General features: G+C 43.4%; 2 protein-coding genes across 2 annotated transcripts; one reads left to right on the top strand and one right to left on the bottom strand.

The window, feature by feature from the left end:
* Positions 1 to 63,784: 63,784 nt before the first annotated feature.
* ELP2 (elongator acetyltransferase complex subunit 2) lies at positions 63,785 to 178,244 on the top strand. Its single transcript, XM_065398578.1, has 19 exons — positions 63,785 to 63,840; positions 66,743 to 66,820; positions 91,856 to 91,920; positions 104,605 to 104,671; positions 106,242 to 106,385; positions 111,380 to 111,475; positions 112,683 to 112,783; positions 116,806 to 116,937; positions 117,754 to 117,903; positions 129,660 to 129,848; positions 131,986 to 132,055; positions 143,228 to 143,323; positions 143,479 to 143,536; positions 159,646 to 159,718; positions 160,268 to 160,460; positions 169,237 to 169,358; positions 169,828 to 169,970; positions 170,263 to 170,376; positions 177,984 to 178,244. The coding sequence occupies exons 2-19, from the start codon at positions 66,784 to 66,786 to the stop codon at positions 178,138 to 178,140; spliced, it is 2,007 nt and encodes a 668-aa protein (XP_065254650.1). The 5' UTR covers positions 63,785 to 63,840; positions 66,743 to 66,783; the 3' UTR covers positions 178,141 to 178,244.
* Positions 178,245 to 220,803: 42,559 nt separating this feature from the next.
* On the bottom strand, positions 220,804 to 1,099,190 carry GABBR2 (gamma-aminobutyric acid type B receptor subunit 2). The gene is made up of 19 exons (XM_065399110.1): positions 1,098,891 to 1,099,190; positions 912,398 to 912,535; positions 784,794 to 784,964; positions 708,417 to 708,518; positions 676,487 to 676,552; positions 662,671 to 662,862; positions 659,470 to 659,706; positions 571,333 to 571,393; positions 498,310 to 498,390; positions 494,947 to 495,097; positions 494,314 to 494,446; positions 481,828 to 481,935; positions 461,054 to 461,176; positions 304,712 to 304,822; positions 264,772 to 264,996; positions 259,135 to 259,317; positions 252,309 to 252,438; positions 230,548 to 230,665; positions 220,804 to 220,969 (listed from the first exon to the last, which is right to left on the bottom strand). The coding sequence occupies exons 1-19, from the start codon at positions 1,099,188 to 1,099,190 to the stop codon at positions 220,804 to 220,806; spliced, it is 2,796 nt and encodes a 931-aa protein (XP_065255182.1).
* Between the last annotated feature and the right edge of the window lie 15,702 nt (positions 1,099,191 to 1,114,892).

Raw genomic sequence — 1,114,892 nt, 5'->3', positions numbered from 1 at the left:
TACACCTCTACCCCGATATAACGCGACCCGATATAACATGAATTCGGATGTAACGCGGTAAAGCAGCGCTCGGGGGGGGGGGGGCTGCGCGCTCCGGCGGATCAAAGCAAGTTCGATATAATGCGGTTTCACCTATAACGCAGTAAGATTTTTTTGGCTCCCAAGGACAGTGTTATATCGGGGTAGAGGTGTATTTAGAAAAGCTGGACGAGCACAAGTCCATGGTGCTGGATGCACTGCATCCGAGGGTGGTAAAGGAGTTGGTGGCTGATTTGATTGCAGAGCCGTTGGCCATTATCTTTGAAAACTCAAGGCGATCAGGGGAGGTCCCGGATGACCGGAAAAAGGCTAATGTAGTGCCCATCTTTAAAAAAGGGAAGGAGGAGGATCTGGGGTACTACAGGCCAGTGAGCCTCACCTCAGTCCCTGGAAAAATCATGGAGCAGGTCCTCAAGGAATCAATTATGAAGCACATACAGGAAAGAAAAGTGATCAAGAACAGTCAGCATGGATTCACCAAGGGCTTGCCTGACTAACTGAATTGCCTTCTATGATGAGATAACTGGCTCTGTGGATGAGGGGAAAGCAGTGGACGTGTTATTCCTTGACTTTAGCAAAGCTTTTGATACGGTCTCCCATAGTATTCTTGCCAGCAAGTTAAAGAACTATGGGCTGGATGAATGGACTATAAGGTGGATAGAAAGCTGTCTAGATCGTCGGGCTCAACGGGTAGAGATCAATGGCTCCATGTCTAGTTGGCAGCCGGTATCAAGCGGAGTGCCCCAAGGGTTGGTCCTGGGGCCGGTTTTGTTCAATATCTTCATTAATGATCTGGAGGATGGCGTGGGCTGCACCCTCAGCAAGTTTGCCGATGACACTAAACTGGGAGGAGTGGTATATACGCTGGAGGGTAGGGATAGGATACAGAGAGACCTAGACAAGTTAAAGGATTGGGCCAAAAGTAATCTGATGAGGTTCAACAAGGACAAGTGCAGAGTCCTGCACTTAGGACAGAAGAATCCCATGCACTGCTACAGACTAGGGACCGAGTGGCTAGGCAGCAGTTCTGCAGAAAAGGACCTAGGGGTTACAGTGGACGAGAAGCTGGATATGAGTCAACAGTGTGCCCTTGTTGCCAGGAAGGCTAACGGCATTTTGGGCTGTAGAAGTAGGAGCATTGCCAGCAGATCGAGGGACGTGATCGTTCCCCTCTATTCGACATTGGTGAGGCCTCATCTGGAGTACTGTGTCCAGTTTTGGGCCCCACATTACAAGAAGGATGTGGAAAAATTGGAAAGAGTCCAGTGGAGGGCAACAAAAATGAATAGGGGGCTGGAGCACATGACTTATGAGGAGAGGCTGAGGGAACTGGGATTGTTTAGTCTGCAGAAGAGAAGAGTGAGGGGGGATTTGATAGCTGCTTTCAATTACCTGAAAGGGGGTTGCAAAGAGGATGGCTCTAGACTGTTCTCAGTGGTAGCTATACATAAGCAGCCTCCCAAGAAATCATTTTGGGAACAAGTCCAAAACAATGGCTCACTTCCAGGCCCCAGGCAGTACCATCACAGCTGTTTTGTCACTGCTGGGAGCCTAGAGATTAAAAGGGACACCAAATGGTTAAAAGAATAGTCTGGAGAGAAAGAGAAGGGGGTGTTGAGGATGTAATGGTCTCAAATTGTAGTGGGGGAGATTTAGGTTGGATATTAGGAAACACTTTTTCACTAGGAGGGTGGTGAAGCACTGGAATGGGTTACCTAGGGAGGTGGTGCAATCTCCATCCTGAGAGGTTTTTAAGGTCAGGCTTGACAAAGCCCTGGCTGGGATGATTTAGTTGGGGTTGGTCCTGCTTTGAGCAGGGGGTTGGACTAGATACCTCCTGAGGTCCCTTCCAACCCTGATATTCTATGATTCTATGATCTCACTGTGCATTTCCATCCACAGCAGACCATGTTTGTGTTGTGAAACTCAGGAGCTGGTAGCCAGTTAATGCAAATCAAAGGACACTGGGAGTGGGAGAAACTCAATTCTACTTTATTATTTCAAAGGACAAACAAAGACTCCTTTCCCCACCCCCATCCCCATCCCAGCCCACTGCTGCCCCCACTCCTGCAGGCCCCAGCGACAGCAGCATTTATAAATGGGTAGAAAAGTGCAGAGAAGCCATGAGCGACGCTGGGACCCAGGCACACAAGCCACACGCTGACGGCAGGGAATCCAAGGAGCTCATCTGAGAGGGGTGAATGTGGGGGGGAGTGGGCAGAGGGAGTCTCTCTTGTCCTGACCCAGGAGGACACGGTGGTAGATGAGGAGGGGGCGACCAGCGGGGCTTTAAGCTCCTCCTTTTCCTCTGGCCTCACTGATGTGGGAGGGCCTGGCTTCAAGGCTGGCTCCGACTGCTGACATCCCAGCACCCTCCTGTCTGTGCCCCTCCTCGTCATCTCAGCAGTCGGGGGACACTGCCCCCTCCCCGCGTCATTCTTCTTGGAGTGTCATTCATGACCCTTTAGAGTTTAGTGTCGGCTTCTAGTCTCTCCAGCTCTGACGCAGGGAGTCCACAGCTCTGAGCCTCGGCTCGTTCTGGCTCTGCAGAGCAAACCCAGCAGTTTCCCAGCTCTGTCCCCCACTTCCCCACTCCTGACTGTATCAGGCAGTAACTTCATTCCCTGTCTCAGTCTCTGGCCCTGGGAGCGTGACTCCAGCTCGCATCCGCGGTGTCTGTGCTGAGAGATCGATCACAGTCATTGTTCAAAAACCACAAATCTCATGACAAAGGGTTAGACAATTTTTTAAAAAAAAATTAAAGAAAAGACTCTTCCGGCAAATGATCATTGGTCTCATGAAGTCCTCAACAAATCTGAGCTACCTCCTGTCAAACTAGACTAATATGGGAGTGTGCGACTAAGCGGCCGTCCCAAAGAGAGAAAAACCCCTGTGGCAAGTGACCCTTTGGGAGGTGGAGGGGCAGGATGAGGAGAGGATAAAATTCTCCATTGCTGGACAGAGGTTGCTGTGTCAGGATGGAGGGTGATGGTGAAGGGGGAAGGAGGGAATCCCTCGGACTCACCCCATCACCCTCCAATAGCACTGGAGGGAAAGCACCACATTTTACTGTCCCACTATTTTATCGTCTAGGTAATTCTGGTCCATAAGGTAGAAAGTGTACAAACAATAAATGCTTTTCCCCACGGCCTGGAGCAACGTGACAATCTCTGGGACTGAGACAATCCGGCCCCAAAGGGGGAATTCAGGGACTAGCAGTCACTCTGCTAACGGGGGGATGAGAACACATGAGATGCTCAGGGTCAGTTTGCACTAGGAAATCTGGTGGAGGGTCACAGGGATGTGCTGGCTCATCCCGACCACATTTCCTACCACAGAGGGAACCTCCGAGGATGATGCTGTGGAGGCAGAGGTGAGATCTCTGGGCCTCCCGTAAAAGGCCCTGGGGAAATCAGCCCCTCTCCTTGGTGCTTTCTGAATGCAGAGGGGGCAGGGAGAAGGTAGAGAGGGAATGAATGACCAGAGGCAGCACCTCTCCCCCCCGTGCTCTCCCTCTCCTCTTATCGCATGATCCCCAAACACTCGATAGCCCCAGCCCCCAGCTCGCTCTGTGTCCCAACTCCACCAGCCCCAACCATCCCATCCCCAGTTTCTCCACAAACCCTCCTCCTGCTCCCTCAATATCGGATCTAGCAGATCCCAGCCCTGAGGGATTTGCGGAGGGGTGGAGTTACCAGCTTTCCTGGACACTCCCCTTCCAGGGAACAGCTCCAGGTCAGTGGGGGAGCCCAGCCCAGGGGTAATGGAAGATAGGGGGTGGGGACAGGTGTCTAGAGGGAAGGTGGGGCCTGGCCCAAGTTTCCTTCTCTTAATTGCCATGGAAAGGGAATCCAGTCTGGGAAGGGAGAGGGGGGGACTTCAGCCAGGGACAGGGAGCGTCTGGAGAGTTTCTGTCTCTTCCTTCTCCCCCCTTTGGCCCATCAGCTCAGCAGCCAGGGCTGCAGCCGGCAGGAGGTGCTGATTGGGGGTCCTCTCCTCTGTCTGGGGTTTGCTTAGACCAGGCAGAGCGAGAGAGTCACTAACCAGCTGATCCTCGGGTGCTGCTGTGTCCTCCCCCCAGCGCTGGACAGCTGGATCCCTGGGAGCCAAATGCCACTCACCTGAGCGTGGGAATGAGGAAACGGAGTTCTTACTATGGCCGCCCTCGTCAGGGCATTGAGAGAATTTCCCTCTGGTGTGGGGGAGTCTCTGATGTCCAAGCTCTAATATTAGTGTTTTACACACCAGCTAATGAAATCTAAGAGGTTTCTTCCCTGTGGGATTGGTTGATGTTGACCCCTGTGGATTCTCCGATTTCTAGTAATTGTTGAGTGGTCACTGAAACTTTTCCCACAGTCGAGGCCTGTACAGGGTTTCTTTCCCGTGTGGGTCTCTCCTGGGCAGTAAGGGCTGATCGCTCAGGGGAACCTTTCCCACACTCACGGCATTTCTCTGGCCTCTCTCCAGTGTGCAGTCTCTGATCTGTAATAAGCTGTGATCTCCGACTCAAGCTTTTCCCACCGTCCAAACATTTATATGGCCTCTCGCCTGTGTGAGTTTCCTGATGTCTACTAAGTCCTGCCCCACAGGCTGCTCCCCACCTGCTAGTCCAGCCCCAGGCTCGGGGTGTGACGGGGCCAGACCCAGCGAGCCCCTAGCCCCGGAAGCAGGGCGGAAGTGGAATCTTCACATTAGGAAGGGGCGGGGCCGGGCTCTTGCAGGCGACATGTTCCACCCCCCCGCCCCACAGGCCCTGTCTAGCCCCGCCCCCCGCCGCCGGCCCCGCCCCCACATACCATGTCTAGCCCCGCTCCCCGAAGCCCGGGGCACCGCTCCCTGGGGGGGGTCTCTCCCCTTCCCCCCAAGCGGGGCCGCCCTGGGGCGGGGGCGGGAGGGCGGGGCCTGGCCGGGGGCTCTGCCCTGGGGGAGGCTCACGGGGAGCAGCGGGAAGGGCCCGGCTGGAGATTCCCCTCCCCCGTGCAGCCAGCTCCGCCCACAGACACACTCAGCTCCTCGCTGGTGTCTGATTGGCGCTCCCACATGTCTATCACACCTCTCCAGCTTCTGATTGGTGCGAAAACGCCCCTTCTCCCCCATTGTATTTGAGCCGTCTCCTTCCCAGGCAGGGCGGTTAAATGTGCGTTCCTTGGTCGCTGATTGGCCCGTGCAGAGAGCAACTGGGGCTGTGATTGGAGGCCAGACCCGGAACTTCCCATCTGTGCTAGGCTGCCCCACGTGGCGGAGAGTCCTAGGCTCCTGGCCACGCCCCCAGGTCATGTCCGGCCCCGGGGTGGGGGGGTTGGAGCAGGTTGTGGGAGCAGCCCCAGACCAGCAGCGCCCCCTGCTGCTGTGGTGGGTGTGAGCTTTGCGCTGGCTGCTGGCTATGGGGCGGGGGGGATACACAGTTAGGGGGCTGCAGCCCCACAAGCCCCTGCCCATAGAACGTAGGAACGGCCGGGCTGGGTCAGACCAAGGGTCCATCTGGCCCCGTGTCCTGTCGGCCGACAGCGGCCAGTGCCGGGGGACCCAGCGGGACTGAGCAGAACAGGGATCGGCCAGTGACCCGTCCCCTGTCGCCCATTCCCGGCCTCTGGCTAGCAGAGACGAGGGGCCCCCTCCCTGCCCAGCCTGGCTAACAGCCATTCCCGCACCTCTCCTCCAGGAACCCATCTCGTTCCTTGTTGAACCGTGTTCTAGTCCAGCCCAGCGTTGCCCCCGATCGGCTCGTGGCTGTTGCTGGAGCGTGTGAGGGGGGCTCTCAGGACACCGGCAGCTGGGCTTGGCTTGCAGGGGAAGGAGCCCAGTCACCATCTCTGCCTGCCATTGGCCACATGGCTCTGCATTCAGCCAGCCTGGCAGGTGGGGGTGAAGATGGAGCTCAGGCTTGGGCAGCATGGCCGGCTTCCCCCATGGGGCACAGAGTGGGCAAAGAGCCACGGTGGAACTGGGTGGGGAGGGAGGCTTGGAGCCAGCGGCACTGATCATCCATGTTTGCCTTGCCACACAGGTGCAGTTGGAGGGGAGCAGCAGGGGCCGGCTGAAGCTTTTCCCCTGGGGCTGGAGGACTAACCCCAAGACTCGGCCATTGCTGTTTGGACCCGTGGTTTTACCAACGTTGTTTTGTTTAGTTCAGCGGTTCTCAGCCGGGGGTCCGGGGCCGCGAGCCCTTTCAGGGGGGCCAGGGAGCCCCGCGGCTGAAACCTGGTGCAGCGAGCCCCAGCGCTGAAGCCAGGAGCGGCGCGGGGCTCAAACCAGCAAACCTCCCCTCCCCCCAAGCCGGGAGCAGCAGGGAGGCTGAAGCCGGGAGCCCCAAGGCCTCGCCCCCTGAAGCTGGGAGTTCCACCGGGAGCCCCCCTGCCACTACACAGCCCCTAGCTACCCCGTCCCTGCACCCTGAGCTACCCCCTGCCCGTACACAGCCCCTAGCTACCCCCTCCCTGCACCCTGAGCTACCCCCTGCCCGTACACAGCCCCTAGCTACACCCTCCCTGCACCCTGAGCTACTCCCCTGCCTGCACACAGCCCTTCGCTATCCCCTCCCCATACACACCTTAACTGATCACTCTCCTTATGTTGTGTATGGTAACACCCATTGTTTCATGTTCTCTGTGTATATATATCTCTCTCTTCCTACTGTATTTTCCACTACATGCATCCGATGAAGTGGGCTGTAGCCCACGAAAGCTTATGCTCAAATACATTTGTTAGTCTCTAAGGTTATATAGAAGAGACCCCAGTAGGATCATGTCTTTTTATTGTGTCCAGGGAACGTGAGCTCACTTATTCACCCGGGATCATTGTTAGGTCAGCTTTTGATGTGAACTGTAGTTCTCTGTCAGGGGACTGCAAACTGGTCTCCCACACGGCCTCCTGAGCGCAGCCCATGATCGAGGCGTACAGACAGCTTGGAGTGAGCCAAAGCAGGGAAGGGCTGCGTGTGGCCATGTGTCTGTGGGTGTCCAGCCAGGCCAAGGGAGGGCTGTTAACTGGACGCTATGCCCGGGAGTTGGGGTGAGTCCGGTTGGGGATCCTAGCTGGGTCTGCTCCTGGCTATGTTGGGTTAGATAAAAGCCATGTTCTCTTTTTAAGTGTGTTGCTTATCCTTATTACTAACTCTTAGCCCCGTGACACACGTCCTGCAGGGACCATTGGTCTTTGTGCAGAGACGTGTGGCTGGGATCCAGGACTCGGGACCCCTTCCCCAACTATAAGCGTCCCCCCATCTGACGCTCTGTTCCACTTCACACCCCAGAGCCCTCACTTTGCCTGGCGGGTGCCTTACCCACAAGCCAGACGTGGGGAATTAGCTCAAGCGATAGAGCTTGTGCTTTGCATGCAACAGGTAGCAGGATTGATGCCCATGTTCTCCAGCCACTCATCTGTTGTTTTTTCTCACTTCCTCCTGGCCACTGTGGTCAGCCTGCCTGCCTCTTCTTATCCTGTGTTAGCTCCCTGTCATTAGCAGTAGGCAAAAGAGCAAAAGCCATCTCTCACTGTGCCTTAGGGTATGTCTACACTGCATGGTTGTCGACAAAAGTTTTCTCTTTTGCGGGTACTTAAAAAAGCCGCCCCGCGAAAGACAAATGTTTTGCCGACGCAAGCAGCGGTGTGAACGCGGCTTTGTCGGCAGGAGCGCTCTCTGGGCTGGAAGTATTTTGCAAAAGTGCCAACAAAATACCGCAAAGAGCGTTCACACACACTGACCCAGCCTTGTCGCTAAGAGCTGCGTGGTGTATACAAGCCCTTAGTGGGTCACAACTGAGAATAGTAAATTCAGGACAAAGTGCTGAGAAATGGGGCAGGCACCCCCAAAAAGCAGTGGTCATTCTCTGATAAGAGATACCAAACCAGCAACCTAAGGGTATGTCTACACTACGGGATGAATCCGAATTTATATAATTCGAATTTGGGAAACAGATTGTATAAATTTGATTGTTTGCGGCCACACTAAGCACATTAATTCGGCGTGTGAAAGTAAGGGGGAGACCTTTATGGCAGGGTGGGAGGCTGAGGCAAATCGCCTGGCTGCTGATTACGCGCAGCCAGACACCAGGGCGATTAGAAGAACACACCAGGAAGCACTGTGCATCAGAGAAGCTTTGAAAACCAGTTTCATGACTGGCCAGGCTACAGTGTGAAATTTCTGTTTGTTTCTCCCTTTATGAAAACCAGCCCCCTTTATTGACTCATTCATTCTCTGTAAGCAACCCACCCTCCCCCTTCCCCCAGCTTTCTTTCAAAGGAAATAAAGTCACTATCGTTTAAAAATCATGTATTCTTTATTAAGTGATTATAAACATAGGGAGAGAACCAAGAAGGTAATCTGGGTGAGGTTTGGGAGGAGGATAGGAGGGAAGTAAAAGGCCACTGAATAAATTCAATATAATGACAGCCTTTTGGTTGGGCTGTCCATTGGGGTGGAGTGGGAGGGTGCACGGAGCCTCCCCCCCGCGTTCTTACACGTCTGGGTGAGGGGGATATGGAACATGGTGAGGGGGGAGGGAGGTTATACAGCGGCTGCAGCGGCACTCTGTCATCCTCCTGCTGCCGTTCCTGAAGCTCCACCAGACACCGGAGCATGTCCGTTTGCTCACGCAGCAGTCCCAGCGTTGCAGCCTGCCACCTCTCATCTCGAGCGTCCCTCAAGACCTCACGTTCACTGGCATCTTTCCTAAATTTAGATACAGTGTCCTTCCACTCATTCAAATGAGCTCTTTCATTGCGGGTGGATTCCATTATTTCTGTGAACATGTCGTCTCGCGTCCTCTTTCTACGCCGCCTTATCTGAGATAGCCTTCGGGACGGAGGAGGGAGGCTTGAAAAATTTGCAGCTGCTGGAGGGAGGGTTGAAAGAAAGGAGAGAAGTTTTTAAACTGATACATTTTACAGAACAATGCTTATACTCTTTCATGGTGAAAAACACTATTCACATTACATAGCACATGTGATTTCAGTACAAGGTCGCATTTTCCATTTTAATATTGAGTGCCTGTGGCTTTGGTGTTAGAGATCACAGACGCAGGTCCGGGCAACAGAATTCAGCTTGCAGGCAGCCATGGTAAGCCATTGTCTTTCGGCTTCTGCGCCCTCCTTTCCCACATACCAAGCAAAGCCTGTTGACTGCTGCGGTTTTCCTGTTAACCTTCAGCAGCAGAAAACAAACTAACCCCCCCCACCATCCAATTCTCTGGGATGATCGCTTTATCCCTCCCCCCACCGCGTGGCAGGTATCAGGGAAGATCCCTGCAGAAACCAAACTAACCCCCCCGCCCCCCCCTCCCGCCATGAATTCCCTGGGATGATCAATGTACCCCTCCCCCCACCGCGTGGCAGGTATCAGGGAAGATCCCTGCAGAAACCAAACTAACCCCCCCGCCCCCCCCCCCGCCATGAATTCCCTGGGATGATCAATGTACCCCTCCCCCGACCGCGTGGCTGGTAACAGGGAAGATCCCTGCTAGCCAAACGCGAAAAGCTCAGGGCCAATTCCCCCCTCCCCCCCGTGCTTGGCTAACTGCAGGGAAGGATTTCTTTTCAGCCACAGGCAAACAGCCCAGTAGGAACGGCCACCTCTGTCCCCTTAATTAAGTTCTCGTATTTCAATCAGGTTACCATGAGCGATATCACTCTCCTGAGGATTACACAGCAAGATAAAGAACGGATGTTGCTTGAATGCCAGCAAACACCAGGACCATACGCTGCCAGGCTTTGTCAGGCAATGATACCAGATTACTTGCTGCAAGCATGGCGTGGTCAAGTGTCCTACCATGGAGGACGGAATAAGGCTGCACTGCCCAGAAACCTTGTGGCAAGGCTTTTGGAGTACCTCCAGGAGAGCTTCATGGAGATGTCCCTGGAGGATTTCCGCTCCATCCCCAGACACGTTAACAGACTTTTCCAGTAGCTGTACTGGCCGCGAATGCATCCCAAGTCCTCAGGGCAAATTAATCATTAAAAAACGCTTGCTTTTAAACCATGTTTTATATTTTAAAAGGTAAACTCACCTGAGGTCCCTTCCATGGGGTCATGGTCTTGGCTACTGGCTTGGGAGGCTTGGGAGGGTACTTCAGTCAGGCTGAGAAAAAGATCCTGGCTGTTGGGGAGTACGGAGTGCTGGGTGCTCTCTGCAAGCTCGTCCTCCTCCTCCTCCTCTTCCCCATCCGCGGAATCCTCAGGTGTAGCTGATGAGACTATCCCCGACCCGGAATCCACGGTCACAGGTGGGGTAGTGGTGGCGGCCCCCCCTAGAATTGCATGCAGCTCGGCGTAGAAGCGGCATGTCCGCGGCTCTGACCCGGAGCGACCGTTTGCCTCCTTTGTTTTTTGATAGGCTTGTCTGAGCTCCTTGACTTTCACGCGGCACTGATCTGAGTCCCTATTGTGGCCTCTCTCCATCATGCCCTTGGAGATTTTTTCAAAAGTTTTGGCATTTCGTCTTTTCGAACGAAGTTCTGCTAGCACTGAATCCTCTCCCCATATAGTGATCAGATCCAGTACCTCCCGTGCGGTCCATGCTGGTGCTCTTTTTCGATTATCAGCCTGCATGGTTACCTGTGCTGATGAGCTGAGGTATCTGTGGTATCTGTGGTCACCTGTGCTCTCCACGCTGGGCAAACAGGAAATGAAATTCAAATTTTCCTGGGGCTTTTCCTGTCTACCTGGCCAGTGCATGCGAGTTCAGATTGCTGTCCAGAGCGGTCACAATGGTGCACTCTGGGACAGCTCCCGGAGGCCAATACCATCGAATTGCGGCCACACTAACCCTAATTCGAATTGACAAAATCGATTTTGGCGCTACTCCGCTCGTCGGGGTGGAGTACAGAAATCGATTTTAAGAGCCCTTTATTTCAAAATAAATGGCTCCGCTGTGTGGACGGGTGCAGGGTTAATTCGATTTAACGCTGCTAAATCCGAATTAAAGTCATAGTGTAGACCTGGCCAAAGTAAACTTCTGTTTCACCCCACTGGCTAACAAGAAGTCAGAAAAGCAATCTCCTTAGGCATTCCAGTCCTTTTATTGCCACCAAAAACACTGAATTTACTGCTGAGTGGTTATTTGAAGCCAATTTCATCAAACAAAAGGGTTCTTCAGATGCTAAAGGACCAGCCACATACCCAGGTCGATATACAACACAGATCTTACAAGAAGTAGAAGATTGGACAAATGACCAGGGAGGAGTATAAAAATATTGCTCAGGCATGCAGGAGTGAAATCAGGAAGGCCAAATCACACTTGGAGTTGCAGCTAGCAAGAGATGTTAAGAGTAACAAGAAGGGTTTCTTCAGGTATGTTAGCAACAAGAAGAAAGTCAAGGAAAGTGTGGGCCCCTTACTGAATGGGGGAGGCAACCTAGTGACAGAGGATGTGGAAAAAGCTAATGTACTCAATGTTTTTTTTGCATCTGTCTTCACAAAGAAGGTCAGCTCCCAGACTGCTGCACTGGGCAGCACAGCATGGGGAGAAGGTGACCAGCCCTCTGTGGAGAAAGAAGTAGTTCAGGACTATTTAGAAACACTGGACGAGCACAAGTCCATGGGGCCAGATGTGCTGCATCCGAGGGTGCTAAAGGAGTTGGCGGCTGTGATTGCAGAGCCGTTGGCCATTATCTTTGAAAACTCATGCCGATCGGGGGAGGTCCCGGATGACTGGAAAAAGGCTAATGTAGTGCCCATCTTTAAAAAAGGAAGAAGGAGGATCCGAGGAACTAAAGGCCAGCCAGTCTCACCTCAGTCCCTGGAAAAATCATGGAGCAGGTCCTCAAGGAATCAATTCTGAAGCACTTAGAGGAGAGGAAAGTGATCAGGAACAGTCAGCGTGGATTCACCAAGGGCAAGTCAAGCCTGACTAACCTAATTGCCTTCTATGACGAGATAACTGGCTCTGTGGATGAGGGGAAAGCAGTGGATGTGTTATACCTTGACAGGTCTGGAATGATGGAATCTCTGCCTTTCCCTGCCTTCTGCCAGCAGTAAGCATGAGCAGGATGTAAATGGTTTCCCTTCCCAAGAATTGGACATTTTATCCCTTTTCACAGGGGTAAACATTAACGTCAATTCACGCGTTGCAAAAGAGCATTTACAAGGATTGATGGCATCCCGTGCCGTTTGTTTAGATCCTCGGCCTTTGAAGTTGGTTTGGACAATCCCCATTGTGACTTTTACCTCGTTCCTGAACCTTTGTCTGTCTTCAGTTATTGGCTCTTCTTTTCCCTCCGGGGTCCCTTCAGCACGGATCCTGCATCCAGTCACAGTCTTGGGGCTGTGGTGTCACCAGGGCTGTCCTTAGAATTTATGGGGCCCTACCAACCCCCCCGCCCCCCGCACGTGCCCCCCACGTGACTTGTTTCCGCCCCAGCTCGGACCCCCCCCATGCTCTCCCCCTGCCCTCCCCTCCCCTTGGTACGTTACCTGGCACAGTCCAGCAGGGAGGCGGTTAAATGCCTGGCTGCTGTGGAGTGGGGAGCGGGGAGCCTTGGGGGGCCTCACGCTTCAGGGGGATGCGGAAGCGTGGGGCCCAGGACGACCCAGAGGGTTAGCAGGGGCCTGGCACCAGCAGCAGGGGTCGGGCCCGACCCCGCACTCACCGGTGGGAAGCAGGGTGACCTGGCCCCAGCCTGCTCCACTCTGCGGCTCCCAGCGTCGCTCGGAGAAGGGGGCTTGGGGGAAGGGTGGATGGGGGCGGAGCAGGGCGGGAAGAGGTGGGGCGGGTGGAGCAGGGCGGGAGCTTGGGGGAGGGTTGCAGTGGTGGTGGAGCAGGGGCAGGAAGAGGTGGGGGTGGGGCCTGGCATGGATGGGGGTTTGCCCCAGGCCCCGCACCCCCTAGGGATGGCCCTGGTCGCGGTAACCAGGTAACCTCCCCCGCCAGCGTCTGCATGTTCACGTCACCATAATTTGGGGCACCACCGGGACAGCAGGTAAGGGTCTGCCCCTGGGGGTCGCAGACTCTGGTGAGGGGGGGATGCAGGGTGCTGCTGCACATTGGCAGGCCTTGTCTGGAGCTGTCCCCCAACCCCAGGGCTGCACATCTGCAAGAAGCCCATCTTCCTTCTTGGGGTCAACCTGACACCCTCACCCCCAGGACTGAGTCCTTCTCCAGCCCCCTTTCCTGAAGGGCTGTGACGTGGGCTCTGGGGGTTAAGAAACTCCTCCCTCTGTCCAGGTGTCCCTGACACCAGCAGCGTTCTTTCCGCTGCTTCCTTTGTGCTGCCAGGCAAGGGGAAGACACCCCCGCCCCCAGCCAGCCGGTCATTTCCATCTGCACACACAGGCATGTTCAGCCTGAAGGCTCCTTGGATTCAAACCCTTGGCCCTTCCAGAGGCAGGGGCTGAATTTTGCCTTAAAGAGATACCGTCCTTTTCCACAAGTATGTCAAAATGGATGTCCTTGTGAATCCCAACTCCCGCTCCCCCTGGGGATCAGATGTGCCTGAGCCCAGCAGGGTAAAACAGGACATATGCCCTGGGGCCTGGAGGGAGAGCCCGTCTGCCACCACCCCATGTCCCCGAGGGGTTGGCTGTGTGACTGCTTTCCTCTGAAAGGTCAGCTACACAGTTCACGCTCCGAGACTGAGTTCCAGGCTGGTGGCCTGGGGGAGTGTTGGGGGCAGGTAGAGGCTGAGTCAGCCCCTCTGTGTGGGGCGTCCATCCCCAGGTGACCAGCATGAGGACATTCTTGTGCTAACAACATGACTTCCCCAGGGTGCTGGCTGGGCACACTCACCTGCCGAGAGGGTTGGTCAGGGCTTTCGTTCTCTCCCACTGAAGCTTTCCTAGACATTTTCCCATCTTCTTCAAAAGGCCTTTCCCTGTTTTCCTTTCCTGGGGCCCCCTCTAAGCCACCATCCCTGGTGCTCTCTAGGGCCAGGTCTATGCTTTCCTCACCTGCAGAACTCTGGCTGTGAACAATTGGAACAGCTTGTTCGGTGACCGGCACCTCTTCGACCCCTTTGTCTCTGAGGGCACTGGGCAGGCTGCCTTCTGCTGCGCTGCAGGAGTTCATCTCGGCACCTCCCTTTGCTGCTGGAGACACGCTGCTTCTCTCTACTGCCGGGGTGTCAACGAGACTTTCTCTGTCTCTCTTCGCTTCTGGGATTTCCCCCTCCTCCCTGGGATCTCAACACAAAGATGCATTTCTGCTGTGGGTGACCACATCCACACCCTTAGCCACATGAAAAAATAATTCCCAGTAAGCATGTCAGCGGGGAAGTCGTCCACCGCCCCCATTTGTCAATCACTTTGTAAACCATCATCTTCTCTGTGCACCATGGCTAAAGGCACAAAACTCCTAGATCGTCTTCTTAACACAAGCTCTGCCATTGCGCCAGGCAACGGGTCACATTTTGGAAACACACTCGACTTAACCAGAGAATTTTGTGTCCCTGTATCTTTCCATCCCGTGTCTACTCTGTCATTGACTTACCAGCCGTAATAGGCTTCATCTCTAACTCTGCAGTGCCAACCCTCTCAAAATCTTTCAAGTAACCCTCAGGTGCTTCCGGGGTTTCTGTGCTGAGGACAGTGAATTAATGTGAACTGGCTGGGGCTTGTTGTTTCTCAGCTCAGGGCCCTGATTTCTCTGGTGCTCCGGGTAGTTCCACTGATCACACTTCCTCAGGCTCTTCCTTGACAGGAGATTTGTAATGGGAATTACTAGGAGAGGAATGATCCTGGGGAAGTCAGTGCCCAGCCTCCTAACCCTGCTCCTTTGTCTTTGTTTAATGAACAGATTAAAGATAAAAGTCTTGTACTCAATACGTTCAGTGTCCATACAATCTCTGTGCACATTGGATTTGAAAAGTTGTCCTTCTTCGTCTGTACACCACAAGTGTCCATTTTAAATCAAAAGATTCATAATGCCCATGGGCTACTTCCCTGTGATACACAGGGTCACAAACATCGTGGTGAGTAGGACAGATTACTAAGTAATCACAGTGGGTTTCAGCCCCGTAGGATCACCTGTAAGGATTTTTCCTTCCTTTAAAGAGGGCAGAACCCAAACCCCATTCAGAAGATGCGGGGAATCTTACAGTAAATTCTTCCCACATGGTCCCCTTTGTAAAGCTCGTCTATCAGAGCTTGCCTTAGCGCAAGAAAATAAGGCCACGCAGTGGTAACCACACAAACAAGACATTATTTACTACAGGAAAAGGGCTAGGATAGGATAGAGAAGAGGCAGATTAACAAAACTTTAACTCTGGAAATGCTCCACTCTCACAAACAATTACACCCATGTGGTAATGTTGATGTTCTCTCTACTTTCTCTTGCAGTGACAGCGATGGACGGATGCTGCTCTCTTGACATTGGACGTTAGGGATGGAATAATATGCTGGACACAGGAACGGGCGAGTATAGATCTAACTAAAAACCCTCCCTATCCCTCTTTGCGTCGTCTCTGCCTGGATGTTAGACCCTATCTACGCGGATTCAATCCGTGCGTGGGAGTGTGCTTCCCAACCCAAAATAATATAGCAAATGGCAAAAGGTCACAACATTTTTTCCGAAGTCCAAGATGGCCACCTTATAGATAACCCAAAAGGTCCATGCCTTTCGTCCCTTCTTTTACTAAAATTTGGCAGGGGCAACCAGCATTTTACACACCCGGAGACTGGATTTGACCAATTGGGGGATGTTCCGGGACAGGGTGACGCATCCAGAAGGGGGTTGTATATCTCCTCTGATAACTCCTCCCTCTGTCCTCTACCAATTGAAGTGAGCGTCAGCCCTGTAGGACCACCCCGAGAGGGGATTTGACCAAACAAGGAAGTGCTGTAGTGGAGTGACCTGCCCACAAAATGATCCCGTGATCCCTCTAAGAAGTCCCCCCACCACCCTATAGCAACTGGCGAGGGTTTCACTCCCACCTTAGGCCATCTCAGAAGGGAAACATGTACAAATCAGAATAGGTATAGCCCGAAGGTCTAGGCCGTGATTTCTGCAAAAGACACCCTTGGAACGAGACGGCCTCTTCCACGCAGCGTTGTGTTGCGACTTCCAGGGCGATGCTGCCAGCCACGCAAACATGGAGCTCCAGAGATCGGCGGCTTCTTGCCTAGACCTCCGGGCACTACCTATTCTGATGGGTACGTTTCCCTTCTGGGATGGCCTAAAGGGTGTGTGTGAAACCCTGACCGATTAGTAGAGGACGGTGGGGGGATTTCATGGAGGGGTGATGGGCCCCTCTCGCGGGCAGGTCTCCCCACCACGGCAGTTATCCTATTTGGTGAAATCCCCTCTCTGGTTGGTCCTAAGGGGATGAGGCCTACCCCAATTGGGAGGAGTTCTCGGAGGGGTCACATGACCCACTTCCATATTGGTCACTCTGCCCCAGAACTTTCCCCCATTGCTCAAATCCATTCCTGAGGCAGATCGATGGAGATAAAACACCCCCAGATTGGTAGAGGAGTGGGAGGAGCTCTTAGAGGGGTCACATGCCACTCCTTGCTTCCGCTCATCTTTGCATCTTGACCCCAAAAGTCTTATGTCATGGGGTCAGTCTCATGGTGACAGATGAGCGATGCCTTAGGGGTGACGGGGCGAGGTGCCATGGCTGAAACCAAATAACTGCCCTTAGCCTCAGGGTGGTTTGGCCTAATGGTCAGAGTCAAAATGGCTGCCTGCCCACTCAGAGCCGAGTGGCCTAACAACCAGAGTCCGTGCGGCTGCCCTCTCCGTCGGGGCTGTGTGGCCCAGAGACCAGAGTCCGTGCGGCCGCCCTCTCCGTCGGGGCTGTGTGGCCCAATGACCAGAGTCCGTGCGGCCACCCTCTCCGTCGGGGTTGTGGGGCCCAACGACCAGAGTCCGTGCGGCCGCCCTCTCTGTCGGGGCTGTGTGGTCCAGAGACCAGAGTCCGTGCCGCTATCCTGTCTCTCATGCCTGTGTGGCGCGATGGCTCCAGACAATATGGCTGCTCTCTCCCTCAGTGCTGTGTGGCCCAGAGACTAGAGTCAATATCGCTGCCCTTCAGCGCAGGGCTGTTTGGCTGAGAGTTCAGAGACAAGGTGGCTGCCGCTCCTCTTGGGGCTGTGCAGTCTAGTGGCACACTGGGGAGGTGGGCTGCCACCCAAGGATGGATGGCGGCCAGGGCAGGGGGACCCGGGCCCTGGTTACTCCACCGGGTCCTAGCCCAAGGCCTTGTCCATGGCCAATGTGTTTGCCATTGAGTCAGTGGGGATCCAACCAGAACATCTGACGTCACTCAGCATGACAATGGCTAGTTCACCCAGGTTACTTCCTACGAGATGTCTCTAGGCCATGGGCTGGGGGTCTCTGGGCTCCCGGCGTGGGAAAATCCCAGAGACTCCGATCTCCCCTGCTCGTCTGCAGGGCCCTGGGGATGCGGCTGGGTCTCGGCTCCTCAGGGCTCTGCATTCAGGGGCTTCAGCTGCTTCTGGACTGGAGCTTACAATGTGCATCCTCCATTTTCGGCGCTCTGTCTAGACAGAGCTGAGCTGCTCCCTTTCACACTGGTGCTCCAGCTGTAGCATGTCCGGCAGGGCTGGGGAGGGGCTTGGCTTCCTCCGCCTAGACTATGGGGTTATGTGTGGCTGGTGCACCCCGGCACATCCTGCTCTGCCTCTTCTGTCTCCTCCTTCCCATGCAACAGCTGCTTTGGCGTCTCACAAGAGATGTGATCAGTGGTGGGCTCAGTTGGCTCCTGTTAGCCTCTAGATGTCTGTAAGAGGGAGAAAGGGCAGGAACACAAATCAGAAGAACAAAACCTTCAAGCAGGGTAGTTTTCCATGGCACAAACCCCCCCACTTTGCTAAAGCTCATTTGCAACTTCCCTGAGAGCTGGCATTGCTTAAAGAGAGCACCCAGCCCCCGCAAGCTCCGCTGCCCTGTGGGCTGGCAATGGTTGAAGGGAGTCTGGGAGAATTTCTCCTCTCCCTGCCTGGCTCCGATGACTGAGGGAATCACATGCGAGAAGCTCTGTGAATGTCGGGCTCGGTGCAGTGGGGTGAGATGTCAGACATGGAGCCCAAAGGTGGGGTTGTCCTGACTCTGCAGTAACTTCATTGCAGTCAGAGAGATTTCAGAGCTCAGCTACAGGGTTCTGCCCTGTAACCGTGTGTGGGGATGGGGCAGAAGTGGGGCAGTGATGCACTCATGAAAGGAGTAGGGCTAAGGGGGGGTCCGTGCTGCAGCCACTAAAGCCCCTGCGTGCTGCGTTCCGGCCGGGCCGGCTCTGCCTGGCTGGGGTGGGGGCGAGGCGGCTCCACGCGCTGCCATTCCCCCCCCGCCCCCGAGCTGCGTTGCCGCGATGAGCACCACACCGGGAACCTCTGTCCCGGGTGCTGGTCTTGTCTGTAGGCTCCGCCCCCCACAGCTCCCATTGGCCGGGAATCGTTAATCCAGCCCTGGCCCTACTCCCCATCCTGTTCCAATCCTGCTCTTGACTCCTGACTCCGGCTCCAACCCTTGGCTCCCCTCGGCTCGACCTCCACCACCCTGACCACTAGGCCCCACCGCCACTGCTCACACCACTGGGCCCAACCAACCGTGCTTTGGTGTCCGACACCAGCGATATGTAGGAATCGTTCACCTCACTGCTTTCCATGCGTATGGCCCAGCCTTTGTCAGCACTGGTTTTCATCTGCCATTGTGCTGCCCAGTCACATGGCTTCATTAGATCCCTTTCAACTGCTTCAAAGTCTTCTCTACGCCTGACTAACCTACATAATTTTGTGTCATCTGCCAATATCCACCTCATTGTTCAGTCCCGGTTCCAAATATAAGAACATAAGAAAGGCCAGACTGGGTCAGACCAAAGGTCCATCTAGCCCAGTATCCTGTCTTGTGACAGTGGTCAATTCCAGGTGCCCCAGAGGGAATGAACAGACAGGTAATCATGTAGTGATCAATCACCTGTCACCCATTCCCAGCTTCTGGCAAACAGAGGCTCGGGACACCAAAAAGTTGATAAGCGTCTGTTGTACGTACCATAGCAGGACAAAGAGGTCTTCTGTGTCGGTCCCGGTTCCCTAGTCGAATGCAGAACCCGACACGAGATTTCCAAGCTTCTGCAGCCATTTGTAATGTCTCTTGAGGATGCACCCTGTGGTCCTGTCAGATGTCAAAGGCACTTCCTGAAAAGCTGAAACAAAGAGGAAATGGGTTGAAAGCCCCATGGTGCTGATGTGACTGGTGCCTAGAAAACCTCCCCTTCAGATGGCCTTTGCCACATGCTATTAGCTACCCAAGAGTCTGGGGGCAACAACTCTGCTACTCCCAAAATAGCCCTGGACAGAGGAGACCCCATTCGTGTGTAACTTCCCCCTCCCCCAGCATACACCCGGTCACACACACGTCCACACACTAAAACACAGGCAGGTGGGGGCAATTGTTCTTGGGATGTAACAAAAAAGTGACAACAGCAGAGGTGTTAAATCATCAAACATTTATGCACAGATCCGCAAAGGAATTTAGACTGAAATCCTTTGTGGCCCTGTGCCTTCATTCCTTAAGAGGTCACAGGGAAAGATGTTTCCCATGTGCACTCAGGGGATTTCCTATGAGCTGATAACCAACCTCTGAATGGTTCCCTGGCCTGCAATCCCTCCATTACAAGGAGGGCAGGTGATGAATCTTTCCCTACAGAGGGTAATTGTCATCATCATCATCATGCTTAATAATAACAACAGCCCTTTTCAATTCTGTCCGGCCTTCCTTTAGAGACTTTCTGACCTTTATGAAGACAGTCTCCCCACACAGCTCTAAGGCTACCTCTATCCTAGGAGCTAGGGATGGTTATCCCCTGCTCCCGTACACATATTGTGGGAGCTCGATGAAAGCTCGCGTGACCATCCTTCTTCCTTAAACGCTGTCCTTAGCCAGAGAGGGACACATTCAAACCTGTGTTCAGGCCCTGTGCTGCACCCCTGTACTTCCCACAGAGGCACAAACACACAGAGCTATTTCCTTACCTTCATACAGGCGGGAGATGCCATCTTCATTCACGGTTTCAGACAACAAGTCGCAGTAATGGCGGATAGTATTTCCTAGACATACAATGGATCTCATTACTTTTCAAATCCTTCACTGAAAACTGCTAAAGGTTTCCACTAGGTGCAGCCAAAGAGTTGTTGTGGGCAGGGGAAGTTGGTGCGGTCTATACAGCTAAATTGCTCCCTTCATCTTGGAATACATGTTAATTCTGTCTCTCTCTCTCACACACACACCAGAAGTCTAGAAAAGGGCTTTGAAGGAAGCAGTTCAAAAAAGATCAAGTGAATTTGCTCTGCTTACCAATGAACAGGGCTGCAGAATGTCTTATTGTTGTCTGTGAGCTTTCCAGGTACTCTAAGGCCTGGAACAGGAATTTGGGGATGTGGCTCTCATTGTTCTGCATCTAGGAGGAAAGAAGGAAGAAATGCACAATATACAAATGACATGTTCTTCCCACAGCGAAGAGGCCAGGAAAGCCAAAGCATACAGCCAGGGCAAAGCAACAGCCAGTATGAGCCCATACACCATAGCAGCACCTCTCTGGAGTTACTATTGTGTTCTCCAGAACCTCAGCTTTCATTTTAAAAGACACAAGTTTGGAGGTCTGACAGTTGTGGAGAAAAATTTCAAAAATGTGAAGGGATTGTAACTCATGCAGAAATGAACCAGCAGAGAGCCTGGAATAGAGTCCTGCCACTCGACCGAAGCAGATGGGTACTCAGGGTGTGAGGTTAGAAAGGTCTCCCTCAAGTCACCATTCACCACTCTCAAGGCACAAGGAATTCACCTACCAAGCACTTCCAGACACACTTCAGGAGCTGTGAGGAGCCATCCCAGGCCATGCTGCGGAACAGCCTCTTCAAATGAGCCCACCTGAGAAACACTGCGCAGCGGAAGAGCGTCAGTTTGCATCTCTGCAAGAGAAGGTGAGACCAAGAGGGTTCTCACTGAGAGAGGGATTGTCTGGGGGACATCGAACCTTCCCTGTCCCTTTTCTCCTGATTTTCGTGTTAGTGGAGATTCCTGTCATTTGTTCTACACAGGACTGTGCTCAGGAGAGGGAACTGAGACTTGGCTGGAGAGAGCCAGAGCCGTCCTGTCTTTGGATGGTTTGGGGCGGTTGCCCAGGGCCCTGTGCTTTGGGGGGCCCTTCACTTCAGGGGGACGCAGGACCTGGGCCATGCCGGGGCCAGCAGCAGTACTCCCAGCCCCGCTAAGCTATACCCCACCTCGCCGGCTCCCAGCGTCGCTCGGGAGAGGAGGGGGCGGGGGCTTGGGAGGAGGGGAGGAATAGGAATAGGGGTGGGGTGGGGGCGGAGCAGGGGCGGGAAGAGCTAGGGTGGAGGCTTGGGGGAAGGGGTGGAGTGGGAGTGGGAGGTGGATGGAGGGGGGGGAGGTTGTCCCAGGCCCAGTGCCCCTCTATGGGCGGCCCTGGAAAGAGTCATAAGAGATCTCCACAACTCAGTCCTTCTGTGCAAAGAAACTGTATGAGAGCATGAGTCAGCTTGGGGATCCCAAAGAGTCGGACCAAAGAGGCACACGGATCAGGCTTCCCTCCACATCCCAGTTGGCCCAACGAAAGAAGGCAACGTCCGGTGAATGTTGGGAAGCGAGGACCTGCTGGAGAAGGTCTCTCAGGAGCTCCAGGGAAGCAGGCAGGGCAGCTGCACCCACTTTCCAGAAGGCTGTGGGCAGATATCAGCTCCCTGAACCGAAGGGCACTCACAGATCTATGCTCCCTTTTCTTTTGCTGCCTCTTGTTGGGAACCTTTGGATGCAGCAGCCCAAAGGCCTGAGGCCTGTCTTTGCAGTAGAGAGTCAGGACTCTTTCCCAGAAGAAGGCTTTTCTTCCAAATTGTGCTGTGTGCTGTGAGGATGGATGAGGCACTAGGTTCCAGCATGGAGTGAAGCAGGGAGGAGAAGACTCTCCTTTGGCAAGGGGCTCTGGCGATTAATGGAGTGGGGGCCCCAGGGGATTCTGGCTCTTCGCTCTTAATGAAATAACAACCGTGGCACTTACCAGTGTCACACTCTCATCCTGGTCTTCAAGATGCAGCAGCAGCGGGAGCAAGCAGTTGATCATTTCCTGCTGCACGATGCGTTTGTCCGGGTCCTTCACCCTGCTCACCACGTTGCCAAGCAGTAAAATGGCAGCGGAGCGCACACTGCCCCTCTCCTGGCAAAGACACACAGGGAGTGGGGAAGCCCGGTTAAAGCCAGGCAGTATCAGAGCGTAACGCAACAGAGTCATAATCCGCCCGCTGCTCCGGTTCCCCCTGTGTTAACTGACTTGGCTCGCGGGAGCAGTGAGGCCACCAGGCCAGCGCCATAGACATCTTGTGCAAAACAGGGCCTGAGACACTGTGCAGGGCAGTGCAGCCCCATGGTGTCCCAGACGCAATTTCTGTCTGGAGAGCACCGAACCCTAGACCCCTAGAAGATTAGGGGAGAGGGAGGGAAGGCTGCTGGAGACTGGTCTGGGGAAGGGGAGAAGCAGCTGCTGGAGCCTTGCAGGGATGTGCTGCTACAAAACACAGCAGTTCTTTTCCTCTTCAGTTCCCCTGAGAGCCGGGCCATTCCCGACCCACCTCTTTCCTGCTGGGAATCTCCACCTCTTTGGGGGCTGGTGTTCTCCAGACAGCTGGTCATCTGCCCAGTGCCAGGCCCCCTCTCCCCCAGGCCAGGCTGCAGCAGGGGCTGGGAGCAGGGCGCTGAGGCTGAGGTTTGCCGAGAAGAGCTCTGACAGGGAGGTGGCTGAGCAGGAGATTCCCCACCCATGGTGGGGGCACTCCTTGGAGGCTCCATGGCAGGGCTGAGGGGCGGGAGGCAAGGGGATGGGGAGAGAGAGACAAGGGCATCAGAGGCAGGCGGAGGGGGGGGGAATGGGCTTATCCTGCGGTTCCAAGCCTTACGTCATCAATGAAGGGGCGAAGGCTGACTGCAATGTCCTGGGAGATGGAGCCAAGCCCCTCCCCGTCGAGGAGGTAGATGATGTCTCCAGCTTTATGCATGGCCTCCATGACACACGCTCCATCCCTGTCACAGAACGTGTCCATGATCGCTGGCAGCTGGGCCCGTAACAATTGCAGCTGCAGGAATGAAGAAGGCAGCTCATTACTATCCTGGGTGACAGCCTGGAGTACATGCTGGACCATCCCACTCCCACCTATGAGAAACCACGGCTGGCACAGCCCCCCAACGGGGCAGAAAGTCATTCTCCTCTCACTCTGTGCCAGCTGCTCGCTGTAACCTTTGTCTTTGCTCACCCCGCCTCCCCCATTGCATCACATCTGCAATCAGGGGTCAGCTCACGGGAGCAGGGACCACGTCATGCCTTGATTCGCTCAGTAAAGCACCTCCAACATTTGAGTGCCGTGTGTTAAACAACAAGGCTTGTGTGGGGATCTCGCTCTCATTTCTGAGCTATTCGATAGACATTGGCTTCCTCGGTCCCCGGGCAATCCACGCCTCTCACCTTTGCTGGCTGGAGCACAACACTGCCAAGGCCTCGCAGACTGAGCCTACGTATGATGGGATTTTTGTCTTGGGTCCATTCCATGAGCTGTGCCTGGAGCTCTGATTTTGTCAGTATCGTCTCAATGGAAGGACTCTGGAGAAACTGGAAAGAGCTAAATCAACATCCGGTTGAGGAGCAGAGGTCTTACTATGGGGTCTGTTCCCTGGACAGTCATCTTTACCAAATGGCCACTTAGTCCCGTACAAAGTCTCTGGTGTGTAGGGAGCCAGTTGCTGCTCTTTCAGTTGGTTCATTCCCAGAAGTTAGACTAATGCACAAGTCACAAATAAACCCCCAGGGAAAGGGGAATCTCCAGGCCCCATTGAGTGCATGGAGCGACCCCTGGGGCAGAAGAAAAGCAGAACCCCAGGAAAAGGTGAGGAGAGAAGCATGGCCTTGGGGCACTGGAGAAACATCTCCTCTTGTCACATGATCCCATCTAGGCACATCCAGCCAGGAGCGATCTCACCCTGTCTCTCCCTCCCTCTCTCTGCCATGCCCCACAACCATCCATGTGTGGAGAGGAGCTAGCTGGCTGTAGGCTGCTGAGCTCCTGACAATGTGCCCCAGAGCTTACTGGTCTGAGCTGTTCTCCAGAAAGCCCACTTGTGCCTGTCAACTAATGAATCTCACCTCAGTGCAGAAAGTCATGGCGATATTTCTCTGCTCATCCTCCTTCTCACTCTGGACAATGGTGACGGCCTCTCTGAAAACTGCAGGGAGCTGAGGGTTCTCAAACTCGATCATGGCTCTGGAACATGGAACAGAAAGTCCCTTGTGGTTATCAAGGGGGAGAGAGAGTTCCTCTCTAGTTGCTGGAGTGAGATGGCAGCCTGGAACAGAGGAATATTTCACACGGAAATCCCAGTCCCAAGAGAGACCCAATGAAGAGGAAACTTTGGGTTCCTACCTTGCAATCAGGCCAACACCCTGGGAGTAGTAATATCGGGAGGATATCACGTCCCAACCCTGCTGTAACTGGATGCTGGCAAATTCCTTCCAGTATCCGGGCATGGAAAAAAGAGTCTTCACAGCCTCCACTGACGTGCTAAAGACAAAAAAAATCCCAGTGTCAGGCAATGAGATCAGCCGCAAGCATGGTAAATCTGCACAAGCCCTGCGACATAAAGCATGGTCAGCAGTAGCTAGCCTCCCCGAGGATAGGTCCAGTGTGATATCATGGTGCTTCCCTGCCCAATGGGCCCCGTCTACACTGCAGTGTCATTTAGTTTGTAACCAGTTAGTGACACTGTAGCTTCTTAAGATGGTTGGTATCATCACTCAATATGGTTGAATACTTGATTCTTTACTGTGGCAGGTAACAGGACACAAGTGGGCATGTGGGGCCAGATCCTTAGTTGGTGTAAGTGAGCAAAGCTGTGTCAGTTTAGACCACCTAAGGTGTTTTCTGGCGCTCTGTTCTTCCCTGTAGAAGGAGGCCCCTAATTGTGCCCACAGAACCAGTTGAATTGGTCCCTCTTCCTCCTGTCTGCCTGTGACGCTGACATCCTGCGGTGCCTGGCCCCATGTGCTGCTGGTGTGGCTCTGTCCGTGTTCTGGGACAGAGGCCACAGATTTGCTCAGCAGGCCCTGATAAAAGCACTGACGCTTTGGCAGGTGGCACATGGGGATGGGTGCACAAACATGACTGCTGCCTGACTGTGTAGTGAAAGCAGCTGGCCTGTGGACGGAGTCAGATGAGCGAGTGTGACTCACAAGAACACACGTCTCTCAACCCTTTCCCCTCAAGAGAGACCTGCACCGAACTGAGCCTGGGCGAACTACAGCACCCGAACAAATGATGGCCCTGAACAGACCACATGTGTTTAGCAGAACAAATCTGTTCTTCCTTTTCCTTTCAGTCATTACCTTAGGGGGCTGAGGCAGCTGGATCCCTCCTCGGGGCTGGACGTCTCGCTGGCCCTGTACGTCCCTGGCAAGCGCAGATCCATCACATACTGCACTTGCCTGACGCAGAGGATGAGCATCTGGGGATACATTTCCAGGATGGCTTCTCGGTATCCCCATAGGAAAAGGACCTCGTAAATGGTCCTCATTGCCTGGAGCGGGGAAAGAATTTCAGTCAACTATCCCAATCTGCCACCTGCCCCCATTGCCATTCGCTATTGTCCTTTTGTCATGTCTCATTTCCTCCCCAGGGTATTAGAAAAGAGGATTGGCTCCTGAGAGGGGAGGAGACATTTGGAGGCTCCTGAACCTTCACCCATTCCTGGAAGGGAAGCAGGATGGAGCCCTATGGAAAGGTCAGAAGAGTCTGGATAACGTTATTCCCCATTATTTCTCTTAATGGTGCAGACCCTGTGCTTTGGCTTTCCAGCCGTGACTGGACGGGCTGAAACCATCCTGAGGAGATCCGTTCTCATAGGCCCAGTGTTTCTGGCCCAGTCAAAAGTACTGGACATCTCATGATCCCATGCGGGGAAGCTCTCTAGTCACAGTTTACAGAGCCAGAAACCTGGATACTTCCAAGAGAGACCGGAACTGCACCTGCTCACTAAAGGGCCACCTAGAGCAGAAGACAACTGAGCCAGGGTACCAGCAGATAAACCACTTCAGATCTGTAACTTTACTTGGGGGAAGCTCCATTTACACCTTTTTGGTTTGCTAGGAGGTGTCCAGGACACACTAAGGCCTGGTCTGCACTACAGAGTTAGGTCAACGCAAGGCCGCTCACGCAGCATCACCCTAACTATGGAATTTCCTTCCCGTCGGCAGAACTGCCCCTCGGTGCCAAATCAATAACTCCACCTCCACAAGTGGCAGAGAGTCCAGGTCGATGCAATTAGGTCGATGCAGTGTCAGTGTAGACACCATGTCGCTTACATCATCTGGCTTTCAGGAGCCTTCCCACACTGCCCCACCCTGACCGTACAATCGAGACGAGCGCTTCTGGTGAGGACGTGCACTGCCGACACAAGCAGCAAAGTGCAGACACACTCAAGGGATGGAATTGCTGTGGCGGCTGTATGCCGAGGTAAGTTAGGTCGGCTTCATTGTGTAGTGAAGCCGTGGCCTGCAGCTAAGAAGGGGTGAAGCTCCCGCACACACACAGATGCACCATCCTCCCTGCGGTGGCGGGTTGGCAAAGTGACATCTCAAATCTCACTTACAGCCAGAGACACATTGCCGCTCTTCTCCTCCCGGCGTCTCTGCTGGAGCTTGTCCAGCAGCTGCTGCAGCACCTCCCTGGTGAGCTGTGGTTCTTCACCCAAGGCCTTCCACAGCTCAATGGCACATCTGCAAATTCAGAAACAGAAGTCAGACCTTCCCTGCTTGGCCACCTCTTGCCCTCCCCAGGGAGAGGCTTGGAGTGCAGGCAGGAAAGGCATCGCTCAGAGGAGACACCGATTGGTGCAGAGAGGCTGAGGCAGGGCAAGTCCCTTCAGAGAACGTTCTATTTATTCCTTTCCCCTAATGGGCTATTGTTCCTGAAGCTAGCACCGCTGTTTCCAAGACAGTGACCATGTACTGACCACAGAGTGACCACCAAACTGTGACCCCCAGACTGTGCAAAATTCTGCTCTGTTACACTAGGGTCAGTCCCGAGGAACTTGCCTGACCTCATTGGAGTTACTCTGGCTATTTGGGGGTGTCACTGAGACCCAGCATTTGGCCAAGTGTCTCTTAGCAGCTCAATCCTACTGCAGTGTGGTGGGCGGGGTCAGACACTGAATCAGAACATGCCCTGATAGGAGAGGATTCAGGAGCTTGGAAGGGGAGATTGTACTGCCCAGTGGGACAGAGATGGAAGGAAACTAGTACTGAAATCCCCCTCCTCTCTTCTCTCCATTCTTGCTGATCTAAGCACTGCTGGTCCTCGCAGGCATCTGCAGAGGAAGACTGCAGATGGATCCAAAAGACTCCAGTCATTGGACTTCCAAGTTTGGTGAGGAAGGTCGGACATGGTGGTCAAGCCCTGGGGACATTGAGAATTAGGTTGGACAAATCAAGAGTAAATGGCCTGGATTTAAGGTCTTCAGGAAGTTTGGATGAAATTCTGTGCCAACGCTGCCGAGTTTCTATAGCTTCTGAGCACAGACCCTGGAAAGCACTGTGGCTGCTTCAAGGAATTCAAACCTGAAAGGTTTACAAATCAAACACTCAAATCAATATGAAAACCAGCACTGTATTCCTCTGGTAACTGAATTGGGTAAGAAAGTCAATTTCTTTCATGCTGCTCTTCAATTTGCTCTCCCATGTGACACAGATTTGTCTATGGTCAGTGCAGAACTGCATTGCAGAGGATGCCGAGGAAAGCCGGAGTTTTGACCTCTGGCTAGGGTCCAGTTGGGTTTCACGGCCCCTAGGCACATGGGGATTGTGTTATAAACACCTCAGCTGGATGACTCTGCAAAGTGATCGGCAATAACCAGCAGGACTCAGAGTTCACAACATATTGAGATGAAAAGTGGCACTCACCCCTCTCAGAGCCGTTATTCCCGGCTGTCTGCAGACTCAGGCAGTCTGCACTGCATTTACGCTCAGGTCATGTGTGGATGATTTTTTTTTTTCAACAATAAGGGCTGGAAATTTCTATCTTAAGAGATTTACCTCGGCTGCACAGCTCCATAATGATGGGTGCATTTTTTCAGCACTTCCTCAGCCATGGACTAACTAGGGATCTGACTACAGGTAACAATCCTGCACTGGTTTCCAGGGTACAGACAGATGGGCCTCATGGGCCTTTTCCATCTCTGCCCTCTCTCACGCAATAGGGAGCAGCCAGACCTCATGACCCAGGGATGTGGAGTGAGCCCCAAAGTCATTTATTGGCCCTGTACTGGATCAGAGAGGAAGTGGAGTGACCCATCGAAATCAGGACAATGCTGGAATTCTCCAGAAAACTGGCACGTCTCCATCCCGGGGAGTGCAGGAGGAGGGGTTGGCTCCTCAGTGGCTGGGCCTGGGCATCTCCTCTTAGTGAGCATGGTCAGCTCTCTGCACAGCAGGAAACTCCCTCCAACTGTGTGAGCCCGACGGACCCTTCCCGGACGGTGGCCTGTCAGTAGGAGCAGGAAGAGAAATAATGCCTGAGGTGATAACAGAGCAGCTCCCTACCTGTCGGATGACAGCGTGTGCGCCACACAGCTCAAAACCACGTCCTGGGGGTGGGAGTGAGCCAGCAAGGCCGTGGCCCTCAGTGCTGCTTTTCTGGCTCTGGGATCACAGACGTCGTCTAGCCACATTAAGATCCTTCCAACAATGTCTCCAACCTGGAAGAAAGCCAGAAAGTTGAGGGATGGATTTATCAATGAGTGACCTCCTCCCAGGTAACCCCTTCTGGCAGCCCTGCAAACTGCCTCTCACCTCGGTTTCCCATCTCTGCTCCTCCATAATCTCAAGAAAGAGGCTTTGACAAGTCCAGTAACCCCAGTCTTCCTGAGGTCTGGTTTAGCACCTTAAAGCTCAGAAACACACACAAAAGCCTTCCCCAAATCCTTACCCTGGGCACAGCTCAAACTCCCCTGATGTCCCAGGGCCTTCCCTGCCTTAGCAAACTGCTCCCAGCCCTGCTCTCAAGGGCTTCCCTGCAGGAGCCTTTCCTCCATCTCTGAAACTTCCCGTTGCTCTTTCTAGCACAAGCAGTTCCTCCAGACCAGTGGTTCTCAACCTAGTTTCCATTGTGGGCCACATACGTGTTATGTCGGCCACATCCAATACTACCTGTTTTGCCCTGAGGATGTCCCAGGTAGAGAAGCACTGCTCCAGACCCAGTTGGTTCTACGGATTTACCCCAGAGCCCATCCCAGAGATGGCAGGCAGGGCTACTTGGATGGGGCTCGCTAGCTCCAGGCCCCAGCCCTACGGAGAACCTCTACACTGCGGGATTTTAAAACCTGACGTAACAAATCTTAAAGCCGGGTCTCTAACCTCGGGATCAGGCTGTGGCACTGAGAACAGCAGTGCAGACATGGTGACAGGCTGGAGCCCAGGCTCTGAAGCCCCCTCCTCCCCTGGCTTCAGAGCTCAAGTTCCAGCCCAAGCCCAGAAGAGGCTGCATTGCTGTTTGGCCCCACAGTGCCAGCCCTGGGAGCCCAAGTCCATAGGGCCAGCCTTTGCGGCTCCTGCTACAGAGTTTGCAGCACAGGGTAGACAGACCCGAAAGGGACAAGCCACCCCTAGGGCTCTTCCATGAGGAATTGGTCATTGCTCTTTCCTCTCTCGAACAAGAAGCAGGAGCTACAACCCGGGTGGCTGGATTCTGTTGACCTGTTCTGCTAGCAGGAGTTAGAGCCAGGGCCGGCTCCAGGCACCAGCCCACCAAGCTTGTGCTTGGGGCGGCACCTGGAGGGGGGCGGCGCGGCGCTCCGGCCGCCGGGGAGAGCGGGGCCACGGCCGGGCTCAAAGCCCCCCCCCGCGCCCTCCCCCCGGCCGCCCTCTCGCCGCCCTGCCCCCTGCGCTCTGGCCGCCGGGGGGAGAGCGGAGCCCCCGCCGGGGCTCGCCGCCCTCCCCCCCGGCGCAGGGGAGGGGCGGCCGGAGGCTTTTTTTGCCTGGGGCAGCAAAAAAGCCAGAGCCGGCCCTGGTTAGAGCCCGGCACAAATCAATCTGCTGATCGAGGGGCCATTTGTTAACTTCCCGCTGGGACCTGTTGGAAAAAGGGAACTCGGCCAGAGACAGGGACGACCTGCAGGGAACCCGAGGAAGAGGCAGGTTTGGGGAGGAAGCTCAGGCTGAGGATTTGGTTCGTTTATGAGTCTCCGAGTTTCCAGGAAAGCCAAAGCTCAGGAAGGGAATAAGTCTGCACTGACGTGCCATGGGCAGGCGGTATTTGGAGAAGGGCAGGAATGTCACCTATTTCCAGGCCAAGCGATTAAAGGCAACGTTGAAAGGACTGTAGGGAACGTGAACCCTGATTCCTTTCTCGATAACCCACCTGCGCAGGCTGGGGCAAGTCAAGGAGCTCTCTGGACTTCAGTTTCCCCAGGTGTCCAATGGGTTGAATTCCTACCTCCCAGGAGGACGGAGGAGCTTCATTAATCAGGGGGAGTAAATGATGCTGAGAGCCTCCTACCCAGGGGACGTAGAAATGAAGTCTGCCAGAGACCTCCCTAGGCCAATCTAATTCACGGGGGAGGCACTCAGATCTGTGGGGATGGGCAACAGGATCAGAGCTTGGGAGAGACTGAGAGAAAAGTGCAAAACAAATTCCTCCTGATATTTCAGCTGGAAAAACAAGGCCCTGCAGCATGTCTGAGGAAACCATGTCTGCTCCTGGAGCCTAATGTGGAGGCCCATCCGCAGACTAGGTAAGTGCTACGCTGCCAGGGCTGGGGCTCTCGGCACCTTCAGTGTGGCTGGGCTGTTCTCAGGGACGTGTCAGAGCTCCAGTGGGCAGAGAGCACGTTACAAACCTGATGCCGCGGATCCCCGCGGCCAAGCGATGAATGGAAAGGGGCTGAGCCAACCTTCAAAGCACCATGCCAGCGTGTCCCAGGAATGGTTTCCTAGGAGAGGAAATTCTCCCCTCCCCGCGCAGCATCCCCCTGCCCCACGGCGGGAGTCTCTTACTCTCTCCATCTTGTCTCCGTGTAGAGATACGATGGCCCTCAGCTCTTCCTCTGCGGCTTTAAATCGCTCCAGGGTGGGTGTTGTCAGACCCTTCATGGCTCTCATCAGCAGGGCTTGGAGCTGGGCTGAGGAAAGCTGCTCCCCGGGGGTCTGCAATGAACAGGGACAAAGCCTGTTGGGACTGAGTATTTCCATTGGGCAGCTGCCCTGGAATAGTCTGTCCCCGCGGGAGGCTGGCAGGGCCTAGTGAGTGTGGAGACACCGGCTGAGTCCTTTCCTTAAAAAGCCTCAACAGGTGCCGAGGTTTCCTCAGTCTTTCGTCCGCTTCCCTCGCCCCCTCTGCCTGAGAAGAGATGGGAGCCTCTCAGCCAGTGCTGGGACCCCAAGGGCCACCCCATTTCCTCCCTCTCTAGCCCCTCCTCCCAGGAAGCCCAGCTTGTGCTGAGAAAGCCTCAATGGCCTGCAAAGCCCATTCAAGTTGCTTGTTGAGTGCAGCCGAGGGGTCACTGGAGAACCTGCCCCATGTCCCATCCCACCCCGAGCGCCTGAGCAGATTGGCTCAGCAACTCTAGCAGCCCACAGTGTCTGCGCGGAAAGGACTGAGAACAGGTCCCAACAGAAATACCTCTTCCTTCCCCACCCCCACAGCGTGTGGCGCTGCCACAAAACAGGCAGGAATCGCCGGCAGGACAGAAAGTAGCTTCGACTGAAGGAGCAAGTCTGCCTGGCTGAGGAGAATCCCAAACTGTGGGCCTCTGGGGCCAGACCCCCGTGGGTCAGAACTTACCGGGCACAATGTTAGTCCAGGGGGCCTGGTTCCAGGGTCACCTAAACCGAGGGCTTGGGGTGCTGGAGGCCTTTGCCCTGGTGTCTCAGGCACCTCCTGAGTATTACTGCAGCTGGCCTGCGTGGCTGGATCAGCACCGTCTGTCCTGGATGGCAGCAGCTGAGGACACAGCAGAGTGACACACTCGCATAGATGCTCCAGCCCCCCGGCGTGTCAGAAGGTCCCAGAATTGCAGACTTTTGTATGTGCTGCAGGGTGCTCTGTCACTAATAAGAAGAGTTACGAAGGCGTCTAGATGCCTGGCAGATGTTGTCAGGCGGGATCCAACCTGGGACCTCGGGAGCTTAGTGCCGGAGCCTCTCCCGCATGAGCTAAAACCCAAGCGGCTGTTAGCTAAGGCTCCAGAGCAGACTCCTTTTATTTCTGTCTCTAAGTGGTCCTGGTGCTACTAGATGGGCCAGAACACCACACCCAGCAGGTGTGTGGGTTCCCCTACAAGTGCAGGGATGGGCCTCGTAGGATTTTCAGCAGTGCCTGTGTCCCATGGAGAGTGCATCAGAGTCAGGCACCTGAGTCAGGCACTTCTGCGAATCCCACTAAGCACGTGTGTGCTTCTTTAGGTGCCTAAACCCCTTTGTCAATCTGGGCCTCGTTCAAGCAGCCCAGACAAACTCGTCAAGACTGGCTGGAGTTGATCACACTTGAAGAGTGTTTCTTTTCAGCTCCCTGAGCAAGAGGCAGGTAGTTCTCCTGTCAGAGATACCAGCTCTGGGAGACATTAATACACACAGCAGGGGATGCTTTCCATTATCTCAGTCACAAAGCGTCATTACCATCGTCATATGGGAGCTGCTTGCTAATGAGGGGATGGGAGTGCGCTCTTCTTCCTGCTCTTCTGGGCTCCCTTTTTCCCACTTCCCCTTCGACTCAGACGGCTCCTTCTTCGTCCCTGAAGCAGAAAGAAACATTCATAACATTTCGCTTTTCCATGTGTTATCCCTGGCTTACAGAGGATGGAAGTTGGGCCCAGAGCCCTGAAGCGAATTGCCCAGGGTCAGACTGAAGGTTGTTGGCAGAGCTAAGCAGAGAACTCCGATCTCATGGCTCTTCGCTGGGGGCTTTTACCACACGAGGCTTCCTCTGACCTAGGGGCCAGTTTCTTTTCCATGGTGTATTCTACTCTTCCCCTCCCTTTGCACACTTTTCCTGTCAGTGATGGGCAACAGGCCTCACTGGCATTTAACCCCCCAAAAAGTAATGGCTCAACTATGGTACGGTTCCCAGCTGTGACCTGCTGAGACCTCTGGAGCATTTTACTGATGAAATGGACCCAATCCAGGAGAAAAGAAATGATTTCCTACAACGTCCAGCCTCTCTGTTCTCCTTACAGCCTGGAGCAATGTTAGTACTCCCCACCCACAGTGCCAGACCCCCAGAGGGGGGTGACCTGACACTGTCAACTCTCCCCACCTCAACAATGGACCTCGGCCACCCTCTCCAAGAGGATCCGGCACTAAATGGATTCCAGAGTCTGAGGTTCCCATCACTGTCCCGTGAGAAGGCCTGATGTATAAGGCTTGTAGAGTGACTGGTGTGAGTATTCCTCACATGCTCCACGCTAACCATGTGGATTGAATCCTCACCTGTAAGATCCAGTTCGACTTTTTCTGTATTCTCCTGCAGCTTCAGCTTCTCTGACTCCACCTGGGTCTCAGCTGCTTTCCTCTTCAGGGACAAGTGCGTCCACCTTCTTGGTGAGGAAACTGTTCTCTCCTCATCGCTATCTGCCATCGAGGTGTCAGATTGGCTACAGACACAGAGTCTTTTCATGCCTGATAGGATGGTCCATGAGCATTTGCTTCTCTGGGGCTTCTCTGGCAAGGCCTGTTCTTGCTGGCTGAGGACAGAGCATGCCTCGATTGCTGCAGGTTGGACGAACTCTTTGTGCACGTGGATCTCTCTGTGCTCCCTAGAGGCGAGTCTTTGGAAAAAGGAACGAAGCCTGGAGTAGAAAGAAGGAGGAAATGGGGTTTTCTGTCATTCTCTAAAGGAAGGGAATTAGTTTGCCCAGAATTCACAGATCCAAGAGACTGGTCTTTTGAAGCCATCTGCTCCTCTAATAGCCAGCACTGGTTCATACAACCAAGAACATAAGCAACACAAGACCGCCCAGACTGGGTCAAACCAAAAGTCCATCTAGCCCAGTATCCTGTCTTCCGACAGTAGCCAGTGCCCCAGAGGGAATGAACAGGGAATGATCAAGTGATCCATTCCTGTCGCTCATTTCCGGTTCCTGGCAAACGGAGGTTAGGGACACCATCCCTATGCATCCTGGCTAATAGCCATTAATGGACCTCTCCTGCATAAATTTATCTAGTTCATTTTTGAAATCTGTTAAAGTCTTGGACTTCACAACATCCTCCGGCAAAGAGTTCCACAGGTTAACTGCGCATTTTGTGAAAAATACTTCCTTTTGTTTTGTGAAACCTGCTGCTTATTAACAAAGACTTCAAAGGGGGCACTAGGATGTGAATCAAGGACCACTTGATCTGCAGTTAAACACTCTACCCCTGAACTCTACCCCCATGATTAGACCCAGCTGAAGACACATGGGACCGTGGTGAAACAGGAATTCTTCTGGAGAAGTTCTAGGGCCTGTGTTATACAGGAGGTCAGACTAGATGATCAGGGCTGACCTCAGAGCCTTTGAAACTATGAATTTATGAACCTAAAGATGGCTGTAACTGCTAGTGTGAAGGTTGCTGCTCCTGTCCAAGAGGAGATGCTTTGTCTGAGGTTTCCTTGGGGAGAGGCACCAGGATCCCTGCTCCCTCTTTCTCATAACCTTCCTTGGACAGAGCACATCACAGGTTCTCCCCTTTTGTTCTCTAACAGGAAACCTCCATCCACCAGATGTGTAATTCCTCCCATCCTAGCACAGTCGCTGGCTACATTTCCTAGCCTGACTCTCACCCCATGGATCTCACGCCTCCTCTGCCAATGGGCAGACATGGAAACAGCAAAGGTCAGTTTCTATTTTCTTTGGTCATTGCCTGGGTCTAGTTGCAAAACTGCTTCATTATTTATTAACCCCACTCCTTTGTGCACAGAATGTTGGGACTCTGGGAACAGATGGGGCCAAGCTGAAAACCAATAAACCTCTGTTCCCAGAGAACCCAGTAAAAGGAACAAAATATTGTCATCGAGAAGGTTTGAGGGTCTGGAAGGATGGATTTGCAGCTGCAAATATGTTGACTTATTCTCAACTATTTCAATATCTGGAATTTATTAGCATGGGGAAAATAACCAGTAAACTTTAAATGAAGAATTTCCCACACTATTTCTAACATCCAGTCAGAAGTTGGGCCAGCAACGCAATAACAAAGAAATCACACGGAGACCCATGACCAGTGTAGGCTACAGTTTATTTGGCTAATGTATTAGCCCTTTCCTGGAAAGGAATTGTGGGGGGGGAATTTACACATCTATTGTATATAGCTCAATGGGGGTATAGTAGAATTTGTAGAGAGTTTTGAAGTCTATCTCCATGAGATTATTTCTGAGAGAACTGCCAGGGGATGGGAGTGGAGCTGTATCCCTTTCAATAGCTTAAGATTTATTTCTTCTGCATTATTTGATCTCATTTATGTGTGTTTCAATCATGTAAAGTCTGAGATAGATATTGTCTCAATACACATACATTAGCCAATCATTACATGAGATAAAAGGTTTAGATTCACAACTTGAAGGCAATGAGTGAATTAGAACATAACATAACATGAGAACATAAGAACGGCCGTACCGGGTCAGACCAAAGGTCCATCTAGTCCAGTATCTTGTCTACCGACAGTGGCCAATGCCAGGTGCCCCAGAGGGAGTGAACCTAACAGGCAAGGATCAAGTGATCTCTCTCCTGCCATCCATCTCCACCCTCTGACAAACAGAGGCTAGGGACACCATTCCTTACCCATCCTGGCTAATAGCCATTAATGGACTTAACCACCATGAATTTATCCAGTTCTCTTTTAAATGCTGTTATAGTCCTAGCCTTCACAACCTCCTCAGGTAAGGAGTTCCACAAGTTGACTGTGCGCTGTGTGAAGAAGAACTTCCTTTTATTTGTTTTAAATCTGCTGCCTATTAATTTCATTTGGTGACCCCTAGTTCTTGTATTATGGGAATAAGTAAATAACTTTTCCTTATCCACTTTCTCCACATCACCTACCCAGAGAGACACGCACCCACAGAAGCTAGTAACATTTACAACATTGAGAGATGCACCCAAAATCTCTAGGAAGTTTGATTTGGGGGAGGGGATCATAGGTGCTGACATATCATATCCCCCCTTAGTGTCCTCTTTTCCAAGCTGAAGAGTCTTTAATCTCTCCTCATATGGGACCCGTTCCAAACCCCTAATCATTTTAGTTGCCCTTCTCTGAACCTTTTCCAGTGCCAGTATATCTTTTTTGAGATGAGGAGACCACATCTGTACGCAGTATTCGAGATGTGGGCATACCATCGATTTATATAAGGGCAATAATATATTCTCCATCTTATTCTCTATCCCCTTTTTAATGATACCTAACATCCTGTTTGCTTTTTTGACCGCCTCTGCACACTGCGTGGACATCTTCAAAGAACTATCCACGATGACGCCAAGATCTTTTTCCTGACTTGTAGCTAAATTAGCCCCCATCATATTGTATGTATAGTTGGGGTTATTTTTTCCAATGTGCATTACTTTAGGGGCAACTCCAAGGGAAATACTATTTATGGAGATATCAATCTAAATTTTACATGAATTTTGTTATCTTCCCTTTAGGTTCTATCCATGGAAATTCACCCATACTCGTCTGCTGAAAGATCAAATAATGGAAATCTGCCTCCAGAGAACGTGGAAGGCTGACGCAGAAGGGGAACTGAAAGATGCCCACATTCAAATCAAAACGGAACGTTGAGAACTGACTGTTGCAACGCTGGCCCCCACCAGTCCCTAGGACAGGGGTGGCCAACCTGAGCCTGAGAAGGATCCAGAATTTACCAATGAACATTGCCAAAGAGCCACAGGAATATGTCAGCAGCCCCCCATCCGCTACACCCCTCCAGCCCCCAGCACCTCCCGCCCACCAGCAGCCCCACCAATCAGCGCCTGGGAATCTGGGAATTACCTTCTGTAAAAACTCATCTTCTTTCGAAAACCTGTGGAAATAGCTGATTCAAGAAGTTGTTGACAGATGGATAGTACGCGTCTATCAGCAGCTCCTTGGGTCACCAACCGTTGTCAACCAAGCCAGTTGGCAGACTGAAGGCAGGGCAAGAATGCTGAAGCAGAACATTCTTTGCTGTTGGGATACGTGACATCACAATAAACTTATACATAAACACACCTGGACACCCACCCAGAGAGACACGCACCCACAGAAGCTAGTAACATTTACAACATTGAGAGATGCACCCAAAATCTCTAGGAAGTTTGATTTGGGGGAGGGGATCATAGGTGCTGACTGCATGGGTGCTCCAGGGCTGGAGCACCCACGGGGAAAAATTAGCGGGTGCTTAGCACCCACTGGCAGCCAAGCTCTACCCTCCCCCCAGCCCATCTCCCGCTAACCAACTCCGCCCCCTCCCTCCCAGGGCCTTCTGCCTGCCACAACAAACAGCTGTTTGGCTGCATTCAGGACGCTCCCAGTGGGTGGGGGAGGAGCAAAGCCGTAACTCACACAGAGACGTGATTTTATTAAAAGGTTCGGAGGCCCAGAAACACGTTGAAAATGTTCTAAGGCCCTGTGGGAAGGAGCAGAGCGTTGGGCCTGTGGGATTGATACGATGACTCAGTGGAAGCTCTTTGGGGCAGGGAGAGCTTTGTGTGGCTGGGCAGTGCCTAGGAGAATGGGGCCCCGGGCTCAGACTGACGGCTGTGCAGCCAGTGGCAGTACAAACAAATAACAATGCGGGGCGGAACAAAGCGACACATCTAATCGTTGGGATTTTACACAAAGACCTTTCAGAAGAGCCCCAGACTGTGTCTGAGCTGGCTCGGATGAGGCAGCAAGGGGCAGCGCAGCCTGAGCCAGTGAAACTGCCAATCCCCCAGGGAGCAGTGGAAGCAGGCCCAAGCCGTAGCAAAGAGCGGTTCCTGCCGGGAGACGGGAAGCAGGCAGATTGCAGCTCTGTGGGACAGAGAGTGTCTGTTTGTTCTGTATGTGGACAGCACCTGGCACAATGCGGCTGGTCCCTGAGTGGGGCCTGTACACAATGCTAATAAAACAAGGGGATTTGTTGGATTACTGGCGAGCTATGAATCCCCTGAGTGCACAGGTGGCAGGTGACGGGGCAAGCCCTGGACAGACGGGATCTGCCCAGCCAGGCCAGCATGTGCAGGATGGGGAAGGGGAAAGGCCGTTGGGAGTGTTTCCACAGAAGCAAAAAATCGGGGAACCAGCCCAACCATGGCGGAGTGAGGCTGTTCCCTGGGCTAGATCTCCACAGACAGCAGTCATGGGCAGGCTGGGAGGGATGGCCTGGATTCACTTTGGATTGGCTCCAGTGTAAATGAGACGAGAATTGTCCCAGAAGGGCCCAGGTACAAGAGTGACAGACACTGTAGGTGGAGCCTGTGAATAAAAAAATTAGGTGCATTATAAAACAGTAAAATAATCCCCCTGCTCCCCTTCTCCTGATGGGTGACCCCAAGTCTGACCTTGTACCTGTCCATGGGGCATCATCACTGAATGGGGGAGCTGTTAACGAGGGGCCACAGGGATTGGCTGTTGCACCCTCACTATTCAACTTTGTAATTAACCATCTGGAAGTAAATATAAAATCACTGCTTGGAGGAGTGGTAAATAATGCTAATGACGGGGAGTTGTACAGAGCAGCCTGGATGGTTTGGTAAACTGGGATTAGTAAAACAAATGCAGTTTAATACAGCCAAAAGCCAGGCCCTATAGCTGGAATGGAGGCTGGTGGCCATACCTAGAGCCTAGGGAACCGTAGCCTGGAAAGCAGGGACTATGAAAAGGATTTAGGGTCATAGAGGACAAACAGCTGAACCTGAACTTCTGTGAGCTGCTTTCAGGTTAAGTCTGCAGCTTTGGGCAAGTAATTCAGACCCTGGGTCTGTGTTGGAGCAGACGGGCGTGTCTGGCTCAACAAGACAGGGTGCTGGGGTCCCGAGCTGCCAGGGCAGGAAAGCAGGGGCAGAAGTAGTCTTGGCACATCGGTTGGCAGCGCCCAAGGGGCTTTCTGTGATCCAACCCGTCACAAGGGACAAAACACTCCAATCCCTCCCGGTGGGAGGAGCCAGGTTTGCTCTTCAAATTCTGTCCTTGGTAAATGTCCAGGTCTGGGAATGTCCCACAACAGCATTTCTAATGGGAATCTGGCTGCAGAACAATTAAACTGCTGAGAGCTCCTATGCAGGAGGGGTGGGAATTCAGTCTCTGTGTTCTGTCAGTGCAGCTAGAGCAATAGGAAAACCTCACCAGTCACTGTAGCAACTGTCTACTCCAAAGTACTACAGGAGCATTTTAAGTGTAGACAGCCTGAGAGTGAGACCAGATCTACCTCCAATTGGTACTAGGGATGCACCAGCACTGAGACTACAGCAATAACAAAAGTTCAGTGTTTCCGGAGTTGGCAGGATTCAAACCTACGTGAGAAAGCCCCAAGGGATTTCTAGTCCAGCACCTTAACCCCTCAGCCACAACTACCTGATGGCCCCTGGCTTTCCTACACTGTGATTCTCTTCTCAGTGAATTATCACTTCACATTGTTTGCTCAGACCAGCCTCCCCGGCCCACTCACTGCTGTGCGGGGCTGTAAGTGTGTCCATTGCTGGACAGCAGGAATTCCTGCTCATTTCCCTTACATAACATAAGAACATAAGAAAGGCCGTACTGGGTCAGACCAAAGGTCCATCTAGCCCAGTATCTGTCTACCGACAGTGGCCAATGCCAGGTGCCCCAGAGGGAGTGAACCTAACAGGCAATGATCAAGTGATCTCTCTCCTGCCATCCATCTCCATCCTCTGACGAACAGAGGCTAGGGACACCATTCTTACCCATCCTGGCTAATAGCCATTTATGGACTTAGCCACCATGAATTTATCCAGTCTCCTTTTAAACATTGTTATAGTCCTAGCCTTCACAACCTCCTCAGGTAAGGAGTTCCACAAGTTGACTGTGCGCTGCGTGAAGAAGAACTTCCTTTTATTTGTTTTAAACCTGCTGCCTATTAATTTCATTTGGTGACCCCTAGTTCTTGTATTATGGGAATAAGTAAATAACTTTTCCTTATCCACTTTCTCCACATCACTCATGATTTTATATACCTCTATCATGTCCCCCCTTAGTCTTCTCTTTTCCAAACTGAAGAGTCCTAGCCTCTTTAATCTTTCCTCATATGGGACCCTCTCTAAACCCTTAATCATTTTAGTTGCTCTTTTCTGAACCTTTTCTAGTGCTAGAATATCTTTTTTGAGGTGAGGAGACCACATCTGTACACAGTATTCGAGATGTGGGCGTACCATGGATTTATATAAGGGCAATAATATATTCTCAGTCTTATTCTCTATCCCCTTTTTAATGATTCCTAACATCCTGTTTGCTTTTTTGACCGCCTCTGCACACTGCGTGGACATCTTTAGAGAACTATCCACGATGACGCCAAGATCTTTTTCCTGACTCGTTGTAGCTAAATTAGCCCCCATCATGTTGTATGTATAGTTGGGGTTATTTTTTCCAATGTGCATTACTTTACATTTATCCACATTAAATTTCATTTGCCATTTTGCTGCCCAATCACTTAGTTTTGTGAGATCTTTTTGAAGTTCTTCACAATCTGCTTTGGTCTTAACTATCTTGAGTAGTTTAGTATCATCTGCAAACTTTGCCACCTCACTGTTTACCCCTTTCTCCAGATCATTTATGAATAAATTGAATAGGATTGGTCCTAGGACTGACCCTTGGGGAACACCACTAGTTACCCCTCTCCATTCTGAGAATTTACCATTAATTCCTACCCTTTGTTCCCTGTCCTTTAACCAGTTCTCAATCCATGAAAGGACCTTCCCTTTTATCCCATGACAGCTTAATTTACGTAAGAGCCTTTGGTGAGGGACCTTGTCAAAGGCTTTCTGGAAATCTAAGTACACTATGTCCACCGGATCCCCCTTGTCCACATGTTTGTTGACCCCTTCAAAGAACTCTAATAGATTAGTAAGACACGATTTCCCTTTACAGAAACCATGTTGACTATTGCTCAAGAGTTTATGTTTTTCTATGTGTCTGACAATTTTGTTCTTTACTATTGTTTCAACTAATTTGCCCGGTACCGACGTTAGACTTACCGGTCTGTAATTGCCGGGATCACCCCTAGAGCCCTTTTTAAATATTGGCGTTACATTAGCTAACTTCCAGTCATTGGGTACCGAAGCCGATTTAAAGGACAGGTTACAAACCTTAGTTAATAGTTCCGCAACTTCACATTTGAGTTCTTTCAGAGCTCTTGGGTGAATGACATCTGGTCCCGGTGACTTGTTAATGTTGAGTTTATCAATTAATTCCAAAACCTCCTCTAGTGATACTTCAATCTGTGACAGTTCCTCAGATTTGTCACCTACAAAAGCCAGCTCAGGTTTGGGAATCTCCCTAACATCCTCAGCCGTGAAGACTGAAGCAAAGAATCCATTTAGTTTCTCCGCAATGACTTTATCATCTTTAAGCGCTCCTTTTGTATTTTCATCGTCAAGGGGCCCCACTGGTTGTTTAGCAGGCTTCCTGCTTCTGATGTACTTAAAAAACATTTTGTTATTACCTTTGGAGTTTTTGGCTAGCCGTTCTTCAAACTCCTCTTTGGCTTTTCTTATTACACTCTTGCACTTAAGTTGGCAGTGTTTGTGCTCCTTTCTATTTGCCTCACTAGGATTTGACTTCCACTTTTTAAAGGAAGTCTTTTTATCTCTCACTGCTTCTTTTCCATGGTTGTTAAGCCACAGTGGCTCTTTTTTAGTTCTTTTACTGTTTTTCTTAATTTGGGGTATACATTGAAGTTGAGCCTCTATTATGGTGTCTTTAAAAAGGGCCCACGCAACTTGCAGGGATTTCACTTTAGTCACTGTACCTTTTAACTTTTGTCTAACTAACCCCCTCATTTTTGTATAGTTCCCCCTTTTGAAATTAAAGGCCACAGTGTTGGGCAGTTGAGGTGTTCTTCCCACCACAGGGATGTTGAATGCTATTGTATTATGGTCACTATTTCCAAGCGGTCCCGCTATAGTTACCTCTTGGACCAGCTCCTGCGCTTCACTCAGGATTAAATCTAGAGTCGCCTCTCCCCTTGTGGGTTCCCGTACCAGCTGCTCCATGAAGCAGTCATTTAAAGTATCGAGAAATTTTATCTCTGCATTTCGTCCTGAAGTGAAATGTTCCCAGTCAATATGGGGATAATTGAAATCCCCCACTATTATTGGGTTCTTAATTTTGATAGCCTCTCTAATTTCCCTTAGCATTTCATCATCACTATTACTGACCTGGTCAGGTGGTCGATAATAGATCCCTAATGTTATATTTTTACTAGAGCATGAAATTTCTATCCATAGAGACTCTATGGAACCTGTGGATTCGCTTAAGATTTTTACTTCATTTGAATCTACACTTTCTTTAACATATAGTGCCACTCCTCCCCCTGCACGGCCTGTTCTGTCCTTCCGATATATTTTGTACCCCGGAATGATTGTGTCCCATTGATTGCTCTCAGTCCACCAGGTTTCTGTGATGCCTATTATATCTATATCCTCCTTTATCACAAGGCACTCTAGTTCACCCATCTTATTATTTAGACTTCTGGCATTTGTGTACAAGCACTTTAAAAACTTGTCCCTGTTTATTAGCCTGCCTTTTTCTGATGTGCCAGATTCTTTTTTATGTGACTGTTTATCATCTGATTCGGCCCTTACATTATACTTTTCAGTCCTCTGCTCCTGACTATAACCTGGAGATTCTCTATCATCAGACTCTCCCCTAAGAGAAGTCTGTGTCCGATCCACACGCTCCTCTGCAGCAGTCGGCTTTCCCCCATCTCCTAGTTTAAAAACTGCTCTACAACCTTTTTAATGTTTAGTGCCAGCAGTCTGGTTCCACTTTGGTTTAGGTGGAGCCCATCTCTCCTGTATAGGCTCCTCCCATCCCAGAAGTTTCCCCAGTTCCTAATGAACGTGAACCCCTCCTCTCTACACCATCGTCTCATCCACGCATTGAGACTCTGAAGCTCTGCCTGCCTACCTGGCCCTGCGCGTGGAACTGGGAGCATTTCTGAAAATGCCACCATAGAGGTCCTGGATTTCAGTCTCTTCCCTAGCAGCCTAAATTTGGCTTCCAGGACATCTCTCCTACCCTTCCCTATGTCATTGGTACCTACATGTACCACGACCACCGGCTCCTCCCCAGCACTACACATAAGTCTATCTAGATGCCTCGAGAGATCCGCAACCTTCGCACCAGGCAGGCAAGTCACCATACGGTTCTCCCGGTCATCACAGACCCAGCTATCTACATTTCTAATAATCGAATCTCCCATTACTAACACCTGCCTTTTCCTAGAAACTGGAGTTCCCTCCCCCGGAGAGGCAACCTCAGTGCGAGAGGCAACCCCAGAACCATCTGGAAGGAGGGTCCCAACTACGGGAAAGTTTCCCTCTGCTCCCATTGACTGCTCTACTTCCCTGGGCCCTTCTTCCTCCTTAACAGCACAGGTGCTGTCTAAGCGGAGGTGGGACAATTCTACAGTGTCCCGGAAAGCCTCATCAACATACCTCTCTGCCTCTCTCAGCTCCTCCAGTTCCGCCACCCTGGCCTCCAAAGTCCGTACATGGTCTCTGAGGGCCAGGAGCTCCTTGCACCGACTGCACACATACGCCACCCGCCCACAGAGCAGGTAATCATACATGCAACAGTCGGTGCAATAAACTGGATAGCCCCCACTCTGCTGCTGGGCTTCTGCCTGCATTTTATCCTAGTTAGTGAAAGGGTGGTTTACAGAAGGGAGTTTTGGAATGTGGTTTGGTTTATAGGTTTTAGGGGGGGGCCACGGGGATGGGGTTATGGCTGGCGAGGGACTCCCACTCCCTTCCCACTCCCCTGCGAAACTCCCTTGCGAAACTCCCTGGTTGCAAAGCTCCCTGGTCGCTTGTGCGCGGCTTTATAAAGCCCTGGCCTGAGTAAATGCCCCGCCCACTGATTAAGGCTCAGCCAATTACCAGAGGCTTCGAGCTTTCAAACCTGCCTCCAACTGCCAGCCAGAGCACACGGTCCCTCAAACAACCAAACAAACAAACACAAGCTCAGCACACAGCAAGTAACCCCCAAACACAAACAAACACACACTACAGACAGTCACTTACCCCACAGATGCTGTATTAGCTCCTCCTTCACCTGGAGAACTCCCTTGCGAAACTCCCTGTTAGCAGCCCCTGGTCGCTTGTGCGCGGCTTTATAAAGCCCTGGCCTGAGTGAATGCCCCGCCCACTGATTAAGGCTCAGCCAATTACCAGAGGCTTCGAGCTTTCAAACCTGCCTCCAACTGCCAGCCAGAGCACACGGTCCCTCAAACAACCACGGTCCCTTCCGGCTGGAGCAGGATTGGAGTGTGTTTGTGTTAATGACATTGCTGTAGATTGTTGTTCGTTCCCCATCTTGACAATTCAGACAGTCCCTTTCCCATTCAGATCTCCAGCATCTCGTTCCAATAGCAGGGGTCCGGTTTTCTCTGGGGCACTGACACGTTTCAGGGGGTTGGTGAGTGAACTCAGCCTTGCATTCCGTCCTTGATGGGGCGGGACAAGGGTGGTCAGTTTTGTTGGGTCAGAAAGTTGGCAACCCTAGATCCAGGGGAAACAAACTCCCAACGAGGCTTGCCAGGGGCAGGACATCAGCTTGGAGGGGTGGGGGTGGCAGTGACATCACAAAGGCCTGTTGCAGGAACTCGGCCTATTGGGCAAAGGTGGTGGGGAGGGGGTGACCTCACAGAGAGACCCTGACATCAGCTGGGCAGGACAAAGGTGCAGGGCCAGGCCAGTCTCTGAAACCTCCCCAGCTTTGCTGCCGCAAGTCTCCTTCGCGAGGTCTCTCCTCAAGGACTGAGAGAGAATTAGAATTCACGGATGTGAGCATGAGGAGGAACCTCTGTGGAGTTTTCTCCTTTCCTACCACTGATTTTGCCAAAAACAAACTTCCCTTTTCCAAGGTAAGAGGCCCAGAGAGGTTTGGAACCTGTTCAGTCTGATCCCCCTGGTGCAGGCAGCATTCTAGGCCCAGAAAACACTGGCTTAAGGTGGCCAAATTTGATTTCCTGCCTAGGACTTTGATGCTTGGAATCCCTGGGGACATTGGGGTTTATCCTTTTTGGTTTCCCTTTTCCTCTTTCCTCCCTCCTTTCTCCTCTTCTCTTGCTTCTTTTTCCCCTTTCCCCGGCTTCCCTCCCTCTACCAAGGAGGGGTGTGTGTGGGGTGTGTGTGGGCGGGGATGCTCTCATTGTGGTCCTCACAAAGAGGTGGGGCTGGATCTGAGAGTGATCCCCTCTGATGGTGACCTGGGCCGTCCTTTGCAGGGCCGGCTCTAGGCACCAGCAAAACAAGCTGGTGCTTGGGGCGGGACATTTTTAGGGGCGGCATGGCCGGCGCCAGAATGCCGCCCCTAAAAATGTGCCCTGGCCGCCCTAGCTCACCTCCGCTGCTGCTGCCGCTCGCCCGCCGCTGCTCCCCCTCCCTCCCAGGCTCTCAAACCTGGGAGGGAGGGGGAAATCCCGAGCGGCCGCGGCGCGCGAAACAGCTGATTCGCGCGCCGCTGCTCCCCCTCCCTCCCAGGCTTGAGAGCCTGGGAGGGAGGGAAGGAGGGGGAGAAGCGGCGCCCGCGTCGCTGCCACTCAGAGTCTCCCCCTCCCTCCCAGGCTCTCAAACCTTGAGAGCCTGGGAGGGAGGGGGAGACTCCGAGTGCCCGCGGCGCGGGCGCCGCTTCTCCCCCTCCCTCCCTCCTAGGTTTGAGAGCCTGGGGGGAGGAGGCAGGGCTGGGGATTTGGGGAAGGGGCGGAGTTGAGGCGGGGCCGGGGGTGGGGTAATTAAAAAACGGGGGGGGGGGGCAAAATTGTTTTTGCTTTGGGCGGCAAAAATCCTAGAGCCGGCCCTGGTCCTTTGGGACATCTGGTGAGACCTCTCAGCCTCCCGCCCCTCAGAGTCTCAATGCTCATTGGCTGAGCAGGGGGCTATCGCCAGCGAGGAGACTCAGGTCCTTTTGGCCTCTTTTCAAATCAGGCAAATAAGTCACAACCAATCCAATGTATGGGATTAATCTTGCTGCTTCTCTCCATTAATTGTCTCTTAGCAGGTCATGATTTCCTCTGATGTTCTAGGTCTTCTAAAATACTTGCTGAATAATTACTATGAACAACTGTTGGTCTGTAGCTCACTTGAGAGCACTTTATTCTGATCAGTCACTGTATGAAATTCAACAGATAGGTTGAAAGTCAGGAGCAGTGTTTCCTCAAATTTTTTATGTCCGTGTGCGGAATGAATTTTGTGATGTGCACCAATGAGTGCAATTTTGTTATGTGACACATCACCTGTATATTGGTGCACATCACAAAATTCATTCTGCACGTGGACGGTGTGTGGCAGGGGTGAGGCTGAAGGGTTCAGAGTGTGGGAGGGGGCTGAAGTGGGGCAGAGGGTTGGAGTGTGGGCTCTGGGGTGGGACTGGGAATGAGGGGCTCAGGGCTAGGGCAGAGGGTTGGGGTACAGGGGGGTGAGGGCTCTGGCTGGGGGTGCGGGCTCTGGGATGGGGCTAGGAATGAGGGGCTCAGGGCTGGGGCAGAGGGTTGGGGTGCAGGGGGAGAGGGCTCTGGCTGGAGGTGTGGGCTCTGGGGTGGGGCTGGGAATGAGGGGCTCAGGGCTAGGGCAGAGGGTTGGGGTGCAGGGGGGTGAGGGCTCCGGCCTGGGTGTGGGCTCTGGGATGGGGCTGAGAATGAGGGCTCAGGGCTGGAGCAGAGGGTTCGGGTGCAGGGGGGTGAGGTCTCCGGCTGGGGGTGTGGGCTCTGGGGTGGGGCTGGGAATGAGGGGCTATGGGCTAGGGCAGAGGGTTGGAGTGCAGGGGGGTGAGGGCTCCGGCTGGGGTGTGGGCTCTGGGATGGGGCTGGGAATGAGGGGCTCAGGGCTGGGGCAGAGGGTTGGGGTTCAGGGGAGTGAGGGCTCCGGCTGGGGTGTGGGCTCTGGGGTGGGGATGGGGATGAGGGGCTCAGGGCTGGAGCAGAGGGTTCAGGTGCAGGGGGGTGAGGGCTCCGGCTGGGGGTGCGGGCTCTGGGGTGGGGATGAGGGGCTTAGGTCTGGAGCAGAGGGTTGGGGTGCAGGGGGGTGATGGCTCCGGCTGGAGGTGCAGGCTCTGGGCTAGGGCTTGGAATGAGGGGTTTGGGGAGCAGGTTGCCCCAGGGAGAGAGGACTCCCCCCAGCCCTCTCTCACCACAGCAGCTCAGGGCCAGGTGAGAGAGCACCTGTCTCCTGGCCGCAGCAGCTCTGGTGGGGCTGGGCTGGGCTGGGGGAGGGGACAGGATTTATTTTTCCTAAGTCCAAATTGGGAAGAGAAGGAGTTATGCTTCAGTTTTAACCTTATAAACTTAGGTCCTGTCTAATATACAAGACGCTATGGGAATAAGACACCATGTCATGTGGTGACATCACAAAAGCAGAGGGTGTGAGAACTGCAGCAACCGAGAGGGCAGGGGATTTAGAGTCAGATTGCTTCAAATGCTGCATTCGTCGGCTGACATTTAACAGCAACGCTTAGCTAACAGAATGGAGAAAGGAATTCTCTGCTAAAGATTCAACCTGCCCCTTTGGCCAACTCCACCCCTTCCCTGAACAGAGTGTGCTCAGAACAACACCGCTCCCCCCACACACACACAAGCCCACAGCTGGGCACCCAGCACAAAGCAAGGGAGGGGGTTGCTTGGCTTGTTTTATTTTTACTTTGCAAAAGGTTTTTTCAAAAGCATTTTCTGCTCCTCTTACCTATGGTAAGGAAGCAGATGGTTGTGGGGAAGGGAACCTGAGAGTGGTGGAGACAGGGCAGTGGGGGGAAGTTGCCGGAGGCTGAAGAGGGCAACGGGGGGCTGAAGGTGACCAGGTGCGGTGGGGGGAAGGGAACAGTTGGGGGAGGCTGAAGGGGACGATGGGGGAAGGGGACATTTGGGGGGAGGCTGAAGGGGGCAATGGGTTGAAGGAGGCCAGGGGCAGAGAGGCAGTTGGGGGGGCTGCTCAGCCCCACGGGAGAGGAGGAGGAAGAGGAGCTGCCCTTGTATCAGAAGCTGTTTCCTATTAGAACTTGCAACTTCACTGTTCCTGAGCAGGGTCCTGTGATCAAAGGGGAACTAGATGGGTTCATGGAGGACAGGTCCATCAATGGCTATTAGCCGGGATGGGCAGGGATGTGTCCCTAGCCTCTGTCTGTCAGAAGCTGAGAATTGGGTGACAGGGGATGGCTCACTGGATGATTCCTGTCTGTTCATTCCCTCTGGGGCACTTGGCACTGGCCACTGTTGGCAGACAGGACACTGGGCTAGTAGACCTTTGGTCTGACCCAGTCTGGCCGTTATCTTCTAATGTTCTTCTCACATGCTCAGTAATGTCTGCAAGTTGCTGCCCTCACGCGCCATCAGAATCTGCTCCCTGCAATCAAAGGCAGGGAAAATCCCCCTGAAGGGGGGAAATCAGAGGGGAGGGATGGGCAGAGGGGACAAAACTGGGATAGGATTAGGGGTTCAGACCAGAGTTGGGGGCCTGCCCTGCCAGGTAGGTGCAGAAGGGAAAACCCCCAGATAGAGGGAGGCAGAGGGGATAAAAGTTACGACGGGTGGAGGGAGCCGTCAGCAGCAGTTCCAAACTAGGGTGTGGTGGAGGGTAGAAGGACTTGTGTTCCTCACTGGATGGTCCATCTCAGCACCCCCTCCCCAGGGCTGTGGTGTTAAAGGCCCCGGGTGGCCCAGTGCCCAGGTACCGCAGCTCTGCTCTAGCTGAAATGGTGACTGAGCTGCCGAAGGAGACTTGATTCAGGGAAATAGTTTACACCCTCCCCCCCACCCCCTTGGGCTCTGCTGGCATCAGCTCCTGAGCCAGAGACTGCAGGTGATACGAGAGATCTGGGGTACGTGCTGGGGCCTGGCTGGAAAGTGACTCTGCAGAAATGGCTCCTGCTCGCCCCATCCCTGCCCCGGAGTTTCTGCACGGCTCAGAGCTGCTGCCCCAGCGCCCCCAGGCTCACCCCGTTAGCAGTCGCTGTTGCTATTGGCGAGGAAACGCCCACAGGAATGAAGGACAGTGACCAGCTCTTCATGCAGGAGGGAGAGGGGAGAGACTGGACGGGGCAGCTGGAGCAATCAGTGGGGAGGGAGGTTCCGGGCACCCAGCCTTGCCCAGCTCCATTCCCTGCAGCCCCCTGGGGCAGTGACTTTCCTGGGAGAGGGGAGGGGCAGAGAGAGGAAAAGCCAGTTCCTGCCTCTGCCTGGTCCCTGCGCTGCTGAAGGAATGGGCTGTTCTGGGGACAGTGTCGGGGGATCCCCCAAAGCGGCTCCTTTGATTCTGCTCTTTTCTGGCGTTTGGCTCAGAGACTCTGTTCCTGGGAGAGTGTAATAGCGTCTGGTGGGTTTAGTCCTGGGGGAGAGGTCGGGTCTGTGCTGTAATAACGTCACTGAGGCTTCTCTCAGCATGGCAGAGTCTAGAGTGTCTGTCTACAGGGACAGAGCCTGGGGGAATCGGGGTGTGAAATGGACTAACACTCATTCAGAAACCTCACCAACTTCCCTTCTCGCTCTGACAGGCTGCAGAATAACGACCCCGTTTTGCTCCAGACCGTCCCATCTTCCTAGGGGCCGGGGAAAGAAAATGGCTGTGGTGGATCCAGCTCAAGTAGGGGATTTTGGGGGAGCTGCTGGGGAGGGTTGTTGTAGAGGGGGAGGGTCATGAAATCATAGAGTTCACAGTTCTAAGGAAGGGTAGAAGGGAGTACAGCAAAATAGAGACAATGGATTTCAGGAAGGCGGATTTTGGTAAGTTCAGAGAGCTGATAGGTAAGGTCCCATGGGAATCAAAACTGAGGGGAAAAACAACTGAGGAGAGTTGGCAGTTTTTCAAAGGGACACTATTAAGGGCCCGAAAGCAAGCTATTCCGCTGAGTAGGAAAGATAGGAAATGTGGCAAAAGACCTCCTTGGCTTAACCACAAGATCTTGCATGATCTAAAAAATAAAAGGAATCATATAAAAAATGGAAACTAGGACAGATTACAAAGGATAAATATAGGCAAACAACACAGGAATGCAGGGGCAAGATTAGAAAGGCAAAGGCTCAAAATGAGCTCAAACTGGCTACAGGAATAAAGGGAAACAAGAAGACTTTTTATCAATACTGTCGTAGATAAACACAATTCTCACTCTTTGGTTGGGTACAGCAAAGTCAGATACTTTATTCTCTCTCTATCAATTGCATAGAGGGAGAGAGTGCACTAGGACACAGGGTCTCTCCCCCTCCTAGGCAGGTCTCTCCCAGGTAAACAATTACAGCAAGCATTTATACCTTTTGTTACAGACAATAATGAGCAACAGCTGCATTTTGTTTATACATTAAGATATCAAGATGACCTTTTTCCTCACTTGTTTAGACTCTAGTCTACATACAATATTATCTACACATTATCTATACAAGGTCGCAACAACTTCTCACACAGTTCTTTCCCACTCGCCTCACACAATCCTCGCTTCTACAAATCTCGCGTTATTAGGGTTACAGTTAGCCTAACATTTGCTAACAAACTGTCATGCATTGCAATCCCCTTCCTGTCCGTTCTTTCTCTGCTTCCACAATACATTAGAAGCAAGAGGAAGACCAAGGACAGGGTAGGCCCACTGCTCAGTGAGGAGGGAGAAACAGTAACAGGAAACTTGGAAATGGCAGAGATGCTTAATGACTTCTTTGTTTTGGTCTTCACCGAGAAGTCTGAAGGAATGACTAACATAGTGAATGCTAATGGGAAGGGGGTAGGTTTAGAAGATAAACTAAAAAAAGAACAAGTTAAAAATCACTTAGAAAAGTTAGATGCCTGCAAGTCACCAGGGCCTGATGAAATGCATCCTAGAATACTCAAGGAGCTAATAGAGGAGGTATCTGAGCCTCTAGCTATTATCTTTGGAAAATCATGGGAGACAGGAGAGATTCCAGAGGACTGGAAAAGGGCAAATATAGTGCCCATCTATAAAAAGGGAAATAAAAACAAGCCAGGAAACTACAGACTAGTTAGTTTAACTTCTGTGCCAGGGAAGATAATGGAGCAAGTAATCAAGGAAATCATCTGCAAACACTTGGAAGGTGGTAAGGTGAAAGGGAATAGCCAGCATGGATTTGTAAAGAACAAATCATGTCAAACCAATCTGATAGCTTTCTTTGATAGGATAATGAGTCTTGTGGATAAGGGAGAAGCGGTGGATGTGGTATACCTAGACTTCAGTAAGGCATTTGATAGGGTCTCACATGATATTCTTATCGATAAACTAGGCAAATACAACTTAGATGGGGCTACTATAAGGTGGGTGCATAACTGGCTGGATAACCATACTCAGAGAGTAGTTATTAATGGTTCCCAATCCTGCTGGAAAGGTATAACAAGTGGGGTTCCGCAGGGGTCTGTTTTGGGACCGGCTCTGTTCAATATCTTCTTCGACGACTTAGATATTGGCATAGAAAGTACGCTTATTAAATTTGCAGATGATACCAAACTGGGAGGGATTGCAACTGCTTTGGAGGATAGGGTCATAATTCAAAATGATCTGGACAAATTGGAGAAATGGTCTGAGGTAAACAGGATGAAGTTTAACAAAGACAAATGCAAAGTGCTCCACTTAGGAAGGAACAATCAGTTTCACACATACAGAATGGGAAGAGACTGTCTAGGAAGGAGTACGGCAGAAAGGGATCTAGGCGTTATAGTGGACCACAAGCTAAATATGAGTCAACAGTGTGATGCTGTTGCAAAAAAAGCAAACATGATTCTGGGATGCATTAACAGGTGTGTTGTGAGCGGGACTGTTACTTTTGAAATCTTACTACATATTTAAGAAGATTAGCGACACAGAGCCCATGCAACGTTTCCATAACAGAGCAGGGTGACCAACTGAGGTTGGGTATTTAAAAAGATTCTAGCAGACAAACGTCTCCACGCGCCGGCCGAGCTCTCCCGCAGCCATTCAACTCCAACTCGTAACCGCGTCTCCTTACGTCCCCCGGGGCTCCCCTCGCCCTTGCACCCGGCAGCGGCCGCACTGGGAAGCCGGGGAAGGACGAGATGTCAGCGAGTATCAGCAGCGGTGCTCGGGGGCGGAGGAGCAGAGCGCGCGATACTGTTCGGCCGCCGCCCAGCCCGCGGGGACCAGCGCACAGGCAGAGGCCAGAGCACCCCGGGGTCTGTCAGGCCGGGCGGGCAGCGGAGGGGTCGGGCGTTGGGCCGCCCCAAGTTATCCTGGGCCCTGCGCAGCCCCCCTCCCGCGGGTGTGTGAGGCCTCCGCGGGGGGCTGGCTTAGGGGGCAGCGGGGCGGGGTCTTTGGGGTGGGGGTGGGGGCTGGAGCAGTTGCGGGTAGGGACGGCCAGGCTAGTGGATGAGAGCGAGGCTGAGGGACTGCAGAGCCTGGCTACAGTTCACAGCCCCGCCCTCTCGCGGTGGCGCCTCTCGGACGCCGTACCCGCCACGCGCGGAGTCGCACGACGGAAGCTGCGTGAGGTCAAAGGCCGGTGCGCGAGGGAAATGGCGGCGCCCCTGACAGTCTGTCACGTTGCCTGTTGCGCGAATCGGGCTGGCGGCGGGGCCGTGTCGTGGGGGAGGGGCGGGCTCCTGGCCTTCGGCACCTGCCGCTCCGTGGCGCTCTACGAGCCCGAGGTGAGGGGGCGGGCAGAGGTGAAAGTTGACCGTACGCGCTTCCCCGGGCTGGTGATTTAAAGGGCCAGCCCCAGGCCCTTTAAATTGCCGCCAGAGCCTCATTGCTGGAGCCCCGGGGCTCAGGCTGAGATTTAAAGGGCTGGAGGCTCCACAGCAGCTGGAGCCCTGGGCCCTTTAAATCACCGCTCGAGCCCTGCTGCCGGAGCCCTGGGGTAGCGGTGGTGGCCAGGAGCCCCGGGGCTCAGATGGCAATTTAAAGGGCCTGGGGCTCCCAGCAGTGGCCAGAGCCCCGGGCACTTTAAATCTCAGCCTGAGCCCCGGGGCTCCTGGCCACCTCCATAACTGGTAGCTCTGGTGGTGATTTAAAGGGCCCGGGTATTTAACAGCCCCGCCCCCTTCCGGTTGAGGCTCTGCCTCCCCCCCCCCCCCCCCCCCAGGACTCTGGCATACTGATAAGTCCTTTAAGTCAGTTGTTCTCAAAGCCAGTCCACCGCTTGTTCAGGGAAAGCCCCTGGTGGTCCAGGACGGTTTGTTTACTTGCTGCGTCTGCAGTTTCGTCCGATTGCAGCTCCCACTGGTCACAGTTCGCCTCTCCAGGCCAATGGAGGCTGCGGGAAGTGGCGCGGGCTGAGGGATGTGCTGGCTGCCCTTCCCGCAGCCCCCATTGGCCTGGAGCGGTGAACTGTGGGCAGTGGAAGCTGCGATCGGACGCGGCAGGTAAACAAACCGGCCCGGCCCGCCAGGGGCTTTCCCTGAACAAGCGGCGGACCGGCTTTGAGAACCACTGCTTTAAGTTACTTTCACTCCTGGGGGCAGGACAGCGACCTCGTTTATCCCCCAGTTAGCGCTGCTGCTAGGCCTGCTGGCCTCAGGAGTTCCACTGCGCACGCCTCAGCCTCGCAACCGCCTCGCACCCCAGCGGGCTAGGCCCCCCGTCTGCTCAACCTCTACCGGTCCGCAGCCCCGCTTCATTTTAATTGCAGCCCCGCCCCACAGCAACTTGGTTATCAGCTCCCGCCAGCCCTTCTGCTTAATGTGCTGGCCGCGAGCCTCCTCAGCTGCGTGTGCAGCGGGGGACCGAGTTCATGTGCTCGCGCCGGGCTGGCAGCACTTACCCGGCATGGAAACCCGCATTATAACCAGGCCAGCTCTGTGTGTGTGGATGGGCCTGGCCCCCAGGGGCGGGGTCTCCTGGCACTGCCCTCAGTGCCTGCCCCCGTGAGAGCAGCCGGTGTAGTGTGAAAACTGCTCTCAGTCTTAAATTTGCTACATGTAGCAGTTGCAGTTTAATATCAGTTATCTGACCTGCTCTGCTACCGTAACAGCCATAGCAAATTGTAATCAGTATCAGTTACTGATATGGAAAGTTGTTCTTATTTGCTGACTTGTCCTAATTTGCTAAAACTTGACAGTGGTGTGGGATGGAAACATAACATCTTCTGCTTCCAAAGAACCCTGCTTGGGGTACATGTGTATCAATTACTTCTTTATTGAGTGGGGTCTTTTAAACATCATTTATTTTGCAGCTTCATTTACTGTGCTAACACAACATAGCAAGTACAAAACTAGAAACACAGATGTCCTTGCTAAAACTATTAGCAAGTACTTATACATATTTTTAATGAGTATTTGTTGTTAAAATATAAATTAAATAGCACTGTGACACATCTGCATAATAACACAGGTAAATGATGAAGTGCTAAGAGTAATTCAGGGAATCCTAGCAGCAAATAAGACAAGATTGTGAATTGCTAAGATACTTGATGCACTCATATAAACTGATAAGGGATTCTTTGTTTTTAAAGGGGTATATGTAAAATATTTCACTGAATCAAGTCTCCTGCAGCACCTCAGTAAGTTACATCAGACAGAGGGGAGCTGCGGTGACTAGGCATTGGTATGCCTGTGCCTTTAAGAACCCAGTGGGAAGCCTATGCTGAGACCTACTGTCCTGTGGGAGGGGAAATGAAAAAGCCCCTCTGACCAAATTAAAAAGCCCCTTTGCCCCCGCACCCTATTTTTGCAAACACTGGTGTTTCAGTCCACTGGGGTAACGGTTACCCTCTCTGTCCCTGCCTGTGCTAGGGTTTGCCCTCTGGCAGCACTTCACCCCTGGGCTTAACCCCAGCTCCTATCCCCCATCCCTGGTTTTGTCCTTAAGCCCCTATCCTAACCCTGCCTCCATCTGCTTGAACCCCCTGGCCAGTCAATTTCCGTCTCGTGCTCACCCCCCGGCCACCCCCCTCCTTCATTTTGCCCCCTTTGCCCCTTTTTAACCGCTGTAAAAAACAGTCCACTGAATCTGATGCCAAGTAAACGCAGGGTGAAGGGCTGTGGCTTCAGCAGATGTTACTGAGTATGCTCAGTTCGTGTGATACATCATAAGTAGCAAATTAAGACAGAGAGCAGTTTTTCCTCACTTAGGCCTTGGCTACACTGGCGGTGTACAGCGCTGCAACTTGCTGCGCTCAGGGGTGTGAAAAAACACCCCCCTGAGCGCAGCGAGTACAGCGCTGTAAAGCGCCAGTGTAATCAGTGCCTGCAGCGCTGCATGCTCGCTCGCAGCGCTGCAAGCTATTCCCCTTGGAGAGGTGGAGTACATACAGCGCTGCGAGAGCTGTCTCGCAGCGCTGGCGGCGCGACTACACTCGTGCTTCACAGCGCTGCCGCGGCAGCGCTGTGAAGTCCCAAGTGTAGCCAAGGCCTCAGCCTCAGCCTCCCTCTGGCTGGGAGTCTGTGTGTCTCCCTCCAGCTCCCTTTTCTCTGCTTTGCTTCTGGTACCCAGGCTGCCAGCCACATGACTGCCCTGAGTGGTTGAAGGACCCGCCTGCCATTAAAACGCTAATGTCAAGAAGGTGTTTGATCTCTTTTGATATAACTTGTTCCTTCTTGAGCAAGCTCTCCAGCACATCAGGAAGTTGTTAGATAAATGTCCCTTCTTAAAGCTTTGGCAGTGTGGCTCACCTGCCCTTGTTTTTATAAAACATAAATTTCCTCAAAAACAGTTGGGCAACTAAATGTTTTCTTTCTTTTCTCAGAAAAGAAGAGTAGTTGCTACACTGAATGGTCACACTGGTAGAGTTAATTGTGTGCAGTGGATTCACAACCAAGATGGCTGTAAGTACTAAGCAAGCTGTGTTTACAAATACCACTTTTGTTCTACGCTAGAACAGAATTCTTAGTTTTCATGTGCTCATCTGAGAACTGTTGAATCCAGGATGCTGTCAACTTGCAATCTCGTCAATTTAAAAATTTGAATTAAGTAGTTGTTTGTGTGTTAACTGACTCCAAATCCACTTGTCAGTTTTGATTTTATTTTTAATCGTGCTTTGCTATTTTACAAAAATGCTGCTCTCTCTCCTGTTGCTTGGTGAAAGACCCATGCAAATGAGAAACTGAGCATGGTCCTAATCTTGCAAATACTTGAGGTATGGCTTCACTTCAGAGTTAACTTGGGTTTATTGGCATCTGGGTTAGCCTACCTTGGGTGTGAATGGTGACTGTGCACTGGTGCTGTACTCACTCTACATTTGTTAAAGTAGTGGGTATTACTGCCTCTCTGCATAGGTAATCTGCCTTCCCAAGAGGCAGTAGCTAGTGCTGTTTGCACTTGGAGTTACGTCAGCATAGCTACATTTCTCAGGGATGTACGTTTTTTGCACCACTGAGAGATGTAGCTGTGCTGATATAAGTCCCCAGTGTAGACCAGTCCTGAGTTAACTCTTCAGTAAAAACAAGTTTTTAAATTCATGCATAACTTTATTAATTTGAGTAATACCATTAACTTTAATGGGGCTAATAATTTTAATTAAACGACACAGATATTAAGTGTTTGCACAATTAAAGCCAATAGAGGGAGACAGTGAACAGGACTTTACAGAAAGCACTGTCTGATGCAGAAAGTAAAACTAGAAATAATGATTTTTTTCCGCTAATAATCTGTTATAATAATCTTGGGATAGAGGCTTTGATAAAACCTGCAGAGGGGGGATTTATGATTAGGAAATCTCCTCACAGATATTCTTTGCCTCATCCTACTTGGGCAAGGTTTGTTTTTTTTCCTGCCCAGAAAAAAGTCATCCAGAAATCTGGTGGACCCTAGTAGCTGCTAAGGTACTTGGGGGATACTCAAAATTAAGACCCCAAGAGCTATGAATAACTCTTGTGTATATTCTGCTGGGCTAGAAGGGGAACAGTGTATCCTACACCAGCCAGCCCCCTGGTGCTCCAATCTGCCCCCAACTCCACCCCTCAACTCCTTGTGCAGCCTGTGGATCAGCCAGAGAGTCCTCTGTGTGTGCACTGGGGTCGAGGGGGAGTGGGGGAAGAGGCAGCTGAGCTCCAGTTCCACATACTGAGAGATCTGTGCATGGAGGATCCCCATGTAAATCTCAGGGTGGTGCTCTGATCTGGACCTTTAAGTGTGACTGGTAAGGACTGCAGGTAGAAAGTTTCAGAGAGAAATGTGACTTTATTTTGAGCTGATAACAGAGCATATTAAAATAAACTATTTTTCATCTACTCCTTGCTCGGCAGCTGCTTCCCAGTTGGCTGTGAAGGAAAACAGCTAAACTGCTGTGGGGAAATGTTTCTGTTCTTCACAGTACATAATTGGTGGTTGGTACCTGTGACTGAAGCTCTGCAAATAGGGGAGTGAAGTGTGTTTTTTAGGACAGTTCTTCCTCTGTTCCCATGCTTTTTCAGTAGTGAGGAACTTGAATCCAAATGGTGGTAGAGAGTGCTGCAGCATCTTCAAGGGGTACAGGCAACTTGAAAATCATATTTATTAGAAAATGTTATACGTAGAAGTAATCACTAAGATTACAGTTGAAAGATTACAGTAATTTTTCTAATTTTCATTGTGTTTACTTTGAGGATTTGACAATACTTTGTGCATAGTAAGTTTCATTGATTTTTTTTTTTTTTTTATGGTCAGTTGCTCTTCTTGTTTTTACCTATAAGGCAGGGGTCTCAAACTCAAATGACCACGAAGGCCACATGAGGGCTAGTTCATTGGCCCGAGGGCCGCATCACTGACACACACCCCCTCGCTGCCCCCGGCCCTGCCCCCACTCCACCCCTTCCATGAGGCCCCGCCTCTTCCCACCCCTTCCCTGCCCTCATTCCAACCCCTTCCCCAAAGTCCCCACCCCAACTCTGCCCCCTCCCTGCCTCCATAGGGTGCATGAGGGGTGTGGCGGGGGTTCAGGGCAGGGAGTTGAGGTGCAGCAGGGGGTTGGGGTGCAGGCAGGGGCTCAGGGTGCAGAAGGGGTGTGGGATGCAGCAGGGGGCTCAGGGCAGGGGGTTGGGGTGTGTTGTGCAGCAGGGGGCTCAGGGCAGGGAGTTGGGGTGCAGGCAGGGGTGTGGGATGCAGCAGGGGGCTCAGGGCAGGGAGTTGGGGTGTGGGGTGCAGCAGGGGGCTCAGGGCAGGGAGTTGGGGTGCAGGAGGGGTGTGGTATGTGGCAGGGGGCTCAGGGCAGGGAGTTGGGGTGCAGCAGGGGGTTGGGGTTCAGGCAGGGGGCTCGGCAGGGGATTGAGGTGCAGAAGGGGTGTGGGATGCAGCAGGGGGCTCAGGGCAGGGGATTGGGGTGTGGGGTGCAGGCAGGGGGCTCAGGGCAGGGGGTTGGGGTGCAGGCAGGGAGCTCAGGGCAGGGAGTTGGTGCAGAAGGGGTGTGGGATGCAGCAGGGGGCTCAGGGCAGGGGGTTGGGGTGTGGGGTGCAGCAGGGGGCTCAGGGCAGGGAGTGGGGTTCCGGGGTGGCAGCGGCGCACACCGGGGCCGGGGCCAGGGCAGGCTCCCGGCCCCGGCAAGTAGCGGAAATCACGTCCCTGCGGCCCCTGGGGGAGGGAGGACGCAGGGCTCCACACGCTGCTTGCCGCTTCTCCAGGTACCTCCCCCGAAGCTCCCATTGGCCACGGTTCCCCGTTCCCGGCCAATGGGAGTTGCGGGGGGGCATGCCTGGAAGCCAGGTCAACACACGGATGGAGCCCTCTGCTTCTCCCCCCCCCCCCCCGGGCCACAGGGACGTGATGCCAGCCGGCGCGGGGCTCGAGGGGGGCAATCCCACGGGTGTAGTTTGCCCAACCCTGGCCTGGAGGTAGGCCGGGGGGCCGGGCACGGGCCGCTCGGCGGGCCGCAGGAAATAGCCCTGCGGGCCGTGTGTTTGAGACCCCTGCTATACGGTATGCATTCCTGTGAGGGGAGGGAACTTCAGTGCTTTTCCTCAGGGCCTTTAAGAGGGCATGTTTGGTGTTATTTTTGTGACAAGTTACTCCCCGTTGCTGAGAAGATCATTATATGCAACAGTAGGGTTACCATATTTTAAGTGTCCAAAAAGAGGACACTCCACGGGTCCCCGGCCCCGCCCCAACTCCACCCCCAGCCCCGCCCCACCCCTTCCTGGCCCCGCCCCAGCTCCGCTGCTTCCCGCAAACATTTGATTCGCGAGAAGCCTGAAGCAGGCAGGCAGCAGGTAAGCTGGGGCTGGGGCGGGGGGGCGCGAGGAGGCGCGGCCCAGTCCAGCCCCCCCGGCCGAGCGGCTCCCTCCGGCGGCCGGCCGGCTAGCCATCCCAGGCCAAGAGGCTCTCGCCCCAGCGTCTCCCACCTGGCTCGGGCCCTGGGGCGCTGGCCCGGCCCCGGCCGAGCACCGCCGGCCCCGGCCCGGTGGCCAAGCACTGCCGGCCCTGGCCCGGCCCCTGGCCGAGCACCCCCGGCCCCTCCCTCCCTATTTTCCCGGACAGGTCCGGCTTTTTGGGATTTCCTCCCAGACGGGGATTTGAGGCCCAAAAAGCCGGACTTTCCCGGACGTATGGTAACCCTATGCAACAGCAGGGAAGTAGAAAAAACTATTATAAAACTTATTTAAAATGGAATTAAAAAAACAAAGTAGGACACAATATTTAAGGAGTTCTTCACTGGTAAATGTGAAGTTAGTCATCTTTAAAAATAAATAAAATTCACAATGTTTCAGGAGCCTCATCCAGTACCCACTAAAATCAAAGGGAGTCTGCCCACTGACTTCAGTGGATATTTAATCAGGCTCTGTGTTCCATGCCCTGGGGTAGAGTGATGAGAGCACATTTGATTTCTTCTCTGAATACTTTTGTTTATTTTTTTCTTATAAAACATTGGCAAACTGTAAATTTGTTGAAGCAGACTTGACATATATTTTGAAAATGTAATGCATTACGTGGCCCTGCTTCTAGACTGTTCTTGGAGTTTGGAGTTCTGTATATTATTGTCTTGCAATACCTGTAAAAAATTGCAGCATGCAATATATGAGTTTGAGAATGTCATGATATCTGCTGAAAAAAGTCTTCTGAAAATGTTTATGAATCATAGCTGAAGAGATTGCTCTTTGTGCTTCCTATACTTAGTGTCCCTTTGTGAACCTTTTAAAATATATATTTGTGCCTTACGGCTTTCTGCAAAATTGTCTAACACTGTACCAAAAAACAAAATAGAATTAATGGTGTGGGGGTGGGGGGAAGAGGGAGTGTAGTGACTTCATTATTAAAATTACATCTAGATTTCCATTATAAGCCCAATTTCCCATCCTTCCCCTCCTAACTGTTGACTGGAGAAAGTGATTTTTTTCTGAGAATTTTTGTGGTTACCAAATTTCTATATGAAGAAGTGGGAACATTGCTTTGTACTAAATGCATTGTACAATTAATATTGACAACCAGGGAGAAGGAATGCAAGCCCAAAATAGGGAAAGAACAGGTTAAAGAATATTTCTATGTTAGATCTATTCAAGTCAGCAGGGCCTGATGAGACCCATAGTAAGAGGAACAAAAAGTGCCACCATTGCTAAACAACAAAGTTTAAAAATAAAGGCATCCTTTAAAAATCGGAAGTTAAATCTTAGTAAAGAAAATAGAAAGGAGCATAAGCTCTGGCAAGTCAAGTGCAAGAGTATAATTAGGCAGGCCAAAAAAGAATTTGAAGAGCAACTAGCCAAAAGCTCAAATGAACAGCAAATAATGTAAGTACAGCAGAAGCAGAAAGGCTGTCAAAGAATCAGTGGGGCCACTGGATGATCAAGGTGCTAAACGAGCACTCGAGGAAGATAAGGCCACTGTGGAGAAGCTAAATGAATTCTTTGCATCAGTTTTCACTGTAGAAGATGTGAGGGAAATTCCCACACCTGAGCCATTCTTTTTAGGTGATAAATCAGAGGAACTGTCCCAGATCGAGAGGTCATTAGTAAGGCTACGTGTTAGTCATGGGTATTTTTAGGAAAAGTAATGGACAGGTCACGGGCAGTAAACAAAAATTCACGGACTGTGACCTGTCCATGACTTGTACTATATACCCCTGACTAAATCTTGGGGAGGGGGGCGGCCTGGGGGTACCGCAGGTGCTTGGGGGGGCGGCCCGGGAGGGTGCTGGGGGGGGCAGGCAGTGGTGCACGGCCCAGGACCCTGCTGGTGCTGGGGGGGAGGGGTATTCTGTGGAAGCGACGACATCCCTCAGCACCTAGGCGGAGGTGGAGGTGCGGCCATGCAGCTCTAAGCGCTGCCTCCCTTCCCCCCCCGAGCGCTGGCTTCACAGCTCCCATTGGCTGGTTGGCAGTGCCTATAGGCGAAGGCAGCGCACAGAGCCCCCTGGCCACACCTCCCCCTAGGAGCTGAAGGATGTCGCTGCTTTCGGGGAGCTCCCCCCAAGGTAAGTGGTACCCAGAGCCCTCACCCCCTCCCGTGCCCCAGCCCTTAGCCCCCGACCCAAAAGTCTGCTGCTTGGTGGGGGGCGGGGGGGGACACGCACGGGGCGGTGGCCTGAGACTGCCCCAGCAGTGGCTGCCGTGGCTGGCCTGAGGGCTGCCCGAACTGCTCAGGTGGCATGCCCTTGACCGTATTCATATAAAACTTCACAAGCATTAACGTTTGTGGGGGGGTTTGTTTTGTTTTGGGGGGGGGGGTTTACAAATATATTCAGTGGTCTGTCTAGTCTTGAACAGCACTTAGCATTCTTAGCTATCACAACTCTTATGTTTTTAGGGAAATTTAATTTTCTGTAATACACATCGAGTAGCTTTCTTTGTTCCGTGACTGAAATAACTCTTACTTTATAGTAGCAATTAAAAGTAGGTGTTCACATAATTTAAAAAATATTTTTTTAGCTGCTGAGACTGAATTAATTTCTGGAGGATCTGATAAACAGCTCATTGTATGGGAAACACAGAATAAGCAGGTAAGCAGAAATATTCCTATTGTCTTTTTGAACTATCACTTCATCAATTTTTATTTTCAAACATAGTACCCATGAAATATTTAGTAAATTAAATTACTTCTGTCTGCATTTCTGAACTCTTTATCATGCCTTTTTATCTCACCTAGATTATTGCAACTCTTATATGCCTCTTCCAAGTCTCTTTCTGAACTTTTGCATCAGCATAATGTTGCTATCCTCTGTCACATGATTACATTTAATCCTATTTCTAAATATCTCTGCTGCAATTCTTTTAGTGATTCATTTACAAAAAATCCATAGACTTATATAGCTTGTTTCAAAGACTTTTATCTCTCCCTGCTCCAAGCTTCATTTTCTAACATCATGTAGTATACTTCTTTCCCATAATCTCATCACTCTTAGTGTGAGATCCACTTTTCTATAGTTCTGTGTGCCTGGCACAGCATTCCTGTATCTCTCTTCACTCTTCTCTAGTTGGATCTGGTGAATCCACAACTGGAATACAGCATTTATTTATAGGGACCTTTATTACCAGAGGAATAGACAAATTGTGAGGAGTGTGGAAAAGATGGTTTGAAGGCTGCAAGGGTTTAAACCTTCTTGAATAAGAAGTTATACCTAACACAGTCCTGAAGTGCATTATGGAAATTCAAAAATTCTATTTTAGTCAGAATCAGTCTCCCACTTGGTTGAAAAAAGAGGATTTGAAAAAAGAAATTTGCACCCAATACGAGGAGGGCTATGATCAAAATGTAGCATGTATTTTGCACAAGAGAGTACAAAGAGGCACTAAATTTACAAAAGCAATTGAAGGAAGATTTTGAAGGAGTTTGACAGATTGCAGGCTGACAGATTGTAGACTTTTCCATTCTCAGTGGAAGTCTCAATTTAGCTAATTAATCAAAACCTGAAACTAGAACCTTAGAAGGATGAAGTACGGTAATAATAATAATCCAAAAAGACGGAGATGCTATAGAACCTTTCTCCTACTTAAATAACATGACTGATCACAAATACAAATGTAAATGGTTGAGCTCAGTACATGAAGAAGAGGCTGAAATGTGACTGATGGACCTTAAGCCAGAGTGTGTTCTTGATCTTCTAGCGCAGGGGTCGGCAACGTTTGGCACGCGGCTCGCCAGGGTAAGCACCCTGGCGGGCCTGGTCAGTTTTATTTACCTGCTGATGCGGCAGGTTCGGCCGATCGCGGCCCCCACTGGCCGCGGTTCGCCGTCCCGGGCCAATGGGGGCGGCGGGAAGCCGCGGCCAGCACATCACTCAGTGTAGGTGACCCCAGACCCCCTCCCCAAGATTTAGTCACAGGTATTTTTAGTAAAAGTCATGAACAGGTCACGGGCCATGAATTTTTGTTTATTGCCCATGACCTGTCCATGACTTTTACTAAAAATACCTGTGACTAAATTGTAGCCTTAATTATGACATCTGTAATCTGGCAAGGTTCTCCTTTTAAGAAATACATGAACATATACTGTAATCAAGTTACCTCTGTCATTTTTTTCAAGGCTGAATGTACTTACCTCGGCAAGCTAGCCCACATAAGTTGTTAGTTTTCATATTTAACCATTACAGCCCTCTTCTAAACATTTCCAAGAATTTAAATGTCTACATGCCTGAAAGTTTCATGTTTTCTGTTAAGTGTTTTATCTTTATTCTTTGTTTAATCTTATGTAACTTTCTGTCATGTTCAGCTTGTGAAATGCATTCATCTTGAAGGCCATACAGAAGCTGTTTGTGCTGTGGATGCTGTTTACCAGACAGATGAGTCAAAAACAGAATTAAATCTACTAATAGCTTCTGCCGCTTCTGACTCTACTGTCAGAATCTGGTCCAAACGAGGTTCAGAAGGTAACTTTCCTTACTGTTAATACTGTAGACACAACGGGATGGCTTAAAGACCAACACTAAAAATGGATGAATGTATACATGTTAAAGTACCTCTATTACACTAAAGTCTCCGAAGAATCTACCCTAAAGACAGGGTGTAAGCTGGATTCTGTTTCTTCAGAGCAGTCATTCAGTCAGACCTCTACAAATTCATTGAAAGCCAGCCACTGGTGTAACTGAAGATCTTATTTGCCCTGCAGAACCATTGGCATTGATATAAAATAGAACTCACCCTGGATCCAGGCTGAATTTGCAAGGATGGCAGTTAGAAAAAACACCTCTCTCATATCCGAGAGTGTGAAGTGTTTGGTATCCCCTTTTCCTTGGAGTATGAAGGCACACTAATAATTTTGGCAGCATGCAGGGGCTAGGACTGCACCTTTTTTGGAGTTCTCTAGTGTTCTTTGCCTTTGAACCTGTAAATGTGCGGGACTCACCCCTGCGGCGCCTGCTGCTGGTAGTCTCAGGGAAGTAGCTCTTTCCAGCACAGAGCGCCCTCTGCAGGCCAGTGTCCCACTGTCCGCTGGCCCCCGTGTCCCGCCTGGACCCCGGTGGCCTTTTACCTGGGGTGCTGCCCCTCCAGGCAATACCCCACAGATCTGGGTCTCCCCTCCCTAGGGAACCCCCACCCTCTATCCCCACCTTGCCTCAGCCTATGGGCTACTGCCAGTCACCATCTAGCCCCCTTTCACTGGGGCCGACTGCAGTCTGTATAAGCCAGTCATCATAGGCAAGGGAGGTTTTGACCTGCTGCCTTTCCCTGCAACCCAGTACCTCCAGGGGCCTTGAACCAGGCCCTGCAGCCTGGGGAGTTGCCAGCCTGGAGCTCCTCTGGCTCTCCCCAGCCCTGCTTCACTTCCAGGACCCTTTCTGCAGGCAGCCAGGCCCTGCTCTCTCCCAGCCTGGAGAGAGAGCCTTCTCTTGGGCCTCTGGCTCACAGCCTTTTTATACAGGCCAGCTGTGGCCTGATTGGGGCGTGGCCTAGCTGCGGCCCAATCAGCCCAGCTTAGTAGCTCTCAGCCACAACCTTCTCCCAGGGCTGACTTTAACCCTTTTTCCACTGGAGTGGGGGAGCTGCCCCACTACAGAACCCATGCAGGGGGCAGACCGAGGGTCTCTGCTTGTGGCAGGGCTTTGGGGATTCTTTTCAAGCCTCAAAAGAAAAATGAAGTAAAAGCAATTTTCGACTTGAAACAAAACAAGCAACCCCCATCTCCTCAAAACAAAGAAACAAACAAAAACCAGAGATTCCTAGGCTCCTTTTAACCAGGGATTCTAGGAGCCATCTCTTCATGAACTGCTTCTTCTCAACGGGGGATATCTTGTAGCTAGGCAATGCCCGAGGGGAGCAAGAAGCACCTTTCTGCTTCTCCATACTGCAGCTGGGGCCACATGGACCAGAAGGCCTCAGGTGCAGGATCTCCTTGGACACAGCAGAGAATGACCAGGAGGCACAGGGAAAGCTAGGTGTTTGTTCTGTCCTCCCGAGCCTTAAGAAGGAGGAAGGTAGCATTCTGGGCCAGCTTGAAGACAAGGTCTGCATTGAGCTGCTTGATTGGTTGGTTGTCCTCTCCTCTGCATTGGGAATGATGGGTTGCTTACCTTAGGATGAGTAGCCCGATTTTACAGAAAGCGTAGCAGACTAGTGTAGCTAAACGTGTGAGATTTTGGTTTTCCATGTTAGAGCTCTATGTTCTATTCCCAGCTTATGTAACCTTTCAGTGACACCTTGCTTAATAATAATGATTGTGAAGGGTACAGAATTGTTAACACCAATCGGTAGAAGAGTGAGTCTAGAACTTGTAATTTCCTAGTTCCCGGTTGTGGGTTTTTGTTTTGTTTTATTATGTAGATCCTAGAGGTCCCAGTTGGAGATCAGGGCCCCATTGTAATAAGCACTGTGTGCATACAGAACAAAAAGTCAGTCTCTGCCCTAAGAACTTAGTCTTAATAGACAAGCTAATCAAATAATAATAGACAACATACAAGCAGAATGTTGAGGTACAAAACTTGATGGTTATTTGGTAGTTGTTTCTAGTTCTCTCAAACTAGTCACCTCCTCCATGCCCCGTGTACATCCGCCCCAGGCAACCTACACCACTATTTCTCATCCAAAGAGATCTCCCTTTAACCTGACCACCTCAGAGAAATAACTTCTTTCCTAAATCAAATGAGCAGGGAACTGCCTGAGCAGAACTACCCACCCCAGAAAACAAATCCCCCATCTTCCTCCGCAAACATTCTAAATTCTCTACATGTCTCTTCCCCCGCATTGCCACACTCTAGCAGCAGCAGGGCTGAGCATCTCATTCCTAATCCTGCCCGAGATATGGGGGAGCTCTTCCCTTAGGTGTTGCCTTTAGTTTAGGGTGCTGAGCCATTCGGGCCACTGCTGGGTCTGTAGGGTGGTTGGGGGAAAGTGTGGCTCATCTCTCTCTCCCTTCTGCCACTGCAGCTGCTCTGGTAGAAGACAGGCTGAGTTTCTGCCCCAGTGCAGTGAATGCCTGCTGCAGTAATGGGGCCCATCCAGAGAGGGATTTAGAACATGCAGTGCTATTGTCATGCTGCCAAAATTAAACTGTACAATATAAGATGCTCTGGGAAATAACTTTTAATAGCTTATAACTCAGATCTCAATGGATTTTACTGGGACCAGCAAAAGGCATCTCCCTGATTCCATGGAGGTCCCTTGCCAAAATCAAATGTTTTCTCCAACCAATGGAGGTGGTAACTTCTCAATGGGGTGCATGATTTTTTTTGTAATGGAAAGTGTTAAGCAACCAAAACATAAGTGTGCTGCCCTCTCCCCCTACAGCGTTAATTTGGTAGAGTGAGTTCAGCATTCTTTACTCTCAATTTTCAGCTAACTGCCTTCAGACCCTGGAATTTGGAAATGGATTTGTTATGGATGTCTCCTTATCCTTCTTGCCTGGCAGTGATGGTAAGTACAGCTACATATCCTGAACGCTTAGTCCAGGAGAAATGACACATTTTTAAAAACAATGGTTGATGTGCCTTGAAAAACAGTGTTTTCATTTAGCTAATTTTGGACACACATAGTATATGAATAATCATATCTAAATTGACAAGAAACCACCCCAAGCTTCACGTCTGAATAGATTTAATTTGGAGGTTAGTAGTTAGAACAAAGTTGCTTAGTTGTAGTGCTTCCAAAACAGTCTTGATAGAGCATGTATTATATGTCAATTTAGTTGCATTGTGAGGCAGACGTCAGTTATAGATTCATAAAGTTAGGTCAAGATATAAGCACCCCAGCCCCCAGCAATGGTGGGATGGAGGTAAGCTCCTTTGGAAGGGAGGAACCATACTTGCAGCACCCTAAAGCAATTGTATAAATTTCATAGATTTTTTTTAAAGACCAAATTGACCATTTAAATCATTTAACCTCCTGCATAACACAGACCATAGAACTTCACCCGATACTTCGTGTCAAGTTCTATTATTATTACTAACTATTATCTGATATTTGTGTTATAGTAGCTTCTAGAAGTCCCATTGTGCTAGGCACTGTATACAGAGTCTGAGGCAGTCTTGGTCTCAAAGTTTACAGTCTAAGTAGACAAGACAGAAAAAGAATGTGTGGCAGAGATACAACACAAACAGTGACCAGTGTGATGGTCTGCAAATATCATGTGAATTCATGAATTTTTTGGGAGGTGGGTTTTGTTGGGATTAGCTAAACAGACGTTGGAAGGGATAAGGGACGTTGCAGGGAGTGAGGTAAGGCAATCAGAAAGGAAGGTGAGGAGGGCAAGGGGATAACGTAAGGGAGAAGTGGGACAAGAGCAGAGCTATATGAGTGTGGGGTGTAGTGAGATGAAGAGGGCGGGAGGGAATTGAATTAAACTGCCAAATTAATGCAAAGGAGAGAGTGTCCAAAGAAAAAATTGTAGGAAGCAGGTGTAGGAAGCAGCACTGACAACATCATCAGTGTCTGATGGTCCCTGCTGCAGCTGCTTGGCTCTGCCTCTGCTGGCTGAGTCTCTTGGTGGGTCCTTTCATGAGTTTGTCCATCCCAAGATCATATGAATTGGGGGAGGGAGGAGGCTGAATGGAGCCTAGTGTCTGTGGAGTAGTTTTTTCCCCGTGCATAGTTGTATGCCCAGTGATACTGGGGGTGGAATATGTTATGAGCAGGACATGGGTGGTCTGGCCTAGCAAGTAGAACCAGGAATCAGGCTTAGTGGTTGGAGACAGGAGTCAAGCCAAGGGTCAGAACTGAAGTCAGGAGACAAGCCAGGGGTCAGTCTCAGAGGCAGGAGTCAGTCAAGCCAGGAATCAGAGCCAGAGTTGGGAGTCAGGAGTCGGAGCTAGCCGAGATGCAGGTCTATTGCTACGGCTGGCAGGGATCTGTTTTGTTACACAGACGCTTCCTGGAACTCCTCCTGGGGCTGAAATATAGTGCCTGGTCTAGCCATGAGGGAAACTGTCAGCCTGGCCTTCCGAGGTGGTAATTCCTGTGGTATTTATCTCCACAGGATTTGTGTGGTCATGCATAGCACCCTACCATAGCTGCCGGGTAACAGCGTGGAGGCATTGGCCTGGGTTCCAGTCCTATCCCTGCACAACCTCACATAGCACCCCCTTCAGGGGTGCCCATATGGCATTGCTGGACCAGGGTGTTTTTGTGAAAGGTCAGGTGGTTCCCAGGACCATTCTTCAGGGCCATAGTCTTTCCAGTCGATGAGATACCATAGTTTGCCCCAGTTTATCTTGGTGTCAAGCACTTCATGGACTACATACTCTTTGTAGTCTGGGACATGTACTGGGGAGAGAGGAGGTTAGGTTTAGTGGAGAATGGATCTCCATGTAGGGTTTCAGGAGCAACATGTGGAAGACAGGGTGTAACTCGAGGGATCTAGACAGGCAGAGTTTGAAGGTAATTGTGTTGATTTGTTAACTGATTTGGTATGGCCTGAGGAACTGGTGGTCTAGTTTGCAGGATGGCCTGTTTGTGCAGAGTTGTTCTGTGGAAAGCTGCACCTCTTGGCATACTGAAAAAGTTGGCCATTGACAGTCTGATATCACTATAGGCTTTCTTTGCTTCCTCAAGGTAGCCTCTTACCACTTCTTGGACCTGGTGAATCTGTTGAATCCAGTCAGTGACTGCTGGGTTTGGGGAACCACTCAAACCACTGAGCTATCCCAGGTATACGCCTCTACTGAAAGAGCAAATTTCAGGGATCCAGTACTTCTGATTCTGCATATTCAAGTGTAAAAGCATCCCCATGAAAAGTCTGAGCTCAAAAGTCAGAGCAACAGCAAAGGGGGTATTAAGGGCCAGTGTCATCCTGCCCTGAATTGGTTCCAGGCTTGAAAACTCATCAGAAGCCTGATAAGACACCTGATGGTTCCTTAGAGCCATTGGTTCCTATTGGATCTATGGTTACAGTGGTGACTTAGGTTCATGGTGAACACTTGGAACACTGTCATTTAGTTACCCTCATGCAACACCAGATACGTTATCTTTGGTGATTTAGGGTAAAGGAAAGAAGTATAATGTGGTGGGTCTGGTTCCTGTTCCTTCTCCCCCTTCTGCAGAAACGAAAAAGAAAAATGTAAGTCCAAACCATTTTCTTACCTACGCAGAACTCTCTGGAGATAAGAGAACCTCCCCGTAGGACCCGCTACTCGTTCGCCATGGAAATGTGTCAGACAGTTTTGAGCTTTTTGCTTAACCAGGTTGTTGTTGCCTTGGAAACTGCCTTAGATTGACACTGATCTGGAATCAGGCTACCACTGGCCTGATACCTTTCCTTGTCATTGCCCTGCCAGAAAATGCATCAGGGAACCTCTCATAACTGGCCATTCTCTTATAGTTTTTCACAAAGAAATTGATCCTTCATACACTCCCAAATTTTCTCTCCAAAATGATAATGGAATTCCATCTTAACCAGTCCATAAACTTGCCAGTATTTTTTCCGAGGCCACACTGTCACTCAGGTGAAGTGAACTAAACACATAGGATGCTAAGAGAGCATTAGCCTTTTGTTTGAATAGGACTAAGTAACACAGGAAATCATCTGGACTGCTTGTCCCTTATGGGGAAGAGAGGAAAGGGTAGGTACTCACATTCCAGCACCTAAGTGGTTTAGACTGTGTATTGAAAAGTTTTAACTCACACACCTCTGTTCCTCTTCCAGAAGGGCTTACTTGACTAGGGCCAAAGTTACTTCTATGGTTTATCTTTGATGTAATCTGATATTAGAAATCTGCAGAGTTGCTACTTGGAGCTCAACTCATACTTTCACAAAACATTATTCCTTAGATCTGGCATTTAGATTGGTATGCACAATTTGGTAATCTGTATTTCAATCAATTTAACTGCATCTCCTCATCCCACCTTCTGAAAAGAAGAGTGCTGCTTGTCAGTATTCAAGAATTGGAATTTCCAAAGGCTACTTGAAGAAATAAAGGTTACTCAGCCATACAGGGTTTTCATTGAGATGGATTCTGCACAGTCACACTCCTCACCCACCTTTCCTTTTTTCCTCTGAGTCCTAATTTCAGCTTCAGACTCGAGGAGGTGGTGGTAGGAATTAAGGCAGTTGGCAAAACCTCCCCCCCGCCCATAGTCCCGCCCTTAGTATGGGGGTACAAAAGTGCCGCTAGTATGTTCAGCTGATCCAAGCTGTACCCCTGGCACAACGTGAGAGAAAATAGACCGAGTTCATCTCGAAGAACTCCAATTACAGAGAATCGCCTATATTTATTTTTTTAAAGGAAATTTCAGGCCCTCAAGATTGTGGAGGAGAGCATGAAAACTTGAGTATTCCAGTTAAGGTGTGCATGTGTTCTATGCGTCGGAGATTGGAAGATTTTTTCCTAGCCGTGTCCGTGGATCCATGTCTGTGCCCTGAACTGAGGGCATATGGGGCAGATGTCCACTTCTCCAGTTCCTTCCTGCTGCCTGTGGTCCTTGGAGCTCAACTCATACTTTCACAAAACATTATTCCTTAGATCTGGCATTTAGATTGGTATGCACAATTTGGTAATCTGTATTTCAATCAATTTAACTGTATCTCCTCATCCCACCTTCCAAAAAGAAGAGTGCTTCCTCAGTGTTCACAGCTTTAGCTGGAATTCCTGTTAAAAAGTTTGATATTAATAGTTTTCAGTTTAGATAGTGTAGTTCTAGTAGTACAGGGGCCTGGAGAAAAACCTGACCTACCCCAGCATCCCCTATACAGGGTTGCCTAGTGTACCCAAGACTTCAGGATTCAAGATCTGCATGGCCTGCCTTCCTGGTCATCGACTTCCACGACACATCTCTCTATCTGCCTTCTAAGTATAATATCTGATGGTTCTTTTCTTGGCAAACTTGTCAAGCCTGTGACTTCAGACTTAGAAGATTCCTGATGGATCATTCCATGAGACCGCAGTCCAATCCTCACCCATCAGACCTCCTTGTGCATTGCACAGAAGCATTAAGTATCCCTTCAAGCACCTGGTCTCAGGCTCAGGGACTGCTTAGGGTAGATAAAGACTCTTCCAAACACAGCAGACATTAGGTGGCAGGAGCAAACGCTCACAAAAAATGTGAAAAATCTCCCTCCAAGTCTTCAAGTACAGGACTTCTTCTTTGACACCCTCAAAGTTGGCTGAGACTCCACTCCTTGGTCCACGTAGGTCAGGAGCTCACAAAAGGCATGGTACCGGTTTCTTGACACTGAGAACCACAAACGTCACAAAGCCATCCACAGCCAAATGGACGGCACCATCCTCGATACTGGTGAGGGAAAGAAGACAGTGGACATTTCCTACACGGACAGTACCTATGCTCAAAGAAAAGGAATGATCAGTACCGAAAACAGCTAATCTGTGCAGGCCCAGAATCAGTAATACTGTCAGATCTGGTCTAACCAAGGATGTCCCTGCAACTTTGGTTAGCCACTGTCTGGTACCATTGACCAACCAAGGAATAATGAGACCACCAATACCAACAGCACGGCCCACTGACAGAAGCCTCATTCTCCTTCAGTGAGTCCAGAATCAAGGAGAGGGCTTCACCAGCCTTATCAAGGTGGAAGATCAGCCCTGATAGCGTCTCCAAGATCTCATGGGCACCTTCCCACTCTCACAGGTAGGACTACCTGACTTGGGATTGATGGTATCCTCCTCCAGGGGGACTACCCCAGGAGCCCTTGCACTGGCCTTATTTGGATCCCTGGGATCTGTATGAGACATCCCAAATATGCGAGGTCTCAGTGGGAATCAGGACAGGCTTCTTTACCTGGGGAAGAACCTCAATCTGCCCAGGATCACTCTGAGGAAGAGGAACAATCAGCACAGCCAGAACCACTCACTTCAGTAGGATTATCATTGTTCTCACCAGATGAGGCAGTCACTCCTGCCTTGCCATTACCACATGATGACTATATGACCTCTTGAGAATCGGATGCACTCTCTAGATTCCCCTGGAGGAAATACAGGGCACCCTTATAAGCTGCTGGATATCCTCCAGAGTGCTGCTCCCAGTAATGTGGCACTGCCTATTAATGAGGCCACTTTAGAACTGGCTGAGACAGTCTAGCATACTCCAGCCACTTGCGCCCCCTCTCTGAAAAGAACGGAAAATAAATATTCTGTATCATGGAAAGGGACAGAATATTTATTTTCACTCCTTGCTCCATACTCTTTTTAGTGGTGCAGGCTGTCGTTGAAAAGAACAAGCAACTACCAACCCAGATCTAAACCCACAGACGAGGCTAAATGTCTAGACCTTTTTGGGAGGAAGAACTTCACTTTGGCAAGTTTAACAGTTCCGGATAGCGAAGTACCAACCTTTAATATTAAAGTCTGAGTTTATTAATTACAGTAAGTTCTCTGAATTCACTAAGAACTGACTCGAGAATAAACTTCAGCTCCAAGCAATTGTTGATAAAGGTAAATTTTCCTGCCTGATTGGCCCGTCAGGCTTTGTGTGTGCAGCAGATACAGCCTCCTGCTTGATGGCAATATCCATAGTTATGAGATGAGTTTCATGGCTCTAGTCCTCTAGATTCTCAAGGAAGTCCAATTCACTGTGAGGATCTGGCTTTTGAGGGCAATGATCTATTTAGTGAGAGAACGAATGAATCGTTAAATACACATCAGATTCCAAGGCCATCTAGTCTGACCTCTTATATCACACAGGTCTTGCCCATAACAGAACTTCCTCAAAATAATTTCTAGAGCATATATTTTAGAAGAACATCCAATCTTGGTTTAAAAATGGTCAGTGATGGAGAATTCACCTTGGGAAATTGTTCCAAAATGGTTAATTACTCTCTCCATTAAAAATTTTTACCTTATTTCCGGTCTGAACTTGTCTAGGTTCAACTTCCAGCCATTAGATTGTGGTATGCCTTTCTCTGCTAGATTGAAGAGCCCATTATTGAATGTTTGTTCCCCATGTAGGTACTTCTAGACTATAACGAAGTCACCCCTTAACCTTCTCTTTGTTAAGTTAAATAGATTGAGCTACTTGAGTTTATAAGGCATGTTTTCTAATCCTTTGATCATTCTTGTGGCTCTTCTTTGAACTCTCTCCAATTTTTCAATATTCTTTTTGAATTGTGGACATCAGAACTGGATACAGTATTCCATTGGTGGTAGCACCAGTGCCAAATGCAGAGATAAAAAACTTCTCTACTCCAACTCTAGATTCCCTTGTTTATGCATTCCAGGATTGCATTGGCTCTTTTGGACAAGTGTCACACTGGTATCTCATGTTCAGCTGATTATCCACAATGACCTCCAAATCTTCGAGAGTCACTGCTTCCCAGTATAGAGTCCCCCAACCTATAAGTATAACCCTGCATTCTTTGTTACTAAATGTATACATTTACCTTTAGTCATAGTAAAATGCATATTCTTTGCTTGTGCCTAGTTTGCCAAGTGATCCAGATCTCTCTTTATCAGTGATCTGTCCTCTTCATTATTTACCACTCCACCAATTTGTCATCTCATCTGCAAACTTTATCAGTGACTGTTTTATATTTTCATTCAGGACATTGATAAGTATTCATTAGTGTAGGGCCAAGAACTGATGATCCCTGTTGGTCCATGCTGGAGAAGCACCCAATCAGTGACCATTCCCCATTAACAATTATGTTTTGAGACCTATCAGTTAGCCAGTTTTTAATCCATAATTATGTGTGTGTGTGCCATGTTAATTTTATATTCTAATTTAGTCAAGTGGTACCAAGTCAGACACCCTACAGAAGTCTATTACTGTAACACTATTACCTTCATCAACCAAACAAACTTGTAATCTCATAAAAAAATATTAAGTTAGTTTGATAGGATCTATTTTCCATAAACCCATGTTCATTTGCACTAATTACATTACCTTCATTTAATACTTTATTAATAGAGTCCCATGTCAGCTGCTCCATTATCTTGCCCTTTTTCAAAACTGGCATAATATTTAGCTTTCAGTGCTCCAGGACTTACTGAAAATCAAAATTAATGGTCCAGCAAGCTCCTCAGGCAGTTATCTGGACTTGCTGATTTAAAAATGTCTGACTCTGGTAGCTTCTGTTTAACATCCTCTAGAGATACTAGTGGAATGAAAAGAGTGTAATCACCATATGATGAGACTATACTGTCTGTTTTTCCCCCAAAGTTGTTATTGCTCCTCCACAGGGTTCTGACTTTGCTTACTTGGTGGGAAAACAGGATGAGAGAGAGAGAGAGAGTGTGTGCGTGTGTGACATTCGTCCCGTCCCTACCCACACAAAGTTTGATCAGCCACCTCCTTACTAAGTTGGGTAGGCTGCCTGGATAAACACGTACTTGGACCCAACAAGAATCCCAATTGCACATAAATGTCCTGGAACTGTTGGCAGTACAGAAAGTCTGCAAACAATTCCTACTGTTTATTCAGACCGTGGACATTCAAGTCATGTCAGACAACATGACAGCACTTTATTATATCAGTGAATTGGGAGGAGCAAGGTCCACCCTTCTTTGTACAGAAGCTGTTAGTATCTGGAACTGGTGCATCTACCATCAAGTCACCATCTTGGCAGTGCTCTTTCTGAGAGTGTCTGACATTGCAGCAGACATTTCTCCAGAGACCATGAGTGGGCACTACATAACTCAGTGGTACAGAGCATATTCAAACAGTGGGATTCCAATGGTGAGATCTCTTTGCATCCCCAAAAAAACAATAAATGCCCAGTCTACTGCTCCAGTTTGTCTCTGGGACACATTTCTTGTACAGTGGTTGAAGTTATTGAGGTAAGAGAGGGATGGTATAGGAATGTGTACATCAAGTCTTGAGGAAAACAAGACAAAGTCGGTAATCCTACTTGCTCCTCAGTGACTGAGGCAGTTCTGGTTAACCAGCATTTTCCAGATCCCCACTCTTCTGGACTGCCTTCTCTCTCAAAAGGTCAGGATTGCCTATCAGCTTCTTGCAAGTGCATGGTGGAGGCTATTAACGTCTTTCACCCTCCAGTGGACAGCCATTTGCTCTTTGCGCATCCTACTACAGCATGGTTTTTCAAGGCACTTGTCAGAACCCTTTTTCTGGTACTGAAACCTACCCTGATATGGAATCTCAATCTAGTCCTGTCAGCATTTATGAAAGCTCCATTTGAACCTTTATTCTCATGTTCCTTTGTTCATCTATCTATGAAGGTTGCCTTTCTGTTGCAAGAACCTCAGCCAGAAAGGCAGCTAAGCTGGAGGCCCTATATGGCACACCTGCCCTACAAGGTTTTTCATAAGGACAGGGTTTCCTTGAGAGGTTGCATCCTAAATTAATCTCTAGAATAATGTTGGAATTCCATCTGAAGCAGGTCATCCGTTGACCTTTTTTTTTTTATCTGAAGTGCCATGCCACCAGAGAGGATGAGAAGCTACACACTTCTTGGATGTCCATCAAGCCTTGGCATTTACCTGCAGAAGATAAAACCCTTCTAGAAATCCCCTAAACTATTTGTCTCCTTTGCTTCCCTTCTCATACATTCAGCAATATCCTGTCAGAGACTTTCCTAATGGATTTCGCTCTGCATCCTGCTTTGGTAGGAGTTGATAGCAACCCCTCTCTTGCAAGGTATAAGGGCCCACTTGACCAGAATCCAGACTACATTGGTAGCTTTGCTTTGAGATGTCCCTCTCCTAGAAATCTATAAAGCAGCAGTCTGGGGCTCTGTGTACACTTTTACTAGTGTGACAAAGTTCCTCCTCTATCTTGGTGGGTCCTGCGCTTATTGGCAGATTTTCTTGCCTCAGAGATTCACCATGTGGGTTGGCGAACAGCCCAGAGACCTTCCCCTCTGGAAGAACCCACAGTCCAGGTCAATTGGGAGGTTTGGGGGGAACCCGGGCCCGCCCTCTACTCCGGGTTCCAGCCTAGGGCCCTGTGGACTGCACCTGTCTATAGTGCCTCCTGTAACAGCTGCATGACAGCTACAACTCCCTGGGCTGCTTCCCCATGGCCTCCTCCAAACACCTTCCTTATTCTCACCACAGGTCCTTCCTCCTGGTGTCTGATAACGCTTGTGCTCCTCAGTCCTCCAGCAGCACACCCTCTCACTCTCAGCTCCTTGCGCCTCTTGATCCCAGCTCCTCACACTCGCACCACAAACGGAAGCGAGCTCCTTTTAAAACCCAGGTGCCCTGATTAGCCTGCCTTAATTGATTCTAGCAGCTTCTTCTTAATTGGCTCCAGGTGTCCTAATTAGCCTGCCTGCCTTCCTTAACTGGTTCTAGCAGGTTCCTGATTACTCTAGTGCAGCCCCTTCTCTGGTCACTCAGGGAACAGAAAACTACTCATCCAGTGACCAGTATATTTGCCCTCTACCAGACTCCTGTACCCCACTGGTCTGGGTCTGTCACATATCCCTCCCCCCTGCTCAACGCCAAGGGGTTGGGCAGCTTGGGACGCCAGACAGTGCACACGTGACAAGCCGTCGGCGTTGCCATGACGGCTCCCTGCTCTGTGTTGCACACGGAACTGGAAATGTTGGAGGGATAAGAACCATCTGGTCACCCTTGTGTTCTTCTCCTTGTTCCGCTGTATCCATCGAAGAGGGGCATGGTCGGTCACGAGGACAAATCTGCGCCCGAGCAGGTAGTTGCGCAATGTTTCCATGGCCCATTTTACAGCGAGGCATTCTCTCTCCACCACTGCATATTTTTGTTCCCTTGGAAGGAGTTTCTGACTGAAGTATAGAATTGGGTGTTCCTCCTCCCCGACCATCTGTGATAGAACGGCCCCCAACCCTACTTCCGATGCATCCGTCTGCAGGATAAACTCCTTGTTGAAATCAGGGGCTATCAGTACGGGGTTACTGCAGAGGGCAGTCCGTAGGTCTGTGAATGCTTCCTCTGCTGTGTCAGACCATCTCACCAGATCAGGTCCACGGGCTTTCACTAGGTCTGTCAGGGGGCTTGCCCTTGTGGCAAAATGGGGGATAAATCGTCGGTAATACCCCACCACACCTAGGAACGCCCGGACTTGTTTCTTGCGACTTGGTCGGGGCCAATTTTGGATGGCCTCTAACTTGTTCACTTGGGGTTTTACCAAACCTTTTCCCACAATGTAGCCAAGATATTTGGCCTCCGTAAACCCTACAGCGCACTTGGCAGGGTTTGCTGTAAGGCCAGCTCGCCTGAAGGTATCGAGGACTGCCTCCACCTTCTCCAGGTGGGTTTCCCAGTCTGGGGTATGAATGACCACATCGTCCAAGTAGGCAGCAGCATAACTGTTACGCGGGTGTAATAGCTTGTCCATGAGGTGCTGGAAGGTAGCTGGGGCCCCATGTAGTTCAAAAGGGAGGACAGTATATTGAAAAAGACCCTCTGGTGTAGAGAACGCAGTCTTTTCCTTTGCGTCTTCTGCAAGGGGAATCTGCCAGTACCCCTTTGTCAAGTCTAGGGTAGTCAAGTACCGGGCATTACCCAGACGGTCCACTAGCTCATCTATGCAAGGTATGGGGGTACGCGTCGAACTGGGATACTTCGTTTAGTCGCCGGAAGTCGTTGCAAAATCTTGTGGTGCCATCAGGTTTGGGCACCAACACGATTGGGCTGGACCACTGACTGTGGGATTCTTCGATGATCCCCAACTCCAGCATTTTTTTTACTTCTGCTTTTATTTCCTCCCTTTTTGCCGCTGGCACCCGATAGGGCCTTATTGTTACTCTGGCCCCAGGGTTTGTGACGATGTGGTGATATGTCTCGGTTGTTCGACCCGGTTTTGTCGAGAACACATCTTGGTTCCGGAAGATCATCTCCGACACCTCATTCTTCTGGTCTGGTTTTAAATCGGGAGAGACACTCTCACCTGTTTGGAAGGCTTGTTTTCCTGGGTTAGGTCTTTTTGGACTGTTGTGCATGCCTCTTGTGCATGCCAGGGTTTCAGAAGGTTAACGTGATAAATCTGTTCTTGTTTTCTGCGTCCTGGCTGCCACACCTTGTAGGTTACTTCCCCCACGGGTTCAACCACCTCATAGGGCCCCTGCCATTGGGCCAGAAGCTTGCTTTCTGCCATGGGTACCAACACCATAACCCGATCCCCTGGTTGGAACTGTCGCACTTTTGCCTGGCGATTGTAATGGGTTCGCTGGGCCTCCTGTGCCTTCTCCAAATGTTCCCGTACAATAGGGTTAACCCGGGCTATCCGGTCTCGCATCTGCATTACATGCTTTATTATATTTCTCCCCTCATTGGGTTCCTCTTCCCAGATCTCTTTGGCGATATCTAGTATGCCACGGGGGTGACGCCCGTATAATAACTCGAACTGGGGAAAACCCAGTTGAGGCCTGAGGTACCTCCTGGATAGCAAACATAAGGTAGGGTAGTAGGGTGTCCCAATCCTTCCCGTCCCGACTTACCACCTTCCTTATCATAGCCTTGAGGGTTCGGTTAAACCTTTCTACCAACCCATCAGTCTGCGGATGGTAGACCGAAGTTCTCAGGGTATGTATATGGAGCAGCGTACAGAGGTCCTTCATTAGCTTCGACATAAATGGGGTTCCTTGGTCGGTTAATATCTCCTTCGGTAGCCCCATTCGGGCAAAGATCCCCACCAGCTCTTTGGCTATAGTTTTAGAGGCCGTGTTCCGCAGCGGGATGGCTTCTGGGTAGCGAGTAGCATAGTCCAAAACAACAAGTATATATTGGTGGCCCCGAGCCGTCTTCTCCAGGGGTCCCACTAGGTCCATGGCTATTCGCTCGAAGGGGACCTCTATGATGGGGGGAAGGGGTACTAAAGGTGCCCTCAAGTGGGGACGGGGACTGTGCAGCTGACACTCCAGGCAGGAGGCACAGTACCTCCGCACTTCTTCATGTACTCTGGGCCAGAAGAACTATCGTAGGACTCGTGCCAGGGTCTTCTCTACCCCCAAATGCTCCCCAAAAAGATGACTATGAGCAAGACTTAATACAGCGTTCTGGTGTTTTTGAGGTACTAGGATCTGCTGTACCTTCTGCCCCTGTACTGGTGCAACCCGGTATAAGAGATCCTTCTTCATTATGAAGTAGGGTCCTGGTCCCTGGGTTTTCCCTTCCACGGGGACCCCATCTATTTCAGTCACCTCCTTCCTAATGTTGTCATACCAAAATTTCCTCTCCCGGGGCTAATCTGCCCACGATCTAGGGGCCCAGTCTCTGTTGCTTCTACTGGTTCAGAAGCATTAGGGTGGGGGTCAGACTCAGGTGCTTCTCCCTCCTGCATGGCCTCCTTTTCAGCTGCGCGGGTCCGCCTACCTACAAGAGCGACCCTCTGGCTTTGGGTCAGTATTTGGGTTCCCAAGGCCGTAGCTGCCCTTCTTTCCCTTTTTGTCTTTCTACCCTGTCTGGGAGTGGAGAACAAATCTGGGGATATTTCAGAGAAGATTGGGGGTTGACAGTCTGCTGTGGATGCCTCACCAATTTTAGGGTCCTCATCTTTCTCCAATCCCTCTACTGGGAGTAAGTTTCCAAACCCTGGGAAGTCCCTCCCTATGAGCACCGGGTATGGGAGTTTAGGGACTACACCTGCTGCTACCTCAGTAGTGTTCCCTTGGATCTCGATTTTTACTGGGATGGTGGGGTAGTAACTAACTGTCCCATGGACACATGTTATCCCCGTACGTTTAGCCGGTAGCAGCTGACTACGCTTCATGAGCTTCCCTGAGATAAGCGTGATAGCACTCCCCGAATCAACCAGTGCCGTGGTCCCTACCCCATTTAGTTTCACTGGTCTGGTATACATATGTGGGGTTAGTGAGACCCCCACAAGGTGGATTAGGGAGCATGGATCTGCCCAGTTCCCCAGGTTACACTGCATAGGCTCCTCAGCATTGGGACACTGTGCAGCTATGTGTCCCCACTCCCCACAGGCATAACATCTGTATGGAGCCCTAGGCGTTCCCCGGTCTCTGGGTTTGGGCAGTCTAACATCACGATCCTCTTCTCCCTCAGTGCTCCAACTCTTTGTGGCCTCTGATGGGCCTTCAGCCTCTCTCTTTTTCCACTGAGGCCCTCCTGGTGGCCCAGTCACCCGAACTTTAGGGCTTGGTGCTGCTAATTTAACCCGGGGTGCCTCTTCCTTAACTGGTCGGGTCAGCTCCCTCGCTGTTCTTCGCCTCTCTACCAGGGCGACAACCTCGTCATAGGTGGAGGGTTCGTTCTGGCTTACCCAGGCACGAAGGTCTGGTGGTAGTCCCCTCATGTATCGGTCGATGACCAGAACCGCTAGTATCTCTTCCGGACTCCGGGACTCTGTTTGCAACCACTTTCGTGCGAGATGGATGAGGTCATACAATTGGGACCGTGGGGTTTTGTCTTCCTGGTACCTCCAACCGTGATACTGCTGGGCCCGCACTGCTGTCGTGACCCCAGATCTGGCCAGGATCTCTGCTTTCAGCTGGGGGTAGTCTGCCGCAGCCTTTTCAGGCAGATCATGGTAGGCCTTCTGGGCCTCCCCACACAGGAATGGGGCAAGGATGCCAGACCACTGATCTCGAGGCCAGGCCTCCCGTAGGGCTGTCCTCTCAAAGGCCAGAAGGTATGCCTCTACATCATCCTCCCGTGTCATTTGCTGCAGCCAATGGCTGGCTCGTATGAGCCGCGTCCCATCATGGCCGCGATTCAGCTCTGTAAGGGACTTTACCTGGTTTACCAGTTCCTGCAACATAGCTCGGTCTTGAGCAGCCTGGTCCATCAGCAGGCGATTAGTCTCTTGCTGCAGCCGCACTGCCTCCTGTTGGGCGGCTGCCTGGACACGGGTAGCCTCCTGCTGGGCCGCCATAGCTTGTATCAGTGCCCACACGACGTCATCCATTGTGGTGAAAAAAAATAAACCCTCTCTCTTTTTTTGTTGTTGTGTTTTTTTTTTTTTTTAAATCACCCTCCTTCTTCCGCCGCGCTGTGCACCCCAATATCCCACCGCTAACACCAGTGTGACAAAGTTCCTCCTCTATCTTGGTGGGTCCTGCGCTTATTGGCAGATTTTCTTGCCTCAGAGATTCACCCTGGGGGTTGGCGAACAGCCCAGCGACCTTCCCCTCTGGAAGGGCACACAGTCCAGGTCAATTGGGAGGTTTGGGGGGAACCCAGGCCCTCCCTCTACTCCGGGTTCCAGCCCAGGGCCCTGTGGACTGCAGCTGTCTATAGTACCTCCTGTAACAGCTGCATGACAGCTACAACTCCCTGGGCTACTTCCGCATGGCCTCCTCCAAACACCTTCCTTATTCTCACCACAGGACCTTCCTCCTGGTGTCTGATAACGCTTGTGCTCCTCAGTCCTCCAGCAGCACACCCTCTCACTCTCAGCTCCTCACACTCGCACCACAAACGGAAGCGAGCTCCTTTTAAAACCCAGGTGCCCTGATTAGCCTGCCTTAATTGATTCTAGCAGCTTCTTCTTAATTGGCTCCAGGTGTCCTAATTAGCCTGCCTGCCTTCCGTAACTGGTTCTAGCAGGTTCCTGATTACTCTAGTGCAGCCTCTGCTCTGGTCACTCAGGGAACAGAAAACTACTCATCCAGTGACCAGTATATTTGCCCTCTACCAGACTCCTGTACCCCACTGGTCTGGGTCTGTCACACTAGGCATTATGCCCTGATACAAGCTTCTATAGCAAATATATCCTTCAGTGGAGCAGTCCTCTAATCTGTGGCACAGCATAGTTCCTTGTACTCTCTTTCTCAATGAATATTACTTCTGAATCACCTTGAGTGGAATACATATGGAGTGTGAAATATGGTTATTTATCTGGTGGAGTAACTGGAATTCTTTGAGATGTGTGGTTCCTATACGTATTCCACTACCTGTCCTGATTCCCTTTTGTTGCAGATCCTTCCAAAGGCTATGATAGAGCGGGCCATGAATGCTCACAAAATTGGGGTTGTGGTGCGGGAGGGGGTGAGGGCTCTGGGGTGGGCCTGGGGATGAGGAGTTTGGGGTGTAGGAGGGTGCTCTGGGCTGGGACTGAGGGGTTTGGAGGCCGGGAGGGGGATCAGGGCTGGGGCAGGGGCGCAGGTTCTGGCTGGGGGTGCGGGCTCTAGGGGGGGCTGGGGATGAGAGGTTTGGGGTGCAGGAGTGTGTTTCAGGCTGGGATTGAGGGGTTTGGAGAGCAGGAGGGGGATTAGGGCTGGGTCAGGTGTTTCGGGCGTAGGGAGAGGCTCAGGGGTGCAGGCTCCGAGCGGCGCATACCTCAGGTGGCTCCCAAAAGCAGTGGCATGTCCCTTCTCCGGCTCCTACCCAGAGGCGCGACCAGGCGGCTCTGCACTCTGCCCCATCGGCAGGCACCGCCCCTGTAGCTCCCATTGGCGCGCTTAGGAGCCGCGGGGCCATGCTGAGGCTTCCAGGAGCCGCATGGAGCGGCCCCCAACCCTGCGCCCCGGCCGGAGCGGGCCGAGCTGCGTGGAGCAGCCCCCAACCCAGTACCCCGGCTGGAGCACCGGAGTGGGGCTGAGCCACATGGTGCGGCCCCCGACCCAGTGTCCTGGCCGGAGCGCCGGAGTGGAGTAAGCCCCAGACCCCGCTTCCCAGCGGGAACTCACGGGTTGGCTTAAAACGGCTTGCAGGCTGGATCCGGCCCGCGGGCTGTAGTTTGCCCACCCCGGCATAGTCCAATGGACACTGGTAGCAGAAATCTTCCTGTCTAAGTTTCAAGGAGCACATGTGTACCTTGAGTGGAATACATATAGGAAGCACGCATCTTGAAGAGCTCCAGTTACTAGACAAGGTAAATAACCATATTACAGTAATGGGGGACATATAAAGTATCTGAGCACCTCCCAGTATTTAGTAGAAGTAGTGAGTGTGTTGTTAGTATGAATGCAGGTGTTTCTGAAATAACCTATTTCATAATGGGGGGGGAGGGATAGCTCAGTGGTTTGAGCATTGGCCTGTTAAACCCAGGGTTGTGAGTTCAATCCTTGAGGAGGCCACTTAGGGATCTGGGGCAAAATTAGTACTTGGTCCTGCTAGTGAAGGCAGGGGGCTGGACTCAATGACCTTTCAAGGTCCCTTCCAGTTCTAGGAGATAGGATATCTCCATTAATTTATTTATTTTATTTATTTATTTACTAGGAAAATAAGCAAGAGAGAGAGGCCCTCCCAAAATTGCCCTGAATGTTCAGTGGGGAAGAGATTCTTTGATAAGATAATTAAAATGTCAGCCATTTGGCATTGTGAGAAGAAGTTGCCAGCAGATATTCTGTCCTCAGGTGAATAAGGTATAAACTACCTTCTGTCCATGCATGTAAGGAACTGCCTCAGGGCATGGTTAGGCATACACTGTAGAACTGCTGCATTAAGACAGCAATCCAACAGTGCCTAGCACAGCACAGAACATGTATGAATAGGTCCCTACCAAATTCATGGTTTACTTTGGTTAATTTCACAGCCACAGGGTCTTAAAATTGGTCAATTTAATGATTTCAGATGTTTCCATCTTAAATTTCACGGTGTTGTAACTATGGGGGTCCTGATCCAAAAGGGTATTGTGGGGTGGTGGTCCTAAAGCTGTTGTACGGGGGTTGCAGGATTGTCATACTCACTTCTGTGGCGTTTCCTGCAGCTGGAGGAGGCTCCCGGAGGTAGAGGTAGGTCCAATCTCCCCAGTGTTGCTGGGAGTGCCCCAGCTGGGGGCTCCTAGCTGCTAGTCAGGGCCAGTGGTGGATTAATGCATGGGACCTGTGCCCAGGGGCCCCGGACAGTTTGAAAAATGGGTGCCCTAGCTCTGGCAGGAGCCACGGGTGGAAGTCCCGAGCACCAGCAGGAGCCGGAGGAGGGGGGAAGGGGGGCAGAAGCCCCAAACTTGGGCGGCCCGCAGCCCAGGCTGGAGCCCTCGGGAACCGCAGCCCTGAGTCTGCACACCGAGCTCCGGCTGGAGCCCTGGGGCGTGGGTGTGTGTGGCCTCCCCAAGCCCGGGCAGGAGCTGCGGGGGGTGGCAGCCCCGAGTTCTGGCTGAAGCCTGGGTGCCCCTAGCCCTGGCAGGAGCCATGGGGGGGAGGTGTGGGGGGAGAGAAGGGAGCAGCAGCCCTGGAAATCGGTGTCCCGAGCTCGGGCAGGAGCTGTGGGGGTGGGGTGGGGGGGCGGCAGCCCTGAGCCTGGGCAGGAGCCACCGGGGGTGGAAGCCCTGAGTCCCTGCTGGAGACCGGCTGCCCCCAGTCCTGGCAGGAACCACGGGGTGGGAGTGTGGCAGCCCCGGAACTTGGGTGTCCTGAGCCCAGGCAGGAGCCACGGGGAGCAGCCCTGAGCTGGGCAGGAGCTGCGGGTAGTGGCAGCCCCCAGCCCAGGTCCCTGAACCCGAGCAGGAGCCGGAGGGGGTGGAAGCCCCGAGTCCCAGCTGGTGCCTGGGCACGACTAGCCCAGGCAGGAGCTGAGGAGGGAGGGAGAGCAGCAGCCTGGGCAGGAGCCATGGGGGAGAGGGAGCGGAAGCCCCAGAGCTTGGAGGCCCTGAGCCCCGGCAGGAACAGTGCGCTGGTGGGGGCGGAAGCCCCGGAACTAGGACACCCTGAGCCCAGGCAGGAGCCGCGGGGAGCGGCAGTCTGGAGCCCAGCTCTGGGGCTTCTGCAGCACATAAGTGAGGGTGTACCACTCTCTTCTGTGCTGCCTGTGGAGGTGGGTCTGACCTCTCCCCTTAACAGTCATGCAGGGGAAGGACAAGTCCTGTCCCTCCCCAGCCTGGCTGATTTTGGGGAGATCAGATTTCACGGGGCAGGGCTTATTTCATGGTCCATGACACATTTTTTACAGCTGTGAAATTGGTAGGGCCCTATATATGACACATTTAATGAGACAACTATAGGCATATTCATAGCTGTCTAGTTATGCGTTATTTAACTCTGACAGGTTTTTTTACTGTAATGCCTTCAGAGCAGACAAGTCAATTTGTTTGGTTTATGAAGTTTTCAAATCTTCTAGAACTATATACAAAAATACATCGTGCAGTTTGAAAATGCTGTCATACCCTGAAGGCAGTGCAATATGAAAAGCAGTATTTCCATTTTCACTCTGAATAATTTTAACTCAATAGATATTTTTTCCTTAGATATGTGAGTAGGTGGTTGTTGACATTAAGTTTACAAGGCTGGAAAATGACAATAAATTCTTGTGACCTGTAGTCTGAATTACTGTCAGAAATAATAAAGGGTCTGTGCTGCATATTAGTCAGTCACAGCTGTCTTAAAATTCATGCTGTGAAGCAATAGGTTAGTTCTTTGTTTATTATGGTGGTGTACTTATTAGAAATTCTCTTTGAGTACCCTAGAGGAATATATCAGTATAGCCCTGTGTATATAAATGAGAAATAATGATTCACACTTCAAGATTTAAAATAAAGCTTGCAAACCTGTAATAGTAGTTTAAAAATGAAACTCAGAATTTACTGTGCTCAGTCTTAAAATCAGCTCTTTCTAAAGGTGATGTTCCATGTAAGGCTTAATCTTGAAATGTAAATAACTGGATATTAAACATTTTGCTTTATTATAAAGGTACCCTTTTGTTTCCATAGTTAAGGCTGAGTTTAAGTTTGTATTTAAAGCAGGGAAATATCATTGTTATGTGGAAATGATATAGCATATCTTCCACAGCTTAAAGAACTTCCTCAAAAGGTAAAGAATGAATTTTCATATAAATCTGTTAATTAAGATATAAGCATTTTAAAATATCCCAAAAATTCTAAAAAGGGGACAAGTCTATTATTTTTAAAACCAGTGGATAAATAAATGCTTCGTTTTTTTGTTTTTTGTTTTTTTTGGTGGGTATAGAAATGTGAAAACGGACTTGCCTCTAGACTGTATCAAAAACTCAGGCATGCAATAATGAAAAATTATTACCGGTAATTTGTTATTTTTTGAATACTAGTTATAAATGGTTTGGTCTGTGCTGCAATGATTAAGGTTCAAAATCTATCATTATGATCCAAAGTCGTCTTATTAAAAAAAAAAGGAAATTCTCACTATGTTGGTGGTTGAGGAAACCTTGAAAACTTGAATAGCATATAGACTGGTGCAGTTAGTTGTGTTATCTACTTGAATCTGAAACAACACCACAGAGGCTTGGATTGCTCCTTTTTATATGAAGGTTAACTCTGAAACCTACAGGTAACTTAAATGTCATCATTAAGTCTCACTGCTGATCTTTTTGCCAGAAACAGTTAGTTAATGTGACAAACTGAGATGACTAAGAATTTAAAACTTTAGAGGACAAGATGTCTTTGATAAATCTATGGAGCCATTATGGTGCCTTCATGCCAAAGCTGTGCTGACATCTGCATCTTGCCCAAATTTTATAGTACGTACTCTTTGCATGCAGAATGACGTTTCTGAAAAATTACAAGTAATCAGCTAGCTAACTTGAGTTAGAGGCATTTAAAATTTACTCTTGAATTCTTTTGTTGAGTATAATTTCTTTGAACTCTCCAGCAAAGAAATCATCTGACGTGTGGCAGTTGAAACTGATTTATATAGATTTTGGAATTATTTTGAAAGTTTCTTGATGTTCATTTTTTATGAACTTTTTCATAACCATAACTAATCTTGCATCAATTGCTTTGTTAGAGAAGTGATACTGGAACATTCTCTGCAGGGTAAGTCATCTATGAGAAGATAACAGAAAACTCTTAATTAAAAAAAAACTGTTACAGAAGAGCAAATTATATGATTCAGTGCTTCACCGGTTGACCTATGAGCAAAGAGTTGCTCTGAGCTGGTCTCCTGGACCTTGAGAATTTGCGGGAGAGTTGTTATCCTGTGGATCCCTAAGACTGCAGAACAACTCCCCTCAAGTGCTTACAGATCTCGGAAAGCCCTTTTGCCATGCAGCCTAATCACCCCATACTAATATAAGAACTGCCATAATGGATCAAACTATTGGTTCACCAATCCTAGTCACTTGGGTTCTGACAAATAAATTAGACGTGGCTCTTCATGATCTTGAATCTCAAGCTGAAAAAATGAATAAACTTGAAAAAGCTTTACAGGTTATATTTAACTTATTGGCATGATGAAAACTGACCACTTATTCCAATGCCCATTTTCTGTTTTGTAGCCAGATTGTCATCCATTGTAGTAATTAGTTTCTTAATCCATAACTGTGTATTTTCCAGTAAAACAAAATCTCTTGACTGTATGCCAAGGAATTTATGAAAGTCCCAATTCCCCCCCCCCTTTTTTTATCTGCTATTCTGATATGTTTCATAGATTCATAGATTCTAGGACTGGAAGGGACCTTGAGAGGTCATCGAATCCAGTCCCCTGCCCTCATGGCAGGACCAAATACTGTCTAGACCATCCCTGATAGACATTTATCTAACCTACTCTTAAATATCTCCAGAGATGGAGATTCCACAACCTCCCTAGGCAATTTATTCCAGTGTTTAACCACCCTGACAGTTAGGAACTTTTTCCTAATGTCCAACCTAGACCTCCCTTGCTGCAGTTTAAGCCCATTGCTTCTTGTTCTGTCCTTAGAGGCTAAGGTGAACAAGTTTTCTCCCTCCTCCTTATGACACCCTTTTAGATACCTGAAAACTGCTATCATGTCCCCTCTCAGTCTTCTCTTTTCCAAACTAAACAAACCCAATTCTTTCAGCCTTCCTTCATAGGTCATGTTCTCAAGACCTTTAATCATTCTTGTTGCTCTTCTCTGGACCCTCTCCAATTTCTCCACATCTTTCTTGAAATGTGGTGCCCAGAACTGGACACAATACTCCAGTTGAGGCCTAACCAGCGCAGAGTAGAGCGGAAGAATGACTTCTCATGTCTTGCTCACAACACACCTGTTAATACATCCCAGAATCATGTTTGCTTTTTTTGCAACAGCATCACACTGTTGACTCATATTTAGCTTGTGGTCCACTATAACCCCTAGATCCCTTTCTGCTGTACTCCTTCCTAGACAGTCTCTTCCCATTCTGTTCAAAGAATCCTAATACATTAGAGAGGCATCTAGTGGTTTGTCCTTATATTATCATCTGTGTTATAATTCTGGTTTTAATTATTTCAGTCAGTTTACTTGGTGTGGTACAAAATTTAGTAACATGTTACTTGCAGGATTACCCCTACTACTCTTTTCTAAGACATGTCCATTTTCTACATTCTGATCTCCTAGTACAGTAGCTGGTTTTAATGAGTGAATACTTTTGCTAGCATCTCAGAACTCTTCGATGGATAACATCTAGGCCTGCTGACTCATTGCTCCTTAACTCATCAGCTAGTTCCAGCACCTTTGCCTTTAACATCTCAGTCTCTGACAGTTCTTCATTGTTATTACAGTAACTCCTCACTTAAAGTCATCCCGGTTAACGTTGTTTCGTTGTTATGTCATTTGGCAGCCCCCTGCTTTGTCTACTGCTTACAGGAAGAGCAGCCCGTTGCAGCTAGCTGGTGGGGGCTTGGAACCAGGGTGGACCGGCAGCCCCCTATCAGCTCTCAGCTCCCCTAAGTTCCCTGTGCAGCAGCTGCCTGCAGTTCAGCCGTCCCTCCCCCCACTGCCATGTGCTGCTCCTGCCCTCTGCTTTGGAGCTGCTCCCCGAGACTCCTGCTTGCTGTGCGGGGGGAGGGAGGGAAGAGGGGGGCTAATGTCAGGGTGTCCCCCTCCCCCCTGCTCCTGCCCCCCGCTTACCCCATCTTCCATAGAGCAGGGGGGACACAGCAGGGCTCAGGATGGAGGGAGCTTCCAGGCAGCAGCTGTGGTCTCAGCAAGCTGATCTAATTAACAAGGCAGTGTACTTAAAGGGGAAAAGCGCATATTTCTCTCTAACACATACTCCCTCAATTCCTGCTGCCTTGTAGAGTGAGAAAGTTAACCCTTGAGGGCTCAGCCAATTGCTAGTTCATCATTTAGCAGTAAGGGAAATATCCCACCCTCTGACTCCTCCACCTCAACCAAGCTTCACAATCATCATCACTGTGCACCAGTATTAAATTGTTTGTTTAAAACTTATACTCTGTGTGTGTGTGTGTGTGTGTGTGTATATATATATATATATATATATATATATATATATACACACACATCAACATCAACTTTAATTAACTTTAGGAAAAACAATTAAATATGCACAGATACACATCCAAATCATTGTAATTTATATTTGTAGGGTTTTTTGGCAGACTCAGTAATAAAAATAATGCTGCCTCCCCCTTCGGGAGTGATATTTGTATATTTGTTAATATCACAGCACACTTAGTAGCTACCTGGGAGGCTATGAAAAGTGATAAGTGATATTAACAAATATATAAGTATCACTTTTCACAGATAGCTAGTAAGTCTGCTGTGAAAAGTGATACTTGCATATTTGTAAATATCACTTTTCTCAGCAAACCCTAGGACCCATTAAGCGAGGGGGGGAAGGTTGAAGGGGCAGGCATCAGGGGCCAGAGGCGATGGTGGGATGGATGCAAGGCTGTGGGAAGCAGCGGGGGCCAGGGGCGATGGGGATGGATGATGAGTCCCACTGTCGCGTGGCCAGCACCAGGGCCTGGTGTCTGCTGTCATGTGGCCAGGGCCGGGGCTCAGTGCCTGCAGCCAGAGCCTGGTACTGGGGACAGGAACTGCATGGCTGGAGCCAGGGATCGGAGCCTGCTGCCATGCAGCCAGAGCTGTGGGTCAGCGCCCGGGGCCAGTGCCTTCTGCCGCACAGCCAGAGCACAGTGCTAGGTGCCAGAGCCCAGGGCTGCATGGCTGGAGCCAGGAATCAGCGCCTGCCGCTGTGTGACTGGAGCCAGCACTTGCTGCTGTGCGGCCAGGGCCAGGGGTTGGCACCCAGGGCCAGCTCCCACCACTGCGTGGCTGGAGCCCAGGAACAGAGCTGAGGGTCGGCGCCTGCTGCCATGCAGCTGGGGCAGGGGATCAGCGCCAGGGGCAGGGGATCAGCGCCAAGGGCTGGGGCCGTGTGGCCGGAGCTGTGGATCGGCGCCTGCCACTGCGTGGCTGGAGCTTGGGACTGGAGCTGGGGGCCAGCACCTGCTGCCACACAGCTGGAACCAGGGGCCGGAGGCTGAAGCCCCACAGCTGGAGGCCAAGGCCTCGTGACCAGAGGGGGGGGGGAAGGGGAAGGAGGTGAGTACCCACTGCCCTGTGGTCAGAGCCCGGGGCCTCATGGCCAAGCTCCTGAAGTCCCGCTGCTAGAGCCTGCCGCCCAAAACCCCTCCCCCCAAGGTGGGTCAAGAACTCACCTTGCTCCTGCAGCGTTGTGCCCCATCTCCCTCCAGAGGCAGTGCAGGGCGGCACATCCAGGAGCAACAAGGAGGGAGTGGGAGGGGCTGATGTTCCCCCCCCATTGCCTCCCAGGAGGCTGTCGTGGCCACTTGAAAACCCCCTGGTGGCCACATTTGAGTAACATTAGCCTAGACAGGCCAGCATCTGTGCTTTGCTTTCTCCTTAGAGGCTATAAACGGCGTAATTATGCACAGTTATAATTTACCACATAGCTCTTTCTAATTAAGCACATTTGGTGAAAGCATTACAGAGGAAATGTATTAAAAACAATAAGAACTTACACACATGCTAAAATGACCAGTTGGTCACCCCACCCCCAACCTTGGGGTCTGGTGCTGGTGTTAGTCTTTCCAGGTCTTCCCTAAGGATTGGGGCCCCCTTTGGACAGAAGGACCTGTCAGTTTTCTGGATCAGAAAGAAGTTCCTGAGTCAGCTTATGCAATTTCTTTGCTTGTCTGTTGGTCTCTGGAGAATCCAGATTGAACCAGTATGCCACTCTCCAGATAGTGGTACTTCTCTGGAAGTGTTACAACCTGAGTGGATTTGCCGAATCACCCCTTACTGCTCTTTGTTCTTGGATGACTGTGGTCCCCTCACTTATGGAATTACATACAATCCCTAGTCTATAATGATATGTAAACTTAATACGTTAAGTATGACTGGGTTCAAAAAAAATTAGATAAGTTCATGGAGGATAGGGCCATCGATGGCTATTAGCCAAGATTGTCAGGGATGCAGCTCCATGCTTGGCGTGTTTGTAAACATCAGACTGCTAGAAGCTGGGACTGGATGATAGGGTGGATCTCTCGATAAAAGTGTCCTGTTCTGTTCACTCCTTCTGAAGCATCTGCTACTGGTCACTGTCAGAAGATAGCATACTGGACTAAATGGACCATTGGTCTGACCCAGTATGGCCATTATTTATAGTGTGTAAGATCTCCCAAAGATATTGCAGGAAATTGCCATATCTGTCATAACTGGACTTAATAGAGGTACATTGGAGACCTAAATTAGAGGTACTTGCCCTTCAGCCTCCCAATATTTGTAGCAGATACTATATATCTACAAGAACTTCCATTTTAGATGCTTTTAAATAAGAATTTTACTACTTTGAAGTTCTTACTCATCTTGCATAAAGAGCACAAAGTGGCTGAGTTAGAATGTGACATATCCATTATATTATTCAGTTATATTTATGGTTTCATCTTGTGCCCGTTTTTTCTTTTAATAAAGATCACAGAATGCTAAAGTTACAAGATTTAATAACAAAAGCTTAATTTTTTTCCTTTTTTTGCAGTACCAATATTAGCTTGTGGTGGCGATGACTGCAAAATTAATTTGTATATTCAAGAGAATGGGCAGGTAATTATTGCTTCATATCCTGTCTTGAAGTAAAATACTCATTCTTTTCTGCTTCATTTCTTTTGATGTGTGCTGCTATTCTTTTTGGCTTCTTCTATAACTGTTATCTCTCCCTAGATAGCCATCACATAATAACAGCTTTATTTAAATTCTGTTTCAGGTATTTAGTTTTCCTGCATAGCTAATAATGGATGACACCAAGAAGGCTGAGGTGTTTAATGCCTATTTTGGTTCTGTCTTAACTAAAACAGTTAGTATTAAATGTGCTAAGCATCTGATCACAACTAACAACAAGGGGCAAGTAACACAATCCAGAATAGGGGGGAAAAGTGTAAGGCCTGATGAAATTCACCCTAGAGTACTTAAAGAACTAGTTGAAACAATTCTCAGAACTTTTAACAATTATCTTCAATAACTCATGGAGGATGGGTGAGGTCCCAGAGGACGGGAGAAGGACAAACATAGCACCTATATTTAAAAAGGGGAACAGAGACATGAATCTAGCTTAGATTCCTGGAAAGACAGTGGAACAAATTATTAGACCATTTATAAGCACTTAGAGGATGATAACAGGGTGATAAGGAATAGACAACATGGATTTTTCGGGAACAAATCATGCCATACCAACCTAATTTCCTTCTTTGACAGGTTACTGTCCTAGTGGATAGGAGAGAAATGGTAGATGTGGTATCTTGATTTTAGTGAAGCTTTTATAATAATAATAATTACACAGTCTAATATGGCATTCTCATAAACAAACTAGGGAAATGTGGTCTAGGGGAACTTACTGTAAGGTGGGGGCACAACTGGTTGGAAAACCATGCTAAATAAAAAGTTTTATTAATGGTTCTCTGTGAAAGCGGGAGGACTTATTTAGTGGGTTTCTGCAGGGGTCTGTCTTGGTCTGATGCTAGTCAATATTTTCATTAATGACTTGAAAAATGGAGTGGAGAGTATACTTACAAAATTTGCTGATGGCACCAAGCTGGGAGAGGTTGCATGCATTTTGGAGAACAGGATTAGAATTCAGAAGGACTTTGGTAAATTTCAGAATGGTCTGAAATCAACAAGATGAAATTCAATAAAGACAATTGCAAAGTATTACACTTAAAAAAATCCAACATACAACTAAAAATGTAGAATAACTGGCTAGGTGGGTAGTACTGCTGAAAAGCATCTGGTGATTATAGTGGACGAGAAACTGAACATGAGCCAAAAGTGTGGTGCAGTTGCAAAAAAAGCTAATGTCATTCTGAGGTTTATTAGCGGAAGTGTCATATGTAAGACACAGAAGGTAATTGTTCCACTTTACTTGGCAGTGGTGAGGTCTCAGTTGGAGTATTGTTGCCAGTTCTGGGTGCCATACTTTAAGGAAAGATGTGAACAAATTCGAGAGAGTCCAGAGGTGACCATAAAAAATGAAAAAAGACGTAGAAAGCCTGACCTATGAGGAAAGGTTAAAAAAAGGGGGGGGGGCATGTTTAGTCTTGAGAAGAGACTGAGGGAGGATCTGATAACACTCTTCAAATATGTTGAGGGCTGTTATAAAGAGCATGGAGATCAGTTGTCCTACCTTCAGTGGACTTGGAGAAGAAGTATAATGGGCTTAATATATAGAGCAAAGGAGATTTAGATTAGATATTAGGAAAAAGCTTCTTACTTTAAGGATAGGTAAGCACTGGAATGGGTTACCAAGGAAGGCTGTGGAAACCCTATAATTGGAGGTTTTTAAGGACAGGTTGGACAAACACCTCTAAGGGATGGTTTAAGGTCCTGCCTTTGCGCAGGGGGGATGGACTAAGATGACCTCTTGAGGTCCCTTCCAGCCCTACATTTCTATGATTTCTTAGGTAATCATGAAATACAGATATGTCAGTTTCACACACAGAAATCTCAGGGTTTTTTAAATATTTCTCTCTATGAAAAGAAAACCTACCTCAGTCCAACCATTGAAATAAAGTAATTATGCATCTCTTTCCTTAAGGAGTATCCAAGCATTTAGTATATCATTTGAAAATAACGTCCTCAACTGAAAATGTAAATATCATAGTCTAATTGAAATTACATTATTACTCTTTTTGGAATTAGGCATTTCCCATTAAAATTGCCTTCTGTGCCTTCTGAGTGCTTCTGAAAGTTCAAAAGAACCTTTGAAGCACTTGATATCCAGTAAGTTGTGACTTGTGTTCAGTATGTGTGAAAAGTAGTGTGTGTCATTTGGAACATGGAAACTTTTAATTTTTCATATAGTTAACTATCAAAAGTATTCAGATGAGGATATTGGATGGAGCTCTAATAGTGTATCTGAATTTTTAGCTCCTATCAAAACTTAAAAATGTTTGTGTCCCTCTGGCTTTTGGAAACTTTTTTTTAATTTCTTCCATTGACAAGTCATTCTGGCAAGGTCTCCCAAACATGTGGTGATGATTTTTTATATATCTTTTGTGATAGACATTAGAGACTAAATAAAAAATATTTCTCTGATATACACAACTTACAGTCTGAGGCCTTGTTTACAGTAAATTCAGACCTATAATTCACCCTTTGGGCAGCTCTACTGGGGTGAATTCTGGGTCTGAATTTGCTAGTGTTTATATACACACAGAATGAAGGATTTCGGAAAGCTGTGGCTAGAATGCTAATTTTTTGTTGGTGATGCTGCTGCATTGTGGCCAAGAATTTCAAAAGTGATTTTATTTTGTGTCTCAATTTTTGGGTGCCCAACTTAAGATACCTGAAAGGTACCTGATTTTCAGAAAGTGCTGATCAATTGGTCTTTGAAAAATCAAGCCTCTTCTAAGACATTTACATCTTCAGAGTCTGTATTTGAAGATACTTTAAACTCAGTTCTTCTGGAGCTGGGGAGGATCCCTGATTTCAGATCTCACATGGTAAAATCCTGAAGCAATACCCGCTTGAAAATTTTGGGGTGTGTTGTATGCTGGTTGGGTTAGCTGCTCAGTGTAAGGGCTAAAGAGGTCCATTGCAGCTAAAGTTCAGAAACTTGGCTCATACCCTATCCAAATTGACACCATTGGTAATAAGCCACTCTACACTCCTTACAGTCATGAAATGACATGGCCAAGGCAATAAAGAAAAGGTTCAGAATATACTTGTGAATGTTGGATTACATTCTGAGGCATATCCACTGTTTCTGTTTTTGGGCCCTCATAGAGTGGACATTATTACTAATACACAGTTTCAAGGTTTCTTGAAGCATAACCAATTTTCTTGCATTTGTTTAAGTGCAAAGTTGCAGGGTTTAAAATAAGTCCCCCACCGCCCCTGCATGCCCCTCCTCCATCCAAAAAGCTTGAGAATCTATGAACACCCAGTCGAACCTGTATGTTCCTTCTTAAAAGTATTTGTCTGTATCTTGTAACTTTAGGTAATTAATGAGATGCAATCAAATACAGTTTTTTTCAGAGTAACATTTTGTCATTTTTTTCTAAAACTCAATGTAAATTTAATATTTTTAAAGGTTTTATACCAATAGCTTGTCCTTTTTCTCACTCCCCCATTCCATTAAGACCCACTGTTACCTTCAGCTCCCTTTTTCATCCAGGTGTAGTCCAGTCATCAATTCCTGTCCACCAGGCACCTAATTCAGTACATTTGGTGACATTTAAACTTGTACTTACTGGTCAGTTCCTCCTCTTTCCTTTCTTTGTTTTGTGTTTCAAGAGCTTGACATTTTATACAAAGTGAGGGTGGTCCCCATCTTGATAGTGAACACAAATTAATTTTAAGAATGGTGGTCTGGACCTAAATTCACATACTTTATTTAAAAAAACAAACATCTTTTTGATCTGTATTTTAAAAGCATCTCTTACTCTCTCCTCTCTATTTCTGTTCGTTGACCTACTGCCAGCTCTGCAGATAGTTTCCCCTTTACTCCCATGTTTTCTCTTTCTGGGGCACATATTTATTTGAATAAAATGTTACGCCTCATCCTGTCTCCTTTCAAGTTAATTTGGTGTGGAAGATTGAGTTTACAGACACTGCCTCCTCCCCTAGCCAGTAAAGATCCTTCACCCTTCCCAGTCAACAGTGACTCTTTGGTGTTGAACCATCCGCCTCAGATTCTCATCATAAGAAAAATAAAGTTTTGTGTGTGGGAGGGTGGAGGACAGGTTGATAAAGGAAAGTTCAGATAAACCCTAAAAAGGGATTGTTGTCATACTCTTGAGCAAGGTGAAATCTCTTCAGCTTCAAGTCATAAAATTCATGCTGAGAGCAATCTGAATATACTTATTCCTAAAATCAGCTAGGTTTTTGAGAGTGAGGGGTCAGATGTGAAATCCTTGAAGACTACTGTACCAAGAAATCCCTTGTAGGATGAAAGAGTATGGGGAAACTACTGTTTCTTTTTTTGTGAGTCTTTGAAAGATAGTGTTGATTCAGAATTGTGGCTCCCAGGGAAGAAAAGTTATATATCTCTTCCTGCATCAGCATTCTTAACAAGGCCTCTCAAGAGAAACTTAAGGAAAACAAAAACAACGAGGCGTCCTTGTGGCACCTTAGAGACTAACAAATTTATTTGGACAACAGTATCTAAAAAATTTCAAAATTTGCATAAGGTTATTTTTAGTCAAAATGGAACCAGACTGTTGGCATGTAAAATAAATGAGTTTGGAGAAATGGCTCAAATAAAAGCTGGGGGGAAAGCTGGCAGGAGCTGAAATGCGCACAAGTTGGACAAAGACATTGTTAAAGATGTGGGTAGTACAATGGTATCTGTGTATCCAATAAAGGGTAGAGTGAAAATACAACTACACTAGAGCAGAGACAGGATAACAACACAGAGGTACATTCCACAAAATTAGCTTGGTCTTGGATCAAGGAGTTATATAAAAACAGACATGTAGGCAAGAATAAAAGCGAGAAGTGTCTGTGTGCCAAGGCAAGAGTTTTAAAAGCAAAATTAGGTATCACAGAAATGTGGCGGAATGATCAAAAACAGCCGGCTATTGTAATATCTACTTACAAACTATACAAAAAAGAGAGAAAAGGCCAGAGATGTTGAGGAGTGAGTAGTGCTATATATTAGTGATTCCATAGAATTTAATGAGCTTAAAAATGCTGAATGGAGTCTACAACACAAGTGAATCTATATTGATACAAATCCCAAACTGTAAAAATGTAAATATATTAGTAGGTGTTACTTCCAGCTTCCATATCAAGCAAAGGAAATTGAGCACTCAGAACTGAGAGAAAATCTAACAAAACAATAAAGTGGACTTTAACTATCCATATAGAAACTGGTCAAATGGCATAACAGGACACAGTTTAGAGAAACCATTTCTTGACACTTCAAATGATTGCCTCTTTCAACAACTGGTTCTAGGGCATAGGCTATTAATTAGCACACACGAACTAATTCAAGAAGTGATGGTAGCTAAACTATGCTGAAATAGTGACAATAGTATGATTAGGTTTAACATTCAAACAGCAGGTAGAGTACTAAAAAGTGACACTAATCTTTAGAAAAAAAGATTTAAATAAAATGAGGTTAGTCAAAAGGCTGTTTGTGCAAATTGAAATCCTTCAAAATTTGGAATTCTTACCCTATCTTAGCCAGTGAACAAGAGTATAAATTACAGCAGTTACTAAGAAGAGGAAAGTGAGAAGGGTCAAAATGAAATTCAAAAAGTAAATAGCTAAAGGTGTAAAAACAAACATGAGCTTCTTTAAGTAATATTGGAAGCAGGAAGCCTGCAAATGAATTGGTGGGTCCACCGGGTCTTCAAGGGCTAAACTGAGCAATTTGAGAAGATGAAACCATTGCTGAGCAGCTACATGATTTCTTTCCATCAGTCTTCATTAGTGAGAAAATTGGTGAGATTCCTACCCCAGAACTAATCTTTTCTGGTAACAAAGGTGAGGTACTCTCAGACTGAGGTGACAGGAGAAGAGGATTTGGAGCATACTGATAATGTAAAATACAGTAAATCATCAGGCCCAGGTGGTGTACAGCCAAGAAATTTGAAGGAGCTTAAGTATGAAGTAACTGAGTTGGTAACACAAATTGGTAATTTTTCATTAAACAGTTACTCTTCCAGAGTATTGGAAAGTAGCAAATGTTTTATTTATGTTTAAAAAAGTCTCAATAGATGATCAGGAAAATGATAATTCTGTAAGTCTTGCTATCTGTCTGTACCTGGCAAATCAGTTGAATGGATAGTTTAAAAACAATAACAAAATCTTCCAGATATTTAATGAGCTTGGATTCAACAAAGAAAAGTTATTTCACTAATCTCTTAGAATTATCTGAGTGTGTCAGTAGTGACTAAAAGAGAACCGTTGGCTTAATTTATTTAGTCCTCCAAAAGGCCTTTGATAAGGTCCATAGGAAGAGGCTGCTGAAAAAGTTAGGGCAGTTATGGGTGAGCGGCAAAGTACTGTTTTTGTTTTTTATCAAAAACTGGACAGGAGACATAGCAAAGAATAGGAGTAAGTCAACTTTAATCATGGCAAAAAATTTAACATCGGGGTGCCTCAAGGTTCCATACTACGTCCTGTGTTTAATATATTAAAACAGTGATCTGGAAAGAGTGGTTAATAGGTAGCAAAATTTGCATATGACTCACAATTATTAAAGTTATTCAGGACCATAGAAGACCATGAGACTCTTCAGAGAGACCTAAACAATTTGGGTGAATGAGCAACATGATGGCAAATAATATTCAGTGTTGTGAAATGCAAAGTAATGCACATTGGAGGGAAAATTATAACTACTCATATACCTAACAGGATTCCAAATTAACTGTATCAACCGAAGAAAGGGACCAGGGTCATCACTGTAGACAGTTCAATGAAAATCTCTGCTCAGTGTGCAACTGCAGTCAAAAAAGTTAACAAGACGTTAGGAATGGGATGAAGAATAATACTGAAAACACTAATTCCTTTATATAACTCAGTGGTGTAACCTCACTTAGAATACTACGTGAAGTACTGGACATTCGATTTCAAAAAGGGTATTAAAGAACTGAAGGGGATTCAGTGAAGAATGACAAGAATGATCAAAAGCTGGTAAAATTCCCACGTGAAGAGAAACAATCCCAATCTACCTTAGAAAGGAGACAAATAAGAGGGAACACGATAAAAATATATATAATTACAGAGAAGATAGATTGGGAGCTTCTGTTTTCCTTGTCTCAAAGCTGTAACAAGGCAAAATTCAATGAAATTAGAAGCTGGCAAATTCAAAACACGCAGTGACAAATTTTCCTCCACAGTATGTAATTAAACTAGAACTCATTGCCACAGGAAGTAATTGAGACCAAGAACATAATGAGATTCAAAAAGTGATTGGATATTTATACGGATATTAAGAATATCCAGATTTGTCATAATCAGTGACAGTACAGATTTTGGAAATGCCATTAAACCTTCTGAGCTTAAGCCAATCTCTAACTATTAGAGATCAGGGTGAGACCTATATGAGGGACAGATTATTCCACGTCTGCCTACTATGAGGTTCTTAAGCAGTCCCCTGAAGCATCTGGTTCTGGCCACTGTATGAGACAGGGTGCTAGTCTAGATGAACCATGGGTCTGCTTCAGTATGGCAATTCCTATGTTCCTACATTTTTATTTTATTTTTTGTATAACATGTTTTCTTGTAATATCACAGGATTCACTTCATAGTCTTTTCTCTGATCCACAGTGGCCAGAAAGCACATCTTGTTGTAGTTCTGGGATAAGGATGACATCTCTAGAACACCCCTTGATCATATGTCATTTGGTGGTCAGAAGTTAGATACAGCTTTCTAAAAAGCTTTGGATCTTAGCAAGCTCTCTGTATTTCAAGAGCATTTTTCCTACTGGTAAGATCTTCAAGGATTTTGAAAAGATCAGAAGTAGTAATCATGAAAGTCTAACTACATGTGATAGCAGCCAACATCCTGGATGCCTCACAATCAGGGTTCAGACCAGAGCACAGCACAGAGACCGCTCTAATGATGCTAAAAGACTACTTTCTATAGCCATGAACACAGGCAAAATCTCCATACTCATGCTGTTGGACCTCTTTGCAGCTTTTTACATAGTAGGCCACAAGGTGCTGTTAACCTTAACCTGCCTATGTGACGTAACAGGAGTAGATTGCTGTGATTGTACCTTTCCAACAGAGCTAAGAGAATGATGAGTTGTCCTCTCTAAAACCCCTCACTTCTTCTATAGCTACATGAGACCACTGAAGAGATAGTGAGACACCATCGGGTTTTGCTGCCAACAACACAATAACTAACTTGTATATCTCATCCTGAACTGATGCAATTACCACCACAAAACTGTGATAATGCCTACAAGCAATCGGCACTTAGATAAAAAGCAACTGGCTCAAGCTAAATCCAGGCAAGACCAAAATGGTGATGGTTGGAAAGGGGAAATGCAGTGAAAAACTAGTGTAGATGTTGCCTCCGCTTTCCACTGAAGGCATTCATTCGTCAATGTGGTGTGAAGCCTCAAAGAACAACATGAAGTATCAGTGTTTAAAAATGCTTTCTTTCACCTCCAACTTGCCATGAAAATTTTCCCTTCCTTCCAGACAAGGATCTGGCCACAGTGATTCATGCATTTGACATCTCTGGTCTGGATTACTGTAACTCACTGAACTTGATGCTGAATGTGAAAACCATGCTCAGGCTCAAGCTATTATGGTTTAACATTAAATGTATTAAGACACTGAAAACTTTTGAAAATCTGAATAGGAAAATTCTTTCTTGTAAATTTGATTTCTCACAGGGACTCTGCAGGCATCCCTTCTGCCAGTTTGGAGTAATGGCCCTGGTTCTCTATGTAATGAGACTTTAACCCTTCATTTACTGTTTTGATCTCTGGAGTGGTGCCTGAAAAACCAGGAATATGTCTAAGGGCAAACACTTGATGGACATTCCAATAGAATAAAAATTGCTAGGGTGGCCTGTCTGAACCACCCAGGACCTATATTTGTCAGAGACTATGGTCATCTCTGGAATGGGGTATGACTATCATTCACCTGGAATTACAGGTATCGGGAAGTCTATGCTTCTAAAAGTCCAGTGCCTCTTGCGACTTGCTCCCAGTTCAGAGCAATATTTGCCCTCCTGTGGAATAAGCAAATCATGGGGGAGACTCATCTGAGGATAGTACTTCTATCACAGGAATGTCCTAGCTGCAGCGCAGCTTTGGTGACAGCATTGAGGTTCTTGACTTGTAGAATCAGCTGAGTCATTTGATCCTATCCTTTGGGGATTAGGAATTGGATGATAAAATTCTTCAGATGTTGGGAGAAGAGGGCATGGAAAATCAATGTGTTGCAGAGAAGGTTAGAGCTTTTACCATCAAAGAACAGGCTGGATTGAGGCCCAAGAGATTCTGTGTACATCAGATATTTACACTAAGAACCATCATAGAAGAATGTATTGAATGGCAGGCTCTTGTTTATTATCAGTTTCAAAAGGCATTTGACAGCCTGCATGGGCATACATTGTGCAATGTTGGTCAATTTTATGGAATTCCAGCTAAAGTCATTAACATCAAGGCTATGTACAGCGATGCAAAGTGTTCTGTAACGGTGAACAACCAGAAAATAGACTGGTTCAGTGTGGATATTGGCATGAAACAGGGCTGTGTTCTGTCTCCACTGTTATTTGACATTGCTATAAACTGGATAATGAAGTATATTAGCAATACAAACACTGGCATAGGATGCATAGAAGGCAAATGCCTAGAAGATCTAGACTTTGGTGATATTACATTATGGAGCAACACTCCAAAAATCTACAAAGACATGTTGGCAAAAACAGCAGGCCAAGCAGGGATCAAAATCAGTTACACCAAAACAGACATCCTTGAAGTCCAGATGTCAAGCGGTAACATAATATTAGAAGGCAAAAACATCAAGGCAGTAGAACAGTTCCTTGGGCAGCACTGCCCTCATCGCCAGACTGGCACCTCCTCCTGGTCATGCTGGGGATTAGCTCAAGGCTGATGCCCACATCCACAGTTTGCACATCAGCATTCTGTCTCTGCTCGCGCCTACGGCGCCTCTCTCAGCTCCCAGAACCTCAGCATCCTCTTTTCAACTCAGCCCTCCGGCTAGGTCATCAGCTGTGTTTTCCCCTTCCAGGGTTAGGTATCTCTGTCCAACAGTCCAGCCACTTCCCCAGGAGCAAAGGGGGGGGGGGGAGTGACCCGGGCCCTCCCACCACTCTAGCCCCAACCCAGGCACCCTGTAAATAGCAGCCTCCTGTTGTCCTCCTGTAGCCTCTGTCAATACTGCTCTGTTTCCCTGGGCCACTTCCTCATGGCCCCAGCACCTTCTTCACCCTCATCTCAGAGCGCAGCTGCTCAGTCCCAGGAGCCAGCCACTGCTCTGTCCAAGGTGCTTATAGTTCTCTCAGCCCTCCAGGGACACAGTCCTTACTCCCTGGGTTCCCAGCAGCAACTGAACTATTCTGCCCTGCAACTCCCTTTTATATGGGCTCAGTGGGCCCTGATTGGCTGTTCCTCACTGTAGCCTCCCCAGGTCTCTATTAACCCCATCTCTACCAGTGTGGTGCAGGTGTCCCATCACAAGCACCATACTAGCTAATGGAGATGTCAAGAAAGAAGTGATGTCAAGGATAGGAAGGGCATTCACTAAACTCAATAACATTTGGAAATCGAAGAGAGACAGTACCAGACAAAACCTGAAAAATTTCAGCTCAAATGTCATCTCAGTGCTAACATATGGCTGTGACAGCTGAAGAGCTTCCAATACATCATATAGAAAATTAGATGTCTTTTTAAAATAAGTGCTATAAAAGCTTCTGGGCATTCGATGGTGAGACTTTATTACCAACATAGAGATCGGAGAAAGTACCAACCTGCAGGTTGTCAGAGAAAGTACCAACCTGCAGGTAGAATTATGAGGAAGTGTTGGACATATTTGGGGCATGTACTCCGGTTGCCAGTATGCAGACTCCCACATGAAGCTGTCAAGTGGTAACCAGTTGGGTGCTCTCATTTCCTCACTCCAAGGGAAACCTTGAGAAGAACCATTAGCTGGGAGGACAGAACAGTCAAACTCAACACCATAGAGCAGATGGAAACAGCAGCTAATGATAAAGAGGGATGGAAGAAACTAGTTTCCACTCCGTGTGCCAACATTGGCATGAGAAGGATATAATCTATAATATCTGGGGTGCCTGAGGAAGCTAGGTCTGCCCAGGTTACCATCACTGGATGGTGGGGGCTTTAGGTAAGATAGAACGGCATGTTAACTGTTTTAAAAATCCTTTTTCTTGAAATGCTTTGTTCCCACTGGTCAGTAAGCAATATGTTAGTTTTAAGAAGGCTGTCTGCTCACTCTGTTCACCACTGATCACAGACTCTCAAAGGTAAGAACTGCAGGTGGTGAACCCAGTTGAACATGCTGGGAAATGCAGTTGATACGCTGCGTACTGTAGTCCAGGAGCATGGGGTAAGAGTGGGAGAATTGCAGAATTCCACCCCAGAAGAGGTAGTGGTAGCCTGAGACCTTAGGGGGCACAGAAAGGGGACAGAGATGCAACTAGCTCTGTATTGGGGGTAGCCGTGTTTGTCTGTATCCACAAAAACAACAAGGAGTCCGGTGGCTCCTTAAAGACTAACAGATTTATTTGGGCATAAGCTTTCGTGGGTAAAAAACCTCACTTCTTCAGATGCATGGAGTGGAAGTTACAGATGCATCTGAAGAAGTGAGGTTTTTTACCCACGAAAGCTTATGTCCAAATAAATCTGTTAGTCTTTAACTAGCTCGGTAACAATGACAAGTATTTCATAGGTTCTCTTCTCTGTTGGAAGTTACCTCCTGGGCTTGTGCTATAGTTACTGCCCTGTTGTAGAATAATCATTTAGGTGTTAAAAAAAATCTAACCTGCAAGCTGCCTCTGTGAGTGCTGGTGGGTATAAATACCCCAAAGGTGAGTAGTCAGATTGTTGGATTCCCTGTTATGAATAGACAAATTTATAGTTAAGAACAAAATTTTCCAATTCGGAGTGTTTTCAAAAGTCTTTTCAGTGACTTAATGCTTTTTATCTAGACATCTATGTAATGTTAAGGCTGTGAATTGTAAAAACAGAAAAGCAAAGAAATGTTGATTAGTGGGTGAAGATGATTACAGGAATGTCGAAGACTAGGTAGTCATCCCTTTTATTGGGTATGCATAAATTATCAACATAATAAATATAAACAATTATGGTATGCATAAATTATCAACATAATAAATATAAACAATTATGGTTAATGGCCCTGCTGCTGTTTCACTCAGACAAAACTCCCGTTGAAGTTAGTGTAGGATTGACCTCCGAGATTACGGTATTTGCAGTTTTTTTCCAAAAGATTTTAAAAAGAAAAGAAAAAGTTTGTAGGGAGGAAAAACCCCATCTATTTTTTGCCCACCTTTCTTGTTTAGATAGTGGGACAATAACTGAGATGAGATGATCTGCTAAAGTTACTCCTCGGCTATGGCCTCATCAAAAGGGCCCATACAAGAACATGGTATTGGACAATAAGGCCTTGTTCTTCAGGTACTGATCATCCAGTTAATAGGAGTTGCAGGTGGTCAGCACATCTGAAGAGCAGGAGTTAATTGTCCAAAGGCATATGTATGGTATGTAAGACTATTGGATATTGAAGTTCTGACTTCTGTGGTGTGTAATGATGATTTCTTTTTAGTTTCAGAAAACACTAATACTCCATGGCCATGAAGATTGGATAAGAGGCATTGAATGGGCAGTCTGTGGTCAGTATGAAAGTCCAATAAAACATTTAATGAGGCAGAGAGTTGAAGATTGGAAGGGGAAAAAACCCCAACCATCTGATCTCCATTTTTAATCCCATTCATTTGTTAGATCGCAGTTCCTGGTTCAGTGGAAGGCTGATGTCTTTGCATGGATTAGATGTTAGGTGGAGGAATATTTTAGCATAGCACTGCCATTTTACTCCAATATTCGCCATTCTTTGATATATTTATATTCTCTGATACTTCTATGACATATTTGCTGTAGATCTTTTTTTAGATGGCACTTCTGATTATAATCTATCTGGGTCACTTTACAGAACAACATTCCTCAGACTAAACAAAGTATAATGCAAAGTAATACAGCAATTGAATTGTCTCAGTTAGCCAGAATACAGGGATGCCTTGCAGGTCTTTATGCTAGTACCACAATGGTGTGGTTATTTCCGGCACTCTGATTGCAGTGGGATTGGTTTGCATTTGTATATTTCTCAACCACCCAATATACAAATCTCTTTTATAACCATTGTTTTCTCTGCATCCATCATCTTGTCTTGCCCTGCCTGGTTTTTAATGTGTCAATCTTAGTGGCATTTGAACTCAAACAAATTTGCTTGACTCAGCAACTTGTCCCTTGCCATCCCTGTGGTTCTTGTTCCTGAGAATGGTGAGTCAGCCCCAGTTTATTTTTAAAAATTAAATTAATTTTAGGAACTTCCCTGCCTCCTCTTTCTCCCCTTGTAAGAATAGCACAAATTGGTGGGAGACTCCACTACTCCTCATATTCAGCCTTTGAATAACTGATTACAAACGTTACTCACTTTGTAGAAAATGTAGGGGAGAGGCAACAGGAGGAAGGGACTTCTTAAAATGTATTAATTTAAATGGATACTCAAGATTGGGGATTTATCCTTCCTAAGCAGCATGGAGGGTGAAAAGATCAAGGGTGCAGGTGGGAGAAGCACATCTCAGAACAGTAACTTGTGGGGTTTCTCCCTAAGTCAATAACCAGTGTTTCCTGGACTGATGAACTGTGAGGCTGAAGTTTTAATATTGTATATCCCGGGATCAGGGCCGGCTCCAGGGTTTTGGCCGCCCCAAGCAGCCAAACAAAAAACCAAAACAAAACAAAAAAAAGCTGCAATCGCGATCTGCGGCGGCAATTCGGCGGGAGGTTCTTCGCTCCGAGCAGGAGTGAGGGACCGTCCGCCGAATTGCCGCCAAACAGCTGGACGTGCCGGCCCTCTCCGAAGTGGCCACCCCAACCACCTGCTTGGTAAGCTGGTGCCTGGAGCCGGCCCTGCCCAGGATATGGCTGTTACCATGTAAGTGAGGCAGGACCCATGAGTCAGTGTGTTCTAATTTGCTTGGTTGTGTTAAAATGTTAGAATGAGTTGACATTGGAATAAAAGGAACAATAGTGTTCATAATACTGTTTGCAGAGGGAAAAAATAAAATATGTATGGTGTGGTGAAGGGTGATAAGAATGGAAGAAGTTAATCTTGATAAGTCAGAATGAAAAGGTAAGTGACTTAACATTTTTATTTTTACTGTGTGTTATTTTTTTAAACAGGCAGGGATCTTTTCTTAGCAAGCTGTGCCCAGGATTGTCTGATAAGAATCTGGAAAGTGCAGGCAAAATCAACTCCATCTGTGGAAGTCAAAGATGAGGACTCTATAAGGCTGAAGGAGAACACTTTTACTATGAAAAATAAAAGTGAGTAACAACTGAAATGCTCTCTCTGTAGCTATTCCTTCTTCCAGCCAGTGTAGTGGTTATTGCTTTCAGTAGGGATAATAGGAATTCTGTCTGTTATAATTTTATTCCTATGCTAGAGTAATTTAAGACAAATTCAGTTACAGTAATAACTCTTGCTCCTCAGCAGCAAAAAATATAGTAAATATGTTTGTGTTTTAGAAGCATTGGCTGTGTACAGTGTCTGGTTTATTGCAGAAATAGTACATCAGAGAAAAGTCTCAATAGAGGCCTTCTATTAAACTATAAATATTATAACCATAGCCTATGGTTTTAAGGCATGTATTTGTTCTACCTTCAGTAAGCTGTTTATTACACAGTTTCTCTCCAGTTATCAGACAAATGTGCGTCTTAAGTTTTTTTAAATTAATAAGATTAATAAGTCTTTCATATTAATAAGATTTAATTACACATGTGCCTTTAAAGGTGAAAAGAGAGAATTGTATGGATTTATTACTTCAGTGTTTTTCGGATAATTTCACAGGCTGTGTAATCATATGTAAAGATAAATTATGTCACAGAGGTCATACAAGGCAGCTCTCAGCCACAGCTCCCAGCTGCCAGCCTTGCAGCTCCAAGCCACCATGGGCGGTGGGGGGCCCCCCCGCAACTTCCAGCCACTGGCCCTGCAGCTCCGAGCTGCCTCGCGTGGTGGGAGTCCCCCTCCCCCCCCGGCTCTGAGCCCCCGTTCCCCCTTCGGTCTCTCATCCCCCCCATTGTTTTTTGTAAAAGTCACAGACAGGTAGTCTTCTGTGTTTTCAGTTTTTACTGATTTTTTCACTGATAAATTACCAGGTTTTTTATTAAAGGAGTTCGGTTTTTACAGATTTACACCCATTTATCAATCCACTGAGTATTTTTTCGGGGCTTATTTTTGTTAAACATTAAAGCTTTATGCGATTGTTGTGTCCTGTAGCTCTGAAATTGAAGCAGTTCCACGGTGTAAAACACAGAACACACACACGGTGGAGGTCGGAAAATCAAGTAGTTAATATTGCACTATGATTGGCTCACAAAGAGATGCTGCCTGCCTATTTCTTTGTGTCTGTTTAGTGTGGCGCTGAATTTAAACAATCAGTTCTCCATAAAGATATCTAATGCCCCCTATCCACCCAGTTACCTCCTTTAGTGCCAAACTCCTTATAGGATTGGATGGACGGGCCTGGGTTCTTCTGGATCCCCACACAACCAGTCCTGCCCTTTCTATGGGTGGCTCCCAACTACCCCCAAAATTTCTTCTCCCCCCTCCAGGGCTCCCGGGGGAGAGCATCTCACTCCCTATTGGCAGGCTAGCTCTTCTTCCCAGGCTTCCTCTTGTCAGTCATTTGACTCTGCCCCTTCCTCTGAGCAGGCATGCCTGCAATCCTTCCCCGAACCAACAAGGCCCCCTGTTCTACATAATGTCTCTCCCTCTGGGTTGCTTAGCAGACTGAGTCTGCCCTTGGCTACCTCTTCCTATAGCTCTTGTGTAGACTTGACCAAATTTGGTCTTTTTTATTAGTATTTCAATGGAGAGTATCAATGATTTTTAAGCATTTTTAAAATTTTTATTTATTTACATTATCAGTCATGGGGAAATTATGGGGTGGGGGTGGGTCAGACAATAGTAGATACTGAAATTCAAAAAGTTAAAGCGTTATAACCATTAAAAATAAAGTGTACAATTAAATATCCTTAAGTTCTCAAGCTCATTTTTCTTACTTTGCCTATCTGTAAATTTCAATTATTATTGATGTAAATATTTTTTGTCATTTTGTGTATGGTGAAATCAACATTTACTGATTTAAAAAAAAGTTATCCTTCCAAGCCTACTTTTAGGGTTATGAATATAATCGCCAAAACGTAACAGGAATGTAACCACTGCAGTGATCTCATCTTGAGTGTGCAGAGATCCTGAATAAAGTTCTGATGTGTGCGCTGCCCTGTTATTTTCAGTAGGTGCTAGCTCATATGCCAATGATGATTCCTTAAATGTCAACGTTGTTAATTATTTTACGGCTCAACAAAGCGTGACAGAAAGGAAAAGTAATATATTATGAACATGCACTTTGAGAAGTACTGAGCTATATGTGCATAGGGAGAGGGGGCACACACAAGATGTATAAATTAAGGTGTTTAGGTCTTTACCTAGGCATGGTGGGGTTGCATAGGAGGGGAGTCATTTGGCTTTGCTTCCTGTAGTGGGCCTCAGCTTTCAGAAGTTTGAGAAACAGGGCTCTAGCATGAGGCCCATACACCTCACTTAGGCTACCCTCTGCACTGATAGCAGAGGGGAACATGTACCCTTTTGACTTTAAGATGGTTTACACACCTGTCTGTGCTTTTTCTACACTGATGCCTTTATCTAAAGGTGGAACAAAGACAAGCAATAAATGTGGCATCAAATGTCAGGAAACTGTTTAAGTTCCCTTGTATGCTCCCATAAATGATCAACCATGTTGCTTAAATAGAAAGGTAATCAATCTATTGCTAACCATAATGTGGAAAATGTAGCTGTTAAATATTTATTGAAAGAAAGTATGTAGAAGAGGTGAAAAGTAACTGGCTTCGGTTTTCAAGCCCTTCTTGTTAGTGTGTATAACGAAAGTGGGAAATGTCTTCTTTTTAGGGTTGTCAAACAATTAAAAAAATCGAGATTTATCACGACATTAAAAAAAATCACAATTAATTGCAGTTTTAATTGCACTATTAAATAATAATAGAATACCATTTATTTAAATATTTTTGGTGCTGCGGGGGAAGTGTGTGGGTGGGGAGCACTGTCTCTTTAAGCAGAGCACTCAGGAGCTTGAACACTTTTCCAGGCAGCAGCAACTGCTGTCAGCAACACTCACTCCTGAGCCAGCAGCAGACAGGCTTCCCCTGTTGTCCAACCCCAGCTCAGCGGCGACAGGGTACATGGGAGGGGGGGGAGGCGGACACCCCAACATCAGCTCCCCAGCTCTGCACAACAGACAGGAGACAGGCTCCTGGTCCGAAGCAGCTTGACCAGGGATGGCTCCGTGGGGGGGAGGGGAGACGAGCAGCAGTGGAGCAGGGTGGCGGGAGAAGGGGCACCCCGGCCCGAAGGCCGGGGTGCCCCTTCTCCCGCCACCCTGCTCCACTGCTCCACTGGTGTGCGATTAACGCTCATTTTAAAAAAAGTGTTAATCTGTTTTGAGTTAATCGCATGTGTTACCTGTGATTAATTGACAGCCGTAATTATTAATTTTTATTACAAATATTTGCACTGTAAAAAAGATAGAGAAGGTAGTGCAATCTACAAGTTGAAGCATGAAAGGGCGTACAACTGTTTAGCATATCTGGCATGTAAATACCTTCCAACGCCAGCTACTACAGTGCCATGCAAACACCTGTTCTCACTTTCAGGTGACATTGTAAATAAGAGGGCAGCATTATCTCCCGTAAATGTAAACAAACTTGTTTGTTTTAGCGATTGGCTGAACAAGAAGTAGGACTGAGTGCAGTTGTAGGCTCTAAAGTTTTACATTGTTTTGTTTTTGAGTGCAGTTATGTAAAAAAAAATTCTACATTTATAAGTTGCGCTTTCATGGTAAAGAGATTGCACTACAGTACTTGTCTGAGATGATCTGAAAAATTCGATTATCTTTTACTTTGTAATAGGGCTGTCAATCGCAGTTAACTCACGATTAACTCAAAATTAATTGCTCTTTAAAAAATTAATCACGATTGATCACAGTTTTAATCACACTGTTAAACAATAGAATACCAACTGAAATTTATTAAATATTTTTGGATGTGTTTCTACATTTTCAGATATATTGATTTCAATTACAACACAGAATACAAAGTGTATGCTGCTCACTTAATATTATTATTTTTTTATTACAAATATTTGCATTGTGAAAATGATAAAAGAAACACTATTTTTCAGTTCACCTCAGACAAGTACTGTAGTGCAATCTCTTTATCATGAAAGCACAACTTATAAATGTAGAATTTTTTTTTTTTTTTTTTTTGGTTAGGTAACTGCACTCAAAAACAAAACAATGCAAAATTTTAGAGCCTACAAGTCTACTCGGTCCTATTTCCTAACTAGTCCTACTAGTCCTAACTAACTCATACAGAGCTCTTCATATAACGAGAGAGAGAGAGAGAGAGAATTATGGTATAAACATGTTTGCACATACTTAACATTTTGTAGGAGTTAGACTTGTGAGCATTGGAAACATCATGTTTATGGAGATTATAGCCAAAATTCATTAGTCTTCTTACACAGAGGTTTATAAGGGGAGAAGTATAACAACATTTGAAAAAATCCCAGATATCTGCCCCTGTGCTGGAGACAGGTTCATTATGATTTCCTTTACATAGAGTGCTAAGTAATTTTCTATAGAAATTTCTAAAAAATATATAGTAATTCAGAGAATCTCATGTCTCAGAGTCCAAATTATTATTTTTTTGATTATTAACATATTATTTTAAAATCTTTGCTTCTCTTTAAATATAGTACTTAAAGATCATATTAAAATATAATACATTACACAAACTGTTATAAATACCTCACATACCGCCTTGTGTAAGACTTGAGCTATGGATTGAGGTCAGAAATATTTTTATAATTAAGTGCATTGCAGTGAGTTAGACTGAAATACTCATAACTATAGAATAATCAATTTATGCAGGGCAGCCTTAATTTGCTAATTTCCAACATCATGGAGAGTAGAGTAAGGCTACAAATTACCTTTAATTTTGGTACCATTTCCAGAGAGGGCAATAGGATTGGCCTGTGCATTGCAGTGCCCACATTGGGTGTGAGCCACCCAGCAGTGCAGGGTACCATATTGCAGTTCACTTTGCTTGTTTTTAAGGCTTCTCATTGAATTGTATCACTATAGCAGCTGTCTCTGTATTGGTGAAAATGTGAAAGATCTTTGTTCTTATCAAAATGCTATTGAAGAATAAGCAGTCTTATTCCTTCTGTTCTATGGTAGATACTGAGACAACATATGCAGTTATTCTGGAGTCCGTGTTAGCTGGCCATGAAAATTGGGTATTTGCAGTTCACTGGCAGCCTTCTTTTTTGAAAGGTAGGAAGAAAGTACATAAAGTACATAGCTTACCAGATAATGTATAAACATGGTGCTACTATACATTATATACCTTTTTGTGGGCAAGAGTTTCCACAGAGAAGCTATTGGAATATTCTCTGTAATTTTGCAATCAGAACATTTTTGCATGTATCGTAAGGTCCTGCTGTATGGTGTTCCTGCTTTATTTGCTGTTGTGCACTATATGATGCTTTGCCTTTTATTGATGTTGCCTTGATAAAAGACAATATGAATATAGTATATGAATGTTTTACATGTAGTACTGGCTTTGTTTGATTTGTGATTTATACAGCTTGTGGTATTTCACCTCAGTTTGTTCAACACAAGCTAAAAATAAATTGTAAAGATGAAGATTTGTTTTTAATAATCTCTCCAGAAGATCAATGTTAACTCAAATGCCCTTCCTTGTTTTTCTTAATATAGAAAAATTGGTAGGGTAATAAAATATTGGCATTCTGAAATTTCTTTATTTCAACCTTACATGCATTAGTAGAACTCTTCAGAGAAATCCCTTGAATTTGTCTGTTTTTCAGATATAAATTATTTAAAGCTATGCATTAATATTTAATTAGTCAATGGTAATTGAAAAAATTCTTCTTTAGAGCCTCTGCAATTCTCTGTCCCCAGCCATAGCATCAGGGATTTAAAAAAATAAAGGAATAAACTATTTCTTCTAAATACATGAAAGAACAGTTACTGCTTTAGTTTGTAGAACAATGAATAGCATTATAGAATCCCCCCCCCCCCCCGCTTTCAAGCAATAATAATCTAATGGTATATATCCAATACAATAGACTATCTTTACAAAGAAAGAGTTTGGAATTGTGATTCATAATCTTGGGGTCTTTAGTGTTATCAATGTGTGCTAGCTTTTGTTTCCTCTAAATCAAAACTTTGAAAATCCTAATGTGAAAGTAACAGTATAAATTGCTTATTCTTATACTTTCCTTTAGCATAGCCCTGACACAAACAAATATTTGAAACAATATTTTAACATACCCTTATCAGAGATTTGCATTCATCAAGGACCTGATCTTGTTAAGGCTGGTGTTTATTCATTGTTTACAGCACAAATTTTGCAATGCAGCAGTTGAATTTTCAGCATATTTAGATTTCAATATTGCCATATTCTGTTCAAGAGCATTCTAATTTGTAGTAGCAGAATAATTTATTTTTTGTACTGTAGATGGCATAATACAACAACCAATGAGACTACTGTCTGCATCAATGGACAAAACTATGATTCTGTGGGCTCCAGATGAAGAATCTGGGGTATGGTTAGAACAGGTAAGGGTCAGTTTTTCTTAGCATACCTGTGTAACCTAACATATATTGGGTTTGCCTTAAGTTTCACTGTGATTTTTGTTTTTTGTGCTTTGTTTTTTAAAATTTATTGTGGCAAATTTCAGGTAGAATACATTGCTTTGAAAATGTTTCCTAAGTTATATGTATGTTCAATGGACTAAGAACTGTATGCAAAATATAGAAAAGATAATGCAGAAAACACTTGTCGAGTTCAAGAGCAACAGCTGAACAAAAGATATAGTACCCGACAAAACTGAATTATAGCTGAAGTGCTAGTGATATCCTTGTTTAAGGTTGCCATTTTAAACACAGTTACTCAGTTGTGAAGAACATTCTAATTTTCCACTTTTGGGGCTGAAATTTGCAAGAACTGGTCTTGATTGCAAAGTGAATTCTTTGATGTTTTTACATAAACTGTTAAAACACTCTCTCTTTTCTTCACTCAACTGATATACTCTATGACATAAATAAAACTACATTTCTCAAAAGGAACAAAGTATACTTTGTGATGTAATAATTTTAATTTTTCTGCTGTATGTATTTGCTTACTTATTTGCAATGCGTGGCAAGCCACAATAAGTTTCTTTATCATTAGTACATACCACTACAGTATTTGTAATGGTGTTTTAATACAGATAGATATGGTTGCAACACCTATATTTAGGGTTCCTTTACACTTTCTAAGTCCCTGTTTTCCGTTACTTATAACTTTGCCAGACTTTAAGTGTTCGGGCTAAATTTTTCTATGCTTTGTCTCTGCTTAAGGTCAATTTTTGGATATAGGTATAGATATCAGCAAAAAGTTTCAACCATTTTTGAGAATGAGGTTTTAGAAAATAGTTGTGTTCTTAATGTTAAATGTTGTTATTATTTCTTTGAAAGTTATATAGTATCTTTGTGCTTGGGAGTAGGAATTTGAAATTGGCTTGGTGATGCTAATCAGGTCAGAGAGATGCCTTTTGCTGTCACCATGAAAATCCACACACATCTGGTCAGATAATGTCTCTAAAAATCATCAGTTGCATATACAGTAGAAACTCAGAGTTATGAACACCTCGGGAATGGAGGTTGTTCGGAACTCTGAAATGTTCGTAGCTCTGAACAAAATGGTATGGTTGGTCTTTCAAAAGTTTATAACTAGCCATTGACTTAATACAGCTTTGAAACTTTACTATGCAGAAGAAAAGTGCTGCTTTCCCTTTGTTTTTTTTTAGTAGTTTACGTTTAACACAGTACTGTACTGTATTTGCTTTTTTTGTCTCTGCTACTGCCTGAATGCATACTTGTGGTTCCAAATGAGGTGTGTGGTTGATTGGTCAGTTTGTAACTCTGGTGTTCGTAACTCTGAGGTTTTACTGTATTCAATAGAGCTTGCTAGACGTTTACTGCTAAATCTCCGAACATTCCATTTGCATTGAATATGTTCTCTAGACACACAGATGTTGAGCTCTATATGTTAGTTATAAGCTACAGCAACTCTTTTGGCCTAGGAGAAAAAGTGCAGGGCTGGAAACCCAAATGGAGGAGTTCTAGTTTCTGCTCTTTCAGTTATTGGTGTTTAATAATTCTGTGCACTCATACACCAAAGAGGCCAGGTAAGTATTATTTCCACTCTTGCCCTTCCCCATTTTAATGTAGGTAATGGGGAGGCTGCACCAAATCACTTCAGGCAGAGTTGGGAATAGAATCCTTTCTCTAATATGGTAGAGCAAAGTCTAATCCACAGCCACACTGCTTTTCAGAATGAACGTGTCATATCTGTGTATTTGGCTATGCTGTCTATATCCACTGATCCACAATCCCTTTTACAGCCAAACACAGAGCCTAGGAATCCTACCTCCCAACAGTCCATTGCTATCTAGCAGATAGTTGTATAAACCACTGGCAAAGTATGTGGCTAGTTGGAAGAGGATAACAGGCTTCTATTGCCATCAGTTACTCCTCGAGTTCATGAGCAAGAGGTCTGTGCTGTGGATTTAAATGTCTTAATAAGAGCTGGTGAAAATTTTGGACAAAAAGATTTTTCATTTAAAAAATAGCCTTTTATCAAAAATAAAAATTTTCATGAAAAAGTTTTGACATTGAAAATTTTCACAAAAAACCAAGAATGGGTCCTTTTGAACTCTTACACATGAAAAAACTTAGAAAATGTGAAATATTTAAATGAACATATGTTTTCATTTTTTCAAACCCTACAGATGATCCATGTAGGATTTCATATGATGGAATTTGTTTTCTTTTCTTCTGACTAAACCTAGGAAATTACACACACAAACCTACATTAAATGGCCTAAAGTTGCAAAGACAAGAATTTAAAAGCTAAAAAATACCAAAAATAAGTTTGACCGTGCAACCTTAGTACAGTCCCCTTACATATATAATACAATAGTCTTCGATTACATGATCACACAGTTGTTCTCCAAGTCCCATTTCTCATTCAAGGATGGATAGTGCATGAGGTAGAAGATTGCAAGAAGTTCTCTTGTGTTTAAAGAGCTGGACTGAGCAGGAGAGCGGGTTCTATACCTGGCTCTACCACAGACTTACTGATTTGGGGAAGGAGCCCTGATATATGTATGCAAGGAGGCCACATAAAAATGTCATGAGCAACCTTTATTTTGGTACCTCTTAACTTTTGTGTCCTTGATTTTGCAACCATAATGTACTCCTGAGGGAATTCTGTGCCAAAAAACAAAATTCTGCATACAGTATATTAAGATTCTGCAAATTTTATTTGTCAATAAATAAATGTGGCAGTGGGGAGCACAGGTGACTGAGTCCACAGAGGTGGGAGATCACCCTGCAGCCCCACCTGTGCTCCCCCCCCCCCCCCGCCCGGGATGTGGACTTGGTGGAGAGGCTGCACCTGACCCCAACACAGCGCAAGAGCTGTGTGGGGTCCGGATACACAGGGGCTTGTTGGAAGGCGTCCGGGTGCAGGGGCAATGGGACTCTGCAGTGGGGTCCAGGTGAAGGTAGCTAGGGCTCAGCGGGGGGGGGGGGGGCGCTACGTGTGCAGTAATGGGACTTGACAGGGGAGGTCTGGGTGTTGGGGGCTCAGCGGAGGGGTCTGGGTTCTGGGGGAGTGGGGCAGCATGGGGTAGGGGTCCATGTGCAGCTGGTTGGGGCTCAGTGGGGTGGGGGTCTGGGTGTGGGGAGCTCATCGGGGTGGTCCAGGTGCATAGGGGGTGTGGCTCGTCGGGGTGGGGGTTCAAGTGCGGGTGGCTCAGTGGGGGGTGGTTTGGGTGCAGGGGCTCGGTAAAGGGGGTCTGGATATGGGGGCATCAGGATGCACGGGAGTTGGGCAGATGGGAGCAGCTCCCCATATAATGACCCCTCCCCCCAGCTGAGGAGTAATGGGGGCAGGAATAGGGGGGTGCAGCTCTGGGGAAGGTTTCTGGGGGTGGGTCTGACCCAGCCCCAACCCCAGCCGCTCTGTGTAGGGGAGCGGTGCTCTTCCCCCACTCCCAGCCCATCTGGGACTAGCAGCTGAGCCCGGCGCAGGGTAGGAGCCACCTAGGAAGGGTTGGGTGCGCGGGGCTTGGTGAGAGTGTTCTGAGTGGGGGGGTGAGGCTAGGTGGCAGGCGGTTTGGGTATGGAGGGGCTTCAGATGCATGGGGGTTGGGCAGCTAGGGGATGGTCTGATCCGGCACTAGCCGGGGCGTCCCCAGACACCCTCTCCCCCCAGTGATTTACCTCTCCACTGGCTGCTCTAGGTGCTCGAAACCACATGCCCACGCTACTGGGGAAGAGCACGTGACTGCTCTTGCGGCTTCCCTTTGCCTCCTCATCAGAAAGTAATTTTTCTGTGGGGAAGCAAAGAAATCTGTGAATTCTGCACACGCAGTGGCACAGAATTCCCCCAGGAGTAATAATGCTCTTTTAACGTGTTTTTTGCATGCAAAATATAGATTGTGCTATGTGGCTGAGCTTGGGGTAGGATTACAACTAATGAAAGACTAGTTACTGAGCAATAAATATTTCACTTTCAATTGTTCATTCAGGTCCGTGTAGGAGAAGTGGGTGGTAACACGCTTGGATTTTTTGACTGTCAGTTTAGCCCAGATGGTTCAATGATTCTTGCTCATGCTTTCCATGGAGCACTGCATCTTTGGAGACAGACTCCAGCTAACAGGGTAAAACCATATTATTGTTTTTACTGTTGAGTAGAAAAATCATGATAAATGTATGTGCACCAAGTGCCATTTAACTTACTTTAAAATGACAGAACCATTCTTTGTCTAAAGATATCATTCTCCAGGATTCTCAGTTCTGGACCTTGAGAATAAGGCATGTTGGGCTCCTCAAACTCTTAGCCTTTTGGTTTCTAAGTGCTGGTCTACACTACTGCGGTAAATCAATCTAACTTACGCAGCTTCAGTTATGTGACTAACGTAACTGAAGTCAATGTAGATAGATCCATTTACTGCGGTGGCTACACTGTGCTGTGTGATGCACTTCCGTTATGCTTCTCGGGAAGGTGGGGTACACAAATCGATGGGAGAGTGCTCTCCCATCGATTTAGCATGTCTTCACCGGACCCGCTAAATTAACGCTCACTGCATTGCAGCAGTGCTGACCAATGCTGTAGACATGCCCTAAGGGCAATGATAGTGGCTTGGGGAATGAGCTAACTTCCATTTGGGTCTGGGCTGTGGTCCAGCTGCCTCCTCTGAATGTTCACATCTGCGGTTAGTCAAGAATCACTGAGCAGCTCCCACTAGGACTTGAGCCTCTTCAGCCCATGCTCTGGCACTTCACCTTGAACTAACCTTTTGCTGTTTCAGGTATCCTGTTAGTGTCTTCCTGACAGTCAGGTCTGGTAAAGGACTTCTGTATTCAGTTCTATGTATTTTGTATGTAAAATGGTACACAGAAAGAAATCTATTGCTCCTTTTTATGCATGTTCTCTCACACATATGTATAATTTATGTTTTCTGTTATTTTAATAGAAAGAATGGACTCCAGAAGTTGTGATTTCAGGACATTTTAACAGTGTACAAGATGTAAAGTGGGATCCAGAAGGAGAATTTATTATCACTGTTGGTTCTGATCAAACTACTAGACTTTTTGCTCCATGGAAAAGAAAACACCAGACAGAGGTAAATCTTTGGAAGTTTTTGCAAAGGGATGTTAGAACTCAGGATGGATAAAGCAGTTTGGCGCAAGATTAGAGACAACCTGGACAATGTTTATTCCTTAAGCTACGCTAAACTGGGACCCTTGGAAGGGTTTTGTGTTTACATTTTTAATTTTGTCCTTCAACATTTCCTGTTTTCAGTGTTTGTAAGGACAGGAAACTGAAATCCCAAAATATTATAAGAGAAAGGAGTTCTGGCAGTATTTGCTGCAGGTTTTTATGCTGCCCTGATTGGGGGTCTGTAGGTGCTACTGTAATATCAATTATAAATAGTAACATTTCCAACTCTTCAAAAACTAGCAGGTATTTGAAAACTAAAACCTAATCTTCTTCTCACTGGATTTCCAGCCTGGTTTTTTATTAATTTTGTTATTTGTGTAGCATCACTTGTAAATTACATCAGAATTCTTGGTTTTGGTGACTTGTTCTTAAATTAGCAGATTTGTTCCAGCACCTCTTTTGTTGACTCTTCAGTTTCTGATATGAGAGTACCTAATTAAGTATGTGAGGAGAGGAGGTCCGGGTAAGGTATCTCCCCAACATCCTCCCATTGCTATAGTTAATCCACTTTCCCCGAGAGGTGGCAGCTAGGTCAAGAGAAGAATTCTTCCATCAACCTAGCACTGTCTGTGCAGGAGAGAAGGGTAGGGTGAGGCTGGCTTAACTTCATCAGTCAACGGTGTGGCTTTTTCACACGCCTGAGCAAGGTAGCTGGGTTTACCTAATTTTTAGTGCAGACCTGACCTTAAAAATAGAAATACCAATGAGAGGATGTGTACTGTTCAATTGGTTAGTGTTCATACTGGACAATGACTTGGAAATGAAAAATGTTTGTTATGTGTTGTTACGCTGATTAAGGAATTATTTTGTGGAGGAATTGAAATATGCCTGTGTTTGACATTGAGAGCTCTCTCTCTCTCTCTCTCTCTCAAAAAGGGAAAAAAGTAGAAAAACAGGCTAATTCAATTCTTGCAGTTTTAACTCACATAACATGTAGTATCTTTGTCATTGTTTATACTACTATAGTCACATCTGCAATAGCTTCCACCAGTGTTTCCCAAACTCCCGCACCTCCTTCAGGAAAATTAAATCAGTCGTGCTTCCCTGTAACCTCATTAGTGTTTTGCACTGCTCTGTTTAGTCCTTCATGTGCCCCCCACTTTGATCATTGTTGGAGTAGTTCTTCATAATGATACTTCTCCTCTCTTTTCTCAGGCCTGCTCTACATACAGTTTTTGTACTGATATAACTATTTTGGTGAGGGGTATGTGATTATTTTACCAAAATAGCTATACTGATTTAGCCCCTACCATGGATTCAGTTAGGAGTTGTCTACACTTGCAGTTATTCAGTAATACCTATTAGGCTTAGGCCTGATCTACACTACAAATGCTTTGCCGATATATCTATGCCGGCAGAATCCCCTAGTGTAGACACAGTGTATGCCAACAGAAGCAGTCTTCTGTCAGCATAGCTGCGTTTACACTGGGGGGGTTGTTGATATTGCTATATTGGCTAGAGTGTGTGTGGATTTCCCCCCCACACCTCTGACTGATATAGCTATGCCGAAAAAACATTGTAGTGTTTAAATAAAAAGTAATACAAAGTACTACATATGTGTCATGAGACTGTTAAGATTGCTGAGGGAGCTTCAGCTTTCAACTTCCTAATTTTTATGTATGTTAATTGTCAACATGTTAATAGCATAAAATTAAGGAATAGCTGTTTCTTCTCAGGAAATGGTATAATGTGGACTAAATTTAGATACCAGGCATGGTATGTATAGTAGATGTACTGTAAGTTGACAAGCTTCAAAAAACTATCTGTCAGGAACATATTAGGGGTACTTGTGGCTTTAACTTATTGAAGTATCATTTATTTACTATACAAACAATAGTATATTTTGTATAGTAAATAGATTATACCTCAATAATTTAAAGCCACAAGTATATTTTACTGTATTTTTAATATAGAGGCTCTCAAGCTGCTTAAGTATTTTCAATTTACCGTACATAACTTAGAAATGTATAGGATATGTAATGTTACTGTTGAGGATAGTGACATCTGTTGGTGAATTAACAGTTGAGCAAAATACAAAAAATAAAACAGGTATTGCTCAGATGTCCATGGAAAAATTGGCAGCCAAATGTTTTTTAATCACAGCTGTTAGTTGCTTTTACTATGAACCTCTGTCTTATTAACTCTTTAATCTTCCATTTCAGTAAGATCCTTGGTCATCTTTTCAATAATCTCTGTTAACCTTTATTTATCTTCTGATCTGTGAATGCAATACAAAATTAATCATCAGTGATAATTTGTCATCCAGACTCGCACTCTATTTTTGGAAGAAATTATTGAACAAATCATTGGAAAATTAGTACAGAATAGTGTAGAGGAAAATAAATGAAAAGATAAGTTAGTAAAGAGTGGGGAAGGACTTAAATATAACTTTTTATGTCAGATCCTCTTTTTATAAGAGTTCAAAAAACTCTCTATTTTCACTGAAAAGAGATCTTGGGATTTTGCAAGATCTTTCAAACTTCCCATTGGTTTGTCATGGAAAACTCTTAGGACGCATGAAACTCGTGCAGATTTTTTTCCACCTTGTAAGCTGTTCAGGACAGGCTCCACGTCTTTTTATATGTTTGTATAGTGTCTAGTACGATAGGATCCCCATCCTGATTGTGACTTCTGGACGTTACCATAATATTAATAGTAACAAATAATAAAAATAGGCTGATAGCTCAGTGGTTTGAGCACTGGCCGGCTAAACCCAGGGTTGTGAGTTCAATCCTTGAGTGGGCCATTTTGGGAACTGGGGTAAAAATCTGTCTGGGGATTGGTCCTGCTTTGAGCAGGGTGTTGGACTAGATGACCTCCTGAGGTCCCTTCCAACCCTGATAGTCTATGATTAACCCAAAGAACACTATATGTTGTGCAAAGTAAGGTGTCAGATATGTGCAGTGGCAAAGGATGAAAGCTTTGGAACAAATGACTTCTATGAAATGGAATTTGGTTAAAAAACTTTTTTTTATTTTAAGAAAAAAATTCCTTTACTGTGTTAAACAGATTATTTAAATTGAAATACTTTTTCAGAATCTAGCTTACTTTTCAATATTTGTATTATCAGTGTACTACTTTTTTGCCTTTTATTTCATGTGACCAATAAAACTGGACTAGTCAGTTTCGTTTAAGTCTAGTCAGTGTTCACTGTCACTTTCTATTTCTCTTGCACTTGTAGTATCTGCATTTGCACTCCAAGTATTACAGTATTGTGCAAGAGAATTTTTAATTAAAAAAAATGTTTCTATCAACACCAGGGTTTTGCAATTTCCCCCCCCCCCCCCCCAAACATATAAATAGGGTCTAACTACCTGGTTTTGTTTTTGTTTAGCAAAGAATAAATTTTGTTTTGCCATTTTTGAAAGAAACATTTTGATTTTTTTATTTGAAATGACTTTGTTTTGAAATTTCCTTCAATTTTATTTAAAAAAAAATAAAATAAAACTTGAAATCAAATAGTTCTTCCAGTGATTGCACATGCACATTCCACTCTTTGTGTGCATGTGCCCTGTGCACAGTTGCCGGAAATATTTCCCTCAGTGGTACCTGTTGGGTCAGCTCTAGTGCCTGCTGCTGGAGGCTGGTGTAAAAGGCCCAGCCGACCCCAAGCCTCCTCAGTTCTTTCTCACCACCTGTGACGATTGCTGGAACTGCCCTTCGTGCTTTTGCAAATACTCCCAGTGGACTGTGTTCTCTTGTATTTTATTGTTAATAGTTTAGTTTAATTAAGGTTATTAGAGTTTAGTATAGTTAGATAGGTGTTTACTCCACCTGAAGGTTTTGGTCGATTCCCGGTACTGAGGGATTTGGAAGATGCCTCTCACCAGGCTTCAGGTCCTGTGTTTCCTGCAATAAAACTATGCTCATGAGCGACTTGCACTCAAGTTGCTTAAAGTGCCTAGGGGAGGTTCATATTGGAGAGCGTTGCCAAATTTTCAGGCGCTGTAAGCCTCTCACGAAGAAAGATCGTGAAGCCAGGCTAGAGTTTTTACTCATGGAGGCTGCCTTGAGACCTCCATCTGAACCGGGTTGGTGGACTTGACATTGGGTGCATTGGCATCGGTAAGGATTGCACCTCGCTCTGTGCCCGAGTCTCAACACCATTCACCATCCTCAATGCCTAAAAGAGGCATAAGAAGCAGACAGCCAAAAGGGGAAGGTCCCAGGCATCCAAGTCTGCTAGGCAAGGGTTTAAGAGGAGAGTGTGGTCCAAGTCTAAGCACTCCTCTGCAGAAGATGGAACCATTGACTCTGGCATCTGGGTAAGTGCCATGGAGTCTGGACCCAGAAGGAGCTCCTTCCACCTCTGCAGCAGCACACCATACCGACGCTGTCCCAGTACCGACTGTGCCGGAGGCATTTGCGGCTGCCAATGCCTTGACTCTGTCAGTACCAGTATTGCCAGCAGTGCAAGAGTCAATACTATCAGTGCCAGCAGACACAGGAGAACCAGCAGGATCACTGCAGTGCTCGGTGCTGTGCCAGCCTCACATACTCCTGACGGCTCACCCTTTGATGGTACCATTAAAGGGAAACACCTGTGATGCTATCCTCTCTGCAGGCCTCTCCACCTCTGCGGCAGTCACTGGCATGATCTGCAATTGGACCTCTGTAGACAGCAGAAAGAGAGTCATCTTCCAAATCGGAGATCAGGTCCTATATTTCCCATCTTCAGAACCACTCTTGCTACCCCTCTTACAGATGTTTTCACCCTTCCATGGATCCTATCACAGGAGTACCATCGTGTGGTTGGCTGGGGGTGCGTCGCTAGGGGGCTCACCCCTGGCCAGTGGCCTTTTTGGAATCTGTGGTGCTTTCTCCTTGTTTCCAGATCGTATTTCATGAACTCCTGTTTAGTGGCCTCCAAAAGACATGTGGCACCTACCCACTGGGCAGCACCTGTTCCTGCCTCCAGTACCGGGCCTGGTACCAGACATCAAGAACTGGCTCAACAGGATCCTTTGGATCAAGAAATGATGGAAGAGCATCCACAGACAGAACTGGCTTCCTCTTCATCCTTCCCTGATGAGGCTGTCACGGAGGGGTGGGGAGGTGGGGGGGAGGGAAGCATGTCGCCTACCCCAGATGACTATAAGGCACACCAAGAATTATTAAGTCTGGACATGCAGATGGAGGAAGTAAAAAAAATCCTCACACAATCTGGTTGATATTTTAGCCACTGCAGGTCCTTCCAAAGTGGCCCTGCCTCTCAATGGGGGCCATTATGGACCCAATTAAGGCACTGCAGCAGACACCTGTATCCCTTCCACCACTACTATAAGGGCCAAGTGCAAGTATTATGTACCTGCCCAAGGTAAGGAGTTCCTTTATTCCCAACCCCCCAGGTCCCTGGTAGCTGCCAATGAGAGGCAAAGACAGGGGCATCAGGGTTTAACCCCAAAATCAAAATACTAAAAAAAAGTTAGATCTGTTTGGTAGGAACGTTTACTCTACTGGGGGGGTTGCAGTTCAGGATTGCAAACCAGCATGCACGTTTGGGTGGGTATGACTTTAATGTATGGAACTCCATGCTAAAATGTAATGACATGCTGCCAGAAGATGTAAGGCAGATGTTCTCCTTGCTAGTGGATGAGGGAAAATTGATAGTGAGGGCCTTGTTGCCAGATGCTTTGGATGCAGCTGACTTGGCTGCCAGATCCATGGCTTCACTAGTGGCCATGCGAAGGAGTTCCTGAGTGCCATCTTCTGGGTTCCTGTAGGAGGCCAACAGACAGTGCAGTATCTCCCCTCTGAGGGATCCTCACTCTTCTGAGAGCAGACTGATGCTAAGTTCCATGGGTTAAAAGACTCCAAGGTAGCTCTAAAGTCCCTTGAGTTGTACACCCCAGTCCCTTCCAGGAAGTGCTTCAGGCCTCAGCAGCTTCTCCGGTATTCTGCTCCATCTATCCGACAGGACCTGCAGAGAAAGAAGAGTAGAGGTTATAGGTGTAGACTGCCTCCTCTATCTACCTCTGTATCAATGTTTGCCCACCTAGACATCCAGGAGGTTCTAAGCAGGTGTTTTGATGGGAAGCTCAAAGATGGCATACAAGTTCCCAGGATGCCAGACCCTGTTTTTCCTTTCTTTGCAGACCACCTTTCCCATTTCCTCAGAGATTGATCCCATATCGCCACGGACTGTTGAGTGTTGAGCACTGTAGAAGTGGGAGTGGGATACACCTTCCAGTTTATTTCTGTCCCTCCCCATCCCTCTTCAGGAACCCCCTTCACAAAGAACTTCTGGTCCAGGAGGTTCAGTCTCTCCCTCAGGTGAGAGCCATGGAGGAGGTTCTGCAGAATTTAATATGGAAGGTTTTCTATTTCTGTTATTTCCTAATCCCGATAGCCAAGGGAGGTCTCAGACCTATTTTAGACCTGTATCAGTTCAACAGCTATATCATGATCATCCTGGCATCCATTATTACCTGTCTGGATCCTTGAGACTAGTATGCTGCCCTCAATTTAAGATATGCCTACTTCCATGTTTTGGCTTACCAAGGGCACAGATGTTCCTCTGGTTTGTAGTGAAGCACTCGCATTACCAGTTCACAGTGCTTCCGTTCGGCTTGTCTGCAGCTCTTTGGGTGTTCACAAGATGTATGGCCATGGTGGCAGCATTCCTCAGGAGACTAGGAGTGCAGGTCTGTCCTTGCCTGGACCGCTGGCTTGTCAAGCACCAGCCCAAAGCCCAGGTTATATCCAGCATTCAATTCACTTAGTCAACCTTCAAGGCCTTAAGCCTACTGATCAATGCAAACAAGTCTATTCTTTGCCTAGTACAGAGGATAGAGTTCATAGGGACTATGTTGGACTCTACCCAAGCTAGAGCATTCCTCCCAGAGTCAAGATTCCAGTCTATTTGATCTCTTGTGACAGACATCAAGATTCATGCAGCCCAAAACTGTATGAGGCTCCTAGGGCACATGGCCTCGTGCACATATGTAATACACCATGCCACGGCTGCACCTCACACCCCTCCAGATGTGGCTGGCCTCAGTGTACTTGCTAAGCCATCTTCATCTGGACCCTGTGCTCACAGTATCTTCATGGGTTCTAATTTAGCTGAATTGGTGGTTGGATCCTCTGTGTGCAAATGTTCCCTTCGTCCACCCTCAACTGTCAGTCACTCTGGTCTCTCTCGTTGGCTCTAGGGTGGGGAGCTCACCTGGGGTTCCACCTAACTCAAGGTCTTTGGCCCTTAAGGAAGCTCTCTCTTCATATCAACGTTAGAGAGCCCAGGGTGATTTGTCTTGCCTGTCAGGCTTACCTGCCTCATGCCAGGGGAGAAACCTGTTTGTTCTTACAGACAACAACACAGCAATGTTTTACCTCAACAGGCAAGGAGGAGCTCGCTCTTCGCTCTTTTGTCAGGAAGCAGTCCACATGTGAGAATTTTGCATAGCCCATTCAATCAATCTCGAGGCCTCTTACCCTGCAATGATCCATAATGAGCTAACAGACCACCTGAGCAGGTCATTTTCCAGTCACCATGAGTGGTCTCTTCGTGCAGATGGAGCCAGATTCTTTTTCCAGCAGCAGGGGACTCCCCAAATAGACCAATTTGCAAACAAGTACAACAGAAAATGTCACCAGTTCTGTACCCTGCAAGGCCACAGTCTGGGCTCCAATTCACAGTTGTCATGCTGCTACCCTGGACAGAAAAGCTTTATTATGATTCCCCCCCCCCCCGACTCCTGCACAGAGTGCTACTGAATATCAAGCAGGACCCGCCCCGGCTATATTAATAGCCCTGGGATGCCTCTGCCAACACTGGTTCTCCGCTCTACAGGACCTCAGTGGCAGCTCCAATCACTCCTGTTGCACCTTGATCTCTCAGAACCATGGTCGGCTGCTTTACGTGACCCTGCAGTCCCTTCATTTAACAACCTGGGAAGTTCCATGTTAGATCCCAAAGAGCAGACTTGCTTAGAGAAAGTTTGCCAGGTCTTACTAGGTGGCCCTGGTAGAGGGATTTCTGCTACTTATCTGGGCTTGTCAAACCTTAGGGCTTGTCTACAGCTGCTGGTTGATTTAAGTTAGGCAATTTGAGTTACGTTAGTAGCGTAACTCAAGTTGACGTAGCTTAGATCTACTTACTGCGGAGTGCACGATACGCTATGTTTATGGGAGACGCTCTCCTGCCAACATTGCTTCTGTCTCTTGTTGAGGTGGAGTACAGAAATCGACGGGAGAGCGCTTTCCCATCGATTTGAGTGTGTCTTCACTAGACCGCTAAATCGATGCCACTGCATCGATTGCAGCAGCGCCGATTTAGCTCCATAGAGAAGACAAGCCCTTAATCTTGCATATGCATTTGTCTATCCAACATACACTCGACTATCTGCTGCACCTGAAACAGCAAGGCTTAGCAGTTTCCTCTATCAAGGTTCATCTGGCAGCATGAAGTGAGGAGAAGCGGCCTCCCGCCCTGTCAGAAGGGGAGAGATCTGAGATCGCCCCCTGGTGGGCAGAACCAGGCCACCTGCAGCCGCCCCGCCGGAAGCAGAGGGGTGGGACAGGAAGCTGGACTATAAAAGGCCAACCTCCTAGCTCAGTAGGGAGAGGGCTGCCAGAGGAGCAGGACATCTCTTCCTTGTTGCCGGGGCCCAGAGCTGAAGGAGATGGCTGCCCGACCAGAGGAGTTACCTGAATTGCTGGAGACCAGCAACGCCAATGAACTGCCGGGACGGCCATTGACTGTTTACCCCGGGGAGACTGAGGACGACCCCAGAATCCAGGTACCCCAAACTGGGGAGGGTAGGAAGGAGCCCAGGGACGCCGAATAGGGTTCAGCTGTGGAGTTATTGTGAACTGGCCAGCGTGTTGCAGGTGGATTCCCGCTGACCTAGTGGCTCAATACCCTGCCACTAATAGGGTATTGGAGTGGGAGGCCTGTGTCCCCCTACCCCGGGCACCCCACCTGTGAAGGGGGGCCACCTCCCCACTAATAAGCCAGGAGGCCTGAATTGTTCTGGTGCCCGCTGGAGCTAGGGCGCCAGGCGCATTTGCTGTCACTCCCAGTTGGGAGCTAATTCCCCACCCTGAAGTGCTGGGCTGTATTGCATGGACTCAGCCTGAGATATAAACTGTGAACTGCCCTGACTGAAGGACTGGGGCGGAAAGAGTAATTAAGGCCTGGGCTGAGTGTCAGCCAGGACTGCTAAGTGCTCACTGCCCTGATTGAGGGATTTGGCAGAAGGACTAACTGCTAATTGGACTAATCACCAGGTAGACTCACTAGCTGTGAGCTGCGCCTGCTTGAGAAGCAGGGAGGGGGTGCGGCCTCCTGCCCTGTCAGAAGGGGAGAGACACCCAAACCTCCTTACACAGCAATATCAGCTTTCCATCCTTGTGTGGATAACTGATCTGTTTTTTCTAATGACATGACAAGTAGATTCATTAAAAGTCTCGAAAGATCGTACCCTCAATAAGGGAGCCAGTTCCCCCTTAGAACTTGAACTTGGTTTTGACTAAATTTATGAGATCACCATTTGAGCCTTTAGCAACATTCTCCGTTCTACACTTTTGTGGCAAGTGGTTTTCCTAATTGCTGTCACTTCTGCCAGAAGGTCTCTGAACTGTGTGCCCTCATGTCCGATCCACTATACACAATCTTTTTTAAAGATAAAGTTCACTTACACTCTCATCAGAGTTTTCTCTCTAAGGTAGTTTCAGATTTTCTTATCAATCAATCAATGTATTTACCTGTTTGTTTTTTGTTTTACTCCAAACCACACGCAAATTGGGACAAGCAATGGCTATACTTGTTAGATAAGCACAGGCATTCTACATGGGTGGGACCAAACCGTTTCGGCAGTCCACCCAACTGTTTTTGGCTATAGTGGACAGAATGAAAGGTCATCCAGTCTCTTCACAGAGAATTTTATTTTGGATAACTTCTTTTATCCATGCTTGTTATGACCTGGCAGACTACCTGACAAGCTGACTGCTTACTCCACAAGATTGCAGTGTCCTCAATGGAATTACTAGCACAGATCCCTGTACCGGACATTTGTGAAGCAGCAACCTGGTCATGAGTGCACACTTTCTCCTCCTATTACGCCATCACCTATTATTCTAGAGTTGATGCCAAATTTGGTCGAACTGTGCTACAGTCAGTGTGTATGTGAACTCTGATCCCTCCACCTATTTTACTGCTTGGGAGTCGCCAAGAGTGGAAGGCACATGTGCAATCACTTGAAGAACAAAAAACCACTAAACTTCCATAACTGTTGTTTCTCAAGATGTGGTGCACACGTCCATTCCACAACCCACCTTCCTACTCCTCTACATCAGAGTTTCCAGAAAGAAAGAACTGAGAGGGGCTCAGAGTTGGCTGAGGGAAACATTTCTGGTGACTATGCACGGGGCACATGCAAACCAAGAGCGGAATGCACATGTGCAACGTGTATCGAAAAACAGCAGTCACAAAAGGTTAGTAACTTTTTGTTGTTGTTCAAGCCAAAATTAATTTTTTTTGACTTCTCAATTTGTTTGGTGTAGTGAGTTTGTCAGGTCTGAGGTAAGAGTTGTTTGCAAAGAACGGGATCCTTTGCCAAAGGAGATGTGAGTCACAACCTGTATGAGGTACTCTTTCCCTTTTTAAAATTAAATAAGGGTACATTTTAAAAAAGTGAGGTACAAAGATAAACAGCACAAATAAACTATATCCTGTTAAATATTACATAAAGTAGAACCTCAGAGTTATGAACACCAGAGTTACGAACTGACCGGTCAACCTCACACCTCATTTGGAACCAGAAGTACGCAGTCAGGCAGCAGCAGAGACCCAAGCGGGAAAAAAAAGCAGACACAGTACAGTAGTGTGTTAAACATAAATTACTAAAAATATAAATGGAAAGTATAAAAAAAAGATTGGACAAGGTAAGGAAACTGTTTCTGTGCTTGTTTCATTTAAATTAAGATGGTTAAAAGCAGCATTTTTCTTCTGCATAATAAAGTTTCAAAGCTGTATTTGAAAGAACAACTATAGTGTTTTGTTCAGATTTATAAATGTTTCAGAGTTACGAATAATCTCCATTGCCGAAGTGTGCATAACTCTGAGGTTGTACTGTATAGCTAATTCATCTTTATTTTACGTATACTTACCTAAATTGAAGTATACTGAAGAAGTGAGGTTCTTACCCACGAAAGCTTATGCTCCCAATACTTCTGTTAGTCTTAAAGGTGCCACAGGACCCTCTGTTGCTTTTTACCTAAATTAAACGTTTTCCCCCATTGTCTTGAATCTTTTTTCAAAGCTTAATGCTTTGAGAGGGATAATGTAACACATGATCCTCCTCTCACCCCTCCTAACTAACCTAGGCCTGACCCTGCAACTTTATTACCATGAGTAGTCATACTCACAATAGTGAAGTTAAGCTTGTGCATGAGTTTTTGCAGGATTGGGACCCTAATGGTCTGGGTTAGTTGTTGGGAGAGTTGTTCAGCTGAAGAGTGGTAATCTTAAGTGTTTTAGCCCTTGCATGGTGAGCTGATAGTGTTTTTTGGGGTTTTTTTAAGCATATCAGCAGAAGATTAACTTAACCTTAAAGCAGTTTTTGAAGTAGCTTAATTTGAAGATGGTAATGTAAGTTATCTGTTGTTGAATTTAGACAACTGATAATTTGACTACTGTGGTTACTTTTTACTTAGGTAACTTGGCATGAAATTGCAAGGCCTCAAGTACATGGATATGACATGCATTGTCTAGCAATGACTGGCCGATTTCAGTTTGTTTCTGGAGCAGATGAAAAGGTGCTTCGAGTCTTTACTGCCCCCAAGAATTTTGTGGAAAACTTCAGTAACATCAGTGGTATTTCAATGGAGAAACTATGTTCCAGTGTAAGTATTGAAACAAACAAACAAGCGTTTGATAAAATGGCACCTTTGGGAGAGAGAGAGAGAGAATCATCACTACAGCATAACTATTGAGATTAAAATTTATTAAATGTCAAAATTATTTTAAAAAATCCTGAAACCACAGCCCTTAGATATTTCTCCCTTTCCAGTCTATTCAGGCAGGTGTGTGTGTACTTAGATCACATGTACCTTCTCTATCGTTTTATCAAATTGGCTGGATAGAAGGAAGGTTGCTGAGGGTTCTAAAGTGTATGGATATTTAGTAAAGGTCAGCACGTGTAAGCTACTCTTAATAAACAATTAAAAACAAATCTTGTGAATAGGTTCTCAAGAATGTAAGGGCATAATAGCATTATGTAGATGTAGTTGTTGTTGTGTGGTATTATTTGTTCTTTAATGGTGTGTTTTGAAACAATCCAAGGCTCCCAGAAGCTATTGCATTAGATATTGTATATAAATGTTGTATACATACTCATCAATGTCTCTTTCCTCTTACCTTGCCTTGTCTAGTCTTTAAACTGTCTTGTGAGGTCTTTATGTCCCAGTTTTCCAGGCTACAGCTTTGCTTCCTTATCCACAGAAAGAGACATGACCACAGCGTCTCCATCCTAAAATAGCTTCACTGACTTCCCTGTGATCCAAATCAAATCCATTCTCTTCTCTTACTAACTTGCTTAATCTTAATAGGCCTTGTCTCTCAGGTTCAATCCTTCCTGCTCTCTGTCTGCTCATCTAGCACTGGCTCCTTTTCCGTTCCATAACATATTCTCTGCACTACAGGCTCATGAACTCTCTCTGCTGCAGCTACTACCAGCTGGAACAATCTTCTTGTGTCCAAACATTTTAGAGTTTCCATGTATTAAATATCAGCTGAAAAAAAATCTTCTCCCATGGCTACTCATATTATTTCTCACTATTTGTCTTTAACGTGAAAAAGCATTTGTGATCATTGTGTTAATGAAGCTATACAAAATAACATATTGTACTGTATGATGCAGACACATGCTCTGTTTGATTTTCCACACAGTTCTCCCTTTGTACTCTGTGACCTACAGTATTCCAGAACTCTTTACAGGCCTTGTCTGCACAGGAAAGTTTTACCAGTTAGATTGTAACTATGTTCAATACATCTATGATACAGTTTTATCAGAATAACCCCATTTGGACACACTTATTCTGGTATAAAACTGGCTTTTTTGATTTAGCTTAAACCCCATCCTCGTGACATAAGGCACTTTTATACCAAAATAAGTGTCCACTTTAAACAAGGCCTTAGAGACTGTTATTTGTATTCCGGGTTTCTGATGTGGCTTTATGATATAATTAAATATTGTTTATCAGGTAAGGTGTTTCCACCAAATCTGTTAACCCAATCCTGGAAAATACTTTTGTCTCAGTGAATTTGCACAGAGGTGCTGAGTATGAATATACGCACCAGCAGGTACTGATCTCTCATGTCCCTGCCCTCCCACCCCCCGAAAAGTGCTCCAACCTGACTTCCCGCTCCTAGCTTTGGCTTTCTCCCAGGGCTTCCCTTCCTTTGACATATAGCTGATGCAAACTGCCAGTCAGCTAACAGGACCTTTTCTCTCCCTATCCTGCCATGTGCCCAAAGCAAAGCTGCCCCTTTGGCACCCGAAGTCTTCTTGAAAATCCCAGGTATATACTCTCACCTCCTTTCCCCCCAGAAAAATCCTTCCTTGTACCCAGACCTCAAAACACCCAGTTCCCAGGTCTTGTTTTCCTGGAAACTGTATTGTTTGAGTTAAGTATTCACTTTATAAAAGCAATCTATATATATTTTAAATAAGTGCAGTTACCTCAGAATACCTGTACTAAAATGATTACAGATGCATGCTTCACATCAAATCTAGAAAATTGAGCAAAGTTCACCATATGTAGTTTCAGAGGAGGGGCTGAAGCATGGCATGGCTTTCAAAGTCTGGCAGTGCAGCTGCTCAAGCATACACTTCCCTGAGGAATTCTGGATGATTCAGAGGCTTCTTCTTCAATGTGACACATCTTTATTGCCCTCTAGTGACATCTGGCCCTTGATTTTAAAGTACCCATAAAGTATACTAACTTCTGCATGAAAATATGTTTACTTTTTTTTACCCAGGAAGCTGTTGACCTTCCAGAAGGTGCGACTGTGCCTGCTTTGGGTTTGTCCAATAAAGCTGTCTTTCAGGGTAAGACTATTGTGAAATAGTGGTGAAGGCACTCCAGAGTTGTTTGTAAATTTACATCATTACTTGTCTTAAAAGTGTATATTTGATGACTTGACTAAGTCTGCTACCATACAACTGATTAACATTTAAGATCACCTGGAACTGTTGTTAGATGCTGAGCATTTACCTATGTAGGCTTCTTTATTGGTGCCCACCCTATTTGAATGCCCTCCCGAAGGTAAAAGTGACAACAATAATCTCTCCTTTCCCTGCCATCAGAGACAGGCTTAGGAATTTTTAATACTGATGTATGAGAATGAAGGTGCTGATATGGGAATGCTTGGGCAAAGAGATGGGGTTTGCATTTAGCTCTAATATGGTGGGATTAGTGGCCATTCTTATATCACCTGGCAAGTGAGTTCCGTAGTCCTAATACAGCTCCTATGAATGTTTATCTTCTGCAGTCACTAATCTCCCCCTATGACCAGCTAGTTCATTATTGCAGTAAATAATTGTTATAATGGTGGAGGGAGTGGGGAGTCTCAAGTGACTACGACCAATTCACAGCCCCAGCTCGATGGTGCACGCTTTTCTCCTCTCGTGGATGAGGCGCCTGTTGTATGCATTCCCGCCGTTCCCTCTCATCCACAAGGTCCTCCTCAAGGTCCGGGAGGACAAGGCTTCGCTGATTCTCATAGCGCCGGCATGGCCCCGCCAACACTGGTTCTCCATGCTGTTGAACCTCTCGGTGAACATGCCGATGACCTTGCCCATGATTCTGTTTGGCCCAAAAGGGGCTTGTGGTTCTTTAGGGGTTCTCGGTGAAGGACTGAGTTGAATGACCCAGGACGAGGAGAAATGGATACAACTCAATTTTATTATATGATGATAATTATAATATAATGTTAATGTTATGAATTCTTATTAACTTGCTATACTATACTATGTAACAGATTTTAAGCAACTATAATTACTATGTAACTAAATTTGTAACACTTGCAATTATTATGTAACTAACTTTAAAAAGCACTTACAAGATAAGGGAAAGGAAACACATTAACAATTGAGGCCTTTTTCAGTCTAACCACAGTATGGGGTAACAAGCAAAGTAACCACAAACAAAGCAATGATAGTTAACTAATTACTTACAACCATGCAGATAACAGTCAGATGGGAGAGCATATACATAATGAGTTCGAGCCGGCTATACGACACACGCTCAGGCTGGATTCGGGAGCGGGAGGGTCAAGCCCAAGTTGATCAGACCTGGACTGGCCGTGACGTAGCTTCGTTTTCGGGACACCTCTAATTGCTATACAGGGGCGACTAAGTATATAGTTTTTGGAAGTGAATGTGGCATGCGTTGATTGGTTTTTTAGTGCCCCACTGTCTTCCCCTTATTAGGAAGAACAGTACAATACGGAAACTGCAGAAATGGCTTTTTGTGTGGTAACACTAGGGACATGTCCCTTATAAGTTTCCTGTGATAAGCACTATGCCCTAATAAGGTCGTGCAGTCTATTGGGCCTCTTTCCTGGCTTCGGGTCCGCTGCGGAGTTGCGAAGCGGCCTGGCCAAAATGAATGGGGAGAGGGGTGGTATACGCTGTATTAACATGCCCCCGTGGCCAGGTCGCTGCCTAAACCTCTGCCTCGGAGTCAGGTCCACCCCCTACGAGGGGCTCCGTCTCAGGGGCTGAGGCCATGAAGGCCGACGTTACCGTCCTGTGAACCAGGGCTTTAAGACATGCACACCCAAGGCACAGCATAACGCAGCCCACCACCAAGGAGATAAAAAAGGACATGATTTGATTCTTGTACGCTCCTAGTCCCAACCAGTTTAGGAATGACCAAAAGGCATATCTTTCCCGATTTTCCCGAATGACAACACTTAAGGATTCTAAATTTTTTTTTGCCACTGAGCTTAGATTAAGTGAAATAGAATTTACATGTACACAACATTTTCCCTTAAGCATGGGATACACTTCGTCAAATTTAGCACAAAAATCATTAGTTTGCAGTAAATAATTAATCATTAAGCGGTTTTGTGAAATATAGGTGGTTACTTCATCAGACTGAGTAGCTAGAAGCTTAAATCCCTCAGCGGTGCGATTAGCCAGTGATTCAAGGGCCAGGGACTGAAACATAACTTGGTCTTAACAGCATGTTACCGATAGGGTTAAAGGTAAGAATAGCTGACCCTAGGTTTGCGCTGGCTGATTTTACGTTTTCCCAAAAGGACCGGCGTTGGAGGTGATTATAGAAGTGTGGTCTTTGGGTGTAATATATTCCCCCTCCATGCAACCTAAGGCGGCCTATTGTGCAGCCTCCGTGTGGATTGAGAGGGAGACTGGAATGTGCACGGTCCCCACAAATCCAAAAATGCCCTGGGCGTAACTGTGAAAGGGGGGTGTCTGAGGAGAAATATACTTCGGGTCCAAATTGTTGCCAACTCATAGTCATAAAGGCGAACCAGGTAACATACCAACCTCGGTGGTGTGATGTTTCACTATAAGGGGGCTGTGTGATGATGTGACTATTTGTATAATTACACCACCCGGTACAATTATTAGGGATGACATGTATACGACAGCTGGTTTGATTTCCTACGAACACCGGTGGACCTAAACTTGGGGAATGATCGGGTGCGTGAAACACATAACAAACATCTATGGGAACAGAAGCATTTACCACCACAGATACACTTTTAAACATAGGCCCTCAATAAGAGGCATTAAGGCCCCCGAACAGTTCCGGAAAGTCTGTTGAACACTGGTCCCACCAGTTTTGGTTTCCAAGATCAGCATAGAGGTGCGAACAAGTTAGATCGGGAGACATAAACATGTCCTTTACAGCAGAGATGTTATAAAATTCTGGGATGAACAAGAACGGTGAGTTGACATCGGTGACCGGCAGGGAGCAGACGAGACAATGTGGGGGAAGATCGGCGTCGGCTTGCTCCTGGAGCCAATAGTCGGTGAACCAGGCTTCAAAGTCGGATGATTGACCGAGCTGCCCGAGGGCAAGGGACGCCTAAAATGACAAGATAACGACAAAAGACCCTTTGGGGTGGGTTAATACCAGTACTAGTTTTTTTTTTTTTTAGCTGGGAGCGCGCCTGCTGAGCCAATTATGGTGAGTAAGCACAGATTTGGAACCATAAACATCAACTAAATAAGTGTTGGGATACTTTCCTGACTTAAGAATGGCTCCCGGTATTGGGCTGCGGGAGCCATCCGCAGTGGGCTCGGTAACCCAGACCAGTTGACCCGTTTGAAACACAGGGGTCCCAGGGTCTTGGGGTCTAGGATTAATGTCCGGCCATCGGGAATAGCTTTTGTTTAGAGCGATTATAACCTGAGACAAATAATTAGTCTATCCTTTAAAATCCGGATTCGGGTTACAAGTGCGCAGCATGGTTTTAAGAACGGTGATTTTTCGCTCCACAACCCCATTACTTTGAGGGTGATACTTGGTGTGGATGTGGAGACGTGCCCCCCATCTCAGAATGAGTTGTTCCAAAGCCTTGCTGTGGAACGGGGGACCTCCATCTGCTTGTACCTCTGTGGGCAAGCCCCAAGCATCGGCTACCTGTCTTAAAGCGGCTATTACCGATGGAGCAGAGGACTTAGTAAGAGGAACACAAAACGTTTGTCGGGATCCTAGATCTACAACAACTAATCCCTTGGGGTGACGACGAGCACCCGGCAAGGGACCAATAAGATCTATTTGCCAGGTGTCTCTCGGCCTGAAATGCTCGGCTGCGAAAGCCGACCGCTCACATCGGGGGTGGTTCATATTTTTTATTTGCACGCAACGAAGGCAAGCTTGGGAAGCTTGCTCGCACTGACTATGGGTTACATCAGACGAGTGATGCCCATCTTCGGTTAGTAAGGAGTAAAGAGCTCGGGGTGGAAGATGACCCCGCTCATCATGCATCCATTTTAAAAATGGGTCTGCATCGACGTGCCCAGTGGGACGGTTAGTCAGGGCTTGGACCATGGGCAGTGGTTCATGCAAGCGCTGATCGAGGGCTGTATGAAGGGGATTAGAATCTGGACGGTGAGAGGGACAGTGAGTGACAAACCATGGACGTTTGCTGCCCTGGATGATAGTAAAAACTTGAGACCAGAGCGACTCGAAAGCCGTGGGTTTGGCCTGTCCCACTAATATGCTGAGGCAAAACTGAGAATCTACTCCCAGTACTACCTGTTGTCGCTTAGGATGGGCAGTAGAGACATGCTGGGTGGCGAGCAAGACCCCCCATACTTCCGCTTCCTGGGCTGTGGTGGAGGAATCTAATTCTTTTACGTTAAATTAGTTACAAAGCCCACATAGGACTCCTGCGCGGGGAGTCGGGGAGGTCCCTCCATCAGACACAACCCAGGGGTCATATCTGGTTTCTACACACAGTGGTGGCTCAGAAAGGGGAAAGAGGGGGTGCGCGCTAGAGGACAGTGCCCACCCCCACCAAGACGTCTCGACTTGGTACACCAACGACTGCCATGTACTAGTTGTTCCCTGGAACTCGGGGGCGGGGGTTGCTGTTAGCCAAGGGATTAAGTGGACCCCCAGTCCAGTAAGGGTCCCGGCTACGCCTATGTGGGACCACTGGTGAGCCGCTACTGTGGCCAACAACATTTTTCCGACCGGACCATAATTATACTGGGGGCCAGTTAGACGGTGGGCCCAATTACATACCGGGGCACCATATTGGGACACGGTATACCCTACATGGTGAGCTGTAACAAATAATGAGATGTTTACAGGAGCACTAAGGTCTACACGGGCTAGTGATGGGTTGGAATGATATCAGACCGCTAGGGACTTGAGAGCTTCCTGTGCCTCTATGGTCCAGGGATTCCTGCCACGCTTAGAGGTGACTGTGGATTGGATTGCTTCTAGTGAAGGGATTAAGTGACTCGGCAAATATCGGTGATGATAATTTAACAGTCCGAGTAGCTGCTGGATCTGGCGTTTTGTCTGTGGAGGCTGCTCTAGCCAGGGGCCAAGAATTTCGGAAGAGGTGTGAGAAAGGGCTCCCCCGGATACTGCAATTCCCAGAAAGGAAAAATTTTGACTAGGGGTTAGATGGCTTTTCGTTCTATTAATTTTCCAGCCATCACGATTGAGGGCGTGCAGTACTGCAGTTGTGGTTTTCTCTACCGCGGTTTTAGTTTGGCCACAAATGGCTACATCGTCCACATAGGAGAGAATAACCACACCGTCTTCTGGGTGCACCTGATCTAGAGTTATACTAAGCTTGGTGGATGCTAGCGCTGGGGAGTTACAAAACCCTTGGGGGCAGACCTTCCACCGGTACTGGGCTCCTGCAAACCTGAAATTTAAAATACCCGATTAATCATCTAAAGGAACTTGGTAAAACGTATCTTGCAAATCAAGGGTACATGTCCATTGGTTATTTACGTTACTTAGTTGTTGTTCTATGTCCGGGATTGTCCAAGGACTAGAAAAACATAAATGTTCAACACAGCTAATAGCATGGCGATAGTCAATTACAAGATGATATTTAGTTGGGTTGCCAGGCTTGGGGATTCCCCATCCGGGTGATAAGTACCGAGATGAACTAACTCGTTCGAGTTTACCCTCCGTTAAGAGTTGACTAATGAGGGCCGGATTGGTTCCTGCCCGGCCGAGGGAGTGGGGATGGGGCAGTATTTCCACAGCCTGGGATCTTTTACAATGGGGACATAAGGGGTCGCCTGTGGGGACGTTTCAACTGGAAGGGCCTTGACAACGTGTCGTTTTAGATTGAGTCTTTTAATATCCGAGACGCTTAACAGGTTTTTTGAGCCCAGCAGGGCTTTGAGTTTGACTAAATAGGGGCCGCGGGTGACTCTAACAAGGACCACGGGTTTTTGTTGGACAGCGTGAAGCCCTTGTACGAACATATAGGATCCAGTGGGAACATGCGGGACGTCTTCGGTAATAATGCTAATTTGTGCCCCCGTGTCTAAAAGAAACTCTATAGGAATGCGACTCTCAATTAGGAGGGTTGCATGGAGGTGCTCATCCACAAGGGTACGAGTTTGGGTCGGATGGCATTCGGCCCCTAGTCGTTTTTTGGCTTCTCTGGTGAGTGGTCCCAATCTTCCCATCCCAATTTCACGGCTAACTCTAGCTGCTGAGTATCGGTCATTTTACGCAGGGCCTCTTTTGAGAGCCCGTGTCCGAGCAAAAACCCAAATCGGGCCCTTTCAGCTCGAGTGCGCTCTGGGTATTTACAACGCACTCCGGGGCCTTCTAAAGTTGTGCGGGTATGAAGAGCTGGGCTTACCGGGAGAGCTTGGGTTTCGGGAGGGATCTTTATCTTGCTTATGGTTTCATACAGAGCTGATATTGGCTGACCAGCGACCGTATGAATCCACATCATAGCCCCCGCATCCGCTTTGGATAATCCCTCTAAGGCCATATCAATAGCATTTTCATCTACTGGAATTCGTGAGGGGTCGGTTAAATAACGGAGGGGGGTGGGCATTAGTTGTTGTGCCTGGGTTAACGTGAGCGGGTGGCGCTGGGGAGTCCATAAAGCTATGGAGGCACCAGCTATGCCAAACATAAGGTCTTGGGAAGTAAGAATGGATCCTGGTGGTATATACATGCCCTTAAACGATCCCTCCATTGCCAATAAGGCCGCGGCAGTGACCGTAACTGCCCAAACTGTGTTATCTAGTAACCTATAACCGGGAAACCCTCTTGCCCAGCTAGGTGATCGGGCAAGCAATACACCTTCATCCCGGTCTACGAGCTCCTGTCCATGCTCCATAGCTAGGTGCCCTAACCAAACTAGGGGTGGTTCCCCCTCACGCCTTTGCGTATCTTTTATAAAATCCTTCATTTCGGCCTTCGTGTGAAATCGATATTCGGTGACGTGAGTGGTAGCCCCTTGTTGGTCGACCTTGGTCTTGGTGACAGCGACCGGAAACGCCTCCAAGACTGGATTATTACCTGGAGGGTTAATTACTGAATCGGGAGGGGCCGATGGCTGCGAAGGCAGATCGGAATAAACCCAGGGCGGTAAAACACCAGGTTGCTGAGGCCGTTTTGGTTCCTCATACGGAGGCGGAGTTGTTAATACGGGATGCGATTCAGCATTCTTTGCCCCGTGACTGCTTGCCTGGCCGCAAACATAGTGCCCCCGTGTAGAACGGAGCAAAGGTCCAGGGCTTTACCCAGAAATTTACAAAGTACCGAGGAGACGTCCTCAGACTTATAAGTGTCAGGGCATAGTTTTTTGGCCTTCTTAATTTCTTCCAGCCCCTCCGTGAGTTGACACAAGAGGTTGTGTCCAGGGCTGGATATGGGCACATGGGGTATTGGCTCCAGTTTCGAAACAGAACCCCCTGACCCCTTTACAATTCGACAACAATTTTTCCATAGTTGTTCCGGGTCCGACCCATCAGTTGGATCCCCAGCCTGAGTACACTGGGGTTGAAGGGACCTATCTGATGGGGCTGCTCTAAAAGCTGGGTGAACTGTTAAAAGACAGCCCACATCTCGCAACATGAGGGGCACTGTGTAACTCTTGCAGTCCCTCCCTGTACCTATGGAACAAACCCATTCAAGATTTTCGGGTTGGGATTTACTTGTAAACAGATGAAACTGTAGGTGATGAAACTGTTCCGTTTCATCATCCCCTCTAGACCTAAGCCTCCAGGGACACCCACCGTCCTCCAAATCTGAGAATCCTGTTCGTGACGCCATGTTCGGCCCAAAAGGGGCTTGTGGTTCTTTAGGGGTTCTCGGTGAAGGACTGAGTTGAATGACGCAGGACGAGGAGAAATGGATACAACTCAATTTTATTATATGATGATAATTATAATATAATGTTAATGTTATGAATTCTTATTAACTTGCTATACTATACTATGTAACAGATTTTAAGCAACTATAATTACTATGTAACTAAATTTGTAACACTTGCAATTATTATGTAACTAACTTTAAAAAGCACTTACAAGATAAGGGAAAGGAAACACATTAACAATTGAGGCCTTTTTCAGTCTAACCACAGTATGGGGTAACAAGCAAAGTAACCACAAACAAAGCAATGATAGTTAACTAATTACTTACAGCCATGCAGATAACAGTCAGATGGGAGAGCATATACATAATGAGTTCGAGCCGGCTATACGACACACGCTCAGGCTGGATTCAGGAGCGGGAGGGTCAAGCCCAAGTTGATCAGACCTGGACTGGCCGTGACGTAGCTTCGTTTTCGGGACACCTCTAATTGCTATACAGGGGCGACTAAGCATATAGTTTTTGGAAGTGAATGTGGCACGCGTTGATTGGTTTTTTACCAACTGTCTTCCCCTTATTAGGAAGAACAGTACAATACGGAAACTGCAGAAATGGCTTTTTGTGTGGTAACACTAGGGACACGTCCCTCATAAGTTTCCTGTGATAAGCACTATGCCCTAATAAGGTCGTGCAGTCTATTGGGCCTCTTTCCTGGCTTCGGGTCCGCTGCGGGGTTGCGAAGCGGCCTGGCCAAAACGAATGGGGCGGGGGGGCATACGCTGTATTAACAGATTCCTCATCACGCAAGACCATGGCTTCCTTCAGCACCCCAACCTAGAGTCTTTCCACCTCAGCACATGGAAAATCCATGGTTAAACCCATTAGCGCTCCAGTGCTCTGATTCGGTTTGGAAGGTTCTCCTTGGCAGTAGAAAACCCTCCACTCATGCCACTTATCTAGCTAAGTGGAAAAGGTTCTCTGTTTGGTCCTCACAGAATGGCACCCTTCCGCTGCAGTCCTCAATCCCCTTTGTACTGGACTACATAAAGCAGCAAGGGCTAGCAGTCTCGTCAATCAAGGTGCACCTGGCAGCTATTTCTGTTTTCCACCCGGGCGCAGCAGGGCAGTAGGTATTTGCTAACCCCATGGTTGGATGCTTCCTTAAAGGGCTAGACAGACTGTACCCCCAGGTGTGACAACTGGTCCCCCAATGGGACCTTAACCTGGTCCTCTCAAGGCTCATGGGGCCCCCTTTCAAACCTCTAGAACTTGTTTTCTGCTTTACCTCTCTTGGAAAGTGGCATTTCTCGTGGCGATAATGTGGCTCAAAGCTTTATTGTCTGAGCCCCCTTATACAGTGTTTTATTAGGGCAAGGTACAACTGCGGCCACACCCGGCTTTTCTCCCTAAGGTTGTTTCACAATTTCATGCAAATCAGGATATCTTTTTACCAACGTTCTTCACAAAGCCGCATGCTAATGACAGAGAACGCAGGCTCCATTCCCTAGAAGTCAGATGGGTGCTGGCTTTTTACATTGAGCGGACAAAGCCATTTAGGAAGTTGACGCAACTCTTCATCGCCATTGCTCAGAGAATGAAAGGGCTGACGGTCTCATCCCAATGAATCTCTTCTTGGATCACGGCCTTTATCAGGACATGCTACAACCTAGCAAAGACACCAGCCCCAGCATTGACGGCGCACTCCACGAGAGCGCAAGCTTCATCTGCAGTGCTCCTGGCGCAGGTCTCCATTGAGGACATCTGCAGGATGGCGATCTGGTCATCTGTTCCTACCTTTACATCGCACTACGCCATCACACAGCAGGCTAGAGACAATGCCGCGTTTGGTAGAGCAGTGCTTCAGTCTGCAACTCTGTGAACTCCGACCCCTCCTCCAAAGGACTGCTTGGGAGTTACCTACTTGGAATCAACATGAGCAATCACTCGAAGAAGAAAAAATGGTTACCTACCTTTTGTAACTGTTGTTCTTCAAGATGTGTTGCTTATGTCCATTCCAAGACCCACCCACCTCCTCTCTGTCTGAGTATCCGTCAAGAAGGAACTGAAGAGGTGGCGGGTCGGCATGGACCTATATACACAGCCATGAAGGCTCCACTCCAAGTGGCTCCACAACCGACCCAATGGGTACCGCTAGGGAAAAGCCTTCTGACGATTGTGCATGCGGTGTGCACACACCTACTTGGAATGGACATGAGCAACACATCTCGAAGAACAACAGTTACAAAAGGTAGGTAACTGTTTTTAATTTTTAGACCAAAATAATTCCTAACCAAGATTAACTCTTTTTCCCCCCATACCCCAAAGCCTCAGCAAATGAAAGCGAGTGGAGCATATGATTGATGTGATTTTAAAAACAGTTCAAATACACCTCTACCCTGATATAACGCGACCCGATATAACATGAATTCTGTAAGAATTCCAACTAGTCATGCATAAACACCATCAACAGTTTGGTAAATCACTATAGGCTTGACTTTTATTACTCTGCTGAAGCATCTTTCACCATGAAGGTGTCCCAGAGTGGTTGTCTGAAAAGAGATAAGAGGTGGTGATTTGGGGGAAGGGGGAACCTTTCTCTTCTGTTCTGCCTCATTTTTCCTCTCTGCTTATATATTTTTTCTTAGTGCTTTCTGTATGCCAGATATCTTCTCTGGAGAAGTCATCATCCAGAATTGAAAATTTATTACTTGATAGCATCCTTTCTGAGACTGATCTCTCCCTGAGTATGCCCCACCTGATAAGTTCTTTGGGTATCTTTTCAGTGGCCTCTTTAGGGTCAGATTAACAGTTGAATTTTAATTTACTAATTTACTTTAACTTTAGGCACCTACTGTATTTAAGTGCTGAGCACCCAGCAGCTCACATTTAAGTTCATGGGAAGTGCAAGGTTTGGCACCTTTGAAAGTTAACCCCTTGTTTAGGTGCCTAAATGTAGATTTACAGGGCTAACTTTAGGCACCCATTTTTAAAATCTTGGCTGTAGTGTTTCCACACATCTTTGAAAATACTCCTCTGGTGCACGGGGAGAAGCACATGGCCAACTCCTGGAGTTTGTGGATGAGTCTGAACTGCCTCAGAGTCTCTGTAAGAGAGAGACAGACCAAATGACTCTAATCCAGGGTGAGGTCAGTCCTAGAAAGAAAATAATCAAGTAAGAAGTTTTCCATTTCATACTATATATTTGTCTGACAAAGTCTTTTCCCCCCTACTTCCCTAGATGTACATTAGATACTTGAACTTATATTAGATAACTAGTTCCTAATTTGCATAGTAGGATATTACTGAAATAGACGCATCTTCATCTAAATAATTTCTGTCCTAAAACTAATAGGATCTCTTTACTTATATGTAACCAAATTTTCAGGTCAAGTATTTTCTCTGTGGCTGAATTAAATATTTATTTTGAACAGGAGATATGGCAGCTCAACCAGCTGATGAGGAAGAAAAGTTTAATAGTGTTTCGAATCAGTATCATCAGATTTACTTTCAGCCCCTCATCCTTACAGGTATGCAACATAAAAAGGGTATTTTATGTGAATTAGTAGTTGCTTTCATTACTAGAATGAGGTTTTTTGGGTGTTACTCTTTGGGACAGAGAGATAAACTGGTAAAGAAAAACACTATACTAAATTTGAATAAAATGTATGCCTATGTCTTGTAGAACCTCCCACAGAAGATCATTTGTTGCAGAATACATTATGGCCTGAAGTTCAAAAGCTGTAAGTTATAGAAATGTTACAAAATGTCTTAGAAGCTCTTGTTGTAACTGATTCCTGTAGTCTTGTACACAGTATTATTATACATGTTTTTAAGGCATCCATTGCAGTAATATGTTATGTTCTTAATATCCAGTGCTCTTATTCATTCATTTGCTAGTTGTTTTGATGTTGTGCATGCTCAGTATGTAGGTTGTAAGAAACTTTTTAATATGGGTCAGTATACAAGTTTGCACTGGATAAATAGGAACTGATATACTTTTAAATAAGCTATTTCCATGTCTCTCAAGGTGGTATGTCTGTAGCATAGCATTCAAGTATAGCTCCTTGTCAGCTTCATGTAGGGCTTAACACTTTTGAACCCTCTTATTAAAAAGCCCCCTGTGACCTGCATCCTATTAAAACATTGATATTAAGACACATTAAGACTAAAGGGCTTATATCAGCAGCCTAGAATGATAGCCAGAAGCAGTGTTCAGAAGCTATAGAAAACCTGTACTATATTCCCAGCCATAAATGCACTTATGCAAACACAGATCTTTCTGATCCATTGAAGCTTTTTTCTCCGGGATTATATGGCAACAGAGAACACAGCATTTACAATAAACATAAATCATGAGAAGTGTTTTCACGTAATGTAGTCATGCCAACTAATATAAACCATTTGGGCAAAAGTAATACACACAATAAATAAAAAAATAAAGCATATATTGGAATTTGTTGTTCCTAAAATGCCAAAAATATGTGTTCTTGGTATTAATGGTGTCTTGAAATTTCATACAATGACTGAAAAGGGTTTCACTGGCTTAAAAAACCCAAACCTGGGAGAATGGGTGAATCCAGTGGGACCACAACATTCTATTGCGCTTCATTCTGATCAGAGTAAACCTTATAATTGAGCAAGTCTGAACAAGAACACCACCAAACTCAGTCCAGTTTGTAAGGAAACTGAAATCAAGCAATTGTTTCAAATAAATACCCCTGCTGCATAGATCTGTATGCATCTGTGTGACAGTCAGCTGGGATTCCCAGAACTGTGAGCCACTTTATCCCTCTTAGCCACAGCAAGTAGGAGCTTTGCTGCTAAGCGGACACACCAGCATGTCTGCCTTATCAGCAAACTCTTCAAGATGCTCTGCCAGTCCAAATCTTGCCTAGCAGGTAACAATCAGTGAACCCCAGTTCCTGAGTTCCCCAGAGATATCTTTCTCTGCAATGCTCAGCTCCTCTTACTGTAGCATTCACAAAACTTACCAAGCCTGCTGCTCCTTTAAAGAGACAAATCCTCCTCTTCAATCAAAGTTGGTTTATGTTAAAAGTAAAACAAGTTTATTAACAAAAGGACATAAGTAAGTGAAAACAAGTATAAAGAATAAGGATAGAAATGTTTACGAAGAAACAAAAATAAAAATATACATCTAAGACTAAAATTCAACAAACTAGTCTTTGGTTCAAAGACATTTTTCTTTCCAGTCTTTCTTCCAGCATGGCTGACCAGTTTTTTAACCTGGACCCTTCAGAGAGTTCAGAGTGTTTGGTTTCTTTGTCACCTCAGGTGAAGGATAAAATAGGGGTTATCTCCCCTCCTTTTTGTAGTCCAGTAAACTTTTGAAATGTATTCTTTGAAAAGTAAGCCCAGACAAAGTCTCTCTTTTATGCTGGGGTGTAGACACCGTGCTGCCTTCTCCTCCCACTTGTTCGTTGATAGCTTTGTTTATCTTGTATGCAAATGTACCTTCATTGTCTCTGCTTGAGAACCCTGCTGATCAGACAAACAAATACACATTCCTTTGTCTAGGGCAGACTGAGCTTACCCATTGCTAGCTGAACACATTTTAAGAACATAATTCTAGCACATAATTCTTTGTACACACCCTGTATGTGTACACGACTCCGTGATGTTCAGGAACATTGTGTTACTAGTTTGTATATGATACCTTACATTACAGCTTATAAATACAGATTATGACAACAATGAGTTGGGATATACTGCGTTGGTCAGGTCAGCTGAAACTCACTGCTAGATACCAGGGAACCCTTTATCTTCTGGCACTGGGATGCTCTGAGGGCCACAATCTGACACAAGGAGATTCATTTTTCCTGATGGTAGTGACTTCAGCTCATAGAGTATGCTCCAAGCTCTAGTGGCTAATTTACTGTAGAACAGACCCACTCAAGATTCTTTTTCAAGGTGATTGATGGGATTCCCCCCTCTATTGGAGCCTATCATCGTGCCAATGGTCTTCCCACGCTCTCTTGCCCATCCTACGAATGGCCCATAATTCACATCAAAAGGTCCTTGGGATTCTGCTTGTATTGATCTACCGTCTTTGTGTGTCCAAGATGAAAGTATTTGTATTTTTTCTTATTTTAGAAAGTTAAAGTTCAAGATTGACCATTTATTCTCCCCTGCCTTGGGGGAGCCAGTTAAAAGTGTGGGGGAGAAGTCTAGTTGCATTTCAGTATATCCACTATTTTGTATTCTTATGCAGTTATGCAACTTTGACATTTTTGTGATCCACATTACTTGAAATCATAACTATATTACATTTTAGGGGTAGGGTTGTGGGTGGCGTATTTAATCTAATTGATTTCCCTGTATTTTTAGAGATACTGAATCTTTTTAAAGAGACACTTAAGAACATAAGAATGGCCATACTGGGTCAGACCAAAGGTCCATCCAGCCCAGTATCTTGTCTACCGACAGTGGCCAATGCCAGGTGCCCCAGAGGGAGTGAACCTAACAGGTAATGATCAAGTGATCTCTCTCCTGCCATCCATCTCCACCCCCTGACAAACAGAGGCTAGGGACACCATTCCTTACCCATCCTGGCTAATAACCATTAATGGACTTAACCTCCATGAATTTATCTAGTTCTCTTTTAAACCCTGTTATAGTCCTAGCCTTCACAACCTCCTCAGGCAAGGAGTTCCATAGGTTGACCGTGCGCTGTGTGACAAAGAACTTCCTTTTATTTGTTTTAAACCTGCTGCCCATTAATTTCATTTGATGGCCCCTAGTTCTTATATTATGGGAACAAGTAAATAACTTTTCCTTATTCGCTTTCTCCACACCACTCATGATTTTATATACCTCTATCATATCCCCCCTTAGTCTCCTCTTTTCCAAGTTGAAAAGTCCTAGCCTCTTTAATCTCTGCCCATATGGGACCAGTTCCAAACCCCTAATCATTTTAGTTGCCCTTCTCCGAACCTTTTCTAATGCCAGTATATCTTTTTTGAGATGAGACCACATCTGTACACAGTATTCAAGATGTGGGCGTACCATGGATTTATATAAGGGCAATAAGATATTCTCCATCTTATTCTCTATCCCTTTTTGAATGATTCCTAACATCCTGTTTGCTTTTTTGACTGCCACTGCACACTGCGTGGACGTCTTCAGAGAACTATTCATGATGAATCCAAGATCTCTTTCCTGATTAGTTGTAGCTAAATTAGCCCCCCATCGTATTGTATGTATAGTTGGGGTTATTCTTTCCAATGTGCATTACTTTACATTTATCCACATGAAATTTCATTTGCCATTTTGTTGCCCAGTCACTTAGTTTTGTGAGATCTTTTTGAAGTTCTTCACAGTGTGCTTTGGTCTTAACTATCTTGAGCAGTTTAGTATCATCTGCAAACTTTGCCACCTCACTGTTTTACCCCTTTCTCCAGATCATTTATGAATAAGTTGAATAGGATTGGTCCTAGGACTGACCCTTGGGGAACACCACTAGTTAGCCCTCTCCATTCTGAAAATTTACCATTTATTCCTACCCTTTGTTCCCTGTCTTTTAACCAGTTCTCAATCCATGAAAGGATCTTCCCTCTTATCCCATGACAACTTAATTTACGTAAGAGCCTTTGGTGAGGAACCTTGTCAAAGGCTTTCTGGAAATCTAAGTACACTATGTCCACTGGATCCCCCGTGTCCATATATTTGTTGACCCCTTCAAAGAACTCTAATAGATTAGTAAGACATGATTTCCCTTTACAGAAACCATGTTGATTTTTGCGCAACAATTTATGTTTTTCTACGTGTCTGACAATTTTATTCTTTACTATTGTTTCAACTAATTTGCCCGGTACTGACGTTAGACTTACCGGTCTGTAATTGCCGGGATCACCTCTAGAGCCCTTTTTAAATATTGGCGTTACATTAGCTATCTTCCAGTCATTGGGTACAGAAGCTGATTTAAAGGACAGGTTACAAACCATAGTTAATAGTTCCACAATTTCACATTTGAGTTCCTTCAGAACTCTTGGGTGAATGCCATCTGGTCCCGGTGACTTGTTACTGTTACGTTTATCAATTAATTCCAAAACCTCCTCTAGTGACACTTCAATATGTGACAATTCCTCAGATTTGTCACCTACAAAGGACAGCTCAGGTTTGGGAATCTCCCTAACATCCTCAGCCGTGAAGACTGAAGCAAAGAATTAATTTAGTTTCTCCGCAATGACTTTATCGTCTTTAAGTGCTCCTTTTGTATCTCGATCGTCCAGGGGCCCCACTGGTTGTTTAGCAGTGTGGCGGGGCAACGACTCACTGGCGCGGTGCTTCCTGCTGCTCGTCCTGGGAATCAGCTCTTTCCAGCCCAGAGCGCCCTCTGCAGGCTGGCTGATGTCTCGCCTGCCGCTGGCCCTGTGTCCCTCCCGGATCCCGGCACCCTTTGCCCAGGGGTTCTGCCCACCGTAGTATCCCCTCACTCTGGGTCTCCCAGGGGAACCCCCAACCCCCTATCCCCACCTCACCTCAGTGGCTACTGCCAGTCATCGTTGAGCCCCTGCTCCCTGGGGCAGACCGCAGTCTGTAAACCACTCATCATCGGCGAGGGGGGTTGGACCAGCTGCCTCTGCTTATCTCTGGGCTGCCCCTCTGCAGCCCCAGTACCCTTTGTGGGCCCTTAACTCGGCCTGCAGCCTGGGGCTCTGCTAAGCTGGAACTCTCCAGCTCCCTCTGCCCTTCCCCAACACTGCTCCACCCTAGGTACCCTCCTCAGCTTCCCAGGCAGCCAGGTCCTTCTCTCTCAGAGAAGCTAGAGAGAGAGTGTCCTCTTGAGCTCCTGGCTCACAGCCCTTTTATAGGGCCAGCTGTGGCCTGACTGGGGCATGGCCTCGGCTGTGGCTGCTTCCCCAATCAGCCTTTCCCCAGCCACAGCCCTCTCCAGGGCTGCTTTTAACCCCTCCGGGCAGGAGCGGGGTGACCACCGCGCTACAAGCAGGCTTCCTGCTTCTGATGTACTTAAAAAACATTTTACCACCACCATTGGAGTTTTTGGCTAGATGTTCTTCAAACTCCTTTTTGGCTTTTCTTATTACATTTTTACACTTAATTTGGCAGTGTTTATGCTCCTTTCTATTTACCTCACTAGGATTTGACTTCCACTTTTAAAAAGATGCCTTTTTATCTCACTGCTTCTTTTACATGGTTGTTAAGCCACAGTGGCTCTTTTTTAGTTCATTTACTGTGTTTTTTAATTTGGGATATACATTTAAGTTGGGCCTCTATTATGGTGTCTTTGAAAAGTGTCCAGGCAGCTTGCAGGGATTTCACTCTAGTCACTGTACCTTTTAATTTCTGTTTAACTAACCTCATTTTTGCATAGTTCCCCTTTCTGAAATTAAATGCCCAGCTATCTATGTTTCTAATGATCGAATCTCCCATTACCAATACCTGCCTTTTCCTAATGACTGGAGTTCCCTCCCCCAGAGAGGTACCCTCAGTGTGAAAGGATACCCCAACATCATCTGGAAGGAGGGCCCAACTACGGGAAGGTTTCCCTTTGCTCCCATTGACTGCTTTCCTTCCCTGAGCCTTTCATCCTCCTTAACAGCGCAGGGGCTGTCTGACCGGAGGTGGGACAAATTTACAGTGTCCCAGAAAACCTCATCAGCATACCTCTCTGCCTCCCTTAGCTCCTCCAGTTCCGCCACCCTGGCCTCCAAAGCCCATAAGCGTAGGGTTACCATACGTCCGGATTTTCCCGGACATGTCCGGCTTTTTGGGACTCAAATCCCCGTCCGGGGGGAAATCCCAAAAAGCCGAACATGTCCGGGAAAATCCGGCGCCGCCGGGGGCTGGCCCGGGGCCGGGCCCGGCGGTGCTGGGCTGGGCCGGGCCCGGCGGTGCTGGGCTGGGGGCTGGCCCGGGGCCGGCGGTGCTGGGCCGGGGCCCAGGCCGTGGGCCGGGGGTGCGCTGGGCCGGGGGCCGGCAGTGCTGGGCCGGGGGCCGGAGGCCGGCAGTGCTGGGCCGGGGGCCGGAGGCCGGCAGTGCTGGGCCGGGGGCCGGGGCCGGCAGTGCTGGGCCGGGGGCCGGGGCCGGCAGTGCTGGGCCGGGGCCCGGGCCGGGGGCCGGGCCGGGGGCCGGGGCCGCGCTGGGCCGCCGGCTGGGGCCGGGCCGGGGCCCGGCAGTGCTGGGCCGGGGGCCAGCGGTGCTGGCCTGGGGATGCTCGGCCGGGGGCTGGCCTGGGGCCGGCACCCCAGGGCCCGAGCCGAGCCAGGCTGGAGACGCCGGGGCCGGCCGCCAGAGGGGGCCAGACTGGGCCGCGCCTCCTCCCCCCACCCCCCAGCTTACCTGCTGCCTGCTTCAGGCTTCCCGCGAATCAAATGTTCGCGGGAAGCAGGGGAGGGGGCGGAGTTGGGGCGGGGATTTGGGGAAGGGGTGGAGTTGGGGCGTGGGTGTGGGCGGGGCTGGGGGCGGGGCCGGGGCCCCGTGGAGTGTCCTCTTTTTGGACACTCAAAATATGGTAACCCTACATAAGCTGTCTCTGAGGGCCAGGAGCTCCTTGCACTGAATGCACACAGACGCCACCCACCCACAGGACAGGTAATCATACATGCTACACTGAGCGCAATAAACAGGATAGCCCCCACTCTGCTGCTGGGCTTCTGCCTGCATTCTCTCCTTCAGCTACCTAGGTTAACGAAAGGGTTTTTGTTTAAATCACAAAGTTTTGATTATAGTTTAGTGTAAAGGTTTTAAAGAATGGCAAGTGTATCTCGCCCCCCTCCCAAACTCCCTCTCAAAACTCCATTAGCGGCCCCTGTTTGCAAATTCTCATTATTTGATAAATAGGCAGTGGGATGTAAAATATTCTTGGCTTTTAATTTTATTGCACAGCATTAATCTTAAAAGCAACATGAAATCACATAATGTAGATTGCATGTGGCCGTAGCAGCTGGAAAACCATGTTAGGAACTAGTCTGCTAAAAATAGCTTGCTTGGCACCTGCATTTCTGTGCCAAATATTCAAGCTTTAACTCCATCACCAGAATTTGAAAAAAATAATGTTGAATTTTCATAAATATTTAATTGACTAGATAATGTTACTATAAAAAAATCTACTGACGTGTTTGCACAACCTAACTGCCATATAAAGAATGTGACAAATTCTGAGAGATGATACAATTTAAAATTTATACTAATCTTTTTGGAAAATCGCAATATAGAATTAGTATGCAGCAGTTTTGTGTAAATACTGTCTGCTTGAACTATTGCACCCTGGAGCACTTTTGCAATTAACACCAAAATGTTTTCAGAAATGTGTATATATATGTATATCCTGTATCATATATTTGAAAGTTCTTCATTGCTTACTTCAGCAGTACGTGAACTAATTTCATCAGAGTGATTACTGCAAACTTTGAAAGTCACACAATTTTACCTGTGTGCAAGAGTTTTGTTTATTATGCAGTGCCAGGGCAAAATGAGTTGTGTGCATATTCTGTTGAAAATGTAGCTCCTTTACACTTCCAAGCTCCTTCCACAAACTAAGCCCAATTGTAGGAGGCTTGCCCACTCACCACTAGTGCGTCTTCTTGCATCTAGGTTGAGGAATATAAATCTCACTGCATTGGGTGCCTGCTCGTTGCTTGCTCTGCGATAGTCTTTCTTCTGGTAACTTGGCCCTCTGGCCAGGTCACCATTTAGCCCCCACCCCTTTCGGGGTTACAGAGTTCAACAAACAAGTCCAACAAATAATTCCTAGACCTTGTGTTGTGTCAGCCACAGATGCTTGCTCCAGTCCTGTGCCTTCCAGATATGTCCACCATTTAGTGCCTGGGATACTGACTGTAGACTTTCTCTCCCCGCAGTCGCTATATTGCAGATTTTATCTTTGCCTGGGTACATAGTTTTGCTTATATCAATAGCTTTCTATAGTGCCTGCATATTATAAAACTTGTACTCAATATAGTAGCTTCATGTTTTCCCCAACTACATTATAGATCTTCAATGAATTATTTTAATCTGGAGGCAAACTGCACTTTGATTTTCATCATTATTCACCCTTCAAAGTTTCTTCTAAAACTTCTGCTTTCTCATTATCAGAACTTCTAACTATTTTGTCAGTTCCAATAAAACCTGAGATGTAACTTCTCTTATTCTGAATTCCTTCCTTCATTCTGATTTTCTGGTATATTTCTGATGCTTTGATATCTTTATTTAACCTTTCACAATACTTCCTCCAACTTTCTTTGATTTTGTTACAATGCTTTGTGGTATTGCCTTACTACTTTTATACTTCATTAGATCTTCACTGTTCATAGTAAATTTTTGCTTTCTTATAAGCTTTATTTTTTAAATGACATTTCACACTCCTCATTCCACGATGGAAGTGAGTTTTTAGTTTTGGGGTATTTTAATATCTTAGATATGGCTATAGTAGCTGCTGCTATTATCCTCTTTATTACGTTGTCATTGAAATTCTCTGTGTCAACACTCACACAGTGATCATTCACAGATTCAGTATATTTTACTTGTGAAAAGCTCCCAGTTAGCTTTCTGAAAATTCTAGGTGGGTAATTTTCCATTACCTTCAGCCTTACCTTGTCCTTGAAAAGTAAAGGGAAATGATCACTCCCCATTCCTCCTTCCATATATATTTCCCAGTTGCATTTGCTTGCAATAACTGCTGTTGTTATTCCCAGGTCTAAGCAAGAAAACCTACCATCTGGTGCATTAAATCTAGTTGGGGTTCCATCAGTTAAAACCTGTAGATTGTTTTTGTCTATTAAATCTTTCTAGGCATGTGCCGTTACGATCAGTTGTCCTACTTCCCATAAATTATTATGACTATTTAGATCACCTCATGTAATACATGGTCTTTTACCATTCTTCACTGTTTCTTGTGATTCTGAGCTTTCTAATTTCCCACACAGGTTATAGGTATTATAAATCCTTAAAGAAATATTTCTCTTCTGCATTGGGATCTCAACAGCACTATATTCAAGACTTACTTCTATGTAGTTTAATCTTTCCCTAATGAAAGTACAAACACCTCCTCCTGTACCTAGTTTTCAGTTTTGCCTAAAGGCAATATACCCTGGAATTTTAAAAAGTTTTCCAACCAACCATGTTTCCTGGATACAGTATCTGGTTTAGTTCTTATTTCCAGTATATTTTCTTTTAGTTCTTGACCATGTGCTATCAAATTGTGTGGATTCCAACAGAAGACTGTGATTCCTATACTAGTCATATTTCACCATTACCCTCATTCAGGATTGCATGAATATGATCCATTGACAGATTACTAACATACAAGAATTTTTCCACTTTCCTTGCTTTTCATTTTCATTTTTTCTGATTTTTCCCTTGTTTCTAATGCACAGTTTATCACTTCTATCATAAATGCAATAAACCTCCCTTTTTCACTACTAATATATTATTGCTTGTTTCTTCTGCAGTGTTTATCATATTCTTTATAGAATGAGGCTGTATCTGCAGTTCCCCTTTTTCTGGGCTGCTTTTCTTTTCCTTTTTTGCCTGATGTCTTTTCAGCTTCTGCATAAGATATGTTAACAGTCTTCATCTTTTGTATATCTTCAGCTTGTCTCGCCACAATGTGTCCCTCTGTATGCCCATCGGTGACTTCCACCACAGTCACTGCACCGACCTCCACCTCTTCTATATAGTTTTCATAGGGATGCTTACCCCTCACGTTTACTGCAACTCGTTTGCCCTCTACAAACATTTGCAACATACCCTTACCATTGGAACATATAACACCTTAGGGGTGGTGGGATATATGGACTTGATTCTAAATATCTGATACCTTAAGGAAGAGTCCTTTCCTTAAATGTAATCAGTGCAGCTGTTGATGGTTTGATGGTTTGTTTTCTCCTCCTCTCTTACTAATTATTAAGGCTAATTTTTTGTCACAGATATTTTTAGTAAAAGTCATGGACAGGTCACAGGCAATAATGAAAAATTCACAGAAGCCAGTGACCTGTCCTTCACTTTTACTAAAAATACCCAGGACAAAATGGGTAGCCTGTGGGGAGGTGGGGCCTGGGAGCTCCAGGGTCCCCTCCTGCTGTGGCTGGGAGCTGCTGGGGTCCCCTCGGCCACCCGTGGGGGGGGGAAGGGATAGCTCAGTGGTTTGAGCATTGGCCTGCTAAACCCAGGGTTGTGAGTTCAATCTTTGAGGGGGCCATTTAGGGATTGGGGGCAAAAATCTGACTGGGGATTGGTCCTACTTTGAGCAGCGGGTTGGACTGAGGTCCCTTCCAACCCTGATATTCTATGATTCCCCCTGCCACTGGGTCCCCCCTGCCGCCCACGGCGGCTGGGAGTGGCAGATCCCCCTTGCCACCCATGGTGGCTGGGAGTGGTGGGGGAGATGTGGGGTTGGTGGCTGGGAGCTGTGGGGGTACCTCGCAGCTCCCTGCCTCCACAGACAGCAGGGGCCAGCACTGGCTGAAGTCATGGAGGTCTTTGGAAGTTATGGATTCCGTGACCTCCGTGACTAAATCGCAGCCTTACTAATTAGACATTTACTTACTAACACTCTGTTTTCTCCTGTGCTTTTTGTTATCTTCTTATCATTCAGTTCCAGCGGTGTCCCATATGTTACTTCCTTGGTTTCTGTCAAATACTCTGGTAGCTGGCAAGTTATTTTAACTTTCCCTAAAATTTTAGTTTTTAGCAGTATTTATGAGCCTGCTCTTTATTTTTACATTCAACTAAAAGATCCCCGTCTTGCAACCTTCTGACTCTTACTATATGCCCTATATATTTTTAATTCAGTCAGCTACTTTCACAGGATTAGTGTCACCTATCCTTATTTCCATGGCTAGTGATCATAACATTGTGGCTTATTTCTTTTCTCAGCTTTGCTTTTTTGCCTATGTCATCATTTGAGCCAGCTTCTACTCTTTCTTCTCTCTCTTCTCCCCCCCACCACCTTGTATCTTACATTTCAGCCATTCAGCCACTTTCTGCTTGGAACATTCTCTCTTTATGCTAACCAGATTGCTCCTGCCCAGCTGGGCTACATGATCAGTTAAGCCTCTCTCTCCCTCCAGGTGCAGCCAGGCAACATAATTGGCCTCTCAGGCCCACATTAACTCATTAAGGAACTCTGTGGAGTACACACCTCATCACACCCCACCCATTTCAGATGCTATCCATAGTAGATTGATTATGTTTGCATATATTCACATGCATGCTCTTTGTGTTCTACTGGCCTCCTGGGGTTTGGCTCCTTCTTAATTGGGGAAAAAATAAGTGGTGCTAAGCATCACTCACTCATGGTGCAAAATGAATTAATTAGTCGTGATATAGTTAAATGGTGACATTTGATCATTGGAGGCAAACTGGGAAGTTCATACCTCCAAGCGTTTGTTTCAGCCTCACTGCAAACTCAGATGTGCAGAAAGAATAGCAAATATGGCAGGCGACCAGCTTGGCTTAACAGTGAAATCTTAGGTGAGCTTAAACACAAAAAGGAAGCTTACAAGAAGTGGAAACTTGGACAGATAACTAGAGAGGAGTATAAAAATATTGCTTGAGCATTCAGGGGTGTAATCATGAAAGCCAATTGGAGTTGCAGCTAGCAAGGGATATGAAGGGTAACAAGAAAGGTTTCTACAGGTATGTTAGCAACAAGAAGAAGGTCAGGGAAAGTGTGGGACCCTTACTGAATGGGGGAGGCATTTCCATGATGTGGAAAAAGCTGAAGTACTCAATGTTTTTTTTGCCTTGGTCTTCACAGACAAGGTCAGCTCCCAGACTGCTGCACTGGGCAGCACAGTACGGGGAGGAGGTGAGCAGCCCCCAGTGGTGAAAGAACAGGTTAAGGACTATTTAGAAAAGCTGGGCATGCACAAGTCCATGGGGCTGAATGCAGTGCATCCGAGGGTGCTGAGGGAGTTGGCTGATGTGATTGCAGAACCATTGGCCATTATCTTTGAAAACTCATGTCAATTGAAGGAGGTCCTGGATGATTGGAAAAAGGCGAATATAGTACCCATCTTTTAAAAAGGGAAGAAGGAGAATCCGAGGAATTACAGACTGGTCAGCCTCACCTCAGTCCATGGAAAAATCATGGAGCAGGTCCTCAAGGAATCCATTTTGAAGCACTTGGAGGAAAGGAAGGTGATGAGGAACAGTCAACATATATTCACCAAAGGCAAGTCATGCCTCACCAACCTGATTGCCTTCTATGATGAGATAACTGGCTCTGTGGATATGAGGAAGGCGGTGGACATGATATACCTTGACTTTAGCAAAGCTTTTGATATGGTCTCCCACAGTATTCTTGCCAGCAAGTTAAAGAAGTATGGATTGGATGAACGGACTATAAGGTGGATAGAAAGCTAGCTAGATTGTCGGGCTCAATGGGTAGTGATCAATGGCTCGATGTCTAGTTGGCAGCCGGTATCAAGTGGAGTGCCCCAGGGGTCGGTCCTGGGGCCAGTTTTGTTCAACATCTTCATTAATGATCTGGATGATGGGACAGATTGCACCCTCAGCACGTTCGTGGGTGACACTAAGCTGGGGGGAGAGGTAGATACGCTGGAGGGTAGGGATAGGGTCCAGAGGGACCTAGACAAATTAGAGGATTGGGCCACAAGAAATCTGATGAGATTCAACAAGGACAAGTGCAGAGTCCTGCACTTAGGACAGAAGAATCTCATGCACTGCTACAGGTTGGGGACCGACTGGCTAAGCGGCAGTTCTGCAGAAAAAGACCTGGGCTGGTTACAGTGGACGAGAAGCTGGATGTGAGTCAACAATGTGCTCGTGTTGCCAAGAAGGCTAACGGCATATTGGGCTGCATTAGTAGAAGCATTGCTAGCAAATCGAGGGAAGTGATTATTAGCCTCTACTCGGCACTGGTGAGGCCACATCTGGAGTATTGTGTCCAATTTTGGTCCCCCCACTACAGAAGGGACGTGGACAAATTGGAGAGACTCCAGCGGAGGGCAACGAAAATGATCAGGGGGCTGAGGCACATGACTTACGAGGAGAGGCTGAGGGAACTGGGCTTATTTAGTCTGCAGAAGAGAAGAGTGAGGGGGGATTTGATAGCAGCCTTCAACTACCTGAAGGAGGTTCCAAAGAGGATGGAGCTAGGCTGATCTCAGTGGTGGCAGATGACATAACAAGGAGCAATGGTCTCAAGTTGCAGTGGGGAAGGTCTAGGTTGGATATTAGGAAAAACTATTTCACTAGGAGGGTGGTGAAGCACTGGAATGGTTTACCTAGGGAGGTGGTGGAATCTCCATCCGTAGAGGTTTTTAAGGCCCAGCTTGACAAAGCCGTGGCTGGGATGATTTAGTTGGGATTGGTCCTGTTTTGAGCAGGGGGTTGGACTAGATGACCTCCTGAGGTCTCTTCCAACACTAATCTTCTATGATTCTGTGTTACACTCGGTTCAAATTTACAGGATTTTATTTGCAATCATGACAGTTAGATACTTGTTTTAAAACAAAGCTTAGATTTTAGAGCACAAGATGACATCTTGGAGAGATGCAAGAATGCCATACTTGAGTACACCCACCCTCATCTCCCACCACTCTCAATTGAATCCCTCCAGCTTAGAGTCTGTAGAGCAGGGTTTCCCTAGCTTTTCAAAACCAAGAACTGCATCAACAACTTCCCAGAGAGTTAGTGGCTGCACCTGCTTGCCATATACATTTGCCACCTTAATCATGCTTTATGATAATTTTTAAAAAACCTGTTTTATTTCAGTGGCAGTTTTGTCATAATACCTACTTTAAAGTCAGGTAGCCACATTATTTTATAAGAAATGCCATTGAAAAAGCCCGGTGCTCAAAATTTGGACAGCTCTAGGGAAACAATCACCCATTTGCAGGGGAAAGTGCTGAAATAAAATAATTGTTTTTCTTCAAAGGAGAAGAATGCAAAACATGTTATTAAACATCTAAGTGTCCAGAATAACAGGGGATTTGGGGATATCTCATATTTGAATGGAACACAGTCATATTAATGCTAGGAAGACAAGGGTGACTTTTTGGGGCTATGCATGCTACACTTTATATGTCCTTTCTATAGAAGGACAAAGTTCCCAGCTTTTTCTCTTTTTAATTTGTATTTTTATCAAATGAGGCTTCATTTTTAACAAACATTTTGTTGACCATCTGAATTTTGCTTTGAGGAAAACAGCTGCTGCTAATTAGGCAGCTTATGCTTACATCCTCACTGAGGCCTCTTATCACTAGTATAATACAAATAATAAAAAATATCCTTTAGAAAGAAAGGATTAAAATAATATGTGCGCTAACAAGATTATCAGTAATAAAGAAATGTAGATGACAGCAGAACCCGATGAATATAGAATGTAGCCCATACATAACAGAATGGAGGAAGACACTTGTAAAGCAGTGGCTCGTAAAAGAACATAGGAGTCATGATGTATAATCAGCTGAACATGAGCTTCCAGTGCAACACTGTGGTCAAAAGTGCTAACATAATGCTTCTATGTATAAACCGGGGGATATCGAGAAGGAGTGGAGAGGATATTTTACTTCTGTAGTTTGCACTGGTGAGACTGTCCACAATTCAAGAAGGATGCTGAAAAACTGAGCAGGGGAGTTACTTCGGTGGGAGGAGCATTTCAATGTGTACACATCCACTGTTTTGTTGACAAAAGTGTGTAGTGTAGAAAGGCCTTATACTAAGTTCTTTCTAGTTCTATTTTGCCCTTAAATTGGGATCTCATCCTCTCTTTCTGGGGGAAAAACAGTGCTTTGCTCTTCAACCAGCTGAGAACAATTGAACAGAGAACAAGGTCTTTGACAAAGCAACAGCTGCTGGGTTGAGGATCCTATTCGTTGTGAATTGATTCAGCCCGCTCAAGAGCATGGGGGCGGGAGGTTCTCTATCCAACATCATTCTTGTTGTTTGTACAGGAAGATTTTCAGCAAAGCACTGATTACTTTCATGAAGAAAAAAAACCTTCATAAAAGTGCCCTTTCATGAAAGTGAAGTCCCAAGACAATCAGACAGCTTAACAAAGATCCTGTTCTTCTTATTGCAGCTCTCTTCTGAAATCTTAAAAAACCAACCAACCAACCCCCCACATCTGGGAAATTAATACATAACACCACTATGTTGTGTGTCACTTCAGGTTAGTTTTTACATAACATACCTAACACAAAACAGACTAAGTTAAGGCATCCAGTAGTCCTCTACCCAGAATCTCATTCACACTTTGCTACTAGCACAACAGTGATACACCTCAGACAATATACTATGTTGTGGCTGTGCTTCAGAGTGGATGCTAACCTTCAAGCACCCTGTTCCCCAGACGTGAGTGAATGTGATTTTCTAGAACTGTGCAAAAAAGGTATTGGGGAAAGACTGGCTGATTTGTGTTGATGTGCATGTATTGTGTTGGGAGAGTTCATGTATTAATAGACAATTGTGTACCTCCCCCACCCATGAAAAAACCCCACCATGTGTGTCATTTGTCGTTTTTAGATTGTAAACTCTTTGGGTAAGGGACTTTGTCTTTATATGTTTGTACAACACCTAGCACAATGGGCCCCTGATTCTGATTGGGTCCTCCAGCCATTATTGTAATATAGATATTTAACAACAGTAAAGTAAATGGCAAACTCGTTTTTATTCTGTTCGTGAAGGGTTTGAATTGCCTTTTAAATACTGCTTCCTTTATTGATTTGATCTAGAGGTCTGAGGGAAAAATGCAGGAGATTACATACTCATATTATTGTTTTTGAGATTGCCTCATAATTTACACCTCAGTGGTGTTTTAAAAAAAAAAAACCTATATAAATCTTGAAACATATCACTGAGATTGTGTAATCTGTATAACAAATTTTATTTTCTGTTTCAGATACGGACATGGCTATGAAATATTTTGTGTTGCTTGTAACAATTCAAAAACTATAGTTGCCTCAGCATGTAAGGTAAGAAAAGAGAGATTTTAGCACCATTTATTGAAAAGGGTTATATGATATCAGATTGACAAGGATTGTGGTCTAAAAGTTAGAGCACAGGATTGCTTCTAACAGAATTCTAAATTGTGGTCTACATTCTGCTACTTGAGTCCCAGTGACTCGGGGCAAGCCACTTAACTTTTCTGTGCCACAGTTTGTCCATCCATAAAATGGGTATATTTGGCCTTATGGACATGTGCAAATGAATGTACAAAAATTAGTAATAATAAATGATTTGTGGTATTTTTGGTGTTGAGCCAGTTAAGAAGAAAGTGAATTGTCAGAATTCCTACATATACTGTTGTCATCTTCCAGGGTTTAGTAGAAAGTTTAAGCAGGAAACATCCTTACTATCATAGTAGCATGCGAGTGAAAATAAAACTTGGAACTTCCTAGAGGAAAATTCAATCTAACTCAGTTGCGAGCATTTAAAAAATCATGCGAATATTTTAAGGTGGTGTCATTTTGTTTTTTGTTTCCTTTCCTTCATTTTCAGTGGTTTTGTCCCTGTCCTTACAGGCTTCCAAAAAAGAACACGCAGCAATTATGGTGTGGAGCACCACGTCTTGGAAGCAGCTGCAGAGCTTGTCTTTTCACAGTCTGACCGTTACTCAGATGACATTTTCTCCTGATGACAAATTCTTATTAGCAGTTTCCAGAGATAGAAATTGGTCACTGTGGAAAAATCAAGATAAAAACCCATTGCAGTCAGGTAAGCTACATAGCATTGGTGTGTCCATTCAAAAAGAGGTATTGAAACTAGTAAACCAGTTTAGCTTTTAAAACAATTTTAACAATAAATTAATAAGATTCTGTTATATCTCACTGTGACATCTTGTTATACTTTTATTGTTTCACTCTTTAGGAAATAGAGAATTGTTCACATGGTTCTTTTTAAAGACTGTACATTTATTGTCGTATGGAGCAGCCACAAAGTAGATTAAAATGTAGAAAGCCAGGCATAAACATATTAATAAAATAAATACATGTATTGAAATAAAAATATATGTATATAGGATGTGCTATCTCTGGGTTTTGTCAAGTAATTTGATTTGGTTTCAGTAAATCAGAGCTATAAAAAATACTGGTTACGGGAAACTTATGATGTGTGGTCTGAACTGTAAAACTATAATCCATTAAATAAGTTATTTGTTTGTTGTGGTCTGTCACTCCTGTGCAGGCTAAAGGACACTATTAGACTGATGTCCTGCTCAGAGTCTGTTGGACTTGTGTAGTAGGGCTGTATACCTGTTCGGTATTTCTTGATAAGATTAGCCACTTCCCACCTCTCTGATGCTTTCTATGCACTCTACAGCAGTGGTTCTCAAGCAGAGGTACGTGTTCTCCTGGGCATACACAGAGGTTTTCCGGGGGTACTTCAACTCATCTAGATATTTGCCTAGTTTTACAACAGGCTACATAAAAAGCACTAGTGAAGACAGTACCAACTAAAATTTCATATAGACAATGACTTGTTTATACTGCTCTGTATTCTATACACTGAAATGTAAGTACAATATTTATATTCCAATTGATTTATTTTATAATTATATGGTAAAAATTAGGAAGTAAGCTATTTTTCAGTACTAGTATGCTATGACACTTTTGTATTTTTATTCTGGTTTTAAGTGAGGTGAAACTTGAAGGTACGCAAGACAAATCAGACTCCTGAAAGGGGTACAGTAGTCTTGAAAGGTTGAGAGCCACTGCTCTATAGGGTACACTGACTTTACAAACATGGCTCTGTCAGAGGAAAATTTGATAAAAAGAGATTCACTTGACTTTCAGCCTTGGAAAATCCTGCAAGATCCAACTCCTAGTGGAGCGTGTTTTACTCAAACATCGTATACATATGCTGAAAGCTGTTGTAGTTATACCAGCTGCTGATTTGAACCAAATTGCTAGGTGGTTGGTGTGTAATGTTACTGAGCTCCACAATATTTTCATAGAATCAGGCCCTGATCAGGTAGGTATGTGTCTGGTAGACCTGCCCGGGAAATATTGGTAATGTTAATCAAGTCCTTTGTTAGAGGAGAATTTGATAAGAAGAGATTCACTTGACTTTCAGCCTTGGAAAATCAAGTCCATTATGACTGGGTGATTGTTGTTTCTTACCTGAGCGGTCCATCCTAGAACATAACACATTGTCCAGTTTAGTTTTAAAAAGCACTAAAAAATATGCTGCATTGCAGGTTGATGGATTGGATGACCTAGGGTTAGACTCCTACACGGATACAAAATTTATATCTGCGGATGCGGATATCCACAGATATAAAGTGGATATCTGCAGAGCTGCAGGGCTCTACCAGGAACCACAGCAACAAAAGCAGCAGCATGTTGGGCCGCCGCTTACAGGAGCCAACACCCAGCCTGGGCAGCTCCTCCAGTGTGGTTATATCGCCCCCAGTCCTGCCCACTGGGGTGGGCACTAGGCTCACAGGCAGCTGTCTCTGGTGCAAGCATGTGCAAGCGGCTCACGCTCCTGGACAGGAGACGCAGAGTGACAGCCCGACATGCTGCTGCTTTCGCTGCTGCGGTTCCTGGAAGAGCCCTGCAGCTCCACGGATATCCGCTTTATATCCGCAGATATAAATTTTGTATCTGCGCAGGACTCTACATAGGGTTTTTCTACATCTATAACTTACGTGAGGCAAATATGGTAGCATAATTATACTTTGTATTTACAAATTTTAATAAGTGTGCTACAAATAAATGAAATATACAGTGCATTTCAAGGGACAGTACTGAGCCCTATGTTTAAAAACTAAGACCGTGTCTCCACTACAGAGTTAAGTCGACTTAAGTTATTTTGACGATCATAAGTCACTTGTGTCTGCAGAGCATGTCCCCAATTGTTGCTCTTGCGTAGACAGGCAGTGTTTTGCATCATGGGTAGCTATCCCACTGTGCAATTCGTCACCCTCTGCCTCTGGGAGCTCTGGGAATGGATCACGGTGCATCACGGGAACGTGTTCGCTGTCCCGTGATACAGTTCTTTCCGTCCCATCATTCCATGGGCTTCCTACTTCATTTCATGCCATTTTTCAACAGTCCTTGTAAACTATGCACCTGCCATCTCTGCCTGACAGCATGGCTCTTGAGCTACTGACCAGTCTGGTGATGAGTGTTATGAACACAATGCGGCTGGTCCTGCAGTTATTTCATGAGCTGCAGAACAGAGAGTGAATCGGTAATGCATGCCCTGTTGGCTACCATGGAAACAAATAATTCAAGATTGCTGCTGCCACGGTAGACCATTGGTACTGGGCTCAGGAATCAAGCTCTGAATGGTGGGATCACATCGTGATGCATGTATGGGATGACGAGCAGTGGCTGCAGAACTTTCGGATGCACAAATCCACCATTCTGGAACAGTGTGTGGAGCTTGCCCCAGCACTGTGGCGCAAGGACACCAGAACGAGAGCTGCCCTCACTGTGGAAAAGCAAGTGGCAGTCGCTGTGTGGAAGATGGCAACTCCATTTGCTACTGGTCAGTCGCAAATCAGTTTTGAATGGGAAAGTCCACCGTGGGGGTGGAGGTGATGCAAGTGTGCAGGGCCATTAATCACCTCCTGCTATGAAGGACTGTAACTCTCGGTAATGTGCAGGAAATAATTGATGGCTTTGAGGCAATGGGATTCCCTAACTGCAGCGGGACAATAGATGGAACACATCTGAATTTTGGCCCCCCAACCGTCTTGCAACAGAGTACATCAACCAAAAGGGCTACTTCTCCATGGTCTTGCAGGTGCTAGTGACTCACCAGGGCCGTTTCACTGACATCAATGCAGCATGGTCAGGGAAGGTGCATCATGCACGCATCTTTCAGAACACTGGACTGTATAGAAAGCTGGACGCTGGGATTTTCTTTCCAGACCAGAAGATTCCAATGAGGAATGTGGAAATGCCCATAGTGATCCTTGGAAACCCCATCTTACCCCTTGCTCCTGTGGCTCATGAGCAGCAAGGAGCGCTTCAACAACAGGCTCAGCAGGCATCGAATGATTGTTGAATGTGCCTTTGTTCGATTAAAAGGTTGCTGCCCGGTTAGGCCTCAGTGAGAAAAATATTCGGATGGTCATTGTGGCCTGTTGTACTCTGCATGTTTGCGACGCGAAGGGTGAAAAGTTTCCTGGGGTGGACGACTGGGGCTGATCGTCTGGCTCCTGATTTTGAGCAGCCAGATACAAGGGCAATGAGAGGGGTGCAGTGGAAGGCTATTTGAATCAGGGAGGCTTTAAAGGAGCATTTTGACAAGGAGTCCTAGTAATGTGTCTTTATGTAATGCATTCAGCCAGGCAGTGTTTACTTGTCCCCTTGAATTGCCCCTGTAGTGCTTGCTTCCTGAGCATTAATTGTACTAAGCAAATATTCCCACATATAGCCACTGTGTTTCAATGTTAGCACTGACTGATGTGTGTATGTCACAAATAAAGACTCATTTTATTTCAAAAATTCAAGTTTAATAACAGGACAAAACACAAATTTTTGGTCAAACATGGGACATGACAATGAGAAACAGTCTCATGGTTAGGGCTCTCACAGCTGTTTGTAACTCCAGTCCAGCTTTCATTGGGAAACAAGTCCCTAGGCGTCGAGTGCACAAGGTGTTGTGAGGGACCAAGAACACATGAGGAATGTGGTAGGGGAGTTTAGGGAGGGCATGGACTGAAGTTCTGTAGTGGTTACAGTGGAAGTTGTGCACAGACCTGCTCATAGTGCAGGGTAATGAGGGACTTCATCATCTCTGGCTGGCCCTCCAGGAGCTTTATCATCCGCTTCTGCCCCTGTGTCCTTTCCAGCTATCCAGCCTCAGTCTTTCATTAATTGACTCCCTCCATGCTCTTGTTTTGCCATGTGCTGCATCTGTTGACTGCAGCACTTCGCAAAACATCTCCTTACTCCTCCTGGTCCTCCGCTTTATCTGACGGAGGTGCTCTGCTGGTGTAGAGAACAAGGGCACATCTGCAGAAGCAAAAGAAACACTGAACAGAGACAGTATTGTGTGTGTGCTTACAGCCGTGAATCATAAAAGTTACACACAGCTCTTTCACTGTCCCTGGGCTAGCATGCAGGTCAGCATGAGTCCCAAATATGATGAGTTTGCAGGGGAGGAGGATGACAAAGGGGAATAGGCAAGAATTGATAAAGGGTGGTGTGATGGGTTCCCCCCGGGATGCCACCTAGAACTAGGATACCACTAAGCCTTCTGACCCACCAGCCTGGGCTCCCTCTCACACTGTGCTGCTGTGACGAGCTGCAGACCCACTCCCGGTCCTACACCTCTACCAGCATTCACATTGGCAGGGACCCACCCAGCTGCAGTTACATGCAGGCTCTCTGACCAGTCACTGCATGACCCAACAATAGAGAGGCTACAGCCAAAATAACCTCCAGCTTCCCAATCTAGGACCCCAGAGCTATACTGTCTGCCCTGGTTAAAACCCCACCAGTATGAATTTATTATCCAGTTCGCCTCCCTCTCAATGTGGAAAGGAAAGGCAACAGCCTTTGCCCCTTGAGCTAAGATTTCCAAGCACTTCTTCAAACTCACTGGTTTAGATAAAGCAAAAACAAATTTATTAACTACAAAAGATAGATTTTAAGTGATAACAAACAGATCAAAGCAGATTACCTAGTAAATAAACAAAAACGCAAACTAAGCTTAACATACTAGAAAGATAGGATTTGAATTAACAATCGCTCACCCTGATGGATGATACAAGCAGGCTGCAGATTCTCAAGGTACAAGCTGCACCTGCTTTACAGCTTGGAATAGCCAGGTTTTTCATACACAGGCTAGAAATCCCTTTATCCTGGGTCCAGCACTTCCCCCAGTTCAGTCTTTGTTCCTCAGGTGTTTCCAGGAGACCTCTTGTGTAGGGAGTGAAGAACAACAGATGATATCACTCCCTGCCTTATATTGCTTTAGCATATGGCGGGAACCCTTTGTTCCCAAACTCAGTTTGTTGAAAAACATTAACATCCCACGATGGAGTCTAGTTATGTAGGCTGGTTACATGCCCTTGCATACCTTGCTGAGTCATAGGAGCCATTACTTACAGCTTGTCTGGAACGTTCACAGGAAGGTTAAGTTCTTCCAGGGTCCATTGTCTTTGCTGATGGGCCATCAGCACTGTCTGGCTTCTTCATTGTTGTACCAGAAAGGCTAGTTGTGGATGTCACCAAGAATAAGCACAATTGAAATACAGATACATAGTTAATATTCCTAACTTTAGATACAAAAATGATACATGCATATAAATAGCATAATCATATTCAGCAAATCATAACTTTTCCAATGACACCTCACAACCCATCTTGTACAAAATGCATCATAATTATGACATAATCATATCATGATAATATCACTGTGAAAAAGATGGGGTGCAGTGTCACAGGTGGTTTGCGAAGGGGATCACTACAAACGGCTAGGGAGACAGTTCTGAATATTGGTACCTTTTTCCATAGCCTAGGGTAATCAAATCCAATATTTCACTCCTGAGGGTAACCCAGGATGCAAGATGCATCTCCTGCATGTGTGCTGCTTCAGACCAACTCCGTATGCTGCTCGCCTATGTGACGCTCTGGTCCCTGCAGAAATAATTGCCAGATGGCAAGCCAAAGTTGCCTACAGCCAGGGGAGAAACAAGGCAGCTCTGCCAAGGAACCTTCAGCAGAGGATTGCAGAATACGTGCAGGAAAGTTTCCTAGAGATCTCTATGGAGGGTTCCCAGGACATCCCTATGTACATTAACAAACTTTTCCGCCGTGGCCCCACTGCATATATGGACAGGCTCTATTGTTAATTTCTGTCCCTTATCCCTCCTCTACCATATAACAAAGTACATGACAGCTCAATCTCTTCTCACCGTGCAGTATCAAAGCAAAATGAGCACTTATCGGAACTCCCCTCCCCTGCATGCCAGAGCCAGAGTGCTGGGACTGGCTAGACCCCTCCAGAGTGGAAAAGAGGTCCTGACTCACCGCACCAATGGACAACCCTGCTGTGCGCGCCACATCGTCCTCCAGCTCCACTTCTTCGTCCACCACTTCATCATCGGGGTTGAGTCCGCTGGCTGCTGCCTCTAGTTCCCCTGAAGTATCCACAGGCGCTTGGAGGAGGAGGTGGGATCGCTGCCGAGGATGGCATGCAGCTCCTTATAGAAGCAGCATGTTTTCGGCGCCGCACTAGAGCAGTGATTGGCGTCCCTGGCCTTCTGGCATGCCTGTCTCAGCTCCTTGATCTTAGAGCAGCACTGCTGCATGTCCCCCCGTGCCCCTTCTCCTGCATGCCACCAGCAATCAGCCGTCGGTATCAGAGTTCCTATGGCTGGAGCAAAGCTGCGACTGCACAGCCTCCTCTCCCCATAGACTCAGTAGATCCAGCAGCTCTGGTGGCTCCACGCAGGAAAGCGTCTGCTGTGGAAAGCCGGCATGGTCAGCTGGGAAGATGTTGTGTGAACTGTGCTTGCCGAGCAAACGGGAAGAGGAATTTTTAATTTCCTGGGCCTTTAAATGTGGGAGGGGTGAATACCTGTGTACCTTCAGGGCAGCAGAGTTCAAACTGCTGACCAGCGGTCATGATGGGCATTGGGAGACACCTCCTGGAGGCCAATTAGGGCAACATAATCATGCACATTGTCTATACTGATGCTGCGTCACTGTAACTGGGTCGCAAAAAGCTCTAGCGCTTGTCGAGGTGGTTTTATTATGTTGGCGTAGCAGGGGAGTTACATCGGTGGGAGGAGCATTTTAGTGTGTGTATCTCCACTGTTTTGTAGACAAAAGTTGACTTTTGTCAACTAAACTATATAGTGTAGACAAGGCCTAAAGCAACACTATTAGGTTAAAAATCACATTTAAAAACAAACTTTCTTACCTGATAGTACATTAGATTATTAAAACTTAAATTTCCATTGGTTTTGTCAGATATGAAAATCGGCTGTGTTGATTCTTCTAAATAAGTTAAATATCCCCAGATTTTGATGTTTGATGTTATCTCCCATAAATAATCTGCTAAAAGGAAACTCCAGTGGTTGGTGGACTGGTTGTTGTTTTTTTGCTTTGTTTTCGGGAGGGGTCGGGGTTAGGATTTTTTTAAACATTGCAGAGAGATTTTGGGGAAGTACAAAAATGTAAATGCAAATGGCAAATAAATTAAAGAAATAAGTAAAAATGTCAACATTTTGTGGCTGTGGAAGGCTCTGAGCTTATTCCATAGAGACTGCCATTTTCCTGTGAAACAGGCAGGACGCTTTGTTAACAGAGATCGAGTCTTTTCCACTGATTTCAGTCAGAAAAGCAGTCAACTTTGAATGTTGTTTTCAGTTAAGTTTCAGCATCTATTTTAAAGTTTTGTGTGAAAGGAAGGAAAAATGTTTGGTGTTTTACTTTGTAGATGAGGTCTAAGATATGAATAAGAAAATCTGCTGTACTTCCCACTTTCCCAAGATTTTTTGCTCATTAACTTCTGAAAGGATGTGTTACTGATGTTTAAGTATGCCAGTCCAATCGAGCGCTAATCTTGCTAGCTTGTTTACAGTACTCCTCTCACTGGAGAAACTTCCTTTGTTAGTTTGTGTTACTTTAATAAAGCTGTAGGAATAAGATTGGCACATTTAGTTTAAACTCCAAATAGGCACACAGTGTTCCAAGTTAAGGATCATGAGTACTCTGTGGGAGGTGGACGGAAGAGATTCTCTTTTCATGTACAAATCCAGAGCCCATCTGTCAACAAAGTACATATCCCCAAATCAGTTTGAAGTAAAACTACATTTACTGCCATCCCAAGAAATTTAATAGCCTAATAAAATTTAATATTACTGCTTTTTCCATTGCAGTAAATGAGAATGCTTTTCTGTTGTTAACAGTTAAACTTAAAACAAAAAATGGTGACCCAAGACTGCATAATTCTGAAAATTTGCAATATCACTGGAGTTTTTTGTAGTAAAGAATGAAGAACTGTTATTGGGTCAGTGACTTCTGCACACATGATGATAAAGTGAAAGTTACATTGGTAATACTTTTCAAAGCCACTAAAATGTACTTATTAAGATACTATCAAAAATAAACAGAATGTCATAGAATTAGGCCAAGTAGAATATGAAAGAGTATTCTTATAGACATGGATACATTTTCAGAGCGAGAGAAATGCATGCAGAAGATAAAATTGTTTTTGCTATCATCTGGTGTTACAACTAACGGTATTATATTGTAATTAGGCTGACTAGTTATATTTATATTGGTCGCTGTTCATATATAATAAATATGAAAGGAATATTGCTTGATCCTTCCTACAAAGTGCTGACTACCCCAGTTCCCACTAAAGTCACTCGGAGCTGAGGGTGGGATTGTACAGGATTATTTCTGTAGATTTGGTCCCCTCCCTTTATGCTTTCAAAGCAAAATAAGAGCAGGTGTTTTTTTTTTTTTTTTACAAAAGATAATCACAAGGATTTTTCTTCTGTTTACTTGTTTTATTCCAGAACCCGTTTTCAGCCTCTTTGCGTACACAGACAAAAACACAGCTGTGCATAGCCGGATCATTTGGTCTTGTGATTGGACCCCAGACAGCAAATATTTCATTACCGGAAGTCGGGACAAAAAGGTAACTAATACAAAAGGAACTAACAAATAGAACAGCATAAAGTAAGCATTGAGTTGGGTGCATAAAGCTAAGCACGTACGTAAGCATGTGCAAGATTATGGCCAGTGATTTGCTTTTTTTTTTATTGTGTATAGCAACAAAAGGAGAACATGCTGTATGTCATTTTGTGCATGTGTTTTTAAATCAAGGATTCTGTAACTTGATTCATTCCGCTCTTACAAGTAGACTTATATTTACCAAATATTGTTACCAATATCTTTAATAATACCACTCTAAACTTTGTTTTTAAGAAAGATTTGAATTCCTATAAATAGAAGCTGTTGTTTATTTCATGGGGGGGAAAAGAGTTTTGCTCTATTTACCTCCATACCACAATACAAAATTACTGCTATTCCTGATGTGTTCTTAGTTCCTAAGCACAGGTACATAAAAGATAAAAGGGAACAATTGATTCTCTTATTTCTAATAGGTCATTGTCTGGGGTGACTGTGGCTCAGCTGGAGCTACTGAAAGCAGTGGGCTAGGTGCAATCGACCCTTGTTCTTCAATACTGGATGTTGGGGATTCTGTCACTGCAGTCAGTATCAGCCATGTGGTTGCTCCTGATGAAAGGTATTGTTACCTCTGCATTCTATAATTCATTTGTTGGTGGTTTTTTAATTTTTACCTGAAATTGATATTTGTTTTCCACTTTAGTCAGTGCAAGCCTTTTCTAGGTCTGTTGCTTGCTCTCTTTTAACATTATATTTTTGTTTTCATTTACATGTTCTTTTGATGATGATAAAATATTGATTTGAAGAGCAGGTTTCAACATAAAATGTGTATGATTTGGGCAGTGATCAGCTTTTTTGAAAATTGTTGATTCAAGCTTTTTAGAAATAACATAGTTGTTCCTTCTCAACAGCTACATCATTGCAGTAGGGTTAGAGTGTGGGAAGATTAACTTGTACACATGGAAGCAGAGTGAGCAGAGACCAGTGTTGACTGATTGGACCAAATGTGTCGAGACTGACAACAGGTATCTTTTTTTGGGTGAAGGGGCTCATGAGCAGTTCTCCAGACCTATCCTGTCTTACAAGTGTGGCAAGGTACCTTCTCGGTCTCACCAGCCTCAGCTGTTTTTAGCCTTGGTGAGACGGGCTTGGGTAAAAGGGTCCTTCTAGGATGCTTAGGGGACGTCCGTTCCTTCTCTCAGCCAGGCTTTTGGGCTTCTTTTTCTTCCCTTATGGGAGGGAATGCAGCCTCCCCTCCTGGTGAGGTTCGCTGTCTTGCTGCTCCTAGCCTACTGGCAGCTTGACTCCTTATCTCTCTACTCCCCCCTCTTCTCCCAACAGGGGAGGGTTTAAAAAGGTCTCAGGCAGCCCTTAGTTGGAATCAGCTGATCCTAATTGACCTCAGGTAACTTCCTCTTAGCTGATCCTAATTGATTCTCTGGTAACCCCTTCTCAGCTGAACCTGATTGACCTGTAGTTACCCCTCCTCAGTTGATAGGGAGGAGGGCTTTTTAACCTTCTGGGACTGTTTTCTACCCCTCCCTTGCAGCTGTCTGTCCTGAGTTTAATCACATATCCCACCCCCCTGCTCAACACTACGGGGTTGGGCTACTTGGGTCGGCAAACAGTGCACCCTCGACAGGCCATCCGCGTTGCCATGCTTGATTCCGGACCTATGCTATACTCTGAAGTGGAAGGGTTGTAGCGACAGGAACTACCTTGTTACTTTTGTGTTTCTTTCTTTGTTTTGGTGCATCCACTTCAGAGGGGCATGGTCCGTGACGAGGGTAAACCTCCATCCGAGTAGGTAGTAGCGAAGGCTTTCTATGGCCCACTTTACCGCCGGGCATTCCTTCTCTACTACAGCATATTTACGTTCCCTGGGCAGGAGTTTCCTACTGAGGAACAGGACTGGGTGTTCTTCTCCGACCATTTGTGAAAGAACTGCTCCCAACCCAACCTCAGAGGCATCGGTTTGCAAGATAAACTCTTTCTCCCAGTCTGGAGCTACCAGCACTGGGTCGGTGCAGAGGGCGGTCTGCAGATCTGCAAAAGCCTCCTCGGCCGCGCTGGTCCATCTTACTATGTCTGGGCCACGGGCTTTTGTTAGTTCTGTCAATGGGCATGCCCTGGTGGCAAAGTGGGGGATGAGCTGCCTATAGTATCCAACTAGTCCCAAGAATGCTCTGACCTGTTTCTTCCGGACTGGTCGGGGCCAATTCTGTATTGCCTCTAACTTGTTGAGTTGGGGCTTCACTATGCCCCTCCCCACTATATACCCGAGGTATTTGGCTTCTGCTAGCCTAGGGGTTCTCAAACTGGGGGTTGGGACCCCTCAGGGGGTTGGAGGTTATTACATGGGGGGTCACAAGCTGTCAGCCTCCACCCCAATCCCCGCTTTGCCTCCAGCATTTATAATGGTGTTAAATATATAAAAAAGTGTTTTTAATTTATAAAGGGGGTCACACTCAGAGGCTCGCTATGTGAAAGGGGTCACCAGTACAAAAGTTTGAGAACCACTGTGCTAGCCCAATTGCGCATTTGGAGGGATTTGCAGTCAGCCTTGCCTTCCTCAGGGTGTCCAGGACTGCTTCCACCTTCTCCAAGTGCGTCTCCCAGTCTGGGCTATGTATAATGACATCGTCGAGATAGGTGGCCGCATACTTGCCATGTGGACGCAACAGTTTTTCCATGAGTCTTTGGAAAATTGCGGGAGCCCCATGTAAACCAAAAGGCAGGACAGTGTACTGATACAGTCCCTCTAGTGTTGAAAAGGCCCTCTTCTCTTTGTCAGTCTTGGCTGGGGGATTTGCCGATAACCCTTGGTCAGGTCAAAGGTAGACAAAAATCGTACTTTTCCCAATCGGTCAATTAGCTCATCTATCCGGGATATAGGGTACGCATCAAATTGGGACACTTCATTCAGTTTCCAGAAGTCATTGCAGAACCTCATACTGCCATCAAGCTTAGGTACTAGGACAACTGGACTTGACCATTGGCTTTGAGACTCTTCAGTGACTCCTAACTTCAGCATTTTCCTGACTTCTGTCTTGATCTCTTCTCTTTTCGCCTCCAGGATCCAGTATGGCTTGACATTCACCTTCACTCCAGGCTCTGTGAGGATGTAATGGTGAACCTCAGTAGCCCTGCCTGGCATTTCCGAGAATACATCCTGGTTGTGTTTGATCATGTTGATCACTTCAGTTCGTTGGTCAGGGGTCAATTCCGGGGATTTTCCCACTTGGCCGGGCCGGTTGCTTGCAGGGGGTGATGACCCTAGAGTGACCACATGAGCTTCTCTGTCTTGCCAAGGTTTCAGCAGGTTTATATGATAGATCTGTTCCAGCTTCCGGTGACCAGGCTGTCGGACCTTATAGTTGACCTCTCCAATTACTTCTATTATCTCGTATGGCCCCTGCCACCTGGCCAGGAGCTTGCTCTGCGCTGTGGGTACAAGCACCATTACCCAATCTCCCACCTGAAATTTCCAGATCATCGCTTGGCGACTGTAGTATGTCTGTTGGGCCCCTTGCGCCCTCTCCATCTGTTCCCGCACTATGGGGGCGACTTGGGCTATCCTGTCTTTCATCTGCAACACATGCTCGATGATGTTTCTCCCTGGGTTCAGCTGTTCTTCCCAACCCTCTTTGGCAATGTCCAGTATGCCACGGGGGTGGCGACCATATAACCGCTTGAATGGGGAAAACCCAGTTGAAGTCTGAGGAACCTCCCTTATAGCAAACATTAGGTATGGCAGCAGGGCGTCCCAGTTCTTCCCATCCCGGCTCACCACCTTTCGTATCATGTTCTTTAATGTTCTATTAAAACGTTCGATGAGGCCATCAGTCTGCGGATGATAGACTGACATCCTTATGGTCCATATGTGGAGCATTGCACATAAATCCTTCATTAATTTAGACACAAGGTGGGTTCCTTGATCCGTCAGGATCTCTTTGGGTAACCCCACTCTAGAAAAAATTTGGATTAATTCCTTAGCTATGGTCTTGGACATAGAGTTCTGTAGGGGTAGGGCCTTGGGGTATCAGGTGGCATAATCTAGCACAACCAGTATGTGCTGATGGCCCCAGGCTGATTTCTCCAGTGGCCCTACTAGGTCCATAGCTATTCGCTCGAATGGGATTTCCATAATTGGCAGAGGTACCAAAGGGGCCCTTAAGTGTGGTCGGGGGCCATATAATTGGCATTCAGGACAAGAGGCACAATATCATCAGACCACTGCATAAATTCCGGGCCAAAAAAACCTCTGCAGAATTCGATCGAGGGTTTTATCTACCCCTAGATGCCCCCCGAACAGATGGCCATGGGCTAGATCCATCACACCCCTCTGATGCTTCTGCAGTACTAAGAGCTGTTCCACGACTTGCTCTTGGACCCAGACTACTCTGTATAGCAGATCCCTCTTTATCATATAACATGGCCCTGGGCTCTCCCTTCCACAGCAACCCCATTCACCTCAACTGCTTCTTTGCGAATGTTGTTATATATCGGATCATTGGCCTGATCCTGCCCAAAATTCTCCAGTGAAGGTCCAGTTTGCCCAAACTCAGGGGGATCTATTTCCGTCTCCCTCTCAGGGGGAGTCCGCGGGGAACGGTCTGGCTGCGGGTTCGTCGACCGCCTGCATAGTCCCCTTGTCAGTTGGGCCAACTCTTTCCCCTACAAGTATAGGCTTCTGGTTCTGGGCCAAGATTCTCGTTCCCCTCCTCTTATCTGCCGTCCTTTCTCGCCAAGTCTTCCTGGGCTTCCCAGGAAGAGAGAACAAATCCTGGGCAAATTCATGGAAGACCGGCAGGGTGCTAACTATTGGAGTCATCCCATTGCTCTCGGGGTTATTACCTTCTTCTGATTCCTCTCCAGGGAGTAGGCTGCCAAACCCTGGGAAGTCTCGTCCTATGAGGACTGGATAGGGGAGTTTTGGGACTACTCCCACGGTCACCTTAGTGGGGTTTCCCATGACCTCTATTTTTACTGGGATTGTCGGGTAGTAATTGACATCCCCATGTACACAGGATATTCCTGTGCGCTTGGCCAGAGATAGTTGGTCTTGCCCGACCAGCTTTCCCGAGACCAGCGTGACCTCACTTCCTGAGTCCACTAACACAGTGGTCTCTATGCCATTCATTTTAATTGGTCTAGTATACCTATGAGGGACCATCACAACCCTTACTAGATTTATTAGGTCGCATGGTCCATCTATATCTCCCAGGTCGCATTGCATGGGCTCTTCTAGGTTTGGGCATTGGGCAGCTATATGCCCTATTTTCCCACATGCATAACGTCTGTACCCTGCTCGGGGCAGCCCCCTATTTTTCAGACTGTTGGGCCTTACCCCCTGAGTCTTTCTCCCCCAGTCCGTAAGTCTCTCCGCGATCTCCAGCTGCTCTTCAGCCTCCTTCCTCCCCTCCATAGTTCTGCCCAGGGCTATGGCAACCCGGGTCCTCGGCGCAGAGACTTGCCTCCTATTCTGGTGCCTTCCTTCCCCGGTGGTCCGAGAAAGTTCTTGGGCTGCTAGATGTCTCTCTACGAGGGCAACTAGCTCATCATAAGAGGAGGGATCATTTTGACTGACCCATCCTTGCATGTCTGGTGGTAGCCCACTCATGTACCTGTCCAAAACTATGGTTTCCACAATTTTCTACAGGCCGTGGGTCTCGGGGAGGGAAGCCACTTCCGGGATAGGTGGATCAGGTCAAACAGCTGGGACCTCGGCGCTTTGCTGTCCCAGTATTTCCACTCGTGGAACCACTGGGCCCTTATGGCTGTCGTCACGCCAGACCTTGCCAGGATCTTCGCCTTCACCTGGGGGTAATCTGTAGCTGCTTCTGTTGTCATGTCAAAATACGCCTTCTGGGCCTCCCCACACAGAAAAGGAACAAGGATACTTGCCCACTGGTCTTGGGGCCAAGCCGTCCACTGGGCCGTTCTCTCGAACGCGAGAAGATATGCCTCTATGTCGTCGTCAGTTGTCCTCTTCTGTAAGTAGTTGCTTGCCCACAGGGGCCAGGTCCCATGGGGCCGTGCGTCAGAGTGGTCAGGGCCTTTAGCTGGTTCACAACCTCATACAGGGTGGCTCGATCCTAGGCCACCTGGCTCATCAGTAATTGATTTGTCTCCTGCTGTATTTGCACTGACTCCTGCTGGGTAGTCATCGGAATCCTGGTAGCCTCTTGTTGGGCTGCGGTGGCCTGCACCAATGCCTTCACTACATCCTCCTTTTTTTTCTTCTTCTTCTTGGGGGTGCTTTATCCTGCCCTGAGATGGTTCATCACGAAGTCTCGCTCACAGATCCCACCCCTGACACCACGTGTGGCAAGGTACCTTCTCGGTCTCACCAGCCTCAGCTGTTTTTAGCCTTGGTGAGACGGGCTTGGGTAAAAGGGTCCTTCTAGGATGCATAGGGGACGTCCGTTCCTTCTCTCAGACAGGCTTTTGGGCTTGTTTTTCTTCCCTTATGGGAGGGAATGCAGCCTCCCCTCCTGGTGAGGTTCGCTGTCTTGCTGCTCCTAGCCTACTGGCAGCTTGACTCCTTCTCTCTCTCTCCTCCCCCCTCTTCTCCCAACAGGGGAGGGTTTAAAAAGGTCTCAGGCAGCCCTTAGTTGGAATCAGCTGATCCTAATTGATTCTCTGGTAACCCCTTCTCAGCTGAACCTGGTTGACCTATAGTTACCTCTCCTCAGTTGATAGGGAGGAGGGCCTTTTAACCTTCAGGGACTGTCTGTCCTGAGTTTATCACGCAAGTCATATGCAAGGAAAGAGCTTTCTTTTGAGATCTGGACAGTATTGGAATTCTGAATTAAATTTATTTAGATACACTTTTTTTTTTTTTTGCTATTTTTATGGTGTATCAAAAGCTTTAAAAGTTTTTTCAGAAAAAGACAATATGCAACCCCTGTAGCCCCAAGATATCCTCCAACAAAACCTGGGAAAGACCAGCATCAGCATTCCTGATATTGCCAAGGGAGAAAGAAGCTTTTTAAAGATAAAAATATTATTTCAGGCTGCCATTAGACATCAGAGAAAGGCAAAAAGGGCATAAACCCAGTTTTTAAGAAATCCTTTGATGTCACCTTTAAGGGTAAAATAGGATTGAAGCTTTTAAAAATGTTTTAAAAAAATCATTGTTAAAATGTGGAGAGCAGTAGAATCACCACGCCATCTCTCACTTCCTACTTATCTATGCCATCGACGGTGGGATCCCAGCTCTGTATTCATTGGGAGTTGGTGCAGAGCTTTAGCTGTGCCAGAAAGGCCCCAGTCAGAATATGACTTTCTAATCGTTGTTCCCAAGTCATAGTCATACTTTAACACCAATTCTTCAGTTCAGTTCATTTGGCCCAAATAACTTTTTAGTTTAAATTCAACATCCTAATCATCACTGTTGCTCAGGAAGCATTGTAGATAGAACAAGCAGTTTTATATGGCACCTTCCATACAGAAAGCAAACCCAAAAGGATTAGAACATAAGGCATACATACCGGTACTGCAGTGACTTGGTGGGCACATACAACAATCATCATAAAGCTGGTCAGGAGCATTTCATTGAACCAAAACGTTTCACAGAGACATCCGTTTCCACAAAACTTTTGTTCAGAGAGATCCTGTAACTGGGTGGGTAGAGGATTGGCCTGGGATGTCGGAGACCCAGGTTAAAGCACCCTGCTCTGCCTGATTTGGAGTGATCTGGGATGAAAAACTACTGTGAATCTGGCAGAGCAGGGACTTGAACCTAGGTCTGACACAGCCCAGACTGATACCCTGACCACCTGGCTGGAGAGAAACAGATACTCACAGACACATCAGTTTTGTGTGAAAATGTTTCAAAAGGTTTGGTTTTCATTCCAATATGGAATGGAAAATTTTGAAACCACAAAAGTGGCAGTGAAAACATCCTCCTGCCAGCTCTAAGTCATTATGCTCCTAAGCACTAGCTTATGCATTGCATCCTGTTTTAAGAAGTAAGAAGAAAATTACTCAATATACTAGAATTATACTCTACTCTTTATCTTGGTGGCCTGGACATGATCATCAGTTCAAAACCTTAGACTGATATCTTGGGTAAATGACAGCAGTATTTTAGAGTACACTACAGGAAGGGAAGCTACAGTGTTTCTCTGATTTTGTAACTAGAAATTATAGATGAACTCCAATCAGAGCCGTGGACTAGAATCACCCTCCACCACCACCATACATTGAAGAAATTGAGATTCACATTTAGATCTGCAGATGAACATTGTGACTTTGGCTCATGTATACGTAGTCAGTTTGAAAGACGCATCAAACAATGTTTCTAGCATTTAGTCAGCAGTGTCATTTCTGAGCAAGTGAGATGCTTAACCTGAAACTAATGCGGTGAAACTTAAAATTGATAGCCGTTTTAATTATTGACAGGTGAGAGGATAAAATGTCATTAGTGCTGTTAATAACCCTAGAAATTCTGGAGTGTTTAATACCTTCAGGTCATGACAAGTCAATTTTTCTCAGCTGGTAGCACTGAAAGGGAGTGCACTAATTAGATAAATGATGATGTTTAAACTCAGAAGTCCAGCTGAGTTTGACATTTTGAAGTTGGTGTATGCATTCTTTTTTTCAATGTCTTCCGTCTTCATTGCAGCCAAAGTCACACTCTTGCTATCAAACGGCTATGCTGGAGAAATCGGGTGGGCAGAGCTGGACATAATGACCAAGACAACAGTGAATGGTTGCAGCTTGCAAGTTGTGGAGCTGATCACTGTGTAAAGATACTAAATGTTAACAGGTGTGCTCTTTAGATAAGGCAGCAGACCCAGCTGAGCCAAATGAATCTGTATTTTAGTTTGTTTAACCATTTAATTTTTAAACTCCATTTTCTGTTGTGAAAACAGGAATGTCTGACAAGTGTATTGATCTAATTTATTAAAGTATCTTGAATAATAGCACCTTGTAGTGTCTTGAAGTGTTAAATAATTATCTTATCCAGCAGTATTAGGAAGTTTCAAATACATTGGGTGTTCCAGCTAGTAAATATTTTGGAGTGTGTGTGAAATAGATGGGGGTTTCCACTTTATATAAAAATGGTGGCAAGGAGACAGTGTTTCTCCACTCTGCATGGAGATGGATAAGTAGAGAAATCAGTACTTCTATCATCCAGTTGAGAGGGAAGGAACTGTTTGTGTTTGGGCTTCAAATGAAGTATCAAAACATTCCAGACTTATTACAGTAACTCCCCATTTATCATTGTAGTTATGTTCCTGAAAAATGCTACTTCAAGCAAAACGATGTTAAGCGAATCCAATTTCCCCATAAGAATTAGTGTAAATAGTGGGGGTTAGGTTCCAGGGAAATAAATAAATATATATATACACACACACACAGTATAAGTTTTAAGCAAACAATTTAATACTGTACACAGCAATGATGATTGTGAAGCTTGGTTGAGGTGGTGGAATCAGAGGGTGGGATATTTCCCAAGGAATGCCTTACTGCTAAATGATGAACTAGCACTCGGCTGAGCCCTAAAGGGTAAACACCAGGGTCTCAAACTCAATTTACCTTAGGGCCAGTGCCAGTCCTCAGATCCTCCCAGCGGGCCAATAATGTCACTCATGCCGCCCAGAACCCGCCCCCCAAAACTCCATCCCCCCAAACTCCGCCCCCCATCTGCCTAAGGCTCTGGGAGGGAGTTTGGGTGGGGGAGGAGGTCTGGGATAGAGGATTGGGGTGCAGGCTCTGGGAGGGAGTTTGGGTGCAGAAGGGGTGAGAGGTTGGGCTCTGGGAGGGAGTTTGGGTGGGCGAGGGGGTCTGGGGTGCAGGCTCTGGGATGGAGTTTGGGTGCTGGGTGCAGGCTGGGGTAGGGGGTGTGGTTGCAGGCTGTGGGAGGGAAGAGGGGTGCAGGGTCTAGGAGGGGGTGTGTGGGAAGGGGGAGGGGGTGCAGGCTCTGGAGGGAGTTTGGAGGCGGGAGAGTGTATGTGGGGAAGGGGTGGGGTGCAGGCTCTGGGAGGGGGTTGGGGGCCTGCTTACCTGGAGCTCCAAGGCGGGGCGGGCCAGGGGCCTCAACGCGCTGCTGCCCCCAGGCACTGCACCTGCAGCTTCTCATTGGCTGCAGGGGTGCTCGGGGCAGGGGCAGCACGTGGAGGCACAGCCCTGCCCTGCCCCAGGGCTGCAGGGAGGGGCCAGCAGACACATGGAGCGAGCAGGCAGAAGCCATTGTAAATCGCCCGGGGGCCGCGCCAAGGGAGAGACCCGGCCACAAAATTGGAGGAGCCCTGCGGGCCACACTGGGGAGGTTCTCGGGCCACAGATGGCCTGCGGGCCAGGAGTTTGAGACCCCTGGGCTAACACGTTGTTAATGTAGCCTCACACTCTACAAGGCATAGGCACCAACTTCCCCACCTTCCCGTGGGTGCCTGACCTTCCCCTGCCCCTGGCTCACCCCCACTCCACCCCTTCCCTAAAGTCTCCGCCCCAACTCCGCTCCCTCCCTGCCAATATTCCAACTCCTTCCCCAAATCCCCGCCCTGGCCCTGCCTCTTCCCCGCCTCCTCCCCTGAGTGTGTTGTATTTCCGCTACTCCCCCTCCCTCCCGGAGCGTGCTAACGCTGCCAAACAGCTGTTTGGCGGCGGCCAGGCAGGAAGCACTGGGAGGTAGGTGGAGGAGCGGGGACACAGCACGCTCGGGGGGGGAGGAGAGTGGGGGAGAGCTTGGCTGCCAGTGGGTGCAGAGCACCCACTAATTTTTCCCCCTGGGTGAGCCAGCCCCGGAGCACCCATGGAGTCGGCGCCTATGCTACAAGGCAGCACAAATGGAGGGAGGAGACATAATAGACGCATGGCAGTGGCTGCAAACATTCCCTGCGGAAACTGAATCTGATGATGAACCCACACTATCCCATTGGAGCGCACCACTCCCTCCACTTTCCGAAGTCTGTGTGTGTGGGTGATGCACATTGCCCCTTTAAGTACGCTGACCCCACTCTAAGTACATTGCCTTTTTAAGTAGATCAGCAAGTTGAAACAGCAGCTGCTGCCAGCAAGCTCCCTCAGTCCTGAGCCCTGTTGCGTCCGTCCCCTCCCCCCCGCTCTGTGGAGATGGGGTACAGGAGCGGGGGGAGGGGGACACCCTGACATCAGCACCCCCGTCGGCGTAGAGCATCTTCCTTAAAGCACTACAGCGGCACAGCTGCGCTGATGCAGCGTTTTAAGTGTAGACCCACCCTTTGTTTCCCAAACTGGAGGAAGAGCTCTGTGTGAGCTCAAAAGCTTTATCTCTCTCACCACCAGAAGTTGGTCCAATAAAAGATATTAGCTCACCCACTTTGTCTCTCTAGCTTTACTTGGAGCAGTCACACTGAAGTCATGACACTACTCTTGGTGGTAGAGTTAAACACATGCACAACTGTGTGCAAGATTGGGGCCTGAAACAGGTTTCTCTGGATTATAGACAAGAAACTGTGCAATGGTAAAAAGTCAGTCTTGCACATGAGTTAATATGTTAAAAGAAGAATAATTCCATGTATTTTTATTTCACAGGGATGAAATTCTAAATGCATAATATTTCAGTGATCATTGAACTGAAAAACTGCTCATTTTGTTTCTTTCTCTGCGGACCACCAGATGTCAGTATAAGAAAAAGGATAAGCAAAGGACCACAGAATCTGTGATATATAAATGAAAAAACAAAATAAAATTATCGTCATTCAAAGGAAAATATTTGTTCTAGACTGAGGTTGTTTAAATAAATGCTTCTGATAAGCACCGTCCAGGAATAAAATGTTCACTCTCCGTTTGTTGGGGTGGGGGTTGAATCTGACTTCAGAAAATGGAGAACAATCTTCAAATCCGATTGCAGCATGTTCTGCGTTCCATAACCCTCACCCCAAAACTACAAGTTGAAGATCACAATATAATTTTTAAATTCCATCTAAAGCAAGAAAAATTAAGAGTAAAATCCAAATTATTTTACCAAAAAGCTTTTAAAGAGTGGGAGTTTTCTGCATTTTATGAAATCCTGTTAGAGTTTGTGTTTTATCTTGTGGAGCCTGGTATAAGCATGCAGGTGTCATAAGAAGGGTTTACAACTGTGAGGTACTGTGCACTCTCTGGAAACCTGTGGGATTTGCAGTTCCTCAGCACCACAGTATGCCTATAAAAAGATCAACAGTATTTATTACAATAGGTGATTCCTTTCATTTATTTAAATTGGGATTTGGATTGCATAGTAAATAGAACTGCTTATTTAAGACATTTACAAATCACTCTTCCATTTTGAAACAAATTAAATCTTCCTTTTTTGAAGCAGTTAAACCACCTGAACTGAATTTAAAATAACCTTCCAGGACTATATGCGACGAGACAGAGCAGTTTCCCATTGCCTCTGGACTGCTGTAATCTACTGTAATTTAAGACACAACTAAAATGATTTTGCTGTTATTGGTCTAGTCTGTAATGGATACTTGTCAGCATCTCAAAATCACCACACAGTTTGGGATGATCAACATTTTCTGCTAGTGAGGTTAATAGTTGAATAGTAGGCTGAGGTGATGGCAGTGTGCTTGCTTAGCAGCTGATAACATTATACCTTATTCTAGCCTGTGCTAGCAGTCTCCTTGTAAATTCAGGGATCAATCAAAGAACAGGTAGTGAAAAGTACGTTTATTGCCTCAGTGGAGGAAAGGGAGGCCAGAGGCCTGGGTCCACAAAGGGACTTAGGCACTGCAATGCTCAGTGTTGTGGTGCCTAGAAAAAAACAGGATTTCTGTGACCCACAAAGCCAAGTTAGGCACCTAGGCTCCCTATGCAATGGATGGGGTGGGGCAGGAGAGGCGCCATAGAACGCAATCCACAAAAGCCAGTCTGCCAGGTGGGGAGCTGCCTAAACTAGTCAATGGGAGATTCTGACAAATGGGGTGTGTCCTAAGCCCTGTCCCTCTCCCAAAGATCTAGGGACATCTAAGTCCAGGCTATAGAGAGAAGCCTATGTCTGCTCACAGTCCACGAATGGGAACCCACCACCTGGAATCAGGTGGCTTAGGTGCCAAAGTCATTTCTTGCAGGAATGAGTGAGGAGTGAGGCACCTGTCTCACTCCACACAAAACAGCAGGAGGAGATAGTAGTGGTGCCCCAGGCCAGGGGGTAGAATACTTGCCTGAGATGTGGGAGACCCATATTCAATTCCCCTTTCTGCTAGAGGAGGAGAAAGGATTTGAAAAGGGGTCTCCCATCTCTTCAGAGAGGGCTGTAACCCCTGGGCTATGGGATAGTCTGATGTGGGGCTCCCTTTCTCTCTCCTGGTGAAGCTATTCCACTGTGGATAAATAGCCATGGGAGCAGGGAACTGAACCCTGGGTCTCCCCTTCCCGGGTCCTTTCCCTGACTACCAGGCTACAGCATCATTCTCACTCATTTTCTCTGACCTAATGACAATTGAAGTATTTCTCCACAGTGGAACAAGCTGGCACCAAGGAAAAGTACCTGTAGGAGTTTCCAGAATTAAAAAAAAAAGCAAAAACAGAATGGATTTATGGCCAAAAGGACCCACTGTGCTGTGTCTTCTTGCATAACATAGACCATAGAAGGAATTCTTCCCTCTTATGCAATTGAACATTATTGAGACAAATAACTCATGGTTAGGGCCCTACCAAATTCATGGTCCATTTTGGTCAATTTCATGGTCATAGGATTTTTAAAATAGTTAATGTCATAGTTTCAGATGTTTACATCTGAAATTTTGTAGTGTTGTAACCGTGGGCGCCCTGACACAAAAGGGTATCATAGGGGGTGGGGTTGCAAGGCTATTGTAGGGGGATCATGGGATTGCCACCCTTACTTCAGTGCTGGTGTTGCCAGGGGTGCTGCCTTCAGAGCTGGACAGCAGCAGCTGCTGGCTGGGTGCCAAGCTCTAAAACCAGCACCACCGCCAGCAGCAGTGCAGAAGTAAGAAGTAATCCCAAAGGCCAAGGGCAGTCTGAGACCTATCCTGGACCTGCGAGACCTGAACCGCTTCTTAGCAAAGTTGAAGTTCCGCACAGTCACCCTGGCCTCCATCATCCCCTCCCTGGATTCGGGAGACTGGTATGCTGCCCTCGATCTGAAAGATGCATACTTTCACATCGCCATCTTCCAGGGACACAGACGCTCTCCACCTCCTGCCAGACTTCAACCAACAACTGGCGCCAAGGGAGAGGGAAGGGCTTTCTTGGTCAAGCTCCTGCCTGCCGTGACCTGTGTAGAGGTGCCACTAGCCTGCCCTGACAGCTTTGCTCATGGAGTAGGAGAACTGATATTTTGGTTGCTCCTGGTGTATATGCACAAGGAGCAGAGAAGTGCTTCAGATGGCCTCTTCTCACCCCAGCCCCATCTCCCCCCGCCCTCTGCGGGGGCAGCCAGAATCTATCACACTGTGTTAGTCATACAGTCAAGGTTTTCACAAATATTTTACTAACGTTCTCCTTGTTGTGGCTTATTTTATGCATTCAAGACTTTCAGTGCTGCTTTTCACAGCAAAACATTTGCCTGAGTTATATTTATTCCAAAGATATTAATTTTACATGAGCAAGAGTTAGGTTTGAAGTGTATAAAACATTGGAAGTGCTCTCAATCCAATTTCTAACAATGCAGGCAACTATTCCAACACCAGCACTACTGTTTTCATAGATATAATGCCAAAGTCTGCCTTCATTTACACTTGCCCAACCCTCAGTGCTTCAGTGGGGTTGAATGGGTTTAACTGATTACAGATTTAGGCCCAACACCTCTCTGTGGCCTGAGCTGGTTTGATTGTTATAAAATAAATCTGACCCAAAACATTGTTAAAAAGCAAATGTTATTTAAAAAAAAAAGTGGCAGTAATTTTAGCGACCAGCAGTGCACCGGCCAGACTCTTCAGCACTTAGTCTCCCATTAGAAAGACAGAAGTACAGTTTTTCTTCATGGTAGTGACTCCAGTACATAAATTAACCAAGATCCTCCAAGGCTTGTACTTTTCATGCACTCTGCATCATGTTAGGAACCTTCAAATATTAACCAACTTTGATCCCAGAGCAATTTAAATCCTCATTCAGTCCTGTTTTCTGACTAGAATACACTCAGTCTTTTGAATCAGTGGTCAAGTTTAGAAACAGTCTTGCTATTCTGGCTTTCAGTGTAACTTCCAGCATCTAAACGCCTTGATAATTTCTTTTAAAACCATTCTTAGCCCCTCTTTGGGGTTGTATTTTATAGATGTTCTGGGATATAAAATTATTATAAAGAAAGACATATCCCATGCTCTCTAATCAGTCTTTTCCTTTATAATTTGGGGTGCTACAATCCCTATGCAACAAACCCAGTATCTTGTGCTTCTTTATTACCTTGAATCTATCAATCTCCTTCCCGTGCTTACTTTATAAGGATGTGACCTAAATTGTTTAGATGCATTATTGTGTAGACACTGGTACGCAGAAATTGGAAATATTAAGATTGGGGTTGGGGAAAATAAGGGAGAAAAGAGGTGACGAGGGAGCACGCCTTCTTCCTTCCCTGGGTATTTCAGCAGCAACACAGGGCTATTATGAAGGCCAGCCAGCAGAGATACTCCCTCTTTTTCTCCCCTCCCCTTCTCCCCAGCCATGACCTTCGCCTCAGGGGCCTGAGAGTCTTGATGGTGGCAACAGCAGACAGCCTGTGGGAGAAAGGCAAGTGACATTAAATCACTGTCATCTCTGCCTACTGTGCTAAGCTGGAAGTTCAGCACTCATTCGCTTCCCTTCACAGCTCCGTGCTGCTCTCCCCTGCAGCTGAGGTTCTGGGCAAGCCAGGTGATAAGTAGTCAGCTGTGCTAGGCAGCCCAGTGCAGGAGCAGGAGTTAGCCAACTGTTAGTAATAGCATAGCACTGATTGGGGCATGGGTGAGGAAGTGTAGGATTGGAAGGGACAAAGTGGGGACAGTGCCCAGCATGCCCTCCTCTTTGCTTCAAGCTCTCAGTCTGAGTTAGCGATTTAGCTGTATCTGCTCAAATGTGGTGTATTTCTCTCATGCACTTCATTTAGGTTAGGTCTTTTGAAAATATCCCTCTGGTTTGGGTCACATGAAGCCGCACGTCAGAAACACATTCCAGTCTGGCAAAATGACTTTCCTGTGCATTTCTAGCTCTAAATCTCCTGTACCGTTTCCCCTCCTTCTTTACTGTATCCCTGTCATCCAGTTCTAATTGGTACAGCTCTTTGATCTTTATACAGCAAATATTTTTCAGACGGGTTTGCCAGAGAAATCTGAAATATTTGTGATGTGGGAGACATAAAAGGCGGAGGGGGGGTATGTGTGTGTGTATCAGTGGAAATTGAGGTATGATGAAATAGCTACTAGTCGCATCTACCCACAGCTATACCTGCAATGTTTGGTGACCTGCCGCGATTTGGCATCATAGTTGGCGTTTTACTTTTACTGACTGTCAGGTATTTTAATACTTGCACATCATTAGAGGATATTTCTTTTGTTCTGCTCTTCAGTCTGAAAGTTCAATTGGTAAGAAGCACTTTTCACTATTAATTAGCTGTGAATGGAATGTAAAATGAAAGCTTAATTAAAATTGGCATTTCTGAGCCTTTTGTGGGTGGGAATCAAGTTGGTGACAGGTGACATTAGTGGTGACACTGAGTGTGGAAACTCAGTGTAAAATGTGTATGATAATTAATAGGGAGCTAGTTGATAACATGCATTGCTGCAAGTCTGTATAGCAGAGGTCCCCAAACTGTGGGGCATGCCCAATTCCGGGGGGGGGGGGAGGGGGTACCACCCAGCCCCCACCCCACCCCCAGCTCTGTTGTGGCCCTGCCAGCAGCCACGGCCCCGATCCCCAGCCTTGGTGTGGCTGCTGTCCCCCACCACCATGTCCCAGCTGCGGCTCTGCCCCCCGCCCCCAGCCTTGGCCCAGCTCACGGTCCCCTTACCCCTAACTATTCCCCTAGCTGCGGCCCCAGCCTTGGCCCCCTTACCCCTGTCTGCGGCCCCCTCCCTCCCGCTGAGCCGCAGCCCCGTTCCTGGCCCCGGCTTGGACAGGGATGGGTGGGGCAAAACCTTCAAAAGTTTGGGGAGTACTGCTGTATAGGCTGAGATCTAATTCTAGCTCTGCCACTGTCTCCTCTCTGATTTTAGGCATGACAGTTCACCTCTGTGCCTCATTTTCCATGACGTTATACCCAGTAAAATGGGCATAAAACCTACCTCACAGGGTCATTGTGAAGACTGACTGGGTTACAATTTTCAAAGTGCTTTCTGCACTGATTTACCAAGTTCATACAAAAGTTTTAATTGATGGGTCTTCCTCAGTATTGGTTTTGCAATCAGACTCACCTTTATTTACAAAGTGCACCCCTGCCCCACGGTAAACATTCATTAAAAGATCAAAGAGATTGCAGTGATTAGCCTAAAAAAATACCTTTGAAAAAGAAAAGTGTTTATACAAGTTAAGCAAATACGTTCCAAGCACAAATGTTAACAGAGTAAGCAGATGTAGCTTGCACCCTGCTCTGACCCACACAGCATGTGTCCAATTTACACCCTTTTTCAGGTTTGGTTTTGCTGGTAACACAAGTAACAGCAACAAAACATAGACTTTGGCCTAAGCGTCCTCCCCCTACCTGGCTGTTCATAGTGGTTTCCCCACAGGCCTTCTGTTTCCCAGTCCCATTTCCCTCTACTTCCCTGAGAGACTCCAATCCCTCTGTGTATTGGTTAGAGTTAATAAGCTGCATCTACTACTCCAGCTCTACTGTAAATATCCTGCAGTTTCTTGCAGGGTTCTAGTACCTGAAGTCAAAGTGGCTCAGTGGAGTACTGCATTTATAGGAGGAATCTAGAAACTGTCACCACTAGATAACATAGGACATCTAAAAAAAGCAACAGAGGGTCCTGTGGCACCTTTAAGACTAACAGAAGTATTGGGAGCCTAAGCTTTCGTGGGTAAGAACCTCACTTCTTCAGATGCAAGACATCTAGGTAATGCTGTCAGAAGGCAGCAAAAAGCCATCTCTCTCTCTCTCTCTCTCTCTCTCTCTCTCTCTCTGTATATATATATATATATATGTATATATGTTAGGACTATGCAACAAGCACAGGATGAAATGCTGCTAGAATTTCTAAGAATAGCAGGTTTATGGAAGATTTAGAATATTTTAAGCACTGAATGAAGTCATGCATGATGTCTGAAAACTATCATTCAAGCAATACTTATACAGCTCAGAAATTCACTGGAAACTTCAAAACAGGATTTTGAACAGGAGTCTGGGCTCTGAATGCAGACAAATTTATGCAGCAAATTTTACAATGGCACATGAATTTTCAAAATGAATGTGTATTTACATTAAAGAAACAAGATGGATTGGACCAACTGCTGTTGGTGAGAGAGACGAGCTTTTGAGCCATGCAGAGCTGAGCATCGACATGGCTACGATTACGCTGCATATTACAATTTAGTTTCTTTACTTGAGTTGGGATTAAGATTAATTTTTCAGATTCCTTCCTGATTTAGAAGAATATACACTATGAAGATAGAGGTAGCTATTGTGATGCTCAGGAAACAGTTTGTAAAACAACACATCAAATCTTTTATTTTGTAAAGATGCAAAATGTTTGACAGAATTAAATAATACAGCTCCAAAATTAAATAAGAAACAGGCATGAGTGTATGTATAAGATATTGGTGAGGGAGGGAAAAATAGGGTTTCAGATGAGAGTTGAAAAGAGATGGAGTCATGAAACAGAAAGGAAGGTTAGATGGTAGGAGCTGGAAATGAGAAGGCTATTACATCAAGAGAGGCCAGATACTGGGAAAGACTAAAGCGAGCAAGTGAAAAGAGAAAGCAACCAGAACTCGGTCACTTTGTTTCTATCAGCTCCTTTAAAACAACTGTATTTTGGAGTTGAGCGGTACAGGCTGTTCCTTTCTTCACTTTGATGCAACCCAAATGCCTTTCCCTTGGCACTTCTAGTTTTCGTATGGAAGAGTCTTGCTTATATAACAGGGAAAGTTTAGTAGTATGGGAGGATCCACTTTCATACTGGTCTTTCAATTAAAATTATGGTGTGCCTTGATTATAACTACTGTCAAGTGTCTAAATTGTTCTCCTTCAAACACTTATTCAGCAGGCCTTTCAGAGCAGCTGGAAATGTTGTTACTAACTGATGAGCAAGTCTAAATACCGAGAGTATGAAACAAGTAACATTCTTAAAGGTAAACATAGAAACTTTTCATCTGGAGGATGCTGTTGGTAGGCGCAGATCCAGTAGCTTTTGTCTGACACTATCTGCACTATTGGACCTGATATAAAACACTTCAAGTCAAGTCTAAAATAGTGGCAATAAAACCGCTGAACATGAAGCCTGTAGCACCACTTCAGCACTGAACAAAACACTTCGCTTTTAGTCTCTGCCCTAGTGGTCTCAACTAGACTACGACAAGCTTATGTCCAAGTGTAGTAATTGCAGCTTATGTTGTTTCCTAAATAAAAGCGTTGCTGAACACAGTTTTGCTCTGTGTGAATTTAAATAATTTCCCATGGAGTAGATGATGATGATTGCTGCATGACAGATTGATTTCCACTCTATGCTTAACCATAAATAAACCTTGGGGCACAAGGGTATTACTGTTGTGCATTCCTACCTATAATATTCAGCAGCAAGTGATCAATCACAAACACGCACTCGGCATCTATTTGCTTTGCTTCTAGAGGCTGGATGACTGGAACACCATGCTTTTTCAGGGCATAAAATTGCTTGTGCCATTACACATGACAGTTACTAGTTTCCTCTGGGTTCTCCTGAACTGCTTTCGATTTCCTAGATGCTATTTAACATTTTTAAAATCTTGCTGCTCTGTTCTTTTCTCTGAAGCGCTTAAATTCTTAAATAACATTAAAAGAGGAAAAGGAAATAAATAACTCCTTTTGTATGGCTCAGCATTCTAGAATACTGGATGATGATCTCAGACCCCCCATGGCCATGCTCCATTAGAAGGGGTGTATAAGCAATGTAAAATGCACCAAGTTATTATCTAACCAGCGGGTTTACAGCCACCTAGGATAAAGCACACATTTTTTCTAAATGATTTTAGAAATGTGTATTATAAGCTTTCCTAGACAAGCTCACACAAATAGCTAAGCCCCGTACACCATACAAGCTGTGGTTGCTGTTAACAAAAATAGCTGACGTACCCCAGTAAGCTCGCCCCTGTAATTCACTGGCAGGGATCAGTGCTGGTGGCAGCTGTTACTTAGCAGTGAAGGAATGAGAAGCATAATAGTTAAATTTTATTTGGGTCTCCGGTGAGATTTAATTTTCACAGCTAGTTTGGTTGACAGAAAATTTGATTCTTCACCTAGATCTAGACACATATTCCACATAGGTATGTGCTTATCCAGTGCACCGCTGCTGGAGATATTTGCCTAGCAGTACCCGTAGAGGCGTGGCGCCCATGGCTGTGGCCCCTCCCCTGGTTATATGTGGTGATGCTGCCTTCCCTGCCCCCTCCCCCCACCCAGTTCCTTCTGAGCGCCCATGGCTGGAGTCAGAGTTCTGTGTGGTTGTAACCTCACAAACTCACAATCAGCTTAGCGTAGTTTTTTACTGTATGTAGTTAGTATTTAGTGTTAGGTTAGCTCTAGTAGTTTTGTCCCCTGGTTCTGCCTTCATCTGGGGGAGCGATCCCTAACAGTGATCCCCACATGCGGTGCCTGCTATGTCTTGGCAAGATCAAAGAGCGTTGTTCAGTCGGCAGATTGTTCAAGAAAAGGACTAAGGTGGCCCAAGACCTTTGCCTCACCAGCACCTACTCGAACAAGCCATGTGGTCTGATCTGGTACCGAGGTCTTCCTCAGGCCGACGATCACCCTCGGGCTCTGAGAGTGTGGCTGCGTCACGCTCAGGAGCAGGTGCTTCTCCGAAGAGGCAGAGGAGCGTTTCCGCATTGACTGTGCCAAAAAAAGATCACATAAGACCAATTGAGACCACTCCAGGTCTCGGGGTGACTCTCCAAGAAGAGCATGGACAGGCACGAAGCTGGTGCTGGCAGGCAGGACAGTGTGGGTATTGCTGATCCTTCCCTGGTAACAAGTGGGAAGGTCAGAAACCCTGCATCATTGACTATGGTTCCAGCCTCTGAGCATCTGTGAAGTCCAGTACCACTGAGAGAGCTGCTGGTATTGACTATCCACAGCATTGGCGTACCAGGCAGCTGCAGACCTCCTCTGCCTTTCGGTCCCAACCTCATTGTTGGTTCAGGACTTTTCCAGGCCACTCTGATGGAGTAAGATGCTGAACCCTTGTGTCTGTCCACACCGCATCCCAGCACTCCCCTTCGAGTAATTGGGGTGGGGCTGGTTTCAGAATCAGTACGCATGCTTCCCTGGTAGCTCTCACCACCCCACAGCACCAATACAATCGGGCATGCCGGTGCCACTATTCACATTGGGACGACACCGCCTTTGCACTGGTATTTTCGGTACCAATGGTACTGCCTCCATCTGCGGCACTGTTTTCTGCCTCATTCTGGGTGACAGATGAATTGGATCATCTATTTGCTCCCTCTGGTCTCACTCCATCCTTGTCAGCAGGGTCCCAAGACTCCTCTGCATCTGAATCAAGGTCATCATCCTCCTGCTTTGCATCACCCAACAAACACTGAGGACCACTAAGGTCCCCAAGACTAGTATAAGCCCTGTGGTAAGAACAGAGGTCCCTGGACCAGCACCTACTGGCCACCAACTCCCTATCCATATCAGTGACCCTCTTGGAATTAGTGGGACGCCCCTCGTTCATAGAGGTCCGCTCTTCATCTCGTTCAAAGGTGATATCACCTGCCAGATCTGCAATGGTGGCCACAAATCAGCCATGGGCTCAGACATCAGCTGTCTTCCTCCCTGCAGAGCCCTCTTGTCTGGGTGCCTCATCCCTGGAACACAATTCAGCTTTGGCTCAAACAAGGGCCTTGACTTTGTCTGCAGACAAGGCAGTACTACCGGGTTCATCCTCCTCTTCAATACCAGAGGACTTTAAGGCATATCAGTACCTCTTGTGCCATGTGGCTGCATCCTTGGGCATCCAGTCAGAATTCCTGAATGAGAACATCCACAAATTGGTGGACATTTTACAGCCATCTGCCCCTGGGAGAGTTGCCCTTCTGATCAGTGACGCACTCCTCAAACTGGCCAAAGCCCTTTGGAGTACGCCAGCCTCAGTACCACCAGCGGCTAAACACAAGGACAAGTGCTACTTTGATCCAGTTCAGGGATTTGAGGGCTTTTATTCACACCTGTCCTCAAATTCCCTGGTTGTGATGGCAGTGAATGACAGGACCCGGCAGGGCAGATTCAAATCCACCCCCCAGGACAGAGACTCTAAGCAATTGGACCTTATGGGCAGGAAAATCTACACATCCTCAGCCCTACTGATGCAAATTGCTAATTAATATGCTTTGCTGTCCAAATATGACTTCCTTAATTGGACAGCTATGTCCAAATTTGCCGTAGGTGCCCAAGGCCTCACAGGATGACATTAAGGCTTTTGTCAAGGAAGGCTACTTGGTGGCCAAGATGTCCCTACAGTCTGCCCTTGTCATTGCTGACACTTAGGCCAAGGTGATGCTTCTGTGGTCACCATACGGAGGTGCTGCTAAACTCCGGCATTGTGCCGGATGTCCAGCAGGCCTGTGAGGACTTGCCTTTTGATGGCTGAACCCTGTTCTTGGTCAAGACTGGTGATGTGCTTCACTCCTTCAAGGACTTCAGGACTACCCTGAGGTCCTTGGGGGTGTACACCCTGCCAGCAGAGGCACTGCTATGTTGCTCAGTGCCTTTGCACAGCCCTTTCCCCTGAAACAACAGGGCTACCCTAGGAAGAGGGATAGGTCCCACAAGAGAAAGCACTCAGGGTTCAATCAGCCTACACACCATTCCCCAGTGTCGTGTAAGTGCCCATTTTGACTCCCTGGTCCAGTGCACTTTTCCAGTTGTTGCTCCTCCCTCCTTCTCCCCCTGCCCATTTGGGGACAGACTGGCCCACTTTTACAGCAGTTGGGGCTTGATTATTTCCAACAACTGGGTGTTAGACACTGTCAGATTGGATTATGCCACCCAGTTCATCTCCCCACCTTCCCTCCCTGTCCCTTTTCAGGGACCCCTCTCATACGAGTCTGCTCATTGAGCAGCTTAGTTCCTTGCTGGCCCTGGGAGCAGTGAAGGAAGTTCCATTGGAATTCCATTGGGTCATAGCTTCTACTCCAGGCATTTCCTGATATCCAAATCCAAGGGTGGGATGAGATCCATCCTCAACCTTCACAGCCTCAAACATATCAGATATATGAGGTTCTCTTCGACTATCCTTCCTGTGTTATTTCAGAATGACTGGTGCGCTGCTCTGGACCTCCAGGATACCTTCTTCGATGTAATGAGTCTGCTGAGCCCCAGGAAGTTCCTTTGCTTCGTTGTAAGAGAACACCATTTTCTGTGTTCTGAGGTCCTGCCATTTGGCCTCTCTTTCTCTCCCCAAGTCTTCACCCAGTGCATGGTTGTTGTTACTGCATATGTCAGGAGACAGGGACTCCACATCTTCCTGTACCTCGACGACTGGTTACTGAGGGGCAGATCCAGAGAGGAAGTTCTCGTCCCATCAGCACCACATTGCACTTGTTTGGGCCTCATTTTGAACACTGGAAAGTCAACGTGGGCTCACACTAAAAATATCAAGTTAATTGAGGTCCTGTTAGATTGCATGAGGTCAAAAGCGTTCCTACTGAACAGCCACTTTCAGGCAATTCAACATCTCTGTTCCAGTCTGCAATCCCAGTCCTCCATGACAGACCAGGTATGTCTGAGCCTCTTGGGCCACATGTCTGCTTGCATGCAGGTGGTCAAGTTTGTGAGACTACACCTCTGCCCCCTTCAAATGTGGCTCAAGAAGGTCTATCACCCCACCCTTCATTTGGGGGTTGAGCTGGGTCATCTTCCTCACTAGCCCTAGACTCCTTGCAGTGGTGGATTTACCCATAGATTGTTTGTCTGGGAGTTCCCTTCACCAACCAAGTCAGTTGTTACCAACACTTCCGTGCTGGGGGGTGGGGGGGGGTGCACCTGGGCTCGCTGAAGGTGCAGGAACTCTGGTCAGAGCAGAGACCTTGCTCCATATCAATATGCTGGAGCTTTGGGACATCCACAATACATGCCATACGGTCCCAGAAGGTATCAGACACTCAGAGGTTCACATACTCACTGACAATACCACTGTGATGTTCTGTGTGAACAAACAAAAGGGAGAACACTCTAGGTTGTTCTGCCTCAAGATGATCAATCTGTGGCAATTTTGCACTGAGGAGGCAATTTTGCACTCCAGCCAGGGCGCTAGGTTGGGTTCGCACCATGCGGCTCAGCCCCGCTCTGGCTGGGGCTCTGGGTCGGGGCCGCCTCCAAAGGGACAGGGCACACCTCAGCCTGTTAGGTAGGCTGGAGACTCAGACTTTACTTGAACACACTGCACTGAGGTGGTTTGGGAAGCGAAGTAACAAAGAACAGATTTAAGTGATACTAAGCAAGAGAAAGAGACAAGTTTGTTTACAAACAAAATAGGCTTTGTAGTGACTAAAACTGATAAGTCACAATCTTTGCCTCAGGATTTTCCAGACTAACATCAAGTTACCAGCATCTCCAGCCATCTGGGCCAGGGGACCCAATGTTCCCACAATCAAAGGGTGTGGTTGCCTCTGTTCCCTACGTGATGGAGAACTCAAATGTCTTCTGATCCCCTTCTGTTACCCATAGTCGATTGTCTGTGCTTCCAGAGCCAGGAAAGCTTCCTGGGGGGCAGACTCCATCCCACGGTGTGCTCCCCAAGCTGCCACTTCTTAGCTTAGTTGCTTTGTTTACCTTCAGTGTCAATATACTTTCATTGCCTATGGCTTATAAAGCTTGACCCAGACAAATGAATCCATGTCCCTGTTTCTAAGCCAAACTTGCTTATAATTTTGACTCCAAAACACAGTTTAAGAAGCTATTTCCAGCACACGTACACAACTCATTATACCCCACCCGGACCTACATCACACAAGGATATTCTTGACCAATGTGTTCTCAGCGTTCCTAACAGACCTTACTTGATGTCCCTGGATGGTACAATAATTCTCTATCGAATCAGTTGATTTAATTGCTTAGTCTTTTGGTTTCAGATCCTCTGTTCTCCCCCTGGGGTACCTGTATTCTGACTGTCACGTCTGTCTTCCAGGCTCTGTCCCAGCCTCTCATAGAATCATAGAATATCAGGGTTGGAAGGGACCTCAGGAGGTCATCTAGTCCAACCCCCTGCTCAAAGCAGGACCAATTCCCAACTAAATCATCCCAGCCAGGGCTTTGTCAAGCCGGGCCTTAAAAACCTCCAAGGAAGGAGACTCCACCACCTCCCTAGGTAACGCATTCCAGTGCTTCACCACCCTCCTAGTGAAATAGTGTTTCCTAATATCCAACCTAGACCTCCCCCACTGCAACTTGAGACCATTGCTCCTTGTTCTGTCATCTGCCACCATTGAGAACAGCAGAGTTCCATCCTCTTTGGAACCCCCCTTCAGGTAGTTGAAGGCTGCTATCAAATCCCCCCTCATTCTTCTCTTCTGGAGACTAAACAATCCCAGTTCCCTCAGCCTCTCCTCATAAGTCATGCGCTCCAGACCCCTAATCATTTTTGTTGCCCTCCACTGGACTCTTTCCAATTTTTCCACATCCTTCTTGTAGTGTGGGGCCCAAAACTGGACACAGTACTCCAGATGAGGCCTCACCAATGTCGAATAAAGGGGAACGATCACGTCCCTCGATCTGCTGGCAATGCCCCTACTTATACAGCCCAAAATGCCGTTAGCCTTCTTGGCAACAAGAGCACACTGTTGACTCGTATCCAGCTTCTCGTCCACTGTGACCCCTAGGTCCTTTTCTGCAGAACTGCTACCTAGCCATTCGGTCCCTAGTCTGTAGCTGTGCATGGGATTCTTCCGTCCTAAGTGCAGGACTCTGCACTTGTCCTTGTTGAACCTCATCAGGTTTCTTTTGGCCCAATCCTCTAATTTGTCTAGGTCCCTCTGTATCCTATCCCTACCCTCTAGTGTATCTACCACGCCTCCTAGTTTAGTGTCATCGGCAAACTTGCTGAGAGTGCAGTCCACACCATCCTCCAGATCATTAATAAAGATATTAAACAAAACCGGCCCCAGGACCGACCCTTGGGGTCGGGATTCTTCCGTCCTAAGTGCAGGACTCTGCACTTGTCCTTGTTGAACCTCATCAGGTTTCTTTTGGCCCAATCCTCTAATTTGTCTAGGTCCCTCTGTATCCTATCCCTACCCTCTAGTGTATCTACCACGCCTCCTAGTTTAGTGTCATCGGCAAACTTGCTGAGAGTGCAGTCCACACCATCCTCCAGATCATTAATAAAGATATTAAACAAAACCGGCCCCAGGACCGACCCTTGGGGCACTCCGCTTGAAACTGGCTGCCAACTAGACATGGAGCCATTGATCTCACACAGATGTATCCTGCAGCCAGCCCAGCTCAGGGAGAAGTGGGGACAGATGATCTCATCTTGTCAAAACAAGCAACATGGGTCTCATTGAGACTCAGATGGAAGTTCCCATGCATCTCCTGGAGGTGAGAACTGTTCACTCTTCTGGGCACTTGGGGCTTTTGCAACAAACGGGGGGCTCCTGCTACATATCCTGGTTGGGAGCTTTCCCTATTCCTGGATCCCAGCCCTGGTACAGAGACCTATTTGTCATCATGACACCCTTATTTTATTCTCAGAAGATGTGTCCAGGATCCTGGTGACTGTTTCCTGCAGGAGATTTGAGCGGAGAGAGATCACTCACTGTCATAACCCATGGGTCTTCAACCGGGGTCTGCAGGGTTCATGGGAGTAGCCACATTCCAGCCCTCCACCTGGAAGCCTGCTGACAACTGCTTAGCTAGGACCCCTGGAGTCCAGCCCCAGTTTGAGGCTCCACCCCTGAGGCCTATTGGCAGAGTCCCAGAGCAGCTAATTGACCCCCGGGCCCTCCTTAAGCCAGCAGCAGGAACACGAAGCTGCCTGAGCACCTGGTGGGAGCTGATAGATTGTCCTTGGTGGGCCATATCCTTGTGTGTGATGGAGCTGTGTGCCAGAGAGGGCCAGGAGCAGATGCACCACGCATGGCCAGGAACAGATTAAACAGCCTGTAATGCTAGGTGAGTCAAACCATGGCCACATACAGACACCATGGGCATCCATAGGGACTGAATCTGGCCCTTCGCTACCAAGAGCACAACTCACTCCAACTTGAGTGGTGACCCCTGCCAGCCCCTCTGAGGTGGGTCAGTATTATCCCTGTTAGCTGGGGAACAGGGATGGAAAGCGACTGGCTGCCAGATCACCCACAACGTCATTGACAGAGGCAGGACTGAAGCACGGTCCTGATACCAGTACAGCACCAACCATTAGACTACACCCATTTCCAAAGCCAGATAACCCAGGAGCCCTGACTCTGACAGCCAGTCCTGAAATGTCAAGAGCAAACTCCCTCCCATTCATGAAGCCATAGAAGGGACCATCTGCTGAGCCCCCCTCTGCTGTCAGAGATCTTTGCTAGTGGGTGCCAAGCGACTGAGCAGGGAGCTCCTGGAGAGACTCCTAGGGGCTGCCCAGTCGTGTTTCCCTGTGACCCTCTGCGTGCCCAGAGAGAGGACTCAGGTATTTCCATCAGGCTGCTCGATGGCAAATGCAGCCATCCAAAGAAGTGAAGAATGGAAGTGAAAGAGCAAATCTGGACCATCCGCTGAGCTGCTGCAATCAAGTGAGCACAGCCGGGGAGAGAAGAGGGAGAACTTGAAGGTGGCTGGTGGCTGTAGGGAGGAAAAGCAGTTTGGGAGCCAGGAGAGTAGAAATAAATAGTTAATGATGAATACTGCTGGCTTTGTCTTGTGTGGTGAAGGGTTTACAATGGGTCTCTTTACTATCACACTAAACTTTAAAATAGCTGTGTACGATGAAAGGGCAGGTCTATAAAGGTAAGAGGTCACTCTAGGGGCTTGAAGTCCCAGATTCTGTCGCTATTGCCTTCTTCTACCAGCTGATCTCAACGCATCAAATCCCTCAGGTGGTAGCAGTAGTGAGCTCTTGTTCTCTATTTCTGGACTAGCCACCAGAAAAAGGACACAATACATGTGGCCAAGGAAATAGAGAGGCATGGGGGTCACTTGCAGAGTTGCCTGTTAATGCGGCTCATGTGGGGGAGCACAGCAGGGTACTATGGACTCAGGGGTGCCATTTCAGATGGGGGGGCAATTTATCCATTATTCCAGGGGCTACTTAGTCACCTGAAAACTCTATTTTTTTGGCAGATAACTTAGCAATTAGCTGACAAGAGCACTATATCTAATTCCTATATAAAAGAAAGAAAATTAAATATTAGACGCAATGAGCTCTAATACTAACGTGTTCTGACATCTCGTGACAAGTCACTTAAGGGACACTGGTTAAAACGTTAATATATATTCTTACTTTGTTACTAACTCTGCAGAGAGAGAGAGACTCCACCAGGACTCCTGGGTTTTATCCCACCTCTGGGAGAGGAGTGGGGTCTAGTGGGTTACAGTGGGAGACAGATACATCTGGGTTATATATAAGAACATCAGAATGGCCATACTGGGTCAGACCAATGGTTCATCTAGCTCAGTATCCTGTCTTCTGACAGTGGCAGGGGGACTGGACATGAGGACCTGGTTGTAATTGCAGCAGTGGTTAGTGAAGGGGCCTGGAAATAATGACTGCTGGGTCCCATCCATGGCTCTAATGGTGTGACCCTGAGCCGGTAGCTTCCCCTCCTCAGGCCTGTTTCTCATCAGTAGGGTTGGGGTCCAGTCCCTACAGCCCAGGGGGGTTGGGAGGCTCCAGGAAGGTGTGTAAAGTGCCGGGATGTCAGGAGCTGGGAGGCGCTGTCACCCCCGCACTAGGGCAGTGTTCTGCACCCCCTGCTGCTGGCCGAGTTTCTCCGTCCCTTGGCAATAAGACAGACTCTTGTTTTCACAGCCAGTCGATCGCCCAGTGTCATCACCCTGCCTGCTGGCTGGGCAGGGTAACTCCTCAGGTCACCACCCTCTCCAGCCTGCCTTGTGCTTGGGGAGTGAGGTGACACCGCTCTGTATATGCTGATAGTTTTCTTCTTTGGAGAATGAGCTAACTAGATAAATGCACTTTCTACATATACTACTTCTTTCTTGGTAGTTAGACCCTTTGACCTACTCCCCCATCAGATACCTGACCTTTTGTCTTCCACTAATTAGATCACTTTTTCTAGCTAACTTAATACCCTCCCCCTCTTATATTAGCATGGTAGGTATCAGTCTCTTCTGCTAGGTGAAACTCTTGATTGAGTGAGAACTAGATTATTGGGAAATGCTTTGAAAATGAAGAGTGCTTTGCCAATGCTAAGGTTCATCAATACCTGGTTCTGTCTTTCATTATGTGTCTCTTTCTCATTAGTTTTATCTGTGTGTCTCATTACTAACAAACTAGCTAGTTAATTTTGTATTCTTCACTGACCAGTTGGCTTTAGAATATATAAATTGCTGTATATACGGTCATACAAGTCATTATTAAGTGAGACCAGGGCCTTGAAATATGTTGGGGAAAGCATCTGGACTCAAATATGCCTCAATTAACATGATTGAAAGTTTGGGAAGAACTATTTAAACAATCTATTCAGCTTCATTACCCAGTCAGCCTGTTTTGTACAATCCAGAATAGCATAGAGGCCATCACATCTAATTCAATCTGGCATTCAGCCCAGAATATAGACCTCTTGTGTACTCCCGTTTTTGTCACCTCCAAGTATATGTGGAAACTGCAGCTGAAACAAGCTCAGTCCCTGGAAAAATCATGGAGCAGGTCCTCAAGGAATCAATTCTGAAGCACTTAGAGGAGAGGAAAGTGATCAGGAACAGTCAGCATGGATTCACCAAGGGCAAGTCATGTCTGATTAACCTAATTGCCTTCTATGAAGAGATAACTGGCTCTGTGGATGAGGGGAAAGCAGTGGATGTGTTATTCCTTGACTTTAGCAAAGCTTTTGATACAGTCTCCCACAGTATTCTTGACAGCAAGTTAAAAAAGTATGGGCTGAATGAATGGACTATAAGGTGGACAGAAAGCTGGCTAGATCGTCGGGCTCAATGGGTAGTGATCAATGGCTCGATGTCTAGTTGGCAGCCGGTATCAAGCGGAGTGCCCCAAGGGTCGGTCCTGGGGCCAGTTTTGTTCAATATCTTCATTAATGATCTGGAGGATGGCGTGGACTGCACCCTCAGCAAGTTTGCAGATGACACTAAACTGGGAGGAGTGGTAGATATGCTGGAGGGTAGGGATAGGATACAGAGGGACCTAGACAAATTAGAGGATTGGGCCAAAAGTAATCTGATGAGATTCAACAAGGACAAATGCAGAGTCCTGCACATAGGCTGGAAGAATCCCATGCACTGCTACAGACTAGGGACCGAATGGCTAGGCAGCAATTCTGCAGAAAAGGACCTAGGGGTTACAGTGGATGAGAAGCTGGATATGAGTCAACAGTGTGCCCTTGTTGCCAAGAAAGCTAACGGCATTTTGGGCTGTATAAGTAGGAGCATTGCCAGCAGATCAAGGGATGTGATCATTCCCCTCTATTTGGCATTGATGAGGCCGCATCTAGAGTACTGTGTCCAGTTTTGGGCCTCACACTACAAGAAGGATGTGGAAAACTTGGAAAGAGTCCAGCAGAGGGCAACAAAAATGATTAACTTACAGCAGGTAACTAAGCTGGGCAGAGGCTAAGTCTAGAGTCCTGCTTCCCTCACGCAGACCATCTGGGGAGTAACCCACAGCCACACACACTGCAACAGTCTCTGAGTTGGCAAGGATTAGGGCTGTGCCTGAGGCAGGGTAAACAGCACAGATCTGCCCTTGGGGGAAGTTTCTCCAACAGCCACGAAGCGCCTGTGTAAGCCAACTCTGCTGGTGAACAGGCTCCCGTAGAGCAGGGCTCCTTTCGGATCCCCCGCACCCTCATTCAGCAAGGGAAAGCAGTCCAGGGCAGCGCATGAAAGCTGAAGAACCAGGCTGGAATACATGGGCTCCCCTTCTCGCTGAGAGTTGCTGGGATCTTCTCCTCTGCTTGGGCAAGGGATTCCTCACCAGCCACCCTCCCAAACCCAGAGTGTAGCACCAGGGGAACCAATGGGAAATAAAAGAATCCATCTGTGTGCAAGCAGCTCCCCCTGCAGGCCAGATCCGGCATGATTTATGAGGAGAGGCTGAGGGAACTGGGATTATTTAGTCTGCAGAAGAGAAGAATGAGGGGGATTTGATAGCTGCTTTCAACTACCTGAAAGGGGGTTCCAAAGAGGATGGATCTAGACTGTTCTCAGTGGTACCAGATGACAGAACAAGGAGTAGTGGTCTCAAATTGCAGTGGGGGAGGTTTAGGTTGGATATTAGGAAAATCTTTTTCACTCGGAGGGTGGTGAAGCACTGGAATGGGTTACCTAGGGAGGTGGTGGAATCTCCTTCCTTAGAGGTTTTTAAGGTCAGGCTTGACAAAGACCTGGCTGGGATGATTTAGTTGGGATTGGTCCTGCTTTGAGCAGTGGGTTGGACTAGATGACCTCCTGAGGTCCCTTCCAACTCTGATATTCTATGATTCTATGATAAGTAGTTTCATCTGGCTCAGCAACACCCATATATATATATATATATATATATATATATATATATATATATATATATATATATATATATACATACACACACACAGAATCCAACATCTGTTTTCTTCTTTTATTTGATGACCATGTAAGAATGTACTGTTAAAAATGTTGGCTTTTGTAGAAAATGAATGTTTGAGACAGAAAGGCATCTAAGACATTCTCACCCTTTATTTGCTGGACTCAAAAGATTTACTGCTGGGAACAGTGAAGTTAGTGACAACTACAGGAGACATCTGGATGTTTATTCCACAATAAATTGTTTTTTAACATGCCTCTAGTAAGAACACAGGCACCAAGTGAGATCCAAACCAGCACGAGTCTTTCTTCTTTTAAAATCAATTGATGTTTATTGCAGTATTAGGAAGTGAGCTGATGCTCTGGGGATTGGTCAGGTTGCAGAGGGTTTGGTGTTCATTGGGGGAACATCTTGTACCCTGGAGGAGGAAGGGTTTCTGGTTCTTCAAGGTGGGACAAGTCAGGATTCTTTGGAAGAGCTCGACATGCCCTCACTGCCCTCTTTTGGGAGCTCCCCTCCTTTGGTCTGTGCTCCTGATGTGCACCTTCCTACTTGCTGCTGTTTTCTGACCCCTTCCTGAGGCTGGAAACCAGTGTGTGCGTGTGGGGTGTGTGTGTGTGTGTCTCCACAGTGGAGATGGAAGGGGAAGGAAGAACCTAAGTACAGGTGGCAGCAGAAAATAGGTAGGTGCAGAGCATGTGATTCTTTTCTCATTCTGGTGTTGGGGTATCTCTTTGAGCTGTGTGTGGTGCGGGGAAGGAGGCTAGAGGAGGGCAGTGCAGTTGGTAGGGGGCTCAGTTGGCTGAGGTGACTGAGGGAACAAGACTAGTTAGGGAAGTTGGGATCCTGTTGGGGTAGAAAAGGAGGAATGAAATTAGAGTTGAGATTATTTGGTTCCCATCCCTCAGGAAATTGCCTGGGGACGAGTATTCACATCTGTAGACTCTAGAGTTTAGGAGGGAAATTGCTTAGACCCAGATTTTGTTCCTGACAAGTCACTAACAAAATGCCACTTGCCTTCAATGGTATAGGATTGACACTGATAAAACAATTTGCAAAGGGCCTGTTCCTTAGAGAGGCTGCACACCCACATTTCCTACTGAAGTTAACCAGAGTTGGGGCTCATCAACACTTCTCAGGATCATAGCTAGCAAAATTATAGAACTCAGGAATCTATGCACTATAAAGTGGACTGCACAATTACATCACTATAACTCATAATGCATAAAGAAAATATTAAGAAATGACCTAATTCTTCTCTCACCCGGACTTTAAAGTGTTGTAATCCTCTTGACTTCAGTGGCGCTATTTCTGATTTGTATGGTTTGAAGTCAGACGAGAATCAGGCCCATAAACCTCAAATGGAATTTAACCATTAAAATAATTAAAAATAGAAGAAGGAGAATACACAAAGCAAAGTATAAAGACAAGACAATGAAAACGCTTGATGACGTTAACTACCGTTTTCAGCATGCTGCACAGCAACAACACAGCAGTGAATAAAAGCTGACATTAATCACCCTACATCTATGCTTCACTAAAATAGCAAGAGTTTATAAAAAATGTATGAGCCCCAGAACAGCCTGTCAAAAATTCCTTACATGATCAATCAGTATAATCTTTATGTAATGTTTCTTATATTGGCTCATGAATATGGGCTTTATTTAACTGCAGATATAGGACTTTTTCCTATTTTACAGTCTCTAATACTGCATTACTCCTTTGTTCAGTATTTGGAAGGGATGGGTTTTTCTACAGTGTGAAAACCAACCTATGGACTTATGCTAAAATTAATTTAACATAATATCAGTAGAGCTGGTTGACAATTTTCTGACAAAAAGCTTTTATTGGAAAACAGGATTTGATTGAAAGCATTTGCATGTGAAAATGTCATTGTTTGATATTTTTCAAAAAGAAAAAGTTTGGAAAAAACTCTGAAATTTAAAAATTTGGTTTTTTTTCTTTCAGAAATGTTTCATTTTGAAATTGTGAGTTTTCGCCAAAACTCTCATTGTTTGCTAAATGGAGTTGGGAAAGAATAAGAAAGTATGAAATGAGAAACCCTGATAAGTGTTGTTACTTACATTCAGACTAGATCAAAAAATAAACTCACTGGCTATGTCAGCTCCTCCTTGAGCCAGGTTAGTCAAAAATACTTCTGCTGGATACAGAGAATAACTGACGGGTTGTTTGCAAACGGTTTTTAACCCAAATAACACATTTTCCTACAATATAAAAACCAGCTGAATGTGGCCAAAGGCTTCCTGGGCGTTGGCAAATGCCTGTTACACGGCTTCATTACCACTTTAATGGCTCTTTAACAGTTTCAGTGATCTGCTACTGGGTCTCTGGAAGGCTTTTTCACTTGTGTAAAGTTACTCAAGGATCCCCTCCGCTCACCTCCTCACTCCCCAACTGCCACTGACTCCCCGCTCGCATTCTCTCACACACACACCCCACGCCCCTGGGTGAGGAGGAGGGACGTGCTGGGTGGTGGTGGTGAGGAGGAGGGATGTGGCTGGCAGCTGCGGGGACCTCCGAAGGGGGAGGGGGATGGAGTGGAGTGGAGGAAGACTCACCAGGCAGCAGCAGCAGGCCGTGGGAGCCCCAGGGAAGGTCAGAGCAGGGAGCGGAAGAGGTGCGGGGGAAGGGGGACCATGGCCCAGGTGTCAGGCTGCACAGACGGTTGCACTAGGAGATGCACAGCCTCCCCTTGCCTATTATACCCGCCGACCCATGGCCTCAGATCATTTTCAGGGGCCGTCTTGCCCTGTTTGTCCACAATTGGGGCAAGATCGCCACCAGCTGCTGGGTGCTGGATGTTGCTCACCAAGGGTACCTGATAGGGTTCCTCTCATTCCCTCCATGTCGCCCGCCCCATGGTGGCTCTGGGGATCCTTCCCAATGCGATCTCCTCCAAGAGGAAGCAGACACCCTCCTCCAGAAGGGTGCCATAGAATGCGTCCCACGCTGCTACCAGGGCTGTGGTTTCTACTTCCCTTATTTCCTTGTGCTGAAAAAGTGGGGTGGCTGCCACCCCATTCTGGATCTCCGGTTGCTGAGCAAATTCATACACAAGTTCTTCTTCTGAATGGTCACACTCCCCCTCATCATTTTTTCATATAGACATCCACCCTGCTCAGCGCAAATTCCTCCACTTCACGGTGGGACACTCCCATTACCAGTTCCGGGTGCACCCCTTTGGGATCGCCACCACTCCCCATGTCTTCACAAAGGTCTTTGCAGTCATTGCAGCTTACATGCACAGTCTAGGCCACTCCCTATTCCCCTACCTGGACAACTGGCTCCTTGTTGCACCATCTTGTGACTGTCTCCTCGCCACTATCCAGATCTCCATGACCTCCCTGCCAGCCTGGGAATTTGCCTCAATGAGGACCAATTGGTTCTCATCCCTACCTGCAAGCCCCAGCACTAATTAAGCACTGATTAAAGATACTGGGAGCCACCGCTGTGAAGGCTTGTCACCAGAGCCAAGTAAGACATCTACTGTTGTTAGGGTTTGCAGGCACTGGTCCTAACTTGCTTGGTAGATGGTGATCAGTTGATCTTTCACTGGACTGGATAGGACAAGGACATAACTTGAAATGGGAAGATAATCTAGTTCTGGAAACTGTTTTAAATACACATCAGGGAATATTTAAAGATGGGCACTTTAAAAGGCACTACTGCTAAAATCTATGTAAACCCAAATGTCATGTCTTGTTATTTCAAACCCAGCTCTGTACTCTTTGCCATGAAACAAATTTGAAATTGAGTTAAAAAGACTACAGGCAACTGGTATTATTGAACCTGTGAAGTTTCTGAATGGGCTGCACCAACAGTTCCAGTGTTGAAGCTGGATGGCTTTGTATGCATATGTGATGATTGACTATAAGTTGACTGTAAATAGGATCACAATTAGAATAGTATTCATTTCCAAAAACTGAGGATCAGTTTGCAGTTTTAGCAGCAGGGGAATTGTTTACAAATTTAGACATGAACCATGCCTACCAACAGATCATTCTGGAAGACGATTCCAAGCAATATTTCACTGTAAATACTCAAAAAGGACTGTTTAAATATAATCAGTTACCTCTCAGTGTGTCCTCAACTCCTGTTACTCTCCAAAGTACCACAGAAAAAATAATGCAAAGAATTGCACATGTGGCAGTACAGTAGAACCTCAGAGTTACAAACACTTTGGGAATGGAGGTTGTTCATAATTCTGAAATATTCATTACTCTGAACAAATCGTTGTGGTTGTTCTTTCAAAAGTTTACAGCTGAATATTGACTTAATTCAACTTTGAAATTTTACTATGCAGAAGAAAAATGCTACTTTCTCTTTATTTTTTTAGTAGTTTACATTTAACACAGTACTGTACTGTATTGCCTTTTTTGGGGGACAGGGGTGTCTCTGCTGCTGCCTGATGGCATACTTCCAGTTCCAAATGAGGTGTGTGGTTGACTGGTCAGTTCATAACTCTGGTTTTCATAACTCTGAGATTCTACTGTATATCTGGATGATGTACTAATCACAGGTACCACCGACACAGAACATTTACAGAATTTAGCAGACGTGTTAAACAGGCTAAAGGAAGCAGGTCTGCTCCTAAAAAGGAATGTGTTCCTTCCTGGAGCATTAAGTGATATACTTGAGATAAAAAGTGGATACTCAATGAGGATGTGAGTGAGAGATAGGGTAAAAGCAATTGTGGATGCCCCAGCACTTAGGAATATTTCAGAGCTGAAGACTTACTTAGGCTTACTTAATTACTACTGTAAAAGTTTTTGACAAACTTATCAATGTTTCTAATGACTCTGTATATGTTACTTTTAAAGGTTAAATAGTACTGGAAATCAGATCAGGAACAAACGCTGCAGGATTCTAAACTATTGCTACAATTGCTGACAAAGCACTAATATTGACTTGTGATGGATTACCTTATGCAGTTGGAGCCGTTTTAGCTCACCAAATGGAAGATGGGTCAGAGAAACCAATTGGATTTGTATCCAATACTCTGTCTTGAGCTGAACATAATTATTCACAGCTAGATTGAGAAGGATTAGCTGTTATCTTTGGGGTTCAGAAGTTTACAAATATATATATATATGTATAGGTTTACAATTTGTACTCATCGTAAACCCTATATCTCATTGTTTAATGAGATGAAAGCCATGCCACCCATAACATCACCCAGGATCCAGAGATGGGCAGTGACATTAAGAGCCTATGACTATTCCATTGTATACAAAGCTAATAAGAAGTTGAAAAACACAGATGCTTTAAGTGGGCTGCCTTTACCAGAGACACATGAAAAAGACAAAAGTGAACAGAGAGTATTACTAATGGACTATCTCAATACACCTCTAGTGACAGGGTTCCAGGTAAAATCATGGACTGTAAAGATTTAGTACTCAGAAAAGTTAGAGAACTTGTGCTAAGGACATGATCCCAGACCAAAGCTGAACAGGAGCTCAGACGATGCAGTGAATTTAGTGTGCAAGTTTCTATAGTGTACTATAGGAGCCTGACTCATCATTCCAAAGCAAGGATGTGAAGTAATAATGGATGAACTCCATAAGACACACCCAGGTAACACTAAAATGAAAGAGTTAGCCTGGAGTTGCATGTGGTGGCCAAAGATGGATACTGATAATGAGAACAATCCTATTCTACTTGGGAACAGAGTCTAAAAGCTCCTACTGTGGCACCACTCTATCCTTGCTAGTGGCCAGATAAGCCTGGAAGGAGAGTATATATTGATTATGCTGGACTATTTCTGGGAAAAATGTTTTTAATACTAGTGGATGCACATTCCAAATGGGTAGACATCTATCCTATGAATACATCCATTAGAGAAACCACCATAGAAAAACTAAGGACCAATTTTAGACTCTGTGTTTTACCTGAAATGCTTGTATCAGATATTGGAAGTTCTTTTACTAGCATTGCGTTCCAAAGATTTATGACTCAAAACACCATTTAACATGTTACATCAGTATCTTACCATCCATCGTCAAATGGGTTATATTTACTTCCTGCTTAATATAATTACTGTGTTGGATATATTTTATGTTTTTGTTATTTCTTGGGCATCTCCAGCTATCTCCCAAGTAAGTGGCGGTTACCTTGCGCTTAGAATGTTTCTTCCACACTGGCCTGGCAACCCTGCCAGGAAGGTGTAAGGAGACACTCATTTAAAGAGGGTATTAAAAGAAAACATGGAGTTACTATAGAAACAAAAGTTACCTGTTTAATTGTCGGGTAACACTGCAGTCAACCACAGGCCTGTCCCCAGCAGCGATGTTAATGGGAAGGAAATGAAGGTGAAGGTTACACCTTATGCATACATACTTAATGGGAAAAATACAGCAGAAACAATGGAAGCAAAAGCAACAACATGACAAACATGCTAACGAATGTAGTTTTACTGTTGGCAAAACTCTATACTAAAAACTCTGGTCCTGGTCTCAGTTGGATGCCAGCTATCATCCAATATATTACAGGACCAGTCTCCTACATGGTAATTCTAGGGATAGCAAAGTTGTGCACCAACATATGGATCAGCTGAGAAAAGGGATTGTGGTAAGCTCTGGAGAGCAAGAATGGAATTGCCTCTGGAAAATGCCCAGTTAGGTTCCGTGCTAGTTTCTGGAAGTCTGAAGGGGCATCAGCCTGCAACAAGATCGACTACTACAGGACAGCCTTCATGGACAGACTGTGCAAGTTCCCATCGCAGAATGGCAGATTTGAACCAAAAGCTGTTCCTGAAAATGCAGCAATGATGGTGGAATTACCTTTTTCATTGCTTGAATTGAGGCATTCTATACACGAGAAATGTCCATCTACATACTGGAAATATTATACAGTGTAATAGTGATTGAGTGCCTATTTCTTTATTATTATTTGCCATTTGAAATGCATTACTAATTATTATTATTGGTTTTGTAATTAGTATAGTAAATACTTTAAAGTGGGGGGGAAACAATGTTATGAGTCTTATGAACCAGCCCCTGGGGAGGGCAGATAGTTGAACAAGGAAATGTGTGCCTGTCTAATATTGGTTGGTTTGTTGTCGGCAATTGCTGGAAGTGGAGGCCTGGAGAACCACTCCAGCCATATATGTGCGTGTTGCCTGAATAAATACTGTAAATAAATAAAGAAGCTACCACACGTGATTTTATGATACAACAGCTAGATTTCTTTCTTTTTGAACTTGATGGTTTTCCTAATGTCCCAGTAAATTCCTAGTAAATTCGGTAAATTCTGAGAATGCCATGAATTTAAGTGTTATACAAACAAGATCAGTATTTTCTAACTGGATGATGCTGGAACAATGAACAAAATTTTCCACTGTGCTGCATTTCAGTCTGATCAAAAAGCGCCTGTCTCTCTAGTTCAATTGTATGTTTTGATTCTCAGATAAACAGCTTGTTGGATTTTACACCCAAACAGAATAATAAATCAGAAAGATCAGCTTCTGAACAATGATTCCTAAAGCTAAGACTCTAGGGCATTGTTTATTACAACAGTATTCCGCATACCTAGTTTAGAGTGTCAGCCTTTCCATTATAAACCACAAGTTATAAGGGTTTGTAGCTGAACTGCAAAATTCCTCCAAACTAAAATTCTAAAACTAAAAGGTGTCTGATGAGCAGGAAATGGTCTATGTTATTTGCTATCTTGGAAAAACAAAACAAAAAGGCCTTCCAGGATATTTCAGTTTAAAAAAAAAAATTCTGTGCATGTGTAGAAACTGTTTCAATAAACCTTTTCACAAAGAGTTGTGACTTACGGCACATGGATTCATCCAATACTAACAGAAGCCTGATGGATGGTTTTGGAGTCTTACAGCACCAGACTAAATGTCAAACTCAGAAGCTGCTAGACTACAGGGACAGTGTTTGAAGTGGGAGGCTTACAGTTTAAGTATTATGGATGCTGAGGCTTTTAATGAAGTGGTCAGATTCAAATTTTAACATTGCGAAATTGGCTTTTGGGATTGTCCAAGTACTCCAATTTCAGTGGATGCTCTATGTTAGGTGTGCTTCCACCTGATGCTGACAATGGAACATTTGTTTTACTGATATGAATGCTGTCTGATTTCATGTGCATTGGGTCTCCAGCCAGCCATGTTGCTATAGTTCATTTTCCATTAGAGTCTTTTTCTTTGGTGGAATAAGAACAGGAGTACTTGTGGCACCTTAGAGACTAACAAATTTATTTGAGCATAAGCTTTCGTGGGCTACAGCCTACTTCATCGGATGCATGTAGTGGAAAATACAGTAGGAAGCAAGGGCGGCTCCAGACACCAGCGCAGTAAGCGCGTGCCTGGGGCGGCACGCGGCGGGGGGCGGCGTGTCTATCACTGTGAGGGTGGCAGTCAGGCGGCTTTCAGCGGCATGCCTGCGGGAGGTCCGCCAGCGGCCGGTCCCGCGGTTTTAGCGGCAATTCAGCAGCAAGTACGCTGAAGCCGCGGGACTGGCAGACCTCCTGCAGAAATGTCACTGAATCTGCGTGACCGCGGAGCGCCCACAGGCATGCCGCCGAAGCCCGCCTGACTGCCATGCTTGGGGCGGCAAAAAACATAGAACCTCCCCTGGTAGGAAGATATATATATACACAGAGAACATGAAACAATGGGTGTTACTATACACACTATAAGGAGAGTGATCAGTTAAGGTGAGCTTTTATCAGCAGGAGAGAAAAAAAACTGTTTGTAGTGGTAATGAAAATGGCCCATTTCCAGCAATTGACAAGGAGATATGAGGAACTGTTTGTGTGTGTGTGTGTGGGGGGGAAATAAGCATGGGGAAATAGTTTTACTTTGTGTAATGGCCCATCCACTCCAAGTCTTTGTTCAAGCCTAATTTAATGGTGTCCAAATTGGTGGAATAGTAATTCCCAGTCTTCTCACTATGGGCATAGCCAATCATAAATTAAGGATATTGTATCTGTAGACAGAAAGTCTTGGAGGACAGGGTACTTAACTCAATCCCTTTCACCCCACTCTTTTCTGTGTCCATATTAGGGCTAAGTGTCTTCTGAGAGCTTTTGAACTAAAAGTTGTAATCATGAGCCATAGAAATTCTCTGACCATAGTGAAATATCTGGCCTTTTGTCCATGCTACCTGGAGGGTTTCTTTTCTTTTCCTTCAAAGTCAAACTATTTTTAATACAGTGGATCACTGGATCATGTTTGTTACCAAGTTTCTGGGTGGGTGCTTGTGAATTCTTTCTATGTGCAGAGACTTGTAAGTACAGTTTGTTGGTTTGTTTGTTCTTAAGCATAATGTTTTTAAAACCCAGTGTGTGATTTTGCTCTTTTTCAGGGAGGCCATAAGTTCTGTTTTCTGGATCATCACATTTTTTTCATCGCTCCTTTTCTCTACAGATCAGGAATGTGATGGCTTTGACCTGAACTATACACTTGTCATCCTCCCCTGCATATTGGTCTACCCTCTCCTATTCAGGGTTTAAAAGACATGACCAACTCTTTAAGACAAGAGATGATGTTTTTAGGAGATGTGACTGTGTCTTTAAGATAAAGACACTGGCCTTCTCTACACTGCCACGTTACAGCGCTGAAACTTTGTCGCTCGGGGGTGTGAAAAAACACCCCCCTGAGCGATGCAAGTTTCAGCTCTGTAAAGTGGCAGTGTAGATAGTGCTACAGTGCTGGGAGCCTTGCTCCCAGTGCTGGTAGCTACTCCCCTCATGGGGGTGGTTTTTTTACAACGCTGGGAGAGCTCTTTCCCAGTGCTGGTGCTTACACGCGGCAGCGCTTTAAGGTTGGTAGTGAAGACATACCCACGGTGGTTTTGATCACTTTCAGCTCCCTTGCTGTTTTTTGCTTGAAGAGAAGCATTGTCTAATGCAGGAGCTTTTTCATTTGAAGCAGTGCTGCTTGCTCAGCCAGAGACACTATGTGCATTTTTGCAAAGTGAAGAGGCAGTTGCCAAGTTGTTCTTGCTGTTCCTTGCTTTCATCCATTTTCAGAGCTGCTGGAGAGACTGCTGTCAGCTCTGCCTGGCTGCTGCTCCTGCTGGATGACATATTTATTATTTGATGAGCTGCAGAATCTGTTTTGGGGGCAAACTAAAGGATTTCTCAGGCTGAAGGAGCAGTTTTCACCTCTGTGGCGGGATGAGCTTTTCTCCTGTACAGTCATGTTATAAGTAACAGGAACAGTAGGTCTCACAAGACAGGTAATAGATTGGAGAGGGCCACTTTCCTTGTACAGAAGCTGTGGTGGGTTCCTCCTAGTAGTTCGTTTTCATTTAACCGTCTTAAACTAAGCCATGTCTAGGCTAGCGAGCTGACAGTGACACAGCTGTACCGATGCAGCTGTGCTGCTGTAAGATAGCTCATGTAGTCGTTCTATGCCAATGGGAGAGACCTTTCCCGTCGACATAGTAAAATCACCTCAATGAGTGGCAGTAGCTATGTCGGCAGGAGAAGCTCTCACACCAACATAACACTGTGCACACTACCACCCCTGAGCGACATATATTTTGCTGGCATAAGTGGTAGTGTAAACATGGCCTAAATAGTATGTCAACTAATTTACCTGGCACGGAGGAAAGACTCACTCCCCTTCTTAGAACAGATGGTTCCTGTCTCCAGTGTGTGCTGTGATGCCTTTGCTACAATTTAAGTAACTGAAGTTCAAATACCAGAGGCCACTTATTACAAGGGACTAACGGGTCTAGCTCCCAACCGTAATGTCAAAAGGCCCTTGCCCACTGTAAATACTGTGGAGTGTGGGTAAATGTGCTGCAGGGTGTGGTACCAACTGCTGTCACTGGGGGTTTCCTAGCCCTCCAGCACATACACTGTGGGCCTTCTGAGGGAGGAGGCGCTGCCTGGGACATACATGCTTCTGCAGGATTAATTCAGCTCAGCAGCCAACAGACACATGCACATTTCCTGCTCGTTGCACCCACAGTCTTTCCCTTCTGTTTCTCTAGATCCAACAACAATTAGTAGAGATTTCTGGCCTGAGGGCTAAGGGAGGCTGCTGAGCTTGGTGGGGGTGGGGGTGAGGAAGGAGGAGGACGTTTTCTGAGCCTGGGGATGGGCTTTCTGAGCACTCTCGTTCGCTCTGTGGGGAGGGGAGACTGATACTGGCTTTGTATGGGAAAGGGTCTAGAGCTCTGGGTGGCTCTGAGCTGTGTGCACAGGCTAAGTAGGAAGAGGCAGGGTTCTCAGCCTGGCGCTCAGGGCTTGTGTGTGTGTGCGGGGGGGGGGGGCAGTTTATGAGCACGTTGGATTGATGGGTGCTCAGAGGCCTTGGGGAGGTTGAGGGAGAGGGGTTGGGTTTCATACAGGAGAGAATGGGGTCAAATGGTGAATGAGGCTATAGGTGAACTGGTGATGTGTATGTTGGTGGGTGGGGAGGTTGGGCCTGGGAGGTGAACAGTGAAGGGCTAACAGGGATAATCAGTTTGCTCCTGGCCTGGCCCTCACTATATAGTGTCCTTGTCTTTCAGTCAGAAAAGGGGTGGGAGAAGGCAGCTCTTGTTCCTCCTGCTTCCTCACCAACCTGCCTTATTCCCACCAATACGGTTCCAAGCAGCACCTTGCCTAGTTTCCCAGTTTGAAAACGTAATTTGCCAAGGTGCCGGGGTGCAGCAGCGTGCTACCTGCAGCCCCACTGCAGGGCATATTTTGGGCACCAGCCACCACTAGCCACAAGGAAGCAGTGTCACATTCTGGCAGGCACGCCATGTGAGTCCTGGTCCTGGAAGCTCTTTGACTGTGCTGAATCATTGCATGCCTGGCTCCCTTTCTCATCTCACACCCCAGCCGGTGGTGCCACCTTTGGTGACTCTGTTGCGGACTGTGGGGTTCCTAGGCGAGGGGAGGCAGCTGCCACCTTGCAGAATGGACTGTAGACTCAGCTGTACCCTTTGACAAGAACTGCCTTTGAGTAAATTTGGCTCAATTTTAGTTTCTTACAGAATCACAAATGAGGAACTGGTGCAACACACTGGAATTGCTCCTTCATCCCTGTAGTGTTTTCCAGGCCACTATCCTGGGTCGCTTGTCCTGCTCGTGCCCTTCTGCTGCTTCCTATCCCTGCCATTATCGCTCCTGGGCTCTGCAGCAGCATGCCCATCCATTTCAAGTTGAACTGACACACCCGAATGACATACTTTAAATTTTACATCATCAGCAACAACTTCATCCTGTGTGGACACCGAGCTGCCCAGCCTCTTTCTGTTTAATACATTCATCCTGTTTTGGGGGGACAGCATTTCTCTGAGCTCTGCAAGTGGGACTGACTAGTTGTTAAGCTGTCAAAGCTGAGACAATTGTGCTGCAACCCTTAGGCCCCTGGCTAAGAGGGATCTTTTTCTTCTATAAATGTAGCCCTACCCCTTCTGTTGCTCTCAACCCTCTTAGTTTTCAAAGGTATTCTATTGGTGCCACAGCAGAATTCTGATATTCTTAGGTGGCCATGTGCACTTTATATGATGATAAAGGAATACTAAATATGAGTGTTTAGAACCTCAACAGATGGAAAAGACAGTCAGTAAACGGAAGAAGCTGAATTGAATTCAAATCACAACATTTAAACTTGTCCCTGCCAGCAGGTATATGGGATCTTGGGGAGCAATTACCACACAGGTGGGGTGCCAATTAATTTCTTTATTAAAGGAAAAAGGAAGTGGTGGGAATTTAACAATGAAATACGATGGGATGGGGTGTATAGGGTGTTTACAATAGACAATGATGCGGGGGTTCTTCTAGTAAATGGGATAGGGGGTTTCAATAGTGGGGTACAATACAGTGGGGTACAATACAGTTGGTAACCAATTAACACTGAAGTATAAATGTAACAGGTAGCTAACAATTTCTATGTAAAGAGTGTGTCACAGCAGCATATAACCAACTAACAGTATGGGTAAAATTGGTTAAATAACCAACAACTTTAGATAAAAATGTGTCACAGTGGTGTAAATGTAAAATGTGAGGTGTGTTAGAGAGAAAAGGGGTAACCAATGGGGTTTTATGCTAGAAAGAGAGAGAGCAGACAGGCTGTAAATTTAAACAGCAGAGAGGAAGAGAGAGAGAGAGAGAAAGAAAGTGGTAGAGAAGTGAGGTTGGGGGATGGGGGAAGAGGAGCACGTGCTGGAGGGAGATTTAAACTCAGGGAGACACAGAACAGACAGGCTGCAAGTTTAAACAGCAGAGAGACAATTATACAAAACACAGCAAAATCTTATCTATGATTTAACTTAACCAAAACTACACAAATTAGCAAGTAACAAAACACAATGCAACAATTCTTTAAGCCTAACTTACAGGGTACAATGCAAGCAATTTTCTAAACCTAACTTAACTACAGCTATGCAAAATGAAATTACAACTTAACTAGACTAAAGGACAAAATCTAACCTAATGGGTGCACCTTATACTAGGGGTAGTTCCAGAGGGCAGAGTGGTGTGTGCCCAGGATACAGCTCCAAGGGAGGAGGGGGATTTAACTAGTGGTGGCTGCAAGCGGGGGGGTGGGGGGGGGGCTGCAAGCTGGCAGCCCAGGATACAGTCCAGGAAGGCACAGGCTTATTTCTAGCAGCAAAGGCGCTGTAAAGCAAGAAACAGATTACAGATACAGACCAAGGAGTTTAAGAGAGGTTTTAAGACACAGACCAAGGTTTAGCTTGAGTCTGTGTGCTGGGGAAACAGAGCCAGCAGCTAAAGTAATAAAAGTATAGAAAGTTTCACAGAGGGATTCTTACCAGTCCCCAAGGCAGCAGCAAAGGCAGAAGCAGCAGCAACATCAGAAGAAGCAAGGAGGGCTCGGTACGGTCTTGATAATCAGGAGGAGGTCTCTCAGGCAGCAATTCGTTCTTCGTGGGGGGGGGGGTTTAAAAACGGGGGTACGCTCAAAAATAAAATGAGAGCAGAGAAAGGACCCCCCAGAACCCCTGGCTGATCAGACCAGGTAGCAATGCAGGAACCTTTCTGATGTTTGTTTCAAAAATGCCTGTTCTTAAAGGCAATCTCAGGCAGTTTCCCCACCAGTAATCCTGATAGGCTCCTTCTGTCACAGGGGAGGAGATACAGGGAAAAACTGCAGATGAGCATAGAGACGTGCCTGGGCAGAGTCCTGGACCATAGGCGTGAGTTCCCACCTCAGGACTCAAAAGCACATGAGGCCTATGACTCATGCCCAGGATCTCAAAAACACATTAGGTCTTGCAGCTCTGGACATTGCCTACCCTACTCCGAGCCCAGGTTTAACAAGGTGATAACAGGACCAACCCTTTGAACAGGGCAGTGGTCCCACTTAGCACGCAGCACAAGTGGCCATCCCTTTGAGAAGGGCAATGGCTCCTGGTAAACAACTTAAGGGGCCCTCCCTTTGAGAAGGGCAGTGGCCCTGGTAAACAACTTAACAGCCAGGGAGGGGCGGCCACAGGAGGAGAACAAAAACAAAATGGAATAGGGGGAAAGCTGTAACAGACAAAACTAAAGAATGAATTTGTCAGTTTTCTCAGGTAATGAGGGATTAAACAAGTCAGGAGTAGTCAGCCTCAGTTACAGAACAAAAAAACTAACCCCCCCCCACCATCCTGCAATTTGACCCATGTGTGCAATCCCCACTGAAGTTGATGAAGATCTGTAGAGGTTAAGCGTGTGTGTGTGTGTGTGTGGGGGGGGGGTCTGCCTGCAGGACAAGAGCTAGCTTGGTATAAAAAGCCTAATAGTCAAACACTTGTGGGAAGTGATTGACTGTTAGGACAAAATACGTTTTACTGTGATTAACAAATGCTACATATAACGTTACATGGCACGAAATAATCACAGTTGATTCCCAAGCTGCTTTGATTATAAAATACTGGGAAATGGGGACACTATCTTTTAAACTTAAAAGTGAAGGGGTGTGTGTGTGTGTGTGTGTGTGTGTGTGTTGGGGGGGATCTCTTTCCCAACTTTGGGCAGATTTTTGAGCATTTTGCAAGAAATGCTGTTTTTTATAGAATGTCTGTGAACTCAGTGCCAAATGTGGAACGGTGTCCACTTTACTGGAACTATTATATGCAGCAGCTGTGAATACCTCAGTACCTTAACAAACCTCAGTAAAACTACACCTCTATAGGTTTCCCCTCAGGTAGGGTTACCATACGTCTGGGTTTTCCCAGATATAGCCTCTTTTTCGAGCTTCCTTTCTCTGTCTGGGCGGATTTTTCAAATAACAGGAAATGACTGGGGTTTTTGCAGAGCAGACAAGCTGGAGCTCAGAAACAGTCCCGATTGGTCCACTTCCCAATTGGCCCCATCCCTGCATCTGCAGCTGATTGGTCCATTCCCCTGCAAGCCACAGCTCCCACCCAAGCCCCAGTTCCCAGCCCAGGGAGGCACTGACTGACAGCTGTTGCTGAGTCCTGGCCTTGGCCAGCTGCTCTCCCGTGACACAGACTGACACTGCCCCCCCCCACCTCTAGTGAGTATCCCCACCACAGGTACCCCCTTCAACACCCACAACTGTTCCTCCCCCCCACTCCTTCACCCTTCTGCAGTGTCCTCTAGTTGGCAAACTGAAATATGGTAACCTCCCCTCAGGTCAGTGTTTTTCTTCAGTAGTGAACTCAAAGACATAGGTTTCCCACATTCTGCTTCCTAATTAAATCTGGATTGCTCAGTAAATTTTTGTATGAGATTTGAAGTATTATCTTCCTGAGTTTCTCATACCAGCGGTGCTTTGGCTGTGTTCTACACTGAGTTCCCATTTAGCCAGCATGCTTTACCCCTTTCTGTGCTTATTCTTTTTTTACCATTTGGTCTATATGACCCAAGTTCAATCAGAATGGTATTTGCCGGGAAACCTATTTTTTGCTGATATCAGTCTCCTATCACCATGGTTTATAAATCACTCAGTACACTGGCTTGAAGATTCTCCCAATTTCCATATAAACATGCTCTCTTGGTTACTCCCCTCCCCCTGCCCTGGCTTACGATGCACCCTGAAAACACATGGGGTAGCCCAGCCAACAGAAGAACCCAATTTAGAACATGAACTCTATTGCCTGTGCAAGAAGGGGCAGAGAAGTTTAGCACATGCTTTCATGAAATAATTATAGATTCTGCTTAAAACCAGCTTGTTCACTAAAGCAGACATTGCCACAATTGTATTACCTAGGTAGGTTTGCTTACCTTCTAGTCTGAATAAATCTAGTTGTAGGAAAAGGTGAAGCAGGGGTGGGGCCTCGGGGGAAGAGGTGAAGCCAGGGTGTGGGGAGGTTCCAGCACTTCTGCTGTGGTGTCTGGTTTTCAGAAATTAGAAAGTTGGCAATCCTAGTCACTTTGAAGAGGGAAAGGGCCAAGCTGAGGGATCCTGCTTCCAGGTTCCCAGAGGCCAGTTCTCATGGGTACCCTGCATGCTGGCCTGGGACTCACCAGCTCCCCACACAGTCAGTCCTGCCCTTTCTGTGGCTGGCTCCAGACTGCTCCAAAATGGCTTCTCCCCCCTCCAGGGCTCCCAGGGGATGGCATCTCACTTAGTGTTAGTCAGGTTAGCTCTTCTGTCTAGGCTTTCCCTTGTCAATCATTTGACCCCCTTCTTTCTCTCAGACATGGCCCCTCTTCTGAGCAGGTGCCCTGCCAGCCTCCTTGGCTCTAAACAGTGACTCTCCTCTCTCCTTCTTGGTTGCCTAGCAGACTCTGAGTCTGCCCTTGGTCCCCCTTCCTCCCAGGGACAGCGACTCTCTCTGAGTTTCCTGCACACCAAGCCCAAACCCAGATAAGCTCCTTGGGGGTTACAGATGTAAATGTTTAGAATGTCTAAATTGGTCCCTCACAGTTTCTAGTCTCTTTGGTGGATATTCCAAAGAAAGGTTTGTGAGAGGGATATAGACAAGGTTCTAAACTTCATTCATAGTCGCAAGCAGGTCTATTGTATCTTGGTACATGTGCACTCAGTTAGACTATTAGTGTGCATTTTTACTCTTCTGTATTATTACAAAGATGTGTTGTGATCCCTCCTTCTCCAGAGTTTGGTTTGCTGCTCCTTTAGGGATGAGAGGCAATGGACTCATCAAGCTACACAAAGTTAGATTTTCTATATTTTATTCATAAAAACAGATTTGCAACAATTTTTTAAAAATTGATCTCATGCAGTATAAGGGTATACAAGAAATTTTTCATTTACATTTTCTTCTGGCAGTTCCAGTCTAGTTTAAAGCATTTGTGCACTAACATCATTGGAAAATGCCATTGGGGCACAGCCTCTTCATAAATTTACAGTACTGTTTTGCTGCAGTAGAAAAGAACAGAAACATTAAATAGCTATATTCACTTGGTGGGTCTTGTTATGCTGCAGGAAATTAAAAAAATGTCATGGGAGAAACTACAGTATCATTGAGACAAAGAATGTACTGCATGGTTTAAACCTAATAAACGGCACACATTCACAAAGTTACAGACACACACACACTCACCTCCATCAGGCCAATACTTTTGAGTTTTTCCTGCTATGTTGGATTAATATTTCTACAGCGATGTTTGTGTATACATTATATACAATATTGTCCTTTTCTCTTTTACAAATTAACAGATTCCTTTAAAAATAAACCAGGCCCTGATTAAATTAATAAAGCAAGAGAATACTGTCAACACACATTGAGTGACAACATCAATGCTTAAACAGAGTAATGAATTCTATTTTACCTGTGTTATACTTATATGTTTTTGTTCTAAAAGCTACAGGTACCTCCATAATCTCTCTTACTGTATGTGCAAGTGAAATATTTTGTGATGCTCCCATTGGAAGATTTATATTTATGGTTATTTTTGGCTACGTGGTAAAGATTTTTGCTTGTCAAAGCTGCAATTAAGGCCCTCAGTTAATGAGCCTCCTCCCCTGTGCAGATACTGAAAGCTGCTCTTTAGTCATCTCTGGTCTGGGAGTGTTTGTGGAATATTCACTTCAGAATGTGTGAGGTGGGCAGGCATTGGTTAAAGACATCAAGTGCATCCTGAGGCACCACTGCTATTTTTAGCTAGACAATATTTTTATTTGGTTTAAGAAAATCACTGGTCTTAATAACTGACAAGGCCGTGATACATCACACTGACAATATACTGGAGAATAGGCTGGGATTAGGCCTCACTTACAGTCCATGAGAATGTCTGTAAGATTGGTTCAGCTAGAACAGTGGTTCTGAAACTGGGGGTCAGGACCCCTCAGGGGGTCGCAAGGTTATTACATGGGGGGGGTCGTGAGCTGTCAACCTCCACCGTAAACCCCGCTTACCTCCAGCATTTATAATGGTGTTAAATATATTAAAAAAGTGTGTTTAATTTATTAGGGGGGTCGCACTCAGAGGCTTGCTGTGTGAAAGGGGTTGCCAGTAAAAAAGTTTGAGCCCCACTGAGCTAAAACATCTTACAACTATAATACCTTAGAATAACTTTGCTTAGGGGAGTGGAGCTAAGGTATGTGCTCAAATATGAAAAATGATCACTCCCTATCAACAGAGAGATTAAAATTCAGACTTTTCCCACACCTTTATTTTTCATATTCAAACAAAATATTCTATGGGCAAACTTGGTTTATACCACCAATTACCAGTTACAACTGTCACACACCCAGGTACCAAGCAAAGGTAGTGTATATTATTGTGTATGCACTCTGCAGAATTTGCCTGCAGCCGCAAGGTGCTGTGCCCTGTTCCCCCACCCAACCCCTGTCTACTAAATTAATATGATTGTAATTATGTGTGGCATAATTCAAACAAACTGTGAAAATCAATCCATCCTGTGACATTAAGACTTTACTACCCATCCATCCTCCGCTTCTTGAGTTAGCAGCCCTAGGACTTTTTCTGCCAGCTTTGTATATTACGGTTGGTTGTGTTTATTTTGAAAGAGAGGCAGAAACTCTGTCAAAATGAAGTCCCTGATGGTCAGCATGGGAACCTGGCAATCACCACATCTAATCCCTGGAGAACTGTAAAGAGCTCTGACTCGGAACAGCAACTCTGTAGCTGGTAACGCCTCAGGGCTGTTGCTACAACCTCTGCTTCTGCCCTATGTATAGTTTTTAGTTACAGGGGGACCCTGCTATTAGCAACACAGAGTCTCAATCACACTTCAGGAATCATTTCTCAAAATCCCCCTTTCCCACTGAAAATCCTCTCTGAAATGAAAACAAGCAAGACTAACCAGTGCAGAATGCTTCCAACAATTTAACACAACTTTTGTAAAATGAAGTGTATCTATTTCAATAAATGTTATAGCTCTACCATTTTATTTTTTTTACATGGACAGCATATAGTTCCATGTTTTCAGCAGCCATGTAACAGTGACAGTTGAGTGGTTTTTATTTTTTTTAATTGTCTCATTTTTTGCAAGATTCGTATTTCCCAGCCTCCTCGTTGCTAGTAGAAATTTGGGAAGAAATATTTTCAATGACTTCTTTGTGAAGAAATAAAAGCTCCATGAATAAGGCTACAGATCAAACTCCAGGTTTCTCTTGCTCTCGCCTTTCCACATGAGTTACACTGGTACTCCCATGATGATGGCCTTAGCACTAGTTCCTCTGTGTGGTAAGAGCAAATAGTATGTTTATAGCAGAGTTCTACGTCTGATGTTTAGTCCAGTCATTGAGTACTTAAAAGCAGTTCAGGAAGCTCTGATCTCCCATTTCTACAGTCCAGAAACCATCACTCGAAAAGATGGTGGCACGTGTCTGTGCCGAGGACTGGCACTGGGGCTTACACATGGACTGGCACAGCTAGCGTCAACTCCTCCTATGGATGGCAAATAGGCATGGTGAAGAATGGGCAGTTGTAAAGACAATCGGCGTTGTATACTGTAGAGAGAGGAAAAAAAAGAGGAGTTAGCAGAAGAGGAAAATTGAATATATCAAATGTGTGATGTCTCTGCAGGTTTCTGTAAGAATGTTTTCTCTGACTTCTGCTATTACAGAGAGGGTTAATGCCAAGAACATTACATTTGCTGCTGTTGAGATATACCACTGCTGTTACCAACTTCCCTTTTGGGAGTTTTTTTTGACAGACTAGACAAGACAGGAGAATCTAATGGCTTGTTTCAAGTATCCCACAACTGTCTAAAATTCCCAGCTATTTTGCGATTAAATGTTAGACTGCTGATGTTTGGAAAAAAACTTTTAGCTTGCAATGAGGATGAACTAGCTAACAGAGCACACTCACAGGCTGATTTACCACCATTCTGAGGGCTGGATAACTAGACAGAACAGAAACTGAATGAACAAGTTCCAATCTATGTGTATTTTTAGTTCAAAAACATTAGAATTAAAGAAGTCAGTTTTTCAAATCCATCTAAAGCAAATAAGTGCACATGGAGGTGTGGAAGGAACCCATGGGTCACTTCGTAGAGTTTGTCTACCTTTCAGTTTGGGTCCAATCCAGGGACATGCTGAGCAGCCCTCAAAGCCCAGTGAAGTCAATGGAAGCTGTGGCGGCTCAGCCCTCATGAAAAAATCAAGCCTAACTGTCTATTTGGAGCTTAACTTTAGGCACTCAGTTTTCCTAGTGGGCTGGTTTTCACATCACAAGATCCCACCATCATAAATGGTAGTCTTAAGAGAGATGCTGAAGAGTGAGGACATGGAGTTTGAACTAATCTCTCCTCCCTGAAGGAGAAGGTCCTTCCAGAACAGAGTCGAGGCATACTAGCAGACTGCTTTGTGGAAACCTCTATTATCTCTGCGCATGGGCGGCGGATATAATAGGCAAGGGGAGGTGTTGCCTCCCCAGCACAGCCGTCCCTGCTGCCGGACACCTGGGCTGTGGTGCCCCCCTCCCGGCTCTGACCCTTCCCCAAGGCTCCCATGGCTTGCTGCTGCTGCCTGGGGTGAATCTTCCTCCTCTCCTCCATCCCATCTCCTTCCGCCCTCGGAGATCCCCGCAGTTGCCGGCTGTGTCTCTCCTCACCCCCTACTCCCCCGTGTGTGGGGGTGTGTGTGAGAATGCGAGCGGGGAGTCAGTGGCAGTCTGGGGAGTGAGGAGGCGAGTGGAGGGGATCCCTGAGTAACTTTACATAGGTGAAAAAGCCTTCCAGAGACCCAGTAGCAGATCACTGAAACTGTTAAAGAGCCATTAAAGTGGTAATGAAGCCATGTAACAGACATTTGCCAATGCCCAGGAAGCCTTTGGCCACATTCAGCTGGCTTTTATAGTGTAGGAAAATGTGTTATTGGGGTTAAAAACAGTTTCCAATTGAGGACCCTTCAGTTATTCTCTGTACCCAGAAGCAGTAACTGCTAACCTGGCTCAAAGAGGACCCACTGACATAGCCAGTGAGTTTATTTCTTGATCTAGTCATTTTATTCAATTTAAGTAAACGAGTCTGGCAGGGAATTCTGTGTAAGAAAGGTGATTAAACTACTGCCTTAGTGCAGGCTGTCAATGACAAGCACTTTTTCAAAAGGAGAGATTAGGCTTCAGTTTGGCGCAGGTAGCCTGGCTTTTCATCCCTCTCTATACAGCATACACCGAACTCCCTGCCACGCAGAGGAGAATCTATCTGGTAACTAAGCTATACCTGTTGCCTGTTCAGTTCCCTTGGGGAATGTTATTAGTGCCCTAAGGTGAAATGGGGAGAGGGTGTCACGGGGGCAGCAGCAGGGTGAGGAGTCAAGCAGTGAGCCAGCTGCACAGGGGGTCTCGTGGTGGGTGGGGAAAGGGTCTGCGGGGGGAGGTGAGGAGGTGAGCGGAGGGGGAGGTCTCAGGGGGGTGAAGAGATGAGTGGTGAGTCAGTGGTGGGTGGGGGCTGGGCTTGGGGCAGAGCAGGGGTGGAGTGTGGGCAGGGCTGTGGGCGGAAGAGGCAGGACAAAAAGCTGGTTTCTCCCAGGGGAAGTTTCAGCTACCGCCGATGTCTCTGCCTGTGCTCTTTCTGTACTGTGGATAAACTGAGGTCTTCAGTTTCCAGGGCTGTCAATTTAGCACCTTTCACAAGAACCGGAATTTACTTAGGGCTTGTCTACATGGGAGATTTTCCCACTTATATTGGTATAATTATTCTGGTATTGCTAAAATGCTATAGTTATACTGGTATAAGTCCCATGTGGACATTCTTGGTCCAGACTAAGAGTGCTTTTTTGTTTGTTTGTTTTAGCTTAAACCGATTGCAAAGCAACATAAGCTAAATTGGAAAAAAGCACTGTTATACCAGAATACGAGTGTCTACATGGGAGATTATACCAGTACAACTATAGCACTTCTCATTCACATCCTATAGCCTTCCCAAGTGGACAAGTCATTTGAAAAAAATGTATGCCTGAATGCTTGCTTGTTGATGATCTTTCTTATTCTAATAGATCTGCATTTGTTGTTTGTACATTATGCTGTCAAATGGAGATAGAGTACCAGTCACCCATTGCTCGGCTCATGAACCAAAAATTAGTTACTACGGAGAACTTAAAATTGTTGGCTTTGTTCAGATGCTGCATTACTGTGCTGCAATACATCAGACAAACATAGGGGGTGTAAGTGATTGCAATCTGCAACACCATGGACAGATAGACTCAACTTTACATTTCAGGGCTCTGCAGATTTCCTTTCAATGTTTTAAATGTTTGGTGAAATACAAATGTCCACTGTTTCTCATGCTACTGATGGCATTACATCTAGTGGATTAAATTAAATCCGCTTATTGTTACTCTGTCACACTATTTTGGTGGTATCAATTAAATCATGCCCGTTCCCAAGGAGTGCAGAGGTGGCATGTTTGCTGCTTCCACGTGCTGAATCCTTATTAGTTTGATGTTGCACTTTTTAATTGTGTTTATGGTGCAGGGTCAAACAGAGAATTGCCAAAGCTTATTTTCCCACCAGTGAAACTGCTTACTTTGACTATTACAAACTCTTCTGTAAAGAGCTAATTGAAGCTATTCCAAGAGAATTCAGTTGCATAGTAGACTGAATGGGATTTTTCACCCATTTAAATGTCAGCCATGCCACAGACAAAGCATGTTTGACTACATCAACGTTGGCTGCAGTGGGTGGCAATTTTGCTTTAACTGTACTTAAAATTTACTTGAAAACTTTGTTTCCAGAGGGGTAGCCTCTGGTAAGAGGATTGGAATAAACATAACAGTTTATGCAAAAACTCTGTCTTAAAAAAATATCTAGCTCATAGTTTGCAAGGGCTGGGGGTAAAATATCTAAAGAGAAGGTGAAAGTTCAACTTCTACAGTTAGTTACTCTGTATGGAATTGTATTCAACCTGAATTGCATTTCCCTACCTACATCTTGTGGCCATAGCTTTCCATGATGACTGCTCATGAGCTCAAGATGGCTACATAAAAATTGAGATTCCAAAATTAGTGGACATTTTGAAAATGTAGGGCTAACCAGGTATTGGTGTAGGAGAGTTTAGTATTTTATTATCTATAGATTATATTGCAAATCCCTGTCATTGCTAAAGCTAGCCAAGATGGATGATAATGTAAGCTGCTTCGGGAGTACAATTCAAACTGAAGTCAATTGGAGTTCGGCGATCAGAGCAGCTACAAGTCAGGGCACTGGACGGGGCAGGAGTGGTGAGAGTGCCCTAAAAGTGTGGGGGCCACAGGTGCCTGAACCGTGGCCCTGCCCCCTGTGCCACGCCATCCCCCGAGACCCTGCCCCCGCACTGCCCTTCCCCCCCGAACTCCTGCTCCCACACCACCTCTTCCCCCCAAGACCCTGCCCCCCCCAATCGCTCCTCTCTGCCCCCTCCCCCTGTTGCTTTCCCTTACGGCCAGTAAAAAGTGGGAGGACATAGCTCTGGTCCCCCCAGCCTCCCTGTTCTGGCGCCCCTGGTACGGGGAATAGAACATAGATGGTTTTTCACTTCTGTATGGAAATATATTCTTTAAATTTATAGGGAACAAGTGAAATCCTAGCAATAGTGTAGGTTCAATACTAGATGAGGATGGTAAAACTGTCAATCATGATGTGAGGAAGGAAGAAGCAGCTATAAAAATATTCCAGGATTGTCATTTTGTGTGTCATGCAGAAGCCTAGAATGTCTGAGTCAGTGTGAAGCAATGGAAACAGCTACAAGCATGGCTGAGAACTCAGTGTGCTCATACTATCAGCAGATTGAATCATCACTGGGTTTTACAGTCTGTTCCCATCCAATTTTTAAGTTCTCAGCTATTTTGACTTTAAGAATTATAATACAGAGTAGATTTCAGTAACACATGCAACTGTGACATGCCAAGAGTCCACCTAAACCATTGTGATATCAGAGGTAACTCAGCCAGTCATCTCCCTTACTCTATAGCTAATTTGCATGCAGCAGTCTCATGAGTTGTGTAAAGGAGACTGCACAGATGGGGGATTACTTGGCCCAACTGCCCCACCTGTGTGCCCAGTTGCCACAGTTCTTCAAAACCATGCACAAAACAACACAACTCCCCCCCCCCCCACAATAACCCCAAACACACACAACTCCTTATGGCAGCACACATCCCTCATTTGCCATCACACCACACAACCCACACACACAATAACCCCAAACGCACATAGCATCTCACGGCATCACACAACCCTCGTCATCAACTGCAAAAATCAACACAAATCTCCCAGCGCAAACCTTCCCTCACTTCAACACAAATCAACGCAACCAGCACACACACTAATAACTCCAAACATCACACTGAAGACTAGAATATTTAAGTCAATGTGAAGTGGTGGAGAGAGCTACAAGCATGGTTTGGAGCTCTTTTTGTTTAGAATATCACCAGGTTCAAACATCACTAAGACTCACGGTTTGTTAGCAACAAATTATTAAGTTCTTAGTCATTTGTGGCTTCTCCCATCCCCCATGACTTTATGAATTAAATTGGTGTGACAGCACTACTTTCAGCTACTACTTCAATAAATATTTCTGTTCTGTATTTGAAAGGATGAGGTATTCACATCTTACAATGATGATGAAATACTTTTCCGTCAGTAACTAGAGTGAGTGGGTACTAATCAACAACTGTTATCCAGTCCAGCAGATTTTACATTTAACTTGCACCCAGGATTATTAAAAGAACTGGCTGAGGTGCTCTCTGAACCATTAATGTTGGGACACTGGGGAAGTTCCAGAGGACTGGGGCAAAAAAGCAAATGCTGTGCTAATATTTAAAAAGGGAATTCAAATGGGATGGACCCAGGTAACTATAGGCTGGTGGTTAGCCTGATATCTCCTTCGGTGGGACTTGTGGGGACAAACAACCTAAGTAGCTTTAAAATGGAACTTGATACATTTATGAACAGGATTATATGACATGGCTGCCTGTGACTGCAGGGGACTGGAGTTTGACCTATGCCCTTCCAGTCCTATGTAAATGAACCACGAGTTAGATAAATGATCTAAAGCTGTGTTTATAGAGATGCATCCGAAGAAGTGGGCATTCACCCACAAAAGCTTATGCTCCAATACATCTGTTAGTCTTAAAGGTGCCACAGGACTCTCTGTTGCTTTTTATAGAGATCAGCTTTCCTTTAGAAATACTGACTTAACTCCTAGTAACTCAAGAAAAATACAATTTTAATATTCTAATCTAAACAGCACTCATGAGTTTTTAAGTGGAAGAACTTTCTACAGTGATCAGTTTCATACATGCCTACAACTTATATTTGATTAATGCCTTCAGTTAGTATTCAGCTTTATGATGAAAGGTCAGATTTTTAATTATTCAAATATATTGGTAATGCTGAGAGGTAATTTAAACTAAAACTCCTCTTTTTACATTGAAAGCTTCAGAACTTGAAGAGCTGTAAGTGTTGTATGCTGATAATAAAAGGAAGTGAATTGATTTTTGGTTAGTACAGAAAGAATGAGTTGACATTTTCCAAAGTAAATGGTCATACTGTCTCTTAGGTTTGCGTGAAGCGGAAATATTTAACTACTTTAATTCTAGCTCTCTGGAGTTAATTATTTTAGATACACATTCCTGAGGTCTATTTGCTGAACTTTACTGAGTGCCCCTAAAGCTGTGAATTGTTAAACTGCTTCACCAACAGGTGGTTCAGATCAACCCTAACTACTTCAACCTTCAATTCACTTTTTACCAAATTACCGAGTGTTAGTAACCTTAAAGACACGTACTCCACAACTCAAGCTGGAAAAGTGATCATGGACACATTAGAAGTGCAGTTCTACTTGTGGAGAACACAAAGGTTAGGTAAGAAATGGTCTCTTCTTAAAAAGGAAATAAAAAATTGTAGATCCCTAATCCCAGAGTCTAAAAAGTGTTATGGTTCCCCTATAGGTACACATTCAGTGGTATGAAACCTAAATAGCAAAACCTGCTTTACAAGTACAAAAAATAATAGCATCTCCCTAAAATAGGTGCAATATAGTGATACAGAATCACTAACACAAACATTTATTTTAAAATGAAAAGAAAAGACCCTTCAGAGAGCACAGTGCATGAGTTTGGAAAAGGAAAACAGAGAGAAATTTTAGACCAGTTCCTTGCCTTCAGTCTAGCTGCTGTAGTGCCCCAAAGCTTCTGGAAACCAGTGAATTTGCACAGGGGAATGAACTGAAGAGCTGAAGGCTCTGTGCCACCCCATCTGTGCATTCCCCAGCATGTGGAAAAGGGATGTGGCTGCTCAGTGTGTGTTACACATAGTCCTCTGTGTCCAATCTGCAGAGGATGTGTGTCTGCTACAGCTCATCTTCAGAGCCTGCTCTGTAACTTAAGCTAGAGACACTCCTTTTCACCTCCGGAGGTCTGTAGTATCAGCCATGATGTTGGCTAACACACAAGTGTAGCATGTGCCTTCACCACTTGACATGAATGATTTGTAGGGTGACAGCAGCTGCAAGCAAAGGGTGGAGCTTGTTATATCTGTGCAAAGTACATGTAGAATGCTACCATTTCGATTTAGGAGCACTTTATTAAGTGCTTTGCATAGGTATAAATGACTGTATAAAATGCAAGGCAATGAAGATTCAAGACCATTACCTTTGTGGAACCTCATTTTCCCCTCACCTATCATTAGCCTGAAGGAAGGCTGCTGTATCCAACAAAATGGTGATTTCTTTTGTGCTTAATATGCATTAGGAGTTCTGGAGTATTTGTGTTTGGATATCTTTTCATGATATAACTCTATCTTTAATATAACAGTACTACGTTAATCGGTTGTGTATTAATCTATGCACACTACAGCATGTCTTGTAAATGGGGTTGAAATGGAAAAGGCACCTAATACCCACACATTAAGGGAGACTGCTCGATCTCACCAAACTGTGCATGCATCCTCTTTTAATGTGGGCCTTGCTTTTGTGAACTGACCAAATATTTTCTTGGTATATTTTTCCAATAACAAAATGCACTGGCAATTCAGGTCCCTGTGGATTTTCCTGCATCAGGGCACTACAGGTATAGTAAAATCCATGTTTCTGTGGATTCGGTCATAGCTGGCATCATATAGCATAAGTTACATAATGTATGGCTAGATGCACAGTCTGATCCACAAATCTCTCCAATAGCTTTATGCACCAATGCACGTGCACTTTTGACAACAGAAACTAGATATGCTACGTCAAATCCTGTAGTGAGCCAGACAAATGCCTGGCATAACTGTGGGGCACAGTGGTGTCTTGCTGCTACCTTTCTGTCCCCCTTAGCTCCCAATCTTTTGGGCTACTGGAGGCTGAACTGGGCTGCTCTAACTTGTGCTGGTGGATAGAGGCTCCCAAGGAACCATTCTGCTGTCCAGGACCACTCCCTATCATATGGAAATCCTCATTTTCTGCCTTAAGGAAATTTTGCATCTCCATTGCAGCAGTGCAAAGGGGATTTACCAAAGGGCGAGGATCTGCCCACCTGTCAAAGACCTGTGATCTCCGTAGAAATCTAGACCTAAATTCTATGGCAGAGTCCCCTGGTTTCTGAATGACTCCAGCATGACAGATTGGAAACTCTGCAGCAGCTTCAGGTAAAAAAATTTTTTTTTAAAGGAGGCTGTTTAATTGCACGTTAAAACAAATATTATGATCAGATCAAAATCTGTTGTTTTATGTTGATACTAGATTCAATTTATTTTATATTAAACATATTTTACTCTGCCCTTACCATTTTCAATATGATCCAGTTTTTTGTATAAGCAACATGCAGCCTTAAGGGAGCCAATATGGTCCAGTGCGCAGGGTACAGCAATGAGACCTGGGTTCTATCCCTGACTGTGCCACGCGGCTGCTGGGTGGCCTTGGGCAAGTCACTTAACCTCTCTCTGCCTCTACCAGGCAGGTGGAGCTTGTCAGCTGTACTAGGCGGTGCACCTAGGAGAAGGAAAACTCTGATTCCAAACCAAGAACATCAGGCCTGACCAGCCAGTTTGTAAAAGGTATGCCGATGCTCTATGGGTCTGCACTGCCAACCCTGGCTACTGGGACAAGGCAAAGAACCACGCAACCTTAGGGCTTGTCTACATTACCCGCTGGATCAACAGGCAGTGATTGATCCAGCGGGGGTTGATTTATCGCATCTAGTCTAGACACGATAAATCAACCGACGAGCGCTCTCCCGTCGACTCCGGTACTCCACCGGAGCGTGAAGTGGAAGCAGAGTCGATTGGGGAGCGTCAGCCGTCGACTTACCACAGTGAAGACACTGTGGTAAGTAGATCTAAGTACGTCGACTTCAGCTATGTTATTCAGGTGAAAGCTGGAGATTTGGGCAGCTAGGCAGAAGATTTTGGGGAATTCTGGCATGACATGAGGCATGGGCAATGGTTGAGGAATGTAGGATAGCCATATTAGGTGGATATTTCTGCTTAAATGATCAGCAATGAGTAGCTACCAATACTGAAATTTAAGCAGTTATTATTAGGATTCAGTGTTAACAGCGGTTTGGGATGAATGCAGTAGTTCACATCTTTTCTAACTACTAGTTTGGCTGACTGCATAATTGATAATAAAGTTGGTAAAAATATTTTCTACAAAATGTTTTTCCATTGAAAAATGCCATTTCGTTGAAACTGAACTGTTTAGTGGAAAGGTAGTATTTGAGGAAAATTTAGTTGGGGGGAAGAGGGGGTTGTGAGGGTTAGTTAGTGCTTATAAAGTGCTTTGAACATATGGAGTGTTCTGAAAAATCAGGCCCTAGGTGTCCCAAGTTGGACACAATCACTGAGGCACCCCAAGTTAGTGGAAAGTTCTTCAAATATTGACATTAAATGTGTAAGTGATCAAGTAATTAGAGTATTAAAATCCATATGCACAATTGGCCTAAATTAAGGTTGCACAGGCAAACTCAAAAACTGTCATTTCCTCATTTTTGTGTGCTCTAAATAATGTTTAACAATAAGTGACCCATGGTAAAACATGACCAAAATTTAACTCTCCAGTTAAAAAAACGTTCTCAGTTCCTCTCTGCATTTACCACTAACCTGTTTTCACCAATATGCTACTTACTGTTCTGGAGAGTTGATGTCTTCTATAGGGTCTTTGCTTGTTCTGGAGGGCTCTGTTGTGCTCCACTGTGCTTGTGGATTTTGATCAAGGTGATTTTTCAAAACAGCTTTCTCACCATCTGGATGGGGGGAAATGTTTAAATTGTATTTACTATGATGAAATGAAAATGTATTTTTTAAACGATTTCCTTTTAAAACATTCAATATGTTCTTAGAGGCATGAAGTGACCCTTCCATGCTCTCCAGTCCAACAACATCTCTAATTTCACTGCAACTCTCAGCCTTTTTCTTCTTTCCCTCACCTCAATTGGTTGGTGCCCACCTCCAACTTCACTCTCTCTTCCACACTTAATTCCTTCAGTCCTTTCTCCCTTTGTTATGTCTGACTCAATAATTCCAACGCTGGCTTAATCCTCACATCTTTCTCTTTCATCTCCTGCTTTCAATGACTCTGAGCACCTTTGGAGAAAATTAAGGACTATACTGACTTCCCTCATTCTCTCTTCTTTCAGATCTGCCTCAGTCCTTGACCAATACCAAGCTTAGTTACTAATGTGCCATTAACCCATAGAAACTCCATCTCGATTTTCCATGCCCCTCCTCCAACACTTGCCAAATTCTGCAAAAAAAAAAAAAAAATGTTGACACAATCTGGCAATACCTTTCATTCTCTCAATCTTTTCCCTCCTTTCTATGGTTTTCCCAAACCACCCAATTAATCGCGTTTTTTATTTTCCCCCTTCTATTGTTTTTGTGCATCTTCCCATGTAGCCCTTAATAGATGACACCTGGAAGAGACTGAGAGGGAACATGTTCCTCTCAGTTTTGTTTACTGTCTTGTTGTCCATCTACATGCAGTTGCAGGACGAATGTATTCTCACCCAGACTTTATTTCTTTCAATGTGGTTTCACCACTCTATTGTCCTACACTTAGAGCTCCCTATCTTTACATGCAAAAAGCTGCCCTCGCCTCAGTTAAATCTTTCCTTAAAATATTCTGTGAAGCCTATCAGTGGTAATTCTCCAGTGGAATAAGTATGCAGCATTTCCAGTACTGGATTAAGGCAACCTGGGGCAGTAGTCATATCCTAATAAGTGGAACCCCAGTAGTCCTACTCACCCTGACCCCCTGAGGTCACTTACATAAGACATTTAAAAAATGCATAGGAGACTTATCTGTTTGGTATAATTTGGAATTAAGGGGCCTTCTAAAATATTAATGTGTAGCTGTTATCACATAACACTTAGACCGCATACTGCCCTTAGCAAAGACGGCCACCGACTCTTCACTTGCTTCTTGCAGCGTGCATCTTTCCATCTGATGGCAGTATAGCAGTCTGCCGTCTTTGAGGGCAGACTGGCTTCACTCCCTTTGCAATCTTTGTAAGACAGTGGCCATCTTTGCTAAGGACAGTATACAGGCTAAGTCCCACGGAGAATAAGGGGAGATGACAGTCATTTTGAGACAGTTATAATAATAATAATAATATATGGAGATATACCTATCTCATAGAACTGGAAGGGACCCTGAAAGGTCATTGAGTCCAGTCCCCTGCCTTCACTAGCAGGACCAAGTACTGATTTTGCCTCAGATCCCTAAGTGGCTCCCTCAAGGATTGAACTCACAACCCCAGGTTTAGCAGGCCAATACGCAAACCACTGAGCGATCCCTCTCCCCTTGTTGTCTTAACTGTGGGTTGTTTGTGACTTCAGTCCCACTGAGAACAATGTCATTTTGAAAGAGGACAGTTCTTGATGAATTTCTTTGAAGGAGAAGATTTGATGTGCCAGCCACTGTTGAGGGAGAAATTTGGAGTCATGAAGAACAATGGCAAAAAATTACCCTTAATCCTAAAAATTTCTTAAAAAAACAAAAACAAAAACAAAAACAAAACTGCTTGTGCCAGATCTACTCAACAAAGAGGGCAAAAGGAGAAACTGGGAGTGATAGTTCAGCGGTTTGAGCATTAGCCTGCTAAACCCAGGGTTGTAAGCTCAATCCTTGAGGGGGCCATTTAGGGATCTGGGGCAAAAATCTGTCTGGGGATTGGTCCTGCTTTGAGCAGCGGGTTGGACTAGATGACCTCCTGAGGTCCCTTCCAACCCTGTGATTCTATGATCAAAAACTAGGACTGAAAGGTAATAGAATATGTATAAATCTATTAAAGGTATTTGTTTCTGATACACTAGAAGCACAGTCAGTGTTCTCTAGAACAGAATAGTTGATGCACTTTGCAATGGTGCTAGTTAAGGCAAAATGGCTGTATGCTGAATACCACAAAGTCACACAGACAGATTATAATGACATGTGATGGACTATGATGATGAGTCTAAAAATGTTATGTCTCTTCCTGAGAAATGAGGGGAGGTTGGATTAGACTTCATGTATAATGTGATATTTTAAAATGTACATGACAGAATGTCAGTCTGTTTCTCAATAGAGCTCTTAAAATTAACAGACAATGCCCATTCTCGCATTTTAGCTAACTGGCATGCTTATGAAGAGAAACCTATGTGGCTAGATAGTCAAATGGGCCAATTCTGCTTAGTTATACCAATGTAAATCCAGTGTAATCCCAGAGTCAGTGAAGACACTCTTGGGATTAAACAGGTGTAATGGAGCAGAATATGGCCCAGTGTATCTGTTCTCTCTACATTTATAGAACGTCTGCATTACTAATGTGTTCCAAATCTTTTGTGACCATTCCCTCGTGGAAAAGGATATTTTAGTAGAATTGTCTTTTTAATGAGGGAACTGAACAAGGAGAGGGTCAATGTCACAGTTACATGTCTAGCTGCTTCAGTCCCCTTTCTGGTCTCTGAGTCACCCCATCAGATGCCAGGCCACAAGCTTTTACCGCTTCTGGGGTGGAATTCCAAAATTCTCCCACTATCAGATGGGCCTGGTGTTATAGTACCCTGTGGTTCTTCCCTTTGGGAGTCTGTGATCAATGGTGTATACATTGTTCAGACAGCCTTCTTAAAAAAAAAGTATTCTTTATTTTAAACAATAGAAACAAAGAATTTTAGAGAAAAAGCATTAAAAACAAACAGTCTACCTGCATGTCTGTCTTATCACCCCCTAGGCAGGCCCAACTCCTTCAGATGCCCCCAGTGTGGTGTGTCTTAGTCTGGTTTCCCTGAACAGCTGAATAGGAGGCAAAATCTTCAAAGCTAATAGTCCCTTTTTACAATCCTCAAGTGTTTGCAAGGAGGTGGTTTATCTTGAGCCATTCTTTCCCTTCCTGCCTGTTTTTTCAGACACACAATCTCCTCTTGTGTTAAGCCAATACAGTCACGCAGAGAACATCTCAACCAAGTCAACAGACAATATTCATAAATCATTACAGAGCAGCTCCAAATCCATCAAGGTAGTTGTTTGCTACATATGAAAAGTGTGACTGTTGCAAGCATAAAGGCAACGTGGAAAAAGGCATGAAGGTGAAACTGGGAGAAGAACACAAAGGGTGCAGTTACGGAGGAGGCTAGGACGGCGTGAAGGGAATGCGATGATGAGTAGCAATACACCAGAGAAAAGACAACACTAGAGAAAAGCAGCAACAGAGCTGCAGAAAGCGTTACAAAGGCTGACCCATGGTTTTTATGTATTATTTCTATTGCAGTAGCACCTAGCATATGGAAACCTCAATCAGAGGCCCTTTTGTGTTAGGTTCAGTAATACCTGTAAAAATATCCCCAAAGAACTTACAATCAAGATTAATAATGAGACAAAACAGATGGTGAAACAAGGCAGTGGGTTGGGTGTCAGGGAAGGAAGATGGGGTAACAGTATTATGAGTGTTTTTGTGCAAACTAGCTATTCTAAACATGTGTTATTCTGTAGTCATAACAGCACAAGCGAGTCTTAAGGAGTGATTTGAAGGGAAAAAAGGATTAACATAGGAGAGGATGCCGAAGTGAGCAGTGTGTGGGAGTGCTATGGTCCAAAGGGGTAGGAGCAAAGATTTTCGGTATATTGGATGGACTAGTAGTGAACTTGGTGAGAAGGAAGGAGGAGGCTAGAGTAGAAGAGTTACTTTAGCTGAGGCAAGAAATGACCATACAACAGGGATAAGGATTTTAGTTGTAGGAATGGAGAGGGAAGGACAAAATTTAGAGATGTTATAAAAAACGAAATGATGGGATTTGATAGCCTGGATGTGAGGGGAGAAGAACAGAAAGGAGTCGAATCTGACACCAGTTAACATAAGAAGTTTAACATTTTGGACAGCGGTGAGGGTGGGGTTGGGGGCGAAGAGAGCTGAAGTGTGTTGTGTTTGCTGCGGCAGCTACTGTCATGTGGGTTCAGCTTTTATTTTCTATACCTCACATTTTTATGTATATTATTCTTGGTATTTTCATAAAAGCCTTGTGGTGTCTATAAGCAGAGGCATTAGACAGGAATGCTTTTTTCTTTCAGAGATTAAAACAATGTTTGATGTAGAGCTGATTAAGGTGACAGTGTAACACACTGACTTTATGATACAGACCAATTAAATTAACAAACAAAGTTACATCTGGCAAATTTTAGAAATTAGGGATTGAACAGACCTGTGGTTTATCTAGTCCACTCCTTTTTTAGAGCATTATTGTTACCCATACTACATTTTCTAGCCAATTGTCCAGTCTGGTTTTCAATGTCTCAGATGAGGTCCCACCATTTCCTGTGGGAAACTCTTCCACAGTTGAACAGAGCTCAGTGCCAGGAAGATTTTTACTAGTGCTCATGGCTGGCTGGTGCTCAAAATAAGTGTTGGAGCTGGGGAGAGCAATTACATACCCGCTCTCCTTCCCCTCAACCTGCCTCCCACCCAACAATAATTTTTATCTCCCAAATTAGAAAAAAGAACAATTGAAATATTTGAGGGCTCTTCCCCTTCCACCAAAACATAAATCCTGTCCTCTCCTTCAATAGCTCCTCTGCTGTAACTCCTGCTGCTGTTTCCCTACTCCTCCTGAATATGAGCAAGCACCTGCTCCATTCACCAGGTTATAGGCTCCCCCTTTCACCCTTCTAACTGATTTACAGACCCCCCATGCTCCCCCTTTCCTCCTCAGTTGCAGGCTGCTCCTAGAAGCCATTGATTTGCCAAGCTCCTCTCTCCTTCTGCCCCAGTTTTCCCCACCTGGGGCTGTTCCTGATGTGGGGGTGGAGCTCTGCACTCTGATTCTGGGACTACCTTGATTCTGCCTCAAAAACCAGCCTATGAACTTATGAAGTGCTCAGGAGGAGCACTCTTAGGAGTTGGAGACTCGCCAGCGCCTTCTTTCCTGAATTGCCCTCTCTGGTACTGGACTGAAGATGCTACAATCTGCCAGCCCCTACTCCCAGCCCACCTGCTCCTTGCTCTTTCCAGGGTGCTTTAGGAGAAAAGGGAGAAAAAGTCATCAGCCTAAAAGGGGGTTAGTTTGTTTAAAGAAATAAAAGAGGAGATTTCATAGGTGGGGTTTAGCCCCATTAGTCCTTCAATACCTGAGTCACCCTCCAATTTACACATCCTTCTTGTGTCTCATTATTTGATACCCTCTCCTATCATTCTAGTCAATTCCTTTCCCTTCTTGACAGTATATGTAAGCGTACCCATAGAGTATTGCCACCCCAAAGTGTTCATGAATCAGGCCCCCCAAACTCATAATTGGCTTAAAATGACTTTTAAAATAATAAATGTTGGGTTATTTTTACTTGACATCTCATATTTTCAAGCTTTACTCCACAGCCAGGAGGGCTAGGAACTTTCATTTTTTTTAAATGAAAACTACAATTCTCCCAGATCACATGCCTCCAGAAGCTGAGCCTTGAAGAAAAACACCAAATGTCCCAAGGCTCACAATAAAATTATGAGAATTGGCAACACTGTATATAGACAAAGCAATGGTAGAAACTTAAAACATACAACCTTTTGAGAGCAAAGGGAAAGGACTTGGTTGAGATATCAAGGCTGCAATTTAAATTTCTTGCGCACATAGACATGGCACAAACAATAATAGTGACAGTATTAACCAATGGGTTTATTATATATATATATATATAATTTCATCATTTGGTTCACATCATAATTATGATTTATGTGCAAAAATAGGTGGAAAGGAAATAAAGTAATTGCACTGGCAAACTTTCAAGCTTCCAATTACCTCTGAAGCTCAATATTGGCTTGAACATCTCTTTCTTATTGTCTTCTCTTTCTTTGTTCATTAAGTACACTACTTAAAATTGCCTTCTTCCCTCTTCAAGGTGCTGTTTGTTACTACAGGATGTGAAACCTCAAACTGAATGGGTTGCACTGAAATGTTCTAACTCACTTTAAAACTGCATTTCCATTATCTGAAGGCAGTTTCTAAAGCACTCCACATTCTCATCTCATGCAGGTACTTAGAATCTTGAATAAATAATGCCTCGGCATTTTCTATTCACAGAGCAGTGGCAAGAGAGCCAGGCAGATATCAAGTACTTTACATGGAACAGAACTTATTGGAAATGCAAAATCCAGTGCCCAATTGTCATCGAATGCCAGAAAGCTTTAGCAAAGAACTTTTATTCATCTATGGTAGAGAAGTGAATTCCAGTTACAAAACTCACAAGTGTACAGATCCTCTCACTTGTTATAGTTTCTTAAAGAAACATGAACTATTTCTATAGGTGCCATATACGTTTCTGTAAGTTTAAATCTCAGTGTCATTTGTACGGTTGTAATTTTATTAAGGCTCTTTGTTACTATGCTTAAGTTGCAGCAGCATTTTAATGGTTTGCTACTTGATGAAAATACTTCTGTTTACCCTCTTTCTCCCGGTTTGATCATTACTTTCAATTCTATTGGAAAACATATTTTACACTCCACTCATTAATAAATACAAGTCTAATACTGACTTGAGGAAAACTGGCAGGTTTAAAATTCATACAGTTTTAAAGCCAGATAACCTAGCTGTATTGTTAAAGGAATCAGAAATTTTTGAGGCAGATTTTTTTTTAAAAATCTACTTTAATTTTCCCCATGTATGTTGTTTGTTTCCTTTGGACAGTGAAAACAGACCAATCAATTTCTGTTTTGCCAGCAATTTCTAATGAATTTCATATTTTGGGATCATAAGTCGGAGATGACAATCTGCAGATTAGAAACACTACACCTATTAAAAATAAATCATCTCTTTTGAAAAGAATAAGATAAAATGACCGTATTCTCAGTTGGTATAAATCACATAGCTCCACTGAAGCCACTTCCCAGCAGATGACAGTCTGGCCCAACCCTTCTAATGAGGTTAGGCTTTGAAAAAAGATTTTATTAAACAAAGCCTGGGCAAAATTCTACTCTCATTCCACTGTAAATGTGAAAAAACTCCATTTATTTTAGATTTACATCGGTGTAAATGAGAACAGAAATTGAACCACCTACATTTTGGCCCTAAATGGACCTCACAGCTATTGTTATTACTGTTGTGGTATTGGAGTCACAGTATTAGGGTGGCACCCAAAGGCCCCAATCAGGATTGGAATCCATTTGCTCGGCTCTGTACAAACACATAGGAAGTCCCCTATTTTGAAGCAGTGTCCCTTTAAAGTCATATAGATCTCATTTTTGAAAGCCTTTGAATCTATCTGTGGTTCAGTCTCATGCTTAATGCCTTCATCAAAGCAACTTCACTGAGGTATCATCTCTCTCTTCTGTCGCAGATGAACTTCTCTTTTCCCCTGCGGTTACTAGCACCCTGCCTTTGAAGTTTGTTTTTCTTTGAAATATTTCTACAAGAGGAAAAATTGTAACACTAAAAAACATTGGAGGCTGGTGAAAACTGACGGTAGATAGGCAAACCTGACCCACCAAGATGTATTCTGAGTCAATTTACAGCAGCGAGTAAAGATTATACTGTGTCTGACTCAAAACATGATGGGTAATACCTTCCCTGAGCAAACTATAGTGCTAAAAAGAGAAAATTTGCTAATGTGACAAGCAAAAAGTCAGAGTTCTCTTAAGTAGGGGGGAAAAAGAGTTGCAAATCACTGCCTTTAACTTCTTACTATACTTCCCATAGTGCAGATGTCATTCATTGATTCTCCCCACAAACTGCTCTACAACTTACTACATAGATGTAGAGATAAATCAAGGAATTCTACTGAAGAATATAGAGTTTGGTTTTATATCAAAAGTCCTGTCATCCATGAATCATTTATCATTTCTTTATCTCATTAAATGCCAAACACAATGTTAATGCATAATTGACTGCATATTTTAAATGATAAAATGTCAGTAAATGAAAGATTTAAAATTCCTACGCCAACATAAAATTAGCCACATTACAAGTATATTTTTTTCCTGTTTTTCTTGTAGGGCCAAATTCAACCCTCATATACACCTATTCAATTCTCATTGACTTCTGTGGGATTTATGCACAAGTATTTGAGAACCGAATTTGCCCTTAAACAGAAAAAGGGAAGAAAAACTCAGGAGTCAGAAGGCACCCATTTCCAGCTGTGAAAAGGATTAACAAAAGATCAAGGGGAACCTTCCTTTAGCAGATTTAATCAATAGCTCTTTAGAAGACAACCGGTTACCAATGAATTAATGAAAGAAATAAACTAACAGCTACAGTAAGTGCAGGTCTACTCTAAAAAGCAACGTTTAAAATGGCATAATAAAGTACATCATTTAGTAGGTGAGCATATTTGCTCATTTGCAAGTAAAAAGAGGTTGAGATCCCACGCTGCATTTCTTGGAGGCATAGCACAGAAGGCACAGCCCAAGGGGAGAGGAGTTTGGCCTGCTCCAGAGGACTACATGGCTTCTGGCAGACATCTGAGAAGCCCCAGGATTGTTCCAATGTATGGCAGCGTCCTGAGGGCTACTTCACAGTCTGAAGCAACCCAGAATCTCTGTAGCAGTATGCACTAAAGAGACACCCTGTCCTTTCTTGACAGGACCTTTCCTCTCCCTGATACACCCTCTACACTGGGACAGCGTGGGGAAGCATGGGGCCACTTATGGCAGCTCAACGCTGTGCAAGTGCCATGCTAATTCTCCTGTGGGCCCTTGAGCACATTTCTGGCTCCAATACACTGTCCAAGTGGCTAGGATGGGGGATAAAATCTATTCTTTTTTTAATAAGTGCCAACCTGGGAAACTCAATCTGGACTCTTCTTGCTTGTACATAATCACCAGTAGCAAATATTCTGCAGGCCAAATTCTTCTCCAAAGGGTGTTGTATACAGTGTAACAGGATGGAATGTAGTGTTACAACTGGAACACAACTAGCAATTCTGTTAGTAGGCAAGCCAGAACAAAATCTAGCTCTGTCACTCATAACTCTGCAATGCTAGCAGAAGCAATGCGTTCAAAGAAAATAAACTATCTGAAGAAAATAACAAATAGCGTTGATGGGATGTTACAGTTGAAAACATTTCTATTTGGTTTGGGAAGCCATTTGATTCTATATCGCAGAGGTTCCAAACTTGGCCCCAAATAAACTAAATGCTTTCCTAATATTACTTTTCCATGTAAGCAATTGCTGTAGATGCCACAGGAGTGTTATGGGATTATGGATGGGAGGTGAGTGTCTTGGACAATCTGTCTATAGGTAGGGTATATCCAATGAAAATGTTTGTGCTGCACATAAGGGGTTCTCAAATACAGCACAGCACTCCTGATATAAAGAGTCAAACTGGGAGTTGCAGGTGCTCAGCACCTCTTGTGATTTGGCTCTTTATTCACATAGCTAGAGCGAGCGAATATAGGTTGCTGTGGTGTGATAGGGGTTTTTTAATGGCACAAGTTTGGAATGGTCACATTTCTCACACGTGGCAATGTGGATCGTGGAGCTCATCCCAAAAGAGTGTTCCTAACACCTTCATATTCCACTACACCACTGTGTGTGTTCTGGCCAAGATTTTCTACAGTTAAACTCATAATTCCATATTTGAGATGAATGGGAAAATCAAGTAGCCTATTTAGGTGTTTAACTACAGATTTAGGAGCCTAACTTTTGCTCCTATTTTAAGAAATGTCTCCATAATACACAAGTGTGTGCTGTGGTATAAAGATTTTTATTAGGGATGAGCTGTACGGCTTACTTGTGGTGTCATCCGACCTCTGAAATGTGGTCATTCCAAACTCATGCCAGTGATAGACAATTGGAACTTACTGCAAATATGTTCTTTTAGAACAGAGGAACACTGTAGCCTGGAGATTGGCTTAGGGGTTAACCATGCCCATAAGAGCAGAGGCAAATGATTTTGCAGTGTCCAATCTGCTCCCCCTATATAAGCCCTGGAACTACATCACAGCTCCAGTCTGATGTTACTTCTCTTCTTTATTGTCCTGCTAACGCTCTCTCTCTCTCTCCACTCACCAGCAGGCCAGACATGTACTATGGAGTTAGTACATACAGCCCATCCCCTGTGCCCAGACATAGGCTATCCCTCTGCCCCCAGGTGAGACTTGTGGCCACTTCGAACTCATGCCAATACCATCTTTCTATCAAGCCACAACATTAAGCATTCCCTCTCCCCATCTAAGTAGGGGCTCACAACAATTTCACAAATATGCTTCCCTTGTCTATTCTAAAAAGCTGCAGGGTCCAGCCACAGTGACCTCCTTTCTTCTGGGCACTGGCATCTCTAAATTTAGAGTTCACCTGCTCTAAACCTTCCCCTGTCAAAAGTATGTTATGGTATGCTGTAAACCACCATGCACAATATTTCCAGCTAGACACACCTGAAAATCATCTAAGAGACTGTCATTGCTACTGGACCCCACAACTTTAATAATAAAGGGATTTTGAAGGTTCATTATCTAAACATTTAAAAGGCTTCGGTTTGGCTAGAGCAAACAATGGGGTTTTATTTGTCTGGAGTTTTTATTCTGGCTAAACCAATTAATTAGTTCACAACAAAGAATTATCTTGGATACAAGAAGTTCTTGTGAGTGGAAGCAGTTTAATACAAAACAAACAAACAAACAAAAATGGAACCAGTGGCATTAAACAAAGTTCACTCTTAGGAGAGATTTTGTGTATTTTATATACCAGTGATCTGGAAGAAAGAATTTTAAAAAAATCATTAATAATAATATGCTGCTAGGGGACAGTACAATTTTGATTAAGCTGAATAGATTTTGAAATCTGTAATTCAGTGCAGATTTAGCCTAGGGACAAAGACATGAAAATGGAACATGCCCTTGGCATTTGCATGGTGCAAAACAATGAAAAGTCTGGGACACTGATGTTTAAAATTTGAATACCTTCAGCATGCTGTGGAAAAGTTAATTGAGCACAAACAAAATATGAGATACATAGAAAATTATTCTAATAAACTATTAGAAATAAGAGCAAGGTCACATTTAGAATACTCTTTACCAAGGGAATCATTTTTATTCAAACCACATATTCAAGAGTCCATTTGGCATAATTTAATGGCTCTTTTTTGCATGAACTATTGTTTGTGTTTTGTTATTTTTTTCTGGCGTGCCTGTCACTGGTGAAATAGTCCACGTTCCTTTCAAACACATTATAAAAGTGCTTAATTCCACTCTCTGGGGTTAGTTCTTGTTGCTGATCTCAGCCCAGTAATTGCATGACTCCAGCAGCTATATATGCTTTTTTAGGACATTGGGAACTTTCTGGAGCCATAACTAGTGTAACTATAAGTACAGCCACAGTTGAAAATATGGATATTCTCTGCCATGAAGGAAAAAAAGCTGCTCTGATCCAAGCCAAAACTTAATATGCTCAAAAACAAATTATTTTGACCTATTGCAACAATAGTACAACATTTTAATGATTGAAAGACTGTAACAAATATTTTCATTGAAGTAGCTTCTGTCTAGCTTAAACGGAGTTTGTGCCGCCGCAGAAATACGGTACCTGTGCCCATCTGTTTGTTAACATTTAAGCAATACACAATGTCTTATAGTGATAGACTCAAGGACTCAAGGAACTCAGCTTAACAAAGAGAAGCTTAGGGGGTAACTTGAATACAGTCCATAGTACCTGCATGGGGAAGAAACGGTTACTCACTGCCATAGGCGCCGACTTCCCCTCTTTCCCCTGGGTGCTCGATCCTTGCTCTGCCCCCGGCCCCACCCCCACTCCACCCCTTCCATGAGGCCTCGCCCCCATTCCAACCCCTTCCCCAAAGTCCCCACCCCAACTCCGCCCCCTCCCTGTCCCTATTCCAACTCTTTCCACAAATCCCCGCCCCGGCCCTGCCTCTTCCCCGCCTCCTCCCCTGAGCGTGCCATGTTCCCGCTCCTCCCCCTCCCTCCCAGAGCGTGCTAACACTGTCAAACAGCTGTTTGGCGGCGGCCGGGCGGGAAGCACTGGGAGGTAGGCGGAGGAGCGGGGACGCAGCGCGCTCAGGGGAGGAGGAGGAGGTGGGGCGGAGGATGAGAGGAGCTTGGCTGCAGTGGGTGCATAGCACCCACTAATTTTTCCCCCTGGGTGCTCTAGCCCCAGAGCACCCACGGAGTTGGCGTCTATGCTCACTGCAGTTCTTCAAGATGTGTCTCCCTATGGGTGCTCCACTCTAGGTGCACTTGCACCCCCTGCGCCTTCGTTTGGAGATTTTTCATAGCAGTGTCTGTTTGGCCCACGCATATGTGTTACTCCGCCTTGTGCTGCATGCTGTTGTTATATAGCACTGTGTGAGCTAACTGTCCTCAGTTCCTTCCCTACCATGACGCCCCATGACAGGGAACTCTGAAGCAGCGGGGAAGGAGGACGGGTAGTGGAGCACCCATAGGGACATACATCTCGACCTGCAGTTACTGCACAGGGTGAGTAACTATTTTCCCTTCTTCGAGTAGTTACTCTCCCTATGGGTGCTCCACTGTAGGTGACTCCCGAGCAGTTCCCCTTTAAGGAGGAGGGGGCTTTGGAGTCTGGCTCTGTTGTACTTTCTTCCATACTGGACTAAACACAGTGTTGGAAGCAGAGTTGTGAATTGTTGCAGTGTTCAGCAAATGTACGCAGAGAAGCCCAAGTTGCGGCTTTACACATTTCAATGATAGAAACATTCTAAAGAAGGGCTGCGGAGGTGGAAACAGACCTCGTTGAGTGAGCTCAGATGTCAGTGGGTGCTTCGAGATTATGAGATTGGTAGCAGTTGCTAATATAATCCTCTTGGCCAGTGATGGGATTATCACAGCAAATGTCACCATTCTGAATTTTTGTGGCTTCACAAAGATGTTGAGTTGTCTTAAATCTAGAATGGGTCTCCAACCGCTGCTTTTTTTTGGGACCAGGAAATACCTGGAGTAAAACCTCTTCCCTCTGTGCTGAGTAGGGACTTGTACTATTGTGACCAGCTGTAGAAGGGAATGCGTTTCCTGCCATAGCAGGGTCTTGTGAGAAGGGTCCCTGAAGAGGGATGGGGAAGGGGGGTTGGTGAGTGGAAGAGAATTGAAGTGGATGGAGTACTCTATGGAAATGTTTTCCAAATCCTCTTGGCCGTAGTCACGGACTCCCATGCCCAAGTGGTAAAGGGAGGAAGGTAGGTGAAACATTGCAGCTGGTATGAAAGGGGGTGGGAACTCAGGACCTTGACCATCCTGTCAAAATTGATGCTTTGAGGTGGAAGGTTGTGATGTTGAGGGCTGGGAGGTGGGTTGTTTCCTCCTCTGAAACCTCTGTCTTGTGTGGTGAGTTTCATATGGCATCTGCAAGCTTGGGAACTGGGTGGGATGGGATCTCTGCGCTGTCTGGGACCTTGTCACTGGGTCCTGGTGTGGTCTTTTGAGGTGTCTGAGCTGCTCCTGACTAGCCTTCCATAGCTTGCACATGGATAGGGCAATTCTTTGACCCTCACCTCTAAATAAGTCTAGCAGTCTGCTTCATCTCTGTTCATGGAGGTAGCCTGGTGCAGCCTGGGTGTCATAGAGTCATAGAATATTAGGGTTAGAAGAGACCTCAGGAGGTCATCTCGTCCAATCCCCTGCTCATAGCAGGACCAACACCAACTGTTGCCCCTTTGCTGTCCGAGGCCTTTCTATCCCCCTTTGCTTCTCTGCACTCTCCCCTTTATAGCAGACCTTGTTTCCCCTACGGGCTGCTGCAGCTGTGGGTGCCTCCCTCCATGACTGGCAGCTCTGGCAGCTGTGTGGGGGTGTGGTCAAGCTGCTTGCTTGTAAACAGGAGAGGCTCTCCTCGCTTTTCTGTCTATGCTCAGTTTAGGGTTTGTAGACCCCATTACAGACCTACTAAATTTTCTCTTTTGGGCAGGCGTGTAGATCCACAGAGATCATAAAGTGGCCCTGGGATCATTTAATGTATGCAGAGATTCATCCATGTTGCCAGTGAACACCTTAGAGCCGTCAAAAGGGAGGTCTTTATTATATTCTGGACCTAATTTGGGAATCCAGAGACATGAAGCCAGGAGGCTCGCCTCATAACTATTGTTGTGGAAAGCGAATGAGCGGCAGTATCGGCAAAGTCGAGAGAAGCCTGTAAAATTGGTGAAGAATAAGATTTTCTACCAAGGCGGTTGAGACATTTAAGATTTTTATCATAGGGCATAGATTTAATGTGGCGCTGCCTTCCACATTCGTTTACCGCCTCAACCACCAAGGAGTTAGGAGATGGGTGAGAAAATAAAAATTCTGACTTCTTAGAAGCAACGCAATATTTTTTGTTTGCCCTCTTGTACCTGGGAGGAATTGAAGCTGACATATGACAGATGACATTTGCAGGATCCAGGAGTGCCTTATTGACTGGCAGGGCAGTGGGGACAGAGGAGGCAGTAGGGAGGCTGTCAAACAGCTTATGATGCAGTTCTTTAATCTCCTTGATGGGGATCTGTAAAGAATACACGACACTCCTGATGAGATCCTGAAACTGCTTAAAATTGTCAGCCAGGGATGGTGAGGTGGCATTGACAGCTTCATCTGGGGATAAAGAAGAGATGTTCACAGTTGGAAAGATCTACTTGTCAACCCTGGCCTCCTGTTCCTCAAAAATCTCTTCCTGAGGCTCTAGTCTCCTGGAAAGGAAGGATGAGGAGGGCTATCTGTCTCTATGAAGGGTAGAGCTTGAGGACCTAGAGAACTCATGGCAATAAGCCACCCAGGGGTTCCAGTATGGCCAATGGGGTGGTGCATATGGCACGGGTGGCGGATTCCGCAGGTGCTCACCCCAGCGGGATGGTAGCTGTGGACATCTGTCATGAGTGAGCTCAGGCTCCTCAGGGATCTCAGGAAAACAGCCTTCCTGGGGGCAGAGTGACGAGCCTTGCACAGATATTTGGGAGGCTGAGGAAGAGTGTTCATCAGAATCCCCTTTCTCTGAGTCACTTGGTAATGGTGGGGCAGCAAAAGGAACTTGAGGTAAAACCATTAATATTGGACGGGTGTATGGAGATCTGGAGGCTCTCCGTACTGAGGAAGTGTGAGATACCACCATTGGTACTTGGTAGGAATTTGGAGATCTGGAATTTCTCGGTATCAGGAAAGATCAGAGCTGAGAAATAGTGAATCAGGGGTCTCTGACACTCTGAGGTCTTGGGGAAACTGGAATTCTTGCAGTACCAAGATTGTTGTTGGTCCTGTGTCCATGGCTTAAGCTGAAGTAATGGTAGCTGAAGGAGTGGATGGTAGCATGAGTTTGAAAGCTCCCAGGGGAATCTGGATGGAGCCCAAGCACTCTTTTTCTGTACCACGGTAGAGCTCTTCTTGCCACTGTAGTCTCCTGTCACTACCAATGGCCTCTCAGAGCCTGATACATTAGAGTCTCTAGGCTTGGTGGAGCTCTCAGTACCTGAGGAACCATCAGCCTCGTGGGTACCATGTTGGAGACCAATGGGATCTGGGGGAGCTAATGACTTTGACTTCTTTGAGGTAGATTCTCTATCTGGAGAACTTGGGGCATGGTCTTTGGAAGATTTACGAGAGGAATCTAGGGTCTTCCTCTCAAATGTCCTTGAGGAGTGCAGCTCAGAGATAGAAGAGGCAGCCAACTTACTCAGAAACCATCATATGAGGGGGCTCCTGGCCTGGGTCAGAGGCTGGATGTAGCAAGATCTCCATTATAAGGAGTTGAAGTTTTATCTCCCGGTTTTCTGGCTCTAGATTTTAACACCAAACAGAAGTTGCACTTTTGGGAAATATGAGAGATTCCCCAAAGCAACGGATGCAGCGGGAGTGTCCGTCGCTCCCCAGGATTGCCTCTTGACACGACAAGCAACACTTGAAGCCAGGAGAACATACCCTTGGAAAGGGTGAAAGACTCCCCAGGGGGTGGAATGGGAGAACTATCTAAAAGCTATATATATATTTATATATATTTTTGTAAAAAATCTGACTATAACTAAACTATTACTCAGTACTAACTACTGTAATACACTAAGTACAAAAGCTAAGAGAAACAGTTGAGGCAAATAACTCAACTCGGACAACTAGCTGAGGCTCCGTCTCAAGCTGGGGCAGTTGAGAAGGAATGGAGGATGGCTAGCTCACGCAGTGCTATACAGCAACGGCATGGAGCATGAGGTGGAGTAACACACATGCACGGGCCGAATGGATGTTGCTATGAAAAATCTCCGATCAAAGACGCAGGGGGTGCCAGAGCACCTAGAGTGGAGCACCTCGTGGGACACTACTCGAAGAAGAACAAATATTTAAGAATGGTCTCTTCAATCTAGCAGAGAAAGGTATAACATGATCCAATGGCTGGAAATTGAAGCTAGACAAATTCATACTGGAAATAAGGCATAGATTTTCAATGGTGAAAGTAGGGCTGTCAAGCATTTTAAAAAAATTGTGATTAATCATGAGTTAAAAAATTAATCACGATTAATCGCAGTTTTAATCACACTGTTAATAATAGAATATCATTTATTTAAATTTTTGGATGTTTTCTACATTTTCAAATATATTGATTACAATTACAACACAGAATACTAAATCTACAGTGCTCACTTTATATTATTTTTTATTACAAATATTTGCAATGGAAAAAAGATTTTAAAAAATAAAGTATTTCAATTCACCTCATACAAGTACTATGGAGTAATCTCTTTATCATAAAGTGCAATTTACAAATGTAGATTTTTTTTTTTACATAACTGCACTCAAAAATAAAACAATGTAAAACTTTAGAGCAGTGTGTCTCAAACTTTTTGTGCTGGCGATCCCATGTAGACTTAAAAAAAAATGTGATTCCCCCCACTAGAAAAAATTGTGATCCCCTACCTTTAGCCCCCCTTGAGGCATGGGGTTCCGGCCTTCAGCCCCCGTGAATTAACACATTACTCATGCTGTGAATTAATCCTTAATTGACAGCCCTAGTGCAAAGTGAAAGGCCATGGGGATTTATCAGTTGGAAGTGACAGAGAAGGAATAAGACCTGGGTGCATTGATTGATGACTATGAGCTGCCAATGTGATGCAGCTGTGAAAAAGGTTAATTAAGTCCTAGGATGCATCAGGCAAGGTATTTCCTGCAGAGATAGGGAAGTGTTATTACCACTTGTACTATTACAAGGTACTGGTGAGACCTCATCTGGAATACTGGATGCAATTCTGATCTCCTATGTTTAACAAAGGTGATTTCAAACTGGAACAGGTTCAGAGAAGGGCTGCTAGGAGGATCAGAGGAATGGAGAAACTACCTTACAAGAGGAGACTTAAGGACCTTGGCTTGTTTAGCCTAACAAAACAAAGGATGAGGGGAGGTATGATTGCTCTCTATAAATACATCAGAGGGATAAGCATCAGGGAGCGAGAGGTGCTATTTAAGTTAAGGGCCGGGGTAGTACAAGAACAAATGGATATAAACTGGCCATCAACAAATTTAAGCTTGAAGTTAGATGGAAGTTTAAGGCCCAGAACAGCCTTCCTAGGGGAGCAGAGGGGGGAAATAAACTAACTTGTTTCAAGACTGAGCTTCATAAGTAGGACTATTAAGTGATTAAAAAAAATTAGTCGTGATTAATCATAGTTTTGATTGCACTGGATAAAAAGACGGTGATATGTAGCTATTGCAAGGCTAAGTTCTAATACCATTGAAATACTTCAAGTCTGCAGTACCATCTACACACTAAACATGCTTTCGCCTCCAGATCTTGTGCTACAGATAACCCACCGACAGCAAATGAATCTCTCCAGCCGTGACAGAGTAACCTTACAGAGTTTCAGGATCGCTGCAAGCCCATGTATGAAAGAAAGTACAATAGCTTAACCAATGCTATTGCAAAGTGAATAGCTATGGTCTGCAGACTATTCAACATTGTAAATGACAGAGAACCAAGAGATGTTATTCAAATTGCATTTTCCAATCAGTCACACCTCCCGAGGAATACATGACCTATATCACAATGAGAAGACTACAAAGTTTGAGCTTCTGAAAAATGCACTGCTTGCTGTGACTGGTGATCCTTGGACATCCTTGAGCAATCACTGCTATCTTGGGAGTCACAGCACATCTGATTGATGCTGCATGGACACTGCAGTCATTTGCTTTAGCAGTAACACCTACTGAAGAGAGACATTATGCTGAAAAATGTGTAGAGCATTTCTTGGATGTTGTGAAAGAATGGAATATTCAAGAAAAGGTAACAACAATTAGTACTAACTGTGCGATCAAAACTGTGATTAATCACTATTAATTTTTTTAAATCACAATTAATTTTTTTTTAGTTACTCGCTGAGTTAATTGCGATTAATTGACAGCCGTAGGTGAGAGTAATTAACCACTGGAACAACTTAAATTGTGGTGGATTCTCCATCATTGACAATATATATATATCAAGATTGGATGTTTTTTGAAAAGATACGCTTTAGGAATTATTTTGGGGAAGTTCTTCAGTATGTGTTATACAGGATATCAGACTAGATGATCATCATGGTCCCTTCTGACTTGGAAATCTATTAATCAATTCTGTGATGTCTCACTGTGACATCCCAATGAATAGCAATTAGTTTTTCCAATAATATATATTGTGACTTTGGCAGACCAGGTGCCAGCTCATGCCAAGGCATGTAGGCCTCAACTGAACACCAACAAATAAATAGCTGAAACCAGTCGGGCTCACCTGTGTGTAAATATTGTTAAAATAGATATTAGAGTTATAAAAATGTTTAGTTTTTAGACTTTATGAAATGCTTGTAGGATACTGCATGTACTAATCTCACTTACAACTTCTGTACTCCATGTTATAAAGTGGTATTAAGTGTTTGCCTGGTAATCCTCCATAATTGTGTAAGTCATCAAACAGGAAAGAAGCATTAATTAATGTAAAATGCTGGCTTCCTACAGAAGGTGTTAGTTCCTGCCCATCAAGAAGGTCCATTGAAACCAAATGAGCCATTGTGAAACATCAAAGAACAAAGACTTAGTTAATTGCATTCCTCCCCTTCTTCCCCTCAGGAAGAGGAGACACTGCATAAACTCATCCCATCACCCTGAACTCTGAAAAATCCCTCACAAGAAGAAACTGTATCTCTTTGCTGCTTGGACTTTGGGACAGCAAGATTTCTAAGCATAAGCAAGGGATCCACAGCTGCCTAGCCTGGGTTAGCCCTAAAGGAGATATAGAACCTGCATATTACAGCAGCTTCTATCACTTTTGGAACCTAAGACTGTAACTCATTCGTGTGTGTATATTTGTCTGCTTTAACCTTGTAAATAACTCTCATTTCTTTTTCTTAGTTAATTCTTTAGATTGTTTATTATAGGATTGGCTACAAGCGTTGTCTTTGGTATAAGATCTAGAGTGCAATTGACCTGGGATAAGTGATTTGTCCTTTGGGATTGGGAGTAACCTGAATATCATTGTGATTTTTGGTGTAAGGGACCATCTATCACAAAGGCAAGCTTGCTTAGGTGGCATAATAGATTGGAATACCCACAGGCAATGTCTGTGACTAGTGTTTTAGTGCCTGAGAAGTTTACACTTGGTACTTGGTTAGTGAAATGTACATACAGAACTCACAGCCAATTTGGGGTATATGCTCTGTTTCCTGACAGCCTGCCCTGAAATTGGTACTCATGCTCTTGAGCCACTGGAGGACAGCTTGACATATATAATACTTAACTCTTAGATAGTGATTTTCATTTGTAGATTTAAAAAGGATAATATTTATCATTATTGTCATACTCCCTAGTCAGGTTGCCCCTTCTGAGACCCTTTTACAGACTCCTGAGTGCACCCTTCTCGAGTCAGAGGACTGTGCCTCTACTTCTCGTTGGGAAGGGATCCTGTAACCCAACCACACACCTCCATGGGTGCCAGCTGTGTTGCCTACCAGTCCAATTGAGCTTGGACCCTGCCAGAATCCTCCTCCTGTGATCAGTAATAACGTGCAATGACACAGAAGCAGATTCTCCAAAAGAAAGTATGATTTATTTTGCCCAATTGGTACATAAGAGTATGAAGAGACCTATATTATCTTACTTATGCCTGGCATTCTCAACCCCCTACATGGACTTGACTCGGTGTCCCTGTTCTCTCTGGGCACCAAGTTACAGCTCACTTGCTGCAGACTGTGTGTCGGCCTCACTACATGCTGACTCTGTGTTCCTGTCAGTTTCCAGCTGAGCAGACCACCCCCACTCATACCCCCATTTTCTGCCAGGGGCATCTTTTTAACTCCTCAAGATATTTTGATCCCAGCCCTTGCCTTGGGAAGAGATACATGCCTTAGTCTGGGTGGTTCTAGCAAAGTAGTTTCTTCTCCCAGCTGATGGCCCAGTTCTTGTTCTTAACTTCTTTGAAACGGGTACCTTACAGGTTGTCTAGTATGTGTTATGGTTTACCCTTCCTTCATTTTACTTTTACAGCCCCCTTTGATTTGATTATGCATTCAGGCAGGTAACAATATCAAACCACACAGGGAAACAGGGTCATACATAAGATTAATGAGAATAATAAGCCATTTTCCTGATTTGTCACATCATTATCCCCATTTTAGTCACAAAGCAGATCAATGTTAGAGCGAGAAATAGAACCAAGGTGTCCTGACTATGACTCAAGTGGAGCATGCTGCTTCTTAATAGCGGAACATCTTTAATGGAAGTAATTGTTTTGCCTGTATTTCTTTGGGGAGTGATGCAAAATACATGGTGGAAAGCAGCTGTGGGGTAGCTATAGTAGTAATGAGAATTCCTTTTTAGCACAGCCTATTTCTAGGTAACAGTTTTCAAACACAAATGTCTCCAATCTGACATTTGGAAGCTCAAATCAGCACTTAGTATATAAGCACATAAATATTTATTTTTTGCGGCTTTTTGCCAAAAGCAAAATGTGGACACCCTAATAAGACCATCATGTTTGAAAACTTGGTTTCCCATATTTAATACTGACAACATGGGTGAGGTAATATCTTTTGTTGGACCAGCTTCTGTTGGTGAGAGAGACAAGCTTTTGAGCTTACATGGAACTTTTCTTCAGGTCAGGTCATGTTTAATACTGACTCAGTTAATTGTCACAACATCCAAAATAAAACAAGAAAGTCTTTTTAATCATCCCGCTATGACTTTCTATTCCTCCTTGCAACACAGAAAATCCTTGATTCTGAATATCTTTTAAAACGTCTTTCTCTATGATATTTTATATGTATATGATATGCTCTTAGAGCGCACAACAGGATAAGGCCATTTTATACAGTGAGGTAACTAAGCAGTGAACACAGTATAGTTTAGTATTAGATTCTGCATATTTGCAAAATGAAATCTTATAATTTAACACTCAATCCAGTAAAATGCAGAGCCCTCTGGAGCCAGTCCACTGGGGCCAAACTGCTTAACACCTTGCAGGACCAAGCCCTTAGCAGGCATCAGTGATTCTTACCTTTGCTGTCTGTAAAGTTCCGTATACTGAGGATGTCATTAAGATCCTGATAGTGGTTCTGCTTAATGTATGTTGTCTTCTCAGGTGTGTCCTGGAGCTGCATAGTAACCTCTTCTAAATCTTTGTCCAGCTGTAAAACAAAAACACAGTATAAGAAATCTAATGAGTGGGAACTAGGTCTGTCAAGTGATTAAACAAAAAATTAATCACGATTGTTTGCACAATTAAAAAAATTAATCATGATTAATTGTGCGATTAATCGCAGTGTCAAACAATAATATAATACCATTTATTTAAATGCTTTTTGATGTTTTCTACATTTTCAAATATACTGATTTCAATTACAACACAGAGTACAAAATGTACAGTGCTCACTTTATATTTATTTTTTATTACAAATATATGCACTGTAAAAAACAAAAGAAATAGTATTTTTCAATTCACCTAATACAAGTATTGTAGTGCAATCTCTTTATCATGAAAGTTGAACTTACAAATGTAGAATGTACAAAAAAAACTGCATTCGAAAAGAAAACAATGTGAAACTTTAGATCCTGCAAGTCCACTCAGTCCTACTTCTTGTTCAGTCAATCGCTCAGATAAACAAGCTTATCTACATTTGCTGGAGATAATGCTGTCCGCTTCTTGTTCACAATGTCACCTGAAAGTGAGAACAGGTGTTCGCATGGCACTATTGTAGCCAGTGTCACAGATGCGCTAAAGATTCATATGTCCCTTCATGCTTCAACCACCTTTCCAGGGGACATGCGTCCATGCTGATAACAGGTTCTGCTCGATAACAATCCAAAGCAGTGTGGACTGACGCATGTTCATTTTCATCATCTGAGTCAGATGCCAACAGCAGAAGATTGATTTTCTTTTTTGGTGATGTGGGTTCTGTAGTTTCTGCATCAGAGTATTGCTCTTTAAAGACTTCTGAAAGCGTGCTCCACACTGCATCCCTCTCAGATTTTGGAAGGCACTTCAGATTCTTAAACCTTGGGTCGAGTGCTGTAGCTATCTTTAGAAATCTCACATTGCTACCTTCTTTGCGTTTTGTGAAATCTGCAGCAAAAGTGCTCTTAAAATGAACATGTGCTGAGTCATTATCCGAGATTATTATAACATGAAATATATGTCAGAATGCGGGTAAAATAGAGCCAGAGACATACAATTCTCCTCAAGTAGTTCAGTCACAAATTTAATTAACACATTATTTTTTTAATGAGCATCATCAGCATGGAAGCATGTCCTCTGGAATGGTGGCTGAAGCATGAAGGGGCATACAAATATTTAGCATATCTGGCACATAAATACCTTGTAATGCCGGCTACAAAAGTCCCATATGAATGCCTGGTCTCACTTTCTGATGACGTTTTAAATAAGAAGTGGGCAGCATTATCTCCCGTAAATGTAAACAAACTTGTTTGTCTTAGCCATTGGCTGAATGAGAAGTAAGACTTAGTGGACTTGTAGGCTCTAAAGTTTAGCATTGTTTTGTTTTTAAGTGCAGTTATGTAACAAAAAATAATCTACATTTGTAAATTGCACTTTCACAATAGAGAGATTGCATTACAGTACTTGTATGAGGTGAATTGAAAAATGTTTCTTTTGTTGATCATTTTTACAATACAAATATTTGTAATCAAAAATAATAATGTAAAGTGAGCAGTGTACACTTTATATTCTGTGTTGTAATTGAAATCAATATATTTGAAAATGTAAAAAAAATCCAAAAATATTGAATAAATTTCAATTGGTATTTTATTGTTTAACAGTGCGATTAAAAATGCAATTAATCGCAATTAATTTTTTAATCGTGATTAATTTTTTTGAGTTAATCGCATGAGTTAACTGTGATTAATTGACAGTCCTAGTGGGAACCATTAAAAACTCAAAAAAGCAACAGAGGGTCCTGTGGCACCTTTAAGACTAACAGAAGTATTGGGAGCATAAGCTTTCGTGGGTAAGAACCTCACTTCTTCAGATGCAAGTTCAGGCTTGCATCTGAAGAAGTGAGGTTCTTACCCACGAAAGCTTATGCTCCCAATACTTCTGTTAGTCTTAAAGGTGCCACAGGACCCTCTGTTGCTTTTTACAGATTCAGACTAACACGGCTACCCCTCTGATATTAAAAACTCAAGTCGCTGCTTCCAGTATGGGCACTAAATGCATAGCTTTCTATCATTAGAATAGTAGACAGCTTGACATTGCAATTACTGCAGTGTGTCAAATACTGATTTTTAATAGCACCCGTATAGTACCTCCAAAAGTCACGCTAAAGGTACCAAAATTAGTTAAAGTGGAAAGCTGTGCACATAGGACTCTAAATAGCCAATAAATACTGTTATTTGCTAGAGATAACGTACAAATGAAAAAAAAACAAGCTGCTTTGTCATTTAGTACTTTTCATTTTAGTTAAGCAAATTTTATTTCACATGCCATTGTCGTCTTGCTGAATAAGAGAGCGAGTCCCTTGGACACTGGCATGCCTTGCATGGAAACCTCTTAATTTCATTCACTGCACACACATTACAGATGTACTATAGGTGGCTACTACATTGATTCCACAGCAAGCTGCACGCACCCCTTTGTAGGAATTCTCAGTTATTTTTAAATTTGACCTTGTCTGAGTCAGTACATCAGTAATGCACAGAAAGATTCAGTCATTTAGCAGATTCAGTAATCAAACAATATATGAAATGTCAAAATATTTGATAACATGATGTAAAGAGAAAGCTTTTAAACAAGAGATTGATATAATCAAGTGTATGTTGTGCAGGAGTTAAGACTAGGTGATCATAATGGTGCCTCTGGCTTTCAGAGTTATGGGAGGGATTCTCTGTGCTGCTCCTGACCCTGTATGCCACTGAGCCAGCATATGGGACCCTAAAGGCACCACAAGGAGCTTGGAGAGAATTCCCCAGTGTAGGTCCTATGCACAAGATGTGTGTTGGGGTGGAATGAGGCATGTTAGAAGAAGCTGAGTGATCTCTATAGTGTACATTGCTATACCGATTATGGACACTGCAGGGTGCACAGCCACTCAGACAGCCCAGGCAGGAAATGCCGGAGCTTAGGTCAGCCCTGGCCTATTTTAAGTTGTGCTGGAAGCAACACTGGCCCATAACCAGCCAGAATCCTGAGAGTGCAAATGTGACCCCTTTCTCCCTGAGCTGCTTTTGTGTCCTGTCACACACACTCACCCTATGCATAACGTTTTCTTATAACAATAACAAAGTAGCACTGACGTAAGTAACTCATTTGTTTAGTTTTGGCAATTAAAAAGGAAACTTACCCAAATTGTGGCATCATGGATGTGACTATGAAGTCAAGACTGCAGGAAGCATTTCCTTCTTTTAAATGAGACAAGCTGGGTGAGATAATATCTCTTACTGGACCAACTTCTGTTGGTGAAAGAGACAAACTTTTGAGCTTACACAGGATCTGAAGAAGAGCTCTGTGTATGCTCAAATGCTTGTCTCTTTCACGAAGAGAAGTTGGTCCAATAAAATATATTAGCTCACCCACCTTGCTTCTCTAGTATCCTGGGACAAACAACATTCTTTTAAATGGTATCTTCACTCCCTTTTAACCTTCTCAGAGAAACTCCTTTTATGAGGACGTTTTTCTATAATTCAGCTCAGAGGTGTCATTTTTGGAAGGTTTCAAGAAAATCAAGCTCATGACAGAGTTGAGAAAGTTCCATGCTTTCTGTGATTTGAAAATTATTTTCTAACTTTTTAGATCCTTCATAACTCAAACGGACCAACCTGCCAGTCAGCAGGTGGCCATTCAGCTGCTGGTTTTGGTTGGCACTGCCCTTGGTACCAGCCTCCAGGCAAGGGGAAAAACATCCTGAACTCTTTGAAAGCATCCTTCAGACTGTAGGGAGAGATAATCAAAGACCTCACCCCAGCAACATGCCTGGAAGATCAAGAGAGAGAACACTGGCCTGCTGCACTTGCACCATAAAGGACTGTACAGAAACAAAGAATGACCTTCCCGAGGGCTAAATTGTGCTAGTAGGTACAGTCCTGAGTAGGGAGTGGAGCAGGGTCTGGATTGTAATTACTCCTAGTACTTACAAGGGGCTCCTTGTACCACTCTCTTTATACAATTCTAGGGACAACCTGTCCCCAGAATTTGATCTGGTTCTATAACTGAGACCATAATAATGAATTAAGGTGTTCATTTAACTTTACATTGCTTCTTTATAAATCTCAGATCTGGAAACATGATGAAGGTAAGCTGTAGAGGTAGTCACAGGCTTTAATAGAATGAGCCCCGAGTTCTTCTGACACTGGAACTCTTGATTGCTCTTGGCAGGTTTTGGTATCTAGTTTAATCCATTTAGACAAAGTCTGAACAGAAAGAACTTCTACTCTTGGACCTCTCTGCAAATGCTATGAAGAACCAGTATGATTTCCAACACAGTTTGTTTCTATTCTGGTAATAGCGAACAGTTCTTTTTATATCCAATTTACATAGTCTGGCCTCACCAGATATACTCTAAGGCTCTGATTGGCAGACCAGGAGCTCGATGCTATAATTCAGATGGAATTCTGACATCAACTTGGGCAATGAAGATTTGGGATGAAGATTTGTCTTTGTGAAAAAATGTAACAGGAGAACTTCTCTCACCTCTCTCATTGACCTAACTGCTACCATCAAGGCAACTTTTAGAGAGCTGGTAAAAAGAACCACAATTTGCAACTCTATTAAAAACTTTAGGCTATGCTCATCACAGTGTTATCTTAGCACCTCTGTGATTCTGGTGAGTACTATGTTCAGGTCTCATGCATTAGGAGGGTTATGAATTGGTGGATACAAATGCAATAACCCTTTTAAGAAAATGTTTCACAGGCGGGTGAGTAAAACAGATGCTAATGTCACATTAGAGTGGTAAGCAGAAACCACCACCAGGTGTAATTTAATCATGCAGTAGACAAGCCAGTCTTCATTAAAAATGGCAAGAATTCTAAGATGAAAGGGACGGGTCAGGAGAGTGATGGGAGAAAGCAGAGTTGGGTGGCCAAGATTGGGAGGAACTTCCCTAGCCCGGGCAGGGAGTGGAGCACTGAGCTAGGGAGGTGTCAGTGAGTGACCAGGATGGTCCTGGAGGTGAGGGGCAGGGGAGAGTTGTGGGCTATGAGGTGAGTGGGAGGTGTTGGGAGGGGGCTGCAGGGTGAGATATTGGGGGCAAGTGGGGGGAGATGGGGTGAGTTGTGGGGGCTGTGGGGCAAATGGGGGATGTTGGGAGCTGTGGTCAGTGGGGCTGAGGGGTTGGAGTTGTGGTGAGTGGGGTATATGTCAGGGCTGCTGGGATGTGTGATGGGCCTGTCACAACAAGCGAGGACTGGTGGAGGATTGTTGGGGCATACGTGGGGTGAAGGAGAATTCTGGTGTCTGTGTGTGGGGCGGGACACTTTAGGAAGGAGGGGGCCCTCCAATTACCATACTGCACAGAGTCCCCAAATTCTTTAATCTGATCCTGCTCCTGGTCTTAAAAATCTGTGAATAATTTGTAGCACTAGTTGTGGAATTAGCTTAACTAACAAATGTAAAAGCTGTTTATAAATAAATATTGACACAGTGTTGAGAGATGGTGGTGAAAATGGTTCTGTAGGAGGGTGGGAAGAGAAGATGTGAGGGTAGTGGGGCTGCACACCTTTTATAACAGGGAGCAGAATGCCTCGAACTATCACCACGAATGGCGTCACTGACTAATTGCTTTAAAGTGGGTCAGGGACTCAGGAGGCTCAGTGGTTAATTCCTACAATGTGGATTTGCGAAGACAACCATATAGAGGAGAACCTTGGCTTTCCCTAGTGAGTACACACTGTGAATCAGGCTGCAGGATCAGCTGCAGAAGGGTAACAATTGGAGCAAGGACTTTTATACCCTCTTGCTGAATGGGGAGGTGGGGCAGGCAACCCATTGCCCAAAAAACCTTACCATGGACCTTACGGGGCAGCAGCTCCCCTTGCCAGCTCTCTGAAGACAAAGCTGCTGTGTTTCCCTTAACACATCTCCAAGTCTGAAGGGAGATCCACATCTGTTGGATTTTGATATTTGTATTCAGAGACTAGAGCACCACACATAGTATTAGGCCATGCTAATAGGAATTTTATACTATGGTAGTGCCCTGAAGTGCCAACTAAGATCAGAGTCCCATTTTGCTAGGCACTGTACAGACAGAGGCACAGAGAGGTGAAGTGACATGCTCAAGGTCATACAGCAATTAAGCAGCAGAAATGGGAACAGAATCCAGATCTCCTGATCCACAGCATTGTACCTTATCCACTAGAACACTCTGCCTCTGCTACCTCAAAATTGGGGTATTGGACCAACTCAGTAAAAGTGGAACTATTATTGGGATGCTGCAAGGTACAATAAAAAATGTCAATATACCATACCTACTCTTTGAGTCCCATGGTGGTCATGATATAAGATTTGCACTTTTACAACTACATCTGTACAATTAGAGGTGTTTAGTCTGTCTACAGGTAACATAGAGAGTTAATGTACCTGTTGGGAATTCTCAGAAACGAGGGAAGTTTCACATAAAGCTGATACAGGTATCATCTGTGATGAGATGAAGTGTCTCATCTCTATTAGTTTATAAGTATGACAATACTTATGATTTTAATTTTTTCCCACTTGCTAACCAACTTTCTTTCTTTAGAAACACAGGCTAAAATTATGAGGTTTTAGTTGAAAAAAATGAGTAAGGTTAAGCTTTGTATGGCTTTACAGCTATGCAAATAACGTATTTCATCCACAGGACAGATTTATCTGGTTTAGTGTATACAATAAATGATACCTCTGTGATTTTCATTCTCAAGCGGTGGTTTTCTGACTGCAGTCCTTCTAGCCGAGATGTACTGGCTTGATTGACACTGGTGACTGATGTTGATGTTTTTGAGTCTTCCTTCTTTTGATTTTGAGTGAATTGGAAACGTCTGTTCTGAGTGGCCGCATCAGGATTTGTCCTCAGTGTGATTAACTGAAAGGTTTAAAAGCTGTGAGAAATTCTGCAGAGGATTTTATTTTTATATCAGTTTCTTCTGGCCCCCCAAATAAAAATAATAGAAGGTACACTTTACTTTCCACATGGAGTACAATTTCTCTGTGACCATGCAGACTGTTGAGCTATAATAACCTTGCAAGATGAACTGTTCTATTTTTTCCAATTATTGGGAAATGTTTCTTAAAGTTCCAGTTTAATATATTATTTTTAAAATTTACTGCATCATCCCTTGTTAGTTCTTTCCTTTCATTGATATTTTCATCCTTCAAAGGGAAACATTCAACTTAAAAATCACACTTCTGTCTGAAAATTTCTTACACCCTATAGTTACAAGGAATGCGGTGAGCAGAGAGAAGCCCCAGATAGAATGAGAAAGAGAGGTACCGACAAAGGGATCACAGGGATTTTAGACTGGGTGGGTGTTCAGCAGCAGGGGAGGAGAAGTAGGCAGCCATTAGTAGACTAAAATAAAGAATAGCCATTCAGATAAATTAAATACACCACATTTTTTAAAAAAAGGTTAAGCTCAAACTTAAAGATAAAGATAAACCCTAGTACAACCTAGTAGACAGTGACAGAGAAAAAACCCCCACTTGAAGGTGGAAGGCCAGCAGCAGTTTAACAAGGGTGGGGGCTATCCAGTTTACTTCAGAGAGTGCAAACTCATAGACTCATAGACTCATAGACTTTAAGGTCAGAAGGGACCAATATGGTCATCTAGTCTGACCTCCCACATGATGCAGGCCACAAAAGCTGACCCACCCACAACAGAACTGTATGACCATTTGCCAAGTGACATATGTATAAACCCACTTCGAGCCTCTCATGGCCCTCAAGCACAGTGCAGCCTCTTAAGGCCAAAGCTGACGAACCGGTGAGGCCTACAGAGATAGCGAATTATTTGAAGAGACGGCATATAAGGACATGGTAGTGCTGTTCCACCTCAGAGCTGGCTCCCCACATCCTCCAGTTAGGGAAGTTGGTTTCATGAGCCGAAGGAATGGAGGGAAAAATGCCTCTCTTTGGGACTCCACTTCTGATAGAGGTGGGAAGAGGCTGATCAGGCACTGAAGTGATCATTCCAGAATATGGGGTTATAAATGAGAGATGCAGACAGGCTATGGTAATAGGCTACATTTGAAGGTTGTAATTAAGTTAAGCTATTAATGACTATTGTATCCAGTTTTTATAGTTATATTCCCAGACAAAAAAACTGCATTAAGATGGAGGTAAGGTAGAGTCTGAGTAACTTTTTCATCGAGCAGAAAAAAAATATCACAAAGTTTGGAAGTTTGAAGTGAACTAAATTCAAATTGGAAATAATACAGAAAGAGTAATTAATTATCAGATCAGCTGACCAAGGAATGTGGTGAATTCTGCATCACTCGGGAGTCTTTAAATCAAGATTTGGATGTCTTGCTACAAAGACGTGTTCCACTTCATCCATATGTTGTTAGATTAGATGCAAAAATCAGTAGGTGAAATCTATGGCCAGTGTTATACAAGATGCCAGACTAAAGTATCACAATGGTCCCTTCCAGCCATAAAATTTAACCAATCCTCTGTTGCTCTGCACTTGTACAGTCATTTTCAACCGTCCAAAGTGGGTGTCAAATGCTACCGAATTAGAAAGATAGAGTTTTACATCAACTTTGTACTCACTTTGCACTGGTGTAAAATATTAGGATGCATAAGAAATTGGATTAAAAATTCCATGGAAAATGTTTTAATACCATTATACCAATCAATGCTATGCTCTCATACGGAATGCTATGCTAATTTCTGATCACCCTATCTCAGAAAGGATATAGCAGAAGAAGAGGGCTTCAGAAATGGGTGATAAAAATCAACAGGCATGGGAAGATTTCTATATGAAGAGAAACTAAAATTATTAGGATTGTTTACTTTAGAAAGGAGATGAATAAGTGGGGACATGTTAAAGGTATACATTGCAAGAAAAAAGGGACTTTAAAGGCAGCAGATTAAAAACTTCTAATAGGAACAATTTTTGACCCAATGCATATTTAACCTATGGAGCTCATTTCCATGAGATATTAATGGGGCTAACAATGTAATTCTATTAAGAATGATTGGACTTTTATATGGATAAGAAGATCTTCCAAAGTTAGGTAGGCAACAATATATTGGATATGAATCTGCATACTTTGGGGTATAAGGCAACCTCTAGGTGAAGAAAAGTTAGGACTAAACTGCTCTCTGATCTAGTTATTCCATTATGAGCTTTCTTGCACTTTCTTCTGAAGCATCTTGTGCTGGCAACAGGTTACTCGACTAGATGGACCACTGGGCTGAGCTAGTATGGTAATTGCTATGTCCTATATCCTGAGCTAAGATAGTTGAACTGAAAGAAAGTAAAGAGAAAATGGTTTTTCTCTTTGTTCAGTTGTTTACTTTGTGTATTTGACAGTCATCTGTGTAGAGTCACTGTTTCTCCTGGGCAGTCAGTTACTCCCTTCCAGAAATCACTCTTACAGATATCAACATAATGACTTTTTAAAATAAGAATTAATTTTTCAAAAATAAATAAATTAAAAAGCCACTTTCAGAGAGACCATCTTTACCTGGTATGCCATAAAGCTGGAATTTTTAAAAGTCATTTTAAAAAAAAGTCAAGTGGTCGATGTCCCTTTAATTAATGCTCAGTTAAGAAAGGTTGTGGTACCCCCATCTACAGGTGCCACAACTTGCCAAAGCATCATGCAGTATCAATAAAGCCTCTCTAGTCATACAAGTAACTATCCTGTAATTATATTCTAGAACTGATTTGACAGATTTATTATTAATTATTATAATTATAATTATAATTATTATTTTATTTAATATTTATATTAAATAGCACAAAAAGCACAAAAAGGCCACAACCAGGTTGGGCCCCATTTTACTAGGCACAGTGCAAACACTGTAAGCAATAGTCCTTGCCCCCAAAGAGCTTAGAGTCTAAAAGACAAGACATAACAGGGGGCGGAGACAAACAAGTGGGCTTGGATGGAGGGAAGGGGAAGCAGGACAACAAACCTAAGATGGTATGCACAGTTTTTAGCCCTTCAGGAGGAGTGATCACAGCACTCCCCCTGACTAGCCATGATCGGGCTTCAGTATTCTGTATGCATTATGGCAGAGAGTTCTGAGGAGGGATGTGAAAAAGGGCAATTTGGTAGCTTTATGGATTTTCCCTGGGAGCTTGGCAATAAGATAATAGATTGATGGAGTGGGGTTGAGATTTTTTTATGCTCGGAGACATCAGTGCATATTTGCATTGTGAGTGGAAGGAACCTGAGGAGAGTGAGAAGCTGAGGAGAAGAAGAAGAGCAGGGGTGAGTCAGCCTAAGAAATGGGAAGGGATGGGAGGGGAGGGGAGGGCAGGGCAGGGCAGGGGTTAGATGAAAGCTGGGAAGCAGTCTCAGTGTCTGTGATAGGGGAGAGGGAGGAGAGTGTGATGGAGAGGTGTGATAGGGATGGTCTTGTCAGATTTTGTCAAGTTGTTTTCCTTTGAAGAAATCAAGAAGATCCTATGGGGAGATATGCATTCATATTCAATTTGTTATTCACCAGTTCTCCTAAATCTCTTGCTTCATGACTGTGTTTATGAACAGGCTCTCTTAACTTATGGCTATCTTGTAAGTAATTCTTCTGTAGGAGCCAGTATAAAAAAGTTGGACTATACAGCCCTGGAGACTGAATTACTCTAACCGCAGAACGCATAAAGCACTACTGGTAAGCTAACGTGACATTCCATCCACATGTCTCAACCCTCACCTACAGGGACCACATTTAGAGGAGATTTAGTAGTTCAGTTCCTGCTCCCATTTGTAGTTGGTCTATCTGCTGAAAATGCCAATCACTGCCAGATGTGTTGGCAGTTTTGTGGTGTGGACACCTGTTCACTAAGAACTGCTTTTTCTTCTGGCTAGGAACAGATGCCACAAACTTACTTTACATAAGCCACTAAAGAATCGTTGACATTTGGTTGTTATTAACCTTAGTTGGATTGGACCTGGTGACCTAGAGGTGAAAGGCTCCCAGTCTCTGAGGCATCCAGTCTCCAACTAACTATATGAAAGTCATCCAGGCTACACATTTAATTTATGTTTATTTTACTTCAAAATATCAAGTAGATTTCCAAAAAATGAGGTCTTTACTAAGTCAAACTCCCATAGGAATCAATTTCCCTTTGACTCAGATTCTGTTGGACTCACCTTGACTAGCACCTCACTTCACAAGTGAATGGGACTATTTGTGGAGTGACATCAGACTCTGGCTCTTTGTGAATACATTCTGATTCATTCCACCAGTGCATAATATAAATATACAAGAGGAGCTCAAAGATAATAAAAGGCAATTAAATCTTGTGTTTCAGGGCACATCTACATGGGTCAGGAAAGAATTCCTCTCTCCTTCTATCATCGAATTGCACAGTTGGTGAGATGCATTAGGCTTTTTTGGGAGGGCCCCCCTTGGACGCATCAGATATTGGCCACTAATGTAGGCAGCATCCCAGACTTGATGGACCAATAGTCTGCTTTTATATTACAAATCCTGTGTTCCTAGGAGATTCTATTATGTGGCAACCATTCCTGCTGTGTCTGAGTGCTTCACAGTCCTTAACATATTTATCCTCACAATACCCCTCTAATGTAGACCAACACTCTTATGGCTGTTTTACAGCTAAGGAACCAAGGCATAGAGGGTATGTCTACACAGCCCGTGGCAGTGAGCCTCCCAGGCTGGGTTGACAGATTTGGGCTTGCAGGGCTCATGCTACTGCACTAAAAGTAGCTGTGTAGGTGAGGTGGCTCAGGCTGGAGCTCAGGCTCTGGAAGCCTAAGGAGAGCAGTGGACTCCACAGCCCAAGCTCCAGCCTGAGCCAGAACTTCAAAGCACTGTCTACACATCTATGTTTAGCATGGCAGCACAAACCCCGTGAGGCTGAGTCTGTTGACCTGAGCTGCTGTGGGCTGTGTAGACATACCTAGAGAGATGGAGTAACTTGCCTTAGGTCACATAGCATGTCTGAGGCACAGCAGAAAATTGAACCCAGGTCTTCTAAGCCTATGAATAGCACCCTTCCTCTCTTGCATTCCTTAAAAGAAGGAACCAGAGACCTATTCAAATTATAGATGCAAATCATTGTTTCCCGCAGACTTAGTGAGATAGTGAGATGTATGCATTAGAAATGTATGTATTCAAGTTCTTGCACCTTTTGCTTTATGTATTCATCTTTCTCCAAAATCTCATGGAAGTTCACCCCCTCTCCCACTAGGGCTCAGAGATAATTTAATGCATAACAGATTGGCTTGATTTAGAAATCTCACATATTCCTCTTGCTTGTAGGAGTAATGAAATTAATATAGAATTACCATACAAAAATCAAGTAACAATGTAAGTACTAGCATAAATGAATTCACCTACCTTAGGTACAAAAACAAGGCAGAGTGTAATGGTACTGCAGAATATAATGACTAAAGCAACAATGCAGAACTGAACATTGGGTTGATCCCGAGTGAGGAATGAAACTGCAGCTCCAATAATACACATGATCCCCACGTTGTATACGCTCATCCCAATGTATTTGCTGTCATTCAAAGCAGGAATGCTGACATTTCGAGTCTCCCATGCTAAGAAACAACCAAATAACTGAAATAGCAAAAAAAAAGAGAAAGAAAAAGAAAAAAAGGTCACTGTTATAACACAATACCACTAGTTTACATGAATCAAAAGAGTAGTTTTTATTACAAGCTGTTATATATTTGGTATGATATTTCTCTATGAGCAATTTATAGATTGTTGACAGATCAATACAGCATTAAGAACCAGAGATATGAATGTGCACAGCACACGATATCTAATTCAAAATACACTAATTTCCATCAGTAACTACAAAAATTAGATTTATACTGCTAATCCTACTCTCAAGAGGTAAAAGTGAAAACTATATTAGCAATCAGAAGAGATGGGACAGAACTTCCCCAAAGCTCAGGGTTGTTTGAATCTAGGCCCATCTTTAGCCATCAGTAAAGAAATATCATTACTGCTTTCATTCAAGGATTTCATTAAAACCCAAATAGGGGAGGCCCAATTCATAGGCTTTTTTTCAGCGATGACTGAGAGTCCTAGTCAATCCAAGTCAATCATTCACTGATTATCACCTTCATTAGTAAACAGCAGTGCTGAGAAACATCCTGTGATATCATTCAGACCTGTCCAGATAGAAACACCCACAGAAAAAAGCAGCACACCAGCTGCTAGGACAACGTATGTGATTTGTTTTATTGCAGGAGGAGTTGATAGTGACCATTATATTTAGGTGGCCTAACACCTAGTATAAACGATTCTTGTGACCTTTTTTGACAAGCTCTAACACCTCCACTATTTACAACAGGCCTTTGAAATTCAGAAGAGGGAATGCCTTTAGGCTTCAGCAGTGGTTCTCAACCTTTCTTGACTACTGTACCCCTTTCAGGAGTCTGATTTGTCCTGTGAACCCCAAGTTTCACCTCGCTTAAAAACTACTTGCGTACAAAATCAGACACAAAAATACAAAAGTGTCACAGCACCCTATTACTGAAAAATTGCTTACTTTTCTCATTTTGTCCATGTGAAATTTTAGTCTGTACTGACTTTGCTAGTGCTTTTTATGTAGCCTGTTGTAAAACTAGGCAAATATCTAGATGAATTGATGTACCCCCTGAAAGACCTCTGCATACTGCCAGGGGTACGTGTACCCCTGGTTGAGAACTACTTGGTTAGAGAAGCACCTTTTCTTTGAAATTCCATTAAGGTTTGGCTGAGATATAAAATGCTGAAAATCACCACTTCTCTCCTCTCATTTGCATTCCTCAGGAAAATTTTGGCAACCTGACAGAACAATAACTGAACGTGAACATTCCAAATGGCTGGGCTCAGGCTATTGCCTAAGCAGTAGCAGCCGGAGGAGGACCCGTTACCCTTTGAAGAACCCTGGGGACCAGACAGCCTTTCTGGGACTGGGGAAACTGGTTCAGACTCCCCATGGCACATGTCCCCCATGTTCCAGCCCACCCCAGACAGACCAAGTCTCCCAGTATGCCAGGGAGACTCCCGTTTGCAACCAAAAACTCCCCATTCCCAATTTAATGTCATTTCCTGCATAAAAACAACATTACCCAGAATATGTGTCAGCCACACATGCACATCAGCCTTTGTTTGGAGAGACTCTGGCCAGAGCCATCCCTTGGGTAGACCGAATCAGGGCAACCGCTCCAGGCCCCACGCTTTGGGAGGCCCGGTGGGCTGGTACGATTAGCTGGTGTGGTCGGTCCTAAAAGAGACGAATCCGTCACTTCCGCACCGGGCCCCCCCACTCTGGGCCCCACGCTTTGGGGATCCCCGCGGGCTGGTGCAATTGGTCAGCGCGGTCAGTCCCAGAAGAGACGACTCCGTCACTTCCGCCCCAGGCCCTGCACCCACTAAGGACGGCCCTGACATATGGCAGATGCACAACATGCTGGGTAATGTAGCTGACCTTTGCTCTCCTTTTGGTTCAACCAATGGGAGTTCAGAAAGGGCAGAGTTGGATGGGCTTGGTGACCAATGGCACAGGGATGGAAGCTTTGAAGAACAGGGCTGCTGTGGTGGTGTGGAGCCCTGGCAGTGTGAAGTGGAGTCAGGTAAGGTGGCGGTGGCAGTATGTCAGGGAGGGGGCAGTCATGCCCCGTTCTTCCCCAGGCCCTGACCACTGCAGGGAGCAGATAGATGGGGAGTTCAGAGAGGGGGACACAGCCCCACTCACTCTGGGACTCAACACAGCAGGGGGTGGGGAGGGGTTAATGCCCCTTTCTCCCCAGGCCTTAAAGTGCAACAAGAGGGGTATCAGGGGGATATCCCCTCCTCTTTTGGGACTTGGTGCAGCCAGGAAGGGGTAGACCTGTGCACTTCTATTCTGCTGAAAGCACCAGGCCAAGAGTGAATGTCTTGTCTTCACCTCTCTGGGTGTAAATGCAGCACTGCATCCCAGAACGTAGCCTACAGCTGAGCTTGGGATAGCCCTCCTGGGGCAGGGCCCACAGTGGGGGTGGGGCCGCAACTCTGCTTGCTTTGTTGTGTGTCCTACAGGGTAGGGTTACCATACGTCCGGATTTTCCCAGACATGTCCGGCTTTTTGGTCCTCAAATCCCTGTCCGGGGGGAAATTCCAAAAAGCGGACATGTCTGGGAAAATAGGGAGGGGTCGTGGGGCTTGGAGCCGGGCTGGAGCCGCTGGGGCCGGCGGTGCTTGGCCGCCGGCCGGCGCCACTCGCCCGGGGCCGGGGCCAGTGCCGGACGGGCCGGTGCCCTGGGGTCCGATCCGATCTGGAGTCCCTGGGGCCGGAGCCGCTTGGCCGGTGCCCCGGGGCCGGAGCCGCTCAGCTGGGGCCGGTGCCCGTGCCCCGGGGCCCGAGCCGAGCTGGAGCCGCTCGGCCGGGGCCAGCGCGCTCGGCCAGAACCAGGGCCGGTGCCCCGGGGCCCGAGCTGAGCCGGGCCGGAGCCGCTGGGGCCGGTGCCGCTCGGCCGGGGCCGGTGCCTGTGCCCCGGGGCCCAAGCCGAGCTGGAGCCGCCGGGGCCGGAGCCGCTTGGCCAGGGGGCCGGACTGGGCCGCGCCTCCCCCCGTCCCAGCCCCAGCCCCAGCTTACCTGCTGCCTGCTTGTTTCAGGCTTCCCGCGAACATTTGATTCGCGGGAAGCAGGGGAGGGGGAGGAGCAGGGGGCGGAGCGTTCAGGGGAAGGGGCGGAGTTGGGGCGGGGACTTTGGGAGAGGGGCGGAGTTGGGGTGGGGGCGGGGAAGGTGCTGGGAAGGGGGCGGAGTTGGGGGCAGGGACGGGGCCCCTTGGAGTGTCCTCTTTTTGTTATTTTAAAATATGGTAACCCTACTACAGGCTGGAGGCATTGGATGGGCTGGGAAAGGCTAAGGAGACTGGATGGGAGTATTAGTGAGTTGGCAAGGGGATGGCAGTGGTGGTGTGTTAGTAGGGCTAGCAGTGGAGGTGTTGTGGGGCTGGAGGCAGGGCAGTGAGGTTAGCAGTGGGGGTGTTGGGAGGGCATCAGGGGTGTTGGAGGCTGGGGTCTAAAGGGGTGCGATGTTTCCTGAAACGAATTTGAAAATGTTGATCAGTATGCCTCATTCCCTTTCGGGGAACCACATGGGGAAGGGGGGGAAGGGAGAAGAGAGAGAGAGAGAGAGAGGGGTTGCTTTCCCCTCAGCCAAATGCACAGTACCAGTAGATCATTCCCCCCAGGACTGCAGCCTTCTCCTGTTGCTAGCTAACCTAGCTAGTCTGGTAGCTCAAGTAGTAGTAGTCTGTGCTGCAATGTCCCTGATGATGATGATGATGATGATGATGATGATAGGACATGGAGGGTGGAGGCTTACAGTTACAGTTCTGACCATGTAATTAAAAAGTGTCTCATAATGCATATGCATAAGGGGGCCGAATGAAGGTTGCAGAGACAACCTTAATACAAAGGTTGCTTACCTGTATCCAGTTCTTCAAAACGGATTCTGCATATTCATACCATTGGATATGTGCTGATGGTGTCACTGAATGGTGCAATCTTCTACTAGCAGTGCCTAGTCAAACACTCGCATGCCCCTTTCTGCCCCTACCCTCAGCCTCCGAGCATTATGCTGAGGACGAGGCTATAAAAGGGAGGGAGGCAGCAGTTACCGCCTCAGTTCCTTCCACTACTAATGCTGAGCCAGTAGAAAACAGGACCCCGCAAAACAGAGGAAGGAGGGCAGGGCATGTGAATATGTAGAATCCATCTCAAAAAAATCTCAGTTACAGGTAAGTAATATTAATTTCTTCTTTGACCCTGTTCTCTGCATAGTCCCACTCCTGGTATAGTTTAGTCCGTAGTACACATTTTAAATAGGATGGTGGGTATGGAGTCCTAACTAAACAAGGACTGAATCACAGATCTACCAACTGTGCATCTGACCATATATAACAGATAATGTTTAATGAATATGTGTTTTGACTCCACATCGCTGCTGTACAAATTTCTAGTAGTGGAACATGTCTCATACATGCCACCAATGCTGCCATCACCCTAGTGGAGTGTGCTTAGAGCTGAAGAGTGGGAGATCGTGATGCACTCTTATAACTTTCTATTATACACTGTCTGACCCATCTTGATAATGTTTGTGCTGATGCAAGATTTCCTTTATCATTACCAGCATATGAAACAAGCAATTTATGCAAAGACCTAAAGTCCTTTTTCCTATTGAAACAGAATGATAAAACTCTTTTTTGCATCCAAACAATCAGGGCCGGTGCAACACATTAGGCGACCTAGGAGGTCGCCTAGGGCGCTACAATTTGGGGGGCGGCGACCACGGCGGTATTTCGGCAGCGGGACCTTCCGCCACCTCTGTGGGGGGCGGCATTTCGGGGCGGGACCTTCCGCCGCCTAGGGCGGCAGAAAAGCTGGCAGTGCTCCTGCGAACAATGCAGCTTTGATTTGCCCTTACTCAAATGAGGTCTGGGAAAAAACACTGGTAGACTAATGGACTGACTGACATGGAACTCAAGTGATTTTTTGGTATGAATCTAGGATGTGGATGAAGAAATACATTGTATTTATAAAAGGTCATAAATAGAGTGTCAGCCATTAAGGCATGAAGTTTACTAATCTTCCAAGCTGATATTATTGCTATAATAAAAGCGGCCTTAATTGATAGATGAAATAAGGAACATGAAAATAAGGGCTCAAAGGGTGGAGACATAAGCTGTGATTGCATTAGGTCCAATGGTGCAATAGAATCTCTTACTGGGGGTACAAATTTAGTAATCCTTTAAAAAACTTTTAACAACATTATGTGAAAATACTGATTTGAATATGAGAAGCTGCTGTTGCAGCTAAATATAGCTTTAAATGCTTTAAGTATGCTTTAAATATAACAATTACTCTAATATAGTTTGAATAGGGGCTGACACAGGATTTATACCCCATCACATAGCAATGGCAAAAATCTTTTCCATTTTAACTTATAATATTTTCCAGTTGATTTCCTTATAGCATTAAGTAGAACATGTAGAATATCTGTAGACAAAGACTTCTCCAACTCTGCTAGAAGCCTATTGCCCATGCTGTCAGATGCAGCAATGACAGGGTCTCGATAGTACACTTTTCCTTGTTGTTGTGTCAGAGGGTCTGTCAATGCTAGTAAGCATCTATCTTCCCTTGGAATGAAGGGCAAGTATGTGTACCACTGTTGTCTTGGCCATGCTAGGGTGATCAGTATCAACTGGGATTAATCCTGTCTGATTTTTTTCAACCACCTTCAACATTAGAGAAGAAGGCAGGCAAGCATACACTAGCTCTGTCTCCCAAATGAAGAGGAAACACATCTGCTGTTAGACACTGAGTATCTATTCCTGTCCTCTAACAAAAATATTGGCATGTCATGTTGAACTTTGTAGCACGAAAATCTATCTTTGGAGTACCCCAAAGAGCAAAGATGTCTCAGATCACCGAGTCTTTCAAGGACCATTCATGAATCTGGGTAGATTCCCTGCTCAGTTGGTCTGCTAACTGGTGGATCCCTTATTATGACCCTGTGTCCCCCATGCCTGTCCTTGTTTATTCATTTGTTGTCCCTTGAATTTCGTTGAACCCATAGTCTGAGGGAGGGGCCTTCCTGTGTTTTGGCCTTCCCAGGATTCAGTTGGTGGTCTGCTAACTGGGTAAGGGATCTTGCAAGATGCAGAGCTACTGGATACACCTCGTGGAGTATACACCCATCACAAAGTTGTATTGCCTCCTTGCAAAGCTGTGATGGTCAGGCTCCTCTCTGTTTGTTTACATAGGTCATTGCGGTCATATTGTCTGTGGCCAGTTGAACCACTGACCCTTGTATCTGGGGAAGAAAATATATGAATGCCAACCAAATTATCCTTAACTCGAGCATGTTGATATGAAGATGACCTTCCTGTTGACAACAGAACCCCTTGTTACAAACTTGACGAGCTGTGCCCTGCAGTGTATTTTTGAGGCATCTGTAGATGGAGCGGGAGGGATGAAAAACACCCCTCTCAGAACATTTCCGTGGTCCATCAACCATCAGAGGGATCTTTGGATTTCTGCTAGGATGGTAAGTATCAGATCCATACTGTCTACTACGGATCTGAAGTTTTTTGACAACCAACGTTGCAGTGGTATCATACTTAGTCTTGCATAAGGTGTGACATATGTAGTTAACATCAGCAGACACATTAATGATAGAAAGAACTTTACTTTCTGAGATGGACTCTTCAGTAGAGATTTAGAAAAGAGTGCCTATGAATAGGATTTTCTATGATGGAGTCAGTAAGGATTTCTTTTAATTTATTAAGAAACTCAAACTTTGGAATACTGAGCATGTGAAATTTGTGATTTCTTCTAGCTCACCCTCTGAGGCTGCTTTTAGGAGTCAGTGGTCTAAATATGGAAAGACAAAATCCCTTGTCTCTTGAGAAATGCTGCTACTATGGACAGACATTTGGTAAAGAGATGGGATCCTGAGGAAAGGCCAAAGGGGAGGACCCTGAACTGAAAATGGTCCTACCCTATGGCGAAATGAAGGTATTTCCTGTGTGATGGTCTTATTGAAATATGAAAAGAAGCTTCTTTGAGATGGAGAGCAGTAAACCAATCTAGATAAGACAGGGAAGGAATAATGGAAACAAAAGTCAACATTCTGAAATGCAGCCATCAAAAATACTTTTTAGTTTCCTTAGATCCAAGATGGGATGAAATCCTCCATTTTACTTTGGAAATGGGAAATAGCAGGAATAGAACCCTTGATTCCTGAAATGTATTGGAACCTCCTCTATTGCTTCCTTTGTTTACAGAAAATTTATTTCCTTTCTTAACACTGAGTCATGAGAAGGGTACCCGAAAGAGGAGGGTGTGGGAAGTTGATTTGGGTGAGAGTGTTGAACTGGATGGAGAAATTGTTCTTTATAATGCCCAGAACCCATCTCTCTGTGATGATATTTAGCTAATTGCTCTAACATTGGCTTAAACTGTCTCCAGTTGTAAGGGAAATAGAAGCCAAGATTGGTTTGCTGCCCTGAATACCACCCCAAACCTGCATCTAACAGCAGGCAAAGAAATGGTGGCAGACAAATTCTTCTGCTTCATTCTGGCTTTAAATGGTCATCTCTTATATGATTGAGAAGTAGCAAATTGTTATTGCTGTTGCTGTTGGTAGTGATGTCTACCTTTGTTGAAATAAGAAGAAGGTAGGTATTTAGCTATTCACATGTTTAGAGAAGAAGAAGAGATTAGCTTCCTTACTAGGGAATCTAATCTTTTCCCTTCTCTATTGCTAGGAGTAGAATGTACCTCCTGATCTTGATCTTTGCACCGTTGCTGCCACTACTAGAGAATTTGGTGAAGGATTGATACCAGTCAGCTCTGTGTTCTTGGGGAACCAGGGCGCAGTATCCAGCCTATCTGACTCATGAAAGATACCCACCTCCACCAGCCTCTGCTTAAACCAAAACCCATCAGAGAAAAGACTTGCAGAGAGCAATGAAGGGCGGATCAGAGACATACCTAAACCCCTCCTGACAAGGGTGACAAGATTAAGACATCCCCATTAGCATACAGAAGGAAGAACAGAGCCAACTCCCCTAGCCTCATTTGCATGAAAGATGGGACAGGGAGACATCTCAATTTGCATACAGAATGGAGAACAGAGAACCGCACTGAACTCTGGGACCAGAAAAAAGCAGGGAAGCACTGCATCATGGGAATCTCTGTTCCAGATGTTAATGAACCTATGCCTGCCCACACCCAGCTCAGCGGTTATCAGACCAATTCTAGTAATGAATCCTTGATTGATATCCAAAATACTGAAGCAGCCTAGTTGCATTGTGAGCTCCCTGGAAGAAAACACCACCCCATAGCCAAGAGTGATCAGCTCCTATTGTCTAGCCTAAAGAAAACCCTTGAGTCATCAGCTTACCCATAAATAAATCTAGTGTTCTCCCTTGAAACATTGTATTTTCTCTACAAAAATCCCTACTCACCCTCCAGTCAGTGTTCTGATGCTTAGATCCAAACTGTGCATCAGTTCCACTGGGACTCCATATTCTCCTGACTAATCGTGCTGGGGACTCTGCCTGTCTCCTGCCCTCAGGACCCTGAGCTACCACCATCACCTGGGAACCCTGACCAGTTCAAGCTTCAGGGAGTGGTGAGATCCCCTTCTCTTTCTCTCTCTCTGTTTTCCTTTCTACCGTAGGTATTAACCTTTAATAATGTATGTTATGTTGGTTTAGCCCTCCTTATGTAGTTATCACTATTATTCAATAAATAACTTTTATGGTTACATTAGTTGCTTCTCTCTGTCTTGCTGAACTTTACTCTTTTGTGTTTTTAGCTTCCCTCTACCCTCTTCCCATTCACTCTACAGCAATGCTTCTTTTACCTAAGCTAAAGATCCCTGCAGCGCCCAAAATACTGTGGGGTTTGCTCATCAAGTAGGTTACTGCTAGTACAATTGTGATGTGAGAGTGGGGACAGGGACATGCTGAATCTGGGACGCATGAGGGTAACAGCTTGAAAGTGCTGCTTGATCCAGTCCATGAAGCCCAGGGGCATATAAGGAGAGTCAGCTTGAAAGTGCTGCTTCCTCCAGCCCAGTGAGTCCAAAGACATATAAGGGGTCAGCTTGACAGTGCTGATTGACCCGGTCCGCTCAGACTTGCTCTGTTAATGTATGTGTGGGTGTGTTCATCTGGTTCTGGGGTTGGAGAAACCCAGCCCTAGGGATAGCTCCATTGGGAGGGGACTTGCAGAAAAGAGAAGTAGAGCTCCATATGAAAACACAAGTGACACAAGCAGTACATTGATAGAATTACAACCCAACCCCCACCAGAAGAGTAACCCGAATAAATGAGCATACCCCAAAATAACGGGCAAATCTGGTAACAGGATGTACATGAAAAAAAGAAAATCCTTCATATGGAATCTGGTAAAGCTTATATATCTTGTTTGCAATTGGCTGTCAAGACGATGGGGTATTCCATATTAATTTTGCTGGTTGCCATACTCTCTCCAAAAGTGGCAGAGAAACTTTATTTGTAGAAGTGCTTCCAAACATATCAAAAATGGGATGCACAGTTTCTTTTAATGAAAATGAAGGTTATTTTAATGTAGAAACCATTCTGCTGATTAATTCCTGGGAATGAATGGCATCCTCTGAAGGAGAAGGTGTTGAGGCGACTCCCACATTTTTGTCTGGAGAGAATTCACCCATAGGTTCCTGGTCATGGGAAAGATCTGTCTGTAGAGAAACCTCTGCCTTCTCCTCTTCATCATATAATTTGTCATTAATTAGAGTAGGGGACTTGTATCCCATTACTGGATCCATTAGTGTAGGATCCAAATGTCTTGGATCTGAATGTGCTCTTGAGAGTGGATGTGTCGAATCCATATAATTTGGATCTGGATGTCACAGATCCAGAAAGACCTCACCAGATCGATGGTGAACAGAAGGCCTGACCCTGGACGGAAGTCAATATGGAAGGTCTGGAGCTAACCAATAAGGTCAAGGAATTCATGGAGGCACTTGCCAGTCCTGCCAATTTCGACAGTTTGGTATCATAGCAGAACCAGGGGGATACCTGGGTTTGTAGTAGTCCGTGTCCAATGGAGGTCTCTGAGATTGTGGTTCCGGACTATCCATTGGCTCCAGTTGTTCATTTGAATGTGGATCTGAGTCCAGATCTGACAACAAAATGATTGGGGGGGGGGCTACTGAGATTGGTATTCTTAACATGGACATTGGAGAAATCATCGTCTGAGGAGAGTCCGAAGGTGTCTTGGGTGGTGGAGGTAACATCATCAATGGGACATCTGTTTTCCTTTTCCTGTGAGAGTGTGGGGATGGATTCCCGTCCAATCTTCTTTTCACTGTTGTTATTGCAGAATCCACTGGAACTGAGGAGCGTGGTTCCGCAGACAATTGTATGTTTGCTGCATTGGATCTGATGAGTCTCCAGACAGGTGTTTAGTCTTCACTTGTTTCTTCCTTGGAACCGATGGCCTTGGTTCCATGGAAGTTCTTGGCATCTATTGTTTACCTTCCATGTCTGATTTCCTTGATACTGGTACCTTCTTTGGTATGGGGATCAGATGACTTTGTTACCAAGTGCTCAATTTCTTTAGAACTGGAGTTTGTTGCCGAGACGGCTGTCTTACGTTCAAAAGTCTTCCTGAAAACAGAAGGGCTCAGAACTCACCCAGGCCTCGTGTTTTTATCTTCCAGAGCTTTAAGAACTAAGGATCTGGAGGTTTTTGCTGATAAGGCTTCTTGTAGAAGGAAGGCTTGGAGTCTCTTCTGCTTCTCCTTTCTGGTTTGCAGTGTGAAAGTGCTGCAGATTGAACAACAGGAAGGAGAATGTCCTTCTGCTAAGCACTTCAGGCAGCAAGCATGGGAGTCCAGATCTAGGTAAACTGCCAGACATGACACACATCTCTTAAATCCATGCTTCCTCCTCTTCGGGTCCACCACAAGAACAAACATATATTATCTATAAAACAACAACCAAGGCACTGTAACTAACTGTCTAAAGAATTTTGATTTGTAGAAGGCTCATGACTGTGTCAGCAGGTGGAAGGAACTGAGGTGGTAACCACTGCTGTGTCCACTTTTATAGCCATGGTCTCAGAATGTGCTCAGAGGCTGAGGGTGGGGGCAAAGAGGAGCATACAAGCGATTGACTAAGCCCGGCTAGTAGAAGGCTGCACCGTTCAATAGCACTGGTTGGTGCATATACAAGAATGGGAATATTCAGAGGACGCGTGAAGAAGAATCTGGCATTTCCTAACTTTTGAGTGCTTAACTTTGAATGCCTAATTATGTCCTTTTAACATTGTTTTTGGGTGTTCAATATCACTATTACTGTTATTACAATAATAAAATTACAATACTGATTTACCATATTAGTTTCAAACCAGAATCCTGTAACTTTAATGAACAGAGTTAGTGGACAGTACATGCTTTGCAACCTGTGACATGTCAGGATTTCTAGTATCTCCTGCTACAACTGTTACTAATTAGATATTTAGAATTTTTATTGAAATATGAAAAGATTCCTTTTAAAAAATCATTAGTCTGGGAATACAGCCAACAAACAAAAATGATGCCAGCATTTACTACAAAGGCAGTTATAAAGAGATCAAAAACATCAATTATAACTGAAAAACTGATTTGAATAGGGTTGTGGGAGTTGTGGCTTGACCCATCCTCATTTACAACCCGAGCACAGCATGTAAAGTAGTTAAATATTCTCTAGCTCAATAGGAAAATACTTCATTTCTATGATAACTGAAGAAAGGGAAAAGGTTTGGGTGCAAATGTGTTTCTTTCACAATTGTATGTTATAATTTGGGGAGTTTATTCCTACTTCTCATTGGCATTTATGACAAAATACTTCCTTCTGGGAGAAATCCTTGTTTTTAAAAGAACCACAACTAATTATGGCCAAGGTGGTGTATAAACAGGGGCAAGAGCAAAGAGAGTTGCCCTTGGCCTGCTGAGAGGACAGTAATGGTTGTTGCAACGCTTCTTGGTTGCCAGTATGAGTGACTGTACTGAGCCCAGCTAAGAATCTACAGGGTTCTACAAACAGGCGACCGAACTGGTGATATGGTGAGAACACGTTGCTCTTCTCTTTTCCCATTTGCCCTCACCATGCTGACTCCTTCCTTCCCACGTGAAGAAGCCAAATTGGAGAGGGGTAGTTAAGATTGTGGGAAGCCTGCCACACTCTAAAATGCTATTTTTGAAGTTAAGATTGGGAGCATGAGCTGTTAGTGAAAGATTCTAAAGTCTGCAATTCACTGACAATTCCCATGGAAATTATGTGCCTAGCCACTTTTGAAAACCCCACTTAATGCTTATCTGCATAGTTAGGCACTTAAATACCTTTAAAAATCTGCCCCTTCCCCTCTTTAGTTCAATAGATCCAGAGCTTGTTGATCTTCAGAACATGTTGCAAGGCCTGTTTTTGATTTTCTCTGATGATGTGGGTGGGGTGTGAAAGGCTGGTTTTCCCTTCTTGGTTTGTGGGTTGGAAAGTTCTGTAATCCCTCTTTTTGACATTATATTGATCTGGGGTATTATCTTTATCTGTGTTTTTAAATTGTAGTGCCAGTGCACTTAGAGAAACTGTGACTGTACAAATTGGAAAATAAAATAAAAAAAACGTCCTCTGAAGTCAATGGGGTTACAGCACTATACTTGAAAGGAGAATTTGGGCCATTAACAGAAATTCATAGTAAACTGCTGGAGGAAAACAGGACTGTGAGCAATATACAGCATGGATTTATAAGTTTTAACTGACAAACTTGATTTTTTTATAGAATTACAAAATTTGTAGATGACAAGGATGCAGTAGAGGCACTATAGCTTGAGTGTAGCACTGCATTTAATGCTGCCTCTCAAAACTACACTTGCAAAATCATTTCCAATTACCTTATTACGAGTACTGTCACATAGAGTCCATAGTGTGTTGTGATAAATGTCAATGTACTGAGTTCAGGGCCGGTGCAAGGAAGTTTCGCGCCCTAGGCGAAACTTCCACCTTGCGCCCCCGCCCCCCAGCCCTGCGGCAGCTCCCCGCCCCCCCTCCGCCCTGAGGCGCCCCCCCCCGGCAGCTCCCTCCTCCCAGGGAGCCGTGCGGCAGCTCCCCACCCCAGCTCACCTCTGCTCCGCCTCCTCCCCGAGCACGCCACCCTGGCTCTAATTCTTCTCCCCACCCAGGCTTGCGGCGCCAAACACCTGATTGGTGCTGCAAGCCTGGGAGGAGGGAGAAGTGGAGTGGCTACCACGCGCTCAGGGAGGGGGCGTAGGAACGCTGTAAAAAAAAATATTGGGGGCACCGCTTTTTGGCGCCCCCAAATCTTGGCACCCTAGGCAACCGCCTAGTTTGCCTAAATGGTAGCACCGGCCCTGACTGAGTTGTAAAGGGCTTCTGCTGGGGTACTGCAAGAACTAGTGTTAGGTACAGACTTATTTAACATCTTGTTATTTTTAACATCTTATTTAACAACAGTGATCTTGAAGAGGAAGTAGAGAACTTCTGTCTTATCTGTCAGTTTCTTTTCCTGAAAAACTGAATGCCTGCAGACCTATTATGTAGCCATGTTGGTCCCAGGATATAAGAGAGACAAGGCAGGTGAGATAACATCTTTTATTGGACCAACTTCTTCAGGTCTGGAGAAGGTAACCAGAGTGTCTGAGCTAAACATGAGGTGGGACAGATTGTTAAGCATAAGGAGTTCATATATGCTGTAGGAGACCACTTAAAATGAAGTGGGCAATTAAAGGTTGGCAGACAGGGGTGTTATTAACTGTTGTAATGAGCCATAAAATCAGTATTGCTAATAAGTCCATGCAGATCTATTACCCTCTCACTGATTTGTTGGAGGGAGCTGAAACTTAATCACAGTGAGCCCAGGTCTATGGGGCCTGCTGACCTACTTCCAGCAGCAAGAATTCTTCCATAGCCATTATATTTAATAATGTAATAACACTTATAATGAAGATAGGTACTGTGTGCACATAGGGATTTTTTTTTCCTGAATGGATCCCTGAGTATGATCTGAACAATTCTTTGCTTATATACCAGTTTGATTGTCCCACATGTTTCCTTTGAGTGGCATGTCTGCTTATCCTCTGCACAAGAGATATGCGTAGGAGTGAGGAAAAAATATAACAAAGGAAGGTCACAATGAGGATATCAGATAGAAGCATAGAAAAATAACAGAAAAGTTGGCTACTATCCTGCCAAAAGTCAGGCCTGTCAATAATTGGAGGTCTGTTTTGTCACAGCTTTGGAAACTCTGCATATTAGACCAGGCTGCTGCTTTGCAGATTTCACTGGCTGTTTACAATTTGTATTGTAATAAACCCTGGGGGCCACTCTCATGGATCAGGACCCTATTGTGCTATTTAGAGACACATAGCAAAAAGTTGGTCTCTACCTCAAAGACCCTACGGCTCTTTTCCTTTGGCTGTGATGCTTGGTTAGTTTTTTTCCCCCTAAAATCAAGACAGTGGCAGTTTTTGACCTGCAGACATTTCACAGTCTTAAGTCACTGTGAAAATGGAACTGTGGTAATTCCACATTTATTATCTCTTGGTGACTCAAAATTAAAAATTACTTTACAAATAATACCAAAGAACTGGTTTAATTTTTTTCACCGATTATTTTTTCAACAAAAATAGTGTTTTGAGCAAAATAAAAAAAAATCATTGAAATTTTTTATTTTGTTTCAATTTTTCATTATTTGAAATAAAATATTTTTTGGGGAAATCAAAAGGGTTTGTTTTCAGTTTTTCACTGAAAAAGCAAAACATTTTCATAGGAGAATTAGGAAAAAACAAATAAAAAATTTCCTGTGAAAAACAATTGGCAGTTTTCAACCAGATCTATGAAAGATGATTTTTCTAAATACCAGCACCTCAAACTCAGTCATGAAATTGAAAGATAAGCTGTGTTCTTTCAGGCTTCACATCATCACCAATAATAGATTCAGCAGTCAGAACTTTGTTAACTCTTCTGTTGCTGATGTATAAGCCAGAAATGTATCCAGCTCATTCTCCCAGATTTGTGTTTATGTACAGTGCTAAATCAAATAGTGCTTAGTTTTTGCAGGAATGTAGCCAAATATGAGTTGAAATACACAATGGAGGTGAAATTCACCCATTGGTGGAGGCCCGCACATAAAACCCTAAATTCCCACTACTGTCCTGCATAGGGGGTGCTGGTTAACCTTTCTTAATACCTGTATAGGCCTGTGGACAGGAGGCTACATTAACATTGAAAGTTATTTAAATAAAACTTCCCACTTCATACCTAGACTTCCAGCCCACGTGGATTGTAACAACAGCTTTTCCTTCCTTGTTTCTATGCAGCCTGTGTCTTTCGTCCCTAGATCCTAACTGCTCTTCCCTAACAACTTTATAACAACTGAACTAAGCCTATGGTAAGCAAACGCCCTTTAGAAAACAGCCACCTCCTAAAACTTTACATTATTTCTACTATGGTTTCCAAAGGTTAGATTGCAAGATTTTTAAAGTTATCAAGCACTTCTGCCACAAACATACTATCAATTTAAAATGTTAACAACAGATGTACAGTTTATTTTATTGTAATATATTATATACTTTTGCTAAATAAAATAAATGCTACAATGGAGAAAATATGTGAGACCCCATTACAACCTTCTGCAACGTCCCAAATTTGTTTTGGCAGTTCTCCCCTGGTTCAGGTTGTAGGGATTTATCCTACAAATCCATATACCCTAATGTATTTTTTCACATCCTAAAATACCACCATTTTTTATTCTATTAAAGAAATATGTAGATCTGGTACCAGTTGATGTAAAAATCCCACAATCCATAAAAAGCAAAATTAAAAAAAAACAAAAACAGTTGTAAGGTGGAATATCCAGGATGGTGCTGTATTCACTACATGCACAAGTTTAAATAGTGTAAAGGATAAATAAGCCATTTTCCTCTTGTGGGTATTTTCTTTGGCTACCAAAGCATTGGGGAAACAAGGAAAGCAAATCCATTCAAAATCACAGGTATTAAGAAAGGTTAACTAGGACACAGGTTGTTTACCTTATTCTTTTACAGTACAAATTTTCATTCCTCAATGTACAGGTTAATCAAAAGTATCCAGATTACTCATTTATGAATTAAGTATTAAGAGTAAAAATGAATGGGCCAGATTCTGAACAGTACTGCAGGGGTAGGAAAGCAGACCACATGTGCAAAAGCAGTGGTAGAGAGCTATGCAGTGGGCATGTACACCAGACACATTCTCAGCCAGTGCAGTCTGCATAAGGAAATTTATGTGGCTATGTCAGGGAGGCCTGCCGACTGTGAGACAAATAGTGTGTATGGGGATACAGATCTTATATAAACTTTAAACATTTTATTTCTCAAATGGGTTTCATTTTGATAGGTTTTAAAGTATGGTAACTTTTTTTCTATCGAGATATAGATTCCAGAAGACAAGCTGTTGATTTATAGCCTAATTCCAAAATAGACAGGTTACTGTAATCTCCAAGAATAAGCAGCAGAGGTGATGAATTTATTGTTAATGTTGTTGATGAATGAATGTTGAGTGACAAGTTTTGTTGCTAGTGTTTTTCCAATTAGCTATTTTTAGAGGATTTTTGTGTCAAACTTTGTGACACAATGTCCTCTCAAGACCTTTTCATCCAGATAATACCATGGCAACTTCTTCAAAAGTGGTATCATGCTTTGGATTTTTGATACTTTGGGGGTCACAGATCTCTATGGTATTCAAAAATCTGAATATTTCTAAATTTGCTGATTTAAATGCACTCTTCCAAACAGGGGCGTCCTTAGGATTTATGGGCCCCTATGCAGCATTATTAAACTGGTGCCCCTATGCCCAAGGGTAGCCTGGGCTTGCAGCCCGGGGTGTGTGTGGAGGGATGAGGCAGCAAAGGATACTGAGCCGCCCAGCCCACCTCATAGAATCATAGAATATCAGGGTTGGAAGGGACCTCAGGAGGTCACCTAGTCCAACCCCCTGCTCAAAGCAGGACCAATTCCCAACTAAATCATCCCAGCCAGGGCTTTGTCAAGCCGGGCCTTAAAAACCTCCAAGGAAGGAGACTCCACCACCTCCCTAGGTAACGCATTCCAGTGCTTCACCACCCTCCTAGTGGCAGTGGAGAGTCACAGTTCTCCGCAGAGAGCCCCGTACCCTCTCCCTCATGCAGAATGCGCGGCGCCGACGCATTTGGCTCTGTGAATACGGCCCCTGCCTAAGGAGACTGCAGTGTGCACTGTGTGTGTGGGAGCCAAGCGCTCTTACTTGCTGTCATGGGTGGTGGGTGAAGCTGCCACTTGGGAAGGCTAGCTCCCCAGCCCACCTGAGGCCCCTCCCATACTCCACCCCTGCTCTGCCCCAGGCCCCACCCCACTCTGCCCAGGCCCTGCCCTCTCCCCACTGTCTCCCTCTTCTCTTCCCTCCCCCTCCCTGATCACCCCCTTCCAGCCAAATCCCTGAACCCAAATGAAGCAAATGACATTTTAAAAAAACACTCTTCTGCAATTTCTTTCTAAAGAAAATGGAGCATGTTTTCCACTGCATTCCAGAAGGTGAAGACTGTACATGCAGAAGGTACCTAATTAAAAGCATTAAACTTGGGAATAAAAAATGTCAGTCACGGGTTTTTTGATATACCCTGAAGCAGTGGCGTAGCCAGGATCTAAGAGCAGGGGGAGCAAACATAAAAAAGGCACCCCCCCTTGGCTCCTCCTCCGGCCACGTCCCCCTTGGCTCCTCCTCCGGCCGCTCCGAGCCCCCCCCCGGCTGGCTCCTCCAGCTATGCTGCCCCCCCCCATTGGCTGCCGGCCGCCATGCTGCGCCCCCCCCTTGCTCCTCTGGCCACGGCTGCGGGCCGCACTGCGGGCTGCCTTGCTGCGCCCCCCCTCACTCTGCCTCCTCCGGCCGCGCCCGCTACCCCGGCCCATTGGCTGCGGGCCGCCCTGCTGCACCCCCCCTTGCTCCTCCGGCCACGGCTGCTGGCCGCCCTGCTATGCCCCCCCTCGCTCCTCCGGCCGCGGCTGCGAGCCACGCTGTGCGGGCCGCCATGCTGCGCCCCGCCCCCCCCCGCCGCATCCACCGCCCCCCCATTGGCTGCCGGCTGCGCTGCGGGCCGCCCTGCTGTGCCCCCCCTCGCTCCTCTGGTCATGCTGCCCCCTCCCCAGGGCTCCTCTGGCCGTGCTGCTCCCCCTTGCCTGCAGGATGGCAGCGCCGGCCGGCCGGCGCGCCACTTTTTGAAAACGTAATGAGGGGAAGCGTCTGCTTCCCCTGCACCCCACTAGCTACGCTACTGCCCTGAAGTTTGTCAGAGATCTGTTTGCAAAAACTTTGTAGTAAGGGCAAGTCAGCTGTCCTGCTGAATACAACATTACATATTATGGAATACATGATGCAGATCTTCTCTGTTTTACATTTTCTTAATCAGTATTTCTAAGCTGATTTTATATTTTAAATATACTCTTAAGCCTTCATAAAGTAATCATTCCAGATTACTACATATTTAACTCACTGAAACAAAGACATTATTTTAAATTAATCAGTCACAGAGGTTTAGTGTGTTCATAACAATGTTCATTGCTTTTAGAAAAAGGGAACACTAATTTACTTTGTGTGATCTCCATAACAATAGACACGTGTATGAAATTTCACCAATTTTAAAAAATATGTTTCCAAAGATTTTAGGCATAACAAAGGATTTTATCTTACTAAGGTACTGATTTTGCTAGAGGGTTTTCTTAAAACTAGTTCATCAAATAGTCAGAAGTGAAGAAAAGGAAACTCGTTTGTCCAGCTATCTGGCAGGAAAGGGGTGTTGTCCCTTTAATGGCTCTCTTCAAGGATTTTTTAGAGATGTGATTTTATCATCTTCAGCAACACACTAATGAAATATGTTTAAAGCAAATTTTAAACTAAGGTCCTGTAGACGAACATGTTCTGAGTAAACAATACACTAATGCACAACTGTTTTTGTCAGTAAATTAGGGTGACCAGATCACCCAAGTCAAATATCGGGACGCGGGGGGCGTGGCGGGGGGGGGGGGGGCAAAACAAAAACAAAAAACCAAAACACCCTTCCTCCACAAGCTCTGGAGGGAGGCCCCAGAGACGCAGGGGGAGCGCGGGGCCAGGGTGAGTGAGAGTCCGGCCTGGCCCCGAGCAGGCAGGACTCAGTCGGGCGGTAGGGAGAGTAGGGGGACGGCCCGCGGGGCCAGGCGGCGGCTGTTCTCCCCCCCTGGGCAGCGGGACTCGGGAGCAGCCGCTGCTGCAGCTCCCACTGCCATGGGGGGAGGAAGCGGCCGATGGCCAAGCTCGGCGGCTGCGGCTCTGGCGCCCCTGAACCCCCCGAGCCCGGGCCTGCTGTGGGGACCCAGCAGCGCGCACGCTGCGCCCAGCCCCTGGCCAGTCGCGTCTGGGCTGCTGCCCAGCTGGTGCAATCCCGCGGCGGCCCCGGACTGGGGGCAGCAGGCCCCAGCCCCCCCGTCCCGCTCGGGTCCCGCAGGGAAACGAACGGGCCTGGGCTGCCGATGCCTCAGCCCCGGGGCCGCCGTGGGATTGCACCAGCTGGGCAGCAGCCCAGACGCGACTGGCCAGGGGCTGGGCGCAGCGTGTGCGCTGCTAGGTCCCCGCAGCAGGCCTGGGCTCGGGGGGGTTCGGGCCTGGGCGCCAGAGCCGCAGCCGCAGCCGCCGAGCTTGGCCATCGGCCGCTTCCTCCCCCCGCGGCAGTGGGAGCTGCAGCAGCGGCTGCTCCTGAGTCCCGCTGCCCGGGGGGGAGAACAGCCGCCGCCTGGCCCCGCGGGCCGCCCCCCTACTCTCCCTACCACCCGACTGAGTCCTGCCTGCGCTTGGGGCCAGGCCGGACTCTCACTCACCCTGGCACCGCGCTCCCCCTGCGTCTCCGGGGCCTCCCTCCAGAGCTTGTGGAGGGAGGAGGAATGGTGAGCCTGGGACGAGGCGGGGATTCGGGGAGGGAGCCAATGGGGGAGGAGGGGCGGAGTCAGGGCGGGGGGGGGGGGGCGCGAGCACTTCCGGGCTCCAGAGCATTTCCTTGTTTGTCCAGTGTCCCGACTGCACATCGGTCGGGACACAGGACAAACAAGGAAATATCGGGACAGTCCCGATAAAATCGGGACGTCTGGTCACCCTATAGTAAATTCAGAAACTGACAGTATATACCTGGGGATTGGCAAATGCCTGTTAAATAGCTTCATTACCACGTGAATGGCTCTTTAACAGTTTCAATGTTGTGCTAATAGGGCTGGCAGGCTGGAAGGCTTTTTCACTTTTAAGTTACTAGATCTCCTCCGGAGTAAGAGTCACCAGGCTGCAGCAGCTAGCTGTGGGAGCCTGCAGGAAGGGTCAGAACTGGGATAGGAAGAGGTGGAAGGGTGGACACTAAGATCCAGGGGTGCCCCAAATTTTCGGGTGCCCTACTGCAGCCTTGTATGCTGAGTATGCCTAAGGACCACCCTGCTTCCAAACTGATGCTAGATAAGCATGACCTAATCTGAACATGAGTGGATTAAGTTGCATGGCTCCAAGGTAGCCCTCACACTTGATTTGTCCAAAGGCCCCTGGTGACAGGTGCCGCAAGGCACTGTAAGCAACGTTTTGCAGCCATACAAATCAAGGCCAAGAAGCCTCACCTTTTGGGTCAACAGGCCAATTGAGAGCAGACTAACATTCCAAAATTCCAAAGACTAATCACCTTGGAGAGAGGCAGTCATGACAACCACAACCAGGCCACTCCAGCCTCTGAGCAATTTTTCCATCCACCCAAAGGAGGCCTGCTAGTGAGAAGAGCTGTGCCAGCAGAACATCGCCATCTGGCTCCTTGACTGCAGTTCCTGCTCCTACCCTATGACAGTCCAGACGACTGTAAAAGCTGAAGAGTTTGCATCCCCCTGCCACCATTATCTTAAGGATCTTATTTTTTTTTTCTATTTTGTTTTTATTTGGTCAGCCCCTTTATTATCAGAGTGTGGAAGTGAAAGTGTGGCTGTGTGCTCACATTTGTGTGTGAGCATCCATAAAGTACAGATAGGAAAGGTGCCAGAAGGAAAAGTTTCCCCAGGTTGTCTCATGAAATTATTCATAAGAGTGTGTTCTGTGTTCTACGTCTAAAATTCCTATGAGTCTTGAGTTATCTTGTGTAAATTTTGCTATAAGAGTTCAATCTTTTTTATTAGGTATTAAAAGGTATTATAATATCTGTTGGGGAGGAGGAAAAGGTTAGATATCAAACAGCAATTGAATTCAAAGGAGGAAGCTTTATAATTTACTCTGAGGTTGTGGTTCTAATATTAGATAATAATTTGGTTTCAATATTAAGATATTTAATAGGACTGTCGATTAATCACAGTTAACTCACGCGATTAACTAAAAAAATCAATCGCAACTAAAAAAATTAATTGCGATTAATTACAGTTTTAATTGCACTGTTAAACAATAGAATACCAATTGAAATTTATTAAATATTTTGGATGTTTTTCTACATTTTCATATATATTGTATTCTGTGTTCTACTTGAAATCAAAGTGTATATTATTTTTGATTACATATATTTGCACTGTAAAAATGACAAACAAAAGAAATAATATTTTTCAATTCACCTCATACAAGTACTGTAGTGTAATCTTTTTGTCGTGAAAGTGCAATTTACAAATGTAGATTTTTTTTGTTACATAACTTCACTCAAAAACAAAACAATGTAAAACTTCAGAGCCTACAAGTCCACTCAGTCATACTACTTGTTCAGCCAATCGCTAAGACAAACAAGCTTGTTTACATTTACAGGAGATAATCTGCCCTCCTCTTATTTACAATGTCACCAGAATGTGAGAACAGGCATTCACATCGCACTTTTGTAGCCAGCATTGCAAGGTATTTACATGTCAGATATGCTAAACATTCGTATGCCCCTTCATGCTTCGGCCATCATTCCAGAGGACATGCTTCCATGCTGATGACGATTGTTAAAAAAATAATGCGTTAAATAAATATGTGACTGAACTCCTTGGGGGAGAATTGTATGTGCCCTGCTCTGTTTTACCCACATTCTGCCATATATTTCATGTTATAGCAGTCTCGGATGATATCCCAGCACATGTTGTTCATTTTAAGAACACTTTCACTGCAGATTTCACAAAACACAAAGAAGGTACCAATGTGAGATTTCTAAAGATAGCTACAGCATTCGATCCAAGTTTTTAGAATCTGAAGTGCCTTCCAAAATCTGAGAGGGATGAGGTGTGACGCATGCTTTCAGAAGTCTTAAAAGAGAAACACTCCAATGCGGAAACTACAGAACCCAAACCACCAAAAGAAATCAACCTTGTGGCATCTGACTCAGATGATGAAAATGAATGTGCGTCAGTCCGCACTGCTTTGGATTGTTATCGAAGAGAACCCGTCATCAGCATGGACACATGCCCCCTGGAATGGTGGTTGAAGCATGAAGGGACACATGAACCTTTAGTGCATCTGGCACGTAAATACCTTGCGATTCTGGTTACAACAATGCCATGAGAATGCCTGTTCTCACTGTCAGGTGACGTAAACAAGAAGCAGGCAGTATTATCTACTGCAAATGTAAACGAACTTGTTTGTCTGAGCGATTGCCTTAACAGGAAGTAGGACTGAGTGGACTTGCAGGCTCAAAATTTTACATTGTTTTATTTTTGAATGCAGGTTTTTTGTACATAATTCTACATTTGTAAGTTTAACTTTCATGATAAAGAGATTGCACTACAGTACTTGTATTAGGTGAACTGAAAAATTCTGTTTTTGTTGTTTTTTTACAGTGCAAATACTTGTAATCAAAAATTAATATAAAGTGAGCACTGTACACTTTGTATTCTGTGTTGTAATTTAAATAAATATATTTGAACATGTAGAAAACATCCAGAAATATTTAAATAAATGGTATTCTATTGTTGTTAACAGTGCAATTAATCGAGCAATTAATCACGATTAATTTTGTTAATCACACGATTAATCGTGATTTAATTTTTTTAGTCTCCCTAATATTTAACCAACTCTACATTATAATTTTGATTGACTTCAATAAAATTCTTTAGGTGGGAATTATGACCAACAGACAGGCACCCACTACAAATCTTTTCTTTGAATTTTTGAGGACTATTTTTTGTATTAATTTAATGATTTAACTAATTTGATTTTTTTTCGAGTCCAATATTGAGACTAACTTGTTGATTTTGCTTTGATTTTATACAGTTGATAGCTGTATTGCTTTATTCTTACTCTAGTTTAATTTTATCAATAGTAGCTTAGCTTTGGGGATACATTTTCTTGATTTTTATGTGTAGTGTTTTAAGTAAATGCTTAAAACTGATATTGAGTCACATTTTAGTAAACAACATGGGTCCAGAACCTTTGAGAACTGAGACAGATATCAGCCAGTCAACCTAGAAGCCTGACTCTTAATTAGTGTTTGATTCTCACAATACATCCCCAAAATGAGATGTGATTTTCACAAAAATGTTTGAAGTATTTACAGCAGCATTGCTTCAGCTATGCAAATGTTGCAAAAGGTTGCATCACTAGTACATACAGACAGAATAAAGCTGAACCCTGTTAGACTTTAAAGTGAGTGCCAGAAGCATAGCTATACACAAACAGGGTATACAGAATTAAAAAACATCCTACATGACCCCCAACCAACAGATCATAAATATAAAACAGGTTAGGGCCAGAAGACTTTCACATGATTACCAAAGCAACCTGATGACTGCTTAGTAAGATTTCAGAGTAGCAGCCGTGTTAGTCTGTATCCGCAAAAATAACAGGAGTACTTGTCTCTAAGGTGACACAAGTACTCTTGCTTAGTAAGAGAGACTCTTCCTTTTTCAGCAGCAGAGATTTGTATGTTGGAAAGGCATCAAAATAATAAAAGGTGTGTATTTGTCTAGTGGCTCTGAGCACAATGTACCTGAAGTAAGTGTAATTAGTAATGAAGAGTAGCATTTGCAAACCTCAACAAATTCAGTCACATATGCTTTTGAAAACGATCTGGTTGTAAGCAAAGGAACATAACAGTTGACATGTGCATATCCAGGCTGATCAGGCTGGGTGTTTGCCAGGGCTTTGTGAGGTCTATGCGACTGGCTGTTAGGCCCTTTGATTTGTGTGTTTGAGCCCTCCCTGTTAATAAAGATGGTGACCATTTAGGCTAGGTTTTCAAGCCAGCTGCGAATTGAACCTCTGACCTGGGAAACAGGAGCATGCTAATGGGGAATTCTGGAGGCAGTTGGTAGGAGGGAGTTTGAACACTATACTTTCTCTCATGGAGCACTGCTATATCAGTAATGATGATGGCCAGTGATGGAACAGTTATGACCTGCAGGGGATATGTCATGTTTCCAGACTACCTGAAGACAGAAGGGACTTCCCGTTATGAAATGCAAGCTGGTGGCCTTATTGGAAGAAAAGATTTGTGGACCTGAAGAAAGACGTATCAAGCCTGCATAGCACCAGAGATGCTGAAGAGTTCTTGGCCAAACGGATTTGGGCAGCATCATTGCAGAGTCCACAAAGAAAGGACCTGGCAATAAAGGAACTAGAAAGCACAGAAATTAAAGAAAAGATTGGCAGCTTGTGTGACTAGAGGAAAAAAAGGAGGAATTTACATGGCTTGAAGCAGAAGAATATGGACAATCTATGAGCCCCTACAGGGAAGATAACCAGCAGAAATGCTACCTAGTCGATGTTGGTATTGAGCATGTCAGTTGAAGAGAATGCTTCTGAAGATTTTACAGGGGGAATGGTACAGAGAACTTCGGGGTGGGCGGACATACCTGAAGATGGTTCTTCAGCCCAACTCACAAGGATGTAAGGTATGCTCAAGAGCTCTCCAAATGTCCAAAGATAGCAAACCATTTTCACTAAGACTCCATGTTGAGAACATTCTGCAAGGGAAATAAGGACAGCAGGATGCTGTGCTGTCTTCCTGGACCTAAGACAAGATGTGACTGCAAAACTGCATGGGATTCTGATGGCATCAGGCAAAACTGCACCACTGATGACACATATTGGCACCAGTCCAGTTGGTCTTTTCAGAGATTTTCCTGTCCCATGAGCAAGGGAACACAATATTCTGGAAGCAAGCAAAATGAATAGAGTGATTGGCTTTGTGGAACATTAGGCCATCTTCTATGGTGAGAGGAAGCTGTGTGGTCTGGCTGGCCTCTATCTCAGTATCTGTCTTCTGGGTGGCAGGCTATCTAGACTAATCACATGCGTGTTAACCTAGAAACAAAAAGCGAGGTTGCTAAGGGGGTAAACACACTGCATAAATGCTCAGGCATTTAACTTACACTCAAGTATTCATGAATGTAATAAATCAAGGTGTCAAGGGATGTAAAAAGATGCATTTTTTTAGTTGCTTGTACATCGAGTAATAAACACAAGAAACTGGAAATGATCATTCATGAGAAAAAGTTTGACCTAGTTGGTATTACTGACACCTGTGGGAGGATTCATGTCATTGGAATGTTAAAATCACCGGATGTACCCTATTTAAAAAGGGCAGAGTGGACAGAAAAGGAAGTTGGGGTGGCACTCTACATTGACGATTCTGTTGTAGAGTTATTGACAGCTCAGAAGCACAGGATCTGTAATTCTTATGGACCAATTTACTAACTACAAAAGCACAAAAAGGAGTCCTAGTGGGGGCTTGTTTGTGAACAATAATTGAAAGCTGCTTGAGAACACTTTATTAACTGCCACAAATTCTACAATCACATAATATGGCTACATTGGTTAAAAAGTGGTCCTGGTTCAGAGGGAATTTTAAACAACTATAAATAAATTAAATAAAGACAGTATAAGACAAATGGAAAAAAGGAGGAAGTTAATAGCAATGATTATAAATGAGAAGTTATGAAATACAGAGAGTTGATAAGGGAAGCTAAGGATATCGGTAAACATTCCATGGACAGCAGTGTTAAGGACAATACAAAAGAATCTTGAAAAATATATCAGGAACAAAAGGAATCCTAGCAATGGGACATTACCAAATGGAGATGGTGCATTTGGCAGTAATGATGTAACACAGGGGTAGGGAACCTATGGATCGTGGGCCAGATCTGGCCCACTGCTTCATTTCATCTGTCCCACAGTGCTGGAGCTGCAAGCGCTGGCTCAACGGGTTGCCAGAAGTCTGGCTGGTTCTGCACAGCTCCCAGAAGTGACCAGCATATCCCTGCGGCACCTAGGAGCAGGGGCAATCAGGGAATTTCCATGCGCTGCCCCACCCACAGCGCCGGCTCTGCAGCTCCCATTGGCCAGGAACCACGGCCAATGGGAGTTGCGGGGGTGGCATCTGTGGGCACAAGCAACATGCATCGCACAGAGCCCCCTGGCCCCTCCGCCTAGGGGCTGGACATGGCGGTTGTTTCTTGGAGCAGTGCAGAACCCCGGCAGGCAGGGAGCCTGCCTTAGCCCCGCTGCACCACCGACCGGGAGCCACCTGGGGTAAGCACTGCCCAGCAGGATCCCACACCCCAACCCCCCTGCCCCAGGTCAGAATGCACTCCTGCACCCTAAATCCCTCCCAGACCCCGCACTCCACCCCAAATCCCTGTCCCCGCCTGCATCCTGAACCCCTCGTTTCTGGCCCCACCCCAGAGCCTAGGGGAAGTCTTGAACTTCCACTCCCCCCGTGGGACTGGAGCTGCGACTGCCAGCTCGCCCTGCTGTGGGGGAAAGCTCCGAGCCTCTGCGCCTCCGCCTCCCCATGGAGCTATGTGGGGCCCATGACTGATTTTTTCTTTGCGCCAGTGGCCCCTGATAGAAAAAAGGTTCCCCACCCCAATGTAACAGGACAAAACATTAAATAAATATTTCTTTGGAAAGAAGCTGGGTGAAATATTCACATTTTACAGTAAAAATGAAATATTTTCTATTCCAACAGTGATTAAGGAGGATGTTAAAAATATCTACTAAAATTAACAAGACCAGATAACTTGTGCCTCATGAGTTCTCTGGACTGCTGATGTTAGCTGTTAACGCATATTGAAATAGTGGGGAAGATCCAAAGAACTAGAAAAATGCTTATGTAGTTCTATTATTTAAAAAAGTTAAGTGCATGTTCTGAGTAATTATAGCTCTGTTAGCCTGCTATTTTTCATGGGCAAAAGAATGGAATGAGTGATATGGGAATCAGTCAATAAAAAAACAAAAGGTGGGAATATAATTAATGCCAGTCAGCATGGTTTTATGGGAAATAGCTTTTGTCATCCAAACACATGTTGCAAGTTTGATCAATAAAATGCAATTGCATTTATATAATACTTGGATTTCTGTAAGGATTTAACTTAGTACTGCATGATGTTGAGATAAAAAAATCAGAATAGCACATTGTGATGGGACAGTCAAACCCCATGCTAGGCCTGAAGGGTTTAAAGGGCCCCTCCGGGTCTGCCAAGTATGCTCTGGCTGGAGAAGCAGGTTAAAAAGGAGCTCAGAAGCCCAAGCAAAATGTGGTGGACAGGCTGCAGGAGAGACAATGCTTCTCTGGGAATCCAAGCAGAAGGCTGAGCCTGAGTCGGACCAGCGAGCGGGTAAAGCCCACAGGCAGCGCCTTCTCCAACCACCACCCCCTATAGGGCTGGCAGGACTCCACTCATTTGGACTTTTTTTTATTAGGCTATTGACTGTTTGGACTGTAGTAGCCACTCTCCAAACTAAAGAAGCACATAGATAGGAAGTAGCGCAGTGTGGCAGATTTAGACTCCCTGCAAGAAGGAACCTGTTGTTGTTACTTCTCACAGAGCCCTGGGCTGGGACCTGGTGAAGAGGGAGGGCCCAGGTCCCCCTCCCAAGCCCCATTTAAGGATAAAGGCCCAGATGCAGGATGAAACCAAGACACTTTCGGCCTAGGGGGAGGAACCACACCCACCCAACAGAGAGATAAATGGATGGGACACTTGGCCCATCACAACCCTTATCACACACATAAAATAGATTAAAATCTAGTTGATAGATCTCAAAAAATGTAATTGCTAATGGAGAACAATAAGCAAAAGGGTGTGTTTCTGTGGGGGAGCCACAAAGGGATCAGTTCTTGACCCAATACTATTTAATATTTGTATCAATGATCTGAAAGAAAGAACAACATTATTACTTGTAAAGTTAGCAGATGACACGAAGATTGATGGAGTTGTAATGAAGAGGACAAGTAACTATTACAGAGTGATCTGGATCACATAAGAATGTGGTATGATTAAAAAACAGTGCTTTAATATGGCCAAATCAAAATGATATATCTAGGAGAGAAGACAGTGTGCTGTACTTTACAGGATGATTATATATATGACAAGATCCTACGGGTGGCAGTCAAAGAGAGACACATTCAAACTGGAAAAAAAGGGGCAAATTTTTAACAGTGAGAGTAATTAATCACTGGGACTTTAAGGGATGTGGTATATTCTCCATTACTTGAAATCTTTAAATCAAGGTTAGATGTCTTCCTATAACCACAAGTTATTGGACTTCATGCAGGAATTACAGGGTCAAATTCTGTGGCCAGTTATGCAATGGGTCAGACTAGATGACCAAAGTAGAACACCAGACTGGGACTTACAAAACCTGAGATCTATTCCTGGCTCTGACATTGTCCTTCTGGATGACCGTGGCCAAGTAATTTCACCAATGTTTTTCAGTTTCCCCATGTGTAAAATGGGATAATGATACTTACCTCCTTTGTAAAGCGTGTTGAGATCCATTCATGAAAAACTCTGTATAAGATGTGAGTATTATCATTACTTCTGGCATGAAAAGTTATGGTTCTGCATTCACATGATAAAAGTAGGATGTGACAAACAGTGCACCAGCCAAAGAGAAAACACACAAGGGCCTTCAAGGGACTGCTCTCAGTGGACAGGGAGTGTATATTTATGGTACACATCAGTGGCAGTAAGAAAATAATTTATAAGAAGTGTACTCCTTAGTTTGGCTCTTCACATAGAAATACGCTGATAGGAATTATCTAAAAACAATGATTAGACAGAAAGGAGTCAAACCTTAGGCAACACAGGTGTAGATGGTGAATAGACAGGTGCCTTGTTGTGGCACCACTTGTCCTCAGCCTGATAATGTCAGAGCTGAAATCAGGTTATGGAAGGAAAACCAGAAAAAAAAAAGGCTTATGCCAATCACAGCACCTATAAACATATCAGAGAGCCAACTGTAATGGACACACATCTATCAGCATCTACCATCCCTTGCTATATGTAAAGTGAACCATCTCAACATCAGCAGGAATCCAAGGCTAGACGTGGAAGTGAAGGTCACCTGGCTGGCACACACAGAAAGGCACAACGTCAGGAATTAGTCTACTCAACTTCTGTGGTTGAGACACTTACTAAGGAATGCCAGAACACCATACTCAAGAGCAGGCTTAGAGAGCAGTGATGTAAATATGCAGCATGGCAAACAAATGTGGTCACATAGAAAATTAATCTGGGGCAGTGGCCATTTAACAAATACAAAATCCATGTTAGCAATACAAAATCAGTGCAGTACAGAAACATTGCAGTGAATAATGAGAGTGGACACAAAGCAGCCATAAATCTATGTGGAGCCATGTTTCAAAAACTGTGATATATTATAAACACAACATATTATATGCACAATCATCTCTGAAAAATCATACCAGTGCAGGCTTAAAGAATTAGGCCCATGAGAGTTAGACGGCTAAATACCAGTGATGATCTGTATCTTGGTACCTAGAATTAAGGCAAAGCTGTCCCACACAGTGTGCTATCTTACTTATGTTTCAAGAAACATTTGTGGAACTGATGTTAGATTATCTCCAGCAAATCTTTCTACATCATCATAGATGTGTAGTTAGGTAGTCATGGCAACTTTTGAACATCAGCATATTTGTGATGTCAAATTACAAGAAACTGTTTAAAGACAGGATATGTGGTCCACCTTTCTGTTACTCTTTGAGCACAAATCAGGAAGAAACTGAAGCCAATACAGGAGAAACCTCTATGCTGTCAGCAAGAGTTTCTTCAGCAGTCGCTACTATTAATGCTCTCTCAAAGTACCTACAAATACACAAATATAAGTCTTTTGTGTTTGCTTACTGAGCGGCGAACAGCAGAGGCTAGCAGAGGGAGTTTGCCTGGGATCTGTCCGAGAGGAGGTACGCTAAGTGCTGCATTAGGGGGGCTGTGTTGGTGAGTATCTGAGTGTCTGTTGCTGGGACAGTTTGTCAGTTTGACCGTGTGCTTGATTGCTTGATTGCTTGTTTGAAAAGTGTGAATTGGGAGTGCTTTGTTCCAGGTGGGCCTTGAGTGGGCCTGACTGGTATATAAGGGCAGTCAGCAGCGAACCAGCTGAGCGGCGAACAGCAGAGGCTAACAGAGGGAGTTTGCCTGGGGAGAGCTCACTGAGGCTTTCATCTGCAGGTTTCTCTGAGTAGTTCCTGCAACAGCTGAGGAAGCTCTTAAGAGGAAGGTGATATGGAAGGTGAGCGATCAGCTGTTGTAACCTGCACAGGTTGTGCCATGTTTGTCTTTCTTCCACAGGACAGAAGCGACTTTGTCTGTACAAAGTGCAAGCTGGTCTCCATATTGGAAGAGAAGGTTCGAGGTCTGGAGAAACGAGTATCGACTCTGCGTTGCATAAGGGAAAATGAAGATTTCCTGGACAGATGTCAGGAGATGCTTCTACGGCCACAATGTTCTGAAGATTCAGAGCAGGCGCAGCAGGGACAGAAGGATGGTGAAGAAGTTTGGCAGCATGTGACCTCCAGAAGGAGAAAGAGGAGCGTCCATGTACCAGCAATGGAGATACAGGTGAGCAATCGTTTCCATGTTCTCTCTACAGGTACTAATGCGGAGAGTGGACTAGATGACCCATCTGAGGGAAGGGAGCAGAAGGAGACTCCACCGATTGGAAGGCAAAAGATGCACTGTCCTAGAGATGGGGGTTCCATGACCACCACTCCCAAGAGGAGGAGGAAGGTGGTGGTGGTCGGGGACTCCCTCCTCAGGGGGACTGAGTCATCTATCTGCCGCCCCGACCGGGAAAACCGAGAGGTCTGCTGCTTGCCAGGAGCTAGGATACACGATGTAACAGAGAGACTGCTGAGACTCATCAAGCCCTCGGATCGCTACCCCTTCCTGCTTCTCCACATGGGAACCAATGATACTGCAAAGAATGACCTTGAGCGGATCACTGCAGACTACGTGGCTCTGGGAAGAAGAATAAAGGAGTTTGAGGCGCAAGTGGTGTTCTCGTCCATCCTCCCTGTGCAAGGAAAAGGCCTGGGTAGAGACCGTCAAATCGTGGAAGTCAACGAATGGCTACGCAGGTGGTGTCGGAGAGAAGGCTTTGGATTCTTCGACCATGGGATGGTGTTCCAAGAAGGAGGAGTGCTAGGCAGAGACGGGCTCCACCTAACGAAGAGAGGGAAGAGCATCTTCGCAAGCAGGCTGGCTAACCTAGTGAGGAGGGCTTTAAACTAGGTTCACCGGGGGAAGGAGACCAAAGCCCTGAGGTAAGTGGGGAAATGGGATCCTGGGAGGAAGCAAGAGCAGGAGAGCACAAGAGGGGAGGACTCCTGTCTCATACTGAGAAAGAGGGACAATCGATGAGTTATCTTAAGTGCCTATACACAAATGCAAGAAGCCTGGGAAACAAGCAGGGAGAACTGGAAGTCCTGGCACAGTCAGGGAACTATGATGCGATTGGAATAACAGAGACTTGGTGGGATAACTCACATGACTGGAGTACTGTCATGGGTGGATATAAACTGTTCAGGAAGGACAGGCAGGGCAGAAAAGGTGGGGGAGTTGCATTGTATGTAAGAGAGGAGTATGACTGCTCAGAGCTCCAGTATGAAACTGCAGAAAAACCTGAGAGTCTCTGGATAAAGTTGAGAAGTGTGAGCAACAAGGGTGATGTCGTGGTCGGAGTCTGCTATAGACCACCAGACCAGGGGGATGAGGTGGACGAGGCTTTCTTCCGGCAACTAACAGAAGTTGCTAGATCACAGGCCCTGGTTCTCATGGGAGACTTTAATCACCCTGATATCTGCTGGGAGAGCAATACAGCGGTGCACAGACAATCCAGGAAGTTTTTGGAAAGTGTCAGGGACAATTTCCTGGTGCAAGTGCTTGAGGAACCAACTAGGGGCAGAGCTTTTCTTGACCTGCTGCTCACAAACAAGGAAGAATTAGTAGGGGAAGCAAAAGTGGATGGGAACCTGGGAGGCAGTGACCATGAGATGGTCGAGTTCAGGATCCTGACACAAGGAAGAAAGTAGAGCAGCAGAATACTGACTTCAGAAAAGCAGACTTTGACTCCCTCAGGGAACAGATGGGCAGGATCCCCTGGGAGAATAATATGAGGGGGAAAGGAGTCCAGGAGAGCTGGCTGTATTTTAAAGAATCCTTATTGCGGTTGCAGGAACAAACCATCCCGACGTGTAGAAAGAATAGTAAATATGGCAGGCAACCAGCTTGGCTTAACAGTGAAATCCTTGCTGACCTTAAATGCAAAAAAGAAGCTTACAATAAGTGGAAGATTGGACAAATGACCAGGGAGGAGTATAAAAATATTGCTCAGGCATGCAGGAGTGAAATCAGGAAGGCCAAATCGCACTTGGAGTTGCAGCTAGCAAGAGATGTTAAGAGTAACAAGAAGGGTTTCTTCAGGTATGTTAGCAACAAGAAGAAAGTCAAGGAAAGTGTGGGCCTCTTACTGAATGAGGGAGGCAACCTAGTGACAGAGGATGTGGAAAAAGCTAATGTACTGAATGCTTTTTTTGCCTCTGTCTTCACAAACAAGGTCAGCTCCCAGACTGCTGGGCAGCACAGTATGAGGAGGAGGTGACCAGCCCTCCGTGGAGAAAGAAGTGGTTTGGGACTATTTAGAAAAACTGGATGAGCACAAATCCATGGGGCCGGATGCGCTGCATCCGAGGGTACTAAAGGAGTTGGCGGATGTGATTGCGGAGCCATTGGCCATCATCTTTGAAAACTCATGGCGATCGGGGGAGGTCTCGGATGACTGGAAAAAGGCTAATGTAGTGCCCATCTTTAAAAAAGGGAAGGAGGAGGATCCGGGGAACTACAGGCTAGTCAGCCTCACCTCAGTCCCTGGAAAAATCATGGAGCAGGTCCTCAAGGAATCAATTATGAAACACTTAGAGGAGAGGAAAGTGATCAGGAACAGTCAGCATGGATTCACCAAGGGGAAGTCGTACCTGACTAACCTAATTGCCTTCTATGATGAGATAACTGGCTCTGTGGATGAGGGGAAAGCAGTGGATGTGTTATTCCTTGACTTTAGCAAAGCTTTGATACGGTCTCCCACAGTATTCTTGCCACCAAGTTAAAGAAGTATGGGCTGGATGAATGGACTGTAAGGTGGATAGAAAGTTGGCTAGATCGTCGGGCTCAATGGGTAGTGATCAATGGCTCCATGTCTAGTTGGCAGCCGGTTTCAAGCGGAGTGCCCCAAGGGTCGGTCCTGGGGCCAGTTTTGTTTAATATCTTTATTAATGATCTGGAGGATGGTGTGGACTGCACTCTCAGCAAGTTTGCAGATGACACTAAACTGGGAGGCGTGGTAGATACGCTGGAGGGTAGGGATCAGATACAGAGGGACCTAGACAAATTAGAGGATTGGGCCAAAAAAAACCTGATGAGGTTCAACAAGGACAAGTGCAGAGTCCTGCACTTAGAACGGAATAATCCTATGCACTGCTACAGACTAGGGACCGAATGGCTAGGTAGTAGTTCTGCAGAAAAGGACCTAGGGGTCACAGTGGATGAGAAGCTGGATATGAGTCAACTGTGTGCTCTTGTTGCCAAGAAGGCTAACGGCATTTTGGGCTGTATAAGTAGGGGCATTGCCAGCAGATCGAGGAACGTGATCATTCCCCTCTATTCGGCATTGGTGAGGCCGCATCTGGAGTACTGTGTCCAGTTTTGGGCCCCACACTACAAGAAGGATGTGGAAATATTGGAAAGAGTCCAGCGGAGGGCAACAAAAATGATTAGGGGTCTGGAGCACATGACTTATGAGGAGAGGCTGAGGGAACTGGGATTGTTTAGTCTCCAGAAGAGAAGAATGAGGGGGGATTTGATAGCTGCTTTCAACTACCTGAGGGGGGGTTCCAAAGAGGATGGAGCTCGGCTGTTCTCAGTGGTGGCAGATGACAGAACAAGGAGCAATGGTCTCAAGTTGCAGTGGGGGAGGTCTAGGTTGGATATTAGGAAACACTATTTCACTAGGAGGGTGGTGAAGCACTGGAATGCTTTACCTAGGGAGGTGGTGGAATCTCCTTCCTTGGAGGTTTTTAAGGCCCGGCTTGACAAAGCCCTGGCTGGGATGATTTAGTTGGGAATTGGTCCTGCTTTGAGCAGGGGGTTGGACTAGATGACCTCCTGAGGTCCCTTCTAACCCTGATATTCTATGATTCTATGATTTTATTGCTGTATACAGTGTGTGGAAAATGTGTAAGTACTGTTTTGGGGAATCGCTCTATAATTTATTAATTCTGTTTGAGATTATGAACTATCTGCATACATCTTTATCAAGCTGCAAACTCCATTTTTATTATAAGGCTGTTTTTTGCCTCTCTGCTGTCTTTTTACTTCCATTGTGAAATTCCAAGTGGTGATGGCACAGGTCTAACATCAGAGAGTCACTAAACTTTGACAATCATCCATTTGAATGGAGCATCCTTGGACAAAGATGGCTATGACCCAGGACAAAAGTCTGAACTGGGATGTGGTGGTGGTGGTGTTCTAACTAAGTAATGGATCAGCAAACAGGGGACCTTGATCACTTCAAAAGGCTGATCCAAAGGTCACCTGGCAAAAAGGATAAAAGAAAGGATCTCTCACTAGTCGTTTTGAGAGAGAGGCAGAAGAGATCAGAAAGACTCCATGATTCAGGGAAGCCATGTTCAGGAGGGTGGGGGAGAGGAAGTGTCCTGGACTCCACAGAAGACTCTGACCTCAGCCCAGAGAATGCTCCAGAGTGGTAAGGAAACTGAGAAAGGGAAAAGTTTCTAGATCTGTGTATTCCTTGTGCTAGCTAATGTAAAGAATGGTTTCCAAAGCCAATCTCTGTCTGTCTACTTTTCACGATCATGTGTTCCTGAAGAGTGAACTGTAAACTCAGAGCACCCAGGAGGTTAGTCTTCTGGGAAAGGGTGTGCTTAAGCTACTGGGGAGGCTGGGGAGGTCAGCACTGGTCCTGGAGCCTAGGATAGCTGGGCCTCCTGGTCCCATTTCTGTGAAGGAATAACAGACAGAGACCCTGTGCCCAGGAAATGTGCCAGAGAGGCCAAGAAAAGAGAGAATGCTACAGCCTGCTCAGTCCAAGGGAGGTTTTAGGGCTTTAGAAGCCTTGTCAGTATCCAGCAGAGGGAGCTTTGCCAGGGCTGTGCGTTATTTGTCTCTCTTATGGAACTCTTTGCTGCTCTGTGAAAACATACATATTGTTGTTGTGTATATTTATCAAAACATTCATGCCAACAATTTCAGGTGTGACTTCTGATTTTGGGAACCTAAATTTTTGTATTCTCAACTTGAGACACCAGAGACACTTTAAATAATTTTTGCCCAAGTAAATGAATAAGCCACATCATATAGTCCCCACCTCCCAAATATTGTATTGATGGGTACATAATCATCAATGTCAGCTGCTTAAAGCTAGATCCACAATGGGGACTCAGTGTTGCAATATCTAATGTTTAGGTGCCCTTTTGCCTAGTGGAATGCACAGCCCAGGCTCCATCTACAATGCATGGGCTGAGTCGGGTGCCGAAGAATGGGATTTGCAAAAGCCATCAAGATGAGTGGGGAGCCACCTAAGCTAGCCAGTAGGAAATGCTGAGGAGAAAGGAGGGGCTTAGGCACTACCTTCTCCTCATGCTGTATTTTATATAGGGCCTGATCAGGTAGGTGAGATAGGTGGGAGAACACCTAGCTTGTGAAACCAACTGAGGCTTAGACATGAGTTAGTAGCAAGGCGTCAGGACTTATGTGACTTTGTGCATGTCCACTAGCAGAAATGAAACCACCTAAGGGACTTTGAGAGCAGAAATGTAGGCCGTACGGACTTTAGACTACAGAGTTAGGTGGCAGCTGAGTAGAATTTTGTGAATCTAAATTTTGGACTTGTGCACCTAAAGTGGCACTTAGGTCCCTAAATTCCTTTTGTGTATCTATCCCTTATTGAATTATGTGAAATAACTGAAATGAATGTTATAGATTGTTGAGTTTTGTATCTCAAACCCTTCCAATATTTTTCACAATGATATAATTGGCTTCTATTTTCTGTAACTACTGGCAAAGTATCTGTCTTGCATACAGAAATATTAAACTTCTGTGATAATGAGATGAAAAATGTTCCTAAGGTCCTCAGACATCTGGCTATGCAAAAAAAAAAAAACCAAACCTACAATAGGACAAAGGTGCAATGATGACAAAAATAGCCTAATTAGTAAGAGAGCATCTTCCTTTTTCAATAGCAGAGATTTGTGTTATGGTAAGGCACCAAAATAATAAAAGGTATGTATTTGGCTAACGGCTATGGAACACAGTACACCTGAAGTAACTGTAATTATTAAACAGAACAGCGTTTGCAAACTTCAAAATATTAGTCACATATCCTTTTGAAAGCCATGCAATATGGCTGCCAGTAAATGAGGGACAACATGCACATGACCCAGAATGTCTAATTGACCATAATAATGAGTAGCTAATGATACATATGCTCTAGTTTACCTTTACTACTATAAATTATGACAGTAAGCACAGAAGGTTACACAACATTCATTAGGCTTGATGCTATCCTAGGGCTTGTCTACACTGACAATTTACAGCACTGCAACTTTCTGGCTCAGGGGAGTGAAAAAACACCCCCCTGAGTGCAGCAAGTTTCAGCACTGTAAAGCGCCAGTGTAGACAGTTCACCAGCGCTGGGAGCCGTGCCCCTCGTGGAGGTGGGTTTTTTTAGAGCGCCGCAGTTGCCAGTGTACACTAGCCCTTAGACTAGCCCTTAGAGTATGTCTGTACTGTAAGTGGAGATGCAGTTTCCAGGTTGGGTAGGTTTGTGTGTTAGCTCTGCTCAAGCTAGTGGCTACAAATAGCAGTGTAGCTATAGCGGCACAGGCTGTGGCTTCAGCTAGCCACTCGAGTACTTAGCTGGGCCTCAGACTAGGTTGTACGTGGGTGGATTGCCTGTGCTGCCACCCACATTGTCACAGCCACACTGCTATTGTTAGTGCGCTAGCTTGATCAAAGCAAGCATGTGTACATCTATCCAAGAGGGAAATTACACCTCCAGTTGCAGCTTAGATATACCCTAAGGTCTTGCTCCTGGAACAATTAACACACATACCTCTCTTTACACATAGTGAGTAGTCCCTTTGAAGTGCATGGGACTATTCATACCGTGTCAAGCTAATCGTCTGTGTAAATCTTTGCTGGATTGGGGCCTAAATCTGTGGAGACCTAAATGGTATTTGCATAACGATTTATCTGCAACAACCCAGAACATATATTTAAACCGTATGCTACTGTTGAAGTTGTATGTGTTTGTAATTAAATACAAAAGCAGATTTGCAATTTAGTGTTAGTTGCTTTAATTGTATCTATCCCACAAGTTATATATGGATGAATGTATTAGTGGTGTTCAGTTCTCCACATGTAACATGTATGGAATTTTGCTCAGCATGCAAAGTAGTTTTTGTGATAGGCAAGAAAAGATTTAGCAACATTCTCAGCAGCCAAATTATCAAATTCATACTAATCTATAATTCTTAGTTGACGCTTACATTATTTTTATTTAAATAGTAATGAATTTCTCATCAGGCTATGCAAAAAACTATATTAGGACAAAGGAGCAATGATCATCAAATCAGCACCTACTATTTAGCTGAACTCAAATATGTAAGAGAGTATCTTCCTTACAGAGATACCATCTGAATCTAGAGCACAAAAATAAATACTTTCATGTTATCATAAATGTTACACTGATGGCCAAAATGTTTCAAAGAAAATGTTTAGTCAAAAAATGGTCATTTTATCCAAAATGAAATTTAACAAAACAACTCGTTGACTTTTTAAAAAAATGCACCATGTGAAAATTTTCTTTGAATTTTTTTATAAAAATGATCATAGAAATTGTATTGGAAATATTCTTGAATAATTATTTCTGCAATTTTTAAAAAAAATGAAAAAAATCAGTTCACTTTGAACCCTTCAACATTTTTCAGAATTTTAATTTAATTTTTGACCAGCTCTATTACACCATTATAGATGAACCAGACAAAACTTTGACATATTAACTCTTATGAACAGAATTACAGAGAAGAATGTAGCAAACACCAATGCCTACTTTTTACCTATGAAAATGCAGAGTGAACATTTTACAATTTTGTAAGCTGACGTTGGCACTTAAGAGGTTTGGCCAATGATGTCCTTGCATACCAGTTATGGTCCTTTTGACCTAACACACTATGAAACTATATTACAAAACTAAACATGCAAAATGTGTAAAATCTGGTTACAGTTCAAGAATGAGAGTTTCCTGCTAGCAGTGACAAATTGGGAAGACACAGTAGATATAACAGAAAATGATTACAAAATCAAAGAAACCCATTATTCATTAAGACAAATGACATACCAACTATTAAGGTGGGTGAGGTAATATCTTTTACTGGGCCAAGTTCTGTTGGTGAGAGAGACAAGCTTTTCAAGCTTACACTTGTCTCTCTCACCAACAGAAGTTGATCCAATAAAAGATGTTACCTCACTCACTTGGTCTCAAATATCCTGGGACCAACCAGGCTACAATAACACTGTATATATCAATCATCATGCAGCCTTTACATTGCAAAGAATATATATATTATGATAAAGTTTAATGACTTGTCAGCAATTGGGTACTAAAAACATGAACTCGGTGCTCTTTCTAGTTATAGGGATGCACTGATTTTAAATGGGAATTGTCTGCACGGATCTGAGGGCAGATTGTGTCCCATATTTATTGACTGAAAAAATACCGTGTGTGTCTCCTAAAATCCTTTCTAATTTTCAGAAGTAATCTGCTTTCCCAGTTAGCTAGATCTTACATAGGTTTGGTTTAACAGAAAGTTTACTAGTCACATAGAATTAGTCATTAGCATTATGAAATTCAGAAAGACCCAAAATAGTATTGGTAGAATTTTCAAGAAGTGCCTAAGTAATTTGGAGTGACTTTCAATTGGATTGAGGCCCCTAAGGGTATGTCTACACTGCAATTAGACACCCGTGGCTGGCCCAGGGCTCAGGCTGTGGGACTGTTTAATTGTGGTGTCGAAGTTCCGGTTCTGGTTGCAGCTGAGCTCTGGGACTCTCCCACCTGACAGGGTACTACAGCCCGAGCTCTGCCCTGAGCCCGAATGTCTTCACTGCAATTAAATAGCCCCTTAACCTGAGTTCCACAAGAGATTTAAAGACAATTCACATTTTCTCACTCATATTCCCATTCTTTGATTGCCAAATTCTTTAGTTTGCATTATACCTATTAGGTTAAGCTTTAGTGTTGTGTTTAATAATGCCCTTGTTACTTAACATAATATCACATCTGTTTTAAAAAGATTTATTCAAGGATTTTTAAACTTACGTCTATCCATCAGGAAAGCTGTTTATTTTTACCAAAGAGTAGCCACTAGACAGCACTGCTATGTAAAGCAAGCAATACTTACCATGAGCAGCCCTTTGTAGGCATAGACAATGCCAAGCCAAATGGTCATGTGAGTGTTTTCACAGTGCTCTAAAATCGGACGAATGGAAATATCTCTGCCGGCAGGGTCCGGCTAAAAGGGAAGAAAAAGTAAAGAGTAAAATATTTGAATTAATATTTGACATGTACTTATGCCTCAGAAGCCATTTCATTCTGTTCCCAGTAGGTTGGGAACACATGTATTTGTGTGTAAAAGAAAAGCCAACTTTAGTAAGACTTTTGATGGTGTGGTTCCATAAGGCTGCAAAGGAGCTTAGTAAAGATAAGTAATTAGGGAATGGAACGTGATAGGTGGATTCATGCTTACCCTGCTACAGCAAAATAGAAAGCAGAAGGACTGTTCGTCATATGTTCAATGACTCTTTCTTTAATACTGCCAATCACATTAATCTGTTATAGTTTAAACAAATACATAACTACCATGAAAAAAATATCCAGGAAGGCATTCTGTGTAACTGAAGGGAAAGAAAACAACTTGGTCTTTTTGATTTGGACAGCTAATTTGGTAAAAATAGTAAAAAAGCTAATGGTATAGCTCAAACATGCAGCCATGAAAATAAATATATATAGTTAAAATCACTCTTCATGTTGTGTGTCATTGATCAATGGCTGAGTATGCAATGAGACACATTGTGGTATGTTCCAGACTATTTTTTGTTTTGTTTTATTGCCCTGAGACAAACCAAGTGCTTGGATTATGCTATTGCCATTGCACTATAGAAACTGCAGCAAAAGCTCAGTTTAGAATATAACTCATCCCAAAATCCCCTTGAGACCAAGTAAAACTCTCTGTACAAATTAATGCTGTTAGAAACCCTCATAGCTTCCACTCACCCTCAGAAAAGAGGATAGTGCAGCAATGCATGCCTTTTGTACCTGGTATGACAAAATTCCTCCTCTATCTTGGTGGGTCCTGCGCTTATTGGCGGATTTTCTTGCCTCAGAGATTCACCATGTGGGTTGGGGAACAGCCCAGAGACCTTCCCCTCTGGAAGAACCCACAGTCCAGGTCAATTGGGAGGTTTGGGGGGAACCCGGGCCCATCGGGTTCCAGCCCAGGGCCCTGTGGACTGCAGCTGTCTATAGTGCCTCCTGTAACAGATGCATGACAGCTACAACTCCCTGGGCTACTTCCCCATGGCCTCCTCCAAACACCTTCCTTATTCTCACCACAGGACCTTCCTCCTGGTATCTGATAACACTTGTGCTCCTCAGTCCTCCAGCAGCACACCCTCTCACTCTCAGCTCCTTGCGCCTCTTGCTCCCAGCTCCTCACACTCCCACCACAAACTGAAGTGAGCTCCTTTTAAAACCCAGGTGCCCTGCTTAGCCTGCCTTAATTGATTCTAGCAGCTTCTTCTTAATTGGCTCCAGGTGTCCTAATTAGCCTGCCTGCCTTAACTGGTTCTAGCAGGTTCCTGATTACTCTAGTGCAGCCCCTTCTCTGGTCACTCAGGGAACAGAAAACTACTCATCCAGTGACCAGTATATTTGCCCTCTACCAGACTCCTGTACCCCACTGGTCTGGGTCTGTCACATATCCCTCCCCCTTGCTCAACGCCAAGGGGTTGGGGAGCTTGGGATGCCAGACAGTGCACACATGTCAAGCCATCGGCATTGCCATGACGGCTCCCTGCTCTGTGTTGCACACGGAACTGGAAAGGTTGGAGGGATAAGAACCATCTGGTCACCCTTGTGTTCTTCTCCTTGTTCCGCTGCATCCATTGAAGAGGGGCATGGTCGGTCACGAGGACAAATCTGCGCCCGAGCAGGTAGTAGCACAATGTTTCCATGGCCCATTTTACAGTAAGGCATTCTCTCTCCACCACTGCATATTTTTGTTCCCTTGGAAGGAGTTTCCGACTGAGGTATAGAATTGGGTGTTCCTCCTCCCCGACCATCTGTGATAGAACGGCCCCCAACCCTACTTCCGATGCATCCATCTGCAGGATAAACTCCTTGGTGAAATCAGGGGCTATCAGTACGGGGTTACTGCAGAGGGCAGTCCGTAGGTCTTTGAATGTTTCCTCTGCTGCGTCAGACCATCTCATCAGATCAGGTCCACGGGCTTTCACTAGGTCTGTCAGGGGGCTTGCCCTTGTGGCAAAGTGGGGGATAAATCGTCGGTAATACCCCACCACACCTAGGAACGCCCGGACTTGTTTCTTGCAACTTGGTCGGGGCCAATTTTGGATGGCCTCTAACTTGTTCACTTGGGGTTTTACCAGACCTTTTCCCACAATGTAGCCAAGATATTTGGCCTCTGTAAACCCTACAGCGCACTTGGCAGGGTTTGCTGTAAGGCCAGCTCGCCTGAAGGTATCGAGGACTGCCTCCACCTTCTCCAGGTGGGTTTCCCAGTCTGGGGTATGAATGACCACATCGTCCAAGTAGGCAGCAGCATAACTGTTATGCGGGCGTAATAGCTTGTCCATGAGGCGCTGGAAGGTAGCTGGGGCCCCATGTAGTCCAAAAGGGAGGACAGTATATTGAAAAAGACCCTCTGGTGTAAAGAACGCAGTCTTTTCCTTTGCGTCTTCTGTAAGGGGAATCTGCCAGTACCCTTTTGTCAAGTCTAGGGTAGTCAAGTACCGGGCATTACCCAGACGGTCCACTAGCTCACCTATGCGAGGTATGGGGTACGCATCGAACTGGGATACTTTGTTTAGTCGCCAGAAGTCGTTGCAAAATCTTGTGGTGCCATCAGGTTTGGGCACCAGCACGACTGGGCTGGACCACTGACTGTGGGATTCTTCGATGATCCCCAACTCCAGCATTTTTTTTACTTCTGCTTTTATGTCCTCCCTTTTTGCCGCTGGCACCCGATAGGGCCTCATTGTTACTTTGGCCCCAGGGTTCATGACGATGTGGTGATATGTCTCGGTTGTTCGACCTGGTTTTGTCGAGAACACATCTTGGTTCCGGAAGATCATCTCAGACACCTCATTCTTCTGGTCTGGTGTTAAATCAGGAGACACTCTCACCTGTTTGGAAGGCTTGTTTTCCTGGGTTAGGTCTTTTTGGACCATTGTGCACGCCTCTTGTGCATGCCAGGGTTTCAGAAAGTTAACGTGATAAATCTGTTCTTGTTTTCTGCATCCTGGCTGCCGCACCTTGTAGGTTACTTCCCCCATGGGTTCAACCACCTCATAGGGCCCCTGCCGTTGGACCAGAAGCTTGCTTTCTGCCGTGGGTACCAACACCATAACCCGATCCCCTGGTTGGAACTGTCGCACTTTTGCCTGGCGATTGTAATGGGTTCACTGGGCCTCCTGTGCCTTCTCCAAATGTTCCCGTACAATAGGGGTAACCCGGGCTATCCGGTCTCACATCTGCATTACATGCTCTATTATATTTCTCCCCTCATTGGGTTCCTCTTCCCAGATCTCTTTGGCGATATCTAGTATGCCACGGGGGTGACGCCCGTATAATAACTCGAAGGGGGAAAACCCAGTTGAGGGCTGAGGTACCTCCTGGATAGCAAACATAAGGTAGGGTAGTAGGGTGTCCCAATCCTTCCCGTCCCGACTTACCATCTTCCTTATCATAGCCTTAAACCTTTCTACCAACCCATCAGTCTGTGGATGGTAGACCGAAGTTCTCAGGGTATGTATATGGAGCAGCGTACAGAGGTCCTTCATTAGCTTCGACATAAATGGGGTTCCTTGGTCGGTTAATATCTCCTTCGGTAGCCCCATTCGGGCAAAGATCCCCACCAGCTCTTTGCCTATAGTTTTAGAGGCCATGTACCGCAGGGGGACGGCTTCTGGGTAACAAGTAGCATAGTCCAAAACAACAAGTATATATTGGTGGCCCCGAGCCGTCTTCTCCAGGGGTCCCACTAGGTCCATGGCTATTCGCTCGAAGGGGACCTCTATGATGGGAAGGGGTACTAAAGGTGCCCTCAAGTGGGGACGGGGACTGTGCAGCTGACACTCCGGGCAGGAGGCACAGTACTGCCGCACTTCTTCATGTACTCCGGGCCAGAAGAACCGTCGTAGGGCTCGTGCCAGGGTCTTCTCTACCCCCAAATGCTCCCCAAAAAGATGACTATGAGCAAGACTTAATACAGCATTCTGGTGTTTTTGAGGTACTAGGATCTGCTGTATCTTCTGCCCCTGTACTGGTGCAACCCGGTATAAGAGATCCTTCTTCATTATGAAGTAGGGTCCTGGTCTCTGGGTTTTCCCTTCCAGGGGATCCCATCTATTTCAGTCACCTCCTTCCTAATGTTGTCATACCTTGGGTCTTCTGCCTGGTCCCGTCCAAAATTTCCTCTCCCGGGGCTAATCTGCCCAAGATCTAGGGGCCCAGTCTCTTTTGCCTCTACTTGTTCAGAAGCATTAGGGTGGGCGTCAGACTCAGGTGCTTCTCCCTCCTGCGTGGCCTCCTTTTCAGCTGCGCGGGTCCGCCTACCTACAAGAGCGACCCTCTGGCTTTGGGTCAGTATTCGGGTTCCCAAGGCCTTAGCTGCCCTTCTTTCCCTTTTTGTCTTTCTACCCTGTCTGGGAGTGGAGAACAAATCTGGAGATATTTCAGAGAAGATTGGGGGTTGACAGTCTGCTGTGGATGCCTCACCAATTTTAGGGTCCCCATCTTTCTCCAATCCCCCTACTGGGAGCAAGTTTCCAAACCCTGGGAAGTCCCTCCCTATAAGCACCGGGTATGGGAGTTTAGGGACTACACCTGCTGCTACCTCAGTAGTGTTCCCTTGAATCTCGATTTTTACTGGGATGGTGGGGTAATAACTAACTGTCCCATGGACACGTGTTATCCCTGTACGTTTAGCCTGTAGCAGCTGACTACGCTTCACGAGCTTCCCTGAGATAAGCGTGATAGCACTCCCCGAATCAACCAGTGCTGTGGTCCCTACCCCATTTAGTTTCACTGTTCTGGTATACATATGTGGGGTTAGTGAGACCCCCACAAGGTGAATTAGGGAGCATGGATCTGCCCAGTTCCCCAGGTTACACTGCATAGGCTCCTCAGCATTGGGACACTGTGCAGCTATGTGTCCCCACTTCCCGCAGGCATAACATCTGTATGGAGCCGTAGGCATTCCCCGGTCTCTTGGTTTGGGCAGTCTAACATCACGATCCTCTTCTCCCTCAGTGCTCCGACTGTTTGTGGCCTCTGATGGGCCTTCAGCCTCTCTCTTTTTCCACCTGGGCCCTCCTGGTGGCCCAGTCACCCGAACATTAGGGCTTGGTGCTGCTAGTTTAACCCGGGGTGCCTCTTCCTTAACTGGTCGGGTCAGCTCCCTCGCTGTCCTTCGCCTCTCTACCAGGGCGACAACCTTGTCATAGGTGGAGGGTTCGTTCTGGCTTACCCAGGCACGAAGGTCTGGTGGTAGTCCCCTCATGTATCGGTCGATGACCAGAACCGCTAGTATCTCTTCCGGACTCCGGGACTCTGTTTGCAACCACTTTCGTGCGAGATGGATAAGGTCATACAATTGGGACCGCGGGGTTTTGTCTTCCTGGTACCTCCAACCGTGATACTGCTGGGCCCGCACTGCTGTCTTTATCCCAGATCTGGCCAGGATCTCTGCTTTCAGCTGGGGGTAGTCTGCCGCAGCCTCTTCAGGCAGATCATGGTAGGCCTTCTGGGCCTCCCCACACAGGAATGGGGCAAGGATGCCAGACCACTGATCTCGAGGCCAGGCCTCCCGTAGGGCTGTCCTCTCAAAGGCCAGAAAGTATGCCTCTACATCATCCTCCCATGTCATTTTTGCAGCCAATGGCTGGCCCGTATGAGCTGCGTCCCATCATGGCCGCGATTCAGCTCTGTAAGGGACTTTACCTGGTTTACCAGTTCCCGCAACATAGCTCGGTCTTGAGCAGCCTGGTCCATCAGCAGGCGATTAGTCTCTTGCTGCAGCCGCACTGCCTCCTGTTGGGCGGCTGCCTGGACACGGGTAGCCTCCTGCTGGGCCGCCATAGCTTGTATCAGTGCCCACACTATGTCATCCATTGTGGTGAAAAAAAATAAACCTTCTCCCTTTTTTTTTTTTTTTTGTGTTGTTGTTGTTGTTGTTTTTTAAATCAGCCTCCTTCTTCCGCCGCGCTGTGCACCCCAAGATCCCACTCCTGACACCAGTGTGAAAAAATTCCTCCTCTATCTTGGTGGGTCCTGCGCTTATTGGAGGATTTTCTTGACTCAGAGAGTCACCATGTGGGTTGGGGAACAGCCCAGAGACCTTCCCCTCTGGAAGAACCCACAGTCCAGGTCAATTGGGAGGTTTGGGGGGAACCCGGGCCCGCCCTCTACTCCGGGTTCCAGCCCAGGGCCCTGTGGACTGCAGCTGTCTATAGTGCCTCCTGTAACAGCTGCATGACAGTTACAACTCCCTGGGCTACTTCCCCATGGCCTCCTCCAAACACCTTCCTTATTCTCACCACAGGACCTTCCTCCTGGTGTCTGATAACGCTTGTGCTCCTCAGTCCTCCAGCAGCACACCCTCTCACTCTCAGCTCCTTGCGCCTCTTGCTCCCAGCTCCTCACATTCCCACCACAAACTGAAGTAAGCTCCTTTTAAAACCCAGGTGCCCTGCTTAGCCTGCCTTAATTGATTCTAGCAGCTTCTTCTTAATTGGCTCCAGGTGTCCTAATTAGCCTGCCTGCCTTAACTGGTTCTAGCAGGTTCCTGATTACTCTAGTGCAGCCCCTGCTCCGGTCACTCAGGGGACAGAAAACTACTCATCCAGTGAGCAGTATATTTGCCCTCTACCAGACTCCTGTACCCCACTGGTCTGGGTCTGTCACACTGGACTTAATACTTGTTCTTTTGCAAATTAGATTAGTGATTCTAACTGACTTGCTGTGTTACTTTGACAGGAATATTCTGTTGTACCAATCTATCCAAAGTGGTTGTGAACTCTTATCTTGTTTTCCTTTTGAGAAGAACCTGAAATATGGGCACAAATGTTCAAAGCAACTCACTATTTCCAATTTAAAGTGATGGTCCAGATCTTCAGCTGATGTAAATCACCATGTGCTTCACTTTATGTACATGTGCAGTACCAGTGGAAGTCACTACAGCCAGTTCCTTTTTCAGCTGGCTACATGTATAAAATCTATGAGGCAGAAGAATATTGATCTATCCGAGCTACGGAAAAATCAGTTTTTCTTTAACTCAAATATAGAAGTGATTTTTTCATAGAAGGATTTCAGAGAAAAACTGACCATTATTCTATTGGTCAGTCTTGCTCCCATTAGCATCAGTAGGAATTTCCCCATAGATTTCAATGAGTGCAGAATCAAGCCCCTACTCCATTTCCCTCATCAATCCTTCCATATGTAAAGCATGATTGCCTGGCTATCGCTGACCTCAGATAGCAACAAAGAATAAAAAAGACAGAAAACAAAGAAAAAATAAAAGAAAAGGAAAGAGGATTGTGGGACATGTTTCTCACAATCCATAGTTTTTTCCTTGCACCCTTGGCGCAGAATGACAGTTACGTTCACCCCTTCCCAGTAGTAACCCTGAATAGGATAATCTAAATCCTAAAAATCTCTCAAATAAAAGAGGTCCCGGAGGAGGATTCTACCTTTTCATAAGTAGTGTATGGCCCCACTCTGACAGCCACTGATCACCTGCAACTTCCATTACCATCAACATGAGCTACAGGTGCTCATCACCTCTCAGGGTAAGGCTGCCAGGTAGCAGAAAAATATATTACAATGCTACTAATGTGTGTTTGGGATCATTAAAAATGTCTCCTTCTCCCTGATCAGGGACAAGACGTTTCATAATGCCAAAGTCTTTATGTACTGAATGTAATTTGACATTCCAAACTGAAGATAAAGCTTTCTGGATTTTCCATCATTTATGATTGACATGGAGAAAAGTTCAGGTGAGAGTTGCTATCTTAAAAATTCAGTAGTGTCAACATTTTCATATGAACAGGACTGTCCTGAAGATACATTTTCTCTAAGTTTCTAAACCTTGTCTTAGCTCATTACAAGGCCAAAGAGTTTTTTTTTTAATACAGGACTGATCTCCCATACATCTTTGAGTTCTGGCGTGCCAGTAATTGCATCCTTTTCTGAGTTGTGAGATAATTATTTCAGTTCCATTCTTTTCAGATTTACAGTATTCCCAAAAATGTTTAATTTTTAGCAGTGGGGAGGTACACTAGTTCACACCCACTCAGGATCTGGGCTCATGTCTTTTCAGCTACGTCCATCCTCTGCCCACACCCCTTCTCCTTTTTACCTCACATTAGTGGAGTGGGGTTTGAGACCTGCACTCAATGAACACCTGATGCTTCACCATACTTGTGCCTGCATGGAAGCCTGGACTCATGCTTGCACTGAAACTCAACAGCCTTATGCTGTTTGCTGAGTACATAATGATTTACAGGGTCAAGGTGCTGTCCAATATTTTGACGTGTATGCACAAAGCGTCACTGAAGGGCTGCCGTACTACTCAACCATAGGCAGTGAAATGCTCACTCTTCTGTTTTTCACTATGGTATTTCTCTCCTAAAAGAATGTAGTTATGTTCAAATTAGGGCTGTAAATTAACTGCAGTTAACGCACGTGATTAAGTAAAAAAAATTAATCGCGATTAAAAAAATTAATCACGATTAATCACAGTTTTAATTACGATTTAATTTTAATTTTATATTTATATGAATTTATATATAATTTATAATTTAATTATAATTTTGCATTGAATTAATCGCACAGTTAAACAATAGAATACCAATTGAAATGTATTAAATATTTTGGACTTTTTTCTAAATTTTCATATATATTGTATTCTGTGTTGTAATTAAAATCAAAGTGTATATTATTTTTGATTACAAATATTTGCACTGTAAAAATGATGAACAAAAGAAACAGTATTTTTCAATTCACCTCATACAAGTACTGTAGTGCAATCTCTTTGTCGTGAAAGTACAATTTACAAATGTAGATTTTGTTGTTGTTGCATAACTGCACTCAAAAACAAAACTTCAGAGCCTACAAGTCCACTCAGTCCTACTTCTTGTTCAGCCAATCGCTAAGACAAACAAGCTTGTTTACATTTACAGGAGATAATGCGGCCCTCTTCTTTTTTACAAAGTCACCAGAAAGTGAGAACAAGCATTTGCATGGCACTTTTGTAGCCAGCATTGCAAGGTATTTACATGTCAGATATGCTAAACAATCATATGGCCCTTCATGCTTTGGACATGATTCCAGAGCACATGTTTCCATGCTGATGACGCTTGTTAAAAAAATAATGCGTTAATTAAATTTGTGACTGAACTCCTTGGGGGAGAATTGTATGTCCCCTGCTCTGTTTTACCCATATTATGCCATATATTTCATGTTATAGCAGTCTCAGATGATGAGCCAGCACATGTTGTTCATTTTAAGAACACTTTCGCTGTAGATTTCACAAAATGCAAAGAAGGTACCAATGTGAGATTTCTAACCGACCCAAGGTTTAAGAATCTGAAGTGCCTTCCAAAATCTGAGAGGGATGAGGTATGGAGCATGCTTTCAGAAGTCTTAAAAGAGCAACACTCCAATTCAGAAACTACAGAACCTGAACCACCAAAAGAGAAAATCAACCTTCTGCTGGTGGCATCTGACTCAGATGATGAAAATGAACATGCGTCGGTCTGCACTGCTTTGGATTGTTATTGAGCAGAACCTGTCATCAGCAGGGCCGGCTTTAGGAAGTGCGGGACCCGATTGGACGGGGCCCCGGCAGGGATGACTCACCCGGCGGTGCTCCGGGTCTTCGCTCCGGGTCTTCGGCGGCACTGAAGGACCCGCCGCCGAAGACCCGGTAGGGAACCGCCTGGTGAGTACATCCCCCCCCTCCGCATCCGACCCCCACCCATGTCCTGCCCTCAACTGCCCCCATCAGAAACTGCAACCCATCAATGCCTCCCGTTCCTTGTCCTCTGACCACTCTTTCCCAAGACCCCCCACCCTAACTGCCCCCCAGAACCACACCCCCTACCCAACTCACCCTGCTCCCTGTCCCCTGACTGCCTCGACCCCATCCACCACTACCCCGACAGACCCCCAGAACTCCCACGCCTACCCAACCTCCCCCATCCCCTGACCGCCACCCCAGAACCTCTGCCCGATCCAACCCCCCCACCTGCTCCCTGTCCCCGGGACTCCCTGCCCCTGCCTTATCCAACCCCCCCTCTGGCCCCGGTCTCTTACCATGCTGCTTACCCCCGCTGAGGCCGGGCCCAGGGCCCGGGCCAGGGCCGCACCACCCGGCTGGGGCCGGGGCTGCGCCGCCCGGCCAGGGCCGGGGCCGGAGCCGTGCCACCCAGAGCCAGAGCCATGCCATCCGGCCAGAGTCGGGGCCGGGGCCAGGCCGGAGCTGCGCCGCGGGGCCAGAAGGAGCCGCTCGGCTGGGGCCAGGTCGGAGCCGCCGGGCTGGGGCCGGACTGGGCTGTGCCACGCCTCCCTGGAGCCCTCCTCGCTCCCCCCCGCCCCAACTTACCTTGCGAAGCCGCCGCTTGTTTCTGAACCCTCCCAGGCTTCCTGCGCGAACATCTGATTCGCGGGAAGCAGGGGAGGGGGAGGAGAAGGGGGCGGAGCATTCAGGGGAGGAGGGGGAGGTGAGGTGAGGTGAGCTGGGGCCGGGGGCAGGGCAGACAGCTGCTGGAGCTTGGGAACCGGCTCCAGCTCACCACTGGGCGCGGGGTCCGATTCAGCGGAATCGGGGGAATCGGCCTAAAGCCGGCCCTGGTCATCAGCATGGATGCAGGTCCCCTGGAATGGTGGTTGAAGCATGAAGGGACATATGAATCTTTAGTGCATCTGGCACGTAAATATCTTGCGATGCCGGCTACAACCGTGCCATGAGAATGCCTGTCACTTTCAGGTGACATTGTAAACAAGAAGCAGGCAGCATTATCTCCTGCAAATGTAAACAAACTTGTTCGTCTTAGCAATTGGCTGAAGGCTCTAAAATTTTACATTGTTTTATTTTTGAAAGCAGTTTTTTTTGTACATAATTCTACATTTGTAAGTTCAACTTTCATGATAAAAAGATTGCACTGCAGTACTAGTATGGTGTGAATTGAAAAATACTATTTCTTTTGTTTTTTTCCAGTGCAAATACTTGTAATCAAAAATAAAGTGAGCACTGTACACTTTTTATTTTGTGTTGTAATTGAAATCAATATATTTGAAAATGTAGAAAACATCCAAAAATATTTAAATAAATGGTATTATATTATTGTTTAACAGTATGATTAATCGAGTGATTAATCACAATTAATTTTTTTAATCGCACAATTAATTGCAATTAATTTTTTTAATCGCTTGACAGCCCTAGTTCAAATGTATTTCAAATGCAAGTTCTGTTCTGTTATTAGGGCTGGAGAGAATGCATGTGTTCATTACTCAAAACAGAAAAGCAGGCAAAAAATGTTGGTATATAAAAAAAGTGCTAAAATATTTTAAAATTCTACCAGAGTAGTAGATACATCATTTCCTTAATGGGAACAGTGCCAGAATTACACTAGAACGAGTCTGTAATGGACATTAGGTGCTGAGAAATAAATGTGGGCTTTTCTGGGATTCTGAGCTTGATCCTACAAGAACAGGCAAAGCTCCCACTGAAAACAAGAAGGGTCCAGTCCTGTGAGGTATTTCAATGGGAGCAGAGGATACTCAGCACCTTGTGTGATCAGTCCCGATATCAGTATCAAAATTAGTAAAGCTTCTGTATTTGACAGCACTCTTTTAAACCAGGCTTCAGATCCATAAAGTCTTAATATTTTTAATGACATTTTGTTGAATTCTCATAAATTATGAGTTGTGTGTGTCCCTAAACAGGTAGGAATTATTTTGCTGTGTGTGGATTTTTGTGTTTTATTTTTCAGTACTATGGAATGCTATTCCTGCTTCACTGCTTCTATTTGCCTTTTGGTTGATGTATTGATTTTGCATGAATTTACTGATCCTGGCTAAAAGCTAGATAAATAAAAATAAAATAAGGTCTTTTCTGATGTCCAAAGAATGTTTTAAAAATCCATAATTATAACTGAATGCAGCACTTCACTGACCTCACTAATCAAACACCATTTGTGCACTTTGCTATTTGCCGGAGAGCTTGGCTGTAGAGAAGATGACAGCTTAAAACCTACCAAGGATTGTATATGTACTGGAATTCTGCCCTTTCCTTTTATAGAAAGCAATTGAAATGGCCTTCAGATGTCATCAGCAAAAGCCTGAAGACCTCCTGTCTGTGATTAGGCTGAAGCTTTCCTACTTCCTTTGAAACCTAATAAGGTTCCTTATACTGGCATCAGTTTTTGCAATGCTTTCAGCAGCTCAACATAAACAGTTTATTCTGTTAACTTCACATTAGAGTTGCACATCATCCACAATAAAATGCTTACTCTACTCTATGCCAAAACTGCTGAGTCTAGAGAAAGGCTTTCGGACACCAATAAGCAGTTTACTTGTGAAATTATCATAACCCTCTTGGATGGATGCATTACTATTAATAGGGGAGCAGCACCAACCCCTATCTTTAGGATGCCTAACACTGCTCATTATAAACATCCTCCAGACTGTTTTAGACCTCTATTGCCTGCAGTGTTTGCAGCAGGGTTTTGAAATTTGGCGGGGGCAGAACAGGCACCAAATATGATCGTCTGTAATGGACACAATGCCAACCCAGGAGAGGCATAGTGTGAACACTGTGGATTTTTCTTAGCCATGGCTAGAAAGGTTCCCAACACTCAGAGCCCAAAGTACAACCAAAATGACCAATGGGCAAAAAATTGGCAAAAGAGCTTAAGACTAACTTTGCTACTTCTAACTACAGCAATAATAACTCAACATGGAAACTAATGAACATTTCTCAAAAGAGTCTGATGGACGGCAGTGTTGGACACTGCTGAATAGCTGGTCAAAGCCTGCAACTGTCAGAAGGAATTGAGTCATGGCTGGGATTGTATTTCTTCATGCATGGCTAGGGGAGTATAAGGATATAGGCCTAATTTACAGTGTTCTCTAGAAAGGTCAGGGTTCACCCACTAGTGCCCCAGACAGGAAGTGCTTGAAGAGGTACGCAAACTTAACCCAACAACTCTCTACACCTTTTCTATAGTAATCTGCTTTATATGAGTGAACTGCAGGGTGGGATGTTGGGGTGATGAAAATTATGGCCCTCCTTACCTGGGGCCAGGGTGAGATGTAGTACAGCCACCCCAAAGTCTTTTGTGACACGTGCACTCTGTAGTATGGCCACTGGGTCCACACAGAGTGATTCTATGAACCCTCCTTTGGCCTTCACCTGGCCTTCCCTCTCACTGTTATCCCTGTCACACTAGACAAGGGCTGCTCAGAGCTCACCTTCACAGTGTGAAGGGTATGTGTATTATGAGTTATATGTGGACGTCCCCTTTCATGGCTGCCTTTTGGCAGTCCTGCTGCACTGACTCACATGGGTCTTAAGGAGGGAGAAGGTATTGAGTTGGCCCTCTGCAGAAGTGTGAATTTCATCCATAGAAAATAGTATCCCTTCCCCGTGGAACCACTGTCACACACTACCTCCGATACCTTCCCAACAGATTCCTCCTTCACAGACTTTTCTTCAGTCTGTGAGTACTGTAAAATGCTAAAAGTTTAAATCTAGAGAGAAAGGATGATATTGTAGGTAGGGCACTGGAGTGGGACTCAGGAGATCTGGGTGCAGTTATGGGTCAGCCACAGACTTCCTGTGTGACTTTGGACAAGTCACCAAGAGTAAAAGTTTCCAAAGTGCCTAAGTGACTTAGTAGCCTAGGTTCCATTTTCATAAGTGACATAGACACTTTGGAACCTAAGTCTTATTGAAAGTCAAGTCAATGGGACAATACTAAGTCATTTAGGCACTTCTGAAAATTTTACCCTTGATGTCTCTGTGTCTCAGTTGCCCATCTTTAAAATTGCAGTAATAATCTCCATTTCTCCTATCCTTCACCAGCCTTGTCTATTAAGTCTTCCTGATATATGTCTTGTTGATGTTGATAGTTAAACAGAAGACGAGCTCTGTGTAAGCTCGAAAACTTCTCGCTCTCACCAACAGAAGTTATTTTCCAAAATGACTAGAATTATACAAGGTGGGTGAGGTAATATATTTTATTGGACTAACTTCTGTTGGTGAGAGCGAGAAGTTTTCGAGCTTACACAGAGCTCGTCTTCTGTTTAACTATCAACATCAACAAGACATATATCAGGAAGACTTAATAGACAAGGCTGGTGAAGGATAGGAGAAATGGAGATTATTACTGCCATTTTAAAGATGGGCAACTGAGACACAGAGACATCAAGGGTAAAATTTTCAGAAGTGCCTAAATGACTTAGTATTGTCCCATTGATATTTACAAATTCCCCCCGGACGCTATTTTTAGCTCAAAAAGCCGGACATGTCCGGGGGAATCCGGACGAATGGTAACCCTAACAGAGGGCCCCAATCCTTAGGGAAGTGTTGGAAGGACTGGGCCTACTGAGGCCCCATAAGAGTGGGTTCTTGTTTTGAGCTGAAGCTGTTATGAACTTGTAACCACAAGGAATCCCCGGGGGCCTGGAGTGGGCCCATGTCAGAATCCATGTTAGGGTTGGGGTGATCTCTGGTAATCTTAATAGCATGTGTGCAGGTTCTTTTATTGTTTTTAATATGTTTTCTCTGTTGTGCTTTTACCTTAAGAATAAAATAGGTTTGCATAGGAAGAGCAGTGTGGTAACTTGTAACTGTTGACAATCACTCTGTTATCAGTTTCTCCAGAGAAAGCAAGCAGTGTGCTTGGGCAGCTAGTCTCTGCTAGGAATAACACAGTGGACGCAGGGAACTGTGCAGCCAGGAAATGCCCTGCTCAGAAGGGAGTGAGATGTGGGTCTCCACCCAAGAAAGGCAACAGCTGGGGAGCTGGAAGCCTGAGAATGGGTGGCCTTGCTGGAGCATTGAAGGAAATTCAGGTGCACTTGCCCTGAACTGTGACAATAACATGACATATATCTTGTTGATGTTGATAGTTAAACAGTGAAATGCATGAGGCTTTGACATAGCATCCTAATGAAAGTGCTGGAAGCTCCAGCCATTGGGGTTTTAAATAGGGCTGTCGATGAATCACAGTTAACTCATGCGATTAACTCAAAAAATTAATTATGATTAAAAAAAATAATTGTGATTAATTGCAGTTTTAATCACACTGTTAAACAATAGAATACCAATTGAAATGTATTAAATATCTTGGACTTTTTTCTAAATTTTCATATATATTATATTCTGTGTTGTAATTGAAATCAAAGTGTATATTATTTTTTATTACAGATATTTGCACTGTAAAAATGATAAACAAAAGAAATAGTATTTTTCAATTCACCTCATACAAGTACTGTAGTGCAACCTCTTTGTCGTGAAAGTGCAATTTACAAATGTAGATTTTTTTTGTTACATAGATGCACTCAAAAACAAAACAATGTAAAACTTCAGAGCCTACAACTCCACTCAGTTCTACTTCTTGTTCACATTTACAGGAGATAATGCTGCCTTCTTCTTATTTACAGTGTCACCAGCAAGTGAGAACAGGCATTGGCATGGCACTTTTGTAGCTGACATTGCACGGTATTTACATGCCAGATATGCTAAACATTCGTATGCCCCTTCATGCTTCAGCCACCATTCCAAAGGACATACTTCCATGCTGATGACGCTCATTAAAAAGATAATGCGTTAATTAAATTTGCGACTGAATTCCTTGGGGGAGAATTGTATTTGCCCTGCTCTGTTTTACCTGCATTCTGACATATATTTCATGTTATAGCAGTCTCCAGCACGTTGTTAATTTTAAGAACACTTTCACTGCAGTTTTCACAAAACGCAAAGAAGGTAGCAATGTGAGATTTCTAAAGATAGCTACAGCACTCGACCCTAGGTTTAAGTATCTGAAATGTCTTCCAAAATCTGAGAGGGACGAGGTGTGGAGCATGCTTTCAGAAGTTTTAAAAGAGCAACACTCCGATGCAGAAACTACAGAACCCAAACCACCAAAAAAGAAAATCAACCTTCTGCTGGTGGCATCTGACTCAGATGATGAAAATGAACGTGCATCAGTCCGCACTGCTTTGGATTGTTATCGAAGTGAACCTGTCATCAGCATGGACGCATGTCCCATGGAATAGTGGTTGAAGCATGAAGGGACATATAAATCTTTAGTGCATCTGGCACGTAAATATCTTGCGACGCTCGCTACAACAGTGCCAATACTCACTCCTTACAGCCACCACCTTATCCAGTAGTTAATTTTCCAGGGTGACTTTGTCTTTTTCCTTCCGTTATACTGAAATTCAGCTTGCCAAGACATGAACTTTTGGCTTCCAAGTTATCTTGCTTCAATGGAACCTTTAAAAATTAAACTCTTTGGGAAACTGACAATTCAACAGAAATCCCATTCACTTCACAATTTCCAAATCCTCATTGCTAGGAGTATCTTTAGATCCTGGCACACATGTATGACAGTAATTCTGTAATGCTCAGCTAGCTGAGATCACCATGCAATGATGTCCAACAGAATGCCGGTATATATAGCTATATTGATATTAATGCCACATTTTATATATTATAAACATATAATTTTATTTTTATGTGAGTTCTTGGAAGATGTAGAAAAATGTACTGTTTCATCAAAACAACATTACCAAAGTAATAAGGCACCTACATCTTTCATGGGTTTCAGGTAACCTAATGTAGCTATTTAATATCATAGAACTTGCTACAAAGACAGATGGGATAAAACAAACTGGGGTTATGATTAAAGGGGAAAAAATGAAAGAAAAAAATGCCATGTCATAGATAACCACTGAAATTTCTTCTACCACAATAAAAAGAGCACTGGTGATTCAGCCTCAGCGATGCTCACACATTATTATCTTTGAAATAAATCTGCTTTCTTGTTCTCCATCTGTCTCTATACAAATAATTCCATAAAATAGTAATCATACATACTGTAGTTTACTGGGATTTAGAGATGAGAAAATACTCTTAGAGCTATTCATAGGCTCGTCCATTGTGAATGCTCTCATATTTTTACTCGCAAATGGCATGAATTCATCATTTATCATTTTATCCAGTGGGGGTTGATTTCTGTGTGTTTTAAATAAATTGATTTTTGAGAGCCACATGCTTCCCGGAGAGGAGCGACTTGTTAATTCCACAGCCTAACCCAGATAGCTCCATTTTAATTTTAATCTACTGATCTAATTGTTTTTAAATAGATGGCATTAAAAAAAAAAAAAGAATTGCAACCAAATATGGAATTACAAGCAATAAGAGAAAGGAATATTCTGGTATATTAATGGCAAGAGTTCTCTGAAACACTATTAGTTTCCTTAATATATAAATGCACTTAAAGATCCAATCCTGATCCCAATGCAGTCAGTGGGAGTTTTGTTTTATATTATTTCCTTAAAGAAATCTAATAAAGATAGGACTGTTGTCCAAGTATATTGTTTCAGACTTCCCTTCAGAATCATAAAAGTGTAGGGCTGGAAGGGACATTGAGAGATCATCAAATCCAGCCCCCTGTGCTGTGGCAGGGCCAAATATTCCTAGACCATCCCCGACAGGTGTTTGTATAACGTGTTCTTAAAAACCTCCGGTGATGGGGAGTCCACAACCTCCCTTGGAAACCTATTCCAGAGCTTCAGTACTCTTATAGTTAGAAAGTTTTTCCAAATATCGAACTTAAATCTTCCTTGCTGTAGATTAAGCCCATTACTTCTTGTCCTACCTTCAGCGGACATGGAGAACAACAGATCACTGTCCTCTTTTTATAAGAGCACTTAACATATTTGATTACTTTTGTCAGGTTGCCTCTTAGGCCAGGTCTACACTAACCCCCCAATTCGAACTAAGGTATGCAACTTCAGCTACGTGAATAACGTAGCTGAAGTTCGAAGTACCCTAGTTCGAACTTACCTCGGTCCACACGCGGCAGGCAGGCTCCCCCGTCGACTCCGCGGTACTCCTCTCGCCAAACAGGAGTACCGCAGTCGACGGCGAGCACTTCCGGGTTCGACTTATCACGTCCAGACAAGACGCGATAAGTCGAACCCAGAAGTTCGATCGCCAGCCGCTGAACTACCGGGTAAGTGTAGACCTACCCTAAGTCTTCTTTTCTCAAGATTAAACATGCCCCGTTTTTTAACCTTTCCTCGTAGGTCAGGTTTGATAAATCTTTTAACATTTTTGTTGTTCTCCTCTGGACTCTCTCCAATTTGTTCATAGCTTTCTTAAAGTGTGGAACCCAGAATTGGATACAGTACTCCAGCTGAGCAATCACCAATGCCAAGCAGAGTGGGACAATTACCTCACATATCTTGTATACAATAATACACCCCAGAATGATATTAGTCTTTTTTGCAACTGCATCATATTGTGTTGACTCATAGTCAATGTGAGATCCATTATAACCCCCAGATTCATTTCAGCAGTGTTACCACCTAACCAGATATTCCCCATTTTGTATTTGTGCATCTGATTTTGTCCTTCCTAAGTGTAGTACTTTGCACTTGTCTTTATTGAATTTCATCTTGTGGATTTCTGACCAATTCGTCAAGATCATTTTGAATTCTAGTCCTGTCCTGATATATGTCTGAGGAATAGAGACTGAAACCTGCCTAAATATGTGCTTGCAGCCACTTGGACAAATACTATAAGGTATAGTAGAGTGTCCTCAGCACTGGGACAGGAGTGATTACTTTGTGACGTGAGGCAAGAGGCCAGGATTTAAGGGCAATGGCTGTGCCATGGGTGAGACACAGGAATGTCAGGAGAGGATGGGGCCAGAAGCTTTATTACTATGCAGCTCCTCTAGAACTCCATAAACTATTCATTTGGCTTCAGTAGCTGCTGTGGTGTTCTCCACAGACCTTCTATAGATCGGGTGAAGGATTCTTCCTCTCTCCCTATGAAACTGTCCAGAACCCAGCCTAGCTACTCAGGCTGGGGGCAAGGATTAGGATTTTCCCCTTACTGCTTAGCAGGGGTTCTGGAACAATTTTTATAGTGGGGCTGCTGAGAGCCAGTGAACCAAACTGTAAACCCTGTATATAATGGAAACCACTTCAAGTCAGGGGGTGTGGCAGCACCCCTAGTTCCAGCACCTATGTACCTTGGTACCAGTGATAAAATTCTCCTAGAATCGAGGGAGGCTCGGCATTGCTGCTAGCTGGGAGACTCAATTTTGAGTCAGACAGAGAGGTCTGATGGCTAGAGTGTACTAGGTGCTATGAAGCCTGCCCCAGGCTTGCAAGAGTCAGTCTAGCTTGGGATTTTAGGTTAGGCAGAGACCTGATTCATCTTTGGAAGACTTAGTTAGCCTGGGGTTAATGTTATGTTTGGAGTTTGCCTTAGATAGAGGCCTGTTCCAGCCTTGAAAGTTTGAGTTTAGCTTGGCAGAGCCTAGAACCAGCCTGGAAAGATTTTGGTTCAACCTAGGAAAAGGCTAACTCTGTTTTTTGTTTGTTTGTTACTTTAGTTGGGAGATATAGTGTTATGAAGTTGCTAGGAGAATGCTTTTGTAACTTATTTCAGTTCACTTCTCATTATGTTGAGAAGACAAATAACCAGGGCTGCAAGCTCAAGAAGAAAATATATAGACACATTTTAATGTGTGTTTACATATACTCAAATATCAACGTTATTTTAGATTTTACAGAATAGAAAGTTATTGAAAGAACAAGGGAAGGTTCATTTAATATAAAAACCTACAGAGTATAGAAGAAAGGACTCAATCCTTACATGGGTAGTCTCATTGATTTCACTGTGATTGTTGATATGAGTAAGGCCTGATATTTTTTATGCTTATATAGTAAATTATATGCCTCCCCAGGAGATAAAAGTATGAAAGTTATGGGGATTTTTAGAGTCACAGAGTTTAAGGCCAGAAGGGATCACCAGGGCATCTAGTCTGCCCTCCTGTATATCATAGGATCTCCACACTACCCAATACTCACACTCCAAACCCAACAACTGAAACTAGACCAAAGTTTTACAGCCCACAGGAGACTAGACTGTTATAGGAGGGACCAAGGTGCATCAATGCCCAAAATCCCTACAGTGGCAGGGAAATGATTTCCTTTTAATCTTTCTTCAATAAATACTCAAGCAGTGTTGCCACTTTTGTGATGTTATTGAGAGCAAACCAGGTAGCCATGAGAAAGTGTTCTTGTCTGAATTCAGTAAAACTTTTATGCAACATTTTCCTTAAATAATTTATCTTCTTTCAACAGCTGTCAAACCAGAATTCATTTAACACAATTCTACCAAATACTTTTTCATGTTGCTGGTATAGAACAGAAAAGTTGTTAATTTGGTAACAGTTCAAAACAATAATCAGGCGCCCTTTTATATATTCCTTGGAACTGTTCTTTGTTATGTTACCATGCACCATATGACTGAAATCCACATTTGCCTATGCAACAGTGTGTGTTTAATGCATGTATGGTACAAATGGGCAATTCTGAACTTACTGTTACCTCTACTATGTTAGGTAACATAGTTCCTATATATTCTTAACAAAAATAGCTCTCTGTTCAAAATCTATTTATTTATACAATCATGCCTCAGTGACTTATAATAGTGAATGACTTAGGCAAGGCTATATGGCTTATTTTCAAAAAAGAATTCATTTTGGAAACTAACATATCAAACAGGGGATGATCCATATACCATTTTCTGTCACATTTTCATATATTTTATTTGGTGATTAAGTGTAGGTCCATGCCTATACCTGTAAGCTTTTCCTCTACATTTTAGGCCCATCTGGACTTTCAATTATTTAGATAGCTATAGGCGTTTCTTGCCCACAGAAACCTCTGTGTGGTGTAGGTATGCTGGGAGCCCATTTGCAGCAATGTAGTCTCCCTGTGTCCAGCTCTGGCAGTGGTGCTATGGGTTAACCTTGACTGACCTTGGACACTTCAGGAAGGTGTGTGTTTGATGTGTGGTGCCACTACCCTCTGCCCTGTTTATTCTTTCTATTCTTTTGGACAGTTCTACATATTAGTGAGCTGAATTCTATTCCCAGCTCTCCTTGAAGTGACCTTGTGAAAGCTGTTAGTTTATTTATAAAACTGCAGGAGTAGCAGGCCCTGGCAGCAGCAGAGATGAATATTTGACTTCTTCTAGAGTTGTGGTATGAACCTTGCTTAATAATGATGGCAGTGAAGTGTATAGCAGTCAGAAAAGACAAGAGTTTAACTCATATTCACTGGCGCTTTCTGCTGTGCATGTTCCCCTAGGCTACAGGGTATTTGGAAGGGCTTGCTTGCTCTTGCATGTCTATGGATCTTTGCCTGAACTACAGTATGGTGGGACAGGCAGCCTGATTCAGGCAAAATGTGGAACATACCATAAAATCTACTACACTTGAGAGGTCTGGTTTTAACAGTGCTTTCCAGGGATCTCACTTCAGAAAAATTCAGGGAACAATATTGAATAACATTACTTCAGCCTGTGGCTTTTCACATACAATTTAGAATATTCACACATCCCACCTTCAGAGTAAAAAGTTTAAAAGTTTAAAAGGAACTCGGGGCAGAGGAGTTCCATTGAAAAACAATGAAGAAAAAGAAGCAACAAAATATAGATGCTAGAAGTAAACTACAGAGGTAGAGCCAACAGTAAGAGGATGTCAGCCAGCCTGAGGCAAACATATGGGTGTGGTAGCAGCTGTATTTCATGCATCAAAAAAGATACATTTAGTGCGTTCCAAAATAATTAAATAAAACTTGGAGTAGAGAGTACAGCACCTGATTTATCACAGAGTACTTATACAATATTTCTCCTTGAATCGCAGATAGTATAATAAGCAACAATATTCCTCATTGAATTTTTTAATATTTGTTTTATCCATGTCAAAAATTAACATTTTGTGACAAGAAAAAGTCTAAGACTTGCATTTAACGGATGAAAGGTGGATTCAGATAACGTATAGTTGGATATTAGGCTCAATACATTTATCACTCCTTCTTTGCTAATGCACTGAAGGATGTGTCCTCTCACATGCCTGCCACATTACAGAAGGTCTAATTTATGTAGATAAACGTAGGTATAAAAGAATAAGACTCTGTTGTAAGCCTGGTTTGTGACATATTTATTTTTACAATACATACCAGTCATCTAAGAAAGGTTAGGGAACATGATGCTTCTGAGGAAAAGTTTTTAAAATATATGCAATACCTTTTTAAGGGAACAGTGTCAATTTGAACATCACATTTCCAAGGGGAAATTTTCTGAAGGATACCTATTTATAGTTGTCTAAAAATAATAATATATTTGGCTCAAAAACTTCATGAGCTGTTCCATATAATCAAACGATTCCCCTCCACCCAGTTTTCCCATTTCATTTCTTTTTTAGGGGGTAGGCATGCCTTCTCTGATACTGTTGTGACATGCTTAAGTAACTTCTAAATGGGTGGGGGTGGGTGAAAGCAATGGCTTTGTGCACAATGGAGCTCACCTACATTCTAGGGATTATTAACTGGCAGTGTTCTGTAGGCATCATGGCAGAAGTAAGTCTTAAGGAGGGAACTGAAAAAGGATAAGATCGTGGATTAATGGGGTATTTTAGCAGTTTGTGTTGGCATAGGTTACAGCAATCAAGACTTAAGGAAGAAGTGGATTGACAAAGGACAAAAGATGGGAATGTTGGCTGAGTAAAAATGGAGGTCATTGGTGCAATAAGCCAATAGATAATTATAGATAATAAAATAGATAAAGCAGGGGTGAGTCTATCTATGCATTTTTGATGTGGTGGTGAAAAGGGATTCATCTGCAGGGCTTAAAAAAGTGAGAAGACATGATTGAAGTAAAAAGCAAGGAAGATGATTTTGGTAGAGAATATTGAATGAAGTTGAGGGGAGCAAGGTTGGCATTGCCAAGTCCAGAGGAGAAGACATTACAGTAGCTGAGACACAAGATAAAAGTCTGGATGAAAGATATGGCTCTGGGACAGGGAGGACACTAGCTGCTGGTTACTTCTGGCAGCAGGCAGTGCTCTACCCCTACTCCCAACCCACCCACCATGGTGATGGAGAACCGTCATGCTGCCCTGGCAATGGGTGATGAGGAATCAGCCCCAAAGTTTGAAGAGGAGAAGCTCTGTACCCCCTAACGCTGGGAGGATCACAGCCACAACTCCCAGGAGGAAATGTAGGGTAATGGTGGTTGGAGACTCTCTTCTGAGGGGGACAGAGGGACCCATCTGTTGCCCTGACATGGCATCCTGGGAGGTATGCTGCCTACCAGGGGCCCATATCTGAGGCATTACGGAGGGATTGTCGAGGATCATCCAGCCCTCTGACTACTACCCCATGCTACTCATCCATGTGGGCACTAATGATACTGCGAGGTATGAACCTCAGCAGATTAGAAGTAACTACAGGGCTCTGGGAGTAAGGGTGAGGGAGTTGGGAGTGCAGGTGGTGTTCTCTTTAGTCCTTCCAGTTAAGGGTAGGGGCCTCGGCAGAGACATATGCATCTTGGAGGTGAATGCCTGGCTGTGAGGATGGTGTCTCGCAGGAGGGCTTCGGCTTCCTTGACCACGGGATGCTGTTCCAGGAAGAAAGACTGCTAAATAGAGATGGGGTCCACCTATTGAGGAAGGGGAAGAGCATGTTTGGCTACAGACTGGCTAACCTAGTGAGGAGAGTTTTAAACTAGGTTTGACAGGGGCAGGTGACCAAAGCCCACAGGTAAGTCAAAAACATGGAGACCTGGGAGAAGGGTCAGAATCTGGGGGGAGCATGGGCTGTTATAGCAGAAATAAGGGAGAGACAAGACAGAACTGGGGGAGGTGGTAATTCAAATCAGTATCTTAGATGTCTGTATACTAATGCGAGAAGTATGGGAAATAAGCAGGAAGAACTTGAAATGCTAGTAAATAAACACAGCTATGACATAGTTGGCATCATGGAGACTTGGTGGGATAATACGCATGACTGGAATATTGGTATAGAAGGGTACAGCTTGATCGGGAAGGACAGGGAGGGAAAAAGGGAGGAGGTGTTGCCTTATATATTAAAAATGTATACACTTGGACTGAGGTTGAGATAGAAATAAGAGACAGACTTATTGAAAGTCTCTGGGTAAGGATAAAAGGGGTAAAAAACAAGGGACATGTCATGGTAGGGGTCTACTACAGACCACCAAACCAGGAAGAAGAGGTGGATGAGGCTTTTTTTAAACAACTAACAAAATCATCCAAAGCACAGGACTCAGTGGTGATGGGGGACTTCAACTACCCAGACATCTGTTGGGAAAATAACACAGCAGGGCACAAATTATCCAACAAGTTCTTGGAATGTATTGGAGGCAATTTTTTATTTCAGAAGATGGAGAAAGCTACTAGGGGGGAGGCTGTTCTAGATTTGATTTTGACAAATAGGGAGGAACTGTAAAAAGCAACAGAGGGTCCTGTGGCACCTTTAAGACTAACAGAAGTATTGGGAGCATAAGCTTTCGTGGGTAAGAACCTCACTTCTTCAGATGCAAGTAATGGAAATTTCCAGAGGCAGGTATAAATCAGTATGGAGATAACGAGGTTAGTTCAATCAGGGAGGGTGAGGTGCTCTGCTAGCAGTTGAGGTGTGAACACCAAGGGAGGAGAAACTGCTTCTGTAGTTGGATAGCCATTCACAGTCTTTGTTTAATCCTGATCTGATGGAGTCAAATTTGCAAATGGGAGGAACTGGCTGAGAATTTGAAAGTGGAAGGCAACTTGGGTGAAAGTGATCATGAAATGATAGAGTTCATGATTCTAAGGAATGGTAGGAGGGAGAACAGCACAACAAAGACAATGGATTTCAAGAAGGCAGACTTTAGCAAACTCAGGGAATTCGTAGGTAAAATCCCATGGGAAGCAAGTCTAAGGGGAAAAACAACTGAAGACAGTTGGCGGTTTTTCAAAGAGACATTATTAAGGGCACAAGAGCAAACTATTCCACTACGTAGGAAAGTTAGGAAGTATGGCAAGAGACCACGCTGGCTTAACCAGGAGATCTTCAATGATCTAAAACTCAAAAAAGAGTCCTACAAAAAGTGGAAACTTGGTCAAATTACAAAGGATGAATATAAACAATTAACACAAGAATGTAGGGACAAAATTAGAAAGGCCAAGGCACAAAATGAGATCAAACTAGCTTGGGATATAAAGGGTAAGAAGAAAACATTCTACAAATACATTAGAAGCAAGAGGAAGACCAAGGACAGAGTAGGCCTGTTACTCAATGAGGGGGGAAAGACAATAACAGAAAATGTGGAAATGGCTGAGGTGCTTAATGACTTCTTTGTTTCGATTTTCACCAAGAAGGTTGGTGGCGATTGGACGTCTAACATAGTGAATGCCAGTGAAAATGAGGTAGGTTCAGAGGCTAAAATAGGGAAAGAACAAGTCAAAAATTACTTAAACAAGTTAGATGTCTTCAAAATCAGGGCCTGATTAAATGCATCCTGGAATACTCAAGGACCTGACTGAGGAGATATCTGAGCCATTAGCAATTGTCTTTGAAAAGTCATGGAAGACGGGAGACATTCCAGAAGACTGGAAAAGGGCAAATATAGTGCCCATCTATAAAAAGGGAAATAAGGACAACCCGGGGAATTACAGACCAGTCAGCTTAACTTCTGTACCCAGAAAGTTAATGGAGCAAATAATTAATAAATCAATTTGCAAACACATAGAAGATAATGAGGTGATAAGTAACAGTCAGCATGGATTTGTCAAGAACAAATTGTGTTAAACCAACCTGATAGCTTTCTTTGACAGGGTAACAAGCCTTGTGGATGGCGGGGGGTGGAAGCAGTAGACGTGGTAAATCTTTACTTTAGTAAGGCTTTTGATACTGTCTCACATGACCGTCTCATAAATAAACTAGGGAAATACAACCTAGATGGAGCTACTATAAGGTGAGTGCATAACTGGTTGGAAAATCGTTCCCAGAGAGTAGTTATCAGTGGTTCACAGTTATGCTGGAAGGGCATAACGAGTGGGTCCCTCAGGGATCGGTTCTGGGTTCGGTTCTGTTCAATATCTTTATCAGTGATTTAGATAATGGCATAGAGAGTACACTTATAAAGTTTGCGGACGATACCAAGCTGGGAGGGGTTGCAAGTACTTTGGAGGATAGGATTAAAATTCAAAATGATCTGGACAAACTGGAGAAATGGTCTGAAGTAAATTAGATGAAATTCAATAAGGACAAATGCAAAGTACTCCACTTAGGAAGGAACAATCAGTTGCACACATACAAAATGGGAAAAGACTGCCTAGGAAGGAGTAGTGCGGAAAGGGATCTGGGGGTCACAGTGGATCACAAGCTAAATATGAGTCAACAGTGTAATGCTGTTGCAAAAAAAGCAAACATCATTCTGGGATGTTTTAACAGGAGTATTGTGAGCAAGACGTGAGAAGTAATTCTTCCTCTCTACTCCACTCTGATTAGGCCTCAACTAGAGTATTGTGTACAGTTCTGGGTGCCACATTTCAGGAAAGATGTGGACAAATTGGAGAAAGTCCAGAGAAGAGCAACAAAACTGATTAAAGGTCTAGAAAACATGACCTATGAGGGAAGCTTGAAAAAATTGGGTTTGTTTAGTCTGGAGAAGAGAAGACTGAGGGGGGACATAATAACAGTTTTCAAGTACATAAAAGATTGTTACAAGGAGGAGGGAGAAAAATTGTTCTTCTTAACCTCTGAGGATAGGACAAGAAGCAATGGGCTTAAATTGCAGCAAGGGTGGTTTAGGTTGGACATTAGGAAAAACTTCCTAGCTGTCAGAGTGGTTAAGCACTGGAATAAATTGCCTACGGAGATTGTGGAATCTCCATCATTGGGGATTTTTAAGAGCAGGTTGGACAAGCACCTGTCAGGGATGGTCTAGATAATAATTAGTCCTGCCTTGAGTGCAGGGGACTGGACTAGATGACCTCTTGAGGTCCCTTCCAGTTCTATGATTCTATGATTCTATGATTTGGCAGTCTGGACAAAAAAAAAAAAAAAGGCCAATTCTTCAAGATGCTAGCAGGGAAACATGGAAAGATTTGGAAACTGCCTGGATATGAGGGTCTACAGACAAAAAAGATGCCCAGATCCTCCAGATTGTTGTTTGCATTTTTCCTAGTTGAATCTTATTCTATTATGTTCAGCTTATGATTCTTATATTTCTAGGTAGCTTGTATTGTTTCCCTGTCTTCATTTATGTTCACACTATCTTTCAATTTAGTACTATTGGTAATTTTCATTACTTTGCAGTTTAGACCCTCTTCTAGAGTTTTAATAATGATATTTAGTAAGAACAGACCTAACACAGCTGGGTGGGCAACCCCACTGTACTCCTTTCCAACTCAATATTTTTCCTGTATAGAAACCATGACTGTGGTTTGATTTACAAATCTTTATGTTAGATTTTCAGGAACATTCATACCAGTGATTTCTGTTTGCAGAATGTTTGCAGAATGCAAAAGTCTTGTTCAAATACATGTTTGCATGATGGTTTGTGCCGTAAGTGTTCTCAAAGTCACTTTGAAATTTTGTTGATTTCCTTTCTCCTGTTTATAAATGTTTCAGTCATTAAGACAGGAAGAGAAACAACCCTTAATTCATAGATTCATAGATTCATAGATGCTAGGACTGGAAGGGACCTCGAGAGGTCATCGAGTCCAGTCCCCTGCCCTCATGGCAGGACCAAATACTGATAGACATTTATCTAACCTACTCTTAAATATCTCCAGAGATGGAGATTCCACAACCTCCCTAGGCAATTTATTCCAGTGTTTAACCACCCTGACAGTTAGGAACTTTTTCCTAATGTCCAACCTAAACCTCCCTTGCTGCAGTTTAAGCCCATTGCTTCTTGTTCTATCCTTAGAGACTAAAGTGAACAAGTTTTCTCCCTCCTCCTTATGACACCCTTTTAGATACCTGAAAACTGCTATCATGTCGCCTCTCAGTCTTCTCTTTTCCAAACTAAACAAACCCAATTCTTTCAGCCTTCCTTCATAGGTCATGTTCTCAAGACCTTTAATCATTCTTGTTGCTCTTCTCTGGACCCTCTCCAGTTTCTCCACATCCTTCTTGAAATGCGGTGCCCAGAACTGGACACAATACTCCAGTTGGGGCCTAACCAGTGCAGAGCAGAGTGGAAGAATGACTTCTCGTGTCTTGCTCACAACACACCTGTCAATGCATCCCAGAATGATGTTTGCTTTTTTTGCAACAGCATCACACTGTTGACTCATATTTAGCTTTATACTCATTAAGTATGAAGCTTGTTTCCACTGAGAACGCACTTTCTTGGACACTGTCCAAGGCAATGGAATTCACTCCTGCAGGAGCTAAGAACAGCTTCAAACCTAGGGTTGCCAACTTTCTACTCGGACAAAACCGAACACCCATGCCCTGCCCCTGCCCTGCCCCTCCTTTGAGGTCCTGCCTATGCCCCATCCCTTCTCAGAGGCCTCACCCCCTGCTCACTCCATCCCCCCTCCCTCTGTCGCTCGCTCTCCTCACCCTGACTCACTCGCTCATTTTCACCAGGCTGGCTCAGGGGACTGGGGTGCGGGAGTGGGTGAGGGCTCCGGCTGAGGGTGTGGGCTCTGGGGTGGGGCCAGAAATGAGGAGTTCAGAGTGCGGGAGGGGGTTCCAGGCTGAAGCAGTGGGTTGGGATGCAAGAGGGGGTGAGGGCTCTGGCTGGGGGTGTGGGCTCTGGGGTGGGGCCAAGTATGAGGGGTTTGGGGTGCAGGAGGGGGCTGTGGGCTGGTGGGTGGAGCTGAGGGAGGGGGCTCTGGGATGAGGCAGGGGATTAGGGTGTGGGAGGAGGTATGGGCTCTGGTCTGGGGGTGCAGGTTTTGGGGTGGGGCCAGAAACGAGGGGTTCAGGGTGTGGGAGGGGGTTGGGGTGAGGGGGTGGATGAGGGCTCTGGCTGAGGGTGCAGACTCTGGGGTGGGGCTGGGGATCAGGAGCAGGAGGTTGGGGCCCGGGAGGGGGTCAGGGGTGCAGGCTCTGGGCGGCACTTGTCTTAAGCAGCTCTCGGAAGCAGCAGCATGTCCCCCCTCCAGCTCCTATGGGGAGATGCGGCCAGGCGGCTCTGCGTGCTGCCGCTGCCCCCTCTGCAGGCACCGCCCCCGCAGCTCTCATTGGCCACGGTTCCTGGCCAATCGGACCTCCGGGGGCGGCGCTTGGTGTGGGGGCAGTGTGGGGAGCCCCCTGGCTGCCCCACGTTTAGAAGCCAGAGGGGGGACATGCCACTGCTTCCTGGGAGCTGCATGGTGCAGAGGCTACAGGGAGCCTGCCAGCCCCGCTGCACGGCACCGCCAACCAGACAGTCAGTGGCCTGGTCAGCGGTGCTGACCGGAGCTGCCAGGATCCCTTTTTGACCGGGTGTACCAGTCAAAAACTGGACACCTGGTCATCCTATTCAAACCTCACTTCTATATGGTCCAAATGCAAAGTGCACTTCCTTTGGCCTTGCCATCACAAATAATAGTATATCAGCTTTTTTTTGTCTTTTTAAAAATTATAAACCCCACACAAAGTTCCTCACACATGTGACAGTTAGTCATTTATTTCTCACTGAACAGCGCTCAGATACCACAGTGATGAAAAGATGGAAGAACCTGAATAGACTATGGATTACATAACCTATTACTCTCCAAGAATAATGTATTACAAATAGTGAATAACTCAAGTGATTAGTTTGTCTACAATCCAGAGACTAGAATTTGTTCACATCAAATGTTCTTCTAACAATTTTGAACACACACACACACACACACACACACACACACAAGAATCAATGCATTATTATGCATAATTTGTAAACAGAAGAGAGGGTTAAAATCACTCTTATTTATTACTGTTCTCCAAATAAGTAAGTTATTAGCTTTTTTCCAGACTTCTGGTACTCTATAATTTTCAAACATTGCTCAAATGATTGTCGGTGGTAAAGCAGGTTCATGGTGCTATCACGAATACCTTAAAGCCGACTGTGATGCCCTTACGCATGCTGAGTAGCACGTTACTCCACAAAGAGTCCCACTGAAGTTAGTGGAGCTATCTGTGGAATAAACAATAAAGGGTTACCTGACATGAATAAAGATATTAGAATCTGGCCCTAAGGAAGCATATAGTCCACACCAGCCAATTTGTGTGGTCCCTTATTCACGTGTAATAGTACCTTACCCTTGCCATGTGAGTAAAGGTATCAATCACACTTTGGTCTTACATACTTGTCTACACATACAGCACTGCAGTGGCTCAGCTGTGTCACTTCAGCGCATTGGGTAAAGACACTCTATACCAACAGGAGAGAGCTCTCCTGTCAGCATAATAAAACCACCTCCGCAAGAGAAGCTCTCCCATCGACATAGGGCTGTACACACTGGCGCTTATGTTGGTGTAATTTATATCACTCAGGGGAGTGCTTTACTCAGACATAGGCAGCTTTTGGCAACAAAACAGTGGAGATGTACACACTGCAATGCCACTTTTGGCAACAAAACTTGTCAGTTTCAACAACAAAATAAAACCACATCAAGGAGAGGCATAAAGCTTTTTGCAGCAAAGTTAAAGTGACAAAGTGTCAGTGTACACACTGCCGTTCATTACATGACCAGAACTGGCCTCTCCCAGTATCCCACAATGCCTGCTGTAACCATTATGCCCACTCTTTTGAACTCAGCAGCCCTGCTCCCCTTTCAAAGCTCACAGAAGTTCTGACAGCTGGGTGTGCTGCTCTGCTCCGGACAACAAAGAGCAAATCATTGGTGTGGAATGCTCCTGCTCTCTCCCACACTAGGAGCACAGAGGCAGACAGGCAGGAGTGCATATGTGTGTGTGTGAGTGTGTGTGTGTGTGCAGGGGCAGCTCTAGCTTTTTTGCCACCCCAAGCACAGCAGGCAGGCTGCGGTAGGTCCGCCGGTCCCGTGGCTTTGGCGTACCTGCTGCCGAATTGCCGCCGAATCCGGGGGACCGGCAGACCTCCCGCGGGCATGCCGCCGAAGGTCCACCAGCAGTGGCAGCGCCAGGGGAGGTTGAGCCTCCCCTGGCCTTTTATATCCACTGCCCATGCACTCCTCGTCTGCTTGCCACCCCAGGCACGCGCTTGGACCGCTGGTGCCTGGAGCCACCGCTGTGTGTGTGTGTGAGAGAGAGACTGCTGTGCTGTGCAGAGCCAGGAAGGGAGGCAGGGGCTGATGTTGGGGGTTTCCCTCTCTCCCTGTCTCAGCACTGGTTGCTTCCAGTGGCTGTCTGAATTTATAAGACAGCATGTGGACACACTCACTCCCCTCCCCGCCACATACACTCCCCATCACACTCTCTCCCACCTCCAGACATGGCAAACCCACGAAAAAAACACAGAAATTGGGCTTGTTTTTGGCTTAATTGGCTTGTGAGTTGCTTGTTGGCTAGTTTTTGGCTTGTAGCTTGTTGCTTGTTGTAGCTTGTTGCTTCTTTTTTTTGATCGGCTCCTGGCAAGCAGGGGCAAGGGGCAAGCAGGGTCAATGGGGGGAGAGAGTCAGGGGTGCACAGTGGGCCCACCACAGTCCCAGACTGCAAGCCCGGGGGGATCTAGTCACATAGAGTGTTGGGGTTCTTAGGAATTGTCTTGTTTTGACCTTGTTTTGAAATGGGATTAGCTTGATTTTTGACTTATTGTGAAAGCCGGGGTGCTAATTTACCGCATGAAAGTTGGCAACTGTGCCCACCTCCCTCCCCACACACTTCAGTTGAAAAGCAGTTGACTATCTACTAGGATGCCCCTGGAACAATGGGATTGAGAAACCTGCATCATGTGATGCTGTACCTGCCCCATGATGCATTGCACACCCTTCCCAAAGCACCTTGCGGCCACTTGCACAGTGGGATAGCTACTCCATCAACACAAGGAGCATAGTGTGGATATGCAACAGCGGTTTAATTAAAGTGGCATAACTTTTGGTGACTAAACTCTGCAGTGTAGATACAGCCATAGCCTACATTTCCTATGATGCCATTTTGACTTCTTATGGTTCTTTAGATTCGTTATTTTCAGAAGAATTATAGCCTTTTGTGCCTTAATTAAGGTTTGCCTTAATTATATTTAATTAAAGGGATTTAATTTATAATTTGATGTACATAAATAGACTGCTTTTAACGACTGTACCAAGTACAGTATTCATTATTCAGTTTTGATTGAATTAAGTCAGTGAAGCTAAACACTTTCTGTATAAATGGATTTATGTACAAATCAAATCAAATTTGGGAATCAGCATCTCTTGTCACCAGCAAAAGTAGATTTCTCCAAAATGCATCTGATTTTTTTTTAAATTGGAAAATGTATCCCCCTAATACATATGATATAGTTTAATTCCTATCCACAATATATTCTCATGCACCACACTGTGATTTCTGCTTCTGTATGTGTCAAGCTTTGTGCCCTTCCTGTTTATCAAAATAATCTCAAAAGGATTCAGTCATATTTCAACTTTCCTGCTAAATGCATTTGATCATGCCACTAGATAGAGAGACATAACAATGTAGCTTAAATATTACAGACTGAAATCAAATCCACCAGATGCTGCTTGCTGCTTCTGGTTTGCTTACTGTGCACCTTACTTGGTGGAGGGGTAAAATGGACACAGACATCATGATACTTTCACTCTTTTATTTATAGACATTGTCATACCTATATGGCAATGTTTACCATAGTATCCTAGCATCTGCATGATTCTATGGTGATTTTGACTCTTATTATTGTGATATCATTTAAACTAAAAATAAGAAAAGATAGCGATGATAAATATCTTGATTGGGGACATGACTGAGTGCTTCCCCATCAGCATACCATCTGCCAGCTGATAAGGTCCCATCTAAAATAAAAAACCATATTTAAACATGGTTGTGAAACATAACTATGGCCAAACCCATGTTGTTATATGAATTACTCTTGCCCACGTAGACAGAAAAACATGTTATAACCACGTTAAAAACAATGTTTTAATGTAGGTATCTACTTGGGTTAGCTAGGCTTCTGTAACATGGCTGTACATTTTTTTTCTGTACATACAGGCAAGAATAATTCATAGTACAACATGGCTTGGCCACAGAGGCCTTGTCTACACTATGAAAAGTGTTACCCATTTTTCAGCACTGTCACAGTTGTTCATTGTGTCATCTAACCTTGAGGATAAGAAAACTGCCTGCACCTGAAGTGAAATCCTGGCCCCATTAATGTCAATGGGATTTTGCCATTTACTTGAAATGGGGAGTGAGCTGATTCATAGAGTAAATCAAGACCTAGGTTCATCAGATACTTTGCATTACCAGCACTGTATCGGTATGTAATTTTTGAGTTGGCATTTCTTCTTTATGGCTTTTCTTTAAAAGAGAAAATTTAGAATCTACAAATTGTGTATAGAAGAATCACAATGTGCCCCTTTCTATTTACTTCATAAAATGCTGAACTGTCATTTAACAACACGATTCCAAATCAGAAGAGTAAGGCTGTGTCTACACTACAGAGACTATATTGACATAGCTATGCTGGCATAATCCAGGTTTTTCCATCAGTGTAGGAATGCCGTCTCCCCAAATGAAGTTAGCTCTGCTGATGGAAGCATTCTTCCATTGATAGAGCTGCATGTACACTGGGGATTAGGTTGACATAGCCACATCAGTCCGGGATGTGTTTTTTTCACACCCATGACCTATGTAGCTATGCTGACCTAACTTTTAAGAGGTGTAGAGCGAACCCTAGTCTCACCAGCTTCCTAAAGCTGTCCTTTATATGTGCAAACATTCACAGGGCTTCTGTTCAGTTCGGTCTCCAGACTAATTAAGTGCTCACTGTGGACAACACCTGTCACTCAGGCCAGTCATCTGTGTTTTCTCTGACTTAGCCCCCTCTCTAGATCCAGGTCAAGTCTAAACCTGGCAGATGCTTCCAGCATAACATCTCTAAAATAACTCTGATCAGATCTTCATTATCCTGTGTTTCAATTACTGCAATCTCCAAATCTCATCTTTCCCCACTTATATCTATTCAGAATGCTGTTGCAAAGGCCATTTTCATGCTCATAGCTTCAACCACATGATCCCTCTGTTTGCATCTGTCCACTGACTTCACCTTCTTCACTGCATCAAACACAAACTACTTGTCTTTGCTTTTAAGGCCCTTCATAGTTTATTCCCACCCTACTTAACTCTGATACACTAGTGAGAGATCAAATCCTGCATCCACTCCGCCAGCCTTTTTCATCCATTTGTACCATTTTCAAATGAGCGTCTTTGCACTCTCTTCCGTTATGTATGGGAGAAGCTCCCTGTAAATATCTGTAAAACCACTTCATTGTCCTTCTTCAAAGGCCACCTGAAAACTCTCCCTGCCATGATGCCTACAAAATCTCAACACTACTTTGACAGCTGGTGGGCTGTGTCTGCTGCTTATCGCCATAACCAGTATTATGTCATTGTTTTCCTATGTTTGCCCCATTGGTGATGTATTCACCTGTTGTTCTATGTCTTGGATTGCCACTTACATATCCTTTGGTTAGGGACCATCTTTAGTATGTCTGTATTGTATATAGCAAAATGGAGCCCTGATTCGTGAGTAGGGACTCCACGTGCTACCATAATACAGATAGCTGATAAATAATAATAACAAAAATCTTAATGGTACTGCAGAGTAGAATATCGGAGACAACAATTTTTATTGTTCCGAGGCTGCTCTATCCAATAAAAACATTGCAATTAAAAGACTCCATCTTAGCCCATGTGAATATTATCCTTTTACTTCTGGAGCAATGCATGTGCAAAGCACATATCTAACAAACCCTGATTCACAAAGAATTCTCTATAAATGGATTTATAAACAAAATACCAATTCTTAAATACAGATATGACTAAAAACAGTCCACGTGGATGAGGCAATATCTTTTATTGGACCAATGTCTCTTGGTGAAAGCGACAACCAATCGAGCTCCACAGACCTTTTTTTTCAGGTCTGGGAAAGTCAAAAGTTCAAAAATAAAAATAAAAATCCCAGTGTATTAATTACATGCAATGCCAAGCCTGACTGAACGACTTTTGTTCTAATGGCATAAAATGATACTGTGTGTTCTTGTAAAGAATTCTGTATAATTTCTAGACAAAAAGGAAACTTATTAAGAGTATTTAGAATAATTGTTGTAAGTATTTGATAAAGGTGGCAAAAGAAAAAGTTTTAAATCCCTTTTACAGTATCTTCTGTTTAGTCCTCAGGTATATTTCACAGCTTTTCACTCACGCTATGTCCCTAGGTGCTGGTATTAGTGGGTATGTTGAAAATGTATGCAATGCTTTACATGGCTACCTAATTTGCCATTCAGTAGAGATGTTGCCATAGCAACTGCTAGATCTCATGATGCTTAACACTGTCTCCAGGATACCAAACACATTCTCAAAGCAATATACCAGACTGTGTTTAGCCACATTCATCCAACTTTCTACAATTCAGCATTTTCCATGAAAATTAATACATTGTCCCCTTGAAGGACGATTTTTAACGAATTGACTGATTCCATTGAAACCCTTTTCCCTATAACTTCTCCTTCTGTCCTAAACTGTACTAAAATAATGTTTGTATAAGGATGACATGGTGAGGAGATTAAATCTGAGGAAGGAATTAAAATGCAGTTCCAGGGGCAGCTGTGTAATTAGCGAGATCATACACTGTATATGGCATCTGTTGGTGACAATATTTGGGATCACTATTACCTGTAAATATTTGTGGTCTAGCCTCTGTGATCACTACAGCAGAGAAAGGTCCTGTATAGTGAACAAGTAAATACTTCCTTCCCCTCCACCAAATCATTGCTATTTTATTTAACATTAGGTGGCTCTTGGTATGCAGAATTAATCTGATATCTGCTGCAATAGATCTACAGACCGTGCAGGGGACCTACTGAGACAAATTTATCATGCACATCAGGAGCAATCTTCTAGAAGTAAAATGTACATGAAAGCAGAGTCTGAGAGGAACACAAGATTGTGAGAAGCCCTGTATGCAATCCAGTCTTCAAAAATACAATCAAGCTTGATAAAAGAGAGACCGAGATAGACTACATGATCAAGTCTTAAAAAAAAAACTTTTAAAAAGGGGCTTCCAAGTCTGAATATGAGGATACAGGGCACATAGCAGTTGCAAGTCAATACTCTTCTCTTAAAATACTTGTTACTGTAGAGGCATTGACAGTGTTCTGCTGTTTAAAGAAAGAAAGAAAGAAAGAAAGAAAGAAAGAAAGAAAGAAAGAAAGAAAGAAAGAAAGAAAGAAAGAAAGAAAGAAAGAAAACCAACTAGGGTTAAAAACTGAAGGCAAGAGTGAAAAAAACACACAGACAAAAGGAAAATAGGAAAGGATTATGAAAGAAAGAGTTCTCTGTTGCACCCTTCCCCTCCTCTCTTGTCTGTATATTGTCTATTTAGGCTCCAGTGCTGCTAATCCTTTTACAGGATCAAGACCTCAGACTGTATGGGTCTAATTCTCCACTCGCTGGCATCTGGTATTGCAATTTCCAGATGTGCAAAGTAAGTGCAAAACACTAATCTTGGTGTAAGGGATGGAAAATTCAGCTTTTATGACATTTTACACCCAATTTACCTTGACTTTGCACAGGTGTAAGCCACTACACAAGTTTCAAGCCAGTGAAGAATCAGGCTTGAAATTATTTTGTTAGGCAAGGATCTGTCTTCTTCCCTGTGTGATTTATCATGCAAACTTAATGGCGCTCTATAAATAACAATAATAAATAATAGCTGGCTTTTCTGTCTTTGCTACTTGTACATCCCTTTCAGTCACATCAGTTTCACTCTGGGAAGCATTATGGGCAGCAGCATCAGAGGTGCTGTCATGATCCTAACAGCCTCCATTGTAATCATCCAAAAAAAATCAGTTCATTTACCTCTAATGCAATTATCTTCTTTAAATGAAGAGTGATGTTAACTTGCTGCATTAAGTTATGAGATCAACCAGTTCTCCTAATATGTTTACACTGGTCTAAAGAAGACAGGCCAGGTTCTGTTCTCAGTTACTCTGATTTTCACTGGTGTAACTTCAGTAATTACTACACTTTTACACAAGTGTGACTAAGAATAGCATTTGGCCTGACAACGCAGCAGCCAACTGTGTACTCACCTCATTTACTGACATAAAAGCATGTTTCTAAGGCTAGCATTTGACGTCCAGTTAAAAAAAAAAATCTTCAAAAAATAACCCCCTCCCTCATGATTAATCAGTAGTGGAATCTGTGATGAGAATGTCAGTGGCACTCAACATAAGTTTAGTCGATGAATAGAGAGACTTCTATAACAAACAAAACAAAATTTGAAGCCATTCCCTCTCATTTTCCTGTGCATTTCTCTGATCTGTGCCTGTATTTTAGATCACAAAGCCCTTGTAATAGGGACTGTTTTTCTTTGTACCTTGTGCAGCACCACGCTTTTTGCTGGCACTAACCAAATAAGAAATAAATAAAAAATCTATTGTAATGATAAGTATTAATTCTATATTTCTAATGTACTGTATGTCATGACCAGGATGTGGGCAGTCCGAGCTAGTGGTCAGAGCAGGAATCATGCTGGGTCACATACCCGGACATCAGAGTCTGAGCTATACCAGAGGGCAGACCGAGTATCGGGAGGCAGGCAGGGTCAGGCAGTAGGAGAAGATAGAACAAGGGAAGCAGTCCTAAGCAGTTGCATGGAGAGTTTCCTGTTCCTGTGCTTGGTTAAATAGAAACAGGGAACCAACCAGGATCCCCTGAGTTCTGCCAATCAGATCCCAGCACTGGAGGCCTGTGTCAGAGTTGAGCTTCTAATTCTGGCAAGTGTTAGCAGGTCACTGGGTGGCAGGTTGGAATTTACTGGCTCCTAAGTGCCCTGTAGAGAGGGTTGGAGACCCATGGTCAATGGGGTGCCCTCTGGTTGACATTAGACTGGGCTTTTCAGGGTGGTTCCTATGGAATGCAGGTGCCTGTAACCTATTCTACTGGCTCCCAGATGTGCTCCTCAGGACCATACCTCTCCCAGTCAGTAAAATACAAGAGCCTGCCACATTTACATTTAAAGTCCAGGATCTTGTGAACCACATATTACTTGTTGCCCTGAACTGGTGGAGGAGGTGGCAGGGGCCAGTGAGGGACAGAGTTTTCCATTTAGGGTTTCAAAAGTGATACATTAAACACTGGATGAATCTTCAGAGAGCAGGGTAGTTGAAGTTCAAAAGTGACTGGATTAACATGTCACAGGATCCTAAAGGGCCAAGGAACAAAAAATCCAGCTTGTGAGCAGGTCTGTCTGTGTGGAGATGCTCCATGGAGAGCCATATCTAATAGGTGGGGCCTTGCTGGTCCGCATCCATTTATAGTCTGCTCTGGCTTTTTCTAAGTGTCCCTTCATTTCTTCCTGGGTCCAATAAATATGCTGCACTAGGTCTGAAGCCGCCGTTTTGGGAGAGAATGCAGGTAATTGCAGGTGGAATCAGTGATACCCATAGTTGGTAAAAGAGGGGCTTTGACCCGTAGATGCCTGGGCTGCACTGTTGTATGAAAACGCTGCATTAAGGGAGAAGTGAGGACCAATCACCCTAGTGATGACTGATGTAACATCATAGATACTGCTTGAGGATTTGGTTGGCCCTTTCTGTTTGGCCATTGGGCTCGGGATGGTAAATGGAGGAAAGACATGTGGGACCCCCAGCAAGCACAGGGCCTTGTTCCTGAACCAGGCTGAGGACTCTGACCCTTGACTGGAGGTGATGTGCTCCGGAGGGCCATGGAGGTAGGCTACCTGGCTAATCCATAGCTGGGCTGTCTCTTTAGCTGAGGGAAGGCCTGTGCAGGGAATTAAGTGGGCCATTTTGGTAAAGTGATCCACTGCTGTCAAAGTTCTTGTAGATTTGGTGAACTCCTGTAATTCTATAAAAAAAATTCTATGTCGATAGTCACCCATGGTTGAGATGAGGTGTCCAAGGGCTGGAGGAGACCATAGGGCTTGTGGCATGGTATCTTGGCGCGAGCACAAACATCACAGAAGGCAATAAATTACTACTGTGGGGTGCATCTGGGGCCACCAAAAAGAGTGGGAAATTAATCGTTGGGACTTAAAGTGCTCCAAGTGTCCTGTTAGGGGAAAGTTGTGGCATAGTTGCAGGAGCACCATTCTTTTGGATCCTGGGGGAACACAGACATTGGTTCCTTACGTATGTAATCCCATCCCAGGAGCCTTGCAGTTGCTTGTTGATAATGGCTTGTTCACCAGGTGGAATTCCTGAGGCAGAGTTAAAGGCAGAGTGTATCCATGTGAGTATATCCTGGTGAAGAGCTCTGATGAGAAAGTTACGGGATTTGAAAATGAGGGTTGGTTCCTGGCTGGGGCTCATGGGTTGGTACTGTATCTACAGGATATGGTGTCAAGCTTGCCGTTTTTGGTTTCAGAGTGATATGTGAGGACAAAATCACATTATGAGAAACAGAGCCCACCAAAGCTGCTATTGGTCTAATGCTTTCACCTTATGTATATGACACATTACCCAGGATACAATCTGGACTGATTAACAGTTGTGTTGTCTCAGTTCTTCAATCTGGGGTGCCTTTTACACTGCTTCGCTGTGAAAGCTACCACTCCTCCATGGGCAGCAGGTGGAACCCCCCTTTGGGAAGGCTAGTCCCTGGCTCCACCCCTTCTTCTCCACCCCCGATGGCCAGAGCCCCGAGACGTCCTCCACCCAGAGGAGCCCCGAGTACCCCCCCTTGACCAGAGGAGCCCCAGTCTGGCCAGAGACCAAGAGCATCCCCCCTCTCAGCCGGAGGAGCCTTGGGTCAGCCAGAGCCCCCCTCCCGACCTGCCTGGAGGAGCTCCGGGCCAGCTGCAGACTCCAAGCCGCCCCAGGGGAAAAGAGTCTCACGCTCATCTGAAAGAAGCTTTTGATATACTCCATGCAGGTTCCGGGGCAGCTGAGGAGGTGGAATTTGCTACTCAGCTTCCTGGGTTAATCACTAATCTCTCTGGAGTCCAGGGAGATTACTGATGAACCTGGGAAGCTGAATAGCACATACTGCCTCCTCAGCCACGCCGGAACCTGCATTGGGCATAATAAAGCAAAAACTTCCTCTGCAAACCCTGCAACCACAGGTCCACCAGCAGCAGCAGTGCCAGGGGAGGTTGAGCCTCCCCTGGCCTTTTATATCCACTGCCCATGCACTCCTCGTCTGCTCACACCAACCTCCAGCATGAAAGTTACTCCCAGTTATGGTATATGAATGCTGCAGCCAGGCATTGCAGAGCAACACCAGCAAACTCCCAGTCCCAGACTTTCCCCAGAAATGTACGTCTTGTACTGCCCACCTCTCTCCTGGACAATGCAAGTTCATATAAAGTCCATAATTTTATTAGTAGAAAATGACATACACAAATCCTGTTATCTCAAATAGAGTTTCTCAAACAGTTCAATTCAAATACACTAGTTTAGATAAAACAATACAACACATTTATTAATTACAAAAGATAGATTTTAAGTGACTACAAGTAAAAAGGCATAAAAGTCAGAAATGGTTACCAAAAAAAAAAAAAACCGGGGAGGGGGGGAGGAATAGCTCAGTGGTTTGAGGATTGGCCTGCTAAACCCAGGGTTGTGAGTTCAATCCTTGAAGGGGCCATTTAGGGATCTGGGGCAAAAATCTGTCTGGGGATTGGTCCTGCTTTGAGCAGGGGGTTGGACTAGATGACCTCCTGAGGTCCCTTCCAACCCTGATAGTCTAAAAAAAATAAAAGTAAAACACAACCAATGCCTAACTTAACAAGCTAAGTGAATTCAAAGGAAAGTCTCTCTTACCACATGTTTCAGCAGTTCCTGGCTGAATTTCTTTCAGTCAGTAACCCACCCCCAGTCCAATGCAGCTTCCTTTGTTAATCAAGTGTTGTCAGTGCCGTGGGTAGAGACACAGGGAGAAATCATTTGGGGTGTCTACTCTCCCTTCTTATAGTTCCTTCTCTTCTTCAAGAATCATCTCTAGCTGAGGTTCAGGAGACAGAAAGGCTGTGTGGACGGGAACCCCAAAATGTTTCTTTGTCAAGATGTAGATTTTTCATCCACATCTTCTTTCCTGACAAAGAATGGCTACTTAATCAGGTGATGTTCCATTTGATTTTGTTGACACCTGGCTGAGGCATCGGCTAGCCTCTTGTCTCTGGGGAAGTGGTTTGTGACTGCTCCCCAGGCTTAGAACATGTCTTAGTAATAACATTACATACAATGTCGCCATATATATTTTAAAGGGACAATAATGTTCAGCAAATTATGAGTTTTCTAATAATGCCTCACAAGGCATACTTTGTACAACATTTATCATACTCCTGTAAAAGGGGTGAACATAGTGGTAGAGACGGTCACAGTAGGTACTCCAGATTTTTATGATCAGTGAATACCTGAACTAGGTGGCGAGCTCCTTCCAGGTAGTGCTGCCATTCTACAAAGGCAGTTTTTATCGTCAGAGGGTCCTTATCCAGTATTTCATAGTGTAGCTCTCCAGGGGTGAGCTTCCTTAAGTAGTAAACAAACTGGTGTAATGCTTTCTCAGGACCAGTTCAATGAGAGAGGACAGCCCTGATCAATGTACTGGAACTGTCCGCTTCTATAAAGAAGGCTTGCATGACATATGGATGAGTCAATAAGGGTGCAGTAGTGAAGGCAAGTTTCAGCAGACTGAACGCATGCTGGACTTGGGAGACCAATGGAATTGGGCATTTTTCCAGAGGAGAGCGGTGAGGGGCTCGATTTGTTTTGAAAAATTTGGGATGAATTGATGATAAAAGTCAGTTAACTCCAGGAAGCTTTACAGATCATGTACCGTGAGGGGAATCAGCCAGTCTTGAATGGCTTGGACCTTGCATGGCTCCATCTGGAGCTCTTCTGGGGCTAAGATTAAGCCCAAGAACTCTGTGGAGGCCTGATTGAAAGCACACTTCTAGATCTTGGTGTAAAGGCCATGCTGCTGTAAGCATTCTAAGACTTCAGACACAAGTGGTATTTTGTTCAGGGTACTCAAAGAAGACCAATATGTCATCTAGGTAAACTACTAAGTTCTGGTTCAATATGACTTGGAATACATTATTTATAAAATGTTGAAAGATGGCCAGGACTTTGGTCAGCCCAAAGGGCATTACAAGATATTCATAGTGGCTATATTGGGTTCGGAAAGTGGTCTTCCACTCATCCCCTCCCTTGATTCATACAAGATTGTACACCCACCTAGAGGTCCAACTGAGTGAATATATGGGCAGCCCCTAAACAATTCAGCAACTCAGGAAACAGGGGTAGTAGGTAACAATTCCTGAAAGTTAACTGACTCAATGCATAGTAGTCGACATAGAGTCAGAGACTGCCATCTTTCTTCCTGATGAAAAGAAGTGGTGCACCAGCCAACAAGGTCAACTTGTGGATATACTCTCGGGCCAGGTTTTACAGGGGGTATGTTTGGAGTGCTGTCAGATCGGCTTCTGACATGGCATAAATTCATCCTAATGATATTTTTAATCCTGGCTGCAGCTCTATTGGGCAGTCATAGTCCCAGCGCGAAAGCAGGGTTTCTGCATTCCTGTTTTCAAAAACATTGGTGTAGTCTTGGTATTGTAAGAGGAATTCCAATGTAGCTTCAACAGAAGATTCTGCCTGGATAGCCACCCCAATCTGAGCCTTTAGAAATTGGGACAGGATCCATCAGTCCCAAACAGTGCTGCCAACAAAACTGCAATGGAAAACAGACTTCCTTTATAATTGCCACCAAACAAGTGGATTGTGGAGGCTCAGTAAGGAGATCCCAAGGACCAGGAGAAAGTGTGGAGAATGGATCACACCAATTTGTAACATTTCTCGATTACCCTGAATCACAGCCTCCAAGGGAGTTGTTTTCTCTGTTACTGGACCAGAAGACAAAGGGGAACCATCTATGAGGTTGAGAGTGGCTTTGCATTGCCGGGGAGTCTGCAGGATCCGGGCTGCCACTGCCTTTATGGAGTAGTAAGCTGCACTGAGTCAATGAGAGCCAGTAGGATGGGAGTTCACAGGAGCTCCCCAGGTATGTGCAACTGGACCAGCACCTGCAAATGGGGAACCCTTGGGCAGAGTCCAGAGTGTGTTTCAGTTAAGACCAAGACGTAAGGGATCTCTTTTCCCTGATTTTTTTGAGTTCATACAGGACAGACAGAGATGGAATGACCTGATTCACCGCAGTAGAAGCAGAGATGGTGCTGGTAGCAGCATTCCTTTTCTACAGTGGCAAGCCGTGGATAGCCCCCATCCACCTGCATCAGCTTGGTGGGAGGCAGTAATGAAGAGTTACGTACATGGATAGGAGAGATGCAAGACCCTTCTTTTTTCCTCCCTTCGTTCCCATAACCAATTATCTATATGGATGGTGAGATCCATGAGGGCATCCAGACTTATGGGTGTCTCCACCCAGGTTAACTCATCTTTAATTTCTTCTCTCAGGCCCCACTGGGAACTAATACAGTTCACACCTTGTTCCAATCTGTATTGGCCGTGAGGTGGTGGAATTGCATGGTATAGGAGACTACAGTGTCCTGCGCCTCTCAGAGCTTTCTTAGAGCAACCTCCACTGCATGGACAACTTCATCTGCTTGGTTTAAATAGAAGCAGGGAACAAATCAGGACCCCCAGAGTTCTGCCAAATAGAACCCAGGACTGGAGTCCTCTGTCAAAGTTGAGCTTCTAGTTCTGGCAACTGTTAATAAGTCACTGGTTGATAAGTCAGAATTTACTGGCTCCTTGGAGACGGGGTTTGAGACCTGCGATCTCTGACACCGTAACTGTTAGAAAACAATTATGAATATATTTATTTACAGTGAACGCACTTTCTATCACTATCTCATCTCTCCCTTTTTTTCTTAACAAACACTCCTATCCCCTTCCCACTATTCACACCACTCTCTTCCCAAGAGATGAGTTCCCAGCCCTTTTTAGATAATAAGACAAGTCTCTTTCTCCAGAACTGTCTCCTTCCCTGTCATTCCCTCCCAGGTACCTGCCCTGCCAGTTATCATCCTGACACTTGTAGACACAGAGGGATGGATCCAAAAAAGGATTTAGGTATTGTGACACTGAGCACTACAAGCCTAACTTTTAGGTGTTTAGAAAATCACAGGAACAACACTGAGATCCACAAAGCCTGAGTTAAAGTGCATAGGTTCCCTATATATGGGAGGAGATAGGCATCTTAGAATACGATCCACAAAAGACAACACCAACACTAGCCAATGGCAGATGCTGACCAGAGGGCTGTGTGCTAAACCCCTCCCCTCTCATAGAAATAGGTGCCTAAATCTGGAGTGTAGAGAGGAGCCTGTCTCTGCTTGTGACCCTCAGTTGGGAAGCCCTCTCCTCAAGTCAGATGGCTGAGGAGCCTAAATTTTTTCTTGTGAGAATACGTTAGGCACCTGCCTCACTCTACACAAAATAGCCCAGTGATTAAAGCACTCACCTGGGATATAGGAGACCCAGGTTTAATTCCTTCATCTGCTTGGGGAGGGAAGGATTTGAAAAGGCGTCTCCCCATCTCTTCCGAGAATACTGTAACCCCTGAGCTATGGGACAGTCTGATGCAGAGCTTCTTCAGTCTCCCCTGTTAAATCTGTTCCACTGTGGATAAATAATGAAAGAGTGATGGGAGCAGAGGACTGGACCCTGGGTCACCCACTCTGAGGTTGGTGCCCTAGCCACCAGGCTTCAGAATCATTTTCTCTCTCTCTCTCTCTTTGGCCCAATGACTCTTTGGTTTAAATAATTAAAGTGGAACAGCTTCAACAGGAGAAATGGAGGGAGCCCCACAACAGAAAAACCCATAGCCCAGTGGTTAGATCACTCTTCTGAGAGGTGGGAGACTCATCTTCAAATCCTTTCTGCCCCTCAGGTGGAATGTGGGGAAACTAAACTGAGATCTACCACAGTGCAGATGAGTGCTCTCACCACTGGGCTAAAAGTTATAAGGTGGGCTGCAGCTCCACCAACACTCCTCCTCTGGCCAGATTTTTAATGGAACCTGTCCAATGGGCAGCCCGGCCTTTGAGCACACCTACTGGATTGGGCACTGCAGGCAAGATAAGCATAGGAAGGCCTCTCTTTCCTGGTTTGTGGATCACTCTGGGGCTTAGATGTCCAGGTGCCTAGAGTAAGGCAGGAGCAAGCATGCCTAGAGGCAGAACTTTAGGCATCTGGGAAACTTTTACTTCAAAAATTTAGGAGCTGAGTGAGTTTAGGCGCCTATAGAATTAGATGGTAGCCAAACAGGAGTTTTGTGCATTGCAGTGGAATCTAAAATTGGGATTTAGGCACCTAAATCTGGAGTTAGTTACCTAAAGGCTTTTGTGGATCTGAACGATAGTGCAGCCCATCCCAGTCCTCCTATATCACCGGTCAGCACAGTGGTTGAGCTGAGAAGAGAATTGCTGGGTTGCTCAGAACACATAACAAGAATGGGACATGCCGAGAACCAGCAATGATGACCTGGACATGTTGAGACATGCTCTAGACAAGGTAACATTTCAGTACTATGTGGGACTAGTTAAATCTGTATTCTTTAAGCATGAAAAGTTGAAAATCAAAATGAGATGCCAGTAGATGTAGATCAGCACGTAGACCAAAACTTTGTCCTAAAGTAACACACAGGAGTTGGTTCAAGAAGTAACTATAGTTGATCCATAAAGCAATAGAGACTGAAAAATAATTAAGAATGATATCCAGAAAGGAGGGATTGTGGCAGAACCAAGAAATGTGATACAAAACTTTAGCAATTAATTATATTAAAAAATATAATAAATGAAAAAGCTAGTCAAAATGACCAAAATCAAAATGGAAGAAATTAAAATTCTTACCCATGTCACTGAGAGTATTTAAACAGCTACAACAGAGTCAAAGATGGCATGCTTATCCTACACAATACAGGAAGCAAGAAGGCAAGAAAAAACCAGTATGGCTGGAAGGCGAGACTCAAGGGGTTATTCAAACCCACCAGAGATCCTTCAGAAAAATAGAAATCCACCCCAACTAAAGCCAAGAGAAAGGGAGCACAAACTATGGCAGATAAAATATAAAATGTTAGAGAGATGAAGACCTATTGGTTATAAAAAAAAAGCAAACAATTCTTTAAATATATCAGATATAGGCAGCTTATGAGAGAACCAGTGTGTCCCCAGGACATAAAAGAGTAAAGAAAATAATTACATTGTATACTCATTGGGCAAGGAGCATCTTTTTTGTTCTGTGTTTGTACTGAGCCAAGCACAATGGGGTCATGGTCCACGAGACTGGGGCTTCTAGGTGCTACAGTAATACAAATAATAAATAATAATAACAATTAAGGAAAATAAGGGCATTACAGATATACTAAGGCTCTAATTCTTTACTACTGGTATGTTACTCCAGTTTTATACTACACAGGTGTAAACTAGCTTAATGGACTGGAAAATCAGTGGGAAGCTGGAAATGACTCCTCTGAGTCCTTAGCACCATTTTTATATAAAAATAGTCAGTTAACTTGGGATTGCCTCAAATAATTATCTAATTGACCATCTACAAAACCCTAAGGCCCATCCTGTATAATGGAGGATAGGTGTCAATTATGTTTTGAGAGGGGGTGTTTGCTAGACAACCCAAAAATGCTAAGGTGAGCTCCTTGCTCTTATGAATAACAGAGAAGATCAGGCCCTTAGTATTCTGGAATAGTTGTAGGGAAAGGAGAAAGGAAGTAGGTTGATTGGCTGGGGTGGGGGAGTGGGCATCAGGAAGAAAGGAGGGAAATTTTGATTTAGTGTTCTGTAATACCAATAATCACTGGCTAGTAAGTGTCTCTAATCCATTTCTAATTTTGTTCTGGCATTTTATTATGTGTGTGGCACATCTATCCTGCCAGCTGTTTTGCTTGCTTTAGGGAACTAAAACTAGCTCACAGCACAGCAAAACTAGCTCAAAGTGTGTAAGAGAGAAAGGGGACGTAAAATAAATCTCTCTCATGTGCCACAGTATGACCAACAAAATAATAAAAATGCACTATGGTCATCATCCCTTTGAAATACAATCAAAGGGTGCATCTTCAAATATTTTAATAAAATGGTCTCCAGGACTTGTTTTTGTCAAGTGAACAAATCATTTTTCCCAAACAGGAATTATGTTAGTATGGCTCCAATGCACCTGAAATGCTATATTCATACAAAAGCCACTTGTTTGAATGATGTGACAATTTAAGGAAAATAATATATCTATACAAATGTACTCTATATTGTAGCTTTTGAAGCCTTTTGTTCAATCAATGCCCAGTGCCTTTAATGTGTTCCCACAGGATGAAGAAAGCTTCTATAACTAATCCTGACTTTAAATCCTTAATATTCTAATCTGCCTCATACACGGGCAACACTGTTGATTAGAAGTAGGCTACATATGGTAGAATATGAAACTGCTCAATTATCTGTGTCATTGCTTCATTCCCAATCTGAGGGAGGGGAAGGAAGGGAAGCCCCACGCTAAATGTTTTTTAAATAAGAATTTTATAAGGATGCCAAAAATTAATGTGAAGACATTTTGTTGTTAATCTTCCTTGGTACAAAGTAAGGGAAACAATTTTACAGTATTTCTTGTTTAATCCTTTTGGAAAGTAAAGAAATAGTATTTTTAAAAATTGTTTCTTTATAAAAATGAATATCTTTATCTAGTTACTGAAATATCATCTCTGCCCAGTCATAGTATCTGATCACATCCAAATGCATCTGTGATGTAGGGAATTATCATTCCCACTTTGAAACAAGGGAACTTAGAAACAGAGAGATTATGTGATTGTCCAAGGTCACACAGGAAGTCTATGGCAATGTGTGGAATTAAACACATATTTCTTGAGTCCTTTTCCAGTGCCTTAACTACAAGACCATCCTTCCTCTTCACTACTCCAATGAACAATACCTATGATTATGTTTTATAATAATGAACACAAGGCTCCATCTGAACCTTGAGCACGTATATTGGAGCCACAAACCTCTTATTCACAGCACAATTGGCAACTGTTTACCCAATACGTCCTGAGACCAGAGCAGTGGGAATTGAACTTGGCACTTCTCTTCTTAATTTATAAAGTATTTCTTTAAAGAAAGAACAAGAATTGCATAGTAGAGGTGCAGCAACAATATGCAAGCCGTCTTGACTTCTGCTTTGGAAGCAGCAGTTCCTCATTTACATGTAGAGCTATTTGTATGACTGTCAGTGAAATGTATCTCCTTTGATTTAAGTGGACTTTAAATAGGACATTGCAGAAATAATCTAGCCTTTTTGAATGCTGCTGCAGTTTTGAAATACTGCTCAGCTTGCAGAAACAGGAAGGTGGAAATGTGTGTGAAGAAGTCACCTCTTTGTTTTGTGTATTTGAAGTGTCTGCATTGCATCATAGCAATCAAAGAATTGTCATCCTGGATCAGCCCAGCAGTCCTTCTAGTCCAGTATCCTGTTTCCAAAAGTGACTAATATAACATGTTTCACATTCACAGGGATATCTAAAATCCCTTTAATTGATTATAACATGCGTATGAAGGAAATTTCTTCCTACCCCAAGCAGTTAGTAGCTGGGTTGTTCCCTGAAGCATGATGGTTAATTCCTATTATTTGTATACACTGTTATTTTTTTGTATTATTTCTATATCACTGTTATTTTTACTGTGCCTTGTATGAGAAAGGGTAAATACACACACGTCACTCACCTTTACAGTGCCATTAATTGTTTTATATACCTCTTCCATATCTACTATTGTCTCTTCTCTAAACTAAATTGAAGACTTTCTATGTCTCTCATCATTTTTGTTGTCTTTCTTGGGACCTTTTTGATCTTTTTGATTTCTTGCCTATGCTTGCTGAAACAGGGTTTCCAAAACTGTACATAGTATTCAGGTGGGGACATAAAACTGATGTTTATAACAGCATTGTAAAATTGCCAGTATTATTTTCTGTTCCTTTCTCAATAGAGTCTAACACATTTTTGACAGCTGATGCAAATTGAGCAGATATTTTGACTGAACTGTCCAAAATAACACCAAGCCTTTTTCCTGAGTGGTTACAGTAAATTCAGAAGCTGTATATGAGTATTTAAAATTACTGTTTTAAAGTCAGTCTGTCACATTGTGTTTTCCAATGCTTATCTTTGTTAGGTCCCTTTGAAGTTCCTCACAACCACCTTTAGTCTTAACTAACCTAAATAAGTTTTTGTCAGCTGCAAATTTTGCTACCTGATTAGCTGAAAGGAGGTATGAACAATTAATAAATATATTAAACAACATTGGCCCTCATACAGATCTTTGGGGCACTTCACTGACTCTCATTTCATGCAGGCATGTGGAACTAGGAGTGTTGGGGATATGGCAGCACCTGCTGGCTTGAAGTGGTTTCCATCATATACAGGGTTTACAGTTTTGTTCTACAGCTTTCAGCACCCCCACTCTAAAATTTGTTCCAATGCCACTGATTCCATGTTGCAAAATTACAATTTATTTCGAATTCACAACAGTATGAAGTTATCATTTTCTGATCTGCAAGCTACAGTTAAACCATACTGTCAAAATAAAACTATAAATCTTCCCAGGATCATTTGACCAGTATTCTTATTTACTTGCAATTTATTGTGATCTGTTCCATGTGACGCTATCAGAAAAAAATTGTATCTCAGAGAGATATGTGATCTTTATTCATGTTTTAAACTTCACCAACATAATCAATTATTCAAAATGGGTATAAGTTCATACTTTGCTGTGATCTGCTTTTCTCCTTCTTGGGAAAGAAATATTTTGCCAGTTTAAAAAAGCTATGTCAGGAAAAGGTGAAGTACAGGCATATTTTTGTAATACTTCTTGGATATCCTGAAAGGAAAGGAGTTTGTGTGACAAATTTGATTGGTTCATGCTGTCATTTTTGTGTTTATCTGGTGCAATTTATTTTCCCTGTTCCTTAAAATACCTAGAAGAAACCAAGCACTTACAGTATCCAAGATATTTTTTATTCCTTTTTGACCACTAGATGTCATGACTCACATTTTTGTGAATGTCCCCCATATTTTTGAAAGAATTAAAGAAAGAATTAAAAGGTTCATGTACTTTTAGACTGCACTCCTTAACAAAATGATGCCTGAAGAGGACATAAATCTTGGAAAAAACAGTGCACACCAGTGTTCTATTTCAATTTGATTGTACTCTTTGGTTGGACCATAGCTAGGGTGACCAGATAGCAATTGTGAAAAAACGGAACAGGGGGTGAGGGGTAATAGGCACCTATATAAGAAAAAGTCCCAAAAAACAGGACTGTCCCTATAAAAATGGGACATCTGGTCACCCTAACCATAGCTGTTAAATTAATGAAATAGAAAACAAAAGACCAAATTCAACCTTGGTATAAGCAGAGATTGGACTCACTTACAGTACTGAATTTGGCTACAAAAATAGAAAAATAAAACAGACTTTATCAAGTAATCTGTTGAAATTAGTGTAACCATGAGGCATGAAAGAATAAAAGAATACAGGAGAAGTATACATTCAGATTTTGTTTTCTCATTTGGAGGTACATTACAGATGAGCTGTACTTTAAATATAATGATTAGAGCTAGAGGAATAATTGATTTTTTGATTTTTTGGTTCAGCCAGCAAACCAAAAAAAAAAAAAAAAAAAAAAAGTGAAAATATTTGGTTTGGATTTAAAAATGTTTGGAATTTGTCAGCAAATCAGAAAAGGCTGCTTCCAAAAGGAAAGAGAGGGTCCCTCTTGTAGCATTTAGCCCAGTGATTAGGGCATGTAAGTGGTGGCCACAGCAAATCTCTATTTCATCCTTCTGTTTTAAAAAGAGCCCAGGATGACAGCTGTAGATGGATACCAAAGGGAAGAAGAAGAAAAAGAAACAGTTGCAATTTTAACTGCCGGTCTTTCCTTGTCATTACTACTGTGTAAGTAGTACTACAGGAAGTCCCAACTTCCTGTAAGTAAAGAAAGCAAAATAAATAAACATCAATTTGAAACAAATCCCATTAGGGCTGCATGGGGCTAGGAGAGAGCAGTGGAGTGGCTCTGCAGTGGAGCCTTTGCATAGGTCTTTGTAGAAGGCAGTGATATAGATGGGGCCTAGAAGTGGCTATGGGAGCTATATGTAGTTGGATGCAAGGGGTCCAGCACCCCAAACAACTGAGGTGCTCTCATTGCTACTCCAGCCTTTTGTAAGATTCACTGGATTTCACCTTTCCAGGCTGCATCCTGCACTTCTGTGCAGCTGGGGAATGATCAGACTGTTTTTTTTTTCCGCCTGAAGATTTTCATTCTGAGCTCCTCTAAGAACTTTTGCTCAACTTGGAGTTTAAAATGTGAATAAAATTTTAATATCCAAACAAGGAATAAGAGACTCTTCCAGAAACATGATATGAACCTTAAACAGGCTTAGCAAGAGTATAAACAGGGATTTTAAAGAAAATGGTACAAGCAGAGATAATTTATTCCAGTATATATGCTTGATATAATGTTGAGAGTCCTCACAGCTTCTCAGCCCAGAACTTCTCTGCTAATACTCAGCACTTTCCAGGGCTGGCTTTCAGTGTTTCCCAGAGCAAAATCCCATGACTCATTTGTATAGTCCCTCCCATGTGCATCCCATAGAAAGGAAACAAACATCCTCTTTGAGTGTTAGGCAATCGATCCCATCTATACAGGCTAACTTCTCCAATACAGCAAACCTCTCCTAGGGTAAGATTCTTGGAGAACTCCCAAATCTCGTTTTAGAATATTAAACCTAATCCTCACTGTTCCAATACCATTTCTAATCTCTAGGCCCTCCTCAGACCAATGCTGAATGTTTCAGTGTGAAATTGTAATTTTCAGAATATTTTTCTGTGATAATATGTGCAGTACATATTGGACTGGACTATAGTATCCCTTTAGTCTCTAGTACACATATACCTAACTACAAGACCATGAAACATTACTCCAAACAAAACTGACTTTTGTTGAATCATCTATGTCTCCTGTGTATTGAAATTAGGGTAGGTCAATTGAAATGGGAGTCACAGACCTTTAGAGCATATGAACTAACAGAAAGGAGTTTAGGGCTAGATTAAAAGTGGGTTCTTCCCTAGCTTTTCCTTTCAGGAGACTTCAGATCAAATCTGGCCTAGCTTACACATGAATATTAATGTTATCATCTCAGTTTAGTGTGAATCCTGCTCTTGACAGATGGATCTGTGTTGCTGCATAGCTTGTAAAATCAACTAATATATTTGCACATTCATGGCCAGTAGCTGATTTTACAAAATACTCAATGAAGCCCTGCCATGTACAACTAAGTCAGCTGAAAAGTACAAAGCACTCCTGCAGAAGACAACAAATTGCAATGAAGGTTTACTTCAGATAAATTAGTACCATGTTTGCATTCTTGCTGAAGGAAAATTTCACTTTTCTGCAGTCCCCACTTTATCTGAGGCCAGGATTGAAATAAAATGTGTGTCCAACATACAGACTGAGCTACTTTAACCTAGCAATTGTAAGTTTCATCAATTTAACTCACATTTTTTGATGTGTTGAAAATATTAAAACAGTTCAGAAAGGGGCCATAAGAATGATTTGAGATTTATTTAGCTTATCAAGGAGAAGGTTAAGCGGTTATTAGATCATGGATTATAAATACCTATGTTGCGATAAGATTTCTGATAACAAAGGTCTCTTCACTCCAGAAGACAAAAGCATAATGAGGTCCAACAGCTGGAAGGTGAAACTAGGAGAAGTCAGATTGGATGTAAATTGCAAATTTTTAACAGTAAGAGTAATTAATTATTGTGGAAAATGACCAAGAGATGTGGTGGATTTTACATCAGTTGAAGGTTTAAAATCAAGATTGGATGTCTTTCTAAAAGATACATTGTAGCCCAACCAGTAGTTATTGGGCCAGGAATTACTAGGTGAAATTCTATGGCATTGTGTGATGTAGGAGATCAGACCAGATGCTCATACGTGTCCTTTCTGGCTACACACACACACACACACACACACACACACACACACACACACACACACACACACACACACACACACACACACACACAGATCTATACATCTACTAATCTATTTTAAAAAGAAAAGAAAAAATAGACAACTACCTGGCAGTATAAGGGAGGGGGAAGATTAAACTGTGGAATGATTATTATCCTAATGGCTGAGCTATGGAACAGTTTTTATTAAAAAAATAAAAAATAACCCCCCCCCCAACTCACCTCTGTCATACACAATTCATTTATTTCATAAGATGGAAAGCTTAAAAAAATTGTAAAGAAAAACTGAGAATAAGAAGCATAGACTGGCCATTGCTTCCTGGAAAGAGAGAATGTTTCCTATATATTTCCACACATTGCAGGAAAGTAGAAATTGTGAGAGAAGCCTAAGTTTGTCTGCAAGACTGTTTATCTGCTTAGATTTGCAGGACCTCTTCTTTGAAATTGCACACACAATATCACTAGAGCAATTGATTAACTCTCTTGTTTTATATGTCAATGGGATTAGTAATACTTAATATAATATCTATTGTTGTAATAATAGGCCTCTTTTCCTTTCTGGTTGTTATTGTGTGTGCAAAAATTAAATAAATAAAACCGCATGCTCTGAAAAAAATCTCTGTAAACCACAAAAATAATTAAAAGTCTGAGAAATGTGAATGTCATGAAGACTTTGCAAATAGAGATCTCGAGAAAAATACAACACAGAATAACATTGCAACAGAAGCCTTTTGAGCCTTGTGCGCTAACATAAGCAAGCACTGCCCGTAATGGCCACCAGATGACTCCCTACACGGGAATGTTATAAACTTGTAAAATTCCTTTTTTATAAGAACAAATGGCTTGTGCATAACCAGAGCTACTCGGATTTTCTCTGGATCTAAACACCCCCCCACAGCTACTGAGCAGACACGCAGCCTAGAAACCAGTTTGAAAGCCTCATGCATATATGTTTTCCTGTTCAGTTTGAGGTGGTTCTTTAGAAAAGGCTCTATGACTGCTTCCCATTCTGAAGAGGAGTGCCCTGATGTTTATTTAGCTCTCTGTTCCTCATAGAAATGAAACATGCATGGGCAGTGGATATAATAGGTCAGGGAAGGCTCTGTCTTCCCTGGCTGCAGCTGGGTTGGGGCTGCTCCAGCAGCAGGAGGGGGGAGTTGGGGGTGCGGTGGGGGTCAGGGCTCTGGCTGTGGGGGGTGGGGCCTCGTGCAGAAGGGGTGGGGCCACCGGGCTCGCCTCCCCAAAGGGGAGGTCAACCCACTGCCAATGGAAACATATATCAGAGGCGGCTGGACAGTTCTCTATAATTAAAAGGTTATGTGCCTATGCACATGCAATGTTGCAAATAAATGAAAGTGCTAGCAAATCACTGAGCTGTTTTTGTTTGCTGGTTGAAACAGTTACATTCCCCTTAATATTCTTTCAGTCTTTCCCCATGACTGCCTACATTGTTCCCTTGATTGCTCTGCAGCAAAGACCCTCTTCCTTTGGTATGGAATATAAGAAGCACTTCCAATATATTAAGCTTTCTGGATTTTCTCTTTTTCTTTTTATACCTGGATAGCATTAGAAGATAAAGTTATCTTTCTGAAATAACCTTTCTGTACTGGATAAGAGTCTGAGGAGGACTCAGGGGAGGAAATTTCTCCATCCTCGCAGCCGAACCTGCTCTTATTCAAGTCAATAGCAAAACTCCCACTGACTCCAGTATGAAAGATCAGGCTTTCTTGGCAAAAGAGTCATTGGCACAGATGGGGCCCAGTGAAGTTCATCCCTCCTTTGCTAAACACTCCAGACCTAGAACTATGCAGAGGAGACCCTCTCTTGTGGCACTAGAATCCATACGGCATCTCCTTCTCTCCCCCCACTCCCGCCCCTCACAGCCATATGGAATCAGGGGAAAACACCTCAGGTAGGAAGCAAGTAGAAACTCCAGCCTGTAGGGGCAGCTGCAGCAACAGCTAAAGCAGAGACATACAGGCTTCTATGATGTCAGAGAATTTTCTACAGTTTTGAGTGGACTTTGTCAGTCCTGTGCTGATTGGCTGCTTGCTCCAACCTTCTCCCTCCCTCACAGTCTCTTTGCCTCAGCCTCACTCCATACCTGCCCCCTTTGCCCCTTTCTCCCCTGCCCTGTGCCCCTTGCCTCCCTTCCCTTCAGTGTGCCCTCTCCATTCCCTTTGCTTTCTGTTTAGTTTGCCCCCCCCACTAAACCCCACAAAACATAAAAAACGAGCATGAACACAACATGCCATCACACTGTTCACTCTGCTTGTTTGTTAGACCCTTTCCCCACCCTGTGTCTGTCTTTTTCATTTCAATTGTGAAGCCTTCAAGGCAGGGACCGTCTACTACTCTGTGTTTGTACAGTGCCTAGCACAATGGGCCCAATCCCAGTTGATCCTTAGACACTACAGTGATAAACAATATTATTATTCCTTTAGGACTCTTGGAAAGCAGGGGTGCTGGGACTAGGGGTGCTGGCGGTGTGGCAGCACCCCCTGTCTTGAAGTGGTTTCCATCATATATAGGGTTTACAGTTTTGTTCAATGGCTTTCAGCACCCCTACTATAAAACCTGTTCCAACACCACTGCTTGGAAGGATTCTTGGTTTCTGATTAGTTTGGTCTTTTTCTAATTGCTACACCCAGCTGCATTTCTACCTGACATGTGTACTCATTAAAGGTGATGGCTATTAAAGCTGTACCAGATTCCTCAAAACCTGTGCAGAAGGCTGTAGACAGCTCCTTGTCAGTTAGCTTTGTGTTTGTGCTATCCTTTTTTCTCTAAAATTCCCCACCACTGCTACTTCTTGTACGATTGCACTGGTGGGAGAAGCGAGGGAAACACATGTGTAAAGAGAGCTCTGGGCAGCCCCTAGTGTTTTGAGCATGGTGTCATCTAACACAACTCAGAACTATGTAACACATTGTTTCAGATGCAGGTTCATCCATCTACACTAGCACAAACACAAAGTTTACTGACAAAGAGCTGTGGTAAGACATTTTAGGGGGGAAATCCTACTATACACAAAGTCTGAAGCTCTCTGTGCTGACAAATGGAAAACATAGTTTTGTTGCTTATTTAGGGAATAGGAGCAATCCCTTTCGGAGCAATTGCCCATCCTCTTTCAGAATGCAAAAGACTATAGCTATGACTTCAGGTCCAGATTACTTTTCCCTGGAAATGTCCACTTTTGCTATACAATATCATTTGGAGCAGTCAAAGCAAATGTCAATGTAAATGTTAAATGTAGCATAAATTGGCACAGCTCCACTGACTTCAGTGGTGCTAAGTCGATTTACACCTGCTGAGCTGAGGACCAACCATTAGAAGCCTGGATGTCTGTTGAGTTAATGAAGATAAATGTTCATGTTTCAGCAACTTTGATTATCTTGATCTTCTCCTTCCTCCATGCTCATCTTACAAGAACAAACTCTTTCTTAAATCCCTATTACTTCATTTTTGCATACTACCGAGTGCTACTTCATTTTTGTTTCTTCCACCTGATTCACAATAAATTAACTAGTGAATTTCTATTTTATTTTGGTTGAATAGTTTATTAACAGAATCTGAATCCATCAGCTTTCTTCTTTTATCCTTAAGGGAAGACAAATGCCACAAATGCTGTGTTTTAAAGTACTCAGCACTGACTTTAATTATTGTGCACTTGATCTAGGGGAAGGTGAGCCTGCCTTTGAGGAGGCTGATCTATGTGGGTCAGCTATGAGTGTGTGTTGCTTTGTAATGTTGTCCCTGTGTGCGGCTGTGCTCATGTGTTTTAGCAAGTGTTCCTTTTAAGCGGTGGTTGCTGAGAAGCTCAAGCCTTGTTTGAGAATGAGAGCAATAGAAATACATTTTTGTTGGTTTTCGTCTTAATCTTACTTTTTCCTTTGTATTGATTCTTCATAATGCTGGCACTCTGACAATGAAAGAGCACTTCACAGTGTGGCATAGTTTCTTTGTTAGGTTATCACTTTCTCCTCTTATAGCTATCTTTTCAGACCAGCTGCTTGCAACATGAAATATTATCACCAAAGAGAGTGAAGAAGAAGAAGAGCTTTAATTTACTGAGAAACTAAAGTTATTTGTATGGAAGAAGGGATATTTACTGATATCACAGGATCATTGTAAAATAAATGGAAGTGCTTGAGAGCCTCAAATGAAGAGAAGGTTCTTTAACTAAATCCCCACCTTCTCCTACTTCGAACCCAAACTTTACTTCTTAGTAGAGATGGTCCTCAGCTATAAACTATTCTCTAAGTGCAAATTGTTATTAATTATAATTTTATTAATAATAACCCCCTAAATTCTAGTGTTTGAATAGGGAGTGTTACCTAGTTGTTAATTGAAGGAGACCAGGAGTAGGTTCTTCTAGGTTCTACCCCTAGATCTCCCACCAGCTTGCTATGTTTTACTGGGCAAGTGATTGAAATTAGAATACCAGCCTTAGCTATGTTGCACAAGATGAACAGAAAGAAGACACAGAAAGCCTCCTAAATAAGCAACATGACAGAGTTTTTCTTTACTACTCAAGGAAGTTAGAAGGGAGAACCTCGCTACGGCAACCACAAAGGGGTGTGGCCTGCTACCTAGGAGAAATAAGCAAATATTTTGCCAGGGTATAAGTACCTTCATAGGGAAAAAAATACTAGGTACTAAGGGGCTCTTTAATCTAGTGGTAAAAGGCATAACAAGGATCAATGGCTGGAACCCGAAGCCAGACAAATTCACACTGGAAATAAGGCACAAATTTTTAACAGTGAGGGTGATTAACCATTGAAACAAACTACCAAGGGAAATGGTGGATTCTCCATTTCTTGAAGTCTTCAGATCAAGACTAAATACTTTTCTGGAAGATATGCTTTCATAGAAGCATAGAATGGTAGGACTGGAAGGACCTTGAGAGGTCTTCTAGTCCAGTCCTCTGCACTCAAGGCAGGACTAAGTATTATCTAGACCAACCCTGACAAGTGTTTGTCTAACCTGCTCTTAAAAGTCTCTAATGATGGAGATTCCACAACCTCCCTAGGCAATTTATTCCAGTGTTGACAGGAAGTTTTTCCTAATGTCCAACCTAAACTGCCCTTGCTATAATTTAAGCCCATTGCTTCTTGTTCTATCCTCAGAGGTTAAAGAGAACATTTTTTCTCCCTCCTCCTTGTAACAGCCTTTTATGTACTTGAAAACTGTTATCATGTCCCCTCTTAGTCTTCTCTTTTCCAGATTAAACAAACCCAATTTTTTCAATCTTCCCTCATAGTTCATGTTTTCTAGACCTTTAATAATTTTTGTTGCTCTTCTCTGCACTTTCTCCAATTTGTCCACATCTTTCCTGAAATGTAGAGCCCAGAACTGTACACAATTCTCCAGCTGAGGCCTAATCAGCGTAGAGTGGAAGAATTACTTCTTGTGTCTTGCTTACAACACTACTGCGAATACATTCCAGAATGGTGTTTTCTTTTTTTCCAACAGTGTTACACTATTGATTCATATTTAGCTTGTGATCCACTATGACCCCCAGATCCATTTCTGCAGCACTCCTTCCTAGGCAGTCATTTCCCATTTTGTATGTGTGCAACTGATTGTTCCTTCCTAATTGGAGTACTTTGCATTTGTCTTTATTGAATTTCATCCTATTTACTTCAGACCATTTCTCCAGTTTGTCCAGATTATTTTGAATTTTAATCCTATCCTCCAAAGTACTTGCAACCCCCCCCCCCCCCCGCAGCTTGGTGTCATCCACAAACTTTATAAATGTACTCACTATGCCATTATCTAAATCATTGAAGATATTGAACAGAACTGGACCCAATCCCTGCAGGACCCCACTGGGTATGCCCTTCCACCTTGACTGTGAACCACTGATAACTACTCTCTGGGAACGATTTTCCAACCAGCTATGCACCCACCTTATAGTAGCTCCATCTAGGTTGTATTTCCCTAGTTTATTTATGAGACGGTCATGCTAGACAGTATCAAAAGCCTTACTAAAGTCAAGATTTACCACGTCTACTGCTTCCCCCCCATCCACAAGGCTTGTCACCCTGTCAAAGAAAGCTATTAGGTTGGTTTGATGTGATAGTCAAACAAAAGTTACTGGGCTCAATGAAGGGGTAAGTGGGCGACATTTAAGGGCCGGTGATAAACAGGAGGTCAGACTAGATGAGCTAATTGTCCCTTCTGACCTTCAAGTCTACGAATCTATGCAGCGCATAAGTTCCAGATGGCAGCACACCCTAACTGGCAACACACTCTGTCAGCAGCAAGTGTGCTCCACCACACATACCCCAGCCCACTCCATGAAATCCTGGCTGGTAGGATTCATGGAACACAGAATTATCTCCCAGTGTTTTTGTTCCACCTTGCAGCACTGGCCAAGGCAAAATGTGGACTTTAACCTCTTTGTCCCTCTGGTTACACAACTGTAAAATGGCTATAATACATACCTGATAGGTATTGAAGTTTAATGAATTAATGTTTTAAAACACTTTTAAATCTTCAGATGAGAGGTGGCGTATAAGACCCAGGTACTATTATTGTTATGATTAACAACGCAGTCTCCCCACTCTTTGTAAAATATGTAATGGGGAGTTAGTGTGTGATCAACTGGTTAGAGCAGGAAGTTGAAAGAGGCAGGGAAACAGCAGATACCTTAACTGAGTGCTGCTGGACAACAAAAAATCACGAGAAACTCTTTTAAAAGATCTGAAGTTGTGAAATTCATGATCCTATTGTGAGAGCTGTAAGGTACCTTCTCTTAGTTTCTGTGACTAAAACCCACAAACTCAAAATGATAACTCTTCCTATGTGAGATTTTTAATAGAGGCAGAGCTGGCTAGCCAGTGATGACAGGTTCTACATACTCTTCAAAGTCTCTCTTTTAAAGTAAGTCCATCATTTCCTTACTCCATGAAAAGAAAAAGGGATGTGGAGTATGGAGGGAAGGAAGTGAAGTGAGGGCTCAGGATGTGTGCCTTGAAAGATTTGAAACACACACACAGAGAAAAAATATTTAAATATACACACACATTACCAAAATAAGATATCATTGTAAAGTAAGGTTAAAAATTTAAATGCAAAAAAGTTAGGAAATGATTAAATGAGACCGTAAAAGTTCTCCTAGTAGTAACATTAACTCTGCCACTTAGCACATATTTCAGATTGCAGACTGATAGATACCTACCTAAATATATACAATGTGCAGTGTAGTTAATTTTAATATAATACTTTGTTTCCATTTTCTGGCTTTAGTGCATTTAAAATTGTGACCTTAATGTATTAATTATCACTTTTCTTGTTTGTTTGCTTTTTAAAGAAAAACAAAACAAAAAACTAACCAACAAAATTACTGCTTGAGTAATAAATATAAACAATTAAACAGTCCATGAAGGCTAAGAAGTTTGAAGTTCACAGATAACTTTGGATGGGGGTCATGTTCAGACCTTTGCTGTGGTTTTTTATTTTATTTATTTATTTATTTGCAAGGAGACCGTTTTCTTCAGGGCTAGGTTAACAGGGCAGCAGAACACAGGTTCATACTGTGACAGCCAAATCATTCCAACAGAAAAGGACAGATTTTTTTAAAATAAAAGCTTACATTTTGCAGAAAATTGTGCAGTACAGCAAAGATCACTTAGAGACCCTATAACAGCAGGAATGGCAGCTCCTTCATGCCTGTTATTTTCTTTTGTCCTTGAGGATGACAGGAATGTGGGGATTTTTATTTTTGGATTCTGTGTGTGTTTCAGCGAGATATTTGCAACATCCTTAATGCAAATTGTCCCAGCAGCAGCCTAACAGTAGATGTTGTCAGGTCAGGCACAAAATATACGATGTCATGTAAGGGTCAGGGCTTTGTTAGGAAACTAAATTCTTAGCAAATAACTACTAAGCAAAATTATAGGAAAAACTGAGTTACGGATGTGTATAAATTACTTTTTAAATCCCAAACAAGATATGTGGAATGGAGCTCAACTAGTAGACAAGTTGAGCCAGGAAGTCAAGCATTTGAAAGGAAGCTATTTAACATCACTAATGGACCACTTTCCCCTCCCAAAACAATTTTCTTCAGGATGTGAGAATGCAAATATTTACCCATAGCATTTACTTTGTAAAAGAGGCATATGGGCCAGAGTATCTGGCCCACTCATTGCGTTGCTCAGGAAGCAGAAAAGGAGTGGAAACTGGCTGCATCTCACCAGCTATGGATTCTTTTGGCTCAAGGGAGTCCCCTACAGTTATAGGGATGATGGCATCCCCTAGCCACAGCAAAGGGAGTGTGGTGGGGAGGGATTGTGGCTAAAGTGTGCTGTGCTCAGGTTATCCCTAGCTTGCAAACTGTCTCCTTGGCACAGTCACTTGCTGCCCCAAACTGTTAAGGCAATGGCCAATGCAGAACTAGAAAGAGAATCAGGGAATTGAGCGGATCTCAGTCATGGTAGAGCGTCTGGATTTATGTATTTTTCCACTCAGTAACAGGTGGAAAGATTTCCTCAAGCTTTCAAAAAGTAAAAAACCCTCTACTATAACTTTTGTGGTGAAAGCAAAAATGGAAAATTTTAACCTGAATGGACAAATTTTCAGATAATTATGAGCAAGGGAAAATAGTTTTATAATGGAAATTTCTATTTAATTTCATGTATAGACATAATACCGTACAATTTAACTACAAACGTATAATTTTAGTTTTAATATAGAGTAGACCTAGTTGGGAATTTTTTCATCTAAATGATTTTTTAACAGGAAAGCAGTTGTAACCCACACACCTCCTGTGTGTGATGCTCTGTCCCCGCTAGTGTCACCAAGACCACTTAGAGATTAATGAGTGTGCTACAGCCTTAGCTAGAAGCCATGTGGCTTTTAGTTTATGCAGCAGAGGCTCATGTACTTAGCTCCAGAGGTCCCAAGTTCAATCCTGCCTGCTGACAACCGGCATTTGTCAGTGTTACACAGTGTCTTCAAAATTGTATGTTCCATGGGAAAATTTAGATTTTCCCCAAATACTTCAATTTTGGGGGCGGGAAATTGAAATTAAATATTTTGCTTCAGGTCTATTCAACCCAAACAGAAACATTTCAGTTTGTGAAACTGAACCCACAAATTTAGTGTTGAGACAGTTCAACATTAAACCTGATCAGACTGCTGTAGTGCCTCATGGGAGTTGTAGTACATGCATCTTAAGCCACGTGCCAAATGTAAACAGTGCAACAAAAAGATGCAAGGCCTGTTTATCAGAATGAAACAACATTTTGAAAAATGCCCCTCAGAAGGCAATGACTTCGAAGATGATGATGTGGACATGTCTGTACAATCAGGAGCAACTGGTTAGTAAACTTACTTTTGCACCATTCTTAAGGACTGCCTACCATGTCTTACTATGCTGGTAAAGGATAAATTAGATTATTGTCATAAATTTGTGTTTTAGGTGGATTACTTACTTATGAATTTCAAAATGTTTGTGCTTGAAATACAACTGGTATGTTAATTTGTCATGGGAGTACTTATCAATTACATTGTTACTATTACAACTGCGTTTCTGAAATGATTTTTTTATTGCTCAGTATAATCAAACATCCTAGGTGAAGATTTCCTGTTTAAAAGTAAAGTTTTAATAGGCATTTATGAATTTTAACGTTTAAAAATGTTTTAAATCAAACTGTTTGGCATATTACTACTGATAAGGGTTTGAGGTTTAAGGGTTTAAGGATATATTTAGATCATCCTTGTGATTTATTAATTAGTTTTCCGATAAAACTGGGTTTACAATAAATTATATCACATAACCAGTGCTACAAACATCTGTAGCAGGAGAACGCTTTCCTTTTCAATCTCATTTTTTTAAAGCTGAATAATACTCAGTGAGTGAGAGTGACCCCTTTTTTTTTTTTACCAATTTGTTTCAGGGTCCAGTTTAGGCATAAGGGGGGTTACGAATGTCCATCGTCTGCAATGTCTACAATTTCAGAGTCATCTGCTGGTACCACCACCTGTGGTGCAACTAAACATACATCAGATGGTAAATTAGCTGTATAAGCAAAGACTTTTTTCATCACCCAGTAAATACGTGGATGAGTTCATAACCAGAACCAGCGAATTCCAGCAAGACTAAAGAGATGAAAAGATTGCTAAATTCATTTATGCCACACATTCTCCCTTTTGTCTTGTTCAGAACAAACATTTACTTGACATAGTTCAATCCTTACAACTAGGCTACTCTCCACTCGACAGAGCAGACAGTGCTGGGAGGTTGCTGGATATGGTATACAAGAAGGAAATCGAACAGTATGCAAAAAACATTGATGGGAAATTCATTAATCCGAGTCTTAATGGCTGGAGCAATGCACACAGTGTACACAATGATCCAGCAATGTATGCTTGTGTGACAACAGAAGATGGGGTTGTCTATTTTACAGAAACAATTGTTACAGCAGGAAATGCCCATACAGCAGAATACTTAAAAGATGTGGCAGTACTATTACAAACTGTGAACAAAAATTCAAATGTTAAGTAGGTAGCTTTGTCACAGACAATGCTATGCTGCAAATGTAGCAAAGATGAGAAGAAATCTAGAAGAAGATAATGAAGGGAACCTGAAACTTATATGGGTGCAGTGCTCATTAGATGCATCTTTTAGTCAAAGACTTAATAAGTACAACTTCAGGAATAAAGGAAAATGTTGTTGAAATTTCAAAATAATTTCATAACAATCATTTTGCTAAAGCTTCACTGACGAGAGCAGGGGAATCCCAACTAATTCTCCCCCAAGATGTGCAATGGAATTAAGAACTGGCCTATTCTAATGAAAATTTGTGATGAAAATCGTGACAAAATAGATGGAACTATCATAGCCAAAGTAGTCAACATCAGACTAAAGAGAAATGGAGAAGATCTTCTGAATATACTAAAATCTATTTCCATAGCACTGTACAAACTGCAGAAAGTTTGCTACTATATTGCTGATGCTGCTGAAATTGCAAAGAACTCAATAGATATTGAAGAAAGTAATACTCAACAATAAAGAAAAATTGCAGGCAGTAAAGAAGCAGATGGAGAAAGCACTTGCTCCACTTCACTTTCTTGCCAAATATTCTCAACCCAAAGTATGAGGGTAGATGCCTAACTGCTGAAGAAGATAGGCATCTAATACCACCCATCAGTCATGCCAACCACAATAAATTTCAGGGCTGGAAGTGAACCATTCAAGCAGTACATGTTTGCTGATGATGTTTAAAGTCATACCACGGAACTGGTGAAAGTCACGAGCTAAGCACCTGGGACCAGAGTTTGTTGATGTGCTAAACCAGCTTTTGACAGCAATAGCCTTTGTTGCAGGCATAGACAGAATATTTTCTTCATTTGCACTAATTCATTCAAAATTGAGAAAATGATTGGGAGTTGAAAAGCAGGAAAACTTGTTTTTCTCTTCCAGTCTATGAATAAAAATGAGGAGAACAGGGATGAGATCTACTAGTTTTAAAAGTCTGAAGGACTGCCTAACTTAGGAGACTGTTGTCTCATTTTCAAGGGACTTAGGTGAGTAGGAGTTTAGGCTCCAGTCACTATCACTTAGGAATATTTGAAAATATTCCCAGGTTGACACGAAATAATCAGTTGATTACAGTTGATCCCTCCTTACCTTTACAAAATCATATAGTTGTAAATATGAAACATGTTTTGATAAAAGAATTTTATGTATCCAAAACATTTAAGGATGTTTTGTTTGATAAAAATAATTTTATATGCTGTTGTGTGTTTAATTAAATTCCAGTTACCATCCTAATGGAGCTTGACAAAAATCAGAAGCAAAAAGCTAATTATCTAGTAAATAAGCAATTTATCATTCCCCATTTTCTAACACATTAAAACTATACAATTAATAAGACTCAGAAAATATTCAGCTATATAATTGCTTAAATAAATGTATATAGTTATAGTGCACCCTCCCAGTTAGCAAAAAGATGTACCAAATCTAGTGTAAAGTCTCTATTTAGTTGTACATCAACATGTTTTAGTTAGGGCTGCCAAGCGATTAAAAATATTAATCGTGATTAATCGCGCGATTAAAAAAATTTATCACGATTATCCACAGTTAAACAATAATAGAATACCATTTATTTAAATATTTTTGGATGTTTTCTACATTTTCAAATATATTGATTTCAGTTACAACCCAGAATAAAAAGTGTACAGTGCTCACTTTATATTTATTTTTGATTACAAGTATTTGCACTGTAAAAAAACAAAAGAAATAGTATTTTTCAATTCACCTAATAGAAGTACTGTAGTGCAATCTCTTTTTCATGAAAGTTGAACTTACAAATGTAGAATTATGTACAAAAAAATTGCATTCAAAAATAAAACAATGTAAAATTTTAGAGTCTGCAAGTCCACTCAGTCCTACTTCTTGTTCAGACAATCGCTAAGACAAACAAGTTTGTTTACATTTGCAGGAGATAATGCTGCCCTCTTCTTATTTACAATGTCACCTGAAAGCGAGAACAGCGTTTGCATTGCACTATTGTAGATAGCGTTGCAAGATAGTTACGTGCCAGATGCGTTAAAGATTCATATGTCCCTTCATGCTTCAACCACCATTCCAGGGGACATGTGTCCATGCTGATGATGGGTTCTTTTTGATAACAATCCAAACAAGTACGGACCAACAAATGTTCATTTTCATTTTCTGAGTTAGATGTCACCAGCAGAAGGTTGATTTTCTTTTATGGTGGTTCGGGTTCTGTAGTTTCCGCATTGGAGTGTTGCTCTTTTAAGACTTATGAAAGCATGCTCCACACCTCGTCCCTCTCAGACTTTGGAAAGCACTTCAGATTCTTAAAACTTGGGTCGAGTGCTGTAGCTATCTTTAGAAATCTCACATTAGTACCTTCTTTGCGTTTTGTGAAATCTGCAGTGAAAGTGTTCTTAAAATGAACAATATGTGCTGGGTCATGATCCGAGACTGCTATAACATGAAATATATGGCAGAATGCGTGTAAAACAGAGCAGGGGACATACAATTCTCCCCCAAGGAGTTCAGTCATAAATTTAATTAATGCATTATATTTTTAAGGAGCGTCTTCAGCATGGAAACATGTCCTTTGGAATGGTGGCCAAAGCATGAAGGGGCATACAAACGTTTAGCATATCTGGCATGTAAATACCTTGCAATGCCAGCTACAGAAATGCCATGCAAATACCTGTTCTTACTTTCTGGTGACATTGTAAAGAAGAAGAGGGCAGCATTATCTCCTGTAAATGTAAACAAACTTGTTTTTCTTAGCGTTTGGCTGAACAAAAAGTAGGACTGAGTGGAGTTGTAGGCTCTGAAGTTTTACATCGTTTTGTTTTTAAGTGCAGTTATGTAACAAAAAAAAATCTACATTTGTAAATTGCACTTTCATGACAAAGAGATTGCACTAGAGTACTTGCATGAGGTGAACTGAAAAATATTATTTCTTATGTTTATCATTTTTACATTGCAAATATTTATAATAAAAAATAATATACACTTTGATTTCAATTACAACACAGAATACAATATATATGAAAATTTAGAAAAACATCCAAAATATTTAATAAATTTGAATTGGTATTCAACCGTTTAACAGTGCGATTAAAACTGCGATTAATTGTGATTAATTTTTTTAATTGCAATTAATTTTTTTCAGTTAATCACGTAAGTTAACTGCGATTAATCGATGTCCTAGTTTTAATGATTATATCAGCCAATAAGACTGCACCTTTCTTTAGAAAATAACTGAAGTATAAATGAAAAAGTTGATTAAAATCAATTATTTAAATCAAGGCTTTCCATTTGGTGATTTAAATCATGATTTAAGTAGCTGTTCTAAATCATATTGATTTAAATCAATCCACCCTGTAGAGAGACGAGGTACGTGAGGGTAATACCTTTTATTGAACCAATTTCCTAATATGGAAGGGACAAGCTTATGAGCTTCCTGAGGAAGAGATTTGTGAAGATCAAAAGCTTGTCCCTTCCATCAACAGAAGTTGGTCCAATAAAAGATATTACCTCACCTATCTTGTCTCTTTTGTACTCATAGACTCATAGAGTTTCAGGGCAGAAGGGACCATCATGAACATCTAGTCTGACCTCCTGCACATTTCAGGCCATAGAACCTCACCCACCCCCTCCTCTAGTAGACCCTTAGCCTTTGTCTGAGTTACTGAATTCCTCAAATCATGATTTAAAGACTTCAAGTTACAGAGAATCCACCATTTCCACTAGTTTAAACCTGCATGTGACCTGTGCCCCATGCTGCAGAGGAAGGCGAACCCCCCCCCCCGTCTCTGCCAAGCTGACCTGAGGGAAAATTCCTCCCGACCCCAAATATGGTGATCAGTTGGACACTGATCATTTCAGCCATACCTAACAACAAGACACCAGGAAACAATTCTTTATAACTCAGAGCCCTCTCCATCTGGTTCTCATAACCGGCTATTGGGGATATTTGCTACTAGTGGTCCCAGACTGGTTATATGCCATCCATTAACTTATCAAGCTCAGTCTTGAAGCCAGTTAGATTTTTTGCCCCCATTGCTCCCCTTGGAAGGCTGTTCCAGAACTTCACTCCTCTGATGGTTAGAAACCTTCGTCTACTTTCAAGCCTAAACTTGTTTGTGTACAGTTCATATCCATTTCTTCTTGTGTCAGCATTGGCGCTTAACTTACATAACTCCTCTCCCTCCCTGGTATTTATCCCTCTGATGTATTTATAGAGAGCAATCATATCTCCCCTCAGTCTTCATTTGGTTAGGCTAAACAAACCAAGCTCTTTGAGTCTCCTCTCATAAGGTAGGTTTTTCATTTCTTGGATCATCCTAGTAGCCCTTCTTTGCACCTGTTCCAATTTGAATTCATCTTTCTTAAACATGGGAGACCAGAACTGCTCCAACTATTCCAGATGAGGTCTCACCAGTGCCTTGTATAAAGGTACTAACACTTCCCTATTTCTACTGGAAATACCTTGCCTGATGCATACTAGAAACGCATTAGCCTTTTTCACAGGCACATCACATTGGTGTCTTATAGTCATCCTGTGATCGACCAGTACATGCAGAACTTTCTCCTCTTCTGTTGCTTCCAACTGATACATCCCCAGCTTATGGCAAAAATTCTTGTTGTTAGTGACCTTGCACTTTGCACTATTAAATTTCATCCCTTTTCCGTTACTCCGGTTTTCAATGTCATCCAGATCTTCTTGTATGATATTCCGGTCGTCCTTCATATTGGCAATACCTCCCAACTTTGTGTCATCCCGCTTTTTTTGTGCCAAGATCATTAATAAAAATGTTAAATAAGATGGTCCTAAGACTGATCCCTGAAGGACTCCACTAGTAACTTCTCTCCAGACTGACAGTTCACCTTTTCAGTATGACCCATTGTAGTCTCCACTTCAACCACCGTTCAATTCTCATATTAATCCCCATCTTCTCCAATTTAATAATTTCCCATTTGGAATTGTATCAAATGCCTTACTGAAATCTGGGTAGATTAGATCTACCGCATTTCCTTTGTCTAAAAAAACCCAGCTATCTTCTACAGAAAGAGATCAGGTTGGTCTGTCAGGATCTATCTTTTGTAAAACCATGTTGTATTTTATCCCAATTACTGTTTACTTCTATGTTCTTAACTACTTTCTCTTTTAAAATTTGTTCTGAGACCTTGCATACAATTGAGGTTAAACTAACAGGCATATAGTTGTCTGGATCACTTTTTTTCCCCTTTCTTAAAAATAGGTACTATATTAGCAATCCTCCAGTCATAGGATTTGCAATTTCATGTGCCAATTCCTTTAATATTCTTGGATGGAGATTATCAGGTCCCCCGATTTACTCCCATTACCTGTTTGAGTTGGACTTTCACTTCAGATGTGGTAATTTTTACGTTCTTATCCTCATTTCCATTAGCCACCCTGCCACTACCCCTAAGCTCCTCATTGCCCTTATTAAAAATGGAAGCAAAGTATTTGTTTAGGTGTGGGGCCATGCCTTGATTATCTTTAATCTCCACCTCATCCTCAGTGCTTATCGGTCCCACTACTTCTTTCCTTGTTTTCTTTTAATGTATATGGTTATAGAACCTTTTACTATTAGTTTTAATTTCCCTTGCGAGGTCCAACTCCACTTGGCTTTTGACAGTTCTCACTTTTTCCCTCCACTTTCTGACCTCCAAGATGTAGCTTTCCATGCTAATCCATTCCATCCTCCATTCCTTGTAGATTCTCTGCTTTCTCTTAATAATCTGTTTGAGATATTTGCTCATCCAGCTTGGTCTGCAACCCTTATCTATGAATTTCCCCTCCTTGTTTGAGATGCAGGCTTCAGATAGCTTGTGCCACTTTGACTCAAAGTAATTCCAAGCATTGTCCACAGTCAGATCCTTGAGTTCTTCAGTCCAGTCCACTTCCCTAACCAATTCCCTTAATTTTTTTAAGTTTTCCCTTTTGAAATCAAGGACCCTAGTTGCAGATCTATTTTTGTTTATTCTTCCATTTAGTTTTAAATGAATTAGCTCATGATCACTTAAACCAAGGTTGTCTCCTGCAACCCGTTCTCCTATGGGGTCCTCACTACTCACCAATATTAAATCTAAAATGGCATCACCTGTTGTAGGTTCAGCAACTATTTGGTGAAGAAATCTGTCAGCTATCACATCAAGGAAAAATCTGGGCACTACTGTTACTAGTAGAATTTGTACTCCAATCTATATCTGGGAAGTTAAAGTCTCCCATAATCACACAATTCCCAGTAGTTTTCATTTCATTAAAAACATTCAATAGGTCTCTATCCATACCCAAAACCGATTCTGGAGTGTGTAGCGTACCCCAAGCACTATCCCAGGGGAGCCTCTGGTAACTTTCTTCCCCAAAGTGAATTTGACTCAAACAGACTCTGTTTTATCCATTCCGTCACTTCTAATTTCTTTACAGTCTACCTCATCATTAACATACAATGGTCCTCTACGACATTTACCTTTATTTCTGTCTTTCCTGAACAGTGCATACCCTTTACTACTTGTACTCCAGTCATGTCTACTATTCCACAATGTTTCTGTTATCCCTATTCTGGTTTTACTTCCTGCACCAGTAGTTCTAGATCCTGCATTTTGTTACCCAGGCTCCTTGCACTGGTGTACAAACATCTTAGTTGTTTTTGCTTGGCTTTTCCTAGATTCCTAACCAGATTAGTTAGTCATTCTACTGCCAGTATTGCCTGACTATTAGCTTAATTGATTTTGGCACTATCTTTCCTCTTAATGTCCATTCTCCTACCCACTGCTGTTCCTTTCTTCATTGCTGTATTCTCTCTTTGATTTTTCTCCCTCTCAATCTTAGAATCAGGTGCGGAGATTACATGAGCATTTCCCAACTGTCTCCCCTGAGTTCCTAGTTTAATGCCTCTTAATCAGTTGTGCAACCTCCATCCCAGAAGTCTATTTCCCTCCCTACTCAGGTGGAGTCAATCCCATGAGAACAGTCCTCTGTCCATTAATGTCTCCCAGTGGTTGAATATCCCTAAGCCCTCCTTATAGCACCACTGCCTGAGCCATCTGTTGATCAATATAATCTTGTCTCACCTTTGCTCCCCTACTCTAAGGACAGATAGAATCCCACTGAAGATCACCTGAGACTCCATTTCTTTAAGTGTCTTTCCCAGCCTGAAATAGTCTCCCTTGATGCATTCCAGCAAGAATCTAGCTGTGTCATTTATTCCCACATGAAGGAAAATTAGTGGATTCTTTCCTGCCTCTGTTTCCTTAAAATAGAATGGCTGATACCTGACTGCCTGCTAAGGTAGTGGTGTGAGGCACTGCTCAGTTATAAGTATACATAAGTATAAACAGCAGTGAGTGGAGATGATGAGATTTGATTTCCATGATAGTCCAGCTTCCTTCCAGCTCTGTACACCTTCAGGGTAAATGGCATTTGGATAGGGATCTCTTCTTCTCCTGCTAGATGCAACAGGAAAGTTGAGTCAGCTGAAATGAGTATACTTAAGAGTTCTGTTTATCATGTGAAAGTGAAGCTGCCCAAAGTCAAGATGGTTCTCTCTGGACACTTATTTCCATTGGGACTGAAGCTACAGGCTATCCCCAGGGATGAGGACTGTCTGCTATACTTTATGGTTAGGAAGCTGTGAGTAGATAATTTATGCCACAAACTTCAGCTCAGTCAGGGATCCCCACTCCAATGCTGAGGTGCACCTCTTCCTCTCTGAATAGGTATGGCCAGCCGGGTGGAGAAGATGTGGCATTTGACAGGCTCCATGACTCTAAGAATTCAGGCACTAGTGTGCTGGAGTTAGGGAGGGTACAGATGGAACGGCTGGGCATTCCCCTAAACACAAATTATCCCCTTTCGCTGCTTCCATCCAGAAGCTGCCCTTCCCCAAACCTTGAACATTCCCACACCTTTTATATCTCCACATATATTCCAACAAGGGAAGTTGAGTGGACATCCCTGTTCCCCTTTTCATGCCCCTACAAAACCCTCCTACACATTCTCTATTAAAAGCCCTAGAAACTCCATAAACAAAAACATAATTGAAAAGGGATTAAGTTTGGTTAAGTGTGACATCTCATCCACAATGTGAACCCTAAAAAGCAAGGAAATGCCCAAGTTATAGGACACCCATTAACCACCCCCTACAGCAAATTTCCACTGACATATTCCATACCATCTCAAGGAACTTTCTTTTGCCTCTAAGTGATAAAGAAACACAATAAACATGCACACAAAACATGAATCTTCCTCACAGTATAACACAACACCTGAACTGTGACCTTCTGCTTCCCCAACAAACACACAACATATCACACACTAAACTTATGCATGTCAACCCTGAATATTTGTTAACGTTGATAACGTTATCAATGAAAACTGTGTTATGTGAGCATTAGGTTACAGTTAAGATAAATTGGCATAAGTTGGTATTTCTATTTTCCTTTCTTTTTAGGGTTTATGTGGGTGGGAGGATGCCATACTTAACTAATATTATATTCTTTTAAATTAAGTTGTTTGTGGGATTATATTAAATATATTAATATATTATATTATATATAGGCACAATTTTTTGAAAGTGTGAACTACTTCTGGATGTCTCCCTTTTTGTATGCCCAACTTAAGAAACCTAGGTATTAAGATGTGCACCATAAAATGGAGGTGCTCAAAATAAATGGACACCTTTGAAATCTTGAGCCATAGTACTTTAATCTGAGGATTTAAAATGCTGTAATAATGAAAATGATTAATTATGGTAAACCTCACAATGCCCTTGAGAAGTAGGATTTATAGTCAGGTTACCGAGGTACATCAAGGTTAAGTGAATTGCACTATTATCAAGGTCACTGAATTCAATGAACCTTAAGCTTCATAGGAAATAGAATCACTTTAGATTTGTGCAGTGCCATAATACAAATAACACATAATATTTAGTATCTGTATTTAGGTGGCTGGCTAATTCACAGAAAGTGCCTTGAACACAATATAAGCAAAGGTTAATCTCCTTCAAGAAATCCTGAATTCTGCTTCAGGATTCTATTCTGAGACAAATACTTTTTATCAGGAGCCAAATACTTCTGTGAGCACTGTGCAGAACAGCAGCTGCTAGTATTTTGATATATAAATGCAAAATGGCTCTAGTCCAACATTATGTTAAAATATCAGCCAAAACTACTATACTTTGTATGATGATGACCCTGTAGACTGTAACAGAGTGTAAATGTCATTATTCTGCTTGGCTTAATCAAAGTACTCTCAATAACCAAGCTGAGAAGATGAACAGACATAGGTTTCCTAAAAGATCTGATCCTTTTTCATCGCCCTGATACTACTGACTAATTAAGTGGAGGTTCCATCACCCAATCAGCTATATTAATTGAAAGAGGGCAAACAATTAAATCCTGTCCTATCTGACTTGTTTTAGAACCTTATAGGAGAGAACTGAAGTAAAAAAGATAGATCTAAACCTGTGTTTCTTAACCTTTTTGATACCAGGGACCGGCTTGCTGCCTTCCTAAACTGTCAGGGAGAGCTCAGGGTCCAGCACCAGTCTGCAGACCGGTCATTGAGAAACACTGGTTTAAAAGATAAAGGTCCTTTGCAGAATTTTTCCTTTAAAAAAAAAAGCAGAATAACTGATACAGTGAAAACAACTGTAGATAAAATGCAATTACCCAATCTGTTGACTACAACTTTGGAATTAACATTCATCCTATTGCAAATGGCAATAGCTTCATTTGAATAGGATCCGGATTTTACATTTCTTCTGAAAGTTGGCACCTCCAATAACACAGTTCTTTTAGCAACTTGCTAATGCACTGGTTCAATACCAACACACATTAAAGAGTGCCTCTTACAAAACTATCAGCACCTTATCTCTTGAGCCCTGCAAAGATACAAATTTATATCTGCGGATGCAGATATCTGCAGATATAAATTGGTATCTGCGGAACCACAGGGCATTCCCGGGAACTGCAGCGGCGAAAGGAGCAGAATGTGGGGCCGCTGCTCCCAGGATCCAGCACCCCATGCTGGCAGCTCCGCTGGTGTGGCTGTATTGCCCCCAGCCCCGCCCACTGGGGCAGGCACAAGGCTCAACAGCAGCTGTCCCATGTCGCACTCTTGTGTTCAAGCGGCACGCAAGCCCCTAGACAGGAGATGCAGACAGCTGCGTGAAGGGATGGGGGCAGGGATGGGGGCAGGTCTGCAGGCGGTACAGCTGCGCTGGAGGAGCTGCCGGCATGGGGCACTGGCTCCTGGGAGCGGTGGCTCCACGTTCTGCTCCTTTCGCCGCTGTGGGTTCCCAGGAGAACCCTGCGGTTCTGCAGATACCGATTTATATCCACGGATATCTGCATCCGCAGATATAAATTTGTATCCACGCAGGGCTCTACTTATCTCACAGCACTTGGATTTTCCTTGGAGATCTGTTAGACAAGTACTGACCAGGCCCAACTTCTTTAGATCGTGGGATCTGACTGCTTCAAGTAGCACATTAAGCTGGGCTATTTTTAATTTGATTTCTGCACAAAGCACGCTAAATTCTTAATTCAGATATTAAATGGAAAATGAAAACTAAAACTGTTCCAGCCAGCAGAGAAGCACTGCTAGAGCAGGCAGACAGGAATGGATTTCAAAGGTAAAACTGCTGCCTGCTGCCAGCCTCCAGGCTCCTGCTGATACTGCTTCCAAATGATTAGCTTAAAATGTTGAATCAGGAAGTTAAAGGTGTCTGGCAGTCAGGGACACCACTTGGAAGCAATAAAAGGGATGGGAGAAAATCTAGTGGATGGGAAAAATCTACAGACTAACTGACAGGTAAGCCTATATTATGCTGTTTAAAGTATAATTCAAAATACAGGAATTGGTCTTCACATGTAGAAATAGTCTGAATTGAAAGAAAGTACACTGGGTAAATAAAAGCTGCGTAAAGATCTGTTTTTGGTTTGAAGCAATGAAATTCATAGAACTATTAATTTCAAGTACTTATTGTAGTAAGCAATTTGTATTTTGTGATTTGTCAATATTTTTTAAAATAACCCAGAAGATTCCAACTGTAGTCAATGAGATTTTTCTATGAAAAAAGTCTCAATGACAACAATTTACAATGCAATGGAGGTTTTAAAGAACAAACTGGATTACAAATCTTATGCTCACCCTCTCATTTGCTCATGTCACCCTCCCCACATCCCTTCCACTATGACAATGATCTGAGCTATGTGTAAGGAACAGCACAGAAGAATGTACAAAGGCAGTTTGAATCCCCTTCTGAACTAGTCCACAAGCTCCCTACTCTCGCCTCCTTGAAAATCCTCCTCAAGACCATCTTCTCCTGTGATGCCTACACAGAATTAGCTAAACAATGGCTTAGTAGAGGGCCTGCTGGAGATAGTTGATTATTAGCATTATTATTACTATTACATTTGTCACTTGTCATCTCAGACTGGAAGTTCTCTGGGAAGAGAGTGCTTTACATAAAAGACTCAATAAATCCAATTTCTATTTGAAACGTACTCAATGTTTGACACAGCTAAGGAAAGGCATGTAAGAAATATAGGATTTCCGAAAGACAAATACTTATATTTAACTTACAGCACAGTACTTGCCAGTACTCAAATGTTGTTTCCAATGGGCTTTTCAAAAACTTTTGAGAAAAGATATACTAGACAATCAGTGCTTTAACCTTGAGATGATATTCTTTGTAACTGAATTATCCTTGGAATAATCTTTTCATTTTCATCTTTGATTGTAAGAACTGCCTACAGCTATGAGGATACAATGGTAAATTGTTGTTTTCAAGCTTGTTTTATTGCAAATTTTTAGATTGTTAAACACAAAATGAAAGTGTGTCAAATACCCTGGTCTGCTTTGAAGATGTTCTACATGCTGTGAACCAAAACAGCAACAAATAATAATAATAAAAAAACAATCATAACAGAGACTTGGTGGGATAACTCACATGACTGGAGTACTGTCATGGATGGATATAAACTGTTCAGGAAGGACAGGCAGGGCAGAAAAGGTGGGGGAGTTGCATTGTATGTAAGAGAGGAGTATGACTGCTCAGAGCTATGGTATGAAACTGCAGAAAAACCTGAGAGTCTCTGGATAAAATTGAGAAGTGTGAGCAACAAGGGTGATGTCGTGGTCGGAGTCTGCTATAGACCACCAGACCAGGGGGATGAGGTGGACGAGGCTTTCTTCCAGCAACTAACAGAAGTTGCTAGATCGCAGGCCCTGGTTCTCATGGGAGACTTTAATCACCCTGATATCTGCTGGGAGAGCAATACAGCGGTGCACAGAAAATCCAGGAAGTTTTTGGGAAGTGTAGGGGACAATTTCCTGGTGCAAGTGCTGGAGGAACCAACTAGGGGCAGAGCTCTTCTAGACCTACTGCTCACAAACCGGGAAGAATTAGTAGGGGAAGCAAAAGTGGATGGGAACCTGGGAGGCAGTGACCATGAGATGGTCGAGTTCAGGATCCTGACACAAGGAAGAAAGGAGAGCAGCAGAATACGGACCCTGGACTTCAGAAAAGCAGACTTTGACTCCCTCAGGGAACTGATGGGCAGGATCCCATGGGAGAATAACATGAGAGGGAAAGGAGTCCAGGAGAGCTGGCTGTATTTTAAAGAATCCTTATTGAGGTTGCAGGAAAAAAACATCCCGATGTGTAGAAAGAATAGTAAATATGGCAGGTGACCAGCTTGGCTAAACAGTGAAATCCTTGCTGATCTTAAAAGCAAAAAAGAAGCTTACAAGAAGTGGAAGATTGGACAAATGACCAGGGAGGAGTATAAAAATATTGCTCAGGCATGCAGGAGTGAAATCAGGAAGGCCAAATCACACTTGGAGTTGCAGCTAGCAAGAGATGTTAAGAGTAACAAGAAGGGTTTCTTCAGGTATATTAGCAACAAGAAGAAAGTCAAGGAAAGTGTGGGCCGCTTACAGAATGAGGGAGGCAACCTAGTGACAGAGGATGTGGAAAAAGCTAATATACTCAATGATTTTTTTGCCTCTGTCTTCACGAACAAGGTCAGCTCCCAGACTGCTGCACTGGGCAGCACAGTATGGGGAGAAGGTGACCAGCCCTCTGTGGAGAAAGAAGTGGTTCGGGACTATTTAGAAAAACTGGACGAGCACAAGTCCATGGGGCCGGATGCGCTGCATCCAAGGGTGCTAAAGGAGTTGGCGGATGTGATTGCAGAGCCATTGGCCATTCTCGTTGAAAACTCATGGCGATCGGGGGAGGTCCTGGATTACTGGAAAAAGGCTAATGTAGTGCCCATCTTTAAAAAAGGGAAGAAGGAGGATCTGGGGAACTACAGGCCAGTCAGCCTCACTTCAGTCTCTGGAAAAATCATGGAGCAGGTCCTCAAGGAATCAATTCTGAAGCACTTAGAGGAGAGGAAAGTGATCAGGAACAGTCAGCATGGATTCACCAAGGGCAAGTCATGCCTGACTAACCTAATTGCCTTCTATGAGGAGATAACTGGCTCTGTGGATGAGGGGAAAGCAGTGGATGTGTTATTCCTTGACTTTAGCAAAGCTTTTGATACGGTCTCCCACAGTATTCTTGCCAGCAAGTTAAAGAAGTATGGGCTGGATGAATGGACTATAAGATGGATAGAAATCTGGCTAGATTGTCGGGCTCAACGGGTAGTGATCAACGGCTCCATGTCTAGTTGGCAGCCGGTTTCAAGCGGAGTGCCCCAAGGGTCGGTCCTGGGGCCGGTTTTGTTCAATATCTTCATTAATGATCTGGAGGATAGCGTGGACTGCACTCTCAGCAAGTTTGCAGATGACACTAAACTGGGAGGAGTGGTAGATATGCTGGAGGGTAGGGATAGGATACAGAGGGACCTAGACAAATTAGAGGATTGGGCCAAAAGAAACCTGATGAGGTTCAACAAGGACAAGTGCAGAGTCCTGCACTTGGGATGGAAGAATCCCATTCACTGTTACAGACTAGGGACCGAGTGGCTAGGCAGCAGTCCTTCAGGAGTTTTGCATATGCATGCTTTGAAATGTAGAGCTTCATCTTAACAAGATGCTTATAACTCCCAGCTCACATTCATGCCAATGGGAGGTGGCAGAGGTTGACCAACTCTTTGCAACTTAGCATCTTCCAAAATCAGGTTCAATTGGAAAAATCTGCTAATGTTACTTCTGATTCAATAATTCATCATACTAGGTAAAGATGGAAAAGTTTACCTCCTTTCCAATGCAAGACTATTCCCTACTGTATCCTTAGTATGCTAATGACTCTTTAGTACAGTTGAGTTTTGTTTCAATCCAGTCATAAAATGTCAGTATAAGATAGTGAAGGTTGTTGTGTACTTCAATGGAGTCCAGTTAACACATAAAAACATGGTATGTTTTCTATACAAAAATTCTACAGCTTAACAAAGCAAAATCAAACATTTCAAAATTAAGAAAGTTAACAGTTAAGTTATGCAGCCAGTTTGCAACTTAGCATCTTCCAAAATCAGGTTTGGAAGATGCTAAGTTCCTTATTGCCATATACAAAGAAGAGAAATAAAACCTGGGTTACTGGGCTTCCCCTAGCTGCGCTCTAGTGCACAGGACCAAAATTTAACTGATTAAAATATAATTTCAAAAGTTATTATATCAGATTTGGAGGAGAGGAAAGTGATCAGGAACAGTCAGCATGGATTCACCAAGGGCAAGTCATGCCTGACTAACCTAATTGCCTTCTATGAGGAGATAACTGGCTCTGTGGATGAGGGGAAAGCAGTGGATGTGTTATTCCTTGACTTTAGCAAAGCTTTTGATATTCTTGCCAGCAAGTTAAAGAAGTATGGGCTGGATGAATGGACTATAAGATGGATAGAAAGCGGTCATTTCTCCTGTTGTACATGTATGTGAGGGTTATGGGCAGATGAATGAGGAGACACAGGCTGAGATGCTTTCAGTTTGCTGATGATACCCACCTCTACAACTTCATCATGTTTGACTGAGTGGAAAAATGGAATGAACTATCCAACGTTTAGATGAGCTTGGTGCTTGAATGACAGGTAGCTGGCAAAGGCAGAGAAAGTATTGGTGGAATTTATATTAGCACATGATTGAAGGAGCATGACTGCCTTTTGTAATACATGTGCATAACCTGTGAGTGTTATTAGATCCAGGGCCACTTCTTGTTGCCTGGGTCACTTCTGCACTCTATTGCTAAGAGCATTTTTTCCCATCTGAGTTAGTGAGAAGACTGTGATGTTTTCTCTCCAGTGCAGGTCATGCCACATTTAGACTGCTATAATGAATGCACTCTCCAGGGAGTATATCCAGGCTGCCCAGAGGATTCAGGGGGCCTGGGGCAAAGCAATTTCGGGGGCCCCTTCCATAAAAAAAAGTTGCAATACTATAGAATACTATATTCTTGTGGGGGCCCCTGTAGGGCCTGGGGCCTGGGGCAAATTGCCCCACTTGCCCCCCGCTCTGGGCGGCCCTGAGTATATCTTGGGATCACGTGGAGACTGAGTTGGTGCAAATGCCATGTTCCACTGAGATCTGCACTGGCTTCCAATAAGCTTCTGGGTGGAATACAAGGTGTTAGTTTTAAACTTATAAAAACCTAACTGGTTTGGAGTCTTATTAGCGGAGGGACCGCCTTTGTCGCTGTGCCGTGCTGCCACACAACTGAGATCACTGAGAAGGCTCCAGCCTAAGTGCTTCCAGATTGAATGACAGGGAGATGGTATTTGCCATGAAGGGTCCTCAGCTTTAGAACTCATTTTTCTCCTTTGACCGCCCAGCTGGCATTTGTTAACCTTCTGGGTGTGCTGCAAAAAACAGTATTTTTCTCGGGTTTGTGGGGAGGAAGCAAGCTGAAAGCTGGAAGGGTTGGGGAATATTTATTTATGTATGGGCCACCTTGTATATTGTATTATAAATTATAATTTATATGATAGGTGCCCAGAGCATAGGATGGGCACCTATAAATATTTTTACAAATCTAATTAAATAAATAAAGACAACGGGCCAAATCCATCTAGTCTATGGCATCCCATCTCACCAGAGAAAAAATTGATATCAGTACCCTGAAATCCAAAACCCACAGGTAGCCAGTGAGACCAAATAAATATGAAAAAGGATTTGTCATTTAAAATATCTAAATTACCTCAATAGCAGCAACATTTCCCCTGGCTTGTTTCACTGGCTTTAGCTCACAGACTAGTGATAGCACAACAGATTAGCTGTCATAAGATGGTTGAAGTCAGTTCATTTTGAACCTCAGTAGCCAAGACTAGAAGCAAAAAGTAATTACAAAATGATAGAAGGCCCTCTTAGCACACATGCACACAAACTTGTCTGTAATTGAAACCCTACAGACCTGGCAAGTTGGGAAAGCTCACATTAAATTCATTGTTCATTGCTCAACACTCAGGGGGACAGAAATGCCTGGAGCTACAACAATTAAGTGTTCAAAAGGCTTTTTTGTAACTGGAATGTAATGATTCAATTGCTGTTGTAATCATTATTGTTAGTAGATGGGAATCCCTACAAAGCGGACTGTCATGCAAGTGGCTCATTTTCAATACTCTTTGCATTCCTGTCAGAATGAAAGTGGGCTAATTCTCTTTGTCGGTCTTCTGGTTTTGCCTTCTTCAGTCAGATGCTTCCCCCCTCTACATCTATTATGTTCAGAACCAGAAGAGGGACTATGCTGATCATATGTTACTGCTCATCATTTTTCACAGACAACACAATCAGTGTGATTATGAAAAATATGCTATTCCCATGGAGGACAATATCATCTAGTAATGTCTCTAATTCACTTGAAAATGTGTTTACCATGTGCTAATGATATCACTGAACAGATGCACTGCTTGTCATTCCAAAGGAAGCAGTAGACTTTCTAAAATAGAGCATCAGTGAAGTTGTTTCTGCGTAGAAAAAGGGTGTCATCTGATTCTGGTTTGTCACCCCTATCATATATTGGGCCACGCTCTGTCTTTCAAAAAATAATAATTCTCATTCCTTCTGGGGCTTCCTAAAGAAGTAATTATTAACTTACATATAGTGCTCATTGTTAGCATAAGGCAAAAATTTGCCAGTTTCATTTGAGACACTATGTTTAATTTTACCATTGTATGGGTAACACTTCTGTAGTGTTTTTCATCTGTAGGTCTCAAGCCAATTTAAAAAGGTGAGTGAGCATTATTAACCCCATTTTAGAGACTGGAAAATTGGGTCACAGGAACATGTAGGCCAGGAGCAAGGAAGGAGGCTGCTGGCATGGGGAGGCTGCAGCCTCTTTCAAGAGACGACGCCTATGATAGGATTACGTTGGAGAGGGGAAATTTTGAAAATAAGTTATACAGGTGACCCAGATCCATTTTATTAGCAGGTGAAAATCACTCATTAGCATCTGTGGGCACAAAGAGCAAAGGGTATCTTCTGTGATGCATATCCAACAACAATTTGGAATAGTACACACACAGCCATTGCTAGAGGGGATGTCAGATGGGCGTTGGGTTTGCTCCAGAATAGCATTGCCTCTTGCTGAGGTGTATCCTCCTGCTCCCCTTTTTCCACATTATACCACCCCCTCTACTGCTTCTTTACACACCTAGCATCCCAATCTTGGGTACTGGGGCACTGTCTGTGGCTTAGTGCCCCTTCCCATGACTACCCTGCTCTGCTCCTGCTCTAGTTGCCTATCACCAAGGGTCTGTATGATACATACATTTGTGGTTTTGGTTTCTCCCACCATTTGCCATGAATGGCCCACTCCTGCAAGAGGAATCATACCTAAGCTGTGAGGGACCGTGTCTCTCCCCTGCCCTTCCCTGCTACACCCTCAGAGAACAGGACACGCCAAAGGGAAATTAGTATTTTCCCCATCGAGCCTTTTTACCTCTAGCTATAGTGCCCAGGAGTGACAAGCACTTTTCGTTGGTGGTGCTCAAGCAGGTTAGACCCAAAACACTGTCATTAAAAAAAAAAAAAAGGAAAAATAGCGCTATCTGTTTGTTACACTAGTTTCTATGTTACCTTTCAATGTTGTGTATCGTTACTAATCTAATGATTCCCTCCCTTTGTGTTTCCCTCTAAGTGCCACTCTGGGCCATGACAAGAGTCCTGTTTCATTGGCAGGACAGGCCACTGAGCCCTAAATGGAGGCTCATGCCTTTGCCTCTTCTCCCTTTGCTTTAAATAGAGCCCCACGGGCTGTATAATTTCTTGGAAGGAGGGTTGGGTGATGGAGGTTGGGGGCAGCGAGGCCAGTGGCTGTTGATAGAAGAAGGGGATGTAAAGTTACTTTGGGAAAGTTTCTGAAGGGGCATGTTGTGTGTGTCCTCACTGATGTACCTGTTCTGTGTTCCCTATTCCAGTGCTGTGAATGAATGGATCTGCTCTTCTGGCTGAGGCAGGACTATAGAGACAGACACAGTAATGAAAGGGTTTTCTGGGGCGGTCAGCGTGGCCTGTGTGTGGGTGTATCTTTTAGTTTGTATAGGCAGTAATGGGTTTGGGGTTTTTAAATATTATTTTCCATATTGAACCCTGTGAGACCATTCTCTTCCTTTTCCTTTCTTTATAAAGGGAATTAAAGTTACGGTTAGTATTCTCCCTGCATGGCTGCTTGGGGGAGTGGGGTTCACAGTGAGTCAATGGCAGATTCAGAATATAACTCAAGCCTCCTGACTCCCCCTTAGATGTACTACCACTAGAACATGCCACCTTCAATGTTGATAGTAAATCTTCAGTGACTATTTGAAGGAACTTGTCACTGCTCTTGAGTTGTATTGTGTTGTGATAGTCATTACATTCATTTAGGTGATCCAGAAAAACTGCTAGCCTGGGATTACAAATTTCTAATAGTCCACAGTGACTAATATTTGTGAAGGGTGAATAAGATGTGCCTTTTTACCATCATCATACATAGTAAAACTTGGGCAAGTAGATTTTCTGCCTGGACTAGTAATTTTGTTATAATTTTGCAGAGCTGTGCTGGAATTTTAAACAGTCATCTTTAGGCCACTGTAAACTCAATGTCCTCAGACAGTCTTCATGCAGCTGGTTGGTGCAATCTGTTTGTATCTGTTTGTATCACAGGAATTCTTAAATCTTAGGTATGTCCATTTTTTGTAAGATAGTGCTCTGACTACTAAGTTGACCCACTGCTATAATATAGGTGGGTCTTTGTATGCACCATTTAAAATGAGTTTACAACTTCTCAATGAATTTCTAAAGGTGTAAAACACTTAATTGCAGCTTTCTATCTCTGAACTCCAGAAAAATCTACTCATATGCAATCCTGGGCAGCCAAAATATTTTACAGGCGTCTAGCACAGTGTTGAAAGACCTTAAATCCAGAATTATTATGTAGTAGATGGGCAATTTAGAACTGCATGCATCTGGGTTGGAGCATGCTTATTTTTTATTTCATTCTCTTAAAAGTCACCTGATGAGAAACCAAGGTTGTTATTTTAAATATAAAATCAATCCATCTCTGTGAAATAATGCATACTTTCAACCTGGTTTACCATAATGAAACCTGGGGTCCTAGTTTAGTAGCGTGGTGCTCCAACATGTCCCTATATATGGAGACTTAACTACTAGCAAGTTATAATGTGATATGTAGGAATATGAATAAACAAATCACCGTACAATTAAATAGTAATGTTAATCTCAAAGGAAAGCAGCTATATACCCTAATCTGACCCTGTAAATATTAGACAGTTCTAAACTGCATACAATACATGATTTACAATGTTCTATTGAACCACTGGATGGCATCAACCTATAATGTAACCAGTTGCTGCTGCTTTTACTGTTTTAAAATCCTACTGTCAATGCTATTGCTTGCAAAAACTTTATGCATATTACCAGATTTTTGGTTCATTGTCTAAACTAAAATCTAGAAGGACACTGGCCACACAGTTGGAAAGCTTTAGCTCTGCTACACAACAATTTATAATATTTAGTACATTCTACAATTGCCTAATATATTCAATGGATTTTTTTTTTATAAAAGGATATGTGTGTTTCAGTGGTTAAAGTATGCATTTCTTTTAAAAAAACATATATCATTTATGTCTATAAATATCTACTGGCATACTTAAATTAAAATGTAGTCAACCATCTTCTAAGTTTGCACTGAACAGACCATTTTCTTCTGAATTTAGGGTATTGTAGAATAGTACTGGATAGTCACCCCGGCTATTTTGTGAAAGGACTTCCCTCTTATCACACATCCTAATCCTGCACAGGGTTACAGCTGGTCATGCAGTTAATCTGTCAATGAGAATCAGTGTTGGAGAAATTATTCATGAGAGTATGACACTCTGCAGGAATACGGTCTTCATGTGCTCAGTTCTGCCTTCAAGTATATGTACAAATCTCATTCAAGCCAATGCAAACTCTGAATGCAAACCGGAAAGCAGAATTGAGTGCTGGTTATGCAGTTTGGTGTAACTAGTAGTCTTCTGGTCAAGAGAGCAAAGGTACATGACTGGAGTAGCAGGAGTGTTGTAAATAAATACTGAAAGGCATTGGCAGTGTGGTGAGGAAATACCGTCAAATCTGCACGGTGGATCTGTGAAAATTAGTACTCTTTATGCTATGTACATCCAAACAATCTCAGAAGAGATTAGATACTACAATGATAGGCTTTGTACAAAAATACTAAATTGACTGACGATATAACTGCACCTAGCAGGAGCAGATCCTTCAGTTCTTTACGCTTTTTCTCCCATCTGCACTGTTCTATGCCAGCTTCCTTGCAATACCCATTGAGGATGAACTCTGCAGTCCTGGTGCCTGTCAATGCTTAGTCCCTTGTGCTGTTTCTGTCTCCCTTGAGGGCACAAATCAGCTTCTTTTATCTCTGGAGAACCCAGCAACGAGCATCCACTAACAGTCACCATAATCCATTTTCAGTTGTCTTAATTAAAATGAGATTTATTAGAGAGACAGAGAATCAAATTAAAACTTAAGCATACTACAAACATAGCTAGACTAATGCCACAATAAATTTAACTCTCTAGGCTAGACTCTTTATTTAAGTCACCACCTATTAGATAAGAAAGAATTTAAAAGTATATATTTTAAAAAGTTAATATGCTTCTTCTCCTGACAGCAATAAGCTCAGTCTTTTAACCTCCGTTTCCTATATTGTATCTCAGATCTGCAATTTCAGGGCAAAACGTAGCACTCAGTAACATTGTGTTATGGGCCCAAACTTCTTTCCAGAGTGTCACAGATCCTCAAATATGGCCAAACCATTCCTACTATAGTTCCATTCAGGTCAATGAAGTAAGTCAAGGATGAATTTGGACCTTTACAAGGCTCTGTGAGATTCTGGAGAAAAGTTTGGGCTTATAAAGCAATGAACAGACAGAGTATGAGAAGTCTAGAGACCCTAATCTCCATGTTAGCAGCAGTGCTGTGAAGGCTGATAAGGGGATTGGCAGAAGGAACTGGCCTTTCTGCCCCCTGAGAGCTCTGATCATTAGGGAGCTGGGAGGAAATGTGAGCATGGGTCATGGATAAACCCCCCGTTAGGGGAGGCTAGTCCCTGAACCCACCCCTGCCTGAGGCCCTGTTCCAATCCCACCTCCAGCCCCACCCCTGCCCCGTCCCCCCTCACCCGCTGGATCCAGAGTAGCCCTGAGATGCCACTGGGGCCCTGAGCCGCCAGCCAGCTGGCCTGAGCTGAGCCACTACTGTCTTCAGGGGGGAGGCTGAGCGAGGGCAGGGCCACAGCCTGGGTTTGTGGAGGTTTAGATTCTCCTAGCCTATTATACCCACCACCCATGCCTGCCAGCCTGTGCTACACTCCCAGATGGTTTTCACACTGGGGTTTTATTAAAGTTAATATCCAAAAAACCAAAACACAGGCAGCTTGCACAAGCCCCACACTACACCACAACCACCACCCTCCTGGAACTACTTCATCCTTCCCCACTGTGTTCCCTTTGACCTCTTCAGCACAGCTACAAACCCTTAAAAAGACAGAGCACAACCTTAAAGAGACAAGGTGCAGATAAATCTAACCATGCCATTCCCTTATCAGTGCTACGTCTACTTCCCCTTGGAGGATGGAACTGCCACTGCAAAGGAAGAGCTCAGCCCTGCCCAAGTGGGGATAGGTAACTGGTAAGTGATGAGTAATCAATTAGCTGGCCCAGGTACCACTGAAAAGAGACAGCTGGAGCTGGAAGAAGATTGCACAGGGTGGACTGCAGGTAGGAGCATGTGTTCTGATTGCATGAACACAGCCAGGGTTCATGATTGGATATAGGTTCATGGAGCAGGTTCAGTGCATGTTCACATGGAGGCCCAGAGTGGGCTACGGGATAGAGGCCAAAAGAGCAGTCTGAACTAGACCCAACTGACAGCTGGTATAGAGCAGGTCTAGCTGTCTAGGATTTAGCTCTCCTTGTCCTCCTTTCAGGTCAGCTCCTGATATTTCAAAATAGCCTCTAAAGAAGAACGATTGAAGTATTTTATACAACTGACATAATTTTGACCACATCATACTTCATGGACAACCATAACGGTATACTTTTTCACTAGATTTTTACAATAGTAGGAGAACCTTTGTTTTTCATGCAGTAGCTGTTGTCTCTCATTTCTGCTAACGTTGCCATCTAGCTCTGGAAATATTTCCTAATTTCCTCAAAACTTAGTATTTCAAATACACCTCTCATCCTGCCTACATCTTAGTCAGCATGAAGAGGTCAAGGAGCATGGATTCTGGATGACATCTCAATTATCCCTGGTTGAAGACAGATCATTGTCCGCTTTGCCTCTGTGCCTTCAGAGAAGGGGCTCATAATTCTTAGATTTATCCTAACATTAATTCTGCTCTCTATTAAATATGAATTATTTATAGATTTTATAGGTTTCAATCTGTCACATTGCCCAGCACTTTAATGTAAAATATTCCACTCTAATGCTTGCTGAACAAATCCAGCTAAATGCTAATACCATTCATTCATACCAACAAAAACTGAAAACAAATAAATAGCAACCCTTTCATCAAGAAATCCCATTTAATGTTGTGTGGTTTGTCATTTGTTATATGGTATTGTTTGTGCCCCCTGATTGGATGATTAAAACATTTCTAACAGGAGAACCAATGGTGAACAACAAATAACAGTTCCAAAAGAAATTTGCAGACAAATAACATGTACTAACCCTCACAAGGCTTTTAGATTTGTGAACATTTCTGCTGGGTGTTACTAATGAACAAAAAATGATGCCACAAATCAAAGAAAAATGAACCTGTGCTTCTATTCAAGAAAATATTTGTGAAACAGTTCACTATCCAATCAATTCTGCCACTAACTACTACATTGTTAAGAGTATAACTGTTTTTAGAGCAGGGGTTCTCAAACATCATTGTACTGTGACCCCCCTTCTAACCACAAAAATTACTACATGACCCCAGAAGGGGGGAGCAAAGTCTGATCCCGCCCCGCAACCCACCTCCATGGGCGGCGGGAGGGGGGGGGGAAAGGGAGGAGAGGCAAAGCCAAAGCCCAAGGGCTTCAACCTTGGGTGAGGGGCCTGTAACCTGAGCCCCACCGCACAGGGCTGATGCCGAAGCCTGAGCCCCACCACCCAGAGCTGAAGCCGAAGCTCAAGCCCCACCACCCAGGGCTGAAGCCGAAGCTCAAGCCCCAACACCCAGGGCTGAAGCTGAAGTCCAAGCCCCGCCGCCCAGGGCTGAAGCCCTTGGGCTTTGCCTCGGGTGGTGGGGCTCAGGCTTCAGCTCCAGGCCTCATAAAGTCTAACACCAGGCCTTAGCATACTGTCTTTGGGTTTGCTCGCCATTCAATTGATGATAGTACCAGAGGAGGGACAGTTTGATGAAGGTCCATATGGAGATTCTTTTGTGGGTTAGATGTTTTTCTATGTGAAAGTCTGCACAGAAAGAGCTGAGAACTGATCCTGAAAATCTAGACAAGGGGTGATGGAGGCTAGAGTTACCATCCTGAATTTGAGGCATCTGACAAATACGGGTATCTCAAGTCCAAAACTGGTCACATAACCTCTTTTCTCTTGAGAAAGAAATGGGAATAGAAACTAACCTTGAAAATTTTGAGGTACTACTTCTACAGCTACCAGATGGAAGGAGATTTTTCTCCTGAGGGCCTGAAATTGATTAGAATAACCTCTGATAACTATGCCTGGGATCCAGCAGTCCAAGGTGATTCCAGTCCAGGCCTGAGAGAAGAGGGAATGGCATTGAAAATGGTGGGAACAAGGGGCGGAGCGCTCTCATCAGGAACAGTCCAGAGCTCTTGCCAGTTCGGTAAACTTGCTGCTTTTCTCAGGTGAGCCTTTCTTGTGAGAGAATCTTGTCTTTTTATTAGATGGGTTGGTAGGCTGTTGGAAAGACTTGAGCTGCTGTATCTGATAAGACTCTAGGGTAGGAAGAGCTTCCTTTTAGCAGATAGTCTGTATAGCCCCTATGACTGGAGTGTGGTGTTGGAGTCTTTCAGTGAATAAAAGGCTTCATTGGTTTTCACTTTGAAGAGGTCTGGACCTTCAAATGGTAGTCCCCAATCACTGACTGGCACTCTTTAGGCATGCCTGAAGATTGTAGCCATGAGGCACGCTGCATTGTCACTGCTCTGGCTATTCATCTAGTAGTTCTGCCTGAACATCAAGTATTGCTTGAAGGGAGTGGTTTGCCATGAGATGCCCCTCTGTTATGATTTCCTTTTGCTCTGCTCCCGAGCCTGGAGGAAGGATGTCAAGGAAACTTGACCTTTTGTCCCAAGTGAGGAAATCATACTTGAAGAGTAGGGCCTGATAGTTAGCAATAACTACTTTCAAGGACTGTTCCAACCAGTGAAGCATGAGCTGGCTGTCCCTTTTGCATCAAGTCCTGTATGGAAAGTCTTGACAGACTCAACATTTACTGGAGAGATGCACCTCTAAAACAGAATAGACAAGGAGTGTGACAATCTGGAAAACATGAGGCAATTGGAGATTTTGTTTGGCCATGAGGTGGGAGAAAGAGTCTTAGGCTTGGTCCACACTGGGGCGGGGGATCGATCTAGGAAACGCAACTTCAGCTACGAGAATAGCGTAGCTGAAGTCGACGTTTCCTAGATCGAATTAAGTTTACTTACTGCGGGTCCACGCGGCGCAGGCAAGCTCCCCCGTCGACAGCGCTTCCTCCTCTCGGCGAGCAGGAGTTCCGCAGTCGACGGGGGTGTGCTTCTGGGATCGATTTATCGCGTCCAGATGAGACGCGATAAATCGATCGCAGAAGATCGATCTCTACCCGCCGAATCAGGCGGGTAGTGTGGACCTAGCCTTAGTGCTGATCCAGTCAGCTGACAAACCAAAGTTAGTTATAACCGCCAACTGGGCAGAACCACTTTTAAAACTCTAAAATCTAATCCTACACTATTTAGGGAACAGAAATTGAAAAAAGCGAGGTAGAATTGTTTAAACTAAATCCACTATGGGGTGGACAGCACTGAGTTCAAACTCTCTGCCCTTGGAACTGAGTGGCAGTTGGGGTCACACAGCTTTACGGGCCCTAGGGTAGGGGACACAAGGGCTTGTAGGGCACATGCGGAGAACCAACAGACACTGATGGCCAAAAGGTTATCATAGAATCATAGAATATCAGGGTTGGAAGGGACCTCAGGAGGTCATCTAGTCCAACCCCCTGCTCAAAGCAGGACCTAATCCCAACTAAATCATACCAGCCAGGGCTTTGTCAATCCGGGCCTTAAAAACCTCCACGGAAGGAGATTCCACCACCTCCCTAGGTAAAGCATTCCAGTGCTTCACCACCCTCCTAGTGAAATAGTGTTTCCTAATATCCAACCTAGACCTCCCCCACTGCAACTTGAGACCATTGCTCCTTGTTCTGTCATCTGCCACCACTGAGAACAGCCGAGCTCCATCCTCTTTGGAACCCCCCCTCAGGTAGTTGAAAGCAGCTATCAAATCCCCCCTCATTCTTCTCTTCTGGAGACTAAACAATCCCAGTTCCCTCAGTCTCTCCTCATAAGTCATGTGCTCCAGCCCCCTAATCATTTTTGTTGCCCTCCGCTGGACTCTTTCCAATTTTTCCACATCCTTCTTGTAGTGTGGGGCCCAAAACTGGACACAGTACTCCAGATGAGGCCTCACCAATGTCGCATAAAGGGGAACAATCACGTCCCTCGATCTGCTGGCAATGCCCCTACTTATACAGCCCAAAATGCCATTAGCCTTCTTGGCAACAAGAGCACACTGTTGACTCATATCCAGCTTCTCATCCACTGTGACCCCTACGTCCTTTTCTGCAGAACTGCTACCTAGCCATTCGGTCCCTAGTCTGTAGCAGTGCATAGGATTCTTCCGTCCTAAGTGCAGGACTCTGCACTTGTCCTTGTTGAACCTCATCAGGTTTCTTTTGGCCCAATCCTCCAATTTGTCTAGGTCCCTATGAGCTTGTGCACACAAGGACAAGGCGTAAGTAGACAAAACTTAAAGAGGAACTGGTATTTCAGAGATGTAGTGGGAAATCAAATCAACTGGATACAGTGGTTTGTGGACACAAACTACAGATATGATAGCCTGAGACACAAGTAGAGACCTGATACATAAGAGATCATTGCATGGTAGATATGACTGTGAGGTGGAATCTTGCTGTGGCACAAAGAGCCGAGGGGAACAAAGCCTTTACTGTGTCAGAACTTTCTGTGGGCTGGGAATTTGCTACTCCATGTCCCTAGGCTAGGTCCACACTACCCGCCTGATTCGGCGGGTAGAGATCGATCTTCTGGGATCGATTTATTGCGTCTCATCTGGACGCGATAAATTGATCCCAGAAGCGCTCCCCTGTCGACTGCGGAACTCCTGCTTGCCGAGAGGAGGAAGCGCTGTCGATGGGGGAGCTTGCCTGCGCCGCATGGACCCGCAGTAAGTAAACTTAATTCGATCTAGGAAACGTCGACTTCAGCTACGCTATTCTCGTAGCTGAAGTTGCATTTCCTAGATCGATCCCCCGCCCCAGTGTGGACCAAGCTTTAGTCTATCCATCTGATTTGGACACCAACTAATGCAGGGAGTTATTCAACAAGGAAAGCTCTACTTAACCATAGCAGAACTTCTGACAGGCCTGAAAACCACTACTTTATTGCAGCAACTATACTTGCACCCAATCTGGACACAACTATACTGAGAAGGGGGCGAGCCTGTATGTGACAATTGAATTGCTATTCCAAAGGCACTGTTAATGATAAATCAGAGTGTGGCTTTCGCAGAAATTGAAGTCTAAGGAGGAAGTTGTAGAGCAATTAGAAACTCAATTACAGTAAGTCATCAGGACCAGATGGTACTTCATTCAAGGATTGAAAAGGAATAAACTGTTACAGAGAGTAGAAACTGATGAGGACATTTTATTTATTCTGAAATTCATAAAAAAATAGGCTCCCCACAAATTCCCTCAGTAAAATTTACAGTACACTATTCATTGACAGTTGTCCACTCAGTGACCCCTGACCCATACTACAGCTCAATCTATTCCCCAAAAATCATCCTCTTCAAACAAAAGCCTGAGAAAAGGGATGACCTTGAAGGTCAGACTTGTGTTCTGACAGGCAAAGTGAGTTTCAGAGCCACAGCTCTCCACTGAGAATGCTGTGCCCAAGAGATCAAATGCGTTGACTGTTAGCAAAATTTCTCCAGCCCCACCACAATTTCAGAAAGCAAAATGGTTTGAAATTCAACAAGAGATAATATTGCATTTGTACTTTCCTAAAATGGATATGCTAGGATGGCAGTGGTCCATCTGGTCCAAACTGGATCAATCATATCAGTGAAATAGATATAGAACTCCTGCCAGGAAGAAATATTTTATTCTCTTTCCAAGAAAAAGCAGCACAGGTTCACCTGGCTGTCCAGCACTTCGTACAGACCTGCTGGTAGGGACTTCATGAATGCTGCTATTAGAGTAATGCCTACTATCCCCCTCCAAACGTCTTCCCATATATTTCATGTGTCACAGCTCATCTGTATACCTGGGTTATCTGTGAGGATGAAGTTTAGGAAGAGGATATTTTAGCAGACACTCTAGTGATGGTTGAGGTCAAAAGAATCGATGTCCTACTGGGCCAGTAATGGAGTGGGTCACTGACTGCACAGAATTATCTCTTAGGACAATCTGCAACACTGACATTTCATTAACCTCTGTGGGGCAGGGTAGGGGGAGGGACCCCAGTGTTTCCACCCCATTACAGCACCTTGGAGAAAATAATGGTTTGACTGAATGGGGCGTGATCCTCACAGTCCAGTACAGAGTTCAAATTTAAAAACAACATCTAAACTATGCCCCCCCCCATATGTGACTGAATAGTATTTGCTGAATACAAAATTCAGTGAATTTTGATTAGAAACTATTCAAAGAATACCACTGGCTAAAAACGGTAGTCTGTAGAGTATGTGAAATATTGATTTTGGTATTCAAGCTTCAAAACTGGCCACCCAACTATTCTAGTGGGTAGAATTCATAGAATTTTTACTTTGAAGGCATATATATTTTCAGCCAGAATATGCTGACAGTGTTGGAGCTTCATGAATTCACAAATACTGAAGGTTAAATCAAACCCAAAGCCTAGTGTTTAGAAAATACTCACAATCCTTCCCCCTCACCCACTTTTCAACTACTCTATTGTAGCACGAGAAACTACTTTGCCTAATCTAATGCAATATATATTCAACATACTGTTCATGAAGATATCCTTAAAAACTGCAAGTATTCCTAAACATAGTAAAGCTGCTTATGTAGGGCCTGTTTAAGAAGATATTGGGAATTGCAGATGAGTGAACCTCATTTTAGAACCAGAAAAACTCACTGAGAATCTACTGAAGGGTAGGGTAGTAAATACTGATAAATATAATCTGAAAGGGTAAAATCAACATGAATTTGGTCTATTAAATAATATCAGCAAAAACACAAATCTCAGTCTAAGTTTTCTTCTCAGCAATTCCTATGGCTTTCCTGCAGAGACCTCTGTCCTAATCCCAGTTCCTTCTATTCAAAGAACCAGTCCCATCTCTTGTATATCTATGGTGGCGTTAATAAGCCACAGCTGCCACAAAGAGTTTAGCTTTAGGCAACATTCTAACTCCTGATAGCAGGGTTGGTCAGCAAAAGAACTCTGCCACCTTGTTGCTGTTCCTCAGCATGCTAGAGAGATGAATCATTTCGTACCCCATGTGTTAGCATTGGCTGTTATTTTATATATTAATTATTTAGAGGAAGAAATGGATAGTGAGTTGGCAAAGTTTGCTGACCATGCTAAATGGTTTCAGTTATTAAAAAGAACAGAGTAAAACTGCAGATGGATTTAAACACATTGGGGATTGGGCACCTATGACACCGATGGTACAGATAATACACACTTACATTTTAAAAGCACTGTGCTAACATTAACTGAAACCACAGAACACCAGGGGGATAAGGAAGGAGAGGCATGTAAGTAATTATTCCCAACATACAGATGGGAAAATCAAGACAGACAAGTGATGAGGCTTGCCAAGGGCCACACAGTGAATCAGAGTGAGAAATGGGATTTGGCCAGAGGAATCAGGGAATTGATCTGCTTATGCCAGTGCTGAATTTCATCCTGGCAGCCAGCCCTATGCTTAATCTACAAAAACATAACTCTAGATAGTGTACAGGTGTAAGGTTAAGCACACTGGCAAAAACAGTCTACTTTTCTCATATGCTAATGGGGTCTGAAATTGTGGGGTCCTGTGAGGAGGAAACTTAGGAATATTTTTGGTTGTGCAACTCATTCCAAATACATGACATACCACAATTCATACCTGTGTAACTAGTTTAAAAATGGCAACCTTTAACTGTAGAATAGGTTATCAAAAATAATAATACAGTATATGCCTGATGTAGGCAGATTTCAGAGGCATCTGGGATGGAAGATCAGTTAGATAGAAAATGAGTATTTAAAAATGGAAGACAGACTGTCTGTTGATGGAGAAAACACTTAAAGTGGGGCTGATCCAAAGCCCATTGAAGTCAATGACAGTCTTTCCATTGACTTCAGCCAACTTTGGGTCAGGCCCATTATGTTCTCTACTCCATTTAACATCAGCCTCCTTGTTGCCCTTCATACAGTTTTGTCACTGAGGGTGTGCAAATCGTCTCCTCTGCAGCTCATGTGTTCTGAAAAATTCCTCTTGTGTTTTTCTCCTTCACTAACATAATTTTACCTCAAGTCTACTCTTTTGCTTCTGTTTATGAGCTTTTCTGTTAAAAAGGATGACCTGATATTTTGCTAGAAAATAAGGAGGGAGAACCTTTTCTTACACCAGAATACCCAAACTACAAATAACAGACTAGCAACAGTAACAAACTCTGATTCTAATCTGATTTTTCGGATCTGGATCCAGGATTAAGCAGATGTTCAAAATATACCCGTGCATTTGAGGACTGGAAAATCATAGCCCTTAACTGCAGAAAAGGTGGCTCAGATTTAAAGGTAGAACATCCTGAATATGCCTGGTGCATTTTTGAAAGGCAGGATTAATATTTAATAATATTTGGATGGTGAAAATGCTGGAAGAATGTCTATGTACTTAAGGTAGAGGAGGGCAGTGTTACTGACTGACCAAATTTATACAACAGCAAGTTCTGGAACATCTTGCTGTCAGTTGACTGAATATTACAAATGAATCCGTAATAGAGTAATTGCAGTACCACAGCAGTTGTCTTGGAGGTGCTGCCATTGGATGATTTCTGGGAACTTACAGAATGCTCTGCTACTCTGTCTGCCAGTACTGAAAAATGAGGCAACTACTAGAAACCTCACCATTTTTAAAAACAGACCTTGAATCTGTCCCTATTTTCATTCTCCTCCCTCTGGGTTCTTTTGTACTAGCTGCGGGTTAGGATCCTTTGTGCATGAACATACAGGAGAGCAGAATATTTCCACCTCTGCATCCACACTCTGTGCTTCAGTCATGGGAGGCACTTGGGATGTTTTGCTCTGTTCAGACTGAGAAGAACCACTTGAAAAATCTGGCACTGGCACCATTTTAGAATGTCAGGCTTCAGACTGTGGGGGTACTCTGGATTCTGGTGCTGGTTTGATAGGAAACCTATGTTCACAGATATCTCCTTGACTAGCTATTGTGATTAGCTTTTCTATTTTTTGGCTTTCCTAATATTAATATTGGCTTTGCACATAAATAAAGCAAAGGCCAGGGTAGGTTTGTTTATTAAATCTTTACAGTCAATGCGATTTAACCTGAATTATTGTCATGGTCAGCTCACATCTGAGAGAGAGAGAGAGATTTTCTTTTATGGTGTTGCTAGGATGGGCTAGATTCAACCTTATGGGTGCAGAGCAGTTCAGTTTGCATACTTTTGTGTCAGTAGTGGCAATTATACTGCAAAAAAGAGGAGACAAATCCTAAAGGAGGAGAGGCAGTGGTACTGCTGCTGCCTCTCCCCAGATTTCTGATATCTAGTGTAGACTGGCACTGAATTAGCACATCTCTTCACTGGCCTAGCCCTGCCCCCTCCCGGCCCGGCCTGGCCTTATCAACTTTTTGACTTGGCCAAACAGCTCTGAGAGGTGGTCAGTAGTGTTTTGTTTTACTACTCACATTCAGGGCCAGCGCTTCCACTAGGCGATCCTAGGTGGTCGCCTAGGGCGGCAGGATTTGGGGGGCGGCATTTTGCCGTCTTCGGCGGAAATTCGGTGGCGGGGGGTCCTTCCACTCCGGGTCTTCGGCAGAAATTCGGCGGCGGGTCCTTCACTTGCTCTGGGACCCGCCGCCGAAGTGCCCCAAAGACGCGGAGCGGAAGGACCCCCTGCCGCCGAATGCTCAGAGGAGCGCTGCCGCCTAGGGCGGCAAAAACCCTGGCGCCGCTCCTGCTCACATTGACACTGAAATTAAAATCTTCCATAAATATGTATTGAAGACAAGAAGTGTTTAAACCCATTAAAGTTGTCTTTTAACCCATTAAAGTTAAACTGAACATTCAGCAACTCAAATGCTCTTTGGTTCTAGAAGTGTGCCGGTTTGGCAGAGGAGGATGTTACTTTTCCTAAACCATTTCACCCATGCCACGAGCTATAATATCTACAAACACCACATTAAATAGCAGGGCTCCTTCTGCACTCATTTACGTGGGTGCAGAAACACTGTGCTCGGTGGGGCTGCAATAGTGCAAATGAGAGTAGAATTTGAGCTACTGATGACATCAAAATGGCTGCTATAAAATAGGCTGTAAGTAAGTTTCTCCCTGATTCTGATTGTTCATATATGCCTCTGCTTGAAAAGTACCAATATTTAACTTCTTTTCTTTCAGGGGCACTGGGAAACAAACACAGCAATTATAATTATTCCTGATTTTTTCCAAAAGTTAAAAGAGTTAATTAGTAGTTCACAGATGGTAGAATAGTGAAAGGGATGGGTATAGTCAGCTTGCCTAGAAAGCTGGATTTCAGAACATATGCAGTGAAATGAGACAGAAAACAGGCTGGCAAAAATAAATCCTAGTCTCCTCATAGACTTAAATAGACAAAAAGGTCAGAATAAAACTGTGGCCTGCATATATCCAGATGTATCCCAATTGCATCATTGGGAATAGTTGTCATAATGGCCAACAACCAATTTCAGACAGAGGATGAGAGTAAATCTTCTGGTGAGAAAAACAGCCCTACATGATTTGTCTCTTTCTCTCATCCTCTCTAATCAGAATAGATCAGTCTAAACATGCTCTAGGGCTTGCTGATATCATTCTGCTCTACTGCTGATAATGAAGCAGGACACCATTTTTATATTGCACATTCAAATGATTTAAATCAAACTATTTTCATGGTTTCTCCATTTACTGTATATATGAATAAGTTAGAAAATTATTAACTTGCAGTATATTCAGGCCATGTTTTATTTGTACACATATCCTCATGATTTGACTCTATCTATTTTACACTTCTATAGTTCAGAAATCCATCTACAACAATATACATGATTTACAACTGGCATCACATTAATAGTCCTTATAATAAGAGCAGCTGTGGCCATGGCTTACACTGTGTTGGCTGAATTCTGGATTTCTTATTCATTTTTTATAGTTGGGCAAACTCCTATTGAAATCAAATGAGTAAACACCTCAGAATTTGCTGAATTAAATGATCATAAAGCAGTTAAAACATTAAGGTGCTTGCCTCTGGCAAAGGTTCTAAACCCACAAAAGCGAGACGTCACATAGGCAAACTCGACAGTTGCATGCATGCAACCTCATTCAAACCAATGAGACTTTACATGTTTCAATGACAGCACAATTTGCCTTAGTCCTTAACCTAGTCTGTTACACTTAGTTATTGTAAGAGTATCATAACAAATGCATAATTTTATATATCATGCCCATCTTTCTGATTTCAGATACACCCATGCAGTACAATACTTAACATTGATGTGAAAGGAGAATCAGGTCCCATGTGTACTGTAATACCTCCTAACAGCAACTTGAATTCTATCTAGGTTTTTTACTGTGTTCATTGCCATGTTATACGAGTACCTTAGCTAAAGGCAAACTGCTGGCCTAAGTTCTGAATTCACTTTATTTAAATTAGGTTCTTAGGGTATACGTATAAAGGAATTTAGGCATCTAATTGCTGCTTAAGTCACCTTAATCCAAAATTTAGATTCTCAAAACCCCTGCTCAACTGCTACCTGTAAGTGGCAAAATTACCTATGCACCTAGGGCTATGTTTACATAGCACAAAAGCAAGCAAGCAAACAAAACCCATGGCTGCAAATCTCAGACTTGGGCTTGCAGAGCTCATGCTATGGCACTAAAAATAGCCGTAGAGACATTCCCGCTTGGGCTCTGAAAGAGAGGGGCGGGTTTCAGAGCCTAAGCTCCAGATGAAGCCAGAATGTCTACACAGCTATTTTTAGCACTGTAGCACAAACCTGAGTATGTTGACCCACAGTCTGAGACTCTCTGTTGCGGGTTGTTTTTGCCATGTAGATATAACCTAAGTTTCCACTGTTGGGTATGCACAAAGCTGCCCTAGTCCTGATGCCCACCACCTAGCTCATGCCTAAGCCTGTTGGGATCCTCAAACTAGGTGTCCACCTGCCTATCTGTTCTGTGGGTCCTAACCTGGTAGGTATGTGCTGAGCCTGCCTATTGGATTGGGCTCATACAAGATGATGATGAGGTGGTGGTGGTCCTTTCATGCTATAGCCCAGTGATTAAAGAAGTCACTCAGGATATGGGAGACCTAGTTTCAAATCCCTTCTCTGCCTGATTTGAACCCAGGTTTCCGACTTCTCAGGTAAGTGCCTTAACCACTGGGCTATCATGTATTCTGGGGTAGGTCTCTTTCAGTCTCTCCTGATGAAGCTATTCCACATTGTATAAATTACTTAAATATTCATTGTAGCAAGGACTGGAACCTGCGTCTCCCAAGTGACTGCCCTAACTGCTGGGCTACAGAGTCATTGCTAGCCCTATGTCATTAAAATAGTGGATAAAGGAGAACAGGTGGACATCATACATTTAAACTTCCAAAAGGCCTTTCACAAGGTCCCATACAAAAGACTACTATAAAAGCTATGTAGTCATGGGGTGAGGGGCAAAGTATTGCCATAGATCAAAAGCTGGCCAGGAGATAGAAAGCAAAGAGTAGGATTAAATAGTCAGTTTTCATCATGGTTAATAACAGGGTGCCTCAAGATTCCATAGTAGATCCCGTGTTGTTTAATATATTCATTCATGATCTGGAAAGGGAGGGGAACAGTGAGGCATCAAAATTTGCAGATGACACAGAGTAATTTAGGTTAGTCAGGACCAGAGAAGACTGTGAGAAAGTTCCAAGAGACCTAAAGAAGCTAGAGCAATAGGCAACATGATGGCAAATGAAATTCATTGTGCAAGCAAAGTAATGTACATTTGAGGGAAAATTTAAACTATTCATGCACCAAATTGGGTTCTAAATTAACAGTATCAACTGAGGAAAGGGATCTAGGCACCTCTGTAGACAGCTGGAGAAGACTTCTGCTCAATGAGCAGCTGTGGTCAAAGAAAGTAACACAAGATTTGGATACATATGGAATGGGATGGAGAATATTATAATGCCTTTATATAACTCAATGGTGTGGCCTCATCTGGAATACTGTGTGCAGTATTGGTCACCCTATCTCAAAATGTATATTGTAGAATTAGAGGAGGTTCAGAGAAGGGTAATGAGAATGATTCAGGACCTGGAAAAACTCTCATAAAACTCTGAAAAGAGTGGGATTGATTAGAAAGGAGACAAATAGGAGGCATGATAAAAGTATATAAAATACTGAACTGTATAAATAAGGTATATAGAGAGAACAGAAGTTCCCAGTTTTATATCACAAGAACAAGAGAACATTCAATGAAATGAAAATGTGGCAAATTCACAAGCGTTAAAAGGAAATGTTTTTCCAGACATGTGATTAAACTTTAGAATTGATGACATAGGAAGTTGTTGAGGCCAAGAACTTAACAAGATTTTAAAAAGGGAGTGGACATTTATATGGATATCAAGAGTATCTAGAGTTATCATAACGAATGACAACAAACATGTTGAAAAGGATACTAAACCTCGTGCTTTAGCATTTAAACAATCTATTAGAGATCATGATGAGACCCCACATTGGGGGCAGATTATCCCACACCTACCTAATGTGGGGTTCTTACAGCTTCCTCTGAATCACCTACTAATGCCACTGTCAGACACAAGATAGTGGACTAGACGGACCTGGGGTCTATGCAGTATCACAATTCCTATGCTCCTACAATTAAAAAGAATCTCAATCTACTTCTGTTTTTTGAGAGATTTAGAATTAAAATTTGTTTAAAATGCAATAGGGCTAATAATTAACATTGCACTAGCTTGTGGCAGTTAGCCCTATCCCTGCACTGAGGGCAGTGAAGAGCTGTACAACCCTAGAGGGAGCATCAGGTGGCCTTCTGCTTCAGAGAGACACACAATGCCTCTTGGCAGGCCATAGCTACACTGAGGAGAGAGCAATCTGACACCCCTTTGAGGAGTGCAGCATAGCCTCTCTCCAGTCACTCCTCCCCTCCACACCCAGGGAGCAACTGGGTAGCAGTCCTTGTGCTTCCACAAGCACAGGGACTACCATTCTGGCTATCCTTGGGGACTATGAAAGATGGGATCAAAAGAAGGAAAGGGAAGGTTTTTACACCCTACTCACTGAAGCTGGGTAAGAGTTGACCATAATCTTGCCCACAGAGGTTATGGACTAAATTCACCACATGCATATGGAGGCACAATGCCTGTGATGACAGTGCAATTGTGCCCACTTTTACCAGCAATACATTTGGCCAATTGCGTTTGCTGTTTAGTAAAACCCTGGAAATGTAAGATTTCACTGGCGAAAAGTATAAAGAATAAAACTGTCTTAGGTAAACATTGTTATCATGCTGTCACTCACATTCTGGTTTTCACCTGTACCATGTTATGCTTTAATCAGGCCTGTTGGCAAAGAGAACTTGATTCTCAGGTAACACTGTAGTTCTCAAATGCATAATTTTCTAATTGCAGTATGAAGAACAGGTGGTGTAACAAAAAATTAGGCCCAATAAAAGATTAAACAAAATATCTGTTCATGTGGTAATGAAAGAATTACAGAAAGCATAAACAAATGCTTGGGGCTGAATCCTGCTCATCTTTCTCATACAAGTAATCCCACTGATTTACAAGGGGAAATTATGTACCTGGTAATTCTGTTTCTCATAGTTTCCTCTTCTCCCATCCTACCATATGGAAATCAGGGACAGATAGTATTATGATGCCATCAACTGGAAGCAGGGAGGTAAAGAACTGTGAGACCTTGCCCATAGACATATAATCCTCCCCCATCCTGAATCCCTTCAGAGATACTTCCAGTACAACTCTGAAAGGCAAAAGCTGAATAAAAGATTGTGTCAAACTGAGGAGAGGACAATATATAGATATCAGCAGCAAAGCACCATGAAGAGAGAAAGGTGATATATAGGATGGAAGAAGAGGAGGTTATGATAAAAAGAATGACCAGGTATGTAATGTTCCTTTGTCATATGTCTTCCCTCCTCTCCCATATAACTAGGAATTGCATGATCAATAGAATTTTAAAAATCTTAATTTTCATGGTTTCAGATGATTGAAATCTGAAATTTCATGGTGTTGTAATCCTGGGGGTCCTGACTCAAAAGGTGATTGTGGGCGGGCGGTCACAAGGCTAGTGTAGGGGGGAAAGTGGTATTGCCACTAGTACTTCTGTGCTGTTGCTGCTGGTGGTGCTGTTTTCAGAGCTGGGTGGTCAGAGAATGGCAGCTGCTGGCTGGGCACCCAGCTCTGAAGGCAGAGCCGCCACCAGCAGCAGCACAGAAGTAAGGGTGGCAATACAATACCATGCCACCCTCTCTTCTGTGCTGCTGCTGGTGGCAACACTTCCTTTAGAGCTGGGCTCGCAGCCAGCAGCCGCGGAGCTTCCTGCAGCCAGGGGAGGTTCCTGGAGGTGGGTCTGATCCGGCCCCAAGAGTGGCTTGTGCAGGGGAAGAGGAAGTCCCGTCCCTCCCCACCCAGCCGGGACTAGCAGCTGGAGCCTGATGCTAGGTAGGAGCCCCCAGCTGGGGTGCCCCCAGCCCTGCCCTTCCCTGGCTCCAGGCCCAGCACTTGGGGGCTAAAGGGGCTTTGGGCTGGCTCTGGGTGTGTGGTGAGGGTGACCATGGTACTCCCCTGACCACAGCACCCTGGACAGTCGTCCACATCACCCACCTGTAAGGCTGGCCCTCCTCCCCCCAAAAAAGTGATAACCCCCCACACACCATGCCACCCTCACTTTTGTGCTGCTTCTGGCAGTGGCACTGCCTTCAGAGCTGGGCGTCTGGCCAGCAGCTGCCACTCTCCAGCTGCCCAACTCTGAAGCCAGTGCAGAAGTAAGGGTGGCAAAATCCCCACCATAGCCATATTTCACCGGGGAGACCAGATTTCACGGTCCATGACACATTTGTCATGGCCGTGAATTTGGTAGAGCCCTAAGTATAAGGTAAGGGCTATCTTTGTTGCAAGACTCCTTGACATCAGAGGCTAAAAGGGCTTGAATGAAGATAAGGGATCATTAAGGTAAGGGTACAGTGTATCTCCTCCCAAAAATGATCAGCAATCAGGATCTTGGTAAAGATGCTGGGAGGCAAAAGACAGACCAAAGTGTGGGGTAATAAGCTGATAACAGTTGTTGCCAAGGTTGAAATAGAAAGCACCAGTGCACTGGTAGAACTGGGATACATAAACAGACATCTTTCAGGTCTGTAGCAGAGAGCGAGAAGCCCTAGAGCAGGGAAAAAAGGACAGACCTGGCGGTTTTGATCCTGCACCTTCTCTTGTTCAGACACCTGTTCAATGCATGGAGCTTGAGAACGGGCGTGAAGCCTTCCATCTTTTTGTGCATAAGACAGTATTGAAAAGAGAAACCCTGTCTGGGTTCTTCAGGAGGAACAGGGAGAATTGCTCTGTTGCAGAGCAGATTCTAGATCTCTGAGAGAAGAGCCAGGGACCTATCCTTTTCCAAAGGCCAGGGAGTTAAACTGAACCATCATGGCTAAAAAGTTCTATCTTGTTCTCAATGTGAGTTTTTTTAACTTTGACTTTCAGTCACTGGACCATGTTATGCATTTGTCTGATGGATTAAAGGGTTCCCTAGTGCAGATCTTTTCTCCTTTATGTAGGTGCGTCTAGACCATGATCAATTTGATTCTTATCCTTTTCTCTGATAAGCGAAATAATTAAGTCAGAAGGCCCTAAGTGGTGTAATCCAAACCCAGGATAGGTCAGATCCTGCAAAGCTCAATTATACTTACTAATATATGGGATTTGTGAGATGAATAGCTAATATTTGGATATGTTGCCATTCTGCCTGACATCTTCTCTACGAGATATTTTGTAGCTCAGGTGAATGTGCCCTGAGCTACTATCTAGGAACCCATGAGTTCTAATCCCAGGTCTTTCACCAAAAATGGGGGGTAGCAGTGGGCATGAAGATTTTAGATTCCTGGTAGCTCTGGAATGCAATACAGCTCCACACTGCCCCTTATTGTGGGCAATGCCCAAATGACACAATCTAGGCTTAAATAATTAGTTTTATGATCTAATGTTTGTGTTTTTAATATGTGATTTATTTTAATTAATCATGAAATGGGATATTAATTACTGTTGTCATTTCATTTTAGACAGCCAAATCAATTTCAAAATGAACATCAATGAATGTTACTTAAAATGCATTTCAAAATCAAACACATGACATAAGCAAAAGCCTTTCAAAATAAGCAACATTCAAAGTCTGTCTTTGAAGAAGGTAGAAGAATAACTTTGGTTTGCAGCTTGGATCCTGTATGTCATGTCAGTATAAGGAAAAGCCTTGTGGCAGGGAGATTAACATGCATACAGTTCTTTAATTTTCCACTTAACTAGTGTTCTTGCAGTAGATATAGGCTACATGGAGAGAGATGGCAAGAAAAAGAGGGGCAATTCTAGGCAGGAATAGATTCCCTCAAGAATTTTTGAATATTTTCTTGTACCAGCACATGCACTTCCTTATCTGCATTTTGCAGCAGGCTAGCAGACACTAATGAGAGATTTCATGTTCATACCAATTACTTGAAATATTTAACATCCCTCTTAAGGTGCATTTACACTTCAAAGAAATGACTCACTGCATGCATTCCACTATATTGCAAAGGAAAAAAATGTGTCCCCACTTGGTATTATTATAGAAATGTCTTTGAGTTCTACTATGGTTAAGGTCCTATTATCAATTTTATTTTAAATCCTTACTTTCAGAGGTTTATATTTTGGTGTAAAACATTGTTTCCAGATTTTAACTTGATATATAAGCAGGGCTTGGCACACCCTGCAGTGCTCCTTTCCACTGTAGCCAGCTTTGATCTCTATCGGGGGCCAAGGCACTTCTCATCCACACCCATAAATCTGACAGGTGCCTCTGAGGGGCAGCCACTCCCAGCAGCAGCACACGGAACTTTGGAAACTGCTACTACTGAAATGAGCAGCCTCTTTCCCCAGCAGCCAGTGCCTCCCTCACTGGTTACTGCTGTTCCTTACCATTAGAGCGAGTAGGAATTTTTCCATTGACAAAATTTCCCACCAGAAATGGGGTTTCACAGAAAATGATTTTTTGTTTGTTTGTTGCAAAGTGTCATCTTTGGTTACACTTTTTTGTATTTTTGACAGGTAATTTCCAAGTGAAGTGAAAAAAAAAGGCTGTTTCTTTTAATTTAAAATTGAATTTTTTGTTTCAACACAATACAGGAAAAGAAAGATGAAGGGGTTGGAGGCACTTCTCTCCAATTCACAAATCCATCAATGACTAATAGACACCCAGATACTACAGTGATGAAGGCCACATCAGAACCTCAATAGACGTCCTTCATTTCAACAGTCAACATGCATCTCATTTTAGTCCCCAAATTATTTACATTGCACACAAATTTGGTATCCTTTCACTATTATTATTAAAAATATACACATCAGAAATAAATAATTGTGAAACTGAAGTAATCAAATGTGGACTCATTCTTTTGTGTAAATAACTTGTGTAAATAAGTTTTAGGTTTCCTGCATGAATAATATTCCCCCCCACCACCATTTTGTATCTTTATCAGACATGGTGTCCCATGTTTGGATCTTGTCAAGGTTGAGGGGTAAAAGGGAAAAAAGACAAAATCATGTACGGCTTGTCTAGCTGAATAGTTTATGCATGGCAAGTTGAAGTGTGAAGCTACATCACATTAATGTGCTGCATACCTACTGGCAATGTGGACTTTGCTACCACGCCCTAAACGTTTCCTACTGAGCTTTGACATACTCCACTTTGACACAGGAGTAGACTAAAGTGCACTAGGACACTTAGTGTGTGGCAGCATGGCCCCACAGACATGCATGGCTTGCTAGTATGCTATAGATTTACACCTCAGTTTGCTGTGTACTAACTGTTCATCTAGACAAGCCCACAGAAAAAAACATACTGAGAAAAAATGGATTGAAAAAGACAAAGGAAAAGATAAGATAAATAGTAATGGAAAAGAAATACCATAAAGGAAGTGAAAAGACCAAATGGAGAGGCAAAGTAATTTTTAAAAAAGTTTTTCTTAATAGAAAATGTAACTGTCAAAATGGTACAATAAATAAACAAGGATGGGACAAAATGTGTTGTGGGGTGAGGGTCAGAAATTGCTGAAGGCCAGCTCTGGCTTGTTAGAATTCTCCCTCCTATTTCCCCAACACATTTTTCTGTGGTTACTTCTCTCTGTAGATATCTAAACTCCCATACACACTTGTGGTTAGACTGAATATACTCTACTAGCTAGAGCCCAACAAACATGGTATAAGACGTCTGCAGCTACAGCTGAAATGACAGTATTTAAGAGGTCTCCCACTGCCAGGATATTGGGCCAAACCATAAAGATATATAGGATTAAAATGTGATACTTGTCATAGTGCACAGTGTGGTAACGGTGTAAGGGCAGAGTTAAAACTGTTTGGAGTACTTTAACTCTGCAGATCCATACTTTCAAATATTTGGTGGGGTATTTTTAAGTGCACCTTCAAGTTAAAAACGCTTTTCTGTCAGAGAATTGTTTACCAACTAGTGCTATAAGTAACACCTAAGAGTAGTACAAATAAAAGAGGCTGGAGAGAAAAAAAGTCTGTTCATTTACTTTATGCATTTGAGAATACTTTGTATAGTCAATTTTGCCATTTTCTCTGTATAGTCAATCATTTTCTCCCTTGTTATGAGTTTTTCACACAGTAACGGGGGGGGGGGGGGGGGAAGAAATGACAAAAATAAAAAAATGTGATTGTAAAACTACAAAAATTGATAAGGTTGAATCAGAGGCAGGTGCAGTACCTGATACTACTTAAAAAACGAGTAACTAGAATTCAAGTTGATGGTATCCCTTTCACTTTGCATTTTTTGATTTTCAGAGATATGTGTTTTTTAAAAACTAAATCCTTCCATTACATTGTTGCCCTTAAGCTATAGATATACATTTAGAATGTTAACTGTACATTAACAAAACTATTTTTATAGGAATATTATTATTATTATTATATTTATTAGGGGTTAGCAATTAAAGCAAATGGCAAACCCTTGAGGCTTAGCTCAGAAGCAAGTGGGTTGGACTTCAAGATTCCTTTAGCTAAAGACAAGCAATGATGATTTTTACCTGCCACCAAGGGCTTTGTGAGAATTTATTAGATGTTTGTAAAGAACTTCAATGAACAGCATTGTTAACTAATATTTTATTATTTACAGAGCCAGTTTCTAGAACATCTTCAGAAAGTGGTTTTCTATTAGTAAGGAAACCATGACAGTGGACAGTACAAGCTGTGGTAAGGTTAGTTTCTTGTTCACTTGCTATGGGCTCTGAAAAGTGGGGGAACTTTTGCCAATTTTTGTGAAGTGCTGATAGGTATTACCTTCAACTGCTTTACCACTGGTAAAGCCAAAGGAGATATACTTCTGTTAGACTAACGGTCTAACTAATTCTAAAACCACTTTATCCTATCTGTATACTTACTGTTATTTCTTTCTGAAAATCTGAACCTGGAGCTCAAGCTTACTTATTAGAATAGCCACTATTGGCTGTATGTGCATAATTCCTATTAAACCTGCCTACGGCTAGTATTTGTAGCCAGCAAGAGTGATAGGTTTGATCCATATAGAAGGCAACATATTAGTCAGACATTAAATGAACCCAGCATTGAAACAGCATGCAGAGCAGCACTCTCTCTCCATTGCACCAGTTGGCCACCTCCATCCTGCCGTTCTTAATCTATATACATTGTTGTTATTGTCATGTATTGTTTCTCCCAAAGACATCTTACCCTCAGTACATAAACATTATACAAATTTAGTTTCATGTCCTTTAAAGTCCTATTAGATCTATTTCTTGTAAGGAAGCTTCTTTATCTGTTAACCCATATAGCATTTTGTTAGTAAACACATTGCAATGATCAAGTTCATTTGAGATTCTACTTCTTAGGCTTTTCTCATAAGTATGAAGTCAGGAATAGCTTTTCAGTGTTAAAATATTTGGAATTTTATTTTTGCATTCCAGTTCTCAAAATTTTAATGTAACTAACCAACACAATCACACATATGAAGTATACCTGTGTATGGAAGTTTTAGAAATGGTATCAGCTTTTAAGAAACAATGGCTATGTTCCATATTGTTAATGAGAATATTAAATTTTCATCTATGAAAACTAAAAATAGAATGGATACTCTTTGGAGAATTATACAATGCCTGACTCCTAAGGACATTTCCAGACTGATTAATATGATTATTCCTCTTTATGATGAGAAAGATTTAATCTTCAAAATAACCCAAACGTATGTTCTTTATACTAAAGCAGCCTATTTCACTTTTAGTGAAACATATAATAGCAAATCAGAAGAGAATAGCATCTGTTATAATTGCCTTCATGGGATTTGTAGATCATATCTGGAAAACTGTCCCTTAAGGACACCTTCTAGTTGTTTGTGCAAATCAGGGTAATGATTAAACTAATTCTTCCATCAGGTAATGCTGCTTTAGGTCAAAAAAATACTTGAGCTTTTTGGCTAGTCATTTCTGGATTAAACTAGCCAGTAGTTGATATTTCTGCTTTTATTTTTTAAGAGAGTTATTTTAAAATAATGAAATACAGCTTAGCGGATGTATGGGGTAATGTTTTAATTTTTATAAATTCTGTGTGCTACCACTACTGTATTATGAATATGTCCTTGGCATTTTTCCCCAGGGGAGTAATGTAAAGAAGTTTTGAAGAACACATGCTGGTATCCTGGTTCAAAACCCAAGAACAACATTTTCAAAATATTGTTGAAACCTATGCATGAATGTGCATATGCAAAAGGGGTCATTGGTGTACACAGTTTAAATGAATGACACTAGCATGGCAAAATCTGTTGCATAAATAAATGGGAAGACAAAGATAACCGGACAGTCCAGAGCCATGACCATATATTTAAATTCATACATTAATTTCCATGCTTAAAATGACAAAGAGATGTGGATGAATTAAGGATAGCACCTTACAAAATATTCAGAAAGGCTAGGTTCGTGGACTAAAAACTGACCAAACGACAATAGCAGATGGCGATGATAAAGTGTGATATATCAAATTAGGGAGAGGTATCTACTTGGATACAGGAGGGATCAATGTTAGGATCAGTTTTATTTAAGAGGATTAAGGGTAAAATTCACCCTTTTGCATAGGGCCAGCACAAAGCTTCTGCACAACATAAATCCCATTTCAATCCTCAAAACAGCGCCCAAATGGACTCTGTGTGATGCACAGGCCTTGGGCTGGCCCTGCTCATAAAGGGTGAGTTTCATGCTCTATAAATACTAAAAATACCAGTTGCACAAAATAAACACTTGTAGACTAGGATTTTCAAATTGCCTAAGGAAGTTAGGCATCTAACTACCACTGATAATTTCAATGGGATCTGGGTAATTACTTCCCTTAGGACCTTTTTAAAATTCCAGCCATAAGGAATATAGGCCATTCTTCAGGCCATGAACCAACCATAAACTGCTATGTGTTGAGAAGAAACTTCCCTTATAGGCATGTTACTGCCTAATTTTTTTAATTGGGTTTTACACCTTCCTCTGAACCATCTGGTACTGCCTGAGACAGGAAACTGGACTGGATTAAATACTCCTATGATCCTAATATCTTTATTATTTATCTGGAAGAAGAATTAAACCACACATTAATTAAATATGCAGATGACACATTATGAGGTGTTTCTAATCTCAGAGAAGACAGAGAAATAATTAAAAGAAATTTAGGATAGAAATATGGGAAGGAAATGTGAGCTAACATCAATGTGACACTGGCAGATCAGGTGCTAACTCATGCCAAAGCCCTAGGCCAATTCACTTGTGTATTAGTAAAGATGAAAGTGATTGTTAAATGTATGAGAATGTATTTGGTGTTTAAACTTCATTGAAAACTAATGGGATGTTACATGCATTGTTTTCACTTATCCTGTTGTAATGTAATGGCAAATATTTATTCTGTATATACCCCTGTAACCAAATACCCATCAAAAGAGAAAGAAGACTTGTGTAATGCAAATGAAGATCTTTGAGAGGAAAGCACTAATTTCAAAGCAAGTGGTCATTGTGTTGATGATCAAAGATCAAAGATTCTAAATGTGGTCCTTTCTCTCGGCTAATCAAAGGAAGAGCCCATTTGGGTGGTGACCGTGTCAGCTTGTTTTCTATAAGAAAAAGCTGTAAGTATAGATTCAGGGAAAGATTTTGCATCTCTGGACTGTTTGTATTCTAAGAGGGCAGAATAAGTGAATGAGAAGACAGAGCTCTCCAGATTTACTCTTGGTTGCCCTGAGAGACTTGTGGGAAACTGGCAGATTAATGCATCTCTACTACCATTTTGAATGATAGACTGTGACTTACCTGTACATATATTTTACCTGCTTTAACCTCTCAGTATTTCTCATTTCTTTTTCTTAGCTAATAAACCTTTAGTTAGGTTACTATAGAATTGGCTACCAGCATGGTCTTTGGTATGAGATCTAGGATGCAACTTGACCTGGGTGAGTGACTGGTCTCTTGGGACTGGGAGTAACCTGGAATATTTGTGACATAAGTGACCTTTTATCACATAGTCCAGCATGCCTAGGTGGCAAGATAGACTGTGATGTCTAAGGGGACTTTCTGTGACTCCATTGTTAGACTACTATAATATTTGGAAGTCTACATTTGGTACTGGGTTGGTGAAATCTAATTATAGAACATAATATCAGTTTGGGGTGCCTGCCCTGCTTCTTAACAGTCTGCCTTGAAGTAGGCAATCACGATCATGAGCCACTCCAGACACCATGACAATCAGGATATCTGAAATATGGATATCAATAGGAAGGAGATACGTAGGAAACCCATAATACTGAAAAAGAACTTGTGGAGAAAGTGAACAAACAACATAAGCATCCACAATGAAATATGGCATAATCTCCACTGTTCTGCAATTTAAGGCAGCTTATTCAGAGGCATCCCTTCACAGACCAGATATATAACGTAGTATCTCAACATGGTCCTCATGAGCAAACACTATATAGTTCTTGCACTTCAGTACCAGAAGAATATTGAAAAATTAGAAGGAATTCAGATAACAGCGATCAAGAGGTTGAAATGGCTTATACATTTAAATTAGAAGGAAATAATAATAGCATTGTTACATGATGAATATGTGTGGCTATGATACACACCTACTAATATTTGAAAGGAATAAAACCCAAGAAAGGAAATGAGTTGCTTAGATGAATATAAGCAGTGTAACTATAAAAGTTATGCAATGAATGTAAGTGAAGAAAAATTTAGACAAATAACAAGAAAAGTTTCCTGAGAAGTGAGATCTGTTAGTCTCTGGAACAGTCTCGTAAGAGAATTGATTACTTGGGGCATTTTAAATGAGATTGGACAGAGAATTAAAAAAAAAATTGTGTAAGAGAAAATCTTGCTTTGCAAAGCGATTAAAATTTAAAACAAGCAAACACATAAGTCCTAAACCAAAAGTACCAGAACTTGCAAGTTACAATCCCCCATCCCACCACCTGTCCACCTGTCAATCTGCATTGTTATTATTCACCCAAAGTACCCTCCCTGAATGTATTCCCTCAGCCTCAGTCTGGGTGGAGAAAAATAAAACCAAAGTGTCTGAAGGCCTGCTCCTGGCTGCTTCTCTCCCTGCTGGGGTTGGGGGAAGGATTTATGATCATCCCTAATGGAAGGGGGAAAGGTAGCCCCTATGTTAGGTTACTTGTTGGTGGCAGGCTCTAGAGTGCTGTTTTCCCTCACAGCAGAAGCAGTCTTTGTAAGGGAATTAGGGTTCTTTGTGTCAAGCTCTGCTCCAGGCGTTGGGGAGAGTGAAGATATTGGGAATGGGCAGATTTAGGTCATGGGAGCAAGCTTTGGGGCCTCTGTGGCACTCTTGAAGTAACAGCACAATTTAAGAATGCTAAAGTAGGGAGAAGAAACATTTGCTAGTGAGAGAATGCTGGGTTCTTTGACTGATCTGCCATACATTGTCTCATTCCCTCCTATGGCAGAAGAAACTGAGGCCAAATGGTTCATCTATCCTAGTAACAGATTCCCTTGAATTGTAGACATTATTATTAATTTATATTATAGTGGCATCCAATGTGCACTAGGTGTTGTACAAACAAATGGGAAGACACAATCCATGTCTCAAACAGCCCAACACACACAGAGGAAAAGGATTCAATATACAAGTAAAGTGATGAGAGCGGTGTTTGATATACATCCTGTTTTAGAATGTATACACACTACACTATGCATACATTACACACAAAAAAGCTATGTTAAAAGAACATTAAGGTTGAGAAGTCAAGCACTCAAAAGTTAGGAAATGTCAGTATTAAGGTTGCATGAGTAACTTGAATACAGCCCCCTTGTGCATATGCATGATACAGGCTTTAATTACATGATCACATACGATTTTTTTGTGGAGCCCCTTCCTCATCAGTGCACTAGATGGGCAATGTTCATTTAATGAGCATCTATTCAATATTTTGTTATATCCTCATTGTTCAATGTGTGACCATAGGACTTATTTCCTGAACAATATTCAAACCCTGCTATGAAGTCAGAAAAGTCTCTGAGGATATTAATAATTCTATGAGACTTATTATTATGGTATCCAAGTGTTTCACAGACATGAATTTATCATCACAAAACCCCTGTGCAATGAGGGTGGCATTATCCCCATTTTACAGATGGGGAGCTGAAAGATTAAGGTCAAAAGTATCCACTAATTTTGGATGCCCAACTGAGACATCTAGGACCAGATTTTTCAAAGTCTTTAGCATTATATTGCACTTCATGTAGTCAAGCACAGCTCCCATTGACTTCAGTTGCAGCTGGGAGCACTCAGCACTTCTGAGGGTCTCAAGTCAGGCACTCAGAAAATGAGGAACACCCAATTAGTGACTGGATCTGAAAACGTTTGGTTTAAAGGATTTGACCAGTATCACATAGGACCTCTGTGGCAGATGCAGGGATATTATCCAGTTCTCCAGGGCAGCAGTTAATTGTTTTAACCATAAGACACCCTTTCTCTTCCTGCAATCCCCTGCCTCGTTCATTATATGTTTTCCAGCTCCTGCAAGGAACCTGGGACGGACCCTACAGACAATAACCTCCTTTACTGCAAAACCCCAGAGCAGGTCTCCATCCTGTGCAATAAATGAGGGAGGCATCTTGTGGAAAAAGTAGCATGTGATTATGTAATTAAAGACTTTAGTAGCTGCTGTTTAACATCCTCCTGAAATACTAGTGGAATGGAAAGTGTGTTATCATCAAAATATGATATATCAACATACGATATGACTAAATCATCATTTTTTTTGCCAAAGAACAGAAATATTTATTGAAAACTTAAGCCTTTTCTGCATTCTTATTGATAATTCTGTTATTTCTATCTAGAAATGGACCAATACCATTCTCAGGGTTCTTTTTGTCCCTAATATACTTAAACTCCTTATTATACTTAGCTCTGCTGGCAATAGATTTCTTGCATCCCTTTGGTTCCCTTAGCAATTTTCTACAATTCCTAGCTTCTGATTTATATTCATAACTATCATCTTCCCCTTTCTTCCATTTGCTTTTTATTATTTTTTACAATTAGCTTCAATTTCACTCTAAACCAGGCAGTTTTTAAACCACTATGGCCTTCTTCCTCAGTTGTGGGATTGATATTCTGATGTACTAGTGTGGACAATCTCACCTTGATTATTTCTATTTTGTGATATCAGACCTGATTCTGAGCTGCACCTTTGAGATTCTCAGATTCTCAGGACAGCCAGGAAACAGTTAAGTCTACAATGTAATCCAGAGCAGTGATTCCAGCGAAGGAGCCATTGCATCAGCTGAGAATAGTCAGAGCACAATGGCACTCTGGGTCATTCCCCTGAGATGCACCTTACACTGACAGCTGCGAGATGGGGTAGCATAAAGCCATCCCACCAGTTATGTGTCATCTGGGTATTTCCCAGTGGCCAGTTCAGTCAGCTTTACACTTCCTCCTCAGAGCCAGTTTAAAGGGGCCAGAGCAGAACACAGAATTGGTTCCACTGGCTGCATTATACAGATTACATACAAGAGACTTTGTGATACAGAGATGAGAATATGTCAAAAGTAGGTAATCTGGCATTTGCTAGAGTAGATGGTTTAAAATAAAGATATTTACTGTTTCTGTTGCAGGGACAAGAATGAATGATTTATTAATACTTAACATATGTTGAAGTCTAAAATATTCTGGCAGCACAAAGGGACTGGTCAACTGTCCTAAAGAAGTAGCCAAGGATTCCTCTAGTTTAGGGGAATCCAAATGTGGTGCATAGCTGGCTCTATGCTTCTTTCCCTCTCACCTGATCATTCCACAAGGTAATTAGCATCTCAAAAGGGCTTCTTCCCAACAACTGACCTAGAAGGAGGTAGCTTGCAAAGGGGGGCTGGAAATCCCCAGCTGTGAGAATTGCCTTCAAGAAAGATGCTCCCTTACTTTCACATCTCCAAAGATGGTTCCTGTCTCCAGTTCTACCACCAATGGGATCTGACTGGCTGAAGGGAAGGGATTCAGCAGTCCATCAGAACATCCATCTCTGACAAGTCCACAAAGCCGTAGCAACTCGCCACCATCTGGACTGAGAGTTGTCTCTCTTTCAAGGTCAATTACAATTAGAGGTGGGTGAAATTTTTCAGACAAATAATTTATCCAACACAAACTATTTTGGTTGACCCAAAACGATTTAAGAACTTGACACAAATAGTTCTGGCCATTTACAAACCAGACTGAAAAAGAAGAGGAGGAAAAAGGTGGTGATGGTGGTGTGCTACTGTTACCCCTTCTCCTCGCCTCCCCACTATCCCCTTCATAACCTTTGGCCCAGGAGCTAGGGAGCTCACTTAGGATGTGGGGGATCCAGGCTCAAATCTCTGCTCCAGAGCAGACCCAATCCAGATTTTTTGAATTCCAAAAAAATTCAGATTCAGTTTGACCCAAACAAAATGTTGTTTTTGAGTTTTCAGAACTGGTACCACACACACAAAAAATAATTATGTACCCTGTTCTAATTACACTGTGAAAGGAGTTATAAATAATATGACCAGAGGGAATGAGACAGAGTTCACCAGGTCCTGGGATATAGATCCTAGAGGGTGTGATTAGGAAATGCTGCTTGGCAAATGAATGGGAGACAGAATGGAAGAGAAAAGAAAGCTCCCTATAGGAAAATATAAAGTCTCTTGTATTGATGATTACTGAGCCTAGTATATGTAGCTAGCTCAACTTTTCAGAATATAAGATGTTATGCAAAACCAACTTTTGTTTTAACATTTTCTCTATTTTTAGGGTTTTTTTAATTAGACCATTTGAGTCTTAGACTGTAGTTTTGCAAAATTTCACACAGACCATCCCAAAGAGAGGAAACATACCTCAGAGGGGCACAGACTATGGGATTTTCTCCCATAAGGTGTGGTGCAGTCAAGGCTGGGGGCAGGCATATTCATGGGAAATGCCCAAGGGCCATGGAGAAGAACTGAATTAAGGGGAGAAGGTAACAGTGTCACAATCTATACCATGTCTTAAATATGTCACTAGTCCAAAACTGGCACTAGTTCCACTATGGGTGGGAAGGAATGACAGCAAATGGCAAAAATTCCATATTTGTGGGACATAGGATGACCAGACAGCAAGTGTGAAAAATCGGGACAGAGGGTGAGGGGGGTAATAGGAGCATATATAAGAAACAGACCCAAAAATCAGGACTGTCCCTATAAAATCGGGACATCTGGTCAACCTAGTGGGACAGCAAATTTTAAATGATCATCTGCGTGAAGCTGCTCGGGGGATTGGAATGTTAGGTAGGACAGATTAATGGGCAGAGTGCAGGTGAATGGTCAAAGGTGGGTTAATCTGCACTTGATCACCTGGCTATCACCTCCAGAAATGTGGCATATTGTTGAGCACTGGAGGAACAGTCTTATCCTCACTGCTGAGGAAAGGGCTCGAATGAGAGGCAGAGCCTCAGGTGAATCATGATGCCCTCCAAGTCAGCAATGAGGGTGAAATCACTATTCCATTGCTCAGTGTCAATAACAATCTTTAAAACAGTGATTCTGAAAAAAGAACCTGACAAGAATATTTGTGAAAAAAATCTGATTTACAGCACATCAGGAGTAGGCTCCGTCTGCAAAAGCCATCTGTCTGTGCACTTCATCGCTGTTTTCTATAGGAGACAGGCTGTCATCTGAAGGGTTTATTTCTGCTGTTTATTCTGTTCCTTCATTTATTTTGGGGTTCTCATTTGAAAATAAATGAAGTAGTGTGTATATTTCTTCATCACAAGAAGTCATTTTTGAAGGCTAAAGCATGAATAAAAAATGTAGGAAAGGGATTAAGTTTTGGTGAAAGTGTAAATATAGGCACAGATGGAGTCAGATGACTGTGAATGGTATCAACAGGCTTTACGCAAATTCTTTAGGGACACCAACAGGCAAGTTTGAATGTGCTAACATAGCGAGTACACGTATTTGAGAAAGCAAGCGTTTGCTGTATTGTCAATATGTCTAACTGACCGTTGTATATGACTCTTTTTACATTTATGTCAGCGGTGTGTTGTTATGATCACATTCATAGAAACACATTTATATACTCTGGGATGTCTAAGTATGTGCATGGGCAGCGAGTTCTGTGGGCACCAGGAATATTCCTGGCCTGAGGCCCGGCTCCAGCACTGTCTGAGGCAGGGCCATGGGAGAGACCCGGCCTTCCACCCCCGGGCACCACCAAAATTTCTGCAAACCTGCCACCCTTGAGTATGTGTATATATAAAATGGAGTTCTACCAACGACGAATATAAACCACTATATTAAGACAAAGATGGATTAAAGGCAGATCCTTGAAAAAAACAGATTTGGACCCAGTGCTAGGAGGGGATCCACAGTCGGGTAAAAATGAAATCTGCAGAGTCCAGGAGGACCCACTTCCAACGTATTCTGCAGCTGCTCCACACCCTACAAACTGCAGCAATAAGTGAGCAGTAGCAAGGCTGACTGCTGACACAGAGCTGATTGCAGCAGTGGCACTGATGTTTCTACCAGGGGAGAGTAGCATACTGCACTTCACTGCTGCAGATTCAGCAGGGCAATCTCCATGCATATGCCCTTCCTACAAGGTGAGGAGTATGGTGCTTCCTGCCCTGCCAGCTTCCTCAGTGTGGGCATAAGAGAGAGAACCCTAATGGCCCAAACACAGGTTTCCCTTCTGGAAGCCCCCACCCTTCAGGGGCTCCTACCCCCTCTACAGAGGGGAGAAAGACAGGAGTCCCATCCAAAAGAAGGAGAAAATGGAAGCTCCCTCCTCCTCATCTCTTTGCTATAAGGGACAAAGAAGTGTGAGGGTTAATGAGGAAGGAGGGAGAGAAAGATCAGAAAGGAGGAAAGAGCAATCTGGGAAGAGGGAGACTAGAAGAGTGAAGTAGAGAAAACAGGCCACAGAAACTGTGGGAAAGTGGAGGGAAACTAGAGAGAATACGGTGAGTGAAAGAGAAAATGGGGAGGAAGAAAGGAAGGTGAAAGAGGAGACTGGAAGGAGAGTCTACAAAGGAGAGAGAATTTTGACATAGGTAAGAGAGGCGGTGTGATAAATGAAGGGGGGGGGTAGCTCCTTTTTATGGACACCCAGTCAGCCAGTTAGCTATAAAATTCCTCTTAGTACCTGTTCTCTACTTGCTTTACCTGTAAAGGGTTAGCAAGCCCACAGGTAAAAGGAAAGGAGTGGGCACCTGACCAAAAGAGCCAATGGGAGGGCTAGACATTTTTAAAATGGGGAAAAAATTCCCTTTGTCTGTGTGTTGTGGTTCTCTGGGAAAGAAGGTAACAGGGAGCAGTTATGCTGTGAGAAACTTTAAGCCAGGTATGCAAAACAATCAGATCATACCTAAAGATTGCTTATCAAAAACCTCAGAAATGTAAGTAAATTAGGGAATGTCTAGGAAAATGTGATTAGGGTTATTTCTTTTATTTTTACTGGCTTGTGGACTCCTCTGTGCTAACCCCAGATGCTTTTGTTTGACTTGTAACCTTTAAGCTGAACATCAAGAGAGCTATCTTGATGCTTAATTTTTGTAATTGTTTCTTTTAAGATCTAGCAAAAAGCTTAAGTTCTAAATGTATTTCCTTTCTTTTGGGGTTTAATAAAATTTACCTTTTTTAAGAACAGGATTGGATTTTTATATCCTAAGAGGTTTGTGCATATGTTGTTTAATTGGCTGGTGGCAACAGCTGATTTGCTTTGTTTTCTTTCTTAGCTCATCCGGGGGGGGGGGGGGGAAGGGCTTGAGGGGACCCCACAGAAAGGAATTCTCAAGTGAGCCTTCCTGAGTCCCAAGGGGTTTTTTTTTGCACTTGGGTGGTGGCAGCATCTACCCATCCAAGGTCAAAGAGAAACTGTGACCTTGGGAGTTTAATACCAGCCTGGAGTGGCAAGTATTAATTTTTAGAATCCTTGTGGGCCCCCACCTTCTGCACTCAAAGTGCCAGAGTGGGGAATCAGCCTTGACAGAAGGAAATCAGAATAGCAAACAGGAAAGAAAAAAATGTTTTGAAGAGGAAGGAGAAATGAAGAATATTCTTAAAATATTAAATACATTAAACAGAGGGAAATGATGCAGAAAATTTTGATATAAAGATACAACATGTACAGGAAAATGAAGAAACAGAGAAAAGGGGCTGACTTGACTTGAATGGGAATTCAAGTGATTTGAATGGGAATTGTCTCAGGACAATTGTATTTCCCTTTAAAAAACTGGCTGCTAAAATATTATACAAAGTGCTCCTAGTTGTTTAATTTTATAAATCAGGAAACACCAGAGGATGTGGCTGTGCAGGAGGAATGGAGTTTGCAGGAGCTGGTTGTAGCTGCAAAATGTGTAGGGACACTGGGGTCCTATGCCCCATAGGAAAACAGTGTTGGCAACTCATTATATATATATATATATATATATATATATATATATATATATATATTTTGCTTTGCCAATGACTTGATTGTGGTTGGGACTACAGCTCGTCTGGCAATGGCTTGAGAAGCTCCAGCCCTCTAGAAAATTTGAGCCCTCTGACTGGGTGCCAGCTCCACTTGCCACCCACTCCTGAACAACCCATGAGAGCTATTGCAGCACAGATCTCTCTCCCACTTCCCCTTCACCTCTCCAGGTCAATCTGAAGCCATTCTCACAAGAGGGGGTGGGGGAAGAGGGAGCCAAAGAGCTCGGTAGGTCAGGGAAGCTCTGCTCCCTTCTACTCTCCTCCTGTGAGCAACAGGGACAGGATGGTTCCTTCCTCTTCCACTTCCCTTCCTGCAGCACCTGGCCTGGCAAGGGGCAGAGGTGGTGTGAAGAGCCCCTGGAGCTGCCCCCCACCCTGGAATGGGAAGAGGGGAGCCTGCTGCAGCTCTCCCAGGCCTGGAAAAGTGGGGGTGAAAAACCTCAGGAGATGCAGAGAGGGGGAGGGCTGAACTGAGAGGCAATGAACTCATTATTGCCAAACCCAAGAGATCAAAAATCATCAGACTGGCCCCCAAATAATGTGATCTTTAAAACAGATTATATTGTGGTTTTGCAGTCTGTCATTGATTTTTGAACTCTACCTGCCCAACCCCAGTGCTGTGTATGTGACAATTAATGTTGCCCACTCTCCCAAATGTACTGGGTAAGGTGATTTCCACCCCTACTGCAGGAGCTCTCAACTCCACATTTGCCCATCCCCTGCCCCGCAATTAATCCTTCCCCCCTTCCCGTCATCAGTTCTGTCCTCACCCAGCCCTCCCATTGTTCCCCACCCAGCTGTCTCAGTCCCATTAGCCCCTTCCCAATAAGTTCAATCCCCCCAACCCACTTGCCCCCATCCCCTTCAATTCAGGCCCCCACAGCTTCCCTCTGTACAGCCTCCTCAGGACAGCCCCCAGCCCCATCAGCTGCCACTTCACTAAGTTCATCCCCCGACTTCCTTCAGTTCAGCCACCCATTAACTCCAACTCCCCATCAGGTATCATCAGAAACAAAGCTCCTCACAGATCAGGACACACCAACTAAAAGCAGTACCAGACCCTCCCACAACAATAGATGCAAAACCTTCAGTCATATCACCACTACTATGATGATCAATACCTCCCACAACCTTTTAAGATCCATTGGTCCTACACGTGCCTATCACGACAGGTGTACCTCATCCAGTGCATCAAGCGCTCCAACCATAACTATGTGGGTGAAACTAGACAATGACTACGCTCTTGCATGAACCCACACAGAAAAGTGATAACAGATAAAAACACCCTATCACTCATGAGCTAACACTTTTGACAAAACAATCACTCCATATATGACCTCTCAGGCCTCGTCCTCAAAAGAAACCTGCACAACACCTTCAAAAGCAGAGCCTGGAGCTTAAATTCATAACTCTGCTAGAAAATCATGGTCTTAATAAAGACATTGGATTCACAGCTAATTACAACAATCTGTAACCCACTAACCCCCCTTTTTATCCTCTGACTACAGCAGTGTTAATGGGCCACTTCACCTTGAATGATCCCATAGAATATGTACTAATTACTTATGCTAAAATATCGGTTCTATCTTGTATTTAGCTGTGACACTCTAAGTACTTTCCCCACACCTGAATAGCATTGTATAGCTCAAAAGCTTGTCTCTCCCACCCACAAAAGTTGGTTCAATAAAAAATATTACCTCAGCCCAGTTGTCATAGCATTCCATCCCAAAGTAAATTCAAGAAATATTCTTCCTTCTGTTATGCGTCAAAGTCCAGTACTTAGGAGGGCTCACTCAGGGCAGAGAAATCATGTCCTCTGTGTTGAGATCTGCTAGGCAGCCACATGGCCATCAAGACATGCATTCACCAACATTCTACATATTGGCCATTCAGGCTTTAGCAAATGCCATCTTCTGGCAGAAGTCTTCTCCAGGCCTCAGTGTCCAGGGGAAGATGGAGAATGTGACATTATACTCCATATTCTTTATGAAAATATGCTTGTGGTAGGAATATGACATAACTAAGATATGCTTTATGCAAGGTAACTCTTGTAAGGTATCATTGAAAAGGTTATTATTTACTGAATATGATTATCCTATTTGTATGCATGTATACATTCGGTATCTGAAATTTGGAATATTGACTATGTATCTACATTTCAACTACAGTAACTCCTCACTTAATGTTGTAGTTATGTTCCTGAAAAATTCAACTTTAAGTGAAATGATGTTAAACGAATCCAATTTCCCCATAAGATTTAATGTAAATGCGGGGGGTTAGATTCCAAGGAAATTTTTTTTGGACAGACAAAAGGCATTATATACTGTACAGTTAGGGTGACCAGATGAGAAGAAGAAAATATCGGGACACATGGGGTGGGTGTCACTGGCAGAGAAAAAAAAAAAGAATTACCGCGAAATATCAGGACAAACACCTAGATATCGGGACGATCTTGATTTTATTGGGACGTCTGGTCACCCTATGTAAAGTACTGTACTGTACTGTGGTTGGGAAGTGCCTCTGGCTTACCTCACTGCAGGCAAGGATGCTAGGAAGCACCTTCGCAGCTGCAGCTTCCCCGGAGAAGAACAGGTGCTGACTTTGCCGGGGGATGCTCCAGGCCCGCCTCTTCCCATCCCCATTCCACCTCCTCTCCGGAGCACGCTGCATCCCCGCTCCTTCCCCCCTCCCCCCCAGAAAGTCCTAAGCGCCCAGGGGAAGTGCTGGGAGGGAGGGGGAGGAGGCGGAGAAGAACTTGTGCAATGCTCCCTTGTAAAGTCGCTACTCTTCCACAGAATCTTACAAGCAGTGGACAGGGCAGGCAGCCAAACGACGTTATAAGGGAGCATTGCACAACTTTAAATGAGCATGTTCCCTAATGAGCAGTGACGTAACTTTGAAACAACGTTAAGCGGGAGGATGTTAAGTGAGGAGTTACTGTATGTTACTTCGGGTGATGCCCCCTGCTAACACTTCAGGTACAACAATGAAAAAGTCTGACAGTGCTGATGACCCATCAACAAGAGACAATGGACTGTAAAAGAGCTGAGTCTTCCTGTGAACATGTGGGTCAGCCTGTGAAGAATGGCTACAGGGGCCCTACAGAGGCATGTGACCATGTCACCTGATACTGGAACCCATCTTGAATTCTGTACTTTTCCACGAGAAGCTGAAGGGGTGGGGGTGGTAAAACTAGGAAACAAAAGACTCCAGCCTTATGCAAATCCTATTTAAGAGTGGGGAGTGAGGTACGACAGGTTGTCAGTTGTCCCCTGCTGCCCCACCCAAGATGACTGCTGGAAACAATTTAGACTGAACTGGGGGGAAGAACTGGACCCAGGCTGGAAGGGCATCTGGTCTGTGAAGAAGATTATTAGAACCACATTTAGGGTGAGAAATTACATGTAACCAGTTTCTTTAGTATATTAAGCTTAGTATGCATGCTTTGTTTTATTTTCTTAGTAATCTGCCTTGTTCTCTATGCTACATCCTTAACTACTTAAAATACACCTATTATAGTTAATACATTTATTTCTGGTTTATAATATAACCCAGTTTACATTATTTCTAATGGGGGGCAGGGAGGGGGGCGGAGCGAGGAGTTGTGCATACCCTCCTCCACATTGAGGGAAGAAGCGAATTTCATATAATTTTGGGTTTGTACTCCAAGGGGGGGGGTGGACATATGGATGCTGTGGCCAGCCCCTTAAGCTGAGCCTTCCCAGAGGGGTTCTCTGTCTCTCTGTGCAGCTGGGTGTGGCCCTTCTATGTGCTTGGCTGGAAAAGGCTGGGGAGCCGAGCCCAGCAAGACCAGATAAAAGGGAGCCCAGGCTGTCAGAATAGTTTGACTCAGTGGCGTCCCAGCACACCAGATGACATCCCAGGGGGTCCAGCCCATCACAGAGAATATTCAAAATACCTCATTTCCATGTCCGTATTTAAAGGATAATCCTGCTTCCCACCCTTGAGGAACATTGTTATGAAAAGCCTATTGCAATGGATCTGTGGTCCTTAGCACAATGAGAACTAGGAAAATGTACCTATACTTATCTCAGAATTTACTCAATTCATGAAATAAGCTCCACAGATCCCGTGCACCCAGGAGATAAATGGATCATGCAGAATAGAGATGGAAATTAACATCCAAAGGTTTGAGTTTGTTTCTTTAGAGATAATTTTCCAGGTTCTGCCATAGGATAATTTAGGAAAGTAGGACTAAATTATCCTGATTGTAGAAGTTGTCTCAACTGGAGGGAACTTCAGGAGAAGGGGCATCCCCCTGCTGGCAGTGACTGAACAGCCTGGTCTGCCCTAAGCTGCAAACAGGCTGAAGTACTCATTGTAATAGGTTTGTGGACTTTATTACTTGAAGAAAGGAAATTTTCAGGTAAGCACAGATACATTTTCTGATTCCTCAAAAAAATTGCTACTTGGCATTCCAAGCAACCTGCATCTTCCTCCTTCTGTATGCTCCAGGATGCTTTCCTGGAAGGCTAATGGACTCCAGCTACTTCTGGTCCCTGTTTATTAACTTTTGCCTCCCAACACAGCATCCTAGCCCAGACTATGGGGCTTCCTGACTTGGCCTGCTTGCTGTTAACTCCAAACCCCAGATGAGTAATACACAGTTATAGGCTAAGTTCCCTCTAAACTGTGTGGCCACGTGGCTGTGCAGCAGCCTATTAAGTGCTGTGCAGGTGGCCACGGCTGTGGCGGGGAGAGGTGCCCCTCCCCCAGCCCCCGACCCAACCCAGTCTGGCCCAGTCCTGCTGTGGCCAGGGGAGACGTGCCCCTCCCTTGGCCCCAACCCAGCCCCAGCATGGACCTGTCGTGGCTGGGGGAGATGCACCCCTTCCCCGGCCCCAACCCAGCCTGGCCTGGACCTGCCGTGGCCGTGGGAGATGCAGGCGCCCCTCCCCTGGCCCTATCCCAGCCCCAGCCTGGACCTGCCGCAGCTGTGGGAGAGGTGCCTCTTCTCGCGGCCCCAACCCCGGAGCAGCCGCAACAGGGAGAGGCACTCCTCCCCCCCCAGTCCAGGTGCTGCTGCAGGGAGAGAGAGCTGGGGGAGTCAGATTTCCCAGTTGCAGCCCCGGGGCAGCCTGCACCCCAAACCGCTCATGCCCGGCCCCACCCCAGAGCCTGCCCCCCCAGCTGGAGCCCTCACTCTCTGCACCTCAACCCTCTGCCCCAGCCCTGAGCCCCTCATCTCCAGCCCCACCCCAGAGCCCACAACCCCAGCCACAGATCTCACCCACCCCCGGCACCCTAACCCTCTGCCCCAGCCCTGAGCCCCTTCCTACACTCCAAACTCCATATATATATACACACACACACATACACCCTTCCCCTCCCTCCCACCAAGCAGAATGAAATAGGCAAGTGAAAAACAGTAGAAAGAAACCTTTCTGTATGATAGCAGATCACCTGCATGAAATCAAACCCGTAAAAAGATGTGGCAGGGAAATATTTTTCCTACGTAGTGAGGTGAGGGGGAATCTGTAAATTAAGTGGCCTAGACATGGGTGTTGTTATAATGATAGAAGAAAAGCAAAATCACATAATTCTTACAGCCAAAAACATAAAGATGCTTTAAATATTTTTAGTTTTACAATGTCTTAATTATTTTAAATGGCTTTGAGTGTTTTCTCTAGTGTCACATGTGGGGAGCAAGTCCTGATAACAGTCATCTGTTATGTTACAGTGACAAGCAGGAAGAACAAAAGATGGGTTTGCCGACTGTTTAAACACTGCTTGTCTCATCCTAGTTCTTTATTTGCAGCTTGCTCTTTAAGCAAATTATTGGGCCTCTTCCTGTGGTCTTTATTCAGTCAAAATCCTTTGGCCTGTGGCTGCCTAAAAAACAGTGACCCCCTGCACATTCTGGATATGTATTCTGCAGTACCAATGGGGAAGGAGAACAGTTAATGGGTATGCAGTTAGTCAATTCCTTTGGCCAAAATCCATGAATCAGTCATGTAGCGGGCAACAGTTAGTATGCACTAGTATGACTACACTCTGACTTGCTGGAAGGATCATTTGTATTTCCCATGCACTTAATTTTATTTACTTGGGTCTTTCATATAGTACCAGGATAAGGCCCATTTGAGGTCTATAATTTGTATTTTGATCATTCATATAAAAGGACATTTAGCAGTATGTTTTGAGATTGTGTGCTCAGGAATGACTTCTGCTCAATAGAAGACTATTTAAGGAAAAAGGAATACCAAACTAAAAAGATTTCAGAGTATCTGACAATTTCCTGATATTTCTCTTCGTAATGTCAGAATTCCTAGTAAACAACCTCTCATTAAAGTTTTGCCCAATAGGTATTGATTTGCAACTCCTTAGAGTTTCTATCTTGTGGGAGTATTTCTGCATCCTTAGTGCTCCACTGTCTCACATGCATTGTCTCAAATATCTATTCCTTTTGCTGGACAAGGGTCAACAAGAATGACAAAAACATAGGAAGCATCTTTTGGGCATGTAGAATTTTTTTTAACATAGCCTATTGCCAAAGAGGTTATTACAAGAACTGATGTGTCCAGGAAAACAGAAACTCAGCCATTGGGAACATATTATAAAGGTCAGTTCTGAGAGTTACTCCACATGAGCAGACCCCTGTGCTTGTGCAGTATGGCTTGCTGCATCAAGGGCTAAACTAGCAATTAAAAAAAACCCTATAAAGCGTGGTCTAGAAATTATTTGTTTTGTTTTATTAAATTTAGGCTATAGAATGTATATAACCAGTATGTATAACCAGTGTATAGCGTTCAGAATGCCAAAAAAGTCTTGCCAGTACTGATTCCCCCCCACTTCCGCCCCCAAACACAAACCAATACATGCAGTAAATTTCACAATCACTTTCTGATCCTGCTGAAAATATATTTAGTTTTAATATTATTTTTCTTCCTGGTCTCCAGTAAGATTGCTTGTAAACTTCGGATATTTTTTTTAAAAAAAATCTAAGTAAAAATTGAATGTGAAATTTACCTCTGTGCAGAGGGCCACCACAAAAACAGGACTTAATTAATGGATAGGCCTTGTATTGACTCTATGCACAGAGGTGAATTTCACTTTGAAGGCATTAGATATGATGTTATATAAAGATTCTTTGGAGAAAGACTACAAAATATTAAAAAGACAATGCTATGAAATACCAACCCAGGTACAATTATGTGTTCTCTCTCTCTCTCTATTCCATGCCTGTCATTCTTTCTCTCCCCTCAGTGAAGTCAGCAAAAATCCATGCTTGATTTATTATCCATTTACCTTATTCAGCTCATCACTCCCTCAAGGAACTACTTGTAGGCTTCATTACTTGATTTCCCCCCCTGCTTCTCTGCCAATTGTGCTATAGCAACCAAAGTAAAATTAGCATCAGAGAGGAAATTCTGAGCAGCACAGAGCTAGAATGTTGGGAAATTCACCTTTTTATTTACAGGAGAGGATGTTAAACTGAATGTGTGGCTTGATGAAATAATCACTTATGCATTATGGTTTGTTATTTGGAGCTAAACTTTTTGATATGCTGGTAAGTAACAGTCCAATCATTCTCTAACTCTACAGTGCTTGGACAGCAACTAAAGCTCTCATAGTATCAGAAGCAACAGCTTTCAGCTAGTACTTGTTGAAAGCATTTTAATATAATCAGGTACCCTACTATACTGGAAAAACAATTTAATCATTTAAGAAAATCTGCGTAAGCAACATTAGAATAGCAAACACATAAAACAGAGACCAGCATATTCAAAGGCTGATTTCACTAGTGAAAAAGGTTATTGTGGAAAATATACTTTAACTAGAAAGACTCTAACGACCATCAGATGACCATAATGATCTGTAACAAGAAAGATTATGAAACAAAACCAAAAACATTTAAACAGAGAGAGAAGTCCAAGAAAGTGGTAAAAGGAAAAACAAAACAACAACCCTCCTCCCCCCCCCCAAATAATAATACTAAAAACCCTCCCACCAAACTCTCAGGTTTAATTGGGCAGAACACTAGCAACACTAGAGCTCCATCCCCTCTTTCCCATTATTTAAATTCTTTTTTATACAAGCATTTTTTATACAAGCTTAAATACAAGCATTATTTCTAGTGTTAAACTACTAGTTTTAAATTCAATTACCCATTTAGGAAACTGAATACTATGCAGTGTTTTAGGTTATTACATGTTTCGGGTTTACCAACAAGGCAAATGGTCCTAGAGCTCTGCACAGAGGAGATTGTGCTCTGATTTTTGCATATTTCTTTGATAATTTAGGATTTATGAAGAACAAAACAGACAAATAGGCTATCTAGTTCCGTTTACAGCCTCTTTCAGTGGGAAGTCCTAAATGCTGTATAGGATGGATAAGAACCCCCATAAAGCACATGGCCATTCTGCATTAATATGCACTAGGGGAAATTTCTTTCCCTCCTCCAACTAATTAGTTTATGGCCAGGTGAATGAAGAGTTGGAATTGTTTTTCCTGTAACTATATACACAACTATAAACTTTTTAATCTGAGTTGCCTGGTAGTGAGTTCCACAGTGGAATTATATACAGAGCTCACTTTTAAACATCTGGCCGTAAGTGTTGCAATGGGAGCTACTGGGTACTGATCCCTTTTGAAATTCCACCTCAGAGTGTGGGTGTTGAGCATTTGAAAATCTAGCCACTCATAATATATTTACTATGGCATATTATTCTCTCCTTAAAAACTATATAGTCCCGGGCCAGATTTTGATCTCAGCTACAATGGTATAAATAAGGAGCATCTCTTTGAAGTCAGTTGAGTTGTTGAGCATTTACATTGGTGTAACTGAAATCAAGGGGCTAGATTGTCCACTTTTACACCTGTGTTAGGCAATGTGTGAGGCAGTTGAACATTTTGGAGTTATTCCAGATTGACACTCTCACATGAGAAAGTCATAACTAGAATCTGGCACCTAGTCCTTAATTTCAGCTTTTATGAAATTCCTTCTGGCTTTCCCTCTCTTTCCACACATGATGCCTAAAATATTGCTTATTGCTCTTCTCTGGAGTTTACCTATTTCTGTTTTGTTCTTTTCAAATGAGATGACAAACGCCACAATATTCAAGGTGAGGATGTACCATAAATTTCTATAATAGCAATAATCTTTTCTGTATAAATATATCTTTTTCTTAATGCAACTCACAAATTTTTCACTTGTCACTTTTTTAACCTCCACTGCACATGATACCTAGGTCTTTCCCCTGGGAGGTTAATACTAATTCAGAATTCAGCACATATTAATAGTTTGGATTGTACTTTTCAATATGGATTATCTTGTATTTATGAATCACTAAAACAAATCTGCCCTAGGGGTCTGACCTAACATTACTAGTGGGTAAAGGAAGGTTCTTGTGCACACTTACAGCTATCGCATAGCTCTTATAGTTCTGTCATATATTGAACACATGTCCAATCATTTCAGGTGAAATTCAGTCCACCCACACAGATGTGTATTTGGGCTCCATACAGGTGGAGTGCAGGAAGGTGAAATACACTCCCCCATTTCAGGGCCAGGATGTTGGGTTGCTGCAAAGCCACCCTGTGGCTTCCCATGGCCTGGAATCGCAGCGGCAGCCTCTCCATGTCAGTTGTACAGGGCACTAGACGCTTATGTATGCATCACTGGACCACCCCACTCCTACCCCAAAAAAGACCTTCCGTATCAGCCCTGCATAAAGTGGTGTAGAGACCATTTCCACAGCACAGAGAATGCACAAGAGCCCAACCCCTGGACAAGGGTTAAGTGGTGTAGAGGGTCTTGAGTCAGCCCTGTGCACTAGAGGTGCAATTAAGTTTCGCAACAGAAACAACAAGGAGTCCTTGTGGCACCTTAGAGACGAAAAACCCACTTCATCAGATGCATGGAGTGAAAAATACAGTAAGCAGTATATATATTACAGCATATGAAAAGCATCATATATACACCTCTACCCCGATATAATGCAACTCGATATAACACAAATTCGGATATAACGAGGTAAAGCAGTGCTCGGGGGGGGGGGGGAGGGGGGCAGGGCTGTGCACTCCGGCAGATCAAAGCAAGTTCGATATAACACGGTTTCACCTATAACACTGTAAGATTTTTTGGCTCCCGAGGACAGCGTTATATCGAGGTAAAGGTGTATATACTGCTTACTGTATTTTTCACTCCATGCATCTGATGAAGTGGGTTTTAGCCCATGAAGGCTTATGCCCAAATAAATTTGTTAGTTTCTAAGGTGACACAAGGACTCCTCGTTGTTTTTGCTGATACAGACTAACACGGCTACCACTCTGAAACCTGTCTCCCAACAGAATGTATCTTGTTGCATGCCTAGTTCAGATCCCACCACACTCCTTTTCAGGACAAGCTCCCATTGAAATCTTTTTTCTGAAAAGAACTACGGGATTAGGTTATAGTTGGGCATGTTCCTGGACTGGAAAAATAATTTAACAGTAACTGGCCCCACATCTTATCTTGATCATCTCTCCTGAGCATCAGGCCAGAATGTTTGGTCTGACCTTTTCAGGAGTTTGTCCACCTCATACATCTTCCAATGCTGATCTACAACAACGTTTCTGAAACACTTCAATCATTGCCATAACAAATTGCTGCATATAGCATCTGCCACAAAAATATCTTAGGACATGAATGGTACAATTAAAGGCAAATAAATTATCAGTTCTTTGGAATAGTTAAAAGCTACACTATACATAGGTTGCTTCATCCTTGCCTTAAATATTGAGACCGAAGGAAGATCACAGTTGTTGAATAAATATAGCTACAAAATATACTTGCTCCAATGGACACTAACTGGGACAAACCAAATGATTTGCCAGTTCAGATAATAATAAACAAACAAACAGAGAAGGAGAGAGTGAGAAAAGATGGACCAAACCCATTTGTAGCCTTAAATGCACAGAGAAAATCTGAAATTTGTGTGAAACTTTACAGGAAACCAGTACAAATATTTTAAAACAGAAGGAGTATGCTCATGATTGCAAGTGTGTGCACTGATGAATTTTGAATGAGCTGCATGTTGTATTTGATATGAAAAGGAGCTTAATGAAAATAAATAATTACAGTAATCAAATTTTTAGAAAAAAGCTTTCACCAGTAATCCCCAATCCTATTGCTGAACAATGGAGCTTGGTGATACATTGTAGATGTAAAATACATTTTAATAATAAAATGATACATATATATTGATAAACCAAAGATAGTATAATATCCAGACTTTTTACATATGAGGCTGAGGCTGAAGTTAGTAAGTTATTACCAAATGGACTGTCAGGGTAGAAGTATCACTCATATACTTAGAATGAGTAATAATTTCCTTTTGTGTTGAGATTCAATTCCATAATGTAGTAGGATTTCTATTGCTGAGTCATTATTAGTGGCTGGTCTAGGACACAAGTGAAGTATAATATTTTGAGTCAAATAAAAAAAATCTAATAGGAATGGAAAAAGCTAGCTGAAGGTACAGTAATGAAGTAAAGTGAAACCTGCATAAAAGACCATTTTATTAGGAACCTGTCTGAAGAGATAGCCCAGATGTAACCCAATTGTACTGAGTACAATTTTGCACCATTAGAAAACTAACTCTGTTAAACACTGAGTAATTACTTAGAACAGGTTTCACTGTAGTTGCGATCTTACTTAGGGTAACTCAGTACAAGCACAGCAGCCAGTTTGACAAAAGCACAATGAAGTCAAGTGACTTGGCAGAAGTGTTATGTGGGTGGAGGACTCAGCTGAGATTTGTAGCTAGGATGCTGGCTGCTGAAATGTCCCTGTATCCATAAGACAACATGACTTGCTTAAAAGGAAAGTGTGGCTTTAGTGGTAAAGAGGACTAAGAGTCAGAACTCTTGGGTGATATGCTCAGCTCTGGCACTGACTAAGTGGGACCATAAGCATGTCATTTAACTTTTGTCTCAGTTTGCCTTCCTGTAGGCGCTCTAGTAAAATGGGTATAAAACCACTTACCATGTTTTGAAGTCTTATTAGCTGTTTGTAAAAAGAACTGAGATCGTCAGATGAAAGGTGCTTTAGAAGTGCAAAATATTTATTATTATGATTGAATTTTTAGAATGTATATAAAAAGAAGGGGGTTAAAGAGAATTTAGGCAAATACTGTCTTTTCTTAGGTAAAATCATCTAACAATCATTAGTCTTGGGTTATAGCAGATACTGTTACTAATTCAGCACGATCACAAACATACAAGATAGGTAACTTGTATAAATGAAGAAAAATAATATGGCTACTATTATCAAAACAAGTCCCTGTTTTTATGTTAAGTTAACAAATACTGATTTCTAATTGTTGAGATTTCTCAGGTTTCAACCATTTGACAATACTGGCTTTTTGAAAACCATGAACTATTTTAAACAGTGATCATCAAACTGCTTTATTTATGCTGCTATGTTCAAAGTATTGGGTTGTGAGGGTTTGGAACAATCTAAATAATTGATGATATCCTAATCAAAAAGAGATTCACATCAAAGAGAGAAGCTACAATTTCTGTTCATTGAAAGAGTTAGTTAAACAGGCAAAACATAGGACATTGCTGGTATAAACAGAATTTAACAGCTCCAGTATATCTATTATGGACTCTCACTCATAAATCCCGCAGATTGTCTATTGGGCATAATTCAGCTGAGCATATGTAAAAGAAGTGAAACTCAATCAAAATAAAATTATTTCCCCAAACTCCTCCTCGCCCTCCAATTCCCCCCCCCCCCGCCCCGCACTAGCACATAATCCAACTGTTCAAATGTCTAATTTTTCTAGACTTAAGGCTGGGTAATACTTACAGTATTAGGCCCCAATGCTGCAAATTGTTCCACATGGAACAGGTGACCCACTGGTGCCGAACAACTTGCAAGGTTGGTGCTTCTAAGCTTGTCTAGAAGAGAAGCTCCATTGGTTTAATTTAAATAAATTAAAAAACCTGTTCAGTTACACTGGTGTGATCTCATGTAGACACACTTATATAAATTTAAAACTAGTTATATCAGTGCCAGCAAACAAAGTTGCACAGGTTTGAGCAAATCATTTTTAAAACACATATTTAGTTAAATTGGTGCAGCTTTCTGGGTAGATCAGGTTTGTCTCTCACCAACAGAAATTGGTCCAATAAAAGATATTACCTCATCCACTTTGTCTCTCTAATATCCTGGGACCAACATGGCTACAACAACACTGTAAAAAGCACCTCAGGAAATTTTAAGCAGACATTTACATGAATAGCAGCTACTGGTGCAGTTATACTAGATAGGATAAAACTTAATTCAATAATAACAATGTTTCACAGGATAAGATGGTCATAAGCTACTTGATTTCCAATGGGAGTTAGGTGCCTAAATACCTGGGCCCTAGTCCAGACATTGCAAAGCACGATGGTGAGCCTGTGGCATCGAACTGCAACCCACCAAATTTATCTCATATAGAGGCTAGCAAAGAAGAGGCAAGCAAAATGACAAGGAGGCTAACTGCATTCTGGGCTGTATAAGTAGGAGCATTGCCAGCAGATTGAGGGACGTGATCATTCCCCTCTATTCGGCATTGGTGAGGCCTCCTCTGGAGTACTGTGTCCAGTTTTGGGCCCCACACTACAAGAAGGATGTGGAAAAATTGGAAGGAGTCCAGCAGAGGGCAACAAAAATGATTAGGGGGCTGGAGCATATGACTTATGAGGAGAGGCTGAGGGAACTGGGATTATTTAGTCTGCAGAAGAGAAGAATGAGGGGGGATTTGATAGCTGCTTTCAACTACCTGAAAGGGGGTTCCAAAGAAGATGGATCTAGACTGTTCTCAGAGGTACCAGATGACAGAAAAAGGAGTAATGGTCTCCAGTTACAGTGGGGGATGTTTAGGTTGGATATTAGGAAAAATGTTTTCACTAGGAGGGGGTGAAGCAGTGGAATGGGTTACCTAGGAAGGTGGTGGAATCTCCTTCCTTAGAGGTTTTTAAGGTCAGGTTTGATAAAGCCCTGGCTGGGATGATTTAGTTGGGGACTAGGTCCTGCTTTGAGCAGGGGGTTGGACTAGATGAACTCCTGAGGTCCCTTCCAACCCTGATATTCTATGATTCTATTCTATGATTCTATGAAACATCCATTAGATGGGAATGACTTTTTACCTTTACTGAGCTGGGCTGGTTTCAAACTGGTGGCCTATAAGTGAAAGCTTGGTAGTGCATTAGTAACACCCTGAAGAATCCACTCTCCTAAAATACCTTAAAGAACAGGCTTGTTTACTAGAAAGATAAGTTGATTTAGTCAAATTTTAGCCACTTTGGAGCTTCCACAGAGAGGATTTTTCCACCTTCTTGATGCAAAGACAAAATCTCCTACATGCTGCTCTGAAACCAAACACACTTAAAAGAAGTGCCCTGTACTATTCTTAAAGGGTCAGCTCCTATTAACAAAAATATGAACACTAAAGTATAACAGTAATACAAATACTAAAATAAATCCAAATGTGCTTCTAAATGCAATGTTTTATAAACATTCCAACAATTATTCCAAGGTCCTCAAACTCACATATATCTCATTTCCCCCACCCATGGATCATTAACAAGGTTTGAACATGCAACCTTCAGAGTCACAGCATAGATTTCATTGTTTCACCTATATGTTACTCTCTATGGACCAGCCAATGAAGGAAGGCACAACAGACACTTCACAAGAGGGTCACTCGGTTCTTTCTGAGACAGCAATTGAAAATTGGACATCAAGATTATTGGTTTCCATTACTGGGCCAGGAAACAGAGTCTTGCTAAGTGGCTACTGACAGCATAGCCAAATGTTATATCACCCATTTGAATCATCGGCAGGTCTGAATCCAGAAGTTTTAGATGTAAACGCTTGAGTCACTACCATTTGTGCTAAAACAGCTAGCCAGTAACAGACTCATAAATCCATGTATGTGGTGTAGCCACTGTGGAGAGACAAAGAGCCATACTGTGTTAGTGTGGGATACACAAGCAACATTTGGCTTTTTGTGTTCCAGAAGGTGATATAGCAAAGTGCATGAGAATGGGAGCTATTATGAGTTATCAGAGTTCTGTACCAGCTTTGCTTGAAATGACCTTGGGCAATTTCTCGGTTATTTTATCTGTCAAATGGGTGAATGACCGATACTTCTTCTAAGGTAGCAGTCTGAGGGCTTGGTTAATTATAATAAAGGTTGTGAAAGACACAGAAATATAAACAGTTATTGGAGGAGGGGGGATTAGAACTCAGTCTCCTGTATTGTAATTTCCCTTTAAATTACAGGGCAATGCATGTAGGTGACTCTTTTTTCTCCCTCTATTGCCTCCAAAATTGTGTGAAAGCAGGAGCCAATTGTGTTTTTATGAGAGCTCCTGAAGCAGGTTCAAGATCATGTTACTTGCTATACATTCAAGAGAGTTGGAACTGCAGCCTATTGCAATCTGCAGCATTATAATCTATGGAATTATCTGAATTTATAAATAATTATAATGTACTGGTTGGGTTTCAGACACAAGAATGCTAGCAAGAAGCTGGAATCGATTTCCTGGCCCCAATCATATGATCCATATCTGGGTGACACGATCCTTGGCAAATGGCAGGGGTTAGTTTCCATTGATTCTGTTGGGTATCATTAAACTGAAGACGGAACACTTTGGAGAAACATCATTTGTTACTAACAACTAAGCACTGTTATTTAAGATGTATGCATTTTCTGAAGCAGCCAGCATTGGCTGGTGTCAGAGATAGTATACTGTATTAGATGGAATGTAGGTCTATTCCAGCATGTCAGTTATGATGTTCTTAAATTAAATCTTTCTGAAATTACTTAAGTCCTCAATAAGAAAGCCTCATGTCCTTAATTATCTATACTGTGTGTCTGTATAAAATCAATGTAAAACATCCAGGAAGCTAAAATTTTCTAATTGTATCTTGATTACTTCATAATTAAACAGTAAAAATAAATCAGCTACTTCTTGACAAAATTCTTCCAAAAAGTGGTGAATGTGGAATATTTTGGTTCCTCAGGAAGAAAGATAGGGAGGCAGAGCTAGAATGACTTTAATATTGACTTTGGATGAACACAGATCTCTTGTATCAAAAACTAAAACAAATCTCAGCCAAATGTATTTTTGAAAGTATTTACACAACACTTTCATAATTTAAATAATCTACTTCTGCAATTCAGTATTTCTGGTTTCTCCTACTACCTCTACAGTGAGGTCTGATGGGTTGGCATATTATTAGGGGAAAACCTTTATGACAACATGAACTTTCCTACATTAAATAAGGCTAACTATTTTAAGCAGACAAAAATGAAAGATTTTTGAGGTTTCCACATGTGAATTATTCTGTGCTGATATATGGAAAACTGACTGTTATCTAAGAGAGGCTTTACTTAACCATGCTTTTATTTCTCTGTATTTAGTACAGTCCTTTACTTGAATAGTCAGCAGCAAGCCACCTGCTCTTTCATTTCTTCAAAGTAGGTCAGCAGTCAGTCATCAATCTTTCATCTTCATTACTGCTAAATCCTAAAGCTTGAGGCAAATGAACCGTTTTTAAAAAGATGCAGTGATAGCGGTGGCACTCTCTTTTCTGTGTTAGCCCTTTGTGGCTGAAAAACTCCACAATCCAGATAATGCTAGCCAGGCCTTTAAGTGGGAAACGACAGGCATTCTGTCACTTTGCATGGGCTGCTGAAAAGAACTTAGGGTACAGTCCATAAAGCATCATTTATTCAAGGTTTATAAACAAAAATACTTTTTATTTTTTAATCTAGATTTTTAAAATAAAAAGGTTTATTTGCCTCTCCTTAAAACACTTTTGTCAGTGCACAGTAGGTCAGCCCCCCTGTTGTATAATGAAGCTATGATGCCCACTGTACACACTGAATATTTTTGACTTTGGACATCTGGTACTTTTTCAAGTATCTGTAGGAATCAGCAGCATAGGCTATGGCTCGCTTATTTATTTTTAAATAGATATATTTTACCTTTGAAAGAGATGCATTTCAAATCCTGCCCTTTAGTGAGTTTTCTTTTCCCAAGAGTCACTATAGTGCTAAATAAACATGAGCTAACACTGGTCCCATCTACCTACTACTAGAGCAACTTAAATTAACTTGCCTTATCACAGTATCCACAAGAAAACCACTCTTTGAAACAGGCTTGGTGGTGCCTACAGAAAATCAAGTAACACAAAGTACTTGGGAAAAAATTGCAGGCCAAGTGGTGCCAAAAGTGACTACTGAAAAATGTCTTAGTTACTTGCTCTGCAGCATTCAGACTTGCCATGAAAAAGCACCCCCTCAATCCTACAGGAACACGAGAATGAGAAGAAATAGAAAGGAATGAAGTCAGTCTAAAAATGGCATTGAATATCCCCTTCTGTGTAGGTGAAGAAGAAGAAGAAAAGTAGGTAGAACTGATGCAGTATGCCAGGAAATGGAGAGAGCAGTGGATTTGCAGCATGGTCTCTATAAGGCCATGGAAGGCCTTCTGTAGGACAGCATGCTGAAGCAGGAAGAAGGAAGAACCAGATCTTCACTAGCATAGGTAGTACACTGCTCATACATTAGGAGTAAAACTCTGGCAAATAGCACTACACTTTATGCCAGCACATGCAGCTTTAACTTCCCTGCTGCAGTACTAACTTCCATAGAAGAGGGTCATTATTTGCAGCTGTGGTGGTGAAGCCAAAGATAGCATGGCTCAAGGGTCAGTAACAGTGCTGGGGAAAAGGGTGCAAATATGTTGTAAAGAGGAATCCACTGAGTTTGAAGTTGTATGTCCTGTGGGACTATGAGCTGAGCAGTCTCATCCCGTTCCAATTCTATAAGGTCACAAACTCTGACCTATTGAGAGGGTGATGAGACAGGGTCACAATGAAAACGTATTTGTATTTTTGGAATAAGTAATCCCTTTACTCAGAAATAATCAGTAGGACCAATGACATAAGGACTTAACACTTTCTCTCAACAAATCCTAAAGGACAAATTCTGCTACCTTTGCACAGGCATTCAAGTCCTAACAAGAAGCAGAACTTGTCTGGTTTCATTGTAGGATGAAAAGACTAACTCTGTTCTTTGAATATTGTGGAACCATGGTTCATGGCTGCTGCTGCCAATGAACCACAGGGATGTGAGTTTCTGCTGACTCTTGGTGATCCTGCTGAGAAAATACAGCTCTACATCACTCCCAGTTCAGCTATGTAGCAAAAAGCTGCTAGACTAGATGATCCATATGTAGCATGGACCCACAGGATTTTGAGGCATCATAAGGCCTATTTCTGTGCAAGTGCCATTAGATTCTGTGATAGGAAATTCCATTCTGCAGCTTATTTGATATTTTACTATATCACACTAATTTGTCTACAGTATCTATTTTAGGGCTTTCTATAGCACCCATCATGGTAGCATATAAGCATTTTCTAGGAAATCTGTATGGTAAGTTTTCTGCAGTAATGAAGCACTGCTTGGATAATTATGTATATTAAATGATCCTCAGCTACTGGTTATGGTGGAAACGACTTGTCAGAGAGTGATAATGATCACTTTAACAGTTTTGGATAATTATTACTTGATATTTAAAATTAATTAAAACTTAACTGAAATAAAATTTAAAATTAGCAAAATAGAAAGATCAAAATGATCACTCTTTCTCCCTCCCTGTTGTCACTCTTTTCCACCTCACTCCATGCCCACCCCATTGTACCAATATTCCTTCTGCAAGGAAGCAATCTTCCTGTGGGTTTGTTCATTCTGCTGTCCTTTGTTGCTACTCATCCTGAAGGTGTCTCTGCAGTGCTCTTAATAGGCTCTCTGTTTTTCTATACTAGTACACATGAAAGGAATAATAACACTTTGCACTTCCAGAGGACTTTACAAATTTTAATGAATTGAGTTTTGACACACTTGAGAGATAAATAAGGGTCCGAAGGCAACAAAGAGACATACCTAGAGCCAAGATGGGGGGGGAATAGCTCAGTGGTTTGAGCATTGGCCTGCTAAACCCAGGGTTGAGAGTTCAATCCTTAAAGGGGCCATTTAGGGATCTGGGGCAAAAATCTGTCTGGGGATTGGTCCTGCTTTGAGCAGCGGGTTAGACTAGATGACCTCCTGAGACCCCTTTCAATCCTGATATTCTATGATTCTACAAACAGAGCAAGGTCTGAAGAGAAAGCACCGCCAGGTAGGCTAAACATGTGAAATCACCAGTGCTTAATTTGTAATGAAAGAGGTGCTGGGGCTCAAGCAATTAGGTGCCAGTTCTCAAGCACTTTTTTTAACTTTCATAACTGATGTGGCAAGTCCAGAGGTTCCAGGGCTCAGCTCTGGCAAGCATGGTAGCTAAAAATTCTTCTCTCTTCCATCTATCTCATGAAGTTAGGTGATAATGCACTGGTCTTACAGAGGATAGAAAATTCAGCTAGTAAACCATTTCCTATTCATACACTAAGACTCTATGGGACATGATCTCTGCTCTACTTTTATTTGTACCACTCAGAGGGCACAAAGGGGGCAAGGTCTAACCACATCCCCTTAGCTCAAGATTCTCCTGCCATGGGAGAGTGTCCAGCAGGTGGACACCATATATAGTCAGCTCTTAGGCCACTCACTTCACACCCCCAGGCATGCTCCGACTATACTCATCTGGTAGACAATCCCTGCGGTAATCTACGCTGTAGCCAGTCAGAAAATCGGAGAACCATTTTCTGTGCATTTTCTCTATTTCCTCTTGGAGAAGTGTACATAAAATAAAATTCAGAAAAAGTTCAATGAAAGGAAATAAAAGGACTCCCTTAATTGTAGTTACAGTTACTGAGCCCAGCAGCAAAGCATCAGAATTCTTTGGTATCAGAGACCAAAGGAACAGCAGAGTCTAACAAAATGTTAATAATGCGGGTCTTCAGCTATATTAATTATGTATATAAACTGGTCATAGAGAAGCAATGAAAGTTTGGAGAAACAATAGAAAAGCTAGTTCTAGCATACAAGAGAAGAGGCTGTTCTCAATTTAGCCTTAAGTAATATGCATGAGTTGATTCAAGAAGCAGGAATGATAGCAAAAACTGACAATTCACACTAAAATGTAAAAAAGAAGATTTTAATAAAATGAGGATGCTAGTCAAATAGGCCCCAGAGTCAAAAGTAAAGGAAGTAAAATCTATAGATATGTCATGAATGCTACTTAAAGAAGCAATAGTATTGTCTCAGAAGCCTGGGTACTGCTGAACAAAAAAGGAACTAGGAAAGAAAGAAGTAAACGCATAAGGCTAAATGGCAAAGTTCAAGAGGTTATTTGAGCCAAACTGAAATCCCATAATCCTAACCATGGCGAAACTAATAAAAAAGGTTATTAAAATTACAGCAGGCAACGTATAAAAGGGAAATTGGGAGGACTAAAAGAGCAAATAGCTGAAGATATGAAACACAACAAGAAATTCTTGAAGTATATCATAAAAGAATCAGTGGATCAAGTGGATCACCTAGGCTAAAAGGAAACATTACTGAGAAACCAGATGACCACTTTGAAATCATTACCACAGAGGATGTTGGGGAGATACCTACCCCAGATCTGCTCTTTTCTGGTAACAAATATGAGGTACTACACAGAGATTAAGGTGTGAATAAGAAGTCCTGGAATAAACTGCCAAATTAAAAAGCAATAAATCACCAGGGCCACATGTATCATCCAGGAGTTCTGAAGAAGCTAAAGAAAGAAGTGGCTGAGCTACTTTCAAAAATGTACAATCTCTCACGAAAAACAGATACTAAGCAGAGAATGGAAGGGTTGGAAATGTTAAAGGCTATAAGGATGATCCAGGACTTACAGCAGTCTGACTTCTATTTTGGATTTCTGTCCTATATAGATTCTTATGCTGCATTCATCACCATAGTATCCGAGCACCTTCCAGAAGTGCATTAAGCAATGGGACTAACATATGTCATATCTTTATTCTCTCATCCTCTCCCTAGGGAAGGAAGTGTGCGCGCAATGGAGTGGGGTTTTTTTTTTTAGTTTTATATAATAAATACACACACACACACACACACACACACACACAGAGCTATGTTTATGTCAGAGAAGACAAGGTCAAAGAAATAAGCCTTGCAGTTGCAATATGTGAAATGTGGCGAGGTTTATAATGGTCTTCAGTTCCTGAGGGAGTTCATTCTGATCTCGGACCAGCTCCGAGAAACTTCTGTCTCCTGCACAGATGAGCTTTACCATTATTATAGAGAGTTCCATCATGAGTAAGAGTAAAGTTGTCAACCACGGTCTTCATCCCACAGCTTTAGGTGATCTTCCAGATACCATGAACCCAGGCCATTGAGCACCTTGAAGAGAAGGACCAAACCTTGAACACGATTCAGTAGTCTATGGAAAGCCAGAGTGTGGAGGACAAGTATATGTTGCTGAGGAGATCAGCTACTGCAGAATGCTGCAGAACAGTGTGAGTTTCCTAAGTGCTGAAGTCTTCATGCCCAGGTATATTGCATTGCTATAGTCCAGCTGAAAGGTTATTGATGCCAGGAAGGGACTGAGTCTCCAAGCCTACCAGAGATGTTCAGAAGTGTTACTTGCAGAGGCTGCTATGTGAGAGCTCAGCATCAGCGAGGAATCAAAGAGAACTCCTAAACTAAGGACTGACTTGATCACAGACAACACGTAACTATTAATAGTGTGTGTGTGCGGGGTGGGGGGTACAATTTAAAGGTTCTGGTGGTATGCAGCGGGGTTCAGGGCAGGTCATATAAGCCCTGGCAGAAATCGGGGTGGGGAGGCTTGTGACCCTATGTGCCCGCCCCCATGTGTTGCCTCTCAAACTGACGGAATGTGGATGTGCACCTTCAACCAAAGAGATGGCACCATGGCTGCAAACTCTTCAGAATGGTTTCCTCTGACCACCAGCATAACCTGTCTTGCTTGGGTTCAACTTCAACCAGCTGCTGTTCATCAAAGAGCTGATTTCATCTAAGCACAGGCTACCTTGGTGGTAGTGTTGTGGTCATATGAAGGGCTCGAAGGGTAGGTAGAGCTGTGTGTTATCTGCATATTGCTTGGGTCTGAGTCCATGTCATCTGACCATTCACCTAGTGGCTGCCTGTATATGTTGAATAGGACCAGAGAGAGAATTGTGGGACTCGACAAATGAGAGGTCTGGTAGGGGAGGTGCAGTTTTCCCATTACTACTCCTTCGGTTTGTCCCCCCAGGAAGGACTCAAACTATTTAGTGTATTACTCTGGACCCATGCTACCTCTCTCTGGTGAGACTAGCAGTATCTTATGGTTAATGTGTTGAATGCTGCAGAAAGGTCAGGGAGGATGACAACGGATGTCTGTCCTCTATCCATCGACAGCGGGAGATGATCCGCCAGTGCTGCTAAAGCAGTTTCAGTTCCATGTCTTGGTTTGAATCCAGATTGTGCTGAGCCTCGGACATTAGCTTCAATTAGATAAGCTTGATATTGGCCCTTGGTTAGCTTCTCTATGAGCTTGCTCAGGAATGGAAAGTTTCCCAGACTTGAAGAAGAGCTCTGTGGAGCTTGAAAGCTTGTCTCTTTCACAAACAGAAGTTGGTCTAATAAAAGATATCACCTCACCCATCTTGTGTCTTTAAGTTTAATACTAGGTAGTAGTTGGCTAAAAGCATGTATTTAGGGTGGGTTTATTCAGTGTTGGTTAAACTATTGGTGTTTGATGGGGGAAGGGATGATTCCTTCCCAGAAAGAGAAATTGGCTTCTTTGGTCATCAGTGGCACCAGTTGCTTATGACTTTCTTTCACCAGCCAGGAAGGCTTCACAAGCCTTGGGTTGAGACTCCTTTATGGTGTCCAGAACTTCTTAGTGAATGAACGCACTGAACTCTGGGAATTCAAGTGAAGTATTGGTTGCTGGGTATAGGTACAGTTGATCCAGGCTGTTTGGAGCCTTCCTGAATATTTGCAGTCATGTTACTTATGTGCTCGTTTCTGATGCAAGATGCCGACACTCAGGATTGATTAAATAACAGGAGTACTTGTGGCACCTTAGAGACTAACAAATTTATTAGAGCATAAGCTTTCGTGGGCTACAACCCACTTCTTCGGATGCCCACGAAAGCTTATGCTCTAATAAATTTGTTAGTCTCTAAGGTGCCACAAGTACTCCTGTTATTTTTGCGGATACAGACTAACACGGCTGCTACTCTGAAACCTGAGGATTGATTAAGTGGTTTATCACTGTGGATAGCTTCTTGGGGCAGAATTTGGCAGCTTCAAAAGAGGCTGATAGGAAGGTTCTCTTATCCTGCAATATAGCCTGCCAATACAGAATGCCATTATATAGATCAATGGTTTGCCCTCATCTAGGATACTGTGTCACCCCATCTCAAAAAGGATATTGCAAAATTTGAGAAGGTTCAGAGAAAGGCAACAAGAATGATTAGAAGCATGGGGGAAAAATCTCATGTGAAGAGATATTTAAAAGTGTGGGATTGCTTACCTTAGAAAGGAGACAAAAAAAAGAGGGCGCCATGGTAAAAGTGTGCTAAATAATGAATGGTACAGAGAAGGTTTGCTTGGGAGCTTCTGTTTTTCTTGTGTTATGACAGAAGAACAAGGGGACACTCAATGAAACTAAAAGGCAGCAAATTCAAAACTGATAAAAAGAAATACCTTTTCACATAATGCCTTATTCACCTGTAGAATTAATTGCCACGGGATATCAGGGAAGCCAAGCAGACAGCAAGATTCAAAGATGCATTGGATATGTACAAGGATAACAAGAATATTCAGAGTTATAAGAGTTAATGCTTTTTAAAAAAAGAGTTTTTAAGGGATATAAAACCTCATGTTTCAGGATTTAAACCAATCTCCAATTATTAAAGATGGAATTTTTCACAGTGGGCAGATTATCTCATAGCTATCCATGGCAGGGTAACTTGCAACTTCCTTGGAAGACATCTGGTGCTGGCCACTATTGGAGACTATGGGTCTGATCCAGTATGGGAGTTCCTATGATTTAGAAAGTAGAGTCAAGCAGCTGAAGTGAACAATGGAGCCAGAACCAAAAAAGGAATGCTCAAAGCATTGAACACCAGCAAAACTCTCATTTCAACTGAGTAGCTGAGAAAGGAGCCGTTCATCCTGCCATCTTGGAACCGACCCTGCCCTGTTTTTATTTTTGCCAATTTCATATCGGTTCCCATGGAAACAGAAACAGAACTAGCCACCAGCTGAGTCAATTTCAGCTGCTGGCTTCCAGTTCTCATGTCTTCTGTTTCCCTGGAAACTGATGTGAAATCAGCAAAAATAAGGTACAGGTTTCTTTTTAAAATATATTCTCTTCTTTAATATTTACTTTTACTTTGGGCCTGGTCCAGCTCCCACTGAAACTAATGAGAGGTTCGCAACTGACTTTAATGGAAGAAGGCTTGGGCCCTTTATTTTCACCCTCGTCGGAAAGGCTGCCAGTAGCCAGCAGGCAGTAGCAGCTGAGAGTGAGAGTTCTCAATTTCACCTGCTGGTTGGCTGACTGCCTGCTGAGATCTACAATGGCTGGTTTTGAAAGCAAGCTACAGATTTTAGGAGACATTTGGCTCCCACAGTCTGTAATATTTCAAATTGGAAGGAAAGAAATTAAATTTATTTAAAAAATAGTAGGGGAAACAGATGGGTGTAATGATATTTAGAGAACAAATTGACTAACAAGCCCTGACCTGTGTTAGGCTGAACACCCCCAGAATCTACTTCAGCCAATTACATGCTTCATTTCATAATGTACATTTGAAATAGTTCTCTCTAATCCAGCTGTTAGCCGATTGAATAGCCCAACAAGCATAATTTAAAGAGTATATATATACACATACAGACATATAAGAGAGAGAGATGAATGTGATCTGATTGAAGAAAGTTTTGAATCTGCATAATCATTTCCACCTGAACACACACATCAGAATTATAAAACTGCTTCACCAATTATTACCCTAAAATACTCCCATATTTTCCAATTTATTTTTTTCTTCTGCATTAATTTGTGTCAGATTATTTACTATTTCTTATGGTAGTGTGTGGTGGTGAAGCCCAGGTAGAAGGAAGGTTTTTAATGAAGTCAGACTAGATTATCATAATGATCCCCCTTTAACTATCCTCTGCTGCTCCCCAGAGCTTTCAGGGCTCTCCAAAACTTGACCCATGCAAGTTGTGAAAAGCTCCAACTACTGCCACTTCAAAGGTGGCGCTGTAAATGTACCTCCACACATAGGAAATAGTCATTGAAGTACAAGGTCTGTGGCACTGCAAACATCGTAAATCACTGCAAAATTTGGCTCAAAGAGATTGCACAGATGTAACTAAAAGCTAGTCCTAAAACTACAGCAATTACCATTAAAAAGTCAGTTTATTCACAGGTACTATATAATAGTTTCTGAGATACACATTATTATTCCAAGCAGAGAGACGCATCTGTTGTATTTTAGCTACCACTGTATGATAACACCAGATAATAATAATACCTAGCAATAAATATTTAATAGCAGCCATCCTATATATAGCAGAGTAGACATGCAGGGTGAGGTGGAAGTGAGCTGGAAGAGGGATTTAATAGAACTACCTTTTTGGTTACAGTGAACACTTGGGGAAAAAAAGATTAGGCATAAATAGAGTTGTTTCCAAAAGTTTACAGACAATGAATTAAAGGTGGGGAACTGCTGATGTACCTTACTGAAGTTGTACCTTTATTGATCTGTAGTACAAGAAATTGTTCTTTTATTTACTTGCATTGTGTCAATTGTTAATGGATACCAAAATCAAATAATAATTCTCTTGGAATATGCCATTTTCTAAGGAAGGAATTAGAACATAAGAATGGCCTTACTGGGTCAGACCATAGGTCCATCCAGCCCAGTATCCTGTCTACCGACAGTGGCGAATGCCAGGTGCCCCAGAGGGAGTGAACCTAACAGGTAATGAATTCTGTAATTGGGCATGTGAGATTAGTCATCCACAAAATGTTTATAGATACTGAAAAGTGTGAACAGAAAAGAAAGGAGAGAAATGAAAAAGTGAACCATAGTTTAAAGTGACTGGTTTTATGTGTTTTTCAGTCATCCAGATTTATTACTTAGCACTTTTGATCCATGAATATCATGTCTTTCTCAATTTAAAGTGAGCAGTGAGCTCAATCATAATATCACCTACTTTTCAAAAATAAACCAATAATTTCTGGTGTCTAAACAGATCCTGGAAACTACAATGAACCAAACAGGTATACTGGCCAAGCAGAGGTAGAAGAGCTACCTGCTAATTAGAAGTAGGATGAAAAGAGAAACACTAGAAACAGGTAAAGAAAAACTGTAGATGTGGAGATTGGGATGGTGCAAAAGTATTTAAGGAATATAATAGTGAAAGTGGCATTTTTCTCATGAATTAAAATGTCCAAATTAATGATAAAATATGTGTTTAGGACACAATGTTGCAATGCCCAGACTCAACTACACACTGTTCTATAAGGTGCATAAATGTTTCCGCAAAATGGTGAAGAAACAAAGACTTTTCGCTGGAGATGAAAATGGTCACATATGGTATGAATCCAGACTAAGTCATTGTTGAACCTGTGCTGAAAATGAAGGAAGGCAAATGACCACCCTCATTTCAGGTCCACTAATAGACCATTATCTGTGTGTCATTAATAACCCTGTACTACTGCCTTGACCCATTGCCTTCCAGAATTGCATTCTTAGTCAAGTTCATCCACTGTGGAGGAGAGAGGTCTAGAGGGTCTCTCTTAGTGGCTCACAAAATGAATACTAGACTCAGGGATAGCCTTACATGGAGATATAGAGTCAGCTGTTGGTACAAATTGTGTGTCTGGTTCACTGAGATAATAGGAATAACAAAGGAATAACAAAGATGTAAGCAGAGTCTGAATGAGCTCTCCCCTGACATCTAGTGGTGAGCTGTGGGAAAAGACTTCAAGAGCTGATCTTGTTTGCATGAACACGCCCACCCTGCCTAGCTGCTCAGGATGATGGGATTGCTTGCCCAAATGATCAGTTGTGGCTAGGGTGACCAGATGTCCTGTTTTTAAAGGGACAGCCCCATTTTTTGGGACTTTTTCTTATATAGGCGCCTATTACCCCCCCACTCCCTGTCCCATTTTTTCACAGTTGCTATCTGGTCACCCTACTTATGGCTGGTGTTGGATCCCCAGTCTCCTTGTTATTGGGGTAGGAGTAATAAAGTGTTGTTATCCTTGTTGTGTGAACTGAGGGCAGCAGAACTGTACCTGGCATACCCCACTGGAGAGACTCACCCTCAAATGAAGGGCACTCACTAGGCAGGGGACATGGGTTCCAAAGCCCAATGAGTTGAGGGAGAGAGACGGTGGAGATAGGTACTTGTACCTGGTGGTGTGGGTGTTCTTTAAGGGTCCTAGACACCATTTGACCCTTCTTCTCTTCATAGTATAATAAAAGAGCTAGTTTAGATTCAACTGAGTCTTATTACATGCTGCAGAGCTGAAATCACTGATACCTAGATCTAAGTATTAGACCTACTTTGGGACAGTGTCTTTATTGCAAGAGACTGCCCAGTGTGCACCAGCAGTGAAGTTCCCCCACTAACTGCTGAAATCACTAAGAGCTGTGTTAAGTGGGGTGCCCTGAAGACATGATGGTGAGTGGCCAGCGGGTAGCTGGTGGAGAGGTGCAGCAAGCAGCCAGCAGGGAGGCTGGTGGAGAGGGCCAGAGCAGAGCCTCACAGAGAGGCATGGCAATCGGCCGTTGGGGCGATGAGTGACTGCCGAAGTGTGTAAGGTGCCTCCTTACTGCCCTCCCCCCCCCCCACAGGGTGGAACATGGACTCTGCGGATGAATCTCTGAACTCTGGGGCTGCACTAGCCAAGGACAGCAACTGTGAGTGGGGTGCAGAGAAGGGACGGACACGTTAAAGGGACTTTTGGGTTGCTGGACTTAAGAACCTGGGGGGCGGGGGGGAAGGACACTGCCCAACTTACTTGGGGGTGGGTCTTTTGCTCATGGTTTATGTTTATGAACCCTAGTTGCTGTGTTTTCTCAAATTAATGCTGAGTTACTTCCCTCCTTTTATTAAAAGGTTTTGCTGCACTCAGAGTCTGTGCTTGCAAGAGGGGAAGTATTGCCTCGTAGAGGCACCCACGGGGTGGTGTGTAATTGTCCCAGGTCACTGGGTGAGGTCTCGAGCTGGTTTTGTGTTGTATTGTTGAAAAGGAACTCCTGGATAATGAACCTGGCCCTTGTTGACGCTGGCTCCACCTGGCAGAAGGGTTACAAACACATGCTGTGGAAGTGAGCCACATTAACCCCTGGCTTACTGCCAGTGAACCTACTGAGGGCAATACTGTAAGGGATTTTCTATGCACAGAATTGCACCACTTTACCTAAAGGTACTGGTTTTAGCAGATTTAGTTAGTCAGGTGCAAAACCCAAGATACCTTTAGTTTAAACCAGGCTTATTTTGGTTTAGTATAAGTCAATTATGAACAGGTTTAAACTAACGTGAAATTAGTCACTGTTAAACCAAAATAAGGCTATGGATACACTGCACAGCTCTTGTGGCGGAGTGTAGCCTCCACGTAGCTACATGCGGCAGTAAAAAACAGGCTGCATCCACCCTGTGGTGTGTAGCTACATGCGTTAGCGAAAGGATTTGGCAGTAGGGTGGTGACAAGGAAAGGTTCAGCAACTGGGAACTGATGGAGACTGTTACTGGAGCTTCTGGAGCCTTTCCCTGGCCCAGTGATAGAGTGCCACTCCCCTGCCCCTTTTGCCAGGTTATATACATTGATTTTAACATTCCCGTAGTGCAAAACATCCCCCCAGGTTTCAATAATACTAACTAGGTCAAAAATTCCAGTTCTTCTTGTTTGTTACCCAGGCTCCTAGCACTGACATGTATGGAACTGAAGAATTTCTTCTTTTTATGTCCTTTGGCTACTTGATTAATTTTGTTCTCAACATCTCAGTTTTGTGCTGAGTGGCAATATCTTCCCTCTTTTTACCCTCACCTTTTGCTAGTAGTTTAATGCCTGAATACTCTAGCCAGCCTGTCCCCAAGGAAATTGATTCCTTTTCTCCTAAGGTGTGAGCCATACAAATTATACAGTCCTATATCGCCATAAAAGATGGATTAGTGTTTCACAAAACCAAAACTCTACACCCTATGTCATTTACCTAGCCAGAACAGTGCCACAAGAAATGGTGGAAAAATAAGCAACTGATTCACGTCAAAGTTTTGCATAAGACAAGAGAGCATGGAATCACCATTGCCTTTCATCATGTTCTTAATTTGGACATTAAGAATGGTAGATGGGTTGGAGGACATGATATTGTGTGATCTAGAGTTAAGCTCTTTAGCTTATGCAGATGACATAGTACAACTGGGAGACACATTTGAATGAATGATGATACTCCTCACTACCCTGAAAAATTGGTGCAGTCAACATGGACTTACAGCAAATGCCATGAAGACAAAGTAGTTGCATCTTGGAAAGTGTTGAAAACAGCAGCAGTGAAGTCACAGAACAAGTAATGTCTTACGTGTACCTAGGAAGCTTGATCTGTGCCTGTGGTTCCATCAAGGATGAGATTAAAAGAACCATGATTTAGCTACAGTGCTGCACAGAAATTGATGAAATGATGGACTGATAAAAATATTTCACTTGGTAACAAAGTGAAAATGTATCAAACCAGTGTACGAATGGCATTACTCTATGGTCTGGAAGAAGCTGCATTCAATTAAACAAACATCAGATGCCTGGAGGCAGTAGATATGACAGTTCTTTGGAAGGCAGCAGATGTAAAGTAGGATTTTAAGAGAAAAGAAGAAGTTAGGGGAGTAGGATGTGAAATCAGGGTATGGGATTGGCTGCAATCAAAAAGATTACAATAATGGGGACACTGTAGCAAACATACAGATGACAGCATGCCAAAGAAAATAATGCAAAGGTAACCAAGGCCAGTCAGACCTAGAGACCAACCACTGATCAGATGGCATGACATTATACACAAGGACATGACTAGGCTGGGCTTAATAGAGGAACAAACCATGGACAGGAATGAATGGTGACGCTCTAATGCTCCGCCTGTCCGTAAAGTTTCTTTGAAATGAGAAGAAAAAGAAGTTTGAAGATGAAAGAATAGGTGTTGTGGGTTCTTTCCAAGACTGACTTCAGTTCTAATTGGAACTAGTTAGACTGCCCTACTCATCCTGCCAATTCTGAAGTCTGCTCAGACATTATCTATTAGACTCCAGGGCTTGGTCCTCTTATTCCAAATTGTAGTTCTAAAGTGGTCTTGAAACCCTAAATTCTTTTAACTTACTGAACTATATATTTGAATTCTGAAGAAGCAGCTGTTCTATAAGGACTAGAGTTGGCTGGAGAAAGGTCATTCGGTTTTGCAGAGGATATAGTTATTTCAAATTTGGTTTTGTTCTGATTTGGAATGGAAAAAACAAAAAACAAAAAAAAAGATTCTCTGTGAAAGGGAATGGAGCCCTGGCTTCAGGGCACTCTGTCCAGTGGGCTGCCCCAGCGTTGTGGATCCTGGAAGCCCTGGTGCCCCTGATTTTGAAGTGGTCTACCTGGAAATCTGGGAAACCAGGGCTCTCCTGTAGCCTACCAAGTGGTTTGCTGAGGAGCTGGGAGAGTGAGCTGGCAGGAAATTGTCTCCATGGAACATCTTGATTTTGACAACTTGGCAAATGCTGATGAAAAACTATTGTGTCAGAATTTTTATGACCAGCTCTAAAAAGGACCCAAAAGACTTGTGAAGTGGACAGATTCAGGAAGAAGTCAGCCCTAGAGAGGAAATAATCAAGTTTTTCATTCTGGATCATTACCTCTCCAACAGACCAAGTCTTTCAAGATGTAAAGACAGTTAGTAGGGATGGAGCAATAAGTAGGACAAAAGAAAAATATTTGTGTTTTTTAAAATTAGTAACATTAACTAACATTTTCAGACCACTGCTTGGTGCACCTTCATGCTAAAAAGATACCCCTGCATTTGAATGAATATAAAGCCTTTTTGTGACACTGTTTTACAAAGAAAAAATGAGATGCAATGGTAGAAAAACTTAGGCCTAAGTCTAGGCGATCCCATAAAAAAAAGCAAGAGAGCTGAAAGCCTAGATTTTTACGCTGAATTTTTTGTCTTTGTTCATACTTGTGTATATGGGCTTCTTAACCAGTTTGGGGTAATGAGAATGATCATTGTTTCCTCCTTTTTTATCTTCTGCATCACACTTTCTAAGAATGAAATTGGGGCCTAACGCATCCTTTTAGGCCAACAGTGAGCTAGTGTCAGTTTGCAATAGCCCGTGGCCTGCTTCTCTGGTGAAGCGCTTTTCCTTTGTTTTTAGAGTGGATAAAAACGGCTTCATTTGGGGGTGGATTAACCACCTGATATAATCAGGAAAACATACTGATTGAATTATCTATCTGCTGATGGCTTAGTCAGTCTGCCTTTGCGTTTACTGTGAATTATGTTGATGGAGATTAGGTGAACTCCCCCCCCCCCGATCATTTTTGCATAATTTTAACACTGAGACTTGTATTTCTTGAGCCCCCTTGTCCATTTATGTATGCCACAATCATTGTATTATGTAACTGAATGTCTTTTTTCAAGTTATCCTAGAAATCAAGAACCACCAACATGACACCTCTTACCTCTAGGAGAGACTAATGTTCAGGATTCTGTCTCTGAACCACAACATGTTGCATGTTTCAGAGTGGTAGCCGTGTTAGTCTGTATCAGCAAAAACAACGAGGAGTACTTGTGGCACCTTAGAGACTAACAAATTTATTTGGGTATAAGCTTTTGTGGGCTAAAACCCACTTCATCAGATGCATGTTGCATGGGCACTGTAAGCCCTGTGTGTGGTTACCCATACAGAAAGGCTAGCATCTGTGGTCAAGATTTTAGGGTACAGCCTGTAAAGGGATGCACATAGAATCAGATGGACTTCTTGTTTCCACCAACAGAGGGTCTCAGTAATTCTTGATGACATCCTCACTCTCCTTTGCCTCTGTGGGGATGGCTTACTTGTTCTAGGCCTGTAGGAGGTATCATTCTTATACGCTTATACGCTGCCTTGCTCATGAAACCTGAAGGCTCAGAAGCCATAGGCAAAGGTGGATCAAAACCACTTGGTTTTGATACTTCAGGGATCACAGCCTGCACCTGGTCAAACTTCTCTTGCATAGTGAAAATTCTGACCCTCTTTGTGTCTCTCTTGACTCCTCGGTGAATGTTCAATTGGGAGAGATCAAGGAACATTTATTTAAGTTTACTATGAACCCATGTATCTGAAGCAAGGAGAGGCTCCTTTGAGTTGCTGTTACCCAAATGAGTTCCTAGACTCCTCAGCCTAGCCTTTATCATTATCAGCACCTTTGTGAAGACGCTGCTGATGGAGAATCATCTGAGAAGGTAACATGTTATACTGAGAGTCGTAATTTTCCACAAGTAAGCCAGAGAAATTGTCAATGACAGAGTCTGATGGCTATGTGCATATAATATATTGCCAAGCCCACAGAAGGTCTGGAGATATTGTAGTGACAGCAGAAGCTAAAATCTCCATGACCAGTTTATCTTCTTCATTAAACTGCTCAGACTTTTGAGGTAAAGGAGAACTTGACTCCTGATATTTTTCTTACTGTGGAGAAGCAGTAGAGCACTGAGCACCTTTCTTCTGGGGAAAAAAGTTCTATTAGCCCTAGTTCTAGTAGTTATAAGATCTCCTTCAGGCTAATTTGATATTTCTCATCATCCATCAAGGCCAGAGAGAGAATAAAGAAAGCATGTGGTGGTGCCTGAAGTTCTAAAAAGTATCATGTCACACGATCTCTGTTACCTACTTGTCCGAGGCCAACTGGAACCATGTATCCGAGAACTGGGATATTTTGCCCCCAGGCCTATTTCTGGGTGGAGTCAGGCATGATTGCTGTCAAGCCAGTGGCTTGGACTGGAAAAGAATAATCTGAATTGTCAGCTGCCACTATCAAGCTTTTTCCCAAACAGGCTCTCACATGAGAATTTTGAGGCAAGAGGATTTGTTTGGTGCAACTATCCACAGTCCAGAGTTTAAGCCACACAGCTTGTTGTCATGAGCCTCCTGGCCAGTCTCATGAAATCCATGTATCTCTCTACCATGAGCACAGTAGACAGATATTTTCTTTAGCATTAGCATAAATTTATTATGATTTAGAGGATCTAGTATAAATCATTGCATTTGGATATTGTGTCCCTGGTGAAAATTGTTACTGCCAGAAAAGCTTTGAGCTCTGCTGACAAACTTTCAGTCCCCTTCTAAGAGTGACCTCTGTTCTACTTTCTGCAAGGTCTCTGGAAAAATAGTCACTTTGTGCAGGAAAAGTTGGCACGGGAATGGTAAATTCTCACAGCCTTGTAAATAAAATATTTGTCCTTGGAATTCACTCACTCATCCTCTTTTCTGCAGGATCTCAAAGGTGACCACCACCTTGCTGCCAATGGTGTCTCACATCTGAGGGAAAGCATCTCTCTTGCTTCTCTGGCTTGAGATTACCATTGTTCAAACCTAAGAGTTCCCCTTCCTCACAGGAGGAGCTAGAGCTAGCGGAAGAGGATGAGCCTCTGGAGTGTTTCCTGGCTTTTTTTGTACATTATCTGCCCTTTGAGGATTTTTTGGTTTTCTTTTGTCTCTTGGAGGGAGCATTTTTGTCCTGATCTGGAAACTGATCCATCTTTCTGGATGGTGCTCCTCTGTGGGACTCAGCTCACAAAGGAAGGCTTTGACCCCTTCGGACCACCAGTTGTCATCCAATATGTAACTGGAGGGCAAATGCAGGGAGACATTCCTGAGGGAGCCCAAATTATTCTTACTCTGTTTGCCTAACCACTGACTCTAAATGAATGTGGAAGGCCGTGGAGTCTCATGGACAAGACTGAGCTGTCTCTGGCATTTGCAAGATGAGAGGTGCAACCCACATGTCTCAGTCTTGGAGAGGCCAGTGTCCTCTTTTCCATGAAAGCTGGCTAGCTGTTCTGTGGTTACCAGCTGAAGAAGAGAATCCCATTCACTGGAAAAGTTCAGAGGCTTTCCCTGGGTGTTTGGTCAGCTAACCATTATTTAAGCCACAGCAATCTTTTAGTTATAGTTAATTCAACCATCACCTGATCTGAGGTCCTGATAACATCAGACACACAATTGGCCATGAAAGACACTACATAACCCAGGGAAAGTAATATAAAGGCCAGTTCCAAATGCTCATCTTTGGCTCTTTCAATAGTGGAAGAGCATGCTGCATATACAGCTGTTCTGATGATTCCAAGACAGATTAAATGCACAATGGCGATCCTGGTACTCTATGCTGCTCTGGATACACCACATCTATCCAGGAATTCCTTTAAAAAATGTTTTCTTTCCCAGAGAAAGGGTAAAAGATTCTCATCAGTGTGTTAGAAATGGGATTACTATTAGGAAAATACCAGTCATGATCTTGCAAGTTTCTTTGATGACAGTGCGCTGACAACGCCTGAGAGGCTTCATTTGAGCTACACAATATGAGGTCACCTTGAAGTGGGTTTGCTAGTTTTTCCTCCAAAAGGGCAGGCATTCTTTTTTTAGTTTTGTTTAAAAGAGCCTCAATTTCCCATAGGAGCTTGCACCATCTTTGTACATCCACAAGCCCTTTAGCTCTAGAATAAGGAACCTAAAAACAGTTTACAGTATTATTTTTTATATTATTAATGCATATCATGAAATTTATAGGATATGCAATGTGTCTGAGTTAATGTGGAAAAGAATGTTTAGACTTCCCGATCTGAGTGATTGATTTCATAGCCTTAAAATTACATGAACTCTAGCCGTTTCTATTTAATATTAAAGCTCCATGGGGCACTAAAAATACTGAGCAGAATGACTGATAACAGATGCACTGAAAAAATGCATTTCTCTATGCCCGCCCAGAAGTCACGTTTTCATTAATTATTTTCTATATAATCCACTTAAGTTATCAATTACATTTTAGTATCTTAAAATATAGAACAAACAAACAACATGGAGAGAACATACTAGAGAGCAACAATAAGGTACCACAACAGTTAATCAATGTCAACATCTGTCTGTAAACAATTAGGGATATGCATCTGTGTGTGATTACACATCCATGACCCTAACACACACACCTCCCTATTTTTATATGCATTTTTCAAAAGGCTGGCCCAGGAATGCTTTATGAAGTAGGAACAAATCATGGAAACAATAAGTGATCAAACAGAGAGAGTTTGATTAACTGAAGGTGATACAACAGAAGAACAGGATACTGGGCTAGATGGACCATTGGTCCGACCCAGAATCCTGTCTTCTGACAATGGCCAGTGCCAGGTGCCCCAAAGGGAAGGAACAGAACTGGTAATCAAGTGATCCATCCCCTGTCGCCCATCCCCAGATTTATACTTGACCCATAATTACCTTTTTCAAAGTCACTTTTCTGATCTTTTCCTGTACTCTGCTTCTTTAAGGCAAGAGAAACAGAGTGAGAGAGGCTGCAGCTGTTGGTGCCCAAGAGCCACCACCTGCTTACGTTAACTGGGACTGAATTACACAAACTGAGTTGTAGATGATTTACTAATCTTTTCCCTAGAGGGAGGAAAACTCTCTCTCTAACATCACTAATGTCTGTGAGTTATTAGTCTGTACACATAATCTCTGTTACTGCCTGCTGTGCTAGGACATGAACTCAGGGCAGAGGTCAAAAGGATCAAAGGCACAAATACCCACTGAAATGAATGACATCAGTTATCGTTCTCATTTCATAATAAAGTATGTATTTATGTGATACAAAGCCTTTGTACGCCTGGAACCGAACAATGCCTGAAACCGAACGATGCCTGAAACCTTGGTAGTTATACCAGCACTTACAGGCGGACTCACAACAATACCGTTTTCTTTGGCTAAAGTGATATTTACTTATTCTGAGCCTACTTTCTGGGGGAGAAAATCCTACTAAAACTACATTTTGTGAAATAAGCAAGACAGTGAAAAGCTTTAGAGTACATGTTAATTGTTTGTGACCACTTTTCATAAAGTTATGCTAGACCACAAGTTACATTCAGCAATAATTTCCAGAAGTACCTACTACATCATTGGCACTTTCCAAACAAACAGTTAAAAAGGGTGATCCCTATTCCCAAAAGCTCACAATCTAAGGAAGACTCCATTGCAGAAAGCAATAATAAGTGTTATTTATATTTCCTTTAGCACAGAATTTCCAAACATTTGAAAGCTGAGACCTTCAGAAAATATTAAGCCAATTATGTCCCGTTTCAGTTCCAGCTTGTATTGTTAAAGGCCTACTCCTGTTAGGATTTTAATTAAATGAAATGAAATTATATTTTAAAAACACATCCTTAAATTTATACTTTATGAACTGATAATATATACATTTATATAGGATGTTAAGTATTGCTCAAATACAAGTTATTATTTAAAACTGACCTAAACATTACTTTTCAGGTTTACAATATTATTACTCAACAGTGACAGAGACCTATTGTTTCAGGCTCTCTGCAAATTCAGGCAGATATCACCACATCACTTCATTTCAATCACACTTTCAAGTTCTTCACCACAACCATAACAGCTAGAGACTAACTTTGGAAAAAAACAAACCTCAAACACTGGTGAAAAATTTTGCACCCCTTGGAGTGTCCCTTGGAAGGCACATCTCACTGTTTAGGAGACACTGCTATGGCATTTTGCAGCGAGGTCGAAGACTCACCGGTGTGGCACTCCTGCTGGTCATCTGGGAATTAGCTCTTTTCCAGCATAAGGAACACCCACTGCAGGCCAGTGTCTCGCCTGCTGCTGGCCCCGTGTCCCTCATGGACCCTGGTGCCTTTTACCTCAGGGTTCTGCCCCAGCAGTACCCCCACGCTCTGGGTCTCCCCACCAAGGGGAACCCCCAACCCTCTAAACCCACCTTGCCTCAGTGGCTACTGCCAGTCATCATCTAGCCCCCACTCACTGGCGCAGACTGCAGTCTGTAAAGGCCACTTATCATTGGCAAGGGGTTAGGACCTGCTACCTCTGCCTATTCCCAAGCTGTATCTCTGCAGCCCCAGTACCTCTTCATATCGTCGGGACGCGATAATCGATCCCTGAATCGACACGCGTACTCCACCAGCCCAGGTAGGAGTAAGCGCTGTCGACGGGGGAGCTGCGGCGGTCGATTTGCCGCTGTCCTCACAGCGGGGTAAGTTGGATCAGATACGTCGAATTCAGCTACGCTATTCCCGTAGCTGAATTTGCGTATCTGAAATCGATCCCCTCCCCCCCCCCCCCGTAGTGTAGACGTAGCCTCAGGCAGCTAGCCCTTCTCCCTCTAGGGCTGGAGGGAGACTCCTCCAGCTTTTCGCCCACAGCTCTCTTATCAGGGCCAGCGGGGCCCTAATTGAGTTGGCCACAGCTGTGGCTGCTTCCCCTCCTAGCCTTCCCCAGCTGTTCTCACTCCTCTTATTTCAGGAGCAGAGTAACCACCCCGCTACACATATGTTTTAAAAATGTATTTGCCTAAGAAAACCCAACGCAAATAAGTCATCCCCAAAATAAACTCAAACCCCTTTCCAAAAATGCTGGTGCAATATAGAAATAATGGAATAAAATGTTATAGTATAGAATAGAATGACAAACTTATTTTTGCAGATAGTAAGCAGCACTGGTGATAAAAATATTGTTTTTCTCACTGATAACCAAATATTGATGACCACAAAATCAATTCTGGATTAATTGGCATCTCCAATCTCCATGTTGGAAGTACGTATTATGCCATGTGAAGGTACAGGGCTGATGTGCATATAGATAGGGTATTTCATTAACTTTATGTGATTTCATGCCGTCATTCCTTTTACTTTCAAAATGTTCTAATTCTAGGAACAATATCACAAAGTGGTATTATGCTGTTGTCTCCAGACAATTACAATCTTCAACATGACCTTTCCAGGAATTACATCAAAATAGGAGCAATTAGTGTGTGTGTGGTGGTAGGGTGGGGTGGTCTTACAAGTGAGAAAAATATATAGATATAGGGAATATAATTCCTGAACATCTGCAATAATAATGCAATCTAAGCAATGACCTCTCCGCAGATGTCTTGAATGTGTTCTTACTGAAATCGCCTAATGGATTCTGTAATCTATTATTTATTGCAAGAGTATCTGTTATAGATTCTTATTACAGAACTCTCCTGTGTTTACAGCATTATTGCATCTAAAATCTCTAAAAGTGACAGAGATGCAGCACCTTATTTAGAACGCAGCTAGGATTTCCTCTGTAGTTTCATTTTTAATTTGTTAAAAACAAAACAACAACAAACCTCTACTTGGCCTGTTTTAATATATTATCATGTATCCTTACCTAGGCCCAATGAAAGCTACAGAAGCAGACATGGGACTATAGATATTGATACTTAGTGACATACCTCCATGTTGTACTTTTCCACTGTCCTTCTCAAGGGGTCCACAACCTGCCAGCAAATCAAGATGCAAAGATCAATCAGCAGCATCCCTCCAACTATCACCATCAGCTTCTGGTCCTTAATGATCTGGAAGGACAAACACAGAGCAGAGGAGGGCATTCCCATGAGTCTGAGATTCCTCTGGAGCCTTCCTCACATGCAGTGAAAAAACATGCACTGTTGCTAAATAGGCTTTTTAATAATATATAGAGAATTATTTCAGAAATAGCAGGTGAAAGAAAGATACTGTAGTTTTGTCTCCTGTTTAATGTCAGTGTCTAATGATTATATAGACATCTCAAAAAGAGATAGTGAGGAGTGGTAAATACTTATTAATAACAAATTCAGAATTCTGGAAAATCTAGAAGATTCAATCCCAAAGATCAATTGCTATGTGTATGTGTGTGCGTATAGAAGTCCATTAATTATTACAGCTCTCACCATAGCAAATGCTATAGTTACATTTTCAATTCAAGTTCCAGTTTGAAATCCTGTTTTCTAGTAAGGGGAATATATGTTTCCTTTGCTGCCAAATGAAGAGGTTTTTTGCACATGCAACTCAGAACAGTTAACTTTAATATTTTAAAGTTTGCATATGCCCAGATTTCAATAGAGAATAGTTGCTTTACTAGTTAAAATAAATAAATAAAACCTACACTTACAGCCTTACAGGGGTATAGCAGCATCTACATATAATTTCTATTACATACAAAAAACTTCACCTTTAATGTTCTTTTAATGTAAAGTCAAACACTTCAAAGTTAGGAAATGCCACAATGAAGGTTGACTCTTAATTCAGCCCCCTTGTGCATATGCATTTGGATACAGTCTTTAATTACAAAATCACAGAGCATTTTTTCTACAGGGCCCCCATTTCAGTGTTCAGTGAAAAGGCCACCAGAATGGGCAAAACAATGCATTTTCCCCTAGTCTCATTCACAGAAATGGGTGAACTGCTTTAGTGAAAAAAAATTTAAACAAATTCAACCTGAGAGGGACACCTGGCATGGAAAATTTCAGCCCAAATGATTAAATTTTGTCAAAGTTATAAGCAATTGAAACCAGGGTCTTATAATGGGAAGAGTTAGGCAACCTACCAGCCCTACCTATAAGAAATTGTATTTTATATTGAGTTTCTATAAAGTTGCAGGAAGGGGTGCATATTATATCACTTCATTTTCTTCTTCCATTTGGAAATTAAAAGCTTTCCCCTACTTACCCTTATAGCATATGTTTTTAATTTTATTTAAACTATGTAAACTTTCACATATTGTGTCTGTAATCCCTTTCCACTGAAATTTCAGGAATAAAATTATCTCTAAATCAGTTACTCCACAAGCTACTAATTAAAAAATGTGACAAAAATTATAACTAGAAACGTAAGTATGAAGGAAACATATGAGTTTATTTAGTATAATAAATTCTCCATTCTCAGAGAAGCTACTGCAATATTGTATGCCACTTTCTACTAGCTGCTTCCCCAATTATTTAAACTATTTGGAGTAAAAATACTAAGTTCAGCAACCAGAGTAACTGAAGTTACCTTATGTGTTATTTCCATTTTCTTCCTTACTAAAGTCCATATATCTAATATTGTCATAATTAAGGGCTAGAGCATGACCCTTACTACATGCTCACCCACTTAGCTTACCTGTGGGCAGTTACATTGTTATTAGTCTCCCAAGAGAAAGCAAGCAGGTCTGCTTAGGCACGCTGCCTTTTTCTGGGAATAACACATAGAAGGCAGGGAATTGTTCAGCTGGGAGCTGTCCCTCTCAGAAGGAAGAGAGATGTGGGGCTTCACCCAAGAGAGGTGATGGCTGGGGAACTAGAAGCCTGAGAGGAAAATACAGGTGGAATTACCTTGAACTGTGACACAAGTTATTGATTATTTTTAATGAGTAGAAGTGTGTCCATTAGGCTAGAGGGAAGCCTCCTAACAGTCCTGCTTTTGAATTTTTGAAAGAGCATTTGTCTGCAGTTACCACAGCAAAACTTGCAAGATAATGGTCATTCCTTATTGTCATTTGCCATAATGACCAAAGACCTAAAGACTGTCCTTTGCAAAAGGATTGGGCCACATGTCTGGGGATTGGTCCTGCTTTGAGCAGGGGGTTGGACTAGATGATCTCCTGAGGTCCCTTCCAACCCAGATATTCTATGATATTCTATGATTCTATGATTAACCATATCAGGCATGCAGGGACCATCTAATTGGCCTTTGAAAAAACAAAGGTAGCCCATGAAGTGGAGTAATGGGAAAAATGACCTGCATAAAAGTTAAGACCATGCTGAAGAGAACCGTTTTCTCTTGACCTCATCATCTGAAGCTTGGCGCCCCTTTCTTCCCTGGACTTGCCAGCCAGAGGGAGAAGAGGTAAAAGATTCAGGTCAATAGCTATGAAAGCCTGATCAATCTGAAACTAACCAAGAGATCCTGAATGTGTCTCATTAAGCTACTTTATGAGCTCTGACCACCTGTTCCATCGACTGGTTCCAGTTAACAACAGTCACATGAATCAAAGATCCCAAGAAACAAGGAAGAAGAAAGAATGCATCCTGGTTTTTATTTTTGTTTGGCATGAGGGGATGACTCAGTGCTCTATGAGGTAGAGAGGGGGAGACAGAGAGAAAGATGGCACCCTCAATAGTTCCCCAGAAGTGACAATTAAATCCCTGATATGTTATCTAGTCAGAGATTCTCCTGGGTTAGAAAGGGGCATTATTCAAGAAGCTGCTAGTGTGTATGTTTTAACAATCACCTCTGTGCTAAGTCCTGTAGAAAGATTATGTGTTATTATCTGAAGAGGGAGGGAATAGAGCAGTGAAACAATAGCCTGTAACCTTAATGAGCCTTAAGAAAGTAGAGTTAAAAGGGGAATTACAAAAACATAATTCTAATAGCTGTATTTTCTTTAAATGAAGAACAGGATTATGTCCTGATTTTGGCAGTCTCACTGGCTATAGTCTTAGGCCTGGTCTACACTAACCCCCAACTTCGAACTAAGGTACGCAACTTCAGCTACGTGAATAACGTAGCTGAAGTCGACATACCTTAGTTCGAACTTACCGCGGTTCAGACGCGGTCCACACGCGGCAGGCAGGCTCCCCGTCGACTCCGCGGTACTCCTCTCGCCGAGCTGGAGTACCGCAGTCGACGGCGAGCGCTTCCGGGATCGATTTATCGCGTCCAGACCAGACGCGATAAATCGAACCCGGAACTTCAATTCCCAGCCGCCGAACTAGCGGCTGGGTGTAGACAAGGGCTTAGATCGAAGGCAAACTGGCTCCTTCTTGAATCTCCCATGTAGGGTTAATAGAGTAACCCTTCCTTATGTCAACCTCATAATTTGATTTGACTGCCTGTGTATTAATTTGAAAAATTGAACCATCAATCCATTGATTTTATTTCATTTGTGATCTTGATTTGATCATTGTATTATTTTATGTTTTATTAGTTTATAGAAGTTATAATAAGCTAGTCAGCAACATGCTTGATGAGTTTTATGTTTGCTTGCTCATTCTTTTAATAAAAGTATACGGACCTGGTTTCTCTCTCAAAACTGCAACATGCATCAAACTACCCTGAGGGCAAAAGTACTATAATTAAGACATTGATGAGCCACTTGGTTCTGCCCTTAAATCAATATCTACATCCCTTGCATCTGACATAATCATATTGTTAATTCCAACATTTTATACACCTTATTATGGCTAGAATTGGTAGCAATGAATGTGGTTAAGGTTGCCTTACACTTTCAATTATAAGCCTCTGTTTTCTGTTCTGTATAATTTTGCCAAACTTTATCTGTTGAGGCTGAGATTTTTCATGCTTGTTCTCTGTCTCACGCTGAATTGTTTTGCAAGATTTTTTTTTAAATGGTTCAGCTGTGTCACAGAACAAAGTTGGCGAAAAAGCCATAGGTTTACTAATGTTAACATTTTTTCCCTTTTTTGCAGAGACTTAGCATTGCTATAATTTGGAGCAGGAACTTGACATTTGGCAGGAGGATAATTCTGTGGTCAGTGATTTGCCTTTTTATGTCCTCATGAAAATCCATTCAGATTTGGCTGAATTATAAGCCTCTGAAAAGTGCCATTTGTACGCGATCAACAGAGCTTGTTAGAGGCTTGCTGATATCTCCCCCCGCCCACTGGCATACAGAACAGCCCACCTGCATTCTTGGATGTCAGCACATTCACTCCTCAAGAAGTACTGGATACTCTGAACTAGGCTGACTCAAGACCTGTGAATCTGATCCATGCCCTTCCTGGCAACTGGTGCCACTCATGACCAAAATAGCCAGTGCCTCATTCAGGAAAGGAATCTTCCATTCCTCCTTCCAGAATGCAATAGTCTGACTAACATTGAAGAAAACAACCTAGGAGCCATCAGTTTTAGCCAACTATTGTCCAGAATCAATTCTTCAGTTCCTGAGAAAGCTCACAGAAAAGCTAGCTGAAAGACAAATAGGGATTCTCTCCAGTGCTATTATGCTAGTATGCCACTAGGTCACCTGGTAAGATGACATGAACTCAAGTGTCAGCAATATGCAGATGACACACAGGTCTACTGATCCTTCACCACCAACACAGCCTAGTAGTTGGACAAGATCAGCTCATAGGTGAAGAACCTGAGCAATGGACATTATACTGGTGGGTAGAGGAAAGCACTTTGAGGAGTCTGCAGCAATTGTGCAGTCTCTGTTGGTTGAATCTACACACCCACAATCAGTCAATGCAGTCCTTAGTGAAGGAGTGCTCCTGGATTCTTCACTGAAGCTAACCACTCATATATCAGCATCTCTACATTTTCCCATTGACTAGGAGACTAAGTCCCATCCTGGCAGACCAATGACCTGACCCCATTGTACACACTTTCATCACCTCCAGTATGGAAGGCAGCAATGTCACATACCTGGGCATGGAGCCATCAGTCCTTAGGAAACTCCAACTAGCACAGAAAATGGCAGTGCATCTCCTCAGTAACATGGGCTACCACGAGCACATCAAACCTGTTCTCTGCTGTCTACACTGGCTTCCCATAGAACATCAAGTCAAGTTCAAGATTTTGGTCTATATCTTAAAGGCACTCAATGGCCTCAGTTCAGAGATCACCTAAAGCTAAAAGATCACCTAAAAACTATGGTATGAAGACTGGTCAATTACACCTTTCCTCAGGCACAATAAAACTTTGTACAACAAGGGTAAAGCTTACCTGTGCAGGACACAGAACTTTCTCAGAGGCCAGTCCGAGACTGAACTCCCCAAAAATATAGGACTATCACAAACCTCACCATTCCACGCAAAGTGCAAGACACATGACTTCACTCTTGTATTCTTTCATATAAACACACAGCAGTGTGTAAACAAACAAACAAACAAACCCCAACACCAACAAAAAACCTTACCAAATAAACCACTAAACTATACATACAATTCTCTCCCTAAGGAGAGGATTAGAGAAAGAACAAACATCGCATGACAGATATTAGTCACGCCATTGAATGTATTACTGGAAGGTGCTCAGATATTACAGTGATGCTATAAGAACCTAGATAGAATAGAATAGAAAGCCCACAGAGCTTTCTACATGCCAACTGCACTGACCATGCTTCCAGGCCTCACAGAGCTTCCTGCTTGGGAGACACAGACTGAGTGTTCTACTCAAGAACTAGGCAAGTAGCCACCACTTCTTCACTGGTCTAAGGGACAGCGAGCAGGAGGACCCTGAGTTCTAGTCCCAGTTCACCCACTGACTACTGTTAATAATTCTCTGCACTTCACAAGCCTTATTATTGAGGAAGAAGTCTTATTTCCTATATTAAGAACTGGATAAGTATCATTCACTCCATTTTATGGATGAAGTAATTAAAGAGGTGTACAAAGTTACTTCAGACAAAACTGGAAACAGAACCTAGATCTCTAATATCGCAGAGTCAAGTCTTTTCTACATCTCCTTTCAAAATGAATGTGCCATGTCTATGTGATAGGTTGTGCTGTCTGTAACCACTCAACCATACTTCTCCTACAGCCAGGAATTGAACCCAGAAAGACAGATTCCCAACATTCCTCTATCTAGTAAGTGGTTGTTAAAGCCACTGGCAACATGGGTAATGCTCTTGCCCTAGGGGCTGGTCCATATAAAGGATGACATATGTTTCTAACTCCTTTATCAAGTTTGCAACTCAAAATAAAAGGGGGTTACTTACCTGTACAATAACTGATGTTCTTTAAGAGAACTTATATACATTCCACAGCTGGCGACTGCATGTCCAGTGCATATGTGTCAGAGAACTTCCTAGTCAGCAACATCTGCAAGGGTGCCACATGCACCCTTCACTCTTCTTGTGTTTCAGAAAGGGTAGAAAGAGCAGCACTGCCCCACTACACCCAGCTCCTTTGCCATGGTTTGTGGGACTCCAAAGTAGTGGGGAAGAAGGGTGGAATATGTATATGGACTCACATCTCAAAGAACATCAATTACTGCATAGATAAGCAAAAACTGCAAATGACACAAAGTTTGGAGGTATTCCCAATACAGAGGAGGACAGGAATATCATACATGATTTGGATGACCTTAAAAACTAGAGTAATAAAATGGGATGAAATTTAATAGTGCAAAGTGCAACATCATGGACTTAGAGACTAACAACAACATTTTTTGCTATATGCTGGGGATGTACCATTTCAAAATGACAGAGGAGGAGAAATACATTGGTGTACTGGTCAATCACAGGCTGACTGTGAGCTGCCAATGTGATACGGCCATGAAAAAAGCTAATGCATGAGGTGAGGTATTTCCAGTAGAGACAGGGAAGTGTTAGTACCATTTCACAAGGCACTGGTGAGACCTCATCTGGAATACTGTGTGCAGTTCTGGATGCCCATGTTTAAGAAAGATGAATTCAAACTGGAGCAGATATAAAGAAGAGCTACTAGGATAATCAGAGGAATGGGGAACCTGCCATATGAGAGGAGACTTAAGAAGATTAGCTTATTTAGCCTAACAAAATGAAGGCTGCGAGGAAATATGATTGCTCTCTATAAATACAGCAGAGGGATAAACACCAGGGAGGGAGAGGAGTTATTTAAGGACCAAGGCTGGCACAAGTACAAATGGATATAAACTAGACATGAACAAATTTAGGCTTGAAATTAGATGACGCTTTCTAACCATCAGAGCACAGAAGTTCTGGAACAGCCTTCCAAGGGGAATAGTGGGGCAAAAAACCCTAACTTCTTTCAAGACTGAGCTTGATACATTTATGGAGGGGATGGTATGATGAGATTGCTGACAATAACATGTGGCCCGTCTGCATCTGCTATTATCAAATACCTTCAATGGCCAGAGATGGGACACTAGATGGAGAAGACTCCACATTAGCATAGAGAATTGTTTTCAAGGAGTGAGACTGGTGATCTCTAACTAACTGATTGCCATATTTGGGGTTGGAAGAGAATTTTCCCCCCAGGTCAGACTGGCAGAAACCCTGGTTTTTGTTTTTGTTTTTTTGTAATTTTTTGTCTTCCTCTGCAGAATGGGACATGGGTCACTTGCTAGTTTGAACAAGAGTAAATAGTGGATTCTCTGTAATTTGGAGTCTTTAAATCAAGATTTGAGGACTTAGGTAAATCAGCCAGACTGGGGTGGCAGGCCAATATCCATGCTTGCGGCTGCTGGAAATGGAGCCTCATCTGAGATGTAACAAACATGCAGGCCACCAGTTGCCTGAGGCAGGAACTTATCTGCATTCAACGGTAAGGCTGAAGGTAAGAGAACAGGTCCCTCTAAGTCTGGAACCTGTGAAGTGCAAAGTAGGCCATGGCTGTGGTGGTATCCAATAATGGACCCTATAAACTGTTGTGTGGCTGGAGAATCTTGCCCGCATGCTCGGGGTTCAGCTGATCACCATATTTGGGGTCGGGAAGGAATTTTCCTCCAGGGTAGATTGGCAGAGGCCCTGGAGGTTTTTCGCCTTCGTCCGCAGCATGGGGCAGGGGTCGCTTGCTGGAGGATTCTCTGCGACTTGAAGTCTTTAAATCATGATTTGGGGACTTCAACAGCTGAGTCAAGGGAGAGAATTATTCCAGGAGTGGGTGGGTCAGCTTTTGTGGCCTGCATCATGTGGGAGGTCAGACTAGATGATCATAATGGTCCCTTCTGACGTTAAAGTCTATGAGTCTATGAGACTTATTTTTGTTCACTAGCAGGCCTAAACATACAAACAGCCCATGGCTGTATTTGGGTCTCCAAGTGGCCTCAGACTAGCCAGTCATCAAGGTATGGGAAGACTTGAATGTCTAGCCTCCTGAGGTAGGCCACAACCACTGCTAGGTACTTTGTAAACACCCTTTGTGCTATACAAAATCCAAACAGCCAGACACAATACTGACAGTGACTGTAGCCTGTCGTGAACCTCAGAAAACATTTGTGGGCTGGGTGTATTGCAATATATAATATACATCCTGGAGGCTGAGGGCAGCATAATAGTCTTTCTAATCTAGGGATGAGATGTTTGAGGCAAGAGACACCATCCTGAAACAGAATTTCAGGATGTACATGTTTAAATCTCATAGGTCAAATATTTCCTGAAGCTGCTCCCCCATTTTTCTTGGGGATGAGAAAATATCTCAAGTAGAACCCTTTCCCCTTTCTGCTGTGGGGGACTTTTTCTATGGCATTGAAAGCTGGGAGGAACTGCACCTTGCTTTAATGCACTCTCTTAAGATGGGTCGCTGAACAGGCATGGGGAATATGGGTGGGTAGGGAGCAGGAGAGCAAATGTATTGCCCATCTCCACTACATTAGATGTCCAATGGGTCTGATGTGACTTTGAACTAGATGTGGTGCAAAGAAGCCAGATGGTTGCCAAAAGGGGAGAGATATCTAGGGCTGAAAAATTAGTGATATGCTGTCCTTGGGCATGGAGTCAAATCTGCTGCCCTGTTGCAGAGGAGGAAAGTTGGTGTGAGGAAGTGGTGACTCCTCCTGAGGGCTTCCTCTTTGAAACCTTCTGCCCCTTCCGAGAAGGCACGGGTGCTCTGTATTGATAGTAAAGGAGCTGCCTGTGGTATGTCTGAGGCCTGAAATGCTATCACTTGAAGGTTGGAGTGTAGACTGCAAGGACCTGAGCATGGCCCTAAAGTGACCCCATGGCTGCTTAGGTCTTGTTGTGGAACAAGGAGCATCCTTCAAAAGAAAGACCTACAATTGTGGTTTGTAGCTCCTTAAGAATTCCTGACAAGGACAGCCACGAAGAGCAGTGCATTGTTGCTGCTGTTGCCATTGTTCTGGAGGCTGGGTCCACAGCATCCAATGCCTCCTGGAGGTATTGCTTAGCAACTAGCTGTTCTTCTGACTCGAAAGTCTAGAATTCACTCCTGAATTCTGGTGGGAACTTTCAATTGACGCACAGCATGACACACCACTTAACATGGTTATACTTCACCAGGATTGCTTGATATCCTCATTTGGAGGCTTGAGGTAGACGATGACTTCCTACCAAGCAAATCCATGCACTCCTTCTCCTTTTCTTTCTGTGTTAATTTCTGAAGGTGCTGGTGCATTCTTTCATTCACTGCCATCACTACCAGCGACCCTAGCACCAGGTGTGAGGAGAACTGCTTGTCGCCCATGGCCAGTACCCAGTACCACCAATTGGCCCATTTTGAAGTCAGTGCTATGGAAGCAGGCATCTGCTACAGGACCTTCACTGGCTCCAGCAGTCACTCATTTATAGAAATGGCTACACAGACCAGAACCGATAAGTGTAATATACTGAGTACCTTGTGCAGCATATCTCCATACCTCTTCGGTCGGGATCTATGGGATTGCTGCTACCCATCTCATGAGATCCTAGAAGATTTTATGATTATATATATATATAGAGAGAGAGAGTGGCTGATGCCTGATCAAAGGCCAGAGCCTTGTCTGGTAATGAGGAGAAGGTGTTTTCCAGTACTGGCTGTGGATGGTCCAGTTCTGGAGGCTGCTCCTGCAGCTCACTGTCCTGAGGACAGTTGTCCGTCCCTCTCCTCCCCCCAGGCACAGAGAAGCCAACCTGTGTTTGGAGTGTATGGGGGACGTCAGATCTATGATGTTCTGCATTGTCCATAGGGCCCACATGGCCACCCAAGTTGGTACCAGCAATCCTGCTAAGGGTTGGTACCAAGCTTGTGCCTCAGCAGATACCAGGTTTCTCTTCCCCATACAGCGGAGGATGAGATCACCAAGTCATGGGATCTGACTGGGGATTGGTGTAAGCTCCACTCCAAGTCTCTTCCAGGAGCAGGGATACCCTCCCTGCTATCAGCAGGACAGATGTCATTGGCCCTCAGGGATACCGTGGCAGCCCTGCAGGCAACATCAGGTCCAGGAACCCGGACAGCAGCATCAGCAGTATAAGACGTTCAGGTAAGTCTTTGGTCAAAAGATTTCATGTTTGAGCTCCTGAGGTGCAGGATACTGGTCCCAACTCATTGGTTGATCAGTGACCCTAGGCAGAAAATGAGCCATTAAAGCTGCCTGTGCCATGTTGATGCTGGTGCTGCACAAGGAGGCAATACTGGGGTTGGGGCAGGTACCAGCAGGTGTTCTGTCTCTCTTGCTACCGACAAAGTGAGTATGGCTGAGCAGGTGCCAGCAAAAACCTCAAACCCTGTGGCATGTCCAGCTCCACACAGCTAATGCCAGCTGTGGTGCTAAGGGAACTTGTTCTAAGTTTTGATGCATCCTTGATGTCAGGAAGCCTTGTAGTCTTATGCAGCTTAGAGTCTGAGCCTCGAGACAGTATTCTATGCCTCTCCTCACACAAGGACTTGCGCTCAGTGTCTGACTGATCCTGCTGCTACGGTGCACCTCAAAAGGTTTTGAAAATCCCACCAGCTTCGACTTTGATAACCTTTGGTCCCTCAAAGATCTGGAAGTCTGGAGCCATGAATCTGAGTCCAGACAAATGGACTGCTCTAACAGGAAAGCCCTCAGGTGGGACTTCCTTGAGTGCTGGGTCCACTTAGAGAATGACCTGCTTTGCTCACACCAGTGCAGAACACACCCTTTACAGAGGCAGAATAAGCAGCTTGTGTGGCTCTTGTTGAGAGGCCTTATAGCCTCAGATGAAGGGTACTCCTCAAAGCTTGGGGAATTATGGTCCACCATGCAGGCCCCACTGGTACTTGGTCTTTGGACAGAGAACTTCGGTCACCAATGACCTCAGGTCTGGTACGCTAACACTAGTCTAAGAGCCAACTGCTGACTTCATTCAGCCATAAATGTAGGCTGCTCCCAGCGGAGCTGCTCAGGGAGGCTGGAGAGGAAAAGAAAGTTGGTGGCAGCTAGGAAAGGGAAATAGGTATGGACTCACTCCATTGATTTTGTTGGACATGGCGCAATAAAACTTCACTTAGGGCACCTGTATATCCAGGGCTAGAGCTCAGTAATAGTTAAAAGTTCAGAGGGAAACTAGAAAGATGACTGCTTTATTAACAGTTATCAGTTATGACCAGACAGAATGGAGAAGCAGCTAGTTCAGCTATAACATAATTACACTCACATAACTCTCTTGCAAGTATATTAGAGTTACATCATTAAAATAACCCGCTCATTGGTTGATCAGTGACCCTAGGTAGAAAATTGTTGCTTAGCAACTTTTCCAAGCAGAATATTACAGATCAACCCTTTCACATGTGTCATGCACCATACAGTAGACAAGTGGAGTGACTATAGCATGATAGGCACACAATTCCTTCTTTGGAAAGCTCACCGTCTCACCAACACTGTAGGCCAAATTTATCCTTCAGATTAGCGCACCTGCTTAGCCTAGGACTGAACTGGATCCTATGTGTGGAGGATTTTCTACAAGAAATGTGTAATTGTCATTGCCTGTGCTAAAAGGGATCCCAATCTTTGGAAAGAACACTACAAAGGGCTTGAATGGGTTGGAAGAAATGTTCTGATTTTGTTTGAGATAGCATTCAAATATCTAGTCTATATTTTCTTTAATGAACAATTCTGTAGCAAAGTATGATGCATCATTACTAAATAGCTGGGGACATCAATGCACTTGATTACATTTATGATCCTGTTCCAAGCTATTCAGGAATGCATTGTCTCATACTGTATGGCAACGTGTTCTTTGTTCTGTCACCCATTATTCTCATAATGCATAGAGATTATGGTTGTGGCACCATTTGTGGGCAGTTACATTTCTTTTAGCGTCTTCATTGTTTTCCACAGCTATAGAGGGTTAGTCTTATCAAATCACAGCAGACTGAAACTTGCTTATACCAATTATCAGTTCAACTAAAATTGGGTATTTTTCTCCTAAAATCGTATACTTCTAGGGAGTGAGATATTCTACTTTAAATCAGGTTAGGCCCTCATAATGTTTGAAAAAGTGCCATATATAGAATATTTTTGCTCAAAATGCAATGTGGGTTGTTATTAGCTTTGAAATAAAGGGACCTTTCTAGGTTTGGCATTACCAAACATAAAATACAAGAGAGTCTGTCTAACTATGACAATACTTACTACATTTCAAGTGTCACCAAAGGGATTACAGCAAGGTTTTCACTTATTGATATCTGTAACTTTTATGTCAAGATTTTCAAAAATAGGAGTCTAAATCCATATTTAGGCAATTAAATAAGTGAACTGGTTTTTCAGAAGTGCTGAGTCTCTAGCAGCTCCCAGTAACCATCGTTTGAGCTCTTGGGAGCTCAGCACTTTGGAAAATCACACCACTTACTTAAGGTCCTAAATATGTATTTAGGAGCCTCACTTTAGGCTGCTATTTTGGAGGCTTTGGACTGAATCTTTATGTACTATCATGGAAAAAATCAATAAAGTACCTCTGTGTCTGCTCAGATCGTCTTGAAATATGCTCTATTCCCATTTGAATAATAATAGTCTATAAAAACATGCCGTGAAATTACACCTGAAAAATTCACCATGTATTGGATATACTATGGGCCATTTGGTCAAGATGCTAAACATTCATAGTGAAAAAACAATTTTCAAACATAATGTTTGTTTTATTTCCTATTTTAAAGAATTTAACAATAAGGCCGAAAAAATTAAAATGTTAAGTCTCCATATGTTGGTTCTTTAGAACAGATGGTCTCTAATATTGCATTTTGGTGGTGCGAATCTGATTAGCTAAAATAATAATCTGGGTCTTTTGCTTTTCCCCCCCAAGACTTATGAACTTTCAGATTTACTTAGTCAAACACAGAGACACCACCTGGGAAATCCATTACAGTTTTTTGCTGTAAGTACAAAAAGCTCTAGCAAAATTTGTATTACAAAAATGTTTTGAAAAGGTGTAAATATTTAAAAATTACCTACTGAACAATTATCTTAATAATAGAAATTAGAGATGGAGAGAACTAATTAGGTCATCTAGTCTAATATTATGCTAATGCAGAAAGGACCGGATTTACAAAGGTATTTAAGCACTTAAGATAGGTGCTTAGTGGAATTTACTGAACCTTCTGTTAATACATTATCTAGTGCATTGTTCAGTCTAGTTTTAAATAACTGAAATAATGAGACATCCATTGCATCCCTTTAAGACTTGTGTGGGAAAAATGTGTGGCATTTAATAGAAAATTATAACCTTTCTATGGGTTTTTTAAACCAACCACAGTATTTAATAGAAATTATATCCCAGCTATAAACTCTATTGGATGGTTAAAAAAATTGATAGAAAGGATATATTTATCTAATAAATTCTACCAATGTATAGAGAGATTTATTTATAATATTACTAAGGGTCATACTCTTTGTGCTGGCACAGCAGTGCGGGGTTCATCAAGAAACCAGCTATGGCTTCCTGGTTCTTTGCTTAGTCATAGGCACAGATCAGAGCAGTTTGTGGGCTGCTTTAACATGTGTCAGCTGACAATGGTCCCCAAAGGACAGTTTGCCATCTGAGGATAGCTTGAATGCTGTGTGTTCTGCCCAACCCTCCCGATATGCCCACTGAGCTGGTGACTGTTGTGAGGGTGGCAGGGTCAAATTATGGCATAGGTATGATAGATTTGTGCCTACTTTGAGCTTTCATTGAACAAAATAGTAAATTTCTGGATCTCATAGTTGTGAAAAGAAGTTTGAAAATGTGACCAGAGAGTACCCAGAACAGCACATGCCTGCACATACTCTGGAATAATAGCTCTGAACGGTGCCAATTCCAAAACCCATTATTTTGGGGCATCCACCAACATCACAGAGTCCTCTGCTGTGGTATATGGTAAGAAATGAATGCAGTGGATGAGGCTCACCTATCCAAACAGATGCACACCCTAACTGATGAGGTAAGTACTGCAAGGACCTGTGCTGTCACCCTGCCTCTTTGGAGGGAGAAAAGTCTCATACTTTTTCTGAGGGGAGGGACGGAGAGTTCCTGCTCCTGCTCCATGGGAGGTGGAAGGGAACAGGTTTCCTGCCATTTTCTGCTCCTGCCTCTTTGAGAGAAGAGTGGGCCCTCCACCACTGCTACTCCAAATGTGGTGCAGGACAAGGAGACATGGCTCAGCTGTTACTGAGAATGAGGTCAAGGAAAAACAGGTATTTTTAATAATCGGTGTTTTTTACTCCAACCAGCTTTTTGAAGAGCTCTAGCAGCTCCAGGTTTTGTAGCAGGAAACTGAAATATGACAGAATCAGAGCTACAGCTCTGATTAGGGGAAAGATGCTGCTGCCATAGAGTCGTTGCAAGAAAAGGTCACCAGACTATTTTAACATGGGCAAAACAATGTATTTTTGCACAGCTTTGTTATCAGAAACAGCTGAACTGTTTTGGCTGAAATTTTCCAGATACATTCAGCCTGAGGTAGAGACCTGGCCTGTATAAGTTCAAGCAGTGAAACTTTGGCAAAGTTATAAGCAACTGAAAACAGGCCTTATAATGAAAAGTGTTGGGTAACCTTAGTAAGTAGTGCTGCCTGCCCCACCTATAATGATTACAGGTTATTTGTTACAAAGGACCCCTGCCTCATTTAGTACACAGTATGGCGAATTAATGAGGCAAAGGGTTCGAAGAGCTAAAAGGAGGTTCGCATGTGTTTAAAGCACTGGACTGGGACTCAGGAGAGCTGGTTTCTATCCTTGGCTCTGCCACAGATTTTCTACAGGCCAAAATGCTCAATGGGGCCAAATTAAGACAAACTTGACTCTAGCATTATCTAGCTTTTGAATATTTGATTAACTTTACTTTTACATCTTTTTTAATGTAATATGTCCTTATATTCAACCTGAATAGAGTACTACTTTGCTACATTTCATAGTGCTACACATAGCTATACCAACTTGGACCTCTGTAAATAATTCTTCTTTCTCCTTGATGTTTACAGCTTTCATCTACTTAGAGGTGATTTTCATATCCCTTCTCTAGTCATCATTTGGTTACACAATACAGATTTAGTCTTTTACTCTTTCCCCATATATGAGTGAGGGCTTCAGGTTGGCAGTATGATTGCACACTGATTGCAAATATACAGAGACTCTGATGTAGTGGCATTACAGAGTGGAATAACGATGGCAAAACAGCATAAATGCCAGTCTTTGAAGAAGATAATGCTTTTCATTTCCACTGCCTTCATTCACGTTGCCTTTACCTTGGAACAACATTTTGACATCAAGATAAAACAAGGCCAGCAGAAGTCTAGGATGGTGGTGGTGAGCTATTAAATACTCAACAATATCAATAAAAGATGTACTATCATTTACACACAAAAAATCCCTACCCACATGTCAGATGTAAGTACAAAGCTAGAAAGTTTTGAATGAAGTTGTGTCAAGGCTATCATAGCACCAGCAACATTGTGCTTCAAGTGTGGACTGCAACAAACAGTATTCTGGTTCAGAGCTGGTGATTGCCAATGCGTCATTTTATTTGTCTGCCAATGGACAAAATTTTACTGGAACTGGGCAAATACTGATTATGGAAACTCTAACTAAGAAATTGTTGTTTAAAATGTGTTAGCCTTCCGGGCTCAATCCTTGGCGTGCCCGAACTGTGTTTAATGCACCTGACGGGGGAGGGAGCAGAGGTGATGTTCAGAACCCAGTGTATAACAGAGCAGCTTCACAACTGTTCTAATTTATGCTGGCAGGACTGGCTTCCTTTAGCAGTTCTGCCTGCTGAGGATACACCAGAACACACATTGTTCCTGCCATTGGCATTCCTCCTCCTCCCATTCTTCACTGCCAGCACATTCTCTGTGTCAGTGCAGGAAGTGCAACTTCCCCCTCCTCCCACTGGAAAAAATCCTCAGCTGCCTGGAGCAGCACAGAGGGGATTTACCAAGGCAGGATTAAGCCCCAATTAAAAGTGGGGTTTTTTTTTGGTAAATATTAATTCTAGTCTACTTTCCATTATCTCTAATGAGCTCTTTAAAACTTTTCCCTACTGACTTTGCCCTTTTTCATTTGACAAAAACTGATTCCCCGGTACTCCTGTATTTCTAATGTAGCTGAAATTAATGTGATTCTTTTAAATTACTTCTTTTTAGCACTAGATTGATCAAAGAGGTTAGCAGTGCTCTGGGAATACCGTATCATTTGACAGTTAACGGCTTGGCAGCAGGAGAAGCTCATTCTGGCTTTTGTTGGTTATTTTAAAAACAAGAACAATTGCAGCAACAAAGTAGTGGATTTGAAGTAAAATACAAAACAAAATTGAATGTGGAGCATTGTTTAAACCAATTATAATATTACAAATCATATTCTCAGCCAAGTTTATAGTGTCTTCAAATATTTGTTTTGATCTCCACTGGACTGGACTTGAGTTGTACATTTCAATTCCCAATGAACAACTTCTGTTTGAATAGAATCTTCACTCCAGTTTTTTAAACTTCTTCACCCACCCAACCAACAAAAAAAAGTATTCCCCCCTTCCCAAATACTTCTCTTAATGAAAACTAAAACATATCAGTTCTTTAATAGAGACAATTACTGGATTACTATGATTATTTTGATTGGGTACAGAGGATAGCTGAATGTTGTAGGCAGGGACAAATTCCACTAGCCTCACCAGCTACAAAGAGTGCAGCCACAGTGTGGAAGCTATTGTATTGCTCTAGCACTATATGAAAGTGGTGGGGAAAAACCAGACGGTCCTTTGGCAAAGCACCCCACTCCATCCCTGTCCCCTCTTCTCACAGCCATACATAGAGCCCCCACAGAGTAAAAAATCATCAGGAAGTGGAACCACACCAATCCTGCTGCAAGATGGTTATCTGTACCCATAGAGTTAGGTTAGGAATTGGGTGGGTCCCAGAGAGCAGCCACATCAAGGGATGGGATATTCCAAGGGCCTCACCATCTATCTCAGGGCTCTGAAGAAGGGGCCAGGGTCAGCATCTTTACCCTTCCCTGGCCTGAGGTGGGGCAGGAGGTGTCAGAAAGCAGGTATGGAGCTGCAGAGTAAGCAGGGAACATCTGGTTCCCATCTGCTTCTCAGATCAAAGGAATGTTTTTAGCAAATCAGAAAGTGCCTTAGAATTTCATAAAAATGAAAGAATTTTAAAAATATAAGTTAAAATATGTTCTGCTGCTGAATGCCGCCCCTGCGGTCTAGTTATTGGTTGTTAGATTCAGTGGCCAGAAGGGATCATTGTGTGCAAGCTGGTTGTGTCATACAATATGTTATGGTGGTACCCCATATAACCTCCAAACCAACAGGACAAAAATGTCATTACTATAAGAGGTATATTTGAGTATATGAGTTCATATTCTATACAGTTTTTTAGAAGGAGAAAGTAATCTGTCAATATATAAACAAATCAAAAAGTTATTTATAGACTGCACCATATATATTAAAGGTAGAAATAAAATTATTATGTAAACTTGTCCTCCTTACTAATGCAGAATGGTTCCTTTCATTATATTCTCTTCGCTGCTGTTTTATTCAGTCTACCTTTAAATGAATCAAGTGACGGGTTCTAGAACTATGCAGAGCCTATTTCACAATCGAATAGATTTCACTGTTAAGAATATTGTCCTGATATTCAGCCTAAATTATCCATGATGACTGACAAGGTAATGTACCTAAAAGCAACATTTTATTGAAGCTGGACATTTATGAATAGATAGATCCTGAACTATCCATAAAGTATTAAACAAAAGGGTATTTAAATCATTTAAGATATATCCGTTATTTGTCAAGTTAAAAATATTAGAGTTTCAACTTGTTTGGTTTGCTATAATGCGTATGACTTAGGCTTGGATCATTTTTTTTTTTAATCTACTGTCTGTAAGCCAAATCTGATCGAAAATGGCAATAGAGTATTTTCTGTCAGTTCAGTGGTTACTGCTACCGTTACTCTATTTTGGGGACAACAATAAATTCCCACTCTCAAATCTGAAGTAGAATTACAATGCCGGTCATTGTACTGTCCCTGCTGGAAACCATATGGTACAAGAAAAGAACTTCATGTTTCTGAGTCATCTCTCCTGTCTTAAATAGAGCTTATCTATCTCGGTTAACCAAAATGGAAAACACAGTACAATTAAACATTTTGTGTGGACAAATAATTAGCTAATTTGCATTTTCTTGTCAGTAAATAGTCCTCTTTTTAAGGATTCTACGTCTCAAACTCTGAAATGGGAAACCAAAATAAGAAAGGACAACGGAAGGGAACGGAAGTGATTAATATTGTGAAACAAACGTCGTTTTGATTCATAGGGCAGGTAAATTATGTTGCAATCCATAAGATTAATCCTGAGATGCCCTTAATATTTCCAGCATCTCTCAAGATAAAGCAGTTTATTGGGCAGCATTTAGGTATTTGAAGACATTCTCCAACCCCCACTACTGTGCTTTTATTAAAAAAAACGTAAATGTTTAATGCACAATGGTCAATCAATGACTGGACTAATCAAATTATTCACTACATGTCAGATCCCGCCACCCTTACTCTGTCCGAGTAGTACCTTGCTGTGTAAATACTCCCACTGAAGCTGATGAGACTAGCTGAGGAAAAAGATACTAGTCAGTGGGTGAGTAAGGGCCGTAGAATGCACCATTTAATAATTAACAGACAAGAGTCACTGAATATCAGAGGTGAGGGACCATTTGACTGTCTAAAGGCAAATTGCTTGTTAGAGGGCAAAGTGACTTCTTAATGAAAGCCCAATCGATCGAATGATTCATTCCTGTTAGAGACCTTTTGAAATGACATATTTTGGTGTAAACGATAAAATCTACAATATAAACACAATATTAGAAATAAGGATGAGAAGCCAAATTCTGTTTTCAGTTATACCAGCAGAACCTTGAGCAGTGGACTTCAGTGGACAGAATAGTTGTTCAGATGTTGGAGAAACATTGTTTTGTGCAGCAAGAATTCAATTCTGGGAAAATGGATCCTTGGACTCAGCTAGAATAAGTATGCACATTATGGTGGCCCTCTATATGGAAGTGTTAAGGAGGGAAGGGGCTCTCATCCCAGCCAGTGCACCCATAATTTGGCTCTTAATTGTTTTCGTCATTCAAAATATTCTGCACTGAATAAAAATACCTATAGAAAACTCTGGTTCAGAACCAAAATATAAGAAGTAATGAAGTGTTTTTGTGGTCAAGGCACCACGTCCGCAGGTTCGGCCGATCGCGGCTCCCACTGGCCGCGGTTCGCCGCTCCAGCACATCCCTCGGCCCGCGCCGCTTCCCGCAACCCCCATTGGCCTGGAGCGGCGAACCGCAGCCAGTGGGAGCTGCGATCGGCCGAACCTGCGGATGCGGCAGGTAAACAAACTGGCCTGGCCCGCCAGGGGCTTTCCCTGGCAGGCCATGTGCCAAAGGTTGCCGATCCCTGTACTAGATAAAGGTCTGAACTACTGTATTTCTAGCTTGGCTTTTCTATACACCTCTATCCCGATATAACGTGATTCGCTATAACACGAATTCATATATAACGCGGTAAAGTAAAGCATTATTGTGGCTCAATTCTGACTGATCTTGGTCACTGCCTATGCCTTTCCAATCAAAACTAGAACAACAAAATCCTACAAGTACTCTATCTCATCCCCTCCTAGCAAGCTATGAGAAACTTTTGTTGGAAACACTTATATTCCAGGTGGTGCAAACTGACTTAATATGACCATAAGAATGGCCATATTGGGTCAGACCAAAGGTCCATCTAGCCTAATATCCCATCTTCCGACAGTAGCCAATGCCAGATGTTTCCAAGGGAATGAACAAAACAAGTAATCATCAAAGGATCCATCCATTCCCAACATGTGGCAGTCAGAGACTTAGGGACACCCAGAGCATGGGATTCAATGGAGCCAAGACATATTACACCAGTTGAGGATCTGCTCCCTGGAGATTTATGGATACTGGAGGAACTTCACAAACTATAGGATATAAACCAGTGAGGAGCAGGGTTTCCCCAACCTTTGCATTTTGTGAACCACTTTGTAGATATATGTCCCTCTCTTGGACTCGTGGATCCTTTCAAAGTCTACTGCTTGATTGTCAAAACAGTTATTCCATGGAATACCACGGAGGGCTCTGTAGATCACTATTTGAGAACCTCTGATATAGAGGCTACGAAGGGGATATAAAGAAAAAAGCGACACAAATGTTTAACTATTTAAATATTCAATATGATATTTTTCTGAAAGGGAGTACAGTGTTCCACAGCATCAGTGGAAGTATGGGTATCCAGGGGGTATAACAATAGTGCAGATAACAGCTTCATCATATCTGTGATAAGAACAGTTGTTTCCTCACCTTTTTCTTCATTTTTACATTTTTGAAAATTGCATGAACTCTCCAGGTTTTTGCAAACATTGCTCCAAATGCAGTTGTGTAGCCCACTGTAAGAATCCACGTCCGGACCTAAGATATAATCAAAGACACAGCCTTTTAGTTTTTCACAGTTTTAATGACTTAAACTTCTCAAAATAGTCTAAAATATCTATTGTATCTAGAGATAGTAAAACAGTTTAGCAATTTTTTTTTGAAATTTTTAAATTCTGTTCACAAGGTAATGGCACAGTTTTCTTCAATTTTTTACAGAATATTTTATTTAATTTTTTTTAATTTTCAAAATTTCTAATTTGTTCCCCTCTTTCTTCCCTATTTTTCTGTTTCCTATTGAATGCAATAAAATGAAGACTGAATTCTTTCCCCCCTCCACTTTTTCCTTTGCAGTTTTCCCCCTTTTCCACTCTAACTTTTCATAACGTCTTCAACTTTGGAAAAACTACAGAATAGCAAAAGGAGAAATGAAAGTGTGACTCTGCTGGTCTGTAACTCTGCTTGAGGGAGAAACAAACAAGAGGCCTATCAAGGCCTGCATCTTTGGGAGAGCTATAGCAGCAGTCAATAGCTCAACAAGTTAGTAAATTTGATAGATAGTGTGGAACTAAATGGTGAAGGACCTTAATGCCAAGGAAAGTGTGTTTGGTACAGTGAAGAAGGGACACAAAGGAGGAGGAGATGTGGTTGGAGCAACAACCAGAAAGATGATCCTAACAGCAACATTTTGAATGGACTTAAGGGACCAATGTGGATAGCATCAAAGTTAGATAGTAGGAGATTACAGTAGTCAAGATATGAGATAATGAGGGCCTGAACAAGAGCCTGGGTAGTCTGGAAAAACAGAAAAAAATGGATCTTTAAAAACATCATGTAGATAGAAGTTGGGAGACATGGACATGGCCTGAATGTATAGGTTTTAGAGCAGGGGTCTCAAAGTCCTGGCCCGCGGGCCATCTGCAGCCCGAGAACCTCCCCACTGCGGCCCGCGGAGGAGAGATGCATGCAGCCACGCTGTTGGCAAAGTCTGCTGCAGGCGCCGCACCCCGCAGAGTGAGGGATAGAAGGATAGAGATACCATTACTAGTTGCTGGGCAGATTCAGCCATGGAGGCAGCATCACTTTTTTCCACAAGTCAAAATACCGAACACAACTATCTGATGCACACCTTGTTGCAATCCTGAAAGTTTCAACTGCTCAGTCAAACATCAACAAACTGACAGAACTGAAGTGTTGCCAGGTGTCTGGCAAATACTAAAAACTCTCTGGCTGGCGAAGAATTGTATAAAGTTGTATGTCAGTTTTATTATTTCTAAGAAATTCGAAATAAAAAATACAATATAAACGTTATCTTTTCTGAACAGCATCTTCAGTGACATTATTGGCCCGCTGGGAGGATTTGAGGACTGGCATTGGCCCTAAGGTAAATTGAGTTTGAGACCCCTGTCTTAGAGAGAGAGGACCAAATCACAGATAACACCTAGATTGTGGCCTTGAGTGATTGAGACAATAGTGGTCTTATAAACAGTAATGGAAAATAGAGGAAAGAGGAAGGTTAGAAGGAGAACCAGGATAGAACAATGCCTCAAAAGCAATGGAGGCCAGGATTTTAAGTAGGAAGTCATCAATGACATCAAAGACCACTGAGAAGTCAAGAAGGAGGTGGATGGAGTAAGACCCCTGAAAGCAGCTAACAAACAAATGTACTTAATGTTATTGTAGATAATGGCTTCCTACAGATTTCCATGCAGAAAGAACTACTGTACACATATGACCAGGCAGAGACCAAAATGTATAAGGTGAATGCAAGGTTGAGAGTAGAAATCATTGGAGAAAGGTATCCAGCAAAAAAAAAAAAAAAAGTCAAAGTTTACAAAGAATGTGAAATCTTTAGGTGTATCTTATAGATGGCGGCTTTGCTATTCACCTCAATATAGCAGAGTTAAGCCAACTCCAATTGGTTTTGACAATCCACGTTACACCACAGTTTTCAGGCTACTGGTTTGTGATTTCTCTTCTAGTCAGCATACAATGAGTTCTTTTCCCAAAATGTATGATAAATGTATGTAATGTTCAAATGTGTTATTAATAAATATTCAGTACTTTTGTGTATCCAATATGATATTTTGGCAGACAGATACATGATATTTTAATATCTCTAGTAAAGCTCTTTTTTGTCCTTGCTCAAGCAGCAATTATCCTTGGGGATACTAATAAATTCAATTATGTTCATAATTCAGAAAAAATGTTATTTTTACCATGCTCAGTACAAAAAGGTTATGATTTGGATTAATTTATATTATAATAATATAGCCTATTGGCTGTAGTGGAAACCCTACTAATTAAAAATAATTTGTTCAGAATGAGATCTCTGCAGCCAAGGATGTGAGGATGATTTTAAAATGAAAATAGGTTTTAATTTAAAAGAAATAACCTTCCATTTTTCTGCCATCATTTATAAAGCACACAGTAAACAAGGTATTTACTGTACATTGAGTACAGTAACATCATGATCAGTTTCTATCCTATCTGATTTTTAGAGAAATTATGTTCATCATTTGTATTGGATCTAGACACAAAGCCAAAAGAACCTGACAAAATTAATAATGACTCATGATCCTGTTTCTCGATTATTTTCACTTAATATAGTTAAGATATTGCTTTGATTTGCAGTGGAGAGGGTAGAAAGGTGCCATGACGTGAGTAGTGAAACAAAGACAACAATGTGCCAGATTCTGCCCTCTACTAGCATACAGGGCTCCCATCAAAGCCAGTACTTTTGTTTCTCCAGACCTGGAGAAAAATCACAATATAGAATTCTTTGAAAATAAGGATTTTTTCTCACTGACAATAATATTTCCATGATTTGAGCTATTCTCAGGAAAAATACAGCAGTGTAAGTGTTATTACTGTTGCAATCCCCGTCTAAAGCTGGATCCAGCAAAGCACTAACGCAGGTATTTAAACAGGTGAGCAATCCCATTGATTTCAGTACAATTACTCATATGCTTAAAGTTAAGCACCTGTATAAGTGCTTTGTGGGACTGGGATCATAACAAGAAACATTAGAATGAATAGAAATGTACACATTTATAGAAACATCTGTTCACCTTGGGTTTGATCCTGCTGCCACTGAAGTCAATAGCAAAACTCCAATAGATTCCAGTGGGAGGAGAAGAAAACGCAGGCCACAAATGATTGAGCATGTCTACTTAAATTGCAACATACTTTTTTTTTAAATCAATCTCTTTTATGATAAATACTTAAGTCTTTCAATGCATTCCTTAGAGTTTGTGGTATCTGCACAGTACTGTCAAAAAATGTGCAGCAATAATAGAAAATTCAAAACTGCTGTTTCCACACGAATCAACTATTGTGCTTTCTCACTCTCTCTCTCACATACTGTGGGCTTCCCTCTTGAATTTGTAATAAACTTTAGACCATTTTCAATTACCCCAGTAATAATGTGAGATTATACACTAATTGTTCATGATTCTACAAGGTGGCTTTAACATCTAGACATTGTCCTATTGAAGGAGAGGCAAAATGTACTAAATATTTCATTAATAAATTTGAATCACAAATTACTGCCTTACATTCTGTGGTGAGCCCAGTGTGTACTTGCTTCAGCATGTGGAGCATCCATTTAGCTTTAAAACTTTTGTCCCTATAATTTGTTTGAAGAAAATTTGACTTATCAAGATAAAAGCTGAACCTACTCTCATTCCAGTCAATTGGAGAACTCTCTCTGATTTTAACAGGAGCAAGATGAGGCCCTGAGTGAGCAGCACAGATTGTGGTGGTCATGGAAATGGTTACACAAAACACATAGATTAAAATTAAAATGTAGGAAAGAAAAACAAGAGAGCAAGCAAAACATAAGAAGACTGTCTGAAAATCCCAGCTGTCATTTTTAAAAAGGAGCCTAAGAAAATCAGATGCCCAAATGCCACTGAAATTCAGTAGGAACTTGGTACATGTTATAGGACCGCCCCAACTGGAGTGGACTCCCATAGCATGACAGGCACACCTGCCCATTTCCTTTTTCAGAGTTCCCAGTAACTCCATCAAGCCCTCTTGACACAATACTACCCTCCTTATAAAATATTGTGCAAGCTGTCCACAAGTGAGTCCCAAGCACATATAATTTGTCACCCCACTGGAAACAGTGTTAAGATCATCCAACATCTCAGCCCACAACACCCCACATATCATACACCAGCACCTTTGACCACACCCAGAGTCTCTGGCAGTCCTCCCTTGTCCTTGTACCAGTACAACCATCCCAATTCTTCCTACTGGAATGTAAGCCTAGTCTTGCCAGCAGGAACCCCACCAGACTCTCTGCTGGGAAATCCTCTTTTATCAAGGGAGCATCCCTTACTCCTCCTGGCCATCTAATGGTTCTTCTAGTTCCAGTTCTTCAGCCCTGGAGATGTCATCAGGTAAGCTCATCCACTGCTCCCCAGCCCTCAGCTCTGTAGCTTACAGCTAGCAAGCAACTCCCTGCACTGCTCCTCCTGACTTCAGCCCTGGTTCTTTGGCCTGGGGACACCAGCCAGAAAACCCCTCTTACTGCTCTCCTGCCTTCAGCCTTCTCCCAGGTTCCAAACATATAGTCTTTAGAAGCTCTCACCTATCCATGACTCCTACTCAGGCAGCTCTGATTCACCAAGTCTCTCCCAATTCACTGAGTTTCTCCCAGCTCCTGATAGCCCCCAACTGGAGCCCCACTCTCTTAACTGGTCAAATGTGCACATCTGTCCTGGCACAAGGGGTACTGGACCTACTTCATTCACAGGGGCCAGTCACTCTGTGACAGTGCCATACAGTCTTTGGCTCTACTGAAAATCCCCATCAAAATAACTAAACTCGAGGGAAAGAAAAGGAAGCACATATAAAAACCTGAAGAAAGTTGAAAGAATAAAGAAATAACTGGAAAGCATAAGAGGAGAGAACATAACAAATACAGAAACCAGACAGAGGCATGTGTGCTCTTACATCCCAATGGTTTTGAATGTGGGACGGATTGTTCAGCAGGTAAAGTCAACAGCCAATACAATGTAAAATTGGTTCAGATGCTGCAGAACTTTATGTTTTATTTTTTACTAGGCACATTTTCCAAATCTTAATAGCATATATCTAGGTTTCTTTGTGCCAGACTACATGATGACACGTTAGATTTTGTATAGAAAAATGTAAATGATATCTTAGACATAGCTATCATGTAAAGTATAGCACAGTAGTTTCTCTCTGACTGGAGTACTGTATTTAAGTCAAAAAACTTGCTCATATGGAGGCTAGCTGACCTTTATTGTCCCCTGTAATAACTGAGCTGAATCCAGGGAATAAAGGGCCTGATTTTCAGAAGTGCTCAATGTGTCACTGGCAGACCTGGTGTCAGCTCTTGCCAAGACTGTAGGAGTTAGCTGAGTACTGACAAATTCAGATCTGGAAACCAGACCAGCTCATCTGTATGTTAGTATTATTCAAGAGAGGTATTAAAGTTATAAGGATGTGTTTAGTGTTTAGACTCTATAAAATACTTGTAAGTTGCTGCATGCATTAATCCTACTTGTAATGTTTCTACAAAGGTAATATGTAAGTTTTGCTTATAATTGTAAAAAAGGCCTGCTCTAAACTTGTTCTCCCTGCCTATCAAGGAGGACTATCAAGCCTAAGTGGGCCATTGTGAAGCATCATGATAAAGTCTTTGCTAATTGCTCCTACACAGGGTACGTGCAGAAGGTCTCATCCCATCAGTTTGAAAAGAGAGCAGGCCTACTTTAGAGCAGCCCCAAAGCTGCTGCAAACTATGCCAGGGCTGGTATAGAAGGGCTAGATCAGACCGTCACAACCGGCTCCATTACAGCCCCTTCCCCATTCATATGTTCCCAGATGATATTAATGGCGGTTGTGTATCTATTGCACAGGTTGAGGGACAAATAGCTGCTCATTTTGAGGGAAGCTGGAATCAAACCCACCCTTAGGGACACATTAGCCTTCTCAGCCCACAGTTAGCCCAGTACTGAGCTCACAAGGCATTGCTAAGCTTAATTAATTGTTTGTAAAGCACTTTGAAATATCCTCCAATGGAAGGTGTGACAAAAGTCCATATATTATTATTAGATTTAGTATTCTATCTTAATTCTTTCCAATGTGCACACCAGTTTAGTATCTAGGCGCCACACACTTTCGTGGCATTTCTGCTTTCCAAAACTCTCTTGACCATTTAATAGCTTTTTTCTCAATTATTTTTCCACTGGCTTGCATTTTTTCAGTTTGCATCACATTTTATTTCAATCCGTATTTCCAGCTTCTCTTGTGCTCAGATACCACAGTGACTGTAAGATTAAAAATCAAAAGGTAGCCTCTTTGCAGTATTTCTCTTTATCCTCTGGAACACTTTCTAGTTGATTGTATCTGCACATTTAATTGAAGTAGTGTTTTGCTATTTTCCAGATCATCACTAATAAAGAGGTTATGAATAAAACAAAGCCTAACACTAATCTATGCAGTACTGCCCAGAACACTTCCTCACAATTCAGTACTCAGTACTATTTATTATTTCCCTTTGTTTACTCCCCTTCGGCCAATTTTCAGTCCATGCATATAGGAATTTTATTGCAGGACATTTGACCTGTTCTATTCTAGATAGGACATTAAATCATGCTGTAGTTGATATTATGGAATGCAGTTTGCCACCTATTGTAAGTACGCAGAAATTGAGTACAGTACAGTCTATATTGAATGTACTTAATTAACTTTGCATAGAAAAGAGGAAATAGCAAGCTGGAAGCAGTAACTGAGTTTAGGAACACTGGCCCTAATTCATGAAAGCACTTGATCATATACTCACTGTAAACTCATGTATAATTGCATCCCTATTCAGCAAAGTAGTTGATCACACACTTTAAGTGCTTTGCTGAACTGGGGCTATTGTTAATGTTCAGTTTTCAATTTCAACATAGCAAATGCAATATATCATATCCTCCTGGGACAAGCACATCGCAGAATAAAAATGGTATTGTAATGTATCCAAAAATTGCCTGAAAACATTCAGTGCTAACAAAACTTTATTTGGTATGATGCCATACCACGTCACAACCAGCCCCCTTCAAAAACAATTACAGGATTCTACATTTGCCACATATCTGTAAACAGAATAAATGAAGATGTAGGTTATGGGCAGGTAGAAGAATTCAGCAAATCCATCAAGCACAGGATTGCTCTGAAAGCAATAAAATCTGTACTACAGAGAAACACTGCACATTAGGATTGCCCTAAACAGGAATAATTTGCACTAGGCAGCCAAATCACCTGAACTTTGTGAGCAGCTTTAGGAGCACACATGGACCATCCCTAACTGGCAAGAAACTTCTGCTGGGTGCTTGTATATGTCAGCGTACACCGCTTTCCCATCTGCCCCAAGAAAAGAACTAGTGGTTAGGCTCTGTACACGTTAATTTTTAGCCACATCTCTGCATTATAATGCAATGATATTGCTTTTTTAGGAGAATGCTACAGAATTAATTTGTATACTAGTTTTTATGTAGTTTTTCACAAATTTCAGCACCTTCCATTGCATTATCCCCAAGTCACATCTTATGGCTCCACGAAAGCTTGAAAAGCTTTAAATGTCTATGTTCTTTTGATTCTTTCTCAAATAATTTATTCTTATATGGTATCCCACTTTTCTTTCATGGTATTGTGGCATTTCCATAGAGAGTGTAAATATTTACACATTATGATTATGTTGTATCTTCTGTTCTTTACACAAACATAATATGAAGGAACCACATGGACACAGTGGGGTGCAAAAAATGTTTACTGACTGCATATAAGAGGGGTGGCCAACCTGTGGCTCTGGAGCCACATGCGTCTCTTCAGAAGTTAATATGCGCCTCCTTGTATAGGCACCGACTCCGGGGCTGGAGCTACAGGCGCCAACTTTCCAGTGTGCTGGGGAGTGCTCACTGCTCAACCCCTGACTCTGCCACAGGCTCTGCCCCCACTCCACCCCTTCCCGCCCCCTCCCCTGAGCCTGTCGTGCCCTCACTCCTTCCCCCTCCCCCCCAGAGCCTCCCGCACGCCATGAAACAGCTGATTGGGAGGTGCGGGGAGGGAGAGGAGGCGCTGATCGGCGGGGCTGCCGGTGGGTGGGAGGCACTGGGAGCGGGGGTGGGGAGCAGATGGGGGGCTGCTGACGTATTACTGTGGTTCTTTGGCAATGTACATTGGTAAATTCTGGCTCCTTCTCAGGCTCAGGTTGGCCACTCCTGGCATATAACATGAGTCCTAGCTACAGATAGACACTGCTGCTCTGGCAGGGTTCTGGTGGCTTCGGCAACACACACAGTTGGGTTTGCAAGGCTTATGCTCTGGTGCTAAAAATAGCCACGTGGATGTTCCTGCTTGGGCTGGAGCTCCAGGTCTCAAACCTGAGGAGGAGGGTGGGTCTCAGGGTATCCCACAGGAGCCTAACCTAATCCCTGTGGTTTTCTCCAGCCTGCCTTCACCTGCCCCTTCCCAGAGAGTGGGAACTTGCCTTGCTCCGCTCTCTCGGGTCTCCTCTCTCACTGAGTTCTCTTCCCTCTCTGTGTAGTTCTCCTGGACTCTTTCCCAGCTGGGATCACTAATTGTAACTGAGTCACCAAATCAGAATTACCTGGGGGTTGAATGCTAGATCACAGGCCAGGCTGAGCCTGACTCCCCTTAAAGGGCCAGGCAGTCTGTGACAATGGACCACCTGGCTGATCCAGTAGGGCAATTCCAATGCTTCTGTGTGGTTTTGGAACCACCTTAGAAGCAGTCATGCTTTAGGAGAAATGGTAAGCTGATCTTTATATATTGTGAATATGTAAGAAAACAATAAAGCCAAACCCCAAGAAGGGGTAAATGTGGACTATATCTAATGTGCATAACTTCAGTTGAGGGGTGGAGAGGAACACCTCCTTTTATTTATGGCCTGGTTTTAAGATTTTTTTTCTTCTCCTTTTATTATTCAGTGAAATAAGATATTTAAACTATTTAAATATTTTCTTCAGTAGTCTCTACAGATCTTTTTTCCATATGTAATACATCAGTTTTGTTTGTCATTTTTTCTTATAAATGAAAAATGTCTTTAGTTAAGATAGTATATAACAGATACAGTAATATCTCTGAAAATTAAAAATATTAAAGCTGCTAATGAGTCACTAGTGCAGTAAATTGCAACTAATTTCTTGCTGTGTTTAAATAGTGTCAATTCTGGCAGTGAATTTGAAAAACAGAAATTAGAGCAATTACACAAGGATATTAAACAACTGAAATATTTTAGCATTGAGGCACTGGTGGCAATTCCATTGTGCACATGATAGTTGCGACTCCATCAATAAAACTCAGTTCTGGTTTGCAAAGAACACAAGGATTCAACCTCTTTGTTTTCTGTGAAAAAAATTTACAGCACTTTGTGAGTACAGAATCTATTTTCTGAGATTTTACAAATAAATCCATTCATTAGTTTACAGTTAAATTAATTAAAAACTATGCTCTTTAACAAATGTAGTATTCATTAATTCATCTTCACTGATTTTAAGGCTAGATTATGATGATCTAGTCTGACCTCCTGCACAACACAGGGCACAGAATATTTACTCAATGATTCCTGCATCAACAGGACTTTACAGGTCAGTGATACCACAAGGGGAAAAATATGAAAAAAACTGAAAGTGTCTTAAAACAGTTTAATCTAATCTGGGACCATGGACACTAAAATGCCTTAATTATAATCAGATGATTATTACATGGTGTCACTGTCACTACTGGCCAGAATAAAGATTGTCTGTAGGGCTGGACAAAGGATGGAAATTCCATTTCACAAAAGATTTTGGGTTCATTTTGAATTGGAAAAAAACCCTGAATACTTTGAAGTTCTCTGCAATGGAAAATGCTGAAAAAAATTGTTTTGCGATCTACTGAAACATTGTGTTTCGACTTGAAATGTTTCACTATTGATTTTTATTTTTTATTTTGCTTTGGAATATACAATATAAAATAAAAAAATCAAATTGAAAAGTTGTTTCAAAGCCAAAAAATCAAACGATTTTATTCCAAAAAGGTCAAAATAGGATGTTTTGACATTACTGGAACTTTTTTTCCCTTTGAAACAAAATTTCAGTGAAATCAACTTGATTAGTGAAGTATTTCAATTTCAGTCTCCATGTATTTCCAGCTAGCAATAGTTGTCTGGATGCCTTAACTGTGCATTTTTTAACTTAACATGTTCGCATTTATTTTTAATGTAACCTTAACTCTGAATTTTCAGGGTTTATAATGCTTGGTTAGGTGTAATTACACCACCACCATCATATTTTTTAACCTTTAATCTTAGATTAAGGTTACATACTCTTATCTGTAACTCCATTTTAACATAGTTTTTTGTCTTGAAATTTTAAACTAAAGAGACTTTTTTTTTTTTTTTTTTAAATATGGAGATATCCTATCTCCTAGAACTGGAAGGGACCTTGAAAGGTCATCGAGTCCAGCCCCCTGCCTTCACTAGCAGGACCAAGTACTGATTTGCCCCAGATCCCTAAGTGGCCCCCTCAAGGATTGAACTCACAACCCTGGGTTTAGCAGGCCAATGCTCAAACCACTGAGCTATCCCTCCCCCCTAGACTGATTCTACCTCACTTAACAGAGCTCCTGGTTTAAGATTATTAAGTTGCCAGCATTACATCATCAGAACAAACTCAATAGATGATCAGTGCACTTTAGGGCAGGACTTGTTATCTAGAAACTTCTAAGAGCTGATAAGCCCTTCTGTGAATATTACCTTCCTAATACTCTGCAAATGTTCACTAACCAAAGAACAATGAAAAATAAAGTCACATAATATTTCATTTCTTCTATAGATTTATCTGGAAGCATTTTAATTCAAACATTAGATGTAATATTCTCAGGCACTGGGCTGAGTACAATCTTATGGTTTTGTTCAGTGACAATGATTTTGTGTAATTTAAGTATCATTTGTGTTATTTTTGGAAAGAATTTCCTTTATCTTTTCTTGTAAGTATGTTCCTCTTATCTCCTGCCCTATCTTATTTGAAGAGTACAGCTTATTCCCGAAGAAAGGACGTTTTCTGAAGTTTGCTTGGGTGCCTCTGTTTCTACAGGAAAACTGGAAAGAGCACCTGCCCTCCCATGTTCTAAAGAAGACTAATATTGACTGTCATAAAGATATCTGACCAATATAAAATACCATCAAAGCAATATATCAGCTGCAAAAGAAAGTACCTCAGTTTTGTTTCTTGTATTTTAAATAAAGGTTTATAGTCAGTTTTTAAAATAATATCTCTACTGTTTAGGTCATGACAAGATATAATCAAAATGTCACACTGTAATCGTAGTTGCCATAAGTGTACATATGTTCTTATATTATGGAACTCATTCTACCTGGGGCTGACAAGGTAACTTACTTGGAAACTCCATCGTTTGCAGTATGGGGTAGACCTCCTTCTTGGCAATACTGACCAATAACCTTCATTGGTTCCCTGTTTAATTGTAGACTCAAGCCTTGTCTATACATGAACTTGCATCAGTTTAATTAAATTAGATTAGTTAATTGGATACAAACCCCTGTGTGGATGATTTTATTTTGATTTCAGAGTGGCTAACTTTGGCTTAACTAAAACCAGTTCCTACCGGACTATAAGTAAACCAAAATGAGTGTCCACATGGCCTTTTGCACTGGTTTAACTATATCAATTTAAAATCACGCCTGGTTAACTTGTGAAACTCTGCATAAAGACAAGTCCTCAGTTTAAAATCCTGGTCCTACTCCAAGTAGACTAGATATCTTAGAGATCATCTTTCCACTGAAATCAATGGACTATCACTTCTGTAAAGTTAAACATGTGTGACAATATTTGCAGGATTGGTGCCTATGATAGTTTACAACCTAGGTTGAAAACAGTTCTAGAATACTTGCGTAAAATGAACTTCTTTTAGGTCTAGAGAGGACTGGAAGAAAGTTTTGTAGTAAGCTACCATCAGGAAATGTATAGTAATGTTTAATTGACAAAGAAAACATGTATGCTCAGAAAATCATAATAGACCACAGTTCTGATTAGGTGCTGCTCTACACAGGCAGCTTTCAATAATTAACAAATATATAATTTCGAAATTTAGAAGTGCAGTTACACTTAAGACCGGAACCATGGACCAAACCCTGAGAAGTTCTGAGCACCCGCAAGTTCCACTGGCTTCAGTGGCAGATGCAGGTGCCCTGGACTGCTCAGAATTTGGATCCAGATTTCTGAAAATCCTGGCAAAAGAAGTAAAAGCATCAATGTTAAAACGTACAGAATAATTCACAGAGAACATACATATAACGTGCTAAAAATTATCTCTTTTGCACAAAACATAAAGCTGTTTGCAAGAGCTTCTTAAGCTAGAGAATTTGAAGTTACTTACTGTGCAAAGTGTCTCAAATGTCTTTTCAGAGACAAAGGATCCATCAAGGCCAAAAAGAAAAATAGATGCATAGGAAAGCATCCCCCCAAGGATAATAAGGTTGTTCATGTAGGGACTGGACATCTTTATTAGTCTACAGACAGACGCAGACGGTGCATTAAATAGAAAAAGACAACAGTTAGATGACTCAAACCATAATGAACAGTTTCCTATAAAATTAATTAAACAGATGGCCGACCCTACTTGTGGAATTCTACTAGAAATCTAGAAATATGCAAATCAATTTGTGCTTTCCAAAAAAGGTTGGATAAGCATATTAATTGTTAAGGGTTTTGATCTTCCCTGCTAAAGCTACTCCCTACTTTACACATTGGTTAATTAGCTAGGGTTTATGCTAATAACACACAGTGGAAAAGATTAATTTTTCAAACAGAATAAAAGGATTTGATCTAATGGATAGTTAATATCTTTCAACACAAAGCTGTTATATAGTAACTTCAATTAAAGCAAATAACATTTTTAAAATATTGTCTTCCCAATGTGATGTTCTCTTCATATAATTTTAGTGTCCACAAATGTGGTACTTAAATATGAAAAAAATGAAAAATGAAAAAGATAATGTACATTTCTTACTTCTGATTTCTGTTTTTGATGTTAAAGAACAAAAAAGCACTGGCCATGATCATTCCTAGGATAGTGAGTGCTGAAAGAATACTGTAGAGAGGCAAGGAGATCTTACGCAGCTGTTCTTGTATAATTGTTTTGTCCTTTGGAGGCTCCAATCCTAAAATTTCAAGAAGAAAAAAGCTAAAGCCCACATAGAGATTGAATTCTTGTCAAAAAATATATCCCTTCCATTACCCCCAAAAGAGCTAAAGACAGTGGGCCATATCCATCCCTGAGGTAAAGCCATTTACTTCAACGGAGATATACCAGATAGTCAAGAAAGGTTTGGACTTCTGATGATATAATACCCTGTTGGAAGGAGAAAGTCAGGAAAGCATTAAGCATGTGCTTAATTCCATCCTTATTCAGGAAAACAATAAGCACTGCAACACACATGCTTAAATGCTTTTCTGAATTGGAGATGACACAAGTAGTCACAGACTAAGAATATTCTTTCCTAGTCTACTTTTATTTACAGCTAGTCAAACCCTAAAATCCTTATTAGGGTTCCAGTAAGTCCTTATTCACTGAAATCACTAGCAATTTGCCCAAGTTAAAACCGAGTGAGTACTTCAAAATTTGGCCCAATATTTTGTCATCAAGCAAGGATTGACCAAAAAGCAAAAACAGCAGCAAGCCGTTACAGCTCCCTTGTGCTACCATATATATGGGGAAGAATATGGCCTTGTGTGTGTTAACTCTACCTCAAACACATTCAAATCCATGTTTTAGAACATATGATTGGGTTGTCAGTCAAAGTCATTACACCCAACCCCAGCCAGTTCCCATGCCATTTGGGGGCTACTTGGCTTAACAAAAAGAGTAATTTTGAGACAGTGTAACAGTTCTCTATATTTCCACTTCAGCTGATATTCACCTGTGTGCAGAGGGATTGTGAAAGGCCTTCCATATTACTTAAGCCACACAGAAGGGGTTCAGTGCCTGATTGTCTCTTCACAATGGAAAAGGTATCCATGTCAATTCCATATAGGGCAGTGTGAAAGGCTGACTTGACTTTGCCTCCTGACTCAAACCCTGAAACCTAATTTGGATTCTGACCCTTGGTATCAACCCTGGCCTGGACGTGATTTAATTCCTCAGCTACTCTTAGCCTCAGGTTTGCCCTTGCTCTGTCCTTGTGGGGATCGTGACAGTAAGTTTCATTCTTGGATATGTTCCTGATACCTGGAGGTGAACTGGTAACAGGGTGGCATGGTTCCAAAATGCATCTTTGGTCACTAAAAAATTCTTTCTGCAAAAATGAAAAAGGTCGATCCCCACCAAATATTGATGCCTGGCTCACTGATGTGGCTGACCTTGCAGCCAATGGATGACTGGCATTCCACAGAAGGGGAATGCCCAAAAAATTCAAAGCAATTTGGGCTGTATTTTTAAAACGCAGTGATTAATGCAGCCCCTGGAGATAGATATGTTGCTTCACTTCCTTCCCTTTGTCCTAGTCTTTTCTTTCTTACTTTGTGTATTATGAAGTCCTCCCATAGGCCTTCATCTTTTAAAATAGTCTCAGTGGTTGAAACCTGCCCATGCAGTGTGCAGCAAACTCTTAATCTGGTTTAGCCACAACTGAGTTTGTCAACTTTTGTGAAATGTGGTTGTCTTCATTTAGTAAATAGGGTTAGAGATGGATTAACACACTATTCTACCATAACCACACTTCTAACTGCTGACTAAAAAAAGAAGGGCATAAGGGGGGAGAGGTTTGAAAAAAAACAACAACGGAAAAAACAAAGTTGGCACATCCCATCATTTCTTACAGGATAAACCATCATTACTCTCCAAACCATTCCAAGACAGTTAAAAAACAAGCATGAAGCATACAGATATATTTCTATGATTTCATAAGAAAATTAACTTGGAAAAATATTTTAAAACACTTCCTATGTTTTTCCTCCCTGAATCTGGCTTGAATACATTTCCCAATGGGTCATCAGTATCGAGCTGATCAAGTGGTGTAGATATTATACAAGAGCTTTTATAGAAGCAGTTGGTTGGTCTTGTATCCTGTGATGATATGCCTAACCCATCAGGGAGTGGATCCTGGGAGCACTCCCTCAGAAGGGTCATCCTTGCACCAGTGATGAGCCTGGCTCAGGAGCTGAAGGGGGGCAGCCTTTCCCAGGGCTTCCAGGATCCCACCTCAACTCAGGTGAGAACCGCCCTGAAGGCTACCCTAACTTGTGACCTATGTGAAATGGCTCCAGTAGGCTGGTGCACCATGGTAGAATACCTGGGGCACAGTAATAATCAGTTCATGCTCTATCTCTTGCCAACTAACTAAATGACTACATAGAACATATTGGTTATTTGTATCAGTATTAAACTGAAACAACGAATGGTCTTATAAGATTTATTTTTCACATTTGCAGAATGGAAGTGCAATTTAATAGCTGTTAACTTTATGACTGATTATACTATTATACTGTATGTATTCTATACAAAAGGCTTTGGGACAGATCCTGTGCTCCTGATTTTCTGAGACAGGAAGTAACACCAGCTTCCCAAAAGCCATAAAGGGCCATTCCAGTAGCCAGGGATTGCATGGGTATAGGGACACCTTGGCCACACAGCTTCTGCTGGGGTGCTGGGAGAAGAAGGGTGTGGTGGTTCTGTATCACCCAAGCAATCCCTCATGCTGGGGGAATCTTTAATGGATCCTTTAAAACAAGTTTAATGCTGCTTTGTGCTGCCAGACCAGTATAAAGAAACCTTAGCAGGGCCCGAGATCTGGCCCTTTATCTGTGCCTAGTTATACATGCACACAACTATTATCTGTGAAAAAAGGGACCCCTTATTCATTTCTGTAAGTTTACTGAAGACAATAAAATGACAACTGGCATCTTCATGTAGTTACAAAGACTAAGAGAAATGTAACCTCCTCTTTATATACTCACACATCATGTTAGTGAGACTGATTGGTGGAGATGACATAGGAATGAAATTAAAGCATTTTGGATTTGTGAACATGAAAGAGAAAACATATTCTGAAACCCACTGAAATAATGAAGAATATCCATTTTCACAGATCATTTAAGATTAGCACAAGATGTCGAAATGAGAAATACTAACACAATATAATCATTCAAAATGTTGCTACTTTCTTTTCAGAACTCTCCTTTTGTAGCTTCTAAGAGACTGCATGACACAATAAAATATCAAGCATGAGACACTGGCCCTAATCCCCTCAGCATATGATTTTATAACCTTCTTTTTCAGTAACAGAGTAATAAAACGTGTCTGTATAAAGCATGAAGTCTGAACTATATAGCAATACATATAACTGCTGTGCATCTTTTCCATTTCCTGTCCTACCTTGGAACCTGATGGTGTTGTTGATTATTTCCAGTGTATCAGCTACAGCATTATACTCTCCCACCTTCACTTCCTTTCTATCTGCAGAGAAACAAACAAGTAGGATTGTTTATGTCAGTTCACATCTTCTCAATAATGTAACTGTTTCCCTTTCTTGTTGTTGCTATATTTATATTCAAGATACCACAGAAAATGGCTCAAAGACAAGAAATACACATAAGGAGTATGAATTATTAAAGCAGTGTGGCAGATTTGATATCTATTAGTATAAAAAGAAGCATTTTTGATCTTTTAGAGAAATACAAAGTTATACTGGACAATGTATCTATTAAGTCATCATTCGATACTAATTTGCATAAATAGCAAACTATTCTACTTTAGAATGAACATCTTTTCTAATCCCAAATTGGTAACATTAAATACTGGTTTGGGGTCAAATTACCACCTTTACTCATGCTGAATAGTACCCTTCTGCTCAAGTAGTCCATTTAAACAAATAGGATTGCTTGCTGAATGAAGTATTTCTCAGAGGGAGTAAGGATGGCAGATTCAGACCTTTGATGAGCAGCTTAGTTAAAAGAGCAACTGGGAATCTGACATCTGAATCTTATTGTGAATTAACAACTCATCAATACTCTGACTGGAAAACATAATCCATGTATTTATTGCCAAATTCTATAGGAGCTAGAATACTTGGGTCCCACCTTTCGATGGGTACCCTGGGTTTACAGTTACATACACAGCCCTATTGTTTCTCACATAAATAATTTGATGCAGTACCTTAATATCTCTGGCTATCTATTCTTCATATCATCCCTATTGCCACAGTATTTTGAACTTGTACCTTATATGGTGTGTGTTTGTTTCAGTCTACTGTTCATGTATGACAGGAATTTTCTATTTGACATAAGCTTTCTTGATATTAATAAACTTGTGCACCTCTCCACTTAAACTTACCATTTTACTCTCTTCTTTTTACTTTTTGATCATAGGCATTCAAACCATCAGTATCTGAAATACAGCATTCTCAAATAGCCTTGAGGCAGAGTCTATGGTTTTAAAATTTCTTACTTTTCCCTACAACTTGCGGTTATCCATTTTCCTATTTTTTTAATGTTAGACTTTATCTTATAGTGGTCAGCATCACTTAGTTGAGATTCTAGGCTTACCTTCTTTATTAACTTCTGCATCTGACTTAAGACTCAATCAAAAACTAACAGGATTCAAAGGTTTTCTCTTTATAGCAGGAAATGAATGACAAAATTAACTGCATCAAAGCAAGCTAGTTTCACTAGTAGAGTGGTGAAGCACTGGAATGGGTTCCCTAGGGAGGTGGTGGAATCTCCATCCTTAGAGATTTTTAAGGCCCAGCTTGACAAAGCCCTGGCTGGGATGATTTAGTTGGTGTTGGTCCTGCTTTGAGCAGGGGATTGGACTAGATGACCTCCGGAGGTCTCTTCCAACCCTAATATTCTAAGATTCTATGATTCTAAGCTGCACATCATAGAATAGCAAGATTGATCTATTAACATCAAAGGTGCCAAAGGTGGCACAGAAACTAGGAGAATTTGAGTGGGTTGTTTCTACATTTTCCTACAGTCTGTAAGAACACAAACAAAAATTATCCATGGTAAAAAACTTACCTTGGCAACACTACTAAGAAAACAAATAAAACTACTAGAAACTAAAAGAAAACAATTAGCTGTACCACAAAAATTGTACTCTGCACTGTTTTGAGCACTTGATCCCTGAGTTACTCAAACTAAATACTCATGTTGATCCTATACATGATTGACCAGGGTCGCCCTTCTTCTCATGTCCTTGCACCAGAATCATAGTTTTTTCCCCATGTTGGGTACATGCTATGTCCTGGTCTGTAGCCCTGGCAAGATTTTCCATGGTACACAGCTCCTTCAGGAACTGGCAGACCAACAGACATTCCATAGTTTGCGTTTCACCGCAGTCACATGTATCTTGGTCATTGGAATAGCCACGCTTCTGCATATTGACTTTTAACCTGCCAACTCTTGTGTGAAGGCAATTTAAACATCTTCAGGTCGAACAATCCTCCTTTGTGCCTGCTGTAAAGTGTTCGGCAATGTCAATGTGCAATTTGATGTCCTCATCAAGTATTTCAAGCCGTGTGCACCACATTTCCAGTCGTGTAGCCATAGGCGATTTTTTACATGGTTTCGTTGCATCGCTTTTCTATGATTTCAGGTGGCTAATTGCTGCGGCGTGGCAATGTAACAGCTGTCTGGACTCTTCGACCTGTTGTAATCATTCTATTTATGACACAATACTCCCTGAGCATGGTATTGCCTGGCGCTCCACACAGGGTGGTTATTGTAAGAATATATTATCTCACTCAAGTCCATCAAGGCCACTGTAGCCTGGAGTGGGAAAGTGGCCTCTTTCCTCTGTAATTATTTAAGAGACACATTTTTCCCGGTAGCCAGTCCATTATCCTTATATTTACATTAAAAATAAATCATCCACCCCTCAGCCTTCTATGGAAGAAATGGCACAGGTACAGATGTTGGAAAAGGATTTCTTCTTACATTGAAGCTGTGGATAGGAATGTTTGAAAGAGCTGTGATCATATAGAGCCATAGCTAGTTGTTTTTATTGTATTTATAGAGAGCAATCATATCCTTCTCAACCTTCGTTTTCGTAGGCTAAACAAGCCAAGCTCTTCCAGTCTCCTCTCATAAGATAGGTCCTCTATACCCCTGATCATCCTAGTAGCACTTCTCTGCACCTGTTCCAACTTAAATTAATATCTTTCTTGAACATGGGTGACCAGAATTGTTCACAGTATTTCAAATAAGGTCTTACCATTGCCTTGTACAATGGCATTAATACTTCTCTATCTCTACTGGAAATGTCTTGCCTAATACATCCTAGGATTGCATTTGCTTTATTCACACCTGCATCACACTAGTGTTTCATAGTCATCCTGTGATCGACCCACACACCCAGGTCTCTCTCTTCCTCTGTCACTTCCTACTGACGAGCCCCCATCTTGTAGCAGAAATTTTCATTATTAGACCCTAAGTGAATGATGGTGCACTTTGTACTATTGAATTTCATTGCATTTCTGTTACTCCAGTCTTCATGATAATCCAGATCTTTTTGTATAATATCATGATCCTCCTCTGTATTGATAATACCTCCCATCTTTGTATCAGCAAATTGCATTAGTACACTCCTAATTTTGTACCAATATCTTAATAAAAATATTCACTCAGATTGGTCCCAAAGCCAATTCTTGAGGAACTCCACCTGTATCCTCTCTCCAGTCCTATAGTTCACCTTTCAGCACTACCTGTTGCCTTCTCCCCTTTAGCCTGTTCCTTATCCACTTCACAATTCTTGTACTAATCTCCATCTTTTCTAATGTAACTAATAATTTTCCATGTGTTACCGCATCAAATGCTTTACTAAAGTTCAAGTATATGAGATCTACTGCACCTCCCTTAAATAAATATCAGTTATTTTCTCAAAGAAGGAAAATAGGTTAGTCTGGCATGATCTACCTTTGGTAAACCCATATTGCATTATATCCTGTTTTCCTCTATTCATTTAATTATTCTTTCCTTCCCAATTTCTTCTAAAGCCTTGCATATTATTGAGGTCAGACTAATAGGTCTGTAATTGTCGGACCATTTTTCCCCCTTTTTAAATATAGGTATGACGTTAGCTATTCTCCAGTCATATGGTATTACCCCCAAATAGATAGATTTATTAAAAATCCTTGCTATTGGACTAGCAGTCTCATGTGCCCACTCTTTCAGTATTCTGGGATGGAAATTATCCTATCATCCCCAATTTTAACACATTAAGCTCCTTAAGTTTTATTAATCGGGAAACTGTTCCTGACCATGAGTTCTGCATGAGTGTGTGGACTCATTTTTAGTGGAGTTACTGGAAAGCCGCTGAAGCAGTATGACAGCAAAGTCCCTTTCAATACCATAGAAATTGCCCTATTTTCAAATAATTTTTAAAAGGACGTCAAGAGGTCATCAAGTCCAGACTGATGTACTGAGGCAGGACCAAGTAAATCTAGGCCATCCCTGACAGGTGTTCATCCACCTGTTCTTAAAAACCTCAAGTCATGGGGATTCCACAGCCTCCCTTGGAAGCCTATTCCAGATCTTAACTACCCTTAGGGTACGTCTATACTACCCGCTGGATCGGTGGGTAGCGATCTATCTATCGGGGATCGATTTATTGCGTGTAGTGTAGACACGATAAATCGATCCCCGATCGCTTTCCCGTCGACTGCTGAACTCCAGCTCGGCGAGAGGCGGAAGCAAATTCGACGGGGGAGCTGCAGCCGTCGATCCCGCGCCGCGAGGACGCGAAGTAAGTAATTCTAAGTCGATCTAAGATACGTCGACTTCAGCTACGCTATTCTCATAGCTGAAGTTGCAGATGTTAGATCGATCCCTCCCCCAGTGTAGACCAGGCCTTAGAGTTAGAAATGTTTTCCTTATATCCAACCTAAATTTCCCTTGCTGCAGATTAAGCCTGTTACTTCTTATCCTACTTTCAGTGGACATGGAGAACTGATCATCATCCTCTTTATAACAGCCCTTAACCTATTTGAAAATTGTAAACAGGTCCCTCCCTCCCCTTCAGTTATTGTTTCTCAAGACTAAACATGTCTAATTTTTTTAATCTTTCCTCATAAATCAGGTTTTCTACACCTTTTATAATTTTTGTTGCTCTCCTCTGTACTCCCTCCAATTTGGCCACATCTTTCCTAAAGTGTGGTGCCCAGAATTGGACAAAGTACTCCAGCTGAGGCTTCACCAGTGCTGAGCAGAGCAGGGCAATTACTCCCATGTCTTACATACAACAATCCTGTTAACACACCCAGAATGATATTTGCCTTTTTTGCAAATGCATCACATTGTTGACGCATATTCAATGTGTGATTCACTACAATTATCAGGTTCTTTTCAGCAGTATGACCACCTAGCCAATTATGCCCCATTTTGTAGTTGTGTATTTGATTTTACCTTCCTAAGTGAAGTATTTTGCACTTGTCTTTATTGAATTTAATCTGGCTGATTTCAGACCCTTTCTGGAAATTGTCAAGGTAATTTTGAATTTATAATCCTGTCCTTCAAAGTGCTTGTAACCCTTCCCAGCTTGGTGTCATCTGCAAATTTTATAAGCACACTCTCCACTCCATTATCCAAGTCATTAATGAAGATATTGAATAGTACTGGACCCAGGACTGACCCCTGTGGTACCCCTAGGGTGACCAGATAGCAAGTGTGAAAAATCGGGACAGAGTGTAATAGGCACCTATATAAGAATCCCCAAATATCAGGACTGTCCCTATAAAATCGGGACATCTGGTCACCGTAGGTACCCCACTAGTTACTCCCTCCAAGTTTGACAGGAAGCCCTTGATAACCAGTCTTTGAGTACAGTCTTTCAACCACTTGTGGACCCACCTTATAGAAATTTCATCTAGACCACATTTTCCTAGTTTGCTTATGAGAATGTCATGCAGGTCTGTGTCAAAAGGCTTACTAAAATCGATACATTACACCTGATGCTTCCCCCTCCCCACCATCCACTAGGCCAGTAACCCTATAACAGAAGAAAATTCACTGAATGTTTAAACTTTTAAAAACTTTATAAAATGGTGAAAAATAATGAAAACAGAAACCTGACCAAACCACAACATGGTAATTATCACTAGGACTGCTCATTAAAATTAAGAAGGATTTAAATAATAAATAGGATTGTCTTTATTCATTATAATTCTAAAAACAAAAACCAGCTACTCATTATAACTTGTCATGAAAACCCTACTCTCATCTTTCCTCACTTTTTTTTACCATTTTTTATTTTACCATTTTATTTTACCATGATTTCAAGGGATTAATGGCCCGCCACATCATTTATAGTACAGAACACATCTCTGCACGGGGATGGATGCAGGTAGAATGGCTGCAAAGATGGGGCATCTGGGCATCCTGTGCACTGAAGGGAGATTCTGCGTTGACTTTGAAGGGCCTTGTCCAGTAGGAACCACTGGGGTGGACTGGAAAAAGGCTACTGAATCTTGACTTATCAGGATCCAGTGGCTGGGAATCTCCATGTAGAAGGTGCAGAGAGGCTAGGATAACAGTTACATAGAGGCTGCACTATGGACTCCTAGCCTCCTTGAAGATAAGAGTGTGCACTCCATCCTCAACACCCCCTTTCTGCCTTTACGCTGGGAGAACAAAGAAAAGTTTTAGTGCCAGATTTGAATTTAGGTGCTTGAAAAGACTTGCTAATATGACTGGACAGACATACACAATTGCAAATATTTTGAGCTATGCAGCCACTTGCTCCACCTATCTGTGGTCTGTCACTTGGCATCTCTGAAGCAATGTCACAGGCATATAGGCCAATAAAAATCACATTCAGATATTGGAGTCCTAATATCCTGTGATTTTAAATATCAACCTATTTAGCTCCCTCCCTTCTCAGAGATTTCTCACCTTTTTCTCTTTTCCAGAGACCCTTTTCTTCCCAACATCCCCCAGGTCTCCTTCCCATTTACTTGGTGGTGTCTTTGGGGAGCATCTAGCTGGCCCTCTTGCCTTTCCTTTGAGGAACAACTGGCTGGTCTAACCCCTGCCATCAGGCTCTTCAGGTTGGGGTGACAGGAAGGCTCTCTTTCTTCTAAATTACACTGCTCTACAGCCAAAATGCTTCTGAAATAAATGTAGTCAAACTTTACTAATTCTGGGTCACTGAGAACGAAAATGATGTTTAAAATTGTTGATTGGCTCTAGTTTTCAAGATATGCTATTGGGTCAGTATATACGACCCTTGACTTGGGAATGGCGGAGGATAAGTGAGTTATAAAGGGAAGGGATCTCAATTTAAACCAGAAATGACTAAAATACATCTTTGACTGGATCTATGAATAAATCTATGACTGGGTTTGGACAGTACTTGCTTTTTAGGCAAAACAATGAATGATGCAATCTGAAGCTGGTATTGCATCATACATGATATTAATTGCATCATGTTATTCCTAGAAGTCATGGATGATGCAATCATAACGAAGCTTACATCACTCTGCTGAACAAATTGCCCTATATCAGCTCTAGAAATCATACAGTGTCATGCTCTCTTATTTGTCAGTGTTTGATTTTGCAAAGGGACACATTTCTGTTTAGCCAAAGTGAGCGGAGATGCCTTGTACTTGTGTGAACAGTGCAGATAACTTCTGCTATGTTTGTGGTGAAGTGACTTTTGCATCACAAAAGCGCAGTATAACCACTATGGATAAGAAAGCCTATCACCTTTATTTTGGCTGCAAAATTGGAGATCAGGACAAGAGGTGGGCCCCACACATATGCTGCAACACTTGTGCAACAAATCTTCACCAGTGGTTGAACAGGAAAAGGAAATCTATGCCTTTTGCAGTGCCAATGATTTGGAGAGAGCCAACAGATCATACCAGCAATTGTTACTTCTGCATGGTGCCTCCAGTTGGGAAAGGTGTGTCAAAGAAGAAAAAGTGGACTGTGCATTATCCAAACATTCCATCAGCTATACGCCTAGTACCCCACGGAGAAGGACTGCCGGTTCCTGATGCACCAGAATCATTCTCACTTGAGTCAGATGAGGAAGAGGAAGAGGATGAAACTTCTGGTCCTGAACCATCAATGACACAGGACCCACATTTTCTCCCATCCTCCTCCTCTGAACCACACCTCATAACACAAGGTGAACTGAATGACCTTGTCAGGGATTTGGAACTACCCAAGAGTAAGGCAGAGCTGTTGGGCTCCAGACTACAGCAGTGGAATCTCCTGGCAGGTGATGTTAGGGTTTCCATGTTCCGTGACCGTCAAAAGGATCTTGTCCCATTCTTCTTCATGGAAGGTGACCTTGTAGCCTGCAACAACATCGATGGTGTGATGGCAGCCCTCAACATCGTTCACGATCCAGATGAGTGGAGACTGTTCATTGATTCATCAAAGACGAGTCTTAAAGCTGTTTTACTGCATAATGGCAATGTTTTGCCATCAATTCCAGTTGGTCATGCAGTCCATATGAAGGAAACCTATGACAACATGAAACAACTTTTGAGGTGCATAAACTATGACCAACATCAGTGGCAGCTTTGTGGCGATTTGAAGGTTGTTGCTCTCTTGCTTGGTCTGCAGACTGGATACACAAAGTACTGCTGTTTTCTCTGTGAATGGGATAGTCGTGCAAGAGATTCCCACTACATCAAGAAAGATTGGCCACTCCGACAGTCATTGGAGCCTGGGAGGAAAAGTGTTCAGCATCCACCACTTGTTGAATCAAGGAAGATTTTGTTACCACCCTTACACATCAAGCTGGGTCTGATGAAGAACTTTGTCAAGGCCATTGACAAAACACAAGCAGCTTTCAAGTACCGCCGTGGAAAATTTTCCAAGGTTAAGTGAAGCTAAGATAAAGGAAGGTGTCTTTGTTGGTCCTCAGATTCGTGAACTTCTTCGAGATGATACATTTGACCATGCACTGCGTGGCAAGGAAAAGACGGCATGGAAAGCCTTCCAGTTAGTGGCAATAAATTTTCTCGGAAACAAGGCAGACAACTACAGGTTGTTGGTGGAAAACCTCCTCAAGGCATACAAAAGCCTTGGTTGCAACATGTCACTAAAGATACATTTTTTGCACTCTCATCTAGATTTTTTTCCACCGAACTGTGGAGCAGTGAGCGACGAGCACGGCGAGCGATTTCACCAGGACATTGCAACAATGGAGAAACGCTATCAGGGCAAATGGAGCCCATCAATGCTTGCAGACTATTGCTGGACAGTGATAAGAGATGCTCCATTTAATGAATACAAGAGACAAGCCAAGAAGCGCCGAGTAGACACTGAATAGGACTAAACGATGTACATAATAGTTTTTTGCCTTTTGTTTCATAATAAATTTTATTTATATAACCTTTTTGCTGATTTTTAAAGTGTTACATAAACAGGACAGGTGAAATATTATCATGTAAAGCAACCATAAACACATGAAAAGACCTAGGTTTACAATTTATGATTAAAACTCTACTATCTACACAATATACAGACATAAAATGTAAAAAGTTAAATATCTTAGAAACAGTAGCCAATCAGTTGTTTTAATTGTCATATTTGAATTCAGCACATCAAAATACATAATAAATAGCACATTTTATCTCTGAAGCAGACGACTTCTCAAAAATTGTAGACCAGTGTTATCTGGTGCACTACTTGCACTTGGAGGTGCACTACTTGCCTGAGGCAACCCAGACTGCATCAGAAAGCTGACTAGGAAACTGGGTTATTTTTTAGTTTGTTTGCTGTCTTTGCTTAAAGCATTTTCCCAGTCTTGAGATGTCCTGAAGAGCCAGCACTCTCTTTGGGAACAGAGAACACACCATTTGAAATATTTATAAGCATGTTCTAGAGCAATTCCATAAAGTCTCAAGAGTTGTCCCATGCTTGGACACCTTTATGTTATCCACAGGGGTATCTGGGGACAAAAGAACTTAGATGTCTAGATGTCACTTTAGGTTCCTAAATCCAACATATAAGCTCCACTGAGAGCCTCAAAAACCCTTCTCAGCTGCCGCCTAACTCTGTAGGTACCTAAAATCCCTACATGCTAAAATTTCCACCATTAAAGTTCCCTGGGCACCTAAGTTTGTGTTGTTGGGCATGGGTACAGCTGCCTCAGCACAGGCACCTGGGCACCTATCTCAAACCTAAGCCCCCCTTTTCACCTTAGGACATTCTAGTCAAAACTGTAGAAAGTTCTCTGTCTTTCTCTGCCCTGTACTGATTTGGCTACTCTAACCCTACTCTTCTCTTACAATCCCTTTGCCTTAGCATCACTCCACACCTGTGCTTCTCAGCCTGTTCTCCCTGATCCTGTCCCCTTTGCCCCTCCTTGCCTTTTCTTTCCATTTAGCTGATCCCCTACTAAGTAAACTCCCCCAGCCCAAAGTGGAACAAACATGCCATTTGCTACCATCACATTGCTCACTCGGCTTGTTTGTCTGGCCCCTTCCCCTACCCTGTGTCTGTTGTGTCCATTTAGATTGTAAGTTCTTCAGAGCAGAGACCATCCTCTACTCTTTGTTTGTACAGTGCATAGCACAATTAGGCCCTATTCATGGTTGACCCTTAAGCACTACTGTAATAATCTTGGCTATTAATAATAAATAATCCTCCTCCTTCTCCTCAACCTAGGCATTCGCTCCCTGTCTTGACAACAGGGTGCAATCCGGTAGGCAGTCTCAGAGCATGCCTAAACCTACCCAAAATGGCTGCAGTAGAAAGAAGTGGTGAGTCCCCCCCTCCCCCCATTATAACTTTTAGCCCAGTCATTAGGGCACTCATGCAGGATGTGAGAACCCGAGGTTCAATTCCCCTCTCTGCTTGATGTGGAGAGATACTCCTAGGGGGATTCTGCACCAAAAAATCCCAAATTCTGTGCCAAAAAAGCAAAATTATGCATATTTTATTTGTCATAATAATTCAATATAATCACACCAGTCTCGCTTATTTTAGTAATTTATTTAAATTATCATACAGAAAAAAAATCACAATAACTGTTCAGCATTTCCTAAACACATGAAAGTTAAGTTACAAATACTTGGTAACCAATACCCTGCATTCCAGTTATAATCCTGGATTTTCATTTAAATTACATTACTTTTATTTTGGTGTTTGATGTTGTGTAAAGTAGACTGTCACTTTAAATTGCTCAGACTTTCACACATGAAAGTCATACATTTTTGCTAATCATTGTCCCGCATTTTTTTAAATGGATGAGCTGTAATCTAACCCCACTGTGCCTCTCTGGCACAGAAAAAAAGCGAGAAAGCACATAGACCTTCCTAGCTGAGTTTTCCGTTACTGTCATTTACAATAAGGCTCCTTTACACCATTCTGGCAAAGTAAAGGAGCCATAATTGACTTAGAATGGGAACAATTAACTAACAATGGGAACATTAGCAGCCTGCCTGCTTAGTTGTTACATTTCTGCTCTGCCTCAGGGACAGCCTGCTTCACACAGTCCTACGCCTCCCAACCCAGGATGCAGCAACAGCGAGCAAGAGGCAGGGCCAGCTCCAGGGTTTTTGCCGCCCCAAACAGCCAAAAAAAAAAAAAAAGCCGCGATCTGCGGCGGCAATTCGGCGGGAGGTCCTTCGCTCCAAGCGGGAGTGAGAGACCGTCCGCCGAATTGCCGCTGAATAGCTGGATGTGCCGCCCCTATCCAGAGTGGCCGCCCCAAGCACCTGCTTGACAAGCTGGTGCCTGGAGCCGGCCCTGGCAAGAGGGATGGAGTGAGTCTCTCTCACTTGTTCACAGGTAGGCAGGCGCCCAGCCTCCCTCCTCCCCCGCGCAGTGATCTGCTCTCTCCTGCTGGCTGCTCCCAGCAGACATGGGGAAGGGGCGTGTGTTCCCCTCAGGGCCGGCTCCAGGCACCAGCGAAAGAAGCAGGTGCTTGGGGCGGCCAATGGGAAGGGGGATAGCACATCGTGGTCTTTGGCGGCAATTCGGCGGTGGGTCCCTCAGTCCATTTGACATGTCATACATCTGCATAAGAACAAAAGAACAGCCATATTGGGTCAGAACAATGTTCCATCTAGACCAGTATCCTGTCTTCTAACAGTGGCCAATGCCAGGTGTTTCAGAGGGAATGAACAGAACAGGTAATCATCAAGTGATCCATCCCCTGTCACCCATAACTAGCTTCTGGCAAACAGAGCCTAGGGACACTTCAGAGCATGGTTTTGTTTTCCTGCCCATCCAGGCTAATAGCCATTGATGGACCTATCCTCCATTAACTTATCTAGTTCTTTTCTGAACCCTGTTATAGTCTTGGCCTTCACAACATCCTCTGGCAAAGAGTTCCACAGGTTGACTGTGTGTTGTGTGAAGAAATACTTCCTTTTGTTTGTTTTAAACCTGCTGCCTATTAATTTCATTTGGTGACCCCCTAGTTCTTGTGGTATGAGAAGGAGTAAATAACACTTCCTTATTTACTTTCTCCATACCCAGTCATGATTTTATAGACCTCTATCATATCCCCCTTTAGTCCTCTCTTTTCCAAGCTATAAACTCCCAGTCTTATTAATCTCTCCTCATATGGAAGCTGTTCCATATGCCTAATCATTTTTGTTGCCCTTTTCTGTACCTTTTCCAATTCCAATATACCTTTTTTGGAATGGGGCGACCAGATCTGCCTCCAGTATTCAAGATGTGGGTGTACCCTGGATTTATATAGAGACAATATTTTATTTTCGGTCTTACTATCTATACTTTTCCTCATGGGCGGCAGCTGAACCCCTCCTTTGGGGAGGCTAGCCCGCCAACCCTCCCCTTCTGCCTGAGCCCCCCCCCCCCCCCGCAGCATGCTGGAGTCCCAAGGCCCTCCCACCCCGCGGCCAGAGGAGCCCTGAGGCACCCCTGGGGCCAAAGAAGCCCCAGCCTGCCTGCCCCAGCTGCGCCCACCTGCCCCTGGTTCCCCCCACATCAAACGCCTGGCCAGCCCCAGTGCCCGGCCGAGCCGCTGCCCTCCCCCTGAGCACATGGCTGGCCCCAGCGCCCGTCAAGTCACTGGCCACCCCAAGTGCCAGGTCGCTGGCTCAACCCCGGCCAGTCCGAGCACTGCCCCTGGCGCTGGTGGGCCTGAGCTCCAGGCCACTGGCCGGCTTCAGGGTAGAGAGGGAGGTAGAGCGGGGCCTCTCGGGGAACATGGGCGGGGCCAGAGCTTGGGTCAGGGGAGGGTTAGCCTGCCCTGGCCTTTAATACCTGCCACCCATTCCTTTCCTAATGATTCCCAACATTCTGTTAGCTTTTTTGAGTGCCACTGCACACTGAGTGGATGTTTTCAAAGAACTATCCACAATGACTTCAAGATATCTTTCTTAAGTAGTAACAGCTAATTTAGTATGTAATATACATTTTGTATGTATAGTTGGGATTATCTTTTCCAATGTGCATTACTTTGCATTTATAAACACTGAATTTCATCTGCCATTTTGTTGCCCAGTCACCCAGTTTTGTGAGATCCCTTTGTGACTTTTTCCAGATCATTTATGAATATGTTGAATAGGATTGGTGCAGGTATAGACCCTTTGTTTCCTATCTTTTAACCAGTTACCGATCCATGACAGGACCTTCCCTCTTATCCCATGACAGCTTACTTTGCTTAAGAGCCTTGGTGAGGCTAGAGTGATCTGAGTAGAGTAAACTGAGTAAACTACAGTAGTCTGATAAAAGAAAGAAATCTGTTTTCATGGGTATTTTTCATTTGCAAGAAGTAGAGATGGGAATAACATACTCCTTTTATTCAGTCAATTAACTGGATAAATCAATTTTGGAATTTTGTTGAAGTTCAATTAACTATTAAGTTAATAAACTATTTGCATGCCAATGTCATGATAGGGAAAATATACCAATTATACCACAAACATACCAGTTATATAGCAATATACCTCAGCTATATGCAATGGCAAAAATCCTAATTTACATTATACAAGGATGTGGCAATGTATCCTGTTTCTGCAGTAAGAGGCACCAAGAGGCATACTAGCTGCAAAAGCCTGTCATAAAGTGAATTTCACCATTGAGAAAAATGCACTATATCCCAGAATAATCCCAGAGATACCTCAGTCTGATTGCAGTAGACATGTCTAAAGGTTACACTAGATATAGCAAAACAGAAACTTATTGCAATATAGCAGCCTAGAATCATTATAGCAACATCACTAATGGCAGAGAACTCTATGAGCATCCTGAAACTCCTTTGGGACTTCTACAAGTAAAGCTGCTCCTTAGTGTATTGGCTAATTGCTTATCCACAGTTTTGAGATAAAGCATGCTGCCTTCTTAAACCCATTCACTACAGCATGCAATGGCTACAGACAAATGATTTTCTGGAAGTGTCTGTGTTCTGGGGGACATCTTGCTCCAGGCTTTTCAATGTACAGCAATCAAAAAAGCTTTTCAAACCTGAGCCATTCTTTTTAGGTGACAAATCTGAGGAACTGTCCCAGATTGACGTGTCAGTAGAGGTGGTTTTGGAACAAATTGATAAACAATAATAAGTCACCATGACCAGATGGTCTTTACCCAAGAGTTCGGAAGGAACTCAAATGTGAAATTGCAGAACTACTAACTGTGGTATGTAACCTATCATTTAAATCAGCTTCTGTACTAGATGACTGGAGGATAGCAAATGTGATGCCAATTTTTAAAAAAGGCTCCAGAGGCGATCCCGGCAATTACAGGCTGATGAGCCTGACTTTAGTACCGGGAAAACTGATTGAAACTATGGTAAAGAACAGAATTATCAGACACATAGATGAACAGCATGTCCTGGTACCCACAAGAAGAGAGGCAATTCTTGATTTAGTCCTAAGTGGAGCACAAGATCTGGTTCAAGAAGTGAATATACCTGAACTTCTTGTTAATGGTGACCATAATGTAATTAAATTTAACACACCTGTGGGGGAAAACATGCCAAAGAAATCCACAAAAGTGGAATTTAACTTTAAAAATGGGAATGGTACAAAAATGAGGAAGCTAGTTAAATGGAAATTAAAAGGAACAGTCACAAGCGTTAAATGCCTGCAAACTGTATGGAGATTATTTTCAAACACCATAATAGAGGCTCAAACTAAATGTATACATCAAATAAAAAAGAACAGTAAGAGGGCCAAAAAAATGCCACCAAGGATAAACAGCAGAGTAAAAGAGGCAGCTAGAAGTAAAAAAGCACCCATTAAAAATTAGAAGTCAGATCCCAGTGAGGAAAATAGAAGGGAGTATAAACTCTGGCAAATCAAATGTAAAAGTATAATTAGGCAGGCTAAAAAAGAATTTGAAGCAAAAGACACAAAACTAACAGCAACCTTTTTTTTAAGTACATCAGAAGCAGGAAGCCTGCCAGATAATCAGTGGGGTCACTGGATGGTGTTAAAGGAGCATTCAAGGAAGACAAGGCCATTGTGGAGAAGCTAAATGAATTCTTTATATTGATCTTCACTTCAGAGGATGTGAGGGAGATTCCCCCACCTGAGCCATTCTTTTTAGATAACAAATCTGAGGAACTGTCCCAGACTGAGGTGTCGATAAAGGAGGTTTTGGAACAAATTGATAAATTACACAATAATAGGTTACCAGAACCAGCTGGTATTCACCCAAGATTTCTGAAGGAACTCAAATATGAAATTGCAGAACTACTAACTGTGGTATGTAACCTATTGCTTGGATCAGCCTCTGTACCAGATGACTAGAGGATAGTGAATGTAAAAGTTGCTTTTTTTTAAAAAGGCCCAAGGGCAATCCTGACAATTATAGGCTAGTAAACCTAACTTCAATATCAGGCAAATTGTTTGAAACTACAGTAAAAACAGAATTATCAGACACATTGATGAACATGATTTGTTGGGGAAGAAATATGTAAAGAGAGATCATGCCTCATCAATCTACAGAATTATTTGAGGGAGTCAACAAGCATGTGGACAAGGGAGATCCAATCGATATAGTGTACTTGGACTTTCAGAAAGCCTTGACAAGGCCCTCACCAAAGATTCTTAAGCAAATTAAGCTGTCATGAGATAAGAGGGAAGATCCTCTCAGGAATCAGTAACTGGTTAAAAGACTGGTTAAAACAAAAGGTAGGAATAAATGGTCACTTTTCACAATGAAGAGAGGTAAATAGTGGGGTTCCCCATGGATCTGCACTGAGACCAGTGCTGTTCATCATTTTCATAAATGGTCTGGAAAAAGGGGTAAATTTGTGAAGTGGCAAAATTTGCAGATAATACAAAACTACTCAAGATAGTTAAGTCCATAGCAGATTGCGAAGAGTCACAAAGGGATCTCACAGAACTGGGTGACTGGGCAACAAAATGGCAGATGAAATTGAGTATTTATAAATGCAAAGTAATGCACATTGAAAAACATAATCCCAACTATACATACAAAATGGTGGGGTCTGAATTAGCTGTTACCACTCAGGAAAGAAATCTTGGAGTCATCATGGAGAGTTCTCTGAAAACATCTGTTCAATGTGCAGTGGCAGTCAAAAAATGAACAGAATGTTAAGAACCATTAGGAAAAGGTTAGATAATAACATAGAAAATATCATAATGCCACTGTATAAATGTCGGGTATGTCCACAGCTTGAATAACACTAGCAGTTCTGGTCACCCATCTCAAAAAACATATACTAGAATTGGAAAAGGTAAAAAGAAGGGCAACCAAAATAATTAGGGGTATAGAACAGATTCCATATGAGGAGAGATTAAAAAGATTGGGACTGTTCATCCTACAAAAGAGATGAATAAAGGGGGATATGATAAAAGTCGATAAAATCATAAATGGAATGGAGAAACTGATTAGGGAAATGTTATTTACCCATTCAGATAACACAAGAACTAGGGGTCACCCCATGAAATTAATAGGCAGCAAGTTTAAAACAAACATAAGGAAGTAGTTCTTCACACAGACACAGTCAACCTGTGGAACTCATTGCCAGGGGATGTTGTGAAGGCCAAAAGTATAAGAGGGTTCAAAAAAGAATTAGATACATTCATGGAGGATAGGTCTATCAATGGCTTACAGCCATGATGGTGAGGGATGCAACTACATGCTCCAGATGTCCCTAAATCTCCAACTGCCAGAAGCTTGGATAGGATGACAGGAGATGGATCACTTGAAACTACCCTCTTGTATATATTCCCTATGAAGCATATGGCACTGGCCCAGTATGTCTGTTCTTATAATCTTATGCTTCTTTTTTATGATCAAACTTGTAGCAGAATTTTCTTTGGCATTTGGTTCTGAAGATTATATGGCCAAATACTTGTAATAATAATTTTTCTAAATAATGATAGCAGAGACAAGTTAATAAAATAAGTAGAATAGGATTTTATTTTCCTCAGTTTAATCTTTTTCTATCAGTCTTTCTTAATTTAACTTTGTGTTGAATATTTTACTTATGGAAGTGACAGTGCCAATTGCATAAATGAAGATGCATTGAGATTTGCACATAAAGGAACACTGAAATCCCTGTTTCATAGTTTAATGGCTACATTTATTTTCCAGATTTGACACAATCCTTTATAGGACAATTGAATTTTCCATGTAGCTTTATAGTAAAAGGTTATTAACTTTTGCAGAGGAAACATTTAACAATGTTCCTTAAAAAAAATATCCTGTTTTCCTCCCCATTGGTTCCTCTAGCTCTCACAATCCCCACAAATTCCAGACTTTCCTCTCCCTCAAACATATGCATATTATGCCATTATCTTGAACAAATGAAACTTCTGAGCATTTAAATTAAACACTAAATTATTCCTCTGATTCAGAATAATTTAACTGAGTTTTGCCTAGATTATCTGGAGTAACTGTCAAATTCTGTCATCAGCTTATGCTTTCCAATGCTGTCAACTAGCTCCTTTGCTCAGCACAAAGTCCCTGCTGAGGCCAGCTTGCCAGCATTGGGTATGGGAAGGCTCTGAGGGAGCACAGAGGAGGGATAGGCAGGAGGAAGTGTGTGTAGGGCTGAGGGAGAAAATTTGAATTTGAATAATGGAGATAAGTGGAGGCTGGAGTGAGGGGAAAAGGTGCTAGTGTGGGGAGAACCCCTGTGTAAGCAACTCTTACATTGGTGAGCACTTACTTACAGGAGTAGTCCCACTGACTTCAGAAGAATATTTGTGTAAGCTAGTGCTCACCAATGCAGAATTGCACAGTCTAGGCCAGGGATCGGCAACCTTTGGCACGTGGCCCATCAGGGAAATCCGCTGGCAGGCTGGGCCAGTTTGTTTACCTGCAGTGTCCGCAGGTTCGGCCGATCACAGCTCCCACTGCCCGCGGTTCGCCGTTCCAGGCCAATGGGGGTTGCGGGAAGCGGCGGCCAGCATATCCCTCGGCCTGCACTGCTTCCCGCAGCCCCCATTGGCCTGGAACGGCGAACCGCGGCCAGTGGGAACTGCAATAGGCCGAACCTGCGGATGCTGCAGGTAAACAAACCGTCCCGGCCTGCCAGCATATTTCCCTGATGGGCCGCGTGCCAAAGATTGCCGATCTCTGGTCTAGGCCTTTATATGCACCTCTGCCTCAGTGCTTTTGCCTGGTATGCCAGGGTAGCCATGGCATGGGGGCATCCTGAATACGTCTACTGCAGAAATTAAGGCAACAGTGCCATGGGGAAATCTTGAACTGCCAGTGTTTCAGCTCTGCTGCCTTAGTGATCTGCTGCACAAAGCACAAGTGCTGTGAAAAGACAAGGGTTTGATGGACAGGCCATGTAAAGGGGCCAGGTAATAGAGCCAGGGATATGTGTGGGATAAACAGAGAGAGAGTAAGGAATGTGTTTGTAGGGGCCTTCTTGTGCCCCCATCCATGCCCTCCCTCCCTTAATGCTCCTGTAATGGAAATAGAGCCAATAACTTAGTGGGGAGAGGAGAGCTAGCGAATTAAGACATAGTTTTGCCAGGGAGAAAGAAAACTGGGGATTTGTGGATGGAGCAAGAAGTTCCACTGTATGAGTATGCTGCCCTCAGACTCCCACGAACTAGGATCCCACTTTCATGCTGTCCCCTTTGATGCCCCCATAAGCCATAATCTCTGTAGAAGGTTTTCACCCTTCCCAGCTGTAGTCCTGGTGTGATGGATTTGCACCCTTAACTCTAAGATTTGTGTGGGGAATGTATTTATGCTTTCAAGTGGTATCACATCACATGGTATCTCTGTGTAGGAAAAATTGCCTCTTCTCAACTAATTGAATATACTTTGACAACAAATAACAAATTACTGGCATTCAGTAAAGGACTGATTCTGATACCTTTAGTCACATTTCATAGAATCACAGAATCATAGAATATCAGGGTTGGAAGGGACCTCAGGAGGTCATCTAGTCCAACCCCCTGCTCAAAGCAGGACCAATCCCCAACTAAATCATCCCAGCCAGGGCTTTGTCAAGCCTGACCTTAAAAACCTCTAAGGAAGGAGATTTCACCACCTCCCTAGGTAACCCATTCTAGTGCTTCACCACCCTCCTAGTGAAAAAGTTTTTCCTAATATCCAACCTAAACCTCCCCCCACTAACCCAAAGTATCCATTTACTCAAAGCTACTTCCAATTTAGCTGAAAATTCACCATTCACAAGCCATTTCCATCCCACTGAGAGGTAGCGCCGCTATGCAGAAACATGGCCATGGCATTGGAAGAGGGGGAGGGCCAACGGGGGCATGTCAGGACATGCCCGGGTACTTGAATTGCCTTAATCCAGCTCAGCTCCTGATTAAATTCATTTTTAAATAATCCTCTCCTTCCTTGGCATTTACACCCTTCAGTTACTTATTAAATGTTTTCTTGTTCATCCTTATTCATTGTTAGGTCATGATACATGTATTTAGTTCTTTTAGAACCAAATCATCAGCCAGTGAGAGGATTTAGGGAGGGCTAAATCCTCTCTGTGACTGGTGGTGGGCCCATGACTAAGAGGGTTGGGGAAGAAATAACTGGGGAGAAGTCTGGTTGAATAGTATTAGCACAGAGCCTGAGCTGATAGTCACAAACATCAGGAGAATCCAAGAACCCACTCTAAATTTGTATGGGTTCTGTGAAAACTGTTGTTTGCACAGCTCTGCTTTAACCAATCCTGCTTTTGTGCTGCTTACTTTGTAATCTGTTTAATAAAATAAATACCCTGAACTGCAAAAGCTAGAAATGCCATTTTAAATACCTTACATTAACTCAGTAATGTAATCTAAGAGTTATGGAAACTAATTTAGTGCAAAATAACCACAGAGGCATTTTTTTGTTGTGGTATCTTGCAGAAGCTTGTAGCACATCAACATTATCATAATTTACAATGCATTATTGTTCTGATAGACCAGGAAGCTTTTCAGTGATCCTCACCACGAATCAACAATTAAGTCCATGCCCCACATTTCTAGCTCAGAGAAGTCACAACTGCAAGCTTATAAATAATGAGTGAGTGAGCCTTTCTTTATGTATTTCTATCCACTTTTAAACAGTTGCAACAGTTTCTTTGTTTAAAGACAATAGTGCTGAGATTAACAATTGCAGTTCAAATGAGGAGTAAAATGTCAGGTTGTGTAAATAATTATTCTTCACAGTAGCTGTCGGAAAGGAAGAGAAGACAAGGAGACAGGAGGAGAAAAAGGAGAGGGAGAAAAGTGCATGTGTGTGAGAGAGCCAGAGTGCAAAGGAAGGATTTGAATTACTGTAGTGTTCTGTATTCATTATAATTAGAGGTGACAAACTAGTTTTGCTAGTATAAGAGCATCCCCGACCCTTCGCCCACAAGTTAAACTGAATGTTTTTGACATTCAAGAGAGACTGGATACATTTTCACCCCCCATCATTTTTCATTTTCATATAAGTCTGCAATTCTTGATTCTTGCTCAGATGAAATGCAGAAGGGTCATAATAATAAAACTTAGCACTTTACATTATTAAAGCACCGTATATAAAATTTACTGATAATTAATCCTCATAGTACCTCCCCTATGCATTATTATTCCATTTTAAAGATGAGGAAAAAAAGACAGAAAGGTTAAGTGCTGAAGGCCAAAGAATGTGCATTAATGGTAGAGCCAGGATGAGAATTCAGAAGTCCTTGACTTCCAACCCTGTGCTCATTCTACTAGACTATTAATGACATTTAGCCTGACAGGAAGTAATAAGTAAGTATGTTACATGTCACAAGAAACACTGATCTAATGAATTTTCCAGTCCAGCTTTACGAATTCAAAAGATTCACATAATACGGTAAGTGTGTTCATTTCTGGATGCTTATCAAAACTGAAATCACTAACCTCTCCCTGTTTCCTATTTTAGCCATTATACATTTCCTCTGAGCGCATGCAGAAATCTGTTTCATACATATATAAAGTACAACAGCCTTGCAACCCAACCAGAACCCAATGACACCTCATTGCATGTACTGGGTTCTGGTTGGGTCTGAAAACAACCAATTTTCTTGGGCTCAGGTTGTGTCGGGTAGTATCTGATCACCTCCTCCTGCCCATGCAGTTGGCACAGTAGTGGCTGTGCACCCCACTCTTGCCAGCCATCAGCATCTCACTGTGCTCTGTGTGCTGCGAAGTGAGTGTGCTGATGAGTCGCACACCTCTCAGTTTGCAGCACACACCGTGCAGCGATGGAGCCGGCAGGAACAGGGCGCACAGCCACCGCCATGCTGATTCCATTGGCAGGAGGCAGCCAGAGATTGATTGTGGGCATGATTTAGTTGGGGTTGGTCCTGCTTTGAGCGGGGATTGGACTAGATGACCTCTTGAGGCCTCTTTCAACCCTAATCTTCTATGATTCTAAGTGTGGGGAGCGGGGCTGAGCCTCAAGGACAAGGTATCATTGTCACTGACACAAGTTTGGAGAAACATTATCAACCATTAGAATTAAAAAACTTAATCCTGAGACTTCTGACTAGTAATAATATGATCATTTTACATGTATATAGTGCCTTTCATTCTGAAGGACAGAGCTCAGAATCAGGCGTTAAACTGCTATATAAATCATACACAAATATTTTATCCAGCACTCAAAAGTACCCACCTATTGGGTGCTTTCTACAATGAAAGATGAATGAAGGATTTGAATGTTCCATGAATACTTCTAAATCTTGTTCCTAATTTCCTAGGTCATTTAATCAAGTCCTTGGTATCTTAAACTAAAGCTCGGTATGGGATTATAAATTTTATCCCTGATTTTATGATGAACATAGTATATCACAGAATGTTAATTGATAATCACAATTAAAATGTGTAACCATTAAAAAATCAGCTATTAATTTGAACTACATCCAACTCAATTAAGGTAGTAATGGGATTAGAAATTATACTGAAGGATTGGTCATGGTGCAATTATATTATAAAATATATGTATGTGTAATATGTGTCATTATGCTGCAACCTCAGTTTGATTAAGGAATTTCCATTCTGTTGTATTCTTTCACATATAATTTGGTAAACTCTTCCATTGAAAACTCTGCTTGTTTTGTTTACTCTGAAATCTTGAGATATTCAAAAATCAAGTTAGTTTTACAATGTACATTATTTCTGAGTTTATACATTGTGAAATGTATTTATCGTTTTTAATGTTGATATTAGTCTGAAGACACCATAACAATCTGGATTTGACTCCTAACTGTCAAAATATTTTTCTTCATTTACTGTATTGAACCAAAATCCTCCTGGTAATGTCCCAAATCAATATGCTGTTTCTCAGTTGTAAAATGTACGTTGGAACCTATATATTAAGCAGATATTAAGCAGTGTGTGTAAAACAATAGTGATAAAGTCAGTTTTCCAGCCGCAGCTCATGAGAACACGAGATGTTGTTCAACAACAGTACAACATTAGACCCTCATCCTGCAAATTTTTGCTGTATATGCTTAAGTACCTTTATTCATGCTTATAATTCCATTGTCTGTAATGGAGATAGTCAGATGGTCAAGTTACTCCCATACACAGGCTTGGACTGAGCTCCAGGGAAGTAGCCCAGGAGGCCCTAGGGTCTGGAGAGTCTAGAAGCCCTTGCAAGCAGTGGCAGGTTTGAACACAGATGCCATTGCTCTGAGGATGTGAGTCCTGGTTGGCAGAGAGCCTAGGGCCCAGTAGCTTAGATCAACAGATCCATCTGTTGGAGTCCCTCTGCTAGTGAAAATTGAAGCCAGGATGCTCAGGAGGTGGGGATGCTGGTGGCAGAGGGGCAGCCCCTGGATGCCTTCTGTTGCCTCTTGAGTTTGATTTAAGTGTGCTGTGGTAATATACACTGAGTCATGATCTAAGAAATGCCATACTGTACTGTACTAAATTCAAAAACAAGAGGCAGCAAATGACCAGGAGGGCAGCATATGGATCATGTCAACCAGTGAGGCTGCTGGGCCTACAGAGAATCTCAACATGAAACAACAGCTGTGGTGTTTGCAAGCCTCTTATCTGAAGGAACAAAATACCATCACCGTCTCCCAGGGCACTAGTGGCAGCAGTAATTGGGTATTCATAACGTGAACTACCACAGCCAATATCTCTCCTGGAAGCTGGTTCTCTCACCTCCCTGGAGGCCCTTTCTTTCCCAGTACAACTCTGCACATACATAACTGTTTACAGAATCTGGCACCTAGTTTGTATGACAGTTTTCTTACAAACTGTATCCCTAAATGCTTTATAGAGTGAAGAGGGCATTGGTTAGTGTTTAGAGTAGAGGAGGGGAGCATGCCTGACTACAGAGAGAAACTGAAAAATCTGAGATTTTCATCTTGGCTTGTTCCCACATGAGAAAAGAGAGTGCGTGAGTGAGAGAGAGAAAAAATAGCATAAAATAAATACTTTTTTAAAATAAGGAAAATTATATATTTCCTGACCGTTAGTGAGCCTGGATAACAAATGGGTCTCAAGAGCTTAAGAATTGTTTTCTTGGCAGCCCAAATAAACAGAACTCATCTCTCTATTGTTCCTTTATGCCTTTCAATATCACTTCCACAGGGGCAGCACTGATGCTATCCCTCCCCCAAAGGCCTGAGGATAGGTGACGGTAGACTGTAGTCAGTTTCAGTTCCCAGCTCTGCTACTGACATGTTTTGTGACCTTCAGTAAGTCATTTTAGGCCAAAGTTTTCAAATGTAGGTGAAAGTTATGTTCCTTAAAGCACATTTAGGTGCCTAAACAAAGTACTTTTCAAAGCTGATATGTGTGTCAAGTTTTTTCTTCTGTAAAACTGCAATAATACTTACCTGCTATTGTGAGACTTAATTAATGTTTGTAAACTACTTTGTTTCATTGAATAAAATGTTCTATAGAAGTCCAAAATATTACTACAATTACTACTAGTAGTTGTATACAATAAATGCTATAGGGATGGGAGAAAAGAAACATTTTCAGATAAGATTTAAGAAGATGACATTTTTGAAGAGATGAGAGGCAGAGTGTAACAGAGGACCTGAGGAAGTAAGCAAGCAAGACTTGAACAAAAGGGGCTTTCTGTATATGAAACTCTGAGGGAGCCAAGGGGAGCAAGGGGAAGAACAAAGGAGAAGAAACCACTCACCCATCATATCTACATGGCTGGCTAATGACTATAAGGTGGATAGAAAGCTGGCTAGATCATCAAGCTCAACCAGTAGTGATCAATGGCTCCGTGTCTAGTTGGCAGCCAGTATCAAGCGGAGTGCCCCAAGGGTCGGTCCTGGGGCCAGTTTTGTTCAATATCTTCATTAATGATCTGGAGGATGGCGTGGACTGCACCCTCAACAAGATTGCAGATGACACTAAACTGGGAGGAGTGGTAGATACGCTGGAGGGTGGGGATAGGATACAGAGGGACCTAGACAAATTAGAGGCTTGGACCAAAAGAAATCTGATGAGGTTCAACAAGGACAAGTGCAGAGTCCTGTACTTAGGATGGAAGAATCCCATGCACTGCTACAGACTAGGGACCGAATGGCTAAGCAGCAGTTCTGCACAAAAGGACCTAGGGGTTACAGTGCATGAGAAGCTGGATATGAGTCAACAATGTGCCCTTGTTGCTAAGAAGGCTAACAGCATTTGGGGCTGTATAAGTGGGAGCATTGCCAGCAGATCGAGGGACGTGATCATTCCCCTCTATTTGACATAGGTGAGGCCTCATCTGGAGTACTGTGTCCAGTTTTGGGCCCCACACTACAAGAAGGATGTGGAAAAATTGGAAAGAGTCCACCGGAGGGCAACAAAAATTATTAGGGAGCTGGAGCACATGACTTATGCAGAGAGGCTGAGGGAACTGGGATTATTTAGTCTGCAGAAGAGAAGAATGAGGGGGGATTTGATAGCTGCTTTCAACTACCTGAAAGAGGGTTCCAAAGAGGATGGATCTAGACTGTTCTCAGTGGTACCAGATGACAGAACAAGGAGTAGTGGTCTCAAATTGCAGTGGGGGAGGTTTAGGTTGGATATTAAGAAAACTTTTTCACTAGGAGGGTGGTGAAGCACTGGAATGGGTTACCTAGGGAGATGGTTGAATCTCCTTCCTTAGAGGTTTTTAAGGTCAAGCTTGACAAAGCCCTGGCTGGGATGATTTAGTTGGGGATTGGTCCTGCTTTGAGCAGGGGGTTGGACTAGATGACTTCCTGAGGTCCCTTCCAACCCTGATATTCTATGATTCTATGAAATATCAAATACATTCCCTTGCTTTCCTCCTATGCCTATTTTGACCCCTATGTGTGGAACTACCATCTAGGCCATGTCTCTGCACACCCACTTTTGTCCATTACATGTTCTCTTGTGAAGGCTCTCCATAATTTTATCTATAGCATACATGGGGCTGTGGAGTCTCTCTGGGTGTTGTCTTTATTTTTTAGGTGAAACCAAAAGGTGGAATTTTGACTATGTATGGCCCTGGGCCCCCAACATAAGATACCTCAGGGTCAGACCTATGGGTAAGACTTCCATAAGAATTTTCAGTCTAATCTGAAATGAGTGTAACAAGTAGATGTAACAAACAGACAATAGGGTGGAGGGGGACACAAGTGTAATAATAAAAATACATGGCTACATAGGTCACCTTATATCTATGAAATATCAACTGTCTCTCAACTACTGGCCCATCCGAAAGAACAGAAAACACTCTACAAAGAAGCTTGGCTGAGGGAAAGGACTGGAGTTCCTCAACCTGGACACATAGCCAAAAGGATCAGAGACTACATCTAAGGGGGAATGCTCTCTGGGAAGGGAGGTCAGACCACCACAACATACAAGAAGACCAGGATAAGGAGAAAGAAGGCAGGAAGAATTGTCTAGCCTGAGGATGCTAACCAAACCCAAGGCTCATGAAAGGGTCGAGATCAGACTAAGGGGGCTGTTGGTTATTTTTCAAAAACTCTTGTGCTTTCAAGAGTAAAGGTGACTGTGATTAAGAAATTCCTTTGCTAACCCTATGTTCTTTGGATGCCTACCACTTTGTCCTGGAAGGGGTTAATCAAGAAGATTAGAGCACCCACACCAGGTGGAACTCTGAGGAAGCATGTAGAAGAAACTGGGGGCTAAGGTGGGTGAAGGCACCGATTTTAAAACTTAAGGCCATGGGGCTGTGGAGTCCCATGCCCCAAGGAAGGGGAGCAGACATAACGTCTGCACCTGAGAGTATGCCTTAGAAACCCAGAGCTAGGAATAGTGATCTGACTCTACTCAGCTTAGAAGCATGTGGAATCCACTGGTTAGGTACACTGACAACAAACTGGTGTTTAAACAGAGGGGATTGGGTAAGGTTGTGACAATGAGCATTTGGATTTTTTTGGCATATAACCCCAGTCCCAGGTATAATATTTCACCCCACAATAATTTCTATTTAAGATGCTCTTTGGAGGTAAGCAAGTGAGAATCAGTGTTAGAATGTGCCCAAACATTTTCATCCGTGTTGAAAGTAAAGTCAATAGACAGAATTTAACATATAATGATTTAAGATTTTCCTGTTATGACTGCTGTTTGGTTTCCTACATTCAATATGACTTTTAAAGAAAAGCCTTATATTTACGAGATGGCAGCTTTGTTTGTTCCACAGTACTTCTCACAACTACTAACTAAAATGTATGCATTCTAATGGTTCTAAAGCTACTGTAAGGAACTAGAAGCAAATTTTCAAAGGCAACTTCAATCAGGAAACCCTTTGCTTATAAAAGAAAGATCTAAGTTGCTTTGTATTTGTTAGGAATGAGAGCCATTCCAACTAGAACCTGCTGAAAGTCAAGGTTACCATGAAAACAACTCCATTTTCCAGCCATTTTCCAGTGAATCTCTTCTTACTTTAACTCCTGCTTCTGGCAGTCTCTTTAGTGAATTATTAATTTAAACATAACTGCAAGGAGAAAAAAGAACAAGCTGTAGTCTCTTTCCAGTATTAATTAGGAACAATATATGTTGTTCTATGGCACAGGATAATGTTGTGGTTTATGTTATGAATAGTTATGTTTTGAAATGACACCCCTTACCCTTTATTTCCAAAGGCTTTTCCAACATTTTTCTGGGACTCTGTAAGCTACATACTTTTAATTTTGAATAGCATATATTTTTTTATTTCCTTCTTACGAGACAGAACAACTATAAAAAGAGAGGTGCATTTAAAATAAAAATATCTTACAGAAAGATAGAACTATTAAATTATAATTGCTCTAAATAATAAAGAATTTTATAATGAGCACAACTCAATTACAGAGTGTAACTGTCAAACTCACATGCATAAAGTTAAGCATGTAAGACTTTGCAGCATTGAGGCCTATATTTTTAGCACTGAAAGAAAATACATAATGTAAGGCAGAGAATCCTTGAAAACTTGATTCAAATTTGAAAAGCAGAAATGTGCATTTCATCATGCATATCACTATCACGCATTAAATGAAAGTGAGGTACCGCAGAGATTTTATCATCAGCTGGGTATAAAAAATGAGAATGAGTACCTCAGAGTAGAAACTCTGAGTTAAAAACACCTTGGGACTGGAGGTTGTTCATAACACTGAAATGTTTGTAACTCTGGACAAAATGTTATGGTTGTTCTTTCAAAAGTTTACAACTGAACATTTACTTAATACAGCTTTGAAACTTTACTATGCAGAAGAAAAATGCTGCTTTCGCTTTATTTTTTAGTAGTTTACGTTTAACACAGTACTGTACTGTATTTGCTTTTTTTTTTTTTTTTTGGTCTCTGCTGCTGCCTGATTGCGTACTTCCGGTTCCAAATGAGGTGTGTGGTCGACTGGTCAGTTCGTAACTCTGGTGTTCATAACTCTGAGGTTCTATTGGAAACCTATATAGCTGTGCAAGACTGAAAAATATAAAATTTTGAGCTGGTATATAAAAAATAATCTAGTAGAATTCCACTGTAACTAGAATTGTATAATAGCCCATTACAATGTTCTGAAACCATGTGTGACTTCTGCCTCCCTTTACTATCGACAGAGTTTTACTGTAACCAAGTTTATTGTCAGCATTCTACTGCATTATTGCTGTTGAAAGTTTATTCAAATGTAAAAATAATTAATGCCAGATTCTCAAACCTGTAATCTCAACAAGATTCTTAATTATATACAGTTATGGAATAATGAGCTACAGACTAGGGACCGAAGGGCTAGGCAGCAGTTTTGCAAAAAAAAGACCTAGGGGTTACAGTGGATGAGAAGTTGGATATAAATCAACAGTGTGCCCTTGTTGCCAAGAAGGCTAACGGCATTTTGGGCTGTATAAGTAGGGGCATTGCCAGCAGATCGAGGGATGTGATCATTCCCCTCTATTCGACATTGGTGAGGCCTCATCTGGAGTACTGTGTCCAGTTTTTGGGCCCCACATTACAAGAAGGATGTGGAAAAATTGGAAAGAGTCCAGCGGAGATCAACAAACATGATTAGGGGGCTGGAGCACATGACTTATGCAGAGAGGCTGAGGGAACTGGGATTATTTAGTCTGCAGAAGAGAAGAATGGGGGGGATTTGATAGCTGCTTTCAACTACCTGAAAGGGGGTTCCAAAGAGGATGGATCTAGACTGTTCTCAGTGGTAGCAGATGACAGAACAAGGAGTAATGGTCTGAAGTTGCAGTGGGGGAGGTTTAGGTTGGATATTAGGAAAAACTTTTTCACTAGGAGGGTGGTAAAGCACTGGACAGCCACATAACCTTTGACTCATCCATAAAAACGTAACTGTCAAATTAATAAGGAGGTGCTGCATTCATTGTAGGAATGAAAATCTTTCCAAACTTTGAATGTATTCAAGTATCATTCCTTTCTTATGACAGGTTTCAGAGTGGCAGCCGTGCTAGTCTGTATCCACAAAAAGAACAGGAGTACTTGTGGCACCTTAGAGACTAACAAATTTATTAGAGCATAAGCTTTCGTGGGCTACAGCCCACTTCTTCGGATGCATATAGAATGGAACATATATTGAGGAGATATATATACACACATACAGAGAGCATGAACAGGTGGGAGTTGTCTTACCAACTCTGAGAGGCCAATTAAGTAAGAGAAAAAAAACTTTTGAAGTGATAATCAAGATAGCTCAGTACAGACAGTTTGATAAGAAGTGTGAGAATACTTACAAGGGGAGATAGATTCAATGTTTGTAATGGCTCAGCCATTCCCAGTCCTTATTCAATCCTAAATTGATTGTATCTAGTTTGCATATCAATTCCAGCACAGCAGTCTCTCGTTGGAGTCTGTTTTTGAAGTTTTTCTGTTGTAAAATAGCCACCCGCAGGTCTGTCATTGAATGACCAGACAGGTTAAAGTGTTCTCCCACTGGTTTTTGAGTATTATGATTCCTGATGTCAGATTTGTGTCCATTAATTCTTTTGCGTTTCCTTTCTTATGTGGCTTCTCATGTATTTAGTTATATGTCTATTACTGACCCTAACCTTTGGCTCCCCCTCTGGCATTTCCCAAATTTCCTCTAAAATTGGTGGTTAAATATTTTCATTGCTGCCAGCAGTGCTGATCTGGCTGAGATCCAGGGATGAAAAGCAATATACAAGTGCTAAAGATTATTATTAGGAGCCAAGATTTTAAAAATGGGTGCCTACTTGTAGCGCGGTGGTCACCCCGCTCCTGCCCTGAAGGGCATAAAACAGCCCTGGGAGAGGGCTGCAGCGGGGAAAAGCCAGGCTGATTGGGGGAAGCAGCCACAGGTGGGCCCATGCCCCAATCAGGCCACAGCTGGCCCTATAAGAGGGCTGAGGGCCAGAGGCTAAGTCAGACACACTCTCTCTAACTTCTGAGGGAGAAGGACCTGGCTGCCTGGGAAGCTGAGGAGGGTACCTAGGGTGGAGCTGTGCTGTGCTGGGGAAGGGCAGAGAGAGCTGGGGAGCTCCAGGCTAGCAAAGCCCCAGGCTGCAGGCCGAGTTAAGGGCCCACAAAAGGGTACTGGGGCTGCAGAGGGGCAGCCCAGATATAGGCAGAGGCAGCTGGTCCAATCCCCCTTGCCAATGATGGGTGGTTTATAGACTGCAGTCTGCCCCAGGGATTGGGGGCTAGATTAAGACTGGCAGTAGCCACTGAGGCAAGGTGGGGATGGGGATCGGGGGTTCCCCTGGGAGGGGAGACCCAGAGTGAGGGGGTACTGCGGTGGGCAGAACCCCTGGGCAAAGGGCACCGGGGTCCAGGAGAGACATGGGGGCCAGCGGCAGGTGAGACACCAGCTGCAGAGAGCGCTCGAGGCTGGAAAGAGCTAATTCCCTGGACGACCAGCAGGAGGTGCCGTGCCAGTGAGTCATAGCCCCGCCACACTACTATAGAAGGCTAAATCCTGAGTAAGTGGCATGATTTTCAAAAGTGCTAAGCATTCAGCTACTTCTATTGGATTATTATTATGAGAGAGGGGGCAGCTGGGAATGGAGTGCTGAGCAGCTGGCAGGAAAAGGGCCTGCACAGGACACAGTGGTTTGTTCCTGGGGGAAGCACCATGAGGGGTTATATAAAGGTAAATGGGGGGAGGAGGGGAGCAATGGACTTCCAAGGGAGGTTGTGCAATCCCCATCACTGGACGTTTTTAAGAACAGGTTGAACTCATACCAGTCAGGGATGGTCTAGGTTTACTTAGCCCTGCCCCAGCACAAGGTCCTGGACTTGGTGACCTCTCAAGGTCCCTTCCAGCTTTACATTTCCATGATTCTATATACTGTGCCAGGCTTGAAGAGTATCCTGGGGGAGGAGGAGAGTCCAAATGTCAGGCTACCTAATAAAGGTCCAGCTAGTGGGGATGGAAATGAGGAGCGAAGGGGCCTCTTGAAATGCTGCCGAAGTAACCAGCTGATTTTACTCCAGGCCTGCATTTCCTAAATGACAATACAGAGTAGCAAAGCAAAAAGAACAAACAGTAATAAACATAGTATTTTTCTATTTATAAAATCATACATCACTGATGAGGCAAAGGACATAGTAGCTAACTACAGAGACCCCCAAGGGCCTTATGAAGCAGCTATGTAGATCTGTAATCCCTGTTCATGATGAGATGAAATATTATTTTCAGGGCTTCTTTTTCTATCACCAAATTCTTAATCCGCTCAAATCTGTAGAAGTTATTAGCATCCAAGTAACTCTTTCGAGTGCACCACCTTTCTCAAACTTCCTGGAAAGAGTTCAGAGACTTAAAGGCCCTACTTGATTACATCCAGTTCAAAGACAATAATTGACCAATTGCATAAAGAAGACATGTCAACACAATTTGTGGTTGCCTCATTAACTTGTCATGTTAACTGAGGAAAGTTTCTAAATTTTGCATAGGAAAACTAACAGCCACAGACTTGCAAACAGAAATAAAGAAAATATTAAATTATATTGAATTTATTCATAATATATAGAAGGCCACAGGGTTTATTCACAGGTTTTCCTCCAAACTTGAGGTTTGATTCACCCACATGATAAGCAGCCTAAATTGCTGCTGACTTCAATGAGTCTTCATAAAAGAACCTTTGACAGCTTTTATGTATACCAGCTGTATTCAGCTGAACACCCATAAAAAATGTAGCATATGATCCATCCTATATGTTCTATACTACTCTCAATACTGAATGCTGCTTTTGTGAAACTTTATCCATCAATTCTGTGAAAGAAATTTAATAGCTCTGTTCTGAAGTGGCTCAATTTCCTGTCTCTCCTTTCTTAATAGAAGACTTTTCTTACACGCCCCACCCAACCCTTTCTTTGAGTTAAAACACAAAAATTACCTGCTATCTGAAACCCAATAACATGCTTCTTACTTCTCTAATTCTCACTTACTTCAAACAAATGTTAATAATTTATTCTATATCTTGACTTAGCACAAACATAATTTAATAAGCCACAGAGCATTATGCAAGTAATTTAGTGAAAATCCCATTTGAAGAATCTTGAATTTCTGTGCTTCTTGCAAGAAAGGTTTTCTTAGAGGGATCCATGTTTTATTAATTCAGTTCTATAGCAGAAAGTGCAGAAATCCCGTGAACATCATGTTTCATAGTACTACCACAACTCATTGCTGCTCAGAGCACATCATGCTTAGATTATATTATTACAGAATTTATAGCATTCACTGATAAAAAACTATACTTAAAGTTGAGAAGGCCATATAATTTTAAGCCCATTCAATCATAACTTTCTCAAAATGTTTGTTTTTGGACTGAAGCTTCAAACTTTTCATGTCAGCCAAAGCCAGGGCCAGTGCTTCCATTTAGGCAACCTAGGCAGTTGCCTAGGGCGCCAAGATTTGGGGGGGTGGCATTTTGCCACCCTTGGTGGCAATTCGGTGGCGGGGGGTCCTTCCGCGCTCCGGGACCCGCTGCCGAAGTGCCCCGAAGACCGGGAGCGCGGAAGGACCCCTGCCTAGGGCGCCAAAAACCCTGGCACCGCTCCTGGCCAAAGCTTAAGTGACATCAGTTTAGCATCAGGGGGTAGCCGTGTTTAGCATCAGGGGGTATCTACAAAAACAACAAGGAGTCTGGTGGCACCTTAAAGACTAACAGATTTATTTGGGCATAAGCTTTCGTGGGTAAAAACCTCACTTCTTCAGATGCATAGAGTGAAAGTTACAGATGCAGGCATTATATACTGACACATGGAGAGCAGGGAGTTACTTCGCAAGTGGAGAACCAGTGTTGACAGGGCCAACTCAATCAGGGTGGATGTAGTCCACTCCCAATAATAGATGAGAAGGTGTCAATTCCAGGAGAGGAAAAGCTGCTTCTGTAATGAGCCAGCCACTCCCAGTCCCTATTCAAGCCCAGATTAATGGTGTTAAATTTGCAAATGAATTTTAGTTCTGCTGTTTCTCTTTGAACTCTGTTTCTGAAGTTTTTTTGTTCAATTGAAGTTTGAAGGCCAATTTCTGCTGTCAGTTACACTTGTACAACTCCAGCTGAGTACATGAGTAAAACTATGAGTAGAATTTAGCCCAGATTCTCTACTGTTATCAACTCAATTGTCTCCATTGCCTCTCTGTCAAATATTGATGGTTTAACCTAAGCTTGCTTCAGTGGAGTCTTCTTTATGTTTTAACTCTTGACTGGAAGACTGACCTATGGATGCAAAATGGAAGGCAGTGTTCATGCTGGACTTTAATTTTTAAAATAATAACAAGAAAAGAAAAAAGAATACACTTCTAATATCTGGACATGCCTTTTGAATATCAAAATAATTATTTTTTATTATAGGAAGTCTCGTTAGCTTTACAGTAAGTAATGGTGCAGGAATTTGTATTGCTATATAAGTATTTTAGGGTCCTGTGATGGGGCAGCTGCCCCTCACTGGCAAAAAAGAAAGGAGTTAAAAGCAGCCCTAGGGAGGCTGCACCAGAGGCAGCCTATCAGAGGAGGGCTGAGAGGAGCAGCGAATCAGGGCCAAGTAGGCCCATATAAAAAGGGAGCTGCAAGTTCTCTGCTGGGAGCCCAGGGAGGAAGGACTGTGTTCCTGATAGGTTGAGAGAACTGCCAGCACCTTGGACAGAGCAGTGCTGCAAACAGAGGTCCTGATACAAGGGTAAGGAGGTTGCCAGAGCCACTTGGGAAGTGGCTAGACTGTAGATGGCAGTTTGCCATTAAGGGGAGGTGGCTGAACAGCAGACAGCAGGTCCCTCAAAATGGGGTATGGCTGGAGGGCTGTGTTGCTGAAGAAGACACTGCAGTTCTTGGAGAGATGTGGATCCAAGAGCAGGAGTCATGGCAGCAATATACCACCCAAAGGGAGCACATTCCACCACAGAGCTAATTCCCAAGACAGGCTGAGGGTGTGCCAGAGTGGTAAGTGAACCATGTTACGGGCCCTGATCCTCAATTGTAGCTGAAGAGTACAACTGATTGGAAAAACTTAGGCAAAACCTTTTCCATCTCAGAATGCAGTTCAATCAAAATTGAAAAACTTCACATAATTATGTGAATTTCACTTAAATTGCATTTCAGGGAAAAATTGTGGTAAAGTTATGACAGTGTCAAAATGTCCCATTTCCAGTTTTTTGGAACAAAACATTCAAATTTTTCCTTTCAAAATGACTTTTTGTATTATATTATAATGTAATTTATTTAAAAAGATGAAACTGAACTGAAACACTTAAATTTTGTCCAAATGAAACATGTCAATCAAGTGGAAACTTTCAGAATTTTCTTTCACAGGGAAATTGTAAATTTTCAGGTTCATTCCTAATTGGAATGAAAACAAATCTTGAAACCTTCAGCAGAAGGGAAATTTCATTCTCCATACACCTTTGCTGAAGTGTGCATCCTGGGGATTCAAAGGTGGATTTAAGCCATCTTTTGTGCACCACTGATGCTGGCCCAGCTGTGTACTGAGCCAGACCCCCAGAGTAAACTTGTACACACTGGAGGATTTTCTGACTTGTGATGGCAGTCAGTGGCCTTGAGCAAATGTTATAGCAGCTGGAGATTGCTGGGGCACTTGGAAGCCCCAACCACACCTCTTTTTCCTCAGCTTTGACCTTAAGCTGGCTGCATAAGGGAGGGAGATGGCCTATGAACTCTTATGCTGGCTCTGTGCTATCAAAGGATCCACCTAAATGTGGCGATCCTGCAGTTGCTGGCTTTACCAACTTTAGGGCAGCAATAATTTGAAGTGCCCCCCCCGGAAACTTTGAACCTATGACTTTTAAACAACAGTTCAACCAGTGATCTAACTAATCAAATAAAATCTCGGTGAAAGAGAGCAAATAACTTTGTTCCATACAGTACAGTCCACCATTTTGCAAATTCAAATCTAGTTCTGGCAATCCCATTGATTCTAGTTGTTGTTATCATTTGTTTCACCATAGTACCTAGAACCCCAACCATGATCAGGCCCTGTTGTGCTAGATGCTTCACAAATACATATTGAGCAACAGTTGCTTCCCCAGAGTTTATAGTCTATGTAGATGAGACAGAGAAGGGGTGGGAGGAGAAATAGAGGACAAAAACAAAAAGTGACTTGCCTAATGTAACACTGAAGGTAAGTGGTAGAATTGGGATTAGAAACCAGGCCTTATGGGTGTTGTCCCAGCACCCTATTCACTGGACCATGCTGTCTTTACTAACACTGAGATAAGTCTAGTGATGCTGTCCCAATGAGCTTTCAGATCAGGGGCAGTAGCTGATTTTAATGACTTCATATTTTTCTTAGCAGTTCAACCACTTTATTCTTGAATATATACTTTTTCTGTTCTGTTGTGCATTTTGTAGCCATCTTTTTAAAGTGAGACTTTGTGCTCTTTACTGGTGACAGGTTTCAGAGTGGTAGCTGTGTTAGTCTGTATTATGGCTGACTTAAAACAACACTTCCTCAGCTCTCGTCCCTTTACGCCCCTACTCTACTTGCACTACATTGATGACATCTTCAGCATCTGGACCCATGGGAAGGAGGCCCTTGAGGAATTCCACCAAGATTTCAACGATTTCCACCCTATCATCAACCTCAGCCTGGACCAGTCCACACAAGAGATCCACTTCCTAGACACGACAGTGCTAATAAGCGATGGTCACATAAACACCACCCTATACCAGAAACCTACTGACTGCTATACTTACCTACATGCCTCCAGCTTTCATCCAGACCACATCACACAATCCATTGTCTACAGCCAAGCTCTAAGATACAACCGCATTTGCTCCGATCCCTCAGACAGAGACAAACACCTACAGAATCTCTATCAAGCATTCTTAAAACTGCAATACCCACCTGGTGAAGTGAAGAAACAGATTGACAGAGACAGAAGGGTACCGAGAAGTCACCTACTACAAGACAGGCCCAACAAAGAAAGTAACAGAACACCACTAGCCGTCACCTACAGCCCCTAACTAAAACTCTCCAGCGCATCATCAAGGATCTACAACCTATCCTGAAGGACGATCCCTCATTCTCACAGACCTTGGAAGTCAGGCCAGTCCTCACGTACAGACAGCCCCCGAATCTGAAGCAAATACTCACCAGCAACTACACACCACACAACAAAAACACCAACCCAGGAACAAAACCCTGCTACAAACCCTGGTGCTAACTATCTACAAATCTATTCAAGGGACACCATCATAGGACCTAACCACATCAGCCACACCACCAGGGGCTCTTTCACCTGCACATCTATCAATGTGATATATGCCATCATGTGCCAGCAATGCCCTTCTGCCACGAACATTGGCCAAACCGGACAGTCTCTACGCAAAAGAATAAATGGACACAAATCTGACATCAGGAATCATAACATTCAAAAACCAGTAGGAGAGCACTTCAATCTCCCTGTTCACTCAATAACAGACCTAAAAGTGGCAATTCTTCAACAAAAAAACCTTCAAAAACAGACTCCAACGTGAAGCTGCAGAACTAGAATTAATTTGCAAACTGGATACCATCAGATTAGGCCTGAATAAAGACTGAGAGTGGTTGGGTCATTACTAAACCTAAAGTTAATTTCCTCAATACTAATTTCTTCCTACTGTTACTCACACCTTCTTGTCAACTGTGTGTAATGGGCCACTCTCTTACCACTTCAAAAGTTATTTTCCCTCCCTTGGTATCCTGCTGTTAATTGATTTATCTCATTAGACTGACCTCACACTTGGTAAAGCAACCCCCATCCTTTCATGTATTTATACCTGCTCCTGTATTTTTCACTTCATGCATCTGATGAAGTGGGTTCTAGACCACGAAAGCTTACGCCCAAATAAATTTGTTAGTCTCTAAGGACTCCTCGTTGTTTTTGCTCTTTACATGTCATTCTACACAGTTATCATGAACCACAAACCAGTTCTGATATTATCTTCCTCATTCCCCCTGAGTTTCCTTTTCTGGTTAGTGAATAGATTACTGCTGAGTTAGGAATCACTTGTAACTGAATATTCTATAGGCCACTTCATAAAAGTACTCGCCCTCAAAAAATCCTGTAAGATTTTTTTGGGGGGGGCAGATCAGTCTCTTAATTTTCTAACAGAAGTTCACTGATGTATCAAGCAAAGAATGAAGATTAATTTAGACATGTTTTGTGTACTCTGTGCAGTTACTCTGTTTAGCTATACTTTCTGTTTTAACCACCAGTGTTTATGTCCAGCTCTCTCAGAAGCTAAATACTGCACCACCATTTATCATTGGAACTGTCACCTATGATTAATCCTGTTTATGATGCAAAACTGACAGATTCTTTGCAGAGATTATGCATTTACCTTTATATGTTGCTTAAGCATTATGCGAAGTGATAGGAGCTATAATGAAGGGGAGAAAGAATGAAAATTGGATTAAAGTTTTTTGGTAAACATAAAATATGAAGGTTTTTTTGTTTTGTTAGAGAGAGTCAAATTTCACCACTCTCAAGGTAGTAATTGGGATAACCGGCATAATTTGTGGCCAAATTGTATATAATCACAGCTGTGCAATCTGTAATTTCTAAAGTAGAAACAGTTTCCAGGCCTGGATTTGTTTTTATTTTACAATAGAGATCTTAGACTAATCATTGTTGTAAAACAATTATTATGAAAGGTTTCTCATTATTGTGTGTTACATTATGGCTCCAAACCTTGGTTGGTGTAAATCCATTTTCCTCTGACATTCCCTCCACCACGCTCCCCCTTGTCCCCATGAAGCTGTGCAACCCAGAGAATTGCAGCATGCATATTAGTTGAAGAAGACTATTGAGGATTGATTGAGTTACCTCTGATATGCAATGACACTATTTAAGAATGACCTCACATATTGCTCTGGCTTTGAGTACGATCATCACAATTAGATACAACAAGAGCAATTAACTGTGCTTAGTTACAACCTAATTTTTAAAAAATGTTCATCGGTGGTAGTGAGAATACAGATTTTTGTGAATTTTTGGTTCTCTAGTGCCTATGATACTTTAGCTACTTCTTTGAGGGCTAATTTTGAATGATTTTTAACTCAAACAAATTAACAGATGTAAATCTTCATAAAAATCATGCTTTACTCAGATTATGTGCTGTAAATTTGGGGAGGATAGAGTCTTATTGTTTCATAAAGCTGAATTTGCTTTACATGCAAATATTAAAACAAATTTAACTGTGGAATTTTTGTTATGCTTCCATTACATACATATAATATCATTTTGTTGTCCTGCTATACCTCTAGCTACTGGTAGCAGATTTCCAGGGTTTTTTAGGTCAGTTTCCATTTGGATCTGAAATTGGTGACACTGAGTCAGGTATTTTCTCAGTATAAATTGTTTATTTACAAAATATAAGTAAGTCCTGTTCCTCTGGACAAAGGTGGTAACAAATGGCACTTAGGCAACTCCTTCATGCAGACACATCTAGTAAGACACCATTGCCCTGTTCCTAGAAGCAGCTGTCTTGCCTCTCTCTCTGTTCAGGATCTCTCACCACTTAACACAATTTCTTCTTTCTGCCCCAATCCCTTGGTTTTACACCTGGGAAACACTTGGTCAAGGCGGACTGACTTGGTGAGTCTGGGCACCTGCCACCCTTTTGTGCAGCTGCTCTGCTTCAACTTCCAGACACAGGAGAGTGGTTTAACCCGCATCATACCTTAACAACTCTCTAGGTCCAGTTACCACAGAGGGTCTTCACAGTTTTTATGGGGAGATTCAACCTACATGTTGTGACAAAGTTCCTCCTCTATCTTGGTGGGTCCTGCGCTTATTGGCGGATTTTCTTGCCTCAGAGATTCACCATGTGGGTTGGGGAACAGCCCAGAGACCTTCCCCTCTGGAAGAACCCACAGTCCAGGTCAATTGGGAGGTTTGGGGGGAACCCGGGCCCGCCCTCTACTCCGGGATCCAGCCCAGGGCCCTGTGGACTGCAGATGTCTATAGTGACTCCTGTAACAGCCGCATGACAGCTACAATTCCCTGGGCTACTTCCCCATTGCCTCCTCCAAACACCTTCCTTATTCTCTCCACAGGACCTTCCTCCTGGTTTCTGATAACGCTTGTGCTCCTCAGTACTCCAGCAGCACACCCTCTCACTCTCAGCTCCTTGCGCCTCTTGCTCCCAGCTCCTCACACTCCCACCACAAACTGAAGTGAGCTCCTTTTTAAAACCCAGGTGCCCTGATTAGCCTGCCTTAATTAATTCTAGAAGCTTCTTCTTAATTGGCTCCAGGTGTCCTAATTAGCCTGCCTGCCTTAACTGGTTCTAGCAGGTTCCTGATTACTCTAGTGCAGCCCCTGCTCTGGTCACTCAGGGAACAGAAAACTACTCATCCAGTGACCAGTATATTTGCCCTCTACCAGACTCCTGTACCCCACTGGTCTGGGTCTGTCACATATCCCTCCCCCGTGCTCAACGCCAAGGGGTTGGGCAGCTTGGGACGCCAGACAGTGCACACGTGACAAGCCATCGGCGTTGCCATGACAGCTCCCTGCTCTGTGTTGCACACGGAACTGGAAAGGTTGGAGAGATAAGAACCATCTGGTCACCCTTGTGTTCTTCTCCTTGTTCCGCTGCATCCATTGAAGAAGGGGCATGGTCGGTCACGAGGACAAATCTGCGCCCGAGCAGGTAGTAGCGCAATGTTTCCATGGCCCATTTTACAGCGAGGCATTCTCTCTCCACCACTGCATATTTTTGTTCCCTTGGAAGGAATTTCCGACTGAGGTATAGAATTGGGTGTTCCTCCTCCCCGACCATCTGTGATAGAACGGCCCCCAACCCTACTTCCAATGCATCCATCTGCAGGATAAACTCCTTGGTGAAATCAGGGGCTATCAGTACGGGGTTATTGCAGAGGGCAGTCCGTAGGTCTGTGAATGCTTCCTCTGCTGCGTCAGACCATCTCACCAGATCAGGTCCACGGGCTTTCACTAGGTCTGTCAGGGGGCTTGCCCTTGTGGCAAAGTAAATCGTCGGTAATACCCCACCACACCTAGGAATGCCCGGACTTGTTTCTTGCGACTTGGTCGGGGCCAATTTTGGATGGCCTCTAACTTATTCACTTGGGGTTTTACCAGACCTTTTCCCACAATGTAGCCAAGATATTTGGCCTCTGTAAACCCTACAGCGCACTTGGCAGGGTTTGCTGTAAGGCCAGCTCGCCTGAAGGTATCGAGGACTGCCTCCACCTTCTCCAGGTGGGTTTCCCAGTCTGGGGTATGAATGACCACATCGTCCAAGTAGGCAGCAGCATAACTGTTATGCGGGCGTAATAGCTTGTCCATGAGGCGCTGGAAGGTAGCTGGGGCCCCATGTAGTCCAAAAGGGAGGACAGTATATTGAAAAAGACCCTCTGGTGTAGAGAACGCAGTCTTTTCCTTTGCATCTTCTGCAAGGGGAATCTGCCAGTACCCCTTTGTCAAGTCTAGGGTAGTCAAGTACCGGGCATTACCCAGACGGTCCTTAGCTCATCTATGCGAGGTATGGGGTACGCGTCGAACTGGGATACTTCGTTTAGTCGCCGGAAGTCGTTGCAAAATCTTGTGGTGCCATCAGGTTTGGGCACCAGCACGATTGGGCTGGACCACTGACTGTGGGATTCTTCGATGATCCCCAACTCCAGCATTTTTTTTACTTCTGCTTTTATTTCCTCCCTTTCTGCCACTGGCACCCGATAGGGCCTCATTGTTACTCTGGCCCCAGGGTTCGTGACGATGTGGTGATATGTTTCGGTTGTTCGACCCGGTTTTGTCGAGAACACATCTTGGTTCCGGAAGATCATCTCAGACACCTCATTCTTCTGGTCTGGTGTTAAATCGGGAGACACTCTCACCTGTTTGGAAGGCTTGTTTTCCTGGGTTAGGTCTTTTTGGACCGTTGTGCATGCTAGGGTTTCAGAAGGTTAACGTGATAAATCTGTTCTTGTTTTCTGCGTCCTGGCTGCCGCACCTTGTAGGTTACTTCCCCCACGGGTTCAACCACCTCATAGGGCCCCTGCCATTGGGCCAGAAGCTTGCTTTCTGCCGTGGGTACCAACACCATAACCCGATCCCCTGGTTGGAACTGTCACACTTTTGCCTGGCGATTGTAATGGGTTCGCTGGGCCTCCTGTGACTTCTCCAAATGTTCCCGTACAATAGGGGTAACCCGGGCTATCCGGTCTCGCATCTGCATTACATGCTTTATTATATTTCTCCCCTCATTGGGTTCCACTTCCCAGATCTCTTTGGCGATATCTAGTATGCCACGGGGGTGACGCCCGTATAATAACTCGAAGGGGGAAAAGCCAGTTGAGGCCTGTGGTACCTCCCGGATAGCGAACATAAGGTAGGGTAGTAGGGTGTCCCAATCCTTCCCGTCCCGACTTACCATCTTCCTTATCATAGCCTTGAGGGTTCGGTTAAACCTTTCTACCAACCCATCAGTCTGTGGATGGTAGACCGAAGTTCTCAGGGTATGTATATGGAGCAGCGTACAGAGGTCCTTCATTAGCTTCGACATAAATGGGGTTCCTTGGTCGGTTAATATCTCCTTCGGTAGCCCCATTCGGGCAAAGATCCAGCTCTTTGGCTATAGTTTTAGAGGCCGTGTTCCGCAGGGGGACGGCTTCTGGGTAGCGAGTAGCATAGTCCAAAACAACAAGTATATATTGGTGGCCCCGAGACATCTTCTCCAGGGGTCCCACTAGGTCCATGGCTAGTCGCTCGAAGGGGACCTCTACGATGGGAAGGGGTACTAAAGGGGCCCTCAAGTGGGGATGGGGACTGTGCAGCTGACACTCCAGGCAGGAGGCACAGTACCTCCGCACTTCTTCATGTACTCCGGGCCAGAAGAACCATCGTAGGACTCGTGCCAGGGTCTTCTCTACCCCCAAATGCCCCCCAAAAAGATGACTATGAGCAAGACTTAATACAGCGTTCTGGTGTTTTTGAGGTACTAGGATCTGCTGTACCTTCTGCCCCTGTACTGGTGCAACCCGGTATAAGAGATCCTTCTTCATTATGAAGTAGGGTCCTGGTCCCTGGGTTTTTCCTTCCACGGGGACCCCATCTATTTCAGTCACCTCCTTCCTAATGTTGTCATACCTTGGGTCTTCTGCCTGGTCCCGTCCAAAATTTCCTCTCCCGGGGCTAATCTGCCCAAGATCTAGGGGCCCAGTCTCTGTTGCCTCTACTGGTTCAGAAGCATTAGGGTGGGGGTCAGATTCAGGTGCTTCTTCCTCCTGTGTGGCCTCCTTGTCAGCTGCACGGGTCTGCCTACCTACAAGAGCGACCCTCAGGCTTTGGGTCAGTATTCGGGTTCCCAAGGCCTTAGCTGCCCTTCTTTCCCTTTTTGTCTTTCTACCCTGTCTGGGAGTGGAGAACAAATCTGGGGATATTTCAGAGAAGATTGGGGGTTGACAGTCTGCTGTGGATGCCTCATCAATTTTAGGGTCCCCATCTTTCTCCAATCCCCCTACTGGGAGTAAGTTTCCAAACCCTGGGAAGTCCCTCCCTATGAGCACCGGGTATGGGAGTTTAGGGACTACACCTACTGAGGTAGCAGCAGTGTTCCCTTGGATCTCGATTTTTACTGGGATGGTGGGGTAGTAACTAACTGTCCCATGGACACATGTTATCCCGGTACGTTTAGCCTGCAGCAGCTGACTACGCTTCACGAGCTTCCCTGAGATAAGCGTGATAGCACTCCCCGAATCAACCAGTGCCGTGGTCCCTACCCCATTTAGTTTCACTGGTCTGGTATACATATGTGGGGTTAGTGAGACCCCCACAAGGTGGATTAGGGAGCATGGATCTGCCCAGTTCCCCAGGTTACACTGCATAGGCTCCTCAGCATTGGGACACTGTGCAGCTATGTGTCCCCACTCCCCGCAAGCATAACATCTGTATGGAGCCCTAGGCGTTCCCCGGTCTCTTGGTTTGGGCAATCTAACATCTTCTCCCTCAGTGCTCTGACTCTTTGTGGCCTCTAATGGGCCTTCAGCCTCTCTCTTTTTCCACCTGGGCCCTTCTGGTGGCCCAGTCACCCGAACGTTAGGGCTTGGTGCTGCTAGTTTAACCCGGGGTGCCTCTTCCTTAACTGGTCGGGTCAGCTCCCTCGCTGTCCTTCGCCTCTCTACCAGGGCGACAACCTCATCATAGGTTGGGGGTTCGTTCTGGCTTACCCAGGCACGAAGGTCTGGTGGTAGTCCCCTCATGTATCGGTCGATGACCAGAACCGCTAGTATCTCTTTCGGAGTCCGGGACTCTGTTTGCAACCACTTTCGTGCGAGATGGATGAGGTCATACAATTGGGACCACGGGGTTTTGTCTTCCTGGTACCTCCAACCGTGATACTGCTGGGCCCGCACTGCTGTCGTTACCCCAGATCTGGCCAGGATCTCTGCTTTCAGCTGGGGGTAGTCTGCCGCAGCCTCTTCAGGCAGATCATGGTAGGCCTTCTGGGCCTCCCCACATAGGAATGGGGCAAGGATGCCAGACCGCTGATCTTGAGGCCAGGCCTCCCGTAGGGCTGTCCTCTCAAAGGCCAGAAGGTATGCCTCTACATCATCCTCCCATGTCATTTTCTGCAGCCAATGGCTGGCCCGTATGGGCCGCGTCCCATCATGGCCGCGATTCAGCTCTGTAAGGGACTTTATCTGGTTTACCAGTTCCCGCAACATAGCTCGGTCTTGAGCAGCCTGGTCCATCAGGAGGCGATTAGTCTCTTGCTGCAGCCGCACTGCCTCCTGTTGGGCGGCTGCCTGGACACGGATAGCCTCCTGCTGGACCGCCGTAGCTTGTATCAGTGCCCGCACTACATCATCCATTGTGGTGAAAAAAAATAAACCCTCTCCCTTTTTTTTGTTTGTTTTTTGTTTAAATCACGCTCCTTCTTCTGCCACGCTGTGCACCCCAAGATCCCACCACTGACACCAGTGTGACAAAGTTCCTCCTCTATCTTGGTGGGTCCTGCACTTATTGGCGGATTTTCTTGCCTCAGAGATTCACCATGTGGGTTGGGGAACAGCCCAGAGACCTTCCCCTCTGGAAGAACCCACAGTCCAGGTCAATTGGGAGGTTTGGGGGGAACCCGGGCCCGCCCTCTACTCCGGGTTCCAGCCCAGGGCCCTGTGGACTGCAGCTGTCTATAGTGACTCCTGTAACAGCCGCATGACAGCTACAATTCCCTGGGCTACTTCCCCATTGCCTCCTCCAAACACCTTCCTTATTCTCACCACAGGACCTTCCTCCTGGTTTCTGATAACGCTTGTGCTCCTCAGTCCTCCAGCATCACACCCTCTCACTCTCAGCTCCTTGCGCCTCTTGCTCCCAGCTCCTCACACTCCCACCACAAACTGAAGTGAGCTCCTTTTTAAAACCCAGGTGCCCTGATTAGCCTGCCTTAATTGATTCTAGAAGCTTCTTCTTAATTGGCTCCAGGTGTCCTAATTAGCCTGCCTGTCTTAACTGATTCTAGCAGGTTCCTGATTACTCTAGTGCAGCCCCTGCTCTGGTCACTCAGGGAACAGAAAACTACTCATCCAGTGACCAGTATATTTGCCCTCTACCAGACTCCTGTACCCCACTGGTCTGGGTCTGTCACAATGTATACATCAATGACCTCTAATGGGCAAGCCATACCAGTATGTTATGGTTCAAAATACTACTTACTATGACCAAACTGAAAAATGCAGGAATTTGAAATGTCTGTGAAACATTTGTTTATCATAGATTCATTGTTTCACAGGCCAGTATTTTCATAGATTCATAGGCCAGAAAGGACCATTGTGATTCTTAAGTTTGACCCTTGCATAATACAGGCCATAGAATATCACCCAGTAATTCTTGCATCAGCGCATCTTAATATTTTGTTTGAAGTGGGGTGTTTTATTGGCATTCTGACACTACAGATTATGCTGCCACAAGATGTGTGGTTTTTTTTTTAAACAATGACAGAGAAAATCATAAAGCACAAATGTCACTTCTACTAGTAATATTTAGGACTTATATAGCAGTTTTCATTTTCTCAGTATTTTACAAGCACAGTAACTATTTGCACTTCTATAGCCTTTTCCATTTGAGGATCTCAAAGCATATATCTAATTTTCACATGAACCTAGTGAGGAAGGTAAAACAATTGAAATATATTTCCTATGATGCACACTGCAAAAATCAGATTGAATAGGATTTTTTTATTTGAACTTAAGACATAAAAATCCTCGCAAGCATAGTCATATGATGCTTAAAAATAAATCAGACAGCCTACTTTTTAAAACTGCACATATTAAATTGGACAAGCAGTTTGTATATAGTAAATTGCACATGCTTTTGCATGTGCCTTGTTTTGAACACACAAATTTCAACATGCATTCACAAACGTGATTTGCAAATACATATGTACGGTATTTGTGCATATAAATCAGAATTTGTACTTTGTATACCTGAAAGCAGTGCTTGTTCAAAAGTGCCTTTTCTAGTATAACAAACATTTTCTTTAAAAATGCTTCATAAAATCTTTGACTGTATGGTGTATGTATGCAATATAAGTGTGATCCAGAGCCTCCCGAAGTTAATGGAAAGGCACCCTTTAATTTCAGTGGGCTTTGGTTCTGTCCCACAAAGAACAAGAGAAAAATTAATACCTTTGGTGTGATATTTAAAATATGTACAAAAGCAGGTCTTTCATACAGGGCCGGCTCTAGGCACCAGCTTCCCAAGCAGGTTCTTGGGGCCAGGGCCGGCTCCAGGGTTTTGGCCGCCCCTAGCAGCCAAACAAAAAACAAAACAAAACAAAAAAAGCCGCGAGCGCGATCTGCGGCGGCAATTCAGTGGGAGGTTCTTCGCTCCGAGAGGGAGTGAGGGACCGTCCGCCGAATTGCCGCCGAACAGCTGGACGTGCCGCCCCTCTCCGAAGTGGCCGCCCCAAGCACCTGCTTGGTAAGCTGGTGCCTGGAGCCGACCCTGCTTAGGGCGGCCACTCCAGAGAGGGGCGGCACGTCCAGCTATTCGGCGGCAATTCGGCGGACGGTCCCTCGCTCCAGCTGGGAGCGAAGGACCTCCCACCGAGTTGGCGCCGCAGATCACGATCGTGCCTTTTTTTTTTTTTTTTTTTCTCCGCTTGGGGCAGCAAAAACCCTGGAGCCAGCCCTGCTTTCATATTATCTGTCAGGTTACAGGATTGATCCTACATATCCTGAATGTCTTCAACGCCCACTCAAATCAGTCTTTCGGGATGCGTTCAGCAGTTCTCTGGATTAGGCTCATAGAGTAGAATGGTAAAACTTACTATTAAATAGCCTAATGATAATTTTTATGTACACTTCTGTAATTCATCATACCACAAGCTGTCATGGATTAAAACCAGTAAGCTGGTTTTAAAACCTTGTGTACTCATTAAAATGAATGTCAGGGCTGTATTCTCAGAGGCTTGACCCACTTCTGACTCAATTTGACCCAATTTACTGTGATTCTTTCTTTTAGTACCATTTATAGTTTATTTGCTGATTCATTTTATCCATCTAACAGATCAGCTATTGATTTTCAGTGTAAGATTACTTTTCAGTCAATCATTTGTGTTGAAAGAGAGACATCTACTTGTTAGACAATCAATGCTTCTGTGGTGCCTGAGGATGAAGGAAATACCCACTGTCTTTGATAGGTGGGTAGCTAGCTAGCCAGTTCTTAAATATCTCCCGTGACAGGGACTGTACAATCTTCTTTGGCCTCTTGTTCCATTGCCTGACTGTACTATATAGTTGTATAATAAATAAATTATGCTGATATTTAGCCTAAATATTCCTTTTACTTCCTGCTCTGTCTTATATAATTGTAGACTGAGGCAAAAAATCCTATCCTTGAGAGTGGGAGTTAAGCTGTGGTACAGGAAGAGAAACTGACCACAAGTATGCTCTGAGAGCCACCCCCCAATTTCAGAACTGTGTGGGATACCCTTCTCATTTTTGGAGTGTCTCTGCTTCCCTATCAGTCTCCAATAACAGTAGTTCAGAAATCTCCGAGATGAGAATGATCCCCACTACACACTCATATCATCTAAAACAGTGGCTCTCAACCTTTCCAGGCGACTGTACCTCTTTCAGAGTCTGATTTGTCCTGCGTACCCTAAGTTTCACCTCCCTTAAAAACTACTTGCTTACAAAAAATCAGACATAAAAAAACAAAATGTCAAAGCACACTATTAGTGAAAAGTTGCTTACTTCCTCATTTTTACCATATAATTATAAAATAAATCCATTGGAATATAAATATTGTACTTACATTTCAGTGAATAGTATGTAGAACAGTATAAACAAGTCATTTGTTTGTTGTCTGTATGAAATTTTAGTTTGTACTGGCTTCGCTAGTGCTTTTTATGTAGCCTGTTGTAAAACTAGGCAAATATCTAGATGAGTTGATGTATCCCCTGGAAGACCTCTGCGTGCCCCCAGGGGTATGCATACCCCTGGTTGAGAACCACGGATCTACAACAAAGGGGTTATCTGAAGAAATGCTTTGACCAAAGCATGGCACTCCCTGCCAGTTTTGCAGGGAGTGTGATTGTTTCTGGCCCTTTTATGGATGTGGGAAACATGGTGGGGGAGGAGTCTCTTTGTGCCCTCCCTGCCCAGCACTGGGATAATTTAGTGCCAAACTGGGTGTTTATGTTGGATTTACACTGAAGGGTGGATTTATTAAGCTAATAAAATGTTCCATAAACATTAACTAAAAAATTGTACAGATATTTTTTAACTGCCTGGCATCATTGCTAAAGAAAGTCAATGTCAATGGACATTGACTTTGTTCAGCAATATTAATGGACCTGAAGAGTTAATTGAATTCTCTATTCCTGACCTCTCCTATGAGAGCTGCTCCTTAGATATATCCCAAAAGATGGAGGGAGAAGGAATTGGAATGACAGAGATAAAGCTCATCTACTTCTAAATTTCTGCTTATTTCCTCCCCTCCTTTTTTTCCACATTAGTCTGTCTGTTTCTATCTTAATCCCAAAAAATATTGTAAATGGTAAATGGTTTGACTGAAGGAGGGTAATGCTAATTAAATTATGAAACATAGCAAATTTGTGTTTCTGTCTCTCTTACTGCACAGACTCAGGGTGAAATCTTGGCCCCATTGTACTCAGTGGTAAAATGGGACCAAGATTTTTCCCTCCAGGTTTTATCATCATAACAAGCAGCTGACTAAAAGCCACTATGTGACCAAATGTTTTATTTAGTTGAAATTAACAACACAAGACAACAGTGTTGAGGACACCTAACTAGTTAAGTTAATTAAAGATGCATTTGCTGATTTCAGATGTTCATAACTTCAAAACTACTGATCTAGATTTCTTCAAACCTCATTTGTTCTGCAGATCATATTAAGATTTAAAAATGAACACAAATCTAAGGACTGTATCTGCTGTAGCTCTCTGCATGCAAGAATGGGTATGAAATTCCAATTTATACATTCTATATTGTATAATTTGACAAAGAATATATAATGCTAAAAAAGGCACCATAATGTAAGCACAGGATGGCAGAATTAATGTGGAGTTTTTAACTTTAACCCTATTTTAATGACTTTTGAGTGCTTGAAGGTTGCATTAACACGAGCTTTTGGTATGAATATAAAATATAATGGAACTATGAGCAAAAAGCAAGATGGGTAGAACAAAACCTGCCGAATGATTGTGATTGCTTTTTTGGTGACAATTACAAAACCAAGGGATGAAAGAAAGGCAGTAGATGGAATATAGCTGGATTTTAGTAAAGCAGTGACACAATGTCTCACTATATCTTACTCTGCAAATTCATTCAAATTGGCTTGGCTATAAACAATGCCACATGGATTGAAAGCTGTCTGAATAACTAAATCAAAGATAATGATGCAATGAGCGATATCAAGTTGTAGGGTGCCACAAAGAATCAGTTTTAAATCTGTTTTTTTAATAAACTTCTTTACGATCCTGGCAGAGGGGATAAAAGAACAGATGCCCCTAAAGGTTAGATTGTGTTTGTAATGCATAGTGTGGATATGCCCCTCCTCAGGAGGAGCATTGAGAAGATTGTGATTCAGGCAGGCACAATCTCTCCAAGTGCAGCTCTGTGCCCAGCAAGGTTACACACTTGGCACAAGCCATTAGGATGGAAGAGACTCCTTCAGTTGGTGTGCTGGCTCCACTCGTGGCTGGTGGTAGAACATTCATGAGAGTTAACGTAGATAAACTCAAGACAATATAGTATATGTATAAAAAATTTAAAATGTAATAGGCCAAAGAGTAGCCTGCCTTTTTCCAGTGTGCTAGGAAAACTGTCTCCTTTTCTTGTGATGTCTAAATGCAGCTGAGATATTTTGAAAGCAAGAGAGGGGCAGATGCAGGCAGTCTGTCTCTGGGAGTGTTGGATGAGGGAAATGTGCTGTACAGAGCACCCATGCCTACTTTGAAAGGAGCAGTATGCACTTCTCCCAGTATCTGTTGACAGACACTAGCAAGTGCACATGGGCCCCTATTCTATCCAGGTTATTCTTCCAATATAACTGTCTATGCCCTCATGGATGTGAAGTGCTGCCAGGCACACTAGCTGAACTGTGCTGGATGGGTGCATTGTGCGTGGCAGGAAGGAGTTTTCTCAGCCCTCTTCCTACATCCAAGCAGGACCACCAAAATTTTGCTTGCTGTAAGGGCTCCAGGCTAGTTCTCATGGATAAATTCAATCGCACAGACCATTTCAGATATAGTTGTATTCCAATTGGACACTTATACTCCCGGACAAAATTCTGTGAGGTAGAGTTGGGGAACTTCTAGCCTCACAGGGCTGCCTCCCAGACTACATCCTTCCCTTAAGTGATTATATAGCTTGAAAAATCATACCATAATCCTGGCAACAAGATCCCCCTAGCAGATCATAATGTCCAAGGAAAGGAGAAACTTGGAAAAGAGTAATGCCTAGAGACATGTGTTTGCACACTGTGCAACCACAAGGCCCAGGCGGGCTGCCCAATTCTGGCTAGTTCAGCCCCACAGAAGAACCAGGAGTTTGGGTTTGCTCCATTCCAAGCCAACTGATTTTTGGGTAGAATTTTCGAAAGCATTTAACTGACTTAAGGGAAGAAGCCTCATTGACTCACATAGGCTCTTTTGCAAATTCTACTCTATTATTTTCTATAGGACTTTTCCCATACACATTGTAGACAGTTGACAGGTAATTCAAAGAAGTAACACCCAGGTAACATAATAGATAGATTGACACAATAGATTATATAGAAAAAAATTCTGAAGGTGTTTGAAGAATGATTAAGACAGCAGTAGTGTTCAGTGGCCCCCAATCAAGATTGGGGCCCTATTTTGGTAGGTGCTGTACAAACACATGTAGTCATGGTTGTGCATTCATGAGTTTATGATCTAATGTAACATAAGGTGTAATGAGTGTGTGTGACAGCAGTAGGAGGGTAAGGAGCCAGGAGGAGAAAGGAGACAGTGATAAGACCACATGATTACATGGGTATCTGCACAAAACTTCATTTCTCCAAATCATATATTTTTTTAAAATCATCATTTAAATTTTTTTCTGTAAAAACCTTAATAGCTCACACTCCTTTGACATTTGCCTCCATGTTAAAATAAGTGATTCTGGGGTTTCTACCTTTTATTTGTATTTTGTATTTGTTTCTTTCCCCCCCTTCCACGTATATGCTATCACCAACCAACCCTCTACCTAGTACTATTAATTCTTTACAAAAATCAATATCTATCTTTAAATCACCCTAACAATTCCCATGAATTGGAGCTCCTCCCTGTCTTTTTGCAGAGTGCCTGCTCCATTGGAGAGGGGTAGGGGGTGGGCACCAGGATTCTCCTATTCTGTCTGCCACTGTCCAAGAGCTGGGAGAGGGGACCATGTGGTGTCAAGTGCAAGAGAACAGCAAGGATGAGCTGAGACCCTGTATACTATATTTCAACATGCATGAATTTCAATAGATGAAGACTTGATTTTCTTGTGGAACTAGACATTATACATTGCACAATTATACATCTTTAACAATAACTCTAGCAGTTGTTACTATGATAATGCTCCAGCATATAATATCTATAATTTACAAACTGTAGGGTGGAGTGAAACAGTCACTCCATAATTAAGGCTGCAGATGAATTTTGTGTTAGCAGGTAATTTTGGCCTCTCTCTATAATCTACAAAAGTATTATATTGACCTCAAAATTGTCAGATTACTTCTGGGGGCTAGGTAAAATATTTGACAAAATATTTCCACAAAGCAGGAAGTGAATTGGACAATATGTTCCAGAATAACACTCTAAAAATAGAGGTGTTTAACAGTTCCAAAGGTCTTCTAATTATTTGTTTTATTACTTTGTAGCAAGAAAGTAGAATAACAGAGAGTGATAAAAGCTACTTTACTAACTATCTGAAATTTTGTGCCCAAAATAGAAATGTAGTTGATTAAAGTTTGATTTCAGGAGCTATTAAATATGATTAAGAAAGGTAAGGTTGCCAGGGCATGTGAGCTATCACATGGCCAGTAGAATATTATACTCACAAACAGAGACTGGATGTTATGCTCAAATGCTGGATTTTGCAGGACACTTAGAGCACTAGGTATACATGGGCTCACAGCCTTGCAAATAAGGCCTAATCCAAACCCCACTGAATTCAATGGGAATCTTTCCAAAGACTTCAATGGACTTTGGACCAGGCCCATAATTTGGGGAACACATGCCAGTCATTGCCATCACAAAACCCTCCCAACAGGCTTAAAGCAACTTGAGCCTTTCTAGGCTTCCTGAGAGTTAAATGTTCTTATTTTGCAGAACCATAGGCCCATTACAACTATGCACCAATACAATCTTTGTTCTGCAAGTTATAATCCTCACTTGGGTTGGCACTCAAATGCATTATGAGCTAACACTAACTCATTGGCTTCCACAAGCCTCACATAGTGGTCAGCTGCATTCACTGAACCTGCACAACAAACCCATAGTATCAGGCTAGGTCTACACTGCAGCGGGGGTCCGACCTAAGATACGCAACTTCAGCTACGTGAATACCGTAGCTGAAGTTGCGTATTTTAGGTCGGCTTACCTAGCGGTGAGGACGCGGGAAAGTCGACCGCTGCCGCGCTGCCGCCGACTCCGCTGCCGCCTCCTGCCGAGGTGGATTTCCGGAGTCGACGGCAGAGCGATCAGGGATCGATTTTACCGCGTCTTCACTAGACGCGGTAAGCCGATCCCCGATAAACCGATTGCTACCCGCCGGATCGGCGGGTAGTGAAGACAAAGCCTCAGAGGGGTAGCTGTGTTAGGCTGGATCTGTAAAGAGTGACAAAGAGCCCTGTGGCACCTTATAAACTAACAGACGTATTGGAGCATAAGCTTTCATGGGTGAATACCCACTTCGTCAGACGCATGTCCACGAAAGCTTATGCTCCAATATGTCTGTTAGTCTATAAGGTGCCACAGGACTGTCGCTTTTAACAAACCAATAGTGGTTCAACTGTTTATGGTAATTCACAGTTAGGTCATCAGGGATTTGATGTATCTGCAACCTTATAGACTATAAAACATTTTTTGTATGCAGGGCCGGCTCTGGCTTTTTTGCCGCCCCAGGCAAAAAAGCCTCCGGCCGCCCCCCCCCCCATGGGGGGGGGCGGAGCTGGGGGGGGGGGGGCGGCGAGCCCCAGCGGGGGCTCCGCTCTCCCCCCGGCGGCCGGGGGCAGAGCGCCGGGGGGGAGGGCGGCGAGCCCCGGTGGGGGCTCCGCTCTCCCCCCAGCGGCCGGGGGCAGGGCGCCGGGGGGGGGGGAGGGCGGCGAGCCCCGGCGGGGGCTCCGCTCTCCCCCCGGCGGCCGGGGGGAGGGCGCCGGAGGGGAGGGCGGCCGGAGCCCTGGGAGGAGGGCGGCGAGCCCCGGCGGGGGCAGGGCGGCGGCCGGGGGGAGGGCGCGGGGGGGGAGGGCGGCCAGAGCGCCGGGGGGAGGGCGGCGAGCCCGGCTGTGGCCCTGCTCTCCCCGGCGGCCCGAGCGCCGCGCCGCCCCGCTCCAGGTGCCGCCCCAAGCACCAGCTTGGTTGCCTGGGGCCTGGAGCCGGCCCTGTTTGTATGTGGGTATCCCTGTAATTTCAAAACTTCTAGTATATTCTTGATCCTTCCTAGAAACTCAGAAAAATCATGTGCAGTTAATGCATTTTGATACACTTATAGCAGTTTGTAATTCATACTTTGTGGGCTTTTTATTTCCTTTGACATTTGGATGGGAAAGCATAAAATGATAAATCAGTGAACAACTTCCTCCTTACGGTCAGACCCCATGCCATTTGCCAATAAATCCCAATGTTTGCCTGCTGTCACATCACACTGTTACAACCATGCTCCAAATGTCACATTAGCAAAGTCAGGTTAAAATCACTTTGTATTATAACATTTTTTACACTGACCTTTTGAAGGGCCAGAATGACAGGAAAGGCTTAGTGTCTAGTGCTCTGTGCAGGGAGTCTCTATTTATTTATTTTTATGAAGAAAAGAAGCACAGGCCTCATTTTCAGGAGCCTATTAGAATGATCAATATTTCTGAATATGAGACATTGTCACAACAGAGCTAGTTCACTTAGGGCCTGATCATGCAAGCAAAGGTTGCAGAAGCAGCCCCTGAAGCTAATGGAGTTACTCACCTGAATAAGGACTCCTGGATTTGGTCTTTCATGTGGATAACACTTCCAGTTCTTTTAAAAATATGCCAATAAAGTAGCCTGCATTGTATGTGCTCTGTAATCTCCTCCCTTTGGCAGTCTCAGTTTACCACTTTAACAAGCTTCATGGCAGACTATAAAAGTGTTTGTTTCACCAGGCTTATTATTGACCTTTTTAAATAGCAGGGACTTTTGTTAATAAATAGGCAGCTGTTATACTCTGATTTACAATTGCTTATTGATGCAAAACACCCAGATGCTTTGGTAATAGGTGGCAAAATATAGTTCTAAGGGATAGATTACCCAGTCTTTCCTGTGTAAGAGGTGGTGTGTGGCCATGCTGTCTCAAGAGCACCCTAGGGAAGAGTACAATTCCCTTTCTGCTCCTGGGGATGGTAATCAACTACTGATCCATATCAGTAGCAGATTTCTACCCTCATGTCCCATGCTGGCTGGTGCACAGGGGGAGCAATTAAGGCCCCACCCATTCCCCCTATTTTCACTGGAGATGCAGGGAGGCTGTTCAAGTGTCTGGTGTTGTAGGAAGGATTTATAACCCGGCCCAGTTGTGCATATCCAGCCCCAATCTGGCCCAATATAAAGACATTAACATTATAAATCACATATGCTCCTAAATCCAGTCTTATCCAGACAAAACTATACAAGACCCTTTGAGTCAACTAAGACCTGGAGAACTCACATGTCCTGGATGTGCAGAGAGTTTACCTATCCAGGAGAAGGCTAGCTCACTGCACAAAGAGTTAACAGCTTGCCAACCCTCCAAAAAAAATTAATCCCCAAAACCAAACAACAAACCTTTGTGCCAGGAGGCACAGTTTTTTGTCTCTGTGTACTTCCTGCAACCCACTATTCCTATGTCTGACCCTATCTCTTACAGCTGTAATACACTAAACAAATGCAAAATTTATTTGGTGCATTCTTCATTTTGGCAATAATTTTAACAGTAAATGTGCTATTAAGTCATCTTTGGTCAAATCAGTTCTCTGGAGATAGAGGTACTAACGTGTATCACTTTAAAAAAATTCCCTTGTATTAAGATTGACAATGTTGTAAGTAAACATCTTTCCTAACCAGCCCTAAAAACACAGCCCACGTATTATGTGAAGTCCAAACTCCTCTCTTTCAGGCAATTTGGCTTTATTAATCAACAGTCAACAAATCAATTAACAAAGTAGAGTTCAAGCTTTCTCCTCAGATTTCCTTAGGACCCGTAGAGCCCTTCTGCCTTACAGAGTTAATCCTCCCCCCAGTCCAAGTGGGGTAAAGAGTCATCTATGTTAGTCAGCAAAACCCATTTAAATGTTCCCCCTTTAAGATTAACACTGGGTGGGGTGTTTCAGGTAACACTGCCAGCCTATTACAATTATCTTAAGCAATGTAATGTAAGTCATACATTGACATCTAGGAGAGTTATTTAGGGCTAAAAAATCAGCAACTTAATTTGAGAAACAAAACACTTTTTTTTCTTGCCTCTAACATGGCTAGTTATTACATATGCTCATTTCCCACTAAACATGTTTACAGAATCAATCTTCTGTAACTTCTGTACAAGACTTTAGTGATGATGTATTTAAACAGATTGTTTTTATGGGAACTAAAATGTCATTTTAGTGAATGAGGTGCCAATACACTGACTGTGTAGTTAGCTCTGGTTTGAAATGAGATTTGCATTTTAGAATGACAGAACAAATGCAAACTGTGTCATGGTGGCAAAAATAAGGAGTGGCAAAACTGGAGAGCAATTGAGTCTGCTCATGCACTTAATAAGTAATCTACCCCTACAGTAACAGTATCTCTGCTGTGACCATGGAAACTGGAAATCTCTAAATGAAAAGTATTTCCAGAATTCCAGCATTAGTACCCGCATGGATCCTTACAATACAAAACAGCATTTTAGTGAACCATCTTAGATTTCTTGAGCAGTGAACAATACATCTTTACCACATTTGTCTTCAGTTTCACCATCAGTCCTTTTCCCTGTAATAGACCTCCCTCCTACAACACAGAGGTACTGAAACACCACCCTCATTGTGTGTGTGTTCCTGTATGCTTGTAGTGTCAGCTATTATTCCACAACTGAATAGGACGATAAAGGAATGAAATCTTATCAGATAACCTCCTTGTAAGACTCCATTCCATTAGGTCTTCGGAGTGGTTCTCTAAGAGTATGTCTACACTGCAGCTGGGAGCACAGGTGGGCACAGGCTGGCCACCTGAGTACAAACCCACAGCCTGAGTACAAACCATCCATACCCCCTAACTACGTACTTGGATGGTAGCCCCAATCACCGCCCATGCCATCCCTGGCTACACTGCTATTTTTTGCATGCTTCCTCGAGCAGAATTAGTGCATATCGGTCTTCTCATGCGGAGAAGCATGTTCCCTTCCTAACACTTCCTTAGCATCTCAGTTCCCAACTACACAAAGAGGTTTACATGCTAACATTTTTTATTGAGCTGTCCTCTACATTTACTGGGTCAAAGTGCTATATCTCCAAAAAATAAATCCACAGCCCTCCAGTGAACTAGAAAGTTTCTTATCTCTCTGTAAAACTTCTTTCCCCTTCTTTTCTTAAATGAGTTTCAGCTGTTTTGTTTCAATTTTAACTAAGAATTAAGCCTAGCATCATTACAATCGATTAGCTTCTTAATATTTAACTACATCAAACAAATATATTTTTCCATGACAATATAACTGGAGAAACAATATCCTTGTCATGAGCATTTTTCACCCACCCTCATAATTTTACTAGTAACAGTTCCTTCCATACCACATTACTACATATAGGCCAAATGCTCCTGTCCTAAATTCTAAAGGCATGGAATTGCCCTGGCACTGTTCATGGAAGGAGCAGGTTAGGGAGAGACAGAGTAGAGAGATTCTGCAGCCCTTGTGCTTTCCTTTACACTGCCTCTCTCCTAACAACAACAAAAAGAAACCAGACAAATAGGGAGTGAGTTGTATCTGGCTGTTGTGTGAAAATATGGCAGCATTAGGCACCATGTAAGAGGAGGCATCCCTTAAAATAACTAATTCTGAAATAGGAAAAATTTTGAGTGAAAGTACAGAAAATGTGCATCCACTATTTCTCAAAAACAGGAAGTTTCCAAGTCACACAGACAAAGTTCTTTTCAGATGTTTCTTGTACATCATTTGATTACTGGGGAAAATAAATTGTGTTAATTATTTGGAACTGAATACATACCAATCTTGTTGGAGAGTAACTTTCGTGGAATTCCTATTAATCATTTTCCATGTTTCCTTTATTATTGCCTTTAACTTTTTACTTGATTTCTTTGCCTTTGCGTTTAAAAAATCCTTTAGTAAAGTATATAGTTTTAGTACAAAATGGTGAAATTGGTTTCTATAAAACTTAGCACCTTAGAATTTAGGGTGAACAAAAGTGAGTCTTGGGCCTGGTCTACACTAGGAGTTTATATCGAATTTAGCGCCGTTACATCGAATTAACCCTGCACCCGTCCACACCACGAAGCTATTTAGTTCGAAATAGAGCTCTTTTAAATTCGACTTCTGTAATCCTCGAAAACGAGAGGAGTAGCGCTAAATTCGAAATGGCAATATCGAATTAGGCTAGGTGTGGATGGAAATCGACGGTAATAGCTCCGGGAGCTATCCCACAGTGCACCACTCTGTTGACGCTCTGGACAGCACTTCGAGCTCGGATGCTCTGACCAGCCACACAGGAAAAGCCCCGGGAAAATTTGAATTCCTTTTCCTGTCTGGCCAGTTTGAATCTCATTTTCTGTTTGGACAGCATGGAGAGCTCAGCAGCACTGGCAACGATGCAGAGCTCTCCAGCAGAGTTGGCCGTGCAATCTAATAGAAAGAGGGCCCCAGCATGGACTGATCGGGAAGTCTTGGATCTCATCGCTGTGTGGGGCGATGAGTCCGTGCTTTCCGAGCTGCGCTCCAAAAGAAGGAATGCAAAGATCTATGAGAAGATCTCTAAAGCCATGGCAGAGAGAGGATACAGCCGGGATGCAGCGCAGTGCCGCGTGAAAATCAAGGAGCTGAGACAAGGCTACCAAAAAAACAAAGAGGCAAACCGACGCTCCGGATCCCAGCCCCACACATCACGTTTCTACGAGGCACTGCATTCCATCCTAGGTGCGGCCGCCACCACTACCCCACCAGTGACCGTGGACTCCGAGGATGGGATATTGTCCACGGCCGGTTCCTCCTCGGAAATGTTAGGTGACGGGGAAGATGAGGAAGGAGATGAGGAGGACGAGGCAGTCGACAGCGCTTGCACCGCTGATTTCCCCGACAGCCAGGAGCTCTTCATCACCCTTACCGAGATCCCCTACAAACCGTCCACAGCCGTTACCCCGGACACCGAATCAGGGGAAGGATCAAGCAGTGAGTGCTTTAAACATCTCAACATTTCATTTAAACATAACTGGAATATTTATATTGTTAAGAATGGGCTTTTCAGTCACTCATTTAAACATAGAAACTTTTATTTATAACAAAACAGGAATATTAACTATATTAGTAATTTGTTGTTCATGATTTAGTTGGCTTAGTGAACTATTTACTCCTAACTATGTATAGAAAATCAAGTAATGTCCGGATATTCATGATTAGGCCACCACAGGACGCTCCACTCTGTAGTCCCTTATGCTGAACTTAAATGAAAAGACGGTCAATGTGCCCGGGAATGGACAGACAGTCCTCCTGGGATAGCTCGGCATAGCTCTCCTGGAGGTACCGCTCCAGCATGCGCATGAGGTTCCTCGGCAGGGCGATCTTGTTCGGTCCCCCGTGGTAACACACGTTCCCATGCCATGAGTCCATCAGGTAGTCCGGGATCAGTGCGCGGCACAGCATGGCGGCATACGGCCCAGGCCTCTGCATGGTCTCACGCAGCATCCTTCCCCTCTCGGTCTCCGAGATCCTCATGAGTGTAATGTCACACATGACGCCCTGATTTAAATTAGGGAGGGGAATGTTAGTATTGGGACTGCTTTACAGCCACGCGGTGGAGGCGGCAGAGGGGCAGCATACAGGGATCTTTCCCGGGGACAGCCGCGAGGTGGTGGGACAGGGGCAGAGCTCATGCTTCCCTGATTGCTGCCAGCAGAGAGTGGCCTTGCATTCAGTGCGAAAGGAGCCCAGTGCTACTATTACATTTTTAAGCTGCCACAAGTCTACGGCTTACCATGTTTTCCTGCAGCAGAAGTAGAGGTGTCCTGCAACGCGTCTCTGATCGCAACTGCAGGACCCCAGACACAGAAGGCGAGGGCCGAAAATTCGACCTTGTCCTGAGTGCACATGTGAAAGGTCCAGTGCATGGTGTTGTTCACAGAGAAAGACTATGTTCTTTGTTAGCAACTTCATTTATCTGTCTCAGGAATTTACTCCCTTTTTCCCATTCCCACAGACACATCTGCGACTGTCTCCCAACCCAGCCTGGCATCACACTCCCAGAGGCTAGCGCAGATTAGAAGAAGGAAGAGAAAGACGCGGGAAGACATGTTTTATGAACTTATGGACTGCTCATGAGAGCAGGCAGCCCAGACGACACAGTGGAGAGAGAACTTGTCACAAATGCACAGAGCAGTCATGGAACGGGAGGAGAGGTGGCGCCAGGAGGACCAGCAGGCTACTCAAACCCTGCTTGGACTAATGAGGGAGCAAACGGAGACGCTCCGGCGCCTAGTGGATGTTCTGCAAGACCGGAGGCAGGAGGACAGAGCCCTGCTGCTGTCTATCTCTAACCGCCCTCCCCCGCCACCAAGTCCCACACCCCCCTCACCAAAAGTACAAAGAAGGAGGGGCGGCAAGGGTCGTTAAAACTTTCAGTCGGCCCCTACACACTGCTGCAGCAATGGAAGGCTCTCGTTCCAAAGTTTGAAAAGTCCTTTCCTACCCATCTCACACTAGCCCACGTCCAAGTTTCCTCCCGCCCCTTTTCATGTGCGGTTCATAATAAAACATCTGTTTCTGTTAAGTACTGTTTCCGAGAGTGTCTTTTGGAGGGGATTCTGTCTGAAGGGGGGGAAGGGGTTTGTTACTTGGACAGGACAGTCACCTGTAGCAGGCTACAGAGGCGGGGGCAGGTCCAGCATCAGGACACAGACACAGTGCAGTCACCAGTTACCCTGGTCAGTCTGGGAGGCGGTTTTCATGTTCTGGGGTGCGAGGGGGTTGATCTGTGACTTTGTGGCGGGGGAGGGCAGTTAGAGATCCTATGCCGCGGTCCTTATCCTGGATCACAGAGCCACGCAGCAGGGGATCTGTTACCCTCCGCCCCCTGCCAGAAAGTCACTTGGCTGACACATACATGCAGTCCCGCCCAGGACTGCTGGCAGGCTGCGTTGAAACAACCAATCCAGCACTGCGGAGCCTGTCATTCCCGGACTTTAGAAGCATCATTTGCATCAAAACACTAAGCCCGCCCCCCGCCACAGTCTGCGTCCCCGGTTTAAAACATTCCCGCGAAAACAGTAAAAAAGAGAACCTTGTTCATTAACAAAACGGAACAGATTTTATTTGTTGGGAAGGTGGGGAAGGGGGTATGTAACTTGGAAGGATAGTCAACAGTAACTGGGTAAAGAAACGGGGGCAGGTTCAGCATCTGTGTCCACAAAGTAAAAAGTCACTGGAGACCCTGCTCAGTCAGGAACCTGGCTTTCAAAGCCTCCCTGATGCACAGCGCGTCCCGCTGTGATCTTCTAATCGCCCTGCTGTCTGGCTGGACGTAATCAGAAGCCAGGCTATTTGCCTCAACCTCCCACCCCGACATATAGGTCTCCCCCTTGCTCTCACACAAATTGTGGAGCACACAGCAAGCAGCTATCACAATGGGGATATTGGTCTCGCTGAGATCACAGCGAGTGAGTAGGCTTCTCCATCTCCCCTTGAGACGGCCAAAAGCACACTCCACCACCATTCTGCACTTGCTGAGCCGGTAGTTGAATAGTTCTTTCCCTGAGTCCAGTGCGCCAGTGTAGGGCTTCATGAGCCAGGGCATTAGCGGGTATGCAGGGTCCCCGAGGATGACTGTAGGCATCTCCACATCCCCAACAGTTACTTTGTGGTCCGGGAAGTAAAGACCTTCCTGCAGCCGTCTACACAGACCAGAGTTCCTGAACACCCTAGCGTCATGAACCTTGCCAGGCCATCCAACGTAGATATTGGTAAAATGTCCCCGATGGTCCACCAGTGCTTGCAGCACCATGGAAAAGTAGCCCTTCCGGTTGATGTACTGGCTGGCCTGGTGGTCCGGTCCCAGGATAGGGATGTGAGTCCCATCTATAGCCCCACCGCAGTTTGGGAATCCCATCTCGGCAAAGCCATCTCTGATGAGCTCCACGTTTCCCAGGGTCACTACCTTAGATAGCAGTAGCTTGACGATTGCCCTGGCTACTTGCATAACAGCAACCCCCACGGTAGACTTGCCCACGCCAAACTGGTTAGCGACGGACCGGTAGCTGTCTGGCGTTGCGAGCTTCCAGAGGGCTATGGCCACTCGCTTCTGGACAGTCAGGGCTGCCCGCATCCGGGTGTCCTTTCGCTTCAGGGCAGGGGACAGCAACTCACACAGTTCGAGGAAAGTCCCCTTCCGCATGCGAAAGTTGCGCAGCCACTGGGATTCATCCCAGACCTGCAGCACTATGCGGTCCCACCATTCCGTGCTTGTTTCACGGGCCCAGAATCGCCGTTCAACAGTATCAACAAGACCCAGTGACAGCGAGATGTCCTGGGCGCTGGGTCTCATGTTCTCAGAGAGGTCGGAGCTAGTGTCCGACTTCATGCCGTCACGGTGGTGCCGTAGCCTCCTCTCATGATTGATCTGCAGCTGCCTCTGGTACAGGTGGAGGAGAAGCTGCGAGGCGTTGAGAACTGCCACAACTGCAGCGATGGTCGCAGCGGGATCCATGCTCGCACTGCTGTGGCGTCCGCGCTGTCAGTAATCAGAAAAGCACGCGAACTGATTTCCCGCCGGCGCTTTCAGGGAGGGAGGGAGGGAGGGAGGGCGTGAGTGACGGACGGATGACGACAGGCGCCCAAAAGCACCCTCGACACATTTTTTTACCCAGAAGGCATTTGGGGCTCGACCCAGAATTCCAATGGGCAGGGGGGACTGCGGGAACTGTGGGATAGCTGCCCACAGTGCACCGCTTCCAATGTCGACGCTTGCCCCGTTAGTGTGGACTCACAAAGTCTCACAAAGTCGAATTACTGTCCTTAGTGTGGACACACACGTTCGACTTAGTAATATCGATTCCACATAGTCTAATTAACTAAAATCGAAGTAATCTCGTAGTGTAGACAAGGCCTTGAAAAGGTAGCTAGGAATGTTTATTATTTAGAGTCTGCCTTACATACTGTAAATCAGCAATTTCTTTCATACCTGTGCTTGCTACATTAGGGATTTTTGCACAACCCAGACAATCCTACCTTCACATATGTTTTCTTCCTCTACAAAAATTCTCACATGCACTTAAACAGGTCTCCTCCACTTTGCATACAGGTAGCTCCCCTCCTGCTCCCTACATACCTTTCTTTTCTTTCCCTACACACCCCTCTCATCTCATTCCTCCTACTTACTGTATATTGCTTAGTACCACTGAGTAATTCCTCTCTGTTGTTGGGGTTTATATCCTTAAAATGCCTCATGTTAAAATTTGGTCATAACTTTGGCAAATTATCGATTTTTAATCCTTCTAATCTTTCTACATAAATAAATTCTGATGGATTCCTAAGCATTTTTGGTGCTCATCTCTGCACTTCCTTCAGTTTGTCAGGTTTTTAACTGCTTAGTGCTCATATCTGAATACAATAGTCTATGTATGCATAAAGAAGAATTATCAATAAATACACCAATACATAATTCTAGTGGAGCAGATTACAACAGGAACAACAGACTGAGGGAAGACTGTTGTTGCTAGCAGATACGGCATACAGAAAGTGTATAGTAAACTTATGTTTAAATTATGTACATTTCTTAAAAGAAAATCTTGGTGGATTTGCAAACAAAGCCACCAAGTTGATAGCTTCTGGGAGGTAGTGATGGGGGCATATATAATATATCCAATATCTCTTTGTGCTATTAACTGTGATGTGGACAAAAGCAAATAATCTGTTTACTCCTAAACCACACGTAAACAGTTTACCTCAAGGAATTGTAGGTGTACCCCATGTCAAGCAAATTTCAAAGGCTGTCTAGAGGTGACAAAAGCATTGGAATTAAAAATGGTCATGTATTAAAAGAAATTTGCCAAAATTGGTATTATTGAAACATGATCAAATGATTCACATAATATGAATATTAAAATCAGTGGATACACTCTATTTAGGAAGGAAAGCATGGTCTGCATTGACATTTCAGAAAAGCAGGACCTGGAATACTTATGGACAATGTTCTAAATTCGTGGTTTTCAACCTTTTTTCATTTGCGGACCTGTAAAAAATTTCGAATGGAGGTGCGGCTCCTTTGGAAATTTTAAACATATCTGTGGACCCCCAGAGGTCTGTGAACCATAGATTGAAAATCACTGTTCTAAATGATAAACTGAAAAATGGGGTGTTACTGGAGGTTTTGTACACCCACCAAACCAGACTGAACATCTCCTTAAACTGTCGATAGTATGGAGAAAGGAAAAATTGTGTTATCAAAAGGGATTTCAATCTAGGGGATATATGTTGGAGGTCACATGCTGCCACTAATAAAACTTACTTGGAATTTCTAAAAGGTATAGATTATAATTTTCTAACACAAAGTATTACACTCAGGCTAATTCTATATAGGACCTTATTCTTACAAATACAGAAGAATTCATTGCTAAACTAAAAATTATTTGCCTAGGTGCCAGTAATCACAAACTAATTACATGTTTAAATGGAATGGAGTTCTGATAAATTGCATATATGTCACACACACACAAAACTACATTAAAAGAACTTTATCAAGGCTGCAATGTCAAGTACTGAAAGCTGGGAAATCACAGAAATAAGGTAGCCTCGACAACCTTATTTCAGCCCTCTTGTGCATATGGACAAGTATGCACATAATCTTTTTTCCCACAGGAATCCTACCTCATTCAGTGCACAGTATGCATGATCCTCAATTAATGAACAACTATTCAATATTTTATTTTATCCTCATTGTTAAATGCCTTATTTACTGCACACTATTCAAACTATGTTTTAAAGACCATTTTTAATTTCCTCATATGCTTTTGTATGGTGTTCATCACTATGGTATCTGAGTGCTTCACAAATATTAATTACCATAATTTATCTTCACAGGACTGCTACAAATATATAACTAGGCAGGATGTTGTCTTAAGACCAGAATATGCCCATTAAGGGTGATGTCTTACAGGTTTCATTATATTCAAACAGCTATGGACCTGTTCTTAGTGACCTTAGAGCCTGTCTCATATGATTCTGAAGTCTGAAATAGAATTGTTGAATGATAACAGCAGGTGCACCATAGATTCAATTCTGCTGGTAAAGTTACAGGGGAGATTGACTTGGCTAAGTGGTACCTCAGAGGATCAAAAATATTTTACATTCCTGATTTTAGAAGTGCTAATAGCTTAGTGACTGTGGTAGCTATGCCTGTCACTGATCACAAAGCAATAGGAACCTGCCTGCACTGAGAAAATGAAGTGTGTTTAGGAAATGTGTTAGTTAAACAAATGTTAAGTAACATGTTTTTAAATACAACTTACCACCTAATGTAGACATAGACAATGAAGAGTGAACATATTTTTAAACATCCCTGGTTTTGTCTTCCGCAGGTGCTTGTGCTGTTTTAAAAACACATTAATTACCATGTGTTGGTTAACACATTTACTAAACACACCTCCTTTCCTCCGGGTAGACAAGGCTTATGAAAAAACTGCACAACAAGAGTACTGTAAAGAGACAGCATTTGCTTGATATACACTCTATATGTTCATGAGAAGGAAAAATTAATTATACATTAAATACTGGATATCTAGAAAAAAAGTTTCTCATTTATTTAAAGTTAGCTGGCATCATTTTTTGTGGCCCTTGTACAAATATGAAGGTCAGGCATAGTTAGAGCGCAATATGGGGCTAATTTAAAATAAAGCTCTCCTAAAAATGTTTTTTTGTATAGTCCCTGAACAGATATCCTAAGCTCTCCCATCTGCTGGTAACTTCTGAGAACAGCCCAGGCCTCCCTTATGGAAACAAAATGGGACAGGGAACAGGAATCAGCCAGGCTATAACCAGCCAGAAAGTCAGGGGAGAAGTACCAGAAGTTCTTTCAGCAATTCTGTTATGGTAGAGGTGGGATAAAGCACCCCAAACCCTCAGAACCCAGGAATGATGGGGGCAGGACAGAAATCCATAACTCTCATCCCCCCTGTAGATACCAGCAGCTGGGATGGGTGGAGGGAACAGGCACTTCCTCTTCTTCAGAGAAAACCAGTTGGTCTTGGGGATAATCACATCCCACCCAAAAGAGTCAAGGCAATGAGATCAGAGCATCTGATTTAATTGTCAGTGTACACTGCCTGCATGTGGTCTAATCCTCATATGGATTTCTGTATGTGGTACAAGTACAGCCCCATCACCTGGTACTCATAGGCTCTGTCTACACTGGAACTTCATCGGCAAAACTTTTGTCGTTCAGGGGTGTTAAAACACACACACACACACACACACGAACGACAAAAGTTTTACCAATGAAAAGCGCTGGCGTGAACAGTTGCTTTGTCGGGAGGAGCGCTCTCCTGCCAACAAAGCTGCTGCCGCTCATTGGGGGTGGAATTTTTTTGTCGGCAGGAGAGCTCTCTCCTGCCGACAAACAGCAGCTACCGTGTGTGTTTTTTAGCAGCATGGCTGTAGAGGCACAGCTGTGTCGCTAAATGGTTCGTACTGTAGACAAAGCCATAGGGGAAAGGAATTAGGGCCTTGCAACTGAGGTGGAATCTTTTGTTTCCTCTGTTATAGAATCTTAATGTCTTAATTATCAGAATTGTTGAATGTAATGGGCCACTTGATTAATAGTCTGTCTCCTCAAAACACCTGTAGTAAATGTTTCCAGCTATGAGGAATTCTCATTCTACATCCTGGAGATGACCAACTGGATTTGTAGAAATTTTATGGGATGCACAGCAGCAATACCAGTCCAGGAGGAAACAGGTGCCCTGTCTTGACTCTGTTTAATCTAGTTTCACAGTCCTAGGATTCAAATGTACATGCACTCAGCAGTGAGATAGATCCTCCCCTTTTTGGCTGGTTGAACCCAGGGAGATTATTTGGGCTTTTTAGGGTATGTCTACAGTGCAACAAAACACCCACCACTGGCCCATGTCAGCTGAGTTTGGCTCAGGGTCCCAGAGCCCAGGCTCCAGCCTGAGCCCAAACATCTAAACTGAAATTTTATAGCCTCATGAGCGTGAATCTGATCCCACAGCATGGGAGACCTATAGACGCTAATTCTGATGACGTAAGCCAGCTGCAGGTGTTTTATTGCAGTGTAGCCATACTCTTAGTGATTGAAGTCATGAATGCCTTTCTGTGGGAGGGCAAGATGCTGGAAACTTTTCAACAAGCCTTGTTCTGATCCTTGCTTAACCTTTACAGTAACCGTCAATATCATCATTAAGGTACTATTTATGTGACTATGGGGCCAAGCTGAGGTAGACGGAGTCGTTTAAGTGTCTCTATTCTTTGTTCTCATAGAGATCACTTATGGCCAATGGCTCATTCTCCTCAAAGGCTCTTGCCTGTAGGAGATGTGGTCTACAATTTCAACAATATTCTGATAATATTCAGCTTTACATCTCCTTTTCAACCTACCTTAGCACAGCAGTTTTCTTGCTTGTCTCGTGCCTGGCAGAAATAGGAAGCTGCGTGAAAGAAATGGCTGAGGCTTCATCTAGATAAGATAGTAATGATGCTGGTGGACAGAAGACTAGCAGATATCTGCTCCCACAGTCTGCTGTGTCATCAAAGTGATCTGCAACTTCTAAGTGTTCTTGCAAGCTTGACTGCTCCTTGATGTCGATGTAGCAGCAGTTGCCAGGAATACCTTTTTCATCTCTGGCTGGCCAAAAGACTTCAACATTCACTTCAGCTGCAGACCTGACCAAGGTAATCCCTTCTTAGTCACCCCAAGGCTGAACTATTTCAATTGTACCTTGTATGCTTTCATAGATTTTAAGGCCAGAAGGAACCATTAGAATCATCTAGCCTGATAACACAGGCCATACAAGTTCACACAGTAATTCTTGCATCAAGTCCACAAATTCTGGTTGAGCCATTTACAAAGACAGTACAGCCTCTCTATTCTCTCATTTCCCTTAATATACTTCAGGGATCACATTTAGCCCTCTTAGCCACCACATTGCACTAGGAACTTATGTTCAGTTTATTTATCTACCAGGGCCCCTAAGGCCCTTTCAGAGTTACTGCATCCTGGAAGCATGGCCTATATTCTTGGTTCCTAGATGTATTACCTTGTATTTTCTATTCTAAAACATATGTTGTCTGAATGTGTCCCTGTGATGCAGTGACTCCCATCACCTGCTAAAAGCAGAAAAAAAATCCAGTCATGCTCTGCCCCTTAGGGTGAATAACTAATTACCTCCTGAAGGAGTAGGGGTGGAGCTAGCTAAGGACGCATTAGGCACTTAGACCTTATGAGGAGATGAGGAAACTCTCCTGAGAGGAGAAGATTGGAGTAGGAAAGTTCTATCTCCCTAGGAAGAGTCTAGAGAAGACAGGACTCTCCTGTAGAGAAATATAGGGAGCTGGTGGAAGCCGAAAGATAGGGTAGGAGGACAAACAAGGAGCAGCATAGGCTCCTCTGGGGGAAGCCCTGAACTAGAGCTGACAAGAAGCAGAGAGATCCCTAAGGAAGCTGTCAGAGTTCCTAGGGCAAGGAGGCAGTGAAGGAAAACCTGCTAAGACCAGAAGCAACAGAGGAAGAACTCTGCAGCAGCAGGTTAGGCTCCTGGGGGGAGGCTCTGAGGTAGGGTTATTAGAAGCATTTCAGTGGAGCCCAAGAGGGATGGAAGATGAATTAGTCCACTAGAGAAAAGAGAAGCCAGAGGCCTGAGAACCAAATGGAGGTTGTACTAAGCACAGGCTGTGGAAAAGCAGCATAAGGGGGCACAGAAGTAGGGAGTAGCCTAGGGAAACAGCAGCATGTCTGAAGCTGCACATCTAGCTGTTTAATACAGGGTGTGGGTTCCCCTTCTAGTTCCTCAGGAAGGGGCCTGCAAGCCCAACATAAGAAATATTGAGCCCAGGGTGGGACTAAGGACTCACCCCAAAGGATGGGCTGAGGAATAGCCCAAGAGGGGAAACTGAAGGATCTCTTGTGTTGGGATGTTTTGTGAACTTTCAGTTGGACCTTCGGGATACCCCTGAAGGGGTTTAAGCATGTATGTGACTTGGTAGATGGCCCACAGTAGGCATGGGAGCTGAGGATAATGGCAATATCATGCACTGATGCAAGCGGGTGCTATAACAGTAAGTGTGCCCCCAACAGTCCCATTTATCAAGTGACCCAGATCACATAGAAGTCTTTGTGTCTTCTACAAACTTCACCTGCAAACACTGTGTATTTTCTCCCAGGTCACTAAGAAAAAGCAGAGGCCAAGAAACAATCCCTGTGGCATCTCATAAGAAGTGTACCAATTAACTGATGATTCCACTCTAACAACTATGTTTTGTGATCTATAAGTTAGCTAGCTACTCATCCATCAATATGTGCTATATTGATTTTGTATGGTGCTCATTTTTAATATGAATGTTCTATGGTACTGAGTCCAATACCCTACAGAAGTCCAAGTATATAACATCAAAATTTAACTTATCAACCAAATTTGTAATCCCACTTTAAAAAAATATTCAGTTAGATCAATTTTCCACACAGTCATGGTGATTGGCATTAATTATATTCACAAAATTTAATTCTTTAATGATTGAGTCTCAGTGGATCAATTTTATTTTGCCCAGGATCTGTCAAGTTAACAGGTATATAATTATCCAGGATAACCCATTTACCCTTTTTAAACACTGGCACTAAAATTAACCTTCTTTCAGTCCTCTGGAACTTCCCTAGTATTCCAATATCTGTTTAAAAATTAATATCAATGTTTCAGAGAGCTTCTTGACCAACTTTTTAATATCTTTAGTAGAAGATATCTAATCCTGTGGATTTGTATTGATATTATACTGTAATATTGAAAGTATAATAAAAAAGAGAAACAAATCTGTTTGCTGATGGTTTGGGGGTCATTTATAGCAAGCTACCCAGCCTCTTCTCAGTTAAAATAACACATTTTTTTCCTTATTTAAATTCTATACACTGCCTCCTGCACTCCATTTGCAAAGTTACTAAGGAAGGGACACAAGCAATTGAGAATTGAATATAAATGTGCTAAATAAATAGCATTTGCATTTGATTTAATCTAGCCTTTTTTCCCTAAATCAGTAAACAAACTGCATGTCTACATGGACCTATGTTATAGTGAAATGAGCTGTGCTACAAAAAAATTGGTTAATGACCACCCAAGGATGTAGAATTGAATGATTTCTGAGATAGAAATCCCGTGCTTGCCAAGAATTGTAAAATGGTAACCTTTGACTCCTGGGTCCTGACTGGCTAAAAATAATTTGAATACAGAGCATAGCAGAACCTATGCATATTAAATATCATTGATGGTGAAAAATGAAGGTAATTGCTTAAGTTTAACTTTAAAAATCCAAGAATTCTTAAGATAAAACAATGTTATTAAAAAAATAATATGGCCAGAACTTCACCAGCTTCTCTAAACCAGTTCTGAAGAAATATCCTTTTCCTTCTCCTCAGACTCCATACTCTTAAGGTCCCCATACGGAGAGGATCCTTCACATATCCTTCTTTCCTGCATGCAGTTGGGGCTCAGCTGCCTCCAAGCATAATCCATACAGAACCCTCCAAGCTTCTGAGGATTAACCAACTCTAATCAAAACCCATTGGCACTACTTTTATATTTCTTTTCTCTTGGCTGTTAACCCAGAAATCAAGAGCTGCCTGAAGAAAATCAGCATTTCTTTATCATTAATGTTGAGGGAAAAAACTTTGTCATGTCCCGGGGCTGGGGGGCGTGATCCTTGTTGGCAGGTTTTAACAGGGTGGAAATGTTTGTGGGGCGGTAAGTTTAGCTAACAGTGTCAGTCCGAAGTGTGATAGCGCAAGCCTTTGCCACGTTGACCAGCAGAATTACATTTGGAATAGTCTTCTAAACTTGGTGAGAATGTCACTCTTTCTTTCCTAAGCATTATTTGAAAGGGATTTGCCAGCTATCGTCTCACCACTGTCCTCAGAAAACCATCATCTTATGCAGCCATGGCCCACCTGAGCCTCACCCTCACTATAAACTGGGTATATCAGAATATTCATTGCACTAGATACCACAGATCAAAAGTATGACATGTTATTTATACATAGGCAGTGTTGCAACTAGCTGTACTATAAGATGATATAGCGCCAGATCACAGCTAGTCCCCTTACACAGCTTTGACTCATGGGGTAGGGAGGAGGGAGTGAGGGTGGGGCTAGTTTTGCAGCCCCTATGCTACTGAGATGCTTCTCCCCAGGAGGCCCTCAGCTTGAAAGGAGCCAGCAGAATTGGACAGTCACATTGGGGGAATATGCTGCACTCCATGAAGGGGTATCATTCAGAAACTGAGATGTGGAGGATCAGAGCTGGTGGCTGGAGTGATGGCAGTTGGGTCTAGTGGTCAGTGTGGTGGCAGCCCGGCCAGGAGCCAGAACCAAAGATCAGCACTGGAATAAACAGCAGGCTCTCAATAAAGCAATAGTAGGGCTGGAAGCTAGAGCAGGAGCAGGGTTGGAAACAAGGCTAGAGTGGGAGCAAGGCAGGAGCAGGCTAAGGCCTGTGGAGTGGGTCACCCCTATCAGGCAGGGGAGGGGTCCAAGTCATGAAGTGACATTAGGCAGACTGAGCTGCTGTTTTACCTGTGGGACGTATATACCTGCCTGGAGAGTCATCAGACCAGCTCCTGGCTTGTGGATTGGCTGGAGCCTAGCACAGCAATGACTCATTGCCTCACATATAGCAGCGTGTATGCTTGTACACTGAGGGCTAGATTCACAAAGGAACTTGGATATGATGATGACCAGCATTGTCATGCATAACTTTTAGGTGCCTAGAAAATCACCGGAGTTCAGTGCCTAGGCTCCCTGTACAATGAATGGGGAGAAAAGCAGTCACAAAAGCCAGGCGACTAAACAATGCTTCATCTAAAAAAGCCAATGGGAGATGCCAAGCTGACAGGTGTGTACTAAGTCCCACTCCTCTCAGAGACAGGCATCTAAGTCTGGGCTGAACAGAGGCATCTAACTCTGCTTGGATTCTCAGCTGCAAACCCCTTCTTGCAGTTAAGTGTAACACCGACAGACCCTGGTCGGTGGCAGGCGGGATCAAACCAGGGACCTCGGGAAGTTAAAGCATGAGCCTCTACTACATGAGCTAAAAGCCAACTGACTGTTAGCTAAGGCTGTAGAGCAGACTCATTTTATCTCTCTGCCTCTAAGTGGTCTCGGTGCCACTAGATGGGACAGACCACCACACCCAGAAGGTGTGTGGGTTACATAAGCACCTGTGCTGTTTTAGCAAGAAGCAGCTGGGGGGTGGATAAGGCGCAGGAGAATGACTAGGTCCCTCATAACTCTTTGCTCAGGGATCTGGGAGACACCCTGGTCAAATCCCTCTGCCACCTGAGGAAAAGAAGGAATTTGAGCTGAGAATCTACTACCTCTCAGTTGAATGTCCTAACCACAGAGTTAGGGATATTCTGATATGTGGCTCTCTCAGTCTCTCCTGGTGAAGCTGTTTCACTGTGGATAAATAACGAAGGAATCACTGGGCTAGAGAGAAAGAGAGCAAGCATGAGAATGACACTGTAGCCTGGTGATTAGAGTACTCATGTAGGAGAGCGAGGATCCAATCTCCTTGCTCTAACGACTTTGTTTTATTTATTATCCACAATGGAACAGCTTCAATAGGAGAGAGTGAGGGAGCATAGCCCAGTGCTTAGGGCACTCACCTAAGAAGTTGCAGGTCCCACTTCAAACCCCTTTTCCCCCTCAGGTGGAGGGGGGGCTTCCACATCTCACATGAGTATCCAAACCACTGGGCTAGAAGTTGGAGGGAGGTTGTCCTCCTCTGGCTGTTTTTATGTGAATTCAACTATAGGGACCTGTTCTGGTAGATGAGGTGTAAACACACTTACTGGATTGGGTTCTGCAGGTAAGTTTGGCGGAGGAATGCCCCTGTTCCCCTGGTTCGTGCATTGCTCTTGGGCTTTGGTGTCCAGAGCCCTGGTGTGGGGCTGCAGTTTGCATGCTTAGAGGCAGGAATGTAGGTGTCTAGGGAACTTTTGGAATCATTGGAACAATTTACCCAGGGTCATGCTGGATTCTCCATAACTGACAATTTTTAAATCAAGTTTGGATTTTTTTTAAAAAAAGACATGCTTTAGGAATTATTTTGGGGAAGTTCTATGGCCTGTGTTATACAGGAACTCAGACTAGATGATCATCATGGTCCCTTCTGGCCTTGGAATCTATGACAAAAAGCTTTTATGCAAAAATTCAGGGGCTGAAGCTGAGCAATTTTAGGTGCCTACAGAGCTGGGGGCAGCTAAGTGGGGGTTTTGTGAATCCTAGTGGGGCCTGATTCTAGGATTTAGGTGCCTAAAGTGGCAGCTAGGTGCTCAAGTCCTTTTGTGAATCTATCCCTGAGACTCTCCAACAGGTGTTCTGCCTCCCTGGGGGAGATTGTCTCCTGAACTGGCCTCCCAGTGCAGGGCTGTAGCTAAATCTCACTGGTTAGCCTGTAGAGAATGCCAGCACGGAGTTAAAAGAGCTGAGATACAGGGTGGGTGAGATAATATCTTTTACTGGACCAACTGCTGTTGGTGAGAGAGACAAATGATGGAAGTTGGTCCAATCAAAATTATTACCTCATCCAGCTTGTCTCTCTAGTATCCTAGGACCAACACAGCTACAACAAACTGCACTAAAAAAATGGTGAGAACAACTATTCCATCTTTCTAAGTTCTAAACCTGCCTTATTGTTCAGAAAGGACTGCATTTAACACTCAATATTTCTGCTCTTTAGCACAGCTTTTCAATAGCTCTTTGCTTGTTTTAAATCTCTGGTTGATGATGAATATTAGATGCTCAGTGATGCTTAGTGCAAGCAAAGTATAACAATACAATTTTTCTCAAAGAGAAAGAAAAGTCCATTATTTCTGGGCACTTGTTACTTCATATTCCTTTATTTAGTTTATTTATTTTCAAATGGCTGTATGTCTTCAGGCTACTCTGAGGCAAATACAACTCAGAGTCACACAAGTTTGCAGTACCAGACATGATCATAATGTAAATTAAAGGCAATAAACATCCATAGCCTACCTTGAAACTGTGTAAATTTGATGGTTCCCATTCTCTCTCCATTTCTGAATACAACTTGACCCTAAATAAAGCAAATAAATACCTTAAGTTTTATAAATATTTTATAATTCATTTTAAATCAAACTACAGTTCATTCCAGTTCACAGTTAAAACATCTAATATGGACATTTATTACTCAAAGATCAAACACAACTGGTATTCAAATAAATCAATAACTAGCCCTATATAGAACTTTTCATCCATAGATCTCAAAGTGTTTTACAAAGGAGGTCAGTATCATTATACCCATTTTACAGATTGGGAAACTGAGACACAGGGAAGTTAAGATCATCTAGCAAAGCACTGGCAGAGCTGGGAATTTTAAAACCAGGTCTCTTCATTCCCAGACTAGTGCTCTTAAGGAAGTTTTAGGGGCTTGAGGACCATGTGCTTGGAGTATTAAGTGTGCAATTCTGCTACCCTTACTCATCTTGGGCAATGACTTAATACATGATCATAGAATATCAGGGTTGGAAGGACCTCAGGAGGTCATCTAGTCCAACTCCTTGCTCAAAGCAGGACCAATCCTGAACTAAATCCCCAATGGCCCCCTCAAGGATTGAGCTCACAACCCTGTGTTTAGCAGGCCAATGCTCAAACCACTGAGCTATCCCTCCCCCCTCAGTTCTGCTAAGATCAGTGGAACTACTTCTATAGTAAGATATTACTTTAATGTGGGTCACTGTTGTAGAATTGGACCCTAACTGACAAAGGACCTGCACTAGGCACTTTGGCTGCCAGAGATACCTCCATAGAAGTTTACTTACTGTATTGATTTGGACTAGAGACTACTTAGCCCTTATGACAGCGCATAGTGGATGTGGGGGAGGGAGTAAGGACCTTCCCCTGCTCCGCCCACCTTGCCTTGCATAGCATGTATAGAGAAGTAATCTAACCCTTGTGATTGTCATTAAACACTGTGGGAGCCTAATTATCTTCTCATATCAGTGCAAATCAGCACTTAGTCCTTTGAAGTCTGGGGACTCCCGCCAATGTAAAACCAGTGTAAAAGAGAGGAGAATCAGTCTGTGTGTCTTTGAATGTAAGAGACACACAAATAAGCTGTTGTTCCATCAAATCCAGTAATCTGATTCTGGCAGTGGCCTATGTCAGATGCTTCAAAGAAAAATGAATATCCCCATAATACACCAGGATATTTGTGGAACTCTGTTTGTGAGGAATTCATTTCCAACATCCTGCAGTTGATTTGGTCATAACAAAATACGTGGAAAATTGAGGTTTCATATCCACTGTATCATTGTTTTTATCTAGGATTACAGTAAGTGTTATCGAATCTTATACAAGTATCTGGTATTTTAAAATATGCTATTAAATAATTTATCTCATGAACTTAGAGGCAACTAATTTCACAGGTTGACTATATGCTTCATAAACAAGTATCTCTTTTTATTAGTTTTAAATTTAATACCTTTCAGTTCTGCATCCCTTTGCTCTTGTTTTATGGAATAGAGCAAGAAGGAGCATCTGAACAGAGGCCTTATGACCTTCATTAGTTAGAGTTTATAAATCAAGACACTCCTTTCTCTTCTGTCCATGCTAAATTATTCCAGTCTTCATAGCCTCTTAACACTTGTAAATCCCGCCATGTTTCACTCCAGCTATCTTCACTTTCAGGTACAGATAGTCTCCTTAATGAGCTATTGGCCACCATTCCAGTATGTGATCAGGAAGGAGGCTCTGCAGCAACTGCACGTCCATCATTGTCTTTCCTTCTCTCCAGGGGCTAAGCACAGTCTCATTCAAGATCTGTTATGTATCCAGGTGTCGCCGTGCTGCCCTAAACACCTGGACTAAAATTTCTAAAGAGTTTTTCAGCCACATCATATATACAGTTCCTATGTGGATGAAATTCAGTCATCATAGTTACTACATTTCACACCAATGTGGATCTTAAAATAAAGATAGTTGAGATGGAGATGCAGAATGAAGTTAACAATTAACATATGCCTAGGGCTAGGAGGTACATTGGTTAAATCATTTGCCCTACACTGCTATAGATCTAGGTGCAAAACCTGACTTAAGTCACAAATAGAATGAGTTTGGTAGTTCAAGATCTAGAGGCTCTGGCAGGGTTGCTGTTGTTATTTATTTATCCTGTACCAAAAAGTGTGCCAGATGTCTCAGACCACAGAGAAGACGTGATCGCTGCCTGGAAGAGCTTAAAATCGAAAGTATCCTTACTCAAGTCCAGTAATACCTTACTGTGTGAATAGTCCAATTGACGTCAAGGGGACTATATGCAGACTAATCAACTTGAGTAAGGGTGTTAGAATTGGGCCCTAAATAGTCAAGCCAGATAAAGGATGTGGGAAGGGCACAGCCATACCAACAAAGGCATCATCAGTTCTGCCTGGCCTTTACACAACTACATGGAATAAGGGATGGAGCCATGAGCCTTACCTCCCTTTGTGAGGATAGACAGAACTGCAGACCCTGCACTCATGGAAGGGAAGCACAGTGATTGCTTCCTAACTACTCCTCCAGGCATGAAAGATGCTCTAACAGGGCTGGGGAGATGTGCAGGGCCAGCCTTAGGGGTGGGTGAGCAGGGCAGTTCCCTGGGGACTGTCTTCTGGGGGTGCCACACCACTCAGTCACTGGCTTTGGGTCTCTTCTTTGTTTTTGCTTGGCTGGCTGGGGAGTGCAGGGTGGGCATCAAAAATATTCTCTGCCCTGGGTCGCCAAAACAGGGAAACACCTAGGGTTGGCCCTGGAGATGTGTTTGGGGATGAGTATGCTGCACACCTTAAAAGGGAGTAGGGGCATATGTGCTCCTGCTGCAGATCAGAGAGTTCTGCAAAGTATTCTGTTTCTCTGTGGGAATATTGTAGCTTTGGATTGCCCTCAGAAGCACAGTGGAGCATTGAGGCACAATCAAGCCCAAGCTGTTTGAGGTTATGTTAGGTATATATCTTGCTAGTTCCAATGTATGCAGTGTTGTTGTAGCCATGTCAGCCTCAGGATATTAGAGACACAAGGTAGGTGAGGTAATATCTTTTATTGGACCCACTTCTTTTGGTGAGAGACAAGCTTATGAGCTTACAGAGAGCTCTGCTTTATGTCTGGGAAACCTACTCAGAGTGTCATAGCTAAATACAAGGTGGAACAGATTGTGTAGCATAAGTAAAAAGCAACAGAGGGTCCTGTGGCACCTTTAAGACTTTAAGACTAACAGAAGGTGCCACAGGACCCTCTGTTGCTTTTTACAGATTCAGACTAACACGGCTACCCCTCTGATACTTTAGCATAAGTAGTTAACACATATTTCAAGGGACCATTCAGGGTGTAGTGGCCTTTAACACCCCACCAGTCATAGAAGAGAAAGGAAGTGAGGGGGAGAGAAGAAAGCTTGGGGGGGTGGCATTGTTAGTGGGTTATAGAATGTTGTAATAAGCCATAAATCCAGTGTCTCTACCCAGTCCAGGATTGTTAGTGTCTAGTAAAATTGTGAATTTAAGCTCCCAGGCTTGTTTTTTGAAAGCGCTGTGCAGGTTTCCTTTGAGGATGAGCACTGATAGGTAAGGTATAGAGCCATAGGTGCCGACTCTGTGGGTGTTCCGGGGCTGGAATACCCACAGGGGAAAATGGTGGATGCTCAGCACCCACCGGCAGCCCCCCTATTAGCTCTCCCCCACCCTCTCAGCACCTCCCACCTGCTGGCAGGCCCTGCGTATTAGTGCCCCCCCTCCCTCCCAGCACCTGACGCCCGCTGCGAACAGCTGTTTTGCAGTGGGCAGGAGTTTGGGAGGGAGGGAGGGGGGAGGAGCGAGGATGCAGCGCACTGAGGAGGAGGCGAAACTGGGTGGGAAGAGGCGGGTCAAAGGTGGAGCGGGGGCAGGAAGAGGTGGGATGGGGCCAAGGGGGAAGGGGTAGAGTGTGGGCGGAGCCTGGGGCAGAGCCGGGGGTCGAGCACCCCAAGGCACTTTGGAAAGTTGGGGCCTGTGTATAGAGCGATCACTTTGTGATAGGGTGTTTTTGTCTTTTATCATTTTCCTGTGTGAGTTCATTTGAGAGCATAGTGATTGTCTAGTTTCACCCACATAGTTGCTATTGGGGCATTTAGTGCCCTGGATGAGGTACATCATGTGATTTGATAGGTATGTGTAGGACTCATGGATCCTGAAAGGTGTGTGGTGGGGGGTACTGATCATTGTAGCAGTGGAGATAGGTCTGCAGGTTTTGCATCTGTTGTTCCAGTAGGGTCTGATGCCACTTTGAGTTGGTGTGTCCTGGTCTGTGGGGAGCTTGCTTCTGATGCTGAGCTTGGCAAGGTTGGGGGCATAGGCCCCAACTCTCTGGGTGCTCTGGCCCAGGAGCACCCATGGGAAAAAATGGTGAGTGCTTAGCACCACCAGCAGCCCCCATTAGCGCCTCCCCATCTCCCCCCAGTGCCTCCTGCTTGCTGCGATCAGCTGTTCTGTGGCATGCAGGAGGTGCTGCGGGGGAAGAGGGAGGAGCGAGGGCTGGGCACGCTCAGGGAAGGGGGTGGGGCGGAGCAGGGACAGGAAGAGGAAGGGTGGGGGTGGGGCCTTGGGCAAAGGAGTGGAGGGTGGGGGGGGCATGGGGTGCTCCCCCCCCTGGCACATTAGAAACTCAGTACTTATGGTTGCGGGGAGGGTTGTTTGAAGGCCAGAAGTGGGGTTTCAGGAAAGATTTCTTTAAAGATGGGGTCCCCATCGAGTATGGGTTGTAGTTGTTAGATAATTTCTTATATGGGTTCCAGCGTGTGGTGGTAGATGAAACCAGACTCAGTACACTCTTGAATGAACTGATACCGAAAAATGATAAAAGACAAAAACATCCTATCACCTGTGTGTGAACACTTTTCACAAAGTGATCACTCTATATCTGACCAATCAGTCCTCATCCTCAAAGGAAACCTGAACAATACTTTCAAAAGACGAACCTGGGAACTTAAATTCATAACTTTGCTATACACTAAAACTCATGGACTGAACAGAGACACTAGATTTATGGCTTATTACAACAATCTATAACCCGCTAACCATCCTCTCCCCCCCTCCTCCAACTAACTCCCCCCCCTTTTCTCCTATGACTGGAGCAGTGTTAATGGGCCACTTCAGATTGAATGGTCCCTTGAAATGTGTATTAATTACTTATGCTAAACAATTTGTTCCACCTTACATTTAGCTGTGACACTCTGATTAGGTTTTCCAGACCTAAAGAAGAGCTCTGTGTAAGCTGAAAGCTTGTCTCTCACCAACAGAAGTTAGTCCAATAAAAGGTATAACCTTACGCACCTTGTTTTACCAGTTCCAAGATTGTCAAACCAAACATCCTTCTTCAGTCCCTTCCGTGGGTCCTGGTGCCTCCAATATGCCTGCTCCCACCCTCTGCTTGTGACCTAGCTTTCTCTTCAGTGACATACTTGTCACAAAATGCAGAAACCCCTCATATATCTTTTGTAAACAATTTCTATTGTTACTTCAACAGTTTTAAAAAAAAGTCTGTACTAAAAAAAAATCATCTCAGAATCCTGTTATTTCATCTGAATTTTCAGACTTTATTTATGCTAAGAAGAATTTTTAATCTTAGGAATTTCAGCTTGCTGTAATGAGCAGCATGGATGAAATTTCCCTTTGAGTGGCATGATATGTAGGAAGGGTGTCATACAAGTCTCCCTCAACTAACTGTTTTCAATAGAACTAAAATCTTCTGTGGATTAATCCAAATCCACATTAATTCTTATATCCCAATATTCGTATTGGGGGACACACATAACAGATGTACTTATCCAAAATCTTCCTGGTGACTGCATTTTTGAGGAGCCTGCTGAGCATCAGGTAATCTTCCTGAATCTGTCTGAATTAGCCTTTGCTTCAGTAAGTGTCTGGATAAGAGCATTTGAATGGTGACTATTTAGCATAAATACTCTTTTCTGAACAATCCATACCCCCTTTTGATGACCCCTTCTTGCCAATATAGCTGTGGAAGCATACCTGGAGCTGGCAGAAATCCATATTCTATTCATGGAAGAATGCAGAAATAAACCTCCACATTTATGGCTTATAAATTGTGTTTCAAACTGATATAGAAAAATGATGCTATCCTTCTGGTGTAATGCTAATGAAAATTCTAAAAAAACACAGTATCGTAGGAATTGCCATACCGTATTGCCCAAGGTTGATTCAGTCTAGTATCATCTGTGGACTCTGTCAGTGGCCAGCAGCATGTTTTACAGGAAGGCCCCTTAGTATGCAGTGTGGGATAACCTGCCCCCATGCATTCAGTCCCATCATAGTCTCTAACAGTCAGAGATTGGCTTAAACCCTGAAGCATGAGTTTAATATGACTTCCAACATCTTTGTTACCATTAATGATAACAACTATGGATATTTGGGGAGATACTGTGGCCTAGTGGATAGAGCATTGGTCTCGTATTCAGGAGATCTCTTCTTCTCTCTGCCACTGGCCTTTTGGGTACCCTTGGGCAAGTCTCTTCACCTCTCTATACTTCCATTTCCCCATCTGTAGAACGGGAATAAATTATACTGACCTCTTTTATCTAGTGATGGAAAGCACAATATGGTATTCTTACCATATTATCCATATACATATGCAATCCCTTGTTGAGTCTTGTTAAATTATTGCCCTCAATGACTTACTGTGGCAGTGAGTTCCACAGTTTAATTACGCATTGTGAGTAAAAAGTAGTTCCTTTTGTCAGTTTTACATTTGCCACCTCTTAATTTAATTGAATGCCCCCTTCTCACATGAGAGAGGGAGAACAAAGCTCATATTATTCACAGATAACAGTGATTTCTTGTGGTAGTTTTTTTTTTTAAATATTGTCATAAGCTCTGAGTTAATGCAGTTTTCCAAATTCTACAAAAAATAGTTTGCATATCTTTACTCATTAGTTTATTTTGGGGGGAATAGGGAGGTCATTGTCCCCCCAAACTGCAAGCCTTGGGAACGCACGTCCCTGTTGGCTTGACTGGAGCTGCCCCACAAATATAGAAGTCAAACTGTGCCCATGTCTTTACTAGTCTTTGTAATATCAGCAATATTTTGACAAATCCATAAAATGAGCACATTTACACTACTCATCTGCTGATTAAAGGAAAAGCCATCCTCACTTATATGCAGTGAAATTATCCACTGGTATGGATCAGCTCTGATTCATCTGAATATACATAAACTTGTAGATAAATTATGTATTAGGAAGAACAGCTGCACATTTTTAAAGCTTTTATTTTGAATTCTCCATTGTTAAGAATTGCTGAATTATTGTAATTTAAGCAATATACAAAGAAATTGCCAAATTTATTCAATGTATGTTTTCTCCAGTATTTTATCAGTGTAGCATGATGTTTATTATGTGTATATTCAAAATACAGTATTTCATCTGTAATAAGGCATGCTGGATAATGCAAAAATAATAATAATGAAATCAAATGTTATGAAATGGAAAACTTTTGCTGAATATTTTATCAGCTCTAATATCTGATTAAATTATTGTTCAAAACTCATGAGTTTAGTTCCAGAAACTTATTATACATAGATACATAAAGCAAAAAACTCCATCAGAGAAATGTCACCTTGCTACCCACCCTATAAGTAACCCCATCCACACAAATGTTAGGAAACAGGAAAATCAACAGTGGAAATGCTATAACCAACAACAGAAATGCTATTACTGTTCCAGGATTAAATGCTGACTACCCTGGTCTCAGGCAGGTTTACCATCTTCTTTCTTTCTTTCTTTCTTTCTTTCTTTCTTGAGGACATTCATTCACACATACATACATGCATACCTACATACTGAGTCATTAATATGTAATTTTACATATATTGTAACTTAAAGCAGTAACAGGAAACTATAGTAAGGTAGCTAGTGGGGAAAAATCTACTAACTCAAACTTTGGCTATTTTATCTAAACATGAGAAAGAATCCCACTTTTTGGTTTAACAAAAAAGTAATAATAAGTCTAAAAAATGTATTAGTACCTTTATTTCATAAACTGAGAGATGGAATTTATTAATAAGCTTATCAATGTTTAATGCCTATGATTTATGTGAGTAAAGTATTGATTTTTGTTGCTATTGTACAAGAGATGACATTTGTAGATGACGGATTACTTATAATGATTTAACATGTAGGTTCTTTGGCCCCAATCAACTCATTACTTTTTTGAGGTCAAGGTAGTAAATCTCAAGATTTATCAAGAGGATTGTCTTCCATATATTCCAGACTCATAAATTACTAACAATATTTTTCTGCGTCTAAGTGAATGGAATGTTTGAATAATGGATATGTCTAATGCATGCATTAGACCCTGAGCTTGCAATAGCATATGCCAGTGCAGACCCATACAAATGCAAAAAGACAACACTTGGGTTTAAGGCCCCTTTGCAAGATCTAGACTTTGTTCAATATATGTACCACCTATGACTAGTTATATCAACAAATGATACTCTGTAGAATCACAAGACAAATAACAAAATAAATGTAATATTTAGATACATTAGTAGCAGTCTTTGGTGGTTTGATATGTCATCAGTTGTACAGACAGATTTTTAAATAAAGTATTGCCATGCTCAGAACCAAGACTAATGCAGTTACCCAAGTTTTGAGTCCCAATAATTTGGCTTTGACTAAAGCATATGTTCTAGAAAGACATCCCATCTTTATTTAAAGACATCAAGACACTTAAGGTATGTCTTCACTGGAAGGTGTGATTTCCAGCTCAAGGGGAAATATTGTGTTAGCTCTGACTGAGCCAAAAATAGAAGAGTAGCTGCAGCAGTGCCAGTTGCTGCACTCTCAGCAAGTTTGCCGATGACACTAAACTAGGAGGCGTGGTAGATACACTAGAGGGTAGGGATCGGATACAGAGGGACCTAGACAAATTAGAGGATTGGGCCAAAAAAAACCTGATGAGGTTCAACAAGGACAAGTGCAGAGTCCTGCACTTAGGACGGAAGAATCCCATGCACTGCTACAGACTAGGGACCGAATGGCTAGGTAGCAGTTCTGCAGAAAAGGACCTAGGGGTTACAGTGGACGAGAAGCTGGATATGAGTCAACAGTGTGCCCTTGTTGCCAAGAAGGCTAACGGCATTTTGGGCTGTATAAGTAGGGGCATTGCCAGCAGATCGAGGGACGTGATCGTTCCCCTTTATTCGACATTGGTGAGGCCTCATCTGGAGTACTGTATCCAGTTTTGGGCCCCACACTACAAGAAGGATGTGGAAAAATTGGAAAGAGTCCAGCGGAGGGCAACAAAAATGATTAGGGATCTGGAGCGCATGACTTATGAGGAGAGGCTGAGGGAACTGGGATTATTTAGTCTCCAGAAGAGAAGAATGAGGGGGGATTTGATAGCAGCCTTCAACTACCTGAAGGGGGGGTTCCAAAGAGGATGGAGCTCGGCTGTTCTCAGTGGTGGCAGATGACAGAACAAGGAGCAATGGTCTCAAGTTGCAGTGGGGGAGGTCTAGGTTGGATATTAGGAAACACTATTTCACTAGGAGGGTGGTGAAGCACTGGAATGCATTACCTAGGGAGGTGGTGGAGTCTCCTTCCTTGGAGGTTTTTAAGGCCCGGCTTGACAAAGCCCTGGCTGGGATGATTTAGTTGGGAATTGGTCCTGCTTTGAGCAGGGGGTTGGACTAGATGACCTCCTGAGGTCCCTTCCAACCCTGATATTCTATGATTCTATGACCTGAGTACAATCCTGCCTGGGACATTAGGTACATACTGGGGCAGCTGTCCACTCATGCTGCAAGCCTATAGGAATAGCTATACAGGTGTAAGGCACCTTTATACTAACATAACTGTGTCCACACTAGGGGGAAGTACTATTTTAAAATATTCCAGTATAATTAAAGTGGTACAATTTTTTGTGTATAGACTAAACCTCACTTTAAGGCAGGTTTTCCAATCCCCAAATCATTTTTGTGGCTCTTCTCTGAACCTTCTCCAACTCTTCAATATCCTCTTTGAAGTATGAGCACCAGACCTGGATATGGTACTCTAGTAGTGGTCTCACTATTGCCATTAAATAAAAACATCACCTCCCTTCTTTTGGTAGGTATTTCCTTTTTTATACATTCAAGGATCACATTAGCTCTTCTGGCCACAGCATTACACTGGAAGCTCATGTTCAGTTAGTTAACCGCTATGATCACAAGCAGGTATGTTTACATTGCAATAAAAAACCTGTAGCAGTGAATTTCAGAGCCCAGATCAATTGGCTTGGGCTTGCAGGGGTCAGCCTGTAGCACTAGAAATTACAGTATAAATCAATGGTTTCAGAGTGGTAGCCGTGTTAGTCTGTATCAGCAAAAACAACGAGGAGTCCTTGTGGTACCTTAGAGACTAACACATTTATTTGGGCATAAGCTTTTGTGGGCTAGAACCCACTTCATCAGATGCATGGAGTGGAAAATACAGTAGTAGGTATATATACACAGCACATGAAAAGATGGGAGTTGCCTTACCAAGTGGGAGGTCAGTCTAACGAGAGAATTCAATTAACAGTAGGATACCAAGGGAGGAAAAATCACTTTTGTAGTGGTAATGAGAGTGGCCCATTTCAAACAGTTGACAAGAAGGTGTGAGTAACAGTAGGGGGAAATTAGTATGGGGGAAATTAGATTTTGTAATGGTTGGGTCATTACAAAACCTAATTTCCAACTGCCGGTGATGGGACACTAGATGGGGAGCCCTCTGAGTTACTACAGAGAATTATTTCCCAGGTGTCTGGCTGATGGGTCTTGTCCACATGCTCAGGATCTAACTGATCACCATATCTGGGGTTTGGAAGGAATTTTCTTCTGGGTCAGATTGGCAGAGACCCTGGGTTTTTGTTTTTTGTTATTTTTGCCATCTGCTGCAGCATGGGGCATGGGTCACTTGCAGGTTTAAACTAGTGGAAATGGTGGATTCTCTGTATTCTTTAAATCATGATTTCAGGACTTCAGTAACTCAGCCAGAGGTTAAGGGTCTATTAGAAGAGTGGGTGGGCGAGGTTCTATGGCCTGCAATGTGCAGGAGGTCAGACTAGATGATCACGATGGTCCCTTCAGGCCTTACAGTCTAAAATGGAGCTCTTAGTAGTTGTATATTCAGGATGGGATTATAAGAACACAAAGAACCCGCTATCAGAGATGCTCTCAGTTCTTCAAATTCAGAAGTTTTAGCTTTAAATTCTTATATGTGAATTTGTTTGCTGGACGAATAAGAATAATTATCACACAGAAAGGGGGATTGTATTGTGAAAACCACTGATTCTGAAAAAGATTTAGGCATTTCCATCAAAAATGGTCTCCCACTATTATGCTGTGGCTAAAAGAGCTAACACAATTCCTGGATGAATTTAAGTAAAAGGATAGCATAAAGTACAAGCAGGGAAGTAATATTACCTATGTAAACAGCACTGGGGAGACAACTGCTGGAATGATGTGTCCAGTTCTGGTACAAACAAATTAAAAAGGATGTTGAAAAACTGGAGAGGGCTCAAAGAGATACACGAATGATCTCTAAAATTATAGATGATAATTTCTAACACCAAAATATTATATCCTACACAGCCTAATTCTATGTTTGACCTCATTCTGACAAAGATGAATTGAGCACAGAACTAAAAAGGAGGTTTAACAATATATCAGGAACAAAAGAAATCAGAGCAATGACATAGGTCTGTTACTATATAATGATAGTGAAATTATCAATGATGGAGAAAAGGCAGAAATGTTCAATAGATATTTTCTATATTTAAGGAGAAGCTGGATTACCTACAGTTTACAATGATAATGAAATGTTTTCCATTTCAACAGTTAGTAGAGGGGATGGTTAAATAACAACTATTAAAGTTAAACGTTTTAAAGTCTACAGGATCAGATAACTTGGACTCAAAAGTTTTAAAACAGTCTGACAAAGAGAAATCTGAATGACTGAATCTGACACTTTACAAAACTCGGAACACTGGGGAAATTCCAGAGGACTGGAAAAGACTAATGTTATCGCAGTATTTAAAAAGGCTAAATGAGAACTATAGAATGGCAATATAATTAATACCAACATAGTTTTAAGGAAAATAGGTCTTATCAAACAAATCTGATATTGTTTTTGATGCAATTTCTAGCTGGTTGACAAAGGTAACTGTGTTGGCATAATATACTTAGGGCTTGTCTACACAGGGAAGCTATTACAAAATAAGCTAGGGTGTGAATTTAAAGCACAATACCTATTCCATCATAATTCCCTGTGAATACTCTCATTCCCCCTAAAATCTGACTCTTTGCAGTTTAGCTTATTCAAGCTGCCAAAGTGTATTAAGCTAAACAGCACAATAGCAAATCATTCCAGGCTTTTTCCTCATGTAGACAAGCCCTTAGACTTTGTAACACATTTGATGTGGTATATTCTGACTAAAGAATTAATATTATATAAAATCAAAGCAGCACATATTAAATGTTTTAAAAAACTGGTCAACTGATAAGAAAAAGTAATTGTAAATGGGGAATCACCCTCCAGTTAGGGTTAGTCCTTGTGGGCCTCACTAGAATCTGATCTTGGCCCAATACAATGCAGTATCTTTATCAATTATCAGGATGTAAATTTTCTGTATCTGCTGATTTTTTAAAAATGTTCAGCTTTAGTTAAAACAAAAGCTTTCAACATTTCCAAATTGAAATTTTTCAGAATTTCCATTCCACAAAATGATCCAGAATTTCATCTATTGTCCCAATTTGGGATAAAAATAAATGTTGAAATTTTGGAAGTTCCTGTAGCATGGAAATACTAAATTTCATGCAGATACAGTGGCTAACATCAGTGGGTCACACACACAGCAGGCAGACTACAGTATATAGAGATGTCACTTACAAAGGGTCTGCATGGCAGCTTGTGACACTGCTGATGGGAAATGGGTGCCTGAACAAATGTGGGGAGGCCCTGTTCTGGTGTCCACTAACAGAACACAGGGTGAGGAAGGCTGAGAAGGTGCTACATGTTGTCTCACAAGTGGTGGTGGGGTTACTATAGTTGGGTAGCAGTAGTTACTGAAGTTGCTGTATAGTCAGCTATGACCTGCTGTCATTTCATTATGAAGGATAATTCCTGGGTCAATGTCAGCTTTTGTGTTCTGTTCCTTCTAGTTTGGCCTAAATGTGACATATCCAGTTGCTAGCCAGTACATATGTTAGGTGTAGTATACACCATGATAACACATATTATACTCATGATCGTAATTGGTATATTAACTATATGTTGGGTAATTATGCTAAATTGCACTATGATTACTCTTGTTCTTCTATGCTAAGTATCCCACAATACCTTGTAACAGTGCAACTCAGCATTTGGCACCTGCAGATAGGGAAACTGTCAAAAACAAGATGCAGAAGTATTCTACTTGGGTACAGGGAGTGCATTCTTTGCCCAACTAGTTTAGAATTCTGGGTTCAAAAACAATAGGTAACATGGTACCAGGCAAACAAGTTGAAACTGGTGGGTGGAATCTTAAATGATGTATAGATATTTGGGCTTGTAAAAAAACCCATTATAAATAGAGGTAGTTTGGGGGATTTGGGGAGGGTGATGGGTCGGGGGGAGGGAGAACACCTCTATGTAGGTTCAGTGAACACACTGTGAGACCTGCTTCCCAGAAGGATTGGCAAGGTATTGACTCTTTTCTGTATTATACTCCTTTTGTCTTTAGACAGTAAATTGGACGAGCTTGGTTATTTGGTTTTGAACATTTTTAATATTGGGTAATCAAACAATTGGCTGTACAATTAAGCAATACAGTTTTCTTTCAGTAATGTCAACATATCCATGAAACCCTTTTGCAAAATCTTCCTGGAAGACTTCCTCAGTGTTCTTAAACCCAAGTAACACTCCCTTAGCTTTCCCTGTGACTCTGTAAACTCCTCAAGATAAGTCTCTTCCTCATTAGCTACTCTAATATTGCTCAGTGTGAGAGGGTGTCATGGTAGTCTTCTAACTGTCTGACCTTGAAGACAACCCTTGTGCTGACAATTGTGACAGATTTGCCCACAGATGTACCTTTTGAATGCAGGATTTAAGACAAGTCTGAAGAGATGAACACTCATCCCTTCTGTACCAACTGAGCAGCAGCATCACACTGTGGTGGGCTAAGCAGATTGACATTACAATCTAAGCAACAAGTATGTATATACCAGTGCGCACAAATTCTGGACAACTGTTAGGCGAGAGCTAATTAACTGAAACTGTGGAGGAAATAAGCCTTCCACATTGTGTGGCAGGCAACACTGGTTACAGCTAGTGGCAAACTCAGCCTTCCTTACTCTGTGTGCCCATGCCAGTGTCTGGTAATTGTACTATGTGGAAAAAGATAATACTCGTTAGCACTAGCATCAGTCATGGTAAGGATGTCAAGATTTCCTATCCCTCTGTTACTGACCATAGGGACATGCTGGAGGACTGCCAAATTCTGAAGAGTTAATTCTGGTGCAGCTGTCCTTTAGCTTGCAGTCCCCCGTTGTTTTGCCAGACACTCACAACATTTCTATTTGCCTAGACTGTCGCGTTATCCAATTCCTTCTCCATATCTTATGCTCTTTGCCTGAATCTCCAACAACAATTGTGTAAAATGTCAGTCCACATAGAGACATAGCCAGACTGGAACAAATAATTTGTCCATTGAGTCAGTTATCCTGTCACCAACAGTGGACAACACCAGATAGTTCAAATAAGGTGTGAGAAAATTAGTAGCTGGAGGATAACTTGCTTCTAGAGAAATTTTCCTCCCAATCTTCAAGAGCTAGAGGTTGGCTTATGCCCTGAAGCATGAGGTTTTCTATCCTGTCCAAATCTTTAGTTTGTTTCCACTATTGACTCATCCAATACTGGATGTTCTAGTTCTCTATGTACTTTTTGGAATCCTGCTAATCTCTTGACCTCATTGGCATATCATGGCAATGGGTTCCACTGGCTAAATGTGCACTGTGTGGAAAATTATTTCCTTTAATTGGTTTTAAATGTTCTATCTTTCAATTTTTTTTAAATGTCCCCTTGTTCTTACATTATGGGACAGGGAGAATAGAAGTTGTCCATCTATCTTCACTATATCATTTATTATTTTGTTTACTTTTCTCACACCCCTTCTTATTCACCTCCTTTCTAAGATAGAGTCGCAGTCATACAATCATAGCTATGTAGGGCTGGACGGGACCTCAAGAGTTCTTCTAGTCCACCCCCCATGCTGAAGTAGGAGCAAGTATATGTAAACTATCCCTGACAGGTGTTTGGAGGTTTTAAAGAACATATTTAATAATGACGGGGATTCCATAGCCTCCATAAGTAACCTGTTCCAATGCTTAACTATCCATATTTAAAAAGTACTTCCTTATAGTTAACTTGAATTTCCCTTGCTGCAACCTAAAGGTATGTCTATTCTTTTGGCAGTGTGTACAGTACAGACAATGCAAACCCAGCTAGCATGGGTATAAACAGGAGTGCAGGCATAGCTTAAGTGAATAGAGTACTCTACATGCCTGAACCATAGGGTATATATGCTAAACGGCTCTCTACGCACCCACACAGTGTCTCCCATGGCTACATTGCTATTTTTAGCAGTGTATTGTCCCAGAGCCTTTCCCCATTGTAGTGAAAGACTAGCAGCGGGGAGAGGCTCCAGCAGCTCCCCTTTGCTCAGAGCATTTCCCTGCTGCCTCCCCCCATGACAGAACCTTTCACTGCTGCATATACCAACACACTGTCTTTTCAGTCTCTGCATATGAGAGTTTTTCCAGACAATCATCTCCAATAATTCTGGTCACCCATTTCTGAACCCCCTCTAATTCTGCTGAATTCTTTTTTCAGATATAGTAACCGTAAATGAACATGGTAGTCCTAGTGAGGGACATTGATTTATGTAACGACACTATAATATTTGCAACATATTCTGCATCTCATTCCATATCGATGCTAACATTTTGTTGTATTTTGGATTTTTTAACTCCACTACATGCTAAGCAGAAGACCTCATTCATCTGTTACAGCAGAACAATTGTTCATAAGGTCTTTCCTCAGAAAAAATATTGTATGCTAGTACAATTTTATCTACCTCAGCATCTGTGAAGTTCCCCCCCCCCCCCGGGCATCATTTTTTTTTTTGAAGGTTGAGTGTGGAGGAGTTTCTTTTCCCTTTGTCCCAGCTCTGCCCTTTGTCATTAATTTGCCCTTTCATAAAACCAGCACTGTTGTCAGCACCAGATAAACCCAAACTGAGCCACTCTAGGACTGCTGGGATAACAATTCCATGATCTACATACACTTGTAAACAGCTCTGCAGCAATGGGGAAGTGCTATCATTTTATTCTCGAGCATGGCAAGCAAAAATACTATTAGCAAACTCCTGAGCACTTTGTGTTACACACAGCAGCAAGTCTGAGACTGAATTATTCTGACAAGAGATAATTATTGCAGCCTGAACAAAGAGCTGAGAGTCTCAGCTGGTGGAAGTGGGGAAAGGGGTGGGGGGGTGTTAAATCTAAGAAACCAAGAATAATGGCATTACATTTGTCAATCATTAGTGGTGAAGAATGAAAGGAAACCTAACACCACTCCCCCTCCTCACTTCTTACTGTAATGTGATTCTTGTGCATCTCAGCATGCATTCAGCTGATCTTACTATAAGAAAAATTCAGCGTCTCCAGTAACTGCCATTCCTTAGATTTATCCAGTAAAAGAATCCTACTGCTCTGTGAGCCATCTGTTCTGGTGCTTATGTGAATATATGAGCTCTTCAGTGCTTTCCTTTTTCCATTATCATGGGCAGTCTCTGATACTGTTAATAGTTGTAAGCATTATGAGTAAGTAAATAAAAAGATGCATCTTTGACTAGAACTTTTTTTTAAAATAAATTAAAAGCAACGTGACAGGCACTGTAATAATCACCCCTAAAATATGGTGCTATTGCTGAGTGCTGGATTCTGATGCTGAGGGACAGCAGTCACACTCCCCTTGGGCTGGCTTTTGGATCACTTGAAGAGTTCAAATCCTTGCTAATTCTTCTTTTATTCGTGGCTCCATCTCTTCTAGACACACAAATAAATAGCGATATAACCACCCTGATAAGATGTCTTTTTGGAGTGGTGATAGAGGAAGCCTGCCTCTGTCTTTGCTGAAGCTGAAATTCTGTACGCTCCTCCATAGCAGCATTGCTTGGAATAGAATCAAGAGGTTTTCAACAGATGTCAGAGTAAATCTGCACTGCTGGGATGGGGTTCAGAATTGTCCTGTTGGGGATCAGTTCCCCAATTGTTTCAGTTTTGATCTCTGTGTGCCTGTATAAAGAGTTTAGATACTTCAGTACCTCTGGCTTCAACATACAGCATTTTCTCACCTCATCACACCCCCCTTTTCCTTTCTACATGCTCGTTAATGAATCAGGAGAGCAACTTACCATGTATCCTTTGCAGGTTTTGTGCCTGAGGATACTGTATGTTTAAGGACACAGATTGAAAAGTAAAGATCTGAAGTTATTTCTTACATGTTCTACTTATACTGTATCAATATTTGCAGAAAGAATGCCAGTGTAGGCTATTTGCATTGCATTCCACTTTTACATTTCTCCTGCAGATGATCTGAGAGATTATAATGTATGATCGGGGAGCTATTGCACCATCCACTTGTCCAGCAGAAGTTCCAAACACAGTTGATGAGTCTGGCAGACTACTCCATTTCATCAGTTGTTTCTCATGTTCATCCGCGTAAGTTCTTGGTGAGCAGTGTGTATCCAAAGCAGCATATTCATTGGGCATAGCATTTTTTAGATAGTGTATACAAGTCTGTCTAGGCAGCAGAATGCTTGGAGGAAATATGAACTATTCTTTCACTTCATGGGTACCTATGGCTGAACTTCATACTACCATATTTGTAATCAGTGAAAGTGGCTGAATTAAAACCCCATCAGTATGGGGGCTGGGGGGGGGGGACGACAACAACTGGCAGGGCATTGTTCATTAGGGCCCTCAGCCTTTGGAATTCACTTGCTCCCCAGATCCATAACAAGGCAAGTTTTTATCACTTAGGACATGCTGCACGGCCCACCCTTTCTCCCTTCTTCACCAGTAGAAGGTGATTGGACAGGGCTGGTAGTGGTGATGTCGGACTCTGACAATTGGGCATGAGGTCAATGAATTTATTTTATGTTACTGGGGAAACTGATGGGTCTGTTTTGCATGGGTCTTAGTGCATTTTTAAAAGATTGTCAAGTATACACAGAGCATTACATGGGCACTCATATTGTTGCCTGTAAAAATCCAAATGAAGAAATTAATACCAGTTTGAGAGAGATTCTCTGTTCTTAAAATACAGAATACCACTGGAATTGGCAATAACTTTAAAAATAGAAGAAATTTTCTAAGTTACCACTATGCAAACTCAGATTTATTATTAGCCAGAATTTTTAGTTTTGGGTAATTAAGGCAGAGAGGGTCAGTAACTTGGGTGAGAAGTACAGTAGCCTAATGTATTAGACAGAGCCCAGAGACTCAAGACAATTGACTTTTAGTCTTGACTTGGAGATCTATCATTTTTTTTACTAATATTTAGTGTAAACACAGTCTGAACGGTGCATGGATGCATGGCTAACTTAGCTATGTCGTGAACATTCATATCTTGTCAATTGCCCATTGAGTGAGCTGGGGCACTAATAATTCAGCCAAACAATTCATCCCTTCAATGTAATAATCAAGTTACCTTTCCATCCCCTACATTTAACATTCAAGTCCTATGTTTTTATTTAGTGACACAAAAGGAAAAATTAAATATGTAAAAACAAACACATAGCAAAACTAAAAAAAACTGTTTCAAAGAGGTCTTAAAAATCCTTGTGACAACAACGTACTTATCCATGTTTCTATGGTTCCTCAGTTTTTTCCAGGTATTATATATAATTAAATCTGTCTAGGCAGCTTCTTTTCAAAACTCCCATAGTGGTGCAATGAATTTTCAAATCTCACTGCCTGTCCAGCTTCGTCTCTGAGCTAAAATTTATAATTTCAGTTACAAATTGCCAAAAGTATATACAACAATCTTGATGTATAGTGATTAAGACAAGAAAGAGATATAGTGATTATAAAGCCGGAAAGTAGTCTAATATTTTGAGTTCATGCCAATATTTAATACTAGAAGTTATTGTAGCTGCCTGACATTTTCTATTATATATGTGAACTATGGCAAACAAAACTGTTGCATTTTATTTAATAACACAGATATTTATGGGCAAATAATAGGCCTACATGTTCATGAACTCGATCCTACAAACCTTACTCATGCAAGTCCTCCCACTGAAATCAATGGGACTACTCTCCTGAGTACTATTTGAAGGATTATATCCTGTGAGTATTATGCAGACCAAAATTATTTTGCTTTGCAAGATGATCTACACAGAATAAAGAAAATAAAGATCTTTTTAGCTACTGTATTTTTGTTTTTTCCTAGAAAACACTCAAACAATACAGGTTCTATAAAAACATCTTGAGTTTAACTTCAGGTGGACTGTGTCAAGCTTGCACTGTTCTAATTATAGCGTTCATGTATCAGATTATTAGTTTCTTACAGAAGGAACACAGCGAGGTTGACAGCAATAATAACGAAACACTTTGAAGAAAGGCAAGTAACAGATTCCATTATTTTCCTCAGGGTATCTTTGGTGTCTTATCCTTTCCTTATCTTAATCAACACATTCAAATTGAATAAAATAGAATTCGATTTGTAGATAAATTTGTAAATTATTTGACAAGCTGCAGTATTCTGTACATCAGCAACCTCTTTATTCACTAATGCCCTTAAATCAATTGCTTTTATTTTTATAGCAGTCATCAAAGCCAATCAGCTATGCTAACTGGCTTGATGTATAACTCTCCTATACTGAATTAGATTTTTCAGTATAACTAATGAGATGCATTTTTTTTTTTTTTTTTGCTTTATTGGTCTCAAGTGAAAGCGCTGTTAAAAACGAAAGTATTTTCTTCTCTGTCACCAATATTCTATGAATATTTATGGTCTTCATTATGCAGCAGTGATCTGAAAATGTTAAATTCCAGATAGAATGAGGATACCAGACTTTCAAAGGGATTCTGTTCTTTCCGTCAGCCACCCACAAAAGGAATTCATAATTGCAAAACATCTAACACAAATAATTGCATCTCAATTAGATCACATTATATCTTGATTTTCTAAACTGGCCAAAGGAATCACTTGTTCCTCACTAAAGAATGTGTTCAAAAACACTAATAAAGTCAATTTGTTTAATATTTTTGAAAAGTTATTTTGTGTGCAATATTAAAGCTGACTCTAATCAAAATGCATTTAATTAAGTGGACAAAAGGAAATAATGCAATAATGAAAACCTTATTAGCATATACATGATCTTATTTTCACAGGTTGAGAATAATCATTTAGGGAAGATATCTTTAGAACTGAGATTGTTCTTCTGAAGCCAATACACTAAATAAACTACCCTGGGAGCCCCTGTACTAGGCTTCCCAGCAACAGAAACAACAATTATCTGGTAAAATGTAGGTACTGGCCCTTACCCTGTGGACTGCAGCACAACCTTTACAAACTGTCTCTAGGATGGGAGATCTTGGGAAATGATTGAAAAGTTCATGGGAGGCATTTCAGTTAAGTTCTGGGTATGGCTAGCGATGTTGTTATAAGTAGGAATTTTGGCAGTATTGTTTTCCAATCCTATTTTTTCTTTCCATTTTTAACCCTTTGTTGATATGTACTGGTATGCATGGAGGGAAGGGCTCTATCCCTGAGTCTCTTTCTTCTTCCTCGGTAGACTTCCTCCCCATGCCATGTAGATCACCAGCCTGGCATCAGTGGCAAGAGTGGCTAAATATGAACAGCATAGGTAAGCTTATTGATGCAGATGTGACTTTTTGTGACTCTCGTACAAGTAGTTGTGGAGAGAGGAGTACCCACTGTTGCGGTAGCTCCTGAGGGTTGACCTGAGAACTGAAACGATCTCAAGTGTTCTTTGACTCATGTTGAGGGTGGACATACTCTGAACTGAAGATGAGATGTGGTGCTCAAACTCTTGACATGGTCAAATCATTATCTTCTTCAGCCTGAAATCAAGGATTATTCTTGCTGATATTTATTGGTTTGCCCACAGAGAGTGATGGACCCAAGAGAGTTCCAGAATTCTCTGGGTAAAAAGATGGACCAGTTCAATAGACTTACAAAACACCAAGATTGCATTTTGTCCATGAAGAAAGTGATAAAATTGTTCCTGGATGTAACTCTCCCTATGTATCATCCCCACAGATCATCATGGTACTTTGATAGAGGAAATGATTGGGGGAAAATACTGGAGTGAACCTGGTCAGTATTTGATCAGTTGCAGTACAGTGAATATCTGAGATCCTTTGCTGTGGCTGTGGTAGCATAAGTAAGACAAGTTTCTGTTCTGCCACAGCATTCCTGAAATCTCGTTCAGTAAAATCATTCCACATGGTGGATGTTGTACAGAGTACACCTATTTTTCTAAATAGTACAGGACTATTTAGAAAAACTGGACGTGCACAAGTCCATGGGGCCGGATGCTCTGCATCCGAGGGTGCTAAAGGAGTTGGCGGATGAGATTGCAGAGCCATTAGCCATTATTTTTGAAAACTCATGGCGATCAGGGGAGGTCCCGGATGACTGGAAAAAGGCTAATGTAGTGCCCATCTTTAAAAAAGGGAAGAAGAAGGATCCGGGGAACTACAGGCCAGTCAGCCTCACCTCAGTCCCTGGAAAAATCATGGAGCAGGTCCTCAAGGAATCAATTATGAAACACTTAGAGGAGAGGAAAGTGATCAGGAACAGTCAGCATGGATTCACCAAGGGGAAGTCGTGCCTGACTAACCTAATTGCCTTCTATGATGAGATAACTGGCTCTGTGGATGAGGGGAAAGCAGTGGATGTGTTATTCCTTGACTTTAGCAAAGCTTTTGATACGGTCTCCCACAGTATTCTTGCTGCCAAGTTAAAGAAGTATGGGCTGGATGAATGGACTGTAAGGTGGATAGAAAGCTGGCTAGATCGTCGGGCTCAATGGGTAGTGATCAATGGCTCCATGTCTAGTTGGCAGCCAGTTTCAAGCGGAGTGCCCCAAGGGTCGGTCCTGGGGCCGGTTTTGTTTAATATCTTTATTAATGATCTGGAGGATGGTGTGGACTGCACTCTCAGCAAGTTTGCCGATGACACTAAACTAGGAGGCGTGGTAGATACACTAGAGGGTAGGGATCGGATACAGAGGGACCTAGACAAATTAGAGGATTGGGCCAAAAGAAACCTGATGAGGTTCAACAAGGACAAGTGCAGAGTCCTGCACTTAGGACGGAAGAATCCCATGCACAGCTACAGACTAGGGACCGAATGGCTAGGTAGCAGTTCTGCAGAAAAGGACCTAGGGGTCACAGTGGACGAGAAGCTGGATATGAGTCAACAGTGTGCTCTTGTTGCCAAGAAGGCTAACGGCATTTTGGGCTGTATAAGTAGGGGCATTGCCAGCAGATCGAGGGACGTGATCGTTCCCCTTTATTCGACATTGGTGAGGCCTCATCTGGAGTACTGTGTCCAGTTTTGGGCCCCACACTACAAGAAGGATGTGGAAAAATTGGAAAGAGTCCAGCGGAGGGCAACAAAAATGATTAGGGGTCTGGAGCGCATGACTTATGAGGAGAGGCTGAGGGAACTGGGATTGTTTAGACTCCAGAAGAGAAGAATGAGGGGGGATTTGATAGCAGCCTTCAACTACCTGAAGGGGGGTTCCAAAGAGGATAGAGCTCGGCTGTTCTCAGAGGTGGCAGATGACAGAACAAGGAGCAATGGTCTCAAGTTGCAGTGGGGGAGGTCTAGGTTGGATATTAGGAAACACTATTTCACTAGGAGGGTGGTGAAGCACTGGAATGCTTTACCTAGGGAGGTGGTGGAGTCTCCTTCCTTGGAGGTTTTTAAGGCCCGGCTTGACAAAGCCCTGGCTGGGATGATATAGTTGGGAATTGGTCCTGCTTTGAGCAGGGGGTTGGACTAGATGACCTCCTGAGGTCCCTTCCAACCCTGATATTCTATGATTCTATGATTGTATGATTACTTGGGGTCACAATTTGGAGGTCATGTTAGATTCCTAGAATTCTTGGATTCTAAAAGCCAGATTGTGGAACCCTTACTCATCATGGGGATCTCTTGCTCATGTGAGCAGTCCCAGTGAAGACAACAGGCTAAATAATCTAGGTTTCAAGGAGTAGCTGGGAACAAGAATCCAACTGCCAGCTTATTATAGAGTGCTTCACTCCTCTCACAAATTACACAAGTTCTCTGTACTGTCTACCCGAGGGCCTGAGAAATTGATTCTCTCCTTGTTGTGATGCCACTGTAGTTGCAATCAGAACCAATACCTAAGAGCAAGTTTAAATGGGAAGGGGCAGGTGTCAAGCCACTGTATATAAGGCATCCTCAACTCATGATCCTCACTTCTGACTTTGGTCCATCAGAACCCAGATCTGTTGAACTTCTGAGCACAAAATAGGCTCATTTTTTCTCTTGGCCTAACCCTCAATCAAAACTTGAGAGTTTGTGTTGGCACAATGATGGAAGGTTTTCATTGGTTGGGTGATTTATATGTTTAGATTTCGGATTGGTGAGCACATTCCCATTTTGAATTTCATCCATGCTCTGGAAAACTTAAATACTTTCAGGAGTGTCTAGAAATGTTGAAGATAAAAATAAATAAACAAATAAACAAATACTTGGAAGCTACAAGTGCTGCTCAATGTTCATTTGGTAGTTAAGGCCTATAGCACAACTTATACCTGTGGTTTGTGTATTGTAATGGCCTCTTATTTGCTTTTGGGTGCAATCCATTGTGTCGATCATAGAATATTAGAGTTGGAAGGACCTCAGGAGGTCATCTAGTCCAATCCCCTGCTCAAAGCAGGACCAACACCAACTAAATCATCCCAGCCAGGGTTTTGTCAAGCCGGGCCTTAAAAACCTCTAAGGATGGAGATTCCACTGCCTCCCTAGGTAAACCATTCCAGTGCTTCACCACCCTCCTAGTGAAACAGTTTCCTAATATCCAACCTAGACCTCCCCCACTGCTACTTGAGATCATTGTTCCTTGTTCTGTCATCTGCCACCACTGAGAACAGCCTAGCTCCATCCTCTTTGGAACCCCCCCTTCAGGTAGTTGAAGGCTGCTATCAAATCCCCCCTCACTCTTCTCTTCTGCAGACTAAATAACCCCAGTTCCCTCAGCCTCTCCTCATAAGTCATGTGCCCCATCCCCCTAATCATTTTTGTTGCCCTCCGCTGGACTCTCTCCAATTTGTCCACATCCCTTCTGTAGTGGGGGGACCAAAACTGGACATAATACTCCAGGTGTGGCCTCACCAGTACCGAATAGAGGGGAATTATCACTTTCCTCGAGCTGCAGGCAATGCTCCTACTAATACAGCCCAATATGTCGTTGGCCTTCTTGGCAACAAGGGCACACTGCTGACTCATATCCAGCTTCTCATTCACTGCAATCCCAAGGTCCTTTTCTGAAGAACTGTTGATTTTAATCTACTAAACCTTATGTAGTTTGGGTCCTGGCTGCCTAAAAGACGGACTCTCCCAGTGTATTAACTTCTGCAGCCTGATCGAAACTGAGGTTGAGAGCAGTCACATCCGAAATATGAACCTCCTTATGGTCTAACAGAGTCCAAGTGTAGAGACTCTTAAAGCTTGTAGAAAACTGCATTTGTTTACTCTACTTTTATTTTGTCTACTCAGGCCTTTTGCCAAAGGTTAGTTGATAAGAAATAAGGGCATGCGTACATTGGGGCACTCAGGAAAGTTAATCCAAATGATTTTTTAAAGTAGATTAGTTAAACCTCATTAAACCTGTGTGAACACTCTTACTCAGAATTAAAGTGACCTTAATTCTTTTGGGAAAAGCATCCATACAGGGATTTAAAGCATTTTAACTAATCCACTATAAATGTACACCTTTAGTTCAGTCAGATTAACTTTCTTGTGTGTCCCTGTGAAATAACTCCTAAGTCACTCTTTGTTTAATGTGTATACAATTAGATTCTAGGGGAAATTTGTAAATATATTGTATTTTAGTCTGCTACTCTGCTCAAAGGTTTTGCAATGTGATTTCAATGAGAAAGAGATACTTAAAGTGGTAATATGAAAACAAAGCTTAAGGTGAGTAGGGATAAAAAAATAGATTAGATATATGGCAGCAAAAATACTCAAGGGGCCAAATTCTGCCCCTAGTTACATGTAAATGTGAAGTAACTCCATCAACGTTAATAAAACTACACTGGTGTTACAGAGCAGAATTTGGTTCAATGTGATATGAAATTGTGTAAACAGAAGCATTGTGTCATAGATATGGAGGTGGTGGCCCGTCCCTGTATAGTACGGGTGGGACTGAACCTAGAGTACTACACACACACTTCTGCTTATCTTGAGACCAGACATATGTTAAATTTGAGAGAATTCAAAGAGGGCTGGAAGGATTCCTTTGTAAAAAGGAAGAAAAAAAAATCCCTAAACAGATACGGCCTGGCTAACTGGCAACCTACTGGGCACAGTATACTGTAGATCCATCTTCAAACTCCTGAAGGGTGTAAATACCATGCAGAAGGCTGAATTATTAATATGACTAGAAGTAAGGACCACTTCACCTTAGTATTTTTTAATAGTGAGATCTGTTAGATCAGTGGTTCTCAACCAGAGGTACGCAGAGGTCTTCCAGGGGGTACTCAACTCATCTAGATGAGTCTTTCTCAACCTGGGGGTTGCAGTCCCCAGGCAGTTCATGGGACAGGTTTAGGAGGATCACAGGTGCAGGGCCAGTATTAGGGGGTGGCAAGCAGGGCAATTGCCCGGGGTCCTAGCCACAGGGGGCCCAGCGAAGCTAAGTTACATGCTTCAGCCCAGCCAGTTGTGGCTCAGGCTTCAGACAAGGCTCACAAATCAGAAACAGGCTCAAGTAACACACTGAAATGTAAATACAATATTTATAGTCCAATCGATTTATTTTATAATTATATGGTAGAAATAAGAACATAAGCAATTTTCCAGTAATAGTGTGCTGTGACACTTCCGTATTTTTATGTCTGATTTTGTAAACAAGTAGTTTTTAAGTGAGGTGAAACTTGGGGTACGCAAGACAAATCAGGCTCCTGAAAGGGGTACAGTAGTCTGGAAAGGTTGAGAACAGCTGTGTTAGACTGACAGTCTCCCAAGGAAAGTGTTATCTTGTCTTTTAAAATAACAACGCATTCAAGGATAAGAGGTAAGGGGCTAGGTTCCCTTTAAGCTATGTGGCCGCGCAGCAGACTATTTAGCTCCACGAAGGTCCCCAGCCCGGCCCAGGCCCAGGCCCGCCGGAACTGCTGTGGCCAGGGAGAGGAGCCCCTCCCCCCCAGACCAGGTGCTGCTGCGGGGAGAGAGAGTTGGGGGGAGTCCTCTCTCCCTGCCATAGCCCTGGGCAGCCTGCATCCCAAACACCTCATCCCCAGCCCCACCCCAGAGCCCGAACCCCCAGCTGGAGCCCTGACCCCCCCCCCCACCCCGCATCCCAACCCTCTGTCCCAGCCCTGAGTCCACTTCCGCACCCCAAACCCCTCATCCCTGGCCCCACCCCAGAGCCCGCACCCCAACCTTCTGCCTCAGCCCTGAGCCCCCTCCCACACTCTGAACCCCTCGGCCCCACCTCGCCACATGAATTTTGTTATCTGCAGCAATATGGAGGTGGGGATGTGGTGCACATAACAAAATTCATTCCACACATGGGTGTGAAAAATTAGAGGGAACACTGGAAAGGGGTGTGTGTGGGGGGGGGGGGGGGGATTTCACTGGTAGAGGGACAGGGAAGATAGGAGGTATTTTCCATGTCCATGTCCAATTTCAGTGATTTTATTAAATCAACTCCATAACTTCCTCTTGCACCATCCATTATCCATCCAGTGTTTATAAAAATCTTCTCTTCACCAGGGACAATTGCACAACAATTTCCAGAAATAACCCCTCAACTGACATACTGAACCATTAGTTCTAGAGTTGCTGAAATAAGTCATGGTAGGAAATGCAACAGCTAGCTTCAACTGACTTTTATGTCCTGAAAATTCTAAATAAAATATCTTGTTCCATATATTCTGACCATCTCTTCAACCATGTAGATATTCCTTTTAGTCAAATTATACAGTACTGTATATCTCTGTAAGTGTTAGGAAAAACTGGGATCCACTGACCAGCATGAATGGTCAATAATTAAAATGTGATGTTTCTTGAATTACAGTTGATCACCATTGTTGAACATCTTTAGGACACTTTGTAACGTTACTGTAAATTAGAATGAGGCTTTTATGAATCCTTAGTGTATTGTCTCTTCACTGTTACTTCATTCACATAATGATGTATAAAAAAACTCCATAATACAAATTGAAAAATATGAATTATTTAGCAAACTGTAATAGCTTCTGTAAACAACATTGTAGGATTACCCTGAATGTAATGCTAACACTTTGGACCTGTTTCCAGGGCCGGCTCCAGCGGAAAAAAAAAAGCAAGCCGTGATCGGTGGCACTTCGGCGGCAGCTGTACCGCCGCCGCTTCATTCTTCGGAGGCAATTCAGCGGTAGGTCCTTCCCTCCGAGAGGGACCGAGGGACCCGCCGCCGAAGAGCCGGACGTGCCGCCCCTCTCCGTTGGCTGCCCCAAGCACCTGCTTGCTGCGCTGGTGCCTGGAGCCGGCCCTGCCTGTTTCTCCACTCCATCATACCTGTTTTAGTTGCATGTCAATCCCCTGCAGCCCTCTCAAATGTACTGAATTTTGCAGGATATTTCACATTTTGTCAAATTAGGCTGCCCATTCTGTTCTACTGCAAACATGCAGTGTTCTGTGCACAGAGAGAGACCATCAACATCCATCTGGTATTCTAGGGGAAGTGCATTCAGCTAGGACACCATGCATGCAAATCTCACCTCTATTGACTGCTGATTATGTTTTCATGCACTTCATAGCACTTATTACTGACCAGGGCCTCATACCTGACCTCAAAAGCCAGTAAATTATTAGCACCTTGTCATTTTACAAATAAGTTAACAGAGCTGTTATTGTACAAGGTTACTTCAAGCGGAGTTAGGAATAGAACCCAGATCTCTAATAAAGTAGATTCAATTTCCCATTCAGCTACTGTATATTGCCTTGTAGAAAAAGTGTGCCAAATATGCATGCTCTGGTTATCCTATTTCTAACTATATCACATTCCCTGCCCAGAGACAAGGACAAGAATCTACAATTCCTTATATCCAACATTCTACTGCTGTCTAGAAAATAGTTATGTTACCCCCCTGCACCATGTGTGCTAAGTCCCCCATTAACAGCTGGACCACATAAAGGATCAAAAATACTCAAGTAGAAGTGTGGCTGGAGATTTCAAAGTCTAGGACTCAAACCCTTTTAATGACCCTTGTAGCAGTACTTTATGGGTGGATGTGATAGAATCTGCTTTTCCTTTTTTTTTTCTTTGTTAAAAACTGTCTTATTTAATTCACGCAGCGAGAAAACCTCTTTTAAAAGGGTAGGGCAGCAGTTATAGACAGCTTCCCCATTTATAAATTGGTGCAAATTCCAGGATATCTTCCAGCTGTGTAAGGTGACTGCTGGTATCACAAAAGGAGGAGGGAAGCAGGGGAGAAAAGGGAAGGAGGAAGGAGCTGGCCTAAATAAGTAAGGCATGGACACTTTCTTCTCTAAAATGAAATGTAAGAGTCAGTCTACCATTTAGGGCCCAGTCCTTCACCATTAAATCAGTGGGAATTGTGCTGCCTTTCAATGAAATCAACATTACTGACAGTCTTCTAAATATGGTTGTCTACCTATTTTACTCTTCTCAGTATTATGAGTTTTCTTGCTTCGATGAGTTATCAAATAATAGTGGCAGTTTAGTACATGTGTAATTGCCCTTCATAAAGACTAGCTGCTGTGGAATGATGGCTATGATGGATTATGAAAAATTATTTTGAGTTAAAATTTATCATGCTTGATCTTAGTTAAAAAAAGTAGTGGGCGGGAGGGGAGGTGGAAGTGGAATCCGTTCAAGTTTTCTGAGGTAGGATTTTGTTTTTTAAAAATGCTTTTGCCAACAGCTACCATTGACTGGTATCTGATGTATCAGTTTCCCCCTGTACCTCTAACAGGAAATATCTGCCATATTTCGTATTTTACTCTAGGGTAACTCTTGGCAATGTTGACTTTTTAGTGGTCACTACTGCATATTTTTTCCACAGCAAAAAAACCCCCCAAAATCTTAAGCAGCATAAAAATGTCAGTCTTTTCATTGTTTTCTCCCCAGACTATGAACCTTTACAAAGGTAGGGGGAAAAGCTGAGTATTTTTAAATGGGTGCATACTGTAACTTTTCAATCAAAGTACAAATATGCAATATTTATTGCACATTTATAAAGTCCAGTATAAAACACATGATGCATCCAATGTCAGATTTTTTGTGTGTGGTCAACATAAGACAGCTATTGAATGAAAAAATATTGTCCATCAGTATAGACGTCATGGGGTGGACTGGTCTAATCCTAATCTGGCTACCCTGATTAGGATAGCCGGATTAACTATATAGAACTGCCTAACAAAGTAGTTATACAAATTATATGTCACAGTACATTTTCTTAAGTCTCTTTCAGCCATTTTCTAGGGACTAGATCAAGATTTTTGTTGTAGCCCTGAGTTTGAGACTCTATGTAGATGTGCCACCCGAGGCTGAGATCCAAAAACAAATTGTGACTCAGAATCATCCCTGTGAGTCACAACTCCCCCGAGCTGCTGTACTGCACAAGGTGTGTGTGCAGTGGGCCAGAGTATGCTGCATCACGCCCATTTCTAGACATAGCACATTCCCTTCCTCCAGCTCAGCCAGGTCTCACTGCGGGCACACAGCGGAACACAGCCATGGCTCTACCAACTCTCTATTCCTTCTCTCCCTTCCGCACCCATTTGCTCATACAAGGAATAGTGCCCTGCAGATCATTCTTGCATGCTCCCCTACTCAGACTGCCAACCTGCACAAGCCTTAAATGACAGTGCTGGTGTGTATGGATATGTGGGTCGGAGCCTCACCCCGTCTAAGCACCTGTGGAGGGGGAAGTGAGACCTAAAGTACATTCTAGCTTCATCTATGTTGGGACTGGTCCTGCTTTGAGCAGGGGGTTGGACTAGATGACCTTCTGAGGTCTCTTCAAACCCTAATCTTCTATGATTCTATGTAATGGGAGGATGTCACTAGCAAAACAGTAATTCTCAAAGCCGAGTAATTGTAAACAGTAAACCATAAGGTGTTTACAATGAAATAAGGTATGCCAAAAAAGCTAATGCATACTCAAGAGGCATTGAAGAGGAGGAGGAGAATTATGCCTGTCTATACACCTTTGGAACTACTGCAGCTGGTAAAGTGTGATCACTTCTGGGCATCATAATTCCAGAAAGATATAAATGAAAGACAATTCAGAAAACAGCAACCAAAGTGACAGATTAAGTCACCCTCACTCATGTAGTACTTTATTCCTTGCATTGCCCTACTTAAGTCACTAGAACTGCTAAGGTACTAAATATAAATAATTGGGGCAGAATCTGTCTCAAATTGATTATAGGTCTGTAGGGACTGATTTATTAGGACAAATTACATGTATAAATATATATAGTGCTGTAGCAGAGTGCAGTAGGGATCCATTGGCTCCTGCATCTGCTAGGTCCACAAAGTCACTCTGAGACCCTGGGGTTAGTCACCACTGGTGCAGTTTATTCACAGGCTTGTTCCCACCACCATTTCACCATGTACAGTTGACCCTTTACCATCTGCAGGCAGGAAGAGCTACCTCCCTGCTTCCACTCCCTGCCTTTTCCTTTTCTTTCTGCTCCCCCTTGGCTTTCTTCCCCTAAGGCATTTATACAGCCCCAGGCTAATTAGGCCACAGTTATTTCTGCTCCCCTATTTAGGGCCAGATTATCTCCAGCCAGCTCTAATTTATTCCCCTAAATGGGAGCTGGTGTGACAGAGGGCTGAATCATCAACCCTTTGCCCAGCATCCTGTCACAAGTGCTGAATGATAAGGAAGACAACCTAATTTGGATGGCTTCCATACACACAATTAAGGAAGGGGTATGAAGGAGGAAGTGGACAGATTCATAATACTCCACAATGGAAGACTAGAAGAAAGGTACAAGTGTCCTTATGACCTGTTTCTGAAGGTGGAGGATGCTTGGAACATGAAGAGTGGCAGGCTGCTGTAAACAGAGAATCGACTGAAGAGGCGTGTGAATTCAAATGCAGAAGAAGGTCAATAAAGAGAGAAGATTAGACAGAACATATAGTAGTATCTGAGTCATCACTATAGAGAGGATAAGCTTGAATTTGAACTATAATCTATGTTTAAACCACCAGACTACTTTAATACGAGTCATTGAATGTACCATGTGCCTTATCCTGGCTGTCAATTCACAAGAATTAGAGGGACATCAATTTAAGTTGTATTTCTGCCTGAAAATGTTGCACCTATTATTGTTACAAGTTACCTCTAAAGATACTATAATGAAGATATTTAAGAAAAACTTTGTGAATTTGACAATATGTTTTGTATAGACAATTTCAATAGTTCATTATGACGAATTTCCCCCTTTTGTTTGTGTGGATCTGTCACATAGCAACAGAGGGTGACAAATCTATGTTTTAAAATGTGAAATGGTCTTCTCTCTTCCCATCAAATAAATGTACAGCTGTCTGTGTCATAGACTCCTCCTATGCCTGTTCCCCTTTATGTGCCTGATCCAATGCCCAATTAAGTCTTACCATGGACATCAATGAGCTTTGAATAGGAGCTAATATCCCTGTCTTTGCTACTATTTTAAATTTGTAACTGGCATTTAACTCTATATAAAACAATGTATGAAAGATGCTAAATAAAATAAAGTATATTGCATTGTATTGGGATTGTGCTACACCTCAGAAAGTGTTTGCCCTGTGATTTCAGCCTGTGATGTGTGTAGTTTGAAATACTTTGGGACTCAGCAGGATAAAGTCAATATAAATCCAAAGTTGTTATATTTCTGCCCCCCTCCCCATTTGACAATTTTATTTGTGACTGTTAAAATTACAAAATAAATATAGCCCCAGAAGTATAAGATACTATATCTATATAGTACAGTTAAGATTGCAGCATTTAATTGCATGTCTCTCAGTGAAGTGAAAGGCATATAACAAACTGGATTTTCAGCTGTGACAAGCCCCCTAGGCTGTGGCATGTTCAGTTGAAAAACCCAAGTGTGACATGCCTTTCATTTCACTGAGATGCTTATCAACAATTTTACAATCCTCTCTCATTTTGTATAGGCAGTTTTTCCTCTGGTGTTCTCTCGTACTGTACATGGTATTGTGAAACAGTTCTATAAAAGGAGACTGTTCAAAGCTAAATGTACATCCAGAGGAATTTTCTTAATTGGGACACCATACTGGATGGTGTATCTTGCCAGTGAGCAGCTTTCCTAACCAAGGCTTTGATTCAACAAAGCACTTTTCACCTCTATTGACTTCAGTTGGACCACTCATTTGATTAATGTTAAGCATGATTAATGTTAAGTGCTTTGCTGAATTGGCACCTAAGAGAAGAGACGATTATAAACAGTCTGAAAAGTCCAGGAGAAAAAAATAACATTGGACTGAATGAAAATATACATTTCCACTTTATTTTTTCTTATTTAACTTAAGAGGCAGAGAATTGGAATTTCACACCTATTTAACATTTGGTCAAACACTTATTCCTTTAACACCAGAGAAGTGTGTGTTTCAACTTTTGCAAATGGGTAATGGATGGAGACTTTGATTTTCTTTTGATTTATAAGTGGAATTTTTGCTAATATTATCCTGATTTAGTAGCAGTCATTTCCACTCACTATCACTAGGCCCAACTGGCTAGCTCAAAGACCCTTAATAAATGAAGTAGTTGTCCTGATTTAAATGCATCCTAGTGAAGTAGAACACATTGTATTCTCATTTTCCATAAGAAAAGTATTGCAGTCAGAGATACAGTACAATGCATTTAACATTCGTTACAAAACATATACATTGTCGGAAAACAATAAAGATTCCAGAGTCATATTTTATACCCCTGGAGTTAACACTTACCTCACAGAAATTAGAGATGGAAATATTCTGATGGAATATGTAGTGGATATTTATTGTCCAAAGCGATGGTCAGATTGACTGTTTAGTGGTGTCATAACAATGCACCTAAAGCCAGATTTTTAAAGGTATTTAAGCACCAACAGATGCCTAGTGGCATTTTCAAAAGCACCTAAGCTTCATCGTTAGGTACCTAAATATCTTTAAAAGTCTGGTCCTTACTCCCACTGGTGCACCACTAAAACATAGGCATCCCTATGCTCATTACAGAATGTGGATTCAAAAAGGAAATGGGGGCAGAAAAGAGGGTGTTTACAATCTTTCCCCCTTGGTTCCTTTTTGTAACCCCTATTTTACGGTAATGGACAAAGGAATGATCTTGTAAAATATTTTCTAGATGAGTGGTGTCCAACTAGTGGCTTGGATCCCACTTATGGTCCTTAGTGTTCTAAATTTGTTGCCCTCAGGGAAACTGTATTTAAGTCACAAAGTGTTTTTGATTATGAATGCCAATATATCACAAGCTGTTCCCTGCAAATCTTAAACTGGAGCATGTCAGTCAGCCCATTGCAACTGCTTCCCACAACTTTCCTGGCAGCCCCCTGAGCAGCTCTGATATCAGGGGGCTGCTAACAGGGAGTTTCGAGAGGGAGTTCTCTAGGTGAAGGAGGAGCAAATACGAGACCCTTGGGGCAAGTGGCTGTCTGTAGTGTGTGTTTGTGTTTGGGGGTTACTTGCTGTGTACTGAGCTTGTGTTTGTCTGTTTGTTTGTTTGTTTGTTTGCTTGTTTGTTTGTTTGTTTGTTTGAAGGACCATGTGCTGTGACCAGCAGTTGGAAGCTGTGAACTTCTAACCACGGTTTGAAATCTAGAAGCCTCTGTTCATTGGCTGAGCCTTAGTCAGAAGGCGGGGCTATCAGGAAGGCTAGGGCTTTATAAAGCAGTGAGCAAGCGACCAGGGAGCTTTGCGACCAGGGACCGCTAACAGGGAGTTTCGAGAGGGAGTTGGGAAGGGGGCGAGGTACACTTGCCATTCTTTAAAACCTTTAACCTAAACTATAATCAAATTTTCTTGATTTAAACAAAAACCCTATCATTAACCTAGGTAGCTGTAGGAGAGAATGCAGGTAGAAGCCCAGCAGCAGATTGGGGGCTATTCAGTTTCTTGCACCAAGTGTAGCATGTATGATTACCTGCCCTGTGGGCCGGTGGCGTATGTGTGCATTCGGTGCAAGGAGCTCCTGGCCCTCAAAGACCGAGTACGGGCTTCGGAGGCCAGGGTGGCAGAACTAGAGGAGCTAAGGGAGGCAGAGAGGTATGTTGATGAGGCTTTCCGGGACACTGTAGATTTGTCCAACCTCCAATCAGACAGTTCCTGCGCTGTTAAGGAGGATGAAAGGCTCAGGGAAGGAGAGCAGTCAACGGGAGCAGAGGGAAACCTTCCCATAGTTGGGACCCTCCTTCCAGATGATGTTGGGGTATCCTCTCGCACTGAGGTTACCTCTCCGGGGGAGGGAACTCCAGTCATTAGGAAAAGGCAGGTGTTAGTAATGGAAGATTTGATCATTAGAAACATAGATAGCTGGGTCTGTGATGACCGGGAGAACCGTATGGTGACTTGCCTGCCTGGTGCGTAGGTTGCGGATCTCTCGAGGCATCTAGATAGATTTATGTGTAGTGCTGGGGTGGAGCTGGTGGTCGTGGTACATGTAGGTACCAAAGACATAGGGAAGGGTAGGAGAGACGTCCTGGAGGCCAAATTTAGGCTGCTAAGAAAGAGACTGAAATCCAGGACCTCTATGGTGGCATTCTCAGAAATGCTTCCAGTTCCACGCACAGGGCCAGGTAGGCAGGCAGAGCTTCAGAGTCTCAATGCGTGCATGAGACGATGGTGTAGAAAGGAGGGGTTTAGATTCATTAGGAACTGGGGAAACTTTTGGGATGGGGGGAGCCTACACAGGAGAGATGGGCTCCACCTAAACCAAAGTGGATCCAGACTGCTGGCACTAAACATTAAAAAGGTTGCAGAGCAGTTTTTAAACTAAGAGATGGGGGAAAGCCGATTGCTGCAGCGGAGCATGTGGATCAGACAGAGACTTCTCTTAGAGGAGAGTCTATTGATAGAGATTCTCTAGGTTCTAGTCAGGAGGAGAGGATGGAAGAGGATAATGTAGGGGCCAGATCAGATGAGAAACATTCACATAAAAAAGAATCTGACACATCAGAAAAGGGCAGACAAATAAACAGTGACAAGTTTTTGAAATGCTTGTACACAAATGCTAGAAGTCTAAATAATAAGATGGGTGAACTAGAGTGCCTCGTGTTAAAGGAGGATATTGACATAATAGGCATCACAGAAACCTGGCGGAGTGGGTACAATCAATGGGACACAATCATTCCGGGGTACAAAATATATCGGAAGGACAGAACAGGTTGTGTGTGTGGGGGGGGGGGGGGGAGGGGGGGAGTGGCACTATATGTGAAAGAAAATTTAGAATCAAATGAAGTAAAAATCTTAAAGGAATCCACAGGTTCCATAGAATCTCTATGGATAGTAATTCCATGCTCTAATAAGAATATAACAGTAGGGATCTATTATCAATCACCTGACCAGGACAGTGATAGTGACAATGAAATGCTAAGGGAGATTAGAGAGGCTATCAAAATAAAGAACTCAAGAATAGTGGGGGATTTCAATTATCCCCATATTGACTGGGTACATGTCACCTCAGGACGAAATGCAGAGACAAAATTTCTTGACACTTTAAATGACTGCTTCTTGGAGCAGCTGGTACAGGAACCCACAAGGGGAGAGGCAATTCTTGATTTAGTCCTGAGTGGAGCACAGGATCTGATCCAAGAGGTAACTATAACAGGACCGCTTGGAAATAGTGACCATAATATAATAACATTTAACATTCCTGTGGTGGGAAGAACACCTCAACAGCCCAACACTGTGGCATTTAATTTCAGAAAGAGGAACTATGCAAAAATGAGGAGGTTAGTTAAACAGAAATTGAAAGGTACAGTGACTAGAGTGAAATCCCTGCAAGCTGCATGGACACTTTTCAAAGGCACCATAATAGAGGCCCAACTTCAATGTATACCCCAAATTAAAAAACACAGTAAAAGAACTAAAAAAGAGCCACCATGGCTTAACAACCATGTAAAAGAAGCAGTGAGAGATAAAAAGGCATCGTTTAAAAAGTGGAAGTCAAATCCTCGTGAGGTAAATAGAAAGGAGCATAAACACTGCCAAATTAAGTGTAAAAATGTAATAAGAAATGCCAAAAAGGAGTTTGAAGAACAGCTAGCCAAAAACTCAAAAGGTAATAACAAAATGTTTTTTTTAAGTACATCAGAAGCAGGAAGCCTGCTAAACAACCAGTGGGGCCCCTGGATGATCAAGATACAAAAGGAGCACTTAAAGATGATAAAATCATTGCAGAGAAACTAAATGAATTCTTTGCTTCAGTCTTCATGGCTGAGGATGTTAGGGAGATTCCCAAACCTGAGCCGTCCTTTGTAGGTGACAAATCTGAGGAATTGTCACAGATTGAAGTGTCACTAGAGGAGGTTTTGGAATTAATTGATAAACTTAACAATAACAAGTCACCGGGACCAGATGGCATTCACCCAAGAGTTCTGAAGGAACTCAAATGTGAAATTGCGGAACTATTAACTATGGCTTGTAACCTGTTCTTTAAATCAGCTTCTGTACCCAATGACTGGAAGATAGCTAATGTAATGCCAATATTTAAAAAGTGCTCTAGAAGTGATCCTGGCAATTATAGACCGGTAAGTCTAACATCAGCAAATTAGTTGAAACAATAGTAAAGAATAAAATTGTCAGACACATAGAAGAACATAACTTGTTGGGCAAAAGTCAACATGCTTTCTGTAAAGGGAAATCATGTCTTACTAATCTATTAGAGTTCTTTGAAGGGGTCAACAAACATGTGGACAAGGGGGATCCAGTGGACATAGTGTACTTAGATTTCCAGAAAGCCTTTGACAAGGTCCCTCACCAAAGGCTCTTGCGTAAATTAAGTTGTCATGGGATAAGAGGGAAGATCCTTTCATGGATTGAAAACTGGTTAAAAGACAGGGAACAAAGGGTAGGAATAAATGGTAAATTTTCACAACGGAGAGGGGTAACTAGTGGTATTCCCCAAGGATCAGTCCTAGGACCAATCCTATTCAAATTATTCATAAATGATTTGGAGAAATGGGTAAACAGTGAGGTGGCAAAGTTTGTAGATGATACTAAACTGCTCAAGATGGTTAAGACCAAAGCAGACTGTGAAGAACTTCAAAAACATCTCACAAAAACTAAGTGATTGGGCAACAAAATGGCAAATGAAATTTAATGGGGATAAATGTAAAGTAATGCACATTGGAAAAAATAACCCCAACTATACATACAATATGATGGGGACTAATTTAGCTACAACTAATCAGGAAAGAGATCTCGGAGTCATCGTGGATAGTTCTCTGAAGAAGTCCACGCAGTGTGCAGTGGAAGTCAAAAAAGAAAACAGGGTGTTAGGAATCATTAAAAAAGCGATAGAGAATAAGACGGAGAATATCTTATTGCCCTTATATAAATCCATGGTACACCCACATCTTGAATACTACGTACAGATGTGGTCTCCTCATCTCAAAAAAGATATACTGGCATTAGAAAAAGTTCAGAAAAGGGCAGTTAAAATGATTAGGGGTTTGGAACGGGTCCCATATGAGGAGAATTAAAGCCGCTAGGACTTTTCAGCTTGAAAAAGAGGAGACTAAGGGGGGATATAATCGAGGTATATAAAATCAGGAGTGGTGTGGAGAAAGTGAATAAGGAAAAGTTATTTACTTGTTTCCATAATATAAGAACTAGGGGTCACCAAATGAAATTAATGGGCAGCAGGTTTAAAACAAATACAAGGAAGTCCTTTTTCACACAGTGCACAGTCATCCTGTGGAACTCCTTGCCTGAGGAGGTTGTGAAGGCCAGGACTATAACAGGGTTTAAAAGAGAACTAGATAAATTCATGGAGGTTAAGTCCATTAATGGCCATTAGCCAGGATAGGTAAGGAATTGTGTCCCTAGCCTCTGTTTGTCAGAGGGTGGAGGTGGATGGCAGGAGAGAGATCACTTGATCATTACCTGTTAGGTTCACTCTCTCTGGGGCACCTGGCATTGGCCACTGTCATATATAGGATACTGGGCTGGATGGACCTTTGGTCTGACCCAGTATGGCTGTTCTTATGTTTTTAACTACAAGTGCTCTGAGCAGCTGCTGCCCTTCCCTCACTGACTACAGGTTGCATCACAGGTGCAGGAGGCGAGAATAGGACTGGTTTGTTCTATTCCTTGCTCAACTGTCAGACTGTGGGAACCTAAGGGAGAGCAGGACAGGCACTTGATTGACTGTGCCTGAGCATAAAGGAATGCCTAGCAAAGGATGGCTCTCTTCCCCACATACAGTCACCAGGCTCTAGGGTCAGGCAGCCCAGGATAGAGAAAAATGAGAAAAAGTTGAGAACCAACAATCAGTTTCAGCTCCATAATTTTCTGCCCTGGGGCAGCTCTAACTTGCAGTCAGTTGGCAACCATCTCTTAAGGATTCAGCTGGAGACTGGAGTGCAATGCTGGAACGTTCAGCAGGAGAATTGCATGTGGTTTCCTATCCCTTCGTGCTGCCTGAGTGAAGCAGAGGGAGTAAAATGATGCAGAGAATCTGCCCCAGAGTTTGGATTGTGGCCCTTTGACCTTTATAAAATAACAGATTTAGCTCTCAGCCTGAAAAAGTTGAAAACTACTGCTCTAGAAGCTGTGGCAGCCAAATCTTAACACCACCCCAATCCTTTGCACTCAAACACAGATTTCTATAGTAAATACAGTGAAAATAAGACTGGATGTTTTCGTAAAATCTCACCAGTTTGACCCGATTTATAAAATGAGATATAAAATTTAGGAAACAAATTAACAGCCATAAGCCAGATAACGGTGTGCATTTGTCGGAACCTTATACTGCACTTGTCAAATAGTTGATGGCTACCCCCAAGTCATGCACCACTAGTCTATTAAGGACACCTCAGTAGTTATTGCTATGTGAGATCATTTAATGCATCTCTTGGGGAACAGTACCAGACTTGCTAAATGTTTTCTGGTATTGTTAACTTTTACACAGACATAATCAACTTAAAATCTAACTTTTTTCCTTAAAATTTCTAAAGTAATTTCAGACACTATATATTCTCCCAACCACCTGTCAATTTTGTGGCTTTATAACCATATTTTAGGAACCATTTTCTCTCTATTGTTGCTATGTGAAAGAGCCACACGAAACAGAAGAAACCTATTGTTTCTGATCTTTCTGTTACAGTAAACTTGGGGGGTTACTTGTAATAAAAGTACAATAAGTAAAATTTTCCAGATGAAAGTGATTTTTTTAAACTGATGTCCCTTTAAATGATGAATACAAATTACTTGTACATTTAGGTTGCCTAACACTGTCCATTATAAAAGATTCTTGCAAGTTGTTTTAAGAAGCTCTAACACTTGTTTGCAGCAAGCATTTGAAATTCATGGCAGGGTGGAGACCTTGAGCTAGAGAAATGCCTTTTCTTTGACCCATGAATTCCATGCATGTTTTGTTAAGATACATACTTTTGAACATGACCATATCCTTTCTCATACTTGAGTTCCCTAGGAACATTTTAGCAGTAAGCAAAAATAACTGGACATGAACATTCTAAGGCAGGGCCCACACTGTTAAAGCAGCAGTAGCACACATTGCATTGGGAACACCTGGAAGATACTAAAGCAACTGAAGCAGTGGCAGATAGGAGGAGAAAGCTGGCTGGGTTAGGCTTCCCCCTCCTAAACCACAGTATCCCTGGACCAGGAACATGGCTTCAAAATGCCATCACGCCCTTTTCTTCACATACCATATGGGGCAGGACCTCTTCCAACTGCCAGAGGGCAGGAAGCCAGGCGGGTTGGAAACTGAACTGGGCTCCTCTCTAAGCCTCCCAGAGCCAGCACATGACCCAACAACCCATCCTCCCCTCTGGGGGCACCACTTGGGCAGCAGCCCCATCGACTGAGAGTAGGTAGGAATGGAGGGACACAGGTCAAGCCAGAATCCATATGAGCATGCACTGGCCCATCCCTGTTCACTGGAAAAACAGCCTTCTGCTTCTGCTAGCTAATGTCCTGTAGCTCACATGATAAAATTATCTTTTACAATACTCATGATTCACGGTTCAACCTGTGCTGATGATGCATGGGGGGTATTATAGTTAACTTTAATTATATGATCAAATACTACTTGCTTCCAGAGGACCCCTGCCTCATTGAGTGCCTAGGGTTGTTGCACAAGAGGGCAAAAATGAGGTGTGTAAGCAACTATAAATTCTGACATTTAATATTTCCTAACTCCACCCCTCCCCCCCGTATGTGATATAAGGTCAGTTCTTTTCTTTCCTCATAAAATATTCCCCACAATCCTTTCATTTTTGTAGCTTTTTTCTTGAATACTCTTCAATTCGTTGATATTCCCCCATAGTGAAGTCCCCAGAATTCCATATGTAACCTCCATGGCTAAAAAACCTAGAGAGACGGAGCTCTTCTGTTCCCTCTACTAGGGAGAAAGGGAAAAGTCAACTTTGGCCAGTTTCATTTATATTACTTCGAACATTTAACCATAATTCCACCTCCTCAGTTGTTGTTTTTGTTTGTTTTTATGAGTAAATGTGATACTAGACTATCAGCGCTGTACTGTGAAGCCAATTAGACCAGCAGCAATGTTGCAGCAGAACTAATTCTCCAGACAGACTGGACAGGTGTGGAAGAGCAGCAGCAGCTGCGCTGACTCTGCAGCAAGGCCTGACTGGAACAGTGGCAGAATAGAGTTGAATCCACAGTGAGGCCTGAATGGATGGGTGGTAGTAGCAATACTGAGCTAACTTAATAGGGTTCTGGCTTGCCTGGCCAGTGGAAGCAGAGCTGAAATCCCTGAATCCCAAGGAGCTGCTTACTGGAGTGAGACCTGGCAAAACAATTCTATTAGGACTGGAGCAGACCAGAAGAGGAGAGCCTCTCCTGGATGTTCTTTGGCCACCACTGAGATTAACTCACAATGTGAGGTTTTTGGTGTGTGGGGTTTGTGTTCAGACAGAGTTAGAATCATAGAAATGTAGGGCTGGAAGGGAACTCGAGAAGTCAACAAGTTCAGCCCCTTGCATTGAGGCAGGACCTAGTAAATCCAGACCATCCCTGACAGGTGTTTGTCCAACTTATTTTTAAAAACCTCCAATAATAGGGATTCCTCAACTTCCCTTGGAAGTGGATTCCAGAATTTAACTACCCTTATAATTTGAAAGTTTTTTTTCATATCTACCCTAAATCTCCTTTGGTGAAGATTAATGGACATGGAGAACAATTGATCACCATCCTCTTTATAACAGCCCTTAATGTATTTGAAGACTGTTATCAGGTCACCCCTCAGTCTTCTTTTCTCAAGACTAAACATATCTAGTTTTTTAAGATTTCCTCATAGGTGAGATTGACCAAATTCCTGCAGTATTAATTTGGCTTAGTCAGTTTCTAATATGCAACTCTTTATGTACAGAGCTGTATGAGTAATAGTTTTTGTTGTTGTTTTTTTTGGTTTGACGGCTGAACAAGAAAAAAGTTTGTGGCAGATCAACCCAAACCAGAATTTGTTCATATTTTCTTGCCAAAAATGAAAAACCTTTATTTTGGGCTGAACAAAATGTTTAATTTGACCTCAAAAATTGTTCCCCATTTTTTTTAAATTTAGTTTTGGGTGTTTACCTTTACCTTTTAAAAAATACACATAGCTAAACTTGAAATGCAATGTCTTCAAAATGGAAAGCTGAGATGTTTAATTTTGAAAATGTTGAAGCACAACATTCTGACTCTTTAAAAAAAAATTTTTACCCAAATTTGCAGATAATTTTGGTCACCCTAAAATTACATTTTTTGGCAAATAAACTACTTATCCAAATTTTAACTACCATTGAAGGTAGTTAGTCACCCTAACTAGGGTGGGGTAGGGTAGGGTAAAAAAAAAAATCTGCAAAATGTTTCTAAAAAAAAAAAAGGAGATTGAAGCGGTTAGGTCACTCACCCAGAAGGAGGAACACTCTGGTTCCAGTCCCTGGGTCTCCTACACTGCAGGTGAGGGCCCTCGCTACTGGTTATAATGGCGGGCACCAGATCCACCTCTTTTTGTGAATGGCACTTAAGTCCCTTTGTGAATCTAGCTCTTTGTTCCCAAATTTCCTGTGTTTTAATTAAACAGGTTAAAGAGGTTTGAACATGTTTAACATGGCTTTAACAGGTTGAACAAAAATACTTTGTTCAATCCAAAACAAAATTATAACTTTTCAATTGGCTGGAAATTCAAAGAGATTTCAGTTTCGGGAAGACCTGAAACCATTTTTTCTTTTTCTTTTCTTTCTTTTTTTTGGGGGGGGGGGGCAGGGAGAGGAGCAGTGAACTGCCAGCTAATCAGAAATCAATTACTTGCACAGCTATAAACCCAACAAGTATTCTGTGTGCTTTAATGAAGACCTAATCCAAACCATCTTTACTACCATGTAATATAGGTGAGACTACAGGCAGCAATATTAAGAAGGTGGGAGAAAGAACAGAAATCAAGAGAAATAAAAAATTGACAGATTTAAAATAAATTCAAATGCATTAGAAAGTTATTTTAAAATATATTTTGTAAAATCTAGAACATGCTATTATGGCACTTTAATTTTCTTGTATTTCACTAAAATGCTCCCAAGCTCCCAGAAACGTATTTGCAACTAGAGCACCTCTCTGAGGAAGAAAACTAGTTCATCACAGAAATCATGTCTGCCAAAAGAGAGGAGCAGTGATGTATGAAAATATAATCCACTGAACATCAGACCTGACAACCTCAGAGCATCTCCAGGCTAAGCCAGCTAACAGCAGCATTTTTAATATTACAGGTAGATTTACACTTAGTGAAATGTTAAACTTTAACATATAGAATATTGTTGCCTAGAACTCTCTCAAAGATTAACAATAGTGGAGAGTACATTAGTAAGTGAAGCCAAAATATCTGAAGATTTGCTGCATGAGTAGAGAACTAAGATATACAATTAGATGAGGTTTTGGCTAGCAAAAAAAAAAAGACAATATCACAGGGACTTACATATATTGTCTATGGGATCAGTTTTGCCCTCAGACACATGCATGAAAATCTCCTACACTGTACGTTGATAGATGTTTTGCGTACATGATACCAAATACATTCAATGCTGTTGGTGATGTAAACAAACAAACAAACAAACCATAATTCAGTAAAATAGGTCAGAAATCCTTATACACCTTGTCATGTCAATAAAGTTATTGAAATTGAAAACTGTTTACTCAAATAGTTTTGATTTGAACATAGTCAAAAGTCAGTTATCTGCATTGAGTGTTCTCTAAACTCTGTATACTACCTGCTACAAAACTAAATAGATGTTGAGCAGTTATTTAGAGAAGTGTAATAGCAGCTCTTCACAGAAAAAAATAAGTAGCTATTCTTTAAGGACTTACAATAACAGGTTTCTACAAAGTGATTTATGAATAGTCCATTTATTCTTTTCACCATTTACAACACTATCTGGTGTCCCCTTGAATCCTCCTCCTGTATTTTTCTTTTGTATTATTCTTTTAAATACAAATTTCATGTACAGTATTTCAGAATATTGTGGTGCCCAGTTAAGAAGTCCACCACTGTGCTCCTTCAAAAGAATATGTAAAATATGGACAATTTCAAAAATAGACTGCTCTGTATTTTTTGTGATTTACAAAATCTACAGTGGAAGTTGCCGCCTTTTAGAGGCATGAGTAGATCTTACTTTAACCACTTTAACTCAACCACATTGCAGTTCTCAAATGTATTTGACATCTGAGGCACTTCATTCTGTACAGTACAGTATAGTATCTACAGGCATTCTCCAAATGTGCTTGATCAAGCTTTTGTGTCTAATCATTTATCACTAACTACAGCACTAAATCTGATAAGCACTCTTACTGATATTCTGAAAATCATTTCACAAATGATTTTTTTTTTTATCTCTATGAGGGGATTTTAGGAGTAACATTTTAGCTTACATTCACAACTTACTTATTAAAGCATTTTACTATCATAGGGTCTACTTCTGCTCCCAGTGAAGTCATTCGGAGATTTGCCATTGAATATAATGGGGGCAGGATAAGATTTGTAATATCTTACTATTACATATTAACTGTAGGGCCAAAAAAGTGATAATATAATACCTAATAAAATAAATTAATCACAATAACAATAAAATATTTTACATCAATATATTTCATCCCAGAAGAATCTTAATGAAAAGCAAATGAATAACTACCTTATCCAACTGAAATCACAAAGAGAATTTTAGGTATACAGAATCTAATTACCAGAGTTGGAATATACCTAAGGCAGCAGGGCTAACATCTATTTTAGTGAAAAGTTAAATAGAATCGTAATACCCTTAAGAGCTCAGCACACCAGTTGTATATCTCTTCTGAATACGGCATCTCTAAAATAATAGTGGCTGCATGGACCAGATCATATGCCCTAAAGCAGGAGTCGGCAACCTTTCAGAAGTGGTGTGCCGAGTCTTCATTTATTCACTCTAATTTAAGGTTTCGCATGCCAGTAATACATTTTAATGTTTTTGGAAGGTCTCTTTCTATAAGTCTTTAATATATAACTAAACTACTGTTGTATGTAAAGTAAATAAGGTTTTTAAAATGTTTAAGAAGCTTCATTTAAAATTAAATTAAAATGCAGAGTCTCCTCGACCGGTGGCCAGGACCCGGGTAGTGTGAGTGCCACTGAAAATCAGCTCGCGTGCCGCCTTCGGCACGCATGCCATAGGTTGCCTACCCCTGCCCTAAAGGAAACCTTCCACAGCTGCATGGATGGGGCCTAACATGCTTTTGCAGTACTGTCTTCTACAACCCACTTCTCTGCAGGGCCTGGGGTCCAGATCAGAGTTGGACCTCTGTGGAAGAAGAGGGCAGGACAGGAGTGGGGTCAGGTCAGCCAATATTGTTCCCGCAACCACCTGTGGAACTTATCTGGAAAATATAAAACAGGCTGGGGTTGTATTACCTTTCCTTTAGGTCACCCCCAAACCTAGCAGGCATCCCTGGAAAAATGTCTTCATTGCAATTACAAATGCAAATGGTGCAACAGAGGGTGGAAATAGCGATGATCCTAAAATTGCCACATAGTTTTCCCATTGAATGATACCAAGAGCAATAGTAACTTTACTAACTAAAAGTCTAGTTACTATTAACGGCCCATACTTTACCTTTTACTTTGTGCCACTATCATACTTCTCAGCAGTAAATCCACCATGAATCACTGGCAGCACATAATTATAAGGTCTTCAAGGCCAGGACTAGGCCTGGTCCACACTAACCCCCCACTTCGAACTAAGGTACGCAAATTCAGCTACGTTAATAACGTAGCTGAATTCGAAGTACCTTAGTTTGAACTTACCGCGGGTCCAGACGCGGCAGGCAGGCTCCCCCGTCGATGCCGCGTACTCCTCTCGCTGAGCTGGAGTACCGGCGTCGACGGCGAGCACTTCTGGGATCGATCCGGGATCGATTTATCGCATCTAGACAAGACGTTATAAATCGATCCCAGAAGATCGATTGCTTACGGCCGGACCAGGAAGTAAGTGTAGACCTGCCCTTACACTATGCACAATAGGGCCCAATATTGATTGTGGCCCCTGGACACTACCCTAATACAAATAATAATTTAGCTCCTTCAACAGAATATCTGATCTGCCCAGGAGGGGGCTGGACAGTGCAGAACACACTTGCGGGGGAGGATTAAATTCAGGACTGGGAGTGTAATGGGGCCACCCTGCAAGTAGTAACCAAAGCTGGAAGCCAAACTGTGACTGGAGTGTTGCTGACAGGCTGCTGGGATCTGAGCTGCTGGGCCAGGGCTGTAGCTATACACAGACACTTGGTGTGACCTGCATGCTGTAGGCTGGTTGTGAGCAGCCCAGCTTGGAAGCTACAACAGCAAAGCATTGTAAGGCACCCAGGGCTATGAGGCCAGCGGTGACACAACTTCTCACTGGTCTGGATTTAACTTTTTTTTTTTTTTAATAAATGCAAAGGAAACAAAGGGTTAGATTCACAAGGGGACTCAGGTGCCATTCACAAAACCGAGTGGGGGGGCTTTATATCCAACAGCACAGAGGCTGTTGGATATAAACAGCTGGCATGTGAGCTGGCATGTGAGAGACCCAGAGACTGGAATCTGGGTATCCCTGGTCACGGGTGAGTGCCCTAACCTTGTGGGACTGTAGAGTCAACCACTATCAAGATTTTGTAGGCTGAGAAGTGAATATGGTGCTAACTGCAACATTCATTCAAGTTCACCAATGTGAAACATACCACCAATGCAGGAGATTTATAAGAAGATATTTCTGTGAAGTGTAACAATATCCTTCAACCATGTCTCCTCCATGTGGACTGTATTTCATAAAGATGCAGTTGCAATTCAGGGTGTTGCTGTGAATTAGGGTGATGATGCTTCCAGGTTCTTGTTGTGTACATCTCCAACTAACAGGAATTTACTGCAGAGGCAAACGCTGCACCTTGGACCATGGAACCAAGACCTGATATGAAACCATAATCTCTGAGGTTGAGTGAAGATCCAGTTAAGGAATGACTGTGTGAGAGTACACTATCCCACTCAGTCTGCTCTTCAGGGGTCAGAGCTTTCTGTGACCATGACCACAGTTGGTCTCAGAGAAAGCTAGGTTCCACCATAATTTTTTCATGCTCATATGCTTTCTCAACTTCTAGGAGTCTCAGCCAAACCAGTTCTGCTGCAGCATTAGGGTCTTTGGATGCCTGGTCATGGCTTATGAGCAAAGCTCTCAGTTCCTGATCTGGGATTTTCTTCTTAAAGGATAACCCTTCTTCCAAGCATAAATGCTCAAGGTCTTTTCTGTCAAGATCTTCATATGACGGTGATTCACCCATTGTGATTAATCTTTAACTCTTAAAACTCTCAATATCAAATTTAAGCTTTTAATAGTGTTGGGATATGATTTTAAAACCCAACTGATCTGTGGCATGCGAATTCTACCAACTACGCCAATTGTCATGCTGTCTGGAGTGGCTTAGGACAATGAGTGCCTACTTCAGGGCAAACTGTCAGAAAACAATGGCAGACACCCCAAACTGGTGGTATATTCCATAATTAGATTTCACCGAGCCAGTAACAAATGTGAACTCCTGGATCACTATACCAGTCTTACCATGGAGTCACAGACAGTCCTCTTAGCCTTTCCAGTCTATCTTGTCACCCAGACAAACTGAACTTTGTGATAAAAGGTTACTTAAATCTAAAATCACACCACATCAAGTTTATACTAGTCCCCAGTCTCTTGCACAAAATCAGTTGGTACTCGAGATCTTACACCAAAGACAACGCTGGCAGCCAATTCTATAGTAAACTAACTAAAGGTTTATTAGCTAAGAACAAAGAATGAAAGTTATTGAGAGGTTAAAGCAGGTGAAATTGTAACTCCAAATGGTGGCTATGATGTAACAAACTGCCAGTTTCCCAAAAGTCTTTCAGGGCTACCCAGAATAACTCTGAGGATTTCCATCTTCTTGTTTAGTCATTCTACCGTGTTAAGAGTCCAGAGATACAGGATCTCTCCTTGAATCCCTATTTCTTCTCACAGAAGACAAGCTGACAGTCTCCCTAACCACATGGACTTTTCTTTTGATGACAGAGAGTGAGGAATGTACTTAGACTTTTGACCTCCTACAATATACATAATAGCCACATAATAGCCACTTGCTTTGAAATTAGCATTTTCTGTTAAAGTCCTTCATTAGCATTTCACAAGATTTCTTTGATGAGTAATTTAATTGCAAGGGTATATACCATGTAAATGTTTGCTATAACATTATGACAGAAATAGATAAGCGAAAACAATACAAGTAAGTTTCCATTAGTTTTATGAAGTTTAAACACCCAAAACAATTATACATTTACAATCTCTTTGATCTAATACAGAAGTGAATGGACCTGAATGTAACATGACTTGGTCAGCCAGCATCACAGCCTCCTTGAGGGAAAAGAGGCTGCCTGCTTCACTTAAAACATGTATGTTCTGTACTCAAGAAATCATTTGATGCTGACAATCTTTGCCAACTATCACCCTGCATCAAATCTTCCATTTTGGGGTACAATTATGGAAAAGTTTGCAGTGAGACAACTCTCATGGTATCTAGTGCTTTCAGATATAACTTGGGTATTGAAGAGATATGTTTGTGCCAGATTACAATTTAGGCCTGGTCTACACTGGGGGGGTGTCGATGTAAGATACGCAACTTCAGCTACGCGAATACCGTAGCTGAAGTCGACATATCTTATTCCGACTTACCTCCCGTCCTCACGGTGCATGATCAATGGCCGCAGCTCCCCCGTCGACTCCGCTACCACCGCTTGCTCCAGTGGAGTTCCGGAGTCAACGGGGAGTGCGTTCGGGGATCGATATATCGCGTCTTAATGAGACGCGATATATCGATCCCCGATAAATCAATCGCTACCCACCGATACAGCGGGTAGTCTGGACATACCCTTAGAGAGGCTCCCTCATAAGGGCCAGTATTATGTATATAGGAATTTTGAAATGTGCCCTGGAAGCAGGGATGCAGAACACAGTGTAGCTGTGTACAGCAGTTCACCACAGAAAGGTTTATTCCTTTCTCATTCACTGGTTTGTAGTTTAATGAACCCCAAGATTATTATGCAGTGTCAGCATTGCTGAATGAGAAGGAGACTGCAGTCATTGTGAGGTTAAATCCTGTGTTTGAAACTGAAAGCAGAGGAAAGGGGACATGTGGAGTAGCAATCAGAGAAGAACAAAAGCTTTTGTGTGAATTTAATGAGCACAATAATAGCTAGACTAGCTTAAGAAGGAAAGAAAGCCAAACATGAATCTGTTGCAACCTTCACCCAGTTGGCAATTGTCAGGCAATGTTGCAGACAACTGGAAACAATTCTGACAGAGATTTGAATTGTATTTAGCAGCCATATGGGCAGAGGAGAAAAATTATAAAGTGAAATTGTCAATCTTTTTGCATGTTGTTGGGGAGGAAGCATTGGCTATCTATAACAATTTTAAATTTGAAGAAGACGAAAGCATGAAGTTAAGTAAAATACTGACTAAATTTGGGGAACATTGCATGCCAAAAAGGTTAAGACCTTTGAGAAAGACAAATTTTTTACATGCATGGAAAAAACTGATGACACCAAAGAGCAATATGTCACAGAATTAAGGAGACTCAGTAAATCCTGTGAGTTTGGTGAGTTGAAAGAGGCTCTGGTCAGAGATAGAATAATTTGTGGCATTAAAGACAATGTGTTAAGAGAGAGACTGCTCCGTGAAGGAGATCTAGCTTTAGAAATAGCTCTCCAGATATGCAGGGCAGCAGAAACTGTGAAAGCACAAGTCACACAGCTAAAGTCACCAGAAGGGGTTATTCACATAATAAATGCAAAAGAATATAGCCAAAAAATGTCTAGTCAAAAAGTGGAATCACTCGCTACGAAAACCACTGCCGGGAGAGACTGAGTTCAGACAGTCATGTGGAAGGCATGGATCACAACATGGCCCCAAACAGTGTTTTGCCTTTGGGAAATTCTGTCATAAATGTGGGGAAAATAATCAGTTTGCAAAATGCTGCAAATCCCACATGCAGAAAAGTCAAGTGCATTCAGTTCAAGACAGTCTGGTTGAGGAGTTTTATACAGACATGCTGGGATCAAGCAAGCCTGATAAGAGGGACTGGATAATGCCTGAGAAAGTGAATGAAACAATTATTCCACTCAAACTGGACACAGTTTTGTCTGAACAAGATTATGACAGCCTGAAAATAAAACCAAAACTGGGACCAACAAAAGTAAAAGTAACTGGTTATTCTGGAACAAATGTAAACAGTGAAGGTGCATTGCTAGCATCAACTATAAAAACACCACGACAGACTCCTGTTTGTTGGCGTGCCAAAGAAGGTGAGACAAATTTAGGCCTGGCCACCTGTGAGAAAAAATCGATTAGGTAAAACAGGTGATCTCACAACAAGATCATACTGAACCTAGATATGAGGTATTCATTTGGGAATATCATGATTTGTTTCAAGGGTTGGGTTGCTTGCAGAATGAATGTACAATCCAGATAAATAAACATTTCCCTCCATTGTCCACCCACATAAAAATATGCCATTTGCATCCGTGATAAACTCAAGACTGAGCTTGCAAGGATGGAAGCAATGCAAGTAATACAAAAAATTTAGAAGCCAACAGACTAGCTGAGCTCCTTAGTCATCGTGGAGAAAAATAACCGACAGCTACAAACATGCTTAGATCAGAGAAACCTCAACAAGGCTATAGAAAGAGAACATTTCAAACTGCCAACCAGAGACGAGATGATGGCTCAATCTGCAAATGCTCAATATTTCAGTAAATTGGATACATCCTCAGAATTTTGGCAGCTAAAATTATATGAAGAAAGCTCAAAACTATGCTTATTTAATACTCTATTTGGAAGATACAGATTCTTACACCTACACTTCGGCATAGCTCCAGTACCAGAAGTGTACCACAAACCATACATATGATCTATTAACATATTAATGGTGTTGACACCTCATCTGGGGCTCAACTAAAAAGGAGCATGATTGGAGACATCAGGAAGACCTGGATATGACTAGAGTTGCAAACCTGAAACTAAATAGGGAAGGCATATTTACACCACAAGCTTAAATCGACCTATGTTAGGTCAATTTACAGCCACTGCTGTAATTACTGTGGTGGTTCATGTCCACACTGCCCTCCCTCTGTCAGTGGTGTGCGTCCTGACCAGGAGCGCTTCTATTGACTTAAGATGGGCAGCATGGGTGGCTGAGAGCCTGGGCTCTCAGCTCCTTATAGCTCCCCACCAGGAGCCCAGCTACCCCTGGGCTCCTACCTCTGCATTTCCCACCGGGAGGTCGGCTCCCCGGTGGGAGCCAAGCAGCTGCCCAGGCTCTCACCTCCCTGCTTCCTGCTTGGAGATTGGCTCCCCTCTTCTCGCTGGGAGTGGAGCAGCTGACCGGGCTCCCAGCAGGGAGTGGGGAGCCAGGTGAGTACAGCCCGACTCTGAGCGGGGAGCCTGGGTAGCAGCACAGGTGGGAGCAGAGAACCAGGAGCCAGGGGCAGCCTGGCTCTGAGCAGGGCGCCCAGGCAGTGGGCAGCAGCCCGGCTGGGAGTGGGGAGGACCCAATGCTATGAAACTGACAAAAATGACAGCCAACAGCCAATGTAAGTAATGTAGTGTCTACACGGACATTACATCACCCTAACTACGCAGACACCTCATGGAGGTGCAGATATGATGTCGGTGTAGTAGGGCACTTACATTGGTGGTAGCAAGGCTGTAGTATGTACATAGTTAGGTTGACATAAGCTGCCTTATGTTGACCTAATTGGGTAGTGTAAATCAGGGTGGAGAAATGTGTTTTAGGGGTTACAGAACTGACTTTTGTTGGAGATATTGTTTCCAATGAAGGTGTAAAACCCGACAAGAGGAAGGTTTCAGTCACTGGAATGATGCCACGTCCCCAGTCAAAGAAAGATGTCCAACGGTTCCTGGGAATGGCTAATTATCTTGGAAAATTCATACCTAATCTATCTACAAAAGTAATGGCTTTGAGGAAATGCCTAGAAAATAAAAATGAATGGTGTTGGGGTGCAGAATAGGAGGAGTCATGGGAAGGTTTGAAACAACAACTGATACAACAGCCAACAGGTGAAGTTCTAGGCACTAACCTGGCTTATTAAAATTTCAGCAAATATCACGGGGTTAGGTGCTGTGATTTCACAGAAACATGAGGATTTTTGGCAAGCAGTGGTTTATCCATCAAATTCAATGACTGATGCAGAAACCAGATATACACAGATTGAGAAGGAGCTATTAGGAATATGGGTTGCCTATGAGAGATTCAATCCATATATGTATGGCCTGACAGTGCATGTTGAAATGGACCACAAGCCTGGTAGCATTATTTGGCAAAGTGCTAAATGACTGTACCTTAAGGATTCAAAGCATGATGATAAAGCTTCGAAAGTATGATTTGGTTGTAACCTACACACCCAGTAAATTCATATTTACTACTGATGCACTTTCCAGAAAGGTGACTCCCACTATGAAACCAGAGAAGACCTTAGAGATAGAGATGCAAGACTATGTAGATCTGACTGGAAAGTCAATTCCCGTAGCTAGCAAGAAACTGCAACAAATAAGAAGGGGAACGGAGAAAGATGAATCATTGGGGATCCTTAAAGAAGTGGTAATTAAAGGTTGGCCTAAAGAAATAAGCAGTTGCTGTCCAAGTATAAGAGACTATTGGAACTGCAGACATGAACTTACTGTGATAGATGGGGTGATTTTCAGGGGCAGCAAGGTTGCAATACTAATGAGCCTCTGAAAAGAAATGCTACAGGAGATCCATGAGGATCATTTAGGAATTGAGAAGAGCAAACAGCAAGCACAAGAAGTGATGTATCAGCTGCATATTAATCATGACATTACTAAGACAGTAGGAAACTGCTTTTCATGCTTGAAATACAAGCCTTGCCAACAGGCAGATCTGCTGAGACCTCACCCAGTTCCACAAAGGCTATATGAGAAGGTCGGCACTGGCTTACTTATCTGGAAATCAAATGATTATTTAATAGTCACAGATTATTTTTCTCTGTATCCAGAAATCTGCACAGTACTAATAATAAGTCAGTGATAGATGGCATGAAGGGAATCTTTTCCAAACATAGAATCGCGATAATGAGTTGCAATTTTCCAGTGCAGATTTCAGGCAATTTGCCAAAAAATGGGATTTCATCACAAACATCAAACATCTCAATTGAGCCAGCAGGAGCTGTCAATTGTATTACTCAGTGTGCAGGGGAGATTGGGGCATGGATAATGGCTAGTTGACTAAAACTCAATCCAGATAAGTCAAAGGTGTTTGCTTGGCTAGGAGGAGCAATTGTTAGTGTTAGCAGGGGTAATTTTGGCTCCATTGATCTAGGTGTGCGTGCTTCCATCTTTTGTTGACTTCATTTGCAATCTAAGAATCTGGTTGGACTCCCAGCTGCTACTAGAAGATCAGGTAGCAGCCACAGACAAATCTGCTTTTTCCATCTACTAATGACTAAGGGGTGCATCTGTTTCTTTCAGATGTGGACTGTGCATCTGTGCCTTTGTCGCCCTGAATTTAACTACTGCAATTTGGTCTACATGGGGCTAGATCTTAAGTTCAGAATTCAGTGGCCTGTTTCTTTTTGTGAGCATAATCAAACCTATGTTCAACAAGCTGTAGTGGCTACCTACTGGTATCTGGAATGATTTTAAGATACTCTTTTTGACATATAAAACCCCTGCAGGAGAGAGGGGCCCAGACTCCAGCCCCCAAAAGTCTACCCTGCTGAATTTTATAGCCCTGCAGCCCAAGCCTCATTCAGCTGAGAGGCCAGCTGTAGGTGTTTTACTGCAGTGTAGACATACTCTAAAAGGCCTGGGACCTACCTCTCTCCTAAGACATACTGACCCAGTTGCCATCAGCTGAGGCTCCTGAGTGTATACCCCATTGATACATGAGAGATGGGGAGGCTGCTGAGGTGCCATTAGGGTCCTGGATCTTCAGGCAGGCCCTTAACAGCCTGAGTTAGCCTTTAGGGTACACTGCCTGGCTCTCTTTTCACTCTTGGCTATGCTTTGATTAGGGCAAGGTGCTGGTGATGTGGGACTCTGATGGGGATTGTGTGAAGAGTATGATTCCTTTTTCATATTGTTATGGGGTTATTTGATTTGCTCAGGGATAATAGCTAGGTCTGTTTGTTTATTTAATATATTTTAAAGATTGTCAGATGTGTCCAGAACATTGCATATGTGCTCTATTATTTTAGTTTATTAAAAATGTGAATAAAATGAAATAAATTTCTTACTGGATGCTAGGACCAAAAAGGACCTATCCTTCCCAGAGCCCCACGAGAATATAGGCAATCCCATTTCCAAAGAGTTAAATTTTTAATGCCGAGGTGACCATAAATGACCTCAGGGGATGAGACCAGGGGCTCTGCCTCAAGAGGAGAGTCTGAATATTCAGTTTCTCACTCTTTTTCACAATTTGCTGTAGATGAGGCCAGGTAAGTGATGATAGTTTACCGTTCAGTGAGGGCCTCTGCCTGATGGCAATATAAAAGGCCATTTATCTACTAAGAAAAATGATCTGCTATTGATGTAACAAACCTCCAAAAACTGAGAACCCCACCTAAATTCTTTTAGAATTAGAGGAAGTCACAAACAAAGCCAGGGAGACCCAATTAAGCACTACTGCAGCTTCTTGTACAAATAAGTACAATTTACTACTAGTTAAAGTTCTTTCCATGTCAAGTTGTTCCTGGGAGGCCTCATTCTCTTCCCCTTCCTCTTGTGAAATGTGCTCCTATTCCATAGACTCAGTTGAGAGATATATAGCATCCTTTGACTTCTTTACTGCTGACCTAAGTGTGTGGAAAGACTGTCTGCATAAGGCTAACTTTATCTCTTTTTTAATCCCTCAGACTAAAGCTTCAGAGAAAAATTAGCCCAGGAAAAAAAAAAACATTAGAAAAGGAGTGAAAAAGATAGTCTGGAACTAGGCAACCACCAAAAAAGAAAATAAACTTCGCAGAAGCAAGTTGAACCTGATTTGCTTCTATGAAGGTAGGAAGTGAAATTGGCCTGTGGAGAAAAGAGGAGTTGGCCCTGATAAAGTGCACAAAAAAAGTCACCTATTGGTTGGTTACTAGCAGGGCCCAATGTGTATTGTGATTATGCACCTATAGCCACATAATTGCATTGTTTACGTAGCAATATAATTATACTCCAGAATCTAAGATTTCCTTTTATTTATTTTATTACAAACATTTCTAGCCTACGTGGCTGTGAAGAAAAGCTCCAGAATATGAGCTGAGTGTGAAGTAATGTAATGGCCTTGCCAATGGGTGTGTCTACACTTGTAAATTTTTTACCATTTTAGGGAAGGGTGGAGATGCACCAGTAATAGCAACGGTGTAAGCTCTAGCATAGCAAATTACTACCCCACCCCATCACTCCCAGTGGCGCAGCTGTGCTAGCTAGTGCATTGTGGGAGGCAAAGCAAAGGTTCCACTTGGAGAGGGAAGGTAAGTAGCAGACCCACAGCACACTTTTTCTGCCTCATACCTGACCCCAAGATTTAGGAAGGCCACACAGGGACTGTGCAGGGATGTAATAAGTTTTTCACTCAGTCTAGCCCTAGATATTTTTCTTCTTGATTGTATTATGTGAGAGATACTGTTATAATAGTGAGAACCAGTTAAAAAAAGTCAAAGCTATTAAAAGGCATATTGAATCCATTGTGGTTTAGACAGATAGTGAATGAATTTGTAGAGCTACAAAATCGTAAAGAAAGTAACCACCACCAATTATTGGTCACTGGCATTAGTGGAACATCAATTTAATGAATCCAGATTAACCAAAAGTCTATCTAGAAAACAAATAACTTGAGTAGTAGAAAGAAGAGTTTTAAAATACTCATGAGGATAGGGCATTGCAAGGACAGGTAACTGTTAAAGGGTTAGTGAGACTGAGTCAAATTCTCTGTCCTTCACTTGACATTCAATGTCCTGGGCCCAGAATCTCTAGATGATTGCCTAAAGCTCCAGGATGAAAACAGTGGTTGACAACTCTGCTCTTCTGGCACAAGGAACTTTCTACCACATCGGTAAACTTGTCTGTGCAGAAGACAGAGCTTTCTCAGGGGCTGGTCCAAGCCTGCCTCTGTCTTCACAAACAAGGTCAGCTCCCAGGCTGCTGCACTGGGCAGCACAGTGTGGGGAGAAGGTGACCAGCCCTCTGTGGAGAAAAAAGTGGTTCGGGACTATTTAGAAAAACTGGACGAGCACAAGTCCATGGGGCCGGATGCGCTGCATCCGAGGGTGCTAAAGGAGTTGGCGGATGTGATTGCGGAGCCATTGGCCATTATCTTTGAAAACTCATGGCGATCGGGGGAGGTCCCGGATGACTGGAAAAAGGCTAATGTAGTGCCCATCTTTAAAAAAGGGAAGAAGGAGGATCCGGGGAACTACAGGCCAGTCAGCCTCACCTCAGTCCCTGGAAAAATCATGGAGCAGGTCCTCAAGGAATCAATTCTGAAGCACGTAGAGGAGAGGAAAGTGATCAGGAACAGTCAGCATGGATTCACCAAGGGCAAGTCATGCCTGACTAAACTAATTGCCTTCTATGAGGAGATAACTGGCTCTGTGGATGAGGGGAAAGCAGTGGATGTGTTATTCCTTGACTTTAGCAAAGTTTTTGATACGGTCTCCCACAGTATTCTTGCCAGCAAGTTAAAGAAGTATGGGCTGGATGAATGGACTGTGGATAGAAAGCTGGCTAGATTGTCGGGCTCAACGGGTAGTGATCAATGGCTCCATGTCTAGTTGGCAGCCGGTTTCAAGCGGAGTGCCCCAAGGGTTGGTCCTGGGGCTGGTTTTGTTCAATATCTTCATTAATGATCTGGAGGATGGCGTGGACTGCACTCTCAGCAAGTTTGCAGATGACAGTAAACTGGGAGGAGTGGTAGATACGCTGGAGGGTAGGGATAGGATACAGAGGGACCTAGACAAATTAGAGGATTGGGCCAAAAGAAACCTGATGAGGTTCAACAAGGACAAGTGCAGAGTCCTGCAATTAGGACAGAAGAATCCCATTCACTGTTACAGACTAGGGACCGAGTGGCTAGGCAGCAGTTCTGCAGAAAAGGACCTATGGGTTACAGTGGATGAGAAGCTGGATATGAGTCAACAGTGTGCCCTTGTTGCCAAGAAAGCTAATGGAATTTTGGGCTGTATAAGTAGGGGCATTGCCAGCAGATCGAGGGACGTTGGTGAGGCCTCACCTGGAGTACTGTGTCCAGTTTTGGGCCCCACACTACAAGAAGGATGTGGAAAAATTGGAAAGAGTCCAGCGGAGGGCAACAAAAATGATTAGGAGGCTGGAGCACATGAGTTGAGGAGTGGCTGAGGGAACTGGGATTGTTTAGTCTGCAGAAGAGAAGAATGAGGGGGGATTTGATAGCTGCTTTCAACTACCTGAAAGGGGGTTCCAAAGAGGATGGATCTAGACTGTTCTCAGTGGTACCAGATGACAGAACAAGGAGTAATGGTCTCAAGTTGCAGTGGGGGAGGTTTAGGTTGGATATTAGGAAAAACTTTTTCACTAGGAGGGTGGTGAAGCACTGGAATGGGTTACCTAGGGAGGTCGTGGAATCTCCTTCCTTAGAGGTTTTTAAGGTCAGGCTTGATAAAGCCCTGGCTGGGATGATTTAGTTGGGAATTGGACCTGCTTTGAGCAGGGAGTTGGATTAGATGACCTCCTGAGGTCCCTTCCAACCCTGATATTCTATGATTCTATGATTCTATGAAACACACTTGCACAGGAAGCAAAGGCCATCATAAACCTCACCACCTTCAGATTCAAGTGCAAAAAGCACTTCTTTAACTGACATTCTCTAATAAATACCTAGCAGCATATACATGAAAAAAAATCAAAATATACTATCAAACCAAAACACTCCTGTTCACATACAATTCTCCCCCTGGGGGGAGGGTGAGAGAGAGAGAGAACAAATCACATGTGGTAGATGTTAGTCATGTCACAAAATATACTAACAGAAGGCATTCAGAGACTATGATGATAAGGGGAGTATAATAATTTATAAAGAACAGAATGATATTACAAATGAGTGATATTTTCCTCTGGAAAACTGTTTTCTCAAGCAAGGGAAGCTGCTCGTGTTCTTGGGCAGCACTATGAACTGAAGAATAGCAGCTTTCTGAAAGGAGAATCTCTTCAAGGACATTAACTGATATTTATTTAAGACAATTGTCCTGGCAGTTTAATTGTATTAAAGCCATTGTCATTTATCTTCCTATGAAATTCCATATTGAAATATGCTGAGAGAATATTAAGTTCATAGTGGTAAGCATTCACAAATTAAAAAAACAACACACCACCTGAACTCTTCCCCTTTGTGTGTTTGCACTGTGATACACTATTTAATTCAACTTTTACATATTACTTTACAAATAAAACAATAGTAAAAGAAATTCTATAACTTTATATATAGTTGTAGGCTTTACTCATTCATTTTACATTGCATTTCACTGTTGTTATAGTCCAATATATCTTTAGTGATATTGACTCAGTTCCTGAGGTCCTGCAGGACCCAAGGAGAGGGAAGAGATAGCTTAAACCCACCTTTTCACTTTCCCTATCCTGGGGCAGATTCAGGGCTGCACAGACGTACATGAGCTGTAACACAACCCTATAGGCCGTTCACCAGCCCAGGATAGCTGAAGTGAATGATGCTATAGCTGCCCCCCCCACCCCGAGTGTTCTCACAAAGGGAAATGGAATCGCCAGTTATCCTGTTAGCAGCAGCAGGGGCCAAGGATCCAGCCTACAATCTTTATATTCCAGTTATTTTTTCTCTAAGGTCTGATTTGTAATAACGTAGCCTGTAGCTATGTACAACCAAAAATGTTCTGCTAGCGGCAGAGCCTTACTTAAATGCAATTTAGGGGCTGAGATACTTCACTAAAAAGCTAACTTAACGGTGAACTTGAATGGTGTCTATATGTCAACACATAGCCACTGCTTCTCTACATCCTCTACTTAACTTGTAACATTCTGTATCAATACAGTTTACTGCTTTTAATTTAAGTGACTTTCATGGATTCTGTCTACCATACTCATCGTAGTACAGCACGGCAAACTGTATATGTGTCTCTAAGGTTGTAGAAAAACTGTATATTATACAAACATCTGTATTATGGAAATGCCATTTGTTGTTCCATAATCAACACTAAGCTGCATTTTGCATGTAAAGCAGGGATTCATTCACATGGTCACATATGAAAATACAGGGCATCTTTCCCTCAAAATCACAGCACCTACTATTTGAGTACAGAATGGAGTTTCTCAGAATTTACCAGTAAATTTGTTAAATAGTTTAAGTTAAAATTAACTTAAAAAATGGTATCTTTACGATTTGTAACTCTTGGTATCAGACCATATCTTTGTCCTCTGTTATCTCAGTAACAGAATAACACAGATGTTTCAAACTTCCCAAATAATTTAAACTCAAGAAAATCTGGCTTATTCACTACATTTGAAGATTTTTTTTTAAATATTTAATAGTATCTTATTATGAAGAACATCAAAAATTTCTCCTTCAGCATGGGCTGACAAACTACATAGAATTCCATGTTCAACTGCCCTCTTTCAAAAGGGCTGCATCACCCATTGTTCCTAATGGGACTGAAGTCATACCTTGCCCACAGTTGGGTGGGCATTAACAGGGTTGGCTCCAGGGTTTTTGCTGCCCCAAGCAGCAAAAAAAATAAACAAAAAACCCAGCTACGATCGTGATCAGCTCTACAGCCGCCGCTTCAGTCTTCAGCGGCAATTCGGCGGCTGGTCCTTCGCTCCGAGAGGGAGTGAGGGACCCGCCGCCGAATTGCTGCCGAAGAGCCGGACGTGCCACCCCTCTCCGTTGGCCGCCCCAAGCATCTGCTTGCTGGGCTGGTGCCTGGAGCCGGCCCTGGGCATTAGGGTGACCAGATCTCTCGATAAAATCGGGACTGTCCCAATATTTAGTTGTTTGTCCCACGTCCCGACCGATGTACAGTCGGGACGCCATTTGTCTCGATATTTTGGCTCGGGGCTGGAGGAGTACACTGGTGAGCACTCACCTGGGGTCCCAGTGGTGCTTATTCGGGGTGGCTCCCAGGAAATGGCGGGTAGCAGGACTCTGCAGCCCCTAGGCACAGGGACGGCCAGGGTGGGTCTCTGCATGCTGCACCTACCACAAGCGCTGGCTCCATCGCGGCCAATGGGAGCTGTGGGTGAGGACAGGGCGCAGACCCTGTCCCTGGCTGTCCCTGTCCCTGGGGCACTGTTTGCTACTCACGCCCCCAAGTAAGTCCCGCCCCCGCAGCTTCCAGCCAATGGCAGCTGGAGCCAGTGCTTGTGGCAGGTGCAGCACATGGAGTGGAGATCCCGCTGACCGCCGCTGACCCTACGAGCCAGAGGAACCGGCCAGGTACTTCCCAGTAGGTGGGAACCATCCCCCAGGTAAGCAGCAGGGCTGCAGCTGGGGCCCTGCACCCGCAGCTTGCGGTGGGGCTGCGGGTGGGAGCCGGGGTCGTGTGCTTGTGGCTAGTTTTATACAATTTGCCATTTTCACTGTTGCTTGTCCAAAACAAGGTCATGAGATTTCTTTTTTTAACAACTTACTTTAACAATTGTTGTAGCATGTAAAAAACTGACCCACTTTTGTAAAGAAAAATTCCAATAAATTAAACAACATTTAGACAGAGATCACACCTCAAAAATTTCAGGCCAAAAGGGAAAATCTGGGAAAGATATGAGTGACTGAAAACGGGGACTGAGAATAGAATTGCTCATACAACCTTACCTGTAGTGGTTGCTGTCACTCATAAAATAATACTTACTAGCCAGCATCATCAGCTTAAGTTCTGCACATCACCTCAGTCCTAACTACTTCCATCTGCTGCTTTCCAAGTTCTTATGTATTCTGCAGTTCTACAGATGCATAATACTGTATTTTTCAAGATGCTGTGGAATTCAGCATTTGTCCCACATCATTTGTGGTTTTGCTGCATCAGGCAGCAGAAATTTTGGTTTTGGATAGCATCGTGGGAGCTGGAGCCTGGGAAATAAACAGGGTTGCCAGGAGAGCCTAGTCAAAACCTATCTTCAGAAATAATCAGTGTTGAAGTAATCAGTGAATTTTATGTCAACGAGTATTTTCAGTTACAAACCACAGCTGTGTGAGTTTGTGAGCAGGCTGGAGAGAGGTGGAAGTAAAGGCTATTTCATGGCAATGGTTTAAATTAATGCTGGTGCAGAATTTAGGAGCTACTATGGTGGAATTAGGTACCATTGTGCTGCAGAATAGTCGGCGCCTTGCTCTCTGCCTGACATAAAAAAAGAAACACCAGATCTCTCATTTTCTTGCCTCTCAACTATAATTCTTTGTCAACTTACATTACAGTAAATAACTCAAAAACATAAAGACAAACCCATCAGAAATATACTCTCACATCTTTGCAGCATGAATAGGATTATAATCACAGATAATTACAATATTTAGGATTGCACAGTGCTCTCCCTGCTACTGTCCATAAGAGTTCCAGACATGAATTAAGGACAGAAAATGGCCCGAGTGAGAACATTTACAGTATCACCTAAACCAGATAAAATAAACAAAGTAGTAAGAAACATTAGAAACATTTTTTAAAATGAACAACTCAGAACTGTCATATGAAAAGATATTTATCCCCTACAGAGTCGGCATTAATTCTACCATTTGGATAGTCTGGCTTCTTCATGGAACAAAGACAGACACTCTCCAAGCTGCCACAATTAATCCTCAACCTGGCAGATTAAATCACTGTGTATTTCAAGTCTACCTTCATTCTTCTTCTAAACATGTTAATGGACTACAATACACAGACTCAAAATTAGACTAAAATTAGCCACATTTCACATTTAGTACATTATAACTGTGCATTCCACATTTCAGTGGCTGAATAGACAATAGATAGCTATCATATTGGGTGTTTCAGAAATAACCTTTCCACTGATACAATGTGTCATAACAAATTGTAGAGGGAGTTCAGATTCTCTTCCTTCAACACATATTAAGAACACAATTGACCCATGTAATGCTATTGACTGTAGTAGGGTTGCATAGATATATATAAGAACACACATTGCCCTAATCTCTCTGTTTTAAGGTATCATTCCTTAATGGAGGTTTATCTTGATTATTTAAAATACCTTGTATAGAGAGAGATCCAAATCAGTTTGCTCAAAGAACAACCTTTAAGAATTCTACTTCATACCTTCCACCCAATGGTGTGAAACTGGATGTGCACCTTAGCTCCAAGTTGATGGAAGCCTGACAGAAAACAACCAAATCTTAAATTCACTGATTATATTTTGGGTTCTTAATTTTGATTCTTTAAGTAGCTTAGCAGTGTCGGAGAATAACAGAGTTCTCACTTTTTGTTTGGGTACAGCAAATCAGATACTTTATTTTCTTTCTCTCTATCAATTGCATAGAGGGAGAGAGCTAAACAGGTCTCTCAACAGGTAAACAATTACAGCAAGCATTTATACCTTTTGTTACAGACAATAATGAGCAACAACTGCATTTTGTTTATACATAGGTCATTCTGATATCTTATTTTGCTCACTAATGTAGACTCTTAGTCTACATTCCATATTATCTACACAAGGTCGCAACAACTTCTCACACAGTTCTTTCCCACTCGCCTCACACATTCCTCGCTTCTACAAATCTCGCGTTATTAGGGTTACAGTTAGCCTAACTCTTGCTAACGAACTGTCATGCATTGCATCCCCTTCCTGTCAGTTCTTTCTCTGCTTCCACAGCAGCATCTCGTTTTTGATGCTCTCCTCCAATTCTTCAAGCCAAATTCATGGTCTAGAACAGGGGTCGGCAACCTTTCAGAAGTGGTGTGCCGAGTCTTCATTTATTCACTCTAATTTAAGGTTTCGCGTGCCGGTAATACATTTTAATGTTTTTAGAAGGTCTCTTTCTATAAGTCTATATTATATAACTAAACTATTGTATGTAAAGTAAACAAGGTTTTCAAAATGTTTAAGAAGCGTCATTTAAAATTAAATTAAAATGCTGATCTTACGCCACCAGCCTGCTCAGCTTGCTGCCAGCCTGGGGTTCTGTTCACCTAAGCCGGCAGAGGGCGGATCAGGGCCTGCGGCCAGGACCCCAGACCTGGGGGGGGGGTGTTTCAGGGGTCAGGGCCGAGGGCTGGGGGAGGGGGTTCAGGGCAGAAGGCTGGGGTGTGTGTGGCGGGGGTTCAGACATCAGGGCAGAGGGCTGGGGGCTGGGGGGGTGCAGGGCAGAAGGCTGGGTGTGTGTTGGGGTGTGGGGGGTTCAGGGCAGAGGGCTGGGGGGTGTGGGGGGTGCAGGGCAGAAGGCTGGGTGTGTGTTGGGGTGGGGGGTTCAGGGCAGAGGGCTAGGGGGTGTGGGGGGTGCAGGGCAGAAGGCTGGGTGTGTGTTGGGGTGTGGGGGGTTCAGGGCAGAGGGCTAGGGGGTGTGGGGGGTGCAGGGCAGAAGGCTGGGTGTGTGTTGGGGTGTGGAGGGTTCAGGGCAGAAGGCTGGGGGTATGGGGGTGCAGGGCAGAAGGTTGAGTGTGGGGGGGTTCAGGGCAGAGGGATGGGGCTGTGGGGGTGCAGGGCAGAGGGATGGGTGTGTGTTGGGGTGGGGGGGTGCAGGGCAGAAGGCTGGGGTGCTCCCAGCCCCCTGCCCTGGCTGGAAGGGAAATGCCCTGTTCCACCCCCTTCCCCCAGGCTCCATCCCTACCTCTCTCTGCATCCTCTACGGAGCAGGGAGCACGCTGCCGCTCTTCCCCCTCCCCCTCGCTAGGGCCATCAGCTGATTGGCCAGGGACGGAGAGGAGGAGGGGCAGGAAAGCACCGCTGGGGGAAGAAGCAGGGGAGGGGAGAAGCTTGGCTGCCGCAGAACCAAGCTTCTGCCTCCTGCCCCTGCAGGGGAGAGCGGTGGGCGGGGGGGCTGAGTGGGGCACGGAGCCGGGACCGCGGCAGGGAGCTGCGTGCCACTCAGAATCGGCTCACGTGCTGTGTTTGGCACGCGTGCCGTAGGTTGCCGACCCCTGGTCTAGTGAAAGAGGCAGAGGTGACGTAGGATTGGCTCATTGACTCCTTGAGCTTTGTCTATGATGGTGCATCTCTGCACTTTCCCAGTGTAAGTCTGTACCTTAAATGCACGATTGAACCCTAAATTGTTAATATTAAATAGATCTCAATTTAGAAGATTTTTTTTACAAGAAAGGGATAGCTGAAAGTGGTTAGAGGGTGGCAAACTACTTCCTGAAATGGATGAGCTCCTGGGAATAGGAGTATTGTAAAACTGCCACTTTTCCCTTCCAGCCTGATCACCTTGGAGCTGCAAACTCCCATTGGGCCTGAAACAGAAGTTGTGTCCTTTCCTTCTCACATCACATCACCAGTAATAAAGATTTTGAAGGATTATATTACTCTCTAAGTTACATCTGTGTCTCTCAATTAGGCCTCAGTAATAATTTAAGTCCATAATTCGAAGGCACTGGAGATTCAAGGGTCATGTGGGCTGGATGGGAAAGTGGGCATTATACCCTTTGGCTGTTTTTTCAGCTAGATCAACACAAACTGGATATAAGGCACAATTGTAATAGTAAGTCTAATTAACAAATAGAAGATATGGGTAGATATGGGTAGATTCTTCATCATTTAAATCAAGACTGGATATCTTTCTAAAAAGTATACACTAGTTAATTCAGAAGCTGTAGGTCTTGAGTCAGGGATTACTATGTAAAGTTCTATGGCCTGTGTAATACAAGAGGTCAGACTAGATGATCATAATGGTCCCTTTTGGCCTGAAAAAAAAATCTATGAATTTACTAGAAAAATGGTTATTTGCAGAGTTCATAGAATCATAGAAGATTAAGGTTGGAAGAGAACTCAGGAGGTCATCTAGTTCAATCCCCTGCTCAAAGCAGGACCAACACCAACTAAATCATCCCAGCCAGGGCTTTGTCAAGCCGGGCCTTAAAAACCTCTAAGGATGGAGATTCCACCACCTCCCTAGGTAAACCGTTCCAGTGCTTCACAACCCTCCTAGTGAAATAGTGTTTCCTAATATCCAACCTAGACCTCCCCCACTGCAACTTCAGACCATTACTCCTTGTTCTGTCATCTGGTACCACTGAGAACAGCCTAGCTCCATCCTCTTTGGAACCCCAGTTCAGGTAGTTGAAAGCTGCTATCAAATCCCCCCTTACTCTTCTCTTCTGCAGACTAAATAACCCCAGTTCCCTCAGCCTCTCCTCGTAAGTCATGTGCCCCAGTTCCCTAATCATTTTCGTTGCCCTCCACTGGACTCTCTCCAATTTGTCCACATCCCTTCTGTAGTGGGGGGACCAAAACTGGACACAGTACTCCAGGAGTGGACTCACCAATGCCGAATAGAGGGGAATCATCATGTCCCTCAATCTGCTGGCAATGCTTCTACTAATACAGCCCAATATGCCATTGGCCTTCTTGGTCACAAGGGCACACTGCTGACTCATATCCAGCTTCTCATTCACCGTAATCCCCAGGTCCTTTTCTGCAGAACTGCTGCTTAGCCAGTCGGTCCCCAGCCTGTAGCAGTGCATGGGAATTCTTCCTTCCTAAGTGCAGGACTCTGCACTTGTCCTTGTTGAACCTCATGAGATTTCTTTTGGCCCAATCCTCCCATTTGTCTAGGTCACTCTGGACCCTATCCCTATCCTCCAGCACATCTACCTCTCCCCCCAGCTTAGTGTCATCTGCGAACTTGCTGAGGGTGCAATTCATCCCATCATCCAGATCAGTAATAAAGATGTTGAACAAAACCGGTCCCAGGACTGACCCCTGGGGCTCTCCGCTTGATACCGGCTGCCAACTAGACATTGAGCCGTTGTTGTATCCATGTCGGTCTCAGGATATGAGAGAGACAGGGTGGGTGAGGTAATATCTTTTAATGGACCGACTTATGTTAGAGGAAGAGACAAGCTTTCAAGCTGCACAGAGCTCTTCTCCAGGTCTCCACAGACTTAGAGAAGAGCTTTGTGTGAGCTTAAAAGCTTGTCTCTCTCACCAACAGAAGTTGGTCCATTAAAAAAATATTACTTCACCCACCCTGTCTCTCTTAGAAAAATGTTAATTATTCAGCCATGGATTATTTTATTTTCAGGGAATGGTAGCAGTATTACTGCAGTCTTTTAATCTTTATAAATTAACTGAAAACCATTTAGAATATTTTAAACACACTACTCTGGTATTTTTCTTCCTTTTACTTGGTGTTTGAACTGTTAATACTACCTGTTTTGAGACGGTGAGAAGGGCAGATCTCGTTAATTAACTGGAGGGGATGCTTTCAATCTCTCATTATGCTTCCTGCTATATTTTACTTGACATTAATATTTCTACATTTTCAGGGTTTTTTCTTTTAATGAGTATATGAATGATGCACTATGCATTTCAGTTTGTTTAATTCTGAAAATACTTGTACCCATGAAATTCTACCTCCCATTGTTTTATGAAGTGTAAATTGGATTGTCAGCCTCATTTATAGAATCATAGAAGATTAGGGTTGAATGAGACCTCAGGAGATCATCTAGTCCAACCCCCTGCTCAAAGCAGGACCAACACCAACTAAATCATCCCAGCCAAGGCTTTGGCAAGCCTCTAAGGATGGAGATTCCACCACCTCCCTAGGTAACCCATTCCAGTACTTAACCACCCTCCTAGTGAAATAGGGTTTCCTAATATCCAACCTAGACCTCCCCCACTGCAACTTGAGACCATTGCTCCTTGTTCTGTCATCTGCCACCACTGTGAACAGCCGAGCTCCATCCTCTTTGGGACCCCCCTTCAGGAAGTTGAAGGCTGCTATAAAATCCCCCCTCCCTCTTCTCTTCTGCAGACTAAATAACCCCAGTTCCCCCAGCCCCCTGATCATTTTCGTTGTCCTCCGCTAGACTTTCTCCAGGACTCTGCACTTGTCCTTGTTGAACCTCATGAGGTTTCTTTTGGTCCAATCATCCCATTTGTCTAGGTCACTCTGGACCCTAACCCTACCCTCCATCATGTCTACCTCTCCCCCCAGCTTAGTGTCATCTGCGAACTTGCTGAGGGTGCAATCTATCCCATCATCCAGATCATTAATAAAGATGTTGAACAAAACCGGCCCCAGGACCGACCCCTGGGGCTCTCCGCTTGATACCGGCTGCCAACTAGACATCAAGCCATTGATCACTACCCATTGAGCCCGACAATTTAGCTAGCTTTCTATCCACCTTATAGTCCATTCATCCAATCCATACCTTTTTAACTTGCTGGCAAGAATACTGTGGGAGACCGTATCAAAAGCTTTGCTAAAGTCAAGATATATCACGTCCACTGCTTTCCCCATATCCACAGAGCCAGTTATCTCATCAGATAAGGCAATCAGGTTGGTCAGGCATGACTTGCCCTTGGTGAATCCATGTTGACTGTTCCTGATCACCTTCTTCTCCTCCAAGTGCTTCAAAATGGTTTCCTTGACAACCTGCTCCATGATTTTTCCAGGGACTGAGGTGAGGCTGACCGATCTGTAGTTCCCTGGGTTCTCCTTCTTCCCTTTTTAAAAAATGGGTACTATATTTGCCTTTTTTCAATTGTCCAGGACCTCCCCCGATCGCCACGAGTTTTCAAAGATAATGGCCAATTGCTCTGCAATGACATCAGTCAATTCCCTCAGCACCCTTGGATGCATTAGATCTGGACCCATGGATTTGTGCATGTCCAGCTTCTCTAAATAGTCCTTAACCTGTTCTTTCATCACTGAGGGCTGCTCACCTCCTCCCCATACTGTGCTGCCTAGTGCAGCAGTCTGGGACCTGACCTTGTCTCTAAAGACCGAGTCAAAAAAAGCATTGAGTACTTCAGCTTTTTCCACATCATCTATCACTAAGTTGCCTCCCCCATTCTGTAAGGGTCCCACACTTTCCCTGAGCTTTTCTTTGTTGCTAACATGCCTGTAGAAACCCTTTTGTTACCCTTCACATCCGTTGCTAGCTGCAACTTTGGTTGTGTTTTGGCATTCGTGATTACACCCCTGCATGCTCGAGCAATATTTTTATACTCCTTCCTAGTTATCTGACCAAGTTTCCACTTCTTGTAAGCTTCCTTTTTGTGTTTAAGCTCACTGAAGATTTCACTGTTAAGCCAAGCTGGTTGCCTGACATATTTGCTATTCTTTCTGCATATCGGGATGGTTTGTTCCTGTTCCCTCAATAAGGCTTCTTTAAAATACAGCCAGCTTTCCTGGACTCCTTTCCCCCTCATGTTAGCCTCCCAGGGAATCCTGCCCATCAGTTCCCTAATGGAGTCAAAGTCTGATTTTCTGAAATCCAGGGTCCGTATTTTGCTACTCTCCTTTCTTCCTTTTGTAAGGATCCTGAACTCAACCATCTCATGGTCACTGCTGCCTAGGTTGCCACTCACTTCTACTTCCCCTACCAATTCTTCCCTGTTTGTAAGCAGCAGGTCAAGAGGAGAACGGTCCCTGGTTGGTTCCTTCAGTAGTTGTACCACAAAGTTGTCCCCAACACTCTCCAAAAACTTCCTGGATTGTCTGTGCACTGCTGTATTGCTCTCCCAGCAGATGTCAGGGTGATTGAAGTTCCCCATTAGAACCAGGGTTTGTGTTCTGGAAACTTCAGTTAATTGTCCGAAGAAAGCCTCGTCTACCTCATCCTCCTGGTCTGATGGTCTATAGCACATGCCCACCATGACATCGCCCTTGTGGCTCTCTCTTCTAAACTTAACCCAAAGACTCTCAACAGGCTTTTCTCCAGTTTCATACTGGAGCTCTGAGCAATCATACCGCTCTCTTACATACAGTGCAACTCCTCCACCTTTCCTCCCGTGCCTGTCCTTCCTGAACAGTTTATACCCATCCATGACAGTGCTCCAGTCATGTGAGTTACACCACCAAGTCTCTGTTATTCCAATCACATCATTTGCTTAGTTTTCTTTTCTACCACCACTGATCCATTGTGTCTATGCTCAGTGCCCATCTTTTCATAAAGGAAAACAGTTATTTGGTTGTATTAATCTTGTGTCTTCTCATATACACATGACATTTCAGTTTTTCCATTGAAGTTGGTTTACAAATACATATCTTTTTATAGGTCTCTCAAATAATAGTGTAATTGTACAGATTCCTTTAGAGAATCCATCATGTTTCTCAGTAGTGAGCCTCTTGACAGGAAAGCAGAAGACTGAAATTCAAATGCTTCAGTTTCCAAAGGACAGTTTCCTTAGAGACCATTTGGCCTTGCTTCAGAAATGGTCTCTGCATCAACAGTGTCATACTCCTAGAATCACATTATTAAATAGCTGGGGATGAATGCCCACACAACATACATTCACATTCTGCATTCCCATATGGATTTCAGCCTCTGTGTTTTTTTCAAATATGTTTTTTCTAATCATCTTGCCATATGATATTTTCCATCATCTACATATACAGCTGAATTCACGTCTGAGGAAGACCAACACAAATAAAATGGCATTGGGAATAGCAAGCAGAAACTGCTGATGCGAAGACTTTTCATTCTGAGCTGAGCAATAAGAATTTTATCTATACTGCATATACATATGGTTTGGAAGTGCACAGAACTGTCTAATGCCCTGAATTGTGTTATACTTACAATTAATACACTGAAGTGAATGTGTAAAATTTGCATTGTGAGATTACAAGTTTGTATATCAGTGACTTCAGATTAGATTTGTTCAATTTACAAACTCTTCTCAAATGGCAATCCCTGTTAACTCAGTCTGAGTTCTGAAAGTCAGGCTGGGTTCTTTTTTCTTAAGTATCAGCATAAGTAATACAGATTCTGCAGGGCCAAATTAAGCACTCATTTACATCTGTGAAATGCCCATGTCTTCAATTATGCACTTAAATTATCACTGAGGACTGAATGACACAGGTATAACTGAGGGCATTACGTGCCCCGGAAAATCTTTTTTTTACTGGTGATGTTGGGTGAGAAGGAAAGGGCCCAGCTTATGTTTCAGACCAAAGGGGAGTTTGCAGAGATGGCAATTAGAAAAAACTTTTTTTACTTGTACGTTTAGCATATTTATTATGGAAATCACTGAGTCACAAACATTGGGCCCCTTCATGACAACTGTACAGTCACTTTCAGAGCAGAATTGCATTTATGGCCTCCAGAGACAAATAAGAATGATAGCTATTTCATTCAGCAGCTCAGTCTAACAATACAACCAGGACAAAGCTATTTCAAACTACTCAAGCACAAGATGAAGTCTCTACAGCAGGGTATTGAATGACACTGACACAAAATATACAAGCATTATACCTTCAGAATTGCCATTGGCAGATCATTGATTCTGAGGGCAGGACTTTGTTACCAAACAGTTTGTCAAAGCTAGTTGATCCTCTAGGGTTGCCACTCATTCCAGTTTTACCTGGACACTCCATTTTCTGCTCCTGTGTCCAAGTGCCATAGGGTTGCCATGTGCAACCCTAAGTGGCAACTGGAAAGTCCGGTTGAAAGTCCTGGCAACCCTAAGTGGCACCCAAACAAAATGTCCAGTTACTGTGGGGTGGGGAGAGGTGCTGGGTCATTAACCCACGCCAGGCCCTGCTCAGACAGGGTTGCCTCCTACATGCAGGCAGGCTCCTTGAGACTTGAGAGGAGTGAGAGATGGGGTCAGAGCTGTGGGGGAAGAGGCGGGGCAGGGGCAGCAATTAAAAAGGTGGCAACCCGACCCTCTGGTTATCACTATACCACAAGTAGTAGTACATTTTCAGTGGCATCTAGACAATGTTTCAAACACATTACCTTTAATAGCAGATCTAGAGGGAAGCAAAAGAGACTGCCCCATTTCCTGCTTCAACACCAATACATGAAGTCATAGAAATTGCATTTGGAATTGCAGGAAAGCAAGAAAGATCACACTTCTGCCTCCACATCCTCAAATACCTCCCAGTTTATTAGCAAAGATGCCAGAGCCCTAAAAACTCTGCTATAGCTCTGAAGTAGGGTCCTGCTCCAGCACTGCTCCTTCACTTGCCAACTGCATCTACAGGCTGCAATGTGCAGCACTAACACATTCCTGGTTGAGCATTGCTTCATAAATGTAATATACCGCTTGGTGTTTCTATTGAACACTGTGAAAAACTGAGTAGAGCTGATCAGGAATTGGAATTTTTGTTCCATGGAAATTCTGACATTAAAAAAAAAAAAATCAGACTAAAAAAGTCAAAAAATTCCTGCAAAAGAAAATTTTTGAAAAATTCCAATTCAGGACCATCAAGAACATTTTCTTTCAACAGTATCAAAATGTTTCCTTTAGACATTTGTAGCAAAATATTAATACAATTTATATTAATATACATTATATTTATCTAAAATATTAATTTTATTATACAAATTTAAATGCACTCATATGAAAGTCAAAATGGAACATTACAAGTTTTTCCCCTAAAAAACTTTTGTCAATATCAAGATGTTCCCATGCAACTTTTTAATTTTGACTAAACTGCATTTTTGAGTGGAATAGTGTTCTGTTGAAAAAAAATTGATGATTTCTAACATTGGCTTTCTTTCCCAGTAAAATAAATATTCATGTGCTTCCATGTGAAGCCATTCGTGTATTGCTTAGAATGAAATGTAATCTTCCAGTCTTCTAGAGGGCATAATTGTACTTTAAAGAAAAACATGTATGTGACCTCTCATTCAGTAGAAGGCTGTTCATTTAATGCACATAAAATATGACTCAGCCCATTGAGAAAGCCTTCTATAAAGCAGCTGTAATTCTTTCTTAATTATCAGGTTTCCAGTGTTATATTTTGGAACAATTATATGCTATTTTCAGCATGTGCGAGAGTACAGTTAGCAATTTTATTGCAATTCCCTTGGAAATAAATAATCTTGCTCCAGTAGAATTCATCCAGTGCAATTTCCATAGATATACAAAAGAAATGCTGTTGGTGGCATGTTCTTAACCATCATACAGTTTCCACTGCCTTGTATTTTGTTCTCAATCGCATTATCATTAGGGCCCCAAAAATTGCTCCTAATAATAAGGATAAATATATATATATATTGCCATACAGATCCCCATCTGCTATTGACTCAATTGCATGATGTTATTTCAGGTAATAGGAAACCTTATTCAGTTGAGAACTGATCTTTTTATTCTGAAAAGAGTTGAAAAGCTACCTCACCACAAAATTTATCCATCTGTTTAATGCATATCTACTGCCACGTTGGTGAAGACAGAGTCTTAAATTCTCTCTGCAATTAGGGTGACCAGATAACAAGTGTGAAAAATCGGGACGGGGGTGGGGGGTAATAGGAGCCTATATAAGAAAAAGACCCCAAAATCGGGACAGTCCCTATAAAATCGGGACATCTGGTCAACCTATCTGCAATATCTTTGGAGGACTAATGTGTAGAAAAGAAAATTGTCCCGATCTCCACATAGTAGTCTCAATAAATTATTGGCATTAGCAAGACCTATTGATTCCTGGTACACCTCTACCTCGATATAACGCTGTCCTCGGGAGCCAAAAAATCTTACCGCGTTATAGGTGAAACCGCGTTATATTGAACTTGCTGTGATCCACCGGAGTGCGCAGCCTCGCCCCCCTGGAGCACTGCTTTACCGCGTTATATCTGAATTCATGTTATATAGGGTGGCGTTATATCGAGATAGTGGTGTATTTCATATATAACATATTAAAAAATAACCACAGAATGTTATAGTATAAGTAGTATGATCCATGCCCAAACATACAGCTAATCTATATATATGCCTGACTTTGGCCAAGAAATGCCATCAGGGGCGTATAACTGATAAGAAAGGTAAATTTTGGACTATATAAGAACACATGGAAATTTTGCAACCCAAAAGTCAATAGCCAGGGTCCCTTTTTGAATAGGTCTTCAGGATTAAATGACAGATATTTAAGGTTTGGGATAAACTATTGCATTTTTCAAGGAGTTAGGAAAGTGTGCTTCTCTAAAGAAGACATTGCCAGTTTCATTTAGTAGTAGGAATAGATGTTCTTCTTTGTCATTAACCTGCTAGTACATCTATTTCACAGGCTGTGACTTCAATATTGTTCAGGGCTTGAACTATGGTAAGTGTGATGGGGCAAATTAACTCAGGGGTGGTAGAGTTGATTATATGATTTGGTCAGAAATGAAGTTTTCTTTCCTTATTAGTTCCATATGTATTTGGCTAAACTTATCAGCAAAGTACACTGACAGCTCTTCCCAGCAACTGATGGCTGGGTCAGTTGACTGGGCTATGCAGGCTCACTTGATATGCCAGTTCACTATGCAGAATGGTTCTGCTGGCCATGATTCTGCTGTCTTGATTTAAGAGAATTAGAAGGCTCTTATTGTGTCAATTACTACAGTGGCATGTAAATAAGTGTAGAATTGTTTGTGCCATTGGCATTCTAAATGTTCTGCCTGAACACTATATCACATATTTTCAGACACATTATTACTTAATAATTGGATTATTTTAAGGTGGTGTTTCCCACTTTTACAGGGATTGAGAAAATTAGAGTCTTTTTGTCTTTCAGTTTCTGTTTATTATGGGCCTTGGAAGGAATTTTTATTGAATGAGAAGAGGTAAAGAGATACATTCAGCAGCAGAACAGCCAATTCTAGAATGTATAAATGTTATTTTTATTTTGTTATAATTGACCTTGCAACACTGAATGAATTTGGCTTAAGAAAGCCAAATATCCTTGTGTTCTTGGTATTGCAATGCCCCCCAAAGAGGAACAAAATCCACAAATGTATTAGATTACCATAACAATTAAGACCTTAATCCTGCAAGATGGTCCATGCAGGTGGACATTATGACAACATGGCGCTCTATTGAAGTTAATGGGGCTTTGACAGGCACAGAGGTTCACATCTGTAGATCTGAACACAGGATTAGGCTGTAGGGATTTACGTCCAGATATTTAAAAGCATTAGGCATTGTAATGCTGAGCATCACAATATCTAACTGATTTATGAACCTAAATCTGATTTTCAGAAGGGAGTAGGCATTTAGGACTCTAAATCCCATTGATCCCTATGAGTGCCTAAATCCCTTTTTGAAAATGAGATATAGGCTCCTAAATCAATTAGGCATTGTGACACTGAGCACAGCGCTTAAATACCTTTTAAAATTTGGGTCTTAGAGACTTGGGGAACTTTCCTTGAATTTCTGTCACCCTTCCCATTACAACCTCCGCTATAGAACAGAAGGCAATTTGCCTTGGAGAAAGAGCTCCAGATATTTGTATTATTGTTGCTGCTGCAACACCAAGGATTCTCCAGTTCCCCACCCCAACTATTCAAGCATTTGAACTAAAGTTATATATTTTGGTTTCCGAATTTGATACTTTAATAAGTAGAATTTAACAGTTAGAAGATAGGCCCAGTTGTCTGAAGTCTGAGTGGTTAATCACTCCCTGGTGGTTAGGGAAGGAGTTAAGCCAAGCAGCAAAGAGTTGGTTTAAAAAGTCACTTGCTAGGTGAACTCAAGAGCCAGGAACAGAAGCAGCTAATAGGAGAGTTTCTGAGAGAGTAGTTCTAGCTGCAGCCTCTGTACTTGAAGGCAGAAGGACTTGGGGAGTGGTGCGTTTGGTCCATCTATGGGTAGTTTGTTAGATTGTTTGTTTGTTGTTCTTTGTGGACAAGATGCATAGGTGGACCGTGGGCCCCTGGGTAAGCCCTGGGAACTTTGATCAGTGCCTTGCTAAAGGCTGTAAGGCTCTAGCCCTTGGAGCTTTGATCAGCTGTTTGAAGTCTGACTGGTTAATTTCTCCCTGGTAGTGAGGGGAGGAGCTGAGCTCAGCTAGGCAGGGAAGACTGGTATAAAAAGTCACTTGCTTGATGAACTTGAGAGCCATGAACACAGGCAGCCAACAGGAGGGTTTCAGAGGGAATTTGGAGAGGGAGTGTAAGAGGCTCAGTACTACATTATATCAAGATGGCCAGTGATGGAACAGTGTGATGACCTACAATGGACGTGCCATATTCTCTTTCCTGGCTGAAGATGGAAGGGACTCCTGTACATGAAGCACGAGTTGGTGGCTGTGCTGGAGGAAGAGATTCTTGGGTAGGAGGGTAAATTGAGACCCTACTAAGAATTAGAGAAGCTAAGGAGTTCCCAGACAACCAGGTTTGGGAAACACCAGTATCCCAGGTTCAAGGAAGAATGGAGCCAACGATAAAAGAATCATGAGAGAGGAAGTCAGAAAGGAAGCTTGGCGGCTCATAACCACCAGAGGCAAGAGGTCATGGTGGCATTCTACACAGCTGGAGACAGATGAGAATAGGCAGACGGTGGCCACCAGAGAAAAGAGAAGCAGGAAGAATTCACACAGCTACAAGTTTCAAATAGATACCAGGTCCTCAACCTGGAAACTATGGAAGATCTCCCTCAAGATCCAGCAGGTCCAAGGGAATTGAGAGATATATGGGACCCGTGTAGATGGCAGCTCGGCCCAACCTGTAAGAAAATCAGGCTTACCTGCAAAGAGTTCGCCAACCATCCCAGGAAGACAGACAATCCCTGTTGGAGATTCAATACTCAGAAGAACATCCTACAAGGGACAGGCAGACAGCAGAATGGTGTGCTGCCTTTCCAGAGCCAAGACATGAGATGTTACTTTAAGATTAGACAGGCTTCTGAGGTAGACAGGCGAGGATTCATTGGTGATGGTTCATACCAACACAAATGACATGCATTGCAGGATATCTCACAGATAGTAGCTGACTACAGAGAACTCTGAATTGTGCTGAAGAAGAATGTACAAGCCATCTTCTCTGAGATCCTTCCTGTCCCTCAAGCAAAAGAAGACAGAAGGCAGAAGATTCTGGAGTGAATTGCTGGCTAGGTAAGTGATGTAGAGTGGAGGGCTTTGGTTTTGTGGAACATTGGTCCACCTTCTATGTGGAGTGGGGGCTGTATAGTTTGGATGGCTTCCATTCAGTAGAAGAGGGACCAATCTCCTCGGGGACAGACTGGCTAGAGTAGTCAGGAGGGGGTTAAACTAATAGCAAAAAGGGAGTGTGAAAAGAGGGGAAATGAGTATTCAATTAGCACAAAATTGAGATTTGAGAAAAAAATTAGTCAAGGATCCAGAGGAAGAAATTCTTGGATTGCCTAGACACCAATCCTAGCAGCCTGGGTAATAAACAAGAGGAACTGGAATTGCTCATTTATAAATGTAAATTCAATTCAGTTGGTATTACTGAAACCTGGTGGAATGATTCACATGATTGGAATGTTAAAATCAATGGTAACCTATTTTGGAAGGATCGGTGGGCAAAAGGGTATGGTAGTGGCACTTTATGTCAAAAATGGCATGACCTGTTTCTGAGTCATTGATTACTCAGAAGCCAATGATCCTAAATGTTTATGGATCCTAACATATACAGCTCAAAATGGGGTAATAATTGGTGTCTGCCACAGACCACAAAACAGCACTAGGGAACAGGATGAGTGCTTCCTTACACTTCTATCTACAATGTGTAGGAAAAAAGATGGTGATCATGGGTGACACATCCTAGAGGTCTTATGCTGCCGCTACTAAAACATTCTTGGAATTTCTAAACATCATAGATGACAATTTCCTAACTCAAAAATAGTTGCAACCAACATGGGGGAATTCTATATTAGACCTTGTCCCAACAGATAAAGAGGAACTGATCACAGAATTAAAAATAGATGGTAGCTTAGGTATAAGTGATCATGACTTGAACACATTTATAATGTGCAAACAGAATAAAATCCAGACCAGTAATATATAGACTTGATACTGTAATAGGGCCAATTTTACAAAGCTGAAAATAATTATGAGCCAAATCAGCTGGAAGGAAGAATTTAATTAGAAAAGTGTGAATGATAATTTGGAATCATGTAAGAACACCTTAGTAGAAGCCCCAAAAGCCACAGTGCCACAATTGAGGAAGAAGGCTGTAGTGATTCAAAAACTGACTTGGTTCAGAGGGAAGAGAAGGCAACTGTAAAAAAATAAAATAAAATATATAACTAATGGAAGAAAGGGAAAGTTGACAGTAATGAATTATAGAAAATTGATCTGGGAAGCCAAGGGACACCAGGAGAATTCTATGGACAGCAGAGTTAAGGACAATAAAGCATTTTAAAAAATATATATTAGGGAAAAAAAGAATCCGGACACTGGTATTAGTCCATTACAAGATGAAAATGGTAGAATTATCAATAATAATGTATAAAAGGCAAAAGTGTTCAATAAATATTTCTGTTCTGTATTTAGGAAAAAAACAGATGATACAGTCTCATTATATGGTTACAACACTATTTCTATGCTAGTAGTATCTCTGGAAAATGTTAAGCTGACCCCACTAAAGGTGAAAATTTTTAAGTCAACAGATCCAGTTATCTTGCATCCAAGCATTTTAAAAGGCCTGGCTAAGGAGATCACTGGACTGTTCATGTGGATTTTCAATAACTCTTAGAGCACTGGGGAAGCTCCAGAAGAAAACTAATATTGTGCCATTTTTTTTAAAAGAGTAGACAGGATAACCGAGGTAATTATAGGCCTGTCAGCCTGACATCTACCTCAAGCAAGATAATGGAGTGGCTGATACGGGACTTGATTAATCAAGAACTAAAGGAGGGCAATGTAATGCAAATAAACATGAGTTTGTGGAAAATAGATCCTGTCAAAGTAACTTGAAAAAAAGTAACTTGATATCTTTTTTTTTTTAAATGAGATTACAAGTTTGATTGATAAAGATAATAGTGTTGACGTAATGTACTTGTACTTCTGTAAGGCATCTGATGCGATATTATACGACATTTTGCTTAAAAAACTCAGATGATATCAAATTAACATGACACACATTAAACAGATTAAAAACTGATTAATTGGTTAACTGATCGGTCTCAAAATGTAACTGTAAACAGGAAATCATCATTGAGTAGGTCTGCTTCCAGTGGGGCCCTGCAGGGAGCGGGTCTTGGCCCTACCCTATTTAGCATTTTTGGAAGAAAACAAAATTATCACTTATAAAATTTTCAGATGACACAAAAATTGGGGAGTGGTAAATAATGAAGATGACTGGTCATGGATTCAGAGAGAGCTGGGTTGCTTGGTAAACTGGGCTCAAGCAAACAATACAAGCTTTAATAAGGCTAAATGTAAATGTATACATCTATGAAGAAAGAAGGTAGGCCATACTTAGAGGACAGGGGCTCTATCCTGGGAAACAGTGACTCTGAAAAAGATTTGGGCATCATGGTGGATAATCAACTGAACATGCGCTCAAAGCATGACACTGTGGCAAAAAGAGCTAATACGATCCTGGGATGCATAAACAGGGAAATTTTGAGTAGGAGAGGTTATTTTACCTCTATTTGGCACTGGTGTGACCTCTGCTGAAATAATCTGTCCAGTTCTGTGGCCCACAGTTCAAGAAGGATGTTGATAAATTGGGGAGGATTCATAAAAGAGCCATGAGAACGATCAAAGGATTAGAAAACTTGCCTTATGATGATTAACTGAAGGAGCTCAATCTATTTATCTTGACAAAGAGAAGGTTAAGGGGTGACTTGATTACAATCTGTTGGCACCTACATGGGGAACAAATAATTAACAATGGGCTCTTCAATCTATCATTGAAAGGTATAACACAATTCAATGGCGAGAAGTTTAAGCTAGATACATTCTGGCTAAAGATAAGCGTAATTTTTTAATGGAGAGAGTAGTTTATAATTGGAATAATTTACCAAGGGTTGTGGTGGATTCTCCATCACTGCCAATTTTTAAATAAAGAATGGATGTTTTTCTAAAAGATATGGTCTAGGAATTATTTTGGGAAAGTTCTGTGGCCTGTGTTATACAGGATGTCAGATTAGATGATCATAATGATCCCTTCTGGCATTAAAATCTAGAAATCTATTAATTCAGATGTCATAGGGCAATCCCACCTGCTGCCCTCAGCTGGCAGACCACAGCATAACAATCACTCCTGCCTCAGTTTCCCCTTTTGGAATACCCATAACTCCATGCAAGTTTATCCTCTACTCCATCAACAGGATGCATTACCAGAACATAGTTCAAAATAGTCCATAACAAAAGTCCCACATGTGTAGTCCATTGCTTACCCCAGCGCAAGCTGTCATTAAAACTCAAGACATCCTGTTTCTTAATGCTCCATTTATCACACACCGGTGCTTTCAACTGCATCTGGACTCTGTCAGTCCTCTCCTCTCCTTGTATGAGGACTGCTACCCCAACCCTTCCAGCTGAAGTGTAATGCCACTCATCCCAACAAGAAACTTCACAGCCTCTCTTCTGGGGGCATCCCTGCCAAGGGAGCATCCCTCACTTCCCCAGCCCACTCATGTTTTCTCTGGATCCAGGTGTCTGGCTCTGAAGATATCAGCTGGTAAGCTCCACCACTGCTCCCGTGCCTCTAGACCTCTCTGGCCCTTGGCTCTGGCTTCCTGGTTTAGAGCCAGCAGACAGCTCTCCCTGCTGCTGCTCCTCCTGCCTTCAGCCTTCTGGCTCCGGCTCGCTGTCCTGTTGACACCAGCCAGCAAATCTCTCTTGCTGCTCTCCTGCCTTCTCCCAGGAACCACTGGTTCTGCTTCTTTCTGGCACTCCTCCAGTCCTCTGGTCTCCATCACCTCTAACTTACCCATCCTTCCTGACTGAACCAGTCTGCTCTGACTCACTCAGACTCCATGTCACTCTAGTCTCCACTGATCTACTTACTGGCTCTATCTTTATCTCACTGAGTGTCTCCCCAGAGATTCTCCCCAGTCCTTCATAGTTCCCAATAACTTGGTCAGTCTCTCTCTCTCCTACTGAGACTCTGCATAGATTCTCCCTGGTCCTTTATAGCTCCCAGGTGCTGTCCTGACCTCTTAATTGGCCACATGGGAGCACGTTCTGGCACAGGGGACCTGGACTGGCTTCATTTACAGGGGCCAGCTATCCTGTGACAACAGGACCGTTACAATGTCAAAGAAATTGGAAGAGAAATATCTACTTAGGAAATACAGGAAAACAGTGCTAAAGCACTTTCAAGAGAATAAAGTATATCTCTAATTTACATACAAACATAATGGCTCCCCACAGGGCCGGCTCCAGGCACCAGCCCACTAAGCTTGTGCTTGGGGCGGCACCTGGAGGGGGGCGGCGCGGCGCTCTGGCCGCCGGGGAGAGCGGGGCCACGGCCGGGCTCGCCGCCCTCCCCCCGGCGCTCTGGCCGCCCTCCCCCCCGGCGCCCTCCCCCCGGCCGCCGGTCGCCCTCCCCCCGGGGCTCCGGCCGCCCTCCCCTCTCCCCCCCCCCGCAGGGGGGGGGGGGGCGGCCGGAGGCTTTTTTGCCTGGGGCGGCAAAAAAGTCAGAGCCGGCCCTGGCTCCCCATAGAATAATGTGTCAGAGTTGAGGTTTTGGTCCTTATCTACAAGACACTCAATGGTCTTGCTCCAGGACACCTGAAGGTGAAAGATGAGAACTGTATCTGACAGCTCTGTTTTTCTGGCAAAATGGAACTGTCCACTGCAAGTAAGGCTTGTCTGTGGAGGTGACAAAGTTTTTGCAGGGGCCAGGCAAAGATTTTGGAATGAAAATGAAAAACCACCACAGACCCCACCACCTTCTGTTCCAAGTGTAGTATGCACTTCGTCAATCATTTTTATTTTTTGCTATGTAAACACACATAATTGTTCATACCATATATTATATTAAAATAATTCCCTACATAATTTTCCCCTGGGGAGAGGAAGAAAGAACGAACAGATGTTGGTCATGTTACTTAATGCACTACTGGAGGAAATTCAGATACTACAGAGATGAACACTAGATAAGAGCCTGAATAGAACAGACTAGTCTCCTTACATAGAAAAGATGTAAACTCTCAGGTGTCAATTTTCCACTCAGCTCAGACAGAGTGGGAAAGTTGGACTGTAGAGAGCCAATTACTCCAAAGCTGCCCAGCCCCAGTGCAAGTTAGAGATGCAAAGGTTTATAATTACAACATTTACTAGAAGACATTCATACAGTTATGTCCACATATTACTACTTTAGATTTCCAGAAGGAACACAGGCTTTTCAAATACCAAATGCAATCCTCTGTTCCATGTAGTATGGCATTCTTGTCATACCTGATGCTTCATATGAAGATTAACTTCAGTAATAGAAAGTTAGCCAAAAATGAAAGTCAGACTCTCTGCCTCACTTCACTGCCTTTGCATGGGGCACATGTGCAGTGTATATGAATTGGGTAGCATCCCTTTAAATACTTTGTGAGCTCTCTGATGGTGCTCACTGTCCTGTGTTTCAAAAATCACCAGAACCCTGCCAGAGCAGCAGTGTATATACCTAACTAGGCCTCATATTTTGTACATTAGTTAGAAAACACAAATTTTTGGACCCTACTATGCCCATGTAGTTCTTTCATATTATGATTGTTGTGTAAAGAACAAAAGACACAACTATAGAGAAGTTCTCAGCAGGCACAGAACTGTCGTTGTTAGGTCCTCCACCCCCCCTGCTGGCCTCCTCCAAAGTGCAGGACAACTCTGGATGAGAGCTGGCTGGAAAACAACAATTCTGTTTAGTGAAAAAGTTTGAGATTTCAGAATTTGTTTTCATTCTGCATTAGAACAAAATCGAGACCTTTCAAAAAAATGTTCACAAGAACCTTTAAGAGAAGAATAGCCCAGTGGTAAGGGCATGAAGTTGGGAAATGGAAGACCCAGGTTTACATCTGTTCTCCGAATCATACGGAGCAGGAACCTGAACCTGGGTATCCCATCTCCAAGGTGAGACTAGTGCTCTCACCACCAGGCTAAAGGGTTAGTCTCTTTGTCTCTCAGAATATTTATTTATACAAAGTGAAATAACTGCAAGAGGTGGGATTCCCTCAATCTCTCCTGCTGGAGCTGTTCTGCTATGTATAAATAATCAAATATTCATTGGGCTAGACAGACAGAGAGAGAGAGAGAGAGAGAGAGAGAGACTCTATAGCTTGGTGGTTAGGGCACTCAGTAGGGTCACCCACATCCCAGGTGAGTGCCCTAACCACTGGGTATTGGCTATTCTGGGCTCAGCGGGGATCTCTCTCTCTCTCTCTCTCTCTCACACACACACACACACACACACACACACACACACACACACACACACACACACACACACATGAGAAACCTTCATGATGAAACAGCAATTTTTCAAGGGGGACCCGGGGGCTGTCAAAAGTTTTTCAACCAGCTTTAGAAATGATAGAGAGGAGGAGAAGTGCCCAAAGTATGCTATGCTGTGGCTTTGCTCAGCGGGTGAATGGTGCCTTGGGGGCCATTACCAGCTGGCTCAGCGTAGCGAAGCCCCTAGACATACTCTAACCTATGCTCAGGCTGAGCCGGGCAGAGATGCTGAGAGCTGTAACTATTTCCCTGATCGTCTCCCACTTTGCATCACCAAGTATAAATTCAATGAAGCAGAGAATCTGGCCCGAAAGATCCACAAACTGCTAACAGGGTCTTCTTCTTTCAATGTACTGAGAATCAGATCACCTGTGGGAAGGACATGTTAAACTCAGAGTTTATATTTCAGAGAGGAAACAAGAACCATTGTTTATGGTTTTGCTCTTTTTGCAAGACCCCTTTTACTGTGTCCGTCTTTTACTGTCACTCATGAGGCTATGTCTACACTGTGGACCTTACAGTGCCACAGCTGTACCAATACAGCTGCATTGCTGTAAGATCTCTGTGTAGCTGCTCTGTGTAAACCACCCCCAACGAGCGGCGGTAGCTATGTTGGCAGGAGAGCATCTACCACTGACAGCGCTGTCCACATCGCCGCTTTTGTTGGTGAAACTTATGTCAGTCAGGGGTGTCTTTTTTCAAACCCCTGACCGACAAAAGCCTAACATTGCTCAGTTAGTATAATGGGATATCATTATTTGATCAAATTATTTTCTTCTATTTCAAGATCTAGAATCCCATGATTTTTGCTATATTGAAATCTTTTTCTATGGCAGTTTAATATACTACTGATAAAAACATGGACTAAACAAAAAATGTACATTTTATATGTAACAAAAGATAACATTAAGGTTGTTGATCAAAATACCAGACTAAAAAGTACCTTGGCCTCTAATTGATAATTTTAGTTAGTATTGCCTTAGGGAATAGGTGCTGTTTTGATAAAAATAATAACTTAATTATACTACGCAAATTGCCCTGACCAAGGTACTCATCACATTGAACAATAATTTAACATACTACAAAAATATTATAAAGCAACAATATTAATCACAGGTGGATAAGACATAATTAATATAAAAATCACATAAATGCTCAACCTGGCTGATGATGAAACATTGTCTCTTTCCCCTCTCAAAGAAACATAGTTCATAGATGAGTTTTCACTTTTCATGTCTCCTCTGAGAATAGTTTAAAAATTAAAATGTCATGCTTCTTCATCTCAGATTAAATACTTTCCTTTCACAACCAAGACTGTGGTAATAAAATCTATCATTTTTACCATGATGTGCTGTCAAGATTAAACAAGAGGTGGACATGGAAAAGAGGGAAAGGAAAAACAAAGGGCCTGATATTCACTTTGTGATCTAACCTTTAGTAAGGGGTCACTGCCCCAGGAGCATCCCAGGAGGGAAAATGCAACTCAGGGAACCACAGTCTCACTCCTGGTCACCCTGCTGCTCTGGGGAGGTGCAGGGTGACCAGGTGCAACAGGGCTACATTGCAGAACCACTGACATGCCACCAGGTGTTTTGGGGGGAGATAGAGCTCCATCCACTCAAGGTGGGGGGGGCTATTGAGCATTAGTCATGCAGAGTTGAAGTCTACTCCCTTGTGCCGGTGACAGGATGGGCCCTGATCTGCTCCTGAGGTATTGAGAAAATGCTCAATTACTAGAACTTTTATATTTTTGTCATAGGTTCATAGACTTGAGACATCTCTGTGCATCCCACATGTAGATCTGGCTCTCTGACATATCCTCCTAGATGTCTCATCATCACCATCATGATTGCACCCCAACACCTGGCTGTTGCCTCTGACTCTCACTTCACTTCTGGACTCAGTATTGTCAACCCCAAGCATTCAAAAATTATGTCTGGCCTCCAAAATATCATGAGATTGACTTAAAATCATGAGATTTTAACATATAATAAATGTTGGGTTCTTTGTATTCATTTTTTGGCTTTTGAACTTTTTAGCGATCATGTTTACAAGTTTTTCTCCATGAGTGTTAGAAACTTACCTACATTTTAAACAAAAATTGAGATAATTTAAAATTATAACTGGGTTCAAAAAAGGATTGGATAAGTTCATGGAGGATAGATCCATCAGTGGCTATTGGCCAAGCTGGTCAGAGAGGCAACCCCATGTTCTGGGTGTCCCTGAGCCTCTGACAGCCAGATGCTGGGACTGGACGACAGGGTATGGATCACTAGATAATTGCCCTGTTTTGTTCTTTCCCTCTGAAGCATCAGGCAGTGGCCAGTGTCAGAAGACAGGATACTGGGCTAGATGGACCATTGGTCTGACCCAGTATGGCCATTCTTATGTGAGTCTCATGTAATCACCTAGCTACAGAAGCTGGGCTTTAAGTGAAATGCCAAATATTGTGAGACTTATGATAAAATCACAAGAGTCAACAACAATGTGCGTCACACATCTAAGCCACGTCCATATCTTGCTGCTTTTTTCCATTGTAACAACTCTGGGATCTGGCCTTTTCTATCAACTAAAATTCTCATCTAGGCTCTCATGATTTCTTGTCTAGGCTCCTGCAATATTCTCTTCTCTGGCCTCCCTGACCCACATTGTCTATTAAAAATACAGCTGCTACGATCACCTTCCTGGACCGATTAAATCAACTTCCTCTCTGGATGCCTTGAATTCACTACATTAAATTCAAGCGTCTTGCCCTCATCCTTAAGGGCCGTCCCTAGCTCTGCCCCTCTCTATTTATCTCCTCCCCCCCAAGTGCTCTTGTGCCCTCTTCCTTGCTGACTCTTATGCTTGCAACACTTCCCCAAACTGATCCATGAAGCCATTACCCTCTTTAAATCCTTCATGCAACCAAACAGAGCCAGAGCTCCCACAACACTTTTGCAGGGGAGGGACAGGAAGTGAGACAACGTGACCCCACAACCACCTCCGAATGGCAACACATGGCCCCAGGAGCCTGTTCCCCACACCTTTCAGGGGGTACCCCATGAAACAGCAGCTTCCCTAACTCTGGGCTAAGTGGGAGAAGAGAGAGGTAGGCAATCCTCCAGATATCCCCTGGAAGCAGTACTTGTACCTCGTGGTCAATCGCTTTGCTGGATTAGCAGCTTTCTCCTATTATCACTTACCCTTCCTTGTTCTACAACTTATGTGATAGTAATTTGTGTTACAATACAAGAGGTGCAGGGTTCAAACCCTGCTGATGATAGTTACAGTTGAATATCAAAGAAAATTGTATTTTCTTTTAAAAAGTAAGCAATTATGTACAAAAACCTTTGTTAAAAAAGCACCATTTCAAAATCAAATACCGGAACGTTAAGAAATCTGATTTTCAGTTTTCTGTACAATATTAATTCAGCCCTCTTCAGCATATGTATTATGATACCACCTTTAATTAAATTATCACATTTTTTCCCCACCGGACCCCTGCCTCATTCAGTGAACAAGAATGAGTAAGCGTCAGAATTAAATTTGCATGGGCAATTGTAAATTCTATCATATCCAAACATGAATGTTTTTCTTTTACATTGTAGCCTAAATAATATTCCTTGAACAGTTTTATTGTAATATAAGTATTTCCAAAATGGAATCTATCATAATGCTACAATACTTAGTGATGATATTAAATAAAACCAATCCTGCCACTGACTGTTGGTGTGGGCAACTAGACACTTCCCCCAGCATCATTTTTTGCCATATATGATTACCCTTTGTTTACGTTACTTCAACCTGTTTTGAATTCAAGTGATGAGTTAATATCTAAAATTATCAGAATTAATTTGTGCCCAGGCTGTGACAGGTTGTTACGTAGCTGTACAGATTACCAGGGACCAGCCAAGGAGCCTTCCCATCTTCTATGTGTTCTATTCAAAACCACATGAAATGTGAAGTCCCTGTGTTCAGATAAGTGCAGGGACTGCTACCTCCATGCCACACCAGCAATCCACATTATCTGAAGTCCCCATTCCATATCTACTCACTTAGCGTTACAGGTGCTAATCAGCAAGCATGCAGCTTGCCCAGGTGAGTGTAGTGGCAGGCTCTCTCCCCAGGCATGTTGTGGAGCTCTGGAAGGCACTCATTCTGAGGCAGAGTATCTCCCAGAGATCCCCCTGGAGAGTACAGCTCTGTATCAACTCTGAACGGAGCTGTACTTTTAATGTACATCTGACAGTTTGCGAGACACACTATCAAATGACTTCTGAAAACTTAAGGTCCATATTCTGATCTGATTTACACTCCTAAAAGCCTGAAGCCGCTTCCCTGAAATCAAAAGAGTTACTACAGATTTAAAGGGGTATAACTGAGAACAGAATTTGGCTGTAGATATATTGGGCTAGATCCTTGGTCCCACCAAAGATGCTTTGTGCTGCTCCAATAATGTAAAGCAGTCTTAAAGCTGGTTGAAATGGTTACCTGGGGAAATTCCTGAGTAGTGAAGGACTGGTGTAGCTAGCACCACACCGCTGTCTCCTGCCCCTTACCCCCACCTCTCAGCTATCCGATGTAAAGCATGTAGTGGGGAAAAGAAAGTGTTACAAGAACATCCCAGCATTTCATCAATCTCTAGCTGCTAAAATTGCCACCTAGGGTCTATTGCAGCTTGTACAACTTACAGACCCTTGGGGACATGCTGAGTTGTTCCTCAAGACTATACTGGTGTCTGGCAGCCCAAGGATCAAGGAGCCATAAGGCGGCATCGTCATCTGAGGATTTTGACCATTACACTCACTAATTTTGTAATTCTAAAATAAATATATCAAATTTGTGTGGGATTGATTTTACAGATTAATGCTTTTGTTATTCTCTAAAAGTTTAGGAATCTTTCTCTTGATACTGTAGTTGTTTCATTATTTTACAAGACAAGACATGAAAGTTAGATTTTGGTAGTAACTCTGCACACAGATGCAGAGATGGAACTCAAGTTGAGTACTTCTCTTGCTGCTTCCCCATTTTAACCCCCACACTCCCAAGATCGACACTACATGTACTTTTCTCCAATCTTTCACAAGCTCCCTGGTTTTCATTAGGTTTCCAATATGGTCGATAGATCAGTTAAGTCCATAAGGTACAAACTACTCAGCGCCAGGGTACCACTACTCACAAGTGAAGCAGCTTGCAGGACTTGGGCCTAAGTTCTTGGCTACTTCCTTTAATACCTCATGATGCATATCCTAACATACTGACGTGTATATGTGTGAATTTTCCAAAACATTGATGTATCTGCTCTTTATCAACACCTATTTCACCTTTGACTAGGAAGGGAAACAGAGTTATCATATATGAATCACACTGTGTACCACACTAAGACACATATTTTCTATAAGAAGAAATTGGCACAAAACCAGAAGCACTTGAATGCTTAACTATTTACATATCAAACATAGATAATGCATCATGGATCAGATTCTCAGCAGCAGAGGATTCATCTTTCTTTGGAGCGGTCCTCCTGGGGCCAGAGTGCTACCTCTACAGCCTGTATCTGACAGCAATGAGGCACAAAGCTGCCACAGTGCACCAGGAGCCCGATTCAGCTAAGCACATGCTTCAGTGCTCTGCTGAAGTGGTACAAAGAAGATCTGGCCCACATACAATTCAGTAAGTAAGGAGGACAGAAACCTCCCAAAACACAAGAATTGCACATACACACCTCCCTTTATTTTTCAACTATTTAAAAAATGTAATGTGAATACTTTGGATACTGACTTAAAAATATAGTGAATAAGAACAGCTTAGGACTTACCGTTACACCAAAGAAGTTGGTTTCATTCATAGCATCCAGAAATATTTTGCCAAGTTTGTGGTTTGTGTAGTTAAAATCCTCAATTTTTTGGTGTTTGTTTGTAGTGTTGAGATATTTCATTGCCCGCTGCAGTGTTTTGGCAATCACCCATATTCCATCATAGGCATAACCATGAAATTTACTGGACTGTCCATCTCCCCGTTTGTCATTATACTCCTTTTCATACTGCTGTGGCGTCTGTGGAGAAGGAAATAAAACTTCACAACATAGCTCAGGACTTCACAGATTTTGGGTCCTGAACCTTCATTTTTTAAGTGTCCCATTGATATAGAAAAGATTTTTAAGGCAAGCGCTAGGAAAGAGTTAAAATCCCATGAGATCATGCATTCTTATTAATTTCAAGAGTGATGGTGGGAGGTGGAGGGAAAGAGCCTAGAAAGAGATGAATATGTATTGCACAGGCTGTGTATGTAAGAAGCACCCATTTAAAGTAATTTTACTTTCATACATCAGTCTTCTGTTCCAACACATCCAGCATCCTGGGTTGCAAGCTGGTGATCCATAGAATTACCAAAGGGGAAGATTCTTCCTGATCTCTGTCACAGAGGTTGGGGTATGCCCTGAAGTGAGGTTTTATAACCTCATCATTTTTTCCTAATGTAAGTGATTTTTTAAAAAATCACAAAAGTGTCTAGGGTTTTGTTGTTATTATTGTTTTGTTTCAGAATCTTGCTAAGCTCTTGACCTGAGTAATAGCTTGTTGCAATGAGTTCCAGAATGGTAGCATTTTGCACTCAATCTGCACAGGTGTGAATGACTACATGAGGGCACAGCAGTGGAGAATCGGGCCCATTTATTCATGGGCTGGGACTTCATGCATTATATTTTATACAGAAACAACACAAAATACAGAATACACACAACACATTTTATGGGCCTGTCTACACTACCACACGGAGTCCATCTAAGATATGCAACTTCAGCTACGTGAACAGCATAGCTGAAGTCGACGTACTTAGATCTACTTACTGCGGTGTCTTCACTACAGTAAGTCGACAGCTGACACTCTCCCGTCGACTCCGCTTGCGCTTCTCGTTCTGGTGGAGTACCAGAGTCGATGGGAGAGTGCTCAGCGGTCAATTTATCATGTCTGATCCGGCAGGTAGTGTAGACAAGCCGAAAGTGTTATAAAGAACATCTTGAAAAGACAAAGAACCTTCAAAAATCATACACGTGGTTATGTGATAAGCTGGCATTCTGCATATTTATCTATCTAAAATCTGGGGCGCATCCAATCCTGTGAGTCACAGAGATCTAGTAAGGTTAACAATTTGCAGGATCAGGGTTTACCGAGTATAAATAAAATATACAGCTAAGGAAGGAGATAGCAAAAAAGGTTTCTAATGATCTGTCTGCCCACATAGTATCTAGTACTGTGGATTGTAATGTGGGGATTTTGTATAAGGCTTGTGCTTTACTGCCTTAAGGGTATGTATGTGTATCTGTCTGTAGGGAAAATCCAAGAACAAAGACAACAGGGAGAGGGATTTTATCTGTATATCACCCTGCAGAAGAGAAGAAATAATATCTTACGTGTTTTAAAATAGCATACTGGAGGAGAAGGATAATCATATCAGCTGCTATCCAAGTGCAAATAAGTAAATAATAAGGATGATAATTAAAAAGAAATGAACTGACATTGTTTAATCAGAATGTTAAAGTACTTAACATTTTTACAGTAAGCATCGATGTCAAGAAGTGACTCATGGAAAAACATGAGCACCTCTGATTAAAGAAGTGTTTGGAAATCTGGCAATTGCCAGTGGCAGCCTTAGTTCTAGGTCTAATAATAGGTGCTTCCTAGGGCATCCCACTGTAAGGGGCACCAAAAACATAGGATCTGGTTGCCCTCTGTGCCTTGCAGTTACCTGTAGTAATACTGGTGTGCTCTACACTCAGCATCACCTTCTGAGAAAGGCTACTCAATAGCAGCACTGCTCTTTGGAGGCAGGCTACCTGCCTCCTAGCTGTGCCAGCAGCAGCGATTTCCTCCTCATTTGGGCCCTAAAAAGTCTTTGGCCAGAAGAACAGTCTTCAGGGACACCCCAGAAGGTGGGAAGCGGGGAGGTGGAAATGAAATGAGTCATGGAAGAGGCAACGAGAGACCTGGGAAAGGGGCAGTAAAGTGAGAGGACAACGCAGCAGGATGTGGACCAGATAGGGAAATCTAAATGTGGGAGAAGGGAGGCAGAGAGATGGACATAAATTGGTTACAAAGGAGACTGGGAATGGTAGGTGAAACTTGGGGAAACCTAAGGAAGAATGTGGAGCAACCGGAGATTGGTTCTAAGAGCCCTAAGGATTCCTGTGCTTCGTAGACATTCATCCCCAGCAGGGGCGGCTCTATTTTGTATTTTGCCGCCCCAAGCATGGTAGTCAGGCGGCCTTCAGCGGTGCGGCTGCGGGAGGTCCGCTGGTAATGCGGATTCGGCGGCATGCCTGCGGGAGGTCTGCCGGTCCCGCGCCTTCGGCGTACCCGCCGCCAAATTGCCGCCGAAGCCACGGGACCGGCGGACCTCCGACAGGCATGCCGCCGAAGGCTCCCTGACTGCCACCCCCACAGCGACCGGCAGGCCGCCCCCCTCGGCTTGCTGCCCCAGGCACGCGCTTGGTGCGCTGGTGCCTGGAGCCGCCCCTGATCCCCAGCATCGTGGGGCTGGAGGGGTGGGCCTGCTCCAAAGTTCCCAGCGCTGTTGAGAGTCTTTTCCAAGGGAAATGAAGCAGCAGACACTTAGGAAAGGTCTGCAAGATGATGAGGAAAGGGCCGGGGGTTTGAGGGAAAAGAGAGATTGTTTAGGGGTCCACTCATAGACAAGGGAGATAAAATGAGGGCAGGAGGAGAAAAGAGAATGAGGGTTACACAAAAACATGGCAGAAGAAGACGATTGTTGTGGAGAATCTGGGGTGAGAGATGAGGGATTGCTTAATGCTTGCTGTACTCTGACTATTTCTGTTGATAGTTATTAGTCCCTCTCTTTCCTGATCACTAAATTTACCCAAAGACACAAAATATTAAAAAAAGCTACCCTACAATGTCTCTTTCTGTAGTTATCAAATTTTAAATAATTGACAGGCAAAACAATATGTACATTAGAGGAATATTTTTGAATGTTGCAAAGTAGTTGAAAGAAAGATACTAACCCGTCCTGATATGGTCTTTATCACTTTTGAACTGAGAGGTTCAAAATCCACTCCAATGTAACCTTCCATGGCAGTAAGAAGGTTTTTGCTGAGACACTGTGAAGAATTAATCCAAGATTCCCACCATGAACTTTCATACCACCCAGGAATGATCCATTGATATTTACTGCCATACATCTCCTCATCATAAGCCTACAATAATAATAAAAAAATCAGTAGACATTGAGCAGTTTACTGGTCAAAACACTTACAAAAAACATCAGAAATAAAAGCTCTCTTGTTTGTTTCTACATAATGAATTTACTGCATATTTAAAGAATGCAAAAATATTTTAAATAACTTATTTTCTAACAAATTTCTGCAGATTTATTTCTTTTTTGTTTCCAAATTTATGTACATGAAGATAGCATTTTAGAAAATAATAAGTCAAAAGCTGTTCAAATCCAGTTTAATTAGAAGTAGAGGAACAAAAAAGTACTTGGTATCTAAAAGGCGGTCGGGGAGAAGGGGGGAGGGGGAGGGAAAGGAAGCTAAACACGATTGAGGGAAGTGGAGCAATTCCATAAGAAATCCTCTATAAGGTGGCTTTCAACCTCAGTCTGAGAAGAGTGGAAATAGATGAGTAGGTGTGCATATGCACAAACATGCATTGTTAGTGTGAAACAGCTATATTAAACACAGTCAGTATATTATTTTTCCTTGGGTAAAGCAGGCTTGATTTCAATTAATGACATAATATCAGAGCAGAATGTAACCTTCTGCTGCAATATTGACATTAAAGTCTTATCAACTGATAAAGAATCATCCAAAATTGAAACAAGAATTAGGGAAAGAATATAACCAGAAAATCATCAGCCTGTAATCCAGAAGACAAAAATTCACAATGTTTCAAATGTTCATGTTGTGATGTGATAAAATAAATTGAAGAGAAACATTAACTAGACATTTGTGTTTTGAGAAGTATGAAGCAATGGTAAAGCTTGTGGCATGGCAAACAATTTTTGCAGATATTCTCTTTTAAATAATAAACTATTTAATACTGAAATCTACTTTTCAAAACATTGAGCAGAGCCCATTAATCCCACAGAGACTGAAAGTTTTACTTTAGCTACACAAAACAGAGGTATCCACAATACTTTATTTTTCAGACATGTATGGTAACATACATGAAAATTTGTTCTCCATGCAGAAGAGGAATTTGTTATGGTTGATAAAGGAATCCTGAACTTTTGTATTGTGAAAGAAAGTCTCCTTTATCTAGCATAAAATCTGCAAAGCTTTCCTGAAGATTCTCTTTCCTTGTTGCTGCTGGATGTCTTCCTGTGGACATTTCAGTTCTCTTCAAATAGTAATTTTCATTTTTATTTGCTTCCTCATAAATATGTGGGATATTAGAGATGCAAGGCATGTAATGGAGCTAAAACAGATGCCCAAGTCTTTTAGAAGTATATGATACAACCCTAAAACCCTTAAATGTAACAGACTTTCATAAAATCTGAAAAAGGAAGAGATTCTTACAAATATTCATTTTTTTTCCATCTGCATCATCCTTATAGAGAACAGACTAGGAGCAGAAGAGGGAATTAGCCAGGATATGAATATGAAGCATTGCTTACTCAGAATACAATCCTTATGAAAAATACTCCAAAGAGGATCTGAAGAAGGCCCTGGGGATACTTGAAGATGAGATGGAAATGTTAAAGCAAGAAATAGAAACATGGACAACTCCCAAATGAGGTTAATGACCAGGTGTAGGAAGAATGTTAGAGTTGGGTTTTATGCCTGCCTGGACTATTACAGTGCTGCCAACTCTTACAAATTTACAGTGTGCAAGGCAATTTTGTTTGCCCCAGCTGCAGGAACTCAGTTTAGATCAAGTTACACAAATTATGTATATAATGTGCTGCTTGATGGAGTGGAGGGCCTTCAGCTTCTCCCAGAACCCCAAAATACCAATTAATTACCTGAGTGTGCCCCAAGCTATATCTTAATGAAATTGTGCACCCCCATAGTCCCACATCAATTCCGTACTTCCCCAGCCCCGCTGCTATTAATTTTGTGCCCCGAGCCGAACAGAAATTCTGCCCCTCCATCACCCATGTGCACCTTGCTCCACTGCACACCCCTGCTCTGCCTCCAGCTGAAGAGGTTCATCATCCTCTCCCCAAGCCTGTGACAGAGGCAGCTCCAAGAGCTCTTGACCCCATTCCTCCAAGACTTGCGGAAGGGCAGATCTAAGGGTTTTTCTTCCTGTTAGGATATAGATATTCAGGCCTGTCTGTAAAGGCCTACACTTTAAGAATTTAGGTGTATTCTTATCACTTAGCTAGTTATAGAGGTATAAAAGAAAGAATCAAAATCACTTTCTGTATGTGTAAGAGCCTTCTCTCACTGTAACAGTCTGAGGCCTGGTTCTTAGGCTAAGGCCTTCGGCTAAGCAGCAGAGGCAGCCATAAACTGGGAAATGTATGGTCACATCCTCACATTCCAAACTAGTCACATGGAAATAAGGTGCTATTGGGCTGTTAGGAATACAATCCTGTCCTGATATTCCTATCACCTCCAGAGAAAGGAAAGAGCCTAGAAGATATAAAAGGAAACTTAGGTTGATAGTTTTCTGTCTGGTAAGAACTCACTTATCAATAGACACAGCTGGAAAACACTTATATCTGTATAGATGTAGTTGTGAAATCCTCACTTCTGCATTGTTTTGTATGTTTATTTGCATGGTCTCTGTCTGGTTCTGTAATTGTTTCTGTCTGCTGTATAATTAATTTTGCTGGGTGTAAACTAATTAAGGTAGTGGGATATAATTGGTTAGCTAATCATGTTACAATATGTTAGGATTGGTTAGGTAAATTTTAGTAGAATGATTGGTTAAGGTATAGCTAAAAATATTACTATATATATTAGGGGCAAACAGGAACTAAGTTGGGATTCGAAAATAAGGAAAAAGGAACTTGGATTTAAGCTTGCTGGAAGTTCACCCCAATAAACATCGAATTGTTTGCACCTTCGGACTTCGGGTATTGTTGCTCTCTGTTCATGCGAGAAGGACCAGGGAAGTGTGAGAGTGAAGGAATAAGCTCTCTGAGAGTGAAGGAATAAGCTCTCTGACACTTCCATCAGTACACTAGAGTAGCACTAAACAGAGTGCACTGGCCAGATAAACTAGGTTTACAGCTGCTTTGCATCACCAGAGCAATACAAAGCAGCCAATGCATAATCATGAATCTTCCTATCTGGCCAGCTCTCTGGGCTGACCAAGTTCCCAGTTGCCCAGCTCCCAGGTTACTTGCCTGGTGGGGAAGTTGGTGGGCTCCTGGGCAACTGGCTAGGAGCCAGAGACACAGCATGACAATTTTAAACAATTCTGTTTCAGTTCTTCCAAATTAGAATTTTTCAAAAATGTTCATTCTGTGAAAAATTTCACTTTTTTTTTAAATGATTTTTTTTTAATATAAAATGTTCCATGGTATGGACATTCCGGTTCCCACACAGCTCTACTCTTGACACATATTCCAGTCAGACTCCCTCACACCACAGACTCATTTTAACCAACAGAATCATTGCATACAAATTGGCTATAGAAGAAGGGGAATGACTGGTTGAGTTCACTCTGATATTTCAATGGCCATTGAACTGGCCCTGTCTAGAGTCTATATAACAATTAATTAGATACAACAGTTTTTAATGTCTTGGCATAATTACTAATTTCTTCCAATATAGGGTATGCATAACTTTTGAATTAATTTTAACTATACCGAAAGTTTGAAGAGTCGGTTATTCCATTATTATGATCATTTGGGACACAGGAATAACAGACATAGATATTAAATTTCTTAAAAGGACAAGTTTTAATTAATTTTAACTCAAACCTATTAAGAGATTTATTTGTAAATTCTCAGAAAATGTATTCGATAGTCATAGAGCAAGTGTGGCACATTTGGGAAGAACATGTTATATTTTTCTTACATTACAAAGAGCTTGAATCCATGCTCTAAATGCAAAATGGAACCTCAATCTTAACTAAGGTCACATTTGCACTGATAATCCTGTATCCATCTTCATCCATCCAATGAAGGTGTGTTCCAGCTATAAAAAAAAAATCTTACTTTGCATGCGGGGGAACATTCTTAAGTTGCTGCCAGGGGTGCTGGAACTAGGGGTTCTGGGGGGCATGGCAGGACCTTCTGGCTTGAAGTGGCTTCTATCATATACAGGATTTACAGTTTTCTTCAATGGCTTTCAGTATCCCCACTCTACCAATTGTTCTAATGCCGCTGGTTGCTGCATGATAAAACTGTCATCTGATTTACCTTTGTTCTCTTGGGTTTGTTGCATCAGATAATGGGACTGTAATGGGGTCTACAAACCCCATAGCGAGCATAGACAGAAGGGGAAGGAGATCGTCTCCTGTTTACAGGCTAGCAGCTTGACCACACCCCCATACAGCTGCCAGAGGTGCCAATCATGGAGGCAGGCACACACAGCTGCAGCCAACAGAGGAAACAAGGCCTGCTATAAAGAAGAGAACAGACAAAGAAAAGGAGGCACAAGGGTCTAGGAGAGTAAACAGGCAACTCTCCTGCACCAGGCTGCCTCCATGAACACAGCCAAGAGGCTGAAACAGACTGCTAGACTTAATTAGAGATGAGGGTCCAAGAACTGCCCTGACTGTGGGCAAATTAAATAGGGCCAGTCAGTCCACTCAAAAGACCATACCAGGAGCTGGTGACAGTGACAAATATATCCAATACCATTAGGGCTTTGTCTGAAAGCCTCATTTTGCATACTGCCTTATTTCAGTTGTCCTTGATGGTTTAACCAAGGCAGAATGAGAATATATTGCACGGTCCACAAACAACATTCACTTTAATGGCTCCTTTACAACAACCATACAGCACACTCTGAAAACAGCAGAAGAAACAGAGACACCATAGAAAAATGAAAGGGAAATGCAAGCCAACAAGAAACTCTGCCTGTTACCAGTCACAGAGTGTACTGCTTTCAGAAAAACAGATTTGGGCACTGGGGAGTGTAAAACCAATAATGAGCTGAATCACCTCATCCACAGCAAGCAAACTTAAAACAACCTCAAAAGGTCATTAAAATATATATAGGGACCAATAAGTGACTTAGGAGCCTAAGTCCCATTGATTTCCCATAAAATGTAGGCTTTCAAGTGCTTACGTAACTTTTGAAAGTGGACTTAGGTGTATAGGCCTTGCTGGAGCCCTGAGCATAACTAAGACAATGATCCAGAGTAGGCCTTTGCAGAATAGTAACACACGAGGTGTCAGCTAACCAAATAAGCACATTCCTGACTGGAGAGAATGGTACAAAAATACAGAGATCTCTCAAGTGACTACAAAAACACATTACTACAAGAACACACTGACCCCTCCTAAAGATAAGGATGGGATGACAGGATAATGGATGAGGAGGTTTTGTTCAAACTAGCAGGTACAAGGTATGAGGGTGATAACTAATAACATCTGGACTGTAATATGTAACTTGTTTGTATCAATGTATAAATGGAGAAGTCATAGGAAGGGCATCTTTGTATTGGCATAGGGCAGTGGTTCTCAACCAGGGGTACATGTACCCCTGGTGGTACACAGAGGTCTTCCAGGGGGTACATCAACTCATCTAGATATTTGCCTCGTTTTACAACAGGCTACATAAAAAGCACTAGGGAATTCAGTAAAAACTAAAATTTCATACAATGACTTGTTTATACTGCTCTACATACTGTACATTGAAATGTAAGTACAATATTTATATTCCTATTGATTTATTTCATAATTAGATAGCAAATATGAGAAAGTCAGCAATTTTTCAGTAATAGTGTGCTGTGACACTTTTGTATTTTTATTTCTGATTTTGTAAACAAATAGTTTTTAAGTGAGGTGAAACTTGGGGACACACAAGAGAAATCAGACTCCTGAAAGGGGTACAGTAGTCTGGAAACATTGATAGCCACTGGCCTAGGGGACACCATCTTGTTATGTTGACTCAGCCTCTACCTTGTCACAGGCACACATGGGTTAGCATCCCTATGAGCTGTTGGACAGAGCGCTAGTACCTTGGTTTGCTGACAACAAAATTGGCCAAGTGCCTTCGCCACCAAACTGAGCCTATGGTCTTTATGAATAACATTGAGGTCTGCTGAATCAACACACTGCACTCTGGTAGTGCAGCCAACATCTGAGCTCCAAGAACAACAGTACTAGCAGCAGTTACAACTCTGCAGCACTAGCAACACTCCACAGCTCTAACAAGAAGGCGTTTTGGAAATTTTTACACATACTGCATTCCGTAGGCATTTTTAGTATGTATGCTATTCTAATAACACCATTTTCCATTAAAAGTCAATGCTGTTGCATAGCCCCAAAAGGAAAAGTGAAAGAGAAAATGGAAAAATAAAAGAAGAGATGAAGGGCTGGATCCTACTGCCATTGGAGTCAATACAAAACTCACATTGATTTAAAAAGGAGCAAATCAAGTCCTGGGAATTTGTAGTTTTGTATCAGGAGTTCCGCATAAATCTTGCTCTGATTATTTAATAGAAGTTTATCTAAAGGACCACTTAAAGACTGTGAGCTGAAATTGGTGCAATGTATACCTTCTTATGTTCTCCTCAGCAGACAGGGCCTGATTCAAAGTTCAATGAAGTCACTGTGGAAACTCCCACTGGCTTCACTGGGGGTTGAATCAGTTAATTTGTTTAAACGTTTACCAGGATGCTGGCTAATGTTCAGGTGACTTCTGTTCCAATCTTGGGGTGGCGTAGAGTAGGACTAATGTGCTTTGTACCCGTGGCCTTTCTCCTTCAGTTATACAGGTTTTTTGGAGTGTGGCCAAGTGAAAACGATGACATTTTGGAATACACAGACAATTATGCAGATCCTGAGATTGCCTTTTGGTATATTTCTGGCCTATCCACCAAGCATTCAAATTATAACCTCCAGTATGAAAATGTGTCCAAATACAATAGCACCTTACTTTTATAATCCCAAATTACATCTCTGGAAGAGATCAGTCCTACCCTCTAGTGCACCTACCTGAAGGTACACCTAGGAAATCAAATATCTGGCAGCATACCTTTATTTTGCTAATTAAATAATTGCACTCCCAGTCAAAATACCTCAGCATAGCTGTTGGAGTACTTGAATCAAAATATATGTCATGATTAATAATGAGCCTACATGACATATTGACACTCATTTTTATATAAATGATCCACTCAGAACTGACCCCTTCAAAATCCTAAATATATCACAGCCGGGTCATGGGCAGCCAGACCTAGTAGTCAGAGCCAGAGTCCGCAGTCATGAGATAGGAGCCTTCTAGACCAGCATGTTCTAGACCAGAATTTCTGGTTTGTGGGAAATTTAAATAAACAACTGGGTTCATTACAATTCAGAACAAAATTAATTTTCAAAAAGGCAAAATTTCCAGCAAACCATAAATCCCACATTCTGGCCAGCTCTACTAATCAGACTGTTTTCTGCAGTTTTTGCTCAACAGTCCATCCCCTTTGCTGAGTGCCTATTTGCTTTAAGTCCTATACTCCCCTTCAGTCCATTGTCTTTCCCTCTAGCTATGCCTTCCTGACCTAAAGTCAGTAAAAGAATTTAAACAAAACAAAAGCAAAACTCATGGTACTAACATGACTTTTGTAGCCATCGTATTGTTCACTCTGCCTATTTGTTCTATCCATTTCCCCCCACTTTGTCTCTGTCCTGTCTATTTAGATTCTAAGCTCCTCAGAGCAGGGACTGTCTCTTACTCTGTTTGTACAGTAACTAGTGCTATGTGGCCCTGTTCTTGGCTAGCCCCTAGGGCACTACTGTAATAACCATGATACATAAATAAATGAGTATTAACTCAAAAACCTTTATCTGTTATCAATAACTGTTTACTAGTTATTAATCATCAGCCATGATACTGAACTTATTTACTGGTAAGTCAGTATGTGATGAACATCTAATGAGCTAGGGACTTGACCCTCTATACCCCAACTTGTAGAGCTACTATGTTCTATGCCACCATATGCTTGTTGAACAGAGAAAACATACTTATGTTTAGGAAAGCAAGCATTTCATGTGTAGAATTCACTGCTTGCTTTTTCTTTATCCTTGGATGTGACTATTTGTCCATTATTGAAAGGTGTTAAGAAACTAGTCTGTGTTTTGAGAACAGAACAATCACTGACACAGCACATACATCCTTCCACAGGTCTCATAATTCTTTTTAAAATGTGGCTATGCATTTTCTCTCTCCTGGTGTAAAGCTCTCTGTTGCAGCTACAAATGCCCCTCCCCTTACTTCACCTAAAGGGATGGGGGGTGAGAGGGATTGTAGAGAGGTACAGGCAGGGGACATGACTGAGCTCCTCTCCACTGAGCCTCCATTAGCCTAGGTACCCTAAAGACAGTTACATAAGTTAGAGCAACCCCTAGGCTACTCCAACTTATGGCAGTGCTGAGGTCAGGAAACCATTACCAGCTCCCAAATGCCCCACTCCCCTGAGCCAAACAGACACAAAACAACAGGGGAGATTCTCAACATCTCTCTGTGATTTAAATGCTAGAACAAAGTGCCTTGCATGTAAAGACAGTTTGAAGTTACTGTGGATTATGTTGAAGAGCATGTCGGGGGTAGTAGGATAGGCCACAGAGGACAGTTCCATAACACACAAATGAACGGGGAAAGAATAGTATTTGTGTTGTATTTTTTCATTCCTAGTTTAAGAAAAGCACACATTTTTCTCTGATGTGGAATATGGCCAACACAGAGCACTGCAGGGAGTGTCTCAGAGATAATGCTAACATCTGTACAATCAGAGATGAGAAGAGAGAAAGATGAAACCTTTTTCATTGACATTAGGAAGAAAACAGACTTTTCTTCTGCTTCCCTAAAAAGTACCATGATACATCCCTGTCTTACCACTATTGCAACAGTGACAGCTGCTGAGTAAGAGTCAAAATATTTCCAAATGACATATAGCAATCTAATTTTGAAGTTTAGGTTTTTACTCCTTTGCTGTGATGTATACATTTCTGTTTCTCTATGCAAACACTGCAAGACTGCCTTGGGAGGGGAAAAAAACAATTTTTGCTTTTTTATAAAATGAGTCTAAAGTCAGATTTTGCCATTTTTGTTTTGCCTGCATCTTTTATTTGCAGTGTTCACATAGGACAAACTCTGATTCACTTAGATTTCTTTAGATTAATTCAATATGAATACAAATTTTGGGCCCTTAAAATTAGTTTATTCTTTTCAATCAGATACTAATAAAGGTCCAGATCCTGCTCCCCGTAATTTCAACAGGATCATGTGTGTATGCTCTGTATATGGATATAAAGTGTAAATTTGGGGGAAATGATTTAATTGCATGATGATTTTGTACCAGTCTTTAATTTATACATATTTCTCTTAATTTCAGAAATCTTTGATTTTACATATTAATACTTGGTTTTGTTATGAATGTGTCACACAACTACAATATTCAGAAGAAGAGACTGTTTTGACTCTTCAGTTTTAATTATATGAATAGAACCATTTTGAGAAGTAAATGTAATGAGGATAGCTTCTGTAGTTAGTAATACTGGAATTCTTTCTTATTTTTGGCCACAGATTTCTTATTCTTTGGAAAAGAAAAAAAAAAAAAGCCTACAGCAAGAAACATACTCTGGCACCATGAAAGAATTCCTGTATCAGGGCCAGATACAGCAAGTCCTTACTCTTGTTAGTAAAAATACTGATTTTGATGGTACTATTCACATGAGTAAGGGCTACTCGCTTAGGCCCCAATTCAGGAAAGCACTTGAGTAGATCCTTAACTATAAATATGGCCCTACCAAATTCACGGCCGTGAAAAACGCATCACAGACCTGGTCTCTCTTGTGAAATCTGGTCTTTTGTGTACTTTTATCCTATTATACAGATTTCATGGGGGAGACCAGTATTTCTCAAACTGGGGCTCCCAATCCAAAAGGGGGTTGTGGGGACATCACAAAATTATTGTGTTGGGAGGGGGGTCACGGTATTGCCACCTTTACTTCTGCACTGCCTTCAGATCTGGGTGGCTGGAGAGCAGCAGCTGCTGGCCAGGCGACAAGCTCTGAAGACAATGCCCCACCAGCAGCAGCGCAGAAGTAGGGGTGGCAATACCATACCATTCCATGCTTACTTCTGTGCTGCTGCCTTCAGATCTGGGTGGCCGGAGAGTGGTAGCTGCTGGCTGAGGGCCCAGCTCTGAAGGCAACAGCACAGAAATAAGGGTGGAAATACTATACCATGCCATCCTTACTTCTGCACTGGCAGAAGCTCTGGCCACCCAACTCTGAAGGCTCTGAAGGCAGCGCCACCAGCAGCAGCAGTGCAAAATACCGCAACCCCCCTACAATATCTTTGCAACCCTCTCACAACCCCATTTTGGGTCGGGACCCCTACAGTTATTGGGGGGGAGGGATAGCTCAGTGGTTTGAGCATTGGCCTGCTAAACCCAGAGTTGTGAGTTCAATCCTTGAGGGAGCCACTTAGGGATCTGGGGCAAAATCAGTACTTGGTCCTGCTAGTGAAGGCAGGGGGCTGAACTCAATGACCTTTCAGGGTCCATTCTAGCTCTATTCATATTTATTTTATTTTATTTAGTTAGTTACAACACCATGAAATTTCAGATTTAAATATCTGAATTGTGAATAGGTGAATTGTTATTCGACTTCTGTGCTAATCATGGATTGTCCATAACAAATAACACTGTCGGAGAAAAAGAGAGTTCTCACTCTCAGGTTGGGTGCAGCAAGTCAGATACTTTATTATCTCTAGCAATTGCATGGAGGGAGAGAGCTAAACAGGTCTCTCTCCAGGTAAACAATTACAGCAAGCATTTATACCTTTGTTGCATATTATAATGAGCAACAGCTGCATTTTTTTATACATAGGTCATCCGGATATCTTATTTTTCTCACCTCTATTTAGACTATAGTCTACATTCCATACTTATCTAACACAAGGTCGCAACAACTTCTCACATAGTTCTTTCCCACTCGCCTCACACAATCCTCGCTTCTACAAATCTTGCGTTATTAGGGTTACAGCTACTCTGACTCTTGCTCACATAAGGGGACTGTTTGACTATGAAATCCCCTTCAAATCCCTGTCAGTTCTTTCTCTACTTCCACCATGTTCGAACACCAGGTTGTTCGTAAATGTACTTGGTACCAGAACACCTTGGGCCAAAGATCGATGATCAACTTTACAGTCGTCTTGTCAGACCTAAGGCCATATGTTCTATACACTCCGGTGAAGAAAGTGGCAGAGCTGGTAACTGATGACCACTTGGTGGTGAGTTGGATCTGATGCATGAGATGCTGACCGGATAGACACAGGAGGCCCAAATGATCAGTGCATGTTGCCTAGGAATGCCTCATGGAGGATCCTGTGCAGAAAGACTTCAATTCCCACCTCCGGAAGAACTTCTCCTGCATTCTGGGTGAGGTCTTGGACATTGATTCTGAGTGGACCATGTTTAGGGCCTCAATTGTTGAGGCAGCCATGGAAAGCTGTGGCCTGAAGGTAGTTGGTATCTGTCATGGTGGCAACCCTGGGACCCGCTGGTGGACTCCAGTGGTGAGGGAAGCTGTCAAGTCAAAGAAGGAAGCCTTCCGAGCAATGCTCGCGAACTGGACTCCTGATACAGTTGAGAGGTACCGGCTGCGGCTGTGGCGGTTGTTGAAGCCCAGGCTTGGAAGGAGTTTGGAGATATCATGAAGAATGACTTCCAGATGGCCGCAAAGGTGTTCTGGCAAACCATTTGTCACCTTAGGAGGGGTTGGCAGTATGTTGCCCAGGCTGTACTCAGCAAGGGTGGTGAAATGCTGACCTTGACTGAGAAAATCATAGAGCGGTGGAAGGAGCACTTTGGGAAACTCCTCAACCCAATGTACACCCTCCCCCCGCCCTTCCAGGAGGCAGCACCAGAAACTTCCGGTGAGATCGGATCTATGTGCCTTCATAGTGGTAATGCAGCAGAGGTGGGCGAGATTTGCCCGGAGATGTTGAAAGCACTGGACAATGTTAGGGTGTCGTGGTTAATGCGCCTCTTCAATGTTGTGTGGAAGACAGGTGTAGTACCTCTGGACCGGTAAACCAGGGTGGTGGTCCCTATCTTTAAGAAAGGAGACCAGAGAGAGTGTTCCAACTATAGGGGGATCACACTCCTTAGCCTCCCCAGAAAAGCCTATGCCAGGGTGCTGAAGAGGAGGTTACACCCGTTAGTTGAACCTCAGATTCAGGAGGAACAATGAGGATTCCTTCCTGGCCATGGAACAATGAACCAGCTCTTCGTTCTCTCACAGATACTCGAAGGCTCATGGGAGCTTGCTAATCTGGTCTACCTTTGCATTGTAGACCTGGATAAGGCATATGACTGCATTCCCCGAGATGTCTTGGGGGAAGTGCTGTGGGATTATGAGGTGCCAGTACCACCTTTTCATGCTATCTGGTCCCTCTATTCTCAGAGTGAAAGTTGCATTCACATTCTTGGCATTAAGTTGAGTTCGTTCAAGATGGGCGTTGGACTCTGCCAAGAATGCGTCTTGTCCCCACTCCTGTTCATAGTTTTCATGGACAGGATATCAAGGTGCAGCCGAGCTGTGGAGTGCATTTGGTACGGGGACTCGGAAGTGACATCTCCGCTGTTTGCAGATGATGTTGTCCTTCTTGCTTCTTCAGACTGTTATCTCTGATGCGCACTCGAACGTTTCGCTGCGGAGTGTGAAGTGGGTGGGATAAGAATTGGTACCTCCAGTTCAGAGGTCATGGTCCTCGCCCAGAAGAAAGTGGACTGCTCTCTTCAGGTGAGGGGGGAGCAGCTGCCCTTAGTGGACGAGTTCAAGTATCTAGGGATCTTGTTCATGAGTGATGGCAAGCCGGAGTGTGAGATCGATCAGTGGATTGGTGCGGTGGTGGCAGTGATGTGGGCGCTGTACTGATCCATGGTGGTGAAGTGGGAGCTGAGTTCTTGGACGAAGCTCTTGGTTTACAAGTCGCACTACGTCCCCATCCTCACCTATGGTAATGAACTTTGGGTAATGACCGAAAGGACAAGGTTGCGGGTACAAGCAGCGGGAATGAGGTTTCTCCACAGGGAGGCTGGGCTTACTCTTTGAGACAGGGTGAGGAGCTTGGCTATTCAGGAGAGTGTTGGAGTACATCTGCTACTCCTCCAGATCGAGAGGTGCCAGCTGAGGTGGTTTGGGCATCTGATAAGGATGCCCCCTGGGAGGCTTCCGTTGGATCTATACTGGGCACGTCCCACTGGGAGGAGGCCCCAAGGCCAACCCAGGACACACTGGAGGGATTATATCTCCTGACTGGCCTGGGAACAATGGGGAATCCCCCAGGAGGTACTGGAACCTGTTGCGGAGGACAAGGAGGTCTGGTCCTCCCTACTCTCCATGCTGCTGCTGCGACCCTCACCAGGAAAAGCAGCATAAGAAATATCTGAAATCATTAAATTTATGATTTTTAAAATCCTATGACTGTGAAATTGACCAAAATGGACCATGAATTTGGTAGGGCCCTAACTATAAACCCATGCTTAAGTCCCATTGAAATCAAGTGCTTACATGTTTTCCTGAATAGGGATGGATTTAAACATGTGCTGAAGAGCTTCCTTGAACTGAGGCCTTATAGGTTTGCAGGGGTGGCCCACAGGATAGCAATTCAAGTTTTCAGATGTACGTTTATTGAAAGGTAATTCATTCTTTCCCCAAATATTCAATTAAACATCTTTACTTACACAACAGAACACTTTTGCTGCCATTTGCTCATCAAACTGGCCAAGGATTATCCGAACATCATTACCCTGTGGACAAAATAACGTATATCTAAGTTTAATGCAGTCACAGGCCTGGAATAAACTATATTCAAAATCACTTCTTCTAAGGGCCCAATTTTGTCACATTTACTCAGACTGAGGAATATTGTACTTTTTGAGTAGGCCCTTTGAAATCACTGTGAGAACTTGCAGAGTAAGGTAGAACATAACAGGTAAGATCCTCAGCTGCTGGTAAAAGCAATTTTGGAGTGATGCTAATTTACACCAGCTGAAGATCTGGCTCATTATGAATAAAGGTGGCAGAACTGCATTTCAAACAAATAATTGAGAAATAACAATATTGAGAAGAGAATAGTAATACTTATTTTGTGTAGCTACATATTACTATTCAGTAATACTAAGAAACAGCACAGATCAAAAGGATATTTGATTTGCTTTGTCTTCATTTTGCACTTAAAAAGCAATTGCAAATATCCATGGATATATATTTTACAGTACACTGTCAATGATTTCACCTTATCAGTCAACATAGACGATGGACACTTGTAAATGAGATAACACACATTCACCAACTTTGATAGCTCCTAGACGTTTTATTCATATCGCTACTCTTTCCATAGACAGTAGAATACATCAATGCCGGGGGGGGGGGGGGGGGGGGAAACTGCTTTGCGAATCCACAATTGAAGTCAATAGTCAATGGAGGTCATTTTGCCTTCATGCCCAGAATATGTTAATGAAATTTTCAGATGACTTCAGAAACTGGAGCTAACTTTCTGTTGATGTGTGAAAAAAATAGTACAGACAAACATTAAACACAGAGCAGTCCATTACAACTCTCTGTAACTTAATACTTAATTTCACACAACAGCTGGATGATCGGACAGGGGTTGAACAAGGTTTTTTTTATGGGTATTATAAAATGGTTTGTTAGCTTGCTAGTTCCACTTCTTTTTGTGAAGCAAAATATCAAGCTATTCAATTTGAGTTTAAATGGTGGAAAACATTTCAGTTATAATTATTTCGCTTTATTATAGATTTTCAGTTTAGATAACTTCAAAACTTTTTTTTCTTGTATAGCAAATAATATATCTCATCAAGAGGTACAGTCTGGAAAGAACTATTTTGCTCTTAAAATTATCTGAAACTAAATAGTTTTTAGCATTTGCAAGTTTTGCAGTACATGATTTTCTTTGGATGTTCTTAACCTGTGCAGTTTCACTAAGCTTATTTATTTTGTTTACTTAGTCACATAGTAATAAAATACTCTGTCTGAAACAGATACATTTAAAATCTAAATCCAATTAGCTCACATAAAACCAAGAAAAATAAGTTATTTTTATTAAAAGGAGTCTCATTCATATGAGTCCAAAAATGTTGTTAAAGACAAAAGGGAAAAAATATATGACAATGAAACAAACACACAACTCAACCAAGTTCTGTACTTTAAAAAATTATAAAACTATCCTGATTGTTTTGAGACCCTTAACTGAATTGTCAGACTTCTGTGCACATAAAATCTCAACTTAAATATTGCATTATCTAAAAACTAAACTGAACTAAAATAAAATCAATAACAAAATTTGCTGAAAACAAAAAATGAAATCAACAAAATCTGTTAACGTTGAAATTTTAAACTCATAAAAACACAGTAATTACATTATAGTTCCCACAGCAACAAGAACAAATTTTTAAACTACAAAATGTGTTTTCTTGTTGTTACATAAAACAGAAAGTATTTGAGTTACTATCTTTTTTTATTTTTATATCACCTTTGGACTGAGAACAATTATAGGAAATTTCAGCCCAAAATATTAAGTTGTTAGTCACTGAGAAGACAGGTTTGAGAATCTTATTCTTTACTATAGTGACTCTATAATTATTTTATTGCAAAATATTATGCAAATTGCAAAGCACATTATGTCCTCTTCAGTAATACCCTTGTCCTTCTTAAACATCCTCATTGCCTACAGGGGTTCTCATTATACTGATATCACTGTGTAATTAGTTTGGCAAACAACATATAGCCTGAAATCTTTCTACTTTGAACACGACTGTGTGTTCTATGTTTGCTGTTTTTGCAAGGAAAGAAACAAACATTCAAGAAATTCTTTTATTAAATGTTTATGAAATGAGGCCAGATTGTCAAAATAGCTCAGCACCCAACTGCTGTAATTTAGGCACCTACAAAAAGTGACGATTTTTCAAAAGAGCACAGCTCCCATTTAGGAATCCAGTGTGGTGTCCAGAGGTGAGCCCAGCTGTCTCTTCTCCTGACTCCCTCCAGAGTTAGGGAAGCTCCTGTTTCATGTTGTGCTCTCACAGAGGGTTGGGGAATAAGCCACTGGGGCTATGTGTTATCTCTGGGGGATGGTTGTGGGGTTATGTTCTCTCATTTCCTACCCCTTCCTTGCGCAACTGTTGTGGGAGCTTTTGTTCTATGTGGTTGCATAAGGGATTTAAAGCAGAAGAGGCTTTATGAGGAAGGTGTTGCTAGCATAAGAGACGGCAAAGAAGAAGGCACAAAAACACTTGCAGGAGAAGTGGAGAAATGGATAGCACCACCAGCAAACCAGAATCAGGGAGAGAAGCTATTGAACATACAAGAGTAGATAAATAGAGAGGGGCAGAGCTAGGGAGGATGTCTAAGGACAAGAAGCATGAATTTAATTTAAGTTCTGAGCACTCACAGCTGCCAAGTCAATTAGAGCTGTGCTTTGAAAATACTGAAGTGCTTTAAAATACTAAGTACTCTGAAAAATCAGGCCAAAAGTGGGCACCTAACATTAGTAGACAGTTTTGGTGTTAATCTCTCTGTGCCTCAGTTCCCCAGTTGTAAAGGGAGGATAATAATACCATCTGTTCTCACAGGGGTGTTGTGCATTAGTGTTTCTCTCCCATTAGTGTTTGGGAAGCACTCAGATGCCATGATGTCAGCATCACAGAAATGTCCCGGAGGAAATTAATAATTTTGTATTCAGTGCAGTTTTGGATGGTAGTTAATAAGATCTAGGGATACACATTGAATGAAGAAGATAAAAAGAAATATTGAATAATTGCCTATTCATAAATGAGTCAGGAATCCTGTGGGAAAAAATAGGACGTGATCATGTCATTAAAGACTGTATCATAATGCATACACACAAGGCGGTTGAATTAAAATTGCATGGGTAACCTTAATTCCAGCATTTCCTAACTTTGAAGGGCTTAACTTTGCAACCTGAACATTCTTTTAATGTAGGATTTTTGGATATAATATACATAGAGGAAAAAAGAGGAGAGAAAGAGAGACAGACAGATCTTTTGGTGCTGTGCAGCCAATTCACACTGCACTGCCTCCATAATCTTGCTGTAAAATAAGAACACAAGAACATAAGAATGGCCATACTGGGTCAGACCAAAGGTCCATCTAGCCCAGTATCCTGTCTTCTGACACTGGCCAACACCAGGTGCCCTAGAGGGAATGAACAGAACAGCTAATCATCAAGTGATCCATCCCTTGTTGCCCATTCTCAGCTTCTGGCAAGCAGAGGCTAGGCACACCATTCCTGCCCATCCTGGCTAATAGCCATTGATGGACCTATCCTCCATGAATTTATCTAGTTCTTCAACAATCTGAAGAAGGATCACCCCAGAGTAAGGATCACCATCCAGTGGGATAGAGCCAATGCAGGGCTCTTATGTCACACACTCTGCCTGTTGCTGGTGCAGCAGGGAAAAAGGGGCATAGCTGGAAAAAAGGGGATGTGGCAGTTTTGTTCCCCCGTGACTATTATGGCCTGCAACAGAAACAGTGGAGTGCAGATGTGAGCTTTAAATCTCTGCCTTGCACTCTGCCATTCTGACATAGCCAGAGATTTGGCCCAAGATTAATTACCTCCCAGTGCTCAAAGGCAATTACTGCATGTAAAAAATACTGATGCAATAAAAATAATATAATACCCATATAATGTTTATATGACTGATTTCCCAGTAAGGCAATCTTAATTTTTGTCTTGGGTTCTAACCTTAAGGATAATCCCCTTAATCTTCCTTTTACCCCCCACTGTTCTCACAGCCCCTCCTTTTGGACTCAAAGATTAAGACAGAACTAATTTCAGAGCCAGAAAATTCTGCTTTAAATCAACCAGAGGAATCATCAGTGTGTGACACAAGGCATTTGATCCCTGTAAAGGATGAACATAACATACTAATTTAACAGCACTCCCAATTCCTCTCAGCTGAAGAAATGGGTGACGGGGCCTACAAATTAGAACAATACATATCTCTATTATTCAGGAACCAGGCTCACCCAGAATCCTATATTTTTTAATGCTTTCAACCTTAATTATGTATAAATCTCCAGAGAAAATGCGACTTTCATGAGTAAACTGGCGGTTGCCCAGCTTTGCTAACTTGCTTTATATTACTGTTACCCCAGCAACATAGCTTGTGAATCATTTATTAACCATTGTCAGAAACATATTTTCAAATCAAGCCAAGGCAATCACTCTCCTTTTCATTTACTAAGGCAGTTCACTGAAATATCAAATCAAGAGATGGGAAAATCCCCATGTTACAAGTGCTAAAGAAAACAGAGGACCAAATTCAGCAGTGATGTCAAAAGTAGTGTAAGATACTTGAGAGTAAAGTCAAGTTAATCAATTTGATGTTCCCTGGGAACTGCCATTCTTTCTATCTCTATCCCTTCCCTACCTACATGGGATAAGTAGGTGCCCCATCCACATTCTTTCATTCATGCTCTTCTACTTTAACCCCCTCATTGTGACCTGCTGCTGGCTGACCTTGCTTGGGTAAGTCACTTCACCTCTCTGTGCTTCACTTTCCCCATCTGAAATATGGGGAGAATGATACTGACCTCCTTTGTAAAGCATTTTGAGATGTCTAGATGAAAAGTGCTGTATAAGAGGTAGGTTATTATTTTTGTTATAGGCAGGGCTGGTAGTAATGCCTCTTATTAAGATTGCCTCACATTTTAGGCCCTGTTTTCAGTTGCTTATAACTTTGCCAGACTTTAATCATTTGGGCCAGGTGTCTATGTTAGGTATTATTAATATTGTTGTTGTTGTTTTGGAAGGTGGGGGAAGTAGGAGGGAATTTCAGCCAAAACTATTGAGATGTTTCTGAGGAAAAGGGTAGGGAAAACCTGCAGTCAGGCTTGGCCGTTGAGGGGCCCTCAACAACTGCAGCTTTGATTCCTGCCATCTTGGAGGTGGTAGACAGTCTGTTTCCTATAGCTGAGTATTTTTAAACTCAGCCAAAACAAAGGCTCATGGATAGTAAACATCTGCTAGTAGGAAAAAGTATTAGGCTGGAACCCATGGAGTCACATTTAAGGATAAAGACACCAATCACCTGGAATAACCGGTGTGCAAGGTTTATTCCTTGGCTACACTCAAAATAAAAACTGCCAGCTATCAACCACTGTTGGCAATATGATTTCCTTGCATAGGCCTCACTATTGCCTTGGCACTAGTGGTCTCTCAGGGGGATGATGCACAATGATGTCACTCCCCATGGGATCTAGAACAACTCTTGCTGATTTCCAACAGGCAGAAATATTCCATCTCCCTGTGAGAACAGCTCACTGGTTACACTGAGCTAAAAAGCAGCCTACTTGACAGGACAGCCTTCACATACTTTCATATACTGATCTGTGGTCTAATTGAATACATCCCTGGTTTGTGTAGGGAGAGACATCTATCAAATAACATTATATTCTGCACTCTCCTTTTTATAGCACCAAAGATTTTCACCAAATGCTTGGCTTTGATAACTATTTTTATCAGAGGTCAGATCATCTATGTCTGTATTTAAACTCTGGTCCTCAGTAAAGTGTGTATATTGTTGCTATCCTAGGAACTTTGTGTAAACAAAGAATGGTTTATTTTCATCCCCATACAAGATAGGGAGTCACTGGAGTCCTGATAGGCCTCCAAACTGCAAGACTTTCCTGCCAGAGGACTCATTCAACTGGGTGACACCTGTTATCGGGCTACATGTGAAACTTCTGTGGGCTTGCTTTTAGATATACCACCATCATCTGAACACTAGGAACACCTAAGACATTGTGGTAATAATAATGGTAGGGTCCAGATATTCCTGAATGTGCTAGATGACAGATTTCTTCACAAAATAGTCATTGAACAAACAAGAGGTAATGTAATTTTAGATTTAGTACTGGTAAGTATTGAGGACCTCATGGAAGAAATGGTTGTAGAGGATAACCTTGATTTGAGTTAATTCAGTTTAAACTAAATGGAAGGATAAACAAAACAAGTCCTGCAACTAGGAGTCTTGATTTCAAAAGGGCAAACTTTAAAAAAGTTAAGGAAATTAGTTAGGGAATTTGACTGGACTAAAGAACTTCAGGATCTGAATGTGGAGGAGGCTTGCAATTACTTTAAATCAAAATTGCAGAAACTATCTGAACCCTGACTCCTAAGCAAGTGGAAAACATTCTTAGGGAAGGGTTTGTGACGTTGCACCCCATAATGCTTTATAGAAATATGCTTATGAATGTAAATATGACATAACTGGAATATGTTTTATGCTAGATATGCCATGTAATATATCTGTGCAAAGGTTATGTTCTTTTGCATGTATTCATCCTATTTGTACAAATGTATCATTCTTGTATCTGAAACTAGGAATATAAAATATAACTCTGAAGTCCTATTGTAGTTATGCAAAGTGTGGGCCATTAATGGTGGCTTGGAATCTTGATGGTTCCCATTAACCAGGACAATTGGTTGTAAATAGCTCTGTTTACTTGTAAGTCTTCCTGTATACATGTGTGCTGAGAAGTGGGCAATGAAGTCTTACAGTGACATGTGATCATGTCACCTGAACTGGAATCCATCTTTAACCTGGTGCTTTTCCATCTAGAACAGTGGTTCTCAAAGCCGGTCTGCCGCTTGTTCAGGGAAAGCCCCTGGCGGGCCGGGCCAGTTTGTTTACCTGCTGTGTCTGCAGGTTCGGCTGGTCGCGGCTCCCACTGGCCGTGGTCCACCGCTCCAGGCCAATGGGGACTGCGGGAAGTGGTGTGGGCCGCCCTTCCCGCAGCGGCGAACTGCGGCCAGTGGGAGCCGCGATTGGCCGAACCTGCGGACGCAGCAGGTAAACAACCCGGCCCCGCCTGCCAGGGGCTTTTCCTGAACAAGCGGCGGACCGGCTTTTGCTGAACAAGCGGCGGCGAACCACTGATCTAGAAGGAAGGGTGGGAACCCAGAGAGGGACAAAGGATTCCCGCCTTGTGCAAAAGATATATAAGTGGGTGAAACAGAACAAAGGAGACTGCAGTCATGATGTGCCTAGACTACCTCTGAGCCCATTTTCCCTGCCAGCTTGGGACTTCTGTACCTTGCCGTGTTTGAGCCAGACACACTTGCCCACTGCAAACACAGATCCAAGTCTGAACCATGTCCCCCACAAGCCGCAGGCTTAACTAAAAACAGCTTAAGAAGTGCTCTTGTCTCCAGCACTCAGATACCCAGCTCCCAGTGGGATCCAAACTCCAAATAAATCCGTTTTACCCTGTATAAAGCTTATACAGGGTAAACTCAAAAATTTTTCATCCTCTATTACACTGACAGAGAGATATGCACAGCTGTTTGCCCCCCCCCCCCAGGTATTAATACTTACTCTGGGTTAATTAATAAGTAAAAAGAATTTTATTAAATACAAAAAGTAGGATTTAAGTGGTTCCAAGTAATAATGGACAGAACAAAGTAGATTACCAAACAAAATAAAATAAAACACGCAAGTCTAAGCCTAATACGGTAGGAAACAATGCGGGTAAATCTCACCCTCAGAGATGTTCCAATAAGCTTCTTTGACAGACTAGCCTCCTTCTCCTCTGGGCCCAATCCTTTCCCCTGGTACAGTCCTTGTTCCAGCTCAGGTGGTAGTTAGGGGATTTCTCATGACTGCAGCCTCCTTTGTTCTGTTCCACCCCCTTATATATATTTTGCACAAGGCCAGAATCCTTTGTCCCTCTCTGGGTTCTCACTCCTACTTCTAAATGGAAAAGCACCAGATTAAAGATGGATTCCAGTTCAGGTGACATGATCACATGTCACTGTAAGACTTCATTGCCCACTTGCCAGCACACATGTATACAGGAAGACTTACAAGTAAACAGAGCTATTTACAACCAATTGTCCTGGATAATGGGAGCCATCAAGATTCCAAACCACCATTAATGGCCCACACTTTGCATAACTACAATAGGACCTCCGAGTTATATTTTATATTCCTAGTTTCAGATACAAGAATGATACATTTGTACAAATAGGATGAATATATGCAGAAGAACATGACCTTTGCACACATATGTTACATGGAATATCTAGTATAAAACATATTCCAGTTATGTCATATTTATATTCATAAGCGCATTTCTATAAAGCATTATGGGGTGCAACGTGACAAGGTTGCAGACCAAAATGAATGAACAAGCATCTCAAACAGATTATTAAGGGAAGCAGAAAGCCTACGAGGAATGGAAGATGTGATGGATCAGCAAGGAAATCTACCTTTTTAGAGGTCAGAATGTGCCAGGAAAAAGTGAGAACCACCAAAAGCCAAGCAGAGTTGAACCTTACAAAGGAATTTAAAACCAATTATAAAAGGTTCTATAGCCATATACATAAAAAGAAAACAAGGAAAGAAGTGGGACCGCTAAGCACTGAGGATGGGGTAGAGAATAAAGATAATCTAGATATGGCCCAACACCTCAATTTTTAATAAGAGTGAAGAGGAGCTTGGGGGCAGTGGCAGGGTGGCTAATGGGAACAAGGATATGGAAATAGAAATTACCACATCTGAGGTAGAAGCCACACTCAAACAGTTTACTGGGACAAAATCATGGGGCCAGGATAATCTCCATCCAAGAATGTAAAAGGAACTGGCACATGACATTGCAAACCTAATAGCAAGGATTTTTAAAGAATATGTAAACTTGGGGGTCACACCCTATGACTGGAGAAATGCAAATATAGTACCTACGTTTAAGAAAGGGGAAAAAAACGTGATCCAGGAAACTATAGACCCATTAGTTTGACCTCAATTGTATGTGAGGTTTTAGAACAAATTTTGAAAGAGAGAGAAATTAAAGTTATAAAAGTAATGAAGATAAAATACAACATGGTTTTACAAAAGGTAAATTGTGCCAGACCTATCTGATCTCTTTCTTTGAGAAGATAACCATATTTTCTAGACAAAGGAAATGTAGTAGGTCTAATCTACCTGTACTTCAGTATGGCATCTGATACAGTTCCACATGGGAAATTATTAGTTAAATTGGAGAAGATAGGGATTAATACAAGAATTGAAAGATGTGTAAGTAATTGGCTAAAGGGGAGATGACAACGGGTCATGCTGAAGGGTGAAGTGTCAGGCTGAAGGGAGGTTACTAGTGGAGTTTCTCAAGTATTGGTTTTAGGACCAATCTTATTTAACATTTTCTCTAATGACCTTGACACAAAAAGTGGGAGTGTGCTAGTAAAATCTACAGATGACAAAAAGTTGAAAGGTATTCCCTATACAGAGGAGGAGTAGAATATCATACAACAAGATTTGGACAACCTGGAAACTAGAGTAATAAAATGGGATGAAATATAGTAGTGCAAACTCATGCACTTAGGGAATAACAACAAGAATTTTTGCTATAAGCTGCGGGCATATCAGTTGGAAGTGACAGAGGATGAGAAAGACCTGAGTGCATTGGTTGATCACAGGATGACTATGAGCTGCCATTGTGATGTGGCCGTGAAAATGGCTAAGGCTATCCTAGCATTCATGAGATAGGGAACTGTTATTTCCATTGTCCAATGCACTGGTAAGATCTCATCTAGAATACTGTATGCAATTTTGGTCTCCCTAGTTTAAGAAAGATGAATTCAAAATGGAACAAGTGCAGAGAAGGGCTACTAAGATGATCAGAGGAATGGAGATTCTATCTTATGAGAGAAGTCTTATAAGGAGGAGACTTATAAGGAGACTGAAGGAGCTTGGCTTGTTTAGCCTAACTAAACAAAGGCTAAGGGGAGATATGATTGCTCTCTATAAATATATCAGAGGGATAAACACTGGGGACAGAGGAATTATTTAAGTTAGGGACCAATTTTGGTACAAGAACAAAAGGATATAAACTGGCCATCAATAAGTTTAGACTTGAAATTAGATGAAGGTTTCTAACTATCAGGAGTGAAATTCTGGAACAACCTTCCAAGGTGAGTAGTGGGGCAAAAAACCTAACTTGTTTTAAGACTGAGCTTGATATGTTTATGGAGGGAAGGGTATAAGATTGTTTACAATGGCATTTGGCCCATCCACATTAGGAAATCTCTACAACAGTCATAGATGGGACAGTAGAGCGGGAGAGCTCTGAGTTTCTATAGAGAATTCTTTCCCAGGTGTCTGGCTGGAGGATCTTGCCAACATCTCTGGATCTAATTTCCCTTGCCTCAGGTCAGATTGGCAGAGACCTTGTGTGTGTGGGGGGGGGGAGTGGGGTGTTCTCCTTCCTCTGCAATGTGGGGAACAGGTCACTTGTTCATTTAAACTAGAATGAAAGATGGATTCTCTGTAACTTGAAGTCTTTAAACCAATATTTGAGGACTTCAATAACTCAGCCAGAGAGGTTATGAGCCTATTAGAGGAGTGAGTAGGTTAGTTTCTGTGGCCTGCAACATACAGGAAGTCAGAGTAGATGATCATGATGGTCCATTCTGGCCTTAAAGTCTATGAGTCTCCAGCATTCATTATCCATTATGCCAGTGGTGTAAGGCCCAATTAGGAATCTTTTCTCAAAAGATAATGCCCATTGTCTCCTGCTTTGCTCCAAACATAAGCAAAAGCCAATTTCACTGAGATGCACCTTTGTCTTAGACTGGGCTCAGACATTCTCTTTCAATCCACTGATTTGGGAGGTCCTTCCAGAAGTCAGTAAGGAGGGAGCAAAGATGTTATCAATTACTCTGACCAGTATGGAGCAATTTTGCTGTCCAAATCCTGGATCTGATATTGCTATCCACAACTTCTGCTTTCCAAACTATGGGATCTCCCATAGCAAGGTGGAGAAGTGAGTTTCCACTGTGGTCCAAAGTTTCTGAGTTTTCCAACTTGACTAATGGATTGTTGGGACACTCAATGAAAGGAGTTCTTCTGGTGCCCAAACGATTCTACTGGGAGCAGGAGAATTTGACTAGGCAAACCTTTTCCAGAGGATTGGAAGAGATTCCCCATCTAAACAATTGAAAAGTTTAGTTGTGCTGCTGGCAGACCAGGTGCCAGCTCATGCCAAGTTCCTATGTCTCAACCTGACACTGACAGATACATAGCTGGCTATATCTGGCTCACTTGTGGTTTAATATTGATAAAACAGGTATTAGAAAGTGTTTAATGTTTAGACTCTATTGAATACTTGTGAGTTGCTGCATGCATTAATCTTACTTATAATTAAGGCTATGATTTTGTGATGGTTACTTTTAGTAAAAGTCAGGGTGCCCGCGGCAAAGACTGGGGAGCTGCGGGGGGCCTCCACCCGCGGCTGCTGAGCAACTCCGGGGTCCGCTGGGAGCTGAGGTGGGGCACTGACTGCTTGCAGGTTGCCACCGATGGGTGGCAGCTGGTCAGTCAGTCAGCAGAGGCTGGGCTGCTGCAGGGCCCCCACTGCTGGCCGCGGCTGATCAGTTGCCGGGGCACCCAATGTCATGGATTCCATGACTTCCACAACACAATCTTAGCCTTACTTATAATATCTGTGTTCCATATTGCAATGTAATATTTGAACACTTCTAATGCAAGCCTCTATGACTGTATGAATCACCATACAGGAGAGGGACATTAATTAGTAAGAAGAGCTGCACTTTTACAGAAATTATTGTACCCCTCCTGAAAGAGGAAAGCCGTCAATACCAGATGGGCTATGGTTGAATCGTACAACTGGAAGCTCCCTACATCTGGATTGAAAAACTGTCAACCAAAGGACTGAAAACTCTTATTATTGTTCTGCTCTCCTCCCTCTGAAGATGAGTCATGCAAATGGACTCTTCCCACCAGCTGAGTTTGCAGCTCAGATCACATGGCAGCAGGGGGATAAAAACCCCAGGCAAAAGGAACCAAGGATCTTTATGCTGCTTGGAGTTGAGGGGGGACAAGGTGTTTCTAGGCATAAGCAAGAGATCCCCAGCTGCGTAGCCTGGGTTAGCCCTTAAGGACAAATAGAGTTTGCTTATAGAGTTTATAGAAGCCTATATAACCTTTTGAAACCTAAGAATGTAACTCATTTGTGTGTCTATGTTTGCTTGCTTTAACCTTAAAAATAACTCTCTAATTTCCTTTTCCTGTTTAATAAATCTTCATACAGTTTACTATAGGATTGGCTACATGTGTTGTCTTTGGTGTGAGACCAAAGCATAGTTGACTTGGGGTAAGTGACTGGTACTTCGGGTTTAGCAGTAACCTGAATATTGCCATGATTCTTGGTGTAAGGGGCCATCTATCATAAAGATATGCTCAGCTGGACAGCAAGACAAACCAGAGTAAACCAGGGGACTGTCTGTGACTCTGTGTTTAGGTTGGACATCAGGAGAAAGTTCCTATCTGTCAGGGTGGTTAAACATTGGGATAAACTGCCTAGGGAGGTTGTGGAATCTCCATCTCTGGAGATATTTAAGAGTAGGTTAGATAAATGTCTATCAGGGATGGTCTAGACAGTATTTGGTCCTGCCATGAGGGCAGGGGACTGGACTTGATGACCTCTTGAGGTCTCTTCCAGTCCTAGAGTCTATGAATCTATGTGTTAAGGCTGTCAAAGTGCCTGTGGAGTTTAAACTTGGTGCAGTTGGTTGGTGAAAACTAAATTTAAAACTCACAACCAATTTGGGATTTGTGCCTTGGTTTTTAACAGCCTGATGTTGGTACTTGTGCTCCTGTGTCACCATTGGAAGCTTCCCAGGAGTAAACGAGAGGGTCTTCCTTTGCTTTAAACTTGGACTATTTATTATACTTGGAACAGTTAAAAATGTCTTTGTGTTCTGTTAGGGTGCATTTGGTTGCAATTTTTCATCCTGTGATGCATAGGTTGATAGTCTTTGCTTACCTTGCAGTTGCAAAGTTTTTAAAAGGATTGCTCTATGGCTGCTTGGGTAGTTGGTGTGCTGTGATAGCAATGGAAAAAAAGAGACTGGATTCTCCATTGCAATGCATGGGGTGTGCTTTGATTATTCTAACAGGGCAGGTTCTGCGGACACAGGGAATATTCCTTTAGAGAGTAAATCTCCTCTGTCATGGGAACTCACCACGAAACTGACTGTACCTCTGGACAAAAACTGATCAGATTGCTTTCTGTTCTATATCTCTGTGAAGATATTCATTACAGTCAGAACTTCTGCCCTGATAATAAGTGAGATACAGGCCAATGGCTAATCCTCCCTACACCATATTCAATACAATAAAATGTGGTCACAAGAATGGCCATACTGGATCAGACCAATGGTCCATTTAGCCCAGTATCTTGTCTTCCAACAGTGGCAAAGCCAGATACCTCAGAAGGAATTAACAGAACAGGGCAATCGGGAGCTCCATCCCCTGTCATCCAATCTCAACATCTGGCAGTCAGAGGTTTAGGGACACCCAGAGTATGGGATGGCATCACGGACCACCTTGGCTAATAGCCATTGATAGACCTATCATCCCTGAAGTTACCTAATTCTTTTTTGAACCCAGTTATACTTTTGACCTTCACAACATCCCTGGCAATGAGTTCCACAGGTTGACTGTACGTTGTGTGAAGAAGTAATTCCTTCTGTTTGTTTTAAACCTCCTGCCTATTAATTTCATTGGGTGACTCCTGATTCTTGTGTTGTGTGAAGGGATAGATAACACTTTCCTATTCACTTTCTCCACACCATTCATGATTTTATAGACCTCTATCATATCCCCCTTTTGTCGCCTCTTTTCTAAACTGAACAGTCGCAGCCTTTTTAATCTCTCCCCATATGGAAGCTGTTCCACAACCCTTGTAATTTTTCCCTTCTCTGTCCCTTTTTCTAATTGTACTATATCTTTTTTGAGATAGGGCAACCACAACTACACACAATATTCAAGGTGTGGGTGTACCATGGCTTTATATAGTGATATTATATTTTCTGTCTTATTATCTATCCCTTTCATAATAGTTTCTAACATTCTGTTAGCTTTTTTGACTGCCTCTACACATTGAGTAGATGTTTTCAGAGTAATATCTTTCTTGAGTGGTACCAGCTAATTTAGACCCCATCATTTTGTATATGTACAGTTGGGATTATGTTTTCCAGTGTGCATTACTTTGCATTTATCAACATTGAATTTCATCTGCTATTTTGTTGCCCAGTCACCCAGGTTTGAGAGATCCTTTTGTAGCTCTTTGCAGTCTGCCTGGGACTTAACTATCTTGAGTAGTGTTGTATCATCTGCAAATTTTGCCACCTCACTGTTTACCCCTTTTTCCAGATAATTTATGAATATGTTAAATAGGACTGGGTCCAGTACAGACCCCTGGGGGACACCGCTATTTACCCAGAGGTGAAAGTAAGCCGGTCTGGTCCGGTGTACCAGTAAGAAAGTGGGCGCCGGTACACAGCCGACCGTACTGGCAGGGCTGCTGATGGGGGTAAAAGGGGGAGCTGCCCTGGGGCCCAGTGATTTAAAAGGGCCTGGTGCTTCCAGCAGCGGCTGCAGCTACCCCAGGGCTCTGGCGGTGATTTTAAAGGGCCGGGGGCTCCGGCGGTGATTTTAAAGGGCCCGGCTGCCCTTTAAAGTGTCATGGGCCGGGCAGCACTGAAGGGCTGGGTGGGGGAGTCTGGCACCAGCCGTGCCCCTTCTGCCTGAGGCCCCACCCCTTCCGGGGATCCAGAGCGCCCCCCCCCACCTTGCCCAGGACCCCGGCCGCCCTGCGTACCAGTAAGTCATTTAAGTTACTTTCAACCCTGTATTTACCTCTCTATTCTGCAAACTGACCATTTATTCCTACCCTTTGTTTCCTATCTTTTATCCAGTTACTGATGCATGAGAAGACCTTCCCTCTTATTCCATGACTGCTTACTTTGCTTAAGAGCCTTTGGCACGGGACCTCATTAAAGGCTTTCTGAAAGTATGAAATACACTATATCAGGGGTAGGCAACCTTTCAGAAGTGGTGTGCCGAGTCTTCATTTATTCACTTTAATTTAAGGTTTCGCGTGCCAGTAATACATTTTAACATTTTTTAGAAGGTCTCTCTCTATAAGTCTATATTATATAACTAAACTATTGTTGTATGTAAAGTAAACAAGGTTTTCAAAATGTTTAAGAAGTTTCATTTAAAATTAAATTAAAATGCTGATCTTATGCCGCCAGTCTGCTCAGCCCGCTCCCAGCCTGGGGTTCTGTTCACCTAGGCCGGCAGCGGGCTGAGCGGGGCCTGCGGCCAGGACACCGGCTGGCAAGGGGCCGGCAGCTGGGACCCCAGACCTGGGGCGGGTGGGGGTTCAGGGCAGAGGGCTGGGGGTGTGTGGGGGGTGCAGGGCAGAAGGCTGTGGGGGGTGCAGGGCAGAAGGCTGGGGGGGGATTCAGGGGTCAGGGCAGAGGGCTGGGGGGTGTGCAGGGCATAAGGCTGGGTGTGTGTGGGGGTTCAGGGGTCAGGGCAGAGGGCTGGGGGTGTGGGGAGGTGCAGGGCAGAAGGCTGGGTGTGGGGGGGAGTTCAGGGGTCAGGGCAGAGGACTGGGGTGTGTGTGGAGGTGCAGGGCAGAAAGCTGGGTGTGGGGGGTGTCAGGGCAGAGGGCTGGGTGTGTGTCGAGGTGCAGGGCAGAAAGCTGGGTGGGGGGGAGTTCAGGGGTCAGGGCAGAGGGCTGGTGTGTGGGGGGGGGTGCAGGGCAGAAAGCTGGATGTGGGGGGGAGTTCAGGGGTCAGGGCAGAGGGCTGGGGTGTGTGTGGAGGTGCAGGGCAGAAGGCTGGGTGTGGGGGGGTTCAGGGCAGAGGGCTGGGGTGCTCGGCTCATGGGGGTACTCCCAGCCCCTTGCCCTGAGCGGCTCAAGGCAGGGGGATGGAAGGGATATGCCCTGTTCCACCCCCTTCCTCAAGGCCCTGACCCTACCTCTTCTCTGCCTCCTCTAAGGAGCAGGGAGCACACTGCCACTCCTCCCTCCCCCTCACAAGGGCCATCAGCTGATCGGTGCAGGGAGAGGGAGAGGGAGGAGGAGGGGGAGGAGGAGGGGCAGGAAAGCACCACGCTGGGGGAAGAAGCGGGGGAGGGGGAAGCTTGGCTGCCGCAGGACCAAGCTTCTGCCTCCTGCCCCCGCAGGGGAGAGCGGTGGGCGGGTGCGCTGAGTGGGGCTGGGGGCCGGGACCCCCCCACCGCTTTCCCTTGCGGGAGATGACTAAGTGAGGAAATATGATAGAGGTCTAAAAAATAATGAATGGTGTGGAAAAATTGAATAAGGAAATGTTATTTACTCCTTCACATAACACAAGAACTAGGGGTCACCTAATGAAATTAATAGGCTGCAAGTAGATTTAAAACAAACAAAAGTATTTTTTCACAGTCAACCTGTAGAACTCTTTCCCAGGGGATGTTGTGAAGGCCAAAACTATAACATGGTTCAAAAAAGAACTAGATAAATTCATGGCGGATAGGTCCATCAATGGCTATTAGCCAGGATGGACAGGGATGGAACACCATCTGTGAATCCTTAGTCCACTATCTGCCAGAAACTGGGAGTGGGCGACAGAGGATGGATCACCTGATGATTGTCTGTTCTTTTCATTTCCTCTGAAGCATCTGGTATTGGCCACTGTTGGAAGACAGGATAGTGGGCTAGATGGACCATCGGTCTTACCCAGTATTGCCATTCTGATGTTCTTCTTATATTTTCCCAGATGTATCTGTCCTCCACTGTAATCCACTAGACCCGCTGCACCTCCCAGAGCTGAGACAGAACCCAGGAGTCCTGAGGTCTCTCTCTCTCTCTCTCTGCAGAGTTAGTAACAAAGTAAGAATATACATTCAAATTTGAAACTTAACCAGTATCCCTTAAGTGACTTGCCACAAGATGTCAGAACACGTTATTATTAGAGCTGAGTGGGTCTAATATTTATTTAATTTTCTTTCTTTTATATAGGAATTGGATACAGTGCTCCTGTCAGCTAATTACTAAGTTATGAGCCAAAAAACTAGAGTTTAAGTGCTTAAGTAGCTCTGGAATCACAACTAAGGTTGCCCTCCTTACCAAATTCTGAAATAATGCCCCTGGTTTGTTGACTCCCTCAAAAAATTCTAATAAATTGGTGAGGCATGATTTCCCTTTACAAAAGCCATGTTAACTCTTCCCCAGCAAATCACGTTCATGTGTCTAATAATTCTATTCTTTACTGTAGTTTCAACCAATTTGCCTGGTACTGAAGTTAGGCTTACTGGCCTGTAATTGCCACCATCGCCTCTGGAGCCTTTTAAAAAAAAAATGGCATTACTTTAGCTATCCTACAGTCATCTAGTACAGAGGCTGATTTAAGTGATAGGTTACATACCACAGTTAGTAGTTCTGCAATTTCATATTTGAGTTCCTTCAGAAATCTTGGGTGAATACCAACTGGGTTCTGGTGACTTATTATTGTGTAATTCATCAATTTGTTCCATAACCTCCTTTATTGACACCTCAGTCTGGGGCAGTTCCTCAGATTTGTCATCTAAAAAGAATGGCTTAGGTGGGGGAATCTCCCTCACATCCTCTGGAGTGAAGATTGATATAAAGAATTCATTTAGCTTCTCCGCAATGCCCTTGTCTTCTTTGAGTGCTCCTTTAACACCTTGATCCATTCAGTGACCCCACTGATTGCTTGACAGGCTTCCTGCTTCTGATTTACCTTTTTTTTTTTGCTATTAGTTTTGTGTCTTTTGCTAGTTGCTCTTCAAATTCTTTTTTAGCCTGCCTAATTGTACTTTTACATTTGACTTGCCAGAGTTTATTCTCCTTTCTATTTTCCTCTAGAGGATTTGACTTCCAATTTTTAAAGCATGCCTTTTTGCCTCTAACAATCTCTTACTTTGTTGTTTAGCCATCAGAGCTGGTGCTAGGCATAAGCAGACTAAGCAATTTCTTAGGCGCCTGAGCAGCTCAAGGGGGCCCCCTATTAATTATTAGTATGTGTTGTGTGCAGGGGTGGGGGGAAATACTTTTGCTTAGGGCCTCCAATGGGCTAGCAATGGCACTGTTAGCCATGGTGGCATTTTTTGGTCCTCTCACTAATTTTTTGTATTTGGGGTATTAAGTTTCCATGGAGCTTGCTGGCATTTCACTCTTGTGACTGTTCCTTTTAATTTCTGTTTAACTAGCTTTCTCATTTTTGTATAGTTCCCCTTTTTGAAGTTAAATGCTTCTCTGGTGGGCTTCTTTGGTATTTCCCCCCTGCATGAGGATGTTCAATTTAATTACATTATGGTCACTGTTACTGAGCAGTTCAGCTATGTTCACCTCTTGGACCAAATCCTGTGTGCCAGTTAGGTCTAAATCAAGAATTGCCTCTCCCCTTATGGGTTCCAGGACTAGCTGCTCCGAGCCATTAATGGTGTCTAGAAATTTTCTCTGTATTCCGTCCTGAGATGACATGTTGCCAGTCAATAAGGGGATAATTGAAATCCCCCATTATTGTTGAGTTTTCTATTTTTATAGCCTCTCTAATCTCCCTGAGCATTTCATAATCACCATCACTATCCTGGTGAGGTGGTCAGTAGCATACTCCTGCCGCTATACTCTTATTATTCAAGAATGGAATTTCTATCCATAGAGATTCTATAGTACAGTTTGATTCATATACAATTTTTACTATATTTAACTCTATGCTTTCTTTCACAAAATAGTGCCACTCCCCCACCAGCCCAACCTACTCTGTCATTCCTATATATTTTATACCCTGGTATTACTGTGCCACATTGATTATCCTCATTCCACCAAGTTTCTTTCATGCCTATTATATCAATATCCTTATTTAATACCAGGCACTCAAGTTCATCCATCTTAGTGTTCAGACTTATTGCATTTGTATACAAGCAATTATAAAATTTGTCAGCATGTAGTTGTCTGCCTTCCTGTGTTGTAATTGAATGGGACTTTCTTTGACTGTGTCTTTTCAGCTCCTACCTGTACTTTATCAATGTCTATCCTCTCCTCTTTACTAGGATCTAGAGAATTCCTGTTAGTAGATCCTCCCAAAGGGATAGCACTGTTCAAACCACATGCTCCTCTGCACCTGTTGACTTTCCCCCAGCTCTTAGTTTAAAAAATCTTCTATGACATTTTTAATGTTACATGCACGTTCCGTTCTGTTTTGGTTTAAGTGGAGCCCATCCTTCCTGTATAGGCTTCCTCCTTTTCCAAAAGGTTCCCCAGTTCCTAATAAATCTAAAATCCTCCACCCTACACCATCTTCTAATCCACACATTGAGACCTTGCAGTTCTGCCTGTTGACCTGGCCCTGCATGTGGAACTGGAAGCATTTCAGAGAATGGTATGATGGAGGTCCTGGACTTTAATCCCTTAGCTAGTAGCCTAAGTTTGGCTTCCCATCTGAATCTTCATCCTACACCCTGTTTAAAGAGGTGTCAGATTTCCATCTCTTTCAGAGCACTTGCTTGTCTGTATTTCCTCAAGCCTCATTCACATCTAGTGAAGTAGGCACCATGTTTTAGATGACCACAATGCCTCTGCATGAGACAACCCTATCCACAAGTTCTCCAGACCTTTGAAGCCTCTGAGGCTGAAATCAAGAGTCAGTCCATCACAGCTGTACAGTTGTCAAAATGAATCAGACTGTTGCATGAATTAGCAGGTGTTCAGCCACCTGGAGATGTCAAAGTGCTCTCAATTAAGCCTGATGTAGTTTCCATGGCAAGCTTTCACACCATCTTCTTCTTAGAATGCTAAATGGTTCTATTTAACCTCTAGATGTGACGACTTCAGTAACACTTTTTCTCAGTGGACTCAGGAGAGCAAGAGGTGCAGTCACTTCTAATACACTCTGGACATAGCATACAGAATTAATGCTCATTTTGGCAGTTCTGTTGACCTTATTCACCTAGAACTCCTCAGCCCAGCTTCCTGGGAGTTGTACCAGGGGTGCTGGAACAATTTTTATAGTGGGGGTGCTGATGATGGAAACCATGTATTTGGTGTTTGTTATTACGACTTCAAGCTAGGGGGTGTGGCAGCCCCCCTAGTTACAGCACCACTGGGTTGTACTGCTCACTAAACAGGTGGGAATATGCAAAGGACAATTGAAGAAGAATAAGAAGAAGAAAGTTACTTACCAATAACCGAGTTATTTGAGATGAGCATCTGCATATTCACACACCCTGCCCACCTTCCACACTTTTTTGGAGTCTTAAGTTAAGACTTCCCAAATTAGTGGACCAAAATGAAGGGCGGTTGGGGCCATCCTCACTTTTTACCCTTGGAGGTCTCCTGGCAGAGAGGGGAGGTAGGATGGAAGAGCGGTTCCAGCAGACGCTGCTGAACAGAAGATTTCAGTGGCTCCCGGCACAGGCACCTTGATTACACAGGGAGGAATATGCAGGGGCTCACCTTAAAGAACTCCAGTTATCAGTACACAATCTGCATTTTTCTTGTCTCCAGTTGCTGAAGGCTGCTCGGTTCCACTCAGGATCTGTGGTTCGGTCCAGGGACTGTTGTAGAGCTGCCTTGATAGACATAGTCTCCTTGGATTTCATGTACAAGTCCTTCAATCAGCTCCTGAGGTTTGCCTTAGAGTAGCAAACCCTGAAATCCAGCTTGCTGATCTAATCCCAGCCACTTTTTTTGCAGCCTGCTCAAAGTGGCTGATCCAATCAGCCACTAGGCTTTAAGACCTTCAACAACATTGTAGTAATGGTGCCCCATGCATAAACTGTAGTCTTTATAAAGCCTTTGTATAAAGCCTTTTACATGACTGATTGTCAGTTTTGAAAACCAATTACAGATAGAGGGCAAGAGCCTGGAAGGAGCGGATTTCAGTAGGAACTGAGGATGATCACTGCCTTGCGGGATCACAGCAAATCAGTGGCATAGCTAGAATTTATAACTCAGGATCTCCTGACTTCCAGGTCTTTGTGAAGACCACTAGACTGCTGCCATGTTCTAGGCAAAGAGGAACAAAACACCGTCCAGCACTACTTTAAGCTGCCGGGTTTTTTTCAGCAATAAGGCCATACTAGCTTTCTGATCTTGGCAGATGAGATAAATCTTGTGTCTTCCTCAGACACTATGGTACAGAAGATATTTCTTTTAGGTTCTCTTCCATTTGCTGGAAGCTGTCCATTAATTAATAAAATGGAAATTGCTGATAAAAGTTGGTGAAGATGAGCTGTTCTACTATGTAAGATAGCTCTCTACTAACTTGATCAAATTGCCTCAGGATATTCCCATGACTTTCTCCTAGTCTCTGCTCCATCTGTAACATCAATCCCAAGATTTCATACTCAGATTACATGGCAAGCAATGCCTTCTTCTTCTTAAGTGGCATAACCAGATTCCCTAACAAGTAAAAAATAGAGTACTAACAAATTTTGATCTAGAATAATCTTTTGTTTAGTGTGTTTCAGAAGTTCAGTTGCTCTTATTGACTGATTAAATCTGTATGCCTTTTTACAATGATGTTGACTGGGACAGAACTCTCCAACTAGGGATTTATCCAGTATGGCAGAGTCACAAATTGGCTCTTATGCCTTCCACTCCATCAGCATTTGGCAATGGGAATGTGGTGGGGCAAGACTATGCATGGCTGAAGATCTATTGCATTCTAGTAATCCGGGTCTTGTGGACAGCCCATAGGAAGCTTGTATACTTTACAGGAGTGTGAAGGCTTGTGAAAAAATATGCCAGAATCAGGGCCTGCATAGAACCTACTCCAGAATTAGGGGAGCCATAGCCAGATATCTTGCTGCTTCCCCTTTTAGCTGTATCCAGGGGAAACTAGGAGCAGCTGAGAATATGACCTGTATGTGTACATACTATAGCTACCATTCATTATGACACAATGTGAGCTACAAAGTGCATAAAAGTCATCTTGCAGCTTTTTGAGATACATCCACTTATTTGGCATGTTATTTATGTTGGCCAGAATGGTTTTGGTTCTATGTTCACCCTCTTCTAATGCAATGTACTTTTGCTGCTGCTGCCGTCTGCAGTAATCTGTGGAGAAGACATAATTTATGCACAACTAAATGAAAGCCAGTGAGCTGTTTGTGACAGATCTGTATTCCATGCACTAGTACTAGTCTAGATGTCTGTAGAAAAGTAGACTATTCCCCCTTCAGCAGCCTGTACTTGTCATGAAAATATAGTCTTCACATTCTAAAAAAATGCTAGGAATTATTATTCAAAGGCAAGTTGCTCCACAAGGGATACTGTATTTTAGTTGTATATAATCCACAATTCTGTGAAATCCTATTTACTGAAATGCACAGAAAAGTCTTCCTAAAAATTCAGAACACTGGCAATTCAATCAAATGAATGACTGGGCTGAAAAGCCCTTTTAGGCCCTGATACTGCAAATGATTATGTACATGCTTATTTGAGTTCAGTGGGATTATTCCTGTGTGTAAATTTAAGCATGTGTATAAGTGTTTGCAAGATTGAGGGGTCTTAGTGTCCAAAGACTCTACTAGAAATATAAAAATGGTAATAATAACTAAAAATGCATTTGAATTTGACACCGTCATTGAAATCCTCTGGCCACTTTACAAAAAATAAGTAAAGCCAAACTCATATCATTAAGACAACAAATCTATCAAAAATGCAATATCCGAGCTAGTAAACAATCCCTTCTACATTCTATTCATTGACATATAAAACATAAAACTTGAAACAATGAAACTAAAATGGAAATAGAACATTACTGAGCTTTGCCTAAATGCCAGAAGTATATTGTGCTGTGGTGTACTGTATTTTTAGGGGGAGACCATTCCAGATGTAAGCATTTGACAGAAAAGGAACCACTTCTCTGTCTCAGAGTGAGCTGGTCCTTTAAGAAATCTGGGTCTCAATTGCACCTGTACCAGGCTAAGCCCACCTCTATAGGTAGATGAAATGAGATAAGTCATGTGATGGTGAGCATGTGTCTAAACAACATCTAATGGGATGAGAGCAACCTGCAGGGACCTAAATAGAGAAGGACTCCAGGGGAAAATTGGAACAAAGGAGGACTCCACTCCTGGGAATCAGCGCTCTATGAAGAGCAGGAGGTCTGGCTGTGTAAGAGGCCCTGGAAAGGAGGCACAGGACAGCTGGGGTTTTGGGGGTAGAAAGAAATGTTAAAATCTCACAAATGCCTCTCTCTCAAACTCAACTGCTGTCTCCTAAACTACAGCTCACAAATGAGCTATTTTAAGATGCCAACTCACAGGCAATTCATATAACATAACAAAACTTGCCAGTGTTTCAAGGAATCCATAGATCACATTGTATTCCTGTAAACCTTAATAAGTATTTTATCTTCCTCTACATATCCCATAATTGTAAATTTAAATGATGTTCTTTCAGAGCATACATTAATGTGTCTGTTACAAAGAAAGAGGTTTTTACTTTCTATTTTGATCACTGTTACAGACATTTTGATAGTAACTGGGTGCCAATTTACCTATACTACAATTACACCTCATTGAAGAAAAGATTTCTATTTTCAGAAGTGAATGCTTAAGTTGCACACACAAAATATATACATGCACCAGAAGTGCATGAAAACCTCATAATCCCCACATGCAGAATAGATGATTGTCTTGACAAGCACCCATTTATTCAAGCAGATGTAAATATGGGTTTTGTGTACTTAACAGGAGAGTATCTGTAATTAGCATGTAAAGCCCTGACCCTCTAAAATTCTTCGGGTTCTGCCAGAAGGGAGATCTCAATGTTATTCAGTGGAATTCACCATGGAAGGCAGGATATCTTCTGCAATACAGGAGGAATTTTGAAGGGCCAGTACTGGAGGCCCCTATTTTTGAAATTTTTACTTTTTCATCATTTTTTGCAATGTGAACAAGAGAAGCAGAAATAGATGGAGGAAGGACAGAAAGATCTGGATTCTGTAGTTAACATGAATTAAAGAACTGCTTAATCATTTTAATCTGCCAGTTAATAAATGACATACTTATAGTATCCACAGCAAACACATTGACTGATATACTTCTCATCTCAACTTTACAATTCATACTAGTGGAGGACCTGTCTCATTGTTGAAATTGCTATGGGAATCACTTCCTTGGAATACATGTGTCCAATCTAACAGTAGATTAGTTAGTGAGAGGGCAAAACAAAGCATAGGTTGATAACGTGAGGTAGGCCTCATTTGGACATAAGCAGCTGGAGATAACCAGGTGTTGGGACCCTATAGAGATGCAGAGTTCTTCTGCTGATTTTCTAAGGGTATATCTACACTGCAGTTAAAAACCCATGGCTAGCCCATGTGTAAGAGGGTGGGGACCTCCTCCTAGGTCCCACTGTCCATTGTTTACCCCCTCTTTTCACCCAGTTGGCAACACTTGGGGAGCTCACTGAGGCAACCACCCACAGATAAAGCGTCAGCTCCTCCTCTTCCCTTTCCCTTGCAAGGGAGGAAGATCTGGCTGGAACAAGGGTCTGTCTCTCAGACAGCCACTGGATATTCAGCTTTATGGGCTTAGTCTCTTAAAGTCTATTGCCCTTCAGTGGGTTTACCTTCTACCCCAATTCCTCGGGTGTATTGCTTTGCTGTCAGTCAGGGTGGCTTCAGGAGCAGTACGTCTCTTGGCTGTCTCCTCCTTGGCTGGCCTACCTCTGTTACCAGCAGTCTCTGAGTGGAGCAACCTTCTTCCTGTTCACCTCCCTTCCTGTGGTAAGTTTCCTCTTTTAAGCTGGTGCTCCTTCAGGGTGAACAAGCCTTGCAAGTGTTCCTCATTGGAACCCAGAAGAGTTCATTAGTCTCTTCCATACCAGTATGAGGGCATATCCCTTCACATACCCCACCCCTTAAGATGGCCATTCGGGTTTGGGTTATCTCCATTCCTGATCTCTGATGAAAAGAAATTGGCATGGTCCTTTCCGCCCCGGGTTGTACTCGGTAACTACTTGTAGTGCAAGGTACCATATTATATGGGGGTTTGTATCCCCCATGGTCTCGATCCAGTGTAAGGGTGTGTGATCGGTGATAAGAGAGAAGGGGTTACACAACAGGCAATACCTGAGGGTGTCTATTTGGTAGTTAATGCCTCCTTTTCAATAACTGAGTTTTCGCTAGGGAATACCTACCTACTTAGGTGTATGACCGGGTGTTCTCCTCTGAATTTTTGTGAGAGGACGGTGCTGAGACTGACATCCGAGGCATCTAGGTGTAGTATGAATTCCCAAGAAAGCAGAGCAGAATGGCACAGGTGCCCGGCGTAGTTGTGTTTTCAGTTTCTGAATGCTTCCTCCCGCTTTCCATCCCAATGGATCTTCTTAGCATTGTTGACTTTTATGAGATTTGTAAGGGGGGGCCTTCACTGAGGTGAAGCTGTGGATAAACCTCCGGTAATATCCTGCCAGGTCAAGAAAAAGTCTCACTTGCCTCTTCATCTGGGGGACGGGGCACACCTTGTCGACCACTGGCTTCATAAAGCTATCTCCTACACAGTACCCCAAATAAGTTACTTCACCCACAGCCAACTTACCTTTCTCCAGGTTGGCCTTAAGTCCTGCTGCCTGTAGGGCTTTTTAACACCACCCTTAAATGCTGCAGGTGGTCCTCCCAGGTGGGACTGTAGATGATAATGTCATCAGTGTAGGCCAGTGTGTATTGATGATGGGGGTTGAGGAGCTTATTCATAAGCCATTGGAAGGTAGTGGCAGCCTCATGGAGGCCAAAAGGCATGGTCTTAAATTGGAAGTGCCCAAAAGGGGTGGAGAAAGCAGTTTTCTCTTGTGAGGAAGGGGATCTGCCAATAACCTTTTTCAGATTGACAGTGCTTAAGTGCTTCATCGGTCCCAGCTGTTCTAGTAACTCGTCCACCCTTGTCATTGGGTAGATGTCAGTTTTGTGATAACATTGACTTGTCTGAAGTCAATGGAGAACCGAACTGTACCGTCTGGTTTGGGAATAAGAACTATGGGCTCCTCCATTCACTTCTGGATTCCATAATCACCCCCATCTCCAGTATCACTAGTACTTCCTCTCGGACTGTATCCCACATTCTTTGTGGCAATGGTCTAGGTTTCTCTCAGACTACCTGGCTTAGAGTAGTCTCCAGATGATGTTGGACCAACCACATTCTCCCTGGGCAGTTGGAAAACTGCAAAGTCCCCAATTAGTTGGAGGAGTTGTTTCCTTTGTGCAGAGAAGAATCCTTCCCCCCTCCCCCAATACGGTTGCTGGAGCTTTGCCGCTGGGGAACTGGAACCCCAATTCTGGTTCTGCTGGAAAAGGAGTTATCAGCAGGGCCTCCCGCACCATCCAAGGTTTGAGAAGGTTCACATGTTAGATTTTGGTTTCCTTTCTCTTCCTGGGTAGCCTTATCTCATAATCCACAGGCCCTATCTGCCTGACACCACTGTGAACAGATCCTGCCATCGGGTGAAGGCAGTAGAAGAACATGGTCACCTGGCTGAACAGTCCGTAGTCATGCCCCTTTATTATAATTTTGTTCCTGAGTGTGTTGGACCTTCCTCAAATTCTCCCTAATGAACACTCCTATGTTTTTGAGTTGCTCCCTTAAACTGTAAGATATATTGGGTCATGCTTAAGAACCTGACATCTTGTTCTTCCCACCCTTCTCATAGCAAGTCCAAGATGCCCTGCGGTTGGCAACCATAGAGAAACTCAAATGAGGAGAACCCTGTCGAGGCTTGTGGGACCTCTTTTATAGCAAATAGGAGTAGTGGAAATAGCCAGTCCCACTGCTTAGGGTCATCACTGACAAAGTTCTTCAACATCCCCTTCAGGGTCTTATTAAACCTCTCTAATAGACCGTCAGTTTGTAAGTGCTACACTGAGGTCTTTGGGGACTTGACCTTCAAAAGGGAGCATAATTCCCACATCAGTTGGGAAGCGAAGTTATTACCTTGGTCTGTTAATATTTTGCAGGGAAACCCTACGCATGAGAAGAGCTTCAAGAGCTCTGGAACTCTAGCTGTCACTTTCAGGGAGCAAAGAGGAACAGCCTAAGGATACCTGGTTGCATAGTCAATAATCACTAGCATGTACTGATGCCCGCTGCAGTCTTTTCTAGGGTTCCCACCATGTCCACTCCTATCCTTTCAAATGGAGTATCACAGGGCATGGCTTCTCTCCCCCTTATCCCTGCAGAAGCTGCATGGACTCCAGTGGCTGTGCCTTCACCGTACCCTTTTATTTTAGTTCCCTCCACCATTTCTGCAACAAACCCCGTTCAGCAGTCTATTTACAGCACCAACAGTGCTTTTTGGCCCTCTCCCCAGGACCTGAGGGGAACAGAGATCTCCATCCCTTGAGGCCTCCATGTAACTGGGCTCAATTAGCCTGGTGCCTCTCCCTCCTCCTTGGGACTTCCTTCCTGCCTCTTTATCAACCTTGGGCTGATGGGCTAATTGGCTTCTTATTCCATCCAACCGGCCAGCCTGATTGTCTGATTACTTCCATCAGCTTTCTCAAGGAAAACTAATTAACATCTGAGTGATCAGAGTGCAGGCTCACCTGTTCACACCCTGCACTTTGTCACAGGGGGTCTCAATCAAGGGCAGAAGGACCAAGGGTGCTGGCTAGTTGACACTCTGGGCAGGAGGAACAGTGTTCTCTCACTTCATGGTTTACGCCAGGCCAGTAGAATCTGGCTAATATCTGAGCCAATGTCTTCTCTCTCCCCAGGTGTCCCACACATGGGATATCATGCACCAGCTGCAACACAGCCCAGCAGTGCTGGCACAGTACCAGCAGCCAGGCCATCACCACCACAGCTAGCTGATTCTTCTCAATTTGGTACAAGCACTCCTCCCTGAGTGCAAAGTGCAGGTACCATTTGCCTCCCTGAGACTCTGTTACTTCTCCAGCTACGGGGGCCAGTTGCTCAGATGCATGGCTTAACAAAGGGTCATTCTTCTCTCCTAGCACAAAATTCCCTCTCCATAGGAGGGCTTCCAGTTCCTGATAGTCTGCTCTTCTTCATCTGTGTGGATCTGCGGAGGGTTGAATGGGATGTCCCTTCCCTGGAATGATTGGCTTTCTCAAGGCTTACCAAGCTCTTGGGAGTTGGTGTCACCAATTGGCCCCTGTTCTCACTTGCGGCCTGAGCCTGGATATTAATGACTCGCAAAAAAAAAAAAAAAAAAAGCCAGTCCCAGCCTATGATCACAAGGTAAGCCAACTTTTCTATATGGGCTCCCACTGTCAGTTGTAACCTCTGGCTTGGGTAGGTCTTGACATCACTATGGATACATTGAAGGTAGAATGTGGTCTTGGGAGGGTGTCACTTCACACCATGCAGGGCTGGACCACTATCTGGCTTCAGCCAGAGTCCAAGAGTCCTTGAACCAGGTTCCCTTGGACCATCACCAGTACCATCAACTTGGGGGGAGGGAGGGTTGTGCCCAGGTTTCTGACATCCAGCCCTGGGTGTGCTCACATTCCATCAGTGGGCCTCCCTCTGTCTCCCCACAAGAATAGCATGTTAATGTGCTGGGGTTGCTGGCCTCTTTCTTAGGTTGAGGGAAGCTTGTCTGTGGGCTGCTGGCCAGACCTTGGACTGTGAGCCCCACTTCAGTTGTCTGGGGTGCCTGGTGGTCCCAGTGGTGGTGTTGCATTGATGCTCAGCCTCCTTGTCCCCGTACAGCTGCCTTGGGCCTGAGGAATGACTGACCCCCTCGGAGAGACTGCTATTGATTTGGCTCACCCTCCCACCCCTGTGTCCCTTGCCCTGCTAAACCACAGAAACTTCGAAAACTGTCTGCAACAGTATTTAGAGTGAGAAATACTATTTGTAACCAATTTCTTTAGTAAAACTAGTTTAGTTTGCGTGTTTGATTTCATTTGCTTAGTAATCTGCTTTGTTCTGTTTGTTACCCCTTTTACCACTTAAAATCTGCCTCTTATATTTTGTTTATTATTGAACCCAGTTTCTGGAATTTCTAACTGGGGCGGGGGGTAAGAAGTGTGCACACCTCTCTCCACATTGAGGGAGGGGGCAAATTTCATAATATATCTTTGGATCTGCACTCCAAGGGAGGTGGACATATGAGTGCGGGAGCAAGTCCCTGAAGTTGAGTTTTCCCAGAGCTGATCTGCAGCTGAGTGTGGCCATGCCTGTGTTTTTGTTAGAGGAGGTTTTAAGAGCCTGGCTCAGCAAGACAGGTTAAAGGGGGCCCACGCTGGCAGAACAGGTAGACTCAGTGGTATCTCAGCACATCAGGTGGCTTCTCAAGGGGTCCAACCCGTCACAGTGGTAACATTCGGGGTCATCCCCGAATGGGGTATCTTTTGGCCCTAAACCACTGGCTATGGGTCTCTTCCAAAATATCCAAATAATTCAAGATAGCGGACTTTTCACTTGCTTGTAATCCCTTGCCTGGTCGGTGTCCAGATTACGGTAGGCAGCCTGTGCCTGACTGATGAGGTATGGGATTAGGATAAGAGCCCATTGTTCTGGGAGTGACTGGGCTGTCAGTGCTACCCTCTCAAATGTGACTAAAAAGGCTGTAGGGTCATCTTCTGGTCCCATCTTGGTGAGCTTCACTGGTACAGGCAGAGGGACCCCTTAAGTGGAAGCATGACCCCACCCCATTCCTCCCTGCAGGCATAGGGTTGGTAATATCTGCTGTAGCATTTCCTTTTGGAACTCCTGCTGCTGGATCATCATGATCAGGGTACTTCTACGCAAAGTGAGGCAGCCCACAGCAGCAAGTCTCAGTGCCCAGCCTAAAGCACATGGGGCTTGCACTACTGCACTAAAAGTAGCTGATAGATGTTGTGGCTGGGTCTGGAGCTCAGGTCTGGAGCTCAGGCTCTGAAGCCAGGCTTGAAGGCTTGCTGTGTAGACAGACCCATAGTGTCAGGTACTAGAACCCTGTCTAGAAATGCAGACCTATTTTGACAACTGTCCCTAGCCAGCCATCTTAGCTCCCCCCCAAAAAAAAATGACTGTAAAAGGGGCTGGACTCTATCTGAGGGAGATGAAATTCAAGGCAAGGAGATAGAAATCTGTCTTGGAGATCCATAGGAACAGCTAAATTCAGGAGGAAGCTTAGCACTTAGTGATTTATGTTTTGTTGCTAAGAACAGGGCCGGCTCCAGGCATCAGCTTGCCAAGCAGGTGCTTGGGGCGGCCTCTCTGGAGAGGGGCGGCACGTCCAGCTATTCGGCGGTAATTCGGCGGACGGTCCCTCACTCCCGCTCGGAGCGAAGGACCTCCCGCCGAATTGCCACTGCAGATCGCGACTTTTTTTTTTTTTTTTTTTGCACCGCTTGGGGTGGCAAAAACCCTGGAGCCGGCCCTGGCTAAGAACAAAGGAAACCCCCTGAAAAAGGATAAGGTTTGGATGCTGACCCTGCATGTGCATGTGCTGTGTTGAGAGCCAATTAAATATTGTTTGTTAATGGGATAAAAACAAGATGTCAAGAGAACACTGAGATTGTATAGTTATGCACTCAAAAGTCAAGAAATGACAAAGTTAGGGCTGCACAAAAACAAACTCTGCCCCTCGTGCCTAGCTTACAATAAAGCCTTTAGTTATATGATCTCTGGCTATTTGCTGTTTAAGGGCTTGATCCCGTACCAATGAAATCAAGGGGAGTTCTTCGACAGACTAAAATGGGAGTAGGACTGAGTCTTACCTCTTGGTCCTCCCTAGCCCCTTTTCTATTGGCTTCAGCAGGCCTCATTCCTGCAAAGACTTGCATATATACTTAACTTTAAGCATGTGAATAGTCTTGCTGAGTTTGTTGGGACTACTTGTATGCTAAAAAGGATGTGTTTAAGTGTTTGCAAGACTGGACCCTAGGCCTGGGTTTCCATTTCCTGAAGCATATGTGTTTGGCATGAACAACAGCTTAATCCTTGCTATTTAACAATAGCGGTTAAGTGTGTGTAGGCGTGGACATGGGGTGGGTGAGGGAAAGACTTCCTTGCAGTCCTTTTTTTTGGGTATTCATGTTTTCTATGACTATGGTATTGTTGGCTCTGCATTTATGTGATTGTCTTTTAATTTTGTAACAAAATGTAAAGGGAATTAAAAACAAGCAAAACAGTTTCTATTACATATTCATTGTAATACTCTGCAGGCTTTTAATTATTTATTGACACTCAGTTACCATGTATTTAAGAAATCACTGTAATAAAATAATCAGAATGATAAATAATTTCAATATCAAATTTATCCTTGAATACTTTGCTTTCTAGGAAACAGAAAAGATAATTACTAACAAAGAACTCAATCCAAAACCAACTGAAATCAATAAAAACATTTAGACTGTATTCACTGAATGATTTGGACATAAAGTCCTTTTAAAATAAACCACTATTGGGTACAGGTATGTATACCTCACCTAGATTTAGGTTCCCAGTGTAAGTATTTAGTATTAAACAATATATTTGTTTGGTTCAATAGGTAGCAACTTATATAAGCCTACTTACTTATTTCTGTGTTTAAATTAGGCACAACATGAACATTAAGTATGTAACAGACTTCACTGACTGGGAGCATGACTTGGCTTCAAATGCCACTTGTTAGTACTATTAGGTCTTTTGGCAAATATAACTTTTAAATGAATCCTACTTTATCAGTTTTCTTGAAGGAAAAAAAATGTAAATTAACCAATCAAATGTTATGACAGATGCATTGCTGATACCTTTTCACTCTTCTTCCTGATTACTCAGTCTACATTACAGCAATTGCACATACCTTGAGCTTTTTGACATTGGTGCAGGGATCATTGGAGAAACTCTCAGTATCTGAAATTTCGATGTCTTCACCATACAGAACACCAGTCAGATCGTTCCTCACCTGTCAAAGAATGAGAAAAAGGTAAAACGAATAAAGGAACCCACAGAGGAGGGAGCAGATGGACTCTCTTGGATCACCATAAGAAGATTCAAACACATAAAGGGTGATATGTGTGCCAATTTTCTTTTTTCCCTCTAGAATGAGACTGTCACAGTTCAGGGCAACTGCACCTGTATTTCCCTCATCAGAGTCCAGCAAGGGCACCCACACTCAGGCCTCCAGCTTCCCTGCCATCACCTGTATTGGCAGACACCTGTGCCTCTTTCCCTCCTGAATGGGGCTTTTCCATATTGCACACTTCCCTGCCTACACTGTGAATTCCCCAGCAAGACAGACTTTCTAAACAGGACTGCTTTGTCTTCTTCTCCTCAAAGACTATAAATCGTGTCATTGCCACAATGAAGGTACCACACAGCTCTTTCTAAGCAAGCACATTTATTCTTAAGGTGAAAGCATTGCAGAGAAAACATATCAGAAACAATAAAAGAACCTATATAGATGCTAAAAAGTTACCGGAGATCACCTCAACCCCAGCAAGGACTCTGGCAGGAGATCAGTCCTTCAAACCCCACCAAGAAGTTTTTCTGTGATCACAAGTTCATAAGAGCTTTCATTCAGAACAAGCGCCCCCATGAATTTGTGAGCCACTGCTTTATCCAGTTTGGGCCTTGGATCTTGTCCTCTTGTAACAGGTGATCAGCAGACAATGGGTTTCTCCTCAGAATGTAGCTACAAAGGTTGGGTCCAGAGATGAGAAGTTGCCATCCCCTCCTCTCAAGTATTTCCTGGGAAACCCAGTCAACTAAAGGTTCATTCTTATCTGGATAATGTTTAAAAGAGTCTTTTGAAGCTCAGAAAACTTACCAGCATTTACATTAGCCTTGTCTCCTCCCTAGTGACGTTTCATACAACCCCACAATAATCCATAAAAATTGGCATTTTAAGACAGTGAACTCCTAAAATGCTGAAACTTAATTCAATAAGGTTTAATTTAATTCAATGAGGTTTGTCCAGGATATTACAGGAAATTGCCATATCTGTCACAGTGACCAAAGGATTGTTCCATATAGATATAGATATAGATAGCTGTATATGCACTGTAGATTCATAGCTTTATTTTGAGCAATAAAATGATCATGTCTAACTTCCTACTTTGCATAATGATAGCTGACTGATTATTAACATCAGTGAAATTTAACAAGAATTCATAGGCTATATTCTCTCCTGCAGCCAAAGATTCACTTGATGCCAGAGAGTGGTGGGTGGCAGTAAAATCAGGGAACCAGTTATGGCTCCTTGACTCTAAGAGTTGGTCTACACTAGCCTCAGCCCCAACATGAGTTAAATCACCCTAATTTATGCTAGTGGAGGACTGGCATAGCATACTGGAGTTCTGCAGGACACGAAAGGGGCCGAGTGCCCTGCAGTATGCCTCCTATGCTGGGAAAGTAGATGAAGTGGTTAGCACAGGAGCTGGGTCCACCAGCTTTACACCTACCAGCTGAGAGTTCTCTGACCAGGAGAACTCTCAGCTGTCCAGTTATGGCCAGATTCTGGCCCCTTTGTGCTGCCTAAGCAGTGCAAAGGGTCTGGATCACAACTGAGAATCTGGCCCATAACATTTCAGATTCTTTTCTATAAAAATAACTATTTTGAGGGTGCTTGTATTTGTTTTTTCACATCTTGCCAGCCCACTGCAAAGAATGGTGCTTCAGGTTACAATTTCTGGAACACGGCGAAGAATCTAGCTGGACAGACTATGGTTGCAGTCTGAAGTAAATTGGGACTCACCTGTGATTTTACTTTAATAAAACTGTGATAAAATCATTACCCTGCTGATTGTCTGTCTTCATTCACTTGCAACAATGTGTCAGAAATAGTAGGAACAATTCATTGTTATAAGTGACAAATCTTATACACATGGTCACCTATCAGAAGTCTCTCACACTCAAGCTGTGACAGATTGGAAAGAAATGTATATTGTACCTCACTTAACAGTGTTACAAATCTGTATCTTATATTAGCATTCTCTGCATACTTATTATTACAGTTAAATACATTTAATTTCCTTTTTAATCAACTTAACTTCTTGAAAAGAAAAGCAGACAACCTTCATGAACAAAAAACTGGGTCCAGAAAGAGCTGGCAAAACATTATGGTTAGTGGGAATTAGTAACAACCCTTCCGCAGTAGACTTCTTCTCCATGGGCATTAAATCCACCATAAAGCCTATTTTATTAGAAGATGTTTTAGCAGCGCAGAAGGAAGATCCACCTATTGTTAACCTTTCTAAATTATAAGTCCGTGGGGCTGAAGCCTAATAAGAGAGCAAAACCAGGAGGATGTGGTAAGAAATCAGCCCTCATGGGTGAACGGCATTGCTTCCATTTAGGTAAAGATGGAATACTTTATTGAAAAACCAAGCAAAAAACAACAACAATCTACTGGCATCACCTGAAAAATGCAAAAAGCAAGAATATCAAGAAGAGATGTAACAACTAGGAACAGAACAAATACCGAATTTTGTGAGATCATTTATATTGACCATAAATGAAAAGGGATATTAAACATCATGTCACCAAAGACTGAATGAAAGTAGATGTAAACTGAATGAAAGTAGAATCTGATGAAGTTCAACAAGGACAAGTGCAGAGTCCTGCACTTAGGACGGAAGATTCCCATGCACTGCTACAGACTAGGGACTGAATGGCTAGGCAGCAGTTCTGCAGAAAAGGACCTAGGGGTTGCAGTGGACGAGAAGCTGGATATGAGTCGACAATGTGCCCTTGTTGTCAAGAAGGCTAACGGCATTTTGGGCCGTATAAGTAGGGGCATTGCCAGCAGATCGAGGGACGTGATCATTCCCCTCTATTCGACATTGGTGAGGCCTCATCTGGAGTACTGTGTCCAGTTTTGGGCCCCACACTACAAGAAGGATGTGGAAAAATTGGAAAGAGTCCAGCGGAGGGCAACAAAATGATTAGGGTCTGGAGCACATGACTTATGAGGAGAGGCTGAGGGGACTGGGATTTTTAGTCTGCAGAAGGGAAGAGTGAAGGGGGGATTTGATAGCTGCTTTCAACTACCTGAAAGGGGGTTCCAAAGAGGATGGATCTAGACTATTCTCAGTGGTACCAGATGACAGGACAAGGAGTAATGGTCTCAAGTTGCAGTGTGGGAGGTTTAGGTTGGATATTAGGAAAAACTTTTTCACTAGGAGGGTGGTGAAGCACTGGAATGGGTTACCTAGGGAGGTGGTGGAATCTTCTTCCTAAGAGGTTTTTAAGGTCAGGCTTGACAAAGCCCTGTCTGGGATGATTTAGTTGGGATTGGTCCTGCTTTGAGCAGGGGGTTGGACTAGATGACCTCCTCAGGTCCCTTCCAACCCTGATATTCTATGATTCTAGAGCAAAAGAAATCTCACTAACTTACACAACCACCAGTAACTAATGTAGTCAAACAGAACCCGCTGAACTAGTATTAGTTGAGTTCTTGCATCTGGAAACAAGCAAAAAGAGAGCAGTAATACTGTCATAGTGGGTCACTTTGCTAGGTTTGTCCAAGCCTATCCTACCACTACCAAGTCAAGCAAGACTGTGGCAGACAAGTTCTTTGGTGACTTTGTTTAAGCATTAATAACATCTTTGGCAGTCTCTTCAGTGCATTTAGTTATATATCTTTTCATATCAAGTGACATGCTGGTCAAAGCACTTACCTGCAGATTAGAGTTTTCCAGACAATATGTAACTCTGGAGTTCAAGTTAGCTAATATTGCAACCCACCGGTCTGCTGTGGTATTGAATCTTGAAGAGGTAAAAACATTGGTTTATGGGTTATTACTATAAACCTTCAGAGGTAGTCACAAAATATGTTGGTTTCAGACTGTTTCATAGCTAGAAACCCCAGCTTCTGTCAGTGAAGGTGATAATTCTTCTTGGCTGTAATGTTCTTGACACATAACCAATGACTCATAGTTTATTTTCTTGATATTGGTATAGGACTGCACCTACTCCCTTACTGGAAGTATCCACAGGGGTCAAAGGGTAAGGTAAAATCAGGGTATGCTATTATTGATAGCTGTACCAGGCAGTCAATCAGCTGGTTTAAAACATTTAACGTTGCTCAGTCCATTTAACCAGCTAGTTGGAGGGTATTTGTCCAGACACCTTTCCTTTTCCTTTGTGTCTTCTTCTTCTGCTTATGTGTCCACTTTTCAGGGTGCTTTTTGTCAGATCCCAATGGAACAGACAAAAAGTCATACACTGGGTTTATTCTAGAAATGTCTTGAATATACCTCTGATAGGTACAAAACTACAGATGCTTAGGAAGTTCCCCTATGGTAGGGCATGTACAACTATTTTGTCCACTGAATCCATCTTATAACTTTCAGTGTACACCACCATTCCCATATAATGTACCTTACTCTTAAAGAGGTTAGATTTAGACTCCTTCAGCTTAATTCCATGTTTTTGTAACCATTGCTCTCCTTACATTTTTCCTATGTTTTTCAAATATGCCATTGCACACAAGGATATTCTTCAGCTATGAAATATGAACCTCACCCCTAATCTTAGCAAGGTACTCTTTCCTACACCTCTGAAAGTCAGCAGATAGTTTTGTTAAGTCAACTGGAATGCTACCAATTCATACAGACCTTAAGGTCTTATGAAGGGCTGTGAGGTAATAACTTTGTTTAGCCATGTGATGGGGTGTTCGCCTCAGGGAAGGGGTTAAAATCAGCCGAGGGAGGCAGTGCAGGGAGCAGCCAGTCAGAGAAAGACTGCAAAGAGCAGCCAATCAGGGCCCAATGGTCTCACAGGGTCTGCAGGGCAGAGCAGGGTCAGTTGCTGTAGGAAGCCCAAGGAGAGAGGACTGTGTTCCTAGCAGGCTGCAGGAAGGTATCACCTTGGCCAGAGTGGTTGCTGGCAGGGACCAAGGAAGTAAGAGGGAACTCCTGGCTGGCTGCTGGGATATGCTGGCTGGAGGCCCTGAGAGGAGGATGAAGAATGTGCTGAGGCCACAGGGAAGTGGCCCAGGGAATTGAAGCAGCTCTGATGGAGACATTAAGGAGAGGCAGCAGGAGACTGCTATCAACAGAGTCCCTGGGCTGTGACCTGGAGTAGTGAGCAGGCCCGGGTTCCCCCCACTCGTCACTGGTGAAGTGGTTGGACTATAGAACTGGGAAATACTCACTCCCCAGACGGGGGAAAACACAGATGGTGACACGGGCAGAGTCACGAAGAGGGACATGGTGGTTCCTGGACTGAGGTAAGTCTGCAAGAGGAGAAGGCAATGGGAGAGGCACCATCAGGAGAGTGTGCATGGGCTGAAAGAGCTAATCCCTGAGACAGACAGCAGGAGGTGCTGCTCACTTTTGTGAGTGAACTATCACAAGCTGTGAAATATTATTGATATGTGTCCCCTTGATCTAAGAGAGAAACAGGATTTACCTCCAAGCCCCTTTAGAACATTTTGGATTCAAGGACGGGGTTGTGTGCATCGTATGTTTTTCTGCTCAACTCTGTAATCTATGCAAAGTCTTAAACTATCTTCTCTTTTCTGTACACATACCAATGGTGGGGAATAGGATGAATTTGAACTTTTTAGGAGTTTTTTCAGGTATTCCTTTATCTTGTTACATAGTGAATGTGCCACCCAGATAAAAGTCTTCTGACTAGTTTGCTGGCTGCATAAGAGGAGGTTACTCACCCTGTGCAGTAACTGACGTTCTTCGAGATGAGTGTCCCTGTGGGTGCTCCACTCCAGGTGTTGGTGCGTCCCTGCGCCTTCGCTCGGAGATTTTTCGTAGCAGTACTCGTACTGGCCACGCATGCGCAGAGGCTGCCCCCCGCTGTGAGTCTCGGATAATAGTACGCATGCGTGGCCAATCTCCTCAGTTCCTTCTCTACAACGGAGGCTACCCCAACTCCGAAGTAGAGGGGAGGAGGGTGGGTAGTGGAGCACCCACAGGGACACTCATCTCGAAGAACGTCAGTTACTGCACAGGGTGAGTAACCTCCTCTTCTTCTTCGAGAGATGTCCCTGTGGGTGCTCCACTCCAGGTGACTTAAAAGCCGTATATCTTAAGGAGGTAGGGACTTCGGATCTGATAGGAAGGCCATTGATAGTACAGCCCTGCCCAAACGTATATCAGATAGAGGGCCTTGAGTAAGGGCATAGTGTTTAACAAATATGTGCTCAGAGGACCAGGTGGCTGCTTTACAGATATCAGCCAGGGGAACTTTGCGTAAGAATGCTACAGAGGCAGCCATAGATCTAGTGGAGTGTGCTCTGATGCCGTCTGGAGGTGTAGCCTTCTTTATCTGATAGCACAACCGGATGCACTGGGAAATCCAGTTCGAAAGTCTCTGGGTAGAAATAGGCATACCTTTGGAACGCTCCGCGATGGAGACAAAAAGTCTGGAAGAATTTCTAAAAGGTTTGGTTCTATCCAAATAGAAGGACAAGGCCCTACGTACGTCTAGTGTATGCATTGAGGCTTCGAATGAGTTCGCATGTGGCTTCGGGAAAAAAGTTGGTAAGTGTATCGGCTCATTAATGTGGAAAGACGAGTGAACCTTAGGAAGAAAATTGGGGTGTAACCTGAGGGTAACCTTGTCTTTGAAAAATAGCGTATATGGTGGGTCTGCCATAAGAGCTGCTATTTCTCCTGCCCGCCTGGCGGAGGTAATTGCCACTAAAAATGCTGTTTCCATCGAAAGGTGTAAAAGGGAGCACGTGGCTAGGGGTTCAAATGGTTGTTGAGTTAGGCAAGATAGAACTAGGTGAAGGTCCCACGGAGTGGTGGGTGGTTTTATGTCTGGGTATAGGGTTTGGAGTCCCTTGAGGAAGCGCTTGGTGATAGGATGAGCAAATACAGAAGTATCATCGATTTTGTCATGAAAAGTTGTAATAGCAGCTAAATGGACCCTGATGGAACTGGAAGAAAGGCCGGATTGCTTAAGGTCCAATAGGTATTCAAGTATGAGCGGAAGAGATGCTGACGTGGGACTAAGTTGTTTAGTTGAACACCAGTGTGTGAATCGTTTCCACTTACATAGATAGGTGGTGCGAGTAGATTGTGTTCTGCTATGTAGGAGCACTCTTTGAACTTGTTCAGAGCAATCTAGTTCGTTTTGGGAGAACCATGGAGGAACCATGCTTTGAGGTGGAGCATGGGTAGGTTGGGGTGGAGAAAACGGCCGTGTTGTTGTGATAGGAGGTTCGGAATGAGAGGCAAGGGGATTGGTGGTCGAATCGACATTTTGGTGAGAAATGGAAACCAGGGCTGTCTGGGCCATGATGGGGCAATTAGGATCACCTTGGCCCCATCTGTTCGTATTTTTATCAGGACCCTGTTCAGAACCGGTATCGGGGGAAACGCATAGAGTAAGTTTTGGTTCCATGGGATCATGAATGCGTCTCCCAAGGAATGTTTGCCTAGCCCTGCTCTGGAGCAAAAATTGGGACATTTCTTGTTTTTTGCAGTTGCAAAGAGGTCTATTTCTGGGTAGCCCCAAATGCGGAATATGTTGTGAATGGTGTGCTCGTTTAATTCCCATTCGTGATCCCACGGGAAACGTCTGCTTAGTTCGTCCGCTGTGGTATTCATCACTCCGGGAAGATAGGCCGCTGATACCCGGATGTTGTTCGCAATGCACCAGTTCCAGAGCTTCAGAGCCTCTGTGCACAGAGAGTGGGATCGAGCTCCCCCCCTGCCTGTTCACGTAGAACATGCATGCAATATTGTCTGTCATTATGCGTACGGGTTGGTTCTTGATCAGTGGCAGGAATTGACGGCACGCATTGCGAATGGCTCGAAGTTCTAGGACATTTATATGGAGAGAGGACTCGGTTGAAGACCAAAGCCCCTGGGCTGTGTGGTGAGACATGTGTGCACCCCATCCTGTCAGAGATGCATCGGTCGTCAGTATGAGGGATGGAGCCTGCTGAAGAAAGGGGACTCCAGAGCAGAGGTTGGAGTGAATTGTCCACCACTGTAGAGAATATTTGACTCGGATAGGTATGGAGAGAGTCTTGTTTAGAGGGTGCACATTCGGTCTGTACACCGTGGCCAACCACGCTTGGAAGCACCTCATGTATAGACGTGCATTTTGGACGACGGAGGTGCACGAGGCCATGTGACCTAGTATTTGTAGGCAGTCCCGGACAGTCACCTGGGGACTGTTGCGAATCGTTGTGGCCAGTTGACTTATAGAATTGAAGCGGGCTGGTGGGAGAGATGCCAACCCCATCCGGGAGTCTAGGTATGCCCCTATGAACTCCAGATGTTGGGTGGGGTATAATGTGGATTTGTTTTTGTTTACTTGCAGGCCTAAAGATAGGAAACAATCGATGGTAAGTCGTATGGATCGGAGAGCTTCGTCGAACGTTGAAGCTTTGAGGAGGCAATCGTCTAGGTAAGGAAATATTACAACCCCTTGTTTTCTGAGGTAGGCTGTTACTACGGCTAGGATCTTGGAAAAAACATGGGGGGCCGTGGACAGTCCAAAAGGGAGAACCCTGTATTGGAAATGTGTGGAGCCGAGAGTAAAGCGTAGGAATCGTCTGTGGGACGGGTGTATAGTCACATGAAAATAGGCATCCTGTAGGTCGAGGGCTGAAAACCAGTCGCCCTGCTCCAGCGCTGGGATTATAGTGGTGAGAGTGACCATCTTGAACTTTTGCTTTTTGACAAATTTGTTGAGCCGCCTGAGGTCGAGGATTGGTCGCCATCCCCCATTTTTCTTCTCTGTTAAGAAATAATGGGAATAAAACCCCTTCCCTCTGTGTCGTTCTGGCACAGTTTCTACTGCTCCCAGTTGAAGGAGATGCTGCACTTCTTGGAAGAGTAGTTGCTCGTGAGATGGGTCCCTGAAGAGGGACGGGGAGGGTGGGTGGGAGGGAGGGAGAGGAAGGGGATGGCGTATCCAATTGTAACTACCTCTATGACCCATTTGTCGGATGTAATTTTCTGCCATTGATGAGAGAATGGTCGTAGGCGGTGTCCAAAGATAGGTGTGCCGCTGAAGTGGGAACGCTGTTTTCTAAACCCTCGACCAATGCTTCAAATCTGCCTATTAGTTGGAGGGGGTTGCAGCGCCCCTGTAGAGTTAGGACGACGACGTTGGAATCTTGGTCTTTGGCGTTGTTGTGGCTGCTGTTGTTCCTGTGGTCTATAGGAATGTTGTGTAAATGCGGGGTAGCGTGGGCGATGATAAGGTTGATATCTATATTGTCGTCTTCTGGTCGCAGGTGGCTGGAGGCCTAGGGACCGGAGGGTTGCTCTTGCGTCCTTCATCGAATGAAGCATGTCATTTGTGGTGGAGGCAAAAAGTTTTTCCCCGTCGAAGGGAAGATCTTCAATGGTGCTCTGGACCTCTCAAGGGAAGAAGGAGGAAGAGAGCCATGAACCCCGTCGCATGACCACTGCTGTGGAGGTCGACCTTGCTGCAGTGTTAGCTACATCGAGGGCCGCTTGGAGAGCGGTGCGTGATATGGTTTGTCCCTCGGAAACCAGAGCTGTGAATTGTTGTTTCTTCTGCTCTGGGATGTGATCAATAAAATCCATGAACTTACTATAGTTTTTGTGGTCATATTTTGCAAGGACTGCGGTATAATTAGCTATGCGAAAATGTAGCGTCGAGGATGCATATACTTTACGGCCGAAGAGGTCCAGGCGTTTACTGTCCTTGTTGGCTGGGGTGGAGCGGGCGTACTGTTGTTTGGCCCTCTGGTTTGCTGCATCCACTACCAATGAGTTTGGCACCGGATGGGTAAAAAAGGAATTCAGAGCCCTTTGAAGGAATGAAGTACTTCCTGTCCGCTTGTTTACAGGTAGGTAGGCTAGTGGCTGGATTCTGCCAGATGGATTTAGCGGGTTCTAAAAGGGCTATGTTGATTGGTAATGCCACTCTACAGGAAGAAGAGGGCTGCAAAATGTCTGTTAGTTCATGTTGTTGTTCAGTGACTTCCTCCAAGTTAATTTTTAAGTCACCGGCAGCTCTTTTAAAGAGGTCTTGGAATTTTGCATAGTCATCCGACGGTGTTGGAGGAAGGGGAAGTAAGGCTTCCTCAGGCGTTAAGTCGGGCTCTGCTGGAATAGGAGCAGGACTCAGTTGCTCCTGGGAGTGTGACGGTGCTGCCTGGTATCTTATGTCACTGGCAGGTCCGTCACGTGGTGGTGCTAAACCGGCGTTGCGCCTGGTCGAAGTGCCGTAGCGCATGTGTTCTCGGGGGTACGATGCCCATGGTGCCCAACATTGCCATGGTGGTGGGTAGGGCATAGGTGGTGCCATCCAAGGGTTCACTCCCCATGGGGCACGATCCTGATAACAGGCTGAGGTGATTTGTTTGTAACCCCTGTTGATTGGGGTGTGGGAGTCTTGATCAGGAGAAAAAACTGCCTGCGGATCAGTTTCCTCCTCACTGGAGGAAGGTTGTTCTGATCGTGAGTCATGCATTGGAGAAAAACAGGCAGTCATCAGGGGAGACTGCAGAATAGGTGACACCGATAGATCTGCTGTCTGAGTAAATTGAAAAGGTGAGGCTCCTGCATGAGGTGAAAACTGTGGAGGAGGAAGTTGCCGTGAGGGAACATTCCTCTGAGCAGGGGTTTTGCCTTTGATCTCCCTGTCAGCCTGTGCCACGGTTGCCGGTGCCGTGATAGGTGCCGGGGGGGCAACATCAGCCCTCAGAGGGTCAGCCAGGGCGGGAAATGTCGGCACCGCGTCCGTCTCGGTGCCGAACGGTGCCATAAACGAGGCAGGCAACTGAAAGCCTGAAGCCTCGGCACCGGAGCCTCGCGCCGCCGCCGCAACCTGAGGCGGCTTTCGTGCGGTGCCTGAGGAGCCCGGCTCTTCAAAACACAGGCGAGGCGAGGAAACACAGGCAGGGAAACTATTGACCTGCCTGAGGCACTTTTGTGCCACACCAACTTCCTTGTTGGAGAGGGCTGCCCCTTCTTTGAAGCTTTCTTCAGGTTTTTTGAAGCAGGGGGGCTGTGTCGGGCAGTAGAGCCGGAGTCGGCGCCTGGGTCTGAAACTGACCCAATAGACTTCTGCAGGAGGAGCAGTTTCAGTTTGAGCTCCCTGTCCTTTCGTGCCCTGGAACTGAGTTTGGTACAGTGGGCACATTTTTGGGGAATGTGTGTTTCCCCCAGGCATTTTATACAAAGAGAATGGCCATCAGAGAGCGGGATAGCGTCCTTACACGTAGAGCAGCGCTTAAAGCCGGTGGAGCCAGGCATGGTAGAAGCGGCTGCGGCTGAGAGAAATTTTTTTTTTTTTTTTTTTTTAAACAGATAAAGAACTAATAAGCTAGACTAACAAGAACTGACAACAAACTAACTACTAGAACAGGTAATTGTAAGAAAGTGAGGGATTTCCTAACGAGTCTGCTGAGCTCCGTCTCAGGCCGGGGACGGTAGACAAGGAACTGAGGAGATTGGCCACGCATGCGTACTATTATCCGAGACTCACAGCGGGGGGCAGCCTCTGCGCATGCGTGGCCAGTACGAGTACTGCTACGAAAAATCTCCGAGCGAAGGCACAGGGACGCACCAACACCTGGAGTGGAGCACCCACAGGGACATCTCTCGAAGAAGAACTTGATAGCATCTCTAGATCAGGGATCTGTTCCTTGTTTCCATCACCTCTGCAAAAAACTTTGGATTTTTTCAGCATTTGTTGAGCAACTTGCCTCGGTGCCTCCAATAAATGACTCAGATTAACTGCTTGTTCAAACAAATCTTGATCATCCCCTCTGCTTAGAGGCTGTTCTTTCTTTGTTGGCTTAGTCCATGAACTTTGGTACTAGCATCTCTTTCTTGTAACACTGATTCCACCTACAAAGGTCTTATCTGCTGAACATCCAATACAATTTCAGATTTGGTCTGCTGTAGGATTTCCAGCACAGTTCATCCCTTCAAAATAATATGTTTTGATGGATGACTGACAGGGATATTTATACAGCAAAATAGTCCTCTGGGTATTTTGATTAATGTCTCTTTGATATCCAAGTTCTTAAGCCCTGAGGAGCAGCATCTTGGCTCAAGCACTGCTGTTAAACTTTCAGTATCAAGACCTCATAGACTCATAGACTTGAAGGTCAGAAGGGACCATTATGATCATCTAGTCTGACCTCCCGCATGATGCAGGCCACAAAAGCTGACCCACCCACTCCTGGAATAATTCTCTCCCTTGACTCACCTGCATAGGCCCAACATATTACATTAGTGGTTTTCCCTTTGGGGATAACTGCATCCCATTTTCATACTTCAAATATGCACAAATTATCTGAATAGTTATTTCTGATGAAGTTCAAAAGAGCTTTCACTTTTGTCATTCCAACATGAGGAAATGTTCACTCCATGATGTTATGGGGACTAGGTACTGGTTCCTCGCTGGATTAATTGGGTCAGTGGTGTTTGACTGTCTCTTCAGCAACACTGTAGCCTATTATCTAAATTTCTAATTCATGTGGACTGACCAGTACAGGAAGAATGAAGACATTATCTCTTCAGTTAACTGAAACAGGATTTCAATTAATCTTTGATAATGAATTTGAGTCCTGTTAGCAACTTTAAGTTCAAGACAAACTTCTATTTTAATAACCAAAGATTTTATTAAGCTTTTTAAAATGTCTCCGAGAGATTATCCGCCAATCATTGACTTGAGACCATCACACCTGCAATTATATGTCCCATAAAGCTTGAGTTTTTATTTTAACAAAATACCACAGTGTATATTTCTTTCCAACTAAGATAGCTATTCTGGCATGCTGCGTGGGTGGCAGATGGCAAATACATGTTGGTCCTATTGAATAAAACACAGTGCTCTCATTTTTGTGACATTCCTGCATGATATGGAGGTTCTGTATAGTCTCAATCCAGATATGCAACAATTGCATGACTTGTTCCTGGAGGGGAATGCTGTCTTTGGAACCTGTGAATTTCCACTGGTCATACCTGGGCCCCTCTGCCATTTCCCTGTTGGTTGGTTTTTGGCAGTTCAAGGGGAAAACTGATGAGCCTATCTCATGAGGATCAGTCCTGGGCCTCTTGCTCTGATTACTGCTTTCATGACCTCTGCCTCAGTGCACCCTTTTCTAATCCTACTTTCAATTTGATGAATCAAACGGCTAAAGTTTAACCTGTCCTTTTTCTGGGCCTCCTTGCTGTAGTTGCTCTGTTTTCAGCCTGCAGCCCAGTTTCTCTGCAGATTACACTTTTTCATTTTATTTTAATTTTCTAGCCCTGCCTGCTTTACACACACACACACACACTCTCTCTCTCTCTCTCTTTCAGACTGAGACTTTTCCTGCCCTCACAGCCCTTCTTGGAGCTTTGGCTGTTCTCTCTCTCCCTGGAATGCCTGGTCTGGGAGTTGCTGCAGTTCCTGAGGGTGAGGAAGTCAAGCCCTCATTTCTCACTGCACAGGAATCTCACTTCATCCTGCTGTTTCCCTAGCTTTAAAGCAGATTGTTTTTCTCTTGTTGCTCCTGTGAAGATGTCCTCCTCTTTTTCTATTTCAAGGGAATCTGTCTCCTTACTGAAACGGCTCTTCTTTTGGCTTGCAGGCCAGTTCTCTACAAAGCTACCCACTTAATTATGGGGCAGTGATAGATGGACCATAGTTAAGATTAAAAGAAGACACCATGTTGCAAAGCTGAATTTTGCATCTTCTCAAAAGCCCACCAGTAGTCAGATCAACTTGAGAATTGGTATGCTAGTTCAGAGACTGGGGTGCACATTTGAGTTCATTTGGTCAAGAGGTTCATGAGATACAGTCCCACTCCTCAAATGATCTGTTTTTAAGATCTCCATGTTCTTATGCTTGTGCAGAAATAATGACTATCTGAATGTTTCTGCTGCGATGTAGTGCCCAGCAACAAAAACAAGCTCCAAAACCTAACTGGTATAAAATGTTCAACTGTATGTGTTGTTCTTGTATTTACCAGTACTGCTGAGAGGCTCCCCACAGGAGGGAGGGGCAGATGTGGGGTAAATATCCTTTGCAGCAGAAGGTGCAGTGAATAGGAACATGAGTTCAAGTCTCTTCTTCCACTGACTGCTGTTAGTATTTCTGTATACCTCACAACCATCATTATTAAGTCCCCATATTTTTATCCTAGGGGGAGGCAATTGTCATTCCCCCAATTTGCAGATAAGATAATTGAAAGGTTGCACAAGGTCACTACTGGCAGAGCTAATATAAAAACCCACAGCACAGAACTGTCTTTTTGTTCTGTTTGTCCAGTGCCTAGCACAATGGGGCTCTGGTGCATGACTCAGGCTCCTAGGTGTTACAATAATGTAAAAAACCTGCCTTTTGAAATCTTTACCAAATCTGTGTGCTTGGCTAACCTCCGCAGGAAAGCTGCTACTACAGCCATACATTTTGTGAACACCCAAGGAAGTGAAGATAGGCTGAATGGGAGTACCATGAATTGGTAGTGTGAGTCATTCACTACGAATTTGAGGAACCTTCTGTGTCCTTGGTATATTGATACATGAAAAATAACTCTTAAATTGAGAGCGGTGTACCCGTCTCTGGGATCCAGAGAAGGGACAATGGATGCCAGGGTGACCAGGGGGAACTTTATCTTTTTAAGATAATTCTTGAGTTAACGCAGGTCTAAAATAGGTCTGAGACCTCCCTTGGCTTTTGAGATTAGAAAACAGGAGTAGAACCTCTTCCCTCTTAAATTCTGCAGAACCTCTTCCATGGCTTTCACTCGAAGGAGAGATTGAACATCCTGGACCAGAAGTTCTTCGTGAGAGGGGTCCCTGAAGAGGGATTGAGAGGAAGGGTGGAAAGGAGGGGTAGAAATAAACTGGAGGGTGTATCCCACTTTAGCAATGCTCAGCACCCCACGGTACAAGCTCTGAGGAAGTGGGAAAGGCTGGTTCACAAATAAAAGAGAAACAGAGTCTCAGATCACAGGACCTGGTATGGCGTCCTTGAGTGTCCCATCAAAATGCCTGCTTAGAACCCCTTAGATGTCTGGGTGGAGCAGGCGTTGAAGTCAAGGTAGAAGGGGGTGGTGGCCTGCCCCTGAAGCCCCTATTTCTCTTCCTCTGCTGGTCCTGACAGGCAGTCGGAGCAGATTATTAAAGGGGCAGTTAAGGCTTGTAGTACTTCCTTGAGGGAGCTGGGGTGTACAACTCAAGGGGCTTGAGGGTCGCTCTCAAGTCTTTTAGTCCATGAAGCTTTGTGTCCGTCTGCTCCGAAAAGAGCAAAGTTCCTTCAAAAGGCAAGTCCTGAATAGTCTGTTGGACCTCCTAAGGGAGCCCAGAGGACTGTAGCCATGATCTCCTGTGCATGGCCACTGCTGAAACCCTGGACCTGGCAGCCAAACCCACCACATCCAGAGCAGCTTGTAAAGAGGCCCTCACCACTGATTTTGCCCTCATCCACCAGTGAGAAGAACTCTTGCCTGACCTCTTGTGGGAGCAAACCTTTGAATTTTTGCATGGAGTCCCACATGTTAAAACCATACCTGCCCGGCAGCACGTGCTGGTTTGCAATTCTGAGTTGTAGCCTCCGGTAGAGTAAATTTTCCTACTGAAATTTCTTTAAATTCTTTGATTTTGGGGGTTGCACCCTCTCTTTCTTTCTCATTGGCGGAAGATACCCTGGGATCCCTGGTGGGAGGATGTGTGTAAAGGAACTCATAATCTTGGGTGAGAACATAGTATTTCCCTTCAGCCCATTCTGAAGCGGGAGGAAGGGATGCAGGGGTCTGCCACAGAGTTTTAACTGGGTCCATAATGGCCTCACTGAGAGACAGGGTTACTTTTGAAGGGCTCACAGTGGCTAAAATGTCAACCAGACTATGGGAGGACTCTCACTACCTCCATCAGTACACCCACAGTTAAGGCCACCCTCTTTAACAACTCTTGGTGTGCCGAGGAGGCGACATCAAATGCTGAAATGACTGATACGGTAGGAGGAGCACTCCTTACCGACGTCGAGGCACTTGGTATTAGTCTGATGGCCTGGCTCAGATGGAGGGGTCAGTGCTGCCAGCATGAGCAGAAACGTCAGCCTGGCCCCCTGATCTTTCTTCATGTCAGGTTTAAAGTTCTTGCAGATCTGACAATGGTCCCCAATATGAGCTTTCCCCAGGCACTTCAAGCAGCTTGAGTGTGGGTTCCTCAAGGCCATAGCCTTGTTGCAGGAGGCGCAGGGCTTGAAGCCTGGTGACTGAGGCATCCCTACGCACCGAGGATGGGACAAAAACCCTGATAAGTATGATAACTAACTTACTAAACTTGACTAAAAATAACTATGTACAATAAACAGAGAAAGTCCACTGAGAACTTGTGAATGCAAGGAGGGCAGTTCCAGCAGCCATCCCAGGCAGTAAGAAGGAACTGAGGGGTGCGGGCTCAGCTGGGTGCTTTATACTGGTGCTAACAGCGCGTGATAGCAGAGGGCGCTCGAGCTGTCCCAACGGGTACTACTGAGGGAAAAATTTCTGGTCACTGTGTGCAGGACGTGCTCACACCTAGAGTGGAACATGCATGTCAAATCACTCAAAGACACCCTGGAACCCCAACATTCAGCTGCTTTCTAGAAATGGATTTCAAAGTACATTAGTTCTGCAAGGATAGAGCATTGGTAGGGCTCTGATGATCAAACCCTGCTGCTGACACATGGGATGGGGGAAAGAGCATTTTGGTTCCATGTGATGAAAAGGTAGCTATATATTTGTTTAAAACCAAAGTTTGCATCCTCTGTAAGTACTACTACTACAAAAAAGCCAGATCAACCCAAACATTGGTAGACTGGAAAAAAGTTCCACAGAATGAATACTTGCGGAGCCAAAATAAAGCAAAAAATCTTGTCCCACACACATAGCAGAACCAAGTCTTATTAACTGCTTTTCAGAACAATTAGATTAAATTGGTGCATTAAGGTATGCTGTCTGTATGGGGCTATTCCTGCATGCTCAACTCTAAAGCAGTGGGTGACATACAAATTAATTTGCCTAGCAATTGCACATTATGAAGTTTCTGTGTCATGAATGAGGCAGGGAGCCGAAAGAAGGAAAGTATGGTCCTGAGGTTAAGATAATAGACAGAGACCCAGGAGAACTTGGTTTTGATCCCTGGCTCTGCCAGACATCCTTTGTCATTTCTCACAAGTAATTTAAACCAGAATTTTTGGAGGTGGCCTTAATCTCTGTGTCTTGATTTCCCCCTCTATAAAATGGGGATAATACTGCTTCCCCACTTCACAGAGGTGTTGTGAATGTAAATTCAGTAATATTTGTGAAGCAAAAACCAAAACCTGGAGCTGTGAATGGAGAAATGGTAAGATATTGTGGGGCCAGAATATTCAGCGATGGAAGACCTAGAGCTGTGTTGGGCGGTTCAGGTAATAGTGGGAGCACAGGAACAGGGCCTTTGGGTAGGGATGAGTACAGGGCTGCTGCATCTCTGCTCTGTAGGGTTGGGCAAGCGGGGGCCAGAGTGACCAAGGGGCTCTGGAAAAAGCAAGCTGGGGTAAGGGCCCGGTCTGCCCTTCTCCAGTCTAGTGATCTCTAGGTGGAAGGGTGTCCTTGTGGTTATGGTACTGGACAGAAACACAGCAGATCAGGCTACAGTTGTCGGTCTGCCACAGATTTCCTGTTTGATCTCTGTGGCTCAGGTCCTTATTTGTAAAGTGTAGATATCATATTTCCCTATCTCACTGGGGTATAGTGAGGACATATCCCTTGATTTTTTTTTTTTGAGGTGCACAGATTCTACTGATGTCCTCATGTGGGTAGCCACTCACCTCTGTGAGTAAGGGAGTCACCATCTGACCCAGGTACAGTGATACCTCTCATTTATCAGACTGATTTGATGCCTTTTTTCTTCAGGAAAAAGAATCTCTTCTTTTCCGATGAAAACACAAATATAAGGAGTATAAATACTATGTTCACCTGCCGATGTATTTTGACTAATAGTTCAGCATTCCTGTAACAAGTAGAAGTTTACAGTTTGCTCAACACCCAATCCTAAATGTCCTAGCTATAAACTAAAACCACAACTTCTAGATTAATAATACCACTTAGCTTTTAAAAAATATTTCCAAGTGTGTGTGTGTGTGTGTGTGTGTGTACTAAAGCTCTATGTAAATACTGGAGGATAAATCCTTTGTTGTTCAGGGGAAATTCTAATCCCACCAGATGTTGATCATAAGAGACTCCTAATGAATGAAAACTGGTCAGAGCAGATGGTTTATACAATCAAATATTTTACTGAGATTTCCTGCTGCAGAGATTTATATTGTATTTTTTTAAAACTTTTGTTCGATTAGATTTCCAGGGTAAACATAAAGACAAGGAAATAAACAAAAAAAATTATCAAACTTGAATTAAAAGAAATAAATTGTAAAAGAACTTCTGTGGTACATGAGAAAATATGCATCATGAGGCATTGTGAGGGAGGGATTACAGCTTCTGGGATTATTAAAGATAGAGGAACCTCAGCACACAGGTTGCTTTAAAGCTAAAACTGTAGCAATCAAACACAATTATCCATATTTCCATTCCAGTAAACCAGATACATTACTCACTCATATTTATAGGCTCAAGTGAATTAAATGCCACTGATTTTTTAAAACTACTGGAAAAAAGATTCTGTTTAGTACTGCATGTATTAGCCATTTTCTTCACTTGTAAGTTCCAAAACAGTCTTCAGTTACACCTATGCAAATACATTAAATTACATGGGGAAAGAACCTGGCTTGGAACAGAAAAACAGAACATGGGAATAAAAAGAGGCATGAAGACAAAAAAAGAGTACAATTAAAAAATTATCTATAAGAAATATAGGATACTAGAAAAACAGACTGATGGGAAAGATGAGTGAGTAGAGAGGGATTTTTTTTTGGAGAAAGACTAAAAAAGAAAATAGTAAATTTCATTGTTTTATTAATTGTTTAATAAAAGTCAGAGATTAAAACCCAAGATTTATGTATATGGTGCTTTTTTTAGCTTGAGATGAGGGGAGCTTGGGCTAGTCAACCCTGCAAAATGATCTGTGTTGGCAGACACATTGTTGATGTCATTAGGCCTATATATATGAGCCAGAGTTCTTCCATGTTTAAACTCTGTCCTTCCATGTTTAACTCTAATTGACCTCAAGAGCCAAGGACAGAAATTGGAATGTGTAAATAGCCAGTTACCAATTACGACCTTGCTCATATCAGGTACCAAGCGATAATGATGAGGTTTGCATGTTTTTAGCTGGAGAAGGGGTAATAAACGAAGGGTAAACAAGACCAGGTAACTGTTTAGAGGAATGTTACTAACAAGCTAGATTTATAGCCCTAGAATGATTTAACGGCTTAAATGTATAAACATGCCTTCGGTAGAGGAGGGGTAGTAGGGGGTGGTGGTAGAGGGGGAGAGAGGGGGGGGCTTAGTTGTGAAAAGTATAAGAGGAGAGAAACTGTTTTTGCTGGTGTGCTCGATTTGAGACTTGCCTGTCTCGTTGCACCACTTTGAGATCTCAAATAAACTTTGATTGTTTCTCCACCCCGGTATGTTTATTGGCGCGAAGCACGCCGGGCAACGAACCCCGCTGTTGCTGTCCTTGGGCCTCTGTGCCTGCAACAGTCTTGGCGTCCCTGGGTGGGCTCGAGGCTGAAATTTAGCCTTGCCCGGACCCCTCTCGGAGGTCGACGGATTGCAGCGACGACCGACGCCCAGCGCGCACCGGTGACTTCATCGGGGGCCTCGGCGGAGACGTGGTTTGGTCGACCCCGGAGGGTACAATGGTGCAACGCGCTCGATTAGTGGAGAAGCAGCTGCGGGCGACGGTGCAGAACCGGACCCTTGGATAAGGTAGGAACAGTCCAGTGGGGACTTTACCTGTTTTGACCTGGGGACACCCAGTGTCTCCCTAGAGTATGGGGCAGGGACAGAGTACTGCAGGCAGGGCAAGGTGTACACCCTTAGAATGCATTCTGGTGAACTGGAAAGTGTTTGGATCGGATCCGTTGATTAAAAGTAAACTGAAAAAATTCTGTACAGTAGACTGGCCTCAATATCAGCTAGAGGACCAGGAAAGGTGGCCACCGGAGGGATCACTTAATTATAATACGATCCTTCAATTGCTTTTGTTTTGTCAGCGTACGGGTAAATGGAATGAACATATGTATGTACAGTTGTTTATGTTGTTAAGAAATAGGTCAGATCTTTTGCAAAGGTTCGGTAGTAACTACTGTTAGTCCCCAGAACCCTCCCCCGGTTGTGATGGCAGAGTCGGTGTCCCCTTCGGCTCCAACACCCCCACCATATAAAGACAGGGTGCCTCAGGTCCCAGAGATTGCCCCCTCGGTGGGATTCTATCCATTGATTACTGAGGCAATTATAAAGGGTATCTTTACCAGCCGTGCTGCCCCTGATATTAAAAGGAAACTGCAGAAAAAGGAGGATTTGATGGGCATGACAATGGCAGCAGAGGATCAAGAATAGGGGTGTCAGGGGAGACGGACTATCCTGCCCCCGGAACCCCGAGTAAAAATGCGGGTGGGAGATTCGGACATAGACTTTTTAATAGACTCTGGAGCTGCACGAACTGCTGTAAACCAACCCCTTCAGCTGCCTGTGGCAGATTCCCTCACTGTGGTGGGAGCCGCAGGGAAAGGAACTAAGTGCCCAGTATATGCCCCAGCGGAATGTGCTTTGGGAAACAGAACTCTATCTCACAGACTGGTTTACCTCCCCGATTGTCCAATGCCACTATTAGGACGGGACCTGCTTTGTCGCTTAGGTGCCACCCTGCATTTCACTCAAGATGAAATAAGCCTCACCTTACCCCCAGAGAATGCCTGGATAATGACACTTGCAATTGAGCCCTCAGCTATGCAAGCCCCAGAGTGGAGTCAGTGGGAGAAGCGGGTTTTTCCTCTGGTATGGGCATCAGGGATCCCAGGAAAGGCAGCCCATCATACTCCTATTATTGTTCAGCTCTTGCCAGGAAAAGGTCCAGTGTGAATCAAGCAGTATCCGATCAAAAGGGAAGCCAGAGAGGGACTGCAGGAGACTATAGACCAGTTCCTAAAGTGCAGGGTACTTCGAGAATGCCAGTCAGCTTGGAACACTCCTATCTTGCCTGTACCAAAGCCCAATGGCACATACCGGCTGGTCCAGGACCTGAGGGCAGTTAATGAGCGGGTTAAGACTCTACACCCCCTTGTTCCCAATCCGTATACATTGTTGGCCTCTATAGGGGGGCAGTACACCCATTTTTCAGTCCTGGATTTAAAGGATGCTTTCTTCACGATTCCGGTTGACCCCCAGTCTCAGGAGATTTTCTCCTTCGAGTGGGAGGACAAAAGGAGGGTTAGAAAGCAGCTTTGCTGGACAGTGCTGGCCCAGGGATTTAAAAATTCCCCCACCCTTTTCAGCCAGGCCCTGGCTAGAGACTTGGAGGAGTGGGACAACGAGGACGAAGTCCTCCTCCTGCAATATGTGGATGACTTGTTAATTGCTGCTGTGGGTCTAACCTCTTGCCTTAAAGCCACTGTGAGCCTCCTGAACTTTGTTGGACTTCGAGGATATCGAGTAGCACAGAGTAAGGCTCAGATTGCTTCCCCAGTGGATGGAATCTGATAATGGAACACATTTCACATCCCAAGTCGTTCAGAAGATATCGGATGCCCTACAGATCCCCTGGAAGCTTCACACGCCATGGCGACCGCAGCCAGTGGGGTAGTGGAGCGTACAAATCAGACTCTTAAGCGGCACCTCTCAAAGGTTTGCCAAGAGGCTTCCCTTAAGTGGCCTGATGCTTTGCCCCTTGTTTTGCTCCGCATTCGCGCTCTCCCTAAGGGCAGGTTAGGGCTCAGTCCCTTCGAGATTATGTTTGGAAGGGCATGGCCTATGAATGGTACACCGGTTCTGACAGGGGAGTGGGAAATGGGGTGTGGCTTCTTATCTCAGTACATGTGCTCTCTGTCTGCTGTTCTTTGTTCTCTCCACAGGTATACCAAAGATTTTCAGCCTCTCCCGCTGGATGCCCCGATCCACTCCTTGCAGCCAGGCGATTCCGTACTCGTTCGGACTTGGAAGGACGAGCCTCTCCAAGAGAAGTGGAAGGGACCTCACACCGTCCTGCTGGTCTCCCATACAGCAGCAAAGGTTGAGGGACACAAGAACTGGATTCATCACTCTCGCCTGAAAGCAGTGCCTGCTCCTGAACGGTGGACCGTCCAGCCTGCAGAGAAGACTGCCAGCGACGATCTGGGACTTAAGCTGTTATTCAGGCGACAATAGTGTCTGCTGGGAATGCCCTGTGCTCTCTTTGGACAGTCACAGCGCACTCCCCGCGAGACCTCTGAGCGTTGGTTGTGTTTATTTTCACAGGGCCGGCCTAACCTGGTGGCCTGGTCCCTGTTGTTTTTAATCTGCTTGCTATTGGTAATTGTTATTTTGTGGGTATTTGAGGAATTGTGATTGTTAGGCCCTAGGGTCACCTGCCCAATATGAGTTCAGGTCCAGGGTCTGCCACAGTGGTGCTCTTTGCCATAGAGACACTCCTCTTGTTAACTCCCGTTTCCCCCCAGGCACATGCGGGATGGAAAGGAATCCCTACTAACTTAGAAACAAACACATATGAGTCCCTGAAGGTTTGCTTTGCCCAAGAGTTTAACCTCTCTAACTGCTGGGTATGCTCCCAAATCCCGCACCATGCTGCACGGTTACCCTGGAGGGTAGTTCCCCAGAATTGGTCAGATATCTGTTGGGGATGGTTCAGTAGGGAGAAAAATGCCTCGGGTACCCCCTTGTCACAGAACTGTACCATTGAGTCCCAGTATGCGTTAAGGGACGACCCCTGGAAGCCGCAGGCCAACTCAACGTATATCCCTTCCCCTATTAGGTTGCGGCCAGTGGCCCCTGGTTTGGTGTGCTATCGACAGTTTAAGTCCAGCAATCACACCTGGTTTGCTGGGAATAGCACCTGTCAGTATTATTTATCCCCCGACAGTGACGCTTCCATCCCTGTCTATGTTAAAGGCAAATCCGACTCTACCGCCCGGTTTGGATCGTTTAATGACAGAAACAAATAGGTGGAGTAGCGGTTATAATGGCTTGGTAGGGAATGGCCACTCCTTTTATATTTGCGATACCTCTGCCTATAAGTTGCTACCGCATCGGTGGTATGGAAGCTGCTATCTAGGATATCTTGCCCCTCCCCTTCGTGTCTTCCCTAAACTGCCCCCTGGCCGCCCTAGGCAGCGTAGATCTTTGTATGCCACCCCAGAGCCCATTACAGAAGGAGACAGATTGAGTATGATCTTTCTCCCATCCTATGGGGTGGGACGACTGGCTCAATTTTATCGTAGGCTCTCTGTGTTTCTCACCAAGTATGCCAATGAGACCTTGGCCATAGAGAAAAGCCTTAACTCAGAGCTTTACCAGCTCCGGTTGCTGTCCCTGCAAAACAGACAGGCCTTAGATTATGTTTTAGCCTCCCAGGGTGGGGTGTGTGTCCTTATTGGGAGTGAATGTTGTACTTATGTCCCAGAAAACTCACAGGACATTAACAAGCACGTCCTGTCAGCCGAACAGGCTTTTGAGCAGTGGAAGGCTCAGGAAAGGGAACCCACAGTTTTTGATTCCCTTTGGAGTTGGTTGCCCAACCTAGGAGGATTGGGAAATAGCCTTGTGCGTCTCCTCCTCACAGGTGTGGTACTGTGCCTGGTCACCCTCCTCCTGATTGCTTGTTTTAAATTGCTCCTCCGTAAGCTTTGTGCCCCCCGTTCCCCAGAAATCCCAGCATACCCTCTCATTGAGAACCCCAGCTCTATGGCACTCAATCGTATCTTGTCTACAGAATATGAGAAAACTCAGCCAAAAGCTTGTTGAGTATTCTCAAAGGAGGGAATTGTTGACGTCATTAGGCCTATATATATGAGCCAGAGTTCTTCCATGTTTAAACTCTGTCCTTCCATGTTTAACTCTAATCGACCTCAAGAGCCAAGGACAGAAATTGGAATGTGTAAATAGCCAGTTACCAATTACGACCTTGCTCATATCAGGTACCAAGCGATAATGATGAGGTTTGCATGTTTTTAGCTGGAGAAGGGGTAATAAACGAAGGGTAAACAAGACCAGGTAACTGTTTAGAGGAATGTTACTAACAAGCTAGATTTATAGCCCTAGAATGATTTAACGGCTTAAATGTATAAACATGCCTTCGGTAGAGGGGGGGTGGTAGGGGGGGTGGTAGAGGGGGAGAGAGGGGGGGGCTTAGTTGTGAAAAGTATAAGAGGAGAGAAACTGTTTTTGCTGGTGTGCTCGATTTGAGACTTGCCTGTCTCCTTGCACCACTTTGAGATCTCAAATAAACGTTGATTGTTTCTCCACCCCGGTATGTTTATTGGCGCGAAGCACACCGGGCAACGAACCCCGCTGTTGCTGTCCTCGGGCCTCTGTGCCTGCAACAACATGCACTATCTTCAATAGGGCTCTAGGCATGCAGATTGTCTTACAGCTTTGAGGTCTTAATATAAAACAAATGCTGAGGGTTTTTTTTTTTTTGGAAGCGTAAGCAGTGCCACTCACAGCTGTAACATCGCCTGGGTTCAGCATATAGCATTTCTAGTGCCCCCTGTTGAGTTTTTTGGCCCTGTGATGGTCCATTTTGGTCTATGTCTCCTGTGGCTTAGCTCTCTGGCTAGGCCATCTTTAAGTTCAGCCCCCTTCCACAGTAACTAAAGTCCAGCTAAACAATCAAACAAAACACCCAAACCAAGTGTGGTTCTGTCCCACTTAGGCTAATCTTCAGCATACCTCCTGCCCTCAGCTCTCACATCTTCTAGGCTACATTTAAGCCCTTCCAGTTCTACTGTAGAGAGCTGATTTTCAGGCTTCCTTCCCTAGAATCTCGGTCTATGATTCACTTACTCCTACTCCCACAGGCCTGCCAAGTTCCTCTTTGCTCTTTTAAAGTGAGCACGGCCTCCCAGGGCCTTCTCCTGCAGATTTTCTTCCTGATTCCCACTGCCTCACCTCCCCCAGAGACTCCCAGCCCCCCTTCATACAGACCATATCTCAGGGCTTCCCACAGGATCCTACCTTTCTCCCTGTAGATTCTCTCCATCAGGAGACACTTACCCCAGGCTTAGTTCTCTCTTCCTATGTAGTCCCTTCTGACCTTTTCACAGCTGGGATCACTAGTTGTAATTAGGTCACCAGATCAGAATCAGCTGGGGATAACTGCTAAGTCACAGGCAAGACTCAGCCTGATTCCCCTTGAAGAGCCAGCCAGCCTGTGATAAGAAAATTTTAATGTGTGTGGGGGGGTTTGGAGGAGTTAGGGAGTAGGGGGTTATCTTATAGGAAATACATATGTGTGTTTGAAGAGGAGCAAACTGAAATCTAGTCAGTTTCAAACAAGAGTTAAAAATAATTCTAGGGATTGTGCTTGTCACCCTTGGCAATTGTTGTGGTTTTATAATCACAGTTTCCTGTTTTTAACATGCTTTTTCTTCCCTCCTTGCTGTGTGGAAGAACCACAAAAACAGCTGGGTGAATACAATTACACAAAAGGCCCCGATCCTTCAAAGACTTACACGTGCTTAACTTTATGCACATGAGTTGTTCCATTGAATACATGTAAGTCTTTAAGTATCCTGACAGCATTTTATCCCTGCTCCTACAAAGTAAACATACTGAAAATTTGGAGAATTTTTTTCTCTAATCTGTTTTGATGAAAATAATCCAAGGTGTTACTTATAAGAGAACCAGGAGGTACTGTACATAGCTAGAAGCAGAAGATGATCATTCTGTGATCACCAGAAAAAAAAGAACCACGAAAAATTCTTCTGATCTACTGGTACCCAATTGCTATCAAGTACCTAGCATGGCAGCTGCCGGGAATGTCAGGGTTGAATGAAAATGCAGCTGGAGGAAAGGAATATGCTGAGGATGGATGTTCAACCTAATCCACAAGGATGTCAAATATGCCCAACAGAAGGTCTTTTACTGTTCAAAGAAAACAGACTATCCTCACTGGAGAGTGGATGCTAAGAAGAGTTGACAGACTATTCTGTAAGGAACAAAAAGACAGTAGGATGGTGTGCTTGTCTTCCTGGTGTGGAGATATGTCACTGCAAGATTGGATGGGATCCTGAATAGGGCAGGCAAGGATTCACTCTATATGATACATATCGGCAGGAATGTCAGTGCTTCTGTTGATACCTCACAGATCATTGAAGATTTCAAGAACTTTAAAGAAAAGCTACAAAGGAGGAAAATACAAGTAGTGATCTCTAGTATTCTTCTTGTCTCATGAGCAAGAGAAGACAGAAGATACTAGACGTGAACTATTGGCTAGGTAAGTGGTATAAAGTGGAAGGTTTTGGTTTCATGGAACATTGGGCCATCTTTTAAGGGGAGAGGAGACTGTATGGTCTGGACAACCTCCATCTCATCAGAAGGGGAACCAATATTCTGGATGATAGACTTGTGAGATTAGTCAGGAGAGCATTAAACTAGCAACAAAAGGGGAAGGGAAAGAGAGTAAACACAATCACAATAAACAGACATATAACTCAGACATCTGTTATCATAAATTTAAAAGAACAAGGTGTCAATGGATATATATGTAGAGAGAAGAAAGTGCAATGTGCTAGCTAAGAAAGCAAATGTGATCCTTGGATGTATCAACTGGCGAATATCAAACAGAAGTAGGGAGGCATTATTGTCTCCTGTATACATCGAGACCATTGCATCACTGAGACCATTAGTGGACTACTGCGTCTGGTTCTGGTGTCCATACTTCGAAAAGGATGTTGACAAATTGGAAAAGGTTCAGAAAAAGAGCTACAAGAATATTCCAAGTCTGGAAAAGCTGCCTTACAGGGGAGATACTGAGGAAGATCAATCTATTTAGTTTATCCAAAAGAAGGATAAGAGGTGACTTGATCATGGTCTGTAAGTTCCTACAAAGGTTCAAAAGTCATTGAAAGTCATTAGGACTTGTGTACCTAAGTCACTTCCATGTTTTTGAAAATCCTACCCATTATCTCCTCTTTGCCTACTTCTTTTATGCCAGATTTCATTACTATCCACTTTGAAAATTAAATCCAAAAAGAATTAAGTGATACAAATAAGGGAAGGATTTCTGGGTTTGTAAATATGAGAACATGATTGAGAAGAAGATTGTTATTCCCTGGTGCATTCTGGGTGATATCTCAAAATGGAGTACCTGGTGGTGGAGCAACAGTAACACTCATTGAAGCCTTTTGGATAATGCAGGCCTTCTGCCTCTACAAGATCTTCCTTAGAAAAGGGAAGAGAAGTAGGCTACTTGCTCCACCCTTCCCCATCTCACACAAGCAAACACTGAAGGAGAGAGTGTAGTCTTATGGCCTGTGAAGGAGGTTACAGCAAAATCCAGCTTAGGTTTCTCAATCTGGGCAAACCTTTTCGTAAACCTGGGCCAAGTGTTAGGTTTCAGGATTGTTTCACCTGATATTCAGTTTCATTATTAAGTCATAATTATACTAAAGATTTGATATGTATAGGTTTTAAATTATTCAGAAAAGGGATTCTATATTGTTCTATGAATAACAATAGAAACATAATGACAATTACTCAGAAAAATAATTTATCCATGAGATACAAAGGAACACATTGCAAAGAGGGTGGTGACTTTCGCAGTATTCAAAGATATTGGTCTTTAATGAAGAAAAATATTATTACAAATATATGAGTGGGAAACCTGTTATGCATCGCTGAACTATTCATTTAGGGGTTGATCTGCAGTGCACATGAAGTACCCAAAGCTTTTGTGTTAGAGCAGCTTCCGAGGGACCCAACTAATGGTAGATTGACTAAGGGGAAGGGAGGCTACTTTCCTACAAGCTCTAGGAATTTCTGTATTTGGGAGGTCTTGTGCTGAAAACTCCTCAGGGCTCAGGTCTCCTCCTGTGTGCATGGTTAGGAAACTTTGTGAAGAGAACTGGGCTGTCTGTCCCCCTCCCGCAGAAGGGTCATGCAGGCAATAATGATTTCAACTCTACTCGAATACTTTGCATAAGTGCAACATGGAACTTTATCAATTTCACTGGTTTGCATTGGTGTAAATATAAGGAATTTGTTTTAAAATCTGTATTTTGTCTTATTTAATTCTGGTAAAATTGCATAAAACATATATTTGTCCCTATCTTTATTCTATTATGTGTCTCAGAATAAAATCACATACTCTAGTGGGAAAACACACTTGGATAGGATCCAAAATATCAGCTCAACTGTTTTTTTTTTAGATAGATAGATATAGGGATGATCTCCTTCCATGAACTTTGCAGCGGCATCAGTGAGGAAATATTCATTTGCTGGGATTTGTGGTGACTGAACACCACATCCATATCAGCTATAAAATTCCTGAAAAGACTGTCTGGCCCTCAGGTTGTTATTTTCTCAGTACACCTCTGTTACTCATATCAGTCCTTCCACAGGAAAAGCAACATGTCACACTATGTACATCAAAAGAAGACAATCTTCTCAAAATTTTATTTAATCAGGAGAAAAGAAAGAAAGAAATTCCTGTTTGAAAAATGTACCTATTTTCTGGGGAGCAATGACATATGAAATGAAATACAAAATAAGTAGCAACAGTGACTGATTCCTCTGTATCTAAAGATTCAAAACATAAAAAATACGTAAGTATTAATTGTCTATTTAAAGATACAAGCATTATAGGAAATAAGCAATATTATCTAGAAGTGTATCAACTGATTTACACAGCAGGAAAGCCATGTTGTGGGACTGTAGCAAGAACATCAATTGACATCTGGAACACCAGAGACAAAGTCCTGCCTCAGCATATGAGACCTGGCTGGATTAAGGCAATGTGTGGTTTTAGAAGCACCCCCACCTTTTTATAGTGGAGGAGAGGATCATTAGTATCCATCCAACCCCTGAAAAACTAATAACAAATTTAAATGTAACAACAACTCTAATTAAGTCAATACACATCTGTAATTCCACCATCCAGTCACTTCAGTCAGGAGCCACAAAATAATCTCTCTCTCTCTCTCTCTCTCTCTCTCACTCTGCATGGTGATATTCTAATCAGTGGGAAATAATAAAACCACTCCATGCTCATGTCACAGTAAATCATGTGAGGCAACACCCTCCATCACTAGTGCCCACATCAGAGAAGCAAGGCCACACTTCTGCCATGGGATCGCCATATCAAATGACCCTACGGAGTGCTGTCAGAGTACCAGCCAGTGCAAGTTCAAGCACATCAGGGTGTTCCTACTAGGATTGCCACCTTTCTAATTCCTGGTAACCAGACCCCCGAGGCCCTACCCCCTTCCCCACATCTTCCCCCAGGCCCCACCCACTTATCTGCCTCTTCCTCCAAAGCCCTGCCCCCATTGCTAGCTCCTCTGCCCCCCACCCCCATCCTTCGCTGGATCATCTCAAGGAGCCAATCTGCAGGTAGAAGGTGGATCATCTCAAGGAGCCAATCTGCAGGTAGAAGGTGGATCATCTCAAGGAGCCAATCTGCAGGTAGAAGGTGGATCATCTCAAGGAGCCAGTCTGCAGGAAGAAGGTGGCCCCAACTGAGCAGGGGCTGGTGCGGGTTAATGACCTGGCACCTCTCCCTGCCCTGTGGTAACTGGACTTTTGGTTCAGGTGCCATTTAGGGTTGCCAGATCCCCCCAAAACAGGCACCTGGCAACCCTAAATGGCACCCGGACACAGAAGCCAAAAACCAGACTGTCTGGGTAAAAAACGGACAGGTGGCAACCCTAATTCCCACAAACCTAGTAGACTGGGGATCCCCGTGTAATATCAGCCAGAAGACAGCCCCCTCACATGTTATGAATAATTCCTAACAAAGAAAGGGGTGGCCCTGAAAAAGACTGCTCTTAAAGGCACCATTAACTGCAAGCCAAAAAGCCCCCAGACTCATCCTTGCCCTACCATGTTCGAGAATTAACAGAGTTTGGCCCAAGGTAAATAAATAAAAGGCCCAATCAAAATACTTCAGCAGGAGCAGGATCACGCTTAGATTTGGAATTACAATTACCATTCTTAGCATATTCATTATTGTTAAATAATTTCTCATAACTAAAATCTTCAGATAAGTGGTCATTGTGGTTGCATGCAGTAAGAGATTTATTATCTGGTTATTTAAGATTGGTTTACAGAAATTGCTGAAGTTGATTTCTAAGAGCACCTGGTAGAAAGAATTAATGTCAAAGCAGCCGTTAAATTATTCATGGTTTTGTCATAAGTTAATTTGCTATATTTACAAAGAAGTGTCTAATTCAGGTCTTCTTCAAAGTGAGGGAGAGGGGAAAATGTATTTCAAGTTGTTAGGTATTGTCTTATTCCATTTGTATTGTGCAATGTTTAAATACCTGTTTGTAACTTTGTTTAATGTATTTCTAGTAATAGAGTTTGTATTAAGTTTGAAAACCTTTAATAGACATGCATGTTAATTATAATGGAATGTTCTGTTCTACTCCCTGCAAAAAGCAGCAAAAGACTCTTCAGCCAGTAAGTCTGAATTGTCTGAATATTAAGGGTCCAATCCTGCATGAAGCTGAATCCTTCTGGGAGTGAAGGGAATCAGTACCTCCCAGCAACAAAGAGTCCTGTGGCACCTTATAGAGTAACAAACAGACGTATTAGAGCATAAGCTTTCGTGGGTGAATACCCACTTCATCAGACCACATGCATCTGACGAAGTGGGTATTCGCCCACAAAAGCTTATGCTCCAATACATCTGTTAGTCTATAACAGTGGTCGGCAACCTCTGGCATGCGGCTTGCCAGGGTAAGCACCCTAGCAGGCCGGGCCAGTTTATTTACCTGCTGACGTGGCAGGTTCGGCCGATCGCGGCCCCCACTGGCCATCCGCGGTTCGCCATCCCAGGCCAATAGGGGCGGCGGGAAGCCCGGCCAGCACATCCCTCGCCTGCGCTGCTTCCCACCGCCCCTATTGGCCTGGGACTGCGAACCGCGGCCAGTGGGGGCCGCGATCGGCCGAACCTGCCGCATCAGCAGGTAAATAAACTGGCCCGGCCCGCCAGGGTGCTTACCCTGGCGAGCCGCGTGCCAGAGGTTGCCAACCCCGGTCTATAAGGTGCCACAGGACTCTTTGTTGCTTTTTACAGATCCAGACTAACACGGCTACCCCTCTGATACTTAGTACCTCCCAGGACTACTTTACAGGATTCTGCCCTAAGTACTTAAAACTAAAACGAATCTTAAATGTAAATATAGCAAACCCGCATCCCACTCCCCAAACACTGTTTTTTCTACCCCCAAATGTCTGGTTTCACACTGTCAAACTGTTTATTAAGGCATGCTGCTGTACCATAACATAGGAAAGTGAAGCTGGCTATTAACACTTTTGATAGAAGCCTAATGGTTTAATTGCAACAGACTCAGGGGACTGCACTAATATTTATGAAAACCTCTGTGTATCCAGGAGACAGTGATTACAAACTGAAAACTATGAATACAAATCTCTGTGGGAAATCGGATAAATTAAGTGTTTATTTTATAGAAAAATTGAGTGATATTTTGATGAAGGGGCAGATTACAGAACACACACCTGAGAGCATTCAAAAGTAATCTAAAATTCTTAATATATCAGCCCTCCTCCCAGATCACAGTTCAAACTTCTTAGATTTCCAAAATGCAGATGGTTCATCATTACTAAACTTTACAAATTTAGCAATATTGTCCAGTGACTATACATTCTGATCTATGTATACCAGTGGTTCTCAAACTAGGGCCGCCGCTTGTTCAGGGAAAGCCCCTGGCGGGCCGGGCCGGTTTGTTTATCTCCCACGTCCGCAGGTTTGGCCGATCACAGCGCCCAGTGGCTGCAGTTCGCTGCTCCAGGCCAATGGGGGCTGCAAGAAGCGGCAGCCAGTACGTCCCTCGGCCCGCGCCGCTTCCTGCAGCTCCCATTGGCCTAGAGCAGCGAACTGCGGCCACTGGGAGCTGCGATCAGCCAAACCTGCGGACGCGGCAGGTAAACAAACCGGCCCTGTTTCCCTGAACAAGCGGCGGCCCTAGTTTGAGAACCACTGATGTATACTGCTTGCTCTTTTTTATTTAAACTTTGAAGACAGCTCAATAAAACTGAAACTGTCATTGATTTACTTTTCAGGTGGCTATATATGCTGTTCCAAGTGGTTTTGTTTTGATCAGCTGTATAGAAATGAGTGTTTTTAAAATGGCATCAATAAATATTGAAGTCTGTTTTCTTCTTGTGGTGGAATGGAAGAAAAGAAATGACCTGCCCTGCGTCTCTGAGATGCACTTTTCTATAACATGCTGTGATAAATGAAGGGGGAGGGGGTAGCTCCCTTTTATGGACACCCAGCCAGCCAGTAGCTATAAAATCCCTCTTAGTAGCTGTTCTCAGATTGCTCTTCCTGTAAAGGGTAAAAAAGTCTCACTGCTATGCATAGGTAAAAGGAAGTGAGTGGGCACCTGGCCAAAAGAGCCAATGGGAAGGCTAGAACTTTTTAAAATTGAAAAAAAGACTTCCCTTTCTCTGTCTGTTGTTGTTCTCCCCGGGAGAGGCAGACAGGGCAGAGCTATGCTGTAAGAAGCTTGGGCCAGGTATGAAAAATCACCAGTGTCATACTTAGAAACTACTCATTTAAAACCCCAGATATGTAAATAGATCAGGAAATGTCTAGGAAGACGCGATTAGGTTTATCCCTTTTATTTTGTTATGGCTTGTGGACTCCTCTGTGCTAACACCACGTGCTTTTGTTTTGCTTGTAACCTTTAAGCTGGACCTCAAGAAAGCTATTCTTGGTGCTTAATTCTTGTAGTTGCTCTTTTAAAATCTAGCAATAGCCTTAGTTCCCAGATGTATTTTCTTTCTCTTTTTTTTTTATTAATAAAATTTACCTTTTTAAAGAACAGAATTTGATTTTTGTGTCTTAAGAGGTTCGTGCACATGTTGTTTAATTAGCTGGTGGCAACAGCTGATTCCTTTTTTTTTCTTTCTCAGCTCTTTCCTGGAGGGGGGTTGAAAGGGCTTAAGGGTACCTCACAGGAAGGAATTCCCAAGTGCACCTTCCTGGGCTCTCAAAGGGGTTCTGCACTTGGGTGGTGGCAGCATCTACCAATCCAAGGTCAGAGAAAAGCTGTAACTTTGGGAGTTTAATACAAGCCTGGAGTGGCCAGTATTAATCTTTAGAATCCTTGCGGGCCCCCACCTTCTGCACTCGGAGTGGGGAATTAGCCTTGACACATGCTGATCAGGACACAACTGGTCTTCCATATCATTCTGTAGCACAGCTTCTCTCCAAATTCATTACTGATGGGGTAATGGCCCCCACCTGTGGAATGCAGAGGTCATCAAGTGGTGTTGCTGGAGATGCCAGGGCTAAGCTCTGCCCTTCAGCTCAGGCCACCAGATTTTCTGCCTCTGGTGGTGGAATAAGTTAGCAGTGCAGTTTCTTCCAACCATTTTGTTTTAAAACATTTTTTAAAATTTGTTTTCATGCAGTTGCAACTTATAATCTTCCTCCTCCTCCAACTCTGCACTAGGTAAATAGCAGGTTTCAACCATCTGGATCTGCTACTACAGCACCTCCCTGCTGGATTCCTCTGGCCCCACGCAGGCATGGCTGAGCTATTTCACAAACACCTAGCTTAAATCTAAGCAGTGCTCCCTTTGTGAAGCATCATACATGGGCTCTTCAGAGGCTAAATTATCCCCTGCTTGTTGCCAACCAGCTGACCCTCACCCTGCCAGGGTACAAAGTTAGAGTCAGGCAGGCACATCAGGTCCCCTCCATGCCCTGAGGAGCCAGGACACCAACATAGAAAAGCCCAATCAAGAGCTTCTGAGCATTTGGGAGAGTCTAAGGATGAGGAGGAAGCTATCTGGTCTGTTCAGCGGGTGAACACCACCCTCACAAATACTGAAGTGGGTCCTTGACTCCCTGAGGAAACAAGCAGGGTTCCTATACAGCTCCCCTTCCTCCCACTATGAATTGGGGGATTCTCATACTATGCTGGGGTAAGTCCTGCGAACCCCAGAGACTTTGGGTTCCCAAAAGGCAAAAGCAAGCAAGTCCTTTGCAACCAAGGATTAGTTGAGCCCCGTAATAGCCTTTTAATTTTTTGTTTTCGTTTGGGGGAATTTTGTGCTATTTTGTTTTTATCCATGTTGGGGGCAGGGGGTCAGGGACCCTGGAGGTGGGGGGAATGGATCCTGCCACCAGTGAATGGAGGTTGCAGAATGAGCTTGCCCTGCACTCACCCCACACAGGTGGCTCCTGTCCTACAGGGCTGAGCCCGTTTCCTTGCTCTGAGTGTTGCGACCTGACTCACAGGTCGCAGCGCTCATCAGGTTTGGCTCAGCCACCCCCATCACGATGATGGATGGGCAGCTGGGCCAAATTTAAGTGAGTGGCACTGGCACCCTGCATGCCAGGTTGTCTCCTTGACATGATGGAGGAATCTCTGGGTAAATCAGCACTGTGACCCTGTGTAACAGTCATGATGCCTCCCACTCAAATTTGGCCAAACTGCCCCCATCTTTCTTCCCCCCCCCCCCCCCCGTTATTATGGAGGGGTGGCCGGGCCGAACCTGAGCAGAGCTGTAGGAAAGGAGCCACTTCTGGGGGGTGAGTTTTTCATTTGATCATTTCATAGGGTTAGAAGGGACTGCCAGGGTCATTTAGCCTTACCCCCCACCAAGATGCTGGATTTTTACATGTTGTTTTTCATTTTATTTTGTGTTATTTCACATTTGCAAAGAAACACAAGCCTCTAGCAATTAGTATTGTTAATCAACAACTGGGGTGGCAATCAGGGGTCTAACCCCTTCTCCTTTGCCTTCTCCCCCCAAGGCAGTGTTTGCTGGGGCTTTTCTCCTACACAGATGCTGTTTCACAAGGCTCTGTACCATGCTCACTGTCCCCCATCCCCTTGCAGAATGTCTGGGCATGTTAAGAAGCCTGTCCCTCCTGTGCAGCCTACTGGGAATTGTGCCTGGCTGGCTCCCAGCCCAGGGACCCTCGCTCTGCCAGAGACAGGGATAAGAGTTAGGCAGCAGTGGAATGGGACTTGTGCCTTGTGATCATCTGCCAGGCCTTGCTCTGCCAGGGACAGGGGCCTCCCTTTCTCCACCTCTCCCCTGCTCCAAGGCTGGCTCCACACGCAGGCCTTCGGAGCACTAGGCAGTCTGTGCCCAGACCAGAGGCACTTGCTAATTTCACTCCCCGCAAAGCTGCACCTTCATGGGATTACAGGGAGGTAAGTGAGAATTCCCTTCTCAGGATCAGATGATCCTGACTGACTGAGGAAAGCCCTGAGTGGTACTAGGTTGCTCCTACAGCACTTACCGGGGTGCTAGCCACCCTGGGGGAGCAGGCAGACAGCCTTTCAGCTCCCACGGACATTTTCACAACTGAGGTATGTGTACCAGTACCCTCCTCTGTTATGTGGTTCCCAGGCCAGGGTGAACACTGTACTACCTTCCCCTTGTAAACAGTCAGGAGAATACCACACGTGCATCACAAAAAACAAACAAACACCTACTAGAATTTTCCAGGACAAAACACCAGTGTCTTGCAAGTAACTCATTAATATTAATAAAACATCTTCCCTTTCAAGCTTTATTAGGTACATGGTTTCCCATTGATGCCTCCTTTGAAGGTATCATAAGATCCAAATGAGGACATCTAATTAAACCAAATGTTAAACTAACACATTTATATAAAAACAATAATTTCATAAATTTTGTGAGCTTAAGGTTGGTGTTATTTCAGTAGCATTGGTGAAAGATATAGTCAGGCCTTCAGAAAGGGGCTTCCTTTCGAAAGACCCCAGAGAGTGGAAGAATGACAACACACCACATAGCAATTTCAAAGCCTCAGCCATAGCCTTTCAGGCAAAAGGTTTACATATAATGAATAAAGAAAGCCTACTTTGTGACAAACAAGATGCTCATTGTCTAGAGGAATAATCCTTGCTTGGAGTGAGATGCTTAAGATATTATCCTGAACAAACCTTTGATGTGATTTGTGATGAGCGATAGGTTCTAACTTGATGGCTACAAGGAAACCATTTTATAGCCATTGCTAAACTTCAGCAGATATCATGTGCATCCAAACTTACAGGTGAGGAGCTTTTGGGTGAAAAGGCTGAGCAATTAGTAGTTGAGATTGAGGAGAGCCCTCAATCCCCACTGCTGAAACCAGCATAACAATCCATTAGTTGCTACCAACACCAAAGTTATCCAAGAAAGGACTCTTACCCTGGCAGAGGAAAACATCTGGAGCAGAAGCTTCCAAGTAAACCCAGGTACATTTTTCTTCAAACCAACAAAATCCTCAGCATGACAAAGACAATGGTATTGGTATACAAGAGTTCACAGTTCCTGTACAGGACTCTTTCTTCTGATCCACCCTCTGAACCCAGAGCCAAAAGTGGCTGGTTTTAGTCACAGCAAGGCACAGGTTACATGTTACGCACCTATATCTATACCTATGCACAGACAACATGCCAATACTCTGTCCAGAGAAACAGACCCATTCCGAAATGAACAGCTGCTGGAAAGGATTCATAGCCACCCAGTTCTTCAAAATCCAGAATAGCTTTTGATCCCAATCCAGCCAATTGCTCACCCAGAAATCAAAACAGAAATCATTTTACCACAATGATAAAGATGTGCAAAGATCCAAAATTTCATTGCATTCAAACATTTCCTGAGGGATCCTCAATAGCCAATTATCTCCATTGTTTGGGATTCCTAATGCCATGCATCAGCTTCAGCCCCTGAGTGGATTTCTCAAAATGCACCTACAAAAATTATTTCTGAGGTCATAGACCCATGCACTTGATGACACCTAATTTTACATTTCATACTCACATCACAGCTGAATTCCTTTGTGGGGAGGTAAGGTAAGTACATGCAACATGCTGAAAGCCAGCCCAACTTTCACTTTAGACCCTTACATACTCACTGTGGATGTATCTTAAAAAAAAAATAAAAAGGAAAAGCCACAAACATGGCCATAAGTGATTGGACCAGTGGTCCATTAAGTCCAGTATACTGCATCCTCTTCCACCACTCCAGAAGGCATTCTGGATTTGCTAGACAGCCAAAGACCTATACATGCAGAAAATAGCAGACCTCTCAAAGCAGTGATTCCTTTATTCAGACTAGGATCACCTACAGTTAACAGCCTGGCCCTTGGAAGAGAAGTGTAGTTCAACATAGATCCCCCATTAATCTGTGATACAGTTTGGTATCCAGACAGAACTCATACATAAGAACATAAGAACGGGTCAGACCAAAGGTCCATCCAGCCCAGTATGCTGTCTACCGACAGTGGCCAATGCCAGGTGCCCCAGAAGGAGTGAACCTAACAGGTAATGATCAAGTGATCTCTCTCCTGCCATCCACCTCCACCCTCTGACAAACAGAGGCTAGGGACACCATTCCTTACCCATCCTGGCTAATAGCCATTAATGGACTTAACCTCCATGAATTTGTCTAGTTCTCCTTTAAACCTCTTATAGTCCTAGCCTTCACAACCTCCTCAGGCAAGGAGTTCCACAGGTTGACTGTGCACTGTGTGAAGAAGAAGTTCCTTTTATTTGTTTTAAACCTGCTGCCCATTAATTTCATTTGGTGGCCCCTAGTTCTTATATTATGGAAACAAGTAAATAACTTTTCCTTATTCACTTTCTCCACACCACTCATGATTTTATATACCTTGATCATATCCCCCCTTAGTCTCCTCTTTTTCAAGCTGAAAAGTCCTAATGTCTTTAATCTCTCCTCATATGGGACCCGTTCCAAACACCTAATCATTTTAGTTGCCCTTTTCTGAACTTTTTCTAATGCCAGTATATCTTTTTTGAGATGAGGAGACCACATCTGTACACAGTATTCAAGATGTGGGCGTTGCATTTATATAAGGGCAATAAGATATTCTCCATCTTATTCTCTATCCCTTTTTTAATGATTCCTAACATCCTGTTTTCTTTTTTGACTGCTGCTGCACACTGCGTGGACGTCTTCAGAGAACTATCCATGATGACTCCGAGATCTCTTTCCTGATTAGTTGTAGCTAAATTAGCCCCCATCATATTATATGTATAGTTGGGGTTATTTTTTCCAATGTGCATTACTTTACATTTATCCCCATTAAATTTCATTTGCCATTTTGTTGCCCAATCACTTAGTTTTGTGAGATCTTTTTGAAGTTCTTCACAGTCTGCTTTGGTCTTAACTATCTTGAGCAGTTTATTTTCATCTGCAAACTTTGCCACCTCACTGTTTACCCCTTTCTCCAGATCATTTATGAATAAGTTGAATAGGATTGGTCCTAGGACTGACTCTTGGGGAACACCACCAGTTACCCCTCTCCAGTCTGAAAATTTACCATTTATTCCTACCCTTTGTTCCCTGTCTTTTAACCAGTTCTCAATCCATGAAATGATCTTCCCTCTTATCCCATGACAACTTAATTTACGTAAGAGCCTTTGGTCACGGACCTTGTCTAAGGCTTTCTGGAAATCTAAGTACACTATGTCCCCCTTGTCAAATTTACATTTCTGATGTAAGGAGAACCAGAAAACAATTAGGAGCAAGGATTCATGGGATTAGAACCCACTGCTGCACAGCCTAGGATGGTTGACATCCCACATTGCCACCAGCAGGGCATACAGAGCCATAGCCAGGGAACACTGTGGAGATTAGGTGCTGCAGGAAATACTGCCCAAAGGATCCAGAGTGACAGTACCCTATAGCCCTCTGATTGGCCAAGCACACTACTTAACCCTGGAGGGTGCACAGGAAGCTGAGCAACCACACAGATATCTGGTCTGCTGTAATTCCAGATCATACCTTGCCCTCTGACTCTGACCCTTGCCTCCTGACTCAAGTCTGGTGCAATCTCTGGTCTCTGACCCTGTCCTGACTCTGACCCTCCTGGCTCTAGCAATCCCTCTGATCCCTGCTCACTGACTACAATTTTGTGGCTGTCCTTGATGTTTGGACACCAGTGCAGCTGTGACCACTATGTCAGATGGCCTACGTCCTAGTTCCTTACATGCACTGCTCAGCACAATGGAGCCCTGACTTCTACATGCTACAGTAATGCAAGTACAATAATAATCACAAAGGTCTGGTGATCCCAACTACACCAGAGTTTCTCCAGGTTGGGCTGGAGTCCTACAACCAAGCACTGTAGATAAATGAGTACCAGTCATAATGGCTTTTTGTAGCCAGTCACATCATAGCCTACATTTGAGTATCACTTGTCAAGTTCAATCAAAATGACAGATTGGACAAGACTGTGGCTGGTTTTCTAGTCTCCATTCCCTGTGAAAGGAAGGTTTTGTAATTAGTTCCCATAGCCATACAAGAACCACGCTGACTTTGTCATGAGGAAAAAGTTATTCTTCTAGCTTCAGAAAACTGTCTGTTCAAGGCATGTTCCTCTCCCCACAATTCCTAGGAAATAGTTCTATCATTTTGTTCTAAGCCTCAGAAGGTTGTGGCATAAATGGGCATTCCTAGAGCGCTAAAGATATACCTCAAGCATATGGAGTGCATGTGCCTTCTTTGCCCATTCATCTTATTCTATCCCAAATGTCATGGCCTTAGGACCTCAGAGTTGCTACAGTCAAGATGTAAAAATCCTGTACCAGTTGGCATGCTAGGGGGGAAAGTGTATGCACATAATCCGAGGAAGACTTGCAAAGTAAATTTGCTTAGAATCACTGGGGGGAAAGTGTATGGACATAATCCGAGGAAGACTTGCAAAGTAAATTTGCATTCCTCTGCAGAGACACACATTGGTAGGAAGGTGCTACTGGATTAGTTCCTACATAATTTCTTAGTTTACAAAGCTCTTCTTTCATATGGGCAGAACTTCCATTCCTGTCTACTATTCTACTATAATAATTTAACTCTGCTTATCCTTTCCCTGCCTACTTCTGGGATTCACTGCTTGCTACTTCCCATGAGTAATGAATGAGGAGAGATTCTGTGCGACAGAATGAGACATTTGTTAGCTGATCATTTTCTTTATGTTAGCAGCTTCTCTCCAAATTCAGCCCACGCAGGTAGTCTGGTAAATGACCAGAATACAAATGGACTTATTTTTTCTCTAAGGGGAGGCACATATGGTTGTGGCAGGGCACTGCTAGGAAAGCCCTTAATCAGCACCTGCCACCCAAGCCCCAATCAGGAGGAATGGATTGGGGCTCGGTAAATAGCCTTGTGCCTGCCTGGTAACTGCCCGCACCTGCCAGACTCATTAGCAGGAGCTAAAAGGCTGGAAGGAAGTGGAAGAAGAGGAAGTGGAAGAGGTTCAGAAGGAGCCTACTAGTCTGTTGTTGGTCAGGCTGGTGTGAGGCCAAGCTGTGTAAATAGCGGGAAAGTGGTGATGGGAAATGAACACAAAATAAAGAGCACGGGTGTTGCACCAGCTTGGAGCGTCTGTGAGTCTTTAAGGAAAGGGGCCAAGGGGCTGAATCCAATGGGGGATGGTGTACACCCTGTTATACATGGGGGGCCTGTCTGGGATCTCAGCCACTGCCAGGGAGTGGCAACCTGAGCATAGAAGGAACCGTGCAGTGGCTCGCGAAGCAGCAGGAGGAGCTGCAGATAACCCTGCAGGCCTTTCAGCAGTCCCACCAGGACAAGAGACAGGCCTGACTCACTTGGCAGGCCGAGCAACAAAAGACCCTCCAGGACTTCATCAGGGAACAGGCCAGGGTACAGCAGCAGCTCCTGCACCGGTTGGTGAGTCCTCCGGAGGTGACGGCAGCCATGCATGAGGGTTGGGGCTCTGTAAGATGGGCCCCACCGATGACCCTGACACCTTTCTGTGCACTTTTGAATGGGTAGCCATGGGCGCCAGATGGGACAAGGCAACGTGGGCTGTAAAACTAGCCCCCTATCTGGCTGGAGAGGCGCAGGCTGACTACGTGACCCTAACTAATGAACAGGCCAAAGATTGTGAGGCAGTCCTGGACCGGGATGGGACTGTTAGCTGAAAAGTACCAGCAGAAGTTTTGGGCAGCATGGTGGATAGGGGGTTTGCGGCCCCGTGCTTTTGCCCAGAAGGTCATGGACTGGGCCATGTGGTGGTTAAGGACCGATACTGAAACGGTGGGAGAGATAATGGACCGGGGGATCCTAGAATAATTTGTGCAGGACCTCCCGGAAAACGTGCGAGTCTGGGTCCGGCGGCACCAGCCAAATATGGCAGAGGCCGCTGTCAAACTGATAAGGAATATGCAGAGGCGGACTTTCCTCGAAAAGAGGGGCAGATGGGCCGGTACCTGGACTGGGGGAAGAAACCCTGAGAATTTCCACTCGGGAGAGGCCCCGAGAAAAAGAAAGAGGAGATTAAGGGGGCTCCTAGTTGCCTGGGGCAGACGGTCTGCTGGCAATGTGGGCAGCAGGGACACAAGTGTCAGGACTGCCCGGAAATGGAATGCGAGCTAGCTGAATTTTGTGGCTGGATGAATGGTGGTGGGAAGAAGCAGGGGAAAGGACTGGCCACCATCCCCGTGTGGGTGGGGATTTAGTGGACACGGCCTTGGGCCGCACTCTCATTCCAAGAGGGCTGGTATAGCAACAATGGTTTATCCCCGGGGTGCGAATGAGGCTCGAGTGCATCCATGGGGATTGGTGCCCCTGGAGGTTGGGGGTTGGTTTGCCTGGCAATGGGTGGGGATGGTAGAGGGGTTGCCATTCCCCGTGGTCCTGGGGACAGATTGGGACCCCGTCCAAACAGGGAAAGGAGGCCGTGGAGGGGACCCTCCAGGAGGAAGAGAGGGGAGACCCCATTGAAGGGAGGGGAAACCCCTACATCCCTCGGCCACAGCAAGGGAGAGAACCCAGGTCCCCTGCGGACAGAGCAAAATCCTAGACAACAAAGCCTGCGTGAAGACAGGAGAGAGCGAGGGATCGAAGGAGTGCCCCGCTATCGACACCCCTGGGAAGGAGGACTGAGGAAAAAGCGGGGGGGAAGCCACAGGGAATGCCTGGAGGTGAAACCTCCAGGAGGGGAGAACCAGACTCCCCTGGGCCGGACAACTGTGCCTGAGGCCTCGGGCGGCCAGCACAAGGTCCAGACCCACCTGGCTTCCCTGCCAGACAACAGGAGGGATCAGTCAGTAGAGCAACCAATAGGCTGTGACTGGTGTGAGGACCAGTGGGTAGTCGTGGATCTGTGGGGCAGTCCACCGCCTTCCCGGTGTGCCTTTTGTGGCTGGGGGATGGACAAACCCTGTGAGGAAGACCCCAGGGATCTCCCAGTGGAGGGCAATGGGCCTCCCCAAAGCAACCTCCGGGGCAGGGGGAGAAGGAGCCGAACCAGGCCTCCCCTCAGCGGTCGCTTAAGGGGAGAGGTGTCTGGCAGGGCGCTGCTAGGAAAGCCCTTAATCAGCTCCTGCCATCCCAGCACCAATCAGGGGGAGTAGATTGGGGCTGGGTAAATAGCCAGTGTTTGCCTGGGAACTGCTTGCACCTGCCAGCCTCATTAGCAGGAACTAAAAGGCTGGGAGGAAGTGGAAGAAGGGGCGGGGGTGGACACCAGGAGGGGAAGGTCAGGCCCAGCCCAGAGGGAGGAAGGAGCCTACTAGTCTGTTGCTGGTCAGGCCAGTGTGAGGTCAAGCCATATAAATAGCGGGAAATTGGTGGTGGGAAATGGGAAAGAGCCCAGGTGTTGCACCAGCTTGGAGCGTCCGTGAGTCTTTATGGAGCAGGGCTGAATCCAATCATCTTAAGGTTATTTAATACATTATATCAAGTTGTTTTAATGCTAATAACCAGCTGCTGGAGTGTTTCCACAGTTGTGGAAAAACTTTTACTTATAGACTTTAAGGCCAGACGGGACCATCATGATCATCTAGTTTAAACTCCTGCATGTTGCAGGCCACAGAACCTTACTCACCCACTCCTGTAATAGATTCATAACCTCTGTCTGAGTTACTGAAGTACTCAAATCATGATTTAAAGACTTCAAGTTACAGAGAATGTACCATTTACAGTAGTTTTAACCTGCAAGTGACCTGTGCCCAAGGTTGCAAAGGAAGGCACAAAAATCCCAGGGTCTCTGCCAATTTGACCTGCGGGAAAATTGCTTCACGCCCCAAAAATGGTGATCGGTTGGACCCTGAGCATGTGGCATGACCTACCAGCTGGACACCTGGGAAAGAACTTTCTGTAGTAATTTAGACTGCTCCCACTCTTCTGCTGGCCTGAGCTGAAGGGTGGAGTTTAGTCCTGGAGCATCCTACAACACCTCTGTATTCCATAGGTGGGGCCATTAACCCATTAGCAATGAATTTAGAGAGAAGCTGCTACCAGGAAGATTAAGAAATGTCTTAATTGATAATTTTCTCCCTTCTTTTCCTGGGCTACACACAATGTCCTGGCATGACTGTATCATTTGTACAATCCTCAAATGCTCATCATGGGCAAGAGGTAAGGTGCATAGCCTGCAGTGTCCAATAATACTATAACTATCAATATAATCTTTGTTCCACAATCTGTCCTCCAGATACACATCTTTTCTGGCTGGAGAAGGCCTGTGGGGAGATTCTGAGATCAAATGCCAATGAAAACTATTAAAGATGGAAAGCTTTGGTATAGCATAGGTTCAAGTAACCATTATTTTATTGACAATATGATCAACTGTGAACCTGTGTGGAAGCTTCCCTTTATGACCATGATTTTTTGATGAGACAATTCTCACAGTATCTAAATACCAAATACTTCCATGACTCTTTTCAATTTGGGTACCCACCAAAGGATGATACAGAGACTGCTCCTGCTGCACTGGAAAACTTCTTCCCAGAGGGGAGGTATTCTTGGTACTACAGTAGACCTTAGTGGGAGTTCCCTGACATTTTTAGTGGTTTTGTTCCTAGCTCAGTGTGTTGATGACATGCAGATATAGTTTTCATCTCTTCCCATCCAGATAGTAATAGTTGAGCACCTTTCTGGAGGTGAGGCTCACTGAAGCTCAAACCAGATAAAAAGAAAGGTGACATTGGTGAACTAGGGAAAGCAACCAGAAGATATAGGAAAAATATCTGTCTCTCTGGCTGTCAATTTTTCTGTGTGTAAACTGTGTTCAGGGCCTAAAACAGCTTTTTTCATTTGTCTAGTAAGTTGTGACCTCTTCTTTCTGAGGCAGACCTCGCTATCACAATCATTTCTTTGTTACCCCAAGCCTAGGTTTTTGTACTGTACCATACTTGGGGCTGCACCTTAACTCTGTTTGGAAATAAAGCTAGTATAGAATGTGACATCCCTCTTATTATGAATATCCCACTGAGAGCATGTTACACCATTGCTTCATAATCCGCACTGACTTCATGTTGGTTTCCAGGTAGAGTTTAAGGTGTTGGCATTGAACTGTAAAGCTTTAAATGGCCTTGAACCTGCCTATGTGAGATAATGCATCTCTTGTGGTGCCATACTGGTAGAGCATGGTAGTAATCAGTGAAGTCCCTTGAACTGGAGCCCCTCTTGGTATAAAAAAGAAGGGGCTGCTCTTTATCTCAATGACTAAATAAAGTATAGGATTTAAGTGGTTGCAAGTTAGGGCTCTGAGGGGAAAAAAGAAGCATGAAGTGGGAGTCATTAGCTGAATATATGCAGAGAGAAGGCAATTGTTAATTTACTGAAACAGAAGCACAGATGGTGTTATAGTAAACATCAAGTGCATCTCTCTCCCTGCACTTAAGAGACCTAAGAGAGCAAACTTGGTCTGAGGTGAGGTATATATCATCCCAGACAGTGCCTCTTCATATCTGTGACATGGACCGCAGCATGCATCACCTTGAAGAGCCCATCTGAAGCAGGAATATTAACAAATGCCAGACACTTGTTCACTACTTCCCCGTAATGGGCATGTGAGAAATATGGCCAGATTTGCACTGAAGGAACAGTCCACCACTCAGACAGTACATAGAGGGATGCTTTGGTGAGAAAGGTGGTCTATCACATATGTTAGTTTGGAGAACATCCTTAAATACCCCCTTCACACTTATTTCTAGTCTCTGTATATAATCTTTTCCTAAAGGGCCTAAAAACTAATTAACATACTGTCAGGTACTTCTTAGTTTGGGCGCCTTCTGATCTTTGAACCACAGTAGATGAAAAGCAACAATGTGCACTAAATCTTATTGAGAATAAGATACCTTAGGAGTTTCTCTCCAAAATGTTATGACAGTTTCTGCAGTTACCCACTGTAAGAATGAACACTACTGTATGTGAGCATGTGACTAGTAAGCTTCACGCTGATAGAGAAATAATTCAGCAATAACTTTGTTGTTACTGTCAACTGGTAGCCAGGTGGTAAACTTAGACTAACCCATTAGTGGAGACACTTCTTTAGTGGGGGAGCGGGACCGGCAAAACATTTGGGTGTACCCAAATTTTCCTATACATAACCATAGCTGAGACTCAAAATGCTTCTCTTGTGATCTGCAGACAGCAGGTTTACTAGGGAGATTCTTACAGCCAAACTAGCAGCTGCTTCACTTGGTATAGCATGGGTAATAGCAGTGCAAATGCCTATAAGGGACTGCGGCATAGATGGTCTGGGCTAGCAGTCACAGCAGGGCTGAGGACTGCCCACCAGGAACAGCAGTTGCTGAGCAGGAGTTAAAGGAATCACAAGAGCCAGCTCCTGTAATAAGCAACAATCAGGTCAGAGTCAGGCTGAAGCCAGACACTGGAGATCAGAGGCAATACTAGGCTAGAATCAAGAGGTGGGAATCTGGGTCAGAGTCAGGCTTGAGTCAGACAGGAGAACAAGCAAAGCCTGGTATTGCAGCAGGCCAAAGTCTGTGTGGTTGCCTAGACAACTTCTTGGGGCAACCCCTGGGCTAAACAGGGCACTTGGCCAATCAGAGGGACACAGAGTACCATCACTCTGAGGCTACATCCTCACTACAGGGGGGGGTTTGATTTAAGATACGCAAATTCAGCTACGCGAATAGCGTAGCTGAATTCGACGTATCAGATCCGACTTACCCTGTTGTGAGGACGGCGGCAAAATCGACTGCCGTGGCTCCCAGTCGACGGCGCTTACTCCCACCTCCGCTGGTGGAGTAAGCGCGTCGATTCGGGGATCGATTGTCGCGTCCTGACGAGACGCGATAAGTCGATCCCCAAGAGATCGATTTCTACCCGCCGATTCAGGCGGGTAGTGTAGACCTAGCCTGAGTCTCTCTCTTGGGTGGTACTTCCTATGGCACCTATTCTCCATAGTGCTCCCTGGCTGTGCCACTGAACAGCCTCCTGGTGGTAATGTGGGACTATTGGCTGTTGCAGGCTCTACAGAGCCAGGTTCTAGTCCCCAAATCCTTACAACTGCCTACTACCCCACCACTAAGCTTCAACTTTGAACTGGAAAGCTATTCTCCACTGAATTAGAGGATAGTTTAGCCTGCATCCTGTCCAGTCTCTGTCCTTTTTGATAGGTCAGTCAACAAAAGTACCAATTTGTGCCAGGTGTAGTGGGGGTCATTGTGATACTGTTGTACTGGAAAATGACTGGGATCACCAACTCATGTCACATAGGTAACTGGACATCCAAGAGATGGTAAAACCTTTTGGTCACTGTCAGCTTGGCTTAGATTGGAACTGGCAGCACAGAAATGAAAGGTTTCCTGTAGCATGTTACCAATTAATGACTACCCTAGCACATACAGGGACAGTGACATCTAACATTGATTTCTGAGTTGAGCATTGCATAATGAACAATGTTGGGAAAATGGAAGGAAGTGGATCTAGATGATCAGTTAAACTGTTAGAATTGGTGAGAATATTTTTGTAAATTTCCTCATTGCAGACAAGGCCATAAGTCTTCGGGCCTAGACAGACTTAATTTCTAATGTCAAAACAATCAGATTTTTTTTTTTCAAAATAAAAACCTTTTGGGTAGAGCTGGGTGGAGAAAGGTAATTGAGGATTTTGATATTTTGAAATTTGGTTTTGTTTCTATTTGGAATGAAAATAAAAATGTTCTTAAGTTCTCCATGAAAGGAAATAACGTCCCAGTTCCAAGGTAGTCTACCTGCCTCAGAGCCACAGAACATGAAAGCATGGGGGTCGACAACTCCAAATCAGTCCATCTGTCAGGCAGGTGAGCTGGCAGAAAACTAGGCAGAACTTGGTCATAATCAAATAGTCTCCATGAAAAATTTTAATTTCAGTTAATTGGCAAATTGCCACAAAAAAAATGTTTACTCGGAATTTTTCTGACCACCTCTACTTCTGGCTGTCTTTATATGTAATAAAGATACAAAAAAACGCATAAGCCCAATTTGTTTTCTTTGCAGATCACCATCAATAGTAAGAATAAAATTGATTACATCCAGAGAGCACTAGTTTGTGTTCTAGAAACTTCAGCTGATATAGTACTTGTAATGATTTTTGTATCTACTTTATACATAAACTTTGCACGGAGAGCAATTTTTTTTTCTATAGACTACATTGTTCTTGTTGCAGCAACACTAGCATGTCTAACGTGTAGGTACAGTCTGCCTTACCCAAATTTTGTGAGGATTCTATAGACGTAATATTTGCAATTCCATTAAATTGAAGACAGTGTTATATCTAGAATGCAGGATCACATATTCTTATGACCATACTGGGGTCACAGTATAGTAATTTGATTGTGCATTTTTTACATTTAATTTGTGTTAAGTTTCATACTGATTTAAAAATTCTTTCAGTGACTATTTAGGTCCTTATGGGAGCAGCTCTAGCATACTGACAGGCCTTCTTTTTCCCTATATTCCCAGCTATTCATTACTATGATTACTGTGATCACCAAGGCTACTAAGCACCCATATTTACTGCAGTATAACACCCAGCTACTGTTTGTCTGTTCATCCACATGTTGCATCTTGTCATAATCCTACATTATGGTCTCTGTGAGCCACAGTCTTTGTTTTACTCAAATGTACAGTGGCTAGCATAGTGGGGGCCCAAAATCCCTGACTGGGTCTTCTAGGTGCTATTGCAATACAAATAATAACTATTAATAATACTATATTCCAAGTTAGCAGGATATTTAGTTTGAGTATTACCTTGAGAAAGTGGGAGTAATGGCTTTTTCCTCTCTGTGACCTTCATTTGTAGAATGTTTCCTGATACTATCTATATTCCCAGCTGGTATTAGTAATGAAAAGTAGGATAAAAACCCCAATATTTGCTGCTTCATTTAGCTGTTATTAAGAACTCAGGTTTTATATTGTCACTTTGTACTGTGCTCTGAGATATTTCTGATAAGGCACTTTATAAGTTCAGTTTTGTTGTCACTGATGTTGTAAAAATGCTCAAATGGCCCTTCAGGCATATTCAAGCTATCCAGGATATTATTCAGTGCAATAACTACGAAGAAACAGTCATTTCAGAATACAATCTTCTTGAATATTCACACAACCTCCTGTGGTATGCATTTGGATAAAACCTGTTTTCTGTGTCTTATTGAAAGGCTCCTGTTCTGAAGGTCTGATGTCATTAAGAACCATTAAAATTAAAAACGTTTCCTGATGTGGTTGAGCCAAATTCTAAATTTTAAGAAAGAATTTTTCCTGTGAAAATATTTAAGAGTAGGGATACTAACAGGTTATAAAGACAATATTTGCTTAGAGAATCCGTGCCAATTTGACTATCAGATTATACAGTATTTGTGATGGGATGCATTGGCTTTCTGAGATTTAAGGGGAAACATACCTCAATGTAAAGCACCTGCTCCAAGATGGTTCCTGGAAATAAACCCCACTATTCCTGTAATTACTGCAGAAACATATCAAAGACCAATGGAAGTTAAGAAATTGAGTTTGCTTATGCAGTTGCCCTTCTTACCTTGACAATTAACCAGCCAGGAGGTATGTAACCTCTTTGCTCTAATCTTTGCACTCCTGGAGAAGTAATAATCTAAGGGCGAGGGGAAGGTGGGCAACCACTGCAAACGTGGAGAAAAAATACACCCTAAGAACTAGAATTCCTAATGCGTAAACTTTCCTACACCTTCATGAACTGCATCTACATTACCACCTGTGGGAGTTTATCAAGCAGTACAACATCCAGATAAATGAGCTGAGGAGTTCTCATTGAACATAGATTACAAGATTGCTCTCTGAAAGCAAGTATTAGGGCATGTCTATGCTGTCCCACAGTTTGGACTAAGGGAGTGTGAAGAGCAAAGCGCACCAAAGTAACTCCCTCGTGTGGATGCTGTGGGTGTGAACTTAAAGATCCCAAGTTTGCACTACACAAATTCAGGCTGTTTAAATTCATGCCTGCAGTGCCCACATGGAGGAGTTACATCATAGCACTTTGGTGCATACTGCTATTCATATCTCCTTAGAACAAACTCCAGGGCAGTGTTAGCATGCTCTTAGATCTAGATGTCAAATTGAGAGAGCAATTCTATGTAAATTTATGTACAGATTTTCAAACTGGAGACATTATGAAGCCATTCCACTGAAGCTGCCTTTGCCCTTGTAGATGGAGTCCTTAGACCATGGACTACCTTTGCCCTGGCTATTGTGTAACATGTCTCAGTATGTAGCCTAATCCACTTTGACAGACAATGTCTAAGAGAGATCATACACTGATCCACAAAGCTACAGCTCGTCTATTACTTCCTAAATATTTCATTCTATACAAATATAAACTCAATGCCCTTTTGACGTCTAGGTTATAGAGTCAAATGTTTACAGAATGAGATCTCAAGAAGAATGCCAGGAGATAGATGCAGATAGAACTCAGGAACATGTTCTGGTATAAATTTCTGATCATGTAGGATAGTCCTTATAGAATACAGCGAAGGGAGGATCAGGCATTAAACCCTGCAGCCCACTCATTCTTCACAGATGAGTCTGCGAACAAAAAGGGTGGCTGTTGTGCCACGTAAAATAAAGAACATTCTTCTATGTGCTCAAAAGGCAAGTCAACAAAGACCAGGGTAACAGTGAACACCACAATGAGAGCCTAGGTTGTAACAAGGTTATGAATAAGTAGCAATAGTCTATAAAGTGGTTCACAAGTCCCTGGTGATGGTTAGAAAACTTAATGTAGTAAAATTGTTAGAGGGTAGTATGGTGAACTTGAATGAATACAAGGAGATGCCGTAAGATGAGTACAGCAAAATAGTCCAAAATTGTTTTTGATATAGAAGGAGAGCAGGAGGACCAATTGTTTACCACTTCTAACAGTCCATACCTCTTCCACGTCTGAGAACAGCATATTAATATAGACGGCTTTCTGTACAACAGCAAGATTTTTTGAACGTCTGCTAAACAGACGAGGCCAGGACAGATGTTCAGAGACCCAAGCGGTGTGGCAGAGTGCCACTGGGCTGGGACATGGGCTGAGATCATGTTGCATCAAGATGTCTAGTAAAAGTGGTGGAAGATATAGCTGCTCCTGTGCATGTATTAGAGATTGTTTGGCTAAGCTAAGGCAATCAGTCTGATCCACCCCCTGTCATGTGCTCTTTTTGATCACCAATGCAATCACTAAAATTAATAGAAAGGCCTAAGCAAATCTTTTGCTCTAATGTAACAAGACACAGCTTGACTGAATTTCTCTGAAGCTCTGCTGTGGATCAAAATCAGGGGTGTGTGTTACTGCTGACTGATGCAAAAAGATTGACCGATGGACAACCCAAAAATAGGGGGAGTGGGATGGCTGGGTTGGACCTACATTCTATTGCACTTCTCAACTTTCACGGTGGACCCTTTCAGCCAATGCTATCTCATTTGGAGGGAGGAGTGGCCAAACAGGAGCTGTTTTGGCCTGGTGGCTCCTGCTGCTCCCAACTAAGGATGGTGGAGGCTAAAGGGAGCTGTGCCAAAAAATTCATTGACCTAGGCAGCCACATATGAGACCTACCCATACCACTGGCCCTGGGAACATAAACTTCCTGATGTTGTTATTCAACTTTCAAAGGGGAAAGATGAAGAGGATCACTGAAAAAGGTTGGGTAATGGCATGGAGTGGAATTGGATAATGTGTCCAACCTGAATAATATCTAAAATACAATTATCCAGGATAGTTCCACCCAGTGCCTTGAGGAAATGGATCAAAAAGAAAAGGGAAACTAGACAAATTAAAAACTGGATCAAAATTCCTAGACAACATGTCAAATCCATGAGCCATTGTATAATCACCATCAAAATCATGCTATGTTAATTACAAATCCTTTTTTATGTAGTCATATGCTCTTCCATGAGGTGTCATGAGGTAAAATGGAGACTGTGGCTTTCAGGGAAGCTTAAGCAATTATCTTCCACCTCTCCACATCTAGTGTTGGATATGAGAATGAGGCTGCTGAGAGGATTCCAAGTGAGAAAGAGAAATGCTATTTGTGGGGTGGGGGTGGGTTCGGACCTACGTTTGAACTTGGTGTGTGTTAGAATGGGTGAGCTGCAATCATTGCTGCCTATGTTATGGGGTGTGTGGAGAAGTAAATTGTGGGTTAAATTAAAGGGGATTTTCTGTTGTAACCTATATCTTGAATATAAAATCTGTTATAATAGAACCATGTGCAGTCTTGCCAGCTCTTACAAATTTGTCATGAGTAACACAATTTTGGTATTTGCAGCGAGTCTCATGGGGCAGCTGCTATTGTTGTGTAAGAAAGGGTGATGGTGGTGCAGAAACTAGGGGTGTCAATTAATCACAGTTAACTCATGCGACTAACTCAAAAAAATCAATCACGATTAAAAAAATTAACTGTGATTATTTTCAGTTTTAATCGCACTGTTAAACAATAGAATACCAATTGAAATTTATTAAATATTTTTGGATGTTTTTCTACATTTTCAAATATATTGATTTCAATTGCAACACAGAATACCAAGGGTCCAGTACTCAGTTTATATTATTTTTTATTACAAATTTTCACACTGTAAAAATGATAAACAAAAGAAATAGTATGTTTCAATTCACCTTATACAAGTACTGTAGTGCAATCTCTTTATTGTGAAAGTGCACCTTAGAAATGTAGATTTTGTTTTGTTATATAACTACTCAAAAACAAAACAATGTAAAACTTTAGAGCCTACACGTCCACTTAGTCCTACTTCTTGTTCAACCAATTGCTAAGAGAAACAAGTTTGTTTACATTTACGGGAGATAATGCTGCCAGCTTCTTATTTACAATGTCACCTGAAAGTGAGAACAGGTGTTCGCATGGCACTTTTGTAGCTGGCATTGCAAGGTATTTACATGCCAGATATGCTAAACATTCATATGCCTCTTCATGCCTCTTTGGCCACCATTCCAGAGGACATGTTTCCATGCTGCTGACGCTAGTTTAAAAAATAATGCGTTAGTTAAATTTTGACTGAACTCTTTGGGGGAGAATAGTATATCTCCTGCTCTGTTTTACCCACAGTCTGCCATGTATTTCATGTTATAGCAGCCTCGGATGATGACCCAGCACATGTTGTTCGTTTTAAGAACACTTTCACTGCAGATTTGACAAAAGGCAAAGAAGGTACCAATGTGAGATTTCTAAAGATAGCTACAGCACTCCACCCAAGGTTTAAGAATCTGAGGTGCCTTCCAATATCTGAGAGGGACGAGGTATGGAGCATGCTTTCAGAAGTCTTAAAAGAGCAACACTCCGATGCAGAAACTACAGTACCCGAACCATCAAAAAAGAAAATCAACCTTCTGCTGGTGGCATCTGACTCAGATGATGAAAGTAAACATGCGTCGGTCTGCACTGTTTTGGATCGTTATCAAGCAGAACCTGTCATCAGCATGGATGCATGTCCTCTGGAATGACGGTTGAAGATGAAGGGACTTATGAATCTTTAGCGCATCTGGCACGTAAATATCTTGCAATGCCAGCTACAACGGTGCCATGTGAACGTCTGTTCTCACTTTCAGGTGACATTGTAAACAAGAAGTGGGCCGCATTATCTCCTGCAAATATTAAAAAAAACGTGTTTGTCTGAGCGACTGGCTGAACAAAAAGTAGGACTGAGTGGACTTTAGGCTCTAAAGTTTTACATTGTTTTATATTTGAATGCAGTTATTTTTTGTACATAATTCTAGATTTGTAAGTTCATCTTTCATGATAAAGTGGTTGCATTACAGTACCTGTATTAGGTGAATTGAAAAATATTATTTCTTTTGTTTATCATTTTTACAGCACAAATATTTATCAAAAATAAATATGAAGTGATCACTGTACACTTTGTATTCTGTATTGTAACTGAAATTAATATATTTGAAAATGTAGAAAACATCAACAATATTTAAATAATTGGTATTCTATTATTGTTTAACAGTGTGATTAATCACAATTAACTTTTTAAAAGTGCGACTAAGCGCAATTAATTTTTTTAATCGCTTGACAGCCCTAGCAGAAACCAAAGTTATCCGTCATTCTGGAAGGTGGGATTCTAGACTGCAGGGACCTATAGCAAGATATATCAGTTAGCCAATTTTTAATCCATTTAATATATGCTGTACTGGTTTGTATGATGATTTTTTTACCCATAATGTCTTGTAGTATTAAGTCAAACAACTTTCAGTATTTTAAGTACATTATGTCAACACAGTTAAGTTTATTGCCAAATTTGTGATCCAGTCAAAACACAGTATACATTTAATTTGACAAAACCGTTTTTTCATAAAACCCATGTTGATTAGTATTAACTAATTAAGGACAGAACCCCAGGAACGAGGAAGACTTATTTGTTATCTGCAACACAGTGTATATTTTTGGAATGGGAAATACAGGCTCCATTAGAGCATTTAACCAAGTGTTGTATTGTTCTATTCTAAATTAGATGTGTAGACACCAGGCCATTATTTCTCAGCTATCCCTAGGCTTAAAAAAATAGGCAACACATTAGCAATGTTCCAGTATTCAGAAACAGAGTTTTTACAGCTACATCTCAATGGCATGTCTGCTATTTCACACTTTATTTACTTTAGAATACTCAGATGAATACAATACTGTGCTGACAATCTACTTCACTTGAGTTTCTCAGTTTGGTTCATAAACTTCCTCCATGGAGACTTCAATTTCTGTTAAAGCTATACTCTGATTTCCTGTAACGTCCTTTTCGAAAAGGAATTTCCCCATGGTCCTCTACAGTAAAAATGATGCAACCATGTTGTTGAACTTCTCTAATATTTCCCCATCTCCCTTAATTCCCATTCTCTTCACCATTAATGGTTAAGATGGCCTACAATCACATTCAGCCATATGTATTTGTTTTTTTTTTTGTTTGCATCCTACATCTGTTCTTCATATCATCTTTTTTCTTTTTAAATTGAAATAATGCCTCATGCCTTATGTGAGGTTCTTTATAAATTAATGAATATCATTCAAAAATGGAAGGATGATTATGTTGAAAGTGAGCATGTTGTCTTAGATGGCATTTGTAGTCTGCTCAGGAGGTACCTATTCTGGTACCCCATTGTGGCCCTACATCGAGCATTTCAGAAGGAGAGGTTTGAAGCAGGCTAATGTCCAGTAATGGGTCTTTCAGTCCCTGTGCTGTGGACAACAAAGCAAAAATACATTGATTGTTACATTTTTGCTTCATCGGTTCCATTATATTTCTCCACACACGAATCCTGTTCTTCAGTTCATGTTGATTAATAAAAGGTACTTGGTTTAATAAATTAACACCCATCTAAGATTTATTTAAAGGATGAGACGGCTGAGAGAATTCTGAGTGAGGAAGAGTTGGGACCTCTACGTTCCACCCTAATACAAATTATAATTATCAGACTGCATAGCTGTACTGGTTGTATCTGGCAACAATAATAAGTGTCATCTACTCCAAAACTACTTACATTTGTCCTTGAATACACAGCCTAGAATAGGATTAGATGGGACCAATATTGGGGTGCAGATTACCCCTCAGCACCACAGCCTCCCTGCTTGAGTGTAGAGTGCCTCTCTGTCATGGTTCTGGCATGATTCACAGGGTGATCAGGTATCCAGTTTTTGACCGGAACACCCGGTTGAAAAGGAATCCTGGCGGCTTCGATCAGCACAGTCGACCAGGCCATTGACTGTCCAATTGACAATGCCACACAGCGGGGCTGGCAGGCTCCCTGCTAGCCTCCGCGCAGCATGGCTCCTGGGAAGCAACTGGCATGTCCCCCCTCCAGTTCCTATGCATAGGGGCAGCTAGGGGCTCCGCACACTGCCCCTGCCCCAAGCGCCGCCCTCACAGCTCCCATTGCCTGGAACCGCAGCCAAAAGAAGCTGCGGGGGTGGCACCTGGAGATAGGAGCTGGAGGGGGGACATGCCGCTGCTTCCAAGAGCTGCTTGAGGTAAGCACTGCCCAGAGCCTGCACCCCTGACTCCCTCCTGGGCCCCTGCCCCAGCCTTGATCCCCCTCCACACCCCTTGATCCCAGCCCAGAGCACCCTCCTGCACCCCAAACCCCTCAGCCCCACCCCAGAGCCTGCACCCCCACCTGGAGCCCGCACCCCCAACTGCACCTCAATCCCCTGCCACAGCCCTCATCCCCCTGCTGCCCTCTGAACCCCACAGTCCCAGCCAGGGGCACCCTCCTAAACCCCAAGCCCCTCATCCCCAGCCCCACCCCAGAGTCTGCACCCTCAGCCAGAGCCCTCAGCCCCTCCAGACCTCTGCCCCAGCCCAGATCCCCCTCCCGCACTCTGAACTCATTTATGGCCCCATCCTGGAGCTTGCACCCCCAGCCCAGAGCCCATATCTCCTCCCACACGCCAACCCCCTGCCTCAGCCCGGAGCCCCCTCCCATACTCCAAACCCCTTGGCTCCACCCCCCAGCCTGGAGCCCCATCCTACACCCCAAACCCCTCATCCCTGGCCCCACCTCGGAGCCCCCAGCCCCTCTCACATCCCAACCCACTGCCTCAGCCTGGAGCCCCCTCCCACACTCTGAATGCCTCATTTCTGGACCCACCCTGGAGCCTGCATCCCCAGCCAGAGCCCTCACCCTGTCCCACACCCCGCCCCCTGAGCCAGCCCGGTGAAAATGAGCGAGTGAGTGAGGGTGGGGAGAGCAGCGACAGAGGGAGGGCGGATGGAGTGAGAAGGGGTGGGGCCTTGGAAGAGAGGCAGGGCAGGAGGCGGGGCAAAGGTGTTCGGTTTTGTGCGAGTAGAAAGTTGGCAACCCTAATGATTCACCAAGATTAATTGTTCTCAGGGAGTTGGATAACTAGGCAGATGACTTTTCTGGGTTAGTTGAAAATTCCATGGTTACCATGAGAACTACCCCAAGTGGCTTCCTATTGGAGGTTTGCAGGTGAAGATTACACTTTTGTTATGGACTGACAATTAACTCCTTCAGCCTAAGGTCAGAGTGCACCTTTCCCATGAGGCCAGTGGACCAGTTTCAACTGTTTATTCTGGGAAATCCACAGAAACAATGTGCTTCCAGAGGAGAAATTTGTTTCTTGATGATTTTACTCCCCCAAATATCCAGGCCCACCATTAAGGCATGGTGGTCTAGTGCATAGGGTACTGGAATACAAAGCAGGAGACTTCTGTTCTCTTCCTGGTTCTGACAATGACTCACTGTGTACTCTTGGGCAAGTACATCTGTCTCTTTGTTCTCCTTTCCATGCTTTGTCGTCTCTAGAATGTAAGTTCTTTAGGACACGGACTCTCACTACTTGTCTCTACAGTGTCAAACACAATGGGGTCCTAACAATGACTGGGGCCTCTAGCCACTACTCTAAAATAATTCTAGTCTAGTCTGATGTGCAATATCAGAAAGAGGACACGATCTGTTGGTTGTGAGTAAGAAGTATGATTTCCATTTCTGAGAAAACTGCCAACTGGAATACTGCCATGGGTGGAGCACATTCTAGAATTTTAACGCTATTAAAGGTGACCTACAAATTGGAAAAAATTGAATTGTGCCCTTTTTAGAAAACAAAAAAGTACAATGAGATTTTTTTTAAAGTGACATTAGTGTGACCTGCTTGTCTGGGTTAGAAAATTCTTGGATATCTGGAGAACTAGTAAAATGGGGACTTCATAAAAGTCAAGAGAATTAAATCTTAGTAATCAGAGAGTAATGGATTTTTAGTCAGACTGTTTAAATCTGAAATCCAACTAAGCTATGTCAGTTTATACCAGCTAAAGATCTCATGTATGTGTGGGAGAGAGAGTTTAAAAACACCTCTTTAATTCCAATGTTTAATGAACATTTTTGATAACTGAAGCCTTTGTTAAAGATTGATATCCTCACACACCTTCAATTAATGTTAAGACACAAAGAAAGATTTGTGAGACCCTCAAGAAGTCCTTAGCAAAGCTAGGGCAAACTAGACTTGACATTTCTATCATAAGGAAGGAAAAAACAAAAGAAGAGTTCCAGGTCTTTTTTGCACATCAGAAAGAATCAAAAACAAAAAACAAAAACAAACAAAAAACAAAGAAACAAACAATCACAAGCCCAATAAAAAAAATATTTCGCAGATCATCTGTCATGTACCAGGTTACCTTTTTTCCTAAGAACTATTTATGGAGTACAAGACCCTGAAAGGTCAAAAATGCGTTTAGATTTATATCAACTGAGGGTATAGAATGGTAAGCCTGGTTACCTGGGGAAGAAAAACCAACAAGTAATGAGTTGCTTTTCATATTTAGGCTTGCCCTTCAATAACATGTTATTTACAGCAATAAAACTCTAAGAAGGGCTCCCATAACCATGCACAAAAAGAAGTCTGATTGCATTAGGAATAATGAGATACCACAGTGTGCTGCTTCCCTCAGCCAAAAGTGGAATTTGCCAGCACTCCTACATCTCATTTACAGTACATTGAGAACAGTTGTATAGATGGCCACATAGACACCTTTCAGATTTCTTTGTATGATACAATGGACTTTTCAAGTCTGGTGTGCAGATCTGTAGAGTTAAAACCTTTGTTTATAGATCTCTTTTATATACAATATTTTAGCCAAGTATTAATTTGAAATATTTACCCCAAAATCTTCAAAGCACCTTTCCAATGTATTGAGATATCTGAAGAAACAGATAGGTGTTAGGTGCCTAGGAGATTTTGAAAATCCCAGGAGACAGCTATCTGCTTCTTTAAGCACCTAAGGTGCCTAAATTACTTAAGCACTTCTGAAAAGTGAATCTCTGATGCTTTGTTGGACTGCCAGTAACCAGTACAACTAACAGGGCTGTGATTCTCCTGAACTGGTTTGTACTGATTGCGTTGTTGACTTCCTATACGTGCCAATTTTGTTTTCTCTTGGGTGTGGGTGTACTAAGTTAGAGCAAAAACACCACTGACAATGTTACCAAATAATCCCTGCATACCATAGGGACTCAGAGTGTGGCTTGTTAAGAACCTCCATCACAAAGTAGAGTTTCCATATACTACCCTGTAGGGTTTTATTGTTTTAAATTTTAATTACTGAGCCTGGGAATTACTCAAATGAGATTTGTTCACCTCTGTTATATATGAAATTGCCAAAGCATCTTTGCAAAGAATGTTTGCTTTTTAACTAAGTGATAATCTATTTTGTAAATAATTGAGAACCTGAAATTTTGGCGCATGTAGGCATGATTACCTTAGACTGGCACCTAAATCGAATTTATTCCAAATCCTGGAATACTCTAAAAAATTCCTGTCTAATTCACTTTCTAGGAATAACATTTCCAGTCTAATTCAGGGAGGCCTAATTTTCCTGGTTTTGGATATATGTTGAAATAGTACCTCCTTCCATGGGGGAAGATGAATTGGTAGATATGATGATTGTTCCAGCAGGTCTAAAATCTAGGACCAGGATAGAATCACTAGTATCACTGATGTATTCTCTTGTCTCATGTGTCTTGGGGTTCTAGATACTAGCAGAAAAGTAATAAAGTCATATAGATATCCAGTTTTCCAGGGTTGAGACAGTACATCTTTTTGCCCTTCATTTCTGTGTTTGGAGAAGAAAGTGTGTCTTGCTATTCTATTTGGTTGTAAAGAGGTCCCCCATTAGCATTCCAATTTTCCATGTCAGTTAATGGATTACAGACTAAAGGAAACTCCATTCTCCATGGTTTCCCCAATTGGCTGCTCAACAAGTCTTACTCTGTATTGAGCTTGTCTTTGATATTATTATGATTTTTATTTGTATTACCATGAATAGGAGCCCTATTCATGGACCAGGACCCCATTGCGCTAGACACACACACACAAAAGACAGTACCAGCTCCAAAGAGTTCACCATCTAAGTATTAAAGTATAAGAGACAGATTGAATACAGACAGAAAGATGAGGGAGTATGAAGAAATAATAAGTACTGTATTGGTAACCATGGCAGGCAGTCCTATCAGCACACCAGCAGCTTAACCTACATCTAATTTACTGTAGATGACTCAGCAAAGGAGAGTTTTAAGGAGGGATTTGAAGGAGAATAACAAGGTAGGTGTTTACAGGTAGCTTCTCACAAGTGAGAGGAGCAGCATGGGGGACAGCATGAAGCCGCTTGTTTGAAAATTTAACAAGTGGGCAATGGAGGCTGACACGATCTGCGGGGGGGCGTGCCTGCGGACAGCCAAAGTCAGCAAAATGTCTCACGGCCCGCAATCAGATTACCCTGATGGGCCACATGAGGCAGAGGCTTGTAAAATGAAGAATATTTTCTTGTCTTTAAAGCACTTCTGGTTAAAGTCCAGGAGTGCTGACTCATCCTGGCTCAGCTAAGTTGACTTTTGGTACTGGATAAGTCAAACAATGCATACATCCAAAGCAAACAATGGCCATATTTCTGGCACTTCCTAACTTTTCAGTGCCTGACTCTGTAAACTTATACATACAGAAAACCCTGTTAAAAATGTAATCATGTCCTCCTCTATTGTCTTAGAGCTTCATAATAGTATCTTTGTTTGAATTTCACATTGCCTATGTGCAGGGCCGGCTCTAACTTTTTTGCCGCCCCAGGCAAAAAAGAAGAGCGCCGCGCCGCCGAAGCCCCCGCACCCACCCCAGTGCCGCGCCGCCGAAACACCCCCCGCGCTGCCCGGCCAAAACAAAAAAAAAACCCTCGAGCGCCGCCCCGCCAAACAAAAAAAACCAAACCCAAAAACATTGTGAGCGCCCCCCGCCACCCCAACATTGGCCGCCCCTTCTAAGGTGCCGCCCCAAGCACGTGCTTGGTCGGCTGGTGCCTGGAGCCGGCCCTGCCTATGTGGGTAAAAGTATGATTTCTCTGTGCTTTCCACCATGGTACCAGCTATTTTCTTAGATACCTTGATTCAGATTGCCTGCGTTCACCCTTACCCCGGAAATTCCTTTCATTCTCTTCACACCATTCTTGTGTCTGCCATCACAACCTCAATAACATTGCCAATACACACCACTGTCTCCATTCTATGAATGCTGAAACACCATGCCTTCATCACCTCTTGTTTTGACTATTGCAGTTCTCTTCCCTATGGCCTCTTCCAATCCCAACTCTCACAGCTTCAACATTTGCAGAAGGTTGCTGACTACTGTCTCACAAATACAAAGAATCTTGCCAGCATAGGTGCAAGAGCCTTCTCCTCTGCATCTCTTGCAATCTTGATCCCTACGTCTTCTGCATTTTCTCCCTTTGGTATACATCTTAATTTCTCACTTCCTCTACTATTTCTATTAACTTTAGGTATTAACTCTGTAAAGCATTTCTGAATACATTTGTATGAGAAAGTGCATAATGAAATGTGCACTGTGGAGCCCCAAAAGGGACATTTTCAGCACAATGCACATCCAGAAACTTTCTTTACATGAGGTTCACTTCAGGGACTTGATTCTCCTCCCACTTACACTAGTATTACCCCAGTATACTTCCATTGACTTCAGTGGAGTTACTATTGATTCAAACTAGTGTGACTGAGAGAAGAATCAGGTGAGGATTGATTCCAACCCCAGTGTGTGTAAGTCTCATGTTCAGCATTCTTCTGATATGCAGATGAGCAGCCAACTGCTAAGAGGTATAAAACAGGATGGCGGTTCTTCCTTTGACCCACATAAGTAGCCAGTATTAGACCCCCTACTGGGAGATACTAAGAGAATTCTGCTGTCTCAGTGGGACAAGTGTTGCTTGTTAATTCCACTCTGGCTCTGAGGCAGATGCAGGGGCCTCTCAGCTCAGGGACCTGTGATCTATGATGGAGAGAAACTTTAGGAACAGCCAACCTTGGGTAGAAAGCCTAGGCTCACTTAAAAAAATTTAATATGTGTTACCAATAAAACCAAACCACAGAAAGGGGTTACACTAGAACTAAATACTGTGTGTAGGTTCTTTTCAGAGCAGTACGGGAGATTGATTAGTATCCCAGGTGTTTCTGTCCATATTATATGGGCTACTGATAGAGGCCTTCATATTTAAGTTGCCTAACATTTTTCGTTTCCATTGTAACTGTAGCGAGGTGGAGTGGTCTCCCTCTGACATAGAGAGGGAGGAACCACTCCACACCACTACAGTAACCTTTTCTTTGAGAAGCTCAAACACCTCTATTGTTTGCAGAAGACTGTTGATATTCAGTGGGGAGGGGAATTACCTCAGGCTAGGGAAGCACCTTTGCTTTGCCCCATGACATTCTGTTGAACTTTTGCTGAGATATAGTGGTTCAAAAACTACTATTTCCTTTCTCTTGCTTGTATTCCACAAGAAAATTTTGTCAGCAAGCAAAAATAACTGAAACACAAATATTCTCAGGTCATGTCAAAACAGCAGCAATTACTCTACTGGGAATACCTGCGAGCTGTCAGAGCTCTGTGGACACCTCATGGGCTAACTCCCAACTCCCTGGGAGTAGAAGAAGAGAGTGTACTAGGGCAAGCCAGGTGAGGGCTTCCCTCTGACTAAATCCCCAGCCCTAGCTGCCCTTTCTTCTTCTGGGAGACCAGCCTTCCCCTATCACCAGCTGATATAGTCCTATAGCTCAGGTGGTAGCTGTCTGTATTATAATGCTAAAGATTCAGGGTTCAAACACTGCTGTTGGCACATGATGGGGGTTGTTGCATGTAAGAGAATTTATTTTTACCCTTCTCTTCAAAAAAGAAAACAAACAAACAAAAAAAACCCCTAGAAAATACATTTAAAAACCACCATTAAGGCTTCAAAGTCAAGTACTCAAAAGTTAGGAAATCTCAGATTTATAGTTGTCCTTGCAACCTTAATTCAGCCCCCTCGTGTGCATTTATTACAATACAGTCTTTAATTACATGATCACATACTTCCTTCTTTTCCCCCTCCCCCATTCCTCACAGGACTCTTGCCTCATTCAATGAACAGGATGGACATCCAGGTGAATAGCAAGCCATAAATCCAGCCATTTCCTAATTTTCCAGTGCTTGACTTTGCAATCTAAATAATTATCTGTTAATGTGGGTTTTGTATCTATATTAATCTGAGTATCCAAACTTTTGCACCCAGGGATTTCTGGATAATCTCTGGAGAAGTTTGTTTTCATAAAGCCAATGACATACCAAAATTTACAAAGTGTAAACTGAATGACCTGGGTAAGTGCAAGCTGGTTAGCCTGACATTGATCCCAGGAAAAAAAACTGTACTGCTGATACAGGACTTTATCACTAAAGCTATAGGAATGTAATACAATTAATAGCAATAAACATGGTTTCATGGAAGATAAGTCTTCTCAAAAATACTTAATGCCATTCACTGGCAGGATCAAAAGTGTAGTTGATAAAAGTTAGGTGAAGTATTCATGTAATATACTTAGTATTCTGGGTGAGTCATTTGATTTGGTACCAAATAGTTGTGGTGGTGGTGGTGGGTATTTGGTTTGGTTTTTTGGTAGATCAATCACTGTACAAAATCTGTACATCACATATTAACTGTTTTAAAATCTGGCTAATGGATAGATCTCAAAACATAGTTAATGGGCAAATATCAACTAGAAGCAGTTTTTCTAATGGAGGCCCTGCAGAGATTTGGTTCTCAGCCCAATGCTATTTGATATTTTTAATGAATGATGTGGAAGAAAATATAAAAGCATTTCTGATAAAGTTTGAGTATGACACACAGATTGGTGGGGCAGTAGATAACAATGAGGACAGGAGCAATCCGGACCACTTGGTAAATTGGGTACAAACAAACAAACAATGTGAGTTTTAATACAGCCAGATGCGCAGTCAATCATCTAGGAAAAAAAGAATGTAAATCTTACTTATAGGATAGGGGACTGTATTTTGGAAAACAGTGACTCAAAAAGGTGTTCGGAAGTATTGTAGATAATCAACTGAACATGGGGACTCAGTGCAAGTGTCGCAAAAAAGGGCTAATAATTCTTGGATTTATTAACAGGGGAACATTGAGCAGGAGTAAGGAGATGATAACCAAAATATATAGCATTGGAAGAACACTACCGGAATACTGTGCTGGATTCTCTGGTTCACTATGTGACTAAAGCAGCTGGAGGCTTTTCCGTGGAGAACTCCTATGAATCAAGCCCACTGGGTCCAATTCTGGTTTACACGCTAAAAAGGATACTAAAAAATTGTAGGCTATAGAGAAAAGCCACAGCAATGATTTGTAGTCTGGAAAATACACCTTACATCTAAAAGTAGCTTGAAGAAGAGTTACGGGGGGAGGGATAGCTCAGTGGTTTGAGCACTGGCCTGCTAAACCCAGGGTTGTGAGTTCAATCCTTGAGGGGGCCACTTGGGGATCTGGGGCAAAATCAGTACTTGGTCCTGCTAGTGAAGGCAGGGGGCTGGACTCGATGACCTTTCAAAGGTCCCTTCCAGTTCTAGGAGATGGGATATCTCCATTAATTATTATTAATCATGGTCTATAAATACCTACACGGGGAGATGACTTGTTAGATCCTGGTTCTTTAATCTAACAGACAAACATATAAGCAGATATGATGAAAGGGGATCCAGTGGATATAGTGTACTTAGATTTTCAGAAAGCCTTTGACAAGGTCCCTCACCAAAGGCTCTTACACAAAGTAAGCTGCCACAGGAAAAGAGGGAAGGTGCTCTCATGGATTGGTAACTGGTTAAAAGATAGGAAACAAAGGGTAGGTATAAATGGTCAGTTTTCAGAATGGAGAGAGGTAAATAGGGGTGTCCCCCAGAAGTCTGTCCTGGGACCAGTCCTATTCAACATATTCATAAATGATCTGGAAAAGGGGGTAAACAGTGAGGTGGCAAAATTTGCAGATGATACAAAATTACTAAAGATAGTTAAGACCCAGGCAGACTGCGAAGAGCTACACAAGGATCTCTCAAAACTGGGTGACTGGGTAACAAAATGGCAGATGAAATTTAATGCTGATAAATGCAAAGTAATGCACATTGGAAAGCATAATCCCAACTATACATATACAAAGATGGGGTCTAAATTAGTTGTTACCACTCAAGAAAGAGATCTTGGAGTCATTGTGGATCGTTCTCTGAAAACATCCACTCAATGTGCAGTAGCAGTCAAAAAAGCGAACAGAATGCTGGGAATAATTGAGAAAGGGATAGATAATAGGACAGAAAATATCATGTTGCCTCTATATAAATCCACGGTACGCCCACATCTTGAATACTGTGTGCAGATGTGGTTGCCCCATCTCAAAAAAGATATATTGGAATTGGAAAAGGTTCAGAAAAGGGCAACAAAGATGATTAGGGGTATGGAACAGCTTCCATATGAGGAGAGATTAATAAGACTGGGACTTTTCAGCTTGGAAAAGAAACGGCTAAGGGGAGATATGATTGAAGTCTATAAAATCATGACTGGTATAGAGAAAGTAGATAAGGAAGTGTTGTTTACTACTTCTCATAACACAAGAACTAGGGTTCACCAAATGAAATTAATAGGCAGCAGATTTAAAACAAATAAAAGGAAGTATTTCCTCACACAATGCACAGTCAACCTGTGGAACTCCTTGTCAGAGGATGTTGTGAAGGCCAAACCATAACTGGGTTCAAAAAAGAACTAGATAAATTCATGGAGGATAGGTCCATCAATGGCTATTAGCCAGGATGGGCAGGAGTGGTGTCCCTAGCCTCTGTCTGCCAGAAGCTGGGAATGAGCAACACGGGGTGGATCACTTGATGATTACCTGTTCTGTTCATTCCCTCTGGGGCACCTGGAACTGGCCACTGTCGGAAGACAGGATACTGGGCTAGATGGACCTTTGGTTTGACCCAGTAGGGCCATTCTTACGTTCTTATGGAAGTTGAAGCCAAAGTTCGAACTGGAAATAAGAATTTTTTTAGCCATTAGAACAAATAACCAGTGATGTGGTAAATTCCCCATCACTTGGAGACATCAAGTCAAAATTAGATGTCTTTTTAAAACACATACTGTAGTTGAGCTAGAAGCTATTGATCTAGATGCAGAAATTAATGGATGAAATTCTCTGGCCTCTGCCCTGTACTATTCAGGAGGTTAGACTAGATTATCATAATGGTCCCTTCTGGCCTTAAGTCTAAATATATGCAGAAAAAATCCAGTTACATCTATGTCCCAGCTCCCTTAACTTTTTCCTTAAAATACCCTGGAACAGACCTATTTTATGACCTTGGAATGATGGTGCATTTTCCATAGTTAAGGCTGCAGCTGAGCTTCCCTTATTCCAATTCCCCTCTTGCCTCTTTGTACTTCAGTTCCCATGTGAATAAAATGGGTATAATGATATTTTCTGTTGACTCCTGAACTGACTGTGACCATGCATCATACCTCATTAGTGATTTTATGCTTGCTAAAGGTAGAATGACATTATAGACCATAAGATTGACAGGGTGTATTGGTTATTATTTGGAACATGCATGGGGGGTGCAAATAGGTGAACATAAATAAATTGCTTATTAGGCTTGCTAATAAGGTCTGTGGTATTAGTATGAGGCTTTGTGGGAGCAGTTATGCTGTAGGCTGGGAGTTAGGCCTACACTAGTCAGCTAAGGAGATAACCCCAGGGCAGATATTTTGCACACTCATTCTGAGACACTATCTAGCAAATAAACATAAAAGGTAACTGCTTGATCACAACACTTGTGGCTAAGGTCCCTGTGCTTAATTTGTAACAAAAGAGGTGCCAAGGCTCATGCAACTGGGTGCCAGGGCTCAAGTAATTTTGTACATTCATAACTGATGCAGCAAGCCCAAAAGGTGCGGGGCTATGAACTGCCAAGCCTAGAGGTGCCGGGGCTCACCCTGCCAAGCCCTGGCCTAAATTAAGCACTGTGAGGCCCTGAGCCAGCACTGAGGTTCTGGGCTATAACTGAGGAGCACCTCTCCTGTCCCAGCCTCACCCAGCACTACCCCAGGGAACCAGCAGGAAAGCCTTCTTAAATGGCCGGCTGGTTCCTGATTGAACATTGTCCCCTCCTGGCCCTTCTAGGCCTCTAGAGGACCAGGTCTTTTTGTTAGCCCAGCCTGAACGTTTTTTTTTTTTTTAAGCCATTGCCTCCAGCAGGGGGCAGAAAATGCCTGATACACTCTGTTGTTGTAGCCAAGATGGTCCCAGAATATTAGGGAGAATGTGGGCAAGGTAATAATTTATTAGCCCAACTTCATAAGTTGATCCAATAAAAGATATTACCTCACCAACTTTGTCTCTCTGATAGACCCTCTCAGTTTGTTTGTTTGTTTGTTTTGTTTGTTTTTACAGAGATATCGGTCAAACAATAGGCAGGAGGGCTACCGAGGAAAGGTTTCAGCCAGAGCTAAATTTAAAATACTTTCCATTAAAGTATTATGCGGAGAAACCACACAGAAGCCTCAGAGAACTCAAAGGGCATAAAAATGAACCCTGGGTAAAGTTCCTTGCTGATTGGCCATTCACTTTTAGAAAAACACAGGAATCAAACCCCATTTAAAGCCCAATTTTGCACAATTATTTTGTCATTACCAGGTGCCTCCATAATTGAGTCATTTAGTGTTGGTAAAGAATGGGTTTCTCTGAAGGAACAAAACAAGAGTATGAACAGATATCCCCACGTTTTGTTTTCAATTTAAGATTCAACTCCAAAAAACCATAACCAGCAGAGAGAGAGAGAGAGAGAGAGAGAGAGAGAGAGTGTTGCAAAGTGGTGGACAGAGGTAATCCCCAAAGCGGTTACTGTATTAGAGAACAGGGAGATGGGAAGTCACTAGTTTTCAAGTGAGAGGGCAAACATTCTCAAACCCGATCCCTCTCCTTTCAGAAAATCAGTCCCATCTTAGCCTCCTCACTATTTACCTGGGGCTGAGATGACCGCATTTGTCTGTCTGTTCCCTTGTGACAGGCATTTGTCCTGAAGTGTTGGGAAAACAAAACAAAACAAAAAAACAAGGGTGATAGAATTCACGGGAAGAAACTAGCTAACAAATACTTCTATTTTTCCATTATACTATGCAGGACAAAAAAGGCCAAAATGGTTTGGAGGTTAGCTTCAGGACTGATCAAGGAAGAGTGACAAGGATAACACAGATCACTCTTCTGATCTACTAATGCCAGAGCAAACACTTTTTTTGAACTCATTAGACCTGACAGAGGCAGAAAGATGAGACTTTGCTAAGCTGCAGGCAAATTAGTGTTAGTTGATAGCACATCAGGGCATCATACAAACTAAAATTAAGCAAACAAAGCTAGAGTGAAGGAAATGACTGGAAAACAACAGAATGGTTGTAAGCTATACAGTATAATATATATCAAAAACACATCTTAACTGAAAGTAGTTTGTGTCCACTCTTTCTTAAATGAAATTGCTGTTGAGATTCTGAGTGCTTAACACTTTATTGTAAAGTTGTAGATTTATACATTTTTTTGTTCTAGACTTTTTATTAAAGTCCTTCATTTATTCCTAGAACAGATACAGCACCAGATTCTCAATCAGAGCTTTTCCTTTTGCATCTTTGGGGCAGTACAAACTGCTCAGAATCTGTAAAGGGCATGATGGATTGATTTAAATCCAAGTGATTTAAATCACAGATTTTAATTATGATTTAAATCAGCAAGCAGGAAACCTTGATTTAAATAATTTGAATCTTCTTTTGCATTTATAATTCTAAGTTATCTTCCTAAAGAAAGGTTCATTCTCATTGGTTCATATAACCAATAAAACATGTTGATTTGCAACTAAATATAGCCTTTATGCTAAATTTGGTACTTCTTTTTGCTAATCAGGAGGATATGTTATATCTATACACCATTTATTAAGCAATTATATAGCTCAAAAAGATTCAGATTCTTAATTTTTAAATTTTTGTTTTGTTAGAAATAATTCATTTCTTATTTATTAGATGACCATGTTTTACTCATGATTTGTCTTGAACTGCATTTGGATGGAAACAGTAATTCAATTACAAATAATAAAAAAAGCTGGTTTTGTGTATTAGCTAAATAAAACTACCTTAAATGCGCTTGATACATAAGAAAAATTTATCAAAACATGTTTTGCATTCAAAACTGATTTATTTCACAAAGCAGTATTAGCTTTTGTAGTTAGTAAACTGATGGATAATTGTTGGTCACCAGATGCAGGTAAGTGCCTCGTGGGATTTTCAAAGTGCTGAAACAGCTTCAACTCCTATTGAAATTAGTAGGAGCTGAAATCAATGGGAGTCAGTTCCATCCTGAACACTCAGCTCATCTTTCATTTGAAAATATAGTTCTGCTCCCACCAGCACTTGGCTTTTGTCTCCTGGTCACCCTGCTAGTATCGCTCTCTTGACTGTGTGTAGTTTGATGTCCTTTTCTGTAGCCTCTGATTTCCATCAGCTTTGCTGTTGAAATTGGACGACAGTGAAGCATACTAATGGATTCAGTCTCCTGATCCCCTTCCCTCAAGTCGCTGATGCTGGATATATATGCCCTGCTCAGGGTGTCAGCTAACACCAATAATCATCCTGGACAATGTCTAATCTCTACCTAGTAGCACTAGAGGCACATCAACATGTGCAGCAATCTCTCTGGAGCACTAAGAAGGGTCTACGATGATTGTCTGATTGCACGATCACTGAGTGGACACAGGTGTGCTGATGGAATTGCTCTATACCACAGCTAGAAGCTGTCTTTCTATTTGGACGTAGCCCTGTTCTGTCTCTGACAGGGCTCTGCTAGCATAAGTGATTGGCTGCTCCTGTAAAAGAGAGACACCCAGTCCCTTCTGTGATGCAATGTCAGTGGCTGGCTGGTAGTACTTCAAGACCAGGGCATCCATTATAATTTATTTCAGCAGATCAAATGCTTCCTGTTTGGGACCTGTCCAGTCCCACTCAACATCTGGCCTTGTGACATGACATATGGGCTCTGCTACCGCAGCAAGGTGTAGATAGAACTTGGACATAAAATGTATCATTCCTATGAAGCGTTATACCCCTTCCACATCCACTGGACTTGGCATGTCTCTGACTGCTTTGATCTTGGTGGGATCTGCTTTCAGTCTCTCTGCCGTGAGCAGATGGTCAATGTAAGTCACCTCAATCTGTTTGTCACATTTTTTTGGATTGAGTTCTTGTCCCTGCGTTGCTGTAGAAAAGCTTGTAGTTTTCTGTCATGGTCTCGTTCACCTTTCTCTCATTGCTGCCTTCACCTATAATGAGGATGCTATCTGCAATTATTCAGCTTCCTCCCCCCCAGGCAGTCCTTCCAGTGCTTACGTGAGGCTTCTCTGGAACAATTCTGGTGCTTGGCTTATGCATGTGAAGCCATCTAAAGTGACCAAATGGTGTTGCAAAGGTTATCAGCCTGCTGGACTCTTAATCCAGATTTATGCACCAAAACTCACTCCTCACATCACAAGGATTCTGGCTTTGGAAAGTTCTGGCAATATGCCATCAACGGTGGGCAGTAGGCAGTGGCATCTTTACAATGTCTAGATCAGTGGCTTTGGATCTATGCAGATGTGTAATTTGTCTGATGGCTTCTCTACCACCACCATGCTGCTTACCCAGACTATACAGGCCTCTATATGTACTATGACTACACTTGGCAGTATTCAATATTTTTTAAAATTTCAATGGAAAAAATCTGGTTTTTAATCTTTTTTTCAATATTTATCCGTTTTTATTTACGTTTCTGCAGAGTGTCAGCAGCCTGGATGAGCTCCCAATAGTGAAGGGAGGCCACCTTGCTGCTTAATGGCTCCTGTGGGGGAGCTCCTCCTCCTCCTCCTCCTCCTTGCAGTCCTGGCTGAGGGTCTCTGCCCCACCAGCCCTCCCTCCTGCACCTTGCACCTCCAGGGATCAGGTGTCAGCTGCCCTGTGGCTAGGCAGGGAGCCCTCTGCAGCTCCACTGTCACAGAAATGAATGAGAAGGTCCTGGTGGGGCAGAGCAGAGACCCCTGGCACTCCCAACTGGTGAGTGAGAGAGCAGGTCCATGACAATGACACCCAGCCCCAGCAGGTGCAAGGTTGTGGGAGGAGAGAGGCTGCACTTATGCCAATTATTGATTTTTTCCACATCAATTTCAGCATGTCAGCTGAAATCAACTTTTCCCAACCTTCATCAATTAAAGTCAAATCCTCCCAAGCCAAGCCTAGCTATGATACTCCTGTTCTGCAGATGTTCCAGCTCCTTGCATACTAGATTTACATAGTGCCACTGGAATTTTCCTTCATGATAAGCACACAGGTCCCACTGTGGGATCTACTACCAGTTGCTGCTTTCCTTTGAGGCACCCGCTGCCTTTGAAAACATCCCCATATGTTTTTCAAATTCTCTCCATTGTCCCTTTCTTCTTCTTAAACTACAGCTATAAAGTTTTGATGCTGCATCATGATCAAATCTATGGCTTGTATGACTGTATTCCCCAAGAAGGGTCTGCAGTCCTTACTATCCACCATCACAAACTGCAGTTGGTACCATCTGTTATTCTTTGGCTTAATTATTATGAGTTTACATTTTCCTATGGGCTGCATTATGCTCTCATAGTACATTATTATTAGATTATGCCCACTCTTTGCAATGGGCATGTTTGAATCCAAATCACCCTGAAAAAATCTCACAGCAGAAGGCCTTACTAGCCAGCTGAAATCATACAGGGTGTTCCCTATTAATACTGTGGCATGCACCGAGGTTGTTGTTGTCCATTGTTGCTTTCCTGATAGCCTGAACCTATGCTTTCAGACTCAAAGAGAGAGTCATGATATCATTGCTGCTGTCTGATGTGCCATCCCCTCTTGTACAACTCTGACTAAATCTTTGAGATTTTCCTCTGCTCTCTCTCACACACACTACTAAAATGGTTCCATTTGCCACATTCCTTGCACTGCTGTCCTAGTTATGAGCATTTCTGCTTTATCTGCTGTCACAAATCTATTCAAGTCACATCGCCCCCTTTAGGCTATGTGGGAAATGTGTGCAGATGAGTCCAATTATTCCCTCAACACAGCAGGTGTTGCTGTGTGTCGTTCTAGTGGGCTGCCTCTCAATCCTCCTGCTAAGGCCTCTCGACTGTCTGGTCCCCTCTCAGGATCCCAGGTGAAACCACAAAACTGCTCGTAGTCAGCAAACAGGGTTAAACAAAAAAAGGTAAAGAAAAATCTGTAAGCAGCTCCCTCCAAAATATCGGCCTCTCTTACTTCAGAAGGGCCTTGGGATAATCCATGCCGGCTTCAGAATCCACTGGGGCTCCAGCGCAAGTCTCAATCCTTTTCCCCATTCCACTCAGGGGTTCTGCACCCTCCTTCTGTGACGGCAGGGGTTCTTGAGGCTGGATGTCCTCTCTTCGGGGCTGGAGAAACTCAACAGTCTGTTCCCTTCCCAAGGTTGCCCCTCAGCTGAATGGAGTTCCCTCTTTTTAACTCCTCCTCCAGTCCTGGCATGATTGGCAGGTGTGGCAGGTCAGGGCCATTTCAGCCCAAAGCAGCTTCTTAACCCCTTTCATGCTAATGCGGGGTTTATATACCCTATCACGCCTGGTCATGCTGTCTCCCACAGTAAAGGAATCTTACTCTGAGTATGTAACCCTGGCCACCTGCTCTGCTTTGCTGTCGTCTCACTACATGTACTTCTGGGGGTGTTTTGTGCCTGAGGGCTTTCATCCTTTCTCTTGAATCTTTTGCCGCATTCTGCATGTCTTAGCATCTGTCTCATGAGACATTGCCTACTAGGGTTGCCAACCCTCCACTAATTCTATTGGTGTCACTAGAATAACATTCCCTCCAGGAGTCATGGGCCCACTGACTCCAGCTCCACTGATCATGAAACATGCAGTGCCTAAGTGCCTTTGTGAATCTAGCCCTATGTGCCAATGTGCATCTTTAGGTGCCAAAATACCTTTAAAAATTCTGGCACTTAGGTGATTTTGAACATTTTGAACATTTTACCCTCTGTGCCAAAGCCAAGTCCATACACAGACTGTCAAATATTGAGATCAGAGGCCTCTAGAATGGTTTCACCACAATCTGCTTTCTTTTGGATGTGAACACTCTTATTGTAATCCATGTCTTGGTCTCTTCATGACTAGACTACTGCAATGCACTCCACACCTCAAATCCAGTTAGAAACTGAAGCTTCACCCTGGTCCCCCCCTGTTGGTGAGCCTCAGGTGCATCCTGCTTCCCGGAGCCAAAAGGAACATAAGAACATAAGAACGGACATACTGGATCAGACCAAAGGTCCATCCAGCCCAGTATCCTGTCTACCGACAGTGGCCAATACCAGGTGCCCCAGAGGGAGTGAACCTAACAGGTAATGATCAAGTGATCTCTCTCCTGCCATCCATCTCCACCCTCTGACAAACAAACAGAGGCTAGGGACACCATTCCTTAACCATCCTGGCTAATAGCTATTAATGTACTTAACCTCCATGAATTTATCTAGTTCTCTTTTAAACCCTGTTATAGTCCTAGCCTTCACAACCTCCTCATGCAAGGAGTTCCACAGGTTGTGCGCTGTGTGAAGAAGAACTTCCTTTTATTTGTTTTAAACCTGCTGCCCATTAATTTCATTTGGTGGCCCCTCGTTCTTATATTATGGAAACAAGTAAATAACTTTTTCCTTATTCACTTTCTCCACACCACTCATGATTTTATATACCTCTATCATATCCCCCCTTAGTCTCCTCTTTTCCAAGCAGAAAAGTCCTAGCGTCTTTAATCTCTCCTCATATGGGACCCGTTCCAAACCCGTAATCAAGCCCCAACTTCTGCATCAGCGCAGGGAGAGTCTGGCATGTGGATCAGGCCCAAGTGCTGTGCCAGCAGTGATTCCAGTGGCCGGATGACTTCCATGCCATAGTGGAAGCTGCTGCTGGTGTAATGCCAACAGACCCCAGTCATCGGCAGGCAGGATCAAACCGGGGACCTCTGGAGCTTAGTGCATGAGCTAAAAGCCAACTGGCTGTTAGCTAAGGCTGAAGAGCAGACTCATTTTATCTCTCTCTCTAAGTGGTCTTGGTGCCACTGGATGGGACAGAACACCACACCCAGGAGGTGTGTGGGTTTCACTGGCACTAGGGTTACCACCTTTGAAATGCCAAAAAACCAGCATCCATCCCACAAGGCAAGCCTGCCACAACCCCACCCCCAATTACAAGACAACTCCACAAACGCCCCCCCTCACTCCCCCAGTCACTTGTATCTAGACAGAGAACACATATAGATTAGACTGATAACATCACATGTCTCCTCACTCTTGCGTGACTCAAACCCTCTCTCTCACACACACAGTGCGCTTGCGCATTGGTAGCCATACAGCTGCTGTATTTTCAACAGTTTTGTTCTATTATCATTTAAAATGTGGAAGTGGGAATACTGCAGCATCTTTAGCTGGACACAGAAAGTTTTAACATTTGATATCCCAGTGTACTGTGGTAACACAAATCTTTAGACCCACATAACTCCACCCCTCCCACCCAAGCAGATTAAATTATTTTTCTGGCAGATGGCAAATCCATAAAAAAAACTAGGAAGTAGGAAGACTTTAACTATCTTTTCTTCTTCACATCATTAGCTAATTTCACTAGCTTTACACACTTTTCATTTCTTCCTTCTTTTCAAAATGCCACCTACATTGATGGTACTAAACTGGGAACTCCAGTCAAGGGCAGAGAAATAATACAAAGGAACCACTGTTAGAAATATAGGCAGAGCACAAACTCAACTTATTTTAAAAATAATCCCAAACACAAGTACTCAATGGAGGTGACATACTTAAAAAGCAGCAGCAGCAGCAGCAGCGTAGCAGACAACATATTAGACATGATGCCAAAATGCAAATAGCAGTAAAAAGAGATGATTTTAGGTTGCATAGGTGGAGGCCTTATACCACAGAACAAGGACATAGCAGTCTCTCTTCAGGTACTTGTGGGATCACACCTAGAATACAGCTTTTAGTTCTAAGTACTCTGAAGCCACAAAGTTGTATATATAGGTAAATTGGAGGAAATGCAGGAAAATCCAGCAAAAACAATTAGAATAGTGGAGGGATTGATGTGTGATATATATATACTGGCATCTAGTAGCCTACTTCAAAACCATATTCAGATGCACTCCTAATTTTATTTCTTCACCACTTCTCCAATACTCATGGCTACCCACACTGAGATAATATAGCTGTCATTTCCTGTCATCTGGCATTTTCATTGACATTCCTTAGAAGAAACAGATTTACAACCTGTGTGTATCAGAGTTTTACACAGTGAGTGTAAGTTTAAGATATACTTTGACTAAATATTCTTTGCACTTTTTAAAAAAATCCAGCAATCTAGTTTTATTTAAATAAACTGAATTACACAAGAAGCATCAGAATTACTTGGTGTGCCTCCAGAGGAAAGATGTTCCAAATGGACATAATAGAGCTTTCTGGGTTTTTCTATATTCTATAATTTTATTATTTGCATGAAACTGGAAGAAAAGGCAGAAGCTCCATATTAAACTGTAAGAGAAAAGGGTTACATTTTAGTGGTCCCAAGGAATCATGGCTCAGTGAGTTATACATAAGCCACTTGGATGCAAGTGAGGTGTTAACAGGATCTTTCACTACCTCAAGTTTAATACAGTGTGTGGCAATTAAATTGACCATCTGCACACAAAAGGTTGACACTTAACTCTCAAGAAGAATGAAAATGTCTTTAATTCAGTTATGTATAACATTCCTTTTGGATATGATCTCAGCAGAGGAAGAGGGAGAAACAGCATGTGTACACTAGGAAAAAAGTGTGGTTTTGTCATGTGCTACCTAATACATGTTAAAATCCTAGTGTAGAAAAGGCAGATGTGGAGGGTGACAGTTTATCTGAACCAGATAACATGTTAAAACCAAAATTTTCTTTGCCTACACTAGGATTTTAACATGTGTTAGCTAGCATTTTTTTCATAATGACGACAAGACCAGAGAGAGAGAAAGACGGAGCAGAGGGTTAACCCCCTCCAGGATCATAAGAAGTGAAGTACAGATAAGGGGAGTGAAAATAAAAGGGTGCAACTAGTTCTACCTCCTCATTCCCCTCTAGATCACAGCTTCTCAAGCATACACTTAGCACAAAAGCAGGTTTGGACACTAGATTTGCAAATGCACAAACTGATGCTAGAGGCTTAAATGTAGGAACAGGCTGAGCCTAGATTTGGCCTATGTACTAGCCAAACCAATAACCAAACAAAGATAAAATTCCTTCAAAAGTATATATACTTTACAAATCAAAAGAGTCAAATGAGGATGTAATTAGAACTCTAGGGCAATTTTTATTGCAAAAAGGTGTATTTTGTACTACAAGAGAGCTATATTGATGTCAAATTCTAGGCAGTCTTTACCTTATGTAGCTAGCTAATAGGTAAACCCTAGGTGGTTTTACCTTAAAGTACAAAATACACCTTTTTTGCAGTGAAGAAATAGCCTAAAATCTTGAAAGGTAGAACACTAGACATTGGGTAGAGCCCCGTGCAGGACTATTCTTTAATCCCACTCCCGCTATTATGGCAGCAGGTCCTGCAGGAGCTGTGGGATCCCAGTCCCACTGCAGTGCTCCACACTGAAGAAATTAGTTAAGGTTTCCAAACACTGATGGCTTGTCTACATAAAGGAATTTTTTGCAACAGTGTTGTTACAACAGAGTACAAATCCCCAGCAGAGAGATGCTGCACCTGTGCAAAGTAGAATAACTTGAACCAGTCTGAGCCTCACTTTACAACAGTGCATCACATCTACACTGCATCAGGATAGTTATACAAGTACCAAAATCCCTAACAGAAGCAGGCTTTAAGAACAGTAAATGCCACCTGGCAATAAAAACCAATGAGATTTAAACAATGGATGCATTTTTCCCATTAATGATGGAATTAGGTCCCTGAGCATTAAACATTAGAAACCACCATCTTATACTATTAGTAAAGCAGCTCTTACCTCAGAGAATCTTTGTACATCCTGGGTTAGAGTTCCCACCCTCTTCCATTGATAATATTTGAGTAACTTCAAAATCGCAGGATTCACTGCATTATCAGATGGCACTGTCCGGAAGAAATAAGGATATTTTTTCTTATCAGCTAACTCTGGGGTTGTTGCTGCAAATGAAAGCTGAAAAACAAAGAAATGGAAATCTCAATGAGTGAAATCTAATTGCTGGCCCCATAAGAAGCACAATTACACAAGAAGCATCAGAATTACTTGGTGTGCCTCCAGAGGAAAGATGCAAGGCAAAGTACATGAGGTGATGAATTATGGACATTTGGAGAGTTTTTGACTGTCTTATGTTAAAGAAATAACAAACCTATTTGAAATCTTGCTACCATCTTTTACTTTTCAGAAATAAACCTTTTCAACCTTGTCTACCTTTTAAAAAACAACACCATATATCCTATTAAAATCACAACATTATAGCCCATCTGCTACAAATTTAAGTTCATGACTCATTAAAGTTTTGAGAGGGTTGCACTACAAAATTCCCTGGGCCAGATTAACCACACCTATATTAAAAACCAGGGGCAAGAAGCTTTTGGGGAGAAAACCTCTGAAGAATCCCCTGTGGAAATCCCTCCAACTTCCCTCCACAAGGAAGGGTCCAGAGCCCACTGCCAATCCTGGGCACCACTCTGTGGCTTCAGTGGAAGTTGTGGGTGTGCAGAACATTTAAAAATAAAGCCATTTAGTTGTCTCCATGTGGATTCAGGTGTCTAAAGCCATGGAGGAAATCAACAGGCAGCCAAGATAAGCACTCAGAAGTCCCTGGCTCCGAATCTCCAAGTGTGTTAGTTAGACAATGGCTCTCTCTGGACTGTTGTATTAGGACAGAGCCAGATTGTCCCTGGCTCTTGCACAACTTTTAAAATTAGGCCACTTGCGTGCCTAAATGTGGAGTTAAATGACTAACGCCAGGCACACTTCTGGAAATGTTGGCTAAACCTCTCTGACTAAGTTTCTCCTCTGTAAATTGGAGCTGATACAGACTCACATCTCAGTGGGGGTTTTGAGAAGTAATGAGTAAATGTTTTTTAAAGTGCTTTGAAAACTAAGGCACTGGTTCAGAGCAATTCTAATTGACAGTGCTGAAAATGGCAGTTGGAGTCTATGTTCCCAATGTTGTCAACACCAATCATAGTATTGTAGTACTGGAAGGGATCTCGAGAGTCTTCTAGTCCAGTCTCCTGAACTCATGGCAGGACTAAATATTATCTAGACCATCCCTGACAGGTGTTTGTCCAACATGCTCTTAAAAATCTGCAATGATGGAGACTCCACAACCTTCCTAGGCAATTTATTCCAGTGCTTAACCACCCTGACAGTTAGGAAGTTTTTCCTAATGTTCAACCTAAACCATCCTTGCTGTAATTTAAGCCCATTGCTTCTTGTTCTATCCCTCAGAGGTTAAAGAGAACAATTTTTCTCCCTCCTCCTTGTAACAACCTTTTATGTACTTGAAAACGGTTATCATGTCCCATCTCAGTCTTCTATTCTCCAGACTAAACAAACCCAATTTTTTCAATCTTCCCTCAGAGGCCATGTTTTCTAGACCTTTAATCATTTTTGTTGCTGTTCTCTGGAATTTCTCCAATTTGTCCACATCTTTCCTGAAATGTGGCACCCAGAACTGGACACAATACTCCAGTTGAGGACAAATCAGCGTGGAGTAGAGCAGAATTACTTCTTGTGTCTTGCTTACAACACTCCTGCAAATGCATCCCAGAATGACGTTTGCATTTTTTGCAACAGTGTTACACTGTTGACTCATATTTAGCCTGTGATCCACTATGACCCCCAGATCCCGTTCTCCTTCGTAGGCAGTCATTTCCCATTTTGTATGTGTGCAACTGATTGTTCCTTCCTAAGTGGAGTACTTTGCATTTGTCCTTATTGAATTTCATCCTATTTTCTTCAGATCATTTCTCCAGTTTGGCCAGATCGTTTTGAATTTTAATTCTATCCTCCAAAGCAATTGCAACCCCTCCCAGCTTGGTATCGTCTGCAAACTTTATAAGTGTACTCTCAATGCAGTTAAACTTCTGTTAAAAATGGTAGGAAATTTAAAATAAATTGTCCAAGTATCAACAGGCCAGCTCCTTATCATCTGAGCTCTGAAGCAGCCCATTAATCCACCAACTCTCATCAGGGATGACAGAGGGGTAAAAAAAAAAAAAGAGGAGGAGGAGGAGGAGGAAAGAAATGAAAGGCTGCCTTCCTGACTGTGTATTACTTCAAGAGTGACACATTATATACCCGTCTCCTTTAAGAACCGAAGAGACAGCCTGGATTAAGAAGGCCTCTCAACTTCCTCTTGCACCTTTAAAAGGTTCGGGTTATTCCTCATACAGAGACTTTACTTACCCTCTGCAGGGTTGTCCAAATGCCCCTTGCCTCCCAACCATTCATATTTGTGTGCTACATTTGTGGATATCCTATTGGGTGTCTTATGCATCAATACCTATGATGACCTCATTTCTTTTTCTCAGACCCCATCTACCTTTCCCTGTACCTCCCCAGTCCTCCTCCTGCATCACCATTTCCCTGGATTCTAATTGCTATCCTCCTTCCCTGAGTCTCCTTAGTGCCCCTAACTTCCTTTCTGTCTCTCCCACAAGTTACCTTCTATCTGCTTTTCTTCTGCCCAACTTTCAACCTAATATTCCAACTTTCTCTTTCTTCTTTTCCTTTCTCACTTAAGGGGGGTTTTCTCCATCCCCTTAATGTCTCTATCTACCCTCAAACGAATCCCGAGCCACTTGCTGCACATTGGCACTGTTGTAGGGGCAGCGCACTCGTGTACACACTTAAGGGTGCCAGTTTCTACCTCCATGCATCAGGAAACAGCAGAACTGAGAAAGTCAAAAGAACCCTGCTGAATTGTCTGATGTGCAAAATTACTGCTGCTGAAAGGCAGCACAGTTTTGTGAATGACTTTCAGACAAACCATATGCAGCTGCTCAGCGGATAGTATATGTGGTACCTGTTTTGCCCCAGGCCTTCCCACCTACTTCCTGAAAATGCCCCTATTTCTGACATCCATGGGATACTTGTGGTTATTTTCTGCAGCAAGTTTAATACTCCAAATCTTCTGCCAAGAACATGCCTCTCAGGCTGCTGTCACCCATGCATGGCTTTTGAATCTCTTTATTTTAACAATCTGATAAAAATTGGTGCTCTCCGTATCATATAACAGAAGGGAACATATGGCACACAGTGGTTTATTTGTAGAAGAATCCATACAAAATTCACTGTTCTTATGCCAGAAGAATTTTTGGTTGATGCTGAAAAAAGCAACAGAAATTGTATAATGAGATCTTAATAAAACTGATCTTTCAGGCTCAGTAGAAGAGTGATAGAGCACAGGTGCAGTATATAAATGTATCCAAGCACACTATTAAGTACATTTGCGTTTTTTGACCATGCATTCTTTAAATTTGTTCCAGAAATATTATACTGATATTCAAAAAAAGAGATGGGTCTAAACCAAAACATCAGATCTAAATACTCCTGCATGTTAACAAAGATTGGATGTAGCTTGGAAGAGATAGGAGCCTGTCCCTAAACTCAGGAAAATAATGCTGCATTGGTTTGAATTTGGTCCATATTTGGGAGGTTATTTTCACAAACAGAAGGGCTACAAACTATTAACAAAAAAACAAAAAAACAATGTTAATGTTTGCAGAACTGGTTGGTTTACCCTCCATAGCTCACCAAGGAAAGTTTCCTGCTGCTCACTGGCTAGCAGCTGAGTGGATTTTTCAAGCCCTATACTACTATCCATTTAACACTGCACTGTGAAATATTCTAAATAATTAAAGCAAAGCTTCACCTATCAAAATTTATGAGCAAAGTACATTTTATGATTGTGTAGCCTTGATTTTCTTTTACGGCATTGATTGGCTTATTCGTTACTTCATAAAATTAAGTATTCTACCATGTGTCTACAAGTAATTAATTCAGAGAGCAAAGGAACGAAAGCGTGTGAAAAGAATTGTCCAGCTTCTCTGGTTTGCCGAGTAAAGTTAAACTTCCTTTAAGGTACTATACAAAAGAGTGCTATAGCTGTAAATGAAGACCTCCACATCAAGTTGAGAGAGAAAAGCTCTTCGAGTAAACAGGCCAGCATGAAAAGGCAGCTGACAGCTATGCTGTACAAAGCCTGATGACTGGAAGAGACTTCATTTGGGAATTAATTCAATATAAAAAACTAACAAAGAAAATAATATGGTTGTTCTTTAAGAAATAAAAGTTGTAGAGATTTTACAGCAACACAAATGAGGGGAGGAGCTGAGACAAGTTTCATACCCAGTGAGATGTGCCTGTCTAGAAGGAGTAGAGTACAAAGAAGCTTGGATCTGTCATGTTTCTTTTACCAGCAGGTATATATTGTGGACAAGGAAAGAACTAGATATGAGGAGGCTACTACTACTACAGGTGTAAGTAGTCATTGGGGGAAAAATACTACTCCATCCAACCATAGATGCACACAGTATATGTAGTGTATAAATAAACTATAATTAGGGCTGTCAATTAATCGCAAACTCACGCGATTAACACAAAAAATTAATCATGATTAAAAAAAGTAATCACAATTAATCGCACTTATAACAATAGAATACCAATTGAAATTTATTAAATATTTTTGGATGTTTTTCTACATTTTCAATATTTATTTCAATTACAAAACAGAATACAAAGTGCACAGTGCTCACTTTATATTATTATTTTTTATTAAAAATATATGCATTGTAAAAATAATAAACAAAAGAAATAATATTTTTCAATTCACCTCATACAAGTACTGAAGTGCAATCTCTTTATCGGGAAAGTGTAACTTACAAATGCAGGGTTTTTTTGGTTACATAACTGTACTCAAAAACAAAACAGTGTAAAACTTTAGAGCCTACAAGTACACTCAGTCCTACTTCTTATTCTGCCAACTGCTAAGACAAACAAGTTTGTTTACACTGACGGGAGATACTGCTGCCTGCTTCTTATTTACAATGTCACCTGAAAGTGAGAACAGGCATTCACATGGCACTTTTGTAGCCGGCATTGCAACGTATTTAGCATATCTGGCATGTAAACATTCAGATGTCCCTTCATGCTTTGGCCACCATTCCAGAGGACATGCTTCCATGCTGATGATACAAATTAAATGCAGTCTCCATTTTATTAAATTTGTGACTGTACTCTTTGGGGGGAGAATTGTAGTGTCTCCTGCTCTGTTTTACCCACATTCTGCATATATTTCATGTTATAGCAGTCTCGGATGATGACCCAGCACATGTTGTTCGTTTTAAGAATATTTTCACTCCAGATTTGACAAAACGCAGAGAAGGTACCGATGTCAGATGTCTAAAAATAGCTACAGCACTTGACCCAAGATTTAAGAATCTGAAGTGCTGTCCAAAATCTGAGAGGGATGAGGTGTGGAGCATGCTTTTAGAAGTCTTAAAAGAGCAACACTCTGATGCGGAAACTACAGAACCCAAACCACCAAAAAAGAAAATCAACCTTCTTCTGGTGGCATCTGACTCAGATGATGAAAATGAACATGCGTCAGTCCGCACTGCTTTGGATTGTTATCAAGTAGAACCCATCATCCGCATGGAAGCATGTCATCTGGAATGGTGGTTGAAGCATGAAGGGACATATGAATCTTTAGTGCATCTGGCATGTAAATATCTTGCAACACCAGCTACAAGAGTGCCATGTGAATGCCTGTTCTCACTTTCAGGTGACATTGTAAACAAGAAGCAGGCAGCAGCATCTCCTGCAAATTGTAACCAACCTTGTTTGTCTGAGAGATTGGCTGACCAAGAAGTAGGACTGAGTGGACGTGTAGGCTCTAAAGTTTTACATTGTTTTATTTTGAATGCAGGTTTTTTTATACTTAATTCTACGTTTGTAAGTTCAATTTTAATGATAAAGAGATTGCACTACAGTACTTGTATGAAGTGAATTGAAAGACATATTTTTTTGTTTTTACAGTGCAAATATTTGTAATAAAAATAAATATAAAATGAGCACTGTACACTTTGTATTCTGTGTTGTAATTTAAATTAATATATTTGAAAATGTAGTAAACATCCAAAATATTTAAAATAAATGGTATTCTATTGTTGTTTAACAGCGTGATTAATCGCGATTAATTTTTTTAATTGCTTGACAGCCCTAAATGTAATACGAGCATTTCAATTAGAAAGGCATTTTCCTTCACCCTCCTTTTCAAAGGACTAACAGGGTTTCATTTAAGTGATATAATGACATAAACTGTGACAACCCCTAGTTCAGATGAGTCTTGGAGCATAAGAATGATGTTTAGGGACCTTTCTTCCAAGCCTCATGGGATCCACAGGTTGTGTCAATCTATATCATCATGTCGTTTAAATTAAACCTAGTTAGATGTGTGAAGGAACAACCGTTGTACTAATATCACAGTCCAAATATTTAGTTCAAAAATGGCATATAACCATTAATGAATAGCATCTCACAGGAAAAAACTGCTTTTACTAGTTTGATTTTTGGGATAGGCAAACTAGTTTAATCCATCATATTAACACACACGAGAATATACAGAACGGAAGTCATCAATTTAGTCTACTATTATTTGCTTCAGTTAACTGAAGAAAAGTTTGGAACTCAAAACTCCATATATTCTAATTAAAATGACATCAATCATAACTGGCCGAAGAAGTCTGATATGAGCAGGGAAGACAGACCGTGGGATTAAAAGGAAGGAAAACACTAGAGATAATCTAATCACATGGGAAGGTTAGTAAAGATAGCAACAGTGTTAATGAATGGATAAGTATATTGTAGAGTTTGCCATTGAACAAGCTGTGTGTGCTATTAAATAGTTACGTTAAAATTGATACTTACAATAAAAATATTAAGAAGTTTGCTAAAAATTGAAAAGAAATTATAACTCTACTGTAAGAAAACACCTGTGAGGGAAAATGAACAAATCAATTATAAATGAGATTGGGTGGAATGAACATCTTCCTTTTGTATAACAATAGAACAAAGAGAGTGATCATGCTTTTTCACAACATTATGTCTTGGTCAGACTTTAAATTAGAACCCCTACAGAAGAGGTGCACTATCTATTAATCATTATTAATGACATTGTTAATGGATAAAGTTTGAATGTAGATAAATGCATATTCCTCCTGCATTGACTATCCAGTGTCTGACACTAGCTATTCATAAATGTTTACAATTGTGGAGATCTATATTTAAAGGTGACTGGCCAAGTTTTTTCAAGTTTGTTCACTTTTTCATTTTATGACTTTTAGTATAAAGATTAACTTCTGCTTTATTTAGTTTTATCAAACCCCCTTCTTTCATGATTTTTAAAATAGCAGCTATTTTCCCTCTCCCCCACAACTTGCCCATCTTATGGAAAAACATTAGTGAGAGGGATTTAAACTCTTCCTCCTCCTGTCCTTACTAGTATTGCAAACCAAGCAGATAGCTTTTATCATATTATCTTTACCCATACATATTTATACATTGCTACACTGTTTTGCTAAATGTGCCTCCCAGTTCAGAGAGAGTGGGAGAGGAATAATTCATGAACAAGGAGCAGTTTAGATCATAACACAGTGATAAATATGTCCACGGACTTTGTGATGTCACTATTTCACAGAAAACAAAATTACATGAGATGCTGAGGCTAATGAGGGTACCCAAAAAGCAAATTTCAAGGAGGAATAAAAGACAGACAAAAAGTTCTGTTTGTATGTATGAGTACACACACACACACACACAGCTTAACATATATGCTAACTGGAGTACTCAAAATATTCAAAAAGCTTTGTAGGTCACCTTTAAAAAGCTTTATTTGGAAAGTCTAGGTACTAGAGAGAGCAGCTGGAGGTTTGAGCAATTGCTAGTAATAAAGTGTGGAGATTAGAAGCCAGGTGTAACAGATGTGATTGAGCAAACTCTACTGAGAGACAAGCAGAAGGCTTCAAAGAGGGAAAAACAGAGTTTAAAACTTTCAGCAAGACAGGAAGACATCATTCAAAGTGGAATATAGACTGAGTGCCAAAGGAATCACAGTAGGGCTAGATTCACAAAGGTACTTAGGTGCCTAAATGCCTCTGTAGGCATCTCAGTCCTACTATTAGGCAGCACTGATGTTCACCAAACCACTTCTCAGCTACCACATAACCCTGTAGGTGCCCAAGTCCTTATAGGCCCTTAAATCCTGATATTTCCCCACAGTTAATGAGCTGCGTGGAGCCCTACCTCATGCCTAAGCTCTGGGAGGACTCTCAAACTAGGCATTCCCCTACTTCTCTTCTGAGCAGGGCCTGAGCCAGTCGGCATGTTCAGCACACACCTAACCTGCCACAAAAGACAGCTGTGGCATACAGGAATTTTGAGGGTTGGCTGGCTTGCATGTATGTGTATCAAAATACCCAACAGCCTGGGAAGTTAGAGCACTCACCTGCAGGATCACCACAAGGGGGGAGCAGAAGGAGCAGAGCCCCTACTGTGCTCCTGACCCATTCAGTAGGATTTTGTCCCCCGGCTGTAGTGGTGCTGCTGTTGCAGCCTCAGAGGCAGTGTGGTGCAGTGCTGATGGGTCTCCTCTGCCCATAGAGAACAGGCGCAGAGGAGACACTCAAGCTGCTACTGCTGCTGGCTAGTGGGGGTGGTGCAGCCTCTCCGGGGCTGCCTGCACACTGCCTGTAGGAAAGTGGGGATGCCGACGAGTCAGATCTGGTTCTGAGGGCACCTTGTGGGGGCATGCCAAGGAGCTGGCTCTGGGGGTGTCATGGGGGAGGGGGCAGTGGTGGCCTGGGGAAAGGCACTGCCACTGCCAGGCCTGTTATAATGCGCAGCCTGTACAGGTCCCATAGGACCCTGACCTCTGGCGCCAGAGCCGATACTATTCAGTAAAATGTTGGGAAACATTTGGTATGGTTTTTAAACTTCACCCCTCCTGGTTGAGAACCCAAGTGGCTGCTGCTCACCTGGGCTGTGGGAGACTGCATTAAAGTCCATGCCCCAACCTCAGCATGTCTCCCACCTCCCAAGTGAGTGCCCTAATCACTGGGCTATTGGCTACCAAGGGGAACATGGATCCCTCTCTCATTTATCACAAAAAAGGACTGTCCTGGCTTAAGGGCCTAACACCAAGAGGGGCTTATGGCTAAGAATCCTGTGTGCCTTCCTCTGGTCTGTCAGTTAAGTACCTATGGCCCAATCAGGTTAGATACCTAAGTCCCTTTGTGGCACTGGGCCCTGCGTCTCACTCTTCTCCTCAGCATTTCACTCCTATTGGGTTAGGCAGCTCCCCACTTAGCTTGTTGGCTTCTGAGAATCATTTTTGCCTACCTCTCTCCATCCGATGCCTGGGGAGACTAAGTGCCTAATTTGGGTCTATTGTGTATTTGGTTGTCGTGGTAATAGAATCTTGTGTTGCTATGGCAACTGAGTTAGATTATTAGGGGATAGCCCAGCCAGTTTTGGCTGGCTGTTGGTTAGTTCTGTGTGTAGAAATAAATGGCTGCTCCAAGGTTTACAGCTCTCTGTGTCTCCAGTTGTTGGTGTCACTAGGCATCACCCTAGGTAACTCGGGGGGGTGGAAGACCACGAGAGTCGATGAAGCCCCCCCCGCTCTAGGCCAAAGTGAACCAAAGCCCCTGCATGTTAAACTTTACTAACCTCACAGGCCAGCAGCTGGGAAGCGGTAGTGATAAGGGAAACCTACATGCTTCTAGCTGAAGGACAAGATTACTTGCAGAAAGGAACAGTGCGAACAAGCTACACAGCCAAGGTCGTTTAATGTAACTACTGCAGAGGGAGGAAGGGGGAGGAAGGGGGGGAGGTAGGGAAGGGAAAAAAAAGAATAAAAAGGAAAAACTGCTTGTCTCAGTGCGCTTGATTTGAGACATGCTGGTCTCCTAGTGCCTATTCAGAGCTTTTGAATAAACTTTGTCTGCTTCTCCACTCTGGTGTGTTCATTGGCGCGAAGCACACCGGGCAACGAACCCCGCTGTTGCCCCCTCGGGCCCTCTGTGCCGGCAACACAGTGATTTCTTCCTAAAACTGTTGCCCCCAAGGATATAACAACGTGGCGACGAGGGTGGGATATCTGTGCTGCCCCAGCAACAGAAGGAAGTAGAAGTTAAGGTACAAAAAAAACAACAAACAAACCTTGTTTGCTGCGGGAAGGGGCTGAGAACTGGCTTGTTTGCACTGACTGTGCAAACTGAAACTAAAATTATGGCTACACTTACAGGGCCACTGGAACCTTTTGAGGAGACTATAGTGCAATGGCATGTGTATACTGAGCATTTTGAGCTTTTTGTTATTGCAAGTGACATTACAGAAGAGAAGAAGGTGCCAATATTCTTAAGTGTTGTAGGGGCTAAGACCTACTCCCTGCTATGCAGCTTACTACACCCTGTTAAGCCAGAGACTAAATCTTATAGTGACATTGTGGAAATCCTGGGGTCCCATTTTTTCTCCAAAACCACTGGTAATTGCTGAAAGATATAGGTTCCACAAAAGAGACCAGAAAGAAGACGAAACAGTTGTACAATTTGTAGCAACTTTGAGAAAGCTTGCAGAACACGGTGAATTTAAGGAGATGTTAAATGATGCCCTACGTGACAGGTTAGTGTGTGGCCTGCACAGTGAAGCTATACGGAAGCGCCTATTGACAGAGGCTCAGCTTACCTTACAGAAGGCTATTGATATTGCTGTCTCCATGGAACTGGCTACAAAGGAGGCACAATCCATCGGTGCATCTCCTAGGGTGCATAAGATGTCACAAGAACCTACGCACAAAACTGTGGGGAGTTAGGATTGTTACCGCTGTGGTAAGCCGGGTCACCCTGCGTCAAAATGCTGGTGTAAGGACCTGTGTCGACACTGTGGCAAAAAGGGACATATTGCGTGTGCCTGTAAACAAAAGAAAAAGAGGCCTGTGGTATGGCCGACCAAAAAGGGAAATCTGCATACCCTAGAGCAGACCCAAGATGACCAAGGAGACACCTCATCACAAAAAGAAGAGCCACTCCACGTTTTGTCTTTGGCAGTGGGCTCACATGAATACTAGGTAACCCCGTTGTTGGACGGCAAACCTATACGCATGGAACTGGACACCGGTGCAGCTGTTTCGCTCGTCTCAGAGACTGTTTATAAAGAAAAGCTACAGCATCTTCCTCTTAAAGCAACTAAAACAGTGCTGAAGACATATACGGGAGAAGCTGTGCCCATGTTGGGCACTACTGATGTTAAGGTGGAGCTCAATGGACAGGCTGCTAAATTGCCACTTTTTGTGGTGAGAGGTAATTACCCAGCCTTAATGGGTAGGTCTTGGCTTAGGAAGATCCAGCTGAATTGGGCAGAAGTGCACCGAGTGACTAAAGAAGAAACCGGTCTGACCACTATACTAAGGAAACATGCTGCTGTTTTTGGAGAGGATCTGGGAAGTATGAAGAGAATCACTGTGACATTGAACATTAAACCTGACAGTCAACCAAAATATCTGAAAGCCAGAATGGTGCCATATGCCATCAGGCCGAAGGTTGAAGCGGACCTGGAGCGCCTGGTCACAAATGGAGTCCTAATACCAGTTACCCATAGCCCATGGGCAACTCCTATTGTTCCAATAGTGAAGAAAGATGGCTCCCTCCGGATTTGTGGTGATTTTAAAGTCACTGTCAACCCAGTGTTGTGTGCAGAGCAATACCCGCTTCCCTGCATCGATGACCTCTTCGCAGGCCTGGCTGGGGGACAAAAGTTCAGTAAGATTGATCTGAGTCAAGCGTATTTACAGATGCACGTTGATGAAAAGTCCCAAGAGCTGTTGACTATTGTGAGGCATAAGGGGCTTTATCTATACTGTCGCCTACCCTTCGAAATAACATCTGCTCCCGCCCTGTTCCAGAGGGCTATGGACTAGATCTTGTGTGGCTTGCCAGGAGTCCAGTACTATCTGGATGACATCCTGGTCACTGGAAGGAATGAGGAGGATCACCTAAAGAATTTAAAGGCTACCCTACAAAGACTGTAAGTGTATGGACTGCGAATCCGCAAAGACAAGTGTGAATTCTCCCAGCCCCCTGTTGAATATTTGGGACACATCATTGATGCTACAGGTCTTCGTAAGGCCCTGCCAAAGTTAAGGCTATTGTGGAGGCTCCCCCTCCTCGAAATGTTAGCCAGCTTCGCTCGTTTCTAGGACTATTGAGCTATTATGGAAAGTTCATCTCACAGTTAGCCACACTGCTAAAACAACTTCACGAACTCCTTGGGCAGAACAAGGCCTGGAACTGGACTGAAGCCTGTGATGTTGCATTTAACAAAGCTAAGGATGCATTGCTAAATTCTGAAGTTCTGACGCACTTTGATCCATCCTTACCCCTACAGTTGGCTTGCGATGCGTCCCCTTATGGAGTGGGAGCAGTCGTGTCACACATTATGCCTTCGGGAGAAGAGAGACCTATTGCTTTTGCTTCACGCACTCTAAGCAAAGCAGAAACTAACTATGCCCAAATCGAACTTGAGGCATTGGGAATCGTTTTCGGAATTCCAAAGTTTCATCAGTACCTGTTCGGATGGAAGTTTACTCTTCTCACAGACCATCGACCTCTGACTTCAATTTTTGGACCCCACACAGGCATTCCTCCATTAGCCGCTAGTCGTATGCAACGGTGGGCATTGTTGCTTTCCACGCACACATATGAAATCAAATATCGGAAATCCACTCTGCATGGCAATGCGGATGGTCTCTCAAGGTTGCCTTTGCCAGTCAACCGTCGAGATATTGCCCAGAAGGAAATCTTTTACTTTGAACAGGTAGAGAATACACCCATCACCGCTATTCAGGTAAAGAAGGCAACTCGAGTTGACCCAGTATTATCCCAGGTTATGCACAGAACATCTCAACGAACCTCTCTGGTCTCACCCGACCTTGTTACCTACATGTCCAGGAGGACGGAGTTATCAATCCAATCTGATTGTTTGTTGTGGGGGAGACGTGTCATTATCCCACCACCACTGAGATCACAGATGTTAGAACAGCTCCATTCCGGTCACTGTGGAATAGTGCACATGAAGGAAATTGCACAAAGCTATTTTTGGTGGCCTGGATTGGACAGTGCTATTGAAGAGAAGGCAAGAGCTTGTATGTCATGTCAGGGTATGAGGAATGCACCCCAGTGGGCACCCCTACATCCATGGGACTGGCCTGAAAACCCGTGGCAACGTATTCACGTTGACTTCGCTGGCCCCCTTGAAGGAAGCATGTTCTTGGTGGTGGTAGATGCCCATTCTAAATGGCCAGAAGTCTCTGTAATGCAGTCCACTACTGCAGAGAGTACTATCCAAAAACTACAAGGACTCTTTAGTTGTTTCGGTCTCCCAGAACAACTTGTGAGTGACAACAGACCGCAGTTCATCTCTCAGGAGTTTCAAAAGTTTATGAAGGCAAATGGGATACACCACATCACTTCAGCACCATATCATCCATCCACCAGTGGATTAGCTGAAAGTTTTGTGCAGACAATGAAACAAGCTTTGAAATCGGCAAGGGGACAATTATCCATTCAAAAGCATCTGGACACCTTCTTACTATCCTACAGAAACACACCTCCTGCTACGACCAAGGCATCCCCAGCCTTTCTAATGATGGGACGACAACTGCACACTTGCTTTGATCTGCTGAAACCTTCTGAACCCCGACAAATTGTGCAACGTCAGCAGCAAGATCAAGTCATCAGGTGTGCACCCAGAGCAAAAGACCGAACCTTTAGCCCGGGACAGCCGGGTTTGGCTCAGAATTATACTTCTGGAGCTAAATGGGTCCCTGCCACTGTCATTGCTCAAATGGGACCTGTTTCCTACACAGTCCGGACTGCAGAGGATCTCACCTGGCGGCGACATGTAGATCAGCTGCTGCCAGGTCATACCAGTCCTCAGGATACATCTTCAGTTGAGTTGCCTGACTTCACCACCTCTGGCGAGACACCGAATCAAGAGTCACCTGTTCCTGACTTTTCCCCTCCATTACTGCCAGCGGCAGAGATACCCCTTTGCCCGGCATAAGCTGATACCCCATCCTCACCCATTCGCCCTATGAACCCTGAGCCCATTGTCAGGCCCGCGCCCCAGACACTTTCGGGTGCAACAACACCAGAAGTCCGCCGTAATCCACCTAGAGACAGAAGGCCTCCTCGTCGGCTGGATCTTTAGCTAGGGCGAACCCACACTTACGGGGCAAAATAATCCCCGGGGATTAGCCGGGAATGGAGGCAGTCTACCCTCCTTCTCTAGTTTAGTGTTTGTTTTATTTAGGGGACATTCTTATTAAGGGGGGAGGAATATGTTGTGTATTTGGTTGTCGTGGTAATAGAATCTTGTGTTGCTATGGCAACTGAGTTAGATTATTAGGGGATAGCCCAGCCAGTTTTGGCTGGCTGTTGGTTAGTTCTGTGTGTAGCAATAAATGGCTGCTCCAAGGTTTACAGCTCTCTGTGTCTCCAGTGATTTCTTCCTAAAACTGTAGCCCCCAAGGATATAACAGGGTCTGTCAATTCCACTTGGCAGCAGAGCACCTAGGAGTTAGGCATTGCAACAGCTTTTCACTAATGCAACTTCCTTTGTTTTGAAGCTATGCGAGGACCTGGTTCCAATGAGCAGCTGAACTGCTGTGTCTCATTGCTAATAATAAGGGGGTAAAACTGAGGCAAGTTTTAAGAGTTCATCTCACCCCAGGAGCTGGAAGTGAGTAACAAACAGAAGTTCCTGACTGAATTCAAAGAGGAAGAAGAACAGACAGGATCCAACAAGTCAAGAAACATCATTTATTTAAGAAAGAAAGAAAGAAAGAAAGAAAGAAAGAAAGAAAGAAAGAAAGAAAGAAAGAAAGAAAGAAAGTGAAGCAGAATGGATTCTGAAGAATCTGGAGCACTCCAGTGTGGAAGAAATACAAAGTTCCAATTTGTGAACCTCATGTGAATAAATAGTGTTAATCCAATGTTATTCCACTGAAGTCAGTGGTGTCACTCTGGCCGTACATAGTGTACGCAACAGCAGAACTTGACCCACTGAGAGAAACCAGGGAAGTAAAATCAATCGTAACAAAGTGAGAGAGTATGAGAACATGATAGATTGAGACTACAGTTGGGATGGATATACATGTGGATGCAGTTAGAGTTGGTGGATTTTTTGGCCACAAAGTTTGATCAAAAGATTGAAGTGTTCAGCAGAAAGCATACATTTCTATCAAAAAATTGTTGAAAACCCAATTTTCTGTCAAAAAACACTTTTGATGGAAAAATGTCAACCATCCCTAGATACAATAAGATGAAAGAATGGAGCAACAAGGAAGAGTAGAAAAGAACAATTTGCACTGGCATGAGGGTGGGATGGGAGCAAAAACCAGCAGTATGACACTAACCTTTAGAAAACAGAATTTAAAATAAAACTAAGGTACTTAATACTAAAGATCCTGAAGTCAAAACTAAGGAAATTAAAATGCTTACATTAAAATGCAGCATTAACTTGAACACACTATAAGAGTCATATCCTTCAACAAAACAGGAAACACACAGGCAATGGGGCAAAGTATGGTTAAACCAGAAGCTCCAGAGTTTATTTGAACCAAAGAGATATCTTTCATCAAACACTCAAAAGTTAGGAAATGACAGAACTGAGGTTTCCTGTGCATTATGATACAGTCTTTAATTACATGGTCACATATTATTTTGTGCACAGGAACCCTGCCCTGTTCAGTGCACGGGATAAACCTGGATCCTGAATCAGGGTTGTGGAGGCAAGAAGTCTTGTCTGCAGGACCTATGTCTCATTTGCTGCAGAAGTTGGAAGATGTGTTATGAATGAGGCAGGGGACTGCAGGAAGAGAAAGGAGGGTCTCATGGTTAAGGCAGTTAAATGATGCCCTGGAGAATCAGATTCTATCCTTGTCTGTACCACAGAGATACTGTATGATGCTAGTCAAGTCACTTAAACCAAACATTTCACAGGTGGTCACTAATTGTGTTTCTCATTTTCTGGCAGCCTGACTTGAGGTCTGATTTGCAGAAGTCTTGAATACTCACAGCTGCACCTAAAGTCAATGGCAGAACCTAAAGTCAATGGTGCTGACTCTCCGGGGCTGCCTGCATACTGCCTGTAGGAACCCGTAAAGTGCTATATAATGCGAAGTACTCTGATAAAAGAAGTCCCAGGCATCACCAGCTGGGCATCAAAATTTAACAAATCCTCCTGATTATAATCTTTCAATGCCTGCAAAATGAAGATAATACCACCCCCTCACCTCATGAGGGTTTTATGAAAATAAATTAATTTTTGAACACTCAGATACTCTAGTGATGAGCACTATAGAAAAGCCCATGGGGAAATTAATAATTCTGTCTTTAGAGCAGGGTTTGTCTCGTGCAGTGGTTCTCAAACTTTTGTACTGGTGACCCCTTTCACATAGCAAGCCTCTCAGTGCGACCTCCCCTTATAAATTAAAAACACTTTTTAAAATATTTAACACCATTATAACTGCTGGAGGCAAAGTGGGGCTTGGGGTGAAGGTTGTCAGCTCGCGACCCTCCATGTAATAACCTTGTGATCCCCTGAGGGGTCCCGACCCCCAGTTTGAGAACCCCTGGTCTAGTGTGCAGTAAATAACGCCTCAGGCCACACATTGAGCAATTAGGATAAAACAACGGGTCCTTTGATCTAAGGGTCTGTTCAACCAGGGCCAGCTCCAGGAACCAGCTAAGGAAGCAGGTGCTTGGGGCGGCCAATACAAAGGGGCGGCACTCCGTCCGGTATCGGGGCGGCACCTCCTGGTCTTTGGCAGGAATTTGGCGGCGAGTCCCTCAGTCCCTCTCTTCCTCTTTGAGCTGCCGCCGAAGAGGAAGAGAGGGAGCGAAGGACCCGCCGCTGAATTGCCGCTAAAGAATCAAGTGGCACGATTGAGCTGCCGCCGATCGGCTTTTTTTTTTTTCTTCTGCCACTTGGGGCGGCAGAAAAGCTGGAACCATCCCTGTGTTCAACGTACATACAGCAGCAGTGTTTTAAAAAAGCAAAAAAAAAATGTTATGATTGTGTGGAAGGCACTTAAGAGTTAATATTGTGGGTCACACTAGATCTGGATATAGTGCTGACTGCTCTCTGTGGTGTTCAATAATCACTCAAGCCAAGAGGTCTGACAGAGGTCTGACAGAGAACTCCAACATTGTATGTTCAGGATTGCGTAACATGAGACTCTGCATAACACAACAATCAGTCCCCACACTTTACTGCATCACTTCCAAGTTACCACTAATAAAGCACTTCTCTCTCTTGCAACTGTCCCTGCCGGCCTACAAGAAAATATGGTGTCACAACTGTATGGATCTTGCCTCCAGCAGGAGGAGAAAACAAAGGAAAAGTGCAAGACAGCAGAATAAGTGAAACTCCTCTAGAGCGGGTGGGGGGTTCTTTTCCTTCACCCTCAACACTGGAGCGGCTTCCCAAAATATGCCTGCTCCAAATACTTGGAGACCAAGCTGTCCCTCAGCAAGTGGAGCAGCTCTGAGTGACTGCACTTCTCCAGTAGGCAAGGGAATGGGCAAGAGCATCCAATCAGATGGGATTGCTCTATAGACTGGGGTTTTCCCTGCAGACTATTTGAAAACCCCTAGTCTGAAGAAAATCTGTAGAGTTGACAGTTCTTTTTTTTTTTAACCCCCATTTACCTCCCCTTCAGCCTGGGGCTTTACCTCTGACATCAGTGCTTGTTAACAAGAGTGAGGGGTACTAATTAAATTCCCTCACAGTCATTACCCTTTCCCTGGCCAGAAAAAGGAATATGGATAGGTAGAAAAAAGGGTTTGAGGTACATTTTGTTGGGGAACATAATGTTTTTTATGAGCATGCAAAATGTAATAAATGCTTCCAAGAACCAGGTGAAATTTCAGACAACTTCCTAACAGATGTTCATAGACTGGCAAAGCATTGTACAGGCAGAACACTCTCAGAAGAAATAGTAAGGGACAGAACTGTGGAAGACAATCACTTCTGGAAATGTCTACTTTTAGAACCTGACCCTGCTAAAATGATTACATGAGTATGAAAGCATGAAATATAAGACAGCAGCAACATCTATCCCGGGAAAATATCAAAGGGGAACCCGAAGGAGCAAATTTAGATGTTAAAAGGTTCCACATAAAAGCTCAAAAAGAAATGCACAGCAGATCACTGGTGCCACTGTGACAAAAGACTTATAGGGCAGGTGAATGGAAAACTACATTTGGAAGATGCTGTAAGACACCTGCCATATATTTGGAAAACATGCCCAGTTTGAGAAGCTGAGTGCAATAATTTCACAGACAAGGACATTATGTAGATCTTCAAAGCAGGTGGAAGCAATACAGAATGATAAACAACAACAGGTAGGGGAGATAATTTTCCTTGACAAGTCATCCACGTGGATATGGGTGATTCATAGTATAGTCAAGATGGTTGTCACTGTGGGTCTTGTATCCAGTTTTAAAACGGTCCTTTTTACTATTCATATCATGTGTGACTATGCATGAATGGTTAAAAGGTCTGTTTTTAAACTGGATACAAGACCCACAGTGACAACCATTTTCACTCTGTAATGTATTCCTCGCTAGTCCAAACAACTCACTAACGGAGATAGAAGGGAAAAATTAGGACTTGATAAATATAAGAAAATAAAAGAAACGTGTTTCCAAGATTAATAAAACTGCTGTTCTTTCCGCCAGCTGTAAGTGCTCTTGTTATACTGAAACAAGTATTTTTGGAAGTGGATTAAGCTAAAGTGAAAATTAACCTAAACTACAAGAAGGCTCTCTAGAGCAGAATAGCAATGTTCACATGAGGAGCTATTCTGGGCTCCCCCTCCCCCGCATGTGGGTAAGCCCCCACATTTAAGTCCCTGAATCAGAGCAGAGTTTTTCATCCCTCATTAGGCAGAGTAAGGACTTGAACATGAGTCCCCCCTCATAGGCCAGTACCCATGCCACCCAGCCTGTCTCAATGACTGATCCAAAACCTTCCTGCTGAAAGTTACATGGAAACAGCTACATATGTGCAAAATGTTTCAATTTCAATGAAACAGCATAATGTTGCTGTAATGAAATTTCAACAGAAATGTTCTGACCAACTCAACTCACTACAGATTGTTCCTGGCTTACTGTCAAAAGCTGTCAGCATTCCATTAGCACTGCTTGTTCAGCACCGCTCATCCAGCTAACACATGTTAAAACTACAGCTTGCTGTGCCTTGCTGTGTTAGCTAGCACATTTAAAAGAAAAAAAAGCACACCACATTTTTCCTAGTGTGGACAAGCCCCTTCTGACTGATAGGGGCTAGAAAGAAATTTCCCCCATTGGGCAAGTTGTTTCATAATTGTGCACTACAGGATTTCTTGCACTTCCTTTGTTACAGGCCATTGTCAGAGGCAGGATGCTAGACAAGATAAATGTGACCCAGGGACCCTTTGGGGTCAATCGGCAGATGGGCTCATAGGATTTTATAGGGATCCCCTGTGTCTGTTATATGCATAATAGTTCATTGAAGGGTGGCATGTCAGGATTCTATGGAGTGCCAGTAGCCTACTGGTCATTATAATCACTGTGAAATGTGTGTACGGATGATACTTAAGGAATTATGTATTTATGCTGAAAATTATGTTCTTAAGGTCTTGGCGTTAAGGCAGCTCAATGGGAGATGATGTACCTTGGAAATGTTCCTTTCAGGCAGGAGGTAGCAGAAACCTATCTCCCTGTCTGGTCATTTGGATGTTATGTATTGCATGCCTCACAATGTATATCTATTTGCATACTGAGCCAGGTGCCACTCAAGAGACTACAAAATCTACAGGAAGGAGCCCTAATTCAAATTCTTCTCTGCTTTCCCTAGAGACGGCGGAGCTGGCTGTGTCTGACAGAGTCCTGCATCATCCGCTTGTGCTGGGGCACCGAGCGTAAACATACACACCTGGAACCCGCCTTGGCCTCATGCCCCCTGCCCCCTAGTGGTCTCCGGAGCCCCCTCCCACCCCAGCCTCCTGCCCCATGCCCTTGAGCGGTCCCTGGAGCCCCCCTGGCCTCGTTCCCCCTGTCCCTGAGCAGCCCTTGGAACCCACCCTGGCCTCCTGGCCTCCCCACCCCATGTCCTTCAGAACCAGTCCCCGGAGCCCTCTTTAATCCTTAGGAGTGGACTTCAACTGGCTCTTCCAGGATCATCATTCACTGCAGTTACAACTAGGGAATTAAGGGCCAGATTGGAGTAAAAGCCCTCAAATCTCTGCACTGGGACAAAATAACACTTTGTCATAGTCAGTACTGAACCTGGCATACTCCAAAGAACTTCTGCAGCCTCTAGAAGTGCATTGTTGATATGGAGGGCTACTCTCCCAGGAGCAGATGGCTGCAGGATAGCCACTAACTTATGGGTGTTCTCCTGCAGGGACTCCGCCTGAATGCCCAGAGAAGCAGCCATGGACTGTAAAAGGTCCTGATAGGCCTTGATATCCTCCAGTATTGGAGGAGAGGAAGAGCCAAGCACTGTTGAATTGTCCGGGGATGAAGAAGAGGCACCAAGGCTGGCTTTCTTTCCTGGACTGGTGGAGCTGGAAGGAGCAGCTCCATGGGCTCTGCACAGCGAAGGCTCATTGGATCCACAGTTCCCACCACCAATCTGTCCGGAGACATCACCTTAGAGTGAGCTGAGGAATGCAACCTCTGTGACAAGGAGCGTCCCATAGATTCCATGGAGGCCACTGATAACGATAGGGCATTTGTGGCCAGTAGGTTTTGGGCCAGGAGTCCAGGTCCCAACTGCGGGACGAATGCCAATCCTGATGCCCGTGGTGCTCCATAAACAGTCCTCGATGTGGGTCAGGCAATAGAGAGTGGGAGGAGGAAGATCCCAACCTCAACGTCGAGGAGCTTGGGGTTTCCGGCAATAATTGTGGAGTCAGTGCTAAGGGAGTGAGTAACTGGTGTGACTCTGCCATCGCCCTGAATGAGGCAGGGACAGGCACTGATGATGAAAGTGGTACCGCTGGCACCAAGTACATTGGTTCTGGAAGCAGTGTCGACCCCGAAGTCAGTGGCAGTACCGAAAGTGGAGGGCAGTGAGAGCCGCCATAGTAACATCGTTGGTTCTGAATGGAATGGTGCCAAGGGTTTTCCCGGTGCCAAGGAGGTCCCTTGCACTGAGCCCAATACTGGCCCTGCTTCCACAGACTATGGAAAGGGAACATTGGGGTGCAGTGCCAACAGACCCAAGGCTTCTGCTGCCCATCCTGCCAATGGGACTATAAACAACACAGCGCTGGCAAAGTCCTGGATCAAGGGAGACACTGGGATAGAAAGACAGAGGAGGTATGTAGCTGCCTGGTGTGCTGCGACATGGAAATAGTTGGTGCCAACATTGCCCTCATGAGCATCGGACTCAATGGATACCCCAGGGCCACAACTGAAGTTAACTGTACAGGGTCCCTAGCCTCCCTATTCTGAACCAGGAAGCAGTTAGAGGCACCTGCACCATCCTGTGGGCCAGTCCATGCTCTTTCTGGGCGAGTCCTCACAAGACCTAGAGTGGTCTTGATTAGTCTTATGCAATCTTTTCCTTGGCGCACTCAACAAGCTATGGCTCCTCTATCTCTTCAGAGAGGTGTCTGCTTCAGAGCGCGAAGCGAAAACACTCTCGGAACCCGAGGGCCACCTCTGATCCAATGAGGGCCTTGGTGCCAAAGCAGACCACATGGCCTGTTCACGCAGGTGCTGCTTTAGGTAAAGGTATCTAGTCACCTGTGTCTGTTTCATGAACAATCTACACATTAAACACCACTCCTTGATATGGGCCTCACCCAAGTACGGCCTCACCCAAGCACTGCTTGTGGGGAACCCCCCCTACACACGATGGATGATGTTTAAACTCCAGTGAGGGCATCACAGGGGAATACTTAATTAACAACAACTAACACTAATCTAACTAACACTAAGGGTACTACTAACTATATACAACTAGAAAAAATACACTAAACTAGTGAGAGGTTCTGAGGGTAAGACTACACAGAGTTCCGACTCCAGCTACAGGTGGTAAAGAAGGAACTAAGGAGGGTTGGGATGGTGCTGCCATATATAACCTGGGGAGGGGCTATGGACAAGAGGCATGAGTGTTGCCCCCTACGAGTACTGTTAGGTAAAATTCTCTGACTCCAGTGTGCTGGGTGCTCGAACACCTACGTGGAATACATGGCTGCATCTACTAAAAAAAATTATCCTTTTCTGAATGATTACTGAGAATGGATGGTCAGAGGTGATTTTATGTGTGCTGAACTGGCCTCATATAAAGCAACAGAGTACTTGTGGGCAATTAAATACAATATTTACTCAGGAATTAAAAAAATAAAGGTATATGAATTTAGAAAATGAGAATTCAGGAACCTTTCTTTGCCAACCAAGGTGGCTAAACAAAACAACCAGAGTATCAAGGAAAAGTACTATACCAATGCCTAAAAGCAAGGTCTGTCTAGGTTAAATTGCCACTAAAAACCTCCAGCAGATATGCCAGTGACTATCATCATTACAAATATTTCTGCTATGAAATTGTGATGCAGCAGTTTCTGCACTAAGAAATGCCCAGAACTAGTACAACTTGATGTTGCTTTCATCTGTTTTGGGGACTGTAGAGTTTAACAAAATACACAAGCAAGAAAACTACAGTTATTTTATACTCCTATTAAAACAACTAATAACAGTTATGGATCAGACAGGTACATTCAGAAGATCCAAAACAAAGTTATTTATCAAGTGTTAAAATATTGCAAGTAAACTATATGGTTTATAATTCACAGATTTGAAGTGGTATAGAAAATCTCATCCTGCATTTTATTTTACATAAACAAATTACAAAATGGGAAATAACCTTACATCTTAAAAATACAAACTCTCTAATGTGATTGACAAGGCAGAATACAGCTTATGCTGTTTCTCACTGTGTCATTTTCCCCAAGGACAGTAGCTAATTGTTGCCTGAGTAACTCTCAGTGTGTTTTTCTCAATATGCATGCCTGGAAGGTCATTTCAGTGATTACTATTAAATGAATAAGTGTTCCTTTATGTCTGTATTTGATTTTAAGTACAATATTTGCCCCTGGTCTTTGAATGCATGCTGGGTAGAAAGCATTAACTTGCATTGACATTCTCTACACCATTTAAGATTATGTACACTTCAATTAGATCTCTCAACCATTGTTTCCAGTTGTTGCCATCATCCTAGTTCCTAAGGGCTGATATATGCTGTCTTTAGACCCTGTTACCTTTTTAATTTGTCACTAAATTCACAATACTGTAAGTACACTTAGTGCCATGACAGAGAGATCTGGAGAACTAAAAAGAAGAAACGAATGTGCATGGGCAGCAGGGAAAAATGTGGCAGGAGTATTGTGGGACTGGCAACTAAGTAAGAAACTGAAAAGGGAAGTGTATGCTGTGTGAGTCCCTACCTGCTCTATGGTTTGGAAACAGTGGGTCTTATGGAGGAGAAGATACAGGAAGTTAGAAAATAATATACAGAGGAGAATGGCAGGCAAGCAGAGAGTAGACAGAGTGCACATGGAAGAAATTATGGTGAAGAAAAACTTGAGATTCTCAGTGATAGACAGGCTGGACCACACACTCTTAAGGTGGAATGGACATGTGATAAGACTGGGAAAAGAACATCCAGCAAAGAAACCAAGAAAGGACATGGAAGCCTGAGGATACAATGGAAAGACTCCGTCAAGAGAAGTTAGAAGAGAAAAAAACTGGAACTCCAAGACCAAATACTCATGCCATGGACCAGAAGGAGTGGCGAAGAATTGCGGGCATCTCCGAGACTGTGTAAATGGGAAAAGGAATCAAGAAGTGAAGTCAGTGGCCTTTATTACAACAGTAACATAAGTGTGCCTTTTCTCCAGGAACTAGATTTTATTTCATGCTAACATGCTATTTCACAGAACTTAGTAGCTCCTTTCAAGTTCAACTCACCCCAGTTTTATTAAGCCAAAACAATAAATACAAAAGTAAAATATTGTGGCAATACTTCAGAATATTTAATATCTGATTTACATTCAAAGGGAAATTTGAAATAGGCTTGTGTGTGTTAAGAAACTATCATGTAGACACAAACAGGATATGGATAATTTTCAAAAGAAAACAGAAGCTGATTTATTCAAAGGTCTGGAATTTTAAAGAACCAATTCTATACAATCCTCATTCTAAGACAAGAATACATATCACGGGACACATTAAAAACCTAGATTAATAAATTATGGATATCTATGACAAATACAATGTGATTAACTAGAGTCATTGTCTGTTTGACAATCAGAAGTTTATTCAAAGAGATCTTTTGAAATTACATTATTTAGTGTACTGACTAAAAGAGAAAATAGAATGGGCTATTTCATACAAAGTGCTGCTGGTAAAAGGAGCATACATCTTAAAATTTGTGACTCCTAATTTATCTGGCCACTTGGTGAGAGAAGAGGAGGTAAACCATGAATGACAGGTTGGACTAGCTCTGTAACTCAATATATTATCAGTAACAATTAATATTGTAAAGAAATTAGTCTGGAACAGGGCCGGCTCCAGGGTTTTTGCCGCCCCAAGCAGCAAAAAAAAAAAAAGGTGCGATCGTGATCTGCGGAGCAGCTCTACCACCGCCGCTTCATAATTTGGCGGTAGGTCCTTCGCTCCGAGAGGGAGTGAGGGACCCGCCGCTGAAGAGCCGGATGTGCCGCCCCTCTCCGTTGGCCGCCCCAAGCACCTGCTTGCTGAGCTGGTGCCTGGAGCCAGCCCTGGTCTGGAACTCTTAATTTGGTGAGATTTCTTTGCTTAAAGTATCTTTTTGGCAAGTTTTATTTTGCTTAAGCTCATGCTGAAGCTCTGGCAGGACTCACAAACTAGGCATTTTCCCACCTATCTTGCTTGTGGGACTCAATCTGGTCAGTGCATGTGTGGAAAGCACACCTAACCCACACAAAGGGCAGGGGAAGGGCAGAGGTGCTGGTCCCCTGCCCCCCAAACAGGCACACTTTGTACTCAATAGCCTAGAGGACCCACCAAGAATGTGGGAGACCCTGGGTTCAAATCCCCCCTTCTGTCTTTTCATGCCTTTCCCATCAACATTTGTTATTAATGTTATTGTGACATCTTAGGAACTTTCACATACTTTCTACAGTTGAGCTCACAATTAGAGTAAATTTTTGGGCCAAATTATCACAACAGACCACACTTACCAGTACAGTTTGGTTGCTATGTGCAATGCCATAATCCGGCTAACCACTCAGCTATGCCAGCTTTATGGTTGCTTTGTTTCACAAGGTTGGTGCAAAGCAGCCAGATTGTACCAGCAAATCTGGCCCATGGTGTTTAAGATATTTAGAGTCCACAGCCAAAACAACAGAGTTTGTGGCTGTACCAGCACCAATATATACCACTTTGAAGATATCAATCAACCACAGTAGATATAAGACTAATACCCATCAGAGACATCTACCAGACAGAAACTACACATTATGGAGTTGACACACACTAGCGTTGCACAGGGGCATAGTTAAGGTCATCTGAGTTACCTTAATTATGCATATTTATTTCATACTTTTCAAAATTTTTATTTAAATTTTAGTATAGTATAGCTCCAACTGTTATTTTACATCATTTTAATGTTTCCTATTATATGACATTTTTTCCCTTTAGTTCTGTAGCCAGCAGTCCAGGTTAGCCTCAGAGAGCACTCGGCATGACCATAAACTTTTTGTTGTGCACTTCAACTTCTAGGTTGTGTTAACACACCTCCATGTAGCCTTAAGGACAGAAGACTTGATACAACATAGAAGCTCACCAAAGATGGTCACAGGTAATAGAATGAAAGGGAGATATGCTGCAAGTAAGTGCTCAAAATTCACAGAATTTGGCATCCCAGATGATTGGCTTTGCTCAGTCCTAAGGTTAATTTTAAGAAAGATATCTAAAATAAAGGCAAGGCTACATCTCCAACACCCTTCTGGCTGTTTTAGGCTTCTCTGCCAGTACAAAGCAGCCAGAAATCCTACAGATCTGACATTCTGAGCTTCCTTTGGTTGGCCTAGAGGTGGTGCAGGTGGCATGGTTGAGGAATAGAGGCTATTGACAGTATTCTGTGACACTCAGCTAACCCCAGCTTCCATAATGGTCCCTTTGGTTTGTGGCAGCTGGACATAATTTAGAACAGCCTGGAGGCAGCTAGGTATAGATGGCAGAGGAGTGTATGAATCGAAAGCCACCTAGCCATTTTCACTGGAAGATAACTCAAGGTAAATGGGGGAGAACAGTATTTTTCCATGTTAGCAAAGAGTACATATCAATTTGGATATTGTGACAGCTTTCTGTAATTACTTATGGTGTTTACTAAGTACATATAAGCTATAAATACATATGGGCTAAATTTTCAATGCCTAGGTCTTGCACCTAGTGCCCCAACAAAATCCCATATTTGCATATGCTTTTAGCTTAATTGTGTCCATAAATAACCATCTGCACATGCAATTACCTGATTTGTATGCATAGATACAGCCTGTGGTGAGCACATGAATTGGGCACATTTTTGAAGTTACATCTTCTGGGAATCATATACTGTCTTTATATCTTTTTAGATGATAGTTTGAAAAAAAAACTCTGAACCAACTCTTACTCTCTGTCACTAAGTAATACATAGTTATAGAATACACTGTGACATCTCCAAAGAAGGAAGCAGTCTGTCAATTAATTGCTTATCTTTTTAATGCCCTGAATATGTATTTAAATTATATGTTTGCCATTTTCTAGAAGAGATTAAGAGAAAGTTAAACCTAAAAAACCCCCAGTAAAGGTCACTTGTAAAAATATTAAAATAAGGGAAATTCAGACTTTAAGGCTAAAAATACAGAGTAATACACATCTTTAATTCATTCTGTTCTGCTTCTTGACTGAATGCATAGGGCACAGAGCAATGCATTATCAAATCAAACTCTGGCCCCATAACAAGAAGTTACTGGATGAGTATCTTCACTAAATCTCCAAAGAGAGTGGGCAGCTTTAACTTCCCAAAATGTCATTAGCTTATGCTATTACTGTATTGTATTTGCATGCTCAGACAGCCAATTAGATGTTGTTATTTAGATGTCTATTCATTTTGGGTCTTCTTTCATGAAAAAGTACCTGATTCACACACAATTTTAGTACGTGTCCACACAAATAGTCACATTTCTCCCTTCTTCTTCTTTTTTTTTTTAAACTGGGAGCCAGATGTGTCAGGAGGAACTAACATCCAAATAGATAAGCACAATAACTTTAGATTTCAGCTGAAAGGATCATTGATGAAATTGGTCGTCATTTCAATTATCTTTGTTAGGCTTCAGGGTTGACACTCTAGTGAGATGAGTGGGAGAAATTCACACTGCTTTCAAAACCATAGTTTCAGGTTGTCCATAGACTTAGTGCGGCCAAAGGGGTGAAGGTTTGTATCTTGTTTAAATGAGGAACAAAAGTCAAGGGATGAAGTTCTGTATTGGATATTTCCTAGGATACTAAATGTTAGCCTGATTTCATGCTGAGTGTGGTATAAATGCCTAGACCAGTGGAGCCCAAACTTTTCCGTTGTGCCCCTATTACCAGTAATGGAATCTGTCCATGTCCCCCCTCCATTACTGCACAGCCAAGGCTTCCTCAGCAGAGGAGCTTGGGCCGTAGGTGGACCTGGGAGGACAGAATTGGGGATGGGAGAGGAGCTGGGGCTACAGGTGGAACAGGCCTGGTAGGGGACAGGGAATGAGGGCAGAGCTGACATGGGGGCAGAGCAGGGCCCGGAGTGGAGCTGCAGCTGGGGATGGAGCTGGGCTCAGGGCAGAGCGGGGGTGGAGCAAAGCTGCAGGTGGGGGCGGAGCTGGGTTGGGGGCAAAGCAGAGGGCAGAGTGGAGCTGCAGCTGGGGGCAGAGTGGAACTGGGTGGCATCCCTCCCATCGCTCATGCCCCTGAACGTTCCTCCGTGCCCCCTAGGGGGGTGTGCCCCACAGTTTGGGGACCACTGGCCTAGACAGAAGACAGGAGAGTGATCTATCTGACCCATATATGTTCTTATTGGAGTATTTGGTTTTATGAGGAGGATGGATGGGTACAGATTTGAGTGTTTCTTTTATGTGGTTGCTCACCATCCTCTAGGACAGTGTATATATACCATTTTGGTGCAGACAGTGGGAGTTCTGTAGCTATTACTGGTAAGGAAGATGTGTGAGGATGGGTGTTGTTTTGAGGCTGGGGTCTGTAATGATATATGCATTAACCCGTTGTTGTTTAGTGCAATCCACAGTTAGCACTAAAAATTTCTGCATCTTTTGCATGGTTTCAAGCTTAACTCTTTAATAACAACAACACCTGATATTAAATATTTTGGGTTACATTCTCTGGCCTGTGCTATCCCCTTTACACTGCCAGAAATAGGCTACATCTCCCTGAGGATACAGAGTTGACAGCCAACTCCTCCATTCTGCCCTGCAGTTCCCAACATAGGGGGCATGCTGGGGGGGGGGGGGGGCGGAAGGCCATAGCTAGAACCTGCTGCACTCTTCGCAGTTCATCCCATACTCCTTAGGCTACCTTAATCTATGCTGAGATGCAGGCCAATATAGAACTGGTGCCAGAATCAGAATATTGCAAATGACTCCCTTACAGGCTTATATTCCACTGCATCAAGTGGAAACTAGAGGCAAATGTGAGTCCAAACCTTTCTTTATTTACTTTAAAGTACAAGAGAAATTGTAAATTACAAAAATTGTGTTAACCCTTTTGCTATAGGATGGAAAATATTAGCTATGTTACAACCAAAAATTTCTCAGGTTAAGCATTTATCTCAGTAAATTGGATTTCTCCAAAAACTAACCACAGACAGTCTCACACAAAAGAGAAGATGTCATGAATCATGTATTTCAGGGTTTACAGCTGTTACATACATTGCTATAAAGCCATTAATGCCTGCAGTTAAGTCCTATGGTTCAGGGCTCATGGCTGTTACAGCTCTATCGGTCAGCAGGCCATGCTCCTAACTGACATTAATCACAGATTTCGGGGTTCACAGCTTCTATAAACTGTGATAGCAAGTTGATGGAGCTGGTAACAATTTATTCCACTTAGAAACAAATGCTGGCATATGCACCTTGCTTATAATTACCAAGGATCCTTTTGCCAATGGTTCTGTTGCTTACAGTCATCTGGGACTCAAGGAAGGATTCATGACACTTAGGCCACGTCTTCACTACCCGCCGGATCGGCGGGTAGCAATCGATTTATTGGGGATCGACTTATTGCATCTAGTGAAGACACGATAAAATTGATCCCCGATGGCTCTGCCGTCGATTCCGGAAATCCACCGCGGCAAGAGGCGGAAGCGGAGTCGACGGCGGCGCGGCAGCGGTCGACTCGCCGCCGTCCTCACAGCCAGGTAAGTCGACCTAAAATACGCAACTTCAGCTACGCTATTCACGTAGCTGAAGTTGCGTATCTTAGGGCGACCCCCCCCACCCGTAGTGTAGACCTAGCCTTAGTAACCCGATGCTGTCTGTGGTGCCTAACAACAGAGAGTACCTTTGACTATGGTAACAGTGCGTGCAAACATTGCTGATATGCTGGTAAGATTCATAATAATAGTCAGGCGCCTGATAATTCCTGCAGCTGTTAAAACATTAGTCAATGCTTAGAAATAGTGCTTCTATATCAATTATGTTTATAAAGTCTGATAAGTGACATTTCTAATGTCTGAAGACATTAGAGAACATTAAAGAATTGGTCTCTGACTGACTTTTTAATCATTTAGTGTAAACCCAAATAAATAAAACTATTTATATGCACAAACACTCTTTAAGATCGTGCTAATAAGATGACTGTATTTTGAAAATTATTGATAAAGTTGTTTGAATTATGAGTTAACAAATATTTTTGAACCTTTAAAAAAAGTGAAACTGCTAATTTTCTAATACCTAAAATTAATAAAACAATGTCAGATTTGTTCCAAACTTTCAAAAACAAAATTAAATTCTGCCTTGAGAGTAATTATGGGAAATAAGTCTTAAACCTTTTTATTGTTAAAGTAAAGAAAATAGGGTGGGGTGAAGCCCAAAATCAGACTTATAATGAAAACAGAGTAACAAGCCTAACTGTGGAGCCCCTAATGTGGACCTATATCTTACCATCTTCGTACTCAAAGAATAAGTACTGTAGTATTTACTCTGGGGTAGGATACACTGTATTTTTCATACATAACAAAAAGGGTGAATCCCTGCTTTAAGTGCAAAACTCAGCCTTAACTGTGGTTGGTCGAAAATTGAATAGTTTTCTCTCAAAAAAGCGATTTAGTCAAGATTAAAATGTTTCAGGTGCAGATCTTGCTACCATGATCCACCCCTTTGCAGCAATCCAATAACGAGGTGACAATGTGCTGTGCATGAGGCTATACACAAGATCAACCCGAAAACTTAAGCAGGAGTTCTGTACTGATCTGTACTGGCTGCCTATGGGTTTATATATTGAATTTAAGGTGTTGGTTTTGGTCTTTAAGCACTCAGTGACCAGGGACCTTCCTACTAGAGAAACCTCTTCTCCTCTCATGTCATGCTGCCATTATTGTGATCAACAATTGATTGCTGGATCCTCATTGATTTGAAAGGGGGTTGGATTAGGGGGCTGGCAGTAGTGTTTGTTGTGAGAGGCCCTCAGCTCCAGAACAAGCTCCTCTCCAGGTCCAAAACACTACAAGTCTATTGACCTTCAGGGCAGGAGGTAAGATTTGTTGGGTGAAGGGTAGATTTGTGTTCTGTGAGCTGTTTGTTTCTGTAACTTATGCCATGGCACCCAGAGCCATGGACAGATGTCCCCTTCTTATTTTTATGTAAATCTAAATAAATAATAAATACTATATCCTAGTTTTGTCAATACTTGCTTTACAATTATGCTAAGAAAGCTACTTTGATTAGGTCTGACAAAACAAAACAAAAAACAGCCCTGCCCCCCAACTGATTATACTTTCCCCAAGTCATCCAAGTGTTCAGGTTTAATTACAATACTCAAATTTAAGTCTGACTCTTAATGGATTCTTTGTATATCCCAACAGTAGTCAGTGAAGACAGCAGAAATTATGAGGGAAAAATTAAGGACTTTAATGCTAATAAATTACAGTACCCAATTAGAGGACCCAGTAATTTGAATTTTTTTGTATCGGACCAAATCAAATGGTCCATGTGTAAAATACTCTCTAGTGAAGGAAAGAACAGCACAAGGCCTTAGGCTATAATCTGTTAGCATTCTGTACACATCCCACGAAAGTGAAAGGCAAGATATGCCCCAAGTTTTTCAAATTGCCTTTTAAGTGCAACTAAGAAGCAATCAGTATCTTAATAACAGCAGATCCAGCTGCTATTGTAGTTGTAAAATAAAAGGCTGAGAAGGAAGGAAGATGGTTAATGATCCTATTTTTAAATACCAGAGGTGTACTTAGATAATACAGTGATAGGGACCACAAAGGCAATGCAAAATAGGAATAGGGATAATACTAATCAGAGAAGCGAGTGGTGCTATATTTAAAGATAATAGTACCCACACCTGATACATATATTACAGGAGAATAATGTTAGAATAACTTAAGCTGTCCTGAGGTTATCTGAAATATCTTGCAGTCAGTAACTTTATCACAATCTAGTTTTATAGGTAATATAAGTCTTAAAACTACATTTTAAATTAGCTTTTACAGCAGAGGTTGGTCTTCTCTGAACCAAAGGGCCATGTGTGAATTACTGAGATCCCTACCATTGAAGGAAACATAACCAAGCCTGCTGCTAAGACTCTTCTAAACAAAGGAACATGTGATGACTCTTATTTTAGATGCTGTTTGGGGGATCTGGACAAAAACCGACTGCAGTTTCAGAAGCAGATTAGCCTCAAAAGAGATGGAGTATGCTTATGCTAAACTACACCAGAATCTGGCAAAATGGTTAGATGTGGGGCATTCCTGAAGTCTGAACCCAAAGGTGACAAAATGACAGAAACTATCGTGTCAATGTGCTCCTTCTCATTGGGTTAATGGGATGTGACACTGGAACTCAGGAAATGCCACTGAATCATCTCAGATTACAGCTCAGAAGGACACGCAGTAAGAGAAATATGTTTTGAAGGCAGATCAAAATCTCAGCATGGCTTCCGCAAAATGCTTCCTTTGAGCCAAAACACCTAGAGTGAAGACTGATTGGTACTGAAAGATTGGACATTTAGCAGGACCCAGAGAGAGAAAAATCAGAAGTCTTGCCTATAGTAAGCATAATTAGCTTTCAATCCAGCAAAGGAGTCTGGTGGTGATACTGGCAAAAAAACAAACAAAAAAGCACCTCACCACTGTATTGCCAACTTTAAGCATTCAGAAATCATGACTACACTTCCCTCCAAAATATGAAGATTTATAAAAATACATTTGGGGTTCCTTTTGCTTGCCTTCCATTTTTTAGCATCTAGGGTTCATATTTGTAAGTTGTTCTCTTCAACCGTAAGAGCTAGAAATTTAATTTTTGTAATGAAAGATGAGACTCTTATATAATTGTATGACTCCTGTAGCTGGGTCATTAAACATAAAATTTGGGCATCTCTTCTTTGAGTCTGGCACCACACCCTATATCATCATCACTCAGCAGATGAGTTCTTGCCACAGTTCTATAAATAGGGCAGTTTCCACCCCTGAGAGCAATTTCAAGCTATCTGTATAACCCACACACATTTGATGTAGTGCTCTGTCCCCCTCTAGCGGTAGGTGCACCACATATAAAGGTTAAAGAGGTTGTTACTAGATATCCTTTCAGCTCAGGCACAGAGGCTCATGCTCTAAGATCCCCAGGGCCCAGGTTTGATTCCTCACTACTCACAATACACTCAGGGCCTGATATAACTAAGGGTGGTTGTAGCAAGGAAGCGTGGCCTCCCTCAGAGGTGGACATAGAGGGAATGCTGCAAGCTGCCTGGTGGGCGGAGCCAGGAGAACCACTCTCTGCATGCAGGAAGCAGAGGGGCAGGACAGGAAGGGGAACTATAAAAGGCCAGTCCAGCAGCTCAGTTGGGAGGAGTTACTGAGGGAGACAGACGCATCTTCCATGCTGCTGGAGCAGGATGCCGAGGAGAACTGCAACTGCCCCGAAGCGTCTGCACAAGCCTCCAGCGAACCCTGCAACTACTGATGCTGAGGAGCTGCTACCACTACCCTTGGCCATGTATCCTGGGAAGACTGAAGATGACCCCTGGACACAGGTACCCCCAAGGGTGAGAGTAGGAAGAAGCCCAGGGAAACTAGATAACAGTCTGGTTAAGAGCTGGCCTGGTGTGGTCAGTGTCACATGTAGCTGAATAAAATGGTGGAGGCAGTAGTTAGCTCTACTTGGTAGAGGTTTGTGACAAAGCTGTGACTATGCAGTGTTGTTGTAGCAGTGTTGGTCCCAAGGAATTAGAGAGACAAGGTGGGTGAGGTAATATCTTTATTGGACCAACTTCTGTTGGTGGGAGATTTTGAGCTACAGAGAGCTCTTCTACAGGTCTGGGAAAGGTATTTAGAGTGTCACAGCTAAACAAAAGGTGGAACAGATTGTTTAGCATAAGTAGTTAACACATTTCAAGGGACCATTTAAGGTGAAGTGGCCTGTTAATACCTCTCCAATCATAAGAGGGGAGGGAAGGGAAGGGAGGGGAGAAGGCAGCTAGGTGAGTTGTTTGTGGGGTACAGATTGTTGTAATAAGCCATAAATCCAGTGTCTCCATTCAGTCTATGATTGTTTGCATGTAGCAAAGTTATGAATTTAAGTTCCCAGGCTCATCTTTTGAAAGTGTTGTGCAGGTTTCTTTTAGGATGAGGACTCATCGGGCTCAACGGGTAGTGATCAATGGCTACATGTCTAGTTGGCAGCCAGTATCAAGCAGAGAGCCCCAAGGGTCGGTCCTGGGGCCAGTTTTGTTCAATATCTTCATTAATGATCTGGAGGATGGTGTGGATTGCACCCTCAGCAAGTTTGCAGTTGACACTAAACTGGGAGGAGTGGTAGATATGCTGGAGGGAGTAGGGATAGGATACAGAGGGACCAAGACAAATTAATGGATTGTTGGGCCAAAAGAAATCTGATGAGGTTCAACAAGGACAAGTGCAGAGTCCTGCGCTTAGGACGGAAGAATCCCATGCACTGCTACAGACTAGGGACCGAGTGGCTAGGCAGCAATTCTGCAGAAAAGGACCTAGGCATTACAGTGGATGAGAAGCTGGATATGAGTCGACAGTGTGCCCTTGTTGCCAAGATGGCTAACAGCATTTTGGGCTGAATAAGTAGGAGCATTGCCAGCAGATCGAGGGACATGATGATTCCCCTCTATTCGGCATTTGTGAGGCCTCATCTGGAGTACTGTGTCCAGTTTTGGGCCCCACACTACAAGAAGGATGTGGAAAAATTGGAAAGAGTCCAGTGGAGGGCAACAAAAATGATTAGGGGGCTGGAGCACATGACTTATAAGGAGAGGTTGAGGGAACTGGGATTATTTATTCTGCAGAAGAGAAGAATGAGGGGGGATTTGATAGCTGCTTTCAACTACCTGAAAGGGGGTTCCAAAGAGGATGGATCTAGACTGTTCTCAGTTTTACCAGATGACAGAACAAGGAGTAAGGGTCTCATGTTGCAGTGGGGGAGGTTTAGGTTGGATATTAGGAAAAACTTTTTCAGTAGGAGGGTGGTGAAGCCCTGGAATGGGTTACCCAGGGAGGTGGTGGAATCTCCTTCCTTAGAGGTTTTTAAGGTCAGGCTTGACAAAGCCCTGGCTGGGATGATTTAGTTGGGGATTGGTCCTGCTTTGAGTAGGGGGTTGGACTAGATGGCCTCCTGAGGTCCCTTCCAACCCTGATATTCTATTATTCTATTCTATGATTCTATGACTGATAGGTCAGGTATAAAGTGATTGATTTGTGAAAAGTGTTTACCCACAGGTGATAGGGTGGTTTTGTATTTTATCATTTTCCCGTGTGAGTTCATTCGAGAGGATAGTGATTGTCTGGTTTCACCCACATAGTGCACTGGATGAGGTACACCACATGTTGTGATAGGCATGTGTAGGATCCATGGATCTTGAAAGGTGTGTTGTGGGGGGTGTTGATCGTTATATGTCTGTAGGTTTTGCTTCTGTTGTTCTGGCAGGGTCTGGTGTTGCTTTGAGTTGGTGTGTCCTAGAGTGAGGGGAGATTGCTTCTGATGCTGAGCTTGCAGAGGTTGGGAGGAGGGAGGATTTGTTTGAAGGCCGGAAGAGGGGATTCAGGAAAGATTTCTTTCAGGATGGGGTCCCATTGAGTATGGGTTGTGGTACAGGTTCCAGTGTGGGGTGGTCAGTGACAACTAGAGGTGTGCGGTTGGAGGGGGTTTTATTTCTGTACTGAAGCAGGTTCTCTCATGGTATTTGGGTGACCTGTTGCATGATGTGACCTATGATTGTAATAGGACGAGATTATGTTTTCCATCCTCATGGGTGAGGGAAGGGAAGAGGTGCATGTGTACCATAAGACTGCAGAATGCATCATTTCTATACAAAATCATCTAAGTTATGTCACGTGCAGGGCATCAGGTATGTAGTACAAAGGACATTGTCACCAATGAAGTGGCATATGAGAGGATTCTCATGGTTAAGTGAAAGTATAGGTTAAGATGGTATCCTGTGAATAAGTATAAGGGAACTGTAAAAGATTAGGAAGTGGTTATTAAATTGTATATGGTATTCTTTCAGGGGAGTTGGTTAAGGTTATGCCTACATTTATGGTGGCATGTAGAGTATATACACTACACACATGCCTGGCATAGGTATAAATAGCAGTGTAGATAGTGAGACACTGCTTAGGTGAATGGAGCAGAGACAAACCATAACCTCAGGGTGCATTCCCTACTCGGGCTCTCTAAACACCCATACAGTCCCTCCCACATCTGCACTGCTATTTTTAGTCCAAAGGTTTGGACTAGAAACCTCATCAGAGGCAGTGGTGTTGGCACATTCTCTCAAACAATCCAAGCAAGCATAAAGTGATTGCTCAGAAGCCTTCTCATTTTTTTTTCTTTATTGGTGCATATGCACTGTAATCCTACCAGGATACACTTCTACACAAGCAAAGAAGTGAACATATTGTTACCCCCCAAAGATTTACCAGGGTGCCACACACCAGCTTTGGTAAAGGTCGACAAATTGAGACCATTTTGGCATGCATCACATCAATAGTTTGAGCTCTAGCTCTGTCTGTTTGTTTGTTTGTTTGTTTGTTTGCTTGAACAAACAAACAAACAACTTTTTGAAAAATTGCTATTTTTTCCAGGGCTTATATCTCCACAACCACTAGCTCAAATGACCCCAAATTTGTGTCACTAACCCTGCACCCTCCTAACTAATTTCAAAAGGAATCTGATTAAGCATGTCAATTTTAGAGGATTTTAAAAGGTCAACCTTTAAATAGAAGTTGTGAAATAAACTTAACTATAGTGGCACTGCTGAACCACTATACAAATAATACAACCTTGAATTTTAAGATGTCTGGCATAAAGGTGAACTGAAATCCCCTCATTAAGAAGACTTTGATTTGCTTAATCTCCTCTGTATCCTCCATACAGATTTTACAATTTTTATATGATCTTGCTCAGGTTGAGTGAACTGGTTGATTTTGCAGAGAAAGTTTGGCTGTTATACAAGTGTTTTATCTCAAACTACTCTTAGGCCTGGTCTACACTACGACTTTAATTCGGATTTAGCTGCCTTAATTCGAATTAACGCTTGACCCGTCCACACAACGAAGCCAGTTAATTCGAATTAAAGGGCCCTTTAATTCGATTTCTGTACTCCTCCTCGACGAGAGGAGTAGCGTCAAAATCGGTATTGTTAATCCGAATTAAGGTTAGTGTGGCCGCAATTCGATGTTATTGGCCTCCAGGAGCTATCCCACAGTGCACCATTGTGACCGCTCTGGCCAGCAATCTGAACTCGCATGCACTGGCCAGGTGGACAGGAAAAGCCCCGGGAACATTTGAATTTCATTTCCTGTTTGCACAGCGTGGAGAGCACAGGTGACCACAGAGAGCTCATCAGCACAGGTAACCATGCAGGCTGATAATCGAAAAAGAGCACCAGCATGGACCGTACAGGAGGTACTGGATTTGATCTCTATATGGGGAGAGGATTCAGTGCTAGCAGAACTGCGTTCGAAAAGACGAAATGCCAAAACTTATGAAAAAATTTCCAAGGGCATGATGGAGAGAGGCCACAATAGGGACACAGATCAGTGCCGCGTGAAAGTCAAGGAGCTCAGACAAGCCTATCAAAAAGCAAAGGAGGCAAACGGTCGCTCCGGGTCAGAGCCGCGGACATGCCGCTTCTACGCTGAGCTAAATGCATTTCTAGGGGGGGCCGCCACCACTACCCCACCTCTGACTGTGGATTCCGAGCTGGGGATAATCTCATCAGGTACACCTGATGATTCCGTGGAAGGGGAAGAGGAGGAGGAGGAGGACGAGCTGGCAGAGAGCACCCAGCTCTCCGTTCTCCCCAACAGCCAGGATCTGTTTCTCACCCTGACTGAAGTACCCTCCCAAGCCTCCCAAGCCAGCACCCAAGACCATGACCCCATGGAAGGGACCTCAGGTGAGTTTACCTTTTAAAATATAAAACATGGTTTAAAAGCAAGCATTTTTAATGATTAATTTGCCCTGAGCACTTGGGATGCATTCGCAGCCAGTACAGCTACTGGAAAAGTCTGTTAACATGTCTGGGGATGGAGCGGAAATCCTCCAGGGACATCTCCATGAAGCTCTCCTGGAGGTACTCCAAAAGCCTTGCCACAAGGTTTCTGGGCAGTGCAGCCTTATTCCGTCCTCCATGGTAGGACACTTGACCACGCCATGCTAGTAGCAAGTAATCTGGTATCATTGCCTGACAGAGCCTGGCAGCGTATGGTCCCGGCGTTTGCTGGCATTCAAGCAACATCCGTTCTTTATCTTGCTGTGTAATCCTCAGGAGAGTGATATCGCTTAGGGTAACCTGGTTGAAATAAGGGAATTTAATTAAGGGGACAGAGGTGGCCGTTCCTACTGGGCTGTTTGCCTGTGGCTGAAAAGAAATCCTTCCCTGCATTTAGCCAAGTGCAAAGGGGGGGGGGAGGATTGGCCCAGAGCTTTTCGCGTTTTGCTAGCAGGGATCTTCCCTGATACCAGCCACGCGGTGGGGGGAGGGAGAAAGCACTCATCCCAGAGAATTCATGGCGGGTGGGGGGGGGGGTGTTAGTTTGGTTCCTGCAGGGATCTTCCCTGATACCAGCCACGCGGTGGGGGGAGGGAGAAAGCACTCATCCCAGAGAATTCATGGCGGGTGGGGGGGGTGTTGTTAGTTTGGTTCCTGCAGGGATCTTCCCTGATACCAGCCACGCGGTGGGGGGAGGGAGAAAGCACTCATCCCAGAGAATTCATGGCGGGTGGGTGGGGGTGTTGTTAGTTTGGTTCCTGCAGGGATCTTCCCTGATACCAGCCACGCGGTGGGGGGAGGGAGAAAGCACTCATCCCAGAGAATTCATGGCGGGTGGGGGGGGGGGTGTTAGTTTGGTTCCTGCAGGGATCTTCCCTGATACCAGCCACGCGGTGGGGGGAGGGAGAAAGCACTCATCCCAGAGAATTCATGGCGGGTGGGGGGGGGGTGTTAGTTTGGTTCCTGCAGGGATCTTCCCTGATACCAGCCACGCGGTGGGGGGAGGGAGAAAGCACTCATCCCAGAGAATTCATGGCGGGTGGGGGGGGTGTTGTTAGTTTGGTTCCTGCAGGGATCTTCCCTGATACCAGCCACGCGGTGGGGGGAGGGAGAAAGCACTCATCCCAGAGAATTCATGGCGGGTGGGTGGGGGTGTTGTTAGTTTGGTTCCTGCAGGGATCTTCCCTGATACCAGCCACGCGGTGGGGGGAGGGAGAAAGCACTCATCCCAGAGAATTCATGGCGGGTGGGGGGGGGGGGTGTTAGTTTGGTTCCTGCAGGGATCTTCCCTGATACCAGCCACGCGGTGGGGGGAGGGAGAAAGCACTCATCCCAGAGAATTCATGGCGGGTGGGGGGGGGGGTGTTAGTTTGGTTCCTGCAGGGATCTTCCCTGATACCAGCCACGCGGTGGGGGGAGGGAGAAAGCACTCATCCCAGAGAATTCATGGCGGGTGGGGGGGGGGGTGTTAGTTTGGTTCCTGCAGGGATGTTCCCTGATACCAGCCACGCGGTGGGGGGAGGGAGAAAGCACTCATCCCAGAGAATTGGATGGGGGGGGTGTTAACCTTCAGCAGCAGAAAACAAGCTAACAGGAAAACTGCAGCACAACGGGCTTTGCTTGGTATGTGGGAAAGCAGGGCGCAGAAGCCTAAAGACAGTGGCTTACCATGGCAGCATGCAAGGTGAATTCTGTTGCCCGGACCTGCGTCTGTGATCTCTAGCAGCAAAGCCACAGGCACTCAATATTAAGAGGCAAAATGCGACCTTGCACAGAAATCACATGTGCTATGTAATGTGAATAGTATACACCGTGAAAGAGTATAAGCATTGTTCTGAAAAATGTATCTTTTAAAAAAATTCTCTCCTTTTTTCACTCCCTCCAGCAGGTGCAAATGTTTCAAGCCTCCCTCCTCCTTCCCGAAGGCTATCCCAGATAAGGCGTCGTAAAAAAAAGACGAGAGAAGAGATGTTTGCCAAAATCATGCAATCCACCAGGAATGAAAGAGCTCATCTGAATGAGTGGAAGGAGACGGTTTGCAAGTATAGGAAAGAAGCCAGTGACCGTGAGGACAGGAGGGACCAACGTGAGGACATGAGGGACCAACGTGAGGACAGAAGGGACCAACGTGAGGAGAGGAGAGACGCTCGAGATGAGAGGTGGCGGCAGGAAGATCAGAGGAGTCGGGAAGCAACGCTGGGGCTGCTGCGTGAGCAAACAGACATGCTCCGGCGTCTGGTGGAGCTTCAGGAACGGCTGCTGGAGAACAGAGTGCCGCTACAGCCCCTGTATAACCCCCCTACCTCCTCACCATGTTCCATAGCCTCCACACCCAGACGTGTAAGAACACGGGGGGGGGGAGGCTCCGTACACCCTCCCATTCCACCCCAGTGGACAGCCCAAGCAAAAGGCTGCCATTTTTTTAACCTTTTTTTACTGGGCTTTTCCTTCCCACTGATCCTCCTCCCAAACCCCACTCAGGTTCTGTGCCGCTACAGCCCCTGTATAACCCCCCTACCTCCTCACCATGTTCCATAGCCTCCTCACCCAGACGTTTAAGAACACGGGGGGGGGGAGGCTCCGTACACCCTCCCATTCCACCCCAGTGGACAGCCCAAGCAAAAGGCTGCCATTTTCTTAACCTTTTTTTACTGGGCTTTTCCTTCCCGCTGATCCTCCTCCCAAACCCCACTCAGGTTCTCTCCCTCTTTTTATAATCAATTAATAAAGAATAAATGATTTTTAAACAATGGTGACTTTATTTCCTTTGAAAGCAAGCTGGGGGAAGGGGGAGGGTGGGTTCCTTACAGAGAATGAGTCAATAAAGGGGGCGGGTTTTCAGGAAGGATAAACAAACATAAATTTCACACTGTAGCCTGGCCAGTCATGAAACTGGTTTTCAAAGCTTCCCTAATGCGCAGCGCTTCATCGTGTGCTCTTCTAATCGCCCTGGTGTCTGGCTGCGAGTAATCAGCAGCCAGGCGATTTGCCTCAGCCTCCCACCCTGCCATAAAGGTCTCCCCCTTGCTCTCACAGAGATTGTGAAGCACACAGCAAGCAGTAATAACAATGGGGATATTGGTTTGGCTGAGGTCTGAGCGAGTCAATAAGGATCGCCAGCGACCTTTTAAACGGCCAAATGCACATTCTACCACCATTCTGCACTTGCTCAGCCTGTAGTTGAACAACTCCTGACTCCTGTCCAGGCTGCCTGTGTATGGCTTCATGAGCCATGGCATTAAGGGGTAGGCTGGGTCCCCAAGAATAACAATTGGCATTTCAACATCCCCCACGGTTATTTTCTGGTCCGGAAAGTAAGTCCCTTGCTGCAGCCGTTTAAACAGATTGGTGTTCCTGAAGACGCGAGCGTCATGAACCCTTCCCGGCCAGCCCACATGGATGTTGGTGAAACGTCCCTTGTGATCCACAAGTGCTTGCAGCACCATTGAGAAGTACCCCTTGCGGTTTATGTACTGGGTACCCTGGTGCTCCGGTGCCAAGATAGGAATATGGGTTCCATCTATTGCCCCACCACAGTTAGGGAATCCCATTGCAGCAAAGCCATCCACTATGACCTGCACATTTCCCAGAGTCACTACCTTTCGTAGCAGCACCTCCGTGATTGCTTTGGCTACTTGCATCACAGCAGCCCCCACAGTAGATTTGCCCACTCCAAATTGATTCCCGACTGACCGGTAGCTGTCTGGCGTTGCAAGCTTCCACAGGGCTATCGCCACTCGCTTCTCAACTGTGAGGGCTGCTCTCATCTTGGTATTCTGGCGCTTCAGGGCAGGGGAAAGCAAGTCACAAAGTTCCATGAAAGTGCCCTTACGCATGCGAAAGTTTCTCAGCCACTGGGAATCGTCCCACACCTGCAACACTATGCGGTCCCACCAGTCTGTGCTTGTTTCCCGGGCCCAGAATCGGCGTTCCAAGCCTATAACCTGGCCCATTAACATCATAATCTCCAAAGCACTGGGGCCCGCGGTCTCAGAGAATTCTGTGTCCGTGTCCATGTCCTCATCACGCTGGTCGCTGCGCTGCAATCGCCGCCTCCTCCTCCTCGCCTCTTTTTTCTGGTCCTGTGTAAGCATAAACTCCACGAGAAAGCGCAAGGTGTTTATAATGTTCAAGACTGCGTTCTGGAGCACAACGGGATCCATGCTTGATGCAGAATGGAGTCTGCAGAGTTCACTCAGGAAAAAAGGCGCGAAATGGTTGTCTGCCGTTGCTTTCAGGGAGGGAGGGGGAGGCTGTACCCAGAACTACCTGCGACAATGTTTTTTGCCCCATCATGCACTGGGGTCTCAACCCAGAATTCCAAGGGGGGTGGAGACTGCGGGAACTATGGGATAGCTATGTAAAAGCTACCCACAATGCAACGCTCTGGAAATCGATGCTACTATGGTAGCTTGGCCGCACACCACCGAATTAATGGTGCCTAGTGTGGCCGAATACATTTGAATTTATAAAATCGGTTTCCTAAATTCGAATTATATAAATTCGGATTAATCCTGTAGTGTAGACATACCCTTAGGTCTGAAAGCTTGGTAAAGTTTTTTTAAAGAGTGTTGTGCCAGTCAGCCAGAATATAAGTGCTGAAACACTGCAAGAAATTCTATTTCCATGACTAATGGATCCGATGGCCAGCCCTAACATCCAGGTAGAAAGTGAAGGGTGATTGCTATTCCAACCTATGAACTGTGTTCCAGCCCCCACCCCAACCCCTACTTAATGCTAGGCATTAAATCTAGTTACCTGTCTTTGTGTATGTGAGGAGAAAACTTCTTACTGTCTTTATTAATTTGTAATGGTTAAATTAAAATAAACTATGTAAAGACAATTGTAACTGCAGGATAAAAACTGGACAATATGCTAAGTAAACACTTAAGTTCTGTCAAATGACTGCATTCTGTAATTGATGCTATATTAAAGTTTGAGAATATTTTCCATTGTCCTCCTTGCTCTTTTTACAATTCCTTTTCTACTTTATACATTTCTTGTACTTAAATATTTGAATTTTCCCTTTTTCAAAATAAGAAATTATATGCAAATAACTTGCCAAATGTTAAGTTTTGAGATTTAAATGACACCAATGTGAGGAAACAGAGTTTACAGTTGCCACTATGACCTTAAGTTCTTTCATTTCTGTGTGAAGGAAGAATTATAGATTCTGTTGGGTTCTATGAATTTTTTTCTTCAAATCTGGAGTTCTACACTGGGTATATACAGGGGCTAGAATATTTATGCAGTAGTTTTAATTTGTCTATATACATTTATTGCCTTTCTCAGGCATTCAACAATTAAACTCTTCAGTATCTAGGTTTTCTTCCTGTGTAATTGAATATTTCAAGCTACTTGTAAAAGAATAGCCTTTTTAGCCATTGATACAACATATACAAAGAAGCATGCTGTGTGCACGCTGAACATAAGAGGCTTAGACACTAAGCCACATCATTGTAAAAACACTGGCTGAAAAACTGTTGTAATACACAACGTCACGAAGTTATTCCGATGGCAGACTGATATTATATGATTAATTAGAAGGCACTTTTGTATTTTAGCAAGGCAAGGGCCTCTCTCGTAGGCTATGTCTACACTTAAGGGGGGAGAGATAGCTCAGTGGTTTGAGCATTGGCCTGCTAAACCCAGAGTTGTGAGTTCAATCCTTGAGGAGGCCGCTTAGGGATCTGGGGCAAAATCAGTACTTGGTCTTGCTAGTGAAGGCAGGGGGCTGGACTCAATGACCTTTCAAGGTTCCTTCCAATTCTAGGAGATAGGATATTTATTTTATAGTGGCACTGCTCTATCGCTACAGCTCTGTCATCACACGCCTGACCAACAAAATGTTACCAGCAAAAGTGGTAATGTAGACAAAGCCTTAGTTTGGTCAGCAGCAGATCAGCAAACTAAAGTGTTTGTAGATTTAAAAATAAATTGAAAAAAGGCAGTCTGTATACCCCATTTGGAGCAGTATATGAGGACAATGCTGTGAGCAGATGCTAACTCAAGGGTCCCTAATGACTAATAAATGATTTCTCCTTTTTAACTGAACATAAATAATAGATATATTGAAAAAGGAATTGTATGTCAAAGTTCTGCGGAGGCTTTTTTGTTGGTGTTTTTTTGGTTAGCCTTCAATTTTCCTGTCCTAGTTTCTTTTTAATCAAAGAAACAAGGAATATTCATATCAATATTTTAGTAATGCTTTTATGTAGTCACAGCAAGCCTGCTCAGATTTTTTCATCAAAACAACCAAATTTCTGCTTATTTACAGAAGAAATTACCTTACATAACTGGGCATACACAATAAGTTTCTGAAAATACTACAAAGTGTTTTTTCTTTAAATTTTATTTCGTGTAAGGGAAATTTCAAATGATTTGGAATTAACATGCATAGTTTAATCTATGTGCCTGCAGCTATAGGTTGGCATTTGCTACATTACAGTATCTGTAATATCCCACTGAGCTGCCATAAGGACTGCATAGGATTTAATGTCAACTGAGGCCAAGAGTAAATGGAACAAAGACTTCAATGAAAAACAGCAAAAATAAAAAACAAAATGATTCAAGAACAAACTGTTGTGTTACAGTTTTATAACTGCCACCAGTAGGGCTGCCTTTCTACAAAATTACATTTTTTTCTGTAATTTTTTTTTTTTTTACAAATTCTTTCACACTAAAATTAGCAAACAAAATCTACGTTTAGTAGCAGTTAAGCTGAGGCAGGACACACTCAGTTCCACCCAAAACCTTATTTCCATTCTTTTCAGATAAAAGACTTTAGCATTCCTTTCTCCCTTCATACTGCCTACTGAACCATCAAGTAGAGCTAGATGAAATGTTTAACTTCCCCCCTCCCCCCCAAAAATGCAGATTCATGTCAAACTTTTCATGAATTCGTGTCAATTGCAGCTAAGTATTTTGGTAAAACAATTTGGAAGTGTCAAAATGAACTGTTTCATCATTATATGTTTTCATTTTGGGGGGCTAGGTTCATAAGGGGACTCAGATACCATTCACAAAATGGAGGAGGTGGTGTTGTCAGTGCCCCATATACCAAATAGCCCACTCGTTAGGCACTCACCTGGGATATGGAAGACCCAGGCTTAACCCCTTAGAGCAGATATTTGAACTTAGCTCTCCTATAGCCTGGATGAGGGCCCCAACTACCTGGCTACTGGGTATTCTAGGATAAGGTTGTCTCAATCTCTCTTACAGAAGCTGTTCCACTCTGTATCCAGTTATTAAAAATTGATTGGGAGAAAAAGAACCTAAGAGAAACACTGATTTTATAGCCTAATGGTTAGGGCAGTCACTTAGAATAAAGAAGATGCTAGTTCAAGACCCTCTGCCTAAATAGTCATTTAAATCTGGTTCTTGCAGGTGGTTGCCCTAATTGCAGGGCAAAAGGGGTGGTAACACTATCCTCTTTGTGGTTTGGTGAAATTAGTATTTCATTTAATTTTTTTAAATAAAACAAAAAAGGTTAAAGATGCCCAAAATCAAAACAAAGCATTCCATTTCAGGTGGAACAAAACCATTTGTTTGATCCAAAATCTATTTCTGACTTTTTGATTCACCAACAATTTTGAAAAAATTCAGCATTGGGATGACCCAAAACAATTTTTTTTTTTTTTTTTTTGGAACTGCGGAGAACTGAAAAATCAGTTAAAATAATAATTCTTAAAAATAAACATTTAAATTATCAAAATTATATAAAAATCTAATATTGTAAAGCCTAGATATACCTTAATATAAATTATATCAACAAATCAGCATATTTGACTGTCACACATTTCATGCATTTGGGAAGTTATTCTGCCTTAACATTCTGAGATCAGTTAAGATTTTGTGTAGGAGTGCAAGTTGGATGCAGTTGATGTATATACTGCTCTTTGGTATTTATTAGTGATGGAAGTCCAAGCCTTAAGAGTGTGCTATCAATAGCTACTGCATCAGCATAATAAATACCTGAAGAAATTATAGTTGGCACACTTAGGGATCAATAATGCAAACACTTGGAAACTTGCTTGACCGTTTTATGTGTTCAAAAGGACTAGATGTGTGCTTATGTGCTATCCTGGATCATGTCAGAATGTTCAGCCCTTTGCAGGACTGTACCCTAAATGTGGTAGTGATCTTTTAAAAAAAATAGATAAAACAATCGTGCAATTGCTATCTTGTTAAGCCTTAGTCACACTCATGAATTTCTGATTGTAAAAGTGGAATTTCACAGAAGTAACTGACCAGAACTCGATCTTGTATGCCTAATTTCAATCCATAGTAAAACAGTACAATATTTTTAGAGAAATTTCGTAGGTATCTAGAGTACCAAAACACGAATACTAAAAGTGGGTTTATACAAAATCCATCATGCCAGAATTTTTATACAAGAGTGCAAAATTAATGGTTGAAAATGTAGTTAGTATGACATTCAGACTGAAGTGCCTGTCTCGTGGAATCTTACTTTATACAAACCCCTGTTTCGAACATTTTTTAAACACTTTCATATGAATAGCAAAGTAGCTTAAAGACCTTAAATAAAGATTGAGTATGTTATGGATAAGGGGTTTCTCCTGCTGGGATGAGAGGGCAGCATGGAAGGAAATCATTAAGATAAGAATCCCTTGATGAAGAAAGTATCTATGGGCCAACCTCTGGCAGGCAGGCTGATTGTAGGTAAGTCTGGGCAGTTTGTGGCATGAGGGGCCAGGAAGTTCTGTAATGTTGAATACAGCCTTTTCTCTCTGTGTTTTATTAGGGGCAGAGCCTTGATTTATGGAATGTGGGAGATGGGAGGACTGAAATGGTTTGATCATAGGTGTGAGAGGCCCTTGGGGAAAGAAGAGGACGCTCTTTACTTCCTCTGCTACTTCCAGGGCTATGGGACCGATAGGATCAGAATGTTATCTGAGACTGTGGGAGTTGGCTGGCTGATATCCCTCTTCATCACAGTGGCAGTGTGACTAGAGCAGGAGGAAATAGTGTTTATCGTGGAGTGTTAGGGGATGCTTTTGTGAGGAATAACACCTTAAATGCTGAAGAAACTACACCAAACTACTACCACAAACTAACTGGTATCTTTGGGGTTTTGGTAGGGGATTCAAGAGCAATAGATCTGTCCCTTGCCACAGGAGCTTGGTTCCTTTATCCTGTGGTAGTTGGCTGAGAAAAACAAGGCTACAACAAGAAATTTGTATGGAGACATGTAAACCAAGAACAAGATGCTTTACTCAGTTCCATTTATTTCTCCCACTTATGAATGAGGAGGCCGTGTTAAGGATCCGGGCCCTCAGTTATTGAAGATGATTAACAGTGTTAGTGGTGACTACATCAATTATCCATGATTTAATAAAAGATAAGACTCCTTGACTTTGTGTATTACCAAAGTGTAATTGGAGAATATTACCAGGCCAGTTCTGGCTCAGTTATCACAAATCAGCTATTAGTGTATCATGAACCAAGGGTAAGATCATTGTGAAGGCATATCCAGCCTGAAGCGTAGAAAATCTCCCTTCCTAAAGTTGGGTCTGATGGTGTTCCTCTAGTATGCAAGTCCCTGGAGAGGATTAAGATAGACATAGTTTTAAATTAGAGCAGAACAAAATTTGGAATTTCCATCCCACAGGACATTCCAACATTTGTTTTTGACACAAATGTCTCATTGTGGACAAAATTGATCAGATTAGGGGTGAGCTATCTGCTTTTGTGGTGGCAGAGCAAAGTCTTGAGCGAATAAGAGTCTTATTTTCTCTGCTACCATTCCAGCCCACTGAGGATGATGGAAGAACTTCATTACACAACCTGTGTTTCTGTTCTATGTCCTTCCTGGCTGAAGATGAGTGGGGAAGTACTGGAACCTCTCAGAGTGGAAATCCAGTGCCTCTTAGAGTGTGGGCCGCCTACTGCTTTGAAGAAAATATCAATGAGGCCTTTGCTCAGAAGCCATTCTTTTGATATTGCCAACTAAAATCACTTTTTGAAAATAGGACCTAGATGGATCTGAAAATATTACTGGGAATGAATTGATCAGGTGGTCTAATCTCCTCCCATAATGGATGAAGATCAGGTATCCATGCTGTTAATATTAGGTCTCTGCATTTTATTCAATTGATCATAAGGTGTTGACTCACTTACAAGCCTTTGCAGGAGAGAACATTGCTGCTCTTTAGTTGCTTCATTCTTTAACCTCATCTCCACAGGTTTTTTTAAAAATTGCTTCTCTTCCCAAAGAACTCAAGTGTGGAACTAGACTTCTGAAATGTACTCTACACAGGGTTACTTCATTAGAACAATTTGGAGACTGAAGCTGATCCAGAATGCAACAGCTTGCTTATTGATACTAGTGCTCTGGGATCTACACTGTCTCCAGTTGGAATTTAAGTTGTTGGCTATGACCTGTAAATCTTCAAATGCCTATGTGAGACCACCTCTTCCTGTGACATATGTAGCCAGCACTTGAGCTGAATCTCTTTCTTATTAAGGAGGGGGAAGCTGGCAAGGTGCTCTCTATGAGGGACTATGGAATTTGCTTCTCCCCCTTTGTCCAAAATAGTCCAAATCTGGTAAGTCTCCAGGCACAAATGTCAAAGCCACTATTCAGTAGGGTTTTTAGAGAAGGTGAGAATACAGCCCCAGAATGTGAGGTGTAAGGGATTTTTTCTCATGGATGGATGGTTTAGCAGAGTGGAGTTATTTCTGTTTTAATTTGAGGGGAGGGGTGTTAAATGCTGCTGAGGGTATTTTGTAGTTGCAAAATTGTAAAGCTCTTGTACAGGCATCTTTTTGCTAGTATCTAAACAACAAAACATAAATAATGACATATTAAGTCATAGGAAGGGTGTCTAGTGCATTGTTGCATGGATCTGTGTGTGTCCAGTCTGATTAAACATCTTCAATAATGTTTGGAAGAAGGAAGAAAGTAACCCTTAATGAAACTTGCAGATGATATTGACACAAGGACATAATGCAAAAAGACCTATAGACGTTAGTAATATGGGAAGGAAATAAAGTCAAAGGTTTTCCCCATGCACACACTCTACACACTAATAAATGGATTAGTAATTCACTAAATAGAAAATATTCATTTCAGAATGAGACCAAATGTAAAGTTCATAGCAAAACATTTCAGGTAGCTATGAGTAAGGGAAAAGATGTGTTTGGAGTTGTAGTATGCAGTGTTGTTGTAGCCATGTCAGTCCCAGGATATTAGAGAGGCAAGGTGAGTGTGTTAATCTCTTTTACTGGACCAACTTCTGTTGGTGAAAGAGACCAGCTTTCAAGCTAAGACAGATCTGGGAAGAAGAGCTCTGTGTAAGCTTGACAGCTTGTCTTTCTCACCAACAGAAGTTGGTCCAACAAAAGATATTAATTCACCCACCTGGTCTCTGGCATTGCCTTTTCAACCTTAATGCCTTTTCAACCTTAAAGTTGCCATATTGAAACGATAAAGAAACACAGTAGCTATGTTCCACAGTCTTTAAGAACTGTTGCCCTTTCCCTTCTTTTAGTATAACAATTTTATTTATGCTTAAATATTGAGGGCCATTCTCCCTTGTGCTGCATGGATGTTCTAAGAAGGTGAGTTTAGGAGTATAGTATAGTCTTAGTATGGGAATACAGATGAATAAGGTTGAGATGAATAAGGCATTGGACGGCACACAAAGGAATAAGACACGCTGGCAAGACATTCAAGCCAATCAGATTGCAACTACTTGGGACTGCCATAGCTCCTTTGAAAAAAGAAGGGCAGCCAACCATATACATTTGCCATAAACTGTCACTATAAATCCTTAAATAAACCAAGAAAATGGAGGGTACTCTAGAAAATGAGTACCTCTACCCAGGTGTTATGGAAAGTAGCCAATGGCTACAGTTCAACTTTGGATGTGTAGTTAGAGAAACTAGCCCAGAAATCCAAGCTCAGACTGGCAAGTTGGAATGTTGGCACACTAGCTGGTCTGAACACAGAGTTGGCAGAGACATTGAGGAGGAAGGTACAGGTAGAATGTATCCAGGAAACAAAATGGAAAGGAAAGAAGGCCAAAACAGAAAAAGGATACAAAATAATTTATTGTGGGGCCTCCAACTCAAGAAACCAAGTAGGCATAGCTCTTGATACTAAAATAAAGGAAAGAGTGGGCCAGGAAACAGAATCAACAATAGGCTAATGATGGTCAAGTTGGCTTTTGAATGTTGCTTGCTAAACATAGTCACCAAATATGCATCCCAGTCTGACCGTGGTGAGAATGAACACAAGTTTCTGGGAAATGTTAGACACTGCTCTTCAGCAAATTCCAGGGAATGAGGAAATAGTGGCACTAACTTAAATGGGCATGTTGTAAGAGACAGGAATGGATACAGTAGAGTACATGGTGGCCTGGGATATGGAACTCTAACTGAGGAAGATGAAAGCACATTACAGCTGGCACAAACTTGTGACCTAAATGGTAGCATGTAACAGGAACATACCCGTAAGTTTAAAAAGGGAAAGTCTATAAAATGATGGATCATCCAGTTTTAAAGTATGGCACTGAGTGCTGGGCAACAAAGAAGAAACACAAGCAAGTGATCTGCTCCATAGAAATGCAAATGTTGACAGGGGTGCTGGAACCATTTGTATAGTGGGGGTGCTGAGAGCCGTTGAACCGAACTGTAAACCCTGTATATAATGGAAATCACTTCAAGCCAAGGGGTGCAGCAGCACTCTCAGCACATCTAGTTTCAGCACCTATGAATGTTGAGATGGATGAGTGGTGTAAGAAAGACCTGATGTTAATGTTACAGGTCTCAGTACTGTTAATGCCTGAGGAGAGAAGCAATATGGGCCTGGGCCCTTAAATGGCCAAGGTCTTTTCCAGCTCTATTCTCACAAAGGTGAAGGTTCCTCTTGTTGTAACATACTCTTAGAGAGGGTGGGCCCAGGCTCCCCTATCCACTGCATCAGGTTCCAGTCCAGGGCACAATGGCGGGCAGCTACATTTTGCACCTTAGGGTGCTACGCAGCTGCCCCCTTGGACCACTTCCTACCCCAGTCTCCTTTAGCTTCACAAAGTAAATCAAAATATCTTAAATCAAATCTCTGATCTGCACACTCTTTTACAGGTTTGTGCAGGTCTGCATCGTCAGGTCTCAGGCAATGAGTTCCTGGGCAGCACTTCCCACTCAGGGCAACCATCTGCTCCCTTCCACTGCCTGTCTGCCTCTAAGCGGTTCTGCTTCCTTTTTAGCTTGTGCAGGCTTTGGAGGTGTGGCTGGGTGGAATCACCTGAGCCCAGAGCTGTTCCTTAACCCTTTGTACTCCCCATCACAGAGGACTTTCAGCTTTCTATTGGATGAGTCAGTGTTTACATTTAAATTAAATGCACTAATTTCACAGCATATTCACCTTTTGGTACTTCCTTAAATAAATAGGATATGGAAGCTGAACACTAATGGAAAATGAATTGGACCACATTAATGGATAATAATGCTTACCCGTTCCACCCCCCGCCCCCCAAAGCATCATTTGGGATGGATCTATAATATGTAAGGTACATGATGGTTAATTCACATGACTAGCAGTTTCCATTGAAGTTTGGCTGAAGAAACTTTTTTTTTAAAAAAAAAGGTCAAATGTTGTGATGTAGAAATAATTGGCCAAATTCATTGCTGGTGTAAGTGGATGAAATGTCATTGAAGTCAGTGGAGCTGCACCTTCTTACACTAGTGGTAAATTTGACCCAATATTTTCAAAGTGCTTTGAACATGAATGATGATGGCATTTAAGTGCCAGTTATTACTATGTAATAGCAACAGCAACGTGCCACAGCCATAAGATGGAACAAATATTGTTCTGATACTCCGTAGCAAATCACTACAAAAATCTGATGTGCACTGTTTTATTTTGGTAATCCTCTTGGAGCCTAATCTCTGCATATATCAAGGAATATTTTTAGAAAGATAAACAGAGCATACAGGAGTCAACTGAGGTTCACATTAATTATTTTCTTCTATTACTCTGATGCCACCCAAGTACTTCATAACATTTCATGCAATCATGTTTCAATTAGTCTCTGTTATTCCCTTGACACCACAATGAATATTTTCTAGATTTCTAGACCCATTAGAATGAGTATTTATCAATAAGAACAGAAATCTTTTTTATAAATATAACTAATTGCCCTTTTCCTATGATGTCTTTATTTTTGCCATTCTGGAAGCTATAGCAGAGTGCCATTGCAAGCTAGTCAAAAATATTACTGTGACAGTCTGTACCCCATATTCATCCTTTTTATAAGACTATGATAAATTTTGTACATAGTAGGCCTTGTGAGGTATCCTTTGAAAACTCATAATCTGCTGAACATTATGGTCTTGGTATAATATATGCATCAATCTTGTACATAAAATTATAATTTTCTACTGTATAACATTGCTGTAATGTGTTCCAGAGTTAGAAAGGCAGGCCCAAACCAGTTTTTCAGAGACAAATACACATGGGTGCCCCAGACAAGTACCAAAGTCAAGTGGGCTATCAGTTAAGCGACTATTTTCTGACAGGGGGAAGGGGTGAACAAGAAATTTATATTTCATCAAAAGGACAGTTCAAAGTTCATGTGCAGAAGGAGCTGTTTGTCACCATGACTCAGCAAGAATGTTTCTAGCACAAGAAATTTAATTATAAAGAGGGGAGAAAAATACTTGACCTCACTCTCCTCCTTCATCTCAGCTCATGGGATCAACGACTCTTAAAGAACTGAACTTGGGAGGGAGAAGGAAGGTTCCTGACCAGTACAGACTGCTGTAAGCTTATGGTGAGAAAACATTTTGCTTTTATGTTAACTTAAGCTTGTTAAGTTAGGCATTTAGCTTGTATTTTATCTTTTTATTTCTTTTATAACCAATCCTGAATTTTATGCCTCATTACTTGTAGTCACTTAAAATCTCTTTTCTTTCTGTAGTTAATAAACTTGTTTTACTGTTTAATCTAACTAGTGTGTTTGAATTAAAATGTGTGGGAAATGTAATTTGGGATAACAAAGCTGGTGCATATCATTTTCCATTGGTGAAATGATAGACTTTATATGAGCTTGCACTGTTCAGTAAGGTACTGGGCAATACAAGATGCACATTTCTGGGGGGAAGTCTGGGACTAGGGAATCTGCTGGTGTTCTTCTGCCATGTAATTCATGTGTGGCTAGCTAGCAGCACTCAATACTGTGCAGGTGGGAGCAAGTTACATGCTGAAGGCTCAGAGGGGTAGCCGTCTTAAGGTGCCACAGGACTCTTTGTTGCTTTATGCTGAAGGCTGTGTGTTAACTGGTCAGGAAGAGCTAGTCACCAGTAAAGCAGTGTAAAAGGCATCCCAGATTGGAGAATTGAGGAGATACAGCTATTCAGCAGTGCAGATTGTACCCTGGGTAATGTCACAATTACTATTAATTTTTAATTAACATTTTAACTTTGTTAGGCTGGAAAAAGTTTTTTGCCTGGATGAAGTTTCCTTGCTTCTTGTGGAGGGTTGGGGAGAATCTGTTCTTGAGCATGTGCCTGTTGGATTTTGGGCATACTTAGTGGGGGGGGGGGGGGAAGAATAGCCTATACATGAACACTTGGATAGTGTGATGAGAATAGGCCAAGCCCTAATTCAAGCCCAGTTTATTTTGGGGATTAGCTCTGTGGAGCACTTGTCTAATAATATGAGTAATACTTATGTTGAGGTAGCACATAAAAGGAACAATCAGGTTAGCCCCCAGTTGTAACTCAGTCCCTGCTGCAAGGAGCTTACAGTTTAAAAATACAAGACATAAGAAATGGTGGAAACAAAGAAGCGGGCTGGGGCTTGTGTGTGGGGTACAGGGCAGAATAACAAATCTAATGCAATGTGCACAATACTTAACCATTCAATAGCAGAGATGACATCACTCTACCTGTCTAGCCTTTATCAGGCTGTATGCATTATGGCTGAGTTTTGAGGAGTGACTTGACAGAGGAAAATGTGGTAGCTTTACTGATTTTGACTGGGAGCTTCTCTCATTTGTGAAGGGCAGCAGGGGAGAAAGCTCAAAGGTGCTTGTTGAGAAGTGGAGACTCAAGCAATCAAGGATGGCATCATTGGTGGAGTGAAGGCAAGAGTTGACTTTATGATAAGATTATAGGTCTGAGTGGGGTCTATCCTGATGGGGGCAAAGAGTCATGTAAGCCCAGCGTTTCAAGAAACACAGGCCCTGATGTTTGTTCAAGAGGAGGAGGTTATTGGAGACTTTGCTGAGTGCTGTTTCACTGGAGTGGAGAGCGGCGGGGGGGACAGAAGCCAGATTGAGGGGGTATGGAATGGTATTTAAGACAGCGCTTATAGATATTTCATTGCAAAGAGTGAAGATGCACAAGTGGAACTTTAAACCCTCCAGACTGCTCTGTCCATGTGGATAAGTTGCTTCTAGCCTAACTTCCCATGTTCCCTGTTCCACTGGTGTCCTGTCAATAACTGTCCCTCAAGGGAACATGGGCCTTTTTACTCCAGTTCCACTGATCACAATACAGTAGACAGCACATGCAATGAAGTGAATGAGAGAATGGAGATGGGCCAATGATTTGAAGAAGCAGAGGTGGGGTAAAAGCTGTGGATTTTAATGGTGGGAGAGACCAGTGCATATCTGTATTGTGAGCAGAAGAAACCAGAGAAGAGTGAGGGCAGAAGTGAGGGAGGTCAAGAGACCAGTTGGATGGAGTCATTAGGCAAGGGAGAGGTGTTTGAGAAGAAAAGTGGAGAAATTGTTTGTGACAGGGAAAAAGGAACAGAGAATGATACAATGGTGTAGGGAGGGGTGAGGGATAATGGAAGAATGGAGGGAGTAGAAGGGGGAAGTCTGTGTTGAATTTTGTTGATTGAGTTTTCTCTTTGAAGTTGGCAAAATCCTACATAGAAAGGGAGGATGAGACAGGAGGGAAGGTGGTCTTAGACTAAAAAAAAAAAAAAAAAAAAGTGACCAGATGGCTGGGATTGTGATCTATGAGAGTCAGAGTGGGAAAGTACTGCTGCCTGACCAGAAAGATGATAGAGATGAAGCATAAAGTGAATTTATAGTGAAGGAAGTCAATATGGTCATAGGACTTCTAGTAGCGACGTGCAGCCCAGTGCTTAAAGCATGCTGTTGGAATGTGGGTGACACAGGTTCAAGTGCCATCTATACCTGAATCAGCACTGGGACTTGAACCTGGGTGTCCAACATCCTCACTAAGTGCCTTAATCAGCTGGCTATTCAGGAGTGGGTCTGCCTCACTCCTATTTTGAATCAGAAATTCCATTCTGGACCTGAAGGTTTTGTCAATACCCATACATTCAGGTGAAAAGTCTGTTTCAACAAATCAACATTTTCAGATGGAAAAAGCAGTTTTGTGAGAAAATCTTGGACCAGCTCTAGTTCCAGGATTCTGAGAGTCAGGAACTGGAGGGAACAAGACTGAATAGATTGTGGATGGCTGATCTTTTTAAAGATGGAGTGTGTGCTCCAGAGACAGTAAGAGAAGGGGGGTGGATATGAGGTTAGGAAGAGTGGCACGAGGATGGTCGGGTGATGGAGACTGTGGTGGGAGAAAGAGTCAGAGTTAGAGCAGCTATCACTGGAGGCAAGGAGAAGATGTGTGCATGTGAGAAGAGTGAGATCAAATGGGAAGAGGAGTAGATAAAGTTAGCAGGAAGTGTGGAGAGGAGAGGGGAAAGGGAATGTAGGGTAAAAGGAGAAAGGTTGATATTATTGACTTTGCGTGAGACTGAGGCTCAGATAGTATAGAATGTTGCTGCCATATAGAAGAAGGATCCTTCACATAAGTGTGAAGACAAAGCACAAGCAGCACTATTACAGAATGGTCCAGATACAAATAATAAAAGATGCAGACAAAGCAGCTCTGACTGAACTCTCCCCATACATATTGTTTCTATGATGGCATTTTAAAAAATGGCCTGGTAATCTTGATTCAGTCTCCAATGCTTCATTTAGCTAATCTCATCTACAAATTTTTCTTTAACCATTTCTGCTCAAGGGAAGCTAATGTCTGACCCTGCACAAACCTGACCTTTTCTTTTGGACATAGCCTGTGCTGAAATTATCCATGCCTGTCACCTCAAGATTAGCTACACTTTCAGATCATTTGGAAATTTAATGGCTTGTCTTCACTACAGAGCTAAATCAGCACTGCTGCAATCGATGCAGCATCGATTTAGCGGGTCTAGTGAAGTCATGCTCAATCAATGGAAGAGCACTCTCCCATCGATTTCTGTACTTCACCTCAATGAGAGGCGGAAGCAACGTCGGCGGGAGAGCATCTCTCGTCGACATAGCGTAGTGTGGATCCCGCAGTAAGTAGATCTAAGCTATGTCGATTTGAGTTACGCTACTAACATAACTCAAATTGTGTAGCTTAGATTGACCAGTGGTGGTAGTGTAGACCTGGCCTAAGATTGGCGCAGAATGGAGTTGCTCACTTACTAAGAGCGGCGTTTCATGCAGAGAGAACATTACACCATTGTAATGGTGGAACTTAATGGAGGAACTTAGGTCTTGGTTTTGCTCTATAAATCCATAAATGGTATGGAACCTCACCACCTGAAAAGCTCTGAGTGACATATTGGCAGTTACAATCAGCAAAGATGCTGAATTAACACTAAAATGGAGTGGTCTGCTGAAAAGGTTTTTCTGTGAGGAATCTTATATGCTGGACTTCCCATTTTGTTTACCCAAAGTCCAGGTTAGGTAACTTTTTGTGCATGCTTCAGATTCATCTTTTCTTCCAAAAGGTCTTCTGTGAGAGTTGAGAAGCTCAAAGTGGCTGGTTGTGGAGTATTTATGCTGGGGTTTTAATTGTTGAATATAGTAGCCTCCAGGTTGTTGCATAGTCTAGAATCTAGACTGTAAAGCAGTCTTGGTGGTAATGGTTGGTTGTTAAGGATACTTATTCTTTAGGATGCATTAATATTTGCACAGGTGCCTAGACCATGGATAGTTCCTTTTAATAGATTTAAGATAAATTCTAAAACCTTTTAATACAAAGCAGCTTGATATACAGAGAAGCTTGATAACAAACTATCAATTTTTTTCAAAAACTGTCCTTGAAATATTTACCCACCCATATTCAATTCATATAAAGAGGAACCCAGGAAGGCCATAGAAGGCAAGTTAGTCTATTATTTTACTTTTAGGCCCTGATCCTGTATTCTTTGCACAACCTAAGCCTCCCACTGACTGAATTAGCTTCTCAGCTCATAGATATCTGCACCCATAATCAAGTGGGAGAATCAGCTGAAGTGCATTATCATTTAAGTCTTCAAACACTTAATATAACATTATTTTGAGCTGCATGAAACCTTGTGGGTTGATTTAAAACCTCACTGATTTTGGTAGGTATTAACTTGCCCTTCAATTAATATACTGTAACCATAAGCCCCACCTAAGACAAAAGGCATCCATGAATCCATCCAGAAGCTTTTGACTGAGTACTGTTTTGGGTATTGGTCTGTGTATGTGGAAAGAGTCATCTCACAGAAACTGAGGTCAGATGAAATCAGATGGGATGAGAGAGACAGCCTTCAGGAGTAGCTAACGCATCATCATGTGGCTGACCCTGGAAGAAACCTGAGGAGAGATTTTTGGGCCAGGGCTGCAGGCTGAAATGAGTGTTCTTGATTCTAGAAGCAAAAGAAGCTGCTTTCTGCTATATGATTCCTTCTGCGTTTAGACACAGGACTTTGTATGTTCTTTGTAAATAAACAAAACTGCATCAAAGAAATGCCTGACTACCACCAATTTCTACTCCCAGCTGGAACACCCACAGGCCCCCAAACTTTGACTAGCTGCTTGGATCAAGGAGGACTGATGTCAGTAGTGGGATCCGGTTTCCAAGGAGAGACATTGTGAGTTAATATTCCTGTTGAATCAAGATGCAGTAAATAATGAAAATACTTGCAGAAATAAAAATGGCCAGTGGGATTTAAAACAAGATCTGAAACAGACTTCACAAAAGGGTTTAAAACAAAACAAGATCTAAAACAAGAGCTGGAGGTTTCCCAGAAAGGGGTCAGATAGGACTTGCAGGCTGAAATGAGACCCATCTTGGAACAGCAACTACAACCTACCTGGACAGATTGGGAAACTCAGCTGCAGCACATAAGCACATACAGGCTGGAATGGTAAAATGGATTGATGAGGTGACCAGCAATCTGACTGCAATAGACTAGAGATTTCCCCACACACTGGCTAAAGCTTGCTTGGTCTACGCTAACCTGGAACTTGCCAACTGAGTAGACAAGTAGCAAGGACTTATATAGAGATAAATGCTCATCAACAGAAGGAAATCAAAGAGTCCCTGGCCACAGTGGAATGCAATCAACTGAAATAGGAATTGAGCCAGCCTGAGCACCTGAGTCAGACTGGACATTTAGAACACTTTTTTCTGCTCTGTTTTTAACTCAGAGGCCCAGAGAGAAGAGGTTGGGTTGACCCAGCTCAAATGATGCAAAAGCCCACGATCTCTGAAGGAAAATCTCCCTAGGAGATTTATTTGTCTCAATTCAATATTATAGCTCACATGAATGGCTGAGAGGAGAGACAAAAAGGAGAGCTACTAGTAGCTGACTTGGGTAGCCCAGCTCTGATGGTGCTGCAAAATTTACCCACAGAAAAGAGACTGAGTTACCCAGACTTGATACAAGCTCTTGACATGTGGTTTGGAGCTAGCCAGGGCATAGCTAAGAAGAAACCCCACCTGAACTGGCAGAGGACATGTGGAGACTTGTGTTCTTGCATACCCATATACCACCAAGGCATTCTAGCATAGACTGGCAATGGACCACTTTACAGATGATCAGCTGAACTTGCACTTGCAGATCCAGATCAGCAAAAGGAGGCCAAAGACACTATGAAGAGCTGTGCAATTTGCCATGGATCTTGAATCTTGCAGCAGTATACTAGAAAGCAGCAGCAGCCACTAGTGAGAAAATAGAAACTGATCTCCCTGACCCCTGTAAGTACAGCTGTGTCTAATATGTATGATGCAAGAAGGGATTCTAATCTGGTTCATGACTTTATTGAACACTGAGAAAAACTGATAAATTTTATTTGTAAAACAAGGGGAATTGGCAATAATGTAAAAATTAAAGGAAACAGTTCAGTTAAATGCTGGAACTGTGACAAAAACGGCCAAAAAAAAAAAAAAGACCCTTCTAAATTTAAGGCAGGCAAAGATAGACTGTTGCAGGTGACTACTGAAAGCTTCTCTCACAGTTCAAGAAATGGGGGACACACAAAGCTGAAGGGGCAAAGCTTGGTGGAGGTACAAAGAACAGCCCTACAGTTTTTGTTTAGGTCTGGGCAGTTAAACAACAATGGGAGTATGGCTAACAACTGTGTAATCAATGCTATGAAAGGAGTCTTACAAATTCAGTTTGTGGAAATCCCCTTTAAGAGAGATGTTTGTAGGCAATGAGTTTGCAGTGAATGAATAGTCAGTCCTGTCTTTGAGGGCAGAAACCATTATAAGAGCTATATCCTGTGGAAGCTTTTCAGCAAGGGGAAGATGGGAAACCTGTTTTGAGACCCAGGGTCCATGGGCGGCAAACTTTGAGTAGCCACTCAGGTCAAAAAGGGGCAACAATATTTTTACATTTTGATATTGAAATAAGTAATGTGGTACTTATAGAAATTGTAATATAAACTGCTTATCCACTCTGAGTCCATTACCTTTAAATAAAAGCTATCCTTAAAATTACTCTGTCACAGGGTCCACTCACAGCTAAGGGTGCCTCCTCCTGGCCACTCTGAGAATTAGGGCCTTCCAGGTGCTGCACCCTCCTCTGACAGTTTCTCTCTCTACCCATCATCCTCTCTCACTTTGCAGCCCATCTCAGTCCAAGAGCTGCAGCTTCCTCTTTGTGACTTGGCCCTCCAGACAGGTCACTATGATCGTCCCTTTCCAGGGTATCAAAGTCTTCCAGGGCAAACTGTCCCAGGCAGTGCACTCTCCACTGCCTGATCTGTACCACTTCCCCAGTGGTTGGTAGGGGAACTCAGACCCTTGCGCTACATCAGGTTCCAGCTCAGGGACCCTCTGATCAGCAGCCAAGGTCTGCACTATCCTACACCTTGCTGCTTTTCCCCTGAGTGTTTCCAATGTTTCTGGCTTCCCTTTCTCTGGGTTTGCCAGTCCAAACTCCCTCCTCCCAGGGAGTAACTGTAGATGACATTCCTTAATCCCAAATATACCTCCCTTCACCCACAGAGTGACTGCAGGCTACTTCCCTACAGCTCATTTCTGCTCTCAGCTCCTGGGCTTAATACAGGCCCCTCCTGGGCCTATGCAGCTGAGCCTCACCTCTAATTAGTCCTTGATACCTGGTTCCTCCTCCAGGTGCAGCCAGGGCAGTTAACTGGTGCACCTAGCCATCTTAACCCCTTCAGGCCTTGTGTGGGGTAGACACTTCCCATCACATACTCAAACTAAAAAAAGGTTGCTAGATTGCATTGTGAACATTTCCACTATAGTAGGTGCACTGCCAAATCTTGTCAATATTACCCGATTGGTAGAGCTATTTGATTTAACAATTTTTTCCTTTATAACACTGAGTTTAAATATGAACTGACAATTTTGTTTCAAACCTTAAATATTACTACATATTCAAAAGCTACCCTCCCCCAAATCTTTCAATAACCATGCTTAATTTGAATTAGATTAGACCAGTGGTTCCCAAACTTGTTCTGCCGCTTGTGCAGGGAAAGCCCCTGGCGGGCCGGGCCAGTTTGTGTACCTGCCACGTCCACAGGTTCGGCCGATCGCGGCTCCCAGTGGCCGCGGTTTGCTGCTCCAGGCCAATGGGAGCTGCTGGAAGCGGTGCAGGCCAAGGGACATACTGGCCGCCGCTTCCAGCAGCTCCCATTGGCCTGGAGCAGTGAACCTCGGCCAGTGGGAACCGTGATCGGCTGGACCTGCGGACGCGGCAGGTACACAAACCGGCCCGGCCCGCCAGGGGCTTTCCCTGCACAAGCGGCAGAACAAGTTTGGGAACCACTAGATTAGAACAATTATTCTGTCTATCGGAGCAAGATTTCTTTTTTTGAAAGGCTAACTTTTCAATGTGTATTGCCATTATATTCATGAAAGGTAGAGTAGTGTCTGAACCCACTAACAATTAAATTAAAATAAAGACAAAGGATCCAAAATAAGGAATTAGGAAAAATACCTTTCAAATCCATCTCTTCTATTATTTATTTATTTATTCATTCATTCATTCATTCATTTTACTACTGTTCAGACAGATGCTCATTTACAGATCTTATGAGGATTGGTTCAAAAGCTTGCATTAATTTAGCATTTTACTCTATTAAATTTATCCAATACTTCCCAACACTTCATTCCTTTGTAATAGTTATTTTTAGTAATTATAACATTCACTTTAAAGGTCAGTCTAATATATCCATTTCCATAATGTTGAACAGTTTAAGAAAAATGAATTTGCACCCAAAGTTCCTTGTTGATTTACTATGTTTATTTACATATTACTGCTTTTGTCTAATTCATCATTTTTCCTCTAATATTTTTGATCAAGATCCAACATTCTTAGATACAGTTATAGATGGGCAGTTCCAGAAATCACTGATCACCTCTAACCATAGTAACTGATACTAAGTAAACGTAAGATTTTTCCTTACCAAGGACCATACTCTTGGAATAGTTTTTGAACAAAATACTATAGAGAATTCATTTCAGTGCTAGGGAGAAGGAAAACCATATGAACTGCCTTGCCAGGGCAGACCAGTGGTCTGTCTAGTCTGGTATGCCTTTCTCTGAAAGTGGCCAACATCAGATGCTTCAGAGGAAGGTGTACGAAATAGAGCTGGGCAAAAAAATTTGGATTGGATATATTTTAAAAGATGATATTCTCTAGTTCAAAAGTAATTTTTTAGGGCAGTTCTATGGTCTGTGTTCTACAGGAAGTCAGACAAGATGACCACAATGGTCCCTTCTGGCCTTGGAATCTATAACTCTTACTCACCAGTGGAGCCTGATCCTATAGGCATGTTCTGAGCAAGAGACACAGAATGTGTTCCTAGACTAGTCAATAGCCCACTGGTCAGGTCGTTTAGCTGGGACATAAGAAACCAAAGTTTGAATGTGCACTCTGCCTGATTAGGAACAGGGACTGGAACCTGCCTCTCCCTACACTGCAGGTGAATGCTATAGCCAATAGCCCAGTGGTTTTGAGGGGAAGGGGTGTCTCTCTGTCTATGTGGTAAAGGGAAAACCTGGTTTAGCTGCCTAACACTACGAGAGGGTTCCTGGCTGCGATTCCCGTGGGTAGATATGTGTCTAAGGCCCAGATCAATGGGAGTTAGGTGCTTTTTGAATCTAGGTCCTAAGCTCTGCCCCTTTCCTTTGAATTTCACTTCTGGCTACCTTACATGGCTTCCCACTCAGCTAACTGGCTTCTCAGAAACACTTTCTTGTGTACTTAACTCTCCCCATACAATGCAACTAACTGGACAACTAACTTGGGGTTGGGAATTCCACCAAATAGCTGGGCACCTAGGAGTTAGGTATTGCAACATCTAAGTACTTTTGTGAATCTAGCCAAGTGCCCTTTGTGGCCACTTACATTCCTTTTACAAAACTGTTATACAGGCCTAAATAACTCCCTTTGAGCCACCCAAACTGATAAGTTTCGTTATACAGGGTCTGGAGAAATCTGTCCTTGATATTCTTAAATTAGGCTGTTTTTGTAACTGCTATTTCAATTATATTGATTTAAGTTCACTCTTTAATTGCTTAGTATTGCACTGACACTTATATCTCCTTATAATTGACTGTGGGAAAATAGTCAGTCTGCACCTCACAGCTGTGCGATGATTAGTTAAGAAAATGTTAATTACACTTGATTAATTAAGAAAAGTTTATTACACTTGAAACACCTTTTACTTTCTCAGTTGTTACTAACATTCATATTTAATGTTACACATGGCTTTCAAATGATGTCTTCAGAGTTGAAACTGCAAATGTGAAAACAGCTGTGACTGTAGCTCCCTTTTAATTACAATGTTTCAGAAATGGGTTGTCATGTTAGTGTTTTTTTGTTTTTGTTTTTTAATATTACTCTGATTTTTTGCTACCTATCCCAATGACAAATTAGAGTAAGAAAATAAATGCGAACCACTGATTGATTTAACTTTATATTTCATATAACACAGTATATGCTGCATATAAAATAATTTTATATTGATTAAGCAGACTTTGACTCCCTCAGGGAACTGATGGGCATGATCCCCTGGGAGGCAAATATGAGGGGGAAAGGAATCCAGGAGAGCTGGCTGTATTTTAAAGAAGGGACTAGGAACAAATCATCCTGATGTGCAGAAAGAATAGCAAATATGGCAGGCAACCAGCCTGGCTTAATAGAGAAATCTTCTGTGAGCTTAAACACAAAAAGGAAGCTTACAAGTAGTGGAAACTTGGACAGCTGACTAGAGAGGAGTATAAAAATATTGCTCGAGCATGCAGGGATGTAATCAGGAAGGCCAAAGCACAATTGGAGTTGCAGTTAGCAAGGGATGTGAAGGGTAACAAAAAGGGTTTCTACAGGCATGTTAGCAACAAGAAGAAAGTCAAGGAAAGTGTGGGACCCTTACTGAATGGGGGAGGCAACCTAGTGACAGATGATGTGGAAAAATCTGAAGTACTCAATGCTTTTTTTGCCATGGTCTTCACAGACAAGGTCAGCTCCCACACTGCTGTCCTGGGCAACACAGTATGGGGAGGAGGTGAAAGAACAGGTTAAGGACTATTTAGAAAAGCTGCACATGCACAAGTCCATGGGGTTGGATCTAATGCCTCCGAGGGTGCTGAGGGAGTTGGCAGATGTGATTGCAGAGCCATTGGCCATTATCTTTGAAAACTCATGGCGATTGGGGGAGGTCCCAGATGACTGGAAAAAGGCTAATGTAGTGCCCATCTTTAAAAAAGGGAAGAAGGAGAATCTGGGGAACTACAGACCCGTCAGCCTCACCTCAGTTCCTGGAAAAATCATGGAGCATGTCCTCAAGGAATCCATTTTGAAGCACTTGGAGGAGAGGAAGGTGATCAGGAACAGTTAACATGGATTCACAAGGGCAAGTCATGCCTGACCAACCTGATTGCCTTCTATGATGAGATAACTGGCTCTGTGGATATGGGGAAAGTGGTGGACGTGATATATCTTGACTTTAGCAAAGCTTTTGATACGGTCTCCCACAGTATTCTTGCCAGCAAGTTAAAGTAGTATGGATTGGATGAATGGACTATAAGGTGGATAGAAAGCTGGCTAGATCGTCCAGCTCAATGGGTAGTGATCAATGGCTCAATGTCTAGTTGGCAGCCAGTATCAAGCGATGTGCCCCAGGGATCGGTCCTGGGTCCCGTTTTGTTCAACATCTTCATTAATGTTCTGGATGATGGGATGGATTGCACTCTCAGCAAGTTTGCAGATGACACTAAGCTGGGGGGAGGTAGATATGCTGGAGGGTAGGGATAGGGCCCAATCCTAAACAAATTGGAGGATTGGGCCAACAGAAATCTGATGAGGTTCAACAAGGATAAGTGCAGAGTCCTGCACTTAGGACAGAAGAATCCCATGCAGTGCTAAAGGCTGGGGACCGACTGGCTAAGTGGCAGTTCTGCAGAAAAGGACCTGGGGATTACAGTGGACGAGAAGCTGGATATGAGTCAGCAGTGTGCCCTTGTTGCCAACAAGACTAAAGGCATATTGGGCTGCATTAGTAGGAGCATTTCCAGCAGATCGAGGGAAGTGATTATTCCCCTCTATTCAGCACTGGTGAGGCCACATCGGGAGTATTGCATCCAGTTTTGGGCCCCCCCACTACAGAAAGGATGTGAACAAATTGAAGAGTCCAGCAGAGGGCAATGAAAATGATTAGGGGGCTGGGGCACATTACTTATGAGGAGAGGCTGAGGAAACTGGGCTTGTTCAGTCTGCAGAAGAGAAGAGTGAGGGGGGATTTGATAGCAGCCTTCAACCACCTGAGGGGAGGTTCCAAAGAGGATGGAGCTAGGCTGTTCTCGGTGGTGGTAGATGACAGAACAAGGAGCAATGGTCTCAAGTTGCAGTGGGGGAGGTCTAGGTTGTATATTAGGAAAAACTATTTCACTAGGAGGGTGGTGAAGCACTGGAATGGGTTACCTAGGGATAGGGTGACCAGACATCCCGATAAAATCGGGACCGTCCCGATATTTAGGTGTTTGTCCCGCGTCCCGACCGAAGATCGATCGGGACGCTGCACTCCACTTTTTTTTTTTTTTTTTCCTCCACTGGCAGCACTCGGCTGTTCTCGGCTTTTTTTTTTTCCCCCCCTCTCCTCTGACTGCCGGCCGCACTTGGCTGTTCTCGGTTGGTTTTTTCCCCCCCTCTCCTGAAAACCAGAGGCTGAAGGTATGCATAGCTAAGGGAAGGTGCATAATCTCCTCTGACTGCCCGCAGCACTCGGCTGTTCTCGGCTTCCCTCCTCCCCCGACTGCCGGCAGCACTGGGACACAGTAGGGAATTGGGAGAGGGAGCTGTTTGTGTCGTTACACCGGCAGCACTCGGTTTTTGGGTTTTTTTGCTCCGCCGGTGACCCACCCCCGCCTTGTGTCCTGATATTTTCTTCCTGTCATCTGGTCACCCTACCTAGGGAGGTGGTGGAATCTCCATCCTTAGAGGTTTTTAAGGTCAGGCTTGACAAAGTCCTGGCTGGGATGATTTAGTTGGGGATTGGTCCTGCTTTGAGCAGGGGATTGGACTAGATGACCTCCTGAGATCTCTTCTAACCCTAATATTCTTCTAAGTCATAAACTTCAAAATCTTCATCTATCTTTACAGTTTATGTAGAATATGCTGATTTGGAGAAAATTATCACTGTTGATATCTATTGTCCTTGCTTAGGTAGATGATAAAGTATGTTGTCCTTGTATAACTGTCTAAGAGTTGGCAACAAAGCTCATGAGAGACAATGGTACTCAGACATAATTTAGTCTGAATAAGTAAATTGTGCACCTGAGTTGAGGAGGTGACAAATAGTTGATTGTGTGTAAACTTTCCTTTCATTTCCACTCATAGACTTTAAGGTCAGAAGGGACCATCATAATCATTTACTCTAACCTCCTGCATACTGCAGGCCATAGAACCTCACCCACTCCTGCAAAGTGGCTGTGTCAACCATATTCCTAGGATCCTCTGTGGTAGTTTCAAACCACAATCACACAGATGATCTGTCAAACAGAGTGTCTTTCCAGATTCATCGTCCCTGGCCCCATCTGAGTACAATACTAGAATGCCAGAGCGGAAAAGAAATCCCTCTGTGCTCCTCCCCAACTCCAATTTGAAAACTTGCACTTGAACCCCGGCTCATGATTTTCGTACAATGTAGAGAATTACAAACAAGTCTATGGGGGTTGCCGATAGAGGGGTTGAGAGATGCTACAAATCTGTCAATGCAGTATTTTAAATATAAGCTTCCCTTGAAAACAGCCCATATAACTTGCAGTTGTTGTTGAACATGATGGCCAGAACACATTATTTTATACTGAAGTTTAAGTTGCTAGCGAACCATTGTAGAGTGTAGGGAAATGTCATATTTTTCCTTCAGGCTGGCTGTTGTGTGCAATATTGCTTCAGGGCTGGTTAGGCTACTTTCATGTTTTACTTTCAGTTAAGAATCACATATAGAAACTTCCAATTTAGCATCTTAAATTAATGCAAGACTTGAAAGATGTCCACTCACCTGCTAAGTAAAGAAGTTGGGGAGGGAGAGAAGTCTAATGGATAGGGAAATGAGGGGGAAGTGAACAACCATTAAGTGCTAAGTCTCTTAGCATTCTTTCAAATATCATTAAGACTAGAGCCCTGCAACCCAGCCTGAAGGGACTCTGTCATGACAAGGACATGTGCAGTCAGACGTAGTGGGCAAAGCAGGAGTCAGTCAGAGTCATGCTGCAGAATGAATGTACCAAGGAGTCACAGTATCTCTAAAACACAGCACAGCAGAGGGGAAGCAGACAGCAGGAGTAGGGCAGTAGCCAACATCATACCAACCCCACGGGCAGAAGGCAGCAGCGCTGACTCAGGTGCCGGGGGGTAACGGTCAGGTTGGAAAAACAACTCCGTCCTTTTGGGTTCAGGTCAGGTGGTCTGGAGTCTGGTTCAGGCCTAGAAATTAGACCTAAGCAGCCCTCTAATTAAGATTCTCCTTCCCTTTATTTCTCACTTCCACAATAAGTGGCTGGGTACCTATTATGTACCTATATCTAGCACTTACATTGCACTTTACGATGTTCAAAGTACTAAACATTTACAGAGTTATTGACAACTGTGTGAAGTATAACAGGCATTATCAACCCCATTTTACAGATATAGAAACGGCGGCAAGGTGGTGAAATGGCATGCCCAAAGGTTGGGCAGTAAGGCAATAGCATGGAACACTTTTTGTAGTGGGGGTGCTGAAAGCCAGCTAAAGAAACTGTAAAGCAGTGGTCCCCAGACTTTTTACCAGCAGCTGGGACCTTGGGCACTCCCTGCATCCCTTTGATGGCGGAGCCAGGATCAGAACTTCTGAGCTACTCATATCTAACCGTGTGGCTCATTGGCCAGGCTACTACTTAATTACGTTATGAGGAAATTTTGTGAGAAGTGTGGTAATGTCATATCTATGTTCCACACAGGACTTAGTCTGGGCCTTTTTGTGATGTTACACTATCTTAAAGTGGCTTTTTACAAAGTCTGCTGGCTAAATAAGGGATATTTTATTTCATCCACTTAAGGAAAGCCCATATTACAACATAAATCAATTCTAATGTGGACAACTTTATAATAAATTTTGATTTTTTTGCTCAACTCTAATTGACCATAGTTACAGTTAATAGATATTAAACAGAACTTCAGGAAACTCAGTGAACCCGATTAAAGCACAGAATAATATTGAAGCTCATCAGTTATCTGTGCAGAGGTATTAAAGTCCAATTTATCAAAAGTGTCTGAATCAATTAGGAGTTAAAAAAAAAAGTCGATAGTTCTCTAAATGCACATATGCAAACAAAGATCAATTCTTCTGCTGTGTATTTATACAGCTGATCACTTCAAATGTGCAGAATTCATTAAATGTAAACATTTTTATAGTGCTTGTGGGAGCCTTCCTGTCTGCCATTCCCCTGGAATAAAAACAAGTTAGATTACAGGCGTCATTAGCAAACATCCACTGTACATACTTAGCAAACATTACAAGCCAAATGAATGGAATACAATAATTTGTCATACAAGATAGACATCAATATACCTGGCATAGTATGAAAAATGTAAAATACAGCCTCTTAATGTAGAACAAACAATGCTGAACGAAGGAAGTTTCCAGAATATAGCGATGCACTTAGTTTACAACCACAACACAACCACAACGTTACCAAATTTAATTTTAAGAGCACTGTGTAACATGGAACTACTTTTGCATTTATTGTCCCATTGAAGTCAATTGGAGTCTTTCCATTACTTAAATGGACTTTGGATCAGGCCTATAGACAATAAATAGACAGATTTATGACTTTATGCCTTTTCCAGAAGATTTAAATTACACTATTAATGCTTCACAGAATTTCAAATGAGGGGGAACTATTGAAAAATGTTACTGTCAAATGACAAAAAAGATTAAGCAATTTACAAATAGTTTAAGTATTAACATTTCCTCTACTGTGAAAGATGCTCTCAACATTCAATATTCAAGTTAATGTTTTCTGTTTTTATTTTTGTAATGTCAATGTTTATTAGCCTCAAAATATTTCTCTCTTACCTCTGCAGACAAATCATTAGTATGGAGCAGCTCCTCAGTAGGGAAGGATGCAACCCAATTCCTAGTCTAAACCCTATATTTCATATCCTCCAACTAAAAAATTCACTAAAATGTTCTCCCAGGCTGAGCGTTGGCAAGGTACCTCTTGGTGAGAGGTACTTTTTTTTTTTTTTTCCTACCAAGCTTCATGCATAGCAAATAATGTTCTGGAGTTATAGTCCCCTCAAAATCCAGTGGAAGCTCAGTCTGAAAATTCTTAATTCTTTTGCTTATTCATACCTCAAACATAAAAGGAACTGACACAAAACAAACATCAATATATTCCTCAGTGCCAGCCTTAGTCCATTTCATCCTTTTTAGAAACAAGAACAGGAGAAGACATTTTGGGATTAGTTTCTGGAACACCATCCTGGAAAATCAGTTCGCACAGGCCATTTTCAAATTATCAGTACACTAAGAAAACTACTGGCACTCATTGCTTCTTAGCAGAGTGTAGTATGATAAGTGGAACTGAAGAAAGAGGGTTCAGGGATACAAGCCAAATCCATATTGCTAGGTCTCCAAACTCTAGAGTACCAGCATATAACACTGGCCACTCAGCAGACTTAATAAAGATCTTTCCTCCAACTTTACCTGCCAGCCACTTCATTTATTGCTAATACAGTATTGCCAGGTGTTCAAAAGTCATAGGTCAGGCCCCCAAAAGCATCACTGGTCACAAATCATGAGAGTCGTTGTTTTTTTTTAAATGGGTTCTTTCTATTGACCTTCTGATTTTTTAGCCTTTATGTTGCTTCACTTGCTTCATGTTTCCAAATTGTCATGAAGGCTCTGCCTGATTTGGAGCAGGGACCTGAACCCAGTTCTCCTACAGCCCAGCTGAGTGCCCTAACCACCAATCTATTCTAGGGGAGATCTCGCTCCTGTTTATTAGCTTCAAAGTCTCCTTCTCCAACCCCTTGCTGGCTGAAATCAGAATCATCTCCTTGTAATCTGCATCCATTACCACCTCTATCATAGCAGTTTCAGTTGTTTCTTTCCTCTTTGCTAGGTAAACAGCAACATCTTTAATCATAAATAGGATTATTTCAACAGCCAATTCTAATTCAATTGAATTTTTTTGCACTGTTTCTTTAGTTCAGTGGATCTGTGGATCTGACTACAGTACTACTTAACTACACAGCATTCCTTTTCTTTATCTCAATTTTTATGATTCAGCACAACTCTGAAACCACCTGTATTTGTACTAAATTTCCACTACTTTTCTATTTAGTCTCGTTGTGCTTATGGTCGCTAAAGGCTAATTACTTTGGTAAAATATTCTATTATTCCTTATTAGTGCTTATTGCTAATTGATATTTTGAACTTTCCTAATATTAATTTTAGGCCACTTTTTTTGTACCAAAACTGGGCATGGAAAAACTCTTGTTTCTTTATTCTTTACAGGTTCTTACAGATAGGTATCAGATGATATTATTTCTAAATCAGTTTTTTCACTAGGTTGCACAATAGTAGTTTTTTATAAACAGTTCATAGTTTTTTTTTTAACTGATTATAATTTTTATTTCAGATCCTCTCTAATTCAGATATATTTATTTACAGTACAGAGACCAAAAATATTATAGTTCCTACCAATGGGTCAATAAAATATTTAATCCTTCATATAAAATCATAGTGGGTTAAAGAAAAGTTATTTTGAAAACAAATCAGAAAACAAAGAGTAAACACTTGCAAAATAAAATAATTAGTTCAAAACCAACCAGTGTAAAATTAAGATAGGACTTTATGATTTAGGTATTAAAAAGAGCTCTTGATTTGCATCAACTACAAGTCTAGCAACTCACTGAAATCAAAAGCTCCATTTCTATTTTTACACACATCAAGTCACTGACAGAGTAAAGAGACTAAAACTAGAGTAGTGTCCATGAATGATTTAATAAGATGAGAAGATGCCTATTGCATCAGGCTTCCACCATCAATATTTATACTCCACTGCAGACAGATGTGACAAAGAGTTCCTCATAAATGAACTCTTAAAAACAGAAGAGATAAAAGACAGTGCTGTCAACAGTTTGCAAACATTTTATGAACTGTATAGTCTACAGATATTGCATCGTGAAGAAATAGTACATTTATGGCATATTGGTTTTTCAGTATGTGTTTACAATATAGGATAAGATTAATAAACTGGACAAAACACAAAATACCTGTAGAGAAGGGGACAATCGTAGACTGGCCAGGGGGATGTTTTAAATAACAAAACAGCTCTTCCTCCCCAATCTCCATTAAATTAATTCCTTGAATGGTTAACAATAAGAAACAGACTGGGGTATGTAATTAAAAAACAAATTGTAATAACATTTTTCTTTTCAAGAAACCCCGTAAATTACAGAAGAGAGGAGGCCTGTTTCTTATACAAGTCAGGATGCTGAATAGTGAAGAATAGAGCTGGGTTACATTTTTAGACTTAAATTCTGTTTTGCTGAAGAATGCAGATTAATGTTGACCAAAACATTTTGCAAATTTGTGTCAAATTTGCCAAATTGCTTCAGCTGGGAAAAAATAATCTGAAAAAAACAAATGTTTCGAATTTTTGAATCTAAATGACTTTTTGTTTTGAAATTTATTTGTTTCATTTTTTAAAAATTTAAAGGGTAAAAAAATGTCAAAAACTAAATTAAACATTTTGTTATGAGTTGAATGAAATGCTTCATTTGACCTGAAAATAATTTTTTTTGTTTGGCCAGTGAGTCAACAATGAGCTATTCACACAACTCTAGTCAGGTATCCAACGCCCAACCTCCAAGAGGGCTACAGAGACTCATGTGAACTGTGCTCTTCGGTTTTTCAACATTCAGTGCTTATTAATTCCATTTGAAAAAAGAGAGAGAGAGAAAATTGAGGACACATTGGTACAGTTTGTTGTTTCCTCTTACTAGGTAAATCAGACATTTATCGTAGCTATGCTGTAAACTTTAAATCATTTTGTTCATTTTTGCTCTTATATATTGGGTAATGGAAAATGCCCTTTGTTTTCTGTTTGTATGTGAAATACCGGTATTTTGTTGCTTTGCAAACCATATGAAGATAATGGGCATAAAATTTTCATGCAGTGCATCTGTGCATGTCACACATCTGAGGGCTGAATTTAGGTCAACATTTTAAAAATGTGGTTGCCTAAAGCTAGGTACCTAAATCCACTTTAGGATAGCAAATTTAAAATGTTGGCTTTTAGTCTTAGGTTTTACATGTGACAGCGTATGACCAGAGAACGGGAGCAGTTACAAATATTTTGAATTATTATTGCTTGGGTGTTTTGAAATTACTTTTTCAATGTAAACTTTAAGAAATTCTGTGTATATACTAGGGACAAGACTGTGGCATTTAGCCACAGCCAATAGAAAAGAAGTAGTTCTCCCAGGAGGAATCCTGGAGAGAAAAGCAGCCTTTGATGCATTCTGCCTCAAACAGCTTCCCATTTGCACTGGGGAAAGCACAGTCTGTTTTATCCTTTTGAGGAGTGCTGCATGGTTCCCCCAGCATGGCCTATCAAGTCTGCTAGCTAGCAGATAAGGGATCTGGAGCAATGGCTCCACTTACACCCCACCCCAACTAATTGTTCCCAGGAATGAGTATCTTGGTAGCAGCCCCTGTGCTTCCTTTAACACAGATACTGCAATTATAGCTGGCCCTTTAAATGTCTATGTACATATATGTTTGCTCTCTCCCATAAGACTATGTGGCTGGATAGGAGCTGGTGATTAACTAAGACTATGACTAAGACAAACATTTCAAGTCTCATTCATTGGGTGTGAGACTCATTCATTAGCATGCTATCTCACTCTCACACGCATTCCTAACCTTATCTCACTCATTTTGAGTAAGATTTTAAATACTTTTACTTAGGCGCTATAACAGACAACAGTACATCAGGTGCCACAGGCATGGGGCTTAGAGCTTGCTTTCCAAGCTTGTGTACTGTGGTAATCATGGAGACTATAGACCCACATTCTATATGCGCAGGAGAGGAGAGGGGAGGATATGCGGGGGCGGGGGCATTTGTGTGTGTGACTACTTGATGGTCAAAAAATATGAGTTCACCCACAAATGAGCAGACTGGACAAATTCATGTCTTCAGGGATCTCCAGCCATGCAGGATTTTGTTCTAACCAGCAAATAATTGTTTTTATTAAAATCCACTGATTTGCATTGTGCATAGAATTCTCATGTGCCCTAGACTTTAGTATGAATTGGGACATTAACGTGTTTCATATGCAATATTAAGAAGTGTACATTTTAAAACAAATTATTGCATGCTGATTGGATTAAAAACCTGGACTATTGCCAAGGACCAAAGATGAGAGTCCCTGTTTTAAGCAATGACCTAACACACCACCTGGAAAGTCTCACTTTTTGGCCTTGAATCTCACTCTTTGGAACTGTAAATCTCACTTTTAAAGACAGCCAATCCTTGGCATTATGCTAAGATTATTTTCAAAAGTGCCTAAGTCTCATGGACTTTCAATGGAATTTAGATTTGGAAGCCACTTAGGCATTTTTGAAAACATTGCCATAGTCTTGTTTAATTGCCAGCCCTTGTGCAGTCACATTGTTTTAGAGAAGAAAGTGAGCCTGTAAGTCATTTAGATGCTTTTCAAAATTTTACCCTGTGTGATTAATTTGTGTATCAATTTTTTTTCCTTTTGTTACTGGATTTGTGGAGTCTATCAAAACTCAATCTACTTATTTTATCCAAGAGAGGGGGAAGAGGTGACTTGACCCTGGCCTAGAAGTACCTTGGTGAGAAAGTGACTTCGGATAGTAGAGCACTCTTTAATCTACCAGACAAAAACATTAAAAAAATCCAGTGGCTGGAAGATGAAGTTTGGCAAATTCATTTTAGAAATAAGGCACACATTTTTAACAGTGAATGTAATTACTACTGCAACAACTTTGTACAGGATGTGTTGGATTCTCTGTCACTTGAAGTCTTAAATCAAGATTGGATGTTTGTTTTTCAAAAGAGATGCTTTAGCTCTGTTGCTCTCAACCTTCCCAGACTACTGCACCCCTTTCAGGACTCTGAAATGTAAGTACAGTATTTATATTCCAATTGATTTATTTTATAATGATATGATAAACATGAGAAAGTAAGCAATTTTTCAGTAATAGTTTGCTGTGACACTTTTGTATTTTTATGTTTGATTTCGTATGCAAGTAGCTTTTATGTGAGGTGAAAATTGGGGTACACAAGACAAATCAATGTATAGTATATAGAGCAGTATAAAATCATTGTCTGTATGAACTTTTAGTTTGTACTGACTTTGATAGTGCTTTTTATGTAGCTTGTTGTAAAACTAGGTAAATATCTACATGAGTGATGTACCCCCTGGGAGACTGCTATATACCCCCAAGAGTACATGTACCCCTGGTTGAGAACCACTGCTTTAGCTCTACCACATGTTATGGGCTTGATGCAGGAATGAAGGGGCAGAAGGGTCTGTCACCATTAGAGTACAATGCCTTCAAAAACTGGAACAGAATCCAGCATTCCTGAGTCCCAGAATTCTTCTGCTGTGAGCAACCAGCTCAGAAATCCACATCTCTCCCTAAGGGCTGGTCCACATACAGGATTATAATTTACTACTGCTTTTGGTTACTCTCTTAGCTCACGTGAGATCAGGGCCGGCTCTAGGCACCAGCAAAGCAAGCAGTTGCTTGGGGTGGCAGATTTGCAAGGGGCGCAAGAATCCAGCATGGGAGCTGAGAACCAACAGGGGGCCCTGGGAGCTGTAGTTCCTTGGTTAGCTCCCTGCCTATAGAGCCAGCCCTGGAACAGGGAAAGAACTACATTTCCCAGCATTCCCTTGGCCACTAACAACAGGAAAGGGTGTGGGAAAGGAGTATGGAACTGAAATCTACAGCTTGCTGTCAATGGTAGGAACAGAGCCAGCTCTAGGTTTTTTGCCGCCCCCCCCCCCCCCGCCCTGGGCTCCCCCCTGCCCACACCCACTGCTGCCCCAGCTCTGGCCCCCACCTGCACCCTCCTGCTGCCCCAGCCCTGGGCTCCCCTTCCCAGTGGTTATTAGGACTGGAATTGCTATTTTCAACAGCCATTGCTTTTTTTTATTATTATTATTATTTTAAGTTTTAGTTTTATTTGTTTAAAAGGAAGACCGTGATAGTGCATTCCCCATAGAAACAAAGAATGGAACAAAATAATAAAGGCACCTCAACTTTTCCTCATTTATGTAGGACAGATCCTCCAGTCACACAAGCTGAAAATTGTTCCACTTTACTGCAGTTCTGTAACCATATGGGAACCTAGGGTTACCATATTTAAAAAATAAAAAAAGAGGACACTCCATGGGGCCCTGGTCCCGCCCCTTTCCCACCCCCTTCCCCGCCCCAACTCTGCCCCTTCCCCGCCCCTTCCCCAAAGTCCCCGCCCTAACTCCCCCTCCTCCCTCCCAGCCACGCGAAAAGGGCTGCCCAAGTGCTACCGGCTTCACGGTTTGCCGGGCAGCCCCCAGACCCTGCGCCCCTGGCCGGCGCTTCCCCAGCGCAGCTGGAGCCCGGGAGGGGAAGCGCCCAGCTGGGGGCGCAGGGTCTGGAAGCTGCCCGGCAAACCGTGAAGCCGGTAGCGCTCTGGCTTCGGGCAGCCCCCATGCCTCCGGACCCTGCGCCCCCGGCCGGGCACTTCCCCTCCCGGGCTCCGGCTGCTGTGCTCCTCCCGACTCTTCAGCTCTGTTTAAGAGCCGAGCTACCCGAGCGCTCCGGCTTCGGGCAGCCCCCGTGCCTCCGGACCCTGCGCCCCCGGCCGGGCACTTCCCCTCCCGGGCTCCAGCTGCTCTGCTCCGGCAGCGCAGGGTCCGGAGGCAAGGGGGCTGCCCGAAGCCGGTAGCGCTCGGGCAGCTTGGCTCTTAAACAGAGCCAAAGAGTCAGGGGAGGAGCAGAGCAGCTGGAGCCTGGGAGGGGAAGTGCCCGGCCGGCGGCTGGGGTCCGGAGGCAAGGGGGCTGCCCGAAGCCGGTAGCGCTCGGGCAGCTCGGCTCTTAAACAGAGCCGAAGAGTCAGGGGAGGAGCAGAGCAGCCACGGGAGGGGAAGTGCCCGGCCGGTATTTTCCTGGACATGTTCGGCTTTTTGGCAGTTCCCCCCGGACGGGGGTTTGATTACCAAAAAGCCGGACATGTCCGGGAAAAAATGGACGTATGGTAACCCTATGGGAACCAATCCTGTCTGTGTTCTGTGCACATCCAAAATTCCTGCTGAATGACCCGCCCTGGGAGCGAGTTACCAGTGACCCAGGGCTGGGGCAGCAGGAGGGTGCAGTTGGGGGGGAGTGAGGGGGAGAGCCCAGGGCTGGGGTGGGGGGCAGCCAAAAATTTTTTTGCTTGGGGCAGCAAAAAACCTAGAACCGGCCCTGAGTGAGATGTCAGTGCTATAGATCTAAAGGTCCCGCTGATGAACCTCATGAGAGTTGATATGGTTCGACACAATGGAAATTCTGTTTTTTCAGCTTGAGTGGTTTTTTTAAAGCCATAGAAATCCCCCCCCCCCCCAAAAAAAAAAGTACATTAAAAGAGTATTAAGGTTGCAAAGTCAATATTCAAAAGTTAGGAAATGCAGACAATCTTAGTACTGGCAACCTTAATTTTGCCTCCTTGTACATATATGCATTATATTATATTATATATTATATTATATTCATTATATGCTTTAGTTACATGATCACATACTATTTTTTCCATGGATGGACTCCAGAGGGATCTACTGGCTCGTTGCACTGGAAGGAGCTGAAGAACCAGCTGGTCTAGCTGCGGCAAGTAAACATGGTGCAGAAGATTGAACTAGAGATCTACAAGCTCTAGTGCAAAGAGCTGCAGGCAATGACTTGTGAGCCATGCAAGGCCAGCATCACTATGTGAGCAAGGACAGACCAAGATAAGATGTTCATCAGTAATACTCTGTTAAAGTCAATTCAAGTTTGACACAAGGAGAAAGACAGTCATCTGACAACTATGAAAAGGAAGAATTTCCAATTAATGAGTTCTCAAGAAAAATTATCTTAAAAATACAGAAAAGCAAGAAGCACTTGGGAACTTTCTTTGAAAGAAGATAGGAATTTTGCAGAAGTTAGACAAAGCAGTGTCTGTTCCACCATCACAAAGAGACTCATCAGTGAAGGTATGGCTATGCAGCATTTCTCAAATGTGGCCACTGTGGCTGTATACAGCCACCAGGGGCTTTTCTTGTGGCCACAGCCTCCTGGGCTGTGATTCTGGGGGGAGGAGGGAAGCAGCAGCCCCTCCCTTTCCCTGTTGTTCCTGGATGCACCGCCTTAGTGTTGGCTGCTGGTGCTGCAAGCAGGGGTTAGGCCCTCCCCCCTTCCCCCCCCCCCCCCCCGGAGACAGCTGGGCACAATGCTGGAGGAGCAGGCAACCAGTGAGTTCCCCACCTTCCCAAGGGTGGTGGGGCTCAGGCTTTGGGCTTCATCCCTGGGTGGCGGGGCAGCAGGCTCTGGCCACAGGGTTTCTGGCTCCCACTGCATGGCAGAGGGCCCTAGGCTCTGGCCATGTGGCTTCAGGCTCTGTCCCCATCCCCCAGACACGGGGCTTCGGGCTCTGGCTGTGGGGCTTCAGGCTCTGGCCCCCCCACTGCCTCCCTCAGCTCCCCCCAATTCCATCGCCCCTGGCCCTTCCTGCCTACCCCGACCCCCCCATCCAGGGCTTAATATGCCCCCAGGCTTGCTGGGGCTGAGTAAGTCTCTTGTATGTTTGTTTACTACTAGCTAGTAAGTCTGCTGTGAAAAGGGATATTAACAAACATACAAGTATCACTTAGCACACTTGCTAGCTAGCAATAAATAAATTACAATGATTTTGACGTGTAAATGTGCATATTTATTTGTTTTTCCTAAAGCTAATTAAGTATTTTAGGAAAAAGTGTGAGCGACCACCAGCAAGAGTTAGTGGCCACACTCTCACGCCACCAAAAAAATTATCCTGAGAACCTCTGCTCTAGAGAATATAATGCATCCATACTAGATTTTTAAACAATGAAATGGAAGTGCTGTGAAAACACCTATTGGATTTATAATAATGGTATGTAAAAATACATAAATAAGCAAAGGGACAAATGTGGCATCCTGGGACTTTGCAGGTATGTAACAGTATGTAAGCTAGAGGGGTGTGGAGACAGAGCTTGGACATTCTCTGAGTAAGACACTGAATTTTGTCTCATACATTATGTTGTGGATGTAATGGTTAAATGAAAGCCTTCTTGCACTGGAGAAGATTAAAGTTTTAGTGAATGTTGTGAATTGCAGACACTACCTGTGGATCCCAGAAATGTAGAATGATAGTATCCTTTACACCAAAGGATCCAATGATCCAACCCAATGTGGCCGTTTCTAGTTCCGAATTTCCCTCCATAGTCAATAAGACCTTCATGGAGGATGCCAGTTACCTGATATGCTTTTCTAAGACAAATTACATTTTAGAAATACAAATGGCATCACCTTCATGGATTGCATCCCCTTTTTTTTTTTTTAAAGGCTAACTTTTGTAACAAGCAATATAAATAGTCAGTCACTAATTACCTATCAAGCGGCAGGAGTATTGCCCTTTGTCAGCCTGACCTAGATGAAACAGGGGCCAAGAAGTAATATCATTTTTTATCAGTACTCCTGTGTGTCACACTCTAATTACATGGTTTTCAAAATAAAGAGAATCATTCACAGAAATACAGCAAATTAAGCCCCTTGAATCCCTCAGTTTAGAAAGAAACTGTCAGAAAAAAGATATTTGCCGTGCTCTCCATTTTTTCTGAAAACTAGTGGCATTGGAGAAAGTGAAATCCTGCACACTGCTGTGCATGGCTCAGAGGCATTCCTGATCTCCAGTAGATTCCTGTGGGAGCAGGCATGGGGCTGAAAACTAGAGCTGTGCAGAGAAGGGAAGTTTATTTCACAAAGAACGTTGAGATTTCAAAATCTGGCTTCATTCCAAATCGGAGACAAAACTGAAAAATTTAAAATTATACAGAGAAATAATAATTTTAAACAATCATTTTGGATTGATGGATACATCTTGTTTTGATGGAATTGAAATGTTTTATTTCCATTTTGACTTTATTTTGTATTATAATATATAATATGATACAAAATAGAAATTTGAAATTAAAATCCATTTCAAAATGAAAAATTGACACATTTTGTTCCAAAAATGTTGAAATAGTATATTTTGATATTGGTCAAAACTTTTTCTTCTAGGGTTCTTCCAAAATGAAATTCTTGAGAAACCAACCCAATTTTGAAGTGTTTTGATGTCAATGGAGCTGCATATTCCAACAGAATATAATTCCGTCAAAGTTTTTCCAATTATTTCTACTGAAAATCAACAGAAAATAGAAAATCAGTTAGAAATTCCAATTATACTATGATACTCATAAGAACATCACTTGGGAAAGGCTCACTTTTCTTTACGCAAACAAGCTGCACTGTGAGACCATTGAAATACATTATAGACCTATGTAATAAAGCTAAATCATGTGAACGTGGACTAACTGGAGACAGAATTTATTTATATAAATGAATCAGAACAAAGCAAGATTTTTTTAAAGTGGACTTGACTTTGCAAAGAACAGTGGAGGTTTATAGTTCAAATGAAAACAGCTTCTCTAACTAAAGTGTTAACAAGCAGGCAAGAACTGAATTTCCTCTTCATACCAAGGTATGAGGACAGACTGCACATATAAGCAAATGGCAGAAGTCAGATTTGTTTTCAATGAACGTGCAGGCCATTGCAATAAAATACAGATGCGTCAAGCACCAATTGTGTAATGTCATACTTATAATAAAAGCAACCATTTTGCAAGTGTGTGTGTCTAAGCACAAATTGCAAAGAAATACAAAAGCAAAATAAATTAATGAACATACAACTGGCAAGTAAAGCTCTAATGTTGATCGTATCCAAACAGTGTTTTGTGGGTCTCTTAATATATTTAGAAAAAAAGATTCTCTAACAGATTGGTTTGTGACATGGGAAATAACTGAACAGAAAGGTAGTTTCAAATCAGTTTCTGGAGCTGAGTGCAATATAATAAGAGGTAACCTATAAAATAATTAGTGACTGCTCAATGAACAAAGTGAACCCATGTGGCAAAGTTAAACTAGACCGCCTTTAAAAGCATAAATACCATTCAGAGTTTGACTCAGTGGAATAGGAAGTCCCAGATGACTAAACAGTCATTTTCTATAGACAAGGATGCAAAGAATTTGGTGAGGTGCATTAATGATATACTGGGATCTCTGTGGTGAATTATATCATTGAAAATACATGCACCACAAAGTTCCATTAGTACTGAGAAATAAGAGACAAACTGAACTTGACCAGATGGTGAAATTAAATGTTATGGAGTGCACACACACAACAACTAACTGGATTAACAGTTTGGTCACTAGATCTAGACAAACCCTTAACTTATTTGATTTAACAAAAGGATTTGAATAAAACCATCAAAGCTGAGTACTATCCCTTGAGAACAGATGAGGCCTCCATTTGGCTGTCTCCTTGTGATGGGGTATACAAACCCCACCCTGAGCAGTAAGGGGTTAAGTACCTGCTAAGGGCTCAGCCAGCCCCATCCCACTACACCTGCAAGAGATGCATAGACAGGAGGAAGAGTTAAAATGGAGCAGAACAGCTCACTTGTGGGCAGACCAGGAAGAGAACAAATCTTTAGCTTGCTGCTCCTCAGGAAAGGGGTGAGGGAACACAGGATCTCTCCCTCAGCAACTACCTGAAGGTCCCTCCTTGAGGGAAGGGAGGACCTGCTTCTGTTATACCCAGAGAGGGAGGCATTTCCCCCTCATGCCTATGAACACAGTTTATTTTTATTGATTCCCTGTGTTTTGTTTATGGATACCCCCGAAGGGAACTGACTTGGCTGGAGGGACAATAGTGGGGTGGTAGGAAATGACAGAAAGTGCAACCTTGAGATGCCCCTAGGTGTGAGACCCTTTGGTAGCCCTCACAGGGATCTGGGCCAGAGCCTCGTGGAATGGGAGGACCTGGGCTCCCCTAACCAGGGCCGGCTCCAGGCACCAGGCAACCAAGCTGGTGCTTGGGGCGGCACCTGGAGGGGGGCGGCGCGGCGCTCGGGCCGCCGGGGAGAGCGGGGCCACAGCCGGGCTCGCCGCCCTCCCCCCGGCGCTCTGGCCGCCCTCCCCCCCCTGCGCCCTCCCCCCGGCTGCCGGGGGGAGAGCGGCGAGCCCCTGCCAGGGCTCGCCGCCCTGCGCTCTGGCCGCCGGGGGGAGAGCCGAGCCCCGGCCGGGGGGAGAGCCGAGCCCCGGCCGGGGCTCGCCGCCCTCCCCCCCGGCGCCCTCCCCGCAGCCGCCGGGAGGACAGCGGAGCCCCCGCCGGGGATCGCCGCCCTCCTCCCAGGGCTCCGGTCACCTTCCCCCCCCGGCACCCTCCCGCCGGGGGGAGAGCGGAGCCCTCGCCGGGGCTCGCCGCCCTCCTCCCAGGGCTCCGGTCGCCCTCCTCCCCGGCGCCCTCCCCCCGGCCGCCGGGGGGAGAGCGGAGCCCCCACCGGGGCTCGCCGCCCTCCCCCTGGGGCTCCGGCCGCCCCCCCCCCCCCCGCGGGCGGCAAAAAAGCTAGAGCCGGCCCTGCCCCTAACAAAACCACCATATGCCTGTTGAAAGGCCTAAACCCTGACCACTAGGTGATGATCCCCATGAGCACGGTCTATCACACTCCTTTAATTAGACTGTAAACTCTTCAGGGCAGGGACTGTCTCTTACAATGCGTTTGTACAGTGCCTAACACAATGGAGCCCTGATTTCAGGTGGGACTTCTAGATGCCATTGTAATGTAAATAATAATAATTGTACATGCTTAAGTGTTTGCTAGATCAGGGCCAGAGTTCTCAGCACCTTGCAGGCTTTCAGCCTAAAATGAGCAAAACATATCTGAAGATGATGTAGTGTTTTGCAATTTATCAAAGCAAAGAACCTTAAATCTTCCAGAAACAAATTTCATATTAGGTTAAATGAGAGTAGCAAGTTATGCAGGATGCTGCCTCAGTGAGAATGAATTTTGACAGGACACCAAAAAAGCAGAAGCAATTCTACAAATGGAAGGACCACAGCGCAAAGGGATTCTTACAGAGATTCATGGACATGTTAACATAGATAAGCAAATTCATCCTTAATTTATCACAATTCAGTGCTCCACAAAGAATGTTCCTTGTGGACAGTGCAGAATGGTACTGGGATGATTGGCAAAAGAAACACTTTGGTGAATTTAAATAAATTGTCCCAGGTTTCTGTGTATTGAATTATTCTGAGATTAGCAAAGAACCTAATATCTTGCCTTTTTTCAAGATGATTATCCAGTGACATACTTTGCAAAGCGGTGACTAGAACACAACCGTAGTATTCTCAGACCAAAAAAGAAGTATTGGCAACTGTATTTGTTTGAGTGTATTCATAGTCATAAATTGGTTGAAATAGAAAAATCATTAGCCATCAGAAGACATTGGGCAAAGCACTGCCTAGACTTCAGAAAAGAGCATGAAATTGCAAAAATACTTATTAAATGTGACATACAGGCTCGGTAAAGAGCTTCTTATAGTGGACATACTTTCCAGGACACCTATCAATAGTGAAAACAAGGAGCTGTATGAAGCGGAGTCTGAAGTAACTGTGACCCAAAATGACCCAAAAGTTTACAACAGTGAGTAATTCTAAATGACTGCCCAGCAGAAAAAACCCAGCCACCTCCAAGTACAAAACCCTCTTGGAACTACAGAGATGAAATTGCGATATATGATGGGATTCTGTATAAGGGATGTCATGTCATAATACAATACAGCATGAAGTCAGAAATGCTAAAGATAATCTGCAATGCCCAACTGGGTTTAGAAAAGTGTAAGAGCAGAGCCCAAAATAAATGATCCCATCAAAGATAGCATATTGAAGTTTAAAATCTACAATCAATATAGGAAAGAAAATGCAAAGGAACCATGGACACCAGATAGAGCAGTTAGAATATCACAATACATTTCACAATTCTTTCTTAGGATAACTAGTTCAGAGACTAATTGGAGGATGATTAAAAACATTGGTGTCAATATCTAACTAATTTCTTGAACCAAACAAGTTTGCCCTGAAGTAATTGCTTAGGAGTTGTATGCCAGAAAACTAGAACAGAAAAAGTACCACAAGAATACCACATACTGCTGTGAAGCTCTGGGAGTTCACCCAGACCAGTAAGGGGTTGTGTCTCTGCCAGCCCTGTAACCCTGGGTGCTTCTGTGCTGTGCTGCTTTTGCTCAGAGCCCTGACACCAGCAGCCTACTCACAGCACAAGGGCCTCGCCCTGACTTCCACCAGCCTGGTTACTCCTTGCAGGGTGACACCAACAGCCCTTCCAGTCCTGAGCCAAACCATGTCCCCTGCAGTGTCCAGTCCCTCTCACTGGACCTTCACAGAAGTCATCAAGTTTGTTGCCTCCAAGAGACAGCACACTCAGCAGCTTGTTAGTTTGGCTGAAGACTCACACTTGAGTTTAATACACAGCACTGAGATGGCTTAGTAATAAAATAAGAATAAGTTTATTAACAAAAAACATAGGTTTAAGTGCTTTAAAATAAGGGTGAAAGAGATAGGCAAGATTACAAATAAAACAACAAAACACACTTTCTAGTGAATAAAATTTGATTCTAGCAAGGTACAATCTTTGCCTAAGCAACTTCCTTACTTACATCAAGTTAGCAGCAGCCCTAGCCCTCCAGACTAGGGGATCCAACTTTCATAGGCTCGAAGGGTGCTATATCTTAATATCCGCTCAGTGATGGATCCCAAAATGGCTTTTTGCCTCTGCTTATATCTTCTCAACATTCATTGACCCTGTTTCAAAAGGCAAGAAGGCTTCCCGGGGGTACAGCTTCTGTCTGCCATCGAGAATAAGTGATCATCTCCCCCCACTTGCTCGCCCAACACTTTGTTTACCTTGTATGTAAATATTCTTTTCATTGTCTTAGATTGCACCATGCTTAAGTTACATTGGAGATACAGTCAAGCCTGCAAAACAACTTTCCTTTGTCTAGAATACTGCCTTCCAAACGCCTTTGAGGAACGTATTTCTAGCCCACACATATAATTCTTTATACATTGCCCATATGTACATCACACAATAATATTAATGACCAGCATGTTATCGGTTTGCATATAATACCTTACATGACACCTTTTAGACACAGATTACAACAATAGTGAATTGGGGCAATGAGTGTGCCATGCCTGATCAGGGTTACGGTATGGTGTTCCCTCTGACAATTGACATTGAGAGGCAGAATCCTCGGTCAGAACCTCCCTTTCCAAATGTGAGAGAATACATGTCAAACAAAGTGGTTGGCAACCTGCCAAGGGAACAAACTGCACTAATACAATATGTCATACCTAGCCCTGAGGTTCAGCTCTATAGGAGGAACAAAGTACATCTAAACAAAACCAAGGAATACACTGACTATGTTTCTTGAGGACTTCCAGAGTGCCACAACAGTACTCTTATACTGACAGGGGTAATACATGCCCTCCTATTCAATGAGGGGGGAAAACCTCAAATGCACACCAGCAGCAGATACAAGGTCTAGGTGGAGCATTCACTTCATCAGTTTAACAAGACACTGTAGAAGGAAATCTTCTGAGAACAAGAAGTGGCCATGTGATCAGAAAGTCATTTAGGTTCAGAGACTAATTGACAGATTAGATTGTGGTTATTTGGGGCTGATACTGAGGCTTATTTTCATTTGATTTAAAAACAAAAACAGTTAAAGGGAAGATGCAACAGCCACAGGAGGGTGTGGATACTGACCTCTGTTCTGTGACAGCAGGATTGACCTTCATTACCCAGACTAAGATTATGTAACATGGGCCAGGAAATAAAAATTAGCTTCCTTACCAGCACGCCTGTAATACATTTTATTTGAGAATTTTAATAAAGTTATATCTTTTAAGACCCTAATCTGGCACACTAAGCTATCCTCCACCATTCTGATATAACCTCCTTCAGAAACATAGGAATCTGGTTCTTCAAACTTAAATAGTAGAAGAAACGGAACCTAATCAAGATAACATTCTGATGGCCACATTTCAGCCCCTTCTTCCAGTTCTGGGCTCCACATCACTTTGATTTGGGCAGTCATATTGGCTAAATAAGGAAAGATATTAAGCTTCACTGAATCATGTTTTTGATTTTTGTCTGTTTGTCATTTCACCCTGGTATTGATAGTTGGTTGCTAAGTTTTCCACTAAGACTATGGAAGTCATGTTATCAGCCTGTAATCTGTTAAATGCCTTCAAAACCACCTTCCTTTGCTTATGTAAGTTTAGTGCCTTTCTTTACCGGCTCTTATTGTATAAAATGTGTGTTATGATTTGATCAATGTCTTCCTTTTAATCAGTGAAAAATTCAACATATGGTAGTTGAATTCTAATGTAGAAAGACTCTCACAGGGAGTTCCCCTGGGTGTTACTCAAAAACTGGGACATGAATCCTTAATCCATCATGAGGCTGATCGCAGCCGTGGAAGAATTTTTGAACTTTCACAATATAGGGGTGATGGTTGTTACTATTCTTCGGCAAGTCTTAAATAGTATATAAACTTATTGAGATCGGAAGTTAGGATGATTAAGCCTGTGAAACTCCTAATCTCATTCATATAACTTTCATTACGTGAGCAAAAAGCAAAAGTCCTTGTCATGCAAAAATGCAGATAGTATGGCAGCTTCATCAATATGGACACAATGGGCCTGTGATGCGGTGAAACCCCATCCTGGGATAGAAAGGATTAAGAGTCAGTTACTTACATATGTTGTACCTGTGGAACAGAGGGACTCCTGTGAAGCGGCTTGAGCCCATAGGAGAACAGACAGCTCAGGAAAACTCAGCCTCATGGGCCAGGGCTCAATACAGGAGCTGAGGGGAAGACTTTGGAGTTGCTGAGAAAGGAGATTTAAGACAGAGCCCAGAGGAAGGGCTGGTTTGTTGAGAGAGTTTGGAAATTAGTTTGAGCTTTTGTTGCCCCAGAAGGGATCTCCAGAGGATCCTAAGTAATCAAAAACAAATACTGATAATCCCATCCAAAGGCAACTGAATAAAGCTTAACCTATCAGTTACCATGCTGAAAGCAATGAGAAGACATGCAGGACAGACTAGAAAACGGTAATTAATACTTATATTGTGAAAACAGTACTTAGATTTAAATAACTCCTTGGGGCTGAGACTACCTTTTTCTTCATTGTACAGTGCCTAGCACAATGAGGTCCTGATTGTTATAGTAATATAAATGATAAATGCTAATTATGCTGTTGTCAATGTAAAAATGAATTTACAAATCACAACATAACCCAATATATAGCTAATTCCACAGACAACTGTTCAGTGTATAATAAAAAGGGACAAAGCTAAGTAATAAATCAACCAGCTATCTATAGTTAAGTATTTCAGAATGATTGAGTAACAATCATTCTTCAATTATGCTGTGTTTTATGAGGTTCATATTGGGTTTGCCATATTTTAAATCCCTATATCCTCACTCACTGAGTGATGGGCAAAATATAAGAACAGAAAAGTGACAAGGATGATCCAGAAATGAAAATTAAAAAGCATTGCCTTCAGAAATATCATGCCCTTGCCCCACCCCCAGGTTGCTGGTGAGTATTTGCTTAAGGTTGGGAGGCTGTCTGTAAGCGAGGACTGGTCTGTCTCCCAAGATCTGTGAGCAACCAGCAACCGCACACCATACAACAAAAACACTAACCCAGGAACCTATCCTTGCAACAAAGCCCGATGCCAGCTCTGTCCACATATCTATTCAAGTGACACCATCATAGGACCTAACCACATCAGCCACACCATCAGGAGCTCGTTCACCTGCACATCGACCAACGTGATATATGCCATCATGTGCCAGCAATGCCCCTCTGCCATGTACATTGGCCAGACTGGACAGTCTCTTTGCAAAAGAATAAATGGACATAAATCTGACATCAGGAATCATAACATTCAAAAACCAGTGGGAGAACACTTCAGCCTCTCTAATCACTCAGTGACAGACTTGAAGGTGTCAGTTTTGCAACAAAAAAAACCCTTCAAAAACAGACTCCAAAGAGAGACTGCTGAACTCGAATTAATATGCAAATTAGACACAATTAACTTAAGTCTAAACAGAGACTGGGAATGGTTGGGTCATTACACTAATTCAATATTTTTTCCCCCATGTTAAGTTCTCCTCACACCTTCTATGGGTTATCTTGATTATCACTTCAAAGTTTTTTCTTCTGCTGCTACTGATAGCTCATCTCAATTGATTGGCCTCTTACAATTGTTATGCGTACTTCCACCTTTTCATGTTCTCTGTATGTATAAATATTTTCTGTCTGTGTGTTTCACTCTATACATCTGAAGAAGTGAGCTGTAGCCCACGAAAGCTTATGCTGAAATAAATTTGTTAGTCTCTAAGGTGCCACAAGTACTCCTTTTCTTTTTGCGGATACAGACTAACACGGCTGCTACTTTGAAATCTAGCAATACAGTGTATCTTTGCTTGATATTTTTTAGAAAACTAATATGTTTAAATTCCAGCCTTTGGCTTAGGCAAAGGCTATCAGCATTACTTTATCTCCCTGATAATAAACCTTTTGTATTTTTTTTACATTAGCACAATTTTATTTAAATGAGCTCAGTTATTTAAATCCAAGTCTTCTTCATAGGTAACCTTTATACTCACTTAATCTTAACAAAAAAAAAAAATACACTAAACCTACTAGGCACATAAAGTGAGCTCTTTCAGAACTGGCTGAGCACTTTTAAAGTAAAAGGTAATCACAAGCATAATTTACTTTCCTGAATTCACTGTAAAGGAAACACTGTATGCTTTAAACTGCCAAATATAATTTCCTTTTTTGATTAGGATCTTCTCATAAATAGGTTCTTATACATTTAGAGCTCAGTCCTACCCGCTTGAAGTCAATGAGAGTTTTGCCATTCAATTCCATGGGAGCTGAATAAGACCCTTATGAGGCAACATTGAAGGGTAGTGGGGGGAGGGAATGAATTCAAATAGGAAATATTTCAAGCTGCTCTCCGAGAAAGATGTTTAAGAAGTAAGAGCCACAGAGCTATATCTCTATACAGTACCTCCAGAAAGGCAGAGTAGATTAATAATCCATAAGAAACTGTCATCACAGTCAATTGTTGCAATAAAGAAACAATGAAAGGTTTTTAAAATATCCTACAGATGTATGTGGAATTTCCTGAAAAGCTTTTTTTAGTGCATCCTTTGATGAAATGGTAATTTACAGTAAAATGTCACTCAAATACACTCTACCTAATCATCAAAATGGCTTTTTGGTTACATTTTATTCCTCAAAACCCATTTTAAAAATCAACAAAGTAAATATGCAATGTACATGTTTAACTGTATGTTGCTTTGTTCTCCTCAAAAAAAGCAAATACACAGAACCTCCCAGAATGAAGGGTAAAACAGGTAAGGAAGATAATGAATATCATTGGGAAATCCATGCTATAGGACATTAAACCTGAAGTGCCTGATATATAAAAACAAAACTCTTAAGTTTCAAGTTTTTTGGGGGGGATTTCCTTAGGGGGAGGCTTAAAGAAGATAGTGAGTATCTATTAGCAAGACACTTGAATCTGATTTTGTTTAATTAAATAATTCAAAACTAATGTCAAAACAAAGAGATGCACAAACATTAAACAATAATTTCATCAGTTATAAGTTTTATTTGGGTTTGTTTAAATGTATTTGCCTACAGCTGGTACAACAATTAGCTTGCAGAAGATGATCAAGAACAATAAAACAGTGTAATTATGTATACAGTAGGTGGTAAAACAATGTCAAATTCCAGAATGTTGAATCTATTTGCACTTACGGCTACAAGAATAACTCATTGAGCAGAGCCTAAAAATGAATCTACATGAATTTTAGTTTTGATCTTTTCTAGTACATTTCCTAGGAAACTGCATTTACCTCCTTTTACTCTGTTTTATTTTTGTTAACAGACAGACACTGATGAAAGGGATGCTGTTCTTCTGTGAATCTCCAGTCAGAAAAAAAATAATTACTGTACAGTGATACTACTACAGTAGCTACCCCCTGCCTGTACTCAACAGAGTTGATGTGGGACATTGACACAAAGAAAGAAACATTTGGAAAATAAATAATTCACTACTGTGAAGCACCCAACTATCAACAATTTGACAATCTGACCTAGATGGTTAATTTTCTTCTTCATGTAAATTATATAGCTGTGTGTGAGAGAAGTATAGTGGATAATCATTTAGATATTTTTTTTTTAAAGTCATTAACTGAAAGCACAAGGAATAATGCAGTCTCCCACCCTGCAAGAGTTACTGCAGTTACAGGGACAAAAAGAACCTGTTTTATGCCAAAGTGCCATGTTTACCCATGAGTTCACTCTAGCAGATAAACATTAAAACACATATTACTAAATATTCATAGAGTTAGAGGCCAAAAGAAACCATTATAATCATCTATGCATCTGTCCTCCTGCAGACCATAGAACTTCACTCACTCGTTCCTGCATCAAGCCCAATAACTTGTGGTTGAACTAGACCAATGGTTCCCAAACTGGGGTTCGTGAACCCCTGGGGGTTCGCGAAATGTTACAGGGGGTTCTTGGGGAAAAAATCCGTAATGGCGGACAGAGCTGTCCCTAGGGACTCCGGCACAGGGCCAGCAGCCTGGAGCCCCTGGACTTCCAAGAGCTAAGCACATCAAAGCAAGCATCTCTATCACACTGAGGAGATATAAACTTCAAGAAATGGAAAGGGAGGTGGATATTTTTTGCTGTTTTTAAAATTAAACACACAGCTAGTATTGTTTTTAAAATATTATGAAGAACAAGTTTAAGCTTTGTTGTAACATGCATTGTTTGCCTGGCCTGCTCAAGACCTGAATGCTTGTGTAGGAGGAACTCTTTGAGTTGACTGCTTAAATACCTTCATGGTGTCTCACATCTCATACTCCTTGATGAAACATAGGAGCCTTGTCTTATAACAGGCTTATTCAAAGTGATACAAGCTATGAAAGTGAGATCTTGGAAGAGTGTTGCCATTTTCATAATGTAATAAAAATACTGTAATGATAAATAATAATAATAAATAGTGTGTAATAAGCATGTCATAAAAACAAATTTTATATTTCCAAGATCACTGCTTTTGTAATTTATACTCAGGTAAAGGAGAAAATCCCAAGAAATATTCATTTTTAGGAGGGGGTTCGCAAGACTTGACATTTTAGTGAAAAGGGTTCACAGGTTGTTAAAGTTTGGGAACCACTGAACTAGACCAGTCTCAGTTCCTAGATGTATAAACTTTAATTTGGCCATATAAAAAAAAAGGGGGGGGGGCACATTATTTGTGTCCAGTATACTAAGCAATCTAGATGGTTCTGACTAAGGCCTTGTCTACACTAGCACTTATGTCAGCAAAACTTTTGTCGCTCAGGGGTGTGTGTGTGTGGGGGGGGAAATCACACCCCTGAGTGACATAAGTGTTACCAGCATAAGCACTTGTGTGTGTAGTGGGCCAGTTAGCCCACTCCTGAAAAACAAGGAGAAAGGGTAGGCTGATTGGGAAAGCAGCCACAGCAGGGGCCACGCCCCAATCAGGCCACAGCTGACCCTATAAAAGGGCTGTGAGTCAGGAGCTGAGTCAATCTCTCTCTAGCTGGGGAGGGAGAGAGAGAGAGAGAGAGAGAGAGAGAGAGAGAGAGAGAGAGAGAGAGAGAGAGAGAGAGACTTGGGAGCTCAGGGAACGGAGCAGGGCTGGGGAGCTCCAGCCTGGCAAATCCTCAGGCTGTGGGCCTTGCTAAAGGCCAAAACAGGTACTAGGGTTGCAGAGGCTGTAGCCCGGGGTTAGGTAGAGGCAGCTGGTCTGACCCACCCTTGCCAATGATGAGTGGCCATTACAGACTGCAGTTTGCCCCAGTGAGTGGGGGCTAGATAATGACTGACAGTAACCACTGAGGCAAGGTGGGGATAGAGGGTTGGGGGTTCCCTGGGAGGGGAGACCCACAGTGGGGGTACTGTGGAGGAGTAAGGGGCACTGGGGTCTGGGAGGGACATGGGGGGGTCTGGGAGGGACATGGGGGGGCCTGAAGCAGGTGAACCACTGGCCAGCAGAGGGTGCTCTGAGCTGGAATTGAGCTAATTCCCAGGACACGCAGCAGGAGGTGCCGCACCAGTGAGTCTCACCTCGCTACAGTGTGTACAGTGCTATGTTGGTGGGAGACACTTTCCCACTGACATAGCTACTACTGCCACTTACTGAGCTGGTTTTATTATGTCGATGGGAGAGCTCTCTCCTGTTGGCAGAGTGGCTACATGAGCACTCTTACAGCAGTGCAGCTGTATTGGTACAGCAGTGTAGCTGTAAGCTTGTAAGTTTAGACATGGCCTAAGTGAGCCAGCTACACCCATAGTCCAAGACCAAGGCATAGTTACAATACATTTCTGTAGGTGCCACTGTGGTTGGCTGCTTTAGGCCTCAATTCAACGAAGCACGTGCATGTATATGCGTAAGTGCTGTGCTGAATCAGGACTTTAATAGCTTAATTTTTTTCATTATATTGAAAGCTAAAAACCTAAAGCTGCCAAGCTGTGACTTACAAAAAGCCACGTGGTATCTGCCTGTAAGCAGTGATGAGTGCAGAAACTGCTGTTTTGAGCTGTTTTCAATCTAGTTTCTTGCCTAAATCTCTGTTACTCTCTCCCACTCTAACCATGATCTCGAGGCAGACAGCTACACAGAGGGACAGAGTAGTTCTCTTTCTTTGTCCCTTTCATCCTCCAGGAACTGTAAAGGAGTTCATTGCAAAGCCGTACTTGGTTTTTATTTTGATAATTTTTTTAAAGGAGTATGACACTGGAGATTTCACAATTGACATACATTGGGCTAAGATTTTTCTTTTCCCCCTGAGAGCACCAGATTCACAGTCTATAAGTACCTATGTGAAAAGAAGATTTCTGATGGAAGGGCTCTCTTTAATCCAGTAAACAAAGGCATAACAATATCCACTGGCTGGAAATTGAAGCTAAGTAAATTCAGATTAGAAATGGAGTGCAAATTTAACAGTGAGGGTAATTAATCATTGCAACAACTGATCTAGGGATATGGTGGATTCACTAGGAGTTGAAATCTTTCAATCAAAATTGGACATCTTTTTAAAAGAGATGCTCCTGCACAACCAGAAGTTATTGGGATTGGTGTAGGAATTCCTGAGGGAAATAGTTTGGTCTGTGTTAGGCAACACATCAGACCAGGTGATCATAATGGTCTCTTCTGGTATTAAAATCTAAGCCTTGGTCTACAATACAAATTTATGTCAGTATAACTGTCGCTCAGGGGTGTGGAAAATCCATGCTCCTGACCGACGCAGTTATACTGACCGAACTCCCAGTGTAGACAGTGCTATATCAACAAGAGGGCTTCTCTCATTGACATAGCTACTGCTGCTTGGGGAGGTGGAGTACCTACACCAATGGGAGGAGCTGTCCCGTCAGCAAATATGTCTTCACTAAGCACAGCAGCACTGTAAGTGTAGACAAGCCCTAAATTAGAGTATTTAAAATTGTTTCCAACTTCTGCCAGAGACCAGAATTAAGTGAGTTTAGTCACTGGCAGATTAAGGCAATCCAAGGTCCTAGGCCAATGCACCTGTGACCAGAGGACCACATGGTTCTACCCCCACAACCCATGTCTTAGCACCATCCATTACTTGGAGTTGCATTGGCCACGGGACCCTCTTCTCCCAAAGGAAACAACATTCTGTGATCCCTCTATTGCCTCACAGGGGAAACAGCAGAGGCCCCCTCAGTACTTGCCCCAGCATCTACTGAGTGTGTCTGCTTGGGTGGGCGAGCCAGGCTAGCTACACTTTAATCATCCTGCCACATTCACATCGCACTCCATCAGTACTCGGCCCAGGCTGGGGAAACTAAGGATCCAATCAGTGGACCAAATTCAGTGATGAATCCTGCTCATGTGCCACCTGGGGCATGTTGTACATATGTAACCATTGGGTGGGATAAAGTTCATTTCATTTCCTGTCTCCAGTGCCTTAAAAAACAAAAACAAAAAAAACAAAAAAACCACCAACTCCCATAGAAAGTAGTTGGAGACCCAGAGTTCAGTCTCTATGGATTTTCAGCAAGGATTGCACAGGGTCAACCTCCCCACATTCAAATCGCAAAAGGAGCTAAAGAAATGAATTTAATTAAATAACTGTATAAAATCTTAGGATAAAGAAACAAATAATAACGTAATTTTTACAGCATGACATGGCTATTTTATAATCCACAGACATTACCTTCACAGTTATACATAAAGAAAACAAATTAAAATCTGAACAGTTTAGTCCCCACAGAAATACAGTGAGAAGAAACTGAAAGTTCCCAAAAGCTTAGGTTTTGTTCACCTAAGTCTCAGTTAGAGTCTTTGATCACCAAATCTATATAGTCTGCTGAGTCTAAAACAATATCGTCAGTTGGAATCCATGCAGACATTTCCTCTGCTGAAATCACTGCTAGCCAGTCAGCTAACTGATTAACCAACCACTCAGCTAAGTGTATAGATTTAAAGAAAACCCTGCAGCAAAATGTTTCAGAGTTAGGGAAAACAGCCTGCTTTCTGCTCCTGGGCTCAGCTTCTCCCAACTCACACAAGACACATGGCCTTCTGCAAAGCCACACCCAATTCCAGAAGCTTCTGAATGTGGAGTGCTTAATCTGCCTAGCAACAATGACCCAGACACAACTCACTCCTACCTCCGACAATGGGTCTCTTAAAGAGATATCTCCCTATGAGGCACATGGGTTACACATATGCTTAGAAGACAGTCCTCTCCTGGGGCAGCCCCCCTTCCTCAAGCTTCCAGGTATAGTCAGGGCCAATTGGGGGGGCGGGGGAGGAGGGCCATTTGGCCTGGGCCTCAAGCTCAAATTTTTTGGTGTTTGATAAATTTTGCAATTTGTTTTTATGTGCATCCCTATCGGACCAGAATGTGGCGCACACTCTCAGTTTAGAGCTGCAAATTTCAGCAAATAAGAGATGTGATTTGGTAAAAGACAATTTTTTTGTTAACTGATATAGATTTTGTCATATTAAAGAGTTAAAAATGTTCATAAATATTAATAAAAATATATCAGTTCTGATGGCACAAGATTAGACCATGTGTCGTCATTTTTTATTTTTATTATGGCTAGGGGCCTCAAAAGCTGGAAGTGGCCTGGGCCTCTCTGGACCTCTGAGAGGGCCTGGGTGTAGTTAACACCTCATGAAATGCATTGGCTAGTTCTCTCTCTCTGAGCTGTTGCTAAAAGATCAGAAAGTTGTTACTTTATCTGTTCCATCACTGTTACACTCAGGGCATGTTTTCAAACTTTGTTACCGCTGCCGGGAGGGCTAGAAACTTACTTTAAAAAAATACAGTGATTCTGATCTCTTTATGTGACTAGGAGCTAGGACCTGGGCCAATAATGCTTTTGTCTGCATTCAACTCTGATCTTAAATTATAAAACAAAACACTATAACACACACACAGTGGTTGGAATGTCAGTGTGAGATTTGGAGATCTCTTTCTAATATCCCAGAGGCTTAGGATTTGAATGAACATGGTTTCCATTTAAAATTTGGAAAAATTTTGCTTCCTGAAAAAGGCCAATATTTTGGCTATTCAGGGAGGAAAGAAACATTTATTCTGCATCTCCCTAGTGCTTACCCAATTGGGAACTAATTTCACTCAGATTTCATCAAGTCTGTGGATTTTTTGGCAGATAATCCAGAAAGTCTATTAAAAGATCTAAGCAAAAAACAAAACAAAACAGTCTATTAGGATTGTCCAATTCTCTTACAATTATTTTATCCAGTGTTCTATGAATTGTTAATATCCAGTGGGACTGCACTTCATGTGCTTTCCAGATGAATAACTTCCTTCTAATTTTTTTCCAGTTTAAGACATGTAACTTTTTCTATTAGCTAGGAAAAGCTTTCTGCTATGAAAACAGGTCATTTTTCATGGTTTTCTTTCTTCTGCAAAACTATCTGAGTTGAGTTGAGATTGTTTGGTAATGGAGAATGAGGCCCAAGAGCTGTTTTCTTAATATACTACCTGTGACGTTATTGGAAGTCACCAGATGTTATCATTGCAGATAGTGTTTCAAATTCTGTTAATCTGAATGTATAAGCAGCTACTCTTGGAGAAACGTTTGTAAGCTGTAAAGCAGTTTGTTCAATTCCTTTAAAGTGCTGAGCATAGGACCAGTAAAACCTATTTTCTCTATCTGAGAATCATTCGTAGGTGTAGAAAAGCAAATGGGGCAGCCACGATTCCACCAGCACTGTACTTCCCTTACAACACTCTTTTTCTTGTCTCTTTCATTCCTCTCAGACCTCAATCTCTTTTCTAATTTCACCTTTCTCTCTTCTCATTTCTTTCTGTTTCACTCTTCCTCTCTATCCACAGTCTTTGTGTAATTCATTCTCTCTATGCACATTCTCACACAAACTCTCTATGCTCTTCCTCTTTCTCCTGCCAGTCCCACACTAACTTAACTAGTACCTTTCACTTACAGTGGGAATTGGGGGCTCAGGGATGATCTGTGATGTGGAGTCGGGGAAGAATCAGTCTTACTCCCCTCAGACATCAGGTTGGACACTGGGATCTTCACTTCTTTCCCAGGCTTGGAAGTGCTGGGATCCTCATTTCCTCTCCTAGAACTAGGGAGATGGAAGATCCAGGATTGTCACTCACCATCAGGCTGAGCGGGAAGGTGGCTGTTTACTGGGATCTTTACTTCTACACCATACTGAGAGTGGAGCTGCAAGGACCTTCACTCACTCTGAGATCAGAGGAAGGGTCATGAGCTTTACAACTCTTCAAGACACATTTCAGGCAGAGCAGGGAGCTGTGCCTTTGACCTTGGCTGCCATGTACAGTGGCTGTCTGCACCTGCTTCCTGTAGCCTCCAGTTCCTGGAGTCTTTGCAGCCCATGGACTGCAGGCAGTAAATGGAGATGGCACAGAGCAGCAAATACAGGAATCATTCTGAATAGCTGTTACAGATGACATTCACTTGATCCCTGCTGCCCCTGCTCCCGCTTTTCCAGACCAAACAACAAACAGGACTACATCAATATCCATTTGGCGGGAGTTCTGGACTGTAATTTGTTTGCTCACTTAAAAAAATATAAAGGAGATCCTGACCATAGTGGTGGGGGAGGGGAAAGTGGAGAGGACAGTCAAGAGGGGAAAGAGTTCTGAACATGGATATTAGTAATCTGAGACTGGAGGTGGATGGAGCGAAATTATAATGGCAGCTCTCCATTGGCAAGACTTAGGAGACAGTAAATAGAATCCACCTTTGCACAGCCACCAGAGGTCCGCATTTGTCAGTATTTACGGTTGAATTTTGATCCTGAAGTGAGCACATAAGTTTAGGCAGGCAGCTTCCTTCCAAAAGCTTAGAAATCAGATGATTAAAAATAAAGTGTAGGCTTGTTAGATTGTTTTAATCATGATTTTTTGTAGGCTGAATTGATTGTTGAATGTGTGAGATTGGTAATACTGAACTAGTGGTAAAGTGCACATCATAGTGTTTTGAGCAGAGTTTCACAGCTGTTCCTTTTTCTATCATCTTCATTTTTTTCCCCCCTCCAGAATAAAATATCCCTTGAAATCTGTTTATACTGAGCCAGCCCCTACCGCACATAGGGTGACCAGATAGCAAGTGTGAAAAATAGGGACTTTTTTTTTCAGGGAGGGGGTATAGTTGCTTATATAAGATAAAGCTCCTAATATCAATTCAGTCCCAATAATATCGGGATGTCTGGTCACCCTAGCTGCACACATCACTATCAGAGCACTGGGACTATTTGAGGAGTAACACGAATAAAGGTGGCAGAATATGGCCCCATGTAACTCTAAGAGCAACAAATTCCATGACCCTTATCGCAACCCATAACAAAGGAGATAGATGAAAATAAAGCCACCTATTGCAAACAATCCATGTATTGGGTTTTACATGAATATTAGTTTCAAACAGGTGTGTGGGTGCATTTTGTAGGATCATTATAAAAGTTCCCCTTTTTTTGTAAAGAGGGAGGTGATAGGAGCTGTTGGCATTTCCATGATGTATGCCACTAGTATAAAATACATCAGAGATTATTTAAACACACACACAAAAAAGTTGCTGCTATCATCCTGAGGTAAATGAATCAAATACTGTGAATTCTAATTCCCTTGCTATTGTCAACAATTTATAGACTTTTTTGAATTCTACTATCAGAAATGCAATTTTTTTTAGTGTCCTGAATGTAACATGGTTAGGCAATTTTAGAGCTCCAGTTCATATGATGTATTTTTAAATGGACATTAATACACAATTTTTTTTTCTCACACACACAGCTGCTGAATTTAACTTAGAGATTACAGTTTCCTGTTTTTCTGCTAATGGTACGTTAGCCTTCAAAGCCTGAAGGGGGAATAGGTAACTACAGAAACTACAAACATACATTGAATTAAACAAGATTAAAATAAAAATCTACTACATAAATTGTAGTGCTTTCTGTTGAAAATACAGGTTAAATAATTAAACGTGGTCTGCTTAAAAAAAAAAGTATTTTAACCTAGGCTGTATCTTAGAACTGCTAGCAATGATATACATCAAATCAACTTTGGCAAGCGTTAAAGGTTAAAAATATTATTAAAACATAAGGCAACAACCCTTAGGGATGTGAGAAAGGTGCTGAACACCCACAACTGATGTCAATGCTTTATACCTAGTTTGGCTTTCTGTTGTATGTATGTCTGCTGCTATATATGGTGAGCTGCCTGAGAATAAAGGTGAAGCTCTTAGACCAATAGGAGCTGTTTGCTTTTAAAAAGAAAGATTCAGGATCCGAGAGCAGGAAGCTGGTGACCTCTCAAGCCAGCTCCAAGCCCTTTGGTTGTGCAGCATTAGTTCTGTGTGTGAGAGCAACTAGTCACTTAGCCTCTAAGCTGCAAAAAGGTATGCATACTAAAAAGCTAAATACATTTTAAAATGTCTTGTTTGTTATACTTCTGAACGCACCTTCTATTGTGCATTACTGTGGATTTCATTTATTTAAGACATTTTCATATAATCAGAAATTTGAGATGGAAAAGACCTACAGTATTAGGGCAAATAGTGTACACTCCCAAACTGAAGAACTATTCTGTAAAGTATATTCTCTCGTGGACTTCCTCTCTCTCACCCCCCCCCCCCCAAATCTAGCTTTAGAGTATAAGTTCTTTGGGTCAAATACTGTCTTTTTGTTCATTGTTTATACACAGCCTACCACAATGAGATCATGGTTGGTGACTGGGGCTCCCAGATGCTACAATACTACAAATAATAACTAATAATAAATTACAAGTGATGGGGCCTCCATATCTTCTCTCAAGGCACAATTCTATAGCCCTAATAAAACTTCAGGATTATAAATATTGCAAGATATTCAATCACATTTTTCCTTTGCTCAATTTTATTTTATTATACCTAGTTTTATGCTCACATAACACCTTAAAATTCTTTGCTCTCTTCTGTGTTCATATACTGCACTGACTCTTATCTTGCAGCATTTTATTCTTTATCAGGCCAAAAAAGGGAAAGCAGCAGTGGAAGGATGACAAAAGGATTTGTTAGAATCATCTGTATTCCTGCATACACGCACAGAGCAGTGGTCCCAGAGAAAGTATCCAGAGAAAAAAAAGAATAGATGTTGGTAGTCAATTACTGAACATGCCTAATTGTTGTTTAAAGGCAGTGTGGAAATCACCATTACAGGTAAAAGTTTTAAAAATAAGAATTAGGATTAACATTTTGCAGCTTTTCTGAGCAACTGAGGGCTAAAAATCTCACTTTTGGGTGGTGGAGGTTTGATAAATGAAAGCTGAGAATCACACACAATCCCATTACTCCTGAAGCTTGGGCTTTCGGTTAAAAAAAATACTGTAAGACTTGTGATAAAATGTGTTTGCAGTGTTATTGTAGCCATGTTAATCCCAGGATATGCGAGAGAGAGAGACGGTAGGTGAGGTAATATATATTTTATTAGACCAATTTCTGTTGGTGGAAGACACTTTGTGTAGCTCAAAAGCTTGTATCTATAAGAATCTAGTATGTTAAGAAAAGGACCCTGAGCTGCATGCCAACTGACAAGGTGTTCTAGTTTTAGCCCTTCCTCTGGCTGCTGTTAATATTTCTGCCCACTTTACAACCTTTAACCACCAAGATTTCATAGCCATACCTTAATGAGGCAGCTATCACTCACCCATTTTATAGATAAGATAACTGGGAGGTTTCCCAAAGTCACCTCAGGCATAGCTGAGAACAGAGCCCCAGTCTAAAATGTGGCCTACTCAAATGTCATTCACTTTGCCATACTGGCTTTCAGAAGAAAGGGGTCAAATTATATGCTGTTGTAACGCAGACTAATAATGTGGCTCTTTTCCCATCTCTAGTACCATATGTAGAGGTTTATAACTGGTACTGCCGCTACATTAATGGACCTACTCTTTTAGTTCGAGGAGCAAAGGCTTGTGCTTTTAGATCCAGAGGTCCCAGGTTCAGTCATTGCTGATAAAAAAAACAGAACAAAGAACAGGCTCATTGCTGATGTCTCAGATCAATAGATACGACCTAACTCTCTGAGTTAGGAATTTTGATACCTAGCATTCCAATGCTATTTCACAAACAGTTGCACAAACAAGTGGGAACGTGTTGTGTCTCCCTCTGTGGGCTGGTCCTCACAATGCATAACAGGAAGACTTTCCTCCATCCATTGAACAGGAGGGAAAACAAGATGAATCGTGGCAGAACTCTTCATGATAGTGCCCTAGGGAAAGAAGAGCAATACCCCCATACCACTTTATGTGAACATTTAGCAATGAAATGATGGAGCCATCCAAGAACAGCACCATCCATTCCTGGTGCAATCTTCAGGAGAGTTAACACCACCTCATGATTAACAGTACCAAAGACTGCTGACAGATCAATCGTATCAGCATGGACACCTTAATTTCATCCACAGCTAAGAGATTATCTACCAGCACAACCAGTGCAGTTTTATTTCCATATCCAGGAACCAGATTGATTGACAAAAGTCAAGGAGATCTGAGCCAGAGATGTTTCACCAAAATCTTCTCTATGATATAAACCAAAAATTGGAAGATGTGATATTTGTCAATAGTTACCTAGGCCATCAATGGTGTGTGTTGGTTTCTTGAGCAGAGTATGCACCACAACTTCTTTACAAGAAGCTGGCATCCTGCCCTCCTTAACTGACCTTCTCTAGACAGGAAGAATATGGCTCCACAAAGGCAGGTTGTGGGAAAAAATGTTCCAGCGTGGACTATCAAAACAGGTCCCTCACTCCAACAGGATAAGTGAGCAAACTCAAAACATATGAAATGTGTTAGTCCATGCCAAAGGCCCAGTTTGTAACCCCCCCTTTCAGTTTTCAACCACAAACTCCAAAGTGTGGTCAACTATGTGCATAGAGCTAGCACCACTTGGGACATCCCATAGTGGCTATCAAATCTTGAGCCAATTCAGCATTGCCAACCTTAAAAGCACATATCATGAGGAAAATAACCCAAAAACCTCTGTAGTGCTTTTTTTTTGGGTTAATCTCACAATTTTGGGTTATCTTTTGATTTTTGAACTGTGTACACATATATTGTGAGTGTGATAATTACAGGGTTTCCAACTCTTGCAAATGTACAGGGAGTAATAACATTTTGAACCTTTTTGCAGGAGCTCTCACTATAAGACCCAACCAACTGTGGGGCCCCATTTTGCTAGACCCTTCACAAACACATAGTAAGAGACTGTTCCTCTCCCAAAGAGCTTATAGTCTAGTGCAAAGTCTGGTGGTTGGTTTGTGAGGTGGGAGTTGGAAGTGGAACTCACTAAACTCCTCACGTATAAGGGCTACCAAACATCCATTATATTGGACTCTCTACTGGGCTAACTCATGGCCTGTGGTGGCAAGGCTCTACAGCTCATTAGCAATCAGGGCCGGCTCCAGGCACCAGCTTAACAAGCAGGTACTTGGGGCGGCCAAGGGAGAGGGGCGGCACCTGCGGCAATTCGGGGGCGGCAGATCCCTCGCTCCCTCTAGGAGCGAAGGACCTGCCGCTGAACTGCCGCCGCCGATCGTGGCTTTTTTTTTCCTTTTTCCAATTGCCGCCACCGATCGCGACTTTTTTTTTTTTTTTTTTTTTACTTGGGGAGGCAGAAATGCTGGAGCCGGCCCTGTTAGCAATGAGCTGAGGCATCCAGTCCTCCATAAGCACTTCATTACATGTTTGAGAATGAGGCTTGTTCTCTGCAAAAATAACAGGAGTACTTGTGGCACCTTAGAGACTAACAAATTTATACTCCTGTTATTTTTGCGGATACAGACTAACACGGCTGCTACTCTGAAGCTTGTTCTCTGGAAAGGTAAGTTTATTAAATCAAATTCTGACTTTTTGAAGCTTATAAAGGCAAAGCTTTTCCATTCTCTGAATATGCAGGCAAGAACTCCAACACACTACTTTCAGTTAAAACACATTCTACAATAAAGTGACCCATCCAGTTCTTAAAGGGGTTTGTTAACACAAACACTAGAAGTGCAACAATAAAACAAACATAACACAACATCCAAATTCACTTCTAAATATTATTTTTTGCTACATACAATAATTCCAGCAACTACTCCAGGGTCTTTTTATTTTACAAATATTATATTTCTTTCCCCTAGTTCAGCTGCAGGCCTGGAACCCACAATCTTGAGAGCCATAGCACAGACAGGAGTTATTGCGGGGCGGGGGGGGGGGGGCAGAATGAGGAGTAGAAAGCATGTTGTCTTCTACATGGGCCAGCCCATGGATGAAGACACATGACAAACATTGCTAGGAGATTACACAACTATTTGTGAGAGAGCAGTGTAATGATAGATATCAGAGTTCCTGGTTTCTATTCCTCGCACAGGGAGCAGAGTGTTGGCTAGGGATTACAGATAGTCTAGCCAAGTGTAATATCACCCCTACAGGGATTATCTGAAGTGGCTGAACACAGAACCTCTGGATGTAAGAGCATGAATCTTTAGCTAGAGAACCAGGTCTGTTATCATGGAGGTAGTAGCAGAGTCATAAACCTCTTTATATGCTATCACCACTAGAAGGTGACAGAGCCACATCAAATTAGTGTGGGTCACACAAACATCTGTCATGCTCCTTCTGAAAGGCACTGTGGCTCAGTGGAGAAGAGTTGGGCTCTATTATGAGCTCTGCCTGATGTGACCTTCTGCAAGATCTCAGTTGTCCTTTCTGTAAAATGACTGAATAATGGCTACTTCCCCAAAAGTAGCAGTTAAATGTCTTGGTTCATAATAAGGCTTGTGAAGACCACAGAAATGTTAACTGCAGTCACTGGAAGAACTGAAGCTAGAATTCATGATCTCCTGGTTGCACCTTAATGCATTTTCTCCACAAGTATAGAGATTTCTCTCTCTCGTCCCCTACCCCCAATCCAAAATAATATGAAGGCAGGAGATTATCACACTTTCACATGAACTCCTACAGCATAAGCCAAAATTGCATTGCTTATGACAAATTCATGGGAGTTTGCAACACAGCCAACTTTAAGGATTTGTCATCCACATGAATGATGAAGTCACTGAGCACTATTAGCATTGGCACCTCCAACACTACTGAATTTTAATGATTGAGAAACAGGATACTTGAGAAAGTGACAGGGAACTTGCCACTTAAAATGGCATCTTTTTTAATGCAAGTTCATAGATGAGCTTCCTCTGCAGAGGTATTGCTGTAAGTTAATTTCCAGTCTCATTTCCACAAAGAATGCACAGGATGTTTCTGTAACTTTGCAGCTAAGCTATCTGTGCCTCTGATCCACACTTTTATGTTTCATAGCAGAGGATTACAAAGTGAAAAATATCAATAAGCAGGTATATTTTACTTTGTGGCATGAACAGAGTGGAATGATACAGTTAAGGCAAAGGAGAAAACCTGGAGGGCAACAAACTGCAGGAGAAAGCTTTCAACCAGAGCCAAATGCATTATGCAGTACGGTGTACAGGAGTGCCAGCCAGAATTCTGATTTAACTGAGTAGCAACTAATGCCACAAAATAATACTTATATTGAAATTATTTGAAATTTTGAAATATCATACCTACTGAATGACCCAAATGGCTTAGAAGTCTTGAACACTGGAAACAAGCACTACCCTTGGATCTCCCACCTTTCACTTTCTTCTAATCCAATGAATATAAAATAATAAGGTAATAACTAGACATTAACCCTCCCCCTTCTTTATTACTGGGTAAGTCATTCTCCTTTTCTCAGTAGATTCAGGGTCTTCAGATCAGAATCTGTTCATCTAAACAAGTCTACAGGTTGGTGTTTTAAATAAAATTAAACAAGAGACTATTAAAATAGGAGAACAAACTGTTCAATGCTTTCTTTTGTTTAAAAAATAAAATAAACTCTTGCCAGAGCCATTGAAATATCTAGAGATTGGTGCAAACCAGAACACTGGGTCCAAATGGTAGAGATGAGGTATGTGGGTCAAAATCTGTATCTAGATTTCTATTTGGACTTTGCAGACTGGCTCAATCTCTGCTTTTCATATGCACTCTTGATTTCTAAATGGTTACAGCAAAGATATTCTTCATGTTCTGTTTCCAAAGTATAAGGTTTGTTGGATGCTTTTTAATCCACTCCCCCCTTCAAAGTGTGTGTTTGGAGACTTCACACACACACACACCACCCCCCAGATCCAGGTTTGGATATTGTGGTATTTCGGTAAATATTTCTTGTTCTCTAAAATAAATAGTTATATCATAGCTATTGAGTCTTTCAAGAACTATTTGTCAGTTCCATTTTCAGTTTTAGGAGGCAAATCCACATAATTTAACCCATCTCCTTGATATATAGTGTACCCTCACATTAATTTGAATATAAACAGTTAGCACCACACTTGTACAATACTTCCTAACCTCAGTGCTGTGCAGTAATATACATGAAGTCTATAATAGTTATACTACCTATTCCGTTAAGCCTATTAAATAGTGCACATGATACGCTGCATATTGGATAACATAGTTTAATTGGCTTTACAGAATAGCTTAGGGAGGACATCGACTCAATTCATGACAATGAATACTTTCACTTCCTGTGACTTTGAGAATTGAAAATGGAACATTGGAATGTGTGATTGCTTAGTATAGTCTGGAAACTTTAAGCTACTGTAGACTCAAAAAAAAAAAAAAAAAAAAAAGGAATGATACCAAAACTTAGAAAATCAATTCTCTCTGATTTGAGTCATGGCTGGAAATTAAGATAATACACAGATAACTACATTTCAGACACCCTTCTTGGTTAAGAAAAATACAAGTTTGGAAATAATGTGGTAGAAAAATAGTCAAATTCTGATTCAAGTTAAGGGCTACACAAACTGCATGAGGCTATCCTGTCTTGAGGAAGGCCATATGCTGCTTTGGGCTGGGAAAGAAGGCTCCTGTGCTGGGTCTGTGCTCAAGACAGAGTAACTTGAGCCACATGGAATTAATGTAAAATAAGTGCTTGCCCCTAAAGTAACCCGAGGACCATCCCAGCCCTTTCTTACTCCTCTGTATGGCACTGTGGTTTATTTCTGTGCACAATGATGAGATCTAAGATCAGTTCTATCATTGCCTACAAATTCGGACTGAACATATTCCCAAGTGTCACATCTGCTTTGTAATGGGGAACTAAAGGCAAGGTTTGGGATGACAACAATGGAGTGGAGAAAGCACTTAGCATCTATGGCCTCAGTTCCCAAAATCAGATTAGTGAAAAGACTGGTAGAACTGTGCCTGAATCAGTGGTCATCATTGTTGGAACACTATTCTCATACAAAAATATCCATAAAGTATATTGGAATTCCCCACGTGGAGTCACCAGGAACTAGACTGGCCATGTATGTATTGGAAGGAAATTTAAATAAACTCTTTAGGGTATGAGAACATAGATAGAGAGGAACTGACATTAGGCATGGCCATAATTTATGTGTGGTGAAAATCAAACTGAAGAAAAACAAAATTGCAAAAAGCACCAAGAAAATGGACAACAAAAGGCTAATAAGCAAGATCTTACAGCAGCAATATCAAATTGAACTGAAAAACAGATCCACCACAAAAGTTAATATTGACATGCCATGCTCCTTTCTGCATAACAGTATCATAGGGTTACCATTCGTCCGGATTCCCCCGGACATGTCCGGCTTTTCTGAGTTAAAAATAGCGTCTGGGGGGAATTTGTAAATGTCCGGACTTCCCCCCCATGCAGAGCGAGCGCGGCTGACAGGGCAGCCGGCTGGATGGTGCCACTTGCACTGGGCTCCGGCAGCCAGAGAGAGCCCCTCCTCCGCTTCCCCCTCCTCTCCCCTGCAGCTGAGATCACTCACTCACTCACTCACTCACTCCCTGCATTCGCAGGTCGCCGGACGTTCGGGCCTCCGGCAGTCTGGAGCTCCTCCCCCTGTCCAGCGCGCCACTCAGCAGCACTCTGCAAGGGTGGGAACCAGGCTATGTGCTCCGTGGGGGAGCATGGCAGCGTGTCGGGCTGCGCATGGAGCCTGACATGCTGTTCTGAGCGGCACGGTAAAGGGGTCAGAGAAGAGGCAGGGAGGTTCTGGAAGGGGAAGTCAAGAGACAGGGAGCAGGGTTGGATGGGTTGGGAGTTCGGGGGGGGGCTGTCTGGGGGTTGGGATGTAAGGTTTTGGGCAGTCAGGGTACAGGTAGGGGGTAGGCTCCTAGGGGGGCAGTTCGGGTGGAGGGTCTCAGGAGGGGGCAGTTAGGGGACAAGGAACAGGGAGGCTTAGGTAGGGGGTGGGGTTCTGGAGGGCAGTTAGGAGCAGGGGTCCCAGGAGGGACAGTCAGGGGACAGGGAGCAGAGGGGTTTAGATGGGTCGGGAGTTCTGGGGGGGGGGGCTGTCAGGAGGTGGGGAGTGGTTGGATGGGGCGTGGGAGTCCCTGGTGTCTGTCTGGGGGTGGGGGGGTGGATAAGTGTTGGGGCAGTCAGGGGACAGGTAGGGGATAGGGTCCTAGGGGGCCAGTTAGGATGGGGGGGGAAGGTCTCAGGAGGGGGCAGTCAGGGGACAAGGAGCAGGGAGGCTTAGGTAGGGGGTGGAGTCCTGGGGGGCAGTTAGGTAGGGTTACCATACGTCCGGTTTTTCCCGGACATGTCCAGCTTTTTGGTCCTCAAATCCCCGTCCGGGGGGAATTGCCAAAAAGCCGAACATGTCCGGGAAAATAGCTTTGCCGGCATCCCTGCCCCAGTCCCCTGCTTACCTTGTGGCTCCCGCAGGCTGTGAGCTGCAGGCGGATTCCCCCGCGGCGGCTGCTGCTGCTCCCCCCAGACACCTCAGCTCTGTGTAGCTGAAGAGCCGAGCTGCCCGAGCGCTACCGGCTTCACGGTTTGCCGGGCAGCCCCCAGACCTCCAGACCCTGCGCCCCCGGCCGGGCGCTTCCCCAGCGCAGTTGGAGCCCGGGAGGGGAAGCGCCCGGCCGGGGGCGCAGGGTCTGGAGGTCTGGGGACTGCCCGCAAACCGTGAAGCTGGTAGCGTTCGGGCAGCTGTTTCGCAGCTGGGAGGGAGGAGGGGGAATGCGGGGCATTCAGGGGAGGGAGTGGAGTTGGGGCGGGGGAGGGGCGGAGTTGGGGCGGGGGCAGGGAAGGGCCCCGTGGAGTGTCCTCTTTTTTTAATGAGGAAATATGGTAACCCTACAGTATCATAGATGCCACAATAACTGTAGTTGGTTTCCTGACAAGCAAATCTAAAGTCTGGATAAATGAGGATAAGTGGAGCTGTGTCAAAGAAAGGAAACAAGCCAAAGCAAACATTACACCTCCAGAAAAAGAAACAGCAAAAAAAATCTGTATGAAACAAGGATAAAGCAGTAAAAAGCAGCTCCAGAACAGAGCAAGGAAATGCATAAGAACATAAGAATGGCCATAATGGGTCAGACCAAAGGTCCATCTAGCCCAGTATCCTGTCTTCTGACAGTGGCCAATGCCACGTGCCCCAGAGGGAATGAACAGAACAGGTAATCATCAAGTGATCCATCCCCTGTCGCCCATTCCCAGCTTCTGGCAAACAGAGGCTAGGACATGGATAAGATTGCCAAAGAAGTTGAAGCATCTCCTGAAAGTGATGATAGTAAAACACTTTGTCATCTCAGTAAGTTCCTAACTGGGAAATTTACACCAGCCAGAGGGCCTGTCAAGGAAAGTCTTTAACAACAAAACAAGAATAAAGAGCGCAATGGGCAGAGATTTCTCAAGAGGTGCTACACGGAGCAGCACCAGAAGAAACTGACTTTGATGAAGAAATTAAATGACTAGAGCTGAGCAAATGTTTTTGGATTAAACAATTTTGGGGGGATGAAAAATGCAGATTTGGGTCAACCAAAAACACTTTGTGAATTTGTGTAGAATTTGCTGAATTGTTTTGGTTGAAAAAAAAAAAATCAAGACGATTTTTTGTTTTAAATTTTATGTTAATTTTATTTTTTTTAAAGGGTTTAAAAAAAACCCAACATGAAAAAAAAAACATTTTGTTCAACCCAAAACAATTTTTTCCAACTTTTTCACTTTTCTGAAAAATTAGAATGTTTTTCTAATGTGGTCAACCCAAAATGATATATTTCTTATTTGGTTTGGCTAGCAAACCAAAAAATTAATGATTTTCACCATTCTAAACTAGATATTGTAACATCTGACATCACAGACTAAGAAATGAAAGGTGCGGTAACAGAGTTAAAATCTGGGATAGCTACAGTAGAAGACCAAGTCACAGGGGAAATGTTAAAAGCTTGTGATGATGGGACCACCAATAAAGTCACTGAACTTTCAATAAAATATGGGACAAGGAAAAACTTCGAGAACAATGGGAAAATGACATTCTCAAAATATCAAATAAGTGACCTAAGCAGCTGCAATAATTGGCAAGATATTATACTCCATTTAATGACAGGCAAAGTCTTCCACAGTATTTTAAGCAAAATAAAGGAAGCAGATAAGGCCAAAATAAGGGAAGAGCAGGCTGCATTTCAACTTGGAAGATCATGTGTCGACAAGATTTTTCACCCTAAGAATAATCATTGAAGAGCATCGAATGGCAAAGAGCACATATCATAAACTTTACACATTTCATGAAAGTATTTGTCAGCCTTCATTGTGCTTCACTCTGGAACACCTTGAAACATTATAGCATGCTAACAACAATAATTAACATCAGCCAAGATTTAAATCAAGGTGAAATCTCTTACCTCTCCTTTTTGGCACTGCCATTGACTTAATCACGAGAAAAAGTGTAGACTGATGCAACACAGGAATCTCATGGCTTAGCCACAGTACACTCGAATAGCTTGGTTTTGCTGAGAACATAGCTCTCCTAAGTGACAGCTCAACCAACATGCAAGCAGAGACCAAACGACTGTCCAGCATGCAAAAGATGGGTTTAATATTTAGTTAATTAAAAACAAGTCTAATGAGAATCCCAGCAGCTCCCAACTCAAACATTACATTAATATAGGTAAAGGAATACAAAAGGTGAGTCAATACACATATCTTGGGAGTAATGTGCAAGACCATAGCGATAGCCAGAAGGAAATTATGTAACAAGCTGGCATTTAACATCTTAAACAAGATTTGGTGATCAAAAACAATCTACATTTAAGACCAAATTATGAATTTTCAACTCAAATGTTATTTCTGCCTTAATATAAGGATGCTGATGATGGGAATCCTCCAAAAGTAGACAGACAGACAGACATCTAAATGCCTTCAAAAGAAAATGCCTCAGGAAAATACTAGGTATTAAACGGAATTAATTTGTAATTAATACGGAGATTCATCACAGAGTTTGACAACTCCTTATTTCCAAAGTTATCCAGAAAAGAAGATGGAAATATCTGGTAGATGTGCTAAGAATGAAGCCAGAGCATCTGCCATAGTAGACATGCCTTGGGCAGCAGAAGGAACATGAAAAGGGGCCACCCAAAATAATCCCAAACAGAACAGAGGGGAAACGTGATTTAACAACATAAAGGACTTGGTAAGAGCATCCCAGAATAGACAGGGATGGTGAACCCTTCATTGTGCCCCAAGTGATGTTTGACAACAGAAGAAGGATTCAGAACCTCATGGAAATCAATATGATTGCATAGTGTTTAAATCAGGGCAGTATTTGGTCCACAGTATTTTAATCATAACTCTAAATTGGCCCATAATCTCAAATGTAGTCCAAGTAACTAGCCAGACCTGTGGTGATGTTAGGGGCCAAGGGTCTGTCACAGCTCAGGGCAACTGCACCTGTATTTCCCCACAGTGGTCCAACAAGGGCACCCGCTCTCAGACTTCCAGCTCCCCAGGGTCCCTCCTGACCAGGGTATGTCCAGGCTGCACTGCCTTCACTGTATTATTCCTAGCAGAGGCAAGATGCCCAAGCACACCTGATTGCTTTCTCTTCAGAGACAATTAACAGTGTGACTTCCCACAGTTATAGACACCACATAGATCTTTCTATGCAAGCCTATTTTATTCTTAAGGCAAAAGCACTGCAGAGAAAACATTCAAAGCAACAGAAAAACGGATACACATGCTAATAAGCTTACCAGAGACATCCCAACTCCAACATGGACTCTGGCATGTGAATCCTTCAAAACCACACAAAGGGGTCTCTTCTGTGGTTATAAGTTCATAACATCCTAAGATCAGAACTAGCTCAAGTCTTAGGGCCTCAGTAGGCTCAGGACCTCCAACCCTTCTCTAAGGATTGGGGCCCTCCATGGACTGGGGTCCTGTGTGTTTGCTGGATAAGGAAGAAGGCCCTGAGGCAGCTTAAAACCAGGCTATTTACCTAAAATATCCTGTTGGTTCCTGGAGAATTCAGTTTGAACTAGTATACCTGAACCTCTCCAGTGGGGTGGCTTGAAAAGGCTGATCAGGGAGGAGTTACATTAGTATCCCCCCCATTAGAGAAAGTACATACATTGCCACAATAACACATACACAATTGCATTTGTAATACAATAGATCCCAAAGATATTAAACCTAATTCAATAAAGTTTAACTTAATTCAATAAACTTTATATTACTTCCATCAGGTTTGTCCAGTTTATTACAAGATATTGTCAGTCTGTCACAGGAGCTACTTCCACCATATTGTGGAGGGCAATATTTCCCAAAGTGTAAGGTATGCCCATAAGGGGAGGCACAGAGGACAAAGCCAGAACCCTCAATTGTTCTCCAGAGTCTCAGCTTTCCTCACCTGAGCAGGCATGGGAGAAAAGTCATTTTGTACCCTCTTCACAAACCACACTGTGAAAGGACAGGTACAAAAGCCTTTTCTCTTTAACTTCGGGACTTTACACAACTTCCCAGCAGCCTTCTCCTTAGCTAAATAGAAATTGATGCTGGATTTTGGTTTCTAAACTAAATTCAGACCTATTCAACACCCTAGTAATAATATCTTCTTTTCTAGATAACTTCTCTCTGTAAATAGTGGGAAGAGCAGATTTGGAATTTGTGGAGGTAATGTATCAAGCTGAATATGATGGGTGTTCAAATTTGCACAGGATGCTTGGCAGGATGGATTAATTAACACATTTGTTATCAGCCAAATATCGTCAGTGCACAGCAGAAGGTAAAATAGCTGTTCTTCCGACAGTAGATGCACTGCCTGTGGAGTTCTCTAGGCCATTGAAGTTGACATCTTACAAATCTTAGAATACTGGGGAAGTTTCAGAGGACTGGGAAAAGGCTAATGTTGTACCAGCATTTAAAAGGGGTAAATGAGATGACCAGGGTAACCTGTCAGCCTGATATCAATCCTGGGCAAAATCACAGAAAGGCCAATATGGGATGTAGTCAAGTAAATGATGACAGTATAATTAATAGCAATCATTGTGGTTTTATAGAAGATTTTGTCAAATAAACTTGGTATTGGTTTTTGATGAAAGCACAAGTTTTGTTGACAAGAATGTAGGTCACACTTACAGAATGGGAACCTATATTTTGGAAAGCAGAGACTCTGAAAAGGATTTAGGAGCGATGGTAGATAACCAACTGAACATGAGCTCCCAGTGTGATGTGGTCTTACAGGGCAAACACAATCCTTGGATCAGGAGAATATAGAGTAGAAGAAGGGAAAGGCTATTGCCTCTGTATACATTAGTGAGACCATTACTTCAATACCACGTCAAGTCTGGTTTCCACACAGTCATGAACAGTATCTCATAGTGCCCCCTGGCAGCAAAATTCAATGTTGTGGTGCTCAGCCTCTGTTTTCCCCTCCTCAGGCTCTTGAATAATGGCTTCACAAACTCCCCTTTACAACACCATTGTTTGTGCGCACGTATTAAAAAACAAACAACTCTTCATTGTTCACACCTGATAATGTCCAGCAGACTAGAAATCATAAACAGAATCTTTGGCCACCACCAAAGCTCCTCTTCCCTGCTGACCTTTAGCAATGGTCTCGCCATGTCCTTATGAAACATAAGAAAACATAAATTTGGCACCGTTCCTGGGCACCATTTCTGCATATTCTTTGCATCTGCTCCTCTGCTCTGCAGAGCATTCCTTGCTTGTTTACCTGAGCACCACTTCCCAGGGCTTTCTTCCTGGAGGCCCTTTTCCCCCAGCAGGTTCCCATTGTCTCCATTCCCTGGATCTCTCTGCTGCTCCTGCTTCCCCCTCCTTAATGAAAGCCTGGGTCTTTATAGGGCATACTTGTCCCCTCCTCATCTACATCTGACTAATGGACAGGGCTGGCTTGCTTCAGGCCTCTGGCCTTTAAAGGGGCAGACCATGCTGCTACACACATTTGAAAAAGGAAATTGAAAAACTGGAAATAGCTGAGAAAAGTGCTGGAAGAACGATGCAAGGTCTGGAAATCTGTCTTATAGAGAGAGGCTAAACAAGCTTAATCTAATTTTGTTTGTTGCAGAGTTTGTGTAGCCGTATTGATCCCAGGATAAGAGAGAAACAAGGTGGATGAGGTGATAACTTTTATTGGACCAATTTCTGTTGGAGGAAGAAACAAGCTTTCAAGCTTCACAGAGCTCTTCTTCAGGTTTGGAAAAGGTAACCAGTGTCTCACAGCTAAATACAAGGTGGGGCAGATTTTTAAGCATAAGAGGTTAAGATGTTGCAAGAAACCACTTAAAAGGAAGTTGGCAATTAACACCTCTGCAGTCATAGTACAAAGAAGGGTTAGTAAATTACAGATTGTAGTAATAAGCCATGTCTCTGTTCAGTCCATGATTTTTAGTGTCTAGCAGAGTTATGAATTTAAGTTCCAATTCTTCTTTTGAAGTTGTTGTGCAGGTTTCCTTTGAAGATGAGGGCTGAAAGGACAGATTTGAAGTGATTGTTTTGTGGAAAGTGTTCACCAACAGGTGATGTGGTGTTTTTGTCTTTTATCACTTTTTTGTGTCTATTCATTCAAGAGTGTAGTGATTGGTTTCACCCAGATAATTATTGCTGTGGCATTTGATGCACTGGATGAGGTATGACATGTTGTGATAGGCATGTGTAAGACCCATGGATCTTGAAAGGTGTGTTATGGGAGTATTGATCACCTGCTTTGCGACCAGGGGCTGCTAACAGGGAGTTTCGCAAGGGAGTTCTCCAGGTGAAGGAGGAGCTAATACAGCATCTGTGGGGTAAGTGACTGTCTGTAGTGTGTGTTTGTTTGTGTTTGGGGGTTACTTGCTGTGTGCTGAGCTTGTGTTTGTTTGTTTGGTTGTTTGAGGGACTGTGTGCTCTGGCTGGCAGTTGGAGGCAGGTTTGAAAGCTCGAAGCCTCTGGTAATTGGCTGAGCCTTAAGCAGTGGGCGGGGCATTCACTCAGGCCAGGGCTTTATAAAGCCGCGCACAAGCGACCAGGGAGCTTTGCGACCAGGGGCTGCTAACAGGGAGTTTCGCAAGGGAGTTTAGAAGGGGAGTGGGAAGGGAGTGGGAGTCCCTCGCCAGCCGTAACCCCATCCCCGTGGCCCCCCCCCTAAAACCTATAAACCAAACCACATTCCAAAACTTCCTTCTGTAAACCACCCTTTCACTAACTAGGATACAATGCAGGCAGAAGCCCAGCAGCAGAGTGGGGGCTATCCAGTTTATTGCACCGACTGTTGTATGTATGATTACCTGCCCTGTGGGCAGGTGGCATATGTGTGCAGTCGGTGCAAGGAGCTCCTGGCCCTCAGAGACCATGTACGGACTTTGGAGGCCAGGGTGGCGGAACTGGAGGAGCTGAGAGAGGCAGAGAGGTATGTTGATGAGGCTTTCCGGGACACTGTAGAATTGTCCCACCTCCGCTTAGACAGCACCTGTGCTGTTAAGGAGGAAGAAGGGCCCAGGGAAGTAGAGCAGTCAATGGGAGCAGAGGGAAACTTTCCCGTAGTTGGGACCCTCCTTCCAGATGGTACTGGGGTTGCCTCTCGCACTGAGGTTGCCTCTCCGGGGGAGGGAACTCCAGTTTCTAGGAAAAGGCAGGTGTTAGTAATGGGAGATTCGATTATTAGAAATGTAGATAGCTGGGTCTGTGATGACCGGGAGAACCGTATGGTGACTTGCCTGCCTGGTGCGAAGGTTGCGGATCTCTCGAGGCATCTAGATAGACTTATGTGTAGTGCTGGGGAGGAGCCGGTGGTCGTGGTACATGTAGGTACCAATGACATAGGGAAGGGTAGGAGAGATGTCCTGGAAGCCAAATTTAGGCTGCTAGGGAAGAGACTGAAATCCAGGACCTCTATGGTGGCATTTTCAGAAATGCTCCCAGTTCCACGCACAGGGCCAGGTAGGCAGGCAGAGCTTCAGAGTCTCAATGCGTGGATGAGACGATGGTGTAGAGAGGAGGGGTTCACGTTCATTAGGAACTGGGGAAACTTCTGGGATGGGAGGAGCCTATACAGGAGAGATGGGCTCCACCTAAACCAAAGTGGAACCAGACTGCTGGCACTAAACATTAAAAAGGTTGTAGAGCAGTTTTTAAACTAGGAGATGGGGGAAAGCCGACTGCTGCAGAGGAGCGTGTGGATCGGACACAGACTTCTCTTAGGGGAGAGTCTGATGATAGAGAATCTCCAGGTTATAGTCAGGAGCAGAGGACTGAAAAGTATAATGTAAGGGCCGGATCAGATGATAAACAGCCACATAAAAAAGAATCTGGCACATTAGAAAAAGGCAGGCTAATAAACAGGGACAAGTTTTTAAAGTGCTTGTACACAAATGCCAGAAGTTTAAATAATAAGATGGGTGAACTAGAGTGCCTTGTGATAAAGGAGGATATAGATATAATAGGCATCACAGAAACCTGGTGGACTGAGAGCAATCAATGGGACACAATCATTCCGGGGTACAAAATATATCGGAAGGACAGAACAGGCCGTGCAGGGGGAGGAGTGGCACTATATGTTAAAGAAAGTGTAGATTCAAATGAAGTAAAAATCTTAAGCGAATCCACAGGTTCCATAGAGTCTCTATGGATAGAAATTTCATGCTCTAGTAAAAATATAACATTAGGGATCTATTATCGACCACCTGACCAGGACAGTAATAGTGATGATGAAATGCTAAGGGAAATTAGAGAGGCTATCAAAATTAAGAACCCAATAATAGTGGGGGATTTCAATTATCCCCATATTGACTGGGAACATTTCACTTCAGGACGAAATGCAGAGATAAAATTTCTCGATACTTTAAATGACTGCTTCATGGAGCAGCTGGTACGGGAACCCACAAGGGGAGAGGCGACTCTAGATTTAATCCTGAGTGGAGCGCAGGAGCTGGTCCAAGAGGTAACTATAGCGGGACCGCTTGGAAATAGTGACCATAATACAATAGCATTCAACATCCCTGTGGTGGGAAGAACACCTCAACTGCCCAACACTGTGGCCTTTAATTTCAAAAGGGGGAACTATACAAAAATGAGGGGGTTAGTTAGACAAAAGTTAAAAGGTACAGTGACTAAAGTGAAATCCCTGCAAGTTGCGTGGGCCCTTTTTAAAGACACCATAATAGAGGCTCAACTTCAATGTATACCCCAAATTAAGAAAAACAGTAAAAAAACTAAAAAAGAGCCACCGTGGCTTAACAACCATGTAAAAGAAGCAGTGAGAGATAAAAAGACTTCCTTTAAAAAGTGGAAGTCAAATCCTAGTGAGGCAAATAGAAAGGAGCACAAACACTGCCAACTTAAGTGCAAGAGTGTAATAAGAAAAGCCAAAGAGGAGTTTGAAGAACGGCTAGCCAAAAACTCCAAAGGTAATAACAAAATGTTTTTTAAGTACATCAGAAGCAGGAAGCCTGCTAAACAACCAGTGGGGCCCCTTGATGATGAAAATACAAAAGGAGCGCTTAAAGATGATAAAGTCATTGCGGAGAAACTAAATGGATTCTTGCTTCAGTCTTCACGGCTGAGGATGTTAGGGAGATTCCCAAACCTGAGCTGGCTTTTGTAGGTGACAAATCTGAGGAACTGTCACAGATTGAAGTATCACTAGAGGAGGTTTTGGAATTAATTGATAAACTCAACATTAACAAGTCACTGGGACCAGATGGCATTCACCCAAGAGTTCTGAAAGAACTCAAATGTGAAGTTGCGGAACTATTAACTAAGATTTGTAACCTGTCCTTTAAATCGGCTTCGGTACCCAATGACTGGAAGTTAGCTAATGTAACGCCAATATTTAAAAAGGGCTCTAGGGGTGATCCCGGCAATTACAGACCGGTAAGTCTAACGTCGGTACCGGGCAAATTAGTTGAAACAATAGTAAAGAACAAAATTGTCAGACACATAGAAAAACATAAACTCTTGAGCAATAGTCAACATGGTTTCTGTAAAGGGAAATCGTGTCTTACTAATCTATTAGAGTTCTTTGAAGGGGTCAACAAACATGTGGACAAGGGGGATCCGGTGGACATAGTGTACTTAGATTTCCAGAAAGCCTTTGACAAGGTCCCTCACCAAAGACTCTTACGTAAATTAAGCTGTCATGGGATAAAAGGGAAGGTCCTTTCATGGATTGAGAACTGGGTAAAGGACAGGGAACAAAGGGTAGGAATTAATGATAAATTCTCAGAATGGAGAGGGGTAACTAGTGGTGTTCCCCAAGGGTCAGTCCTAGGACCTATCCTATTCAATTTATTCATAAATGATCTGGAGAAAGGGGTAAACAGTGAGGTGGCAAAGTTTGCAGATGATACTAAACTACTCAAGATAGTTAAGACCAAAGCAGATTGTGAAGAACTTCAAAAAGATCTCACAAAACTAAGTGATTGGGCAACAAAATGGCAAATGAAATTTAATGTGGATAAATGTAAAGTAATGCACATTGGAAAAAATAACCCCAACTATACATACAACATGATGGGGGCTAATTTAGCTACAACGAGTCAGGAAAAAGATCTTGGCGTCATCGTGGATAGTTCTCTAAAGATGTCCACGCAGTGTGCAGAGGCGGTCAAAAAAGCAAACAGGATGTTAGGAATCATTAAAAAGGGGATAGAGAATAAGACTGAGAATATATTATTGCCCTTATATAAATCCATGGTTCGCCCACATCTCGAATACTGTGTACAGATGTGGTCTCCTCACCTCAAAAAAGATATTCTAGCACTAGAAAAGGTTCAGAAAAGAGCAACTAAAATGATTAAGGGTTTAGAGAGGGTCCCATATGAGGAAAGATTAAAGAGGCTAGGACTCTTCAGTTTGGAAAAGAGAAGACTAAGGGGGGACATGATAGAGGTATATAAAATCATGAGTGATGTTGAGAAAGTGGATAAGGAAAAGTTATTTACTTATTCCCATAATACAAGAACTAGGGGTCACCAAATGAAATTAATAGGCAGCAGGTTTAAAACAAATAAAAGGAAGTTCTTCTTCACGCAGCGCACAGTCAACTTGTGGAACTCCTTACCTGAGGAGGTTGTGAAGGCTAGGACTATAACAATGTTTAAAAGGGGACTGGATAAATTCATGGTGGCTAAGTCCATAAATGGCTATTAGCCAGGATGGGTAAGAATGGTGTCCTTAGCCTCTGTTCGTCAGAGGATGGAGATGGATGGCAGGAGAGAGATCACTTGATCATTGCCTGTTAGGTTCACTCCCTCTGGGGCACCTGGCATTGGCCACTGTCGGTAGACAGATACTGGGCTAGATGGACCTTTGGTCTGACCCAGTACGGCCTTTCTTATGTTCTTATGTTTTCTTATGTTTATAGCAGTGGAGGTATTTCTGCAGGTTTTGTATCTGTTGTTCTGGCAGGGTCTGGTGCCATTTTGAATTGGTGTGTCCTAGTCTGGGGGGAGGTTGTTTCTAATAATGACATTGGAAAGTTTGAGGGGTTATTTGAAGGCCAGAAAAGGGGGGTTGGGAAAAATTTCTTTCAGGATTTGGTCCCCATCAAGTATGGGTTCTAATTGTTTGATGATATCCCATATGGGTTCTGGTGTGGGGTGGTAGGTAACAACCAGGGGTGTGTGGTCAGTGGAGGTTTTTTTTCTGTATTGAAGGTTCTCTCAGGGTATTTAGGTGATCTGTTTCATGATATAATCTATTTCTGTGATGGAGTGTCCTTGTTTGGTGAAGGCAGTTTTAAGTGTGTTAACATGTGTCCAAGACTTTCTCTTCAGAGCATGTTTTGTGGTATTCAAAGCATATTCTGTCACCTGTGGGTGAACACTTTTCACAAAGCAATCACTCTCTATCTGACTTATCTGTCCTTGTCCTCAAAGAAAACTTGCACAACACCTTCAAAAGACATGCATGGGAATCTAAATTCACAAGTCTGCTAGACACTAAAAATCATGGTCTAAACAGAGACACTGGTTTTACAACTCATTAAAACAATTGGTAGCCTATTAACCCTCATTTATCCTATTACTGCAGAGATATTAATTTTGCATTTAATTTTAAGTGGTTTCTTGCAACATCTTAACCTCTTATGCTTAACAATCTGTCCCATGTTCAAATTTGCACAGGATGCTTGGCAGGATGGATTAATTAACACATTTGTTATCAATTAATTAACACATTTGTCCCACCTTGTATTTAGCTGTGACACTCTGGTTACCTTTTCCAGACTTGAAGAAGAGCTCTGGCGAGCTCCAAAGTTTGTCTCTTCTACCAACAGAAATTGTTCTAATAAAAGATATCACATCATCCATCTTATCAAGTTTAATCTATTTAGTTTATCCAAGGGAAGTTTAAGAGGTGACTTGATCATAGATAGTCTAAGTACAGCAAAACTGGCTCCTCCAATCATGCCTAGGTCCATTACTGCCCGCAGTAGCAGTGTAAAGGCAACCATGCCAAGACTGCTCTGTGTGTGGGGGAGAACTGCACTCTGCCTGCAAGCTCCCCAATGAAAAACTCAGCAAGGGGGATGGAACAGGGAACATAGATCTTTCCCTTTGCCTTTGGCTTTCTTAGCCTCATTCTCTCTCTCGCTAAGGGACATCAGCCACTTCAAATGCCTCTGGAGGAGACAACAGAGCTGAGGGGAAAAACCCACAAAAGGCAAATAAAGCCCTGAGACCTGACTGGGAATTAAACAAACAAATTATTGAGCCAAATTCTTAGTCAGATATTTGAATTAGGATGTTGGAATATTTTTAACCAAGTTTTGAAATTAGGTTCAAAGAGCATATAAAAAATGGAAAGGTGATATCGTGTTAGGCATTCTGGAAATCTTCATATTGTATATTTTTAGACAATATATGCAAGTACCCAGGTATTTCACTAATGCTTTGCCATATGCCAAGTTGAAGATGCACACCACATGATAGAGTCCACTTAACTCAGCGAAAAATGTGTTAATTATTTTGGTCACATTCCTGATACTGTTTTAATCAGAACCATGATAAATGAAAAACTGTGTCCATTAATATGTTAGTATGTAATTTGCTAGACTGAGTAATGTGAAAAATAACCCCGTTAATGTGTGACTGTAGCCCAAAGTTTAAATCTTACATTCTCAGCTTCTAAGAGGATCTGAATGGAAACAAAAGGATTTATTTGGTAATATGCTTATAAGTAGCCTTTGAACTGAACTGAAGCTTTTTTTATTCTTCTGTCACTAAGTTGCAGAAGATCATTCGTCTTGTATCTGGACCTCATTCTTCCATTCAGTCCCCATATTGATCAAAGACTAAATAGAAAGGAATGAATGTTTTGGACAAATGAGTTAATTAAGCATTCCTCTATAGGGCATGTTTTCTGTTTTTGATTATACAGATCACAGATTCAGCATTAGCGTTTGATAGTTTTGACCCAATTTATGACTGTATCGTGTTTTATTTTAAGAAGTGATTGAAATAAGCCTCTTACTCCATTTATAATGAATTGGACTTGCTGACATTAGATCAAAGACAAAAGCTGTATTGGTGATGCTAGCTTATTGTTTGTTTCAACAACACAGATACAAGTTGGTTGAGATTAAATGGAATAGATAATCATATTTAAATAAAATTAATAAAATCAGTCTTCAACTGATAGGAAGTCAGATTAAGCCAGCTCATCTTGTTAAACTAAATTAGTTTTCTACATATGAGCAGAAGATGGAAGGAAAGGAAAGCTCCCTTCGGCTAAATGTTTCACTTTATACTCTGGGTAGGATGTATAATGTTTACTGTACCTCATCCTGGAGTCTTGGGATAACATTATTCTATCTAATTTAAACACAGTGGGCCTAGAATAAATATTATTCTAGCTAATTTAAACATAATGGTCTGATTCTCCCTGATATTAATGCTTGTGTATTTGTAGTTTATACTAGGGTAAACTGGGAGTAATGCAGCGGTGAATCAGGGTCTGTGCTTTTATTGTTGAAAAAAGACCTTCAACTTTTTTCATAGATGCATAGATTCCAAGGCCAGAAAAGACAATGTAATCGTCTAGTCTGAACACCTCTATAACACAGACTGTAGAACTTCCCCAAAATAATTCCTAGAGCATATCTTTTGGAAAAACATCCAGTCTTGAGTTAAAAATTATTAGTGATGGAGAATCCACCACGACCGTTAATTACTCTCACTCTCAGCTTCAATTTCCAGCCATTGGATCGTGTTATACCTTTGTCTGCTAGATAACATAGTCTTATAACCTAATTTTACCATTCTTTGAAATGTTCTTCACTTTACTGTATTGTATGTATTGATTTTATTGTGTATGATCATAGAATATCAGGGTTGGAAGGGACCTCAGGAGGTCATCTAGTCCAACCCCCTGCTTAAAGCAGGACCAATCCCCAGACAGATTTTTTCCCCAGATCCCTAAATGGTTCCCTCAAGGATTGAACTCACAACCCTGGGTTTAGCAAGCCAATGCTCAAACCACTGAGCTATCCCTCCCCCTGGGAAAAAAGAAAGAAAGAAAGAAAGAAAAACCACAGAGAGGTGAAGTGACTTGCCCAAGTAAACTCATCTTTCTAAACTTAAGAATTTTAAGGGTGGATATCCAATTAATAACTTTTCAGGTCTAAGAGTTGATCATGATAGTTGCTACCCTAAATTAATGGGAGTTGCCTATGTAACTGTAGAAATAAATTAGTCTTTTTCAAGTTCCAGACACAGTAATGATATTGTAATTAGAACAACTGGAGTATAGGCAGAAATAGAAATTTCCCTGCACATGTAAGGGTCAGTTTGTCTTATACCATATGCTGATGTACTGAGCTTGATTTTCTTCTCACTTACACTGGCTTTACAGTGGTATAACTCCAGAGACTGCAAGTGAGTTATTCATGATGTAAGTAAATAATGTTGGGCAGAGCTCATGAAGGGAACAAATAAGACGTTGGGGTAACAGAGAGAAAACAAGTCACGTTTTAGCTCCTCCAATGCTGGGAACACTGGGGACCAAAACAGCTCTGACATAGTTTAGAGAAGACAAGGGATTGGCTAGAGTATTCAGCACTCTGACTCTCCTTCATCACACCCACTCCTCTTCCTCCCACACCCCTATACAGCAGGGGCAGATTTCATAGGGCCCTCTAAAAGGAGAAACCTCAGCAGTGTGTATTGGGAAACTTTTCAGCTGTTTTGTGCTGCCTCTGTTGTACAAAGCAGCTGGAACCAGGGTTATCTATCCAAATAACCTGACGCCACATTTATTTGTTTAAACCGTGGTTGACAAATTGTTTTGAAGAATAATAATTTTGAACAAAAGTTATTCTGACAAACTTATTTTTACCAAAAAGCCGAGTTCTTTGCAAAATAAAACTCAAACATAACAGTAAAATCAGTATTATGTTCAGTGTCTAATAATTACTATTTTGCAGGCAGAGCCGGCTCCAGGATTTTTGCCATCCCAAGCAAAAAAAACCCCAAAAAACCCGGAGTGCTGCCGCCGAAGCAAAAAAAAAAAAAAACACAAAAAAACCCGGAGTGCAGCCCCTTGAAAAGAGCTGCCCCCAAAGGGCCGGAATGCCACCCCTTGAGAAGTGTCGCCCCAAGCACATGCTTGTAACGCTGGTGCCTAGAGCCGGCCCTGTTTGCAGACAAGCTTACACATAGATCAATATATATTGACTTCAATGGCTTGCACTATGGGGATTCTGCATATCACAGTCCTAAATTTAGGGCCAAAAAAATTAAGAGTGAAATGGTCCATTTCAAGGTGGTTTCTAAAGTAATTGAGAAGACATGAATCATGTTGCAAAGTCTACAGTGAAAAGAAAAGGTTGCAATCATATATAAATGAAAAAGCTGTCCAGTGTAGAGTAGAATTGCCCAACATTACCCTCTTAATCCTCTCAGGGTATGTCTACACCCAGCCGCTAGTTCGGCGGCTGGGAATCGAAGTTCTGGGTTCGACTTATCGCGTCTTGTCTGGACGCGGTAAGTCGAACCAGGAAGTGATCGCCGTCGACTGCGGTACTCCAGCTAGACGAGAGGAGTACCGCGGCGTCGACGGGGGAACCGCGGCGTCAACGGGGGAGCCTGCCTGCCGCGTGTGGACCGAGGTAAGTTCGAACTAAGGTACTTCGAACTTCAGCTACGTTATTCACGTAGCTGAAGTTGCGTACCTTAGTTCAAATTGGGGGGTAAGTGTAGACCAAGCCTCAGAGAGATAAGAATGAAGGCACTTGGATATATCTTTAACATTTCATGACCAATGTATCAAATGCAACTAATAGAGCTCATACTACTAATAGGAATATTTTCTCTTCATCCATCATTAGAAGATCAGTGCCACAAGAGCAGTTTCTGTGCCATATCTAAGTCATTACCTAGATTGATAAAGGCTAAGGAAATCTCAGGCATCCAAACACTGTGAGCTGGATGACTGCAAACCTTTTCAAACATCATGAGCACAAAGGAAAATAAAAACTCATGACCTTTACCAGTCAGGAAGAACATGTGTCCAGAGCACAGATTGCATGATGAAGTTCACCCGACCACTTAGAGAGCATCGCTGGCTGAAACTCAAATAGAGATAATGTAGCATTTGTCTCCTCTAGACAACACACTGTTTCCACAAATGCAGAAATCTCAGTCTGAATCTGGGTGATTTTCTCCACAAAATAACCAGCAATATAGTTAAGTATCAGAGTATCAGCAATATAGTTGTAACAGGAGGTATTCAAATCAGACCATTCACCAACCAATACAGGACCAGAAATAAATCTACTGATCAAGTTTTGGCAGATGCTATGGTAGAGGCAAAAAACCTTTCTTCTGCGCAGCTATAGCATATGAACGATTAAATAGCTTTAAGACAAAAAGTCAATCGTTCTGAGACTTTATCTACCAGGGCTTTAGCAGTCTTCCCTCCCATTCCAGTTGTTGCAGGCCATTTGTAAACCTGAATGAGTTGTGAGGCAGAAGCCCAGGAAGTTGTCATCTTTTTAAGTGGTCAGGAATGAGCACACTAGAATTTTCAGTCATTGTGCAAAAATTCAAGTCCTTTTAAATAATGGATAAAATGCAACTGCAACATATTTTCCAATGTATTTTTATTGTTGTTTTCCTCTCAATTTATCTATGAAATATATGCCTTTTGCAGTGTTCTACCAAGATGTGGCTGCATTTTGGTGGTGTGTAGTTTGTAATTCTGCAGCATATTTTGAGGTTTGTAAAAGGCACTATCTAAAATGGATATGTCACTGGATGTTTGTGGGGATAATTTTTAAAAAGATAGTAAGAGAGAGAAAGAGAGATCATGGGTTGGGGAAGGAGAAGAGCCAGCAAGTATGGGGAAAAGAAGAACAGAACATAATGAACAGTAAGAAAGGAAAGGACATAAAGGGACAGAGGGAGGGAGAATCAGAGAATCATAGGACTGGAAGGGACCTTGAGTGTCTTGTAGTCCAGGCCCCTAAACTCAAGGCAGGACTATGTATTATCTAGACCATCCCTGACAGGTATTTGTCTCACTTGCTTTTAAAAATCTCCAGTGACAGAGATTTCACAACCTCCCTAGGCAATTTATTCCAGTGCTTAAACACCGTGACGGTTAGTAATTTTTTCCTAATGTCCAACCTAAACCATCCTTGCTGCAATTGAAGCCCATTGCTTTTGGTCCTATCCTCAGAGGTTAAAGAGAGCAATTTGACCTAGTTTCCACTTTTTGTAGGACTCTTTTTTGAGTTTCAGATCATTGAAGATCTCCTGGTTAAGCCAGAGTGGTCTCTTGCCATACTTCCTATCTTTCCTAGGCAGTGGGATTGTTTGCTCTTGTGCCCTTAATGTTTCTGCCAACTCTCTTGAACTGTTTTTCCCCTTAGAATTGCTTCCCAAGGGATCTTACCTACCAACTCCCTGACTTTGCTAAAGACTGCCTTCTTAAGAAGAAAAAACGCAACAACAATTTCAAAACGGTGTGAAAAATGTGACCTAAAATAAGAAAGAAAGAGTGGAGTGAAAAAGTCAGGATGTTGAAAGAATGAATAATAAATTCACGGAAGGCAGGGTACAATCCATTTTGTTAAGTTCATTATTTAGAAAGTTCATTAATAATGCTGCAACTCAATAAATAATAAACATCATGTGACTATTTTATTCCCTTATATTGCATGGGTGTGGTTGATTTGGGGGATGTTTTGGGAGAGGGGAAGAGAGGGACAGCTTTGGAAGCATGGTGGCACAAGTATTTTTCACTTGGTCTAGAAAGCTTTGGGGAAAATATCAAGCTGTGAGCAGGAAAGCTATCCCTATCTTTGATAACAAATGGAAGGATGTTTAAGGAACTACTCTGCTCCTCTGCTCTCTATTTTCTTCTTCTCTACTCCACCCACTCCTTCAGGAGTGCCCTGCACTGAAGCATCTCTTTCATGGAGAAAAGCCATCACTTCAGCCAGCCAGAGGGGGTCAGTGTAAATCAAATCAGTATATACTGTGGGCTAAATATGCTGCCTCTGTGGCTTTCACAGGAAAAGAGTGATGGGGGTTAGGGAGCCAAATTCAGATTCTTTTCCTTGCAGTGTAATGCCAGGTCTGCCTACTGCCAATAGTTATATCTATAGAAATTGTTTTCCCTCCTATTCCTCTTCTTGGCTTCATTTAAATTTCTACTATTACATCATCTACATTACTTTCTATGATTCTGTATAAGTGTCCATTGTCACACCTTTAGGTGGAACCTCTGAAGTTTTTGGTGGACGGTAGTTTTGAGTCTTCAGGGATGCTGTATGCTATTTATTGCTTCATTTGCCAAGATCTGCATAATTGTTGCTACTGATAAGTTTTAAATCAAGGATACTAATTAAATAAATTGCAACCTTGTGAACAGAAGGATTTGTGCTTATGCACCCATCAGACTTATTCACAAATAATACCTACTGTATGGCAGTACAGTCTAGCAAACATTATTACTTTTTTGCAAGCCATATCTAAAGTTGTATTCATTACTGCTGCACCACCCATTACACTTCATGAAATCCCCAACCCTGCTCTCATTTATGTTCTTTCATCATTTAGTCAATGAAAATATCACATTTTCCACTGCTACGCCCTCTTCCCCCAGGATACCCTGCTATTTTCATGGTGGAAGAGACCTTTTCCACATCTTACAAGCTACCTAAGCTTAGAATAACAAAACTCCAGCCAAAGTATAGTGCAGGAATAAAAATAAAATCTTCTCTTGACAGCAATACTTTTTCTGGGTTTCTATGAAAGATCCTTCATAAAAAAAGTATCAGAAAATCCTCTGCAAAGAGTCACTCTTAAAATACAGAGAAAATGAAAGTGTTTAGGGGACTTAAAGGGAAACTGAATGACTTGTGGGGAGGGATAAAATTCTTGACAAATACTGGTAGGACAACTCAAGTGAAATAATAACTCTCAACTCTGAAGAGTTACAGGGAAGGAACAGAGAGGATACCAGAGGCCACCAGTTGAGTGCATTTAGTTGGGGTAAAGTTTGCCCTTGAAGCTTCATAGTGCTGCCTCATGCTGATTAATATGAAATGAGTGTTATCCCTTCACTAGTGAACTACCTTAGCTACCCAGCTAAGTCTCCCTTCTCTGCACCTTCACCCCCACTACTCCAGCATGTCCCCTTCACTACCTTAATTCTGCCCCCTTGTGTCTCCATGCTGTGCACTGAATTAGGTAAGGGTCCTGTGTAAAAAAAATTACTTACAGAACTTAAGTAATTGTTATACATTTATAACATGCAATTTTTGTACACTTCCCCTGGGACAGTATGAAAAGCATATTTTATCCATCAAATAAACTTACCCATCTATTCAGTCATTTATCCACTTCTAAACCAAACTTAAAAATGACCTCTTTGAGCGTTTCCCATCACTGCTAGCTTATTGGTTATACACTGGTCATATACACAGTATGTAGAGCTCAGAAGCCTTCCCACAGCCAGTTCCAAATCATTCACGTTTGAGGGATAGGCCAGGGAGGATCCCAAATGACATCCCCAGGTTGGCTGGCTAGTTTGTATGGTCCACTGTAAATCTGGAGATTCTGAGCCAGAAGACAAGGATTTCCTCATTAGGCCTTGGGGCATATCATGCTTCAGGCATCTCATGCTGCTCTTTATTGGTCCTATCTGGATGACTGTTTTAAAGATCAGTATTAATAAATTCTATGATTCCGCAGGCTGGGGGAAATTCCCACAAAGTGGGACCTTTGAGAATGACAGAGAAGGGAACAGCTGGGAATAGATGTGATGTACGGGCCAAATACTGAGGTCCTTATTTAGTTTTTACTAAAATATTATTCATTTCAATTTCTTTTGAAGTCAGAGTGAGTTTGCTTGAATAATGCTTAAGAAAAAAAATGAGTGAAGACCTCAGGATATGTTGATTCAAAGCCTACTGAAGTCAAAGTCAAAGCCTACTGAAGTCATTAATGATCTGGAGGATGGCGTGAACTGCACCCTCAGCAAATTTGCAGATGACACTAAACTGGGAGGAGTGGTAGATACGCTGGAGGGCAGGGATAGGATACAGAGAGACCTAGACAAATTTGAGGATTGGGCTAAAACAAATCTAATGAGATTCAACAAGGACAAGTGCAGAGTCCTGCACTTAGGATGGAAGAATCCCATGCACTGATACAGACTAGAGACCGTTCTGCAGAAAAGGACCTAGGGGTTACAGTGGATGAGAAGCTGGCTATGAGTCAACAGTGTGCCCTTGTTGCCAAGAAGGCTAATGGCATTTTAGGCTGTATAAGTAGGGGCATTGCCAGCAGATCGAGGGACATGATCATTCCCCTCTATTCGGTATTGGTGAGGCCTCATCTGGAGTACTGTGTCCAGTTTTGGGCCCCATACTACAAGAAGGATGTGGAAAAATGGGAAAGAGTCCAGTGAAGGGCAACAAAATGATTAAAGGGCTGGAGCACATGATTTATGAGGAGAGGCTGAGGGAACTGGGATTGATTAGTCTGCAGAAGAGAAGAATGAGGGGGGATTTGATAGCTGCTTTCAATTACCTGAAAAGGGGATCCAAAGAGGATGGATCTAGACGGTTCTCAGTGGTAGCAGATGACAGAACAAGGAGTAATGGTCTCAAGTTGCAGTGGGGGAGGTTTAGATTGGATATTAGGAAAAACTTTTTCACTAGGAGGGTGGTGAAGCACTGGAATGGGTTACCTAGGGAGGTAACCCATTCCAGGTAAACCTCCTTCCTTAGAGGTTTTTAAGGTCAGGCTTGACAAAGCCCTGGCTGGGGTGATTTAGTTGGGGATTGGTCCTGCTTTGAGCAGGGGGATGGACTAGATGACCTCCTGAGGTCCCTTCCAACCCTGATATTCTATGATTCTATGATTCTATGAAAGGGAGTCTTTCTATTCACTTTATTGGGCTTTAGATCAGGCACTGGATTAGCACACCAAGTTCCTTGAATGATCGCTCTATACTGTATTTCATTAATCTTACAATTTCAGGCATATATCACATAAAATGTAAATAACTATCTGCCAAGGCAAACCAGGTAAACCAAATACTTTTAATTTCTAATCACAAATGTTCTGAACAGCTTTAATATATGTTTGAAGCCTCAACATGCCAATCCCTGAAAGTGTTAAGTTAAAGTTTCAAATTAGTATTTGAAATTATTGTCCTTTTTATATATAACCTCATTGACCTTCAAAGTTATTGTATAGTTATTCACATTTAACATTTTGCAAAGCATTAATCAAAACTTTTGACAGTTATTAATTTTCCAAAAATTTCTTTAAAGAATTTGAAGACAGTCACTAGTCAAATATATTATATGTCATGACTTACCTGAACCAAATTCCATCCTTTCAGGGATTCAGCAATGATAGAAGTGACTGTTGCACATACTCCACCAAAAACCATCAGATGATTAGGTCCATATTTTATTGCATCATAGAAGGCTTTAAGTCCTTTTGCATTGTCACACTGGAAAAAAAAGAATTATTTCGTAAACTAGAAATCTCTGACAACATGGACCATCACAGATAACAATACTGACTCAGCAACAAACTATTGAACAGACAAAACATTCAGACATTGAATTGACTGGGTTTGATTTCTTAGTGCCCAAACTTGCAAAGCACTGTGCACCCTGAGCTTTGGACTTTCTGAACACAAGGACTCTCAATGTGCCCAGCCTCTGTACTGGAGGCAAAAGCTTATAAGAAGAGGCTTCTTGCATCATTTAACTCCCCTGTGCCCACTCTGCCAGAATTTTGACAGCTAAAATGTTAGCCATTAATGTCTGTGATGGAGAACGAAGCAGCAGTGACAAAGAACAAGTACTGATGTTTAAAAATGTTAATAGAATCATTTTGCTACTCGGCTAGATTTTCTCTAGTATGTTAATACTTGACATGACAGATTTGTCAAAGAATATATTTTATGCACTGGCATCTGTTATGAAAGTTACATCCATGTCAAAGCATGCAAATAACATTATTTTGTATTAAAAAAATGTAAAACCTCTATATTTTATGCATATACATATATAAAATATAATAAAACAATACTTTTAAGTAACAGGGACACAAATTGGTCAAAACATCAAGAAAGTGTAATTTTAAAATCCTATGACTATAAACAAGTGGATTACTTCCTTGTTTTAAATTATAAAGAGCTCTACTATAGTTTGAGAGTAAGCTCAAAAAATGAAGCCTGAAGAACAATTCTAGTCAAAGTTGCAAGGGATGTGACTATCAGGCTTATGCTGGAACAGCCTCAACTTCTTTATAATATCTCATATAGTAGCAGTTTGATACTTCATGTTGTAGAAGAATGTTAGTAGAACATATGCCTGAAATCAAGAATTCTGTTTCCAGATGTTAATAGGAGCAGATACAGATCAGATATCTGTCAGGCTATATGGTGGCTAATGGAGCCAGCAGATTCTTTTTTCTAGTTCTTCCCTTTTTATCCTAGGAAGTCCTCTTTAAATATAATCCTTATAAAACCATGGTACAACAGCCTCCAATATTTAATTATAACAATTGATTTGTTCACATGTATTCATATATTGTTGATATAACATTTACTATCATCCTATTTTAAATAGAATATTAATTGTGTTGCACTTTGTTAAAAGAACAGATTTCTACTAAGACGTTTGCAAGCATATATTAATCTTCTTACAGATTTCATACTTTAAAAGAAAAATATGGTTCTATTTCCATTTGGGACAGAATTATTCTTCTTACTCTTATCAAAGGATACAATTTTGCACTTAATGCATTTTTATTGCATGATACAGTACAAATGGACTCTTCTCTCTCCCCATTATGTCAGATGTTTTCAATAAAACTTGTTCAGCTTGGCACAGACTTATCAATTTGATGGACTGCTGATAAACTCGAACAATGTAGGAATTAACAATGCGATTACTGGATTGAGGTACGTGCCCAAATTGACGTAGCAGTTTATCCTGAGCAGAACTTCAATGACACTCTACAACTAGGTCAAGTTCTAAAACATTTCAGCATACTCTACTCTTGGCATGAAAGATTTATACCTCACCAGTCCAGGTTGTAGGTCCAATTATCCATTTCCCATGACACCAACTTCAAGTTATTTGATGCAACTGCTGATTTTTGTGGATATTTAGTGGTATTTGTATTTCACAGAATAATGGTGTTTATGGAAAGTGCGAACCAGAATGTGGAAGAAGGAGAACGTCAATATTAAAGAAATAGTTGGGAGGTGTGGCCAATAAAATATAGTACATATAAAAGGAACAGAGGAATAAAAAACCCTTACTCCACAAATTTAAGATCTACAGGCATGTTTAAAAATAAAATCTTTACAGTAACATGACTCATGCTGAAGTTCACCACTCAGTTACCTCACATTTTCTTGCATCTTATTTCTCATCCTTTCCCTAAATATTGACTATCTAGAGCCTGATCCTTCTAATGACTCTGTCTGCATAGAGCCTTAGTAAAATGGATGGGACTCCACTCAGACCTGATGGTCCAAGTGGGAAGATCCTTTAGAAGGTTCGGGAGTTTAAACTGTAAGTTGTTTTATTTATTTTATCTTTTTATATTTAAAAATAAAAACAAACCTATCCAAATGATCTAGGCACCCTGACAATTCAATTATCAATATAATACTCCCAGCAGCATTAAAAAACAAACATTCACAGAGGACCAACTTTACTTGGGCAGTTAGCCAAAAAACAACAAAAGGCTCCTTCTCACCCAACCCTCTCCCAGAACCCTGTCAAACGGATGGCTCTTTCAGAATTTCTAGAGGTTCCCCAAATATGGGCTATTTTGGATCAAGACGGTGGTGGCACTGGTGACTCCTGGAACTCCCATGTGGACTCCCAGCAGCTCCATCTCTGAAAGGGGATTTAGTTTGAGCATCTCCAGTGTCCACAGCTGGGACAATGTGTCACAGGAAGAGAAGTGTACTCTCCCAGTAGGCACTTTCCAGGTTATTTAATGCTTTCCAAGTCATAACCAACTACTTAAACTCCATTTGGAGACCAATATGCACCCAGTGCAGATCCCAGAGTACTAATGGTATATACACCCAGCGAGATGCCCCACTCAATAAATGAATTGCTGCTTCCTGCACCATTTCAGTTGCCCTGATTATAATAAGTGGTCCAATGTAGAGCACATTGCAATAATCTAATCATGAGCTGACAGGAGTTTGATACTAGTAGCAAGATCCACATATGACATAGGAGGCTGCGAACTCCTGGCTAGATACAGACAGCAGAAAACTGACAAGTTTACTTCTGTATTATGATCATCCAACAATAGCTGGAGGGACAGAATCACATCTAAATTACAACCCCCAATGACAGAAGCACTTCCTCAATTAAAGGAACTGATGTTATTTCTTCTATCTCCTCTAGTTACCTCACCCAACCACTCATCACCATCTCAGTATTGCTGGTTTGAGCTTGAGCCAGCTCCATACCACAACTAGACGCTGACTGAGGCATTGAATGAAACTATGTGAGTTATATGAGAGACACAAAGCTGGGTGCCATCAGCATACTAAAAACACTAGACTCCGTGTCCCCTTATTAATCCTCGTAACAGCCCCATAAACACATCGCACAGGAGAGGTGACAGAATGATGCCCCTGACATGTGAGAGCTCTATGGAAAGAGGAACAGCTACCAGTGAGATCTCTTCAAGAGAAAAGAACAACGCCAACAAAAAGCAGCTCTGTCCACTCCTGCCAGGGCCTGTAGACAAGTCAACGTCATTTTGTGATCAAAGGCAGGGGACAGAACTAATAATACCAGCAAGAACACATAATTCTCATACATTGCCTGATCATCAACCAACACAACCAATGTAGTTTCAATGCCAAAGCCAGGTCTACATCCAGTAAGACAAGAATTAAGGAAATCAGAGGCATCTAAATATTGTGACAGTAGTCTCACCACAATCTTACTCCAGAAGGGAAGGTGTGATACCAAGCAACAACAGGCCCAATTTTTACTGCTTATAAAGTATCTAAAATGCCCTTATTAATAATAAATTATGGACCATTATCAGGTTAAAATTCACAGTGATGAATTTCAGAGGTACTGATCATCTGAGGCTCCCTTTCTAATCAGTCTTAAATGACTGTGCTTGGCACCTCTGAAATCAAGCCCCATATATTTTACAAAATAAATAAATAAATATAATAAAATAATCTTGCCTTGTTAATAACACTGTGGATGATACAAATGGAAAGAAGTTTTAGAACTTAAATGCTTTCCCACCATTTTTGCTTTTTGTTAGCTTTTTTTCCCTCTCACTCTGTACAGATGATGAAAATAGAAGTCAATATCACGTTTGTTTACAGTTTGTTACTAATCAGTTTCACTTTCTGGTTATCACACATTAGCATCCAGAACTTGAGTCCACTCAGCATGTTAGATAAAGTTTCCACTTTCTTCTCACAGAAGGACAGAATAACTTATGTCCTGGAAACTTTTTCATTTAACATTTCTTATTCCAGTTTCCCTAACAGGGGGTGCTCAGCCATAACCAAACCTCAGTCTGATTAATTTCCCATTGCTACTAGATAAAACAAAAAGTAAAAGTGATCAGAACTGCTTCCCCCCATCTGCCTCTGACTGGGATCCTTCCTCCTGGATGTGAAGCTTGCTATCATGATTCATGACTTTTGTCACTTCTTGTCTGAAGTCCAGATTTTTAGAGGTATTTAGAGTTACTTGGCTTAGCATTGCTAAGCCCATTGACTCTCAGTGATATTTAAGCTCCTAAGCACTCAAGTCACTTTTGAAAATGAGACCTAGACATCTCAGTCTCTTAGAGGCAGATATATACAGGTGTTTAGGCACCTAAAGATGCAGCTAGGCACCTAGTGTGGTGCCTAGCTCCCACAGAAATCAAATAACTATGAAGAGCCTCCTGCCCCTTCCCCCCCAATAAAACAAAATAATTTAAAAAAATGTTTCATGTTGAACCAAAAACATTTTCTGGATTTTTTGGCAAATCAAAGAAATTTGAACAATGTTGTTTCAGGTCATATCTAGACTCCTCCTTCCCAAGTGAGTGCCTAATCACCAGGCTATTGTCTGGTCTAGGGTGGCCATAGTGAGTCTGACCAACAGTCCACCTAAGTCAGTGTCCTGTCTTCCAACAATTGCTTCAGAGGGAATGAACTTATAAGCAATTTATTGAATGATCCATCTCCTGTCTTCCAGTCCCAGCTTCTGTCAGTCAGAGGTTTTGAGACACCCAGAGCATGAGGTTGCATCCTTGACCATCATTCATGGATCTATCCTCCATTAACTTATCTTATTATCTTCTGAAACCACTCATACTTTTGATCTTAACAACAACCCCTGACAATGAGTTCCACAGGTTGACTATGCATTGTGTGAACAAGTATTTCCTTATGTTTGTTTTAAAGCTGCTGCCTATTAATTTCATTGGGCAACCCCTGGTTCTTGTGTTATGTGAAGGGATAAATAAGACTTCCTTATTCACTTTCTCCACACCATTTGTGATTTTATAGACCTCTATCATACCCCCTCTTAGCCATCAGTTTTCTATGTGAACAGTCCCAGTCTTTTTAATCTCTCCTCATATGAAAGCTGTTGCATACCCTTAATCATTTTTGTTGTCCTTCTCTATATTTTTCCCAATTCTAATATATCTTTTTGAGATGGGGCAACCAGAATTGCATGCAGTATTCAAGGTGTGGACATACCATGGATATATATAGTGACATTATGATATTATCTATCCTTTTCCTAATGATATCTTAGATTCTGTTAGCTTTTTTTGACTGCTGCTGCACATTGAGCAGATGTTTTCAGAGAACTATCCATGATAACTCCACAATGATCTCTTTCTTGAGTGGTAACTCCTAACTTAGATCTTATTCTTTTGTATGTATAGTTGGGATTATGTTTTCCAATATGCATCACTTTGCATTTATTGACAATGAATTTCATCTGCCATTTTCTTGCCTAGTCACCCAGTTTTATGAGATCCCTTTGTAATTCTTCATAGTCTGCTTTGGACTTAACTATCTTAAATAATTTTGTATTGTCTACAAACTTTGCCACCTCATTGTTTGCCCCTTTTTCCAGGTCACTTATGAATATTTTGAACAGCACTGGTCCCACTACAGTTCCTTAGGGGACCCCAATATTTACCTCTCTCCACAATGAAAAGTGACCATTAATTCCTACCCTTTGTTTCCTATCTTTTAATCAGTTACTGATCCATCAAAGGACTTTCCCTCTTATCCCATAACTCCTTACTTTGTTTAAGAGCCTTTAGTGAGGGATGTTGTCAAAGGCTTTCTGAAAGTCCAAGTATATTACCTCCACTGGATCACCCCTCTCCATGTTTCTTGACACCCTCAAAGAATTCAAATATACTGGTGAGGCATGATTTCCCAAAAGCTGTGTTGACTCTTCCCCAACCTATCGTGTTCATGTATTGTCTGATAATTGTATTTTTCACTATAGTTTTAACCAATTTGCCTGATACTGAAGTTAGGCTAAGTGCCTGTAATTGCCTCTGGAGCCTTTTTTAAAAATCGGCATTATATTAGCTATCTGGTACCGAAGCTGATTTAAGCGATAGGTTACTTACCAAAATTAGTAGTTCTGCAATTTCATATTTGTGTTCTGTCAAAACTCTTGGGTGAATACCAGCTGGTCCTGGTGATTTATTAATGTCAAATTTATCAATTTGTTCAAAAACAAATCTAATGACACCTCAATCTGAGACAGTTCCTCAGATTTGTCATCTAAAAAGAATGGCTCAGGCGTGGGAATCTCCCTCACATCCTCTGCAGTGATGACTGATGCAAAAGGATTCATTTAGCTTCTCAGCAATGGCACTGTGTTCCTTGAGTGCTCCTTTAGCACCACGATTGTTCAGTGGTCCCACTGACTGTTTGGCAGGCTTCCTGCTTCTGATGTACTTGAAAACTTTTTTGCTATTAGTTTTTGTGTCTTTTGCTAGTTGCTCTTCAAATTCTTTTTTGGCCCCCCTAATTATGTTTGTATACTTAATTTGTCAGAGTTTATATTATTTTCTATTTTCCTCAGTAAAATTTGACTCAATTTTTTAAAATATGGCTTTTTATCTCTAACTACCTCTTTTACTTTCTTTTTTACACATGATAGCATTTTTTTTGGTCCTTGTATTGTTTTGTTTTCATTTTTAATTTGGGTGGACATATAATTTGAGCCTCTATTATGGTGTTTTTAAAGTTTCCAGGCATTTCACTCTTGTGACCATTCCTTTTAATTTCCATTTAACTTAGACTCTTCATTTTTGTGTAGTTCTCCTTTTTGAAGTAAATGCTAGCATGATGGATTTCTTTGTTTTTTCCCTCTGCATGAGGATTTTCAATTTAATTACTTTATGGTTGCTATTACCAAGCAGTTAAGCTATATTCATCTCTTGGACCAGATCCTGTGCACCACTTAGGACTAAACCAAGAATCGCCATTCCCCTTGTGGATTCCAGGATTAGATGCTCCAAGAAGCAGTCATTAATGATGTCTAGAAATTTTACCTCTGCATTCCTTCCTGAGCTGACATATTGCTAGTCTATACAGGGATAACTGAAATCCCCCATTATTATTGGGTTTTCTGTTTTTGTGGCTTCTCTAATCTCCCTGAGCATTTCACAATCACCATCACTGTCCTGGTCAGGTGGTCAGTAGTATATCCCTACTGCTATACTCTTATTATTCAAGCATGGAATTTCTATCCGTAGATAGTCTATGATGCTATTTGATTCATTTAAGATTTTTACTATATTTGATTCTATGCTTTCTTTCAAATATACTGCCTCCCCCACCCCACTACCACCAGTGCGATCTAACTCTGTCGTTCCTATATATTTTGGACTCTGGAATTACCGTGTTCCATTGATTGTCATTGTTCCACCAAGGTCCTGTGATACCTATTATATCAATAGCCTTATTTAATATCAGCACTCAAGTTCTTCCGAGTATTTACACTTCTTGCAGTTGAACACAAGAACTTATAAAATGTGTCAATGTTTTGTTGTCTGTCTGCATGGGATGTAATTGAATGGGCCTTGTTTTCATTTGACTGTTTCTCTTCAGTTCCTACCTGTACTTTATCAGCTTTTATCCTTGTCTCTTTACTGGGGTATAGAGCATTCCCTTTATTAACTTCTCCCCTAAGGGATGTGTCTGTCCAAACCGTGTGCTCCTCTGCACCTGTTGGCTTTTCCCCAGCCCTTAGTTCAAAAACTCCTCTATGACCTTTTTAATTTTACATACCAGCAACCTGGTTCCATTTTCATGTAGGTGGAGCCATCCTTCCAGTATAGGCTCCTGCTTTCCCAAAAGGTTCCCCAGTTCCTAATAAACCCAAATCCCTCCTCTGAACACCATCTTCTCATCCAGGCATTGAGACCCTCCAGTTTTGCCTGTCTAACTGGCCTTTCACATGGAACTGGGAGCATTTTAGAGAATGCTACCATGGAGTTCCTGGACTTTAATCTATTACCTAGCATCCTAAATTTGGCATCCAGGACACCTCTCCTACCTTTCCCCATGTCATTGGTACCTACATGATACAACCACTTGCTCCTTCCCAGCCCTGCATATAAGCCTGTCTAGATGTCTCAAGATGTCTTCAGCCTTCACACCCACCAGGCAATTCTCCATGGAGTTCTCCCAGTCATCACAAACCCAACTATCTATATTTCTAATAAGTGCATTCCCCATTACTATTACCTATCTCTTCCTAATAATTGGGGTTCCCTCCCCCAGAGCAGTATCCTCAGTGCAGGACTATACCATGACATCATCCGGAAGGAGGGTCCTAACTATGGGATCGTTTCCCTCTACTCCAGGTTGATGTTCTACTTCCTGAAGACTTTTGTCCTCCTGAATAGCACAGAGGCTGTCAGACTGGGGCTGGGACTGCTCTACTGTATCCTGGAAAGTCTAATTTATGTACCTCTCTATCACCCTTAGCTCCTCCAGTTTAGCCACTCTAATCTCAAGAGCCCATACTCAGTCTCTGATGGCCATGAGCTGCTTGCACTGAATACACACATATGCCAAAAGGCAAGTAATCCTACATGCTGCATTTAGTGCAATAAATTGGATATCTCCCCCCACACACACACTGATGGACAGCTGCCTGCATTATTGTTACTCTTGTAGGGTTTTTTGATTGTTTGTTTTTGTTGGTGGTTTAGGGGTTTTTGTTTTTGTTCAGGGGGCTGTTTATTCGCCTAAATCTAGAGAATGTTTGTTATGTGTATCTGGCTCTCATGCTCCCTCTCTAACTCCCAAAACTGACATTGTGACTGACATTGTTTTGATCCTTTCCCCGGATAGTTTAACTGCCCATGCCATTTGGAGGCATTACTCCAGAGTTAGATTGATTTCTCTCAGTAATCACACCTTTAGATTGAAATCATATGTCCCACAAAAAAACCTATCTCTGATTAAGGAATATTTTATATTTTTAAAATTACATGTGGATGCCAGAGTTCTCAGCTCAGTAACACTAGTATCTATTCTTTCTTCTGCTTCTTGATTTCAGGTTAAAACAAAAATCTCAACACTGTCTTATTATCCCTGAGGTCACACTACTCAGACACTTTTTATCAGATGTTCAACTGTTTCAGGTATTATCCACGGCAAAGTGTCTCACACACTTCTCATCTCTTTTCCCCAATTAAATAGCAAAACACTGTAAATTAATTTTCTCATCTTTATCCCCCAGTCAGTTCTGTATACAGCCTAATTTCTTTCTTCTACTGATTCCATAATTGTACAAGGTTTTTTGGTTTTGTTTTATTGGTCTGGTATTCCAACTTTACTCATGGCCTGAGTACCTCCATACTATGTGTTTCATCTGTTATAGGTGCTGCTTTTTCTTCATGCTAGTCACACCCAGGGGTGAAAGTAACTTAAAGGACTTACCGGTACTCCAGAGTCCTGTGGAGGGGCCGGGGCCTCAACTGGAAGAGGCGTGGCCTCTACCAGAAGAGGTGGGGCCTTTAAATCCCGGGGCTTTTAAATCAGGATTTAAAGGGCTCGGGGATCCGGCTGAAGCTAGGAGCCCTGGGCCCTTTAAATCACCCCCGGAGCTACCAGCTGCAGAGGCGGCTGGGAGCCCTGGGGTTTGGGCAGGGGTGAAAGTAATTTACATTTCTTACCCATATGGTCCAATTGCAAGCAAGCAACCCACCTCTCCTACGTACTTCATGGATCCCTCACATTGCATGACATAGATATAGAAAATAAAGCTGCTACTAGTACTAAAAATACTGTCTGTAATAAAAACTTTAATATTGGAATAAGCCTGAAAAAGTGAAAACTCACTGTCACATTTTTCTCCGTGTCTTCCCTCCTCCTCCAGCCAGGCTGCCGACGCTAGGCCATGCTTTCCCCCTGCCTGGCACTTAGCAGCGGCTGCAGAGACTCCCCTCTAGCTTGCAGCAGGGAGACTGGCTGAGGGAGGGAGAAGCCTGCCCCCTGCATAAGAAGAGTTTAAACTCAGCTGTTCCCTGCGCGGTTCAGCCCCTGGGGTTAGGAGCTGTTTCTGGCATCCTTGTTAATTTCACTCCCAGTTGTTGGGGGGGGCGGGGGGAAGGTGTGTGTGACCATGGCAGGGGCAGTTCTTTTCTGCCCCCTGGATGAGGGGATCTCCAATACTACTATAATACAATAGTAGGGGCCGGTTCCTGGGGTCGGGGCAGTCGGCAGCAGGCTGCAGCTGCATTGTTTGTGACATACATATTCATACACATACATACTGTATGTATTACTGTCCTGTGGGGAAGGTGCCAGTGCCCTTTTGGGGGGGGGGGGGGTGAGACAAGTGTTTCTGGGCTAACACACCTCAGGAACTTCTGCTTAATGTGTGCTGCTTAATGGAGTCCGTCCTTCCTCAGGGGGCTGTTTGTTGGTCCAACTCCTACACTGAAGAGCGATCTTTTTTGAGAGAGCCATCCATACTGTACATATACATTTAGAATATACCTGGATCAGAGTAGATTTGGATCTGTGAAGCAAGACAAGAAGATTTTGTTTTCCCAGGAAGACATTCATGTGGATGTTCCAAAGTTAGCTTTTGAGTGCCATACGGTACCCCCACATGGTAATCGCGCGGGCTTGCTATTTGCAACTGCCTCAAACAAAGCCGATCAAAGCACACGTGAAGAAAGGTCTTCCAATTATAAGAACTTAATTAACAATTTGTCAGTTTTGAATCCCGAAAAATGGCAAGAGAATCCAGAGAATCCCCATTTCAAAGAAAAGGAAATAAGAGCATTGGCTGATCAATCACACTTGGGATTTGTTAAATTCAAGGCTTTTGGAGGAAAAAACATTCCTGGTAAACTTAAAAAACTCGTCCTTGCAGTGGACACCCTTGCTGCAAGCAATGCTGACTGCGAAAGGGGATTCAGTGCGATGAACAACATCATTACAGTGAAACGGACCGCACTTACCACTCATCATGTGGCAGACTTGCTATTCATTTCATGTGTGGGACCTCCTTATACTCAGTGGAATCCCATGCCATATGTGAAATTGTGGCTTGGAAAGGGCCGACGTGCAGCACATTCATCTCGAGGCATGGCACGATAACAGGGAGAGCAGCGAGAGCAGCTGTATGGCCCAATGTGGGAGTTACTATAAGGATGCTTTGCTCCATCCAGTCCTTCCCATGGATGCCCCTTTCTTGCCCCTGCTGGGCTGGCCCACTCACACCTTCCACGTGCCAAGACTGAGCCGGGGGCTGGGGCGGCTTTGCTGTGGGTAGTGGTTCCCGTTGGAGCTGCAGCCCCCACTTGCCACCCCCTATTGCTTGTGTTGTTGCTGCCGCATGCCCCCCAGACCTCCCTCTCCTCCCCTGTCTCCCGGACGGCTCCCTCCCACAGCCTGGAAGAGAGAACAGCAGCTGCTGAGGCTGGAAGTTTTCCTGGGGACACCATTAAGCAGCAATCCAAAAGCTGGGCGCCCACAGATGCGCTGGCAGTGCCCAGCCAGACCTTGCCTCTTACAGAAGTTCCTGAGGTTTGAGCAGCAGAAATACTGTCTCCCCTGTTCCCCTACCCCTCAAAAGGGCACCGGTGCCCTCCCCACGGGATAGTAATACATACAGTATGTATGTGTATGTGTATGAATGTGTCACAAACAATGCAGCTGCAACCTGCCGCCGACCCGCAGCGACCCCAGCAACCGGCCCCTGTGGGCTGCTGCTGCCTGCAGAGAGCCAGCAGATGCCGCTGGGATGGGTCTGCCAAGGAGTAAGTAACCAAGGCAAAAACCATAGCCAGCCAGCCAGGGAGGGAGCCAGGGGGGCAAGGGACTGCGTTGCACCATGCCCACCAGTGCCCCACTTTCCCTAGATCCTCCCTATTTCCTAGCAAGTCAGATATCAAGGATTTTTTAATCTCCCTTCCAGGCACATAAAAGAGTGCTGGGAGCACACCAATGGGTGGCTAGTAGTAGGAGAAGGCAGGGGTGAATGAAGGACAACTGGAATAGCCTTCATGAAATATACAAGATATTTAGAGAAAGTTTTGTCAATTTCAGCCTTTGCACTCTGCAGGCAGGACAAAACAAAAAGAGATCTGAGACTATGCCCTATGTCCTAAGGACATTTCAGGTGTTTAAATCAATATATAAAGAGGGTGGAATGAAAACTACTATTTCTTTCAAAGGAGGCACAATAATTTCCCTGAATATCCAGTTTTCCCCTCCAATCCCTTTGTGGTTTTGTCTATGGGGGCTATTTGCTTTCCCTGTGAATCTTTAGTTGCTTTAGCAATATTACTTTGCCCAAAATAAACCCTGATCATCATGACACATCTTCCCACCATGTTCTCCATGTTTTTTTGTTTGTTTTTTTTAAACAGTAACATTTAAAAGAGGATCTGCAAGCAGTTTGGACATCACAACCATGATCCTCTGCTGGGGAGGGAATGGGATAGATTTGAACTTGGAAATGGTTCCTGATTTTTTATTGTACTTTTTGTGTATAGGAGATCCCCTCATCCCGGGGGCAGAAAAGAACCGCCCCTGCCATGGTCACACACACCGTTCCCCCCGTCCCTCCCCAACAGCTGGGAATGAAATTAACAAGGATGCCAGAGACAGCTCCTAACCCCGGGGGCTGAACCGCGCAGGGAACAGCTGAGTTTAAACTCTTCTTATACAGGGGGCAGGCTTCTCCCTCCTTCAGCCAGTCTCCTTTTCTTACCGGTCCTCCGTACCGGCCCGTACCGGCTTACTTTCACCTCTGGTCGCACCCTCTTCCTTATTACACATATCAGACTGATCACTGCCACCATGTAATAACATGAGAGGACTCCATTCTTATTAAACTAAAAATAGGCTTTTTATTAAAAGAACTATTTATGGAGCTGTTCTAATTGCAGGTTAACATTCCTAGCCATCTGCACAAAGATGGACTTCCTGGTATCTCCTCCAAATTCTTCCAGGTTGCTACACTGTTCACTAGACCTCATGAAGAATAGGTTTATTTATGTGACATGGTTGAATTTTTAAAAGAGAAAAATATTTCAGAGCCAAAAACCCTCTTAGAGCTATTTAAAAAAACAAAGAAAACATTTCATTTGTTCCTAGCCCTGAAAATAGAGTGGCTGAATTTCTTTAAACTTAAAATGTCTTGCTTGATTACAGCCCAAAGGTGCCCATACCCCATTTATAAAGATTAAAAGAGAAACAAAAATAGGGCTTTCAGCAGAATGGTCTATTGTCTGGAAGTTTCAAGCTACATCAAGTACAGGCAGCCATAGCCAAAGAAACACCAACTCACCAGCCACACTCAGCTTTTTAAGAAGTCCATAGGTACGTCTACCCTGCAATTAGACACCTGTGACTGACTTGTGCCAGCTGACTTGGGCTCGTGGGGCTTGGGTTAAGGGGCTGTTTAACTTCAGTGTAGATGTTCACAAACCCTGGGACTCTCCCACCTTGGAGCATGCAGTACTCCCAGTCATCCAGTTGGAGCCTGACGCTTGACACCGCAATTAAACAGCCCCTTAGCCTGAGCTCTGGGAGCATGAGTCAGTGGGCATGGAACAGCCGTGGGTTTTTAATTGCAGTGTAGACATACCCCATGTTACCTTTTAAAAAGGATTAAAATAGGCAGTTTCACATTTCCTCAGGATGTTGAGCAAGTAAAGGGTTCACCTGTTCCCCAAAATGACAAACAACCAGTGTATTTTCATTAGAATGAAAGCAAAACCATTCCCTTAAATCACAATACAAACTCTTACTAAAGCCAGGTTTTCTCTACATAGCTTAGCTCGTTGATTGCTTCCAGCTGTTTCCTGCTTCAGTGGGATTATTCTCAGAAGAAGGCCCTAGCCTTCCAACCTGACAGCTCACAGGGTCCAGCTGAGTACAAGGTACATATTAACCATTATGCTTATGCTAAAATAAATAGAGCCTTTCTACCATGAAATTGTTAGAAATAATTTATTTCTAATAAAACATTGAATTAGTCTTTATTATTCAATAAGATAATGATAATATCTGTGGTGTTTTTTACTAGTAATAAAGGCTTTTGAGATTCCTCCCGCACATCAGTTGTGCTTTGGCATTTAATCAGCATCAAAAGGCATTGTTTCACACACTTGAACACCGTGATCATTTTCATTTAAATATAATAATGCAAACTTGGTGCTGTTTTGTTGCTTCTTTCATTCGCAGAGAAAGTGATGGAATGTAGTAGATTTTCAGGTTATTGGATGATTATGACAAGTACAAATTGAGGTGCTAAGGAAAATAATTTTGGCAGGTTCAACTCAATCACTAGTGTCAGTTTGGTGTGTGGCTCTTCTAGTACTTTCACATTTCTTTTCATGCTCTTCATTCTCATTGTTTATATTTAATTTCCATAAATAACACTTCCTTTCAAATAGCGTAACAGATCTTGTCATGTTGCAGATGAACCCCTACAGACTACATGAAATCTATCTTTTTTTTCATTCCTGTATTGATACCATTTTAGAATATTAGCCAAAAAGCCACAAAAAGAAGTTTCAATTCAGCTGAGAGATTTTCATATTTTAGCTCATTTAACATGCTGCTTTATTTTTTTTCTTCATCTAGAGTGAGATTGCTATATGGGAGGTGACAAAGTGGGTGAGGTAACATTTTATTGGACCAACTTCTGCTGGTGAGAGAGACAAGCTGCAACTACACTGCATAAATAGGAGGTGATACATTTCAACTTTAATCTTTAAATTTTCAAAAATAATATGTTCATAATCAATTCCCGCCTCCCCCCCAATGCAGGATTACTTTATTTATTTTTTTTATTCTTGAACTTTGAGTGAATTACTTTATGGAACTGTATTTTTAAAGGTTTATTATAACAATTATTCTTTCATTTTTATTTTATTTTCATTTTCATTTTTATTGTGCTATTGATTAATGTTTATTTCTTTCTGCACAAGATGGTGATCCATTGTTGAGAACTGTGACCAGTACTTGAGGTTCACTAAATCCAATAAGGATGTATATTAGTATGTTAAATGCATGCCCTTAATGATGCTTTGGAATGATGCATATTTTATACACCTAAGCTATACTGCTGATTCATTAATGTTCTCCACATTCAGTTTTAATAAAAGAAGTAATATCTTCCGGATAATTTTGTAGGTATGAACAGATAGTTGAAGCAGGTCAGAAATGTGATTGTTGAATTCTATTGACCACTATTTCAACCTTACTTCTTTTAGTACATTTAAAATTGAGATGCACAGAATGACACCTATCTGAGTACATGCTCAATACAGCTGTTCAGTAAATAAATGGAAGGACTGAATTAAGATGAATGTAAAAACCGGAAAATCTAAATTCATAAATAACAAAAATCGGGCAACAGTTGTAGACTGAAAAAGTTAAAAGTGTACTGTCTTGTAACATTCTTGGGATGATTGACTACAGTATATATCACAGGGTGGCTAGTCCCCCATATGTGACTAATTAGCTGTCTCTGAACTGAGACTGTGAGGTCAGGGATCAGGTGACAGCTTGAAGATCACGTGGTCCTCATAAAAACTAGCAAGAGCTCTGAGGTTGGGCACAGCTGTAGAGAGCAAAAAAGCTCCTATGGGAGTCAGTGGAAAGAGCCCATGCTAGATTCACAAAGGGATTTAGGTGCCCAAATCCAAAATTTAGAAACCCTCTTCAAAACTGTTGCCTAATCCTATAGATGCCTAAATTCTCTAGGTGCCTATGTTTTCTCTGGTAAAGTCCCCTCAGCATCAAAATTTTGGCTGGTGGGTATGGACACAGCTAACTATTTCTGATGCTGCTGAGCAGCTTGGCACTTAACTCACATCTAAGCCCAATGGGATCCTTAAATGAATTGGTCCCTTACCTATCTTACCTGCAGGGCCTGATCAGAGTATGCCAATGAGGAGGAGCATTTGATGGTGCTGGCAGCAGCAGCTTTTCCCCTTATAACTTTTACCCCAGTAGTTGGAGTATTTACCCAGTTTGTTGGAGAACTGGGTTCAATCCCCACTTTGATTTGGAGCAGGGACTTGAATACAAGTCTTCTGTATTCCAGGAGAGCGGCCTAGCCTCTGGGCAATGGGGTGTTACAAGGCAGGTCTTTCCCAATCTCTCCAGTTGCAGCTGTTACACTGTTTATAAATAATTAATTGGAGTAGGGGTGTGTGATGCTGTTAGACCTGGTGCCAGCTTTGGCCAAAGGCTATAAGAGTCAGCTGAGCACTGACAATTTCATAGTGGAAACCACACCAGCTCACCTGTATGTTAATATTGTTCAAGGGAAGTGTTAGACTTGTAAAGAAGTGCTTAGCATTTAGACTCTATAAGATGCTTGTAAGTTGCTACATGTGTAACACCGACAGACCCTGGTTGTTGGCGGGCAGGATCGAACCGGGAGTTTAGTGCATGAGCCTCTACCGCATGAGTTAAAAGCCAACTGGCTGTCAGCTAAGGCTGTAGAGCAGATTCATTTAACTCCCTCTCTTTAAATGGTCTCGGTGCCACTAGATGGGACAGACCACCACACCCAGCAGGTGTGTGGGTTACACATGCATTAATCTTACTTGTAAGTTTTGCTTTATAAAACTGTAAAAATGCCTGCTCTGTACTTGTGAGCCCAGGCAGGAAGAGTGATCCCCCTGCCCATCAAGAAGGATTGTCAAATCTAAGTGGGCCATAGTGAGACATCACAATAGAAAGACTGGGCTAATGGCTCTCTCACACCCGTGCAGATGCTACCTGCAGGGAAGTTCATCCTATCAACGTGAATTCTGGAAGAAGCTAACTGACAAGAAAATTCTTCATGTCTTTGCTGATTGAACACCCACAGGGCTGGAGCTAGGAAACAAAAGCAGAAATCTTCAGGATCAACTTGGGTTAGCCCTAAAATAGTTCAATGCTGATAGATTACTACATCTCTGTCACCTTTGGAACCATAGACTGTTACTCATTTGTGTGCATATGTTGCCTGCTTTTAACCTGTAAATAACTATCTCATTGCTTTTTCTTAGTTAATAATCCTTAGTTAGTTTGCTATAGGATTGGCTGCAAGCTTTGTCTTTGGTGTGAGATCTGACGTCTAAATTGACCTGGCCTAAGTGAATGGTCTCTTGGGACTGGGAGCAACCTGAATATTTCATGATCTTTGGTGTAAGTGACACTTTATCACTAAGTCCTGCTTGTGTGGGTGGAAAGATAGACTGGAGTGCCCAAGGGGACTGTCTGAGACTCTATGGAGGGATTGTTATAGTGCTTCATGAATTCACATTTGTTACTGGGTTGGTGAAATCTAATTATAGAACATACCACCAGTGTGGGGTGTCTGACCTGCTTCTTAACAGTCTGCTCTGAGACTGGCACTCATGGTCATGAACCACTCCAGAGAGTGTCATGGGGGCTTGAGCTTGCTACTCTCACATCTTAGGGAAGGCCCCTAGCTACTGGGATACAGTCTCCCCTCTACCCCTACTGACTATTTAAGTATTTTATAAAAAGTGGAACATCTTCATCAGGAGACACTGGGAAAACTGTGCCCCCAAATATCCCACAGCTCAGTGGTTAAGGCACTCATGTAGGATGAAGGAGACCTGTACTCAAGTCTCTGCTCCACCTCCAGCAGCGTGGGGCTTGAACCCAGGTCTCCCAGGTGGCAGCTTTAACCACTGGGCTAAAAATTATACAGGGGCACCACCAACTCCTCTGGCTGTTTTTTCACAAGAAAGGGTTGAGCTGGCTTAGGTACCTAATTCCAGGAAAGAGTTCATGGCTGTGAATCCCAAGTGAAGAAAGGTGCCTCCCTCTGGCCTGGAGTTAGGAGCCTAACTCCCTTTGAGCGATGAGGCTTAGGCTATACCCCTCTATTCACCATTTCTTATTGGCTAGCTTAGGCAACGCCCTGCTCAGTGTGTTGGCTTTTGTGGATTCCTTTCTTAGGCACCTAACTCTCCCCATGCATTGTAGAAAGAGCCTGGGTGCCAAACCTGGGGCTGTGCATGGGCGATGGGAGATGCTTCCCCTTGGGGAAGCTAACCCCTGCCCAGACTCTTCCAGTCAAGGCCACGCCTCTTCCAGATGAGGCTCTGCTCCCGCTTGCTGCTCTCAGCCTTCCCCCCCCACACACACACCCCGATGGCCCCAGGGTGGGGGGGATGGGGAGGCTGAGAGCTTTGCCCCTTCCCCCCACGGTCCTGGCTGGGCTGGGCTGGGGGGGTGGCTGAGAGCTCGAACGGGGCTATATGGGTGGGGGGGCTGAGAGCTTGGCCCCATCCGGGGCCAAGCTCTCTGCCCCTGCCGGAGCTCTGAGCCCGGGCCCCTTTCCCCGTGGCCCCGTCCTGTTCCTCCCATGGCCCCAGCCCTGTGCTGCCCCTTCCCACATGGCCCTGCCCCAATTCCACCCCCACTCCACCTCTTCCCTGCTCTCTCCTTTGGCCCCCACCCTCGCTGCTGCCCTGAGACCAGAAAAGTTTTGTGGCAGGGAGCGAGAGCTCCTCCAGCCCCAGGGCCATGGCAGGGGGAGATTTTTCCAAAGGGCCCCATGCAGTAATCCACCACTTCCCCCCACCCCCCCGGCAGCGTGAGATTTGGGGAGGCTTAGCCTCCCCTAGCCTCCATTATGCGCTTCCCTTAACCAACATCTTAAAGCATTATTAAAGGGTTTTCTAAGTACAGATGAAATGATATTGAAGCAGGGGGAAATCTTAATGTATTCAAAAAAACCCACCAAAAACTGTAATGCACAATGCAACCCAAGAGGTCAAGAAATTTTGTCATGGACTTCTCCCAACTTCTCCATCACACATTAAATTTTTAAATTCAAATCCTTCTAGGATGTAAAACAGTTGAACTCTAACCATAATGAATTAAACTTTATTAAGGTCATATATTTAAAGAATAATATGTGATTATTTGATTATGCTGCCACTTAAGTTAGCCTCTAAGAGGCAAATTTAAGTTCTGCATGTATTTTTTTTAATTTAGTTTAAGTTAGTCCATACCACCAGCCTATGACAGTACAAGACACCTAGGACAGGAAAATCTTAAAGTACATGACAGCATACATAAATGTTAGATACTTCCATCACCAGCTAGTCACATACAGCAATACAGGAAACAGAACTTGTCACTCTTGTTTACAAGATGTAGGTCCACCTGGAACCGTAAAGGAGCAGTTCATTTATCTTACCCTGTAAACTCTTGATTACTGATTCTTTGGCTGGGTGTACCACCTGGCAATGAAACCTGGGCACCTCTCCACATCCTCCTGTATCCTCTTACGTTGTGCACATCCACAGATGCCTCCTTCCTCTTTCTTGTCCTTTCCTTTCTCCTCTTATTCCCTCTCTTCCCCTCCTCCTTTTTTGTGCATGTTTTGCTCTAGGACCTGCCAACCTGGTCCACTGGTGGTCCCCTTTTGCCTTTGGTCTTGCCCCTTTTGGGGTAAACCAGATTGCCTTAACCAAGCCCTAAGTGGAATGGATCCATAAATGCCTGAATTATACAAAACTTAATGGAGCTGACCAGAGCTTTATTTGTGCCAGGGCTTGCCAGTGTTGAGCCCTGTGACCTCTAGGCTTGGCAGTTCATAGCCCCGGCACCTCTGGGCTTATCATGGCAGTTATGAAAGTAAAAAAATGTGCTTGAGCCCCAGAACCTAATTGCTTGAGCCCTGCTCCTCTTTCATTACGAAGTAAGCACTGGGCCTGACTCTCTACTGCCCTGGACCTTATGTAGTCATTTACACAAAATGGGTATAAAGTGCTCCCACTGGTGTGAATGAGTAGAGTATTCTGATATAACAGTATTTTACATCCATTTTGTAGAAATGTAAATTAACTATACAAACTGCATTACAGGAGACTCAAGCCCGCTATTTGAACAGAAAAAGAGACAGGCAGAGATATGTATTAATTAATCACAGAACACACAGCTCAGTGTTCTTCAGAGGGCATGAGTATGTGCCTTGGATGCTCTATTATACTTCAGCCCAAACATCAGTGCATGAATTGGAAAAAAAAGTGATATGTTGCCCACAAAAAATGCTCTTTTCCTTTTTAAAAACTCAATTTACAAACCATTTTTCAACAGGAATCAGAAGTGAGTTATAACAAACACCTATACATCCAAATGTGAGCACTGCCCATGGTGAATTTAAAACACAAGTACAGCAACAAAACCCCCTACCTAGCTAATCAGAAAATGGTATTAAAAATCTGTGTCCACAACCATTACATTATTTTATTCATGTTACTTTAACTGCCTGTGTCTATTTATTGAAACTACTTAACAAAGTGTGTTCAAATCTATAAAACACACTAAGAATGGATTAAAAGATAAAGTTAACTAAGTAAGCAGGTCATAACAGAAAACTGATGAATCTAGAAAGGTTGTACAACAGAAATAATTTCTTCAGAGAGTAATAATTTCTAAAGCCTGTGTTTTAGGGTTGTGTGGGTTTTTACTTATTAATGTTTAACTGTCAATAGTCCATATTAAATTTTAAACTTCGGTTTATTTATATTATACCCCAAAGTAGGGAAAATAGGGGTTAACTTTCAGCTATCAAAGTATTATTGTTCATCTCCTCTTCAAAATCTAACCCTTTAAAGGAGACTGGATTCATTTTTGACTCTTTCTTGGTTCATGCTCCCACCAAATATAAAACATGCAACTATATCCAAGTCATCCCTTTGTTCCTCCTGCACTATTGCCCCAATTACTTCCATCTGCAACTCTTTCTCATGCATTATATGCAGCCCAGCCTCAAATATTCTGTACCAAGAAGCATGCTCATCAGATTTGAAGGGGCTGGCATGCCACAGTGACTATGTTAAGCTTTCATGTATAGTTTATGAAAGTTCAGTACCCTGAGCTTGTTTAAAAGCAACAGAATTGATGACAACTGATTTAAAGAACTCTAGACATTATGTGTGTGATTTTAATTTGTTTAAATCTGACCTCTGTAGGTGGTTGGGATGGGGCAGACAAACCGCACACTAGCCAGAAAAAGTTAATCAGCTGTTGTGGGCTCAATCAGCCCCACCCAATTGCCCCTCCAATGGATGTCAGACTTGGAGGAGGAGTTAAAAGAGGTTATTTTGGAGGTAGAGCACACCCCCAACCCTCACTCTATGAGAGAAGCCTGGCTGGGGCTAAGACAGGGGTGTGCAAACTACAGCCCGGGGGCGGCACCCAGCCCTTCAGATGTTTTAATCCGGCCCTCGAGCTTCCGCCAGGGAGCGGCGTCCGGGGCTTGCCCCGCTCCTGTGTTCCAGCCAGGGAGTGGGGTCGAGGGCTTGTCCCACTCTGCGCGGCTCCCGGAAGCAGCAGCATATCCCCCCTCCGGCTCCTACACATAGGGGCAACCAGGGGGTTTCGCACGCTGCCCCTGTCCCAAGCGCTGCCCCCGCAGCTCCCGTTGGCCAGGAATCGCGGCCAAAGGGAGCTGCAGGGGCAGCGCTCAGAGCCGCCTGGCTGTGCCTCCATGTAGGAGCTGGAGGGGGGACATGGCACTGCTTCTGGGAGCCCACACCCCTGACCCCTTCTGCGCCCCAACCCCCTTCCCCAGCCCTGATCCCCCTCTCGCCCTCTGAACCCCTTGATCCCAGCCTGGAGCACCCTCCTGCATCTGCAACCCCTCATTCCCAGCCTCACCCCAGAGCCCGAACCCCCAGCTGGAGCCCTGACCCCCTCCCGCACCCCAACCCCCAATTTTGTGAGTATTCATGACCTGCCATACAATTTCCATATCCAGATGTGGCCTTCAGGCCAAAAAGTTTGCCCACCCCGGGCTAGGAGCTGCCTGCCAGCATCTTCCTAAGGTACAACAGACCTGGACTTTTGTTTTAATTTGTTACCAGTGACTTGTCTGTTACTGAATAAGAGTGTATCAGATGGTCCCCATCCTGACAGGGGTGAGAGCCAAATAAAATATTTTTGTCTTTTATACCTGACTGGGGATCCAGCAGTGGTTTATTGCGAGCCCAGGAGTGGCCCTATCACAGAGGAAAAACCTTAGCACTGATGTAAAAATGTTAATAAAAATAATCTAATTCATTCTTACAATGTTAGTTTATCACAAACTTGCCTCCATCTTTACTGACTGTTAGGAGATACTCAAAATTACTTTCATGCACATGATGTTTTGAGAGTATGACAACTCAAATACTTACATTTTCGGTTACTTATCTAATTATATGAAATGTTCAAGCTAAGAAAATTCCTAGGAGATCCCTGTTTTCTATCAATGTGACAGGCTCGCAGAATGTCAAAGATAACAGTGTTTATTATCCCAAGTGTATTTACACAGACAGTAAAATGCAGCTTTATAACTCCTAGTTTGCTTTAACATTGTACTCTATTTTCATTTGTATTATGTTTTGAAAGGTGTACATCAGTTACTGTGATTTTTCCCTTGTATAGAATATATGATAAGGTTTTAATTGCAAACTGTAAATGGTTGCAAATGGCATATTCTGAATCTAGAAGTCAATTGATCAAAAGGCAAATAAACCAACAAGAGTGTATTAGGTACCCAAGGCACATCCCTGTGATACAAGATATCAGCTTGGCATAGATATAACATTATCTCTAGAAAAGACATGTATGAGATATTTGTTTTAGAAAGAATCCTGATTTGTGTAAAAGAATGTAAAGATGCTCTCTATTCAGGAGACTTCAAAGAGGAGCGATGCCTAAGTGTCAAAGCTATAAACCAAGTAGTAAAAATGAGCCTTTTCACCTCCTCTCCTTGTCAAAGGAAAGCCTTCAGTTAAAAACCACACAAATTTTGGAAAGGTTCCTATTAAAATTAATTTCTTTTATGAACACTTGAAAGTCTTCATTCTTGAAACTTTAAGGAAAACACTTATGGTTGAGAAGCATTTTCAAAAGATATTAATTACTTCTAATGTATGTTTCCACTCAAACATGAAAATCTATATTTATTCCTTAAATTTTGGGCTGGATCCACAAAGGCCACGATTTAGGCACGTAAGGCCACAATTTAGGAGACACTGACATTCTTAAAATGACCGCTCAGTTGCTGCCTGACCCTGTAGACACCTGAAGTCCATAGATGCCTAAGTTTCTGCCAGTCAGCATTAAGGTTGCCAACTTTCTCATTGCAGAAAACTGAACATGCTTGCCCTGCCCCTGTCCTGCCCCTTCTCTGAGGTCCCGCCCCACTCATTCCATACCCCCTTCCTCCATCGCTCCCTCTCCCCCAACCTCGCTGACTCGCTCATTTTCACCACACTGGGGCAGGAGGTTGGGGTGTGGGAGGGAATTAGGCCTCTGGCTGGGGGTGTTGGCTCTGGGGTGCAGCCAGGGATGAGGGGTTGGGGTCCAGGAGGGGGCTCCGGGCTGGAGCCAAGGGGTTTGGAGTGTGAGATGGGGTTAAGGTGTTGGGGTGCAGGAGGAGGTGTGGGATGCAGGCTCTGGGTGGCACTTACTTCAGGCGGCTCCCAAAAGCAGCAGCATATCCCCCCTCCAGTTCCTAGGCAGAGTCGCAGCCAGGCGGCTCCATGCACTGCCCCATCCACAGGCGCCGCCCCCTCAGCTCCCATTGGCCGTGATTCCCAGCCAATAGGAGCTGGGGAGCCAGCCCTCGGAGCGGGGGCAGCGCATGGAGCTTCCAGGCTTCCCCCGAGCCTAGGAGCCAGAGGGGGGACATGCTGCCGCTTCCGGGAGCTGCGCAGAGTCAGGGATGGCACGGATCCTGCCTTAGCCCTGCTGCGCCACCGACCGGACTTTTAGCGGCCCAGTCAGCAGTGGTGACCAGTGCCACCAGGACCCCTTTTCAAACGGGCTTTCTGGTCGAAAACTGGATGCCTGGCAACCCTAGTCAGCATGTGCAATGCCAGCTAAGTCCTGATGCAGCCCCAAACATAATAAGCAGCTTGAAGCCCTCATTCACAGCTAACCCCCAGCACAATTCTCAAACTAGGTGTTCCCCCACCTATCTTGCCTGCAGGGCCTGATACACAAGACATGCCTATAGGATGCCTAATATGCACCAAAGGCAGCCAGGATGAGAAGGTCAGGAGTTTTTGTGGCTGGCTGTCTGTGTCCCCAGAATACCCAGTAGTCCCGTGGTTCACTGGGACATCAGCAGGGATGTCAGAGTCAGGTTCAAGTCCCTATGCACATGAATATTTAATGTTTATACAAAGTGAAACAGTTCCAACAGGAGATTGAACGATTCCCTCTCCTCCACTGAATACTCAATAGATTGGTGAGCAGGCCACTGACATGCAAGAGCTGGGTTCAAGCCCATACTCCAAATCAGTCAGACCAGGTACTGGGAGCTGGATTCATACATCCCATGTGAGTGCTCTAACCACTGAAATATTGGCTCTGTGACGGGGCAGCCCCGCCCCGCACTGGCCCCAGCGACGTCAGACCAGTAGCTCTGACAGAGGAAGTCCCGCCCCGTTTGTACTGGGCATGCTCCAGATGCTCACTGAGTACAAAAGGAGGGAACTCAGCTCAGTCGGGGCTGGCGGCCACAGGGGAAGGACCTAACTGGGAACCAGGGGCGCTTATATGGACTCTGGCCATTAGGCTGTGCTACCCTGCGACAAGGGTTGATCCTATGGACTCTGGCCACTAGGCCGTGCTGCCCTGTAAGGAGGGGCGTAAATCCTCACAGGCTCTAATGGAGTGGGTCTGGTTGTGGGATTTTGTTTTGTTTTCTTTTTGCAAGAAAGTACTGACCTGGCTTAAGTGCCTAACTCCAGGAAAGGGTTTATGGCTAAGAATCATGAGGCAGCAATACGTGCCTCCCTTCAGCCCATTCATTAGGGGCCCTAGAGCCTGAAGTCAATGGGAGTTAGGCACCTAAATCACTTTGTGGATCTAACCCTTTATCTAAATGCAAAGATCTAATGTTATAACTTCCTGATGCATATTGGTATGTGAACAGTGAAATATTTTATATACCACTATGGAATCATTAGATGCTATAACTGGTTACTAACGTAAGAAGCCATTTGAGCATAAAAATATTAACAGGAAATTAGTTATCTGGCAATGCTTAAGCAACTCCTTACTGAACTCAAAGACAAGTGTCACCTCTCCAAGATTAGTAAGAGAATAGGACAATAACATCTTTGATTACTGAGGTTTAAGAGGCTTAAATAAATCTTAAAGTCTAAACAGACTATTTTGAGAGGTGAACAACTTTTATATAGCAAATAACAATATGTGGACTCATTTGAAACAGAATTTCAACTCCTGTTAAACTCTAATGGAAATAAAGAGATTTCTCAGAAAGTGGACTGAATACAAGAGTTATAACTCTAACTTTAGAGATGTTCTAAAAGTTTACATCAGCTTTTCTAAATAGTCCCAAACCACTTCTTTCTCCACAGAGGGCTGGTCACTCCTCCTCATGCTGTGCTGCCCAGTGCAGTAGTCTGGGAGCTGACCTTGTTCGTGAAGACAGAGGCAAAAAAAGCATTGAGTACATTAGCTTTTTCCACATCCTCTGTCACTAGGTTGCCTCCCCCATCCTCGAAGTATGGTGTACATTCTTTTTTCCTAGATGTATAGATTTACATTTAGCCATATTAAAACACATTTTGTTTTCTTGCTCCCAGTTCACCAAGCAATCCAGATCGCTTCGAATATGTGACCTGTTCTCTTCATTATTTACCACTCCCCCATTTTTGTGTCATCTGCAAACTTTATCAGTGATGATTTTATGTTTTCTTCCACATCATTGATAAAAATGTTAAATAGCGTAGGGCCAAGAATTGATTACTGTGGGACCCCACTGGAAACACATCTGCTCGATGACAATTCCCCATTTACAGTTATATTTTGAGACCTGTCAGTTAGCCAGTTTTTAATCCCTTTAATGTGTCCCATGTTATTTTTATATAATTCTAGTTTTTTAATCAAAATGTTGTGTGGTACCAAGTCAAATGCCTTACAGAAGTATAAGTATATTACATCAACATTATCACCTTTATTGACCAAACTTGTAATCCTATAACAAAAAAGATAGTTAGTTTGACAGGATCTATTTTCCATAAATCTATGTTGATTTGCATTAATTACATTTCCTTCCTTTATTTCTTTATTCATCAAGTCCTATATTAGCTGCTCCAGTATCTTGTCTGGGATGGATGTCAGGCTGATAGGTCTATAATTACTCAGGTAATTTTATCCTTTTTAAAAATTGGCACATGTTGCACATTAATGGTACAGTAAGCTCATCAGCCAGCTCTTTTATAGCTCTTCGTTGCAAGTTATCTGGACCTGCTGATTTTAAAATGTTTAACTTTAGAAGCTTCTATCTAAAACCCTCCAGAGATACTAGGGGAATGGAAAGACTATCATCACTTTATGATGAGATTGTATCATCTGTTTTTCTCCAAATACAGAAGAAATATTTATTGACCACCTCTACCTTTTCTGCATTGTTATTGATAATTCTACCATTTCCATCTAGTAATGAACCAATATCATTGTCAGGATTTTTTCCCCCTAATATATTTATAAAACTCCTTCTTGTTGTCCTTAACTCTGCTGACTGTAGATTTCTTCTTGTGTCTCTTGGCTTCCCTTATCAATTTTCTACAATTCCAAACTTTTGGTTTATATATACTCATTATCAACTTCCCCTTTCTTCCATTTGTTATATTCTCTTTTTTTTTTACAGCTGCTTTCACTCCTCCCCCCCTCCCCAAAACCAGGTTGTTGTTTTTTTAATCACAGCCTTTTTCCTCAATTGTGGAATTGTAGCTTTTTGGCCCCCTAGTAAGGTGTTCTTAAATGATTTCCAATTATCACTTACATTTTTCTGATTACATTCTTCCTCCCAGCTGATTTGGCTCATAATTGTTTCCAGCTTTGTGAAATTGTCCCTATTAAAGCACCAGGTCTGGAGTTTATGCTGCTTGCACATTATAAATGTGATCAAGTCATTATCACTTGAACCTAATCTGCCATTCATTTTTATTTCTGAGATCAGTACCTCTTTTTCTAATATAGAATTCCCCCATGTTGGCTGCAACACTTTTTGCGTTAGGAAATTGTCATCTATTATGTTCAGAAATTCCAAGGATAAAACGGTTACTCACCTTTGTAACTGTTGTTCTTCGAGATGTGTTGCTCATATCCATTCCAATTAGGTGTGCGCGCGCCGCGTGCACGATCGTCGGAAGATTTTTACCCTAGCAACTCTCGGTGGGTCGGCTGAGGCGCCCCCTGGAGTGGCGCCGTTATGGCGCCCGATATATGCCTCTGCTGACCCGGCGCCCCCTCAGTTCCTTCTTGCTGGCTACTCTGACAGTGGGGAAGGAGGGCGGGTTTGGAATGGATATGAGCAACACATCTCGAAGAACAACAGTTACAAAGGTGAGTAACCGTTTTTCTTCTTCGAGTGCTTGCTCATATTGATTCCAATTAGGTGATTCCCAAGCCTTACCTAGGTGGTGGGGTCGGAGTTAGATGTTGCGGATCGAACTACCGCTGAACCAAACGCTGTGTCGTCCCTGGACTGTTGCACTATAGCATAGTGGGAAGCGAAGGTATGTACGGATGACCAAGTTGCTGCCCTGCAGATTTCCTGTATGGGCACATGATTCAGAAAGGCGGAGGATGATGTTTGAGCCTGAGTAGAATGGGCAGTGAGCCGGGTAGTTGGGACACCCGCCAAGTCATAACATGCACGAATGCAAGATGTAATCCAAGACGAAATTCGCTGCGAGGAGACCGGGTGACCTTTCATCCAGTCTGCCACTGCTACAAACAGCTGGGATGTCTTTTCTAAAGGGCTTAGTTCGTTCGATATAAAAGGCAAGAGCCCTGCGAACGTCTAGGGAATGTAGCTGCTGTTCCCGTCGCGAAGCGTGGGGCTTCAGAAAGAAGACCGGAAGGAAGATGTCTTGGTTGACATGGAAGGCAGACACCAACTTAGGGAGGAAGGCAGGGTGTGGTCGCAGCTGTACCTTGTCCTTATGGAACACCGTGTATGGTGGATTCGATGTGAGAGCTCGAAGCTCCGATACTCGTCTCGCTGATGTGATAGCGATGAGGAAAGCTGTTTTCCAGGAAAGGTACAGAAGGGAGCAGGTGGCCATCGGCTCGAAGGGGGGACCCATGAGTCTAGAGAGGACGAGGTTGAGGTCCCACGTAGGGGTTGGATGACGGATTTGCAGATACAGCCATTCCAAACCCTTGAGGAACCTGTTGACCATGGGATTGGAGAAAATCGAGGGGCCATTTTCGCCCGGGTGAAAAGCTGAAATCGCTGCCAGGTGTACCTTGATGGATGATACCACTAGACCACTCCAGTCTGCTCTAACAAAGACTCAGGGTCTGAATCACTTGTCCCAAAGCTGCAAGTTTACCCAAAACCAGCTCACAGGAGTGTGCTTGTCTTTAGCACTCAGATGCCCAACTCCCAATGGGGTCTAAACCCAGATAAATCCGTTTTACCCTGCATAAAGTTTATGCAGGGCAAACTCATAAATTGTTCGCCCTCTATAACACTGATAGAGAGATATGCACAGTTGTTTGCTCCCCCAGGTATTAATACATACTCTGAGTAAATTACCAAATAAAAAGTGATTTTATTAAATACAGACAGTAGGATTTAAGTGGTTCAAAGTAGTAACAGACAGAACAAAGTAAGTCACAAGCAAAATAAAATAAAATGCGCAAATCTATACCTAATCAAACTAAATACAGATAATCTCACCCTCAGAGATGCTTCAGTAAGTTTTTCTCAGACTGGACACCTTCCAGGCCTGGGCACAATTCTTTCCCCTGGTACAGCTTTTGTTCCAGCTTAGGTGTTATCTAGGGGATTCTCCATGATGGCTCCTCTCTCTCTCTGTTCTCTCTCTTCCACCCCTTTATATATCTTTTGCATAAGGCGGGAACCCTTTGTCCCTCTGGGTTTCCACCCCCCCCCCCCCCACTGGAAAAGCACCTGGTTAAAGATGGATTCCAGTTCAGGTGACATGATCACATGTCACTGCAAGACTTCATTACTCACTTGCCAGCACACACATATACAGGAAGACTCACAGGTAAACACAGTCATCTGCGGATAATGGTCCTGTTAATGGGAGTCATCAAGATTCCAGACCATCATTAATGGTCCACACTTTACATAATTACAATAGGCCCTCAGAGTTATGTTTTATATTTCTAGTTTTAGATACAAGAGTGGTACATTTCTACAAATAGGATGATCACACTCAGTAGATTATAAGCTTTGTAATGATACCTTACAAGAGACCTTTTGCACGAAGCATATCCCATTTGCATTATAGTCACTTATTATTAATTTTTTATAAAACTATCCCAGTTACATTATATTGACTTATTATCAAGCTTTTATAAAACCATGTAGACTGCACAACGTCACACCCTCCTCCTGAACTTACTGCCAGAGACTTGGACACTGACCATGGCGGAGGCAGTATACCTAAAATTCGTTTTTGGGCTCCCCTACTGGGCAGACACTCCTGTGTCCCCCAAAAGGGAAAGAGACCCTGACCCAGCTGTAGGCTCACAGCTACCAGCTATGAGGGACCTTTCGCTGGCCAGCAAAATCCCCCCCCTTTCACTCAGGTTGGGTTTGCTTCCAGCTAGAGTCCTTGGGGTTTGTTCCCACCGCAGCAGTCACCAGGACCCCAACTTCCAGCTCCAGGATACATGTCTCTGTGCACCTCTTCCACTCCATTACAGCCAGGTCATGCTTCTGGGTCTTACTTGCTTTGTCTCTTAAGTCCAGGCTGGTGGGCAGCCTTTTCTTTTTCCAGGTCAGCCTTTTTCCAGGCAAATTGTACATCAATTTCCATTTGTTTTCCCTTGAGACCATCACTTGATGAGCTGGGATACCACAGAGAACACCCTCCTGCCAGAACAGGCACCCCTCCCCTCCTGTCTTGCTAGGTTAGACACTCCAGTCAGCTTCAGCACAGACAGAGGTTGGGCCACACCCATCTGCAGTTCACTGAAACTGAGATGTACTCAGCTCAGGGGCTTCTTAGTTAACAGAGACATTTCCAGCGCCCATTGTTCAGTCTTTCTGGGCAATTTGCAACTTGTGTAGTTTTAGCTTCTTTTGATCTTCATTCTTACTTATGTTGCTTCCTTTTCTGTCCCTAATTTCCTTTCCCGAAATAAGCAAACAGAAAATAACAAACCAGTAACCACTTTGTCTGTTCTCCAGCCACCACACTTAAAACTCACTTAAAATCACTACCAGTATCTCAAAGAAATCAGCTGTGCACAGATCCTGCTCGACTACGCCACTGTGACGGGTTGGATCACAGAAACCCCCTTGGGAGCTGCCACCCAATGTGCAAAGACTACCCCTGCTTCTGTTTTCCCTGCCAGCTCAGGATTCCAGCACCCTGTCTTGCTGAGCCAGACACTCCAGTCTGCTCTAACAAAGACTCAGGGTCTGAATCACTAGTCCCAAAGCTGCAAGTTTACCCAAAACCAGCTCACAGGAGTGTGCTTGTCTTTAGCACTCAGATGCCCAACTCCCAATGGGGTCTAAACCCAGATAAATCCGTTTTACCCTGCATAAAGTTTATGCAGGGCAAACTCATAAATTGTTCGCCCTCTATAACACTGATAGAGAGATATGCACAGGTATTAATACATACTCTGAGTAAATTACCAAATAAAAAGTGATTTTATTAAATACAGACAGTAGGATTTAAGTGGTTCAAAGTAGTAACAGACAGAACAAAGTAAGTCACAAGCAAAATAAAATAAAATGCGCAAATCTATGCCTAATCAAACTAAATACAGATAATCTCACCCTCAGAGATGCTTCAGTAAGTTTTTCTCAGACTGGACACCTTCCAGGCCTGGGCACAATTCTTTCCCCTGGTACAGCTTTTGTTCCAGCTTAGGTGTTATCTAGGGGATTCTCCATGATGGCTCCTCTCTCTCTCTGTTCTCTTCCACCCCTTTATATATCTTTTGCATAAGGCGGGAACCCTTTGTCCCTCTGGGTTTCCACACCCCCCCCCCCCCCCACTGGAAAAGCACCTGGTTAAAGATGGATTCCAGTTCAGGTGACATGATCACATGTCACTGCAAGACTTCATTACTCACTTGCCAGCACACACATATACAGGAAGACTCACAGGTAAACACAGTCATCTGCGGATAATGGTCCTGTTAATGGGAGTCATCAAGATTCCAGACCATCATTAATGGTCCACACTTTACATAATTACAATAGGCCCTCAGAGTTATGTTTTATATTTCTAGTTTTAGATACAAGAGTGGTACATTTCTACAAATAGGATGATCACACTCAGTAGATTATAAGCTTTGTAATGATACCTTACAAGAGACCTTTTGCACGAAGCATATCCCATTTGCATTATAGTCACTTATTATTAATTTTTTATAAAACTATCCCAGTTACATTATATTGACTTATTATCAAGCTTTTATAAAACCATGTAGATTGCACAACGTCACAACCCCCACCTCCGGAAAATGGAATGAATAACGTCTGGACGTATTGACCACTCGTGAGTCATAAAGGACCTGCGGAGGCGATCTGCTAAGATGTTCTGGACTCCCGGGAGAAATGATGCCACCAGGTCAATTGATTGGGCTTTGCAGAACTCCCAGAGGTGAATGGCTTCCTGGCATAGTAGGGACGACCGTGCTCCGCCTTGCTTATTGATGTAAAACATGGCCGTTGTGTTGTCTGTGAAGACAGCGACACAACGGCCTTGCAGATGTTCGCGGAATATCTGACACACCAGGTGCACTGCCCTCAGTTCCCGGACATTGATGTGGAGGGATATTTCCTGTGCGGACCAGAGGCCTTGAGTGCGAAGGTTCGCGAGGTGAGCGCCCCAGCCCAGAGAGGACGCGTCCATGGTGAGGACTAGAGAGGGCGGTGGGGCATGGAATGGTATCCCCCCACAAACATGGTTGGGATTTAGCCACCAACCCAGAGAGGACAATACCTTCGTAGGCACCGTGAGTACTGTGTCCAAACTGTTCCGGCCTGGACGGTACACTGACGAGAGCCAGATCTGAAGCGGGCGGAGGCACAGTTTGGCATGTCTGGTCACGAAGGTGCACGAGGCCATGTGGCCCAGAAGACCGAGGCACGTGCGTGCTGTCGAGGTTAGGAAGCTTTGGAGGCCGTGGATAATGGTCATCATGGACTGGAAGCGGGCCTGTGGAAGACAAGCCTTGGCGAGATTTGAGTCCAGGACTGCCCCAATGAAGTCTATTCTTTGGGTCGGCTCCAAAGTGGACTTTTCGGTGTTGAGTAGCAGGCCCAGCTGCCTGAAGCAGGTGATGACGAACCGAACATGAGACTGCACCTGTAGCTCGGACTGACCCCGAATGAGCCAGTCGTCGAGGTATGGAAACACTTGGACCTGATGTCTGCGGAGCCAGGCCGCTACGACGGCCATACATTTTGTGAAGACCCTTGGCGCTGTGGACAGGCTGAAGGGGAGGACAGCAAATTGGAAATGTTGGTGTCCAACCACAAAGCAAAGGAACCACCTGTGCGGCGGGTAGATCACTATGTGGAAGTACGCGTCCTTCATGTCGAGGGCGGCGTACCAGTCTCCAGGATCCAGGGATGGGATAATGGTTCCAAGGGTGACCATGCGGAACTTCAACTTTACCATGAATTTGTTGAGTCCGCGTAGGTCTAGGATGGGCCAAAGCCCCCCCTTTGCCTTGGGGATTAGGAAGTAGCGGGAGTAAAACCCCCTGCCCCTCAAGTCCTTTGGTACCTCTTCCACCACTCTAACAGACAGAAGCGTTTGTACCTCCTGCAAGAGGAGTTGCTCGTGAGAAGGGTCCCTGAAGAGGGACGGAGAGGGAGGGTGGGAAGGGGGGGGCGAAACAAACTGAAGATGGTATCCTGTTTCCACCATGCGAAGGACCCAGCGATCTGACGTTATGTAGGACCACGCAGGGAGGAAAAAGGAGAGGCGGTTGGAGAAAGGTAGGGAAGGATCCTGGGAGGAGACTGGTGCTCCGTCCTCGAGCTCGGCTTCAAAAGTTTCGTCTGGGCCCCGCTGGTGGTCTCGGGGGGGCCCTGATTCTGGCCTGGCTGTGGACCAGGTTGACGCCTCCTAGTGCCGCGACCACGCCTTCTAGGAGGGTCTTGTCGAGGGTTGGGGTAAGTGCGCTGCGGTTGGGGCCGGAAGGGCCTACGTTGTGTCATTGGGGTATGCATGCCCAGTGAGAGCGTGGTGGCCCGGCTATCCTTCAAACTTTGCAGTCTGGGATCAGTCTTTTCCGAGAAGAGACCTTGTCCTTCAAAGGGAAGGTCCTGTATAGTCTGCTGCAGTTCCGGTGGGAGGCCGGACACTTGCAGCCAGGAAATACGTCGCCTGGCTACCCCTGAGGCTAGAATTCTAGCAGCCGAGTCCGCTGCGTCTAAAGACGCCTGCAGAGATGTCCTTGCCACCTTCTTGTCCTCTTCGAGCAAGGCCCCAAACTCTTCCTTGGACTCTTGGGGAACCAGCTCTTTGAATTTCCCCATCGAGTTCCAGGTATTATAATTATACCGGCTCAGGAGGGCTTGCTGGTTAGCTACCCTGAGCTGTAGTCCACCAGAGGAGTAAATCTTACGCCCGAATAAATCCAGGCGCCTAGCGTCCTTGGATTTAGGGGCGGGCGCTTGCTGGCCATGTCTTTCCCTCTTGTTTACGGATTGTACCACGAGGGACCAAGGTTGGGGGTGCACATACAAGTACTCGTAGTCTTTGGCTGGCACCATGTATTTCCTTTCCACCCCCCGCGCTGTGGGAGGGATGGACGCAGGGGACTGCCAGATAGTATTGGCATTGGCCTGGATAATTTTAATAAAGGGCAAAGCTACCCGGTTAGGGGAATCAGCTGACAAGATGTCCTCAACTGGGTCCTCAATCTCTGCCACCTCCTCCACCTGCAGATTCATGTTCTGTGCCACCCTACGAAGGAGGTCCTGGTGAGCACGCAGGTCTATGGGTGGAGGCCACAGGAGGACGTGCCTGCCACAGCCTCGTCAGGTGAAGACGAGGACGACAGTCCCTGGACCAGTGGGTCCTGGGGAAGGTCAGGCTGGGGAGGATCCGGTTGTCCAAGGTCCACGACTGGAGGGACATCGGCCTGCTCAGGTGGTAAAGCCATTGTCTCTGACAGTATCGGGGGAGGACGGCTAACCGTTGCCTCAGGCACCCTAGGCTCAGAATGAGCCGAGCGAGAGGCACCTGAGGGACCACCTTGGGCTTGGTGGTATGCCCAAGGGGTCCAGAAGGACCATTGAGGAGGACCCTGGTCGGGATCTTGTGTCTCGTCCTGTCCCTGGCTTGCACCATCAGCGTCCTGGTCTTGGACATTATAGGCACTCCCTTCTTGGGACGACGCCGAGTTCTGATGGGAAGGCCATGGCGGTGCCGAGCACACTTGCTGAGGTGGTGCGGCACCGTCCACTGGTGCGCGTCTGGGGGTCAGGGACCGGTGCCGGTGTCCCGAGCAGTACCGTGACCTGGAGTGGGACCGATGGTCATAGCGGCGCCGAGAGGTCGACCTGGATCTCGATGAAGATCGACGGTGCAGGCGGTGCCGCGACCGGCTGCGCAATGAGCGGTGCCGGGATCGGTGCCGGGAGCTGGATCGGTACCGATCGTACTGAGAGGGCGACCTTCGGGACGTGGAGCGGTGCCGAGATGGAGATCGGTGCCGGGACTGCGAGCGGCGCCGAGAGCGGGACCATCTGCGTGACCAGGACCACGACTGGGACCGGGACCGGGACCTCGAGCGGTGCCGAACTGGTTCACTCTGCTGAGGAGGCCGCATGAATGAGGGCTTCCCAATAGATTGGACAGCCCGTACCGGCGGTGTCGGAGGCTGAGAAGGTCCGGGCTCAGTCAACGCGATCAGGTCGCGAGCGGTGGAGAAAGTCTCCGGAGTCGACGGCAGGCCGAGCTCAACAACGGTGTGCACCAGGGAGCTGATCTGCACCGGACTCAACGGCGCTTGGGGCGCCGGAATTGACGGTGCCGGAGTCGGGGCCTTTGTGGTCAGGTCCAGCGTGGCATGTTGCTCTGCTTGGACCGCAGGAGGTGCATGCCCTTCTGGGGGGGGGCAGCAGGCTTTTGTTGCTTTCTGGGCCGCGGTGAGAGCGATCGGTGTCGCGTCTGCGTCGGTGCCGGGGATGTACGGTGCCGTGGGGCCTTACTAGGACTGGGATGCTCAGGTGCCGGAGGCGCGCTGCGGACCGATGGTGCCTGATCTGCGCGCGGTGCCGGGGGCACTGGGCTAAGTGCCGCTTCCATCAGGAGCTGTTTTAACCTGAAGTCCCGCTCCTTTTTCGTCCTAGGCTTGAAAGCCTTACAGATACGGCACTTGTCAGGCTGATGAGCTTCCCCCAAGGCACTTCAGACAGGAGTCGTGGGGGTCTCCAATAGGCATAGGCTTGAGGCAAGCCGTGCAAGGCTTAAAGCCCGGAGCCTTGGGCATGAGCCCCGGTACCGGGTGAGAGGAACGGGGATAAGCCCCGAATCCTCAACTTATCTACAAATATATACACTAAATTTACTAACTTATAAACTTGCTAAACTACTAAACTAATTACAACTACACTAAAGAACTAGCAATACAAGGAGGATCGCTAGGGATGTGGAGGTCAGCTACGCAGCTCTCCACAGTTCCAATGACCATCACGGGCGGTAAGAAGGAACTGAGGGGCGCCGAGTCGGCAGGGGCATATATCGGGCGCCATAACGGCGCCACTCCAGGGGGCGCCTCAGCCGACCCACCGAGAGTTGCTAAGGTAAAAATCTTTCGACGATCGTGCATGCGGCGCGCGCACACCTAATTGGAATCGATATGAGCAAGCACTCGAAGAAATTTTAGTTCTTGCAGCAGGAGACCTCCAGCGTACATCACTAAAATTGAAGTCCCCCATGATCATGCAGCTTTTTTCCTACATCACTGGTGAGATGGAGCTTGCAAAAGAACTGCCAATGGATTAGATTTAATTTTTTCTCTTAATGATTTAAATGGAATATTGAAATGCTTAGTAATTTAAGGTACTAACTTCTCCTGTCAAGTACAAGATTTTTTAGACTGTGTGTTGCTAGAAAGGAGACAACAGCTAACCTTGGTAAACAAAGAGAAATAGTGATGTATTTGGATTTAGGATTCTTTAATGTTCATAAATTGCTTGCTTCTAGACCATTCCTTACATGGCTCCTTTTAACTAATTTAATTAAGCTTTCTTCAATTTCATAGGACTTAGTTGAGATTACTCACCTTTTCCCATTTATACACTGTCTAGGATGTCCAAGATAAATAAAACAGGATTCACCTACCCTTAAATGAAATTCCTTTGCCGATTTATAAACTGTTTTAGTTATCTGTGATACTAGTGATGATTAGTATCAGAGGGGTAGCCGTGTTAGTCTGAATCTGTAAAAAGCAACAGAGGGTCCTGTGGCACCTTTAAGACTAACAGAAGTATTGGAGCATAAGCTTTCGTGGGTGAATGCAAGTCTTGTGTCTGATGAAGTGGGCATTCACCCACGAAAACTTATGCTCCAATACTTCTGTTAGTCTTAAAGGTGCCACAGGACCCTCTGTTGCTTTTTACTAGTGATGATATTACTACTGATTCTGGAAATAATATACTTTGGTCTTAACTTACCTAGAGAATAGCATCCCGACCAGGGTAGATCCACTCTTAAAAGTATAATCTGTTGAAAGTTTTCCACAGAGAGACATACAGAAGAGATTGTAACTGAAATTTATTGTTTATTTTGTGTTTGGTCCCCCCCCCCTCTTTTTTTATTAAAATGTCATAGTTAATAATTGTGACTACTTTGTTTTTAATGGTTGTGTGTCCTGTGGCATGGAAAGGACCCCAATGCAACTTAAAACGTGGGAGTCACATCCCTGAATTGATGGTAAGAAGGGCAATTATTAAATCTTGGTCTACCATTTCTTGTTTTTCTGCACTACACATTTTAGTAATATGGGAGATACCATTACTTGGGATTCCAACTTAAAACACCTCTTCTTATCCCACACGTCCATTTCTATGTCTGCAAATAAATGGGGATGCAACTGTTTGTTGGTATAAATGAAGCCATGTAGATGTCTAAGCACCTCATCTGCATTTACAATAAGTTAATTAGATGTCTACATTTTCTCATTTGTGACTGTAAATAAATGCACCTGAAAACCTATACATGCACTTATTTGCAGGTACAAACTGTGAGCACAAACTCTTTATTTTAAAAAAATGGGTCCTATTTTCTTTATGTAGTATTACAACACTATAGTAACTGTCAAATTTCAGCTTTAAATGAAAATAGTTGTTGGGTTCTTTTATAGTACTTGCTGTTCTGAACCAAAGTTGTTGATTTTTTTAACTCAAAGAGAACCTCCAAGTGTGATGTAAATTATGCTCAGAACAGCTAATCAATCAAACTATTGCATCAGGAGTAAGATTAATGGAATATCTGAATTTGCACTTGTGGAAAGACTATTGTCTTTTACAATGTGTATGTACAACAACTAGCACTATGGGATCCCAATCCTGATGGGGACTTTTGGGCACGACTTGTATATAAATAAGATTATTATTTTTAACACTTTTTCTTTGGGAATCTAATATGCAATCACCATTTATTTATTGACAATAATGTTAGTTCCTAGACGCTATGTTATCTAGTGTACTTTACAAATGGCCACTTTTAGCTCCACCATTCTAAACAAATTGTTGGAGTGTGAATGACATGAAATCACTGTAGTACACTGTAAAGCAATTAAGGAACATGTACACTTTAAATATCTGCTTTTCAATATACTTCTTAAATAATAAGTACAAGTAGATAAAAAAGGCAAATACTACCCATGTTAACAGGCCCTTTTAATTTGTCTAGTCCATCCTTATTTTCAAAAGAAGTGGATGAGAAAATGGTCAGCAAGCCCCTAAGTAGTCATGACTCCTGAATGTAATGCAGATCCATTGATCTAGCTAATACATTTTTCATGCAAGAGAGAGGGTCTCTCCATCACCGTATGCCAGTAAAGCCTTATCTTATTCATGGCCAGTGATACACAAAAAGAGGGTGGAATCCCTTGCTATATTTATTTTGACATTGAACTAAGCAGTGTGACCCTGACCTTGGCTGTTTGCTCCAAACTGCTAGTGCAAAGTGGACCTACAGCCAATGGAGACTGTCACAAAATAAGGGACTCAATGCAGGAAGATCCTCAAGTGGCATACAGCAGCCATAATGGCTTTTATGCCATATCTGTTCCCTGTGGTTAGCATACAGTGTGTGTGGCCTGGGAAAAAGAGAGCTAAATATACAAAGGGGCCTTGGATTCAGTGTTGCAGCACCTAATTTGTAAGTGGCCCGCAGTGCACTGGAATCCACAGCCCTGAGTTAGGTACCCAGGCTCCCTATAAAATGCATGGGGAGAATAAGTTCCTAAGATTGGGATTCACAAAAACCAGCATGCTAAGTGCTGCCTAAACTAACCAGTAGGAAATACTGAGGAGAGGGGAGTGGCCTAAGCACCATCCTGCCAACAGAATTAGGTGCCTCCCTCTGCTTGGGATCCACAGGTGTGAATCTTCTCCTCAATTAAGCCAAGTCTGTTCTTTCTTGCAAAGAGAAGGACCAGGACTCCTTTTTCTGCCTAAAGCAGAGGAGGGATTTGAACTCAGGTCCCCCACTGCTAAGGAGAGTGTCTACAACCAATGGGCTGGGGGGAGGTTCTCTGAATTACTGCTTCTGAGGCTGTTCCATTTTTTATAAAATAATTAAATAATCATTAGAAAAGGGATTTGAACCCAGGTTTCCTCGCTGACGTGTGAATGCCGCAACCATCATCTCATAACTTTTTTTGGCCCAATAACTACTTAATTATTTTATTAAAAGATGGACCCTCTTCAACAGCAGAGTTTCAAAGAGCCCCACTGCAGAGACCTGGGTTCAGATCCCTGTACCACATCAAACAGAGGAGGGATTTAAACTTGAGTCTCTCACATCCAGGACACTACACTGCTAAAAATAGCAGTGTAGAGGAGGGAAAGCACAGCTTGGGCATGTAGAGAGCTATGTAGGCTATATACCCTAAGGTTCTGGCATGTCTTTACTCTACTCACCTAAGCAGTGCCTCACTATTTACATTGCTATTTATACCCATTCTGGGAGGGCATGCAGTGTCTGTATTCTACATGCTGCCATAAGCGTTGACATAGCCAAAGAGACCACTACGTCTTATCTCAGTTCTCCCACTGACTGGTGTTAACAATTCTGTGCACTCGACATTCTTTATTATGGAGCAATGCCTCACGCAGATATTTTAGGAGGAAGACAAGTATCATTCCCCAATTTTACATACAGGAAAATGAAGAGGATGCATATAATCACTTCTGTCAGAACTAGGAATAGAACCCAGGGGCAATATTCTATGCTGTTTGTCTCAGGAGCTGCAGCATAGAGGGCACAGGCTAGGGAGAGGAGCAATGATGGCATTAAGCCACCTTTATGATTTCCAGAATTTGGGCTGCTCTGGACACTCCCCCTCCAGCCCGTTCACACCTTGTCACACCCTTTGGCTGTGCAGACAGCAGTATAGGAGTCTTTTCACCAGTTTTACAATGGCTACACTGGGGGAATTCCCCGGGGAGCTGCTCTGCTCCCTTTACAATGCATGGAATCCACTAGAGTAGGGGTTCTCAAACTGGGGGTCGGGACCCCTCAGGGGGTCGTGAGGTTATTACGTGGGGGGTTGCGAGCTGTCAGCCTGCACCCCAAACCATGCTTTGCCTCCCGCATTTATAATGGTGTTAAATATATAAAAAAGCATTTTTAATTTATAAGGGGGGTCGCACTCAGAGGCCTGCTGTGTGAAAGGGGTCACCAGTACCAAAGTTTGAGAATCACTGTACTAGAGCAACATGAAGGGGCTAAAGCAGGGGCTAGAATCTAGCCCTACATCTCTAATAAGGTGGATTCAAGTCTCATCTACTTGGCACATACAGTATATAGATTTGGCACATTCATCCTTAAACCCAATATAGCTATTTGTAACCACTAGACCACATTCACCTTCAGACCCAGGAATACAATCAAGTTTCTGTGATTCCCAACAGGTTTTTACTGTTTAAGAAATAGTTGTGTAACCTACCGACAAAGTGTATTTCTTATTACCTTCAAGTGGCTGGCGCACATGGAGTCTAAAACAGTCTACTACTGCTAACAGTTACTTGTTTAGCTCAAGTAGTAGAGTTCTGTGTTGTGGATTTAAAAATTGACCCCTCCTAAAAGATAAGGTCAGGATGACCATATGTAATAGAGATGTCTTGATCGAACCAAGATGTAAAAGGCGATGGATGAAAACTAGCCACATCAGGGGGCTATGACCAACTATGTCAGAGGGGCAGTACTAACTTGTTTGTATCGGGGTATAAAGATGTATCTCAGAGGGAGTATCTTTGTCTGACCTAGGGAGGAATGGAATGTCCCACCATTCACTGAGCTGGTCCATTGTTACAGGCATACATGTATTGGTGGTCTGGTAGAATCTGCAGGATACTAGTATCGTGCTTCATCGACAATAAACCTGGCTGGGTGCCTTCATCCCTTCATGTATCTTGTGGTCATTGGATGGTTCGCTCAAGGTCTGCTGTGCCAGCTGTCTGCGCAGCTCTGGGGTGACACACAGAGGGAACACACCCACACAGCCAAACATCTATCAACATCTAACCACACCTGACTGTAGGATCACCTGGCACCATTGATGATCGAACCATGCTATTAAAGTCAGAAGGAAGCAAAGGAAGTTTATCTGAGCAACAAGGGGATTTTCTGTTATGGCTGCATTGGGATTTCCTGCTTGTGCCTGCTTCCTGTTCCCAACCCTGTTTCTGATTCCTGCTTCTGCCTCACCCCGGCCTTCACACCTGTTGACACTGTGCTCTGGCTCTAGGACTGCCAACTTTCTGCTTGCACAAACCTGAACACCTTTACTCCGCCCCCGCCCCACCCCTCCTCCAAGGCCCTGCCCCTGTCCCACCCCTTCTCTGAGACCCCACCCCCGCTCACTCCACACACACCCTGTCACTCACTCTCCCCACCCTTACTCATTCGCTCATTTTCATTGGCTTGGCTCAGGAAGTTGGGGTGCGGGAGGGGGTGAGGGCTCTGGCTGGGGGTGCAGGCTCTGGGGTGGGGTCAGGGATTAGGGGTTTGTGGTGAAGGAGGGGGCTCCAGGCTTGGGGGTGGAGCTGAGGGATTGGGAGCATGGGAGAGGGCTCCAGTCTGAGGGAGGGGGCTGGGGTGTGGGAGTGGGTATGAGCTCCGGACTGCGGGTGCAAGTTCCGGGCTAGGCCTAGAAATTAGGGGTTTGGGATGTGGGAGGGTGCTCTGGGCTGGGATGGAGGGGGTTGGAGGGCAGAAAGGAGATCAGAGCTGGGGCGGGGGGTTAGGGTGCAGGAGGTGTGAGGGCTTCAGCTGGGGGTGCAGACTCTGGGTGGGACTGGGGATGAGGGGCTTGGGGTTCAGGAGGGTGCTCCAGGCTGGGATGGAGGGGGTTGGAAGGCAGAAAGGAGATCAGGGCTGGGGCAGGGGGTTGGGGCGTGGGGAAGGGGGTGAGGGCTCTGTATGGGGGTATGGGCTCTGGGGTGAGGCTGGGGATGAGGGGCTTGTGGTGCAGGAGGGTGCTCTGGGCTGGGATCGAGGGGTTCAGAGAGTGGGAGAGGGATCAGGGCTGGGGCAGGGTGTTGGGGGGCAGGAGGGGTTCAAGGGTGCAGGCTCCAGGCAGCACTTACCTCAAGCAGCTCCCAGAAGCAGCGGCATGTCCCTCCTTTGGCTCCTATGTGGAGATGCAGCCAGGTGGATCTGCGCGCTGCCCTGTCCGCAGGCTCCCATTGGTTGCGGTTCCCAGCCAATGGGAGCTGCAGAGCAGCCGCTTGGGGCAGGGGCAATGTGCAGAGCCCCCTGGGGTGGGACAGTCCATTCCTCCCTAGGCCTAGTAGCCAGAGGGGAACATGCTGCTGCTTCCAGAAGCCACGTGGAGCTGGGCAGGGAACCTGCCTTAGCCCTGCTGCGCCACCGACAGTACTTTTAATGGCCCAGTCAGCAACTGGACACCTGGCAATCCTCTATGGATCCGTGCTTGATCCTTGACTCTCCTCCAGTTCCTTACCTTATGCCTTACTTCCAACCATGCTCCAACCCTGGTCTCTGACTTCTGATTCTAGCTTGACCCTTGGCTCTGGCATTTGGTATCTGACCCTCAGCTTCGATTCCTGGTACTGACTCTGGCTTGACCCCTGGCTCTGGGGCTGAATTTGGCTTCATTCCCCAACCTGGGCACCTGGTCTGCCCACTAGACCTGACTCTGCTCTGACTACTAGGCCAGACCGCTTACATCCCAGTCCATAACAGTTTTCTCATGCTTTCTCACATATTCATCGGCCTGTGTTTCCCAGTGCTGAGGGGTTAATTGAAGTTTCATTCTGAATTAACTGCTGGAGGGAAATAATACACTACAGCACAAGAAATTAAAGGGTATCCGTTTTCCCTCCCTGTTTTGGAGAATAGGGACAGTGGAGCAAATTGAGACCTAGTGTAAGAGGATACAACTTCCCAAGCAATTACACCTCGTTATGCCAGGTCTAAATTTGGTGCACATTGACCACAAACATCAAAATCAATCAGTAAAATAATATTTCCCCCCTAATAATTATGGAGAAGAACACAATAATGTATGTCATGAAGAGGGAGCTTATAATCCTATAAGCAAACAAAGGGGCTCAGGAACATCATTGTATGTCATACAACCATGAAATGAGTGTAAAGACTGTGCCTTGTGGGATAATCATATTTAATGTTACTCAGTAGACTACAAAGTCACATAAACAACAATTAAATCAATGAGTAGGATGAAGAACCAACTGCTGGCATCCAGATAGCAGACACAGCATGTTAGAACATTCAGACAGGCAGCCCTAGTTGTGCAGATCATGTTTTGAATTATTACTATTTTATGTTACAGCACTTAGCTGCTAACGTTAGACTCTTTAGAAATGCATACTATAAGAAGAGCAGTAACAATGCCTATATTTAGATTGCTTAACACCTTTCGTTATAAAAAAAATTCTGCCTTTTTTTTTTTTAACATTAACATCTCCATGCTTTGCAGTAGACTTTTAAATATGTATGGCATGGTAAGGGAGGCACTTTTTTGCTGTCGCCGTGAAAATTATTTAGATTGGGCTGCGTTAGGAGCTGAGAAAAAATCACCATGTTCCACGCTGATTTGCTGTGGAGTTTGCCAGAGGCTGACTCTTAATGAGTCATTGATGAGAGAGAGACTGGAATCCTATCAACATACCATAAGGTAAATTTATGAAAAAACAAATGTCTTTAAAAGTAGTTTGATATATTATGTCAAATTATTTTAATTAGATCAGGTTTTTTGATAATTACAACATTCTTGTAGTGTTTTATATCCCTAAGTTACTGGTGTACTCTCAACCTTAACTCTATCTTAATGTAATTTTCTGCCTGGGAATATATATAGGGTTTGTAGACAGACAGACAGACCCACTACATAGACAGTTATAATATGCATGTGCTAATTTAGAGAACCATGTGATAAATTGTATTTAACATGCACCTTTGACCACATCTCCTGTACTCTTCCCAATAATCTATCTCCACAACACTTATTCTAACATTCCAAACTTCTAATCAGCTTCACACAGCTGTCACTTAAAAAAAATCTCCTTTTCTCTGAAAGTGGAATTTCTTCCCAAAGTTATCCAGGAGTCAGCTGCAAAGCAGGACACTATTCACCCCTGAACTACTGACAAATTTAAGATCCACTATATAGCAACCCATCAGGGATACAAAAAGATGCCTTAAACCATTGGGTAGTTTGAGATTATGATTTTAAAAAGCTGTATTATGTAGTATAATGAACTGCTGCCTCATTACTGGGTACCTTCCCTACACTCCAAATGAGCTGCTGGGACAGGATCTAGCTAGTGCAGGGCACTATGTTACCCCATTCAACATCCTTCCACATAATCCATAATCCCTACAGCACCAGAACAAGTAATAATATACTCGGGTAAGAGAGGAGAAGGCCTGGAAGAGAGCATGAGCACAGAAGAAAAGCAGGCTGGAGCCAACAGTTTCGGAGCTGGCTAAGGGGGAAAGGACAGGTAGCAAGCCGTGTGAGGGCTGGGCACAGCCACATCCTGTTGCTGAGGGGGGCAACAATAGCTTACACTGGAGGATACAAGAGAGCAGCCTGAAAGCTTTGAAACCTTTACCTCTGAACCCCCATATTGGACCAAGTTGGGAACTGGTGGACTGATATTTATTGTCATTGTTGAAGTTCTTGTGCCTAGAGTACACCTCTACCTCAATAGAACGCTGTCCTCGGGAGCCAAAAAATCTTACCGCGTTATAGGTGAAACCGCGTTATATTGAACTTGCTTTGATCCACCGGAGTGCGCAGCCCCGCCGCCCCGGAGCACTGCTTTACCACGTTATATCTGAATTTGTGTTATATCGGTTAGCGTTATATCGAGGTAGAGGTGTATATGCACCCTTCAATTTTGGGAGCCCTAGTAAAATAATTCCTAGTTTCTCATTTGAATTGAGTGTGTGTTTATGGGATCCCCCCAATGGCTAGAGCCTGTACAACCTCATACCCAGTGCATCTACTGTCCTTGTCTCTGAAGTCACAGTACACAGAGCATGCTATCAGACACCTAGAGGGCAATAGTGTACTTCAGAATTCACAGTGACACTCTGCAGTGGTGTTGATTACAATGGTTTGAATAGGTCTGTAACATGTATTCCTAACTGAAGAGGTAGTTAACTGTAACCCCCTCGGGCTTTACAGAGCATGGCCCCTTTAAATCTTTGTCCTGAGGCAGAGAAAATGCTGATTGTTTCAGGAAAAGGAAATGCCAAGGGCACGTACACAAGGAGAGCGAAGGGCTGTATGTATCTGCAGCTCCAGACAAGAGGCCTGCAGCGAGAAGGCAATCACACAGCAAAGCAGCCGAGAACCTACTCAAACCACGGGAGGGACAGAGCGGCCAACAACGAATGCCCCAGGACAGGAGCCAGGAGGAGCACTGTGGCAGGGAGGAATCACCCAAGAAGGACAAACCAGAGCTGAACCCAGTATCACCATCACCCAGAGCTGTATGGGGCCATGAGTACTGGGGCTTGTGACCTTGCAGTGGGAATAAGTAGCTAGTTAAGAAGGAAGGTTGTCGCTTTGTGTGGGTTTACAGAGAGTGACAGAAGAGAGCACCAGAGGGTTTGTTGAAGAAATTTGATTGGTGCTGAAGACGGCCAGGAGAATCCAAGACTCACCACCAGACTGGAACTCTGCCCAGGATTCCTGAACTCTGAATATAGACGGATTGCTCAGTGTCTGCCCTTTCATATTGTGGTACCACAGGTGCCTCGTATTGGATGTAATCCTGTTCTACAGCTCCCCTTATGTTCCCCCCTGTTGTTTTTCTCCATTTCCTTTCCTATATTCCATTGTGTACGTGTGTTTACTCGGGGGGAGGAGGGGAGGGAAGGGGAAGGGTTAGAACAAGTGCCCTTGGGGTGGAAGGGGGTTTCCCTGCTGCATTCCTTCACATACTTTTCTTGGCCAGAGCTGCCTGCAGAACAGACTCTATCTTGGCCAGAAGGGTGCTAAAAATACATAACACTAGGTACCTAGGAAGGTTCTGGAATCTCTGTCATTGGAGGTTTTAAAGAACAGATTAGACAAACACCTGTCAGGGATGGTCTAGATAATACTTAGTCCTGATTCAGTGCTGGGGACTGGACTAGATGACCTATCAAGGGTCCTACCTTTCTATGATTCCATGTAATAGTTAAACTTTGTCTCTCTCAGAGGCTATACAATTGGAGGCTGGCTTTACACACAGAAAGATGCAATGAAAAAAGTCAATACCTTTTTCATAGATTTATAGATTGCAAGGCCAGAAGGAACCATTGTGACCATCTAGGCTTGCTTCTTGTATAACACAAGCCATAGAACTTCCCCCAAACAATTCCTAGAGCATATCTTTTAGAAAAGTATCCAATCTTGATTTAAAAATTTTCAGTGACTGAGAATCCATCATGACCAGGAGCGGATTTACCATGAAACAACCGTGAGGTAGCACGGGGCCCACAACAACAGGAGGGCCCCCAAAATGCAGAACAAATCTCATCTGACAACCTGCCCCCTAGTCCCGTCCAGTGGCAGAGCAGAGCTCAGGCAGGCAGGCTGCCTGCATGTGGGGCCGGTGGCCCCACACTGCTCCCGGAAGCGGCCGGCTGCTGGTATGTCCCTGCGGCCCCTGGTGGGGGGGTGTCTCCACACACTGCCCCCGCCCCGAGCGCCGACTCCGCAGCTCCCATTGGCTGGGAACTGTGGCCAATGGGAGCTGCGAGAGTGGCGCCTGCAGGCAGCAGCACACGGAGACCCCCTGACTCCCCTGCCGCCTAGGAGCCGCTGCCAGTGTGTATGTGTGTGCCGGTCGCTTTGGGAGCTGCGCCGCCCAAGGTAAGTGCCATCCCCTTGCCCCCCTCCTGCACCCCAAACACCTGATCCAGGCCAGAGCCCGCACCCTGCACCCAAACTTCCTCTCAGAGCCTGCACCCCTCACCCCCTCCCACACCCCAACCCTCTGCCCCAACCCAGAGCCCACACCCAGCACTCAAACTTCCTCCCAGAGCCCTCACCGCCTCCCACACCCCAACCCCGTGCCTCAGCCCAGAGCCTGCACCCAAACTCCCTCCCAGAGCCCAACCTCTACACCCGCTCCTGCACGCCAACCCCCTGCCCCAAAGAAGATACCTCACTTTATTTTCATTTACTTCCCATTACTTATAATATAGGAGGAGGATGAAGAAAAAAAGAATGAAAAACGGAGATGGGGAGATAAGAGCGAATGTACAGGGGCGGCTCCAGGCACCAGTGCACCAAGCGTGTACCTGGGGCGGCAAGCCACGGGGGGCGGCAGTCAGGGAGCCTTCTGCGGCATGCCTGCGGGAGGTCCGCCGGTCCCGCGGCTTCGGCGGCAATTTGGCGGTGGGTACGCCGAAGCCGCGGGACTGGCGGACCTCCCGCAGGCATGCTGCTAAATCTGCGTTACCCACGGACCTCCCGCAGGCACACCGCCGAAAGCCACCTGAATGCCGTGCTTGGGGCGGCAAAATACATAGAGCCGCCCCTGCGAATGTATAACAGTTTTAGTGCTGTTCATTTGGAATGACCTTCATAACTCACTTATTTTGCTCCACATGAGTAGTCTGGTAATCCTAAACCTGCCACACCATCATGTACTCATTCTAAATTCACTTAGTTCAATATTACATGTGATATAAGGAATATTGTATAGTACCCATGTATGAGACAAAGTTACTTTGTAAATTAAATTGCATTTTTTTAAAAAAATTGTTAAGGAATGACATTTTGGATATTAAGAATTGTTTAATAAACAAAAATAGTATTATTTTTATTCATATAAATACTTTCTTGTCCTTTCTCACATGCTTTGATGAGCAGTGAAAGTGTTAATAAGGTTCATAATTAAAGTATCATTGTCATCTGAATTAGCATCCACTTAAATAATGGGGCCATTCACAATTCAAAGCTATTGTTTCAGACTTCCAGCAAACTCTGCCAGACATCCTTGCACTGGTTATATTCCGTTTGTATTTGAAGGTTTTCTCCACAACCATAACAGCTAGAGATTTGTTGTTGTTTTTTAAAGAAGAAGATGAAGACTCTGTCTACATCCCTCTCTTCTTGACTAGTTTTTAGTGTCACTTAGGGGGCATGCCCCATACTTTCTAAAACATTGCTGACTAAACTGTGCATTTAAAAATACATTAGCAAATGTATGCAGTACACTTGCTAATACATAATGTACAATGTTTATAATTGAAATGTCAACATTTGCAAAAGATAGGGCAGTTGTTTACCATTCTCAGTAAAGCATAAAAAGGGTAGTATCTCAGATACCACTGTATTGTCACCTTTGTCAACAGTTACCTTTTAACAGTGAACGCTATATGGTGGTAGCTGAATATAAAAACACATTGCAAAGTTTATGGACAGCAAGGTTATATTTATTTACATATATTAACATTTTAAAAATTCTCATTCATTCCTATTCCTTAATAAAATCTCTCCAGAGATGTCACTAACATGATTTCATGCATATTAGGTCATAGTTAACAGACTGCAGTCATTGAAAAGACACCAATGTCTCTATGAGTGGCTCTAATTCTGATTTTCTGAAAATTATTCAAACTAGCAAGAAGACAGCTTTCTACTAACTTCTGCTTCTTTCACCACCAGTGAATTAAGAAAGTTTTTTTTTAAAGTCTTTTAATGAAATGAATCTCACACTTAATTCAGAAAGTGACCACATCTTAGAGATAATTTTGAAGAACACCATCTCTTGCATTGTCATTATGTGACCTTGGGCTTAACTCCTCTGCCTCTCAGCTTTTCCACCTGTAAAACAGGGATCAAAATACTTACCACCTATTAAACATGCATTCAGAGCCTCACTGAAAGGTTCTACACATGCAACATATGACATCTTTTCTATTTTGCATATAGTTATTAATCGCTCTTCCCTCCTGCTTTTATAACTAGGAGACCAAGATGTGCATTAGTAGACTGTGGCATGCATGCGTTGGGATACTGCACTGTCCTTCATAAACTAAAATGGGAATATTTGAAGAGCTCCCATTTTTATTTTCATAATAAAAAGTGGTCTGAAAGTAGCCCCAAAGTCACAAATGTTCCTAAAAAGAAAACATCAGGAATATCAACTCTGGATTTCTCATTTTGCATGGAGGACCCTCTGGAAGACTGTAGTTTGATAGAATCTATCTATATAATTGAGTTTTGCATATGTAAATTCTAGCACACAAATGTTACCACTTGAAAAGTACATGAGCAGGTGCCTAGTGTGTACAAAAGGAGTTCACCAACATTTAAGTTTTGTGATCTAGGTTTGGATTGTTTTTCTTTGCTGGTTTGGAAAACCCGAGTTGATAACTATTTGGCACAACTTAGACCCTATTCTGAGGGAATTTTAGTCAAAAATCTAAACAAAATCACCTTCCCAAGATAATAATTGAGTATAATTGTTATTTTCTGTTGTGGTTATATAATTTGATTCTGAAAACCTAAATGGTTATATTGACCAATTCTCTGATTTATGTACCCAAATCACAGTCCGATACCATTTCTTTTTTTATATCCTACACTATTAGTTGCTATTTTTAAGGATGTCTAATAAACTCTATAAAATTAATCTCAACTCCCAAGTCCTTTTTCTTAGTTAAGCAATCTAAATTTAAAAGCCCCAAGAAAGGTGCTACTCATAATCAGTTAAGCAGTTGCATAATGAGGGTTTGTTTTATACTCTATTTTTCTAACAATATGCACATGCCTGACCAGCTGACGCCAAGCACAGAGAAAATTTACTTTTTATGAGCTAGATATATAAATCTCTGCTTCTTGATTAGCTAAATGGTAAATACAATATTTTTCTTGACTCTGACATTGCTTCTTTAGAATGTTAGTTTCAAAACAAAAACTGTTACACTTTGAACTTCATAGTCATAGTGAAAAGACTAGATATTCTCATTAATATTGTAGTGTATAGGAACTATGCAGTATCCCTTTAAACAGTTTGTGAGCCTTCTAATGGCCCTCATTGTCATCTGTGTTTCAGAAGCCATGAAGTGTGAAATCACAAAGGGGACACAGAACCTGAAGTCCAACATTTCAGCATTAGTAGTATTCACAAAATCCTTGCACAGCCGTCACCTAAACATATAAGCTCCTGAAGTCCTTAGATGCCTGAGTTTCCACTGTTCAAGTGCCGAAGGTGTCTATATGTTGGTGGCTGGGCATGTGCACAGCCACCAAAGCCCTGACACGCTTAGCACCTAACTCGTGCCTAGTGTTCGGCATTTTCAGTTTTTACTGATTTACACCTGTTTATCAATCCAATTTTTTTCAGGTACTTATTTTTGTTAAACACTAATGCTTTACACAACTGTTGTGTCCTGCGGCTCTGAGATTGAAGTAGTTTTGCAGTGTAAAACACAGAACACACACAGTGGAGGTCGCAAAAATCAAACAATGTTAATATTGCGCTATAATTGGTTCACAAGGAGACGTTGCCTGCCTATTTCTTTTTGTCCACTTAGTGCAGTGCTAAATGTAATCAATCAATCCTCCACAAATAAAGATAAGATAAAAAGGTAAATGTGAGACAAAAATGCAAATCTGTGCCTGAATACCAACAAGAAAATCAGTGCTTATAAATTTTCAAGAAAAGTAAAGATGGGAGTGAAGAGGATGCATTGTGCTGCAAGTACTACAGCACTGAGGTCAGTGCTTGTGGTAACAGAATAAAGGAACATTTGGAAAGCAAGCAACACAAGAAGTTTAAAGAAGAAAGTGAGCTTTGGGGTAAAGAGTACATATCAGGAGCTTTCACCAGGGCTATAATAAAAGAGAGGATGAATCACATTTGTGTCAATAAATTTGTGCGTGCTCTTTGTTTCACTGGACATCCACTATTAATTGATCACCTACCCCTGTTGTGCCACATTGGTGGATAAGCTTATAATTTGCTGCCCATCATGTAAATAATGCGTGGACTGTGCTAATGTGTCTCCTAGATCATCCTGAGTTTGTTGGTTCTAAAGCAGAAATTCGGAAGAGACTGGCAAATAACCAGAATGACCGCCAGATTCTGCGCACCAAGGTAATGTTCATTGTTGAAAACTTGGAACTACTGTGTGACACACAGAAAACACTGGAGTTTTCTCCGACTACTGCCAACACCTTTGCCAATACAAAGAACCAAAATCTCAGCTGAACTGAGCATAAAAGCTGCAGGAGAAATAATATAGTGAGAAAACACAGCTGTTTCTAGAAATCCTTCGGACCTCAGCACATCATAAATCCTAAAAAGCATTCAAAACCTTCAACAAAATGCTCAGCGAGAAATGGGAGATGCCCGTGATCCATAATCTGAACCCAAAAGTATTTGGTGCCAAAGATTCTTTTTGGAATGTCATCCAGGTGTTTCACCCCTTCCTCAAGGTGAATTTTGCAGCAGACTACGACCGTTATGCCAGAGTGTTTCAACCATTTGCCACTAAAGATGAAATTTATTTCAAATCTGAAAGGGGAATTTACTACTTACATGAATTTGCCTAATCCTGACAATGTGAAACTGGATGTGTTGGCTTTTTGGAATAATCAAGACATACTTCCCAACTTCAGCAAAGTGGCACGGTGAGCTTTGAGTGTACCCCCTGGACCTGTTGATGCAGAGTGCACATTTTCAAAGTTGGACTACCTCCAAGAGAGCAAGAGGCTCAACAAGAGTGAGAATATTTTCAAGAAAATTATGCGTGTGTACGCAAACCAGGATTTCTGGGAAAAGTGCTAGCTCTGAGAGAGACATTAAAAAAATGTACATTAAAAAAAAGTTTCAATTATACTGTAGTAAAATGAGTATATTATGAAAGATATTATGTGTATATTTTTGTTTTTCTTTTTCCTCCAAATTTTTAATTTTTAACCTGATTTCATCACAGTTTTAATGTCTGGAAAATTAGAACTGAAAAATTCCTGGATATTTTTTTTTACAAATAAAAACTGAAAACATGGAACACTACTCATGCGTAAGCCCCAGCAGGATTCAGAAACTAGGCATTCCGCCAGTGGTTAGAGCAATCAGCCAGGATGTGGGAGACCCTACATTTGAATCCACACATTGCCTGATATGGAGCAGGGACTTGAAGTTCTGTCTTCTACCTGCCAGGACAGTGCCCAATCACTGGGCTATTCTGGGGCAGGGCTCAAATCTCGCCTACTGCAAGTGTTCCATTGCGTAAAAATAATGAAATATTCATGGGACCAACGACAGTGTGAGAGTGACTCTATAGTCCACTGGTTAGAGCACGCAGGTGGGAGACCCAGGTTCCAGTCACCATGCTCCAGTGATTAATTATTTATATGAAGTGGTATAGCTCCAACAGAAGTGACAGAGAGAAACTTACCTTATAGACCAGTGTTTAGGGCAATTTCCTGGGAGGGGGCAGACTTAACTTCAAGTGCCTGCTCCACATCACGCAGTGTGGGGATGTGAAGCTGGTCTAGGTCTCCCACATCCTGAGTGAAAGCTCTAACCACTGGAGTAAAGATTATAAGAGATTTCCTTCTTGTTTTTTTGAGAGAACGTGTGTTTAGGTACCAACTCCAGGAGAAGGTTCATGGCTGTGAATCCTAAGTGGAGGGAGGCACCTCCCTCTGTCCTGGAGTTAGGCACCTAACTTCCTTTGAGGGGCAAGGCTTAGGCTTCCCATCTCCTCAGCATATCCTATTGGCTAGATCCCTACCCAACATGCTGCCTTTTGTGAATCCCGTTTTTAAGTGCCCAACTCTTCCCATGCATTGTATAGGGAACCTGAGCACCTAACTAAGGGCTGTAAATTCCACGTGGCAGCAGGGCACCTAAATGCTAGATGTTGCAACACTAAGCAGTCCGCCAAACTGCTGAAGTCAATAGGAGATACTCAGCACTTTGCAGAATTAGTCCTGAAGTTGTATTGGATTGTACTCAATTGCCATTGGATTGTATTCAATTTCCCTTTTGCATTCACCTTTCAAGATGGCCTTGCTATTTGGTCATTACTTACTCCTTATCTAAAGAAAGGAAACAAAATTTGAGGCTGTGCATTTAGTAGGGTTTAGACCAAAGTCAAATTCTGGCACAGAGTGATTTGTCAAGCTCTGTAGAGAAATAAAGGTCCTTTTCATTGAAACCTCTTAGAATCAACACCACATTTCACACATATATGCATATTTGTGACAACCCTTATTTCTGTTGAAATAAGACTTATTTGTAATAATTGATGGACACAAAGTATTCTAATTCTTGCATAAAGGTAAATGGAAGAAGACAGCCATCCCATGGTTTTAGCTCAGACTAATCCTGATAAAATTCTAACATTCAGTAACTCAGTAACATCAGGTAGTTATCTGAGAATGATAGACATATCCTTTGGGCTGGTATATTGAATAAAGCTCCCAACAACAGCAGAATTTCAGTACATTTCTTAAGGGTTTTCTTTATTTAGAGATCAACTGAAAGTTAATCATTAGTACACTCTGTAGTTCCTTCCTGAAACCCAGGACCTGCTGCCCAACCTTTCCTAAAGTCTCTTCCCATGAAGGCTTTTATCCCCATTCCCTGAAGGAATCTCCTACCAGACCTTCTACCTGGCTGCTGCTGAGAGTCCCTCCCAGCTCCTTCCCCTGATCTGAGCATGCTCCCTTTTATAGGATGTGCTGCTTCAGTGCAGTCATGTGATCCTTGGCCACCTGACTCAGCCAGGCCTTTGAAAAAGGGTGCTGGATCTCATGCATCCATTCCTGGACTGTGCCCAGTTATATAGCCATGAAGTTAGAATTCTACCACTATGTTCTGCCAAATTGAGACACACAAACAAAGCTGGGGTAGTTTAATACAAGCAGAATCCTAAAACTATATTACAAACTTGAATAGATTTTAGGTGGGTGGAGTTCATAATCTTCATTGGCTCGTCTGTTATGTTGGTATTCTTCTAGGTTAGGGGTTCTCAAACTGGGGGTTGGGACCCCTCAGGGGGTCGTGAGGTTATTACATGGGGGGTCACGAGCTGTCAGCCTCCACCCCAAACCCCACTTTGCTTCCAGCATTTATAACGGTATTAAATATATTTTAAAATGTTTTTAATTTATAAGGGAGGTTGCACTCAGAGGCTTGCTATGTGAAAGGGGTCACCAGTACAAAAGTTTGAGAACCACTGTTCTAGGTCCCGATTCAGGAAGGTACTTAAGCATGTGAATAGTCCCACTGATTTAAATTAGATGATACATGGTATGGTTTAAATACTTTCCGGAATTGATGCCCTAGTCCATTTACCTATCTGCTAAGAACTCCTCAGTGCAAACTGGCAAAGGATTCACTGTTCTGTAATGGTAACGCCTGACAGGCCTGATAAACTCACTACTCCTAGCACACCACTTTCATAATATTTATCTATAAAGAATATCAGTTAAGATCTTAAATGAAAGCTAGGATCACACTGGTCATTAATCTAATTGCAAAATGTACAAATACCATGCAGTGTGTGTATGTGTGTTGTGGGGGTTGGCTGTATATATATATATACACACATACATACTAAAAGTATGTTCCTAAAAATGTCTGAATCAAGGCAAGTTTGACAAAGAGGTTTCTGCCAGACAATGGATGTGTATTCACCTGTCTGCCTCAGTTCACATGTAAATTAAGCATTGTAAACCAACATAATGAATGCTCCATTTGCATACAAAATCGACATGAGGATGTGAAGTCAGCATACTAGGGAATAAAACTCAGAGGGTCATCCTGAATTTCGGGGGATATAAGGAGAAGGCAAAGGGACACCCTATGCTTCCCTGGTGAAGGATAAAGAGGAGAGCACTTTCGCATTCATGAAAGAGGAATCCCATCCACAATGGTTGGAGACGCTGGGAGATTGCTTTAGGTGAGATAAACTACTTTAGACAAGGGTTTATCCTGTTAAAGTTAAGTTTAATCTCTAGAAAGTGTGCTATGATTTTTTTTATATATAACCTTTCTGTGTCCATTATTATCCTTATCACTATCTCTTAAATCTTAGACTCTGATAATAAATGTACGATTCTTTTCACTATACATATATCTCAGTGCTGTGATGTTATATAGGCATTGAACCTCAGTGAATCAAACAAGCTAGTATGCACACTGCCCCATTGTGGCTAGCAAACCTAGTATTTCTGTGAGTAGCCAATGACAGGGGCTGGATATCACAGGGGAATGCTTTAAGGAGGCTCAGGGACTAGGTGCACCTATTGTTAACCTGCAAAGCAAAGTGAGGGCTGACATTGCCCTGAGGAGATTGTTTGGGTGGCCAACAGGCTAGTGTTATCAGGGAGCAGACACCCAGTTAAACACCAGCAAGCCTCTCAGCTTTTTACTGAAAGTCGGCGGCTATCAAGGTGATTCGCAAGTCTAGATACTCCAAGAAGCATCACACTTTCTTTACAGCAAGAGATAACAGGTGTGGTTGAATTTTCTTTGATACCTATACCTGACTTTTTAAGTTTGAAGCATTTTTCTGTAATTTATTTTTCACTAAATGCTTTTTGTAATTATTATTAATATAAGAAAAGTAAATACTAGGGTAAAACCCAGTTTCTAATGGCCACATGGAGATAGATCCTTACATGGATGCACAAAAAAGAGGAAATGAGCAACACACCTCAGCTTCAGGGGACAGAGTGCAATCATGACAGACCTCTGAAGGGGGTGTGCAAAGGAAGGGTCCTTTGCACACCCTCTTCAGAGGCCTGTCATGATTGCACTCTGTCCCCTGAAGCTCTCAATGGGAGTGCAACTCCACCCATTCCCCAGTGCAGGCCAGTGCCTTATAGGTTTGATAAATGATTAGCGGTTTATGACATACTTCAGCAGTTAACATCACAATGAGGCCATTTTAGAATGGAACATAATGTTTAGTTCAGAGCTGCACGCTTACACATTCTAGCCCCATTACATATAGCTATAAAAATTAATGAGAAATATTTGTTGAAAGTTTTAAACTATAAGACATATGGAGTTCAATTCTCTATTGCAATATAGACTCTTTGTTCCACTCTGATGGTGCAAATGGGCAACAGATCTAGTCTGACTAGTCACCCGGAAACACCCATAGTGGAGAAAATTGCCCAGAAGGTATATACCAGGGCAGCAAACTCTTTCATTGGATGGGCTGATCTGGACTATACATTTGGGACTAGGTATTATTCTCAATCCACATTAGAACTCACACTGATGTCAATAGGTGGTTTGCAAAAAGACTCAGGCAGAATTTGGCTTTCTGTACTAACTAAAATTTTAGCTATTATTATTTAAATATATTATTGTAACATTCTGCATCACTCAGTGAGAAAACGTGCTTCGTTTCAGGCCATTGCTACTTCTGTCCTTTGCTTCTCTCCCTCTTCCCTGTCTCTATATTTCCTTCCCTGCAACAATTCTCATTCCCACTTCCCCATTGGTTACATTTTCCCCCTTCCCCGCCCTTCCCATTTGCTGAAAAGATCAGCAATTAAATAGTTGTTGACACTGATGTGTCATCACTGGTCTTTAGAGTTGATACTCTAATGAGATTAATCAGGGACAGGTGAGTTGGCACCTCAGGCATTTTTAAACTGTCTTCAGATGTAGGGAGACATCGCTGAACTGACTACACTAAGGTCAGTAGGAAGGTTTTATTTGCACCCATGAGGGCTGGGAACTTGCTTTTCCTTTTAAAATGACAGTGTGGACATGGCAAGCTGGGCAATCTTAATAGGTCCTGCAGGCCACATAAATACATCAATCAATCTAAATTTGGCCTGTGGGTCATAAATTTGGTATTCCTAATACAGAAAATAGAAGCTCTGGCTATCTGCAGATACGGAAACAACCCTGGGGGCCATAGACAGCTGGCCATGCTCAATAAAAGAGGGAGCAAAGAACGTGGCATAAAGGGTCTTGGTCTACATGGCACATTTTGCGCAGAACAGAATTGACATGAACAAAATATAGGGGGTATTGGATGTGTTAAAGCACCTTTCCACTGAAAAATTATCCTAACCATGAATATTAATATTTAAACTAAAATTAGGTCCAGCTGTCACTGTTTTATTGTTTCACTTTATGATACAAGATAAAGTAATGAAACAGCTCAGAATTTATTTTTTTTAAATTTCTTCCCAGTAAGATACAGAACAGCTCATTACTCATTTGAATGACAATATCTTGATTAATGAAACTGAAGCGGAGAGAGAATGTTCTTGAGTATACACACAGAAAGTAATATTGAAGTTATACTTTAACAGAAGGCCAGAACCAAGCCTATAAAATCGGTGTCAGGTAATAACAAAATGAAAGAAAAGTATGGCTATTCTCTGTGTTATCACTAAAAGTCAGTGAAAAATAACTGATTATCATATAAAGGGATGATGTCATTAATGCCCTGCTAAAGTACTTGTCAACTTGTCCAAGGTTGTATTCTCTTCTCCCGCACCACACACCCGTATCATTGGGAGTTTGGGGTTCCTTGCCAGTGTCTATCAGAATCTCTTTTATTGTGCAAACACTGTAAATTAATAAGTATTAGAGGATTACATGTTTGCAACTAGAAAAAAGTTCTGCATTTTAAAAAATATAAGTGGCATTGATCTTATCCTCTCTCTCCTTTCCCTCTTCTTGTGTGTCGTACTCCTTAGTCAGGTTTTATCTTAGATAGTAAACTCCTCAAGACAGGCGCTGTGTCTATACACATTCATACAGGTCTTAGCACAATGGGACCCCAATCCTGAGTGGCACAGTTGCTCTCCAATATAAATAAATAATAATAGGCTCAACTGATGCTTAATTCAGTTTTCTGCTGGTGTAAACAAGAGACGAATTTGCTGTACTGATGGATAGTACTGCCATCTGAGAGCAACACCCCAATGCTGCACCCCAATGCAGCAAGCAAAACAATGCTAATAAAAGTTTCATGAAATGCTCATTGTACTGCTTAGGGGGATATATTGTATATGTGTGTTTTTAAACAGTTGAAATTTCTTCACTCTCATAGTCTTTTGGCCCAGAGGCTTTGTACTGCTGAGAAATGTCATGCGCTTGTCACTGATATTGGTGAATTATTAAAAAATAGTTTGGTAAAGTATATCAAAAGCTTAGGTTTATTGTGAGGGTTAGGGATTTTTTGGAGGTGAAATACTACTCACACTAGTGGTTAGACTGCCATTCGTACCAGGGCCAGCTCCAAGTTTTTTGCTGCCCCAAGCAAAAAAAATTTCCCGTGCGCTGCGCCCCGGCCCCGGCCCGGCCCCGGCCCAACTCTGCCCCTTCCCCGCCCCATTCCAACCCCTTTCCCAAATCCCCGGCCCCGTCTCCTCCCCCGGGCGCTCCGTATTTCCCCTCCTACTCCTCCCTCCCAGGCTTGCCTGGGAGGGGGGAGAAGCGGAGCGGCGGCGCGCTCGGGGGAGGAGGCGGAAGTGAGCTGGGGGGGGAACGGTTCCTCTGCCCCCCAAGGTTACTTCTTGCAGCCCTCCCCACGCCCTCCACTGCCGCAGCTCACCTCCGCTCCGCCTGCTTCCCTGAGCACGCGGCCGCCGCTCTGCTTCTTCCCCCTCCCTCCCAGGCTTGCCGCAAAACAGCTGATTCGCGCGGCAAACCTGGGAGGGAGGGGGGAGAAGCGGAGCGGCGGCATGCTCAGGGGAGCAGGCAGCAGTGGAGCGGAGGTGAGCTGGTGGGGGAGCGGTTCCTCTGCCCCCCCCATTACTTCCTGCGGCCCTACCCGCGCCCCCCACCGCCGCAGCTCACCTCCGCTCAGGGCCGGCTCCCGGCTTTCTGCGCCCCAAGCAAAAAAAAAAAAAAAAAAAGGAGCCGGAGTGCCACCCCAAGCACATGCTTGGAGCTCTGGTGCCTAGAGCCGGCCCTGATTAGTACATATAGTGGTATAATAAAAATTAAGATTAAGGGTGAAATTCAATGGGCCAGATTCTCAGCTAATGTAAAGTTGGTGTAGCTCAATTGACTTCAATGGCCCTATGCTAATTTACACTCATTGCGATTTTGGCCCAGTGACATTAGTGGTGAAGCAGGGTTGAATTTGGTTCTGGGATTTCAATATTTGATAAGATTTTTTTCTTACTAATATCACAAAATAGCCAGAGAATCTGAGTGAGCCATTATACGGATTTGAAAGAAAAATTCTCAGGGAAGAAGTTTTCCCCCAAGAATCTTCTTTAAAAAAAAAAAAAATACAAAGAAACAGTCCATGGACAAGTCTCTAAAGTGAAAGAAACCAGACTATTCCTTAGTACCCCTGCAGTATGCATAAGCACTAGCATAAGCATTGACCAACTCTCAGAATTTAACTGTTTCTGTACAACACCTCACCTTCTTTCTGGTGCCTTGTGTAAATCCCTTGGTGCTTGTACTTGCATGGGATAGTCAGGGCTTAAAAATTTACCTATTTATAAATATTGTCTTATTAAAGGTGGAAATGGCAATGATTCTCAGAGTTAAGGTTGCCTAATTCTTGGCATTACAAACCCTTGTTTTTAGTTGCTTATAAACTGTGCCAATTTCCATGCTGTCTTGCCCTAACAGGCTGAATATTTTGCAAAGTTTTAGTAAAAACCGTTCAAAAATTTCTAAGATGAGGACTAGTGAAGAATAGGTAATTTTGCCAACGTTAAAAAAAAATTCCAATTGTTTCTTTGAAGAGCTGTAGCATTTCAATGCTTTTGAGCAGGGGCTTGAAAACTGGCAGGAGTATGGTAGTGGGTTTAGAGTGGTGCCTTTCACTGTTCCTGTGAAAATCTAGCCAGACTGGGCCAAGTTATTAGCCTCTGAAAATCGCCATTTGACAAGTTGAGCTGAGTGTGTTAGAGGCTTGCTCCTACAATCGACAAACATACCATCTAGTCTTCACAGTTGTAAAGAAAACCTTGAAAACATGCAAACTGAGTCCACAGAAAGCTTGCAGTAAGAGCTTTGAGATGTGTGAACTGCCCCATTAATCTCTAGCGTATGTCTATTCAAAGACACAATGGGCCATACTTGCACCAGTGGGCCCTACTTTTGTAAACAAAAAATTAAGTCTATTTACAGGACTGCAGGTTTGGAACTTGCTGCTTCATTTAACTGCACCACAACAGAGAGTGTGGGGGTGTAAACATGTAGGTGTGTGTGGCCCTCCCTCTCTGTCAATCTCCGAGGGAGGCCATGCCTCTTGGCTGTCACACCCCTGGAATAACAGTTTTAGACAAGAGGGAAGTTAGCAGTCGTGGGGATCAATCCCTCCAGCAGGGTTGAGCAGTGAGTGGTCCAGGGGCCCAAACCCTCAAGCAGGGGTAAGCACCCAATGCAGTCTAGGAGGCTCAGGCAGATGGTAGACTCCACAGGCCTCCTGGCTGAAGGTGGGGTGGCTACCATCCCAGGGGTGGGGTGACAGGGGTTAGGGGGACACAGGCCGACCGACTCCACTGCATCCCAGCCCAGTGCCCTACAGTGGCAGAGTGGTCTGCCACTGGCTCAGCAGGGATCCAGCTGCAACATACTGAACCGGATTCAGGCAGCAACCCAGCCGGACCGCAGTTGACTGTCCCTGGGCCACTTCCTACCCTTCCCTCAGGGTGTACCTGAATCTCTGGGTTGTCCTCCGTCTCACCTGGGTACGCTGCAAGTGGTAATCCCAGCCACCCCTCAGCATCGGGCATGTCTGGTAGCTCAGGCAGTTCGGATGAGTCCTCGGGGCAGCAGAAGTCCTCAGCAGGCTCAGGCCCCAGCAGCAGGGTGGAAGCATCTGCCTCCCTCAGTGGCTTCCCCCCAGCTGAGCTACAGGGTCTGCCTTTTATACTTCTGGTTCCTATCCCGCCCCTCTGCTTCCGGCATGGGGGCAGGGGGCGTCTAGCCCTACCTCACTGTCAATCTCTGAGGGAGGCCACACCTCCCTGTTACGTGGAGACTCCTACTGACTAAACAAGAAATAAGGGTGCGGTAAAGCATAATACTCCGGGTAACCCGGTTTACCCTATCATGGCCGCTTTACTATACCTGCAAACCCAGACACTGTGTAGCAGGAGGGAAAAAATGCAGTAGGTCTAGTTTACCACCCAAGCACATACACTATACCTACCGGTGTAAGTGCAGAAGGGCCCTCCTGACCCTTCCCTCCACCACTATTTCCCCAGTGGGAAGAATGGACCCTACTGCTGTCCCATGGGTGGGGGAGGGAGGGCCAGCTGCTGCCCCTACAGATCTTGGAGTGAAGGCCACCCTTTCCACTATCACTTCAAGAAGGGGCTTGGGTGGGAGTCATAGCATGAAGGCAGGACTCCAAGCACAAAGACAGTGGGAGGCTCCTTATGTCACAGTGTGACCAGAGCCCCAGATTACATTAATTTTGAGTCTCAAGCAAATGTAGGATTGTGGCATGCAAACTCATGTGAGCTCAATGATAGGTTGGGAGACTCCATATTTCTGATGCTTGGGCGATCAAGAAAATAATATAGTAGAGCATGCGTGCGAAGCTAACACCATAGTAAGAAACATGTTTGGGACTTTACAAAGCTTTTACAAATTCTTTACCAGAGGAACAATGGATTATGTCCTTTATAAAGCGGCACTGGAAATGGTAGAGAGGAAGCTTCATGTTAAAAGACTTTCAGAAACTCACTGCTGTGCTAGGAAAGAATCAGTGCAAGCCCACTGGAGCATTCTACCAGATGTGGTCTGCTTTTCAATGATATTCCTCAAGATTCACAGCTTAATTCAGAAATAAGAACTAAAGCTGGAAGCCTCTTTGCTTCCATTCATTGTTTCCATTTTATTTTCGCTCTGAGTTTCACAAATTTGCTTGAAAAGTCAAATGCTTTAATCATATCTTTGCAAGCTGAAGACTTGGAAATTGTTACATTTTCTCAACTAATATATGCCACATTGCAGTATCTGAACCAGATGACTGATGCAGATATCGATTCCCAAATTAAGGCAGCAGTGTTATTGGAAAAGAAGATATTTGATTATTTGCAAGATGTCAGCTCTGAGGGATATAATTCTGAGCAAGAGTACAAAATGAGCTATAGATCAAGACAGACCCCTCCTTGGTTTCAAGACTACCAATGCACTTGTGACACAGCCGTCATTTGAATTGTTCTGCAGATTCAAAGTCCAGAAAATGCTCACAGTTATGGTGCAGGAGATGGATCTCACTTATAAGAAGATGAAAGAAAAGCTCATTCTGGTTATCGCATGCCTGAAAGACCTAGGCACAACAAAATGTGAATGCTTCAATCAGGCGTTTACTGTTTGCAAAGTGCAAGCTGAATAGTTGGTGATAGAACTGATATTGTTCAAAGCTGATCACAAGAAGAATTTTGGTACAAGTTTAGATACTGGTTTTGATTAATTAATCAGGCTTTTATCTGCGGTCAAAAAGGGGTTCCCGAAATTGCAGACTGTCTTTAAATTAGCAAAAACAATCCCTGTAACTTCAAAAGAAGAATGTGTCTTTAGCAAGATGAAACTGATCAAACCAGTGCAGAGACCTACCATGGGTGATGACCAGTTGGACAGTTTGTGCCTTCTTGCTTGTGAAATGGACATTGTTGACTCTATAGACACTGAGACAATAACTGAAAAATGGAGCACAATGAAATTGTTGAAAAATTCCCTTGATTAGCAATCTGTTAGTCAAGACATTTAAAGTAATTATTATTTGTTTGTTTGTCACTTCTTCATAGGCTGCAGAATTAATTAGCTCGCAAATCTTGATACTACTTGATAAAATTTCAGGCAACATTTGGTAAATTTTTTAGACTTCACTACCATCCCCCAACCATTTGAGACCTCAAGTGGCACCCCTGGAGATGAGACAGTAGTTTGAAAGGTCTTCTAGGTCAAATTACAGATTCTTGAGAACTAGATTATTATAGTTTCCAATATGGTTGGCAGGTTCACTTCTCAGAAGAAGACACTGATCATTTCCAGTAGTAGTAGGCATATCTGGTCTTTGCTAGCTTTCACCAGTCAGGAGGTGCATGGTGGTGGTTCTCATATCTTTCAGTGATTTTTAAGCTTTGTCAAACATGGTGGAGGCAGGCTGAGAAGTGGAATGGGTGGGAAGGAGTTGGGTAACATGATCTGGTCAGGAATATAATTTCTGCCAGTTTCATTCATAACCAATTGATCTCACTAGCAGATTATTATGACAGCTCTCTATAACTAGCAGTACTTGGGTCCAATGCCTGGATTATGCAATCTGATTTACTAAACTGAATAGCTCTGAGGGCCATAATTGTGTTGCATTAGTAACAGAGGAGCAGAAACCTCTGTTTGCCTTCTTTACTCTGCTGGTGTAGTTATGTCAGAGTTTGTGTGTGTTGGTGAATGGTTCAGATCATTTTTATGTCATTGGCTATTAACCTACTATATGCTTTGTCTGCCAGAGTTCATCTGTGAACCATGGTGACCTTCTCAGTTGATGTTGGGAGAGTGGGTGGCTTGGGGACAAGATGTCAATGATAGTATATATCAAGTGATGTATCAGTGTCTTGGCCTTATAGTTAAGCAGCCTGCTCTCCTGGGGCAAATTCAAAACCTAGATTGTTGAAGAGTCTCCTGAGTGAACCAGCTTTAGATGATAGTTTCCATGGTATCTTCTATGTTAAGCACTGGAAGACAGAGAGATTACTGCAGCTACCTGGCCATCCCTGCAGTGGTATTTGAATTGCATAAGTGATAGAAATTATTAAATTCTGAAATTCAATTTTTCTTCTCATCCAGTGAACATATAAATTAGCATAGCTTGGATAGGATCCTCGACTTGGCAGGATACAGTACTACAATCTCCATTTTCTCATGTACAAAAGATATCTGTTCTAGATAATAGGGCTTAGATAAGGGGACAGAAAAATTCTTTTTCTGTGATAGTGGACTTCTGGTTGATCTTGAGACAGACTCAGTAATCTACAGTAGTCACCTTTAAAAACTTATCAGCTACCTTAGAGAACAGAATAATTTTTTACTTCACTATTTTCACTATTTTAGGCAACCTTATATTATACAGGGCATGTAGCTACTACTGCAAATACCAAGATAAACATATCTTTTTCTCTAAGGCAAAACTGGAAAGGGATCATTGTATCTCTTTTCTGGACAACACAAAAAATCACACAAAATGTGATTCCCATTTTTCTAACCACAATATTTCTCTTGTTTGTTAGCACCTCTCCACCTAAATATTAATACAAAGGAGGCCTTGTTAGGCATTGTGGCTAAATGGTGCTTATAAATTTAGCTGCATCTGGTGCTTTTATACTGTTGAGAAACTAAGGCTATAGCATAGTCTACACTTAAAAGTTTTGCTGACTTAGCTATGTTACTCTGGGGTGTGACTTGCCACCCACCCTGACCCACATAGCTATAGCAACAGCCTTAGTTTAGATGCAGTTATACTAGCAAAAAAGTCCTTTTGCTGATACATCTTCTCCCTTAAACAGGTACCACACTCGTCCACAAAGTCCTAGGGGAGTTCATATCTCAGGTGTTTTTGAAGCTGTCTACTTTGCAGACTCAGGGAGTCTTTGCTACATTGACTACACTCAGGTCACAGTTGAAAGGTTCCTTGAAAACCTGATGTCTAGATACTCGCTTTCACTTTTTAAATGGCAGTTTACACTCTACGAGACAAGATGGATGATATGATATCTCTCATTGGGCCTACTTCTGTTGGTGAGAGAGGTAAACTTGAAAGCTTGTCTCTCTCACCAACAGAAGTTGGTTCAATAAAAGATATGATTTCACGCACCTTGTCTCTCTAATATCCTGGGACTGACACAGCTACAACACTGCACACAACAAGTTTAGGCTCAGGACAAGCTGAGAATGTCCTGAGGGCTGCCTCCATACACTCCTGCATACTTTCTAAATAAATCAGATACGGGTGGTCAGAAACCAAAAATTCTGATGCCCAAACATTTTTGAGGCGTTGGAATTTGTTTTTGTTCCACATCATAATGAAAATGAAACTTTTTGAAATTTGTCATGAGAGACCTTCCCCTCCATTTTCCCCTACTCACCAATAGCACACTGTGAGGGCACTCCGCTGGGATCGGGGAAGCTCCAAAGAGAACTTCATAAGTCTTTTTCTCTTTTCCCTTCACCGACCTTTTCCCCCACTCTACTTCCATGCCCCTTTCTTTCATTGATAAAAATGGGTCTCCCTTTTGCATTTTTAGGCATAATTTAAACTCTTGCATATAATCCTGCTATTACGAATGTTTAAGCATAACATGTAACCTCTCATTGCTCCCTTCATCCTCAGCCCAGGGGAGAAATTGACATAGAGCCCAAGGAAATGTGTGTGTGTGTGTTTGTGTAAGTAAGCAAGCGTGAGTGCGTATGTAAGCAACAGTCCCATCATGCCAAGACAAGGAGAACATCTCGTACCATAGCCCTGACATGAACAGATAGAGTGAAATGGAAGTGTGAAGAAGGAGAAAGAAGACTGAAATACCATTTTTCAATATTTACAATGCTAAAATACCAAATAAAATATAAAACTGATGCTCTAATAAATTTGATTTTTACACATGCCCATCTTATTGAACATTCCTTAGCCAAACACAAAATACAACAAAATAATCAGTGTTTAGTTTCTGTAAATCTACATTCATATTTTTAATATTAAAAATTTAGGTCAGCCAATTCATTTGCAGTTATTTTTTGTACTACAGAATTCCATTTGGAATATTAAAGCCAAAAGTCTCAAAAGAGCCCACTAGTTTTTGAGTGTGTTGATGCCAAACCTCGAGACACTTGGGTCAGATTTTAAGAAGAGCTCAGCAACTATTTTGACACCTAAATGCAGAGGCCAGATTTTCCAACAGTGCTCAGTACTATTGTTCTTCATGGGAGCTGTGGGATGCCAACCACATTTGAACGTCTGCCCTCCACATTTAGGTGCCTGAGTGGGAGCTGAGCTCTTTTGGTTGCTGAAAGCCTGGGCCCTGGTGTCTTAGGTTGGGAGCTCAAAAACAGAGATACTCAAAAGTAGTGGGCTTCTTTGAAAATGTTGGCCTTAATGCTTCAAAGTCCTATTTCTTCTAGTCACTTTGTTAGTTATTTTGAATTTCTACATAAGCTGTCAAGAGTTACAGAAATTTTAGACAATGCACTGCACATTACCAGAAGGAAATAAGGTTAATCTCCTCTTAAATATTATACCCTTTAACCAAGCACTGAAGTTGCAAATGTAATATTTCCAAATAGGTACAATTTCTTTTTTGCCAAAGCTAGCATGCTGAACAGCTGGGATCTGGAACAATCACTTTACTCCATAAGGTAAGAGTAGGCTCATTACAACATATGCTGAATCCAATAAGCAGGCATTCTAAACCTGGTTAAACAGGATTAGATATGATTTTTCTTTTCAGATTCAAGCAGAAATTAAAATGACACATACTGTCTTTGAAAGAAGACACTGCCCAACCAAGCCATGTTTAAAATTGGTTAATCTGGAACTGAGTTCCCAAATCAGAGTGTAAATGGGAAATTAATTGAATGGGTAGTCAGATATCAAATCTTTACAGCTCCCTCACCATGCTCCTTTTAAAATTCCAAAACTACAGTTGGTGCTAGGGGAAGGAACTTCCCACAAATTATTGGAACAGTCAAAGAGAACATTGGGTGAAATCTATGGCCTGTGTTATTCAGGAATTCAGACCAGATGGCCTTAAAATATGTAAACCTTTGAGATTTATATCTTTCGAGATGGCACCAAACAGTGATGTAGTAACACCAGTAGTTTCGGTATGATACCTACAAGTCTCTGATCAATCCTACGATTAGAGAGAAGAAAATGGTCCGAGGTTGTTCTGCTGACAATAGAAACTTGCTAGTTAAATGTAACAATGTTACAGAAGATAATGAGCTATACTTTGCTCATGTTACGTGTGTAGTTCTATCCACCTCAATGAGATTATTTTTATGAGTCAGCCTTTGGGCACATTTTTGCAATGCATGGTTGATTTCCTTTCCATTACTTTCACACAGTTCACAGGCACAGACTGTGGAACCAGGGAGCTAGAGGTATGATAGCAACTTCCTTTCCCCAAAAAAAGAGTTCTCAATTTAAAATGCTTTGCTCTTGGACCAGCCAACTCCTACCCCAAATGAAAGAGTTCTGGAACTTTACTATCACTTCAAAGAGATGCATTTTTTTGTTCCCTTGAATACCAGAACATTCTGCCTATCAGTCAACAAAGACATGCTTAAGTAATTTGTATAATTAAATTTGAAACATGTGAAATCAAGTACAAATATAACACCTTTTAACAAAAGCCACATATGGTTTAGGCAATGCAGTGTGGCCTCAAGTTTTAGTCTAATAGTGCTCTGTAGGGGCAGGGAACCCCCAAAAGAAGTGCATATTTATCTCCCTGCAGTAAATGATTTAGACTGGTAATCATTTAATCAGTGACTCATACAAAATTAATTCACTATACACCATATCTTTAAGAAGACAAAAAGAGGATCAGAATGACAGAAAGGTCCTGGGAATCCAACAGAATTATAGCATTCTCTGGCCATTTATCAATTCAGGTATATCATTTTGGGACTTTCTCTTTAAAAAAAAATTAGTACGCTCTCCTGGGGAACAGACACAATGTAGTTTAAGCAAAAAACTCCACCTTATATTCACAGTCACTTCTGCCATGACTACTGTTACCCAACTTTATTGGCATTTTTTTCACTGAGAAATTGTTGACATTTTCCTTGCAAAGATCATATGCATGAGGTATACATAAATGGAGTTACCAGAGATTTCATTTTTTCACTATTACAATTGTCATAGAAATGTTTCCAGTAAGATGTACACAATCCATGAAAATAATCACTGTCCAATCAATATATTGAAAAAAGTGTAGTTCACTTGTTTTGTGCTTCGATAATATTCTGCATCTGGAGAACATCTGATAAACAGCACTAGGGGTTGTATTAATCAACCACAGAATGTTAGATAATAGAGGTTGAAAAGATCTGCCATATCCTATAGTTCATCCCCTTGGCTATGAAAGATTGTTCCTTAAGTAGAAAGTGCTTTATGCAGTTTAGTTTTAAATTATTCAAGGGTTGGGGCTTCCAGAACTTCCCTAGAAACATTTTTCTTGTGTCTATTAAACGTTAATGTTAAAAAAAAAATCTGAAGTATCAGTTTCAATGGCACAGTTTCATTCCATTTAACCAAGTGGAACATTTTTCTCCCTTATATGTGGTGGCCTGATATTGATTTATTATATTAATTAATTATCTGAAAAAGGAGGCATACAGTGAGGTGGCAGAAGGCCGGTAGGTCTCCTAGCGACTTTCACAGAGGCCCCACTTCAGCAAAGCAATTAGGCACATGTGGGGGATCTCTCCCACTTCATTGAGGAATGTTCCACAAAATCCTGCACACTAAAATGTCTGATTAGAAAGAAGCTTCCTTGTCGGTAGGTTATTTCATAATTGCCTATTATATGAATTCTAGAACTTACTACTGAAGCACCTGCTACTATAAGAGACAGAGTCCAGGCCAGACACACAACTGATCTAATCTTAAAATCACTTATGCATGTGAGTTGTTGTACAGTAAAGTTACTTTATGCATATAGTTTTAAAGTAAAGTTACTCATGTGCATAAGTATTTGCAGAATCAGGCCCATATACTGATTTAAATTCAGTATTACCTGATGCACATATATTAACTTTTTATTCCTGGAGCAATGAATTCTTCTGAAATTGCTTTTGCCAGCCTAGAGAGACAATGTGGGTGAGGTATATCTTTTATTGGACCAACTTGTGTTGATGAAACAGACAAGCTTTCAAACTCTTCTTCAGGTCTTCTTGTCTCTTTCACAAACAGAAGTTGGTCCAATAAATGATATTACCTCACCTACCTTGTCTCTCTAATATCCTGGGATCAACATTGCTACAACTTTGCCAACCTAGACAGTTAAGCAAAAATATAACTGCAGTTAAAACATAGTTTAGGGAAATAGATGCGAATTCACATTTTGAAAAAAAAAAAAACATTCAAAAATCAAAAACAGGCTATCATTTGAATATACAGTTCTTTACACTAACCCCTTGTTTTCTTTCTTTTAAAAATCAAACACAGGAAACTGAACACAAAAATGCACATTATGGTAATGTTAAGGTTATGGAATAAGCGTGCAAAAGTACGAAATTTCAGAAGTTAAGTTTACTACAAAGACAACACAGCCACGCTGCACTTGTAAAAATCAAATGACGTTAAATAAATTCAGCCCTGGTAAAAACACCTGCAGCTCCATCAACATATTAGTTCTGCATGATGTATTTTTAGTAAGATCATTTGGATCAACCAGTTTTCATATTCAGTTTTTCTAAGTACTGCCCTGGGGGGCATGAATCAGTGTTCACGTTGCACTCCCCATCAGTACCAAGCCCAGCGTTGCACTCCCCATCAGTACCAAGCCCAGGCCCAGGAAGCTAATGATCCAACCAGGGGACCATATTTGGTGATGCATCCTGGTTACATGCCACCAGAGGCACGTTGCACATATGCTAAGATGAAGAGTACTACCCTACACTGTCAGTTTTTTATCAGCAGTTATCCTGACTAGTTGATTATACCTCTATTCCTTATTCTTCTTGAAGTCACATTTCAAAAAGTAGTTCATCTATTTTAAAGTCACTGTAGATTTTGAATACTTCTTCTTTTACTAATGGGTCTAACTTTCTTTCTAGTACTATCTGTCCCCTACCCCACCCCTATGTATTTAGTAAAGCTTTTCACACTTCTCTTAACTGCTTTGGGTACCATTAACACATTCTGCTTTTGTGCTGGGCTGAAAATAAAACCTAGAAAGGGTCAATCAATCCTCAGATGTTCCTACGTGTCCTACCCTCAAGATAACTAATGAGCCTGTGATAGTGGCCTTGATTCTCCATTACATTATGAGTTACTCTGGGGTAAAACTGGTGTAACAGAATCAATAGCCAGGTCCAGTTTGTTTTAATGGTATAACATACAATATCTTTGCTGCAGCATTTGAGGTCTCATTAACCCAAATGAACTGAACTCTGAAACTGGGAGAAGATCCCTGTCTTGCTCTACCCTGTTCAGCTGGTTGAATGACTCTCTCAATATATCAACGGTTTTTCTAATTTGATTCCAGCACCTTTATAGTACTCTCTCTGCAAAACACGTTGCCAATATTTTATCCTTGCAAGTGCTAACAAACTTTATATGCCCTTTTTAGACTCCTTTTCCTCTCTTAAGTTACATTGTAAGTTATCGTGTGCAAACAAGATCTGGGCTAGCCGTTAGCCATTTCCTGTTCTTTGCATTCTTTTTCCAGAGGTACTATAGACTGTCACATTTTAAGGTGTCTTATAGAATTTCCTAGCCTTCTTCCATTCTTCCTCTCATTGCAATGTACTTATACAGAAAGACGGTGTCTTGCCCATGGCTGCCAAAGGCCTAGGGGGTGAGTTGGGAGGACAAAGGAGGACATACATTCACAACTTGTGAGTGAGCAGCTTTCCCTCAGTGGCTTTTAAAAGATCAATGGTAATGCAATGGCCCAGGATATCAGTTGTATTAGCAAAGCCCATTTATGGACAGCAAAGTACCAGTACAATGGCAATTATGGATGACACTCTACTGGCACCAGAGTTGAAGTTAAGCAGCACTTTCAGAATAAAGCCAGTTTTTCCAAGGTGTTCTAAAATTTATAAGAAATGTTTTGACAAAATCATTTTATTTCAATTTTGACTTTTTTATTTTTATTTTTGTATTATATTGTAATACAAAATTTTAAAAAATCAAAACAAAAACATTGAAATATCTAAACATTTCATTTCAAAAATGTTCAAATTGGACATTTTGACATTGTCCGAACTGTTTTTTCAGTTTTCTTCTGAAACAAAATTCTGATGAAATCAACTAGATTTTATGAAGTGCTTTGATTTATACGGAATATGTTTTGTCAAAGCTCTAATATTCATAACTCAGAAACTTCACCAATGCGGAGTTAAGGTTCCTTAGCAGTGCATAGTAAGCATTGACAAACTCTGCATTTACTGTTTTTCTACTGATTGTGGAGGCTTTTTGTTGAGTATATTTCCTGCTTCTTGGAGGATTTCTGTTTTCAGCTACCAATTTGTGCATTCTGTAAGGACATGCAGCACTGGTAAGCAACCTTACCTCAGCATCAGTGAGTGTCTTGGTCTTATCACCAACCTTTGCTCAAACAAACATCACTTTATACGGAGGACCTGTCCAATCTCAAACTTCTGTTTTAATTAAGGTGGTCAAAAAGGTGCCCCCTCCTTTCCTCCTATTTCTTTGTCCTTCCATTATTTTCAAGTTCATCAATGTCCCATGACTCAGTCATTGACTCTCTCCACTATGCAGACTTAACTCCTTTGCCTCTTTCCTTTCATAAAGTCCTCCCATTCAAAATCTAGTCTTGGCTTACCCCTACCACTCACTTTCCTCACTCCTGCTCTTGCACTGCTGAACATCTCTGATGGAAGTGCTTCAGCCAAGCAGACTTCTGCTAGAAATTCCCTCTCTCCTTCTACAATTCTGTCATCTCCTTGTCAAGCAGCACTACTTCAGAAATTCCCATCCAAACCTACACCTGCAACCCATTCTACCATTTTACTATCTTTGACTCCCTCTTTGAACCCTCTTCTACTACCTTTGTCTCCCTCACCACTCTGGGTCTTGTTGACTTTTTCTGAGGAAAATTTGGCAAGTCCCAATAAGACCCTCCCTATGTCACCCTCCTCCTCTTCTCCCCCACACCAGCCAACCTCCCCAGTCACCAACACCAAGATTTTTAGTTTGGGCTCTTCTAAATCCTCCACCTGCTCCAGCAATCCCATCCCATTCTACTTTGTGATATCGCTTGCCCTTACTCTCATCCTCTCCTTAGCTTTCTTCTGGTTCCTTGCCCTCCCAATACAAGCTTTGGGTTTCTCCCCTACCATAAAAAACCCAACCCCCCTTGCATCTCCAGCTAACTCCCTTCTCTCCTTTATTTCTAAGCTCACTGAACATACTTAAAAAACTGCTGTCCGGCCACAACAACACATTGAGGTGATGTTAGTAAAGTGGTACAAGCATTAATAACTAAGGCACTGTACTACACAGTTATAAGGTTACATAAGAAAGAAGGAAATAGGATATGAAAGACTACTCATGCTACAGTAATGCTCCTGGATGCAGCTGGAATTAAGAAATGGGGATAAGTGATTCTTTTAAAGGACTATATACTAGTGTTACCTATATTAATTCTACAAACTTAGCTCACTTATTGTTCATCTAAGTTTATATGGAATGGTTCACTCCTAATATTTTTTTCAATTAAGAAGTAACACTGAGAGGAGTTTATATTGGACCTCCAACTGAAACTGATCAGAGATTGTTCTATCTCCTTTTATATCTATAATAATAATAAATAAACTCCATTTTAAAAGCTTCTGGAAATGTGGTAGGCCATTATGCTAGCATGGACACTAGTAGTAAAAAAAAACAGCTTTTTCAAAGTATCTTCTATGGTAGCTCCCACATTAGGATATTTAGCCAAAACAGAAACTAAAATAGAAATTCTAAAATGCAAAAAGTTATTTTAGTACAATATTAATGTTGCAAGGGATTTTGCTTAAATTGAAAACAAAAAATCAAGTAGCAACCAATTATAGAAATATCAGCATAAAGGGTGAATGTTGCAGAAGATTATGAGTACGTCAAAATAGGCTCATAATGCACAGAGAAACTGTTTTATAACCCTAGCCTTTGTGGGTGATAGCAGGCTTCTGCTATAATAAATAGTTTCACTTGAAATAATTAAACAATAAATACCAGTTATTTTCCTTTTATATCTCTTTTTGGTAAATAAATGCAAATTAACATGAATCATTTGGCACGCTCTAGTCACACATGGCATCACAATTTTAGCATTATTTTTGAAGCAAGAATCACTTAAAAGCTTCTATTACAGCAACAGAAATACTAGCATTTTCTATATTCATTACAATCTTATCAATGCATTTAGCCTTCTCAAACAAGTGCCCCATTTCTAGGTTGCTCATTTTTGTCAGGATGTTATGTAATGCAAGTTCTATAGCAGTTATTGTAATAGCACTACACAATAGTGTAGGACTATAAATACATGGATGTAGAGCAGATCCAGCTTTTATATGGACGTAGATCAACTGATCCAGCTTTTATATTCTGTGAATAACTTAGAAATGTCAGAGCTAGTCTCAACTTCCGTTAAAAAAATCTTTTCTCCATCTATAATTATTTTCATGCTATGGAAACCTACGTCTGCTTCAGAATTCAGCAGCAGTGTACAACAGAAAATAGTATGAATGCTACTTTAAATAGGAACCTTCCACTCTGTATATATTCAGAAACATATTGGAGTCATATCATTACTGACCAAAATAACATTCTTACTACTTTTTACTCATGTTATCCCTGAATCATGATACACCAGCCAGAAAAAAAAAACAAAAAACTTGACTTTGACGTACTAGGTAGATTTTTCAGGGGTGGCAATCAGAAGCAAAACAAAACAAAACAAAAAACCACTCAGCTTTTTAATTTATAAACTGTGGAAATCAATACGATGCAAACATGGAAACCAAGAAGACCTCAAGATAAAGCAATGCATCAATGTCTGGCCTTAGCCAGACTTAAAACAAGGATTCTTGGTAGGGAGGCTAAGGACAAATAAAGACAAGGCCTGTTACATGCAGTGGTGTTGGAGGTATTGGAGTCACTGTGTGCTACACAACTAGAGAGCATAGAGAAAATGGAGAACTCAATATGACCGTCCATAGCAGCTACCACTGGCCGGCTGACCCAAATCTTTCAAGAACTGAAGCAAGTCCTGCTCTGCCAGTGACCCTTGTAAAATGGTTGGTGCACTAGGAACAATCACTGTTTTACACTCAAACTCTGCATTATGTAATGTGCAGACAACTGACTTTTTCCTGACTGTCACAGCGCTCTGTGCCTCTGACTCAGGGATCCCTAGCTGGGTTAAGTGTAAATGCAATGATGTGTCCTTTTCAGAAGGGGCAATGTGGTTAATCTGCTACGGGTGATTCTGCTGGTGGTCTTTTCCTCCTGCTCAGGGGGGGCAAATAGGTGGCCACCAGCAGAAGATTCCATGGGAGTGAGGGGGATGGTAGAGGGGAGTGAGTCACAGAGGGAAGGTGCCTGGGGCCCTAAGAAACATCGGGATTGAAGGCAACTGGGAATGAGCATTGTGAATCAACAGGTATCAGGGCCCATATAGCCTTGGCAGCTGAAGTGCCTACAGCACTTGCCTTACTGGTGGTATAGATGACACACTACCGGGACAGTATCAAGACAAGGACTGACCCCATGAGGGGGCAATGTTTATCATATTTTGGGAGCCTGAATATTGTTTTAATTCTTTGTAAAGTCATGGGGATTGTTCAGATGGTGACCACTACATACATGACTTGCCTGACAGCTATGGAATGGAAAGACATCATGAAGCAGACAGAACTACACAGACACAGAGACTGTTCTCTCAAGCTACACTTACCCGTTTGCTTTTTGGACACTACACGGATTCAGTGGTGTTTGGCACAAAGCAATCTCTCTTTGTAGTGAGATAAGCTATTTTATATACTATGGCACTCTGAGCACTCCACTTCCTCCGCCTGTTACCTAGGGAACTGTACGATGGCATGGTCACCATGGAAACCATGGACTGGCTTGAGAGAGGCTTGCATTGCCATAGATGGCACTTTTTGCATTATTCTTCATTTATGTTCCTCACATCATTGGCATCATTGGGAGTCCCTCACATTTACTGACAGGCTATGTTCAGTAAAGTGCACTTTCTAACTGACCAGTCTGTCAACATTTATAATTCTTACACTACATGTGTGGTGAATACACACAAATTGTTGTATTCATGGGATGGAAGCCAGTACTTTGGACACTCAAATGTGACAAGGTTCCTTCTCTCCTTTTCAGTGTGGGCACCAACATGAAATTTGTGAAGCCTTACCTTACCCACATGCCTTTATTTATTAGCGTATGTAAAACACTTATTAGCATATGCTAATGAGATCTGTGCATGGAGCATTACATTTGGAAAAGGTCAGACATTGTTAGACAGGCACTCTGCACCCTTGAACAGACACCATAATGCATGTTCATGCCTCAGACACATGAGGTGCTTGACAGAGCTTGCCTTGGGGATGATTGTGGGTATTGTTCTAGCTGTGGGTAAAATAACCCCAAGAGGAGAAAATAGAAAAAAGGCAATGTCCGAGGTTGACATTGATGTATGCATTGTCGATGTTGGAGTGGCCAATCAAGGATTTACTGTTTGATGAAAGGGTCAGCAGAATGGCTGATATCCTGAGGTAAATTCTGTGGTCCAGGATGCCAATAGAGCACATGCTGTTGGGGGATCTTTCAGGCAGCTAGAAAATATTAATAAGTGGAGCCCACTGGAACACAGATTTAAGAGCCTCTTGGAGGAGCACATATATAGCCATTGTTAGTGTTTCTGCTGGATGTGGGACTCACTGGAGCATCTGCTGTCCTTGGAGTCCAGATTAGCATATATTTTGCTGATGACAATCTTGCAAAATCTCCTGCTGCTTGCTATTCTCCATATTAGACCACTCCTGCACTGTCTTTACATAACTAGCAACTCAGTCTCAGAATGCAGCATACTGTCCATTTGCACCGCTGCCCTGCTTTGCTCCTGTTGCTTATTACCAGTGTCTGTAGAGTTTATCTGCTTTTGTTCATCCATTTGGTTTTTCTCATAGTCTGCCACAAGTAGTCGAGCCATGGGCAAGGAGATGCACTGTTCACTGCATGCTCCACCCTCAGGGCATCATGGTGAGGAACAAAGCACAGTCACCTATGCCCCTGCCTGAATGTCTTTGGCAGTCATGATGAGCTTCCAAAAATAAGACCTTGCATATTATTGGTCACCTTTTACTTCTTAAGTATAAAATATGCTAATCTGTTTATTACCACTGTTTCTGTTTTCCATGTCAGTGATTATTATTGCTGCTAACTACTGTTTCTCTTCTTTTGTATCTCCCTCTAGTTGCCATCTTTGGCAGTAATAGGACCCACTTCCACCTGGAAGATATTGCAATAAATCCTTCTTGATGTCAAAAGATGCTGCATGCACTCCTCGATAACCCTGTTCTGTGCTCTCCATTTCAGAATAGGAGAGGGGAAGCTCAGAATAGATGGAGCAACTACTACAGCAAACCACATGGGCAGCCCTCAGAAGTGCAAATATTCTCCTGGGCGTGCAGGTGCTCAGTATGTTATTTAGACACCCAGGTTTGAAAATGTTGGTCCAAAAACTTGTGATTCTGATCTTATTCTTTAAAGGGAGGAAGAAAGTCCTGTTGTGAATAACTACTAAGTAGTGTGCCCATACTAAAACCCTAAATGGCCTATTTTGTTTTATTTTGCTTACAATGCATTTCTATTCAAGCTTTGGTGCCTTCAACTGAGGCACTAGATGATCATGATTCCTTCTGATCTTAAAATCTATTAGCCTTGGTCCCCTCACATCTATTCAAAATGCAGCCTCTCTCCAATGCATCATGCACAAGCTTCTTGAGGGTCTATACCACAGAGACCCACCTTGCCTTTCAAAACTGGTTCTACTGAGATATAGATCACTCTTCACTCTGCATATGGTGCCAGCCTTGATCTCCCTTTATTCCCCATGGGCACCTTCAGGAAATGTAAGACGACATTCACCAAATCACCCTTTATCCTCTTTTAAAACCTTCCCTAAAAACCTTTGATATGATGCCTACAAATCACTAGTGCCTACATCTAGTTAAGCTGGTGACCATCTATGAATATCTATACCCTGCAATCACACATCTCTGTCCTTTACTTTGTAATTCCCTACCTTCCCAAATTTGTTTATTCATCTGTGGCATACTGTGTAAATCTTACATTGTGAGCCCTCTGGAAGCAGTACAGTTAGGCCCTAATCCCTGTTTATAGTCTTTAGGTATTACCACACTAGAAATAATAAATAAGAATTTGACGACATAATAATGGTATCATAGGGCCTTATGTTTGCCTCTTGGCTCAGTTTACAAGTAAAAAGTTCATTTTCCTAGCCTGCAAATTCAATCTGGAACCAGAATCTCATGCATTACCACCTCTGACAGGGGTTGGCAATCTTCAGCACGCAGCCCATCAGGGTAATCCATTGGTGGGCCGCGAAACATTTGTTTATGTTGACCGTCCGCAGGCATGGCGACCCGCAGCTCCCAGTGGCTGTGGTTTGCTGTTTCTGGGCAACGGGAGCTGTGGGAAGTGGTGGCCAGCATGTCCCTGTGGCCCATCGCTTCCCGCAGCTCCCATTGGCCTGGAATGGCAAACCGCGGCCACTGGGAGCTGAGGGGGCCATGCCTGCAGACGGTCAATGTAAACAAACTGTCTTGCATTCCGCCAGTGGATTACCCAGGCGGGCCACGTGCTGAAGGTTGCCGAGCCCTGACCTATGATAAAGGTGCTGTAGGACAAATTAGGCCCTCACACACACCTGGCCAACTCTATTGCCTTGCATGTATTTGTCCTGGTGTAACTGTTTGGAACTTTGTAAACAATTCTGTTCCTGGAGCATAAGGAGGAATGAAAATTAGATCTCTCTCAGCTATGTGGGTATTCCCTGGCTAGCAGAGTTTACAAAAAACAAAACAAAAAAACTTTTGTTCACTATATTAGGCTGATGTGACTGAATATACAGAGAAAAGATCTGTTGATTTAAAAGGTGGCATTTCTACAGTTTCTTTCAGAGAAAAATATGGTTACTCTTTATCACAGATAACAAAAAAAACAAAAAAACAACACCCTGTATGTTTATTACTCCTAGCTAAAGCCAGAGCTTTGTTAAGATATGCTAGGAACATAGGAATGCAAGTGACATTCTTGATCATCATGTCCAAACCCCTGCTATTTTCTTCTTGTGGCTTGATAATTATGCCAATTTTGGGGTATAGCATCATGAACATAAATTCTCAACATAGTTAAAAATAATGTAATTTTAAAAAGTTATTTTTTTCACAATCGGCATTCAGAAAGGCATGTATACTAATTAATTTCAACAATAACTTTTTCTCTTTTCTCTTTATCTTGCATGCTGCTTAGCTTTACATGCATGGCACATGCCTGTATTTTTTGTGGCCTATAAATTGTTGCAGTTTATAAACAAAAATTTAATTTGGGGGAAATTTTAAAACAAAGGAAGAGCGCCTCTTAGAAGGTGAATGGGAGCATAATATACTGCTTTAGAGTGCCTCAGTTCTACCTTTTTGTATTTTGGGCCCCAATTCAGGAAACCATCCCTATTCAGGACAACACTTAAGCACATATTTATGTCCCATTGAAGTCAACAGGGCTTAGGTACATGCTTAAACTTCACAGATTTTAAGGCTAGAAGAGACCACTATGATCATCTAGTCCGACTCCTGCATTACAAAGGCCATGGAACTACATCCAGTTATTCCTGCATCAAGGTAATAAATTGTTGTTTAGATGGAGTGTCATTACTTTAGAGAGTCATTCAGTACTGATGAAAGACTTTAAGCGACTGAGAATCCACCATGTCTATAAGTAAGTTGCTCCAGTGGTCAGTCACCCTCAGTGTTAAATGTGCACCTTATTTCTAGTCTGAATTTTTGTCAGGCTTAATCTTCCAGCTACTGGATCCTTTTATACCTTTGTCTGCTAGAATAAAGAGCTTCTGCTATCAAAAATTATTTCCTATTGTAGGTACTTCTAGACTGTTATCAAGTCATCTTTTATCCTTCTCTTGGATACACTAAATAGACTGAGCTTCTTCAGTCTCTCAATCTAAGATATGTGTTACAGACCATGAACCATTCTTGTAGTTCTTTTCTCAACAATTTTTTCCATTTTGACACCAGAACTGGACACAGTATCCCAGTAATGATCTTGTTAATGCTGTATACAGTGGCACAGGATACAGCAGCACTGCTGGCTTGAAGTTCAGGGGTGCTGTGCACCTTCCTGGCTCCCCACTCTGGGCATTGCAACCTGGCACAAGGGGGTCGCAGCATCATTCACGTTTGGCCCATCCGACACTCTATAGATGGAGGGATAGCCAGGCCAAACCTGAGTGGTGCTGCAACCCCATGCACCAAGAAGCAATGCCACTTGGTTTGGGAGCCCTCTCAAATGGGGGGCCCAGGGCAAACTGCCCCTTTTGCCTCCCCCTCTAGGTACTCTAATAATAGACCAATCAACACTGACTGTCAGAGCATGGGCAGGATATTTGCAATCTTGTGAGAGGCAGTTAATAGTTGGAATGCATTCGGCATGCGTATACAGTAGAATAGTTATTGACAATGTCTCAGAAAAGAATATCGGCATTTTTGGAAATTCCTCAGCAGAACCACCTGCTAAAATCAACTCGTCGGAAATACCACTAACAGGATGTATTGCTTTGTGGAGCAATACTAAACACATAAGTTGCCCTAATCTTGTAAAGGAGGCTCCCGTGATCACAGTCCTACAGGAGCTGCTGGGTCAGCCATTTCAACCAAAGGACTACATTTTTCCTGCAAGGTGCTTTGGGACAGAAAAATTCATCTGATCATGTAAGTCTGGTTGGCATGGAAAATGGTTGTGGCTGCGCTATATTTGGGAAAATGATTGTGTTCTTTGTTTGACATGTTTAAAAGCAACAGAAAAAAAAAAGATAAGTGAAGATGTAAGGCACAAATTTACTTTTGTAAGAGATGGAGTTTAAAACTGGCAGAAAGCATCTGAAAAGTTTAAGGAACATGAAAGATGAAACTTTCACAGAGAAGCTATGAAAAAGATCTCCAGCTGGGTTGTATACCCATTAATGTGATTCTGCCTAAATGTGTTGCCAAAGAACAAAACACTGCAAGAACTGAGATATGAATGTTGTTTGAGTCAATTAAGTTCCTTTGTCATCAAGGCCTGCCTTTTAGGAGCTATCACAATTGTGATGGGGTGCTCTGACAACTAATGCTAGAGATAGCAGACACTAAACCCAATGTAAGGTAATGGCTGCGACCAGACAACTGGATGCTGGATGCCATCCAAAATGAGATTATTGAAACCTTCATTCATGCCTTTCAGTGAGAAAGAGTTTCACGCGCGCCGCTTCCCGCTTCCCCCATTGGCCCGGGACGGCGAACCGCGGCCAGTGGGGGCCGCGATCGGCCGAACCTGCCGCGTCAGCAGGTAAATAAACTGGCCTGGCCCGCCAGGGTGCTTACCCTGGCGAGCCGCGTGCCAAACGTTGCTGACCCCTGCTCTAGATGTTCATTCTTGGGACCGACTGCAGATGGAATAACCTACATACGAGCAGTTTTCATGGAACCTGCAGTTTGTAGGGAAAAAAGGTTGAAGTACAAAATCATTTTCTGGGATTTTACAATGCATCTGACACTTCTGCAGAAACTTTACTTATGTGTATTAAAGATATATTTTTGTGACTAAATTTCCCTCTCAAATATCTACAGGGTTATTGCTTTGAAGGTACAAGCAATGTGGCCGGTACATTCTCAGGTGTGTAAGCTTGACTTAATGGTATACTTTGACTCCAATTCACTGTTTGTTCACTGTAGTGTGGGGGAATAGGCCTGGCTGGCCTCCCTTGCACCAATCAGAACATCGGCGAAGACTCCTCATATAGGCCCGCCCTGCAGGCCACAAGCCTGAACCAAACTAAGTGTCATGTTCTCTGCCAGTCTCGGTCAAGGGTCATGACCAGAGGAGGGAGGGGGGCCAAGGAGGGAAAGAATGAAAAGCCCCAGCAGCAGCACTAATGAAATATGTTCATGGCTGGTGAAATATAATAACCGCTTGTGTGAAGCAATAGGTAACTTTAGCTGGATGCAAACTGACTAAATGCAGCTTCTCCTTTAGGTGATCTGTGACCCCGCCGTGATTCCAGCTAAATGCAAGGTAGCCAATCATGGTTCTCTTCTGGGTGCTCTGTGACCTCCCCGAATTTCTAGCTAAATGCAAAACTAGCCAATCGCGTCTCTCTTTTGGGTGCCCAGTAACCCCCTCCCCCCTCCCCCCCGGTGCACTATTAGTAACACCCCGGAAAAGTAACATGCACCCTGCCGAGAATACACCCTAACTGGTGCCAAGTACTGCCCATATCGGAAACCACCAAGAAGCCCTCCACCCAATATGCACCCAATTCTCGGAAAAATAATAAGGAAGGTGCCGGGAAAGGGAACAGACCCTAACTCTTTATTTTTCGTAAATGACGTATAACTTGTACTATGTTTGCGGTTTGTAAAAATAAAAGGAGCCTGCGAGCTCAGTTCTGGGGAGTAGTTTCTAACCGCTACCCCCAACGCGTTGGCATGTATTGCAATAAACCGGCCTCAGGCTTGAGTCTGTGAACTAAAATCAATGCGTGGGTGACTTTTTCCATGACAGTAGTAACTATTCACTGGCTCTTGTTCTGCAGGATGTGGACTGGGAAGTATGTCTTGTGGCAGACACATTAAACTTTGTTCAGGACATTCCAGTTATTATTAGAGAATCTACCAAGCATGTCTGTATCTGTCTTTGGCTCTGGGGAAGCAGTGTGCGATATTTTAAGGCTGTGCCTTATTAGATGGTATATTCATATAGTGGCAATTTCCCCTTTGTTCTGCTTACTCCTGGAGATGCTAATAATACTTCAGCATGATAGCATTCCCTCAGTCTCTCCTGTTGAAGGTGTTCCACTATGAATAAATAATGAAAGAATCATTAGAGAGAGAGAGAGAATGACAACTCTATAGCCTGATGGTTACAGCACTCACATGGGGGATCCAGTTCCCCTGCTCCAATGATTTTTAAAATTATTTACCCACAGTGGAACAGCATCCGTGGTAGACACTGAAGAAAGTCCACATCAAAATATCCCATAGCCCAGTAGATAGGGCCCTCACCTGAAAAGTGGCAAAGCTGTGTTCAAATCCCTTCTCCCTTTCAGGCCAAGGGCTGATTTGAACTGGGAGTCTCTCACATCTCAGGTGACTACACTAACTAGTAGGCTAAAAAGTTATGAGGGAGTATTTCCCCCATCCCCAGCCATTTTATGTGAGCTCACCTCTAAGGATTCAATCTGGTAGGCGAGCTCTGAGCATCTGTACCAGATCGGGTCCCACAGGTGAGTAGGCAGCCAAACACCTATCTTCTCCTGGCTCGTGAATCAGGGGCTCAAGTATCCGGAAGCCTGGGGTGGGGCTGCAGTGTGAATATTCAGAGGCAGAAACATAAGCGCTTGGGGAACATTTACTGCAAAAATGTAGGCATTGAGCAAGTTAAGGCACCTAAAAGGGTTTGGGGGCAGCTGAGCAGGGGTTTTGTGAATCCCAGTGGGGCCTGATTCTGAGATTGAGGTGCCTAAGGCAGTAGTTAGGCATCTCTGTCCTTCTGTCACTCCAGCCCCACTACTTATTTTTAATCAGTGTCATGCAGTGCTTCGTCAAATGCCTTACAGAAGTCTAAATATGTATTTGCCAACACAGATAGCTTTAAGAACAGGAGTACTTGTGGCACCTTAGAGACTAACAAATTTATTTGAGCATAAGCTTTCATGGGCTAAAACCCACTTCATCGGATGCATGGAGTGGAAAATACAGTAGGAAGATATATATATATACACAGAGAACATGAAACAATGGGTGTTACCATACACACTATAACGAGAGTGATCTGTTAAGGTGAGCTATTACCAGCAGGAGAGAAAAAAAACTGTTTGTAGTGGTAATCAAAATGGCCCATTTCCAGCAGTTGACAAGAAGGTGTGAGGAGCAGTAGGGGGGAAAAATAAACATGGGGAAATAGTTTTACTTTGTGTAATGACCCATCCACTCCCAGTCTTTATTCAAGCCTAATTTAATGGTATCCAGTTTGCAAATTAATTCCAATTCAGCAGTCTCTCATTGGAGTCTGTTTTTGAAGTTTTTTGTTGTAATATTGCGACTTTTAGGTCTGTAAACTAGTGACCAGGGAGATTGAAGTGTTCTCCAACTGGTTTTTGAATGTTATAATCCTTGACGTCTGATTTGTGTTCATCTATTCCTTTACGTAGAGACTGTCCGGTTTGGCCAATGTACATAAAAGAAAAGAATAAATGGACAGCTGTTTGGCAGCGGGGAAGCGCTGGGAGGGAGGGGGAGGAGCAGGAAAGTGCCACATCTCCATTTGGCGGCGCTTAGGACTTTGGGGGAGGAAGGAGCGGAGATGCGGCGTGCTCCAGAGAGGAGGTGCAGTGGGGGTGGGAAGAGGTGGGCCTGGAGTGGAGTGGGGACAGGAAGAGGTGGGCCTGGAGTATTCCCGGCAAAGTCGGCGCCTGTTCATTTTTGGGGAAGCTGCCACTGCTGCTGCGAAGGTGCTTCCTAGCATCCTTGCCTGCAGCAGGCTGGGTCTGTGTGAAGTAAGCCGGGGCACTTCCCAACCACAGTACTGTACAGTATATAATGCCTTTTGTCTGCCCCAAAATTCCTTGGAAATTTCCCCCACATTTACATTAAATCTTATGGGAAAATTGGATTCGTTTAACATTGTTTCACTTAAAGTTGCATTTTTCAGGAACATAACTACAACGTTAAGTGAGGAGTTACTGTACGGGCTGAGAAGCTGCAGAATGACTGGTGAATGTGTATTTGATGGACTCAAAGCTTGCTTGCAATGTTTAATGACTAGACTGGTTCTCAGCAAGGCAAACATTCCCGTTGTTATTGCTGCATTTTGTGTATTACATAAGAGTTGTAAAACAAAGGGGGAAAGGCTACGAGCAGTGTGGTGGGGTCAGCTGCCACCAGCTCTCTGCTGAATTTGAACAGCCAGACAAAAGGGCTATTATAAGAGTCAACCCTAGAGCTATAAGGCTGAGGGAGGCCTTAAAAGATCATTTTAACAGCCAGTAGTGTTGTGTGATGCTTTTGTGCACCTGTGTGTTTTCATGTATTTACACATTAAATATGGTTGGGGTATCGACTCCCATTATTAACTGGGGTTGCACATAGTTTAGTACATGCCATGTCTTTTTTTGCACATTAATAAAAATATACTCTAGTTTTGAAACACTAAAGCTTTATTGTGTGTAAGCAACAAACCTGAATACATGATTTAAAAACATGTTAGCAGCACTCTCAAGGGGTGACCCATACTTAAAAAACAAGTAAAACAAACATATGCATATACTATATATACACATACAGACACACACTCATATATGTTTCAGTCATGGTTAAAACAAATAGTCACTGTGCTTGCTGGCTGATCCTGTAGATATCACAGGCCAGTGTAGATGTAGTTCTCCTTGTTTTCCCCTGACATGGAGTGATGGGGGAAGTGTTCATGCCATGCTGCCACATGTTATGCTGGGGGTATAGGGAGCAGGGACCATAGAATTTTACATGGATTGGAAAGGCTGCTGTGTCAGGGGTCTTTGGGCATTTAGCTCAATGATGTTCTGCACCATCTGTGTTTGTTACCCAAGCAAAGCCATAATGTGCTAGTGCATTTCTCGCTGCACCTCTGAGTCCCTTTGCCCTTTTTCCAGCATGCAATCTCTCCATTCCTGGTCCTTCGCCATGCTCTCAGTCATCTGGCCCCTCCAACTGCTGTATTTGTAGTCAGCAGCACTGAACTGCACAATCTCAGAGTATATATCCTGCTTGGTCTGCTTCTTCCTTCGCCTGATTCAGGTCAGGCATTCAGCAAGTATGGAGGGGGACATCTTAAAAGGCTGCTGATAAAAACAGACAGATATACCATTAAATGTACAGTCATAGTAGAAAGGTAAAGATAAATCTCCCAAATCCCTTAATTATTCCCTAAAAGACCTTTAATAAAAACTAAAAAATGTCATTGTTGCTTTGGAACAGCTTATTACAGAACCACTTTGCAGCTCAAGTAATAGTAAGTGCTGAGTAGCATGGTGTGGAATGGTTACATAGAGTGATTAGATGCTGGACAACCCTGGGTATGGGTATAGGGAAAGTGCAGTGGATATTGTAAATAGTTTCACTGGCAGTGGTAATTTTGGCTGATATTTCACTCATGAGGGTGACAAAGGCCCAGAGAATGCAGCTGCTACTGGAATCCCAAAGTTGCCCTGGTCTAAATGCTGCTAGCCTATTTACTGCAATGGTGCCCGTGGAAGTCATCGCAGAAGGGCGTGGGAATATCTCCTATCCTGAGAGAAGAAACAAGACCGCCATCGCTGTTATGCTCAGGAGGGGATTGCAGAGTATCTCCATGAAAGTTTCACCAAGATTGTTCAAGAGGATAAAGGGGATATGCCCATCTGAGAACTGTACCCCTCCCACCTAGCCCATCGAGCCAAAGAAAGGAAAAGCGAACACCACCGCTACCTCTTTCTTCTAGCACAGGTCAGTGATCTGTTGTGGATTGTGTAATTCAGACTGCTATACTAATCTGTTTGAACTCATATCCTAACATGTAGTAGTTGATGGAACTGACAACTATATGTGCATTCTAAAGCATTAATTTGTATTCTCTTCTCAGTGCAGTCCTAAAAGTAAAATGAGGAATCCAAAATTGATTCCTTCTTTCTGTAAACAGGCAGATGGGATGGGTGCCATTTTTAAATAGGGAAGAAGGGCGAGGGAGGGAAGGAAAGTTCCATGTATCAAACAGGTAAACAAACATGCTTAAGTAATAATAATTACCTGAGCTCCCTTCTCCTTGATCACTAGGCTCATCTGTGCTTGCCTGACGAGACTGGCTTGATTCCACCAGAGTTTTGAAGAACTCCTGGCTTGCTGCATGGTTTGTGTTGCACTCCGTATCCCCCCACATCCTCTTCCTCCTTGCTGTGCACAGCAGTGGTTTCTGCACCTGACTCTCACAAAGTATCCAGTCACATTCAGGGCATGCTGGTAGACTCCCCGCCATGTATAGCATGCAGTTCATTGTAGAAGTGGCAGCTCTGTGGGGCAGACCCAGATTTCTTGTTGTCCTCCCTCACCTTCTAGTATGCCTGCCAAAGTTCTTTGGCTTTCACCCAGCATTGTTGCTCATCCTTGTTGTGGCCCAGGCTTAGCATCCCCTGTGCAATCTGCATGTAGATATCTATATTCCTTTTGTTGCTCCTTAGTTGGGCTTGCACAGCCTCTTCTCCCCACAGGACAAGGAGATCCAGGACTTCGGTCCTGCTCCAGGCAGGAGTACAAGGTCTAGGTGTAACTCTGTCTGCATTGAGCTGGCATGGTTGGATGCTCACAAAGGTGGGCAACTAGGAAAAGACAGTTTAAAAAATCACGCTGGAACTTGTAACGGGGGCAGGCTTCTGGTATCTGTGACCCTTGGGCAGTGGAATTCAAACTTGTGACTGTCGCCAGGACATGGGGCATTGTGGGACAGCTGCTGGAGGGCTGGTAGGGTCAACAGAGGTGACAGTGTCTACACTAGCACTGCATCGACAGAAGTAGGTTGACTTTGGCTCCATTTGCAGAGGTCCTATTATTGTGCTGATGTAATGGGGTATGCGAATGGGAGACAAATTTAGGTGTGGACACATGCAAAACAAAGTCAAAACAAGTTGATAAAATGCTATAGTATAGACAAAGCCAAAGTCAGACTGGAAATAAGGTTTTGTTTTTTTTTTAACTGTGAGGGGAACTGATCACAGGACTAGTTTAATTAGGGATGTGATAGATTTTCCAATACTAACAGTTTCAGACAAGATTGGATGTCATTCTAAGAGAGATGCTCTAGTTCAACAAGAATTTATTGGCTTGACGCAAGAATTACTGGCTGAAATTCTATGGCCTGTGTTATGGAGGAGATCAGATTATAGATGATCACAATGATTTCTTCTGGTCATAAAAGCCTATGCATAGTCATAGATCCATGACCTGTCCTAAATCTCCTATGTACACTGTCTGACTGGGAACTAACAGAAACAGAGTAGACAGGGTATGTGGAGGTCCCTAGCAGGTCTCCTCATCTGTGCTGTAAAACCTAAGCAGTTTGAATGGTCTTGCTCACATCTGCCAACACAATGGTTTAATTTCAACCTTCAAAATTGCTGATACCTAGCTGGAAATACACCAGAAAATATTACCCCAGGTCCAACATTTCTAGCCTCAGGATTGTCCATCTAATCCTTTCTAAATATGCTGGGTAATATTCTGCCGCCCTCCCCGAGTATTGTATGTTTGGTTACACTCCTCTTTGCGTGTAAATTCTGGGATCTTTCAGTAGGTACTGTATGGTATATCTATTGCAAACATGGAAATACTCAGGAGAATAAGTCTTTTTTGGCAGAAGATATAAAATCTATAACGCCCTACATGCAATAGATGACAATTGGAATAGTTGGAGTTAAATGTTGATGTTCTGTGACTTCATTTTCATATTACAAATTACAGAAGGGGAATTTCAAAATGTCAGCTAAAGCCAACATATTGTTTTCAGCACAAAATATTCCTGCTACTCAGTAAACCTTCTGCTCTAATGTAGGAACATAGTCAGAATAGTTTTGTTTTACAAGACTTCCTAGGTAGTCATAACTGAATAAAATTAACCTGAACCAATGCAGTTACATATTGCCACTGTAAAATTCTTTTACCATATCCGGTCTCCACCTCCAGGAGAATGTAAATAAAAGTAGGGAGCAGATGCAGCCACTATTTGTGGATTTGCCACATACCAAATAGTTTCTCTTTATGTGATGGCAATCAGTATCTAGATTCAAGAGAAACAGACCAGGAAACAGAACCAAACAGAAACAGAGCCATTACATTTGGAAAGGTTGGAAGAGTCAGAGTCCAGTGTGACAGAACAGGCAGGGACTCACACAGAGATCATAGGAAGAAGAAGGTTGCAAGGTTGGGGCAGGAGGGAATGGATGGAGGACTGTCACTGAGTCAGGAGGACGGCAGGACAACAAGGACAGTGGTCATTCATAGGAAAGCCACAGAAGGAGTGAACAGATGGGACACTTTACAAGAACTGAGGTAGACTACATTGGGAGACTGGCACCAGGGGCACAATGTATGTGAATATAGCTGCCACCACTTTATGTATTTGGTGTTTAATGTACTATAACAGACCTGTATCTCATTTCATAACTGACTGTGCTTATCTCCCAACCTATAATTAAGTCTGTGCTTATCTCCCAACCTGCAATTAAGTCTGAAAACCAAAAGAGAGCAGGGGTAAAGTATACCCTAATAATGGAAAGACTACAAGGCCCACAAAGCACTTTAAAATATAATCTGAACACCTCTAAAAATCAGGTCATATTTAGGTGCTTAACTTTGGATACCAAATTTGAATATTTTGGTCCAAACAGTAACTGCTGCAGTTATTTATTGCAATGCAATTACATGGCTAGCAATAATTGGCCTCTGGATCTCATATCCAGTGGAGCACTGAAGAATTACTGTGACGTGTCTTTTAGTAAGCAAATGCCATATTTACTGTGTATTTCTGGGCTTAACAGATTTGCACACTACAGTATTGTTCTGACTCACCATTTTCTTGCACCTTGTGCAGTCACTTATGCAAAGTGGGTGCAAAATGCTATCAAATTAGGATATATGTGTTGTATACTCACTATGAACAGATGTGAATGACTATATAATACATGTTGCATCCACATACCCTAGACTACTGTGTTATGCTACCTACACTGATTCAGTGCCCTAGAGGGGGAGGCAAAGAACAGGCAATGTGTGTGAAACTGGTGGGTTTGTGTTGAGAGCAGGGGAAGCAGCTCTACACATGCCTTGCAGCCATAGAGGGTCACTTGGAATCCTAGAGAGTCTTTCCCTTGGCTAGGAAGAAGTGGATGGTGAAGGGGCTCAGGACTGGTGTACTTCCCAGAAGCAGGGGAAAAGCGTACTCCAAAATGCTCTCCAAATGGCTTGGAAGTCTCAGGAGAGTAACAGCTGAACACCACAGGAAATTCAGAGGTGTTAACAAGATGTGCTCATCTTCTGCCACCAGTTCACTCAGTGCTGAGTGCCTGTAGCATGCAGGGAGCCTGTGTATTCTCAGGTCCTTCCAGGCCCACACCGAGTATTGTCTTTTGTTAACTCATTCCCTGGTCTTAGCATTGTGTGCCTGTGCTGTACACCGAACATGCCCATATTCAGCTCCCCAGCCTTGTTTCAGCACGGTGTGCATCTAGCTAGCACTGTGCTTGCACTGCATGACTAGCTTTCTACATTGTAAACACAAGTCATTTGGTAAAGGAGGAACCCTTGGATCAAGTAAACTCAAATTTCTACCTCAAACTCTAACCCAGCCTCTCTGCTGACCTGCCAGTTTTCAAGTGGACCTAATTCTTCCTCTGAGTTTTAGGAGACTTTGGAATTTTGCCTTTAAATAGAAGTGCTGTTGCAGCCTGTCTTAGCAGCTGCTGCTAGCCCTGAGCTGACATACCAGGAAATTCTTGTAGCAACCTTATGCACCACTCTGTAAATCCAAAGAGAAAGATTATCATACCAAATATTGCATTGTGGAGCTCCAAGTTTCCCCTAACTTTGCCCAGGTCCGTCTACTTGTATATCAATTTTCAGGCTGCCCTAACCATGCACGTAGATTTTTGAGCACTTTCAGAAGTCTCCTTTAGCGAGACACCTCGATGTCAACTAAAATCTGATGCAGCTCCCTCCCCTCATAATGCAGGCATATGCCTTAATCTTTGATCTCTTAAAATTACAAGATGAAGGAGGAAGACCAGGGATAAAAAAAATTTAAAAGCACCAAAGTGACCTAAATGTCTACATCTTTTTTGAAATTGGGACAACATTCCCCAGATACTTAAGCAAGTTTGAAAATTTTACCCAGATCTTTATATAAGGGCAATTTAATTTTTCTGTAAAGAAGGAAAAAAGTATCAGAGGGTAGCCGTGTTAGTCTGTATCCACAAAAATAACGAGGAGTCCGGTGGCACCTTAAAGACTAACAGATTTATTTGGGCATAAGCTTTCGTGGGTAAAAAATCCACTTCTTCAGATGGGTTTTTTACCCCCGAAAGCTTATGCCCAAATAAATCTGTTTGTCTTTAAGGTGCCACCGGACTCCTCGAAGGAAAAAAGGGTGAATGTGTTCACAACTAGTCCTTAAAAATATGCAGGATACAGAAGCCAGATGTGAGAGAAAGTTCTGAAGAGCAAGTTGGAGAAGATATTCTATGAAAAATACAAAAACCCAGCTGGAGTTAATCATAATGAGACAGTTCCTGAAAGCAAAATAGTATGAAGTACAAATGCAGATTTGCTTGAGCAAAAGTTGAGCAGGACTTTCAGGGTTCAGTTGCTATCTTTAACAATGTCTATCTAGGTTGAATTATCAAGTTAGTTATTAAGATCATGTGCCCATCTGCACTGAAATTAAACTATACGTTTATAGTCCTAGCTGTAGAGTGCTAACAAAAACCAAAAGTGAAAACACCCCAACCATATTGGGCAGGAATTGCTCTTTGATCTTCCACGCCACATACCATGTCACGAAAACACACATACAGTGACAATTAGAGAGAAAGTGGAAGCAGCAATCCACTGAAAACATCACATTTTTTGTTTTCTCAACTAAAACTAAATTTATTCTTTCATATGCAATATCTAAAAAAAGAAAGTGAATAGGAATTTCTCCTCTATCACATCCAGCTATTTTAAGCTTTTGTATAGAGGTCATCATCATAGAATCTAAGATACAATACATTTCTACAACAAATGACAAAGCTTGAGTCTCCTCACTTCCACTGGTGTATTTCCACTGAATCGAATATAGGTACAAAGTGCCAGCCTGTGACAGTGTCAACTGATTACGTCCATATTTTCCCTTAGGAGACTGTTCCACAATCTAACACACCTCACTGTTAAAAGTTTCCCCTGAAACTCAGTCTAAATTTTCCTTTACTCGATTTAATCCAGTTACTGAATTAACACTGGATTACAGGGTTGCATAAACTATTGTGTTGGTGCACCAAGATCTTTACTCAGTGATTTAAAAATCCTGTCTAAATTCCAATTTGAGCAATTATATTTCTACCTACTAGCCCAGAGGTGGGTAAACTACGGCCTGCAAGCCACATCCGGCCCGCGGGACCGTCCTGCCCAGCCCCTGAGCTCCAGGGCTGGGAGGCTTGCCCGCAGCCCCTGCCCTGCTGTTCCCCCTCCCCCGCAGCCTCAGCTCGCTCCACGGCCGGCGCAATGCTCTGGGTGGCGGGGCTGCGAGCTTCTGAGGAAGTGCAGCTGCAGAGCCCGGCCTGACCCAGTGCGCTGTGCTGTGCGGAGGCGACGGCGTGGCTGGCTCCAGCCTGGCAGCACGGCTGTTGCGCCGCAAGCCAGCGATGCTCCAGGCAGCGCGGTAAGGGGGCAGGGAGCAGGGAGCAGGGAGCGGGGTGGGGGAGTTGGATAGAGAGCAGGAGAGTTCGGGGGAGTAGTCAGGGGTGTGGATAGGGGTCGGGCGATCAGAGGGCGGGGAACAGGGGGGTGGAATGGGGGCAGGGATTCCAGGGGGACAGTGAGGAATGAGAGGGGAGGTTGGATGGGCCGGCGGGCGGCAGTCAGGGGCAGGGGTTCCGGAGGCAGTCAGGGGACAGAGAGAAGGGGTGGTTGGATGGGGCAGAGGTCCCGGGGGGGCGGTCAGGGAATGGGGGGTGGGGGTGGGGCAGGAATCCCTGGGAGGGGGGCTGGGCCATGACCCCCTCCCCTAACCGGCCCTCCATACAATTTCCGAAACCTGATGCGGCCCTCAGGCCAAAAAGTTTGCCCGCCCCTGTACTAGCCCCACTCTCCCTGCATTCATATAAATCAAATGCAGTATTATGATCAATTGGTAAAATTATTTGGGATCCATTTGGCTGGATGGAGCCAGATCGTGCCTGGCCCTAGCGCGTCCAGACAAGGAGGTAAGAGCCCTCCCAGCCCTCTGTACTTGCCTTGGACAGAAGGGGGCAATGCAGAGACTACCTATCTGGTACTCCCCTTTTCTCCTTAGCACGGAGCTGTAACAGAGCCTTAGCTCCCTCATGCATTTATCAACAGAGCTGTGCCAAGATGGGAGATTGGGAGGGAAGTAATCTGTACCTGATAACGGAGTGTTGTAGATTATTTCCCCATAAGAACTGTAAAGAAATCAGCTACACAGCCTCTCTCTCTCTCTCTTTCTCTCTCAGGGCTCTTCCCGGGGGTGGCACAGCTACCAATTACTCAGAAGTATAGCGTTGACTTAATCTACCCTTCCATAAATGTCTGCTAGCACCCCTTGCTGTCTCTTTGCATTGCTGCTTCCCAGGTATCCCCTGTTCTGAACAGTCAGATTAGCTACACAGATTATTTTTCACCACAAGTATTAGTGTGTGTTGTTTCAAGGTGAATGCTCATTTGTTATTTCCTACTTAGGTCCCTTTATTTCTCTCTCCTCACAGCAGCCTCGTGTAGATTGGACAGTGAACCCAAGAATAAAGTTCACAGACACTTTTTTGGTTTCTATTTGAAATTCTGGTTTACAACGTAAACTAGTTAATAAAGATTTGGTAGGGAAAATTCTGAACTGTCACTACATACTGGCCAGCCACCCTCACTCTCTTCTCCCTCAGCTATGTCATTTGGATATGCATTCTGAGCCCACGTGTTCTGTTCAGAGGGCCAGATCACACCTGCCACTATAGAGGGGAGGGGAGGATCAGGATGAATCTATTACTTTTGCAAGGGTCAGCAGCAGTTCTCAAACTTCATTACACCGTGACCCCCTTCTGACAACAAAAATTACTACATGACCCCAGGAGAGGAGACTGAAGACAAGCCCGCTTGAGCCCCACCGCCCCGGGCAGGGGGGCCAAAGCTGAAGCCCAAGGGCGTCTGCCCTGGGTGGAGGGCGTGTAACTGTAGGCTTTGGCTTCAGCCCTCGGCAGTGGGGCTTGGGCGTCAGACTTGCTGGGACCGAGGGCCAACATCAGCCACGTCAACCCCATTAAAATGAGGTTTCAACGCACTTTGGGGTCCCAACCCACAGTTTGAGAACCCCTGCTCTACAGGATCAGTGAAGGAGAGAGGATAATGTTTGCCCCAGCCCATCCTGCCTCCTTTTCTCATGGAGACTTCAGACCCATAGGGAGCATTCTGCAGGGTCCATAGGAAAAGGATGGTGCTACAGAGACAGCTATGTCCTATTCTGCACTGAATTTGATAACAACACCCATGGAGAAACCCATCTGCAAGGAAAGACAAGGGGGTACAATCCTCCCCAGATCTCTGCATACTCTAGGACTGTGAACTTCAGAGTGCTTTGGTCTGCACCATACAGGACATATAAAATGGAAAAGAGCAATGAGCAGGGAGGCTGCCAGACATACCAGTCTATCATTAACATGTTAGAAGGAACAAGCATGTTTGGAAGCTTCTCTTACCCCCTTGCACGCTGTCCATTTCAAGTTCAGAAGAGCACCTTGGAAGGCTCTGAATATTTTAATGGTTGCAATAGGTGCTTGTTCCCCAGTTAGCAAAGGAGAAATACTGCAAATGCAGCCATTCATTTGAATATAAGAGTATTCCATTGAGGATGCTTGTTATGATCAGCAGAGACAACTAAAAATATAGTGCATTATTTCCTGTCTGCATATGGCTTTAATTATTTTATTTGGAATACTAAGGAATTTTACATGCTAGCTGGAAACAATCCAAGAATCTCACACAATGTATCAGATTAGTCATACAGAAAAATCTTCAGGTTTTGTTTTTGTTTTATATTCCTTCTTTCTTTCCTCACATAAGTGGATGAATGAGTTTTAAAGTCCTTCAATAAAGCTGTAAATAGCTAACTTTAGCATATCTTCTAGATACTCCTTATCCAAAACGGTAAAAAACTCCTAATACTAGTTTGTATTATATGCCCCCTACATGGATTAAGGTATGCCTGCAAGATACTTCCATTTCAAAGACAGGCTAACAAACAGTTTTCTAGTGCATTCCTTCTATTGCTAGCCTGAACTAATGATGTTGACTGTCACTCAATAGCAAACTAATAATATGTATTGATTTACTGAGTGTCACATTCCGGTGAGCAATCCAGACCAGTGAGGGGTTGTGTCATCACCTGCCCTGTAACTCTGGGTGCCTCACAATGCTGTGCTATTGTAGGTCCCAACCTGAGCCACTCACAACCAGCCTACCAGAATGCAGGTAACACCCTGAGTGTCTGTGCAGAGCTACAGACCTGGTCCAGCATGTCTGACCCCAGCAGCCTGCCAGCAACACTCCAGTCACTCTGGCTTCCACCATCCTTGGTTACAACTTGCAGGGTGACCCCAACACACTCCCAGTCCCAAGTTTTCCCCAAAATGTATGTTCTGCAATGTCCAGCCCCCTCCTGGGCAGTTCAGATATCAGAGGTCCATTGCCCCTGTATGGCATCAATATTCACCAGTTTGCTACTTTAACTGGAGTTACCAAACAGTTCAGTTTAAACACAGAAATGGATTAGTTTTGATTAAAAAATTAAACAAGTTTATTTAACTACAAAGGTAGAGATTTTAAGTGAGTACAAGTATAAGATATTAAAGTCAGAAATGGTTACAAGAGAAATAAAGCTAAAACACTTTCTCATAGCTAAAACTTAACAAGCCAGACTTGGTTCAAGATAAAATCCTTACCACATGTTCCCAGCAACAGCACTGACCAAATTTGCAGGTCAGGATCTCCCTCCCCTGACAAAGTCAAAGGGCTAGTTCCTTTGTCTTCTTAGGTATAACAGAGATAGGGACAGAGGCCTTGCAGTGTTTTTGCCCCCTCACTTTTATAGTCCAGTCACCCTTTGAAGTGGTGACTGAGGATCACTCCTTTTCTGAGGATTATTCTTCAAATCAAAGTTTATTCAAACAGTAAAGGAGGCAACATGAAGTCTGTGGTGAAGGAGGATCCATTATCTTTCTTCTCCTCTATGTTTGCTGAAATGCAGACTTTCCTTGTCGCCTGCCATTTCCCCCTCTTGCTGTCTCAAGGACCCTGTTTACTACTTATATGTAAATTGAGGTAAAAACCTCCTTTGTTTAGGATAGACCTGTTTAACAACTTTTGCCTAGGGCTGTGTGGGTTTGAACATGTGCTAACAACATAATACAGGGGGAATTCATAAACGTTACATAAAAGTTGCTACATATATTTCACCATGATATTATTGACCAGCGAGGTATTAATTTTCAAATGATACCTCACAAGGCAAATTGTGTACAAAGATTATTACAACTATGTGTAGGGTATGAATACAGTGGTGCTTTCGGGCACACTGAGACAGGACTTTTCTTTCAAGCTTTGAAACCAAACAAAATCCCCAGCAATGTAATCAGTATGAGTACTGAGTTCAGCAAAGGAAAATAAGTTCCAAGACTTAAAGTAAACATATACCTGACAAATTTTCAAATACCTGTAGCGGGGCGAGCACCCCACTCTGGACAGAAAGGTGTTAAAACCAGCTCTTTCTGCTGACTAACACCTGAAAGAGCTGCCCCGAGGAGCCAATCAGGGGAAGTCAGGTAGCAGCCAATCCAGGTCCGGTAGGACTGGTATAAAAAGGGCTGTGAGCTAGGAGGCAGGCAGTCTCACTCCAGCCTTGGGGTGGGAAGGACCTGGCTGCCTGGGAGCACAGGGTACCTTTGATAGAGCAGTGCTGGGGAAGGGGCAGGCTTGCTGGGGAGCTCAGGCCTGGTGACCTCCCAGGCTGAGGCCTGACAGGAAAGCCTAAGGAGGTACTGGGGCTGCAGGAAAAGGCAGCAGGTCCAACCTCCTAGCCAGTGATGAGTGGCTATTCCAGACTGCAGTTTGTCCCTGAGTAAAGGGGCTAGATGAAGACTGGCAGTGGGTCAAAAATGGCTCAGGGGAGTGGGGTACCCTGGGTAAGGGGCACTGTGGTCCAGGAGGAATGTGGGGCCTATATGTGGTGGAGATAAAGGGACTGCAGAGGGGTAGGTAACAGAGGGCAAGACACCGGCCCATAGAGGTCGCTCCAGGGCTGAGAGAGCTAATTCCTGGACTACCAGCAGGAGACGCCGCACCGGTGAGTCAGCCATCTGCTACATACCACATATTTAAGACATTTTTAGTAACAGATGGACAGAAGTAATTAACGCCTGTCTTATGAGTAAGGACACAATCTAATTTCAAAGGGTTGTCCATGAAGAACTGAACAGTCTGTTCCCTGTCTTATTTACAAGACAGTAAATACAGCAGGGACTCACTGCTGTGCTTTTCCCACTTAATTTCTAAGAAATACACACACACACACACCATTATGGGACCATTAAGGTTCAGCAGAGTTCAAGGATTCAACTAGATTTTCACCTACACTGCAAAAGAGAACCATCCTTTAACCATCCTGGGAGACAACTGTGCTGTTGCAGTCTTCTGACACAGCAATATTTATAGTGTAGAAATAGTATATAGGTCTAGGATGGTCTCTATTTCAATTATTTTATACAAACAAGAACACTGAATGCTGCAGAGTTCCATTTCCCAAGAATGGAATTTCAGGCACTATCATTACAGATAATGGCCCTCAGTTTGCCTGTCAGAAATCTGCCCAGTTTCAGCAGAATGGGAACATTAGAACTGCGTGAATTTGGTTTGCTGGCCATTCTGAAAAATATATTTTAAAAATTGTTTGAGGTTGATCCAAATCAATTTTTTTTTTCAGCAAAGTCAGGGAAAAATTGTTTGGAGTTGAACAAAATGTTTTGTTCACCCTGAAACAATTTTTTTTTTCAGATTTTCCTTGTGAAATGTTTTGATTTTGAGGTATTTTACACCTTTTTATTTTTTTAAAAATAAAACTGAAGTAAATTTTGAAATGAATAGTTGTTTTGAACCAAAACATCAAAATGTTTAATTTCAAAAATGCTGAAATGAAACTTTTTGGATGTTTTTTTAAACAAACAATTTGGTAAATTTAACCAAAAACTGAAATGTTTTGGTTGACACGAATCTGCACATTTTTTCTTTTAGTGAAGAAGTTTTGGTTGAAAAATTTTGCCCAAATCTAGTGAACGCATTACTGCCCACACCCTGCCCACATTACAGCCAGTCTAATGTTAAAGCAAATGCAGCTGTCAAGAAACTACTACAAAGGCAAACTGGAATCAGCGACTAAATGAACTGTACTGGAGAAATCTACCAACAAAAGGCACAGTTAACAGTCCAGTGTAGCACCATGTCATACCTCACACAGACTTCAGCAAATACACATTTTAAACCCACAGTAATGGAAAAGGTTATAGAACAAATTAAACACTGGCAAAAGCATGCCAAATACTACTATGACAGAGGTACTAAAGAACTCCCTGAACTCCATATATGACAGCCAGTCAGAGTACAACCAACATCTAATGTCTAGAGCAGGGGATCCTGGGACAACATTTTTGGTGGCCTCAGAGTGCGGCCATCAACTCTTGCTGGTGGCTGCTCTCACACTTTTTCCTAAAATACTTAATTAGCTTTAGGAAAAACAAATAAATATGCACATTTACACATCCAAATCATTGTAACTTACTTATTGCTAGCTAGCAAGTCTGCTGTGAAAAGTGATACTTGTATGTTTGTTCATATCACCTTTCACAGCAGACTTACTAGCTAGCAGTAAACAAACATACAAGATTTACTAAGCCCCAGCAAGCCTAAGGACAAATTAAGCCCTGGATGTGGGGTCAGGTAGGCAGCAGGGGCCAGGGGTGATGGAATTGTGGGGGCTGACGGAGGCAGTGAGGGGCCAGAGCCCGAAGCCCCGTGGCTGGGGATGGGGACGGAGCCCAATGCTGCATGGCCAGAGCCCGGGGCCCTCTGCCATGCAGCAGGAGCCAGAAGCCCTGCAGCCAGAGCCTGCCACCCCACAACCCCGGGGTGAAGCCCAAAGCCTGAGCCCCACCATCCCTGGGAAGGTGGGGAACTCACCAGCTGCCTGCTCCTCCAGCATTGTGCCCAGCTGTCTCCAGAGGGGGGACAGAGCCCAACCCCTGCTTGCAGCAACAGCAGCCAACACCAAGGCGGTGCATCCAGGAACAACAGGGAAAGGGAGGGGCTGCTCCCCTCTCACCCGAATCACATCTCAGGAGCCTTTGGCCACAAGAAAAGCCCCTGGTGGTGGCATGCGGCCACGATGGCTGCATTTGAGAAATGCTGGTCTAGAGCCAGGCACAAAACAGTTTTTTTATCCAATGAATATTTCTGAGACTTTGAAATTTTTACTTGTCTCAAAACAGGATAAAAAGTTGAAATCTAAAAAACATTCTCAAACTGAAAACCTGGTTTTTGGTGGTCAATCAAAATGTTGCATTTTTATAATTTTGAATTGTTTCATTTAGATTTTAACATTTTTAACCCTTTTCAGTCAATTTAGCTTACATTTCAAAGTGAAAATTCATTTTGAACTGGAAAACTGGAATTTTTTGTTTCAAAAATGTCAAAGTGAGACATTTCAATAATGTTAAAACTCTTTTCTTTGATATTTTTTCAATCTGGAAATTCACTGACCCTGACCCGGCTTTGTGAATAGTTTTGGTTTTGACAACCTAGCAATTTTTTACAAAAACAAACAAACAAACAAACAAACAACAACAACAAAACAATTTGGTGAAAAATTCCTGACCAGCTCTACTAATGACACAGACAAGGGATGGCAGGGCCGGAAGGTGTATGCAACAGTAGCACTAAAGACACAGTAACAGTACAAAAGCATTGCTACAACTTCCATTTCCTAAGAATAATCAAGGAACAATCATTCTCAAATGAAGATCCAAATGACTCCTACCACACGGTTTCTCATACCAACTGCAGGTTCGATAAAGCTATTGTTGTTAAGCACTGCAAAGAGCTTCCTGAATGTAGCTTTCACAGACAACAACGAGCTGTACGTTTCCATGGCACCTGACCAGGACAAGGCAGAACAGAGTCTACATTAACTTCAATTGGTTTGAATTCGAGCCAGCCGGCAATGATTTAATCCAAAGAAGAGAGATAACAATGGGCAGGGAAAGTAGCCAGAAAAGTTGAACTTATGTGCACACTCCAATTGAGGGAGTGTGACCACAGTTTGTAAAATAGGCATGTAGCCTGGGGGTTCTTAGATTTTATGTTGGTCCTACATGGCTAGGTAATGGCCATGACCAAGCATGCTTATTTCCACCCACCCTCCATCTGCATCAGCCAAAAAGTGTGGAACCTTTCCAATACTGACCTTGCAACAGTTATCAGTGCCTGTCATCTCAAGATTAGATTGCTGTAATGCATTGTATGAGGCTACCCCTTGAAACCATTTCAGAAGCTGAAGCTAATAGGCCACAGCATTCTGAGCTAAGTAGAGTTGCATTTTGGGAGCACACTGAACAGTGATTCAAGATCACACTGGCTTCTTATAAACTGCTGGGTGAGTTTCAAGTTGTTTTTAACTTATGAAGCTCTTGATGGCTCGGCACCTGCTAAACACACAATCTGGTGACTTACTACCACTGTTAAGCAGAGGTAATAGAGTTGGACCCCCTTTTGATATAAGGGCTTGTTTCACAAAGTTCTTTTACCAATTTAACTATGCTGGTTCCGAAACTGATATAGTTAAATCAATGTAGGATTTAACTATATCAGTAGGAAGAGGAGGTTACTCACCTGTGCAATAACTGATGTTCTTCGAGATGAGTGTCCCTGTGGGTGCTCCACTCCAGGGACTAAAAAGCAGTGTCCCTTAAGAAGGTAGGGGACTTCGGCTCTGGTAAGAAAGCTGTGGATCATACAGCCCTGCCCATACAAGTATCAGTTAGGGGTCCTTGGGGAAGAGCATAGTGTTTTGCAAAGGTGTGTTTGGAAGCTCAAGTGGCAGCCTTGCAAATATCTGCAAGGGGAACATTATGTAGGAAAGCCATAGATGTTGACAGGGATCTGGTGGAGTGTGCTTTGATAGAAGTTGGAGGAGTCATTGACAACAAAGGCGAATGCAACCCGCTATCCAATTGGAAAGTCTTTGATGAGAGATGGCTGTAACTCTGGAGCATTCCGCAATGGAAACAAAGAGTTTCAGGGAATTCCTAAAGGGTTTGGTCCTGTCCAAGTAAAAAGACAAAGCTCTGTGTACATCTAGTGTGTGCATCGTTGACTCAAACGTGTTTGCGTGCAGCTTAGGGAAAAAGGAGGTAAGTGGATAGGTTTGTTGATGTGAAAAGATGAGCGCATCTTGGGAAGAAATTTGGGGTACAGTCGGAGGGTAACTTTGTCCTTAAAAAATATAGTGTATGGTGGATCTGCCATGAGCGCTCTGATTTCTCCTGCACATCTGGCAGAGGTAATTGACACTAAAAACACAGTTTTCATGGATAGGTGCAGGAGCGGTTCAAATGGTTGCTAGCGGTTCAAATGGTTGTTGCGTCAAGCATGTTAGAACTAAGTGAAGGTCCCAAGGTGGAGTGGGTGGTTTAATGTCTCAGTAAAGGGACTGCCTTTGAGAAAGCACTTTGTGATGGAATGAGAAAAAATAGTGGTTTCTCCGGTCTTGTGGTGGAACACCGTAATTGCAGCTAGATGGACTTTGATGGAACTGATGGAGAGTCCAGATAGTTTAAGTTCTAAAAGGTAGTCGAGTATTAATAGAAGAGGCGCGGAAGTAGGAGCGGTTTGTTTGTCAGAGCACCAGTGCGTGAATCTCGTCCACTTATGAAGATAGGTGGTAAGTGTGGAATGTGTTCTGCTATGTAAAAGTACCCTTTGTACTTAGTCAGAGCAGTCTAGTTCCTCATTGAAGAACCATTAAGGAGCCATGCTTTGAGGTGTAGCAGGGTAGGGTGGGGTGGTATAGTCGACCACTTTGCTGTGATAATCGGTTTGGAAGGAGGGGCAGCGGAATCGGCAGGCAAATCGACATCCTGGTAAGAAAAGGGTACCATGCCTGCCTGGGCCACGTAGGGGCTATTAGTATGGCCCTGGTACAATCCGTCCATATTTTGAGCAACACTCTGTGTAGAAGTGGTATCAGGGGGAATGCGTACAATAATGTCACTCCATTGGATCGTAAAGTGTTTTCCTAGGCCTGCTCTGAAGCACAATTCCGGACACTTCTTGTTGGTTGCGGTTGAAAAAGGTCGAGTTTTGGGAAGCCCCATATTTTGAATATGTTTTGTAGGATGGTCTCATTTATCTCCCATTCGTGATCTAGGGGGAATGCTCTGCGGAGCTTGTCCACGGTGGTGTTTAAAGAACCGGGTAGGTAAGAAGCTGAAATCTGGATATTGTGTTGGAGACACCAATTCCAAAGCTTCATAGCTTCAGTGCAAAGACAGTAGGATCGAGCTCCTCCTTGTCTGTTTATATAAAACATTCAGGCAATGTTGTCGGTCATGATCTTGATGTTTTGGTTTTTGATGAAGGGGAGGAATTGGAGGCAGGTGTTGTGGACCGCTCGGAGTTCTAGAACTTTATGTGTAAGGAAGCTTCGGTAGGGGACCAAAGTCCCTGAGTGGTATGATGCGCCATATGTGCCCCCACCCAAGCCAGTGAGGGATGCATCTGTAGTAATTATAATGGAGGGGGAGTCCTGTAGGAATGGGACTCTGGAGCAGAGATTGTGTGGAAGGGTCCACCATATGAGTGAGTCCTTGACTTGGTAGGTATGGATAGAAGTCTGTTTAGACTGCGTACATTTGGTCTGTAGACAGTGGTCATCCAGCCTGGGAAGCACTGCATGTAGAGGCATGCGTTTCTGACCACAAAAGTACAAGAGGCCATATGGCCTAGAAGTTGTAGGCAGTCTCAGAAAGTGACCTGAGGGCTGTTCCTCAACTTGGCGATCTTATGGTGTTGAATCTGTCGAGTGAGAGAGATGTGAATCCCATTAAGGAGTTGAGGTGTGCACCTATGAACTCCAGTCATTGAGGTCAATGTGGATTTGTTTTCATTTATTTGTAGGCCAAGTCCCTTGAAACAGTCAACGGTCATCTGTGTGGATCGAACGGCCTCCTCGAGAGTCCACACTTTGAGGAGACAATCGTTCAGGTAAGGAAAAATTATGACTCCTTTTTTCCTTAGGTGAGCCGTCGCCACCACAAGAATTTTGGAAAAGACGTGGGGAGCTGTTGAGAGGCCAAAGGGCAGAACTCTGTACTGGTAGTGCTGTGAGCCCAGAACAAAGTGGCCGGTGTTTGCCACATATTCTTGGCAGGGTCCATAATGGCTGCGTTAATAGGGAGGGCAATCTTAGATGCACTGGAAGATTGCAGGATGTCGGTCAGCTCATGCTAATTTTCAGGTACTTCCTCCAGGGTAATCTTAAATTTGTTAGCCACTCTTTTAAAGAGATCCTGAAATTTAAAAAAATATTCCACTGTTTTTGGAGTTGGGGGCTTAATAGCCTTGTCCGGTGCGGATGATGGGTTAATATTGTTCGGAGAGGTGTCAGGTGCCTCTTCTTCTGTGTGCAGCACTGTGGGTTGTTCCTGTAGTTCAGTCGCAGATGTATGCACAGGTTCAAGAGGAGATGTGTTGTCACCTCTTCTGGGGCTGTATCGGTCACCTGTATGTTCCCCATGGGCCCCAGTAATGCCACTGTCCGGGGAATGGCATGGGTGGTCCCATCCATGGGTCTGCATATCAGGGCGGTAGGTCCTTAGAATATGAGGACCTTGATCTCCTGTGTCCCATGCCGACCGGGGTCTGGAATTGGGAGGAATGCTATGGTGAAAAACCTCCCTGAACATCATCATACTCATCACTAGAGAAGTGAGAGGGAATAGGAGATAACTATTGGGGCCAAGTTGAGAGGTCTGGTGAGAGATCAGTACCAAGCAGGGGAGACTGTAGGGTCAGTGATACCAGCAAATCCCTCAAATGAACAAAAGGCAGGCACCACTCGTGAGCGGCCTGTGTGGGTGAACTGCTGTAGAAATCTCCAAGCGAAGGTGCAGGGGCGCACCAACACCTGGAGTGGAGCACCCACCCAGGGACATCTCTCAAAGAAGAAGGCAGGAATATCAGTATAAAACTGTTCACTCGTATTGCTTATTTCAGAACACATACAGAGGTATAATGGCATCCCCACGAGGGGTTATACTGATAACTGTTTCTAGAGCAAAACAGTTAAACTAGTACAAGAACTGTGTAAAGATTAGCTCTAAGAGAGAAGTAGGTGCTGCCAGGTAGAGCTGGTTGAAATTTTCTGAATCCCAAATTGATGATGATATCTTGGGGGATTCTAAAAAAGCCATACAGCAGTAAGAACAGTAAACAGTTTCAAAGAATTCCTGAAAAGATTATTGACTTTCCAATCAGCTCTACTGGCAGGACATCCCCTGCTCTGGGTCCTTGGAACAGGCTCTTACATGACTAGTCTGCTACAGTCCAGACTTTTTAACCACCCAGGCACTAAACATTTCTCTTGACTCAGACTTTTAAGGAGAGTGCTTGTCTGAGGAAGTTTACACTTATAACACACAAAATGATTTTTTATAACTACTCAGAGCCTATGGTGGGTACCTATAGATAATTTTATAAATTCAAATGTATAAAAAAGTATGAACAACATTTTCGTAGTATTGGGAGTAAATGCACCTCCAACCATGTCCGTGGTCTGCTCAAGGGGTGTCCACTTCAGGCCTCTAGCCATCATCTCTCTCTGGGCCAGGACCCATGTCCTCTGTCCAGACCAGGGATTTAGGCTGCAGCCTGCTTGCAATTCACTGTGATTATCCCAGCAGGTCTGATCTTAGCTCAGATCCTGCAGTATTGCTCTCTCCTAAGGGCTTGGACAGTGGTTTACCAGAGACAACTATGTGTTACACAGAGCACAGTATATTTATTGTACTATAAAGCACTACAGAGAAAACATATAACAATAAAAGGTCTAAATGCATACTTATGCTTACCAGAAGTCCCTCATCTTTTCTATGGAGGCCCTGTCAGGTTCCAGTCCTTCAAACCCTTCAGCAGAGTTTGCCCTCTTGGTTAAAGCTTCATGCCAGTTTGCTGGATCAAAATTCCACACAGGCATCCAGTCAGATCTAGTTGACTCTTTATAGCACAAGTTATTTCTTTGTCTCCTGGGTCTTTTGAACATTGTCTGAATCAGTATATGCAAACTATCTTATGGGGTCATACTTTTCTGGAGTTGCTTACCAATCCCAGGTTCTTCAGTAATTACCCCCCAGTGATTTAGTTCCTGGACTGAGCTCAGTAATCCTCCCCAACAAGCCAACATACAATCTGTGGCTCAGAGAGATACAGATAACATTGATAAAGTGGATACAATAATCTCAGGATGTGTCTGTATCCATCATATTTGTCACAGGGACTCATTTTGTATTTTCTGCTAGGTATCAGATAATATGTTGATTTATTCCACCTCTATTGAACTCTATTGTATTCTATCAGATTGAACATGAGCAGAATTTTTAAATATTTGAGATGTATTATATATGAAGAGTCAGTAACAGTAAAAAATTATTCAGTTTTTAAAATATCCTGTTGTCTTACTGCATCAGAAGTATCCACGCATTTTCATTCAGCACAGGCTGAATACTAAGTACTATTATTTGGTTGAATAGTGAACAAAGTCAGTGTATCTAATTAGTGGGATAACATTGTCATTGCTGCAGGGAGACTTGAGATGGCTGTAAAAATCAGCCTGGAGTCTGAAGTTTGGGTACCAACAGAAGTGCTTGTGAGTTAAGTGCCTAGGCTAACACAACAATAACAACAATACTGCCTTGGAGCATCTAATCACAAACTGACAACAAAAAAATATATGGACTATTACATACCTGTCTACTAGTCAGAAATTAACTGTAGTACTAGTCACTTGTCAGGTGTAGTTTAAAAACCCCTTCTCCTTTCCAGGTCATTTTCCGTGAGAGAAAATCTTGTCAATTACCTAGTTCTCTCCAGCCTTTTAGAAAAAAATCTCAGTAGTTGGTCCCCCTTTCTTGCCACATCAGCTACATCAGAACTTTGACTCTTTTGGGTATATATCCCAATCCCTACAGTATCCAGCTAATAAAATTTTGATGGAAAACAGAGGGTCCTCTGCTACATCATCTATAATACAACTGGTCAAATTTATAAATTATAGCCAAATCCTGAAGCTGGTTTCTCAGGCCCTGATACTGCAAACGATCTTGAAGATAATCTTTTCTAGTTTTCTATCAAATCATGGGGTCTGACTTTGAATTAATTAACATCAAGATAAAACAACAGTCACTCCCTGGAAGCTAATAACATTGCAGTGGTGTAAGTGAGACCAGAACAGAATCGACTGTATTTAACAAATGTTTTAAATATGACTATGCAAAGAATGAAAAATGTGGAAGGGCCAGTATTGTGTGATCATATAATTAAAGACTACATCATAATGTACAGGCTGAACTAAAATTGCACAGACAACCTTACTTCTGGCATTTTCTAACTTTTGAGTGCTTTTCTTTGGAACCTTAATAACATTATTTTAACACAGATTTTTGTGAGTAATTTTCTAGGTTTTTAAAAAAACAAACTGGAAAAAAAAAACCCAGAAAATCCATCATGTGGCATCACACTGACACACACACATGGGTCACCAACAGGGTTGGAACCTTTAAATCCACCAAACAGACTTCTCCTACTTGAGCTAATGGAGAAAATTATAGCAATAGTAGGTGGTCATCATCAATGTGGACAAGCACCAGAGGGGGAAGAGACACACACTTTGCTAGTGGGCATCACAGATATATGGTGACAGCCGAGGAATGGTGAGACACCAAGGAGTCTTGGGTTCCATTCCGGGCTCCCGTGGGGAGTGTACTCTAGTGGGCACAATCTCTTTTTGCTCATTCCCCCAAAGCCTGACCCCTTCTGAACACCTGTCCCTTTCCTGTCTCCTTCTCACCTCTGGTTCCTAGTCCCAAATCCCATACTCCTCACCCAGCCAGTCCCAGTCTCCACTCCTTAGTCTTTTCATCCCAATCCCAGTCTCCTTGCCCAACAAAACCTAGTCTCACTCCTAGTGTCCCTATTCCTAGTCTCAGTGTAGCCCTCTCCTCAGCTCCTAGTCCATCCATTTCCATTTCCCCCCTTCTAACTTCCTAGTTCCTTGCCCCAGACAGTCCCAGATCCCCCTCTCTTGGGTCCTTGTCCAATCTTTCGCCCTCCGCCACTCTAGTCTCTAGTACCCCCAATCCATGTTCCCCAGCCTCATTGGCTCCCAGTCCCAAACTCTGTTCCTAAGCTCTTTGTCTAATTTCAGTATATGCCATTTGTTAAGTGTCCTCCCAAACTCATTGTCTCAGTCTCTTTGCCCAGGCAGTCCTAATCCTTCCCCTGCACCCTCATCGGATTAATCTCCCTTCCCCATTCATCTCCCGTCCCCTATCCCACAGGCTTCTAGTCTCAGTTTCCTTGTCCAGATAGTTCTGAACTCCATCCAGGCTCCTTGTCCAATCTCAGTCTTCTGCGACCCCCTGGCCCTAATCTTCCCCCATCCCCATTTCCCTCCTTCGCTCCCAGTCCCAGACTCCTTGCCCAATCACTCTCAGTGCAGTTTCTCTCACACACACACACACACACACACACACACACACACACACATCATCTCCCTGGCTTTGCATCCCAATCTATTTCTCCTGATTTCATGTAGGTCTGGCTCTTATCCCGTCTGCATTTGAATCAGATGGCTTCCTCCTCCATGCTGTCTGGGCCTATGAGGGGAGGTCACTGAGAGCACAGACGAAACAGGCTCCCTGCTCTCAGTTCAGATGACTGTACCCTGCACAGCCCACAACAGCCCAAAGCTGCAATTGCCAGGATAGTCCTGATCAACCCAGGTGGGAGCATGCCCAGTGTAGGCAGAATCTTCAGGGAATTCAGCTGCTAAAATCTAAAAAGTCTCTATTAAGCATGGGTGAATTATGATTTTTCAAAGGCTTCTAACTTGGCCAAATTTAGTGATTTTTCACAGGGTTGGCAAAAGGCACACACCTGACGCAAAGGCTACCCCCTGCTGAATTTCAGTTTCAAAAATAAGCCTGCCAGAATTTATTAACATGGGCAAAACAATGTATTTTCCCCTAGCCTTGTTCTCAGAACTGAATGAACTATTTTGGCTGAAATTTTAAAAAAAAAAAAAAAAAAAAGGAAACTTGAGGCCGGCACCCACCATGGAAAATTTCAGTTTGAGCACTTAAAGTTTGGCAAAGTTACAAGTAATGGAAAACAGGTCTCATAAAGGGAAGAGTTAGGCAACCAAAACAATAGGCAGTGCTACCATCCATAAGGGGAGCAGGACTTGGCTCAAATACTGAAAATGATGTTTCAGTCAATATAATTTTAAGATTCGATCAAACAATGGAATGCTTATTTAAAATCAAAGCTTCACCCAGTGGCTTAATGCAGAATATTCACTTACAAGGCCCATAATGGGAAGCATAATGCAGCTCAAAACAACTACTTTGTTTGCCAATTGCATTTGGCTGTTGTTTGTGTCTTTTATCTGAGGACAAGTGCAACAAGCACATGCAGTGTTAGATTTCTACTCACAAAGTACTTTCAAAATGCTTCTATTTCTTTTGTATTTTTCTGCTATACTTTTTTTATTTTGAAGTCAATATTACTAAGGCTGTGAGGGTGCTAAGGGATAACCAACATGAGATAACACTGACTACAAATTTAAACACATCTGTAGCAGATAATTGTATTGCATGTCTTGAAATTCAGACTGCATGCAAGTCAGCAGCAGAATGAATGCACAAAACTTTAATTTGTTCTAATCCCAATTTTGTTTTTTTTTAAACACAAAACACATGCTGCCCTCCTGCAGTTCCTTTCTACATAATGCCCCCTGGACCAATACTAGATTCCGAATTCTGTATTCTTGATATGGTGTTCATTGAAACTCTGACCTCAGATATGCTTCTGTACAATTCCTCTGCTTCTCTGCTCTCTCATTCACCTCTCTTCACTCATGCCCGGAACTTTCATGATCTTTCCCATTTAGTCACAGTATATGTTGCAGATATCAATTACAATTTCTAAGGGTCAGACATTTATATATTTTTAAGTGTGGTTCTATCCAGTTACCCTCACACAGTAAAAGAGTTACAGTAAAAGGCCAACCTTTTGCTATACAGTACTTTAAAGTCACATGTGTTTCTCCCATGCCCATCCTTACTGTGAAAAGACTCTACAGCCCCACTGCTAACATCAATGGCTGATCCGCCTTGGCAACTTCCTTGGTGTCAGGCATCATACTTTGTATGCAAATGAAAAGGGGAAAATGGTCTGAATGTTGACAATTCCTCCCTCCTTTCCACCAATGGGTCTGGCTGCTGAATCCTCTCCAAAAGGAGCAATACAGCTTCAGTCCTGGGGTGAGCAAATTGTAAAAGAAAGCAGTAAAACAAAAAGTGAAAGATGAATAAAAACAGAGGGTATGTCTACACAGCAAAGAAAAATCAGCAGCTGCCCATGCCAGCTTACTCGGGTTCACAGGGCTGTTTCATTGCTATGTAGACTTCCAGGCTCAGACAGGGTCCTAGAGTCGGGCTCCAGGATGAGACCAGATGTCTACACAGCAATGAAACAGCGAAGTGAAGCCCGAGCCCTGCGAGCCCAAGTCAGCTAAGACAGGCCAGCTGTGAGTTTTTCTTTGCTATGTAGACATACCCAGAGATGGAAAAGAGACTGACAAAGGATGAATGTAGATTATGCACATGGCTAGTCTATGCATCTGTGTGCTTCCTGCCACGTTTTCCCCTGTCCTTTCCCCCTTGTTCCTTCTAATTCTTTGTTACATTCACTTATTCTTTTTTGTCTTAAAATTTTCAGTTTGGGGTTTTTCAATGAAAAGTCAAAAATTTCTACTGAAAAAGCTCCACTTTCCAAACAGCTTATTCCAGACCTAATACATGCAGAATGATTTTCCCTACCTTCTAACACACAAAAACAGGTTGCCACCATTAGTGCAAGAGCATTATCTCCTTTAGCTCCTGCTGTTAGGAGGTGATGTGAAGAGCTGCTCAACTGAAGTCATTTGCAGTGAACAACAAGAAGTATTATTGGTCCTACAAACCCCAGGAATTATGCTACATATTCTTGAGTACCATCTACTGGCAAATTGTCAGTTAACGACAGAGAGAGCGAGAGCACGCACTTTCTTCCTATAATAGAAATTGAGTAATTTCAATGAACTATATAGTTTTTTAAATTACTAGGCAACACCTCTTCTGTTTCATGTACTTTTATTTTGAGTCCCTTCCTTCACATACGGTTTGCCCTCAAGAGATTTCTCTGCTGCTAGATATTCTCACATCACCTTTGCCAACTCCTGATGGTTACCAGTAAGAGATTTCTCCGTATAGTCACTGCCACTCCCCCCTCCATCTGAATCTATGTGAGGGGACATACTTGGGTCATAGCTTGAGGACAATTGCTACTTTATTGTTCTTAGGAAATTATAGTTGTGGGGGGTAGAGCTGTCCTTGTATTTCTATCATGTATGACCTTGGTGGTATCCTTGCACACACATATATATATATATATATATCCCGGCCCTATGTCTCTTGTCTCTGTCACTAGGTGCTGGTCAGTGCCTCTGGTCACCAACAAGGAATTAGAGCAGTAAAAACCATTTTACTTCTCACAACACGTTAAAAGAAGATGTGAAGAACTGCTAGGGGAAGCCATCTGCAGTACAAAACAAGAAGTTATATTGGTCCTAAAAAAACTCAGGAGCTATGCTACATAATCTTGAGTCCCATCTACTGGCATTCTATGTATCAACTATTTATATATATCTAGATATATGTAACAACTTTACCAAGCCTACAAACTTATGAACAATTACACATTTTATACTAGTAGATTGTGCTCTTTATATTATCTATCTATCTACATACCGAACACACATAAATCAGAGCTCTCACTATCTCTCCTTATAATGCAATTAAATTATTTTAATAAGCCATAAAATTTTGAAATTACTAGGCAATTTTGCTACTCTTGCACTTCATGTGGCTTTATTATGTGTTTCTTATTTCTGATGATATTCATTAAAAGTAGATTTCTTTGCTGATAGATATTCTGCCATTCCTTTATCACTTTATCTTGATCACCTGTAAGAGAATATTTTTTTCCAGTCATCACCATTTTCACATTAAGCTTCTGTGTCTGTAGTTGCATGTTGTGACTCATTTGGATCTGCACTTAAGGCAGTTCCTTGGTACGATTAGGAACCAATTATGCTACTCTTTGCATAAATATCCACTTCCTGCCCTCCATCTCTTATCTCTGGCATTAGATGCAGGTTGTACTCTTACTAATTGTCTTATCTGAACTTCTATGAACGCTTTACTACTTATATCATAGTAGCATTTGCTTTGCTGTTGCTGCTGATTACTTTGTTCTGTCACTTTTACAAATACTGCTGGCTTCAAAGTTTATTTGCTGTAAGCAGAAGAATCTATGTAACATGAGCTATACTGGACTGCTAGCGTTGTCTACTATTGGTGTTTTTCTCCAATCTAGTAATGCTTTCTTTGGTTCTTTAATATTCTGGAATGTCCTTTTTTTTTTTTTTTTTTTTTAAGTTTCCTGACAATCTTGACAGGTACTTCTGCTTCGCCATTACACTGATGTGGAGAGGACATGATATGTTTAAATTCTGCAGGTGCTATAAACTGTGTAAACTGCCTACAGGCAAACCAAGGTCCATTATGTGTAATAACAGACTTTAATTTGATGGTGCACAAACTGAGATTTGTAGCATTCAGTGATAGAAGTTTCTGCTGTTGTGCATAAGGGATATATTTCTGAATACTCAATCATTACAAGGTATTCTCAATTTCCCATTGTACAGACATCCATGCCTAGCTTGCTCCATTGTTGATTGGGTATGTCATAACTATAAAGGGAAGGGTGACAGCTCTCCTGTGTACAGTGCTATGGAATCCCTCCTAGCCAGAGACTCCAAATCCTTTTACCTGTAAAGGGTTAAGAAGCTCGGGTAACCTGGCTGACACCTGACCCCAAGGACCAATAAGGGGACAAGATACTTTCAAATCTTGGGGGGGGGGAGAGGTTTTTGTGTGTCTCCTTTGTTTAAGGGGTTGTTCACTCTTGGGACTGAGAGGGACCAGACATCAATCCAGGTTCTCCCCATCTTTCTAAACAAGTCTCTCTTATTTCAAAATTGTAAGTAAAAGCCAGGCAAGGCGTCTTAGATTTACTTTGTTTTTCTCAACTTGTAAATGTACCTTTTACTAGAGTGCTTATCTTGTTTGCTATACTTTGAACCTAAGACAGAGGGGATTCCTCTGAGCTCTTTAAGTTTGATTACCCTGTAAAGTTATTTTCCATACTGATTTTACAGAGATAATTTTTACCTTTTTCTTTAATTAAAAGCCTTCTTTTTAAGAACCTGATTTATTTCTCCTTGTTTTAAGATCCAAAGGGGGTTTGGATCTGTATTCACCAGGAGTTGGTGAAAGGAAGGAGGGGGGAAGGGTCAATTTCTCCTTATTTAAGATCCAAGGAGTTTGGATCTGTATTCACCAGGGAATTGGTGAAGGTCTCTCAAGGCTACCCAGGAAAGGGAATTAGCTTTGGGATGGTGGCAGCGGACCAGAACTAAGCTGGTAGTTAAGCTTAGAAGTCTTCATGCAGGCCCCTACATTTGTACCCTAAAGTTCAAAGTGGGGATACAGCCTTGACAGGGTATTTCCTGCATCATGAGTGGCTCCCTTTGTTAATTTGCTATGGGTTTATTGCAAATACTGCACTGACATGTGAAGTCTTTGAAATGACTGCTAATGATTAGGGCACTAGAGCAGGGGTTCTCAACCTTTTTCTTTCTGAGGCCACCCCCAAGCATGCTATAAAAACTCCACTGCCCATCTGTGCCACAATAACTGGTTTTCTGCATATAAAAGCCAGGTCTGGTGTTAGGAGGTAGCAAGCTGAGCAATTGTCTGGGGCCCAATTCCACAGGAGCCCCCGCGAAGCTACATTGCTCAGGCTTCAGCTTCAGCCCCAGGTGGCAGGGCTCAGGGCCCCCAGCTTCAGTCCCATGCCATGGAGCTTTGGCTTTCTGTCCTGACCCCAGCGAGTCTAATGCTGGCCCTGCTTGGCGGACCCCCTGAAGCCTGCTCGCAGTCCCCCAGGGGCCCCCGGACATCTGGTTGAGAACCACTGAACTAGAGAATATCTTGGGTCATGTGTAGATATGCTTCAGAATCTACGTGGCTAGAGTGTACACAGGCAAGCATTTGAGGTCATGTGTCTTTAGGTGTTATGACTCTCCTGTCTTTCCAGAGAACACCATTTTGTATTGTCAGTTCTCTGTATACTATCTCCAGTATTTACAAATACTGAGTGGCATCACTTTCTTCCTGATGACTGTTCTGATTGCTTGAAGTACAGTATCTGTTTTGAGTATGTCTCTACAGCTGCAGAAACTATTTACATATCACACAAAGAAATTCTGCTCAACTGATGTGTTCAAGTTCCTGATAAAATTTGTCTTTTGGATTTATGCTGAAGATTTTATGATCATGGGTCTTGGTAGTCACTGTCTTTTGTGGCACCTCTGCTTTGAAGGAAAAGTCTGAAATGAACATCAGATGCCCCTTTTTGTATTGTATATCCAAACAATAATTTGAATTTTCATTATCATTCTTGAAGATACCTTGGAGCTGATACAAAGACTTTTTGAAGATTGATTCCAAAGGGTTGTGTTCCACGTGGACATGGTCATGTCCTATAAAATACTGATCAAATGGTGCATGCAAAAACAAGAGCTAGGCATTCTTTCTTCCAATAAGCATAGCTTTACTCTGCTTGAGATAGTTTCCCAGAACTACTAGCTGACTATTTTATAACGACACTTGATCTCAGTCTACATGCACTGGCATCACATTAAATGGCTACAGCTATAAGTTGCTTCACAAAATAATATTTCAAGAGTGGATGGTTATTCACTATCTTTTGGATCTGTTTGAGAGCATCATGCAGTTGAGATTCTCAGCACCCTCAAGCATCTGTACTGGCCAATCTCCTAAAAGGTTCACTGACTGGGGAGAGATGAGGCAGGAGCACATAATTAACGATCCCTAAAAAAGCACTGTACATCTTACACATTTTTCCAATGGGGCATGTCAAAAATTCCTCAGACCTTTCTATGGTCTAGGTTTTAGTCCTCTCCTGTCAAAAAGTGTCCATGATGTATGTATGTATATCTCTATATATCCAGGTCCCAGAACAGTCCCATGTATATATTCACTTTAAGAATCACTTGAGATGCCTTATTGTTCATTGTACTACGATGTTACAATCACAATAATCTTTCATATCTTGGAAAACACCTCCACAGTCATACACTAAGATATCATCAGTCCCCCCAAATCCTTCTAGAATATCATGTTGATGTCACTGGCACTGTTCTGGCACCTGAAAAATGCCAAAGGTCATTGATAGCCACATACCACTGTCAAAAAGAGCCCAGAAGGTCAAACAAATAACTGCTCTCTTTATTATTATTTACGAGTATTAGTGCTTTTGGACATCTAAAACTGAAAAGACTTTTGCCTTTGTGATTCTTAGTAGTATCTCTTCAGTTTTTAGTAAGGGATCCTGGGAGCATTTTAGAGCGTCATTCAGTAGTGGGGAGTCTCTCTCTCTCTCTCTCTCTCTATATATACATATGTTGCCTTTTTTTTATTATAATTGCCATATTGCCAATCCAGTCTGTTGGATGTGTGATTTTCTTTTAAGTCTTCCATCTCCACAAGGTAATTAATATTTTTTTAGTTCATTTTACAAAGAAACTGCTGCTTTGTGTGGTGGTGGTGGTGGTAGTAGTGATTTCACCTCAGGGTTGATTTTCAAGTGATATTCTCTAGTAAATCATCCAAGCTCTCTAGCTAATCTATCTAGGTTTTTATAAGGTCACCCTACATTGTGGCATCTGAGTGCCAGAAACATCCACATATGCATCCAGCATTTTTCCTTTTTGTTAAAGGCATATGCTGGAACTGTCCATAGCTTTACATATCAATACGTCACCAATTGCTTGTAGCCCTCATTCAACTTATTTCTTCTGAAAGCAGAATCATTGGTGCCATTTCAATTATTTCAAAATCTAGTTTGTGGAACTTGCCCATCTATGAACATTTTAATGTTCAGTATCTCAGCGAGTACATTAATGGACTATTGTGGAATTTTAGCCTGGAGTTGCTTTCCAACATCTTGGATGATTTATTCTGTACAATTTTGCAATAATAATTAAACTCATTATGTTGCAGAGAGAGCCACTGTTAATTTGACACTTGAATGTCTGAGATGGTTGCCCGGGTGATGCTTGAAGTTTTAGTTGTGCAAACCACTTTTTCTCTTTGCTTTTCACAGCCCTAACCCAATGGGTGATGATAAAGACAAACTCATCTGTGGAATTATCACTCCCCACTTGGCATACATTATATGGCCATTTCACCTGTATTTGCATGGTTTTGCTATGTAATTTATTTTATGGCACTAAGCATTCTGACATTGTCCCCTGGATATTTGCCTTGGTTATTCTTCCACAATCTATGTAAGGGTTTTATACCGCCACCCAACACCATGGTACCTGAGCACCTTTTATGTATAATAAACTAGCAATAGGAAGGTCCCTGGTGGGCTTCATGCAGTTTTCTCTTCTTTCAGGATATAGAAACCTCTTTGTTTCCAGTTTGTGTGCGCTCTATTTTTAAAGGAGAAAGATGAAGGGGGGGGTTAAGTGTTGTACATGTCATTCTTGATGTGGTGAACAGGCTTTATCAAAGTGGAAGGTTTTGCAGCATTTCCTAAAGATGTTCAGACTCTGGATTTAACAGATTTCTTTAGAAACTTTGTTCTATAACCACATCCTCTAAACTAAGCATGCTTTGAGCCCATCTCTCATGAGCTTTGGGCTTAGTGTCATGCTTTGGCACAGAGGCGCGCAATTACCTAAGTTTGGAATGCAGTCTTTCATGCAGTTTAGGCTTGATCCATTCATTGTTTAGATTAGAAGATAAGGATCAAGGCCTTAAACTGGTATTGGAAGCTGACTGAGAGCCAATGGAGGGACTGGAGCATGGGCTTGATGCATTCACAATGGAATAAACCATGGAGGAAGAGGACAGCCACATATTGTACCAGCTGGAGCCTGTGTATCATTTTCCCAGTCAGCTTCAGATACAATGAATTATTCTGTCCTGATGTGACAAATATTTGGATCATTGTGGCCAGCTCCTTCTCCAGCATGAATGGGCAAGTTTCCTGTCAAGTTCAAGGTGAATTAAGACCCCCATTATTTTGTATTGATGGTTGGGGTTATGTTTTCCAATGTCCATTACTTTGCATTTATCAACACTGAATTTCATCTGCCATTTTGTTGCCCAGGCAACCAGTTCTGTGAGATTCCTTTGTAACTCTCCGCTGTCTGCCTTGGACTTCACTATCATGAGTAATTTTGTAACATCTGCACATTTTGGCACCTCACTGTTTACCCCTTTTTGCAGATTATTTATGAGTATGTTGAACAGCACTGGGCCCCAGTACATATCCCTGGGGGACACCACTATGGTCAGTTCTCCATTCTGACTAGTCTGCTGTACAATTGTAATATAGACTTGAAAAATAATGCTGTACATTATCCCAGCTCTATCATCCTATAAATAATGAAGCAAGTCATTACATACGGCAACTGTGCAACTTTCTGTAAAGAGAGGAGAAAACTCAATTAATTGTCAAGGTTCTGAAATATATTCATGTAACTGAACCTTTTGATAAAATAATTTTGGAGCAACTGAAACTAGTGGAGCCCTTCTTCGAACACCAGTGTCTTGTCCCAAGACCCGCATTGCCCCTCAGCCAAGCACTAATAGATGTCTTCCCAAGTTGGCTTCCCAATGGAGGAGAAAGCAGTGAAATGGAGTCTGTGTGTGTATCTAAGTATAAATTATTTCATTTACACACATACACTAGTCCTGAAACGAGATCCAGGGAATCCATTATTTCAGGAAACTCAGCCCAACACCAAATTCCTATTTGCAAGAGAGCATCTCTACCTCAAGAATGGATTGAAAAACCAAAGCATAGACAAACTCTCCTGAAGGACTCCCTCTACCCAGAACATTGTACAACTAAAAGTGAACAAATATTTAAGACTAAACTTGTTCACATGCCAAGAAACAAAACTTGGAAGATTAGCATAACAGCACTACCTAACGATGTCTGCCGTAATCATAGTAACACATTGTAAGCAAGAAAGTACCTTCTCAAGTGAATGTTTGCAGTACAGGCATGTAAGATGGGAGCATAAGTGTCAGGAAGGTATACAGTAAATTGTAGTAAATGGGGAAAAGAAAGCAGAAGAAACCTGGAAAAAAAGTGTATGAAGGAGATAGGAAAAGAAAATAATGGAGGAAAAGATAGCTTGATATCCTGAAGGCTACCAAAAAAATAAATGTGAAGGTGATTGGAAGAGAGAGAATATATTTATATAGCAAGGAAAGTAGTGAAAAATAGTTCTTATTTCTTACTCTTAAACTCACCTAAAATTCCACTCTACAATAAGAGACAGCAAATGTTGCATAGTTAAACTCTCAAAAGCCAAGAAATGACTGCCCTTTTGTGCTTGTTTACTGTGATACAGAGTAGGATTCTCCACTCTTACTCCAGAGTGCTCTAATTCCTTTAGTTTTTATCCACATGAAACTGGAGTAATAGAGTGGTGGAATTAAAGGAGACTTAAATTACATGATCACATTTGGTTTCTCAAATGAGAAATCCCCCCCTCCCTTCCCTAATTTTGTATGATGCACAGGGCTCTCTACATTAACATTGACCTCATTCACTATACCTCTCAAATATAAATGGTTTTCATGGCCTCCATTTGCCTGGCATACACAGAGCAGAACACCATAGTACATGTTGTTACACATGTATCTCAGATTGCAGAATAAATGTATGATATTAAGAGAAAAATGTAATAGAATTCATTTTTGGAGCTTTTTAATTTGACAAACAAAATCAAGTGATCTAGTTTCAGTAATCTGAAGCACTTCATTATACTACAAGTTCTCTGTGTCTATTATAATATATGAGATAATAAATGGTTACACTGATTAGAATGACAGATTCCTATTTTACTAAAATAATTCAAAAATAGCAGAAAGTCTAGCTGAACTCAAATTACAAGATAACAGCCTATACTATCCTAGAGTTGTATCTAATTTACAACTATCTGAAGGTTATCAGTTTCCCTGATGTGATAAAAAATAGTAACCTGGTTAAAAGAAGTAGATGTATTTAATATTGCCACTAAAAAAATCAGAACTGAAAAAATCCATTTGGAAAAATTTGGAAAAATCCACTGGTTGGGGCCTAAGCCACCAGTTTCTACAGATTTTAAGATTTTATTTTTAAAACAAGTAAATTATTAACCCTCATGATTGCAAAGAAAACCTTCCAAATTGAAGCTGAATGGAAACCAAGGCAGTGTTGTGCTCTTTACTCTGCAAATACATAGGATCAGTGTCTACTTCTCACAGCTTTACCAAGAAATGAATGTTCTGGTCAGTTTCATGGTGGCTGCTCAATGTTGCTATGGGCACCAATGAAGGGTCATGGAAGTTGCATGGGGCTACTGCTGCTGAGGAAAGCTACGAGCACCAGCAGAGGTGGGCACTGGAGTTATAGAGATGGCCAGGAAAAAGACAGTAGAGAAGACACTTCCTCTTTACCCCTTATAGTAGCTGGGAAGCTTTGAAAATATCCTTTTTCCTTCCAGCAATTAGAAGGTGATGGAGTTTCAAATTTTATAATTCAGCAACTAGTGAGAGACTGGTCTTAAAGAGGAGACCTTAGTCAGGGTTTTGGGGCATCACCCTGCTAGAATCCCAGAAACCTTCTCTTCTCAGCAGTTAGGTGAGATGGGTAGTGAGCTTCTCCCCAAGACTTTGCTATTGAACTCACTGGGACACCCTAAGTCTTATCTTTCAGGAAGCTTGTATAAAAGTACATCTAGACAGTTGTACTCTATTGCTTAGACTAACAGTAGAGCCTAAAACCAAGATTTTAGAAAACAGAAGCCTCAAGTTAGACTCCTAAAGCTATAGTAAGTAGAATTATAATCAAAAGTGCTGAATACACAACTGTTTCCAGGGAGGACAATGGACATGGATTTAGGAACCTAATTTTAGGCTCCTATTGTTGCCACTCTCGGACTAAATCTGTGATCTTCAGCATAACTTATAAACAGTCCATTGTTTAAGGTTGTAGATATATAATATAGCCCAAAGAAGAGCCCAACAGTATTACACTAGCTTTGCTGTTGCAAATTAATTTCCATCATAAAGTGACCAGTCAACTAAGTATAGAGTAGTTGGACCAATGAAAAAGGAAGTTTGGCTCCCTACTCATTCATCTATGAAGAGACCTAAAGAAATTAATTTATTCTGCACATTCTATGGCTAGCAAATATGGCATTTAATGTCAATTCTATTGCCATGTAGGCAGAATGTTTGTGATACACATATGTGTGCACAGATTTGATGTAAATCTTTTTCCTGTGAAAGATAAATGAAGAATTTAAGAATATAATTCCAAAACTTGTGCAGGCAGTTTGTTATAAATCTTGTAATGTGACAATATATATTCATGCAGCTAGCAGCCAGAAAAATCTGTTTTGGATGTTGTGTGCTTTAAAAAAAATGCAGAATTTCTGCAGTTCTTTATTTATTCAAGTGCAGTCTTTGAGGAGCAGCATGCTATCCAATCCTCTTACTTTTATTCAGTCTTCTCTTTGCACATACACATAATTATGTTGAAGTAACAGGAAAAATATGTCTTTGTCATCTTAATAAATAAGATGCTTGCAGCAAATAAGGTTATGCATAAAATTTTGCTATATTACAAAAGAGTTAAATTGCACACTACTGATAAGAGAACTTTAAAAAAATTCTTAAGTTAATATGAATTTTAAAAATCTGCATCTTAAAAAGGTTTCCAAGGAAAAAATAAAATTGTTATGATGAGCAAATCCTATAGAATCGTTGTATAATTTCCTACCAAGGATCATAACTCTTTCAGTAAGAGGCACATAATGTGTTTTGGAACATCAGGTTTCCTATTGCACTTAAAGTGGTTATAATTTAATTTATATAAAAAAAACTCTCTTAATCATCCGAAAATTCCATGGCACTTTACATTTCTCATCACCCAAGAGAACTAATTTAAACTTAAATATTTTAAGCCATCCATTTTGTCAGTAAAAGAGAACATGTACTCTAATAGACTGTGCAAACACATAATTATGCACTAATCCACTAACATACTATGAAATTCTTACCAAAGGCTCAGTTGTTGCTCATTTTTAAAATCAGTACAGTAATTTTTTTTTATTGTTGTTGCATAATTTTTAGCCTTGAGAATAGAGCATACAATGTAATGAATCAGCAGGGTTTCATTATCTTACAATCAGTCTGCCAGGACCATTCTTTCTTCATAAAAACCTTTGATCTAAATAATAACTTATTTTAACTTCTACTTTATAAATGAGATGTCCCTTCTCTGATATTCATAAGAACTAAGGTACTGTTAAGTATGAAAGATGAGAGGAATAGTAGAGGTGGATTGAAACGTACCCCAGATCCAAGTATCCCTGAGTGTTTAGACTTGGGGTTAGATCCTCTTATCCTTGAGATGAAGCAAGCAGCCAGTAGGAAACTACTGAGTAACTGTAGCAGGGAAGGGATGGCATATACTCAGAGCAATCTTGGCTCCCATCAAAGCTGCTTCTGGGACTTCAGGGGAAGTTCGGAAGGTAATACACACTGTCCCTTCCCTGTAGAAACAGGGCTGATTTAAAACACTTCAGTAAAAATAAAAAAGACCCACATGACACAGCATAGGGAACACTTTTTAGTTCTTAAACATATTTTCTTCTTAAAGATCCTTGAGGACCCCAGTTTGGACACCATTGACAGATGATAATTGTCAAGTTCTCTGCGGGAAGAATTTACACTGGCACACAATTTGGCTCAAAAGCCTACCACTGCTATCTGCTGGTGGAATTGCTCTTTTGCTCAGTTGGTACAGTCTGTACTTTTCATGCTGAGTCCCCGATTCAATCCCCACTGAAGACAGAACTGTGCAAGGGCTGGACCTAAGACCTCATGTAGCATCCATCACCCTTCCCCAGCCATGCGTGTCTGGAGGAGAGAAGAACTCCACAGAAGGCTAGCTCAGGGCCACAGACTCAAGTAAACAGACACTGCTGCAGACACAGTTTCAGCAGCAGACACTGTCAGATGTGATCATCAGATTTTTGCTTTCTATAGTTTTTGCTCTACAGTCTTTTCCCTCTGATGACTGGCTAATTGCTGTAGACCCCTCCCATTTTTTTTACTTCACTTTTATCCTGTTGTACCTCTGCATCCAACTGGGAAGCAGGGAGTCCTCCCTCTAGTGACATTAAGCTCCTGTTTTGAGCCCTACTGGGATGAGAATTACTGGCCTTTGAATGTATAGAAAGGTCCTGGTCCAGAATTCAATCTTGCCCATCCAGGGCCTCAGAGAGGTGATTTGTCCATGTTTTGAGGCTGAAGATGGAAATGCTTCTCTGGGAATTTTGTTAAAATAGAAGACAATTACTTGATGTATCTCAGAGATTTGGAATATGTGAAGTCACCACAGGAAGATGGATTACTGATAACACTATTATATCTTAGTGGGCAAACAACAGATAATGCATTCAAAAGTGCATGATAAATTCGTTTGTCATGTGCTTCTGCAGTTTCACATATCACATGGCTCTGACCTCCACATACATTGCATTCATCATGCATGTTGGACTGCCTCACTTGTGTTCAGCTCACTAATCCATCTCACTGGGACTACTTCTTATATCCCCAAATTGAACAGCTTCAAAACAGCACCCATTTATTTGGGGAGAGGCAGGGAACGTAATAAACATAGCAGTTGCTAACACTTTCCATTATTTAAAAAACCTTAATTCTGAAGAGCTTATTGCCTTCATGATTTATTGGAATTCTTACAAATTTGACCAGGAGATAGTCCTTGGGTCTTTGGCTGGACTCATGTAAATCCATCCAAGTCATGCACTACAGAATGTTACCACTTCCCATCTATGTTTCAAACAGCAAAGCTTGTTTTGGGCTTGCTGCCAAAACACCTCACTCTTCCATTAGCACTGCATATGCATTGCGCCCACATCTCACTTCATCAGTCCACACACACAGCAGAACTTACTGATGGGAAACAGACACTCTTCCTCCTCCTCTTCCTGCTTATGCTCCTCTCTCCCCCCATCAAAATACCTTTTGGCACTACACTGAGAACCAGAGCCAAGATCCTCAAAGATATAGGCACTTGGGCACCTAACTCCCATGGGAGTTCAATGCCTACCTGCCTTTGAGGATTGGGGCCTAGGAGATCATGAGCTCTAGAGCCACTTCTTCTAGGACTGGCGCTAGCATTTCTGTGCTATTCACTATCCTTATTGATCAAGGTAGAAGCACCAACTTCCTGAGTTCCCAGGGGGTGCTCGCCTCCAGCTCCACTCCCAACTCCGCCACCACTCCATCCCTTCCCCCAAACCTGCACCCCGCCTCTTCCCACCCCGCTCCACCTCTTCCGTGCCTCTTCCTGCCCCATCTCCTCCTCTTCCCCCCAGCACCTCCTGCATGCTGCTGAACAGCTGATCACCAGCAGGCAGGAGGCGCTAGGATCGGGGGGGGGGGGGAGCTGATCGGCGGGGCCTGATTTTTTTTCCATGGATGCTTCAGCCCCGGAGCACCCATGGAGTCAGCGCCTATTGAATCAAGGTTGCACAAGAACACAGACCTCCAGTATTTCAGTTGGTGGGATATGCAGTATAGCAACCTTAACTCAAAGTTAACAAGATTTTCAGTGGGAGTATTTCCCAGCTTTTTAATAAGAAAGTATCAACACTGATCTCTCTTCATAGAGCATTCAGATGGAGGCTAACAGTATTGATATGTATTTTCCACTTATGGCCCTGTGCAGCCCTCATGTCTCCCATGCTACTGCCCTATCCCCACACACAATCCTGTTTCCCCTTCTGGTCTCTTTTAGAGCAGTATTCCCCCTTTATGATTCCATTAAAACCCTACTCCTCCATACCCAGAATACCCCATGCACCTCCTTCCACATAGCTCTGCTCTACCCTGACCTCTCCCACCAGCTCACTCCAGAGCTCATTCCTCCTCTGCCCCCTTCCTTGTCATGGCTCTATCTTCCCTACCACCTTCAGGTTTTAAATATTGATCTGTTTCCACGTGTGTTTGTAATCAATATCATTGTTTTCAGACCCTGCTACAGGGACATCTCCATTTCCATTCCCCTGCCTCCTGAGGGACAGCAGCCAGTCAGAGCTCCTCTATATGCAGAGTGACAGCCTGGTCCCTCAATACAATGAGCAGGTAGAGCTACCATCCCCAGCCTTCCAGTTGTATAAGCAAGTTGCTGGGAGGCAGTGCACTCAGTACTGTGTCAAATATCAGGAGGTAGCCGTGTTAGTCTGTATCCACAAAAACAACAAGGAGTCCGGTGGCACCTTAAAGACTAACAGATTTATTTGGGCATAAGCTTTCGTGGGTAAAAAACCTCACTTCCTTAGGTGCCACTGGACTCCTTGTTGTTTCACTACTATGGTCTCCCAGCCAGCTGGACACCAGTTGCTCCTGGCTCTTTCCCCCCCTCCCCAGAACTCTAGTAGTGGCCAGTGAGGTCCAGGTCATGTGAATGAAGAGCCCAATAGCCCCACTTCAACCCCCTGACGTAGGCGGCTGCAGCCCAGTCTCCACCTGCTCCCCTGTGCCCCGGCCCTATGAGCTGCTGCCCATCCCCCCAGCAAGCTTTCCTCTGTCCCAAACCCAGTCCCAAGTCTTAGCACTTCCCTTACTATAGACATCTTTGGTTTTCAGGGGTTTGCCAGCTGTCCCTCCCCATCATCAGGGTGACTGCCACGAGCAACCACTTCCATCCCAATTCAGAGAAACAATGGTTCTTCAGAAGAAGGGACACACAGCCCTGCCAGTAGACAGACATCTCTGCTGTCTCCCACCTTGCCTGCCAGGGAGAACATCGACCCCTTCGGTAAGGTTTGCCTGTGACAGGGCATTTAGTCATTATATGAGCAACACAGAGGGCAGAGCTTCTCCTTGGCTGGTAGAGCTCTGACTACCTGTGAGACTGGGTCTAGCTGGGGAAATGAGGGGTTATGGCCTGAGGTGTTTTCTACACTATTACCCTCCCTCCCCAATGCAGGTCTGACCATGTCTAGCTCTATCACGGCAAGAACTGAGTAGCTACATCATGCTATGAATTGCCTTCGTCGTGCATTGCTAAGATTTTACAGCAGGATAACACACATTGCTTATCTCACTATTAAAAACACACACATATTTTGCCTGTCAGTGAAGATATAGCCTGCACCTCTTCTCCTGGAGAGGCATGCTCTTGTCTGAGATTAGGAGAGCAGTGACTCCCCAAAAGACTAGAAGATGGGAGGCACAGCCAGCAACCTCCTGAAGCCAGGCTCCCAAGAGACAGTGCTGGGGACAGCAGCACACTGAGATGGATCAGGGGCAGAGGCACGTGTGGGGCAGCAGTACAAGAAGAATGGTAGAGGCTGCACTGAGAGGTGAAGGACAGGGGCACATAGGAATATATGGGCCAGCAAGTGGGGGAGCAGCAGCATCCACTTAAGAGTTTGGGGATTTTAGGATCCTCACCTCCCCTAACCTGGACTTGACTAGCCAGAGCTCTCCATAGGGGGAAGAGAGCACCAGATGGGCTGAGAGTGGGGAGGAGGGGTCCTCCACTAGCTGGGACCAGCTGGGAAGTGGCAGGATGGGAGTTCTGTCTGCTACACATATTTAGAGACCAGACTTTCCAGCATGTGTAACAGTTCTAATTGGTTGCCCTTCCTCAGCTAGCAGGAGAATGAGGGGGTGGGGGAGAAGCAGCCATTCAGATAAGAGATTTTCCCCACAGTCCCTATGATGGTCTGAAAGTGTACGGTCTATAGAGAAAATCCATGGAGAAGGTAGTTTTAGGAGTGGGCATGTGAAATGAGTGGATGTGAGGTGCAGGTATGGGTGTACATAATGAATGGCTCTATGTATTCAAAATGGGGTGTGTGCATGCAGAATGAGTGAGTGGGTAAGTGTAGAATGATCTAAAGTAGGTGCAGGAAGTATGAGGGAAAGATTGGGAGTAGAGTGAAAGTAGTTTGGATGAATGAGAATTAAAAGGTCACTATTGAGTGCATTTCATAGGTGTAAGTCAGACAAATGAACAATGTGCAAGTGTTTGGAAATTCTTGCAACTTTGTTTAGTTAGTATCTATGGAGGAGATTTTGGCAGGTACACATGTGTGAAGTTACAGACTTTTAGCCCAGGACTCTGGACAGACAGGTTTTGAAGAGAAGGAAGTGACCTCTCAGTGTGTGACTGCACAAAGAGGTAATTTATGAGACTATGAATAGACTAACACCTTGTTAGACCCTTGCACAGCAGGAAAGGTTAGTCTACATACAGTACTCTACGGCAGGAGGAGAGGAGGATAGTGCAGTGATGGCAAGGAGATGACAAGCTAAGGTTGGCTTCCTGTAACATGTAAGCAATTTACCTGTTGTGTCTTTTCTGTAACTTAATCTGAGTATGTCTTATCTAGTTTTGCCTTTATCAAGTATAAGTCTAGATATGTTAAGACAACCATTTACTCTCTTTTAAATCCTGTTTAATAAGCCTTGTTTTATTAAGAGAACTGCTGCATATGTGTAAATTTCATTCAGTCCTGTCTCTGAAGAGAAAAGCACTCAGGCAACCTTGCTGAGAGGGGCCTACAGGGTAAGAGTTCTGAAACCTAGACACCCCACCCTCATCTCAGTCTAAAGGGCATGGACAGTAGAGTCCACTCCCAGCAAAGCATTGCAGAAGGCCCAAAAAGGTAACACACCATGGGGAACTTCGCCTGTTTGGAAGCACAGTGAAGAAGAGGTAGTATATTATGACAGACAGCCTTTCTGGAACACAGTAAACATAAAGCAAGTTTAAAAAAATGATAATAGGGATACAATTGAAAAGTGAGAAGTTTGTTGGTCAGATTGTTGCTATCAGTGGTCTGCCTCTCAAATCCAAGAATTAAAACAAACTGGTGGCAGTGAACACTACATTTTGTATCAACTCTGAATACTTTTATTTCAAAGTATTAAATATGTATGGATTTCAACTGATGCAGAGCTTTATATTCTATATTATGCTATTCTGATAGACTCCTGTAGCATTAATAGAAGCACAGGTTGGGAGTAAGAAAATTGGTGCTTATTTCTGGCTGTAACAAAAGCTTCCTGTTTGACATTAGGCAAGACATTTAAATTGTTTCCTCATCTGTAAAATTAGGGTCATAATACCTACCTGCTTCACAGGGGGAGATAATATTAATAAATTCTGTTTGTAAAGTGTTTTCAGGTAGTTGGATGGAAAGCACCACAGACATTCAGATAAATTATTATTCAGTTTTGCTGCACTAGTTAATGCTGTTCTGTTCTTATACTCAACTGATTAATCTTTTTTTTTTTTTTTTTTAAATAGCACTGGTTGAGTTCTCTCAGAGGAGAATATGGCTATTCTACCAGACTAAAGATAGCTTACTGGGAAGAAGGGCAATAGTCAGGGAAATGTAGCAATCAACAGAAATGAAACAATCTTATTCAGCAGAGGTTTGGCATATGAGTGCACGTAAAGCATCTGGGGTAGCTAGCCGTACTGTAGGTAGTTGCACCTCAAACCTCCCTGCAAGGTCAGTATTTGGTAGCAAAACAATTTCTGCCATTCCACCAGGACAGAAGATCAGCTTTCTGCACTACCACATCAGCCATATCACAGGAAAGGGAAGGGGAAGGAGTGTTTGAAGCAGAAGTTGCTGGAGGAGGGTTTTGGACAGCCTGTTGAGTTGGATGTTGTACGAGTGTTGATGCCGCTGGTCCCAATGCCATCAAGGCATTTCTTGTGGATGACAAGAATCTAGAAAGTAGTGATTAACATGATCATCGCTGTGATTGGCAAGCTATGTAGTTTTTCCTTGTCCTAATGCATTGCAGGGGGAATATCTATTATAGGTATACCAAATAGATTTAGTCAGATACATTTAATTCACATGAAATAAGACAAAACTGCTTATTGGAGCAATAAGGTATATAGATCACAGAAATCAGATTTCACACAGGAAAAATGTTTTGGCCCGGAAGGGTACATATTGAGCCAAAGAATGTTATTTCAGATTGTGGGGAAGACAAATCTGCTTTTGTCTAATGTTAATCTTATGTTAGTAGTGTGTCATTACACATTGAAATCAGGAAACTTGATGTAAGAGATCTTAGGGGGTGAGGGAGAGATAATGTATTTAGGAGCACATTTCTTCTAATTCCAGGACTTCCATGGGAGTTTAAAGCACAGATTGTGAAGACTAATGATGTATATAAATCACCCTATTACATCTTCTGAAGACATCACATTGCTTACATTAGAGTGCCTCTGCTCAGTCCTGTTCATGGTTTAGCCTATCTGTGATTATTATAATACTGTATAAAGAATCCATAACTTCCTATAGAACTATTTTGTTGCTTATATTTCCTGATGAAGGTCTGTGGGCCATGGAGACTTATCCACATAAAACAGTGATGCTACTTTCATTTCCTTGAATCTCTGTACAACTGATGCTGTGTACATTTATTTGGTGGCTGCTAGAACTAACTCCATGGGTGGACCACCACCTATTGACATTGCACACAGATGCTCCTTCCCAATCTTTGTCCTGACCATGTATGCCTTCACAAGTTTGCTTTTTTCCTCCCATTTGCATGTTGTAAAATGTAAGTGAGTTGACTGTAGGTAACTCATCTGATGGGGATCTTTTAGCCATATTTCACTGTCTATATAGATTATGACAATTCTGTCACTAGATCAATAGGATCACTGTCACCTCATACACAAAATTATTTTTGCATCCCTTGCTCCAAAGTTCACCCAGGTCTGTAGCTCTGTCTTCGCAGAAGCTAATTCTGGTTTTGTGGAAGGGTAGAAGGATTATCTGTCGGCAATAGAGGAAATATTACAGTGTTCCATGTGAAATAGTCCCAAAAGCTTCTCCCTCTGTTTGTATGTCTCTTCCCCATCACAGGGAATTCAGATATGTCTAAATGTGCATATTTGAATAATAATGCTTCTGAGTGGTAGGCACCTTATATCAGAGAATATATTGTAAGAGCAGTCCTGTGTTGGCAGGTGATGAATCAGATGGCATAAAGTTCTTTTCCATCTCTAATTTCTCTGATACCAAGTCTGACAGTCTACCACCTTCTGTCCAACTTCTGCCTCCCAGCTGGGTTGTATGGAGCAGTGATCCTACGATTCATAAGCAAGGGCCACATACAGACATCAGGGGGTGTTTAAATCTACTGTTTTGAGAACACTGCATGCAAGAATGCCATGCTCCTTCATTTTAGTATGAGCAGATGAAGTAAGGAAGTAAGTTAGAGCTTGTCGCTTATAGACTAGCTACCAGTGTTTCCAGTAATGTTTTTTGGAGTAGCCTACATAGAAGATTGTTACAGCTGGAGTGTGTGGGATCATTCAAATAGCTAAACGATTTTCTGGTATCACTGATATATTGTGCACAACGGATAATTAAGAAGCAAGAAGAAAGATGACAGTGTGAAGGAAAAGATGGCAAGAAGTTAGAAGCAACAGAGGGTCCTGTGGCACCTTTAAGACTAACAGAAGTATTGGGAGCATAAGCTTTCGTGGGTAAGAACCTCACTTCTTCAGATGCAAGTTAGAAGTTAGAAATGGAAGATGATATAAGATACAAAAGCTCAGTAAAGAATGAGTGCAGGCACTCACAAATGGAAGTTATAGAAATCTAAGAATGTAAATTATATACTGAAATAGTACTTCTATTTCTCTATTTTTTTTACTTCCCTCAAATTAGTTTGTCAGTGTCTCTGAAGTCCACACTGTTAATATTAAAAAAAATTCAATCTTCGAATATAAATGTTTCTCCTCAGGGATGCAGAGGGGATCAAAAGCAAGGGAAGCAGTGTGGCGAGCAGAGTTCCAACTGTGGAAATTCCAACCTTCTCCCATGGGTGCTGCACAGCTTTGCTATGTAGGCTCTCTCTGTGTGCCACTGTGCAGGAGCTTGGGAAGTTGGTGATGAGCTGTGACAGGTGTATGTGACTGCATGGATCCAATAGCCCAAATGCACTATGGAGTGGGAGAGCAGAAACTGCTAAGTGATATTTGTGATCCAGTGGGTGAAGATTCTATCCTCCTTTAGCTCCTGCAGAGAACCCTCGTGCAAAGCCCAAATGCTGCAAAGATCAGTTCAATTTTGGCTGTGCTGTCCCCCACCTCCACCCTCTTCTTTTCTTCCACTTTTCTGGGCTATAATGGGCACTATTAAAAACTCAGAGTCTACCACATAAGCTCACTGTAATATCCTCATACATTTTGAATAAGAGATTCAAATTATACTGCAATCACTGCAGGGTGCCAAATATGTTTAAAGGCCCCCAATGAACTTTTGCTGACCATGTGTGGAATAGTGACTATGACAGATGGCCTGAGGACCTACCCATAATTCATATTTAAAGTAATATTTGCTTAGGTGATTAACAAGATGCCTGACTGGGACTATACAGCCAGAGTAGTCTGAAAGGTGGCATTGAGGTAATACATTAAGCTTTTAGAAGATAGTTAGTCATTGTTAAAAGGATCTTCATTGGTTCATTTCCTATAGAAGTCTGGAGTTTGGATTCACTTTGTGTGAGTAGATAACAAGAAAACTAGTTTTGAAAGTAGGGGCAGCAGCCCTGGATCAGGGGCTACTTGATAGGAGAAATCTCTAGGCATGGCAAGGGGTTGTTGGTCTCCAGACAGCAAGCAATGCTGACAGCCAGGCTGCCCACAGCCATTAGAGAGTATAGCTTTCAAGGGATGCAAACTACTCACTTTGTTTCTCTAATTAGCTAGCAATGTCTTATCTAATTTAGCTTTTGAAAAAGTATAATTCCAGATATGTTACGCAAACAGTTTGTTTTAATTTAATTTGATCTGTCTTTAAATAAGTCCTGTTTTAGTAAGGTTACTGTTGTATGGAGTATTTCCTATAGATGTCCCCCAAGAGAGGAGAACCCCATAATATCTGAGGGTAAAACATTTCTGGAACGTACATGCCTCGCCTCTTCTCCCCCCCCCACCCCCACCCCCGCCACTCACTTAGCCTCTATTAAGTGAGAAAGGTCAAAGGTGTCCTCTCTCAGGAAACAGTGTTGCTATTGGGCTGTGGTGGGTGAACACCACAGGTGAAGAAGGCTCAAGCAAGAGACGAGCATTGAAGATGATGTTTATCACACTGAGGCTTTGGAATGATCAGCTGTAATGGTAGCTCTGGTACAGTGCATTTAGTTTTATTTAAAAATTTGCTCAGCTGTAGTCTACATTTGATGACGATCCCATGAGGACAATATACATACAGTCCTGCTGGAGCATATTTCTACAGAGTACAAATTACAGGAAGTAGAAGACAGCCTAAAAACAGCAGAAAATCCTGAACTGTAGAAATTTCAATTCATTCACAAAAATTCACAAAACTATTCCTTTAAATATGTAACAGCATATGTATGTTTTATAAAATATGAACATTTCCCATATCTCAGTAGCCCTAAAGGGGACTAAAGTAGTAAGGAGGGAAAGGAATATTCTTTCCCCAGCAGACAGTATAGTTTCCAACTTAACTGGTGTAACAATACTCTAGTCACTAGGAACAGGTAGATGCCGTGAGTGCAGGGGACTGGACTAGATGACTTGAGGTCTCTTCCAATCCTACAATTCTATGATTCTGGCAAGCTCTGCTCTATCCTGACAGGTTCTGGTCTAAGAGTGGGACAATTGCAAGATTCCACCTTAAGCCAGGTAAGGGCAAGAGGCCTAACACCTGAGGGGGGGCACTCAGAGACCAGAAAGGGCACAAAGCTCCTGTTACCTCATAACTGTGAAAATAAACAAACTTACATTCACTCTGGCAAGTTATTTAGTTGTATGTGACACTTTGTCTAGAACCTGGCACAAGATGCATCAAGGTTAGGATCCAGAAATTATTCGGACATTGATACCCACATCAACATGTGAAAATATTCAGGTGCCAGGTCATCAAGGTGAGGCTCAAGCTTCCTCACTGATGCTTGCTACTTGAAGTGACTTCTCCACTCTCCTCACATGGACTGGGTCCCAGGTTCTTTTCCTGACTCCTGGTGCCCCCACCCAAGGGGAGCAATCACTGTCTGACACAACAGGTACCATCCCTTGGGAAAATGAGTAATGCTACTAACAGGCAAGGAGTTTAAAACTCAATATACAAGAAACAAAGTACATCAACATAAACCCCAGCAAAGGAATGATACACCCCCACCTCTCAACACTCAACCTCTTGCCAACCCCAGCTTACCCCTGAGCACCTTCTCAGGCAGATGGTATGCATAGAATGAGTCCAGAGACAAGTTCGGCAATACTGTGAACATTGGCCAGCTTAAACAAAATGGGACCCCTTACTGTGTCTAGGTGATTCAGGGTTCTCTACTGGCTCCTACTAGGTTCACTGATCTGGAGTCCTGTGGAGATCTCAGCAGCCAGTCCTGGGTCAGGTCCCTACAGGGCTTGGGCTGCCTGAGCCATGAAACTTTCCCACAGCAGTTCAAAGACTCCGTTTGTGAGGAGTGGGAGTTAATCGGAGACTCCCTGAGCTGCTCTGCTTCATTCTCTCTTGGAGTTCCCATCCCAAACTCAAAGCTCAAAACGGAAACTAACACTAGTCTTTGTCTTTAGGCTGTCCCCTCCCATAGAGGGGCTAAGTAGCCCTGGCTTCTCATTGGCTCAGCAAACTGCTTGTCCAGATCATCCCATCCAGAAGCCTCCCTACTGGATTCAGCAGGAGTTTCCAGAGGCGGGGGCAAGTGGGGCAATTTTCCAAAGGGGCCCCGCAAGCCCTGGCCCGGCGGGGGGGCGGTCCGGGTCTTCGGCGGCATTTAGGCGGCGGGGGACCCTTCAGTCACTCCGGGTCTTCAGTGGCATTTTGGCGGCGGGGGGGCCCTTCAGTGCTGCTGAAGATGCGGAGCGACTGAAGGGCCCCCCACCGCCGAAATGCCGCCGAAGACCCGGACCGCCGCCGGGTGAGTACAAGCGCTGCAGCTCCCCCGCTTTGCCCCAGGCCCCCTGAATCCTCTGGGCAGCACTGGGAGTTTCTAGTCCATTGTGTTCCCAGAATGGTTAGAGTCAGGGGTGGGAACTTGTGTCAGAGTGCTTTTGTAGCCATTACAGCTATAGTCCCCATTGGTAAAAACCATTAGGGGCTCATTCTCACACTGTAAAAGCTAGAAAACTTCAAGTGGGTGGTTATGTGTGGGAAAAGTTACAAGCCACTATAGCTCCGGATGAGACATAGCAATCCATAGGCCAGAAGAGGCAACCAGATCATCTAGTCTGGCCTCTTCAACTATGTCATACAAAAAAGAAAGACCAAGGATGGTGTGGGTCTGCTGCTCAATGGAGGGGGTGAGCTGGTAACGGAAGATGATAGGAAGGCAGAGCTGCTCAATGCCTACTTTGTTTCTCATAAAAAATAACATGTGACTGGATGACTGGCGAAGTTACCATAGACAATAAAGGGATAAGGATGCAGATTGGGAAAAGTAAAGAACACGTCAGAGATCTTATGACCAATTTGAATAAATTTAAATCAGCGGGGCCTGATGCTATTCACCTGAGGGTGCTGAAGGAATTAACTGAAGAAATCTTGGCACCACTGGCAATATTTGCAAACTCATGGATAACAGGAGGGGTCCTGGAAAACTGGAGAAGGACTAATGTAGTGCCCATATTTAAAAAGGGGGGAAGTAGGAGTTGGGAAACTATAGATCAGTCAGCCTGACTTAGATACCTGTGAAGCTACAAGAGCAATGTATAAAATATTCAATTTGTGAACACCTGGAGGATGAAGGGGTGAATCATAGCAGCCAGCATGGATTTACCATGAACAAATTATGCCAAATCAGCTTGATTTCTTTCTTTGATAGGGTAACTGGTTTGGTGGGTAGGGGAAATGCAATGGACATAATATACTGGACTTCAGCAGTGCCTTTGACACAGTCCCACATGACATTCTGATAAGTAAGTTCGAGAAATGCAGGCTTGGCAGAACTACCATTAAGTGGATACAAAATTGGTTAAACAACTGCAAACAAAGAGTAATTGTTAATGGAATTATGTTGGATTGGAGGGAGGTCTCAAGTGGGGTTCCACTGGGATCTGTTCTGGGTCCGGTGTTGTTTAACATCTTTATTAATGAACTGGATATAAGTATAGAGAGCATACTGATAACGTTTGCAGATGGCACAAAAGCTAAGGGGGATAGCCAATAGTTTGGAGGGTATAACTAAAATTCAGAGGGTCTTGATAAATTGGAGAACTGGACTATAGACAACAAAATGAAATTCAACAAAGACAAATGTAAGGTGCTACACTTAGGGGGGGAAAACAAATGCACAAATACAGAATGGGGAAAAACTGGCTTGGCAGCAGCACTGCTGAAAAGGATATGGGAGTTGTGGTGTGTTAGTATATAGGCCTGTTTGTTAGCCTGAGATAGAAGTTTGAGTTTGACTTTTGATACTCTTATATCCTTACTAATATGTGTGAACAAAGACACTGTGTTGCATTTCCCACAACCAGATGGGGCTTTTAATACAATGAGAAAACATGAGGAATAGATCTTGGGGGTGTCCTGTTTTCCCTTTGTGAAAATATGGTCACCCTACTTCTAACCCTATGATTCTACGTCGCAGGCAACCAATGCCACCCAGCACCTGCACACTAACCCTAACAACTAAAAGTTGTTAGGCCAAAGTATTAATAGTCTACTCTCCTGTGACTGTATGTGCCTGTGACTCAAGGCCCAGATATCCCTAGGGCATAATGGGGGGTTTTAATCCCAAAGAATCAGCAGCTGAATCAACTGAGTTTTATAGCACAACATTGTATACAAATGTTGAGTAAAATCTTATGAAAGCTTGTAGTATTCTGAACTTTGTCATGAGATACATACAGGCTCTGGTTATGAATGTATGTATATAGAGAACGGTGCTCAAAAGCTTCAGTTCCACCTCACAGCAGGTCTGTGAGTGAACAGAAAGGGAGAGGCACCTCCTAAGCCAGCTGTTTTCACAAAACTGGACACATCTAACATCCATTGCACAACCCCAGGAAAAGACAAAGATGGGCCATTAGAGTTAATGGCAAGATATTGAGACAATGGGGATTTCCACATCTGGAATATCTATAGTGACAGAAGGGGGGAAAACCCACCTTTTCAAATGGAAGGGGTTTGAAGTGAAAGAATCCAAAAACTTAGAGACAGTGTCTAGGCAGAAAGCTGTCCATAAATGCTGGATCCTCTGTAGCTAGGGGGTATGCAATGAAGCTGTTCAGAGGCAATAGGTAACTTGCATTAGAAAATGGATTTTTATCTAATATGCAGGTATAAAGCCTGAGTTTGTATATGTTTATTTTCTATAAAACTTGTATACATTTGCTCTCATTTTATCTTTGAATCTGTACTTTTTCTATTAGCTAAAGCTTATCTATTTTTACCCCAAACAGGTTGCTATTGTGCAAGTTGTGGGGAGACTCAAGGGTCTCAGAGCTCAGGCTCCTGTCCAAGTGGCAATGTCTACACTGCTAATTTTAGCCCCACTGTATGAGCCCAAGTCAGTTGACCTGGGCTCTGATACTTGCTGTCACAGGTTTTTTGGGGGATGCAGTATAGACATGCATATGGGAGCACCAAAGGGCATCACGACCAAATATGTCCTTCAAGAGATGCTTAACCTTCAAGTTAACACCATTCAGCTGGACCAGGTAGATTATATTGTTGGAATGGCAGAAACTGATCGTCTGATATCAAGTGAGGCCCAAATAATTTCTTTATCCATCCACTCTCCACATTAATTGATTATTGTGGATTTCTCACAATCAATTGCACCACAGAACAGCATCAATGTATGAGAAGGGACTGAAATCTTTAATTCCTAGAGGATGGAAGCAGATATTGCTTTCCTTTCCCCTTCCCTGCTCCCCCCCCCCTTGTTGGTTTTTTCTGTCCTCCATTATTTTTGAAAAATAAATTAAGAAATTATTAGAGGGCTGTACGTGCAACAGAAGATCTCATTATTGCTTTGCTATACCAGAGGGCAACACCAATGGAAAACTGCAAGTCACCTACTAAACTTCTGCTTAGCTCTCAGATCAGGACAAAACTTTCTGCACTTAAAAGTTGTTTCATTTAGAATTCTGGAGGAAAGAGACAGTGGCCCAGTTTGCCGGCTTTGAATTCCATACTTTTGGGATACTGTATGATTTCAAGCATACTATTTCTAGCTACCACTACCTAAAAGGTAACATGGTTTGAATTGCTCAGAATTCCAGAACAGAAACCCCAAGGCCCTGAGATGTATTATCTAAAATCTGATAAAATTTCGAATCTATTTTTACCAACTTTAAGATAATTTGCTTTGATGTAGCTTCATTTTGTTTAGTCATCTCCAGATATTTGTGCTGTGAGCGACTGGGATTCAGGGCAGGGGGTGATAAGAGGATGTAGTCAGGGGAATTACTTCACACTAGTGTGTTTCCTGGGATTTGGGCTTTTATATTATTGTCCCTTAGCCTTAACTGGTTTTGACAAAGTGTTTTTGTCTGAATTTCACTAGGGAAGAAAATATTGCCATCTGGGTACACTCTATTCCAATTCCATTCCACAGCCTGGACCAGAGGTGTTCTTCTATGCTTTATTTGGTCAGATTGAATGTGAATTTTCCCAAGAAAGTCACTATTCCTAAAACTCTTTATAAGTTCCTTATTTGTTTTGGATAGGCCACAGGGGTTCTCAAACTGTGGGTCGGGACCCCATTTTAATGGAGTCACCAGGGCTGGCTTAAATTTGCTGGGGCCCAGGGCCAAAGCCGGAGCCCCACCGCCCATGGCTGAAACCGAAGCCTGAGGGCTTCAGCCCTGAGATCTCAGGTCACAGTCCACCTGCCTGGGGCTGAAGCCCTTGGGCTTCGGCTTTGGGCCCCCCAACAGATGGGGCTCAGGATTTGGCTTTGGCACCCCACCTGGGGTGGCGAGACTCAGGCAGGCTCAGGCTCACAAAACTATGGGGAAGGGCTAGCTCAGTGGTTTGAGCATTGGCCTGCTAAACACAGGGGTGTGAGTTCAATCCTTGAGGGGGCCCCTTAGGGATCTAAAGCAAAATCAATACTTGGTCCTGCTAGTGAAGGCAGGGGGCTGGACTCAATGACCTTTCAGGGTCCCTTCCAGTTCTATGAGATAGATATATCTCCATTTATTTATTCTGTCCCCCCTTCTGGGATTGTGAAGTAATTTTTGTTGTCAGAAGGCTGTTGCGGTGCAATGAAGTTTGAGAACCCCTGGGCTAGGGCATTCATAGGATAGTTTATTTTTGGCAGGATCTGGCCTCACCTCATTTTCTGAGGGAATTTCCCTAATTAGTACTTTGCTTTCAATTTTAGGCCATTGTCCCTAGTAATGTGCAGAGCCCATACAAGCCTGTTATCAAATTCTTGTTCTATACTTAGCTTGCACCTGACACCATCAGGAGATGCTGATTAGCTCTGGAATATTTTGGCTGCTGCAAAAACACCAAAAGCCAGGCATTTTCAACACTACCTACAAAAAGGCATGTGAAAAATTTTGAACTCAAGTAAAGAGTATTTGTCAAAACTCATTTGATTTATCCAAAATGGTGGAAGAGATCTATCATTTCCCCATGATTTCATAGATTCATAGATTCTAGGACTGGAAGGGACCTCGAGAGGCCATCGAGTCCAGTCCCCTGCCCTCATGGCAGGACCAAATACTGTCTAGACCATCCCGGATAGACGTTTATCTAACCTACTCTTAAATATCTCTAGAGATGGAGATTCCACAACCTCCCTAGGCAGTTTATTCCAGTGTTTAATCACCCTGACAGTTAGGAACTTTTTCCTAATGTCCAACCTAAACCTCCCTTGCTGCAGTTTAAGCCCATTGCTTCTTGTTCTATCCTTAGAGGCTAAGGTGAACAAGTTTTCTCCCTCCTCCTTATGACACCCTTTTAGATACCTGAAAACTGCTATCATGTCCCCTCTCAGTCTTCTCTTTTCCAAACTAAACAAACCCAATTCTTTCAGCCTTCCTTCATAGGTCACGTTCTTAAGACCTTTAATCATTCTTGTTGCTCTTCTCTGGACCCTCTCCAATTTCTCACATCTTTCTTGAAATGCGGTGCCCAGAACTGGACACAATACTCCAGTTGAGGCCTAACCAGCGCAGAGTAGAGCAGAAGAATGACTTCTTGTGTCTTGCTCACAACACACCTGTTAATGCATCCCAGAATCACATTTGCTTTTTTTGCAACAGCATTACACTGTTGACTCATATTTAGCTTGTGGTCCACTATAACCCCTAGATCCCTTTCTGCCGTACTCCTTCCTAGATAGTCTCTTCCCATTCAGTATGTGTGAAACTGATTGTTCCTTCCTAAGTGGAGCACTTTGCATTTGTCTTTGTTAAACTTCATCCTGTTTACCTCAGACCATTTCTCCAATTTGTCCAGATCATTTTGAATTATGACCCTATCCTCCAAAGCACATCTGTTGAGTATGCAATAGTACTCTCACTTTATCCTGGCATTCCATCTTTGGGGTCTAAACACAAATTCATAGTTTCATTTTTTTTCATTCCCACAACAGTCAGGAAAAGCACCCATTTTTCTATAAAGTCTACTGAGATGAAGTGTTTCTGCAGTTTGTCCCTGAAATCCTCAGAAAAATTCCTGGCTGCATCTATGTATTATTTTTAAGGTTATTTTATCTGTTACTGTTTAACCAATCTTTTTATACAAGTCTGTAGCTGAGTCAGTTCTTGTATACAATAATAACAAAATTATATATTAATCCCAATTGCTGGCTTGGTTAAAGGCCTAAAATAGTTCTTCAGTTGCAAAGGAATTATGTCTGTTAATTGTGTCCAAGTCAAACAGTGTCTTCCTACTGCCGAAACAATATATTTTCAGGAGACTTGTTTTGTTCATCACGGAGGTCTGTTTGCCAGGTTTCATCACAGTAGTGCAGGTAACATTGATTACCACACCCATGTCTATCTTTATGTAATTTGCATGCCATTGGTATTTGTCTGCTAGCAATTGTTGATGTATACAATGAATGCATGATGCCTCTTCACTGTACTTATGTATTTATGGTTCTCTTGCTTCCATTGGTGGGCACAATACCTATACCTATGGTAGACTCTACTTCTGTCCAAATGCTGGAGTATCTATATCCATGTTCAGTCTTGTACCTGAAAGTGTTGATCATGGTATAGGAATAAGTTTTTGGTGCCCATCCTTGTGTTCTTTCCTTTGTTTCCCTCTCCTACACATGCTTCATGTCCTGCTATGAGAACTTTTTTGGCTTACTTAAAGCCTACAATTGAAAGTTTTTGTTTTTTCTGCTGCTTTGAAGATTTTTATGGGTTTTTTTCCCTAACTAAACTCAACAGTTGTAGGTGGCATGTGAACCGCTGGCTGGGGGAGGCTAGCTTCCAGCCCCAACCCAAGGCCCCCCCCTTCTTCACCCCCAGAGCCCCCCTCTCCCTCCCACAGCCGCCGGCCCCTGCCCCAGGCTGGGTAGTGCCCGAAGCCTCTCCAGCCCTGGCACACCGGGAGGGAGAGCGTGCAGCACTGCCACAGCCCCAGGAAAGCGGGCGGCGTGGCCCCAGCCCCTGGAGCCCAGTGGCTCCACCGAAGCAGGGTCCTGGGGGGAGGCAGAGTTTGGGCAGTGCCACGCCTGGCTGTTTGGGGAGGCACAGCCTCCCCCACCCACCGCCCAACCTTTCAGCAAACACTCCAGCAGCTGAGTGCCGGAAGCTCCTAAATATCTCGAGGGGCCTTTGCATCAGCTACAGTTAGTAATAAGACCATTCCTGGCAAAACTCATTGTGCCCATCTATTGCAGTTGTACATAGCATAAAAATACTTCCATGTCTTCTCCATACTGCTCCTAAACCTTAATTCCAGTGATTGTTTCAAGGTCTTCATGTTTATTGGCTGCTCTCAAATTCATCCACTACTTGTACCATAGTATCTTGGTGATCATGAGTCAGCTCCCCCGCCCGCCCCCAAATTGTAACACTGGCTTAAATTATAAGTTTAAGGTTTTTTAATTTGTCTTCTAGTTAGAGCCTTTAGGTTTCATGTTTTGAAACTTTTCTACAAATACAAGGGCTAGAAACTTTACATGAGAATCTCAGCTTTCATTTTAATCTCCTGATGCCAGGATGTGGGGCTCTAAGATAGACAGCAAATACCATAAATTATCCTTGTGATAAAGTTGAGAGTTGGCAACATTGACATGTTTTCTTTTCAAAGCAAGAAGCCCTTGTATTCATCAAATCACCTCTTTTATTCTCACTTTGTATACACTTAGCACCATGTAAACCAATGCCTGCTCTTAGCTGTAGCCTGGGGCACTCTAATCTGAGCAAGCACAGACCTTTACATTCCAATAGGATGGGATAACTGATCTTTTCAGCCACCTCCCAATTCCCTATATAATAAAAGATACACCACATTGGCTACCTGAAGGTAAATATGGAGCTGGAAGCCTATGTGCCTAATTTTTTTTTAAATAAGTACTGAGCATTCCTATTGAAGGAAATGAGTTGCTGGTGCTCAGCGCCTTTAAAAGGCAGCCAATTTTTAATGCAAGGATCTAAATTTGAATTTAGGAGTATATCTAATTTTTTGGGGGGAGAGGGGGTTAAAAATAGAGTTCAGAGTCTGAACTGAAGATTGAAAACATCAGTAATAGCCTAAAAACACATGAAGGAGAAACCACTTGCAGCTCCAACAATATTTTAAGAAAATGTTAGGAGGCTGACAAAGGGAGCTGAAGTTGTGCTATGCTATTATGTGCATTCAATCAGTCCAAACTAAATATTTTCTACGTTTCATACTGATAAATATATCCAGGTAATACTTGGAACATCAATAGAGATTCAGCAGGAACCTCTTGAATATCCCCCTGCGGTGTTGGAAATCTCAGAGGAATATCTAGCTATAATATAGAAGCAGGTCCAACCCTATTCATCTTGTTATAGTGTGATGACATCACACCTTAAGGAGTATAGTTGCAGGCCATATATGTTCAGCTTTACCTCCACCTTTGCAGTGATTCACCAACCCCCATCTGTTTTCCCTTCCCTTACATATTCCAAAGCCTAAACACATCCACAATCATCTACAACACCGCAAACAACTCATCAATAAGCACTTGCTTTCAGCACTGCCACTTACCATGTTAAGTGCAGAATCTATACCTGATTCTGTAAGATCAAAAGGAACACCTTATTTACTTTAAATATTCAGGTCTAGGACACTACTATTTTTTTTTTTTGAGGGAAAAGCTTCTCAGTCATTCAGAACCACTTTGTAAAATAATTGGTTTTATGAGACCCATCATAAAATACTAATTCAATATCTCTTCTACTGCAGTCAGACAATAAAATCTCATTTAACTAGTATACAATACCATAAAAACTGCAAGGGTCAAAGCCTCTTTAGCTTTGAAAAGAAAAACTTATTTATGAAATAATTTGAACTGAGTGAACAAGAGAATTTATTTTCCTGTTTCCTACTATATTTTCCTGTGGACCTGCTAACACAATATACTGAAATTGTTGTTCAATACTTAAGATTTTGAATTAAGACTCATTATGCTACATTACTGGTTTTAGAAACACTTAGGAATCTTATCCATCCAGCATAATTTTCTTTGTGGACTTTTCTTTTATTTCCTAGAGATTAGGTATCACTTGAGTTCTTTTTAAGGATAGTAAACCCAAATCTATTGAGAGATTTCCAGACCAGGTGCAGGAGGTATCAGTTCTATCATGTGCATTATATTAACTGTTTCTGCTTAAACAATCAAATGTAGGTATTGTGTACATTGTTACAAGCAAGACTGAATAAAATAGATTTAATCTTTCTAAGAGGATATCTTTTCAAATTAAGGGGGTGAGGTCTAAGAAAGAGTTGCATATAAACTATTACTTAGACGAGGTTGAACACTTGCTTACAAGGCATATTTCCACTAAGTCAAAGAGAACACTAGAGGGTAAACATTTACTTTGTAAACATGACAGTAAAAAACTTAGTGGGTAACATTCAACTGACAGGGATGACAAGTATACTCCATCTCATGTGACAATCACTTTGCAGCCTTGTTATATTATCAGTACTGCCAACCCCAGACATTCAAAAGTCAGGCCCCCCAAAATGAGGAGACTGGTTTAATAACTTTAAATATTTTTTTCTTTACTTTCTGAAACTTTGGAGGGCACTCAGGTCATATCTTCAAAATTTTCTCTGCAATCATGAAAGCTAGAAGCTTACTTTAAAAATAAAAGCAAGATGTTCACACAAACACCTATCTTGATGCACTGATTCTTTGAGTAAGAGATCAACCACCACAAGGCTTGCTATAAAATTGTAAAAGTTGGCAACTCTGCATTCCTACCTTCAGCGGAGCTGCAGGACAGGAGCCCACTAGCCCCTAGTAACCCCGGCATCCACTGCTCCTTAACAGCCCCCCTAACCTTAAGAAGCCCCAACACCCACTTTCCCCCAGTATCCCATACATCATCTAACACCTGTCAGTACCAACAACCCCAGCTACCCTGCACCCTACCCCCAGACATCCTCAAGCATTCATACAGGTACCCAGCTTTATGTTGCTCCCCAACCTACCTTTTCACTCCTAGACCTTAAGACCAGAAGGGATCATCATGATCATCGTCTGAACTCCTGCACATTGCAGGCCACAGAACCTCCCCCACCCATTCCTGTAACAGGCCCATAGCACACCCTGCCCTGAGCCACAGGTTAACAATAAACTTAAGTTTATGAGTATATGCGAGTCATACTGATCAAAACAGATTCAGCAGCTATGCCCTGGGCTGAGGCACAGTACGAGGCCTATGTACCATTTAAGCCATTGAAACCAGGCATGAGCTCTTTTGCGCTGGCCCTCTGCACAAGGGTGAATTTCATATAGTGTCATTAGGGTCTCAGTACTGAAGAGGGAATTTCAGGGGGTATCTAACATTTCAACTATATATATATATATATATATATATATATATATATATATATATATATATATATATATATATATATATACACACACATTATATATATATATATATATATATATATATATATATATGTATATATGCACGAATCTGAAAAACACTTCCATTGTATGAAAGTACAGAGCTACAGGAAAAGCTAATAAGAACAAACTTGGGTACAGACTGTACAGAGCAGCCTAATGAAAAGGGCAAAATACTAAACACAAAAATGAGTCAATTCCAATCTGTTTCCTATAGACTAAATTCTGCTTTCAGTTACAGCCATACAATTATCTTAGTACTATACATAGTGACCCAACAACAGCTACACTTGTTCTTAACATGGTTAAACAGTACCATTACTGACATTCCCAACTATATAAGTCATATGTCAGGCCCCAAAAATCATGACATGGGTTGTGGATTCTTTGCCTCCTGGTTTGAGCCTGTGTGGTACACTGGGATCATGTTTTCAAGCTTTTCTCTGAAATCATGAGAACTAGAAACTTGCTTTTTTAAATGAAAACTGAGATACTCGTGTAATCACTTGTCTTCAGGAGATAGGACTTTAAATAAAAACATCAATTATAAGATCTGGCTATACTGCAGTACATGCAAAGTTTTAAAACTGACTTCTTCATTTAACAGGAAGCAAAGTGAAGACCATTTTGAGAAACTGACTTGGTTAAAGAAACAGTCACCTTAATAAAAGGCAGGGGCGGCTCCAGGCACCAGCGCAGCAAGCGCGTGCCTGGGACAGGAAGCCGCGGGGGGCGGCCTGCCGGTCGCCATGAGGGCGGCAGTCAGGCTGCCTTCGGCGGCATGCCTGCGGGAGGTCCGCAGGTCCCGCGACTTCAGCGGCAATTCGGCGGCGGGTACGCCGAAGGCGTGGGACTGACGGACCTCCCGCAGGCATCCCGCCGAAGGCTGCCTCACTGTCGTGCTTGGGGCGGCAAAATACATAGAGCTGCCCCTGATAAAAGGTATGATGTTTGCAGATATTTTTCCTTGAAATTTAAAACCACTGTTCTTAAAACAGATTTTTTTTTAATGTTTGAAACCCAAACAATGAAACCAATATAAAATATGAAACCATATAAAAACAATGTCTAAGTCAGGCTATTACATCCATATTTAGGTATTCTTTGTCCATAGCTCTGGGAACCTGAATATGAAATTTAGTCTAATAAAATTAAATTGATTCTTTTTTATTGTTCCCCTTGAAAAAAATCCAAAAAAGGAAGCAAATAAGTATTAAATGAAATGGATTTATAACATTAGTTGGGGTTGGTCCTGCTTTCAGCAGGGGGTTGGACTAGATGACCTCCTAAGGTCTCTTCCAACCCTAATCTTCTATGATTCTATAATTCTTTCCTTTTTAATAATCTAAGGAAGTTATTAGGAAAACAGGTAGATCACTTGTTTGTAACATGTGATTTCTAAGATGACAGAGGCCCTTTAATATTGCATTTTCTTTTATAAATAATAAAGCTAATGTTGCACAGTTTATCATTACCGTTACAGTTATGATTACAATAAAAGCATTGTAGTTTAGTTCTCGACCACTTAAAACTTACAAAAGAAAAGAAAAGAAAATCACAACAGCTGTGAATACAAACCTGTGCAAAGTCCGAATTTCCCAGGAGCACAAAAATTGCTACTATTTGTATAGTTTTCTGAACATGAGTCTCTTGCTGCTCATTTATGAGCAAGGATGGCCAGTTATTAACTGGAAGTTCATTAGTTTGAACTCTATCAACAGTTATCCACCAGGGTATAATATCATGCCAACACTTCCAAAAAATTGTTATTTTAGTAGTTAACACAAAGTGACTAATCTTGCAATCTTTACTCACTTTGAGTAATACTTACACAGAAAAACCAGTTCAAGCAAAGTAACTGAACTGCCCACTAAATTGCTATTCATCTTAAGGGCTGCAGAAACTATACTGATGGCGTCCCAAAACTTCAGTCAGCTCAGCTAACTTTCCTGCTCTTCTGGCTCTGTGAGCCCCTGCTACCTGGCTCTGCAGAACAGATTCAATTATCTGCCTGTAGAGGACTGGATTTACTGCTAGCACTCCCCTGCATGGCACAGCAGGTTCTCATCTTGCACCCCCTACAGACAACTGCTCTGGCCCTCTTCTCATTATGACTCAGCCCCCCAGCCAGACAACATTTACTGCTAATCCCTTTGGGTAAACAAAGTCCAATAAACTGAACTCAAACATAAAACTCTTCACCCCTACCCAGGTTCACTCCTCCACAGACTCTTCACCCCTTCCTGGGCTCTGCAGAGTTCTCCTCCCACTCTGGTGGGGGGTGACTCCTCCCAGGGTGTTATCCGTAAAGGCCCAGCTCCAAAATCAATAGTGCTTCACCCTCTTGTTTCAGGGTGTTTCTGAACCCCCTTTTCCAGTGGACCAGGAAGGGAACCCAGACCCTTCCTCTCCTCTGGGTTCCAGTCCAGGGCCCCTATAGGAAGCAGCCAAAGTCTGTTCCCTCAGATTCTTCACTGCATCTCTTTCTTCTTACCTTGACCTTCTTTCAGACACTTTTCCACAGCCCCTCCCTGGACTTGTACATTTGCATCTCTACAGGCATGTCCTCTGCTCTCTAGCAGAGAGAGAGAGAGAAGAACCACAGAGTTCTTCCCCATTCTTCCTGCAATCTCCTCCTTATCCATTCAGTTTCTCCCCCAGATGCTCATCATCTTTAATTGGACCTGGTCCACCCTCCAAGTGCAACCAGGTGTACTAACTGCTCTGTCTCCAATTAACTCTTTCTTTACCTATATGGGGTACCTACTCCATCACGTTGTCACTTCTGGGGAAAGCTAGAGGCTGGTCCACCAGGGTAGGAGAGAAAGAATACATCAGATATCTCAGAAACGTCAGGTACCCAGCTGTATACTCTTCATTTCCTGACCCTCATGTCCTGCACCGACACCAACTGGCAGAACCTCCTACCACCTGTGGAGGGTGAGGAGCTCCCATGGGCCAGTCTGTGTTCTGCCCTGGTCCCCCAGCCCACCGGGGATATTAGATGGGGGCTCCTTCACACAGCCCTGAGCACGGGCATGTACTTGGCACAATTCACCCTCTTCCGCGACACTTGCAGTGTGAGGGAGACCTTGGCACATCTACCTCAAGTGTGCCAGGTTGCAGCCCCTTTTCCAGCTCCTCCAGAACCTTCTCCTCAGGTCCTGGCTGCACTCCCCCCCCCCACCCCAATGTTCACACAACCCATCCATGGCCCCAGAAAATCACAAGACCTCCTCATCAACCTCCTCCTGGTGCTGGTCAAGATGGCTGTCCACAATACTAGGAGGAGGATGCTGGACAGGGAGGTGCTCTGTGAGTGTGGGGCCTATTTCTGTTCCTCTTTTAGGTCATGTGTCCTGGCAGAGTTTCTCTGGGCCATGTCCACTGGCTCCCTGGATGCCTTTGAGGAGCAGTGGGGGCTGTCTGGGATTCTCTGCTCAGTGTCCCCCTCTGGCTCCCTGATTTTGACCCTGTAATACTCACTCCCATCCCTATTTTATCAATTGTTGTGCCCCACATTCACTTGGATCTTGGGTCCAGTGGCTCCTCCACTCAGGCTTGGTCCAGAAACTCAATAGGTACCCAACTGTGACAAAATAGTGAATTCCATTTAAAAAATGCTGAATTCTGTGACAAGTTGGCAAAATGCCAGATTGTACAGCCACAGAACTGCAGAGTCCACAGGGCCATTACTGGTCACACCCTGCAGACATAGGCGCAGTTTGATTGCTATATTTGGGGGGCAGCATGCACACATGTGCGCACTGAAGCCAGTTCCACTGGCTCTCTCCCGCCGCCTGGAGTGGTACCTGGGCTGCCAGTGGTGGTGGGGGCAAAGTGTTGGCTTAATGGGGGAGCCCCAGCTGCTGCTGCTGCCAAGGGGACGTCACGTGCAGGGGTCCCACTTCCCCCCCCCCCCCCGCATTCTGCTATCCCCGTCTCTTCCCCATTCTATCCCCCTTCTCCTCTCCACTGCTTCTTGCCCCATCTCCTCCCCCTTCCTCTCCCCACCCCATCCCCTTTCCTCTTCCCACTGTTCCTTGCCCCATCCCCCTGCCCCCAGTCTTCCATCCTTCTCTCCAATTCCCCCATCCCCTTCTCTTCCCCCTTCCTTCCCCAGTGTCTCTTCCCCCACTCACCCACCTTCCCCAATATCCCCTTGCTCTGCCCACCCCACCCTGCGGATACTCACTGTTGTTCAGGAAACAGAATGGTGGCCATGCAGAGCACCCAGCACACATAGAAGCAGAACATGACCAGCACTAGGATCCAGGAGGCAGAGTCCAGCTGCAGAGGCAGACAGCTGGAGCATCCACCCTCCCTCAGCTGGCAGGAGAGAAGCTGCTTCATTATGCCCCCTCCACTCCCCACCCAGGCCTGGCTCTCAGGGAGAGGGGTTGACTTTGAGCAAGCTGAAAACATGCAGGGAGGAGACGCAGCATGTAAATGACAAAGCCCCCCCCAGCGAGCTGAGCAGAGCAAGCCCTGGACAGCTCGGCACTCGCAGAAATGGGAAAGGGGGCAGTGGCACATGACCCCATGTGCCCTTCTCACACCAAGCCTCAGTTTGGGGGGCAATGCCCCCCCCCAAGTTACTCCCATGCCTTCAGACCTATTGTTCCAAGCACTCTGCAGACCTAGTCTGGCATCAATTTATGCTCCATTCTTGTTTTCAGCAACCATAAAACCTAGAAGCTTAATTTTACATAAAATAAGTGCCAAGATTCTACAGCACAGTTTTATAGTAAGAAGCAAGTTCTGCAGCCAAGGAATACATGGAGCCCCAGATATGTTCTTTCATTGTATCAGTTTGCATTTCCATAGGCCTCCAGCCAGGAGGAAAGGACACAGAACTAGGAGAGGAGGGTAAGGGAAGGTGGAAGAATAGAATGCAGTGTCTTGGGAACACCATCCTGGCACCACACAGATGGCAGGGGGAGAGGCCAAAAAACAGGACCTGGAGACCAATCCTGCCCTTTCTCAGGCCAAAAGGCAACATATTTTATGCAAAGTTCCTAAACTGGAGCCAGTTTATTTTTAGAATTTTAAAAATACAACTAAAAATTTCAAATATACATTTTTTGAAATTCAACAAAAGAAATTATGAGGAAGAGGAGACGTGTCCTTGTTTGTATGTGTTTGTTTTTTCCAGCTCTTCACCTAACCATACCCAGGAGGATATTTGACTAGTTCTAAGTGCACATGCACTATTTATAATCGTCATCCTAAATATGGGGAGGACTGCCCTGGCACAAGACCCCAGCAGCTTATAGATCTGAAAAAAAGGCATTGTGTAGGATGGCGGACCCAGTTATCAGCCTGGGAAAACAATTAGCCACACCCAGCTCACCTTCTAACCCTTACCTCCGGGCTCTGTTTATTCTCCAGCGCACATACACACGCACAAAATGTGGCTCAATAACATAAAATACTAGGCCTTTTCCCAACCTAGACTGTAGGGTCCTCTGGCTTCCAGCAGCTTAATAGTCAGGACTTTACCCAGGCTAGGGCCCACTACTTGCATTCTTCTCCTGTAGTAGCAGGAAAGTGTCCTCCCAGACTTCTCCTGGTCCTGTTAGGTTCTCATTTATTTCCCTTTGTGGTAATCAGACTGTGATGGGATGTTCACCCCACACTGGAGTAGAAGGGGTTAATGGAGGCCTCATGGGCCTGCCATACCCTGTCCCAGAAAAGGGCAGTGGAGGAGAGTCCTCTAAGCAGCCTAGGGATGCTGCGCAGGAAGCAGCCAATTGGAGGGGGGGCTGCATGGACCAACCAATCAGGGCCCAGGAGGTTCACATAAAAGAGGCTGCAGGGCAGGGGAGCTGTGTTGCTTCAGGGAGCCCAAGAAGAGAGGACTGTGTGCCTAGCAGGCTGCAGCAAGGTAGCACCTTGGACAGGGCAGTTGCTGGCAGGGAACAGGAGGGAGCTCCTGGCTGGCTACTGGGACTTGTGGGCTGGAGGCCCAGGAAAGAGTGCGAAGAAGGTGCTGGAGCCATGGGGAAGTAGCCCAGGGCATTGAAGCAGCACTGGTGGCAAAGTTAAGGAAGGGCAGGAGGAGGCTGCTACCTACAGGGTTCCTGGGCTGGGACCTGGAGTACTGGATGGGCCCTGGTCTCCCCCACCCCCACTCACCCCTGGGGAAATAGCTGGCCTATTGACGGAGATACTGAACATCCCCCCCCGGAGGCAACATGGATTGTGACACGGCCAGAGGGCCGAGTCATGATGCTGCAGTTCTTGGACTGAGGTGGGTCTGCAGGCAGCAAGGATGATAGGAGAGGCACCACCAGAAGAGGGTGCACCAGGTGGCAGACCTAATCCCCATGACAGGCAGCAGGAGGCACCGCTGTGGTGAGTGGACCCTGTAACACAGACCCAATTACTTGATGCTGTTCAGATGGGTCATATGATGTCCAGCACCTGTCTGCCAGGCTCCTCTCCAGACAAGAGGCTGCCCTGTTACACATGACCTCAGTCTGTGCCGGGGGCCCCTCACTTTCACTCAAGTTGACAAAAATTGTGGTGGAGAATCCCCATTGCAGTGTGTCAGCTGCACATGAGGAGACTGTACAAGGTATCTGGAGGCTCTCCTTTGTGCTCCTCTTTGCTGTGCCCCATTGTTCACAGCATAGGGAAATGCCAAATTTTGTATGAGTAAGCTGGAGTCTCTACATTGAGGGACTCCACGCTCATTGTGCCACTATTAATGGCCACCCACACAGGCTTCTTGTACCATCTAAGGATGGTGTCTCATCCATTTGGTGTCAGGGACCCTTCAATAGGGTCAGACATATGGTTCATCTTTGCCTGATTTTGAAGATCCCTCCATTCCTGCTGGATCCCCTCCTGGCAATATATAACCATCTCCACACCATTAACTTTCTCTGGGCCCACAGCAGCCTTGATGCTGGTGGGGGTGGTTTTTGAGGTTTCCCTATAAGGATATCCTATTTAGGCAATATCTCCATATTAAGGACTCTGATCTATCTCTTGGAGAATGTATTTGGACAATTGGTACTCTCCTCTTCTTCTGAGCCTCTTTGAGAGTTCATGAGACGCTACTTCCCCCTGTGAAGTTCCTGTCTCTTACTAGGGATGGTATCCACGAAGGGACTTAGGCATTGCAACACTCAGCATCTTGGCACCTAACTTTTAGGTGCCTAGAAAATCACAGGAACTACACTGCAATTTAAGTATACTATTAACAATACTATTTAAGTATTTATCCATAGTGGAAAAGTCATTGGTCCAAAGAGAGAAAGAGAGAGAGTGAGTGTGTGTGTGAGAGAGACACACACTCTGTAGTCCAGCGCACCCACCTCAGAGATGGGAATCCACAAATCCAGTTCCCCTGCTCCAATCATTGTTTCATTATTTAGCCACAGTGGAACAGCTTTAAACAGGAGCGACTGAGAGAACCACAATCAGAATATCCCATAGCTCTGTGGTTACAGCACTCTCCTGAAAGGCATGATTTGAACAAGGGGTTCCCTTCTCCCACTCTGGCAGATGAGAGAATTGAACCTGGGTCTCCCACATCCCAGATGAATGCTCAAACCACTAGGCTAAAAGTTATGTGGGCATCACCTCTTCCTCTGGCTGGATTTTGACCCAATCCAGTAGGCATGCTCAGAAGCTATCTACTGGATTAGGCCCCACATGCAAATTTAGGTGGCCTATCTTCCCCCAGTTTGTGAATTGCTCTGGGACTAGACCAGATGCCTAGAGTGAAACAGCAGTGCAGATGTTCAGAGGCTAAAACATAGGCCCCTAGGGAATTTTTACCCTGAAAATGTAGGCACAGTATGAGCTTAGGTGCTTACAGGGTTTGTCAGGAGTTTTGTGGATTACAGTGAAACCAAAACTGGGATTTAGGCACCTAAACTCAAGATCAGGTGCCTAAATCTGGAGTTTATGTGCCTAAATGCCTTTGTGTACCTTGGCCTAAGTCCCTATCAAGCCCAGACCCTGCACTGCTAATAGTTCCATTTTCTGTCCTCTCTCTCCAAAGCCGCCAACAGCAGTGGTGCTAGAGGCCATTACAACTAGGTATGCCAATTAGTAGAAGTATGAAAATTTCATCCTTTCAACTTGCAACTTGTGCATCCATGTGTGCAAATATCCTATTAGCATATTGAAATAAGTATTTCAGTATGGTAATGAGTAAAGTAAGGGATCATCAGGCAGGGTTGCAACAGGATCTAATTTAGTATATTTTTTTCTGAAAATGCTGAGTATCTGTAGCATTTAGCACTGTATTGCCTCCCCTTTGAGGCTTCTCTGGTCAGAGCTCTGCTACCCACTTTGTCCCGGGCACTAAATATGGACAGCACAGTGCTTTAAATAAATTACAAAATTATAAAGTATACCAAAACGGAAATGAACCGACTGGCTAAGTAGCAGTTCTGCAGAAAAGGACCTGGGGATTACAGTGGACAAGAAACTGGATATGAGTCAGCAGTGTGTCCTCATTGCCAAGAAGGCCAACGGCATATTGGTCTGTATTAGTAGGAGCATTGCCAGTAGATCAAGGGAAGTGATTATTCCCCGCTATTTGGCATTGGAGTATTGCATCCAGTTTTGGTCCCCCCCACTACAGAAGGGATATGGACAAATTGGAGAGAGTCCAGCGGAGGGCAACGAAAATTATTAGGGGACTGGAGCACAGGACTTACAAGGAGAGGCTGAGGGAACTGGGGTTATTTAGTCTGCAGAAGAGAAGAGTGAGGGGGGATTTGATAGCAGCCTTCAACTACCTGAAGGGGGGTTCCAAAGAGGATGGAGCTAGGCTGTTCTCAGTGGTGGCAGGAGAGGTGAAACCAGAGATCTGAAACCAGTCTTGCCTGTTGATATGCTATTACATTGTCCCATGTGTTGCCCCATACTATTACATTTACCCCTTTGATGTGCTGCCTATTTAGCTATGTCTAAGGCCCTGCCCCTGAGTATGGTTCATTTTAACTGTAGAGGACAAAGTACGCCTTTGTACTTGCACTACTACAATAGAACATTTATGTGCCATCATTACATAATCACAAAAATCTTTGATACAATATTCAACAAATACATTTTAAAACATTTTCAGTAATATTTTTAATTTCAGAATCAAACAGTAGCTTTGCTGTTGCTGAATCTTCACAATATAGATGTTAATTGCAGACTGTATTATTATAGTCCACCTTCTACACACTAGTGTCAATTTTTTGTTGTCAAGGAGATGGACTACGATTTTCTTTCCTGGTTAAAAAAAAAAAAAAAAAACAAACTCATACTGAGCTAGATGCTATCAGAATACACCTCTACCTCGATATAACGCTGTCCTCGGGAGCCAAAAAATCTTACCGTGTGATAGATGAAACCGCATTATATTGAACTTGCTTTGATCCACTGGAGTGCGCAGCCCCCCCCCCCCCCCCCCCAGAGCACTGCTTTACCGCGTTATATCCGAATTTGTGTTATATTGGGTCATGTTATATCGGGGTGGAGGTGTATTCAAACAAACTATTATAGTTTAACCCCTTTACAACTGTATAAATATAACCTGTATGTCCATACTATTCACCCAGGAATTTACAAAAGAGTTGGAAGAAATATATTCTGAGCACCAACAGTTCACGGACATATCTAAGAGTTTCCAAGGGCACTCTTCCATTCCATTACATTTTTAACAGTAACTCCCTCGCTATGTCATATTTTCATCTGTATTGCTTTTCAGATCTCAGCATATTGGTAGAAGTCAAAGGGCCAAGTACTCTTTGGGACCATGCTGCTGGGGCTTCTAGGTGAGTCGGAGATCAAATGGGAAAAAATAAAGTAGTGGTATAGTGCCATGCTCTGTTCAGAGAACCATAAGAATGATCTGAGTCCTGGAAAACCTGCTTTACAGCAAGAGACTAAACTTTAGTCTATCAAAGAGAAAGTTAAGTGGTGATTTGATCACAGGTCTACAATTAGCTACATGGAGAGAAGATATCAGATATTAGAAGGATCTTTAATCTAGCAGATAAAGGCAAGATGCAGTGACTGGAAAATGAAGTCAGCAACTTTAAATTGGAAATAAGATGCACATTTTTAACAGTCAGAATAATTAATCATTGGAACAACTTTGTAAGGTATGAGGCCAATTCTTCATTACTTCAGCTTTTCAAATCAAAATTGCATGTTTTTCTAAGAGATATGCTGTAGTTCAACCAGAAGCTGATGGGCTAGAATAACTGGGTAAAGTCTATAGCTCTGTTATACAGGAGGTCAGACTACATTATTTTAGAGGTTCCTTTCCTTTATCTCTTGTCTTTTGTTTGTCTGTCTTTGCAGGAATAGCCATTGTGTTTACTAGATGCATGGGCTGCACAGGGAAGCTCTCCAGCATTTCATCAGTTTCCCTCTTGTAGCCTTTCCATGTACAAAGCACTTCTGCAATTTAGAGTCAGTTCCTCTCTCTGTCAACCTCTTAACACATGAATCAGAGTGCCCAATGATAAATGCTTGGGATTATGTGATCTTGAAAGCTCTTCTGTTCTAGAGCACTGTTTGCACTGCTGCTGGTGTCAGGCCAATTTTAAGAATAACGGGCAATTGACCCATATATCTTATCAGTCAGATTGTACCCAGTCCATGGATCAATCGTTTTAACCTATACTATATACTCTGTTTTATATGTTCGGTGGAAAAACATGAGTGGCTTCATTCTCATTTATGTTTAAGCTCTTTTACCCAGCTGTGGCAGTGTCCACACATAATCTGCAGCCACTTTAAGGCTCCTTTACATTGCAGAACTTGGTAAAAGGGTTTTAGTATAAATGAGAATTAGACCAATTATCTTTTTTCAATATTATAATAGAAATTTAAAGATAATGCAATTTGTACCAATGAGCAAAACCAATAGGTGTGCATCTTTGGTTTATGTAGATTGGATGCATTATAGTAGAAAGTTGAAATTTGTTTTTTGTGTTATGTTTATCATGAAAACTAACTTACTGTTTTAACTGATGATACCATCTGGGTACTGCATTAGTTAATGTGAATCTCCTGCCAGTCTTTAGTACAGAACTCTCTACTATAGGTTCTTTTCCCGAGGGCCAGCAACAGAGATAAGCAAAATTTGAATTTCTGTCTTGCAGGAAATTCCAATATTTCAGCATTTGTTTTTGTCCCAAATCAGGATGAAAAGTTGAAATTTTGAAAATTCTTCATGGAATGGAAATTCCAAAAAAAAAAAAAAATTGATTTGGAAATGTCACACTCTTTGCATTTTTGATCAAAATGAAACGTTTTGACATCCCCAAAATTGAAATGTTTGGTTTCAGTTTGTTGAAACAAAAGTCTTCATTTTAAGCTGTTTCAAACTGTTTCACACTACGCCTAGTGTGGCGTATTGCCTTATGGAAGTTCAAAAGCCTGATGCTGCTATGAGCCAGGTTTCCTGGACGGATTACCTCTCCCGTGATGTATCCAATCATGTGACTCTTATGATGTGCCACACAGAGCTTGCTCAGTGCATTGCATTACAAAAGATGTACCATATATACTTGTGCATAAGCTGAATATTTTTGGTAAAAAAGTGATGCATCAAAGAGCGGGGGTCGGCTTATAAACAGGTCTACACCAAAATTTGATGATTTTAAACTCTATGAATCATTGAATTGAATATCTAATACATTTTCGTTTTGTTTACCTGGAGTGTCTGCAGGCATGGAGCCTCTCAGCTCCCTGTGGCCGCGGTTCACTGCTCCCATTGGCTGGGAACGGCAAACCGCAGTCACTGGGAGCTGAGGGGCTCCATGCCTGTGAACGCTCCAGGTAAACAAAACGACCCAACCCGCCAGCGGCTTACCCTGATGGTCCAGGAGTCAAAGTTTTCCAACCCCTGAAATATAGGGTTGGCTTATGAAAGAGTCATACAGTGTTTGCTATTTTTACCTATCCGTTTTGGGGGGGCCGGCTTATAAACGAACAGGCTAATGAATGAGTATATACAGTAGTGCTCCAGGGATCTCAGCCCTTGAGAGATTGAAGGCCCAAACTACAACTCCTATCAGGCAATCCACTGATAGGGAAATGCAGTTTAATGTTTTATTGAATTGATTCAAAATGAAACATTACAGGACTGTTGAAAAAATGAAATATTCCAATTTGGGTTGAATCAACCTGAAATGAACTATTTTATTTTGATTTTCCTAATTGCAAAATAACGGTTTTCCCATAGAAAATTTTGATTTGGCAGAATCTGTATTTTCCATCAGAAAATCATTCCAATGGAAAATTCTCAGCCAGCCCTACTCAGCAACCCCTCTGAGCATGCAGACATTGAAGAGAGTAACAGCTACTTGCTTTTCTTTGCTCACACTCAATTCCATTATTCAGGAAATGGGTGAGGAGCACACAGCAGGATACATTACCAAAGTGCTGCTGCTTAGTAGAGTCTCTCTTCTCCCCTCTATTTAATTAATGCTAACTTCTTAGATTTTTACTTAAAAAAATCAGAGTATGCATGTGAATTTTAGAACGCTGTGTTAAATATCAGCTCTTAAAACAGAATGTTTGCTCTCAGGGCAAAGCTTCCAGAAGAAGTCCCTGCAGAATGTAGACCAAAAACAACTAACATGCACAACACACATGCTCAGAATGCTGCCAACATCAGGACTTGAATTGGCAGTACATGTGTGCTCTGCAGGTTCAATGACCACAATACATCACTTTGATCCACCCATATATTCAGACATCAGGTTATCTGCCAATACAGAGCACCAGTCCTGCCACACATGCACAAAAGACTTACTGGCTTGATTTACATTGTACATCCAACTTTTTTCCTAAATAACTTTTAAAATATTGCTTTCCCAAAGGTCAGTGGACATTGCCGAGATCAAACCTGAACAGATTATATCAGTTTGGGAGGATCAAAGCCATAGTTTGAGTCTTAGATGTTTACCGAAAAAGTTACAAGAACCATGAAATTCATGTCACGGGTTTTTATGCTCCGATAGTGTCCCGCTTGGGACTTGTTGGGCACTGTACAAACAGAAAAGAGACAATCCCTGCCCTGAGGGGCTTGCATTCCAAGACACAAACAGAGGAAGGGTAGAATAATTAAATGAAATTGGCCCAGCTTTGTTACAGATTTTTTTTTTTTAAATTAGGGGGTTAGAGATAGGAAGAAAGGGAGCAGGAAAAAGAAAGAAAGAAAGAAGAGGAACAGTTACAGCTTGTCACCTGTGTAGCCATGATTATCAGGCAGTGTTTTGTGGGAATCATTGCAGAGGTAAGTCTTAAGGAGAGATTTGAAGGAGGACAAGGTAATGACTTTGGATTTTCTCAGGGAGCTTTTCCCATTTATAAAAGGGCAGAGAAAGCATGAAGGTGTTTGAGAGAGGCTGACTGGTGGGTATTAAAGACGGTGAATCCTGGCAGAGGGATGTTGGGGGTCAACATCATGAAAGGTTATAAGGTCAGCTAGCTAGGGTGGGACTAAGGTATAGAAGGCTTTGAGGTAAAGACAAGAGGCTTGTATTTGATGCTCAGGTGAAAGGGGATCCGGGGGAAAAGACAATGGGGAAAATGATGTGAGTGAGTAGCCATTATTTTAGCAGCAACATTCTGAATAGACTTGTGAGGATCAAGGTTGCAATAGTCAAGGTCAGACCAGAGGAGGTTATAATAGTCAAAATGTGAAATGATGAGGGCTTGGATGAGTGCTTTGGCAGTGCCCAGAGGAAAGTCTGGAATTTACAGTTACTGTGTAAGGAAAAAGTGTTGAGATTTAGAAATGTGGGTACAGTAATGGTATGTCTACACTTTGAGCTGGGTGTGTACTTACCAGCTCAAGGAGATGTACCCACACTAGCTCTAATCGAGCTAGGGTGACCAGATGAGAGGAAGAAAATATCGGGACGGGGGGGTGGAGCAAAAAAATAAAATAAAAGCCAAGTGCTGCTGGCTGAGCAAAATAAGTGTGTGTGTGTGTGTGTGTGTGTGTGTGTGTGTGTGTGTGTGTGTGTGGATATTTTGCCGGTGGAGCAAAATATCCGGACAAATTGCATCCCGACCAGAGATCAGTCAGGACGCGGGACAAATAGCTAAAAATCGGGACAGTTCTGATTTTATCGGAATGTCTGGTCACCCTAAATCGAGCTAGCATGGTAAAAACAGAGCGTAGCCACATGAGTGCAAGCGGTAGGAGGAGCTAGCTGCCCCCCCAGGTACAATCCCATCTGAGTCACTAACTACAACTATCCTCTCCTGTTGCTCATGCCATGGCACCTGTACTCTACTTTTAGCATGCTACCTCAATGAGAGCTAGTACAGGTATGCCTCTTTGAGCTGAGAATCACATCCCCAGCTGAAAGCATAGACATATCCTAAGAGGGCCAAGTCAAAGCTGACATCCAGGTTACAGGCTTGAGTGACTGGGACAGTGGTGGTGTTCTCAACAGTGAGGCAGAAATGAGGGAGAGGGGAGAATTGGGGGGGGAAGCTCAAGAGCTCAGTTTTGGCCATTTTGAGTTAACATAATGAATCCACAAAGATGTCAGAAAGACAGGCCAAGATACTAGATTGGAGGAAGGGAGATAGGCACCTAGAGAGAAGTAGATTTGAGAGACATCAGCATAAAGATAAGCACACCTACAGAGAGTGTGTACTGGGAGAAGAGCAGGAGCAGCACGGGAACTTACCTGCTTGCACAGTGGCTTCTGTGGTTGGGAGCCAGGATGAAAGCCTCAGAGTGAGAAGGGGAAAGCAGAGCTGGGGACCCTGACTGAACAGGACTTCTGGAGAATCTGGAAGCAGTCGGAAAATTGGGCAGGTGCAGCCTCCGAGAGATGTGCTTTTGTTCCTTTTCTTTACCAAAAGGGAAGATGTTGTGTCAGAATCACTTGATGTCTATGAAGAACGTTACTTGTTGGCACGCATTGTCACAGAAGAAAATAGTTATAATAGATAATGCAAATGATTTAATAATGAAAGCTAATTCAGTTTTGAATAACTGCTTATGCAGTACATTTGATTTTTTACTTGCTTTAATTATTATACAAAACCTGAACTGTCTACATTTTTATTTATTGAAATCATTGAAACCAATAAAGCCAGTCAAGCCAGCTGCCAGACATACTGAATTTCAAAATAGGTGTATTTAAGAAATGTTATGTAAAAATAAGTAGCTGATCAAAATATCTAGAAAAGACATTTTATTTAGCCTAAGAAGAGCACTATGACTCCATTTTGGGTGAAAACTAATAGTATCTAAACTACTTGAGAGAGTGTAGTACTGCTATAAGTGCACAGCACAATACAGCCTTAACTAGGGAGCTGTGACCTGCACCTCCACAGTAAGACTGAATGGACATATCTGAAACCCTGGCAAAACTATATACTATAAGTGGTCAGCCAAGTTCACAGTTTGACCCCCATCTAGAAATCTGCACTTGTAGGAACAAGTCCATATCAGGGAAGAGCCTGAAGCAGGTGACACTGGCATGCTGGAGAAGCTTGGATGGTGGCTACTGTCGAAAAAAATGGCTAAGCAGCACCGGCATGCATGCCAGTATGAGACGATGCACTGACCCACAATCGGGGATTCCTCATAATCCATGATATGTAGTGCAACAAATTCAAAAAAGCAGACATACTGTGGGATGAGAGCTGGTCCTGCCTGGGATCAAAATAAGGGGGCTGGAAAGAAAAGGGATCTGAGGCTGGACAAGAATGAGCTAGAAAGAAGGGGTTTGAAAAGGACAAAAACTTGCCATGCACAGTGGTCTTTGTTTTCTTTGTTATTTGATCTCCTGCACAAAACAAATAGACCTGAATTCTAAAATTTTCTTTACCCAAAAGAAACTCATCTAAAAACGGTATTAGTTATCAAGGACTCCATTGTTTTCCCAGTGCATTTTCTCAGCTGAAGGCTGTTATACTTAAGGAAAATCATCTTGCCTTATAGAGCAAAACCAGGTTCTACATTTTTTTCTATCACTTCTTTAGAGTGGAAGCTAAAGAATAATGCAAGACTTGTCTGGGAATGACAGCAGAATGAAAACATCACGGATGGTATTTATTGTAGAAGTTGACAATTCTGCACTAGTCACAAATCACAACAATGTAAATTGCTCCAAGAGTAACAGCACTCACCACAGGCTTGGATTCATTCAAACAGAACAACGAACAGCAATACTAGGATCTTATCAGTTGCATTATTGAAGATAATCTTGCCCAGAATCTGATTATTGTTTCAGCTGTCCATTTTCATTTTTGAATTATAGGGCTAGCAATTCATAAAGCTTCCACTATTAAAAAGCATCTGAGGGGAGTATCCCATAGGAAAAACTTTTGTGAGAAGACAAGAGTAGAACTGTGTGGAGAAGGGAAATTCCATTTCATGGAGGCTTTTCAAGATTCTGACATTCAATTTTGTTCCTATTAGGAACAAAACATGAAAGTTTTGACATTCCCTGCAAAAGAAAATCCCCCCCAAAAAACATTTTCATGTTGACAAAATTGAAACATTGTGTTTTGATTTCAACTTTTTCAACTGTGATTTCTCAGAGTACAGCGCTTATCTCACAGATCATTGGTGGATCATCAAAGCAGACTTCCTCTCTATCAAGACATAGGTGGTCCATTAGAGCACAGCGCCTCTCTTCTACACATTCCCTCCCTCAGATCCATGCTCAGTTCAATCCGCACTTCTCCTCCATCCCCTTACACACAGCCCAATATAGCCATCATGCCCCCTAAAGCTCCACATATCTCCCATGGATTCCTACAATCCCAGGCCATCGCAATCTACCGTGCTCTTTCCAAACCAACACCCTCACCTTCCTCATGTTCCTTCACAATGCAACCCCACTCCTCAAGATGCTCAAAGAAACCTACTAATGTGGGGTCAAGGGGGTCATGGGCTACAGTGAGCATTCTGACACTCATGAGGAGACCTGCCACAAAAACATCTCAATGTGGGGGAAAGGAAGGGCCAAGGAGTGCTCAGGCAGGGCACATGGAGGGTGCTGCCAGAAGCAGAGAGGGCCAATGGGGAGGGCATATTCAGGAGCAGCTCAGATTTGCAGGGGGAGCTGGGAGTGGGAAAGGAAGCATTAACACTGTCCTGCCTTTTCCACCCTCCTATTCTTCTGTGGTTCATCAATCCCAGTGCAGCAAACTAGAGCATTTTCACTGGGCGGAGAAAGGATGGAAGCACCAATGCTTTGCCACTAACTTCTTCTGCTGCGTCACTGTGCTGCTCCTGTGTACAGCTTATCCTACGCTGACCTATCTGCTCCTAGCAGCCCCCACCCAGTCATCAGGTCTATGCTGGAAATGCTTGAGGCCGTGGGTATCTGAAGCTAAAGAAGGAGAACTAACACTGGGGGGACATGTCACACTAGGGGAGAAGGAACCAAATCAGGAATACGACATTGGGCATCATTGTGGACAGTTCAATGGAAATCTTGGCTTAATGTGCAGCAACAGTCCAAAAAGCAAAAACAAAAAACCTGTAGATTCTAAAATGAGGGAGAAAATAAAGGGAGACAGCAAAGATATAACTGAAGAAACAGAATAATATCAGTGAGTGAAAGAAAACATCTTGGGCTTCCCAACAAGACATAAATGTAATAAAAATCTTTCTGTTCTAAGAAAACTAGCTAGAACTCCCTTACCATAACTTCCTACTCAGGGCAGTGGTTGCATACACTATGTGCATCCACAGCTCTCCCATCCTCTGCTGCACTGAAAAGTGAAATACTGGAATAAAACTGAAGTTGGATGCCTTTCGTGGCAGTATAGAGCATTAGCCAACAGGCAATTAGGCAGGCCCCATCATCCTATTTTTTAAAAAATTCATAAAAAGAACAATTGCCAATAATCACAGCAGAGAAAGATTTTCTGTAATGTTCGTTAGAGAACAGAGCATTTTTTCTTTGGTATTTCCAGTTAGACAATTCTAATAATGGGGACAGTAATATGGCAGTTTGGGAAGGCTAAAATTAGCATTTGACAAGTACTTTGTGGTTCACAATGTAAATGTCTATGGCATTATAATTCAGTCCCTCTAAAAGGTAAAGTATGATATTCTGCTCATCTGAATTACCAAATGCATGGTCTTTTAGTAACTTTCAGAGGGTACTAATTCACATAAGTCCCCAAAGCATCTTGTCAAAGCTTTTTCACAGTGCAAAGATAATACTTCTAACTACATTTAATGTGTTTTGGAGCACAAGCTTTCTGAATCACAAGACCCTTTTGTTTTCTGTACTTTTCTGGGCAGATGGTTTCATACAACATTTCAAAAGAAGTCAAAAATGCAATTTTATTTATGCAGATGGAGCTGCAAATTCTATCTTAAGAGTTGCACATCGGAAAATCCAACAATTCACAGTTTCTAATTTATGAAATCACACTCTAATAAATAATTGAATGATAAAAAAATTAGACAATTGGTATTGACTTTAAGTTGCTTTTAAGTAGAAATCCCTGTACATATGTCCTCCTGCACGAAAAGGAAGCCAATGTTAAATAATTCAAACAAGCTTGATGTAACAGTTCAGTTTACTGAAGTTTAAGCCTCAAGCAGAAAAGCTCTCTTATTTAGGTAGGATAAGAAGAAGAGGACCTTAGAAATTTTCACTGTGGAAATAATTCGCTTATCAGTGTCACTCTATGTGATGGTTTCATTGTGCCTTCTTAAAAGGTATAAGCATACAAACTCATGCATTAGACAAGCTCTGTTACACACAGATAGCATTCCTTTAGATTCTTGATGTCACACCCTTATTACAAAGCAAACTGTTTGTTACTTAAAGAATAGACCAATAAGACCACCTAATCCACACCAGGGCATGCTGGTTTGCTTCTGACGCAGTGTGAATGGGTTAAGGTGAGCTATCTAGCTGCATGTTGTGTTTTGGGTCAGGCTTAACTGAACACAAATCCCAGCTGGGGAAGGAGCTGGATGGTTACTATGAAAGGAGGACGTTCAGAGCGGAAGAGGGCTGCAGGCAGGGAGAAACTCTGCAGTCACCCTCTGGAATGAGAGTGTAGAGGGACCAGGAAGGTTAAGGAGGAAGACTCAAATGAGAGGGAGGAGAGTAGAAAAATATCCTTTCCCTGGGAAGCAACCAGAAAGGAGGATGAGAAGAGCAAGGCTATTCCCAGGGTGAGCTGGAAGCCTGATGGGAGGTGGGAACCCTGAGGAGCTGCAGCCTGCCTGAAGCCGTGAGTGAGGGGAGGAGTCTGCCAGTTCTTGGACAGTGGGAGGCATAGGAGCCTGGGATGAAGTGTGGGGAAAAGACTATAGTAGTTGAGGCACACCTGTGAGGAAGGAGCAACCTACTGAACCCAGCTGGGCTGAAAGTTTGTGTGTGTGTGTGGTTCTAGTGGATTTTGATAAAGGATTATGTGGTCCCAAAAGGGGCTGGACTCTATCATGTGGTCTAATTGGAGGGCCAGGACACTCCTACAGCTGGAATAGGCCAAAGCATTGTGGAGGAAACTGAGACGTGAGTGCTGCAATGCCACATCCAGCCAGGAGGTTGTGTGTTAGGGCAGCAACTTGCCACAGGCAGAGCATGTACGCATAATGATGGACTCAAACATCCCTATACAATCAAAGGAAAAAGTGGCACCTTGGAATGGCATAGAAACTACCCAACAATAACACTGAGTATACCATATGTTTAAACCACTCTCCCACTTATACCATATAAATGTCTGCTGTCAACGTCTCTGCATAACACAAGACGCAAGGTGATTGAGTTCACAGTCTGTGTCCAAAGAAAAATAGTTTTTTAACTCCCAAGACATCATGGAAGCCTAGATGAGAATAAATAGGTACTTGGAGGAGCCAAAATAATGTCCCTTGTCCACCAGTAGAATATAATGATTTGGGACCAGGCATGTAAGAATCTACCAACTAACTCTGAAAGCTCGGGAGAAGGTTTGTGGGAGAACCTGCAAATGACACTAATGTAGAAGAAAGCCTCCAGAGACACTCACATGTTTGACAGTCTGATTACATCTGCCATCCTCTCAGGTAAAATCTCAAGAGAGACATTTTGCCCCCAAATACCCCTTTGGTCTAGAGAAAGATGTGCTGGGGTGGGAACCAGGAAACAATGGGTTGTGGTCTCATCTCTTCTGATGAATTCTGTGAATTGTGCAGCTCACAGTACTAATGACTGATCAAGGTCTGGCATCTCCACCCCAGGAGAGAGGTAGCTGAGTAACTGACAGGTTGCACAAGGTCACTTCAGGCAGAGCTGGGAACAGAGCCTGGAACACTAATATGACACAGTCAACTTTCATTCACTCAATCATACTGTCTTTCAGACTGTACCAAATCTATGTGCCTAGCTATCATGTGGATAACCACTGCTCTAACCACTAGACCATACTCTACTCACAGAGACAGGAATAGAAACCAGAAATCCTGATGCTCCACATTCCACTGCTGCCTCACAAATAATTATGTAACTCACTGTGTTTTATGTCCTCCTCTAGAGGTTAATTCACCTAGAGAACGGCAGCCTAACCGTGTAACCAGTTGCTCATTTCACTCAAATAGTAGAGATCTATGCTGTGGATTCGGAGTTACCCAATTCAAAACATGCTGACCATCCATGTGGGAAAAAATAGCATGCATTCATGAAATTAGAGACTAAAATAATGCAAACACAAGGGATGAGAATTAAGGTTGCTCTATATGAGAAGTGTTTGGTGGATCTCCATTCCAGCTCCCATATCACAAACTCATGACCACACTTTGGCAGACTCAGAGAGGCCAGGAATTTCCATGACCATGGAGGCTGAACTGTGCCAAGAGCACAGATTAGAGTTGAAGCCTGCTGATGAGGCAGTGTGTATGGAAAGCTTACCTCCCTGCTGCCCTACAGGTACACAGAGGACTTCATTTACCAGGGTTCTTATGCAAATGCCTGGCACCAGCACTGAATTCACACACCAACTTAAAAAATTGTATCTTCATCCTGTTACTCTAACATTCTAAAATATATTAGTTTACCAAGGTCACATTCTGCCAAATTCATTTCCAGTTAAGGTTGTGGAAAATGAATAACTAGAACAGTTAAATAAATTTGTCCTGTTTAATTTTAGCAATGGAAATTTGTGTACAGAATTGATAAAGTTCTATTACTATTTAAACACACAGCCAAAATATAAGGCAATGTTGTAGTATAAGGAGTCATGTTAGTTTGAAATTAAGCACTTGAAAATTACACTACAGTGCTGGTGAACCAAATAGACAGTTGCTGTTACATGAGAAATCGTCTCAGAAATAATCTTTTGGAACCTTGACAAAGGATACCAGAATACCTTTCATCACAAGTACATTATGATCATTATTGGTATGACACACACTGCCTCTCTTTTACATATATACACACACCTCTACCCCGATATAACGCAACCCGATATAACACAAATTCTGATATAATGCGGTAAAGCAGTGCTCCGGGGCGGCGGGGCTGCACACTCCGGCAGATCAAAGCAAGTTCGATATAATGCAGTTTCACCTATAACAGGGTAAGATTTTTTGGTTCCCGAGGACCGCGTAATATCGAGGTAGAGGGGTGTGTGTGTGTGTGTGTGTATATATATATATATATATATATATATATATATATATATATATATATGGAAAGCTATAAATAAGCAAATATTTGTTTTATTTGATATTTGGTAGACTTCTTAGAAAATAAGCAATATATTGAGGGGTAAAAATGTACTTTAACATGTTTCTATTGCATTTTCAGCCTATGACTGGTAGGTTAGAAAATATAAATCAGTTATGTTCCAATTTGGATGGGATTGCATTTGAGTGGACTGTTGCACCACATTGCACTGTTGAACTGGTGCTCAACTGACTTCATGGGGGTTCCACATAGATACAGCAATTCACGCCCAGGCAGTTATTTTCAGGCTTAGGGCCTTAGTGTTAACTGCAAAACTTTTCTGCACCTCTTTCATTGCTAGGTTCTGGTTTGACTAATATGAAGAATTTTGTTTCTACTATAATTGTTTCACTATATAAGCTGATCTGAAACAGAAGTTGACAAAATATTTCATTGATCAATTAACTTTTTTTATTTATATGTAATGCTGTGTACCTTACATATGACAATAACTTGACATATAGACCGAGATCCTCAGCTATAGCCCAGGAGCACACAACATAGTTCAGGTGACCTTTGCACTCCCCCAATCCTGGGCTGACTGTGTGAGGGGCAGTCCTCTGTCTGGACCACCAGCATAAATTAGAAGAGCCCAAGAATTACTCTTGGTTAAGCTGATTGCCAACAAACCCAAGAAGCAGTACAGCATCTGGGGATCAGTGAGCCATACAGAAACTGTATCAACCTCCCTTTTCCAGCTATCCTCTCCCCCTTTGCTGGCAGCAGGAAGAGAGGTCGAAGAAATGGGGGTGTAAGAGATTCTACGCTATCTCTAAGCCACAGAAGGAATCCCTTTACACTAGGTAGGATGATCCTCCTGTGGCTGGCTACACAAGCTTTAGAGCTAGAATCAGTTGGCAGGATGGTGTAAAATGGCCACATGGCACCACAAAATGTGGGTCACAGAGTTAGATAGAGCTGTTCAGATTATGACAATTCTGTTTTGCAACAACATTATAAATTTGGTTTCCTGCTACAGTGGAATGAAACCAAAACCTTTTGAACATTTTTGCAAAAATGGAATTGTGTCAAAATGTTCATTTTCAGATTGAAAGTACAGCTTTTAGATTCAGGAAGGGGACATGTGTGGCTAGGGCACTGGTGTGGGTGATTCAATTTCAAGTCCCTGTTTCCCTGATTTGGAGCAGAATTTTTCATCTCATATTACTCTGGATCAGGCAGAGCAGAGATTTGAACCTGATCTCCCACACCAGTGCCCTAAACCACCAGGCTACAGAGTGTGAGAGTCTCTTTCATTTGATTAAAAATGCTCTCTCGCTCTCTCTCTCTAATTGGAATGTAATTTTAACTTCCAACATAAATCAGTGCTTTAATTTCACTTCTGTCTGCTTAGGGGGATCTCTCCCCTGCCACCTTCATGATCTTGCAAGTGAGAGAGGGGATTCAAATATTTGGGATGAAACAAATTTTGAAGTACTACAACTACAAGTGTCCCTTCAAATGTCTTTACACCTAACTCATCAGAACCTCCAGCTCTTGTACATCTCTCCATCACTGGTTATATGCTCTAGCAAGCTACCCTTACCCAACAATGCCTCATGCACTGACTGCCTCCCCTTGTGACAGACACACAGCACATCTTCCTCTTCTTCCTTCTCTAACAATGACTTTCCCTATGGTAACTGTTGATCTGTGGAGCTACCTTCAGAGGAAGCAGGGGGGGAAAAGCACAGAGATACACAGATAGTCCAGAGAGAAAGGACTATTCAGCAAGGCTCAATGATTGGGGAGGGAACACCCTCCAGGTACCATAGCAAGTAGGAGAAGTACTGCTGCCAAGTTGCCTCCAGAGTGCTGAGTGCAGCACTGGATGTATGACTTCCCCAACTCACTAATGTAATGCTGCTAGCTCCTCGGATTAGAGGCAGAGCCTCAAGCCTCCATCCAACAGGCCAAGCTCAGGCAGAGAGCCAAATGGTAGTGGAGAAAAGAAAAACAAAACACAACAAACACATTTATCAAGGACTGAAGCTGGCTTGCTATGAGGGGAGAATTCCCAACACATGGGCAATTGAAAATGCAGTGGAGAGCTTAAAAGTATGTGATCACATACTATTTAACATAAAACCCTGTAAACATTACCACATCCATTTACCTGAGAATCCTTTAATGTTACCTGGAGTTCATAGTTCTTCAAAATCCATGAATGCCTGTATAAATGTTCCAAGGCTAAATGAATAGCAGGTAACACTCCTGCTGTTAGATTTCTCTGGTCTGTTATGCAACTGACAGGTAAAAGCCCAAGAATAGATAGGCGAGTACGATCCCGTTCTTCAGAACATCGGATTATTAGCAGCATGTAAATTACCAGAATCTTCCTCCTCCATTTCCAGAAAACCATCTTTCCTAGTCTCTCTCTGTGTCTTCCTGTTTCCCCTTGGAGCATTCATCCCTAGAGAGAACAGGCCTCAGTTTCTCTCTCTGCCAGACATTTTGCAGCTTTCTTTTATCTTGGTCAGTTATGTCCCTCTGAGAAAGGAGCTAATTGTTATTAAAGGATAAAGAGCTCTCCAAGGCTGGCTTTTCCAATTTGGACAGTAATCCTGCTCACAGCAGTGCTGTGAATCAATACTTCACAAGAATAATCTTTAGGCAAATTGCTCTGCCAAGTCTAATTTTAAACATGTGTCATTTCAGACATTTCTTTAGCAGAAATAATCATCCATAGTTGACAAATCTATAAACAAATAAGTATAGTCATTCTTTTAAAATCTGATATTCTATTAGTTGATCCAAATGCTAGTATATTGAAATATTATTTTCAGTGCCTCTTCATGCTCTCACATATGCAATATTGCTTCAGTTTGTTTTATTTTGTATAATTTAGCTATCAATCGTTGTTTCAATTTACATTATATGAACCAAACAGAGAATATGTAGCGTTGTACATGGATAATATCTTATATGCTTCCAGAAAGGAATAAAATAGCTCAATCACAGTTGCACATCTTGAGCCTGATTCTATTCTATCCTGATTCTATAAAGATGTGGAGAAATTGGAGAGGGTCCAGAGAAGAGCAACAAGAATGATTAAAGGTCTTGAGAACATGACCTATGAAGGAAGGCTGAAAGAATTGGGTTTGTTTAGTTTGGAAAAGAGAAGACTGAGAGGGGACATGATAGCAGTTTTCAGGTATCTAAAAGGGTGTCATAGGGAGGAGGGAGAAAACTTGTTCATCTTAGCCTCTAAGGATAGAACAAGAAGCAATGGGCTTAAACTGCAGCAAGGGAGGTTTAGGTTGGACATTAGGAAAAAGTTCTTAACTGTCAGGGTGGTTAAACACTGGAATAAACTGCCTAGGGAGGTTGTGAAATCTCCATCTCTGGAGATATTTAAGAGTAGGTTAGATAAATGTCTATCCGTGATGGTCTAGACAGTATTTGGTCCTGCCATGAGGGCAGGAGACTGGACTCTATGACCTCTCGAGGTCCCTTCCAGCCCTAGAATCTATTAATCTATTCTCCCTCTACACCCAAAACTTCTGTTAAAGTCAATGGGAATTTTGCATGTACAAGGAATGCAGGTTTGACCTTCTCTCCTACAGTGTTCACCCTTAAATCTTGATGATTGCTTTGGATAATATCTTATATATCTAAATAATTTTACTTCGGTATTTGCAGTAGTCTTAAGGAACACCCATAAGTATAAAGAAGTTATAAACCCTGAGGTAATCATAGCTATTTATCTAAAGAAAAATTGGCAGATTTTCAGGGCAATCACTGTAATTATAAATAGATCTGGGTGGAAAAGATTTTTGCCATCCTGCAAAATTTTTTGGAGATTCCAAAAAAAATTCCCATTCCAAGTTGGGACAAAAAAAAAAAAATCTAAATCTTGAAAATGTGCATGAACCAAAAATAAAAAAAATTCAGGTTGGCTCAATGAAAATGTTTCATTTGGATAACTTCAAACACATTTAATTTTGATTTCCACCATTTTTAATTGTTAAAAAATACTATAATTAGATTACATTTCTAAACAAAAAGTAATTTTGGATGAGAAAACCAGAATCTCATTTTGAAAATGTTGAGACAAAACATTGACAACTTCAAAACTTTTTTCAAGAAATCTCTCTAAACCAACCCTTTCCCACAAAAAGTTTTCATTTGAATGAACTGGCATTTTCTGACCAAAAAACCCCACCATTCATCAAAAAATCCCCAACCATCTCTAATTGTAAACATCCTAATTTTTGGTAATTGCATTCTGTACATTGGATGACCCAATGTACAGAATATGCTTTAAATAAAATTATGTTAACTTCTAAATATCTCAGCTGGAAGTGATAAAGAGCTAGATAGCATTTTAACAGCTATCCCTGAGTAAAGGGGTAAGGCATAGCCGCACTGACCCAGGAGGAGCCCAGGGAACGAAACTGTGCTTCAGTTTACTGCTGGAGCTGACCAGTAGCCAGTTATTTCATACTGACCCTTGCACCAACTCTCTTGTCCTGGTTAGGGTGACCAACTATCTGGTTTTTGACCAGAACACCTGGTCGGAAAGGGATCCTGGCAGCTCTGGTCAGCAGGGCCGCCCAAAGGATTCAGGGGGCCTGGGTCAAAGCAATTTTGGGTGTCCCTTCCATAAAAAAAAGTTGCAATACTATAGAATACGATATTCTTGTGGGGGCCCCTGCGGGGCCTGGGGCAAATTGCCCCACTTGCCTCCCCCCAGGCGGCCTTGCTGGTCAGCACAGCTAACAGGGCCGTTGACTATCCGGTTGGCGATGCAACACAGCGGGGCTAGCAGGCTCCCTGCTAGCCTCTGTGCTGCGTGGCTCTCGGGAAGCAGCCAGCATGTCCCCTCTCCGCCTCCTACACATAGGAGCAGCCAGGAGGCTCCGCGTGCTGCCCCCGCCCCAAGCGCCACCCCCTGAGGGGGCGGTGCCTGCGGACGGAGCAGTGCACAGAGCCGCCTGGCCGCTCCTCCCCGTAGGAGCCGAAGGGGAGGACATGCTGGCTGCTTCTGGGAGCTTTTTGAGGTAAGCGCCGCCCGGAGCCTGCAGCCCTGAGCCCCCTTGTGCCCCAACCCCCTGTCCTAGCCCTGATCCCCCTCCCATCCTCTGAACCCCTCAATCCCAGCCCAGAGCACCCTCCTGCACCCTAAAGCCCTCATCCCCAGCCCCACCCCAGAGCTCGCACCCCCAGCCAGAGCCCTCATACTCCTCCCACACCACAACCCTCTGCCCCAGCCCAGAGCCCCCTCCAGCACTCTGAACCCCTCAGCCCAGAGCCTCCTTATGCACCCCACATCCCTGCCCCATCCCAGAGCCCACACCCCCAGCTAGAGCCCTCACCCCCTCTCACATCCCAACCCACTGTCTCAGCCTGGAGCCCCATCACCCCCGCACTCTGAACTCCTCATTTCTGGCCCCACTCCAGAGCCCGCAACCCCAGACAGAGCCCTCACCCCCTCCTGCACCCCAGCCACCTGAGCCAGCCTGGTGAAAATGAGCAAGTGAGTGAGGGTGGAGAGAGCAAGAGACAGAGGGAGGGGGGATGAAGTGAGCGGGGATGGGGCCTTGAAGGAGGGGCAGGGCATGGGTGGGGCCTCGGAGTAAAAAGTTGCAAGTAGAAAATTGGCAGCCCTAGACCTGTGCTGGGAAAAGCAGAGCCCACCTATTTTTTATTCCTCTCTCACCTCCCCCAGGCTCAAGCACAGGGTGAATGGAGAGTACAGAGTGCTCAGCCCTGCTCTTCCCCAGCAGCCTTGCCGACAGCCTCGATGTGAGGCAGTATGGGGAAGCATGCAGGGCAGGGAGAAGAAGGGATTTACTCCTCTTTATGTCCTTGCCTGACTGCATAGAGCTAGGCCCAAATCCAGCACAACATTATTGGAACCCCCTCACTGAGTAATTTAGAACATTATCTGGTCAGAACTCTACCGAGTATGCAAGGACGGATCAATCCTGCATTAGCAGGGGAATAGATATAATGATGCAATCGGTATTTTCCTGCTTTTATCCCAATGATTCTATAATCTGATTATTAAAAAAAGAGTTTTTAAAACTTGGGGGAAATTAACCCTTGAGCAGAGGGCTGGCACAAGGCCAATTTGCCACTTAAGTCATACTTAAGGACTTTTTATACAGCTTAAGTGGGATTAACTTGTGCATAGACCTTGTGGTAGAACCTCTTTACCAGGGTTAATTCAATATTGCTAACTCCAGGCATTCAAAAATTATGAATCAGGCCCCCCCAAATTCATGATTGGTTTAAAAATTATGAGGCGGGAAACTGGGTCTCTTTTTTGTGCAAAAGGATTGAAATGTGCATGCACAAATATTGGGGGTATGACCTTACCCCACATATATGCAAAACTGGTCTTCATTCAAACCTTCACTCTTCTTGGCCTGTGCTATCATCAGGTCTTTTTAGCTAGGTCATCAGTGTGGTCAGACGTTCGGCTGCTTGTGTGGGTTCTCCCGGTGTGCTGTCCCAGTGCTGTGCAGGCAGCTGGCACAGCAGATCTCGAGCGAACCGCCCAATGACCACAAGATACGTGAAGGGATGAAGGCACCCAGTCCGGTTTATTGTCCATGAAGCACGGTCCTAGCTCCCCGAATCAATGTCTACAGTTATACTAGCACATCAATGTATGCCCGTGACAATGGACGTAGCTCAGTGAATGGTGGGACTTTCCATTCCCCCCTCGGCTGGCCAAAGGATGGGTCAGTGTGTTCCTGTTATCTTTGGAGAATGTGCTGGTATCGAGGTGTTCTGGTACCATCCTTCTGGAATGGGCTTGCGTGAGTGCTCTGTGCCCAGCACCTCTTAGGAATATGTGTTTTTGCAATATCAGCCCTGTGCTTGCCAAATTCTGTGAGCAGGGCCTGCCTCTTGCTCATAACCTGCGTTTGCTTCATATCAGTAAAGTTTTGACCACTACTTTAGTTCAGGCCTCATACCAGGCCTCTGATACAAGGGCTTATGTCTCGGCTCTCTTCCTACTACACCTCTATTGGCAGAAAGAGGGACAAAATGATTCACCAGTATGACCTCATGTTTTCTGCAACATATCACCCTGATTTCAGAAGAACCAGCTCATTAGCACTAAATTTTGCAGAAAACTGAATATTGCGGCATTGCCCCAGTAGCATTCCAACAGCTACATTGCAACTCATATTATCCTCCTGTGCAAGAAAGTAAGAATGAGTAAGAACACACACATACATCCGCACGTAGGCTCCTCAGATCTTAGGTCCAAGTATTTTGGAGTAAACGAGGCTACTGGCTGACCAGAATAACTGCAACAATGTGAAATAAGTAGCAGTTTACTACCGGCATAAGCCAGTAGTAGAAACTACTACTACCATAAGTAAGGGGCAAGCAAGAGAGGAATTGTGACTCGTGTATCTGACTCACAATGCCTCTCAGGGCTACTTCTCATTTGGTGCACTGTATGCACCACAACTTGCTCAGGGCTGTACCTAAACTCACACTCTTGTCCTAAGCATATGGCATGATGCCTAGTAAACAAGGAAGATAATGCTGGAATTTGAGCTGTGTGGAAGTCTGTGTCTGTGGGCTTAGTTGTTTGCTTTAATAACCACCTTCTGTTTAAGAAAGAAATATACAATGACATGGAGGCACCTTGTTCCCCATCATTTAGGGCTTAAAGAAAAGTGCTGCTGTTTTGACTTCAGCACATAACACTTGAAATTTGTAGCAGGTGATGTGTCTGTTGAATAGATTAAAATTGCCCAGTGTCAATCTTGTGTTGTACCTATTGTGACAAAGCTCTGTCCTTGTCTCCGTGGGTCCTGCATTTCCTGACGGATTTCACTAGCCTCAGAGGCTCACTGTGACCCTCCCCTTAACCCTTCTCTCTCTCTAGAGAGAAGGGTCACAGTCTACTGAGCCATTTTCATCATAAGCCAGCAAGGGAGGTGAGGAGAAGCTATCCTCCCTTGCACAGTCTCTGTTGTCTCCCAGTCTCAGTGATCAATCAGGGGCAAAGGGGGAGGGGGGAGAGAAAGAGCCTGGGCCCACCCTCTACTCCGGGCTCCAGCCCAGGGACCCTAATAGTATCAGCTATGGTAGCTGACCTTTTAGGAACAGGACACTTACAAGTCCTTGGGCTACTTCCCCAAAGCAGCCCCCACTTCCTCAAGCTCCACTTCACCCTTACCTCAGGGCCTCCTTCCTTGCACCTAGTATGGTGTATACAGCTCAGTCTCTCCAACAGCACAACTTCTTACAGCTCCTCACATGCATGCCCACCTGACTAACTGGGAGGCTTTTTAACTAGTTTCAGCCAGCCCCTGATTGGCTTCAGGTGTCCCAATCAACCTAGTAATCTCCACTGCCTTCTGGAAAGCTCTTAATTGGCCCCAGGTGTCTTAATCGACCTGGAGCAGCTGCCATTTACTTATCCTGGTACCAGGGATTTGTTTAACCTGGGGCTAATATATCTATCTCCCATTACTTTTCTATAGCCATCTGGCCTTGCCCCGTCACACTATGTATTACAACCTATAGCTCTGTTGAACTGGGAGAACAAATCATGATTCTTGAAAATTATTTTTTCAAATCTTTGTTGCTCTTCATTAAAAAAATATATCTACACTAAAAAATCCTTTTCTGAAAATGGTTTTCAGCAGTGGATTCTGGTACTGAAAACTGTTTCAGCAAATGTAACTGAGACTTCCACCAAGAAACACTGTACTGAAACAAATCCAAGAAACACTCTGGGAGGTCACCTTCACTTGCCCCTTTTTCCTTAAAAACAAGTTCTGCTCTGATAAGTGCCTATACAAATAGAATAATGGAATTCCCATATTTATTGTCTCTCCATTACTCTACATCACATTTGATCATTTTGCAAGAAAAAGGTGGTGGTGTATTCCCCCCTACCCCAGCCCTGCAAACTATGTTCTTTCCATCTCATTTAGGGTGACCAGATGTCCCGATTTTATAGGGACAGTCCCGATTTTTGGGTCTTTTTCTTATATAGGCTCCTATTACCCCCACCCCACCCCACCCCATCCCTATTTTTCACATTTGCTGTCTGGTCACCCTAATCTCATTCACCATCACCACAAATAAAGATTCTACAATTGCATTTTAGTTAACATTCTGCTGATGGTGCATTAGTCAGAAAAGAATTAATCTCTGCAGTTATTAACAGAAATAAAAGGTATCAAAATATTTGTTTTCATTAATATAAGCATATATGAATGAATATGCAGTGGGGGCAAATCTGGGGATTCAGAGGTATCATGGTCACATAGCCACTTTTCTGGCCATAATTTCACTTTAACTATTTTTCTTTTCCAGAATTGACTGGTTTTACTGATTTTATTTTGACATAGTTGTCAACTTTCAATAAAATGTGTTTCCTGCCAGGAATAGTTAGTCACCTAACCAGAATTTACTTTCCTGTTTCAGATCTTCATAGATGTTTGCTGATACAATTAATACTATTATCTGTGTATCAAAACAGATGTCCACAACTTTTCACTTTGCTGAATTAACTAACCATAGGTGCCATCCATGTAGTTGAACACATAGATTATCTGCTCTGATTATCATTCACCCCCTTTCTATCTCTGAGTTCCATGTTTAATCAGAAGTAGGAAAATTTGCTCATAATACATAAAACACCTGTAAAGCATATGTTTTACCTTAGTCACATCTTTCAAGAGAATTTTCTCAACTGAATTTGCTATACACACAGAATTTTTTTCCACAGTCATGAGCAACTGTCAAATCCTAATCTAACAAATGATTCACTGTATGTGCTTCCTAAATCTACTTCTCAAATTTGAAAGTCAAATATGTTAATTTTTGGAATTATGCTAATTTTCAAATAAATTTAAACTAAAGACCAATTAGGCTACTCACGTTTGAACCAATATTCCCCAAAATTTTTAGCTGGCTTGAGCAAACAATTTACTTATTTTTCTTTAGGGATAATCACTAAATTTTTGCTGAAGCTAATTTCCAGCCTTAGGAAATTAGTCACTGTTAGCATTTCTTTTGTGTGACGTCACATGCACGCATAAAGAACGAGGAGTACTTGTGGCACCTTAGAGACTAACAAATTTATTTGAGCATAAGCTTTCATGGGCTAAAACCCACTTCATCAGATGCATGCAGTGGAAAATACAGTAGGAAGATATATATACACAGAGGACATGAAAAAATGGGTGTTGCCATACTAACTATAATGAGAGTAATCAGTTAAGGTGGGCTATTATCAGCAGGAGAAAAAAACTGGACACAGTCCAGTTTAGAAGTTATTAGCTCATGTAAAAGTTTGACTATATATTTAAACTGCAGCTATGTGTCATTTCATGCTCCCACACAATAGTTTCTCCCCTCTTGAGGACAATCCATTAACATTTAGAGGGATGTTCCCATCCCACACTGATGCACTGGCTTTTTTCAAAGCAGATTATCATTAAAACTGGGAGAAATGTTTTGGCAAATAATTTATTTGCCAAAAAGAGCAGTTTTCGGTCAATTGAAATTGTTTGGGAATTTGGGTCAAAGTCAGCAAAAAGTTTCAGCTGAAAAAATGGGGGGGGAAATCCAAAAAAGTCAAAATGTTTCAACATTTTTCTAAATGAAACATTTGGACTTTTCACTTCACCAAGACATTTCATTTAGAAATTTAGCTAGATTTAACCAAAATAAAAATACCCCAAAAAGGTTAATAAAAATCACCCAAAACCAAAATGAAACATTCCATTTTGGATCAAATTAAATGAGTCTTTCAAACTGAAACAATTTTTTTTTGTTTCAATGAGAAAAAACAAAAGAATATTCATTTGGGTTGATCTGAAATTATTTGTTTTTCCGGTTTGGTCACTAAACTGAAAAATCAGTTATTCACTCTGCTCTGATTATCATTCACCCCCTTTGTATCTCTGAGTTCCATGTTTAATTGCTTATTTTAATCAGGGTATGGCATACTCACAGGTCCTTTGAAGCCCTTATTATCTAAGTTATATATTAACTCTAATATGATTTATTTTTGATGGTAACTCCGATTGTCACACCAAGATACATCTTCCTAGGGTGACCAGACAGCAAGTGTGAAAAATCGGGACAGGGGGTGGGGGGTAATAGGAGCCTATATAAGAAAAAGACCCAAAAATCAGGACTGTCCCTACAAAATCGGGACATCTGGTCACCCTACATCTTCCTCCCATGACAGGAGAGGAGACACTATCGAGATTAAGCCACTCCTGCACAGCTCTGCTCTGTGTGTGCTTCAGCTTTTCAGGAGACAGCTGTTCAACTGAGAAGCAGCTGACAGCTGGTGCAATGTTCCTCTAAGGATTTACTTTCCACACTACTACCCAGAGCAATTGGGCCTGTCTGTAGGCCAGAGAGCTTCATCTGAAGAAAGCAGAAGAATCTGTTTTTGCTGCACACACAGCTTCTGTTGCCTCCTAACAGGTGGCACAAGGGTCTATCTCATCTCCTCTCTGCTGAGCAACACGCTTGAAGTAGAAAGGTGATATTACCATTGTAAATGGCATTAGTGAGACCATTACTAACACAGTGTATCCAGATCTGGTATCCACACTTTGAAAAGGATGTTGACAAACTGGAAAGGGTTCCGAAAAGATCTACAAGAATGATTCAAGGTCTGGAAAACCTGCCATAGAATGAGAGACTAAGGAATTTCAATCTATTTCATTTATCCTGTGCTTACGCAGAAGGTCAAACTCAATGCCCCTTCTGGTTCTAAAATGTATGAATGATTGGAACATAGACTTTTCCATCTCTAGGCTGCAATCAGTGGAGTAGAGCGGGATCAGAGTGAAAACTGCAGAAAGCATGACTGCAAGCCACCAGTGGCCTGTGATTTGTATATTGAGTAATAAGGCTCTAGGGACATAAGACTCTTACAAAACAATATTTTTGCTACAGTCATAAAAGTCACTTCTATCAGCATAGGCTATGGAAATAATTACCTAATGATTCTATGCCTAAAATGTATATGTTAATTATGAAATTAAACTATGCCTGATCTATAAAGATCCCTGCATCTAGTATCTTGTGAAAGTAAAATAATGTGCAATAGTTTCAAAGGACATTTTATTTGCAAGACTTTGATTTAGAAAGATACTACACTGATTTAGTTAAGTCAAACAATTTAAAAATTTAAGGTAAGAAACTGAATGCATTTGTTCTTAATTATAAATTGCATTTCTGTCTCCTGCTCATAGTGCCATCTTGCTCCTAAATAACTTTACTGACTTTTACAAATGTTGATTACCCAGCAGCTCCCACTGATGTCAAGATGAGCTGCATATTACTTAGCACTTTTGAAAATCAGGCCATTTATTTAGCAGCCTAAGGACTTGTCTACATAAGAAAGATACTCTGGAATAAGGTAAGGTAGGGTCTGAATGCAAAGTGCAATAGCCATTCTGGAATAACTCCCTGTGAGGACACTCTTATTCCAGAATAAGAGTGCCTTTTTCTGGTTTATTTTAAGAAACTTCCAAAGTGAATTAAACTAAATCAGAAAAAGGCAGAATACCAATGTCCACATGGCAGCTTTTCTAGAATAGCTATTGTGGAATAGTTCATTCTGCAATAGCTCTTCTGGTCAATTTCCCCATGTACACAAACCCTAAATCATGTAACAAGTACTTAACATCAGATTGAAGTGACTAAACTAGATGTTTGGACCTGTATCAGTCACTATCCTGCATGTTTTGCTACATTCCATAGGTCCTTTCTGTCTCTTACTTACTCCCTGCTTTCTACTATTGGTAAAGAAGTAAAATGCAGTGTCTAAGTGGTGGAGAAGGAATGTATGATAGTGGTTGTTAAAGCACAGGACTGGGAGTCGGGTATTTTGAATATTATCCCTGGATGTGCTATTGACTTGCTGTGTGATTTTGGGTAAGTACTTATTCTCTCTGGGTCAGCCTTGGCCCTCCCTCCCCTTCCTCTGGACCATGCAATTGATTCTCATTTAAAATTCTCTGGATGGGGAAGAGAAGGAGAGAGAGAGTTGGGCCCTCTGCTTTCTGTAAATAAAGATACCCACACTTCCCCAGACTCACAGGACTCTTGTGAGATTGAAATCATTAGTGTTTCTAAAGAATTGTATGATTCTATGAGGAAGGCCCTATAGGAGTGCAGAGTATTAATATTATTGTAGATATTTGTGTGTATTTAATACATTTTCCATTGATAACATTGAAAGGACATGTGAGTAAATATACCTGAAACTGATAACGTTTGAAAAATATACAAATTACTTCCATGTTGTGTCACTTGAGTTTTAATCTGTCAAAGTTTAATCTTCATATAGAGTTGAAATTGTAAAGAAAAATATCTATTGAGTATTAGCTCTTTATTAGGCAAACACTAAATGTCTGCTAGGGCAGGTACAGTAAACAGTGGAAAGGACGTTAATTAACATCCCAAAAGGAGCCTTTTACAACATTTCCCTGAGGGAGAAGGATGCAACATGTTTACAAAGAGGCTTACTGTGTATACACTCCTTTACAGGAATTTTGTAGATCAGTGAAACTGTAGAGGAAACTGGAACCTGCCCTGTGTAACCAACACAGGAATTATAATGGAGAATGATTTGGGAGAAAACAGAAAAGAGTCGGACCAATATCCCCTGGTTAAAGACACTGGAGTGATACCATTTTGTGAGGGAAATGGTATGGTAAGTAAAGCTATGATACTAAAAAGGTGCTGCAGGGCAATGATGAATTAGGCTCACAGTGTTTGGTGCTTTAACCAACCTGGTAAAAATGCAGGGGATTACCGCAAGCAGTGAGTCTATTAATTAACAACAATCCACATGGTTTCATGAAAAACAGGTCTTCTCAAATGAACCTGATATCACAAGTCTGGCTAATTGTGCTAATATAATATACTTGGACTTTTGTAAAACATTCTATATAGTACCACATAGCATTCTGACTGAAAAACTGGCACTATTCAAGATCAATGGCACCCTTTAAATTGATTAAAAGTGGCTAATTGATATATTAGAAATGTTAATGGTGACTACAATGAGTGGGGGTGTTTCTAATGATTCTTAGCCCAACACTATTCAATATTTTTATCAATAATCTTCAAGAAAATACAAAATTGTTGCTGATAAAATTGGCAGATGATGCAAAGATTGGTGAAGTGGTAAATAAAGACATGGATTGCTTGTCAACTGAGCACAATCAACAACATGTTTTAATACAGCCAAATGCAAGGTAGGGTGATCATACATCCCGTTTTGACCAAGACAGTCCCTTTTTTAAATCGTGTCCTGGCCATCCCGACTTTTTGGTAAAAATGGGCATTTGTCCCATTTGCTCTTCCCAACTTGATCAGTTGGCAAGAGCAAATGGGACAAATGCCCACTTTTGTCAAAAAAAGTGGTGTGCGGAGGAACGTGGATGGGGGCAAGCGGCAATGCCAGCCCTGCGCGGGGGGAAGGCAGGGCTCAAGTGGAAGGCAGGCAGGGCTCAGGTGAGCAGCGACGTCAGCCCTGCATGGGGAATGGGGGGCAGGGCTCCGGCGCTTGGGCCAGCCCTGCACGGGGGCAGGGGGGTTCTTGGGGTAGCCCCACGTGGTGTCCCAAAGAATGTAGGCCAAATTTACATGATGGAGGGACTGTCTTCTGGAAAGCAGAGATTCTGAAAAGGAGTTGGGCTATCATGGTAGATAACTAAGTGAACATGAGCTTCCAGTGTGACGCTGTGACTAAAAGATGTAACATGATACTTGGGTGGAATGGGATAACTACATCCCAGCTAGATGGGAGGGAGTTCTAGGGAGATCTCAATATGGAAAAGTTGACAGACACTGATCTACCACATAAATTCCCTATAAGATCCAGTGGCTGGAAGCTAAAGCCAGCAAAGTTCAAAATGGAAATAGGATACAAATTCTTAACAGTGGTGATAATTAATCACTGGAAAAACTTACCAACGGGTGTGGTGAATTCTCCATAATTTGGAATCTTGAAATCAAGATTAGATATCTTTCTAAAAGATATGGTCTAGTTCAGCAGTTCTCAAAATGGGATCCGAGGTCTCCTGGGGATCTGTGAGGGTACTCCAGGGGGTCCGTGAGTCATGTCTGGGGCCGCAGGCCCCACTGATCAACTCCTCCCCCTCCCTCCCAGTGCTTCCTGCATGCCGTGGAACAGCTGATCAGTGGCGTGCAGGAGGCGCTGGGAGGGAGGGGGAGAAGCGGGGATGGGGTATGCTTGGCGGAGGGGGCAGAAAGAGGCAGGGAAGAGGAGGGGCAAGGGAGAAGCAGGGGTGGAAAGAAGTGGGTTGGGGCCTTGAGGGAAGAGGTGGAAGTGGAGGCGGGACACCCCTGGGGAAAATTAGAAGCCAGCTTGGGGAACCACAAAAAATTTTAAATAAAAATGGGGGTCCTCGGGTTGCTAAAGTTTAAGTACCGCTAGTTCATATAGGGCTAGGTGCAGGAATCTCTGGGTAAAATGTATGCCCTGTGTTGTGCAGGAGATCTGGTTAGATAATCATAATAATCCCTTCTGACCTTAAAATCTATGAATTAGTTAGGAATGGTACAAGGTCTTTGCAGAAGCATCTAAATTTTCTAGTACCAACCCTTAGCCCTCAATGCTCAGCTTTAAAAAAATAATTACCCCATAATCTGGGACTTTATCTGCCCTGGAGTCCCCAACAACAATTTTAACAGTCTATGTGATCTAGCCCTGACATCATAAGATTTTTGTTAAAATTACATTTGGCTGGGAGAGGGGACATTACCTTCACATTTTGTTAGATTTCATTTCTAGCATTTGGTAATAGTTCTTTACCAAATGCTATTAATTAAACCTGCCAGATGGGAAAGATTAAAAACAGCCCAAAACTAATATCTTAAAGTCAAAATGACAGATATTCACATGCCCCAAGTCCCTCCCTATCAACCCCAGATTTGGGATTGTGGATTAGCGCTTATTACATCACATGAAGGTGGAGTGCCATGTCTCTCACAGGGCCCAATTCTGCATTCCACCTTGGTCCCTTTGCATTACTCCAGTGATGCAAAGGGGCTGCCAACCCAGCAGATCTTACCAACTGGAAATTCCCTGTGCATAGACGGAATCTCTGCGTGGCAAAGAGGCTCTGTAACATCCCCCTTGCAGACAACATGGGGGGAATGGCAAGGAGCACATAAATATGACTGAAGGTATATTCCAGCCATCCCATATTGCCAGAAGAGCCCTTTGGGACACAGGAAGCTGGGCATAAATAAGAGCAACCCTGATGCTGCTCTAACTTAGTCCAGGAGCCAATCTAGTGCTCTGCCAGACCCAGAACTGAGGAACCGCAAAGGTGATGCAAACATCAACCTCACCTCAAGTTATGTGCAGCTTTGCTGGGTCCAAGAATCAGGCCCACAGCATATCTGGCTTCTTAGATTTTTTGAGAATCTTTTAGTATTTTGTAGGATTACTAGTACATGAAAGGTATTCACTGCACGTAGCAGTAAGTTCCAAAAACTCAAAACATTCAGATTTTGCCCTCTCATTCTGGTGTTCTGACACTGCAGGGTTAGGGTAAGCTTGACACACAGCTCCAAGAATGCGGTCTTCCACATTCTGAAGTTCAGGAGCCACTGCTGGTCATTCCAGGTCTCCACAAAGATCCAGTCCCATAATGAAGTGTTTATTGGGTGGCACCAAACATGCCACTCTGCTGAGTGCAGCTGCTCCATGAATAAATCCAACAGGAATGGCCGAGTGGCATCAAAGGATGGGTTCTCTTCTGGCAACTCCCTCCACCTGCAGATTCCTCTAGTCAGCACTTCAGAAGCAGTGCTGCAGCTTCTCCATAGTAATGAAGAGGAGTTCTGCAGTTCAGAGTTGCATGGGCACCAACTGAATTCCAACAAATGATGGATGCTCTCAGAATTCCCTCAAATGCCAATAGGAATTCCATAATATGCCCTAAAAATTGCCCACAATGCAGTGATCCTGGAAGTAATACAAGGGACTCTGGAATACCTTCCCAAACTCTCCATCATGCTGAAATCATTGGTGGTGCTGTGTGGTTACAAGTCTTGAAATGTGATGCTGCTTGTGTCTATTCAGCTAAATCAATTTAAGTTGTATCAGTGCAACTTCTGCATGCAGACAAGCCCTAGGAGATTTAATAAAATATTTCCATTGCAGCTCCCCACCCTCCACCCCACTTCACCCTTTTTATAGCAAATATTCTGTTATACCCAGGATTTCATCCCATTTTTTTTGTTCACACAAGCAGGAATTCTGCTTTTGTTTATATCAAGCCCAGAAATAGCAATTCCTCCCCCCTTTCATCATTTGAAGCTCCTTTCTTGATGTATTCGTAAGACAGAATGACTTTACACTATAGAAGAAGTCAATTTACTGTTTGAAGCAGAGTTCTCTGCACAAGCCTGTGATATCACCTTAGACAGAATGATGAGCTCTGAGGCTCATATGAAATCTAATAGGCATGTGCCAGAAAATGTTATGTTGGCTGTGTGCATGTTGGCAGGGAAACTTAGGGATGCACCTTCTGCAAGTCAGGGATTTATACCCAGGTAAGGAGCACTGCCCATCTCTCTCCTTTCCTCTCCCTCACCTGAACACCAGTGGAAAAGCAAGCCGAAAATTAGAGCAGCCAATTAACTATTAAGTGTTCTTATGTTTGGAAAATCCTGAGGGAGAAAGACAGAGAGAGACATCCCAGAGGTAGTGGTAGCTAGGAGAAGCCTTAGCATTATGTCTCTATTGGAGTGACATCAAAAGATAGCTGAAGAGGCCACAGACTACTTTTCAAAATCATTGTATAATAATTATTAGTGCTAAGCGCCAAAAATATGCTCTAGTTATTGCCAAAATAACACTGCTATTCACAATTATTCATGCACATTGCAACTTAAGTGTAACTGTAGTTTAATGTATAGGACTCTGCAGTAAGTACCTATATCAGAAAGTATAAACGGCTATTTAATAATTACAGTGTAATGGTGGTGCTCTCCTAGGTGGGATGTGTACCCAATAATGCCCCATCTTTATTTCTGAGTGTAATCTATACTAGTATCAAATGCCACTGAGGACATAGAAAAAATGCTTGTTAGTTGCACCTTCAGCTCACATCTCCTTTCTTATCCTTAGGCTTCTCCCTTGTATTCTCCTTACCACAGCCCTTTATGAAACAAATGGAGAGAACACTTTTGTCTGTCCCCTTTTGATTGAGACTCCTGAATGGAGATAAGGGTCCAGATACCTTTTCCTTTTTAACTACCTCGCTTTTGAGGTTAAAAGGATTTGCTCTGTTTGGACTGGCCTGTGAGAAGTTACCAAAACCAATCTATGACTGATATAGGCTTCTTAAAATTAAAAAATTTATTGAAAATAGAGAGAAAATTTTAATAAAACAAAAAGATATGTGCAGAAAATATCTACATTTTAATTGTTGATAAAATAGATTAGATAAAGTACTCTCTGCTTAGTTACAGAATAAGAGAGGGAAAATGCATTATATTCTTAGAAATTCAGCTTTTCTCTTAGACCTTCTTGGACCAACAGCATGAGACATTGTCCTTTCTGGTTGCAGTGATCTGCCTGCTGTGCCAAGACCTGTTTTCCAAATCTTTGGTTGGTGATTCAGTTTGTGTTAAAGAACATTATCATAACAGGGTGAGTTACGTCAGAATTTCCACAAAGTACTCATAGATTAAGTGTAGTATCTGGGGAAAAATGAAATTATCTCAGAGCTCTGTACAATGTTATTGTCCCCTCTTTCTGATAATAATCCCCCCTACTTCTGAAACAATCCCCCACCTTCTTGGCTCCAAATCCTGTTTTAAGTAATTTTGATCTTCAAAAGACAAAATGATTGAATTCTGACTTGCACATCCATTATTCTTGGCTATAGGTGTTGAGGCTTCATAAACTTGCAGTCTGTCTATGCCACTTTGTGTATTGGGGGTCCAAGAGACAGAAAGTATATTCCTCATTAAGGGGCTATGTTCAAAGGCTCAAAGGGCAGGTAGGCACTCAACTCCCATTGAAAAATCAGTGGAAGTTGGATGCCTGACTCCAATCTCTGACTTTGAAAAATCTCTCCCTATAATACCTCTTACCAACTTTCACTTGCTATGAAACTAATATTAGTGACATATACCACATTCTCTGTCACACTGCTCAGTTCCTTTATGTTAGGGTTGTTTATTTCCCTACAAAATTAAGTTCTACTCTAGAAGCTGAATGAATGTATAACCAAAGGGAGAAAAAAAGAAGAAATACACCTTAGTTACTGGTCCAGAACTGAGACATGTCAAGTTTCCTCAACTCCTAAAACCAGATCCAAAGCCCATTAAATTCAGTAGACTTTGGATCAGGCTCCTAGAAAGCAGAAGACACTCAGCAGCTCACTTTATTTGGCCCTACATTTCTAAAACAACATAAACAACAAAATCTAGCATGGCCAAGAAGGGTCGTATACAAAGCCTATTGAAAACTCAATGGGAGTTTGGTCACTCACTTAATCCTCAATCCTACAAACACTTACACTTGTACTTAACATTATTCACATGAGCAGTTGTAGTAGTACCCATGTGCATAAAGTTAAAAACATGCATAAGTGTTTGCAGGATTGGATCATTAAATTGGAGCAGGAGCAGGCTTTTGATTTCCCTTGAAACAACCTTTGCATTTTCATAAATTTGCTTGATCACATTTTGCTGAGAAAATATAGTACACAACCCCATCTGGCATGTGCCCCAGTTCGGCAAAGGACTTAAGCATGTGCTTACCTTTAACATATTTAAGTGCTTTGCTTAAGAGGAGTGGGGTTAATCATATGCTTAAAGTTAAATATGTACTCACTGCTTTCCTGAACTGTGGCCTAATTGAGAAAGTGCCTGGCAATGACTTGAATATAAATCATTGCATTTACAGTAAATGTATTCTTATATATTACAGAAACACAAGCAGTAAATTAACAATACTCATTTAACTTGCCAGAAAAAAATCTGAATATATAAATGCTTTAAACTATATGTCAATCCAACCTGAATAAATTTAATTATTTTTCATGGGCTTTTCATTACAACTTTGTAAAAAAATACAATATATTTCAATACTTAAACAAAGTTGTCTCAAGGGGGATTTTGTAAAAAAAAAAAAACAATAAAAAATGTTTAAGATTCCAAAGCATTACCATATGTAGACTTAAGTATGATAAATGCACTTATAGTATGTCTCAATATATTAAAAAATCAGATTCTTTCACTTACTATCAAGCCCTGCATTCAATGTTCTGTTTCCCCTTTAGGAGATTATGATGGCCCTGTATCTGTGATGTATGCAACTGTTATGTCCTAAGAGATGCACACTCCCTGGTCAGTGATTATGTCATGAATAGAATGTAGGTCTCCTGCTCTAACCAAGAGACCACATATTTTTGTCAAGCTCAGCAGCTGGGCAAGGACTGAGTGGGCCTGGTAATTTAACAACACTATCACTCACGTTTTGTCCACATTAGAATTAAAACAGCAGCTGAGTAGTATCAAGAATCCTGCACTGGCATAACTAAAATTTAGAGGATAGACCGACAACTTTTTCTCAGGTGCTGTCATTCTGGTACCTTTCATGAGTGCTAAGTTATTTAATTGTGACTGTTAAGCACACAATACTGATCAAAATATGCTATGCATTTTCTAAACACAGAAAAGACCATTTATATTTTAATAAAATTAAAATAATGTTAACCTGTTCACATGGTACATACATGTGTCAATTTATTACAGTCCCAATTAATTCTATAGATAACCTCATTCTATCTTCACTAATTGAAGGACCTAAAAAAGTGTATCAATTAAAACAAGCACAGCCATTCTCAAAATCAAATCTGCACTTTTTTTACACTGTACCCATTAGAGGATTGTATATGAACTCTCCTATACATTAAGATGAATTAACATCCTATGATCATTGAGGGCTAGTTGATATTCAGTGTTTCCCCAGGTCATTGCTAGTAACAATCAACGGGAATTCAAAGCTACATACCAGGTTTATGACAGGATCCTATTTCTTAATTTCTCTGGACCATTAAATAGTAAAAGTGGAGTTTTTTAACAAGACTGTTATTCAACCACTGAGAAATAGAACCTGTTTTCTAAATACTTTTAGTGTTAGCTTTCTAGTTCAGAAAGCAAATTCTGTGTTAATAAATAACATACATATACTAGACAAATGTTTTGAGGTTTATATAAAAGTGTAGCAGCTTATTGAATATTATTGGATCCTTATATGTAAAGGGGAAATCTTGTCCAAGTTTGCCTATTTTCTTTTCTTTACACATTTTTTATAATAATACCATCTTTAGGAGTCATCAGTTTATATAGGATAATGTAGAGAAGAATGAATTAGTAAAATTGTGAGTATTTCTGACAAATATCGTGCTTATATAAAATCAGGTATTGCCATTCAGAAAAAAAACCCACAATCCTTTTCATTATCATTTCACAGTTCACTGGCATTCATTTTCTAAGGACAACTAATGACTATCTTAGGCTCATCATGTCTGTATTCTATTTCGACATATCATTTGCATTAATACAAAAAAATGCTGCCTTAGAATATTTGCTTAGCATTTGTGTCTTCAATTATATGCATTTCCCCTTAAAGAGATCTGAAAAATTACTATGCTAAAGATAATATAGTTTTATGTAAATAAAAAGCAGGAGCTACAGAATAAGAGATTCCCTAAATAATTTCTGGATTAGACATATTACAATGAAAGCAGCCTATCCTTGATGATTTCAGTTTATTTCTCAGATTCTGGGGACAGAGTGGGAGAAAACAGGGTTTTTTCTTAAAACAAATTAGGACAGGGAAGATGTTCAATAGTCAATTGCTTTACCAGGTTTGTCTTGGAAATGGATATCAGAAACCAGTATTACACAAGAAATGACTGCCATCTTCAGGAAAGGTTCAATATTGAATCAGCATTTATTCGATACAAACACACGTTTATTAAAGTTGTGACGAAAATCAAGTGTAATTCAGCAAAAAATAATTTACCAAACCCCACATCCCTCTATAAATTAAAGAGAACGAGAAATTCCTGTACCAAATCTGACATCGTTTCCTGCCCAATGCCCTCCTCCAGCCTCAAAGAAACAAATCTGAAACATAGGGCTTTTAGGAATTATGTGTGGCATAGACACAACACAGAGAAACTGCAAATTTAACTCTTTGTGAACATCCGCTGCTTTGAATTCACAACACTGTATTCATGCTGTCACCCCTGAAATTCCCCTGCATTCCTTAACGGTCGTGTGTGTGTGCGCGCACCACACGCAATTGATACGACTACATAACCTATTAATCGTAACAAATGGGATAGTGAGGACAAGGAGATGTAGATCTCTACATCAAACCGGGTAATGCTTACGCTGAATAAATCTGCGAGAACTAGAAGACGAAGACGTATTCACATCCTTACTTTGCATTCACCCTCCAAATACACCTCTGAAAGGACGTCCCTGCCTGCTCAGGCCGTGCAAGCTAAAGCTGAAATGTGACAAAACCCACAAGCTCCTTTTCCCACCTCCTCACAGTGCTTCCTTCAGCTACATCAATTTCCACTCAAATCCAAATGCTGCATTTTATAAATCCGGATCTCAGGGCCAGCTCATTGGGGGGGGGGGGGGGGGGAAAGGGGGAAAAAAGGCCGTTGACGTGCATCTGTTGCTTAATAAATCGAAACCACACTGGAAAAGAGAGACATCCTGAGGTTCTTAACGTAGAAATCACCAGTTAAACCCATCCTTCTACAGGCTTATGTCACGAAGAAGGGCAACAAACCCAAGCTATCACACAACCTAGCAACCCAGACACCTGCCCGGCCCAGCCCCCACCTTGTCACCGTGCCCCCGTCTTCCCCAACAAGCCAGCAGAGGTGGTATCGGCCGCATTCTGCTCTCAGCTATAAAATGCGGAGCAAGCCCATTGATGCCCGCAGACCTAGTCTGGCCGTGCCCTGGTGTCACTGAGAGCACAATATGGCCCGTCCGCCCCGCTGCCCGCCTCTCCGCCACCGCACCCTGGGTATCTCGCCGGAGTCGCGCTCCATGGCAAAACACCATTAGCAGCCCTAAACATCTGTCGGCTGTTTGCACTCCATGTTGACACACAAGGCTGATGCCCGGAGCACAGCTCGCGGGTCAGGCCAAGTGGGGAGAGCAATCAGCTGCGCATCAACCTGTCCGCATGCCCCAAGGTCCGGGGCTGTGGGAGCTGTGGGGGAGGGGGAATGTCCTTCCCTCCCCGAGCACCTGCCGCGTCCCCCGGACTTCCCGGGGCACCTCCCCTGCACACCCCAGGCAGGCGCGGGGAGGGGGCAGCAGGCTGGCACTGAGAGGCTGCTGCCGGAGAACGGCATCCCTACCTCGGTGTCATAGAGCCGGAGGTCCAGCGAGTAGGGGTTGAGCAGGGACTCGTTGCGGATCTGATCCATGGCCAGCTGCACGGCGGGCAGCACGCCCCGGCCGATCTTGCTCTTCTGGTCCTCCTCCGACTGGCTGAGCGGCATCAAGCCCATGATGGAGATCGGCGTGGTGGCGTTGGGGGGCAGCCCGGCCGCCCCCCGGGAGTGCCCCCGCGCCCAGCCCAAGCACAGGAGCAGCAGCAGTATGGCAGGGCAGGCGGCGGCCGCGGCCGCGCGGGGTCTCTTCGGGGAGGGCGGCATGCTGCGGGCGGCGGCGAGGGCGCGGGCTCCCTCACGCCGGGCGCATCGCTGGGTGGCCGCTTCCCCCGGCCAGGCAAAGGGCGGCGGGGATGGGCGCGGGCAACGCCGGGCTCTGCTGCCCGCTCGGCACCGGCACCCCCGGCAATAATCCTCCTGGCAATGGCGCCTCCTCCTCCCCAGGTCCGCCCGCCGCAGCCGGCCGCGGCAAGGCGCGGAGAGAGCCCCCAGCCCGCAGCGGCCAGAGGGGACCTGCCTCCCCTTGCACTCAGCACCGCAGCCGGCCCGCGCAGCCCCGCTCCGGCGTGCGGTAGGCGGCAGCCACCATAGCGGAGTTGAGGCACCGCGAAAGGGAAGGCTGAGGAGAGAAGCCCCCTCCGGAGGCCGGGCGGCGGAGGAGGGACGCGCTGCCGCGGCGGTGCCTCCGAGGTCTGGGGGAGATGCTAGTGCCGCATTCCCCTGAAGCCGGCAGCCGCTGGCGCTCGCCCCCCCACCGCACGCGCCCCGCAGCTCGCCGGACTGGAGAGGCGGGAAGGGACACGCTCCCCCTTTCCTCCTGTAATCCCAGCCAGGCGGCCCCGCCGCTTCATCCACGCTGCCGCCGCCGCTGCTTGGGATTGTTGTCACCGGGCTTCTTCCCGCCGCACGGAATCGCTGCTGAGGAGGAGACAGCGGAGTCAGGAGATGCGGGTTTGGGCACCTCCACCAGCCTATAGGAGGGAGGGAGAGAGGGAGAATACTTGGGGGGCGGGGGGCTCGCTCCTGGCAGCTGTAGTCAGTGCCTGGGAATCCGAGATGTTTTCAGGTAGAAGGTTGCGCTGCGAACATAGAGGGACATCTGGAAACGCGGGGGTGTTTGGTGTGTAGAGGCTTTTCCATGGAAGGGCTCCATTTTCAGTCCTACTTTTGGATTAGAAGGCGATCTGTGGAAGCACAAACAGGTCATTACATGCCATGACTGGTATGTTGTCTGCCTGAGTGATTAATACAGCTCCGCATATATTAGCCCCCTCCACGGAAAATTTTATGTAATCAGCTGGCAAGAACTGCCCTTCCCATCGCCCCATTCTACGATAAAAACACTCTCCACACCCTTACAGTCACTATGCAAGCCCATCCTACCCGCATACTCTACCCCATACACCCCTCCCCACACATACTGCACACACACTAGCCCACAAATCCACAGACACACTAAGCACACTCAAACACACCGCACCTCGCAGAGTTCCCTCCATCCCACACACATATGCAATCAGTCCTCTGCCTAACACCTGGAGTGTCCACACAGGCAATACTCTGGGCCATATGTATTCTGCTTTTGTAGAATTTGGCATTTTTCAAGATGCCATGGAATTCACCATTTTTCTGCAGTCTGGTGCCCTACAAATTCCCTTTGGTCTCCCTGCTTGCAGCTGCAACTAAATAAATAAATGTTGCAGCAGAATTTAGCGTTGGCTGTGTGGAGTTTAGAGGTTGTTGCCATAGAATTTGGTCCCATTGTGCCTCAGAGAATATGGGCCCTATACACATTGTAGGCATTCATTCATACCATGCAAACACTCCCCAGCCCACACTCACCTCCACCTATCTCCCACCTGCAGACATACTGCACACTTGATCACATCTGTACACATTATCCCATACCACTCTCACACAGGTACATTTTCCCCTGTGGAACAGAGTTACACTGTACACAGTCTCCTCCCTGACTATATATTGCAAAGTCCCTCAACAGGGAGGCTTTAACTCAAAACACAGAGAGAGTCCAGGCAGCAATGTAGGTCAGTCTTTGTTGTTTTAGCACTAGAGGTTAACCAACGAGAATGTGATCAAAGAACACAGAACTATGCACAATTAAATGCTTCAGACTCCTCCCTTTTTATAAATACTAATTCTTTTCCTAAAACAACCAAGGATCTCATTAGAGGTTCCACACCTTTTTTCTTAAGCAAAATGTTAGCACTGGCCAATAAATCCTACTTATATTACATATGTACTGGTGCTAACCATGTGATAAATTAGAATAACAGGAAATTGCATTGATAGATTAATAATTTTAAAGCCAGAAGGGACTCTTATAATCATCTAGCCTGATCTCCTGCATAACACAGGCCATCAGGGCTGGCCTTACCATGAGGCGAACTAAGGCGGCCCCCTCAGGTGCCAGACTGGGCGGGGGGGGGGGGGGAAGGAGGGGTACCATTAGGACCCAGAGTGTAGAAAATTGTGTCTGCTGCTGGTGCATATGTATTCTCTCTGCTCTAGACACACAGAGATGGTGGAGTGCTGTGCTGGAGGAAGAAGGGCACAAGAGACATAACAGGCAGGCAGGAGAAAAGGTGAGAGGGAGTAACAGAAAACAGCAGGAGCTGCAGGGAGAGAGAGGAGGAGAAGCCTCTTATGTACCTCTCTAGCACCCCCAGGAGCCTGGACTGATTAACACCAGCTTCTCAGGGAGCTTCCCTGTTTCCTGCTGCTTCCCTGAACTCACTTGAGGAGAACAGGCAGTCAACTGAAGTAGTAGGAGTCAGTTAGGCCCTTAAGATGCTGATATCTTCCCTCACTCAGGCCCTGCTACCAGCCTGCTTATTTGTCCCCTTCAATTGAGTGTTGAGAGCCACTCTAGCTGGCACAGAACAGCAGTCATGAGTGAAAGAAGAAAACGCCCCTCTGGGGCAGCATTCAGAAAAAGAAAGAAAGAAAGCAAAGGAAGCTTTTCTATCTAAGCAGGAAGGAGCTCTCCTGAGATACATAGACACAAATGTTCACGGTGAGCCTTCCGGTCCCAGTGAGGATGTGAGTGGTGAGGAGATGCCTGATCTTCCAGTTAGTCAGATTGCAGGTGACCTGGCAGCTACTGCAGCATCCATATCTCCATCTCAAATGGATGTAACCATGCACATTCCTGAAGAAAAGTGTAGATCAGAGAAGAGTATGGTGAAGGTGCAAGAAACAGCTGCTGCTGAGTTTAGTTCCTTAAGTCTAGATGATCCAGGACTGTGGACCCACTTGAGCAGTAGCCTGAGGGACTTCTTTGTACTGCATGGGCCACAGCAAGTGAAAAACTTCATGTTCCCCAAAGACAATGAAAATAGAAGTTTCCATCCAATACATTACTGGCGTGAAATCCCCAATGGTGACAAAGTGGATAGGCCATGGCTTATGTACTCCAAAACCCAAAATGCTGCATACTGTTTTTGTTGCAAACTCTTCCAGTCTAATGTTCCAGCCACATTGGGTTCTACAGGAACAAAGGACTGGAAAAATCTGGCTAGAAATCTGGCATGCCATGAGAAGGCAGCAAATCACCAGAGAGCATTCCATAGGTGGAAAGAGCTTGAGATGAGACTAAGATTAAGGGCCACCATAGATGATCAGCATCAAGAGAAGATTGCATCAGAATCTCTTTACTAGCAAAATGTTCTGAAAAGGCTCATTGCCATTGTGAGAATGCTTGCTACCCAAAACCTAGTACTGTGTGGCACTTCAGATCAGCTGTATGTGCCAAACAATGGAAACTTCCTTAAAATTGTGGAGCTGATGGCTGAGTTTGATGCTGTACTCCAGGAGCATCTAAGAAGAGTCACCACCCAAGAAATGTACACACACCATTACCTTGGAAAAACAATTCAAAATGAGATCATACAGTTACTGGCAACAAAAGTCAAACAGAAGATTGTGACAGAGCTGAAGTCAGCAAGATATTACTCTGTTATTCTGGACTGCACACCTGACATCAGCCATATGGAACAAATGACTTTAATGGTGCGTTTTGTAACAACAACAGAACCTAGTGAAAATGTCCCTGCGATGGTGACGGTCAGAGAGCATTTTCTAGAATTTATTGACATTGGTCATACTACAGGAGCTGGTATGACAAATGTGCTTCTTAAAAAGCTGGAAGATACGGGAATTGCGATAGCTGACATGAGAGGTCAGGGCTACGATAATGGTGCCAACATGAGAGGAAAGAACAGAGGAGTGCAGACACGGATCCGAGAGTTGAACCCTCAAGCTTTTTTTGTCCCATGCAGTTCTCATTCATTGAACTTGCTGGTCAGTGACGCAGCATCAGCTTCCAGTGAGTCTGCTGAAATTTTTAATGTAATTCAAAGCATCTATGTATTTTTCTCTGCATCAACTCATGGATGGCAAATTTTGAAGCAACATCTGGAAACATCCTCTCTGACACTGAAACCACTGAGTGCCACACGATGGGAAAGTCGAGTGGAGGCGATAAAGCCTACCAAACATGAAATTGGGAAGATAGATGATGCCATGCTATGACAGGAACTGTTCGTGGGAGAACAGTGGCAGAGGGAAATGGAATCACCAGAAACATACATAACTTCACATTTCTGTGTGGCTTAGTGTTGTGGCATGGCATACTGTTTGAAATAAATGTTGTAAGCAAGAGACTCCAAGGTGTTGACCTTGATATATCTGGAGCAATGGAACAACTGGACAAAGCAAAGTCATACCTACAGTCTTACCGGTCAAATGAGGGATTTCAAAACGTTCTGGAGAGTGCACAGAAGTTGGCAGAGGAACTTCACACTGAAGCTATTTTCCCACCCATTCAAGAATACAAGAGTCACCGAAGAAGAAGACATTTTGACTACGAGGCACGGCATAATCCCATAAGAGACTCCAAAGAACAATTCAAAGTTGAATTCTTTAACCAGGTGCTAGATTGTGCAATACAGTCAGTTGAAGAACGTTTTGTGCAGCTCAAGGAACACAGCAGTATATTTGGGATGTTGTATGATATTCCAAAACTCCTCACTATACCTGAAGAAGACCTACACCAGGAATGCAGGGCACTAGAGACAGTGTTGACACATGATGACATGCGCAATATTGATGCGAGTGATTTAGGTGATGAACTGAAAGCCCTTTCAAGATACATTTCAGCAGGATCAACTCCAAAGGCTGTTCTGGAATATAAGTGCACAAATAAGATGACCACCCTCTTTCCAAATGCTTTTGTTGCTCTGCGCATACTTCTAATACTTCCTGTAACAGTTGCCAGTGAAGAACACAGCTTCTCCAAGCTGAAGTTAATAAAAACACATCTACGCTCCACAATGACACAGGAGAGGCTGGTTGGCCTTGCAACCATCTCAATAGAGCATGAGCTGGCCCAGACTGTGGACCTTCAGGAAGCAGTTCAAATCTTTGCAACCAAGAAGGTACGGAAAGCACCATTTTGATTATTCAAACAGATAAAAATGCCAGTGTTTACTATGCAGACAAGAAAAGTTACATTTACTGTTCAGGCGTTTGAAAGTTAAGTGTTACTTAACATTTTTGAACAAGGCATTTTAAGTTGTTAGTTCTCCTTTATTGGGGTAGATAGCAGAGCAGTACCAAGAGAGGAGTAGAACAGGAAGAAGGCAGAATGGAGACCTTTCAAAGTTTTGGTCCAAGCGAGGGGGCATGGGGCCGTCATTTGAGCTCCCTGCCTCGGATGCCAAAATAATGTGGGCCAGCCCTGCAGGCCATATAACTTTGCTCAGTAATTCCTGCATCCAGCCTATAACTTCTGGTCGAGAAACAGTATATCTTTTAGAAAGATATCTGATCTTAATTTGAAGACTTCAAATAATGGAGATTCCATCCCATCTCTTGGAAAGTTGTTCCAGTGGTTTATTACTCTGTTAAAAATGTGCATCTTATTTTCAGTTAGAATTTGTCTAGCTTCAGTTTCCAGTCATTGGATCTTGTTATGCCTTTGTCTGCTAAATTAAGGAGCTCTTGCTTTCAGAAATCTTCCCCCATCTAGATACTTGATCAAATCATTATGCACTTTGTAACCTGTTTGATAAACAAAATTGATTGAGCGTCTTGAGAATGTCACTGTAAGGCAGGTTTTTCAGACTTTGAATCATTCTTGGAGGCCTTTTTTGAACCCCCTTGTGATGCTTCCTAGGGGTACACAGGGTTGTGATGCATCTCGCTTTTACCTGCCCCGAGCATGAGGAAGCCTTGTCTGTGCCTGCTGTGGGTGAGCTCCCCAACTGCACCAGCCACAGACAATACAAACACTCCTCTCTAGGCCTCACAGGCCCAGCTGTCAGTGTAGAAGTTAGCGAGAAGCACACTCCGAGTTTATTTAACAAATAAGCCAGTGGGCTACGGGCTTTCAGTAAAAACCTCACATGCCACCCTTTGGTGAACTATTATGCAGATATGACAGATCCAGATGGCACCAATGGGTCCCTGAGTCAGACCTTTCCAGTTCTTCAACATCCTTTTAGAAGTGTTGGCACCAGAACTGGATATGGTATTCCAGTGCTGTTTACAGAGGTAATACCACCTCCTACTCCTAAATAATATTCCCCTCTGTACTTCAAGGATAGTCTTAGCCCTCTTAGTCACAGCATTGCCCTGGGATCTCATGACCCCTAGATTATCCACCATGACCCCTGAATCCTATTCAGAGTCACTGCTTTCCAGGATGCGATTCCCTGTCCTGTAAGTGTGACCTATATTCTTTGGGCAGGATGAACAAAAGATGTTAGCTGTTGTGACACTGAGCGTCACAAGGCCTAACTTGTAGATGCCTAGAAGTTACAATTCACAAAGCCTGAGTTAGGCACCTAGGCTCCTTACAAAATGAATAGTGACAGATATGCACCTCAGACTCTGATTCACAAAACCCAGTGCTCTAGGTGGGGAGCTGCCTAAACTAGCCATTGGGAGATGTTGACCAGAGGGGATGTATGCTAAGCCATGCCCTTATTGCTGAGCTAGGCAATAAGTCCAGGCTGTGGGGAGGCATCAATTTACCAGTTTCACCTCATATCACCACTCAACTTAACTCACAGCACTTAGATTTGTTTGTAGTGAAATCAAATATATGGTTTTTTAACAAAGCATAGAGATTCAAAGTAGTAGCAAGAAAGTAAGTTTGAAACAAAGGCTAGATCAGGGGTTGGCAACCTTCAGCACATGGCCCATCAGGGTAATTCACTGGTGGATCAGAGGCTAGGGTTTCTCAGCTATGAATGCTCTCCGGGAGTTAGGCACCTACAACATTTTAGCAAAAAGCTAAGTAGGGGAGGTGCCCACCTTAGAGCTCAGTGTTTCAAACACTCACCTGGGATGCAGTAAACCAAGGTTCACTTTCCCCCCACCCTGCCTTCTTTGCCAAAGTGGGAGAAAGAATTTGAATGGAAATCTCCCACCTGTCAGGTGAATGAGCGCATCCCTGAGCTATGGGATATTCTGATATGTGGCTTCCTTAGCCTCTCCTGTTGAAGCTGTTCCATTGTGGATGCATAACGAAAGAGTGGTTAAACTAGGGGGACTGGACGTGGGGTCTCCCACTTCCCAGGTGGGTGTCCTAGCCACTGGACTACAGAGTCATCCTCAGTGCACAAGCAACCTTAATCTTGACATTTCCTAACATTTGAGCGTTTTACTTTGAAATCTTAAATATGATCTTTTTATGTAATTATTTTGTATAATTACTTACAACTGGGAGAAATTTTTCAGCCAAAACATTTTTCATTGAAAAATGCAGATTCAGGTCAACCAAAGCATTTCATGAATTTGTGTTGATTGTGGTCAATTTTTATTTATTTTTATTTTTTTTGGAAATGTTGGGCTAGGTTTACAGGGGATGTTGTTGACCTCTTATTCCCAAAAGCCTGGCACCAAGGGCATTCACCTGGGATGTGGGAGACCAGATTCAACCCCCCACTTTAGAGCAGGGATTTGACTCCGGGTCTCCCACATCCCAGGCAAATTCCCTAATCTCCAGGTATTCTGAGGTAAATCTGTTTCAGTCTCTCCTGTTGAGCTGTTCCACTTTGCATTAAATACTAAATATTCATTGGGCCACAGAGTGAGAATGACTCTAAAACCTGGTGGTTAAGGCATTCACCTAGGACAGGGGACTCCAGGCTTCCAATTCCTTCTCTAAGTGAACAGTTAATCAGCTATTCAAAGTGGAACAGCTTCAATAGGAGAGATTGAGGCTACATCTACACTACAGGGGGGGGTCGATTTAAGATACGCAAATTCAGCTACGCAAATAGCGTAGCTGAATTCGACGTATCAGATCCGACTTACCCTGTTGTGAGGACGGCGGCAAAATCGACTGCCGCGGCTCCCAGTCGACGGCACTTACTCCCACCTCCGCTGGTGGAGTAAGCGCGTCGATTCGGGGATCGATTGTCGCGTCCTGACGAGACGCAATAAGTCGATCCCCAAGAGATCGATTTCTACCCGCCGATTCAGGCGGGTAGTGTAGACCAGGCCTGAGAGAGACCCACCCAGAAGGGCCTGATGGTTAGGGCACTCATCTGGCATGTGGGAAACCTGAGTTCAAGTGTCTGCTATATTTCTAATTTCACTTCCCTTCTTAACCAGGATGTTTTTAACCAAAGTAGCCCTTTTTTATGATTGTAGAATTGTACTTTTGGACTTCTAGTAAAATAGTCTTACACAATTATTTTCATTTTTCTGTTTAATTTTCCCTTCTCAATCAGCTTGGTCATAATTGTTTTAGCTTTGGGAAAATGCTCATTTTAAATATATATAATTGCTAGGGTCTATATTCTGTGTGCACATAATTAATGTAATCAGGTCATAATCAGTTACATAAAACCACTAATTTATGGTTCAGTGATCAATTCATATTTATCTATGAGAAATGAGGACTAATATAGAATTACCTTAAATTGAATTAATAGTTTTTGTGCTACAAAATTATCATCTATTATTTTATTAGAAACTGCAAGAATGTTTTACTAGTGGCAGCATGAGACCTGCAGCATATGTCCCCCAGAATGAAATTCCCCAGAATAACACAGGTCTTCTTTCTACACATTACTGGTGGTTGCTTAAGGAGGTGCGTAGGCTACACTGTTTTCTTATTTGGTGGTCTACAACAGACCTATACCAGTACCCCCTTCTTATGCTTTCTTAGTTAGCAGATTGATTCATAAGCACTGCAGGTCCTGTGCTTCTGAGTTGTCAATAAGTCTAAAATAGGTAATGGCATCTTTGATGTAGAATACCACCCCCAACTCCTGCTGCCTGCTCTTTCCATCCTAAAGAGGGTGTATCCAGTGATTTTAACATTCCAGTCATGTGAATCCTCCCACCAGGTTTCAGTAATAACAATTTTGCCAAATATCTTCTCATAAATTATTTCCAATTTCTCTCATTTGTTACCTAGTCTTCTGGCACTGTATACAGGCAGTTAAAGAATTTATTCTCTTTACATTTCTTGACACCTTTATTACATTCATGATACCTTGAGTGTGAATTATATGTCTGAGCATACCATGGGAGATGGCCCAATACTCTGCAAAACCAAATAGCCCTGTGTTACAGCACTTACCAAGACAATGATTCACCTCCAGTACCTTCTGCTGTCTGTTCTTGCTTTGTGAAATATGAAGGATCTCTCAGAAGATAACCTGTACTTTCTTCTCCTTTACTCCCCTTTGAAATCCCTGAGTTTTTTTATAATCTGTGAAATATCAGTGGAGCCATGTTCATGCCAGTATGTACCATACTATTCTATTCATAAATGTGTGCATACAACTGCATGCTCCTAACTTTAAAAATCTCTCCTTAAACATCTTGATAAGCGTATCTTTATTTCTTCACACTCTTCCAAACAGTGTGTATTACAACAAAAGAAATCAAATGAAACAACTACAAAAAACCTCCAACTTAAAGTGTTTAGAGCATCCAAATACCATAAAATAAAAGTAAAAGGGGTGCATATTTCCATTAGAATTACCAAGCTAATAGCATCATTTGTTCTTAATCACGACTGCACAAAACAATAAAATAATAATTACGTAATAAAATAATGTAAAGGAACACAATTCCATCAGTCTTTGTTAGGAAACCAACATATATTTCCCCTTCTTCAGAAATATTTACTTAATATATACAAAAACAACAATAAAAACCAACACAGTTTCCACAGTCTTTGTGTTAGCACAGCAAGTGGGAAACATTGCTTCCAATTCATTGCTGACCTAAATAGGTACAACAAACCCTTTGGTAGCCCCAGTGCTCTCATATAAACTTCAACATTCCTCCATCATGGAGGGTCACTCATGAGTGCTTGTGTGGAGACAGTAGTCATTTCTCATGTTTTGTTTTTAATAATGGGATTATTTCCCATTTTTTGATGTACAGAGTGTCCAACCAGTCCGTGCCCCGGTGTATCCAAGGCCCACAACTCTATGATGGGTTAGCTCAGGGGTCGGCAACCTTTCAGAAGTGGTGTGCCGAGTCTTCATTTATTCACTCTAATTTAAGGTTTCGCGTGCCAGTCATACATTTTAACCTTTTTAGAAGGTCTCTTTCTATAAGTCTATAATATATAACTAAACTATTGTTGTATGTAAAGTAAATAAGGTTTTTAAAATGTTTAAGAAGCTTCATTTAAAATTAAATTAAAATGCAGAACCCCCCAGACCTGTGGCCAGGACCCGGGCAGCGTGAGTGCCACTGAAAATCAGCTTGTGTGCCGCCTTCGGTACGCGTGCCATAGGTTGCCTACCCCTGGGTTAGCTTCTGTTCAGGGAAAACAGAGGAAAGAGAACACAGAAAAATATAGAGTAAAATAAATTGGCCAATGACTTCAAGAATGTAGGATAAGCAGACTCAGGATCCTTAGGTATATCCTGGTCTTGAGCAATTAACCCTTACCTGTTTATCGATTTCTAATTAGTAGCTTCCAGAGAAGAGAACCCACCTGCCTAACATTGAGCTACTCCCCAGCTTCATCACCTTAAGTGGTAGTGGTAAGGACAGGTGCTTCTGTCTCTTTTTAAATAGCACTCCTCTGTTAGAAGCTTTTAATGATCTATGCCAGTGGTTTTCAACATGTGATCTGCAGACCTCTGGGGGTCCACAGACTATGGCCAAGGGGTCTGCGAAAGGTTGTTGTTACCATAGAACAGTGGTTTTCAAGCTGGAATCCGCAGACTATGGCTAAGATATCCAAAGGGATCTGCACCTTCATTCAACAGTTTTTAGGGGTCTAAAAATAAAATAAGGTTGAAAACCACTGATTGCAGTAAACAAGTCATTTGAAAGGTGACTTTCTTCCTTTTCCTCACCCTGAGAGTATATTTCCACTTATGGATAAAAGCAACCAGAAAAAAATCAGGGTCTTCTGGAGTGTGAGTAAACCACCTTACCTCACTATAGAGACACTTTTCTTCATGATGTTTACAGAGAGAACAGAGACTGTAATTAAAGCAGAGGCTGGCCTATCCATTCTATTTTCACTGGATTGTAAATGTTCCTCAAAGTATCCTGTTTGAGCTGAAAATTCTCATGCCTTGTATCAGTCCAAGGCATTTCCCCCCTGGAAACATGAGGAAAATCTGTTCTGCCATTTCTGAGTTCAAGCAGGTAGAAAGAGACACTTTTTCTACTTTAGAAAAGTATTCTGTCTTTTGCACTCAACTCAGAAATGGATGAATTATAAAACATAAAGGAAGATGTACTGATGATTCAAAACCAACTATCTTCAAATTTAAAAACCATTATTAATATTTGAAAGTGACATTCTGGCATACACTACTTTTTAAGTTATAATTTTTCTGATGTACTTGATGTAGGGATATGTACTAATATAAAAAATTAGTATAGAGATTGTCCATAATTTTAGTAGCACCAGTCTCTCCATTTCCACATCTAATTATGGTTTACTTCCCACACAATGGTTCCAGTCCTGAAATATTTTGTTGCTAGTATGCTACTGACTTCTATGCATAGTCTCATAGAACTCATGTGGACAACTCATGTTTGTAAGCATTACATCCAGTAGTAATGACTTACCAGATCAGTCTCCAAAAGATAATCAGTTTGTAGACATTAGTTTGTTATGATTTAGATATTGTTACTCTGGGGATTCTGACAACATTCCCTCTACTGCTAACTATATTGATGCAAAGTTAAGGTTGTCATACAGAAGTTCATTTGTCAACATTACCAATATATAGGATTTTTATTGGTTCAACTGTGCAACTTTATGGACTATATACACTGTACTGTACATAGAATATAATCAAGTTAACATGCTATGGAAACCTTACTTTTTTATATACTGATTTCTGGGCTTCACTTTTCAACCTTAATGTTACAGTAATGTAGTTTTTTCATTAACTGTTCTGCAGCCCCCAGCACCTGGAACCCTCCTTTAAGAGTTCTGGAGGCAACTATCAGACAAAAGTGTCTGCAGTTGAAAAGTGCTTCCTAAATCATAAGGCTCATGGGGTCCCAGAGCCAAAATGCAGATACAGAACCTCCACGTGATGGCACTGACTTTGTGTGAGCTTTGGGTGAGGGGCAGTCCCACTGAGGTCAAAAGCTGCCCTCAGTTTAGTGGGTCTTCTTAAAATGACAACTGTCTCCCATTTTACTCAATGGGGCTGATGCCACAGGCTATCCTTAGCAAATATAGGATCTGCCTTCCACTGTTCCTAAAGTGAGTGAAACTCAGCTGCTCGTAGGAAAGATGCTGGCCTCTATGCTGTCATGAGTCAGAGGAGAATGCTAGGAGGAGACGAGGAATTGTGATGGTAGTTATCTTTGCTAAGGCAACCTGCAACCTCAGTAGCAGTGACAACAATGTGAGATGGTGGCCATTTTGAAAGAGGGCAACTCTTCATAAGTTTATTTGAAGAAAAACCATATTCTTCTGTGGAAAGATGAACTTGAGTTCTAAAGAATTTTTAAAAATCCGTAATCTTATTTCCCACCCCCAAAATATCCTTTGCACCATATCTACACTTTGGATTAAATAATGAAAGAATCGTTGGGCCCAAAAGAAAACTTCATAATGACTCGGTAGCCTGTGGTTAGCGCATGGCCCTGGGATGTGGGAGACACAGGATCCAGTTCTCCTGCTTTAGTGACTTTTTAATTTATTGTCCACAGTGGAACAGCTTCAGCAGGAGAGACAGAGGGAGTCCTTTATACCAGAATATGCCCTAGCTCAGTGGTTAGGGCACTTGAGTGATAGGTGGAAAGTCTCTGTTCAGATCCTCTCTTTCCGCTTCAGGCAAAGGGAGGGCTTGAACTAGGGGGTCTCCCACATCCCAGGTGACTATCCTAATCCATGGGCTAAAAGTTGCAGGAGTACTCCCCCTCAGATTCTTGCTAAAACAGCATAGGTTTGCAGCTGAGATGCCCGAGAAGAAATAGGTGTCTCCCTGTAGCCTGCATTTAGATGCCCATCTTTAAGAGAGGGATTGGACACAGCACAAACTTCTCAATTTGGCATCTCCTCTTGGCTAGCTTAGATGAGGAGCAGTCTAGGGTGTTGACTTTTACAAATCTCAATTAGAGCAAAACTTCCCTTTAATGAAGGCTCTAGCAGGAAGTAAGCTTGCAACAAGTACTGGAGCCGAATACCCTGTTTAGCAGCAAAAGGAAACTTAGTGGTAGGGAAAATCAGGAAAAACTGCATGCATTTGAGAAATGCAGTTTTGAGAAATTCTTCTCCTGGTTTACCCTTCCAAGCCTAGATCATGGCTACATGTGTAGAGCCTAGAGCAAGACTTTAGGAGTGGAGGTAAAGGACCTAGCAGAACACAGAACCGCTCTGGTTGTGTTATGATAATCCCTTAAAGAAAAGCTCTAATTTTGTTATCCATTAGGTCTTTGAGGGAAGTGGTAATCACAGAAAACATGGTTCTATTGACCCAGTAAAGGGAATTAGAACCTACCTTAGAGCCAAATTTATTCTTCCACTTTTCCTTAGGATTTTATACAGATTAACATAGGCCTACGACTGCGTATTCATTCTTCTACTGAGCAACGTGCAGTCACTGCCTCTTCCAAAAAAGTTAAACAGCAGGAAAGGATATCTTTCTTGCTTTGTGTATTCTTAAGGGAAACCTTACCAGAGGAAAAATAACAGAGATTTCCCTTCTTGAACTGCCAGCACCCTGTTCACTTTCAGGATAATGTTATCAATATATCCAGAGTTGCAAGTTCTAAGTCCTTCTCACAAGCTACATGGCAGAAGAAGAAAAGATGTCTCTCTAACACAGGAGGAAACAGGACACCTCATGGTGTGTGTGTGTGTGTTAATTTGTTTTATTTTGTTTTAAGAGGTAATCTTGGCCCTTTTGAAGGTTTTTTTTTTTTTTTTTTTTTTTTAAAGAAATCGCTTCAAAGGTTAACCTTATGACTGTGACACAGGCTTGTCCTGTAAGTTCCCCAGTGTGGCAGGCAGAGCTGAGACAGCAGTCTCCCTCCAAGTATTTACCATAGAGCTGATAAGGAACAGTCCAGAGACTGTACTGTGACTATGAAATCAGCCTCTCATAGAAACATGAGCCCCCAGGGGGACTAGAACTCTTTGATCAGGCCAAACAGACACAGAAGTTAACAGCAGCTAGTGTGGCATAGCCAGATTCAGGATGATTGGAACCAAGGCCAGGGATGGACAGTGTTGAGGCCAAATAAGCAACATTTTATTCAGGATCATAAAGGTCTCAGGAATGACAAGCACCCCATGAAAGAAGGTCCCAGGGTGGCTGGAGTCATCTGTGGCATGACCCGGGTGATATCTATATGTGAGAGGATAAGAGTAAAGTGTTAAATGGTCCTGCCACAGTACACATGCAGGCTGTGGTGTTCTTATCAATACATGGAGAGCTTCTGTTTAAACAAGTATATATTTATATATTACAAAGCACAGCAATGAGAAGTTGCTCTAAGCTTCAGCCAGCCAAAGCCTGGTCTGATCCCAGCTATCCAGAACCCTGTTTTTCAAAATGGGGGATGACCTTTGGTTTCTGTAGGCATACCTTACACAACAGCTACTGCACACGTAGAGTGGATCCCCTTTGGCCATGGTCCGGACATATGCCCCACAAGGCCCTATGGCTGGCATTAGTCTTGGTTGTAGCTCCACCCTTCCCTTGACACATCAATCTCTTCTCCAATGAGGTGAAGTCAAGAGTTCTCAACCCATCCCACTTAGGGGTACTGAAAGACTGACTCCCAGCCAGCCATGATCTCCCTCAAAGGGAACAGAATCTTACCATTTGGTAAAGGCACACTCTGTCCAGGCAGATGCTGGACTGTGCACTGATCCTATAGCCAAACGCATTACTAGGCTACTGGGGCGAGAGAGGGAGAAGAGAAGCAGCAGGTGGCCTGGCACACAAAAGCCCTAGAGTCACCAGCTGTAAATCCCTATCAGAGAGCAGACTGCATGCCATAGCTATAGAAATAGCAAACTGGTTCTGAGAGAGTGCCCCGACTTCTAAGTGAAGAGCCTGGAGTACATCAAATTTTTATCCCATGGTTGCTTCTGTGGTGAATTTGTATATAGTTACCTAGTCATTTCCTCAAACCAGAGGATTTGCTGTGAGAAAACAGGAGTTTTATGCAATTTTATGTTACTGTAAACCTAAACCTCACTGTTTTTCTTAACAGATGGTTCACACTAGGCTTTCTCTCTGTACAATTCTGTTGTGAAGTCTGTTTTTTCTTCATCTTATTTGCATATCACCACCTACAGGTGAAATCCTAAAGTCCTGACTTCATGAAAACTCAAAGTCTTCAATGGGAGATCTGTTCGTGTATGGACTGTAATATATGGCTCTTTAACTGATTAATATCATACAATGTTTAAAAGTACCAGAAGGAAACAGAAGTGACCAGATAATCTTGCTTTAATTTTAACACCTCTCTCTT

The sequence above is a fragment of the Emys orbicularis genome, chromosome 2, assembly GCF_028017835.1.
Source record: "Emys orbicularis isolate rEmyOrb1 chromosome 2, rEmyOrb1.hap1, whole genome shotgun sequence".
Lineage (NCBI taxonomy): Eukaryota > Metazoa > Chordata > Testudines > Emydidae > Emys > Emys orbicularis.
This window is presented reverse-complemented; position numbering and strand designations above follow the sequence as displayed.

Bases quoted from the DNA above. Each gene is read 5' to 3' on its own strand.
- ELP2 (XM_065398578.1), top strand. From the start codon at position 66,784: ATGGATGTCTCCTTATCCTTCTTGCCTGGCAGTGATG. The intron at 112,784-116,805 runs GTAAGGGTCAGT...TTGTTCATTCAG, and splicing joins CTGGGGTATGGTTAGAACAG to GTCCGTGTAGGAGAAGTGGG. The intron at 169,971-170,262 runs GTATTGTTACCT...CCTTCTCAACAG, and splicing joins GTGGTTGCTCCTGATGAAAG to CTACATCATTGCAGTAGGGT.
- GABBR2 (XM_065399110.1), bottom strand. From the start codon at position 1,099,190: ATGCCGCCCTCCCCGAAGAGACCCCGCGCGGCCGCGGCCGCCGCCTGC. The intron at 494,447-494,946 runs GTAAGAAATGTA...GTCTGTCTGTAG, and splicing joins ATCAAAAACAGAAATCAGAA to ACTAATAAAGATGTCCAGTC. The intron at 259,318-264,771 runs GTAGGTGAATTC...TAAACCTTTCAG, and splicing joins GCCTTGTTTTTGTACCTAAG to TTAATCACACTGAGGACAAA.